The sequence below is a fragment of the Eleutherodactylus coqui genome, chromosome 8 (assembly GCF_035609145.1).
Source record: "Eleutherodactylus coqui strain aEleCoq1 chromosome 8, aEleCoq1.hap1, whole genome shotgun sequence".
Lineage (NCBI taxonomy): Eukaryota > Metazoa > Chordata > Amphibia > Anura > Eleutherodactylidae > Eleutherodactylus > Eleutherodactylus coqui.
Genome location: NC_089844.1, coordinates 142,113,711 through 143,267,143, shown reverse-complemented (window position 1 = coordinate 143,267,143; position 1,153,433 = coordinate 142,113,711). Strand labels below are relative to the sequence as shown.

General features: G+C 44.0%; 4 protein-coding genes across 7 annotated transcripts; 2 read left to right on the top strand and 2 right to left on the bottom strand.

Moving 5' to 3' along the window:
* Positions 1-72,302: 72,302 nt before the first annotated feature.
* On the bottom strand, positions 72,303-129,405 carry TEKT4 (tektin 4). Its single transcript, XM_066576608.1, has 6 exons — positions 128,833-129,405; positions 120,949-121,019; positions 111,271-111,414; positions 96,018-96,240; positions 89,112-89,266; positions 72,303-72,586 (listed from the first exon to the last, which is right to left on the bottom strand). The coding sequence occupies exons 1-6, from the start codon at positions 129,361-129,363 to the stop codon at positions 72,370-72,372; spliced, it is 1,341 nt and encodes a 446-aa protein (XP_066432705.1). The 5' UTR covers positions 129,364-129,405; the 3' UTR covers positions 72,303-72,369.
* A 278,239-nt stretch (positions 129,406-407,644) lies between these two features.
* On the top strand, positions 407,645-897,868 carry CACNA1H (calcium voltage-gated channel subunit alpha1 H). Of its 4 annotated transcripts, none has more exons than XM_066576606.1 (36): positions 407,645-408,019; positions 412,064-412,377; positions 642,621-642,732; positions 666,127-666,260; positions 680,162-680,259; positions 689,177-689,336; positions 719,629-719,905; positions 745,745-745,837; positions 755,193-755,976; positions 762,407-762,807; positions 802,720-802,871; positions 808,702-808,887; positions 809,122-809,239; positions 816,975-817,130; positions 819,696-819,786; positions 820,317-820,525; positions 820,752-821,186; positions 822,469-822,569; positions 823,851-823,974; positions 824,341-824,409; positions 824,484-824,668; positions 827,517-827,643; positions 832,282-832,404; positions 833,843-833,932; positions 834,449-834,641; positions 854,769-854,920; positions 856,714-856,823; positions 867,481-867,614; positions 867,718-867,788; positions 883,178-883,256; positions 889,411-889,532; positions 892,163-892,486; positions 892,624-892,770; positions 895,293-895,473; positions 895,869-896,053; positions 896,269-897,868. In XM_066576606.1, the coding sequence occupies exons 2-36, from the start codon at positions 412,079-412,081 to the stop codon at positions 897,457-897,459; spliced, it is 7,413 nt and encodes a 2,470-aa protein (XP_066432703.1). In that variant the 5' UTR covers positions 407,645-408,019; positions 412,064-412,078; the 3' UTR covers positions 897,460-897,868. The 4 variants fall into 4 exon arrangements, with proteins under 4 accessions (XP_066432703.1, XP_066432702.1, XP_066432701.1 ...); XM_066576605.1 differs by having other exon boundaries at positions 834,449-834,662; positions 895,869-896,047; XM_066576604.1 differs by having other exon boundaries at positions 834,449-834,662.
* Positions 897,869-948,615: 50,747 nt separating this feature from the next.
* B9D1 (B9 domain containing 1) lies at positions 948,616-1,006,972 on the top strand. The gene is made up of 7 exons (XM_066576603.1): positions 948,616-948,818; positions 951,621-951,689; positions 952,863-952,974; positions 960,268-960,364; positions 963,464-963,526; positions 991,617-991,684; positions 1,004,517-1,006,972. The coding sequence occupies exons 1-7, from the start codon at positions 948,759-948,761 to the stop codon at positions 1,004,642-1,004,644; spliced, it is 597 nt and encodes a 198-aa protein (XP_066432700.1). The 5' UTR covers positions 948,616-948,758; the 3' UTR covers positions 1,004,645-1,006,972.
* A 28,282-nt stretch (positions 1,006,973-1,035,254) lies between these two features.
* On the bottom strand, positions 1,035,255-1,073,515 carry LOC136577944 (melanin-concentrating hormone receptor 1-like). The gene is made up of 2 exons (XM_066577856.1): positions 1,073,431-1,073,515; positions 1,035,255-1,036,294 (listed from the first exon to the last, which is right to left on the bottom strand). The coding sequence occupies exons 1-2, from the start codon at positions 1,073,513-1,073,515 to the stop codon at positions 1,035,255-1,035,257; spliced, it is 1,125 nt and encodes a 374-aa protein (XP_066433953.1).
* Between the last annotated feature and the right edge of the window lie 79,918 nt (positions 1,073,516-1,153,433).

The window sequence follows — 1,153,433 nt, the reverse complement described above, 5'->3', positions numbered from 1 at the left end:
AACGTGATCGCTCTACTGACCCTAGGCTCGAGAGTTTTACGAGGCCAGGTACCGACATGATGACCCGGAGCTCCACAGTACATGCACAGCATTTTAGAGTGTCTGCGCATGTGCTCCACCTCAGTTAGTTTGAGCCGATCTACCTGCATGGGCTTAGCGTCACTAAGCAAGAAGGTAGTAGGCAGGACAAAAGCAAGTCTCTGGTACTCAGGTGCCGCCGGATCGATCGGAGAACAAATTGTGCCCCCAGTATTGGCCCCAATAGTAATAGTGCCTCGAGTAGTGTCCCCAATAGTAATAGTGCCCCCAGAAGTGGCCAAAATGGAAATAGTGCCCCCAGCAGCAGCCCCAATATTAATAGTGGCCTCAGTAGTGTCCCCAATACTAATAGTGATTCCAGTAGCAGCCCCAATAATAATACTGTCCCCAGGAGCATCTCCAGTAGTAATAGTGACCATAGTAGCAGGCCCCATTAGCTGCCCAAATGTAATAGTGCCCCCAGTAGTGGCCGCAATAGTAATAATGCCCCCAGCAATGGCCTCAATAGTAATAGTGCCCCACTAGTGGCATAAGTAGTATTAGTGCTCTGAGTAGTATCCCTAATAGTAATAGTGGCCACAGTAGTGGCCTCAATAGCAATAGTACCCTAAGAGTAACAGTGCATGCAGTAGTAATAATGCCCCCAGTAGGAAGCTGTCCGTGCGATTTCCCACACAGAATAGAACATGCTGCGATTTTCCCCCTTGAGCGGAAAATCGCAGTTGATTTCCGCTCGTGGGCAGGGGAGAATCTTTTAGGCAGCCTTCAGATGGCCGGGTCAGATCCCCTACGAGAATTCTCACAGCGGGACCCGACCCGCGCCCCTGCAGGGACCAGTGCGGCTCTCACCAGCTCCCGCGGTTTCGGCTCCCTGATGTGCCAGCTGCCGTCCAGCCGGCGCATTCGCAGAGCGCAGCCGACGGGCTGGGAGTGACATTTCGGCGTCGACCTCTATGAGACGCACACAGAAATAGAACATGCCGCGATTTGTTTTCCGCATGCGATTTCATGTGGACAAATCGCAGGTGTCTGCCTAGGATTGCATTTTCTAATGCAATCCTATGGCAGCGTCCACGGGCAAAAATTCTGCGGGAAATCCTGTTGCGGAATTTGCGCCCGTGTCCATGGGGCCTTAACCTAGCATGTCTATGGACGGACATTGCTGCAGAATTTGCGTCGGGCGTCTGTGGGCATTCGGCCTTAACACTACAGAACATCATGATAAAACCTGATAACCTTCCTCAGATCAGGAGGAACATCATGATAAAACCTGAACTGCTACAAAACATCATAATAGAAAACACCAATGCTACAGAACCTCATGACACACACCTTAGCTGCCATACAACCTCATAATACACAAATCAGATGTTGTAAAACAACATAATGCATACCTCAACCGCTACAGAACGTTGTAACACACCTCAGCTGCTGCGGAATATCATGATACATAATGCAGTTGCTGCAGAACATCATCATACACATGCCAGATGCTACAGAACCTCACAATGCACACCTGCAATATGGTTGGGTTCACATCTGCACTATTGCTTTCCGTTTTTCTGGTCCACCCCAAGTTCTGGATCCAGCACATGCCAGACCTGAATGGCACCAGATATGAACCCATTGAGTATAATGGAGTCTGCCTGCCACCTGGCATGCCCCCAGTATTGTACCGGACAGCATATCACTTCAGGCTGTGCTGTTCTGTATGGCATTTTGTGTTCAATCTCTGGATAGAGCCCTTGGCACAGATGTGACCACCCGATACATCTCAGCTTCTGCAGAACCTCATAATAGACACCTCAGTTACTGCAGAACGTCCGTCAGACACACCTCAGCTACAGCTATGTGCTGTTATCCGCTCATGGAGCTCCTTGGTGACTTCTAATATACTTTCTAGGGGAGGAGGCATTATACCATCTTGATGTCCTCTTGATACACTTTATCTACTGTTTGTTGTTACAAGGCAACAGATTGCCACATCCTGCGCCCACCGCTCCTCTGTCCTCACTATAACCCATCCTATAGACTTCACATCTAACAGGAGAAGGGAATCAGGCAAGGCAAAAAGGAAAAACTCCCCAGGGAGGGAGCACAAACTTTTGTTCTGTTAAAAATGGGCTGATTTTTCCCGCTGCACGTCCATGATCTACTGACCTTATACTAAATCCACCAAGAGAGTGTGCTGTATAGTGCTGCCAGAGAATACACAACTATTACTGAGCACACAGTAAGAAAGCAGGAGCTGCTGACACAATACAGTACAAGGCAATTCTCACTTTGTCAGGTTAATATCCATAGGGGGCAGTATTATAGTAGTTATATTCTTGTACATAGGAGCAGTATTATAGTAGTTATATTCTTGTACATAGGAGCAGTATTATAGTAGTTATATTCTTGCACATAGGGGACAGTATTATAGTAGTTATATCCTTGTACATAGGGGGCAGTATTATAGTAGTTATATTCTTGTACACAGGGGGCAGTATTATAGTAGTTATATTCTTGTACATAGGGGGCAGTATTATAGTAGTTATATTCTTGTACATAGAAGGCAGTATTATAGTAGTTATATTCTTGTACATAGGAGGCAGTATTATAGTAGTTATATTCTTGTACATAGGGGGCAGTATTATAGTAGTTATATTCTTGTACACAGGGGGGCAGTATTATAGTAGTTATATTCTTGTACATAGGAGGCAGTAATATAGTAGTTATATTCTTGTACATAGGAGGCAGTATTATAGTAGTTATATTCTTGTACTTAGGGAGCAGTATTATAGTAGTTATATTCTTGTACATAGGAGACAGTATTATAGTAGTTCTATTCTAGTACATAGGGGGCAGTATTATAGTAGTTATATTCTTGTACACAGGAGGCAGTATTATAGTAGTTATATTCTTGTACGTAGGGGGCAGTATTATAGTAGTTATATTCTTGTAGATAGGAGCAGTATTATAGTAGTTATATTCTTGTACATAGGAGGCAGTATTCTAGTAGTTATATTCTTGTACATAGGGGGCAATATTATAGTAGTTATATTCTTGTACATAGTGGGCAGTATTATAGTAGTTATATTCTTGTACATAGGGGGCAGTATTATAGTAGCTATGTTCTTGTACATAGGAGACAGTATTATAGTAGTTATATTCTTGTACATAGGAGACAGTATTATAGTAGTTATATTCTTGTACATAGAAGGCAGTATTATAGTAGGTATATTCTTGTACATAGGAGACAGTATTATAGTAGTTATATTCTTGTACATAGGAGACAGTATTATAGTAGTTATATTCTTGTACATAGGAGACAGTATTATAGTAGTTATATTCTTGTACATAGGAGCAGTATTATAGTGGTTATATTGTTGTACATAGGGAGCAATATTATAGTAGTTATATTCTTGTACATAGCGGGCAGTATTATAGTAGTTATATTCTTGTACATAGCGGGCAGTATTATAGTAGTTATATTCATGTACATAGGGGCAGTATTATAGTAGTTATATTCTTGTACATAGGAGCAGTATTATAGTAGTTATATTTTTGTACATAGGGGGCAGTATTATAGTAGTTATATTCTTGTACATAGGGGGCAGTATTATAGTAGTTATATTCTTGTACATAGGAGCAGTATTATAGTAGTTATATTTTTGTACATAGGAGGCAGTATTATAGTAATTGGATTATTATACATAGGTGTCCGTATTATAGTAGTTATATTGTTGTACAGGGAGGGCAGTATTATAGTAGTTATGTTGCTGATACTTCTTTTTAATATTCATCTTATGTCTATTAATAATTGTCTTGAGTTTGAGCAACATAGCGTGTCTAGACATTTTAGCCAAGAGCACAACTGTCATTCGAAAGCACTAAAAGTATCCCCCCCTTTTAAATATACCCTCTAAATCCACAACTATCCTTGCCACAAAGAAATGTTCTGGATCTTTCACCTAAAAACCCCCACACCAAATGGCCTTAATGAGGTTGTAGAAAAAAAATCAAATGAAATACAACCAATATTTTAAATAGAACTCTGTAATTTTGGAACATATTCACTAAGGGGTACGAGCCCTCTCTACTTACTATCGCTATTATACTATTATTATACTACATCTAGATTTTTAATATTAACTCTTTCCAATCCACTGTCTGACTTCTGAAGACATTATGATTTAAGGCTGTACAGCTTCGATGTTGGAAGACGCCCGTCGTGGTTCTCTTACTGTATATTGGCAGCCTCTCTGCTGTCCGAGCCTATACAACGTGTCACCTCATGCAGTACTGGCTTTAGCCAGCATATAGCGCTGTTGTATAACAGCAGAAAAAGAGTAGGCCCCCTAGGAAAACCAGGATATAAATTGGATTAGAAAGGGTTAACGAACATGTATAGAACGAACATGTATGTGACGTTTTCTACACAGGGATAACCTTCTTTACTTGTGATGTCAGGCGGGGTCACACGGCGTCCTCCGTTAGTAAGTACATGAATATGTTCATGTATATATACTTGTGTTGTGCACCTTGCTATGTCATTTCTAAGCTTGAAAAAGGCATATTTGGTGAAACACGTTGCTTAAGGGCTCTATTAATAAAAACGACGATGGAACCCTACATCTAAATGCATTTTAATACGGATCGATAGCCACATCCACAGGAGCGCAGAGCCTTTTTCTTCTTCACAGTGATCCTTATACCAGAGCGTCTGATTATTCCGGCTGAACTTTACTCCAGACGTCTCTCCAGAGGACTGGATAGTGGATGAGGACTGTTTGATACGAAGACCAGGACAGGACGTGCAGGTGGGACCCGGACGGCAGCTGCTAGATGAGTATTGCTCCCCCCCCCCATCTAGTGTAGTTAGGACAGATTTTCAGGGTAGGGCTTATATTGCAAGCACTCCCCCCAAAAATCGGTGTGTGGTTAATGTTGCTAAAAATGGGGCACCAAGTTTTGCCGTGTTTTCAGCAGTACTGAAACCGCTGCCCATTCATTGCAATGGGCAGCGCAGGGTTGTGTGAGAAGCCCCATTGACATGAATGGGAGCATTGTACAGCGTTTAGCGCAGCGCTGAAAACGCAGCTGTACAAAAACGCCTGTGTGAGGGAGACCTTACTGTTTATAGCACAAGTATAATGTCTCAATATAAAAATAATACAACTTACCTAGCCCCGTTCCAACGACAGTGGCGGTCAGCCTCTTCACGCCTGCAGTAGTTTTTTTCCACTGTGATGCGCAGTCAAGCGGTTAGCGTTAATGCACTTATGATTCAGGACACAGCCCCGTATCTGGCTGGAATCGGTTTATCAATCTGTTTATCACGTATAAGTGCCGGAGGTTTTATGAGGATGCCGGCTTCACTGCTGTATTTGTAGAGCTGGTAGTTGTTGCTGGAGCTGAATAAGGCGAGGCATTAATGTAACTTGTCCTCCCGGATCACAATGTACCAACTGCCACCGATAAATCCCCCAATATGATACCTATCTGCTGTATTTTGTATAAGTGAGCAGCTCATTGAAGTTCATTGTAAACCAAAACCAGTCCAATTACCTGTTATCAGAAGCCCCGGCTGCAATGCGGTGGATTAAAGTCATCTGGGAGCTTTTCAGAAAGGTTCGAAGAGAATAAATTTGTGTCCATCTTTCTAAGCTGAGATCTGGAGCATGATGTCCCCATGGAGCCTCTCGCTGGAACACTTGACTTTTCGAGTTTTGGGAAAAGTTTTAGTGACTATGAAAAAAGTTAGATTTATGTCTCTATTGAGGATTGACATGACATATTACAGAGTTGGGCTCACCTCTAATGAACTGCGCAATATGTTTATTCACGTTCTCTTTGTCTTCTATTACATATGTTTAAAGAACATGAGCTATTCAATTGGACCATGGAGGGGGGGGGGGGGGGGATATATTTTCAACCCTCCGGTAAACATTTGAAGTGACCCAGTATTGGCACGACTGGTTCATATGTTATCAGCTCAAGGAGACTGTGTTACCATATGTATCTTTTTGTACTATGTTTGACTATAGGTCTGTATCTCTAGTATCTCTGCCTGGCTTTAGCACCTGGGAAATCCCCCGCTATAGGTCAGTCCCTCTGTGTTACCTGAGCCTTGATTGGCTGAGGAGGGGTTGATCTGGAAGGTGGTAGAAGCTTCTGAAAGGGGAGATAATATAAGACCCTGCACTTCCTGTTCAGTTCACAGAGAGATCACAGAAGAGATGAGAGAGTGTGGAGCAGAGGGGGAAGTGATGCCTCTATCCCTGCTCCATTGGTGCAGCATACAACACCTGATAACTGCAGGATTATTGTCAGTCTTTGAGTGTTGACACCAGCAGGAGTGAGGCAAGCCTGGACTGGACCTGAAGTGGACCCCAAGGATTGGATAATGTAAAAGCGCTCTTGTGACCGGATATAGGCCAGTGATAATACAAGAGAAAAGCTGGGACCATTTTAAGTAAATCACTCTGATTAGGCTATGTATATATGCAAGAGATGTCTCCTGGACTTGTGCAGAGATATATGTTAAGGTCCCTTTAGACTCAACGATTATCGCTCAAAGTTCGCTCAAAAGCCATCTTTTGAGCAATAATCGTAGTGTCTAAATGTGCCCATCTTTCACTGTTCAACCAAATGATGGTTTTCAGTTCTGCTTGAAAACCATTGTTTGGCAGAACAGCTGATTAGCAGGACCGCACGCTGTGTTCTGCCCCGGGGAGAGCTGATTACAGCTGATTGCTTTGTCTCAGCTGTCAGCCCCGCCCGCAGAACAGCTGATAAGCAGGACTGCACGCTGTGTCTGCTGTCCATGGTGCTGAATTCTTCACGGGTAGCATGTGATCCCAGCTGCATACGGACATCACAGTGTGCGCCGGTATCGGCGTCGCTAGCAGCGCAGCTGAGTGAATACCGGCAGGGGAGCCGCGGCCCCTGACGGTATTCACTAATGTGGTGAGCGGCCAACGGCGACACGTGCCAGCAGGGAGGGCTCTGCGTGCCGCCTTTGGCACACGTGCCATAGGTTCGCCACCACTGACCTAGTAGAATCTGAACCACAACCAATTATTGTGGTTCTGAAGGCAAAAGAAGGTCCAATGCGTTACTATATGGGGGGCCCTAAAAATGTGGCCTTTCACCACACACTTGAATACCCCTTTAAGGCCTGACGCACACCGGTGGATTTTTGCTGCGGAATCTGGAGCGGGCGTCCGCCTCAGCAAACACCCTCCACCGCATGCTATGATGCTAAGTGATTTTTCATGCACGCAATAACGGTTTCCGCTCGCGGAGGGAAAAAATCGCAGCACGCTCCATTTTCCGGTGGTGTCTGCATGGACGGCTTCCATTGAAGTTAATGGAAGCCATCCAACCAGTGGCCAGGTGATATTGCGGACAGGCTGCGGATTCCACGGGAAAAGCAGGAGATTAAAAAAAAAAATCTGTACTGCGCATATCCGACTGCGAGCCGTGCGGACCATCCGCAGTACAGAGAAGCAGGAGAATGACAGGTACGCAGGGTCGCAGGCCGCAGTCAGGGTCGGATTCCATGCAAGATTCCACAGCTGGCCCAAGACAGGTAGCAGTTTTATTGTCTATCCTGAGACACAGAAACTCAATTCTTCAGCACACGGTACAATATAAGTTATGTGGGAGGATGCCGAGGAACGAGCTGTCTAGTCTGTTGACTCACTGTTTACAGGAGAATCACATACAGAGAAATATTTTTCTAAGATCCGTCTCACTAAGGAGTAAAACATTGATTCATTGTTGCATTGCGCACCTGTTGTGTTAATCCCAGCCAGCAGCGCCGCACTCATATCTCCTGAGCTGAAGCCGTGCCGCTAATGAGAATGAAATGGCAAAATATCCCCAATGGGTTGTAGAAGTCTGAAAACAAAGTTAGGACTGCAGCAGAAACAGAGAAGGCACCTGCCAAGCAGAACGGTGCCCAGGACGGAGCTGCTTACCCTCTGTGTCTCACTAGGGGGTTTGATCCAGTAGTAGGTGTAAGTTGTAAAAGTTATGTTCTGTGAAGAAGGAATGTTACTTCGAATGCTGTTTATAGCCTCCTGTCCACGGGTGAGTCAGATTCCGCGTGCGGGAGCCCGCAGCGGAATCTGACCCTGCCGCTGGCGAGAACTGTACGTACCTCTGTGGGCAGGCGGTGGTGGCCGCGCGGACCTCTGTATTTCTGGGTTTCCTGTACTCTGGATGGTTCACACGGCTCGCCGTCAAAAATGCGCAGTACGGATTTTTAAAAAATTAAAATCTCCTGCTTTCTCGCAGAATTGCGGATGGGCCGCGGATCAGATGGCTTCCATTGACTTCAATGGAAGCCGTCTGCACAGGATCAACACTGAAGTGGAGCATGCTGCGATTTTTTTTCTGGACTGAAAGGTCCGCATATTAAATCCTCATGCTTTATTTCATTTGTAGACTCCCATGTTTCCCTATGGGCGGCTTGATTGGTTCATACCACCGGCAAAAGACTGTGACTTCTGACAAAGTTATTTGAGGCTTCCATACAAAAGACTCTACAGTATATGCAAGTAAATGGCCAATTAACCCTTCCTACCTTGCTGCCTAATTGAGTATTTTAATGACTGAGCTGCATGCAGAACCTGGAAGTTTTGGGGATAATGAAGCCAGCCTTGTACAAAGGATATCATTCCTCAGTTTCCACCCAGGTCCCTAATCAGAAGGTTGAGATGTAAAGTCTTGGGCTCAGTTATGTTCCACTTAAGATCCATGGTTGGTCATACCGAGGTTTCTTGTGGAGCTTTGTCTAGGTTCATACTTTTTATTTCATGGCTATTGTCTCATAGGCTGTAATGTCTATTGAAATGAAAGCAAGAACTAAAACATTGCGCTAGCTCCCAGGCTGCATATGGGCTGTCATGTAGACATTTCAACCTCATTATAATAGTAACTTTCCGTTGTATCCTTGTGTCGCGGGAGGTGGTGCGCGATGCAGGTTCGAGAATACAATAGAGACAAGGCGTTAAAAAAATATGCTAAGTTTTATTTAAGAATCCAGAAATGATGATTATACCGGCGTGGGCGGAAGTAGCAACAAGAGTAACTGGCAGTAAACAGTCTGAATTTCACCTTATGGTTACTTAATGCCGTGCGCAATAACTCAGTTCTGTGTCCGTCACTTACTACAAGCGATAAATTAAAACAATAGGAATGACATTTGCAAGTATTAGACTGGCAATTAGTCCTTTTAAACAAGGTTGTTACTGCACTACTATGAACACGCTAGAACTAAACACGGCGTCTATACTCCCATACATGCAGTGGTGAATTGCATTAAATCTCTCTTCATACCCAGAGAGCATTGTCTCTTTAACTACAAATTGCTGTAACCTTTCCCTGTACAACAGGCCTGTTGTGAGTCTGTACTAGTGTACACTCTTATGATACGGATTGGAGCAGATCTCACTTACAGTTTGTCGCTGAAGAGTACAAGCATCTTTGTTACGGTGTTCCCTTAACTGGTTTCCAATTTAAAAAGTCGTAAAAGCAGCACCAGCAATTGATCTCCCTCTCTGCACATTGTGGCTCTGTTGTCTCCTTGGGGTTCAAGGGGCTCCTGGGGTCTCTCTTTCCAAATGCAGTGCTCCCCTCTCACTCAGGCATGTGTCCACAATGTCATTGAGTCCAAAAAGCCCCTTCCCCTCTCATGTCTGCATCCTCAGACCATCTCTAGCACCTCTAAATTGCATGTAGCGGTCAGTGGGGGTTAAACAACAGGGATCAAAGGTTTCTTCGGTCATTACTGTTAGAGCAGATACCCAGCTGTTATCCAACAGCCAAGCACACACTACCCCTGGCACAGATGTTTGATGCAGCCGCCGTCAAAAGACGTATAGGCGGTCATTAAGAGGTTAATAAATTCCCTGAAAGATGGCAGTTTTTCATCAAGCCGATGTTGGGCAATCAAATTTCGTGCCATACAAGGTAACTGAGCTATTGCTATCTGCTCCATCTCCTCCACATGTAAGTGAGGCAGATTAAAGGTATCATATCTATAGTCACTTGATATACTCTACTTATCAAGGAAAGGACCTCCCGCCGGTATCTCTCCACCTTGGGGCGACGCCACATCATATGGATTAATCCGGTGATGTGAAATTCGCATTGAATACATAATGGAGAAGCTCTGGTTCCAGTTTTACGCAGGCATGCTGGGGCTCGATAAACCCTATGTATCAGGTAGAGCAGAGACAGCCCAGGCGACTTGCTCGAGGATACCTTCTGGGTCATCCGTAGACTTTCAGCCTGCTGATTATCTTCACCAGGCCCTATGTCTCCCTCCCACTTCCTCTGGATCTGCACAGTATTATACGGGCTAGCCTGAGTCTAAATGTATCTATATAAAACAGAAATATTCCAAGCAGTAGACATTGCCGACCCATAATTTCAACCAGGGGGAGGCGAGAGTATGGGGGGGGGGGGGGGGGGGAGAGAGATCTCTCACCCCCCGAGCACGCTCGGACAAGAATGCAGTTACTCGAGAAGAGCGAGGCTCACTCGAGTACCTGGCTTATCCGAGCATGCTCGCTCATCTCTAGTCGTTATGTATCAAGTAAAGCAACTGTGGCATCCAAATCATTTTTGCCCATATTAACCGGGCCAACTACTGATGATGGTAAATTACTCCAGGTCTCTAATTTTTGCTTAAATCTAGACAGAAGAGTTCAAGGTTCAGTTTGACCCTGAATATCCCTTGTGACAAGTCAGGCTTATCCACAAGCATGAGAATAGATTTGTCACAGCTAATAGCAAGACCGAAGTAACTGCTATACTCATTGATAACAGATATAGCCGCTTCCAGAGATACACCCGCACCACCCAAGAATAGCAGCATATCATTCACATAGTGCAATCTTTTCTCCATTCATACCCTGATTGAAGCACACTATTCCACCATGAGATCTAACTTTACTCGCCAGGGGTTCAATAGCTAAGGTGAATAAAAGTGGGGAGAGCGGACATCCTTGGAATGTTCCTCTATATAATGGAAACAAGGGAATCAAGATGCCATTGACCAGAACACTGGCCCTGGGAACCGCATCTAATTATTGTGGCCACTTTACCAAAGTAGTGCTGAAACCCATCTTAATCACAACTTCCCATAAGAATGACCACTCAACGCTATGAAACGCCTTAGCGGCATCAAGTGAGCAGATGGCTCTTTCACCGGAAATTGCAGATTGAGGTGCAATCTTCTGATATTCATGGTCGTGGATCTAGAAGGTATAAAACTAGTTTGGTCTCCATGGATCAAAGATGAAATTACCCCCGTCAGTCTACTAGTTAACACCTTGGCCATAATTTAAATATCTGATGTCAAAAGAGAAATCGGTCCATGCAAATAGACCACTAGAGGATCTTTCCCCGGTTTGGGAGGGGCTATAATGACTGCCTCTTTCATGGAGGCAGGAAATACCTGCTTAGTAACCGCGTCATTAAATACTGGCAATAATTTTGGGAGCATAATTTAACCAATTTTTCTTGTGCGATTCAACCGAAAGACCATCCATACCCATGGCCTTAATATTTGACGTGGATGTCACTGTCTCCTGTATTTCCTCCCAAAGTATTGGGGAATCCCACTATCTCCTCTGCTCTGATGTGAGATAAGGCAGGTGTATTTCATCTAAATAACAAGGAATTTGTCCAGCAGTTTTCTGTAAGCAGAAGTATAAGGAGGTGTAAAAGGATAAAAAGGCCCCCTTAATTTCCGCTGTGTTCGTAGCTATCTCTCCCCAAACGTTTCTTAACCCAGTTATACATGCAGGTCCCATCTAAGCTTTGGCCAAAGTAGCCAGCACATGACTGGTGCATTCACCCTCCTCAAAAAGTGCTCTGTTTCTAGATCAAATTGAGTCATCGTCTCCTGTGCCTCCTGGCCATTACACCGAGCCTCAGCATTTTGTATATAAAGAGCTTCCATTTCTGTTAAATGCCGCTATAGTTCCTTTCTCGGCTGTTGTCAACTGCGCTTAATGGGAGTTAGACTTTGAATAAGGATACTAAAGTCTGTCACTTGTGGTTCCGGGCAGCTGCAAGCATTGCTCTGCTCTGTCTGTGTGTTTCGATCCTATATGTCTGTTTTCATCCAGCACTGAGAGGATTAACCAGCTCTCTGGCTCTCAGCTCAGCTGTTGCGTTAAATAGGCATTACTCCTCTATTTAAGCTGGGTTGTGGCACTTTCTCTTTGCCTGAGAATTGATGTGTGTTTGGTTCTGACACCCAGCTTTCCTAGGTGGCCTACTTCTGTGTGCTCAGTCTGCTCTGTGTCTTATAGGTCTCCTTCAGCCTCCCTGTTTAGGCTTTTTGTATATCTGTCCATGCGTACATTCATTTTCTGTCAGTTCCCATTCCTGTTTTATGGTTTGCCCCTGTCCTTTCCTGCATCTGCATGCACGTCTGTCTACTGCCAGTCCCTGTCAAGGCTAGTGAGACCCAAAGTTCCAGCGCAGAGCCGTCCTTATCAAGACAATCACTTGCTTGTAGGTAGGGGTCTTCCTATTCCACTTGCAGCCAAGGGTCAGACCCTCATTTCCTGGTAACAGTCCCACTTACTGTAGGAGTCAGCTGCCAATCACACCAGGACTGGTCTAAGCCAGGCTGATTGGTTCATCCAGTGGCTCCACAATTCTAATCCGTAACAGATATCTCTAAGACAGGAAGGCCAAACTAATTTTCACCAAAGGCCGCATCAGCCTTATGGTTGCCTTTAAAGGGCCGATTGTAATTGTAGGACCGTATAGTAATAGTGACCCTCATAGCAGCCCCAGTAGTTATAGTGACCCCCATAGTGGCCACAATAATAATACTGTCTCCTATACTGGCCATAGTAGTAATAAGTGACCCCCACAGTAGTCCTAGTAGTAATAGTGACCCCCGTATTGGCCTCTCTAGCCAGCAGGAGTTGGGAATATCAGCTTTGGTTCATGGTGCCTAAATACTCTGACTTCTAAGTCAGAGTAACTTACTTTAAGTGGTCCCGGCTTCTCTTCTGTACTATCACTGGCTTGTACCCCTCACAATAGCGCTTTTACGTGGTCCAATCCTTAGGGGCCAATTCAGGTTCCGTCCATGCTTGCTTCACTCCTGCTGGTATCCACCACAAAGCCGGCGATAATCCTGCAGTTATCGGGTGTCGTACGCTGCATCAGTGAAGTAGGGCTAGATACATCACTTCCCCCTCTGCTCTGCTCCACACTCGCTCTCATCTCTTCTGTAAACTCTGTGCTGACTTGAACAGGAAATTCAGGGTCTTATATTACCTCTCCTTTCACATGCTTTTAGCAGCTTCCAGATTAACCCCTCCTCAGCCAATCAGGTCTCAGTTAACACAGAGGGGATGACCCATAGGAGGGGATTTTCCAGTTCCTAAGGCCAGGCAGAGAAACAGACATATAGTTGTTAAACATAGTACAATAAAAATGCAGATGGCTACACAGTCTCCCTGAGATGTTAATATTAACCAGTAGTGCCAGTACTGGGTCACTACAGATCTGCCCGGGCATCATTCCTACAGGCACTCTACTGTCCCAGCCTACAGCCGACTCTGTCTGACCTCTTCCCTCAGCATATGTGTTGAGTACAGGATGGCGCACACAGACACTGGGGGGGAAGAGGTCAGCGGTTAGAGACTCTGCCCAGCTGCCGCCGGAACGAAGCTGCAGGCTAGATGAATGAAATATCTGTTGCTGCACCTCGGGCGAGGCATATAAAATGACACGTGCCATACCTACAAGATTTAACCAAAACATGTTGGGTTTGCAGCGTAAAACCACATCATCTGCATATTTAACCGTTAACAAAAGTGGTGACCCCCACTTAGATGGCATGGGGTAGCAACATAACTTTCAGCACTCTACTACATAACTGATTGTTTCCTATTGCCAGATCTATATGTGACAACGGATGTACTTAGGTAACATCAATATTGTCCACAAATCTATGAGAAGCATTTCCTGAAGGAGACGCCCCAGAGTAGTCAGGGATACTATATCTCCCACACTAAATCTATTCTAAAAAGGGGTCTACTACCATATTAAAGTCACCCAACATTAAAATAGCTATATCCGGAAATGGCACCACGAATTCCAAAATTTGTTTTATAACACCACTGTCATATGGAGGCGGGACATATACCTCTGAATCCATATTTCTAAAATATCACTAGAACTGAGCAGACCTGTGAATCGATACCCGGTGTGTGTAGAATTGTAACCATAACCCACCCACGATGGATGTATAGTATGTATTAGAATTAAAAGAAGAAAATAAGACTCGGCACTCCAAGGGTTACAGCCACTGGCATAACTATAGTGGACGCAGCGGATGTGGTTGCTGAATGATTAGCAATGATTAGCTGAAGCAGTCATGAGCTTAGACAGAATGTGACTATGTTACCCGGGAAAATGTAGAGGTTCAAGGGGATTGGAGCGGCCAAGGACTGAGTGTGTCATAGAACAGGTGAGTATAGCTCTGTTTATACCTGTGCTGGCCTGTAGGAAAAATAAGTTCTCCTTGGACAATCCCTTTAAGGATGCCTGACTTGTCCTGAGCTCATACATAGCTGAAAGAAGTTAGTGGTGGTAAATCTCCAGAATCGGGCTTCTGATCAGGTAAGAAGTAGAAGAACTTTTATGTATGAAGAAACTGAGATATGAGCTATTATTGATGGAGACAATGTAGGCCACTTCATGCCTAAAGGAGGTCTTGCTGGTGATCAGTGGGTCCAACAACCGAAACCTTTGCCCATTTGTTGGGGAGTAGGCAACCACATAAATCATGGACTTGCTGAGTTTTCCAGTTGGTAGTTGTACTTTGCAGGGATTCTACATTTTCTTTTGCAGCATGTCCTATTATTCTGCAATGGGTGTGAAAAAAAACGCATCACATGTACATGAGGGTGGCTTCACACTGCCGAGGGAATTGCACGATTTCCCAGCACTGCAAAGCTGTGAGAAATCACAAAATTATGAAGCCAATGGCTCCATGCACATGTGTGATGTTTTAACGCATGTCCATTCTTTTTGCGATCTTGCCCATTCATTTCAACGGGGCTGGCAGCAGCAGCGCCAGCCCTATTGAAATGAATGTGAGATGCTCGCGGTCCTCTGCCACTGTTGCGACAGCAGTGGCAGAAGACTTTCTGTGACAAGGATTTTTGGGGGTGGCTTGAAACATAACACTCCCCCCCCCATCCCGAAAATAATACATGACTTTTGAAAAAAAATACTAATACATCACCTGGGAAGCGCTGTCATCTCTGGCGCATCTTCTTGTAGGTGCTGGCACTCTTCTCCTTGCCTTCCGGCCGGGGATTGGCCCTGATTGGCTGAGCGCTGTGGCCAATCAGAGGCAGCGCAAAGCTGTCATTCATTGAATGAGCGATGCCTCTGATTGGCCACAGCGCTCAGCCAATCAGAGGTAGCACCTTCAGGGGGTGGGGATTTTTAACCCCTTAGTGACCAAGCCTGTTTGCGCCTTAATGACCAGGCCAAATTTTGCAAATCTGACATGTGTCACTTTAACATGGAAAAACACCAGAAAGGTTTTGCATATCCAAGCGATTCTGACATTGTTTTTTCGCCACATGTTGTGCTTCATTTAGGCGGAAAAAATAGACCGATAGAAATTGTGTTTATTTATTAAAAGCGCCAAAATTGGGAAAATTTTGAAAAAATCGTCATTTTTTCACATTTCCAACTGCAATATCTTAAATATGTGCAAACATAATATAGAAATTTTTGCTAAGATTTATATTTCCACCTGTTTACTTTATTTTGGGCGCACATTGGAAAAACTTTTGTTTTTTTTTAACTATTTAGGAGACGTACAAATTTAACATTACTTTTTAGCATTTTGAGGAACACTTTGTTTTCCTATACCAAGCCGAGATTGGAAAGGCTCATGAGTGTCAGAATAATAGATACCCCCCCAAATGACCTCATTTTAAAAACTACACCCCTTAGTGTATTCACTGAGGGGTGTCATGAGTATTTTGACCCCACATTTTTTTTTCAGGAATTAATTCAATTTAGAGGAGAAAAAGTAAAATTTCATATTTTTGCAAATCTGTCATTTTAAAGACATATTTTTTTCCTATAGTTTACATGAAAATCAAGATTTACACCCCAAAATGGATACCCCTATTTCTCCCGTGTTCAGAAATATACCCATTGTGGCCTTATTGTTATATCTGAGTCCACAACGGGGCCCAAAATGAAAGGAGTAGTCAGTGTCTTTCAAAACAGAAATTTTGCTTGAAGTCCTTTTAGGCCCCATAGCACACATGTAGAGTTCTTGAGCGCCCAAAACCATAGAAACCCCCCACAAATGACCCCATTTTGAAAACTAGACCCCTTAAGGAATTTATCTAGGGGTGTACTGCATATTTTGACCCCACAGTTTTTGAATGAATTCAAACCAAGCAAAAGGAAAAAATTGTGATTTTCGTTTTTTCGGCAATTCTGTCATTTTAAAAACAGCTTTTTTTGTACAGCACACATATGAAGGAAGACTTGCACCCAAAAATGGATACCCCTGTTTGTCCCGTGTTCAGAGACATACCCATTGTGGCCCTAATCTTATGTCTGGATACACAACGGAGCCCAAAATGAAAGGAGCGACCGGTGGCTTTCGGAACACAAATTTTGCTTGAAGTCCTTTTAGGCCCCATTGCCCACTTGTAGAGTTCTTGAGCGCCCAAAACCATAGAGAACCCCCACAAATGACCCCATTTTGAAAACTAGACTCCTTAACGAATTTATCTAGGGGTGTACTGCGTATTTTGACCCCACAGTTTTTGAATAAATTCAAGCAAAGCAAAAGGAAAAAATTTGGATTTTTGTTTTTTTGGCAATTCTGTCATTTTAAAAACAGCTTTTTTTGTACAGCACACATATGAAGGAAGACTTACACCCCAAAATGGATACCCCTGTTTGTGCTGTTTTCAGAAATATACCCATTGTGGCCCTAATCTTATGTCCGCATGCACAACGGGGCCCAAAATAAAAGGAGTAATCGGTGGCTTTCAGAACATAGATTTTGCTTGAAGTCCTTTTAGGCCCTATTGCCCACTTGTAGAGTTCTTGAGCGCCCAAAACCATATAGAACCCCCACAAATGACCCCATTTTGAAAACTAGACCCCTTAACGAATTTATCTAGGGATGTACTGCATATTTTGACCCCACAGTTTTTGAATAAATTCAAGCAAAGCAAAAGGAAAAAAATAGGATTTTCATTTTTTGGGCTATTGTGTCAATTTAAAAACAGTTTTTTTTGTACAGCACACATATAAATGAAGGCTTTCACCCCAAAATGGATACCCCTGTTTGTCCCGTGTTCAGAAACATACCCATTGTGGCCCTAATAGACTTACAGGACACATGGCTAGGCCTACAATGAAAGGAATACCCGTTGGATTTCAGGGTACCACTGAATAAATTTCAGGCCCCATTGCCCACTTATAGAGCCATTGAGCGGCCAAAACTATAAAGAACCCCCTCAAATGACCCCACTTTGAAAACTAGACCCCTTAACGAATTCATCTAGGGGTGTACTGCGTATTTTGACCCCACAGTATTTGAATGAATCTAAGCAAAGCAGAAGGAAAAAGTTACGATTTTCAATTTTTTTGGCAATTTTTTCAATTTAAAAACAGTTTTTTTGTACAGTGCACATAGGAATGAAGACGTTCACCCCAAAATGGGTACCCCCGTTTGTCCCGGGTTCAGAAACATACCCATTGTGGCTCTAATCTACTTACAGGACGCATGGCAAGGCCTATAAAGGACGGAACACCTGTTGGATTTTAGGGCACAACTGAATAAATTCCAGGCCCCATTGCTTATTTGTACAGAATAAAGATTGACTCCCTAAAAATTCCCCCCCACACACACTCCGCGCCCTTTTTGGCGTTCGCAAATCTTAGATAAAAGTAAAAATGTGAACTGTGTAGTATTTCCGAAGACAGGGGTAATTACGGAGGCTGGTTGGAATGGGCCCATGGGGCAATAAAACCGGGTATCCCCCCCCTCCTCTCATGCTTTTTGGGGGTATTTCATGACATCAGTGGCGGGTATGGGGTGTAAAAAGTGGCGTTTCGTGAGTCTCCGTAAGCTTGATGAGGTGCGGCGGTCTCACACAGAAGGCGCTCAACAAGGTGCTTCTGGAACTGCAGGAAGGCGAGCGTTCCCGGGGCTTCTTGTAAAATACGTATCACAGGTAGCGGTCTGAATAACGCCGGGCTCACGCGGGTGCAGGCGGAATCCGCTTGCGGAGGCCCACAGCGGATCCCATCTGTGAGCCCGGCTGTGACCCTGCGTACGGCCGCGTAATGTACTGCGCATAACTGCCTACTCACACAGGCGGTCATGCGCAGTACACCTTTGTTTGTATTTCCCGCACCATCGCTTAGCGATGACGCGGGTTCCCGCAGCCCGTACACAATATAGATACGTATGGGCTGCGGGTATATCCGCGACCATGGAGCACAATGGGCTCTATGTTGCCGATATCCGCAGTAAAATAGAACCTGCTGCGTTCTCTTTTCTGCGAGTGGATTACGCAATTCCGACCCGCTAATGTGAGCGGAATTGTGTAATCCAATGCGATTGATCTGCGTAATACCGCGGATCAGAAGCATGCAGAATCCGTAATTCCTATCCGGTCATGTGAGACCGGCCTAAGGTAAATCGCTACCTTTTTATCACGTGACCGGCGACCGCTCAGCGAGGCCACCCGTCACTGCTCCAGGCTCTCTGTGACCGTTGGTCGCTGGGAGCAAGGAGATTTTAAGTTTCCTGGGCTCCCTGACTCCTGCGCATGTGTCCGGCTTTTTGCCGGCAATCGCATGTGCAGAATCCTGGAAGGTCCACGGAAGAAGATCGCGTCGGGATTCAAATATGCAGGCCTCCGGTAAAAAGTTTCATCTCCTCTCACCGATCGCATCAGTGAGGGGAGATGAAACTTCAATTTTTTTTTTTTACTTTTACGTGATCGCCATTATTGGATAATGGCGAACACGTGACCAGGAACCGCTCACCGCGGACCCCCATTAAATCTCCATGCTCTTGGCTACGTTTTGTAGCCAGGAGCAGGGAGAATTTAAATTATCCTGGCAATCCACAGCTTTTGCGCATGCGCCCGCCATTTTGGCGACGGGCGCATGTGCAGAAGCTGTGGTAAGGTCCGCGGATAAATCTGGGGGCCTTAGGTACGTACCTTCATCCTCCCTCACGGATATGATCCATGAGGGGAGATGAAACGTACGCTTTTTAAACTTTTCAAAACTTTTTTTTACTTTTTTTTTTTTTTTACTTTTTTACACTTTTTTTTCACTTTACATGATCACTGTCATCCATTGGATGACAGTGATCATGTCCCCGGTATAATCTCTCTGCTCCTAGGTACACATGGCAGCCAGGAGCAGAGGGATTTTAAATTCCCCGGGGCTCGAGCCCGTCTGTGCACGCGCCCGATGTCAATCATCGGGCGCGCATGCGCAGACGGGGATTCGGGTCCCGGGACATCGGGACATCGGGACACCGCTGAGGACTGGGGGTGAGTATTTTCACCTCCCCTCATGGATCCGATCCATGAGGGGAGGTGAAACTGACTTTTTTAAAACTTTTTTTTTACTTTTTCGCGATCGCCGCTAACCATTGGATAACGGCGATCGCGGTACCGGGGACCGCTCACCACAGTCCCCGCTGACATCTCCTGCCTCCCGGCTACCTACAGGAGCCGGGAGCCAGGAGATTTTAAATCTCCCGCGCCGCCGGGCCTTCTGCGCATGCGGCTGACGTAATGCCGCCTGGCGCGCATGCGCAGAAGACTGGCTTCGGGCCCCGGAGCGGCAGGAGAGTGGGGAGCAGCGTGCCGGACCTGGGTGAGTAATTTCAGCTGCTCCGATGGATCCGATCCATCAGAGCATCTGAATCTTTAACTTTTGTGTACTTTTATTTACTTTTTTTGCGATCGGCGCTATCCATTGCATAGCGCCGATCGCAATGCCGGGGGGGGGTGTCCGAACAGCCCGGGATGACAGCTCCATGCTGTCAGCTACCTGCGGACACCGACAGCATGGAGCTGTCACGTCCACAGCCCGAGGGGCATTATTCTCTGCAGGAAGCATGTTTTTACGTCCTCAGAGAATAGAGCCCACTTCGGGAGGACGTAAAAACACTATGGGCTGGTCGTTAAGGGGTTAAATCCTCGGCCGGAAGACAAGGTGAAGAAGAGTGCCCCCTGAAATTCCTCACCACGGACAGTCCCCTGCCACTGCTGTCACAGTAGTGGCAGAGGACCGCGAGCAACTCCCATCCATTTCAATGGGGCTGGCGCTGGCCCTACTGAAATGAATAGGGGAAGATTACTATCTCCTGCAGCGGCTGTCACAGCAGGAGATTCCGTCAGCCCTGCAGGGATGGGAGGCTGTTTCCCTGTGGAAACACCTTGCATCCAGGGCTTCCAGAAGGATTGCGAGAGCGATATCATGGCGTCAATCACATCCAGATATCGCTCTCGCCAGTGTGCGGAGCCCTGAGAGTTTCATGCCAGTGTGATGCAATTTTAAATTTCTCCTTTGTAATTATACATGCGATTAAAACACTCGTGTTCAGCGATGCAATGTGATGTGATTTTCTGGCAATTCCATTGCACTCGCATGGAAAAATCACATTTTTACAAGTGCAATATCGGTCTCAAACGGATATCGTGTTCATCGTGGAAATGTACGGGGGTACTCTACTTGTGGTTATTTCCTCATATGCCAATGGGACGAGTCAAAAGAGTGACCATGAGTGGGGCGCTCCCAGAACCCAAGAACATGATGATTTGTATCACTAGCTCCCACCCAGTCTTGGTAGCCGCAGTGAAGCTTCATGGCGTATTTGAGAGCTTTTCCTTTACATATAACCTAGCCATCTCCTATAATACTATGATTCATCTATGGAAATGTCACTTATGGGATTAGTTATCTTGGATTTCATTATCCTAGTGCATGATATGAAAATTTCCCATTTCCTGTCCTCCAGTTCCTCTTCAGGGGTTTGAGTTCTTCTAAATAGACCCCTAGAGACACACACTGGATATAGCTGACGGGACAATCATAGAGCCGGCTGTGTATGTTTTCTGCCACCTACTTTGATTCGCCATCCAACCTCATTACGTAAAATCTGTCTCCCTGCTGTCTCGTAAATAAAGAAGAGGCTTTGAAGTCCTTGATTATCCAATTTGCTCCCCCAGTAGATAAGGAGTTGGACGTTTTTTGCATAGAAATTTAATAGGTAGGGAGAGATTATAGGAAATAGAATATTTTTTTTTTGTCGGAATGTTTATCGCGTCTTTCCGTCTACCTCATGCAGTAATTACCTTGATCAGCACTTTGGCCCTTTCAGCGCTACACGTGGAAAGAAGTTCAATGCAGCCAAAGAAAATCCCATGGTTGACTTGCAGGAATGCTGCCTTCCAATAGGTGGCACTGTAGAGCTATTATTCCATTTTCTCATTTGCATATTTCCCAGAAGAGCATGGATGGCTTTATACATCTCTTCACACCTTCTAGGTGTTCTCCCTAATGAGAAATGATACTCTTCCTGACCCAGCATGTGGTTCTTTCTGCTACATTAATTCTCTTGCTTTCTAGCAATATAAAGGATTCGATTCGACCTCTCCAACCTTTTTCAACTGCCATAATGCAGATACAACCAAACCTTTCTAACAATTTAAGTCTAAAGGCCCATTACACGGAGCGATGATCGCTCAAAAATCTCTAAAAAGCAATCGTTTGAGCGATAATCCTTGCATCTAAATGCGCAGCCATCATGCACGTTTCGCGCACTGATAGCTGATCGTTAAGTTCAGGCCAAACTAAAAATTGTCTTTCAGCCTTATCAATTGTTCTCCACGGGTAGCATTGTTTCCCGCTGGAGAACAAAGGATCTGAACGCAGATAAGAGCCCTCGGGCTATTAACTGCATTCAGCTAAAGGTTGCATTTGCACACTAAATAGCTATTAAGTAGCTGAGTAGCTACTTAATAGTTCATGCAAAATGATCGATCAAAGCTGTCACTCAAACTGTCCTTTTTTAGAGCTCTTTGAGCGATCATCAGGCCGTGTAAATGGGCCTTAACACAGATGACATCATTAATATCACCCTTGTAACCCCAGTAAACTATGCAATAATTCTTCACTGGTCTCCAGCAGATGATGTCATCAACACCAAATAGGAATCTATTCCACATCTGGTCTTCACTACAACGTTCCTGATGGACATGGGCAGATTTGCATTAGGAAACCTGGAGCGGGTGTCCGCCTCCGGATTCCGCAGCAAATTCAGCCATAGCATGCTATGGCAATACACGATTTCATGTCCACGAGTGGAAATCGATTGCGATTTTCCACTTGCAGAGAAGAAATCGCAGCATGCTGTGATTTTGTGTGGGCTACGCATGGACGGCTTATATTGATTTCAATGGAAGCCATCCATCCCACGGTCATTACGCAATCATCATTGCAGAATGGTTGCGGGACCCGCATCATCATCTAGCGACGGCGTGGCATCATCTGTACTGCGCATGTGCGCCAGCACATCCTCAGCACAGGGAAGAAGACGCCAGACAGGTACGCTGGAGTCAACGTGCAGGCACCAGGTTGAACTCCGCTGGGGATCACGCATGCGGCATCCGACCAAGCCATATGCAGGTGGCCATACGGTTAAAATTCTTACGATAACTGAGCAATCTCATACTGGTGAACAGAGGCATAGCTACAGGCCCATGGGTCCGGGTACAAAATGTTCAGCTTGGACTTTCCCCCCCATGAGGTAGGACCCAAACATTTCAGCCCATCTTCCACTTGACAACTGAGTAACTGAGTAGTGCAGAAGCACCCTTGGCGGTGTAGTCCTGGTGCTGCAGTGAATGTAATGCAGCAAGGGGGGCTTCTGGTCCCCCCTAGTTTAGGTGGTGGACTAAATTCTCATATATGAGGATATGCATGATATAAAATAAACTAATATTTGTCTCATATGATAGATCTGTTGCAGGAGCTCTGTGACTGGCTTTGTTATTGGGGGTATTGGGGCAATTTTCCTGCAATTTTGATGCGCTTTGCGAGAAAAAAACGCATCACATCTTTTTATATGTGATCTCCACACATCCACATATGAGTGTGATGCCATTTTTTTTTTGCTGCAGATAGCTCCATTCCCACTGCACTGGTCAGGCTTGGTATTACACACAAACTTCCTATTCACTTTATTTGGAACTTTGCCTGTATTACCAAGCTTGGCCACTGCAGTGGGAACAAAGCTGTCTGCTTCCTGTAGAAATCAGCTCAGTGTACAAGTGTGCTGACCTGACGAAAAGCTGATCAGTTGGGAGACAGACCCCCGCTGATCTACTATTGATGGCTTACCCTGCAGATTAATAGTTTACAACTGAAGAAACCTTTTAATCAATACTGTCAGATAAGTGATTGATTCCATTTACATAGCTATAGAATTCAATACAATTCCATCACTGCAGCTGTCCCTGGGGAAGAGCCTCCTGGTTACTGTACATACAGATACAGCCCTCACTGAAGTCAATGGGAGTAATATAATGATGTGCAGCAAGGTCCTCCTAGAAGGATCTGCCTTACAGGAGCTTCTGGACAGTTCAGAAGAGCGGACAAGTAACAAACTTATAATACCCCAATCTCACCTGTTTCGGGGTGCAGCTCAGAAATATCTGCTGCACTTAATTTTCATGCCAGTTCTATCCTTTGCTTTGGCACATAACAGTGGAGTCAGCTGAAGAATCGCCAATTAAACCTGAGCGTGGAGTAAGGAACAGCTGTATTACAGCTCAGGTGCTTTATATTAACACATAGAAAGAATAATCACTGTTTCAGGTTATACCATTAACTGTCATACCGAAGAAATGAGGAGAAAAGACAAAACGGCAAAGCTTGAGTGGCAGCAAAAGCTTCTTTCTACTGTACATTAAAGGTTCAATCTTAGGATACTCCAAAGAGTAGCAGCTGAAGGCAGGGGATTTATGAATTCAAGAGTTCATATCTACATTTTATGCCGACTCCACTGTGTTACAATGCAAAATTTCTTAACTTCACGTATAAATTTTGCAAAATGAGGTTTGAAAACTTTCATTCAAACCTCAATAAGTATGTGATATTATGTGTAAAGGATGTGTATTATGTGTCGGTCGTCCTGTGTGGTGTAATGTATAGAGGAGCTGGCGGCTCTCCTGTGCGGTGTAGTATAGAGGAGCTGTCGGCTCTCCTGTGTGGTGTAGTATATAGAGGAGCTGTCGGCTCTCCTGTGTGGTGTAGTATATAGAGGAGCTGTCGGCTCTCCTGTGTGGTGTAGTATATAGAGGAGCTGTCGGCTCTCTTGTCTGGTGTAGTGTAACGAGGAGCTGTCGGTTCTCCTGTGTGGTGTAGTATATAGAGGAGCTGTTGGCTCTCCTGTGTGGTGTAGTATAGAGGAGCTGTCGGCTCTCCTGTGTGGTGTAGTATAGAGGAGCTGTCGGCTCTCCTGTGTGGTGTAGTATAGAGGAGCTGTCGGCTCTCCTGTGTGGTGTAGTATAGAGGAGCTGTCGGCTCTCCTGTGTGGTGTAGTATATAGAGGAACTGTCGGCTCTCCTGTGTGGTGTAGTATATAGAGGAGCTGTCGGCTCTCCTGTGTCGTGCAGTATAGAGGAGCTGTCGGCTCTCCTGTGTGGTGTAGTATATAGAGGAGCTGTCGGCTCTCCTGTGTGGTGTAGTATATAGAGGAGCTGTCGACTCTCCTGTGCAGTGTAGTATATAGAGGAGCTGTCGGCTCTCCTGTGTGATGCAGTATAGAGGAACTGTCAGCTCTCCTGTGTGGTGTAATATAGAGAGGAGCTGTCGGCTCTCCTGCGCTGTGTAATATTTCGAGGCGCTGTGGGCTCTCCTGTATGATGTAGTATATAGAGGAGCTGTAGGCTCTCCTGTGTGGTGTAGTGAAGAGGAGCTGTCAGCTCTCCTGTGCGGTGTAGTATAGAGGAGCTGTCGTACTCCTGTGTTATGTAGTATATAGAGGAGCTGTCAGCTCACCTGTGTGGTCTAGTATAGAGGAGCTGTCGGCTCTCCTGTGTGGTGCAGTATATAGAGGAGCTGGTGGCTCTCCTGTGTGGTGTAGTATAGTGGAGCTGTCAGCTGTCCTCTGTGGTGTAGTATAGAGGGGCTGTCGGCTCTCCTATCTGGTGTAGTATGTAGAGGAGCTGTCGGCTCTCCTGTGTGGTGTAGTATATAGAGGAGCTGTCGGCTCTCCTGTGTAGTGTATTATATAGAGGAGCTGTCTGTTCTCCTGTGTGGTGTAGTATATACAGGAGCAGTCAGCTCTCCTGTGTGGTGTAGTATATAGAGGAGCTGTCGGCTCTCCTGTACGGTATCGTATAAAGGAGCTGTCGGCTCTCCTGTGTGGTGTAGTATAGAGGAGCTGTCGTCTCCCCTGTGGGGTGTAATATATAGAGGAGCTGTCGGCTCTCCTGTGCGGTGTAGTATAGAGGAGCTGTCGGCTCTCCTGTGTGGTGTAGTATATAGAGGAACTGTCGGCTCTCCTGTCTGTTGTAGTATATCGAGGAGCTGTCGGCTCTCCTGTCTGGTGTAGTATATAGAGGAACTGTCGGCTCTCCTGTGTAGTGTAGTATATAGAGGAGCTGTCAGCTCTCCTGTGCGGTGTAGTATATGAAGGAGCTTTCAGCTCTCCTGTGTGGTGTAGTATATAAGGAGCTGTCGGCTCCCCTGTGTGGTGCAGTATAGAGGAGCTGTCGGCTCTCCTGTGTGGTGTAGTATATAGAGGAGCTGTCGGCTCTCCTGTGCGGTGTAGTATAGAGGAGCTGTCAGCTCTCCTGTGTGGTGTAGTATATAGAGGAGCTGTTAGCTCTCCTGTGCGTTGTAATATTTAGAGGCGCTGTCGGCTCTCCTGTATGGTGTAGTATATACAGGAGCTATCGGCTCTCCTGTGTGGTGTAGTGTAGAGTAGCTGTCAGCTCTCCTGTGCGGTGTAGTATAGAGGAGCTGTTGTACTCCTGTCTGGTGTAGCATATAGAGGAGCTGTCAGTTCACCTGTGTGGTGTAGTATAGAAGAGCTGTCGGCTCTCCTGTGTGGTGTAGTATATAGAGGAGCTGGCGGCTCTCCTGTGCGGTGTAGTATATAGAGGAGCTGTCAGCTCTCCTGTGTGGTGTAGTATATAGAAGAAATATCTGCTCTCCTGTGTGGTGTAGTATAAAGAGGAGCTGTCGGCTTTTCTGTGTGGTGTAGTATAGAGGAGCTGTCGGCTCTCCTGTGTAGTATAGTATAGAGGAGCCGTCGGCTCTCCTGTGTGGTGTAGTATATAGAGGACCTGTCGGCTCTCCTGTCTGGTGTAGTATGTAGAGCAGCTGTCGGCTCTCCTGTCTGGTGTAGTATATAGAGGATCTGTCGGCCCTCCTGTGTAGTGTAGTATATAGAGGATCTGTCGGCCCTCCTGTGTAGTGTAGTATATAGAGGAGCTGTCGGCTCTCCTGTGTGGTGTAGTATATAGAGGATCTGTCAGCTCTCCTGTGTGGTGTAGTATATAGAGGAGATGTTGGCTCTTCTTTCTGGTGTAATATATAGAGGAGCTGTCGGCATTCCTCTGCGGTGTAATATATAGAGGGGCTGTCAGCGCTTCCGTTTGGTGTAGTATATAGAGGAGCTGTCGGCTCTCCTGTGTTGTGTAGTATATAGAGGAGCACTCGGCTCTCCTGTGTTGTGTAGTATATAGAGGAGCAGTTGGCTCTCCAGTGTGGTGTAGTATATAAAGCAGCTGTCAGCTCCCCTGTGTGGTATAGTATAGAGGAGCTGTCGGCTCTCCTGTGTGGTGTAGTATAAAAAGGAGCTGTCGGCTCTCCTCTGCGATGTCGTTTATAGAAGGGCTGTTGGCTCTCCTGTGTGGTGTAGTATAAAGAGGAGCTGTCGTCTCTCCTGTGTGGTGTACTACATAAAGGAGCTATCAGCTCTCCTCTGCGATGTAGTATATAGAGGGGCTGTCGGCCCTCCTGTGTGCTGTAGTATATAGAGGAGCTGTTGGCTATCCTTTCTGGTGTAATATGTAAAGGAGCTGTCGGCTCTCCTGTGTGGTGTAGTATATAGAGGAGCTGTGGGCTCTCCTGTGGGGTGTAGTATATAGAGGAGCTGTCAGCTCACCTGTGTGGTTTAGTATAGAGGAGCTGTGGGCTCTCCTGTCTGGTGTAGTATATAGAGGAGCTGTCAGCTCACCTGTGTGGTTTAGTATAGAGGAGCTGTCGGCTCTCCTGTCTGGTGTAGTATATAGAGGAGCTGGCGGCTCTCCTGTGCGGTGTAGTATAGAGGAGCTGTCTACTCTCCTGTGTGGTGTAGTATATAGAGGAACTGTCTGCTCTCCTGTGTGGTGTAGTATATAGAGGAACTGACGGCTCTCCTGTGTGGTGTAGTATATAGGGGAGCTGTCGGCTCTTCTGTGTGGTGTAGTATAGAGGAGCTGTCGGCTCTCCTGCGTAGTGTAGTATAGAGGAGCTGTCAGCTCTCCTGTGTGGTGTAGTATATAGAGGAGCTGTCGGCTCTCCTGTCTGGTGTGGTATGTAGAGGAGCTGTCGGCTCTCCTGTGTGGTGTAGTATATAGAGGAGCTGTCGGCTCTCCTGTGTAGTGTAGTATATAGAGGAGCTGTGTGTTCTCCTGTGTGGTGTAGTATATACAGGAGCTGTCAGCTCTCCTGTGTGGTGTAGTATATAGAGGAGCTGTCGGCTCTCCTGTATGGTGTCGTATAAAGGAGCTGTCGGCTCTCCTATGTGGTGTAGTATAGAGGAGCTGTCGGCTCTCCTGTGTGGTGTAGTATATAGAGGAGCTGTCGGCTCTCCTGTGCGGTGTAGTATAGAGGAGCTGTCGGCTCTACTGTGTGGTGTAGTATATAGAGGAACTGTCGGCTCTCCTGTGTGGTGTAGTATATAGAGGAACTGTCGGCTCTCCTGTGTGGTGTAGTATATAGAGGAGCTGTCGTCTCTCCTGTGTGGTGTACTATATAAAGGAGCTGTCGGCTCTCCTCTGCGATGTAGTATGTAGAGTGGCCGTCCACTCTCCTGTGTGCTGTAGTATATAGAGGAGCTATCGACTCTCCTGTGTGGTGTAGTATGTAGAGGAGCTGTTGGCTCTTCTGTGTGCTGTAGTATATAGAGGAGCTATCGGCTCTCCTGTGTGGTGTAGTATATAGAGGAGCTGTTGGCTCTCCTTTCTGGTGTAATATGTAGAGGAGCTGTCGGCTCTCCTGTGTGGTGTGGTATATAGAGGAGCTGTCGGCTCTCCTGTGTGGTGTAGTATATAGAGGAGCTGTCGGCTCACCTGTGTGGTGTAGTATAGAGGAGCTGTCGGCTCTCCTGTGTGGTGTAGTATATAGAGGAACTGTCTGCTCCCCTGTGTGGTGTAGTATATAGAGGAGCTGACGGCTCTCCTGTGTGGTGTAGTATATAGGGGAGCTGTCGGCTCTTCTGTGTGGTGTAGTATAGGGGAGCTGTCGGCTCTCCTGTGTAGTGTAGTATAGAGGAACTGTCGGCTCTCCTATGTGGTGTAGTATATACAAAAGCTGTCGGCTCTCCTGTCTGGTGTAGTATGTAGGGGAGCTGTCAGCTCTCCTGTGTGGTGTAGTATATAGAGGAGCTGTCGGCTCTCCTGTGTAGTGTAGTATATAGAGGAGCTGTGGGTTCTCCTGTGTGGTGTAGTATATACAGGGGCTGTCAGCTCTCCTGTGTGGTGTAGTATATAGAGGAGCTGTCGGCCCTCCTGTGCGGTGTCATATAAAGTTGTGTGGTGTAGTAAAGAGGAGCTGTCGGTTCTCCTGTGTGGTGTAGTATATAGAGGCGCTGTCTGCTGTCCTGTGTGGTGTAGTATAGAGGAGCTGTCGGCTCTCCTGTGTGGTGTAGTTTATAGAGGAGCTGTCGGCTCTCCTGTGCAGTGTAGTATAGAGGAGCTGTCGGCTCTCCTGTGTGGTGTAGTATATAGAGGAGCTGTCGAAGTCCTGTGTGGTGTAGTATATAGAGGAGCTGTCAGCTCTCCTGTGTGGTGTAGTATAGAGGAGCTGTCGGCTCTCCTGTGTGGTGTAGTATATAGAGGAACTGTCGGCTCTCCTGTGTAGTGTAGTATACAGAGGAGCTTTCAGCTCTCCTGTGCGGTGTAGTATATAGAGGAGCTTTTAGCTTTCCTGTGTGGTGTAGTTTATAAGGAGCTGTCAGCTCTCCTGTGTGGTGCAGTATAGAGGAGCTGTCGGCTCTCCTGTGCAGTGTAGTATAGAGGAGCTGTCGACTCTCCTGTGCGGTGTAGTGTATGGAGCAGCTGTCAGCTCTGCTGTGTGGTGCAGTATAGAGGAGCTGTCAGCTCTCCTGTGTAGTGTAGTATAGAGGAGCTGTCAGCTCTCCTGTGGGGTGTAAAATATAGACGATCTGTCGGCTCTCCTGTGCGGTGTAATATATAGAGGAGCTGTCGGCTCTCCTGTGCGGTGTAGTATATTGAGGCGCTGTCGGCTCTCCTGTGTGATGCAGTATAGAGGAGCTGTCAGCTCTCCTGTGTGGTGTAGTATAGGGGAGCTGTCAGCTCTCCTGTGCGGTGTAATATATAGAGGAGCTGTCGGCTCTCCTGTGCGGTGTAATATTTAGAGGCGCTGTGGGCTCTCCTGTATGGTGTAGTATATAGAGGAGCTGTCGGCTCTCTTGTGTGGTGTAGTGTAGAGGAGCTGTCAGCTCTCCTGTGCGGTGTAGTATAGAGGAGCTGTCGTACTCCTGTGTGGTGTAGCATATAGAGGAGCTATCAGCTCACCTGTGTGGTGTAGTATAGAGGAGCTGTCGGCTCTCCTGTGTGGTGTAGTATATAGAGGAACTGGCGGCTCCCCTGTGCGGTATAGTATATAGAGGAGCTGTCAGCTCTCCTGTGTGGTGTAGTATATAGAGGAACTGTCTGCTCTCCTGTGTGGTGTAGTATATAGGGGAGCTGTCGGCTTTTCTGTGTGGTGTAGTATAGAGGAGCTGTCGGCTCTCCTGTGTGGTGTAGTATAGAGGAGCTGTCGGCTCTCCTGTGTGTTGTAGTATATAGAGGAGCTGTCGGCTGTCCTGTCTGGTGTAGTATGTATAGGAGCTGTCGGCTCTCCTGTCTGGTGTAGTATGTATAGGAGCTGTCGGCTCTCCTGTCTGGTGTAGTATGTAGAGGAGCTGTCGGCTCTCCTGTCTGGTGTAGTATATAGAGGAGCTGTCGGCTCTCCTGTGTAGTGTAGTATATAGAGGAGCTGTCTGTTCTCCTGTGTGGTGTAGTATATACAGGAGCTGTCAGCTCTCCTGTGTGGTGTAGTATATAGAGAAGCTGTTGGCTCTCCTCTGCGGTGTAGTATATAGAGGGGCTGTCAGGTCTCCGATTTGGTGTAGTATATAGAGGAGCTTTCGGCTCTCCTTTGCAGTGTAGTATATAGAGCGGCTGTCAGTTTTGCCGTTTGGTGTAGTATATAAAGGAGCTGTCGGCTCTCCTGTGTGGTTTAGTATATAGAGGAGCAGTCGACTCTCCAGTGTGGTGTAGTATATATAGCAGCTGTCGGTTCTCCTGTTTGGTGTAGTATATAAAGGAGCTGTCGGCTCTCCTCTGCGATGTAGTATATAGAAGGGCTGTCGGCTCTCCTGTGTGGTGTAGTATAAAGAGGAGCTGTCGTCTCTCCTGTGTGGTGTACTATATAAAGGAGCTGTCGGCTCTCCTCTGTGATGTAGTTTATAGAGGGGCTGTCGTCTCTCCTGTGTGCTGTACTATATAAAGGAGCTGTCGGCTCTTCTTTGCGATGTAGTATATAGAGGGGCTGTCAGCTCTTCCGTTTGGTGTAGTATATAGAGGAGCTATCGGCTCTCCTGTGTGGTGTAGTATATAGAGGAGATGTTGGCTCTCCTTCCTGGTGTAATATGTAGAGGAGCTGTCGGCTCTCCTGTGTGGTGTAGTATATAGAGGAGCTGTCGTCTCTCCTGTGTGGTGTACTATATAAAGGAGCTGTCGGCTCTCCTCTGCGATGTAGTATGTAGAGTGGCCGTCCACTCTCCTGTGTGCTGTAGTATATAGAGGAGCTATCGGCTCTCCTGTGTGGTGTAGTATATAGAGGAGCTGTTGGCTCTCCTTTCTGGTGTAATATGTAGAGGAGCTGTCGGCTCTCCTGTGTGGTTTGGTATATAGAGGAGCTGTCGGCTCTCCTGTGTGGTGTAGTATATAGAGGAGTTGTCAGCTCCCCTGTGTGGTGTAGTATATAGAGGAGCTGACGGCTCTCCTGTGTGGTGTAGTATATAGGGGAGCTGTCGGCTCTTCTGTGTGGTGTAGTATGGGGGAGCTGTCGGCTCTCCTGTGTAGTGTAGTATAGAGGAACTGTCGGCTCTCCTATGTGGTGTAGTATATACAGAAGCTGTCGGCTCTCCTGTCTGGTGTAGTATGTAGGGGAGCTGTCAGCTCTCCTGTGTGGTGTAGTATATAGAGGAGCTATCGGCTCTCCTGTGTAGTGTAGTATATAGAGGAGCTGTGGGTTCTCCTGTGTGGTGTAGTATATACAGGGGCTGTCAGCTCTCCTGTGTGGTGTAGTATATAGAGGAGCTGTCGGCCCTCCTGTACGGTGTCATATAAAGGTGTGTGGTGTAGTAAAGAGGAGCTGTCGGTTCTCCTGTGTGGTGTAGTATATAGAGGCGCTGTCTGCTGTCCTGTGTGGTGTAGTATAGAGGAGCTGTCGGCTCTCCTGTGTGGTGTAGTTTATAGAGGAGCTGTCGGCTCTCCTGTGCGGTGTAGTATAGAGGAGCTGTCGGCTCTCCTGTGTGGTGTAGTATATAGAGGAACTGTCGGCTCTCCTGTGTGGTGTAGTCTATAGAAGAGCTGTCGGCTCTCCTGTGTGGTGTAGTATATAGAGGAGCTGTCGAAGTCCTGTGTGGTGTAGTATATAGAGGAGCTGTCAGCTCTCCTGTGTGGTGTAGTATAGAGGAGCTGTCGGCTCTCCTGTGTGGTGTAGTATATAGAGGAACTGTCGGCTCTCCTGTGTAGTGTAGTATACAGAGGAGCTTTCAGCTCTCCTGTGCGGTGTAGTATATAGAGGAGCTTTTAGCTTTCCTGTGTGGTGTAGTTTATAAGGAGCTGTCAGCTCTCCTGTGTGGTGCAGTATAGAGGAGCTGTCGGCTCTCCTGTGCAGTGTAGTATAGAGGAGCTGTCAGCTCTCCTGTGCGGTGTAATATATAGTGAAGCTGTCGTCTCTCCTGTGTGGTGTAGTATATAGAGGAGCTGTCGACTCTCCTGTGCGGTGTAGTGTATGAAGCAGCTGTCAGCTCTGCTGTGTGGTGCAGTATAGAGGAGCTGTCAGCTCTCCTGTGTAGTGTAGTATAGAGGAGCTGTCAGCTCTCCTGTGGGGTGTAAAATATAGACGATCTGTCGGCTCTCCTGTGCGGTGTAATATATAGAGGAGCTGTCGGCTCTCCTGTGCGGTGTAGTATATTGAGGAGCTGTCGGCTCTCCTGTGTGATGCAGTATAGAGGAGCTGTCAGCTCTCCTGTGTGGTGTAGTATAGGGGAGCTGTCAGCTCTCCTGTGCGGTGTAATATATAGAGGAGCTGTCGGCTCTCCTGTGTGGTGTAATATTTAGAGGCGCTGTGGGCTCTCCTGTATGGTGTAGTATATAGAGGAGCTGTCGGCTCTCTTGTGTGGTGTAGTGTAGAGGAGCTGTCAGCTCTCCTGTGCGGTGTAGTATGGAGGAGCTGTCGTACTCCTGTGTGGTGTAGCATATAGAGGAGCTATCAGCTCACCTGTGTGGTGTAGTATAGAGGAGCTATCGGCTCTCCTGTGTGGTGTAGTATATAGAGGAGATGTTGGCTCTCCTTCCTGGTGTAATATGTAGAGGAGCTGTCGGCTCTCCTGTGTGGTGTAGTATATAGAGGAGCTGTCGTCTCTCCTGTGTGGTGTACTATATAAAGGAGCTGTCGGCTCTCCTCTGCGATGTAGTATGTAGAGTGGCCGTCCACTCTCCTGTGTGCTGTAGTATATAGAGGAGCTATCGGCTCTCCTGTGTGGTGTAGTATATAGAGGAGCTGTTGGCTCTCCTTTCTGGTGTAATATGTAGAGGAGCTGTCGGCTCTCCTGTGTGGTGTGGTATATAGAGGAGCTGTCGGCTCTCCTGTGTGGTGTAGTATATAGAGGAGCTGTCAGCTCACCTGTGTGGTGTAGTATAGAGGAGCTGTCAGCTCTCCTGTGTGGTGTAGTATATAGAGGAGATGTTGGCTCTTCTTTCTGGTGTAATATATAGAGGATCTGTCGGCTCTCCTGTGAAGTTCTATGGGTCCCTGTCTTCTGTTTACACCAATTCATTGCAAAAGCCCAATAGCAGTTAAAGCATCCTTGCTGTCACCTAATCACCCAAGCGGTTTGATGTATGACCGCCTCCTGAACTACCGCTGTCATGGTTAACACAAGAAGTACAACACTTTGTTACCTTCACAATAGAGGGACAATGACAAATCTGCCTGACCCATCCATGACACTGCACTTATGAGTTTCAATTTACCCATAAGCGATAAATGCAGTAATGGAAATGGAAGCGAGTCCATGAACAAAACTCACTATGAGTGATGAATTACAAAGATGTTCTGTCTTCTATAGAAAACCAAATTGTGTGGAGTCCAACAGCTAAAGTGACATTCCTCATTAATGAACTATGAAGGCCCGTGTCATAAGGTGCTGAAATCAGTGAACGGGAGCAATCAGAGGCCACTAGGCAATTCTTTGTCTGCACTAAGTCTTAGTTGCATCCTTTTTAAGGCTGCCTGTCCACAGGTAACGCAGTGAACGCTTTGTATAGGCTTACTGTGGAACGCGCAGCCCTAGCTTCCCCAAGCGGAGAATCATAGTGATTCTCCACTCACCGGATTAAAATCGCGGCATGCCACGATTTGCCGCGATTCTCCGTGGTGAGCTGTCTGAACTGGCGGCTCTCCCCCTGCTCCACTGCTGGGGAATATCACTAGCAATATTCCATCATGGCCGTGGACAGGGGGCCTTATACTCCAGAGCTGCACTCACTATTCTGCTGGTGGAGTCACTGTGTATACATTATTTATCCTGTACTCATCCTGAGTTACATCCTGTAGATCTTTTTATTATAAAAGTGAAAAACATAACAATAAACAGAACATAAATATCGCTCACTTGGCATAAAAGACATAAACATAAAACAAAAACAAATCATCACTTATATTAACTGTACTTTGCCTTACTTCAGGACAAAGGAACAAAAGCAAAAGGTCCATCTGGTCCAAACAATACACACCGCACACTACACCAACCTGCACTCCAAACTACACTCACTCATCCTCACCAATACATATACACTACATACTACATATAACAATATACACACATGTAAGAAAACATCCCTAACTCTCAGGATCCAGCCTGAAATCCCAAAAAAAGAAGAAAGAAAACGACTAATAACCAAAGCAATTATATAATAACAATAATGCAAATAACAAAAGTAGTAACAATAAGAACAACCCAATACCTTTTTTTTTTTTTTTTATATTTTTTGCAAGTTTAATTTTTTAATTTTTCTTTTTTTTTTTTTTTTTTAATGCCCACCACCTAAAAAAATAAAACCTTACATAATCCTAAACTAACCCTATATCCAGACCAAACCACCACACACCCCAAACAACCCCCTACGGTGCAGCCTGGGAGCCACGCCTGCATCCCAAGTCAGTGCTCAATGTCTATGTCCAGGACGAGCCGAGCTGCACCGCATACACACCCTGCCCGCCGCAGCCTGAGGGCCACGCCCGCACCAACAGTCCGTGCCCAGTGTTCATTGTCCGGGACGTGTCAAGCTACGGCTGAGGCATAAATCCCCCCCCTCCCCCCAATAAACCCCCACCCAACCTATCCATAACCCCTAACCCTATATACAAAACAAAACATAACATAACATATAACATCTCTTATACTACACAACTGCAAACCAACACTACATATTAGTACCCGAAAGCCTAAGGTTCAGTTACCTGCAGCCGTACATACTTTATCTTTGACCGAAAACAAAAACTCTACTAGTGTCACACTCAGCCCTCCACCAGGACTGGATATGATAAGCTGGGCACCGACCAAATAGAGAAAAACTATCCCTATAGTTAATCTGTCCCTACAATGTCCCTACTCCTTCCCTAAAACTTACTCCAGAGAAACTGTCCCTACCTCTCCCTATTCTGTCCCTACAAAGACCCTAACAATAAGAAGACTGTCCCTAACGAAATACAAACCCTCTCCATAGGAGAGAGGCCTTAGTCGTGCCCAACCTCTCATAATCCAGAGAGCGCACCTTCACCAGGTCACCCAGGATGTTTCTATTCACCTCATCCACGGGGAGGATTTTCTCTTCCGTCGAAACTAGACACCGTGCGTTCCAAATGTGAAACCTGACCACTAGGCTGACTAAGAATAAAGTGCACCGGTCCCTGCGACCAAGGTCCCCGAATGCCCCATAGACCCATTCCGCATACGAGAGGCGTGCCAACCTGGGCCAACCAATGGAGGCTCCCACCCATTTGTACACCTCTGTATTAAAGGGACACTGAAGCAGGAAATGCTCCATGCTTTCCAGTACGTTGCTGCACTCCTGGCGGGGGCAACCCCTATCCACCAGTGGCCTGCTCTTCAAGTTGCCCCTTACATACAGTCTCCCGTGGAAACAGCGCCAAGTCAAGTCCCAAAACTTCAAGGGGATCCTGTCAGAATTCAATAAACGTAACCCTCCCTCCAGGTCCCGACTTGGGCAGTCCTTGAGCGCCAGGGGCTTCTGGAAATGGGTCAACAGAACCCTCTTATCGAGGAGTTTCCTCGACAGAGTTCTGATCTCCCACATCCCCAGACCCCACCGACGTATCATCTTCAGAACCACGGTAGCGTAAGCCGGAAGATGCCCATGCGGCGTGCGAAGATCCTTCACTCGCCCTCCTGTCTCCCATTCCTGGAAGAAAGGCCGAAGCCATCCCCAACAGGAGAATACCCACGGAGGAGCCCTCGCTTGCCAGAGGTTGCCTATATTGATCTTAACAAAGGTGTTTACGAGAAACACCACGGGGTTGACCATAGATAACCCCCCTAGTCTCCTCGTGCGATATGTGACATCTCTCCTAATTAGGTTCAACCTGTTCCCCCACAACATTAGGAAGAACAGGTTGTAGACCCGGGTCCAGAGAGGTTCTGGCAAAATGCATACGCTGCCCAGGTAGATGAATAAAGGGAGCAGGTATGTTTTGATCAGGTTAACCCTTTCCCGAAGGGTCAAAGACCAACCCTTCCACTGGGCCACCTTCTGAGTGGCACCATCGAGCCTGACCACCCAATTTTGCATGGGGTAATCTCCCCGGCCAAATTTGATGCCGAGAACTTTAGCCGAGTCCTGGGGCACTGGAAGGGTGTCCGGGAGACCAAATGTAGGATCTCCCCTTCCTAACCAGAGACTTTCGCACTTATCCCAGTTGATGCCGGACCCGGATGCTTCCGAGTAGCGATCCACCTCTGCCATCACGTACTCTGCCTCCCCCCTCGAGGACACAAAGACGGTGACGTCATCAGCGTACGCTGCCACCCTGAGGGCGGCTTCCGGCACCGCCCGATCCATCCCGACCCCCGCCATAGGCCCACCATCAATCATCCTAAGGAAAGGATCAATGGCAAACACGTACAGCAAGGGGCTCAGAGGACAACCCTGACGGACGCCAGACCCAACCTCAAATGGGTGGCCGACCCAACCGTTCACTAGCGGGAAAGTCTCAGCCCCCGCGTACAATGTCCTGAGCCAATTGACAAACCCCACTGGCAGGCCATATCTCAGAAGAACAGACCAGAGGTACTCGTGATTAACCCGATCAAACGCTTTGGCCTGATCCAAGGACAGCAGGTACCCCTCCCAGTGACCAGCCCTACCCTGCTCCACTGCCTCCCGGACACCTAGAACAGCACTAAAGGTGCTACGGCCTGGAACAGAGCAATGCTGGGCGCCCGAGAGGAGCCGGGGTGCAAACTTGACCAGCCGATTAAACAGCACTTTTGCCAGAACCTTCCTGTCCGTATTGAGAAGCGCTATGGGACGCCAGTTCTCAATACGGCTCGAGTCTTTACCCTTTGACAGAAGGATCAAAGCCGACCTCCTCATTGACTTTGGGAGAGTGTCCGAGGAAAGACACTCATTGAAAACCTCAGTCAAGAGGGGACTCAAGAGGTCCTTAAAGGTCTTATAGTACTCAGATGTTAAGCCATCCGGTCCTGGCGATTTTTTGAGTGCAAGCCCATCAATCGCCAGTTTAACTTCCTCTATGTTGATCTCCTCTGTCAAAACATTAAGGGAGAGGTCATCCCCTGGCTCAGGAACAGCTTCAGCCAGGAAAGCCGACATCACATCTCGATCTAGATCCCTCTTCCTCAAAAGGTGCGAGTAGAAGGATCTGATGACTTCCAGAATCCCTGATCTGGACCTGTTCAGAGATCCCGTACCGTCGATCAGTCCAGTGACAACTTTACGATTCACTGACATCTTGCAGTTTCTGTAAGGGTCAGGTGAGTGGTACTTCCTGAAGTCCCTCTCAAAAACCAAAGATGCGTGCCTATTATACTGGCACCCTTTGAGCAAAGACTTCACTCTGGAGATCTCCTCGCGGCTACCTCCAGTCGAGACGAGATGTTCGAGTTTCCTCCTCAGGCCCTGATAAAGACGATACTTACTCAGGCTCCTGAGGCTAGAGAGCTGGCGGAAGAACCTCGCAGCCCTGATCTTGAACATCTCCCACCACTCTGACTTACTGCTACAAAGATCCAGTAATGGTACCTGGCTCTGCAGAAAATCCTCAAAGGACTGTCTTATCTCTGCTTCCTCCAGGAGTGATGAATTCAGCCTCCATAAGCCTCTACCCATCCGGGGGGTCTCTGCAACATTCAGGGAAAACAAAATCAGACAGTGGTCGGAGAATTCCACCTCAACAACAGAAACTGGTGAAGAGATGGCTTCCTCCTTCAAATAAAACCTATCTATTCTAGACCTGCACTCGCCTCTATAATAGGTGAAACCCGCGTGGCCTGGGGTGTGCCGGATGTGGACATCCACCAGGCGAGCTTCGCTAGCTATGCTATTAAGCGCGACGCTATCATAAGTCAGCTTGCCTAGGGAGCCTCCCCTGTCACGGGTCCTCGTGACTGCGTTAAAGTCACCCCCAAAGATCACCTGCCGACTAGTAAAAAGGTACGGCTTGATCCTCATAAAGAGATCCTTGCGGTCCCGCTTGGTTTGGGGACCATAGATGTTGATTAGCCGAAGTTCTTGTCCCTTCATGAGAACATCCAGGATCAGGCACCTCCCTATTTCTAACTCAATAACCCGTCGGCATTCAACTGCTGCGGTAAAAAGTACCGCCACTCCGCTATATGGCTCGGCCGCAAGAGACCAATAAGATGGACCAGACCTCCATTCCCTCCTTGCCTTGTGCACAGCTGCCAAATTTGGCAGCCTGGTCTCTTGCAAAAACAAAATGTCGGCTTCAACGCGGCCGAGAAAATCAAAGGCCGCAAATCTAGCCATATCAGACTTAATGCTGGCAACATTAATGGATGCCAGCGTCAACGGAGCGGGTGCCGCCATCATTGGTGATTGAGTTAGATGGCTTTCTTCTTCCCACCCCCCTTCTCATCAGGGTCTGAGGATGACCCCTTGCCACGTTTCTTGGACACTGAAAGGTCCATGGCAAGGGGCTCCTCAACCTCGTCCTCCTTGCCACTGGGCTCTGGGCCAGCCCTCCCCCTGGATGTCACCAAACCCCCACAAGAGGAAGGCTCAGCACCCCCTGTAGGCCTCACGCTTGTCCTAGGCACCTCTCCCTCCGAGGACGAGAGAGCTTGGTACCTGTTGGAGAGCCCAAGAAGAGGAGAGTTTGGATTGCCTTCCAGCACCTGGCCCGTTGCAGGGGAAGATTTCCCTTCCCTTTTTTTCATTTTCTTGGAGCCCTGCTTGCGCTTTTTCTTTTGCCACTCATCCTTGCCCTCACCCACACTTTCATAGTGGGAAGAATCTGAATAAGTGGCATCCTCTTCCCTTTGGATCCTCCTGACCTCCTCATCCAGCTCCCTGTCCCCTGGAGCCTCAGCCACATGATTTGCGTCCGGAGCAGGGGCCAGCATTGACCCACCTGCCACCTGGGTTTCTACCAGCTCCCTGCCCCTTCCGCGCTTCTCTTGGCGCCTTAGCTTGGCTGCCCCAGCATGTTTGTTCTTCCTTGGCTCCTGGGCTCCATCGCCTCTGCTGGTCCCCTCCCCTGCAGAAGCAACCTCACAGCTCTCCTCCGCTGGGGCCATGACCGCATTGGCGAAAGAGCGCGGACAGCGACTGAATGGGTGACCGAGGTCACCACACAGGTGACACCTAATCTCTGCACAAGATGCCGCAAGATGACCTACCTCGCCACACAGAGCGCACTTGATGACGTTACAGGCTGCACTCAAATGTGTGGGGTCGCCGCACTTGTGACAGAGCTTCGGCTGCCCCTGGTAGAAGGCCAAGATACGATCCCTGCCAAGGAAGGCCGCGGATGGTATGTGGGCCACCGAATTCCCTGAACGCTTAAGTTTTACCATAAACGTCCAGGCTCCGGACCAGATGCCGTGTTCGTCCCGGTTCTTATTGGGCATATCCACCACCTCTCCGTACCGACTTATCCAAGTCATGATATCATAACAAGAGAGGGACTCGTTACGAGTCAAAACGGTCACTCTCTTGACTCCAGTCTGGCGGGTTACCACTTGTGCAGCGAAACCGCGCCAGCCGGGCTCGTCCTTCATCAGCTCATAATTCCCCCAGAAGAGCTCCAGGCCCTCCGGGCGAGCAAAGCTGATGTCGAACTCAGACGTGCCATGAGGATGGATCAGGGCATAGATGTCATTTGCCCTGAAACCCATCTTCAGCAGAAGCTCCACCACCTTACTCCTGGATGGGCACGCGTCATTGCCTCTCCACTGAAGACGAGCCACATTCCTACGGCCAATGTCCTGCCCGGTTGTCGGCAGGGACCAAACAGTCTCCCCCCTTTGTTCTCGGAAGGCACCAAGACCATGTCTCTCCACCCAGAGAGACAAATCCACAACTCTGCCCCCTACATTCATCGAGCTCTCCCCCCTCCTCAAGGCCTCCAGGAGGCGCTGTTGCAGAACGCCGTCCCCAGAGCCCAAAGACAAGGAGGACGCCTCTCCCCTCCCTCCAGCTGCGACACTGGCATAACTTCTACCAGATGTTGTCGCCGCTGGAGGGGCGACTGGATCCTGACCCACGCCCTGACTACCCTCCGAAGCCCCACCCACCCGTACACAAGGTGGCATACTTGCCGGGGAACCGGGGACAGCTGTTCCTGCAGGAACAGGGGCAGCAGGAACAGGGGCAGCAGGGGTACCAACAGCCGCATCCATTACCTCACTCACTTCTCCATTCGCTGCTGGACCAGGACCCATGTAATCTTTACCATTAACTTTCCCTTTATGCCCTGAGGGCAAGTCCATGGCACTTCCGGTGGGTGGCTGAAGATGCACTTCAACATTTCTCTGGACATTGGTGGCTGTAGCTCCGCCCACCTTAGCCACTCTAGGAGTTGTAGTTCCTCCAACTTTCCTTGCAGGATCTTTACCATGTGTGGGAGGGTCGGCAGACCCAGCCACCACCCCCTGCGCCCCCTCCGCACCGGAAAGGCGCTTTAGGGACACAGGGGGGACAGCTAAGCCACCACCGGTGGGACCTGGTGCCGGATCACGCCCCCCTCCCACTGGGACGTGACCAACAGCGCTAGCACCTCTGGACTGGCCGCGACTCTTCGCTTTCCCAATGCTCTTCTCCACCTCCTTTACTCCTCCATTCCCACTACTAGCACAAGCGGGCTTGGAGTTTTGGGCCGCATTAACCCTCTCTTCCCCAGTCCCCTGCACCGGACCCACCACAGAGCCCGGGACTAGGAGCTCAGGGTTACCACCCTGGTTTGACTTTGCAGCCAAACCAGAGTGCTTGGTGACATAAACAAACTTTTCTTCAATATACGTTTTTTCCTTTTTCCTCCTCTTTTTGCTTGAGGTCTCCGGGGGTAAATCATTCCCGAAATAGCAAGACTGCAGCCTCTCTGGGGACTCTTGCAGCTGTATCTGCCGCATTATCAGCGCCCCCTCTCCACTACTGCTGCAGCTATCATCCGTGTCCTCTGAATCAGACTCGCCTGATGTGGAGGGCAGGCTGACCTGTTCAGCTGGGATGCTGGGCCCTGTAGTCCCACCTGGCAGTGCTGATTGCTGCTCTCCAGAGCACCCAGCTCGACCATCCTGAGCAGCATCGGATTCCACCGAGCTGCTGCTGCTGGAGTGCCTGGCAGAGCGCTCTTTAATAGCAGCGCTGCTCACAGACGCCATTTTGATAAACCTCTCGTCATTTAACAGTTTCTCTTTGAAAGGCCCACTTCTTTCCAGGATCCTTTCCCTCTCCTCCGCATAAAACTCAATGGCCTCCTCACAAGCTTCAATCTGCCGCGATATGGCCAGTTTCCTGGTACGGGATTTTGCCCGCTTCGCATCATGTCGGGCAGCGTGCAGCTCCTGCGTATATTTATTCTGCTGCCTCCCGACATGTCCATAGTCCTTCATATATTTGGCGATACGGGTTGCCACATCCGTTACAGACTCGCCCTCCCTGCGATCAGCCCAACTTGCCTGCAAACGTTGTTTTGCCGCATGGTCCTCCACTCTCTTCCTCTGGCTGCGGGTCCTCTTGGGCTCCTCCAGGGGAGTCAGGGTGACATTGCTGCCACTCCGACCAGGTGTTCTCCCCTCCTGGGGTGCAGTCCTCCCTCCCCCTGACCGAAGCCAGAGGGAGGAGGTCCGGGACTCCATGGCTGGAGCAAGCCCAGCACCTGTAGACTTTTCTGGGTAAGATTCCTCTCACTGCTGACCACACCCTGGATCCTGCAGAGCTCTCACACACCCAACCTTCTCCAGAGATGCACTCACTATTCTGCTGGTGGAGTCACTGTGTACATACATTACTTATCCTGTACTGATCCTGGGTTACATCCTGTATTATACTGCAGAGCTGCACTCACTATTCTGCTGGTAGAGTCACTGTGTACATACATTACTTATCCTGTACTGATGCTGAGTTACATCCTGTATTATGCTCCAGAGCTGCACTCACTATTCTGCTGGTGGAGTCATTGTATACATACATTACTTATGCTGTACTGATCCTGAGTTACATCCTGTATTATGCTCCAGAGCTGCACTCACTATTCTGCTGGTGGAGTCATTGTATACATACATTACTTATGCTGTACTGATCCTGAGTTACATCCTGTATTATACTCCAGAGCTTCACTCACTATTCCGCTGGTGGAGTCACTGTGTACATACATTACTTATCCTGTACTGATCCTGAGTTACATCCTATATTATACCCCAGAGCTGCACTCACTATTCTGCTGGTGGAGTCACTGTGTACATACATTACTTATCCTGTACTGATCCTGAGTTACATCCTGCATTATACTCAGGAGCTGCACTCACTATTCTGCTGGTGGAGTCACTGTGTACATACATTACGTATCCTGTGCTGATCCTGAGTTACATATTGTATTATACTCCAGAGCTGCACTCACTATGACCTTTTACCTCCATTCTTTGGGTTTATTTATATAGTTTTTTTGATTAACTAATACTATTTTTACTACTTTTATACGATAAAATACATAAAATGGAATTTGCATCGCCTTATTCCAAGACCCTTAACTTTTTGATTTTTCCTGCCATGGAGCTATGTCAGGTCTTGCTTTCTGCAGGAAGAGTTCAAGTTTTCATTACTGCCATTTTGGCGTACATGCAGCTTTTGATCCCTTTTTATTGTGGTTTTTGCAAAGCAAGCAGACCAAAAAATAGTAATTCTAAGTTTGAAGCTGCTGAATTATTTTTCATGTTGTTCACCGTGTAGGATAAATAGCTCAATATTTTCATTGTTCGCTATGAGTGCGGCGATACCTGTGATAATGTTGTGTTTTTTAAATTGTTTTATGTTTAAAAGTGTTTTGTGGGTATAATTTTTTTGTTTTAATTTTACACTGGATTTTTTAAAACTAAAGTTTATTGAACTTTTTTGACACTATTATTTTAGCCCTCAAGGCCAGCATAGTACACACTGCATTACTTCTGTAATGCAGTAAAATATGCATATGACACCATCATATTAGACTCTACCGCAGGCAGGGTCTGATAGGCTGAGAGATATGGCAGATATGGAGTCAGGTCTCACCCTTCTCCTGTCACCCACTTACATGCTGTGATTGCTATTAACGGTTTAAAGGGGGATTCCAGCAATTAGATTTTTTCCCCAGTTTTATCAGTAAAAACCGGTAGAGCAGTGGGGGGTTTGACCACTGGGACAGCTATTGATCACAGGAATGGGGAACCCTGTCCCCCCATTTTACAGTTCAAGATACATTGTCTCATTTCTGTAATGCAGTGAGGAAATGGAGCCTCAGGCAGATAACCAGGGGCTATGCTCGGCTCGATTATCTCTGTCTGTCCCTTTGACATGAATGGAGCAGACAGGGATAGTTGAGCACAGTGCTCAGCTATTTCTGTCTGCCCCACTGAAATGAATGGAGCCGCACTGCTCCATTCATTTAGTTGGGGCAAATAGATAGCTGGGCTGAGCCTAGCTCTCAGCTATCTGCCTGCACCATTGAGAGGAATGGAACTGCTGCTGATGTGCAACCAACGGCACTATTCCCAATGCAACAAACTGGAGTCAGCGGAGAGTAGCTTGAGTGGTCACACCAATCCTGTTCTTGTCACGGTGGTTGCTACTCTGCCTAGAAATGGCGGCTCGTGCAGTCGGCGGATTTCAAAAGGGCCCTTGTCGGGACAAGTGAGAGTTAGGGTTTGTCCCATGTGACGCCAGTGCCTCTTAGTGTTGTGCGAAGATGAAATAAACAATCTCAAGCTCTTTAGTGAAACCGGAGGCACACAGTGTACTTGTAGCTTGGAAAACAGGTCAAAGTCCAATACAGGTAACCATATACAATTACTTCCAAATTCTCAGTGGGAAACAGAAAACAGGGTAGCCAGGCTAAGTTATCTGGCAGCTAGTCTTAGGAGATTATTCATGGAGGAATGGAGGGAACAATGCAGGCTCTCCTGTAGACACTTAACCTCTGACCCAACAGGGACAATTTTAGACTCACTATTACTTCCTTCCCACTGACCAACAGACCTTCTCTGGCAAATAATTCTTCAGGGCAAGGCTGAAGAAGACCGAAGAAACTTTTGTTAATATAATCTCTTTTTATTAAGAAATGCTTAATAAAACATATAAGTCTGAGAAGCATATCTATACAGATTGTTTAAACATACAGAAAGAACGATACAAGAAACCTTCACTCCGTCCCGCCATTCTCCTCTCCTGCTGCTTCCTGACTCAACCGCAGGACTAGGCCAGGCGCCATCCAGGCCTGGGCTAGCCTGGGCTCCTAACTCCATGTTTCATCCAAGAACTTTTTTCTCCTCTCTCCCCTCTTCCTTATTTTCCTCTTCCTTTCTCCTCTCTTCCTTCTTCTCCTCTTTCTCCCTTCTTCCTTCTTCTCCTCTTCCACCCTCAAGCTGTCTTTTATACCAACCCTTCTAACCAATCCAGACAAAAGGGGAAATCTACCTGACCAATCACGGTAGGAGCTGTGGGATGATTGTCAAGACATAGAGTGGGTTAGGGTGAATTGTGCTCAGTCATACCCAGGTTAGACAGAGAAGAAACCAGACAGTGAACCTTGGTTGAACCAGACAAAGCTAATACACACAAGGTACTACATTTGACAGTACACACAGACATGCATACATACTAACTCCGGGCCTCTACACCAAGTAGACTACAGAAGTGGGACAATGTATCTTGAATGGTGGGGGGGGGGCAAGGGTTCTCTATTCTTGGGATCGATGGGCGTCCCAGCTGTCAGACGTCCGCCAATCTACCAGTTTTCACTCATTCTGTGGTTGGGTAAGCACTGAAAAAAATGTCTTATTGTCGAAATACCCCTTTAAACGTTCAGGAACATTGGTTTCTCCACTTCTGGTCATTAGAGCAGAAGCCCAGCTGTCAGTACAGACGAACCCCAGCTCTTGCTGGCACGGACATATGTACAGATTTCAGGCCACTTAGTGACCACGGTGTATGGGTGATCACTAAGGGATTAAATTGCAGTTTCCCCAGATTATATTGCCATCTATTATAGATCTCCAATAATATAGTGCTGCACTGTCCCCACGTGCTGATGACACCTCACGTAATCGCTTGTCTTTTATATGTCTGTTCTGCATAATCAGGAGACCTGCAAAAACGTTGGATTAATTTTCCCTCCCGGCCATTACAATCACCAGGATTACATTTCTAACAATATGGTATTATTATCAAATTATCACCCATAACTATTGGGATTGTGATCAAGGTCACAGTAGAAAACTAAAGAACTACATTTTAAAATGCTCACCTAAAAAAAATTGCATCCTGCTTTGTTGCATAGCAACAATGTGGAAATGGCATAAAATAGCAAAATGCAGAAAAAAATGGCAAGGCCTATTAAGGATCAGTCGTGCATACAAAACATACAAGCAAGACGAAAAGAAGACCTGTTAAAGAAAGCCTCGAGCTCCACTGTTTCCTCAGCCCGAGTTATGGAAACAATCAACCCTTTTTCTGCTACTTCTATGAGAGTTACGGAAACAGCTCAGAAAATCCTACTTGGCCTTTTCAATAGGACCTGACCACCCTGTCCAGCCAAGCTAGGGGCAGAACTAGAGATAGGTAAGAGTCGAACCCTGTGGATATGCTATGAAAGCTTAGGATGGGAATACTCTTAATCGGAATCTTCACCTAGAGTTCTCATTTTGATTCCAGAAAGCTTTACTATTTTCCTAAAACACTGAATTTACAGTTTAGAGGACTTTTACATCTACCATAAAAGCCACAACATATGCAAAAATGTATTCAAGCAAGGGGAATGTTAGGAGGAGGCTTGCGGTCAATGGTGGTGTCGCCCGGGGGTCGCCTGGGGTGGTTGGCGTCCGGGCTGGTGTGAGGCGTGAGGTCCGCGGCGCTGCTGGGCAGGGCCTCGGCGGCTGGGCTTGGGGTTCCCCTATTAGGGGGTGCGGCCGAAGGAGGGCCAGACTTCATGCATTACCGGCTGGCGCGTCACTCGGTTGGTCATGGGCAGTCTAGTGGTTATCACGATATCTAAACTTATCCCCTATCCACAGGATAGGAGATATCTTTATGATCAATGGGGGTCTCACCACCGAGACTATCACCGATCCCAAGAATAGGGGGCCGCATAACGGTTGCTTCTGCCACCCACAGTGATGTCAGACTGAATGGAACGCTGGCCACACATGTGCAGTCACTGCTCCATTCATTGCAGTGGGGCAGACGGAGATTTCTGAGCGCTTGTACTCAGCTATCTCCGACAGTCCCATTAAAAGTGATTAAAGTGGCACCACAGATGGGTATCTGTTGCTCCATTCAATCTCCACTTCACTGTAGGGGGTGCAGTAAGCCCACAGTCAGAAGGAGGTGGACACAGGTCCTAGCTATGAGAGACAAATGTATTAATGTATTAGAATCTTGTGACATTTCCGTTCACCAGATGAAGACCTACACCATCTATAAGTTTTCACCAGTTTCTTGTGTAGACTATAGCAAATGTGATGGGTCATGTGTAGCCATGTCTACTAATAAAGCAAGTCCCTGTCCACTTTGTAATAAAAGGGCCCCAATATACCTGGAAATCTCCATTCATTTTAATAGGACTGGTAGAGTAAGACAAATTCAAGCACTGGGTTATCTCTGGTGGTCCCACTGAAATGAATGGAGTTACAGCAAAATTTGGAACTGCTGCACCCTTCATTCCTGAATGCAATAAACCCCATTCTTGGAATTAGTGTGTGTCCCAGTAGTCAGACCACCACTAACCTGTATCCCTGCTCGGGGGTTCTGATTTCCTGCTCCGAATGGCTTTGTCTTATGACAGAACCAAATAGTGAAGAAAGGCCTCCATTGACTATAATGGTTGCCGCTCGGCAGCCTGGCATTTTACCAGAAAAAAAAAGTGCTGCCTGAAGCACTTTTTCTTCCGATACTTTGTGCCGTGTCTGCAAAAGAACGGAGGTTCCAGCGCAGATGTGAGACCACCCTTACTTGGCTTTATGTCTTCTCAAATTATTTAATTTTTCAGTTAGCATAACTCCTGTGTGATGGACCCTACTGTTACGTTCGTGTGGGCAACTACGCACCGGGCCCACACAAACGTGAGCTGAGGACACGGGTTTGGGAAACTGACCCTATGCTGCAGGGAAGATGACTAGGCCCTACCTGCAAGCGGAGCGATCACCTCTATAAAGGCGGCCCTATGCTGGAACCTCGGCCCTGGGTCTCCCAGAATAGGTGGTACATGAAACCAGGACAAGTACAGACAAACCCAATGCACAAACTGGTAACTGACAGATGACAAACACACTTACCACTCAACCTCACACACTGAAGCAGATGGTAAAGCTGGATATAAAAACGAGGGATTAGTTCGTACATTGGCCAATGAACTTAAGTCGCAAGGCCGCGATCAAGGCCCCTGGTGTCTTGCGTTCCCTACTCTAGCAAGACACAAAACAGGCAGCACAGGACACAAAACACCCAGCAAGCTGTAAGCTGACATGACACTATACACACAGCAAGCTGACATGACACAAACACAGGCAGACAAGATTGAGGAAATACAGCTTCCTCTTGCAGAGGGGCTGGGGTATATAACTCTTTTCCCAACCCCAGGGGATTGGCTGACCAGTACAACCACACACAGCCAGCTGAATTAACCCCTACCTGTGAAGGTGTACTTCTGGAACCCTGAAATACAACACAGAGTCCAGCAGCACAACCTGACACCTACAAATAGACACTCCTATCACTGTTACTGATGAACAATAGAAGCTCCAGTCATACAGTTATAATGAAGGAGATCGCAGCTCATCCTCTTAATTGTAAATTTATGTAACTTATTTAGGTGTATACAGATGGTAATGGCAGTGTGCTCTCTGCAGGCAGAAATGGTACGTCTATAGATGTTCATGTAATGCTGTGCTGATGCTTAATGAGAGTGTTAGCAGAGCATAGAGAAAGTGAGCAGGAGGAAATCTCAATGAGATGGTGCCTGATAAACATCAGTCAGGAGGCTGCACTGCATAGAAGGGACCTCAATATACACAGGAGATGTTCCAATTGTGACAGGAGATGAGGTGAGGGGGTTCAGGATGCAAAAATGTTTTTTTGCTGGAGTAGCCCTTTAAGAATTGAAAATGTGTTCAAGGGTGCATATTCCCTTTAAGGGTTTAGGATAATCCAATGGTGAGATCTATAGCAGGAAACTATGGAAATATCAGAAGTCAATGTCCAGTATGGGGAATATATAATCTTTCAATCCTATATATAGTCATCGTGTGCGAGGAAGGGCTGAGAATGGGGCCCTTGTGCGCCTCTCCATGAACACCGAGTGATCCTCCTTCAACAATAAGAGTCTTTGTTGCTTCCGCCACTAATAATCCAGTTCCTGCTTCTTGCATGATATGATGGATGCATTAAGCCACTGATTCCGCAGTACAAAGTCTTCTTGGATTGCTTACAAGTCTTTTGTCCTGTTGCAGAGGCTTCTGGGTAATTAGCAATTTTGTCATTTTCCCTCGCTCTCATACAGGTGACATGCATCCCCTGTAGTTTCTATCAATCTTGCTACTAATAATGTTGATTAAGCTGCCGTGCCAGCTCCTGCTGTCATCTCCTGATCTAACTCACTTTTTTCCAGGAAGGTGAAACGAGATCAGTGGTGCTCAGGGATAAATTTATATCTCAGACGGCAATTTATGACTCCTGGAGACGAGGACTCAGCGTGACTGCAATAGCCGGTCTTATGGTTAACCCAATGTTCATGGCATAGAAACAACACACCTGGATTGAATCCTGAGAATTAGGGGTCAGGGTGTATATCTCAAGCCAGACAATAAAACTGCTACATGTCTCACCTCTCTTGTCATGTAGTTATGTCCCAGGTTGTAGTCACCTTCATTTTGATTGAAGAGATGTAGGAGAAGAAGTTGGCTACTTCCTCCCTCACTGTTGTTACCAGGAACAGTTCAAAGCAAATAAGAAAACCTTGTAACTGTGTAGAATGTAAGGTGACGGCACTGGCACATCCGGGATAGAGAAATACAGATCCCTACTGTAGAGCACTGAGAGAGGAAGATACTCTGGGTGACCAGGTGACAGAAATAACAGACATGAGATTAGATAGATACGTAGTAGATAGAAAGATAGATATTCCAATGCACCCTAACCTACTCTATGTCCTGTCAATCACCTCTAGCTAGCCCTGCCATTGGGTACTGGGAACTTCCTCTAGCTCAGGATTGGTTAAGGGGATTGATATAAAGAGTCAGCTTTTGGGTGTGGAGAGAGAGAATCAGGAAAGAAGAAGGAAAGAAAGAAAAGCAAAAGAATGAAGGGGAAGGAGAGAGTCTAGGAGAGTGGAGGTGAAAGTCACGCCCCAGAGGAATCAAGTTAAGCCTGAGCTTAAGGCAAGTCTGACCTTATGTTAGGTCCAGCTTAACCAAGGCTGGATCGTATCAAGCCGTGCCTGGGGAAAGTAAGTTGTGAAGCTGGTCACAGGAGTGTCTTTCTCCACCCTACCAGAAGGCTTCTGAGTCAGGACAGACCCCACGCAACTGGAAGGAAAATGGGCCTTATAACCATGAGTGATTCGCAATCCTGCTTAGTCAGAAGTCAGTGAGCCCTCTGGCAAGCCCATGCTAGCTCCTTTATTCCTCTACAAATAACCACCCTGTGCAACAACCAGATAACTTAGTGTGGCAGTCTCATCTACCCAAAAAGAGAGAGAGAGTTAAAGAATTAAGAACCATTGTTACATGACTGTACAAAGTACTGTTGTAGATTCCTACTGCTTGCTGAGATTGCTATTTTCTGTTTATTTACAACAGTCAGTGAAAAACTGTGTGCCTCTGGTTTTGCAAAAGCTCTTCAGTCTGGACTCTTTATTTCGCCGTTACACTATACTCAGAGGCACTGGCGTCACGTGGTACTATTACCAATTGCTGGCATCAATCATCCTTGTGTAATCCATTTACTGTGCGGCCATCGCTGTACGCAGAATAGGCACTACCGTGGCTAATCCTGAGTTAGAGAACCCACTCGAGTTACTTCTGCAGTAATGAGATAGATATGAGATAGATAGATAGATAGATAGATAGATAGATAGATAGATAGATAGATAGGAGATAGATACGATAGATAGATAGATAGATAGATAGATAGATAGATAGATAGATAGATAGATAGATAGATAGATAGATAGATAGATAGATAGATAGATAGATAGATAGGAGATAGATATGAGATAGATAAATAGATAGATAGATATGAGATAGATATATATATAGATAGATAGATAGATAGGATATAGATAGGAGATAGATAGATAGATAAATAGATAGGAGATAGATAGATAGATAGGAGATAGATAGATAGATATGAGATAGATAGATAGATAGATATGAGATAGATAGATATGAGAGAGATATGAGATAGATAGATGATAGATAGATAGATATGAGATAGATAGATAGATATGAGAGAGATATGAGATAGATAGATGATAGATAGATAGATAGATATGAGATAGATAGATAGATAGTGAGATAGATGATAGATAGATAGATATGATATAGATAGATAGATAGATAGATAGATAGATAGATAGATAGATAGATGGATAGATATGAGATAGATAGATAGATAAACACCATCATCTTGTAAACTGATGTCTACTTAAAACAATCATCTGTAACAAAACCCCCTAATGATCAGTCGGTGTAAATATAGTGGGTCTCCCAATTGCCCCTCTCAGGGTGAAGGATGCTCTGGAGCAGCTTTTATTAACCTACTCACATAGTGCATTCGCTAGAAAGCGTTCTGTCTCTGACTGTGGGATGAAAGCGCTGAAATTTCCCCAAACAAATCTCCTCCTGCCATCAAGACGAGGAAGATGTCTGCTAATGAAAAACCCTAGACGTGCCAGTCTTCCCAGTGTGACAGCCACACTTCTCATATTTAGCCGCCACTTATTGTTCTCCGTCCTGATTTGTTTGGCAAACCAATTATAGCTTGATAATTACTATCTGAGGGGAAATAAAACAAGACGGGAAGCGAAACACAGAGACAATATTCAGCATGAAAATGAATGATCCAAAGTGGGAAATTTCCATTCTGCTCAGATTGCTGCTGGCTGCTGCTTTGGTGGTCTCACCTGGGGGGGCAGCACTCCAGTGACTATGGTTTGTGATCCACTTTTAGCAATTTATTGACTATGCAGGGATATATAGTTACTACTTATGTATCTTACATCAGTAAAGCTTATTGGGGCTCAGACAGATTTTTGCATGGTGCAGAAAACATCCATCAGCCAGAACATAGAAACCAATTTTGTATAGGTTCTTCTTGTGCTCTCACCCACAGAGGCCTGGACATTACAAGGCCACTGATCTGTCCCGTGATATCTGGCACTTTTAGGTCCTGTAAGGGCCCACTGGCATATTTGTGTGGCTACAATTTAGAGAGAATGAAATCCATAGATGTCAATGTCACGCCAAAAAAAAAGTAGCTGTCAGGGATGAAAGAGGGAACACCCGTCCGATCCCACTGCTCCCACCAATTTGTCAGGGATGAGAGAGGGGGGACACGACCAATCCCACCACAGCCACCAATTTGTCATGGATGGGAGAAGCGAGAGATGGGGAGACCCCGATTGATCCTGCCTCTATCACCGATTTGTCACAGATGAGCTATTCTGAATGCACTCACACTTGTCATGGCAGAGCTTCGATCGATCACTCGCAGCTTTCCCAGGCTTCTGCATGCATAGAGAACAAAAGCTCAAACCACCACCTGATCTGGTCTAACACCTCCAGCTCTCTACAATACTTACACACACTTGCTGCCATCACCAGCTTTTTCTTTCCTCAGGTAAGCTGGAACTCACAGTTTTGAATTATTAACACAATCTTCAGAGTTATGGTTTGTTTTAAAACAGACAAGGTTTGACTAATAAATTGCAGAATTATTCTGAAAAAGACTAGCAGTGCTAAATATTTAGATATACAAAAATATACAGAAAAAGATGTTACAGTGGAGATAAGGTTTACAAGTATACAATACAGACATCAGCATCAACCATATCACTGGGTCTTCTAATGTGATTTCTTTTATAGCAATGGCACCATGTATTCACAATAGTTCCCTGGTGCAAGATCCACGCCACATGACGCGGCTGGGCACCCCCCATGTGACCACTGATGCTAGTGTTACCAACATGACCACGCTTATCGTTTGTAGTCTCTTGCAGGGCTCTGAACACCGGCTTCTCTCTGAACAGGTTAGAAGATTTCCATCATGCTAATATCCAGCAAATAAGACCTGGGCATACACTGAGTGTATGTACATATTGTCAAAAGATTATTGTATCCATGTGACTGAAATCTCAATGATGGCACGGAGCTGGGACTCCCCTGTTTGTGCATATCCATTGTCCCACCAACCAATAGGATGATTCTATGTTTTTTTGGGTGGATCTACCTAGTTTTTCCCTTCCCCCCTCCCTTCCTGCCCAGACCTCACAGGCATTTGTGTGATCACTGTTCTAATATATAAGCACCTCTTGAAAGCTTTTATTTTATACTTGATAAAGAGGGTTTAACCATTGAAACGCACTGCATGCTACATACCATTGACCTATGGTTGTGTCTATACTCGTGTGTTTACCAATAAACTAGCCATTATCGACACTCTCTAGGATCTGGGATGGCTTACTGAGGACGAACCTGGATATAGAGAAGCCCTACTATCACATAGAACTCTTCTACTATGAAAGTTCCATTACCCTCAAAGGGATTTATACTTGATTTCTTTGATTACAAAGATGAGAGAACTCTTGTGGATATTTGAAGAGGTTTAGGATGACAAGATGGCCCTCAGACAACAAAAAGTTGTGCACCCCAGCTCTAAAATATGTGGGATTAATGTAACATTTTTTGAGGAAATTGGCTAATTTTGAGATATACTGTTGATTACATTGTCCTCATCTGCATTTTGTCTATGTTTTTGCCTTCTAAGATTACATTGAACATATCCATATTAATTTGGCATAGCACCAAGCATGGAGTCCAGTTTTGTGAACAGTTTGCTACCTATTGTCTTAAAATGTAATAATTCTGCCCATTCCAGACATTAACAGGAAAAGGTGCCAATTTAGAAAACAAAATACATAATTGTGTCACAAACCCCAGAAACATCAGATACTGCCAACTGTTGGCTGCTTTCAGTCTTTACCCGGCATGAGTCCGTCTCCCAAATACCCCTGACATCAATTCTTTACATGTGTAACCGCTATGTACCTTTCCTTCGGAAATTAATAAAAATCCTAATGCAAACATAATAATGTCCTAAACACAGTCAGAAACAAAGTATAGACATATTTCCGGCTGGGTTTTTCACAGTTTTTTCTTTGAAATTGACCTTCTTACAGTTTTACATAAATAAGTAGTTAAAATGTAAAACAGCTTCTGGGACCGAATCCAACATGCATTGTGCTCCATTTTTCAAATTCCAGTACAATGGCTTCCAGAGGTGGCGCTTTTAGTCAGTGAGCACAGAAGAATACTGCTCAGAGGCGCTTTGTATAATCTTCCATGTCCTAATGGCAGCCAGAACTTCCATAGCAAGAAAAATGGAAAAGTCCTATTATACCAACGCTGACCGAAATTTTCCAGGTAGAAAATTTAATAACTTGCAACTTGTGGAAAATGGAGGAAGTCGAGCGATTCCCTTCTGCTTGGCCTGGGATCAGTCTACCTAGGATATGCCAGTGTTACCATTAATCACTGAGTAAGAAGAAAGGACTGTTGCTTGGCGAAAGAGGGCACAGAAAGTGTGAGTGTGTACCGGTAGAGAGTAAGAGAGAGAGAGTCACTGGGAGCGGGATCACACAGATAACTAGGACTGTGGATTGTCTGGATTACCCTGAGAGTCTTCCTTGTCACACCACCTTCCCCTGTTGTATCTATGCCAATCTTCTGTTGTAAAGTGGATATTACTAAGAGTTGCAGTAAACGGACATTAACAACTGTTCCTGGTTTGCCCAGAAAGTTTCCCTGTGTGTGGAGTAAGTTATTTACTTCATCAAGATTCACCACAGAGGACGGAACGGTTTACTTCATCAAGATTCACCACAGAGGACGGAACGGTGACATCATGAGTGACAAAAAACTTCAAGGTAACCTCCGGTTACTTTTTCCTGTCACCTTCTCCAGCAGTAACTTGGTCAGGTCCCGAGCTACCCCCAGGGGAAGAGATGGTAGAACCACCCATGACAAAGTCTTTATCTACCCCGCCATCTCCTCAGCTGTGGGCCTGCTCCTGGGATGCTGCAGAATCAACACCCGTGACATGGGCACTCTGACCAGTCTCCAGCTACATACCCCAAACACAAGCTGAGATGCCCTGTGTTATCTGCCACTTTTCTATCATGGCCAGCAGGAACTTTATGAGCCGTTTATACTACAACAGTCTTCTCTGGGATCAGACCAGACGGGTTGCCTTCATTCTCTACATGCATCAATGAGCCTTGGTCTGCCATGACACTGCCACCGGTTCATCAGTTATGCTTCCTCAGACTAGTTTTGGTATGTACTAACCATTATGTGCTGGGAAAACCTCATAACACCTGCTGTGGAGATGCCTGACCCAGCCATCTACACATCCCAATTTGGCCCTTCAAAGCTGCTCAGATCTTTACACTTCATTTTTCTTGCTCCTATTCCACCACCCAACTGGCGCCATTGTCATGAGATCAATGTTATTCACTTTATCTGTCAGTACTGTTGATGTTCTTGCTGATCGATGTGCATCTGAAACACATGGTCCAAGACTGACACCAGTTATCCATTTATGAAAGGTTTTCCCGCTGTGAGGTCCATTCAGTTGACTTCTATTAAGACCTTATTCACACAAACGTTTTATCACTTTAGCGCTGCCAAAGTACCTCCCTCTCCCTCTGCTTCCTTTGTCGGCAGCTCCCATAGGCTTCTATGGGAGCTTCTATCGCGATCAGCCGGCAAAGGGAGAGAGAGTGAGGGAAAGAGAGTTTAGCATCACTGAACTCTCTTCTCTGAGCCAATGGAATTCGGCTGCTGCATATATATGCCGTACCCGGCCCTTAGAATGGGTGAGAAAACGTGAGACTTAGCTGCGACTTTGCTGTGGCTTTCTCTCATCCTTGCAATTTTTGGCCACCATGCGGATGGACGAAAGTCGCAACACCCATGTGAGTAAAGCCTAAAGAAGTTCTCCTCTGGTCAATCCTTACTCCTTACAAGGGTTACTTGACAATAAATTAGCACAAAGTGACCTTTTGCTGGGTGAAGCCAGTTAAAGATGGGGTGCAGCCAATTTTGCTTGTTCGGGGGCCGGAGGGTCGCTTTAGCCCCTTTCGAAGCAAATGGGTGTACAGGTACGTCCTATGAATGGCACGTGCTCAGGAGCTGTGGCTGACAGACAGCCTTCTTTTGCAACAGTGAGGATTAGTGAGAACACCAATCTCATCTGTTAACCCTTTATATGCTGTGATCAATTTTGATTGCAGCATGCAAAAGGTTTACAAAGGAGAGGTACTCCCTCTGTGACATCATCGAACAATGGGCTGCCAGTGAATGGTGTCCAGGTCTGCCATGGCTTGTGTTTGCTATGATAAGCAATAATGCATTGACTGCAGTGTATTATCAAAGCAATCATAGCATCACAGGTTCAAGTCCCCGTAAAGAAATGTAAAAAAATATATAAAATAAAAAGTTTAAAAAAAACACACTTAAAAATAGTAACAGAACCAGCTTTTTGCACACTTTCTCCTTTTCTGCTTAGAAAAAAAAAATTAAAGCCCACATGTTTGGTATCATCACACCTGTAACTACCCGTACAATAAATTGAACACACTTTTTATACTGCATGGCAAACACTATAAAAAAGAAATAAAAACAGCCAGCAATGTCCTGAAGCTTCTGTGATTTAATCACTTAATACATATGTACGAAGAACACTGGATGGGTCCTGTCTAAGGGTTTATGATCCATCTCTCATCCCATCTACCTCCCCTGTAATAAGAGAGGATGAATTGCTATTGAGTTAGGACATACAGCCGTTTACATTGTAAAAGCCGACCTAGAAATGTCATTTTCTGGATAAGTACACAATGCAGAAGATACATAAAGTGCAACTTTGCTTTACTCTGTGGTCACATAGAAAACACCCGCTGCCATCCATCACCCTAAGAGAGTGCTTAAGAGAGAATGTATTCCCATCTGAGATATTGAAGGCACATCCACAGGATACATCCTAAATGGCTGATAGGTGCAGGTCCCAGAAGTTGGGTTGACATCTGTCTCAAGAATTGGGTTTCCCTGCAAATTGCTCTATGGGACAGATTTGCTGCAAAAGAAGCATGTGCCGTGTGCATTTTGTTGCAATATGCTGCAGAATTCAACCCTCTACATTGTAACAGGTGAGATCCGCAGTGAAGATCAGCAGCAGATATTGGCAATGTCCGGATTTAAAACTCGCAGCACTAGTCAATTCCTGTGTGGAAATTTCTGAAAGGCTTTGGGGGCTTATTTAACCTTTTTCAGCACGTATGCTTTTTCAGTGATGTCACTCTTACGGCACAAAGGACTGAGGCTCCTTTCACATGCGCGCATATCGGCCGGCCTTTTTTACGGCTGGCCGATATACGCTGTGATCTGAATCATTGTATTCCAATGCATCAGATCACATGGGCATATTTGTGAGACGTAAAAAATGCCCGGCCGGCCAATATATCACCGGGCGTTTTTACGTCAGACCCAAAACATAGTTCTGGAACTATGTTTTGGGCCGGAATACGTTAGCCGCTGCATGGGCTCCCAAGTGGCCCCAGCGGCAGTAAGTGGGAGGGAGTTTAGCAGCGTGGCTGCTGAACTCCCTCCCTCAGTTCTCCTCCCCCCGTGCAGGCTCACCTGTCTTCCTCTCCGCTTGTTCTGTGCAATGGTAGGGGGCGGAATGGGGGTGGAACCAAGTGCCGGTCCACCCCGCCTCCTCTCATTAATGCTATGGACAGGGGCGGGATGGGGCAGAGCTAAGCGTCCACCCTCTCCCTGCCCTTGTCCATAGCCATCAATAGGAGGAGGCGGGGCAGACTGGTGCTTAGCTTCGCCCCCATCCCGCCCACTCCCATTGCACAGAATGAGCAGGGAGGAAGAGAGGTGAGCCTACGATAGGGAGAGAGGGGAAATGAGCAATGGCCTGGTGAGCTCGGCACATTTGTGCCAGGCTTACCAGGCCATCTCAACGGGTGCACAAAGATTTGATTTGGGCGCCTGTTCACCAAATTTATCTCAACCGACGTAGCATATAATGGATGATATCCGCTCTTGTGAAAGAAACTTAAGTGGAAGTGGCAGAGGCAATCGCTACCTACTCCACATTAGCTACTTGAGATACTCCCAAGGACTCTGAGCTTTGGTGTGCCGCCTATTACACCTAATTGGTAGATGTTTTACCATCTGTTTGAACCCAAAGGAATCCAGATAAAGCAATGTCCAAACAGTCCTATCACTACTACAATAGTAGTTATGTTCTTGTACACAGGAGCAGTATTATTGTAGTTATATTCTTGTACATAGGGGGCAGTATTATAGTAGTTATATTCTTGTACATAGGGGGCAGTATTATTGTAGTTATATTCTTGTACATAGGAGGCAGTATTATAGTAGTTATATTCTTGTACATAGGGAGCAGTATTATAGTAGTTATATTCTTGTACATAGGGAGCAGTATTATAGTAGTTATATTCTTGTACATAGGAGGCAGTATTATAGTAGTTATATTCTTGTACATAGGGAGCAGTATTATAGTAGTTATATTCTTGTACATAGGGGGCAGTATTAGAGTAGTTATATTCTTGTACATAGGGGGCAGTATTATAGTAGTTATATTCTTGTACATAGGGCACAGTATTATAGTAGTTATATTCTTGTACATAGGGGGCAGTATTATAGTAGTTATATTCTTGTACGTAGGGGGCAGTATTATAATAGTTATATTTTTGTACATAGATGCAGTATTATAGTATTTATATTCTTGTACATAAGGGTCAGTATTATAGTAGTAATATTCTTGTACATAGGAGGCAGTATTAAAGTAGTTATATTCTTGTACATAGGGGGGCAGTATTATAGTAGTTATATTTTTGTACATAGGGGCAGTATTATGGTAGTTATATTCTTGTATATAGGGGGCAGTATTGTAGTAGGTATATTCTTGTACATTAGGGGACAGTATTATAGTAGTTATATTCTTGTACATAGGAGGCAGCATTATAGTAGTAATAATCTTGTACATAGGGGGCAGTATTATAGCAGTTATATTCTTGTACATGGGGCAGTATTATAGTAGTTATATGCTTGTACATAGGGGGCAGTATTGTTGTATTATAGTGAGTTAGCGTAGGTACTGACGGACGCGGTGTGGCCTGGACGTGGCCCGTCAGCCTCTGCGTTTTGGCCAAAATGCAGTACCAACACCCGCATTTTATCAGTATGCATTAGTATTTTTGTATGTAGTTTGCTAGTTGTTGGGGGAGCCCAAGATATCAGCCAGTGTGGCCCACCTGGAGATACAGGGCAACCCACTGTTATATCAGTGAGGGTTGATATCCTGTATGGTGGGTCACCATCCATCTGTGGCTGGCATCTTGGTATCGTTCACATGTGCAGGCTATTAGTATATGCAGTCACTCCTCCCCAATCTGGGCTGGGTTGAGTGGGTGACTGCATATTAGCCTGCCATGAACAAGTTGCTCCTCCACACCATTGTCTGGCTGACTACATATTTTTAAGGCTTATGGCCGTTGCGCCTGCCCTACGGCGATTGTGCCGATGGCGATTGTGCCTGCCTTATGGCGATCGTGCCTATGGCGACTGTATCTGCTTTGCAGACTATCAGGTATTGCAATTTTGGCTTTTTCTGTGAATAACAGTATTATAGGAGTTCTATTCTTGTACATAGGAGCAGTTTTATAGTAGTTATATTCTTGTACATAGGAGGCAGCATTATACTAGTTATATGGTTGTACATAGGGGGCAGTATTATAGTAGTTGTATTCTTGTATATAGGAACAGTATTATAGTAGGTATATTCCTTTATATACCTTATATACTCGAGTATTAGCCGACCCGAGTATAAGCCGAGACAATAAGTTTCACCATAAAAAACTGAGAAAACTTACTGACTCGAGTATAAGCTGAGCTATACTCAAGTATTTACTAGGTAAAAAAAACCCTCCATACTCACCTTCCAGCCGGCGTCTGTGCAACAAGCTGCTTGAATTCTCCCCGCTTTTACCCCCCGCCGTCCTCTCTGCATGGCTCTGTCAGTGCTGTGTAAGTAAGCGCTGTGATTGGATGGAGCGCCAGCCAATCACAGCTGGCGCTCGATCCAATCACAGCGTTTACTTACACAGCACTGACGGCAGGGGATTTGAAAGTCGAGCACAGAGATGACAGCGGGGAGAATTCTTACGCAGCTCGATTGGCTGTGAATGATCGCCGTCTGTGATTGGCTGACGCTCGATCGAATCACAGCTCTTACTTACACAGCGCTAACGGTGGGGGATGACAGATCCGAACAAAGAGGATGACGGGGGATGACAGCAGAGAGAATTCAAGCAGCCAGCCGCACCGCTGCCGGAGACACAAACGCCGGCTGGGAGGTAAGTATGGAGGTTTTTTTTAAGCTTTCCCTGACTCGAGTATAAGCCGAGGGGGGCTTTTTTAGCTCAAAACAAGTGCTGAAAAACTAGGCTTATACTCGAGTATATATGGTAAGATGTTTTGTAGCAAAATCACATCCTTTTACTTAGGAGAGAACAGTATTATACCTGTGTAACTATAAGACTTTCCTTATTACAGTACACATTTACTGTATGTGATTTACAAAAACAAGCTATCTATCTATACATCTAGCTCCGACTCCTGGACAATTACCCGTGAGCAACAGTCAGATGGCTGCTTTTATTGCTAAATCATTGCCCTTGCGGCCTGATTACTTCCTTGCTCCGTTGAGTGATTCTTTCCTATTTAGGGCTCATGTCCACGGGCAAAATATGATTTAAGATCCGCAGCGGATCTCCCGCATGCGGATCCGCATCCCATAGGGATGCATTGACCACCCGCGGGTAGATAAATACCCGCGGATCGTCAATAAAAGGGATTTAAAAAAAAATGGAGCATGGAAAAATCCGGACCATGCTCCATTTTCATGCGGGTCTCCCGCGGGGACGGCTCCCGCGGGCTTCTATTGAAGCCTATGGAAGCCGTCCGGATCCGCGGGAGACCTAAAATAGGAATTTAAAGTATTTACCATCCGGCGCGGGCGGGGAAGGTCAGCTGTTCCTCACGGCCGCATCTTCCTTGCTTCGGCTCGGCGGATGTGCCCGGCGCATGCGCGCGGCACGTCGGCGACGTGCCGGCGACGTGCCGCCGGCGTCAGGAATTCATCCGCCGGCCGAAAATGTAGATCCGGCCGTGAGGAACAGCTGATTTTCTCCGCCCGCGCCGGATGGTAAATACTTTTAAATTCTTATTTTCAGCCCTCATGTCCGCGGGGCAGGAGGGACCCGCTGCAGATTCTACATGTAGAATCTGCAGCGGATCTGATTTTCCCCGTGGACATGAGGCCTTAGTAAATGGGCACCGTTACAGCCCTGCAGCCAGTCAGCACAGGACATTAGTATATTTAATAAAAGTCTATGACATAGCTGATGAGTTTTCCAGTAATACATCAGGCTCTGTGCTCGACCCGGTGATCACTCATGTAGTTTGTTGTATTTCAGATGGAGTTTCCGATGCGAGGCTGGTTAAGCTCCCACCACTTCAGCGATGCTTGTTCTTAACACTAATTACATTATTAAACAGGTCTTTACAGTCAATGAATCACCGCAGTTTGCTGCTTATATCTAATAAACTGTGACTATAAGTCACAGTAGATACAAGCTAATGCTCTTTTCAGACAAGGTCATGGGCGGCCATTTACTAAGTTACAGAGAATGACTCATGCATGTTAATTCAGTTTTATTTACTGCATTTGAGGGCTTATTTAAACGAGCGTGAAAATTGCGCGAAGACAGTTGTGCAAATAAAAAGGTGGAAAATTGCGCTAAAATCGTGTGAATAGATGATTTTCCATGATCAAGTCCTGAACCTCATTAGCATGAACATCACCCAGTCACACAATCGGGAGGGTCGTGTTGTAAAAAAAATGTGCTGCTGTTCGGAATTACCGCGGTCAGTGAAAATCCTTCCCTTCAGCTGATTGCAATTGGAGGGGGGTGGAGCTAAGCACCGCTCTGTCCATTGCTGCCTGCAGACAAGAGGAGGGGAGGGATTTTAGCTCTGCGCCCTCTTATTGCAAACAGCCAGAGGAGAGGAGAGAGGAAGTGAGCTGGCCAGGGAGAGGGTAGGGGAAGGGACAACGGCATGGTTGCCTCGGTGTATATGCGTCGGGCCCATGCCGTCTGAACGGGCACACAAACATTAGATTTGTGCGCCTGTTCTCAAGTTTTTACTCCTCAGATCATAGTGTATATCGGCTGGCCATGAAAATGACAGCTGATATACGCTCCTGGGAACAAAGCCTTAGACTCCTAAAGCGGTTTCCCGGTTCCTACAAGTCATCCCCATCCAAGGGAGAGGGGATAAATAACTGATCGGTGGGGGTATGACTACTGGGGCACCCAACTGATCACAAGGAGGGGGGGTCCTGCTCTTAGTCCTGAAATTGGGCTAAGCAGCAGCACATGTGATAAAGACCTGAGTATACTAATAGATCATAGACTGAACATGAGTCAACAATGTGATGCAGCAACCAAAAAGGCAAACACAATTTTGGGATGTATTCAGGCCTCCTGCCCATGGCCGTGTCAGGCTCCACCAGCTGAATATTGCAGCAGAGTCCGACACCTCGCCGCCCCTCCCCAAAGACCCCATACTCACCTCTTCGGATCCGCTGCGTGAGTCCCGTCCAGGGAACCGGTGTGCATACGCATTGCAGCACCTGACGTGTGGGCGGTGACGTGTAATCACGCGATACGTCTGCTGTGCTCACAGCAGAAATATCACGTGACGGACAGCTTCCATTGACTACAATGGAAGCTGGCCGCGCATTTTTTCACAAAAATTAGAAATATGCTGCGATTTCTTTCATGCTGCGGAATTCTGCGGTAGAATTCTGCAGCGGGAACATTGAAAGAAAGACAGCTATTAGGTTTAATAGAACGTAATAGCAGCAGAATAACGCCAAGGATTTCCGATGTGTGAAAAGCAGCAGAAATCTGTCCGTGGGAATTAGCCCTAAGAGAAGCAGAGAGTCTAGATCACATGAGTTAATTATCCCCCTCTACCCTTCCTTAGTCAGACCTCATCTGGAATACTGTGTCCAGTTCTGGGCACCCCACTTTAAAAAAGACATAGACAAACTGGAGCAAGTTCAGAGAAGAGCTACCAAGATGGTGAGCTGTCTGCAAATCATGTCCTATGAGGAACGGTTAAAGGATCTGGGAATATTTAGCTTACGAAAAAGAAGGCTAAGAGGAGACTTAAAGGAGATGTCCCGCGCCGAAACGGGTTTTTTTTTTTTTAAAACCCCCCCCCGTTCGGCGCGAGACAACCCCGATGCAGGGGTTAAAAAAACCACCCGCACAGCGCTTACCTGAATCCCGGCGGTCCGGTGACTTCAATACTTACCGCTGAAGATGGCCGCCGGGATCCTCCGTCTTCGTGGACCGCAGCTCTTCTGTGCGGTCCACTGCCGATTCCAGCCTCCTGATTGGCTGGAATCGGCACGTGACGGGGCGGAGCTACACGGAGCCGCTCTCTGGCACGAGCGGCTCCATAGAAGACTGCTGAAGACCCGGACTGCGCAAGCGCGGCTAATTTGGCCATCGGAGGCCAAAAATTAGTCGGCTCCATGGGAACGAGGACGCTAGCAACGGAGCAGGTAAGTAAAAAACTTTTTATAACTTCTGTATGGCTCATAATTAATGCACAATGTACATTACAAAGTGCATTATTATGGCCATACAGAAGTGTATAGACCCACTTGCTGCCTCGGGACAACCCCTTTAATAGCTGTCTACAAATATCTGAAGGGCTGTCACAGTGCAGAGGGGTCAGCCCTATTCTCATTTGTACAAGGAAAGACTAGAAGCAATGGGATGAAACTGAAAGGGAGGAGACACAAATTAGATATTAGACAGTGAGGGTGATCAATGAGTGGAACAGGTTACCACGGGAGGTGGTGAGTTCTCCTTTAATAAAAATCTTCAAACAAAGGCTGGACAAATATCTGTCTGGGATGATTTAGTGATCCTGCACTGAGCAGGGGGTGAGACCAGATTACCCTGGAGGTCCCTTCCGACTATACCATTCTATGATTCTATAGGTCAGGCGGGTGTACTGCGCTCCATTCATTTCAATAAGAGTGTCGAAGATTTCCAAGTGCTTAACTCAGAAATCTCATATTTCCATTGAATTTAATGAAGCGCAGTGCTCATGCCTGTCCTATGCTTTACACACAGCCCATTCTACACTTCATCCATTTGGGGCCCAACTGGGACCCCGTTTTAATGATCAGTGGGTAACTTTAGTGTATGGGGCACCAAGATGGCACCTTTTGTATTGCAGGCACTAAAGGTTTATTCTTACTCTGTGGGGACAGTAAGGGGGTATGTATCATTATTTTGAGACGAAACTATTACTATGTGTCAAAAAAGAGGGCACTATGAAAGTATAGGGGCACAAAGGGGCACTATTACTGTATGGGGCATAAAGGGGGCACCACTGCTGTACTTTACAAAAAGCATGGAACTATTCTGTTGTTTTGGCACCGAGGCAACTAGGTGGGATTATTGACGTGGTTTAACAGCAAAAAATTGGCTATTCCCTCCTTGTATTCTCTGGCAGGTATGAGTATTATGGATCCCTCCTGGGCAGTAGGAGGAATTCTTATATATAAGTCAGCAAACAATCAATCTTTTTATTTGCCGGGTTAGAGTTCTGCATCATTTCCGAGCCCTGTAAAATAATTTTCCCAGTGTAAGTAAATAACAAGCCCGGGGACAGACTATAACTTCAGGCCAAACACATCTAATCAATGATGGCAGCTCACAATCAGTTCATTTAACCCTTTCATCTCCCATGGAGGCCTAGAGGGCACTCATTTATAGCTGTGTTCTGCCAGAGTCATGTTTTCATCAAGGAGTGTTAGTGGCACTTATATTCTGTGTAAACACTAAATAATAATAGTGGTAATTAGCATTAGAAAAGATTACTAATTAAGGAGATTGTGCCAATTATGTGTTGTACACAAAACTGCAGTAACAGGCGCTTATTAGAATCTCAATAGTGCTGTCATTAGGCCAGGCTGGTTATGGAGCAGAAGAGTGCAAAACCGACTTCAGTCTAGACATGATGAGCAGACAGTGAGAACACTTATATCTTATCTTATCCCCCAGAAAGCAAACACATCATACCAAACAGAGGAGGAGGAAAGTGGTTTGAATCAAGTAAGCTGCAGGTACATGGTGCCCCCAAGTGGCGAAACCCATTATGCCCTTGGGGGGCTAAGGTTGCATGGGAATCACTAACTGTGAAAGCATAGGATATAACACAGGATTAGTAATGTATGTACACAGTGACTCCACCAGCAGAACAGTGAGTGCAGCTCTGGAGTATAATACAGGATGTAACTCAGGATCAGTACAGGATAAGTAATGTATGTACACAGTGACTCCACCAGCAGAATAGTGAGTGCAGCTCTGGAGTATAATACAGGATGTAACTCAGGATCAGTACAGGATAAGTAATGTATGTACATAGTGACGCCACCAGCAGAATAGTGAGTGCAGCCCTGGAGTATAATACAGGATGTATCTCAGGAGCAGTACAGGATAAGTAATGTATGTACACAGTGACTCCACCAGCAGAATAGTGAGTGCAGCTCTGGAGTATAATACAGGATGTATCTCAGGAGCAGTACAGGATAAGTAATGTATGTACACAGTGAATCCAGCAGCAGAATAGTGAGTGCAGCTCTGGAGTATAATACACGATGTATCTCAGGAGCAGTATAGGATAAGTAATGTATGTACACAGTGACTCCACCAGCAGAATAGTGAGTGCAGCTCCGGAGTATAATACAGGATGTAACTCAGGATAAGTACAGGATAAGTAATGTATGTACACAGTGACTCCACCAGCAGAATAGTGAGTGCAGCTCCGGAGTATAATACAGGATGTAACTCAGGATCAGTACAGGATAAGTAATGTATGTACACAGTGACTCCACCAGTAGAATAGCGAGTGCAGCTCTGGAGTATAATACAAGATGTAACTCAGGATCAGTACAGGATAAGTAATGCATGTATACAGTGACTCCACCAACAGAATAGTGAGTATAGCTCTGGAGTATAATACAGGATGTAACTCAGGATCAGTACAGGATGAGTAATGTATGTACACAGTGACTCCACCAGCAGAATAGTGAGTGCAGCTCTGGAGAATAATAAAGGATGTAACTCAGGATCAGTACAGGATAAGTAATGTATGTATACAGTGACTCCACAGGCAGAATAGTGAGTGCAGCTCCGGAGTATAATACAGGATGTAACTCAGGAGCAGTACAGAGTAAGTAATGTATGCACACAGTGACTCCACCGGCAGAATAGTGAGTGCAGCTCTGGAGTATAATACAGGATGTAACTCAGGATCAGTACCAGATAAGTAATGTATGTACACAGTGACTCCACTGGCAGAATAGTGAGTGCAGCTCTGAAGTATAATACTGGATGTAACTCGGGAGCAGTACAGGATAAGTAATGTATGTACACAGTGACTCCACCAGCAGAATAGTGAGTGCAGCTCTGGGGTATAATACAGGATGTAACTCAGGATCAGTACAGGATAAGTAATGTATGTGCACAGTGACTCCACCAGCAGAATAGTGAGTGCAGCTCTGGGGTATAATACAAGATGTAACTCAGGATCAGTACAGGATAAGTAATGTATGTACACAGTGACTCCACCAGCAGAATAGTGAGTGCAGCTCTGGAGTATAATACAAGATGTAACTCAGGATCAGTACAGGATAAGTAATGCATGTATACAGTGACTTCACCAACAGAATAGTGAGTACAGCTCAAGACAAGGGGAGTGGTGAGAGGTCATGATGGCATTGGTACTGTCAGTGTCAGTTAGGCCAAGGGGACTAAAGCCTAACAGTGGATAAGATTTGTAGGAATATCTTGGGTGACCTGGTACAGGTATGTTCTATGGAGTACGAGAGGTTGGGCACAGCTAAGACTTTTCTCCTATGGAGAGGATGTTTTTCATTAGGGACAGTCTTTTCTTAAATCTCTAGGGTCAGAGTTGGGAGAGGAGAGATAGGACAGAGGCAGTTTAAAGTATCTTTCAATACACCGCATGCAGTGTTCTCCGTGGGACTCTACATTGCATTCTGCTGGCAGCCCCAACAAGAACAATGCAGCTGTGTGCAGAGCCCACCCCACATGCTGGGCTCTGCAAACAGCACCTGGAGGCCCTTTTAGATGCAAATGAAAATGTTAAAGTGTTAATGGACATTTGTGTCCATTAATACTTTATGCAAAATGATCGCTAAATATTTCAATCTTTTAATCATTTGAAAGATCATATCTTTGTGTGTAAATGGGCCTTTAGACTGAGGGACAGATTAAGGACAGTCTAGGGTAAATTAGAGATCCTTTTAAAAGAAAAAGAAAGATGCATTGTCATGTCTGTGCCCAGTTTACCATTTCCAATCCCTCTGGAGGGCTGCGAGTGCACCATGAAGCCTTTTGTTTTGGGCAAAATTAGGGCTGCGGGTGAACTGATCTTAGGCTTTCAGGTTATGTGAATAGAGTATAGTGTATGATATGTATGTTGGTTTGTGTATGTAGGTTTTTTTTGAGTTTATTATGTTTTTATAAATATATATTCACATTTTGGGTCATTGGTAGGTTGGGTGGGGAGTTGGGGGGAGTGGGATTCATGTCCCGAACATTGAACTCTGGCACGGACTGGTGAAGTAGGCATGGCCCCCAGCCGACATTGGGACACCAAAAAAAATATTATGACCCACTCGTGTGAGCCTTGCCTAATCTATACATACACTGTGACTCAACTATTTATGTGCGAGATGAAAGCAACTCGTAAAGAGCAATTAGAGGAGTTTTTAGAAAATTGTGTGTCCCTTTAACAAAGAAAATAATTTGAGTATCAGCATGTTAGAACTAACTGGAACCCAAAACCATTGAACATGAAACACTATAAATTTGCAGAGTAAGAAGTATGTAAATGTCCTTAGTATACCTGCCATCAGCACACCTGAGAGATGTGAATGCACAGTAGGTAATGGGGTTTGCTAGATGCCTGTCAGTGCTGCCGGCAATCATTTGGAATGCCGGAGGGGAAGCACAGGCATCAGATATACAGTATTATACTGTACGCCTCTTTACTGTTTGTGCTGCTGACTCTGGAACAGCAGTCAATAAATAAAGGATTTGATGGCATTTCAAGAGGATTGATAAATGAGCTCCAAGAAAACCTGAGCTGCTCCTCGAGGTGTTCATAAAACATGTAGAAGTTGTACTAAGACAAAAACAAAGTAAGGCGGTTCCCCCATCAACCGGAGATACCATAGAGCAGCTGAAATCTCATCTTACTCTGCCAAGTCTTATTGTACTGTGTCATTGTGTCACTATCCTGTACCCCAAATGTCATTGTCCTGTACTCCAAATGCCAGTGTGTCATTATCTGGAGGCCTGAAGGAGGGGCCTGAGGGTGTAAGGTGAAGTCTGAAGTCAGGGCCTGAGGGCGGTGGCTTGAAGTCAGGCCTGGGGCCAGACCCTGGATTGCCAGAGCATGGCATCCTTTTTTCCCTCTCTCCATAGAAAACACATGTACACTCAGCACAAACTGTATATCTATGGGGGAGTTGGAAGGAATAGCTGTCAGCTGAATGAGTGCTCGGCTCACAGCTATCTAAAGGGGCTCATATACTTTAGTAGCAAAATATCTATTATTCTATTAGATTTTAAATTCTTAGGAACAGAGTTTCTATTGCATATTAAATTGTAAGCTCTTAAAACTAGGACATGTATTGTATATAAAATAGTAAGCTCTGAGGACCAGGGCATGTATAGTATATTAGATAGCTGGTATGTGAAAGTGACCTAGTACACAATCGTCAATTGAAAAGAACCAGACAATTTAATTAATTTTGAATAGAGATGAGCGAGCGTACTCGCTAAGGCAAACTACTCGAGCGAGTAGTGCCTTATTCGAGTACCTGCCCGCTCGTCTCTAAAGATTCGGCTGCCGTCGCGGGTGAGCAGTGAGTTGCAGGAGTGAGCAGGGGAGCGGGGGGATCCCCGCTCTCCCTCGCCTATCCCCGCCCCCCCGCCGGCCCCCGAATCTTTACAGACCAGCGGGCAGGTACTCAAATAAGGCACTACTCGCTCGAGTAGTTTACCTTAACGAGTATGCTTGCTCATCTCTAATTGTGAACTGTGTGGACATACTCTGCATGGTATAATGACTTTGGCTCATGATTGGAAGGAATTTCTTTTCTCGCTGTGTATGTCCTTGGAACATTCTAAATTCAAAATCATGTATTTATAATTATCGATGTTCTGACCACAAAAGCAAACTTTTATCAAAATGAAAGTTATTTTCCATTATATTTTACAATAAGCTAACAGGAACAAATAAACTTTTCTTAGACACATAAATTGCATTGCTTAGTGTAGTAGGCTGTTAAGACCAGGGAGTGTATTGTATATTAGAATGTAAGCTCTTAAGGCCAGGGTATGTATAGTATATTAGATTGTAAGCACTGAGGACCAAGGTGTGTATAGTATATTAGATAGTAAGCTGAGGCCTGAAGCCAACTCCTAAGGGTGTAAGAAAGAAGTCTGAAACTGAGGCTTGAGGGCAAAAGGCGGATGCCTGAAGCTGGGGCCTGAGGGTGTAGGGCAGAAGCCTGAAACCAGGGCCCGAGGGTGTAGAGCTGAAGCCTGAAGATGGAGTATAAGAGTGTAAAGCAGAAGTCTGAAGCTGCTGCCTTGGGGAAGAGAGCCAATGCCTGAAGGTGAAGAGCTGATGCCTGAAGCCGGGGCCTGAGGATGTAGGGCAGAGGCTTGAAGGCAGGGTCTGAGGGTGTTGGGCGGAGGCCTAAAGCCAAGGTTTGGATCTGTAGAGCGGAGGCTGGGGCCTGAGGATGTAGGGAGGAAGTCCGAAGCCTGGGCCTGAGGGTGTTTGGCGGAGGCCTGAAGCCAGGGCCTGAGGGTGTAGGGTGCAGGCCTGAAGCCAGGGCCTGAGGATATAAGGTGTAAGCCTGAAGTTGTGGCCTGAGGGTGTAGGGTGGAAGTGAGAAGCTGGGGCCTGAGGGTATAGGGCGGAAGCTTGAAGTCAGGGCCTGAGGGTGAAAGGAAGAATCCTGATACCAGGGCCTGAGGGTATAAGGTGGAAGCCTGAATCTTGGGCCTGAGGGTGTAGGGCGAAATTAAGTCGGGGCTTGAAGGTGTAGACGCGGAAGCCTGAAGATCGTACCCAAGGGTGAAGAAGGGCAGAGGCCTAAAGCTAGGGCCTGAGGGTGTAAAGAGAAGGTCTGAAACTGTGGCCTGAGATTTTAGGGTGCAAGTCTGAAGCCAGGGCCTAAGGTCAGAGGACAGTGGCCAAACCCAGGGCCTGAGAGTATAGGGCAAAGTATTTTATATTGTATATTATATTGTGTATTATTATACAATTATATATTAGATTATAAGCTCCTAGGAGCAGGTTGTATATATCTTTCTCTACAGCTTTAGCTCTCCTGGGTCTATAATTACATGTATATACTGCAAAATGCAGCTGGAGAGATTAGATCCAGGGTGATAGCTGATCGACACATCTGTGGTCAGGAAGGAATTTTTTGCCCCCCCTGTGGTAGAATTCTCCAGCAGGATTTTTGCCTTCCTCTGAATCTTTGGGTCCAGTGGCTCTTACCATAGGACATTGATGGACTGGTCAGAAGGACCACAGCAAGTTCTATGGTATTCACCAGTGCTAACCTGAGAATCACTGTGATCATTGTGTCATTCATTAAAGAGTCAGTAATATTTAGTTACAATGTTGCTTATTGCTATTCTTAGATTGAAGTCGGGGCCTGAGGGTGTAGGGAAGAAGCCTGCAGCTGGAGCCTGAGGGTATAGAGCAGATTCCTGAAGCCAATGGCTGAGGGTGTAGGGCAGAAGCCTGAAGCTGGGGCCTAAGGGCATAGGGCAGAGGCCTAAAGCTATAAACTGAGGGTGTAGGGCAGAAGCCTGTAGGCGGTGCCTAAGGGTGTAAGGTAGAAGTCTAAACCTAAGGCCTGTGAGTAGATGGCGGAGGCCTGAAGCTGGGGCCTGGGGGTGTAGTTCGGAGGTTTGAAGCTGTGGCCTGAGGGTGTAGGGCGGAGGCCTTAACCTGGGGCCTGAGGGTGTATGGCAGAGGCTGAGACCTAAGGATGAAGGGCAGAAACCTTAATGCCTTGGTCTGAGGATGTAGTGCAAAAGCCTGAAGCGGGGGCCCGAGAGTGTAGTGCAGAAGCCATAAGCCGGGCCCTAAGGGTTTAGGATGGAGTCTTGAAGCTGGGGCCTGAGGGTGTAGGGCAGTGTCCTGAAGCCGGGTTCTGAGCATGTAGGGCAGAAGCCTGAAGCCAGGGTCAGAGGATATAGGGCAGAAGCTTAAAGCCAAGGCCTGAGGGTGTAGAGCAGAAGTCTAAAGCTGAAGTCTAAGATTGTTGGGTGGAACCCTGGAGTTGGGGCCTGAGGCTGTAGGATGGATGCCAGAAGCCAGAGCCTAGGAGTGTAGGGTGAATGCCTAAAGCTGGGGCCTGAAAAAGTAGGAGAGAAGACTGAAGCTGAGGTGTAGGGCGGAAGCCTGAAACTGGGGCCCAAGAGTTTAGGGCAGAAGCTTGAAGCTGGGGTCTGAGGGTGTGGAGCAGAAGCCTGAAGCTGGGACCTGAGGGTGTAGGGCAGAGGCCTAAAGCTGGTGCCTGAGTGTAGGGCAGACTCCTCAGCCAGGGTCTGAGGGTGGAAAGCGGAGGCCTGAGCTCTGGGCTTTAGAGTGAAGGGCGGAAGCCTTGAGCTGTGTCTTGAAGGTGTAAGGAGAAAGTCTAAAGATGGGGCATGAGAGGAGAGGCCGGAGTCATGAAGCCAGGGCCTGAAGATGTAGGGCAGAGTCTGAGTTTGTAGGGCAGAATCCTGAAGCCAGGTTCTGATATTGTAGGGCAGAAAACAAGCTGAGGCCTCAGGGTGTAGGGTGCAAGCCTAAAGTCAGGACCTAAGGTTATAGGGCAAAAGCCTTGGGCCCAGGCCTGATGGTTTAGGATGGAAGCCTGAAGCTGGGGCCTGAGGTTGTACACCGGAAGCCTGAAACCTGGGCCTGAGGGTGTAGGGCAGAAGACAAGTCGAAGCCTAAGGGTGTAGGGCAGAAGCCTGAAACTGGGGCCCGAGGATTTAATACGGAAGCCTGAAGCTGGGGCCTGAGGGTGTAGGGCGGAATCCTGAAGTCGATTTTGAGGGTGTAGGGCAAAAGACTGAAGCTGAGGCCCGAGGGTGTAGGTTAGAAGCCTGAAGCCGGGCTCAAGAGTATAGGATGGAAGCCTGAAGCTGGAGGCTGAGGATGTAGGGCGCAAGCCTGAAGCCAAGGCCTGAGGGTGTAGGGCGGAGGCCTAAAGCTGGGGTCTGAGGGTGTGGGCAGAGTATTTTATGTTCTATATTATATTGTGTATTTTTATACAATTGTGTATTAGATTGTAAGCTCCTAAGAGCAGGTTGCAGATGTCTCTTTCTGTACAGTATCAGTTCTCAATGACACCAAAGAGCAGGACTGGTCCCTCATTCTTTATTCATCACACATGGAATGATGAGCAGAAAATACATTCTCCATTGACTCTACTGCAAGCCCATTAGCTTCATGACCACAGGGTAGCGGGTGCGGTGGGTCACGCATTTCTCCCGATCGATGAAGAGAGTGTTGGCTTTATTGGCTATGTCTTTTTCCAAAGACATCCTGGTGTCTTCCAGGTTCCTCAGGGACTGCTCGGCCTCCTCCAGCTTCTGCTTCAGGAACTCTACGGACTCTGTGAGCTCACCGACTTCACTGACCAACCTGGAGGAACACAGCAATCATCAGATAACTACATGTCGGGTTTATAAACTGGTGCAGCAGCCTTTAGTGTAATCCCATAATGCGATATAAAATAATTATACATAATAATATAACACATCCCCTCCTGCCCCCATCCATTGATCTGTTGGTGTTGATGCAGTAGATCATACAGGAGGAAAGCAGTTCTACTAATTTATGTCTTTACCAGTAAAGGGAACTGAGACAGCAAAAACGTTGCCTGCATGCTTTGACGGGTAGTTTTATGCTATTATTATATACACTGAATTTATTACAGCCCCCGGACCTCTCATGATAGCTGCTTCCTTGTATGAAATTCTCCCTGTGACCCCGGAGTGCAGCATAAAATCACGTGACAAGTTTTCTGTGGATCAGTTTCAGCGTCAATCCACATTAGATAGGAAAATTCAGCGATCTGAGTGAGTTCCAACGAGGTCTGGTCATCAGCGCTAGACTACAGGGGCCAGGATGGAGTAAACTCAGAATGGTGTGATTAAGAAAAACATCTAGTGAAAGTGGATTCTGTAGATGGGAGCATGTCATTGACAAAAGGGGTCAGAGGAGGATGTCAGGAATTGTTCTGACCAACAGGTGAGGCACAGTGTAGAGCAGCTGAATATAATGTTGATATTCAATGAACATGTTCGAATGCAGAACTTGACATTTTTTAGCATGGATAGCAAGAAGACAACTAGCTCCAGTGCAATTGTTTCACCGAAAGGTGTGACTTTGGGGGCAAAGAGGACCAAAATTGTATCACTGAGCAGTGGAAACCCATCACCTGGCCAGATGAATCCAGATTTCTGTTGCCCCGTGCTGAATCGATGACCCCTTCTTATCAGCTGATCAGGACAGTAACTCCATCCAATTTAATATTGCTGCAGGAAGCTTCCTATGTATAGGGCAAAATTCCTGCTGAATGATTTCAACACGCAGCGGTGCCTCCACCACGAGGAATTGCTGCAGTTCTGGAGGCCAAGTGAGATTCACTGCACTGCTAGATGAGGGGCTCTAATAAGGTGGCTAGAATATGTGTCAAACTCAAGGTCCACGGGTTAAAACCGGCCTGCCGCATCATTTTACATGGCCCATGAGGTCTAGAGAAGGACTGGCTTCCCACTTTCCAAGAAGGCGGTGTGACCTAACCTCTATGCCTTACACATGGAAGCAGAGTTCCATCCCTATTGAAGTTAATCCCTATCCTGCCCTGCAGTGGTGGTGTGGCAGCAGTGAGAAGCCCGAATCTGCTCATCCGCTGCTGTGTCAGGGAGATCCTCTGGTGCACTGCAGACTTGTTTGTGGCCTACCGTTGGGTACTGGGATTGCGGCTGCCAACCTGGTCTTAGACATTAGGTGCATGCCGACTGAGCTGTTACTACAACCCTTTGAGCCTTTGGTGTTCAGTACAGCACTGCTTGTCGGGGCTCCTATTGAGGATCCTGCATGGATCAGAGCAGATTTTTCCTTTTCTCTGACTATCTGGCAATTAAAACAGACACTTGACTCTGAGGACTTGTGTCCTAATTTTTCTGGACTAGAACCTTGATCTGGTCCATCCTACCATTAGATTGCAGTATTTTCACATCAGCGTGTAACTAGGGTGGTTTTTCCAACAAGTGGAGTTGAGAAATACATACAAATAATCCCCAAATGTCCAACAAGACAAAAATAAATGCAAAAGAAAGGCAATTCAATGAAAGATGGGAGAAGCAAATACATGTTTTTACTTTAAGGAGAAAAACTAGTATGGCCTCCTGCAGACGACCGGGTCGGATTCCACTGTGAGAATTCTTGCAGCGAAATGCGGTCCCTTGCCCCTGCAGAGGCCTGCGGCTTACCCGCTCCCGGCATCTACTCTCTGCGCTGTGTGCCGGTTGCCGGCCAGCCGGCGCATGCGCAGAGAGGAGCCGGCCCGTCACTGACATTTCTACAAGACCCGCACAGAAATAGGACATGTCGCCGATTTGTTTTCCGCGTGTATTTTTACAAATCGCAGCCATCTGCGTAGGATCGCGTATTGTAATGCAATCCTTTGCAGGCAGGTACTGGCGGAAATTCTGTGGGAAATCCCACCGCGGAATTTCCGCCCGTGTGCAGGGGGCCTATGTCTTTTGTGTTATGAGGTAGTGTTGGTGGTAAATAACTAAAAATACATTAGTATTTTGATATCAAACACAAGCAAAGTATATTAAATATAGCCTCCAAGAAAGGCAGCAGAAATGCAGCCCTAAGCTTTTGCTCACGACCTGAAGGTTGCAAGCTCAATCCCCGTGTGGTTCAGGTAGCTGGCTGAAGGTTGACTCGGCCTTCCATCCTTCCGAGGTCAGTAAAATGAGTACCCAGCTTGCTGGTGGGTAAAAGATGATTAGGGAAGGCAATGGAAAACCACCCTGCAAAAACGGTCTGCCAAGAAAACGTCACATTGTGACATCACCCTAGGAGTCAGTCATACTTGCTCCAGGGAACTTTACCTTTACCTTACCTCCAACAACAAGTGCAAATCAATGGGGTTTCAGCTCTCCATATTAAGTACATATGAAAACACAAGTAATATACAGTCCAAATACGCCCATGTGAATGGGACCTTACAATTGGCGCTTTGAAGATGACCATAATGCTGATGTGGTCCTCGAAGTATCAGTGTGGTCTTATCATACACCCCTGATATCCTACGTGGTCTTATCATACATTGAGCTGCCGGCTGATATTAGGCAGCTATAATACTCTTATCCTCCGGCTGATATCAGGCAGCTATAATACTCTTACCCTCCGGCTGATATCAGGCAGCTATAATACTCTTATCCTCCGAGCAGTTACCCGTTACACTGGACTGACTTCCACAAGAGTGCTGAGCAGCAGATTCAGGTGCCTGATGATGGCTCGGCCAGGTCAGGGAATTTACTTGGATTCTGCCATGAATAGACAGCTAATTATGGGCATTTTCTTTTTAGACTGTTCAATGCGACAGAACGATTTTTGGCCTCATTGTTCCGTATGAAGTACTTCAATTTCCAACAGAAATTCTTCCAGCGAACATGATGAGGCTGAGACCTCGCATCTCATGAATATGTCCAAAGAGGAAGAAGCTATCTGCTACACATAAAGCATCAGTTGTCTTACTGAGCTAGGTGACCATGAACAAGGCTTAACCAAGCCCCCAACTGGCAGCAAAGCTGCACAATCTTGCGGTTCTTCAAGATGTTCTTTGTTTCAGGATCCACTGCATTTTCCTGATGTAAGACTCAATGTTTCGCTTAACCATATAGTTAAAACATTGAATCCCTTCTCCTCCACAAATATAACTGTGCTGTGCACAGCAGCATAGCTCCTTGATTATCTCCCCTGCACAGAAACTGTTGAACTACCCTAGCACACCAGGGGCCAAGGGATTAATCCTTTCACTATCCTAGGCCTCCTGAAAAACTGGCATTAATCCTTTTACTACCCAAAACCAGCAGGGGTATTGGCATTATTCCATTTACTACCATAGGTCAATAGGGATACTGGTATTAATTCTTTTACTACTCTAGGCCACCAGGGACATTAGCATTAAAGTGGTTGTGTGGGACTTCGGAATTTTTTCTATTGATGACCTTTACTTAAGATAGGTAAACAGATGATCAGCAGGGGTCCACCATTTGGGAGCACCGCTGTTAGTACAAACAGCGCAAGAAGCAGATTGTGCTGTCCATATTGCAGCGGCCCAGCTCCTTTTGAAGTCAGTAGGCGCTCTACCTACTCTACCAATCCAGGCCACTGCAATAAAGGACAGCGCAATCTGCTTCCTGCGCTGTCATTACTGAAAGTAGTTCTGGGAATAAGCTGATCCAAAGGGATCCAGAGCAACAGACCCATATGATCATGTATTGATGACCAATCCTGAGGATCATTAATAGAAAAAAATCATCTAAGTCCTGAACAACTCCTCTAACCCTTCTAGTACCCTAGATCCCCATGAATACTTGTATTAATTCTTTTACAACCCAAGGCTACGATGAATACTGGCATTAATATTTTTACTGCTATAGATATAGATTCTACGATTAATCATTTTACTATCCAAGGCCGGAAGAGATGGACTTCATTGTCCTAACCCAATCAATATACTAGACCACGGAAGATAGTGGCATTAACCCCTACTGTACCCTCGATACCCAGGAATGCTGATTTTAAGCCCAACAAGAATAAAGTATGGAAAACTATTATATTAAAGGGATTTTCCAGGCATTTTTATAGATGACCTATCCTCAGGACCACGAATGATTAGCTGTTTGGGTGCCTGCAAAACACAGGGTATGGAGTGGAAGTAGATAGTTCCCCAGTTTAGTGCAGGTGCTAATAACTGCAGGCACAGCTCTCATTAAAATCAGCGAGAGCTGCGACTACAATTACCAGTGCCAACCACTACAAAGGGGTTGGAGCTATCTGCTTCCACTCCGTAGCCTGTGTTTTACTGGTGACAACAGGCATCTTAGCAGCTAATCCGCCAGGGTCCTCAGCCGATCAATTATTGAGGACCTATACTGAGGACAGGTCTGTGGACATTGCATGTCCAACTCTTGTCCAGGATGAAGCTGCGTGCCAAAGCGCTCATGTGAATAGCCTAATTGGCTCTAATGGAAATGTCACAGACTGCACACGGATGGGATATACGTCCATCTGAATGGTCCCTAAGGTTACGTCCACAGGTAGAATAAATACAGTGGACTTTCCATAGCAGAATTGCCTGTAGTGTTTGCCATTACAAGCAATCTGAAAGAGTTTTGAAGAAATCTCATCCACACACTGCGGAAAACTTCACTACTTGACTTGAGCTGCAGGGCAGATTCTTCACTGCGAACATTACAACCTGTGTAGATGTACCCTACTGGGGTTGGAGCTCTAATGTTCTGTTCTGAAGCTCCAAATTCTCTCATAGCCTTCATGCGATTATAGACTTAAACAACATTCTGGTTACCGGCAGTCAGCACTAGAAGAAGCTTACCGCACATAGATTTATATAGCTCAATAACAAATCTGTTGTTCGTAAGCTCCGATCAGCGAATCAACTAGGGGTCTGCTGGTTGAAGTTGAGTTGCCAAAAGTGGACAATTCCTTTAAAGCATAGAAAATTATGCAGTTAATTCATGCTAGTGATCCATGATATTCACTGACATGCCAGAAGTCATGGGGTAGGAACTAATATTGTGCAGGACCCTCTCTAGGCCAGCCACGTACAGCTTCTCAACATGGTATCAATTCTATAAGTGGATGAAAGATGTCTTGTGAGATGTTGAGCCACGTTGTCAGGATAGCCATCCACAACTCCCTGGTATCTGTAGGTACAGGATCTCAGGTGTTAAAGGACCTCTCCACCACATCTCATAAATGCCTAACTGGACTCATGTTGGGTGAACGTGCAGGCCACACCATTCATAGGAACTCTCCAGAATGCTTGCCAAACCAATTCTGGATAACTTGGGCCCAATGCCACGGTGCATTATTCTAGTAAAATATCCCACCATGGCGGGGGTACATGAAGTCCATGAGGGGCTGCAAGTGGTCACCAAGCAGTGAAACATAGCGGACACTAGTCGAGGGATATGTTTAGGGGGATCAGGACCATGAGAACCCATTCCACACCAGTATGGAACGACCACCAGCCTGTACAGTCCCTTGCTGAGAACTGGGGTCCATGACTTCATGGGGTCTGCATCACAGACGAACCCTACATCAGCCCTAAATAACTGGCACCATAACTCATCGGACCATGCCACATGTTGTCAATTCTCTATGGTCTAGTTAGCGATCTCTCAAGCCCAGGTGAGGTGCTGTGTCCAGTGTTGTGGTGTTAATAGAGGCTCTCTAGTGGATGTTCTGCTCCCATATCCCATGGAAGCCACAACAATAATGCACCGACCCGCAGGATATACATCTGGGGTCTCCTGCACTGAATGTGCATGTAATTTCCGCCAGAGTTGCTTGTCTGTTCACACAATTCTAGGACAATTCTAGCCAAATGTCGCTGGTTGTGATCATTAAGTACCCGTAGGCAGTCATGCCTTCTATGACATTTTCATGGTATACATACAACACTATGGATAGAGGGTCAAGAGGGGTGTCGTCTCTCCTTAAGGAGAGCACCAAAAAAGTGTGTGGAGACAACTAGGGGGTGAGTGGATAGGAGGGGGGGGGGGGGGGGCATCGTCTTTCCCCAAGGAGAGCACCCAGAAGGGGAATGAAAAGACACCTAAGAGGTGAGTGAGGAGTCTTATAAGGCCATGCATGCTCCTCTGGGTAATTTATGCAAATAAGGAAGATGGAACAATACCTCTACAGTGCCATCTATTGCATGGCAGCATTCCTTTAAATCAACGTACAACTCTTTAACAAGTCTTGTTAAAGAGTCGTACATTGATTTGAAGAAATGCTGACAACCAATAGGTGGCGCTGCAGAGATATTATTCTTTCTTCTTTATTTGCACTGTAGATCGAGAAATGTTAAAATTCTGCATAACATTTGAAATGCAATGTTCCATCCGTCTGGCGCACTATAATACCTTGTTTGCACTCCGATAATACACGTCACCTTGCCATGAGCATGCTGGCCAAAGTTCAACCTCACTTGCAATATAACACCTCACACCTTATGCAAATGTGGGCGTTCCCAAGCCGTCCCCTGAGGTATCACCACTTCATAATCAATTCACAGACTGCTATCCAGGGACTTTGGCAAGGCAGTGTATTTTTTAATTCAGTGTATTCCTTAAAATCCCAACTCAAGTGTTGAATATGTAGTAAGAGCATATTTCCTGTTTTTTGCCTCTTTTGGAGTATGACTATTATTATTAAGGCCTCATATATCAGGAGAATGTATAATTCTAATACCCTCCAGGTGAATCATGTTCTCTGCTTCTTAGACAGCAAGGATGATCATTCCTATTTACATTATGGCCTCTGGGCTTCTTTCATGCCAGTCTCTTTACTAGAGCTATTCTCCACATTGGAGTATTCTGCATTCAGCCAACCTGCTGATACATTCTCTCTCCATTCTAGTTTTAACGAAGTGACAAGAGTTCATTTTTTCCTCTACATCTTTCTCCGTGATCAAAAGGGACAGTTTCATGAAGTCTCAGTGGACACAACGCAGTAGATGATACGTGACTCATTGTTCCTCGGAGCAACAGAAGCGGGGTCTGATTGCAATTGACCGAGACGTATTATTAAGATCGGCCTCATCAATCTTTAAAGACGTTGGCAGGGAACAATGAAATGGTTGGATAATACTAAGGGATCAGCATCTTCCAATACTCTCAGTGCCCGGCTCCAGAACATATTGGATGATTCACTTCTTCTCTGTGATGCACAGTTTTGGAATTGTTACTACTAAGTTGGAGTCAGAGAATGAGAACTTGAGTCTCCACCAGTTAGGAGGCATTACAGCTACAAGTGTGTCATATCAAATTTTGGAAAACTCAAAAAGAAATAGTGCGCTGAAATGTCTTTTTGAAATGTCCAAAAAGTACAAGTATGGTATTAGAAAAACATGGTAGTTATTTAACAAAACAGTGCCCCACCTGTTCACAGGTTGTGTGTGGTAGTGCAGCTCAGTCACCCCAATGGAGCATAGCTGCTATTATGGCTGTTGGCTGGCAGCTTCTACTACCCCAACCTCCTGTAGGTCGAGCCATAAGCATTTTCCTATGGTCCTGTGCAGCTGATGTTGCATCATGCATCCTTCTGTCAATGTTGCCCATAGGGTGCATGCATACTCTACCCGTCTCTTAAAGAGTCAATGTGCGCACCCAGCTTTTCCATCCCTCAACCAATCCAGATTTTCCTCTGCTTATTTAGAGCACCCTCCCACACTTGAGGGTGCCAGAGCAATAAGCTCTGTGAAGTCCTGCCATAGTGCTGTGGTATTGTGATTGACTCTTAGTTTGACCCGTACTTAATCATGCAGCTTTCCCTTCTCCTGTCCTGACCTCGACTTGTTATTTGACCGTGTTTTGCCTAATTGTTGTCTGCCCTGATCTTGTGCCTATCTCTCTGTTTATGCAAGAACTATGCCTGTCCTGACCTGGCCTGTGTAATCAATTACATCTCTACCTCTCCCTCCAGTACTGCACTATAGTGCTTCTGACTTGTCCGTGCCAGCTTCCACTGTACCAAGACTACTCTAACAGCCTTGGGGCTCACTTAGTAAGCCCTTATCCTATTAGAAAGTCTGAAAACTAGGGGACCCCTAGGTGCTGCCCTCAGGAGTAACCCAAAGTCAGATTAGTCAGTGTCCCAGTATGTCCACATCTGCTCCATGACAGCTATAATACCAGTTGCAAACTTTGGAGAGGTCTGGCTTGGTTTCTGCAAGAAAATGGCTTTGTGTTTCTAATGCTTTACTACTAGAGATGAGCGAGTATACTCGCTAAGGTACATTACTCGAGCGAGTAGTGCCTTAGCCGAGTATCTCCCTGCTCATCTCTAAAGATTCGGGGGCCAGCACGGGTGACAGGTGAGTTGCGGTGGGGAGTGAGGGGGAGCGGGGGGGGGGGGGGGGGAGAGGGAGATCTCCCCTCTGTTCCTCCCCGCTCTCCCCCGCCAATCCCCACCCCCCACCGACCCCCGAATCTTTTGAGACGGGTTCCTGCGGTTTCAGTCCCGCATCCGCGCTCACTCCGCTGGGTCCGTTTTCCTACTGCAGCGTTAGTCTGTGAACACAGTCTTAGAGAGTGCTGCAACCAATCACAGAGCTCAGGAGTCGCCCTCCTGAAGGCTCTGGACTGAGGACCCTCCTTAAGGGTGCATTTGCACTGCGAGACGCACAAAACGTATGTGGAAATAGACGCCATCGTTTTCAATGGGGATATATACACATGCAATGTTTTCCATCACAGCGGCATGTCCTATTTTTTTTCATGTTCCTTGGAACGCATCGCCCATTGATTTCAATGGGACCATAAATGCATTGCATGGTACTTGCATGCTGTGCAATGCACATGCGAGGTTTCCCATTGAAATCATTGGGAAACACTTCCGATCCTCTAGAGCAAGTGAAACACATGCAAGAGGATCCGAATTTTACAGAAGCGATGCAAAGTGTTTTTGCCTGAAAAATGCCTCGCACCCCCGGGTAAAACGCACGTTGATGAGCACGAGTTTTTCTGCTCAATATCGCGCGTGCTGGTCTGAAATAAGCCTGAGGCGGTGTTTTTAACTCTCCTGTACTGGCCCCCTTGCTGGTCCCTGAGTCTTTGGTTGTACTGTACCACGGTACCTTTTGTTGGGGAGCAGTGATGTTGTGTGGCCTGTCTGTCTTTTAACTGAGTTATGATGCGAAGAGGAAAGGAGTCGGCGGTGTGCGTGCGCGTCATGATGGCACTCGGGCACAGGCATCTGCGAACGCTACTGCAAATACTTTTCACCATGAGGCTGCCATGCAACATCTGAGGCAATATCGAATATTTAGTGGGCTGATCGTACAGAATACACAGAACGTTTTGACCATTCTGATTGGTTTACTGAGAATGCTGAAATATGCCAAACAGGTTGGTGGAATTTGCTCACTCAGCATTTCCTGTAATCCCAGTAACAAATGCTCATGAAAACATGGATAATGAATATAATTTACCATGCTTCAAGAGGTTAATATAGTTTTGTGGAATGTGCGGGGTATGGGAGATAAAACTTAAAGATACGCTGTTTTTTCATCTTCATACTTAACAAAAGATACTGCACACTTGCTACACCATTCTCTGTGGGTACATTCTTTTCAATCTGTGTACTAGAGTTATGTGGAGTTAGTGTACATTTTTATAAAAAATATCTCTTTTAAGTGTGAATCATCTTTAATAGATTCCATGGGGAGATTTGTTTGTCTTAAATGTATTATTGCGCAAAAGAAAGAATTTTTGGTGGCAATATATAATCCCCCCCTTCCTGTATTCCAGTGAATGTATTAAGAAGGTGATGGAATTTGTGGCCATATCCCCTGCTGTTCCTATAATATTTGTGGCAATGTTAATAATTGTTGGGATTCCTCTTTGGATAGATGTTATAAAGGCCCTTTAGTGGCTTCTCCTTTTCCGACTACTTTCACATGCTTATTAGGCCGCATTCCCACGGGCCACACGGTAGCGACATGAGAAAAATCACAGCGATACTGCATCAGTGGTCTGTGCAATATTGCTGCATTTTTTCGAGGCAATAATACGTTTTTGTGGCACTACAAAGTCGCACGTGGAGCTACAAAATCGCTTGACTTTATAGCACCACTTGTGAGGATTTTCGTGGGCTTGAAATATAAGCTCTACCCCGAAAATAAGCCTACATACCTAGTAAAATAATACTACATCACCTAAGAAGTGCTGTCCGGCTCCGGCGCCGGTCGCTTCTTCATGTCCGGCACTCGTCTTCTGCTAGCCCTACCTGGATTAGAGGATCAAAATCCCTGTCTTCAGGAAGGGCTGGCTCTGATTGGTTCCCGAGCGCTGGAGGCTCAGCCAATCAGAGTCGGCGCCCAATGAACCAATCACAGCCATTCATTCATTGAATGGCTGTGAATGGTTGATTGCGCACTGACTAGGATTGGCAGAGCCACCGTGCTCGTGAACAAAGGGCCGCTTGTCTTCTGCATCCAGCTGTTCTCTGCTCGGAGCACCCAGCTGTTATACCTGAGCGCTCCGAGCAGGGTATGCAGAACACAGCTGGAGCACTGTCGCTTTTCACTTGACGCTGCCGAACCTTTTGAGAGTGTTGAGTGGAACTATCTGTGGACTGTTCTTCATAGGTTGGGTTTGGGTGAGAATGATGTGGTATGGGTTAAACTGCTCTATTCAATGTCAGGAGCAAGAGTGAGGGTAAATGGTTGTATTTCAGGATGGATGGTGTTAGAAAGGGGAGCAAGGCGGGGTGGGGAGTAAGATATGGAGTGGGGTTGAACGGCAGATTGGTTTCTGAAGTGTCAGGTTTTAGCCCCCTTATGTAAGAGAGGGATGAAAGGAGGAAAAGGGGGACTATATCATTTTAATGATTGAGGTATGGAGTCAATTTAAGAAGATTTTGCAACAAGATGGATTTACTATATATACCCCCGCTGGAGAAATCCTAAATTGCCAGAGTTTTTTTTAAGTTGGAGGGATTTCCACCATGGGAGAAGAGAGGGGTAATATGTTTTGAACAGGTACATTCTGAGGAGCTTCTTATAGCATTGAACAATTTACAGAGCTTTATGATGTTCCCCATAGTTACTTCTTCCAGTCCCTTTAGTTGCGACATGCAGTCCAACACCCTTTGGTGAATTTTCTTGGGTGTTCTGGAGCTACGAAGGGTGTAATAACTTATTTATATAGGCAGATGCTTTCTTATTATTTACAGCAATTCCCAATGAAGGTCAAAGAAAAATGGGAAAAAGATGGCGGCCATATTAGTGAGGGTGAATGGGCCGCAGTGTTCTGTATGACTCCAATGATATCTCTATCGGAAAGTCAACGGGTATCACAATTGTATTAAGTGTATAGATTAAAGTCAGACTGTCCAAAATGTTATATGGATGGTGCAGATTTAATGCATATGGTCTGGGATTGTGTGAAATTGCGTGATATCTTGTCGATATCGGTCTCAATCCCAGACTTTGTATATTGGGTATTATTGATGGGCTCGATGGGCATACTCTTTTAGGAATTCAGGGAGCATTGTATCAGGCACAGAAGTTGATTACTGCCCGTTGGATGCAGCCTGGACCCCTGACAGAAAGAGATTTGTGGCAAATAAGGGAGGTTGTATTTCTGGAAAGGAGAATATATCCAAAAAAGAGGCTGTTTGACTAACTTTGAGGAAATTTGGGGGAGATAGTCTGATACATGTAATGTATATTGTATATCGAGCTCTCGTTGAGTTGAAGAATTGTGGAAAGGTTGATGGGATTTGAGGGGGAGAAAAAAGGAGGTGACGAAGAGTTAGGTCTTTGCTGTTGGTTTGTGTGTATGTGCCTAAATATATATATTTTGTTTTTTGTTGGGGCGATTATGATTTGTTTAAATAAAGTTATGATCAACTAAAATATAGTTCTAATTGACTGTATTGTTTGGGTGGGGTAATGATGGGTTCTGTGTATATTATACTTATATGTAGAAATTAAGGTGTAATTGTATTAAAAAATACTAGATTGACCCGATATTTGCTAAGCGATGTTTGCTTCTTCTGAAATGTTTCAGAAGAGGTGGTTGTGAACTTCTAAATGTGATTGGTTAGGTGATTATTAAGGGTGTCACTTTGTATTTGGAGTAGATATCTATATATATAAAATTGAATGTATGCATGTGTGTCTGTATGCGTGTGTGTCTGTTTGTCCTTTATGCGCTACTACACCATTCATCCGATCGCCATGAAACTTTGGGAAGTTGTTGAGTACACTCCTGGGAAGATTATAGGCATAGTACAACTATCCTATGATAAATGGCGCGCGTGCGAGCATCAACAGTTACGCCCCCCCCACGTAGATTGTTCGATTTCCATCATTGCCACCAATTCTCTCGCTTCCCGATATCATTTAAACTTGAAATTTGGCACGAGCATTGATTATGTCATAAATAGGAAAAGCTAATGGGTCCCAACTCGATTATTCAATTCTAAGCGCAAAAGAATTAGCGTCCAAATTTTACATACGGAATTTAATTCTCTCACTTTCCAATGTCATAGAAACTTGAAATTTGGCACGAGCATTGATTATGTCATAAATAGGTAAAGTTAATGGGTCCCAACTTGATTATTCAATTCTAAGCGCAAAAGAATTAGCGTCCAAATTTTACGTACGGAATTTAATTCTCTCACTTTCCAATGTCATAGAAACGTGAAATTTGGCACGAGCATTGAATATGTCATAAATAGGTAAAGTTAATGGGTCGCAACTCGATTGTTCAATTGTAAGCGCAAAAGAATTAGCGTACAAATTTTAGGTACGGAATCTAATTCTCTCACTTTCCAATGTCATAGAAACTTGAAATTTGGCACGAGCATTGATTATGTCATACATAGGTAAAGTTAATGGGTCCCAACTCAATTAATCAATTCTAAGTGCAAAAGAATTAGCGTACAAATTTTAGGTACGGAATCTAATTCTCTCACTTTCCAATGTCATAGAAACTTGAAATTTGGGATGAGCATTGATTATGTCATAAATAGAAAAAGCTAATGGGTCCCAACTCGATTATTCAATTCTAAGCGCAAAAGAATTAGCGTCCAAATTTTACATACGGAATTTAATTCTCTCACTTTCCAATGTCATAGAAACTTGAAATTTGGCACAAGTATTGATTATGTCATACATAGGTAAAGTTAATGGGTCCCAACTTGATTATTCAATTCTAAGCGCAAAAAAATTAGCGTCCAAATTTTACGTTCGGAATCTGATTACATCACTTCCTAATGTCATAGAAACGTAAAATTTGGCACGAGCATTGATTATGTCATAAATAGGAAAAGTTAATGGGTCCCAACTCGATTATTTAATTCTAAGCGCAAAAAAATTAGCGTCCAAATTTTAAGTACGGAATCTAATTCTCTCACTTCCCAATGTAATAGAAACGTGAAATTTGGCACGAGCATTGATTATGTCATAAATAGGAAAAGTTAATAGGTCCCAACTTGATTATTTAATTCTAAGCGCCAAAGAATTAGCGTCCAAATTTTACGTACGGAATCTAATTCTTTCACTTTCCAATGTCATAGAAACTTGAAATTTGGCACGAGCATTGATTATGTCATAAATAGGTAAAGTTAATCAGTTGCAACTCGATTATAAAATTCTAAGCGCAAAAGAATTAGCGTCCAAATTTTACGTACGGAATCTAATTCTCTCACTTCCCAATGTAATAGAAACGTGAAATTTGGCACGAGCATTGATTATGTCATAAATAGGAAAAGTTAATAGGTCCCAACTTGATTATTGAATTCTAAGCGCCAAACAATTAGCGTCCAAATTTTACGTACGGAATCTAATTCTCTCACTTCCCAATGTAATAGAAACGTGAAATTTGGCACGAGCATTGATTATGTCATAAATAGGAAAAGTTAATAGGTCCCAACTTGATTATTTAATTCTAAGCGCCAAAGAATTAGCATCCAAATTTTACGTACGGAATCTAATTCTTTCACTTTCCAATGTCATAGAAACTTGAAATTTGGCACGAGCATTGATTATGTCATAAATAGGTAAAGTTAATCAGTCGCAACTCGATTATTCAATTCTATGCGCAAAAGAATTAGCGTCCAAATTTTACATACGGAATCTAATTCTCTCACTTTCCAATGTCATTGAAACTTGAAATTTGGCATGAGCATTGATTATGTCATAAATAGGAAAAGCTAATGGGTCCCAACTCGATTATTGAATTCTAAGCGCCAAACAATTAGCGTCCAAATTTTACGTACGGAATCTAATTCTCTCACTTCCCAATGTAATAGAAACGTGAAATTTGGCACAAGCATTGATTATGTCATAAATAGGAAAAGCCAATGGGTCCCAACTCGATTGTTTAATTCTATGCGCAAAAGAATTAGCGTCCATATTTTACTTATGGAATCTAATTTTCTCACTTCCTGATGTCATAGAAACATGAAATTTGGCACGAGCATTGATTATGTCATAAATAGGAAAAGTTAATGGGTCCCTACTTGAATATTTAATTCTAAGCGCAAAAGAATTAGCGTCCAAATTTTACGTACGGAATCTAATTCTCTCACTTCCCGATGTAATTTGGCACGGGCATTGATTATGTCATAAATAAGAAAAGTTAATGGGTCCCAACTCAATTATTCAATTCTAAGCACAAATTAGCGTCCAAATTTTACGTACGGAGTTTAATTCTCTCACTTCCTGATGTTATCTATATATATATATAAATGAATGTATGTCTGTCTGTCTGTCCTTTATGCATTACTATGCCATTCATCGAATCGCTATGAAACTTTGGGAAGTTGTTGAGTACACTCCTGGGAAGATTACTGGCATAGTACAACTATTCTACGATAGGTGCATATTGAGAATGCTGAGGTAACATGAAAGCTGTGCTGTGATTGGTTGCTATTTCTTATACTGCTGAGGTAAAATGAAAGCTGTGCTGTGATTGGTTGCTATTTCTTATACTGCTGAGGTAACATGAAAGCTGTGCTGTGATTGGTTGCTACTTCTCATACTACTGAGGTTACATGACAGCTGCGCTGCAATTCGTTTTTATATATTATACCGCTGAGGTAACTTGAAAGCTGCGCTGTGATTGGTTGTTATCTATATATATAAACGAATGTATGTATGTCTGTCTTCGCAGCAACGCGCGACGGGTAAGCTAGTCTAACATAAAAAAAAAAACTACAGGTCTCTCTCCGTTTGTCTGTCTGTCTTTCTCTCTCTCTCACTCTCTCTGTCTCTTTCGTTGTCTGTCTCTCTCTGTATTTTTCTCTGTCTCTCTCTCTCTCTTTCTGTCTTGGTATTGCACTGTCTCTCACTCTCCCTCTATCGCTCTCTGTCTCTCTATTGCTCTATCCCTCTTTCTATCTATCTGTCTCTCTCTATTGCTATCTTTCCCTATTTGTCTCTCTATCACTCTGTCTCTCTATCGTTCTCTCTTTGTCTCTATATTGCTTTCTCTATGTTTCTCTATCACTCTCCCTCTGTTTCTCAATTGCTCTTTTTCTGTCTCTCTATTGCTCTCTCTAGCCGTCTCTTTTGCTCTCTCTGTCTCTCTAACACTGTCTCTGTTTCTATTTATATCTCTCTTTCTCTGTCTATCACTCTCTCTATCGCTTTCTCTCTGTTTCTATCGCTTTCTCTCACTGTCTCTCTCTCTCGATCACTCTGTCTCTCTAGTGCTCTCTCTCTGTGTCTATCATTGTCTCTCTCCTTCGCTGTCTCTCTATCGCTCTCTCACTCTGTCTCTCTCTTGCTCTCTCTGTCTCTCTATCAGTGTCTCTCTCTTTCGCTGTCTCTCTCTGTCTCTCTATGACTCTTTATCTCACTGTCTCTATCGCTCTCTCACTCTGCCTGTCGCTGTCTCTCTCTCTATCGCTCTCTCTCTCTGTTTCTCTATCGCTGTTGGTTGGGCAGTGTATGGTGCAGCTTAGCAGTGTATGCTGTGTTGCTTAGCAACGCTTCACTCATTCCAGTGCATGCCTGAAGCACAGCAGCGTACACCCATAGACTTACCATTGTAACTTTCAATCCACCTGACAGGTCCCTGAATGTATTAAACTCACATTTGATGATTTTACGGCAGCGGTGAGCGTGTGTGTCATCTAATGACACCAACATCATACATCAAAGTTAGAGCAAAGTGTGGTGCAAGAAAAAGCATGGAGGCTTATTTATATAAGATAATTTAAAAAATCATCTGATTAAAAAAAATTGAAAAGCGACTCCACTCCTTCTAAACTGTAAACACCATAATTTAGTAAATGCTGCTTATAGTTAATGACAGTTTCTCTTTAATCTTTGGAGCGGAACATCGGAGTAATATTCCCTATTCCCTGCACTTACCGAAACTGTGCAGGGTCCCTGCAGAGCTCCACATTGGGCCTGTAGGATCGCTGATACAACCGGCTCTGAGCAACTTTCATCGGAGCCTCCTTGTCCTTTATAGCCTGCTTGAGAGCAGCAATGTTATTCTCCTGATCTCCGATCTCCTTCAGTGTCTGTGCAAAGAAAAAAATTATAGATATATATACTTAATGTATAAATATACAAAAGCACTAGTCTTGATACAAAATCTCATTTTCTTTCATCTAGTAACTGTGCTCCACAGCAGGTGTAGGTGCGCAAATATCTGCAAGAATATCAGCATGTGTTGCCGGTAGGCTGAGCGGAGACTATCCTACTGTAGTTACACAGGGGACATATCATTAGTCTCAGCCAGCTACAAATACAGCAAGAAACATATCACCTCTGCTTACATCCTACGTAAGATAGTCACACTATATAAAATGTGGCATCATTGGGGTTGTCCAGGGTGGGGGAAATACTTACCTGCACCAGCGCAGTTAGAACTTCCACTTCCATCCTAGTTCCGATATTAGGTCACATGTTATGGACCCTCTCTGTGCCTGTCACTTCATCTCAGGGTCGGTTTGGCTTTTTTAATAACTAAGCCAGTCCCCTTCTTTGTCTTTGCACCGGCCATGCCAGAGAAGGGGGCTGGCTTATATATTAAAACAAGCTGAGCAGTCAGCCCCCTGAGTTGACATCATGAGCATAGAAAGGATCCATACTAGTCCAAAAGTGGAGGTTCATACACTACTTCAAAGGCGTATTCCACTTTTAATGATGGGTCCTCTGACGATACACGGATCACAGGAAATCCCGTTGCTGTGACCTCAAGAGATTAGCTGTAATTTGTAGATGAATCTGCTAACAAGTGTTCAGGTTTCCTGCAGCACTCCAAGAGGAGAAATGAAGTATTACCCAGTTCTTATTGAAATCAGTGGACTGTTTGTGTAATTCATAGATGCCCCAGGTCCACCAGAAAGAAAAAGTTGCCCTTTGCTGCAGCTCTACGCCTCTAATAAATGAGGGCTCTGAACGGTTGGAACCCCATTCTTGGGGCTCTTTTACATGGGTAGAATATTTCCGCCAGGATGCAGGAGAATTTGCCGCTGCAGAATTGCACATCAAAACCTGCAGGGCCAATCGCAGATTTTAGTGTGGAATTGCAGGCTGATTTAAGCAGTCTTCATTTTGCATCTGCATAGAGCCATGTGGAATTTACCACGACTTGTGGTGCTGAATGCGGAAAATTCTGCCCATGTGAAAGGGCCCTTAACCAGTCACTTTAAAATAGCTCATGTGATTAGGAGGCAAACGACCAGCCAAATAGGGGGAACTAAAGGTAATTGTGTTTGGCAGATTTCATCAATTCTTCCATTATAGAAGATACTTGGAATATTAAACAGCAAAGAGGATCCAAACGTTTAGCTGGCACATGTATTTGTTGCCCATATGAAACAAGTTTGGTACGGTGTTAGTCAGTAGAGCAAAATGTGATTGTTCTCAGCAAGAGAAACCAAGTAATCTTGTAGATATGATACCTTGTAATGGCTAACAAAAATACATGATGTTACAGTGAGCTTTCGAACCAACTCAGGGTTCTTCTTCAGGCTTAAATGACATAGAGCCAAAGAGGCATGAATACTTATACACACATACATATGACAAGGCACAGACATGGGTGTGAATAATTTACACTTAAAAGAATTGTACAACAGAAAAACAAACATCTTTAAATGGTCACCAATAAGGGAGTGAAGGTTTTATGGTCCCTAAATTAGTGCTAGGGGTTTCACCAGGCCAGCAGTGTTAACTGTGCTATAGATGTCTCATACTTCCCAGTCACGCATGGATCCTGGTGAAGAATTTAGCCCTCTATTGAAAGTGTCAAAAATTGTTAAATTTATACTCCGAAATTCTTCTATGACTTTGTGAATTTAAATTGCCTTTCAGTATCACAACTTTCATATCTCCTATGTTGTGTTTGTGACTAGAGAAATGCTCGGCCGCAGGTAATTCTGTCTTTCTCTGTTTAATTTGTGTGGCGGTGAAATCTCATCCTCACTTTAAGTTTTTGTCCTGTTTTCCCAACATAAAGGCCCCCGACATTTACTGCACATGATTAGGTACACAACATCAGACATGGAACATATGAATGTCCCCAGGATCTTATAGAAGATACGGAAGTTATGATAATAAAAGGCAATTTGAAGTCACAAAGCCATAGAAGAATTTGGGAATATACATTCAGAACAACTTTTGACACTTTCAATACAGGGTAAAATTCTTCAAGAGGATTCATGTGTGACGGGGAGGTATGAGAAATCTATAGCACAGATAACACTCTGGCCTGATGACCCCCCAACACAAATTCAGGGACCAAAAAACCTTCACTCCCTTATCAGTGACTATTTAAAGATGTTTGCATTTGTTTTGTAGCATTCTTTTAAGTGCAAATTAATCACATCCACGTCTGTGCCTTGTCATAAGTATATGTGTATAAATATTCATGCCTCTTGGGATCTATTTCATTTGAGCCTCAAACTCGCTACTACATCATGTATTTTTGTTAGCCATTTAAAGGTATCCTATCTACAAGATTACTTGGTTTCTCTTGCTGGCAACAATCACATTTTGCTGCCACTATAAAATGTCCTGCGGCAGAGGCGTAACTTGAAGCTCCTGGGCCCCAAGTAAAAACCTGTAACAGGTCCCCCGACTATATTGTTTTATTCATAGTACTCGGCTTGCTATATGGAAAAAAGAGGCCGTATGGGCACCCTAAGGCTCTTGGGCCTGGGTGCAACCGCATCCCCTATAGTTATGCCAGTGCCCTGCGGTACAACAAACCACTCCCACAACTAATGCTGTTCAAAGTTTTATATTATGGGACTGCTATTGCAGCAATTCCCTACTAAAATAGACTTCAAAGTGTAATAGTACTTTCCAATAAGTTTTGAAAGCTCATAGAGACAATGTCAAAACTTTTGATCAGTGATAGTTCTGCTGCTGAAACCCCCGCTGATTGCAAGAACAAAGCATCAGAAGCGCTCATCTGAGCATTGTCACTGTCACTGTCCACTAAAAGGGACTCATGGATTTTCTATTGAACCCATCTTCAACTAGAGAGCAGTGACAGCACTTCTGCTGCTTCCAGCGATTGTTGGCTCTCAGCACCCAAAACCCCACTGATCAAAACTTTTGACATATCCTTATGACATGTCAAAACTTTTTGGAAAGTAGTTATACATTAACTTTAAAGTATGAATTGCAACCAGGTGAGGGGTACCCTATAGCAATATTTAATATCTGGGACACCCCTAACCACCTGGAAAAAGAGGGCCTCTTGCTCATTTGTCCCATGTCCTTGGATCACCTACCTACAGCCCTGTTTGTAGGTCCAGTGGTGAAGGGATCCCTGTACAAGTCACATTAAAATAAGGGATGCAATAAACCTGGGCCCCTCTCTCCAGGGGCCCCATAGCAGCTGTATAAGCTATTCCAGGAACTTCATCTGAGCTCCTCTACTGAATTCCTCCACGTACAGTAATTAGTTGCTAAGAATCTAAATATTAAGGACAAGCGGGCCAAGCACCACTTCCCAGACATCTGTGTGTTCACATTACACCATCAGGTCCCACTAATGAACAAGTGCTTACGGCCGGATGAGCAGTATGATCAGAGCCCGCAAAACAAACAAGTGAAAAAAGCAGCAACGCTCCTCGTTAAAGGATCTGCCAGACAACTGTTGACTGGAAAAGTTGTTATGGAAACCAAAGGAAAAAGCGATGCGGGGCAATAAGGCCAAAGGAAATATGCGAGTAAATTAACTGCACTCAGAATCGCTACATACAATGTACACAGATGAGGGAGCCGCTGCTAATGGGGTAACAACGAGTGATCAGAGGTAGACTAATGGGTCACACCTTCTGTTACCGTGAGGAGATACACAGAGGGATACAGGGAGGGAGAGATATGAGATAGATAGATAGATAGATAGATAGATAGATAGATAGATAGATAGATAGATAGATAGATAGATATGAGGTAGATAGATAGATATGAGGTAGATAGATAGATAGATATGAGATAGATAGATAGATATGAGATAGATAGATAGATATGAGGTAGATAGATAGATATGAGGTAGATAGATAGATAGATATGAGATAGATAGATATGAGATAGATAGATATGAGATAGATAGATAGATAGATAGATAGATAGATAGATAGATAGATAGATAGATAGATAGATAGATAGATAGATATGAGATGGATAGATATGGGATAGATAGATATGGGATAGATAGATAGATAGATATGAGGTAGATAGATAGATAGATAGATAGATATGAGATAGATAGATAGATAGATAGATAGATAGATAGATAGATATGTGATAGATAGATGATAGATAGATATGAGATAGATATGAGATAAATATGAGATAGATAATCTTTATTTATATAGAACCAACATATTCCGCAGCGCTTACAAGACAGGGGAAATAAAACAAGACCACGGTTACATATAGTAATCAATTAATGGAAAATGTAGGGGTGAGGGTCCTGGTCCAACGATCTTACGTACTACAGATAATGGGGGGGATACAGAAGGTAAAGGGGCTGGAGATGTGCACGGTATGGCGATGTGGAGAGTGAGGGGTGCTATACACATAGACAATGGTCAGGCCGTATAGTGGCTGAAGCGGTATGACGACAGGTGCCGGTTGATTACGGCTAGCAGGAGCTGCAGTCAGTAGGACAGACAGCATGTTATCAGGCGGAGTTCAGAGGGGTTTGGTTTAGGGAATGCGGTATGCCTCCCTAGAGAGGTGCGTTTTAAGAGCACGCCTCAAGTTTTGTAAGTCCTGGATTGCCCGGATAGCCTTTGGTAGTGCGTTCCAGAGGACCGGTGCTGCTCTGGAGAAGTCTTGGAGGCGGGAATAAGAGGCTTGAATTAAAGGGACACTTAATCTGGTTTCGTTAGCAGAGTGGAGGGCCTGGGCTGGGTGGTGGATTGAGATGAGGGAGGCAATATAGGGCGGTGCTGTGGAGCGCTTTGTGTATGAGGGTAGTGAGTATAAATTGTATTCTGTATTATATAGATAAATAGATAGACAGACACAGACATGAGATAGATAGACAGACAGATATGAGGAAGATAGATAGACAGACACAGACATGAGATACATAGACAGACAGATATGAGGAAGATAGATAGACAGACACAGACATGAGATAGATAGACAGACAGATATGAGGAAGATAGATAGACAGACACAGACATGAGATAGACAGACAGACACAGACATGAGATACATAGACAGACAGATATGAGGAAGATAGATAGACAGACACACGATAGACAGACACAAGACAGAAAGATAGACAGACAGAAATATGAGACAGACAGATAGATATGAGACAGACATGAGACAGATAGATATGAGACAGACATGAGACAGATAGATATGAGATAGATAGATAGATAGATAGATAGATAGATATGAGATAGCTAAATAGGAGATAGATAGATAGATGATAGATAGATAGATAGATAGATAGATAGATAGATAGAGATATGAGATAGATAGATAGATATGAGATAGATAGATAGATAGATAGATAGATAGATAGATAGATAGATAGATAGATAGATAGATAGATAGATAGATAGATAGATATGAGATAGCTAGATAGGAGATAGATAGATAGATGATAGATAGATAGATAGATAGATAGATAGATAGATAGATAGATAGATAGATAGATAGATAGATAGATAGAGATATGAGATAGATAGATAGATATGAGATAGATAGATAGATAGATAGATGATAGATAGATAGATAGATAGAGAGATAGATAGATAGAGATATGAGATAGATAGATAGATATGAGATAGATAGATAGATAGATAGATATGAGATAGCTAGATAGGAGATAGATAGATAGATGATAGATAGATAGATAGATAGATAGATAGATAGAGATATGAGATAGATAGATAGATATGAGATAGATAGATAGATAGATAGATAGATAGATGATAGATAGATAGATAGAGAGATAGAGAGATAGATAGATAGATAGATAGATAGATAGATAGATAGATCATAATGAAATCTAGTTGGACTGCATTATATTCAATGGGTCCATTTTGTGGTGTTCAAATCCATTCTGACAAGTATTCTGCTTATTTGCTCCAGTAGTGGATCCTTAGATGGAAAGCAAACACAGATGTGAAAGTGGCCCTAATGTTGGTGTCCTCTTATGTGCAAGAAGGCTCTTCGCGAAGGAAAGGGGAACAAGGAAAAGAAAATGGAAATGAGAAAGAAGGAAAGGAAAAAAGTAACAAGGAAAAGAGAAGAAAAAAAAGGAAATGAAAGGGGAATGAAGGGAAAGGAACCAGGAAAAGGGAAATGAAATTAAGAAAAAAAAAAAGAAATGGAACGGAAAGGTGAAATGAAAAGAAAGGCGAGAGGAAAAGAAAAGGGAACAGGAAGCAGAAAAGGGAAAAAAACCGAAAAATATTGGCAATATTTCTATAGTCCGATCACCACCTCACCTCTACTAACATCTATGATCCTAGGATTGTGATTTCAACAAAACCTGTTATTGGTAATGTAGACAGATTTTGTTGTGGACTTTGGTCCAGATCTGTAGCAGATTTCACTGATTCTGAATGGCATACACATATGTATTGTTATGAAGTCACGGTTCCTCACTTTGTTTACTACTCTTCTTTATAGCTCTGCTTCTGTGTCAGTTTACACTGCAGTTCTGACATTTTATTCGAGGACCTGCAGCCTTCAGGGCTTGTAGTTTTACAACAGCTGGAGAGCCACAGCATGAAATCACTGCTTTAGATCATTGACAGCTGCCTATCTCAGACTAACCTTCTGCAGATGGTCCTCCAGCTTCCTTTTGACATCCTCTACCTCCTCGCATCGTTTGGCCAAGGCACTATTGACTGTGTCGCACTGGGATCGCAGGTCTTCCGAGGTGTCCTGCAGGATATTGTCCACAAGAGACCGGAGATTGATGGAGGCCATTCTCTCTCTTTCCGCCTTGTATATGTTCTCGTGACTGTACTGAGCCCAAGACTCTGGTGTAGAAGTGCTGCAAGCACAAAAGGGACGACTTATTTAAAGGGATTGTCCAGGAGCAGGGCATTGATAGAAGCTTAGAAAGCAGCTCAGCATCATTGCTGCCCCTAGTGTTTATAATTCAGAACAGCTTGATATGGGTGGGCTATAGTTTGATTGACAAACTTGTTCCCATGTTTGGTTACGCCATAGTGCTTTGACAGGAGATCACTATGATTAAACAACCATTGCCATTAGATCCTCATTTGGCCGACAGTTATCCCTTCTGACTCCACCATATACACCTGGCTGGGCCGAAGGTGCATATGATCTCAATGGGGAGAAAGGTGATACCAGACACCTCTGGCGGTGGCTTATCTTCTCTGAGAACCAAAGGATCGGGCATGCTGAAGTCTAGCTGCCCGATCCTACTCTCCTCTGACATCTGCCATCAGGGAAGAATTGGGAGGCCCCAATAAAACATTAGCTGGTCACAGATCCCACCAGGATCGCCAGTTTTGGCATCAATATAATGCGTATGGCCAGCTTTAGCTGTCCATAGAGATGACACATCAGGGCTGCCTTAGCAGACTGCCTATTAAGCCATCCACACAGGGTGGCTTCATAGACTGCCTGTAAAAAAGCAGTATGACGTAATGCTATAGCATTACGTCATACTGCAGGAGCGATCAAAGCATCGCATGTTAAAGTCCCCCAGGGGGACTTCAAAGTAAAGTTAAAAAAAAGATCAATAAAGTTTTTTAAATTGTAAAAAAAAAAAAAAAAAAAGTTATAAAAGTTTAAATCACCCTCCTTTTGCCATATCTATTATTAAAAAATCTAAATCATAAAATAAAAATATGTATTTGGTATCGCCGTGTCCGTAAAAGTCCAATCTATCAAAGTAGTGCATTATTTTTTCTGCACGGTGAACGTCGTCCGAAAAAAAAAAATAAAAAACACCACAAATGCATTTTTTTAGTTACCCTGTCTCCCAGAAAAAACGCAATAAAAAGCGATCAAAAAGTCGTATGTATTCCAAATTGATACTATCAGAAATTACAGGACATCCCGCAAAAAATGAGCCCTTGCTCAACTACGTCGACGGAAAAATAAAAAAGTTATCGCGCGCACAAAATGACCGCAGAAAATAATTGAAAAAAATGTAATATCTTAAAAAAAAAAGTACTACAGCAAAAACAATACTATATAAGTTTGATATCGTAGTAATCGTACTGACCCATAGAATAAAAATATCAGGTCGTTTTTGTTGCAGTTTGTGCGTTGTAGAAACAGGACGCACCGAAAGATGGTGGAATGTTGTTTTTTTTTCCATTTCTCTCCGCTAAGAATTTTTAAAAAGTTTTTCAGTACATTATATGGTACAATAAATAGTGCCATTGAAAAATACAACTCGTCCTGCAAAAAACAAGCCCTCATACAGCGACGGCGATGGATAAATAAAGGAGCTACGATTTTTTAAAAGGGAGTAGGAAAAAACAAAAATGGAAAAAAGCAAAAAAGCCTGGTCACTAAGGGGTTAAGTCCAGTTGTCACACGTGACACTGCCATTCTGTCCTCTGCGGTGGATCCTTCAGGCAAAATAAAGTAGTCCACACACAGGGTAACTTTCTGAACAAGAACCGGGTTCTGCTCGTTTACTCTAAATTCTTGAACTCAGATGCAAACAAACAGTCTTGGTACAGAAACAAGTCAGAGTGGTGCAACAGGGAGGATTCTCTCTCTCTCTCTCTCTCTCTCTCTCTCTCTCTCTCTCTCTCTCTCTCTCTCTCTCATAGTAGTTATATTCTTGTACATAGGGGGCAGTATTATAGTAGTTATATTCTTGTACACAGGGAGCAGTATTATAGTAGTTATATTCTTGTACATAGGAAGCAGTATTATAGTAGTTATATTCTTGTACATAGGGGGCAGTATTATAGTAGTTATATTCTCGTACATAGGAGGCAGTAGTATAGTAGTTATATTCTTGTACATAGGAGCAGTATTATAGTAGTTATATTCTTGTAAAAAGGGAGCAGTATTATAGTAGTAATATTCTTGTACATAGGAGGCAGTATTATAGTAGTAATATTCTTGTACATAGGAGGCAGTATTATAGTAGTTATATTCTTGTACATACGGGGCAGTATTATAGTAGTTATATTCTTGTACATAGGGAGCAGTATTATAGTAGTTATATTCTTGTACATAGGGGGCAGTATTATAGTAGTTATATTCTTGTACATAGGGGGCAGTATTATAGAAGTTATATTCTTGTACATAGTGAGCAGTATTATAGTAGTTATATTCTTGTACACAGGGAGCAGTATTATAGTAGTTATATTCTTGTACACAGGAGGCAGTATTATAGTAGTTATATGCTTGTACATGGGGGCAGTATTATAGTAGTTATATTCTTGTACATAGGGGGCAGTATTATAGTAGTTATATTCTTGTACGTAGGGGGCAGTATTATAGTAGTTATATTCTTGTACATAGGGAGCAGTATTATAGTAGTTATATTCTTGTACATAGGGGGCAGTATTATAGTAGTTATATTCTTGTGCATAGGGGGCAGTATTATAGTAGTTATATTCTTGTACATAGGGAGCAGTATTATAGTAGTTATATTCTTGTACATAGGGGGCAGTATTATAGTAGTTATATTCTTGTACACAGGGAGCAGTATTATAGTAGTTATATTCTTGTACATAGGGAGCAGTATTATAGTAGTTATATTCTTGTACATAGAGGGCAGTATTATAGTAGTTATATTCTTGTACATAGGGAGCAGTATTATAGTAGTTATATTCTTGTACACAGGGAGCAGTATTATAGTAGTTATATTCTTGTACACAGGAGGCAGTATTATAGTAGTTATATTCTTGTACATAGGAGCAGTATTATAATAGTTATGTTCTTGTACATAGGAGCAGTATTATAGTAGTTATAGTCTTGTATATAGGGGGCAGTATTATAGTAGTTCTATTCTTGTACATAGGGGACAGTATTATAGTAGTTATATTCTTGTACATAGGGGGCAGTATTATACTAGTTATATTCTTGTACATAGGGGGCAGTATTATAGTAGTTATATTCTTGCACATAGGGGGCAGTATTATAGTAGTTATATTCTTGTACATAGGGGACAGTATTATAGTAGTTATATTCTTGTACATAGGAGGCTGTATTATAGTAGTTATATTCTTGTACATAGGGGGCAGTATTATAGTAGTTATATTCTTGTACATAGGAGGCAGTATTATAGTAGTTATATTCTTGTACATAGGGGGCAGTATTATAGTAATTATATTCTTGTACATAGGAGGCAGTATTATAGTAGTTATACTCTCGTAAGTAGGGGGCAGTATTATAGTAGTTATATTCTTGTACATAGGAGGCAGTATTATAGTAGTTATATTCCTGTACATAGGGGGCAGTATTATAGTAGTTATAGTCTTGTACACAGGAGGAGTATTATAGTAGTTATATTCTTGTACATAGGAGGAGTATTATAGTAGTTATATTCTTGTACATGGGGGGCAGTATTATAGTAGTTATATTCTTTGTACATAGGGGCAATATTCTAGTAGTTATATTCTTGCACATAGGGGGCAGTATTATAGTAGTTATATTCTTGTACATAGGGGGCAGTATTATAGTAGTTATATTCTTGTACATAGGGGACAGTATTATAGTAGTTATATTCTTGTACATAGGGGACAGTATTATAGTAGTTATATTCTTGTACATAGGGGCAGTATTATAGTAGTTATACTCTCGTAAGTAGGGGGCAGTGTTATAGTAGTTATATTCTTGTACATAGGAGGCAGTATTAGAGTAGTTATATTCTTGTACACAGGAGCAGTATTATAGTAGTTATATTCTTTGTACATAGGGGCAATATTCTAGTAGTTATATTCTTGTACATAGAGGGCAGTATTATAGTAGTTATATTCTTGTACATAGGAGCAGTATTATAGTAGTTATAGTCTTGTATATAGGGGGCTGTATTATAGTAGTTATATTCTTGTACATAGGGGACAGTATTATAGTAGTTATAGTCTTGTACATAGGGGGCAGTATTATAGTAGTTATAGTCTTGTACATAGGGGACAGTATTATAGTAGTTATATTCTTGTACATAGGGGGTAGTATTATAGTAGTTATATTCTTGTACATAGGAGGCAGTATTATAGTAGTTATATTCTTGTACGTAGAGGGTAGTATTATAGCAGTTCTATTTGTTTGTTACTTACTTGTCTCTCTCTCTCTCTCTTTCTCTCTCTCTTTCTCTCTCTCTCTTTCTCTCTCTCTTTCTCTCCCTCTTCTCCCCCCAGTGGAAACTGTCACCCATGAGGGAAGTTAAAAACAGGGTGACTTCATGTAGAACTGGATGAGCTTACATGTCAGTATCTATGGACATGTCTTTGTGTCTAGAAGAGATACCCCTCTATGACCTTTGGAATTGTAACCTGGACTTGCTAGTACTCTGCTTGCCTTGATCCTCACACTCGTGACCCGGATTTTGTTCATATACCACCTGCTCTGACAAAAGGTCCATATTCCCAGGTCTGACAAACCAGTTAGTTGGCAGAGTGGGTCCAGACTCGCTGGTCGTAACAATATCACACACTGCCAAAGGACAAAAATGGCAATATTTCTTTAAAAAAAAAACTGAAACCCTTTAGTGAGTGATTAGGGAGTGGGATGGCTGGAGTTTTTCTTTAAATTTCGAGTAATTTTCAAATAATTAGGTGCCAGTCTGGTGGAGGAAAAGCTTCTCACTTATCCAACTCTGCAGATTAGTCATGAATGTCAAATAAGCCGATCAAAAATCAATTAGAATTAGAAATAGCGAAACGTGGCAGCGCAGTGAGCAATTATTCTCAGATTTGGGAACAAATTAAAATTGGAGTTTCATAAAAGAAGATAAAAGAAGAAGCCGAGGAGCCAGGCAATCCTCAGACTCTGAGAATGAAAGGATTTGAGCAGTTTATATGTATATATGTAAAGAGGAGTGGGGAGATGAAGTCTGCACTAATGTATACGTATAGCAGATATCTGTTAGTCTGACACCTGATGGTCTGGAAATCCTAATAATCCAGAATGGATCCTGGCCAGGTTTACCTGAAGGTCATGGGGTGATTGGTCTACGAGGCATCCTTGACATCAGTGTTAATTCTTAAATTAACACTCATGGTGTGTCTTATCAAAAGTATCAATCCTGCTGGTGATCTGCACTCTGTAGTCATGTGACCAGGCAGTTTAGCATTGTCCGTCACGTGACCACGTCTCACCATTCACTACACTCTGGAAACAGGAATCCAGCAGCAAATTACTAATGACCACTTGACTGTGAGTATGTATGTATGTGTGTGGGTGCTTCTCATGCTCCGCCCCTGGTGACACCATCGCTCTGCCCCTGGTGATGTCATCACAGGTCCTATAACATATATAAAAGATAGAGCCTAACCGACAGAAGAACAACAAAGTTAGGGCTCTTGGAAGGGGAGGACAAAAATAACAAAATGAGAATACAATTAAGCCGTTCTTATCTCAGACACAACTCAGTGATCCTGACAAGAGACAGCGAACTACTGCCACCACAGAGATCCAGTGGGCTGAAGGACATCACTGCTGTGGGAGGAGCTATTGCGCAGTTTGGTAGAAAGTGCTGTATACTGGATAAGCTGACAGCAGCCACCAGACCTGTGATGATCTCACTACCATGTGATCACCTGTGTGCTTGGAGTAAGGGATCACATGACCAGGGGATGATCACTGTATCCAGGAGTCTGCTGAGCTGGTGATGTCTGGAAATCACCATGGATGTACCATGTAGTAGAGCTGTATGTGTGATGTGTGGGGATCATAATGGACGTACTATGTAGCACAAATGTTTGGCCCATTGCGCCACCAGAAACACTGGTACTATAATTTCCTAATAATTACTAGTCTATGTTTATCTTTTGCTGCAACTGTAGCATAAATAGGTAACTCAAGATAGGTGCAAGATAACAAAAGCAAATAAAAGGGGTTGTCCAGTTGTAAACTTGTGATGGCCCATTCACAGGATAGGTCATCAATAGTAGGTCAGCAGAGGTTCGCCACCCAGAACCCCTGATGATCAGGTATTTGCCCGTGTGCTTGTGCACTAAGTTAATATGCGCAGGAAGCAGACAGCTCCATTCTCTCTGCAGTGGCTAGGCTTGGTATTGTAGGCAAAGTTCCAGTTAAAGTGAATAAGAAATTTACATGGCCAAGGCGGGCCAGTGCAGTGAAAACGGAGATGTTTGCTTCCTGCACACATTAGTGCCATGCAGTGTACAACTGGACAACCCTTTTATAAGGGTTATCTGGGTGCCATATATCTTTTTTTTTTTTAATTCAATCAAAATCTGTTAAAATAATAAAGCCAGTGATGCTTAGTCATCCTCACCTTTTGGGATCCAGCGCTGCAGTCCTCCTGGTCTCTGTTTTGGAATGGCTACCACTTGACCACTGAAGCCAATCAGAGGCCGCGGTGGTCAGGTACCGTTCTGGCATCGTGGCTCCCAGCATCTCAGCTGTGATGCTAGGAGAACAGTGCCTGACCGTTGTGACCTCTGACTGGCTGCAGCAGCCAGGCGGCAGCCGTTCCAAAACAGAGACCAGGATGAGGGGGTAGGCACTGCTGAGTTTATTGCTTCAATAGATTTGTATTAAGTTTTTAAAAATCATATTATACCCAGAAAACCCCTTCAAAAAATTGTGTAATTGCATTTTTATGTTATTTTTAACACATTTTGGGTGATTCTTTTAAATTCTTGATGTTAGGATCTATATTTTTTTAAAAGCCTAAAATCTTACAGTTTTCACACAGACCACTAAGCCTTATTCTAGTCTGATACATCCTGTTCTGTAGAGAGAAATTCTCATCCATCATTTCATTATCATGATAGGTAGGATTACACTGAGAGGTGACACTTATACACAGGATCAACCATTCACAATAGTTGATGTCACAGCTCACCTCCTCCCCTTCCCTGTACACTAATCACAAAGCTTAATAATAGGCTGACACTTCCCGTACTGCAGAGGAAACTTCTCAACAGTCATCTCATTATCATCACAGGCAGGATTACACTAAAAGCCCTAACAGTCGCCATAACAATAAGGCTGCGTTCCCACAGGGGGGAATCCGACGGAACTCTCGCAATTCTTCCATATAAGCCAATGGGTCCTCTCCTCTCTGTTGGGTCTATGGGTCACAAGGCTGCTGTAAAGCATATCTCTAAATGCTGTTTGCAGAAACTTAAGCAAGGTTGCCACCCTAATACAGACAGTAGAATAAAAAAATCTAGAATCAGGAAATTGAAACCAGATAGTGGAACATCTTCCATTTTTCTAATCTGTTTTATTAATAAACAAATTAGATGATACAATCCATTTAATTGCAAAGTTACACAATCAAAGTATTGTTCATTACTGGAGACATGCTAACTTTTCTGGGACCGCAGACATTTGTATGGCCTAGTCATTATCTTACAATATTTGATAGGAACCTATAGCATTATTCATCCTGAGCAATCTGGTTAAGGAATAGAATGCTAGAAGTGCAGTAATCACTGACATACAATTAGAGAAAACAGTGAGATCAAGGGCATGATGGTGTGGTAGTATGAAAATTAAAAGCTGGGTATAGCAATGCTGGCCTCTAGTGGCCATAAATATATTTCACTACTTATGAATCTTAATGTTTTATCAGATTTCCCCTTTGAGGCTTACTTCATTTCATAAATTACTTGGTTTGCTAATGTTTATTGCAGGACAGGAGAGAATAATTAATTAACTAATTAAAACGAAGAAGGAGGTTGTCTGTAAATAATGTTTCCATTACTGCTGCGGGTGATGAATGAGCATTTCATACCTCCGCTGAGTCTTAATGCTTTCATTCTTGTTTCAGCACTCCGCTGAGCTCCGCTACAAAATCATTCCTCGCTTATCATTGAAGAGAAGTGAATCCCACGCCCCCTAAAGCAAGATCCACACGGATGACTTACAAATACAAGCCATCATTCATAATGCATTAGCGCCAAATACTGAGAGTCTATAGAGACATTTATCAATGCCAGTGGCTAATAACCTGTGAAGGAAGGAGTCGAACGGAGAACGGCAAAATTCACATTCATATTGTTTTTCGCTATTAAAAAGGGCCAATGAATTAATCAGGCAAAAGTGCAGAGTTAATGCCGCTATAAACGCGTAAAACCGACATTGACATTCCGTGTGTCGCCTTTAACAGGATGATCTATGTCCCAAAAGTATTCATTTAGCATTTACTCTCTGCATGCAGCCCAGGATACGGAATCACAAAGAATTTTATCTATTCCAAAGCAACACGCCAGCGCTCTACTACACAGAGGTAAGTATCTGTTGCCATCTAGTGGTCATTTCACAGAAGGCTAGTGTTTGCACACAAAGACATGTTCATAGATACTGACATGTAAGCTCATCCAGTTCTACATGAAGTCACCCTGTTTTTAACTTCCCTCATGGGTGACAGTTTCCACTGGGGGGGGGGGGGAGGAGAAGGGGAGAAAGGGAGAAAGAGAGAGAAAAAGAGAGAAAGAGAGAGAAAGAGAGAGAGAGAGAGAGAGAAAGAGAGAGAGAGAACACTAATATAAACAAGTAAGTAACAAACAAATAGGACTGCTATAATACTACCCTCTACGTACAAGAATATAACTCCTATAATACTGCCCTCTATGTACAAGAATATAACTACTATAATACTGCCTCCTATGTACAAGAATATAACTACTATAATACTGCCCCCTACTTACGAGAGTATAACTATTATAATACTGTCCCCTATGTACAAGAATATACCTACTATAATACTGCCCCCTATGTACAAGACTATAACTACTATAATACTGCCCCCTATGTACAAGACTATAACTACTATAATACTGCTCCTATGTACAAGAATATAACTACTATAATACTGCCCCCTATGTACAAGGATATAACTAATATAATACTGCCTCCTATGTACAAGAATATAACTACTATAATACTGCCCCCTATGTACAAGAATATAACTACTATAATACTGCCCCCTATGCACAAGTATATAACTACTATAATACTGCCCCCTATGTACAAGAATATAACTACTATAATACTGCCCCTATGTTCAATTATATAACTACTATAATACTGCCCCCTATGTACAAGAATAAAACTACTATAATACTGCCCCATATGTACAAGAATATAACTACTATAATACTGACCCTATGTGCAAGAATATAACTACTATAATACTGCCTCCTATGTACAAAAATATAACTACTACAATACTGCCTCCTATGAACAAGAATATAACTACTATAATACTGCTCCTATGTACAAGAATATAACTACTATAATACCGCCTGCTGTGTACAAGAATATAACTACTACAATACTGCCCCATATGTACAAGAATATAACTACTATAATACTGCCCCCTATGTACAAGAATATAACTACTATAATATTGCCCCCTATGTACAAGATTATAACTACTATAATACTGCCCCCAATGTACAAGACTATAACTACTATAATACTGCCCCATATGTACAAGACTATAACTACTATAATACTGCCGCATATGTACAAGAATATAACTACTATAATACTGCCCCCTATGTACAAGAATATAACTACTATAATACTGCCCCCTATGTACAAGACTATAACTACTATAATACTGCCCCATATGTACAAGAATATAACTACTATAATACTGCTCCTATGTACAAGAATATAACTACTATAATACTGCCCCTATGTACAAGTATATAACTACTATAATACTGCCCCCTATGTACAAGACTATAACTACTACAATACTGCCCCATATGTACAAGAATATAACTACTATAATAATGCTCCTATGTACAAGAATATAACTACTATAATACTGCCCCTATGTACAAGTATATAACTACTATAATACTGCACCCTATGTACAAGACTATAACTACTACAATACTGCCCCATATGTACAAGACTATAACTACTATAATACTGCTCCTATGTACAAGACTATAACTACTATAATACTGCTCCTATGTACAAGAATATAACTACTATAATACTGCCCTCTATGTACAAGAATATAACTACTATAATACTGTCCCCTATGTACAAGACTATAACTACTATAATACTGCCCCATACATACAAGAATATAACTACTATAATACTGCCCCCTATGTACAAGAATATAACTACTATAATACTGCCCACTATGTACAAGAATATAACTACTATAATACTGCCTCCTATGTACAAGAATATAACTACTATAATACTGCCCCCTATGTACAAGAATATAACTACTATAATACTGCCCCCTATGTACAAGAATATAACTACTATAATACTGCTCCTATGTACAAGAATATAGCTACTATAATACTGCTCCTATGTACAAGAATATAACTACTATAATACTGCCCCCTATGTACAAGAATATAACTACTATAATACTGCCCCCTATGTACAAGACTATAACTACTACAATACTGCCCCATATGTACAAGAATATAACTAGTATAATTCTGCCCCTATGTACAAGAATATAACTACTATAATACTGCCCCCTATGTACAAGAATATAACTACTATAATACTGCCTCCTATGTACAAGAATATAACTACTATAAGGGCTCAGTCAGACGGGCGTTTTTTCGCGCGATTTGCGCATGCGCATGCGTCCGACGATTTTTTAAAACCATTGCTTTGCAATGGTATTGGACACATGAGCGCTTTTTATGCGCTCCTCCGATAAATTATAGAACAAAAAATCGCAGATCGCACCTATCTGCGATCTGCGATTCCTGTTCTCTTCTGTATATGAGCTCAATGGGGCCGGCGGCAGCAGCACCGACCCCATTGAGAACATATAGAAGACAAATCATTCTTCTTTGCCACAGCTGTAACAGCTGTGACAGAGAAGAACGATGTTTGCCCATTGAATTCAATGGAGCGGCAATACAGCAGCTCCATTGAAAGCAATGGGCTGCCGGCGTGCGCGGGGTGAATTGTCGGGAAGGGGTTAAATATATAAACCCTTCCCTGCAATTCATCCTAAAATGTGTTAAAATAAAAAAAAATTGTATACTCACCTTTCCGCTGCAGCCAGAGTCCAGCCGCGGCCGCTGTCAGTTCTCCTGAACTGCTTCTTGGCACTATTCAGCCGGCGGGGCTTTAAAATCCCCGCCTGCTGAATGATCTGCCTCTGATTGGTCACAGCCTGACCAATCAGAGGCCAGTTTCACTCACACACCCATTCATGAATTCAGGAATGGGTGAGTGACTGCTGCCTCTCAGCGCTGAGCCAATCAGGGGCAGGTCTGACTCACATCCATTCATGAATTCATGAATGGGTGTGAGTGAGGCATGCCTCTGATTGGCTCAGCGCTGAGCCAATCAGGAGGCAGGTCTGACTCACACCCCCTTCACACCCACTGCAGGACGGCCGCTCGGAGCTCCAGCTGCCGGGAGAAGGTAAGTACATATATTTTTTTTATTTTTACACATTTTAGGATGCATTGCAGGTAAGGGCTTATATATTTAAGCCCTTCCCGACAATTCATCCCGGGCTCGCCCGCAGCGCATTGCTTTCAATGGAGACGGCTGTATTGCCATCTCCATTGAATGCAATGCGCTGGACAGCTCCGGCCCGTTTCTAATGAAACGCGGCTAGGAGCAGATTTTCGGGCGATTTGCGGGCGACTTGCGCGCACCGGTCACGCGATTTGCGGATGCGCATCCGTCATGCGATCCGCAAATCACGCGAAAAAACGCCCGTCTGACTAGGGCCTAATACTGCCCCCCTATGTACAAGAATATAACTACTATAATACTGCCTCCTATGTACAAGAATATAACTACTATAATACTGCCCCCTATGTACAAGAATATAACTACTATAATACTGCCCCATATGTACAAGAATATAACTACTATAATACTTTCCCCTATGTACAAGAATATAACTACTATAATACTGCCCCCTATGTACAAGACTATAACTACTACAATACTGCCCCATATGTAGAAGAATATAACTACTATAATTCTGCCCCCTATGTACAAGAATATAACTACTATAATACTGCCCCCTATGTACAAGACTATAACTACTACAATACTGCCCCATATGTACAAGAATATAACTACTATAATACTGCCTCCTATGTACAAGAATATAACTACTATAATACTGCCCCCTATGTACAAGAATATAACTACTATAATATTGCCCTTTGTGTACAAGAATATAACTACTATAATACTGCCCCCTATGTACAAGAATATAACTACTATAATACTGCCCTCTGTGTACAAGAATATAATTACTATAATACTGCTCCCTATGTACAAGAATATAACTACTATAATACTGCCCCCTATGTACAGGAATATAACTACTATAATATTGCCTCCTATGTACAAGAATATAACTACTATAATACTGCCCTCTATGTACAAGAATATAACTACTATAATACTGTCCCCTATGTACAAGACTATAACTACTATAATACTGCCCCATACATACAAGAATATAACTACTATAATACTGCCCCTATGTACAAGAATATAACTACTATAATACTGCCCACTATGTACAAGAATATAACTACTATAATACTGCCTCCTATGTACAAGAATATAACTACTATAATACTGCCCCCTATGTACAAGAATATAACTACTATAATATTGCCCTTTGTGTACAAGAATATAACTACTATAATACTGCCCCCTATGTACAAGAATATAACTACTATAATACTGCTCCTATGTACAAGTATAAAACTACTATAATACTGCTACCTATGTACAAGAATATAACTACTATAATACTGCCCTCTGTGTACAAGAATATAACTACTATAATACTGCCCCCTATGTACAAGAATATAACTACTATAATACTGCTCCCTATGTACAAGAATAGAACTACTATAATACTGCCCCCTATGTACAGGAATATAACTACTATAATATTGCCTCCTATGTACAAGAATATAACTACTATAATACTGCTCCTATGAACAAGAATATAACTACTATAATACTGCCTCCTATGTACAAGACTATAACTACTATAATACTGCCCTCTGTGTACAAGAATATAACTACTATAATACTGCCCACTATGTACAAGAATATAACTACTATAATACTGCTCCTATGTACAAGAATATAACTACTATAATACTGCCCCCTATGTACAAGAATATAACTACTATAATACTGCTCCCTATGTACAAGAATAGAACTACTATAATACTGCCCCCTATGTACAGGAATATAACTACTATAATATTGCCTCCTATGTACAAGAATATAACTACTATAATACTGCTCCTATGTACAAGAATATAACTACTATAATACTGCCTCCTATGTACAAGAATATAACTACTATAATACTGCCTCCTGTGTACAAGAATATAACTACTATAATACTGCCCCTATGTACAAGAATATAACTACTACAATACTGCCTCCTATGTACAAGAATATTGCTACTATAATACTGACCCCTAGGTACAAGAATATAACTACTATAATACTGCCCCCTATGTACAGGAATATAACTACTATAATACTGCCCCCTATGTACAAGAATATAACTACTATAATACTGCTCCTATGTACAAGAATATAACTACTATAATACTGCCCCCCTATGTACAAGAATATAATTACTATAATACTGCTCCCTATGTACAAGAATATAACTACTATAATACTGCCCCCTATGTACAAGAATATAACTACTATAATACGGCCCCCTATGTACAAGAATATAACTACTATAATACTGCTCCTATGTACAAGAATATAACTACTATAATACGGCCCCCTATGTACAAGAATATAACTACTATAATACTGCCCCCTATGTACAAGAATATAACTACTATACTGCCCCCTATGTACAAGAATATAACTACTATAATACTGCCCCCCTATGTACAAGAATATAACTACTATAATTCTGCTCCCTATGTACAAGAATATAACTACTATAATACTGTCCCCTATGTACAAGAATATAACTACTATAATACTGCCCCCTATGTACAAGAATATAACTACTATACTGCCCCCTATGTACAAGAATATAACTACTATAATACTGCCCCCCTATGTACAAGAATATAACTACTATAATACTGCTCCCTATGTACAAGAATATAACTACTATAATACTGTCCCCTATGTACAGGTATATAACTACATGAATATGGATGCGTATTGTTAGGACTAAAGTAAAATTACTCATTAAGGCAGTAAACTTCAGTACTATATACAGCTGTACCTTCCAGATGAGAACACATATATAACACTAATGCCTGGCAAAATAATTGTTTCCGTGTTACTTGCTATGTTCCACCATTCATACCTCCCAGACTCCAGCTGTAGATGATGATCAGAGCACTGGAGGGACTCATTACAGATAAAAAGTGTCAGTCAATCAAATGTGTTCAAATAAGAAACAGCTTCAAGGCAAAACAAACTCATTAACAGTGAATGTTATTCTCCACAATATACTGGAGATGTTATTTTGTATCTCTGAAAGCCACCAGTAACTAAAATTTAAAAAAGATAACAAAAATCTTGTTATTTGTTTAGCGCCAACTTATTCCATTGCACTTTCAGGTAATTTTTTAACATTTATTTCCCTCCACCAAGCTGGGTATTCATTTTACCGACCTCAGAAGGATGGAAGGCTGAGTCACCCTCGAGCCGGCTACATATGGGTATTGAACTCGCAACCTTCAGGTCGAGAGCGACAACCTAGTGCTGCATTTTTGCTACCTTAACACTCTGCGCCACATTAATCACGTCATGTCCCAGGCAGCATAGGGACCAGCTACTACAGCTCTGTAATGTGAGGGCCCCAACAAACAGCCCCTCTTATGCCAGCTTCTTAGAACCTGATGGGTGTGACAAGGGGCGAGTCTAATGAACTCTACCCCCCTGTTTTTGGACTTACTTATCCTCAAATTTAGATGAATTGTGATGGAACTGGATCTCGGTGCTTTGATTACTGTATTTTCCAGACTTGGTGTCTATGTCGTACGCTTCCACCTTGTCTGACCAGTCCATCTCCAGTTTCTCTTTAACGTCTCTGTTCTGTCTGAAAAGAAATAAATAGAAAAAATAGTTTTAGGATCTGTTGCTTAAGGGGATGTCCATAAGGAGATAATGAGGGAGGACAAGTTCCAGTGAGGGACGATGATATGTCCCAGAGCTGCAAAGTCCCAATTCTTTCTTCCAGATGGTTTTGCAAAGCCTTTTTGCACGCCATACCTCCAAAGAATTGTTAGGAACCTGTTTGGTGACAGCAAATGAAATATTCTTCAATGTATCTGCAACTACTCAAACTGCCTATCCCCCAAAGAAAAAAGTTTATAAACCTCTTCTGCCAATCTGAAGCAACATTAACTTCTTCAACTTGACTCATTCAAAAACAAGACTAAGGAAAATGAGTCAAGGTTCCTCATGGGCGGAGCTTCACTGTAAAGTAACACATAACATCATTTTCTTAAACGTTTCTACAAGAAGATACAGAATCCTTTTTTGTCCATAGCAACTAATCAAAATTCACCTTTAACTGAGACATGGGCTGTAATACACCCTTAACAGGACGTACAACTCACTGAATGCATCTGACCTCTTCTAATTAGAGGGGTTGGTCATTTTTGCTGTATCCCACATGTATAAAATCAAACAAACACTCAAGTCCAATGCAATGGAATCGGTTGTACCAAGGAGGTCAGTGCCCCCTAATATGGCACTGTGATAAGATGCCACCTTGCCAACAAGCAGCAAAGGAAGGACCCGCTCCATATTAAAGTTTATGGTTTGGAATGAGATGTTGAATAATTCTGGTTGTTTGTCTGTTTTAGGGTAGATTATATGGCACCACAGGAGTGGAGTCTCTTTTTAACTATCACCAGCAGGAAGATCTGCAATCTGGAGTGTTTCAAAGAGATGGACCCAATTTCAAAGCAGTATATTTCACAATAATAACAAGTTACAATTACACAAAATGTTTCAAGTAGTTTAATCCCTTTAGTCGCACCCCTGGAAAATCTCTGGGGCCTGCTGCACTGATCATGCAGTTAAACCCCGGAAGATTTCCGTGGACAGCTCTAGTGCTAAAAATGTGCAGAGCACTGAGCTGTCATCTGAAATCTTTCAGGGGTTTTACTGTATACTCAGCGCAGCAAGCCCCAGAGATTTTCCGGCCATAATATGGTAATAATAAACCTGCCACTGAAGGGGTTAACCCTTTCCAATCCACTGTCTGACATCTAAAGACATTCTGATTGAAGGCTGTGCAGCTCCGATGATGGAAGATGTCCGGCAGGGTATTTTTGCTGTAGATTACTGGCCACTCTGTTGTCAGGGGCTTCTCCAGCATGTCCCATACCGCAGTATTGGCTCTAGCCAGCAGATGGCGCCATTGTATAATGGCAGAAAGAGAAAGCCCCCTAGGAAACCCTGAATCCAAAATTGGATTGCAAAGGGTTAAAGAGTTATCAAGTTTACCAACCATTTTATAAATACTCTATGTGCCCTCCATCTGCTGCATGGGCATCATGGAGACGATAGTTGAATTTATCCCAAACGTTTCTTAAAATGTCTTTTTCCACTTAAGTCACTGCTGTTGTGATTCCGTTTCGCAGGGTATAATGTCTGCAGGTCTTGGTGGCCGAGATTGTAGCACCAAGTCGTGGGTGCGACCTATCCAAAGTTGAGGCAGAATGTCATTTGGAAAATATTGAACCTGCAGATGCCAATGTAGCAGTGTTCTGTCCTACTGACAAATGAAGTAAACGGAATCTTCATTAAAGGGGTATTCCGGTTGTAGGTCGTCTTTTCATGGGAATGGAGCTGCTGGTCATGCATGCAAAGCAGCGGCTTCATTACACACAATGGCGCATACAGATACCTAAGTGTTGCTATCTCTGCTTTCCTCATAGAAATGAATGGAGCAGACCATCTTTTTGAAACACCCTATTGACTCTTGGTATTTTGTTTGCTTTCCTAATCCAACAGTGAAAGCCATCAATGGGTTTTTGTCCTGGATTGTAGATTGAAGATTAATATACCCCACACACTTGGACTAGAGATACCAAATAGTCAAGAAAATCTGACAGACTAGAGTTGCTGTTGTAAATATTATGATGATGGGTCTATCAGATATTCCAGGCTACCGGTATCTCCAGTGGGCTCCAAAATGGAGGTAAAAGCATCAGATTGAAAGGACTGGACCAAAAGCGTGTCTTTAGCCCTGATAGAAGTTGAGCTACAGCCATTTGAAGTGAGAGCGGGAATCCTTAATTTACAGCGGTCACTTCAGTCTATGTGCAGAGCAGAAGGGGCCGCAGGGAACGATCTGTGAGTGTCCTGCCTATCCCAGGAGAGGGATAACATAGACTTTTGCTCATGTTATAACCCCACTCTCCTTTCCCTTTCTTGCTCACCTAATTGCTGACTGCAACATTTAAGCTGCTTTACACAAACGGAAAAAAAAAATTCTTACCTTATACAGTTCTTTCAAAATATTGAAATAGTTAAAACAAAAACACGGCACATAATAATTGGTAGTGCTACATCCGTAACAACCTGTATTATAAAACATGGCGTTATTTATCCAGCACAATAAATTCCATTTAAAAAATGAAAATTTGGGCAAAATAGACATTTTCTATTCATTTCTCATCCCTTTATAACCCAATAAAATGCAGCCAAACGTATTCATAGATTATCATAGGTGACATTACAAAGTTTCTCTAGCTCTATATCAGGAGCCCAGAGCAATGTCTTCTCACAGTTGAGCGGTCTTCTGTGACCTTCACGACTGTCATCGTCAAACTCTCCGACTCTTCAGTATTTTAATCACCTGCCTGCAGAAGACTCCGACCCTTTATAGTAAAAAGAGGCTCTCGTTAGTTCTTTCCCTCTTCTCCACCTTCCTTGTATCTCTCCTTGCTATGTCTTATTGTATATTCCTTACATTTCCCATATTCCCTGGCTTTCTTCATGACCTGGAGGACAATTTAAAGATGTGTCTTCAAGCTTCAAAGCGGTCTTAGATGTTCTGCTCCTTTATATATTGTCAGAGCAGTGAGCCGTCTTTTTATCATCAGCCATATCTGCCTTCTTGTAACCTCCAATCTCTGTCTTCTCATAGACATCTTCCGTCTCAGGAACGTCTTGTCAAACATGGTCACACCGGCTCCTTCTATTCTTCTCTAGACACCTTCCGTCAGCTGTCTGTGGATGACTGCAACAAACCCCGCATGATTCTGCATTTCAAGTGCAGCTATCAAAATGAGTGTGTGAAATGCAGAATATGTACTGAATGTACCCATCCTTGGAGCACCTTTTACAATGGGCGCTCCCCAGCCGTGACCCTGGAGTGCATCATACAATTACATGACACGTTTTCTGTGGATCAGTTTGTGTGAATCCACATTAAATGGAAACACCAAGCAATCTGAGCGACTTCCAATGGGGTCTGGTCATCAGTGATAGACTAGCCAGAACTATGATGTCACTGCCAACCATGTGGAATTTTCTTGTGTAACGATGGAGAGTATACCAAGAATGGCGTGATCATGAGAGGATACTATGGGCATAACATTTCATTACTAAAAGGGGTCAGCGGAGGATGTCAGGAATTGTTCTGAACTACAGGAGCAGCCGAATACAACGCTGGTGCTCCAACTAACGTGTCTGAACTTCCTTAGAACAGATGGGTTATAACAGCGGACAACCAGTAGGATAATAATTTGGCCAAGCAGCATGAATGACCCCTTCAGAACATGTCAGCGTCTCTATCTAATAATTGCTTTATCTTTATTTAGTGCCATCTGTAGGCAACAGGCAGCACTGCAATTGTTTTTCAATGTTCCATTATTATTTTTTGGTGGCGTATTCACGCTTTTTATCGTCCCCTGATTTGACACTCATAACTCTGAACTCACCTTGGTCCTTATTAACATGACCATTTGGCCTATTCAGAAGAATCGCCCAAAAATCGCAACCATGTGAAGGATTGGATTCCAATGTATTCATTCCAATGACCGATTTTTGGGTGCACAAAAAAAATAGCGGCGAGAAAAATAGGACATTGGTGACCGTTTTCGCTCACCGATTTTCTATGCCGTGTCAAAATATATGTCTTGACTTATCTTTTGTTAATATACTCTGCAAACTCCCATAAACATCTATGGGAGCTGAAAAAAGGGAGGGTGAGGGAGTTCAGCTGTGTTCAACGCTGGGAAAGAAGACAGCGGGCTCTATTTAAGTATTAGCAGTCATCTCAAGGATTTATGCCGATCAGGGGATTTCCGCGCTGTGGCGTATTTTATTGCCGATACACTGCAGCCGCCCCTGTGTAAATGGAAGAAGACACGCGGCTTAACTAAGACAGCTGCCTCTATATAAGCATTATTAGTCAGTCCAAGGATTTCTGCCGACCGAGGGATTTCCACGCAGTAGAATATTTTATTGTCGATACGCTGCAGCCACCCGCGTGAATGGACAAGAAAACGTTAATTAAGATAGGGGCTACTTCGCGGCTATTCTTCATTTATGCAATTTTAGCGACTATCAGCCAATCGTGTGAAAGAGGCCTAAGACTCAGATGGAAAGAACATCAACAAGGAGACATGAAAGCATTAATGAAACAATTTGGGAATCAATTAATCTAAACTATTAAAAGTTAACCCTTTCCAATCCATTGTCTGACGTCTGAAGACATTCTGATTGGAGGCTGTACAGCTCTGATGTCGGAAGACGTCCGGCAGGGTATTCTTACTGTATATTACTGGCCGCTCTGTTGTCAGGGGCCTCTCCAGCATGCCCCATACAGCAGTATTGGCTCTAGCCAGCAGATGGCACCATTGTATAATGGCAGAAAGAGAAAGCCCCCTAGGAAAACCCTGAATCCAAAATTGGATTGCAAAGGGTTAATAATTAAGCTGAGTCATAAAAAAAACCAGATGGTAAAACAGGGGAGATGAGCTGTGACGCTTATCTCATTTTCGGGATCCTGTGTTTTTCCATATGGATAGGGTTTCTAGTGATGAGTCCCATCACTATCACTAAGGCAATCCATTATATTGCAGCTTTATGATGTGCTTGCAGGCTGCAGGATCCTTATATGGAGGTCTATCTGCAGACTGTGTGATCTCAGCTACTCTACAAGAAAAAAATCTGGATGGAACCCAAATGCCCCAACCATGGCGAGGTCATAAATCACGGCTCTTAGGCTCCGGTCACATCAGCATTCGGGGATTCTAATCTTTGGCTCCATCATAGAGGCAGAAAAATGGAAACAAATGTTATGGTTTCAACTTCCATTAATTTCAATTTTGGCTCAGATCAGGTCCGTTCTCTTGGGCTTTCATTTTTTTCAAGGCAACAATAGTATAGTCTGCTGAGTTATAATAATAATCATCTTTATTTGCACAGCGGCGACTTGTTCTGCAGAGTTATACTTTCTGTGTAAAAAATGGAAAACTAACAGAATGTATCTATCAGTTTTCTTTTCATATTGTTGTTAATGGAGATTAAATGGAAACGGGAGGCCTTCTGTTTGTAGCTTTTATTTGTTCTGTTTAGCGGACCAGATTTTGTTGTGCACATGCTCAGAAGTAGTGCTGAGCGAACTACAACAGTTGTACCCTGTTTCAGGTCAAATGTAGCTAAAAGTATGGTTCGGAGCAATGCCAGACCTTTGGCTGTTTGTCTCAGCTGAACATGTAAAAATTATCTCTCTTGTTAACTTCTTTTAAAAAAATGAAAAAAAAGAAGGAAGGAGAAGAAGAAAAGTGGAGAGGGAAGGAAAAGAAGAAAAAAAGGGGAGAAGGAAGGAGGAGAAGAAGAAAGGGGGAGAAGGAAGGAGAAGAAGAAAATGGGAGAAGGAAGGAGAAGAAGAAAATGGGAGAAGGAAGGAGAAGAAGAAAATGGGAGAAGGAAGGAGAAGAAGAAAATGGGAGAAGGAAGGAGAAGAAGACGAAAATGGGAGAAGGAGGGAGAAGAAGAAGAAAATGGGAGAAGAAAGGACAAGAAGAAGAAAATGGGAGAAGAAAGGAAAAGAAGAAGAAAATGGGAGAAGAAAGGAGAAGAAGAAGAAAATGGGAGAAGAAAGGAGAAGAAGAAGAAAATGGGAGAAGAAAGGAGAAGAAGAAGAAAATGGGAGAAGAAAGGAGAAGAAGAAGAAAATGGGAGAAGAAAGGAGAAGAAGAAGAAAATGGGAGAAGAAAGGAGAAGAAGAAGAAAATGGGAGAAGAAAGGAGAAGAAGACGAAAGGGGGAGAGGGAAGGAGAAGAAGAAGAAAGGGGGAGAAGGAAAGAGAAGAAGAAGAAAGGGTAGAAGGAAGGGGAAGAAGAAAAGGGGAGAGGGAAGGAGAAAAAGAAAAAAAGGGAGAAGGAAGGAGGAGAAGAAGAAAGGGGGAGAAGGAAGGAGAATAATAAAAGGGGAGAAGGAAGGAGGAGAAGAAGAAAGGGGAGAAGGAAGGAGAAGAAGAAAAGGGTAGAAAGAAAGGAGAAGAAGAAGAAAATGGGAGAAGGAAGGAGAAGAAGAAAAGGGGAGAAGAAGAAAAGACAAAGACAAAGTTAGAAGCAGAAACAAAGAGAGAAGATGAAAGAAGAAAGAAAAAAGAGAGGAAAAAGAAAAAAAAAGGGAAAAGAGGAAAGAAACAGGAAAAGGAAAAAGAGAGAAGAAGAGACAAAAAGATCAAGAGAGAAGATAATGAAAGAAGAGTAGAAGAAGAAACAAAGAGAGAAGAAAAAAGAAGGAGGAGAATAAGAAAGTGGAAGAAGAGAGAAGAAGAAAAAGAAGAGCATGAAGAAAAAAGAGATAAGAAAAAGAAAGAAGACAGAATTAGAAAAAAGAAAAATAATCTATTCATTCTTCTACTTATTTTTCTCCCTTTCCCTTTCCTTCTTTTTTATCCCTCAATTTCTTTTTCTTTCTCCTCATTACCTTTATGCTCACCGAGGGAACTACTAGATATAAAATAAAATCTAATCTTTATTTGGAATAAAATTAATATATTACAACAGCGTGATCACTCTCCTATCCTAGATAGTATGAATGCTCATTCATTCACAGCCCTCCAGGCTGTCCACACACCTATCAGTATATGTTACCTCTCTGATGCAGTTATAGCATTTATGACTGCATCAGTATTTTGTTAATCTCTGACGCAGTCATACTATCTAGGACTGCATCTATTGTACCGTCCTGATGACACAGTTGTTTCACGTACAACTGCAGAAACGCGTTGATGGTGCATGATGCTTTACTAAACACCGTTTTTATGGTGTATTAGTTGCTATCTAAGGGACCAGTGCTGACATATATAAGGCGTACAATCTATGCCTAAGTTACTTAGACTGGTGCCCTGACGGTGTGTATAGTCGCCATACATGAGATTAGTTTATAGACGTCTACGGAGAGTAAAGATAAGTCCAGCCTATTCACATCGATGGCGTTGGTATTAGGCCTTTAAGCAGTCCTGGTGTTGAATGGGAGTCATATGCTGATACTAGTATGACCCTATATACCTATTGCACTGGCTGCACATAATCAATGAGTGTCATAATAAAAACAGAAATATGCGCTCAAAGGCGGCAAGCTGAATGAATGCTGATAATACATTCTTAACCTTCACCCTTATAACTGAATGTATTATATCTTGGATAATTGGCAAAGAAATCCCGTTATTAGGGTAGCCGCATTACTTGGTGGTGATATGATTGTTGCAATTATCAACGCTTCAATACACTAGTGATAGTGATCACCATTATCACCATCTTACTGTCATACAAGTGATATAGTGACATAGCTGCTACCATTGTCAATATGGTGCTTATGCCCCGTCATTTGCAGTGACATTTTGTCGCATTACATAAGAGTCATTTTGTATTATTGACTCTGTGGTCACCGACCCGTGTAAAAGAGTTTTCTTTAGGGGGGTGCCCTTACAATTTCATGCGGCTTAATACACCTAATGTGGGTATATATATCCAGTGGTCACAACACTGTGAATTTATGAGACACCAATACAGTTGTGTAACCCGACTACTGGATCTATACATTCTAATGGCCAAGACACAATATTTATCCAAGCTATCTGATTGTTTGATGGCGCCCTTTTGATGGGCACATAATTAATAGAGAGTGATCACGCTGTTGTAATATTTTAATTTTATTCCAAATAAAGGTTATATTTTATTTTATATCTAGTAGTTCCCTCGGTGAGCATATTCTTGTCCTTTTAGGGAATCTTTCTGTCACGGTGACGATCCTCATTACCTTTGCCTTAAAACAACTTTAAAATACTTAAAATACTTAATTCCCCTCCTAGGTGACCTGAGAGTATTATACAGGGCTTTTATTGCTCTCCGACAGTGTAATACACCAGTTTGAGGCTGCATTCACACGAACGTATATCGGCTCAGTTTTTACGTCCTGCAGGAAGGGGGGGGGGGGAGGATGGAAGAGCCAGGAGCAGGAACTGAGCTCCCCCCCCTCTCTGCCTCCTCTCCACCCCTCTCCGCCCCTCTGCACTATTTGCAATGAAAGGAGGCAGTACAGGGGCGGGGCTAAGTTCCGAGAACTGACCCTGCCCCCATACAACCTCTCGCCATTGCAAATAGTGCAGAGTGGCGAAGAGGGGGCGGGAGCTCAGTTCCTGCTCCTGGCTCTTCCATCCTCCCCCCCCTGGCAGATGAGGACGACGTATATTGGCTGGGCGTGAAAACCAAGCCGATATACGTTCGTGTGAATGCAGCCTTAGGACTATTGATGAAGTTACGATTTGGTTCAAACTAATTTGGAATGTAAAAACTATTCAGCCAAAACAATTTTTTCAGAAGTTCACATATCACTACTCAGAAGGAAGATAAAATAATATTTCCTCTAAAGAAATGGTTGCATTAAAACAGATGCAAAAGGAGGCCACATTAAACGGAGGCTTTGAGTAGATTTCAGTTTTTGGATGGAACCAACTGACTGATTCATTAGATAAACGGTAAGTCTCAGTTATTTCACATTGCGTTCTGTGGAACTAGCGCTGGTTCCTTCCTCTATGCAGTAAACTGCAGGGACAGGAACCTGGGTGGAACCTCAGCAGTGAATATGTGAGAGGACGCTCCTCTACAGGAAGGGAAACCATATAAAACGGAGACCCCCAGTTTACATATTCATGTCTATGGCGCAGACTAGGTTCCGTTCTGGTTTCCATCCCTGTACAGTTTACAGAAAGAGGACAGAACCACTGCGGATTTTAGAAAACATAATGTGACACCAGGCTAAGATTCCCATTTGTTTACCTTTTGAATCCAATTTTCAATCCAGGCACGGGATTGTAGATGGATCCATTAATTTTTTTTTATATTAAATGAAGAAACTTTAACCTAAGCCAGGCCCTGGTACAAATGAAAAGGAAAAAAGTTACTTAATTCTAGGTTTGTCCTGCAGGTGGCAGTAAGGCTTTACAATGGTGGATTATGGTAAATCATAAAGAATAAAATGAGAATGACAACAGCCGATCACATTTTTTATATCTTGCCCTGTATGGGGCATTAAATCAAATAAATTGATGCCAACGATTATCAAATATGGTACCATATCTCAACATTACCTTATCTGCTGGATGCATTGTTCCAGGGTCCTTTTCAGTAGTTCTTGAATATTTCTAATTAGTTCCACCTCCTTCATAATATAGAAAAAACTTAGTTAATTATAAACCAGAGGGTCATGAGACTACCTGCAGTAATATCCCTAGTGCATGAGAATATAACAACCATAAAACTGCTCCCTATGTACAAGAATATTACTACTATCATACTGCCCCCTATGTACAAGAATATAACTACTATAATACTGCCCCCTATGTACAAGAATATAACTACTATAATACTGCCCCCTATGTACAAGTATATAACTACTATAATACTGCCTCCTATGTACAAGAATACAACTGCTATAATACTGCCTTCTATGTACAAGAATATAACTACTATAATACTGCCCCCTATGTACAAGAATATAACTACTATAATACTGCCTCCTATGTACAAGAATATAACTACTATAATACTGCCCCCTATGTGCAAGTATATAACTACTATAATACTGCCCCCTATGTACAAGAATATAACTACTATAATACTGCCCCCTATGTACCAGAATATAACTACTATAATACTGCCTCCTATGTACAAGAACATAACTACTATAATACTGCCCCCTATGTGCAAGAATATAACTACTATAATACTGCCCCCTATGTACAAGAGTATAACTACTATAATATTGCCCCCTATGTGCAAGAATATAACTACTATAATACTGCTCCCTATGTACAAGAATATAACTACTATAATACTGCACTATGTACAAGAATATAACTACTATAATACTGCCTCCTATGTACAAGAATATAACTACTATAATACTGCCCCCTATGTGCAAGAATATAACTACTATAATACTGCCCCCTATGTACAAGAATCTAACTACTATAATACTGCCCCCTATGTACAAGAATATAACTACTATAATACTGCTCCCTATGTACAAGAATATAACTGCTATAATACTGCGTCCTATGTACAAGAACATAAGTACTATAATACTGCCCCCTATGTACAAGAATATAACTACTATAATACTGCCTCCTATGTACAAGAATATAACTACTATAATACTGCTCCCTATGTACAAGAATATAACTACTATAATACTGCCCCTATGTACAAGAATATCACTACTATAATACTGCCCCTATGTACAAGAATATAACTACTATAATACTGCCTCCTATGTACAAGAATATAACTACTATAATACTGCCCCTATGTACAAGAATATAACTACTATAATACTGCCTCCTATGTACAAGAATATAACTACTATAATACTGCCCCTATGTACAAGAATATAAATACTATAATACTGCCCACTATGTACAAGAATATAACTACTATAATACTGCTCCCTATGTACAAGAATATAACTACTATAATACTGCTCCCTATGTACAAGAATATAACTACTATAATACTGCCCCCTATGTGCAAGTATATAACTACTATAATACTGCCCCCTATGTACAAGAATATAACTACTATAATACTGCCCCCTATGTACCAGAATATAACTACTATAATACTGCCTCCTATGTACAAGAACATAACTACTATAATACTGCCCCCTATGTGCAAGAATATAACTACTATAATACTGCCCCCTATGTACAAGAATATAACTACTATAATATTGCCTCCTATGTACAAGAATATAACTACTATAATACTGCCCCCTATGTGCAAGAATATAACTACTATAATACTGCCCCTATGTACAAGAATATAACTACTATAATACTGCTCCCTATGTACAAGAATATAACTGCTATAATACTGCCTCCTATGTACAAGAACATAAGTACTATAATACTGCCCCCTATGTACAAGAATATAACTACTATAATACTGCCTCCTATGTACAAGAATATAACTACTATAATACTGCTCCCTATGTACAAGAATATAACTACTATAATACTGCCCCTATGTACATGAATATAACTACTATAATACTGCCCCTATGTACAAGAATATAACTACTATAATACTGCCTCCTATGTACAAGAATATAACTACTATAATACTGCCTGGTATGTACAAGAATATAACTACTATAATAGTGCCTCCTATGTACATGAATATAACTATTATAATACTGCTCCCTATGTACAAGAATATAACTACTATAATACTGCTCCCTATATACAAGAATATAACTACTATAATACTGCCCCCTATGTACAAGTATATAACTACTATAATACTGCTCCCTATATACAAGAATATAACTACTATAATAGTGCCTCCTATGTACAAGAATATAACTACTATAATACTGCCTCCTATGTACAAGAATATAACTACTATAATACTGCTCCCTATATACAAGAATATAACTACTATAATACTGCCCCCTATGTACAAGAATATAACTACTATAATACTGCTCCCTATATACAAGAATATAACTACTATAATACTGCCCCCTATGTACAAGTATATAACTACTATAATACTGCTCCCTATATACAAGAATATAACTACTATAATAGTGCCTCCTATGTACAAGAATATAACTACTATAATACTGCTCCCTATGTACAAGAATATAACTACTATAATACTGACCACTATGTACAAGAATATAACTACTATAATACTGCTCCCTATGTACAAGAATATAACTACTATAATACTGCTCCCTATGTACAAGAATATAACTACTATAATAGTGCCTCCTATGTACAAGAATATAACTACTATAATACTGCCCCCTATGTACAAGAATATAACTACTATAATACTGCTCCCTATGTACAAGAATATAACTACTATAATAGTGCCTCCTATGTACAAGAATATAACTACTATAATACTGCCCCCTATGTACAAGAATATAACTACTATAATACTGACCACTATGTACAAGAATATAACTACTATAATACTGCCCCCTATGTACAAGAATATAAATACTATAATACTGCCTCCTATGTACAAGAATATAACTACTATAATACTGCCCCTATGTACAAGAATATAAATACTATAATACTGCCCACTATGTACAAGAATATAACTACTATAATACTGCCCCTATGTACAAGAATATAACTACTATAATACTGCCCCTATGTACAAGAATATAACTACTATAATACTGCCCCCTATGTACAAGAATATAACTACTATAATACTGCCTCCTATGTACAAGAATATAACTACTATAATACTGCCCCTATGTACAAGAATATAACTACTATAATACTGCTCCCTATGTACAATAATATAACTACTATAATATTGCCCCCTATGTACAAGAATATAACTACTATAATACTGCCCCCTATGTACAAGAATATAAATACTATAATACTGCCTCCTATGTACAAGAATACAACTACTATAATACTGCCCCCTATGTACCAGAATATAACTACTATAATACTGCCCCCTATGTACAAGAATAGAACTACTATAATACTGCCCTCTATGTACAAGAATATAACTACTATAATACTGCCCCCTATGTACAAGAATATAACTACTATAATACTGCCCCCTATGTACAAGAATATAACTACTATAATACTGCATCCTATGTACAAGAATATAACTACTATAATACTGCCCCTATGTACAAGAATATAACTACTATAATACTGCCCCCTATGTACAAGAATATAACTACTATAATACTGCCCCTTATGTACAAGAATATAACTACTATAATACTGCTCCTGTGTACAAGAATATAACTACTATAATACTGCCCCCCTATGTACAAGAATATAACTACTATAATACTGTTCCTATGTACAAGAATATAACTACTATAATACTGCCCCCTATGTACAAGAATATAACTAGTATAATACTGCCTCATATGTAGAGGCAGGCTGGTCTGGTGTGCAGTAATGCATGGCCTTCCCTGGCCAGGCCCTCAGCAGATGTCTAGGACCACCCTGCCCCTACTCCTACTCCGGTCACTGATAGGGCCTTACAGCATCTTCCTTCCATACACACAGAGGTCTGAACTCCAGCGACTCTGTAACTCAGTGTATGGTGAATGCATGAGCCCGCAGGGGATGGGGGGTGTTGTGCTGCATTGTTGCGCAGCATCAGAGTGCTTACTGTAGTCTGTGCGTGAGCACACTGTGCGCATTCGGTCATGATTAAGAACCCGCCGTAACAGTTCCAGAATTGGGATGGTTAATTAGCCTCATACGTTCTCTGTCCCTGCGCAGCCTACTTTTTGGCGCGACTAAAATGCACTCATCAGATCAATGGCTCCTCTTCACTGGGTTTTTGCGCGAACAAACGCACTTGTGTGAATAAGCCCTCAGGCCGGTGTCACGCGGGCGTATTTGTGCGCGGAATATGCAGAGAATAGCATCCATTGATTTCAGTGGGTTCGTTAGCATGCGCGGATTTTTCAAGTGCACGTCAGTCGCACAACAAAATACGCCTCGTGCTGTTTTTTTCCTGCGCATTTGTGTAGTGGAGGAGCGCATCTTGAACTCATAACACTAATCGGCTGTTTCAAAGGCTGAGCGCTTCGATACGTGTTTTTTTTTTCTGGCGTGCATTTGCGCACACAAAGAGTACGGTAAAAGCGGTGCTTGCATGCGGAAATACGCAACACGCGTTCAGCGAATGCGCATGTAAATACATACACGCTTTTGTGTCGCTCGCCTTAGCCTGGCTTCACACAAGCGTAAGCACATTTGCGAATGCCTCGGCGCTGTGCTTTTGCGATATGAAGAATACTTTCTTGCGTGCACACCGCCATATTTTCCCGTACTTTTTGCCCCATTAGGCACGTTTATTTCTGCATGGAAAACGAAGGCGCAAAAATTGAAATGGCTATTTAGTTCCAGGCGTGTTCTTTCCCGCAGTGTTTGACGCATCTCCTTGCGTAGTCCGCGTATTCGCTCACCCTACATTGAGGTCTATAGGGACCTTTGGTGCGGAAATACGCAGAAAAATAAGGCCCTTTTTTTTCGTGTGACCGAAAGGCGCCCACGAAATACGGAAATGTGAAGGAACTCATAGAAACCAATGGATTCTATTTGCTGCTGTGAATCCAGTCTTAAGCCGGGCTCACGTGAACGAGTCGGACTCGGCATGTGGAAGAACTGCGACTAATCGCGGCAAGTAATTGCGAATGATCGTGGAAAATCGCGTATGCGAGCGTTTTTCGTGCAGATGCTCGCTACAGCGAATTCAAGTCCGCGGCATGTCAGTTGTATCGCCGTTTCTGCCGCGGCTCTCTTCCCTCTATGGCGAGAGATGGCCACGGTGGAAAACAGGCGGACAAGCCGCTTCAAACCCGCGCCAACATTCTGCGAGATTTCTGTGGGATTTCCATCCGTGGAGGCCCCGCCTTAGGGCCGGCTGCACACGGCGCAAATGTGCTCAGCAGAATCGGGAGCCAGTGTCCAGAAATAGAAGACGACGGACAGATACGCAGTGCCGCCAGCCGCGGTCAGGCCCAGATTCCGCGTGTGCAGGCAGCCTTCAAGTTGCGAGCGTTTTCGCCGCCCGTACGCATTGTTAATTGCATATGGGCGATGGAACGCTCGCATCCATTGAATAGGGGCCGTCCGCGCTAAGATATAGCACGCTGCGATTTTTCTTCCGTTCGCAGAATACGCAATTTGCATCTACGTGTGTGAAGGAAAATTCAAAACTACATGCCTTTCACTGCCCGCAGATCTGCCGTGTGGACTCCGATCGCGGAATACGCAATTTATATTCGTTCGTGTGAGCCCAGCCTTCAGGCTACAATTGGCCTCTATAACAGTACACTAGGGGGCGCTCTGCATAGACAGGGCACAAGGCTGATTACCCTGAGCAGCTCCACCTCCACCCCGTCCCGCACCAGCTCGGCCTCCAGCCCCTCTATAAGAGTACACTAGGGGGCACTATGCATGGGCGGGGCACACGGCTGATTACCCTGAGCAGCTCCACCTCCGACCCGTCCAGCACCAGCTCGGCCTCCAGCCCCTCTATAAGGCCTCATGTCCACGGGGAAAATCAGGCCCGCTACGGATTCTCCATGTAGAATCTGCAGCGGGTCCCTCCTGCCCTGCGGACATGAGCGCTGAAAATAGGAATAAATAAGAATAAACTTACCCGCAGCGGACCGGGCAGATCTTCTCCTCTTCGCAGCCGGATCTTCTTTCTTCGGCCGGCGGATGTACTCGGCACGCCGGAAGCAAGAAGATCCGGCCGTGAAGAAGAGAAGACCTGCCCGGTCCGTTGCGGTTAAGTTATTCTTATTTTAGGTCTCCCGCGGATCCGGACGGCTTCCATAGGCTTCAATAGAAGCCCGCGGGAGCCGTCCCCGCGGGAGACCCGCACGATAATGGAGCATGGTCCGGATTTTTTCATGCTCCATATTTTTTTAAATTCACTTTTATTGACGATCCGCGTGTATTTATCTACCCGCGGGTGGTCAATGCATCCCTATGGGGTGCGGATCCGCGCGCGGGAGAAGAGTTAAAATCTGCTGCGGATTTTAATTCTTCTTTTCCCCGTGGACATGAGCCCTAAGAGTACACTAGGGGGGCGCTTAGTATGGACGGAGCGCACGGCTGATTACCCTGAGCAGCTCCACCTCCAGCCCCTCTATAAGAGTACACTAGGGGGCGCCCTGTATAGACTGAGCACACGGCTGATTACCCTGAGCAGCTCCACCTCCAGCCCCTCTATAAGAGTACACTAGGGGGCGCCCTGTATAGACTGAGCACACGGCTGATTACCCTGAGCAGCTCCGCCCCGTCCCGCACCAGCTCGGCCTCCAGCCCCTCTATAAGAGTACACTAGGGGGCGCCCTGTATAGACGGAGCACACGGCTGATTACCCTGAGCAGCTCGACCTCCAGCCCCTCTATAAGAGTACACTAGGGGGCGCTCTGTATGGACGGAGCACACGGCTGATTACCCTGAGGAGCTCCGCCCCGTCCCGCACCAGCTCGGCCTCCAGCCCCTCTATAAGAGTACACTAGGGGGCGCCCTGTATAGACGGGGCACACGGCTGATTACCCTGAGCAGCTCCGCCCAGTCCCGCACCAGCTCGACCTCCAGCCCCTCTATAAGGCCTCATGTCCACGGGGAAAATCAGATCCGCTGCAGATTCTCCATGGAGAATCTGCAGCGGGTCCCTCCTTCCCCGCGGACATGAGCGCTGAAAAGGAGAATAAATAAGAATAAACTCACCTCCCATCCGCTCCGTTTCTTCTCTTCGCGGCGGCGTCATCTTCTCTCGTTGCGGCCGGATCTTCATTCTTCGGCTCGGCGGATGTGCATGATGACGTTGGTGACGTGCCCCGCGCATGCGCCGGGCCGAAGCAAAATGATCCGGCCGCGACTGAGAGAAGATGGCGTGGCGCCGAAGAGAAGAACCGGAGCGTGTAAGTAAAATATGATTTTTGTCTCCCGCGGATCCGGACGGCTTCCATAGGCTTCAATAGAAGCCCGCGGGAGCCGACCCCGCGGGAGACCCGCACGAAAATGGAGCATGGTCCAGATTTTTCCATGCTCCATTTTTTTAAAAATCACTTTTATTGACCATCCACGGGTATTTATCTACCCGCGGGTGGTCAATGCATCCCTATGGGGTGCGGATCCGTGCGCGGGAGAAGAGTTAAAATCCGCTGCGGATTTTAATTCTTCTTTTCCCCGTGGACATGAGGCCTAAGAGTACACTAGGGGGGCGCTTAGTATGGACGGAGCACACGGCTGATTACCCTGAGCAGCTCGACCTCCAGCCCCTCTATAAGAGTACACTAGGGGGCGCCCTGTATAGACTGAGCACACGGCTGATTACCCTGAGCAGCTCCGCCCCGTCCCGCACCAGCTCGGCCTCCAGCCCCTCTATAAGAGTACACTAGGGGGCGCCCTGTATAGACGGAGCACACGGCTGATTACCCTGAGCAGCTCCACCTCCGCCCCGTCCCGCACCAGCTCGGCCCCGGCTCTCCGCTCCCGGCACTGCAGGTTGTCGGTGGCGATGCTGTAGGGCAGCTCGGTGGCGTCCAGCGCCCTCTGCAGGCGGTTCTTGTGCTGCAGCAGCAGTGCGGTCTCGGCCGTCACGTCGCGGATCTCCCGCTGCAGCTCGGAGCTCCAGAAGAAGACATCCAGCAGCCGCGTCCCCAGCTGCTTGGTGCTGTCCGCCTGGCTGCGCTGCGCCCGGGCTTCGCACTCGGCTGCCAGCCGCTTGGCCTCGTGCCGCAGCCGCTCCGAGCAGTCTCGGTCGGAGAGCGCCTGGTAGTAGGACGAGTAGCCGCCCTGCTCCCACTCCTCCAGCAGGTACTTAGCGGTGCGGAACCCGGAGGTGGCCAGGCCTGAGGACGAGTGCTCGCCGGTGTTATAGGCGGCCTCCACCGTGTGGACCGGGAGGCTCTCCGCGGGGACACTCTGTGGGGCTGGCGGGCGGGACACGAGCACCGGAGCCGACATGCTGAATCGCTGGGCCTCAGTTGCTATGGTGACATGTAAACTATCGGGTGTCGCGGCGTCTCGTTGCTAAGGGACGGGGCTCCGGAAGCATGTTAGCAATTTCTGTAACAGTTCAGCCCAAACAACCAATCAGGTTGAATCAGCCAACCCAACCAACCAACCAGGTTGCTGGAATTGCTGAATATGGCTGAGCTGTTACAGAAAGTTATAATATGCCTTCTGGAGGCATATATCTATATTACACTCAAGTTCGGCACTATGGAGCAATTTCAGCAACCTCATTGGTCCTGATTGGCTCCGTCACGTGACCAAGAGATAATCAGCCAATCAGAGAAAGCAGGGCGGCTCTGCTATAGTTACAATGGAAACTAGATAAGCAAGCTGAAGCTGTACCCCGTTGCTGGGAAACAGTTTCTTTTCTGTGTCACGTGTTCATGAGACAGCCAATCATAGAGCAGGAGACTAAATAGGAATATAAAACAGAAGGGGCGGGTCATGACTCATGAATATGTAAATATTCATTACCTATAGGGGGTATATGTATATGTATAATATATACACACTCCTAATGAATGAAGGAGAATTTAATGTATAGTGAAATCCTATGTCCCTCCATCACTACTAGGTTGCCACCTTTATCATAAAAAATACTGTACAAGGTAAATGAGGGTGTTGTTTAGGTGTCAGCCATGGTCCAGTACATTGAAAGGGCTAATTAGCCTAATTAGTATTCTGCTCTATTTCCCTGTGTAGATTGTGCAGGAAAATAGAACATGTTCCGTATATTTTCCGCGCGACAGAATTGTGCACGCAAAATACGCACTTGTGAACCTCCATTATTTTGGTGGCAGCAACTAGTAATTGTGCCCCCCTCAGTGGCCCCAATAGTAACAATGCCCTCAGTAGTAATGGTGCTCCCAATAATAATTGTGTCTACAGTAGTGACCCCAATAACGGTGCCCGCAGTAGTGGCCCCAATAGATGCACTGCCCGCAGTAGGCATAGTGACCCCAATAGTTACACTGCCCGCAGCAGTCATAGTGACCCCAATAGTTACACTGCCCGCAGCAGTCATAGTGACCCCAATAGTTACACTGCCCGCAGTAGTCATAGTGACCCCAATAGTTACACTGCCCGCAGTAGTCATAGTGACCCCAATAGTTACACTGCCCGCAGCAGTCATAGTGACCCCAATAGTTACACTGCCCGCAGCAGTCATAGTGACCCCAATAGTTACACTGCCCGCAGAAGTCATAGTGACCCCAATAGTTACACTGCCCGCATTAGTCATAGTGACCCCAATAGTTACACTGCCCGCATTAGTCATAGTGACCCCAATAGTTACACTGCCCGCATTAGTCATAGTGACCCCAATAGTTACACTGCCCGCAGCAGTCATAGTGACCCCAATAGTTACACTGCCCACAGAAGTCATAGTGACCCCAATAGTTACACTGCCCGCAGCAGTCATAGTGATCCCAATAGTTACACTGCCCGCAGCAGTCATAGTGATCCCAATAGTTACACTGCCCGCAGTAGTCATAGTGACCCCAATAGTTACACTGCCCGCAGCAGTAATAGTGCCCCCAATAGTTACACTGCCCGCAGCAGTAATAGTGCCCCCAATAGTTACACTGCCCGCAGTAGTGCCCCCAATAGTAACAGTGCCCACAGTAGTAACAGTGCCCCAGTAATGACTCCCATAACAGTGCCCTCAGAAGTGGCCCCAATAGTAACAGTGCCCGAGGTAGTAATAGTGCCCCAGTAGTGACCCTAATAATAACAGTGCACTCAGTAGTAATAGTGACCCCAATAGTTACACTGCTCACAGTAGTGGCCCCCAAAATAACAGTCAATTCAGTAGGAATGGTGGTCCCAATAGTAACAGTACCCCCTAGTAGTGGCCCCAACAATAACAGTGCCCTCCAGTAGCAATGGTGTTCCCAATAGTAACAGTGCCCACAGTAGTAATAGTGCCCCAGTAATGACTACAATAACAGTGCCCGTAGTATTAATAGTGTCCCATTAGTGGTCCCAATAGTAATAGTGCTTGCAGCAATAATAGTGGCCCCAATAGGAAAAGTGCCCTAGTTGTGACCCCAATAACAGTGCCCTAAGTAGTGGTCTCAATAGTAACAGTGCCCACGAGTAGTAATGATGGCCCCGATAGTAACAGTGCTCGATGTAGTAATAGTGGCCCCAATACTACTAGTGCCCCAGTAGTGACTCCAATAACGGTGCGCCCAGTAGTGGCCCTACTAGTACCAGTGCCGCAGGCGTAATAGTGGCCCCAGTAATTGGTCCCCCTCCTTGTGCCCTCTCCACCCCAACCTGCGGTTCGGAACCCCTCACTCACTATGTCTAGCTCCCATCCGGCTCTTGTAATCGAATCTGTGACCCTTGACCTCTCCTCCCAGCGTTTGCGCTGCACACAGAACGTAGATGTGGGGTGTGGAGGCCAGAGGTTGCAGCAGCAGCCGGAGGAGATACTAGACAGAGTGGTGACCTACTCGGTGGTGCGGGGTTGTTGCCCGGCCGGAGGTGCTCTCAGCTGAACTTTATATTTTACCAATCATTAACATGGATAGTAAAAAATACCAGCAGTGGCCTTTGGACCAGCCAGGTGGCAACCCTAATGCCCGGCCAATGTACATATCAGTATAACACCACCATTTATTACCCAGAATGCCATGCTGCAGCACTGGGGTCCAGCATTTTCCCCTCTGGACCTCCCCGTGTGTCCTGTATCTGTATCAGCGTCACCCGCATCTCTTACAAAACTCCAACAGAACCCATAGAAATCTATAAAATCCCTTATTAGGACTGTGGTTTGGAAGTCGTGGACAGGCAGGGCATGCTGGGAGTTGTAGTTTGACGGGTTAATATATTCAGGAGGTATAATGACTCCCTAATGAATAGCTACCGTTTCCTCTTAAGGGGACTATTGATTAGACATGACATTAATGTGTGTCCGGGTCCCACCAGGTATTGATTCTTCTGCCCTCTGGTTGTTTACTGCTTGTTGCCAGGGAAACCAACCATTCTTCTTTCATTTACATCAGAGCACACCAGCTTTTGGCGCGGCCCCCAGTTACCATTGTGCTCTGCTATTTATTTCCGTAGGAGGGATGGTCCGTTTCCCTGGTAACGGGCAGTAAACAACCAGAGGGCAGAGGAATCAATAGCTGCAACATCTGGAGAACGGAGCATTTTCTTATGAGTGAGTGCATTGTTCTGCGACTTCAGGCACATTGAAATAGGATTACTAAGAAGGGAATAACCCTTTAAGTTTTACCGTATATCGGCTCGGTTTTCACGCCGACCGATATACGGCATCCCTCTTTGCAGGGGGAGGAGGCTGGAAGATCCGGGAGCAGTGCTCTGAGCTCCCGCCCCCGCTCTGCCTCCTCTCCACCCCCTTTCCGCCCCTCTGCACTATTTGCAATAAGAGGAGGCGGGGCTGAGCTAAGTTTTGGGACTTGGCACCGCCCACACCCCCATGCATTGCAAATAGTGCTGAGGGGGCGGGAGCTCAGAGCACTGCTCCCGCCTCTTCCAGTCTCCTCCCCCTGCAGAGAGGGACGTCGTATATCGGCCGGGCGTGAATACCCAGCCAATATACGGTCGTCTGAATAAGCCTTTAAAGTCCAATCTATTAAAATAGTGTATTATATCCCACAGGTGAACACTGTAAGAGGGAAAAAAACACTAAGCCAAAATGGCGCTTTTTAGTCACCCTGTCTTCAAGAAAAAAATGTTATAAAAAAGTGATCAAAAAGTTGTATGTACCCCTAAAATACTGTCAATAGAAACTGCGCCGTGTCCTGCAAAAAATAAGTCTTCACACAACCCCATCGATGGAAAAATAAAAGTGTTATGGTGGCTAGAAAATGGCGTCAGAAAATAATAAAAAAATTTATTTTTTTAAAGTAGTACAATAAAAAAATATATACATTTTTTATTGCTGTAATCGTACTGACCTACAGAATAAGGGTGACTATCCACTACAGTTTTTTTCACTGCGAAAATGTTAAATTGCGATTTTGCGCGATCGCGATTTTAACATTACAAGTCCCATAGACCCCTGCAGAAAAAAAACGCTGCGAATTTCCCAGTGAAAAAAAAAAACTGTAGTGGGTAGTCACCCTAAAGTTAACGTCATTTTTTGCCGCATGCTGTACGCTGTGAAGACAAGACTTCACCCAAAATATTGAAATTGAGGTTATTTTCCACTTCATCCCACTTAGAAATTTTTTTAAGGTTTTTCAATACCTTTCATGGTACATTACATAGTACAATTAAAAAATACAACTTATCTTGCAAAAAAAACAACCCTGAGGTGCAGAGGCGTAACAGGAAGATTCTGGGCCCCAATGCAAAACCTGTAACAGGGCCCCCACCTATAATGCTTTATTCATAGTACTGGGCCTTATGGGCCCCCTAAGGCTCCTGGGCCCGGGTGCAACCGCATCCCCTATAGCAGTGACGGCGAATGTTTTAGAGACCGAGCGCCCAAACTGCAACCCAAAACCCACATATTTATGGCAAAGTGCCAACATGTCAGGGGGCGGAGCTTATCACAACATATGATTTTAACTCTGTAGTTCTAAAAAGGACAGGGCCGCTTCAAGATAGTGCCCAGATTTTGACTGCTTTTTGGATGTGGAAATGCTGTGGAAAATTCTGCAGCATTTCGGCATCCAAAAAGCAGTTAAAATCTGCACACTGTCTATTTTGAAGCAGCCCTGCCCATTTCCGCCACATGTAAACATAGCCCAGCGATAATAGTGCCCCCCCCCCCCCCACTGGCCCCATCAATAATAGAGACCCTCCCCACAGCGGCCCTCAGTATAAGAGCAACATCCCACAGCGGCCCCCGGTATAAGAGCGACATCCCACAGTGGCCCCCCGTTATGATAGCGACATCCCACAGTGGCCCCCAGTGAAGTAGTGACAACCCACAGCGCCACCCCCACTAAATAGCGACATCCCGCAGCATACCCCAGTGTAATAGTGACGCCCCACAGTGGTCCCCAGTATAACAGCGACATCCCACAGCGGCCCCCGGTATGATAGTGACATCCCACAGCGGCCCCCGGTATGATAGCGACATCCCACAGCGGCCCCCGGTATGATAGCGACATCCCACAGCGGCCCCCGGTATGATAGCGACATCCCACAGCGGCCCCCGGTATGATAGCGACATCCCACAGCGGCCCCCGGTATGATAGCGACATCCCACAGCGGCCCCCAGTATAAGAGCGACATCCCACAGCGGCCCCCCGTTATGATAGCGACATCCCACAGTGGCCCCCAGTGTAGTAGTGACAACCCACAGCGCCACCCCCACTAAATAGCGACTTCCCACAGCATACCCAAATGTGTAGTAGTGACAACCCACAGCGCCACCCTCACTAAATAGTGACACCCCACAGCGGCGGCGGTATGATAGCGACATCCCACAGCGGCCCCCGGTATAATAGCGACATTCCCACAGCGGTCCCCGGTATGATAGCGACATTCCCACAGCAGCCCCCAGTATGATAGCAACATTCCCTCAGCGGCCCCCGGTATGATAGCGACATCCCACAGTGGCCCCCAGTGTAGTAGTGACACCCCACAGCATACCCCTGTGTAATAGTGACAACCCACAGTGCCACCCCCACTAAATAGCGACATCCCGCAGCGTACCCCAGTGTAGCGCCACCCCCACTAAATAGCGACATCCCGCAGCGTACCCCAGTGTAATAGTGACAACCCACAGCGCCACCCCCACTAAATAGCGACATCCCGCAGCGTACCCCAGTGTAATAGTGACACCCCACAGCGGCCCCCAGTATAAGAGCGACATCCCACAACGGCCCCTGGTATAAGAGCGACATCCCACAGCGGCCCCCGGTATGATAGCGACATCCCACAGCGGCCCCCGGTATGATAGCGACATCCCACAGCGGCCTCCGGTATGATAGCGACATCCCACAGCGGCCTCCGGGATGATAGCGACATCCCACAGCGGCCTCCGGTATGATAGCGACATCCCACAGCGGGCTCCGGTATGATAGCGACATCCCACAGCGGCCCCCGGTATGATAGCGACATCCCACAGCGGCCCCCGGTATGATAGCGACATCCCACAGTGTCCCCCAGTGTAGTAGTGACACCCCACAGCATACCCCTGTGTAATAGTGACAACCCACAGTGCCACCCCCACTAAATAGCGACATCCCGCAGCGTACCCCAGTGTAGCGCCACCCCCACTAAATAGCGACATCCCGCAGCGTACCCCAGTGTAATAGTGACAACCCACAGCGCCACCCCCACTAAAGAGCGACATCCCGCAGCGTACCCCAGTGTAATAGTGACACCCACAGCGGCCCCCAGTATAAGAGCGACATCCCACAACGGCCCCTGGTATAAGAGCGACATCCCACAGCGGCCCCCGGTATGATAGCGACATCCCACAGCGGCCCCCGGTATGATAGCGACATCCCACAGCGGCCTCCGGTATGATAGCGACATCCCACAGCGGCCTCCGGTATGATAGCGACATCCCACAGCGGCCTCCGGGATGATAGCGACATCCCACAGCGGCCTCCGGTATGATAGCGACATCCCACAGCGGCCTCCGGTATGATAGCGACATCCCACAGCGGCCTCCGGTATGATAGCGACATCCCACAGCGGCCCCCGGTATGATAGCGACATCCCACAGCGGCCCCCGGTATGATAGCGACATCCCACAGTGGCCCCCAGTGTAGTAGTGACACCCCACAGCATACCCCTGTGTAATAGTGACAACCCACAGTGCCACCCCCACTAAATAGCGACATCCCGCAGCGTACCCCAGTGTAGCGCCACCCCCACTAAATAGCGACATCCCGCAGCGTACCCCAGTGTAATAGTGACAACCCACAGCGCCACCCCCACTAAATAGCGACATCCCGCAGCGTACCCCAGTGTAATAGTGACACCCCACAGCGGCCCCCAGTATAAGAGCGACATCCCACAACGGCCCCTGGTATAAGAGCGACATCCCACAGTGGCCTCCGGTATGATAGCGACATCCCACAGCGGCCTCCGGTATGATAGCGACATCCCACAGCGGCCTCCGGTATGATAGCGACATCCCACAGCGGCCTCCGGTATGATAGCGACATCCCACAGCGGCCTCCGGTATGATAGCGACATCCCACAGCGGCCTCCGGTATGATAGCGACATCCCACAGCGGCCTCCGGTATGATAGCGACATCCCACAGCGGCCCCCGGTATGATAGCGACATCCCACAGCGGCCCCCGGTATGATAGCGACATCCCACAGCGGCCCCCGGTATGATAGCGACATCCCATAGTGGCCCCCAGTGTAGTAATGACACGCCACAGCATACCCCAGTGTAATAGTGACAACCCACAGTGCCACCCCCACTAAATAGCGACATCCCGCAGCGTACCCCAGTGTAATAGTGACAACCCACAGTGGCCCCCAGTATAAGAGCGACATCCCACAACGGCCCCCGGTATAAAAGCGACAACCCACAGCGGCCCCCGTTATGATAGCAACATCCCACAGCGGCCCCCGGTATGATAGCGACATCCCACAGCGGCCCCCCCGGTATGATAGCGACATCCCACAGCGGCCCCCCCGGTATGATAGCGACATCCCACAGCGGCCCCCCCGGTATGTTATCGGCATCCCACAGCGGCCCCCGGTATGATATCGGCATCGCACAGCGGCCCCCGGTATGATATCGGCATCCCACAGCGGCCCCCGGTATGATATCGGCATTGCACAGCGGCCCCCGGTATGATATCGGCATCCCACAGCGGCCCCCGGTATGATATCGGCATCCCACAGCGGCCCCCGGTATGATATCGGCATCCCACAGCGGCCCCCGGTATGATATCGGCATCCCACAGCGGCCCCCGGTATGATAGCGGCATCCCACAGCGGCCCCCGGTATGATAGCGGCATCCCACAGCGGCCCCCGGTATGATAGCGGCATCCCACAGCGGCCCCCGGTATGATAGCGGCATCCCACAGCGGCCCCCGGTATGATAGCGGCATCCCACAGCGGCCCCCGGTATGATAGCGGCATCCCACAGCGGCCCCCAATATGACAGCGACATCCCACAGCGGCCCCAGTATAATAGTGACACGCCACAGCAGCCCCAGTGTAATAGTGACACCCCACCGCGCCCCCCTGTATCATAGTGACACCCCCCTTTTCCGAGACCCATATACCTACCGCCTCCTCCGTGTGGAAGCTCGGCTCCTCCTCTGCATGGCGTTGCTGCTGGCACTGATCCCGGCATACACTGTGACGTCAGTGTGCTGCCAGACACCTCTTCCCCCTGCTCTCGCAGAACCAAGTAGTAGGAGACGTCAGGGGAGGGGGCAGGAGGATCCTGGCTGCACACTGACGTCACAGTATGTGCCAGGATCGGCGCTGCTAGCAGCGCAGCTGAGTGAATGCCGGCAGGGGAGCCATGGCCCTTCCTGTATTCACAAGTGGTGAGCGGCCGATGGTGGTGCATGCCAGCATGGAGGGCTCTGTGTGCCATAGGTTCACCACCACTGCCCTATAGATATGCCCCTGCTTAGGTAGTTATGTCAATGGAAAATTATAGAAGCTATGATTTTTTTGAAAGCGGGTAGGAAAAAACAACAGTGTAAAACAAAAAATGGCTGTGTCCCTAAAAAGTTAAAAGTGGTTTCACACCTGCTCTGGGGATTCCACTTTCCTGCTTTGTTTGGGGAGCAGGAAAGGGTAATCCCCACAGCTGAACGGTTCAGCCTCTGGGCAGAATTGAACAGCCCCGATGCAGCGGTGAGGAGATGGTGGGGGTAGATTAGGGCCTTGTCACGGGGCTCCACCATCTCTTCCCCTGAGGGAAAGTTACCTTAAAGTTCTTTGTCACTCGTGACGTCACCGTTCCGTCCTCTGTGGTGAATCCTGAGGTTGTAATAAATAGTGCACACACAGGGATAACTTAATGGACAAACTGGGAACAGTCGGTAATGTCAGTTTACTTTAACTTCAACAAAGTTCCAACAAATAACAGAAGTTCAGCTCAAAAACCAAGGGAATAACGTTTCGACCTGTGGATGGTCTTCTTCAAGTTCCTTGCCTTTTAAAACTGCATCCACAGCTGTTGCTACTCATTCATTTACTTCTGGGATATTGTCTTGAGGTTTTTGGTCCAAAACCTAATTCTGAGTGTCTGGCAGACATACCAACACTGGAATTCCCTCACCCTTTGGGTTTTTTCACTACCTTTGCTGCTCTCCACCTTGGACATACAGTAGTTCAGCACAAATTATACTCCTAGAAGGTGGTGTGACAGGGAGGATCTCTTGGGGTAATCCGGCGACTCTCTTTCCCTCCTTCTCTCTACCGGTAAACACTCACGCTTCAGGTGCTTTTCTCTCTCCCTCAGTGCTTTAGTGGGAGCACCGGCACATCCTGGGTAGGGTAGGCCCAGGCCAAGCTGACGGTTATCACTCAGCTTCTTCCATTTCCCCCGTGTCTGTGGGGTTCACTCACTTGAAGATTTGCAGACTGACTCCGACTAACTCTAAGGGCTCTTACCCACTGGCGAGAAGTTTTCTAGCGATGCAAGAGTGAGTGAAAACGCACAATTTTCAATGCTTTCATTCTCATTTGTGATATGTTCCCTCAGCTTCGCTGTGATACAAAAAAGCTGCAATATCGCCCATTGAAATCAATGGGAGAAGATCTCACAACAGCCTTGAAATCCCCCATAGCGAGGAGAGAGGGGGGCGGAGCTAGAGGGGATTTCTTACACATCTCCCCATATTTGGACAGATAGGGGGCGCGGCTAAACGGCTTTCCCAGGGTTTCCCAGAGAGCGGGGGCGAGGCGGCGGGGCTAGAGGGATTATCATAGTGATTCATCTCTACTGTGTTACCCTGAAAATAGGACACTGTCTTATATTAAGTTTTGCCTGTTGGCTGTTGCGTGATCTTCTTCCATTGATTTCCATGGGGCCAGCGCTGCTGCCACCGGCCCCATTAAAAACAATTGGCGACATCGCAGCTTTTTTGTATTGCAGCGAGGCTTGAGTGAACACATCGCAGATGAGAATGAAACCATTGAAAATCACTGGTTTCATAATAATGCGTTTTCACTCGCTCTCACATCGCTAGAAAATCTATCGCCAGTGGGCAAGAGCCCTAACACTGACTTGCATCCCCCTTACAAACACATATATAAAACATAGAAAAGAGATTGCGCTCACCTCTCCTTCACCCGAGCGGCACTTAATCTCCCTTGGCAATAGCTCACGCTTCACCGTCCAGTCCTGGCGGCATTTCAAACAGGAGACAAGGGGGAAAAAAAAGGTGATCAAGACCCCATAGGGGTTAAAACGTGTTCTATTCTGGTCTGATGCATTTTGGCCCTGTTTGACAATAAAGGCAAAGCATTTTCCACAAGAAGCGAGCTTCCTATATTAAACAGTCACATGACACACAACAAGATACATTTTCAAGACATAACCCAGGCAGTGCTGCAGAGGTGAAATACACATCACAAATACACACTGACAATACAATTGCACAAGACAGACGTATAACATTATGGAGGGGCCCTACTAACTCTGGGCCCCTACACCGGGCAGACCCCATTGACTATAATGGCATCCACCCGCTTTCTGTACGGTTTTGGCATGCAGGGCTTTATCTTCCGATATTTGCAGCCGCTTCTGTGACAGAACCTCCGACTGAAAGTTCCGCCACAGATGTCAAGCCATCTTTAGGTGCATAGTGTAGTAACAATGTAGCAATCCTTATCATTGGTAGTCATTGCTCTACACAACTCCTCCCATTAGCAACCATACATACTACAGGAAATGATCGTGTTCTAGCGTTCATATATACCACATGCTCCCATTTTTTTTCTTGCTTTCTGACGTAGTCGCATGCTACTATGCTTTCCTATCTGGGGAATATTTGCAACACCATTCATCCTGAGCAGCCTGATGCATGGATAGAAAACCCGAAACGGCAGTGAAGTCCAGCGCTATTATTCCAGGTCGTCTACTTTCTCAAAGTAGATTATCCCGCTCCCCCCCCCCTCCTTGCACATTGATTCCCCACCCCCTTCATCAATATCAATCTCCCTGACTTCGGTTCCATTTTGTATTTATTTAGAATATTTAATGTACAACATGTCATTATAGATTATTATAAATGGCGCGGGACTGCCGGCAGCGCTGACCCTGCATCCGATATCTCTATAGACCCCATTTTTCTATCAGTACAGATTCTATTAGTTTTGTATCATTTGTCAAATTTGACAATAAATTAAACCCAACATCAATATCCGTTCTAATTGCAAAATGCATCTTATTGTCGGGAACTCGCTGTAAGTGTCCCTAAATCATCCGTAGTAATCTAAGAAATGGAGTACAGACAGTCGGTCATGAGTGGGGGGATGGGCTAAAAAAATATGAAGTCCCTGTTACTAATAGTCCTTGTTGTCATTGTTCACTCTCTTTGCATACACAGTTACCTACTATATGCATAATGTCCACGCCCGCCACACACTTTCCCTGTCCGTGGACCCCCAAATGATAGAATGATCACTGTAGTACCCCCATAATGGCAGCCACACTGCCTCCTAAGAAGGTTCCCCACAGGTAGTAACTATTCAGTGCACCCTTACACTCATTACTAGCCCAAGAACCCCAATAACGGCAGTCATAGTGCCCCCTTAATTAGGGGTGATCATTCCAAAATTTGCTTGCACTTACCTAGAAGTGCTACGGATTTTGTTGTCGATTTTCCGCTGTAGAACATACGCACCATTTCCGCTACATCTGAACATAGCCTAACATTTCGATCTTCCACTATGATCAGTGAGCGCTGCAACAGGCTTGTTGGCTATTTATTAGTGCTCCTCTTTCAATGTGCACACATATAATCCTCTCAGAGGCCGACCTCACTTACAGTTCGACGCATTGGATGTTGCAGCCTGTACTGCCCAAGGTCAGCCTATTACTTTACCCGAGTTTAGAAGCACTATTCTTCACTCACTCTTTCTGTCTCCTGCCATTAGCATTGCGCCCCACCAACTCGGGGGCATTGCGTTCCTGCTCCTCCCCAGTCTCCGTCAGCACAGACACCAGCTTCTTAGTCCTCTATCCTGCATCAACTCAGTTCCCTACGCAGCAGAAAATTGTCAGCCAATCAACGAATGTCTAGTGAGCATGTTCAGTCCCGTTGCGCCAAATTTTGACACATGCTGCTCTTTGGCGCAGATTTTAGCGCATTTTTCTGTTATACTCCTATGGCAATATTACACAGTATTGGGGTCCTTACAGCTAGGCCAAGGACGTATCAGCACCTTTGTATTAGAGAACAAGGAGCCCACGTAGAGACTGTCTCTGCTTCTTGTATCCATCCCTGTTCTACACTATCCAAAGCCTCGCTCCACGCTGGGAATTCAGAGACGACTTCATGCAGATGATCTACATGCCTCGTCTTGCACAAAAAAATCCAATTTTACAGATGCACAGCCAAAAAGCAGAAGCAGAAATAATTTCACACTTCACAACCCAAGTCCATGATAAGTCCCACACCAGCGGGTACACAGCCTATAGATGAAGGCACACTGATACGGGCAGGATACTAACTCTGCTCGGTCAGCGTAGACCATTGCTCACCGGGGAAAATCTAATAAGGCTCCACACACAGCCAGGTACGTATGTGATGTCATTGTTACATTTTCTGATGGATTTTCTTAAAGGGATTTTAGGACAAAAATATATTAAAGCGATTCTGTAAGCAGTTTTGACTGTGCAGAACTACTGAGAGATCTACATTTTAATCCCCGGTATGTGCTCAGTGCAAGAACAATGAAAGGCTCGTGGCCCCTGCAGTCTCTTCTGGGATCGAACCTGCAAGGACCTGTGCAGCAGTGCTGCATTAGGGGGCTATCTGAAAGATGATTATATGTTTTGGGTTTTTTTAACCCGTTACCTCCCCACTGGCACATTTTTTGCACTTGAAAAACCTCTTTAAGTTAGAAGAGTTCCATTCATAACACAGAGTCCACTGCTGGGACCCCTAGCACTCAGCTGTAATCTGCTGGGGAACCAGGAAGCAAGTGTTAAATTTGCCCACAGCTCCCCCACAGGGTAAATGAAGCATTACATGGTGTCCATTAAAGTCAGCAGAGTGTTTCTATAATGCACAGACAAACTGGGTCCTCCTCCATTCTCTGGACTCCTCTTTATTATAGGGGTTGTCCACCTCTTAACCATTGATAAGCTGTCCTCAAGATAGGTCATCAACAGTCCATTGGCTGGGTTCACCATCCAGGATCCCTTCTGTCATGAAGCTGTAAGTAGATAGCTTCGCACACATTGCTGTGGTCTTGGTTGGTATTGCACTGAATTCAATGGGAGTTGTGCTTGCATCACCAACCTGGGTGATTGCAATGTGTACAGAGCTGTCAGCTTCCGGCTCCCTACACATAACTGATCGTCAGGGGTCTTCAACGGGGGACATCGGCCAATCAACTGTTGATGACCTAACCTGAAGATACCTGAGTAATAAAGAAATGGGCAACCACTTAACAGAGTATAGAAAAATCAATTTCTAAACCAGACACCCCTTTAAGTTAAAAGCAGCTCTGGAAATATTTCTTGCAGAACTCGGATCCCTACTGATGTTCTCTACAAACATTGCTGTACTTGGCCTCTAGGTGGCGCTGCATCCCTGTACAATAATATACCACCTATTTAACCAGGCAATGTTAGTAATGTCACCATCGGTCAGTGAGTGAATCCTGGGCTCATTGTAATTCTCCACTTTGATAATTGTGTCGTCTTCTACAGTACAATAGACTCAGCGGGTATCTTCCTTTCATCCATATCACTTGATTCCTTGTGGCGCTGTATTATGTGCCAGGATCCGATAATCTTTTTTATGCTTTTCACTTTACATTTCCCTGTGTATAAATCAGCAGGCCGGGAAATTATTCAGCAGTGATGCTCCACTTATGCCAAGAACACTGGACTTTCTCCAAAGTCATCACGTCCCACCGAGTATCTATCACAACTGGTACAGAGAATGTTTTAATGTATCTCACTTTTGATTGTAAGAGAAGATTCAACTATTTCTGCAAGAAAGCAAAAAAACAGACCACAAAAATATGGAAAACTTTGGCTAAGGATGCACTTTTTGTGGTCCTTGCATATTGCCAGCTGCAATCTTGTATCCCATAGACTGACAATGAGGTTGCACTGTGGTTAAACCATCAATTATACTATTGGACCCTTCGGTGTGGCAGGAACAGGATCCAGGAGGTTCGGGATAGGTGCAGGAGGGACAACCGCCAAATCAGCTTGGTGTTTACCCAAGTCCAGTTTGCCTCACATCTTACAGTAGTCACCGGTTGGCCACAGTGCTTGATGTGACTGATTCCTCACTGCCGAGGAACTCTACAGAAACGAAATCACACGGCCACTGCATGCTTAGAATTTTAGTAACAGCAGCAACTTGGGTATAGTCTTTGTCCATACTGGCCGGCGGGTGCAATGCAACTTTTTATCTCACGTTGGGAGTCGCCCGTGACAGCTCGGCTCCCGCTAATGGTGCTCTTGGGTGAGTTGGTCAAGGGGTGCAGGTTGGGGTTCTCTTCTACCTTCCGGAGATGTGAGCTGGGCTGGGTGAATCCCCAGGGGCACCTCCGTGAGTAAGAGGCCTAAATGTGTAATGGTTACCTGGTCGATAAAAATTGGTGGAAGCAGCAGCAAGGCCTTGTGGCCAAGTTTCGAACAACCCATTTCAGGGCCAGGCCAAGTTCTGAAGTATACCCATGAGGTGGCAATGGATCACAGGTGTCAGGTAAAGCTTTTTTACTTTTCGGCTTCTGTTTGCAATGCAGTAAAACTTTAACTAAGTAGGAACTTGGGTGAATTGCAACGGGCTTACTAGATTAATAACAAAAAGTAGTTCTTTTCTTTTCCCGTCTCTGGTTACAGATCAAGGATAAAGTTTTGTTTTTTGAGTAACCAAACTGCAAGAGTCTCCAATCATCCCAGGTCAATAGGCAAACTACTCAATTATCTCAATATTCTTACCTGGTGTCTGGGTCTTACAGCTGCAACAATATCAAGCAGGAGAAAGCAAGTCAGCAGCTGGTGTCATCCAAACAGTGCAGAGATCGTTTTCGGAAAATTCTGTGTCTCATTTGTATGGCTATTCCAATTTCCTCTTACTCTTCAGGAACTACTTCAGCATGCTTATACCATACATTCGTCCACTCTGCCCACCGTCCAGGTTCCAGTCCATGATTTCCTGCCTGCAGCCAACTCACTGCTGTTACATACACTTGGCGCACTAAAGCACCACTCCTCAGAACAGACGCAAGCGTGTCCATTTAAAACCTGCCAGCACTCATACAGCATTTGCACTCACAACTTGCACCTCTCCAGGCAATGATGGAAGGAACCCCTGTCCCTTACTAACCAGAAAAAGAAGGGAACCCTTGCCTAAGAGCATCCTGATAAGGTCGGCCCCACTGTTCTCATCTGGGACCTAGCTATCCCTGATCAGGAACCTGGAGGGATGCACTAAACACACTGGGCATGACTCTGACAGTAGAAGTGTTGGTCTCTGTATATAATAGGAGCCATTGCAGATAAACAGAGGGGATCTAAAAAAAAATTTAAAAGGTGGTAAAGTCAGTTAACACATGGCTATAAAGGTATACCACCTGTATGGTTGGCAGAAGACCTGATAGATCTCTATTCCAATCCACATGCATGCTCAACTCTGTGTTCATAAAGAGGAATAAGTCGCTGCCAAACATACACCTCTAGTGTTGGCTTATCTCCCATCAGAAGAAACAATCTGGCATGGTGAAAACCAACATCCTAATCCTCAGAGCAGGGGAAGGATATAAAAAGCAAAGTCACACAGCAGTTTTTGGAGAGACTGTGAGACAGCAGAGAAAAGAAAGAACAGAGTCCTGTTATGGCACTCTGACCCCCCCGAGCGCCAGGTGGGTTGCCCTGATCTTACCGCACCCCACTGTCCCTGCCTACTTGCCTCGGCCCTGGCTAACCCCAGGCGGACAACTGGACGGCGGTCCCTGCACTGGCTAGGGACCTGGCGACTGACAAGATGTGACTAACTAAATGGGGGGAACAGAGTGCCGACAGAGGAGGCAGATGGAAATGACCAACAGAACATACAGAGCAAAGCAAAGCAAAGCTGGAGATGGAAGCAGACAGGCAAACTAGAGGCTGAACTGAGGCTAGCTGCAGACAGGACCTACTAGACACTGACCAAACCAATAACTGGCAGTGAGCTCAGGTCACTGCCAGCCTTATGACTGCAAGCCTCCGCCCAGGAGCGGAGAATGGGAGGAGCCGACTCTCCCACTGCTGCATAAGAAAGGTGGAGGAGTGCGGGCGGCACCCTACGGGCGGACACGCCCACGCCACCGCACACTGGCTGCCCCACGCCGCCTGGAAAGCCCCGACTCCAGAGCACCAGGACGCTGGAGCCGACACCAGATCGGCGCGCGCCAACCGCGGGACCCTGCGCCGCCCTGCATGGTAACAGTCCTATGCAGCTAGCCAACTAGCCAGCCTATTGAAGTGGCAGAGGCCACCGACACAACAGTGTATAATGAAAGTAAAGACTGATAGTGACTAGCATAGCATATTTGGAATTATATATGACACAGTAATATACCAGGCGTTCTGATATTTGGTTCTGAGAAGTGTAGGCTGAATGATTAAACCAAAACAATTTGCAAGAAGTGCATGTTTGAGTGAAGGCATTTACTTTGAGCCAAAATGTAGTCAGGGATATGTAAAGCCCGTATATGTGGTATGTATGGTGTGTGTTGCGTGTGCGTAGCTAACTAGCCTTCACACAACTTGCACAGAAGGATGCAGAATCGCAGAAGTTGCCGGTCTGAGTGAGAGTTCTAAAACTTTAGTTAGAGCCCTATTGAGAAGGAAGTTGCAAGATTCTAGACAGGGGAAGGCCTGAGTTGACATGTGCTTTGTCATTACTGCTCTAAAGAGTGCCGTACATTGTAAGTAACACTTAGAATGGTGTAATGTTTAAGTATACATTCTCTATTACTGAGTGCTATGTAACATACCACATAATGTGCATATTATTCATGTTTCAGAAAAACTGCATCTGTTTCCATTTCTCACAACATAACCTGTTACAGATGTATATGAGGTTGTTGGGCATGATAGCAAAAAAGTTTATCTTATGTGTGTGGGTAGCCTTAGGCAAAGGTCAACATGCCCAATCGCCCTTCACAACACAACAGGTTGGTTCGTGGGCTCTTCATTATGTGTACTTGCTTATATCATTAGATTTAGAGGGTAGCTTTTACGGGGGCAAGAACAGAGCAAGCTATAATTTATGTATATTGCCATTTCTCAGTTGTAACTAATTAAACAGGAATTATGGATACTGCTACGTCTACTGGGGGATGGAGGCCCAAACTAAAGCAGAGCAGCACTAGATAGGGCTCCATTACCAAGGCCAATGGCATTAAGCCCAATAAGTAAGCCGTTCCTAGTGTATCACCATAAACACATCCGATTTGATGCCAACCCAATAAAAGACTGAAGTCTGCCATATTCTCCACCCCCCACGAACCCCTTTTTCTAAAAGACACTGACAGTAAAGGGAAGTAATTTTCAAAAGCCGTGACTGTGTGATTTCACAAATGAATTATTAATGGTTTCCTTCTCAAGGCATTGCGTGATTGCAATTAGGTGCGCACTTCACTGCAGGCTGTGGGGAAATGCATAATCCTCATGTAAAAGAAACATTTTCACATCAAAGGCCCATAATGTAACTTGTTGAAAGTTGCTCAGAGACTCAGATGCCTGGATCTTTGCTCAGTGATTTCATTATTTTCACAGGAACGCTGGTTCTCCTACGGTGGATCAAGTCTAAAGAGACTCTCGGCACATAGGACGATCCTGACTTAAAGGGGTTTTCCATATTTCCACGACAACACACCCTATTTACTTTATATTCATTGAGCACCTTGTCATTTGCTATTGAAAGTGAGAAAGAGCTGAAGAGAATGACAATAAGAATTCCTAGAAGCCAGAAAAGAGAAAAAGAGCAAATTGTACAACATACGATATAAACCGGAATGACATTGTATCCGTCCAGGTAAAAAAGAAAATCTGTTTTATAAATTAGCAAAATTTTCAATTTAACTGATGAGATATTACAGAATAAAATATAATACCAGACTTTGCATACAAAAATATAACTGAAGTAATACTGCCCCCTATGTACATGAAAACACCTACTATACAACTGACCCCCTTTCTACCAGAATATAACTACTATAACACTGTCCCCTATGTACAAGAATATAACTACTATAATACTGCCTCCTATGTACAAGAATATAACTACTATAATACTGCTCCCTATGTACAAGAATATAACTACTATAATACTGCCCCCTATGTACAAGAATATAACTACTATAATACTGCCCCCTATGTACAAAAATATAACTACTATAATACTGCCCCGTATGTACAAGAATATAACTACTATAATACTGCTCCCTATGTACAAGAATATAACTACTATAATACTGCCCCCTATGTACAAGAATATAACTACTATAATACTGCTCCTATGTACAAGAATATAACTACTATAATACTGCTCCTATGTACAAGAATATAACTGCTATAATACTGCCTCCTATGTACAAGGATATAACTACTATAATACTGTCCACTATGTACAAGAATATAACTACTATAATACTGCCTCCTATGTACAAGAATATAACTACTATAATACAGCCTCCTGTGTACAAGAATATAACTACTATAATACTGCCCCCTATGTACAAGAATATAACTACTATATTACTGCCCCCTATGTACAAGAATATAACTACTATAATACTGCTCTCTATGTACAAGAATATAACTACTATAATACTGCTCCCTATGTACAAGAATATAACTACTATAATACTGTCCCCTGTGTACAAGAGTATAACTACTATAATACTGCCTCCTATGGACAAGAATATAACTACTATAATACTGCTCTCTATGTACAAGAATATAACTGCTATAATACTGCCCTCTATGTACAAGGATATAACTATTATAATACTGCTCCCTATGTACAAAACTATAACTACTATAATACTGTCCTATGTACAAGAATATAACTACTATAATACTGCCCCCTATGTACAAGAATATAACTACTATAATACTGCCCCCTATGTACAGGAATATAACTACTATAATACTGCCCCCTATGTACAAGAATATAACTAGTATAATTCTGCCCCCTATGTACAAGAATATAACTTCTATAATACTGTCCCCTATGAACAAGAATATAACTACTATAATACTGTCCCCGATGTACAAGAATATAACTACTATAATAGTGCCTCCTATGTACAGGACTATAACCACTATAATACTGCTCCCCATGAACAAGACTATAACTACTATAATACTGTCCCTATATACAAGAATATAACTATTATAATACTGCTCCCCTATGTACAAGAATATAACTACTATAATATTGCCCCCTATGTACAAGAATATAACTACTATAATACTGTCCTATGTACAAGAATATAACTACTATAATACTGCCCCCTGTGTACAAGAATATAACTACTATAATACTGCCACTATGTACAAGAATATAACTACTATAATACTGCCCTATGTACAAGAATATAACTACTATAATACTGCCCCCTATGTACAAGAATATAACTACTATAATACTGCACCCTATGTAGAAGACTATAACTACTATAACACTGCTCCTATGTACAAGAATATAACTACTATAAAACAGCCTCCTATGTACAAGAATATAACTACTATAAAACAGCCTCCTATGTAAAAGGATATAACTACTATAATAATGCTCCTATGTACACGAATATAACTACTATAAAACAGCCTCCTATGTACAAGAATATAACTACTATAATACTGCCCCTATGTACAAGAATATAACTATTGTAATACTGCCCCTATGTACAAGAATATAACTACTATAATACTGCCCCCTATGTACAAGAATATAACTACTATAATACTGCCCCCTATGTACAAGAATATAACTGCTATAATACTGTCCCCTATGTACAAGAATATAACTAATATAATACTGACTGTCCCCTATGTACCAGAATATAACTACTATATTACTGTCCTATGTACAAGAATATAACTACTATAATAGTGCCTCCTATGTACAGGAATATAATCAATATAATACTGCTCCCCATGTACAAGACTATAACTACTAAAATACTGTCCCTATATACAAGAATATAACTACTATAATACTGCCCCCTATGTACAAGAATATAACTACTATAATACTGCTCCCTATGTACAAGACTATAACTACTATAATACTGCTCCTATGTACAAGAATATCACTACTATAATACTGCTCACCTATGTACAAGAATATAACTACTATAATACTGCCCCCTATGTACAAGAATATAACTACTATAATACTGAACCCTATGTAGAAGACTATAACTACTATAACACTGCTCCTATGTACAAGAATATAACTACTATAAAACAGCCTCCTATGTACAAGAATATAACTACTATAAAACAGCCTCCTATGTACAAGAATATAACTACTATAATACTGCTCCCTATGTACAAGAATATAACTACTATAATACTGCCCCCTATGTACAAGAATATAACTACTATAATACTGCCCCCTATGTACAAGAATATAACTACTATAATACCACCCCCTATGTACAAGAATATAACTACTATAATACTGCTCCTATGTACACGAATATAACTACTATAAAACAGCCTCCTTTGTACAAGAATATAACTACTATAATACTGCTCCCTATGTACCAGAATATAACTACTATAATACTGCCCCCTATGTACCAGAATATAACTACTATAATACTGCCTGTGTACAAGAATATAACTACTATAATACTGCACCCTATGTAGAAGACTATAACTACTATAACACTGCTCCTATGTACAAGAATATAACTACTATAAAACAGCCTCCTATGTACAAGAATATAACTACTATAAAACAGCCTCCTATGTACAAGAATATAACTACTATAATACTGCTCCCTATGTACAAGAATATAACTACTATAATACTGCTCCCTATGTACAAGTGTATAACTACTATAATACCACCCCCTATGTACAAGAATATAACTACTATAATACTGCTCCTATGTACACGAATATAACTACTATAAAACAGCCTCCTTTGTACAAGAATATAACTACTATAATACTGCTCCCTATGTACCAGAATATAACTACTATAATACTGCCCCCTATGTACCAGAATATAACTACTATAATACTGCCTGTGTACAAGAATATAACTACTATAATACTGCACCCTATGTAGAAGACTATAACTACTATAACACTGCTCCTATGTACAATAATATAACTACTATAATACCTCCCTCTATATACAAGAATATAACTACTGTAATATTACCCCTATGTACAAGAGTATAACTACTATAATACTGCCCCCTATGCACAAGAATATAACTACAATAGTGCTGTCCCCTATGTACAAGAATATAACTACTATAATACTGGTTGTATGTGCAAGAATATAACTACTTTAATACTGCCCCCCATGTACAAGAATATAACTGCCATAATACTGCCCCCTATGTACAGGAATATAACTGCTATAATAGTGCCCGCTATGTACAGGAATATAACTGCTATAATACTGCCCCCTATGTACAGGAATATAATGGCTATAATACTGCCTCCTATGTAGAAGAATATAACTACAATAGTGCTGTCCCCGATGTACAAGAATATAACTACTATAATACTGGTCCTATGTGCAAGAATATAACTACTATAATACTGCCCCCCATGTACAAGAATATAACTGCTATAATACTGCCACCTATGTACAGGAATATAACTGCTATAATAGTGCCCCCTCAGTACAGGAATTTAACTGCTAAAATACTGCCCCCTATGTACAGGAATATAATTGCTATAATACTGCCTCCTATGTATAAGAATATAACTACTATAATACTGCCCCCTGTGTACAAGAATAGAACTACTATAATACTGCCCCCCCATGTACAAGAATAGAACTACTATAATACTGCCTCCTATGTACAAGAATATAACTACAATAGTGCTGTCCCCTATGTACAAGAATATAACTACTAAAATACTGGTCCTATGTGCAAGAATATAACTACTATAATACTGCCCCCCATGTACAAGAATATAACTGCTATAATACTGCCCCCTATGTACAGGAATATAACTGCTATAATAGTGCCCCCTCAGTACAGGAATATAACTGCTATAATACTGCCCCCTATGTACAGGAATATAATTGCTATAATACTGCCTCCTATGTATAAGAATATAACTACTATAATACTGCCCCCTGTGTACAAGAATAGAACTACTATAATACTGCCCCCCCCCATGTACAAGAATATAACTACTGTAATACTGCCTCCTATGTACAAGAATATAACTACTATAATAGTGCCCCCTCAGTACAGGAATATAACTGCTATAATACTGCCCCCTATGTACAGGAATATAATTGCTATAATACTGCCTCCTATGTATAAGAATATAACTACTATAATAGTGCCCCCTATGTACAAGAATATAACTACTATAATACTGCCCCCTATATACAAGAATATAACTACTATAATACTGCTCCTAAGTACAAGAATATAAGTACTATAATACTGCCCACTATGTACAAGAATATAAGTACTATAATACTGCCCACTATATACAAGAATATAACTACTATAATACTGCCCTCTATGTACAAGAATATAACTACTATAATACTGCTCCCTATGTACAAGAATATAACTACTATAATACTGCCCCTATGTACAAGAATATAACTACTATAATACTGCCCCCTATGTACAAGAATATAACTACTATAATACTGCCCTTTATGTACAAGAATATAACTACTATAATACTGCCCCCTATGTACAAGAATATAACTACTATAATACTGCCCCCTATGTACAAGAATATAACTCCTATAATACTGCCTCCTATGTACAAGAATATAACTACTATAATACTGCTCCCTATGTACAAGAATACAACTACTATAATACTGCCCCTATGTACAAGAATATAACTACTATAATACTGCCCCCCATGTACAAGAACTTAACTACTATAATACTGCCTCCTATGTACAAGAATATAACTACAATAGTGCTCTCCCCTATGTACAAGAATATAACTACTATAATACTGCCCCCTATGTACAAGAATATAACTACTATAATACTGCCCCCTATGTACAAGAATATAACTACTATAATACTGCTCCCTATGTACAAGAATATAACTACTATAATACTGCTCCCTATGTACAAGAATATAACTACTATAATACTGCCCCCTATGTACAAGAGTATAACTACTATAATACTGCCCCGTATGTACAAGAATATAACTACTATAATACTGCCCCCTATGTACAAGAATATAACTACTATAATACTGCCCCTATGTACAAGAATATAACTACTATAATACTGCCCCCTATGTACAAGAATATAACTACTATAATACTGCCTCCTATGTACAAGAATATAACTACTATAATACTGCCCCCTATGTACAAGAATATAACTACTATAATACTGCCTCCTATGTACAAGAATATAACTACTATAATACTGCCTCCTATGTACAAGAATATAACTACTATAATACTGCCCCCTATGTACAAGAATATAACTACTATAATACTGCTCCCTATGTACAAGAATATAACTACTATAATACTGCCCCTATGTACAAGAATATAACTACTATAATACTGCCCCCTATGTACAAGAATATAACTACTATAATACTGCCCCCTATGTACAAGAATATAACTACTATAATACTGCCTCCTATGTACAACAATATAACTACTATAATACTGTCCCTATGTACAAGAATATAACTACTATAATACTGCCCCCTATGTACAAGAATATAACTACTATAATACTGTCCCTATGTACAAGAATATAACTACTATAATACTGCCACATGTGGACAATATTCTGTCCCTGTTAACCTAATCACTGTATGCTATTTACACTTCCTCTATTCTCCAGCAGTCACCTTGTTTGTAAACTTTCCTTCCTGTCAGATTTGCTGCTCTCCATCTTCGCTCTTCTTGGATGTTTTACATCAGCAAACAAAATCTGCATAATTTATTTCCGGAGATTAAGAAACAAACAAGAGTTAAGGAGCGGCATTTACATTTTGAACAAATGTAATAAAGTGAACTGTATCTTGTGGGAAGCACTGCCGTCAGTGATGTCACTTGTCCGGACTGCGCAATCAGAGTGCCCATGGAAATGTCAAAAGAGCAATGAACTCTTCACATCTCCTGTGCAGAAGGTTAATGACACTTGATTATCCTGCTTACAAGGATACATTGCAGCCATAATAGGCAGAAGCCTATAAATCCCTTCGGAAAAGTCATTATAATTTTGATTATTGCGTATGTTCTCTTTGGTGCCACTTCAGCAACAACAAGAACGTTAATTGTTATAGTAAACAGCAATCATTTTGCATTATCCTGGGCATTATTAGGAGAGTGGAGTGTTTGCTGTCAAGGTTTATGGCATTATTTTCTAAACAAACCTGTGAAGAAAAGCAAATAAATGGTGAATATATAAAAACCTAGAGAACTTCATTATTAATGGACAAACATCACATTTAAAGGGGAAGTCACTATGTTATAGAAGAGGTACAAATGGAATATACATTGCCCAGGGTTACTCAAGACACACATGTTAAAATGGCATCGCAAGTTTGTTGCGTTGCAATGCTATAAGAAGGAGGCTCCATAGGGAAATATTGTAGCTAAAAAAAAATATCACACATCACAGAAATATAGGACATGCCGCGATTTTTTGCTCTCTAAACATTTTATGAGTGAAAGCATCGCTAATGTGAAGGAAACCACTGCAAATCATTGGTTTCATAATCTCCTTTTTTCTCACCCGTGAGGTTCCCTGATACTGCACAAATTCATCCTCCTAATGGATGGCCATAGAATAAGGAGATGGAGCAGGATTCTAGAGGTGAACAACTGGCTACGTCGATGATGCCATCAGCAAAGATTTGGATTTCTAGACCATGGAGTGAATAATCTATATGATGGACTGCTTGCTAGAGACGGGTTGCACCTTATAAAGACAGGTAAGCATATATTTGGCCGGCACCTTGCTTCACTTATTAGGAAAGCTTTAAACTAGAATAATATGGGAAGGGAAGTGAAAAGAAAGAACAAAGACAAAAAATTCAGAAGGCAAGTAGAGGAACAAGAGACACTGATCACAAACTAAAATGTTTTTACACAAATGCACAGAGCATGGGAAACAAACAAGGAGAATTGCAGCTCCTAACACAGGAAGAGAAGTATGTTGTCATAGGCATCATGGAAACTTGGTGGGATGATTGGAACACAAGGCTTGAAGGATACAACTTATTTAGAAACAGACCTAATAAAAGGGGAGGAGGTATTGCTTTGTATGTTAGGAAAACATTAATCTCCACTGAGATTCAAGCTTCAGACATGGGAGTTCTGTAGAAACTGTTTGGGTAAGAATACAAGGAGAGAACAACAGAAAGGACACCGTTGTACACATTTACTATAGGCCACCTGGACAAGCAGAAGATATGGAGGAACTCTTGAGATGGCCAAGCTCTCACAAAAGCATGGCATAGTGATCATGAGAGATTTTACCTATCCAGACATTTGTTGCAAATCTCTCAGGTAAAAGTAATATATCCAACAAATTCTTATCGGCTCTTGCTGGCAACTTTATCTTCCAAAAGACAGAAGAGAAAACAAGGGGATCTACTAACTTGGACCTAATTCTTACCAACAGGGAGAAAATGGTTGAGGCAGTAAGAGTGGCTGGGACCTCAGGAGGCAGTGATCATGCTATCCTTGCATTTTGGCTAAGAAGGGGAGGAAGACCTGAGAAAACTCAGACCTCAAGGTTGGATTTCAGAAAGGCAGATTTTAATGAACTCAGAAATTGGATAGGAAGAATCCAATGGCTGGATGTTCTTAAGGACACAAATGTCCAAGAAGGTTGGGAAATATTGTGAAATGAGATCATTAACAATCCCTAAAACAAACAAGAATGGGAAGCATTTAAAGAGACCAGGATGGATGAACACAGAACTTGCAGACATGTTCAAAAGGAAGAAAAATATGTTTATCAAATGGAAAGAAGGGGGAATATAATGCGGTCTGCGGAAACTGTAGGGCAAGTGTCAGAAAAGCTAAAGCTAATAACTACAGATGAGCGAGTATACTCGCTAAAGGCAATTGCTCGAGCAAGCATTGCCTTTAGCGAGTATCTCCCCCGCTCGAGACTGCAGGTTCGGGTGCCGGCAGCGGGCACGGAGCTGCGGGGGAGAGCAGGCAGAACGGAGGGGAGATCTCTCCCTCTCTCCCCCCCGCTCCCTCCTGCTGACAGCCGCTACTCACCGCTCCCCCGCGCCGGCACCCGAACCTGCAGTCTCGAGCGGGGGAGATACTCGCTAAAGGCAATGCTTGCTCGAGCAATTGCCTTTAGCGAGTATACTCGCTCATCTCTACTAATAATGAATTGAGGCTTGCAACAGAGGCCAAAAGCAATAAAAAAGGATTTTTGGGGTATGTCAAAAGGAAAGAAAAGTCAAAGATGCTATTGGATGCTTACAAGATGAAAATGGTGATTTGGTTAAGAATGATGTTGAGAAGGCTGAACTTTTAAATTCCTATTTTGTATCTGTTTTCTCTCAGAAAGTAGATGGAACATCAACTGATCTTCCCTGTGCTGTTGGGGGAATAAAAGAATGCAGGCTATCTATAAGCAGAGAGATGGTGAGGGAACACTTTAACAAACTTAAATTAAATCAAATCTCAAGGTCCAGATGAATTACATCATAGGATACTAAAGGAAGCAGCTGAGGTAATTGCTGAACCACTTGCCATAATCTTTGAAAATTCCTGGAGAACAGGATAAGTCCCAGAAGATTGGAAACGGGCAAATGTTGTCCCTATCTTCAAAAAAAGGGAAGAAAGTGGATCCAGGAAACTACAGGCCTGTGAGCCTGATTTCTATACCAGGAAAGATCTTTGAACAAATTATTAAACAGCATGTACGCAAGTACTTGGATGAAAATGGAGTAATTAACAAGACCCGGCATGGGTTTGTAACAAAAAAGTCATGCCAGACTAATCTAATTTCCTACTATGACAGAATCACTGACTGGGTTGATCAGGAAAATGCAGTGGATATAGTATGTCTTGACTTCAGTAAAGCATTTGACAAAGTATCTCATACCATACTTATGGAAAAAATGACTAAATATGGGATTGACAAGGCAACTGTTAGGTGGATACACAACTGGCTGAGTGATCGTACTCAAAGAGTGGTCATAAATGGCTGCACATCAAAGTGGAAGAATGTGTCAAGTGGGGCACCACAAGGCTCCGTCCTAGGCCCAGTGTTAGTCAACATTTTTATAAATGATTTGGAGGAGGAAATTGATGGAAAACTGATCAAATTTTCCGCTGACACAAAGCTAGGAGGGATAGCTAGCACTAGGGAAGAGAGCGAGAGTATTCAAAAAGATCTAGAAAAGCTTGAACAGTGGGCGGCGACTAACAGAATGGCATTTAACAAGGAGAAACGCGAAGTCCTACATCTGGGCAAGAAAAATGAAAAAAGCACATACAGAATGGGAGGAATTTGGCTAAGCAGCAGCACATGTGAAAAAGACTTGGGTATACTAATAGATTATAGACTGAACATGAGTCAACAATGTGATGCAGAAGCAAAAAAGGCAAACACAATTCTGGGTCTTAGAATCTAGATCACGTGAGGTCATTATCCCCTCTACTCTTCCTTAGTCAGACCTCATCTGGAATACTGTGTCCAGCTCTGGGCACCGCACTTTAAAAAGACATAGACAAACTGAAGCAAGTTCAGAGAACAGTTACCAAAATCATGTCCTATGAGGAATGGTTAAAGGATCTGGGAATGTTTAGCTTGCAAAAAAGAAGGCTGAGCGGAGACTTAATAGCTGTCTACAAATATCTGAAGGGCTGTCACAGTGCAGAGGGATCAGCCCTATTCTCATTTGCACAAGGAAAGACTAGAAACAATGGAATGAAACTGAAAGGGAGGAGACACAGATTAAATATTAGGAAAAATTTTCTGACAGTGAGGGTGATCAATGAGTGGAACAGTTTGCCATGGGAGGTGGTGAGTTCTCCTTCAGTGGAAGTCGTCAAACAAAGGCTGGTCAAATATCTGTCTGGGATGATTTAGTGAATCCTGCATTGAGCAGGGGGTTGGACCCGATGACCCTGGAGCTCCCTTCCAGCTCTACCATTCTATGAAATGTGCTGTCTGCTGCAAGTGCAACGTATCTGCCAAGAAAAAACACATCGCATCTCCTCAAAATAGGATATCCATGTGCATTTTTCATGTGCTTGAAAATTGGATGTCGTTATAGTAGGAGAATTAGAAAATCACATGAAAATCGCATCTACATGCGAATGCGATGCAATCTTTTTTGCTACCATGGGAAATAATGAGTGGTTCTAACACAAAATCGCCCAAAACCAGAGCGTGCAGCGATCTTTCAATCTCAGACCATCGATCTGAGACAAAAATCACTTATGTGATTACACACATTGTAAGCAATGGGTTCTTTTCACACACAACATCTGAGTCGGTCAGATATGGCGCATGGAAATCGCCCGTGTGCATGCACCCTATCAGAGCTAAACGTTTGCTCTGTATATAATCTAATTAGAGATGAGCGAACGCGTTCGTCCGAGCTTGCTATTCGTGCGAATATTAGGGTGTTCGGGATGTTCGTTATTCGTAACGAACACCATGCGGTGTTCTGGTAAATTAAACTTTCTTCCCTGAGACGTTAGCGCTTTTTTTTGGCCAATATAAAGACAGGGAAGGCATTACAACTTCCCCCTGCAACGTTTAAGCCCTATACCACCCCCCTGCTGTGAGTGGCTGGGGAGATAAGGTGTCACCCGAGTATTGAAATCTGCCCCTCCCGCTGCTCGCTATGGATGCATTCTATATGCGCTCAATGGGGCCAGCGGCAGCAGCGCTGACCCCATTGAGAACATATAGAAGACAAATCCTTCTTCTCTGGCACAGCTGTAACAGCTGTAGCAGAGAAGAACGATGTTTGCCCATTGAATTCAATGGAACCGGCAATACAGCCGACTCCACTGAATGCAATGGGCTGCCGGCGATCGCAGGATGAATGGTCGGAAAGGGGTTAAATATATAACCCCTTTCCTGCAATTCATCCAGAAATGTGTTACACTAAAAATATATACCGGCGTATAAGGCGACGGGGCGTATAAGACGACCCCCCAACTGTCACCTTATACGCCGGTAATACAGTGGAGCAAAGAATAAAAAGCATTACTTACGTTTTTAGATGATCTGCGGTGCTCCTGCAGGCTGTCACTCCCTCCTGGTCCACGGCAGACAAGCTTTCTCCACGAAAGACTTTAAATCCCTGCCTCCAGAAGCACATGTGCCTTCAGCCAATCACAGCCAATGACAATGATGTCATTGAATGGCTGTGATTGGCTGTGTTTCTGGAGGCGGGGATTTCAAGCCTTGAAATCCCCGCCTCCAGAAACACAGCCAATCACAGCCATTCAATGACATCATTGTCATTGGCTGTGATTGGCTGAAGGCACATGTGCTTCTGGAGGCAGGGATTTAAAGTCTTTCGTGGAGAAAGCTTGTCTGCCGTGGACCAGGAGGGAGTGACAGCCTGCAGGAGCGCCGCAGATCATCTAAAAACGTAAGTAATGCTTTTTATTCTTTGCTCCACTGTATTACCGGCGTATAAGGTGACAGTTGGGGGGTCGTCTTATACGCCCCGTCGCCTTATACGCCGGTATATATTTTTAGTGTAACACATTTCTGGATGAATTGCAGGAAAGGGGTTATATATTTAACCCCTTTCCGACCATTCATCCTGCGATCGCCGGCAGCCCATTGCATTCAGTGGAGTCGGCTGTATTGCCGGTTCCATTGAATTCAATGGGCAAACATCGTTCTTCTCTGCTACAGCTGTTACAGCTGTGCCAGAGGAGGACGATCTTTATGCTGACAGTGGGGGGGGGGGGGGCACTCTTGCCGCTATTGTGGCTTAATAGTGGGACCTGTGAACTTGAGATGCAGCCCACCATGTAGCCCCTCGCCTGCCCTATCCGTCACTGTGTCATTCCCATCACTTTCCTGAATTGCCCAGATTTTCACACATGAAAACCTTAGCGAGCATCGGCGAAATACAAAAATGTTCCGGTCGCCCATTGACTTCAATGGGGTTCGTTGTTCGAAACGAACCCTCGAGCATCACGGGAAGTTCGTTACGAATAACGAACACCCGAACATTTTGGTGTTCGCTCATCTCTAAATCTAATATATTGCACTGACTACAGAACACCGTGTAATGAGGCAGAAAACTTAGAGACCCCCATCTAGTATTGCGTTGGACCTCTATTGGCCTTTAGAACCGCAGCAATTCATCATAGTAACATAGTAACATAGTATGTAAGGCCGAATGAAGACATTGTCCATCTAGTCCAGCCTGTCTATCCTACTGTGTTGATCCAGAGGAAGGCAAAAAACCCCAAGGCCAGAAGCCAATTAGCCCTTTTGGGGGAAAAATTCCTTCCCGACTCCCTAATGGCAATCAGACTGTTCCCTGGATCAACCCCTAATAGTTCCTACCTGCCTATATACCAGGATTGACACTTAACCTAATATTTATATCCTGTAATATACTTCTTCTCCAGAAAGACATCAAGCCCCCTTTTAAACTCCTCTATCGATTTTGCCATCACCACTTCCTCCGGTAGAGAGTTCCACAGTCTAACTGCTCTTACAGTAAAGAACCCCTTTCTGTGTTGGTGATGAAACCTACTTTCCTCTAATCGTAGCGGATGTCCTCTTGTTACCTTTGTGGTCCTGGGTGTAAACAGATCACGGGAGAGATCCATGTGTTGTCCCCTCATGTACTTATACATGGTTATTTGGTCGCCTCTTAACCTTCTTTTTTCTAGAGTAAATAGTCCCAATTTGGATAGCCTCTCTGGGTATTCCAGTCCCGTCATTCCATGTATTAGTTTAGTTGCCCTTCTTTGAACCCCCTCAAGCACTGTAACATCTTTCCTGAGCACCGGTGTCCAGAACTGTACGCAGTATTCCATGTGAGGTCTGACAAGTGCCTTATATAGTGGAAGGATAATGTTCTCGTCCCTCGCCCCTATACCTCTTTTAATGCACCCCAAGACTTTATTTGCCTTTGCAGCAGCTGATTGGCATTGGTTACTCCAGTTTAGTCTATTATCCACTAATACCCCTAGATCCTTTTCCATATCACTTTTCCCCAGCGGTACCCCATTAAGTGAATATTTGTGACATCCGTTCCTCCTGCCCATGTGCATAGTCTTACATTTTTCAACATTGAACTTCATTTGCCATTTTTCTGCCCAAGCTCCCAGCTTATCCAGGTCCGTTTGTAGCCGCACATTGTCCTTCGTTGTATTAATTATATTGTATAGTTTTGTGTCATCTGCAAATATTGATATTTTGCTGTGCAGCCCCTCTATCAGGTCATTGATAAATATGTTGAACAGAGTACGAACCATTTATTACCACCCTCTGCTTTCTATCATTGAGCCAATTTTTAACCCAATTACACACGTTTTCGCCCAGTCCGAGCTGTCTCATTTTGTATATTAGCCTATTATGTGGCACGGTGTCAAAGGCTTTAGAGAAGTCCAGATATACAAGATCAATAGATTCTCCCTGGTCCAGCTTAGAGCTTACTTCATCGTAGAAACTGATCAGATTTGTCTGACATGAGCGACCCTTCATGAATCCATGCTGGTGAGGAGTTATTCCCTTAATCTCCTTGAGGTACTCATCGATGGCGTCTCTCAGAATCCCCTCGAAAATTTTTCCCGTTACTGAAGTGAGACTTACTGGCCTGTAGTTACCAGGCTCACTTTTGCTCCCTTTTTTGGTGTAGACTCTACTAGGTTATGAAATCGTTCTGCAGGAATATCGGCCCCTGCGGACAGGAAGCTTCTTGTAGTTGCCGCAAAATAGATGGAGGTACTGACATGTTCTGATCAGCTGACAGGAAGGGGTCATCGATTCATGCTGCTTGTGCCAAATTCTGACCTCCCATCAGCATCGGGCAACAGGAATCTGGCAAGGAGATGTTCTTCCACTGCTCAGTGATACAGGTTTTGCGCTCTTATGCCTGCTGGAGTCTCGCCTTTCTTTTAGACACAATGGCACTGGAACTGGTCGTCTGCTGTTATACCCATCTGTGCTAAGAAATGGTAACTTGTGTGTTCAGACACATCATTTGGAGCACCAGTGTTGTATTCGGCTGCTTGACTAGACAGTGCCTGTTGGTCTGACTGATTCCTGACATCCTCCTCTGACCCCTTTAGTGATGAGTTGTTTCCATCCACATGACCCCCTTTTACTGGATGCTTTCCTCGATCATACCATTATCGGTATTCTCTTCACACCGTTACATAAGAAAACCCCATGTGGCTGGCAGTGAAATTCCTTCCCTGGCTAGTCTAGCACCGATGACCAGACCTCAGTGGAAGTCGCTCCGATCGCTGGATTTTTCCATGTGAAGGGCATTTACACTACAACTGATCTACGGCAAACCTGTCATGTGATTTTATGCTGCACTCCGGGGTCACCACTGTAATTTCAATACAGCGAAGCGCCAATCATGAAAGTGCCGTGGGCTCTCATAAAGGGGCCATAGTATAATATAACAACATGTACCAGGTCATCTGTGGTGCCCCCTACAGTACGGTACTTGTGCAGCACCCCATAACACACACTCTTGTATGACGTATATGAGCTTCTTCTAAGTAGGTGACATGGTCACTTCCATGGTGGAATCTAAGATGATTGCACCAATCGGATCTGTTTCCAGTTTTCAGCTGCTTTGATGCTTCAGAACATGTTCAGAAGAGACCTTGTCTTTAATATTAATGGCAGATCCAATCCAAAGAGAGGAGCGTGCCTGAAAGGTCACGGGGAGGGGGAATAACCTTTGGATATAATTATTGTTGGACACATCCATAATTCACTTGTTAGTGCCCTATCGGCACAATGAGCGCTTCATTCAGTGTCCTCGTTTGGGAAATAACTCGCTCCCATCTCCTATTTTGCTGCCTTCTCATTTCCTGTGTATCTCAGATAATGATAAATACCATGTGCTACACCAATGTTCATTACAATTCAGCCACCGCCCCGCTAGGAGACGGCAGTTACATCAACCATGATGGCACCAAGTCCTGCTGCTGGGGGTAAGGTAGTGTTAGACCTCAGCACTAGAGCAATGGTTCCAGCCTGTCGCTCTCAAGCTATTGCAAGACTACAACTCCCAGCATACCCTGACAGTAAGAACCCTTTAAGCCATCTGTAGGATAACCTATCTCTATCCTCTTAATGGCCCGCTATATGTCACTGATGCCATTGGTATCAGACTGCGGTTTGATATTCCAGACTAAACAGCCTGACTGCTCTTATTAGGGGCGCTCTACACCAGTGTTCCCCAACTCCAGTCCTCGGGACCGCCAACAGGTCATGTTTTCAGGATTCCCTCAGTATTGCACAGGTGATGTAATTATTGTCACATGTGTTCTTACCATAGGATATCCTGAAAACATGACCAGTTGGTGGTCCCTGAGGACTGGAGTTGGGGACCCCTGCTCTAGACTACACAGCCAGACTGCTGTTATAGTGAGCGCTCCAGACTACACAGCCAGACTGCTGTTATAGGGGGCGCTCCAGGCTACACATCTAGACTGCTGTTATAGGGGGCGCTCCAGGCTACACAGCCAGACTGCTGTTATAGGGGGCGCTCCAGGCTACACAGCCAGACTGCTGTTATAGGGGGCGCTCCAGGCTACACAGCCAGACTGCTGTTATAGGGGGCGCTCCAGACTACACATCCAGACTGCTGTTATAGGGGGCGCTCCAGGCTACACATCTAGACTGCTGTTATAGGGGGCGCTCCAGGCTACACAGCCAGACTGCTGTTATAGGGGGCGCTCCAGGCTACACAGCCAGACTGCTGTTATAGGGGGCGCTCCAGGCTACACAGCCAGACTGCTATAGGGGGCGCTCCAGACTACACATCCAGACTGCTGCTATAGGGGGCGCTCCAGACTACACATCCAGACTGCTGTTATAGGGGGCGCTCCAAACTACACATCCAGACTCCTACTATAGGGGGCGCTCCAGACTACACATCCAGACTGCTGTTATAGGGGGTGTTCCTGACTACACATCCAGACTGCTGTTATAGGGGGCGCTCCAGGCTACACAGCCAGACTGCTGTTATACGGGCTCTCCAGGCTACACATCCAGACTGCTGTTATAGGGGCTCTCCAGGCTACACATCCAGACTGCTGTTATAGGGGGCGCTCCAGGCTACACATCCGGACTGCTGTTATTGGGGGCCTTCCAGGCTACACAGCCAGACTGCTGTTATAGGGGGCGCTCCAGCCTGCTGTTATAGGGGGAGCTCCAGGCTACACATTCAGACTGCTGTTATAGGGGGCGCTCCAGGCTACACATCCAGACTGCTGTTATAGGGGGCGCTCCAGGCTACACAGCCAGACTGCTCTTATAGGGGGCGCTCCAGACTACACATCCAGACTGCTGTTATAGGGGGCACTCCAGGCTACACATCCAGACTGCTGTTAAAGGGGGCGCTCCTGACTACACAGCCAGACTGCTGTTATTGGGGGCGTTCCAGGCTACACATCCAGACTGCTGTTAAAGGGGGAGCACCAGATAACACATCGAGACTGCTGTTATAGGGGGAGGTCCAGACTACACATCCAGACTCCTACTATAGGGGGCGCTCCAGGCTACACATTCAGACTGCTGTTATAGGGGGCGCTCCAGACTACACATCCAGACTGCTGTTATAGGGGGCGCTCCAGGCTACACATCTAGACTGCTGTTATAGGGGGTGCTCTAGACTACACAGCCAGACTGCTGTTATAGGGGGCGCTCCAGGCTACACAGCCAGACTGCTATAGGGGGCGCTCCAGACTACACATCCAGACTGCTGTTATAGGGGGCGCTCCAGGCTACACATCCAGACTGCTGTTATAGGGGACGCTCCAAACTACACATCCAGACTCCTACTATAGGGGGCGCTCCAGACTACACATCCAGACTGCTGTTATAGGGGGCGCTCCAGGCTACACATCCAGACTGCTGTTATAGGGGGCGCTCCAAACTACACATCCAGACTCCTACTATAGGGGGCGCTCCAGACTACACATCCAGACTGCTGTTATAGGGGGTATTCCTGACTACACATCCAGACTGCTGTTATAGGGGCTCTCCAGGCTACACATCCAGACTGCTGTTATAGGGGGCGCTCCAGGCTACACATCCGGACTGCTGTTATTGGGGGCCTTCCAGGCTACACAGCCAGACTGCTGTTATAGGGGGCGCTCCAGACTACTGTTATAGGGGGTGCTCCAGACTACACAGCCAGACTGCTGTTATAGGGGGCGCTCCAGACTGCTGTTATAGGGGGTGCTCCAGACTACACAGCCAGACTGCTGTTATAGGGGGCGCTCCAGACTACTGTTATAGGGGGTGCTCCAGACTACACATTCAGACTGCTGTTATAGGGGGCGCTCCAGGCTACACATCCAGACTGCTGTTATAGGGGGCACTCCAGGCTACACAGCCAGACTGCTGTTATAGGGGGCGCTCCAAGCTACACAGCCAGACTGCTGTTATAGGGGGCGCTCCAGACTACTGTTATAGGGGGTGCTCCAGACTACACAGCCAGACTGCTGTTATAGGGGGCGCTCCAGACTACTGTTATAGGGGGTGCTCCAGACTACACATTCAGACTGCTGTTATAGGGGGCGCTCCAGGCTAAACATCCAGAGTGCTGTTATATGGGGCATTCCAGGCTACACATCCAGACTGCTGTTAAAGGGGGCGCTCCTGACTACACAGCCAGACTGCTGTTATAGGGGGCGCACCAGACTACACATCCAGACTGCTGTTATAGGGGGAGCACCAGATGACACATCGAGACTGCTGTTATAGGGGGAGGTCCAGACTACACATCCAGACTCCTACTATAGGGGGCGCTCCAGGCTACACATCCAGACTGCTGTTATAGGGGGCGCTCCAGACTACACATCCAGACTGCTGTTATAGGGGGCACTCCAGACTACACAGCCAGACTGCTCTTATAGGGGGCGCTCCAGACTACATATCCAGACTGCTGTTATAGGGTGTGCTCTAGATTACACATCCAGACTGCTGTTATAGGTGGCGCTCCAGACTACACATCCAGACTGCTGTTATAGGGGGCGCTCCAGACTACACAGCCAGACTGCTGTTATAGGGGGCGCTCCAGGCTACACATCTAGACTGCTGTTATAGGGGACGCTCAAAGCTACACATCCAGACTGCTGTTATAGTCGGCGCTGCAGGCTACACATTCAGACTCCTCTTATAGGGGGTGCTCTAGATGACACATCCAGACTGCTGTTATAGGGGGCGCTCCAGACTGCACGTCCAGACATTTTTATAAGTTGTCTCCAGACTCCGTTTTTCTAATGATCCCCCCTTTAGGCCTGTGTTAGTGTTGCCCCAAGTTTTATGTATTATTTAAATGAACATGTAATTGAAGCCAGATCTCCGGCCCGTTCGCAGCCCGTGTGTTAGCCAAGGATTAAGTGCAATCTTAAAGCAGAGAAATTCAATTAAGAAGCAGGATTCCACCTCGCCGGCTCCCCATTGCTTCACACTTGTTTTCATTCATCTTCCATAGTTAAACTATTACCACGGTAAATATTTTCCCCCTTTCCTCCATATAATTAATAAGTTGTATGTTGTGACTCACTGGCTTCTTAGCAACATGGGAGAAAAGTCGCTATTTGTGTCGCTTTATTTCATTCTTTTTCACTTTCAAAGCCGCTTCCTTCCCGGAGAAGCCTTTGATTGCTTAACCTGTTATTTGCAACACATTTAATTATATTTTGCAGTCCAGCTGCGCCATTACTTTCTAGTTTTTATGGCACCTTGACAAAAAGTATTTTCAACGATTAACACATTAGATTATGATCCGCAGAGTATTATTAACCCTGCAGTTACTGACTGATGGGAAGATTGCATGCATTTAGGAATCAGTCTGACCCCATTCTTCAGGGGCATTTACTTACCAGACAATGGCCCTTCCCACTGAGACCTTCACCAAATTTTATGTCTGCCTTTCTGTTTTTAGGTCCAAAATTCTGCTGTGATTAAGGGCTTATTCACACGAGAGTATATAAGCCAGCCGTGCAAACGGTCGGCCGATATATGCTACTGTGTGATACGCCGTTGGGCGGGGGGAGACAGCCTTTCCCTCCCCCTCGCCAGCTCTCTGCAAGGGAGGAGGCGAGACTGGGCGGGAGCTAGTGTGCTGAGCTCCCGCCCCTCTCCACCTCTTGCCGCTGTTTGCAATAGAAGAGTGGAGTGGGGGTGGGGCTTAGCTCTGCCCCTGTGTCGCCCCTCCCATTGCAAACAGTGGCAAAGGGCATAGAGGGGAGAAGAGAAGGGGGGTGGAGTTTCGCAGTCATGCTGCTAAACTCCCTCCCACCTCCCTTCTCCTGCAGTTGTCATTGGCTCACATAGGAATCAATGCAGCTGCCGCCGACAACGTAAAAGCGCCCGCCCAGGAGATACGCCCCTGTGCACTGATGCATTGTAAACCAATGCAGCAGTGGGGCAGCATATATCAGCCGGGGTGTGAAAACCTGGCTGATATACGCCCGTGTGAATAAGCCCTAATTCTGTAATTTATTTGAATGGCAGCTGCCTTTTTCTTGCTACCGTAGTATTGAACTCAATGAGAGTTGTATACTTCTGTATGCAGTGAGGTCCCCCTAATGGTGGCTGTAGAGAGACACTATGACAATATTACAGCAAGCCAGGAAAGCTGTTAATTGCAGTAACTTTTCATTATGGACCTTAGAGTGGCCATGCGCATTTTATGTATATTTTTGACTGAACCCTCCAATTTCAGTGGGTCTGACCAATCATCTAACGTGAATGGTCTTTCTGACTCTCCCCAGATGGTAGATCTCAAGTGAAATAAAGATCAGGCAGTTGGATTTCAACAGGTGAACCCTTTTGTTCTCAGGGCAATAACCCTCCACTTATGTTACCATCACCTACGCCTACCACCTGGCTTGTAAGCAACGGCCTGGTTGATAATTTACTCTACAGGCCAATGCCAGTATATATTTTTTATTGGCTATATTAATGGGCAGAAAAAAATAATTACCTGGTGTGAACACGTCCAAATGGGCAGCGACCCTATCATCAGGGGGTATAACTCAATCTGAAGTTGCAGTCAGAACACCTTTGCAGCACTCAGAAAAGATCCTCCACTGGTGTCTTCGTTCCTGCACTTATGGAAGGCAATGTAAATGCTGGGACGAGTGATTAGTGAGGATCTGTGAGGATCCATTGCCCTGATGCAATGGTAGATACTAGAGATGAGCGAACGTACTCGGATAAGCACTACTCGTCCGAGTAATGTGCTTTATCCGAGTATCTCTCCGCTCGTCCTGAAAGATTTGGGGCGCTCCGCTGCTGACAGGTGAGTCGCAGCGGGGAGCGGGGCAGAGCGGGCGGGAGAGAAGGAGAGAAAGATCTCCCCTCCATTCCTCCCCGCTCTCCCCTGCAGCTCCCCGCTCCGCGGCGCGTCCCGAATCTTTCAGGACGAGCAGAGAGGTACTCGGATAAGGCACATTACTCGGACGAGTAGTGCTTATCCGAGTACGTTCGCTCATCTCTAGTAGATACTCCACTGATGCCTAAGAAAGAAGTCTGTTGGATGCAAACCCCAACTGACCCCCAACTTCCATTTGTTGTGGCAGAAAGACAGTATGCTATTGCTAAAGTATACTTGGTCCCACTTGACTTAGTGGCCAGGAGCAGTGATCTGCAACACGCAGCAGCGAAGGCTATCAGAGCAGGCTCTAGATCAGTGGTGTCCAACCTATTGTAAAACTACAGCTCCCAGCATCTTCTAAAAGCTTACATCTGTCAGGGCATGCCGGGAGTTGCAGGTTCACAGCAATTAGAATGCCACAAGTTGGAGAACACTACCCTAGACCAACTAGGTGGTTCCATTTACACAGCTCCATTATAGTCTAGGGTCAAACAATGTCTCTCCCAAGTAAAACAGAACATGAAGAGGCACCAGGATTAATGAACCTTGCAGTCCCACATATCCAAATTCCCCCAATAAAGTCCCTTTTATAAGGTGCAATGATTGGGCAGACGTTTGTACTAAACCTTGTTTGCCTAATCAGCAGCCATGTGAATATTCCCGCGATCAGCCAATGAACAAGTAAATCCTCGGTCATCGGCTGATGTTTTTTATGTGGACACAAAAATGTTTGGTTGTCTATAGCACATCTCTTCATGTATACAGGTTGGGGGGTGCTGCCGATGAAGGCAATGTTTATGGGGTTGAATGATCCTACTTATGATGGTTCGTGTAAAAAGTGCCAATTGACATGCTGCCCCCGCAGCGCTGAGTTATAAGGAATTTTTGACTAAAAATGGCATGACACCCTTACCTCACCCTCCGTATCCACCCAATCTCGCTCCGTGCAACTTTTTTTAATGAGTATTTTTCACAGCTGTACGTTATTGTATGAATTGGTTATCAAAAAACATGTGAAAAAATTGAACAACTCATTGGAAAAAACAAATCACTGGGGCCAAACGCAACCTTCTCCAACAACATCGCCTCAGAAGGGTTCCACAGCCAATCACCAAGCAAAAGCAGCCTATACAAATTACACCCCACCTACCAGAAAAAGATTCCCGTTTTCGTTTGCGTACCCTCTCATATATAAAAGGATCTAACGTAGACATCCTAATTCATATAAATATGAATTTTGGTATGTTTTGGGTCGTTGTCCGGCTGCAAGGTAAAATTATTCTTTATCTTCAGCTTTTTTAGCAGAAGCCTGAAGGTTTTGTGCCAAAATGGACTGATATTTGGGACTGTTCATAATTCCCTCCATCTTGACTAAAGCCCCAGTTCCTGCAGCAGAAGAACAGCCCCCCACATAATGTCCCCTCCACCATCCTCACTGCGGGTCGGGGGTCTTCTGGTGATGGCAGTGTTGCCTTTCCACCAAACACCTTCTGGAATTCTGGCAACAAGTCCCCCTCGGGCTCATCAGACAGAACACGTCCCACAGACTTCTGGTAGACTCCATGGGGGTTTTGGTAAAACATAGCCAGCTTGGATGTTTTTCGTTGTTAGAAAAGGCTTCCATCTTACCCCCCCTCCCCCACAGCCCAGACATATGAAGAATACGGCAGATGGTTGTCACGTGACTTCACAACCAGGTCCTGCCGGAAACTCCTGCAGCTCCTTTAGTGTTGCTGTCGGCCTCTTGGAACAATTTTCTTCTGGTCTTTTCATCAATTTTTCAGGTACATCCGTTTTATGGTGATGTCATTGTTGTGTCAGATGTAATCCCCTTCTTGCTGACAGTCTCCGCTGTGCTCCATGGTACATGTAATGCCTTGGAGATGTTTTTGTCAGATTCTAAATCAGAATCCCTGCAAATAACGGCAGTGGAGTGCTGACTACTATTTATCGTGGGTTCATACGATTGGCTGATTCTGAAAACAACCACATCCCCAAATATAAGAGGGTGTGAACACTTATGCAACCACAATATTGTCCACTGCAGACTTATATGCAGTCACCCACTGAACCCAGCCCAGATTGGGGAGGAGTGACTGCAGACAAATAAATCTGCAATGTGAACGATACGTCTTGGCCAAAATGCTAAACTAACACCCGCATTTTATTAGTGTGTATCAATATTTTCTTTATGCAGTTTGCTATAGACTTCTGGGGGAGCCGAAGATGTCAGCCAGTGTGGCCCACTGTTGAGATACAGGGCAACCCACTGCCATATCAGTGCGAGTTGTAATCCTCTATTTTGGGACGCACCCATCTATTGGCTGGCTTCTGTGGTATCATTCACATTGCAGATTTGGTTGTCTGCAGTCGCTCCTCCCCAATCTGGGCTGGGTTGAGTGAGTGACTGCATACAAGTCTGGAGTTAACAATTTAGCTCCTCTAGTTTATAGTCTTGGTTGCTGCATATTGTTAGGTTCTACGGCCATTGTGCCTACCCTACGGCCATTGTGCCTACCCTACGGCCATTGTGCCTACCCTTCGGCCATTGTGCCTACCCTAGGGCCATTGTGCCGACCCTACGGCCGTTGTGCCTACCCTACGGCCGTTGTGCCGACCCTACGGCCTTTGTGCCGACCCTACGGCCATTGTGCCGACCCTACGGCCATTGTGCTGATCCTACGGCCATTGTGTTGACCCTACGGCCATTGTGCCGACCATACGGCCATTGTGCCGACCCTACGGCCATTGTGCCTACCCTACGGCCATTGTACTGACCCTACAGCCATTGTGCCGACCCTACGGCCATTGTGCCGACCCTACGGCCATTGTGCCGACCCTACCGCCATTGTGCCGACCCTACTGCCATTGTACTGACCCTACGGCCATTGTGCTGACCCTAGGCCATTGTGCCTACCCTACGGCCATTGTACTAACCCTACGGCCATTGTGCCTACCCTACGGCCATTGTACTGACCCTACGGCCATTGTGCCGACCCTATGGCCATTGTGCCGGCCTTATGGTGATTGTGCCTGCTCTGCACCTTATCCGGTATTGCATTTTTGGCTCTTTTCCAGTGAAATATGTTTTTGTGTTCCCCTTCACCTCTGCGATTTTACTGTAAGCCTAAGGTTGAAGACATAACTAGAGCCACATATACTTATAAGCATAAATTTGGATACTCCTTATCTTCATGCTCTGCATCCAACATTGAACTTGACTGATAACAGTGAATAGTAGATTATGTTCCTCTGCACAGCAAATGGAGGGAATATGATATACAGGAAAAGAAATTTTCGCTAATGGACAACACCATGAAATATGAACTAGACCGCGTTACTTAACCGAATATATCAATTCCTTCCTCTTTCCATTATCACATTCCTTGATTTCTTCTACAGCGGAATAATTTGCTTTGTGTTTCGGGTCCTGTCTGTAAATTAGCAGAACTAATGATTGACACAAGCTTTTATCTCCAGCTGCCTACTCCAATCAATCCCTCCATTCAGCGCTCTGTAATAGACGGGCAGATTACATCACCAGCATGAAAGTCAATAAAACACAACATTACAAGCCGCGTTTGTACAATGCGCCGATGCTGGTTATGGATTCTCTAATATTTATTACTGTTAATTGGCTCATATCGCCGAGGATGTGCTGTTATTATTTTTTGCATGAATGCTAAAATGCCTGCGGTACTGAGTATGTGTCACAGGAGCAGACTTCACTGTAAAATATGATGCTCCTGTGTGTGCCATCGAGTGATGTCTATTTCCCGGCATGTTAGAGGCGCAGAATAAGAAGAGAGAAACAGGTCCTAGATTAAGGCTTAGGGTTTGAGTTCTAGGAAAAGCTATGTCTGAGGATAGGATAAGGGCTAAGGCTCGGGTTGAGATTACGTCTGGCATTAGGGCTGGGGTTAAGACTAGGGCTAGGATTATGGCTGTGGCTAGGGCTAGGTTTACAGTTGAGGCTATGGCTGGGCTAGGATTAGGGCTTAGGCTAAAGGGTTGAAGCTAAATCTAGGGCTAGACTAAGGGTTGAGGCTATATTTGGGGCTAGAATTAGCTCTAAGGTTGAGGCTATGGCTGAGGCTAGAGTTAAAGTTGGCGCTAGGGGCAGGGCTATGGCTGGGGCTTGGGCTGGATCTAGATTTAGCATTGGTTTGAAGTAATGGCGGGTGCTAGGGTTAGGTCTGGAATTAAGGCTATGTCTGAGGCTGGGGTTGGGTCTGAGGGTGTAGCTGGGGCTAAGGGTTGGGACTATGGCTAGGGCTAGGTTTAGAACTTGGGCTTGGGTTGATGCTAATATGCTGTGCTATGATTGGGATTATGCTTGAGGCTATAGCAGAGCTAGCATGGAGATTGTAACTGGGGCTTGGGTTGAGATTAGTGTTGAGGTTATGACAGGGCTAGGCTTGAGGTTATGACCACAGTGAGGGCTAGAGCTAAGGCTAGGGCTCAGGCAGAGGCTATGGCTGAGGCTAACATTAAGGTTAGGTTTAGGGTTGAGGTTATAGCTGTGGATAGAGCAAGCGCTAGGGTTGGGTGAGAGTTGAGGCTATGGCTTGTGATAAGATTAAGGCTAGGGTCAAGGCTATAGCTTGGACTCGGGTTACAGCTGGGCTAGGGTTGAGTCTAAGGTTGAGGCCATCACTGGAGCTAAAAGTAAGGCCATGGCTGTGGCAAAGGATAGGACTAAGGCTAGCATTAGGACTGGGATTAAGGTTAGGACTAGCTTAAGGTTAGGGTAAAGGCTTTGGTAGAGCTGTGTCTAGGGATTATCAAGGCTTACTTGATTTTTTTTTATAGCATTTCATGTTAGTGGTGGGGTGCAACTGTTGGTATAAAGTGATATCACTGATCACTGAATGAAGGGATTGCAGCATTAAAGTGGTATTCCCATTTCAGCTTTTTGCAGCCGTGCTGGGAAAACGCTGCCAAGGCTACCGGCCATCCAGCCGGGGCTTATGAAAAGAGCTGAGCACTTAGCGCAGCATTGTTTATGTATCTCTCATTGAAGTGAATGGGAGCTATAGAAACAGCATAGCACAGCATGCCACACTATTTCCGTAACTCCCTGAGTTACGAAAACAGCGTAGTGTACTGTGCTATGCTATTTCCGTAGCTCCCATTCACTTCATTGAGAACTACAGAAAAGACGCTGTACTAAGCACTCGGCTCTTTCCAACATGTGGTTGTAACAGAGTGGCTTGGTTTTCCCATCTTGGCCATGAAAAGCCAATATGGGAATTCCCCTTTTAGCAAAGCACCAGAGCCCTTTTTTCTGCACAATACAACTCCCGACTTTTGCTGCCGTTCTGAGGTTCCCACCTTGTCTTCAGGCCAGACCAGGGTTTAGCAGCATTCCTACCTCTCCTGGAGCTGAGAGGTGTGGAGGTTGCAAGATTAATGTCAGTCAGCACCAGGTGCTAAGTAGCTCTGCTCCTATTGAAGCAGTGCTAACTGTTACTCCAGTGCTGGTCAATGATTCACTGCAGTTCTATGTTGGACAGCGACAGTGCAACACACAGAGGTGGAAGCTCTGCATCTTAAAGCTAAGTGCTTTGCTGTCTTGGTTTGGTTTTTGTTTTCCTTTTGGTTTTGTGCTATGGCCCCCAGTGAGGGACTGGTCAGTGACCCAGGTTCGAGTGCAGGCTCGCACTTATCAGTGCGGTCGGTCTGCTGAGTAGGCAGGGCCCCGTCCCGGGTTAGGGGACGATAGGGAGAGCATTCCCCTTTAGTTTTTGTTTCCTTTTGCACAGTTGTGCTTTTGTTTTATGTTATTGAGGTTGCACGTTCCTAAGACGCAACACCGACTAGTTGTTGTGCATGAACCACTTGTATGGCTGTAGTTCTAGCAATCAGTGAGCTTCTCAGACATTGCACCCTGACTGATCAGACATAACCTGGTTATAGAAGTTGTCACATAACCTGGGCCTTTAATGTTTACCTGACTAAGGTGTCAATGACTACGTCCAATCTCCTTCTCTTACTTGACTTCTACTATTGGATGAAAAGAGAGAAATAGGGCTAGGATCTAGAGTAAAACCGATGTTAAGGGCCTTTAATTGGGCAAGAATGTTCACGCAAGCATTCTTTTGCCAAATCATCAGATGGTATAAAAATATAAATGATCAACAAAGGAACAAGCAAACATGCGAACAGGGATATGTGCAGCCAAGCTATGACTGCTCCATGGGGACAAACAATTGAATTAATGATTATCCATCCCCTAACAGAATCTGAATCGGCCAGTGTAAAGGTCCATTAGACGAATACCAATCTCCTTGATCTGCACTTGTCTACATGTCTACAAATTTTTCCATGTTAAAGGATCATTAGGGTGAAAATTAGGAGGGCTAGGGTTGAGACTATGATTGGGGCTGAGTCTAGGGCTTTATAATACAGAACTGATAATTTATGCTATGATCCCCACTGATTCCTAGAATGAAGGCGCTGTAGCAGTTGGTAAAACATAGGGTTCAATTTTTTTTTTTTTTTTCTCGACACGTCACTCCCAACTAGTAGTTAAAACTCAGCCCCCCCCACTTGTAAGGCTGTCATCCCATAGTTCTCCGGATGCGTTAGGTTCCTGGCAGTTGCACCCCACTGATCAGACAGTGATGCCATATCCTCTGTTGACCTTGTGTGAGAAGCAAACTTTGCTTGTCTCTGTATCACTATACAACCAGGCCAATTTGCAGATCAGGGAAAGCGTCATCTAAAAAAATAACATTATATACATGTATTCATTCTTCTATTCTCGTGTGATACAGTTGAGCTCATTGATTCCTGCAGCACTATAGGAATGGTGTGCAAACCTAAAAATCCAGGCCAGCGGGAGGTGTTTCTGCACTTTTAAAATATCCTGTTATATTCACATATGTGCGGAGAAATTGCATATATGAAAGCCAAAGTCAAATGGAGCCCAATAAAAAGATTCACCTCTTCGTCGAGAGGTTGTAGGGTTTTGGCTAACAAGCTGAACAGCTGTAAGACTAAATTCCTTCATGGTATAATACAAATATATACCCCGGCTCTTCTCCACCTCCTCCTCCCTCTCCCTCCCTCCCAGCAGACACATTACTGTTATTTATTCTGAGGAAACACAAGGAACTGGAACATCTCAGATTCCTGCCCGACTCCTTTGTAATAGGGTTACAGTACTTTATCCCGTAGCTGTGATGCCAGGGAAATTTGACGTTGTGTAAAATGTATAACATTTTATCTGGAAAGAAAAAAAACAACGAAGGGGGAGGGGGAAATAAAAAAATTAGAGGAAATTTCTTTTTAAATTTCCCAATTAACTAAGAAGCATGTAGTGATGTTTTTAATTGTCTCACCAAAAAAAAAAACAAAAACCTAAAGCGAGATGTTTTAAGCACCCTCCATTTCACGCATAATTTATGCAAATCAAATATTAATTTATGTAGATTAAAATGACATTCTCACCATATTTCTCAGCTCCCATACTGACTATGAATAGCAGAAGATGCTTAGTCTTTCAAAGCCGATGAAGGGAATTTGTCTTCCTGTGTCTGTCTTGCACAATTAAATTATCGACTCCCAAGGCTAGGATACCATACCAGGCTATTAAAGTGACTTGTATGGCAGTTAGCTAATATGATTACTGAGGATTTATGTTTCATTTTGACTAGGTTTCTAATTTGCCTGGCAAAGAGATATAGGACATAGAGGAAATGGGGTTCTTACCAGCCCAGAGACTGAAAGGCACTATGCAGGTGTAAGGGCCTGCATGGGCAAGTTAACAAAAGTACAGAGGGCCTATTTTAGCTGAGAGCATATATGGCCATTAGAGTTTAGTTGTGCGACCCCACCGATATCACCAAGACTGGACAACTCTGTAATGTATATGGGGGCAACTCAACTTTTGCCCAACAGATAATGCCAATGGAAAGGAGGATCGGGAATGTTTAACTTTAATGCCCAATCCTTTTGTTCCCTGGGATAGATAGACATATGCATAGGAACAAAAACATATGCTGGACTGCTCTGCATGGAATATATAAAATGTATAATATGATCCCAATAGTGTCAATTTGACTTACTTTACGGGGGGAAAAAGGAGGTGGTAAGAAAACCTGACCCTTCACTCCAAGTTTGCCTTCTCACTGTTGTCTGTGTATCGTTCAGACACAATGGATTTAAAAGGATTGAGAAAGCTGGATTTTTGCGGCAGCCCCCGAAATGTGTTGCCACCTTTTCTTTATGTACCATCATAGGAGGCTCCATATGGCATTCCTGTAGGAGTCTATGGGAGTTGTCAGAAAAAGGGAGGGAAAGGGAGTTTAGCAGCGGCTAGCGCTGCTAAACACTGACAGGTGCCTCTAGTTGAGGCATTTAAAAGTCATTAAAGTAGTTCTGCCGACTGAGAGATTTCGGGGCTGCAGCATGTATTCCCTGCACACCAGCCATGTGAATGGCAGGAAAAATCACGACTTAGTTCAGCCGAGTTTCGTCAGAGATGGTTGCAATTTTTTAGCGCAGCTCACTTTGCCAAGAAACAACGCTCGTGTGAATGAGGCTTGAGGATCACGTTATACATAAAATAAAAAATAAAGAAATCTTGTTATTTATATAGAGCCAACTTATTCCGCAGTGCTTACAGGTAATTTATTTATTACCCCCCAGCAAGCTGGGTACTCATTTTACCGACCTTGGAAGGATGGAGGGCTGAGTCAACCTTGAGCCGGCTACCTGAACCAGCAGGGATTGAACCCGCCACCCTCAGGTCTAGAGCGAGAGCTTAGGACTACATTTCTGCTGCCTTAACACTCTGTGGCACACAAGGTCATACTATGTATAAGTCTATTCCGAGTCCTCTCCTGGACGGATGGTGACTGGGACCAGCGCTCTTCACCTATTGGATGTCGATGATGGGGAAGCAAGAAACATATATACTATCAATAAGGATCACATAGGCCCATTGGTGATCACACCAGTTCTTTGCCCACCACGAGTGAGATATTTTCTTAAGCACCAGCTTTTCATTCACAAGCCCAACAAAGGGCGCTATTTCCCAGCTTTCTTCAATTTCGTATTCTTTTGTTCCATGGGAGATAAACCACCACCAGAACTGTCTGGCTGTGGCTTGCCTCCCTAAACACATGAAAGCTTGGCCAAACTGAATGTTGATGTGTATGGGGGAGCTGTGAAGTTTTTATTCACTTCTTAAATCCAAGTTGTTTGAGGGTCATGCCAAGAGTGTCAGTGTCACATCTGACCAGATCCTAATAGAAACAACGACTAAGCATGGAAAAAAATTGGGAGATGTGAGACACACAAAAGGTTAAAGGTACTGCAGCGTCCGAGGAAAGGGCCCCAGCCTAGGAGACAGCGGGGGTAAAGTCATTCACTTGTCATAGTGGTTCTACCATCTCCCACCCAGGGTAACCACGGACACGTCCAAGGGGCACAGGCAGACTATATTAAATAGGGAAACCCACTAGTGGATTATCTTAGTCCTTCTTGTCACTCGTGACGCCACCGTTCCTTCCTCCATGGTGACCTCTCCAGGGAATAAATAAGAGTCCACACACGGAATAGAATTTAAAAGGCCAAACCGGAAACAGTCGGTGAAGCCTTTTCCTGAGAAACTTGAATAAACAATTCACAACAGTTCTCTTTACATCCACTGGAAAAATAGTGAGGGTTCAGAACACGTGAAGTGACAGGGAGGAAACACAGGAGAAACAGGGTGACTTACACAGGCCTAGTTAACTGTGGTTCCCTGGTCCCGGACACCGACTCTTGAGAAACTCATGCAACACTTTACCGATCCACTCTCACGGATCTTTGTAATCTTTTCACCTCACAATGCACAGCGGACAAACTCTACTTGTGGTCCATTAAAAGAGGGGGAAGGAGTAGAAGGGGTTTGCAGCATTAATGGAATATCCGCTCAGCCTCTTCCATCTCTTCTTGTTCTCAGACTAAAGGTATCTGAGTACAGGCCAGGCTCTCTTTCTCTCACAAAGGAAACAACCAAAAAGCAAAAGAAAAGACCTCTCTCTCACACCTTGCACCTACTTATATATAACAAGGTCACATGACAAACAAATAGATACTTTCCCAGACATAACCCAGACAGTAACTCATTCAGTGCTGCAAAGGTGCAATACACATCATATTCATACACATATAAGACAGTGGAAAAATACAGAAACACAAGACTACATAGACCATCCAGAAACTTCGATAACACATGTACACATCAACTTCTGTACACTACAGTACCTTTACACGGGATGACTGTCGGGCACATAAGGCCGCCTGCAGACGGCCGGGTCGGATCCGGCTGCGAGAATTCTCGCAGCGGGACCCGACCCGAGCGCCTGCAGAGAACAGCACGTCACTCACCTGCTCCCGCAGCTCCGGCTCTTTCATGTGTCAGCTGCCGGGCAGCCAGCGCATGCGCAGAGCGGAGCCGGCGGCCGGTGAGTGACGTCTCTGTGCGGGGCTCTGCGAGCCCTGCACAGAATTAGAACATGCCGCGGTTTGTTTGCTGTGCGTGATTTCGCGCAGACAAACCGCGGCCATCTGCACTGGATTGCGTGTTGTAATGCAATCCTATGCAGGCGTCCAGGGGCGGAAATTCTGCGATGAATCCCGCCACGGAATTTCTGCCCGTCTGCAGGCGGCCTAAGTGTACAACAGCCGGTCCCTGCTTTTATATGGGAATGACAGTCTATCAGAAAATGTATATGGAGCGTGCTGGAGATCTCTTCTAGTTGTCTGTCTCTATTCACTGCAAGCAGGCAGTCGCTCAAAGATTGAGTGAGTCCTGTTTGCACTGAGAGAGACGTCACTCAGTAGTCGTTCTGTTTCATTGAGGTGAAGCGGAATGACTAGTGACTACTGAGCAAATTCTCACTCAGTGCCCTGTTGGGGGTCACGTGTACATGGGTCAACAGTCACCTATAATCGCTTGTTTGAGCCATTATTCAGGTGACTATTGGCCCTTGTAGATGTACCTTAATAGTGGGGAAAGACATACAAGACAACAGGCATGGGAGGAGTAGGGTGTATCCTTGTTCTAAAAGTGGTTGAAGCTGCCTACTTATAGGAGCAACTGCCCTAAAAAGGGCGAATTTGCTACCAGAAAGTGGGGTCTTTTCTATATGTACCTAGATGGAAAATGGGAGACAGAGTAAACTTACAGACATGGACCAGATAGGACTGGCCCACCAGACTGCACGGTTTTACACTAGTATAAAGCAATGGGAACTAAGCAATACTGAGACAGACCAAATTTTGTGAACACCATACAGCACAGAGAAGGATCAGTAACACAACTGCTTAACCAGGGTCCTCTGTCAAGCAGAGTCGGAGTAAGAACCCCAGAAGGACACTGATAGGCTGATTGAGGCAAATGACCGTCCAGATAGCATATCAGTGCAAAAATAACGAGAGGATGTTGCCTGGTCGGCGTTCAGCACCAATATGATTCTGCACATATGCCAACAGGTGCATCACATGGTTCAGCCAAGACATCATACTGGTACCACACCTGGAACCCATTGGCCCTTGAAGTGCCATGACAATCAGACAAACCTTCTAACCCATCCCATGAATAGGTCACTGGCTTACACCATCTCAGGGTAATGACAGGAAAGATGTTTTAGAGGGGGTTAAAAAAGAACTTGGAGAAGATAAGCACTTGAGTATCCTTGGTAAGGGGAGGGGCAAAAAATAAACAGACGTATTTTGTAATCAAAATCATGTCCTCCTATAAGCCTAATATAGCAATGACTCTAATGACTGGCATAGTTAATTGCAGGAACAGACACAAATTATGATGTTCTATCATGATGCTCAATCAGGAAACAGATTACATACCGGTAATAAACTTATCCACACAATGGCAGCAATTAAGCGAGGGTGGTACTGGCGCAAGAATAAAGCCTAAACAGGATAAAAAACAAGCTCCAGGTCCTCAGTTCTAGGACTGGTGTAAAATATTGTAATCCGGAACATGAAGGAGGTCCGTCTCTTCTGTGAAGGTTCCTGGGATTCCTTAGAATAAGAGATTCTAATGAATCTAAAGCTAGATAGATCCACAATTCTGTGCTGATTAATTTCATTAGATATCTTCATAGGGGTCATAGCTCCACTTTTCTCATACAGAGCTCCATGTCTCGGCCAGAATCATGGTATTTGGGACCAGTATGGGTAAGATTCTAGGGGACTAAGGCAAGATCTATTATACATTGTCCAAGTAATTGGACCCCTGAGCAAGAATCAAAAGTAGTATTTATTTCTTCATGTTAATATTTAGTGGGGCTCCTTTGGTCCTAATGACATCAGATACTCTCTGTGGCATAATTTCTAACATCTGATACACTTCAGATGGTATTTCCCTTCATTCATCCTACAAATCTCTGCCAGTTCCCTCAAAGATGATGGATGTTGTTCATATTTCCTGACCCAAAGTTCCAGTTCATCCCAAAGATGTTCAGTAGGGTTCAGCCGGTCCTCAAACCAATGTAAAGCAGTGTTGGATTTGTGACCAGGAGCGTTGTCTTGTTGGAAGTATGGCCGACCATTCCCAGAGTATTACCACATTGTCAGCAGCACATTATTGTCTAGAATGTCAGGGTTCACCTCTGTGTTCATGGTTCTTGTCACTACAACCCAATGGACGTAACACATGCCACGTAACACATCCCTAGACCATAATGGGACCTCCGACGTAATTACTGTTGGCACAACATAATCAGACAAAAGGTGTTCCCCATCATTCTCCACACCCAGGTATGTCCATCTGATGTGAAGATGAAGTAGTGTGATTCATCACACCATAGAACCTTCTTCCATTGCTCAACTATCCAATGACAATGCTCCTTGCACCATTGTAGACGGGCCGATGCATCTTCTTTCAGAGAACTCACCAGTTTTTTGCAGGGTTGATGGAAGAAAATACCAGCTGAAGTGTATCAGACGTTAGTAGAAAGTATGCCACAGAGAGTATCCCATGTCATTAAGGCCAAAGGAGGCTCCGCTAAAGATCATTTTACATGGGATGACAATCAAGCGCTTAAGCACCCAACTGTCGCCCCAAAGATTATCGCTCCTGTGCTTCCTGAATAGAGGCGCAGCACACCAGAGATTTCTTCCGGCCAACCACCTCCATTCAGAGTAAACAGGAAGTCGTTCACAGATGAACAGTGGCCTGTTTACACGCACAAATTATCGTCAGGTGTTTCTGTCTGCATAAAACCAACAACGAATGATGCGCGGACTGAATTATCATTCTTCATTCAATCATTGCTTGTATTTACGCTGAAAAATTATCATTCAGTTTTGCCCAATTCAACAATTATCTCAACGCTAATTGTTCCATGTAAAAGGGCCCTAAGTAATAACACATGAAAATAAATACTATTTTTGATTCTTGCTCAGGTGTCCAATTAATTTTGGTAGGATAGTGTAAGTGTTAAAGGGGCTGTCTGACCTTTAAAAAAGGTTGCCCCAGGGTAGGGAATGGCATAAAAAAATAAAATAGCCATTACTTACCTTTTTACTGTCCCTCCTGTCAGCGCCTCCATCATGTGACATTCATTGCCCACATGACCGCTGCAGCCAATGGCTGATCTCAGCAGTCATATGTATATGATTAGCAGAACCCAAGTAGTGCCGCTAAAATGCAATAAAAATGTCCCCAGTAGTGTTCCCCATTCAGCAAAGATGCCCCCAGTAGTACCCCCACATCATAAAGTTGACCCCAGAGTGTCTGCCTCCATGGTATACATGCCAGTGTGTGAGTGCCGTACCACAGATTAGGTTGCCGCTCCATAAACAGCAGATAATAACATCTTGTGATATCACAATGCAGATAACTGACTGATAATATATCATTCACAACATAATCCGATTATGCGCAGTGAATCTAATTGTAGTAGAACTGGCATCTTCTGTGTTCGTGAACAATGGCAACGCAATTACCTTAATATTAATCACTAGCTTCTCCGGTGGGAGAACGCAGAAACGGATGCATCGTCTCTGCTCACTGTTCATGGAGTAGGCCTGGAGTTCCCGGAGGGGCCATGCTTAAAGACTATACAGCTTAACCAACCTCCATTTCTGCAATGTATTTAACTCACGTCATCTTTCCATTGTGCGCACATGAGAATCCAATTAAGGAAGTCATTGCTCTTTGCCAATAATACCAGAGAGGCCATTATTTCCTGCCTGTGTGATGGTGTTTGCTGCTACTGCTTGGTAAACATTAGGCTGTGTCTAGTTAAAGGGATGAAGTGCTCAATCATTCCCTAATGCCGATCTCTAACTCCTATTATACTCCATGTAGATGAAGTCTAGATGAATCAGCACATGGCCAGCACAAGGAGAAGCACCATTATGAATTTTGCCATGGCACCTCTGTTGGCACCAGGTCCACATCATCTCCTCCAAGAAGGGGTCTACTGCTTGTTCACCCAGTATTCGACCCCTGTAAGAGCATAGCCACTGTTGGTTACATTTCAACCAGTCTCCCCATCCTTATATTGGCCAATGTTGTGGTTCCTGGTAAGGACAGCAGTCATGGACAGGTACACATGATGTGAAATGAATATGGGAACAACGAGAACAATGACTGATCGTAGACATGAGCTGGGAACTGAGAGATACTGTATGTACATCAGATTTATCCGAGTTGGATGAGACCATGTGACTAAAGCCCCATTTACATGCAAAGATAATCGCTCAAAATTTGTTCAAAAGATTGGGAGAATGACAGTTTAAACGATCATTTTGCATTAGCTGTTAATGGGCACTAATACTCACTAGTAGCTTATTACCTTCATTTGCATGTAAATGAGCCTCTGAAGCCATATGCAGAGAACAGCAGGTGGTCTGTTATCTGGATACAGCCCCTTTGTTCTCCTGCGGGACTGCAGCTGAAAACAATGTTATCAGTGCTCCTGTGGAGAATAACAACGTGCGGTTCCTGCTATCTGCTTTTTGTCAGAATGATGGATTTTAAACTCAACTAAAAACCATTGTTCGGACAAAAACCAAACAATGGTAGCATTTATACACAACGATTATCGCTCAAAAGACATCGTTTGTGCAAATTTTGAGCAATAATCATTGCGTGTAAATGGGGCTTAATGGCTGACATTCGGGAAAGAAAACAGGAATCAATTGTTTTAAGGCCCATGTTAAACACATTAGTGTTTAGTCAACTGAACCTACTGACAATGGGATCGAATTGCCCTCACAGATGATGTTGGAGGAAAGAAGGATTGAGATGCTGAATTACAACACCTAATCATTTTGTCCCCAGGAGATAAACTGTTGCCAGAGTCTAGTTGTGGCTTACCTCCCTAAACATATCAACACTCGGCCAAGCCAAAGATTTGTGTATGGGAGGGAGCAGGGGAAAACATTTGTTGACTAAGTTGTTGAAGGTGTATTGGCACCTTTAGTTGGCCATACACAAACAAAACTTAGTCAAACTTGCCAATATCATCAGAATTGGCCAACTATCTAATGTGCGTGAAGGCCACCCAACTCTCTCCCAGTGGCAGATGTTGCGTGAAAGAAAGATCAGGTTTTAACAAGCTTCATTCTTTGACCCCATTGGAGATAAGCCACTGCTAGAAGTGTCTGGCAGTGGCATTACACCCATTTTCCACAATGGGAGCATGTGTGTCTTCTGGGGGGCAGGATGAATAGCTGGCAGCCAAACAACTGTGTATTATATTATGTGTATGGCTAGTTGTGTTTTTGCTTCTCCGTAGACCTAAAAGTAGCCAATTGTCCAGTCTCTATGACACGGATACACCTAATTAGTACGATTTATGAATTGTTATGGCTCTGCTCACCTACATTGTGAGGGTATTTCCAGTTTTGGGAACCCTATCACATATCAAGTGGGGCCTTTTTACTATGTTCAGGGAGTACTACAAGGGCATCTTTATTACAGTTGGGATAAATACTGATGTGTGCCACACAAAGAGAGCAATATGTAGCATAAAGGGGATTAGGCAGGATTAGATGGGGTTAGAGACTGGTTTAATGCTAAAAAACAATTGCCGTGGCGCAATATAAAATGTTTGGGGATGTGGATATACTACTAGGATAATTTTAATTTTTCTCGAAGGAACTATGGGAAACCCTAGGGGTTCTTTCTTTTTTTCTGCGTATGTCAGGTGACAGAGTGACAATGACAACAGTTACATTCAATGATTATGTTCCAGTCATTATCATGAGATTACCATGATGAATACTAGCATGCGTGGATCTGTCTCATGGGTGGTTTTTTAATTGTATGATATATGTCTGAAAACCTTTGCCAAGGGTTTAATGTAAGCGATTTCAGATGAAGTCATATAAAATCATCTGGAAAATGTAGAATAACATGAAGAACACCTTTTAAATCACAAGATGTTTGCTACTGTATGAACATGTGACCGTTACTTAAAGAAACACTCTGTAAAAAAGCTTTACGGTGGGATCGATTTACTAATCCTGTCTAATTAATTTCTTAATAAATATCTGTTGGAGCACCTTTTTACCAAGCTCCAAATGCTCTGTATAGACATACAGTCAGAGGAAGAAATTCTGACAATCTGCAGCCACCACTAGGTGGAGCTTAGGAGCTTATTGTATACTGTACAATGTATAAACAGTCTGCAGTAAACTCCTGAGCTCCCTCTGGTGGAGACTTTAGATGCTCAGAAATTTATCATTTAACTCTATGTCTATATAGAGCCTTGTATAATACAAATTGAACTCCGACCGCTATAAAGATATATTAAGAAATTAATCAGCAAAGAATTTTAGACCGTCCAAGTTAAAAATAGCGCTCAAGGGTGAATACTCATATTTAGCAGTCTATCCATACAGCAGATAATGGGCGCGCATATCCCATTGATAATTACCTCACTCACAGCAGGGCTGCCAGGGACATCATGTACTGCACGGTCATCCTAAGCATTCATAAAGTGGTTTTAGAACCCAAAACAGCGACTTCACCGGTTTGTACTTGGAAAGACGTGAAGGTCTTGGAGTTTGTCTTGTAGCCGCTGCTTCTCCGCTTCCACTAAAAGCTGTGCAATCAAAATAAATAAAACATAATATTAATATTCTTAAAAGCTTTCCGGGCCACCATGTCTGACACGTCCACATTAGTCGACGAGTCTTCTGCATACACAGTCCCCAGCCATTTTAATAAATGAGTTTTTCCCAAAACGACCTCATTTGCATTTTTCTTACATTTTAAGATTTAAGATGGAATAAGGACACAAATCCGGTACAAAATACAGAGCAGAACTCTCTGCAGAATTGTAATTGTGATCGAAGTTCATTTATCAGGCTTGCTGGGTCCAAGAAAACCTTCCACGCCCGTCACCACCACCATGCCAGGTGCTGTTAATTATTTGGATGACGTTACTCTGTGCTCTCTGCTAAGCAGGAGGATACACTGCAGCAAACTCTCAATGAAACCTTCCCATTACTTAAAGGGGTGGCAGAAAAATACAGGAGAATGGCTCCTATCTTCTAGAGCAGAGGTTCCCAAAGTGTTCTATATCGGGGGTCGATTTTGACTTGCTGGGGGTCCATTTCAGCGAGAAAAAAGTTTGGAGGTGCACGAGATGTAAATGGGGGTCCATGTGAGCGGAGCCCATTAGGCAGGTCATCATCAACATTTAGGCGTTCTGTAAATGACATAATGCACCTTATGTGTACAGAATACTTAGACTAGACATAGGAATTACTTACCTCTTTGATATTTCATAAAATTGTTTATGTAGAGTTCACGCAAAACTTTTTGGGCTCTGGCGATGGACAAAATAGACCATAGCAACCAATCACAGCGCAGCTTTTATTTTATCTCAGCAGTATAGGAAATGGTTTCCTTTTCATAATCGGATTTCCAATCCATTTTTTTGTCTTCTTTTAATGTGCCGCACAAGTCAGATCCAGCAGAGCTCTAGTAGAGTTCGAGCTGCGAAAATGACTAGAACCCAAGAATCTGAGGACCACGCTGAGGCAAGAAGGCATCAACAAGCTGAAAGACAAGCTGCTCTTAGAGCAGTAGAGACCCCGGAGCAGTCTCAGGCCCGTCAGACATTAGATTATGAGTAGAGATGAGCGAACATACTTGCTAAGGACCATTACTCAAGCGAGCATTGTCCTTAGCGAGTACCTGCCCGCTCGGAAGAAAAGATTCGGGTGTCGGCGGGGAGCGGCGAAGGGAGAGCAGGTGGGAACAGAGGGGAGATCTCTCTCTCCCTCTCCCACCCCCCCACCCCCCCGCTCCCACCTGCTAACTCCCACAACTCACCTGTCACCCGCGCCGGCACCCGAATCTTTTCTTCCGAGCGGGCAGGTACTCACTAAGGACAATACTCGCTCGAGTAATTGTCCTTAACGAGTATGCTCGCTCATCTCTAATTATGAGCGCCACGCGTCTCTTAGAGCTACAGAGATATTGGAGCAATCTCAGGTACGCAAAACATTAAATAAAAAAATACTAATACCAGTCGCGGGTCACAAGCTAGTTTAACTATAAAATTCCTACTGCGCATCGTTTTCACGTGATCCACCAGAGCCCAAGAAGTTTTGCGCAAACTATACCGATCTGCCTTGTGGTGTGCTATGTCCATGTTACAAGTTTTCATACCAGCAGCAACACATCATGCGGACCTGTTGCTTATCCTGCATCATTGACTAACACAAGAAAGTTTTTGATAACTTTTCCATCTTCATACATAGTGGGAAAGGGTTTTAGCGCAATCCACTCTGCAAAAAACCCCGTCTAAGTGAGCAGCACCGTGTCAGCTAGGAAAAACCCATTTGACTTTAATAAGTTAAGGAAAATGTAATATTAGGCAGTCAGGGGGTCTACGGGAAAAAAAAAAATCGGCAAGAGGTCTATGGGGCAAAAAAACTTGGGAACCTCTGTTCTAGAACCAGAACTTCTGTCCATGGGTTGGTGTGGTATTACTGCTTAGCTCAACTAAAGTGAATGAGAGGGAGATGCAATACCACACATAACCTGTAGACAAATGTGGAACTGTTTTCTTGAAAGAGTGTTTCCTATGAAATGTAAAGTGTCCCGGAAATATACACTATATACTAAATGTATTTTATTAGAGTCCCTAACTCTTTCATAATTGGAGCTTCCCTCTATGGATATTAGATCCATGACCCTGGAGTGCAGCATCAGATCAAGCAACAAGTTTTCCATGGATCTGTTTCAGAGTGAATCTACATTAGATGGGAAATCCAGCGATCTGAGCGACTTCCATCAAGGGCGGGTCATCAGTGCTAGACTAGCCGGGATGGCTAGTGGAGTTTTCTTTTATAGCATGGAAACAACTGTTCACCTATAGGGGTCACAGGAGGATGTCAGGAATCGTTCTGACCAACAGGCGCTGCATAGTCAAGAGCAGCCGAAGACAATGCTGGTCCTTCAACTAAAGTGTCAGAATGCACAACTCATTTCTCCTTAGCATGGATGGGCTATAACAACAGGCGACAATGCATTCCCCTTTGCCTAATTCCTCCCTGTAACATATATGAAGGTTTCCATCATGTCCCCCTTTCCCTTCTTTCTTTCTGCAACACATATAAAAGTTTTGATCATGTCCCCCCTCTTCATTCTTGCCTCCTGTAGCATATATAAAGGTTTTCATCATGTCTACCCTTTGCCTTCTATAATATATATTGAGGTTTCCATCATGTTTCCCCTCCCTTCTTTCCTCCAAGCTATACAGATTAAGCTAATTAAAGGGGCTTTCTGGGCAATTTTTTATTGATGAGCTATCCCCAGGATAGGTCAACAATAGTTGATCAGTTTGGGTCCACCATTGGGGACGACAGCTATTTAGCTGTTCGAATGCCCAATGTCAGCACCACAACAGATGGTACGGAGCAGAAGAAGATAACTCCAATTCCTGAATAGTGGCTGGTGTGGTAATTGGAGCAGTGACTGTCACTGATTTTAATAATGGGACTCCAGCCTGCAATTACCAGCACCAGCCACTAAACAGGAGTCAAAGCTATCTCTTCCATTCCTTACCCTGTGTGTTGTGGCTTCAAAACAGCTGATCGGGGTCTCCAGTGGTGAACCAAAGCCGATCAACTACTGATGACTAGAGATGAGCGAACGTACTCGTCCGAGCTTGATACTCGTTCGAGTATTAGCGTGTTCGAGATGCTCGTTACTAGAGGCGAGCACCACGCGATGTTCGAGTTACTTTCACTTTCATCTCTGAGACGTTAGCGTGCTTTTCTGGCCAATAGAAAGACAGGGAAGGCATTACAACGCCCCCCTGCGACGTTCAAGCCCTATACCACCCCCCTGCAGTGAGTGGCTGGCGAGATCAGGTGTCACCCGAGTATATAAATCGGCCCCTCCCGCGGCTCGCCACAGATGCATTCTGACAGAGATCAGGGACAGTGCTGCTGGTGCTGGAGCTACTATAGGGAGAGTGTTAGGATTGATTTTAGGCTTCAAGAACCCCAACGGTCCTTCTTAGGGCCACATCTGACCGTGTGCAGTACTGTTGAGGCTGCTTTTTGCAGTGTTGCACTTTTTTTTGTTTTTTGTATATCGGCCGTGCAGAGCATAGCGTCCAGAGCATTGCATCCTGCAGTAATTTTACATAGTCCAGGGCCAGTAGTGGTGGTGAGGCAGGGACAGTGAAAGACATATCCAGTCTATATAGGCAGTGGGCTTTTCCAAAAAAATTTGGGGAAAAAATCTATTTGGGCTGCCTGTGACCGTCCTGACTGTACTGCGTCTCTGCTGGGGGTAGTTGTCCTAATTCATACGCAGCCAGCTAAGTGTTACAGCAGGCTTGCGCAAAATTCTTTCCTGGCTCTGCATTGCCTCTTACATCACCGCTGTCATCCTGTGCAGAGTGAAACAGTCTGCAGTAATTTTACATAGTCCAGGGCCAGTAGTGGTGGTGAGGCAGGGACAGTGAAAGACATATCCAGTCTATATAGGCAGTGGGCTTTTCCAAAAAAATTTGGGAAAAAAATTGTCCTAATTCATACGCAGCCAGCTAAGTGTTACAGCAGGCTTGCGCAAAATTCTTTCCTGGCTCTCCTGTGCGTTCCGTAAGCGAAGTCAGCCTCCAACCACAGGCCAATAAGCGGCACATTTAATTACAGCGTTCTGTTTCTGCATTACTGGTAATACAGCATGCTGAGGGGTAGGGGTACGCCTAGAGGACGTGGACGCGGGCGAGGATGCGGAGGCCCAAGTCAGGGTGTGGGCACAGGCCGAGCTCCTGATCCAGGTGTATCGCAGCCGACTGCTGCGGGATTAGGAGAGAGACACGTTTCTGGCGTCCCCACATTCATCTCACAATTAATGGGTCCACGCGGTAGACCTTTATTAGAAAATGAGCAGTGTGAGCAGGTCCTGTCGTGGATGGCAGAAAGTGCATCCAGCAATCTATCGTCCACCCAGAATTCTGCGCCATCCACTGCTGCAACTCTGAATCCTCTGGCTGCTACTCCTCCTTCCTCCCAGCCTCCTCACTCCATTACAATGACACATTCTGAGGAGCAGGCAGACTCCCAGGAACTGTTCCCGGGCCCCTGCCCAGAATGGGCAGCAATGGTTCCGAATCCTCTCCCACAGGAGGAGTTTGTCGTGACCGATGCCCAACCTTTGGAAAGTTCCCGGGGTCCGGGGGATGAGGCTGGGGACTTCCGGCAACTGTCTCAAGAGCTTTTAGTGGGTGAGGAGGATGATGGCGATGAGACACAGTTGTCTATCACTCAGGTAGTAGTAATTGGAGTAAGTCCGAGGGAGGAGCGCACAGAGGATTCGGAGGAAGAGCAGCAGGACGATGAGGTGACTGACCCCACCTGGTTTGCTACGCCTACTGAGGACAGGTCTTCAGAGGGGGAGGCAAGTGCAGCAGCAGGCCAGGTTGGAAGAGGCAGTGCGATGGCCAGGGGTAGAGGCAGGGCCAGACCGAATAATCCACCAACTGTTTCCCAAAGCGCCCTCTCGCGCCATGCCACCCTGCAGAGGCCGAGGTGCTCAAAGGTCTGGCAGTTTTTCACCGAGAGTGCAGACGACCGACGAACAGTGGTGTGCAACCTTTGTCGCGCCAAGATCAGCTGGGGAGCCACCACCACCAGCATGCGCAGACATATGATGGCCAAGCACCCCACAAGGTGGGACGAAGGCCGTTCACCGCCTCCGGTTTGCACCGCTGCCTCTCCCCCTGTGCCCCAACCTGCCACTGAGATCCAACCCCCCTCTCAGGACACAGGCACTACCATCTCCTGGCCTGCACCCACACCCTCACCTCCGCTGTCCTCGGCCCCATCCACCAATGTCTCTCAGCGCACCGTCCAGCCGCCGCTAGCGCAAGTGTTGGAGCGCAAGTGCAAGTACGCCGCCACGCACCCGCACGCTCAAGCGTTAAACGTGCACATAGCCAAATTTATCAGCCTGGAGATGCTGCCGTATAGGGTTGTGGAAACGGAGGCTTTCAAAGGTATGATGGTGGCGGCGGCCCCGCGCTACTCAGTTCCCAGTCGCCACTACTTTTCCCGATGTGCCGTCCCAGCCCTGCATGACCACGTCTCCCACAACATTGTACGCGCCCTCACCAACGCGGTTACTGCCAAGGTCCACTTAACAACGGACACGTGGACAAGCACAGGCGGGCAGGGCCACTATATCTCCCTGACGGCACATTGGGTGAATTTAGTGGAGGCTGGGACAGAGTCAGAGCCTGGGACCGCTCACGTCCTACCCACCCCCAGAATTGCGGGCCCCAGCTCGGTGGTGGTATCTGCGGCGGTGTATGCTTCCTCCACTAAACCACCCTCCTCCTCCTACGCAACCTCTGTCTCGCAATCAAGATGTGTCAGCAGCAGCACGTCGCCAGCAGTCGGTGTCGCGCGGCACGGCAGCACAGCGGTGGGCAAGCGTCAGCAGGCCGTGCTGAAACTACTCAGCTTAGGAGAGAAGAGGCACACGGCCCACGAACTGCTGCAGGGTCTGACAGAGCAGACCGACCGCTGGCTTGCGCCGCTGAGCCTCCAACCGGGCATGGTCGTGTGTGACAACGGCCGTAACCTGGTGGCGGCTCTGCAGCTCGGCAGCCTCACGCACGTGCCATGCCTGGCCCACATCTTTAATTTGGTAGTTCAGCGCTTTCTGAAAAGCTACCCACGCTTGTCAGACCTGCTCGGAAAGGTGCGCCGGCTCTGCGCACATTTCCGCAAGTCCCACACGGACGCTGCCACCCTGCGCACCCTGCAACATCGGTTTCATCTGCCAGTGCACCGACTGCTGTGCGACGTGCCCACACGGTGGAACTCTACGCTCCACATGTTGGCCAGGCTCTGTGAGCAGCGTAGAGCTATAGTGGAATACCAACTCCAACATGGGCGGCGCAGTGGGAGTCAGCCTCCTTAATTCTTTACAAAAGAGTGGGCCTGGTTGGCAGACATCTGCCAGGTCCTTGGAAACTTTGAGGAGTCTACCCAGATGGTGAGCGGCGATGCTGCAATCATTAGCGTCACCATTCCTCTGCTATGCCTCTTGAGAAGTTCCCTGCAAAGCATAAAGGCAGACGCTTTGCGCTCGGAAACAGAGGCGGGGGAAGACAGTATGTCGCTGGATAGTCAGAGCACCCTCCTGTCTATATCTCAGCGCGTTGAGGAGGAGGAGGAGGAGGAGCATGAGGAGGATGAGGAGGAGGGGGAAGAGACAGCTTGGCCCACTGCTGAGGGTACCCATGCTGCTTGCCTGTCATCCTTTCAGCGTGTATGGCCTGAGGAGGAGGAGGAGGATCCTGAAAGTGATCTTCCTAGTGAGGACAGCCATGTGTTGCGTACAGGTACCCTGGCACACATGGCTGACTTCATGTTAGGATGCCTTTCTCGTGACACTCGCGTTACACGCATTCTGGCCACTACGGATTATTGGGTGTACACACTGCTTGACCCACGGTATAAGGAGAAACTTTCCATTCTCATACCCGAAAAGGAAAGGGGTTCGAGAGTGATGCTATACCACAGGACCCTGGCGGACAAACTGATGGTAAAATTCCCATCCGACAGCGCTAGTGGCCAAAGGCGCAGTTCTGAGGGCCAGGTAGCAGGGGAGGCGCAGAGATCAGGCAGCATGTACAGCACAGGCAGGGGAACACTCTCTAAGGCCTTTGACAGCTTTCTGGCTCCCCAGCAAGACTGTGTCACCGCTCCCCAGTCAAGATGAACAAAGCCTGGATTTCCCCAGACTTCTCTTCTCCACCAGCGGACAGCAGCGATACCTAAACAATACGTAGGCTGCACCCGCGGATAGAAGCATTGTTCTCTATCACCATCAAAAACGTGGACCTTTTAGCTTCATCAATCTGTGTATAATATTCCTCCTCCTCCTCCTGCTCCTCCTCCTGAAACCTCACGAAATCACGCCGAACGGGCAATTTTTCTTAGGCCCACAAGGCTCAGTCATATAATTTTTGTAAACAATTTTTATACGTTTCAATGCTCATTAAAGCGTTGAAACTTGCACCTGAACCAATTTTTATTTTAACTGGGCTGCCTCCAGGCCTAGTTACAAATTAAGCCACATTAACCAAAGCGATTAATGGGTTTCACCTGCCCTCTTGGTTGGGCATGGGCAATTTTTCTGACGTACATTAGTACTGTTGGTACACCAATTTTTTGGGGCCCTCACCTACAGTGAAATCCAATTAATTTTTTGCCCACCTGCATTAAAGCTGACGTTACATCAGCTGTGCTGGGCACTGCAATGGGATATATTTATGTACCGCCGGTGGCTTCCTGGCACCCACCCATGCTGTCGGTCCACACGGAGTTGTAACTGCATGTGTCCACTTCTAAAGAACCCCAGTCTGACTGGGGCATGCAGTGTTGGCCGAAGCCCACCTGCATTAAACATTACATTACCTCAGCTGTGCTGGGCACTGCAATGGGATATATTTATGTACCGTCGGTGGCTTCCTGGCACCCACCCATGCTGTTGGTCCACACGGAGTTGTAACTGCATGTGTCCACTTCTAAAGAACCCCAGTCTGACTGGGGCATGCAGTGTGAGCCGAAGCCCACCTGCATTGAACATGACATTACCTCAGCTGTGATGGGCAATGCAATGGGATATATTTATGTACCGCCGGTGGCTTCCTGGCACTCACCCATGCAGTCGGTCCACAGGGACTTCACAATAGGGAGTTGTACCTGCCTGTGTCTATGAATTAAAAACCCCGGTCAGGTTGGGGCATGCAGTGTGGGCCGAAGCCCACCTGCATTTAATCTGACGTTAGCTCTGCTGTCCAGGGCACTGCAATGGGATACATTTATGTACAGCCGGTGGGTTCCAGGGAGCCACCCATGCTGTTGGTCCACACGGAGTTGTAACTGCATGTGTCCACTTCTAAAGAACCCCAGTGTGACTGGGGCATGCAGTGTGGGCCGAAGCCCACCTGCATTTAATCGGACGTTACCTCAGCTGTGATGGGCGCTGCAATGGGATACATTTATGTACAGCCGGTGGGTTCCAGGGAGCCACCCATGCTGTGGGTGCACACGGAATTCCCATTGCGGAGTTGTACCTGCCTGTGACTATTTATAAAAAAACGCTGTCTGACTGGGGCATGCAGACACCTTGACAGAATGAATAGTGTGTGGCACATAGGTTCCCCATTGCTATGCCCACGTGTGCAGCTCCAGATGGAGGTGGCACAGGATTATATTTCTCATTGCTTCTGTACAGCATTGTGGGCTATCGCCCCGCCCCTTTTAAAGAGGGTCGCTGCCTAGCCGTGCCAACCCTCTGCAGTGTGTGCCTGCGGTTCCTCCTCATGGCAGACGCACTTATAAATAGACATGAGGGTGGTGTTGCATGAGGGCAGCTGAAGGCTGCGCAGGGACACTTTGGTGTGCGCTGTGGGGGGGAGGGGGGGCGGTTGGTCAGCATGTAACCCAGGAGAAGTGGCAGCGGAGTGTCATGCAGGCAGTGATTGTGCTTTGTTGGAGGTAGTGTGGTGCTTAGCTAAGGTATGCATTGCTAATGAGGGCTTTTCAGAAGTAAAATTGTTGGGAGGGGGGGGGACACTCTTGCCGCTATTGTGGCTTAATAGTGGGACCTGGGAACTTGAGATGCAGCCCAACATGTAGCCCCTCGCCTGCCCTATCCGTTGCTGTGTCGTTCCCATCACTTTCTTGAATTGCCCAGATTTTCACAAATGAAAACCTTAGCGAGCATCGGCGATATACAAAAATGCTCGGGTCGCCCATTGACTTCAATGGGGTTCGTTACTCGAAACGAACCCTCGAGCATCGCGAAAATTTCGTCCCGAGTAACGAGCACCCGAGCATTTTGGTGCTCTCTCATCTCTACTGATGATGACCTATCCTCAAGAAAGCCTGTCTGGAAAAGCCCTTTAAGTATTTCCTGATATGTTTTGTTCTTCAGAACTTCCAGCATTTTTGTAGGCAGTCTGATCTACCGCATTTCCCCAAAAATAAGACATTGTCTTATATCACTTTTTGCCTCAAAAGAGGCAAAGTGTCTTATTTTCGGGGGTGTCTAATAATACTCATCTACTACAGGCGTTCCGGTCCTCATGCTGGCCTCCGTCGCTGCTGCATCCTCCTTCAAGCCGACAGAGCAGTTCTTCCTGGAAGCAGGGCTTAAATACCCCGCCTCCAGGAAGCTAATGCTCTGATTGCTTAATCGAGCGTGTGATTGGTTGATCCAGTGCCGGCTTTCATTGGCTGATGTGGCGCTGGATTAACTAATCAGAGCATTAGCTTCCTGGAGGCAGGGTATTCAAGCCCCGCTTCCAGGAAGAACTGCTCTGTCGGCTTGAAGGAGGACGTGTCAGCCTGCAGCAGTGACAGAGACCAGCGCGAGGACTGGAATGCCGGCGATAGGTGAGTATTGTTTTGTTTTTTTTTTAAATATGCAGCCTAGCTAGGGCTTATTTTGGGGGAACGGCTCATATTTCAAGCCTCCCAAAAAAATTGGGGTAGTTTTTTTTATTGGGGTAAGTTTTACTATTGAGAAACATTGGTACTTTATGCCTGTCTTTCAGTAGGTGAGGTCTTCAGAGCTGAACATAGTATTCCAGATATGGTCACACCAGAGCTCTATACAGCAGGATCACAATCTCCCTCTTTCTACTGGCTATACCTCTCACTGTACAGCTGATCATCCTACTTGCTTTCCTGTTGCCTGACTGCAGGATGACACAAATAGAGGTCTGTTGAGTAGACTGAACAAATATATTATACAGTGTATGAAGGAACACTTTAGGCTGGGTTCACACAGGGTGGATTTCCTGCGGTTTTGCCGCGGTTTTTCCGTTGCCGTTTTGCCGCAGAAGAACTGCTTCTGCGGCAAAACCGCTTCAAAGGTTAATTTTGGCTTGTGGATTTTCTTGCAGCGCTTTTTTCTTTTTGCAGCGTATTTTGGTGCGGATTTTGCTGCATCCATAGAGGTCTATGGACAAAACGCGCTGCGGAAAAGACAGAAGAATGAACATGCTGCGTCTTGAAAAACCGCATCGCAGTTGCATTTCCGCATTGCGGCTGTTCGGAAAAAATCCGTCCTGTGAGAACAGCTTTTTGCCCAAACACATTTGTGCTGCATTGCACTCCAAATGCAGCGGTTTAGCCGCAGTGCGGATATGCAACGGCAAACTGCGGCAAAACCACAGCAAATCCGCCCTGTGTGAACCCAGACTTAGAGGCACAACTACAGGTACCTCGGTCCAACAGCAAAATTGGTAAAATTGCCCCCTCTACAATGTACAATGCATAATACCGGTGTCCTCTTATATGGTAAAGCTGTCCTTAGGACTTCTCCACTCCACGGCCGGGCTGTGAATGTGACTACTGCACCCCCTTAAGCTACATCCTTGGCAGGGGCGTAACTATAGAGGGTGCAGGGGATGCGGTTGCACCCGGGCCCAGGAGCCTAAGGGGGCCCATAAGGCCTCTCTTCTCCATATATGGAGCCCAGTACTATGAATAAAGCATTATAGTTGGGGGCCCTGTTACAGGTTTTGCACTGGGGCACAGAAGCTTCAAGTTATGGGTCTATGCAGCATGGTTTAGGTATGGGTACGGGTACAGATACAGATAGAGGGGGGCTCCAGCTCACGTTTTGCATCAAGGCCCCTGAGCCTTTAGTTACGCCCCTGATCCTTCGTGTTCATAGATATGAGTCCAATATATTCCAAACAGGACCAATCAGCCATGATGACAACTATGTTCATTATTACAGTAATCTCACTGTCTGTGTCCATGTGCTGAAAGTTCCCGAAGATTCTCTTGTTTACCATCTTCTTTAGTGGCGCCGCGAGCAGGAAACCTGATACACACTGGACGGGATTTATGATCCAAGCTATTGGGAGCTGGGGATGTGGTTAGGGTAAGGGGAACAGAAGATTGTGATCGTAATGTGGAGACAAGTACATTCGGAAGCTTTTACTGCAATTAGGAGAATTCTACATGTCTGATAGCCACAGTATTATATTCTCATTAAACTCTTCCCCACGGTTACTGTAATGATGCTATCTGTTAAAGGGGCCACACCTCAGAAATGTGCATGTATCACATCGTCCCTCATTGGTATACAGAACCACAAACCTGCAAAGAGCTCCATTCCCAGGAGAATTACCAGGACTGCTCCTACTTGTGACACAGATAATGTTATATAACCCACTAGATACCAGGAACGCTTTTATTAACCAACTAGGTAGCAGGGATATTATTATTGAGCTTCTAGATACCATAAATGTTCCTCATTAGCCTACTAAATAGGAATATTACCACTGACCCGCGAGGCACCAGGAATAATATATGCTAAAACCCCTAGGCACCAGTAATATATATGCTAAACCCCTAGACACCAGGGATAATCTTTAGGAAGGGACTTTACTGACCCTATAGACACAAGATATGTTTTTAATAAACTACTAGACAACAAGACTATTTTTGACCTATGAGAGACAAGAAAACTTCTTTTTTTAACCTACTAAGCATCAGAGATATTTCTACTGGTCCACTAGACACCAGAGATCTTTTTGGTAAACCACTATACTGCAGAACTCTGATTACTGACCTAGTAGACAAAACTGATGTTCTTTTTTAATCAACAAGCATACATCACAAATGATCCGCTAGGCATAAGGGATGTGGGACAGATTCACTGCCACTAGAATGCTGGGATGTTATTTACAGTATAAACCATGTGGAGACCAGATATATTACAAGTACTTCACTAATCGCCAAGAATACTATTATAAACGCAATAACCCTGAGGGAAAGAATAATGAATTATAAACCCACTAAAAATCAGTTCTTAAACATAGGGGGCAGTATTATAGTACTTATATTCTTCTACAGAGGGGCAGTATTATAGTAGTTATATTCTTGTACATAGGGGCAGTATTATAGTAGTTATATTGTACAGAGGAGGCAGTATTATAGTAGTTATTTTCTTGTACATAGGGGGCAGTATTATAGTAGTTATATTCTTGTACATAGGGGGCAGTATTATAGTAGATATATTCTTGTACATAGGGGGCAGTATTATAGTACTTATATTCTTCTACAGAGGGGCAGTATTATAGTGGTTATATTCTTGTACATAGGGGCAGTATTATAGTAGTTATATTCTTGTACATAGGGGGCAATATTATAGTAGTTATATTCTTGTACATAGGAGGCAGTATTATAGTAGTTATATTCTTGTACATAGGGGGCAGTATTATACTAGTTATATTCTTGTACATAGGAGGCAGTATTATAGTAGTTATATTCTTGTACATAGGGGGCAGTATTATAGTAGTTATATTCTTGTACATAGGAGCAGTATTATAGTAGTTATATTCTTATACATAGGGGGCAGTATTACAGTAGTTATATTCTTGTACATGGGGGCAGTATTATAGTAGTTATATTCTTGTACATAGGGGGCAGTATTATAGTAGTTATATTCTTGTACATAGGGAGCAGTATTATAGTAGTTATATTCTTGTACATAGGAGCAGTATTATAGCAGTTATATTCTTGTACATAGAGGCAGTATTATAGCAGTTATATTCTTGTACATAGGAGGCAGGATTATATCAGTTATATTCTTTACATAGGGCTAGTATTATAGTAGCCATATTCCTGTGCAAAAGAAAAATAATTATAGAAGGTGAATTTTTGTACATAGGAAGTGTTATTATAATTGTTATATTTTTGTAGTTTTAACCTTGCACATAGGGGGCAGTATTATAGTAGTTATATTCTTGTACATAGGAGCAGTATTATAGTAGTTATATTCTTGTACATAGGGGCAGTATTATAGTAGTTATATTCTTGTACATAGGGGGCAGTATTATAGTAGTTATATTCTTGTACATAGGGGGCAGTATTATAGTAGTTATATTCATGTAAATAGGGGGCAGTATTATAGTAGGTATATTCCTGTACATAGGGAGCAGTATTATAGTAGTTATATTCTTGTACATAGGAGCAGTATTATAATAGTTATATTCTTGTACATAGGGGGCAGTATTATAGTAGTTATATTCTTGTTCATAGAAGTAGTATTATAGTAGTTATATTCTTGTACATAGGAGGCAATATTCTAGTAGTTTTATTCTTGTACTTAGGGGGCAGTATTTTGGTAGCTACATGCTTGTACAAAGGGGGGGGGAGTATTATAGTAGTTATATTTTTGTACATAGTGGGCAGCATTATAGTAGTTATATTCTTGTACATGGGGAGCAGTATTATAGCACTTATATTCTTGTACATAGGAGGCAGTTTTATATCGGTTATATTCTTGTACATAGCGGTAGTATAATAGTAGCTATATTGCTGTACAAAAGAAGAATAATTATAGCAGTTATATTCTTGTACATAGAGGGCATTATTATAGTAGTTACATTCTTGTACATAGGGGGCAGTATGATAGTAGTTGTATTCTGGTACATAGTGGGCAGTATTATAGTAGTTCTATTCTGGTACATAGTGGTTATATTCTAGTACATAGGGGGTAGTATTATAGTAGTTATATTCTTGTACAAAGGGGTAGTAATACAGTAGTTATATTCTTGTACAGAGGAGCAGAATTATAGCAGTTATATTCTTGTACATAGGGGGCAGTATTATATTAGTTATATATTTTTGAACATAGGAGGCAGTGTTATAGTAGGTATATTCTTGTACGTAGGGGCAGTATTATAGTAGTTCTATTCTTGTACATAGTGGGCAGTATTATAGCAGTTATATTTTTGTACATAGGAGGCAGGATTGTATCAGTTATATTCTTTACATAGGGCTAGTATTATAGTAGCTATTTGCCTGTAGAAAAGAAGAATAATTATTGAAGGAAAATTTTTGTACATAGGAAGTGGTATTATAATAGTTATATTTTTGTAGTTTAAAACTTGCACATAGGGGGCAGTATTATAGTAGTTATATTCTTGTACATAGGGGCAGTATTATAGTAGGTATATTCTTGTACATAGGAGGCAGTATTATAGTAATTATATTCTTGTAAATAGGGGCAGTATTATAATAGTTATATTCTTATACATAGGAGCAGAATTATAGTAGTTATATTCTTGTACATTGGGGGCAGTATTATAGTAGTTATATTCTTGTACATAGGGGGCAGTAATGTAGTAGTTATATTCGTGTAGATGGGGCAATTGTATAGTAGTTACATTCTTTTACATAGGGCCAGTATTATAGTAGTTATATACTTGTACATAGTTGGCAGTATTATAGTAGTTTTATTCTTGTACATAGGAGCAGTATTATAGTAGTTATATTCTTGTACATAGGTGCAGTAATATAGTAGTTATATTCTTGTACATAGGGGCAGTATTATAGTAGTCACATTCTTGTACATAGGAGGTAGTATCATAGTAGTTATATTCTTGTACATAGGGGGCAGTATTATAGTAGTCACATTCTTGTACATAGGAGGCAGTATTATAGTAGTTATATTCTTGTACATAGGAGGCAGTATTATAGTAGCTATATTCTTGTACATAAGAGGCACTATTATAGTAGTTATATTCTTGTACATAGGAGCAGCATTATAGTAGTTATATTCTTGTGCATAGGGGGCAGTATTATAGTAGTTATATTCTTGTGCATAGGAGGCAATATTACAGTAGTTATATTCTTGTACATAGGGGGTAGTATTATAGTAGTTATATTCTTGTATATAGGAGGCAGTATTATAGTAGTTATATTCTTGTACATAGGGGGCAGCATTATAGTAGTTATATTCTTGTACATAGGAGGCAGTATTATAGTAGTTATATTCGTGTACATAGGGGGCAGTATTACAGTAGTTATATTCTTGTACATAGGGGGCAGTATTATAGTAGTTATATTCTTGTACATAGGAGCAGTATTATAGTAGTTATATTCTTGTACATAGGGAGCAGTATTATAGTAGTTATATTCTTGTACATAGGAGCAGTATTATAGTAGTTATATTCTTGTACATAGGGAGCAGTATTATAGTAGTTATATTCTTGTATATAGGAGGTTGTATTATAGTAGTTGTAGTCTTGTATATAGAGGACAATATTATAGTAGTTATATTCTTGTACATAGGGGGCAGTAATATAGTAGTTATATTCTTGTACATAGGAGGCAGTATTATAGTAGTTATATACTTGTGCAAAGGGGCAGTATTATAGTAGTTATATTCTTGTACATAGGGGCAGTATTATAGTAGTTATATTCTTGTATATAGGAGCAGTATTATGGTAGTTATATTCTTGTACATAGGAGGCAGTATTATAGTAGTTATATTCTTGCACATAGAGGGCTGTATTATAGTAGTTATATTCTTCTACATAGGGGGCAGTATTATAATAGTTAAAAAGGGTATACAAAAGGTCTTCAGAAACTGTGCTATGATGATGACTATCGATCTATATTTATTGAATTCTGTTTTGTTAACACAAATTGCTTAAGTCTGTGCTGCCTGATTGCTGGGAAAGATCAAACTATGTCTGGCGCAACGCACCTTTTTTCTTTATCATCCTCCTAGCCCGAGTGTGATATAAAAGTGCATGTAGTAGAAAGCAGCTTAGAAAAAGAAAAGTGAAACAGACTGTGAGAAAGTCTGGTACTCTGTACCTCGTCTTTAGCTGTGAGAGAGATGGGGAGTTTATAGAGAGGTGCACAGACCACCCCCTGTCTGGAAGTCCCTGTAAGAGAGCTGCAGATAGGCCCCTCTCCCCTAAAGACTACACCATCCCTTGCCCATCCTGGTGAGCTTGACTCTACCACGTGCCAGATGTTTGAGGTGAACAAGGGAATCGGAGATCTGTCCAAGAATTGTTAAAGTTCGTGATGACTAGAAAGCATTATGACCTCCTGGGTATACTGGGCTGTGGTAACATGAAGAATCGCCATAACTTGGATCTAATTTTATACTTATTACCTCTCCTCTCTGCATGATAAATGGCCCCATTCCTGCAAATATAATACAGCTACAAACCTCCTATAAAGTACATCTTGCACTCAGGAAGCATCACCTTCTCAGGTGCAGAAGTGGCAGTTGCAGTTGACTCTGTTGCCTGAGAGGGGTGCAAAGATTCTGTCATTACATAAGAAGACACCAGCATTGTAAGGGACACATGGTAGGTGGGAGCCTACTGTAGATTTTACTTTAGAGCCCAGAAGCTACAAGTTACATCTCTGAATATACAAAACTTGGGCTCACTGAACAAAGTTTTTTTTTCACAAGGATTCATATTTACTGGGGATTTATTTAATTTTATGGGGGAATCACGTTAATCGTAAAGGATGGAAATGTGTTCTATTGTTACTAGTGGGAAGTTTTCATTTGAATGTCTTAAATCCTCTTTACATGTGACATATTTCTATAAAAATGTTTCATAATCACTACAAAGCACCAAATCGGCAGCAAATACCCGAGCGGAAAGATTATCCCCTCCGTAGCATTGTGCGCCGCTTATCTTTACATTTGTGCTGTTCTCGGAGACAGGTTTCTCATTGCTATGGTTGCATCGAAGATAAAGGAAGACAAATAAAAGCTTTTCAAAGTCCCGGCATGCTCCTATCACAAAGCAATTTTCCATTTGCAGCTCTGCCCCTAGGAACACTTCAAGAGTTTGATGGCCAGGGAGGAAAGAAGCTGAAAGTCACTTGTATTGAGACTCCTTACATGGTGGCCTGAGAGTGCATTCTATGAGCACACTCCTGACCTGTGAGCCGAAGTCTCAAGTGTTATTTCTCGTAGACGTCCCCAGATTCCACCCTTATCAGAGGTCTGTAGAGCTATCCCTCTTATCAGGAGTCTGTGAGAGGTGAGGCAGAGCATTGTGGCTTAACAATATCTCCATGAGGTGTGCCAAGATAATGTAGAAGTAACACTGCAACATAAAATTGGCCCAGTCGTTTGGGATAGGAAACTGGATATACACAGGCAACCATATTTAAAATTACCCTGCCTTATGGCTGGACCTCACAAGTTTTGCAGATTCAGTGGACTAGGCTCGCAATGCTGATGCTATACTAGAGTATTGGGACTCTATTCTTCTGTCAAGACGCAACATATCAAAGATAGCTTTAGCCATTAGATTCTATACTTGCTGCAGAAGAACACAACTGGAGTATGGATCAAGTAATTCTAATATTCATGACAATAGAGCACCTTATGTACAAGAATATAACTATTATATTACTGCCCCCTGTGTGCAAGAATATAACTACTATAATACTGCTCCCTATGTACAAGAATATAACTACTATAATACTGCTCCTATGTACAAGAATATAACTACTATAATACTGCCCTCTATGTACAAGAATATAACTACTATAATACCTCCTCCTCTGTACAAGAATATAACTACTATAATACTGCCTCCTATGTAGAAGAATATACCTACTATAATACTGCATCCTTTGTACAAGAATATAACTACTATAATACTGCCTCCTATGTACAAGAATATAACTACTATAATACTGTCCCTATGTACAAGAATATAACTACTATAATACTGCCTCTTATGTACAAGAATATCACTACTATAATACTGCCTCCTATGTACAAGAATATCACTACTATAATACTGCATCCTATGTACAAGAATAGAACTACTATAATACTACCTCCTATGTACAAGAATAGAACTACTACAGCACTGTCCCCTATGTACAAGATTATAACTACTATAATACTGCCCCCTATGTACAAGAATATCACTACTATAATACTGCCTCCTATGTAGAAGAATATACCTACTATAATACTGCATCCTTTGTACAAGAATATAACTACTATAATACTGCCCCCTATGTACAAGAATATAACTACTATAATAATGCCCCTCATATGTACAAGAATATAACTACTATAATAGTGCTTCCCATGTACAAGAATATAACTACTATAATACTGCCCTTTATGTACAAGAATATAACTACTATAATACAGCCCCTTATGTACAAGAATATAACTACTATAATACTGCCCTCTATCTACAATATAACTACTATAATAGTGCCTCTTATGTACAAGAATATAACTACTATAATATTGCCTCCTATGTACAAGAATATAACTACTATAATACTGCCCCTATGTACAGGAATATAACTACTATAATACAGCTCCCTATGTACAAGAATATAACTATTATAATACTGCCTCCTATGTACAAGAATATAACTACTATAATACTGCCTCTATGTACAAGAATATAACTACTATAATACAGCTCCCTATGTACAAGAATATAACTATTATAATACTGCCTCTTATGTACAATAATATAACTACTATAATACTGCCCCCTATGTACAAGAATATAACTACTATAATACTGCCCCCTATGTACAAGAATATAACTTCTATAATACTGCCTCCTATGTACAAGAATATAACTACTATAATACTGCTCCCTATGTACAAGAATATAACTACTATAATACTGCCCCCTATGTACAAGAATATAACTACTATAATACTGCCCCTATGTACAAGAATATAACTACTATAATACTGCTCCTATGCACAAGAATATAACTACTATAATACACTATAATACTGTTCCCTAGGTACAAAAATATAACTACTATAATACTGCCCCCGATATTCAAGATTATAACTACTATAATACTGCCTCCTATGTACAATAATAGAACTACTATAATACTGCTCCTATGTACAAGAATATAACTACTATAGTAATGCCGCCATTTACAAGAATATAACTACTTTAATACTGCCTCCTATGTACAAGAATATAACTACTATAATACTGCCCCCTATGTACAAGAATATAACTACTATAATACTGCCTCCTATGTACAAGAATATAACTACTATAATACTGCGCCCTATGTAAAAGAATATAACTACTATAATACTGCCCCTATGTACAGGAACATAACTACTATAATATTGCCCCTATGTACAATAATATAACTACTATAATACTGCTCCTATGCACAAGAATATAACTACTATAATCCTGCTCCCTGTGTACAAAAATATAACTACTATAATACTGCCCCCGATGTACAAGAATATAACTACTATAATACTGCCCCCTATGTACAAGAATATAACTACTATAATACTGCCTCTATGTACAAGAATATAACTACTATAATACTGCCCCCTATGTACAAGAATATAACTACTATAATACTGCCTCCTATGTACAAGAATATAACTACTATAATACTGCTCCCTATGTACAAGAATATAACTACTATAATACTGCCCCCTATGTACAAGAATATAACTACTGTAATACTGCCCCTATGTACAAGAATATAACTACTATAATACTGCTCCTATGCACAAGAATATAACTACTATAATACACTATAATACTGTTCCCTAGGTACAAAAACATAACTACTATAATACTGCCCCGATGTACAAGAATATAACTAGTATAATACTGCCTCCTATGTACAATAATAGAACTACTATAATACTGCTCCTATGTACAAGAATATAACCACTATAGTAATGCCGCCATTTAAAAGAATATAACTACTATAATACTGCCTCCTATGTACAAGAATATAACTACTATAATACTGCCCCCTATGTACAAGAATATAACTACTATAATACTGCCCCTATGTACAAGAATATAACTACTATAATACTGCTCCTATGCACAAGAATATGATAGCGATGAAAAAAGTAAGAAAAAATAGCTCTTGCGCCGTCTCAACAAACAACTGGAGTTGACAATGTGATATTGTCTAAAAGATTTAATGAAGTACAACGCGTTTCGTCGCACAAAAGCGACTTTATCAAGTACATAAACCATAACACAACAATGCATACTTATATAGGAACTTACATGTATGTAGTGGTGTTGATGGGATGAGTAACCGGTAGTGGGTAGCTCACATGACCTCCACGTCATGTGTGCCACGTCAGCATAGTTGTTGCCGGTAGGAAAAACGAAAATGAAACTACTTCCGGGTATGCGGAGGTCACGTGACTCGAGTAGTTATATGTATACATAGAGCTTAATAGCTCTATGTGTATACCGCTGTATAACACCATGTATGGGTGTGATGCAGGCGGTGGATAAAGTATATTTCGGGCTCCGGTGTGCGTGGCCGGCATAGAAGTGCCGGTCGTCATGACGCAGAGTGCGTCATGACGCCGAGGACGTGAGGACTCCCAGTAGCGCTGGTGCCTGTTAATATGTAACCAAGGCAACCAGCGTCAGAGCGTCATGCCGCGAGGATACGTCCCGCCGTCTGGGACGTGAGGACGTATAATGTGCTGGTGTCTGTCGATGTAATGATGAGTGTAACTATGGCGACCGGCGCCGTGGGATGGCGTAGTGACGTAGGTACGTCAGTATCGTCTATGACCCAGCGTAGGTTACATGGTGCCGTGTTGTCATGGAGACAAGTGCCGTTTACAGATGTCCTACAGGTAAGTAGTGAGAGTATAATTGTATAATCATATGTATAGAACGGTACATACAGACACAAAGTTAATTAAAGCATTGATCTGAAATAAAATATAGCAGAGCAAGATCTGCCTACCAATACAATAATAATTATATATGGATGCATAAATAAAAATTTTTAAAAAAACATTTGATACAAACTGGAAAAATAGAGATAATTTTTAGATTAATATATGCAATATCTCAATGTAGATTAATAGGGCCGCTAATGTAAAGCCTGGTGGAGATAATAGTAAAATGAATAATAATAATAAAGCGGCTGGTAAGAATAAAATAGAATATTTTTCAGATATTAAAATATTAGAAAAAATATATATATATATATATATACATATATGTGCAATATGTTATACATTGGAATATTGCTGTATCAAAGGATAGTACCATGAATGAGATGGCATATAGACGGAGAAGTACAAAAAATATATACAGGAAAATTACCAGAAAAATTAAATAAAATTACAACACAATATGAAAGTAGGTATATATACGAAATGTTCAGATTTTTTCCAATACCTCATTTAGTCCATTGGGAACCAAAGTGTCCAATTGAAAAATCCAGAACATCTCCTTTTCGCGCAGTTTCTGGATGGACTTACTGTGTATCGTTTCTAGTGGTGTAACTTTCAGTTGTCTAAAGTCTTTATTGTGGTAATTTAAAAAATGGCGTGATATGCTGTGTTTTGTGAAACCATTTTTAATGTTATTCCGATGTTTATTTATCCTTTCCCTTAGGGAGTTTATGGTGCGGCCCACATACCTATGCCCACATGGGCATTCTAGTAAATAAATCACTGATATGGTCTTGCATGTAAGGTATTGTTTGATAGGTAAAGGTTCACCATCTTTAATTTTTATTTCTTTGCATTTATTAGTGATATTTAGACAACATTTGCATTTCTTTTCGCCACATTTGAAAACCCCTGTTAAGTTTCTATTAGTTTTATATGGCTTTTTATTTGTCTTTTTTTCTTTTTTGGGGCAAGATGGTGCAAGAATATTTTTTAAAGTTTTGTTTTTTCTAAATACACACATGGGGTGGTTTGGGATTTTGCTCTTCAGAAACGGGTCTTCTTTTAGATGTGATTGGAAGGAAGAGCAAAAAATTATCACGAGATGCAATAGATTTTAAAAATAAAAAATTTTATCCCAAAGATTACAAAAGAATCAGAAGAAGAAATCCCCACCCCTCTGGTCACACGAATAACAACACAGACGAATATACGCACAGAAACAAATATCATACTAGGAATGCAACATCAAATCAGAGACCACCTAGCCACAAACAAGGCCCCACCACCAAACGACAAAACTATCAACCACATGAGACACATGCATATAGACAAAGACATGCAAATACAAGAACATACAATCAAACACAGAGACATCAACACATATACCATCAGAAAGAAAATATACAGATCCCATATCGTAATAACCATCCAAGAGATCAATATGATAAACACCAGCCTAAAGGATACTACCATTATAACCACTACAAGCAACGGCACTCTGGTAGTAAAGCAAGTAAAAACATCCCAGGGGTTGCAACACAAACCATCATTAGTTACATCAAAAGCCCAGACATGGGCCCCAGTAGGAACAATAGAGTCTCCTTTTGCCCCTCAGGAGCTAGATACTTGGATGAGAATGTCAATTCACTCATCACCATAGATTCCACCTTCTGCAGCACAGCAGAATGTACCCCGGCACCGAGTAGAACTTTTAATCCAAACAAACAGAATAGGGGAGAAACTAACAAGGACTATATGACGTTTACCCCTGAGACAAATTCACAAACCACTGAAAATATGGAAAGAATTCTACTCAGCTCCCCCATGGCGGACTCCCCCACCGATATATTAGACTTATGTATCTCTAACACCAACAACTACGCACCGAGGGACAGGATGAACAATATAAGGGAAAATCGGACTTTTTTAGACAAAGTCCCATCCCCTACCCCCGAGAATACAACATTGAATCTCCTTACCCCGGTGGCCACTACGATATCAACAACTCCACCGATGATTATTACTCAGAATATAGGGACCGATCGAATAAACCGAATAAACGGAACATCCACGGCACGTTCAAGAATAAACCAATTCTATCAGCCAATCCAAAAACAACCCAAGACAACTCCTTTTCTATCATCAAAAAAAACAGGAGGAGAAACAGGAGGGGCAAGAGGGGCGGTCGAAATAGCAACAAGAACAAAAACCAGCGTGCATCAGAAGAAACGGTAACTCCAGAAGAAGCGAGAAAAAATGGAATATTTAACCTTTCCAAACATATATTAAAAAGGAAAGAAATGGAGATTCTAGCCAAAGGCCTGTCCTTCAGCCCCATGACGTCATCCAATTTGTTTGAATTATTTGTTGACCTTAACTCTTTCATAAGAAAAATAACTCTGAATAGACACTACCACATACAAGAGATAAAAGGTACAACTAAACCCACAGATCCAACGGAAGAACTGGAATTCAGGATGGATGACCCCATCACTACCCACCTTAAACCTATAAGCAGATTCTTCCCGATAGAATCGAAAGGTGAGTATGTGGAACTTTTTTACCAGAAAGTTCTGAAAGAATTTAAAGATATAAATGGGAAAAAAATTACGACTCCAAGGAACGATAATTTAACGAAGGATCAAAGAACAACACTTCGACAGCTGGAGAAAAATGATAATATAGTCATCAGAAACGCTGACAAAGGGGGGGGCATAGTTATCATAGATTACGACAATTATCATGAGGAATCCATGAAAATACTCAATAATGAAGATTACTATGAAAAAGTAAAGAGGGATCCAACGGATAGAATTAAAGCAGACTTCCAAAAATTACTAACAGAAGCTTATTCTGATAACTGTATTTCCAAACCCGAATTTAAATACATAATTGATTCACCAGTGGGGATGCCTTACTTCTATCAAATACCCAAGATACACAAAGACATCAACAACCCCCCTGGACGCCCAATAATAGCGGGCATGCAAGCCATTACCAACCGTTTATCTGAATATTTGGACCTACAACTACAAAAGTATGTCAAGATTCTGCAATCATATACAAAAGACTCGGGGCACCTATTACAGGACGTCAAAGACATTCCATGGAAGGGAACATACCTTTGGTGCACAATGGACGTGGAATCTCTCTACACAAACATTGACCATACAAAAGGGGTAGAAGCCATTGATGAGACCCTAAGCGAAGATCCCCTCATGCCCACCAAACAAAAAGAATTTATTCTAAAAGCCATATCATTTATCTTGAAAAATAACTTCTTTTCATATAACGGCAATTTCTATAGGCAGACTAGGGGTACCGCGATGGGCACTATCTGTGCCCCTAGTTTCGCGAACTGTGTAATGGGGGTTTTTGAAAAAAATCGATTCTCTGACCCACGCATCATTATGTACCGACGGTATATAGATGATCTACTAATAATCTGGGAAGGAGAAGAAGAGGATTTAAGAACATATATACATGACCTCACAAAAAATGAATTTGGATTCAGATTCACATCTACTATCAATAAAGAAAGAATAGTGTTTTTGGACCTTGAATTAATAGCAGAGGGAGAAAGAATCATGACACGCACCAACTTCAAGCCTGTCGATACGAACAGTTATCTAGACTTTCGGAGCTGCCATCACAAAAAGTGGAAGCTCAATATCCCATATGGACAATTGCAAAGGATAAAAAGGAACTGTACAAACACGGATGAGTTTAAAAAGCAAGCTAAAATACTAAAAGAAAGATTCAGAAACAAAGGATACCCAAAAAGCCTCATTGACTCTGCGTATCAGAAAGCCTTGAAAAACAAAACAGGAGAGGACAAGACAGAAAAACAGGAAGATCAAGAGAATGATGAGAATGATGAAAAAAAGAATGACAAAGAAGATAACAAGAATCACTTTAGGTTGGCGTTTATTACAAAATATAGTAGACAACATAACATAATCAAAGGAATCATCAATAAAAATTGGGCAATACTAAAAGAAGACCCGTTTCTGAAGAGCAAAATCCCAAACCACCCCATGTGTGTATTTAGAAAAAACAAAACTTTAAAAAATATTCTTGCACCATCTTGCCCCAAAAAAGAAAAAAAGACAAATAAAAAGCCATATAAAACTAATAGAAACTTAACAGGGGTTTTCAAATGTGGCGAAAAGAAATGCAAATGTTGTCTAAATATCACTAATAAATGCAAAGAAATAAAAATTAAAGATGGTGAACCTTTACCTATCAAACAATACCTTACATGCAAGACCATATCAGTGATTTATTTACTAGAATGCCCGTGTGGGCATAGGTATGTGGGCCGCACCATAAACTCCCTAAGGGAAAGGATAAATAAACATCGGAATAACATTAAAAATGGTTTCACAAAACACAGCATATCACGCCATTTTTTAAATTACCACAATAAAGACTTTAGACAACTGAAAGTTACACCACTAGAAACGATACACAGTAAGTCCATCCAGAAACTGCGCGAAAAGGAGATGTTCTGGATTTTTCAATTGGACACTTTGGTTCCCAATGGACTAAATGAGGTATTGGAAAAAATCTGAACATTTCGTATATATACCTACTTTCATATTGTGTTGTAATTTTATTTAATTTTTCTGGTAATTTTCCTGTATATATTTTTTGTACTTCTCCGTCTATATGCCATCTCATTCATGGTACTATCCTTTGATACAGCAATATTCCAATGTATAACATATTGCACATATATGTATATATATATATATATATATTTTTTCTAATATTTTAATATCTGAAAAATATTCTATTTTATTCTTACCAGCCGCTTTATTATTATTATTCATTTTACTATTATCTCCACCAGGCTTTACATTAGCGGCCCTATTAATCTACATTGAGATATTGCATATATTAATCTAAAAATTATCTCTATTTTTCCAGTTTGTATCAAATGTTTTTTTAAAAATTTTTATTTATGCATCCATATATAATTATTATTGTATTGGTAGGCAGATCTTGCTCTGCTATATTTTATTTCAGATCAATGCTTTAATTAACTTTGTGTCTGTATGTACCGTTCTATACATATGATTATACAATTATACTCTCACTACTTACCTGTAGGACATCTGTAAACGGCACTTGTCTCCATGACAACACGGCACCATGTAACCTACGCTGGGTCATAGACGATACTGACGTACCTACGTCACTACGCCATCCCACGGCGCCGGTCGCCATAGTTACACTCATCATTACATCGACAGACACCAGCACATTATACGTCCTCACGTCCCAGACGGCGGGACGTATCCTCGCGGCATGACGCTCTGACGCTGGTTGCCTTGGTTACATATTAACAGGCACCAGCGCTACTGGGAGTCCTCACGTCCTCGGCGTCATGACGCACTCTGCGTCATGACGACCGGCACTTCTATGCCGGCCACGCACACCGGAGCCCGAAATATACTTTATCCACCGCCTGCATCACACCCATACATGGTGTTATACAGCGGTATACACATAGAGCTATTAAGCTCTATGTATACATATAACTACTCGAGTCACGTGACCTCCGCATACCCGGAAGTAGTTTCATTTTCGTTTTTCCTACCGGCAACAACTATGCTGACGTGGCACACATGACGTGGAGGTCATGTGAGCTACCCACTACCGGTTACTCATCCCATCAACACCACTACATACATGTAAGTTCCTATATAAGTATGCATTGTTGTGTTATGGTTTATGTACTTGATAAAGTCGCTTTTGTGCGACGAAACGCGTTGTACTTCATTAAATCTTTTAGACAATATCACATTGTCAACTCCAGTTGTTTGTTGAGACGGCGCAAGAGCTATTTTTTCTTACTTTTTTCATCGCTATCACGTTTCCGTGGGTCCAATTTACCATTTGGACACAGAGGCTCTGCAGCAGACTCCAACAACTCAGGAACCAGGACAACACCAGAGGAGTAAGACCCTTTAGAGGTCTGACAAGCAAACTTGGACTAGGAGGTGTTGGTGGGACCCCTCTCCACAGGGGTTTCCACCATACACCGGGTAAGTCCCATTTTATTTTATTTTATTTTATTTTACTTTATAGTATAATTCCTTTTAACTTTATCGTCATTCACTTATTCGGATCACCCAGTGACACACCCCCCAGATAACCAGTTGAAGCGCCTCCCTGACCATCTTTTTATGTTTCTCCACATACGGGTCTCCCCCTGCGAGGTTCCGGACCTTTTTTAAAGGGAGTTTGCGATTCACATTACGGTTCTGGGATGGAGAGGATCAAAAGAGCATGGCTGTCACTGGACACCAAGGTGTTGGAGGCACTTCATCTAGTGGAAGAAGATCTACCTGATATAAACCTAGAGAAGATACCTACCATAACAACTGAGGACTTTGAATGGGCAGTCAAAGAAGACCAGGAAATCTTGGAAAGATACGAAATCAAAGACCATATACAGAACATATGGAAACACTCCCTAGACCTTATATTTTTACAAATTTATAACATCAATAACATTGCCCCCAGAGGCCTCAGGGTCACCATAGGTCCAGCCTTTCCCCAAGACGAAGATTTCTCGGGTGAATGGCTCCTTATGCTGAACACTTTCTCTACATTGATGCTTGATAAACTGATTGCTAAACGCTACTCGCTCCTTTCCATGTATATCAAAAGTCTAGTCCTATCTGAAGAAAAAGAGGATGTAATACGGGATGTTATACGACACATTGAAAGGTTTGAGGAAGATGTGATTGGAAGGAAGAGCAAAAAATTATCACGAGATGCAATAGATTTTAAAAATAAAAAATTTTATCCCAAAGATTACAAAAGAATCAGAAGAAGAAATCCCCACCCCTCTGGTCACACGAATAACAACACAGACGAATATACGCACAGAAACAAATATCATACTAGGAATGCAACATCAAATCAGAGACCACCTAGCCACAAACAAGGCCCCACCACCAAACGACAAAACTATCAACCACATGAGACACATGCATATAGACAAAGACATGCAAATACAAGAACATACAATCAAACACAGAGACATCAACACATATACCATCAGAAAGAAAATATACAGATCCCATATCGTAATAACCATCCAAGAGATCAATATGATAAACACCAGCCTAAAGGATACTACCATTATAACCACTACAAGCAACGGCACTCTGGTAGTAAAGCAAGTAAAAACATCCCAGGGGTTGCAACACAAACCATCATTAGTTACATCAAAAGCCCAGACATGGGCCCCAGTAGGAACAATAGAGTCTCCTTTTGCCCCTCAGGAGCTAGATACTTGGATGAGAATGTCAATTCACTCATCACCATAGATTCCACCTTCTGCAGCACAGCAGAATGTACCCCGGCACCGAGTAGAACTTTTAATCCAAACAAACAGAATAGGGGAGAAACTAACAAGGACTATATGACGTTTACCCCTGAGACAAATTCACAAACCACTGAAAATATGGAAAGAATTCTACTCAGCTCCCCCATGGCGGACTCCCCCACCGATATATTAGACTTATGTATCTCTAACACCAACAACTACGCACCGAGGGACAGGATGAACAATATAAGGGAAAATCGGACTTTTTTAGACAAAGTCCCATCCCCTACCCCCGAGAATACAACATTGAATCTCCTTACCCCGGTGGCCACTACGATATCAACAACTCCACCGATGATTATTACTCAGAATATAGGGACCGATCGAATAAACCGAATAAACGGAACATCCACGGCACGTTCAAGAATAAACCAATTCTATCAGCCAATCCAAAAACAACCCAAGACAACTCCTTTTCTATCATCAAAAAAAACAGGAGGAGAAACAGGAGGGGCAAGAGGGGCGGTCGAAATAGCAACAAGAACAAAAACCAGCGTGCATCAGAAGAAACGGTAACTCCAGAAGAAGCGAGAAAAAATGGAATATTTAACCTTTCCAAACATATATTAAAAAGGAAAGAAATGGAGATTCTAGCCAAAGGCCTGTCCTTCAGCCCCATGACGTCATCCAATTTGTTTGAATTATTTGTTGACCTTAACTCTTTCATAAGAAAAATAACTCTGAATAGACACTACCACATACAAGAGATAAAAGGTACAACTAAACCCACAGATCCAACGGAAGAACTGGAATTCAGGATGGATGACCCCATCACTACCCACCTTAAACCTATAAGCAGATTCTTCCCGATAGAATCGAAAGGTGAGTATGTGGAACTTTTTTACCAGAAAGTTCTGAAAGAATTTAAAGATATAAATGGGAAAAAAATTACGACTCCAAGGAACGATAATTTAACGAAGGATCAAAGAACAACACTTCGACAGCTGGAGAAAAATGATAATACAGTCATCAGAAACGCTGACAAAGGGGGGGGCATAGTTATCATAGATTACGACAATTATCATGAGGAATCCATGAAAATACTCAATAATGAAGATTACTATGAAAAAGTAAAGAGGGATCCAACGGATAGAATTAAAGCAGACTTCCAAAAATTACTAACAGAAGCTTATTCTGATAACTGTATTTCCAAACCCGAATTTAAATACATAATTGATTCACCAGTGGGGATGCCTTACTTCTATCAAATACCCAAGATACACAAAGACATCAACAACCCCCCTGGACGCCCAATAATAGCGGGCATGCAAGCCATTACCAACCGTTTATCTGAATATTTGGACCTACAACTACAAAAGTATGTCAAGATTCTGCAATCATATACAAAAGACTCGGGGCACCTATTACAGGACGTCAAAGACATTCCATGGAAGGGAACATACCTTTGGTGCACAATGGACGTGGAATCTCTCTACACAAACATTGACCATACAAAAGGGGTAGAAGCCATTGATGAGACCCTAAGCGAAGATCCCCTCATGCCCACCAAACAAAAAGAATTTATTCTAAAAGCCATATCATTTATCTTGAAAAATAACTTCTTTTCATATAACGGCAATTTCTATAGGCAGACTAGGGGTACCGCGATGGGCACTATCTGTGCCCCTAGTTTCGCGAACTGTGTAATGGGGGTTTTTGAAAAAAATCGATTCTCTGACCCACGCATCATTATGTACCGACGGTATATAGATGATCTACTAATAATCTGGGAAGGAGAAGAAGAGGATTTAAGAACATATATACATGACCTCACAAAAAATGAATTTGGATTCAGATTCACATCTACTATCAATAAAGAAAGAATAGTGTTTTTGGACCTTGAATTAATAGCAGAGGGAGAAAGAATCATGACACGCACCAACTTCAAGCCTGTCGATACGAACAGTTATCTAGACTTTCGGAGCTGCCATCACAAAAAGTGGAAGCTCAATATCCCATATGGACAATTGCAAAGGATAAAAAGGAACTGTACAAACACGGATGAGTTTAAAAAGCAAGCTAAAATACTAAAAGAAAGATTCAGAAACAAAGGATACCCAAAAAGCCTCATTGACTCTGCGTATCAGAAAGCCTTGAAAAACAAAACAGGAGAGGACAAGACAGAAAAACAGGAAGATCAAGAGAATGATGAGAATGATGAAAAAAAGAATGACAAAGAAGATAACAAGAATCACTTTAGGTTGGCGTTTATTACAAAATATAGTAGACAACATAACATAATCAAAGGAATCATCAATAAAAATTGGGCAATACTAAAAGAAGACCCGTTTCTGAAGAGCAAAATCCCAAACCACCCCATGTGTGTATTTAGAAAAAACTAAACTTTAAAAAATATTCTTGCACCATCTTGCCCCAAAAAAGAAAAAAAGACAAATAAAAAGCCATATAAAACTAATAGAAACTTAACAGGGGTTTTCAAATGTGGCGAAAAGAAATGCAAATGTTGTCTAAATATCACTAATAAATGCAAAGAAATAAAAATTAAAGATGGTGAACCTTTACCTATCAAACAATACCTTACATGCAAGACCATATCAGTGATTTATTTACTAGAATGCCCGTGTGGGCATAGGTATGTGGGCCGCACCATAAACTCCCTAAGGGAAAGGATAAATAAACATCGGAATAACATTAAAAATGGTTTCACAAAACACAGCATATCACGCCATTTTTTAAATTACCACAATAAAGACTTTAGACAACTGAAAGTTACACCACTAGAAACGATACACAGTAAGTCCATCCAGAAACTGCGCGAAAAGGAGATGTTCTGGATTTTTCAATTGGACACTTTGGTTCCCAATGGACTAAATGAGGTATTGGAAAAAATCTGAACATTTCGTATATATACCTACTTTCATATTGTGTTGTAATTTTATTTAATTTTTCTGGTAATTTTCCTGTATATATTTTTTGTACTTCTCCGTCTATATGCCATCTCATTCATGGTACTATCCTTTGATACAGCAATATTCCAATGTATAACATATTGCACATATATGTATATATATATATATATATATTTTTTCTAATATTTTAATATCTGAAAAATATTCTATTTTATTCTTACCAGCCGCTTTATTATTATTATTCATTTTACTATTATCTCCACCAGGCTTTACATTAGCGGCCCTATTAATCTACATTGAGATATTGCATATATTAATCTAAAAATTATCTCTATTTTTCCAGTTTGTATCAAATGTTTTTTTAAAAATTTTTATTTATGCATCCATATATAATTATTATTGTATTGGTAGGCAGATCTTGCTCTGCTATATTTTATTTCAGATCAATGCTTTAATTAACTTTGTGTCTGTATGTACCGTTCTATACATATGATTATACAATTATACTCTCACTACTTACCTGTAGGACATCTGTAAACGGCACTTGTCTCCATGACAACACGGCACCATGTAACCTACGCTGGGTCATAGACGATACTGACGTACCTACGTCACTACGCCATCCCACGGCGCCGGTCGCCATAGTTACACTCATCATTACATCGACAGACACCAGCACATTATACGTCCTCACGTCCCAGACGGCGGGACGTATCCTCGCGGCATGACGCTCTGACGCTGGTTGCCTTGGTTACATATTAACAGGCACCAGCGCTACTGGGAGTCCTCACGTCCTCGGCGTCATGACGCACTCTGCGTCATGACGACCGGCACTTCTATGCCGGCCACGCACACCGGAGCCCGAAATATACTTTATCCACCGCCTGCATCACACCCATACATGGTGTTATACAGCGGTATACACATAGAGCTATTAAGCTCTATGTATACATATAACTACTCGAGTCACGTGACCTCCGCATACCCGGAAGTAGTTTCATTTTCGTTTTTCCTACCGGCAACAACTATGCTGACGTGGCACACATGACGTGGAGGTCATGTGAGCTACCCACTACCGGTTACTCATCCCATCAACACCACTACATACATGTAAGTTCCTATATAAGTATGCATTGTTGTGTTATGGTTTATGTACTTGATAAAGTCGCTTTTGTGCGACGAAACGCGTTGTACTTCATTAAATCTTTTAGACAATATCACATTGTCAACTCCAGTTGTTTGTTGAGACGGCGCAAGAGCTATTTTTTCTTACTTTTTTCATCGCTATCACGTTTCCGTGGGTCCAATTTACCATTTGGACACAGAGGCTCTGCAGCAGACTCCAACAACTCAGGAACCAGGACAACACCAGAGGAGTAAGACCCTTTAGAGGTCTGACAAGCAAACTTGGACTAGGAGGTGTTGGTGGGACCCCTCTCCACAGGGGTTTCCACCATACACCGGGTAAGTCCCATTTTATTTTATTTTATTTTACTTTATAGTATAATTCCTTTTAACTTTATCGTCATTCACTTATTCGGATCACCCAGTGACACACCCCCCAGATAACCAGTTGAAGCGCCTCCCTGACCATCTTTTTATGCACAAGAATATAACTACTATAATACACTATAATACTGTTCCCTAGGTACAAAAATATAACTACTATAATACTGCCCCCGATATTCAAGATTATAACTACTATAATACTGCCTCCTATGTACAATAATAGAACTACTATAATACTGCTCCTATGTACAAGAATATAACTACTATAGTAATGCCGCCATTTACAAGAATATAACTACTTTAATACTGCCTCCTATGTACAAGAATATAACTACTATAATACTGCCCCCTATGTACAAGAATATAACTACTATAATACTGCCTCCTATGTACAAGAATATAACTACTATAATACTGCGCCCTATGTAAAAGAATATAACTACTATAATACTGCCCCTATGTACAGGAACATAACTACTATAATATTGCCCCTATGTACAATAATATAACTACTATAATACTGCTCCTATGCACAAGAATATAACTACTATAATCCTGCTCCCTGTGTACAAAAATATAACTACTATAATACTGCCCCCGATGTACAAGAATATAACTACTATAATACTGCCCCCTATGTACAAGAATATAACTACTATAATACTGCCTCTATGTACAAGAATATAACTACTATAATACTGCCCCCTATGTACAAGAATATAACTACTATAATACTGCCTCCTATGTACAAGAATATAACTACTATAATACTGCTCCCTATGTACAAGAATATAACTACTATAATACTGCCCCCTATGTACAAGAATATAACTACTGTAATACTGCCCCTATGTACAAGAATATAACTACTATAATACTGCTCCTATGCACAAGAATATAACTACTATAATACACTATAATACTGTTCCCTAGGTACAAAAATATAACTACTATAATACTGCCCCGATGTACAAGAATATAACTAGTATAATACTGCCTCCTATGTACAATAATAGAACTACTATAATACTGCTCCTATGTACAAGAATATAACCACTATAGTAATGCCGCCATTTAAAAGAATATAACTACTATAATACTGCCTCCTATGTACAAGAATATAACTACTATAATACTGCCCCCTATGTACAAGAATATAACTACTATAATACTGCCTCCTATGTACAAGAATATAACTACTATAATACTGCCCCCTATGTACAAGAATATAACTACTATAATACTACCCCTATGTACAAGAATATAACTACTATAATACTGCCTCCTATGTACAAGAATATAACTACTATAATACTGCCTCCTATGTACAAGAATATAACTACTATAATACTGCCCCCTATGTACAAGAATATAACTACTATAATACTGCCCCTATGTACAAGAATATAACTACTATAATACTGCTCCTATGCACAAGAATATAACTACTATAATACACTATAATACTGTTCCCTAGGTACAAAAATATAACTACTATAATACTGCCCCCGATATTCAAGATTATAACTACTATAATACTGCCTCCTATGTACAATAATAGAACTACTATAATACTGCTCCTATGTACAAGAATATAACTACTATAGTAATGCCGCCATTTACAAGAATATAACTACTTTAATACTGCCTCCTATGTACAAGAATATAACTACTATAATACTGCCCCCTATGTACAAGAATATAACTACTATAATACTGCCTCCTATGTACAAGAATATAACTACTATAATACTGCGCCCTATGTAAAAGAATATAACTACTATAATACTGCCCCTATGTACAGGAACATAACTACTATAATATTGCCCCTATGTACAATAATATAACTACTATAATACTGCTCCTATGCACAAGAATATAACTACTATAATCCTGCTCCCTGTGTACAAAAATATAACTACTATAATACTGCCCCCGATGTACAAGAATATAACTACTATAATACTGCCCCCTATGTACAAGAATATAACTACTATAATACTGCCTCTATGTACAAGAATATAACTACTATAATACTGCCCCCTATGTACAAGAATATAACTACTATAATACTGCCTCCTATGTACAAGAATATAACTACTATAATACTGCTCCCTATGTACAAGAATATAACTACTATAATACTGCCCCCTATGTACAAGAATATAACTACTGTAATACTGCTCCCTATGTACAAGAATATAACTACTATAATACTGCCCCCTATGTACAAGAATATAACTACTATAATACTGCTCCTATGCACAAGAATATAACTACTATAATACACTATAATACTGTTCCCTAGGTACAAAAATATAACTACTATAATACTGCCCCGATGTACAAGAATATAACTAGTATAATACTGCCTCCTATGTACAATAATAGAACTACTATAATACTGCTCCTATGTACAAGAATATAACCACTATAGTAATGCCGCCATTTAAAAGAATATAACTACTATAATACTGCCTCCTATGTACAAGAATATAACTACTATAATACTGCCCCCTATGTACAAGAATATAACTACTATAATACTGCCTCCTATGTACAAGAATATAACTACTATAATACTGCCCCCTATGTACAAGAATATAACTACTATAATACTACCCCTATGTACAAGAATATAACTACTATAATACTGCCCCTATGTACAGGAATATAACTACTATAATACTGCCCCTATGTACAAGAATATAACTACTATAATACTGCTCCTATGCACAAGAATATAACTACTATAATCCTGCTCCCTGTGTACAAAAATATAACTACTATAATACTGCCCCCGATGTAAAAGAATATAACTACTATAATACTGCTCCTATGTACAAGAATATAACTACTATAATACTGCCCCCTATGTAAAAGAATATAACTACTATAATACTGCTCCTATGTACAAGAATATAACTACTATAATACTGCCCCCTTTGTACAAGAACATAACTACTATAATACTGACCACTATGTACAAGAATATAACTACTATAATACTGCCTCCTATGTATAAGAATATAACTACTATAATACAGTCCCCTATGTACAAGAATATAACTACTATAATACTGCCTCCTATGTACAAGAATATAACTACTATAATACTGCCCCCTATGTATAAGAATATAACTACTATAATACTACCCCTTTGTACAAGAATATAACTACTATAATACTGCCCCCTATGTACAAGAATATAACTACTATAATACTGCCCCCTATGTACAAGAATATAACTACTATAATACTGACCACTATGTACAAGAATATAACTACTATAATACTGCCCCCTATGTACAAGAATATAACTACTATAATACTGCTCCCAATGTACAAGAATATAACTACTATAATACTGCCCCCTATGTATAAGAATATAACTACTATAATACTGCCCCCTATGTATAAGAATATAACTACTATAATACTACCCCTATGTACAAGAATATAACTACTATAATACTGCCCCCTACGTACAATAATATAACTACTATAATACTGCCCCCTTTGTACAAGAATATAACTACTATAATACTGACCACTATGTACAAGAATATAACTACTATAATACTGCCTCCTATGTACAAGAATATAACTACTATAATACTGCTCCTATGTACAAGAATATAACTACTATAATACTGACCACTATGTACAAGAATATAACTACTATAATACTGCTCCCTATGTACAAGAATATAACTACTATAATACTGCCCCCTATGTATAAGAATATAACTACTATAATACTGCCCCCTATGTATAAGAATATAACTACTATAATACTACCCCTATGTACAAGAATATAACTACTATAATACTGCCCCCTATGTACAAGAATATAACTACTATAATACTGCCCCCTATGTACAAGAATATAACTACTATAATACTGCTCCTATGCACAAGAATATAACTACTATAATACACTATAATACTGTTCCCTAGGTACAAAAATATAACTACTATAATACTGCCCCCGATGTACAAGAATATAACTAGTATAATACTGCCTCCTATGTACAATAATAGAACTACTATAATACTGCTCCTATGTACAAGAATATAACCACTATAGTAATGCCGCCATTTAAAAGAATATAACTACTATAATACTGCCTCCTATGTACAAGAATATAACTACTATAATACTGCCCCCTATGTACAAGAATATAACTACTATAATACTGCCTCCTATGTACAAGAATATAACTACTATAATACTGCCCCCTATGTACAAGAATATAACTACTATAATACTACCCCTATGTACAAGAATATAACTACTATAATACTGCCCCTATGTACAGGAATATAACTACTATAATACTGCCCCTATGTACAAGAATATAACTACTATAATACTGCTCCTATGCACAAGAATATAACTACTATAATCCTGCTCCCTGTGTACAAAAATATAACTACTATAATAGTGCCCCCGATGTAAAAGAATATAACTACTATAATACTGCTCCTATGTACAAGAATATAACTACTATAATACTGCCTCCTATGTACAAGAATATAACTACTATAATACTGCCCCCTATGTAAAAGAATATAACTACTATAATACTGCTCCTATGTACAAGAATATAACTACTGTAATACTGCTCCCTGTGTATAAGAATATAACTACTATAATACTGCCCCCTATGTATAAGAATATAACTACTATAATACTGCCCCCTTTGTACAAGAACATAACTACTATAATACTGACCACTATGTACAAGAATATAACTACTATAATACTGCCTCCTATGTATAAGAATATAACTACTATAATACAGTCTCCTATGTACAAGAATATAACTACTATAATACTGCCTCCTATGTACAAGAATATAACTACTATAATACTGCCCCCTATGTATAAGAATATAACTACTATAATACTACCCCTATGTACAAGAATATAACTACTATAATACTGCCCCCTATGTACAAGAATATAACTACTATAATACTGCCCCCTATGTACAAGAATATAACTACTATAATACTGACCACTATGTACAAGAATATAACTACTATAATACTGCCCCCTATATACAAGAATATAACTACTATAATACTGCTCCCTATGTACAAGAATATAACTACTATAATACTGCCCCCTATGTATAAGAATATAACTACTATAATACTGCCCCCTATGTATAAGAATATAACTACTATAATACTACCCCTATGTACAAGAATATAACTACTATAATACTGCCCCCTACGTACAATAATATAACTACTATAATACTGCCCCCTTTGTACAAGAATATAACTACTATAATACTGACCACTATGTACAAGAATATAACTACTATAATACTGCCTCCTATGTACAAGAATATAACTACTATAATACTGCTCCTATGTACAAGAATATAACTACTATAATACTGACCACTATGTACAAGAATATAACTACTATAATACTGCTCCCTATGTACAAGAATATAACTACTATAATACTGCCCCCTATGTATAAGAATATAACTACTATAATACTGCCCCCTATGTATAAGAATATAACTACTATAATACTACCCCTATGTACAAGAATATGACTACTATAATACTGCCCCCTATGTACAAGAATATAACTACTATAATACTGCCCCCTATGTACAAGAATATAACTACTATAATACTGCTCCCTATGTACAAGAATATAACTACTATAATACTGCCCCCTATGCACAAGAATATAACTACTATAATCCTGCTCCCTGTGTACAAAAATATAACTACTATAATACTGCCCCCGATGTACAAGAATATAACTACTATAATACTGCCCCCTATGTACAAGAATATAACTACTATAATACTGCCTCTATGTACAAGAATATAACTACTATAATACTGCCCCCTATGTACAAGAATATAACTACTATAATACTGCCTCCTATGTACAAGAATATAACTACTATAATACTGCTCCCTATGTACAAGAATATAACTACTATAATACTGCCCCCTATGTACAAGAATATAACTACTGTAATACTGCCCCTATGTACAAGAATATAACTACTATAATACTGCTCCTATGCACAAGAATATAACTACTATAATACACTATAATACTGTTCCCTAGGTACAAAAATATAACTACTATAATACTGCCCCCGATGTACAAGAATATAACTAGTATAATACTGCCTCTTATGTACAATAATAGAACTACTATAATACTGCTCCTATGTACAAGAATATAACCACTATAGTAATGCCGCCATTTAAAAGAATATAACTACTATAATACTGCCTCCTATGTACAAGAATATAACTACTATAATACTGCCCCCTATGTACAAGAATATAACTACTATAATACTGCCTCCTATGTACAAGAATATAACTACTATAATACTGCCCCCTATGTACAAGAATATAACTACTATAATACTACCCCTATGTACAAGAATATAACTACTATAATACTGCCCCTATGTACAAGAATATAACTACTATAATACTGCTCCTATGCACAAGAATATAACTACTATAATCCTGCTCCCTGTGTACAAAAATATAACTACTATAATACTGCCCCCGATGTAAAAGAATATAACTACTATAATACTGCTCCTATGTACAAGAATATAACTACTATAATACTGCCTCCTATGTACAAGAATATAACTACTATAATACTGCCCCCTATGTAAAAGATTATAACTACTATAATACTGCTCCTATGTACAAGAATATAACTACTGTAATACTGCTCCCTGTGTATAAGAATATAACTACTATAATACTGCCCCCTATGTATAAGAATATAACTACTATAATACTGCCCCCTTTGTACAAGAACATAACTACTATAATACTGACCACTATGTACAAGAATATAACTACTATAATACTGCCTCCTATGTATAAGAATATAACTACTATAATACAGTCCCCTATGTACAAGAATATAACTACTATAATACTGCCTCCTATGTACAAGAATATAACTACTATAATACTGCCCCCTATGTATAAGAATATAACTACTATAATACTACCCCTATGTACAAGAATATAACTACTATAATACTGCTCCCTATGTACAAGAATATAACTACTATAATACTGCCCCCTATGTACAAGAATATAACTACTATAATACTGACCACTATGTACAAGAATATAACTACTATAATACTGCCCCCTATGTACAAGAATATAACTACTATAATACTGCTCCCTATGTACAAGAATATAACTACTATAATACTGCCCCCTATGTATAAGAATATAACTACTATAATACTGCCCCCTATGTATAAGAATATAACTACTATAATACTACCCCTATGTACAAGAATATAACTACTATAATACTGACCACTATGTACAAGAATATAACTACTATAATACTGCCTCCTATGTACAAGAATATAACTACTATAATACTGCTCCCTATGTACAAGAATATAACTACTATAATACTGACCACTATGTACAAGAATATAACTACTATAATACTGCTCCCTATGTACAAGAATATAACTACTATAATACTGCCCCCTATGTATAAGAATATAACTACTATAATACTGCCCCCTATGTATAAGAATATAACTACTATAATACTACCCCTATGTACAAGAATATAACTACTATAATACTGCCCCCTATGTACAAGAATATAACTACTATAATACTGCCCCCTATGTACATAAATATAACTACTATAATACTGCCCCCTATGTACAGGAATATAACTACTATAATACTGCCCCCTATGTACAAGAATATAACTACTATAATACTGCCCCCTATGTACAAGAATATAACTACTATAATACTGACCACTATGTACAAGAATATAACTACTATAATACTGCCCTCTATGTACAAGAATATAACTACTATAATACTGCTCCCTATGTACAAGAATATAACTACTATAATACTGCCCCCTATGTGCAAGAATATAACTACTATAATACTGCCCCCTTTGTATAAGACTATAACTAATATAATACTGCCCCCTATGTACAAGAATATAACTACTATAATACTGCCTCCTATGTACAAGAATATAACTACTATAATACTGCCCCTAGGTACAAGAATATAACTACTATAATACTGCCCCCTATATACAAGAATATAACTACTATAATACTGCCCCCTATGTACAAGAATATAACTACAATAATACTGCCCCCTATGTACAAGAATATAACTACTATAATACTGCCCCCTATATACAAGAATATAACTACTATAATACTGCCCCCTATGTACAAGAATATAACTACAATAATACTGCCCCTATGTAATAATTATGTGTACAGTGTAGCATATATTATAGTATATATAAGTTATACAAATGAGCAGTATAATGAACATATTGATAATCTCTATGAGTCCAGCATTAGGTTGAGACTATCAGTTAGTATGACCTCTATGTGGTGTTACAGTACAAACATTTCCCATGGTGACACTAATGAACATGACAGTACCACCCCGGCTATGAATTTTTAATTCCCGACTTCAGAGGAGAATTCTCGGTGTAGGATGAATGTTTGATCTTCTCTTTTCTCCCTCAATTCCCCAAATATGAGTGTTAAAAGGAATTCTGCCATTTCCAGTACTCTCTGGAGGCTTAACCCTCTCCTGTTCAAAACCCTCACTCCTTATGTACCACTCCACTCTTCAATCGGTAATCAGCCTATAGGTTTTGAATTGAGAAAAAATCATTACCACATGGTTACTGATGGAATTTTAGATTAACGGCGTTGTAGGAAATTAAAATAAAGGGTCTGCTTATTTTTTTTTATGTTGTAGAAACGCAGCACCACCTTCATCAGTAGACTTTGTCTGGTATTGCAGCTCATTTATATTCAGGTACATCAATTTTCACCTCCTTGTCTCAAAGGTTTTTTCCCATTATAAGAAATGTATCCCCTGTCCATAGGATTGTGGATAAATGTCTGATCTCTAGGGCTCTGACCACTGTAACCCCCTACGATCCTGAGACCAGCGCACCCCGAATGTCCCATGTGAATGGAGCGGTGGTGCAAATGCTCAACCACAGATCTATTTCCTTCCATGGTACATATGGAAATTGATGCATTCTCCCTCCATCCCATAGAAATGAATGGAGTGATGGTCAAGTATGTGCCCACTGCTCCATCGACATGGGGCATTCGCATGTACCAAAGGTCCCAACAATTGGATTCCCATTGATCCTGTTAATAAGGAATTGGAGTTTGACACTGCCAAACCATAATCCAGGTCTCTTAAAGCGAGCTCAGGAAGGACATAAAGCCCACGTGGAGCAGATAGACTAGGAAGTCTTTAGCAGTTAGACCCCTATAAATCCTCTTGGCAGCTCATTCGAAGTATGTTTCTCTTCTTTAGATTCATAGTTCTGTCTATAGGGGGCAGTATTGTAGTAATGAAAGATGATGGTGCACAAATTTATTTCAACCCTTTAGCTTGAAAGTGGTAACATAGAAATGTACTCCCACCATTATTCAGCAGGGGGCGTACATGAGCATAGCAGAAAAGCTACTTTTAGGATAATAAGCAATCTGTGTTCCCTCCTGAGGCATGATGAGAGTAATAGTCCAAATTAACACAAGGGGTTTACCAAATTTGCAAGTTATCCCCTATCCACAGAATAGGGGATAACTTGCTGATCGTTGGGGGTTTCATGGCTGAGACTCCGCCAATCTGAAGAACAGGAGTCCCGTGTCTTCGTCCACCTCCGCAGTCAGGAGGAAACTGAATGGAACACTGGTCGCGCAAGCACACTAGCACTCCATTCACTGTCAGTGGGACGGCAGAGATACCTAAGCAGCACCTCCTCAGGTATTTCCATCACCCCATTAAAATGAATGGAGCGCTGACTACGCATGCTTGGCCAACGCTCCATTCAGAGTGACATCACTGCGGAGAGAAGAAGGGAGTGCAGTGAGCATGACCAAATGCAGCCTGGCGACATGAGTAAAGCAGCAGGGAGCAATAATAGAGCAGTCATGGTGGCTCTGCCGCTTCCCTCCAACTTGGGAAATCGCGGTCACGGTCAGTGAGTCAGATGCAAGAGTGGTAAAAATAAAAACAGTTAACCTAAAGTAAACAGCAGTCTATGGTGACGCCAGTCTGTACACGAGTAGGGATCCATTCCGGAATAAAACAGGGATAACCCCAAAGAAAAATAGGGGTAGTAGTCCATACACTGCCGAGCTGTGTGGTACCTCAGTGTAGTTGTTATAGATGGTGGGAAGTAATCCATCAGACAGTTTAGATTCACTGGCAATAATGGTTGCATCACATTGATTTGTGGTAATAAAGAACTTGAAATCACATTTACAGATATGGCATTGGAATATTTTCTCAGGGAGGCTGCGGCAACACATTGCAGTAAAACACTTCTTTCATCCCTGGCTTTGACTAATGTTGAATAGACACATTACTGACACGATTCTTCTCCCCTGTTTTGTCTGCTTCTCTCTTCTCCTTCTATCTCTCTCTCCTCTGTTCTCACTTTAACAGAACTCAACTTCTGTTCCTTTAGTTTCTGACCTCTCTTTCTTTCTCTCCATAATTCCTTTGGGCTATTACTCACACTTTGCATTCTTCTTCCTTCCCACCACACTGGTTTAGAATAGATGATCTCCTTCTTCTCCCTGGTCTCCTTCAGTCTCTATCGAGCTGGCTAGACTTAGATGAAACTCACTAATCCCACCCTCTCTCTATCTTTTATACCCTCTGTGCCTACCAATCCTGAGCGAAGCCCAACTAACTGTCCAATACCCAAGCTACCTAAGGATGATTGACGGGAGTGACAGTAGGTTAGTTGACATTCTGCTGAATCATGCAGAGTTAGCTAATAGGAACATTAGAAATTAACCCCTAATAAACCAATTATTCTTGTTGCCTGATAATTAAAACATTTAACACAAATCATTTTCCCCATTTTCTCCTGAGTATAAACATTCACCCTGACACAGTGATAGACGTGCTGTGGGACCTCAACTCTGGGTACTACAGGACCCCCACAGAGACAGAGCAGAACACAGGAGTCCCGTTCTCGAGATTAGAGGTCTCAGTGATGAGACTTGCACAGGTCAGCAAGTTATCTCATATCTTGTCTATAAGGAAAGCCTTATAGAGTGCGGATCAAATGCAGCCATAGAGATCAATGGAGCTCATATGTGCGGAATCTGCATTAAAATACCTACCCGCAAGTGTGTGTGAACCGGTGAAAATCAATGCCTTTCAATGGCCGCGTATCATACTCATGGATGATGATTGTGGAATCCACAATTCAAATCTGCTTGTGTGAGACAGGTCTTAGTAAGCAGAAGTGATTGTGTATCAGTTTCCCAAAAAGGGATTGGAGACAACTCCTCTCTCTTTCCCGACTGATTCTCCCCTAGGTCTGTGTTTTTCTGGTGTCCTTGTCACTACTGGTACATGAGGGCTACCTGCAGCCCATCAGGTTGTCCCGGTAGTCCTGCTCCTCTAGGTTGACCCATCCATACGTGCCGGAGCAAGGTGGTTTGCTGTGTCTCCCAGCTCGGTCTTGGGAGCATGGAGCAGATCCCAGGACACGGGTCATTATATGAAAGCTGGACAGAAGGGCATCAACCCAACATCAGGACCGGAGGAACAGGAGGAGCGCTGCCAGAGCCATATAGAATGACCACCAAAGTGTCATACAGACTCCATGAGGGTCCGGCGTCCCGTAGTGGGACCAGTGCTCACAGCGCAGCATTTAGTAACCAACGAGCACCAGAATTGGCAGCTCCACCATTTTCGCCCTGAACACATGTGACATGTGAAAGAATCTGGAGATGGCCCAGTGAACGTTATACTATCTGCAACATCAGTGGCCCCGTAAAGCAGCCCTCCAGTTTTAGGACATAATTGTGTCCCAGAAGGGGAGGGGGTATATTATCTGCAGTTGTTCTCTGTGGCCTCTCTGATCTGCCCATTCAGGTCCTGTTGTCCATCATCCAAGATGACCGATGCAATCTTCAAACTACCTAATCCTTACAGTGCATTCATAATGTTAGACTACCAGTGCACTTAACCTGCTCTCTGATTGGATAGAGCGGCTTGCATGATCCACACTGACCTATCAGAGGACAGTGTACAGTGTGCATTAGGTACAGTAGATAGAAAATTGCTTCAGTCATCTCAGGGAGCTGAAAACGGGGGCAAAAACTGGTGGCTAAGAGTGCTGGCAGAGCAGAACAACAGCAATTAATACACTCCTATGTCTCCCGAAACTAGAGAACCACTTTAATGTTTTTGTGCGGTGCATTAGGACAGCATACCTTTATAATATGGCATCTGATATGAAATCAGAGGCATATGGAGGCTCAGGATGGGCACCCCAAACTTTCATAACTTGAATCCTGTGACCACCCTGGATTTCCTACACTGACACATTATAACAAACCCTCAGCTGTGTGAAGAGGACGAGATGCAGACCAGTTTTCAACCTTCATCATAATTCCTATTCACACACTGATAATACGTTTGCAGGAGAAAAGACGAGCCAACATCTTCCTACGGAGCTGAGAATCTGTCTGTAAGGTGAGATGAGGAGACAGAAATGAGCGCCGCGCCTGATCGGTGAACGGGATCGATTTACATACAAATTATACAGCACAGAAGAGATTTATGCAGATTCCGGGATCAGTAATTATAAGGAGACAGTAAATAAATGACATTTTAATGAGAAGGTTATGATGTGACTTCTCTTTGATTTCCATCTTCCTTCACATCCTGTTTACCACTGTTGAAGTTTGTAGAGCATCTTACCAAGAAACTTAAGGCGCCATCAAGTCTCAGATAAGATGAAACGGCTCAGAAATAATATTCATGTGCTTAAGTGACCTGTGGGAAGGGGTGGGCCAACTTACTCATGGGTGGAACAAGCGTATGCATGGCTCCTCCTCTTCATTGTCCCTTCACTATAATGTTTTTCTTTATGGAAGAGCAACACATCGTAGTGATGCAACAGTAATGGCTTGTATAGAACTTGTATAACTATAGGTGTATAGGCAGTCATGGCAGTACTGGAAACAGCAGCAGTTTGCAGTACTAGGGTAGTACCCAGACCCTTTAGGCAGTCCAATTGTATAGCTATAGATTATGGCAATTACATTCAGTGTACTTCCCTCTGTATCAGTTGCTCCGTACACCAGGTGCCCTCGCTCTGGTGTTTGGCAGCTTCACATTAGACACAGGCTCCACCTCTGTTATTCCCAGGAACTCATGACCACTGAGACCTCCAGTATCAGGCCAACTCTTTTTCTCTGTTGCAACGCTTGGCATATGGTAATCTCCCACTCTGCATTTCTATACTTCTATGGGAACTCTTCTAGAGTCTCTCTATGGCTGGACTGTTTCACTGTATGAAATGGGTTACAGAGTATGACGCCAATTATAGAGAGACTTCACACCGGTTCATCTGAACAAGCAATACATTAATGAATGTATGATAAAGAATAATATACAACAATATTATCTGGATACAAGTTTACTAAAGTATACTTCATGCTTTAACTCGTCTGTAACCTATGAATAGGGTGTCCTTACTATTATGCACGCCATGTAGAATCACCACATTCAATAAGTGGCTTACTCTGGCCGGGGGGTAAATAACTCCACAGACATTAGTTGAAAATAGGAGTCTCCTCTAAAGCAACTGAGTCTTGCAGGAGGTTTGGTTAACTGGATGACTAAATCTGCTAACTGAACTCTGCTGTCCCTCATTCGTGAACTAATTATTAGCGCAGTACCTTTGGGGAGGCTGTACAGTGATGAGGTCAGAATACTCTGCTTTACTGGTGATGAGCCTGGGTGATGGCATTCACGATTACAAACCAGTGAAATGTGAATATTCAGATACTGGCAGTATGTTTATCTGTTCTCATTGATGGTCTCTCCTGGTGGCAGATTGGCACTTCTGGTTGGTAATTGCACAAACAGATCTCCCTCTAGCACTTGCGTTGCAATAGCTGAGAAATGTCACTCCAGGAATCCAAGTTGGACTGTCTCTTTTGCTCTCTGGTGCAGAATAACTCAACTCTCCAGCAGCATTGGGACAGCTCACTCTTCCCAAGGTTCTCTGCAAAAATTGTTAAGTCACACTACAGTACAGGACCTGTCTTTATACCCAGCCTATCAGCCAATCAATAAGCAGCTCAGGTCCACAGTAAACAAAAACACAGTCACTTGACCTCTGTCTGTAGGTCCTGGCAAGAATATAAATAAAGTACAGCAGTAATTATATATATATATATATATATATATATATATATATATATATATATATATAAACTATTTAACCCCTTACACGCACAACACACGCAACTCTCGCAGGAACAGCACAGCATACTTCCGGTCCAAGTCAAATGGCCTTCCTTGGCTGTCCTGACCATGGATCTGGCAGTGTGGGTGGATAATTGTAAGGGGTTGCATCTGCATCACTGTGTATTATAGGAAGACAGATCTAGCAGAAGGGATACAAGGGTGTACAAACACAAAGATTAAAACTGTGCCCCCTTATGATCCTGGACAACATGGAAAAGGAGGACTTGGTACTTGTTTGTCCCCTTTTTTCCTTAATAGCTGTGCCATATCTTTGTTTGTAGGGCCTAAGGAGAGGGGGTGCCCAACTTTGCAGCCTCCTGCTATGTAAATATAACCCTGAAGGGAGAGGTAAACCAGTATTGGTCTGCCCATGTTGGGAGTGCATGGTGGCATGGGCATGAAACGGCAGCATTTTGGCCCAAGGGCCATTACAGATAAGAGACAATTTGCAGTGAATTCAAATGTTGCATACATGCATCCATCTGATTACACATTTTGTAGAAATCCTCCTAAATACGGGGTATATTCATATTTCTGCAGTTTGGTGGTTTTCTCCCCCTTAGGGCTTGGTATTTTTGTCTATCAACCCTCAGCTCAGCAAACCAAAAACTAGGTATATTCACTACAAAGGGGTTTTCAGGCCAAGACTTGATTGATCTATTTCAAAGTTTGCTAGTATTTGTCCAGCCCATGTCTTAAAAAGGCTATAGGGACCTATCAGGAGCATTCATGTAACATCATGTGACAATCGCTGCCACAGCCATTGGACGACACGCTCATGTGATTGTTATGCCAATATGGATGCCTAATTGCTAAGGCCTAGTTATTAATTGGGCTTGATTGATACTGGTGGCAGTGAAAAAAAAAGCTAAATGGAGAAGAACAGACATTTCTCTTCACCTTGCTCACTGTCGCCCCCTACTTAGTAATGCACCGTGCTTTAGCTGCCAAGGGGAGTGGAAGAAGGGAAGTGATAACTATTCTGAGAACATACCCAGTACAAAGTTGCAAAAAGATCAAGTGTTGCAGCGATAATGCATCAGATATGTAGTATCAGCAGCTCTCCCTAGAGGGCAGCAGAGAACCAGCCATTCTAATAAACCGCTTCCTGTGTCAGCCGAAAGTTTGTGAGAACTAAAACTTAAGCCCATGACTTCAGCTGGCACCACATTTCAGTTTGTTTAGATTATCACGTTGTTGAATCCTGTAACCGCAGGGTCTGATTGATCCAAATTTAATGATCGTCTTTTTTCTTTTAAAGGGCAACTCCCATCATGGATGACATTAACAGTATTGATACAGTAAACTTGCATAAATTTAACTTTCTAAGAGCTTTCAATTTATTTTGGACACTGTTCCCATCATGCCCTAGGATATAGTATAGCTTTTCTATTCCCTTTGCCCTGGGAGGAGCTTGACTGTCATTCTCTATGTCGCCCCCTACTGAGTAATACTGTGAGCACATGTCAGAGAGGTTGTCACTTTTCAGGTTCCTTCATAGGTTGAGCTGAAATTGCTACTTTGCTGACACAATCAGTTCTGACTCCTCTGGCATAAAGGGGTTTGCCCATTTTTGAATAACTGAACAGCGCATCCTACAGGGAAAACATAGCACTGCAATAAGGGATCAGTAGAGATTTATGTAGACCTATTTTATGCTTGATTGCCTTCATTTAGTGCTCATTGGAGGCAGTGCGACTGTTACTTGGAGTACTATGGCTGTTACTGTGGACAGTATGACCTATACTGAGGATTGTATTGCTGTCACTGGGGGCAGTAGGGCTTATACTAATGGTACTATGGCCTATACTGGGGTTACTATGGCTGTTACTGGGGACAGTGTGGCCTATACTGGTGGTACTATGGCCTGTATTGGGGCTACTCTAGCTGTTACTGGGCCAGTATGGCCTATAATGTAGATACTATGGTTGTTACTGGGGACAGTATGGCCTATACTGGAGGAACTACGGCCTATACTGGTGCTACTATGGCTGTTACTGGGGACAGTATGGCCTATACTGAGGGTACTATGGCCTATACTGAGGGTACCATGGCTGTTAGTGGGGACAGTATGGCCTATAATGTAGGCACTATGGCTATTACTGGGGACAGTGTGGCCTATACTGGGGGTACTATGGCTGTCACTGGAGCTACTATGACTGTTACTGGAGACAGCATGGCTTATACTGCAGGTACTATGGCCTATACCTGGGGGGTACTATGGCTGTTACTAGAGACAGTATGGCCTATACTAGGGGATACTATGGCTGTTACTGGGGACAGTATGGCCTATAATGTAGATATTATGGATGTTGCTTGTATCATTGGTCTTTGTTTTGGTGGTCCTTTGGCTTTTAAAAGGTTTACAGCATGGGTGTGCTGCAGCAGGTACAGGAGGGCACTTTTATTGTGACTTGAGTCACTTTGGCTAGTACTGGGCACTGTTACTGGTGGACACTGGCTTGTATTGGAGTAGGGTCTGAGCTGGTACTGCGGATGGTGCTGTGGCTGGTAAGAGGTACTGTGGCTGTACTTGAGCACTGTAATTGGTACAGGGAGGAATTTCAGCTACTACTGTGGCACTGTACCTGTTATTGGTGGATATGTGACTGAAACTTATAGGGGGACACTGAGTTGGTACTGCGGATGGTGCTGTGGTTGGTACTGGATGCAATCCTACTGTCCTGGGAGCACTGTACTTGGTACAGAGGTGCATTTCAGCTGTTAATAGAGACATGCAGGCTGCTACTGGGGCATTGTGGCTGCAGATGAGTAACCTCGACTAGTACTGGGATACTATAGCTGATACTGGGGGGTGGTGCTGAGTGAACCGGAACAATGGAACACCTTATTCATGTCACCTTTTGCTAAGTTTGGTTCGGCGTGAACCTGAACCTTTGGCAGTTTGTCTTGGCCGAACTTGCTAAAATCCTTCCTTCCTTCCATCCCTAAGTGACCTCAGAGTGTTATACACCAGTTTTAGGGGTATTGGTGAAATTCCAATTCGGTTCGAACTGGTGGAAACTGTGACTGGTATTTGGGATGGCACTGAGCTATTACTGAGAGTGGACCTGTGGCCGGTACTTGGAGGGTGAGGACACTGGTCTGGTACTGAAGATGGTGCTGTGGCTGGTGCTGACTGTACTAGGAGCACTGTACTCGGTACAGAAGTGCATTTCAACTATTAATAGAGACATGTTGCCTGCAACTGGGGCACTATGCCTGTTACTGGTCGTTGGTAAGAGGGAGCTATTTAACTGTCACTTGGGTCCCTTGACTATTACTGGGGCACCGGCTGACACAAGGGTGGTGTTGTTGTAGTGGCCCAGAGTTAGTGGGGCCCCTCCATAATGTTATATGTCTGTCTCGTGCCATTGTCCTGTCAGTGTCTTAATTGTGGAATTCACCAGAGTTATGTGTATTGCACCTCTGCAGCACTGAATGGGTTAATGTCTGGGTTATGTCTTGAAAATGTATCATGTTGTATGTCAAGTGACCATGTCTTATACATGTGTTTGCAAGGCGGTCCATTCTAGTTAGTCTATGCAAGTCAGTCAGCAGTCTAATACAGTCTAGTCTGCATGTGAGTGGTGAACTCCACAAACACGGATTGGTCTGTGTGTGGACAGAATGGAGGAGGATGAGCGATACCCTTCTGCTTGGCCAGAGATCAACCTACCCAGGATATGCCAGTGCTACCACTAAGTACTGAGTGAGAGAAAAGGACTGCTGCTGGAGAGAGGAGGGCACCAGAAGCGTGAGTGTTGACCGGTAGAGAGTTGGAGAGAAAGAGAGAGTCGCTGGGAGTGAGATCACACAGATAACTAGGACTGTGGATTGTCCGGAATACACTGAGAATCCTCCCTGCCACACCACTTTATTCTGTTGTATCTGTGCCAGATTGCTGATATTATTTGAAGTTATCAAGTTACGGTAAATGGACATTACCGACAGTTCCCGGTTTGTCCAGAACGTTTCCCTGTGTGTGGACTACTTTATTATTCCACTGTGACCTACCCCCAGGGGAGGAGATGGTAGAGCCCTGTGACAAGGTCTTTATCTACCCTGCCATCTCCTCGGCTGTGGGCCTGCTCCTCCGATGCTGCACTGAGGCTGATAGTGAGTGCTCTATTTCTATACCTGAGCACTGTAGTTGATACAGGAAGCATTAGAACTATGTAATTGGGACACCTTGGTAGCTACTCAGGCATTGTAGCTATTACTGGTGGACACTGTGGTTTATACACAAGGTGGGCGCTACTATGGTATGTAAGGTGCTGCAGTGTCTGCCATTAGATTGGTAGTGGTGGCACAGTGACTCAAACTGAGAACATTGGGATTCATACTTAGGGGAATTTTGCCTGGTTCTGTTGGCATTGTGGCTGCTGCTGAGTAATGGGAAGACCATGGCTAGTAATGGAGGCTATGTAGTGGTAAATACTATGGTGGGCATCTTACTATTGGTATGGAAATTGCCCACTTGTAGTATCCTAGAAAAAAAGGTTTCAGAGGTCCTGATATATACAGAAGATCTCCAACTTCTGACAGGTACACAATGATTATCTCTTCTAAAATTTATTTCCAGACCTCATTTTGCCATCCAGCAGCTGCTCATTGGATGGTAAACGTGACCTATATAAAACATTCTTCGGAGATTTCATAGCCCACTGACAGCAGAGTGATTACCGGCTCTGGGAAGACAGGAATCCCTAAATGTTTGCTAAATAAATTACCCAGCAGCTATGGTGCCACGGATGTCATGAAGGGATGGGGCGCTATGAACTTTATTGCAAGACAGTTATAGAGCAATCAACCCTACTGTAAACCTGGAAAATATACCCTAAGGAGATAGGATTCTATATTTAATGCATACAAGACACAGAAGTTTATAAGGTGAAGTTCATAAATCTTACATTGTGGCAGAAAGAAACCAAGAAAGGCAGGGAAAGCAATAAAATAAAAATATATACATGACGCCTGCCACCCCCACAGACCTGCTAGAGAATAAATCTAAAACTGTAATGCAAATCTACTATCAAGGACTCTGTGCTATGGACAATAATCAGTACTAAAATACTGACTCCAATATGCGAAAACATAACTACTATTATACTGCTCCTATGTACACAAATATAACTACTATAATACTGCTCCCTATGTACAAGAATATAACTACTATAATACTGCCCCCTATGTGCAAGAATATAACTACTGTAATACTGCCCCCTATGTACAAGAATATAACTACTATAATACTGCCCCCTATGTACAAGAATATAACTACTATAATACTGCCTCCTATGTACAAGAATGTAACTACTGTAATACTGCCCCCTATGTACAAGAATATAACTACTGTAATACTGCCTCCTATGTACAAGAATATAACTACTATAATACTGCCCCCTATGTACACAAATATAACTACTATAATACTGCTCCCTATGTACAAGAATATAACTACTATAATACTGCCCCCTATGTGCAAGAATATAACTACTGTAATACTGCCCCCTATGTACAAGAATATAACTACTATAATACTGCCCCCTATGTACAAGAATATAACTACTATAATACTGCCTCCTATGTACAAGAATATAACTACTGTAATACTGCCCCCTATGTACAAGAATATAACTACTGTAATACTGCCCCCTATGTACAAGAATATAACTACTATAATACTGCCTCCTATGTACAAGAATATAACTACTATAATACTGCTCCCCTATGTACAAGAATATAACTACTGTAATACTGCCCCCTATGTACAAGAATATAACTACTATAATACTGCCTCCTATGTACAGGAATATAACTACTATAATACTGCTCCTATGTACAAGAATATAACTACTATAATACTGCTCCTATATACAAGAATATAACTGCTATAATACTGCTCCTATGTACAAGAATATAACTACTATAATACTGCCCCCTATGTACAAGAATATAACTACTATAATACTGCCCCCTATGTGCAAGAATATAACTACTGTAATACTGTCCCCTATGTACAAGAATATAACTACTATAATACTGCCCCCCTATGTACAAGAATATAACTACTATAATACTGCCCCCTATGTACAATAATATAACTACTATAATACTGCTCCCCATGTACAATAATATAACTACTATAATACTGCTCCCCATGTACAATAATATAACTGCTATAATACTGCCCCCTATGTGCAAGAATATAACTACTGTAATACTGTCCCCTATGTACAAGAATATAACTACTATAATACTGCCCCCTATGTACAAGAATATAACTACTATAATACTGCCTCCTTTGTACAAGACTATTTATTACTATCATAATACTGTCCCCTATGTATACTATACTCTATACTATAATACTGTGGGCACCTTAAGTTCAGTCGACTAATATAAACAGGAAGATTTTACTAGAAGACCACTATTGATTCTCATCAACGCCATCAGTGAAGATGGGTGGCGGTTGTAGTTGTCATTTCCTGATGATAATGCTCTAGTGATTTATCGCAGGATATTACGGCAGGCAACATACAAATATGACAGTAAATGGTCCTAAACCTGCTGGATGCAGAGAAAGCTCAATGAGTCTCCGGGGAACGAGGCGGAAAACAAATCCGGACTAGCTGACTAGAGATGTATGATATTGATCAATGCCATCTCACCAGCTATGAGAAAGATTCCAATGGTGGTTATCCACAGGATGACCTCGGGCTCCATTTACATACAGTATATCTCTAAGTAATATAAGTCATAAAGTGAGATTTAGGGCGTGTGGGGCCGCTGGGCATTATGTAATCTACATAGCCTCTTAGACTGGCATAATGGCGATCGATACCGCCGGCTACCTGCACTTACATCACTATTAATTTGCAATATCCTTAGATGGGAGAGGAGAGCCGAGCAAGGAAAGGACAAGGAGCGCCGTCAGCAGCTATGATTAACTCTTGTCTGCCAGGAAGATATTAAAGGGAACCTGTTATCACATTTGAGCCCCATAAACTATGTTAAGAAGGGAATAGGAAGCTGTGTTACATTGGTGCTCCGTTCCTGCATTGTGTCCCCATGAAGTTGGCACCCGCACACAACTTGATTCTTTTCACCTGGCTCTGTGTGTGTCCGTCCCATTCATCTCCATCGGAGAGCATGCACACAGGGCCACCTGAAAAGAGTCACACTGCGTGCGCATGCCAACTTCAACCTGGAAGATTGGGCTTTTGGCTTTGATTCTTGTCTGGAGTCTGAGTTGGAAGTATAGTGTTCTGCTGGGGTGCTGCCCGCATGCAGGTACTTTCAACCTGCTGTTGCATCCTCAGGACGTGCAACCTCAATAACACAAACAAAAGGCACAACTGTGCAAAGGAAACATAAAACTAGGGGGAATTCTCTCCCTATAGTCCCCTAACCCGGGAGGGGGCCCTGCCTACTCGGCGGACCGATCGCTCTGACAAGTGCGAGCCCACACGCGTGCCTCGGCCACTGACTAGTCCCTGTCAGGGGGCCGTAGCACCAAAGAAAGGCGAAACAGAAAACCCAAAAACAGAAAAGCACTTAGCTAGTATGGAGAGCTTCAGCCAAGATGTGTTCCTCCGTCGCTTTTCCAAAGGCAACTGAAGAAATTGACCAGCACAGGAGATAATGCTGGCACTGTTTAAGTAGGAGCTAGGCTACTCAGCACCAGGTGCTGACTGACGTTACTCCTGCAACTACCACACCCTCAGCTCCCGGAGAAGCAAGGGCACACCCAAAACCTGGTCTGGCCTGCAAGCAAGGTGCAGGCCTCAGAACGGTTGCAACACCCGATGTGGTGAAGATGTAAGAAGCAAAGAGGTGGTCTAGAAGTTCTCCCTAGGACCCCTACCCTGAAGTGTCTGTGAATTGTGAAGTCCGCCGTGCAGAGTTCAAGTCCTGCAAGACATTTGAGTGACAAGTAGGGAGCTTGTGTTCTCCTATGGAGTATATCTTCCGGGAGTGGTGCTGCACAGATAACTTGGACTGTGGGCCCAGTGTCATCCTGTGTCTGCCTCCCTGTCCTCATCATCAATTCTGCCTGCACTGGTGTGTTTGCTACAACTACGTCCATCCACTGTACTGTAACTTATGTAATTTATGCAAGCTGTTCCAAGTAAAGTTCCAGTTACCGGTCGTTCCTGGCAATTGCGTGTTTTCATTACTTACCTGTGTGTGTGTACTTTATTACATCTGCAGTTTTACCACAGAGGAAGGAACGGTGGCGTCACCCGTGACATTCGCTGAATCAAGTGAGCAACCAAATCCCTTCAATAGCCTACCCGTGGCCCCTTGTTCTCTGGTGACCCTCCAGGTGGGAGACAGTAGTGCCGCCATGACAAGGCCATACTCTGATCCCCGCCATCTCAGAGGCTGAGACCAGCTCCTGAGATGCTGCACAGACCTACCTGATACTTTTCACAACTGAGGGTACATTAGAATTGTATCCAGTCTGGACAATACTTTGGGAAGTCAATAGAACTGGGCTCCAAGCTGATACATTTCACCTGCACTGATACACTGTAACAATCTGGAAAAATAGACACATAGGTTTAGTTCAGAGAAGTCTGTCTTGAATGGATACAATTGTAACTAACTCTTAGGCCCAATGTCCATGGCAGATTTGATTTGCGGAATCCACGTGGTGCACCCGCACGGCAGATCAAGCCGCCCATAGGAAAGCATGGGTGTCCACACTGAAATTACAGCATGCGGATTTGTTTTGTGGACCTTTGGGTCTGGACAACAAATCGCAGCATGCTCCATTTCAGTGTGGTTCCCGCACGGAGGGCTTCCATTGAAGTCAATGAAAGTTGCCCAATCCGCAGCCCACCCGCAGCTGACACTGCAGACGTGGCACAGATCCCGCAGGAAAGTAAGTGATTTAAAAAGTAAAAAATCTGTACAGCGCATGTCCGACGGAGGACCATGCACAGTACAGCAAATCCGGAAGTAGCAAGGTCCGTGCAGACGCTATGGCCTGCAGGACACAGGTACTTAGAGGTCACTGGGCACAGGCGGATTCCCCGCATGGAATCTGACCTGCTCGTAGACATGAGGTCTAAGTTGGGAGACATATTAGGTTCGATGTAAGCAAGATTGCTTCCATTCACTGGCAGCTAACAGTTATTGAAAATGGTGAAAATTGAAATACAAAGTAAGGCCAGATTCAAACGAGTATATGTGCAGCATTTTTGTGGAATGAATGATGCTTTTTTTGCGCACAGATCAGCGTATTTTACTGCACTCTTTCTGCACGCAAGGTATGTGAATTTGCACTGCAAAAAATGCATTGATTGAAATGGCTAATTAGTGTATTGAGTTCTAGATATCTTCATTTTCCTCTGCAATTATGCAGTTTTTCATGCATCTCCTTGCGTATTTTCTGTGCATTTGCACATCCCTATTGATTTCTATGGGAATTTCTGGTACGCAAATGCGCAGGAAATAGAGCGTGCTGCGGATTTTTTTTCGCAATCGAAAAGTGCAGGAAAAATACGCACATATGAACCAACCCATTAAAATCAATCGGCTCTATTCTGTGCATATTGCCCTCCGGCACACAAAAAGGAATGCATCCCTGTAATGTAACAGACCTGCTCACATATACTGACCGCTGAGAGGATATGCATCCGTAACTTACAGCAGGACTATCAGATCCCCGGGACATTCACATGTTCCACGTCCAATGCTGTGTATCTGATCCTGTGCAGTAAATGTCCTGTTGGGGGCCTTTATGTAGGAGAAACTGGACAAAAACTTAAAGCGAGGATTAGAGCTCACCGCCACACAAAAAAGAGAGAAGACAGAATTACTTGTGACTGAGCATTTCTCTAGTCAGGGACACAACATAGGAGATATGAGAGTTATGATATTGAAGAGTGATTTCAAGTCACAAAACCACAGAAGAATCCTGGAATATAAATTGATAACAACTTTTGACACTTTCATTAGAGGGTTAAATTATACAAAAGGGTTTATGCATGACTGGGAGGTATGAGAAATCTATAGCACAGATAACACTCTGGCCTGGTGACCCCCTAACACTAATTCAGGGACCATAAAACCTTCACTCCCTTATCAGTGCCTAGTTAAATATTTTTCTGTCTCTGTCGCAGTATTCCTTAAAGTGCGAACCAATCACATCCACGTCTGTGCCTTGCCATAAGTATGTATGTTATAAGTGTGTATATATATGCATGCCTCTTCGCATCTATTCCATTCTAACCTGAAGAAGAAACCAAGAGGTTCGCAAGCTCGCTGTAACATCATGTATTTTTGTTAGCCATTAAAAGGTATCATATCTACAAGATTACTTGGTTTCTCTTGCTGGGAACAATCCCATTAAAGATATACTACATGGAGGGGGCAGTTTTGAGTATTGCCCAGTGATTTCTATGTAAGCACCTGCCTACACTGATACATTGTAACAAGCCTGTCAGCTGTGCTATTTGGATCAGATCTGTACAGAATATATAACAATTCAATAACAAATTCAGCTCTGCTACATCTGCATATGATTATCTATGGTAATGGCCGTGGGCGCTCCCTTCCCCCCACAACCACTTCTGGGCGATTTAATATTTTTAAGATCCAATTTTGCAGAAAGCCAAATGACTTTTTGATTCCTGTATTTGGTGACATTCTCGGCGGTCGCGCCGGCACTGTGCTGCAGCGCGCTTGATAAATATCCCCTCTTAATGCAAAATGTCACCACCTCCTGTGAGCAAAACAAACCGACGAGACTTCACTTTTTTTTCTCATTTTCAGCCATGGAATAAAATGCGTAAATGTTCAGAATGAAAGTGAAGGAAACCGACTGCAAATACCAACAGCTCAATTATAGACCCCCCCCCCAGACATTAACATTATAAGCGCTCCCCCAGGAGCATCTCTGACGTGCGTTATGCAGCTCCTCAGCTGCTTTCTTATCATTTCGCTCCATTCATGATTTGTCTTCCTCCCGTCGGCTAGAACCCTTCATATACCGTATCATCCTGGGAGCCGCGAGTATCTTGGCGCTTTGTGTTTTCTGTCCCACTACTAACCTTTTTGCCTTCCCATAATGGAGCAAAGGATACCAATTTCCGACACCCAACGGCTAAATGGTTAAATATACTCCCCAACCTTCCTGCTTTGCTATTAAAGGGCGTAATATATGCGAATAGACTTTTGTGAGTGGGGATCAGAATATCCCATTAATAAGAGGAATGCATAAATAATAACATTCTGTAACCATAAATTCCTGATTTTAAGTATTACCATTAGATAGACTTACTAGGCATGTAACTGGAGCCTGATGGATGCCAGCGCAAATTTTGGACATCCCTCCCCTATCTTGATTCCTAGATGCATGAAAAAAAGATAATGCAAATATATTTTTGTCTCTTCGCTTTTCTAGCACATTCCTATCTGTACACAAACACTTGATTAGTAGTGCCGCCAGACAGTAGTTATGCCTCCCTTGGTGTCCTACACAGTAATAGTGCCCCCCTTTTGTACCCTACGAAGTAATAGTGCCCCTATTGTGCCTACAACTAGTATGTGTGCCCACTGCATTCTGAAGCTGTAATAGTGCCCACTTTATACCTCCACACAGTAAGGGTGCTTTAATAGTGCCTCCAAGAAGTATTAGTGCCCTCATTGCACCAAGAAATAATAGTACTGCCATTGTGCCTACCAGCAGTATTATTGCTCCCATTGTGCCATGAAACATTAATTGGCCCCTTTTTATGTCACACAAAATATTAATGCCACCATTATGCCTCCAAGCATTATTAGTGTCCCATTGCACCTTGCAACAGTAATAATGCCCCCTTTAAACCTTTACACAATAACAATACCCCCATTGTGCTTCCAAGCAGTATTAGTGCCACCATTGTGGCCACACACAATAATAGTTCCCCTTTGTGCTCCCACACACTAATAGTGCCTCTTTTTTTCGCATTCAGGAATAGTTCCCCCAATATGATCCCATTCAGCAATACTGCCTCAGTAGTGATTCCATACAGTAATAGTGCCCTCCTTCACTAACAATACCCCCTTTTTGCCTCTATTCAGTTATACTGCCCCCATTCAGTAGTAGTACTTCCCTTTGTGCTTCCATTTAGTTACAGCGTCCCCAATGTGGTCTCAGTAACAATGTTCCTATTCATTAATAGTACCTGCTTTGTGCCCCGATGTAACTATAGTTCCTCAATTGTGCCCCATACAGTAATAGTGCCACCATTGTGCTCCTTACACCTAATAGTTCCCACTTTGCGTCCCATTCAGTTTTAATGCTATCAATATGCTGCCATTCAGTTATAGTTTCTCCAGAATGTTCCATTCAGTTATAGTACCCCCTTTGTAATCCCAGTAAGTTAAAGTTCCCAGTTTGTGCCAATTAAAATAAAAGATCTTGGTTCCAGGTATGAGGATCTAGTATAAACTGACACTTGCCCGGCGAACCTCCTTCCCCTCTGAGCCCTTGTTGCAGTCACATATCATGTGATTGTTATGTCCCTGAGACTTACAATTAGGGAGACTTACACAAGTACAATCCCCATCCATATATAAGCAGATCAAGTGCCTTTGTATTATGGTTTTGGTAAATATATGCTATTCTTTACATAATGAAAAGTTATGCAACTTCCCAATATAATTTTTGCATCAATTCTTCATGGCTTTCAAAAGCTTTGCTTGCTGTCATTTTATAGTAACTTACACTGACTGTAAGTCCGTCCATGTGTAAACATGCAAGTGCAGATGGTGTAATGGTATGGCAGCAAACAGATGAGTAGGTTGCAGCAACTCAAAAACTACTACTGTGCTCAGTATATATATCTACAAGCCATAAACACAGAATATGATCCCAATAGAGATGAGCGAGTATACTCGCTAATGGCAATTGCTCGAGCAAGCATTGCCCTTAGCAAGTACCTGCCCGCTCAAGACTGAAGGTTCGGGTGCCGGTGATCTAGAGATGGGAATTTAAGGGGAAACTCATCAAATTTGCAGTGTCCTACATCTGGGCAAGGAAAATTTAAAAAACACTAACATAATGGGAGGAATTGGGCTGCGCAGCAGCACCTGTGAAAAAGACTTGGATATACTAATAGATCATAGACTGAACATGAGTAAAGAGTGTGATGCAGCAGCGAAAAAGGCAAACACAATTCTGTGATGTATTAAGAGAAGCACGGAGTCTAGATCACGTGAGGTAATTATCCCCCTCTACTCTTACTTAGTCAGACCTCATCTGGAATACTGTGTCCAGTTCTGGGCACCCCACTTTAAAAAAGACATAGACAAACTGGAGCAAGTTCAAAAAAGAGCTACAAGGATGGTGAGCGGTCTGTAAATCATGTCTTATGAGGAACCTTAAAGGACCTGGGAATGTTTAGCTTGCAAAAAAAAAGGCTGAGAGGAGACCTAATAGCGGTCTACAAATATCTGATGGGCTGTCACAGTGCAGAGGGATCAGCCCTATTCTCATTTGCACAAGGAAAAACTAGAAGCAATGGGATGAAACTGAAAGAGGGGAGACACAAATTAAATATTAGAAAAAACTTTCTAGCTGAGAGGGGTATCAATGAATGAACAGATTGCCATGGAAGGTGGTGAGTTCTCCTTCAATGGAAGTCTTCAAACAGAGGCTGGATAAATATCTGTCTGGGATGATTTAGCGATCCTGCATATGTTCATGCAGTATACAACACTCTGACTCCCCCAAAATAGCCCCTGCCAGCAGATCATGTGCAAGCCCCTCCGTTTTCTGACATCCCTAGTAATGCAGAAACCACATCACCAAAGGGTGGGACTTAGCAGGTGACATTGATTGTATCATCAAAGGGGCAGGGCTTAACTATTACAGAGCCACTTATTTTCCCAAAGTGTCATCTTCTTTTGAAGAAGGTGAGCTCCGCCAATACCCTACACATGGTCATGTGATGGACACATAGGTACACCGATCATTAATGTGTCCATCACCTGCCCAGTGGTGTGAGAAAATATCTGGCACATGGCAGAACCTTCCAAGTGAGAAGGTATAGATAAGAAATGAAGGGTCAACTCTTCTTTATTGAATGGTAAAAGTAATAAACCAGCATAAAACATGTTTCAAGGCAAAAAGCCTCTTCTTCAGTTAGGCAGGGGTAAGGGCTGTTATATCAGGCAGGAGGCTTAGTTGATCATTATTAGAGAAAGCATGACAACATCATTCGGGGCAACAAGAGATGGTGTATCCAGCTGTGGTGGAGCTGGTGTGCAGTGCAATGTAAAAACGGACCCTTGCCCTGAGAATCAGCTAAGTCATCCATGTAGCGCAACTGCCCTTAACCCAACCTGCCTGAAGAAGAGCCTTTTTTGCCTCAAAACGTGTTTTATGCTGGCTTATTACTTTTACCATTTCATAAAGAAGACTTGATCCTTCACTTCTTGCCTAAATCTGCGTAATTGGATGATATTTGAGAAATATTTTCTTACATCTATTACTGCCATTGGAAATCCACGCCCACCACCATTGGGCGTACCCCTGGCTAGCAGCACCTCCGTTTAGCCTATTGACCCAATCCTAGGGCCTTGCTATAGCCTTCACCTTCAGGCACCGCTACAGAGTTCCTACACCCATCCTTTTCATTCCACAGTAGTCCATTACATGACCAGGACAGCTCCGTATCTACTGCAAGCAAGCAATGAAGGTAGGGCTGGGGGGAATTGGGCGGTGGAGGGTGCCTGGGCACATGCCCCTTTTGCCCCCTTTCTGTAATCCAGTCCTAAGGATTATACCATAATTTTTGGATTTCTTGAGTGCAGCAAACTTTGTGTTGTCTTCATCGGTAGTGCAGGAATAATCTGAAACTTTATCTCCATCTAAGAGGATAGAGTGTGTCATGGAAAATGTAATAATGTGCGCACAGTACGGCTCCCAATATCATTATTTCATTTTCACCTTCCCTTTTTTTCCGACCAGTCAGTGCTGCCGCGTATCAGCGGCCATTTTAGGCGACCTGGATCTTGTTTTATTTATAGATTTAATAAGCTGAGAGTCAGCCTTGATCTGACCTCCCACAAGTATCTCATTTTTGTATCCACCGGCACAGACAGAGAGAGATCGACGAAACCGCTAAGCATGATACAGTAATAGAAAATGTATGTGTGAAATACAGAAGGAGGCGGGGGAGGGGCAACCACCGTAATCATAAAAACACGGAGAATTAGTACCGTTTGCATCACAAGTAACTAAAAATGTTATTATCTAACACTCCACACGTTTTGAGGCTTTTTATTGAGGGAGATTATAATAAAAGGCTCTAAAATGAAACCATAAAGATGATATGCGAAGCGCAGGCAGTTTATTGCTTCGATGAGGGTTCAGCTTTCTTTGTTTATGTTTTATATAGCAAAAAAAAAATTGGAGGGGGGGAGGGGCAGAACGTAAATTTGTGTTTTTGGTTTTTGACAGGTTAGGTATTTATTAGGATAATGAAACACAAAAGACTCTCAGGCTGGGGCAAGCTGCAGTAGGTTATGGCAGCTTTCTGATGGGGAAGGAGTAATGCTTTTCGAGTTTTTGATAGTGAGCGTTGTTGCTTAAGCGTTCAGGTAGTCCTAAATCACCACTAACTGCCATACTGCGGTAGGTAGGCAGATAAAAATGATATGGATGGATAGATAGATAAATATGAGATAGATAGATAGACAGATAGATATGAGATGGATAGATAGATATGAGACAGATAGATAGATAGATAGATAGATAGATAGATAGATAGATAGATAGATAGATAGGAGATAGATATAAGATAGATAGATATGAAATAGATAGATAGATGGATAGATAGATATATAGATAGATAGGAGATAGATAGATAGATAGATAGGAGATAGATAGATAGATAGATAGATAGATAGATGGATAGATAGATAGATAGGAGATAGATAGATGGATAGATAGATAGATGGATGGATAGATAGATAGATGGATAGATAGATATGAGATAGATAGATCAATAGATAGATAGATATGAGATAGATAGATAGATAGATAGATAGACAGATGGATAGATATGAGATAGATATATAGATAGATATGAGAGATAGACAGATAGATATGAGATAGATAGATAGATAGATATGAGATGGATAGATAGATAGATAGGAGATAGATAGATAGATAGATAGATAGGAGATAGATAGATCAATAGATAGATATGAGATAGATAGATAGATAGACAGATGGATAGATATGAGATAGATAGATAGATAGATATGAGATAGATAGATAGATAGATAGACAGATGGATAGATATGAGATAGATAGATAGATATGAGAGATAGACAGATAGATATGAGATAGAGAAAACAGTCCTTTAAACTCAGGCACGGGCATGAACTTCCGTAGCTTGAAATGACAAAGGCGCCTGTTCTCCGTGTTTTCTATTGAAGGCGCAGAGAAATCTTCCTGCTTCTGACGCCAAGGTGCGGAGACACTATCCTGTTCTTGACTGCCAAAACTCCACCCTGCAGCGTCTAAGGAGCGGGCCCACAGCTGAGGAGATGGTGGGGTAGATAAGGGATTTATGTCATGGCTCTACCATCTCCTCCCCTGGGGATATCTCGGGGCCTGTCGAAATTACTGCTGGGGAGGTCACAAGGAAAGGGCAATTTGTGGGTACCTTGAATCTTCTTGTCACTCGTGACGCCACCATTCAGTCTTCTCTGGTGAAACTCATTGTAGGAAATAACTTAGTCCACACACAGGGCTAACTTTCTGGACAAACTGGGAATGGTCGGGAATGTCCGCTTACTGTAACTTGATAAAGGTTCAGCAGTAGATTGGCACAGATACAACAAGAGAAGGTGGTGTGACAGGGAGGATACTCGGGGTAATCCGGACAATCCACAGTCCTAGTTATCTGTGTGATCCTGCTCCCAGATACTCTCTCGCTCTTACTCTCTACCGGTATACACTCACGCTTCCTGTGCCTTCCTTCACCAAGCAACGATTCCTTCCTCACTCAGTCCTTAGTGGTAGCACTGGCACATCCTGGGTGGAATGATCCCAGACCAAGCAGTAGGAAATCGTTCAGCTTCCTCCATTCTTCCTCCATTCTTCCGTGTGGCTTTCAGACTTCTCTTACTTGCAAACCCTCAACCGACTAACTATCTCTCTCTCCTTGCAAAATTCTTACCAACTCATCAAGTCATATATAAAACATAGTCACGTGACATACAAGACACATTTCTCAGACATAACTCAGACATTAACTCATTCAGTGCAGCAGAGATGCAATACACATCTCCTGTTATCTAGGTTTTCTTGTGGCCTATTAAGCATTTTATCCACTGGTCACATTGTGGGGTCATCAGAGCACCCCGGAAGGATTGTCACAGAGACCCCTCTGACAACTTATACAGGTACATGTATTAGTACATCAGACAATAGGAGGCATCACCAGATGGACAGATACATTATAATGTACACATTTCTCAGACATAACTCAGACATTAACTCATTCAGTGCAGCAGAGATGCAATACACATCAAACGCACACAACACAGAAGACGCTCACACTATTATTGCACAAGACAAGCACATTCAACATTATGGAGGGACCCTGTTAACGCTGGGCCACTACAGATAGATATGAGATAGATAGGAGATAGATAGATAGATAGATAGATAGATAGATAGATATGAGATAGATAAATAAATAGATAGATAGATAGATATGAGATAGATAGATAAATAGATAGATAGATGAGATGTGATATAGATAGATAGATAGAGAGAGAGAGAGAGAGATATGAGGTAGATAGAGAGATAGATATGAGATAGATAGATAGATAGATAGATATGAGATAGACAGACAGATAGATAGATAGACAGATATGAGATAGATAGATAGATAGATAGACAGATATGAGATAGATAGATATGATGTAGATAGATAGATATGATACAGATAGATAGATAGATAGATATGATGTAGATAGACAGATATGAGATAGATAGATAGAATATGATGTAGATAGATAGATATGAAATAGATAGATAGATAGACAGATGTGAGATAGATAGATAGATATGATGTGGATACATAGATATGATGCAGATAGATAGATAGATAGATAGATAGATAGATAGATAGATATCATGCAGATAGATAGATAGATATGATGTAGATAGATAGATAGATAGATAGATAGATAGATAGATATGAGGTAGATAGATAGATAGATATGAGGTAGATATATAGATTTGTGTTTCTGAGACCCCGGAGTTCCTATCCTCTACCACAGGCCTGATCAGTGTACTTGAGGCCTCTAGACCACGGTGTCTTCCCTCAGCCTTCTGGGAAATCAGGTCAGGTACCATCAATGGGAACACAGTTCTGGTTGCTACGCAACTGTCTTTTCAGGTTATATTTCTATTATATTACATGCGAAGTAATAACGGGAGACCTCCTGTTATCTAGGTTTTCTTGTGGCCTATTAACCATTTTATCCACTGGTCACATTGTGGGGTCATCAGAGCACCCCGGAAGGATTGTCACAGAGACCCCTCTGACAACTTATACTGGTACATGTATTAGTACATCAGACAATAGGAGGCATCACCAGATGGACAGATACATTATAATGTTAAACAAAAACATTAATTATTAACCCTTTTGCTGCCACAAGAGACATCCAGCTGTTGTGTTCTTTTAGCCACATATTAACTATCTGTGAATACGTCCTTCAGTGCCGTCTGCTGTGCAGATTTCCTGTAGGCGGCTCCTGGATGAAATTAATTAATGTACAAAGTGACATTTCAAATCATAACGTAGAGTCCAGGATGTCATCTCCTACAGCCACTTGGGAACTCAGCCAACAGTCTCATTACAAATGGCCTCAATAATACAGCAGATTAATTGTATAGAATCATTTTCCTGTTCATTTTGGTTCATAATATGGAGAAATGAAAAAAAAAACCACAAGAGGGAGATCAGCATTAATGCGGAGAATATGACTTAAATGTAATTATTAAGGGCAGGAATATAATACTGCTGCCTGAGTGAAACAATAGACTACAGTAGTCCTATGTAAAGGAATATACTATAATACTGCCCGCTATGTACAAGGATATAACTACTATTATACTCCTCCTGTGTACAAGAATATAACTACTATAATACTGCCCACTATGTACAAGAATATAACTACTATAATACTGCCCACAATGTACAAGAATAAAACTACTATAATACTGCCCACTATGTACAAGAATATAACTACTATAATACTGCTCCCTATGTACAAGTATATAACTACTATAATACAGCCCCCCTATGTACAAGAATATAACTACTATAATACTGCCCCCTATGTACAAGAATATAACTACTATAATACTGCTCCTATGTACAAGAATATAACTACTATAATACTGCCCCCTATGTACAAGAATATAACTACTATAATACTGCTCCTATGTACAAGAATATAACTACTATAAAACTGCTCATATGTACAACAATATAACTACTAAAATACTGCACCCTATGTACAAGAAAATGACTACTATAATAAGGCCTCTTATGTACAAGAATATAACTACTATAATACTGCCCCTATGTACAAGAATATAACTACTATAATACTGCCCCCTATGTGCAAGAATATAACAACTATAATACTGCCCCTATGTGCAAGAATATAACTACTATAATACTGCCTCCTATGTACAAGAATATGACTACTATAAGGCCTCTTATGTACAAGAATATAACTACTATAATACTGCTCCTATGTACAAGAATATAACTACTATAATACTGCCCCCTATGTACAAGAATATAACAACTATAATACTGCCCATATGTACAAGAATATAACTACTATAATACTGCCCCCTATGTACAAGAATATAACAACTACAATACTGCCTCTTATGTACAAGAATATAACTACTATAATACTGCCCCCTATGTACAAGGATATAACTACTATAATACTGCTCCCTATGCACAAGTATATAACTACTATAATACTGCCCCCTATGTACAAGAATATAACTACTATAATACTGCCCCCTATGTACAAAAATATAACTACTATAATACTACTCCTATGTACAACAATATAACTACTATAAAACAGCTCATACATACAAGCATATAACTACTATAATACTGCACCCTATGTAAAAGAATATGACTACTATAATACTGCCTCTTATGTGCAAGAATATAACTACTGTAATACTGCCCCTATGTACAAGAATATAACTACTATAATACTGCCACCTATGTACAAGAATATAACCACTCTAATACTGCCCCTATGTGCAAGAATATAACTACTATAATACTGCTCCTATGTACAAGAATATAACTACTATAATACTGCCCCTATGTACAAGAATATAACTACTATAATACTGCCCATATGTACAAGAATATAACTAATATAAAACTGCTCATATGTACAAGAATATAACTACTATAATACTGCCCCTATGTACAAGAATATAACTACTATAATACTGCCCATATGTACAAGAATATAACTACTATAAAACTGCTCATATGTACAAGAATATAACTACTATAATACTGCCTCTTATGTGCAAGAATATAACTACTATAATACTGCCCCCATGTACAAGAATATAACTACTATAATACTGCCCCCTATGTACAAGAATATAACTACTATAATATTGCTCCTATGTACAAGAATATAACTACTATAATACTGCCCATATGTACAATATAACTACTGTAATACTGTCTCCTATGTACAAGAATATAACTACTATAATACTGCCCCCTATGTACAAGAATATAACAACTACAATACAGCCTCTTATGTACAAGAATATAGCTACTATAATACTGTCCCCTATGTACAAGAATATAACTACTATAATACTGCCTCCTGTGTACAAGAATATAACTACTATAATACTGCCCCCTATGTACAAGAATATAACTACTATAATACTGCTCCTATGTACAAGAATATAGCTACTATAATACTGCCTCCTATGTACAAGAATATAACTACTATAATACTGCCCTCCTATATACAAGAATATAACTACTATAATACTGCCCCCTATGTACAAGAATATAACTACTAAAATACTGCCCCTATGTACAAGAATATAACTACTATAATGCTGCCTCCTATGTACAAGAATATAACTACTATAATACTGCCTCCTATGTACAAGAATATAACTACTATAATACTGCCCCTATGTACAAGAATATAACTACTATAATACTGCCTCCTATGTACAAGAATATAACTACTATAATACTGCCCCCTGTGTACAAGAATATAACTACTATAATACTGCTCCTATGTACAAGAATATAACTACTATAATACTGCCTCCTATGTACAAGAATATAACTACTATAATACTGCCCCCTACGTACAAGAATATAACTATTATAATACTGCTCACTATGTACAAGAGTATACCTACTATAATGCTGCTCCTATGTACAAGAATATAACTACTATAGTACTGCCCGCTATGTACAAGAATATAACTACTATAATACTGCTCCTATGTTCAAGAATATAACTACTATAATACTGCCCCCTATGTACAAGAATACAACTACTATAATACTGTCCCCTATGTATACGAATATAACTACTATAATACTACTCCCTACGTACAAGAATATAACTACTATAATACTGCCCCTATGTACAAGAATATAACTACTATAATACTGCCCCCTGTGTACAAGAAGATAACTACTATAATTCTGCTCTTATGTACAAGAATATAACTACTATAATACTGTCCCCTATGTACAAGAATATAACTACTATAATACTGCCTCCTATGTACAAGAATATAACTACTATAATACTGCCCCCTACGTACAAGAATATAACTATTATAATACTGCTCACTATGTACAAGAGTATACCTACTATAATACTGCTCCTATGTACAAGAATATAACTACTATAATACTGCCCTCTATGTACAAGAATATAACTACTATAATACTGCCCACTATGTACAAGAATATAACTACTATAATACTTCCTCCTTTGTACAAGAATATAACTACTATAATACTGCCCCCTATGTACAAGAATATTACTACTATAATACTGCCCCCTATGTACAGGAATATAACTACTATAACACTGCTCCTGTGTAGAAGAATATAACTACTGTAATACTGCTCCTATGTACAAGAATATAACTACTATAATACTGCCCTCTATGTACAAGAATATAACTACTATAATACCGCTCCCTATGCACAAGAATATAACTACTATAATACTGTCCGCTATGTACAAGAATATAACTACTATAATACTACCTCCTATGTATAGAATATAACTACTATAATGCTGCCCCCATGTACAAGAATATAACTACTATAATACTGCTCCCTATGTGCAAGAATATAACTACTATAATACTGCTCCGTATGTACAAGACTATAACTACTGTAATACTGCTCCTATTTACAAAAATATAACTACTATAATACTGCCCCTTATGTACAAGAATATTTCTTCTATAATACTGCTCCTATGTACAAGAATATAACAACTATAATACTGCCCCCTATGTACAAGAATATAACTACTATAATATTGCCCACTATGTACAAGAATATAACTACTATAATACTGCCCCCTATGTACAAGAATATAACTACTATAATACTGCTCATATGTACAAGAATATAACTAGTATAATACTGCCCCTATGTACAAGGATATAACTACTATAATACTGCTCCCTTATGTACAAGAATATAACTACTATAATATTGCCTCCTATGTACAAGAATATAACTACTGTAATACTGCCCCCTATGTACAAGAATATCACTACTATAATGCTGCCCACTATGTGCAAGAATATAACTACTGTAATACTGCCCCCTATGTACAAGAATATAACTACTATAATACTGCTCCTATGTAGAAGAATATAACTACTGTAATACTGGCCCTATGTACAAGAATATAACTACTATAATACTGCCCCCTATGTACAAGAATAGAACTACTATAATGCTGCCCCCTATGTACAAGAATATAACTACTATAATACTGCCCCCTATGTACAGGAATATAACTACTATAATACTGCTCCTATGTACCAGAATATAACTACTATAATACTGCCCCCTGTGTACAAGAATATAACTACTATAATACTGCCCCCTATGTACCAGAATATAACTACTATAATACTGCCCCCTGTGTACAAGAATATAACTACTATAATACTGCTCCTATGTACCAGAATATAACTACTATAATACTGCCCCATGTACAAGAATAGAACTACTATAATACTGCCCCCTATGTACAAGAATAGAACTACTATAGTACTACCCCCTATGTACAAGAATATAACTACTATAATACTGCCTCCTATGTACAAGAATATAACTACTATAATACTGCCCCCTATGTACAAGAATAGAACTACTATAATACTGCCCCCTATGTCCAAGAATATAACTACTATAATACTGCCTCCTATGTACAAGAATATAATTACTATAATACTGCCCCCTATGTACAAGAATATAACTACTATAATACTGCCCCCTATGTACAAGAATATAACTACTATAATACTAGCCACTATGTACAAGAATATAACTACTATAAGGGCTTAGTCACGCGGGCGCATCGGCACCCGTACTCGGGCACCGATGCGCCTCTGTGACTGTGCCCTTACTGCAGGAAGAAGACAGCCCCACTTCAATATGGACGACTCCCCGCAGCGCTGAAGAAAGAACACATGACCGGCAATGAAGCCAGTCACATGTTCTTTCTCCCGGCGCTGTAGAGAGACGTCCGTCTTGAAGTACTGCCGTCCTCTCCATGCAGTAACACGGGCGCCGATGCGCCCGTGTGACTAAGCCCTAATACTGCTCCCTATGTACAAGGATATAACTATCATTATTACTTTCCTCTTAATAAGCACTGATCTGTATTTGCCCAATAGAAAATCATATCATTTAATTCAAATGTAGAGACAGCAGCGAGCTGAAGTAGGGCATGCAGCGGTTTTAAAACATGTGTGTAAGTATGCAGCCATGTAACTAAACACATAGATTTACATTATCTCTGTTTCACCATCTGCAAAACATAAACCCAAAGCGGAGTAAATATATGCTTGTCTGCGAGTGGCTTTACAAATAGTCGGACCTGGTTCATCCCTCGGAATAATGGGACTGTGGCCTCCGCTCCAGGATACTGAGTTACAGCATTAGCCAACCCCCGGTGCCCGCGGCAGTACATGCCAGCAGCTGGCATATGTGCTTGATCTTGCTGCAGTGTATATGAGACATTGATGCTATTAGCAGAATGCTATGTAGAATATTCTAATGTCATTTCCAGTCATCTTGTGATTCCTGATTCTGTGGTATGAGTGCTGGCGTTTGGATCTTGTGTCTCCTTCTATCGCTCGGTGTAATCAGGGCTTATTTCTGGATGATTGCTTTCTCTTATCTGTGCAGCAAGTTTAATTCCTTCAATCAATTCCACATAGTTAAGAATTCCCATAATCGACCCTCACTGAAGCTTTCCCCTTGTAGCTGGAGTTGGTTTTTATATCTTGCGTGAAATTTGCTCATCAAACGTTAAAATTCCGTTTTTTTTATTACAATGGAAATTGTGAGATTCATGACAAGCGATGGAAGCTTAGAGATTACAAAGTGAAATCTGAAATATGCACTCCGCTGAAATCACAGGCCATCAGAACATCCACCGCCGAGCCGCAGTTTCTTCTTTTAATAGGTTCAGATTTCTGTGTGGATTCATTTCCTAATTGACAGAGTGGCCAGTGTATTAGAGACCCCCATCTAGTAGGGTGTTGGACCTCCCTCCTTTGGCATTCAGAACGCAGGAGTTCATCGTGGTGTAGATTACACTGGGTGATGACATCGTTCTGCTGGAATATCGGCCCCTGCGGACAGGAAGCTTCTTGTAGTCGCTGCAGATTAGATGGAGGTGCTGACTTGTTCTGATCAGCGGACAGGAAGGGGTCATCGATTCATGCTGCTTGTGCCAAATTCTGATCTCCCATCAGCAACAGAAATCTGGATCCATCTGACCAGGAGATGTTTTTCCACTGCTCAGTGATACAATTTTTGTGCTCTTTTGCCCCCTGGGGTCTTGTTCTTCTGTTTCTCTTAGTGACAATAGTGCTGCAACTGGTCGTCTGCTGTTATAGCCCATCCATGCTAAGGAGTTATGAGTTGTGCATTTGGACGCATTAGTTGCAGCACCAGTGATGTATTTGGCCGCTTTTGACTGTGCGGCACCTGTTGGTCAGAACGATTCCTGACATCCTCCTCTGACCCCTTTCAGGGATGAGTTGTTTCCGTCCACATGATCCCCTCTCATGCCATTCTCGGTATACTCTCTGCAGAGAAATCCCCACATGGTTGGCAGTGACATCCCGCCCCTGTGGTCCAACACCGATGACCGGGCCTCAGTTGAATTTGCTCAGATCGCTGGATTTTCCCATCTAATGTGGATTCACACTGAAACTGATCCACAGAAAACTTGTCCCATCACTTTATGCTGCACTCCTAGGGTCACGGGGAGAATTTCCATATGAGGAAGCTCCTATCGTGAAAGGGTCTGTATATCTAATAAAGTGCTATTTCGGTGGCACCACAGTGGCACATTGGTACTAATAGTGGGGCACTGAGGAGTTCATTAGGGGTTGCAGAAACAGGATAGGAGAATGTGCAGAAGTTAGCTGTGGCTGGAAGAAATTTCTATGGCTCTCTGGTCCCAGAAAGAAGAAAATCAAATACAGACAACTCCAAAGATGAAATGGCCTTTGATCCCTCAAAATATCTGCACTGCAATCATTATCACTGTGTAGGGACGGTATTTTAGTACATTGCATGGTAAATGTATTGTTAAGGGTGCACTACAGCTGAACCACTGTGTCTTAGCCTGCAGCCTTATGACAGTTTATATATTTTGTTATCTTCTGAGCTTGGTTGTGTTGCTGTATTTGTGTTATGAGCTTAGTTCTGGGGTTGTATTTGTATTATTAGCTTAGTTATTGGGTTGTATTTATATCATGAGCTTGGTTCTGGTGCTGTATTTGTGTTATGAGCTTAGCTCTGGGGTTGTATTTCATATTACGAGCTTGGTTCTGGGGCTGCATTTATATTATGAGTTTAGTTCTTGGGCTGTATTTTATGTTATGAGTTTGGTTCTGATGCTGTATTTGTGTTATGAGCTTAGTTCTGGGGTTGTATTTATATTATTAGCTTAGTTATTGGGTTGTATTTATATCATGAGCTTGGTTCTGGTGCTGTATTTGTGTTATGAGCTTAGCTCTGGGGTTGTATTTCATATTACGAGCTTGGTTCTGGTGCTGTATTTATATTAAGAGTTTAGTTCTTGGGCTGTATTTTATGTTATGGGTTTGGTTCTGGTGCTGTATTTTATATCATGAACTTGATTCTAGGGTTGCATTTATGGTAGTAGCTTGGTTCTAGGACTGTATTCCTTGATGCACATGAAAACAACTGCTGCATATTCTATTCCAGTCTTTGCCACGAATGAGAGTATAATGTCCACTGCCACTAAGAAACCTGTGCGAGAAAATACAATTACAATAGAACCCATATCAATAATATGGGTAGAGCCTGTAGCCAACAGCAAAGCTAGCCCAGTTCTCCAGGAACCCAAACCCCTCCTTCTTACACCAACTCCTAAACCACTTGTTTACCTCCTTAATCTCCTGCTGCCTTTCTGGTGGGGCACGTGGTACAGGTAGTCCCTGTCCTAAACTTACATCCTAGTTCCTTGAAATCACCAGTTCATTTCCCATAAAGGTTCAAAAATTAAAATGAAGATGCTTTTGGAGATGCGCGGAATAAGTATGTAGTGACCAAAAACCTCTCTAATCCACTTCTCAAGTATGTATGAATACAGGAAGAGGGGCACAAAGCATGGAAGATGAGAGAGACACAAACTGTAAACAAAGACATATCCTTCACAGACAAGAACCCTTAAAATATAACCTTTAGTGATAAACCTAAAAACTATAGGGCATATATAGACAAACAAGACAATCATATATATATATATTATATTCCCCACTTAAGATGCTCAGTGCACTCAGCAATATAAGAGGTGGGTATATCGGTATGGCAACGAAGTTCCCAATCCAATACACTCCCCACATACAGTTGTGCCTGATGCAGATAGTACAAAAAGGGCTGGGGATCAATAAAAAACCCACTCATGCATACGTTCCATTCCTGTCTGTTTGCATGAGTACCTCAATAAGCCAGCAAATTGCAGAGTTGCCCCTACACTAGAGAGACCAAGATAATGTTTTTAGATTCAAGTGTGATTTGTGGCTAGAGCTCTAGAATCTAAAATTTAAACAGATATGATAGATGGTTGGTAGATAGGGAATAGACGGTTCAATGTCTTTCAGTTAGACACCTAACCCTATCAGGGACCCTATAAGTCTCCAATGAAGCCATTCCTAGAGTGAATATATTCAGTATACATAAGGACCCACTCCAGAACAGCTAAGTCTGTAAGTCCTAGTAGGTAACTTTTACTAATTGCTCTAAAGCAAGCTGGAGGCGCAATCCCCCTACAGAGCAGTTTAAGGCCCAGAGCCCAATCCTCCCGGGTCCAGAGAATCAAAATATACAAATCTGCTCTAGAATAACATGGTGTACAATCATCCCAGATTTTTGCCTCAAACCCACAGCCCAATCCTCCCAAGCCCAGAGAAAAATAAAAAATGTAAGCAAAAAAGAAAGTGGCAGCAAAGCAGCCCTGATGGTGGACTGCCCGCTGTGTGATTAGACTGTGGAGCGCTCAGCAATATATTGCCCCACTCTATCTGAGGACCTCCCAGTAGGTTGACACCTGTGTGCCACACCTCTCACTCCATTCGGCCAATAGGATGGACATTACCAGGGAAACTGGAATGCTGAACTGCATATCCATAGTCTAAATAGCAATCCATTGGTAGATCCCTGTAAACAAAGACATACGAGTAATACATGTAAAAAGCATGGAGAGTAAAACAGATAACTGTAAAAAAGGGACAAAGCTGCCTACTTCACTCAATCCTACAGAGACCAGAGTCCCAAGCCTAACAATCTGCTTGCATTCATTCTGAGCAGCTCCGTCTCGCTGTCATCAGTGGTCTATATGAATGTGCACTGCATAATACAGAATCAGACTTCAATATTGCCCGTAATTAGTCAAAATAGAGCGTATCACCCCCATTTGTCGTTAAAAGTAGAGATAAATGTAATGCACCCATCTGATTTCTCTGACTGCTTATTAGATTAGAATAACTCTAACCTAGGAGTCATTTTGGCGCGCCTATGACCCCCACGTACAGCTCTCTGGCTACATCCTTGTTCCAAAAATCTGTCCCCAAGATCGACTGACTGTTGTTCAAATGTAACGTTCAAAGAGATCTGCCTCATCCCGAGGAATTGACCAACTGGGACACTTAAATTATGGAGGGAGTATGGAAAGAGGAAGCATGTGATAATGAATTAACCGCAGCCGACTTCCGTAAAATGTCAGTCTGCAACATGTTGTCAGGATGTTTTTCAATGACAATGCCCAGAAGCTCAATGCGCGATCTACTCTGCTGGTATGTCAATGTAATGTGGAAATTATTCTGGTTAAGGTATGACATGAATCTCGAAAATTCATCCTCAGACCCTTGTCAGATAAAACAACATACCCCCAATGTAACACAATCAGCCTAATACATGGTCTGCGGCCGGTGCACCCTTGGCAGGGAAAATCCCCCCTTTCCAGAAGGCCAAAAAGAGTTTAGCACACGATGGTGCACAAGCCGCCCCCATGGCAGTCCCCTGTTTCTGAATATAAAATTATTCTTAAAAATAAAGTACCCTGTTTATCCGAAAATAAGACCCGTCTTATATTAATTTTTGCTCCCAAATATGCGCTATGTCTTATTTTCAGGGGGTGTCTTATTTCGCCGCGGCAAATCCGTCTGTGGCCGCTAATCTCTCAATTGGCCAGCTTTGTGGACGAAATTTCTCAGAAATCTCGTCCACATGGGACAGCAAATCTGTCACAGCAAAGCTGGGAGAAGCCGGTGTTGTGGTACGGATTCACCGGCCACAGAAACGGAAAAGCGTGCAGCCAGGTCACTTCAAAACAAGCGGCTGAGTGCCGTGGGTTTTGAAGCAGCACTTTCCCGGCGGAAATCTCGCTGTTTATCGCTGTGGCCAAACTGCGAGATTTCCGCTGGAAATACACTCTGTGAGAACCCAGCCTTAAGAATCACACACAGGTTGCCTGACACACACACAGAACCATAAAAATATAAGGGCTGTAAAGTAACGTACCTGTCTGCAGACAGAAGTTCCTGTACCACATGTAAGCAGGGATGGTATTGCAGCTTCCGGCCACCAGGGGGAGCTCTGCAGATCTACCTATACATCTGGAGGTAGGAGACAACGGGGATGGCAGCAGGGGACAGGCCTCTTGTCTTGCCTGCACACTTTACTATGCCTTACTATCGGGGGATGCCTTATATTTGGGACTTCGGCAAATTTTGGGGGTGTCTTATTTTGGGGGTGTCTTATTTTCGGGGAAACACGGTAGTTACGTGTTATAATAAACCTCAAAAGCTGTAAAGTAAAACCGCATAAATCACTGTCCCAGTTGATCATCCCCAGGGAGAAGCGGACCACCTCCAGTCCCTCCAGTCTGATATTAGTGTATAGTGACTCAATGTCAGCTGACACCAAAAATGTGTTCAGCTCCATACAAACCCCATGCCAGTCTCACCAAGACGTCTGTAGTATCCTTAACATTGGAGGGCAAATTACTGTTGGAGATGTTGGACACGATCGGATGTCCCGGGGGTCAACCGCTTTTTTATTTACCTTTTGGTAACAGATATAGGTTAGGGGTCCGGGGCAAACTGCAGTCCATCATGTATGTTCTTAGGAATAATCCCTCGAGTTGTGCATTCAGCAAATGAGAAAGTAACACTCTATAAGCCAGTGCAGGGTTAAATTACCGTTTTTCATAGGTATACCAGTCCCTTGATTGTTTAAATGCCTCCATTTCATATAAATTAACAGGCCAAATGACCAAAATCCCCCCCTTCGGCCTTGTCAGCCGGCTTAAGGACGATATCCTGAAGGTGTCGAAATTCCATAAAAGCCAAGCAGTCGGGCCTCATTAAGTCACGGGTGGATCGCATAAAGCTCATCCGTAACTAACTTCGTAAAAATTTCAACTTGTGTGCAAATAGACAAGCTGGAAAATGTGGTTGATTAAGGCCCCCTGTCTATGGGCGTTGCTGTATCCCGTGGCGAATTTCAGCCACAGGAGCCACCGCCCGGGAGCAGGAGCCAGCAGATGGTTCTCTGCAGGTCAGCCTATCTGACAGATTCTCTGATCGTGGACACGGGACCGGCACTTTCCATAGCAAAGCTATGGAAAGCTTCAGCCGGCGTGATTTACTGCTGTGGACAGGGGGCCTTAGAATCAGGAAATTACCTGATGTAACATCAGTCTGTTCATGTAGAAGCTCTCAACATCTGCTGAAGTCCTACGATCCACATCATTATCCAAGCCTACTGTTGATAAATGTCTGCTATTAAAGGGGTTATGCAGGAAGTGCCGTCGCGATACACTGGAGTCAGAGTGGAAGCATTCTCCGACCCCTGTGTAGTGGCTGGTGCTTGTAATTGCAAGCACAGCTCTCGTTGCAATCAATGGTACTGAACTTGTAATTGCAGGAGCAGCTCTCATTGATTTCATTGAGAGCTGCGCTTGCAATTACGAACACCGGCCACTATACAGGGGGCGGAGCAGTGCTTCTACTCCGACACCGTTATATTCCAGTGGAATCTTCTTGGATAACCCCTTTAATTACCTCCAGATTACTTCTGGACTTTTTGCCTTGTCCCCAGGCGTAACTCTTCTTGTGTTTAATAGTCAAAGGCAAGTGAGTCATCTGACCAACCACCCAGTCGCCATTGTCTCGTATACTTGAATCTGCAAAATTTGCTGTATGAAGTATGTGATGACATTGAACCCTATCTGTTACCGGGTTGGCTGCCAGGGAGGCAGCTTGAACAACCTCTTTAACCCCTAATGGCACAAGATGTACAGTTACGTCCTCTCTGTTTGAGGTTTGTATGGATCGTGATCAGGGGTCCATCCCACTGAATACAATGCAGGTTGTCTCTTCCAGCTGACACCTGATAGCAATAGTATGAATATTGATCGAGGCTGTTAATGCTTTAAATGTTCTGACAGTGGCATTTAAATTTTCTAATGAAAGTCCAGGGGCCCCGAGTGACCCCCCCCCCCCCCACCCGTGACTCTATCCTGAGGTACCAATGGGTTGCCAAGGGAGCCTGGGGCCTTCTGAAGACCCCCAGCGCTGCCATGGCTGATTGCCTACCAAACCATACCTGAGGTGTGGCTTGATAAAATGCCTGAAAGCTCACAGAATTTTAGGAAAAAAACATTTCTATTCATTCACAGAAAAGTGCCCTGTATCCTTTGATTAAAATGTCAATTTTATTAGTAATCAAATTCTATAAAGAAAACTTATATTTACCATCAAACCCTCCATATTAAATGATAAAGATTAAGTTTTTATGTTTAATCTGTTTTTATTAGTATCCATTTTTGGCAGCAAAACAATACAGCAGGTCCATAAAGGTCACGCAGGATCTGAGAATAGGTGGAAAAATCAGAAATGTAACCTTTCTAACAAGCCATGAACCCGCGTTAGCTATGAACTCTCCTTGTTCCGGAATTATGAAGTTGTTAGGTTACTTGGGGGGGGGGCTTGGGCAGAAATAGGGGGCTTGGGCAGAAAAATGGCAAATGAAGTTCAATGTTGTTAAATGTAAGGTTCTGCACATGGGCAGGAGAAACGGATGTCACCAATATACACTAAGTGGGGTACAGCTAGGGAAAAGTGATATGGAAAAAGACCTGGGGGTACTAGTGGATTGTAGATTAAACTGGAGTAACCAATGCCAGTCAGCTGCTGCAAAAGCTAATAAAGTTTTGGGATGCATTAAAAGAGGTATAGGGGCGAAGGACGAGAACATTATCCTTCTGTTATACAAGGCACTAGTCAGGCCTCACATGGAATACTGTGTACAGTTCTGGTCAACGGTGCTCAGGAAAGATGTTACAGTATTGGAGGGGGTTCAAAGAAAAGCAACTAAATGAATACATGGAATGACGGGACTGGAATACCCAGAGAGGCTATCCAAATTGGGATTATTTACCCTGGAAAAAAAGACGGCTAAGGGGTGATCAAATAACTATGTGTAAATACATGAGGGGACAATACAAGGATCTCTCCCAGGATCTGTTTATACCCAGGACTGCGACGGTAACAAGAGGGCATCCGCTACGTTTAGAGGAAAGCAGGTTTCATTACCAACATAGAAAAGGGTTCTTTACTGTTAGAGCAGTTAGACTGTGAAACTCTCTGCCTGAGGACGTAGTGATGGCAAAATCCATAGAGGAGTTTAAAAGGGGACTTGATGTCTTTCTGGAGAGGAAGGATATTATAGGTTATAAATCTTAGGTTAATTGTTAATCCGGGTATACAGGCAGGTAGGTACTATTAGGGGTTGATCCAGGGAACAGTCTGATTGCCATTAGGGAGTCGGGAAGGATTTTTTTCCCCAAAAGGGCTAATTGGCTTCTGCTCTTGGGGTTTTTTGCCTTCCTCTGGATCAACAAAACAGGAGGCTAGACAGGCTGGACTAGATGGACATTGTCTTCATTCAGCCTTACATACTATGTTACTATGTTACTGAGACCTATGACTGTAGGGTACCTGTTCACGGCATATAGTAGAACCTTTGAGAAACTGTCCCAGGAGGTGTTGTGTATAGACATAGGTAAGTATAACCTCATAGCAACTGAGAAAGAGAAACAGGGCAAGGAAACTTCAAAGAAAGAGAGCAAGGTGAAAAGAAAGAGAAAAAAAGGGGTCAATAAAGTGGGAAAATAGGATATATGGAATTTTGTACCTGGGAAACAGCGTAATCATAGTGGGAGTAGTATTACTAATCTGGCTCCTCTCCTCACAGCCTAGTCTTGGGGTATCCGTTCAGGGGGCATCCCCAGATTCCAGCCCAGAGACTGTTTTTAATTTCCAGAGTGTCCTCAAACTCCAACAAAGATTGCCACACTGATATAAATTTTTGAGTTTTCTGCACATAATTCTTCCGTGTGGCATAGGTGCGACATCCCCTGATGCCAGTAGAGCACCAATGGTGCAGGACAACTATGTTAACCGCCGCCAGGCAAAACCAAAGTAAGCTCTTCTTTTGCAAGCTGATTGCTCCAGTAGGGCAATCTGGGGGCATACAGGTTACTTTTATGTTCCTACATGTTACACCCCTAAATTCAAAGGACGCATCAGGGATCTCCAGTCCATAACGGATGCCAGGAACAGACATCATGTATAATATACAGCCAGATATCATCAGTCATCACAACATAATAGCGCATTGTAACGGGTGAAACCTCAGATTGAGGAGCTTCCAACTACATGACATCTGCTCATCACTTCAGGGGCCAATAAACGGTAGGGGTCAGATCAGGTCGCAGAATTCCCGCAGCGGGATGCAGACCTGGGCCCCTGCAGAAGCTTGTGGCTCACCCGTTCCTAGTGTCTTCCATCTCTGCTAGGCGCTGGCTGCCACCCAGCCAGCACATGCGCAGAGTGGAGCCAGTCCGTCACTACTGACGTCTCTGTGCGGGCCTCAGCGAGACCCGCGCAGAAATAGAACATGCCGCGATTTGTTTTCCAATCGTGTTTTCACGTGTATAAATCGTGGCTGTGTGCATAGGATTGCATTTTCTAATGCAATCCTACAGCAGCGGGCACGGGCGGAAATTCTGAGAGAAATCCCACCACAGAATTTCCGCCCCTGTGCGGGGGCCTTAGTGTACTTGTATATACTTGGTGCGCCGCACGGCCGATATCCCAGTCACTGGAGCCATATACCAGCCGTGGAGGAGAGAGATGTTACATTGTCAGGAGATGCAACAATGGTGGATATGATGTTACAATGAAACCACATGTATCAATATCACATCACCGTATCATATCTGACTACCGCTTCTCCCATGTACTAATAACAGACAAACAGAACAGATTTACATAAATTGTATCTGCAGCAAACAGGAATTTCACATCAAGGACATTATATGTTCCATATAGTGATGGGGACCAGAAATGGGAAAAGCATAGCAGAAATAATAATAAACATAATATTATATAGTAACCCCCTATGTCAGTATCACAGCGCCATACCCGACCCACAATAACGCCTGCTCCATATTATAACGGCTGACATGGCATTATAATGGAAGTACATGCGAGTCCCCCAATGTTACATCCCACCAAGGACACCAAATAATCCAGATTATAAAACACAAACCAGGCCTTCCCCTGTAATGTCTCAGGATGGGATTATGGGATGTCATGTGCTCCATATTGTAAGGGCAAAGCGATTACATAAAGCATCCAGAAACACCGGATTACAAAAAAAAACTTTTTCAACATTTTTCCCAAAACTACAAAGACATAAATCTAATTGTCATCGCTGCATACAAAACCCTGAAGTCTCCGAGTATCACAGATATATCTCAGGGGACACGGCGGAATACAACAACACAGAACGCCAGGAGCCGATTAATGCCGAACACGGCGGAATACAACAACACAGAACGCCAGGAGCCGATTAATGCCGAACACGGCCGGAATACAACAACACAGAACGCCAGGAGCGGATTAATGCCGAACACGGCCGGAATACAACAACACAGAACGCCAGGAGGGGATTAATGCCGAACCCGGCCGGAATACAACACAGAACGACAGGAGCCGATTAATGCCGAACACGGCCGGAATACAACACAGAACGCCAGGAGCCGATGTTATTGGTCCCCATTACCCCAATAAGAATTGAATACAAAGTGATTAAAAGCTCTTGTGTTCCCAAAAAGGCCGCCCTGCAGTAAACCCGCCCTCGCACCCCGCCAGACCGAAGAATAAGGCAGTGCCGGGCGCAGGAAGTGGCGGCAACAAGAATGTCTTCATTTTAATAAAAGTTTTTTTTTACTTTCTTAAGGTAGTAAAACATAAACCCATAAACATCGCATCACGGCGTCACATCTCACACCGCGATATAAGGATATCCATATAGTGAACCTGCAGCTACATCTGTCACCATGGCGACAGCATCCGTGACCGACCAATAGGATCGCAGCATTGGTGTTTGAAAGTCTTCCAACTGTCACTTGTGCTCAGTCTGTTAGAGCTCAGCAGTGAGTGACGACGGACACCCGCACGTTTCTGCGTGATCTCAGGTAATGGAATGATGTCTCTTCTATGTTCTAAGGGGTTGTGCCAAGGTATAAAGGTATCCCAAATTATCAGTGGGGGGCCGATGGCTCCATTCACTCAGGGACTGACCAGAACTGTGTTCTCGGGATTGGTGGGTTTCCCAGCAGTCAGGCCCCCACTGATCATAAAGTTACCCTATCCTGTGGATCCTGTGAAGTGGGGGCTCTTTATAACTTGGCACAACCCCTTTAATTCAGAGTTCTAGGAATTTCCTCATGACTCTACTGCATTATAATCCTGCTGTAACCCAAAGATGTCTCCAGTATAAGTACTTGTGGGTGGAGCCGGGGCGGTTATGAAATGAACCAATATTAATGTTGTATGTCGCTTTTTTGGTTGTTGTGGGATTGTGGGACGAGTTATAGCTTTTAATGTTGCCATTTAATGTACCAAATAAAGTCCTAAAAAAGTTTTTAAACATTTTTTAAGTCAGGTGAAAAGGAAAAAAGATAATAAATGCTCCATGTTTCATTTTTAAGGTGTGTGCGGTGAGCTGCGTGTATATAAATACTGTACCGTATATGTAGCAGAGTGGTGTGTGTATAAATGCTGTATATGTAGCAGAGTGGTGTGTGTATAAATGCTGTAAATGTAGCAGAGTGGTGTGTATATAAATGCTGTATATGTAGCAGAGTGGTGTATATATAAATGCTGTATATGTAGCAGAGTGGTGTGTATAGAAATACTGTATATGTAGCAGTGTGGTGTGTATATAAATGCTGTATATGTAGCAGAGTGGTGTGTATATAAATGCTGTATATGTAGCAGAGTGGTGTGTGTATAAATGCTGTATATGTAGCAGAGTGGTGTGTGTATAAATGCTGTAAATGTAGCAGAGTGGTGTGTATATAAATGCTGTATATGTAGCAGAGTGGTGTATATATAAATGCTGTATATGTAGCAGAGTGGTGTGTATATAAATGCTGTATATGTAGCAGAGTGGTGTGTATATAAATGCTGTATATGTAGCAGAGTGGTGTGTATATAAATGCTGTATATGTAGCAGTGTGGTGTGTATATAAATACTGTATATGTAACAGAGTGGTATGTATATAAATGCTGTATATGTAGCAGAGTGGTGTATATATAAATGCTGTATATGTAGCAGAGTGGTGTGTATATAAATGCTGTATATGTAGCAGAGTGGTGTGTATATAAATGCTGTATATGTAGCAGAGTGGTGTATATATAAATGCTGTATATGTAGCAGAGTGGTGTGTATATAAATGCTGTATATGTAGCAGAGTGGTGTATATATAAATGCTGTATATGTAGCAGAGTGGTGTGTATATAAATGCTGTATATGTAGCAGAGTGGTTTGTGTATAAATGCTGTATATGTAGCAGAGTGGTGTGTATATAAATGCTGTATATGTAGCAGAGTGGTGTGTATATAAATGCTGTATATGTAGCAGAGTGGTGTGTATATAAATACTGTATATGTAGCAGTGTGGTGTGTATATAAATGCTGTATATGTAGCAGAGTGGTGTGTATATAAATGCTGTATATGTAGCAGAGTGGTTTGTGTATAAATGCTGTATATGTAGCAGAGTGGTGTGTATATAAATGCTGTATATGTAGCAGAGTGGTGTGTGTATAAATGCTGTATATGTAGCAGAGTGGTGTGTATATAAATACTGTATATGTAGCAGTGTGGTGTGTATATAAATACTGTATATGTAGCAGAGTGGTGTGTGTATATAAATACTGTATATGTAGCAGTGTGGTGTGTATATAAATGCTGTATATGTAGCAGAGTGGTGTGTGTATAAATGCTGTATATGTAGCAGAGTGGTGTGTATATAAATGCTGTATATGTAGCAGAGTGGTGTATATATAAATACTCTATATGTAGCAGAGTGGTGTATATATAAATGCTGTATATGTAGCAGAGTGGTGTGTATATAAATGCTGTATATGTAGCAGAGTGGTGTATATATAAATGCTGTATATGTAGCAGAGTGGTGTGTATATAAATGCTGTATATGTAGCAGAGTGGTGTGTATATAAATTACCTGAATTTTTATATAGCACCTGTAATTAGTGCTATATAGCTCAGACATATACCACAGTGCTGTACAGAGATGGACATCACTGTAGGTCGGGCCCCGTCCCCATGGGGGCGCACAATCTAAAATACACCTGTTAGGAAACTCACACAAACTCAGGAAGAAGATGCAAACTCCATGTAGTCAGATGTGACCCCGGTGCGGTAAGACCACAGCACTAACCCCACTGCCGGCCCGGGGGTTTGGTACGTTACACATTACATATAGTAACTTGTGCCGGAGGAACTTTTCTCACCACTTTTTTCTTTGTGCTTTGGATGTGATGCAGATTATCAGAAACAATGTGGTCTACAGAGATTAGCAGCCTCGGCTTTGGATCAGGTAGGACTCTTCATTGTCTTCATTACTTGCTGTCAGGAGTAGCTCTGCTAGGGCCAGGACTATGGGTAGGCAGGGGTAGGCATCTGCCTAGGGCGCCACCTTATAGTGGGGGAGGGGGAATAATCCTGTTCTGTAACTGACACATGAATCTCTATCTGCCATAAGCATTGCAGGGGATCAGACTGCGGCGTACAATACACACATCTGTTTAGAGCTCCTCCCCCTTGCCTAGTAGCATACCAGTCAATGCTTTCTTCATAAGCCTAATGGAAGAAGTCCTAATTGTTTAGTGTTCCTGGGTAACCTTTACCCTGTCAAACAGATGCCTGTATGATTCTACCTGCGGCCCGCTGGGTGTACCTGCTAGGGTTTGGAATATTTCAGGGGCGGCACCGGACTGCCCACCCTGGCTTCCCTGCATGCAGTACTCTGCTTTAGAGCATTAGGCTTTACATGGGTGTATTTGAATATGCAACATATAGAGAATAGAACCCATTGATTTCAGTAGGTTCCTTCAAGTTTCTGTATTTTGCACACACATTTCGGTTGTGCAAAAAAGTAATAGAACATGTTCCATTTTTCTGCGTATTTGCGCACCAAAGGTCCCCATAGAAGTCAATGGGGGGGGGGGGTGAGCAATATGCAAGGAGATAGATGAAACACTATGTGATATACAGGAAAGATAACACATTGTGTTATTATTTCTGGCTCAAAATGCTGAAAATGAGCTGGAAACTTCCAAAACGGAATATTGGTCTCTGTTTTGGCCCATTTCATAATTGGCATCTCTTAAACATAAAACCTGATGGACCCTCAGAGGAGGGAAGATGAGCCGTGAGCAGGTCCTTGGGCCCTATCATGTAAGACCCTTATGATGGATGTAACACCGCTGACGGAAAGCTGGAATGCCTGGAGTGTGTAGGAATACACTGGATACCTCACTAATAGGCTCCCAATTTAATAAACCTTAGAAAAAGGCTGGTATATAGATTTATTTACTATATACTTTTGCACGAGATCATGTTATCTTGGGGAAACCAGGGGGACACCAACAAGTAAGTCCAATTTGACCAAAGTGTTTGGACTCAGGGCTGGGCAGTGAGCTGAAACTTTGCCCTGGGTGCAGGAAGACCAGGTCCATTGTATTCCAGAGGTGAGTCTTCAGCCGTGTACTTGGATACCATGAAGATGGGAGATCAGGGTGGAGATAGAGAGAACAGATGGCTGCTAACTGACCTTTATACGTCACACTCTGAGCAGTGAGCAGGTTACATATATTGGTCAGTTTTGTGCCTCTTCCTCTACATTTATGATTGGGCTCATTATCTGCTTGTTCTCTCTCTTCAGCTTATGCCAGCGTCACGTCGGCGGAGGAGTTCCGACTGGTGACGAAATGTATGCAACTCCTACCGTCCCCTCTCTTCAAGAAGGAGGTAAGTAAATGTGCCAGCTATCATGGACATGTATATATGTAGTCACCTGAGCACACAAATTACTGATCCACTCTCTTTTAAGCGCCTCATGCCAACAAACCCGGAAGCCCAGAGACCATATCGGCCAACTCGTGAAGTCATCAGACCAAAACCAACAAAGGCAGAGTTGGCACTGCGAGCCAGAGCAGCCATCGCTCGCATGCTATGTGAAGGGCTGGAGGATGAAGACGAGGAAGAAAAGAAGGAAGAAAATGAGGAGAACATTGAGGATGAGGAAGTAGAGGAGAAGAAGGAAAAGGAAGGAGAGGAAGACGATAATAACATTCAGGATGAGGAAGTAGAGGAGGAGGAAAAAGAGGAAGAAATTCTGGAGGATGAGGAAGAAGAGGACCAGGAATCCAGCAGTGAGGTTCCATCTGACCCACTGAGAGGGATTCAGGACCGGTCACTGAGAAGAAGCAGGATCAGGCAGCGCTCCATCCACCATGGCAGCCCCCGCATGTGGGGCAAGAGGAACATCATGTGGACGATCCTGCGAAGAACCCTCCACCTCTGAACTATTGCAGTAACATCAGCAATAGTAATAATAATATAATAATAATATTTATAATAGTAATTATAGTAACAAAAATAAATTAATAGTAGAATAATAAAAATAATAAGATCAGCAATAATAGTAGGAAGGGCTTTGATCCGGGGTTCTCGGACCGATCGCCTTTTCTCGGGGTCAAGAAGGAATTTTTCCCTGGTCACCAATTGGCTGAATGTGTCCAGGGTTTTTTCGCCTTCTTCTGGATCAATAACTATAGCGTTAGGGTTAGTGTAATATTACTAATAGTGGAGTATTAATAGTATAAGCAAGTGTAATAATAGTGTAATACTAGTAATTATAAAAAATAATTACCTTCTGTGTAAACAATGTAATAATAGTTGTAGGATAAATAATATAACAGGAAATTGTAAACATTGTTAATTCTTTTAGAGGCTTTGATCCGGGGTTCTCGGACCGATCGCCTTTTCTCGGGGTCAAGAAGGAATTTTTCCCTGGTCACCAATTGGCTGAATGTGTCCAGGGTTTTTTCGCCTTCTTCTGGATCAACAATGTTAGGGATAGGCATCTTAGAATTAGTAAAAGAACAACATAGTACACTGATAATAACAGTAACCTTATAATACTAGTGATAGGGTAAAAATGGTCTAATGATTGTAGCAGTAGTCTGATAGCTTCATATACAACATAATAGCGTTAGAGTAACAATAGCATAATAGTAATAATAGTGATGGAATAATAATAGTAGAATGATAAAACTAGTGATATTATAACAACAGTGATAGGAATACAGTGTAATAATACTAGCGATATAATAAAAGTATATACTGGAAATAAACAACCTTAGAAATATATCCTGTGTGCCGTCTCGTTTTTTCTAGTAAGAAAGAAAGATGTGTGAGATTTGGGTAAAAGGGGCCTTTTCATCTAGAAACAGCGCCACTCTTGTCAGTATGTTGCATCTGGTATCGCAGCTCATGCCCAGTCAGACTCATTATTTCTCGAAAAACATGTAGGCTGAGCAGCAAAAAGGTGCCGGAGTTTCTTCACATCAGTTAGAAAAGACCTTTATTTGCTCCACACAGAACAGACAACGTTCCGCCCATCATGGGGGTCTTTGTCAGGCTAATTAATGAGCACAATATACACACTGTGAACACAAAAAGACGCCAATCACAGACCCATAATACAAACCCCACCCACTTCCAGGCGTATATTATACCCGTCAGCAGCGGCTTAGGGTCCTCAGCAAACACAAGGCATAGCTAAATCCATAGAGGCCAACATCAGGGCATTACCATCACACTGTCTGTCGCAGTCCGTGCCATCTCATTGGCCGGCGTCTCACTTACTGGAGTGCGCATGCGCGAGGTTACAAAGATCTGCCGCGAACAGCAGCACTGCTCTGTAGTACTTGGATCCGAGTGAAGCTTCCAGGGCAGAATGGAAGCCTCAAAACTATATCAAGAAAGTGGGACCCATAGTTGTACAAGGACCCCCTCCCTGAGATGATGGGGCGTCTAGGGGGCGCCTCAAGGCGCTTGTGTATCTTTGGAAGAGTACAGATAACAGGGACCGCAAGGAAGCGCCGAAGCAAAACATCACGCAGCTGCTTATCAATAATACCCTGACACAAAGCTTCATCAAGAAACTCTTTGTCCTGATACTGTAATGCGTACCGTAATACAGCTGGAATAGAGCATAGTTGGGGTCCTGATGATAGGTATGTGCCCTATACATCCAGAGATGTGGATTCGGTATGCGCCTGCGTGACAACGGTTGCTAAGATGTTGGTATGCGTTGCTATGGAAAGGGCCGGCGTGGTCTTTTTGCACCACTATATAGTGATCAAGCTAAACACGGGCGGAACTGACACTTGTTCAAGCCAATATGGCAAAGAGATTCAGGGATGAGCCCCGCTATCCGATTGTCATAGAGACATGAGAAATGTATTGACCAGTGGGGGATCCAATGCTAAGACCCTCGTTGATCGCTACAATGAGGGGGCTGCAGTGCTCGGATGGTTTTCACCTCCTTCGGCAGCTGAAGTCGGCCTTACAGAGGTGTATGTGCTCACCAATCAGCGAGCTACGTGGATAGAAGATAACTAGTAATTTTGGTACAAGATCAAAAACACAACATGGCATACCACAAAACTGCGCTTAACTGTGGCGGACAAGGGTTGCACAACTTCGCTGGTAACTTGTGCAGCCATTGGCTGCCTGGTGCGCATGATATGGCTGCATTCGGCCAGCGGCACCATGTACTTTTATCCTCAGGGAGGGCCGCTACTCTGTACTTGACCGTGGAAAACTGTGTTAACCGCCGCCAGGCAAAACCAAAGTAAGCTCTTCTTTTGCAAGCTGCTTGCTCCAGTAGGGCAATCTGGGGGCATACAGGTTACTTTTATGTTCCTACATGTTCCAAGGACGCATCAGGGATCTCCAGTCCATAACGGATGCCAGGAACAGACATCGTGTATAATATACAGCCAGATGTTATCGGTCATCACAACATAATAGCGCATTGTAACGGGTGAAACCTCAGATTGAGGAGCTCCCAACTACATGACATCTGCTCATCACTTCAGGGACCAATAGACGGTGAGGAGAACCAAGTATATTCCCATAGTGCACTTGTATATACTTGGTGCGCCGCACGGCCGATATCCCAGTCACTGGAGCCATATACCAGCCGTGGAGGAGAGAGATGTTACATTGTCAGGAGATGCAACAATGGTGGATACGATATTACAATGAAACCACATGTATCAATATCACAACCCCGTATCATATCCGACTACCGCTTCTCCCATGTACTAATAACAGACAAACGAGAATTTCACATCAAGGACATTATAATATCTATATATGATGGTGACCAGAAATGGGAAAAGCATAGCAGAAATAATAATAATTAATATTATATAGTAATCCTATATGTCAGTATCACAGCGCCATACCAGACCCGCAATAACGCCTGCTCCATATTATAACGGCTGACATGGCGCTATAATGAAGTACATGCGAGTCCCCCAATGTTATATCTCACCAAGGATACCAAATAATCCAGATTATAATGCTAAAATACAAACCAGGACTTCCCCTGCTAATGTCTCAGTATGGGATTATGGGATGTCATGTGTGCCATATTGTAAGGGCAAACGGATTACACAAAGCATCCAGAAACACCGGATTAAAAAAACTAAACTTTTTAAACATTTTTCACAAAACTACAAAAAATAAATATAATTGTCATCACTGCATACAAAAACCTGAACTCTCTCAACCTGTTAAATCTCTTAAACATGAATGCAGCACCAGAAACAAACGTATAACATAAAAACATAGTACATAAATACAGCACCAGAACAAAACTCAATACATGAATACAGTACCAGAATCAGGCTCAATATATAAATGCAGAACTTGAACCAAGCTCATAACATAGATGCAGCATCAGAACTAATCTCACAACAAAAATATGGCACTAGAACTAAACTCATAACATTAATACAGTCCCAGAACCAAACTCAGAAGATAAATACAGTAACAGAACCAAGCACATAACATAACTACAGTTCCTGAACCAAGTTCAGACCATAAACCCACAGGATAGGTCATCAACAGATGATCAGCAGAGGTTCATCGCTGAGGCTCCCTGCCAATCAGCTGATTCCGAGCACCGCTGTCACTATGGACCGCACAGCAAGTTGATCACATCACCAATACAGCAGCAGCCTGGGTTGGGTTTGCAGGCACAGCTCCTTCTGAAATCAATGGGAGCTGCCCCTACACTACCAACCCAAGCCGCTGCAGTACAGACAGCGCTATTGGCTTCTTGCTCTGTCTGTACTGACAATGGTGCTAGGAATAAGCTAATTGGCAGAGACCCCAGACAGCGGACCCCCGCCAATCATCTATTGATAGGACAGGTCATCAGTATAAAAATATCATAGGAAGGGAGGGTGGCGCTTTACCTATTTTTTTTTTAATTGTATTAAGTTCTTCACACTCACGATGCTGCCCAGGTCTGTCTGGAAGCAGTTCTTCTACTTCTGCTCCTAAATCCTTGCCCTTTCACACATGATTTCATAATTTGCACATAAATCCTAAGGACAGTTCCGCCTCGTGCGAAGGGTCCCTATGTGTGCCATACTATGCACCACTTTCCAATGCCTTATTCAGACATTGCAAAGCATTGCACACATAGCAATGACTTGTAGCGCAGTGCCCGCCCCTTTCCGCCAGTACAGCATTTTTGGCATCTAGTTTACTACACTTGCACTGCTTTTCCGCTCCTGCAGCTTTCACGGGTTCCTCTGTAAGCGACCAGGTGGGACAGAGGCAGAAACATTAGGGAAAGTGACCGGCATTTAAATAGGGCAGTCCAAAACAATTGCTGGGGGACAGGCCCAGGTGGCATATGCCCTCCGGCCCCCTGGCCCAGCCTGTTCCTGCCCATGAGCTGCCTACTTTGTAACACTTTGAGTAAACTATAGAAGATGGTATAGGATGTAGCACCACTTTGCTTTTCTGCTCAGGAATAGCATCACATTGTGCCACCTCTGACGTATGAAGCATGTATGAATTGGTGTTGAAAACTGGTAATTTCAGCTATACAATATGGCATTTGGGGGGTTTGAAATGAGAACTCATACTGGCTTGAAAGCAGTAATGCCATGGCACCACTGTTGGTCTGTTATAGGACATGAAAAAATCTTTGGTCAGTTCTAGGACACAGTGCCACTTTTGGTCAGTTGTAGACATGGTACCATTTTTGGTTAGTCTTAGGAAATAGCATTAATTTTTTGGTCAGCCTTAGGACAAAGCAACATTTTTTGGACAGTTATGGGATACAACAGCATTTTTGTTCAATTTTAGGACATGGCAGCATTTTTGGACAGCCATGGTTATAGTGCCATTTTGGTCAGTTGCAGGACATGGCATCATTTTGGATCAGTGTTTGGATTTTGCATCATTTTTGAACAGTCATTTCTAGGACATGGTGCCATTTTTGTTCAGAGTATAGGCCCTATTTTTGGTTAGCCGTAGGAACATGTTTTAGGTTAGTCTTAGAATATTGCATTATTTGTAGGACACGGCAACATTTTTGGTCAGTTGTAAGATATGACATCATTTTTAGTTCCTTTTCGGACATATAAACATTTCTGGACAATCATGGTACACGGCACAAATTTTGGTCAGTTGTAGTAGGTGGTACCATTTTTGGTTAATCATAGGACAAGCCATCATTTTTGGTGCATCTTAGGACATGACTAGAGATGAGCGAGCACCAAAATGCTCGGGTCCTCATTATTCAAGTCGAGCTTTTTGTAAAATTCGAGAGTTCTATTCAAGTAACGAACCCTATTGACTTCAATGGAAGACTCGAGCATTTTTGTATGAGACCCACCGGTTGGCGAGCTTTTTTTTTTTTCCTCTCTCTCTCTCCCTCTCTCTTTCCCCTCCACCAAGCCAGCCACAGACTACCATTGACGTGCGCAGCGTCGCAGCGGGGAGGGGTCAAATCTGACATGACAGTGGCGGGGAGGGGCCAAAACTGGGGCGGGGTTGAACACAGTATGATGCTCGTTCAAGTAGCGAGCACCATCGAGTATGCTAATACTCGAACGAGCATCAAGCTCGGAAGAGTACGTTCGCTCAACTCTAGACATGACACCATATTTGGTCAATCTTGGGATATATCACCATTTTTTGGTCAGTTGCAGGACATGGGACCAATTTTGATTATTTGCAGGACATGGCATCATTTTTAGTTAGTGTTACAACATGGCATCATTTTTGAACAGTCGTGGGATATTTTTGGTCAGTTGGTCATTTCTAGGACATGGCATCATTTTTGGTTAGTTGCTGGCACAGCACAATTTTTGGTCAGTCATGGAAAATTGAACCATTTCGGTCTGCTGTAAGGCATGGCGCCAGTTTTGGACACTCATAGTACACTCATAGAATGCCACCATTTTGTTAGTACGGTGAGAAGGTAAAATGTTGTCTCCAATTTGTACCATTGATTACTTTGTAATGATTTCATCATCTCATGTTCCTGTCCCAGTGAAAATCTAAATCATCAATACTCACAATTCATTGTATTTCCATAGAACGGCCTTCCATCTCGTCACAGAGGGTCCTTGAACAGCAAATGGAAAACATGACACAGCGGATGAGTCTCCACAACCTTGGACCAAAGTAGCTTTCAAAAGCTGAATCTTCACAAGACAAAACAGTGAAACATAAAAGAGTAATGTAGATAATGGTGGGAGAAGAAGATTCCCGCAAGCTCACAATGTCATAGACAGCCACATAGCAAGACACCTTCAAACCTTTACTTTAACCATATTGTTCTGATCTATCACCATCTACATTGAATGAACTTTTGAAAGTTTGGTTTGGCCGCTTAGCTGAATTTCAGCAAAAGGTTTGATTCAGTCTAAATTAGTTTGAAGTGAACCAGAACTTCACCAATACCTCTAAAAGTAGTGCATATCACCTAGTCTAGGAGCCAAGAAGGTACTTGCATGTATTGAGCACAGTGATTGTTGACTTCCCAGCATTCACAGTGATAGTAAAAACATGGCCACTACCACCAGCAGACATGGATGTACTTTCACCATCCAGGAAAAGCTTATTAGGCTATCAGACCAGTCCGCCATTTTTAATTTTGGCTGCTAAACTAAGTTCAACTGGTTGGATCCACCAAAATTGAGGGATCAACTTGAACCAAGATCACAGGCTAAACCATGTTGGCACAATACTTTTCTGTTGGATCTCAAATCAACACTTTGGTACAACTGGCCCTCAGTCTGTTGAAAAAGTTGGGTGCCACCGCCATGGTTAATGTATGTGCTACATGCTGCCGGATAAGTAACCTGAAGGAAAGCCAAGAAAACTTTTTTCCCCATTTCTGCTACATTTTCTTACAGATGAATCTATAAAAAGAGCGAGGACATGATCATTATCTCTCCAGCGACCTGGGGTGACATGACGTCCTTGAGTCCGCTTTACCACTATTGACTCTGACTAACCTGCCAACATAAACTTGTGTGACCTTAGAACTGAGCCTTTTTAAAGACTTTTTGTACATTTCCAAAGCTAAAAATAAAGTCTTTAGAATGAACGCTGCCTCAACCGTCCTAGGAACATTCTATATAATTACCGGGCGCGCTTCAAGATAAATTACTACATAGGTAATGGCGGAAAGTTTTTTTTAAGGTAATTTTTGGGAATTCAGATTCAGTTAAACTCATTGAAAAGTATCTGAGGCTACTGACTGCTTTCTGAAGAACGTTATTTTCAGAGAGTTCAACAAAAATTAGTTCCGGATCAGTATCTCTCGATGTAGGAAGGAGGACAAGTTAGCCACTTGCTTCCCCAGTGATTCCATCAAGCATGTCTCTGTACTGTGAAAGGAATAGGATGACGAGGAGAAATGTCTTCTTGCAACCAGAAGTCAAAGAGGTAATAATGTACTATCTGGGTGATCTGTCAGCAGAGAAGTTGACCCCATTATGGTTAAAGGGGATTTCTGGGTGAATTCTATTGATGACCTATCCTCAATACATTCCTCAGGATAGGTCATCAATAGTTAAATCGCTAGGGAGATACCACTTGGCACCCCCAGTGCTCAGCTAATTGTCCAGCCTACTGTCAGTGCAGCAGGGCTGGATGTCATCATTTTGGTTGGAGCAGGAAATTTCAAAGGCGGCTTCACTCCCATTGAAATCAACGGGAGCTGAAGCCTCCTAATACACTTAAGGTAATTCTGGCTCTGACACCAGGGTCAGACATGGAAGTGTAATAGGAGGCAGTGCTCCCATTTCAATGGGAATGAAGCCGCCTCTTCAACCCCAATGGGGACTTTTGGCCCCATTGCACTGGCAGCAGGTCGGGTGATCAGCTGATTGTTGGGGATACCGAATGGCGGGTTTCCATTGATTAACTATCTTGAGGATCCTGAACAAAGTCAGCTGTTTAGCTAGCAAATGTACTAGAAATTAAAGGGGTCTCAGAGAATTTACTATTGATGATCTATCTCCAGAACATGTCATCAACACAACCCCTATTCATATGTCTTAACATAGGAGGCAGTATTATAGTATTTATATTCTTGTACATAGGAGGTAGTATTATAGTAGTTATATTCTTGTACATAGGGGGCAGTATTATAGTAGTTATATTCTTGTACATAGGGGCAGTATTATAGTAGTTATATTCTTGTACATAGGGGGCAGTATTATAGTAGTTATATTCTTGTACATAGGGGACAGTATTATAGTAGTTATATTCTTGTACATAGGGGGCAGTATTATAGTAGTTATTCTTGTACATAGGGGCAGTATTATAGTAGGTATATTCTTGTACATAGGGCACAGTATTATAGAAGTAATATTCTTGTACATAGGAGGCAGTATTATAGTAGTCATATTCTTGTACATAGGAGGCAGTATTATAGTAGTTATATTCTTGTACATAGGGAGCAGTATTATAGTAGTTATATTCCTTTACATAGGAGGCAGTATTATAGTAGTTATATTCTTGTACATAGGAGCAGTATTATAGTAGTTATATTCTTGTACATAGGGGGCAGTATTATAGTAGTTATATTCTTGTACATAGGAGCCAATATTATAGTAGTTATATTCTTGTACACAGGGAGCAGTATTATAGTAGTTATATTCTTGTACATAGGGGGCAGTATTATAGTAGTTATATTCTTGTACATAGGAGCAGTATTATAGTAGTTATATTCTTGTACATAGGGGCAGTATTCTAGTAGTTATATTCTTGTACATAGGGGGCAGTATTATAGTAGTTATATTCTTGTACATAGGAGCAGTATTATAGTAGATATATTCTTGTACATAGGAGCAGTATTATAGTAGTTATATTCTTGTACATAGGGGCAGTATTCTAGTAGTTATATTCTTGTACATAGGGGGCAGTATTATAGTAGTTATATTCTTGTACATAGGAGGCAATATTATAGTAGTTATATTCTTGTACATAGGGGGGCAGTATTATAGTAGTTATATTCTTGTACATAGGAGGCAGTATTATTGTAGTTATATTCTTGTACATAGCAGGCAGTGTTATTGTAGTTATATTCTTGTATATAGGGGGCAGTATTATTGTAGTTATATTCTTGTATATAGGGGGCAGTATGATAGTATTTATGTTCTTGTACATAGGGGGCAGTATTATAGTAGTTATATTCTTGTACATAGGGTGCAGTATTATAGTAGTAACATTCTTGTACACAACAGGCAGTATTTTAGTAGTTATATTCCCGTAGATAGGGGGCAGTATTATAGCAGTTATATTCTGGTACACAGGGGGCAGTATTTTAGTATTATATTACTTTACATGCACAGATGCTACAAAACCGTATAATTTTCCCTCTCTACATTATGAATGCTATAGAGACTGATAGGTAAACTTAATAAAAGAGACAGAAAATCCTGAATTTGCGTTTAACAGCAGGTGACAGCAATTCTGAGGTGACAGGAATTCAGCCAAAATAATATTGTGTCTCGTTCCTTTATTCTAATCACGGGGGTGACAGGCTGAATCTACAGCAGGTGTTCTGAATATCAGGTTCAGTAGTCGAAAAAAAATCCAAAACATATTTTCTGTAAAGAACCTAAGTCAGCAAAATTTGTGAAGAGTTTGCCTAATGACATCTCCTGAGCTACTCCGGGTGGAAGTATTAAGCCAGGAAACTTGGAGATGGGGAGAATCTGAATATGAAGGTTACATCCACTACATTTCCTGATTATACTTTGAATAAAATTCTGTTTCTGGCAGACGCGGGTCTCATTGTATTGCAGGTATTACTTTCTGTGAGTTTTCAGGGCTTCTGCTTGTTTGTGATATATATTTCATTTCACTGCAGATGCGAATGACTAAAACATACAGTATTGTGATTGCTACAGACTGACGGATGAACACAACATGATAAAGCCTCAAAAAGCTAGTAACTGGCATTGTGTTTTTTCCTGAGCTATGAAGGAAACTCAAGAGCCAAAATACCCTGCAAATGAACTGAGACCACAGAACTTGGATGTCCTCAAAGGATCCTCTACAAAATATAGCCATAATTAACCCCAAGAAGAGTATTAAGGTAGGATCCTTCTGAACTGTCAATGGAGAACAAGATCTGGATCTCACCATACTTAGGTCAAGTTGCAACGTTACGATGTACAACCCATCATTGAAGGCCATAATCTGGTAGGAAGTTTCTTGCAATGAGTTGGAAGTAGAGATGAGCGAGCACCAAAATGTTCGGGTGCTCGTTGCTCGAGTCGAACTTTTCGTAATGCTCAAGAGCTCGTTTCGAGTAACGAACCCCATTGAAGTCTATGGGCGACTCGAGCATTTTTGTATATGACCGATGCTCCGCATAGGTGATGACTTGTCAAACACCAGAAAACATCAGAAAGTCATGAAAACACCACAGAAACGGATAGGGAAAGGCAGGGACAGCATGCATGGCTGCATCTGAGGCTCCCAGGTCCCACTATTAAGCCAAAATGGGGGCAAGAGTCTGGCGTCACCCCCCTAACAATTTACTTGGGACAAACCCTCATTAGCAAGGCACACATGCTGGCACATCTTAGCTAAGCACCACACTACCTGCAACCAAGGACAATCACTGCCTGCGGGTGACACCGCTGCCTCTTCTCCTGGGTTACATGCTGGCATTGCTATCCAACCCCCCGCACGACCCTGCGTCCACAGCGCACCCAAAATTTTCCCTGCACAGCCTTCAGCTGCTCTGATGCCACGCGCTCGCTTCATAGCCACACCACCCTCATGTCTATTTATAGGTGCGTAATGGATGAGGAGGAACCGGAGGCACACACTGCAGAGGGTTGGCAGGGCTAGGCAGTGACCCTTTTCGCAAGTGTGGGCGACAGCCCACAATACTGTTGAGAATTGATGATAAATTCACGTACGATCATCATTCCAATCCCGTGCCACCTCCGTCACAAAATTGTCAGGAGCTGCAAATGTGGGCATGAAGGGGACTCAGGTGCCAACACTTCTACACATCTCCACAATGCAGCAATACTCTGTGTGGGAAGCACGTGAGCGGGCCCAGGGCCAGGCTCGGTCCCAGCCTCCACCTTGCGTGACTCAAGGTGCTGCGAGTTACATAGCAATGGGAAAGCCATGTGTCCCCACACAATTCATTCTGTTTAGGTGTCAGAAAGCTCAACACCACAATGGGAAGTCTTTGAGTTCCTTGGGCTTGCCTATGCTGTCGGTGCAGAAAGATGGTATCACACAGGAAGAAATCAGAGTGCCCAAACATGGCAGAGTTTCACCTCGCCAAGGAACTCGGCCTCGGCCCACATTTCTGCCCTAGTCAGTCAGTGTATTTGTGCCAGACAGGTAAAACAACCCACAGGTAAAACACTGTGATGGAAAGTCTTTGTGCACCCACAGCATAGGCGAGCCCAAGGAACTCAAACATGGTATTACACATGAGGAAATCAGAGTGTCCAAACATGGCAGAGCTTCACCCTGCTAAGGGCCTCTGCCTCGGCCCACATTTCTGTCCTAGCCAGTCAGTGTATTTGTGCCAGACAGGTAAAACAACCCAATGGGAAGTCTTTGTGCACCCACAGCATAGGCGAGCCCAAGGAACTCAAAGATGCTATTACACAGGAATAAATCAGAGAGCCCAAACATGGCAGAGTTTCACACCACAAGGGACCTCAGCCTCAGACCACATTTCTGCCCTAGTCAGTCAGTGTATTTGTGCCAGACAGGTACAACAACGCAATGGGAAGTCTTTGTGCACCCACAGCATAGACGAGCCCCTGGAGCCCAAGGAAAGTATTACACATGAGGAAATCAGAGCGCCCAAACAAGCCAGTTTCATCCTGCCAAGGACCTTGGCCTCGGCTCACACCCTCAATAATCGTGGGCATAAAGCGGACTCGGATGCTAGTGCAGCTGTGAATGTCTCATTAATGCAGCAACGCTCCTTCTGTTTGGCCCAAGCCAGTGTCTCAGATAACTGTGGTAACACGAGTAACATTGGTGTACCAATAGTATAGGTGAACACCTGTAAAAATTTGTTTACCAAGAGTATAGCTGAAGCCTGGAAAATTAGTTTGCTAACAGTATTGGCAATGGCCTAAAAAATAAGTGTACCAAGAGTGTAAGTGTACCCCTGAAAAATTGCTCAACCGTGAGGAAAGGTGAAACCCACATACATTTTTTGAAGATACAGCTCTTTATTGGATAATTTGTAACAGAGCCTGAAGGCAGCCCTCCGCAAAAATTGGTTTAAGTTTAAAGGAGATGTCCCGCGCCGAAACGGGTTTTTTTTTTTTTCAACCCCCCCCCCCGTTCGGCGCGAGACAACCCCGATGCAGGGGTTAAAAAAACCACCCGCACAGCGCTTACCTGAATCCCGGCGGTCCGGCGTCTTCATACTCACCTGCTGAAGATGGCCGCCGGGATCCTCTGTCTTCGTGGACCGCAGCTCTTCTGTGCGGTCCACTGCCGATTCCAGCCTCCTGATTGGCTGGAATCGGCACGTGACGGGGCGGAGCTACACGGAGCTGCTCTCTGGCACGAGCGGCTCCATAGAAGACTGCTGAAGACCCGGACTGCGCAAGCGCGGCTAATTTGGCCATCGGAGGCCAAAAATTAGTCGGCACCATGGAGACGAGGACGCCAGCAACGGAGCAGGTAAGTAAAAAACTTTTTATAACTTCTGTATGGCTCATAATTAATGCACAATGTACATTACAAAGTGCATTATTATGGCCATACAGAAGTGTATAACCCCACTTGCTGCCTCGGGACATCTCCTTTAACTTTTAAAACTTTAAAAACTAATAAAGCTTTTAAAAGTTTTAAACAGAGCATTTTGGACCGCATAGAAATTGGCAGTTCAGCGTGATGACATGCTGTTTTAGGAGGAGGAGGAGTAATAATATTTGAGAGGGATACACAAAGCTAATTCTCCCCTTTTTTGGGGGTGATAGAGGATGCTTTTCTCTCCTGTTGCAGCGAAAAGATTCTTTAGGAACTGCTGCTTTCCACAGGTGGAGAAGAGAAGTCTGGGGAAATCCAGCCTTTGTTCATCTTTATGAGGGTAAGCCTGTCGGCACTGTCCATTGACAGGCGGGTACGCTTATCCGTGATGATTCCCCCAGCTGCACTAAACACCCTCTCTGACAAGACACTAGCGGCAGGGCAGGCCAGCACCTCCAGAGCGTACAGCGTACGTGTCCAGCTTTGACACCTAAGAGTTCTATGGAGCAGAGGCATCACGGAGGACGGTGGTACAATCGTCTATGTACTCCCTCACCATCTTTTTACAGTGCTCCCTCCGACTCCCCTAGACTGGGGAGTGGTGACACAGTCTTGCTAGGGAGCCATAAAGTTGGCAAAGGCCTTGGAGAGTGTTCCCCTGCCTGCGCTGGACATGCTGCCTGATTTCCGCGCTTCCCCTGCTACTTGGCCCTTGGAACTGCGTCTTCTGACACTAGTGCTGTCAGATGGGAACTTTAGCATCACTTTTTCCACCAGGGCCCTGTGGTATTGCATCACTCTCGTACCCCTTTCCTCTTCAGGAATGAGAGTGGAAAGGTTCTCCCTATATCGTGGGTCTAGAAGGGTGTACACTCAGTAATCCATGTTGGCCAGAATGCATCTAACGCAAGGGTCACAGGAAAGGCAGCCTAACATAAAGTCAGCCATGTGTGCCAGGGTCCCAGTACGCAACAAATGACTGTCCTCACGAGGAAGATGACTTTCAGGATCCTCCTGCTCCTTCTCTTCTTCAGCCCATACACGCTAAACAGAAGAGAGGCAAGCAGCATGGGTACCCTCTGCAGTGTGGCCAGCTGTCTCTTCCCCCTCCTCCTCATCCCACTTCTCCTCCTCCTCCTTCTCCAAAACGTGCTGAGATATAGACATGAGGGTGGTCTGGCTATCAAGCGACATACTGTCATCCCCCATCTCCTGTTGCAGCCGCAAAGCGTCGGCCTTGATGCTTAGCAGCGAACTTCTCAGCAGGCAAAGCAGCAGGATGGTAACGCTAATGATGGCCGCATCACCGCTCACCATCTGGGTAGACTCCTCAAAGTTTCCGAGGACCTGGCAGATAGCATCCATGGTGGACTTGCGTAAATGCGCGCAGACGCGGCGCACCTTGCCGAGCTGGTCAGACAAGTGGGCGTAGTTTTTCAGAAACCACTGAACCACCAGATTGAAGACGTGGGCCAGGCATGGCATGTGTGTGAGGCTGCCGAGCTGCAGAGCCGCCACCAGGTTACGGCTGTTGTCACACATGACCATGCCAGAGAAAGCCAGAGAAAGCCACAGGTCGGTCTGCTCTGTCAGACCCTGCAACATCTCGGGGGCCGTGTGCCTCTTGTCACCTAAGCTGATTAGTTTCAGCAGGGCTTGCTAACGTGCTGACACTTCTTAATTGAGAGGTAGAGGTCGCGGAAGAGGGGGAGGGTTTGGAGGAGGTGGCATAAAACGCCCCAGATACCAGCGGACATGAGCAGTCCCAGGCTCTGACTCGGTCCCAGCCTCTACCAAGTTCACCCAATGTGCTGTCAGGGAGATATAGTGGCCCTGCCCGCCAGTACTTGTCCACGTGTCCGTGGTTAAGTGGACATTCCCAGTAACCGCGTTGGTGAGGGCATGATTTATGTTGCAGGACACGTGCTGGTGTAGGGCGGGGACGGCACACCGCCATAAAGTAGTGGCGACTGGGGACCGCCGCCGCCATCATGTTTTTGAAAGCCTCCGTTTCCACAAGCCTGTGCGTCTGCATCTCCAGGCTGATTAATTTGGCGATGTGCATGTTTAAAGCTTGTGCATGGCGTATTTGCGCTTTCGCTCCAACGCTTGTGTTAGTGACAGCTGAATGCTGCGCTGAAAGACATTGCTGGATGGAGTGGAGAACGATGGAGGTGAGGGTGCGGGTGCAGGCTGGGAGGTGCTTGTGCCTGTGTCTTGGGAGGGGGATTGGATCTGTGTGCCAGGTTGTGGCACAGGGGAAGAGGCAGCGGTGTGACCCAGAGGCGGTGAATGGCCTTTATCCCACCTTGCGGGGTGCTTGGCCATCATATGCCTGCGCATGCTGGTGGTGGTGGCTCCCCGGCTGATCTTGGAGCGACACAGGTTGCACACCACTGTTCGTCAGTTGTTCACGCTCTCACTAAAAAACATCCACACCTTTGAACACCTAGCCCTCTGCACGGAGGCTTGCCGCGAGGGAGTGCTTTGGAAAATAGTTGGGGGATTCTTCGTTCTGGCCCTGCCTCTACCCCTGGCCACTCCACTGCCTCTTCCAACCTGTCCTGCTGCTGCACTTGCCTCCCCCTCTGAAGCCCTGTCCTCAGTAGGCTAAGCAAACCAGGTGGGGTCAGTCACCTCATTGTCCAGCAGCTCTTCCTCCAAATCCTCTGTGTCTCATCATCCTCATCCACAAAAAGCTCTTGAGACAGTTGCTGGAAGCCCCCAGCCTCATCCCCCGGACCCCGGGAACTTTCCAATGGTTGGGCATTGGTCACGACAAACTGCTCAGGTGAGAGAGGAACCGTTTTTTCCCACTCATGGGAGGGACCCGAGAACAGTTCCTGGGAGTCTGCCTGCTCAGAATATGTCATTTTCATGGAGTGAGGAGGCTGGGAGGAAGGAGGAGCAGCAGCCAGAGGATTCAGAGTTGCAGCAGTGGACGGCGTAGAAGACTGGGTGGTCGATACATTGCTGGACGCGTTTTCTGCCATCCACGACAGGACATGCTCACACTGCTCTGTTTATAATAAAAGTCTACCACGTGGACCCGCAAATTGTGATATGAAGCTGGGGAGCCCAGAAACTTGCCTCTCTCCTATTCCCGCAGCAGCCGGCTGTGATTCACCATGTCCAGGAATTTGGCCTGTGCCCACACCCTCACTTGGACGTCCACGTCCTAGACCCTTACCCCTACTCCTCATCATGTCGGATTAAGAATAGAGCAGGGCCCAAATAAATTACCCCACTGTACAGCACTGACAACTGGGCCTTAATTCACCGCACACAGAGACTTGTAGATAGCGGAGGCTCTATGCTGTGACTTGAAAAAATTAACCCGCTGTCTTGCGCTGATACCTAGGGGTAATTTACCGCTCACAGAGACTTGTAGCTAATAGAGGCTGTATGGAGTGAGTAGTGCTGGTAACTGTGGCTATCTCAACCCCACCAAGGAAAGGGTATTGTGACACGCTCTGCACAGCGGCAGAGCTGAAATAGTTTGCAGTGGCCCAGGAAATATTACAGTTCTGTTTAGCGGTGAGACCTCTGTCTAATGCACTGCAGGCACAGAACGGTATAACTGAAATACTTTGCAGTAGGCTAGGAAATGTTAGAGTGCAGTTTCACAGTGAGTGCTCATTGTACGGCACTGCAGGCTGAGAACGCTATTACTGAAAGGCTGGGAACAGGCCTAGATGCATAATACAAAAGTTGGTGCACTACTGCTCCCAGCCAGCCACAACTGTAAAGCACACGGTCAGATGTAGCCCTAAGAAGGAACTTTGGGGTTCTTGTACAGAAAATCAGGCCTGTAAAACCTTTCCTATAGAAGTCGCTGTGTCCCTAAACTGCGTTATGTACTGCACACACAGAACGGTATAACTGAACTACTTTGCAGTAGGCTGGGAAATGTTAGAGTGCAGTTTCACGGTGAGAGCTGGTTGTACGGCAATGCAGGCTGAGAACGCTAGTACTAAAAGGCTGGGAACAGGCCTAGATGTGTAATACAAAAGTCGGTGCACTACTGCTCCCAGTCAGCCACATCTATAATGCACACGGTCGGATGTAGCCCTAAGAGGGACCGTTGGGTTTCTTGTACAGAAGATCAGGAGGACTGTATAACATTCCCTATATAAGTAGCTGCGTGCCTACAATCTGTGTTATGAACTACACACACAGAACAGTATAGCTGAAATGGCCTGCACAGCCCGAGATGCTTAAAAAAATGGTGCACTACTGCTCCCAGCCAGCCACAACAGTAATGCACACAATGAGGAGTAGCCCTAAGAAGGACCATTGGGGTTCTTGAAGACTGGATCCTAATCTAACACTATCCCTGTATAAGCAGCAGCACTTTCCCTAACCTCTGCCAGCATGCATCTGAGGCGAGCTGCGGGCGGACCAGTTTAAGTACTCGGCGGTCACCTGATCGGCCCAACCACTCACTGCTGTGGTGGGGGGGAGAGGGCTGACACGTCACAGCAGGAAGTGGTAATGCCTTCCCCGCATATTTATTGGCTAGAAAATGGCGATAAACATGCAGGGAAGGAAATGCAATTGACTCGAGTACCGCGTGGTGTTCGTCTCCAGTAATGAGTAAAGATGAGCGAACGTACTCGTCCGAGCTTGATACTCGTTGGAGTATTAGCGTGTTCGAGATGCTCGTTACTCGTGACGAGTACCACGCGATGTTCGAGTTACTTTCACTTTCATCTCTGAGACGTTAGCGCGCTTTTCTGGCCAATAGAAAGACAGGGAAGGCATTACAACTTCCCCCCCACGACGTTCAAGCCCTATACCACCCCCCTGCAGTGAGTGGCTGGCGAGATCAGGTGTCACCCGAGTATATAAATCGGCCCCTCCCGCGGCTCGCCACAGATGCATTCTGACAGAGATCAGGGAAAGTGCTGCTGATGCCGGAGCTGCTATAGGGAGAGCGTTAGGAGTGATTTTAGGCTTCAAGAACCCCAACAGTCCTTCTTAGGGCCACATCTGACCGTGTGCAGTACTGTTGAGGCTGCTTTTAGCAGTGTTGCACAATTTTTTTTTTTGTATATTGGGCGTGCAGAGCATTGCGTCCTCAGTCTGCAGTCATTGTACAGAGTATAGGGCCAGTACTGGTGAGGCAGGGAAAGAGATATACAGGCTATATAGGCAGTGGGCTTTTTCAAAAAAATTGGGGAAAAATACTATATTTGGGCTGCCTGTGACCGTCTTCAGTTTACTGCGTGTCTGCTGGGGGTAGTAGTCCTAATTAATACGCAGCTAAGCGTTACAGCAGGCTTGCGCAAAATTGTTTCCTGGCTCTGCTGTCTCCGTTACATCACCGCCGTCATCCCGGCAGAGGGAAACAGTATACATAATATTATACGCTGCCTACAGTATCTATCTGCTGGGGGTAGTAGTCCTAATTAATACGCAGCTAAGCGTTACAGCAGGCTTGCGCATAATTGTTTCCTGGCTCTGCTGTCTCCGTTACATCACCGCCGTCATCCCGGCAGAGGGAAACAGTATACATAATATTATACGCTGCCTACAGTATCTATCTGCTGGGGGTAGTAGTCCTAATTAATACGCAGCTAAGCGTTACAGCAGGCTTGCGCAAAATTGTTTCCTGGCTCTGCTGTCTCCGTTACATCACCGCCGTCATCCCGGCAGAGGGAAACAGTATACATAATATTATATGCTGCCTACAGTATCTGTCTGCTGGGGGTAGTAGTCCTAATTTATACGCAGCTAAGCGTTACAGCAGGCTTGCGCAAAATTGTTTCCTGGCTCTGCTGTCTCCGTTACATCACCGCCGTCATCCCGCCAGAGGGAAACAGTATACATAATATTATACGCTGCCTACAGTATCTGTCTGCTGGGGGTAGTAGTCCTAATTAATACGCAGCTAAGCGTTACAGCAGGCTTGCGCAAAATTGTTTCCTGGCTCTGCTGTCTCCGTTACATCACCGCCGTCATCCCGCCAGAGGGAAACAGTATACATAATATTATACGCTGCCTACAGTATCTGTCTGCTGGGGGTAGTAGTTCTAATTAATACGCAGCTAAGCGTTTCAGCAGGCTTGCGCAAAATTGTTTCCTGGGTTTGCTGTCTCCGTTACATCACTGCCGTCATCCCGCCAGAGGGAAACAGTATACATAATATTATACGCTGCCTACAGTATCTGTCTGCTGTATCAGCTCAGCATTTAAAAAAAATAGAAGCAAGATACTTAAGGCCTACTACTGGCCTTTGGCCACTTGACTGCTTCTGCGCTGTGAATTCCACTAGCTCAGTCATACGCACCTACGTCTCACTACAGGCGTGCGCAAAATTGTTTCCTGGCTCTGCTGTGCGTTCCGTAAGGGAAGTCAGCCTCCAACCACAGGCCAATAAGCGGCACATTTAATTACAGCGTTCTGTTTCTGCACTACTGGTAATACAGCATGCTGAGGGGTAGGGGTAGGCCTAGAGGACGTGGACGCGGGCGAGGACGCGGAGGCCCAAGTCAGGGTGTGGGCACAGGCCGAGCTCCTGATCCAGGTGTATCGCAGCCGACTGCTGCGGGATTAGGAGAGAGGCACGATTCTGGCGTCCCCACATTCATCTCACAATTAATGGGTCCACGCGGTAGACCTTTATTAGAAAATGAGCAGTGTGAGCAGGTCCTGTCGTGGATGGCAGAAAGTGCATCCAGCAATCTATCGACCACCCAGAATTCTGCGCCGTCCACTGCTGCAACTCTGAATCCTCTGGCTGCTGCTCCTCCTTCCTCCCAGCCTCCTCACTCCATTACAATGACACATTCTGAGGAGCAGGCAGACTCCCAGGAACTGTTCCCGGGCCCCTGCCCAGAATGGCCAGCAATGGTTCCTCTCCCACCGGAGGAGTTTGTCGTGACCGATGCCCAACCTTTGGAAAGTTTCCGGGGTCCGGGGGATGAGGCTGGGGACTTCTGGCAACTGTCTCAAGAGCTTTCAGTGGGTGAGGAGGACGATGACGATGAGACACACTTGTCTATCACTCAGGTAGTAGTAATTGGAGTAAGTCCGAGGGAGGAGCGCACAGAGGATTCGGAGGAAGAGCAGCAGGACGATGAGGTGACTGACCCCACCTGGTTTGCTACGCCTACTGAGGACAGGTCTTCAGAGGGGGAGGCAAGTGCAGCAGCAGGGCAGGTTGGAAGAGGCAGTGCGGTGGCCAGGGGTAGAGGCAGGGCCAGACCGAATAATCCACCAACTGTTTCCCAAAGCGCCCCCTCGCGCCATGCCACCCTGCAGAGGCTGAGGTGCTCAAAGGTCTGGCAGTTTTTCACTGAGAGTGCAGACGACCGACGAACAGTGGAGTGCAACCTTTGTCGCGCCAAGATCAGCCGGGGAGCCACCACCACCAGCCTCACCACCACCAGCATGCGCAGACATATGATGGCCAAGCACCCCACAAGGTGGGACGAAGGCCGTTCACCGCCTCCGGTTTGCATTGCTGCCTCTACCCCTGTGCCCCAACCTGCCACTGAGATCCAACCCCCCTCTCAGGACACAGGCACTACCGTCTCCTGGCCTGTACCCACACCCTCACCTCCGCTGTCCTCGGCCCCATCCACCAATGTCTCTCAGCGCACTGTCCAGCCGTTGCTAGCGCAAGTGTTGGAGCACAAGCGCAAGTACGCCGCCACGCACCCGCACGCTCAAGCGTTAAACGTGCACATAGCCAAATTTATTAGCCTGGAGATGGTGCCGTATAGGGTTGTGGAAACGGAGGCTTTCAAAGGTATGATGGCGGCCACGGCCCCGCGCTACTCATTTCCCAGTCGCCACTACTTTTCCCGATGTGCCGTCCCAGCCCTGCACGACCACGTCTCCCGCAACATTGTACGCGCCCTCACTAACGCGGTTACTGCCAAGGTCCACTTAACAACGGACACGTTGACAAGCACAGGCGGGCAGTGCCACTATATCTCCCTGACGGCACATTGGGTGAATTTAGTGGAGGCTGAGACAGAGTCAGAGCCTGGGACCGCTCACGTCCTACCCACCCCCAGAATTGCGGGCCCCAGCTCGGTGGTGGTATCTGCGGCGGTGTATGCTTCCTCCACTAAACCACCCTCCTCCTCCTCCTACGCAACCTCTGTCTCGCAATCAAGATGTGTCAGCAGCAGCACGTCGCCAGCAGTCGGTGTCGCGCGGCACGGCAGCACAGCGGTGGGCAAGCGTCAGCAGGCCGTGCTGAAACTACTCAGCTTGGGAGAGAAGAGGCGCACGGCCCACGAACTGCTGCAGGGTCTGACAGAGCAGACCGACCGCTGGCTTGCGCCGCTGAGCCTCCAACCGGGCATGGTCGTGTGTGACAACGGCTGTAACCTGGTGGCAGCTCTGCAGCTCGGCAGCCTCACGCACGTACCATGCCTGGCCCACGTCTTTAATTTGGTGGTTCAGCGCTTTCTGAAAAGCTACCCACGCTTGTCAGACCTGCTCGGAAAGGTGCGCCGATTCTGCGCACATTTCCGCAAGTCCCACACGGACGCTGCCACCCTGCGCACCCTGCAACATCGGTTTCATCTGCCAGTGCACCGACTGCTGTGCGACGAGCCCACACGGTGGAACTCTACGCTCCACATGTTGGCCAGGCTCTATGAGCAGCGTAGAGCTATACTCCAACATGGGCGGTGCAGTGGGAGTCAGCCTCCTCAATTCTTTAGAGAAGAGTGGGCCTGGTTGGCAGACATCTGCCAGGTCCTTGGAAACTTTGAGGAGTCTACCCAGATGGTGAGCGGCGATGCTGCAATCATTAGCATCACCATTCCTCTGCTATGCCTCTTGAGAAGTTCCCTGGAAAGCATAAAGGCAGACGCTTTGCGCTCGGAAACAGAGGCGGGGGAAGACAGTATGTCGCTGGATAGTCAGAGCACCCTCCTGTCTATATCTCAGCGCGTTGAGGAGGAGGAGGAGGAGGGGGAGGAGGATGAGGAGGAGGGGGAAGAGACAGCTTGGCCCACTGCTGAGGGTACCCATGCTGCTTGCCTGTCATCCTTTCAGCGTGTATGGCCTGAGGAGGAGGAGGAGGAGGATCCTGAAAGTGATCTTCCTAGTGAGGACAGCCATGTGTTGCGTACAGGTACCCTGGCACACATGGCTGACTTCATGTTAGGATGCCTTTCTCGTGACCCTTGCGTTACACGCATTCTGGCCACTACAGATTACTGGGTGTACACACTGCTCGACCCACGGTATAAGGAGAACCTTTCCACTCTCATACCCGAAGAGGAAAGGGGTTCGAGAGTGATGCTATACCACAGGACCCTGGCGGACAAACTGATGGTAAAATTCCCATCCGACAGCGCTAGTGGCCGAAGGCGCAGTTCCGAGGGCGAGGTAGCAGGGGAGGCGCGGAGATCAGGCAGCATGTACAGCACAGGCAGGGGAACACTCTCTAAGGCCTTTGACAGCTTTCTGGCTCCCCAGCAAGACTGTGTCACTGCTCCCCAGTCAAGGCTGAGTCAGTGGGAGCACTGTAAAAGGATGGTGAGGGAGTACGTAGCCGATCACACGACCGTCCTCCGTGACGCCCCTGCTCCCTACAACTACTGGTTTTCGAAGCTGGACACGTGGCCTGAACTCGCGCTGTATGCCCTGGAGGTGCTTGCTTGTTCTGCGGCTAGCGTCTTGTCAGAGAGGGTGTTTAGTGCGGCTGGGGGAATCATCACAGATAAGCGTACCCGCCTGTCAACCGACAGTGCCGACAGGCTTACACTCATCAAGATGAACAAAGCCTGGATTTCCCCAGACTTCTCTTCTCCACCAGCGGACAGCAGCGATACCTAAATAATACGTAGGCTGCAACCGCGGATGGAAGCATTGTTCTCTATTACCATCAAAAACGTGGACCTTTTAGCTTCATCAATCTGTGTATAATATTCCTCCTCCTCCTCCTGCTCCTCCTCCTGAAACCTCACATAATCACGCCGAACGGGCAATTTTTCTTAGGCCCACAAGGCTCACTCATATAATTTTTGTAAACAATTTTTATACGTTTCAATGCTCATTAAGGCCTCATGTCCACGGGGAAAATCAGGCCCGCTACGGATTCTCCATGTAGAATCCGTAGCGGGTCCCTCCTGCCCCGCGGACATGAGGGCTGAAAATAAGAATAAATCAGAATAAACTCACCTCCCATCCGCTCTGTTTCTTCTCTTCGCTGCGGCGTCATCTTCTCTCGTCGCGGCTGGATCTTCTTTCTTCGGCTCGCGGATGTGCATGATGACGTCGGTGACGTGCCCTGCGCATGCGCCGTCCCGAAGAAAAAAGATCCGGCCACGACGGAGAGAAGATGGCGCCGCCGCGAAGAGAAGAAACAGAGCGTGTGAGTAAATTCTGATTTTTGTCTCCCGCGGATCCGGACGGCTTCCATAGGCTTCAATAGAAGCCCGCGGGAGCCGTCCCCGCGGGAGACCCGCATGAAAATGGAGCATTGTCCAGATTTTTTCATGCTCCATTTTTTTTAAAATCCCTTTTATTGACGATCCGCGGGTATTTATCTACCCGCGGGTGGTCAATGCATCCCTATGGGGTGCGGATCCGTGGGGAGGAGAAGAGTTAAAATCCGCTGCGGATTTTAATTCTTATTTTGCCCGTGGACATGAGGCCTAAAGCGTTGAAACTTGCACCTGAACCAATTTTTATTTTAACTGGGCTGCCTCCAGGCCTAGTTACAAATTAAGCCACATTAACCAAAGCGATTAATGGGTTTCACCTGCCCTCTTGGTTGGGCATGGGCAATTTTTCTGAGGTACATTAGTACTGTTGGTACAGCAATTTTTTGGGGCCCTCGCCTACAGTGTAATCCAATTAATTTTTTGCCCACCTGCATTAAACCTGACGTTAGCTTTGCTGTCCAGGGCACTGCAATGGGATATATTTATGTACCGTCGGTGGGTTCCAGGGAGCCACCCATGCTGTCGGTCCACACGGAGTTGTAACTGCATGTGTCCACTTCTAAAGAACCCCAGTCTGACTGGGGCATGCAGTGTGGGCCGAAGCCCACCTGCATTAAACATGACATTATTACCTCAGCTGTGATGGGCAATGCAATGGGATATATTTATGTACCGCCGGTGGCTTCCTGGCACCCACCCATGCTGTCGGTTCACACGGAGTTGTAACTGCATGTGTCCACTTCTAAAGAACCCCAGTCTGACTGGGGCATGCAGTGTGGGCCGAAGCCCACCTGCATTAAACATGACATTATTACCTCAGCTGTGATGGGCAATGCAATGGGATATATTTATGTACCGCCGGTGGCTTCCTGGCACCCACCCATGCTGTCGGTCCACAGGGACTTCACAATAGGGAGTTGTACCTGCCTGTGTCTATGAATTAAAAACCCCTGTCAGGTTGGGGCATGCAGTGTGGGCCGAAGCCCACCTGCATTTAATCTGACGTTAGCTCTGCTGTCCAGGGCACTGCAATGGGATACATTTATGTACAGCCGGTGGGTTCCAGGGAGCCACCCATGCTGTGGGTGCACACGGAATTCCCATTGCGGAGTTGTACCTGCCTGTGACTATTTATAAAAAACCGCGGTCTGACTGGGGCATGCAGACACCTTGACAGAATGAATAGTGTGTGGCACATAGGTTCCCCATTGCTATGCCCACGTGTGCAGCTCCTGATGGCGGTGGCACAGGATTATATTTCTCATTGCTTCTGTACAGCATTGTGGGCTATCGCCCCGCCCCTTTTAAAGAGGGTAGCTGCCTAGCCGTGCCAACCCTTTGCAGTGTGTGCCTGCGGTTCCTCCTCATGGCAGACGCACTTATAAATAGACATGAGGGTGGTGTGGCATGAGGGCAGCTGAAGGCTGCGCAGGGACACTTTGGTGTGCGCTGTGGACACTGGGTCGTGCGGGGGGTTGGGCAGCATGTAACCCAGGAGAAGTGGCAACGGAGTGTCATGCAGGCAGTGATTGTGCTTTGTTGGAGGTAGTGTGGTGCTTAGCTAAGGTATGCATTGCTAATGAGGGCTTTTCAGAAGTAAAAAATGTTGGGGGGGGCACTCTTGCCGCTATTGTGGCTTAATAGTGGGACCTGGGAACTTGAGATGCAGCCCAACATGTAGCCCCTCGCCTGCCCTATCCGTTGCTGTGTCGTTCCCATCACTTTCTTGAATTGCCCAGATTTTCACAAATGGAAACCTTAGCGAGCATTGGCGATATACAAAAATGCTCGGGTCGCCCATTGACTTCAATGGGGTTCGTTACTCGAAACGAACCCTCGAGCATCGCGAAAATTTCATCCCGAGTGACAAGCACCCGAGCATTTTGGTGCTCGCTCATCTCTAGTAATGAGCATTTTGAGTACCCTAATACTCGAACGAGCATCAAGCTTGTACGAGTGTGCTCGCTCATCTCTAATTGGAAGTCTTCAGGACTCTGAAAATAGATGCAGTTGTGATGACTAAGACTACCAACATTTATAGATGAACTGGCAAATTAATTGGTATTGGCAAATCCTACTATGGTACCTTGGTCATCATCTACTTACAGGTCATCGCCTAATCCTTCAACAGTGGTCCAAGGTTGTTGACTGGATAGCTACTGATTTCAAAAAGTGCCCTGAAAATTAACTAGGATTGGAGAATTAGTCCTTACTATATTGTTCTTTAGAACCTCCATCTAGTAGTGTGTTGGACCTCTCTTGGCATTCAGAGCTGCAGCAATTCAACATGGCGTCTATCCATAGAGCATGCAAAGACAACATTTCTCACAATATAACTCCACTTCCACTAGCCAGACCGGTAGAGGGCTAAATTCTGACCTCCAATTAACATGGCCAACAGAAATCTGGATTCAACTCACCAGACAATGTTTTTCTATTGCAGTGTAATGCAATTTTTGCACTTTTTAGTCTCCTTGGAGACTCACGCTTCAAGTGATCGTCTGATGTTATAGCCCATCCATGCTTAGGAATGGCAAGTTGTGCATTTGGACACTTCAGTTGGAGCACCAGCATTGTATTCGATTGCTCCTGACTGCGGAGTGCCTGTTGGTCAAAATGATTCTTGACATTCGCCTCTGATCGTTTAAGCAACAAGCTGTTTCTCTTCACACTCCCTTAATGTTTTTTCTTGATCACACCATTCTCGGTATACTCTTCACATGATAAACCCCCACAATGTTGGCAGCGACATCCCGGCCCCGGCTAGTCTAGCATTGATGACCGGACTTGTTGGAAGTTGTTCAGATCGCTGGATTTTCCCTAAAACTGAATCCCTAAAGTGGATTCACACTAAGACTGATCCACGGAAAACTTGTTACGTGATTTTATGCTGCATTCTGGGGACATGGGGAGAATTTTCATCCAGGGAAACTCCATTTGTGGGTTGGGGTCTAATAAAGGGGCCATTCGGTGTATTCTTCTACATAAGCTGACTATGTCTTTTATGATGCCCCCAATATTTTAAAGAGCAAGACTGTTGAGGAGTCAAAGGTAGTCAGAAAGCTGTGAAAATGTATGTAAAACATACTGATGAATTGACTTCAGCAGCTGTGACCCATTAGTACCATTAGTATATTAGACATAAATCATGGATCCTCATGAGTGGGCAACTTCATTGACTGGCACTTAAACTTGAAGCCCATTGATGACCCTACCCAATCAATCACATGATCCTACTTCATGTGCTGTATGAAATAACAAACTGTAAAATTTAAATTGTTTAGAGGTAGAGATGAGCGAGCATACTCGCTAAGGACAATTACTCGATCAAGCATTGTCCTTAGCGAGTACCTGCCCGCTCAGAAGAAAAAGTTCGGCTGCCGGCGCGGGTTAGAGGTGAGTTGCGGCAGTGAGCAGGGGGGAGAGAGGGAGAGAAAGATCTCCCCTCCATTCCTCCCCGCTCTCCCCTGCTGCTCCCCGCCCGCCGCCGGCAGCCGAACCTTTTCTTCAGAGCGGGCAGGTACTCGCTAAGGGCAATGCTCACTCGAGTAATTGCCCTTAGCGAGTATGCTCGCTCATCTCTACTTAGAGAGTGTCCATGTGCTGTCTGGAGTCATTCTTAGTTATGGCCATTAGCACTGCAATGGGGCCTCTGAGTTTTATGTACTCCCTTGACTATAGTAGGCATGAGTAGCCCCTTAACCAGCCCATGCATTTTAATGCATCAACAACTAGTGCTACATAATGGGACAGTGCTGCTAATGTGTGACACAATACAGAGACTTTAGTGTAAAGAGCCTTAAAAAATAGCACCCCCAAATAAAATGAGGGCATGTAGCGCACCGCAGGCTAGCAAAGGCCCGGCATGAAAGGGTTAGGCTGGCGGAAAGTTGTCAGGCAGACGGATATGGATCTACCTTGCCACACACCAATTTGGCTGTGGGCTAACTGAGGTGGCAGCATCTGGGGAACCCCGGCTTACTCACTTAATACTTCCAAGTGAGATTCGATCTTTGCTGTGGGATCCCCAGGCCGTTACATGCATAGTTGTGTGGCTGCTGACATTGCACTGGGCCAAGGCGTGGTACCTGAAGGTCTGAACAGGTATGTAATGGAAAAGCAGGCTTTAGTCACGGCAAGTAGCACAGGTGAGTAAACAAGGCCCAGGCTATAGGTTAGGGCAGAGTCCAAATGCAGAGCCAAGGTCAGGGAGCACAGAAGTGAAAATAGTCAGAACTAGAATGGGATGAAACCCAGAACACATAAACTGGGGCTTTGTTGCAATGGTAGGAGACCAATTGCTTGGGCATCCACCCTTAGGTGTGGATGCCGAATATAGGCGGTGTCGGGACAGGATTGGAGGGGAAAGAGTAATAGGAGTGAGCAATGGCCATTTAAGAAACTGGGCGGCAGTATGCAAAATCTGTACGGAATGAATTCAGGGAGTGAGCAGAGGAAGAAGCAGCAGCACGGCAGCAACCCATTGGAACTGTACAGGCAAGTGAGCATTGATGGAAGCACGACGTGGCAAAAGTAGGACAAAAATACAGTTAGGATTGTGTTAATTTTGTAGAGAGGGCAGGAGTATGTTGGGAGGGAGAAATGGATAGCAAGAGTTTGTAATGTGTCTTACCGTAGGGGTCGGGGTAGTGAGGAAGTGTTCTAGCCACGTTACTTCAGTGGATAGGAGATGGGTTTATTCTTTTGCCCATACAGTACACTGACATGACAGGCCAAAGTTGAGAGACCTTGCAAGGCACTTTTAGGCGATTTCAGATAAACGTATTATAACATGTCCCTAATACGGTTTTGCATTATGGACGTGTTATAGTTGACATTGCAACTGTATGTTATCAGTATATCATCAGTATCAGAGGCGTAACTTGAAGCTCCTGGGCCCCAATGCAAAACTTGGAATGGGGCCCCCAACTATAATGCTTTATTTATAGTACTGGGCTCCCTATATGGAGAAGAGAGGCCTTATGGGCCCCCCAAAGCTCCTGGGCCCGGATGCAACCGCATCCCCTGCATCCTCTATAGTTACGCCCTGATCAGTATTTGATCTGCGTTTGCCTCTGTAGATTATATTTTCTACTGAGCAAATACTGATCCGTATTTGCCCAATAGAAAAGAATAACAATACGGTTGCAAAAAGTTCAACCAAGATATAACTTTTAAGGGCTAACAAAAAAGAATGATGTTACAAGTTTTCAGATCTACTTAGGATTCTTCATCAGGCTTTTAACAAGACAGATCCAAAGAATCCTATACATAGAAGCACCCAGCCTGATGAAGAACCCCAAGTAGATTAGAAAGTTTGCTTTTACATCATCTTTTCTGTTAGCCATTAAAAGGTATCGTATCTACAAGATTATTGGGTTTAACTTCTTACTCTACTTGCTTACAAAGGTTTTCTACTATGGAGGTAAAAACTCAAAAATTAAGTCATCCTGAACTTTTTAAAAATGGCCGTAAAAATACAGCCATGTGAATAGATAGATTTACATTAGCTTCATTGGCAAAAAATGGAGCTAAAATACACCCGTCTAAAAGTGGCCTTGATCGGTGTTTTGAATAGGGGTCCATCAGAGGTATGGTACCCCTGGATCTAATGGAGTTCAAATTGAACAGAGCAGTGGTGTTCCCAATGGGATAAGTTTCGGGGACCTGGGTGGTACTCAGTACCTTTGACATAGTTGTCACCTCCGCTTGGCAGCTGGGGGAATCACTTAGTGGTACTGCTAAAAGGGGTCTTGCCAGACCTCCCTGCTGTTTAGCTGTAATATATGTTATACATAATTATTATGTTAATTATGTTTTGAGCTATATATTAATTGCATTTGTTGGTTATGTAATTAATAAAGAGGCTGTTGTGGCTATTTTTTTTATCAGGCATCACTTATTTATAGGAAAAGTGGGGGATAGCAGTTCAGAAGAAGAAGAAGGCTGCACAATCAGAAAGTACTCAGCAATGCCCCCAGTCATGGTAGCAGCCAGTTGTCACTTAGTTGATACATTTCCAGGTGGGATAACAGAAGTAAAATCTGGTGCAGCATTAAGTCCCGCCCCAAGGCCACGCCCATTTTAAAACCTTGGCGAAAAATGGTAACCTCAGAGCTATACTGGGGATGTCCGTAAGGGGCATTGCTTTGGCTAGGTATGAAGATACAGGACTAAGAGTGCAAATTGAAGTTTTGCATCTGGGGAAGGAAAGCTGAGCTATGATAGCCTTTAAAGCCATATATTGCAGCCCCTACTTGGCAGCGTCTCAAGAGTACTAGGCAAAAATTTGCCCTTCTTGATGGATACTTATGAATATATAAAACCACACAGTCTTATACAAAGGACACTAATTCCGCTGCAACTCTTAATATCCGATTCCTCATAGAGTAAAGAGAATTTAGTTCTTTTTTCCTGCTGCTCCCCCAATCTGATTATTACTTACTCCTGGCGTTCTGAGCAATTTCTTAATTTTTGCTCCACAGGAAGGTAGTCATAACTGAATGTAAAGTAATCATACTGTAAAAACACATTTATGACTTTTGAATGAGGCATAGGTTGGCAGGGCAACTGTTGAGTGATACCTGCGCCAGCTCTGTATAACACTGGAAAATGATTAGAAACGTGACTTTCATGGAGGGAGTGCTATTGGTATAAGTTTCCCAAAAATTTCCAGGGTTAAAAAAGAATTTTTAATTTGCTTGGACCCTAGAGGGCGCTATGGAACCACTTTGCTTATGGAATATAGTCACCAGGGGCAAGAATTAGTTTTTCCCATAAGTCACATTCCTATGTGAAACCTTGGCCATTGAGGAGAACTGAGAAGAGTCACATGACATACTTCACTGCAGTTCTAACTCCAAAGAGTCCTAAAGAGTCAGGTGGGCGGGGCTTACTTTTTCCAGCCCCATGATTGATATTACAGTAAGCTACTTAGAGGGGGTCATTAACACTGACTTAATGCCAAGTAACCCCTATAGATATTCATGGCTCCTCAATGGGACCCCAACACCAGGTTGCCTGGATATTTTGAGCCCAGTTTAAATCCAATATAAGCAAATCTAAATGTTGCTTGACCATGTCAATCCCGCAATTCACTGTTATAGGAGTCCAAGTAAAACCAAAGTTTCTGGAATTGAACTGAAGTAGGGGGAAAAGTCTAGTCATATAAAAAAGATTCTACTTAAAGGGGTATTTCCATCTCAGCAAGTTATCTCCTATCAATGGGATAATGGATAACTTTCTACTCAGTTGGAGCCCCAGAGATCTCCCAAGGGAGGTCCTTAAGCTTTGATGGTGGGTGGCTGCACATACGTGCCACCGCACCTTTCACTTCAGTGGGACTGTCCTATCTCGTAAGAGTCAAGTGGGTGGAGTTTATTTTTCAGACCCCAATGATTGATAATAGAATGGGCTACTTAGAGGGCATTAAAAACTCTGACCTAATGCCAAGGGACTCCTATAGATATTCAATGCTCCGGTGGTCCAACAGCAGCTAATGAGATTGCTAAGTACTTGAACTTGGCTATTTCCAGCAGTTCCCATTGAAGTGAAAGGCATGGTGGGGTGCATGCACCACCCGCTGTCAAAATCTCACAACTTGCCGGAGGCAATTTTTCTGGAGGGGTCGGGTCCCAGAGGTTAAACCCTACTGATCAGCAAGTTATCCTCTTTCCTGTGCATAGGCGATAACTGGCTGGGATGGGAATACCACTATAATTATAGCACTATATGTGCATACAAGAGCTGGGCATATGTTAGGGTCCACTGCACTTCGGGGGACCATGGTGATCTGGACAAACATGCTGAGATAGACAGGGGAGGTCCCTCTGAGTCTGTTTCCAAGGACTTTGTTATAGAAACCACCAATATTGTGGAACCTCTGGTGCTGCATTTCGGCCTTTCAAATAAAATGGCTGTGGTGATGTCATTGGGCCAAGATGACGATATCATCAGGTCACTAGTGATGTCATCGGATCAATCTGTTTGTGAAGGGAACCACATTTGACCAGAAGAGAGGGGCATTGGACCCCAGCGAGGTAACTAGCAGGTCCATATGTGTCTGGTGCCAGCCTTTTCAGAGCTAGTAGTGTATGACTATATCATTGTTTGTATCGCAGTCTAATTATAACAACACTGCCCATTTGAAAACATGGAAGGATAATGGCATGATTTTATCTATATTTACAGTACATAAAATGTGTGTTTCTAAGCTGACAGTCCCAGCTGGAGGCTTTTTATAGATAGACTACAAGTCTTGATTGGGCTCTGGAGGTCTATACAGGAACATTAGTCTATTTCAGAAACCATGCCTCCAAGAAGTTTCCATATCTCATCACCGATCTGTGATAATACAGACCCATAAAGAACAGTATATTTCACTGTGAACTGTCTCTGGTAGAGCTGCATAATAACTCCTAGTGATCCGAGTATCTTTATCAATGAAGTGGTACAGCAGTCATGTTGCTCATCGTGATCGTCCAATTTTTGCAACATCGGATCGGGTCACCCCAACACAATTTATAGCAAAAATCAAAAGCAACAGTACTAAGAACTGAACTACCACACTTGTCTGCTTTGCTTCATAGGAGGCAAAAAATAGCCAGAATAAACACAAAGAGAAGAGAAAAACCCCATGCAGAAGTTGCCCTTGGTCAGCTTTCCAGACTTGTATAACTCCAGCACTGCAAAGCAGCAGTGCAAACAACTGAGCCACCCTTATTCTATCTTCTGAATAGAGAATAACAAGAACGCTAAACACAAAGAGAGCATACAAACTCCATGCAGATGTTGTCCGTAATCAGCTGTGAACCTAGAATCCCCAGTGCTTCAAGGGAACAGTGCTAGCCACCAGACTTCTTACTTCTTCCTCCTTTTCCTCCTTTGGAGAAGGAGAAAAATAAGAAGGGGGCGTCTGTTATTCTCTTTCAAGCTTGAAGAAGGCCATAATGCCGAAACGTTGCTGCTTGTGTCTGTGATGGCACAATAAATTATTTTTGTCTATTGCATCCCTATATACTGCCAGCCCTTTTTCTTCACGTGGACTTTCTATAGGAGTTTTCTGGTTTGAACAACGTTTCTGGCTGTTGCATTCAGTGGCCTCACCCAATGTAGGACACTACATGGCACTGCGGGTACAAAACATTTTTTTTGAAGAACTCAGACCCAAGACTAAGACTAGGACTTAGAACTCTTGCATACACCTTACAATCACAAATATATTACATGGTCACATGACACACCACAAGATACATTTTCCAGCCATAAGTCAGATGTTAACCCATTCAGTGCTGCAGATGTGCAATACACATCAAATACACCCACATTGAAGACACTGACAATACAATTGCACTAGACAAATACATTTATACTTTTGGAGGGGCCCCATTAACTATGGGCCACTACAGTGGCTCCATTGTTAACGTTGCTTTCCTTCAATGCTAGAGTTCAATGTTCAATTCTGTCCAAAGGCAATGGGCTTTTCGTGTTCTCCCTGTGTTTATTCTTGTTTAGAGATGAGCGAACGTACTCGTCCGAGCTTGATGCTCGGGTGAATATTAGCGTGTTCGGGATGCTCGTTACTCGTAACGAGTACCACGCGATGTTCGGGTTACTTTCACTTTCATCTCTGAGACGTTAGCGCGCTTTTCTGGCCAATTGAAAGACAGGGAAGGCATTACAACTTCCCCCTGTGATGTTCCAGCCCTATACCACCCCCCTGCTGTGAGTGGCTGGGGAGATCAGATGTCACCGGAGTATAAAAGTCGGCCCCTCCCGCGGCTCGCCTCAGATGCCTTGTGAGATAACTGAGGGACAGTGTTGGAGCTGCTGTAGGGAGAGTGTTAGGAGTTAGTGTAGGCTTCAAGAACCCCAACGGTCCTTCTTAGGGCCACATCTAACAGTGTGCAGTAGTGTGGAGGCTGCTGTTAGCAGTGTTGCACTTTTGTTTTTTTTTTCCAAATCGGCCGTGCAGAGCATTGCGCCCTGTAGTAATACTCCAGGGACAGAATTGTGTAGGCAGGGCCAGAAGACATATTTTATTGATTGAATATACGCAGTGGGCCTTTCCTTTAAAAAAAAAAAGGGCAAAAATTCTATTTGGCCTGCAGGCTTGCGCCAATTTATTTCCTGGCTGGGAAATCACCGCTCTGCTGCAGTTAATAACACTGCAGTTCTGTGACACACAGCAGGGCCACACAACACATTTATTAATTGATTGAATATAGTCAGTGGGCCTTTCCTTTTAAAAAAAAGGGCCAAAAAATTCTATTTGGCCTGCCTCTGACAGTCCTCAGCGTTCTGGGTACGTGTGTGCTAGGTGGAGAACTTAAACAAAAATCATGCGCAGCCAGCTAAGTTTAACAGCAGGCTTGCGCCAATTTATTTCCTGGCTGGGAAATCATCGCTCTGCTGCAGTTAATAGCACTGCAGTTCTGTGACACAAAGCAGGGCCACAACACATTATTGATTGAATATAGTCAGTGGGCCTTTCCTTTTAAAAAAAAGGGCCAAAAAATTCTATTTGGCCTGCCTCTGACAGTCCTCAGCGTTCTGGGTACGTGTGTGCTGGGTGGAGAACTTAAACAAAAATCATACGCAGCCAGCTAAGTTTAACAGCAGGCTTGCGCCAATTTATTTCCTGGCTGGGAAATCACCGCTCTGCTGCAGTTAATAGCACTGCAGTTCTGTGACACACAGCAGGGCCACAACACATTATTGATTGAATATAGGCAGTGGGCCTTTCCTTTAAAAAAAAAAGGGAAAAAATTCTATTTGGCCTGCAGGCTTGCGCCAATTTATTTCCTGGCTGGGAAATCAAATCACTGGTAATACACCATGCTGAGGGGTAGGGGTAGGCCTATAGGACGTGGACGCGGGCGAGGACGCGGAGGCCCAAGTCAGGGTGTGGGCACAGGCCGAGCCAGTGCGGTGGCCAGGGGTAGAGGCAGGGCCAGACCGAATAATCCACCAACTGGTTCCCAAAGCGCCCCCTCGTGCCATGCCACCCTGCAGAGGTCAAGGTGCTCTAAGGTCTGGCAGTTTTTCACAGAGACGCCTGACGACCGACGAACAGTGGTGTGCAACCTTTGTCGCGCCAAGATCAGCTGGGGAGGCACCACCAACAGCATGCGCAGGCATATGATGGCCAAGCACCCCACAAGGTGGGACGATGCCCGTTCACCGCCTCCGGTTTGCACCACTGCCTCTCCCCCTGTGCCCCAACCTGCCACTGAGATCCAACCCCCCTCTGAGGACACAGGCAGTACCGTCTCCTGGCCTGCACCCACACCCTCACCTCCGCTGTCCTCGGCCCCATACAGCAATGTCTCTCAGCGTAGCGTCCAGACGTTGCTAGCGCCACAGTTTGAGCGCAAGCGCGAGTACGACGCCACGCACCCGCACGCTCAAGCGTTAAACGTGCACATTGCAAAATTGATCAGCCTAGAGATGCTGCCGTATAGGCTTGTGGAAACGGAGGCTTTCAAAAGCATGATGGCGGCGGCGGCCCCGCGCTACTCGGTTCCCAGTTGCCACTACTTTTCCCGATGTGCCGTCCCAGGCCTGCACGACCACGTCTCCCGCAACATTGTACGCGCCCTCACCAACGCGGTTACTGCCAAGGTCCACTTAACAACAGACACGTGGACAAGCACAGGCGGGCAGGGCCACTATATCTCCCTGACGGCACATTGGGTGAATTTACTGGAGGCTGGGACAGAGTCAGAGCCTGGGACCGCTCACGTCCTACCCACCCCCCGAATTGCGTGCCCCAGCTCGGTGGTGGTATCTGCGGGGGTGTATGCTTCCTCCACTAAACCACCCTCCTCTTCCTCCTACGCAACCTCTGTCTCGCAATCAAGATGTGACAGCAGCAGCAGCACGTCGCCAGCAGTCGGTGTCACGCGGCGTGGCAGCACAGCGGTGGGCAAGCGTCAGCAGGCCGTGCTGAAACTACTCAGCTTAGGAGATAAGAGGCACACGGCCCACGAACTGCTGCAGGGTCTGACAGAGCAGACCGACCGCTGGCTTGCGCCGCTGAGCCTCCAACCGGGCATGGTCGTGTGCGACAACGGCTGTAACCTGGTGGCGGCTCTGCAGCTCGGCAGCCTCACGCACGTGCCATGCCTGGCCCATGTCTTTAATTTGGTGGTTCAGCGCTTTCTGAAAAGCTACCCCCACTTGTCATACCTGCTCGGAAAGGTGCGCCAGCTCTGCGCACATTTCCGCAAATCCCACACGCACGCTGCCACCCTGCGGACCCTGCAACATCGGTTTAATCTGCCAGTGCACCGACTGCTGTGCGACGTGCCCACACAGTGGAACTCTACGCTCCACATGTTGGCCAGACTCTATGAGCAGTGTAGAGCTATAGTGGAATACCAACTCCAACTTGCGCGGCGCAGTGGGAGTCAGCCTCCTCAATTATTTACAGAAGAGTGGGCCTGGTTGGCAGCCATCTGCCAGGTCCTTGGAAAATTTGAGGAGTCTACCCAGATGGTGAGCGGGGATGCTGCAATCATTAGCATCACCATTCCTCTGCTATGCCTCTTGAGAAGTTCCCTGCAAAGCATAAAGGCAGACGCTTTGGAATCAGAAACGGAGGCGGGGGAAGACAGTATGTCGCTGGATAGTCAGAGCAACCTCATGTCTATATCTCAGCGCGTTGAGGAGGAGGGGGAGGAGCATGAGGAGGAGGGGGAAGAGACAGCTTGGCCCACTGCTGAGGGGACAGATGCTGCTTGCCTGTCATCCTTTCAGCGTGTATGGCCAGAGGAGGAGGAGGAGGAGGAGGAGGATCCTGAAAGTGATCTTCCGAGTGAGGACAGCCATGTGTTGCGTACAGGTACCCTGGCACACATGGCTGACTTCATGTTAGGATGCCTTTCTCGTGACCCTCGCGTTGCACGCATTCTGGCCACTACGGATTACTGGGTGTACACACTGCTCGATCCACGGTATAAGGAGAGCCTTTGCACTCTCATTCCCGAAGAGGAAAGGGGTTCGAGAGTGATGCTATACCACAGGGCGCTGGTGGACAAACTGATGGTAAACTTCCCATCCGACAGCGCTAGTGGCCGAAGGCGCATTTCCGCGGCCCAGGTAGCAGGGGAGGCGCAGAGATCAGGCAGCATGTACAGCGCAGGCAGGGGAACACTCTCTAAGGCCTTTGACAGCTTTATGGCTCCCCAGCAAGACTGTGTCACCGGTCCCCAGTCAAGGCTGAGTCGGCGGGAGCACTGTAAAAGGATGGTGAGGGAGTACGTAGCCGATTGCAGCACCGTCCTCGGTGACGCCTCTGCCCCCTACAACTACTGGGTGTTGAAGCTGGACACGTGGCCTGAACTCGCGCTGTATGCCCTGGAGGTGCTTGCTTGTCCTGCGGCTAGCGTCTTGTCAGAGAGGGTGTTTAGTGTGGCTGGGGGAATCATCACGGATAAGCGTACCCACCTGTCAACCGACAGTGCCGACAGGCTTACACTCATCAAGATGAACAAAGCCTGGATTTCACCAGACTTCTCTTCTCCACCAGCGGACAGCAGCGATACCTAAGCAATACGTAGGCTGCACCCGCGGATGGAAGCATCGTTCTCTCTCACCATCCAAAACGGGGACATTTCTGCTTCATCAATCTGTGTATAATATTCCTCCTCCTCCTCCTGCTCCTCCTCCTGAAACCTCACGTAATCACGCCGAACGGGCAATTTTTCTTAGGGCCACAAGGCTCACTCATATAATTTTTCTAAACAATTTTTATATGTTTCAATGCTCTTAAAAGCGTTGAAACTTTAACTTGAACCAATTTTTCGTTCAACTGGGCTGCCTCCAGGCCTAGTTACCACTTAAGCCACATTAACCAAAGCGATTAATGGGTTTCACCTGCCATCTTGGTTGGGCATGGCCAATTTTTTCTGAGGTACATTAGTACTGTTGGTACACCAATTTTTTTGGGCCCTCACCTACAGTGTAATCATAGTAATTTCTATGTTCTTCGCCTGCACTCATGGTACAGAAAGGTGTGTGGGGTTGGCCTACACTTTAGCTACATAAATGTAACTGGGGCCTTGTCTATACTGCAGCTATTGAAATGTGAAAGAGACTGTTATCTCCCTAAACTGCTGTAATGGGAATGTTACTGGGGCCTGTCTTGAGTGCTACTATTACTGAAATGGAACTAAGACTGCGCTCCCCCTATACTGCTGCTAGTGATATGTTAGTGGGGCCTGTCCCTTATGCTACCGCTGAAATGTTAATAATTGTGGGCTCTGCCTATACCGCTGCTAATGGTATGTCACTGGGGTGTGGAAACAGAGGCTTCACAAAGACATGATGGCGGCGAGGCCATTTCCCACCAACGCTGTTACTGTTAAGGTGCATATAACCACGGATACGTGTAGAGGACACATAGTGCCTCCAAAACATCCCCCTCCTCCTCCAACAATGAAAACATTCTTGGCAAATACCTTTGCATTGGTCCGTCTGGTGGCAGTCCAAGAAATTCACCTTTAACGACACAACAAGAGAGCACCACCACCATCCCCCCGCCACGGCCCACTTAATCCTGGCCACATTCCGAAAACCAACTACATAAAACCGCGCTACCAGGTCCGCAGTCACCACCACATTACCACCAACGAGGTTACTGTTAAGGTACATATTACCAGTCTTACTGGGGCATGCAGTGTGGGCCGAAGCCCACCTGCATTAAGCACAACATTACTACCTCAGCTGTGTTGGGCAATGCAATGGGATATTTTTATGTACTACAGGTGGGTTCCAGGGAGCCACCCATGCTGTAGGTGCACACGGAGTTTAACCTACATCTGTCCACTTGTAAAGAACCCCAGTCAGACTGGGGCATGAAGTGGGCCGAAGCCCACCTGTATTAAGCACGACATTACTACCTCAGCTGTGTTGGGCAATGCAATGGGATATTTTTATGTACCGCCGGTGGCTTCCTGCACCCACCCATGCTGTGGGTCCACAGGGAGTTGTTACTACATCTGTCCACTTGTAAAGAACCCCAGTCTGACTGGGGCATGCAGTGTGGGCCGAAGCCCACCTGCATTAACCACGACATTACCTCAGCTGTGATGGGCAATGCAATGGGATATTTTTATGTTCTACCGGTGGGTTCCAGGGAGCCACCCATGCTGTAGGTGCACACGGAGTTTAACCTACATCTGTCCACTTGTAAAGAACCCCAGTCAGACTGGGGCATGCAGTGTGGGCCGAAGCCCACCTGTATTAAGCACGACATTACTACCTCAGCTGTGTTGGGCAATGCAATGGGATATTTTTATGTACCGCCGGTGGCTTCCTGGCACCCACCCATGCTGTGGGTCCACAGGGAGTTGTTACTACATCTGTCCACTTGTAAAGAACCCCAGTCTGACTGGGGCATGCAGTGTGGGCCAAAGCCCACCTGTATTAAGCACGACATTACTACCTCAGCTGTGTTGGGCAATGCAATGGGATATTTTTATGTACCGCCGGTGGCTTCCTGGCACCCACCCATGCTGTGGGTCCACAGGGAGTTGTTACTACATCTGTCCACTTGTAAAGAACCCCAGTCTGACTGGGGCATGCAGTGTGGGCCGAAGCCCACCTGCATTAACCACAACATTACCTCAGCTGTGATGGGCACTGCAATGGGATACATTTATGTACAGCGGGTGGGTTCCAGGGAGCCACCCATGCTGTGGGTGCACACGGAATTCCCATTGCGGAGTTGTACCTGCCTGTGACTATTTATAAAAAAACGCGGTCTGACTGGGGCATGCAGACACCTTGACAGAATGAATAGTGTCTGGCACATAGGTTCCCCATTGCCATGCCCACGTGTGCAGCTCCAGATGGAGGTGGCACAGGATTGGATTTCTCATTGCTTCTGTACAGCATTGTGGACTATCGCCCCGCCCCTTTTATGGGGGGGTCGCTGCCTAGCCATGCCAACCCTCTGCAGTGTGTGCCTGCTTTTCCTGTGGCAGACGCACTTATAAATAGACATGAGTGTGGCGTGGCATGAGGGCAGCTGAAGGCTGGGCAGGGACAGTTTGGTGTGCGCTGTGGACACTGGGTCGTGGGGGGGGGGGTTGGGCAGCATGTAACCCAGGAGAAGTGGCAGTGGAGTGTCATGCAGGCAGTGATTGTGCTTTGTTGGAGGTAGTGTGGTGCTTAGCTAAGGTATGCATTGCTAATGAGGGCTTTTCAGAAGTAAAAGTTGTTGGGAGGGGGGGGGCCCACTCTTGCCAGTATTGTGGCTTAATAGTGGGACCTGGGAACTTGAGATGCAGCCCAACATGTAGCCCCTCGCCTGCCCTATCCGTTGCTGTGTCGTTCCCATCACTTTCTTGAATTGCCCAGATTTTCACACATAAAAAACCTTAGCGAGCATCGGCGAAATACAAAAATGCTCGGGTCGCCCATTGACTTCAATGGGGTTCGTTACTCGAAACGAACCCTCGAGTATCGCGATAATTTTGTCCCGAGTAACGAGCACCCGAGCATTTTGGTGCTCGCTCATCTCTATTCTTGTTATTTCCCCTTTTCTTGAGCAGAAATGACAAGCATTGCTGCCTTGCAGTGCAGGAGTTGTAGGTTCAAATCTGTTCTTGAGTCCCTGGTGATGTTCACATAGTCGCTTCCATGTAGCATATAAGTCTACTATGTTTTCTCCTCAAACAATGGTAGAATAGATGTTTTTTTTCTTCCTGCCCTCCAAAAAATGTAATAATAGTTATATAATACACTATAAATACAAAAAAAATAGTAGTAATAAAAACTACTGTTTGCTATGCAAAAAGCAAGCCCCATTTCGCCATGTCAAGTGAAGAAAAAAGTTATGACTTTTAAAAAGTGGAGATAAAAATCCCCCCAAAATCATTGCGGCATTATGGCCAAATTAGCCCCAGTCACTACAGGGTTAATAGAAAAGTCCAGGGGGGAAAAAAGCTGATCACAGAGTGTCTTGCTACTGGGGCCCTTGACAATCATCTGCAGGAAACCTGACAAGTGCTCAATTCCACGGCAGTGTCACCAGAGAGGAGGTGAAGTACTGCATGATGGCCATTAAGATCAATGGACTCTCTGCGTAAAGTATGGACACGTTGGGTCCTCCAGATAGAGAAACACCCCTCTGTATACAGAAGATGGTTTGTTTTAAATTAGCTTACTCCGTTGCTAAGAATATGTGAGGGGGTAGTGATAAGGAAGACAAACAAGCACAAAAGATAGTTGTTAGTTTAAAATTTTTGCTATATGCTAAATTGTTGGTGTGCTTTTTTAAACAAGCCAGGTTCATGTGTAATGTCCTAGAATAACATCCTGTTCCCCTCCATGGTTGTCATACATGTCTGTCTTATGGGGACGCACTGTGCAAAATCCTCATGTCACCTTCTGTATGTGTGTTACACAGCTGCAGTGTCTGAAGGGTTAACTTTCTTAAAATCATTGCCTGTCAGCTCATGTGGTACAAGTGAGGTGATAAATGTGAGTGTTCAAGAATGGGAAAGGGTCTTCTTCTTTCTGTGTTGGAGCAGGGTTCCATCTAACCTGCTGCTCAGAGCTAACACAGAGTTGCATGGGAGCACCTTTAGCTTCCATGTTGGTGACGATGGAGGAAGAGGAACGACTACTCGTAGCGCATGTAGAGTAGATATAACAGGAGTGAGTCCATTACAGAGAGAGAGAGAGAGCGCACAACCCCCCAACATCCTACGTCACACAAACCAGGTCCCTGTTCCCATTACAGGCACTTATTTTTCCTTTGTGGCCGTCCACCAATAGGATCACCACACAGAGGTACGTGATTGTGACACCCACGCAGAAAATGTGCGCAGTACATCTAGGCTAAGCCTTCTTCTAAGTGTTTTCTTGCCAGAGAGTATGTGGAGAGGATTTTGTCTTTTTACCTCCTCTGGAGTATATATAGAATGTCCAGCACCGGTGACATATAGATAATGTGGACTATAGGGCCGTATTGTTCCTGTGTATTTTCCTCCCAACCGCTGAGCTTCTGCCTGTAACTGCTGCCGTGAATGTACCTGTAATTACCTGCTTACAAAGTTTTACCGGGCCTCAACCATTCCTGAGGACTCGAGGTACAATACACTTTGTTTTATTACTCTGACGCATAGCATAACGGTGTGGGAACAGTGGCGTCATGACGTGATATACATATAGACTTCCATAAATATTCCCCCTGTGTTACCACTCGGTTACACCGTGAGAAGGATTGGGCCTCCGGCCATACCCAAGTTCAGTGGTTCATGTCCCCATGAATTACAAGTTCTGGTGTCTCACGTATATAATACGTACGGCTACTATTCAGCCACCCAACTTCCCCTGCGCATTGCACATGCTGTCACAAGGTTCATGCTACCCAAACTGAGGACAGGTATGTATACTTTATTTGCAACTTTGAAGTTTGACTCAGGAACTGAACTCCGAGTCACGGAGGTGGGCCGCCCTTCTCCCCGACCACCACAATTCCATTACCAGAAGTGGAACTGGAGCATAGCACAACACTAAGGGACAAGGAGATGAGGTGGAGAAGGAGGAACAAAAAAAGATCCGTGATAAAAGCTAAGGAAGGTAGGAACCGTGATGATGCAGCAGGACTTGCCATTGAAGAAGCATGATATAACTGCAGGAGAAATTATCTGCTATGTGCAGGTTCAAGGCTCACAAGGACATTGGGCCTGTGCCATATACCATTTTGATGAACCGGGGGAAGAGTCTCTCTTTAGGAGGATTTGGGACCAGAGAGTATTTAGGAGGACAAAAGGCCTGGAGAATATAAAAGCAGTGCAGTTAGTTGAAGCCAACTTAAGTGTCTGAGGTATGCCGTTTGAGAAGAGATTAAAGGAGAGATTGCACAAAAAGCTGTTGATAGCAGAGAGAGCTTTTTCCAGAGACTATTCCACCATGGCATCCCATCGTCCAGAAGCACTGCACCCTTGAGATGCTCCATCCTGTACCAGATTGTGACTAAATTAAAAGGTTTTGCATCGAAGAAATGTGGCAGAAAATTCCTTCCTCTGCAGTTGCCAGGTTTGGGGCTCCTGCCCACGGATGGATATTTGCTGTGCTATTAAATAGCGCCCATAGTGTGTAAGGGAAATTGATTCTTCCTGCACACTTGCGGAAACCAATTGCGCTTTCTGCAAGCGGAGGAAAACTCACAGCATCCTCCATTTTTTTAACCAGATTCCACGTGGACGGCTTCCATTGAAGTCAATAGCAGCCGTCTAATCCACGGCACTTCTACAATCACATTGCGGAAAGATCGCAGATGACGTGGGAAAAGCAGACTTTTTTTAAAAAAAAAAAGATTCCGAACTGCCCATGTCCAACGGCTCGCCGAGCGGACCATCCACAGTGTAGAAGAAATAAACTAAGTAGGTACGCATGGACGCTGCTCCTGGCAGAGCCGGATTCCGCTTTGGGATTCTGCATGTGGAATCTAGCTCTGCAGTGTGCAGGGGGCCTTAATGTGAAAGGTGGACCTTTTCCACCTACATGACCCTACCTAAGACACCGGCTGATGTGGGTGAATAGCTGGACCCACACTGAGTCACACATGGCATAACCAAAGAACCAGACCAAAACCTCTCATCCGACTGGTCTACAAAACATCAAAGGTGGAGTTCACCTTTAAGCCTATATCAGTTGATATAGATTGTGTCCATAGACAGTATTAACCTTTTCCAATCCATTTATTTTTTCTCATGCATTCTCCTCAGCTCCAAATAAATTGGAGCTGGGAGAATCGGTGAGAAAAAATAAATTTTCCCTTCACCCTCCTGATCTGACAGAGTTCAGGAGGGTGCAGGTGGTCACTACACTGTGGGGGGAATGCGGAAGTAATATTTCCGCATTGTCCCTTCTGACTCCCGACTCGGTGATCATGTGAAAGCTGGGGTTAGGTGACACTGGCGGTCACATGATCGCCGGTCCGGAATCTCCTTGCATTACATAGAGCTAATTAAGCGTTATGTAATGTGTAAAGGAGAAGTCAGAAAGGGTTAAAAACCCTTTCTGCCTTCTCCTCGGGGATCCTTGATGAGGACCAGTGCAGGAGTGCATCTGCACCAGATGTGTTTGACGATTGGGTGCAGATGCACCCCTGCACTGCAGTGTCGGACCTGCCCCAACATCGGAGCTGTGGAGGAAAATGATGATGTCGGGGCAGGCCCGACATTGGATTGGAAAGGGTTAACTATTAGTATTTTGTCACTAAGATAAGTGATACACAATTATAGTGGCCCAGAGTTAAAAAGTATTTGTTTTGTGCATTTGTATTGTCAATATCTTCTATGTGTGTGAATTTGATGTGTATTGCAACTCCGCAGCACTGAATGGATTAGTGTCTGTGTTATGTCTGAGAAATGTATCTTGTTGTGTGTCACGTGATCATGTTTTATATATGTGTATGCAAGGTGTAGTGCAAGGGTCTTCTTGCAAAAGTCAGTCTGTGAGTCAGTCTATGCAAGTGAGTTGTGGAGAGAACTTCTGCTGAGCAGGAAAAACTGTGCTTCATCTTGTGGGCAGCCGCAGGATGGAAGAGGCTGAGCAATGGGCTGATGTGTCCCTGGGCCCAATTCACCCAGGCCTCCCTGCTGTTAATATGGAGGATGGAGAGAGAGAGAGAGAGTGAGAGGATCCGCCAGGCAGCGGACTGTTGACCGGTAGAGAGCTGGAGAGATAACTGGGACTGTGGACTTGTCTGTCATCCTGTGAATCCTCCCTGTCATATCACTATTGTGTTTGCACTGGTGTCCTGCTGGCTGATGTAAAGTTTGTGGACTGTAACAGTTTATTGGAGTAAACAAGCTCTACCGACCGTTCCAGGTTTTGCTCAGAAGGTTATCCCTGTGTGTGTGGACTATTTATTCTGGATTCACCGCAGAGGACCGAATGGTGGCATCACGAGTCACAAGGACTTAAGGTAAACCACGAAATAGGTTTTTTCCTGTGAAACTCCCCCAGCAGTAACTCGGTCAGGTCTCGTACTACCCCCAGGGGAGGAGATGGTAGAGCCCCGTGACAAGGTCTCATCTACCCTGCTGTCTCTTCATCTGTGGGCCCAATTCCTTGGATGCTGCGCAATCATATGATCTTATTAACAATGCATAGTTTTCGTGGCTTCCTCCCCCGCCCCTTGGCCAATCATGGGGGTTAATCTGAATTTGACTCTGCAAAGAAGGAAGTAAAAATAATTCCGTAAGGTGAGGCCACCGCTGAACATGTTGCCGAGCGGCCCCTGACTACCTTACCGAAAGATCAAAATGCAAATGTGGGATTTACAGTCTAACTATGCAAATGGGATCTCATCGGCGAGGTGCCGCCTTGTGGAAATAATTTTACATAAATACATAAAATTTAAAGGATCATTTATTGTGAAAGTCAGCAAGGCAGAATAAATAGGAGAGCAACATATTGCCGGCGGAACAGGGGAAATTCTTGTCCGCATCGCATGGAATTTGTCCTGTTGGGTTTAGTTAAAAGGAAACAGATTAACCCCTTAGTTCATTCACCATTTAACCAGAAAGTCCTGAGCCATTAAGCAAACTGTGGAATAGACCTCACCCACCATGAAAGTTTACAGTATAACCAAATCGGTAGAACATGCAGGATGGTGGCATGGGAGGCATCACAGCTCAGATCAGAAAATTAAAATTAATTCAGACCCCTAAAAAAACAAATTTTCACTTTAATCCAGATCCCAGACCAGACCTCAAAATCAATTGAAACCCCTCAGTGACCCCCTCACAGTAATAGTGCCCCCACATGCCTCATCACTAATAATGCTGCTGTATGCCCCATTCAGTAAAAATTCCCCTTGCATATCCTCCCTTAGTAATAATACCCCTACACATGCCCCCTTCAGCAGTAATGCCCCCCCATACCCTCCCTCAATGATAATGCCCCCATAGTCCTCTTTCATTAAAAATGCCCCCACTAAATAATACTCCCTTTTATACAGAAAAATAAAAAAGAATAGCCTATACTCATCTCTTTTTCTCTCCCTGCGCCACTCTGGACCCCCGCTCACTTCCAGGTAATGCGGTCACTGGTTCACTGTGGCCAGACCTTGGTTTTAGTGTTGGTGGTACAGCTGAGGCTAATGATTGGCTGCAACAATAAAATGCTAGATGGCAAGTGATTGTGTAGTGGGACATAGAAGGTGTTGTACGTCGGAAAACCCTGTCTTCCCCCTTTTCTTTTAACAAACTAAACCAACTACTTGGCAACAGCTGGCTGCTGATTGGCTGCTTGTCACACAGACACTAATTGGTAAAGGGGAAAGGGTGAGCGTCTCAAAAGTGGAAAAATGGGATCTTTTTACAGTGAGTTACACTGAACCCTGTTCAAATCTATTCAGGGAAGTAAGAGAACTGCTTCAGTTACTATTATAAAGTCTTCTAAATGAAAAAAAACCCCAACTGATAACTAGGACTGTGAGAGCATTGTTAGGTAACGTCTAGAAACAAATAGAGAGAGCCCTGAAGAGTAAAGTGTTAAATGTACTGAACTGGATTTGTGAAGCAACGTTATCAACTGTATGTCAAGTGAATACTTCTGTCATAATCTGCAAGGCTGCCATTGTTGTGATTGTTCCACTATTTCAAAAGCTAGTAAACTGCATACCTAAAAGCTATCAGGACTCGTGTCAGTTATTTCGTCATTAACCCCCAAGTTCCTGAAGAGGTGCTGGCGTCACGTGACAAACCACCGTTGAACTGTGTTTTACTATACTGATCCTTTTGCCACCATGTGCAGCCGAGACAGTCACTTTGCCCCCATTGCTGGGAGAGTTCGCAGAGCCACCCATGACAACCATCCTAATAAGCCGTGGTCTCCTCACATTGACACACCCCGATCGGACAGTGCAAGTGCGCTACTTCGAAGTGGAAAAGGGACTGGAGCGGTGGGGGAGCAAAAAGGGGCACTATAGACTGTTTTTCATTTCACTCCACTTCCGACCACCCCTGTGGGACATGTCTCCTGCCTGCTGGGACAGCCCCCAGTATCGGGTATAATTCTGCTGAATTCAGGATGGCTAAGAGACGTGAATTCACAGATGAATGACTGCCTGTTTCTAAGGGCTGATCGTCGTTTGATGATATGCCTGCATAAACTGAACAACAAATAAGAAGCGAACGCATTATCATTCATCGCTCATTTACTGCCGGTGGATACACTGAACGGTTCTCATTCAGTTTCACATGATCCAGCGATAAACTGAACAATATCGTTCCAGAAGCATCTACAGCTTTCTATGGCGGGACTGGAAATGTTTTTTGCAACAACAGGGAAGCTTTAAGCCATGATAGGTTTTGTAATAAAGCGTTTCGAGGTCGTCCTGACTCCCGCCTCACATCTGTGATGTCTGCTTTCAATGTCAGAGAAGGGACTCAGACAGAAACACACAGTCCGCTATTAAAATGCGTGAATCATACAGTACTTCTCAGTACGGCTTCCCTGAAGCGCCGAGCATTATTCATGTGCTTCATTATTAGAACTATCACAATTTATAGACAGAACATAGATAACCAACAGATGAATAATGCTATGTGTTTCTATGTCAGCATGACTCCTTCCAAAGGGGTCACTGGTAGGAAGGAGCTAGACCGTCCCAAAACGTGTCGTTTCATTCACAAATTTTATTAGGAGATCTGACACATTTTAATGACTCCTTGACCTGACTCTTTCAATATATGACTTATCATAGATGGTTTTTGTACCACTGACTGACAGTTTTTGACACTTGAGTATCGGCAGATGTGACTGCACTCAATTCTGAAAACATAAGGCACCCATGGTCTGCCTCTTCAGTAGGGTTAGAGTTAGGAGTTAGGTTTAGTAAGACTAGGGTTCATAGAGGGCTAAAGCCCCCATATACACCCAACAGCTGTTGGGGCTACGATTGTTTGCCCAACATCTATTTCCCCGATGGTCCAATGCTCATGGACATTCTGTTTGGCTAAACTTTCATGTGTTTAGGAAGTATAGTCGCAGTCACACAGCTCTGGCGCCGGCTTTTCTCCTTGGGAACAGAAAGATCAGGCGTTGGAATTCAATGTCTGGGGGAAAGCTCCCCATATACATTAGAGATTCATCCGGCCAAGCCATTATTGGTGGGTTCAAATGACTAAAGTCTAATATGTATGGGGACCTTTAGGGTTAGTAGAGGGTGAGAGTTAGTAGGGTTAGGGATCATAGAAGAATAGAGTTAGATAAATTAGGGTTAATTTAGAATCAGCCAGATTGGAATTTGTAGAGAGTTAGAAGGACTAGAATTAGTAGGACTAAGGTTCATAGGGTTAGGGTTAGTAAGTCAAACGTTTAGTAGACAGTTAGGATTAGTAGGTTCCAGGAAGTAGAATTAGGGTTCATAGAGGGTAGGGTTAGGATTAGTGGAGTGGTAGAGTTAGTGGTTTAGGATTAATAGATTCAGAGCTAGTAAAGCATAAGGGTTAGTAGAGAGTTATGGTTAGATTAGGGTTGGTAGGATTAGGGTTAGTAGAGAGTTAGGGTTACTGGGATTAGGGTTTGTTGAAGGTTAAGGATAGTAGTTTAGGTTCAGTTGGCTAAAGTCAGAATATTTAGGGTTAGTAATTTGGAGTCAGTTGGATTAGGATTTGTAAAGGGTTCATAGGTTAGAATTAGTAGAACTAGGGTTAGTAAGACTAAGATTTATTGGGTTAGGGTTAGAAGGTTACATGTAGGAATGTTAAGGTTCATAGGGGGTAGGGGTAATAGATTTAGAGTTAGCAAAGGGTAAGAGTTAGTAGAGATTTAGAATAACATTAGGGTTGGTAGAGTTAGTAGAGAGTTAGGGTTAGGGATAGTAGGATTAGGGTCATGGAGGTTTAGCATTAGTAGGGCTAGGGTTAGCAAAGAATCAGTTTTATTAGGTCCGGGTTATTAGAGAGTTTATAGAGCTCCGGAATAGATACATAGAAACATTCGGCAGAGTTGTCTTCATCTCCTCAGTAGACGCTGCCACGGTTTATGCTCCTTCAACTCATATTGATCCATTTTGAAAATATTATCATCCAGAGAAACAACACAAAGTAAGAACTTCATCTGGAAGGCGCAGGGACGGATCTGCCTCCTGTACAAGGTGGGTAAATAAGAAGCAGCTACATTTCGGTATTTACCTGTGCTTCTTTACTCGGTGACTATGCAGATTGGTACTTGGACGACTACTTCTATTATGTAACCAGCGCCATCCTACTAACAAAATGCCCAGAGAATACATTTGTATTTAGTCGTTGAGTTCTTATCTTATGAGAAATCTTTCAGTATCAATTTTTTTCTAATTCCTTATTTTTATCAGTTTTTGGGAAAATTGGGTGACCAACGTGGCCTCAGTACAGCTCCCGCAGGGATTGGCGCCAAGCCTTCCTGCTCTACAAATCTGCTTAGTTAATGTGGTTTTCCAGTGAAGACATTATCCCCTATCCACAGGACAGGTAATAAATGTCTGATGACTAGGGGTCCATCCTCTAGAAGCGCCAGCGGTCCCAAGACCGGTGCACCCGAATACCCCATGTGATTGGAGCAGCACTGCACATGCCCAACCGCTGCTCCATTCACTCCTATGAGACGGAGGGAGATTGCTGAGCAAATCAGTCTCAACCTGCCCCACAGAAGTGAATGGAGTGGCGGCTGAGCATTCACACCACTGTTGCATTCACATGCCATTCTTGGGATCACTGGGGGTCCCAGTGATTGCCCCCCATTTATCAGACCCTTATACGCTATCCTGTGGATCGGGGGTAAACATCTTTACTATGAAAACCCCTTTAAGTGGCGACTCATCTTCTGTTTATTTACCGTTGCATAGGAGCTCAGGGAAATATGGCCACTATTATAGGTCTCATGCGGATCGACATCCAGCTTTCCTGGACTCCTGAATGACAAGTCTGCTTAGTTATGCTTTGATACATTATCTGTTGCCACACTGATGCATTAGGCCTCTAGGATAGCTGGGTGACTACCAGTATGGGCAACATTATAGCGCTCACATAGGTTGTCACCCAACTTTCTAAACCTACTGCATGGCAAAGCTGCTTACGGCTCGTTCACATGAGCATTCGGGAGTTCCGTTTTCCTGCTATGAGTATGACAACGTTACCCCTGGCCTGAACGGTTCCGTCTTATGATGGAAAAAGATGGCACTGAACGAACCCCCATTGACTATAACCGATGCTAATGTGAATATGAGATATATCAATGCATAAGCCCTTGGTTATGCATTGATATATCCCATATCTTCATACATCAGGACTCTAGGAAAGCTGAGTGGCAATCAATATATAACCAGACCTTATCACCCAGCTTTCCAGGATGGCAAATCTATCACGTAATAAAGGAACTTGGGATGGATCATTACATAACAAAACATATTAGCTGCTCGTGATCCTCGGAAAGCTGGGTGACCATCACTGCCTTACAAGAAATAGATAATGCTAATAGGATTGCTCAATCACATATTAAGAGTCTGGGAGTCGGAGGACGACTCAAGGACTTACATTTACAAGTGACTTTGGGAGTTTTAGGGGAAAATGAGAATCTTTCTAGTAATTAATCAATGTAACAAGAACGAACAAGCAGCACATTAAATATGGACGGCACTAAGGTGACTTCCCTGTCCAGCTCTGCTACATGGCACAGGCTGGTGCTGGGCACTGCATGCCTTCTGGTAGGACTGAACTGCATAATCGGGAGGGAGAACTTTACCCAGGAAGGAAAGGTTGAAGTGTATTGTACTGCGAGGGAAGATTGTGTTCCATTACGTGGATGGCGCAGCGGAGTCTAAGTGGCCATTTGTCATCATTGTGCCGCTCAGAGCTTATCAGCTGCTTGATGGCGACTTTGGGAAGTATCTTATCTCCAATCCCCTGTAACATAGTTCCTGGAACATGAAGACATTGTGGCAGCCAAGCCGTCGCATTGTAGATGGGGAACAGTAAAAGGTCAGTAGTGGTACGGAGAATAGAGAGGATATGTAGAAGAAAACAGCAAAAACAGCACAAAAGGTCAGACCGGGAGTCACCAGCTGGTACATAAATGTACGGGATGCAAGGTAGCAATTCTAACCAGGCCACTGGCTTCATGGCGGGCACCATGCTGCTATACAAGGGCAGTGTCCCTGACCACAAGGGCTCTTTGGCTGTGGCCTATGTACACTATCCTAGACCCCCTATCAGTAGAATGGATTGTGACTTGTTAGCATGTCACATGTCATAAACCATGCTACATAAGATGTAGACCCTTGGAGGGGTCAGCCATAGTTTGTGATGGGATATAGGGGTTATGCCGCTGCACACAAGCCGTCCGTCAGCTCAATACATCAGCCCACTTACAATGGTGCAAGGAGCGTCGTCATTGGACAGTTAAGCAATGGAAGAACGTTCTATGGAGTAACAAATCACACTACTCTATTTTTATATCACATGGACGTACCTGGTGTGGAGGATGATGGAGAACGCCTTTTACCTGAGAGTTTTGTGCCAACAGGTAAGTACAGCGGAGGTTCTGTTATGGTCTGGGGATGTGTTACATGACATGGCCTCGCTCCGTTGGTTGTAGTGACGAGAACGATGAACATGGAGGTGTATCCTGACATTCTAGACAATAATGTGCTGCCGACAAAGTACCATGTTTCCCCAAAAATAAGACCTATCCTGGTAATAAGCTCTACCCTGATTTTTTGGGAGCTTGAAATATAAGCTTTCCCTGAAAATAAGCCCTAGCTAAACTACATGAAAAAAAAGCAATACTCACCTAGTACACGGCGTTCGGGTCCTTCACGCTGGTCTCCTGTGCTGCTGCAGGCTTCCGTGTAGTCTTGAATGCCAACAGAGCATTTCTTTCTGGTAGTGGGGCTTGAATACCCTGCTTTCAGCAAGCGTTTGCTCTGATTGGTTAATTGAGCGCTGCATCAGCCAATCAGAGACGACGCTCGATTCAATGAATGGCTGTGTTTGGTTGATCAAGTGCCGGCTCTGATTCGCTCACATGGCACTCGATGAACCAATCACAGCAATTGATTGCTCGAAGCAGGGTATTCAAGTTGCGCTACCAGGAAGAAATGCTCTCTTGGCGTTCAGGACTACACGGAAGCCTGCAGCAGTGCTGGAGACCAGCGTGAGGGACCCAAACACCATCTACTAGACGAGTATTATAAGACAACCCCCAAAAATAATACACTGTGCCTCTTTTGGGCAAAAATTAATATAAGACAATGTCTTATTTTCGGGGGGAACACAGTAATAATACTCTGCGAATGGTCAGCAATACTTCCAACAAGACAATGCGACTTGTCGCAAATCCAACGCTGGTTTGAAGATATGAATGTTCCATGGCTTAGCACAACTTATTATTTTTTACCCCCGTCGTTATAATAAAAAACAGGGAGGAACATCTGTCATCCACTTTGCTGCTACAGCTGCTGTAAATTCCGCAGCAAATCCGCCCCATGTAGTAATGGTGACCACCTGTATTTGTGGCCCCAGTAGTAACAGTGACCTCCTATATTGGCTCCAGTAGTAATAGTGACCCCTTATATTGGCCCCAGTAGTAATAGTGACCCCCTATATTGGCCCAATTAGTAATAGCATCTCCTATATTGGCCCCAGTAGTAATAGCATCCCCCACAGTGGCCTCAGTAGTAATGGTGACCCCAGTAGTATCTCAAGTAGTAATAGTGTCCCCAATAGTAGCTACAGTAGTAATAGTGTCCCCTATATCAGCCCTAGTATTAATAGCGACCCCCAATTGCACCCCAGTACTAATAGCATCCCCACAGTGGCCTCAGTAGTAATAGCATCCCCCACAGTGGCCCCAATAGTAATAGTGACCCCCATAGTGGCCTTAGTAGTAATAGTAACCTCCACAGTGGCCTCAGTAGTAATAATGACCCCCACAGTGGCCTCAGTAGTAATAGTAACCCCCACAGTGGCCTCAGTAGTAATAGTGACCCTCACAGTGGCCTCAGTAATAATAGTGTTCCCCACAGTGGCCTCAGTAGTAATAGTGACCCCTATACTGGCCCCAGTAGTAATAGTGTTCCCCACAGTGGTCTCAGTAGTAATAGTGTTCCCTTAAGTCATAGTGTGCACTAGGATCAGCGTCGCTGCATGATTACCGGCGTGGAGCTGCGACACCCCAGCCAGTAATCACTACAGTGGTGATCAGCCTTCAGTATGCGTGCCATAGGTTCACCACCACGGACCATCAGTCGGAGCCCCTGACTGTCGCTTGTGGAGCTCCAAGGGCTCTGTGGAACACAGTTTGGGAACCGCTGCTCTACACGTACTGAGCATGCCCACACTGCTGCACTGAGCGGGTGCACTACTACCAGCAAAATGAAGTCTCCAACCTCAAGGATAATAGGAAAATCATAATATTAGACTGAGGTTTGTGCAGAATTTCATCTAAGGCCACATGCGGTAGATGCTGAATATTTCATGCCATTCACTAGCCTTTGAAGTATATTTCAGAGACCTCCTGAGCTGAGGTTTTCCTTTTCCTCTTTGTACAGAGGCGAAAACGTTTTCAGGAGGTTTTTATTATTATAGGTGGCTTTTAGATGGGAACTTTGATGTTGTTCCCATCTTGTCACTGCAGCGGGGTTTTCCAGGCTATTTTTCTTGATATATTGATTAGAATCTATGAGAGCTATGCCTGCAATTATCAGCGCCGGCAAATACACTGCTGGCTATTTGCTTCCGTTCCTTTTTACTGTGTTTTGGTGCTTACAGCAGGCATGATCATGATCATCGCCCATTGGTCGGAGCCACTCTTGCGTGTTGCATGTCATGCGTCGGAGACAAATTTACATTTTTTTCTCCCGAACGTATGCCTGACGACTGAGTCAGGCAAGAGGTTAAAGAACTTGCCCCAGGATAAGGAATGGCATAAAAAAATGAAATACCCAATGCTCACTCTTCCACTGTGCCCCCAAATTCACCTCCAGCCTAGCCCTTTGCACTACAGCACCTGCTGAAACAGGAAGTTATGACATCGTATTTGTGACCGCCGCAGCCGATTGTTGGCCTCAATGGTCATGTATACATGGACAAAACGTAACAGCTTAGACCAATAATTAGATATAAGAGTTATGTGAGTGATGAACGTGACATCATCACTTCCTCATTTAGCAGGGACAGGAGCGGAGAGGAGCAGGTCAGCAGCGCTGGACCAGAGGTGTTGTGGAAAAGTGAGTTAAAGCTATTTTTCTGCTCTTCCCTACCCTGGGGCAAGTTTTTTTAAGGATCAAAAAGCATAGAAAACCATTAAAAAAATTACTTATTTTGTAAGGGGCATTTCCATGCACTTCCATCCCCTGATCTGTGGACCTTCTACTTGGCGCATGGTCCTAACCAAGCTGGAGTTATTGATATCATCATCTATACTCCTTCTCATCTAAAAATGCCCCGAAACTTGCTTAAGTTCTGTAATTCTGACCCATTACCCGGTAAGGACCCTATATGGCCCATATAACCCCCATTGCCCATGTGACCATAAGACCAGAGGGAGAGAAGAATTTATATTTGTCCTCTATATGAATGACTCCAATTTCTTCCCAGATTTCAGCACTTATAGTAATCTTGCTGCAGGCTCAGATCCTCTTATTACCCAATTCGGGGGGGAGATTGGTGAGATAACTCTTGAAACTCCATTACGAGACAGTGAGAAGGAGCAGGATATGGAGAGATTCTGCAGGAACATTATGCGAACACTTCTCATTTTAATCCGCCAGTGTGGAGAAACGTATTATTTTATGTATTTATTGTTTGCTATAATTGTGAGATGTGTCATGTGGCTCTGAGCTCCGGGGCCATTAACATGACGCAAACGATCCATAAAACGAAACATTAGTGGTTTAGCACCTATGAAAATGTCTTGGAGAAGCCATAACGTCTTAAAAATAAAGAATAAGGATTTAACTAGTCTACCCCTGTACGAAGTCAGTACCAGCTTAACCACCAGGCTAAACGAGGCATATGCCGTAGCTCACTAGGCATAGGGGACAATGGTGAGCTAGATAGACATGCTTTATGCTCGTCAAGCCAAGGGTTTAAGAGATAAGGGACCCACATAGACCTGCACAGGTTTTGTCCATGGGCACAGACTACAAATTGATACTCAAGGGCGTAGCCAGCCAAGGTAGCTGTTATGGGGCCCCTATAGGCGGCTGAGTCTAGCTATGATGTCCATTCGCAGCAAGGAAGAATTGGTCAACGGGTCTTGAATCTTGTATTGTGCAAAAGGATGGCCAGGGTTCTTCTGGATAGTTGCGGAGAATGAGGTGTACAAGACAGGAGAGGTGTTCTTCAAACTTTGCTGAAAAATGAAACTGCCAAGGAGTCAATAGCCTAGGAGGGAGTCAATAGCCTACGATGGAATCAACAGCCTGGGAAGGAGTCAATAGCCTGTTTCGGCCACCTAGGGAGAATCTTTAAATGTTCAGTAGTATTTGAATTAATACAGCAATATCCTGCAGCAATCCTGTGCAGAAGGATATTGGTCTTCTCCAGCAGGAGAAGCAATCTACTTGTGTAACAACAGACTGAAGAATGCAATAGTTCTCAAGGGGGAATGTCTCAGCTTTCCCGACAAACCGTCTCAATCAGTTAGTGTTCAATCAGTGGCTTCTGTCTCTCACTGTCTTGGAACTTCACCCAAAGCTCTGGTCACAGACCTAAAAATTTGGGCCCTCAAATCCTGCAGACCCTTTTTCCGGTCACGGTCTTCTTTCTGGCCTACTCTATTGCATCATTCATCCGAGGAAATGGTGTACCGAGTAAGGGCATATCCCTGGCGGTGGCTCTGCGACCAGTTAATTCTCTTGGGATACTGCAGCACACACCAGTCAGAAGCTTTTACACTAATCTCTGACTTTAACCACTGTATTAACTTCAAGCAACAACAACCTTAGCAGGAAATTACCCCTAAATACAGCTTTGACACAGGTTGATCACTTCTACTATATACTGCAGTACTTCAGTATTGCAGTATATAGCAATTTTTGATGTTGCTTATTAGATTCTGTCATGGACAGGGCTAGACAGGCATCTATATATGTGAGCCCTGGGAGCTTTCAGTAGGCTCTAGGCTGCCTAGTTAGCCCATCGGCAGCCCTTAACTGCGTTACAAGGAGTGCCAATGGCGTGCAGGGTGTGCCAATGGGGCTAACTATTTAGACACATGGTTAGCTTTGACTGCGGCATCTAAAGGGTTAATTGCCACTATCAGAGCTCACCCTAATCAATGGCTGTCTGCTGTAAGAAACAGCTAATAGCCACTAGATTTGGCATGGATTCGACTCTCGAGCCTGCTTCATACACCCTTCATGACCGCCCAATGGGAATTTACCGTTGAGGGTTGTAAAGAGGTTAATAGACTATGCGCAATAATCTGTGATTTAATGTTCCACTTAACTGTGTTAGAAATCGAGTTGCTTTTTAATATCAGGTATTATCATCACTGTGATTATTCTATACATTGTGTGAAACACTATTGTTTTCCTTTGCACATACAGTAATATCTCTAGGTCTTAGCTAGCCATAGTTATGGCTGAGTACTGGTACCGTAACAATTGCTGTGCTTTCCTGATTGTATATTTTATAATTCTGTCTACTACATACTATCCAAAACCCGTGTTGCACACCATCACCCCCGATGACCCATTGGCAGTCAATTGCATTGCGGGATCCCTCTTCTTCCTCCCTTGCCTCTCACTATACCAAGACATACTTGTCTCAATCTGTGGGGTAGGAAATAGCAAACTTCTCCCTCTACTTTCAATGTGTTTTCCTCTCTGTGCCGTAGACCATGAAGTTATTCTTCTAACATCTGAAAATGTGAATGCTTTGGATTCCTCTAGGCATCGGACAAACATCACAACCTGAATGCAGTACTGGAAATGCGACAATTCTAATACATGTAGCCCGCGCCCCGTATCCTCATTCACCAGTACGAGTTCTAGTTCATTCTAAGTGACTCAATATCGTTATACCACAGAAAGTCCCGGTCTCATCATTGCTAGGATGAGGGGGGGCAGAGAGGGGGCACTCTTGTATCAGGCCAATGAATATAAATCTAATAGTCAGGCTTCCATACTAACTAATGCGCCTTTTAACCTCTGCCCTTTGCTCGACTGAGGTTAGCCATAGAGTGGGAAGATCATTTTATTTCTGAGATTGCTCTGCAATTTGAAATTCATGAGCCTTGTGGTGATTGAAGCACAAGGAAGGACGCAGGAGCGGGGCCTGGCCGCCGAAATGGGATTAGGAACATTGCTATTGATCAGTAATGGAGGATGCAATGTTTAAAAGCTTCTAGGGGGAGGGGAGGATAGGAGTAGCGATCTGGGGATGAGAAGCGTTAAAAGGGTTGCACAGGATCGGGAAAACATGGCTGCTTTCTTTTAGAAATAGTGCTACATTTGTCCATGGGTTGTTGTATTGCTGCATTAAACTGAATGAGGCAAGAGTGGAGGGACCATCCATTGTGAGGTCTGTAGACCTCCCAACTTTCATACAACAGAAAAGCAACAACTCACCTCATGGTACAACTTTTAATGTTAAGCCACAACACTAACCTATAAGGGACTCTATTGCAGAGGTGGGGTCTGGGGCTCATGAGAGGCACTATTACTGAGGTGGGGCTAGGGGTGCATAAGGGACATTATTACTGAATGCGGGACTATGAGGGACATAATTACTGAAAGGGGGCCTATGGGGGACATTATTACTGAGTGGGGGCCAATAAGGGGATTATTTCTGAGTGGAGGCTTATGAGGGACAATATTACTGAGTGTGGGCCTTTGCTAGGCTTTATTACTAAGTGGGGGCCTATGAGAGGAATTATTATTGCATTTGGGCCTATAAGGAGTATTATTACTGAGTGGGGGCATATGAGGGCATTATTACCGAGTAGAGGTCTGTAAGGGGATTATTTCTGAGTGGAGGCACTTTTACTGTGTTTGGAGCACTAAAAGCAGCGGTTATTGTGCGGGGTCTATAAGGAGAACAAAAAGGGGGATATTGTTACTATAAGATCCACCTCAAGGGGCATTATTACTATCTGAGGTACTGTGGTTTGGGAGATTATGTAGAGGTTTGGAAAACAAAGCCAGGTACTGGCTGGGAAATTGAGGAATTAAAGAAAGATGTCTGTGAGTCAAATTTCACAGACACATTGTGGTCGGGAGAAGTCATCATTATGGTCTGGGTCGCATGGAGAAGAAAAGGAAAAGTCTAACTGTTACATCTGTCTCCTGAGACCTGTGGTTCTACAGGTCCTCTGGAGTTCTACTGCTCAGGTGTGGGGGATTGTTCTGGCTGGGCGCGTGTGTGTCTCCAGTTGGCCAATCATTCCAGGTGAGTACACATAAAAGCTGTCTTCCCAGATGTGGGTGTGGTCAGCTTTCTCTGTTCTCATTTCTCTCTCTGTGTGGTGTGAGCAGGTTTTATGTATGGTGGCTGCAAGGAAGGTTTGTGTCTTGTGGTTTTCTTTGGTTATGTCACTGGACTCCAGGTTAGTGTAGGGACTAGCAGTATAGCCAGGAGCCGTGACCTGGCCTGCTAGCTTCCCTATTTTGGCCAAAATGTCAACAAATACCTGGCCTTTATAACATTTACATCTGCTACTAGTGTTTGCGTATTGGCTGCTGTATGGTGTGATTATGGCTCTGAGTGTCTTCTTATCCTGTCCAATTGTCCCTGTCGGTGGTGGCATGTTTATGTGTCTTAGCCTGGGAGTGTGGGTTCCTAGGGGCAGCTAGGACCCAGACCCGCTGGGCCGCCCTTTATTTGGGCAATCTCTTCACTCAGGTAGGTCTGTCGTCATCTTCCTTGGTAGAAGATAACGAAAGGTGTTAATCAGTGGTTGTTTCACCTAGTGTTCCCTATCCTGGTAACATTCGTGTGGGCCCGGTGCTTACTTGCCCTCACGACCGTAACACTAACGACTACAGAGAGTATATCACCTGTGATCACTAGATGTAACGGTACTATAATCACTTATTTGGTCTGCGGAACACCTGTGTAGAGCTGGTATCTACTACTGTATGGTCACTGTATACGGGGGTAACAATGGTCTTCGTATAGCAGTTTTTTCAGCAACTTTATAGTGGTATTATGTCATCTCAGTTTAGGGGTATCATCTGGCCCTCATTTAGTATTATTCATTTTTGTAGTGGTCTTTATTCAGCAGTAATATGTTGGTATTGATCATTATGTAGTGGTGGAATGTGGTCACAGTCTGGCGGTATTGTTTGGTCCTCATATAATGTTATTAATGGTAATGCTGATCTTTGTAGTGGTCTTTATTAACATTATAGTTGTATTAGTCACTGTGTGGTGGTTATATGTGATCACGGTCTGGTGGTATTACTTGGCCCTCATACTGTGTTATTATTGGTAATGTTGGTTTTGGTATTGTGGGTTGTTTCTCAGTGGCAGTATGGAAGTAATTATATGGGCCATGATAATTATAGGGATACTGCATGTATGTGGTTTTTGCTTCACTTTTATACAGTGCAACCAAAAATGTTAACAGTGTGAAATAATTTTTTTAACAAACTTTATTAAACTCCGTTATTTAGACCCATGAGGCACGCCACAGTGTGATCTTTGGTGTTTGCAGTATAGCAAAGAGTTACTCCCTGTGCATCTAGAACTGCAAAGCAGTCCATTAGGCTGTGCTGGAGGCTCAAACTAGTGAGAGCCGTACCTGCAGTTAGCAGCGCTACACGGGGCTCAGAGCTATCTGCTTCTTCTCCGTACCATGTGTTGTAGCGCTGACAGCAGGAATCCGGCCAGCTGATTGACCGGTGTCTCGAGCGGCGGACGCCAGCCTACCAACTATCCTGAGGATAGGTCATCAATAGTATTTGCCAAGAAACCTCCTTCAATGTATGCCTCCAGCCCTAGCATATTCTGTGCTGCAGAGTAACAGTGTCTTAGGCTAGTTTCACACAGGCGATCATGATTTTGCCATGCGAAAATCGCGCAAAATCGTGTTTTCGTTCCCATGACTTTTGAGCGTCAGCGATGCTTTTTTTTTAGAATAATCTCGCATCACATCTCTACCACCAACGATCAAAATCGCACAATTTTTTATCGCAAAAGTCAACAGGACTTTCTAATGTTAAAATCGCATCGCAATGTTGCAATAAAAAGAAGCCTCCATAGGGAAACATGGTAGATAAAAAAAAATCGCACATCACAGAAAGATAGAGCGCGCCGTGATTTTTTGTTCTCTCAACATCGCATCAGTGAAAACATCGCAGATGGGGAGGAAATCGTTGTAAATCATTGGTTTCATAATCTGCTTTTTTACTGACTATCGCATCAGGCGAATATTGCACGAAATTGCACGATTTTCTTACCCATGTAAAACCACCCTTAGGGCCCCTTCACACTGGTGAGAAAGATTGCGCAATTTTCGCGTGATGCGGGAGTGATCAAAAATGCTGAGTTATAAAAACGGGCGAGAAAGTGGCAATTGGCAGTGATGTTTTTGCGAGAAAAAGGAGCGCTGATGTTCAAAAATCGTGGTTTTTGAACATCAGCGCTCTTCACACTGGCAATCGTGATATCGCGATTGCCAGTGTGAAGGAGTCCTTAGGCTGAAAAAAAAACACCAGTCCAATTTAATTTATTTCCTCCCATTGTTGATCCAGAGGAAGACAAACAACTTCAGTGAGGTAGAGGTCAATTTTCCTTATTTAAGGGGGGAAAAAAATCCTTCCTGACTCCAATCTGGTAATCAGAGTAATCCCTGAAGTAATCAGTGATATAATATGTAATATTATTACACTCCAGGCCCCTCTTGCACTTATTAGTGAACTCAACATCACCCCGTCCTCTGGCAGAGAGCTCCATAGTCTCACTGCTCTTACAGTAAAGAGCCCCTTTCTATGTTGTGTAAAAACCTTCCATCAGGGATCAAACCTAGGACCTTCTGGCAGCTCTCCCTGTTGAGCTATCCAATCTTCTGGACAGCTCCCTTGATGGACTTTAGCCTTGCTCCCAGCCCCTGCTATCCAGTCCCTGTTTTACCTCCATCCTGCCCCTGATTGGACATGCTATAAAAGCCTAGCCCTTCGTGACTTCAGCTGGTGGTTTACTGCCCCTGCCTACTTGTGTTCACCCCACTTGCTGCTGGCTTGGGCTGGCTGATAACATGAGGCCACTTTGTAATTCTTTTCTAGGGCTAGTTGGGTTTCCAATCCACCCCTGTACATACATGACGAATCCTACACAGTACCCCTGGACAATAATAGTGCCCTCCTCTGTTTGACAAACAGTAACGGTGCTCTTTTAGTGCCTCCATACAGTAATAGTGCCCCCTCACAGTAAGAATGTTCTCTTAGTTCCCTCATATAGTAATAATAATGCCTCTTATTGCCCCTCTCACATTACTGATACCTCCAGTGTGCAGTGCCTCCCCACTTTCCTCTGTCATTGCCGCCGTAGGCAGCTGGGGTAAGAGGTACGCTGGGTCGGAGGCCACCTCTCTATCCTGCTTTGGTAGCTCTGGATGTAGGTAAAGCTGAAACTGAGACATTTGACATGACTCATAAGACAGTGGGACAGAACTCAAAATCTAGGATTGTCCCACTGGATCGGGACAGATTGGAGGCATGTTGTATCTGGATTGGCAGGTAATGACTAGATTCTATCTGTACCAGCTTCATTGTAACTTGTCCAGACATCAAACGGGGATTAGAGCTGCCCCAATACTTAGTTGGTCTTTATTTAACTTGTCTTCTGTGGTTCAGCCAAATAGCAGGCCCACGTCCATGACTCGGATCACAGCTCTGAGTCAAACTTCATGAACCTGGTGACAGAATTCCTTTAAAGTAAGGGGAGAAGTCAACCTAGGAGAAACCAACCTAAGCTGGGCCCCATCCACCAGGGGCCACATAGCCCCTGTGATAACCAGTGCCTTCATTCTAGCTGTAGGACATTGACAGAGGAGGCACGAGGCACCGGCAGTATTCTCCTGTAATGCTGTTGCTGTGATATGCCAGCCTTCTGTACCAGAAGATACACGGCATCGTTAGGAAAGTTCAGCCGCCTCATCCTGTAATCCACGCTGTCACTTCCATTTAGACATTTAAAGCAACACATTATCATATTCCGTCATATACTCTTCACCGTTATCTCGCTGCCGCTGAGTGTTTGTGCGCGAATAAAAACCCTGATAGAACAATGGACAGATGGGATCATAATATTTTCTCGGTGAGTAATTCAAGTCCTTGATACTGCTGTTAACTCTTGAAGTCAGTGCAGATGTTATCATGCATTGCTAGAACAAGCATTAGATCTAAGCAGTGGGATAGTAGTATTATAAATTATTGGGGGCACAACGGGGCAAATGGTCCAGGTCTCCAATATATTTGGGTTTGCACCACCCTAAGGATAAGTCATAGTGGTAGTTCCTACTTCATCCATATGGCTTTAGCTTTTGGCCATCTCTTTTTCCGCAGTGCGTGATCATATTCTTCGGGCATTGGATGGCGTTATAAAATTGTGCACTGTGTACAGCTTTATTGTTAAGCAGTACACAGCATGGTTATAACTGGCTCAGCTATTTTTGGACAATACAGTAAAACCTTTAGTTTAGTTGGTAATCCGTCCGAACGCAATCAGCTAAACTTGAAACCAATGAAACTAGAGGCAATTATTTCCATAGGACTCAATGTAAATACAGTTAATTCATCCTAGACATTCCAAAAACACATCAAATCAGATTTTTGTACAGCGTTAAGTGCTGCTTTTTTAGCGCAGCGCTAAACGCTGTACAACGCTTCCATTCATTTCAATGGGGCTGTTCACACAAACTATTTTTGGGCCTAAGTCACCCATTGAAATGAATAGGCAGTGGTTTCAGTGCTGCTGAAAGCGTTTTTTGGCAGCACTAAACGCCCTAGCTAAACTGCCTGAGAGAAAAAAAATCAATATACTCGCCTAGCAGGTGCTGTCAGTGTCCCGGGGGCCGCTCTCCAGAGCTCCATGCAGGCTATAGAGTATCTTGCTAGTGACAGGGGATTGAAATGTGCATTCAGCAAGATATTGCTCTGATTGGCTGAGTCGACTAAGTGACAGCCCGCTCAACCAATCACAGCCAGTGCTGGATGCTCCAATTACAGCCATTCATCCACAAATGGCTATGATTGGAGCAATCCATGAATCCCTGTGACGTCACCAGTGTGGTTATGTGGGTCGTTGGCAAAACAAGAAGCAGTCAGCGTAAGAAGAGGCAAAATCCAGCAGAGAAGACTCAGCGAAACTGGAAACCGGCGAAAGAAGGTGACGAAAGGAGTGGTATTACTGTATATAGTTGTGTTATTTGGGCACCATAAGAGGTATTATGTGGACTCTAGTGGTGAGGGAACTGAACCTTGTTTTGGGTTGAACTTTGCTAAATGTTTAATTTGGCATGAACTCAAACCTTGGCCAGTTTGTCTTGGCCGAACCCACCAGAAGGAGAAGAGGAGGATGAAGAAGAGGAGAAAGATGAAGAAGAGACAGATGAAAAGACGGAAGAAGAGGGTGAAGAGGAGGACGAAGAAGAAGAAGAAGAAGAAGAGACAGATGAAGAGAATGAAGAGAGAAGAAAAGGAGGAAGAAGAGGCAGATGAAGAGTAAGAAGAGGAGGAAGAGAAAGAAGAAGATGGGGAAGAGGCAGATGAAGAGAAGGAAGAGAAAGAAGGAGAGCAGGAAGAGAAAGCAGAAGAGGCAGATGAAGAGGGGGAAGAAAAAGAAGAAGATAAGGAAAAGGCAGATGAAGAGGAGGAAGAAGAAGAGTAAGAAGAAAAAGAAAAGGAAGAGGAAGAAGAAGAGGAATAATAATAAGAAAATTAAGAGGAAGAAGTGGAAGAAAAAGAAGAGAGAAGACAAAGAAGAGGAGGGAGAGGGAGAAGAAGAAGATGAAGAATATTAGTCTCCTTCATCTTCCTCTTCCTACTCGGTTTTATTCGGAAACTATATAATGCTGTTTTTTGACTGCTGTTTGAATTTTCTATTAGGACACTCTATGAAAGTATTATGTGGATACTGCATGTGGTATTTGTACACGATAAGGGTCTGTTATTTGCACTTGTATGGTGGTACTAGTTGGGGATTGTATGACAGTATTACTCAGGCACTTTATGGTGGCATTAGTTGAACACTGTTATCGGAATACTGTATGATGAGATTATTTGCCCTCAGTAAGGCTCTGTTACATTTGAACAATGTATGGTGATATTATTTGGAGACTGTATAGAACTATTACTCGGGCACTATATGGTACAATTGTTTTGTGTGTTATGGCCGTGTTTTGAAAATATAATGAGAGTTTTTAAAACACCTGTTTATAGGATAGAATATGAGGTTATGTCAGGTCATACAATATGCGATTACACTGGGGCTTATGAAGCTATATGAGCCCATATGAGTCTATAGTTGACTTATACTTTATCAGCCTCATGAGTCTGAAGAACATGTAAATATCAGTTGGCTGTATGTGGCGGTATAATGAGTACTGGAAGGTGTATGGGGGCTAATAACATTATGATGTTAATAGCTGGTACAGTTCTGTTGTTCTCAGCGCTAGCACCAGCCACCGTCACAGTTCTGCCTCGCTTCGCAGTTCTTAATGTAATCTTAGATGTAAAAGTCATCCAGAGATTGTCCCTGATATAATTAGCCAGTGTAATAAAAAAGGGCACGCGAAGGGGTCGCAATATTTTACATGTAAGGTATCTGCATGTAAAAACAAGATAAAAGGTCAGTGATGCTCCTGGACAGGGAAAGCCATCAGATAATATATTAATCTGTATGGAGGAGGCGAGAAAATGCAGTAGGAGCTAAGAAAATAACGGATATTCAACAAATGAAAATGACTCCTTTCCTGTGAATTCCCATAAATGCACACACTTCCTGTTCATTCTCGGCCACCTGTTTCATGAATATAATACTAGAAGCACTGCGTGGACTACTATGACACATGGGGCCAAGGGTCTGAAGGGGGCAATGGCACATAAAACACTACCAAACTTTCCAACTTCTGAACAATGAAAAGAGGACAATTCTTGTGGGGCAGGAATTTTTTCTTGTTAGGCCATGACTTTAGGCTAAGCTATGCTTATTGTATCCACTAAGAGTAATAGTGCCCATAAGTAACCTCCTTACAGTAATAGTGCCCGTTAGTAACCCCCTTACAGTAACAGTATGTTCCCACTCAGTAATAATTCCCCAGCTTGTCTTCCATCAGTAATAATGCTCCAACATGCCCCTGCTCAGTAATAATAACCCCCACTTGTCTTCCCTCATTTATAATGCCCCTACTCAATAATAATGCCCCTGCATAGCAATAATTCTTCCATTTGACTTCCCTCAGTAATAATGCCCCCAGTCAGTAATAATGCTCCCATATGCCCCTTCAAAGGATTAATGCCCCGGCATGCCCCCATTCAGTAATAATTCCCCCACTTGTCTTCTTTCAATAATAATGCCCCCACTCAGTAGTGCAGCAGCCAAGGAGACAGCGGGGTAGAGAAAGGCCTTGTCACGGGGCTCTACCATCTCCTTCCTGGGGGTAGCTTGGGACCTGACCACGTCGCCGCAGGGGGAGATCACGTGGGTAGTAACCAGGATTACCTTAAGTCCAGTTGTCAATCATGACGCCACTGTTCTGTCCTCTGCAGCGGATCTCTCAGATGTAATAAAGTAGTTCACGCACAGGGCAACTTTCTGAATGAGAACCGGGAACAGTCGATTCTGTCTGTTTACTGTAAACTCTTGAACTCAAATCTACATAAACAGTCTATATACAGAACAACAAGTCACAGTGGTGTAACCGGGAGGATTCTTGGGGCATTTGGATAGTCCACAGTCCGAGTTATCTGTGAGGTTCCTCTTCCGCAAACTCTCTCTACCGGTCAACACTCACTCACATTTTCTCTTCTTCTCACCATGAAGCGGTTTCATTCTCTCAGTACTCAGCAGTAGTACAGAGGATTCCTGGGTTTGACTGGGCCCAGGCTGAGCATCAAGCAGTCGCTCGGCCTCCTCCATGCTCCACACACAGACCGATCCCTTCTTAGTGTCTGTGTAGTTGACTAACTCACACTGATTAGACTCCTAGACTGGACTGGGCTGGACTGCTAGACTGACTTGCCTTGCATTCTTGCAAAACACATATACAAAGCATGATCACATGACCACAAACGATACACACAATATGATACATTTTCCAGACAGGACAGAACATACCAGACATTAACCCTTTCAGTCCTGCCAACATCCAATACACACAAATCTAATACACTCCATAAAAACAAGTAAACATATGAAATATACTATATTTGGTATTGTTGCATTATAATAACCTGGAGAATAGATTTTTTTACGGCAGGCACCATGCATTATGACTAACAGAAGCAAACACGCACACAGAAAAATAGTGGATTTACAATTTTTCCCAACCTTACCCCCCCCCCCCCCAAAAATAAAAAATAAATAAAAAACACTAATCAATAAATGACACGTACCTTCTAGTGGTGTCCTGGACTACATAAATGGGAAAAAGTTCTGTCTCTTAAAACGTGACAACAAAACAAACTAGGATTAGTTGCTGCATCCGGAAGTTCTACATTCTTGTCAGTGGAGGGTGGGACCTCAGAGCCAATTCTACTGGTGGGCCCTAGCCACCCCAGTCCGACACTGTATAAATAGCACATCGTAGATGGGGGGACACTCAGATTCTGAATTGGGACCCAGGAGCATCAAAGGCAAACTTTCTCCTTTGCCAGATCCACCAGAGGGCCTTCTTACACGGGCCAAAAAATAATTCAGAGCATCCCTCGGGAATCTGAAGGATCATCATCCAGTGTAAATGCAGGCACCGATTAAGCAACTAACGAGAATTTTTTCGCTTTTTGTTCGTCATTCAGTTTCTGCATGGTAGCTCATCCATGTAAACAGGCAGTCGTTCACTAATGAATGACTACCTGTCTATTGTGAATGGTGGAGGGCGTGGAAAAACGATCCCTGACCCTTCCCGCCTCCATTCACTGAGCCATGCTTGTTCCTAAAGTACAAGAATAACTATCGCTGGGACGACCTGTGGGACATCTGTGGCCAACAGGTCGTTCCGTGTAAGAGGACCCAAAGACCACTGGAGTATGCCCAGCTATCATTGCCAATTGGTACCAGTTTGCAACCGGTGAACATAAGAGACATTGGTACCGGGTGTTTTCCACAGCGAGAGGGAATTTCCGCAAGGGAGGGAAAGTGGAAAACCCCTTTAAGCCAATATTCTCTGTTTGTAGATAAGAAACCATGCTGGGACTTCTATTTGCCCTACAGCTATTGATGGTTACATATCGTTTTATCTGTTGCCCTGCTCCACATTAGGTGGCCGCATTCTCCTGCAGCCTCACTTACTACGCGCCGCTTCTCTGTAATTATCTATTCCATCCTTATGCCGCGGCTCCACATGATGGTAACTCATTCATCACACCAGGTACTGTACATGACAAGCTTCATTGAAGACAACAAAGATTAATGGCGGATCAAACTACAGAACTCAGCATGCGGCCAACGCGACCTAATAACAAGGAAGTATCAGAGGAATGTCAAATGAGATATTTACGGAAAATGACCGCTGTATCTACTAGCTGCAGGAGCCGCTTATCTCCATGGACCGTTTCCTATGAATAGGTATTTATACACAACTGGCATCCATATAGTGCATAGCCCTTTAAGATTACAAAACGACCCAAAATACAACTCAGGATCAGTACAGGATAAGTAATGTATGTACACAGTGACTCCACCAGCAGAATAGTGAGTGCAGCTCTGGAGTATAATACAGGACGTAACTGAGGATTAGTACAGGATACGTAATGTATGTACACAGTGACTCCACCAGCAGAATAATGAGTGCAGCTCTGCAGTATAATACAGGACGTAACTGAGGATTAGTACAGGATACGTAATGTATGTACACAGTGACTCCACCAGCAGAATAGTGAGTGCAGCTCTGCAGTATAATACAGGACGTAACTGAGGATTAGTACAGGATACGTAATGTATGTACACAGTGACTCCACCAGCAGAATAATGAGTGCAGCTCTGGAGTATAATACAGGATGTAACTCAGGATCAGTACAGGATAAGTAATGTCTGTACACAGTGACTCCACCAGCAGAATAGTGAGTGCAGCTCTGGAGTGTAATACAGGATGTAACTCAGGATCAGTACAGGATAAGTAATGTATGTACACAGTGACTCCACCAGCAGAATAGTGAGTGCAGCTCTGGAGTATAATACAGGACGTAACTGAGGATTAGTACAGGATACGTAATGTATGTACACAGTGACTCCACCAGCAGAATAGTGAGTGCAGCTCTGCAGTATAATACAGGACGTAACTGAGGATTAGTACAGGATACGTAATGTATGTACACAGTGACTCCACCAGCAGAATAATGAGTGCAGCTCTGGAGTATAATACAGGATGTAACTCAGGATCAGTACAGGATAAGTAATGTCTGTACACAGTGACTCCACCAGCAGAATAGTGAGTGCAGCTCTGGAGTGTAATACAGGATGTAACTCAGGATCAGTACAGGATAAGTAATGTATGTACACAGTGACTCCACCAGCAGAATAGTGAGTGCAGCTCTGGAGTATAATACAGGATGTACCTCAGGATCAGTACAGGATAAGTAATGTATGTACACAGTGACACCACAAGCAGAATAGTGAGTGCAGCTCTGGAGTTTGTTTGGTTCCGTCATATGATGATGGTTCCATTTGGCCAAGAGTTGCTGTTTTTCTGCTCTCCAAACAGAACAGGATAACAGAAACCTCTAGCATAGATGTGAACCAGCCATTAATTTTTCTGTACCTGGTCTTAGGAAACCTGGTTGACAACAGCTTTTCTAGTCTACTGAATGGCAAATTGTCCTTTGAAGTGACACCTCTGCTTTCACATTTGCACATATCTAGGTAGATTTGCTGTTCAAGAGTCAGGAAAAAACGCGTGGCTCCCCCTGCAGGAGCTGTAATGGCAGCCGTATCAGTTGTCAACCTGCTTATTCCTAACCTCTCAGTGATAAAATCCTCTAAAGGAATCCCTCCAAGGGTACAACATGTTACATCGGAAGGTGGAGAAGGGCTTTTCTTTCTTTTTCTTTTTTCGTCAGCGGCTGAGCGGGAAATAAAATAGGAGACACGTGTGAGGAGAAGATAAGAAACAAACAGAAGAGGGAAATTATAGCAGAAGAAAAGCAGCGGTAAAGAGGGAGCGAGGACAGAGAATGGTGAGAAGAGGAAGATAAAAATGAGGATAGCTTGAAAAGAATGTCAGAGCAGAGAGGGAGCCGGCCGCTCGCTCCTGTCATAGAGACACATAATTAGCCTTGGAGAAAAAAATCCTCCCACCTTTATCAGCACATTAATACAAGATGCCGCGGCCAAGTTATTACATGGTACTACGAAGTTTCCAATCTTCACTCTTTTAAGTGCAGCAGAACATGAGGGGAATGATGGAGAACATTGTTCTTCTTATTCCATAGTCTACATAGAGCTACATAAACTTGTGAAACATATTCATGACCAGCCTTAGCTATGTGCTGCCAATGCGGATGCACATGACCACCAGTTTGTAAGAGGAGGGCACTGGGCAGATATAGGCTGGGGGCGATCACCCCCTTGGTTTCTCCTGGCCAGATTAGCTTCCTCCATATTGCAGCAACTTGTGGAGCTACATAAATCATCCTCCTCCTGGCCCTGTCTCCTCCCCTTTGAGGTTTCAAGGTGTTGCTGTCAGCACATCAGTGCCCCCTCACTCTGGTCTGGTTGTGTAACCAGCCACAATGTGTCCGTTCACCTCGAATAATTGAGTTGTGACCCTTTTACTTTTCCTATGTAGAACCTAAAGAATGCTAATGCCAAATTTCATGCTTGTACAACAGCGGAAAGTTACATTACATAGGAGTGCACTTACTTTTGAAATTAGCGTTGAATAATCGAGTTGCTACCCCTTTACTTTTCTTATTTAGGACCTAAAGAATGGTTGTGCCAAATCTGACGCTTGAACGACATCGGGAAGTTACATTACATAGGGGTGCCCTTACTTTTGCACTTAGCATTGAATAATTGAGTTTTGACCCCTTTACTTTTCCTATTTAGGACCTAAAGAATGGTTGTACCACATTTCATATTTGTATGACACCAGGAAGTTAGAGAATTAGTGGTGAGTGAGTCAGTCAGTGAGGGCTTTCACACACACAAACACACACACATATATATTATATATATTATATTACACACATATATATATATATATATATATGTATATATATATATATATATATATATGTATATATATATATATATATATATATATATATATATATATAGGCACTACACAATGATAGTGATTACAGCCAGGACTTCTTATCACACACTCTCCCAATCTTGCTTCCACAGCCCCTAGTAAACCTTTCAGTGCCCCTCATAGTAACAGTAGTATGGCCACTGTGTTCCCACTAAGTAAGAGTACCCCCTACTGTTGTCTCACTTTATGTAATAGTGCCCTGCCGTGGTCTCACTATCTAATAGTGCCCCCTGCTGTGACCCCAATTAATAATGTGACACCAACTATGTGGCCTCAATTAATAGTGTGACCTTTTCCTATGCCCTCAATCAGTGGTGTAACTAGAGTTCTATCGGCCTCAGAGCAAACTTTAGACACCAAAAGATCGGTAAACCAAAAGATATAATTCATATTATTCATGTCCATCTCGAGGCATAGTACATTATCCTCCAATGTCCCCCATATAACCCCCATCATCCTCCAAGGTCCTGTAAACAGCCCTATAATCCTCCAATATCCTAAAAACAGCCCCCCACATCCTCTAATGTCCCTCATATAGCCCCCATCATCCTCCAATGTCCTGTAAACAGCTCTATCATCCTCCACTGTGCCCCAAACAGCCCCCAACATCCTCCAATGTTCTCACACAGCCCATATCATCCTCCAAAATCCCCCATCATCCTCCGATGTCCCCCAAATAGCCCCCATCATCTTCCAATGTCTACCAACAGCCCCCATTATCCTCCAGTGTGCTCTCTCTCTACCAGGCTCACAGCATGACCTCACTCCTCTCCCCGATCACTCAGACTACACTGATCGCCGGGGACGGGGAGACGTGAGGTCATGCTGTGAGCCTGTGAGAGAGAACACTGTGTCAAAGGGACCTGGCAATACTGTGAGGAAGATTATGGTTTCTGGTTGCCAGGGGCAGTTGCATTCCTTATCAGCATCAGGACCCGTATCGTAAGTGGATGGTTTTGGGAATGCTCACATTTGCAAGGATGGCACTGCGTCACTTGGGAAACGGAAGAACTCTCACCTAAACTCCACACTCTGCGAGCAAGATTCTTTTTATTAACTGGATGCAACAGTCTGCACAATCGGCGGATGGCGGGTGACCCAGTGGTGACAACTGGAAGCAGGAAGAAGACATCCTTTTCTCCGTACTCCATCTTTTAGATTGAATGGCAGAATTGCTCTGTAGCCCCCTGTGACAACAATCACTCTGCTGCCACCTTCTACAGTGGATGAGCCAGAGTCATCTCAGAGGCACCCTGCCTCCACCGCCTGTAGCATTCAACATGAAGCCTTCACTAATTCTGCTTCCAGGTCCCCGGGACCACCGCAATAACATACCTGAATATACTTGCAGAACAAAGCCTCCATATAAGATCCCCCATACACAAAGCTAGCAGTCACACTTGGGCCCTGGCAAGGGGCTGGCAAATGTTAGCCTACGGATGAAGCACATGAGTAGTGGCCCACCCTGAGGGTGAAAACATGGTGCCGCTGGTGGAATGCAGCCATATTATGGGCATCAGGCTGCCAATGGCTGCACAAGTTACCAGCTATCCACGTAGCTCGCTGATTGGTGAGCACATACACCTCTAGAAGGTCAACTTCAGCTGCTGGGGGAGGTGAAAATCAGCGAAGACAGCCGAGCACTCTAGCGATCAATGAGGGTCTTAGCATTGGATCCCCCACTGGTCAATACATTTCTCATGTCTCTATGACAATCGGATAGTGGGGGCATCATCCCTGAATCTCTTTGCCGTATTGGCTTGAACAAGTGTCAGTTCCGCCCGTGTTTAGCTTGATCACTATATAGTGGTGCAAAAAGACCACACCGGCCCTTTCCATAGCAACGCATACCAACATCTTAGCAACCGTTGTCACGCAGGCGCATACCGAATCCACATCTCTGGATGTATAGAGCACATACCTATCATCAGGACCCCAACTATGCTCTATTCCAGCTGTATTACGGTACGCATTACGGTATCAGGCCAGTCTTAAAGAGTTGTGGATGGAGCTTTGTGTCAGCGTATTATTAATAAGCAGCTGCGTGATTTTTTGCTTCCCTGCGGTCCCTGCTATCTGTACTCTTCCAAAGATACACAATGGCCTTTAGGTGCCACCTAGATGGCCCATCATCTCAGAGAGGGGGTCCTTGTACAAGGGGCTGCCGATAAGTCTTTGGCTTTACACAGAAAGAAACGAGATAGGAAGATGAAACTTTACATTTATTCCACATACTCTCTACTGATGCCAACACACTTCTTACATCGGGATTCCAAGTTCTGTAAGCCTTGCAAAAAGAAGGATTTTGGTTGTGCCTCAAACCAGTCATCCGTAGCAGCCATGGCCTCAGAAATGGTGTGAAATTTGGTGACCTTGAGGTGTTTCTTCAGGTTTGGAAACAGATGATAGTTGGAGGGAGCTAGAGGTGGTGAATAAGGTGGGTGGTCAACCAGCTGGAAGCCTAGCTCCACCAGTTTTGCCGTGGATGCTTGTGCAGTGTGAGCGGAGGCGTTGTCTTGGAGGAGCAAGATTCCTTTGGACAGCTTGCCGCGCCTTTTGGCCTTCAGAGCTGCCTTGGATTGGTCCAAAAGTTCAATGTTATACCTTGCATTGATGGTGGAACCATTTTGAAGGTAGTCCACTAGCAGCACGCCCTCCTTATCCCAGAACACAGACGCCATCACCTTAGTGACTGAGAACCACTGTGCCTCCACTCTTTTGACTGTTCCTTGATTTCAGGGTCATACAAATAAATCCCGGTCTCATCCATAGTGACCAGTCGATCCAGGAAGTTCTTATCAGTCCGGAAACACTGACAAATGGACCAGGAAGTTTTCACTCGCATGCTTTTCTGATCTCTTGTCACACATTTGGGGACCCACTTCGCAGATAGCTTCTTCATGCTCAAATGTTCATGGATAAAGACACAAACACGTTCACGAGAAATCCCCATGATGTCTGCTATTCCTGCAGCTGAAATTGGCTGATTCTCCAGTATGAGGTTGTGCACAGCATCGACTATCTCCGGAACAACAAGCTCTCTCGGTCGTCCAGGACGTTCCTCATCATTGGTGCTGAAGTGGCCCGCTTTAAATTTGGCAACCCAGTTCTTAACTGTAGAATATGAAGAGCATTGATCCCTCAATGTCTGTGACATATCACCATCAATATCCGTTGCGGACTTTCCTTGCAGAAACAAGAATTTTATCACTCCTCTGCTCTCATTTTCTGTGAATATCGCCTTAGACTCCGACATTTTGTTTTCCCGCGTGCCGAGATCACTGTTACCATAAGCTACAAACACAACATTTTGAAAACATATTAGACACATAAGGCTTTCATGTGATGTAACATTCGTTACCATAGAAACAAAAAAGGGACACAAAGCCAAAGACCTATCAGCAGCCCCTCGTACAACTATGTGTCCCACTTTCTTGATATAGTTTTGAGGCTTCCATTCTGCCCTGGAAGCTTCACCAAGATCCAAGTACTACAGAGCAGCGCTGCTGTTCGCGGCAAATCTTTGTAACCTCCCGCATGCGCACTCCAGTAAGTGAGACGCTGGCCAATGAGATGGCACGGACTGCGACAGACAGTGTGATGGAAATGCCCTGACATGGGCCTATATTGATTTAGCTATGCCTTGTGATTGTTGGGGACCCTAAGCAGCTCCTGACGGGTATAATATACGCCTGGAAGTGGGTGGGGTTTATATTATGGGTCTGTGATTGGCGTCTTTTTGTGTTCATAGTGTGTATATTGTGCTCGTTAATTAGCTTGACAAAGACCCCCATGATGGGCGGAACGTTGTTTGTTCTGTGTGGAGCAAATAAAGGTCTTTTCTAACTGATGTGAAGAAACTCCGGCACCTTCTTCGCTGCTCAGCCTACATGCTTTTCGAGGAATAATGGGTCTGACTGGGCATGAGCTGCAATACCAGATGCAACATACTGACAAGAGTGGCGCTGTTTCTAGATAAAAAGGTCCCTTTTATCCAAATCTCACACATCATCTTTCTTTCTTACTAGTAAAAACGAGACGGCACACAGGATATATTCCTAAGGTTGTTTATTTCCAGTATATACTTTTATTATATCGCTAGTATTATTACACTGTATTCCTATCACTGTTGTTATAATATCACTAGTTTTATCATTCTACTATTATTATTCCATCACTATTACTACTATTATGCTATTGTTACTCTAACGCTATTATGTTGTATATAAAGCTATCAGACTACTGCTACAATCATTAGACCATTTTTACCCGATCACTAGTATTATAAGCTTACTCCTATTATCAATGTACTATGTTCTTTCACTAATTCTAAGATGCCTAACCCTAACATTGTTGATCCAGAAGAAGGCGAAAAAACCCTGGACACATTCAGCCAATTGGTGACCAGGGAAAAAGTCCTTCTTGACTCCGGGAAAAGGCGATCGGTCCTAGAACCCCGGATCAAAACCTCTAAAGCAATTATCAAATTCCTAGTTAGTATTATATTCTAAATACTATTATATTATGATTTTAAGAGTATTATTACTATTATTTATATTACTAATATTATATTATTACTTATATGCTAATACTACTAATATTCCACTATTACTAATATCACACTATACCTAACCCTAACATTGTTGATCCAGAAGAAGGCGAAAAAACCCTGGACACATTCAGCCAATTGGTGACCAGGGAAAAATTCCTTCTTGACCCCGGGAAAAGGCGATCGGTCCTAGAACCCCGGATCAAATCCCCTAAAGAGATTAACAAATTCCTAGCTGTTATTATATAATAAACCTTATAAGTATTGTATTATTTTAAGAGTATTATTATTATTGCTCCTAATTACTAGCATTGCACTATTATCTGTATACTAACATAATTAATAATATGATAATATTAATATTACACTATAAGTAACCCTAACACTATTGATCCAGAAGAAGGCGAAAAAACCCTGGACACATTCAGCCAATTGGTGACCAGGGAAAAATTCCTTCTTGACCCCGGGAAAAGGCGATCGGTCCTAGAACCCCGGATCAATATATTATAAATACTATTATATTATCATTTTAAGAATATTATTACAATTGTTTCTAATTACTAATATTACACTGTTATTATACAAATATTATTACTCCTCACTATTATACCATTTTGAAATTACAACTATTGTTTCTTATTACTCCATATTACACTGTTATTACATGTATACTAATATAACACTGCGCCTAACCCTAACATTATTGATCCAGAAGAAGGCGAAAAAACCCTGGACACATTCAGCCAATTGGTGACCAGGGAAAAATTCCTTCTTGACCCCGGGAAAAGGCGATCGGTCCTAGAACCCCGGATCAATATATTATAAATACTATTATATTATCATTTTAAGAATATTATTACAATTGTTTCTAATTACTAATATTACACTGTTATTATACAAATATTATTACTCCTCACTATTATACCATTTTGAAATTACAACTATTGTTTCTTATTACTCCATATTACACTGTTATTACATGTATACTAATATAACACTGTGCCTAACCCTAACATTATTGATCCAGAAGAAGGCGAAAAAACCCTGGACACATTCAGCCAATTGGTGACCAGGGAAAAATTCCTTCTTGACCCCGAGAAAAGGCGATCGGTCCTAGAACCCCGGATCAAAGCCTCTAAAAGAATTGACAATGTTTACGATTTTCTGTTATATTATTTAACCTACAACTAATATTATTAGACTGTTTATACAGAAGGTAATTATTTTTTATAATTACTGGTACTACACTATTATTACACTTGCTTCTACTATTAATACTCCACTATTAGTAATATTACACTAACCCTAATGCTATAGTTATTGATCCAGAAGAAGGCGAAAAAACCCTGGACACATTCAGCCAATTGGTGACCAGGGAAAAATTCCTTCTTGACCCCGGGAAAAGGCGATCGGTCCTAGAACCCCGGATCAAATCCCTTCCTACTATTATTGCTGATCTTATTATTTTTATTATTCTAATATTAATTTATTTTTGTTACTATAATTACTATTATAAAGATTATTCTTACATTATTATTACTATTGCTGATGTTACTGCAATAGTTCAGAGGTGGAGGGTTCTTCGCAGGATCGTCCACATGATGTTCTTCTTGCCCCACATGCGGGGGCTGCCATGGTGGATGGAGCGCTGCCTGATCCTGCTTCTTCTCAGTGACCGCTCCTGGATCCCTCTCAGTGGGTCAGATGGATCATCACTGCTGGATTCCCGGTCCTCTTCTTCCTCATCCTCAAGATCTTCTTCCTCTCTTTCCTCCTCCTCTACTTCCTCATCCTGAATGTTATTATTGTCTTCCTCTCCTTCCTTTTCCTTCTTCTCCTCTACTTCCTCATCCTCAATGTTCTCCTCATTTTCTTCCTTCTTTTCTTCCTCATCTTCATCCTCCAGCCCCTCACATAGCATGTGAGCGATGGCTGCTCTGGCTCGCAGTGCCAACTCTGCCTTTGTTGGTCTTGGTCTGATGACTTCACGAGTTGGCCGATATTGTCTCTGGGCTTCAGGGTTTGTTGGCATGAGGCGCTTAAAAGAGAGTGGATCAGTACATTATGTGCTCAGGTGACTACATATATACATGTCCATGATAGCTGGCACGTTTACTCACCTCCTTCTTGAAGAGAGGGGACGGCAGGAGTTGCATACATTTCGTCACCAGTCGGAACTCCTCCGCCGACGTGACGCTGGCATAAGCTGAAGAGAGAGAACAAGCAGATAATGAGCTCAATCATGAATGTAGAGGAAGAGGCACAAAACTGACAGATATATGTAACCTGCTCACTGCTCAGAGTGTGACGCTTTTCGTCAGCGGTGTTACATCCATCATAAGGGTCCCACATGATAGGACCCAAGTACCTGCTAATGTCTCATCTTCCCTCCTTCTGGGGGTTTCATCAGGTTTTATGTCTAAGAGATGCCAATTATAAAATGTGCCAAAACAGAGACCAATATTCCGTTTTGGGAGTTTCCAGCTTATTTTCAGCATTTTGAGCCAGAAATAATAACATAATGTGTTATTTTTCCTGTATATCACATAGTGTTTCACGTATCTCCTTGCATATTGCTCCCCCCCCCCCCCCATTGACTTCTAGGGGGACCATTCGTGCGCAAATACGCAGAAAAATAGAACATGTTTTATTTTATTTTGCACAACCGAAATGTGTGTGCAAAATACGGAAATGTGAAGGGACCTACTGAAATCAATGGGTTCTCTTCTCTACATGTTGCATATTCAAATACACCCATGTAAAGCCTAATGCTCTAAAGCAGAGTACTGCATGCAGGGAAGCCAGGGTGGGCAGTCCGTGCCACCCCTGAAATATTCCAAAGCCTGGCAGGTACACCCAGCGGGCCGCAGGTAGAATCATACAGGCATCTGTTTGGCAGGGTAAAGGTCGCCCAGCAACATTGAACAATTAGCACTTCTTCCATCAGGCTTATGAAAAAAGCATTGACTGATATACTGCTAGGCAAGGGGGAGGAGCTCTAAACAGATGTGTGCACCAGACGCCGCAGTCCGAACCCCTGCAATGCTTATGGCAGATAGAGATTCATGTGTCAGTTACTGACCGGGATCCCCCCCGCCCCCACTATAAGGTGGCACCCTAGACAGATGCCTACCCTTGACTACCCATAGTCCCGGCCCTAGCAGAGCTACTCCTGACAGCAAGTAATGAAGACAATGAAGAGTCCTACCTGATCCAAAGCCGAGGCTGCTAATCTCTGTAGACCACATTGTTTCTGATAATCTGCATCACATCCAAAGCACAAAGAAAAAAGTGGTGAGAAAAGTTCTTCCGGCACAAGTTACTATATGTAATGTGTAACGTACCAAACCCCCCGGGCCGGCAGTGTGGTTAGTGCTGTGGTCTTACCGCACTGGGGTCACATCTGACTAAGGCCAACATCTACATGGAGTTTGCATCTTCTTCCTGAGTTTGTGTGAGTTTCCTAATAGATGTATTTTAGATTGTGCGCCCCCATGGGGACGGGGCCCGACCTACAGTGATGTCCATCTCTGTACAGCACTGTGGTATATGTGTGAGCTACATAGGACTAATTACAGGGTTAATCCTTCAAATGGGTATAAAAGCCATTATCAATGACCCCGCCGCTGGTAAATGTGCTCTCATTACCTTGTACTCTACTGCATTACATGGGGGTCCCATCTGGGGTGCCCTATATTGCTCCAAGAGATTACTGCTTTGGACCCCTATATTAGCTAGGGAGAGGGCAAGATTGCAGGGGTATTCTGGGGACTTGCAGTATTGATAACCCATCCTCAGGATGGGTCATCAATAGTTGATTGGCTGGGGTCAGCTGCTCGGGGCTCCAGCGATCAGCTGATGTCACCCCCCACCTTTACTGCAGCTGGCCGGATGTTGACAGCTCTATCCGCATTGGGGGTGCAACCAAAAGGGCAATAGAACATATAGCTGGCATTGATTTCAATGGGAATGAAGCCTTATGATATTAATTTGGCTCCGCCCCCAATATGGATGTCCGGTCCCTTTACAATTAGTGCGGGGTCTGAGATCAGCAGCCCTGAGCGGTGCACCCCTGCTGATCAATTATTAACGACCCAGTCTGTGGATAGATCATCAATACTGCAGTATTTATATACACACACAACTCTGCTACATATACAGCATTTATATACTCATACCACTCTGTTACATATACAGCATTTATATACTCATACCACTCTGTTACATATACAGCATTTATATACTCATACCACTCTGTTACATAGGGCTAATGCCCACGGCTGGATTTATGCCGCGTTCCCTGCGGTGTAAATCTGTGGGGGAATAACGCAGCTATTAGGTTCTATTGAACCTAATGGCTGAGTCCTCACATGCTGAATTCTGACATGGATTTATGTCGTGGGAAAAAAAAATTGCGGCATGTTCTATTTTACTGCGCGTTTCTCGGCGGGAGGTCTCCATTAATATAGTATTAATGGAGTCAATGGAAAAATGTGGTAAAAAGTGCGTTTTTCTGCAATCGCCAGCGGGGACATTTTTGCTTATCCCTGCGGGATTCCCGTGGTGTATGGCCGCGGGTGTATCTTGCTCCGTCTGTCGGCAGAAGGCCATATACAGTATTTATATACATACAGCTCACATACACAGAGCTCTGCTGCACAGTCTTGTACACAGGAACTTTCTAGAACTCTGAATTAAAGGGGTTGTGCCAAGTTATAAAGAGCCCCCTCTCCACAGGATCCACAGGAGGGGGTAACTTTATGATCAGCGGGGGTCTGACTGCTGGGAAACCCACCCATCCTGAGAACACAGTTCTAATCAGTCCCTGAGTGAATGGAGCCATCGGCCCCCACTGATAATTTGGGATACCTTTATACCTTGGCACAACCCCTTAGAACATAGAAGAGACATCATTCCATTACCTGAGATCACGCAGAAACGTGCGGGTGTCCGTCGTCACTCACTGCTGAGCTCTAACAGACTGAGCACAAGTGACAGTTGGAAGACTTTCAAACACCAATGCTGCGATCCTATTGGTCGGTCACGGATGCTGTCGCCATGGTGACAGATGTAGCTGCAGGTTCACTATATGGATATCCTTATATCGCGGTGTGAGATGTGACGCCGTGATGCCATGTTTATGGTTTTTATGTTTTACTACCTTAAGAAAGTTAAAAAAAAAAATATTAAAATGAAGAAATGCTTTTTGCCGTCACTTCCTGCGCCCAGCACTGCCTTATTCTTCGGTCTGGCGGGGGGCGAGGGCGGGTTTCCTGCAGGGCGGCCTTTTTGGGAACTCACGAGCTTTTGATCACTTTGTATTCAATTTTTATTGGGGTAATGGGGACCAATAACATCGGCTCCTGGCGTTCTGTGTTGTTGTATTCCGGCCGTGTCCCCTGAGATATAGATGTGATACTAGGGTGCATTCACATGAGCGTGTGCATGTGCGTACATAGGTGTGCACAAAACCACGCACCCATGTACGTGCACAAACACACATGAATGCAGGTCTGTGTCCATGGAAAGCAATGGGCTGCCAGCAACCCCTGCAGTGATTTTCAGGGAAGGGCTTGAGATATATATATATATATATATATATATATATATATATATATATATATATATATATATATATATATATATACACATTTATATATATATATATATATATACACACACACACTCACCTCTCCACCACTGCCGTGTAAATATTCCCCGTGGGGAGTTCCCTAGTCACTGAACACTGTGTCAGCATTGTCACTGTGTCACAGTGTTCATGGACAGGGGGAATTCCTGCGGGGGGGAAAGGATCCCCTGCGGGGAGTAAAAAATCCCCTGCCACAGCTGTGGCAGAGGATCGCAAAGTTCCTCCATTGATTGCTGCTGCCTGCGGCCCCATTGAAAGCGATGGAATGCAGACACCCCAGCAGTGATTTTCAGAGAAGGGCTTTAAATATAATCGCTTCCTTGAAAATCATCCCTAGAATGTGTTAAAAAAAACAAACATATGCTCACCTCTCTGCAGCTGGTGGGGCTCAGGTGCGTCCAGCCCATCTTCTCCCTGCACTGCTCTGAAGCTCTTTCAGTAGGCGGGGATTTAAAATCCCCGCCTGCTGAAGGGCTGTATCCTATTGGCTGAGCACTCAGGCAATCACAGGCAACGCTCCTCCAGTCATTGACTTCAATGGAAACTGTCAAAAATAAAGCATGCCGCGATTTCTCCTCCATTAGAGGTAAATCGCAATTGATTTCTACTCGTGTGCAGAAAAATGTGCTTTTCCATAGCATGCTATGAACGGTATTTGCTGTGAAACCCGGAGGCGGACGCCCACTTCAGATTCTGCAACGCAAATACGGTCATGTGCAGCTGGCCTAAGTAAGGGTGGAAATACATGGTGTGGTTGACCAGACAGGACCAAACCATGCCCACTAGCTGTAGCCAGTTGTTGCACAATGTTGCTGATGCATTGGCTTCGGTAGGGGCATGGTTTGGCTGCATGTAGAAAATTCCTGTGCGGATAACATGGAGAACAGAACCTATAGATTTTTTTTGTGGCCATTTTTTTTCACGAACCAAAGAAAATAGGACCTGCCCTATCTTCTGCGTGTTTCCGCACCAAAGAGTTACATAGAGGTCAATGGGAGGTGCATAAACACGCACATCTGCCCGCGCAGGTTTGAGCTAAACGCTGCGCATGCCCGCAATCCCCGTCACCTCGTTAGCCAAATTAGCCCTTTAAATAAAGGTCGAAACACAAGCGCTAATTACACTTGTTCACATTACAAAAAAATTGCGCAGGAGTGAGCATATTACGCTACACGCTTGCCTGTCAAAGCCCTTAGGCCTCCTGTCCACTGGGTAATTACATTTAGTAAATTCGCGAGGGTGACCCGCACACGTGATCCGCGCCCGTAGGGATGCCATGGACACCCACAGGTAAGTAAATACCTGCGGATGTCATTTTTCCTTGCCGCGCGGATGGAACGTGCGGGAAATCACACGCAGCATGCTCCATTTTCTGCGGGTTTCTCGCACGGACGGCTCCCGCTGGCTTCCACTGAAGCCTATGGAAGCCGTCCGGATCCGCGGCACACCCGCAGCTGAATTTCTGCTCTGCCGCGGGAGGGCATGAGTTCAAAAAAGAAAAGTGTGCACGGCGCATGCGCGCAGCACTCTGACGGTGTGCCGAGCACATCCGCCGGGGCCGAAGAAAGAAAATCCGGCTGCGACGGAGGGCAGATCCGCAGCGTCCGGACAGGCAAGAAATCTTATTTTCAGGCCTCATGTCTGTGGGAAAGGAGGGACTCGCTGCGGGATTCTGCATGGAGTATTTCCCAGTGGACATGAGGCCTAAGTGTTAGCTGCTGCTCATGGGCCAGTGCTGTGTGCTTGCCCCCCAGATGAAGATTTGCCTGCGATCCCCCCGGCTCATAGGCAATCTGAGAAAAACATCAGCACAAACCTCCTTCCTGCTTTGCTAGTTTGTTACAATGTATCGGTATGGAGTCCAGACTGGATACAATGGGACCCCAGTGCAGTAACGCTAGTGCTCAGCCTGACCGCCCCTCCACTGATAGGTCTGCAAGCTTCATATGTACGCGGCGGATATTCATTAGCTGCTTTTAGTCCTGATCTTTCCAGTACTTGATCAGCAAGGGCTTTTATGAAAGTGTGGGGGAGGGGAACCACATCTGTGGTCTACCAGCACTTCCCGACAATTGAAGTGTAACGATAATAATGACTTTATTACACATTCTCTGGTCTTCCATCATAGCAGAATGGTTCACAGCCAGTCAGTTGGCTATATCACAGAGGCCGGCCTTAAAGGGGCGCTCCAGTCCCAGCCGATATTAACATGATTTGTACAAGAAATATTCCTTTGTTGAACGGTAAACTGATTTCATGAGTTACATTTAGGCAACTGCTGTTTTCTCATTCTGAATTTCTATCCCATAATGCTGCAGAATTTAATATTCTCTTTGCTCTGGAAAGAGTTTTCTCCTGTGCTCACTGTTGCCCCCTAGTGAGTAAAGCAGATATATTTTGTATGAGATGCTGAGAGGACTGAGAAGAGAAGTGACAATGCCTGTTTTTATTTTTGAAGAATTTGTTGTCACTTCACAAGCTCATAGGCCCCTGCACATGGGCAGAAATTCCGCAGCTGGATTTCCGCCCGTGGCCGCTGCCATAGGATTGCATTAGGTAACGCAATCCTAGGCAGAGGGCCATGATTTGTCCGCGTTAAAAAACACGCGCGGAAAACAAATCGCGGCATGTCCTATTTCAGTGCAGGTCTCGCAGAGGCCCGCACAGAAATGTCAGTGGTGACGGGCCGGCTCCTCTCTGCGCATGCTTACCGCGTATGTTTTTTAACACGGAAAAATCATGGCCGTCTGCCTAGGATTGCGTTATCTAAGCAGAGAATGAAGACGTCTTAGTGGGTGAGCCGCAGGCCTCTGCAGGGGCACGGGTCCGCATCCCGCTGCGAGAATTCTCACAGCGGAATCTGACCCGTCCGTCTGCAGGCAGCCATAGACAAAGAATAAATCTACTAGATGAGCGCCGCTTTATTAGAGCCCCCCATCTAGTAGCACACTGGGCCTTTCAGAATCGCAGCAATGTCTTGTGATGCAGATTCCACTAGCTGATGGAATTGTTCTACAGGATTATCGGCCCCTGCGGACAGGAAGCTTCTTCTAGTTGCTGCAGATTAGATGGAGCTGCTGACATCTTCCGTATAGCTGGCAGGAAGGGGGTCATCGATTCATGCTGTTTGCGCCAAATTCTGACACATCAGCACGGGGCAACAGAAATCTGCATCCATCTGATCAGGTGATGGTTTTCCGCTGCTCAGTGATACAAGTTTTGCGCTCTTTTGCCCTCTGCAGTCTTGCCTTTCTCTTTCTCCTAGACACAATGGTTATGGAACTGGCCATCTGCGGTTATACCTATCTGTGCAAGTTGTGCAGTTGGACACGTTTCGAGCTCTAGCATTGTATTCGGCTGTTCTTGACTGTTGGTCAGAACGATTCCTGACATCCTCTGCTGACCCCTTTTAGTGATGAGTTGTTTCCATCCACAGGATCCCCTTTCTCTGGATGTTTCTCCTCGATTATGTCATTCTCTGTATACTCCTCACACCGTTACATAAGAAAACCCCACATGGCTGTCAGTGACATCCCGGCCCGGCTAGTCTAGTACTGATGACCGGGCCTTGTTGGAAGTCGCTCAGATCGCTGGATTTTCCCATCTAATGTGGATTCACACTATAACTGATCCACGGAAAACTTGTCACCTGATTTTATGCTGCACTCCGGGGTCACGGGGAGAATTTCCATATAGAGAAGCACCAGTTGTTAAAGGGCTGGGGGCTCTATTAAAGGGTCCATTCATTGAAAATTGGTCCTTTCACTAAAATTGCTGTGTTGGCCTTAAAGTGACCATCCGCCTCTGTATTTGTTAGGCTCAATATTGATGTGTCTGGTAATACATGTGCCCGGCACTTGGCTCCCCTGCGGTGGGTCAGGAGCCAGGTTCTCATGTAATCTAGATTACTGGACAGTCATTATCATGCAATTCTGTAGTGAATTATCAGATTTTTGGATCACCCGATTAAAGGAATTTCGCTGTAAAATATGATTCTTGTGCAGAATCAGACATGTCAGCGGGTCAGAGCATGCCAGATTATCAGAATCTTCCTACAGTAACACCTTACTCTAGACTCAGTGACGGACAGACTTGGGTTAAAGATGACATGAAGCCACGTGAGACCTGATAAATGGAGCTGGTAGCACTCTTGTCATCCGTGCGTGCGGGCCGCCTCGCTGCATCTCACATAATATAATCATCCAGCTGTTTGTATCATCGCAAATCATCGGAGCCCAGCAGAGAAGCTTTATTAAAAAAACAACCACATGTAATCAAATATGGCCGCACCTAACCAAATGCTGCGCCAGATCCGTTTACAGATTAGACGTGACGCGCCGCTACCCACAATTTCATCCTCCTGATATTGGATCAGTGTTTTAGATCGCTTTTAACCCTTTCAGTCGGATACATTGGGCCACGGTCGGCTACAGCTATGAGAACGTTTATGGCGGCGTTAAAGGGCAGTTCGGCCTAGAAATGAAAATTCTAGATATGCGAAATTATTTTTAGATGTTGTTTACCTACATGGGAAAGCTGGGTGGCTACCGTGTAAATGGCCATTATAGGGTTGTCAGTCACATTCCCCGGATTCCGGAATGGCAATCATATAACAGCTGAGGGTGTGTTACTGCAAAATGTACCATTCAGCTGCCTGGAAAAGCTGGGTTGCAGTCTAAATGGCCATTACTGGGACGTCACTGACATCCTGAATGTCAGTCATACAGGAGCCGATATCTTCATTGCCTAACTGAGCTGTTTGCCATTCAGCTGCCTGGAAAAGTTAGGTGACAATCATAATCCGCACCATTTTCCACTACATGTGAATGAACCCTAAGGGCGCCTACCTACTGGCGTTGCCGATTTTCGTGCGTAAAAAACGCAGCGTTTTTTGCGCGTTTTCCGCGCTTTTTTCGCTGCGTTTTTTGCGCTTTTTCATTAATTTCCATTGACAATCATGGGTGCATTAAGAGAAAAATAAGGAGACACATGCAACTGACAGTTCCTATGTGAAAAATTGCAACGAAACGAAAAAAAAAACCCAAATGGACAAGAACACATTCTATGCTAATTGCTCTTCAGAAAAAACGCAAAACGCAATTTAGCATCGCAGGAAAAAAAAATCGCTAGTGGGTAGGCACCCTTGATGGTCATTATTAGAAGGTCAATCACATCACCTTCCATTCTGCATGGCAGTCATTGTCCCTGGGAGAATGTGTTTCACTGATGCACTCCACCTGCCACTGATTGTGCCATCCTGCCAACTATGCCAATTTGATGCAGGTGAATGGTATGTGATCACGCCCTGCTGTACCTGGAATGGTTGGGCTGCCTCTGGAGGGGCTTAGACCTCCATTTATGTACCTACATTGATATGATAATGACGGTACCATCACATCATCTGGGATGCGGGGCCTCCACCGGAAGCACAGTGTCTCTTCTCTCCCCTCTGGCGAGTCACTGGCGGGGCCCAAGGCTTTGCACAGCAGTTGACAGTCTATTGGATGGAACGGAAGAGCTCCCTCCATTGTGTTATATTTCCTCAAACTGTTTTAGTTGCCGTTCCCATACATAGTCTCTGGGTGACTGCTGCAATCACTAAGCCAATCTAAAGCAGGTGAATGGTATGTGATTACCCCCTACTGTGCCTGGCACTTTTGGGCTGTCTGAAGAGGGTGGGGTTTATCCCTCCATTCATTTCCCTACATGGGGCTCTCCTTGGGCGGTGATGCGCTAGCTGCATCACCACTGCCTCATCCAAGATCCAGGGCCTCCTCTCCAGTGCTTCTCTCCTCTCTGCTGCATCACAGGCAGGTGGGGCGTAGCACGACAGCCGCTGAGTGGTCAGGCTGTGCTGTCCGTGTAGTAGAGAGAGCAAGAAAAGCTCCCTCCACTGTTACATTCCCCCCTTCTTTTTCCATTGCTGTCCTCGGCAACCTGAGAACCCCCACATACAGTCCTCGGAGGGGGGGAGGTGTTTTCACTGTTGCACTACTCCTTCTACAGATTGTGCCAACCTGCTGATTACACCACTTTGATGCAGGTAAATGGTATGTGATGGCGTGCTGCTGCACCTGGAAGTTTTGGGCTGCTTCTGGAGCACTAGCCCTCCATTCATTTCCCTACATGGGGCTGCCCCCAGGTTGATTCTAAGATAACTGACATTTAAGATGTAAGGTAATCTGAGTGACAATAGTGTATCCTGACATGAGTATCCTTAACTGACATTCAGCTGTTTGGAAAAGTTGGGTGACAGCATAAATAGTCAACACTAGATTGTCTCTCACATCCCTTCCCATACTAAATTAGTCATATGGGAGCTGAAGATGTATCATTGCATTCCTTGACCGATTTTCCATTCAGCTACCTGGGAAAGATGGGTGACTACGCCTAAATGGCGGTCATCGGGTTGTCATGCACATCCTCTTGCGTTTCGAATGGTAATTATATAGGAACCAATTGTATATCATTGTGTAACAAGCTGCTTGGAAAAGCTGGTTGACAATCTAAATGGCCATCACCAGATTGTCATTCACATTCCCTTCTACCCTGAATGAAGCCAATAGCATATCATTGCATAATGAGGCTGGTTTGCCATTCAGCAGCATTGGTCATCACTGGGTTGTCATTCCCGTTCTCTTATACCCTAAATGGCTGTCATATAGTTGCTGAGGATGTATCACTCAATAACTAGGCTGATTTGCCATTCAGCTGCTTGGGATAATGATCCGATAATTCAGAATATCTGATAATCCGACACTTGTCTGGTCCCATTGATTGTACTATTTAATGTGTTATCTGGAGTAACACTGAGTTTTTTTGTCACTTTAGATGGATGTCAGACGCGGACATTGAGGGACGCGGTATTCTCCGGGTGCTGATTTATCGCCAGATGTGCTGGGATGTCGCACCGCCAATCACTGTCAGCCACATTCCTGCACTTCACAACTTTGCTCCCACGAGGTCCGGATTGGACATGTGCCACAAAACTCTGTCGGCCTCATCAAGGCTCAGAGAAAACACATAGAGAATGACCTTGACCTCTCAGTAATTCTGAGGTCATGGTGGTCCAGGTCAGCACCCCCCATAAATTATACAGAGCACAGGTAACAAAGGAGGCACAAACTATAGTCTACATTGCTGGTATAATTTACATCAGCTTTTGGCAGAAACCATACATAAATCTGTTGGTTTAGGATGGCCACATCCCCTCCCAACAAGCCTCTCATATTTTTTGGACAAGTGGTGTGATCTCCCTTGGAAACCATACTTTGTAATTTCTCTTTACCCAGGGCTATTAGAGAGTGGGTCCATACATGTCAACAGGCCATATAGATATACACTGAAATATCACTGCATGAGAAGCAGCGGACACGTGGCATCAGTAACGCGGTACCACATGATGGCGCGTCACGATCGGCTCTCAGATAATGTGCTGACCTCTCCTCTGTGCAGCAGAAGGCAACATTTGGCAGTCATGGGTAGATGTGGTGACTTGAGTGACTTTGACCGCGGGAAGATTGTTGGTGGCCGAAGGTGCGGTGCCAGTATGTCTGAAATAGTCGCACTTGTTGGCTGTTCCCGAACCTCGATATCAAAAATGTACTAACACTGGTTAAACCAAAAAATGTAAAAAAAATCTCCCCCTAGGAAGGAGTTGTTTTGCTGCAAAACTCGGCATGCAGTTACATCTCAGGCAAATATGCAAATTAACACAAGAGAGAACAGAATGTGGTTGCAGAGGATCTGGATATGTTGGGGCAGAAAAGTGGCAAATGAAGAGTAACACTGATAAATGTAAGGTTCTGCACACGGGCAGGACATACATGTCACCATTACACACTAAATGGGAAACCACTGGGGAACACTGACATGGAGAAGGACTTGGGGATTTTAGTTAACTATAAGCTCAACTAGGGTGTCATGGATATGGAGAGGAGAGACGATTGCTCTAACCGTTCTGTCCAATTTGTCATGGCAGAGTCTGATCGCTCTAGCGAGATTGCGAGTGTGGAGTCGCCAGACTACAAGTGGATTTGTAACCAGCTTTTGCGGGGTCCTGCCACATGCAGACCGAAAGCACAAATCACCCCCTGATCCGGCCTAACGCACTTCAACATTGTACAATGCCGCTCGTGCACACGCTGCCACCACCAACTTTTACAGGTAAGCTGTAACCCAGACTATAAGCTATGAACACAATCTATTCAGAGTTATGATTCATTTTAAAACAGACGAGGCTTGATTAATAAATTGCAGATTTATTCTAAAAAAAGACTAGCAGTGCAAATATATATATATATATATATATATATATATATATATATATATATATATACACACACACACATATATATACATACACATAAAGGATATACAAAAAGGTTGTTACACAGGAGTATAAGGGTATACAGGTACACACAACAAGACAGTATTTTAAAATAAAACAAGGAGAAAAATAAAAGATACCAGATTTGGAATATCTGGCCCAAGGTTCTGATTCATGCAGAGTCACTGAAGTAAACGAGAGCAGCCTTACACCGAGACGTATCTCTGAATCGGACCCTGGGTCTCTCTGAGACCCTTAGTTTTAAAGCTTCCCCCGAACACACCTTCCCCCACCCCCTCTGAGGTCATTCAGAGAAGGCTGGGGTAAATGCGTATGGACCTGTGGAAAAACCATAATTCCCCTTTTTGGCCATATCTTTGCAGAAGGTCCTCTGATCGGGAATATATGCCTGGCATATTTCCGGTCATGATTTTATCCAACTCCTGGGTAAATGATTTTCCTTAGACTTCATTAACAAGTACATGGTCACACAATATGGTTTACTCATGCTGATTGTACACCAACAGATACAGGTTGGAGAAAAAAGGAAGGGGTTATTTACATCACATCACAGCTCTTGTCCAGGGAAAGGGGAGACAATTGCCTTCTAAGCGCACATATCAACAGGCAGGTGTGAGTAAAAGGCTGGAAGGGCATCTGAAGAGCAAAGGTCCATTTACACACAGATGATCGCTCAAAATTCGTCAGGAACTGACAGTTTTGAGCAATCATTTTACATTAGCTACTAATGTGTTAATCAGCCCATTACAGGCTATGTAACTTCACTTATATGTATTTAGAGAACAGCGGGTGGTCTGTTCTCTAAATACGTTACTATTGTTCTCCAGTGGGACAGCAGCTGAAAGAATGTTATAAGTGCTGCCCACAGAGAACTCAGTGTGCGGTCCCTCTTATCAGGGACCATGGATTTTACACGGAGCTGAACTCATCGATGGACGAAAAGTGCACAGTAAGTGCATGATGGGTGCACATTTACACACAACGATTATTGCTCAAAAGTTGGCTTTTGAGGGAATGTTGAGCGATAATCGTTGTATGTAAATGTACCCTTACACAAGTAATCTAACTTCATACAAAATGGGTGACACTGTAGCCAGGCCTAAATGGGCTAATATAAAATGGAAGCTGAGATAGGCCTAAGGCTTGACACACCCAAAATGCTTGACAGCCTACCAGTCTCTATATCACATGGAGCAACCAGTGTCAGGCAGCTGCTGCCAAGGCAAGTTGAATCATGGGGGGCATCAGAAGAGGTCTAGGGGCACATGATGAGAACATTGTTCTTCCTCTTTACAAGTCACTGGTCAGACCACACATGGAATATTGTGGACAGTTGTGGGCACCGGTACTCAAGAAGAGCATATCAGAGCTTGAGTGGGTACAAAGGCGGGCAACTAAAGTAATAAATGGAATGGGCGGACTACAATACCCAGAGAGGTTAGCGAAACTGGGGTTATTTAGTTTAGAAATAAGATGTCTGAGAGGCGACCTAATAACTATGTATAAATATATCAGGGGACAAAACAGAGATCTCTCCCATCATCTATTTGTACCCAGGACTGTAACAAGGGGGCGCCCTCTACGTCGAGAGCAAAGGTGTCAAACAGAAGGCCCGCAGCCTCATTTTATGTGGCCTGCAGTGTGCCAATGGCTGCTCACCACTGAAGCGATTACCAGCTGGAGTGCTGCAGCTCACTGTTACCGCTGATCCTGGCGCACACTCTGACATCAGTGTGCAGCTGGGATCCTCCTCCCCTGAGTCCCCTGCTCCTCAGTTCCGCAGGAGAGGACTCAGGGAGGAATTGTAGTGGTCGCACACACTGAGGTCAGTGTGCATCCAGGCTCAGTGCGAGCATAGGGGGAGCGGCACTGACAGCAAGGAGGAGGTAAGTATATGGGTTGGCGGGGGAACTATTATTAATGTGGGGTTAATAATATTACTAAGGGGAGTTATTACTGTGGGGCTAATATTGCTGGGGGTTATTATTACTAAAGGGGATAAAATGGGTACTGAGGTGGAACAACAGGGTATCACCCGTATCACATCTTGTACCCAAACTAGAGGTGGTACAACAGCATACTAGAGCCTCCATGCCCCCCTGCATCACATCTTGTAGCCAAGCTAGAGGCGGTACAACAGGGTACTAGAGTCTCCATGCCCACCTGTATCACATCTTGTATCCAAGCTAGAGGCGGTACAACAGGGTACTAGAGCCTCCATGCCCCCCATCACAGCTTGTATACAAGCTAAAGGCAGTACAAGAGGGTACTAGAGCTTCCATGCCCACCCCTATCACATCTTGTATCCAAGCTAGAGGCGGTACAACAGGGTACTAGAGCCTCCATGGCCCTCGTATCACATCTTGTATCCGAGTTAGAGGCGGTACAACAGGGTACTAGATCCTCCCTACAAGGGGTCAGTTCTCCACAATAAATTCTCCTTTTGCTCTGATATGTAATCACTTATAACAACGCTACAATCACACAGAGAAAGTTTCATTCCCTTCCGACAACTCCTAGGGGGGGGGGGGATTGGTTTTGGCAATGAGTTTATATGTAACTGCAATGTATGGGGTGTGTTCTATATTAATATATACATTTTTGCACATTTTGCCCTTCGCAGTTCATGCAGCACTTAATGCATCACTGCTTGAATCTCCCCGATGTCACAGCAGGCAGATATGTACTAAGGATGTGCTGATCTGTAATGCGCTCTACAGCGATGTAACATTAAATAGCCGTCATTCCAACATTGGCATCTATTTTGCCACATTCTGAACTGGCAGCCATTCTGGACCATCGGATGCCGGACAATAGGATACAATAAACACTTTTTCTCTTGGTATCCCTGCAGTGTTCACAGTATGAGATATCCTTCCATATGCTACCCGCCTGGACAAGTGTGTGCCGGCAGATGTGAGCCGAGGAGGCGGGAAGTGTCTGAAATCTACAGTAACACTGGGGATGAATTAGGAACACATGAGCCCCCCGGGGCGATGTTCCACTTTCCGCTCAACCGCTCCCCCTTCCTGTTTGAATTTCAACAATATGTAAAGCATCTATATAAAATAGATGTATACAATACAATCAGCAGAGCGTCCCGCCGCGGCGCGCACTGTGACATCCTCGCTATACTTTCCGGACCGGAGAATCCTTGCTTGATCCCACGAGGCAGCGGCGGTCTCTCTTCTTCTAGTGCGCTCATCACCACGGCTATCAGCAAACCCCTCCAGGCGTATGTTGGGCTCACTCACATGGGCGGATGTGGCTGGTGTGATACGCATGATACACGGTTCTAAAAGCCCATTATTTTCTATTACACCACTCATACCTGCGTTGTTTCAGAAGCGTATCATGCACGTATAAAAAAACGCAGCATGTCCTATTTTGGCGCGTATTCTGTACCTAATATGCACCAATATTAAGAGGTGAAAGCGCCTTCATGCGGTACATTTGTCACACATTTCCCTGTGCCAGACAGAAACCTATGCCAGCTACAACCTGGAGTAGGTCTGGCTATAATTTACGCCATATAATGAATCTGACAAACCGCGAGTGACCACGCCCCCAACATTAAAACCCACCTACTTTTTTAAAAAGTGGTGGGGCCAGGTATACATCTTCAAAAAGCTGCAATTTGGGCACTTGCGCCAGAATTTTGACTTCTTCACTACACAATTCTAGTGCATACCAGATGATAGATACGCTCCTCTGTGCTTCTCTTTGCTTGTTGTCAGTGAATGGGACACATTGGGGGAGATTTATTAAGACTGGAACTTCAAATGCTGCTCTTCATAATATTTTACACAGCGCCCCAACCTTTTTTGCAATTGGGATTGTAAAATAATTACATGATATAATTCTGCTGCCTGCAGCTACCACTAGAGGGAGCCGAGGAGCTGACTGTATACAGATTGTGCATGGAGCTCAATAATAACACAGTATAAAGTAAGCGTCTGAGCTCCCTCTAGTGGTGGCTGTAGGTAGATAGAATGGTATCATTTAACTCCAGTATATTTATGCAGAGGATTTGGAACTCTGTATCAGGAAATTGTGGAGGTTACAGATACATGACATTTGTCCGGCCGTTGATAAGGAAAGAACTGCAGTAAAGGCTTCAGGGATGTAGTGATGTGGAGCGAGCTGCTGGATATGAGCGGCCACTACTAATAGTGATCAATACTATGTAATGCTGATATGAGGCGTCACGTCCAGGACCGGTATCCTGGCGGATGACAGACATTACCCATGATCCATCAGGGAGTAATGAGGTCATATTTCTGGGTCTGTTTAATCAGGAAAGTGGCATGTGGGGTACAATATAGCAGATCCGGAAATCTATAAAGCCATAGAGCGCGGCGGATCCTTCATTAATATGACCTAGAGGGATGAGGAGGAACGGGTGTAGGGTGGGGGGCGACCGATCAAAACAGAGGGGGGAGCTGTATTACTGTATATTCATCATTTTGTCAGGCGGCCATCAGGAATGCATGAGAATGAGACCGAGATTGGGCCCCGCGGCCGTAGTGATATCAGCAGGTGACATACATGTAATGGGGACAGAGCCGCTCACACAGATTACATACTGTATAGAAGAATGATATTATATAGAATGCATGCAGTTATATATATATACACATATATAACACATATAAGCATATATATGTAATGGATGCACATACTAATCACATATATGTACTGTATATAACTGTACAGACACATACTGTAAATAGTCTAATGCATACATATACATAGATTAACAAATGATACCTACTTCAACACATTTACTCACTAACATATACAGTATACTGTATGCACACATAGGAAGATACACATATACATATGTACGTACAAAAAGTTGCCACATGTATTAGAGCCCCCGGACCTCTCACATTTCGTGTTTCCCTGTATGGACATTAGAGCCGTGACCCCGGAGTGCAGCATAAAATCAGGTGACAAGTTTTCTGTGGATCAGTTTCAGTGTGAATCCACATTAGATGGGAAAATCCAGCGATCGAAGCGACTTCCATCGAGGTCCGGTCATCGGTGCTGGACTAGCCGGTGCCGGGATGTCACTGCCAACTGCGGAGGGGTTCTCATGTAACGGTATGGACAATATATAGAGAAAGGTGTGATCAAGGAAAGCATCCAGCGAAATGGGATCCTGTGGACAGAAACAACTCATCACCAAAGGGGTCACAGGAGGATGTCAGGAATTGTTCTGATGAACATGTACTGCACAGTCAGGAGCAGCCGAATACATTGCTGGTGTCCAACTAATGTGTCCGACTGCACAACTTACCATTCCTTACCACGGATGGGCTATAACAGCAGACGACCAGTTCCAGCACCAAGAGAAACAGAAAGACAAGACTCCAGCGGGGGAAAAAGTGCAAAATATTGTATCACTGAGCAGTGGAAAAACATCTCCTGGTCAGATAGTCCCAGATTCCTGTTGCCCCGTGCTCATGGGAGTCAGAATTTGGCACCAGCAGCATGAATCGCTGACCCCTTCCTGTCAGCTGATCAGAACAGGTCAGCAGCTCCATCTAATCTGCAGCTATACCTTCTATTACACTTCTAGCTCCGACCCAATGGCGGACAATATCTAACCCGCTGCATTGAGTGCAGGTGCTGAGATCCGCTGATCGCCACCAATCAACTATGGATGACCTGTCCTGAGGAGTGGTCATTAGTACTGCAAGGGGTTAAATGCTTTGAACAGGTGACAGGATCCCTGTAAAGGGGCTTTCTGAGTACTTGGTGGCAGTGGGAGGATTTAGTATAAATATAAAAATATACACAATACACCCCCCTTGCCACAATGCTTCGCTGCCACCGCCCACTGCGCTCCGCTCTCCTGTCAACAGCGCTGCAGCAGTCACAGGGGTTGTCTACCCCACAAGAACACTGCAGCCAAGAGAAGCCCGAATGTCACTGAAGGGACATCTACATCAGAAGCCCACACGACAGGTTTACAGGACGCCACCGGTCAGATGATATAACGGTCCGATGCCATTTTTTTGTATATGCTGAGGAGAACCCAAAACTATATAAAATAACTCAAAAAACCCTTTAATGACAGATTTTGTAGTTGATTTCAGGCAGCATCCACACGGAATCAGCTGAGTTAAACCCATTGCGAAATCTGCTGCGTGAACATAGACGAGCGTAGCATACATACGTGATAGCGTGATGTAAGAGCGTACATCCGCACATTTTATTGTACTTTTCAGAGCTGCTGGCCCGTACACATCGGCGTGGGACACACCTGTGCCGTGATTGAACCGGCAGCTTAATTAGTGCCCGGTGTTATCGATTAACATCACGCAGTTCAGTGCGCGATTCCGTGTGAAATCAATAGGTCCTTTTCTCCGCGCTTTGCGCAGAAGCTCTAAGGATTCATTCCAAGGAATCCATTTTTCTCCCCTTGGTTCTCCCCACTTTCCCCAGTAGGGCGGTTCCAACTTCGTGCACTGATACATTGTAGCAAACACCTCAGCTCTGAGAACAGAAGAGTACGCAGAAATTCCAAGACAATGTGCGCAACAAAGCCGCGGCCGCTTCATTATACAATGATCAAGCTTTATTTACAGAAGCGCAGACGGCCTCCTCTGACATTTGATTTGTTGCAGTTTCACGTTCGGTTTCTCTAAACACTGCGCTCGGCCAAGTCTGCCAAAACATTCCTCCGAGAGAGCGGCGATCCTCCAGAACGTCTGCTGCCTCGCGGTTACATAACTGCGGGGGACAAAGGGGACTCTGGCCCTCCAGACCTGGGAATAGGAAAAGCCCACTTTAGTATTAAAAAGAGGAAAATGACCCCCATTAAATGGAAGATGACCCCCATAAAGTGGAAGATGACCCTCATTACTAGGACCTCTCTGATACGCACCCTTAGGCCTCATTCACACGGGCGATGCGTTCTTATGTCAGCCGCATCGCGTTCGAAAATCGCATCAAGAAAAAACAGCTGCAATCGACTCCCGAGATTAATTACCATTTTCTCGCCCATTCGCACGGGCGTGTCGCAGATAAATATGCTGCAGCGTGGAATTCCGTCGGCAGAAATCCTAGGGCTTAAATAGAGCCAACTGTCGTCTATTTTGAGCGCCGGACGCAGGTAAACTCCCTCCCCCTCCCTTTTCCTCGAGCTTCCTTAGGAGTCTATGGGAGCCTCCAGCGTTTTTCGTCATAGATAGGTCAAGACCTTTTTTTTGAGGCAGCGTGAAAAATTGGGGACCAAAAACGGTCAGCGATTTCCCGTTTTGACTGTGCGATTTTTTTCACGCACCCGAAAATCGCCCATGTGAATGAATGCATCGGAGTCCAGCGCTTCACACGGGCGCAAATTTTGGCTGATGTTGTATTGCAGCAAAATTTCAGCGTAAAGACACTTTGGTGAATGAGGCCCTAGAGCGGCTTCATAGGCGCGTGTGCGTTTTTGAGCGTGACTCAGCGCAACGTATATGTGTTACGAACAAGTTTTTTTCTGTTTGTATGATAGATCGAATCATATTTTACTTACGTTTTTTTGCTCAAAAGCAGTAGTTTTTTTGCGCACGGGACACTACCACACCCAGATTTAAATGGCTAGCTAGCTTTATGAGTTAGATTAGTTCTTTTTACCACAGAATTGCGCATCTTCTTGCATGATACACGCACATTTCTGCACCTCCCATAGACTTCTATTGGAACATTTTGTGCGCTGATGCGCAAAAAAGTAGAACATGCTGTGTTTTTTTCCCGTGCACGCTAAATGTATTAGCAAAAAAAGAGGAAAACTTAGCAAACCCATTAACCCTTTGCAATCCAATTTTGGATTCAGAGTTTCTTAGGGGGCTTTCTCTTTCTGCCATTTTACAATGGCGCCATCTGCTGGCTAGAGACAGTACTGCAGTATGTGACATGTCAGAGAGGCGCCCGACAGCAGAGCGGCCATAATATACAGTAAGAATACCCTGCCGGACGTCTTCCGACATCACAAGCTGTACAGCCTTCAATCAGAATGTCTTTAGACGTCAGACAGTGGATTGGAAAGGGTTAAAGTCAATGGGTTCTATTCTCTATACTTCACACGGACGTATTTGCGTGAGTATATGCACACGCAATATGCAGAGAATGGAACCTATTGACTTCAATGGGCTCGTTCACATGCGCATATTTTGGTACGCACGTTTCAATTGCGCAAAATTACACTAGATAAAATAGAATATTCTTTATCTTCGAGTATTCACGCCGGCCGATATACGGCGTCCCTCTCTGCAGGGGGAGGAGGCTGGAAGAGCCGGGAGCAGTACACTGAGCTCCCGCCCCCTCTACACCCCTCGGCACTATTTGTAATGGAAGGGGTGGGGCGGAGCCAAGTTTTTTTGGGGGGGGGGGTTAGCTCCACCCCCTCCCATTGCAAATAGTGCCGAGGGGTGGAGAGGGGGCGGGAGCTCAGTGCACTGCTCCCGACTCTTCCAGTCTCCTCTCCCTGCAGAGAGGGACACTGTATATCGGTATTTGCGTACCAAAGGTCCCTATAGAAGTCTAAGGAGTTTGCGCAAATTCTCACGCAATACCCAAGGAGATGCGTGAAACAATGCTATTGTGCAGGAAAAAGAACACATCTGGAATTCATTAGATGAATTAGTCATTTCAATTGGTGTTTGTGTCCTGCGTGCAAAAAAGCACTTGTACTGAAAGCCACTATGGGTGAAAGATTTCTCTAAAGCTCCAGCCACTAGGGGTCTCATTTGATATCCGCTGCCTCTTGTCATATAAAATCTCCAATGATGGAGATAATGAATAGGATTACAGGAAGTAGGGGGAGGGGGAGTGCTATCTCATATTGCGCTTTGAAGTCTATGGAAAGGAAAAGGGGAGGAGGAAGGAAAGAGAAGCAGAGAAATACACACAAACTTTTCTGTAGATTCTATTTAGTGATTCACTGTGGCACAGCTAGAGAGAGAGAGAATATATCCTGCTCTACCACGTGTGCAGCGTATGGAGACATCATAGCAGCAGTCTACACCCAGCAGCTAAGAGATGAGAAACGATCCTGCTCCTCTATGTACTCAATGTATGGGGACATCATAGCCGCAGTCTACACCCACCGGCTCCGAGATACAGAAGAGATCCTGCATTCCTGTGTGTGCATTATAAAGAGACATCATAGCAGCAGTCTACACCCACCAGCTCAGAGATAGAGAATAGATCCTGCTTTCCTATGTGTGCAGTGTATGGAGACATCATAGCAGCAGTCTACACCCACCAGCTCAGAGCTAAAGAATAGATCCTGCTCTCCTGTGTGTACAGTGTATGGAGACATCATAGCAGCAGTCTACACCCACCAGCTCAGAGTTAGAGAATAGATCCTGCTCTCCTGTGTGTACAGTGTATGGAGACATCATAGCAGCAGTCTACACCTACCAGCTCAGAGCTAAAGAATAGATCCTGCTCTTCTATGTGTACAGTGTATGGAGACATCATAGCAGCAGTCTATACCCACCAGCTCAGAGCTAGAGAATAGATCCTGCTCCCCTATGTGTACAGTGTATGGAGACATCATAGCAGCAGTCTACACCCACCAGCTCAGAGTTAGAGAATAGATCCTGCTCTCCTGTGTGTACAATGTATGGAGACATCATAGCAGCAGTCTACACCCACCAGCTCAGAGCTAAAGAATAGATCCTGCTCTCCTGTGTGTGCATTATAAAGAGACATCATAGCAGCAGTTTACACCCACCGGCTCCGAGATACAGAAGAGATCCTGCATTCCTGTGTGTGCATTATAAAGAGACATCATAGCAGCAGTCTACACCCACCAGCTCAGAGTTAGAGAATAGATCCTGCTCTCCTGTGTGTGCATTATAAAGAGACATCATAGCAGCAGTTTACACCCACCAGCTCAGAGTTAGAGAATAGATCCTGCTCTCCTGTGTGTACAGTGTATGGAGACATCATAGCAGCAGTCTACACCTACCAGCTCAGAGCTAAAGAATAGATCCTGCTCTTCTATGTGTACAGTGTATGGAGACATCATAGCAGCAGTCTATACCCACCAGCTCAGAGATAGAGAATAGATCCTGCTCCCCTATGTGCACAGTGTATGGAGACATCATAGCAGCAGTCTACACCCACCAGCTCAGAGTTAGAGAATAGATCCTGCTCTCCTGTGTGTGCATTATAAAGAGACATCATAGCAGCAGTTTACACCCACCAGCTCAGAGATAGAGAATAGATCCTGCTCTCCTGTTCGTACAGTGTATGGAGGCATTATAGCAGCAGTCTACACCCACCAATACCTAGATAGATATTTTTAGATATATTTAACCCTTTGCTAGCAGATGAGTGCACTTATTTTTAAAAACATGGAAAGTAATAAGATCCGCTCTTTTCTGCACACATTTCACATCAAAGGGACCAATAAAAGTCTACAGGGGTGTGAACCTGCTTATGCAATGCACAACGGGATGTGTGAAATACAGCGCAAAACCTCAAAGAAAAGAACAGATCTGGACCTCATTATGCTAATTACCCATTAAATCCCAGTGGGTGGATGTCCCACGCCCATGTGATTATGCCCGGAGAGCACCCAAAGTACAATAATGTGTCTATACACACGTTAAAGCGCCTCGATCATGGTGCAAATGTGTTGCGCTGGGGTGTGCTCATTTGCGCATATTCCATGTAAAGGAGCCTTAGGCTAAAATCGTGTGAGACGTGTGTTTTGAGATGCACAAATCTCACACAAATATGAACCCGATTCTTTTGATTGGGTCATACACATGAGCGATGTATCCCTGCATGACACTGCGACGCAGGAAACAAATCGCTGCATGTTCTATCATGCTGTGTGATCTCGCATCACAGACCCACTGAAAGCAATGGGAGAAATTCCACGATCCGCTGCAGAGATTCCCTTCTTCCCTGAAGTGATGCAAGGCTGTTGTGCCATGGCGAGGAGCGCAATATGGGGGTGAGATTCAAGGCCCCATATTTCACTCGCCTGTGTGATGTCAGCGCTAAGCCCTATTCACACGAGTGTTTTCACACGCCAGGCATTGTAGGACTGAATACAGCGGCCGGAAAAGATAGGTCTTGCCCTATTCCTCGTTTATGGTGGCTCCCATAGACTCCAATAGGAGCTGAACCAAGAGGGGAAGGGAGTTAAGCTGCGTCCAAGGCAGGGGAGACATTACAGGTGCCTCAAAATACCGAGTGCTCAGTGTTTCTCATCACTTATACAGCGAATTGAACGATTTAGCAAGCGAACAATTGAATCTCCTCCTCTAAAATCACCCTGATTATCGCGCCTGCCTGAAAATAAGCCCTACCCCAGAAAATAAGTCCTACTCTAATTTTCGAAGGCAGCGGGGAGGGCTTAAAATGTAAGCCCTCTACCAAAAATAAGCCCTAGCTACACTAGGTGAAAAAAAGTTTTTGCAATACTCACCTAGCCGCCAGCATCCTGGTCCCACGCTCTGGTCTCCCTGGCACTGCGGCAGGCTGCCATGTAATCCTCAGCGCTGACAGAGGCTTCTGTTCTTGGTAAAGCGGCTTTGAATACCCTGGCTTCAGCAAGCGAGCACTGTGAAGGACAGCGTGACGGATCGGGACGCCGGTGGCTAGGTGAGTATAAGAGACCCCCCCCCCCCCCAAAAAAAAAAAATAAAACACTGTGTCTCTTTTGGGACAAAAATTTATATAAAACAGTGTCTTATTTTCATAGCACCCCTCTTACACCGATCCACTTCATTCAACAGTTTATCTGGAAATCCCTCTAATCTGGCAGGATTACAGACAGACAGATATGGACTTTCTGCACTAACAGAATAGAATATAGAACTTTCGTATAACACTTTATATTATAAAATTATATAAAAATTAAAAAAGCATATAAAATAAGAGGCAGAGCATAAAAGATAGGACACAGTGGGGGAGCTGGAGGAAACGTCTCAGTGGCAGGTGGCTCTCAGTAACCTCACTCATTCATCTCGGTCTAATTGATCACATAGAAAGTGTCCCCGCTGCTCAGGATCCATCTCCCATGATCAGGATAATTAGTATTGTCCAGCCCTTAAACATTCCGGCCGCATTCTCCACAGGTCACAGCCATGAAGAATCAGATGCCACATATACGGGAAGAGATACATGAGGACGGCACTAATCAGAGGGGGCAATACAGCATTAACTCCTTACATCATTTGCACTCATATGTAGAGGGCAGTATTATAGTATATTCTTGTACATAGGGGGCAGTATTATAGTAGTTATATTCTTGTACATAGGAGCAGTATTATAGTAGTTATATTCTTGTACATAGGGGGCAGTATTATAGTAGTTATATTCTTGTACATAGGGGGCAGTATTATAGTAGTTATATTCTTGTACATAGGGGGCAGTATTATAGTAGTTATATTCTTGTACATAGGGGACAGTATTATAGTAGTTATATTCTTGTACATCCAAGGCAGTATTATAGTAGTTATATTCTTGGACATAGGGGGGCAGTATTATAGTAGTTATATTCTTGTACACGGGGGGCAGTATTATAGTAGTTATATTCTTGTACATAGGGGGCAGTATTATAGTAGTTATATTCTTGTACATAGGAGCAGTATTATAGTAGTTATATTCTTGTACATAGGGGGCAGTATTATAGTAGTTATATTCTTGTATATCCAAGGCAGTATTATAGTAGTTATATTCTTGGACATAGGGGGCAGTATTATAGTAGTTATATTCTTGTACACGGGGGGGCAGTATTATAGTAGTTATATTCTTGTACACGGGGGGCAGTATTATAGTAGTTATATTCTTGTACACGGGGGAAGTATTATAGTAGTTATATTCTTGTATATAGGGGGTAGTATTATAGTAGTTATATTCTTGTACATAGAAGGCAGTATTATAGTAGTTATATTCTTGTACATAGGGGACAGTATTATAGTAGTTATATTCTTGTACATAGGGGGCAGTATTATAGTAGTTATATTACTGTACATAGGGAGCAGTATTATAGTAGTTATATTCTTGTACATAGGGGGCAGTATTATAGTAGTTATATTCTTGTACATAGGGGACAGTATTATAGTAGTTATATTCTTGTACATAGGGGGCAGTATTATAGTAGTTATATTCCTGTACATAGGGAGCAGTATTATAGTAGTTATATTCTTGTACATAGGAGACAGTATTATAGTAGTTATATTCCTGTACATAGGGGGCAGTATTATAGTAGTTATATTCTTGTACATAGGAGGCAGTATTATAGTAGTTATATTCTTGTACATAGGGGGCAGTATTATAGTACTTATATTCTTGTACATAGGAGGCAGTATTATAGTAGTTATATTTTTGTACATAGGGGCAGTATTATAGTAGTTATATTCTTGTACAGAGGAGCAGTATTATAGTAGTTATATTCTTGTACATAGGAAGCAGTATTATAGTAGTTATATTCTTGTACATAGGAGGCAGTATTATAGTAGTTGTATTCTTGTACATAGCAGGCAGTATTATAGTAGTTATATTCTTGTACATAGGGGGCAGTATTATAGTAGTTATATTCTTGTACATAGGGGGCAGTATTATAGTAGTTATATTCTTGTACATAGGGGCCAGTATTATAGTAGTTATATTCTAGTACATAGGAGCAGTATTATAGTAGTTATATTCTTGTACATAGGAAGCGGTATTATAGTAGTTATATTCTTGCACATAGGGGGCAGTATTATAGTAGTTATATTTTTGTACATTTGGGGCAGTATTACAGTAGTTATATTCTTGTACATAGGGGCAGTATTATAGTTGTTATATTCTTGTACATAGGGGCAGTAGTATAGTAGTTATATTCTTGTACATGGGGGGCAGTATTATAGTAGTTATATTCTTGTGCACAGGAGGCAGTATTATAGTAGTTATATTCTTGTACATAGGGGGCAGTATTATAGTAGTTATATTCTTGTACATAGGGAGCAGTATTATAGTAGTTATATTCTTGTACATAGGAGGCAGTATTACAGTAGTTATATTCTTGTACATAGGGGCAGTATTATAGTTGTTATATTCCTGTACATAGGGGCAGTAGTATAGTAGTTATATTCTTGTACATGGGGGGCAGTATTATAGTAGTTATATTCTTGTGCACAGGAGGCAGTATTATAGTAGTTATATTCTTGTACATAGGGGGCAGTATTATAGTAGTTATATTCTTGTACATAGGGAGCAGTATTATAGTAGTTATATTCTTGTACATAGGAGGCAGTATTATAGTAGTTATATTCTAGTACATAGAGGGCAGTATTATAGTAGTTATATTCTTGTACATAGGAGGCAGTATTATAGTAGTTATATTCTTGTACATAGGGGGCAGTATTATAGTAGTTATATTCTTGTACATAGGGGCCAGTATTATAGTAGTTATATTCTAGTACATAGGAGCAGTATTATAGTAGTTATATTCTGGTACATAGGAGGCAGTATTATAGTAGTTCTATTCTTGTACATAGGGGGCAGTATTATAGTAGTTATATTCTTGTACATAGGGAGCAGTATTATAGTAGTTATATTCTTGTACATAGGGGCCAGTATTATAGTAGTTATATTCTAGTACATAGGAGCAGTATTATAGTAGTTATATTCTGGTACATAGGAGGCAGTATTATAGTAGTTCTATTCTTGTACATAGGGGGCAGTATTATAGTAGTTATATTCTTGTACATAGGGAGCAGTATTATAGTAGTTATATTCTTGTACAGAGGGGGCAGTATTATAGTAGTTATATTCTTGTACATAGTAAGCAGTATTATAGTAGTTATATTCTAGTACATAGAGGGCAGTATTAAAGTAGTTATATTCTTGTACATAGGGGGCAGTATTATAGTAGTTATATTCTTGTACATAGGGAGCAGTATTATAGTAGTTATATTCTTGTACAGAGGGGGCAGTATTATAGTAGTTATATTCTTGTACATAGGAGGCAGTATTATAGTAGTTATATTCTAGTACATAGAGGGCAGTATTATAGTAGTTATATTCTTGTACATAGGAGGCAGTATTATAGTAGTTATATTCTTGTACATAGGGGGCAGTATTATAGTAGTTATATTCTTGTACATAGGGGCCAGTATTATAGTAGTTATATTCTAGTACATAGGAGCAGTATTATAGTAGTTATATTCTGGTACATAGGAGGCAGTATTATAGTAGTTCTATTCTTGTACATAGGGGGCAGTATTATAGTAGTTATATACTTGTACATAGGGAGCAGTATTATAGTAGTTATATTCTTGTACATAGGAAGCGGTTTTATAGTAGTTATATTCTTGCACATAGGGGGCAGTATTATAGTAGTTATATTCTTGTACATAGGGGACAGTACTATAGTAGTTATATTCTTGTACATAGGGGGCAGTATTATAGTAGTTATATTCTTGTACATAGGGAGCAGTATTATAGTAGTTATATTTTTGTACATAGGGAGCAGTATTATAGTAGTTATATTCTTGTACATAGGAGGTAGTATTATAGTAGTTATATTCTTGTACATAGGGGGCAGTATTATAGTAGTTATATTTTTGTACATTTGGGGCAGTATTACAGTAGTTATATTCTTGTACATAGGGGCAGTATTATAGTAGTTATATTCTTGTACATAGGGGGCAGTATTATAGTAGTTATATTCTTGTACATAGGGGGCAGTAGTATAGTAGTTATATTCTTGTACATGGGGGCAGTATTATAGTAGTTATATTCTTGTGCACAGGAGGCAGTATTATAGTAGTTATATTCTTGTACATAGGGGGCAGTATTATAGTAGTTATAGTCTTGTACATAGGAGGCAGTATTATAGTAGTTATATTCTTGTAAATAGGGTGCTGTATTATAGTAGTTATATTCTTGTATATAGGGGCAGTATTATAGTACTTATATTGTTGTATATAGGAGTAGTATTATAGTAGTTAAATTCTTGTACATAGTGGGCAGTATTATGGTAGTTATATTCTTGTACATAGGGGGCACTATTATAGTAGTTATATTCTTGTACATAGGGGGCAGTATTATAGTAGTTATATTTTTGTACATATGGGAGCAGTATTAGGGTTCAGTCACACGGGCATTTTTCTGCACATCAAAAAATTCGCACTAGATAGAACCAATGCTTTTCAATAGCAGCGGTCACATGTGCAAATTTTAAATGCAGAAAAACGCCTGCGGCAAAAATTATAGGTCACCGGTTCGCAGAACGCATGTAACTGCATTCTGTGGTAACTGGTGTTCTGTGTATGTGAAAGAGGGTTCACCTTGCGCTCAATGGGGCCGGCGGCAGCAGCGCCGACCCCATTGAGAACATGTAGTGAAGATCGTGATCTTCTGTCACAGCTGTGGCAGAGGAGAACGATGTTCTCCAATTGAATTCAATGGAGCCAACAATATAGGCAGCTCGATTGAAAGCAATGGGCTGCCGGCCAGCACTGCAGTGATTTTCAGGGAAGTGCTTAAAATATAAGCCCTTCCCTGAAAACCATATTAAAAATGTGTAAAATCTAAAAGAAAAAACTATACCTCACATCTCTGCAGCTGCCGGGGCTCAACTGAGTCCAGCCGGCTCTTCTCCTGCACTGCTATGAGGAGCTTTCAGCAGTCGGGGATTTAAAATCCCCACCTGCTGAATGGGCTGCCTCTGATTGATTGAGCACTTTAACCAATCAGAGGCAGCTCTCAGCTATTAAATTAGAGCTGAGAGCTGCCTCTGATTGGTCCCTTCGCTCAGCCAATCAGAGGAAGCACTCACCCATTCATGAATTCATTTTTAGTAATAATATCAATAATTAAGAAATACTATAATCCACTTTATAATGCCTTTAATATGTATAATGGTTTTATATATATATATATATATATATATATATATCTTTTTAAGCAGGTGGTATGAGTATAATAACCCTTTGCTGTAGGGCAGTTTCACACGGCTGTAGGCATTCTCACGTGCGCCTGCCAGTGCAGTAAAAGTACGTGAACAGGTGCACAAATGTAATGTTTGTGCGCCCGTTCAGATGGCCCAGACACAGTGCATATATGCTGAGGCCACAATGCCATTGGATGGGGAGAGACAGCTTAGCTCTGCTTCCCTTCCCCTCACCATCTCACTTCCTCTCCCCTTTCCTCCAGCTGTTGCAATGGGAGAGGTCGGAGCGAAGCTCCCACCCTCTCTCCACCCCTTGTTCTCAGCCAGTGATAGGAGGGTGTGGAGCATAACTTAGCTCTGCCCCCTGCCCAGCCCTTCCCATTGCAAACAGCTGGAGTGGAGGAGAGAAGAGGGAAGGAGTTTAGCAGTCATGCTGCTAAACTCCCTCCCACCTCCCCTCTCCAGCGGCTGTCATTGGCTCCCATAGAAGTCTATGCAGCAGCCGACATATTCCGGTCAGAAAGATAGTTCCAGGACTATCTTTGCTGCCCGTCATAAAAACGCCCGGCGCTATATTGGCTGGCCGGCCGCTTTTAGGCCGCGAGAATATGCCTGTGTCATCTGATGCGTTGGAATCTAATGCATCAGATAGTAGCATATATATCGGCCCGTCGTGAAAACAGCATCCGATATACGCCCGTGTGAATAAGCCCTTCATTATACATATACAGCTGATTTTTTTTCAGTTGGGTGTACACAGGATAGTACATAGGGGTGATGTTAGGCTACGAGTTCCAGTAATACTTTAGACTAATCTAATCATCAATGATCCGTCTCCTTCGGAGCTGCGCTCGGAATATTGTCCTTTATGACTGTGATATGAAATACAATCCTATTTCCCCTCAGCGCATCGCAGAGTTACCTCGCTGACCGAGGCCATCATTACTTGTGCAGTCCTACCGTGAGAGTGTCAGGAAGGTGCAAGATAAAACCTGCGCCGTCTGCTCTATAGTTGAATCAAAAAATATCCAAAAATAAGTGATGATGAATGGATGAAGCCTGCGCCATCACTTTATGCACTGCTTTCTTCCTATATAATTAGGTACATACCCAGCCTCCTCCGGCAGACGGGTCATAACCCCTTTGGGGCTGCAATACTGACCTCACTAATGGGCTTTAAACCTGCACATACATCTTTTTAAGGCAGTGGTTTTGCTGACTTCTGACAGCCAGGCTTCTGTTCTAACAGTCAGGAAGGGAGAAATCTCAGATCTTGGCTGTTTAACCCCTTACATGCCACAATCCATAGCAACTGCAGCATGTAAGCAGATGCCAGAGGGAAGGGGCTATGTCTTTCAAATATGCAGGGCAAATTTGACAAAGGCCTCCATGTCTGCCATGCAACTCAGCCTATTAGACACTGCCACACAGGCTGATATCATTGGCCTTGTGGAATGCACTACTTAAGTAATGTAGTGTAATATCCTAGCGATCGAATGATTGCATCAAGTTCCTTTGAAGAATGACAAAATAACATGAAAAAAAGTTCAATAAAGTTTAATTTAAAGAAAAACAATTTTTTAATTAAAATAAACACTTTTTTTTCCCCATGTAAAAGCAAAACCCAAAAACATTGGTAGAATTTCGGGGGCGTTTTTCCATTTCCATTTTTGCTTTATTAATTTTTTTTTGTTACTAACCACCAAGTTTTTGTAAGTATCAGAAAAACGCCTTTTACTTCTTCAGTTACTAAACCAATCACACAGGAAAACTTTACTACATAGCTTACTACTAAAAGGCGCCAACTACTGGTCATAAGGAGATGTACAGTCTACCCCGTCATGGATGAAGATAGTACATGCCATGTACTGATGTAGCAGAGCTTAGTTGCCATTTGATTTTTTTATGCAGCTTGTTTCATGTATTTTGTAAAACCATATAACATACTCAGCTCTACTACACTTGGCCACCAGAGAATATTCTCCCCAAACCAACGGAAGCCTCATGAAACACAGCAGAGCAGCAAGTACATGACTCTCACGCGGCCGAGAAAATTGTGCAAGACTTGTGTATTGCGAGGAATATGAATCCCATTCTTTCGCTACTTCCCCGAAGTGATGCGCGGCAGTTTTAAGACAAAAACGCCTAGTACCTGCGGGGACTTAACATGTTGCTGAGCGTGATTTCATTGAAAACAATGAGCGATGCGATACGTTTCGTGGAAACGCCCAAAGATAGGACATACCGCAATTTCTTCCTCGATGCAGGAAAAAAAAAAAATATATATATATATATATATATATATACACCCAAAAGAATGGGGTTCATATACATACAAGGTTTCTGCATCTCAAAGCGCACAAATCTTGAGCAATTTTTTTCACATTTGCCCACTTACAAGTCATTTTTAAGTTATGCCGCCGATTTGCCCAGCAACACCAACAAAACTCCCCGGATTGCCCACTTTTATGTTCATTTACATAAGCCCCGTCCACCTCGCAAAACATTTTTCAGGACAGTCCTGTGGGAAACAGAACGATGTCACACCTACTGTAATACGAGGGACAATTCTTGCTGCACACAAACAGTGTTGTGTCAAATTTTTGTTAGGCCACACCCATTTTATGCTAAGCCCCACCCTTCCCTGCATATTTGCGCACTCAAAAAAGCATGCAGCCTTTGATTTCAATGGCCAATTAAGTTTAAAATAGGCTCATTGATGCACAAGGCCTGTGTCACACGAACATGGGTGCGCAATGTTTTGATTTCAGTGGGTTTCTTCACATAAGCGTGTATTGTGCGCACATTTAGTTCACGCAAAAAAATGCGCAGCATGTTGTATCTTCCTGCACATTTTTAGCCCAAAAATAGAACATATTGAACTAATTACTTTAATTCCCCTTTTTAATAAATGGGAGCACGGTTGTGTGTTTTCTTGCACACGCCAATGTGCCGATTCGCGCTTGCAAAAAGCCAGTGAAACATTCAAGTAACACCCATTGCGCCAATATGCTGTGCAAATGCACTTATGCCCTAGTGACACCGGCCTAATATGCCCCAAATTAGATATCCTGCGTCGTTTTCTTTGGCGCAACCAAAATACGCAATGAGAAAATGCACGTGTGACTGAACGCATTGAAAGCACAATTTGCGCTCGTCATACGCATTTTAAATGCGTTCGTGTGCATAAGCCCCAACAGTGCTTGTTAAAAAACTTCTCACAGTAAGGACAGCATTTCATACGCTGCCTATACCAATGTATAGGGCTCATGCTGCGTTGTATTTCTCATGTGTGTCTACACGCTGTGTCCACACGCCGGTGAGCATGGATCAATGAAAGTCTACCACGTAATATGTGGTGAATACATTGCCGTGGACCATATAGTAAAAATGCCCCCATGTGCCCTCGCTCAGTAAAAATGCCCCCGTGTGCCCTCGCTCAGTAAAAATGCCCCTGTGTGCCCTCGCTCAGTAATATTATGCAGCAAAATTTAATAAAGCCTGTCCTCACCTTTGCGCTCCTCCCCTCCAGTTCCTCACTTACTTATGGGTAGTGTGATCATGTTATCCGATCACTGCAGTCAATCCCCCGCTTTAGCATTGGTACAGCTGAGGTCAGTGATTGGCCGCAGCAATCATGTACTAGGGGGTACATTACCCAGAAGTAAGCCGACAGCAGGAGCGGTGGGGACTAGAGTGCCGTGGGGAGTAAAAAAGGGTGAGTATAGACTTTTTTTTTGCTCCATACTTACTCTCATCTGTGGGACATGTCTGCTGCCTCCCAGTACAGTGGGACAGCCCCCAAAATTCAGGACTGTTTCCCTGAATCCCAAAAGGCTGTGAGCATGGTGACTTGAGTGACTTTGACCACGGGCAGATTGATGGTACCTGGGGATTTGGTTCCACTATTTCTGAAACAGTAGCACTTGGTGGCTGTTCCTGAACCAGAGTATCAAGACTGTACCAAGACTGGTTGAACCATGGACAGACATCTGACGTGTCTTGTACATGGTGAGCGTCACGTGGCACATCTAGTATCTCAGCAATAACAAGCCATAGTGGACAAACTGACCCTGCAGGGAACAAATTTCCACAATGACCATGCAAGGTATATTGTGTCAACTGGGGATCAATAGCTGAAGATCAACAAAGGTGCCACTGATGACCCGTGTCATTGCCAACACCTCGCATAGGCCCAGGAAAGACATCAATGGACCTGGACACACCGCAGAAGGTCGTCTGGAGTGATGCGTTCCATTTCCTGCTGAACCATATGGTTGGCTGGGACCACATCTGGCGTAAACAGCATGAAGCCTTATAATGTGAGTGTTCTGTTGGGGTTCAGCAAGTCAGTGATGTCGGTGTCATGCTCTGGGGACCATTTTCCTGGCATGGCCTTGGGCTATTCGTCATCATACCACAACCCTTGAATGGTGAACACTACAGGGACCTGTTAACTGACCATCTGCACCCATATCTTCAGGAAGTCCTCTCCGACCACAGTGCCATCTTTCATCAGGACAGCTCCATATCATTTAGCTTGGATCACCATGGAGTGGTTGGAGGAACAAGCCAATGAATTCTCCACATTGCCTTGGCCCCCAAACTCACCGGACTGTAACCCCATTGATCATGTTTGGGATCTGCTGGAAAGGGCTGTGAGATCTGTCCCCGCTTATCCACAAAATGTGCACCAACTGGCGGAGCTGCTGCCACAGGCATGTGGCGAGTTGTATATGGAGGATGTTCACCACCTTATGGAATTTGTTTCCAGATATCTGAAAGCCGTGATCGGCCAAAAAGGTGGACCAACCCGTTATTGAGTAGGAGTTCCCAATGCAGTGATGGATTAGCGTTCGACCATATAGGAGTGGAGATCTATCCCTGCACAGTCCGGCCAATTGGCTATTAAACTGGGTGACATCCGTATGAGAGCTGTAATAATGCTGTCACCCAGCTTTCCGGGCATGAGATATACAATAACTGAGTTTCTTCATATTTTCAGCTTTGCATGGGCATACGGTTGTGTACATGCCTGTTGTGTGTTATGTGCCCTTGTGAGCAGGTGGGCAGTGCGTGATCCTACCCTTCTGTGTCCTTTACTGATGGGGTTGTCTCATCTAAGGCATAGATGACAGATCACTAGAATATGCAATGCCCGATCAATGAGAACTGAACTCTGTGACCCCCGTCGATCACTGGAATGGAGAGGAATTTGGAAAGGGACGTCTGACAATGGCTACTGTCAACTTCGCTCGCCCCCCTTGACTATGATGGGTCAACCATGATGCTGCCAAAAAATGGCCAATTTAGCCCCCTAACAGTCACATTAAAATTGGAGAAACCTTCCTGAAAACATCACTTTTTTTATTGTAGATTTTCAATTAATGTCTCGTGTAAATATATTTGGCACAGAACTCAGTCATCTCAAGTGCTTTTTTAACCCCTTAGTAACATAAGTAATCAATGGATGAGGGTCCGTGGCTTGGGGCCCTGTCCATTGGCTGATCATCTGGCAGGGCAGCGGGGTTGGACATTTTCATCAGCAGACAAGGAAGGAAGTGGGGATTCTGACTTCAATCCTATTGAAATCAATGGGAGCGCCACACTGCTATTCCACTTCCTGCTCAGGACAGGATATCAGTAACAGCGCAGCACTCCCAATGATTTCAAGGGCAGTGAAGCCGATGCTCCCACTTCCTCCCTTATCCGCTGATGACAATGTCCAGCAACGTTGCCCTGACAGCATGCTGGATGATCAGCTGATAGACAGGGATCCCAAGCGGCTGACTATTCATTGACTACTGATGGCCTATCCAGAGGGTAGGTCATCAGTTGAAAAGGGCCCAGACTACCCCTTTAAGACCCAGTAAATCGTTTTCCCTTTTATGTTCCAGCGGTCATAACATTTTTATTTTTTCCTCAATGTAGCTGTGTGACCCCTTGTATTTTGCAGGACGACTTCTAGTTTTTGTAGGAACCAATGTTGGGTACATATAATGTATTCAGTAACTTTTATACATTTTTTGCTTGGGGACAATGGAAAAAAAAGCAATGTCACCATTTATTTTATAACATTTACCATGAGGCATAAATATTATGTTACCTTTGTTCTCCGTGTCATTCCGATTGTGACAACACCAACTTTATAGCAAATGGGCGCATCGCCCAACACTCCCGGACTCTTCCACTGTGCTGAAGAAAGAAGATCCGGCCGGCTCAGAGGAGACCTGTGCTGGACCTGGGGAGGTAAGAAACTGTCTTTTCCCGCCCATGTCCGCAGGCACGCACAGATAGCGCTGCGGGATTCAGCAGTGGAATCCGTGCGTGCAAGTGGACATGAGGCCTTAGTTAGTATAGCGGTTGCTGAATCCATCCGGTGTACAGATGGGGCAGTGTTTTCTTTCTTGTGTTGACTGTTATGTAAATACACTTTTCCTTCAAGTCAATGTTTCCACCTCTTGAATTCTCCTGAAGAAGCTCCAATGCAGCAGACCATAACGTTGGCGATAAGTAATATTTATTGATCCACGTGCACGGTCTGTCAATGTTTTTATGGTATCTGTTGTACCAGCATGTTAAATTCTTCCCTAGTGCCAGTCTCCAGGCTTATAGTGCCAGTCTCAGATACTGTCCCCAGCTGAGCAGCATCCCTACAAGCCTGCTGAACCTTTCCACCCCACTCATGACAGACGCCCTGGATACCAGGATGAAGCAATCAGCTGACTCCTCTCCTCGAACCTGTGTTACTGCTAATTGGTGTATGTAGTTGGAACAAGTCAGCAGGCTTGTAGAGACACTGGACGGCCTGAGGTTCCACATGAGGATATGAATGTTCCACAAGAGGATATGAATGTTCCACAATTGGATCAGCTGCACAGAGTCCTGACCTGAACCCTACTGAACAGCTTTGGGATGAACTGGAACGTTGGGTCAGGAAATATGAACAGCGTCCATCTTCTTTGAAAGAACTCATCAGATGTTTGCAGGATGAATGGAGGGAAATACTAGCTGAAATGTGTCAGACATTAGTAGAAAGTATACCACGAAGAGTATCCATGGAGAAGCCCCAATAAGTATTAACATATGGAAATAAATAGCATTGATTCGGTCTCAGGTGCCAACTGGTGCATGCCTCACTGCCTCTAATTGACCTGTCTCAAATACTCTGGGCTGCTCTAAGAATATCGATCATTTTTGACTAATATCAATGCACATCCAGTTAACACAAAGCGGGGCTCTGTGCAGCAGCTTTCACTCCAATAGGAAGGGGGATTTCTCTGTTACATTGTTATATTGGTGTTGACGGAAACATACAGCCCTTTTAAAGGGAACCCCATTAAATAGCCCTCCTGCTGCATGCCCCTCCTGTTCTGTAGGCCCATTTAGCCAGTCATCAGAGGTGTGAGTGATCATCTGGTTACCTGACTGGTAGTTGATTCCAAAAGTCCATTTTTGATATGACAGGATGGTATGGAAATGCTGAATCTAGAAGGAACCTCTTTTGGTGGCAGGTTCACTTTAGGACTTGATGGAAAATAGCATAAATCAGTCTGATCACAAATTAGGGATTTTTTAAAGGTTTTTTTTTTTTACTGTTCCAGCAAAATCCAAATGAACAGTAAAGAATTGGGTTTGGCTATACTGCCACCTAGTGGACAAAGGTTCGTGAATGCCCCAAATTTCAATAATGCATTTACACTTTAATACAAAGTATGGTAAAAATCCTTGAATCAAGCATTAAGGGCGGCTTCACACGAGCGTATGCATTTATGTGCGCGACTCAGCGCGATGTATTTGCGGTGTGAATGAGTCTTTTTTGTGCATGTATCCGCGTATTTTACTGTATGCTCATTTTTGCGCAGCAGACGAACACACCCCAAATTAAATGGTCATTCCAGATGTGTTATATTTCCAGCAAAATTGTGCAGCATATTGCGCATCTCCTGGCATATTGCTCGCACTTTTGCCCCCCCCCCCCCCCGAGACTTCAACGGGGAATTTCAGTGCGCAGATGTGCAGAAAAATAGGGCATGTTCTATGTTTTTGTGTGCATGCAAAATCATGAAGTGCGTATGCACCCAGTGACATCAGCGGGTTCTATTCTCTGTGTATTGGGCTTGTAAATTTTACGCACACAAAAACGCGATCAAATACGTCCGTGTGAATGAGCCCTAAGTGGTCCTAAAATTCATCCTACACATAAAACCAAAATAGTGTGGCTGCATAAGTGTTCGCACCCTCTTATATTTGGGGATGGGGTTGTGTTCAGAATCAGCCAATCACATGAACCCATGATAACTAGTAGTCAGCACTCCGCGGTATTATTGTATCTTGACGCCACCGGAAGGTAGGGGTGTGACAGGGCTTACATAGAGGGACGGCCCTGTCACACCCCTACCTCCGCATTGGCTGTTAGTCAGTGTGCTGTGCCATCTCTGCGCAGCTGTGTTACTCACCACCCAGTGGCTTCATGGTATGTGGTAGCGCAGCTCCATTGGGTACTGCTTCTGGTGCAGTGGACTTCTCTGAGGCCTCCCAGTGCAGTGCCAGAGGAGTGGGAAAGCCGTGGTAGTGGGGACCACCGCCGCAGACACTGCAGCGCAGACCATAGAGCGGAACACAGAAGAGACTGCAGCCGGGGGCATCTCAGACTCTGGAACCCAGCGGCGGAGCAGGGAGTGTGAAGTATGAAGTGCAGGCGATGAGACAGCACAACACTGCACTGGAGTGGGGTGCGGAGGCGCTGAGATACAGACCACAGCAGCGGGGAGAGGAAACAAGGGGAAGCTGAGCCACTGCCTTAAGTCCAGTGCCGGAGCCTGTAGCGCAGCTGGGGGGAGGTGAGCACCGCAAGCGCCCGACCGGGAAGCAGAGACGGGGGGACATGAGGCTTTAAGTCCAGTGCTGGAGGTGAGCACCGCAAGCACCGACGGGGGAACATGAAGCTACGCAATTACTGCAGCGCAGGAAGGGGTAGCGCAATGCGCCCCTGTGACCTAGCCCTGCTGTCAGTATTCCCTGCTCTCACCTCCCCCTCTTTTCTCTGTAGTAACCAATCAGAAGGTAGGGCCTTGGCAGGGGGTGTAAACCCTAGGAAACCCAGGTCAGTTCCTAGCTTCGGGTGGCGTCAAGATACAATACTGCCGGTATTTACAGGGATTCTGGTTCCCCATGTAAAGTTCAGCTCTTCTAGGTTTTCCTGACATTTTCCTATAGCACATCAAAGGGAAGGTATCAGTCAGGAGGAGGGGCCAAAACATCTCCAAGGCATTCCATGTACCATGGGACACAGTGGAGACTGTCAGCAAGAAGGGGATTACATCTGGCACAACAGTGACATTACCAAAAAATGGAAGTCCATCGAAAACGTATGAGAATTCCAGAAGAAAATTGGTCCGGGAGGCCAAGAGGCCGACAGCAACACTAAAGGAGCTGCCAGAGTTTCTGGCAAGTACTGGTTGTGAAGTCATGTGGCAACCATCTCCCGTGTTCTTCATGTCCGCGCTGTGTGTGTGGGAAGGGGGGGGGGGGGGGGGTAAGCGCTTTCTAACACATCCAAGTCAGTTATGTTTTACCAAAACCCCCATGGAGTCTGCTAGAAGTCTGTGGGACGTGTTCTGTCTGATGAGACCGAGGTGGACTTGTTGGCCAGAATTCCAGAAGGTGTTTGGTGTAAAGCCAACATTGCCATCACCAGAAGACCCCCGACCCGCAGTGAGGATGGTGGGGTGCATTATGTGGGGGGCTGTTCTTCTGCTGCAGGAACTGGGGCTTTAGTCAGGGTGGAGGGGATTATGAACAGTCCCAAATATCCCAAATATCAGCCCATGTTGGCACAAAACCTTCCGGCCTCGGCTAATAAACTGAATTTGAAGAGGAACTTCACCTTTCAGTCCAATGACCCAAAGCAGATCTCCAAATCACCGGAAGAGTGGCTTCACCAGAAGGAGAGCAGAGTTTTGCAATAGTCCAAGCATCTGTGGGTGACCTGAAGAGGGCGCTGCACACGAGATGCCCTCGCCATCTGACAGATTTGGAGCACTGTTGCAAGGAAGAGCGGGCAAAGATTGCCAAGTCAAATGGGCCATGCTGGTAGACACCAACCCAAAAAGACTAAATGCTGCCATAAGTCAAAGGGCAAATCAGCAAAGTGTTATGGTAGTTTTAGGGCTTATTCACACAAGCGTAAGCGTATTTACGTTCGCACGTCCGTGGCGTATAATTGTCGGAAAGGACATTTTCTGGCGATCACGGCCAGAGCTAGTTAGCGTATTCTCGCCAGTTCTTACTTTCAAAACAATCTTTTGGGCCACCGTATATGCGTCGGCGTGTATTTCGGTTGCATATGTTCTGATGTCAGCAGGTCGCCGTTTTTACGTGCCGTATAATCACCCGTGTGAACGAATACATTGGAAACCAATGCCTCAGATGGTCGCATGTCTACGGTCGGGTGTAGAAATTAGAGATGAGCGAGTATACTCGATAAGGGCAATTACTTGAGCGAGCATTGTCCTTAGCGAGTACCTGCCCGCTCGGAACAAAAAAGAGTCGGGTGCTGGCGGGGGAGGGGACATCTCTCTCTCTCTCCCCCCCCCCGTGCCCCCTGCTCACTGCCGCCACTCACCCCTCACCTGCGCCGGCCCCCGAATCTTTTCTTTTGAGCAAGTAGGTACTCGCTAAGGGCAATGCTCACTCGAGTAATTGCCCTTAGTGAGTATGCTCGCTCATCTCTAGTAGAATGCGCTCATGTGAATAAGCCCCTAGGGTGTACATATTTATGCAACCAGGTTATTTTATTTTTTCCACCCTAAAAGATTTCAGTTTGTTTTTCAATGGAAACGGGGCACCCCGAGGGGGACATAAACCGCACATTATTAATATGACAAAAACACAGCATTTTAACATAACTGAGTTACAGCATTGTATATACACCATAGTATCCCAGCATTGTATATACACTATAGTATCCCAGCATTGTATATACACCATAGTATCCCAGCATTGTATACACTATAGTATCCCAGCATTGTATATACACCATAGTATCCCAGCATTGTATATACACCATAGTATCCCAGCATTGTATATACACTATAGTATCCCAGCATTGTATATACACCATAGTATCCCAGCATTGTATATACACCATAGTATCCCAGCATTGTATATACACTATAGTATCCCAGCATTGTATATACACTATAGTATCCCAGCATTGTATATACACTATAGTATCCCAGCATTGTATATACACTATAGTATCCCAGCATTGTATATACACCATAGTATCCCAGCATTGTATATACACTATAGTATCCCAGCATTGTATATACACTATAGTGTCCCAGCATTGTATATACACCATAGTATTCCCAGCATTGTATATACTATAGTATCCCAGCATTGTATATACTATAGTATCCCAGCATTGTATATAAATCATAGGATCCCAGCATTGTATATACACTATAGTATCCCAGCATTGTATATACACCATAGTATCCCAGCATTGTATATACACCATAGTATCCCAGCATTGTATATACACTATAGTGTCCCAGCATTGTATATACACCATAGTATTCCCAGCATTGTATATACACCATATTATCCAGCATTGTATATACGCTATAGTATCCCAGCATTGTATATACACCATAGTATCCAAGCATTGTATATACACTATAGTATCCCAGCATTGTATACACTATAGTATCCCAGCATTGTATATACACTATAATATCCCAGCATTGTATACACTATAGTATCCCAGCATTGTATATACACTATAGTATCCCAGCATTGTATATAAATCATAGGATCCCAGCATTGTATATACACTATAGTATCCCAGCATTGTATATACACTATAGTATCCCATCATTGTATATACACTATAGTATCCCAGCATTGTATATACACTATAGTATCCAGTATTTTATATACACCATAGTATCCCAGCATTGTATATACACCATAGTATCCCAGCATTGTATATACACTATAGTGTCCCAGCATTGTATACACTATAGTATCCCAGCATTGTATATAAATCATAGGATCCCAGCATTGTATATACACCATAGTATCCCAGCCTTATATATACACTATAGTATCCCAGCATTGTATATACACTATAGTATCCCAGCATTATATACACTATAGTATCCCAGCATTGTATATACACTATAGTATCCCAGCATTGTATATACACCATAGTATCCCAGCATTGTATATACGCTATAGTATGCCAGTATTATATATACGCTATAGTATCCCAGCATTGTATATACGCTATAGTATCCCAGCATTGTATATACACTATAGTATCCCAGCATTGTATATACGCTATAGTATCCCAGCATTGTATATACGCTATAGTATCCCAGCATTGTATATACACCATAGTATCCCAGCATTGTATATACGCTATAGTATCCCAGCATTGTATATACGCTATAGTATCCCAGCATTGTATATACACTATAGTATCCCAGCATTGTATACACTATAGTATCCCAGCATTGTATATACACTATAGTATCCCAGCATTGTATATAAATCATAGGATCCCAGCATTGTATATACACTATAGTATCCCAGCATTGTATATACACCATAGTATCCCAGCATCGTATATACACTATAGTGTCCCAGCATTGTATATACACCATAGTATTCCCAGCATTGTATATACACCATAGTATCCAGCATTGTATATACGCTATAGTATCCCAGCATTGCATACACCATAGTATCCCAGCATTGTATACACTATAGTATCCCAGCATTGTATATAAATCATAGGATCCCAGCATTGTATATACACTATAGTATCCCAGCATTGTATATACGCTATAGTATCCCAGCATTGTATATACGCTATAGTATCCCAGCATTGTATATACACTATAGTATCCCAGCATTGTATATACACTATAGTATCCCAGCATTGCATACACCATAGTATCCCAGCATTGTATATACGCTATAGTATCCCAGCATTGCATACACTATAGTATCCCAGCATTGTATATAAATCATAGGATCCCAGCATTATATATACACCATAGTATCCCAGCCTTATATATACACTATAGTATCCCAGCATTGTATATACACTATAGTATCCCAGCATTGTATATACACTATAGTATCCCAGCATTGTATATACACTATAGTATCCCAGCATTGTATATACACTATAGTATCCCAGCATTGTATATACACTATAGTACCCAGCATTGTATACACTATAGTATCCCAGCATTGTATATACACTATAGTATCCCAGCATTGTATATACACTATAGTACCCAGCATTGTATACACTATAGTATCCCAGCATTGTATATACACTATAGTATCCCAGCATTATATATACACCATAGTATCCCAGCCTTATATATACACTATAGTATCCCAGCATTGTATACACTATAGTATCCCAGCATTGTGTATACACTATAGTATCCCAGCATTGTATATACACTATAGTATCCCAGCATTGTATATACACTATAGTATCCCAGCATTGTATATACACTATAGTATCCCAGCATTGTATATACACTATAGTACCCAGCATTGTATACACTATAGTATCCCAGCATTGTATATACACTATAGTATCCCAGCATTATATACACTATAGTATCCCAGCATCGTATATACGCTATAGTATCCCAGCATTGTATATACACTATAGTATCCCAGCATTGTATATACACCATAGTATCCCAGCCTTATATATACACTATAGTATCCCAGCATTGTATATACACTATAGTATCCCAGCATTATATACGCTATAGTATCCAGCATTATATACACTATAGTATCCCAGCATTGTATATACACTATAGTATCCCAGCATTGTATATACACCATAGTATCCCAGCATTGTATATACACCATAGTATCCCAGCATTATATACACCATAGTATCCAGCATTGTATATACACTATAGTATCCCAGCATTGTATATACACCATAGTATCCCAGCATTGTATATACACTATAGTATCCCAGCATTGTATATACACTATAGTATCCCAGCATTGTATATACACTATAGTATCCAGCATTGTATATACACCATAGTATCCCATCATTGTATATACACCATAGTATCCCAGCATTGTATATACACTATAGTATCCAGCATTGTATATACACCATAGTATCCCAGCATTGTATATACACTATAGTATCCCAGCATTGTATATACACTATAGTATCCCAGCATTGTTTATACACTATAGTATCCCAGCATTGTATATACACTATAGTATCCAGCATTGTATACTCTATAGTATCCCCTCATTGTATATACACCATAGTATCCCAGCATTGTATATACACTATAGTATCCCAGCATTGTATACACTATAGTATTCCAGCATTGTATATACACCATAGTATCCCAGCATTGTATATATACTATAGTATCCCAGCATTGTATATACACCATAGTATCCAGCATTGTATATACGCTATAGTATCCCAGCATTGTATACACTATAGTATCCCAGCATTGTATATACACCATAGTATCCAGCATTGTATATACGCTATAGTATCCCAGCATTGTATATACACCATAGTATCCAGCATTGTATATACACTATAGTATCCCAGCATTGTATATACACCATAGTATCCCAGCATTGTATATACACTATAGTATCCCAGCATTGTATATACACCATAGTATCCCAGCATTGTATATACACTATAGTATCCCAGCATTGTATATACACCATAGTATCCCAGCATTGTGTATACACTATAGTATCCCAGCATTGTATATACACCATAGTATCCCAGCATTGTATATACACTATAGTATCCAAGCATTGTATACACTATAGTATCCCAGCATTGTATATACACCATAGTATCCAGCATTGTATATACGCTATAGTATCCCAGCATTGTATACACCATAGTATCCCATCATTGTATATACACCATAGTATCCCAGCATTGTATATACACCATAGTATCCCAGCATTGTATATACACCATAGTATCCCAGCATTATATATACACTATAGTATCCCAGCATTGTATACACTATAGTATCCCAGCATTGTATATACACCATAGTATCCAGCATTGTATATACGCTATAGTATCCCAGCATTGTATATACGCTATAGTATCCCAGCATTGTATATACTATAGTATCCCAGCATTATATACACCATAGTATCCCAGCATTGTATATACACCATAGTATCCCAGCATTGTATATACACTATAGTGTCCCAGCATTGTATATACACTATAGTATCCCAGCATTGTATATACACCATAGTATCCAGCATTGTATACACTATAGTATCCCAGCATTGTATATACACTATAGTGTCCCAGCATTGTATATACACTATAGTATCCCAGCATTGTATACACTATAGTATCCCAGCATTGTATATACACTATAGTGTCCCAGCATTGTATATACACTATAGTATCCCAGCATTGTATATACACCATAGTATCCCAGCATTGTATATACACCATAGTATCCCAGCATTGTATATACACTATAGTATCCCAGCATTGTATATACGCTATAGTATCCCAGCATTGTATACACTATAGTATCCCAGCATTGTATACACTATAGTATCCCAGCATTGTATACACTATAGTATCCCAGCATTGTATATACACTATAGTATCCAGCATTGTATATACACCATAGTATCCCATTATTTTATATACACTATAGTATCCCAGCATTGTATATACACTATAGTATCCCAGCATTATATACACTATAGTATCCCAGCATTGTATACACTATAGTATCCCATCATTGTATATACACTATAGTATCCCAGCATTGTATACACTATAGCATCCCATCATTGTATATACACTATAGTATCCCAGCATTGTATACACTATAGTATCCCATCATTGTATATACACCATAGTATCCCAGCATTGTATACACTATAGCATCCCATCATTGTATATACACTATAGTATCCCAGCATTGTATATACACTATAGTATCCCAGCATTATATACACTATAGTATCCCAGCATTGTATATACGCTATAGTATCCCAGCATTGTATATACACTATAGTATCCCAGCATTATATACACTATAGTATCCCAGCATTATATATACACTATAGTATCCCAGCATTATATACACTATAGTATCCCAGCATTGTATATACTATAGTATCCCAGCATTGTATATACTATAGTATCCCAGCATTGTATATACACTATAGTGTCCCAGCATTGTATATACACCATAGTATCCAGCATTGTATATACACCATAGTATCCCAGCATTGTATATACACTATAGTATCCCAGCATTGTATATACGCTATAGTATCCCAGCATTGTATACACTATAGTATCCCAGCATTATATATACACTATAGTATCCCAGCATTGTATATACGCTATAGTATCCCAGCATTGTATATACACAATAGTATCCCAGCATTGTATATACACTATAGTGTCCCAGCATTGTATATACACTATAGTATCCCCAGCATTGTATATACACCATAGTATCCCAGCATTGTATATACACCATAGTATCCCAGCATTGTATATACACCATAGTATCCAGCATTATATACACTATAGTATCCCAGCATTGTATATACGCTATAGTATCCCAGCATTGTATATACACTATAGTATCCCAGCATTGTATACACTATAGTATCCAGCATTGTATATACTATAGTATCCCAGCATTGTATATACACTATAGTATCCCAGCATTGTATATACACCATAGTATCCCAGCATTGTATATACACTATAGTATCCCAGCATTGTATATACACCATAGTATCCCAGCATTGTATATACGCTATAGTATCCCAGCATTGCATACACCATAGTATCCCAGCATTGTATATAAATCATAGGATCCCAGCATTGTATATACACTATAGTATCCCAGCATTGTATATAAATCATAGGATCCCAGCATTGTATATACACTATAGTATCCCAGCATTGTATATACACCATAGTATCCCAGCATTGTATATACACCATAGTATCCCAGCATTGTATATACGCTATAGTATCCCAGCATTGCATACACCATAGTATCCCAGCATTGTATATACTATAGTATCCCAGCATTGTATATACACTATAGTATCCCAGCATTGTATATACACTATAGTATCCCAGCATTGTATACACTATAGTATCCCAGCATTGTATACACTATAGTATCCCAGCATTGTATATACACCATAGTATCCCAGCATTGTATATACACCATAGTATCCCAGCATTGTGTATACACTATAGTATCCCAGCATTGTATATACACCATAGTATCCCAGCATTGTATACACTATAGTATCCCAGCATTGTATATACACTATAGTATCCCAGCATTGTATATACACTATAGTATCCAGCATTGTATATACTATAGTATCCCAGCATTGTATATACACCATAGTATCCCAGCATTGTATATACTATAGTATCCCAGCATTGTATATACACCATAGTATCCCAGCATTGTATATACACTATAGTGTCCCAGCATTGTATATACACTATAGTATCCCAGCATTGTATATACACCATAGTATCCAGCATTGTATATACGCTATAGTATCCCAGCATTGTATACACCATAGTATCCCAGCATTGTATATACACTATAGTATCCAGCATTGTATATACACCATAGTATCCCAGCATTGTATATACACCATAGTATCCCAGCATTGTATATACACCATAGTATCCCAGCATTGTATATACTATAGTATCCCAGCATTGTATATACACTATAGTATCCAGCATTGTATATACACTATAGTATCCCAGCATTGTATATACACCATAGTATCCCAGCATTGTATATATACTATAGTATCCCAGCATTGTATATACACTATAGTATCCAGCATTGTATATACACTATAGTATCCCAGCATTGTATATACACCATAGTATCCCAGCATTGTATACACTATAGTATCCAGCATTGTATATACACTATAGTGTCCCAGCATTGTATACACTATAGTATCCCAGCATTATATACACTATAGTATCCCAGCATTATATACACTATAGTGTCCCAGCATTGTATACACTATAGTATCCCAGCATTGTATATACACTATAGTATCCCAGCATTGTATATACACCATAGTATCCCAGCATTGTATATACACTATAGTATCCCAGCATTGTATACACCATAGTATCCCAGCACTGTATATACACTATAGTATCCCAGCATTGTATATACACCATAGTATCCCAGCATTGTATATACACCATAGTATCCCAGCATTGTATATACACTATAGTATCCCAGCATTGTGTATACACTATAGTATCCCAGCATTGTATATACACCATAGTATCCCAGCATTGTATATACACCATAGTATCCCAGCATTGTATATACACTATAGTATCCCAGCATTGTATATACACCATAGTATCCCAGCATTGTGTATACACCATAGTATCCCAGCATTGTATACACTATAGTATCCCAGCATTGTATATACACTATAGTATCCAAGCATTGTATATACACTATAGTATCCAGCATTGTATATACACCATAGTATCCCAGCATTGTATACACTATAGTATCCCATCATTGTATATACACCATAGTATCCCAGCATTGTATATATACTATAGTATCCCAGCATTGTATATACACCATAGTATCCCAGCATTGTATATACGCTATAGTATCCCAGCATTGTATATAAATCATAGGATCCCAGCATTGTATATACACTATAGTATCCCAGCATTGTATACACTATAGTATCCCAGCCTTATATATACACTATAGTATCCCAGCATTGTATATACACTATAGTATCCCAGCATTGTATATACACTATAGTATCCCAGCATTGTATACACTATAGTATCCCATCATTGTATATACACTATAGTATCCCAGCATTGTATATACACCATAGTATCCCAGCATTGTATACACTATAGTATCCCATCATTGTATATACACCATAGTATCCCAGCATTGTATATATACTATAGTATCCCAGCATTGTATATACACCATAGTATCCCAGCATTGTATATACGCTATAGTATCCCAGCATTGTATATAAATCATAGGATCCCAGCATTGTATATACACTATAGTATCCCAGCATTGTATACACTATAGTATCCCAGCCTTATATATACACTATAGTATCCCAGCATTGTATATACACTATAGTATCCCAGCATTGTATATACACTATAGTATCCCAGCATTGTATACACTATAGTATCCCATCATTGTATATACACTATAGTATCCCAGCATTGTATATACACCATAGTATCCCAGCATTGTATATACACCATAGTATCCCAGCATTGTATATACACCATAGTATCCAGCATTATATACACTATAGTATCCCAGCATTGTATATACGCTATAGTATCCCAGCATTGTATATACACTATAGTATCCCAGCATTGTATATACACTATAGTATCCCAGCATTGTATACACTATAGTATCCAGCATTGTATATACACTATAGTATCCCAGCATTGTATACACTATAGTATCCCAGCATTGTATATACACCATAGTATCCCAGCATTGTATATACGCTATAGTATCCCAGCATTGCATACACCATAGTATCCCAGCATTGTATATAAATCATAGGAATCCAGCATTGTATATACGCTATAGTATCCCAGCATTGTATATAAATCATAGGATCCCAGCATTGTATATACACTATAGGATCCCAGCATTGTATATAAATCATAGGATCCCAGCATTGTATATACACTATAGTATCCCAGCATTGTATATACACCATAGTATCCCAGCATTATATACGCTATAGTATCCCAGCATTGTATATACTATATTATCCCAGCATTGTATATACTATATTATCCCAGCATTGTATATACACTATAGTATCCCAGCATTGTATATACACTATAGTATCCCAGCATTGTATATACACCATAGTATCCCAGCATTATATACGCTATAGTATCCCAGCATTGTATATACTATATTATCCCAGCATTGTATATACTATATTATCCCAGCATTGTATATACACTATAGTATCCCAGCATTGTATATACACTATAGTATCCCAGCATTGTATACACTATAGTATCCCAGCATTGTATATAAATCATAGTATCCAGCATTGTATATACACTATAGTGTCCAGCATTGTATATACTATAGTATCCCAGCATTGTATATACACTATAGTATCCCAGCATTGTATATACACTATAGTATCCCAGCATTGTATATACACCATAGTATCCCAGCATTATATATACACTATAGTATCCCAGCATTGTATATACACTATAGTATCCCAGCATTATATACACTATAGTATCCCAGCATTGTATATACACCATACTATCCCAGCATTGTATATATACTATAGTATCCCAGCATTATATACACTATAGTATCCCAGCATTGTATATATACTATAGTATCCCAGCATTGTATATACACTATAGTATCCCAGCATTGTATATACACTATAGTATCCCAGCATTGTATATACACTATAGTATCCCAGCATTGTATATACACTATAGTATCCCAGCATTGTATATACACTATAGTATCCCAGCATTGTATATACACTATAGTATCCCAGCATTGTATATACACCATAGTATCCCAGCATTGTATATACACTATAGTATCCCAGCATTGTGTATACACTATAGTATCCCAGCATTGTGTATACACTATAGTATCCCAGCATTGTATATACACTATAGTATCCCAGCATTGTATATACACCATAGTATCCCAGCATTGTATACTCTATAGTATCCCAGCATTATATACACTATAGTATCCCAGCATTATATACAAAATAGTATCCAGCATTGTATATACACTATAGTATCCAGCATTGTATATACACTATAGTATCCCAGCATTGTATATACACCATAGTATCCCAGCATTGTATATACACTATAGTGTCCCAGCATTGTATATACACTATAGTATCCCAGCATTGTATATACACCATAGTATCCAGCATTGTATACACCATAGTATCCCAGCATTGTATATACACTATAGTATCCAGCATTGTATATACACCATAGTATCCCAGCATTGTATATACACTATAGTATCCCAGCATTGTATATACACTATAGTATCCCAGCATTGTATATACACTATCGTATCCCAGCATTGTATATACACCATAGTATCCCAGCATTGTATATACACTATAGTATCCAGCATTGTATATACACCATAGTATCCCAGCATTGTATATACACCATAGTATCCCAGCATTGTATATACACTATAGTGTCCCAGCATTGTATACACTATAGTATCCCAGCATTGTATATACGCTATAGTGTCCCAGCATTGTATACACTACAGTATCCCAGTATTGTATATACACTATAGTATCCCAGCATTGTATATACACCATAGTATCCCAGCATTGTATACACTATAGTATCCCAGCATTGTATATACACTGTAATATCCCAGCATTGTATATACGCTATAGTATCCCAGCATTGTATACACTATAGTATCCCAGCATTGTATATACACTATAGTATCCCAGCATTGTATATACGCTATAGTATCCCAGCATTGTATACACTATAGTATCCCAGCATTGTATATACACTATAGTATCCCAGCATTGTATATACACTATAGTATCCCAGCATTGTATACACTATAGTATCCCAGCATTGTATACACTATAGTATCCCAGCATTGTATATACACCATAGTATCCCAGTACTGTATATACACTATAGTATCCCAGCATTGTATATACGCTATAGTATCCCAGCATTGTATACACTATAGTATCCCAGCATTGTATATACACTATAGTATCCCAGCATTGTATATACACTATAGTATCCCAGCATTGTATACACTATAGTATCCCAGCATTGTATACACTATAGTATCCCAGCATTGTATATACACCATAGTATCCCAGTACTGTATATACACCATAGTATCCCAGCATTGTATACACTATAGTATCCCAGCATTGTATATACACTGTAATATCCCAGCATTGTATATACGCTATAGTATCCCAGCATTGTATACACTATAGTATCCCAGCATTGTATATACACTATAGTATCCCAGCATTGTATATACGCTATAGTATCCCAGCATTGTATACACTATAGTATCCCAGCATTGTATATACACTATAGTATCCCAGCATTGTATATACGCTATAGTATCCCAGCATTGTATACACTATAGTATCCCAGCATTGTATATACACTATAGTATCCAGCATTGTATATACACTATAGTATCCCAGCATTGTATACACTATAGTATCCAGCATTGTATATACACCATAGTATCCCAGCATTGTATATACACTATAGTATCCCAGCATTGTATACACTATAGTATCCCAGCATTGTATATACACTATAGTATCCCAGCATTGTATATACACTATAGTATCCCAGCATTGTATATACACCATAGTATCCCAGCATTGTATATACACTATAGTATCCCAGCATTGTATATACACTATAGTATCCCAGCATTGTATATACACCATAGTATCCCAGCATTGTGTATACACTATAGTATCCCAGCATTGTATACACTATAGTATCCCAGCATTGTATACACTATAGTATCCCAGCATTGTATACACTATAGTATCCCAGCATTGTATATACACCATAGTATCCCAGCATTGTGTATACACTATAGTATCCCAGCATTGTGTATACACCATAGTATCCCAGCATTGTATACACTATAGTATCCCGGCATTGTGTACACTATAGTATCCCAGCATTGTATACACTATAGTATCCCAGCATTGTATACACTATAGTATCCCAGCATTGTATACACGCTATAGTATGCCAGTATTATATATACGCTATAGTATCCCAGCATTGTATATACGCTATAGTATCCCAGCATTGTATATACACTATAGTATCCCAGCATTGTATATACACTATAGTATCCCAGCATTGTATATACACTATAGTATCCAGCATTATATACACTATAGTATCCCAGCATTGTATATACACTATAGTATCCCAGCATTGTATACACTATAGTATCCCAGCATTATATACACTATAGTATCCCAGCATTGTATACACTATAGTATCCCAGCATTGTATATACACCATAGTATCCCAGCATTATATACACTATAGTATCCCAGCATTGTATATACACTATAGTATCCCAGCATTGTATATACACTATAGTATCCCAGCATTGTATATACACTATAGTATCCCAGCATTGTATATACTATAGTTCAGTTATAACACATTAAATGTCAAGTTACTATTTGCTACATCTGTATATCGTGGTGTAAAGGGTTAAACCAAACATATCCTGTAAAATTCATTTACGGACCCCATTGTCAATGACTTCTCATCTGTGATATACATTATAAATCCCATGGCCAGTCCTTCCGGCTGCAGCTTAGAATGGTAGAGTTGGAAGGGACCCCCAGGGTCATCGGTTGTGCCCCCCTGCTCGGTGCAGGATCACTATCAGCACTCCCATCATCCTCCAGCGGTGTAATAACCCCACTGCTGGATTAGGTGCACTCAGTGCATCACCAGCAGATGTCAGCCAGCAGTGCAGCGGTTAATGTAAGGAGCTTAGCGGGACGCTGCTGCTGCCTCTGCATTCACACTGCTGTCCTCAGTCTGCAGAGATGTGAGATTCTGTTAATGAGAGCTGCAGATGCTGGATGGGGAATTAACCTTATCCTGGACTACTCCGCCTGTCGGAGACCTCTGGGATGAAATAAGGGGCTGGGGGTAATGTGAAGCTCCTAATCACTAGTCTCCTCATAGGGGATAGAGTGTTTTTGGGGGGTCCTCCTCATTTTCCAGGGTCTGAAGGGTGGCCACAACCACTAGACCCTCTACAGTTCCTCCTGTCAGTATCTATGGATGTGCCACCTCTGTTTGCCCATGCAAAATTAACATATCTCCCAACTGTTAAGGAATAAATAGAGGGACACTCCACGAGGCATGTCATGGCAAATTTCTTTACATTAAGCCACACCACTAACCCTGCCCAATCCCATCTAGTCACCTTTGTGACATAAGTGCTGTCTTTTTCTCGATACCTAATAGTAGTGCCCTCTTAGGCTCCCATACATTAAAAGTGCCTGCTGTGTGGCACAGAGTGATAGTGCCCACACACATGATGCCCTCTTAGTGGCCACAACAAAATGCATCCCCCCTTGAGTGCCCCACACAGTAATTATGCCCCTTTGTGTCCTATTTACTTTCATTGTGGCCTCTTTGTGTGGCGCAAATTGTTCTTTCACAGTAATGATGCCCCTTAGTAGCCCCACACAGTAAGGATGTACCCTTTGTGCCTACCACACAAAGAATGCCCCTTTGGTGCCCTCTCACACAATAGTGATGCCTCCACACAGTAAAGATTCTCCCTTAGTGCCCCTGCAATGCCTCCCCACAGTAAATGTTCTCCCTTAGTGCCCCCACATACAGATGTCTCCTTAGTACGCACAGTGGAGCCCCGCACAGTATATATTCCCCCTTAGTGCCCCTGAGATGCCCCTCACAATACATATTCCTCTTGGTGTGCCGTACACAGATACGTCATTAGTGTATCCAGTAATGCCCCCCAAATAAACATGCCTCCTTAGTGCCCCCAGTGATGTGCCCACAATAAACAGGTCTCCTGGGTGTCTCTAGAGAATCTCCCCCACAATAAAGATGCCCTCTTTGTGCCACTAGTGATGTCCCCTACAGTACAGATATGCCCTTAGTACATCGGTACATAACAAGTGTCAGCTGTCACTTAACCCTGGTTCCACAGAAGAGATGACTCTGCAGACAAGTGAAAGAACATGCCTGCATTGTGCCTGCCTACTCCAAGCCTCTAGCGGGGTTACTAGTGGAGCTGATGGCAGCCTGCTTCAGCATTGCATTCACCTAGCTGTGTCCTGAGAATGAATGCAGAGACAGTAGAGATCGGGACAACCGGCAATCCTGCCGAGACGGCGGGCAGCACCCCAAATCCAGCACTGTCCCACTGGATCCAGGATTGTTGGGAAGCATGCAACACAGATTGAATCTGACAGCCATGTCTTACTCAGAACTGTTTCTAGGAAGCGATGAGTAAACTTTTCAAAAGTTCGGTTTGGCAGGTTTGCCGAATTTGGGCAAAAAGTTCAGTTTTGTCTGAATTAGTTTAAACCGAACTGGAAGGTCACCAATACCCCGAAAACTGCTATATAACACTGTATAAGAGCTATGAGAGCCCTGTGTAACACTCATGGGTTACCTGGGTGTATATAAATACTTCTGAGCTGTTTTATAATATTTATGTAGAAAAAGCTGAAAAAAACTTAAGAAAACAAGGAAAAGGAAGCAATAAAAGAAGAGGAAAAGGAAGCAGAAGTAAAAAAGAACAGGGAGAGGAAGCATATGATAAAAAGAGGAAAAGGAAGAAGAAAGGGAAGAGGAAAAGAAAGAAGAAAAGGAAGAAATGGAAGAGGAATACAAAAGATAAGAAAATAGAGGAACAATATGAAGAAGATGAAAAAGAAGAAAAATAAAATGAAGACAAAAAGAAGAAAAGGAATAAGAAAAAGGAAGGGAAGAGGAAAAAAGAAGACAAGGAAGAGGAGGAAGAAAGTGAAGAGGAAAAGGAAGATGAGGAAGAAAAGGAAGAACAGGAAGACGAAAAGAAAAAAGAAAAAGAAAAGGAAGAGGAATACAAAAGATAAGAAAATGAAAGAACAATACGAAGAACATGAAAAAGAAGAAGAATGAAAGGAAGAAAAAAAAGAAAAGGAATAAGAAGAAGGAAGGGAAGAGGAAAAAAAGAAGACAAGGAAGAGGAGGAAGAAAGTGAAGAGGAAAAGGAAGATGAGGAAGAAAAGGAAGAACAGGAAGAGAGAGAAAAAGAAGAAAAGGAAGATGAAGAAGAAAGAAAAAAAAGAGGAGGAAGAAGAAAAAGTAGAAGAGGAAGAAGCATGCATTTTAGGGGGTTCGGCTGAGATGAACTGCCAAAGATTCGGGTTTGCGCCGATCTGAACTTTTAGCAAAGTTTGACCTGTAACAAGGCTTTACTACTGGGAAAGCTGGATGACAACCAACATGGTGTTTGCTCAGCAGCGCATATTGTGATGACTACTATTAAAGCTGTAACGACAACCATATTTCCTGTCGCCCAGCCTTCCCAGAAACAGATATCAATGGGTGGTTGACTAGAACTATGCACACGCGGAGGGCTGTTGAATAGTCACATTTCTTGCACTTGTCTCCCAAGCAGTTGTTGTGTAATCCCCTCGCCATGTGCTGAGCTCTGCTAATTAAGAGACTTCCCGGCCTTGTGCACAGGGATATCTGTCATCATTCCAGCCTGCAATGTTTATCCTCGGAGTATATGAGGCTGCCCCGGGGGCACCCAGTCCAGCCCAGCTGCAGCAGAACCTCTCAGGAGACTCACCTGTCAATCAACATCCCCCTGCACAGCAATTTACTGACTGGGAGCAGGCGTTACATTGCTGACCACAGACAGCAGATGTCATTGGGATCTCATAGCAGTTTCCAGTGATAATCACCCCATGTAAGGGTACCTTTATCCTATATCTATGACCAACCTGACAACCAGAAGCAATGGGCAATGCCATATTTGGAGGGGCTATCCACTTAGGGCAACCCCTGCCCATATGCAGAGAGGAGAAGGGTAGGAGTCCCTTGTATTAACCATGGGCAGAGCTTCTCCTGCAAGTAGCGTCTCTAGAGGACTTGGTGTGCCATGTGTAATAAAATATGGATAAGCAGCCCGCGTTCAATGGTAACGATTTGAGGGGGGAAGGACAACATAAACTAGCAGCAGTGACTAAATGATGCATCAGTGCATGGGAACAGATCTGGAGTAGAAAAGGGCACCAAATGTACCCGGCACCCAAACACCACTGGGCAGCGGCTTGATATGCCAGCCAGCCGGTGCCAAGACAGACCAGGTATCCAAGGGTTTCTCCCTTTTATTCCATCATGCCAGCTGTGTGACATTCTTAATTTTGCCAGCTGCGTTTTTGGGCAAATCTGGTCATCTTTGGATCTAATCGACGATGGAAAAGTGGCATCAAAACATCACTTCTTCTAAATAGGCACCAAGTGAGTAGATGAAGGTACATCTAGTCTAAGACAACACGAGCATTGAAATCACGTATTTTCCTTCACACTCGCGGGTAAGAATTACGCATTTCACGAGCAGAAGACAAATCACAGTATTCTCTATCTTAGCACGGATTTCGCGTGGACAGCCTCAATAGATGACTATGGATGCAAGCAATCCGCAGCCCATACGCAATTAACATTGCGTATGGACGGCAGAAACGCTCACAACTTGATATGCCAGCTGAGAGGGAAAGAGATCTTTCTTCTATGAGGGCGATACACTGTACTTCGCGCGGTGAACCCCACGCATCCGCAATCTTCCACGATCATTTGCAATTATTTTCCGCAAATGATCGCAGGTCTTCCGCTGTGGAAATCTGTATGCGGAATCCAACCTGTTCGTGTGAGCCCGGGCCTAAGAATAGTAAATATACATTTGTTATAATTCTATAAATATATGATAAGTGATAAATAAGCATTACTAATAATAAATACACACCGTATGGCCACTTTATTAGAGACCCCATCTAGTAACACGTTGGGCCTCCTTTGGCCTTGAGGACGGCAGTAATTCAGTGTGGCGTCCATCCACAGGTATTGCAGGACCCGGGTGTGCCAAGGAAACCTTCCTCACACCATTAATCGCAATTATGTCAATGCTTCGCTCTCATAAGCACATTTCATGCGTGCACAAAAAAAAAATAGGTCCTGCTCTATTCTGCTGCGTTTTGCACAGCAAATGCACCATGTGCGAAAATACGTAAGGAGAAGGGGCGTGACACTGCGCAAAACACAGGAAAAGGAAGACAGATGGACCTTATTAGGCTTAAATAGCCATTAAATTCCACGGAAAGGGTGCGTCACGTGTGAACTGTAATATATTCAGACATGCGCACAACAGCCTGATTATGGTCCTCTTCTAAACTCCCTAATACACTGCGGCAAGCGTATTTGCGCAAGCACTCATGTGACGCGGCCTTGAAATTGGTGTATTCAGATGTGCTGTTTTATGCGAACTAATGCTGCACATAGACAAAAAGAATCACAGCATTTTGCTACGCGTTCAGAGCTCCTGCACGCGTGATATTGCGCAAGTTTTCGTGCTTGCAAAATCACTGGCGCAAACCGCCGACAATAAAACTCACCGATTTCAATGGCTTTGCTCATATTCAGCGTTTTTGCAAAAAAATACACAACATGCTCTATTTTGTGCACATTTGCGCACCCAAGCCACCATTGGAGTCTATAGGCGCACCCCATCCGCACTAAATTGCGTGCGTAACTGTACAATTTCATTATGTTAATTGATAACCCTGGGGACTAATTAGGCTGCTGAGTCAGTTCCCGCGCCGATCTGAACAAGCAAAAAACCCAAATGCGCTGGATTACACGCAAAAACCTGTGTTAGTGCTCCATTCAGCGCGCGATCACGTCCTCCTCCCATGACTGTATATACACATACGCTCGTGTGCAGGAGCCCTCGTGGGCAAAAATCGCCCGGAAAGCCTATGGGTGCGGAAAAAAACGCAGCGCACCAGCGTTACCATCCACAGTCATTGCATTTTTTTAATGCACCCTTTTCTGCGGGATGTAACAAAACTGGTATGACTTCGGCTTTCTCACACGGGCGTGTTTTCATATCGCACGTGCGTTTGCGCAAAAAGATATAACATGTTCAATTCTTTTATGAAATGCTCATGCAAAATCGGGAGAGGTGAACTAATCCATTGACACCAATGGGTTCTAGTCTCTACATATCTTAGAGCTTCTTTACATGACCGTGTTCACACGGGTATTTGCACGCAAAATCTGTGTGCGCAAAGCACGGAGAATAGAACCCATTGATTTCAATGGGTTCATGCGTAAGAACATGTTTTGTGCGCGCATTTCGTGCATGCGTAAAAAAATACCACCGGCTCTATTTTCTTGCATATTTACCCACCAATAGCCCGATAGAAGTCGGAGGTGCGCAAATACGGAAGGGGAAGTGTGAAACTGCGCAAAGCCAGGGGAAAAGAACACATCTGGACCTCATTAGGATAATTAGCCTTTTAATCCACGGAAAGGGTGTATCTCATGCATGTGTGAACTGGCCCTGCATCCGCAAAAAGTATTCACAGACGCATGCGCAAATGTACATCATCCTTCCTCGTTAATGCACAAATACGCTGCTTTGAGTGTTTTTGCGCAGTCATCTGAATAAGCGCTTCAATGCAAAAAAGCAAATAGACCCGTGTGAAGCCGCCCTAATATGCACCAATATAGGACATGCATATGTGAATGAGCCCAGTGAAATCAATGGCTTCTATTCACTATGTAGTATACGCAGAAACATGATGCGCGTGATACGTGGCGCATATACGCCTGTGTGAAGGAGCCCTGATAATAATGGAATGATATGAATAATGAAGACTAGTAATAATAATAATAAAAACTAGTAATAAATTGCAAAATAATAAAATGTAAATACAGAATTACAGAAATAATTGTAAATAAATACACCAGAAATGTAATCAGAAACAATACTAAATACAAACAGTCCTAGGAAAACATACATGATGATGATGATGATGATGATGATGATGATGATGACATGTAACTTGCACGATCCTATAAGCTCTGACAATGGCCAGCACTCACATGCTGCATGCATGAGGGTTGCAGTCCTGGGTGGCACATGTGTCTTCATGGTGACAGTCCCCAGCTGCCTTCACCTAGGGGATGAGAACACGTGTTTTCACCTTAGCTCCCCCCGCTGGGGGTGTGAGAACAGGCAGTCAGGTTGGGAAGGGTGGGGGGGAAGGTTTAGGTCTTTCACACTCTTCCTAGTTGTCACCTCCATGCAGGGATCAGAGGTGTCCTGCTCCTAAATGCTACACAGCAGCAGCAGCAGCAGCATCCTCTTCCTCTGGGTGCATCCCTCCACCTCCCCCTGGCTCTCCTCCACTCCTCCTCTCCCTCCCTCATCCCTAGTTGTGCTTTCTCTCCTCCCTCCTGGTACATGAGTACAAGTTTCCTGCTCAGTTCTGTTAGGGCTTTGCTGGGATGAGGAGTGATTGCTTTCCCTAATGCAAAAAGCTTGAACTCCAAGATACCCATACAACCCCTACTGGCAGCAGGATCCAAGTAAACTCCCCACCACCACCGCCAGAACTCACCCCTGGGGTCAAGCAGAAGAACCTTTTTTTTGGATTGTGCTGGATTTTACCGAAACCTTGGATTGTACCCATCAGGGCGCACACCCTGCCCCTTACATCCCACCTGGAGCCCCTCCAATCTCTGGATATACACCTTAGCTGGAGCTCAAAGGGGGCACCTCTTACCCCTTCAACTAACCCCCTCATTATTACTTTGGGATTTCATGTGAAGTGGAGGTGAGCTATGCTTTTGGGAAGCCAGGAATCCGTTAAATTAAGGTAAGGGGGCACAACTGGCACTATATGGGCAGTGTAGGGTCAGTCATTTGAGCTGACGAGGTTCTATGGTACAGGCAGCGGAGTGTTTGGGTCACCATAAGCATGTGGCATGGTACTAATAGAATGGGTTGGGTATTTTAACGCTAATGGTGCTAGATGGCACCTGTTTTGAAGTTTTATGGATCTTTTAACCCTTGTTGGGTTGTGTGGAAACAAGTGCTATGGGGCTAGGGAGTGGGAATGATCTTTAACCCTTACAGTGTTTGAGTTGCCATCATAAAGTACTGTATGACTAGTAGACAGAGTGAGATTGTTTTAACTCCTTTGACGGCTGCATGGCACCTAAGTGGGTTACAATCATCATGAGCTATGGTACTGGTATGGCATTTAAGATCCTTTTACCACTCAGGGTGCTGGGGTATCATCTAAGTGGGTTACAATCATCATGAGCTATGATTCAGGTATGGGGTGCAACATGCATTAACACTCATGGTGCTGGGTGGCACCTAAGTGGGTAACCATCAGCATGAGCTATGGTACTGGCATGAGTGTAATATCCTTGCTGGGTGGCACCTAAGTTGGTTACCATAAGCATGAACTATGGTTCTAGTATGGCATGTAAGATCCCTTGACACTCATGCTTCTGGGTGGCACCTGAGTGGGTGACAATCATCTTGAGCTATGGTTCAGGTATGGGGTGTAAGATACATTAGCACTTATGATGCTGCGTGGCACCAAAGTGGGTAACCATCATCATGAGCTATGGTTTAGGTATGGCATGTAAGATTCATTAGGATGGCATCTAAATGTTTGGGTTATAATCAGCATGTCATGTAAAATTGGAAGGGTGTGTAAAGCTCTTTAACCCATAGGATGCTGAGTGAGTGCCACCTATAGTCTTTGGGTGCTTCAGGTCTATAAGGTTAATGTGATTTGGTACTAAAAGGGTGGCTCTTTAACCCTTATGATTCTGGAGGAAAGATTTGAGATTATTCAGAGATTGCAAATGATGCAGTGCCATGGATGTAGAAGATACAATGTTGCTTGTGAGATGATACAATGTATATTGCTATTGTAGTGTCTGTGTGTGTGGGGAGGGGGGGGGGGGGGCATTTATTAGCTTATAGAATCTCATCATTACCAGTAAAGGGTCTGGGTGGGGGTGGGGGATTTTATGTAAGGCTTAAGTTAACTTATTTAACATGCACATATGTTATACCCCAGCAAGACACATCAGGAACCAATTCCCTCTCCCCAGCCTGCTCAAGTCTTCAGCCTGTTTTTCACTTTTCACAAACACATCTCTTCCTAATTTGGGCACAAGCAATCATTATAAGGCTGCAAATAACAGGGCAATGGCAAAGGCAGCTTGGAATATACTGTATGTACAATAGGTCTGTAAACTGTATACATTATGTAGCTAGCCAGTGCCTACTCAGACAGCATAGGATCTATAGGTTCATTATCAATATATGATTCTATTATATACACAGGTATACAATCCGTATTGCATCTGAGTGAAGATCATGGGCACATAGTATATGTTGTAGTATATGGATATTCTTTGTATAAATTACAGATTATCTCTGGTTAATGCAGGGATTGTACAGTATATACATCCCTCAAGGGCTGGATACTGCAACAAAGTATATATTCTATATCTAACAACCCCTAAGTAGTGTATGGCATTTATATATTGTCCACATGTCTATATCCTTTAAGTGCTATTATCTATAGGAACCATATGTTCAAGGGAAGAGAATGATTACATTTCTATACATGGCTGAAATAAAGGTTTAAGGCTTCCTGAAGTGGAAGGTGGTCCTGCCAGGCAGGCATTGGGATGACTATTAGGGAGTGCCCGCTGCTAGACAAAGAGCCTCAGATACTTTTCTTTTTGTCATGCAGAAATCATCTTCTTTCATTAGATGGAGAACATCTTGTGATGAGTGGCTTCATTAGAATTAGTCATAATTGAGGGTACAAGTGGACATGGCACATCTCTCCTGTGGAGGGTGCCCTGTTATTACACCCTCATTTGTTATTACATTACAGGCTGCCATGCGCTTCTTCCAATTCTTCTTCCTCAGCTCTGGGATCCGTCTCTTCCTTTGTCTTCCTCCTGTCCTTGTCTTAATACATTCCTTGAAATTTATGGTCCACCTTGCTATCTCTTTCTTCTTCTTTGTTTCCTCTGTATAGTCATTGACATTTCCTACCCATGTTCTTCTACTTCGATTTTACTGGTTGGTCACTGGTCATTTGAAGACATTTAGAGGAAATTCCAGATTCCTCGTAGTAGGGCTATAAAGCCTCCACATTGGGGAAGGGTGGACCAAGGCTTCTCCGAAACCTTGGCTAGATAGAATCAGTAACCCCTCAAATAGAACATGGGATGGTGATCTAAATTGTGAATTCCCCCCACTTATTTATAATGTCTCCTTTAGAGTTTCTGCCCCAATGTGACCAAGGAAGCTTCTTGTAGGACATAATCCTCAACCAAGGGGATACATACCATAAAGGTAGACCATGCGACTGCTATGGGGCCCTTAGAGACAGGGGGCCCCGGCTCTGAATGCACAATCCCTTTTGCTGCTGGGCAGCAAGAACATATGCAGGACTTTTCTCCAAAAATGAAAAGCATTATTGGGAGGTAGAGAATTCTTGGGAGGTGGAGAATTGACCCAACAGTCATCATAAAAGGCATGGAATGGGAAACAGACACCATGTGTTCATGTCCTGGGTGGTAAAATCGGACACCATAATGGGGGGGCCATTTAAGTGTTTTCTAGGGGGGTCCATCTCTTCTATGTACACCACTGCTCTCAACCAAGGATGAGGAACCTTGAAGCACTATTATTGGTTGAGCGACCTGTCCTACGAGAAGGTTCTTACTACAATATTAACGAGAAATCATTTAGTCCTCTTGTGTGAAATCTTCTTCTAATCCATTTCAGCCACCCTCAAATTATATAAACCTCTGGAAAAGCTTTGTGACATACAACATGGCTACTATTTCAGGTCCTTCAGGTAGTCCACCCCAGAGGTGCAAATCTGCCTAGATATACAGAAATAATGGGTCAAATTCCCTAGGGAAGCTAAAATGGTGTCCATATTGGTTATGATCCAGCTTTCCCAGAATAAGATATGACTAAGAAATAATGGAAGAGGAATTTGACAGAAGAAGACGTCTAGATCTTTATGGGTAATTTTAGTAGATGTTTGTGGGTGGTTGGTAGAGATAATGACCAAAATGACCAATTGAATGATTGTCAACATTCACCACTGAGGTGCACAATGTTGACTATTCTGTTGATAGTTGTGTTGTTGCTCTTGAATGATTGTTAACAATGACCACTAATGTGGACAATGCTGACCATCGTGCTGTCTGTTGTTGAGTTGACCACTCTATAGGCTTAAAAATTATTTTCTGTTGCTCTTCTTCAGGTAGGGTTTGCTTCCATGACTGATGGCGAGAGTAGAGAACCTTTCCAGATGTTCCTCAACCAAAGATGAAAAACCTTGAACCATCTTTGGTTGAAGAACATGTCCTACAAGAAAGTTACTAAAGAATATTAAGGAGGAATCCTTTAGTAATCTTATATGAAATCTTCCTCTTATTCCATTCAGCCCCTAATTATGTCAGCTTCTGGGATAGCTTGGTTACAGCCAACATGAGTACCGTTCCAGCTCCTTTTGGTAGGCCACCCCTGAGGAGCAGACTGGCCTAGATATACAGAAATGCTGAGTCATATTCCCTGTTGGAGTTGAAATAACGGACATTTTGATTATGATCCAGCTTTCCCAGAATAAGCTATGACCAAGAAATAATGGAAGAGGAATTTGGCAGAAGATGCCTAGATCTTTCCCTGTGATTTTGGTAGATATTCGTAGGTGGTTGGTAGAGATCATGGCCAACTGAATGATTGTCAACATTGACCACTAAGGTGGACAATGTTGACCATTCTGTTGAAAGTTGTAGTGTCTCTCTTTGAGTTCACCACTCTATAGACTTAAATGTTCTCCTCTGCTCCTCTTCTTCAGGTGCCGTTTGCTATCATGACTGATGGCGAGAGAAGAGAACCTTTCCAGCCACTAGCCGGAGATGATATCAGGGTTCCTATACCCCCCATGCCACCGGTGGGGGACCCCGGTGAAGAAGAGGATGGGGGAAGTACAGAGAAATCAGCTCTGGGAAGTTTGGGATCAGGAGGATCTTCGAGCAGAAGTCGGGAACAAGGTCAAGGCTCTGAGGAAGATGAACAGGTCCCGTACCCAGCGTTGGCTCCCACTGTATTCTTCTGTCTTAAGCAAACCACCCGTCCACGCAGCTGGTGTCTGAGACTGGTCTGTAACCCATATCCTTTCCTGGAAACTCTGTATAATTCTCCAACATCCCTCATCCTCTCATGTAGGAGGAGGGACCTGGTAGGAAGGATGATGATGATGGTGATGATGATTTACTTTCTCTAATTTGCCTGCTTCAAAGTTGCTTACGCTTTATCTGTATCAAAGTTTATGCTGAAGGAACAGGGTTTCCAACAGGGGGAGCATGCCGACTGCTTAGGGCTTTCAAGTCAAAAAACTGTTGCAGCAGAGTTGAATTTGCTATTTAACGCTTTCAGGCTATGTCCTTCATGCATGGTGATAGCTCTCTGATATAAGATAATGTAACAAGTGTACCAGCGTCTCTTGATGTGGGAAATCCAGCTTCTTTTTGTGGTTTGAAAGTACAAGATTCCTCATGCTGACTTTCTTGGTAAATGACTTATAGGACTCGTACTTCCAGTCATAGTCCTTTACATTCTCCTCAGAGTTTTCGCTTTGTAGTGATGTTTTTGAAGGACATTGAACAAACTTGTTCAGATTTGATGTAGCATGTTCTTTAGTGGGATAACCTTGTGGACTCTTTGATGTGTGAAAGTTCTAGGTTGGTGGGACTGGATTTATGGAAGGAGTGAAAAGGCCAGTGGCAAAGGATGCCAGAGATAGGGGGGTTCCAAATTATCCATCTATCTATCTCATATCTATCTATCTATCTATCTATCTCATATCTATCTATCTATCTATCTATCTCATATCTATCTATCTATCTATCTCATATCTATCTATCTATCTATCTATCTATCTATCTATCTATCTATCTATCTATCTATCTATCTATCTATCTATCTTGCCTGTCTCATATCTATCTATCTATCTATCTATCTATCTATCTATCTCATATCTATCTATCTATCTATCTATCTATCTATCTATCTATCTATCTATCTATCTATCTATCTATCTTGCCTGTCTCATATCTATCTATCTATCTATCTATCTATCTATCTATCTATCTATCTATCTATCTATCTATCTATCTATCTATCTATCTATCTATCCCATATCTATCTATCTATCTATCTATCTATCTATCTATCTATCTATCTATCTATCTATCTCATATCTATCTATCTATCTATCTATCTATCTATCTATCTATCTATCTCCTATCTATCTATCTATCTATCTATCTATCTATCTATCTATCTATCTCATATCTATCTATCTATCTATCTATCTCATATCTATCTATCTATCTATCTATCTCATATCTATCTATCTATCTATCTATCAATATATCTATCTATCTATCTCCTATGTATCTATCTCCTATCTATCTAATCACTTTCTATACAATGAAAAGCCACTTCAGTCCTTATGCGTCTTTAGTCTCATGGAGCCAATGAACCTAAATATACTTTCCTCCTGGCGCCAAAGTTTCGGGCTGTATTCCGTTGACGTGGTGCAAAGATGAGCAGATACAAATATTAAATTGTGCTGTGCAGGGCAATGTTAGTGTCAGCCTATGCATTCTGCGCCTTTGCTTATAGGGATATTATCAATATATGCATAATATAATCTACAGAGCTGAATTTGTCATTGGCACTGCATCATCAGTCAATGCCCTAAAGGTTTATGTCAAACCCCAGATCCCCTATGTGCTGAGTTATCCTTGCATATACCCTGTATCTTTGGTCAGTGGTGTAAGTTGCGAGGCTTATCTAGAATTCTAGAGATTCGGATCCTGTATATACTGGCTGAACGTTGCTACAGCACGGTCATCAGCAGGTGACATTAACCAGCCTAACCAGCAATGGCGGCGTATTTTAAATGCGCATCACCCCGGTAATGACCAGCAGATAATGGATGTCATGTAAACAGCTCGCAGGCTGATAATAATTCTCCGTTAGATGCGTTGTGTATAAGAGGCTGCGGCGAGAGACAACTTTTTCCATTATATGAGAAGTGATTTAGTAGGAGCATATCCGAGCAGCTTCCTAATTGTGTTAGCGATGGCTGGCGTCCGCTCAGCACGCTGAGAGGGACGCTGTACACCATTAACCATGCTGCCTTCTCGGCCCCTTTAAACAGCATGACATCATTAACTATACAGTGCCCATATCGCCATATTAGGCAATAGCCGGCGCGGGCCGGTGGGGTATAGGGAAGAGTTTAGTGATACTTTCTGGTGGAGGAAGGAGCAGGCCTCCTGTTCGGTGAGCGGCGCATGCAGGGATTGTATATAAAGCGCTGTCTTTTATACACATGGATGAACTGTCTGCTTGTCTGCTTCATGAAATCCAGGAAACATTTCTGCTGATTGATGGCCTCTTCTGATCCAGACTTTGCATGCAAAGACCCCGTTCCTCCTCTGGGAGAAATCAGATCCTGTTTTCTCCATCCTGTCCTGGCTTCATGTGAAAGCGAGGTGTCAGGCTCGGTCTGGGGTGACTCTGGGAAACAGGCTGGGCGGAGGTGGAGAAAATGTATGTCATGGAGCATCATTGCAACGATAAAAATGAGGCCCCTTTCAGCAGCTGCTTGACACCAGTGCACTCCTAACCATACCTAGGCTGGCTACCCAGCTCGAAAGCCAGTCATTTACTCTAAAGGCCGGTGCTGGTATTTGTTTTATACTGCCCATATTAATGGCAAGAATAAAATAATTAGCTGATGTAAGGACCTCCGGCCTGGCAGCAACCCAGTCATCAAGAGCTGTAACTCACCGTGAAGCTCCGGTCAAGACGGAACGCCACTGCAGCACCCAGAGAAGATCCTCACTCCTTCTCCTAGTGCATTCGTTCCTGCGCATACTGTGAATTAGCACCGACGCTGGAGGTGGAGTGAGGGTCTTCTGTGAGCTGCCGCTGAGCCCCATCCCAACTGGAACTTCTCAGTGAGTTACAATTCTTGATGAGAGGGTTGCTGCTTGGCCAAAGGGGAGTGCAATAAGATTGGCCACTAAAGAGGGCACTATTATTACTGTGGCCACTAAAGAAGGCACTACTACAATTGGAACCACCAAAAGGGACACTATTACTATTGGGGCTACTGAGAGGGGGCACTGCTACTACTGGGACCACTGTGAGGGTTTTTATTACTATTGGGGATATTAATATAGTAACATAGTATGTTAGGCTGAAAAAAGACAATGTCCACCCAGTGCAGCCTATTTCCACGCCCCCCTTCCCACCCTTGTTGATCCATAGGAAGGCAGCCCATCCCCCCCAAAAGGAGCGCTATTATTATTGGGGCCACTGAAGGGGTATTATTAGTACTGGGGCCGCTAAAGAGATTACTCTTACTATTGGGGCAACTAAAGGGGCGCTACTGTTACTAGGGTAAATAAAAAGGGGTAATAATATTATTGGGGCAACTAAGGGGGCACTTTCACTATTATGGCACTGAGATGAGACTTTAGTACTTATGGGGCTACTGAGAGGGGCACTATTACTATAGGTGCACTGAGAGAGGGCATTATTACTATTGGAGACACTGAGAGGGGGTACTGTTACTACCTGGGCCACCAAAAGGGGCAATATTACTACTGAGGCCACTAAGAGGGGGCTCTATTACTACTGGGGCCACTGAAGTGTTACTTTTATTACTGGGGCCACTAAAGGGGGTGTTATTACTACCGGGGCCACTAAAGGGGTTACTATTGGGGAAACTAAAGGAGCACAATTATTACTGTGGCCAATAAAAGGGGTACTAATGTTTTTGGGGCAACTAAGGGGGCACTATTACTATAGCGCACTGAGAGATGGCACTATTATTATTGGAGACACTGAGAAGGGTCACTGCTACTACTGAGGCCCCCATAAGGGGCAATATTACTATTGGGCCACTGAGAGGGGGCACTGTTACTACTAGGGACACTAAAGGGGGACTAGAATAACAGAGGTAAAAAACATGTTGTGGTAAGCCATGCCCCTAACCACGCTCCCAAATCATCCCCGTTTTTATGTTGGCTGGTATTTTTTGGTGACAAAGGTGGCAACCCTAACCACACCTGACTGGCTGTCCTGCTGCCCCCATCCCATTTTCATATTTTCCACCTCATTGCTTTCTAACTTTGTGCAGATTCTCAACACCCATTAAGATAAGGTAGAAGGACCTTCCTAGAATGGGTCCCCATCCAGTAGGCCCCCAGAGAAGCTGCATAGGCTGGCTATATGGCATGCTAGGTTGGCGTCTGCAGAATGCTTGTAGCTTCAGGTTCCTAGTGCAGAAGCTATCCTTGGACCCACTGATGACATCACTTGCCTTGTCGTTGCACTTTGCACTACCCAATTAAAGCGACATTAAGCACAGCGGCTGTATGCAATTCCTATTAGTCATCCAACTAATTTCATGATCAGGGGACAAACAAACACTGTGGTCAAATGGAAGATGGCACAGCAAATAAGCTCTCAGGGCATGTACAGCTGATAACAGAGGGTAATAGCTGACAGTAAAAATTAATTCCTCTTTTAATTTCACATAATGGATGATAACAGAGGACAATAGCTAACCTTTAGCCACATGCAGGGCATGTCAGACATTAGTGCCCCCCCCCCCTTCTTGTACATAGTAATTGCTACTGTTGCACTTGTTATAGAAGACAGTGTGAGGGGTTTGCCGCGATGATGGGTATTGACGTCTATGACTTGACTTTATGTCATGTGACCGGGGAGCTTCCTGCGGCAAAGCACCTCTGCAGGTCACAGAGCCTGTCTAGAACAGTCTCCCATACAAGTCAGTGGGTCTCCTCTTGTCCATTGAGCCTATGGCCCACGAAGCTGCTGTAAAGCATCTCATAACATACGTGCTTTAGGTGAATTGAGTGATTAGCTAAAAACCCAAATTCTTACTTTTGCATTTGCAGACCTGATTTGAAAATGTGCTACCTCGGATCGAAAAGGCGGCACCCTTGCAGCTCCGAGTTAGCATGTCTCTCGACTAACCTTTCTCTTTATCCACCAGCCGCTACTCATAGCGCTGAAATCTCAAACACACAGAGAACTGAGGACGCATGAACCTGGTGACAGGTTTCCTTTAAGGAAGTATTATTAGTTACTGTATATTATTTTGGAACTATAGTGTGGTATTATGTGTGCAGTATATGGTAGTATTATATGGGCTCTTTAAGGAAGTATTATTGGATACTGGATATTATTTGGGGACTATAGTGTGGTATTATGTGGGCAGTATATGGTAGTATTATATGGGCTCTTTAAGGAAGTATTATTGGATACTGGATATTATTTGGGGACTATAGTGTGGTATTATGTGGGCAGTATATGGTAGTATTATATGGGCTCTTTAAGGAAGTATTATTGGATACTGGATATTATTTGGGGACTATAGTGTGGTATTATGTGGGCAGTATATGGTAGTATTATATGGGCTCTTTAAGGAAGTATTATTGGATACTGGATATTATTTGGGGACTATAGTGTGGTTTTATGTGGGCAGTACGTGTAGTATTATATGGGCTCTTTAAGGAAGTATTATTGGATACTGGATATTATTTGGGGACTATAGTGTGGTATTATGTGGGCAGTATATGGTAGTATTATATGGGCTCTTTAAGGAAGTATTATTGGATACTGGATATTATTTGGGGACTATAGTGTGGTTTTATGTGGGCAGTACATGGTAGTATTATATGGGCTCTTTAAGGAAGTATTATTGGATACTGGATATTATTTGGGGACTATAGTGTGGTTTTATGTGGGCAGTACGTGTAGTATTATATGGGCTCTTTAAGGAAGTATTATTGGATACAGGATATTATTTAGGGACTATAGTGTGGTATTATGTGGGCAGTATATGATAGTATTATATGGGCTCTTTAAGGAAGTATTATTGGATACAGGATATTATTCGGGGACTATAGTGTGGTATTATGTGGGTAGTATATGGCAGTATTGTATGGGCTCTTTAAGGAAGTATTATTGGATACTGGATATTATTTGGGGACTATAGTGTGGTATTATGTGGGCAGTATATGGTAGTATTGTATGGGCTCTTTAAGGAAGTATTATTGGATACAGGATATTATTTGGGGACTATAGTGTGGTATTATGTGGGCAGTACATGGTAGTATTATATGGGATCTTTAAGGAAGTATTATATGGGTTGTTAACAGCAGTATTATATGAGCCCTTTTAGGACCTATTATGGATACTGTATACTAGTGGAGCAGTACAGTGTGGTATTATGTGGGCTTTATATGGCAGTGTTACATTGGCATATATCACCTGGTCCGCTCCTCCTCCATTTACGATCAATGCTCATTCCTGTGTGACAGCAGAGGAACAGTAAGCGCTGGGACGGCTGTCTGCCCCACAAGTCATCCCGTATAGAAGGGTCCTTACTGATTCTGGGATTTGTTTACCCAAACCGTCATGATTGAAGCCTCACCTGCTGGACACTTGTCACACACAGCTTGCCGCCGCCATGTGTCCAGCTGGTCCCAAGAGCGGTCAAGGATCTACAAGCTCATCCTCAGTAGCTGGAATAATCCACATCATTCCTGACGGTGAGGGCAGATCTGATTTCAAAGCAAAAACATGCAGCTGTCTAGGACATCCGTGTGAGGAGCTGCCATGAGGAGACCACACTCAGGACAGCAACCACAGGAGCGCCATACGCATAGCGTCTTCATTACATCCTTAGAGGAAAGCCCTAGTGCCTCCACATGACAAAACAAAAAATGATTCCTTCCTCCAAAAATATGCATACAGCAAAATTCTGTTCTGGAAAATATAATTTCTGGAAGGACGTGAATGAGTCTTCAGCTTCTGTAAAGAAGTTATGAGGTTCTGCATGTTGACATGATACTTAGATTACTTTTTCTTATATGGTTGGAGATGAAGGAGCATATAGTCTAGGGGCCCATATATAGTCCTGGGGCACGCAGGTTGTTTTAGGGAATTCTGAACTGTTGTCTTAGGATGGCCAGCACCTCTTTTAGGTTGACCTCTATTTTTGCTATTTTAGGATGGTCTGTATCTCTTGCTGTTTTAGGTTTGCCTTTATCTCCTGCTGTTTTAGGTTGACCTGTATCTCTTCTTGTTTGAGTTGGTTTGTATATTTTGCTGCTTTAGGATGGTCTGTATCTCTTGCTGTTTTAGGTTGACCTGTATCTCTTACTGTTTCAGGTTGGTCTATATCTCTTTCAGTTTTAGGTTGACCTGTATCTCTAACTGTCTTAGGTTGACCTGTATCGCTTACTGTTTTAAGTTGGCCTTTATCTCTTGCTGTTTTAGGTTTTAGATTGGTCTGTATCTCCTGCTGTTTTAGGTTGGTCTGTATCACCTGCTGTTTTAAGCTGACCTGTAACTCTTACTGTTTTAGGTTGGCCTGTATCTCTTACTGTTTCAGGTTGGCCTGTATCTCTTACTGTTTCAGATTGGCCTGTATCTCTTGCTGTTTTAGGTTGACCTGTATCTCTAACTGTTTTAGGTTGGTCTGTATCTCCTGCTGTTTTAGGTTGGCCTTTACCTCTTGCTGTTTTAGGTTGGCCTTTATCTCTTGCTGTTTCAGATTGGCCTGTATCTCTTGCTGTTTTAGGTTGACCTGTATCTCTAACTGTTTTAGGTTGGTCTGTATATCCAACTGTTTTAGGTTGACCTGTATCTCTTACTGTTTTAGGTTGGTCTGTATCTCCTGCTGTTTTAGGTTGGCCTTTACCTCTTGCTGTTTTAGGTTGGCCTTTATCTCTTGCTGTTTTAGGTTGGTTTGTATCTCTTACTGTTTTAGGTTGGTCTGTATCTCTTACTGTTTTAGGTTGGTCTGTATCTCTTACTGTTTTAGGTTGGTCTGCATCTCTAACTGTTTTAGGTTGACCTGTATCTCTAACTGTTTTAGGTTGATCTGTATCTCCTGCTGTTTTAGGTTGGCCTTTACCTCTTGCTGTTTTAGGTAGGCCTTTATCTCTTGCTGTTTCAGATTGGCCTGTATCTCTTGCTGTTTTAGCTTGACCTGTATCTCTAACTGTTTTAGGTTGGTCTGTATCTCCAACTGTTTTAGGTTGACCTGTATCTCTTACTGTTTTAGGTTGGTCTGTATCTCCTGCTGTTTTAGGTTGGCCTTTACCTCTTGCTGTTTTAGGTTGGCCTTTATCTCTTGCTGTTTTAGGTTGGTCTGTATATCTTGCTGTTTTAGGTTGGTCTGTATCTCTTACTGTTTTAGGTTGACCTGTATCTCTTACTGTTTTAGGTTGGTCTGTATCTCCTGCTGTTTTAGGTTGGCCTTTACCTCTTGCTGTGTTAGGTTGGCCTTTATCTCTTGCTGTTTTAGGTTGGTCTGTATCTCTTACTGTTTTAGGTTGACCTGTACCTCTTACTGTTTCAGATTGGTCTGTATCTCTTGCTGTTTTAGGTTGACCTGTATCTCTTAGTGTTTCAGATTGGCCTGTATCTCTTGCTGTTTTAGGTTGACCTGTATCTCTTACCGTTTTAGGTTGGTCTGTATCTCCTACTGTTTTAGGTTGGCCTTTATCTCTTGCTGTTTTAGGTTGGCCTGTATCTCTTGCAGTTTTAGGTTGGCCTTTATTTCTTGCTGGTTTCGGTTAGTCTGTATCTCTTGCTGTGTTAGGTTATTCTGTATGTCTTGCTGTTTTAAGTTGGCCTGAATCTCTTGCTGTCTTGGGGTAGCCAGAACCTCTCACTATTTTATGGTAGCCAGAACCTCTTGCTATTTTAGGGTTACCTGTACCTCTGTCTGTTTTAGGTTTGCCACAACCTCTTGCTGCTTTAGAGTAGTCTGGATATCTTGCTGTTTTAGGTTGGCCCGAATCACTGGCTGGTATAGGGTAACCAGATCCTGTCACTGTTTTTGGATGGTCCATGTCTCTTTCTGTTTTAGGATGGCCTGAACTTCTGGCTATATTAGAGTGGCCAGAACCTCTCGCTATTTTAGGACGACCTGTTCCTCTTACTCTTGTAGGGTGGCCAGAGAGTCTCACTATTTTATGGTGGTCTGTATCTCTTGCTGCTTTAGGATAGCTTGTACATCTGGCTGTAACAGAGTGGCCAGAACTTCTCATTATTTTAGGATGACCTGTACCTCCTGCCGTTTTTGGGTGGCCTGAAGCGCTCTCTGATTTAGGGTGGTTTGTATCTTTTGCTCTTTTAGGCTGGCCTCTATGTCTTGCTGTTTTAGGGTGGTCAGAATAACTTGCTGTTTTATGGCAGCGTAAATCTTTAAAATTTTTAGACCGGTCTGTTCCTTTTTCTTTTTTAAGGTGGCCTGACATTCTGGTGGTTTTAGTGGGCCAACGTAGCTGCCTCTGTGATGTAGCCACCGTCCAAAAATCCATAAAATGGGATACTTTTAGTTTAAAATTGGTATTGGGACTAGTATATAAATACAATAACATGTTGTTTTTTATCTAAAGTGGCCTAAATGCCCTATATTATGAAATACACTGGGGTATGAGAAACTCTGTGCCTCATGCCCTAGTAACATCAGTAGTTTCCAGCCCTGATTCTATATGGCCCCTACAATGCATACAAACACATTTCCCAGAGCTTTCTCATTGTCTTGTAGAATACATTACATAGAAGGCACAGACAACTTGTTTTGCAGCATAAGTGCTGCTGTCAGGTCTGGTTATGCTTTTGTTCCCGCATTTGGCGCAGTGGCATTAAGATGACAAAAACACATTGAGTGTTTGCATTGGCATAAGATTGTGGCTTCTTACATCATTTCTCACTAAATAAGAGGCTTCATTGCATTTGAAGGTTCTTTGCATTGCAAAGTTTTCCTGCGGAACTTCAAAGCTGTTCACCATTTGTCCACTAGAGGCACTGTTCCATAGGGGCGCACAGTCTTTTACCTACCAGCCTTATTATAATGCATGCAGTTTCACTTAAAACCTAATGTGTGAATCCAGGCGTTCAGGTGACAGTGCCGCCATAATTTGTCACCCATTGCAGATTTTCACTACAGGGTGAATTTACGCAACACAGGGTGTTAGTAAGAACTTGGCATGGTACATCATCTGACAGCTGCACACAAGGACCCAATACAATAGTCTGTGTGACTCTACAAACACTGCAGATTGCTGCAGGCTGCGGTATTGTCAGAGCTTCTGTCCTGACAGGGAGGGACCAGAGGTGCAGTCACTATAAGGTGAAGCAACAGCAGCAGTGAAAGCAAGGTGGCCGCTATCTCTGGCCTTAGGTTATGGACTAGTGAGGTGGTCACCTTGCTAGGCAGGCAAATGTAGGTACAACTAGTGCTGTCCCTCTTTCTTTCCCTGTAAATGATGTAGGAAAAGACAGTACTTTCTTCTTGTGTCTCTCTGTAATTAATGTAGGTACAGAAAGTACTTGCTCCCTGTCTCTTCCTGTAAATGATGTAGGTACAGATAGTACTGCCTTCCTGTTTCTAGCTGTAAGTGAGGAAGGTACAGATAACACTGCCTCCCTATCTCTTCCTGTAAATGCTGTAGGTACAGAAAGTACTGCCTTCCTGTCTTTAGCTGTAAGTGAGGTAGGTACAGATAGTACTTCCTCCCTATCTCTTTCTGTAAATGCTGTAGGTACAGAAAGTGCTGCTTCCCTATCTCTCCCTGTATGTGATGTTGACAGAGACAGTATTGCCTCCCTGTCTCTAGCTGTAAATGAGAGAGGTGCAAAAAGTACTGCCTCCCTGTCTCTAGCTGTAATTGAGATAGGTACAGATAACACTGCCTCCCTATCTCTTCCTGTAAATGCTGTAGGTACAGAAAGTACTGCCTCCCTGTCTCTAGCTGTAACTGAGATAGATACAGATAGTATTTCCTCCCTATGTCTCCCTGTATATAATGTTGACAGAGACAGTATTGCCTCCCTGTCTCTAGCTGTAAATAAGATAGGTGCAAAAAGTACTGCCTCCCTGTCTCTAGCTGTAATTGAGATAGGTACAGATAACACTGCCTTCCTATCTCTTGCTATAAATGCTATAGATACAGAAAGTACTGCCTCCCGGTCTTTAGCTGTAAGTGAGGTAGGTACAGATAGTATTTCCTCCCTATCTCTCCCTGTATATAGTTGACAGAGACAGTACTGCCTCCCTCTTTCTAGCTGTAAATGAGATAGGTACAGAAAGTACTGCCTCCCTTTCTCTAGCTGTGAATGATGTAGCCACAGACAGTACTGCCTCCCTGTCTCTAGCTGTAAATGAGGTAGGTACAGACAGTACTGCTTCCCTATCTCTTCCTGTAAATGCTGTAGGTACAGAAAGTACTGCCTCCCTTTCTTTAGCTGTAAGTGAGGTAGGTACAGATAGCATTTCCTCCCTATCTCTCCCTGTATATAATGTTAACTGATACACTACTGCCTCCCTTTTTCTAGCTGTAAATGAGATAGGTACAGAAAGTACTGCCTCCCTGTCTCTAGCTGTAAGTGAAGTAGGTACAGATAGTACTTCCTCCCTATCTCTTCCTGTATATGATGTTGTCAGAGACAGTACTGCCTCCCTGTCTCTAGCTGTGAATGATGTAGCCACAGACATTACTGTATTCATGTCTCTAGCTGTAAATGAGGTAGGTACAAATAGTACTGCTTATCAATGTTCCTTGTAAGTAATGTATGTACAGATAATACTTCCTTCCTATCTCCTCTGTAGATAATGTGTGCACAGATAGTACTGACTTCTTGTCTCTACCTTGTGAATAATGTAGGCACAGATAATACTTCCATCTTGTCTGTCCCTGTAAATAATGTTTGCACATAAAGTACTATATCCCATGTACAGTAGATAATGCGGGCACCAACAGTGCTGCTTCCCTGTCTCCTGTGTTGATCATTTGGTACAGATAGTACTGCCTTCTTGTCTCTCCCTTTAAATGATATAGATTTCTCATCCATTTTCTTGTGAATCTCACCTTCTTTAGAGCAAACATAGGCGCTGCCTGATGGATCTGATATTTGTACACCTTCCACAGCGCTATGACTCGTTCCCCAGCACCCGGCCATTTGCGCTGCCCTGATTGTTTAAACATGCGTTTCTATTTGCACGCTGACATCTTCCTTCCTCCTCTGGCTGGGCAATTAAGGGTGATTTATTGATGCAGATAAAACCCTTTAAACAACTTGCAATAAGCGTTAAAACTTTGTATCAATGATGAATGCCGGTATCTGAGCAAACACTCCACCAGGACTGGAACATTTCACCAAGGCTGATGGAGCACAAAGCGAACCTGAGTGTCTAATGAAAGCTGAAGAAGTGGGTTGATTACCATAGAGTCATCCACTGAGTCACATGTAAAGATTTCATGCGCTATCTGCTTTTACGGCTTTTGGGGGAAGATCTTGTTAGTGCAGATGTAAGAGTACTATCCCCTGGATGGTGATTGTCATCGTGAAGGGGGGTAGACATCTGTAATTAGAGAATTTATCAGACACGGCATACAAACGTTTCAAGGTTACTACAAAAGGCCTTTTCCTGCTCTACATATTACTTTCTCACCCTTTCTTCTTCTTGTTACTTCCTCACCTCTTCATGCTCTCCCTATTACTTCCTCACCTTTTTCTTTACTCATTACTTCCTCACCTCTTCCTGATCTCATTATTACTTCCTCACCTTTTTCTCTTCTTGTTATTTCCCCAACTCTTCCTGCTTTCTTTCTTTCTTCCTCACCTTTTCCTTCTCTTGTTACTTCCTCACCTCTTCCTGATCTCCTTATTACTTCCTCACCTCTTTCTCTTTACATATTACTTCCTCAGCTTTTCCTCTTCTTGTTACTTCCTCGCCTCATCTTGCTCTCCTTATTGCTTCCATACTATTTCCTCTTCTCATTACTTCCTCACCTTTTGCTCTCCTTATAACTTCCTCATCTTTTCCTCTTTTCATTACTTCATCACCTCTTTCTTATCTCCTTATTGCCTCCTCACCTCTACCTGCTCTACATATTACTTCCTCACCTTTTCCTCTTTTCATTACTTCCTCACCTCTTTCTCTTATCATTACTTCCTCACCTCTTCCTCTTCTCATTACTTCCTGACCTTTTCCTTGTCATTACTTCCGAACTTCTTCCTGCTCTCCTTATTACTTCCCCACCTTTTCCTCTTCTTGTTACTTCCTCACCTCCTCCTGCTTTCTTTCTTACTTCCTCACCTTTTCCTCTTCTCATTAATTCCTCACTTCTTCCTCTTCACATTGCTTCTTCCCCTCTTCCTTTTTTACTCACTTCCTCACCTCTTCCTTCATTAACCACTGCCTCACCTCTTTCTGATCTCCTTATTACTTCCTCTCCTTTTTCTCTTCTTGTTACCTCCTCACCTCTTCCTGCTTTCTTTATTATGTCCTCACCTTTTTCTCTTCTCGTTACTTCCTCACCTTTTCTACATCTTCTTACTTCCTCACCTCTTCCTGCTCTCCTTATTACTTCCTCATCTTTTCCTCTTTTCATTGCTTCCTCTCTTATTCTTCTTCTCGTTACATCCTCACCTTTTCCTTTTCTCATTACTTCCTTACCTTTTCCTCTTCTCATTACTTCCTCACTTTTTCCTTTTCTCATTACTTCCTCACCTCTTCCTCTTCCATGTATTACTTCCTCACTGCTTTCTTTTTTCAACACTTCCTCTCTTCATCTTATATCGGCTCCTCTCATATTCTACTGTAGCTCCTCTTCTTTCTTTATTACTTCCTTTATTTCTCTCACATTCTTCTCATAACCTTTCTCTTGCTGTCTCACCTATTGTACCATACTTTCTCCCCCATGCTTTTCTTCCTTCTAGTTCCCCATTTTCAGAATATACATGGTGGTGATACAAGTAGAATATTACATATCATTTATCTCTGCCTACCTCCTTCCTTATCTCTTTAGTTTCCTGCCTATTTTTCCTTGCTCTCTAAAGTCAAGTTTCCATATGTCCTGGCATCTGATTTTTACTTCCGGAGTAATAGTAATACACTTTAGTTTTCTATAGGATCATTCATGGCATTCAGCGTATCAGTTTTGATGACAAGTGTCTCTCTGCGCCAGGCAGGAAAATGTTGCATGCAGCATTTTTCAGTAGCACCATGGACGCTGGACCGTTGTGCAAGGTGCACAAAAAGTGATGAATTTTGCCCAGCTCAGACTCCCTGCAAAAAACCATTTGAGACTATTATGCTTTGTCTTGGACTATAGTCTGACTGCCCTGACGTAGGGGAGAATGCTCCTAGTACTATCTCAGCATTGGGCTTTTTTAAAGGCTTATACACTAAAACAATTCAATTTGTAATAAGGTATAGTTTGTGAATGTGACAGTTATCACTGTAATGAACGAGCAATGCATTCTCCTAATTATCTCTGATCTTGATGCTTGGCTTTTAGTATTGACCAACTGTTCTACATTTTGTAGTTTCTTGTTATATCACATATTTGATTTGCACTAAAAATCCCAATAAAACAGGCATTTAAAAGAAAAACGATTGTACTCAGCCCAGGCATAAAACAACAGACTGGACACAACCAACGTATGTGCACTCAGCCTCACGGCCCTTTTAGATGTACTGATTTATCGTTTGAATTAGCAAACGAGCCAATGACAGGAACACCGCTACCTCGTTCGCTCCCGTGCAGCCAGACAGATACATCGTCAGCTTGTTCAAACAAAAGTTGTTCAGTCATTCACATTTGCTGTATGAGTGACCGAGAAGGACTGAACAAGCATGTTTATACCCGAACGGTAAGCAAACAATGATTCTGATGCCGGCATAAAATGATCGACAACCATCGTTGGTGCACATTTAGATTGAATGATTATTGTTCACTTTCTCACGTTGAACGATTCTTTGAAGATAATTGTTCCATGTGAAAGCCCCCCGAGTTCTATTCTTAGGGCGCCCACCCACTGGCGATTTTTTTCCCTGCGAAATTCGCAGCATTTTTTTCTCTGCAGGGGTCTATGGGACTTGTAATGTTAAAATCGCGATCGCGCAAAATCGCGATTTTAACATTACAAGTCCCATAGACCCCTGCAGAGAAAAAAATGCTGCGAATTTCGCAGGGAAAAAAATCGCCAGTGGGTGGGCGCCCTTATACTTATTTTTTTACTTCTTTGTCCTTGCTCAGTTCAATTGTACCACGTCTTATTCTCTCTCAATCAGTCCTTCTTCTTCTCTCCATGTATTTCTCTGCAGCCTCTTCTTCTCTCTGTTTTGATTACTTCTCATTTTCGTTTGTCGTTCTATCTCTTTTGTCAATTGTCGTTTTCTGTTTTCCATTCACTATTCTCTCTTCTGAGTCACTCTCCTTCCTCTGTATCCCCCTTTTTTGACTCTTTCTTTTTCTGCTGGGCTCTGTCTTTTTCTTTTCTTTCAGTAATTTCTCTCTTCTCTCCATCTCTCTTTTCACTCACCTTTCCTATTCTTCTTCATCTTCCTTCTTCCTCTATGCTGCTTCTTTCGTTTTATGCCCCTCCGTTATTCTCTTCTTTCTCCCTACTCTTCATTGGTCCTCCATCTTTCTTTTTCTGTCTTCGTCTTCTTTCTTTTCATTTTCCCTTTCCTTCTCTCTTGCTTGTGTTAAGATGCTTTCCTTCATCACTTCTTTGTTCCCCTCTGTTCCATTTGTGGTCTCCATCTCTCCTGTTTCACATCTTTTGGGACTTTTTCTTCTCTGTTCTTTTCTTTTTTCCTCCATCCTTTCTTCCTCAGCGTTTTCTTCTCTCCCTTTACTCTCCATGTCTGTTCCTGCCTTATTTTCTTCTCTTCTGTCTCTCTCTTTCCGCAGTCGTTCATCCCCAATCAGATCTCCACACTTTTCTCTCTCTCCTCTCTCTTCTTCTCTTGCACTCGGTGCTCCGTTGTCATTTTCTCTCCCTCCCTCTCAGGTGATGAATAATTTTTTCGTTAGCGGATTTGTTGAGGCCTTGACATTATGTGCGGTTTCTTTACATACAAAGGGAAATTGTAGCCTATCACTGCTCAGCTACGTAACAAATCCAGGATCAAGGAGACACTTTATTCCAGCAGTGAAAGTTTTTTTTGTAGCTTCTGACATTTTGTCCTTTCAATACAGAGAATTTTTTAGTATTACATTGTGTTTTTACTGGAACTCGTCATCTTAGATTTTCATAAAGACGTGTAATGATCAAGTAAAATAATCTTCATACACCACTGTTCCTAGTTTTTCATCAATCCAGGGGTAGAATGAGAGAGATTCAGGTCCAAAGAGCATTTAAAGATTGTGAGCGATACGCTTGAGTTGGGTTAAAGGAGTTTGTCTAAACTATTGATGACCTATCCTCAGGTCTATATAGATATAGTTGATTTGTTGGGGTCTACTGCATGGGCCCCTGCTGATTAGGCTGGTACACTAGTGTTCAGAGCCCATGTGCTGCTAGAAACAAACAGCTCCATACACATTACAGTGGCCTGAGGTGGTATTGCAGTCTCAAATAGGAATTGTGCCTGCAATACCGTCCCAGGCCACGGCTGTAAGGACCCACATTACTGTGTTAAAGGACTGTTGGAGTAGAATGAAGAGATGCACCAAAATTTCTGTGTGTGCACAAATTTGGCACAGTGAAACTGCATGTGCCAACTGGACTCCTGTTGATTGGATGCAGCTCTGACTATAAAGGAACCACTTTTTCTGCTGCATAGGGGTCCTGGCTGGGAAGAGTTACTGACTCTGCAGTGTGTTGAGCTGTCACAGTGACTAAGGTGCTAGGAACTAGGTTTTATGCTTCGGAGGCCAGGAGAGGAGATTGCATAGCTACAGCCCTGGGCTGAGAAGGCCCAATGCCAGCGACAGAGCAAGGGACAGAGTGAGCTGGAGATTGTGGCTCTGAACTCAGGTAATGATGTGTACAGTCCCTAGCCAACACTAACGAACGTGTCCAATGTAACAAAATGTAAGTGAGACCGGTCTCCGTTAGAGTTGTTTATGTGCAAACAACAAGGACCAACTAAATACCCATGAATGTAGTATCATCCGTACAGCCCACAAAGGTGATCAAACTGCTACAAGCTTTATTCAATGCCTGAGCTACGGAGGATTGTTGCCGTGTTAGCCGGTGTGATAAGTCTATTATTCATAGACTGAGATATTTGCAGGGAAAGAGAAAAGGGACTGTATAATGAACCTTAACCAAACGGGGGCGGTATGTTATATTGCATAGTCTATGTTCTTGCTAGGCTATGCTACTATCCATAAAGCATTGCTGGAACTGTCCAGTTGACCCTTCATCTATATTCATTGTTTACTTTGTGTTCTCAATAAACGTTTGTATTCTATTTACTCCATCAGCTGTATCATATCCTAGTACATGGGTGCTGATTGCCAGAGGTCCCAGGTGATGATCACCTGCTGATCAACTATTGATTACTTGTCCTTAGGATAATACATCAATAGTCCAGTCCTGGAAATCCTTTTTAAGAAGTTGCATTATAAGTAGAGATGAGCGAGCGTACTCGTTAAGGACAGATACTCGAGTGAGTATCATTCTTTTCGAGTACCTGCCTGCTCGCCCGCAAAGATTTGGGTGCCGGCGGGGGTGAGCGCTGTGCTGCGGGAGTGGGCAGTAGGGAGCGGGGGGGGGGGGTGAGAGAGAAAGAGATCTCCCCCCTGTTCCACCCCACTCTCCCCCGCCGCCCCCCACCGGCACCTGAATCTTTGTGGGCAAGCGGGCAGGTACTCAATAATGACGATACTTGCTTGAGTATCTGTCCTTAACGAGTACGCTCGCTCATCTCTAATTATAAGGCATATGCCCGGCTGACTCACCAAAGCACAAAGGGGAGCAAAAGACACCCAATCTGCCCCCAATCAGAAATTTAGAACATATCTACGAATATCCAATAAATATCTAATATTGGAATATTCCTTATAAGGAGTGCTTAAAGGAGTTCTGAACTGTGAGTCCTTGAGCCTAATGCCTGAATGGCCAGTCCGCCCCTTCATCAAACCCCACGCTACACCATCAAGATAAATGAATAAGTGCACAAAGCCGTCCGCTTGCGAAACATCCACCCTCATGTTTCTCATAATCTCTGATTTATGACCGGCCGTGAACACTAAACCTTTGAAATGACTGTTGCGTCGTGTCAAAACTGAGATGAAAGTCTGAAAATAGTAACCATTAAGGGTTGTTGTATATACAGTACGAGTCCCCGCCGCCGTTATCATATTAGATGGATCTGATGTGAGAGAGCAACAATAAAACCCGTCGAGGCGTCATATGGCCAATGGCCCATTAGGACGTTATTTTTGCCTTATCCCCAGTCCACATGTGATGGATGGGGGGTGGGGGTGGGGGGGTCCACCTTCATCACAGTCACGGTACTCTATCACAATTGGCGCTTTTTATCCTGGGAAGTCTTTCCCTGGCTGACAAACAAGCAGCTGCAACGCTTTTGACAGAACCTTCAAAACATGACATCTTTTTTTACCCCTAAATCTCCTAGCACATGGCCACTGATGCAAGACGGCGGAATAAGGAACAGGCATCAAACTGCTTTTGAAGCGTCTTAAAAGACGATGAAAGTGAAACATTACAAGGAAATCATAAAATGCTCCCGGTGCTCGGTGGCATTCTGCATCATCCTGCTTAAAAAAAAAGAACTCGTTAATCCAATTAAACTGGATGCATTCGGCAACATGGAAATCGTGCTCTGTATCCGGAGAGATCACAGTAGTCTAGGTGCTCAGAGCCGACGTGACCGCTGCAGCCAACAGAAAGTCTGGAGGAACCAACAGAGAACAAATCAAAAAGTTGAGTGCCGGTTCAAACTTTTTAGACACAATGGCCCACGTTCACTTAAGGGCCTTTTAAAAGGTCCATAGAGGGCAACAACTGTATTTGGCCCGATCATCCACAGCGGACATTCCGCAGCAGATCAACAGCGCAAAACTGCATCAAAAATTGCGCCCCATTTTTTGCATTGGAATTTAGTGCGGAATTTACCCCTTTACTAGAAGCGGTGGAATCTGCAGGAAACTCGCCCCGGGTGGTCATGCCCGTAGGGTTCGTTCACACAGGGTGGAAATCCTATGGCAAAAATGTGCCACAATCTGTGCCATAGGTGAGGGTTTGACCAGGAATCAGCTGCACATCTGCAGCTGGTTTTAGTAGCTACATCACTCCCCCTCACCTCGGAATAGATAGGGCTGTCATGCCCCCCATCAACCTCTAGTGAGCGCCGAGCCGCTGGCCAGGTGATTCGCACGTGCAAAATGCAGAGAATAGAACGCATGAATTTCAGTGGGTTTCCCCACATTCTGCACTTTTGCGCTGTCGCAAACGCGAAAGCATACGTGACATGATCGATTTTTGTGCACATTTGCACACCAATGGCCCCATAGGAGTCTGAACTGCGCGGGAAATCGATAACACCGGGGACTAAGTAGGCCTGTGAACAGTTCTGGCAGTGAAGAAAAGTACACTAAAAAGGCCGATATGCCCTCAATAGCGCTCCCTTCACTGCACAAATACGTTGCACTATCGCAGGTGTATCTGCGGGAGCCACAAGCACAGTGTTTCTGTGACAAAATCTGTTGTCAAAATTCCACAAGATTTCCATTGTGTGTGAAGACTATCTAGTGCCTACTAGACATGGACAGATAATCTGCCCGTGCGAATGAGTGCTGACCGACAATGAGCAGGTTGGTTTGTGCTTGTTGATGTTGTTACATGGGCAGATTATTGGAATAGGGACAAACAATCCCCATACAGCTATCATTGGTCGGTTGCATATTTCGCTGTTTACACGGAGAGATGTGCAGCCAACCAGAAAGCATTTTTAGAGTCTCAAAACCTTGCTGATTGTTCATTGGCTGATTGTTTGCACAAGGCGCCATGATTGAGCAAAAGAACGCTTCGACAAAAGTTCTTGTCTGATCGAACTTTGTGAAAGACCATTGAAGGGAACTTGTCACGTCCCCGCAGCACTGCAAACTAAGTTCTGGTGATAACAGCCGGTGGGAACGAACGATCATACGAAGTATTAAGTATTCATCACCATATAGCCGATCCTCTTGCATTGTGGATAAAAAAAACAAACATTGACTTACGTGTTAATTTTTGGTCAGTGCTCGTTAGCACAGGTAGAGAATCTGCCCCTTCAAAAGGGCTCTTGGACTGGCGTATATTACACCACTCTAGAGGCCGCTTCACACGGACGCATTCACAATTGTGTGCACCTAAGTGCTACTTTTTTGTGTTATGATTTAGGCTTTTTGCGCGCGTATCAGTGTATTTCACATCACTTTTTCTGCCCGCACGGCTTGTTCATTTGCACGCGGCAAACAAACGCATCAATTGAAATGGCTAATTCGTTCCAGATGTGTTCTTTTCCCAATGGGATTACGCAGTTGTTTCTCGCATCTTCTTGCGTATTGCGTGCGCGTTTGTACTTCTATTAGGATCCTTGCGCAGAAAGTTAGAGCATATCCTATCTCTTTTTGTGTGGTCTAAAACGCGCACGCAAAATACACGCATGTGAATAAACCAATTGAAATAAATGGGTTCTATCCCTATGAAGCTGGCCTAAGAGAGGAGATAGAGTGAGTTGGCCCAAATTTATTAAAAGGTGCATCTCCCTTAATAAATCTGGGACTATGAGCAGGTGTAAATTTGTACCAAATCTACTCAAATTTCAAGTTTCTTAAAGCGTACCTGACTTTTCACCTTTTTTATTTTTTATACACCAGGTTCTCCTTACCCTCATTTTTTACTGTTTGCACCCGGTTTCGTATCTGTAAGTTCTGATTTTCAGGTGATCTCCATTTTTCTGTTGTTTTGCTGTTTGCAATCTACTATCATGCAGGGGAATGTAGCAAGCCTAGCATTCTGCCAGTAGTTCACTGTCCTGACTTCCTTGCCCTTACTTTTCACGCTGTATTTGGACAGACTGTGGTCCAATTAACCGAGAAGCACTATCTGAATGGATTGCAGAGAAGCTGGGAGAGAGACCTTTAGTAGCAACCAAACGTAATCTATAGCGGTAAAGCAGCAAAAATGTTACCACAAGTATATTACAGAAATGATGAGACTAACAAGCTGGTAGAAGTTGTGTAAAAAGTTAGTGCGCCTTTAAATAAATTTGTCTAAAATCTATTATAGAAGGAAATGACAACAGCCATGTCCTAATGTTTCATTAGATGAGGATGGAGAATAAGGGTCTTATTTACACTACAAGCCCCAGCAGCCCCAAGACTGGATGTCATTAGCATCTACAGGGTTCGAACCCCCGTCATGCCCCTAACTTGGAGTACCCGTCCTGCCTGTTATCATTATGTCTCATAGTTCATTACAAGTTACTGGCAAGCGACCGTCCTGCGGTATTTTATTTGGACATCTGGTGCCAGAGGGAATTAAAAAATGGACCTGTAAATTCCGTAGTGCCGTGCTTTATGGCCGGGGTGTTTTTATGTGACTGCTGTTTGTTTTGAAGCCAAGGTATATAGAGGAGACGCTGTAAACACTCCATTCTCTGCTATTGTCCCTCCAGCCCCTCCTCTACCTTTGTGTTTCGCAATCTGTAGCACATAGAGCAGCGGTGAGCGGATGGTGTTTGCCGCTCTTCGTCATCTTCTTTGTTCACTGTTCTTGGCACATTACGAGACTCATGCCTTACGGACGTGCCTGTTCCTTGTAGTTTTCGCGATAACGACAGTATGCGCCAATGTATTGTATTATTTCTCTAAAAGGAGCATATAGCAGAGGCCATAATGGCGAACGGTATATTGCATTAGGGGTGATGCACACTACAGACCTTAAACATGGAGTCTGTATGGCGGTGTGCTGAGGACTTTCGCCTCCCTGGTTAAAATAAGAAAATCCCTTTAATGTACGAGTGTTATTATGAGAAGCTATTATATGTCCGTATTGCCAGTTTAGTACTGCTGTCCGGTCATAACCTCAGCCCATGTACTATGTATAGGGCTGGTTTGTGGGGTGGTCACATGGAGCATGTTCTCTGGGGCTATGGTTGTCACCTTTGTCATAAAAAATAACAGCCAGGGTAAAAGAGATCATGGTTTAGTGACTCTAGTAGTAATAGTGCCCCATTTAGTGGTCCCAGTAGTATTACTGCCCCCTTTAGTGGCCCCAGTAGTAATAGTGTTATCTTCAGTGCTCCAACAATAATAGTGCCCCCTTTAGTTTCTCCAGTGGTAATAGTGCCCCCTTTACTGCCACCAGTAGTATTAGGGTCCCCTTTAGTAGCCCCAGTTGTAAAAAGGACCCCTTTAGTGGCAGCAGTAGTAATAGGGCCCCCTTTAGTAAAAGTAGCAGTAATACTGTTTTCTCTAGTGACCTAGTAGTAATAGTGCCCCCTTAATTTTCCACAGCAGAAATAGTGCCATCTGTAGTGGCTGCAGTAGTAATAGTGCCCCTTTAGTGGCCCGAGTAGCAATAGTACCCCCTTTAGTAGTCCCAGTAGTAAGTATGCCCCCTTTAGTAGTCCCAGTAGTAATAGTGCTCTCTTCAGTGGCCCCAGCAATAATAGTGCTCCATTAATTGGTTCCAGTAGTATTATTGCCCCCTTTAGTGTCCCCAATAGAAACAGTGCCCCATTTAATGGTTCCAGTAGTATTATTGCCCCCTTTAGTGGCCCCAGTAGTAATAGTGCTCTCTTCAGTGGCCCCAATACTAATAGTGCCCCCTTTACTGCCACCAGTAGTAATAGGGCCCCTTTTACTGGGTCCAGTAGTGGTAGGGCCCCCTTAGTGGCACCAGTAGTTATAGGAGCCCCTTTAGTGCCACCAGCAGTAATAGTGCCTTCTCTAGTGGCCCCAGTAGTATTATTGCCCCTTTAGTGGCCCTACTTGTAAAAAGGCTCCCTTTATTTGCCCCAGCAGTAATAGTGCCTTCACTAGTGGTCCCAGTAATAATAGTGCCCTCTCCTAATTGCTCTCTCCATACATGAACCTCCAGTCAGGCAGCAACCATATCATCAAGCACTATAACTCACTCCTCCACCCAGCGACTGCGTTCCTGCACATGCTGTACGCAGTGCAGAAGAAAGGGGGTAGAGTGAGGATCTTCTCTGAGAGCTGCAGCATCCTGAGCAAATCTTCACAGTGAGCTATAGCGCTTGATGATATGGTTGCTGTCCGACCGGAGGCGCTTACGCTGGGTGATTATTTTTTTCCAGCCATTAATATGTCCAGTAAAAGATAGATATTGGCATCGGCCTCTAGAGTAAATTATGGGCCAAGCCAGTGGTTTAGCGGACGGATGATCACCCTACCAAGGACCTCCACCAAGGCCAAGACTTAAGGTTTGCCTTACCCAATGTTTTCTATCTACGCTTCATATAGGTAGAGCATACACTAATCACCTTTGGGACCCCAACCTCTCAGGAAATCGGGGGCTTCTGTTGACTGTTTAGTGATCCAGTCATGCTGAGAAAAGGGGAAGACCCTTCCATGCGTGAATTCTAAACAAGTGGCCTGCCCGTAGACCTGTCAGTGTAGAGGACCATGCACATTATGTCTACGAAAGGTGCCATGTTGGCTTTGGTCCCACTAAATTTATTCCCCAGTGGTCTCCCCCAACCCTACCCCTTATGCCCACACCAACTTCCGGATACAATGGATGGGTGGCACTGCTCTAACATTATAGGGACTGCTGCTAGGTGGCACAGGGCTGTAATATATTCTCGGATTCGTATGGCGGTGCTCATATTCCGTCCGTCTGCCTGAACCGCTATAGTGTATGTTTTAAATGTCACAAATTTCACTCTTTTGACATTTTCGAAAGTGACTAGTCATAATGTCAGCAAAGGTCGCAAATCAACAGTTACCGTACAAGTGCCAGCAAGCACGGCCGAGTCTCATCGTGGTAATTAACACGAGCAACCACCGCCACCCCATGCAGACCTCACTTCATAAACAAAGCAGCATCTCCGGGGAGTTCAGCCACCACCTGGCTTCTGACTGAGACGAGAAGACAAAAACCTGAAGGATCTTATTCTGTGTGTCAAAGAGAAGATGAAACCAGACGCAAGGCGACGGGAAGGAACGAAAGGCCAACAATAGACACATATGGGTGTCCATACTGCTTCTAAGGGAATGGAGCCTCATGGTCACTAGCAGCCAATCAGAGGCCACGCTACATGTTTTGTAATGCAGTTTAGAAATGAAAGCTTAACTCTGATTGGTTGCTTTCTAACATTTTGTGAAATCAATGGAGGCTCAGTACAGCGTTTTCAGCGGGCATTTCAGACGCCCGCTAAACGTTGTCAAAGAATGCCCGCATGAGAGCGGCCTAAATCGCTAACGGACATGTTTTCTATTATGAAGTCAAATTTTCCTCCACAATGGAGGCTGAAATAGGCCTCCATGCGGGAATTGCAGTCCGGAATAGAAAATTCGCTGTTGGCTAACGCTGGCAAAAAAAAAAAAAAGTTTAAAAAACTTGATTCAACTTTACACTATTTCACAAAAATCTACATAGACAATTCAGATACTAAATGAGTTGTTATTCGCACCTGCGTACGCCATTTTGGTCCCTAAAAAACGGACCGATGTCACCGTGCGTGTATGTGCGTATTGCATGTGTTTTTGTTGTCTATCTGTGTTTTTTTTATTTCATCTATTTTTCACACACACCAGAACGCGGCAAGAAAGCCCAATTGATGTCACTTTAATGACTGTCTCCTGATAACATGTAACATCCGTATACGCAGCGTCTTCATAAGCCCTTCCCTGAAAAGCCATTTAAAATAGTGCAGAAAATTTAAAAAAAACAATACTCACCTCCCTTCAGCTGCCGGGGCTCAGTCGCGACTTCTGGCGCTGTCCCCGTCTCTGTAGTTTTGAGCTATCAGCAGCCAGGGATTTAAAATCCCCGCCTACTGGTAGCTCTGATTGTGATTGGCTGAAGTGCTTCAGCCAATCACAATCAGAGCTACCAGCAGGCGGGGATTTTAAATCCCCGGCTGCTGATAGCTCAGCAGCGCTACAGAGTCGGGGACAGCGGCAGAAGTCGCGGCTGAGCCCCGGCAGCTGTCAGTGACTTTGCAGGGAAGGGCAGATGTGCGTGTTTGCACGCCTCCCGTAAACCTCTATAGGGCTCCTTGGTGCTCAAACACGCACAAGATAGAAAAAAAAAAGAAGCGAGAATGAACCTATTGAAATCAATGGGTTCTATTCGAGTTTTGCGGGCGGGATTTTCCCAATGCGCAAAAAATGAGCAAAAACTCGCTTGTCTGTTTAAGCCCTCAGTTAGAACAAACCCATACAGGAAATCGCCCGTGTGAAGGAGCCCCAAGCTTTTCTTGTATTAATTTGCTTCTTTGTTGCATCGTCCATACTCCAGCCGCATCCAAACCGGATTTTATTATTTACCCCTCACTGTTAATGACCTCACCTTACTTCTACGGCAGCTTTCCTAATAAGCCACAGAAGGATAGGGCCGGGCCTGTATTTTCTCATGCGCAGGATTTGCGCGCAAGAAACACTCCCATGAGAAAGAACTCATTGAATCAAGGGGTTCCCTTGTCACATTTTGCGGGTGTGAGTTTCAAGTGCGTAAAATCGTGCGCAAACAGGTTAGTCTGTTTAACCCCTGACTGTTAAGTTGGGATAAACTATCAAAAGGAAGCAAGCATAATTCTGAATGCAGCTCTGGATGTGACTGGAGTATAAAAAAAATCATGTAACTCAAGATCAATAATAGTGGTTTTTTGTCTAATTAGCCTTCTATTGCTAAGCTATTGCAATAGATTATGTGGCCCCCAGGGGCCACATTTACATGCGGGTACTGCAAGGGATAAAGAACTTGTATGTAGCACAGTATATGCTCCGAACGCCTCTCGCATGGAATCGGGTCAGCGCCTCAGTTAATATGCAAGTCACAGACGGCACAGATAGTCTATAAATGTAAATTAATTGGACAGACATGGCTGCGCTCCCCATAATGGTGGATACGTTCCTATATAAAGCACAAACCAGCCTACTGAACATAATTGCTGTTATAAAACATTGCGGTGTCAGAGCGGATAATAGAATTTAATGGCATTAATATCACTGCGACCCCTCACAATTATCAGCGTCCTCTATGTGTCTGATAAACTTCTAGGACTCTTACTGGTAAAACTAATGAGACAAGTGAGCAGCATCCCTGGAATATTCCCACTGTGTTATGTATCCACAACGTAGAATAGCAGCTTTATGCTGCATTGGAGCGATGTGACCCTCCTAAGGACACCATAAATATAAACTAGCTCTTATGTCCACCCCTGAATACCCCTGTACAGATTATACTGTAAATATAGATAGCATCTACGTAAAACCTTGTTGCTTTGTCATTATTTCATATTACTGATCTTATACTGATCCTGAGTTACATCTTCTATTATACTCCAGAGCTGCACTCACTATTCTGCTGGTGGAGTCACTGTGTACATGCATTACTTATCCTGTACTGATCCTGAGTTATATCCTGCATTATACTCCAGAGCTGCACTCACTATTCTGCTGGTGGAGTCACTGTGTACATACATTACTTATCCTGTACTGATCCTGAGTTACATCCTGTATTATACTCCAGAGCTGCACTCACTATTCTGCTGGTGGAATCACTGTGTACATACTTATCCAGCAGAATAGTGAGTGCAGCTCTGGAGTATAATACAGGATGTAACTCAGGATCAGTACAGGATAAGTAATGTATGTACACAGTGACTCCACCAGCAGAATAGTGAGTGCAGCTCTGGGGTATAATACAGGATGGTACTCAGGATCAGTACAGGATAAGTAATGTATTTACACAGTGACTGCACCAGCAGAATAGTGAGTGCAGCTCTGGAGTATAATATAGGATGTAACTCAGGATCAGTACAGGATAAGTAAAGTATGTACACAGTGACTCCATCAGCAGAATAGTGAGTGCAGCTCTGGGGTATAATACAGGATGTAACTCATGGTCAGTACAGGATACGTAATGTATTTACACAGTGACTCCACCAGCAGAATAGTGAGTGCAGCTCTGGAGTATAATACAGGATGGTACTCAGGATCAGTACAGGATTAGTAATGTATGTACATAGTGACTCCACTAGCAGAATAGTGAGTGCAGCTCTGGAGTATAATACAGGATGTAACTCAGGATCAGTACAGGATAAGTAATGTATGTACACAGTGACTCCACCAGCAGAATAGTGAGTGCAACTCTGGAGTAAGGTTGTGTTCTGAAGAGCTCTGCAGGATCCAGGGTGTGGTCTGCTTCTCAGGTGGAGACCTTGTTGAGAGCCCAGGAACAGTGCACGTTTCTGGGCTTTGTTTGTTATGCAGTCCCGCACCTCCTCCCTTCGATCTCGGTCGGAGGGAGGGAGGACAGAGATGGCCGCAACGACCTCCGCAGTGGCATCGGTGGCTTCTGCAGCTCCAAGATGTTCCGCAGCAGCAGCGGCAAAATATAAGAAGCCAAGGACTGCAGGTGAGCCAGAGAAAAGGACGGTTCTAAGTCGTGGCAGCGGTGACGCGGGCTCCAGTCGCAGGCGCAGTAACGCGGGCCAGTCCATCAGTGCAGCTGCATCCGACAGCGCAGGCAGCGAGATGGTGACGCGTAGCCAGGCCCGGAGGAAGGCAGGTAAGCCACAGAAGCTGGCAAAGCCGGAAAAGTGGAGTGATAGGCCAGAGGGAGAGTCTGTGGTAGAGCTGGCCTCCCGGCTGGCAAGAAGCATGGCCGAGTATGAGACTGCAGGGAAGCAGATGGTTCTGCAGCTGGAAAAACTGCGGTCTGCCAGGCTGCAAAGAGACCAGGCCACCTCTAAAGGCAAAAAGGCGGAAGCCTCTAAAGTAATGCAGAAGTGCAAAGAATGCATTAAAGTGTGGAAGGACGTGAGAGCGAGGATCTTGGAGGAGAGCGGTCCCTTTAAAGAAAAGATCATGAACGATGATCGGTTTGCGAAGATGGCTGCAGGACGCAGCAACTCGCAGCAGACTGATCTGTCCAGTGATCGCGACGACAGCTCGGATGAGGACGACTACGAGGATGTACAGGAGAGTCTGGGGGAGCAGCCTGCGTGTTCGGCTGAACAAGCCCTAACCCAAGGCAGCACTACAAGTACCAGCAATCTCCAGCCAGAGCAAATTGGGCTACCAACAACCTCTGAGGAGTCTGATCTGGAGGAAGGAAGTCATAAGGTGGGGGCTTTGGTGTCACAACTGCTGGAATCCCCTCCTCATATGGGGGGTCTTCATTTTGGCAAAGACATTCCCAAAGTGGACACAAAAATCAAGGTTAAAAAAGGAAAACAAAGGAAGCCCCAGGAAAAATTTGTCTATGTGACGGGGGGCGCTGGTCCGGCTGCAAAGCCAGAAAGAGGCACCTCCGACCTGGGACCCTGTGGTAAAGATGAGAAGGCTGAAGGCTATGGCGGTGATGGTGCCAGTAAGGCCAGTGAAGCGGAGGGACCTGCGGGATCAGCATCTGAGGTCTCCTGTGTGACAGCTCGGTCTGCGGGGGTCTCTCGGTCCCAGGCACCCAGTGATGCAGAGGCTTCTGGCAAAGGTAAAAAGAAAGGCAAAAGCAAAACTAAAAACATCTCTGCTATAACACAGAGTGCTGGCCGTGGGGGGAACATTGCGGTAGTTGCAGCTGCACAAGCTGGGCCAGCAATGTTGCCCCCTAGGTCTGCTAAGGCCCGCTTGGACCCTGGTCCTGACCCAAAATCTGGTCCGGATGGTGAGGGTGCGTGCGAGAGAGGTACTAGTGGTAATAAGAAGATTCCCAGTTCAGCCCGGGTCTCTGATACTACTAAGAGCTCAGAGACCCAGGGAGCTCTTGGCGCCCCTAATATAGGGGCACCTGCTGCACAAGCAGGTACAGTTTGTTCAGGGGGTCAGGAGGTGTCACAGGTTCCAGTCGCCCCTCCAGCGGCGACAGCACCTGGTAGGAGTTATGCCAGTGTCGCCGCTGGAGGGAGTGGGTCCTCCTTGTCTCCAGGCTCTAGGGAGGGCATTTTGCAACAGCGCCTCTTGGAGGCTCTACGGAAAGGGGAGAGTTCAATTACAGTTGGAGGAAGAGAGGTGGACCTATCTCTCTGGAAAGAGAGACATGGCTTGGGTGCCTTCCGAGAGCAAAGGGGGGAGACCGTATGGTCCCTACCAACACCTGGGCAGGACGCAGGTCGTAGGAATGTGGTCCGTCTTCGTTGGAGGGGCAATGATGCATGTCCTCCAAGGGGGAAGGTAGTGGAGCTCCGACTGAAGATGGGCTTTAGGGCGGTTGACATCTTTGCCCTGATCCATCCGTATGGCACGTCTGAGTTTGACATCAGCTTCGTTCGCCCAGAGGGTCTAGAACTTTTCTGGGGGAACTACGAGCTGATGAAAAACGAGCCCGGCTGGCGGGACTTTGCCATCCAGGTGGTGTCTCGCCAGAACGATATCAAGAAAGTGACCGTTTTGACTCGTAACGAGTCACTGTCTTGCTTTGACATCATGACGTGGCTCAGTAGGTACGGAGAGGTGACGGAGATGCCCAGAAAGAACCGGGATGAGCACGGCATATGGTCCGGGGCCTGGACGTTCATGGTCAAGCTGAAGCGTTCAGGAAACTCAGTGGCACACATACCATCTGCGGCCTTCCTCGGCAGGGATCGTATATTGGCCTTTTACCAGGGGCAGCCGAAGCTCTGCCACAGGTGCGGCGACCCCTCACACTTGAGCGCTGCTTGTAAGACCTTGAAGTGCGCTCTGTGTGGGGGTCTGGGTCATCTTGCCGCCTCCTGTACAGAGATTAGGTGTAACCTGTGTGGTGATCTCGGTCACCCATTTAGCCGCTGTCCACGCTCCTTTGCCAATGCGGTCTCTGCCCCTACGGATGGGGGTCATGAGGTGGCCTCCGGGGGTGAGGGGACCAGCAGAGGTGGGGGAGCTCAGGAGCCAGGGAAGAACCGGCAAAAGACGGCTGCTCAGCAGAGGCGTCAGGAGAAGCGCAGACGGAGCAGGGAGCTGACAGGAGCGCCCACAGCAGGTGGGTCGATGGTGGCCCCTGTTCCAGAAGCAAATCTCGCGGCTGAGGCTTTGAGGGACAGCGAGTTAGATGAAGAGGACAGGAGGATCCAGAGGGAGGAGACCAACTCTGCAGATTCCTCCCACTATGAAAGTGTGGATGAGGAAGGCAAGAGGTGGTTAGAAAAAAGGCGTAAGCTACGTGCCACGAGGAGGAAGCGAAGGGGGGACTCAAGATCTTCTCCCACCCCGGGTCAAGTACTGGAAGGGGAAGCCTGCTCACCTCCAGTTGGACACTCCAATAGGTTCCGAGCCCTTCAAGACATCTCTTCCTCCTCTGAGGGGGAAGGAAAGGGCAAGGTTCCTGGGGCAAAGAAAGGGTCAACAGGGGGCGCTGAGTCTCCTTCTCGTGGAGGCATAGTTCCTACAGGGGAGGAGGCGACTCTAGAGCCTGGAAACAAGGACGATGGGGTCGGGGGATCCCTTGCTATGGACACATCTATGTCCAAAAAAAGAAGCAAGGGACTTTCCTCTGACCCCGAGGAAGGGGGTGTGAGGAAGAAAGCCGTCTAATTTAATCACTCATGATGGCGGCACCCACTCCGCTGACTCTGGCATCAATTAACGTTGCCAGCATTAAGTCGGATACGGCTAGATTTGCGGCCTTTGATTTTCTCAGCCGAGTTGAAGCTGACATTTTATTTTTGCAGGAGACCAGGCTGTCCGATTTGGCAGCCATACATAAGGCAAAAAGGGAGTGGAGGTCAGGCCCTTCCTACTGGTCTCTTGCGGCCGAGCCGTATAGCGGAGTGGCGGTACTTTTTACCGCAGCGGTTGAATGCCGACGAGTTATTGAATTAGAAATGGGAAGGTGCCTGATCTTAGATGTCCTCATGAAGGGACAAGAATTAAGACTTGTCAACATCTACGGTCCCCAGTCAAAAAAGGACAGGAAGAGTCTCTTTATGAGGATCAAGCCCTACCTTTTTACCAGCCGCCAAGTTGTCTTTGGAGGTGACTTTAATGCAGTCACAAGAGCCCGCGATAGGGGAGGCTCTGGAGACAGGCGGTTGACTTTTGACAGCGTCGCACTTAATAGCATAGCTAGCGAAGCTCGCCTGGTGGATGTCCACATCCGGCACACCCCAGGCCACGAGGGGTTCACCTATTATAGAGGTCAAAGCAGGTCTAGAATAGACAGGTTTTATTTGAAGGAGGAAGCCATCTCTTCACCAGTGTCCGTTGTTGAGGTGGAATTCTCCGACCACTGTCTAATATTGTTTTCTCTGAATGTTGCAGAGACCCCCCGGATGGGCAGAGGTTTTTGGAGACTGAATTCATCACTCCTGGAGGAAGCAGAGATAAGACAGTCCTTTGAGGATTTTCTGCAGAGCCAGGTACCATTACTGGATCTTTGTAGCAGTAAGTCAGAGTGGTGGGAGATGTTCAAGAGGAGGGCGGCAAGGTTCTTCCGAGAGCTCTCCAACCTCAGATGCCTGGACAGGTACCGCCTGTACAACGGCCTGAGGAGGAAACTCGAACATCTCGTTTCGACTGGAGGTAGCCGCGAGGAGATCTCCAGAGTGAAATCTTTGCTCAAGAAGTGCCAGTACGATAGACACGCATCCTTGGTTTTTGAGAGGGATTTCGGGAAGTACCGCTCGCCCGACCCTTACAGAAACTGTAGGATGTCAGTGAATAGTAAAATGGTCACTGGACTGATTGACAGTACCGGGTCCCTGAATCGATCCAGATCAGGGATTCTGGAGGTCGTCAGATCCTACTACTCGCAATTCTTGGGAAAGAGGGATCTAGATTCAAAAGTGATGTCGGCTTTCCTGGCTGAAACTGTCCCTGAGCCGGGAGTAGACACCTCTCTTGATGTTTTGACAGAAGAGATCAGAGAAGAGGAAGTTAGACTGGCGATTGATGGGCTCCGGCTCAAAAAATCGCCAGGACCGGATGGACTAACCTCCGAGTATTATAAGACCTTCAAGGACCTCTTGAGTCCCCTCTTGACGGAGGTATTAAATGAGTGTCTTTCCTCGGGCACTCTGCCAAAGTCAATGAGGAGGTCAGCTTTGATCCTTCTGTCAAAGGGTAAAGGCTCGAGCCGTATTGAGAACTGGCGTCCCATAGCGCTTCTCAATACGGACAGGAAGGTTCTGGCAAAAGTGCTGTTTAATCGGTTGGTCAAGTTTGCACCCCGGCTCCTCTCGGGCGCCCAGCATTGCTCTGTTCCAGGCCGTAGCACCTTTAGCGCTGTTCTTGGTGTCCGGGAGGCAGTGGAGCAGGGTAGGGCTGGTCACTGGGAGGGGTACTTGCTGTCCTTGGATCAGGCCAAAGCGTTTGATCGGGTTAACCACGAGTACCTCTGGTCAGTCCTTCTGAGATATGGCCTGCCAGTGGGGTTTGTTGATTGGCTGCGAACATTGTATGCAGGGGCTGAGACTTTCCCGCTGGTGAACGGTTGGCTTGGCCGCCCTTTCGAGGTGGGGTCCGGTGTCCGCCAGGGCTGTCCTCTAAGTCCCCTGTTGTATGTGTTTGCAATAGATCCCTTCCTCAGGAGGGTTGATCGTGGACCTATAGCAAGGGTCGGGATGGACCGGGCGGTGCCGGAGGCTACCCTGAGGGCAGTGGCATACGCCGATGATGTCACGCTCTTCGTATCCTCAAGGGAGGAGGCGGAGTTTGTGGTGTCGGAGGTGGATGGCTACTCAGAGGCATCTGGGTCCAGGATCAACTGGGATAAGTGCGAAAGTCTCTGGTTAGGAAGGGGAGATCCTGTGTTTGATCTCCCGGACACTCTTCCGGTGCCCCAGACTTCAGCAAAAGTTCTTGGCATCAAATTTGGCCAGGGGGATTACCCCATGCAAAATTGGGTAGACAGGCTAGACGGTGCCACTCACAAGGTTAATCAGTGGAAGGGTTGGTCTTTAACCCTTCGGGAAAGAGTTAGCCTGATCAAAACATACCTGCTCCCTTTATTCATCTACCTGGGCAGCGTATGCATTTTGCCAGAGCCTCTCTGGACCCGGGTCTACAACCTGTTCTTCCTAATGTTGTGGGGGAATAGGTTGAACCTGATCAGGAGAGATGTTACATACCGCACGAGGAGACTAGGGGGGTTATCTATGGTCAACCCCGTGGTGTTTCTTGTAGACACCTTTTTTAAGATCAACATAGGCAACCTCTGGCAAGAGAGGGCTCCTCCGTGGGTCTACTCCTGCCGGGGATGGTTTCGGCCTTTCTTCCAGGAATGGGAGACAGGAGGGCGAGTGAAGGACCTTCGCACGCAGCATGGATATCTCCCGGCTTACGCTACCTTGGTTCTGAAGGTGATACGCCGGTGGGGTCTGGGGATGTGGGAGATCAGGACTCTGACGAGGAGGCTCCTCAACGAAAGAGTCCTGTTGACCCATTTCCAGAAGCCCCTGGCGCTCAAGGACTGCCCAAGTCGGGACCTGGAGGGAGGGTTACGTTTACTGAATTCAACCCGGGTCCCCTTGAAGTTTTGGGACTTGGCTTGGCGCTGCTTTCACGGGAGACTGTATGTAAGGGGTAACTTGAAGAGCAGGCCTCTGATTGACAGGGGTTGCCCCCGTCAGGAGTGCAGCGACGTGCTGGAAAGCATGGAGCATTTCCTGCTTCAGTGCCCCTTTAATACAGAGGTTTACCAACGGGTAGGGGTCTCCATAGGCTGGCGTCAGCTGGCACACCTCTCCTATGCGGAGTGGGCTTATGGAGCCTTCAGAGGTCTTGGTGGCAGGGACCGCTGCACTTTATTTCTAGTTAGCCTAGTGGTCAGGTTCCACATCTGGAGTGCACGGTGTCTAATCTCGACGGAGCTGAAAATCCTCCCCGTGGATACGGTATGTAGGAACATCCTGGGTGACCTGGTGAAGGTGCGTTCTTTGGAGTATGAGAGGCTGGGCACATCTAAGGCTTCTCTCCTATGGAGAGGGCTTGTATTTCGTTAGGGACAGTCTTTTCTTAATTTACTAGGGGCAGAGTAGGGAGAGAATAGGGACAGGATAGGGAGAGAGGAGGGATAGGGCAGGGAAAGTTTTCCATGAAGGGTCAGACTGAGGGGCAGACTAAGGACAGTCTAGGGCAAATTAGGGAAAGAATAGGGAGACCTTTTTAAAAAAAGAGAAGGGAAAGGGCATTGCCGTGTCTGTGCCCGGTTTATCATCTCCAATCCCGGTGGTGGGCTGTGAGTGCACCATGAAGCCTTTTGTTGTGTTTGGGCAAAATGAAAAGAAGTAGGGCTGCAGGTGAGCCGACCTTAGGCTTTCGGGTTGTATGAATATTGTATAGTATGTATATTGGTGTATGTCAGTGTATAGTTTATTATGGTTTTGTATATATTGTATATATTCACATTTTGGGTGGTAGATAGGTCGGGTGGGGAGTTGGGGGGAGTGGGGTTCACGCCTTCAGCCGTAGCCTGGCACGTCCCAAACAAACTCTGGGCACGGACTGGTGGAGTGGGCATGGCCCCCAGGCTGCGGCAGGGAAAAGTGTGGTATAATGTATATTTTTAAAAAAAAACAAAAAAAAACCCTGGTGTGGCTTGGCACGTCCTGAACTTTGAACTCTGGGCACGGACTGGTGGAGCAGGCATGGCCCCCAAGCTGCACTGGGGACCCAAAAAATAAATAAATAAATAAATAAATAAATATTAGTTTGGTTATATGGCGGTTGGCTCAGTCTTTATGTTAGTTTGGTTATATGCCGGTTGGCTCAGTCTTTATGTTAGTTTGGTTTGGTTAGTTATTTATGTTATTGTTTAACGCTATTTCATTTCATTTGTGTGGTTTCAGGGGTTCGGCTGGACCTGTAGTTCTAGTTTTCTGTAGTGATATGCTCTTTTAAGTATTTTTGTTATATATTGAGTATGAGTGGCTGTGTGAGTGTACAGTGGGGGGAGGGGGAACGGGTATAAAGTGACTTTTCTTTTGTTGATGGGTCATGGACCAGGGGGGGAAAGGGCCTCATCTTGTTGTATACAGTTGTGTTATTGTTCATGTTTGGTTGTGTTTTATACTTTTCTAATAAAAGATCTACAGGATGTAACTCAGGATCAGTACAGGATAAGTAATGTATGTACACAGTGACTCCACCAGCAGAATAGTGAGTGCAGCTCTGGGGTATAATACAGGATGGTACTCAGGATCAGTACAGGATAAGTAATGTATTTACACAGTGACTGCACCAGCAGAATAGTGAGTGCAGCTCTGGAGTATAATATAGGATGTAACTCAGGATCAGTACAGGATAAGTAAAGTATGTACACAGTGACTCCATCAGCAGAATAGTGAGTACAGCTCTGGGGTATAATACAGGATGTAACTCATGGTCAGTACAGGATACGTAATGTATGTACACAGTGACTCCACCAGCAGAATAGTGAGTGCAGCTCTGGAGTATAATACAGGATGGTACTCAGGATCAGTACAGGATTAGTAATGTATGTACATAGTGACTCCACCAGCAGAATAGTGAGTGCAGCTCTGGAGTATAATACAGGATGTAACTCAGGATCAGTACAGGATAAGTAATGTATGTACACAGTGACTCCACCAGCAGAATAGTGAGTGCAGCTCTGGAGTATAATACAGGATGTAACTCAGGATCAGTACAGGATAAGTAATGTATGTAGTCCATTATATGGATAACACAATCCGCTGATCAATTTCGTTTTTCTTGTATTGACCTACTGTGATTGGCCTGTGATATTTTAACCAGTCGCATGCAAATGACGTAATGATTCTTTTTTATTTAGTTTTTTTTTTTCACAGTCGGAGTCAGTTGTACAGTAAAAAAAAAGGATCTAAATTCCCCCGGTGGTTGCTATTAATGCATTTGTCTCATAATCCCGGCTAAACCCTGTTGTGATGAATAGAAAGATTTATACCCATTTTATGCTCGTATCCCACAGATCTCATTTTTTCCGGTGTAATTGTCAGATTGGATATGTTTGGGTGCAGGCGGCCCGTATCTGGCGTTGGATGCTGAGCAGTAGAGATCCTGGTGGCGCACGTGCAGTTTTCTAATGCCCATTTATATATCCCTTAGGGCGCCCACCCACTGGCGTTTGCGATTTTCGTGCGTGAAAAACGCAGCGTTTTTCGCGCCGTTTTCGCGGCATTTTCGTGCCTTTTTCGCGCCTTTTCCGTTAATTTCCATTGACATTCATGGGTGCATTAAGAGAAAAATAAGGACACATATGCAACTGACAGTTCCTATGTTAAAAATTGCAACGGACTGAAAAAAAAAAACACAAGTGGACAGGAACACATTCAATTCTAATTGCTCTTGAGAAAAAACGCAAAACGCAAAGGAAAAAAAATCGCCAGTGGGTGGGCGCCCTTAGTCTTTATTATCCTGTAGAGGTTCTGTGTATTTTGCATATCTGATTTTTTCTACTTTTCACAACTGCTAGTAATACCCTGAATAAGGGAATCTGAGGTGTGGCCTGAATAGGGGTGGAGTCTATCAGGATGTTTACCCCGGGTGCTGGGTACTGAGATGTGCCAATAAGCTATTTTGCTTTAGTTCAAGTATTCTGCCCCATTTACTTCAATAGAGCTGAGCTGCAATACAAATGTCACATGGCTGACAATTGTAATGACTTCCTAGATGTTGGCGCTAGTCTGGGGGGATCTCACAGCATCAGCCCCGGACTACGTGATGCACTGGGCGGTGCATGTGCAGTGTCATTTAGCACTGGGTACCGAGGGATTAACATCTAATGCTGATAGGCTGGCTGGACTGTCTTTCAGCCCAGTCAGCCTATCAGTTTCTTGTTGAGGATATTTGAACTTGCTACTTTGTGTTGGGTATACGTCTCATGTTCTGGCCATTGCTCTGTGGTTCTGTGCTCAGCATTCCGTACTTAAGAGGTTTAGCGCTCAGTACTCCCTTTAGTGGTCTGTGACTTCGTGTTCCGTGGTTAGTGTTGCTTGTTAATCTCAGACTTGGACTCTGCTTAGCTTGCACAGCGTGGTTACCCTTTTCAGGGCGGGTGCTCTGCCTGAGTGGCCAGTCCAGTTTGTCCGCTTCAGGTGATACCTTGTCATTATCACAGTTTCTTGTATTAGTTTGTTCTAGTTTCCTGCATTTGACCACAATTACCCCTTTAATCAGTGCTCTGGTCCCCGTGTTCAGCTCCAGAATTAACTGTCTTCAGTTGCACTGGCAAGCCTAATCATACGTGACTACAAAACAGAGCCTGTAGGTGCTTTTTTGGAAGAAAGCAGTCATGTACACCTTGTAGTCTGCCATTTTGTGGGCGTGGCTAATATTTAAACAGAGTTCAACTGGACTGTGATAACATTCTGCAACAAGTTATTTTAAGCCATTAAAAAACTATTGTCAGCCTATCTTAACCCAACAAAAACCAGTGAAAAGCAATTGAAAAGGCAAATCTGAGGCACAGAAGGTTATCGTAATGCAAGTTAGACTTTGTTACATCGGTAATATATGAGCTCATTAGTCACTAATAACACATCGCTCTGATTTTAGCTTACAGGGGTTGTACCAACTTGCACAGCCCCTCCGAAAATGTGGGACCCGGAACAAAAAGCTCCTGGCACTACCGGTAAACAGCTGACTTTGCAGCTGGGATAAACCATGGCCAGCTACACAATGCTCCTGTGGCGCCTACTGCAGGGGAAATGTAGTATTATAGGATGTCCATTTATATGGTCTGCCAGAACAGGAGCTGCTTGTACTAAGGGGCTCCCCATTATGGGTCATAAAGAGGGGTACTAAGTGGGGGGACCTCGCTCTTTATGTGCCAGGGTATATGAACAGGGGTTCTTCTCTTGGCACAACTCCTTTAAGTTAATTAATTTAATTAGGGACTCTGTCTGAACTGCTGCTATTACATAGCATGGTCTTTCAGCCCCCAAAATGGCGGCTTTGAAAGTAACGGGGCTCCTTCAGTAATAAAGTAAAACAAGCATAAAGAAAACTTGTAATAATAGAAAGATTTCATGGCATGATATCCATTAGCCGCACCGTCACAGCCTTCCTTGTCTCCACTTACAGAATAATCCCTTTTACATTTCAGGCAGCGAGATTAAGGCGATACTGCGAGCAGGAACAGCGGGCGGCGATCCCAGTATTAGCCGAGAGGAAGGGAACCGGAGAGTCAGACACTTTATCCTACTTTACTGGGCTTTTATAATGGAGGGTCAAAGACGGCAGGAGCTGGAAGGGTTAAGGAGTCAATATAATCATTCACAATCCTGATTGCAGTGTTTGGCAAAGAACCCCCTCCAGCTGTCATTTTCTTGTTCCCCAAATATTAGTGTGTCATCGTCCAGTACCCCAAGTGTCAGTGTGTCATCATCCAGTACCCCAAGTGTCAGTGTGTCATTACACTGCACCCCAAGTGTCAGTGTATCATTATCCTGTACCCCAAGTGTCAGTGTGTCATTATCCTGTACCCCAAGTGTCAGTGTGTCATTATCCTGTACCCCAAGTATCAGTGTGCCATTACACTGTACCCTAAGTGTCAGTGTGCCATTGCACTGTACCCCAAGTGTCTGTGTGCCATTACACTGTACCCCAAGTGTCTGTGTGCCATTACACTGTACCCCAAGTGTCTGTGTGCCATTACACTGTACCCCAAGTGTCAGTGTGCCATTACACTGTACCCCAAGTGTCAGTGTGCCATTACACTGTACCCCAAGTGTCAGTGTGTCATTACACTGTACCCCAAGTGTCAGTGTGTCATTATCCTGTACCCCAAGTGTCAGTGTCATTATCCTGTACCCCAAGTATCAGTGTGTCATTATCCTGTACCCCAAGTGTCAGTGTGTCATGGTCCTGTACCCCAAGTATCAGTGTGTCATTGTCCTGTACCCCAAGTATCAGTGTGTCATTATCCTGTACCCCAGTATCAGTGTGTCATTGTCCTGTACCCCAAGTATCAGTGTGCCATTATCCTGTACCCCAAGTGTCAGTGTGTCATTATCCTGCACCCCAAGTATCAGTGTGTCATTATCTTCTACCCCAAGTATCAGTGTGCCATTATCCTGCACCCCAAGTGTCAGTGTGTCATTATCCTGCACCCCAAGTATCAGTATGTCATTATCCTGCACCCCAAGTATCAGTGTGTCATTGTCCTGTCCCCCGAGTGTCAGTGTGTCATTATGTTGTACCCCAATTATCAGTGTGCCATTATGTTGTACCCTAAGTGTCAGTGTGTCATTATCCTGTACCCCAAGTATCAGTGTGTCATTATCCTGTACCCCAATTATCGGTGTGCCATTATGTTGTACCCTAGTTATCAGTGTGTCATTATGCTGCACTCCATGTATCAGTGTGTCCTTATCCTGCACCCCAAGTGTCAGTGTGTCATTGTCCTGCACCCCAAGTATCAGTGTGTCATTATCCTTCCCCCCCCCAAGTGTTAGTGTGTCATTGTCCTGCACCCCAACTATTAGTATGTCATTATCCTGCACCCCAAGTATCAGTGTGTCATTATCCTGCACCCCAAGTATCAGTGTGTCATTATCCTGCACCCCAAGTATCAGTGTGTCATTATCCTGCACCCCAAGTATCAGTGTGTCATTATTCTGCACCCCAAGTATCAGTGTGTCATTGTCCTGTCCCCCGAGTGTCAGTGTGTCATTATCCTGTACCCCAACTATCAGTATGTCATTATCTTGCACCCCAAGTGTCAGTATGTCATTATCTTGCACCACAAGTGTCAGTGTGTCATTATCCTGTACCCCACGTATCAGTGTGTCATTGTTCTGTACCCCACGTATCAGTGTATCATTATCCTGCACCCCAAGTATCAGTGTGTCATTATCCTGTACCCCACGTATCAGTGTGTCATTATCCTGTACCCCAAGTATCAGTGTGTCATTATCCTGCACCCTAAGTGTCAGTGTGTCATTATCTTGCACCCCAAGTATCAGTGACATGTACACTAAAGCCAACCTAGGGCCCCTTCACTCGAATGTACAATTTGTGTGTGCAATATGCACTAAATAGGGCTCATCCATTTCAATGGGTTTGTTCTCATTACTCTTATTTACACTGACATTTTTTGTGCACATTTGCGCACCAGAGGTCCCTATCAAAGTCTATTAGAGGTGCAAAAATGCACACTCAATACGCGCAAAAATGAGCAATTTCACAGGAAAAAGAACTGAAACTCATTAAACTAAGCTGTCTTTAAAATTGCGGTGAGTGTGTCTTGTGCCCATATGGACCCCCCCTGCGAGTGCAAAAAGTACAGCAATATGCGCAAAAACACAAAACTGCATCACTAGCAGCACAAATACGTAGGTGAGTGATTTTGCGCATTCGTTCGTGTGAAGGGACCCTTAAGGCAGTGTATCAGACATAAGCGCCGACACTCTTCCCACTGATTTCAATTGGTTCGTTCTCATAAGTACCTTTTGTGCGCACAAAAATTAGGACTTGCTCTATTTTCCTGCGTTTTGCGCAGCGATACTGCCGTAAAAGTCTATGGCAGGGGTGAAATTAGGAGGAAGGGTGCGCCACTGCGCAGAATGTAGGAAAAGAAAACAGCTGGACCTCATTGGGCATTTAAAATCCGCAGCGTTTTACCCGCACGCGTGATCCACGCCCCATAGGGATGCATTGGACACCCACAGGTAGTTAAATACCTGCGGATGTCATTTTCCCCTGAGGCGCGGATTGCGTGTGCGGGAAAACACCCGTCTGGATCCGCGGCACACCCGTAGCTGAATTCCTGCTCTCCGGCGCGGGAGAGCAGGAGTTCAAAAAAAAATTATAGTGAACGACGAATGCGCCGGACCAAAGAAAGAGGATCCGGCCGCAGCAGAGGGCAGACCCGCAGCGTCCGGACAGGTAAGTAATTCTTCTTTTTAGGCCTCATGTCCGCGGGAAAGGAGGGACTCGCTGCGGGATTATGCATGAAGAATCCGCGGCGGGCCTGATTTTCCCCGTGGACATGAGACCTTAATGGCCAATCGATTCCACGTAATGGGAGTGTCACACACGCATGTGAACTGTCCCTTCGCACGCAAAAAGTACAGTAAGAAGCGCTCTCACACGCGCACAACACTCTGATTACCTGGCTCTTCAAACATAATTTATGCGCAAATGTGCTGCGGTGAGTGTATTCGCGCTAACGCTCGTCTGAAGGAGCCCACATGTGTGAAAAAAACACAGAATGTCCCATTTTATAGGCTATGGAGATTCGACACACACAGCAGTTACGCATGTCCATTCGTATTTACTGTGGACTACATATATTACATGCGTGAAATCATAAGCAGGAGGCATATGCCCGTGTGAGTGAGCCCTAAGGATGGCTGAACAAGCTGATTGTTTGTGGTGTAGATGATGATAAGTGGCCGCCAGACTCCTCTCTTGCCGCTTATCTCCTGGGAACCATAGGGCAAGTGCTATAATCCATCCTGTCCGGCGGTTCCTCCCCTTACGGCGGGCGCTGGAGAGGTTCTTGCTGAGTACACTGGATGTCTCCGCTCGTGTGGAATAATGCTGCGTACGCAGAGTTGTGAGTATTGACTGGTTACTAGGGGAACCTCTTAACGAATCTCTGGAGTTCCCTTTTACCTTGTCAGAGACTCAGAATCCTGGCAGGATCCGGGGAACACAAGTTTCGCAGCAATAGAGTTACCATGGCAACCAGTCACTAATACCCAGCCCGGCTCTCCCACGTACGGCGCATTGAAGCTTCTCCTTACATTTTTTCTATATTGCGCAGGGATTTCTTTTCTTCTGCGCGCTTTATTGTCTCTTTCAGCATTCGCCTGCAGGAAATCATTTTATTAACCCTTGAGGGAATCTCATGATGCATGACCGCTCTCTGCGCCGAGTTAGCGGGGGTTAAGATCTGCGCCGGCGGCTGATGAATGATTCCGTCACGGTTATGTGGTGTCGATGCTTCTTTCTCTACGAGCCCGGGTATACAGTATTGGGATGCTACATAAGAATAGGAAGTTTCATATAATAGAGCAGGACTATAATCACATTATTACAGGATAGAGGAGGGAATGGGGGAATTGGTGGGAAAAGGTTAGCTGAGATGAGAGAGGAATCCACCGGGCTTTCTCAAGATAGGGATCCAGATTTAGGGACCCGTAAGCCAACAGGCAATCAAACAGATGATTCATTGAGCGGTCCAAATGGGGGATCCAACAGGCGATCCAGCAGGTGGTCCAATGGGCGATCCAAAGGGTGATCCAAAAGGCAATCCAACGGGTGATCCAACAAGCGATTCAAAGGGCATGAACCCCATCTGTGCCCTCTTACAATAAAACTATCATGAGGAATCCACGGGGCTTTCTCAAGACAGGGATCCAAATTTAGGGACACATAAGCCAACAGGTGATCCAAAGGATGATCCAACGAGCGATCCAACAGGTGATCCAAGGAGCTATCCAACGAGCTTTCAAACAAGTGATTCAACAGGCGATCCAATGGGCATGAACCCCATCTGTGCCCTCTTACAATACAATGCCTATCATGTAGAATCCACTGGGCTATCCCAGGATGGATATCCAGATTTAGGGACACGTAAGCCAATGGGTGATCCAACAGGTGATCCCATGGGTGATCCAAAGGGTGATCCAATGGATGATCCAATGGGCGATCCAATGGGTGATTCAACGGGTGACCCAATAGACATGAACCCCATCTGTGCCTTCTTACAATACAATGCCTATCATGAGGAATCCACCAGGCTTTCTCAAGATGGGATTCAGATTTGGTTACATGTAAGCCAACGGGCAATCCAACGGGTGCTACAATGGATGATCTAACAGCCTGTGGGATGAGCGAGTATACTCGCTAAGGCACTACTCGCTCGAGTAATGTGCCTTAGCCAAGTATCTCCCCGCTCATCCCGAAAGATTCGGGGGCCGGCGCGGGGCGGGGAGCTGCGGGGGAGAGCGGGGAGGAATGGAGGGGAGATCTCTCTCTCCCGCCCGCTCTCCCCTGCTCCCCGCCGCAACTCACCTGTCAGCTGCGGCGGCCCCCGAATCTTTAGGGACGAGCAGGGAGATACTCGGCTAAGGCACATTACTCGAGCGAGTAGTACCTTAGCGAGTATACTCGCTCATCCCTAGATTTTAACAAACCCCCTTCACTTACAGCAGAATTTACTCCTCAACGTGTGATCATTCCCTAAGGGCTTCTTCAGATGAGCGTTTGCACAAATATGTTCACCTCAGCGCGGCCTATTTCCGTGTGAGCAGGTCATTTTTGCATGCATACTGGCACATAGTACTGTATTTTTTGTGCCCGCATAGCATGTTCACAAGCATGCGCAAAACACTCCACCCTGATTTAACTGGCTATTTAGGCTGATGTGTTAATTTCCCTGCAGTTTTGCGCAACGTATTGGTCATTTGCATGGGTATCGACCGCATATTTCCACACCTTCCATAGATTTCTATAGGGCTCTTGGTGCGCACATATACAGGAAAATAGAGCAGGTCCTACATTTTGCGCACGCAGGGAATGCACATGCAAAAAATGTTCATGAGAACGAACGCATTGAAACCAATGGGTTCTATTCTTGTACAAAGACACGTGCAAATACGATTCTCTGAAGAAGCCCTAAATGTGAGCTCTGTATGGCACTATTATTACAGTGTACTGTCTGGTAGCATTATTACAGTATTCTGTATGGCATTATTATTAATGTACGGTATGGCCATCGGGGAGGGGACCTATGTATGACTGGATGACACTATTACTGCAGGGTACTGTATGACTACTATTACATTGCACTCAGGGGTGTAACTATAGAGGGCGCAGGGGATGCGGCTGCACTTGGGCCCAGGAGCCTTAGGGGGCCCATATGGCCTCTCTTCTCCATATAGGGAGCCCAGTAATATGAATAAAGCATTATAGCTGGGGGCCCTGTTACAGGTTTTGCATTGGGGCCCAGAAGCTTTAAGTTATGCCTCTGTGCAGCATGGTTTAGGTATGGGTACGGGTACAGATACAGATAGAGGGGGGGCCCCAGCTCACCTTTTGCATCAGGGCCCCTGAGCCTTTAGTTACGCCCCTGACTGCACTTTATGGTAATATTATTACAGTGTACTATTTGGTACTGTTATTACAGTACACTGTATGACTATTATTACTGGTAGCTGTACGGCACTATTATTGAGGTGGACTGTATGGTCCTATTATTACAGTGCACTGTATGACTGTCATCGCAGTGTACTATATGGTACTATTATTACAGAGCTCTGTATGACTATTACTACTGGTAACTATATGGCACTATTATTTGCAGTGCACTGTATGGTCTTATTATAGTGCACTGTATGACTGTTATTGCAGTGTACTATATGGTACTATTAATACAGAGCTCTGTATGACTATTACTACTGTTAACTATATGGCACTATAATTGAGGTGCACTGTATGGTCCTATTATTATAGTGCACTGTATGACTGTTATTGCAGTTTACTATATGGTACTAGTATTACAGAGCTCTGTATGACTATTACTACTGGTAACTATATGGCACTATAATTGAGCACTGTATGGTACTATTATTACAGTGCACTGTATGACTGTTATTGCAGTGTACTATATGGAACTATTATTACAGAGTTCTGTATGGCAGGATTATTTGCACACTGTGTGGCTCCATCATATGAATACTGTATGACTATAACTGCTATTTACAAGGCTCTGTTGTACATTCTATGGCCGCAGGTATGGCCCAATTATGTCACCTCTGTGTAATACTATTTTTTGGCAGGAATCTCCATAAACTTCGGTCACATCCTGATTTAGCATAAAATTTGCAAGTTTTTTCCATAATGACACTTTTAAGGATTGTAAAATGGCGCAGAATTTCACCATTTACATTTTTCTATAAGCCCTAATATACTTAATAGGTGAAAGAAAAATGGTGGCTTCCCAGACAATCAGGACATGTACAAGTTGACATCTCAGAACGGAGGTTTCTATCTGTATAATAACCCAGGATCCTGACGTCATCCGGCAGATTAATCTCTGCTGCGAGCGATTATTAATCTAGGGCACATGAATAATGAGCCATTTTCACCCAGGGTTGCCTAGGCCTGCCAGGTATACAGGAAAAAAGCACGATGGCCGTCGATAATGGCATGAATGTGATTTGAGAATAATTGCATTCAGCTGCTATGAAGGGCCGCGTGTTTGCTTAGTTCTACGTCATAAATGTAAAAAAAAATGTGTTTACTTGACTTTTTCCCCAGAAAATCAATATCACGGAGTGGGTAAAACGCAGCTTGGCGTGACATCATATACTTACTGTTATCTCTGCTCTTGTTGACTTTATAATGTCGGCCATGACAAACACATAGAAACCTGCTGGACCTCCATAGCTCAGCTGGATCTCAAAAAGTTCCCCCCAGCTGTTCTACCTTCATTAACCCCTCCACTACCACAACTAACCCTGTGCTTTTAGAGAGTTCACAACACGTATTATGGACTGACCTTGAGGTGCATCTTTTCTGATACCCCGACTTTACCTGCAGCTACAGTTTTAATTCTACTGGGATCTGAGCTCAAATCACCCAGCTTCCCCTGCTTGTTCAGTGTCTGTACTGAGCTGGTTTTGGTTAATTGCATTCTGCATACTATCCCCTTTATACCACTCACTGTACTGTTGTAAAAGGGGTGAGCAGTTCCCTGATCCCCTCTTACTAATGATAAGCAGCCCTGACATCGACCCCATCGGTTGTGTTATGCTCCATGAGCCGTTTCATCTTGGCATTGTTGGCACAACTGGTTGCAGGTGGAGGGACATGGCACATTCTCCCATGAGTTCTGTCAGGTTGTAAGGGAGTATGTAAGAGGGGTGAGCAGTGCCTTCTTCCCCTCTTACTGGTACCAGCTAAGCAGCTCTAAAAGTAGCACCGTCAGCCATGTTATTACCCGCATTTCACAGACATTTCATATTGGAAAAATAACTTCCCACCTGCATTATGTGAGCTTACTGACTGTTTCCAGTAAGAACTAGCAGAATTCTGAGTGCAACTGTGTCCCATTCCAGTAGCCGGAGAGAACATAGCTGCCATGTGAGCAGCAAACTGCTTTCCAAACAGAGGAGGAGCAGAAGTACTACAGATAAGGGCTATATAAAGCAAACATAAGTGAGTGTCCAAGCTGTCTTCTAAGTGTGCTGTCTTCTTAAGTGTGTGAATTGAGATTAGGGATTTTGGATTCAGGGACTTTGGAAGAGTCACTTGTATCTATTTACTGCTTATCTATATGAATTTTTGCATATATTGATTTTATCTAATCTTTCTGTCCGATCCCCATTTAAAATGTGCTCCATGATTGACAATGACATCCAGTGTACATATTGTGCCCTGCATGTGGTCCTGGACCAGCCGTTGGAGAGTGCATACTGCTGTACAAGATGTGAGAGTGTTGCGCATTTGGAAGCCCAGTTCCTGGATCTAAATGTGCAACACTGAGCACCATTGGCATCATGGAAAGGAGTTTGCTGCTCACTTAGCTGCACTTGCTGGGGTAGATCCGGGGGTAGATGGAAGTTTGGGAGACCAAGATGAGCAGGCAGTTAACTTGGTGACAGGAGGAGGGGTAGAGGGAGGAGATCCAGGGAGACTAGTCATAGAATCATAGACTGGTAGAGTTGGAAGGAACCTCCAGGGTCATCAGGTCCGACCCCCTGCTCAGTGCAGGATCTACTAAATCACCCCAGACAGATATTTGTCCAGCCTTTGTTTGAAGACTTCTATTGAAGGAGAGCTCACCACCTCCCGTGGTAACCTGTTCCACTCATTGGTCACCTTCACTGTCAGAAAGTTTTTTCAAATGTCTAATTTGTGTCTCCTTCCTTTCAGTTTTATCCCATTGCTTCTAGTCTTTCCTTGTGCAGATGAGAATAGGGCTGATCCCTCTGCACTGTGACAGCCCTTCAGATATTTGTAGACAGCTATTAAGTCTCCTCTCAACCTTCTTTTTTGCAAGCTAAACATTTCCAGATTCTTTTACTGTTCCTCATAGGATATGATTTGCAGACCGCTCACCATCTTGGTAACTGTTCTCTGAACTTGCTTCAGTTTGTCTATGTTTTTTTCAAAGTGGGGTGCCCAGAACTGGACACAGTATTCCAGATGAGGTCTGACTAAGGAAGAGTAGAGAGGGATAATTACCTCACGTGATCTAGACTCTATTTTTCTCCTAATACATCCCAGAATTGCTTTTTTGGCTGCTGCATCACATTGTTGACTCAAGTTCAGTCTATGATCTATTAGTATACCTGTCTTTTTCACATGTGCTGCTGCTTTTTTCATTTTTCTTGCCCAGATATAGAACTTTGTATTTCTCCTTGTTAAATACCATTCTGTTAGTTGCTGCCCACTGCTCAAGCTTTTCTAGATCTTTTTGAATACTCTCTCTCTTCCCTAGTGTTAGCTATCCCTCCTAGCTTTGTGTCGTCGGCAAATTTGATCAGTTTCCCATCAATTCCCTCCTCCACTGCCCTGAACTGGCATACCCCAACAAGTTTACTCCTGCATCAACTTTATGAGAAGTTTTTGTTGCATGCTGACAATTTTCCACAAATCATCTACCATGTTGGATTTTCCCATCTACTGTACAGCCTAGATCGGCCCATGCTAACAAATTCTGCAGCACTTCCGTGCCACTAAAACTCCTGCATATGGTCCCAAGAGACCCACAAGACCTAAAGGCCCCGCCTGAGAAACTGCCCTTTGGGCCCTACTCTATATTAGTTCTGGTGAACTTCCTTGTGCACTTTATGGTTTTTGTAACCTAGAAACAAACATGATCGTTTTAGACAAGAAGTTCATAAATAAAATGCATTTTTCAGGCTCCTGGGATACAAGTGGCGTCGTACATCTTGCTAACGATTTGACAATGCTAATTAATTTCTCACAATGAGACTGAAAGCCGTAAAACACAAGGATTTCCTGGATAACATAAGCATTTCCTCTCATCGTTATAATTTATGGCGACAAACTCCTTGCGTCCTAGACTTGCCATATTGCGAGTGTCTACAGATTTTTTATCTTATTTACTGGAGAGGGTGATGGGGGTACATATGGTGGCACATATTCTGTTATTCTTCCATTAGGTTAGTCTACTCTTGCATCGTTAAAGGGGTTTTCCATCTTTTTACTATTGATGACCAATCCTCAGGATAGGTCATCAGTAGTTGACTGGCGGAGGTCTGCCGCTCAGGATCCCTGTCGCTCATCTGATCCTCCGACCTGCAGTGGGGCTGGATGTCAACATCGGTCGTCAGGGTCGGAAGTGCAATGTGAGGCATTGCTTGCTCCCATTGATTTCAATGTGGGTAAAGCCATCTTTGGGCCCTGACCACCGATGACACTACACTCACAGTGAGCAGGAGGATCAGATGATCGGCAGGGATCTCCAGTCGTAGAGCCCTGTCAATCAACTATTGATGACCTATGCTGAGGATAGGTCATCAATGGCAAAAGCCCAAAATACCCCTTTAAATGCACTGGACAGCTGTATGCAACTGTGCCATTTCATCCATGGGTCACACACGCAGGGATATGTAGACCATCTTCACTTTGCCATTCTGTCTACTCCATTGTCCCACCTGCGCTTAGTGCCACTTTAACTATAGGACAAATGGTGCATCCACACAAGGCTACCTGGCAGCAGCACCACTTTCAACTGTATTCACCTCCTCAGGACACAGATACAGTTGAAAAGTATTAAAAAGCTTTTAAAAAGTTATAAAACGTGTTTTACTTTTATATACTCTTGCATGTCCCTGCCTCTCCGGTCCCAGCGATCTGTGCTTACTTCCAGGTTCAGCGGTCACTTGCCTCATTAAGCATGAGATTGCTGCAACTAACCTGAGAAAGAACCAAAAGTAGGATTTATTTCCATATGTTAATACTTAGTGGGGCTCTTTTGGCCCTAATGACATCAGATACTCTCTGTGGTATACTTTCTACTAATGTCTGATACACTTCAGCTGGTATTTCCCTCTATTCATCCTGCAAACATTTGGCAAGTTCTCGCAAAGAAGATGGACGCTGTTCATATTACCTGACCCAACGTTCCAGTTCATCCCAGAGATGTTCAGTAGAGTTCAAGTCGGACTCTATGCAGCCGGTCCAATCGTGGAACATCCTTATCCTCAAAACAATGTAAAACAGTGTTGGATGTGTTACAAGATGCGTTGTCTTATTGGAAGTATGGCCGACCATTCCCAGAGTATTACTACATTGTCAGCAGCACATTAGTGTCTAGAATCACAGGGTACACCTCCGTGTTCATGGTTCTTGTCACTACATGCCACGTAAAACATGACGATGCTCCAATGCACCATTGTAGACAGGCCAATGCATCTTATTTGAGAAAACTCGACAGACATTTGCAGGATGACTGGAGGGAAATACCCACTAAAGTGTATCAGGCATTAGTAGACAGTATGTCATTAAGTATTAACATATGGAAACAAATACTATTTCTGATTCTTGCTCAGGTTACCAATTACTTTTGGTAGGATAGTGTAAACTGAAAACTATTCAAATGGTTATAGAAGGGGTTAAACTATAATGAAGGAAAAACTATCCTAGCATCCATGACAGGGAGATGGATGAAACAGATGGTAAAAATTCCCTGAGCTCTCAGCTGAGATGTTTTTATGAGGTCCCAAATGTTTTAGATTGTCCTGGGAAGAGATCCCCGGGGCTGAGCAGGCGTGCGCCACCTCCCATTCAGAAATAGCCATTTTGATGTGACTTTTTGCTATCAGTCTTATTCTGGACTGTGGGAAACCGTCAGAGAGGAAAACGGGGAACCGCAGTGCTCTGCAGACTAAATACTGACCCCGATGACGAAGCTGGGATCTCATTCTGCATCAGTATTACCCAGATGCGGGGACGTCTACCAACATTAGTGTGAGCCAACTCCACTAGTCCAGCCAGTGCGGCTCAATTGTTGGACTAGTTGGGTCATTAAATAGTTTTGTATACTTTTCTTGACCATCTGATAATCCGACAGCCATTAAAAACCCAACGAGGCAACGAGGATAGATGCTCTGTAGCGTTGCCAGGATCTGTAGGTCCTTAGTAGAATCTGACTTCCTTCGCTGACTTTCCTCCGCATCTTCATCTTGGCAGCAACGTGCCGCCAGGGAGAGGCAGACAGACTGATAAGTACCCCCCTGCCGCCCGGCACTCGCGAGCTGACTACAAGGATTGTAACTTGATTTCATGCTGAAAACTCACTTTGTTGTCAGCAGCATCTTGTAGGAACATGATGACGGGTCCCCAGGGCTGGAGACAGGCAGATCTATGTAACTGAGGAGGGGCTGCCGGCGCTCGCTGGGATCTGTGGACGCTGATCTGCTGCGCACATTTCTAATAATTGAGTGAATTATGAATCTATGCGGTTATTGTGGTTGAGAAATATGAATTTCCACAGGAAATAATTATCTGTGTATTGGGGGTGGAATGGGCCTCCGACATTCACGGACCTCCGCCACCCCAACTTCACCTTAAGAATCCAGATTCATGAACATGGACAGGTATTACGATATATAGTACAAAGTAACATCACCAGCAGAATAGTGAGTGCAGCTCTGGAGTATAATACAGGATGTAATTCAGGATCAGTACTGGATAAGTAATATATATACACAGTGACTCCACCAGCAGAATAGTGAGTGCAGCTCTGGAGTATAATACAGGATGTAACTCAGTATCAGTACAGGATAAGTAATGTATGCACACAGTGACTCCACCAGCAGAATAGTGAGTGCAGCTCTGGAGTATAATACATGATGTAACTCAGGAGCAGTACAAGATAAGTAACGCATGTGCACAGTGACTCCACCAGTAGAATAGTGAGTATAGCTCTGGAGTATAATACAGGATGTAACTCAGAATCAGTACAGGATAAGTAATGTATGTACACAGTGACTCCACCAGCAGAATAGTGAGGGCAGCTCTGGAGTATAATAGAGGATGTAACTAAGGATCAGTACAGAATAAGTAATGTATGCACACAGTGACTCCACCAGCAGAATAGTGAGTGCAGCTCTGGAGTATAATACAGGATGTAACTCAGGAGCAGTACAAGATAAGTAACGCATGTGCACAGTGACTCCACCAGTAGAATAGTGAGTGCAGCTCTGGAGTATAATACAGAATGTAACCCAGGATCAGTACAGGATAAGTAATATATGTACAGAGTGACTCCACCAGCAGAATAGTGAGTACAGCTCTGGAGTATAATACAGGATGTAACTCAGGATCAGTAGTGTAATGTATGTATACAGTGACTCCACCAGCAGAATAGTGAGTGCAGGTCTGGGGTATAATACATGATGTAACTCAGGGTCAGTACAGGATAAGTAATGTATGTACATGGTGACTCCATCAGCAGAATAGTGAGTGCAGCTCTGGAGTATAATACAGGATATAACTCAGGATCAGTAGTGTAATGTATGTATACAGTGACTCCACCAGCAGAATAGTGAGTGCAGCTCTGGGGTATAATACATGATGTAACTCAGGGTCAGTACAGGATAAGTAATGTATGTACATGGTGACTCCATCAGCAGAATAGTGAGTGCAGCTCTGGAGTATAATACAGGATATAACTCAGGATCAGTAGTGTAATGTATGTATACAGCACCTCAGCTTCTTATGTACATTATACACATATGAACTGGAACATACCAGTCAAAGATGGGCATCTCTTGTAATAAAGCATGTGTCACATGTGATATATTGCATGTCACCAGCACATCTATAGCTCAGGTGTCGTCTGGCAGGTACTCAGAGAGTTAATATTTGGAGGGTTGCAGCATATGCTGTGTGTGTTCCGCTCTGTGGGATTGCGCGGCAGGAGACTCGCTGCCTGTTACATGATTCAAGATGCCTTCAGCCCCGTGAAAAGCTGCAGAATATTCCTTGTTAAACCGAACATTACAAAGGATTCACCTGGCATTAAAGAGATGAGCGAGCCGCGCGCGGCGATAAAGTTGTCAGCGGTGGCAATAAATGAATAGGGGCCATGTTACCCTCCCCCCTCTGGGTGTCCTGGTTATTTTTGCAGACAATTCCAAATTTCGGCACCAGAAGGATGTGTTTCAAGCTGCACTTAGACAGACTGGGAATTAATGATTGGGCTGCCCAGGGTGGGATGTAGAAGAGTATAGTGTGATTGCTGCCAGCAGCTTTACCTCTACTAACAGTCCCAATCTAGTCCTGTCTATCAGACTGATAGCTATGGATATGATACCTAATGACCACTGTCTTTTATTGGGTCATCAATGAGTCCCTAGGAAGCCGATTGTAACAGACAGGGCCAGAATGGGTCTTACATTCAGTCCTGGCATGAGAATGCATACAGGTCCATTTGCTGTGCTGTCAGTGTGAAATATGTTAATGCGTCTCCGGGTTACCTCAAGTTAATAGTGTCGCCTTAGTGCCCTCACTAGTTAATAGGGCCCCCTTAATGCTGCCACAAGTTAATAGTGCCCTCTTAGTGCTCCCACAAGTTAACAGTGTCACATTAGTGCCCCAATTGTTAATAGTGCCCCTTTAGTTCCCACACAAGTTAATAGTCACCCTTAGTGCTCCCACAAATTAACAGTCTCACCTTAGTGCCCCAGCAATAAATAGTACCCCCATAGTGCGCCCTCAAGTTAATAGTGCCCACTTAGTGCCCCCTCAAGTTCATAGTGCCCACTTAGTGCCCCCTCAAGTTAATAGTGCCCACTTAGTGCTCCCACAAGTTAATAGTGTCACCTTAGTGCCCCACTAGCTTATAGTAACCCCTTAGTGCCTCCACAACTTAATAGTGCCCCCTTAGTGCACACACAAGTTAATAGTGGACCCTTAGCGCTCCTACAAGTTATTAGTGTCATCTTAGTGCCCCACTAATTATTAGTAACCCTTTAGTTAATGGTGCCCCTTCAAGTTAATAGTGCCCACTTAGTGCTGCCACAAGTTAATAGTGCCCGTTTAGTGCTCCCAAAGGTTAAGTGTCACCTTAGTGCCCCACTAGCTAATAGTAACCCCTTAGTGCCTCCACAAGTTAATAGTGCCCACTTAGTGCTCCCATAAGTTAATAGTGCCCCTTTAGTGTTCCCACAACTTAACGGTGTCACCTTAGTGCCCCACTAGTTGATAGTACCCCCTTAGTGTCCCCATAAGTTAATAGTACTTTCTTAGTGTCTACACAAGTTAATAGTGCCCACTTAGTGCTCCCACAAGTTGATAGTACCCTCGCAAGTACATAATTTTCTATTCTTCCTATGTGCAATGTGTGATACTGTATCACCAATCATCCTCCCCTCTCTCCAGTAAGTGGAACAAGGGGGAAGAAAGAGGGGAGGATGATTGGCAAAGTGTTGCGTGACGGACCATGGAAGGAAGGACTGAAAATCTTCAGTAAAAGCACAGTAGTACGGTCAGAATTACTGGAGGAAAAAGAGAGGAGGAAATGAGGGGATGGACAACCACATGGCATTTGCCAGATGGCCAGTCCAGCCCTGGTCTCAGATTACTCAGGTCTTCAGTTTAAAGGAGCACCCCTGCAAAAGTCATATCTATTGCAGGTCCTGAAGTGACCAGAGAGGTGGAAGCATTTAAAAGTCACCTCCAGCTCTACTTATCACCATGCTGAACTAGAGGATTGCATTGGAAATATGGTGGGTCCTTATTTCACCCCATATCCCTAATTATAGGGATTAAACAACAATATGTGGCCAAAATGAATAGGGTTGTTGGGGAAGCTGTTCTAACGCAAGTGACCACCTTTTGATGACCTCCCTCGTCGATGGCAGTCCACATGATTGACGCTTCATCCGGCCTATCGTGTCCCTTTTGCTCATGATCCCTTGAACTTCCTAGAAGATTTGTATTCATGAGATTAATCACAACCCTATTATATGCTTCAGACAGATGGCCGATTACCAGTGCAGAGCGAAAAACTCGCTATAATTACTGCCGGCCTCTGCAGCTCCAATCACAACTACCCATTAGTGTTTTGGGACTCTGTAGGAACCTTTAAAATTTGGGGACATTCCAGGAGGTCCCTATAGATTGCAGTAATGGATAAAAAGCTGCAAAAAAACGTGAAAAATATGAACTTACACAGACGGAGTAGGAAGAAGCAGAGGGCAAAAACGGAGAAGGTGCTGTGCTGCAGCCTCATTGTACAGGACGGGGACGTGCCTTGGAAGAAGAGACTTTCGGTATCATGATGTTTTGCCCCTTTGGTAACCTTTTCCATAACAGGGAAGCTTCCCACCACTATCTATTATAAGAGCTCGCCACTTCACCTTCTAGAAATGTCAGAAATAAAGATTGTTCTCCCTTAAATGGCGCGGGAATGATGAGAGTTTGTTTCTTCACTAGTGTCCTTATGTATAAACATGTCTATACTTACGTGGGATTGTCGGCTCCAATGGACAGCTGGCCCAAAGTAATAAACCTCTGGTTTACAATGTCCTGCAGGCAATAACCAAGCAATGAGGACAGCGCTCAACATGTTCTGACCACAACTTCCAGCCGGCACTGACTACAATCTTGTCTCAACCACCGGGGGCATAAATCTTAGGCCATGCTTTGTATATCTGCATCAGAAGTCCCCACGTCCCATTTGTAATCCTGGTGTCTAGAGATGAACAAACTTTGTACAACTCCATGGAGATGTTGCCCTTGGTCATATTGGAACCTAGGACCCCAACGCTACAAGGCTACCACTGAGCTCTTAGTTCCTTTTCCTGCTTCTTCCACCGCAGAAAGAGAAGAAAAAGGGTTCAAATTTTTGACGAAACCAACATTCAGGACAGTTCGATCCGAAACAGGGTTCTACTGGTTTCGTTTGCTCTACACTACTGTAGTCACATGGAGAGGAGCCCTCTACCCTCCTCAGCCACCATGGTGAGACCACTACATCCCCAATAGCCAGACCCTGGACCCTTGTCCGCATGATGTGACATTATGGAATCGCTATGTAGCCACTTCCCTCATACATGAAGACAGAGACATCTCTATCCTGTGATATCATATTGTAGCCGCCGCTTTCTCTTGTGGGTAATTGTATGGAAATCGTTCTGCCTGTTTATGTGTAATTACAGCTAATTATGAAGCATAATTAGGATGTGTAATATGTTCTCTGCTTTCATGAGGGGCTTCTATAATAAAATAAGTGCAAGTCATGTCATCAATCCTATTCAGCTACAGCTAATGCAATGCCTTCTATAAAAGAAAGGGGGTGCAATAGTAAAAATCAAAATGGGCCTCCATCATGGTGACAGGGTTTGCTGCCCAGGATAAATATGTCGGGGACACACTGAATGGACATTTATTAGAGACCCCATCTAGTAGTGTGTTGGACACTCTATTACAGACCCCCATCTGGTAGTGCTTTGGACTCTTGTGGTCTTCAGAACTGCAGTCATTCGACATGGCGTAGACTCCACTAGGGGATGAAAGGCAGGAATATTGGCTCATGTGGACAGGAAACTTGTTGGATGGATGATTGTGGCATGTAGGAGGTTAACAGAAGAAAGGGTGTTCCCTCTGTGACATCATCAGCCCTCCGCCTGAAACATCTGATGGACAATGGGTGGCCATGGCAACCAGATACCAATATAAGGCGTTTGGGTCTGCACTGGCCCTTGATCGCTATTATAAGCGATAATACCCTGAGTGATCATTAGACTGCAGGTTCAAGTCCACTACATAAAATATGTGAAGAAAATGAAAAATAGTCTGAAAATACCCACTTAAAAATAGTAAAATATAAGCCTTTTTTGCAGATTTACCCTTGTTGCATTTGTACTGACCCGTACAATAATTTGAACACACTTTGTATCCTGCATGGCAAATGTCATTTAAAAAAAAGGTAAAAAATGGAGCCAAAATTATTTTTTCCTTTATTTTGCCTTTCCAAATAACAATAAAAATGATCAAAAAAGTCATATGTACCCCAAAATGGTACCAATAAAAACTGCAGCTTATCACAAAACATACTCTCGCAGAGCGTTATTAATGGAAAAACCAAAAAAGTTCTGGGTCTTTGATTGCAGTGATGTTATCCAAAGACAAGGGCTTTTTATTGAGCAAAAGTGGAAAACCTAAAAAAAATATATAATTTTGGTGTTTCTGCAATCATGCCAATGTAGAGAAAAAAATCATGTCATTTAGGGCTTATTCAGATGGGCGTATATCGGTCGGGTTTTCACGCCCCAGCCGATATACGCTGCCCCTCTCTGCAAGGGGAGGAGGCGGGACAGGCTAATCTGTCCACCCCTTTTGTCCCCCTCAGCAGCTCTCTGCGAGGGGAGGAGGGGGGATAAGGCGGGAGTTAGTGCATTGAGCTCCCACCCCCTCTCCGCCCTTCGCCACTTTTTGCAATGGGAGGGGCAGGATAGGGGCTAAGCTCTACCCCATTCCACCCCTCCCATTGCAAACAAGCGAGGGGCCGAGAGGGGGTGGGAGCTCAATGCACTAGCTCCCGCCCTACCCCCCCTCCTCCCCTTGCAGAGAGCTGGCGAGGGGGACAAAAGGGGTTGACAGATTAGCAGAGCTAAACTGTCTCCCCCCGCCCCACGGCATGTATGCCGAGCCTGTGCATCAGATAATGGCGTATATCACCCGGCCGTGAAAACAAAATACATTTTCTCTTTTCATTTTTTTACTTTAATTTTCTACAGCAAAAAATACGTTTTTTTATTTTTCAATACACTTAGTAACATTTTCATTTCTTTTTTACTTACATGGCCCTAAAAACAACACTTACCCAAAGCACAATGCAACTTTTTTTTAACACTTTCACCAAAATATTTAAAATATATCACTATAATAGGCAAAAAGTATTAGTAATGCTCCATCTAATGCATTCAATAGAGCTTTACCCCCGTAGTGGCCGATGCTTGTAATTGCAGGCATTGATTGCAATGAGAGCTGCGCCTGCTATTACTAGTGCCGGCCACTACACAGGGGTCGGAGCAGTGTATCCTGACGGCCGCTGCCTGGATAACCCATTAAATGTTGGCTGAGCGATTCCCAGCCTGAGAGCCGCGGCATCCCGGTTGGGAATGACTGATCTAATGCATTACACGGAACATTAGAAATATTTAACTAAATCATGCCTCATTAATTAATTAGTATTCATATTGTACAGCATTCTTATTTCAAATTTATATATATATATATATATATATATATATATATATATATATAAATGAGAGAGAGATTTAAATAGTTAGATATATATATATATATATATATATATATATATATATATATATATTGGGCTGGCATAAGAAAGTGAATGTAGATATGATGGGTAAATGGACGACTGTGAGATTATAGGGGGTTTATCAGGCTCTGGCACCATACAGATTATATGTGAGGCCTCAGACTTTAGTCCTAATGGCACCTAGATGAGATAAAGTGACCCCTGTGAGTAATGCAGGCTGGGATCCATGATAATGCGCAGCCTGACACCCATATAGGGTAACGCCAAGACTTTTCTAACAATGTCCATTAACACCTATGCTAGAAGAAAGATGTCACCTCAAGGACTTCCCAGGACATGGACGGTTGTATAAAACGCCGCGGTTGGTGTGTAGACACCAAACATGACACATTTCGGAGCTCCACATCTAAATATTGAATATAGGCCATCTTGTATAGTTTTGCGCCTCCAGTCACGTACGGCGTTTGATGTGTGACGTTTATTTTCCCAGTCATTAGTTTTCATTTTAAGAACACAAAGTAATGACGGAGCGCATCACCGCTTGTCACTGGTGGATTTTTAATCACGGTAAAAAATAATAAAAGCCCGGCGGGGAGCGCGTCATAAATGAGAATATATTACTTAAGAAGAGAAGTCATTAAGAGATGAATTTACTGATATACAAATGATAGGAATGGCGGGACCCGAGCTAGAAAAATAATAGAATTACCAGATTTTTCGGAATGTAAGGCCATAAGACGCACCCAACAGAAAAGAGGAAAAAATATTTCATACTAATGTAAACAACTTTGGGGGGTCTAACAGAGTGGAGGGGCTTCTGTCATTAACTCTGGTGCACTAGTATAGAAAAGGGGGTTAACAGTGAACAGTCAGCTCCTATTAAACCTAGTGTGTCCATTCAATGGCGCAAGCACATGAACTCACATTATACACATACACAGCACTACTACACACACATTGTACATGTGCACAACACACACAGCTCTGCTGCATGCACATATAACTCTGCAGCACACACAACTCTGCTACATGCACCCACAGCTCTGCAGCACTCTCATACACACACACACCGATGTGCTACATACATGTGCGAACACACAGCTCCGCTACATGCACACACACAGCACTGCTGCTTGCACACACACACAGCACTGCTGCACGCACACACACACAGCACTGCTGCATGTCGACACATACACATCCGCAGCAGGCATGCTAAAGACATATTTTATTACCACTAAATCCCCACCTACAAGTGTAGTAATACATGACCACTTCTAGTTGGTCGTAACACCATCTAGGATCCTGCTGCTACTGCAAGAACTTTGATCTTTGCTGCTGTCTGTCCCTGTGTGTCCACAGCAGGACCTGCACCCAGGGAGAAATGTGTGAGTGATTTCCAGTGTTATCTATTGGAGGGGACTGGTCCAGCAGGGAGAGGGAGGACCGTGCAGCGCAGTATGCATGGCTGCAGAGTTCTCCCAATGATCATTTAGGCAGTAGTCAGGGGTCTCTAGATCTACCAGACCCTCCTACCCCTGGATGATAAGGTGCAGACACTTGTCTGCAAGATTTTATCTTGGCGAAAACTGCATCTTAGGCTGCCTGTCCACGGGCGGGTTTTCATTGCGTTCCCCGCAGCGATAATCCAGTCGCGGGGAACTCAGTGAAAGCTCTCTATAGCACTGCTATGGACAGCGCTTTCCCCCGTGTCCACAAGTGGAGAATCATTGCCATTCTCCGCTCGCGGCTGGCAAATTGCAGCAAGCTGCGATTTGCTGTGATTCTCCGTGGTCAGCCTATCTGTCAGATAGGCTGACCGGCGGAGATCAGCATGCCCGCTCCTGTTCTCAGGTGGCGGCTCCCGCGGTGGAGATCGGCCTCGGGATACCGCAACGCCCGTGGACAGGGGGCCTTATGCTGCGCTCATAACTGCGTTAGGATCAGTTCAGGGTTTCTGTCTCTCTGCTCTGTTTTTGGAGGAGAGAAACTGAAATAAAACATTAACAAATGGATTACTTTCTGTTTTTTTGAAACCCCCTTTTGAAATCAATGGGGGAAAACTTATCAGATTTGGAAACTCTGAACTGAGTCAGAAATATACAGGTTTATAAAAAACTATCTAAAAAGATATAAAATATATATGAAAAGCAACTAAAAACAATGATAAAGTGTGGGCTGTTTTAATATATTTTATACCTTTTTTTTATATTTTTTTATTATAACACTTTAATAAGAATACATACTGGTTGGCTACTTCGAAACACCCTTCTAGTAGCACGCTGAATCTCATTTGGTCTTCAGGTATCAGGACCCAGGGTGCACCAAGAAAACCTTCCTGACACTATTACTTCACCTCCACCAGCCTGACAGGAAGGGGTCATCAATTCATGCTGCTTGCGCCACATTCTGACCTCCCATCAGCAACAGAGATCTGTATCCATCTGACCAGGAGATGTTTTTCCGCTGCTCAGTGATACAGTTGTTGCGCTCTTTTGCCCCCCGGAGTCTCGTCTTTTTGTTTCTCTTAGAGCTGGAACCGGTCATCTACTGTTATAGCCAATCCGTGCTAAGGAACAACAAGTTGTGCATTTGCACACATTGGTTGGAGCATGGTTGTATTCAGCTGCTCTTAACGAGGCAGCACCTGTTGGTCAGAATGATTCCTGACATCCTCCTCTGACCCCTTTCGGTGGCAAGTTGTTTCCGTCCACGAGATCCCCTTTTGCTGGATATTTTCCTTGCTCACACCATTCTCTCTATACTCTCCACAGTGCTGCAAAAGAACCCCCTCTTTCTCAAGTTGGCAGTGGAATCCCGTCCCCGGCTCGTCTAGTACCGATCTCCCTACCTACTGTATATGGATACAACACACTATTAGGGAATTGGTATTTGTGCATTTCTGGTAGAATTGCACTTTGACTACCAGAAGAATGTCTGCTGAATCAGGCCACTGCCTCCCATCTGCATAAAATAGGGATACGGTCCAGGACAAAGAGACTAAAAAGGAGTGATGGCTGTGAAGGGTTGAATACTTTGCCACCAGCGTGCTGCACGTGTCGTTTCTCCCTGGTGCACAGAACCGTGTAAGGTCTTTTTGATCTATTTTGTAATATCAACTTTTGGAAGATGCCATTACTGTTAAAGTGGGCACCGGGCGCTAATACTTTCCAGCCCTGAATCCATTATAATGTATCAACTTCTCTTGTGGAGTTCATGTACATGAATAGCTTTAAGTGGGCTTAAAGGGACATGAATGACATATGCAACTTTGTAAAAACTTTTGGGCAAGGCCATCACAATTCCATTTAAGGATACAGTGTGTGGTAAGAGTTGTGGTGTATGAGAGGAGGCCTCAGAGCTAATGTGCCAAGTTTTGCCAACTGGGTCCTAGTCTTTGTTTCTCCCCTTTCCATGACTTTAGATCCAATTCCCACCCCCTGTTCCAGAGTATCCCCCACCCAGTAACAGAAGGAACCCAGGCCCCATTCCTCCAAAGACCCCGTAGCAACCACTTAGTCTTACTCTTTAGTATATAGGACCTTCTTAACACATGCACTCATTTATTGACTTTTTCAAAAACTTGCATTTGTTACATCCCATGCACATGCCCAACTTTTTGATCAGACATCAGCCGCTCTGAGGGATCATCATTACCCTTATGAGCTGACCTCTTTTTTTTAATGTATTTTATTAATTAGAAAACTAACTTCCCTGGAAGATTCTTCTTCCTCATACATCTTGTATTTACATCCCACACACATCCCATACTTTTTGGTCAGGCATTGGCTGCTCTAAAGGGTCGCTCGTCATTGCCCTGCTTAGCTGGAATGCTTTTGGCTTAACAGTTATTATGTGTTATTCTAGGCTGAACTCCCCAAAAATACACACTTTATTTGGGGTGTGAATACTTATACATCGGACCGTATTTTTTATTTTTTTTTTCATTAACTTCACTAATTGGCAACATCTAATTGCCCCAGAAGATTCCTCATCCCCGCCACTTGTCACGAGCTGAGAACAAATCTATTCATGGCCTGTTAATGCGCAGATATTTATTCGACATAAGAACGGCGTTTTGTTTTCTGGCGGTGACATTTGCAAAAATATTTCAATGGGAAATCAAATAATCTAGCAGTGAACGAGACGCAGAGGCACCCAGGGACGTTGCGGTAATTTTGCATGAGATAGAGCTCGGCGAGAGGTAGTGACAGTAGGACAATGCGGATGGATGGGAAGTGGATCGAAGGCAACTGGGAATGTGCTTGCGGTACGGTGAAGCTCTTCTCTATTATATCACTAGATAGAAGGGGAGGGGAGTCAAGAACCAAAAATATTTGTCAATTCTTGTTTTTGGGGGCAGGGGTCCTAACATCATTGTCATTATAGAAAATCGGAAATATGAGACATGATGAATTACATCCTAGGATACTAATTCCAGATGAATTACATCCGAAGATACTAAAGGAAGCTGCGGCGGTAATTGCTAAACCACTCGACATAATCTTTGGAAATTCCTGGAGAACAGGAGAAGTCCCAGAAGACTGGAAAAGGGCAAATGTTGTCCCTATCTTCAAAAAAGGGAAGAAGGTGGATCCAGGAAGCTACAGGCCTGTGAGCCTGACTTCTATACCAGGAAAGATCTTTGAACAAATTATTAAACAGCATGTATGCAAGTACTTGGATGAAAATGGAGTAATTAACCAGAGCCAGCAAGGGTTTGTAACAAACAAGTCATGCCAGATGAATCTAATTTCCTTCTATGACAGAATCACTGACTGGGTTGATCAGGGACATGCGGTGGATATACTATAAAAAAGACATAGACAAACTGAAGCAAGTTCAGAGAAGAGTTACCAAGATGGTGAGCGGTCTGCAAATCATGCCCTATGAAGAACGGTTAATGGATCTGGGAATGTTTAGCTTGCAAAAAAGAAGGCTGAGAGGAGACTTAATAGCTGTCTACACATATCTGAAGGGCCGTCACAGTGCAGAGGGATCAGCCCTATTCTCATTTGTACAAGGAAAGACTAGAAGCAATAGGGTGAAACTGAAAGGGAGGAGACACAAATTAGATATTAGACAGTGAGGGTGATCAATGAGTGGAACAGGTTACCACGGGAGGTGGTGAGTTCTCCTTTAATGGAAGTGTTCAAACAAAGGCTGGACATACATCTGTCTGGGATGATTTAGTGAATCCTGCACTGAGCAGGGGGTTGGACCTGATGACCCTGGAGGTCCCTTCCAGCTCTACCATTCTATGATTCTATTACTATTGATTTTATGAAATTAATTCATAAAATCCATTCCCTAATATACTATATTAGAATCCCATCCTTTATGAGCCTAGGCAGGGATATCTCATTACATCGCAGAACGCAGATTCTTTTGTTGCTGTGAATAGTGTTGAGCGTACAGAAACAGTAGAACCCTGTTTTGGGTCACACTTTGCTAAACGTTCGGTTCAGCATAAACCTGAACCCCGGGCGGTTCATCTAGGACAAACTTGCTTCAATTCTTATTCTTTTTTCTTCTTTTAAAAAAGAAGAAAAAGGAAGAAGGAAAAAGAAGTTGAATAGGAAAAAGGAAAAACATGGATCGAAGAAAGGAAGAAGGAATAATAAAGGAACAAGAAGAAAACTACTCTTTTTCCTTATTGTTTCTCTTCTTCCTACTCCTTTATCTTTCTTTATTTTCCTTCTGATTCTTCCTTCTTTTTCCTTTTTCTTCTCAGCTTTCCTTCTCCTTCTTCTTCTCTTGCCTTCTTAATTTTCCTTTTCCCTCTTCTTTTTCTTCTCCCTTCTTATTCCTTTTCCTTCTTCTTTCTCCTGTCCTTTTTACTCCTTGTCCTCCCCCCCTTCTTCTTCTGCCATCTTTTTCTATTTATTCTCCTACTTTCTCCTTCCAATCTTCTCTTTCTCTTTCTTACCCTATCCCTCCTTCTCCTCCAGCTGCTCCTTATTCTTCTCCTCCTCTTCCCTCTTCTCTTTCCTTCTTCTCCTCTGTATTCTTCTTGCCCTGTCTTCTCCTCCTCCTTCTCATTTTTCCTTCTTTCACAGTTCCTCTTTCTTCTCCTCCTGCTCTTTCTTATCCTATCCCTTCTTCTCCTCCAGCTCCTCCTTCTTCTCCTCCTCTTCCTTCTCATTCTTTCTCCTCCTCCTCCTCCTTCTTCTCTTTTCTCCTTCTCCTCCTCCTTCTTTTTCCTCTCCTTCTTGCTCCTCTTCCTCCTGCTTTTTTTCTTTCCATCCTCCTACTTCTCCTTCTTTATCCCCTCCTTCTCTTATTTTTTCCTTCACTTTCTCCTTTTTTCTTCTACTCTTCTTACTTCTTCTTCCCTTTTTTCTTCTTTCTACTGCTTTTCTCTTTTTTTTTTTGTTCTTTTTCCTTCTTCACTAATGTTGCCTTACAAATAGCTGGGGTATTGGTGATGTTCCGGTTTGGTTCAAACTAATTCAGACAGAACCGAGCATTTTACTGAAATTCAACAAACCTGCTGGACCAAGCTTTCCAAGAGTTCACAAATCACTTCCTTTATGCGTGAGGGCGGGCTATCTCCTTACAATGGCAAACTCAGGTTCTCTGCTGTCGACCTGTGAACCCTCCAGCAGAATTCCACCAATCAGCTCATATGAACTTAGACCTCTGACGCATTTCAGCCCTACCATACATGATGTTGCTATGACGGGAGCTGGTAGTCCTAAACGCGTCAGTAAGATTACACTTCAATAGACTTGTGCATTCCATTTCTAACAATAGCAGTGAAGTGCTTGGTAGGCATTTCCATCGCCATCTTCCAACAACGTCAGCTTCATGTTACCATTAGCGCACATAAAAAAAAAGATCTTTTGTGCGCATGAAAAAAAAGGAAACACGGATGGCACACGGTGGTAAAAAAAATGCACAAAAGCAACAAAAACGCGTGCAATTGCATACACCAGTGTGAAGATATTAAAACTAAAGCTTCTCTTCTCTCCATTTTCCAGTCTACTGCTCCCTGTTATCAGCTACTTCAGGCCTATTTTGGGGTTTTTTGAAGCCTTGCCCGCCATGATTACTACTTGCAGGCCGATACCACTCTGTTACAAACTATTATATGTTACCGGCCCTTTAAACGTTTGCATGCCAGTATTTTAGGGTTCATTTTATGACCCCAATCCCCAAGGATCGTGGATTCATCCGGCTATGCCCCATATTGTGCCAGCGCTCTGAGTCCAGGGATGGCAGCTTATTAACTCTGTGTGGATGTTCAGGTGCCAACCAGCCCCTGCCAATAAACCGCGCTGAGTAAATAATCCTGACATAGTCAAGGGCACGTCTCCGGAGTAAACCTGGTGTTTCTAGAACCCACCGCCAACCGCATTTCAGCAGCTTTTATTACGTTCTAATAAATCTATTTTAATAGATGTCAGTAAAAACAAATCACACTGCGGGGGTACCTGGTGCCTCGTGCCTCAGTGGTATCAGCAACAGCTATTCAGTGTATAGGGTACACATCCCTGCCAACGGTGCCAATACATAAGGTAGCCCATATATACATTAATAGATATCAGTAGACGCTAATCACACTGCCAGGGTACCTGGTGCCTCGTGCCTCGATGATATCAGCAACAGCTATTACATGTATAGGGTACACATCCCTGCCAACGGTGCCAATACATAAGGTAGACCATATATACATTAAAAGATATCAGTAGACGCAAATCACACTGCGGGGGTACCTGGTGCCTCGTGCGTCAGTGATATCAGCAACAGCTATTAGGTGTATAGGGTACACATCCCTGCCAACGGTGCCAATACATAAGGTAGACCATATATACTTTAATAGATATCAGTAGACGTAAATCACACTGCCGGGGTACCTGGTGCCTCGTGCCTCAGTGATATCAGCAACAGCTATTACGTGTATAGGGTACACATCCCTGCCAACGGTGCCAATACATATGGTAGCCCATATATACATTAATAGATATCAGTAGACGCTAATCACACTGCGGGGGTACCTGGTGCCTCGTGCCTCGATGATATCAGCAACAGCTATTACATGTATAGGGTACACATCCCTGCCAACGGTGCCAATACATAAGGTAGACCATATATACATTAAAAGATATCAGTAGACGCAAATCACACTGCGGGGGTACCTGGTGCCTCGTGCGTCAGTGATATCAGCAACAGCTATTAGGTGTATAGGGTACACATCCCTGCCAACGGTGCCAATACATAAGGTAGACCATATATACATTAATAGATATCAATATATACAAATCACACTGCCGGGGTACCTGGTGCCTCATGCCTCAGTGGTATCAGCAACAGCTATTACGTGTATAGGGTACACATCCCTGCCAACGATGCCAATACATATGGTAGCCCATATATACATTAATAGATATCAGTAGACACAAATCACACCGTGGGGGTACCTGGTGCCTCGTGCCTCAGTGGTATCAGCAACAGCTATTACATGTATAGGGTACACATCCCTGCCAACGGTGCCAATACATAAGGTAGACCATATATACTTTAATAGATATCAGTAGACGTAAATCACACTGCCGGGGTACCTGGTGCCTCGTGCCTCAGTGATATCAGCAACAGCTATTACGTGTATAGGGTACACATCCCTGCCAACGGTGCCAATACATATGGTAGCCCATATATACATTAATAGATATCAGTAGACGCTAATCACACTGCGGGGGTACCTGGTGCCTCGTGCCTCGATGATATCAGCAACAGCTATTACATGTATAGGGTACACATCCCTGCCAACGGTGCCAATACATAAGGTAGACCATATATACATTAAAAGATATCAGTAGACGCAAATCACACTGCGGGGGTACCTGGTGCCTCGTGCGTCAGTGATATCAGCAACAGCTATTAGGTGTATAGGGTACACATCCCTGCCAACGGTGCCAATACATAAGGTAGCCCATATATACATTAATAGATATCAGTAGACGCTAATCACACTGCGGGGGTACCTGGTGCCTCGTGCCTCAGTGGTATCAGCAACAGCTATATTTTTCTGCATACTGTGTTAGCACATAAAATGTGTAAACCATATACAGTACACCTATAGACATCAGTATAAAGAGGTCATAGATGAGGTATCTGGTGCCTCATGCCTCAGTGATATAACTAACCTATTAAGATTGGAGCTTTTTTTCTGTATATTGTGTTAATGGACAAAATAATGTATATTGCGTGTTCTTAGACGTTCTGGCATTGCTGAGGTACCTAATGCCTCACGCCTCAATCACATCACTTGTAAGAGTGCAATATCCTGCAAACTGCGGAAAAAATGTTGTAAACCAGGAATTCACAAAAGCACAAAAACTTATTCTACTTAATAGGTTTCAGTAGAAGGGAATGACATCGCTGAGGTGTCCTGTGCCTCACGCCTCAATTCAACAGGTAGTATTCTCCTATATATCGTGTCAGTGGACAAAGGGATGTACATGATACAGTATGTATGATCATGATATGTAAGATGCTGAGAACATTAGGATAGAACTCAGTAGAAACCAATAACGTAGCCGAGGTACCTTGTGCCTCGTACCTCCGTGATATACAGTAACCAGCAGATATTAATGCTATAGGCTGCATATTATGCCAGCAGATAATGTAAGCCACATATATTGATAGCCATCAGTCAATTTAAATAACATAGCCGAGGTACCTTGTGCCTTGTGCCTCAATCACATTCTCAGTAGCTAGTAAGCCTATAGGCATAGCCTGCATATTGTCCCAGTAAATAAGAGATTGGAAATCCAATATATTAATCGACTCCCATAGAAACCAATGGCACCTATGAGCTACCTGGTGCCTCGAGCCTCAGAGGTACCACCACCAGCTATTACGTTTATTGGCGGCGCTCTCAGACATAACGGTTGAGTAGGCAGGCAGTTGAGCGTGTTCGCGGACACTTGTTGCCAACGCGTTACAAAAAATGTAGCGTTCTATAAATGCCGATGATTAGTGGCTCACACCTGGACGGCGCCGCTAATCCCTCTTCCATTCGCCCAGCTGTAAAAGCCTATGAATTGACTCCGAATGCCAGCTCTTGAGATGACTTTGCGTCTAATTCTGCTCGTAAGCCGCAGCTTTATTCCGGTACATTCGTTTGCAGATACTCCCCATTCTCAGAATGCCAACATCTGTCGCCACTTAAAAAAAACGAAACAACAAAAAGTTGAAAAAAGAAAAAGCGCGAACGGTTTTGTGCTTTCTTGGAGGAGTCGTATAAAGATAGTTGACAGCGTTCCCAGAATTCAAGGCAGATTCTTTGTTTGTCTAAATTCTGTCTTCCGATTCTTGACAATTAAGATTCTTTTTACCATCTCAGCCCCCCCCCTTTGCCCACCTCTCCTCCCCACATCTAGCTTTCCCGAAGATATGGGCCATTTTCAGAGAAACGTAAAAGGGGCACATTCTTCTATCCAGACCGACCGCGGGTCAACTGACCCAAACTCACAGCAGCATAGTGATCTATAAGCAGTCAGTAGGCACGCTATTGGGTACGAAATACGGGCACAGAATGCGCCAATATTATGCCTGCTTACCGCTCCTACACACGGGCGTATGCATATTTGCACGCACGTCAGTGAACGTATTTGGGCTATGAAATAGGCTTTTTCGCTATTTGCCTAATAAACTCCAGATGTGCCCCATGATGCACTATTCCTAATCTGGGTGGAGCTTAAAGGGATTGTTCATGAAGCACCAAAATGCTGCTGCCTGTGGAAACCCATTGGAGGACAGGAGAATGTATCTCTAGAAGGAACAGGGCCAGACTGGGACCGGGGGCAGGCGACAGAGCGTAATGCCACACTGACTGTTCCTATCAGGCTTATCATTCAGCCCAAAAGAACCAAAGAGCTTGGCATTAGGCTCCGCCCCACTCGCAGCCTTGGCCCCACCTCCCTCTAGACATGCATTCTCCTATTCACGGATGGGTTTTCAGGCAAATGGTACAGATGGTGGTCATTTTACTGAATTCCTGGACAGTCCCTTTAAGTGTCACATGACTGCTTGCTCTTGCCAACTGATAGCTGTGTTGGAAGAAGGGGCGGAGTCGTGGGAAAATAGTTGTCATGGATATAACAGTCATACACTGCTACAATGTACAAACCATACTCATTCAAGAAGGGCGCATTCAGAAGGGCGCATTTTCCGTCCGTATTACGTGCGTATTTTTTACGCAACTGATAGCTGTGTTGGAAGAAGGGGCGGAGTCGTGGGAAAATAGTTGTCATGGATATAACAGTCATACACTGCTACAATGTACAAACCATACTCATTCAAGAAGGGCGCATTCAGAAGGGCGCATTTTCCGTCCGTATTACGTGCGTATTTTCTACGCACCTAATACAGACAGCATAAACCCCATTGATCTGCATTGCGGTACTCAGACGTGCGGTTTTTACGCGCTTAAAAAAATTGTAGCATGCCCTATTCTTGTGTATATCACCGATCCTAAACTGCCCACAAAAGTATATAGGATCGCGTTCGAAAATAGTGACATCAATTGAGCCTTTATGTGGGTTTTTGCGCACGTGAAAAAAATGCAGTGAACACGTGCGTAAAGCACCAAATTCGCATATAAATACTCAAAACACTTTTAGTTCATGCACCGAAATTGCGTACTTCCTGTGAGAATGACCCTTACAGCGAGTACGTAAAACCAGCAAGGGGACACATGCAAACAATATGGCGACCTGTGGGACAAACGCGATTGGGGTTCATAGAGAATACAATGGTCTCATCCATATCAGCCTTTGTGAAGGCGCAAGGGCGGTGCTCCACGAAGCTCTCAGCGGGGGCCATTTTTGGATCTCTTGAAAAAAAAAAAGATGACGTGAATGTTTACGTTAGGACGGCGAGCTTGTGGCGAGGTCTGGAAGTTGTCACACCGCAGTAAGCCAGATGATTGCAATTTCAAGTCCTCTATAGGATCTAAAAATATCAGTTTATGGGAATATCTTCCTGGGAGGAGGATGGCGCCATGGCGTTCACGTCCGGAGTCACATGGCAGTTTGAGAAGCCTCGTAAAGAGAAGGCATTTAAAGGAGAAGTCCCATTTTTCTGGGTGACATTCTAGAAAGTTGTCACGTTAAAAAATTACTTTATGCTAATTCTCTTTATTTTTTCAGTCTGTGCAACTATTTTGCACATGTGTCAGTCTTTACTGCAATTCTGGCATTTTATTCCGGAGGAGCAGTATGAGCAGTGCTAAAAGATCCAACCTGATAAATGAGTCCTATAGAAGATGGAATTCTGGGATACATAATAAAGCGAATTTAAAGGGGTTGTTGAGGGTTAGAAAAAACCTGGTATGTTTCTTCTAAACACAGCGCCACCCTTGATTATGGGTTGTGTGTGGTATTGCAGCTTAGCTCCCATGGACAAGGGTGGCGCTGTGTTTGGAAGAAATACATGTTTTTCTAAGCCTGGACAACCCCTTTAAGTAGTGCTTTTACTACACGGTGTCTTAGGGTGGTTTCTTTTCGACCATTGGCCATAGATGAGCAGTTGGGGATCCTGAGTAAAGAGCATTATAATCAGCATATGTGCCTTGTCTGATAAACAGCAACATTTCAGCGCGCATCATATAATTGAGTCATGTATAGGTTGGCACGGTGCCCGGCCTATAATGCCAGCATCTGACATCTTACGAGGAAGGAACTTCAGGGTTGATGCAATAGATTACATTGTAATAATCTCCATGATCAGATCTGTCATTCAGAGATCAGAATCCGACCCATCACTTATTGGAATTGACTCTCCAGAGAAGGAGGTGACCAGGAGATGCCGCTGTGTGCCCTGCCTGCCTCTGCCAGTAATTACATGGCATACGGGTCTTGGAAAATATGCTGAATGGCCACTAGAGCCCCCCATCTAGTAGTGCATTGGACCTCCTTTGGCCCTCACAACCACAGCAGTTCACCATGGCGTAGATTCCACTAAGTGATGAAGTTATTCTGCAGGAATATCGGCCCCTGCGGACAGGAAGCTTCTTGTAGTTGCTGTAGATTAGATGGGGCTGCTGACATGTTCTGATCAGCTGACAGGAAGGGGTCAGCAATTCATGCAGTTTGTGCCAAATTCTGACCTCCCATCAGCACGGGGCAACAGGGCTTATGTGATTCCACATGACCAACTTTTTCAAATAGGGGTTTTAATAGTTTGGCACCCACTTTTATGAATTTGACAACCGAACTTCAGCAGTTCTACTAAATCAAACATTTATAACTTAGAACCCTGGTAAATATCCCATCTACCCAGACTGCAGGCTTGTGGCCTGCTGTGGACTTCATGCATCACTGCACAAGAAGTCTACGTTACCTATTTGTAGATTATCAGCATGTTGTGGTTGGGCATTAAATGGGCATTCCCAACTGATATAGCTAGAATATGCCATCACTAAATGACTGATGGGGGACCAACAGTGAAAATGAAGGGGCTGCCACAACGGTGCAGTGATGCATTCACTTCAAGGCTTTCCCTGCACAGTGCTGCTTCGGTAGTTGAATGGAACTGGCCACAGTTTGGGAACATCACTCGCCAGGGAAAGACTAGAAGGGGGTGCAGTGTTGCAATCCTATCCATCTCAAGATTGTTGAGGGTCCCAAAAGGTCAAACCCAAGTAATACCATCACTTTTTAAGATGGGAAAACCCCTTTAACCACTTAGCCCCCCAGGCCATACATGTATGTGGGCAGGGTTTGTATGGAGCAAGCCCACTCCATACCCAGACACTGTAAACTGTCTTTGACAGCCGACACCTGTCCGCAACAGTTGTGATCAGTGTTCACGCAAATTGTGGCTGTTAACCCTTTCAATTGTTCTGTCAATTTTGACAGCAGCACTTAAATGCCCCAATCGGCATTCGGGAGCCCCCCATAATGTGACTGTGAGGTGCCGTTTGGTTGTCATTGCACACTGGAGACTTCCTATTAGGATGGACCTGTGCCCAGTCTTAATAGATGGCCTGTATACATTCCATATACTGCAATACTGAAGTAATGCAGTATATGCTACAACCGATCAAATGATTGCAAGTTTAATTCCCCTTAAGGGCTTAAAAAAAGGTAAAAATAAATGATTTTTTATTATTGTAAAAAATAAAGAATATTAAAGGTTAAATTATTTATAATTAAAAATATTAAAAAAAACATATTTGGTATTAAAATCTGTCACAACGTTGTCAGAAACAAAATACACAATTCCAGAACCCAAAACTCCCACCACTGTTAAGTAAACACTATCATCAAGCTATAGGGAAATGCTGCTACAGCCCACTAATTATCACCCTCCCCTTTTTGAACCCAATAGACCACCATCATAGACGCGTTTGAAGGTCAGCTACAAGACCCCAGTGGCTCCTGCCATGTACTGATCCATGCTAGTAGCCATTATTAAGCCACAGACTTCAGGCAGTGGACCACTCCCTCACTTTTTGCAGATAGGGGTCACCCTTATATGCTCATCACTGGGGTATATTGGGGTGTGAGCCACCTGTAAGGCTCAGATCTTCTCTGGAGCCTCCAAAAACATTTGATCCTCCTCTTGGAAGACTAAATTCTCGGCTGTCTCGGTAATTTCTAAGCAAGCTGCAATTCACAATGCTGGAACAGTTACCTGTCACGCTGAAGTTATTCTGCAGAATGATGGCCCCAGGCTCTATGGAAACCTGTATCCGAGATGTCTACTCCTTTTAACATCTGGAGATGCTTGCCAAACGCGTCAGTGGCAGCTGAGATGAGGAAAAAATATCTGAGTGCAAAACCCACACAGCAAAATTGTTTACTAAGAAAACATGTTCTGGGCTGTAGATAAAGTGTTTTTATGGTTTAGTTAAATAGACTTTTTGCTTCAATTACAGTTATCAAGAACATTGCTTGCTGTCAGTGAATGGGAGCATTATTGTCCACAGACCTACTAACTTCTCACAACGGAGGGTTTGTTATGATAACATAATCATTTCATTGGCAACACAAATCTTTCTGCCATGTTGAAGGTCTGCTACAATGTATCAATCTGGAGTTCAGGGAGTTTGATTGTCTAGACTGGATACAATTATGGCCAATGTGTCCTTAGCGAACAAAACAATCTACAGCGTATATAATAACACACAAACAGTTGCACCGTTCATGCATTTTATTGAGTACAGTGCAGGGAGATAAAGTAAGCGAGTCCTTGAATTTAATAGATCCCTTTCCACAGCAATGCCTTTCATCAAATGCTTCCGGTAGCTGCCAATAAGATTTACAGAATTTTGAGGCAGAATCTTGGAACATTGCTCAAATGTGTTTCAGTTCATCAGTATTTCTGGGACGCCTTGTGTGCATAACCATCTTTAGGTGATGCCACAGGATTTCCATGGGGTTAAGGTTAGGACTCTGACTTGGACATTCCTAAACACAAATGTTTAGTCATTCTTTAGGGATTCACTAGTGGTCATTGTCTTGTTGCATAACTTAATGTCTCTTCAGCATGAGGCTATGGAGGACTGCCCTTACATTTTCCACTAAGATGTTAAGATCCACTTAAGACTTCATTGTTCCCTCTGTGATCATAAGCCATCTAGGACCTGAGGAGCAAAGCAGCCTGAAACCATGATGCCCCCTCCACCATAGCTCCAAATCATAATGCCTCCTTCACCAGGCATCACAGTTGGATGAGGTTTTAGTCTTGGTGTTCAACATTCTTTCTCCTCCACGTTATGCATTTATGCTAAAAAGTTCTACTTTTGCCTCATCCAACCATGGAACATTTTCCCAGAAACATTGTGGAGCATCCAGGGGGTCTCTGCCATACTTGGTCCGCAATGTGTTTTTTGGACAGAAACAGCTCCTTTTTTAGTGCACTTCCATGAACACCATTCTTGGTCAGTGTCTTCCTAATAGTTGACACAGCAGTTTCTGCAGTCTGTAGAGTCTTCTGTAGGACCTTTGCTGGGTTCTTTTAGGATTGATTGCCTCTTGTGCTGTTAGAGTGATATAATAGGTTGCCTGCTCCAAAAGAGAGCAGAACACTGAGAGTTGATGAACACACAAGTCTGTAGATTTTGTAGCCTTACCCAAGCTCATATGTCTCTATAACACATCTTCTGAAAGTTGTTTTCATCAAAGCGCGATTCATACGAAACCATCTTTCTTGAGAAGAACAGATTTGCCAGTAACTAGGCTTTGTTTGTCTTTATTTAATGGTCAAAGCACCTGTGATACAAGCACTTCTAATCCATCTCCTTAATGAAAACACCTTTTACTAATTAGCTCTTGGAGAAGTCATTAAGGAAGAGGTTCACTTACTTTTTCTCCCTCCATTGTAGATGTTATTCAATGTGTTCCATAAAAGCCATGAACACTACAACCAGCTGCACCAAAAGCCTCGGAGGAAACAAACCTTACATCCAGTAAAATGTATGTTGAAACAGTATATCAATAATATGTCTAAGGGCGGCAGCACACGAGCATAAGCGCAAATACGCTCACTCCTGCGCAATGCATTTTTTTATGTGCGTAATGGTATTTTTTTCCGTTCACAATAGCTGTACATTTGCGCATGCATAAAATCCTGCTGGCAATACATCATGCTGTCATCATTATCCCAGCCCCCTTTAATCACCCACAAGTATTCTACAAGTGCGGCGTGATGCCATGCTGCGGTGTTTTGGGCACTTTCTGGCTTTGAGGGAGAGTAGCTTTTTCCCGACGCGTATTTACCTCGTGGATCACGGAAAAAAATTGGGAATCCCCTTTCCAGGGGTACTTCCCCTTTAAATTTCAGCCCTGGCTCCTCACCCCCCTGGGCAGTAAACAGTTAACGCTGGATATAATAATGTTGTTCTGTATAACCCCGTTTGCTTTATTGCTTTCATAATGTCTTGTAAGCATCTCCAGCACTAAGGCAATAATTAAAAAAGAGAAAAAAAACTCACACAACCCTCCCTACGGGCAGCGAGAAGGGTGAGCGCTGCCCGGGCACTTGGCAGTAAAATGTGTCATTTAGTCCAGCTTAGATTTACCCGTTGTGCGTTTTCAGTCCATGTGACAATCACATGTTAAGGGGGCGCCGTATCGCCCATCATCCATCAGTTATGCAAGTGGAGGCTTATGGAAATAATGAGGTCGGCTGCGGGAGAACTGGGTAGCGGTTCTCCTCGCTGTCTCCCTATGCTCCCAGGCGGTGTAAACTGCTTACTCAGGGAGACAACACTCGCAATTGACAGGTAATTGCCCAGAGCCAGCTAAAATTGCTTAAATCAGACCCCGGCCAAACGGAAGAGGAGATTGCTGAAGTGACTTGTAACGGGGTCATGTTAAAAAATGCACAGGGGGCATATCCATTATCCTTCACGCATATTACCCCCCACTGACCAAACATGACAGTCATCAAATGATACTGTATACTGCGTTACTAGTGATGAACGGACCTTGAAAGGTTTGATTTGGCCAGTTTGATGAATTTTGGTAAAAAGTTCAGTTCAATTCAATTAGTTTGATCCAGAACGTCATCAATACAACTATACCAATCTAGTGGTGTACAGCGCTAAGGCCTCATGTCCACGGGCGGGTCGGATTCCGCATGCGGGGGCCCGCAATGGAATCTCACCCTGCCCACAGCTGAGGACACATAATTACCTGTCCAGATCCGTTTCGGGTGTCCTGCGTCCCGTCCGGATCTTCCTTCTTTTTTACTGTGTGAGAAAGCGCCGGGTGGCGCACCATGTGCATGTGCAGTACAACTTTTTTGACCCATGCTTTCCCATGAATGTGCGGCCCGTCTGCAGTGTCGGCTTCAATGGAAGCCGTCCGTGCGGGATCCGCAGTAAAATGTAGCATGCTGCGATTTGTTTTCCGTACTGAAAGGTGCGCAAAGCAAATCTGCATGATTTAATGCATTTTCATCTGCCCATGTATTCCTATGGACGCTTGATTTGTGCATTCCGCCTAAAATCTCATGAAGGTCCTATATAACACTCTTAGGTCAACTGGGAATGTATCTAAGTACTTTTTAGCTGTGTTGCAAAGTTAATGAGGCAGAAGAAGAGGAAGAAGGAGAAGAAGAAAAATAAGAAGGAAGAAGAAGCAGAAGAAGAAAAAAGGAAGGGTAGGAGAAGAAAACTAAAAAAGCAGAAGGAAGAAAAAGAAGAAAAAAGGAAGGAAACATTATTTCTCTTTCTCCTTCCTTCCTTTTCCTTTTGTCTTTGTCTTCTCCTTTTTTCCTGCTTCTTCTCTTTCCCTTTTCTTATTTTTCCTTATCCCTCTTTTTACTTCAGTTTTTTGCCTTCTTTTCCTTCTTTTAGCGAGTTCAGCCAAGACTAGCCACCCAAGTCTTAAGTCCTTCCAAAAATGGTTCTGCTGTTTAGTTTCACTCAACACCATTATAAAGTTCTATGTAACTGTATACAATCAGCTCCCCCTAGTGGTAGATGGAGGCAGCAAGGACTTGTGAAGTCATAAACTACCACTAGCATGTGAGACAGTTGCATAGTATAGATTAGTATCACAACTATGAGATTTTGTTTTATATATTCCATCATTTGTAAAGACGCCTTCACCCCGCTGTAAATGCTGCAGAATTTCCGTAGCATTTATAGTAAAAGTCGTGGAGATTCCACAAGTCTCCTTCACATGGAGTGGAAAATTTCAGCACTGAACCTGCAGCATTTTTGAGAATGCTGTGGATTCTAAAATCCATGCGCAAAATGAAAACCTACAGCTGCTTCGAGCGGGAGTTGGCTTTTGCTATGAGGATAGTAAATGTGATTGGTCGCTTGTGGCTCTGCGCCTAAAGCCACGTTAAACCCAGTTTTCAAATAAGCATTGTGGGCGATGTAATGCCCAAAACTTCTAACAGCGTAACTGATAACATGCAAGTTCTTCTGTTCTTGTCTGTTGGTAATTACATTGACAGTGCAGGGAGAAAATAAGTGAACCCTAGAATTCAATAAACTGTAGATCCCTCTTTAACAGCATTCACTTCTACAAAACATTTCCTGCAACTGCAAATACAATTTGCACAATGTTGAGGAGAAATTTTGGACAATTCCATCCTGCAATTGTGTTTCAGTTCATCAGTATTTCAGGGATGCCTTGTGTGCACAGCCCTCTTCAGGTTATTTCAATGGGGTGAAGGTTAGGAGACTCTTAGTTGGCTTCGGGTCATTGTCTTGTTGCATCACCTAACGTCTCTTTAGCTTGTGGTCATGGATAGCCACCCTTAGGCTATATTCACATCTGTGTTAGGGGATTCCATTTTCCCGTTCCATTATGGAAGCAGAAAGAGGAATCCCCTTGCCTAACAGATCCGTTTTATAATGGAACAGAATGGAGTCAAATGCACACCGTTAACTCGAATGGGCTGCTCCGTTCATTTTCATTCAGCCTTCTGGCATTTAACCAGATGAAAAGGTCTGCATGCAGGACTTATTCTTCCAAGTAGGTGACTGAGCCCCCAAATGGAGGCTCTAAATACAGATATGAACATAGTCTGAGAGGCATGCTTCACATTAACATATCTTTCCTGAGAAGGGCAGATCTGCCAGTAACCAGGCTTTGTGTGCTTTTATTTAATGGGCAAAGCACCAGTGAATCCACCAATTCCAATCTCATCTTCTTAATGAAAACACCTTTTGTCAATTGGCTATTGCAGTAATCATTAATACAGAGGTTCACTTACATTTTCTGCCTGCCCTGTGGATGTTACTTAAGGTGCTCACTAAAAGGCACATGAATGGCTTTGTAGGTTCCATCTACTTTTAGTATACAGAGCCGCATACCTAGGTGCTGTGGAATTTAGACATCCGTAGACCCTCTGAACGCTCCGCATTCCTCACTAGCACTGATGTACTGTGTGTATATAAATGTGCAATGGAACAAGAACTAAATTAACCCCTCCCATCCCAGATGACTATACGCGATTCACTTTTACTTTGCTCTACCTTTCTTTGTGCCGTTATGTAATTATTTACTTTTTATTATAACATTTTTGGCCTTTGCCATTTCTAAAGGAATTTAAAGTGGATTTCCATTTTTCCCTAAATTACATGGTTCCGATCTACACAATGAGCTGAGGGACTTTACAAATCCTTTACTTTACGGTTTTTGTACCAGTCTTGAGTTATTTCTTCTTGATTTCTGCAGTCACATCCAGAGCTGCTTTCTGCTAGTTGCTTTTGGAAAGACACAACAGTCTAGGTCCACCCACTGTCATGTGACCTAATAGCTGAGTTCTGTCATGTGTGCTCCCACAATGCAGTGCGAGAAGAATGTCATATTTGAATGGAGTTTTCTCTTCCGCTTTTAGGATGCATTCACACGTGGATTTTGATGCACATCTTGACATGGATTTGCTGCAGATTTCACCGTTTCTGCATCAAAATCCACACCAGTGGTGCTGATTCTGATGGAGGGTTTGACATGGATCTTGGTGTAGATTTGCTGCTGTGGAAAACCCAAACCCAATCCAAATTACACGCGTATCTTTATTGCACTTAATAGGCAGTGGTGAAACCCTACTGATTTGCATTGGGGTATTCAGGCTGCATTGCCTAGTATATCCTATTTTGGTTGATATTGGGGCTCCTTCATATGGACATATGCATATATTTTGCACACATTTGTATGAATGAAGCAATTAAACTCCAATAAATCGCATGGTCGCGTTACATGTGCGACTTTTTTAACGAAATGCCTGCGCAAATATGGCCATCTGAATAAGCCCTTATGGACACAAATAGCCCATTGAAGTCAATGGGATTAAGTAACTATGCAGTATGCATGTGTATTTACGCAGGAAGAAAGGAGCACCAGTTGCGCGTGCAAACAGCACACTCAAAAACGCAGTTGTGTACGCAAGTACGCCACACCCGATGCGCGTATGCTTATACGCTCATGTCATTCCGGTCTAAATCAGCTCCATGTGATCAGCTTATGTGTCAGTCTTGACTGTATTTCTAGTATGCTATTCATGCATCAGGTAGCTGGAGGGGAACAGATCCCTCCCAACTAGAGATGAGCGAACGTACTCGGTAAGGCCGATTTCGCAATCGAGCACCGCGATTTTCGAGTACTTCACTACTCGGGTGAAAAGTACTCGGGTGCGCTGTGGGTGAGTGGGGGGTTGCAGCGGGGAGTGGGGGGGGGAGAAAGAGGGCTCCCCCCTGTTCCCCGCTGCTACCCCCCACTCCCCTCTGCAACCCCCCGCCCCACAGTGCACCCGAGTACTTTTCACCCGAGTAGTGAAGTACTCGAAAATCGCGGTGCTCGATTGCGAAATCGCCCTTACCGAGTACGTTCGCTCATCTCTACTCCCAACCTACTTGTAGGTTCTCTGTTACCATCTTAATTAACAGACTCTATTGAAATCCCTATTTTTTATCATCCTGACCCGTATAACACGAGAAGTGTAAAAATGGCGCCGGCGACAAATTGGTGAATAACATTTTTCTGTAAATTTGTGCTAATTTATTAATCTACAAGCAATAGTCTGCGCCGAGTGTTCGGATATAAAAAAGCCAGAGGGAGAAGCAGATCTGCGCGGCACCTCACCATTATTTGTGTCATGGGGTTAGGGCCCGGGGCGGGCGATGTGTCTCAGGGGCCAGGCCATGGGAATTATCCGCACTGTCTGTAGTATTAGAAGCTGTCAGTCATGGATTAGCATTTAAATGCGGCATTATACCTGGGAGCTGACAGGAAATCGCTGCCGCCGTATCTGCCACCCGCCAACCGCCTATATTCTCAACTCATTCCCCAGGAAGCAATATTAATTCTGGGGGCCATCTGTAAAAGTAGCGCACATGGTGTGAAGTAATCAGCTGCCGTTACAGTATTTAGTAATGTCTGTTTCTACAAGAAACGGGTGACAACCAATCTGACCGCCATTATAGCTCCCATGGGCGGCGGCAGGGGCGTAACTAAAGGCTCAGGGGCCCTGATGCAAAACGTGAGCTGGGGCCCCCTCTCTATCTGTACCCGTACCCATATCTAAACCAAGCTGCACAGAGACATAACTTAAAGCTTCTGGGCCCCAATGCAAAACCTGTAACAGGGCCCCCAACTGTAATGCTTTACTCATAGTACTGGGCTCCATATATGGAGAAGAGAGGCCTTATGGGCCCCTAAGGCTCCTGGCCCAGGTGCAACCGCATCCCCTGCACCCTCTATAGCTACACCCCTGGGCGGCAGCCATACTTTGCCAGTCTGATAGTCACATTTGACCAGATATCCAAGAATGTGTCACAGCCTGACTGGCCGGGTCTACTGACCCAAACTCACCGCATTACAGATACTGTGAGTCCAGGTCAGTAGACCCACGGTGCAGGACACTCATACAGAAATGGACATATTGGACATAGTCTCATGCTATAAGTAACTGTGTACATACTACCCTTTCTATCATAAAGTATAACAAGGCAAGGTGTGTATTTTCACTCTGCTATTTCCAGTGGTGCAATCCTGCCTATCTAGTTTCCAGCAGCACACAGTAGTAATAATAGGAAGACCCATCTGATAACAGTCAGTCTTCCCAAAAGAGACATACACTAATCAGGAAAGGATAAACTATTAAGAGTCCTGTAATCCTGCCTATCTAGTCTGCATCAGCACAATGGAGATGGGATTCATTAACCTTTTGAGGACCAAAGGACATATTTGCCCCCATAGTTTTAAACTGCAGTTTACGAGCGTACAGCAATCCTTACAGTACTGAAAGGGTTAATTATGCCCTCTGGTAATTAGTTGCAGCAGGGTTAAAAATGCTTAATTGTTGATAGTGGTGTAATTCTGCCTATCTGGTAATCAGCAGTGCAATAAAGCTGCTATTCATTCATTATGACTCTGCCCTCTAGTAATAATGGGATGACACGTCTGATAAAAGTCATATGTCATACCAGGGGTGAAGGAGAGATATACAAAACAGGAAAGGTTAAGCTATTGTCAGTGGTGTAATCCTGCTTATCTGGAACACAGCAGCACATAAAAGTTAGTCTTTACAACAGGGCTGGAAAGAGATGTACAGAATTAGAGCTGTTGAAGTACTTTCAGTGGTATAATCCTGCCTATCTAGTTTCCAGCAGCACAACAGAGTTGTCATTCATTCGTTTACTATAACTTAGCCCTCTAGTAATAATGGGAAGACCCATTTGATAGAAGTTAGCCTTTCCAGCAGGACTGGAATGAGATGTACAAATAGGGAGTTGTTGGAGTATTTTCAGTGGTGTAATCCTGCCTATTTAGTCTCCAGCAGCACTATGAAGTCATTCATCCATTATAACTTAGCCCTCAAGTAATAATGGGAAGACCCATTTGATAAAAGTGAGTCTTTACAGCAGGGCTGGAAAGAGAGATGTAGAAAATAGGAGTTGTTAAAGTATTCTCAGTACTGTAATCCCGCCTAACTAGTCTCCAGGGGCACAATGGAGTTGTCATTCATCCATTTATTATAACTTAGCCCTCAAGTAATAATGGGATGACCTATTTGATCAAAGGGAAGTCTTTACAGCAGGGCTGGAAAGAGAGATGTACAAAATCGGAGTTATTAGAATATCTTCAGTGTTGTAGTCCTGCCTATCTAGTCTCCAGCAGCATAATGATGGAGCTGATATTCATTATAAGCCTGCCCTAACGAGAGAACCTGATAACATTCAGTCTTTACAGCAGGGCCGAAAAGAGAGGGAGAAGTAAAACAGGAACCGTTTTCATTGAGTCTTGAAATTTATTTTTGCTGTCTAGTTCTATTTTCCGTATCGCCACGCCGCCATTGTTGTAGAACTAGGCAGATTTGCCGTTCCGGAGTCTGGGAGAGCGTTGTCGTTCGGCACATTTTTCAGGCCGCCTTCTATCCCCGGACAGCCTTCCGACATTTCATTTCTCACATTTCTGGTTGAAGTAAATAAGAAGAATGATTTCACTCTGAGAAGGTTCTAGAAAGCAGCGGAGACGAAGATCTGACAAGCTTGCTCATCCTGACAGACGTGAAGTTCTCCTTACAAATTGTGTGGGGATGCGGAGTGCAGCGGGATGGGGGGATTTCTTTAAAATAATGTCTGGTTGCTAAGCAACTATTGTCATCATCTGGGGAATTTATGAGGAAATTGCAGAGTCGGGAATATAGGCGAGCGGCGTTATTAACACCGGTAATATTTATCTACTACTCCTCGGATCTCCCTCCAGTAGGAGCGCAAATCTGTGGTGACCGCACACATGTAAAAGCTCTCTTAACCCTTCGCTCGACAACGACTGTACCCAGTGGGCGGACGTAAATATGCGCAAAATACGCAGCAAACCTGCCTATTTACTCAAGAAATGCTATTTTGAACGTTCTTTTTTTGCATATGCAGTGTATTTGCGCACACAAAAACACGCCGGAATACGCGGACGTAAGTTATTTTCCTTCGGGTAATACGCGGCATATTTACACGACTGCAATGCACTTACGCCTTTCAGTGGCTCCTTTTTTTGTATGGCCCTTCTTTCTGACATTTTTGCCATAGATGTGCAAAAACACCGCAGAAAATACGTAGACAGACTTAGGGCTTATTCACACAAACCCATTTGCGCTGCGTATTACGCGGCGAATAGAACCAATTGATTTAATCGCTGTGGTCCCAGTGATTGTTATGATAGATGATGTCACAGGAAATCAGGTGACCACCAATTTTAGGCTGGAGCATCACAGCCCCTTCTGGCATCAGCAGGAACGTGACACTGGGGCCTCTCATTGGCTGCAGCAGTCACCTGGTTTTCCTGTGACATCATCGGTCACAACAAACACTGGGATCACAGCGGAGCTGCAGCACTGGATCCTGGCCGTACGGAGGGGGAAATCCGCATCAGTTTGTTATTTTAATATAAGCATCCCTATTGACGTTTTTGAAAAGCTCTGCGGATTTTTAATCTACAGCAGGCTTATTTAGGCTGCGGGTTTCAGCCCTTGAAGTACAGGGGTTCGAATCCATGGCAGATCCGCAACAAAAACCGTGGCTAAATCCGCAGATTTTGCCATTGTGGATTTCTTGCGTATTTGTTGTTGATTTTCCACCATAGAAACCCCTCAGCAGATAGGACTTTCTAATGTTCTAATGTTAAAATCGTGATTTTGTGGCGCGTGGGAAAGCGGCCTTAGGATTTTGACGCAGATCCACAACAGACTTCTGTGCTGTGAATCCACGTCCAATTCCACGCAAATAGTCGTAGCAAAACCTGCAATGTGTGAAAGTACCCTAAAAAGGGGTTTTCTAGGATTTCCAGTTGATGGCCAATCCGTAAGATTGATCAGTGAAATCAAGGAGCAGCGGCATTCGTCAGGCATAGTAGCTTTTCTCCAGCATGGGGGCCACATATACTTAAATACTCCTTACTTAAATAAAAATGCCTACCAAAGTTTTTAAAAAATCAGGGCGTGGCCTATCCCAAAGTTTGATTTCTTCCTGTCTGAGGCTCAGTCACACAGGTGCCGATCCGGCCGTGTTTCAGGACGGGAAGACGGCAGTGTGGACGATCTCCGCACCTCCTGGAAAAAGAACATATGGCTGGCAATGGAGCTGGTCATGTGGAGAAACATGGGCGGATCTGCGCCCGTGTGGCTGAGCCCTGAGGCACAACAGCTTCGGTGACAACCGTGGCACGTTTTCCATGTGCCCTAATCCCTCTGTCTGGCAAATGTGCCTGCACACTGTCACCGGCCCCACTCTATCTCTGTCTCAGCCTAGTGCCTGTCCCTGTCTGTTGCAGCGCTGGCACCCACTGTCTGCACTCTGCCTGATCGGCGCTCGCTGTGCCAGATAACTCTCCAAACCTGGCCAGAGGGGGCAGATTGCCATTGGCTTGCTCTCTGGCTAGGTGGCTGCAGTGCGGGCCTGCGCTGCCATGAGGAGAGCTGGCCTCAGCCCCTTGTAATCGTATCTGGCCGGAGGAATGGGGATTGCAGCACTAGTCCGCAGTGAATCCCGTGAATGTGACCGCTCCAGTATAGTTGTGGTTGCCTACGTGGAGAGATATGGCCAGGTAGAAAGCCTCCAGCTCCACCTATGACCGTCGCTTGTACGCCTGGCAGTCTCAAGTGAGTCTCCATCTGACTGCACATATGCAGTATACACTTTTCATCAATTAGCAGGCTCTAACCGCGCTGGTGGAAATTAAAGGAAGTCTGTCACCTATGTTTGGCCCATTAACCCGCTATACTGTTATGTATGCTAAAAACTGCCTACTTTCTTGCTGAGTGACGCCTCCGTCCCGCTTCGCTGGAGACGCCACACTTTTCCCCCTCTAATGCGCTTGCGCCGCACTGATGATGATGCATGCGTGTGACATCAGTCCTGCCTGAGAACGAGTCATTGCACTGGAGGAGAGCAGGCTGGAAGAGAGTTGGACCACTGGACCTCCCATTAGACGGTCCGGGGCTCATTAGCATATGGCACGGGAGAAACTTATTCCCCAATATCTTCCTATAGGAGACATTTTGGTTAAAGATAAGTCTGGGCACTTTATAACAGCTCCTACTCAGAATATTGTGCTATTAGTTCAAACTTAGGTAACAGGCTTCCTTTAACCCTTTCCAATCCCATTTTGGATTTAGGGTTTCCTAAAAGGCTTTCTCTTTTTGCTGTTATATAACGGTGCCATCTGCTGGTGTGTGCGTGCCAGAGAGGCTCCGACAGTGGAGTGGCTAGCAATAGACGGTAAGAATACCCTGTTGGACGTCTTCTGTACAAGCTTCAATCAGAATGTAGGAAGCAAGAATGCACTTCAAGCAGAATGTACGTCAGACAGGGGATTGTAAAGGGTTAAATTCTGGCATTTTGATAGAAGTACAAGTCGGGCCGGTCAGGTGGCAACGTGCTACGTCCGCAACCCCCATGGATGGTCTTGCCATTCTAGGATGACGCCTTTATTGATACAAAGTAACATTCATGCAAAACTCCTTTACTCTCTCAGAGCCCTGGGAATCTGAGTGACGCCCCGGCGGACGCAGTAATGGCGGTCATGCCCCGGCGGACGCAGTAATGGCGGCCATATTAATTTATTTTACAACTTGACAAGTTTGGATGCCTTTTTTGGGTCTTGGGGGGGAAATGCTCTCTAAGGTCACCTGCTTAGCACAGTGATAAGATTGCAGCGGAATCTCTGGATGTAGCAGAAAACAGGAGACGTTCGGCGAGGAAAGTACCTAGAAAATTAATCAAGTCGAGAGACGGAACGAGTGGAAGTCGTGTCATAGTTAATGGTTTTCAGTGTACAGCAGCTGGTTGTCATTAGAAGAACGGCAACAACCAGCTGCTACTTCCGCGCTGTAATCACACGGATGAGTCCGGAATTAGGTGCAGTCACAACAACCTGTGCGTCTGACGGACTACAAGGCCCAGCAGGGTATACTGTCCGCCGAGGAAAGCCCTATCTACTGGACCCCACTGCGTAAACTGCTCTGATGAGAAACACTAAGGCAACGGCACTGCAGTAGTGATAAAACACATCACCGCGTGCGACATTGGATGCAGCAGAGCTGAATTTGTTATGTAGGCTGGAGTCACACGGGCGTTCTTGCGCTCACATTTGCGCATGGAAATTTGCAATACGCAGGAAATAGAACCCATTGATTTTAATGGGTTCGGTCACAGCGCATATTTGGCCTGCGCATTTGTGTTTTGCAAAAAAATACGTGGCACGCTCTATTTTGCGGTGCTTTTGCGCAGGTAAAGAACGTATCTTGAATTCATTCATCTCATGGCTGGGAGCATCGGTGCGTAGTTGTTGCACAGGCACGCAAAAAGCGCAGTAAAATACGCTGATGCATGCAGAAATCCGCAGAACCCATTCGGCAAAAATGCGTGGCAAGTACACGCGGTAATACACAGACGCTCGTGTGAAAGATGTTTTCTATACTCTGTCTATAAGCCATTAATATCCAATCGGTGGGGGCCTGACGCCGCCATGATCAGGCGCCTCATCCCCTTCATTGTTTACCCAAGCACAGCGCCACATATATGATGTTGGCTGTGATTGGTACTGCAGCACAGATCATTTAAAGGGGACTGAACTGCTATGAGATGCAGTACCAGGTACAGCCACAACTGTATGTGTGGCACCTGGATAAGCAATTCATGGAATCTTTGGCGCAGTGTAGCCCCTTCATTCAGCTGATTCCATTAGTTGGACCCCACTAATAAGATACCAATGACCTATTATAGGGAGAGGCCATCTATGTTAGGACTGAAATGTGTTTCTTGCACTGCGGCTGAGAACTCTGCAGTGAGAGCTGCATGCACTTTTACAACAAATTTCCAGTTGCAGAAAAAAATTGATTTCCATGATTTCGTTTTCACTGGCGTGATTCTTGTGCGACATTACCACGAGCGAAAAAAAGATTGCACTTGTCTAGATTCCGTTTTTCTCTCACACAGAGTTTTAAGAGTTTAAAATACAAAACTTTTCGCTGGTTCATTTGCAAATACGCTGAGTTCCCCTAAGTGTGCGCCCAGCCTTAGGCTATGTTTACATGGATTGGAACATGTTGCGCTCTGTCCGCAGTGGACATTCTATTCCGCATCAAAATCCACAATTTTTGGTGCGGATCTTGATGCGTTTTTTTGACTCCGATTTTGGTGCAGAGTCCATCCCCTTATTTAAAGCGGTGTAGTCCGCACCTCAAATCCTGAAATTGACATGCCGCGGCTCCAAAAGGTCAATTTCCGTTTTTTTTCCATAGTGTGTCGAAGAGATTTTGAAAACCTTATCCACTTTGCTGCTACGGAAAATGGCGCTGATTTCCCATGCGTAGAGGTGAGATGGCAAATCTACCCCGTGTGACCATGGCCTTCTAGTCTTTAGGATACGCACAATGTATAGTAGAAAGTGCAGATCATAAAACATATGAGAAGTCGCCCATAAAATCAGATAGGGAGAGTTGCAGCCAGGAGGTGGAACTGTGCCTTTAAGGGCCGGCAGTAAAAGATACATATAGCAGGTAGATCATATGACCGCGCCGCATCTGCTACATTATAGACCATATTGTATGTACAGACAGCTGACCTCAAATAACCCATGGAGAAAAGCCACCAAACACTCAGCTGTCCTATAGCATTAAGATATCCGGGATCTCTTACTAATCCTCAAGGCAAGATTTGGATATAGCACCCACCTGTCCTTGTAGGTGGGTCGGCAGGCGTGTAACCGGGCAGAGGAGGTCATACTACACGCTAAAGGTCATGTACAGAGCAGATGGAAATAGGGTCAAGCAGCTGCAGTGTGATTTTGGGATATCCCTGCCCAGGGATGTAACTGGAGTCCTGTGGACCTTGGGGCAAGTTGTGCACATAGTGAGGTAGCAGCGCTGGCACATCCTGCGTGAGGCGCTACTGAGTTAACTGCATTATTTGCGTACCGCAAACTGACATTCAAAGTAAATGGAAGTAATCACATTGCATAAATAGCATAATGCCTCCTTTAGGCCCCACACAATAATAGTGCTCTTCTGAGTACCCCCACAGTAACAGTACCCCATATCAGCCTGCACAGAATAATATTGCCCCCTTCTTCTTCCATTGTATATGGTCCCAATTATGACCCTATACAGTAATAGAGCCCCATTTGTGCTCCCATACAGTAACAGTGCACTCATTATGACCCCATGCAGTAATACTGCCCCATTATGCTCCCATAAAGTAATAGTACCTTATTTGGGCTCTATACAATAGTTCTCCATATATTGATACTGCCCTCATTGTTCCCCCATAAATTAATAGAGCCCCAATTTGGAAACGACATACTCGTACACTATGTTGACAAAAGTATTGGGACGCCCATGGAAGGTGAGGATATTTGATTTATTCACATTTTTCAGTCTGGTGTTGGGCCACCTTTGGTCTCAATGACTGCAGTAACCCTCCTAGGCCGCTTTCCATCATATGCAAAGATGTGCGGATGGATTTTCCTCCATTCCTCAAGAAGAGCTTCAGATAGTGATGCAGGGGTTAATGGGTGCGTTGGGATTGAGATCTGCACTTTGCGACGGCCAATGAAGTTTGCAGATGTTCTGTTCCTCAAACCAATCCTCAACACAGCAGGCCGTATGACATAGCGCTTGGTCATGTTGGTGGAGACACAGAGGTATACCAAGTATTACCACAGGGTAGGTAATGCCACGTTGTCTCTGTACCCATTGGTGTTGAGGGTGGACTTCACTATAACCATCGGCCCTAGTCCTTCTCAGCACACACCGGATGGCTCCCATTTCCCAATAACATGGCCAACAGTGGACTCTGGAAATTCCAGAAGCGTTGCCGTGTCCCTTACTGATTGGTTGGTGACATCCCACCACCAGACCCCGTTGTCAGCTCTGCACCTGGTGACATCCCACCACCAGACCCTGTTGTCAGCTCTACACCTTGTGACATCCCACCACCAGACCCCGTTGTCCGCTCTACATCTAGTGACATCCCACCACCAGACCCCGTTGTCAGCTCTACACCTGGGGGCATCTGGTGGTTTCTGTACTGGGATATACCTGTGGGATACTCTTCCTTATACCCAATGTTCAAATCTGTTCTGCATATCCCCTTCACCTGACAGCCCAGGATTGGTGGGGCGCCAATACTTTTGTCAATATTTTACTGGAACTCTACTGCTGATTAATAACTTGCTGACTGAAGGTAGACATTTTTGTTCAGAATTTAAGTTTCCCTTCAAGAATTGGCTGAAAATTAAATATTCCTTTGCAATACCAAAAAAAATTTAATTCAGCATAGCAGCAGCTCTTTAACAGAAGTGTGAATACGACATCCGTTATAAGGGAAGTTGTAAGAGCCAGGAACCTGGGCGGTTAGACCAGAGAACGTGACGAGGGGTCCAGCACGCCCCTGCAACAGAGCAGAAACAGTCCAAATACGTAAGAGCAGCGGGAGGTCCAGCGCCCCCTAGGTCATATATCTACAGAACAGAGATTAAATTGTCTCTATCTCCGAGGGGATTGTAAAGGCTGAGATACAATTGTGAGGGGAGTGATTTATGCAACCGCATCCCTTTTTGGGCTTAAAAGTACAGAAAAAGATTGCGGTGATTCCTAATATCCTGTTTATAAAATCCACAATCAATTTGACGGACACAAATCTTATTTCTCATTATGATGCATTAACAAGGGCGTGACGTTTACTGTTGCTATTGGTAACATTCCGCATTTTGCGTCTTACACCCCAACTTGCTAACAGTCACAATTCTCACCCGTTAGGTAATGCGGAGCATGCGACTCAGTAAACTCCCATGGCACACCTGCAACAGGTATGTCACTCTGCATCACTGTCCTCCGTATATTGGAATGTCAGGTTTTGTCAGCCTTTATTACCTGCTAATCCGTTATTATACTGCTGTTGTGGAACTACAAATCCCAGCATGTCCACGCAGAAATGTTGGGATCTACAGCTATGACATAAATATGGCGCAAATTCTACGATTCTGTGATACACAATACCATTTTGTGATACAGAATTTAATTTTGTAATAAAAGAATTAAGCGACCTGCCACCCCTCCCCCGCCCCCGCAGTGCCCTAAAAAAATATTTTCTTAATTTTTGATTATTATACGTTTTCTTTCCCACTGGAAGTGATAGTTACCACGTTCATTATTTCCATGTGTCCCCCTATAATTCCAATGGACTTCTAAGGTCAATGCTCTCTAAGCAAATTCCCCATTGCTGCCTGTGATTTAACATGACCAGGTTTTTGGGTGCTGTTACCATGGATGAGGCAGTAGGAAGATTTGCCAGGCTTCTCAGCTGAGCGTGCGAACACTTGGTAGGACACGAGCACATTGTTCTATTGTGTTCTGTGCTTCTATGAAGTGATTTGAGTACAGTAGGGGGAGCAATTATTTCTAATGGGGAAAGGTCACTGCTACCTGAGGCCGCGAGTTATGTTCCGTAATTGGGCTGTTTGTCAATAAAGTTCATTGTAGTCAGGATTGTCGCCAGGAAACTGACATAGTAATATGGGGTTTATTCCTATAAATGTCTCAGAAAAGGAGATGAAACGAAAGTCTCTGACCGCGGCCGGCATGTCACCGTATTACGCAGACAGTCCATTAATCTTAATGAGAACTGTGTAATACCTCATTTCTCCTGTAGAAGTGCTGTAGGGAAATGGAACACTTACTGCCACATTCCCTACAGATTGCAGCCAATCACTGTGAACATCACTGTTTATCATCAGGTAACAAAAAGTGGGCAAACCCATTAAGTCAAAGAATCTAGTCTTAATGGGTTTAAAGGGGGGTCTCCGGTGCTGTTTAAAGAGTTTTTACAGGTGCTGTGTAAAGGTCTTCGGGGGGAGGGGGTGTAGATGTGTTAATTGGACCTCAACATAAAATATATCTTGTTATTTGTATGGCACCAAGTTATTCTCCAGTGCTTTTAGCTAATTTATTTATTACCCCCCACCAAGCTGGATACTCATTTTACCTACCTTAGAAGGCTGAGTCATGAACCTTGCAGGGATTGAACTTGCAACCTTCAGGATGTGAGCGAGAGCTTAGGCCTGCATTTCTGCTGTCTTAGCACTCTGTGTCACATGGGGCTCAACATGTGGTTTAAAGGGATACACCAGGTAGTGTTTAAGGGAATTTCACAGGTGGTGAGTAAATGGCCTCTAGCTGGAGTTTAAAGGGGTCTCTGGGTGGTCTTTAAAAAAACTGTCTAGGTAGTATTTAAAGGGGCTTTCCTGGTGTTTAAAGGAATTTTACAGGTGATGATTAAGTAGGCTCTCCATGTAGTGTTTAAAGGGGTTTTCCGATTGGTGCTTAAAGAGGCTCTCCAGATGGTGTTTAATGAAAGGGTCTCCCGAGTTATTATAAATGAACTTTCCTGAGAATGATACCCAGTAACTTCTGTGTGATGTGTATTCAGACCACTCCTGGCAGTCACTGCAGCCAAAACCTGCACAACCGGAGTGTAATGGGCGCAGGGGATGCTGTCGCACTCGGGCCCTGAGGGCTTAGGGGCCCATAATCCCCTCTCTTCACCATATAATGAGACTAGTACTATGAATGAGGTTTTATAGTTGGGGCCCTGTTACAGGTTTTGCATTGGGGCCCATCACTGCGTCATCTGCTCACTTCGGTCAACTTCATTTGGAAACAGCGCCGGTCAACAGCAGTGTCACTGACAACTCCATCCTCAGCCAAAATAAAGTGCGCCCCATATCAATAATTCTAAGCATGCCACAGCCATAACTGGACAGTCCAGCCCAGGAGTGGAAGGGTTAAGCAGATATGACTGGTTGGGGCCAGCGCCATCTATCAGAGCCCCTGGTAATACAACAATGGAGAATGATAAAGCTGCTTCATTTGGTAGCAGCCCGAGGTGTCTGCACCCCCTGTCCTCACGTTCATTTGTTACATATTTCCCTGGCTCCGTCTCGTTGGCTCCGTATCTTGTACTGCGCAATTAACTCCATAAGTGTCGAGGGATCCGGCGTAATATAACTGTGAATATCATTACATAATAAAGCTATGAAGTCCCAGCATGCTGAGCGTGACCTCCCATATTGATTACTGAAGGCACTACAGTAAAGCTCCACGGGGGCGGACGCTTGATCGAAAAATTCATACAAAGTCACCTTCACACTGCGGTTTTTAAAAGGCTTCTCTCATTTTCATTGATTGTGACTATATACTCTAGGGACGGGCAGCGGCGTAACTATAGGGGATGCGGTTGCCCCCGGGTCCAGGAGCCTTAGGGGGCCCATAAGGCCTCTCTGCTCCATATAGGGAGCCCAGTACTATGAATAAAGCATTACAGTTGGGGCCCTGTTACAGGTTTTGCATTGGGGCCCAGAAGCTTTAAGTTACGCCTCTGGTGCCGGGTGACCACTTGTCTTATTGTTGGGTGACCACCACTTCTGTGCGTTTAGTTATGGGGGACCGAAGTGTTCAGAGGAAACCCTCTCCGTGGTACGGTACACCGCCTCGCCGCAGGACAGACGGCTTTACATCAGGAAGAACGAAAAATGCCCAAAAATTCTGCAGCAGCAGGACGAAAACAAGAAAGACAAGGGGGGAAAGGTGTCGGAATAAGAAAGGTTGGAAGGAAGGTGCAATCTACACTGCAGAATTTTGGGATACAAAATACCATTATGTGGTACAAACTATTATCATATGATGCAGAACATAATTTTATGCTACCCAGTATCATTTTGTACTCTGTAATGTCATGTTATTATACAGAATGCCATTATGTGATACAAAATACAGCTATGTTATACATAATATCATTTGGTGACACATAATACTACTTTGCTATACAGAATACCATCATCTGATACTAAACAGCATTTTGTGATACAGAATACTATAATGTGATACAGACTATCATTTTGTGGACCTTCTACAGTGGAAGACCCGTAGCGGATACGCAGAATAAGCGTAGAGCCCAGATCTGCACCTAGACGGTGAGATGTGGCTGTGTTTTAAGCGGATCTGCTGTGGAGTTACATCTTGTAAAAAATGTATCTTTGTATATTTCTGCAGCGTCAGAAGGAGATTTTCGGCTGCATTCACACTTGGCATTTGTGTTGGCAAAACATAAAAAAGCGTGCCGCCTTCTAAAAATGCTTGCATTGTTAAAATCTGTACAGTTTCTAGAAAAAAAAGGCATAAGATTTTTACATTGCTTCCGGATTCTTAAGAACTGCACGCAGTTTTTGAAAAATGTGTGTTTTTTGATGCTTTTGTTTGCTGCAGTTCAAAAACTGAACACAAAAGTCTGAACAGGGTCTTAGAGATGCCCTCCACGCGGCTCGCACTGTCAGCCTGCGCTCACATGGCAGATTCAGCCACAGCACGAAATCTGCTTGCAAAACCGTGTTCGAAATCAACAACTATTCAACACGGTTTTTGCGATGGATCCACACGTGTAATGAGCCCTGGAAATGGACAAAATCTGCAAGCGGCATTAGCGATGAGACACGTTTTTTCGGATCCGCCTGGAAATGTGTCAGAATTCGGCATGCAGACTTTGCCTATTGAGAGGGCTAAATCCAGTTAAGGTTCCACCGCTAAAGTCGGGGGAGAATAGTTGCAGATTCTTGTTGCTGTTTTAGGGCGGCTTCAGACAACCGTGTTTGTGAGCACTTTGGCGCATGTGACACATACACACGCAATACACAGAGACGGAGGCGTAACTTGAAGCTCCTGGGCCCCGATGCAAAACCTGTAACAGGGCCCCCAACTATAATGCTTTATTCATAGTACTGGGCTCCCTATATGGAGAGGAGAGGCCTTATGGGCCCCCTAAGGCTCCTGGGCCCGGGTGCAACCGTATCCCCTGCGCCCTCTATAGTTACACCCCTGCACAGAGAATAGAACCATTGATGATGAATGATCAGTTAGTTCTCATGAACGGTTCTTGCGCACGCAAAAAAATAGGTCCTGTTCTATCTTTCTGCGTGTTGCACAGCAAAGGCCCCCATGGAAATCTGTAGGAGGTGCGCATATATGCGCACAATTTCGCAATCTGCTGCGCATTTCCTTGGAAAAAAGAATACATCCAGACTTCATTAAGCTGAGTAGCCTTTTAAATCAAGGCGGGGGTGTTCTGTGTGCGCAAGTGAACAGACCATGTGTGCACAAAAATATAGTACTATGATCCAATATGCACGCAAATCTACCTCGTTCACTGCGCAAATACGTTGCACTGCGGCATGTACAATTGCGCATATGTTCATATGAAGCCACCCTTACAGGTGGATTCCGCACGGAAAATTCTATGGTGGCGTCTGGCGTGTGAACATAGCCTACATGCTGTAGGATTTGCGCAGCACAATCCAGTGTGGAAATTCTATAGCTATGTATGTCAGCGACCTTACGTGCCACCAACTGCATGCCAACCTCCCCTCACCCAAAGTCATAATGCTGCAATACAATAGTTCTATGGCATCACCTGGCTCTATGGATCTATTACGGTGCCTGCAGGTGATTCCTCATCTCAGCCAATCAGACCTGCTCGTTAGCATCTACGAACGCCCCCTCACCCGCTACTGCACCCCCTATTAGAGCATATAATATGTGCTAGAATTTGGAAAATCCTGTTAATTTGCTGCCACCTAAACAACGTTCGGATGTTTTTGAATGCTGATCTTTAAAGGTACGCCAGGAATCCTATGGATTTCATTGCCATTTTTCATATAGAGAAAGGGGCACATAGAGGGCAACGCTGGCACCGGCTGCGTAAAAACACACTACAACATAAAAATTGTCAGCCTGCAAGAAGATCTGGTCCCCATCTGGTTCTTCTCACAGCCCCTGAATTATGAATGTCTGTTTGTGTATTTGGCTTTATGGAGTTGATAGTGAGGGCGTGCGGCGTGGAAACCGTCCAACATTCACATCGGAGGTGCATGACAGGGGCTGGTGGAGTGGGCGCTGAAACTTTAGCCAGGAGGCATGGTCCCTTTAAGAAATCATCTCTTGTAGTCAGCACAGAGACTTCACTCCCAAAGCCCTTGATCTGTGCCATTCATACAACCGTCATACTATTATGAGGCTCGGGTATGATTGCAACCTCTGCACCCACTATAGCTACCCCCATGTCTATGAGGTTCAAGTAATATGATGATACCTGCAAGAGTAATCGGTATTACAATATTGCGGATCCTCTGCAGAATTGGATTCTCCATCTCTTACTCCATTCTGGAATCATGAAAAACATTCTGCTGATGTAGCTGTATATAAAGACACTGCCCCCCCCCCCCCCCATCTCTCCGAACATCATATCCATCAACTACAGCCCCTCTCTGCCTAATTACAACTCTAAAGGGATCGACTGCGGCCGCAGCTTCCAAAATTAATGATGTTGAGTAACTGCCCACAGCATCAACAGATGTAAACAGCGGCACGTTGTAGTAATCTACACCCGGCGGGACCATCTTACAGGTCGGATGATCATAGGAGTCAGTGCCCTGCCAGGAAGAGGGTCTCTCCTTGTGTTGTGGCATTAATGTAAATAGGGCAGAGCAAGTTGTTTAGAAGGAATTCGAAGATGTCAAAGCACATATAAACAATGTAACGTGTCATATATGTGCACTATGTATCACATTCAACCCCTAGGGGGCAGTATTATAGTAGTTATATTCTTGTACATAGGGGGCAGTATTATAGTAGTTATATTATTGTACACAGGGGACAGTATTATAGTAGTTATATTCTTGTATATAGGGGGCAGTATTATAGTAGTTATATCCTTGTACATAGGAGGCAGTATTATAGTATTTATATTCTTGTACATAGGGAGCAGTATTATAGTAGTTATATTCTTGTACATAGGGAGCAGTATTATAGTAGTTATATTCTTGTACATAGGGGGCAGTATTATAGTAGTTATATTCTTGTACATAGCAGACAGTACTATAGTAGTTATATTCTTGTACATAGGAGGTAGTATTATAGTAGTTATATTCTTGTACATAGAGGGCAGTATTATAGTAGTTATATTCTTGTACATAGGGGCAGTATTATAGTAGTTATATTCTTGTACATAGGAGCAGTATTATAGTAGTTATATTCTTGTACATAGGGGGCAGTATTATAGTTGTTATATTCTTGTACATAGGGGCAGTATTATAGTAGTTATATTCTTGTACATAGGGGCAGTATTATAGTAGTTATATTCTTGTACATAGGGGCAGTATTATAGTAGTTATATTCTTGTACATAGGGGCAGTATTATAGTAGTTATATTCTTGTACATAGGGGCAGTATTATAGTAGTTATATTCTTGAACATAGGGGGCAGTAATATAGTAGTTATATTCTTGTACATAGGAGCAGTATTATAGTAGTTATATTCTTGTACATAGGGGGCAGTATTATAGTAGTTATATTCTTGTACATAGGGGCAGTATTATAGTAGTTATATTCTTGTACATAGGGGCAGTATTATAGTAGTTATATTCTTGTACATAGAAGCAGTATTATAGTATTTATATTCTTGTACATAGGAGGCAGTATTATAGTAGTTATATTCTTGTACATAGGGAGCAGTATTATAGTAGTTATATTCTTTTACATAGGAGGCAGTATTATAGTAGTTATATTCTTGTACATAGGGGGCAGTATTATAGTAGTTATATTCTTGTACATAGAGGGCAGTATTATAGTAGTTATATTCTTGTACATAGGGGACAGTATTATAGTAGTTATATTCTTGTACATAGGGGCAGTATTATAGTAGTTATATTCTTGTACATAGGGGCAGTATTATAGTAGTTATATTCTTGTACATAGGGGCAGTATTATAGTAGTTATATTCTTGAACATAGGGGGCAGTAATATAGTAGTTATATTCTTGTACATAGGAGCAGTATTATAGTAGTTATATTCTTGTACATAGGGGGCAGTATTATAGTAGTTATATTCTTGTACATAGGGGCAGTATTATAGTAGTTATATTCTTGTACATAGGGGCAGTATTATAGTAGTTATATTCTTGTACATAGAAGCAGTATTATAGTATTTATATTCTTGTACATAGGAGGCAGTATTATAGTAGTTATATTCTTGTACATAGGGAGCAGTATTATAGTAGTTATATTCTTTTACATAGGAGGCAGTATTATAGTAGTTATATTCTTGTACATAGGGGGCAGTATTATAGTAGTTATATTCTTGTACATAGAGGGCAGTATTATAGTAGTTATATTCTTGTACATAGGGGACAGTATTATAGTAGGTATATTCTTGTACATAGTGGACAGTATTATAGTAGTTATATTCTTGTACATAGGAGCAGTATTATAGAGTTATATTCTTGTACATAGTGGACAGTATTATAGTAGTTATATTCTTGTACATAGGAGCAGTATTATAGTAGTTATATTCTTGTACATAGGGGGCAGTATTATAGTAGTTATATTCTTGTACATAGGGGGCAGTATTATAGTAGTTATATTCTTCTATATAGGAGGCAGTATTATAGTAGTTATATTCTTGTACATAGGGGACAGTATTAGAGTAGTTATATTCTTGTACATAGGAGGCAGTATTATAGTAGTTATATGCTTGTACATAGGAGGCAGTATTATAGTAATTATATTTTTGTATAAAGGGGGCAGTATTATAGTAGTTATATTCTTTTACATAGGGAGCAGTATTATAATAGTTATATTCTTGTACATAGGAGGCAGTATTATAGTAGTAATATGCTTGTACATAGGGGGCAGTATTATAGTGGGTATATTCTTGTACATAGGGGGCAGTATTATAGTAGTTATATTCTTGTACATAGGGGGCAGTATTATAGTAGTTATATTCTTGTATATAGGCATCAGTATTATAGTAGTTATAATCTTCTACAAAGGGAGCAGTATTATAGTAATTATATTCTTGTACATAGGAGCAGTTTTATAGTAATTATATTCTTGTACATAGGGGGGCAGTATTATAGTAGTTATATTCTTGTACATAGGGAGCAGTATTATAGTAGTTATATTCTTGTACATAGGGGGCAATATTATAGTAGTTATATTCTTGTATATAGGCATCAGTATTATAGTAGTTATATTCTTGTACATATGGGGCAGTATTATAGTAGTTATATTCTTGTATATAGGGGGCAGTATTATAGTAGTTATATTCTTGTACATAGGGGCAGTATTATAGTAGTTATATTCTTGTACATAGGGGGCAGTATTATAGAAGTTATATTCTTGTGCATAGGAGCAGTATTATAGTAGTTATATTCTTGTACATAGGAGGCTGTATTATAGTAGTTATAGTCTTGTACATAGGAGGCAGTATTATAGTAGTTATATTCTTGTACATAGGAGACAGTATTATAGTAGATATATTCTTGTACATAGGAGGCAGTGTTATAGTAGTTATATTCTTGTACATAGGGGGCAGTATTATAGAAGTTATATTCTTGTACATAGGAGGCAGTATTATAGTAGTTATATTCTTGTACATAGGGGGCAGTATTATAGTAGTTATATTCTTGTACATAGGGAGCAGTATTATAGTAGTTATATTCTTGTACATAGGGGGCAGTATTATAGTAGTTATATTCTTGTACATAGCAGACAGTACTATAGTAGTTATATTCTTGTACATAGGAGGTAGTATTATAGTAGTTATATTCTTGTACATAGGAGGCAGTATTATAGTAGTTATATTCTTGTACATAGGGGCAGTATTATAGTAGTTATATTCTTGTACATAGGGGCAGTATTATAGTAGTTATATTCTTGTACATAGGGGCAGTATTATAGTAGTTATATTCTTGAACATAGGGGGCAGTAATATAGTAGTTATATTCTTGTACATAGGGAGCAGTATTATAGTAGTTATATTCTTGTACATAGTGGGCAGTATTATAGTAGTTATATTCTTGTACATAGGAGGCAGTATTATAGTAGTTATATTCTTGTACATGGGGGCAGTATTATAGTAGTTATATTCTTGTACATAGAAGCAGTATTATAGTATTTATATTCTTGTACATAGGAGGCAGTATTATAGTAGTTATATTCTTGTACATAGGGAGCAGTATTATAGTAGTTATATTCTTTTACATAGGAGGCAGTATTATAGTAGTTATATTCTTGTACATAGGGGGCAGTATTATAGTAGTTATATTCTTGTACATAGAGGGCAGTATTATAGTAGTTATATTCTTGTACATAGGGGACAGTATTATAGTAGGTATATTCTTGTACATAGGAGGCAGTATTATAGTAGTTATATGCTTGTACATAGGAGGCAGTATTATAGTAATTATATTTTTGTATAAAGGGGGCAGTATTATAGTAGTTATATTCTTTTACATAGGGAGCAGTATTATAATAGTTATATTCTTGTACATAGGAGGCAGTATTATAGTAGTAATATGCTTGTACATAGGGGGCAGTATTATAGTGGGTATATTCTTGTACATAGGGGGCAGTATTATAGTAGTTATATTCTTGTACATAGGGGGCAGTATTATAGTAGTTATATTCTTGTATATAGGCATCAGTATTATAGTAGTTATAATCTTCTACAAAGGGAGCAGTATTATAGTAATTATATTCTTGTACATAGGAGCAGTTTTATAGTAATTATATTCTTGTACATAGGGGGGCAGTATTATAGTAGTTATATTCTTGTACATAGGGAGCAGTATTATAGTAGTTATATTCTTGTACATAGGGGGCAATATTATAGTAGTTATATTCTTGTATATAGGCATCAGTATTATAGTAGTTATATTCTTGTACATATGGGGCAGTATTATAGTAGTTATATTCTTGTATATAGGGGGCAGTATTATAGTAGTTATATTCTTGTACATAGGGGCAGTATTATAGTAGTTATATTCTTGTACATAGGGGGCAGTATTATAGTAGTTATATTCTTGTGCATAGGAGCTGTATTATAGTAGTTATATTCTTGTACATAGGAGGCTGTATTATAGTAGTTATAGTCTTGTACATAGGAGGCAGTATTATAGTAGTTATATTCTTGTACATAGGAGACAGTATTATAGTAGATATATTCTTGTACATAGGAGGCAGTATTATAGTAGTTATATTCTTGTACATAGGGGGCAGTATTATAGAAGTTATATTCTTGTACATAGGAGGCAGTATTATAGTAGTTATATTCTTGTACATAGGGGGCAGTATTATAGTAGTTATATTCTTGTACATAGGGAGCAGTATTATAGTAGTTATATTCTTGTACATAGGGGGCAGTATTATAGTAGTTATATTCTTGTACATAGCAGACAGTACTATAGTAGTTATATTCTTGTACATAGGAGGTAGTATTATAGTAGTTATATTCTTGTACATAGGAGGCAGTATTATAGTAGTTATATTCTTGTACATAGGGGCAGTATTATCGTAGTTATATTCTTGTACATAGGGGCAGTATTATAGTAGTTATATTCTTGTACATAGGGGCAGTATTATAGTAGTTATATTCTTGAACATAGGGGGCAGTAATATAGTAGTTATATTCTTGTACATAGGGAGCAGTATTATAGTAGTTATATTCTTGTACATAGTGGGCAGTATTATAGTAGTTATATTCTTGTACATAGGAGGCAGTATTATAGTAGTTATATTCTTGTACATGGGGGCAGTATTATAGTAGTTATATTCTTGTACATGGGGGCAGTATTATAGTAGTTATATTCTTGTACATAGAAGCAGTATTATAGTATTTATATTCTTGTACATAGGAGGCAGTATTATAGTAGTTATATTCTTGTACATAGGGAGCAGTATTATAGTAGTTATATTCTTTTACATAGGAGGCAGTATTATAGTAGTTATATTCTTGTACATAGGGGGCAGTATTATAGTAGTTATATTCTTGTACATAGAGGGCAGTATTATAGTAGTTATATTCTTGTACATAGGGGACAGTATTATAGTAGGTATATTCTTGTACATAGTGGACAGTATTATAGTAGTTATATTCTTGTACATTGGAGCAGTATTATAGAGTTATATTCTTGTACATAGTGGACAGTATTATAGTAGTTATATTCTTGTACATAGGAGCAGTATTATAGTAGTTATATTCTTGTACATAGGGGGCAGTATTATAGTAGTTATATTCTTGTACATAGGGGGCAGTATTATAGTAGTTAAATTCTTCTATATAGGAGGCAGTATTATAGTAGTTATATTCTTGTACATAGGGGACAGTATTAGAGTAGTTATATTCTTGTACATAGGAGGCAGTATTATAGTAGTTATATGCTTGTACATAGGAGGCAGTATTATAGTAATTATATTTTTGTATAAAGGGGGCAGTATTATAGTAGTTATAATCTTTTACATAGGGGGCAGTATTATAATAGTTATATTCTTGTACATAGGAGGCAGTATTATAGTAGTAATATGCTTGTACATAGGGGGCAGTATTATAGTGGGTATATTCTTGTACATAGGGGGCAGTATTATAGTAGTTATATTCTTGTACATAGGGGGCAGTATTATAGTAGTTATATTCTTGTATATAGGCATCAGTATTATAGTAGTTATAATCTTCTACAAAGGGAGCAGTATTATAGTAATTATATTCTTGTACATAGGAGCAGTTTTATAGTAATTATATTCTTGTACATAGGGAGCAGTATTATAGTAGTTATATTCTTGTACATAGGGGGCAATATTATAGTAGTTATATTCTTGTATATAGGCATCAGTATTATAGTAGTTATATTCTTGTACATATGGGGCAGTATTATAGTAGTTATATTCTTGTACATTGGAGCAGTATTATAGTAGTTATATTCTTGTATATAGGGGGCAGTATTATAGTAGTTATATTCTTGTACATAGGGGCAGTATTATAGTAGTTATATTCTTGTACATAGGGGGCAGTATTATAGTAGTTATATTCTTGTGCATAGGAGCAGTATTATAGTAGTTATATTCTTGTACATAGGAGGCTGTATTATAGTAGTTATAGTCTTGTACATAGGAGGCAGTATTATAGTAGTTATATTCTTGTACATAGGAGACAGTATTATAGTAGATATATTCTTGTACATAGGAGGCAGTATTATAGTAGTTATATTCTTGTACATAGGGGGCAGTATTATAGAAGTTATATTCTTGTGCATAGGAGGCAGTATTATAGTAGTTATATTCTTGTACATAGGAGACAGTATTATAGTAGATATATTCTTGTACATAGGGGCAGTATTATAGTAGTTATATTCTTGTACATAGGGGGCAGTATTATAGTAGTTATATTCTTGTACATAGGAGGCAGTATTATAGTAGTTATATTCTTTTACATAGGAGGCATTATTATAGTATTTATATTCTTGTACAGAGGGAGCAGTATTATAGTAGTTATATACTGGTACATAGGAGGCAGTATTATAGTAGTTATATTCTTGTACATAGGGGGCAGTAGTATGTTATATTCTTGTACATGGGGGCAGTATTATAGTATTTATATTCTTGTACATAGGAGGCAGTATTATAGTAGTTATATTCTTGTACATAGGGTGCAGTATTATAGTAATTATATTCTTGTACATAGGAGGCAGTATTATAGAAGTTATATTCTTGTATATAGGGGGCATTATTATAGTAGTTATATTCCTGTATATAGGGGGCATTATTATAGTAGTTATATTCTTGTACATAGGGGGCATTATTATAGTAGTTTTATTCTTGTACATAGGGGGCAGTATTATTGTAGTTATATTCTTTTACATAGGAGGCAGTATTATAGTATTTATATTCTTGTACAGAGGGAGCAGTATTATAGTAGTTATATTCTGGTACATAGGAGGCAGTATTATTTTAGTTATATTCTTGTACATAGGGGGCAGTAGTATGTTATATTCTTGTACATGGGGGCAGTATTATAGTATTTATATTCTTGTACATAGGAGGCAGTATTATAGTAGTTATATTCTTGTACATAGGGTGCAGTATTATAGTAATTATATTCTTGTACATAGGAGGCAGTATTATAGTAGTTATATTCTTGTACTTTGGAGGCAGTATTATAGTAGTTATATTTTTGTACAGAGGAGCAGTATTATAGTAGTTATATTCCTGTACATAGGAGGCAGTATTATAGTAGTTATATTCTTGTACATAAGGGGCAGTAGTATGTTATTTTCTTGTACATGGGGGCAGTATCATAGTATTTATATTCTTGTACAGAGGAGCAGTATTATAGTAATTATATTCTTGTACATAGGAGGCAGTATTATAGTAGTTATATTCTTGTATATAGGGAGCACAATTACAGTAGTTATATTCTTGAATATAGGGAGCAGTATTATAGTAGTTATATTCTTGTACATTGGAGGCAGTATTATAGTAGTTATATTCTTGTACATAGGAGACAGTATTATAGTAGTTATATTCTTGTAAATAGGGGGCAGTATTATAGAAGTTATATTCTTGTACATAGGAGGCAGTATTATAGTAGTTATATTCTTGTACATAGGGGACAGTATTATAGTAGATATATTCTTGTACATAGAGGCAGTATTATAGTAGTTATATTCTTGTACATAGAGGGCAGTATTATAGTAGTTATATTCTTGTACATAGGGCAGTATTATAGTAGTTATATTATTGTACATAGGGGGCAGTATTATAGTAGTTATATTCTTGTACTTTGGAGGCAGTATTATAGTAGTTATATTTTTGTACAGAGGAGCAGTATTATAGTAGTTATATTCCTGTACATAGGAGGCAGTATTATAGTAGTTATATTCTTGTACATAAGGGGCAGTAGTATGTTATTTTTTTGTACATGGGGGCAGTATCATAGTATTTATATTCTTGTACAGAGGAGCAGTATTATAGTAATTATATTCTTGTACATAGGAGGCAGTATTATAGTAGTTATATTCTTGTACTTTGGAGGCAGTATTATAGTAGTTATATTCTTGTACAGAGGAGCAGTATTATAGTAGTTATATTCCTGTACATAGGAGGCAGTATTATAGTAGTTATATTCTTGTTCATAGGGGGCAGTAGTATGTTATTTTCTTGTACATGAGGGCAGTATCATAGTATTTATATTCTTGTACAGAGGAGCAGTATTATAGTAATTATATTCTTGTACATAGGAGGCAGTATTATAGTAGTTATATTCTTGTACTTTGGAGGCAGTATTATAGTAGTTATATTCTTGTACAGAGGAGCAGTATTATAGTAGGTATATTCCTGTACATAGGAGGCAGTATTATAGTAGTTATATTCTTGTACATAGGGGGCAGTAGTATGTTATTTTCTTGTACATGGGGGCAGTATCATAGTATTTATATTCTTGTACAGAGGAGCAGTATTATAGTAATTATATTCTTGTACATAGGAGGCAGTATTATAGTAGTTATATTCTTGTACTTTGGAGGCAGTATTATAGTAGTTATATTCTTGTACAGAGGAGCAGTATTATAGTAGTTATATTCTTGTACATAGGGGGCAGTATTATAGTAGTTATATTCTTGTACATACAGGACAGTATTATAGTAGATATATTCTTGTACATAGGAAGCAGTATTATAGTAGTTATATTCTAGTACACAGGGGGCAGTATTATAGTAGTCATATTCTTATACATAGGGGAGCAATATTATAGTAGTTGTATTCTTGTATATAGGAGGCAGTATTATAGTAGTTACATTCTTGTACATAGGGGACAGTATTATAGTAGTTATATTCTTGTACATAGGGGGCAGTATTATAGTAGTTATATTCTTGGACACAGGAGCAGTATTATAGTAGTTATATTCTTGTACATAGAGGCAGTATTATAGTAGTTATATTCCTGTACATAGGGGGCAGTATTATAGTAGTTATATTCTTGTACATAGGAGGCAGTATTATAGTAGTTATATTCTAGTACATAGGGGGCAGTATTATAGTAGTCATATTCTTGTACATAGGGAGCAGTATTATAGTAGTTATATTCTTGTACATAGGGAGCAGTATTATAGTAATTACATTCTTGTACATAGGGGGCAGTATTATAGTAGTTATATTCTTGTACAGAGGAGCAGTATTATAGTAGTTATATTCCTTTACTTTGGAGGCAGTATTATAGTAGTTATGCTCTTGTGCATAGGGACAGTACTAGAGTAGTTATAATCTTGCACAGCTTATATAGTTCTGCATTGGTGCAGTCTTACAATGGATACATAGAATATAACATTTCATCTCCATCATGATCTCCACAGAGAAAGAAATGACATATCTGGCATATCTTACTAATGCAAATGTTTTGTTGTCCCACTCAGTGAGCCATTGATGGTAATTGCAACAGTGATTGGAATTGACATAAATGTCACATGACTCGAGAATATCATAGTACTCGGAGATGATAGATGCGGATCTTTCTGGAAAAAAAATGATATAAAGAAAAATCATAAAAAACAAAACTTCAATGGGGGAGTGTAATAATGAAGCAGCAGATAGTGAGCTTGCAGTTGGCTTTGCACTTGTGAAAACCAATCTGCTTGCCGACTTAGGAAACATGATGTTTTCCTACTGAGGAATAATTGTCAATGGAGGATGGTGAAGAACAGAAGAAGCGGCAGATTGCTGAGCCGAGGAATCAGATGGAACTTTGGAAAGTAGAGCCCATAAGAGAATAGCAGATAACTGGATGGCATTCAGCTGGGCAAACTTCACGAGAGCAGCTAGAAATTTCTAGTTAAAAGGAAGGGTTTGGTGATTGATGCCAGGCTGATCCGCTCTCACACTGCACAGATCTATTAGCATGCCATTAATTGAGGTTTTATGCTGTGTTGATGAGATTTGGAAGAATGGAGATTTTTGAATAAGTGCTATTTTTTATATTATATTAGAAACATCAAATGTACTCTAGATCCAGTAGGGGAATAATGACTAGGGTATGTACGCCAAACAATGTACATGAAACTGAGCTATACCACACATATAATGAGTAGTGGACTAACTTCATGCATGTAGACAAGCAATTAAAGCTATCTGAGATCTATCCTGGGCATAATGTGTGGGAAACCTACTCCAGATGAGTTTAGAAATGGGCAGAACCAAGTGATCACTGAAAGGGGTCACAGGAGGATGTTAGGAATGGTTCTGACCAACAGGTATTACATAGTCAAGGAAACTGCAACTGAATACAAGGCTGGGCTATAACAGCAGACAACCAGTTCCATTAGCAGTGCTAAGACAAAGAGTAAGGTGAGACTCCGGTGGATGAAAAAACATTAAAATTGCGTATTGAGCAATGTGAAAACATCTTCTGGTCAGATGGATGCAGATTTCTGTTGCTGATGGGAGGTCAGAATTTGGCACAAACTGCATGAATCGATGACCTCTTCCGATCAGGTTGGTGGAGGTGTAGTAATAGTAACATAGTTCGTAAGGCTGAATGAAGACAATGTCCATCTAGTCCAGCCTGTTAGCCTCCTGTGTTGTTGATCCAGAGGAAGGCAAAAAACCCCAAGAGCAGAAGCCAATTAGCCCTTTTGGGGAAAAAATTCCTTCCCGACTCCCTAATGGCAATCATACTAATCCCTGGAGCAACCCCTAATAGTTCCTACCTGCCTGTATACCCGGATTAACAATTAACCTAAGATTTATATCCTGTAACATCCTTCCGCTCCAGAAAGACATCAAGTCCCCTTTTAAACTCCTCTAAGGATTTTGCCATCACTACGTCCTCAGGCAGAGAGTTCCACAGTCTAACTGCTCTTACAGTAAAGAACCCTTTTCTATGTTGGTGATGAAACCTGCATTCTTCTAAGAGTAGCGGATGTCCTCTTGTTACCGTTGTAGTCCTGGGTATAAACAGATCCTGGGAGAGATCCTTGTATTGTCCCCTCATGTACTTATACATGGTTATTTGGTCGCCCCTTAACCTTCTTTTTTCTAGAGTAAATAGTCCCAATTTGGATAGCCTCTCTGGGTATTCTAGTCCCATCATTCCATGTACTAGCTTAGTCGCTCTTCTTTGAACCCCCTCCAATACCGTAACATCTTTCCTGAGCACCGGTGACAAGAACTGTACACAGTGATGTGGGGAAGGTTTTCCTGGCACATTTTGGGTCTTCTATTACCTGTAGATGGACACCATGATGAACTGATGTGATTCCGAAGGCCAAAGGAGGTCTAACGCTGTTAGATGGGGGTCTCCAATAGAATGGCTATTCGGTGTAAGGAGAAATTTACTAGTAGCGAACCTGAGGTAATGGGTCTTGGACTTCCGGTATAATTCTATTTACTGAAGATCTCATAATTGGTAGACCAAGAGCATGAAAGATCTCAACAAGAACCTTAGATTTGGCCAAGACGCTCCCCATCCTTCTCCGCACCCACAGCTATTGCTCCCAACCACAAAGCATTGATTGTGTTTCCTTGCAATAAAAAAATCAGCAGAGAAGAAAGGATGAAGAAAATAATATTCTGTGTCCTGTCATCTCTGCAGGATGGAAATCGATGATGTTTTATGAGATCATACGATAGACACTTCTATCTCCAGCTTTACATTTTCTCTGTCTTGACAGATGGTTCATACGACCCTATGGAAAATCTCTTGCTGCTCCGCAAAAGTATTCAGTCCCGCTGAGGATGTGTGATTAATCTGCCATGTTGTGTTACGATCAGCCGGGCATGTATTAGCATTAGATCCGATGACATGTCTATGTTACCGAGTGATTTATGTTGCAGAACATTAGATATGGAGCCAGTGGTGGATGAAAGAAGCTATACACTATCCTACCAAATGTAACCAGACACATGATCAAGAATCAAAAGAAGTATTTTTCCCATATGTTAATAATACTGACATCAGATACTCTCCGTGACATACCTTCTACTAATGTCGGATGCACTTCAGCTGGTATTTCCCTCCATTCATCCTGCAAACATCTGGCAAGTTCTCTCAAGGGAAGATGGACGCTGTTCATATTTCCTGGCCCAATGTTCCAGTTCATACCAAAGATGTTCAGTAGGGTTCAGGCCAGTCCAATCATGGAACATCTGTATCCCCAAATCAACGTAAAACAGCTATGGATGTGTAACAAGGTGTGTTGTCTTGTTGGAAGTATGGCCGACCATTCCCAGAGTATTACCACATTGTCAGCAGCACATTATTGTCTAGAATGTTAAGGTATACCGCAATGTTCATGTTTCTTGTCACTACAACCAATGGAGCGAGACCATGCCACGTAACGGAACCTCCCTCGTACTTAACTGTTGGCACAACAGACTCAGGCAAAAGGCATCTCCCATCATCCTCCACACCCAGGTACATCCATCTGATTCATCACTCCATAGAACGCTCTTCCATTGCTGAACTGTCCAATGATGATGCTCCTTCCACCGTTGTAGAGGGGCCCATGCATCTTCTTTGAGAGATCTCTTCAGATGTTTGCAGGATGAATGGAGGGAAATACCTATCAGATGTTAGTAAAAAGTAAACCATGGAGAGTATCCAATGTCATTAGTGCTAAAGGAGCCCCACTAAGTATTAACACATAAAAATAAATACTGTTGATTCTTGCTCAGCTGTCCAATCACCTTTGGTAGTCTCTACAGGATCTTGCATGATTCCCATGGGCTTTACTTCATGCGGGTTCATATGAAGGACCCAGGTTGACATCTCTGAGGTTCCTACATGGAGCCACCATGAATACCTTTGTTGTCACAGGTCCTGTCTTTGTGGTTCTGACTCCTTTGACCCTGTAAGGCGGCTGTGTATGGGGATCAGTAATGAGATTATCATCTTCTCTCGTCTTGTCACACACTTTCGTGCCTCGGCAGCAGTCATATTAGGCGTTGGCCTTGGTATGAAGACATTCATTGCTTTCATCATAGTGTAAACAGCATGGTGAGAATTGTCAGAGATAAGCGTCAAGGTGTCCACAAAGTTATTAATGTAACCTGCCGCCACCTCCTCCCGCTCCTCACATTCTTTTAGGGAGAAGGTTCAATTCCCACTAACAGGTTCTCATACATTTTCATCGCTTTTTAATATCTTGTTTGCCGGCTGGACATATGTCCACATAAGGACGACTAGCTTCCAAGTTGGCAAAGCCACCCCGCCGAAGGTTAGTCAGGGGGTTATACAGCGAGGTCCGATGTGTATGCACCAGGGGGATGGCAGTGCCATCTTTACTTAACCTCTTCATTACAGCTAGCTACAGCTATTGCATATTCTGTATGCAAATCCAATGTATATCATGCTTGTGTGATACACTCTCATTGTATCTAAGCCGATCATGTGCAACATAGTCTCACTGTACCTTAACCTACCATACAGCCACAGACAGCCACACAGGAGCATTGTACTTCTGAACCGCTGTATCTTAAGTCCATGATATGGGATACTGTTTGTTTAGCCATCGTATCCAAACCTATCATATGTAATACTGTTCATTAAGCCAGTGTATCTAAGCTCATCGCGTGTGATACCAACTGCTAAGTTAGTGCAACTGAGCTTATCATATGTGATACTTTTTGTGGATGTGGGATAGCTATGCCAGTTTTTGTGGTACAGTCTGCTAAGCTGCTAGAGTTATAAGAAAAAAGTAAGTGAACCCTTCGGAATGATCTGGATTTCTGCATTGATTACTGATACAATGTGGTGTGATTGTTATGTAAGTCACAATCACAGACAAACACAATGCAGCTAGTAAGAGAGTTGTACTGTTCATGTCTTTTATTGAACACATTGGGTAGCATTCACAGTGCAGAGAGAAAAAACTAAGTGAACCCTTAAATTTAATAACCTATAGATTCCCCTTTAACAGCAATTATCTCCATTAAATGTTTCCTGTAGCTGCAAATACGATTTACACAACATTAAGGAGAAATTTTGAAGCCTTCCTCAATGCAAATGTGTTTCAGTTCATCAGTATTTCTGGGATGCCTTGTCTGCACAGCCTCTTTTTCAGGTGGTGCTACAGCATCTCTATAGGGTTAAGGTCAAGACCCGGACCTGGCTATTCCAAAACCAAATCTTCTTTTTCACTTCTGCGCTTTGGGTCCTTGTCTTGTTGAATCACCCAACATCTCTTGAGCTTGAAGTGATGGTTGGACATTCTCCTGTAAGATGTTCTGTTCCACCTTAGAATTCACTACTTTCTCAGTGATCACAGCGCGTCCAGGCCTGAGGAGCAAAGCAAGCTCGAACTGTAATGCCCCTCTACCAGGCTTCAGAGTTGTATAAGGTTTTGGTGTCCTTTGTGGTGTCCTTCCATGAACACCATTCTTGGTCAGTGTCTCTCTAATAGTGGACACATGAACAGAGGTTTCTGCAGTTTGTAGTCTTCTGTAGGTCTTCTGCTGTTTTCTTAGGGTTATTGCTCTCATCTTTCAGGATTGCACGTTGTGTTCTTGGAGTGATATAACAGGAAACTTGCTCTTATGGAGAGTAGAACAGTCCTGAATGTTCTCCATCTGTAGATAATAGTGGGTTGATGGACACCCAGGCCTGTAGATTTTGTAGCCTCTTGCAGATTCGTGTCTCTGTATAACACGTCTTCTGAAAGCTGCTTACATTGGGATGTAGTTCATACTAACCAGTCATTCTTGAGAAGAGCAGATTTGTCAGTAACCAGACTTTGTATGCCTTTATTTAATGGGTAAAGCACTTGTGAAATCAACATTTTCAATCTCATCTCCTTAATGGAAACATCTTTTGCCAGTCAACTCTCGGAGAAGTCATTAACGCAGAGGTTCACTTACTTTTTCTCCATGGATGCTCTTAATGTGTTCCATAAAAGACATGAACGGTACAACTATCTATGGATTATTAGTTACAGTGTGTCTGTAATTGTGACTTAGGGCTCACTCACACGGGCCTATGTCGCCCACGCTTATTTTTCATGCATGTGATACATGGTGCTAAAAGCACATGGATTTCTATAGGGCCCCTCACATCTGCGTTTTTTTTCACGTACGTTAAAAAAGATGCAACATGTGTTATTGTGGTGCGCTATACACTTGTTATACGCACTGATATGGGCAATGGAGATTTAACATCCGCAGAAAATACATATTTACACGCATATTTGCTATGCACTGTGTATTTTACACACATGGAAATACGTGCGTAATACGGAAGACATATACACCCGTGTGGGTGAGCCCTTAGATACAATCAAACTACATTTTATCAGTAATCAATACAGAAATCCCGGGACTTCCAAAGGGTTCACTTACTTTTTCCTTCAACTGTATATCTAAACCCATAATCAATGCTGTCTTCTGATCAGGTGTATTTAGTCCCACCATGTGTGATGTTTTAGTGTATCTAAGCCCATCATAGGTGATACAAGCTCAGTGTATATAACCTATTATGAGTGTTACTCCCTTGGCGAATCACACAGGACTACACCTCCCATCATGTAATGCTACTGTATATGGGGCACTGCTGGTTTAGCCTTGTCTGACATGCTTCATACCCCATGTGTACGTTCTTGGCACTGCTGAACGCCAATACATTATGTGAACAGATGCACCTGGTGAAAATTTAATGTACAAATCTGCTTTTGCCAACCGCAGCTCGGAGACCGCTCGCCGGCCGCACTTTTCACGGTTTGCTTCCTAACGCTGCTCTGTACTGGTTCCAGTAGCTGCAGATTTACAGCCCCTTATAGGTAACCCCCTACAGTGCAGGTGGCCATATTTTCTGACCTAATGAAATTTTGGGGGCGTTTTTTTGGTTTTTAAAGGGCCAGCATTCCCCATTTGTTCCATTAGGCGGGCTTCACATAAGCGTATGCAGGTCGTGTGAATCCCATCTTAAGGTTCTCTTATATTCATATGGATGTAGTAGAGCCGAACTGGCTTTGAATAAAGTACTGTAACCTCACTCGTAAACCCTCAGATATTGTATGATGAGCTGTGCCCAATGACTAACTCGGCTCTGCTACACCAGTATTCTCTTTGCACACGGTTTGGCACTCTGGATGGTATTTCCAAGGGCAACATAGCATGTTTGCATCTTGCACATTCAGTAATGTTTAGCAGAAGGCAGACTGACGTGGGGAATGTGTTCAGACTAAATACTGATGAGATCCTGTCCGCTACGCCATTTCCTTGGTTCTAAATACCAGTGACACCGCTGCGTTCTCTCCGCTCTTCCCAGGGAACCAATGTTGTTTGTACAATAGAGGCCTCCGAGTTTTGCGCACATCCTACACCCATAATGCATCAGTCTCATCTCAGAGGGGTTGGGATGCCTCATGGTTTTTTTTCTCTCCACAATTTCTTAACCCTTTCCATGCAGTGGATGATAAGCTGGAATGTTCTAGAACTTTTTCTATGGCTACTGGGATATATAATCTGAGTAGGCATATGTTATGGGGATTACAAATTCTAGGTGTACTGATGTTCAGGCCACGCCCACATTGATGATGTCACCGGTGAGGGTTACCCATAAGGGTTGTCACTCAGTTTTGCACTGGGACTTGTAGTGTCACAACAGTTGGAGATATACAAACTGCAGCTGCTGACCATTTCTCTACACTGTAGTTCTGGCATTCTATTCATGGACCAGGTAGCTCAGGATGAACAGTGATCCTCTGGAATGGACCTGTATCTTGCAACCTGTGACTTTATACCACTGTTCACCGTAGTTCTGGAATTCTATTCATGAACCAGGAGGCTTGAAATGAAGTGTGATCCCCAGGGGCGTAACTAGAGAGGATGCAGGGGATGCGGTTGCACCCGGGCCCAGGAGCCTTAGGGGGCCCATAAGGCCTCTCTTCTCCATATAGGGAACCCAGTACTATGAATAAAGCATTATAGTTGGGGGCCCCGTTAGAAGTTTTGCATCGGGGCCCGGGATCTTCAAGTTACGCCTGTGGTGATCCCCCTTTGAATATCTGAGAGCCTGGAGCCTGTGACTTCATATAGCTCTTCATTGTGGTTTTCTCATTCTATTTATGAACCAGGTAGCTCAGGATGAACAGTGATCCCTCCTGAAGTAGCCTAGAGTCTGTGACCTGTTACTTTATTCTCCTGCTCACTGCAGTTCTTGCATTCTATTCATGAACCAGGAGGCTCAGACTGAACCACAATCCCAGGAATGAACCTATAGATTGCAAGCTATGATCTTATATTGCTGTTCACTATAGTTCTGGCATTCATGGACCAGGTAGCTCAGGATGAGCAGAGAGTCTCTGGAATAGCCTTAGAGTCTACAACCTGGGACTTTATACTACTCTTCACTAGTTTTCACATTGTATTCATGAACCAGAAGGCTCAGGATGAACAGTGGTCTCACTGGAATACCCTAAAGTTTGTAACCGTGACTTTATAGTGTTCTTCATTGAAGTTGTTGCACTCTATGCATGAACCAGGAAGCTCGGGATGAACAGTGGTCCTTCTGGAGTGGTTCTACAGTCTGCAGCTTGTGACTTTATATAGCTGTTCATTGTAGTTTTTTCACTCTAGTCATGAACCAGGATGCTCAGGATGGACAGTGATTCCTTCTGAAGTTGCCTAGAGTCTACAACCTGTTACTTTATACTGCTCTTCAATTGTAGTTCTTGCACTCTAGTCATGAACCAGGAGGCTCAGGCTGAACAGCAATCCCCTGGAATGGACCTATATCTTGCAAGCTGTGACTTTATATAGCAGTTCATTGTAGTTCTTGCACTCTAGTCATGAATCAGGGGGCTCAGGATGAACAGTGGTCCTTCTGAAGTGCTTCTAAAGTCTGCAGCTTGTGACTTTATAGTATTCTTCCTTGAGGTTCTTGCACTCTAGTCATGAACCAGGAAGCTCAGGATGAGCAGTAATGATCTGGAAAAGCCTTAAAGTCTGCAACCTGTGAATTTATACTGCTCTTCACTGTTGTTCTTGCATTCTATTCATGAACCAGGATGCTCAGGATGGACAGTGATTCCTTCTGAAGTAGCCTAGAGTCTACAACCTGTTACTTTATACTGCTCTTCAATTGTAGTTCTTGCACTCTAGTCATGAACCAGGAGGCTCAGGCTGAACAGCAATCCCTTGGAATGGACCTATATCTTGCAAGCTGTGACTTTATATAGCAGTTCATTGTAGTTCTTGCACTCTAGTCATGAATCAGGAGGCTCAGGATGAACAGCGATCCCCTGGAATGAACCTATATCCTGCAAGCTGTGACTTTATATAGCTGCTCATTGTAGTGTTTGCACTCTATGCATGAACCAGGAGGCTCAGGATGAACAGTGGTCCTTCTGAAGTGGTTCTAAAGTCTGCAGCTTGTGACTTTATAGTGCTCTTCAGGGAGTTTTTATATTGAATTCATGAATGAGGAAGCCCAGGATGAACATGGACCCCCTTCCCAGAATGGCTCTGGGGTCTGTAGTAAGACATCCCCTGCTGTGGAAACCCCTTATAAGTGCCGGTCATTCACAATATAGGAATTGGCCTGTTGTGCGCTAAATTGACACTTTGTAATTCCTTGCTGTTGAACTTTTTGACTTTGCGCTGACACGGTTTTGCGCTCCATCATGGGTTTCCGCCATGGAAAGCTTTTTCTTCCATCATCACAAATTTTTAACTGTTTAAGTTAGTCAATGAGAAAAAAAAAAGTAAAATGAAAGCTTATCTATAAATAATGCACCGAATCCACGATCGGGCGCGGGAAATCGCAACGGGGACGGTCGGATTTCTAAAGCAAATGCTTTGCAGTGTCAGGCTAATGCATTTCCCTAAGCGATGGTAATTGTGCATTTTATATACATTTATTACATGCGCAGCCGAGTGCCGCGTTACGTTACAGCTGCCTCGTTAACACTCTTCTGTCTGGAATTGTCTGCCAGCAGCTGTCTCAGCTGCCAGTGTCTTGTGCATGGCACAGATGGGAAGGGGTTAAGGGTCCGCTTGGCGCTGCACTAGACGGTAATGACTGTGTACGCTTCTCATATGTCCCCGGTATTAATTGTTGTTTAGTTAGGCAGACTACAGGCTGTAATTAGTGGAAAGTGTAAACTTCTAGCTTGTGTCAATGTGTCCAGCACCAGCGGACGGGTACATGTGTCAGAAGGGCAGAGCTGCCGCCTCCTGTAAGGGCATATACACATGGAATAGAAGCATGCATGGACTACATGAGGCTGTACAGTACCATATGAATACTGCCATAGTGTGGCAAGCGATGGTGCCATCTACATGCTGTGGTACAGCGCCAACATGGAGCCTTAAAGCGATTATCCTTTTTTCATAATCTGTTTGGTAAAGATGGGTCCCCTGAATAAAGGATGGTCTCAAGTCATCCCATTGCTGGAACCACAATGCTCAGCGGAAATGTGGAATCTTGTCACCACCAGGAAGTACATGTGGAGACAAGAGTGACACCGTGGAAGCAAATGGGAAAGTCCTCTGCAGCACCTCCACAGAGCAACTGAGGTATTACTGAGTTAGTATTAAATTAATCAGTGTTTGGGTCCCCCAGAGAGAGACACTCCTTGTTGTAGCCGCTCTACATAATAAATGAGGGTCCTATATATGGGTTACCCCTCTATACGTTCTAAGTACGGGGGCATAAACAGAGCCATATGACAGCCTAAAAGGGACAGATATGAAACAGATAGATAGATAGATAGATATGGGATAGATAGATAGATAGATATGTGATAGATAGATAGATATGAGATAGATAGATAGATAGATAGATAGATAGATAGATAGATAGATATGAGATAGATAGATAGATAGATAGATAGATAGATAGGAGGTAGATAGATAGATAGATAGATAGATATGAGATAGACAGAAAGATAGATAGATATCAGATAGATAGAAAGATAGATATGAGATAGATAGATAGATAGATAGATAGATAGATAGATATGAGATAGATATGAGATAGATGGATAGATAAAGATAGATAGATATGAGATAGATAGATAGATATGACATAGATAGATATATATGAGATAGATGGATAGATAAAGATAGATAGATATGAGATAGATAGATAGATAAAGATAGATAGATATGAGACAGATAGATAGATAGCTATGACATAGATAGATAGATGTGAGATAGATAGATAGATAGATACATAGATAGATATGAGAGGGATAGATAGATAGATAGATCGATATGACATAGATAGATATGAGATAGATAGAAAGATAGATAGATATGAGATAAATAGATTGATAGATAGCTGGATAGATAGATAGATAGATAGATAGATAGATAGATAGATAGATAGATAGATAGATAGATATGAGAGATATAGATAGATAGATGGATAGATAAAGATAGATAGATATGACATAGATAGATAGATATGTGATAGATAGAAAGATAGATATATATGAGATAAATAGATGGATAGATAGATATGAGAGAGATAGATAAATAGATGGATAGCTAAAGATAGATAGATAGATAGATAGATAGATAGATATGAGATAGATAGATAGATAGATAGATAGATAGATAGATAGATATGAGATAGATAGATAGATAGATAGATATGAGATAGATAGATAGGAGATAGATAAATAAATAGATATGAGATAGATAGATAGATAGATAGATAGATAATAGATAGATAGATAGATAATAGATAGATAGATATGAGATAGATAGATAGATAGATATAGATAGATAGATAGATAGATAGATAGATATGAGATAGATAGATATGAGATAGATAGATAGATAGATAGATAGATAGATAGATAGATAGATAGGAGATAGATAGATAGATAGATAGATAATAGATAGATAGATATGAGATAGATAGATAGATAGATAGATAGATAGATAGATAGATAGATAGATAGATAGATAGATATGAGATAGAGAGATAGATAGATATGAGATAGATATGAGATAGATAGACAGATGCAGAGATAGATTAACTGTATTTTGGTCCTTGTCTTTCTGTGTGTATACATATTTCTGTGTAAGTGTACATATTTCATGTATATCCACAGCAGATTGTTCACGCTCCCATATACTTGCATGGACACAATTTTTGTGTGATATGGAGCAAAAGAGAGCCTGTTGTGTAAGATACTCACTGAAAAACGCATGTCTGAATCCTCCGATGCAAGTCAATGGGGCTATGTGCGCATAAAATACACGTCTGATACAGAAACAAGATGCACTTGTGTGAGTGAGTCCTGCGGGAGAGGTCTCGGTATCCGGAGATCAGCAGCTGCGCCGGCGCCGCCTTCCACCCTCTCAGCACCGTGACAGCTCAGGGAAACCCCTCTACTCCTCTCCTAGAGATCCCCCATAATTGGAACTCCACACAGACCAGCGTTCCTTTAATCTTGTTCTATCAGCAGCTTGAAACTATGGCAACAAAAGGAGATTAAAGGAGAAAAAATGTAATTATTCAAACCGCACGTCACGCACAGATTCTCGCCCTTCAGAGCGGCGACGGAAAGAGAATAACAGGCATAAAAAAAAGCCATTGTCATTGTTTTTCCTCCTGACATTCTGCTGGAAAATCAGCCTTGTGATATGACGGTTAACCCCGTCCTTCCCAGGGGACTCTGTGTAATCTACAGACATTGCCCTTATCGTACACGACTTTAACCCTTAGGGCTTCTGCAGACGGGCGATTCAGCGTACGCAAAATCACTCGCGCAAAAAGCAGAGAATAGAACCCCATTGGTTCCCTCACATTCTGCGTTATCACGCTCCATTTACGAAGGCGAGTAAATATACGCAAAATGCTTTATTTTTGTGCATAGTAGACTTCGCACGAGATCATACTCTGAACTGCGCAATTTTGTGATGTTAAACGATAACACCGGGTACTAATTAGGCTGCACAGCCGATACAATCGCAGCGCTGGCGTGTCCCACGTCAATGTGAACAGGCCCGGCAGCGCAGGAACATGGGTGAGAATCTCACGTGAGTTGTCTGTGTTGTGAGAAATTAGGTACCTAAAGCCCCAAGGATTTATCCGCGGACATTACCCGGCTTTTGCACATGCGCCCGTCGCCATAATGCGCAAAAGCTGCAGATTACCGGGGTAATTTAAAATCTCCCTGCCCCTGGCTACTCAATGTGGCTAAGAGTCTGGAGATCTCATGCGGGGCCGCAGTACGCGGTTATTGGTCACATGATCACGTAAAAGTTAAAAAAAGCTAAAGTTTCACCTCCCGTCACGGATCTTATCCGCGAGGGGAGGTGAAATTACTTACTTAAGGACTGCGGCGATGTCCACCGGCGTGATCCTTATCCATGAACCTTTCCACAGCTTTGGCGCATGCACCCAGCACCAAAATGTCGGATGCAAGCCAGAATCTGGGGAGGGCCCAGGAAATTCAAAATCTCCTTGCTCCTGGCTACTAAAGGCAGCCAAGAGCCTGTAGCAGTGACCGAGGGCCGCGGTGAGCGGTCTCAGTGGGTAATGGTAAAAGTTAAAAGACCGTTAAAGTTTGATGCCCCGTTGTGCATACAGACATAAGAGTAGGGCCACAACGGGTATGTTTCTGAACACGGGACAGACAGGGGATCCATTTTGGGGTGAAAGTCTTCATTCATATGTATGCTGTACAAAAAAAAATGTTTATAAAATGACACAATTGCCAAAAAATGAAAATCATACTTTTTTCCTACTGCTTTGCTTCACTTCATTCAAAGACTGTGAGGTCAAAATATACAGTACACCCCTAGATAAATTTGATAAGGGGTCTAGTTTTCAAAATGGGGTCATTTGTGGGGGTTCTCCATCGTTTTGGCCGCTCAAGAACTCTACAAGTGAGCAATGGGGCCTCAAACACCTTCGACCAAAATGTCTGTTCTGAAAGCCACCGGCTGATCCTTTCGGTTTCGGCCCTGTTGTGCATACAGACATAAGATTGGGGCCCCAATGGGTATGTCTCTGAACACAGGACACACAGGGGGATCCATTTTGGGGTGTCAATCCTCATTTTCATATGCACTATAGAAAAGAAAAATGTCTTTAACCCCTTAAGGACACGGCCTATTTTGGGCTTGAGGACGCAACGATTTTTGGCGGATTTTCATCTCCATTTTTCAAAAGTCATAACTTTTTTATTTTTCCGCTGACGCGGCCGTATAAGGGCTTGTTTTTCCCGTGGTGAACTGCAGTTTTTGATGGTGCCATTTTTGGGTACATAGACCATATTGTAATATACTAATTGTATATTGTATTTTTTTAGGATAAAAGGGAGAGAAAACGCATCAATTCTGCCATAGATTTTTTTGGGGGGTATTTACAGCGTTAATCATGCAGCATAAATGACACAATCCTTTTTTTCTGCGGGCCGGTACGGCTACAATGATACCAAAATTCTTAGGTTTTTTGGGGGGGTTTTCCACTTTTCTGCAATAAAACCCCTTTTTTTTGGATTTTTTTTTTTCAATCGCTGCATTCAAAGTCCTGTAACTTTTTTATTTTTCTATGTACGGAGCTCTGTGAGGGCTTATTTTTTTGCGAGACGAGCTGTAGTTTTTATTGGTACCATTTTGGGGTACATACGGCTTTTTTGATCACTTTTATTGCGTTTTTAGGTAGGCAAAACACTAAAAATTAGCATTTTGCCTCAGTTTTTTAGTGTTTTTTTTACGTGCGGAGTCAAAAGCATGTGTAACGTATTGTACGCATCGTTACGGACGCGACAATACCAAATATGTGGGATTTTATTTTTTTTTACCTTTTTAATGCTAATATGACAAAAAGCACAAGAAAAAGGGTTTTTTAAACATTCTTTTTACATTTTTCTTTTTTGTACATTTTTCTTATATTTTTTTTACACTGTTTGTGTCCCTCTGAGGGACTTGCAGCACAGCACTGATGATCGCTGTGTTAAGGCAGTAGCCCTGCCATGCCTTATCGCTTATACAGCAATCACAGGCTATGGCAATACAGGACGCCGGTGTCTGGCGTTCTGTTGCCATAGCAACCAGCCGGGCTCTCTGCGATTAAATCGCGAGAGCCCGGCAACTTCACAGAGGGAATTGTCAAAATTTTCCCAATTTTGACGCTATAAAGATACACAAATTGTACCAGTCTATTTTCACCGCCTAAATAAAGTACAATATATGGCGAAAAAACAATGTCAGAATCACTTGGATATGCAAAACCTTTACAGAGTTATTCTATGTTAAGGTGACACATGTCAGATATCCAAAATTTGGCATGGTCATTAAGGTGCAAACAGGCTTGGTCACTAAGGGGTTAAAGAGAATATTCATGTTTTATCTCCAGTCAGCAATCTGTCAGATCCTTCCTGTATCTATATAGCAGTTGGAGCTCCTTTTCTGATAGAGAGCTTGAAATTCTCTGCATTGACATAGAGGTAAATGATAACATTCTGCTAGCTGCAACCACCACTAGGGGGAGATCAGTAGATTACTGTGTACTGTGCTTTTATTGAGTTCTATATAGCTGTAGGAGAAAGTTCCCCCTAGTGGTAGCTAAATGAAGGAGAATTCCTTAATACCATGTTAACTGTATTTTAATATAGATTTGTACAAAGTTTGTAAACTCTCTTCTTTTAGGGCAACCAAACTATATTTTTTGAGCATACAAAGTATATACCAGCATCATTAATACTACTTCTGCCCATTTGAATATCAACTAGAGGCAGGCCTGGGTGCAACTGTCACTCCCTATACCCACATGGCTGGCACATATTCCTTAGAAAAACTCATTTAATTCAGAAAATAGGCCAACCTGGGGGAGGGGGGGGGGGGTCTGTTTTGTCGTATGCTTTTTGGGGGAGTGTTACCATGGCAATTCATAAATACACTCTTTGTAAAAAAAAAAAAAAAAAAAAAACAATCCAGCTCCTAGAGGTTGCAATTTCCCTGCAAAACTCAGGCAAATATGTAAATGATGAGAGTTGTGCTGATTAGATGAACGGTCTTGTCACCTGAGGCCCTAAAAGTGGTTCCCCCCTTGGCCTATAAGAGACTCCCAGAGGCTCCTTGTGTGTAGTGACCTCTTCTTCCACTTGTGTAGAGCTTGTTGACCACTAGACACCTCTACAACGCAGAGAAGAGATGTCACCCCATTACCAGAGTCTGAGAGCGGCGCATTATTGGGCTGAGAGAAGCTGGATGGTTGTATCCATGAATTGTCCTCCACCAGGCCATTCTGACCAGACTGTTAGGAGGTGTTGGGACCAGTGGATGTGTGATGGCACACAAGGTGACCGGGCTCAGGACCCCCTACAGCCCACCAGTAGAGAGAAGCGTCTGACCAGACTGTTAGGAGATGTTGGGACCAGTGAATGTGTGAGGGTACACAAGGTGATCGAGCTCAAGACCCCCGACAGACCACCAGTAGAGAGGAGCATCTGACCAGATTGTTAGGATGTGTTGGGACCAGTAGATGTGTGAGGGCACACAAGGTGACCGGGTTCAGAACCCCCGACAGACCACCAGTAGAGATGAGCGATGGACCAAACTGTTAGGAGGTGTTGGGACCAGTGGATGTGTAAGGGCACACAAGGTGACCGGGCTCAGGACCCCTGACAGACCACCAGTAGAGATGAGCATCTGACCAGACTGTTAGGGGGTGTTGGGACCAGTGGATGTGTGAGGGCACACAAGGTGACCGGGCTCAGGACCCCTGACAGACCACCAGTAGAGAGGAGTGTCTGATTGTCAATGAAACTGGACACTACAGAGAGGAACCGGGTTGTCTTCAGTGATGAATCCAGGTTTAGCTTGGGCACCGATGACGTGTTCGTGTCTGGAGACCTCGGGGTGAGTGCCCCAATCCTGCCCTTGCTGTGGAGCAGCACACTGCCCCCGGCTGGTGTGATAGTCTGGGGGGCCATCGCATACGATAGTCCGTCACCCCTAGTAGTGGTACGAGGAACAATGACAGCTCAGTGATATGTTCAGGAAATCCAGCAGCCACACATGTTCCTCTTATGGCGGCTTCCAAGAGGCTTGCAGCAGGAAAATGCTTGGCCGCACACACAAGGGGGTCACAGGAAGCCCCAACAACATTGTCACACTTCTGTGGCTGCCCGCTTACCAGATTTATCACCAATAGAACATGTATGGGACCATCTGGGACATCAACTTCCTACCATACGGAACCTGTATGCCTTCCTGTCCTCCTGTATTACATCTTGTATTCAAGCTAGAGGCAGTACAACAGGGTACTAGAGCCCTAATGCCCGCCCATATTACATCTTGTATCCAAGCTTAAAGCAGCCTAATAGGGTACTAGAGCCTTCATGCCCGCCCATATTGTATCTTGTATCCAAGCTAGAGGTGGTACAACAACGAACTATAGCCTCCATGTCCACCCGTATCACATCTTGTATCCAAGCTAGAGGCGGTACAACGGGGTACTAGAGCCTCCATGTCCACCCGTATCACATCTTGTATCCAAGCTAGAGGCGGTACAACGGGGTACTAGAGCCTCCATGTCCACCCGTATCACATCTTGTATCCAAGCTAGAGGTGGTACAACAGGTTACAAGAGCCTCCATGCCTACCTGTATCACATCTTGTATCCAAGCTAGAGGCGGTATAACAGGGTGCTAGAGCCTCCATGCCCACCCGTATCACATCTTGTTTCCAAGCTAGAGGCGGTGGAACAGGGTACTAGAGCCTTCATGCTGGGCGTATCACATCTTGTATCCAAGCTAGACGTGGTACAACAGGGTACTAGAGCTACCATGCCCGCCTGTATCACATCGTGTATCTAAGTTAGAGGCGGTAGTTCTGCAACTTTAAGAAGGATTAGAACTGAATGCCTGTTGCAAGAAGTTGCAGTTACATTGTAGAGTGCAGTTTCTTATGAGATTTCCTGGAAAGTTTTGCAACTGCCAAGGTGATACGTTAATGAAGAGACGGAGCGCACAGGGATTATCCGCAGTTTTACTCCACGGGAAGTAGTGGCCAATCAGGACCGTGACGCCTCTCATCCTTCCTGCGTCTTTTCTGTCCTCAGGGATCCTTCTCAGGCAACAGCAATACCCAGTGCATGTCACAAAACCCTCCACACACACCTGCCAGTGTAATAATGCCTAGAGGAGCCTCTAAGGAGCACCCCAGGAGGCATCTGCACCCCCAGAGAATTCTGGGACGTCATTGGACCAGGACGTGTATCAACAAACTACTGTACACACCAAAGAGCGAAGATAATAGGACTTAATTAATCTGGCTACTAGTAATATGGAATATTTCGGGAGTGTATCAAGAGTCGGTACGGGGGGCATTGAGAGATTTCTTGTCATTTAGTGTCATAGCTATAGGCAGCCACTGGGCATTTATGACGTACGCGCCCACTGCCAACCCTTACATGCCAACTCTTCTGATATAGCAAACATGTTGAAAATACTTCACTATTTTGTTTTAGTATCTGCCAAAATGCTTAAATGAAGCTAAAAATGCCCAGTGTGGGCGAATCATGGATGCCTCCGTAAGTGGCTCAGCCACAGATGCCCCATCAGTGCCACATCTTTGGCCACAGATGCCCCCAAAAAACCTCTTCCACATATGGCCCGTAAATGCCACATCTTCAATCATAAATGCCCAATAAATGCCTCCGCCTTAGAGGTCTTATAGATGCCTCATCCACAGATGCCCCGTTAACGCCTCATCCACAGATGCCCCAGAAATGCCTCATCCACAGATGCCCCAGAAATGCCTCATCCACCGATTCCTCCAGAAATGCCTCATCCACAGATGTCCCAGAAATGCCTTATCCACAGATGCCCCAGAAATGCCTCATTCACAGATGCCACAGAAATTCCCCATCCGCAGATGCCCCAGAAATGCTTCATCCACAGGTGCCCCAGAAATACCTCCTCCACAGATGCCACATAAACTCATTATCCACAAACGCCCCAGAAATGCCTCATCCACAGATGCCCCAGAAATGCCTCATCCACAGATGCCACATAAATGCCTCATCCACAGATGCCCCAGAAATGCCTCAATCACAGATGCCACATGAATGCCTCATCCACAGATGCCCCAAAAATGCCTCATCCACAGATGCTCCAGAAATGCCTCATTCACAGATGCCACATGAATGCCTCATCCACAGAAGCCCCAAAAATGCCTCATCCACAGATACCGCATAAATGTTTTATTCACAGATGCCCCATGAATGACTTTGCCACAGATGCCCCATAAATGCCCTGCCTTGGAAACTGGTCCCTTATTATGGGGTGTGACCCAGCAGCAGGAGGGGTTTCATATTGATTTTTGAGTTCCTCCTTTTGCCATGTAGATGAGAGTTGCAGAAGAACATACATTGCTCCGTGATGCCCTACATGTACGGTTGGCAGCATACATCCTATAGGTGTGTATGATCTCGAGACTGCGGTACGACATAAAAGGGCACAGCACGCGGCCCTCGCTAGTAACGGCGGCTCTTAAACTAGGTCAAAGTGATTCTTCACCACCACAATTGTAGTCATTTCCACAAAGTGGCTGTGGGAGACGACTAAATCACAGGCTTTTCTGCTGCCGCCTGACATTAACCCAGCACTGGCACATGGCTGGAGAATACTGTCATCACTATTCCAAATTTCAGGTGGGTTCATATGGTGACACCAAATATTTCTGCCAGACACGAACACTGGTGTTGGCGGTAATCTGCGATATCCTAAATGGATGCCTACTTGTGCCCGTTCCAGTGCCCCCAGGACTGCTCACTCAGCTTTCCACAATCCCTAACCGCTCTGTAAATCAATACTTCTCATTTTTTGCAAGATTTTTCCATTAAACAGATCTGTGTGTCATACTTTACTGCACTTCTGGCATTCTATTCATGAACCAGGAGGCTCAGGATGGACAGAACTATATATACCCAGCACATTAGGAAAGGCTGAGGTGCATGGAGGACATAAATAAAAGTTAAATGCCATCTTTGGGTCTCCTCGCTCTGCGTATTGGTGTCCACTTCTCCTTTCAGAGCTGCGGAGGCGTCTTGGGTTTTATACGGCGCCATGTCAGTCTCGTGTGGGCGCAGCTCTCTCTCTGAAAGTCATTTTCGCTTGTGTCTGTGTGAGACTTTAATTAAACACCCCGTGTTGTATCTATTAACCTTTAAAAGACGGACACCTGGAGTTGAGCACCAGCGGGCGCAGAATCAAGCGCGGCGCGGGCAGAGCAGCGGTGGCGATGCCATGTATACCATCAAATAACATTATAGAGAAACACGTATCCTGCTACGGCTGAGACTATGGTGGCGGTAAAAGCCTTCATACAAGGAATGGCGGTGAGAATTTTCCGCACCGACCGCCGTCATCTACAGCGAGAATTCTTGTAAACTTATGATATGCTTATAGGGATAGTGTGCCGCTGTATCTAAGCCAAGCAGGTGTGATACTGTAAAAAATTGGGCGATATTATCGCGGGCGGCAGCGATGCGAGAAAAAGAATTGCTGACGCTCAAGAATCGCGGGAACAAAGACGCGATTTTCTCACGGCAAAATCGCAATCGCCCATCTGAAGCTAGCCTAAGGCTGCCATTTGTGTTACTCTTGAGTGTATCTAAGCTTATAATGTGCTATATTGCTCCTTGTGTTGGTGTATCTAAGACTGTAATGTCTGATACTGCCTCTTGAATGATGTATCTAAGCCCAATACATGTGACACCATCCATTGAGATGGTGTATCTAAGCTTATCATATGTGATACTGTCTCTTGACACAATATATCTAAGCCTATATACCATGTGTGATACCATGTCAGTTCATCAAAAGCTCTGTTCACATCTGTGTTGGAGGACCCATTATGGATAACATTATGGAAGGCGGACGGACCCCATCGCTTCATGTATTAAAGGGGTGTTCCCTTTTTATTAGAAGGATCTCCTGACAATAAGCTGATCACAAGTTGTCTTGGACTTCCAGAGATCAGCCGTAATCTCTGAGGGAACTCAACAAAAAGTGCTTGATTCCCCAGCAGTGCCTCCGCAGGTGAACTTAGGTATTACACCATTCTCTTTGATCTTAATGGGTTCTTTGTGCAATTCATGTCAGATCTTCCAGCACAAGAGACACTCTTTGCAGCTACTCTCTACTCAGGCTAATAGAACATTTCCAATAGAAGAGCTTGCAATCTAATGCGCACTCTCTGAACACCCATAAAGCTGTGCATAAGTGGATATATTGTCTGCTGGCGCGTGTAATGAACAATCCACTTGATCGGCTGACAGCTAAGTGGTTAATGTAAATAGCCCATTGCTGGCAGATAGAGGGGAGATGTGGCTCAGTAGGGATCAGAGGCTGCTGAGTCTCCAGTCTTCGCGGCGGCCCCTGATCGCCTCCACCGCGGAGCAGCGGCAGCAGCGTCTCCCGAACAGCTGGGATGAGTAATTTATTGTATTACATTTTTATTGAGAGCTAAACCTACAAACAGCTGAAGTGATGGCCCGCAGAGACCACCGGATTCCTGAGAAGACCGGTCACGTGGCGGGCTACAGATGGAACATTTATAATAGCGATTGTGCTAAACCCGCTCCGTATTAATTAACACCCCGATGTCTATGCCTGCTTTTTGTTCTCTTACTTGAAGCTGTGGCATGGTGATTCACCCAATGTGTGCAGCCTATAATATCACATGCACCATGCTGGTATAACCTGGGTATCTCCTGTACATAATTACATACGTACAGCTAGTGTAAGTTATACATCTCCTGTATATAGTGATATGGAGCATGCTGGTATAACCTGGGTATCTCCTGTATATAATTATATATGTACATCTGGTATAAGCTATACATCTCCTGTATATAGTGATATGGACCATGCTGGTATAACCTGGGTATCTCCTGTACATAATTACATACGTACAGCTAGTGTAAATTATACATCTCCTGTATATAGTGATATGGACCATGCTGGTATAACCTGGGTATCTCATGTATATAATTATATATGTACAGTTGGTATAAGTTATACATCTCCTGTATATAGTGATATGGACCATGCTGGTATAACCTGGGTATCTCCTGTATATAATTACATACATACAGCTAGTGTAAATTATACATCTCCAGTGTATAGTGCTATGGAATATACTGGTATAACCTGGGTATCTCCTGTACATAATTACATACGTACAGCTAGTGTAAATTATACATCTCCTGTATATAGTGATATGGAGCATGCTGGTATAACCTGGGTATCTCATGTATATAATTATATATGTACAGTTGGTATAAGTTATACATCTCCTGTATATAGTGATATGGACCATGCTGGTATAACCTGGGTATCTCCTGTATATAATTACATACATACAGCTAGTGTAAATTATACATCTCCAGTGTATAGTGCTATGGAATATACTGGTATAACCTGGGTTTCTCCTGCATATAATTATATATATACAGCTGGTATAAATCAAACATCTCCTGTATATAATGATATGGAATATACTGGTATGACCTGGGTTTCTCCTGCATATAATTATATATATATGTACAGCTGGTATAAGTTATACATCCTGTATATAGTGATATGGAATATGCTGGTATAATCTGACTATCTGTTGTATATAATTCTACATGTACAGCTGGTATAAGTTAAACATCTCCTGTATATTGTGATATGGAATATACTGGTATAACCTGGGTATCTTGTTTATATAATGTTATATATACAACTAGTATAAATTAACCATCTTCTGTATATAATGAGATGGACCATGCTGGTGTAACCTGGGTTTCTTCTGTATATAAATACATATGTACAGCTGGTATAAATTATACATCTCCCTACATATATAGTGATATGGACTATGCTGGTATAACCTGGGTATCTCATTATATAATTATATATGTCCAGCTGGTATACGTTATATATCTTGTATATAGTGATATGGAGCATGCTGGTATAACCTGGGTATCTTGTACATATCATTATACATTCATTGTCATAACCAATCCTCCCCCTAAAAGTTGTTGGATAAAAAGAAACTTTTTCTTTGTGATCGTAGCGTTGATATAAGTCAGTAATTACAATAGCAGAGCAAAAGGATAATTAATTGTGGAAAACTGACCCCTTGAAGGGAGGCTCTAGTACCCTGCAGTACTGCCTCTAGCTTGGATACAAGATGTGATACAGTCAGGCATGGAGGCTCTGGTACCCTGCTGTACCGCCTCTAGCTTGGATACAAGATGTGATACAAGCAGGCATGGAGGCTCTAGTACACTGGTGTACCGCCTCTAGCTTGGATACATGATGTGATTCAGGTGAGCATGGAGGCTCTAGTACCCTGTTGTACCACCTCTAGCTTGAATACAAGATGTGATACAGGTGGGCATGTAGGCTCTAGTACCCTTTTGTACCACCTCTAGCTTGAATACAAGATGTGATACAGGTGGGCATGTACGCTCTAGTACCCTTTTGTACCACCTCTAGCTTGAATACAAGATGTGATACAGGTGGGCATGTAGGCTCTAGTACCCTGTTGTACCTCCTCTATCTTGAATGTAAGATGTGATGCAGGCGGGGCATGGAGGCTCCAGTACGCTGTTGTACCGCCTTTAGCTTGGATACAAGATGTGATACGGGTGGGCATGGAGGCATACATGTTCCATATGGTATCCTGCAGCAGATCACTCCACATTTGCTGTTACTTGTCCTCTAGATCGTGCAAACTCGTAGGCTGTGGAAGTTGTCATCCCAGATGGTCCCATTCATGTTCTATTGGTGATAAATCTCGTGACCGGACAACCACAGAAGTGTGACAATATTGTGGGGGCCTCCTGTGACCCCCTTGTGTGTGCGGCTGAGTATTATACTGCTGGAAGTCTCTTTGACCATCTCTATATGAGATGTGTAGGTGTAGAGCTGTCACCATCACTCAAAAGTAAATATAGCATCTGATCCCGGAGGATATAATGCTGTTTTCTTGGGCTTTGTATCCACTCCCCTGTAGGATAATTCTCTTTTGCTCCTGTAATGTCTCTCTGATTCTTCATCATCTATAAATCTTAGGGATCTACTGTGACTTTCCTGCGGTCTAGACAGGTGAACTCTGGAGAAACCCCATTCGTCATTCCCAATCTACTGCGGGACGTAGCTGAGGGAACTCAGCAGGGATGGCTTATAGGGCCAACCAGAAGATGGGGCAGCAGTGAAGAGGTTAAATGATTGATGGTGCCCCTCGTGTACATTACAGTGTTTTTGGAGCAGCCTAATGCTTTCCAAACAAGTTTACCAAACTCCATGTAACCTATTAAAGGGCATTAGTAAAAGAGTAAATACAGGTTAGGTGACGGAAAAGTAGGCCAAAGAAGGACCAATGTGCTACTAGATGGGGTCTCTAATAAAGTGTCCATTCCATGTATATATAGCTATGTTACATGGTGGCCATGGAACCATGGCACCACACTCTAATAAAACCTATGTAGTAGCCCAGAGTCACTGGGGCCCCTCTAGAATGAATGCTATATGTAGATTGTATTGTCTTGTACTTTGACTGGTATAGCGTCGTTAATGTGGAATAAATCAGCTAAATGTACTAATGTTTGCAGGAATGAAAGGGTTAACATCTGCAAATGTGTTGTCTGTGTCTGGAAATGTATCATTTTATGTTGTGACTTTGAAGTCATGTGACCATTCTTCATATATGTGTTTGCAAGGTGGAATGCAAGAGAGTCGACTCTAGTCTAGTCCAGCAAGAGTGAGCAGTTAGCGAGAGTCTGCAAGAGAGAGAGATGCTTTTAGACCCCTACAGACACTGATCGGTCTGTGCGTGGATAATGGAAGAGGCCGAGTGATTTCCCGAGAGTGGCCCTGGGACTACTACCCCTAGGAGTTCTTCCAACTAAGCAGAGGAAAGGAGATCGCCAAGTAGCGCTGAGAGCGGCTGAAAGTGTGAGTGTTGACAGTTTGAGATTCCGGCGGAGTAAGGAGTGTGTTTCCAGGAGCGGAGCTGCGCAGATAACTGGGACTGTGGGCCTGAGATTCAACCTGAGTTTTGCCTCCCTGTCTCACCCCCAACTTTGCCTGCAGCAGTGCTTTGCTCTGGTCTATGTACTGTTGGACTGTATAAAGTTGGCGTTTTCAGTAAAGCAACATTGCTGACCCTGTGTGTGTGGACTATCATTCCATCATCTAGCTTCACCGCAGAGGAAGGAACGGTGGCATCATGTGACATCGAACTGTACGTTCTGAACCGCAGCTTGGTTGATTGGTCTCCCCTAAGCAGTGGCCTGGACAGATCTTATTCATCCCTTACAGGGGAGGAGATCGTAGAACCACCGTGAAAAGTGACATCTCTACCCCTGCCATCTCCTCGGACGTGGGCCCGCTCCTCGCCCGCTGCACCTATGTAAAAAAAATCTATCTTTGTTGCCCATAGCAACCAATCACAGCGAGGCTTTCAGAAAATCTTTTTTACCTCAGCAATATAAGAAATAAAAGCTGCGCTGTGATTGGTTGCAACGGACAACACAGGCAGATTTTCTTTTCCATAGGTTTTATTAGAGTGTGGTGCCGCCCTACTTTTCCGTGGCCGCCATGTAGCATAGCTATATATACATGGAATGAACAGTTTATTAGAGACCCCTTGTGGTTAGCCCCTTACACTGGATCCTCTGCCGCTATAGCCGCTCCAAGCTAAGGAACGCCGAGTTGTGCATTTGGACACTTTAGTTGGAACAGCATTCTGAAGTCTAGGAAAGTCGGACGAGAGCTGATGGCGGCCATATTTATGGTTGTTACTCAAGTTTTTGAGAAGCATTTACAGATGTGACCACCGTGTGAATTAAGGTAGCGAACACGGAGCGACTACCGCTCAGATAGTCGCTCAGACAAGTCGTTGAAGCGTACGGACAAATATAATACGCTAGCTTTCACATAAAGCGACGATTGTTCATTAGTTTGCTGAGATATCCTTCATAGAGGGGATCTCCATGCAGATTTGTCTGTAAGATATTAAGATACGAACAACTGCCTTCCAATAGGTGGCGCTGTGGAGGTATTATTCCATCTCCCTTATTTGCATATTACCCAGAGGAGCATGGATGGCCTCTTGAGTCTCCTCACACACCTTCTAGGTGCTCTCCCTAAGGAGAAAAGATAGTGTTTCTGATATGAACAACTGTGACTTTACATCTGACGACTTTTGATCACCCATAGACTATTTTTTGGTAAGGACTAACGACTTACTACTTGTCGCCCAGTCGGTGTTAATACTGAGCAACTGGGGTTTAAACTAATTCTTTCGAGAAATTACTGAGCGATGGTTGCCCCTTGTATATTTTTTTTTTTTTGCGGAACCCCAAAGATGTAACTATACGTCCTGTGGCATTAAGGGGTTAAATTCCTCCCCGCAGGTCAATTTCCGCACTGCTTTAGCGTGGATTTTGAAATCTCATCTACTTTACTGCTACTGTAAATACTACGGATTTTCCATGCGGACCATTGGCAATAAATGTCCATGGCAAGTCTGGCCCATGTGAACATAGCCTTAGAGTTACGTTTGACTTTTTACGCTAGGGATGATGCCCTTTAAGTCCGGCCGCCATGACAGATCCTTTATGATTTCTCTATGCCCACCTGTAAATGTTACCTATGAAGTCATTTGGGGCAGTTTTGACTATGCAGCTTCATTGATGGTTGGTCCGAGGTCTTGGCGGTGGTGTCCTGTGTAGGATTAACCGGCGCACTTGAAGGTGGAGGCCGGAAACACAAAGCAGAAGACGAAAACAGCGTTCTATGATCTCTGTATCTCAGGACGAATTCCTGACAACCTGCATCTCATCACGAATGATACACAGCCCAGAGCAATCGTATTAATATCTCAGGAAGGGAACCAGTCTGACCTGCTCCAAGTCCGCCAAAAAACATATTAACCGCTTCCAAGCCGAACGGGAATCGTGGCACTTCATCTGGTTTATGTTCCTTGTAATAAATCCGCGGCTTGTAATAGAGCGCCAGCGACAGATCCCCGGAGATTAATGATAATCACTGTTTAAAGGGGTTTTCCAGGGTTAGAAAAACAATGCTGCTTTCCTCCAAAAACAGCGCCAAACATGTCCAGGGGCTGTGTATGTTTTATTGCCACTCTGTCCCATTCACTTCAATAGAGTTGAGCTGCAATACCAGACGCAACCCATGGACAGGTGTGGCGCTGTATCTGGAAAATGGCACTTGTGTTTTTCCAATGTTGGAGAACCCTTTTAAGGACAATTGTGTTGAGATGGTGGAACATGATATACAGGTGTATTGAGGTAATTTAACATGATATTCAGGTGTGTTGAGGTGATTGAACATGATATACAGGTGTATTGAGGTAATTTAACATGATATTCAGGTGTGTTGAGGTGATTGAACATGATATACAGGTGTATTGAGGTAATTTAACATGATATACAGGTGTGTTGAGGTGATTGAACATGATATACAGGTGTGTTGAGGTGATAGACCATGATATACAGGTGTGTTGAGGCAATGAAACATGATATTCAGGTGTGTTGAGGTAATTGAACATGATATACAGGTGTGTTGAGGTGATGGAACATGATATACAGGTGTGTTAAGGTAAAGGAACATGATATACAGGTGTGTTGAGTGATAGAACATGATATACAGGTGTGTTGAGGTGATTGAACATGATATACAAATGTGTTGAGGTGATGGAACATGATATACAGGTGTGTTGAGGTGATAGAACATGATATGCAGGTGTGTTGAGGTGATTGCATATGATATACAGGTGTGTTGAGGTGATAGAACATGATATACAGGTATGTTGAGGTGATAGAACATGATATGCAGGTGTGTTGAGGTGATTGCATATGATATACAGGTATGTTGAGGTGATAGAACATGATATGCAGGTGTGTTGAAGTGATGGAAACATTGTTGTATGGATGAGCTGAGGTGATGGAACATGATGAACAGGTGAGATGAGAACATGATGGAGCCATGATGTGTATTTGATGCTGGAGGTGTGTTGAGATGATGAAGCATGATGTACAGGTATACTGAGGTGATGAAACAGGATGTACAGGTGAGATGAGAAGATGATGGAGCCATGATGTATGTTGGATGCTAGAGGTGTGTTGAGATAATGAAGCATGACATACAGGTATACTGAGGTGATGAAACATGTTGCACAGGTGTGCTGAAGTGATGGAACATAATAGAGATGTATTGAGGTGATAAAACGTGATCTACAGGTGTGATGAGAACATGATGGAGCGAGATGTATATTTCATTACACAGGTGAGTTCAGATGATGTTGGTCCTTGATGTTTCGGTGTACACTGGTGATGTTTGATATTAGCCTCTGTTCAGGCCCATTGCACAGTGGTCTGTAGTGTTCTCCGAGGGTTGTGTGGGGCCATTGTATGTCTCTCTTTTTGGCCCGTGTTCTGATGTTGCACCGATGACCATCTGAGGTCTGGAGACACGATGGGCAGACTGTGATTTGAAAATATGGGGAAGTGACAGAAAACGCTTTCACAATTATCCAGTTGGTGAGATGTATCGTCATGTGGTGGTAAGGACATTATAGTATAACCAGGGCGCTGGTTGACTATTGATACCTGATCCCGAACTACCACCGCCTCACGTATATCATGGAAAACAAAAAGGGACGCGTGAACTTTTTAGGAAAGCGCTCTCAGGGAATACAACGTTGCATCGTCGAGTGGCCACACCCCCGTGTCATAAAGAGTCTCCCAGTTGGGGAATATGTGCGTGCCGAACAAGCCTGGTCCCTGGATACTAGTTAGTCTAGTGAGTGCCCACTTATAGATAAACAATTAATTAGTCGGAGATACTCTGGTGGAGCCATTGCAGACTCTAAGAGTTGGACTTCATTATTCTCATCGACATACAAATGAGGGGTCTTAGAGTGCTTTGATGCAAATTCAAAACTTTTTTAAGTGTTTTTGTGCAAAAGTAGTAAAACATTAAAAAATCTATATAATTGGCATCACAGTAATCGTGCTGATGCAGATAAGGAAGTTATGTTAATTTTACCAAATGGTGAACGCCATGAAAACAAACCCCAAAAATAATGGTGGAACTTCTGGATGTTTTTTCCATCTCGCTAAAATAAGAGTTGTACAGCATATTATATGGACCCTAGAGTGGTATCATTAAAATATATAACTCGACCCCCCCCCCCCTCCAAAAAAAAAAACAAGCCCCCCATACGGCTAAGTCGAGTTATAGTTCTTGCAGTGTGACAATGAAATCACTCGGTCTTTAAGGCATAAAATAGGCTGGTCCCCAAAGGGTTAATGTGGGAGGCTTTTTGGATCCTAGACGTTAGATAAAGGGCTCCCGGAGGGCTGAATTTCAGAACTGATCTCATGTATTTTTATTGAAGCGAACGTTTCATGTATTTGACTGTCATGTTTTCTCTTCATTGTTTCTATTGAGTTATCACCCCATGAAGCCACAGGCACGAGCCCTTTATATGCTAGGGAGAGATGTATCCATTTAGTATCATTTAAGTCGTGTCCGGCCCAGGTTGTGTGTGATACAAGTAGGCCTCATTTATCCAAACTGTCTAATAGTAAGATGTCTACACAGGGGTACAGTACAAAGATATAATATGGGCCTATGGAGGCTCACAGAGATATAATATGGGCCCATGGAGGCTCACGGAGATAAAATATGGGCCTATAGAGGCTCACGGAGATATAATATGGGCCCATGGAGGCTCACGGAGATAAAATATGGGCCTATAGAGGCTCACAGAGATATAATATGGGCCTATGGAGGCTCACAGAGATATGATATGGGCCTATGGAGGCTCACAGAGATATAATATGGGCCCCTCGGAGGCTCACGGAGATAAAATATGGGCCTATAGAGGCTCACGGAGATATAATATGTGCCTTTGGAGGCTTACAGGGGGTAACATGGCGGTTCATGGGGGTACAGTGTCCCCCTAAAGGCTCTCAGAGGCAAAGTATTGGCTTATGAAGTCTCATATAAGTGCTATATGGGCCCACAAAACCACATAGGGGCCAGTGTGGGCCCATGGAGGCACACAGGAGTACATTATGTGCCTACAAAGGTATAGTATGGGTTTACGGAAGCTTGCATGGGTACACTAGAGGCCCATAGAGGCTCATAGGGGTATAGTATAGAGCCATGAAGACTCAAAGGGTTACATTATGTGCCCATGCAGGCTCACAGAGGTACAGTATGGGCACATCAGAGCTCAGACGGGTGCAGCATGGTCTTATGCAGCTGCATAGAAGTACAATATGGGCCCATGAAGGCTGACAGGGTACTGTATTGGTTTATGGACTTTCATGGAAGTATCTTAGGTAGCCACAAAGGTGAAGGGGACAGTATGGGCCCATTAAGGTTTACAGGGGTACTGTGTTGGCTCATGGAGTTTCAGGGAAGTACCTTATGGGCCTACAACGGTGCAGGGGACAGTATGGGCCCATGGAGGCACATAGGACTACATTATGTGCCTATAGGCTCACAGAGGTGTAGTACATGTTCACAGAGGCTCACAATGGTACACTAGAGGCCCATGGAGGCTCACAGGGGTACAGTTTGAGCCCATGGAGGCTTACAAGGGTACAGTATGGACCAAAGAAGGCTCACAGATGGACCAAAAAAGGCTCACAGAGGTACAGTATGGTGCCATCAAGGCTCATAAGGGTACAACATGGTCTTATGCCGGTGTATAGGAGTACAGTAAGGGCCCATGTTGGCACAGAGGGGTACAGTTTGAGCCTATGGAGTCTTTCAGGGGTAAAGTATGGGCCACAAGATTACATTATGTGTCTATGGAGCCTCAGTGCTCACAGAGGTACAGTATGAGTTCATGGAGACTCATAGGGATACATTAGAGACCCATGCAGGCTTATGAGGATACAGTATGGGCCCATGAAGGTTCACAGGAGTACAGCATAGGCCTATGTAGGCTTATAGAGGTAAATTATGGGCTCATGGAGACTCGCAGGGATACAGTATGGGCCCAAGAAGGTTCACAGGAGTACAATATAGGTCTATGTGGGCTTATAAGGGGTATATTATGGGCCCATGGAGGCTGACAAGGTTACACTATGTGCCCATGGAGGCTTGGTGCTCACAAAGGTGCAGTATTGGCTCATGGATAATCACTACATTAGAGGCCTCTGTGGGCTTGGGAGGATACAGTATGGCCCATGTTGGCACACATATGTACGTTATGGGTACATACAGACGTGTGCATCTGGACCTTACGGCCATCTGATGCTCTGTAGCGCGTATCTCGGTGTAATAAGCTGTCATTTATACCTGGGATGTGCACTTCCATTCTTTTGATTATGAGCAATAAAGGCCTGTCACCGATACGACATCCATTGTTTTTCATCCTTATGGCGCAGTACAAGGCCCCGGCAGCCGGCGCCGTATACAGTCCGCTTCCATAAAGACAACTCAATGCTTTCTCCACTTCATTAACAACACACTGCGACGACACCATTAATAAAGTTATGATTTCCGAGAGTGACTGCGAGCGTCCTCGCTCACTTACAGAGTCTCGTAAAACACGCCGTAAATAATTTACTGTTATGATTATTGAAAATTCCTGGTAAACTTCACAGATCTCTACATCGGATGATTGAGCGCCGTAGTAAACAGCCATCTGCGCTCCAAAGCTGCTCAACAACATCAAAAAACAGATTAGAAAATTTCAAAAATTTTCAAAAAAAAAAGGCCTGTTTCGGCCTCGCTACTGGCACACAAGCGGTTAATGCAGGGCTCCTCAGGAGGCAGGCAGGGGAGAGTCACCTTTGCTGTGATGGATGACTGAATCTAGTCGCTGGCTTCGGATTGACCAGATGGTGTTAGAAATAAAAAAATGAGACCACAGAAAAAAAATTAATAATTAAAGAAAAAAACATTTCCAGATTTTCTCGGAGGAGCGAGGAGCGAATCTTCAATTTGTCTTAAGTGCTCTCCAATACGTTCTGTCTAAGAGACAATATTCACGGCTTCGCTTCCCAGAACGAGATATTTTGCTTCTCTCATCTTGTTACATTATCGGTTTTTGATTTGCTTTTTTTAAATTTTTTTTTTTTATCAAAGTTTTTGCTTTTTCTTTCTCATTGTCTTTATTTCTCGGTTTAATTACTGGAAGAAAATGTTCTTTTTCTCGGACGGGACTGCGATGGATGAACAGTAGAGTTGAGCGAACGTACTCTGGCGAGCTTGATACTGGTTCCAGTATTAGCGTACTCGAGGGTGCTCGTTACTCGAACGAGCATCAAATCGCGTTCGACCCCGCCCCAGTTTTTGGCTCCTCCCCACTGTGATGTGCCTGTTTTGGCCCCTCCCTGCCACAACGCAGCGTGCGTCATTTGAAAATTTTTGGTCTGGCAGGGAGGGGAAGGGGAAGGGGAAGGGGGAGGAGGGGAGAGAGGGAAGGAGAGAGAGGGAGAGAGAGAGACGAACAAACCAAGAAAAAAAAAAAGCTCGGCACCCGGCGTCCCACATACAAAAATGCTCGAGTCTCCCATTGTAGTCAATGGGGTTCGTTACTCGAGGCGAGCTCTCGAATTTTACGAAAAGCTTGACACGAATACCGCGGACCCGAGCATTTGGGTGCTCGCTCATCTCTAATGAACAGCAAAAAGTTGAATATGAAAAAAGAGTCTCATGGTTGTATTGGCCAATAGTCCTGCATCTCTAGGATGGGGATCGATGGGGTAGCCGCCATTTTTCCCGCATTAATGGCTAGTACACAAAAGTTTTGCATTTCCCTTTCTCCACAGTGTCACACTCCATTAAGCCCATACACCCAGGTTTGCATCATTTATCCTCCTGATGGAGACCTTGGAAGTCCAGAAAAGGCAAAGTGTAGCCTGATTGTTATGGGGGCACTGTGGTTGTCACTGCTATGGGCATTCTGTGGTTATGACTAATATGGGGATAGTGGGGTCCCCCCTCATTCATTGTAATGGGGCTGTAACTGTTCTGAGGGCACTGGGGTTGTCACTGCTTTGAAGGACTGTGCTTGTTGCTTTTTTGGGTACGCTGGGACTGTGTCACTGTTATGGGGGTAAAGTAGCTATCACTCTTATTGGGAAATGTGGCAGTTACTGTTATGGGGGCACTGTGGATGTCACTGTTACTGGGGCACTTTAGATGGCATTCTTATGGAAGCACTATGGATGTTATTGATGCAACTGATGTCACTATTATGGGGGCACTGTGGATGCTACGGTTATGGGGACACTGTAGTTGTTATTCCTATGGGATCGCTATAGATGTCACTGATGTCGATGTTATGGGGGTACTGTGGATGGGATTCTTATGGAAACACTGTGAGTGTCATTGATGCCACTGATGTCACTGCTATGGGGGCATTGCAGCTGCTATAGGAGCACTATATATATATATATATATCTCATTCATGTCCCTGTAAAGAGGGCACTGTGGCTGTCATATTTATGAGGGCACTGTATATGTCACTAATGTCATTGTTATAAGAGCCATATGGATGTTACTGTTATGGGGGCACCATGGCTTTTATTCTTATGGCAGCACTATACATGGCACTGATGTCACTAATATGAGGGCACTGTGGATGTGATTCTTATGGGAACACTATGAATATCATTGATGTCACTGTTATGGGAGCACTATAGATAAAACTGATGTGCCTATTATGCAGGCTCTGTAAATGTCATCTTATAGGGACACTGTGATTGTCACTGCTAAGGGGGACTTGTATTTCTCACTGTCAGGCAGCACTGTTTTTGTCAACTTTTATGGGTACGCCGTGGCTGTCACTAATTATGAGATAGAGTTACTCACATGGGGAAATGCGACAGTCACTGTTATGGGGGCACTGTGGTTATCACTTAAGGCAGCCCTGTGGATAGCACTGTTATGGGGGCACGGTGGGTGTCATTGTTATAGGGGTGCTGTGGCAATCATCTTAAGGTGGCACGGAGACTGCTATGGGGACAGTGGGGTTGTCCCTGTCTTGTAGGACTTGGGTTGCTCTGTGTTTCTCACATACCTACTGCTACTGGAATTGTAATAACTGTTGGTATTATGGAGCGTGAAGCGCGTGGAGGCCGGCGTGCGCAGCGATACTGCTGCCGGATAATTCTGCTGTAATTACACCTACCGCGCTTCTGGGAAATAAGTTCTTATTACAAAAGGAAAGGTTAATATCATGTAGGGCAGGATCCCTGCGAGCTTCACACGGCTTCAAAGCGTGTTGGAGTCTAATTCACTGTGTACACTACATAGCTATAACGTGTTACCGCTTTAACGAGGCCCGCTCTGCTGTAGTAACATAGAAGGCAAGCATGGGTTGGAGTTGTAAGGAACTGAGGCCTGATGTCCTCCAAGTCAGCGCATTTACCCACTGAACCTTCTTATATGGATGGCTAGAGTAACTGATCCAAGAAGTCGTCTTTTTAAACCCTAGTTCTTCTCAGCATGTATAGTTGGCATTACTTACACGAACCCTTCCACTCCATGTGCAGAGCTTAGCGACAACTACAACTCCCAGCATGCCCTGACAGATGTGGGATAAAACAGACTGCCATTATTTCATCCAGAATAGCATTTTTGTGCTACACTCATCAGCTGGTCAATATTATGTATCGTACCCCCCAGCTTTTGAACACTTAAAAGGACAATTCATGTACATTTAGCACATTTTTTTTACATTAAGCCACACCCCTTTTATGCTAAATGACATAGTTTGTGTTCCCGCATAGTAGTAGTGCCTCTTAGTGACCCTCTCACTGTAATAGTGCCCCTTAGTAACCCATTCGCAATAATGATGTCCCCACACACCTTCCCCAGCATTAATGTCCCAACATGACCCCATTCCATAATGCCCCCCTTAATGCAGTAAAATAAAAAACACTTTAAGCTCACCTCTTTTGGTCTCCTCGTTAATCCCATCTGTGCTGCTCCGGTCTCCTACTCATTTCCAGATAGCTTGATCATGTGATCGCTTTGGCCAATCCCTAGCCTCGGCATTGGTATGGCTGAGGCCAATTTGGCCACAGTGATCAGGGGAATGGAGCAGTGGGGAAGTGAAAGCGGTGATTATAGGACTTTTTTGTTTTACTACATTCCAGGACACTCTTCCCCTCTGAGACAGTGGGGCAGCACCAAAAACTGGGACTGTCCCAACAAATCCAGGATGGCTGAAAGACATGTTAGGACTTCCTGCTTGGTAGGGGCAGAGAGAGCTGCCTGATCCACAGTCTGGACACAGAACAATTTACACAAACCAATTTTTACATGAACTGAGATTAGTAACCAGGCACATTTCCTACTTTAAAAGGCAACATTCTTGTGCATACAGCGCTTTCTGGTTTTAATATATCATAACTAGTGAAAAACCGGTCTCGGGATTGTGACTGCAATCTATATATATATAAACCTTCTTGCTCAGGAAAATTATTCAGTGGGATTAGGAATAATAGTCACAATGGAAAGGCGTCATGTCAAACCAACGTGGAGGTCCCTTTATTGTCTTGTTCTCTCTCGGCGCTCCTCTTCACTTGTACATATTTGAGGACGTCCCTGGGTTTCACAGGACTTAAGTTTGAGCTTTTGTTAAGTCAAGATTTTGCCACTTTATGAAACCGTCATCTTGGAACCTCAGCAGATTGATGAAAAACTGTACAGATTACCATATAGGCTGGTGTGTTTGATTGGTGGTTTGGCACCCCTTGGGTGGATGTAGAGGATGCGAGGCATGAAGCTTGTTGTAGATGCTATGGTGATGATGAGTGAGTGTAAGGTATGTAGTGGTACATCCTATGTATATACAGTAGTGTTCAAAAAAATAGCAGTTGACCATGATTACCCTGATAAATCACCATTTTTGGTAAAAGTAATATTTCTGCATAGTAAGTAATAGTAAAGAAAAAACAGCTAACCTATTAGGACGAGCTGCTAATTCTGAGTAATTGAATCACTAAGGGCTCCTGTCCACGAGCGAATTTTCATTGCATTGCCGCGGCGGTAATCCAGCCGCGCGGAACGCAGTGAAAGCTCTCAATAGCGTTGCTATGGAAAGCACAGCCCCCCTGTCCACGAGCGAAGAATCATAGCGATTCTCCACTTGTGGCCGGTAAATCACAGCATGCTGCGAATTGCCACGATTCTCCGCTTTCAGCTGATCTGTCAGATAGGCTGACTGCGGAGATCCATCTGCCGACTCCTGCTCCCGGGCGGTGGCTTCCGCAGTGGATCTCGCTACGCCCATGGATAGGCAGCCTAAGGCCCCCTGTCCATGGCAGCATTGCTATGGAAAGCGCCGGCACCTGTCCACGAGCGGAGAATCATTGCGATTCTCCGCTCGCGGCTGGCAATTCGCAGCATGCTGCGAATCGCCCCGATTCTCCACGGCCAGCCTATCTATCAGATAGGGCTGACCGGCGGAGATTCGGTGTCGGCTCCTGCTCCCGGACGGAGATCTGCCACAGGACTTCGCATTGCCCATGGACAGGGGGCGTATCTTAAAGAGCTGAATCCTCATTGATTTGCATTGGGGTATGTAGACCTCGCTGTGTGACCTATTTTAGTCCATATTACAGACCGCAATAGCCCATTGAAGTCAGTGGAATTGAACAAATATGCAGTGAATACACTATATATACTTTTATATATATATATATATATATATATATATATATATATATATATATATATATATATATATATATTAGATCGGGTGTAGAGAGGGATTTTCCTTTAAAGGGATATTCCGGTGACTCACATTGAAAGCTTCATGCTTCAGGAGGTGATAACATGTAATTTTGCAACATACAGAGCTGCAGATATATAGCTTTACCTGTGGTCTCCGCCCAGCTTGGCTCTCCTTCGGTATCCAGTGGTTACGTCCTGTGTACTCCGTCGTATTACTGGTCAGACATGCTCAGTGCCTTCATGTTCTGTAATGACGACTTAGTTTGTACAGTTGTGAATATGCACTTGTCAGTAACTGGCAGCGGGGTATTGTGGGAGATGTAGTTTTGCACTTCCGGGCAGCCGTTTTAAATAAGAATCTGGAAATCTGGAATTGTCTGGAAAGCAGCGTTGGCGCAGGTCAGAAAAAACGTACCAGAGTTCAATTAGATGATATAGATGGATGTTTGCAATAGTAGCAATACGTGCAAACATTCGGGAAGTTTTGGAAACTCTGTCCAGTCTCCGGAATACCTCTTTAAGAGATGAGATTTTGATGGGTCTGCAGCCGTTGGGAGGACGGTGGTGATGGTAGTCCTCTCTGAAGGAACACGTGACTTCATCTATTAGTTCTGATTGAAGGGCTAAGCCTCAGTGACAACAAATCTCATCAGTCCAGACAGGATTAATCTATAACCGAGATGTACATCTGTATTGTGAGGATTATGCTCTGCAGTAACCGAGGACATGTAATTATTGATGTTCAGCAGGTTACTGGCGAGATTATTAGGGATCGATCAATGTGGCTCCTGCTGAGGTGTAGATCTATCAGGGGCTTCTAAGTTCAACATCACTGGGGATGACATGAGCGCATCTTGGATAATACACAGAGAAATGACTAGTGATGTGTATGAGGTAGCAGCAAAATAAGGGTGGAAGTCTCAATAGAGATAGGTAGGAGATAGATAGGAGATAGATAGATAGATAGATAGGAGATAGATAGATAGATAGATAGATAGATAGATAGATAGATAGATAGATAGATAGATAGATAGATAGATAGATAGGAGATAGATAGATAGATAGATAGATAGATAGATAGATAGGAGATAGATAGGAGATAGATATGAGATGGATAGATAGATATGAGATAGATAGATATGAGATAGATAGATAGATAGGAGATAGATAGATATGAGATAGATAGGAGATAGATATAAGATAGATAGATAGATATGAGATAGATAGATATTAGATAGATAGATATTAGATAGATAGATAGATAGATAGATAGATAGATAGATAGATAGATAGATAGATAGGAGATAGATAGATATGAGATAGATAGGAGATAGATATGAGATAGATAGATAGATATTAGATAGATAGATATGAGATAGATAGGAGATAGATAGATAGATAGATAGATAGATGGATATGAGATAGATAGATAGATAGATAGATAGATAGATAGATAGATAGATAGATAGATAGATAGATGGATAGATGGATGGATGGATAGATAGATAGATAGATATGAGATAGATAGATAGATATGAGATAGATAGGAGATAGATATGAGATAGATAGATAAAAAGATATGAGATAGATAGATAGATAGATAGATAGATAGATAGATAGATAGGAGATAGATAGATAGATAGATAGATAGATAGATAGATAGATAGATAGATATGAGATGGATAGATAGATAGATATGAGATTAGATAGATAGATAGATAGGAGATAGATAGATAGATAGATAGATATGAGATTAGATAGATAGATAGATAGGAGATAGATAGATAGATAGATATGAGATAGATAGATAGATAGATAGATAGATAGATAGATAGATAGATAGATAGATAGATAGATATGAGATGGATAGATAGATATGAAATAGCTGGATCACATGGACTAGAGCTCACAGTGTTGGGAAAAAAGTAAGTGAACCATTAAATTTAATAACTGCCATATTCCTTTTTGGTAGCAAATGTTTTCTGTAGCTGCAAATACGATTTGCACCATGTTAAGGGGGAATTTTAGACAATTCATCCCTGCAAATGTGTTTCAGTTCATCAATATTTCTGGGATGCCTGGCATGCATAGCCCTCTATAGATCATGCCACATCCTCTCCATAAGGATAAGATCAATGCTCTGACTTGCCCATTCCAAAAGAAATCATCATTTTCAACCATTCTTTAGTTGGTTATTTGTGTGTTTTGGGTCACTGTTGTGTTCCATCATCCAAGGACGCTTTAGCTTGAGGTCATGGAGGGCTGTTCTTACATTCTAGTGTAAGATGTGATCCACCTTAGAATTTATTGCTTTTGCAGTGATCTCAAACAGTCCAGATCCTGAGCAGGAAAGCAGCCCCAACCATGGTGACTCATTCAACAGGCTTCACAATTGGGGTGAGGTTTTGATGTTGGTGTGACGTGTTCTTCCTTCTCCAAACATAGTGTTGTGAATATGTGCTAAAAAGTTTCATTTTTGTTTCATCTGTCCGTAGAATATTCCCCAAAAGCAGTGTGGAGCATCCAGTTGGTAAAAACTAAAGAAGGCTGCACTGTTAATTATGATATCAGTGGTGTTGAACGTTGTATCCTTCCATGAACACCATTCTTGGTCAGTGTCCCTCAGTGGACACATGAACAGAGGTTTCTGCAGTTTGTAGTCTTCTGTAGGTCTTTTGCTGTTCCCCTTGGGGTTTTTCTCACCCGTTTCAGAATTGTCTGTTGTGCTTTTGGAGGGATATAACAGAACACTCACTCCAAGGGAAAGTGGAACAGTCCTGAATGTGCTCCGTCTATAGATAATTTGTCCAAGCTTGTATTAATGTATAGTTTTTGCAATCTTTTCCAGCTCCATGTATCTCTATAACACATCTTCTGAGGTCTTCTGTTAGTTTTTTGCATTGAGGCACGGTTTATAATAAAAGATCTTTCTTGAAAAGAACAGATTTGTCAGTAACCAGGTTTTATGTGTGTTTATTTAATGGGCAAAGCACACATGATACCCGCACTTCTGATCTCATCTTCTTTAATGGAAACACTTTTTGCCAATCAGCTCTTGGAGAAGTCATTAAAGGGGTTTTCCTGTCAAAAATACTATTGATGACCTATCATCAGGATCAGCTGTGCAGGTGCAAGCTGTCAGTGCTGCAATAACAGAGGCTGGCGCAGAAGCCTCAACGCAGACCTCCCATGTAGTGGCCGGCGCTGGTAACTGCAATCAATGAGAGCTGTGCCTGCAGTTACAAGTGCCGGCCACTACATTGCAGGTTGATGCGGAGACTTCCGCTCCAAATACACAGAGCTCGGAGCGGAAGCCCCGGTGCTGACCTATGTAGTGGCAGGCGCTTGTAACTACAGGCACGGCTCTCATTGATTTCCTATGAGAGCTGTGCCTACAGTTACTAGCGTAGGCAACTACATGGGAGGTCGGCGCATAGGCTTCTGCGCCGACCTCTGTTACTGTGGTGCTGACAGCTTGCGCTCGAACAGCTGATTGGTCAGGGTCCCAAGCGGCGGACCCCGGCCGATCAACTATTGATGACCTATCCTGATGATAGGTCACCAATAGTATTTTTGACCAGAAAACCCCCTTTAATGCAGAAGTTCACTTACTTTTTCTCCCTGCACTGTGGATGATTACTCAGTGTGCACCTGTAGGGGTCACAATTTCACCATTCATTGTCCCGTGTCCCACCAAAAGTTGCAATCTGAGGCAAGAAGAAATGGGGCTAGCCGACTGAAAGGGACACCACCAGCCCTTATAACCTAGGTGCTTGGAACCTATTGAAAGGCAGTTGCACATGACGTAACCATTTCCTAGCTTATAGAGACTACTGCCTGGGAATATTACTAAGGCGCTATATGATACAATATGGGAGGGATATATTATGCAGGGCATTAACCAACCTATGTCCAGCTGTAAAAAGAAGCAAGCTAACACCCTAAAAATTACACTTTTTCACAGAAATGTTTATTTCTGTCTCCTACTGTCTGTGTCAGTCTTTACTGCAAAGTTAGCATTGTATTCATGATCTAGGAAGCTCAGGATGAACAGTGCTATAGGTCTGGCTCAGGTAGCAGGGTGTTTTCAGTGTGTCGGAGCATTATGCAAATAATAAACATGATATAAGATTACACGGCGAGGAAATAATGGGTAAAATTGCGCAGTGTCGGAATGAGACGTGCGTTACAAATGCCAGAACACATTAATTCCATCGTTAGAGCTGCGCTTGGATTATTGCATCTTAAATATGGTTGTAATGGCTCGGCTGTGTATAATTACATTCTCCAGTTGTATGTATATTGTATGAATTCCATCACGGATACGGTTCAGGTGCATCGCGCATATTACGCTGTAGTGACCTGACTCTACACTCTCCGCTGCATTGTTAGAAGCGTTGGCTCAGGAAATGAATTAAATGTCATAAAGTAAATTGATTTTGTGTAGAGCGTGAGAGACAAACAAGAGTAAAGTGAACGGAATGAAAGATCAAGAGAAATGAGATTTAATGTGTCACTGACATCCGATCAGAAGCTGCATAAATGTATACTGTCCACACAGTGCAAAACACAACTATCCATCTCATATCTATCTATCTATCTATCTATCTATCTATCTATCTATCTATCTATCTATCTCATATCTATCTATCTATCTATCTATCTATCTATCTCATATTTATCTATCTCTCATATCTATTTATGTATCTATCTATCTCCTATCTATCTATCTATCTATCTCATATCTATCTATCTATCAATCTATCTATCTATCTCATATCTATCTATCTATCAATCTATCTATCTATCTATCTCATATCTATCTATCTATCTCATATCTATCTATCAATCTATCTATCTATCTCATATTTATCTATCTATCTCATATCTATCTATCTATCTATCTCATATCTATCTATCTCATATTTATCTATCCATCTCATATCTATCTTTCTCCTATCTATCTCACATCTATGTATCTATCTATCTATCTATCTATCTATCTCATATCTATTTATCTATCTATCTCATATCTATCTATCTATCCATCTCATAGCTATCTATCTAGCTATCTAATATCTATCTATTATCTATCTAGCTATCTATCATCTATCTATCTCATATCTATCTATCTATCTATCATCTATCTATCTCATATCTATTTATCTATCTATCTCATATTTATCTATCTATCTATCCATCTCATATCTATCTAATATCTATCTATCTAATATCTATCTATCTCATATCTGTCTATCTATCTCATATCTATCTATCTCATATCTATATATCTCATGTTTATCTATATATCCCATATCTATCTATCTATCTATCTATCTCATATCTATCTATCTATCTATCTATCCATCTCATAGCTATCTATCTAGCTATCTAATATCTATCTATTATCTATCTAGCTATCTATCATCTATCTATCTCATATCTATCTCATATCTATCTATCTATCTATCTATCATCTATCTATCTCATATCTATTTATCTATCTATTTCATATTTATCTATCTATCTATCCATCTCATATCTATCTAATATCTATCTATCTAATATCTATCTATCTAATATCTATCTATCTCATATCTATCTATCTCATATCTATCTATCTATCTATCTATCTATCTCATATCTATCTATCTCATATCTATATATCTCATGTTTATCTATATATCCCATATCTATCTATCTATCTCATATCTATCAATCTAGCTATCTCATATCTTACTATCGCATATCTATTTATCTATCCATCTCATAATTATCTGTCTTTCGCATATCTATCTGTCCATCTCATATCAATAATCTATATATTCCTTCTTTCCTTCCTATCTCCCTTCCTTCCCTTTTACCTCTATCTCTTTTACTTCCTCTCTCCCTCTCTATCTCTTTTACTTCCTCTCTCCCTCTCTATCTCTTTTACTTCCTTCCTTTCTTCCTGTGTATCTAGCTATTCAATTTCCTTCGATCGTCTCTTTCTTTCTTCCTCTTCCTTCCTTCATTCCTGTACAAAAGTTGCCTATTATGGCATACCCTATAGTTTGTGACTTTTTTACGTCATCTTTTGCCCAGTGGGCATGGCTAGGCAAAGGATGGCATGGCTTTATGTGCCCATTAGTATTATTTACACCAGAAACTAATAATTACAAGTGGATTTCAGCCCATATTCGCCACACACCAATGCAAAGTCTGCTATGAAGCCCCAGTGTGCCTGATATGCCCCTATATCTATATTGTCTGCCAGCACTCTTTTCTTTGACTGTCTCATACATTTGCATAGACTGATGGATAATAACCAATTACTGGCCATTTTTCCATTATTCTGAGGACATAATAGAAGTTCCTCCCGTGTTGGCTGTTAAGTAACACAACATAGTGCGGTCGGCTAATTGGCGTCTGCTGTGTAAGGTCCTCGCAGCGCTGACCTCTCACTGGCTCCAGACCAGAGCCGCGAATTTAACATATCCCTTAATGGGGACCGCACTGGCAAAAGGCACAACAAGGATGTGATGGATTGTTTTCTGTGGAAGGGCTTGAACTGCAGCTTGTCTGATGAGATGTGACGGCTCAGGTGTGAACACTGTGTGACATCAGAGGCCATTAGATTGTGAGCTCTTCGGGTCAGGAATGTTATAGTAGAGAATGTATACAAAAAAGAATCCAAAGCAAGTAAGTCCCCGAGTTGTCCCCTCCTGTGCAGTCTTTTACAGTCTCTTCAACTGTCTTATCATCCCCTTTGTTCTCTGTAATAGTATTCACCCGGCATCTTTTACCGGAATAGACAACAAATACTGCAGGTGGTAACCGGGCCATCCATAAGGGGGCGTATTAAAGGGTAACTAAACTTTTTTCAAACTTCTGACATGTCACAGTGACATATCAAAAGTTTTGACAGATGGGGTTGCAGGATCTGAAACCCCCATTGATTGCTAAAAGGAATGGGTAGAAGCGCTCATCTGAGCACCGTGCCCATTCAGCTGTTTCCATCACTGCTTATAGCGGCGTACAGGCTCCATAAAAAGTCTATGGAGTCCATAAACCACTCGCAGTGATAGATATATGGGCACAGCGCTCCGCTGAATGCTTCTAGCCATTCGTTTTAGCCGTTGGTGGGGTGTCAGCACCAGGACCTCCATCAATCAAAACTTCTGACATGTCACTATGAAGTTTGTAAGCAGTTTAGTTGCGATTTAATCTGAAGCTATATTACCCTTGCTCTCTTTTTTGTGACCTTTTCTGTATCTGTATCAGTCTTTACTGTAGTTATGGCATTCTATTCATTAACAATGAAAAAAGAATGTAAAGTAAAAGGGCATATGTATTATCTGGCTTGCAACAGAATTTGGCATCAAAAAGTCGCAATTTGGCACAAGCGCCACAATTGTGACTTTTTGAAGGTTTATGCTGTATATTCTGTATATAGAATATTAGATATGAGATAGATAGATAGATAGATAGATAGATATGAGATAGATATATAGATAGATAGATAGATAGATAGATAGATAGATAGATAGATAGATATGAGATAGATATATGGATAGATAGATAGATAGGAGATAGATAGATAGAGAGGAGATAGATAGATGGATATGAGATAAATAGATATGAGATAGATAGATAGATAGATAGATAGATAGATATGAGGAAGATAGATCGATAGATAGATAGATATGAGATAGATAGATATGAGATAGATAGATAGATAGATAGATAGATAGATAGATAGGAGATAGATAGATAGATAGATATGGGATAGATAGATAGATAGATAGATATGAGATAGATAGATAGATAGGAGATAGATGATAGATAGATAGGAGATAGATAGGAGATAGATGATAGATAGATAGGAGATAGATAGATAGATAGATAGGAGATAGATGGATGGATAAATAGATAGATAGATAGGAGATAGATGATAGATAGATAGGAGATAGATAGGAGATAGATGATAGATAGATAGATAGATAGAAGATAGATGATAGATATGAGATAGATGATAGATAGATATGAGATAGATAGATAGATAGATAGATGGAGAGATAGATATGAGATAGATAGATAGATAGATAGATAGATATGAGATAGATAGATAAATAGACATGAGATAGATATGTGATAGATAGATATTAGATAGATAGATAGATAGATAGATATCAGATAGATAGATAATGAGATAGATAGATAGTTAGATGGATAATTGTAATTGCTCTCCCCCCAGATGTTCTGTGAATGTCTTACTAGCCTAATGAATAGCACAGAAAGTTCTGAGTAATGTTCTATCTTTGTCTCCATCCTCTTATCCGTCTATCTAACATGTCAGAGCGGCTGTAAAAGCCAAATTCATCACTAATCCAATGGGCTGCGGCCGCCTATAGCTTTTATCATGATTAGATAAGCCATTTCCATACATAATCAGCATAATTTGCTGATGTGAGGATGCCATTTCCCCTCATTAGCTCGCGTGGCACTCGCACTCTTGTCAGTGGCGGATAGTTCTGCAGTTTGGGTCTCGTATATTATCTTGGGGCATCTGCTTCCTGGGAACTACATGTATGATTATATCTTATGAGGCAAATGGGTACGGATCACTGTATTGGGCTAGAGGGGTGCTCCTGTAAAAGCATACACTATGAGCGGCATCACTGAGGGCACTAAATGGAAATCTGTGTTGTGAGGAGCACCGCTGCGGCAATAAGGGGGATCTGTACTGTGGGAGTCATCACTTGGGGCACTAAGGGGAAATCTGTACTGTGAGGGGCATCACCGGGGCATCAATGGGGGAATCTGTACTGTGAGAGCTATCACTGGGGGCACTAAGGGGAAATCTGTACTGTGAGGGGCATCACCGGGGCATCAAGGGGGAATCTGTACAGTGAGAGCTATCACTGGGGGCACTAAGGGGGAATCAGCACTGTGAAAGTCATTACTTGGGGCACTAAGGGAGAATCAGTAATGTGAGGGGCATCACTGGGGGCACTAAGTGGGAATCTGTACTGTAAAAGCTATCACTGGGGTACTTATAGGGATTCTATATTGTGAGAACTATCACTGAGGGCACTAATGGGGAATCTATACTGTGAGGGTCATCACTGGGGCTACTAAGTGGAAATCTGTACTGCGAGGGGCATTACTGGGATCACTAAGTGGGAATATGTACACTGAGGGGCATCACTGGGGCACAACGGGGGCATTTTTATTATAGAGCATCACTGGAAGTTCTAAGGGGGCATTTGTATGGGGGAGCACTAAGGTTACATCACTAGGGGCAGTGGGAGGGAATGTTTGGTGTGGGAGGCATCACTGGAGGCACTAATGAGGCAGCTTGTGTGAAGGCACTAAGGGGGCATGTAAAAAACTTTCACTTGTGTAAGAGGGGCTAGATTGGGGGGGGGGGGGGGCAACACTACTCAAAAAGAATGACCTCATTCATTGAGAGCAAGCAGGGATTTTAGCTGTACTTATATGTTATTTTGAAGCTACCCAGCTTTTCCAGGCTCCTAAAGGGCACATCACCCTCACACACTGATCCTTTCCTTCTCCTAAATCTCAGCACATATTCCTTTTTGCAATCTGAGCCTGGAAAGACGATACAGGGGAGCTGTAATGGCGGTTATAGTGGTTGTCACTCAGCTTTCCTGGGAGCGGATATACCACAGGAACCACTGAGTAGAGTAAGGAATGTCCGGATGATTCATTTAAGAGTAAAGTAATTAAAAATGTGAAGATTCTGCAGAAGTTGGGATCAGGCAGTCACAGGGCTGTCATACCCGGGTATCGCGCCTGGCATCAGCAGGCATCAGGGGATGAACACTTTCACTGGATGTAGCAGAAGTTGTTCTTGACTTCAGGACCATGGACAGCGGCTCCGAGTCAAGGAGGGAGGCACATCTGCATGCTGGGAGAAAGCTAGGTGGCAAGATAACCTAGTTGTCTGCTACTACAGCGGTCACAGAGGTTGGCACACAGCTTTTCCAGGCTCCTGCATGACAAATCTGACCAATTTGTCTAGTGCCATAGAGCTGAGTTTGTTGGATGTGGCTGAGCCGGTTACTGAATGCTGCATAGGTGAGTTTGTCAGATGCTGCAGAGCTGAGTGGATTAGATGTCGCAGAGCCAGTGTGTCAAATGCAATAGAGCTGAAGGTGCAGCAGTGATGAGTTTGTCCGATGCAACAGGACTGAGTCCGTCAGATGTAAAGGAGCTGAGTTTTTTTTTAATGCTGCAAATCTGAGGTTGGCACATGCATACAATCTTTAGATGTAGCAGAGCCAGATTGTTGAATTCAGCAGAATTTTGTCAGATGTACAGTTCTGAGCGTTGTCAAATGCAGTAGTGTTGAGTTTGTCATATGCTACAATGCTGAACTTGTTAGATGCTACAGAGCTGAGTTTGTTAGATGCAACAGTTCTGGGTTTGTTAGATACTACAGAGCTCAGTCTGTCAGATGCAGCAGTGCTGAGTTTGTTAGATACTACAGAGCTGAGTTTGTCAGATGCAGTAGTGCTGAGTTTCTTAGATACTACAGAGCTGAGTTTGTAAGATGCTTCAGAGCTGAGTTTGTTAGATGCAGTAGTGTTGAGTTTGTTAGATGCAACAGTGCTGAGTTTGTTAGATACTACAGAGCTGAGTTTGTTAGACACTACAGAGCTGAGTTTGTTAGATGCAGTAGTGTTGAGTTTGTTAGATGCAGCAGTGCTGAGTTTGTCAGATGTAACAGAGCTGAGTTTGTCAGATGTAACAGAGATTAGTTTGTCAGATGTAATAGAGCTTAGTTTGTCAGATGCACAGTGCAGAGTTTGTTAGTTACTACAGAGCTGAGTTTGTCAGATGTTTAGGGCTGAGTGTGTCAGATGCGACTTATTAGCTGTAATACAGATGAGTTTGTTAGCTGCAAGAGTACTGTATTTGACATATGCAGCAGAGCTAAGTTGTGAGGTACAGCAGAGCTGGGTTTGGCAGGTCAAGAACATTTAGAACTAGGTTTGTTAGATACAGCAGAGTTAATGAAGTAGGGCTAGAGTTGTCCGATGCTGCAGAGTTGAGTTTGTCATGATGATATCACAAGTTAGGTACATTTCTTCATGGGCCTGCAGGTAACTCTGTTACATTATCATTGGCAGCTATTGCACAGATAATGCATGAAATTACAAATTGGGCTCTACTACATAGATGTAGTAATGATATATTAGACTTTTCTCTAGCCATCCCAATTATTTGGGATTCTTGCTGCGGGGTTCTATGTGGATCCCCAATTCTGTCCTTCCTGTCGGTGACTTGGAGATGTTCTTGGCACACCACATGTTCGGGTACAATTACCCAGCGCCGCTCAGCTCTGCGCCTCCCAGTATTATGTAAGTGACCTGATGCAGCGCTGAACGCACGCCAATTAACTTCTTCAACCACTAACTGGAGCAGATGCGTCGCCGGATCCTTGATTTCCACAAGATTCCTCGCCATCAGGCGGAATTATTATAATAACATGGCGGAAGTAACAGATAATGATACAGGAAGCGGAGAACGGAGGCAGACGGGGGGCGAACTATGGAGGGGGTTATACCAAGCCAGGAGCAGTGAGGACCTGCAGGCTCCTCATCCAAAGGACCTGCTCACACGGGCGTATTTTCTGTCCACATGCTGCCTGTATACAGATGGCACACGGACCCCTAAAAGTTAATTGGTGAACTCAGACCTGCGATTTTTATAAGACCGATCTTGCATGTAAAAGAAATTGCAGCATGTCCTATATTGGTCCGTATTCACAGACTCAACTCGCCCGTGAAAGTCCATGGGAGCGTAAAAGAATGCGGCTTCATGTTAGGCTTCATTCACACGAGCGTTTTTACGCAGCTATTTAGCCGCGTTTTCCCGTAACCATCTCAGGCATTGGATTCCAGTGCATTCATTCACATGGGCAATTTTGCGCCGCAAACAATCACCCTGCAGGGAAAAATAGCACATACGCTGCCGATTCTGGTGGGCGCTTTTACGTGCGCCCAGAAAAGATAGTTCTGGTTCTATCTTGCGGCCGGAATACGCCACTGGTTCCCACAGACTCCTATGGGAGTTAGAAAAATGGGGAGGGGGAGGGAGTTTAGCAGCGTCCAACGCAGGGCAAAGCTTACAGGTGCCTCTATGTAGGCATTCGACGTCATTCCGAGGATTTATGGCGAGCGAGGGATTTTCGGGCTGCAGCGCATTTTTTCGCTAATAAGTCGCACCCAGCCATGTGAATGAACGAGAAAACACTAATTAAGCTCAGGACTCGCATCGTTTCTTCATTCACGCGGTTTAACACATACGCTCGTGTGAAGGAGCCCACGTGTATGTGCGCTGAGTTTTTTTTGCCAGTAGGGGGCGCAGTTGTGCATGAGTGAGGGAAGTTTCTTCCCCTTCACTGGCCGTTCAAACTTTGCGCCATAGCGCAGAAATTAAAAAAAAAATGCAGGAAGATAGGGGGCGCCCGATCTTTTCCACTTGTAGTATTCACTAGGGCGAGTCCTGTCTTTTCTCTGCCGCAGTATTAACGGGCGAGAATTGCGCTAGTGAAAACGAAACCATTGAAATCAGTGGAAAGAGGAAGAGGAAAATAAACACGTTCCTCTGAAACTGCCCTTATATATATATATATATATATATATATATTATTTTTTTTTTGCCCGGATGAAAAAAAATGCATATATGTAACAAAAACGTTTGCCACACACACATGCACATGAAGCGACATCAGTCTGATTTTCACGGACCAAAGTTGCATGCGCTCGTGTGAATGAGCCCTAAGGCAGACATTTCGGCATGAACATTCATAGGATCTCTCATTGTTTTGTAGGCCCATGGACAGTGAATGGGATGAGCTGTAATACCAGACATGGCCTGTGGACAATGGTGGCGCTGTTTCAGGATAGGTTGCTAATTAGTTCTTTTAATATCACACGGTTCTCATACTTCAGCCTACGACAGCGTAAGATGAAAGATACATATGGGCAGGGCCCTCTCGCCCTCGCCATCTCGCCCCATCACACGACTTCTCATGCTGGTGAAGTAATCGCACTCGGTTGGAATTCAAGCTCTGGGACAAATTAAAGCAGATTCTTATCATCAAGGGGCTTATCATGGCCGCCTCGCCGCGTCCTAAAACTTAATTATTGGGATTAAATGCTTCTTTTTAAACTTATCTGCTTCAAACGGCCGGACTTTAATTAAATCTATTGAACTTTTGCGCGTCCCGTATTATAAGCAGCAATTTATACTCTCGGTTTGTACGTCAGCCAAGACGCGGCCGGAAACGTTGATGGAGAGTTCATAATCTCTCTCAGAAGTTGGCATAGAGTCGCTCCAGAACAAAGCACCCCAACCCATCTGTAATATATATACATTGTGCTGCTCACACAGCTGCAGGGCGTTGCAGTGTATCGGTGCAGGTAGGAGCGAGCAGCCTGCAGTGGGAGGGGCTAGTGCTATTACTGACTTTAAGGGACCTTTCACAGGGGACGGAATTGTCTGTAGGACGCAGCATGGGTGCGGATTCTGTCAATTAGTGCAGATTTTGTTGCACTTTTAGCGGCGGAATGCGTTCTGCGGAGCGTCGGGCGGAATCTCTTGCATTTTTTAACACAGACTAAGGGCGGCCTCACATGAGCGAAATGCACGCGCAAAAAATGGGACTTTCTAATGTTAAAAACGCATCGCACAAAAATCGCAAAGCACCATCTTTGCAGAATTCATATTCCCTGGCGAATCGCTTTCGCCCCTAGCAATCAGCTAAATTTGCTAAGGAAAGTTGCAGTCAGCTACACTTTTCTCCTGTAGTGGGTGCTGCAGGGAGATGTGGCATTACAAGACCATTCACATAAGTGATGATCCTGTAATACCAAGCGGTCCTTTAGAACGGGAGCGGCTCTACATTTTGGGTCATAGAGAGGGACTTTGAGTGGGGGAGACCGCACTCTATGATGGTTATACGCCATAATAGGGCATATAAACAGGGCTTGCCACCTTGACACATAAATGATAGTCTACAATGATACATTGTAACACACCTCCGTGTTTTCAGTAGGATTTGCTCTGAATGTTTCCCTTCACTGACAGCAATCAGAGATCCACAAGGTATTACAATGCTAAGGCCACTCTCACACGGGACGTTTTAAATGGCGCGCTAAATGCTGTAAAACGCTTCCATTGATTTCAATGGGGCTTCTCAGACCAACGCAGATTTATTAACACTGTCTGCTCTATCTTAGTGCGTTTCAGCACTTTTTAACGCACCTCATCACGCATGGGGGGGCCTTAAATAATGCTGCCAAACACCGTCGAAAAACATCAGAAAACGCTGTAAAACCCCGAGTTTAAAACGCGGCCTTCTTACAGACGCCAGCGTGAGAGTAGAATAAGTATAGGAAGTTGCTGAACTCTCCTTTATGCAATGATTACATTTTTTATTTATCAAAAATTGGAACTCCCCTTTAAATCTAGAAAATATTGGGGGGCGGGGCATGCAGGGAGTTCTGGTTTTGCAACAGTAAGGCCCCCTTCACACTGGCGTATGCATATTTGGGCACATGAAATCAATGGGTTTTATTCTCTGCCTATTGTAAATGGGGCATGGCGTTATCACAAAGCAGTGGGAGGAGGTTTCTGCTGCAGTAAGCTGCCTCTCAGCCAGGGTCAAAACAGCGTAAGCTCCGCCTACTTTTCAAAACATAACATCCTCAAGCATTGGGGGGTGGAGAACAGTCGGCCAGGTTAACAGGCTATATGAAGTGGGGTGTTTCTGAGTTTTGGGATGGAGCAAGGGGCGGGGCTTTTCAAGTGTTGGGAAGTTATTTTTTTTTACTGATGGGCCTCATGTACCAAAATATAAAATGTTTTCTTATGCAGTTTAGAAAATCGACTCTGAGCTCTGATTGGTTGTTGCGCTATGTGAAAAAATAACAAAAAATATCCACAATGCTAAAAAATGCAATAAAAGTTTAATCTTGGCCTCTGCTGATCGCCCGTCTCCCTATAACCTGTATGGGATTTATGGCATATTGCGATAAGAGGTAAACCTTCCCTCCAGACCTCGACTCGTTTTCAGCCATCACCAGAGATTCGGCGTCATAGATCGCGCCTTTATTTTATTCCGGTTCCCAAAACCTCAAGCCGCCATCTCCTGCCGATAAAGGTCTTTTCTTCTGCAGAGATTGGCGGCGCGCCGTGATGTGATCAGGCTGAGATGTCAGCTGTGATTAAATCATGTTCACCTCCACGTACAAGTGAGACATGAGAGGCAGGCGCCGATATAAGCCGCCATGTTGGGGGGAAGCAGGATTCATGAATACCATCTGCAGGGCTCCGGAGATTCTGTATGAGATTTCCATTCACTGATATTACTATTCATGGGGGGGGGTGCAATTATGGGGATGCGTGCCGGAGACTTGGGACTTGTGGTTCTCCGTGATAAGGAAATTAACAGTAAATATGAGTCCTTGAGTCGTCCTCTTCTGTCAACTTGCTTAAAGTCCTATTCAGATGAGTCTTAGTGATATTGGTCTTAGGATGGCCATGAATATGGCCGTCATTATAGTTTCCACAGGGATAGTGATCAAGCTTTCCCAGAGTCCTGAATGGCAGATGTCCCTAGCTATAAAGTATTTCCGCCACCCGTCTTGGATTTTGAGGGCTTTCCTATCATCCCAGAAGGCAGGAGACATGTTCCGATTCCCTCCCATGGCCTCAGCGCCAGTCCCTTCTCCAGTACACTCCATCTAATATCTGCATCACTCCATCACTAAGTGACGGTTGGACGCCACGCTCTGTATAGAGACTAGCCTGATTTCTCCCCATTTCTGGACACAGTGAGATCAGGAAATGGGAGAGGAGCACCATGTCCAACCGGCAGTGCATGAGTGATGCTGCCGGTAGATGGAATTTACTGGAGTGCTGAAACGGAGGGGGACACTGTAAAATAGTGGGGCCATTATTACTAAGTGGGACCACAAAGGGGGCACTGTAAAGAAGTGGAGCCAAAGGGGTGGCATTATCACTAAATGGGGCCACTATAAAAAGTAGGGCCATAGTGAGGGCACTATTACTAAATGGGGCCACAGAGGGGGCCATTAGTAGTATGGAGGGCTTCCTGGAAGGTTCATTGGGGGTAGCAACAAGACAGCGAGAGTGTGCAGAGATGAATTGTGGCTCGAAGAAGTCGTCATGGTGGTCTGGGTCCAGATAGAGAAGAACTCCAATGGATGACTAAGCCAATGCCACCTGTGATCTCTGGAGGTAACTGCACTATCTCTGTGATGGGACACAAAGGGCATGCCTTAATATGAAAGGGCCTCTAAACTTGTCCTTCTTTTCGGTGTTTGGAAGTTGAGAGCTATGTAATATGTGAGGGTATATCTCCAGAACTGGTCCATTCCTAGAAAAGTTGATTGATGTCCTCTGTAAGCCTACTGATGGTCATGCCGAGTTATGGAGTGATATGGGAGGGTGTGTTTCTTCATATGTGGCCCATTTAGAACCCTAGAAAATCTGAGTGATGTCCTCATTAGCCATATGGGAGGTCACTCGGCTTTCTTGGAGTCCTAAATGTCAAAGTTACCTAGTTGTGCACAACATGGCAGTATTAGAGGACTAAAGGGAATTATAGCAATGTTTTCTTGTTATTTTTGGAATGGTCCCCATTGGAAAACTATAAAGTTGCACCTCACTGAAGCTCTAGGGGGTGCTATCTGGCCTTGCTCTATGGCTCCTCTTTGTTAGATATAGAGCAGCCATTTATCAAGATGCCTCTATGGGTCTTCAGCACTAACCTCACCTCATATACCTGTATTACCTTCCAGAGGAAGGACCGGTGATCAGATGGCAGCACAACCAGCCGGTCCTTGTCAGCGAGGTTATTTATGGCTTTTATTGCTGCTCTAGTTTCTAGTTGGGATTTGTCAGCAGTAAAGTCTGATAATGGGGATGATGAAGTAATCCCAGATGTCAGCAGCCCTATAGAAGCACAGCATAGGGGTCCAGCAAACCCTGAACGAATCAAGCAACTTGAAGAGATCTTATTCTACTGAATGCGATTTAGATCTATTTCACCCTAAAGGTGTTGCTCCTCTCCATCTCATTATACGCTTTTCTTTTAACTTTATTGATACCATTCATAGAGTTCTCGGAAGTGTAGTGGTTCTTATGGAGATCAAGCTGGAAATGCTCTCTGGGAAAATAAATATGCAAATTAGCTGCAGGGTATAAACCTATAGGTGGCACTAGAGAGACTGTTTTCTTCCTTTTGTAGGAAAACTAATTTGCAACCCCTGAAGACACCAATAAAGTTTGTCATTGGGTTGACTTCTCTCTTTGCAGCATGTAGGGATGGTGTGATGATAACCTCTGTAGGTGCCCCAAAAGGCTGTCCATAAATATTACTTGTTTTCTTCCATCTAGCTATGAGCTTTGATTCTCTATACCCCATTGTAGAGACAGCAGAGTGACAGTCCCTAAAATCCTGAAAAGGTGTACTATGGAGGTATCAACTTTATAGGATGTGCTGTCTTAAAGGGGTATTCAAGCGATTTGGTGTTTTTTCCGTCTTCTCCCATCCATTGTATATGTGGAAACTGGTTGATTGGTGGAGTTCCTACAGTTGGGACTCTTACCAATTCAGAGAGTCCCACTTCCTGTGACGGCTGCATCCCAGCCCCAACTGGAGTAAATTGAGCCCTAATGGCACATGTGTGGTGCTGCTCCATTCACTTCTGTGGGGTTGATGGAAATATCCGAGGACAGTGTCAGGTGGGGAGTGGGACTGGGGTGCTATACCTGTCAGACCAAAATGCAGGTGTCTGAAGGTGAACTCAGGGAGGACAGAATCCTCCTGTGGGGCAGTGCTATAGCCTTGGCTATTTCCATCAGCGCTATTGAAATGAATGGAGCGGTGCTGTGCATGTGCGGCCACCACTCAATTCACTCTGTGCGGTTCTATGATGCACCAGAAGTGGGGCAAATGGCAGACCCCGTTCTCGGGGTCAGTGAGGACCCAGCGGTCGGACCCCCAACAATCTATCAATTTTCAGCCATCCACCCTGCTTTTCTATCTACTGCATGTAGATATCTACTCGCAATGCGAGAGTGAGTAAATCCGCTGAATCATGAAGCCAGTGATTTTCAGTGGTTTCCTTCACATTTGTGATGTTTTTACTGATGCAATGTTGAGAGAAAAAAAATTGCGGCACAAAAAAGGCGCGACAAAATGGCAAATGGCAGTGATGTTTTTATGAGAAAAAGCAGCTGTGATGCTAAAAGTCATGGGAAAAAGATTTCAATTTTTCTTGCGGCGATATTGCGACCGTTTGTGTGAAACTAGCCTCGGGGGCATCTGCTGAAAATGGTGCCGTCTTTTAAGACTGGTATTTAGGGGGTTAAAACATCCTACTATGACTGTCCTTAGCTGTATGCAAAGTGTGTTGTCGCACAGGGCACGGCCTCTAGCTTTTTGGATAGGGGGACCAGGTGGATGTGGGCTGGGGGCAATTATCTCATTTAGGTCCACCTGGTTTTCCTCCATATGGCAGCATCTTGTAGAGCTATATGAATCATCCTTCTCCTGTCTCTGTCTCCTTGCCTCAGAAGTTCCAAGACACAATATTTATGTACTGAGCCTGGTTCTGGTGTTGTTTTTATGTACTGAACTTGATCCTGGTGTTGTATTTATGTTATTAGTTTGGTTCATTCACTGTATTAATGTACTGAGCTTGGTTCTTGTGTGTATTTATGGTATGAGCTTGGTTCTGTCACTGTATTTTCGTTCTGAGCTTGGTTCTGTATTTATGTACTGAGCTTGGTTCTGGTGCTGTATTTATGTGTTGAGCTTGGTTTTGGTATGTATTTATGGTATGAGCTTGGTTCTGGGGCTGTATTTATGTACTAAGCTTGGTTCTAGTGCTGTATTTATGTACTGAGCTTGGTTCTGGTGCTGCATTTATGTGTTGAGATTGGTTTTGGTGTGTATTTATGGTATGAGCTTGGTTCTGGTACAATATTCACTAAGCTGTTGTGAGTATGCTGCTTATCTTGCAGCTTTCTGCACAAGTAGATTAAGGGCACACTGCCTATCAGTGCAATATATGTTTTTTTTCTTATGCTGTGTGTGGGGGGGGCAAACAAATGTTGACATGGAGTGCCATCTAACCTGAGGACGGCCCTAAGTATACACATAGGCTCCTTGCAGAGAGGAGCTGAGCTCATATTGGCCCTATCAACCATAATTCTTGGTGCTCTTCTTCTGCAAGGGACTGAATTTCTGAGTACACTCAATCTCTGGACCATACCAATCCACAGAAGGGGTGGGGAGGAATGAACCAAGACCAAAAATGGGGGCTCCATTTCATTCTCACTAAGTGTCCCCTACACCCCTTTATATGGTTAACCCATAAAAAGTTGTTTGGCCAGCAGCCGCTGGAAAGTGGATATGAGTTTGACTATGAAGTTGCGGCGCTCTGTATATACATGCTTGGCTCTCGGCACAGTATATTAGTGCGGACGGTTCTGTGCCGGGATCCTGAGCGCACTTATTAACTGACTCGTATGATTACTGCGGCTTCAGCTACTGTGGAAACATTGATAGACTTATCTGCCATCTTTATAAGGACAGACATTGGGAAATAAATGGGAGATACTGATGCATACGGCTTTCTGCGCTCCGCCGCGTCCTCCATGCAATTGAACACGGGCAGTGTGGATTCCTGTTGGAAGGAGGATTAACTCCCACAATGCCGGTCCGAGTGCAGTGCTGATCCGTGCACAAAGAAGAGATGATGCTGGCTGAATCTTGACTTGTGTCATCCATTAAAGGGGATGTCCATCCCAAATAGTTTTCTACTCTATCCAGCAAATACATTTGCCTCTGGATGTAATTAGCGCTCCGTAATTAATGATCGTGGTTTTAATGTGCAAAAAGTGCTGATATCTGCAACAAGCGGGGGATTAAAGGGACACTAGACCTAAGGTCAATATCCTCGCCTTAATGGGATGAGTGGCGGGAAGTCCAGATAGTTCCCCTCCTCCCATAACCACCACTTTATATCACATCTCCAGTGCTGAAAACCTCCAGATACACAAATATATATATATATATAGATCCTGTAAACTCGTAGGCTATAGAAGTTGGCGTCCTAGATGGTGGTCCCATACATGTTCTATTGGTGATAATCTGGTGAGCGGGTGGCCACGGAAGTGTGACAATGTTGTGGGGGCTCCTGTGACCCCCTTGTGTGTGCGGCCGGGCATTTCCTGCTGGAAGCCGCCATGAGAGGAACACATGTGGCTGCAGGATGTCCTGAACATATCACTGAGCTGTCATTGTCCCTCGTACCACTACTAGGCATGAACGACTGTTATATGCAATGCCCACCCAGACCATCACACCAGTAGGGGGCAGTATACCACTACACAGCAAAGGCAGGATTGGGGCGCCCACCCCGAGGTCTCTAGACATGAACATGGCCGTCGTTAGCGCCCAAACTAAACCTGAATTCATGGCTGAAGACAACCTGGTTCCGCTCTGCAGCGCCCCGTTTCATCGTTCACAAGATCACTGCAAACGGAGGCGACCGTGTAATGGGAGCCATGAGACTAAACGCCCTTCAGCCAAGCTGTTGGAAATGGTTCCGACAGTCACAAAGGTGTAACGATGGCGCCCCCTGTCTCTGGATGGTGGACAACGAAACAGTTGGAGCTGCCCATGCTTGTCAGACGATCAGACGATCCTCTCTACTGGTGGTCTGTTTGGGGGGTCTTGAGCCCGGTCACCTTGTGTGCCCTCACACATCCACTGGTCCCAACACCTCCTAACAGTCTGGTCAGACGCTACTCTCTACTGGTTGTCTGTTGGGGGGGTCCTGAGCCCGGTCACCTTGTGTGCCCTCACACATCCACTGATCCCAACACCTCCTAACAGTCTGGTCAGATGCTCCTCTCTACTGGTGGTCTGAAGGGGGTCCTGAGCCCGGTCACCTTGTGTGCCCTCATGCATCCACCGGTCCCAACACCTCCTAACAGTCTGGTCAGATGCTCCCCTCTACTGGTGGTCTGTTGGGGGGTCCTGAGCCCGGTCATCTTGTGTGCCCCCTTTCACTGGTCCCAACACCTCCTAACAGTCTGGTCAGAACGGCCCGGTGGGGGACAATTTACCAATACGACCGTCCAGCTTCCCAATTCCCAATAATGTGCCCTCTCAGACTCTGGTAACGGGGTGCCATCTCTTTATACCAGCGTGCCCCATATGGACTATATGCAGTGAGATGTATAGCTTATAGATCTTGACCCAACGTCTGCGGCCTCATTAGTGATGACATTGATAATAGCAGATCGATATATTTCGGCATCTTCTTTTTTTCCCTAAGGACTTAGGGAAATTTCTCTCAGCTAATTAATCCTGTAAGATGTTTATTCTCTTTCATCGCGGTCTGGAACTCGGCTTACATGTCTTTCAAGAATAGAGAAGGGCGGCAGACGGATAAAACATTGATATGACGGCTTTTATACCAACAGGTCGAGATAAGACAGAAAGAAATATCATATAAAGAAAAATGAGGTGAAGGAAGCGAGCGGCCTGCGCGGGATAATGCAGGCGGATGGAGCGGCCGGACCCGGGGGTATCTTGGTTTTGAATAACGATGTGGATACGCCAGGAGCTGTCAGCATACAGATCCTCAGTCAGATAAGGTGGGGCGGGGGGGGGGGGGGGGCGCCGTGCGCCTTCTGTATTTGCAGAAATATTAAGATGTTCCGTGATTCTTTTTTTTAAAGTAACATCAAAGAGTCCGTGGCGGCATCTGTTTTCAATTCCCTTTCCAGGCACATCATGATGAGACAGCTACATAGTTAACTCTATCAGAGGTGGGGATATTTTTCGTAAAGCTCTTTTGAGATTAAATGCAAATTAAACTGCTGGTGACAACCAGAGTAGGCAGACATTTTGTAGGTGGGGCCTAACACAGAGGTTAAAAAGCAATTGGCCCAGATAATGGGTCTCAAGGGCTAAATTATGAAAACTAGAGGGCTACCTTGAAGCTTCTGGACCCCAATGCCTATGCAGCGGATTTGGTGTTCAAATCCCCTGCATCCAAAAATGGAGCTCCGTAAAGATAGGCTAGGAAATTAGGGGTAGAGAGAAGGGCAGGGAAGGAGTAGTGCAAAAAAAAAGAAGAGCACGGAGTAATGTTAGTGCAAGAACGAAGAGCAGGGAGTAGTGCAAGAACGAAGAGCAGGGAGTAGTGCAAGAACGAAGAGCAGTGAGTAGTGCAAGAACAAAGAGCAGGGAGTAGTGCAAGAACGAACAGCAGTGAGTAGTGCAAGAACGAAGAGCAGGGAGTAGTGTGAGGAAGGAATAGTACAAGAAGAAAAAACAGGAGGTGTAGTGCAAGAAGGAAGAGCAGGAAGTAGTGTGAGGGAGGAGTGGTACAAAAAAGAAGAAAAAGCAGGAAGAGCAGTACAGTGCAAGAAGGAAGAGCAGGGAGTGGTTTTAGGAAGAAGTAGTACAAGAAGGAAGAGCAGGGAGTAGTGTGAGGAAGGAGTAGTGCAAGACGGAAGAACAGGGAGTAGTGTGGGGAAGGCGTAGTGCTGAAAGGGAAGAGGGAGATGGATGCAAAGTGAGTAGTACAAAGAGGTAAGAAGGTCTTGGAGGAAGTAGTGTGATTAGGGCAGGGGGGAATAGATTAGGAAGGAGAAGGGTCGGCAGGAAGCTGGGAAGGACAACTGCAGATAAGCAGGAAAAGGGAGTAGTGCTAGGAGGAAAAAGGGCAGAGAGGGAGTAGACAAGAGAGAGAAAAAGGGCATGGAGGGAGTATTTTGAGGAGGGAGTAATTCAGGGAGGGAGATGGATAGGGCAGAGGGAGAAAAGTTGGAAGTTTGTGGTGCTAAGTGATGAGGGAGTAGTGGGTAGAAAGGTAAGAAATGGGGACAGAACCCAATAAAAAGTGAAGTACAGCACTGCGGACTATGTAGAAGCTATGTAAGAGTAAAATTTATAAGATTCAAAGTCCAGGGCTTATATTGTAGTAAATGATATGTATGGTTCTTCTTCTGCTACTTTTACATTACTGTATAATTGGCCGGTGGACAAGCTTCAGGTTTTCAAGTACTTGATATGCAGAAGAATAAACAGACTTTATAAACACAAAAGTTTAGAAACTCAAGGCAAAAAATTCCCTTCCACTGTGTGGATGCCTGACTCATTCTTATGCATTGTTTAAATGCAGAATTATTAGACGCTCGATCTGCATTCCAAGGGACATGTTTATATAAAACAAAAGATTCCCAGACAGGAAAAAGTAATTCATTTTTATGAATTTTCTGAGAAATAGACTCTGGTCATTACATTGGAATTCAGGTAGGTTTTTTTTTCTTTTTGGTGTTTTGATTTTAATAAGCTCTGGATGAAGACCAATAGATTATGGAAGGTCATGACTGGACAGGAAAATATCAGCTACGGCAATGTCACTTATGGCCAATAGGTGGTGACAGTGAATATTAAACATATGGCTAAATACTGCCCCCTATGTAAAAGAATATAAATACTATGATACTGCCCCTTCTGTACAAGAATATAACTACTATAATACTGTCTCCTATGTACAAGGATATAACTACTATAATACTATCCCCTATGTACAAGAATATAACTACTATAATACTGCTCCCTATGTACAGATATAGAACTACTATAATACTGCCCCCTATGTACAAGAATATAACTACTATAATACTGCTCCTATGTAAAAGAATATAACTACTATAATACTGCTCCTACGTACAAGAATATAACTACTATAATACTGCCCCTATGTACAAGAATATAACTACTATAATACTGCCCCCTATGTACAAGAATATAACTACTATAATACTGCCCCCTATGTACAAGAATATAACTACTATAATACTGCCCCCTATGTACAAGAATATAACTACTATAATACTGCCCCCTATATACAGGAATATAACTACTATAATACTGCCCCCTATGTACAAGAATATAACTACTATAATACTGTCCCCTATGTACAAGAATATAACTACTATAATACTGCTCCTATGTCAAGAATATAACTACTATAATACTGCCCCCTATGTACAAGAATATAACTACTATAATACTGCCCCCTATGTACAAGAATATAACTACTATAATACTGCCTCCAATGTACAAGTATATAACTACTATAATACTGCCCCCTATGTACAAGAATATAACTACTATAATACTGTCCCCTATGTACAAGAATATAACTACTATAATACTGCTCCCTATGTACAAGAATATAACTACTATAATACTGTTCCCTATGTACAAGAATATAACTACTATAATACTGCCCCCCTATGTGCAAGAATATAACTACTATAATACTGCCCTCTAAGTACAAGAATATAACTACTATAATACTGTCCACTATATACAAGAATATAACTACTATAATACTGCCCCCTATGTACAAGAATATAACTACTATAATACTGCTCCCTATGTACAAGAATATAACTACTATAATACTGTCCACTATGTACAAGAATATAACTACTGTAATACTGCTCCTATGTACAAGAATATAACTACTATAATACTGCCCCCTATGTACAAGAATATAACTACTATAATACTGCCCCCTATGTACAAGAATATAACTACTATAATACTGCCCCCTATGTACAAGAATATAACTACTATAATACTGTTCCCTATGTACAAGAATATAACTACTATAATACTGTCCACTATGTACAAGAATCTAACTACTATAATACTGCCCCCCATGTACAAGAATATAACTACTATAATACTGCCCCTATGTACAAGAATATAACTACTATAATACTGCCACCTATGTACAAGTATATAACTACTATAATACTGTTCCCTATGTATGAGAATATAACTACTATAATACTGCCCCCCTATGTGCAAGAATATAACTACTATAATACTGCCCTCTAAGTACAAGAATAAAACTACTATAATACTGTCCACTATATACAAGAATATAACTACTATAATACTGCCCCCTATGTACAAGAATATAACTACTATAATACTGCTCCCTATGTACAAGAATATAACTACTATAATACTGTCCACTATGTACAAGAATATAACTACTGTAATACTGCTCCTATGTACAAGAATATAACTACTATAATACTGCCCCCTATGTACAAGAATATAACTACTATAATACTGCCCCCTATGTACAAGAATATAACTACTATAATACTGTCCCCTATGTACAAGAATATAACTACTATAATACTGCTCCTATGTCAAGAATATAACTACTATAATACTGCCCCCTATGTACAAGAATATAACTACTATAATACTGCCCCCTATGTACAAGAATATAACTACTATAATACTGCCTCCAATGTACAAGTATATATCTACTATAATACTGCCCCCTATGTACAAGAATATAACTACTATAATACTGTCCCCTATGTACAAGAATATAACTACTATAATACTGCTCCTATGTCAAGAATATAACTACTATAATACTGCCCCCTATGTACAAGAATATAACTACTATAATACTGCCCCCTATGTACAAGAATATAACTACTATAATACTGCCACCTATGTACAAGTATATAACTACTATAATACTGCTCCTATGTAAAAGAATATAACTACTATAATACTGGTCCTATGTCAAGAATATAACTACTATAATGCTGCCCCCTATGTACAAGAATATAACTACTATAATACTGCCCCCTATGTACAAGAATATAACTACTATAATACTGCCACCTATGTACAAGTATATAACTACTATAATACTGTTCCCTATGTACAAGAATATAACTACTATAATACTGCCCCCCTATGTGCAAGAATATAACTACTATAATACTGCCCTCTAAGTACAAGAATATAACTACTATAATACTGTCCACTATATACAAGAATATAACTACTATAATACTGCCCCCTATGTACAAGAATATAACTACTATAATACTGCTCCCTATGTACAAGAATATAACTACTATAATACTGTCCACTATGTACAAGAATATAACTACTGTAATACTGCTCCTATGTACAAGAATATAACTACTATAATACTGCCCCCTATGTACAAGAATATAACTACTATAATACTGTTCCCTATGTACAAGAATATAACTACTATAATACTGTCCACTATGTACAAGAATCTAACTACTATAATACTGCCCCCCATGTACAAGAATATAACTACTATAATACTGTCCCCTATGTACAAGAATATAACTACTATAATACAGCCCTCTAAGTACAAGAATATAACTACTATAATACTGTCCACTATATACAAGAATATAACTACTATAATACTGCCTCCAATGTACAAGTATATAACTACTATAATACTGTTCCCTATGTACAAGAATATAACTACTATAATACTGCCCCCCTATGTGCAAGAATATAACTACTATAATACTGCCCTCTAAGTACAAGAATATAACTACTATAATACTGTCCACTATACACAAGAATATAACTACTATAATACTGCCTCCAATGTACAAGTATATAACTACTATAATACTGCCCCCTATGTACAAGAATATAACTACTATAATACTGTCCCCTATGTACAAGAATATAACTACTATAATACTGCTCCTATGTCAAGAATATAACTACTATAATACTGCCCCCTATGTACAAGAATATAACTACTATAATACTGCCCCCTATGTACAAGAATATAACTACTATAATACTGCCACCTATGTACAAGTATATAACTACTATAATACTGCTCCTATGTAAAAGAATATAACTACTATAATACTGGTCCTATGTCAAGAATATAACTACTATAATGCTGCCCCCTATGTACAAGAATATAACTACTATAATACTGCCCCCTATGTACAAGAATATAACTACTATAATACTGCCACCTATGTACAAGTATATAACTACTATAATACTGTTCCCTATGTACAAGAATATAACTACTATAATACTGCCCCCCTATGTGCAAGAATATAACTACTATAATACTGCCCTCTAAGTACAAGAATATAACTACTATAATACTGTCCACTATATACAAGAATATAACTACTATAATACTGCCCCCTATGTACAAGAATATAACTACTATAATACTGCTCCCTATGTACAAGAATAAAACTACTATAATACTGTCCACTATGTACAAGAATATAACTACTGTAATACTGCTCCTATGTACAAGAATATAACTACTATAATACTGCCCCCTATGTACAAGAATATAACTACTATAATACTGCCCCCTATGTACAAGAATATAACTACTATAATACTGCCCCCTATGTACAAGAATATAACTACTATAATACTGTTCCCTATGTACAAGAATATAACTACTATAATACTGTCCACTATGTACAAGAATCTAACTACTATAATACTGCCCCCCATGTACAAGAATATAACTACTATAATACTGCCCCTATGTACAAGAATATAACTACTATAATACTGCCACCTATGTACAAGTATATAACTACTATAATACTGTTCCCTATGTATGAGAATATAACTACTATAATACTGCCCCCCTATGTGCAAGAATATAACTACTATAATACTGCCCTCTAAGTACAAGAATAAAACTACTATAATACTGTCCACTATATACAAGAATATAACTACTATAATACTGCCCCCTATGTACAAGAATATAACTACTATAATACTGCTCCCTATGTACAAGAATATAACTACTATAATACTGTCCACTATGTACAAGAATATAACTACTGTAATACTGCTCCTATGTACAAGAATATAACTACTATAATACTGCCCCCTATGTACAAGAATATAACTACTATAATACTGTTTCCTATGTACAAGAATATAACTACTATAATACTGTCCACTATGTACAAGAATCTAACTACTATAATACTGCCCCCCATGTACAAGAATATAACTACTATAATACTGCCCCTATGTACAAGAATATAACTACTATAATACTGCCACCTATGTACAAGTATATAACTACTATAATACTGTTCCCTATGTATGAGAATATAACTACTATAATACTGCCCCCCTATGTGCAAGAATATAACTACTATAATACTGTCCACTATATACAAGAATATAACTACTATAATACTGCCCCCTATGTACAAGAATATAACTACTATAATACTGCTCCTTATGTACAAGAATATAACTACTATAATACTGTCCACTATGTACAAGAATATAACTACTGTAATACTGCTCCTATGTACAAGAATATAACTACTATAATACTGCCCCCTATGTACAAGAATATAACTACTCTAATACTGTTCCCTATGTACAAGAATATAACTACTATAATACTGTCCACTATGTACAAGAATCTAACTACTATAATACTGCCCCCCATGTACAAGAATATAACTACTATAATACTGCCCCCTATGTACAAGAATATAACTACTATAATACTGCCCCCTATGTACAAGAATATAACTACTATAATACTTCCCCCTATGTATAAGAATATAACTACTATAATACTTCCCCTATATAATACTGCAGTATTAGTGTTTCTTGACGCCACTGGAAGCTGGGTGTTTGACAGGAACGCCCCTGTCACAACCCTAGCTCCCGATTGGCTCAAGGCTGGAAGGTAGGGGTTTGACAGGAACGCCCCTATCACACCCCTAGCCCCCGATTGGCTGAAGGCTAGAAGGTACTTCATTTTCAGCACAGTGCAGGGAGGGCGCTCCTGCACCGCTCCCTCAGTGTCCGCCGCTGCTCTCCAGACTCCGCATCCCCCTCCCTTCTTTCCTCAGTGACAGTCAGGGCCGCAGCTCTCCCACTCCCTGTGTGTCGCCGGGCGCTGCAGAGTGAAGGGAGGCCAACGGGGAAGTGGCTCAGCTGTCCCTGCCGCTCCCTCTATGTTCGCCGCTGGCCTCCCCCTTCCTCTGCCTCCATAACTCAGTATGAGGCATGGCAGGAGTGCGGCCGACGATGGTGAGTGCAGGAAGGCTGACGGGGAAGTGGCCCTGCCGTTGCTGCCCCCGCCGCTCATTGTGTGTCCCCCACCGCTGCAGGAAGGCTGACGGGGAAGCGGCTCTGCCGCCCCCACTGCTCACTGTGTGTCCCCCACCGCTGCAGAATGTTGACAGCCGTCCGGGAACTCAGCTGTGCCGCCACTCCCTCACTGTCCGGATACGCAGGGCACTCCAACGGCGCTAAGGCGCTGTGATTGAGTGCCAGGACCTGACAGGGGGAGTGGCCGGTATGTCTAAAACACTGTATTTTGTCGCCAACCACTCTTCCGGTGGCGTCAAGATACACTAATACCTAATACTGCTTGCTATGTGCAAGAATATTACCATTTCCAATGAAGACCGGCATCTTAGTCCTGTTCTTCTGTGTCCAGTATTGGATTATTACACAAATTCTTCTTCTCCTTGCCTGTGTTTCTCTCTCATACATTATAATGTGTTACATTGTATATACTTCCTATGGTATTATCCTATATCATGCTTCCGCTTATTCTACTATTTAACCCCGCAGTGTGGATAATAACATATCACTCGTAGACTGAGATTCTAAGCAAGTATGTGACCCCGAGTCTTGAAGGTTAAAGAAGACAAGCCCTTCTATGTAATGGATAAATGCTAATACATTTTAATGCATGCAAATCCTGTTCATGAATATGTATTACCTGCAGTATTGTTCTTGGTCCTGACCTGCCTGTTGCTCCAAGGGGTTAGATGTGAGACTGTTAGAGGGACTTAAGACATTTATTGCGTTCGAAGTGGAGAAAAGAGCACACAGTGACACAAGCCTGATTACTGCCAGGGACAAATAATTGTTTACTAGCGGGGAATTATTAATTCATTAGCACTGATTACCCTTAAAGGGATTTTACGCTTTGGATAAACTCTTGTTGCAAGAAAAGTAAGACAACTTTTGTTGCCAAGAGAAGTTAGACAACTTTGATAAGTCTTCACCGGTGTCCACAAGCAGACAGGTCACTGCCTCTCACAAGGTCAGCACACTCCTCTGCTGCTGTTAAAGTGGTTGTCCAGTTTGACAGGTTGATATCCTAACCTTAGCATAAGTCATCAATAGCAGATCAGCGAGGGTCCACCAACGGGGATCTTACTGATCTGCTGTAAGCTGTGCCTTTGTACTTATGCACTATAGCAGTGATGGCGAACCTTTTAGAGACCGAGTGCCCAAACTGCAACCCAGAACCCACTTATTTATAGCAAAGTGCCAGCATGTCAGGGGGCGGGGCTTATCGCAACGTATGATCTTTACCTCCGTCATTATAAAAACTGACAGGGCTGTTTCAAAACCGAACCTGATCAGACCACTGAGAACCGAAAGCCGGGGAGTGCTGACAGTGGAAAGTCTTTGGAGGAGGTGAGGGGGAGCGCCGCATAGTACGAAATCATCTGCGGATACGCAACTTATTTCTTGTCAAAATCCACAGCGATAGTGCGGATGTTGACTGTTTTTTATGCGGAAATTGCCAATTGCCATGGAAACATGTAACCATACCTTGAGTCAGCTTGAGGTATGGTGCTGTATCCCTTGGTAGTAATAGTGTCCCCCACAGTGGCCTCAGTAGTAATAGTGTCCCCCACAGTAGCCTTAGTTGTAATAGTGTCCCCCAGTAGGGCCTCAGTAATAATAGTGACCCCACAGTGGCCCCAGTAGTAATAGTGACCCCCACAATGGACTCAATTATAATATTGACCCCCGCAGCGGCCTCAGTCGTAATAGTGACCCCCACAGTGGCCTCAGTAGTAATAGTGACCCCCGCAGTGGCCTCTGTAGTAATATTAACCTTCACAGTGGCCCCAGTAGTAATAGTGCCCCACACTAGGGCCCCAGTAGTAATAGTGACCCCCCACAGTGTCCTCAGTAGTAATAGCAACCCGCACAATGGCCCCAGTAGTAATAGTGACTCCCACAGTCACCTCAGTAGTAATAGTGTTCCTCACAGTGGGCCTCAGTAGTAATAGTGTCCCCCACAGGGGCCCCGGCAGTAATAGTGACTTCCACAATGGCCTCAGTAGAAATAGTGACCCCCACAGTGGCCTCAGAAGTATTAGCGATCACCACAGTAGCCCCAATAGTAATAATGACCCCCACAGTGGCCTTAGTTGTAATAGTGTCCCCCACTTGGGCCTCAGTAATAATAGTGACCCCCACAGTGGCCCCAGTAGTAATAGTGGCCCCCACAATGGCCTTAGTAATAATAGTGACTCCGCAGTGGCCCCAGTAGTAATAGTGACCCCCATAGTGGCCGCAGTAGTAATAGTGACCCCCACAGTGGCCACAGTAGTAATAGTGACTCCCATAGTGGCCCCAGTAGTAATAGTGACCCCTACAGTTGCCTCAGTAGTAATATTAACCCTCACAGTGGCCCCAGTAGTAATATTGTCCCATACTAGGGCCCCAGTAGTAATAGTGACCCCCACAGTGGCCCCAGTAGTGATAGTGCCCCCCACAGTGGCCTCAGTAGTAATAGTAACCCGCACAATGGCCCCAGTAGTAATAGTGACTCCCACAGTTACCTCAGTAGTAATAGTGTTCCTCACAGTGGGCCTCAGTAGTAATAGTGCCCCACACTAGGGCCCCAGTAGTAATAGTGACCCCCCCCACAGTGTCCTCAGTAGTAATAGCAACCCGCACAATGGCCCCAGTAGTAATAGTGACTCCCACAGTCACCTCAGTAGTAATAGTGTTCCTCACAGTGGGCCTCAGTAGTCATAGTGTCCCCCACAGTAGCCCCAGTAGTCATAGTGTCCCCCACAGGGGCCCCGGCAGTAATAGTGACTTCCACAATGGCCTCAGTAGAAATAGTGACCCCCACAGTGGCCTCAGAAGTATTAGCGATCACCACAGTAGCCCCAATAGTAATAATGACCCCCACAGTGGCCTTAGTTGTAATAGTGTCCCCCACTAGGGCCTCAGTAATAATAGTGACCCCCCACAGTGGCCCCAGTAGTAATAGTGGCCCCCCACAATGGCCTTAGTAATAATAGTGACTCTGCAGTGGCCCCAGTAGTAATAGTGACCCCCATAGTGGCCGCAGTAGTAATAGTGACCCCCGCAGTGGCCACAGTAGTAATAGTGACTCCCATAGTGGCCCCAGTAGTAATAGTGACCCCTACAGTTGCCTCAGTAGTAATATTAACCCTCACAGTGGCCCCAGTAGTAATAGTGTCCCATACTAGGGCCTCAGTAGTAATAGTGACCCCCACAGTGGCCCCAGTAGTGATAGTGCCCCCCACAGTGGCCTCAGTAGTAATAGTAACCTGCACAATGGCCCCAGTAGTAATAGTGACTCCCACAGTTACCTCAGTAGTAATAGTGTTCCTCACAGTCTGCCTCAGTAGTAATAGTGACCCCCGCAGTGGCCTCAGTAGTAATAGTGTCCCCCACAGTAGCCTTAGTTGTAATAGTGTCCCCCAGTAGGGCCTCAGTAATAATAGTGACCCCACAGTGGCCCCAGTAGTAATAGTGACCCCCACAATGGACTCAATTATAATATTGACCCCCGCAGCGGCCTCAGTCGTAATAGTGACCCCCACAGTGGCCTCAGTAGTAATAGTGACCCCCGCAGTGGCCTCTGTAGTAATATTAACCTTCACAGTGGCCCCAGTAGTAATAGTGCCCCACACTAGGGCCCCAGTAGTAATAGTGACCCCCCACAGTGTCCTCAGTAGTAATAGCAACCCGCACAATGGCCCCAGTAGTAATAGTGACTCCCACAGTCACCTCAGTAGTAATAGTGTTCCTCACAGTGGGCCTCAGTAGTAATAGTGTCCCCCACAGGGGCCCCGGCAGTAATAGTGACTTCCACAATGGCCTCAGTAGAAATAGTGACCCCCACAGTGGCCTCAGAAGTATTAGCGATCACCACAGTAGCCCCAATAGTAATAATGACCCCCACAGTGGCCTTAGTTGTAATAGTGTCCCCCACTTGGGCCTCAGTAATAATAGTGACCCCCACAGTGGCCCCAGTAGTAATAGTGGCCCCCACAATGGCCTTAGTAATAATAGTGACTCCGCAGTGGCCCCAGTAGTAATAGTGACCCCCATAGTGGCCGCAGTAGTAATAGTGACCCCCACAGTGGCCACAGTAATAATAGTGACTTCCATAGTGGCCCCAGTAGTAATAGTGACCCCTACAGTTGCCTCAGTAGTAATATTAACCCTCACAGTGGCCCCAGTAGTAATAGTGTCCCATACTAGGGCCCCAGTAGTAATAGTGACCCCCACAGTGGCCCCAGTAGTGATAGTGCCCCCCACAGTGGCCTCAGTAGTAATAGTAACCCGCACAATGGCCCCAGTAGTAATAGTGACTCCCACAGTTACCTCAGTAGTAATAGTGTTCCTCACAGTGGGCCTCAGTAGTAATAGTGCCCCACACTAGGGCCCCAGTAGTAATAGTGACTCCCACAGTCACCTCAGTAGTAATAGTGTTCCTCACAGTGGGCCTCAGTAGTCATAGTGTCCCCCACAGTAGCCCCAGTAGTCATAGTGTCCCCCACAGGGGCCCCGGCAGTAATAGTGACTTCCACAATGGCCTCAGTAGAAATAGTGACCCCCACAGTGGCCTCAGAAGTATTAGCGATCACCACAGTAGCCCCAATAGTAATAATGACCCCCACAGTGGCCTTAGTTGTAATAGTGTCCCCCACTAGGGCCTCAGTAATAATAGTGACCCCCCACAGTGGCCCCAGTAGTAATAGTGGCCCCCCACAATGGCCTTAGTAATAATAGTGACTCCGCAGTGGCCCCAGTAGTAATAGTGACCCCCATAGTGGCCGCAGTAGTAATAGTGACCCCCACAGTGGCCACAGTAATAATAGTGACTTCCATAGTGGCCCCAGTAGTAATAGTGACCCCTACAGTTGCCTCAGTAGTAATATTAACCCTCACAGTGGCCCCAGTAGTAATAGTGCCCCACACTAGGGCCCCAGTAGTAATAGTGACCCCCCACAGTGTCCTCAGTAGTAATACCAACCGCACAATGGCCCCAGTAGTAATAGTGACTCCCACAGTCACCTCAGTAGTAATAGTGTTCCTCACAGTGGGCCTCAGTAGTAATAGTGTCCCCCACAGGGGCCCCGGCAGTAATAGTGACTTCCACAATGGCCTCAGTAGAAATAGTGACCCCCACAGTGGCCTCAGAAGTATTAGCGATCACCACAGTAGCCCCAATAGTAATAATGACCCCCACAGTGGCCTTAGTTGTAATAGTGTCCCCCACTTGGGCCTCAGTAATAATAGTGACCCCCACAGTGGCCCCAGTAGTAATAGTGGCCCCCACAATGGCCTTAGTAATAATAGTGACTCCGCAGTGGCCCCAGTAGTAATAGTGACCCCCATAGTGGCCGCAGTAGTAATAGTGACCCCCACAGTGGCCACAGTAATAATAGTGACTTCCATAGTGGCCCCAGTAGTAATAGTGACCCCTACAGTTGCCTCAGTAGTAATATTAACCCTCACAGTGGCCCCAGTAGTAATATTGTCCCATACTAGGGCCCCAGTAGTAATAGTGACCCCCACAGTGGCCCCAGTAGTGATAGTGCCCCCCACAGTGGCCTCAGTAGTAATAGTAACCCGCACAATGGCCCCAGTAGTAATAGCGACTCCCACAGTTACCTCAGTAGTAATAGTGTTCCTCACAGTGGGCCTCAGTAGTAATAGTGCCCCACACTAGGGCCCCAGTAGTAATAGTGACCCCCCCACAGTGTCCTCAGTAGTAATAGCAACCCGCACAATGGCCCCAGTAGTAATAGTGACTCCCACAGTCACCTCAGTAGTAATAGTGTTCCTCACAGTGGGCCTCAGTAGTCATAGTGTCCCCCACAGTAGCCCCAGTAGTCATAGTGTCCCCCACAGGGGCCCCGGCAGTAATAGTGACTTCCACAATGGCCTCAGTAGAAATAGTGACCCCCACAGTGGCCTCAGAAGTATTAGCGATCACCACAGTAGCCCCAATAGTAATAATGACCCCCACAGTGGCCTTAGTTGTAATAGTGTCCCCCACTAGGGCCTCAGTAATAATAGTGACCCCCCACAGTGGCCCCAGTAGTAATAGTGGCCCCCCACAATGGCCTTAGTAATAATAGTGACTCCGCAGTGGCCCCAGTAGTAATAGTGACCCCCATAGTGGCCGCAGTAGTAATAGTGACCCCCGCAGTGGCCACAGTAGTAATAGTGACTCCCATAGTGGCCCCAGTAGTAATAGTGACCCCTACAGTTGCCTCAGTAGTAATATTAACCCTCACAGTGGCCCCAGTAGTAATAGTGTCCCATACTAGGGCCTCAGTAGTAATAGTGACCCCCACAGTGGCCCCAGCAGTGATAGTGACCCCCTCAGTTGCCTTGGTAGTAATTTTAACCCTCACAGTGGCCCCAGTAGTAATAGTGCCCCACACTAGGACCCCAGTAGTAATAGTGACCCCCACAGTGTCCTCAGTAGTAATAGTAACCCGCACAATGGCTCTAGTAGTAATAGTGACTCCCACAGTCACCTCAGTGGTAATAGTGTACCTCACAGTGGGCCTCAGTAGGAATAATGTCACCCACAGTAGCCCCAGTAGTAAGAGTGTCCCCCATAGAAGCCCCAGTAGTCATAGTGTCCCCCACATGGACCCCGGCAGTAGTAGTGACTTCCACGGTGGCCTTAGTAGTAATAGTGACCCCCACAGTGGCCTCAGTAGTAATAGCTATCACCACAGTGGCTCCAGAAGTAATATTGTCCGCACAGTAGCTCCAGTAGTAATAGTGACCCCCACAGTGGCCCTCAGTTGTAATATTAAGCCCACAGTAGCCCCAGTAATAATAACCTCCTCAGTAGTAATATTAACCCCACAGTAGCCCTAGTAGTAATATTACCCCCTGAGTAGCCCCAGTAGTAATATTAACCTAACAGTAGCTGCAGTAGTAATATTAACCCCCTCAATAGCCCCAGTAATAATAATAACCCCTCAGCAGCCCCAGTAATAATATTAACCCCTCAGTAGTAATATTATTCCCTACAGTAGCCCCAGTAGTAATATTAACCCCTTTAGCAGACCCAGTAGTAATATCAACCCCTCTCATTAGCCTCCGGAGTAATATTAACTCCTTCAGTAGCTCCAGTAGTAATATTAACCCCTTTAGCAGCCTCAGTAGTAATATTAACCCCTTCAGTAGCCCCAAGATTATTAACCCCTTCAGCAGCCCCACTAGTAATTATTAACCCATTCTGCAGCCCCCGTAGTAATATCCCCCACCCCCCACCCTATACACTTTCCTCCTCCTCTTCTCGGCACTGAGCCTGGGTGCACACTGACATCAGTGTATGAGTCGGAACGTTTCCTCCCCTGTCCTCTCCTAACTAAGGACAGGAGGATTCCGGCTGCACACACTTATGTCAGGGTGTGCGTCGGGATCAGTTCTGCCAACAGCGCCACTCTGTGGCTACCGGTCAGTGAGATGCGGCACCCTAGCCGATAATCACTACCATGGTGAGCAGCCGGTGGTGGCACTTGCCATAGGTTTTCCACCACTGCACTATACTAATTTCTGTTGGAAGCAACAGTGCTGTCCATACTGCAGTGGCCACACTTGGTATTACAAGCACTGAAGTGAATAGGAACATGGCCTGCAAAACCAGGTCTGGCCACCACAGTAAGAACAGAAATCAGTACAGTGCATCAGGTGGCAGATCTACTTTTCTGATCTACTATTGATGGCCTATCCTAAAAATAGGACAACAATAGTTTACAACCTGACAACGCTTTTTAGAAAGATCAGTGGTAGATACTAATGATGCTGCTTATCTCCCAAGGAGAGGCAGTTCTACCAATTATATCTGTAAGTGGGTTCGTTCACGGTCCTTGCTACTGTGGCAGTTCAAGCTGTAGACAAATACGAAGAATATTCTCTGTCCTCCTACCACCTAGCATATCAGTGAGATGGAAAGTCTGCCGGCCTGCGATGATACGGCGAGCTCACCGCATCTATTACTCGTCTGTCATTTGTCACTGCACTAACAGCTCCTGCCACACGCGGCAGCTAAGCAATAAAGTGCGATGGCTGCTTCCAACCGTGTTTATGTTATCGGCTGCATGTACGCTATCTATTCATGGCGCTATGATGGATTAGATTGGTTCACACGGCACTTTTGGGCTGCATTGTTTGCTTTCATCATAGGAGTCCAACAGTGGAAAAAATAGAAGAGCCAGGTCAGCGCACACAGCGCCTGATTTACTGTAATTGTTTGCTCAAGTTTCTGGCATGTCCTCCGACATTTTCCTAGACAAAATAGTGCAAGGTGCTGCGCTATTCTTTCAGTCATTTTAAGGCTGCGGTCGGACGGAGCATAAATCCCTCAGAAATCTCACGGTATGCCTGCAGCGGGTCCGCACCGAAATACCACGAGATTTCTGTGGCAGAAATGCAACTTCAAAACCCGCGGCGTTCGGCGTGGTTTTTGAAGAGGCTTCGCCGCCTGTAGTCCGCTGCGACCATCTCTCCCCATAGAGAGGCCGCTGTGGAAACGGCGATACAATTGACATGCTGCGCATTGTCAATGTCAGCGCGTCTTGGCCGCAACCGCTCCTCCGCAGCGTGTGGACGAGATTTTTGCAACTCTTGTCCACTTTGCTGGTTATGATTGTCAGCGGAATTTCCATGTGGAAAGTCCGCACAGAAATTCTGTGGCAATTCCGCTCCGTGTGAACCCAGCCTTAGGCTTCGGGCCATGCTTCACCCCCTGAGGCCCTGCTCTAGGACTAACACCTTGTAGAAGGAATGCAATAGAATCCAAGTCATGTGCAGTAGATGTGACGTACCCATATATGATCCCAATAAACGCTGAGCGGGATGAGTCCACCAGATGGTAGAGTTTCTGGATAATATCATTAGCTTCCTGTACGCAGCATTCACTGACACCTCACCTGCTGCACGACAACTTACCGTCAAGTAATATAAGATTTTACCAAATCATATTCACAATGTTAGATGTCCATGTGATGCTGAGGATGAGTAAACCACGCAAGAAGATGTCCTAATTTTAAAAGACATTATCTATCTATCTCATATCTATCTATCTATCTATCTATCTATCTATCTATCTATCTATCTATCTATCTATCTATCTATCTATCTCATATCTATTTATATCTATTTATTTATATAATATCTATCTCATATCTATCTATCTAACTCATATTTATCTATCTATCTCCTATCTATCTCCTATCTATCTATCTATCTATCTATCTATCTATCTATCTATCTATCTATCTATCTATCTCATATCTATCTATCTATCTTCTATCTATCTCCTATCTATCTATCTATCTATCTATCTATCTATCTATCTATCTATCTATCTATCTATCTATCTATCTATCTCATATCTATCTATCTATCTATCTATCTATCTTTCTGTCTATCTCTCATATTTATCTATCTCATAACTATCTCTCTCATATCTATCTATCTATCTATCTATCTATCTATCTATCTATCTATCTATCTCCTATCTATCTATCTATCTATCTCATATCTATTTGTATCTATTTATTTATATAATATCTATCTCATATCTATCTATCTATCTTATATCTATCTCTCATATTTATCTCTCTATCTATCTCTCTATCTCTATCTATCTATCTATCTCATATATATCTATCTCTCTATCTATCTCATATATATCTATCTCTCTATCTATCTCATATCTGTCTATCTCTCTATCTATCTCATATCTATCTATCTATCTATCTATCTATCTATCTATCTATCTATCTATCTCTATCTATCTCTCATATCTATCTATCTATCTATCTATCTATCCATCTCATATCTATCTATCTATCTATCTATCTATCTCATATCTATCTATCTATCTATCTATCTATCTATCTATCTATCTATCTCATATCTATCTATCTATCTATCTATCTATCTATCTATCTATCTATCGAAACAAATTCAACTTCCTGTTAATGGCTAATTTACATGGGTAAAAAATGGCACACGTTCTGTGTGTTTCTGCAATGTCTAACCCCTTTGCTTCCAGTGGGTTCATTTACACGGGCGTTTTTCCTCTGCTAGTGATGCTGCGAAATGCAAAAACTGCAGCATGTCCCATTTTTATGCGATCTTCCAGACACTTTGCCCATTATTTGCTATGGGATAGTTAAAAATCTCATAAGAATGTTCATGCGAGTGAAATGCAATTTTTAATTATTTCCTTTTGAAACTACATGCAACTTTCACGTGCATGAAAACCGTGTGTACCGCGATGCAGTGCGGTATTCTCACAAAAAAGTATTGCGCTCGCATAGAAATTGCAGCTTTAAGAGTGCGATATCGGATGGAGTTCCTCGCACATGTAATTTCGGCATAACTCTCACAAATAAGACCCCTTTATATTGATAAATATGGTGACCGTTTCCAATATCTGTGATGCTGGGGCCATTTTTGGATTGTGACTATGTGGAAATACAACTAACCGTCATGCGCCTATGCACAGGTATGACACATGAGGCTATGGCCCAACTTCTCCAAAGGCCAAGATGGCTGCCGTGATCTGACGCTTGCGGGGTCCGGCACTTAATCACTCCAACTCTAATTGTCTGTCGGGAAGAGCCCCTTACTCTATGACTAAACTCATTTTTCATTCACCAAAGGAAGTGAAGGAAGTGGAATCCAACGGCAGGTGGATAGGAAGAGGTAACGAAAGTGACAACCATTTTGTGACTTTCTGAGCCGCCACTGGGACACTCGTTACTTAGCAACTGGACGTGTAGCAGCCAATGTCAGATCATCCCTGGCTGCCTCCGCATCTCTCCTTATTATCTCGCCGGATGACATATGAAGCTTTTTAATGTTTCATGGCAAAATATTTAGGGGAGACCTTTCCAGAGATGTAAAAAGTGTCAGTCAGCTGCCCGTAAAGCCAGCACATTTTAAAGATACAGTAAGCTAACACCAAAGCTTGGGAATATGGCGACCTGCTACATCGCGTGAATATATAGCTCAAAAGACTCTGCTGTAATTAGTATTAATCCCCGCAGGGTTAATGCTGATCTTGGAACAATATGTTATGAGGTTCCCCTCGCTGTAGGTGTAAGCGGTTCTCTTGGAAAGCTCCATGGCTGGCGATAGCCTGAGCGCAGCGTGTGTGGGCGTTGTGTGGGCCAAGGACCAGCCGTCAGCTCAGCTGTACGAGAAGGATGATTGTGACACTGTAATGAAGTTTCCTCGTATCATCTGCTGTTATGACAGGTAGAGAAAAGTATCAAAGCCACAATGAAGCAGCATGAAAAACCCTTCTCGGTGGCATTGTGGGCATTCACAGGCAGCCGCACACTTAGGTAGGTCTATAAAATATTCATACGCCCTGCAGCGGTGTGTAATTTTCATCCCAGTGATCAGTATCTGTAATCTAGACCTGACAGCAAGTGTTCCGTTTCCCTGCAGCACTCCCACAGGTCAACTGAAGTATTACACTCTGTTCATTAAAATGAATGGGGTGTTCAATCAATACAGATGTAAAACTGCTACTGCATCTCGTGCTAGTGGGTTACAGCTGAAGTAAAGTCGTGGCCCCGTGACTATACTAATTGCATAGCGCGGTCATCATTAAAAGTGAATGACACCATCTGAGCTACGCAATCAACGCAATCTTTGTTGCTTGTAATAAATGAGGGTCCTAGGGATGCCCTAAAGGGGTATTAGTAAACAAGTTTCATGGACCTGACATCCCCTTTTAATGACTATAATGTAGTTAAAAATAAAATGTTCATGTTTTGATTAGACGATCAGCTTCTCTAATCTGAACCTGGCAGCAAGTGTTCAATTTCCCTGCAGCACTCCCACAGGTGAAATAAAGCATTACATTGCTTCCATTACAGGGAACCTGTCACCTGGTATGAGCACCATAGACTAAGTTATAGTGCTCATACGGCAGGTATGTGTGCTGCCAGCGGTCCGGCTGTATGGTCCACACTGAGGCTCCTTAAGACAACTCAAGAATGTCCTAAAATGGTATTAGAAAATGTGTTTTATAGACTAGACCTCCCCTTTAATAACTATACTGTAGTTAAAAAAATGTTTCTGTTTTGATCACATGATCACAGAGGTGCCCTGCTGCTGGAACCCCAGCGATCAGCTTCAGGCCTCCATTCACATGAGCATTGTGTTCTCACTCTGGAAAACGCGTAAGCTGGAAAATACCACGCTCAAGACGTTGCCAAAATTTTTGTTTTCTCACCCATTAACATGAGCGTCGAATTAGCGAATATATACGCTGCAGCACGTAAATCCCTCGATCGGCATAAATCCTGGGAATTTCTTCTAATGGGTTAATAGAGCCAGCTGTATGTTTTTCCCAGCATTGGCTGCCGTTGAACTCCCTCCACCTCCCTTTTTTTGCAGCTCCCATAGGAGTCTATGGGAGCTGCCAGAGTATATTGGCAGAAAGATAGGGCAATAGCTATCTTTTTCGTTCGTGTATAAAATCAGCCACCGTATTAAGTCGCTGATGTCCTATCTTTCCCGGCGTGACGCATCTGGATTAATGCATTGGGATCTAATGCTTCAGATGGTCAGAATTTTCTATCATGGCTAAATTAGCCGCGTAAAAACGTTTGTTATGAATGAGGCCTTAATCTGAAGCTGACAGCAAGTGTTCAGTTCCCCCACAGCACTCCCACAGGTGAAAAACAGCATTGCATCTCAGTAATTTATGGATGTGAAGATTTCTTCCAGTGAGAAGTGTTCTTTCTAGTTGGCAATAGATGAGGGTCCTGATGGTACCCCTAAGGGAGCATTCACAGAGGACGTAATATTCTGCAGCAGTATTGGGGAATATGCCATCCTGCTATTCAGCCCAAGCTCCTTGCTGACATGAGGATTTGGCGCGAAATTGAAAATAGTAGAATCCTGCTGGTAATTCCACATCTAAAACCCCAATTAGCAGTGTGGATTTAGGTTCGGAATTCAGGGATGACGTATTCCACAACGTATATTCTCCCTATACTGTCAAAAAATAATTAGAGAGTAATGCTGGATTCACACGAGCACATGTGTATATGCACATGCATGAGCGCAACGTTTTTGCGGAATGATCGTTGCTTTATTGCGCATGCATCAGCATTATTTGCTGTACTTTTAGGCTGGGTTCACACGGGGCGGATTTGCCGCGTAATTTCGCCGCGGCAAATCCGCATGCAGCCGCTGATTGCGGGATTAGCCAGCTGTGTGGACGAGATTTCTCAGAAATCTCGTCCACACAGGACAGCAAATCCGCTGTGGCTAAGCTGGCAAAAGCCGCTGCTGCCGCGTGGATTTGCTGACCGAAGCATGTCTTTTTTTTTTTTTTTACGCTACGGCCGCACTCTCCTCTATGGGAGCGCCGGCCCAGTGGAAAAGCGTGCGGGCGGGCCGCTTCAAAACCGCCGCGGGTTTTGAAGCAGCGGTTCTCCCTGCGGAAGTCTCGCAGTTTTTCACTGCGGCTAAACCGCGGGATTTCCATCAGGAATCCGCCCCGTGGGAACCCAGTCTTAGTGCGCACATGTCATACAGAATTGCTTGCGCAAAAAAATAAGCACTGATGCTCCTAGCCATAATTAGTGTAATGAGTTCCAGATGTGCCCTTTTTCCTGCAGTGTTTCACGCATTTCCTAGCGTATTTTGTGCGCATTCACATTGACTTCTATGGGGGAAAACAGGACAAGCTGCGTATTGTTTTGCTCAACTGCATTGCCCAAAAAAAAATACACGCTTGTGAACGAACCCATTAAAATCAATGGCTTCTCTTCATTGTGTTCCCATGCAAATCCTTCGTAGGCTAGTTTAAATCGCAAGAAAATTGGGTCAAAATTGCGTCTTTTTTCCTGGCGATTTTTGTGTGTCAGCGCTGCTGAACCTCCCAATATCATTGGTGCCGCTCACGATTTTCTCGCGCATTCTTATTGCGCAATTCTGCCTCGTTGTTTTTTTTTTGTGAATCGCCCATGTGAAACTTGTCTTAAAGGAGGAAAACTTGCGGTAGACGCCATCGTCTTATACTGGAGAGTGAAATGGCTGCGGCAGCCTTGTCATTTACGGCACGTCCTGAGATAAACTTTGGCGTTTTTAGCTGTGTGACTTATTGCTCTATTTTTAACATTGAAGCCGAAGAGGCAAGAAAAACTACACGTTGTACCTGTGGACTCGGGTCCTGTCTGAACGTCTCTCTCGTGGCGCGAACAAAATGGCCCTAGAACTCCCCAGGCGTCGCTGCGCAATCGTCAGCCGGACTTTCTGAAAACCAATTAAAATGATAGATTATAAAGGTGCCGCGGCGAGACATGCGGGCGCGGGAATATATTCATCAGGATGACAGAATTATGTAACTTGCTTATGTTTTCACCCAGAATGTAGAGATACGAAAAACTAGCAGTGACTGCGGTTAGCGGGAGAATCCTGGAGTGTCTGTGTGCCGCGGATGCAGGGGACGTAAAGGTCTGCACACCCTGTAGAGCGCAGGCTGCTGTCACGTCAGTGACCGACTGAGATGAATCATTTCTGATGTATCCCCCTTCGGTGCGAGCCGTTATCTGGGCAATCCACCGGAGAACAAACAACATTCAGGGTGGAAAGTGGAAAAAGAAAACTAAACTATTGTGGTTCCATAAATCTGCAGACCCTAAACTAACACTTGGTGAAGCCCCTCTGACACACTTGGTGAAGCCCCTCTGACACACTTGGTGGAGCCCCTCTGACACACTTGGTGAAGCCCCTCTGACACACTTGGTGAAGCCCCTCTGACACACTTGGCGAAGCCCCTCTGACACACTTGGCGAAGCCCCTCTGACTATGGTGGCATTCAGTGTTTTTTGGTCGGTGTCTATCAGCATGGCACACCTTGTCTTGGCAATCTTTGCCCGCTCTTCCTTGCAGAGGCGCTCCAAATCTGTCAGATGGCGAGGGCATCCCGTGTGCAGCGCCCTCTTCATGTCACCCACAGATCCTCAATGGGATTCAGGTCTGGGCTCTGGCTGGGACGCTCCAAAACTGTGTTCTCCTTCTGGTGAAGCTGCTCTTCTGGTGATTTGGAGATCTGCTTCGGGTCGTTGTGATGAAAGGTGAAGTTCCTCTTCATCTTCAGCTGTTTAGCCGAGGCCGGGAGGTTTTGTGCCAACATGGGCCGATATTTGGGATTCTTCATAATCCCCTCCACCCTGACTAAAGCCCCACTTCCTGCAGCAGAAGAACAGCCCCCCACATAATGCCCCCCCCCCACCATCCTCACTGTGGGTCGGGGGTCTTCTGGTGATGGCAGTGTTGGCTTTACACCAAACACCTTCTGGAATTCTGGCCAACAAGTCCCCCTTGGTCTCATCAGACAGAACACGTCCCACAGACTTCTGGCAGACTCAATGGGGTTTTTTGTAAAACATAACCGGCTTGGATGTGTCAGAAAAGGCTTCCATCTTGCCCCCCCCCTCCCCCACAGCCCCAACATATGAAGAACACGGGAGATGATTGTCACATGACTTCACAACCAGGACTTGCAAAAAACTCCTGCAGCTCCTTTAGTGTTGCTGTCGGCCTCTTGACCTCTTGTAACAGGGGTGTGTAGACTTTTTATATTCTCTGTATATTACATCATGGAGCCCCTTGTGAAGGAAACAGTCAGTAATGCAATGATATAGCGGTAATAATGGCCACCATTACAGAGGGCGCAAAAGGGGTAATTGGCCGGATCCCGTCTTCTTCTCTCCAGAAACTCCTGTTTCCATCTGGGTTAGTATTTGGGAACGGTATAATAGTATCGTTTGGGCGTTATTATGTATCATCTGCAGTCACTTATTGCCATTATTAGATGTTCAGTTGACATTGTATTGTAGTATTTTGTATCCAATATGTGCCACATTTATGTGAGCAATCTGCAGCCTCATTAAGTGGGCACTGTATAGCGATATTATGTATCCACTGAATGGCACTGCTATGTAAGCACTGTATTGTATTATTAACTGTGCACAGCATGGCAGTATTATGTTTGCACTGAATAGTATATTATAGAAGCATCAATTGTCATTATTAACACTTTGAGTGTCCTGTCACCACTCCAAGTGGATGATGGGTATGTTTCCGCTAGAGCCCCGCCCTCTCAAAATGAGTGACACTTTCCTTTACTCTAATAGAAAATATTTTAATAAGAAGTGCAAGCGGCAAAACTCGAGTGACATTTCAGTCCTATGTGAAGCATAAGTGAAAAGCTCTGAGCACTTAACATGTTAAATGACCACAGGGTGGTAGTATTATTAAATGACACTATTGTGTAAGCATTATATGGCACTATTAAGTGAGTACTGGCTGGTATGACTAGGTGAGCATTGTATGACAGTGTTATGTGTCCATTAAATGGCACATTTATGTTAGCACTTTACAGAACTATTAAGTGGGCACTATATGGCGATATTATGTATGCACTCTAATGTAAGAGCTATACAGCACTATTATATTATGGCAGTTATATGTACAGTATTAACTGAAACTAGTAAGCCCTATACATTTTTCTTCCGCGCATGAAATGTTCATGAACCCATTCAAATCCATGAGTTCTACCTGCCCTTATATACAGATTTTGATTTGGGTAGAGATTTGTTTTGCATAGAGCATTAGTAAGTGGGCACTGTATGACGGTATTATGCGTTGACTGAGGGGCAGTATTATGTAAGCACAGTGTTGCATTATTACATGTGCACCATATGGCAGTATTATGTATTCACTGAATTATACTATCATGTAAACAGCATATGGCAGTATTTAGTGGGTACCATATGGTATTATTATGTGAGTTCTGTAATGCAGTATTATGCATTCATGAAATGGCACATTTATCTAAGCACTGCATATCACTGTTAAGTGGGCACTTTATGGCGATGCCCATGAGGGGACCCGACTAATATCGTCAGGGATCTCCACTTGTCCCTCTTTGTTGAGAACAGCGATTGAGTTCCCAGAGAAGTGGTGCCAGGGGTGTCAGCTGCTTCCCTTTCCAGGTCCAGACTGATACATTATATCAGCACTGATACATTGTAACAAACTAGCAGAACAACAGATAGATTTTTGCTGCAGATGTGTTTAGCTCAGAGGATTGTCTACACTGAATATAATTGTAACGAACCCTCAACTGTGAGAAGTATAAAGGTCCCTTTACATGGGACTGATCATCACTTAGTAGAGGCAGCGAAGGCCATGGATTGGCTCGGCCTCCATTCACAGTGAACAGGCAGTCGCCCGTAGATGCCTGTTTACACGGGCCGATCATCATTCAGTTTTTATGCCTGTACAACCTGAACAAAGAATGATAAATGAAAGAATGAACATTCGTCATTCAGTCACTACAAGCCCTGGACGTAAATAAGAATGGGCCCATTAACTCACAGCAAGCAGAGATATTGAAAGCAGTGTAAAACTGCGACACAAAGTCTATTAGAAAGTTGCAAAACTTTTCAGCACACGGAGACTTTCTTCACATCAGTCCTCTAGAAGTGTGAGGCTGAGATGTTGTAGTGTAGAGTATCGGAAACGATCGCAGCGTCGTCTCGCTGTGCGTGCGCTGAGCTCTCACACGTTTTTGGTGACGCGCAGGATGACTATAGAAGAGGGCTATATGGTGCATGCTGGAGTGTAATGAGATCTGCAGGATGGTCCGGCACACAAGAGCTCTGCGCCACATACATCCGGCACACTGCCCTGCCGAGGGGCTATTTGACTGAGCCCCCTATATGGGTGGAGCGCTTCTGACTGTTGCTCTTTTGCTCTGTTGATGCCTCTCTACGTTTTTGCTGTCTCTCTCTGTTACTCTTTTTTTTTCAGTTTCTCTTTGTCTGTCACGCTCTTTTTCTCTCTCAGGCCTCTTTTACACGAACGCTATTTTAGCACTTCAATAGCTGCTCTAAAAAATCACGACTATCGGAGCGATGAATCGCGTGAGCAAAGAATAGCTGCCATTTTTTGCGCTGTTACCTGGCTGGCTGCAGCGTCTTGCACTGACACCGCAGCCCCGGAATTCCTCGGCCGCCAGAACAGTTAAGGGAATCTCCCGTGACAGGAACCACCTTCATCCCTGCGGCAGGGAACTCCCTCGATCTTCCTTTGTTGGCCGGCTTGCATGGTTTCCCATAGGTGTCTATGGAGCCACCGGTGTTGTGCCATTAAAAGATAGGACAAGTCCTACCTTTTGACTGAGAGAAATCTCAGAGTCATACAATTGACCCTATTGCACAATTGCGCTATTTTTTTAGACATACCAAAAAAAGTTAATCTAAAAGAACCAATAGAAAACTATAGTTCTTTTAGATGTGATTTTTTTGACGTACCTACTCTGCGTCAAAATGACGCTCATATGAAAGAGGTCTCAGTTAGAGATGAGCGAACGTACTCGTTTCGAGTATTTACTCGATCGAGCACCGCGATTTTCGAGTACTTCCGTACTCGGGTGAAAAGATTCGGTGGGCGCCGGGGGGCGGGGGGAGGCGTGGCGGAGTGGGGGGTAGCAGCGGGGAACAGGGGGGAGCCCTCTCTCTCTCCCTCTCCCCCCCCCACTCCCCGCTGCAACCCCCTACTCACCCACGGCGCCCCCCGAATCTTTTCGCCCGAGTACGGAAGTACTCGAAAATCGCGGTGCTCGGGCGAAAAAGGGGCGTGGCCGAGTAGGTTCGCTCATCTCTAGTCTCAGTCTTTCTAATTCTCTCTCTCTGTATTTTTCTCCATTTGTGTCTCTCTGTCTTTCTGTCTCAGTATCTCTGCCCATATAACTCTCCACATTTCTTTTTTACTTTCTCTCTCTTTCTCAGTACTACTCTTTCCTTGTCTCTCTCTATCTTTCTCTCACCCTCTTTCTACTCCCTCTGACTCTCCTTCTCTCCCTCTTCTCTCTTTCTCTCTCCCCGAATCTTTCTTTCTTTGTCTCTCTTTTTGTATCGTCTCTCTTTCTCTCTTGATCTTTCACCTTCTGTTCCTCTTTTTCGCTGTGTATCTTCCTCTATGTTTCTGTCTGTCTCTATTTTCTGTTCCTCCTTGCCTCTCTCACTTTCTCTCTCTCTGTATGTTTCTGTTTACTGATCTCACTTTCTCTCGCTTTCTGTTTCTCTCTCTCTCTCTGTTTCTCTGTCTATTTCTTTCTTTCTCTCCCTCTCTCTTTTTCTCTCTGTCTTTCTCTCATTTTCTCTTTCTCCTCTCTATCTTTCTCTCACTTTTTCTCTGTTTCACACTTTCTCTAATTTTCTCTCTCTCTCTGTTTCTTTCTCTCCCTCACTCAGTTTCTCTCTCCTTGACTCTGTCTCTTTCTCTGTCTTGCTTTCACTCTCTTTCTTTCCCTCTCTGTTTCTGTCTCTTTCTTTCACGTTCTCTGTGTCTTTCTCTCTTTATCTCTTTCACTGTTTCTCTCTTTCTCTCCCCTACTCTCTCCCTGTCTCTCCCTCTCTCACTTTCTCTGTCCTCTTTCACTCTCTTTCTTTCTCTGTCTTGCTTTCACTCTCTTTCTTTCTCTGTCTTGCTTTCACTCTCTTTCTTTCCCTCTCTGTTTCTGTCTCTTTCTTTCACTTTCTGTCTGCCTTTCTCTCTTTCACTGTCTCTCTCTTTCTCTCTCTCTCCTACTCTCTCTCATTCTCTCCCTCTCTCACTTTCTCTGTTCTCTTTCGCTCTCTTTCTTTCTCTGTATTTCTTTCTTTCTCTCTCTCTCTCTCTCTCTCTTTCTGTTTCTTTTCTCTCTCCCTTTCTCTCTCTCTCTCTCTCTTTCTCTCTCTCTCTCTTTCTCTCTCTCTCTTTCTCTCTCTCTTTCTCTCTCTCTCTCTCTCGCTCTGTGAATGGATCTTGACATGAGAGAAGATGACATAAGGAAATGTTGTTGAACAGTTTACCGGCCCGTAGACTTTTTCGATTATCCGAGGAGCCAGAAATGCGCTCAGCCAGTGAATTTTATAGCAAATTGTTGATTGATTAAACGTTACATAAACTTTCTAACTTTTAGCGCGGCTTCACACGGGCGCATGCGTTTTGTGTGTGACTCTGCAATATGTTTGTGCTATGATCAGGTCTTTTGTCTGCGCTCACAGAGCACATTCAATTGCGAGCGGCAGACGAACACGCCCTGATTTAAATAACTAATTAGGTTGAGTTCCAGATGCGTTCTTTCTCATGGAATTACACAGCGTATTGCGCATCCCATTGCGAATTGCACATGCATTTGCACACCTGCCATAGACTTCCATGGGGACCTTTGGTGCGCAAATGCATAAAAACCATAGAGCATGTTCTGTTTTTTTGTACACATGAGAAATCGTGGAATGAGAATGAACCTATCGACATCAATAAGTTCTATTCTCTGCGTATTGCTTACGTAAATTTTACATGTGCAAATACACGCACAAGTACGTCCGTGTGAAGCCGCCCTTATACAGAGATCTCTGCTTACTGTCAGTGAATGGAAACCTTTATTGTTTACATTCAGAGACTGAAAAATCAGCCTCACAGATGCAAGTAATCTTCAGAGATAAGCATTGTGGACTCATCCGATACATTGTAACAAAGTAGCAGGACAGGAGAGAGATTTGTGCTGCTGATGTGTTCAGTTCACAGAGGACAGACTGGATACGATTGTAACAAACCTTCAGCTGTAAGAAGAATTATGTTTGGGTGAGTTTTCTGCCATAGCGTTAAAAAACTTGGCCCCCTTCAGATATCAGACCAGGACGTAACTACTACCTATAATCTCCAAACCACTTACACTATAATCACTTACTAACCTCCTTCAGTAACTGGTGGATCCACCTTTATACCACCCCCTACTGTCATAGACTAGTAATGCACCACAAAGGTGAAGCTCCACCCTTTTCCAAAATATTGTTGCACAGGCACTAGCACTGGTGGAAGAAACATAATGGTGTGTGTATATATATGTGTGTGTATATATATATATATATACTCAAGATATTGGCCAGGAAATCATGAAGCAATCGGTGTGTGATGTGATGTTGAGTTGTTCTAGAGTTTTTATACTCCATACTCCATACTATGTCTCTATTCCTCCACCCCAGCGGTTGCCCATTGGACTCGTGCCCGTGGTTCACTAGACTTTATAGCCTCTGGAAGCAGCTTGTAACCCGGTGCCCAGGCTCTGTGGCTTCAGCTGTGGGCTCCAATTTATTGACCTCCGAGGCAATCAGACTTCATTAGGCTGGACGGCCACATTTGTTGGCGCTCACAGTGCGCTTCCAATAATCCTGGGCTGTCAATAAACAAAGTATCACATCAGTGTCACCCGGGTAATCCGCTGCGATACCTGTGTGCACCACGGTCCTCATGGAATACAATGTACGAACGCCAAAACGCGATCTAGACTGCACTGTAAACTAATTGCAGTGTATTTCTTGGCCGTCCGGGGTGAATGCACCCTGTCATATATTCCCTGCCAAACTATTAGCATATATGATGTGCCGCATCGGGGAGGAGTGCTGGCATTTAGAGGAACAGGGCCAAAAAGAAACTGTCCAGATGTGATACTAACTTATTTATGTATGGATAGTGCAGAATATATTCACTCATTATCAAACCAGTCCTCCCCTGGAAGTTGTCAGAATGGAGTGAAACTTTCTCTGTGTGATTGTAACGTTGTTATAAGTGATTACATATCAGAGCAAAAGGAGAATTTATTGTGGAGAACTGACCTCCTTCTAAGGAGGCTCTAGTACCCTGTTGTACCACCTCTAGCTTGGATACAAGATGTGATACGGCCGGGCATAGAGGCTCTAGTACCATGCTGTACCACCTCTAGCTTGGATACAAGATGTGATACGGACGGGCATGGAGGCTCTAGTGCCCTGTTGTACCACCTCTAGCTTGGATACAAGATGTGATACAGGCGAGTATGGAGGCTCTAGTACCATGCTGTACCACCTCTAGCTTGGATACAAGATGTGATACAGGTCGGCATGAAGGCTTTAGTACCCTGTTGTACCGCCTCTAGCTTGGATACAAGATGTGATACAGGCAGGCATGGAGGCTCTAGTACCCTGTTGTACCGCCTCTAGCTAGGATAGAAGAAGTGATATGGGTGGGCATGGAGGCATTAGTACCCTATTGTACCACCTCTAGCTTGAATACAAGATGTGATACGGGGGGCATGGAGGCATTAGTACCCTATTGTACCGCCTCTAGCTTGGATACAAGATGTGATACAGGCGGGCATGGAGGCTCTAGTACCCTGTTATACCGCCTCTAGCTAGGATAAAAGAAGTGATATGGGTGGGCATGGAGGCATTAGTACCCTACTGTACCACCTCTAGCTTGAATATAATGTTTCGAACAGAGGCAGCAGCATACACGGTGCTTCAAATTATCATAAAAAAGCCACTTTTATTGTTTCATTTTTTTAAAAATAGGACAACGTTTCGACCTTAAATGGTCTTTTTCAAGCCGGATAGTGGGTGAAACACGACATTTAGTCCATGCTCCTGTTTCTCCCCCAGTTTTTGCTAGTCCAACTGGGCAAATTTGAGTGCTGCTAACCTACTCATTAAGCTTAGCTTGAATACAAGATGTGATACAGGTGGGCATGGAGGCTCTAGTACCCTGTTGTACCGCCTCTAGCTTGGATACAAGATGTGATATGGGCTTGCATGGAGGCTCTAGTACCCTGTTGTACCGCATCTAGCTTGGATGAAAGATGTGATAAGGGGCAGACATGGAGTCCTTCATGAAAATTGAGTGGTGGTGTGTATATGTGACCAACGCTCCATTCACTTCTAATGGCCAGAGGGAGATTGATGCCAGCAATTGTCATTTGTAGCATAGAAGTGAATGGAGCAGTGGCCATGCATCTGCACCACCACTCTGTTCTTGTGGGGGATTCAGGCGCACAGATCTCATGATCGCTGGTGGTCCCAGTGGTTAGTCCTCCAGCGATTCAACATTAATTCCCTATACGGTGGATAGGTAATAAGCGTCATTGTGGAAAGACCCCACTGAGGTCAGGACTCTGACTTGGCCATTCCAAATCACAAATATTCTTTACCACAATTCTTTGTGCTTTGGGTCATTGTCTTGTTCCATCACCCAACATCTCTTCAGCTTGAGATTACAAATGACTAACCTTACATTCTCCTGTTCTGATCCACCTTACAATTTATTGTTCCTTCAGTGATCACAAGGGGTCCAGGCCCTGAGGAGTAAAGCAGCCCCAAACCATCAGGCCCCCTCCAACAGGCTTCACAGTTGGGATGAGGTTTTGACGTTGGTGTGACGTGTTTTAGTTCCTCCAAACATAGAATTCTGCATATGTGCTAAAAAAAAGTACCACTTTTGTCTCATCCTTCCATAGAAAACTTCCCAGAAGCAAAGTGGAATATCTAGGTGGTCACAGGACAACTTGAGATGGGCCACAGTGGATGCTGATACATTGTGGGGAGTTGGTTCAATTCCTGTTCAAGGAGCTGACATAGTTATGAGGGCTGATAGGCTTCTTGCTATGTGGCCCCCATCTTCTATCACATTATCCAGCTCCAATCAAATACAAAATTCTGGGCAATGCAGTTACACAACACTCATTAATGCCTTATTTCATCTCTCAGATGTCGGCCATGATGAAGGAACGCTCTATCCATTTTAAATGACAGGGATCATTTCATTCTGATTTTACGCAGTTATTATGCAGAAATTATTGGTGTCAGCCAGGTGATTCTTGGCAGCGACGCACGTCATAAAATTCGATTCTTTCAATTTTTTTTCTCCAAACTCAGGTGAAATACAGTTCACGTAGAGAGAAATGTAATGTACGATGTAGTCACAATTATACAGTAATGAGCCCTTCGACCGTGACATATAGTAGTTATATTCTTGTACATAGGAGGCAGTATTGCAGTAGTTATATTCTTGTATATAGGGAGCAGTATTATAGTAGTTATATTCTTATACATAGGGGCAGTATTATAGTAGTTATATTCTTATACATAGGGGCAGTATTATAGTAGTTATATTCTTGTACATAGGAGCAGTATTATAGTAGTTATATTCTTGTACATACACTACCGTTCAAAAGTTTGGGGTCACCCAAACAATTTTGTGTTTTCCATGAAAAGTCACACTTATTCACCACCATGTGTTGTGAAATGAATAGAAAATAGAGGCAAGACATTGACAAGGTTAGAAATAATGATTTGTATTTGAAATAACATTGTTTTTACATCAAACTTTGCTTTCGTCAAAGAATCCTCCTTTTGCAGCAATTACAGCATTGCACACCTTTGACATTCTAGCTGTTAATTTGTTGAGGTAAGCTTGTGAAATTGCACCCCACGCTTCTAGAAGCATCTCCCACAAGTTGGATTGGTTGGATGGGCACTTCTGGCGTACCATACGGCCAAGCTGCTCCCACAACAGCTCAATGGGGTTCAGATCTGGTGACTGCGCTGGCCACTCCATTACCGATAGAATACCAGCTGCCTGCTTCTGCTGTAAATAGTTCGTGCACAATTTGGAGGTGTGTTTAGGGTCATTGTCCTGTTGTAGGATGAAATTGGTTCCAATCAAGCGCTGTCCACTGGGTATGGCATGGCGTTGCAAAATGGAGTGATAGCCTTCCTTATTCAGAATCCCTTTTACCCTGTACAAATCTCCCACCTTACCAGCACCAAAGCAACCCCAGACCATCACATTACCTCCACCATGCTTAACAGATGGCGTCAGGCATTCTTCCAGCATCTTTTCATTTGTTCTGCGTCTCACAAACGTTCTTCTTTGTGATCCAAACACCTCAAACTTGGATTCATCCGTCCACAACACTTTTTTCCAGTCTTCCTCTGTCCAATGTCTGTGTTCTTTTGCCCATCTTAATCTTTTTCTTTTATTGGCCAGTCTCAGATATGGCTTTTTCTTTGCCACTCTGCCCTGAAGCCCAAAATCCCGCAGCCGCCTCTTCACTGTAGATGTTGACACTGGTGTTTTGCGGGTACTATTTAACGAAGATGCCAGTTGGGTACCTGTGAGGCGTCTGTTTCTCAAACTAGAGACTCTAATGTGCTTATCTTCTTGCTTAGTTGTGCAACGCGGCCTCCCACTTCTTTTTCTACTCTGGTTAGAGCCTGTTTGTGCTGTCCTCTGAAGGTAGTAGTACACACTGTTGTAGGAAATCTTCAATTTCTTAGCAATTTCTCGCATGGAATAGCCTTCATTTCTAAGAACAAGGATAGACTGTCGAGTCTCAGATGAAAGTTCTCTTTTTCTGGCCATTTTGAGCGTTTAATTGACCCCACAAATGTGATGCTCCAGAAACTCAATCTGCTCACAGGAAGGTCAGTTTTGTAGCTTCTGTAACGAGCTAGACTGTTTTCAGATGTGTGAACATGATTGCACAAGGGTTTTCTAATCATCAATTAGCCTTCTGAGCCAATGAGCAAACACATTGTACCATTAGAACACTGGAGTGATAGTTGCTGGAAATGGGCCTCTATTCACCTTTGTAGATTTTGCACAAAAAACCAGGCATTTGCAGCTAGAATAGTCATTTACCACATTAGCAATGTATAGAGTGCATTTGTTTAAAGTTAGGACTAGTTTAAAGTTATCTTCATTGAAAAGTACAGTGCTTTTCCTTCAAAAATAAGGACATTTCAATGTGACCCCAAACTTTTGAACGGTAGTGTAGGTGGCAGTATTATAGTCGTTATATTCCTGTACATAGGAGGCAGTATTATAGTAGTTATATTCTTGTAGAGAGGAGCAGTATTATAGTAGTTATATTCTTGTACATAGGGGGCAGTATTATAGTAGTTATATTCTTGTACATAGGGGACAGGATTATAGTAGTTATATTCTTGTACATAGGAGGCAGTATTATAGTAGTTATATTCTTGTACATAGGAGGCAGTATTATAGTAGTTATATTCTTGTACATAGGAGCAGTATTATAGTAGTTATATTCTTGTACATAGGGGGCAGTATTATAGTAGTTATATTCTTGTACATAGGAGGCAGTATTGCAGTAGTTATATTCTTGTATATAGGGAGCAGTATTATAGTAGTTATATTCTTATACATAGGGGCAGTATTATAGTAGTTATATTCTTATACATAGGGGCAGTATTATAGTAGTTATATTCTTGTACATAGGGGACAGGATTATAGTAGTTATATTCTTGTACATAGGAGGCAGTATTATAGTAGTTATATTCTTGTACATAGGAGGCAGTATTATAGTAGTTATATTCTTGTACATAGGAGCAGTATTATAGTAGTTATATTCTTGTACATAGGGGGCAGTATTATAGTAGTTATATTCTTGTACATAGGGGGCAGTATTATAGTAGTTATATTCTGGTACACAGGGGGTAGTATTATAGTAGTTATATTCTTGTACATAGTGGGCAGTATTATAGTAGTTATATTCTTGTACATAGGGGGCAGTATTATAGTAGTTATATTCTGGTACACAGGGGGTAGTATTATAGTAGTTATATTCTTGTACATAGTGGGCAGTATTATAGTAGTTATATTCTTGTACATAGGGGGCAGTATTATAGTAGTTATATTCTTGTACATAGAGGGAAGTATTATAGTAGTTATATTCTTGTACATAGGGGGCAGTATTATAGTAGTTATATTCTTGTACATAGGGGCAGTATTATAGTAGTTATATTCTTGTACATAGGGGGCAATATTATAGTAGTTATATTCTTGTACATAGTAGCAGTATTATAGTAGTTATATTCCTGTACATAGGGGGCAGTATTATAGTAGTTATATTCTTGTACATAGGAGGCAGTATTATAGTAGTTATATTCTTGTACATAGGAGACAGTATTATAGCAGTTATATTCTTGTACATAGGAGGCAGTATTATAGTAGTTATATTCTTGTACATAGGGAGCAGTATTATAGTTGTTATATTCCTGTACATAGGGGGCAGTATTATAGTAGTTATATTCTTGTACATAGGAGGCAGTATTATAGCAGTTATATTCTTGTACAAAGGAGGCAGTATTATAGTAGTTATATTCTTGTACATAGGAGGCAGTATTATAGCAGTTATATTCTTGTACATAGGAGGCAGTATTATAGTAGTTATATTCTTGTACATAGGAGGCAGTATTATAGTAGTTACATTCTTGTACATAGGGGGCAGTATTATAGTAGTTATATTCTTGTACATAGCGGCAGTATTATAGTAGTCATATTCTTGTACATAGGAGGCAGTATTATAGTAGTTATATACTTGTACATAGGGGCAGTATTATAGTAGTTATATTCTTGTACATAGGAGAGCAGTATTATAGTAGTTATATTCTTGTACATAGGGGGCAGTATTATAGTAGTTATTGTCTTGTACATAGTGGGCAGTATTATAGTAGTTATATTCTTGTACATAGCGGCAGTATTATAGTAGTTATATTCTTATACATAGGAGGCAGTATTATAGTAGTTATATTCTTGTACATAGGGGGCAGTATTATAGTAGTTATATTCTTGTACATAGTGGGCAGTATTATAGTAGTTATATTATTGTACATAAGGGGCAGTATTATAGTAGTTATATTCTTGTACATAGGGGGCAGTATTATAGTAGTTATATTCTTGTACATAGGGGAGCAGTATTATAGTAGTTATATTCTTGTACATAGGGAGCAATATTATAGTAGTTATATTCTTGTACATAGGGGGCAGTATTATAGTAGTTATATTATTGTACATAGGGGACAGTATTATAGTTGTTATATTTTTATACATAGAGGGCAGTATTATAGTAGTTATATTCTTGTACATAGGGGAGCAGTATTATAGTAGTTATATTCTTGTACATAGGGAGCAATATTATAGTAGTTATATTCTTGTACATAGGGGGCAGTATTGTAGTAGTTATATTCTTGTACATAGGAGCAGTATTATAGTAGTTATATTCTTGTACATAGGGGGCAGTATTATAGTAGTTATATTCTTGTACATAGGGGACAGTATTATAGTAGTTATATTCTTGTACATGGGGGCAGTATTATAGTATTTATATACTTGTACATATGGAGCAGTATTATAGTAGTTATATACTTGTACATATGGAGCAGTATCATAGTAGTTATATTCTTGTACATAGGAGCAGTATTATAGTAGTTATATTCTTGTACATAGGGGGGCAGTATTATAGTAGTTATATTCTTGTACATAGGAGGCAGTATTATAGTAGTTATATTCTTTTACATAGGAGGCAGTATTATAGTAGTTATATTCTTGTACATAGGGGGCAGTATTATAGTAGTTATATTCTTGTACATAGGGGGCAGTATTATAGTAGTTATATTCTTGTACTTAGGAGCAGTATTATAGTAGTTATATTCTTGTACATAGGAGGCGGTATTATAGTAGTTATATTCTTGTACATAGGGAGCAGTATTATAGTAGTTATATTCTTGTACATAGGGGCAGTATTATAGTAGTTATATTCTTGTACATAGGAAGCAGTATTATAGTAGATATATTCTCGTACATAGGGGACAGTATTATAGTAGTTATATTCTTGTACATAGGGAGCAGTATTATATTAGTTATATTCTTGTACATAGGGGGCAGTATTATAGTAGTTATATTCTTGTACATAGGAGGCAGGATTATAGTAGTTATATTCTTGTACATAGGGGGCAGTATTATAGTAGTTATATTCTTGTACATAGTGGGCAGTATTATAGTAGTTATAGTCTTGTACATAGGAGCAGTATTATAGTAGTTATATTCTTGTACATAGTGGGCAGTACAGTTAAAGTAGTTTAATTCTGTAAGATGTTTAATTAGAAAATGTCTGGATTATTTCGTTAGCAGTTTGTATATCCATCATTTTTTGTGGATTCTTCATTGTGTAGTTGATTCAGTCTAGTACTGTATAGACATTACATATGAACTGATCCTAGTATTCTTTCATGGCCACAGCTTGTGACTAATCCTGATCTTTTGTACAAGTCATTGAAAAACTTGTTTTTCTTTTTTTTCCCATCTTTGAGCAAGGTGAATGTGATGTAGATAAAGGCATCCTAAGTGCTACGTGTTATTGTACATACTGAATGTTTGTAGCTGTTGGTGTAACGTTCCCCCCTGAGTTTAATGCCGCTGTCATTCACAGCAGTCACATAAGGACGTACAGCAGCAGCCTTATGTGTTGTTGCAAAAAATGGACATTTAATGGCAAAACACAGTTATTAGCTGTCTTATGTAACCCTACAAAGAAGAAACCCCTCACTGCTACTGCTGGACTGGAGCCTTTTGTAACGTTCTGTCTATACTATATAGCACAGATGCAGAAGAGTTGAGTTTATCTCCCAGGATCAGTAGCGGTCCCGGAGACAGACCCCCGCTGATCTACTATTCCTGACCTGTGCTGAGAATGGGCCATCTAGATTTTAACAACCCCTTTAGTAAGCATTATATGGCAGTATCCTATGGGCATTGTATGGTACTATTCCCTTTTCTTTATGGAGGTATCATTAGCCTCTGATAATAAGCATTGCATGGCAGTATTATTTTGACCCTGTCCTACTTTCACTGTATGACACTATTACACGGGCGTGCTGTTAATATTTTGGTGTTTTTCAGAACTTTGTTTAGCGGTCTCTATAGACCTCCATGAGCCAAGGGCTTGATGAACATCCGTAGACCCTCCACCAATGATCCACCAGATCACTTCTGGAGACTCATGGCTCTGCTTAAAGTGGCAGGAGGCCTTTTAAGCCCAATAAAAAGGATTAACCTCTTTCTACAGGCACCGCTGGTCAATCAATCATGATAAACCGGAAAGAGTACAATTTTTTTTACTGTCATTGATAAATGCGCCTCCCCGGGCGAATAGATTGAAGGGTTATTATTGTAACGGTATTCGACCTCACTAGAGAACTCTTTTATCAGCTTTTGAGTGAATTAAGCCAAATTTCCAAGCTATTCTCTGCCGAAGATGGGGCCGCAGCTCCCTCAAGCATGGTATGAGAACAGGTTCTCTGAAAATGTTATTAAAGGGGGGGTCCCTGGGAATATTAAGCTATGGAAACCATTCGCTGTACAAGCCCAGACAATCTAAATGCATTTTGCAAAATCGTATCTGTTTGGGTGCAGGGTTAACCTGTTCAGGGAATATATTGACTGTGGCGTGTTGTCGCCTGATATGATTAGTGCGCTACAAGTCTAGTTTATTATGGTGCAATGAAGTCTGTAGAATTATTCCCCTGGGTGTCTATCATGGATCCCCCTTCCCCCATTACCCTTACCTTAAAAAGTCCAAAAATTGGCAGGAAGTATAAGCTCTTGGGTCCTCTAAGTTGAAAAACTTCTATGGATTTGATATGTATTTCGGGGAAAGCCATGTGACAACCAATGTGTCTTAATGTACCTTTACACGTGGTGATTATTGCTAGAAAACACAGGAACCGATAGTCGAGCGGCAGTCAACGGGATGGCTGTTGGGTCCTTGTGCTTAAATATATCCAGAAGCATCTTCCATACTTGCTTGTATATCATGAGGAATTTAATGTAGTTTTTATTAATTTCATTGTGTTTTCTTCATCTCATCGCCCACTGAGGTCACGGATTAGGCCCTCAAGCCCGGTTTCCACTTCCCCCCTTCGTAGGGAGATGATCATTTGGATGATTGATTTTTAATCTGAGGTGTTAAAACATTCATGTTCCTAATTTTATCCGGACCACGGTGATATCCAAGATATTATTATAATTGATTTCTACATTTCATAACGTGGCCCATGAAGCCCTTCAATTTGTACACGGTCCCCAGGACTTAATTAGTTCTGTATAAATTATACATTATAGAGAGGCGTAGGACATGGATATTAGACTCGTGGTGGAAGCGTCTGTGATAACCTGAATCAACGACTATCTTTAACCCTCACTTTCCCAAGAAATCAGTTTAAAAAATCCTCTCTTTTTTTAAGATGTTTTTGTTTCCATATAGGGGCAGACTGGTCTGTTAGTTATACCTCTCGGGTCAGAATTTAAAGGGGTTTTCTGGGACATTGGGTGTTTTTTCTATTGATGATCCCTCCTGGAGACCAGGTATGCCTGGCGTCAACTGGGGTTCAATAGCTGAAGAATGACAAGGGTGCCCCTGATGACCCTGTGTCATCGCCAAGAGTATCTTGCATGGAAAGACCCAGGAAAGATGTCAGTGGATTTGGACACATGGCAGAAGGTCATCTGGAGTGATGAGTCCTGTTTCCTGCTGAACCATCTGGCATATGCAGTATGAAGCCATAACCCATGGGTGCACCCTTGGGGTTCAACAAGCCAGTGGTGGTGTTAGCATGGTCTTTTAAGCATTTTCCTGACATGGTCTTTAAGCGTTGGTCCTCATACCATAGTCCTTGAAAGGTGAATGCTACATGGACCTGTTAAGTGACCATCTGCACCCATATCTTCAGGAAGTCTTCCCCGATCACAGTGCCATCTTTCATCAAGACAATACTCCATATCATTGAGCTTGGGTCACTAGGAAGTTGTTGGAGGAATACGATAATGAATTCTCCATATTGCCTTGGCCCCCAAACTTACCGGACTGTAATCCCATTGATCATGTTTGGGATGTGCTGAAAAAGATCTGCTCCCATCTTCCCCCAAAGTGTGCACCAACTGACGGAGCTGCTATAGCTGGCATGGGGCGGGTTGTCTATGGAGGATGTTCACCACCTTCTGGAATCTATTCCCCAGTGACTGAAAGCTATGATCAGCCAAAAATGAGGCCTAACTTGTTATTGAGTAGAAGTTCCTAATGTATTGATCATTCAGTTCAGTGTATATGTTCTTTATTCCTCTAACAGAACTGGCTCTAATCCAATGTGCCCCCCATATATAGCATTGCCAAGTCCCTAGCGTAGCACGGCCATACGATAAAATCTAGCAAAACCCAAAGAGGATAATGGTATCACAGCCTTCTTATAATTCCTTCCTCATATAGCAGCCAACGTCTTTGTCTCCAAAATAGCCGCATCTTTAGCGCAGAAGAGACAATGAATCCCATTTATCGAGTCCCAGTAACCTAGAGATAGAATATGTTTCCATTATACTTTGCTCTTTTTATCTTTCATGCGATAGAACGGTTGTATTGTCTGCGCAGCGGTGTCATGTCCATCGGAGGTGCGGGCTCGTTAGGGTGGACAGATGAATGTTACGGGCTGTGGCGTTCTCCTTGTACACGCGGCATATGATGTTCTGATTTGAATTTGGGCGGATGAGTCGCTGTTTAGACTTTGTACATTTGACATGAGGAGATTGTATTTTCTTAGGAATAATAATGATGTAAAATGGCCAAGAGAGTTCCTGCCTGACAGACGCACAAAATCAGAAGCGCTGCAGACCGGAGATGTATCACAGGATAATTAGATTTTCATTATGGAATACTACGTGTTATGTGCCTAAAGGGCAATTCCATCTTCACACATGCCCATATCAGTGGCAGTAGAGCATCTGAACCTGCTTTCTATCACGGGGAGCTTCTAACGGGATAGTCATGTCATCTAGAAGAAAGATGTGGTGTGCCTTGTGGTTTCACAGCTAAACAATATCTAGCTAGCCAATTTCCTTCTTTCCACTTTTCTTTCCTTCCTTCCTTTTCATCCATCTACATTCCAGCTCTGTACATTATGTATGCCATGTATTTCCTTCCGCCCTTCCTTCCTTTCCATCCACATTCTACCTCTGTACATTATATATGCCATGTATTTCCTTCATTCCTCATTTCCTTCCTCTTTTCCTTTCTTCCTTCTTCCTTTTCATACTTTCTTCCTTTTTATCTATCTACATTTTACCTCTATTCAATACACACTGAATCAATTTCCTTCCTTTCTAGCCATCCACATTCTACCTCTGTACATTATATATGCTATCTAGTTCTTCCTTCCTTCCTTCCTTTTTCCTTCCTCATTCTACCCATGTATAATTTCTTTTACCTTTCCTTTTCTTTTCCTTTCCTTTTTTCCCCTTTCCTTTTCCTTTTTCCCCTTTCCTTTTCCCTTTTCTTTCCCTTATCCTTTTCCTTATCCTTTCCTATCCTTTTCCTTTCTTTATCCTTTCCTATCCTTTTCCTTTCTTTATCCTTTCCTTTCCTTTTCCTTTCTTTTCCCTTTCCTTTCCTTTTCCTTTCTTTTCCCTTTCCTATCCTTTTCCTTTCTTTTCCCTTTCCTTTTTCTTTCCCTTTCCCTTTTCCCCTTTCCTCTTCCCTTCCTCCTCATGACCATTCTTGGCCTTGCTGGATGACTAAAAGGGGTTTATAAAGTGGATGGAGCATTTCTGTGAAGTTGTTTGCAGTCCCCTGACCGGCCCATGGGGAGATGATGTGATGGAGGGCCTCTAGTTCGCTGCTTTTAGATCTTTGTGATTGGTTATTTATAGGTCTTTTATCTATTCCTCATCCATACACACAGAGTCTCACCTTTGTTTTATTCTCCAATTCCCCAAAGACATCTCCCCTTCTTGCAATTAACATAAAAAATGACCCATGAAGCAAAAATATATTTAACACTTAGCCATATTTTACCGGAAACACCCGAGCGCAGATTCTATGCGAGAATTAATAACGTAACCCCAACAAATCTCCTTTTTAATGTTTTCTTTAAAAAAAAAAAAGAAAGAAATTTATTGCGCTTTGCGGAAGCTGGCAGCGATAATTCTTGGCCCTTGTTGAATTTCTAGAAGAGTTAGCGGTGCTGCTACGAATCATGAGTTTTTACAGCAGATAATAGGGAGATTTTAGAAGTTTCCGCTAAAGCAACGCTCCAGTTCTGGGACAAAGTGTTGTCCTGGGAGCGGAGAGGCAGCAACATCTATTACCTGCAGTTGTTCTTCTCTGCCTCCCCTACAATCATGTGGTTTATGGCCCGATTTCGGCCATCTATGATGGTTGTAGCAATTTTCTAACTATCTAATACACACTGTGCACTGCTCTCTGATTGGCCAGTGTTGATCACCTGACCTGAACAGTTCTAGCCAATCAAAGAGCAGTTATAGTGTATTAATAGTCTATGCACTATGGGGATTAGGTAGTTTGAAGATTGTGCCGGCCATCTTGGATGCTTGAAAACGGAACCTGGAACCAGAGGATCGGAGGGCCAGCAGAGAAGAATAACTACAGATAAAATACCCACTTCCTCCGCTGGTCCCAGGACAAAATGTGGTCCCAAAACAGAGGGTCCCTTTAAATCACGTTATATACTCCATTCACACCCAGAGGAGTGTTCAGAGTTCTATTGGCTTCGTGTTATTTCGTGTGAGCACAGACCCCTCGCTTGTTCAGTGTCTATATGTAGTATGTTCTGCGTTGGTGTATTGTGCTTAGTACGGAGTTAAAAGTGCGTACTATATAGTAGTACGAGTGACAATGACAGCTCAGCGATATGTTCAGGACATCCTGCAGCCACATGTGTTGCTCTCATGGCGGCTTCCAGCAGGATAATGCCCGGCCGCACACACAAGGGGGTCACAGGAAGCCCCCACAACATTGTCACACTTCCGTGGCCACCCGCTCACCAGATTTATCACCGATAGAACATGTATGGGGCCATCTGAGGTGCCAACATTTACAGCCTACGCGTTTGCACGACCTAGAGGCTCAGTTACAGCAAATGTGGAGCGATTTGCTTTAATATACCATACAGAACCTGTATGCCTCCATGCCCACCTGTATAATATTTTATATCCAAGCTAGAAGTGGTACTAGAGCCTCCATGCCCACCCGTATCACAACTTGCATCCAAGCTAGAGGTGGTGCAATAGGGTACTAGAGCCTCCATGCCTCCCCGTATAACATCTTGCAACCAAGCTAGAGGTGGTACAATAGGGTACTAGAGTCTGCATGCCCACCTGTATAATATTTTATATCCAAGCTAGAAGTGGTACAACAGGGTACTAGAGCCTCCATGCCCACCCGTATCACGTCTTGTATCCAAGCTAGAGGTGGTACAGCAGGGTACTAGAGCCTCCATGCCTCCCCGTATAACATCTTGCAACCAAGCTAGAGGCGGTACAATAGGGTACTAGAGTCTGCATGCCCACCTGTATCACATCTAGTATCCAAGCTAGAGGCGGTACAACAGGCTACTAAAGCCTCCATGCCCAGCCGTATCACATCTTGTATCCAAGCTAGAGGCGGTACAACGGGGTACTAGAGCCTCCATGCCCAGCCGTATCACATCTTGTATCCAAGCTAGAGGCGGTACAACGGGGTACTAGAGCCTCCATGCCCAGCCGTATCACATCTTGTATCCAAGCTAGAGGTGGTACAACAGGGTACTAGAGCCTCCCTACAAGGTCTGATATTGTAATCACTTACAGTAAGGTGATATACTGTATTTAGTAGTCTACAAGTGTGAATGGAGGGGCTATATTTCTTACATTGGACCGGGGAAGGAACCTTTTAACCACAAAATTTTACCCAGATCAGTTTTTATAGTGCAGCATGCCCATGAACTGAACCGCCGGGCGCTGAAGAATGACTGGTGTGAATTTTAGGAAGGGGTAGAGTTGCCCTTTAAGGCTCCTCCATTGTTTTGTACCATCTGACTGTATTGTCTTCTATTGTATCCAGGATTTTTTTTCCCCTTTTTGTTTGCATTGATGCTGAGGATTGAAGATCCTATTAAATGTGAAGGCATTCCACTTCCAAACCGCAGAGATGGTAGGATGTGAAGCGCTTCCTTCCTTCCTTCCTCTGAGGTTTCACTTCACACAAACAGAATCAAACATTTCATCTTCATTGTTCACAGAACTTCTCAATGAAGCGGTTTAATTTCACCACCAACTTAGCATCTCAGCACGGCCGGCTATTAGAGCAGGCGGGCGCTCCCAACACTTTTGGAATTGAGCTTTGGGTGGGTGTTGTGTATTTTTATTATTCATTGAGAGGGTTAGGCAACTGTGATTTTTTTTTTAGGAATTGCTGCCATTTCTATGGCCTCTTGATGTTTTTTTTTTACTTCAAGGGAATTTTCGGTTTTCTGTAAATGAAGCTTAAAGGGGTTATCTGCTTATGAACTATGGATGACATATACTCAGGGTCAGTCATCCATAGCTGATCAGCAGTGGTCCACCACTCAGGACCCCCGACACTGCTCACCAGGTCCCTGTCAGTATGAAAGAGCCAGAGGCAGACAGCTTGGTACATATTGCAGAGGCTCGGGTTGGTATTGCCTTGGGGAGCTGTCTGCTCCTACCTCCATACATACTGATGCTGGGGTCCCACGCAGCGGACCTACGCCAATCAATTATTAATGACCTGTGCTGTGGATAGGGCATCAGCAGTTTTTAAGAGCTGGAAACCATTAGGCACATCTTTCGATGATAGGGCTGCACGTAAAAATATAAATCTTGTTATTTGTATAGCGCCAACTTATTCTGTGGCGCTTTCAGGTAATTTATTTATTACCCCCCACCAAGCTGGGTACGCATTTTACCAACCTCGGAAGAATGGAAGGCTAAGTCAACCTTGAGCCGGCTACCTGAACCTTGCGGGGATTGAACTTGCAACCTTCAGGTTGTGATGGAGAGCTTAGGACTGCGTACCGCTGCCTTAACACTTTGCGCTAAACAAGGCTTCCGCACATTAAGACTAGCGTATAAAACTTTGTGCACCAGGCCCTTTAGGGAATATTAACCTAGACCAGGGTTCAATACGCCAGTCTAACTAAGGCCGCTGGCACATGACCAGTTTACATTGCGGAATCCGTGATCATTACCCACGCGGACGATCCGCGGTATTCCGCACCCATTGAAAAATAGAATATTCACATTTCCGCTCATACAAGCGGACAGCAATTGCGATTTCTGAAGTCAATGGAAGCCGTCCAACCCGCAACCCATTGAAATTGCAGATAGGCCGCAGTTACCTGTGTAATCGTCAAATATTGAAAGAAAATGTGTACTGGGCATTACCGACCGCGAGTGGCCGCAGTTATCTGCAATATAGAAAGTGTTCATAAAGATGCCAAAGGGTGAAAGCTGTAGAGAGATAATATGTCTCACAGCTGAGGCTTTGTTACAATTACATCCATTCTAGACAATCCCTGTGAGTTAAATACATCAGCAGCACAAATCCCTCTCCTGTCCTGATAGTTTGTCACAATGTATCTGTGCAGGTGTAATGGATCGGTCTGGTGTCCGGATTATCAAACTCAAATAGAATTGTCTAGAATGGATAGAATTGTAGCGAACCCTCAGCTGTAAGAAGTATGATGGACAGTAGCCCTGTTACTATGTAATGACAGCAAGCAGAGCTCTTGAAATTGGTGAGGAAATGAATTAGATTTTATCTCCCCATATAGAAGACAGCATAGCTGAAGGAGAGGGAAGGGGGTGTTCATTGCCTCATTAGGTAAAACTGCATCCGGGACACTAGGAAAGGTGGATAACAACGATTGCCCTTGGGATCTGAACCCAACAGTGCTGATCACTGAGCTTTATGATGCCAGTGATGCCTAATTAATGACGGGAACTACTACTGCGCAATCCCCGAACCTCAGGTTGGGTTTAGAGATGAGCAAGCATACTCGTTAAGGGACAATACTCGAGCGAGAATCGTCCTTTTAGACTACCTGCTTGCTTGTCAGAAAAGATTTGGGTGCCGGCGGGAGGCGGGGGAGAGAGGGGGGGGGGGGGGGAATGGGTGGAAATGTCTCTCTCCCTCCCCCGCTCCCCCCTGCAACCCACCGCTCACCCCCACAGGCACCCGAATCTTTTCTGAAGAGTGGGCAGGTAAGAAATACTCACTCGAGTATTGTCCCTTAACGAGTATGCTCGCTCATCTCCAGTTGGGTTGTCTCGGCCAAACCTGATAAAAGTCTTCTTCTTCCTTCTGTTAAAGAAAAGAAGAAAAAAAAAGAGAAAGAGTGAGAAGAATGAAAAAAAGGAGAATATAGAAGAAGGAAAAAGAGGAGAATGCAAAGGAGAGCAGAAATGAAGAAATAAAAATAAGAAAGAAGATGATTTTCCTTCTCCTTTTTCCTTCTTGCTTTTCCTTATTTTCTTCCTTTTCTTCAATAATTGTGCCTCCAAAACAGTGGAGAAGTCCTTCTCTACCCTCCGGGGTGGCCTAAAAGTGTTGGGCCAGCTTCACATGGAGAGAAAATCGTGTTTGTTGTGAGACGCACAAATCTCACACAAATATGAACCAATATAGACATAAGTGATTTTTTTTCCCGCCTCACGGCATGGGAAGAAGTCGCGGTGCGTCCTGTCCATGAGCGTCTTCTCGCATCGTATCCCCCATTGTCAATGGGGCTGGTGGCAACATCGCATCACTTCCTATGTGCACACAAGTGCAATGCAATGTCTCCCATTGAAAGCAAGATCGCTACATCCACATCTGTGAGAAAATCGCATGTTAGCGAATGCGAAATCGGGCCATATTCATGGCCCAATATCCCACTCGCCCGTGTGACATTAGCCTAATAAAGGGCTTTTATGGCTCTTAGACAGTGTTATACACCAGTTTTAGGTGTATTCGTGAAGTTTTGGTTCCGTCGAAACTAATTCGGACTGAACTGAACTTTTTGTCGAAATTCCAAACTTTTCAAAACTTCACTCACCACTAACAGAGACTGATAGGAGAGAACACATTCACTGTAAAGGATGGGGGATATTGTTGCCATTTCTGTCTATAAAACATGAATGAAGTTACTTTTTTTCCCTGGAACTTTCATCTGCTTATAATTTCCACTGAAGAATTTGCATCATTTCTTGGGCCGGTGGCTGTTTTTAGCGCTGGCTACCTGCCACTATGTTGATGTGTACAGTGAATATAGATGACAGCATTGCGGAGAACACACAATATGAGGTAGAGCTCCTCCGGGCAACTTTGCAGGAAGCAGAATTAGAAATGTAGATTGTACTGAACGTAAGATGAGGATCCTGAGAAGAGACATCTGTGCTACATTAGTGACTGAGTCAGGACGTCTTTCCCGAGTGCTGTGCGGCATCGATCTGTTTCCCGGAGAAGCAAAACCCCTGCTGTTGTCCTACACAGCGCTGAGATACCGTAACTGGGGATAAACAGCACGTTGTGTGTATTGGGAAGCCGAGGATAATTTAAAGGGTGTTTTCTACTAGAGGTCAATGATAAAATCTGTCTACCTGCAGCCACCACTAGGGGGAGCTCCCAGGCTTATACAGCAAAATTGATAGGCCACACCCAGAAAAACGGTTCTCTCTGAAGTATAAAGATTGACAGAGCACTTTAAATACCGATGCTGCAACAATATTATCTCAATAGAAGCAGTGTGAAGCTCATACAGATCGAATCTTGCAGGAGCGGTCGTGGCTGTTGATGTATTTCACAGAGGTGGAAAATGTTTAGTTACCTTCGTTAGGTGATAATGAATTTTCTGTCTTGGGAGACAAATGGAGTGGAACGGTTTATTCTAATCCCTTTATTTCCTTTTTTCACACGCTATTTGTTGTTATCTGCAGACGATGATATTTGCATGGTGTTAATTGCTTTTTTTCCCTGCGTTTGGATCGGAAAACTTTCTTGGAAGTTGAAATTGATTCCGTTCTAGGTCACGTCCCACAAGATGGTGAAGCCTCCACACAACGAGGCCTAGGAGGAACAATGCCATTAACATCTCCAGTTCCTGTCTTTCAAAATAGGGTCAAGTGTGTAAAGTTTTATGGGTCATCTTCAGACCATCTTCGTGGTTAAACGTTCTCAGTCTGGTGCCCCATGCAGTACACATACCCTCCAACAGTGGCACATAAGATCAAGCAACACCAAAGTTATGGGTCTGTTCCTACTATGTTTGACCATTAGTGACCCTTTGGGTCCATCTTCATTGAACTTGAAACATTTACAGATCACCATGACCACATCATTCCTGGAGATTGTGGTTGTCCAGCTCGTAGACCACCACCAATGTTATCTACATATCTACTCAAAGGTCAATAGATATCTAAGAGGAGAGTTCATCTATAATAGAAGTACTTTAGGGTTTGCTTACATGATTGGACCAATAGGAACTTTTAGGAGGCCAGAGCAAAGAAGGTGATTTGAGTTTAGTTGGCTTTTGATAGGTGAGGGCCTTGGCTGCTTCATTCGAGGGTGGTTGACCGAGATCATAGACCATCACTAACTGATATCTGTTGAATGTGAAAGCAGATACTAAGGGTGGAATTCATCCATAATAGAAGTATCATAGAGGAAGCCTATTTAATTAGGCCAGTAGGGACTTCTAGTTTTCCAGACATTTCTACGGAAATATTTTTTAAAATGTAGTTGGACTTTGATAGCTGAGTGCCTTGGGTGGTTTGTTGTAAGAATTAGTGGTTGACTCAGCTATCTTCTCATAGGTCAGTAGAAATCTAAGGGTATAATTCATCCATAATAGAAATATTGTAGAGTATACCTACTTGGTTGTGCCAGTAGAGGCTGCTAGTGGGCTAGACCTCTCTGCTGAACACCAACAGTTCAGTTTAGATGTTTTTTGATGGTTAAGCATCTTGACTGCATTGTTCTAAGAATTGGGTGTTGACCAAACTCATAAGATGTCTGCTCCTAAGTCAGTAGATATCTCAGGATGGAATTCATCTATAAAAGAAGTATTGCAGTGTATGTCGCTTAGTCAAGCCAGTAGGAACTTCTAGTGGGGCAGTCTAGTTGGTCTTCGATGTTGGAGTACTTTGGCTGCTTCTTTTGAGAGATTGATTGTTGACCCAACTCACAGACCGCCCCAATAGTATGTACTTGTAAGTCAGTAGTTATCTAAGGGTGAAATTGGGCCAATAAGTATTTCTAGTGAGCCAGACATCTCAATGGAACACCTGAAATTCAGTTTACTAAGTCTTCAAGGTTGAGCTCCTTAGCTGCTTTGTTCCAAGAATTGGTGGTTGACCCAGGTCATAGAACACCACCAGTGCTATCTTTTCATGATCAGTAGATATTTAAGGATGAAATTCCTTCAGAATAGAAAGTATTGTAGGCAAGCCTACTTAGTCAAGCTAGCAGGAAGAGACATTCCCAGCCAAGACACTATTCAGTTATTCACTTTAGTTGGTTTTTGATGGTTGACTGCTGTGGCTGCTTCATTTAAGGGATTGGTGATTGACCAAAGTCATAGTCCACCACCAGTGGTATCTACTTTTAATTCAGTAGATATGTGAGTGGATTTCATCCATAATAGAAATATCATAATGCAATTGGGTTAATAGGGAACTCCAGTATACCAGGCATCCCTACTGAATACATAGAATTGAGTATAATTTGCCAGTACTGAAAAATGTTGCCAAAGATAGAGAACAGTCTATCATTTTGGATTCCTTCCACTGGAAAGGATTGTCAGAAAGACTCAGGTTTGTCGAACAGATCATGTATCCCTGTTGATCTTGGTTCTCTGGGTACCCATAAATAAAGGGCAGGTCAACCATCATAACCCCTGTCCAAGGTTGCCACATACTTGCTCCTTTCCCGACCCATGTAGAGGACCATGATCCACAGGCTACTCATCCCTTCTACTCTTTGCCTACAAAGAAGAATATTGCAGATTCAAATGGGCAAAGCGAAGGGAGGCAAATCTATGATGGGGCTTCCTTCTCTATAGACCCCATAAAATCCCCATGTACTACTTTTATAATATATGCAGCCAGTTTCTTAAAGGGAAACTCCAAAGATAAAATTGTGGGACATGACATGAGAGTTAAAGCAACCCTCCAGTTTCAGGACAAAATTCTGTGCTTGGATAGGAGGAGAAGAGGGGTATATTACCTGCAGGTGTTCTTGTCTGCTGCTCTCCAGATCTGCTAATTTTGGGCCCTGCTTTCGGGCATCCAAGATGGCTGCAGTCATTTTCTAACTACCTCTTCTCTGATTGGCCAGTGCTAATCATGTGGATAGCTTTAGCTAACCAGACAGTAGGTATAGTACATTGCTAATCTAATACTACCAATTCACTGTGGGGGATTAGGTGGTCTGAAGATTGTGTTGGCCATCTTGGACAGCTTTGGCTGTGACTGTAAAATATCTCAAGAAGTAGTTTTTCAACTTTTTATGTAGATTCAGCTTGTAGCATCTTATTGGAAGTGGAATTAAATCTTAACCTGCGAGCTAATAACGCGGAATATGTCAGCACGCTATCCATCAATATTTATGTAGCGTGTTCCTAGCATGTTCGCCCGCTTTTGTAGAAAACGACCAGTAATTTCTGTAATACGGTGTACTTAATCCTAAGAATAAAGTTTAATTAACAGTTAATTAAGTGGATGAGCTGTGTCAGTGCGGAGATCAGCAATAATTGTGTTATTGGCATGTTAAGCAGGAAAAAAAAAATATTTTCACATCGTCAGATTCGGGAAAGCGTTGATTTTAAATTGTGTTTGTGCATTTAATAATAGAGCAATGACAGTAAGTGTAGTAGAAAAGCAGATGTTTACTCTGGCTGGAGCATTATAAGGGGTTAATTCCACTGTAAACGTTGTTAAAACTTAGCACTGGTCCCAGGAGCTTGCAATCTAATCTACATTTGAAGAGTATTTCCCTTTTTAAATCATCAATCAATCAGTCCCGTGAATGGGAACTGTACATAAATTCAGCAAAATGGACATGGTCTGTGAAACTTGGGGAAAACCATCCTAGGATGGGAGAATGCATCTCCAGACTGAATATCGAAGGGGGCCGGGCCAGGGGTGGAGCCTAATGCTACACTGTTTCGTCTTGTCAGTCTTACCATTCAGCCTAAGAAGACCAAATAGTGGGGCATATGTACTAAAAGTGTGCCAAAATTGCAACTTTTTGCCGATGTTCGTTGGTCCCGCCTCTTTTTGAAATAGTGAGTAGGGCCTAGCATTAGGGGGTGGTACCTGACAAATTTACCATACACCAGAAACTGGCATAAATTATAGCAGAAACATATGCCAGCTTGTAGCTGGTATAGGTAGTCGGGTGCACAGAGGTGCCACCAGATGTGATTAATGTATTAAGTAGCTCCCATTTCTGAATGCATTTATCTCATTTACACCTGTGCAAATTTTACTAAGACTGGCGTATGAAAAGTCAGTCTAAGTAAATACACCCCCTAACCGTAAACCTAAACCCTAAACCTAACCCTAAACCCTAACCCCCCGCTGGTCTCGTGAAGTAGCACTCGTGCACATCTCCAAAGGAGGGGGGGGTGTACCCAACAACCAATCAGGTCGCTGGAATCACTCACCGCTACTGAAGTGCGGCTGAAATACCAAATATGCGATGGGTTCACATAGGTTGCAGCCGGTTTGTTAAACATTTGGACAACCCCTTTAAGTCACATGACTGACAAAGGGTGGAGCTAGACTGTTGTCTGTTTCCAAGGGCAACTAGTAGAACTTTTAGAAACAACTCTTTATGTGAATGGAGAAAATGACAAAAAAAAACAAAATTGATACAAAACCAGTAAAGTACATGCGAAACTCCCCATCGTATTATGTGGAGTGGAATTGTGCTGAAGAGCACATCGGTCGCTCAGTGTGTTCTATATCTAAAACTCTTAAACTTTGCAAATACACCCACTTCTTAAAAATGCCTCAGTCCTGACTTCTCACCCCTTAAACATCACATCCCCATTCTCTGTTTACCTCTGGTTGCTCCTGGATACGTCCTCCATTAGTTCTTCACTCTGGTCGGGCATGCTCAGTTCATCCAGCATTCACTTCTATGTAATTGCTCTGTTCTTCCTTTAGCACACAGGATGAGTGTGGGCAAAGCAGACAATGGGATGGGTGTACAGTTGAAAGTTTGACCACATTTACAGTGTCCTAGACACTTTTTCCACTCTGTTTGACAAAGGGGTGTGCCCTAAATGTGACACTGTGTGCTAAAACAGTGCAGTTTTTGTTGTGAACTAAGTCAACACTAAATGTGGTATAAAGTTAAATTGGATAGTCTTAAAAGTCGACTGAAAATGTATGAAAATGTATTATTCAGCAGAGCTTCTATGTGCATCTTTAGACTTTTATTGTGCGCAAGAGAAATGCGCTCCCAAAATTGGGAAATGAGAATAGACCCATTGAAATGGGTTCTATTCTTTGCGCATTGCGAGTGTAACTTTTACGCACGCAAATGCGCCCATGTGAATCCGCCCTAAAAGAAATACTATCTTTGTGTTTAAGCTGACCGTATAAACAAGCTAAACAATGTATCTGCCTGTATAAACAGGCTGCAGGAGCAAATCATGACATTGTTCACTGGTTCAAAAATAAATCCTTTGGTGTAAACTAACCCTAAAGTTCAGGGGGAGAACAAAGTGCTAATCTGCTCCTATTAACCCTCTGAATGTACAGGGAAAGTAGTGTTCCTGGTAAATGCACAGAGGTGGGAGATGCTTACAGCAAGGAGGTGATGCGTGTGTTTCTGGGAATTGTAGTTTCCCAATTAGAAACTGAGCAGAAGGACCGCCCTGTTAGCTCTGTGAAGAAACCTTCACCAACAGAGTGTAAATACACAGAAGGGTCACGTAGTAAGCTTATTTGGGTATGTGGAGTTCTATTTAATGAAGTTAGCAAGGTATTGGACCTTTGACGAAAACTGTGGGATAATCCCTTTAAGCAAAGATTGTCATACTGATGAATTCATATTTAGTAATTCCTATGTGAAAAGGCCCTCGTGGTGCCAACCAGGGCCGTTTTGAGGGATGAACCAATATCCTTGACAGTGAAGCTCATCTGTTCACTAATACCACGAGCCTTGCCCCGAGGGAAATTACCGGCTGAATTTATAATTAGCTTGTGTTCTGTTCGATTCCTGTGTGTATAAATGGCAGGTGCTCATACATTATGGTTAAGAATTGCACATGCAACACTTTCGTGGGAACCCCGAGACTCCCTGTCCTTGGTAAATTCAGGCTTAAGCTAGTTAGAGTAATTGCCTCACCTGGGGCATAGCTATAGGGGGTCCTGAAGTAGAAGTCACACCCACACCTGAGAAGGAGCAAAGATCCTCTACCACATAAAAAGACATGAATATTATAAGTGCCACGCCCCTTTTATCCTCTTTCTGTCCCATCATAATTGTGTCTATTAGTGACCCTCTCCCAATAATAGTGCCCATTAGTGACCCTATCACAGTGATAGTTCCCCCTAGTGACCCCCTTACAGTAATAGTTCTCCTTAGTGCTCCTCTCATCATAATAGTGCTCCTCAGTTCAGTGAGCCCCTCTCATTAATAGTGCCCCTCATTGCCCCCTTACAGTAATGACCCACATTAGTGACCCACTCACAGTAACAGTGCCTGTTAGTGTCCATCTCAGTAATAATACCTCTTAGTGACCCCCTGACAGTAATTGTGTCCCGGAGGGACCCTCCTACAGTAACTGTACCCCTTAGTGACCCTTTCATAGTAATAGTGCCTCTAATTGACTCCTTCACAATAATAGTGCCCCTTAGTAACCCTCTTACAGGAATAGTGCCCCTCTTGACCTCCTCACAGTAATAGTGCTCCTTATTGTCCCTCTTAGTAATAGAGCCCCTTAGTAACCCCCTCACAGTAATAGAGCCCCTTACAGTAATAGAATCCCTTTATTGTCCCTCTCAGTAATAGAGCCCCTTAGTAACCCCCTCACAGTAATAGAGCCCCTTACAGTAATAGAATCCCTTTATTGTCCCTCTCAGTAATAGAGCCCCTTAGTAACCCCCTCACAGTAATAGAGTCCCTTTGTAACCCCCTCACAGTAATAGAGACCCTTATTCTCCCTATCACAGTAATAGTGCCCTCTCATGTCTCCCCTCAGTAATAATGCTCCCTTTAATGCAATGACATTTTAAAAAATTGTTTATACTTCTTTTGTCCCTTCCGCTGCTTCAGTCCGTGGCGCTCTGACCCCTCAATCACTTCCGGTTAGTGAGATTATGTGAGTACTGAGGCCAATCCCCAGGCTCAGTTTTGGTTTGGTTGAGGCCCAGAAGTGAGTGGGTGACCGGACCAAGAAGCAGGGGGAATGAAGGAGGTAAGTATAAGCTATTTGTTAATTTTACCGGGACAGCCCCCAAAATCCAGGACTGTCCCACCAAATCTAGGCTAGTTGAGAGATGTATAAATGGTACATGTGAGGTGGGGCCATGCTATAGATTTTGCATTGGCGTCCAGGAGCTTTAAGTTACACCTCTGCCCCTCAGGGTAGCGGAGCTGCTTCCCCTTTCACATCACTGCTGGGACAGAGGACACCCTTCATATGTTCCATCAGCCCTCCCTTCCGACACCCACCCTGGTTGAGGCGTGGATAAATGGAAAAAGATGGCCCCTATGATCACCCAAAAACACTTGACTCGTCTTAGCCTCATTGGGTGTAAGAAACCGCTATCTCCAACATTTTTCTGCAGGTGCTAATACTTTTGCAACTTGCAGATCTTTTGTCTTATAGCCTGTTCCATCACAAAAAGTTTTCCAAAAATGTGCATTTTTATGGTAATTTTTTTGTGGGCGAAACAGTTAAACGAAAGTGATTGTGTGACCCATAAAAAATACCCCCGTCCGCCTATACAATACAGAAGCTTCTGCTAATATCATCAAGGCCTTCGCAGAGCAGGAAAGCAGGATCATGGCAACTGAACTTTAATTGATACTGCACAGTTACCATGGCGACCAAGGCCTGCGCAGGACGAGAAGCCGCGCACACAGTAAACAGATGGAAGAAGATGAAACAGCAGATGATCAATTCCCTGACATTACCTACAGATGTGAGGCCGTACAGAGGCAGCAGAACTGGAACAGTGCAGGTTTATGTGGGATAGACCGTGGCAGAGGCCAAGAGGACCGCCACTATAGTAAATGGTGGAAAATAGCGTCACGGAAAGTTCCGCAACAAAATTTGCATGTTTTACATGCAGATTTTCCAATGGATTTGAAAAACTGCGGAGGATTTGAAAAAATGCATAATCCCAGGTATCAGGTGGGCGGGCAGGGGGGCCGCACAGGCCAGGCAGTTAGGGTCATGTACATGAGGGTAGCAGACCAGCAAGTAGGACTGGGCGTATGCCCGTTCACAAGCATTGCCAATGATATGGGCGAGGTGATAGACTGCGGCCGCATATTAAATTTGTCCATGATGCTGTTCGGTAATATTTTAATGTGAACTTGCGATAAGCGAGAACCTTCTCTCACTTACCATATTTGCGCGCAAAATTTGCCCACGCAATATGCAGAGAAAAGAACCAATTGATTTCAATGGGTTCGTTCTTATTTCCATATTTTTCGGAAATACATTTTTTTGGTAGAAAATAGGACCCGCTCTATTTTTGTGCGTATTTGTGCACGAAGGGCCCCATAGGATTCTATGGGAGATGCACACTCAATACCTGCGCGATTGCGCAAAAGGGTGCGCGATTCCATGTGGGTATGTAGTGCGTGGGTACAGAGTGGGTATGTAGTGCGTGGGTACAGAGTGGGTATGTAGTGCGTGCGCATGTGAACTGGCCCTGCATGCACAAAAAGTACAGTACTATGCGCAGATATGTGCGCAAATCTACCTGATCAAACCTTGTTCACTGCGCAGATGCGTTGGAAAATCAACATCCGGAATTTTTGATGTGTTTTTGCACGGCTCCACGTTAAGAAGTGACAGTAACTTCACATAAATATGAGCAGAAACTCATCGGAAATTCCATGCATGGATTTTATCCATTGACAGACTAAATCGGCGTGCGAATCTACGGCAAAATGTATAGCAGAGACACGGGGCTTAGCTGAAGATTGCTGTTGTGGTATTACAGAGAGAATCCATGCAATCAAGTTTGACGACAACAGAAAGCTAGGAGGGATAGCTAACACTAGAGAAGTGAAAGAGGAGATTCAGAAAGATCTAGAAAAGCTTGCACAGTGGGCGGCTATTAACAGAATGGTATTTAATAAGGAGAAATGCTAAGTCCTACATCTGGGCAAGAAAAATGAAGAAAGCACATACAGAATGGGAGGAATGGGGCTAAGCAGCAGCACATGTGAAAAAGACTTGGGTATACTAATAGACCATAGACTGAACATGAGTCAACAATGTGATGCAGCAGCCAAAAAAGGCAAACACAATTCTGGCATGTATGAAGAGAAGCATAGAGTCTAGATCATGTGAGGTAATTATCCCCCTCTACTCTTCCTTAGTCAGACCTCATCTGGAATACTGTGTCCAGCTCTGGGCACCGCACTATAAAAAAGACACAGACAAACTGGAGCAAGTTCAGAGAAGAGTTACCAGGATGGTGAGCTGTCTGCAAATCATGTCCTATGAGGAACGGTTAAAGGATCTGGGAATGTTTAGCTTGCAGAAGAGAAGGCTGAGAGGAGACTTAATAGCTGTCCACAAATATCTGAAGGGCAGTCACAGTGCAGAGGGATCAGCCCTATTCTCATTTGTACAAGGAAAGACTGGAAGCAATGGGATGAAACTGAAAGGGAGGAGACACAGATTAGATATTAGACAGTGAGGGGGATCAATGAGTGGAACAGGTTGCCCCAGGAGGTGGTGAGTTCTCTCTCCTTCAATGGAAGTGTTCAAACAGAGTCCGGACAGACATCTGTCTGGGATGATTTAGTGATCCTGCACTGAGCAGGCAGTTGGACCCAATGACCCTGGAGGTCCCTTCTAACTCTACCATTCTATGATTCTGGAATCTGCCATATGAACATACCCTTCTCAAAGAACACTGACATAACTACAATTTGTTACAATGTATCAGTGTAGATAAAAGACTCCAGCTAGGAAAGAGCTTTGGGCTCCTGTAGTCGGGTAGGTCCACGCATGGCGCAATGTTCTGCAGCTAATCCACATGCATTTTGCCAGAAATCAGAGACAATCTGCTGCAAAATCTGTATATGTAACTAGTGGTTTTCCTGCAGATTTCACCCTTGCTGCATTAAAAGTGATGCAATCCACAATGAAGATCCGCAACAGAAATTGAGATGCTATGGATTTTAAATATCCACACCGCAAGTCAATTTCCGTACAGAAAATGTCCGCAGCATGTGGGTAATATTTGTGGGATCTCATCAATGTTACTCCCACTGTGTTCTGCTGTGGACTTTACCTGCACAAATCCAGAGGTAAAATACGCTCTCATCCTGTGTGGACTCACCCACAGGGCGCTATTACACGTAGTGGTCATAAGGTGGCAGTGAGCCACGCACTCTATAAGGGAAAAATATATTCTCAATGGGTTCATTCCCATTTTCGCGTTGTACGTGCAATTTGTATGCGCAAAAAAACAGCAACACAGCATACTCTATTTTAATGCACATTTGCGCACTCAAGGCCACATGGGAGACTAAGGGGGGTGCGCAATGCCCCCTGATAACGCCCTGACAGTGTCCCGTGGTAACACCAGGTCAATGCCCCTTGATAACGCAAGGACAGTGCCCCCTGATATTGCTAGGAGAGTTCTCTTTGATAACACTAGAATAGTGCTTCCTTGATAACACCAGGACAGTGCCCCCTGATAATGCCAGGACAGTGCTTTCTGATAAAGCCAGGACAGTGCCCCCTGATAACGCCAAGACACTGCCCTCTGATAATGCCAGGACAGTGCCCCCTGATAACATCAAGACAGTGCTCTCTAAAACACCAGGACAGTGCTCGTTGATAATACCAGGACAGTGCCCCCTGATAATGCCAAGATAGTGCCCTCTGATAATGCCAGGACAGTGCCCCCTGATAATGCCAAGGCAGTGCTCTCCAAAACACCAGGACAGTGCTCGTTGATAATACCAGGACAGTGCCCCCTGATAATGCCAAGACAGTGCCCTCTGATAATGCCAGGACAGTGCCCCCTGATAACGCCAAGGCAGTGCTCTCCAAAACACCAGGACAGTGCTCGTTGATAATACCAGGACAGTGCCCCCTGATAATGCCAAGACAGTGCCCTCTGATAATGCCAGGACAGTGCCCCCTGATAACACCAAGGCAGTGCTCTCCAAAACACCAGGACAGTGCTCGTTGATAACACCAGGACAGTGCCCTCTGATAATGCCAGGACAATACCCCTTTATAACGCCAAGGCAGTGCTCTCTGAAAATGCTAGGACAATGCCCCTTGATAACGCAAGGACAGTGCCCTTTGATAACACCAGGACAGTGCCCCCTGATACTGCCAGGACAGTGCCCCCTGATACTGCCAGGACAATGTCCCCTGATAACGCCAGCAGTGTTCCCTGATGAGCAGCACATGAAGAACAACATCAGATTTTGCTTTGATCTGACCCACCAAGCCATGTTCTGCTCTGTGGCGCAGCATTCACGCTTCTTACAGAATATACATCAAGTGACCGCGGCCACTCCTCTTCTGTAAATGATTATTTACCAGATGGAGAACGGATGATGATGATGATGATGAGCAGTCACATCAAACAGACACTCATTTATCTAATACTTGTGTGGTCTGTGCTGCATTCTGCATGCTGGGGGCAGTAAGCAGAATATTCAGCTCCCTCCGACCCTAACCAGTGGTGCCTACAGGCAATTCAAATCAGATCCTTCAACAGCTGCTTACTGATGGTACAGTATGGACAGACCCAAATCCACAGCTGTGGATGTCTACACCAGAATTTACCGCATCTTGCAGTGCATCCTGTGGCCCATTCTGTCCCGTGTGAAAGGTGCCAGGAGGGAGGGAAAGGCAAGAAAGTCGAAATAGACTATATGTAGCATGAGGGCGAGGCTGTTTAAGGGCTCACTCACACGGTTGTATGTCACCCACGTGGATTCTTCACGTACATAATAGATGGAACTAATAGCCCAATAAATTCTATTGGGCCACTAACACGTGCGGTTTATTCATGCACATACTGTACAAGTAATGTGCACCAGTATCAGCAATGGGAAGTTAACTTATGCAGCAAATATGCACATTACATGTGTGTTTGCTGTGTACTGCATATTATATGTACATGAAAAAAACCCCAATGAGCATGAGACCTACACCAGTGTGAGTGAGCCCTTAGTGAGCCCCATGTAATAATGAAGTTATTATTCTATGGAGGGATTCTCTCTCCTCTCTAGATGTTCAGTCAGTACGGTCAGCTCCTTTAATCCCAGAGCATCCCCTCCCTGCTCACTCCGCCGGCGGAGGCTTATGGTCCCATGTGCTGGGATCGCTCAAAATCTCCAGAGACACAAATGACAGAAACCTGGAATAGAGAATAAATATCAGCACAGAACACAAAGTACAAATCTGAGGGTCAAGTAATTATCTGTTAAAATATAGAGAATATATAGGACAAGGATGGATAGGTTGATAGATAGATAGATATGAGATAGATAGATATAAGAGAGATAGATAGATATGAGATAGATAGATATGGGAGAGATAGATATATAGATAGATAGATAGATTGATAGCTATGAGATAGATAGATATGAGATAGATAGATAGATAGATATGGGATAGATAGATAGATAGATAGATAGATAGATAGATAGATAGATAGATAGATATGAGATGGATAGATATGAGATGGATAGATATGAGATAGATAGATATGAGATGGATAGATATGAGATAGATAGATATGAGATAGATAGATATGAGATGGATAGATATGAGATAGATAGATAGATAAATAGGTAGATCTCAGAAAAGCTAAGTATGAATGCAAAGGATACTGCATAACTACCCCAAAAATTGCTTCTTGCAGAGCGCTCCTTGAGTATAAATGTGGAGATACACAGTCACCATGTATGACTTGTGATGCTGACAGTGGAGTGACTGTTTAGAATGGTGTCTCCTGTGGCTTATATCTGCTATCTCTAAGCATTCCACTGTAAGCTACAAGTCCTCTGCTCCATTATTGACCTACTTTGTGAATTAATGTACAAACAGAACAGAGCAAAGAGAGCAGCAGAGCCCTGTATGATAACTGCCAACACCTATCTATCTATCTCATATTTATCTATCTATCTATCTATCTCATATCTATCTATCTATCTCATATCTATCAATCTATCTATCTATCTCATATCCATCTATCGATCGATCTATCTATCTCATATCTATCTGTCTACCTATCTCATATCCATCTATCTATCTATGTATCTCATATCTATCTATCTATCTCCTATCTATCTATCTCCTATCTATCTATCTATCTATCTATCTATCTATCTCATATCTATCTATCCATCTCATATCTATCTATCTCATATCTATCTATCTATCTCATATCTATCTATCTCTCTATCTAATATCTATCTCATATCTATCTATCTATCTCCTATCTATTTATCTATCTATCTCATATCTATCTCATATCTATCTATCTATCTATCTACATCATATGTATCTATTTCATATCTACATTAGAGATGAGCGAACGCGTTCGTCCGAGCTTGATATTCGTGCGAATATTAGGGTGTTCGGGATGTTCGTTATTCGTGACGAACACCATGCGGTGTTCTGGTTACTTTCACTTCCTTCCCTGAGACGTTAGCGCGCTTTTCTGGCCAATTGAAAGACAGGGAAGGCATTACAACTTCCCCCTGCAACGTTTAAGCCCTATACCACCCCCCTGCTGTGAGTGGCTGGCGAGATCAGGTGTTCGCCTAATATAAAAGTCGGCCCCTCCCGCGGCTCGCCTCAGATGCGGTGTGAGTTAGATGAGGGACAGTGCTGTTTATACCGGAGCTGCTGTAGGGAAAGAATTGGTAGTTAGTGTAGGCTTCAAGACCCCCCAAAGGTCCTTATTAGGGCCACTGATAGCTGTGTGTTGGCTGCTGTTAGCAGTGGGATTTTTTTTTTTCTCAAAGTCGCCTCTGCAGACCGTTGCACCTGGCATTAGGGACAGAAGTGCTGCATAGGCAGGGAGAGTGTTAGGAGTGAGTGTAGCCTTCAAGAACCTCAACGGTCCTTTCTAGGGCCATATTTATCCGTGTGCAGTACTGTCCAGGCTGCTGTTGGCTGTGCTGCATTTTTTTTGGGCTTCTCAAAATCGCCTCTGCAGAGCATTCCACCCTCCATTGATACTGCAGGGAAAGAATTGTATAGGCAGGGCCACAACACAGTTATTATTCATAGAATATACGCAGTGCTGCCTGTTGGTGGGAAAAACCTGAAAACAAATCTATTTGTCCAGCCTCTGTCCGTCCTAACGCCTGTGGACACGTGTGAGCTGCGTGAAAAACATTGCTAAATCATACGCACCCAGCTACGCTTTACTGCTGGCTTCGCCATTTGCTTTCCTTAATTGGGAAAAAAAATACCTGCTCTGCCACAGTTAATAACTCTGCTACCCTCACGTTCTGTGACACATAAGCAGGGACACAGCGCAGTTATTAAACTTCGCAGGTTCATTGAATATACGCAGTGCTGCCTGTTGGTGGGAAAAAACTGAAAAGAAATCTATTTGTCCAGCCTGTGTCCGTCCTTACGCCTGTGGAGACGTGTGAGCTGCGTGAAAAACATTGCTAAATCATACGCAGCCAGCTACGGTTTACTGCTGGGTTCGCCATTTGCTTTCCTTAATTGGGAAAAAAAATACCTGCTCTCCAAGAGTTATAATAACTCTGCTACCCTCACGTTCTGTGACACATAAGCAGGGACACAGCGCAGTTATTAAACTTCGCAGGTTCATTGAATATACGCAGTGCTGCCTGTTGGTGGGAAAAAACTGAAAAGAAATCTATTTGTCCAGCCTGTGTCCGTCCTTACGCCTGTGGAGACGTGTGAGCTGCGTGAAAAACATTGCTAAATCATACGCAGCCAGCTACGGTTTACTGCTGGGTTCGCCATTTGCTTTCCTTAATTGGGAAAAAAAATACCTGCTCTCCAAGAGTTATAATAACTCTGCTACCCTCACGTTCTGTGACACATAAGCAGGGACACAGCGCAGTTATTAAACTTCGCAGGTTCATTGAATATACGCAGTGCTGCCTGTTGGTGGGAAAAAACTGAAAAGAAATCTATTTGTCCAGCCTGTGTCCGTCCTTACGCCTGTGGAGACGTGTGAGCTGCGTGAAAAACATTGCTAAATCATACGCAGCCAGCTACGGTTTACTGCTGGGTTCGCCATTTGCTTTCCTTAATTGGGAAAAAAAATACCTGCTCTCCAAGAGTTATAATAACTCTGCTACCCTCACGTTCTGTGACACATAAGCAGGGACACAGCGCAGTTATTAAACTTCGCAGGTTCATTGAATATACGCAGTGCTGCCTGTTGGTGGGAAAAAACTGAAAACAAATCTATTTGTCCAGCCTGTGTCCGTCCTTACGCCTGTGGAGACGTGTGAGCTGCGTGAAAAACATTGCTAAATCATACGCAGCCAGCTACGGTTTACTGCTGGGTTCGCCATTTGCTTTCCTTAATTGGGAAAAAAAATACCTGCTCTCCAAGAGTTATAATAACTCTGCTACCCTCACGTTCTGTGACACATAAGCAGGGACACAGCGCAGTTATTAAACTTCGCAGGTTCATTGAATATACGCAGTGCTGCCTGTTGGTGGGAAAAAACTGAAAACAAATCTATTTGTCCAGCCTGTGTCCGTCCTTACGCCTGTGTAGACGTGTGAGCTGCGTGAAAAACATTGCTAAATCATACGCAGCCAGCTACGCTTTACTGCTGGGTTCGCCATTTGCTTTCCTTAATTGGGAAAAAAAAATACCTGCTCTCCAAGAGTTATAATAACTCTGCTACCCTCACGTTCTGTGACACATAAGCAGGGACACAGCGCAGTTATTAAACTTAGATAATTCATTCACTAGAGGCAGTGGGGCCTTTCGTTTTCCAAAAAGGGCAAAAATTATATTTGGCCTGCAGTCTTGCGCCAATTTATTTCCTGCCTGGGAAATCTAATCACTGGTAATACAGCATGCTGAGGGGTAGGGGTAAGCCTAGAGGACGTGGACGTGGACGTGGCCGAGGACGCGGAGGGCCAAGTGAGGGTGTGGGCACAGGCCAAGCTCCTGATCCAGGTGTGTCGCAGCTGTCTGCTGCGCGATTAGGAGAGAGGCACGTTTCTGGCGTCCCCACATTCATCGCCCAATTAATGGGTCCACGCGGGAGACGGTTATTAGAAAATGAGCAGTGTGAGCAGGTCCTGTCCTGGATGGCAGAAAGTGCTTCGAGCAACCTATCGTCTACCCGCAGTTCTGCGCCGTCCACTGCTGCCAATCCGAATCCTCTGTCTGCTGCTCCTCCTTCCTCCCAGCCTCCTCACTCCACTACAATGACACCTGCTCAGGAGCGGGAACACTCCCAGGAACTGTTCTCGGGCCCCTGCTTAGATTGGGCAGCAGCGGTTCCTCTCCCACCAGAGGAGTTTATCGTCACTGATGCCCAACCATTCGAAAGTTCCCGGGGTCCGGGGGAAGAGGCTGGGGACTTCCGCCAACTGTCTCAACAACTTTCTGTGGGTGAGGAGGACGATGACGATCAGACACAGTTGTCTTGCAGTGAGGTAGTAGTAAGGGCAGTAAGTCCCAGGGAGCAGCGCACAGAGGATTCGGAGGAAGAGCAGCAGGACGATGAGGTGACTGACCCCACCTGGTGTGCAACGCTTACTCAGGAGGACAGGTCTTCAGAGGGGGAGTCAAGGGCATCAGCAGGGCAGGTTGCAAGAGGCAGTGCGGTGGCCAGGGCCAGGGGTAGAGGCAGGGCCAGACCGAATAATCCACCAAGTGTTTCCCAAAGCGCCCCCCCGCGCCATGCCACCCTGCAGAGGCCGAGGTGCTCTAAGGTCTGGCAGTTTTTCACAGAGACGCCTGACGACCGACGAACAGTGGTGTGCAACCTTTGTTGCGCAAAGCTCAGCCGGGGAGCCAACACCAACAGCCTCACCACCACCACCATGCGCAGACATATGATGGCCAAGCACCCCACAAGGTGGGACGAAGGCCGTTCACCGCCTCCGGTTTGCACCCCTGCCTCTCCCCCTGTGCCCCAACCTGCCACTGAGATGCAACCCCCCTCTCAGGACACAGGCACTACCGCCTCATGGCCTGCACCCACACCCTCATCTCCGCTGTCCTCGGCCCCATCCAGCAGTGTAGTTCAGCGCACCGTTCAGCCGTCGCTTGCGCAAGTGTTCGAGCGCAAGCGCAAGTACGCCGCCACGCACCCGCACGCTCAAACGTTAACCGTCCGCATCGCAAAATTCATCAGCCTTGAGATGCTGCCGTATAGGGTTGTGGAAACGGAGTCCTTCAAAAGTATCATGGAGGCGGCGGCCCCGCGCTACTCAGTTCCCAGTCGCCACTACTTTTCCCGATGTGCCGTCCCAGCCCTGCACGACCACGTCTCCCGCAACATTGTGCGCGCCCTCACCAACGCGGTTACTGCCACGGTCCACTTAACTACGGACACGTGGACAAGCACAGGCGGGCAGGGCCACTACATCTCCCTGACGGCACATTGGGTGAATTTAGTGGAGGCTGGGACAGAGTCAGAGCCTGGGACCGCTCACGTCCTACCCACCCCCAGAATTGCGGGCCCCAGCTCGGTGGTGGTATCTGCGGAGGTGTATGCTTCCTCCACTAAAGCACCCTCCTCCTCCTCCTCCTCCTCTGTCTCACAATCAAGATGTGTTAGCAGCAGCATGTCGCCAGCAGTCGGTGTCGCGCGGTGTGGCAGCACAGCGGTGGGCAAGCGTCAGCAGGCCGTGCTGAAACTACTCAGCTTAGGCGATAAGAGGCACACGGCCCACGAACTGCTGCAGGGTCTGACACAGCAGACCGACCGCTGGCTTGCGCCGCTGAGCCTCCAACCGGGCATGGTCGTGTGTGACAACGGCCGTAACCTGGTGGCGGCTCTGCAGCTCGGCAGCCTCACGCACGTGCCATGCCTGGCCCACGTCTTTAATTTGGTGGTTCAGCGGTTTCTGAAAAGCTACCCACGCTTGTCAGACCTGCTCGTAAAGGCGCGCCGGCTCTGCGCACATTTCCGCAAGTCCCACACGGACGCTGCCACCCTGCGCACCCTGCAACATCACTTTAAGCTGCCAGTGCACCGACTGCTGTGCGACGTGCCCACACGGTGGAACTCTACGCTCCACATGTTGGCCAGGCTCTATGAACAGCGTAGAGCTATAGTCGAATACCAACTCCAACATGGGCGGCGCAGTGGGAGTCAGCCTCCTCAATTCCTTTCAGAAGAGTGGGCCTGGTTGGCAGACATCTGCCATGTCCTTGGTAATTTTGAGGAGTCTACCCAGGTGGTGAGCGGCGATGCTACAATCATTAGCGTCACCATTCCTCTGCTATGCATCTTGAGAAATTCCCTGCAAACCATAAAGGCAGCTGCTTTGCGCTCGGAAACGGGGGCGGGGGAAGACAGTATGCCGCTGGATAGTCAGGGCACCCTCCTGTCTATTTCACAGCGCGTACAGGAGGAGGAGGAGGATGAGGAGGAGGGGGAAGAGACAGCTTGGCCCGCTGCTGACGGTACACCGGCTGATTGCCTGTCATCCTTTCAGCGTGTATGGCCTGAGGAGGAGGAGGAGGAGGAGGATCCTGAAAGTGATCTTCCTAGTGAAGACAGCCATGTGTTGCGTACAGGTACCCTGGCACACATGGCTGACTTCATGTTAGGATGCCTTTCTCGTGACCCTCGCGTTGCACGCATTCTGGCCACTACGGATTACTGGGTGTACACACTGCTCGATCCACGGTATAAGGAGAACCTGCCCACTCTGATTCCCGAAGAGGAAAGGGGTTCGAGAGTGTTGCTATACCACAGGACCCTTGCGGACAAGCTGATGGTAAAATTCCCAGCCGACAGCGCTAGTGGCAGAAGGCGCAGTTCCGAGGGCCATGTTGCAGGGGATGTGCGTAGATCGAGCAGCATGTACATCCCAGGCAGTGCAACAGTCTTTAAGGGCCTGGCCAGCTTTATGGCTCCCCACCAAGACTGTGTCACCGCTCCCCAGTCACGGCTGAGTCGGCGGGAGCACTGCAAAAGGATGGTGAGGGAGTACGTAGCGGATCGCACGACCATCCTTGGTGACGCCTCTGCCCCCTACAACTACTGGGTGTCGAAGCTGGACACGTGGCCTGAACTAGCCCTGTATGCCCTTGAGGTGCTTGCTTGTCCTGCGGCTAGCGTGTTGTCGGAGAGGGTGTTTAGTGCGGCTGGGGGAATCATCACCGATAAGCGTAGCCGCTTGTCAACCGACAGTGCCGACAGGCTAACACTCATCAAGATGAACAAAGGCTGGATTTCGCCAGACTTCTGTTCTCCACCAGCGGACAGCAGCGATACGTAAGCAATACGTAGGCTGCACCCGCGGATGGAAGCTACGTTCTCTCTCACCATCCAAAACGGGGACATTTGTGCTTCATCAATCTGTGTCTAATATTCCTCCTCCTCCTCCTCCTGCTCCTCCTCCTGAAACCTCACGTAATCACGCTGAACGGGCAATTTTTCTTAGGGCCACAAGGCTCACTCAAATAATTTTTCAGAACAATTTTTATAAGTTTCAATTAGCTTAAAAGCGTTGGAACTTTAACTTGAACCAATTTTTCGTTACACTGGGCTGCCTCCAGGCCTAGTTACCACTTAAGCCACATTAACCAAAGCGATTAATGGGTTTCACCTGCCCTCTTGGCTGGCCATGGCCAATTTTTGGGATGTACATTAGTACTGTTGATACAGCAATTTTTGTGGGCCCTCGCCTACAGTGTAATCAAATTAATTTTTAGCCCACCTGCATTACAGCTGACGTTACCTCAGCTGTGTTGGGCAATGCAATGGGATATTTCTATGTACCGCCGGTGGCTTCCTGGCACCCACCCAGGCAGTGGGTCCACAGGGAGTTAAACCTACATGTGTCCACTTGTAAAGAACCCCAGTCTGACTGGGGCATGCAGTGTGGGCCGAAGCCCACCTGTATTACGCACGACATTACTACCTCAGCTGTGTTGGGCAATGCAATGGGATATTTTTGTGTACCGCCGGTGGGTTCCAGGGAGCCACCCATGCTGTAGGTGCACACTGAGTTTTTAATACATCTGTACACTTCTAAAGAACCCGTCTGACTGGGGCATGCAGTGTGGGCCGAAGCCCACCTGTATTACGCACGACATTACTACCTCAGCTGTGTTGGGCAATGCAATGGGATATTTCTATGTACCGCCGGTGGCTTCCTGGCACCCACCCAGGCAGTGGGTCCACAGGGAGTTAAACCTACATGTGTCCACTTGTAAAGAACCCCAGTCTGACTGGGGCATGCAGTGTGGGCCGAAGCCCACCTGTATTACGCACGACATTACTACCTCAGCTGTGTTGGGCAATGCAATGGGATATTTTTGTGTACCGCCGGTGGGTTCCAGGGAGCCACCCATGCTGTAGGTGCACACTGAGTTTTTAATACATCTGTACACTTCTAAAGAACCCGTCTGACTGGGGCATGCAGTGTGGGCCGAAGCCCACCTGTATTACGCACGACATTACTACCTCAGCTGTGTTGGGCAATGCAATGGGATATTTCTATGTACCGCCGGTGGCTTCCTGGCACCCACCCAGGCAGTGGGTCCACAGGGAGTTAAACCTACATGTGTCCACTTGTAAAGAACCCCAGTCTGACTGGGGCATGCAGTGTGGGCCGAAGCCCACCTGCATTAAGCACGACATTACTACCTCAGCTGTGTTGGGCAATGCAATGGGATATTTCTGTGTACCGCCGGTGGGTTCCAGGGAGCCACCCATGCTGTGGGTCGACAGGGACTTCACAATAGGGAGTTGTACCTGCCTGTGTCTATGAATTAAAAAGCCCGGTCTGACTGGGGCATGCAGACACCTTGACAGAATGAATAGTGTGTGGCACATAGGTTCCCCATTGCTATGCCCACGTGTGCAGCTCCTGATGGCGGTGGCACAGGATTCTATTTCTCATTGCTTCTGTACAGCATTGTGGGCTATCGCTCCGCCACTTTTAAAGAGGGTCGCTGCCTAGCCGTGCCAACCTCTGCAGTGTATGCCTGAGGTCCCTCGTCATGGCAGACGCAATTCTAAATAGACATGAGCGTGGTGTGGCATGAGGGCAGCTGAAGGCTGCGCAGGGACACTTTGGTGTGCGCTGTGGGGGGGAGGGGGTGCGGTTGGGCAGCATGTAACTCAGGAGAAGTGGCAGTGGAGTGTCATGCAGGCAGTGATTGTGCTTTGTTGGAGGTAGTGTGGTGCTTAGCAAAGGTATGCCATGCTAATGAGGGCTTTTCAGAAGTAAAAGTTGTTGGGAGGGGGGGGGGCCCACTCTTGCCGCTATTGTGGCTTAATAGTGGGACCTGTGAACTTAGGATGCAGCCCAACATGTAGCCCCTCGCCTGCCCTATCCGTCACTGTGTCATTCCCATCACTTTCCTGAATTGCCCAGATTTTCACACATGAAAACCTTAGCGAGCATCGGCGAAATACAAAAATGTTCTGGTCGCCCATTGACTTCAATGGGGTTCGTTGTTCGAAACGAACCCTCGAGCATCACGGGAAGTTCGTTACGAATAACGAACACCCGAACATTTTGGTGTTCGCTCATCTCTAATCTACATCATATGTATCTATTTCATATCTATCTATCTATCTATCTCTCTATCTCATATCTATCTATTATCTATCTATCTCATATCTATCTATTATCTATCTATCTCATATCTATGTACTATCTATCTATCTATCTTATTAATTTAATCTTCTTTCTCCTTTCTCCATGTTTTCTACCCACATGGTTTCTCATTACACTAGTGACTATATCTTCTGTCCTCCTTTCCCCCATGGAGATCTCTCCTTCCCCAGGCGTCCACCACTTTTCCAGCTGTATTTTCCACAGGTCTTTGTCCTGACTTGCCTGTTTTAATAACTTAGCCAATTAACAGGCTCCGCCCCGTCACACAACACTTTGTCATGGATGTCGGCGGTGGCCATAACGAAGCAGAAAACCTAATTCTGGGCCAGTTGAGTGACATCGATCAATATAGCTGCCATTACAGCTCCTACTGAGGTTCCCACCCATCTCTGTCGCTATGTATCTGTAGAGTGATATACTTGTACAGTATGATTTGTGTCTTCCTTTTATGTATAAACTGTTCCGCCATTTGAATCAATTTGCCTTAACTCTTTCCTCTCCACGTGGTTTGAGCACGTCAGCATGCTGGTCATTTTGCTGAACTGCGTCACCCTCGGGATGTTCCAGCCCTGCGAAGATGTGGAGTGTCAGTCGGAGAAATGCACAATCCTCGAGGTAAGATTCAGTTCTATATTTGACTGTGCTACTTATGGTAGTTGTAATATATGATACTCCAGAGCTGCACTCAAAATGATGCTGGCTTCACAGCAGGTGCATAGCTAAAATGGGCCATGGTGATAGTGATTACAGTGCAGTTCCTTCCATAGGGGGACCTCATTTCTGATTCGAGTTGTCTACTTTCCTTCCTCTTCTTCACCCACCTGCAGACCGCCATGAAGACTATGTGCAGCCGTGATTCATCTCTTCTCAAAATTCTCCTTCAAAGGTGCAGACATTCTAAATCTGCAGCTTGTCTATGTATGCCGTGGATTTCAGGCCTTGAAATAAATATCCACTGCATATCTGTAACTACATCTGCGGCCAAATATGCAGCATTTAGCTTCGGATTTGAACACTGTGTATTTGCTGCAGGTTTTCCGCTGCAGAATGCCCGCAGCGATTACACTTCATGTGAAGCCGGCCTTAGCAGACCGTGAGGCACATGCTGCTCTATGGAGATTACAGGGCTGGAGACTGGATGTTATGTAGTTGTAATCTATCTATCTATCCATCCATCCAAGTATCTTATATCTCATATCTATCTCGTATCATCTATCTATCTCATATCTATCTATCTCGTATCATCTATCTATTTATCTATCTATCTCATATCTATCTATCTATCTATCTATCTCATATCTATCTATCTATCTATCTATCTATCTCCTATCTATCTATCTATCTATCTATCTATCTCATATCTATCTCGTATCATCTATCTATCTCATATCTATCTATCTCGTATCATCTATCTATTTATCTATCTATCTCATATCTATCTATCTATCTATCTATCTCATATCTATCTATCCAACTATTACATATCTATTTATCTATCTCATATCTATCTATCTAATATCTATCTATCTATCTATCTATCTCATATCTATCTATCTATCTATCTATCTATCTCATACAGTATCCATCTCCTATCTATCTATCTATCTCATATCTAATATCTATCTATTTATCTATCTTATATCTATCTATCCAACTATCACATATCTATTTATCTATCTCATATCTATTTATCTATCTCATATCTATTTATCTATCTCATACAGTATCCATCTATCTATCCATCTCCTATCTATCAATCTCATATCTAATATCTATCTATTTATCTATCTATCCAACTATCACATCTATTTATCCAACTCATATCTATCTATCTATCTATCTATCCATCCATCCCATATCTATCTATCTCATATCTATCTATCTATCTATCTATCTATCTATCTATCCATCCATCTATCCATCTCCTATATATCTATCTATCTATCTCATATCTAATATCTATCTATCTATCTATATATCCCATATCTAACTATCCAACTATCACATATCTATTTATCTATCTCATATCTATTTATCTATCATCTATCTATCTGATACAGTATCTATCCATCTCCTATATATCTATCTATCTATATATCCCATATCTAACTATCCAACTATCACATATCTATTTATCTATCTCATATCTATTTATCTATCATCTATCTATCTCATACAGTATCTATCCATCTCCTAATCTATCTATCTATCCATATATCTCATATCTATCTTATCTCTCTCATATCTATCTATCTCTCTCATATCTATCTCTCTATCTATCTCTCTATCCATCCATCCATCCATCCATCCCAGTGGTGGTGGCTTTACACTACTCTAGGTGACACCTGACATTACTCATCGAGATCTTGGACTTTAGGGAAGCTTTACCATCCCTCCATCTCTGACCGTACTCCATGTGGTTTCCCCCGGTACACGTGCATCTGATGTCAAAACAACTGCAGAATATTCCATTCCGGCACACATCTTGTGGGAGCTGAATTATATTTAAACCCCATACAGAAATAGCATTTAGCATTATAGTATTTACAGCGAGCAATCCTCCAGCCACGGAACAAGCAGCCGCAGGCGATCCAGACCTCTGGAGGGACAATTAAAGAAAAGTAACCTGTTGGTCTTCATTCCATGCACTCCTATGGCTGAGATTACACTCAGAGGTAGCAGAGCTTAGGTGGTCATTCGGCACATCTGCTTAAGGTACACTGAATACAGTCTATAACGTTACATAGGACTGCGGGGGAACCGGACTGCAAACACAAAAAATACAAATTCAATCAAAGTGATTCTCCGGGCCCGGACATACAATGGTGGCCTTACTGCTTCTCTGACTCCCGGATGTACACTGGGCATAGCTTGCACCTGTAGTCTAAGGCTAGTTTCACACAGGCGCATGCGCAAAAACGCACGGGTTCGCGATCGGTATTTGTGCGCATTTTTGAAGATATTACTGTATTTTGGCACAGGCCATTTCACTTTGGCGCACCATGAGTTAAATTTCATTTTACCCTAAATAGTTCCTGATGTTTTATTTTCCCTGCAGAATCGCGCAGTGTATTGCGCGGGGTTATCGTGTGCGCATTTGTGTACCCCCTATAGACTCCTATAGGGCCTTTGGTGCGCTAAAATAGAGCACGCTGCGTTTTTTTCGCGTGCACACAATGTACGTGCAAAAAGCATAGATTATAAAGACTTCATTTAAATGAATGGCTTCTATTCTCTGCTTATTGTGCGCGCAAATTTTGTGTGTGTCTTCCGTAAGACACTACATGCTGCTCTGAATGGCCAGCACTGCTCACGTGGGCAGCTCTGGCTAATTAACCCTTTGCAATCCAAATTTAGATTCGGGTTTTCCTAGGGGGGGGTTCTCTCTTTCTGCCATTATACAATGGCGCCATCTACTGGCTAGAGCCAGTACTGTGGTATGTGACATGCTGGAGAGGCCCCCGACAACAGAGCGGCCAGTAATATACAGTAAGAATGCCCTGCCGGACGTCTTCCGACATCGGAGCTGTACAGCCTTCAATCAGAATGTCTTTAGACATCAGACAGTGGATTGGAAAGCGTTAAGGCAGGCGTAGCGTCTTAGGGCTCCTTCAAACTGGCGTATCTGCGTTCGTCTATACGTGCAGAATATGCAGAGAATAGAACCCATTGTTTTCAATGGGTTCATTCACATTTCCTTTTTTTGCGTGCGCATTTCTCCTATGTGCAATAAGTAGGACCTGCTCTATTTTTGTGTTCATTTGCGCATCAACGGATACCATAGAAGTCTATGGGAGGTGCGCAAATGCATGCACAATTAAACTCATTTGGAACTCTTTAGGCTAAATAGCCATTTAAATCAAGAGCGTTCGTCTGCCGCACGCAAATGAACATGTACTGTGTGCGCAAAAAGTACATTACTATAATGCGTGCAAATGGCTTTGTGCATGGTGCAAATATATTGCGCTGAGGCATGCGTAAAAACAGATTAGTAGCCCTTAGACTAATGATATATACGAACACTACAGTGCGCATCCAGGCCCAGAGGGACGCTTTAAATCACAATTCCAGCTCTGCTACATCTGTGCAGCTCTACTTTTTACGAGCTCCTAAAGTGTCGCTGCAGAATAGTGATTTATTTAAGGATGTAAACCATATTCCTCCACATTATGGCGCTTCTCTGCGGGCTCGTAAATTAGGCGTATGACAAAGTCTTCATTTACTAGCAGAACGTGTCACAGGAGTATTCTCCATGGCGACTGAATCACCGAAAGGGGTAGCGCCATAATCACGGGATAGGGGATAACTTTCAGATCAGTGGGGGTCCTACTGCTGGAACTTGAGGGGCTGCAGCGTGGCTTGCAGTGTGGCCAGCCGTGGTCGCCCATGCAGATGGACTTTTGGAGATAGGTGAGCTCATCTATATCCGGCGGCCCATTGAAATAAATGGCGTGGCGGCAGAGCTCATGTAAGACCACCGCTGCCTTCGCCCTGTTCCCAGGATCCCGGCAGTCGGACCTCCACCCTTTTGATAGTTATCCCCTATCCTGCAGATAACTGAAAACTTTCTGTTGTGGCACAACCCCTTTAAAGGACAATTAAAGGGGATGTCTGGATTATTGCTTTCACACGGCAGAATATTTCCACAGTAGGCCAATACAAAAGCCGAAAAATAGGGCCAGATCTGTATTTTCTCGCCTATATGAAAACTATGCGAGAAACACGACCGTGAAAGCGAGAACACTGCGAGCAATAACATTGCTTCCTCACATTTTATAGGCACGATTTTCACATCCGCAAAACATCCCGCAAACACGGCCGTCTGTCTAAGCCCTGAGCCACAAAAACAGAGCATTCGTGTATTTTTTTTTGCCTAACGGAAATGCGGGCGCAAAAGGGCTCCATGCGAGGGAACCCAATGCAAGTAATGGGTTCTTTTGGATGCGGTTTGTGTGAGTGCTTTTGGGCGTGTGAAGAAGCCCTCGCACCAAAATAGCCCATTAAACTTAATTGCCCCTGGAAATCAATGGAAGGTTGTTAGCGGTTTTTTTTTACGTAAGTAAACCAACCGCAATGCGCAAGAATATGTGTATATCAAGTAGTTACTGGACCGCCCATGTGAATGAGCCCTTTAACTCTATCTCCCCTCCGTTCTTTGTACGCAGCGCTCTGCCCACCTGCCGTTTTTTATCTCTAAATGTATTAGGAAGCTTGCGCCATTTAAACCATTAGTCACATCTGGCGGCGCCTACGTATGCCAGTTGTGAACCTAGGCCAGCTCTAAGCTAGCCTAAGGGAGCTTTTACACGGGACGGAATTAGTCGACGCGGGCATTTCTGCGTCACAGTGTTATCCCTACGGGGCTTGAATTCCGCACCTTTGCTTAAAAGCCGCAAGATTAAATTCCGCAGAGGAAACGCTGTCAGTTGTGGAATTAAGTACGTCTTGCGGAATAGTTATTGCAGATTTCTAACATAAAGGGTTAAAGTCTGCCAAATAAAACGCAGTAAATTCCGCAAGACGTTCTGCGGAACTCAAAAGCGCAACAAAATCTTAATTGACTAAATGCGCATCTACGCTTCACCCTGCGGACAATTCCCATATAGTAAATGTGATGCATAGCCACGCCCCTAATGATAGGCCCACCCACTTTTAAAAAGGATGACGATCTTTTAAAACTGCAAAACGTTCCAACTTTGGCGCTAGTTCAGAAATTGGGGCTTTTGTAGAATTGTAGAAAATGGGCCTCCGATCAGTAATGAATAAGCCCCGTTGTGTTTCAGTCCCAGTTGGTTGTTACCTGCACTGATACATTGTAACAAAGTATCAGATAGTTTGGTGCTGTTGATGTATTCGTTCCCAGAGGTTTGTCTCGACTGGATACCATTGTAGCAAACCCTCAGCTGTAAGAAGAGTTAGGTCAGGACTAGTTTTCAGCCTCTGGATGTACACAAGGATCCTCCCATTCACTGACAGCAAGCAGAGATCTTGGGAATGGAGAGAAGTGAAAAGAGTGATAAACCTGCCGAGTACAAGTATCTCTGCCTCTCGGGGCTTTGGGAAAGCTGAGTGACAACCTGGGAGAGATGTGATGTCGGCCGTATTGGTTGTCACTCTGTACTTTATGGAGATTTCGTACCGCGCTCCCCCCACCCCATGGTAGAAATATCAGGGGGCTTCGCCGCTCAGATCAATCCTGCCGCTCTCTTCTATGTTACTGTAATGGGCTGAGAGCCGCGCTGACAGCTAAATAGCGAGGTGCATTGTGTAGTAATTAGATGGTGCAGGAGGCCCCTCCCCCTCACGCCAATTTATGTGGTATTAAATGAGGTCAGGTACCAAAAAAAATGCAGTCTACTGTTCTCGCCTCTCACCGCTGAGCTAATGTACAGATGTAGCAGAGCTGAACCCGTACTCTTGCATACACAAACTCATTTTCATATGCAAAGCTCTGTGCTCCTGACAAACTCAGCTCTGCTACATATGACAATCCCAGGTCTGTTAACCATCCTGGATTGTCTGCTCCGCTACATCTGACTCTCCCACTTTAGCTACATCTTACAAACTCAACTCTAGTCTATTTGACAGTACCAGCTCTGCTCATACCACCTCTGATACAGAGTGTCTAACAGGCTGCATCTGACAAACTCAGCTCTGCTGTACTGACAGTGCCAGCTATACTGCTCTCCTCATACCACCTCTGACACAGTACTGCTGTATTCAACAAACTCAGCTCCACTTTGACAACCCCAGATCACCTGCATCTAACAAACCCAGCTCTACTCTGACAACCCCAGCTCTGCTGCATCTAACAACCCTAGATCTACTCTGACAACCCCAGCTGTGCTCTGACAAACCCAACTTCACATTGACAATTTCAGCTCTACTGCATCTAACAAACCCATCTTTACTCTGACAACCCCAGCTCTACTGCATCTAACAACCCCAGCTCTACTCTGACAACCCCACCTCTACTACATCTAAAAAACCCAGCTCTGCTCTGACAACCACAGCTCTGTTGCATCTGGCAAACACAGCTCTACTCTGAACACCTCAGCTGTACTGCCTCTAAGAAACCCAGCTTTAATCTGACAACCTCAGCTCTAATACATCTAACTAACCCAGCTTTACTCTGACAACCCCAGCTCTACTGCCTCTGACAACCCCAGCTCTACTGTGACAACCCCAGTTCTACTGCATCTAACATATCATCTCTGCTCTGACAACCCCAACCCTATTGCATCTGACAAACCCAGCTTTACTCTAACAACCTCAGTGCTACGCAGTTTCACTTTGACAACTTCAGCTCTACTGCATCTAACAACCCCAGCTCTGCCCTGACAACCCCAGCACTACTACATCTAACAACCCCAGCTCTGCCCTGACAACCCCAGCACTACTACATCTAACAAACCCAGCTTTACTCTGACAACCCCAGCTCTACTGCATCTGACAACCCCAACAATACTTTGACAACCTCAGCTCTACTGCATCTGACAAACCCATCTTTACTCTGACAACCTCAGCTCTACTGCTTCTAACAATCCCAGCCTTACTCTGACAACCTCAGCTCTACTGCCTCTAACAAACCCAGCGCTACTCCGACAACCCCAGCTCTACTGCCTCTAACAAACCAAGCCTTACTCTGACAACCTCAGCTCTACTGCCTCTAACAAACCCAGCGCTACTCCGACAACCTCAGCTCTACTGCCTCTAACAAACCCAGCTCTGCTCTGACCACCCCAACTCTACTACATCTAACGAAAACTACTTTACTCTGACAACCCCGGCTCTACTGCATCTAACAAACCCAGCTCTACTCTGACAACCCCGGCTCTACTGCATCTGACATATCATCTCTGCTCTGACAACCCCAGCTCTACTGCCTCTAATAAATCAGCTGTTCTCTGACAACCACAGCTCTGTTGCATCTGGCAAACACAGCTCTACTCTGAACACCCCAGCTGTACTGCCTCTAACAAATCATCTCTACTCTGACAACCCCAGCTCTAATGCATCTAAGAAACCCAGCTCTACTCTGACAACCCCAGCTCTACTGCTTCTAAGAAACCCTGCTCTACTCCGACAACCCCAGCTCTACTGCTTCTAAGAAACCCTGCTCTACTCCGACAACCCCAGCTCTACTGCTTCTAAGAAACCCAGCTCTACTCCGACAACCCCAGCTCTACTGCTTCTAACAAACCCAGCTCTACTCTGACAACCCCAGCTCTACTGCTTCTAAGAAACCCTGCTCTACTCCGACAACCCCAGCTCTACTGCTTCTAACAAACCCAGCTCTACTCTGACAACCCCAGCTCTACTGCTTCTAACAAACCCAGCTCTACTCTGACAACCCCAGCTCTACTGCTTCTAACAAACCCAGCTCTACTCCGACAACCCCAGCTCTACTGCATCTAACAAACCCAGCTCTACTCCGACAACCCCAGCTCTACTGCTTCTAACAAACCCAGCTCTACTCCGACAACCCCAACTCTATTTCATCTGACAAACCCAACTCCACGTTGACAACTTCAGCTCTTCTGCATCTAACAACCCCAGCTCTGCCCTGATAACCCCACCTCTACTGCATCTAACAAATCAGCTCTACTCTGACAACCCCAGCTCTACTACATCTAACAAACCCAGCTCTACTCTGACAACTCCAGCTCTACTGCATCTAGCAAATCAGCTGTTCTCTGACAACCACAGCTCTGTTGCATCTGGCAAACACAGCTCTACTCTGAACACCTCAGCTGTACTGCCTCTAAGAAACCATCTCTACTCTGACAACCGCAGCTCTACTGCCTTTAACAAACCTAGCTTTAATCTGACAACCTCAGCTCTAGTACATCTCACAATCCCAGCCCTACTGCCTCTAACAAACCCAGCGCTACTCTGGCAACCCCAGCTCTACTGCATCTGACAACCCCAACTATACTCTAACAACCTCAGCTCTACTCCATCTGACAAACCCAACTCCACTTTGACAACTTTAGCTCTACTGCATCTAACAAACCCATCTTTACTCTGACAACCCCAGCTGTACTGCATCTAAGAACCCCAGCTCTGCCCTGACAACCCCAGCTTTACTGCAACTGACAACTCCTGTTATAGTGCATCTACCAAACACAGCTCTGCTCTGCCAACCCCAGCATTACGGCATCTAGCAAACCCAGCTTTACTCTGAACACCCCAGCTCTACTGCATCTAACAAACCCAGCTCTACTCTGACAACCCCAGCTCTACTGCATCTAACAACCCCAGCTCTGCCCTGACAACCCCAGCACTACTACATCTAACAACCCCAGCTCTGCCCTGACAACCCCAGCACTACTACATCTAACAAACCCAGCTTTACTCTGACAACCCCAGCTCTACTGCATCTGACAACCCCAACAATACTTTGACAACCTCAGCTCTACTGCATCTGACAAACCCATCTTTACTCTGACAACCTCAGCTCTACTGCTTCTAACAATCCCAGCCTTACTCTGACAACCTCAGCTCTACTGCCTCTAACAAACCCAGCGCTACTCCGACAACCCCAGCTCTACTGCCTCTAACAAACCAAGCCTTACTCTGACAACCTCAGCTCTACTGCCTCTAACAAACCCAGCGCTACTCCGACAACCTCAGCTCTACTGCCTCTAACAAACCCAGCTCTGCTCTGACCACCCCAACTCTACTACATCTAACGAAAACTACTTTACTCTGACAACCCCGGCTCTACTGCATCTAACAAACCCAGCTCTACTCTGACAACCCCGGCTCTACTGCATCTGACATATCATCTCTGCTCTGACAACCCCAGCTCTACTGCCTCTAATAAATCAGCTGTTCTCTGACAACCACAGCTCTGTTGCATCTGGCAAACACAGCTCTACTCTGAACACCCCAGCTGTACTGCCTCTAACAAATCATCTCTACTCTGACAACCCCAGCTCTAATGCATCTAAGAAACCCAGCTCTACTCTGACAACCCCAGCTCTACTGCTTCTAAGAAACCCTGCTCTACTCCGACAACCCCAGCTCTACTGCTTCTAAGAAACCCTGCTCTACTCCGACAACCCCAGCTCTACTGCTTCTAAGAAACCCAGCTCTACTCCGACAACCCCAGCTCTACTGCTTCTAACAAACCCAGCTCTACTCTGACAACCCCAGCTCTACTGCTTCTAAGAAACCCTGCTCTACTCCGACAACCCCAGCTCTACTGCTTCTAACAAACCCAGCTCTACTCTGACAACCCCAGCTCTACTGCTTCTAACAAACCCAGCTCTACTCTGACAACCCCAGCTCTACTGCTTCTAACAAACCCAGCTCTACTCCGACAACCCCAGCTCTACTGCATCTAACAAACCCAGCTCTACTCCGACAACCCCAGCTCTACTGCTTCTAACAAACCCAGCTCTACTCCGACAACCCCAACTCTATTTCATCTGACAAACCCAACTCCACGTTGACAACTTCAGCTCTTCTGCATCTAACAACCCCAGCTCTGCCCTGATAACCCCACCTCTACTGCATCTAACAAATCAGCTCTACTCTGACAACCCCAGCTCTACTACATCTAACAAACCCAGCTCTACTCTGACAACTCCAGCTCTACTGCATCTAGCAAATCAGCTGTTCTCTGACAACCACAGCTCTGTTGCATCTGGCAAACACAGCTCTACTCTGAACACCTCAGCTGTACTGCCTCTAAGAAACCATCTCTACTCTGACAACCGCAGCTCTACTGCCTTTAACAAACCTAGCTTTAATCTGACAACCTCAGCTCTAGTACATCTCACAATCCCAGCCCTACTGCCTCTAACAAACCCAGCGCTACTCTGGCAACCCCAGCTCTACTGCATCTGACAACCCCAACTATACTCTAACAACCTCAGCTCTACTCCATCTGACAAACCCAACTCCACTTTGACAACTTTAGCTCTACTGCATCTAACAAACCCATCTTTACTCTGACAACCCCAGCTGTACTGCATCTAAGAACCCCAGCTCTGCCCTGACAACCCCAGCTTTACTGCAACTGACAACTCCTGTTATAGTGCATCTACCAAACACAGCTCTGCTCTGCCAACCCCAGCATTACGGCATCTAGCAAACCCAGCTTTACTCTGAACACCCCAGCTCTACTGCATCTAACAAACCCAGCTCTACTCTGACAACCCCAGCTCTACTGTGTCTATCAAACCCAGCTCTACTCTGACAACCCCAGCTCTACTGCATCTAACAAATCAGCTCTAATCTGACAACCCCAGCGCTACTACATCTGACAACCCCAGCGCTACTACATCTAACAACCTCAGCTCTGCTGTAACAGCCCCAACTTTACTGCATCTACCAAACCCAGCTTTACTCTGACAAGCCCAGCTCTACTGCATCTAACAAATCAGCTCTACTCTGACAACCTCAGCTCTACTCTGACAACCTCAGCTATGCTGCATATGCTAGCTGCAACATCTGATTATGCCACTTTTTCTGCATCTGAGAAACTCTGCTCTACTCTACCTGACCATCTCAACTCAACTACATCTAGCAATCTTCGTTATACTGCACCTGTGAAACTCAGTTCTACTGTATGTGACATACACAGCCCTACTATATAATCCCCCCATACAATAATATTCCTGACAACCCAGATCAAACAATGCTATAGATGTGCTATGTCGCATTATTTCAGTTCCGCTGCATCTGACAAATTCAGCTCTACTGTGCCAGCTCTGCCTGGCAAACTCAAGTTCACTAACCTGATTGTAGTAAGCTATGGCAATCCCATCTGAATGCCATCCTTAATGTTAATGACAATCTCAGCTCTTCTACTTGGGCTGGGCCAGCTCTGTTGCATTAAACAATTCTAGTGCTGCTACATCTGACAAACTCATTTCTACTCTATCTGATGAATCTAGCTCTGCTCCTCTGATCATCCTACCTCTGTTAAACTAACAAACCCAGTTCTGCTGCATCTAACAAACTCTGCTTGACTATTCCTGACATTCCCAGTCTCCTGTACATGACAATCTGAGCTGTATTAAGTCTAACTATCCCAGTTCTGACAAACTCATCTTCGCTGTACGAGCACTGCATGAGAATCCCAGCCCCACAACTCTGATGATTCTATAACAATCTCAGCTATGTGGCATCTCTAATGTACACAGCAATCTCAGCTCTTCTGTTCTGTCTATCCCAGCTCTGTTATATCAGTTCTGCTACATCTAACAAACTCCTTTCTACTGTATCCAACAAGCCTGGCTCTGCTCCAGCCTACGTTTCACCCTAACAAACCCAGTTCTGCTGCATCTAACAAACTCTATTTGACTATTGCTGACAAACCCAGCTCTGTAGTATCTGACTATCTCAGATGTCTTACGTCTGATTATCCCAATTCTACTACACCTGACAAACTCAGCTCTACTGTGCCAGCACTGTATGGTAATCCAATCACCTGATGATTCTATAACACCCTCAGTTATGGGACATCTCTAATGTTCCTGACAATCTCAGCTCTTCTATCCTGTCTATCCCAGCTTTGTTACGTCAGACTATTCCAGTTCTGCTACATTTGACAAAAACTCCTTTCTACTGTACCTAACCTGTGACCATCCTACCTCTGCTCCATGTACAAACCCAGCTCTGCTGCAGCTAGCAAACTCAGCTCTACTCTACCTGACATACCCAGTCCTGTTATTCTGACCATCCTAGCTCTGTTACATCAGAAAACCCCAGCTCTTCATATCTGACAATCCCATTCCTGCTGCATCTACTAATCTCAGCTCTGCTGCATCTACTAATCTCAGCTCTGCTGCATCTACTAATCTCAGCTCTGCTGCATCTATTAATCTCAGCTCTGCTACATCTGGACATTTCCTCTACTAATGAAGTAAAGTGTTTGTATTGTAAATCCATAAATCAGTCATGTGAGGTCTGGGAGGTTCAGCCTCTCCGCTGCTGGTGTATACTGCCTGGTATTGTGGGGCCAATTAAATTGTCGTTGCGCTCCTCTCCAGTTGTTAACACGCTCACATTTTCACCATTTTCTTGGCTGTCATGACCGGGCTAAATATATTTCTTCCCTGTAAAAAGAAAAAAAACCGTGTAGGACAAAGGGAGCCGGGACTCCTGGCAGCCGCCGCAACACTTCACATCAGCGCGTGTTTATTGGCAGCCGCTTTAAGGAAGGATTGAAAGTTCACATAAACAGCGGCAATCCGGGTGAAGAAAACACAGAAATATTGTTATTGCGCTTCCTAAGGCCTTCAGAAACTGCGCTATAGTTTACCGTGCTACCGTGTATTTCAGTGTATTATAATCACATAACGTGGGCTAGAACCACAGCTGGGATTATCACTTAAAGGGGAAGTACTGTTATAATGACCTTCAAAGATATAGATGAGAATATCTCATTGGTGAAGGCTGTGATCTGAGACCATCAGAGCTGCAAGGAGCTCAAAGCCCTTTGGCACCGCTCAGAGATTTCTGTTACGGGAAATTCGACAAATTATTATAAACTATGGGCCATTCAAATTCTCTTGCCCGAAATCCAACACATCACAGATATCTGGACTAAGTGCGGGGTCCCGTTGGGTGACCCCGGACACATGGCATACGCTGAGGAGCTGGGAGGACAAGAGGGACGCACGCAGCTAAGGCCAGGGCAGCACTGGGCCTCTTCTGGACACCCCTAGGATAGGGATGCCCAATAGATGGTAGAACATGGATTGCAGTTGTCACGGGTGATGCCACTGTTCCAGTATCCACATCATCGGAGAATAAATGAGCCACAGACAGGAATAGAATACCTCAGGTCCCCGGGAACGGTCAGGGCGTGGAATAACTTTACTGGGTGACCACTCCACAGATACAAGGCAAAAATAGACAGTATTCCAAGTGTAAGTAGAGTTATGGCTATATACAGACAGACTTGATGATGAGTACCTCCACACAGCGATCCCAGGCTTCAGGACGCCTGTGTGTGTGACAATTGTAGACGCGTATCTCCACCTACTGGTTCCAGACTTCAGGACGCTTGGGTGTGAACAATTGAGAAAAGAAGAGTACCTGTGCACTGGGTCTTGAGAAAGTGTTACTCACTAGTTGCTCACTCTCTTGCTTGGAGACTCACTCCATCCTCATCACAGAAACAAGCACTCCTGGAAACCTCTCCTCCTCTTCCATCTTCAACACATGAGGGCTGAAAGTGCCCTCATGTGTCTCTTTGCTTTTCTCTCTCAGATGGAACTCAAGATAGAAGCCAAGATGGAACTTCTTTCCCGCTCTAAAGCACTCACATTTATAACCTCATTCATACCACGTGACAGGACATGAATTGCTACATTTACAGACAGTCAGCTCACACTTTACAGACATTAACCTCATTTTGCTGCAGCTGTGCAATACACATTACAGAATGACAAAACAGTTTTGCACAGAACATCTACATAAGACATACATTTATGAGGGGGCCAGGAAATTATGTACTGGGCCACTACATGACGGCCATTGATTTGACTGGTTCTCAAATCAAATGAACCAAGAAATCTCTGATCCCTCTATAAAAAATGTAGATACAAGTGAGAATATTACACTGCTGAAGTGTGTGATTTGGGGCAAGCACTTTGTCATTGCTCTGAGATTTCTCTTACTAGAAAGACAGCATGTTATTCTACGTAAAGGGCTGTTCAGATTAATGCCTCTTAGTCAAAAAATCTCTGAAGATGTGAAATGGTCTGATCTTTCTATGGAGGCTAGAATAGAAGTGAAATGACAGTGGTGAAGTGTGTGATTTCCAGAATGATAGGTATCTATAAAGGCATCATACACTTTGGTACTGCTCAGATACCCGATGTTACGTTCATGTGGACAAATAAGCACAAGACCCCCGCGAACGTGCCCAAAGACGGAGATATGACAAAAACAGGGACCTAAAACGGATTTCAGACTGCACGTGCTGGCAGAAACACCAACTGGACAGAGAACTGCATACTGCACTGACGGACAGACATAACATGGACTGACAAATGATCAAAACACTCACCTTGCATATCTGTACACATAAGCAGATGATATAGCTATACAAGTACGAGGTATTGGTTCATACATTGGCCAATAAACTTAAGCCACAAGGCCACGACAAGGCTCCTCATGTCTTGTGGTCCCTACACTAGCAAGACACATCTACTAGAGGACTCCAAGGGCCACCCTAGCCCAGATATGGCAAACAAACTCAGCAGGACAAAGCAGGGACAAACTGACAGAAACTAAACGTAAGAACGGACATGAACCAACAAGACACCAAACACATAGCAAGCTACAGCAGACAAGGATACATGACTGCTCACTCTGGACACCAAACAGACACTGACAGGAGATGAGTTTATATGTAAGCATGGGATTGGCTAGCAGGAGATCACCACACCCTGCCAGCTCAATCATGCCACACCTGTGGAGCTGTGCTGCTAGAAACCAATGTAGTACAACAGATACCAGCAGCATAACATAACACCTGGTCTAAGAGCCATTGATTTGAATGGTCCTCAAATTAGAATGTCCCAAGAAATCTCTTCACAGTGCCAAATGGGTCTCATCTCTTTTTGTAAAGATCTAGCTATAAGTAAGTATATTTCATTGGTGACGTGCTGATATCCAGAATGCTAAGCAGATCATAGATTTCTAGACTAATTAATGGCTCATTTTGTAGAATGATCTGTCGAATTTCCAGTAGAAGAAATCTCTGAGCGGTGCCAAAAGGGTCAGATCTCTCTCCAGAGTGGCCAAGAAACAAGTGAAAATGTTATATTGATGAAGTGTGTGATCCAGGGCCACCACTGATTCCTACAGATAAACGGAAACCCCTTTGGCACTGCTCAGAGATTTTTCTTACTGGGAATCCAACACATAATTCTAAGCGAAGGGTAATTCAAATTAAATATCTGAGCGTGCAAAAGGGTCTAATATTTCTATAGAGCCCAAGATAGAAGTGAGAAGATGACATTGGTGAAGTGTATGATTTCCAGAATATAATGATATCAGACCCTTTGGTACTGCTCAGAGATATCTGAACTAAGAGCCATTGATTTAAATGGTCTTCAGATTCAAATGAGGCAAGCAATCTCTAAGCAGTGCCAAAGGGGTCTCATCTCTCTCTCTCTTTATATAGACCTATATGCAAGTGAGAATGTGACTTGGCGAAGCATGTGATCTGGGGCCATCATTAAATCCTACAGAAAGTTGAAACCCCTCAAATTCAAGAAATCTATAAGCGGTGCCAAAGCTCTATAAAGATCTAGATACAAGTGAGATTATTACATTGGTGAAGTGTTGATTTCCAGAAGGACAAGGTTCTATAAGGAGATCAGAGATTTCGGGTGTAAGAGCCGCTGATGTGTTGAATTTCCAGTAACAGAAATCTCTGAGCAGTGCCAAAGGGTGTGATCTCTCTATAGAAACTTAGACACAAGTGAGAAGATGACATGGGCGAAGTTGTGATCTAAGACCACTAATTACTTCCAAAATGGTACGGCTCTATAAAGAGGCCCGACCCTTTGGCACGGCTTGGAGATTTCTGTGCTAAGAGCCATTGATCTGAATGTCCCTCTGCTTAGAATTTTGTGTCAGGATTTTCTGAGTAGTGTCAGAGGTCCTTGAACTTTTTTTAAGTACCTGTCTTGGTGCCAGGTAACACATTCCATTAGTGCCACAATGTATCTATATAACAATGCCCTCAGAAATAAGAGTACAGACAATAAATTGCAAAGTTTTAAAAGCATGTTAAATACTTACTGTGAGAGATTCATAACTTGGAGGAATAAAAGGGTTAGGAGTAGAAAACCAATGTGGCTCAATAAAGATGGAAAGGGGGCAATAAACAGCAAAAAGAAAACGTTTAAACTACTAGAGCAGCAAAGAAGCACTAAAAACTACTAAGAAAAAAATAAATTATGTAAAAAGCAAATAAAAGCAGCAAAGGTGTTCTTCAATTACATAAATAGTAAAAAGATGGGTATTGAAAGTGTTAGCCCTTTAAAAAGTAATGATGGAAAAATAGTAGAGGGTGATGAAGAAAAAGCAAATCTGTTAAACAGCTTTTTTCTTGCGTGTATGCCATCAGGAAAATGAAATGTCAGATGAATTGCAGAGTGATAAAGTAAACTCTCCACAAAATGTCACCAGTTTCACCCAGGAAGAAGTGCAGAGCCGCCTTAAAAAGACAAATCACCGGGTCGGGATGACATACACCTCCGGGTTCCAAGGGAATTAAGTAATGTGAAACACAGACCATTGTTTCTTATTTTAAGGACTCTGTAGTGACTGGGTTGGTTCCGTTGGATTGGCACATGACCAATGTGGTGCTAATATTTAAAAAGGGGTCAGAAAGTGAACTTGGAAACTACACTAGGTCCGTGCCACGGATCTGGGGGAAAGCAGGAGATTTAAAAATAATTGGGTCACCGTTACTAGTGGGGTAGCACAAGGGGCAGTATTAGAGGGTTTACTAGTAGGGTGCCACAAGGAGCAGTCCTGGAGAGGTCACTGTTAATAGTGGGGTACCATAGGGGGAAGTATTAGAGGGGTTACTAGTGAGGTATCACAGGGGGCAGTATTGGAGGGGTTACAGTAACATATCAATATTTGCAGATGATACAAAACTGTGTGAAGTAATTAACACAAGAGGACAGAATACGGCTACATTTAAATTTGTATACGGTTACATATAGATGTGTATATGGCTGCAAATGGATCTGGATAAGTTGGGGGCAGAAAAATAGTAAATGAGGTTTAACACTGATAAATGTAAGGTTCTGCACATGAGCAGAGAAATACATGTCACCATTACACACTAAGGGCTCAGTCAGACAAGCGTCTTTTTTTGCGTGCGCAAAAAAAAAGCACTCCACGCATTAGCAAAATGCGCGTGAACATGGCTCCATGCTCATTGCTTTCAATGGGGCCGGCACTACAACCACCAGCCCCATTAAAAGCAATGGGATGCAGGCAATCCCCTCAGTGATTTTCGGGGAAGGGCTTGAAATATAAGCCCTTCCCTGAAAATCATCCCTGGCTGCTGTAAAAAATATATATATACATCACCTATTTGCTGCTGTCAGGGCTCCGACGTGACGTGTCTCTGCCTTCCCGGCAATGTTCTGAAGCCCTTTCAGCAGGCGGGGATTTAAAAATCCCCACCTTTGGAAAGTGCTGGGTCTGATTGGATGAGCACTCAGCCAATCACAGGCAGCGCTCAGCATTCATTGAACACAAGTCAATACATTATAGGGAACCTTTATTCTTAGTGTTAGTGTTATTTCCCAGTTTTAGAAGTGGTGATGAAGCTCTGCTTCATTTTGAACTAATTTGGACTGAACTAAATATATTTATACATAGTTATTAGGTTACTCCTCAGCCGTCTTTTTCCTAAACTAAGTAACCCCAATTTTGATAACCTCTCTGGGTATTGTATTCCGCTCATTCCATGAATTCAATGAATGGCTGAGCGCTGCCTCTGATTGGCTGTGTGCTGTGACCAATCACAAGCAGCACTCAGCTGTCATTCAATGAATGGCTGAGCGCTGCCTGTGACTGGCTGAGCGCTCAGCCAATCAGACTAAGCGCTTTCAGAAGGCCTGCTGAAGGGGCTTCAGAACAGCGTCGGGGAGCCGACAAGCGACAAGATGCGCTGGAGCCCCGACAGCGGCAGGAAGGTGAGTATATATATATATATATATATATATATATTTTTTTTTTTTTTTTACACAAGCTAAGAATGATTTTCAGGGAAGGGCTTATATTTCAAGCCCTTCCCCGAAAATCACTGCGGGGGTTGCCTGCATCCCATTGCTTTCAATTGGGCCGGCTGCAGTGCAGGCCTCATTGAAAGCAATAGGAGAAGATCGCGACAGCTGTGGCAGGGGATTCTTTCCACGGGGAGTCACAGTGTTCAGTGATAAGGGGACTCCCCGCGGAGAATCTTTATGCACAGCACGGATCTATGCGCTGCACGCATGTCCTATCTTTTGCAGGTGCAAAGATTTTGCACCTGTTAAAGACAGACATGTGAACACATCATAGGGAACCAATAGTTCTAGCAGAGGCACTCTTTCTTGCGCACATAGCCGCGTGCAAAAAAACACTATTCTGACTTCCCTAAATGGGAAACCACTGGGGAACACTGACATGGAAAAGAACTTTGGGATTTTATTTAACTGTAAGCTTAACTGAAGCAACCAGTGTCAGGCAGCTGCTGCCAAGGCAAATAGGATCATGGGCCCAACTACATAGGTCTAGGGTCACATGACGAGAACATTGTTCTTCCTCTTTACAAGTCACTGGTCAAACCACACATGGAATATTGTGGACAGTTTTGGGCATCAGCGCTCAAGAAGGACATATCAGAGCTTGAGCGGGTAACTTAAGTAATAAACGGAATGGGCGGACTACAATACTTAGAGGGGTTATCAAAATCAGGGTTATTTAGTTTAGTAAAAAGACGGCTGAGGGGGGCGTAATAACTATGTATAAATATATTGGTTCAGTTTGGTCCAAATTAGTTCAGAATGAACCAGAGCTTCATCGCTACTCCTAAAACTAGCAAATAACACTGAGCAATGGAAGCCCTGAATTGTCTGCTCACCTAGATGTGTAAGATACAAGGTAATGAAGAAAAATGAAGAGGAAGGAAAAGGAAGAAGGAAAAAAAGGAGATGAAGGAAACCAGGAGGAGAAAAAAAAGGAGAAAAAAGAAAATAGGGTCTGTTCCTTCTTCTTTTTCCAGCTTCTTCTTTTCTTTCCTTCTTTTTCATTCTCCATCTTCTTTTTCCTTCTTCTCCTTCTTCTTTCTTCCCTCTTCTTTCTTTGTATATTCTTTTTCATTTTTTTTCTTTACTTCTTCTTTACTCATCTTTTTTTCTTCTTCTACTTTTTTCCTTCTACATTGTCCCTCTTCTTTTTCCTTCTTCATTTTCCTGCACACATTGACTGTGGCCTCCTGCATACAGGACGGTACTTCTCTGCTCACATAGATACATGATGGAATATTCTTGTGTATATCAGATTGGGACCCCCTTCTGTGGCTCTGCCCCATTCCCTGTATACATGCAGACTGAGTCACTGCCAATGTCACCTCATCCTGCTGACTGGCAGTGGAATTCCTGTATTACTACAGGAGAACGTTCCACTTATTAGAAACTCAGTTGTAAAGGGAATTGGTGGAAACGCAGGAGGGGACATTTATTACTGGTGCTATGCCAGAATTCTGGTAAAAGTTGCACTATTTTTCTTGCAAATCAATGTAAACAAGTCTAGTATTGATTTGTTCCCAAAACAACACATGTTCGGCCTCGTATTCCACTTTTCAAAAGTATCTAGAAGAAGAGGTGGGGTTTGGATGCTGGGAGGCTATAAGGGCCAGTTATGACATGTGAATCTTTAAAAAGTCGCAAAATTTGTCACAATCACGCTCTAATAGCTGGCTAATGTACAAAGGGACTCCACATCTATAGATATATTTATGGATGGGGCAAATTTACTAACGTTGTGCGACATTTGATAAATTTGTCAAATCTTTAGTTTCAAAGAATTTTATTAATTTTCATCGAAATATAGCAGTATATTATCCAAAGATATAGCCCTCGCAGGGGTCTCCAAAATGAAAAAAATATGAAATGAAACATAACATGATAAGAATTTATGAAAAATCAAAGTAATGACTTCCACATATAATGCATCAGGGCTCAGTCACATGGGAGTTTCTACGTGCGACTGACAGCTGCGTTTGCAATCCACATTTATATAGTCCTAATGCTTTGCAATGGGAGCGGTCACATGTGCGAATTTTTCATGCGCACAAACGCATGCCGCGAAAATTATAGGACACAATTTGCAGAACGCATGTAACTGCGTTCTGCAACAAATCGGTATTCTGTGTATGTGGAACAGCATCCAGGGGTTTCATCTTGTGCTCAGTGGGGCCGGTGGCAGCAGTGCCGACCCCATTGAGAACATATACTGAAGATCGTGATCCTCCCATTGAATTCAATGAAGCCGGCAATACAGCCAGCTCCATTGAAAGCAATGGGCTGCCCGCCACCGCTGTAGTAATTTTCAGGGAAGGGCTTAAAATATAAACATCCTAAAAAAGTGTGAAAAAAAATGTATACTCACCTCTCTGCAGCTGCCGGGGCTCAGCCATGTCGAGCCGGCTCTTCTCCCTGCACTGCTCTCAGTAGTATTCAGCAGGTGGGGATTTAAAATCCCAGCCAGCTGAATAGGCTGCCTCTATTTGGCGGAGCACTGTGACCAATCAGAGGCAGCTTTCAGCTATTGAATGACAGCTGAGAGCTGCCTCTGATTGGTCCCTGCGCTCAGCCAATCAGAGGCAGCACTCACCCATTCATGAATTCATGAATGGCTGAGTGCTGCCTCTGATTGGTCACAGTGCTCAGCCAATCAGAGGGAGCCCATTCAGCAGCGGTCACAGTACTTGGTTCAAAAGTCACACCCAGAATTAGACACATTGGGGTCTTTTCTTGACTTTGCCAATTCCCTCCAATAAGCTTCTTTGAAAAGGAAAATTTATATTTATGTAGAAAATAATCAGTATTAGATAGATAGATAGATATTAAAGCTGCCCAAAAGTCTAAGATCTTAATGAGTGATGTCAGGTGTCAGTAGAGTAGTGTAAAGCCACCACCACTGGACTCTGAAGTGGTGGAAATTAATGTAGGATTCCATTTTTCACATTGGTTCATGTCTTCCTACAATATCACCCAACATAGGTGCCTGCCTTCAGCACTGCTCTTGTGGAAAGTAATCCTAGAAGATCTCTATAAAAATAAAATGGGCCAACTCTGTTACGTTCATCCTGGACTGTAATCGGGACTCTGGGATCACATAATGCAGGGCAGTCAGGATGGACGTGCCAGCTTGCTTTACAAGTGGCTAGATGCAGGGACAGACAAACAAACAAGGCCTCTATGTCCGACTACCAACAGATGAAGCGGACAGGATAAGACACAGGCATCTGCCCACCAACGGATAGGTAGGAAAAACAAACAAGAACCGGGCATTCAACAATCAGTGTACGGGTGGATCAGACATAAAACAGAATACAGACATAGACCAGACTGACAAACGCCCAAAACCCTCACCAAGGATACCAGCATGCATGAACAGATGGAATAGCTATCAGATGTTAGAGGTATTGGTTCAAGAGTTGGCCAAGTCACTTAAGCTCACGAGTCCACATCATGGGTCCTCGCTGTCTCACGGGTACCTACTCTAATGAGACAACTAACCCCCATAAATCCTGCCTGCATGCAGGGCGATCGTCCCGACAGAGACAACCCCACACTGGAATTTATGGAACTAACTCGTCCTAGGTGGGAAACGATCCAAGCAGCACAGGACACAGTTCACACCACATGTCTGGCAACCAGCACAGACACACAGGATACCTAACAGCTCACACCCACAGAACACCAAGCATGAAAGCCAATATAAGGGGGAATGAGGCTGGTATATAAGTGCAGAAGACTAGAGGGGATTGGCTGGCTAGAGAACACCACACCCAGCCAGCACAATCATGCCATACCTGTGGATGTATGCTCCTGGAAACCCATATTACTACAGGTCCCAGAAGCACGACTTAACAAACTCATAACACCTCCCATGGTTTTAGCCACGATGAACATCAAGTAGGTGTATCTTCAGTGGTCATTTATGTTTGGTCACATACTAGGAACAATCCCATTGGAGATAAAGAACCATATCGTAAAAGAAGAAGCCATATTGTTTACTGAACTTTACTACATCAGATTTAAAGGGGGACTCAAAGATCACTTTCACTGCTAAAGGATACCCCATTAAAAATATAAACCATTGTTCAAGGATACTTTAAAACCATTATTAACCCCAACATACACACACAAAATGATAATAAGCCAAAATACATGCTTGCTGTCTCAGGGTTATACAGTAGGTACTCCTGCAGTACTCACAGTTTGTTGACTCAAACTCTGCTGTTGATGATACTACAGATACAAATAGCTTACCAGGGACAGGTGTATATATTGAAAGTGATATTCTGATAGCAAACTGACCCTATGCAGGCCCTATGAACACCCTGTCTGGCTGTGGGGTGATCGCCCTGACAAGAGCGCTCCCACTCAACAGAGTCTAACCCTGCTATCATCATGATGTTCACACCAGTTGGAAATAGTAGATATTCCTGCTCTCCTTCTTCTTCCTTATTATGACTATCCTCTGATGACCCTGTCAACTACCCATACAGGAGAAACACATTGGGATTGGATGCGGTGTTGGTCTTAGGGTTTTGAATGGTTACAGCAAGGTTAGCCTCCATTGAGTGTGTGCGCTCTTGTCAGGGTGATCACCCCACAGTTAGGCAGGGTGATCATAGGCCCTGCATAGGGTCACTGTGTTATCAGGACATCACCTTTAATATAGGCCGCCTATCCCTGGAAAGTTTTCTGTGTGTAGTATCATCAGCATCAGAGTTTGAGTCAACAAACCGCGAATACTGCAGGAGTACCTTCTGTATAACCCTTTACCTTAAGATGTCACGCATGTATTTTTTGTTTATTATCCTTTTGTGTATGGGTATTGGGGTTAATAATGGTTTTACAATATCCTGTAATAAGGGTTTATATTTTTAAAGGGGTATCCATTATTAGTGATAGTTGTCTGGTTGCTGGTCGCTGCGATTATATATAACTGTTACAGTGATGTTGGGGTCTCAAAGATATCTATTTACTGATTTTGTTCATAAGGAAAAACAATACATGAGCTTTTTATCCCCTGTTCATTCTTTTAGCAAAGAGGAGATACGAAAACAGCACAACATGTAATCCACGTAGAATTCTGTTATTTGCCTGCAGTGTGATGGGTGCAGTGGTCCGTACAGGTGTATCAGTCTCAGAGGAAATAACACAAGCTGCTCTTTTAGAAGTAAATTGAATCAATGGTAATAAGGATTTGTCTTTTCTTCTGCCCTAGGCATTTGATGGCTTCATCTTCGCTTTCTTTGCGGTGGAAATGGTCATTAAGATGATAGCATTGGGCATCTTTGGGCAGAAGTGTTACCTGGGAGACACGTGGAACAGACTGGATTTTTTTATTGTCATGGCTGGGTGAGTACGAAATTATATTCACAGGGGTTGCAATTTCTTTATGGATATCATGTGGTAGATAACTTTGGGACATAAGAAAAAGCCTAAAAAGGAACAATAATATTACTACTATAATACTGTCCCATATGTACAACATAACCATACTCACTGAATATGTCACTGATTGGAATACACCACCCCCTACATACATGAAAATAACTATAATAATAAAAATACTGGCCCCTATGTACATTATATAACTACTATGATACTGCTCCTATGTAAAAGAATCTAACTACTATAATACTGCCCCTATGTACAAGAATATAACTACTATAATACTGCCCCTATGTACAAGAATAAAACTACTATAATACAGCCCCCTATGTACAAGAATATAACTACTATAATACTGCACCCTATGTACAAGAATATAACTACTATAATACTGCTCCTATGTAAAAGAATCTAACTACTATAATACTCCTCCTATGTACAAGAATATAACTACTATAATACTGCCCTCTATGGACAAGAATATAACTACTATAATACTGCCTCCTATGTACAAGAATATAACTACTATAATACTGCTCCTATGTAAAAGAATCTAACTACTATAATACTCCTCCTATGTACAAGAATATAACTACTATAATACTGCCCTCTATGGACAAGAATATAACTACTATAATACTGCCTCCTATGTACAAGAATATAACTACTATAATACTGCCCCCTATGTACAAGACTATAACTACTATAATACTGCCCCCTATGTACGAGAATATAACTACTATAATACTGCCTCCCTATGTACAAGAATATAACTACTATAATACTGCCTCCCTATGTACAAGAATATAACTACAATAATACTGCCCCTTATGTACAAAAATATAGCTACCATAATACTGCTCCTATGTACAAGAATATAACTACTATAATACTGCCTCCTGTGTACAAGATTATAACTACTATAATACTGCCCCTATGTACAAGAATATAACTACTATAATACTGCCCCCTATGTACAAGAATATAACTACTATAATACTGCCTCCCTATGTACAAGGCTATAACTACTATAATACTGCCCTCTATGTACCAGAATATAACTACTATAATACTGCCCCCTATGTAAAAGAATATAACTACTATAATACTGGTCCCTATGCACAAGAATATAACTACAATAATACTTCCCTGTATGTACAAGAATATAACTACAATAATACTGCCCCCCCTATGTACAAGAATATAACTACAATAATACTGCCCCTTATGTACAAAAATATAGCTACTATAATACTGCCCCTATGTACAAGAATATAACTACTATAATACTGCCTCCTGTGTACAAGATTATAACTACTATAATACTGCCCCTATGTACAAGAATATAACTACTATAATACTGCCCCCTATGTACAAGAATATAACTACTATAATACTGCCTCCCTATGTACAAGAATATAACTACTATAATACTGCCTCCCTATGTACAAGAATATAACTACAATAATACTGCCCCTTATGTACAAAAATATAGCTACTATAATACTGCCCCTATGTACAAGAATATAACTACTATAATACTGCTCCTATGTACAAGAATATAACTACTATAATACTGCCTCCTGTGTACAAGATTATAACTACTATAATACTGCCCCTATGTACAAGAATATAACTACTATAATACTGCCCCCTATGTACAAGAATATAACTACTATAATACTGCCTCCCTATGTACAAGAATATAACTACTATAATACTGCCTCCCTATGTACAAGAATATAACTACTATAATACTGCCTCATGTGTACAAGAATATAACTACTATAATACTGCCCCCTATGTACAAGAATATAACTACTATAATACTGTCTCCTATGTACAAGAATATAACTACTATAATACTGTCTCCTATGTTCAAGAATATAACTACTATAATACTGCCCCCTATGTACAAGAATATAACTACTATAATACTGCTCCCTATGTAGAAGAATATAACTACTATAATACTGCTCCTATGTAGAAGAATATAACTACTATAATACTGCTCCTATGTACAAGAATATAACTACTATAATACTGCTCCTATGTACAAGAATATAACTACTATAATACTGCTCCTATGTACAAGAATATAACTACTATAATACTGCCCCTATGTACAAGAATATAACTACTATAATACTGCCCTTATGTACAAGAATATAACTACTATAATACTGTCCCCTATGTAGAAGAACATAACTACTATAATACTGCCCCCTATGTACAAGAACATAACTACTATAATACTGCTCCTATGTACAGGAATATAACTACTATAATACTGCTCCCATGTACAAGAATATAACTACTATAATACTGCCCCCTGTGTACAAGAATATAACTACTATAATACTGCCCCCTATGTACAAGAATATAACTACTATAATACTGCTCCGATGTACAAGAATATAACTACTATAATACTGCCCCTATGTACAAGAATATAACTACTATAATACTGCTCCCTATGTACAAGAATATAACTACTATAATACTGCCCTTATGTACAAGAATATAACTACTATAATACTGTCCCCTATGTAGAAGAACATAACTACTATAATACTGCCCCCTATGTGCAAGAACATAACTACTATAATACTGCTCCTATGTACAGGAATATAAGTACTATAATACTGCTCCCATGTACAAGAATATAACTACTATAATACTGCCCCCTGTGTACAAGAATATAACTACTATAATACTGCTGCCTATGTACAAGAGTATAACTACTATAATACTGCCTCCTATGTACAAGAATATAACTACTATAATACTGCCCCCTATGTACAAGAATATAACTACTATAATACTGCTCCTATGTACAAGAATATAACTACTATAATACTGCCTCCTATGTACAAGAATATAACTACTATAATACTGCCCCCTATGTACAAGAATATAACTACTATAATTCTGCCTCCTATGTACAAGAATATAACTACTATAATACTGCCCCCCTATGTACAAGAATATAATTACTATAATACTGCTGCCTACATACAAGAATATAACTACTATAATAGTGCCCCTATGTACAAGAATATAACTACTATAATACTGCCCCTATATACAAGAATATAACTACTACAATACTGCCCCCTATGTACAAGAATATAACTACTATAATACTGCCTCCTCTGTACAAGAATATAACTACTATAATACTGCCCCCTATGTACAAGAATATAACTACTATAATACTGCTGCCTATGTACAAGAGTATAACTACTATAATACTGCCTCCTATGTACAAGAATATAACTACTATAATACTGCCCCCTATGTACAAGAATATAACTACTATAATACTGCTCCTATGTACAAGAATATAACTACTATAATACTGCCTCCTATGTACAAGAATATAACTACTATAATACTGCCCCCTATGTACAAGAATATAACTACTATAATACTGCCCCCCTATGTACAAGAATATAATTACTATAATACTGCTGCCTACATACAAGAATATAACTACTATAATAGTGCCCCTATGTACAAGAATATAACTACTATAATACTGCCCCCTATGTACAAGAATATGACTACTATAATATTGCTCCCTATGTACAAGAATATAACTACTATAATACTGCTACTATGTACAAGAATATAACTACTATAATACTGTCTCCTATGTACTAGAATATAACTACTATAATACTGCCCCCTATATACAAGAATATAACTACTATAATACTGTCCCCTATGTACAAGAATATAACTACTATAATACTGCCCCCTATGTACAAGAATATGACTACTATAATATTGCCCCCTATGTACAAGAATATAACTACTATAATACTGCTACTATGTACAAGAATATAACTACTATAATACTGCCCCCTATGTACAAGAATATAACTACTATAATACTGCCCCCTATGTACAAGAATATAACTACTATAATACTGCCCCCTATGTACAAGAATATAACTACTATAATACTGCCCCCTATGTACAAGAATATAACTACTATAATAATGCCCACTATGTACAAGAATATAACTACTATAATACGGCCTCCTATGTACAAGAATATAACTACTATAATACTGCTCCTATGTACAAGAATATAACTACTATAATACTGCCTCCTATGTACAAGAATATAACTACTATAATACTGCCCCCTATGTACAAGAATATAACTACTATAATACTGCCCCCCTATGTACAAGAATATAATTACTATAATACTGCTGCCTACATACAAGAATATAACTACTATAATAGTGCCCCTATGTACAAGAATATAACTACTATAATACTGCCCCCTATGTACAAGAATATGACTACTATAATATTGCTCCCTATGTACAAGAATATAACTACTATAATACTGCTACTATGTACAAGAATATAACTACTATAATACTGTCTCCTATGTACTAGAATATAACTACTATAATACTGCCCCCTATATACAAGAATATAACTACTATAATACTGTCCCCTATGTACAAGAATATAACTACTATAATACTGCCCCCTATGTACAAGAATATGACTACTATAATATTGCCCCCTATGTACAAGAATATAACTACTATGATACTGCTACTATGTACAAGAATATAACTACTATAATACTGCCCCCTATGTACAAGAATATAACTACTATAATAATGCCCACTATGTACAAGAATATAACTACTATAATACGGCCTCCTATGTACAAGAATATAACTACTATAATACTGCTCCTATGTACAAGAATATAACTACTATAATACTGCCTCCTATGTACAAGAATATAACTACTATAATACTGCCCCCTATGTACAAGAATATAACTACTATAATACTGCCCCCCTATGTACAAGAATATAATTACTATAATACTGCTGCCTACATACAAGAATATAACTACTATAATAGTGCCCCTATGTACAAGAATATAACTACTATAATACTGCCCCCTATGTACAAGAATATGACTACTATAATATTGCTCCCTATGTACAAGAATATAACTACTATAATACTGCTACTATGTACAAGAATATAACTACTATAATACTGTCTCCTATGTACTAGAATATAACTACTATAATACTGCCCCCTATATACAAGAATATAACTACTATAATACTGTCCCCTATGTACAAGAATATAACTACTATAATACTGCCCCCTATGTACAAGAATATGACTACTATAATATTGCCCCCTATGTACAAGAATATAACTACTATGATACTGCTACTATGTACAAGAATATAACTACTATAATACTGCCCCCTATGTACAAGAATATAACTACTATAATACTGCCCCCTATGTACAAGAATATAACTACTATAATACTGCCCCCTATGTACAAGAATATAACTACTATAATACTGCCTCCTATGTACAAGAATATAACTACTATAATACTGCCCCCTATGTACAAGAATATAACTACTATAATAATGCCCACTATGTACAAGAATATAACTACTATAATACGGCCTCCTATGTACAAGAATATAACTACTATAATACTGCTCCTATGTACAAGAATATAACTACTATACTGCCCCATTTTTCTTTATATTAGTTTATAAACCCCTCCTGTCATGCTTCAATACAGTTCATAGACTATAAGTGACACTTTGTTCTTGGACAATCAAAGATTGCTGCATTGCTCACTCATGACCCAATGCATTAGGCGGATTAGTATTGATGATTAGTATGAGACACTTTGCCTGCTTTGGTTAAGCAGTACTGCCCATGTGAGCAGCATATAGTTTTTTTGGACTACCTATGCAGATTAATGCACAGTGTGCATCATGGAGTCAGAGAACCATCTTTGTTTTCCAGGATCGGATGGTGGCTTTCATGATGTATTTTGTATATTCCACCATATAAGACAGTTGGTAGAACAGCAGATATGCGTGATATGTTCTAGCTCTGATTTCTGATTACTGCTTTGTCTTGCTGCCGGGGTGTTTTAGAAGTTGGACTCATGGTGGCTTCAAGCTGTACTGGCAGAATGATCCTTTAGTAGTGTGCCAGTTGTGATGTCTGGCAGAGCATGCTCTGCGGCCATGCATGCAGTGCAGCCAGTGAAAGGTGGGATAGAGTGCGCTAAGTTGTTTGTGCGGCTTTAGTCATTCTTGTTTGCCGCGGCCTCGCAGCTGCTTAGTCACTGTCCTATAAAGGCTGTTGTGTTTTTCTTTCTTCTGAATTCCAACGGTAAATTCCAGGGAACATTCTGATTGCCATAAGAGGACACAATGTCTGTGCCAGTGAGAGGGAGAGAAAGGCAAGGAGAATTGGGAACTGCCTGGGGGAGTTGTTTATTACTGAGCTGCCATCCGGTTATGTAAAACACCACATGCAAGAAGATATCTAAAAGACAAAAATATATGCAAATGCAAAAAAAACCCTGCATACTACACGTAAAATAAACAAAAACACCACAAAAATTCTAAAAAATATAAAAAATGTACAACAAATATATATATAAAAATACACATAAACTGTATGAGGACACTTAGATATATAAGGACACACTAAACTATGCAGAAAAACAAGCAACATATATAAAATTACACGTAAAACTAAGCAAACTATACAAATGTACAATGATTTTAAGAAGAGCTGTGCTTTCAATTTCGAGCGCCGACCACAACACAGGGGCGGGGCAGCGGCTTCCACTCCGACCCCGATGTATACTGGCACTAACAGACAGCGCTGCCTGGAAAACTCCTTTAATTAATGTGCTTTGACACACAATTGGAATTGCGTGTTTCCTAGCTCCCATAGGAGTCTATGGAAAGTGTGCTCCAAAGATAGGACCTTGGATGGGAGTTGCATTCACATGTCCGATCTTTGGCAGTTGCGAGTATTTTGTGCGTCTAAAAATCGTTAATTGGAACGCTTCTATCGGAACCCATTGTTTCTTTTAGAAATGCAAAAAACACACTCGTGTGATCGAGGCCTAAGGGCTTCTTTACACGAGCGTATATCGGCCGCCATTTTCACGGCCGGCCGATATGCACTTTAATCTTAGCATTCCCCCCCTTCCCTCCCACTCACCGGCTCTCTGCCTCTCTCCTCCCCTCTGAGTGGTTTTGCAGTGGGAGTGGGCAGTGCAGGGGCGGAACTAAGCTCCAGCCCCGCCCCTTGTCCATAGCTAGCAATTAAAGATGAACGAGTATACTTGCAAAGGGCAATTGCTCGATCGAGCATTGTCCTTAGCGAGTACCTGCCCGCTCAGGAGCAAAGATTCGGCTGCCGGCGGTGGGCGGGGAGCTGCGGGGGAGAGCCGGGAGGAACGGAGGGGAGATCTCTCTCTCCCCCCTGCTGACTGCCGCAACTCACCTGTCACCCGCGCCGGCAGCCGAGCCTTTTCTCCCGAGCGGGGAGGTACTCGCTAAGGACAATGCTCGATCGAGCAATTGTCCTTAGCGAGTATGCTCGCTCATCTCTACTAGCAATGGGAGTGGGCAGGACGGAACAAAGTTTAGCCCCATCCCGCCCCCTCCCTTTTCAAACGCTAGAGTGGAGGAAGGAGGCTGAAAGCTGGTGAGGGGCAGGGAAGGGGGGAACTGCTCAGATGGAAGCGTATATCAGCCAGCTGTGAAAACAGCGGCCGATATACGCTCGTGTAAATAAACCCTTAGTGTGTTAGTGTAAATGGAAAAACATCAAAAATACACAAAAAACATCAAAAATACACCAAAAATTTCTGAAATACGCGCTGCGGAATAAGTTGGCGCTATACAAATAAAGATTATTATTATTATTATTATTATTAAATACGCACAAAAAATAAATAATACAAAAGGAGCTGAAACACTGCAAAAATATATGGAAATGCACAAAAATATGCTGAAATGCAAGCAAAATATATAAAATTACACAGAAAGAAAAACACTGCAAAAACCCCCGAAACTAGGCAGCAATATACACAAAGTATATAAAAATACACACCAAATTTATAAAGTATGCATAAAGTAAATGAAAACAAAAATATACAAAAATGCCCAAAAATAATACACAGAAAACATAAATAAAAAACATACATAAATAAAAAAGCAAAAACACGTATGATAAAATATACCTAAAATATATTTTTTTTAAATCTGGAACTATATGAGGGACCCAGTCCTGTTCTCATGCACCCTGTGAGCTCAGATTGTAGTTTTTCCTATTAGTCCAGAGTAGGGAACTTATTATGGGCGCTTTTATGTGCCTGTAATACAGATGAGTGTCCCGGTCCGACCGCGGGTCTACTTACCTGAACTCAAAGCATCATAGGGATCTATCATTGCTAATTGTCCCATTTCATACGGCATCACCATGCAGGTGAATACTGTTCCCATACAGATATTACCCTCTTTGGAGAGGCGCTCAATTTATCCCTGTAGATTTCAACAGCGCCCTCTTCTGGCACTGGTCTTTGTAGGTTATATCACCACCTCCCCCATGATGTAAATATTTTCTTGGTTGGCTGAAGCTCTGCCCGTCGAGACGTTGTGTGCGCTCTCCACCGTTCACCCCGCACTTAAACAGAAAAGCAACTTTCTAATTACTAAGCGAGCGAGGAACTTGTCCAGCACATTGTGGGGTAATTGCAGCTTTTAACAGCTTGAACGTCAACATAATAAGTGGCTTGTTTTCTGCAATAAGTGGACTTGGAAATAATGCAGCTATTACCAGGCTACGCTGATAAGCCGCCAGCACAAGAGCGATGAATACGACGCTTTTCTGTAGCCTATTCTCTTGGCTTTCATGAGTTCATTACACTGAGCACACAGACGTTAGGAGAAAGGCTGCAAATTGGGAGACATAGACGCATCTAGTTATCAAGCTGCGAGCCCGGCTGCCACTGGCGAGTCCAGTAATCTGGTTTGTTTCAGACCCTTTCAGACATTTGTCTATGCATTCACAGCCAAGAGCAACAGAGAAATTATGGGGTTTCACAGCAAAAGGGTGCAGTCCATGCACCTCACTAGTCTCTGCTGCTGCCATCATCCGATCATCTGATTGGCTACAATGTTTTCTATCTCCACCCACTTCACTACTCATCTCTGCTGCTTTCATCATCTCAAAATCTGATTGGTTACAATGCTTTCTATCCCCACCCACTTCACTACTCCTCTCAGCTGCTGTCATCATCCTATGACCTGATTGGTTACAATGCTTTCTGTCCCCCCCCCCCCCCTACACACACACACACTTCACAACTCATCTCTGCTGTTGTCATCATTCCATGATCTGATTGGTTATAATATGTTCTATGCCCACCCACTTCACAACTCCTTTCTGCTACTGTCATCATCCCATGATCGCATTGGCTATGAAATGTTCTATCCCCACCCACTGCACTACTCCTCTCGGCTGCTGTCAACATCCCATGATCTGATTGGTTACAATATGTTCTATGCCCACGTACTTTAGAACTCCTCTCGGCTCCTGCCATTATCCTATGATCTGATTGGCTACAATGCTTTCAATCCCCACCCACTTCACTACTCATCTCTGCTGCTTTCATCATCTCATAATCTGATTGGTTACAATGCTTTCTATTCCCACCCACTTCACTACTCCTCTCAGCTGCTGTCTTCATCCTATGACCTGATTGGTTACAATGCTTTCTGCCCCCCCCCCCCCACACACACACACACACACTTCACAACTCATCTCTGCTGTTGTCATCATTCCATGATCTGATTGGTTACAATATGTTCTATGCCCACCCACTTCACAACTCCTTTCTGCTACTGTCATCATCCCATGATCTCATTGGTTATGAAATCTTCTATCCCCACTCACTTCATGACTCCTCTCAGCTGCTGTCATCATCCTATTATCTGATTGGCTACAATGCTTTTTATCCCTACCCACTTCACTACTCCTCTCAGCTGCTGTCATCATCCCATGATCTGATCGGTTACAATGCTTTCGATCCCCACCCACTTCACTACCACTCACGGCTGCTGTCATCAGCTTATGATCTGATTGGCTACAATGCTTCCTGTCTCCCTCCCCCTGCCCACTTCACAAATTCTTTCTGCTTCTGTCATCATTCCATGATCTGATTGGTTACAATATGTTCTATCCCCACCCACTTCACTACTCCTCTCGGCTGCTGTCAACATCCCATGATCTCATTGGTTATGAAATGTTCTATCCCCACCCACTTCACAACTCCTCTCTGCTACTGTCATCATCCCATGATTTCATTGGTTATGAAATGTTCTATCTCCACCCACTTCACTACTCCTCTCGGCTTCTGTCAACATCCATGATCTGATTGGTTACAATATGTTCTATGCCCACAGACTTTAGAACTCCTCTCGGCTCCTGCCATTATCCTATGATCTGATTGGCTACAATGCTTTCTATCCCCACCCACTTCACTACTCCTCTCTGATGCTGTCATCATCCGATGATTTGATTGGTTACTGTGTGTTCTATCCCCGCCCACTTCACAACCTCTCTCCTTCCACTGTCATCATCCCATGATCTGATTGGTAATTGTCTGTTCTTTCCCTGCCCGCTTCACAACTCCTCTTCGCTACTGTCATCATTCCATAATCTGATTGGCTATAGTGTGCTCTGTCCCTGCTCACTTCACTACTTCTCTTCTACTGTGTCAACATTTCCTTGATTTTATTGGTTGCAGTGTGTTTTGTCTCCACCTGCTTCCTAACTCTTCTCCTGGCACAGTCAACACTCCCTTAATATAATTAGTTAGAGGGCGTTTTATCTCTGCCTTCTGCAGTTTTCATTCCCTTCCTCTTGTGAACCAGAAGCCAAAGGGCTAACTTCATCTTGGAGTTGAGAAACCTTTCATGCCTTGGGTATTGTCACTGCTGAAGACCATCATGGTACAGCCGTGACACATAGCTATTCGGACATAACCCCATGTCTGTACATGGGGGAAGGTCTTAGGTTTAATCGGCACAAGTTGCCCTACAAGCTTTGCATTTTTAGGTGACGGTTTCCCTTTAAGAGTATTCCGAACAGCCTTCAGCATCTCTGCAAGTTTACCGCTTGAAACAAAGTTTTCTTTAGTCTTCTGAGAAATCTTCTTCCCATGTCAACAGAATTGAGGACAAACGGATACCAAGAGGAAAAAAAAAATCACTTCCCCACAAGAGCAAGGAGAATGGCAATCAGCCGTGACAGCGAACCACGAGCCGCCGAAGCAGAAAATAACCACAATAGCTTGATTGCCAGACGTATAGAACAAGGCTCGCGGAATCAATACAATGCACACTTAGATATATATTGGGAAATAATACCCCTCATTATATGTGAGCCGCCTGAGTGCCATTCACTGGGATTGTATCTAATTGTTAAGGCAACAACATGTTCTGTAGCGCTGTACGATTATTGTCTAGTGACTGCAGTATCTAATATAGAGAGAATGGGCAGAACCAAGTACTTCTATCCAGAGGTGTAGACTGAAGCTCTTGGGCCCCAATGAAATGGCGGTCCCTGCCACCTGATGGTTCTGTTATGGGGACACTGTGGCTGTTATTCTGGGGATACTTTAGTGTAATACTGGCTGGCTCTAGTATGGGGGCACTCAGGCTTCCATGGTTACAGGGACTGTCACTAAAGCTTGGGCACTGGCTGAATTGGGGAGCACTATGGCCGATTCTAATCTGGGGCCACTGTTATGAGGGCACTGTATTGGCTCTGTTATGGGAATACTGTTATGACATTGATGTGGCAAGCTTTATTCTGGGATGCCGAGGATGCTAATGTTATGTTATGGGGATACTTGTTAGCTCTGCTATGGAGACACTGTGACTGGCTCTACTATTGGTGCACTATGGCTGCCACTGTTTTGGGAACACTCACCAACTCTGCTATTAGGACATTATGACTGGCTGTACGCGGGGGCACTGTCACAGACTATTATGGGGGTACTTTGGTTCTATTATGGGGCACTGAGGCTGCCACTGCTATGGGGATACTCACTAGATCTGCTATTGGGACACTGTGGCTGAATGTATTTATAGGGGAACTCTGTCTGGCTCTACTATGCGGCACTGAGGTGTCATGGGTGGAGGAATAGCGACATGGGATTCAGGAGACGATGCAGCAGATGGAGTAACCAAGAAGTACAGTATAGATTTGAGAACACAGTAATAAAAATAAACAGTGGAATAATACTGGTTAAGTAATAGTACTGGCACCTTTGATGCACAAAGTACTATCAACTAATACGGAGTAATACCTCTTAAGCAGTACTGTTAACACTCTGCTAGTAGCAACACAGTCTCTTGGAAATACAGCATACTGAACCCATTCCTAATGTCACTATGATCTAAGGATCGGGCACTTACCCCTGTGAAAATATTGCAGACCAGAAATGAGAGCTTGAAGTGTACTAAACAGTCCAAAGCCCTTAGTGCATCTTTTATCTTCTGCAGCAGGCCAGCTGACTAACTTTGTAACTCTACCAGTGTGCACACCAAGTGTCCCTTTGAGGCCTACCTCACTTATGAGGCCTACCTCACTTACAAAGTGCAGCTTCTATAGACCCCAGTGATCCTGCAGCATTGTCTGGGAGGTCTTCAGCCGTCAGCCCCATGAGTCACAGTAGTGTTGTTCCTCCTTCCTCACAGGCAGTGGCTCCTGCAGCCTTAGGTCAGGGAAATATGAATAGCAGATTCTGCGATCGGCGTCCACGCGGACAATATGCAGTAATATGCGGGCATTGAAAGGCATGAACTTTCGCCGGTTCGCTCAGACATGCAGCATGCTCTATTTTAGCGCGGATTTTGCACAGACGGTCTCAATAGATGTCTATTGATGTGAGACCGTGACCATTCACAATTACTTTCCGTAATGGATCGCAGGTCCTTCTGTTGAGGAAATCCACAAGTGGAATCCGACTCTTTTGTGTGAGCCCGGCCTTACTGTTAGCCCCTGTGCTCCTATTACGCAGCACAAATTACCCCTTTTTATGGCTAGGCATCAGCTAATTAACAAATGTCCATCAACCATGCTGAACCAAACTTTGGTGCATGCAACAATTGTGGTGCAATTTTTGGCACATTTTCCCAGTCCAGCTCTATAACATATGTAGTCCTTCAGGGTGAGTCCCTTACAGAGGCTGCCGCTGTTATTGGGACTGTAGATCTGCTGTGTGGATGCGGTGGCTAACCCTATTGGGGGCACTGAGGCTGCTACTGTTATGGTCAAACTCACTAGATCTGCTATTCTTGCAGTGTGACCTGATCTCTTGGGGGAAGTACTGTGGCTGACTCCATTATGGGGGGCAGTGTCTCTGGCTCTGCTATGGGGCACTGAGGCTGCTACTGTTAAGGGGGCACTTAACTCTTTCCAATCCAATTTGTATCTTGGTTTTCCTAGGTGGCTTACTCTTTTTCTGCCATTATACAACAGCGTTATATGCTGGCTAAAGCCAGTACTGCATGAGGTGACATATTGGATAGGCTCCAACAGCAGAGAGGCTGGCAATATACAGTAATAGAACCCCGACGGATGTCTTCCAACATCGAAGCTGTACAGCCTTAAATCATAATGTCTTCAGAGGTCAGACAGTGGATTGGAAAGGGTTAAAAGATTTGTTGTTTGAACACTGTAGCTGGCTGTATTAGCAGGGGGGGGGGGGGCTGTCTCTATTGGGGACACTGTGGCTGGCTCTATTGCCACAATTTCACTGTTATGAGGGCATTGTTGCGGGCACTCATTCTTGATCTGTTATGAGGGAATTGAGGTTGGCATTACATTTTGTGCTGTGTGCCATAGGTGATGTGATGACACTGTATGGGATCTGGGATAGGTATAAGCAGTTCTGTCTTGTCATTACACATGATTCCATGTGATCTCTCCTCTGACCTATGCTCTCTTTCTCTTAGGATGATGGAATACTCCCTGGACGGACACAACGTCAGCCTGTCTGCCATCCGTACTGTCCGAGTTTTAAGGCCGCTAAGAGCCATTAATAGAGTCCCAAGTAAGTGCAATATCATCAATTACTGTTCTTAACAATCACTTTCAATATTTTTAAAGGGCACTTACCCCCTAAAATACAACCATATGGTGCCCATGAAATAAGCGGCCCATGCTGCATTCTATTCTGACAGCTCCATGTATTTTTTCCACTTCGCAATGACTTTTAAGGTAGAAATCATTCATTATAGGCAAACTGTAGCAGAAAATATCATCCCGCGTAGTAGGACAAGCTACAGCGTCTGCAGGGGACTTTACATCGGATCTGACAATATGTGGAAGGAATATAATCAATACATGTATCTGTGCCAGTGAAGAAGAATTTCCAACAGACTGCTCTGTCATCAGCTTTATAGAACTCAAATGAAGCAAGTTAATGTGCTGTTTCTAGGAGTTTAATCTTTATGGCAATTCTAGTATAGTTTTTTTCTGATACAGAGCTCCAAAACTGCTGTATAGAGTTTAATGATGAAATTCTGTTACCTGCAGCTACCACTAGGGGGAGCTCAGACGTTTACTGAACTCTGTGTTCTTTTTGAGTTCTTTATTTAATCAGTATGCAGCCAGCTCCAGAGCTCCCCCTAGTGTTGACTGCAGGAAGAAAGAATTCTAAAGGGAACCTGTTAGCACATTTGAGCCCATAAGCTATGTTATGGGATTCCAAGGTGAGGGAACGGGGGTTCTGGGTAGCTGCTTTTTATACCCCCCGGATTCCCTGTTCTAGCACTGTGCCCCTGAGGAATCAGCATGCGTGCACAACATGTCTCTTTTCAGGAGGCTGCGTGTGCGCTTCTCTCATTGATCTCTATGGGAGAGCATATGCACATAGCCTTCCAAAAAGACTCACACTGAGTGTGGGCTGATTTCTCGGGGGCACAGCGCTGCGACAAGACTCCCAGGGAGTATCAAAAGCAGCTCCCCAGTCCCCTTGTTCTCTCACATTTGAGCCCCATAACATAGTCTATAGAGCTTAAAGGTACTGACCAGTTCCCTTTATCTCCCCACTTCTAACTCTTTAATCTGTGAGGGAGCCTAGCAGCAAATGTCCAGTTTTCCTGCAATGCCCCCACAGGAAAAATGAAGCATTACATAGTGTTCATGACGCATAGTTTCCACTGAAATCATTGTCTGTGCAAGGACATGTTGGGTCCTCCAGAGCAACATGTGTTCCTTGTAGCCACTCTACTCTGGTGGGTCTTGAATAGGGAAGCCCCATTCTATCGAGTCTGAATGCCCTATTTAATAATAGTTTTGAAAACTTTTTTTGGAGTTTCATTAAAGGGGTATTCCCACCACAGCATGATATACCTTATTCACAGTGTAGGGGATAACTTGATGATCGGGAGGGGGGGGGGGGGGGGGGGGTTAATGGTGCATGTGCGCCTCAGCTCCATTCACTTTAATGGGAGCGCTGGGTCTACAATGTTAGAATCGTTGGCGGTCCCAATGGTCAAGCTCCCACTGATCACCAAGTTATCCTGTATAGACAGTATGGGGATAACGTGCTGTGATGGGAATACCCCTTTAACATGAACATACTTAGATTATATGCACAACTATAACTGCTAGTAGGAGTCTTGGGTCTTGGGATTATGTAGAATTCATCTGCAGCAGAATGAATCAATGTCATTAGAAGAGTAATTAACTTCCACCGAACACTCTATGTACAAAGACAGCATCGGTGCCCTGGAACAGCTGGACCATCACTCAAGCCAGTTAAAGAAACAGACCAGTAGGATGGTGGTATTCAGGTCGCATGAAGGCGCATCATCTGTGGGGGACGGCACCTAATAATATCCAGAAGTGCGGGTCGTTCTCAGCTGCTGATGAAATTGAATATGAGAAGGAAATAGGCTGTAAATAAAAAGCGGCTTCTACCATTATACACTATCCTAAGAAAAGTAATGAAATGCTTGAGCAAGAATCAAAGTAATGTTTATTTCCATATGTTAAAACTTAGTGGGGCTCCTTTGGCCCTACTGACATCAGATATTCTCTGTGGCATACTTTCTACTAACCTCTGATACACTTCAGCTGGTATTTCCCTCCATTCATCCTGCAAATGTCTAGCAAGTTCTTTCAAAAAAGATGCATCACCTATCAAAGTGGTACAAGGAGCGTCATTGTTGCACAACTGAGCAATGAAAGAACATTCTATGGAGTCACAAATCACGCTACTCCATCTACAAATCAGATGAAGGTACCTGGGTGTGGAGGATGATGAGGAACACCTTTTGTCTGAGTGTGTTTTGCCAACAATTAAGTACAGCGGAGGCTCTGTTGTGGCCTGGGATTGTGTTACATGTAGAGATGAGCGAGCGTACTCGGAAAAGCACTACTCGCTCGAGTAATTTGCTTTATCCGAGTATCGCTGTGCTCGGGTCTGAAGATTCGGGTTCCGGCACGGAGCGGGGAGCTGCAGGGGAGAGCGGGGAGGAACGGAGGTAAGATCTTTCTCTCCCTCTCTCCCGCCCGCTCTCCCCTGCTCCCCGCTGCGACTCACCTGTCAGCCGCAGCGGCACCCGAATCTTCAGACCCAAGCACAGCGATACTCGGATAAAGCAAATTACTCGAGCGAGTAGTGCTTTTCCGAGTACGCTCGCTCATCTCTAGTTACATGGCATGGTCTCGCTCCGTTGGTTGTAGTGACCAGAACCATGAACACTGAGGTGTACCCTGACATTCTAGACAACAATGTGCTGCTGCCGATAATGTGACAGCGCCTTGTCACACATCCAACGCTGTTTTATCTTGATTTAAGGATTTGAATGTTCCACAATTGGACTGGACTGCACAGAGTCCAACCTGAATCCTATGGAGCCGCTTTGGGACGATCTGAAAATATGAACAGCACTTTCTGACATTTTCAGGATGAATGGAGGGAAATACCAGCTAAAGTGTATCAGACATTAGTAGAAAGTATACCACGGAGAGTATCCGATATCATTAGGGCCAAAGGAGCCCCACTAATTATTAACAAGTGGAAATAAATACTACTTTTGATTCTTGCTCAGGCGTACAATGACTTTTGGTAGAATAGTGTATTACAATGTTTTTAGTCACTGGCTAAAGCTATATAAGGACTGTAGTCAGAACAGTCCCTTTAAGTGGATAAACAAAACTACTAGGAAATGGCTTTGTCGAATGCGTCCGATATCTCCTGCATGTAGTCAGGACTGTGACACAGCTTGGAGAAGCGATAAAAAGCAGAACTGCTGAGACAGACGGGTTGAGGAAGCTCTGACATTGTTAAAATGTCACTTTGTCGCTTTGCTCTGTTACATTATATCACTCGGCGCTTGTTGACAAGGAGACACCAGACACATGCATTAGGTGTCACCCAGCTTTCATTGTGTTCTAGCGGGATCTTTCAGGTGACGGCAAACTCCACAAGAGTGTGTGTTTTGTGCAGATGTTGGGCCTCCTGACTAATTAGTCTTGGCGCAGTAAGGGCTCATTCACACTGGCGAATGCAATTTCAGTCTGTGAAAAATGGACAAAGCGTAGCTGTGCATCAGCCATGTGAAGAAGCCCTTAGGCTGATACGTATTTAAAGGAGTAGTCTGGTTTAGAAAACAGCAGGGGTGTAACTATAGGGGCCATAGAGATAGTAGTCTCATCTGGATTCTTGGTGCCTATGGAGGACCAAAGGCTCCTGTGCCATGTGAGACACCAGTATTTTATAGGGCACATGGTTGACTTTGCTTTTGCACCCAGAAGTCTAATTTAGGAGCGTCTCTCCTTCTGGAGGACCCAGTATGTCTATGCATTACAAAGACAGTCTATTGATTTCAATAGGCTCCAGCTAATACTTAATTTTTCCTGCGGGGGCACTGCAGGTAGATGAAACGCTTGGGTTCCCGCACAGATTGCATCTGATTACTTGGTTCTCAGCAACAAGACTACTACTGGTGACCCTTCTAACATAAAGTGAGCGCCGCCTCTAAGGACAATCGTAGTTGACCCACTCTAATGTCACATAGCAGTTCATCAGCCCAGAAGATGGGGTAATCTTCCAATCCACATAGTGCGTTCACTTCCACTTCATGTATATAGATATGCGAGTCTGTTGTGTAACGGCTGATATTAATTGTAACAGACCGTTAATGGAACATATCTTGGCCCAGCGGTGATGCGCCGCACATTACGCCTTTGTGGGGGCGGACGGATTTAGAACAGCTTATACTGTTTATTTTGTGTTCAGTTTATTGAGCGCTCATTCATCAGAGAGCAGCTATTTGTTTTCTTGGTTTTTCTGTTTGGTCGTCATGGTGCTCAATCCGGGCTGAATATTTTATGTTATTTTCTATCTATTCACAAAAGCATCCACCATTAAATGAGAACACGTAGAACATGTTCAAATCTCAATATATGAGCAAGTCATTCCTTTAATATGGCTTATAAGGGATCTGATGATTGCCAGATTAAATGGATTATCGGACCGTCATAGAAAAGTATGCAGTTCTGCACTGGATTATCAGATTTACTGGATTATCAAATGTCCTTGTTACCTGGACACTATTTTACATGCCTGGAAGAAATGTATAGTTCTGCTCATCCTGATCTTCCTGGTTCTGTACTGTAATATCAATATAGTAAAGATAGAACTGTAGTGAAGAGAGGGAGCAGAGACAAAAGCAGCGTAAATTTACTCTTAATGACCCCTTTATTAGAGCCCCTGGCCCTTTCCCAATTTGAACTCTCTCTGCATGTAAATGAACCCTTTCCAATCCAATTTGTATCCTGGTTTTCCTAGGGGGCTTACTCTTTTTCTGCCGTTATACAACGGCACTGTATGTTAGCTAAAGCCAGTATTACATGAAGTGACACGTGGGATAGGCTCCAACAGCAGAGAGGCTGGCAATATACAGTAAGAGAACCCCGACGGACGTCTTCCAACATTAAAGCTGTACAGCCTTTTAAATCATAATGTCTTAGGACATCAGACAGTGGATTGGAAAGGGTTAAAGCTGTAACCCCGGAGTGCAGCATAACATCAAGTGACAAGGTTTCCATGTAAATCCACATTAGATAAGAAACTCCAGTGATCTGAGTGACTTCCAATGAAGCCTTGTAATTGGAGCTAGACTAGCCGGGGCGTGGATGCCACTGCCAACCGTGTGGGGTTTCCTTGTGTAACGATTTGGAAAGTGTGATCAACATCAAGCAAAACGCGATTTGTGGACAGAAACAAATCATCACCGAAAGGGGTCAGAGGAGGATGTTAGGAATCGTTCTGACAAACAGGCACTGTACAGTCAAGAGGGGCCCAATGCAATGCAAATGCTCCGACTAACATGTCCGAACATGCAACTTGTCATTCCTTAGTACGGATGGGTATAACAGCCGACGACCAGTTCCAGCACCATTGTGTCTAAGAGAAACAGAGAGGCGAAAGTTCAATGTAAAAATTGTATCATTGAGCAGTGGAAAAACTTCACTTGGTCCAATGAATCCAAATTTCTGTTGAACCGTGCTGATGGCCAAAGAAGGTCTAACATGTTCTAGATGGGGGTCCCTAATACAGTGGCCATTCAGTGTATATTTAAGGAGTACTCTGACCATAGACATGTATTTAGGATAAATCATAAATTTGGTAGGTTGTAGGCCCACTTTTGAGGAGCTCTAATGACCCCCATCCAAAGTTGCCAAAACAGTGTATCGGCCCAGGGTAGCGAGCCTAAAATGTTCTTTTTTTTGGACCGCTTATCTAAAAATCAGGGATGGACAAAGCTTTTAATGGACAACTTGGAGAACTATACTGAATACTAAAATGCTAAGTAATACAGTACCTGGCTGTAGGTCAGCATACTGATATGAATTAATAACCAGCAGTTACTGCGAGCTGTACAATACTGACAATTACAGCCATGGTAACCTGCTCAAATATGACCAGCCTCCAAAAAAATCACAGACACATCACTTGTTTTTTATGGACACTGGAAAAAAGTGCCCTATTTTTACAGACTGCCCAGGAATTTCTGTGCGGTTGCCAACCCTGTCGTGGTCTATAGCCTTTATTGGAGAAAGCAGTGCACATCCTCATCTGCTGTCTCTCTATTTCCCCACTATGGTTTGTCAAATAGTCATACTACCCAATCATCCCGTTTTCATGTGGTTGTCTGGCAAAATTGCCAGCAACGGGCGCCATTTATACAAATATACACCAAAATGGGCATTTATGTAATGTTTAATGGGTATTCCTGGGCAGACTGGGAGAGGGACTTTTATACGATAGATGATAAAAGTTTGATCGGCTGAGACCCCTACCAATCCTGAGAATGGGAGTCATTTGTGCCCTCTTTATCAGCGTCATGCAACTATGGATAGATTATAAAAGTCTGATCAGTGGGGGTCTCATTGCTGAGACCCCCACTGATTCTGATAATGGGGGTACCCATCTGCAGTGACATGCAGATTGAACAAAGTGGTGGTCAGGCAGGTGCAGAGCTGCTCCATGCATTTCAGTGGGGTTGGCGGAAATAGCCGAATAAAAGCGCTCGGCCATCTTCGTAATCCCATTGAATATGAATGGAGCATGCTGTGCATGTGTGACCCCTACTCCATTCAATCTCCTCTTCACTGCAGGGAGTGCAGGAAGCCCAGACTGACGTTAAGAGGGGAACTCGGGACTCCCACTCTCAGAATCAGTTAGGGTCTCAGCATTGCCGATTATCACTCCTTAAGGGCGCCCACCCACTGGCGATTTTTTTCCCTGTGAAATTCGCAGCATTTTTTTCTCTGCAGGGGTCTATGGGACTTGTAATGTTAAAATCGCGATCGCGCAAAATCGCGATTTCGCGGTAAATTGCGATTTTGCGCGATCGCGATTTTAACATTACAAGTCCCATAGACCACTGCAGAGAAAAAAATGCTGCGAATTTCGCAGGGAAAAAAATCGCCAGTGGGTGGGCGCCCTAAGAGAGCAGAGGTATTGTTCCATCTTCCTTTTTTGCATATATTTCCCAGGGGAGCATGAATGGCCTTATAAGTCTCCTCATTCACCCTCTACATTCTCTCCTTAAGAAGTAATGTTACCCCTCCTGACTCACATCATAGGCCTTTCAGTAGCCAAGCTAGGATCCTACTGTACACTAATGAGGAGCAAAACCCCCGAAACAGCTGTCTGTGTATGGATTCTGACTTAATTTTCAATTCCCAGTCATTGTTACAAAGACCTGTATAAAAGTTGCCATCCAATAGGTGGCGCTGCAGAGGTATTGGTTCATCTTCCTTATTTATGAGCATATTGCTGAACTGTCATTATTCCTCGTACCAATACCATTCTGGAGTCCAGGAAAGCTTAGTGACAAACTTCTTGAACTGTAATAATGGTGGCCATATTGGTTGTGACCAACTGTCCTATATAGGGGTGACCATAACACCAGCAGGGGGCAGTGCGTCGCTCCACACCAAAGGCAGGATTGAGACACTCATCCTGAGGTCTCCAGACATGAGCATGGCTGTTGCCTGCGCCTAAACTAAACCCGGATTCATCGCTAAAGACAATCCAGTTCCCTTCTGTAGCATCCAGCTTCTTGTTCACGACATCACTGCAAACAGAGGTGACAGTCCTCCTAACAGTCTGGTCAGACACTCCTCTCTACTGGTTGTCTGTCGGGGGTCCTGAGCCCGGTCACCTTGTGTGCCCTCACACATCCACTGGTCCCAACACCTCCTAACAGTCTGGTCAGACGCTCCTCTCTACTGGTGGTCTGTCGGGGGTCCTGAGCCTGGTCACCTTGTGTGCCCTCACACATCCACTGGTCCCAACACCTCCTAACAGTCTGGTCAGACGCTCCTCTCTACTGGTGGTCTGTCAGGGGTCCAGAGCCCAGTCACCTTGTGTGCCCTCACACATCCACTGGTCCCAACACCTCCTAACAGTCTGGTCAGACGCTCCTCTCTACTGGTGGTCTGTCGGGGGTCCTGAGCCTGGTCACCTTGTGTGCCCTCACACATCCACTGGTCCCAACACCTCCTAACAGTCTGGTCAGACGCTCCTCTCTACTGGTGGTCTGTTAAGGCGTGCTGAGCCTGGTCATCTTGTGTGCCCTCACACATCCACTGGTCCCAACACCTCCTAACAGTCTGGTCAGATGCTCCTCTCTACTGGTGGTCTGTAGGGGGTCTCCTGAGCCCAGTCACCTCGTGTGTCCTCACACATCCACTGGTCCCAACAACTCCTAACAGTCTGGTCAGATGCTCCTCTCAACTGGTGGTCTCTCGGGTGGTGTCCTGAGCTTGGTCTCCTTGTGTGCTGTCACACATCTACTGGTCCCAACACCTCCTAACAGTCTGGTCAGAATGGCCCGGTGGGGACAATTCATCGATACAACCCTCTAGACTCTCACATCCCAATAATGCACCCCTCTCAGACTCTGGTATATCGTAGAGGTGTCTAGTGGTCAACAAGCTCTACACAAGTGGAAGAAGAGGTCACTACACACAAGGAGCCTCCGAGAGCCTTTTATACGCCAAGGGGGAACCACTTTTAGGGCCTCCGGTGACAAGACCGTTCATCTAATCACCACAACTCTCATCATTAATACAGAATCTGTGAAAAGCTGGGTAATGACCCTTATAGACACTGTAATTGCTGCCATTACTGATTGATAGCATGTGTTATCCATGTAAGAGACCAAGAAAGTAAAAAGTGAAAAAACTACAAAAAATTGCCATTTAAAGGGGAACTCCTCTAAAAACGAAAAAAGAAAAACATTGTGTTTTGTTAACAGTAGTTTTGCTATTATGTTACTCTCGGGCATTGCCCATCATATTTTTGGGGATGACATTTCTAACGCTCTTAGAAATCTGAATTTCCCCTATGAATGATTTATCGACGGCGCTGTGTAATGTTTCGTCCTCCGTGTCCCTGATGTGCAGTTTGTCTGACGCGTTGTCTTTGTCTTTCTCTGCAGGTATGAGAATACTGGTGACCCTGCTGTTAGATACTCTGCCTATGTTAGGCAACGTCCTTCTCTTGTGTTTCTTTGTGTTTTTCATCTTCGGGATTGTCGGCGTCCAGCTCTGGGCGGGTTTACTCCGAAACCGGTGTTTCATTGACCAAGATATTGCAATGTAAGTGAAGTTACCTCATTTTCATGTCAGTGGCCGCATGTTGTATGTCGATACATAAAAAATCACCCGTGAATACCAAACCATGAGTCGTCCCTTCTGTCAGATTGCTAAAAATTCTATTTTGCTATTTCTTAGTTATATCTGTCCCCGAAAAGCTAGGTGACAACCAAAATGGCTGCCATAAGAGAAACTGATATCTCAACCTCTCTTCATATAGTGTAGGCATTTAAATCCCCGAACGATGTTTGGGGGTCCTGCACGGCCCCCCCACGGTGAGATCGGGGGAGCCATGCAGGTGTCATGGCAGCTGGGGGCCGAATGAAAGGCCCCAGAGCTGCCCTACCAGACTGCCTATCAAGCCATCCCCATGGGGTGGCTTGATAGACTGCCTGTTAAACTGCAGTATGACGTAATGCTATAGCATTACGTCATACTGCAGGAGCGATCAAAGAATCGCATGCTAAAGTCCCCGAGGGGGACTTCAAAGTAAAGTTAAAAAAAAAATAAAAAATCAATAAAGTTTTTTTAATTGTAAAAAAAAAAGTTATAAAAGTTTAAATCACCCCCCTTTTTCCATATCTATTATTAAAAAATCTAAATCATAAAATAAAAATATGTATTTGGTACCACCGCGTCCGTAAAAGTCCAATCTATTAAAGTAGCACATTATTTACCCCGCATGGTGAACGTCGTCCGAAAAAAAAAATAAAGAACGCCAGAAATGCACTTTTTTAGTTACCCTGTCTCCCAGAAAAAACGCAATAAAAAGCGGTCAAAAATTCGTATGTATTCCAAATTGATAGTATCAGAAACTACAGGACATCCCGCAAAAAATGAGCCCTCGCTCAACGACGTCGACGGAAAGATAAAAAAGTTATCGTGCGCGCAAAATGATCGCAGAAAATAATTGAAAAAAATTAAATGTCTTTGAAAAAAAAAAAGAGTAGTATAGTAAGAAAAAACCTATACAAGTTTGGTATCGTAGTAATCGTACTGACCCATAGAATAAAGGTATCATGTCACTTTTGTTGCCGTTTGTGCGCTGTACAAACAAGACGCACTGAAAATGGCGAAATGTCATTTTTTGGTTTTTTTTACTCCACTTAGAATTTTTTAAAAGTTTTTCAGTACATTATATGGTACATTAAATAGCACCATTGAAAAATACAACTCGTCCCGCAAAAAACAAGCCTTCATACAGCGACGTCAATGGATAAATAAAGGAGTTATGATTTTTTTTGAAGGGGGGAGGAAAAAACGAAAATGGAAAAAGAAAAAGGGGGCCACATCATTAAAGGGTTAATGGACCGAAACTCTGCGTATTCCCAGCATATTGTGTTTTTTCGTGCATTTTTCATGCACGCAAAAAAAAGCAAGAAGACCCCATTGATTTCATACGTAAATGCAGAGAGAATATGTATCTATCATGCGTATTCACAGAGTATTTACACAATCACTTTGACTTTAATAGATTTATTCGGTCCGTTTTATGGACCAAAATAGGCGATGCTGTGATATTTTTCACGTGAGTGAAAAACGCATGTCTGAATACCCCAATGCAAATCAATTGAGTTTCAGTACTCCGTATTACGCATGTGAAAAATATGCATGTAATACGGAGTGCAAATACTTGCAATAGTGGGACTTTTGCGCTGTGCATTTTAGCGCATTTTACTGTGCTCTCTGCACTGCCGGGGACACACCCATGCCGTAATTCAAAAAGCTGTGCAGCCTAATTAGTCCCCCGTGTTAGACTACTATGGTGCCTTAGGTGCGCAAATCTGCACAAAAACAGAGAATGTCACGTTTTTTTTCATGCAAGCAAAATGCATTGAAAACAACGAGCTCTAGTCTCTGCACAATGCATGTGCAAAACTGTGCGCAAATACGGTCTCTGAAGCCGCCCATAGTAGGAATATCTTCCATTCTGGAGCCTAGGAAAGCTGAGTGACAACCTTCTTGAGCTGTAATAATGGTGGCCATGTTGGTTGTCATCCAGCTTTCACAGAAATAAAATAAACGCAGATACCTTTATATTTGCTCAGTATTTTTTATTTTTATTTTTTGCTGTAAGAGGAAATTATTATTTGTAACTTTTTTCTAGGTATTGAAACTTTTGCAGTTAACTTTTTATATTCCTCCAATACATCTAAAACCAAAAATTAAAGGGGTTGTCCCGCGCCGAAACGGGTTTTTTTTTTTTTCAATAGCCCCCCCATTCGGCGCGAGACAAACCCGATGCAGGGGTAAAAAAAAAAAACGTCCAATACTTACCCGAATCCCCGTGCTCCCGCGACTTCTTACTTACCTTAGTAAGATGGCCGCCGGGATCTTCACCCACGATGCACCGCGGGTCTTCTCCCATGGTGCACCGTGGGCTCTGTGCGCTCCATTGCCGATTCCTGCCTCCTGATTGGCTGGAATCGGCACACGTGACGGGGCGGAGCTACAAGGAGCAGCTCTCCGGCACGAGCGGCCCCATTCGGAAGGGAGAAGACCGGACTGCGCAAGCGCGTCTAATCGGGCGATTAGACACTGAAATTAGACGGCACCATGGAGACGGGGACGCTAGCAACGGAGCAGGTAAGTGAATAACTTCTGTATGGCTCATAATTAATGCACGATGTATATTACAAAGTGCATCAATATGGCCATACAGAAGTGTATACCCCCACTTGCTTTCGCGGGACAACCCCTTTAAGCAACTTTTCTAATAGTTAAAAAAAAACTACTGTTTGTGTCTACAGCTCCTATGCAGACCTACATGTCTCCATGGTAACAGACTACAAACTCACCCTGTGTAGTCTGATCCTGCAGTCTGCAGATCCTGCACAAAGCTACAGGCTTTATGGATGATGTAGACAGCAGGTCTGATGTAACACCTACATATAGTTGGGGGCTTCCTTTGTTATCTGTGACCCCTGGCATCCCAATCATCAGAGTTCATCCTTTCATGTAGGCAAAAGGGGCCTAAATAAGGAGATACAGGACTGTCATTTAAAGGAGTTTTACAATTGAAGGGATATTCCTGTAGGATTGAGTTATTCCCTATACAAGGGGATAAATAAATGATCAATGAGGGTCTAACTGCTGTGATCCTTACCAATCCCAAGAACGGGGTTCCAGTCAGTCCCCAAATGCTTACACACCGTCATTCCATTCATTTCAGTAAGAGCTCCTGAACTCAGCAATTTCCGGCGCTGTCATTGAAATGAATGGAGTGGCAGCATGCATACGTGACCTCTGCTCCATTTATTGATGACCAACCAGCCCCTATTCTCAGGATCGATGTGGGTAGCAGCAGTCGGACCCCAACTAATCAGCTAGTTATTTCATCCTACCAGAATACCCCTTTAAAGACATGTAGTCTTTATCTGCTGAGACCCCCAATGATCTCAAGAAACGTGCCCACGAAGACACCTGTGAATGAAGCCAGAGGCATGCTCCATTCATTTTTATGGGACAGGCAAAGATCGAGGCGCTCCACAATCTCAGCCTATCACATAAAGGTGAATGCAGTGAATACGCACCATTGCTTCATTCACAGGTACATATGATGGTCCCAGCGGTCGGACCCCCAGTGGTCAGATTTTTACTCCCTGTCCTGTGGATAAATGTCTTTAGTGGAAAATCCTCCTTAAGTAATTATTCAGCTGTCAGGGTCAACTTTTACCTGTGTGATCTTTTATATGTCCTTCGCCGGAGGTGTCTGGGAATTGCTGATCCCCCTCTATTGAAGTAACATGAGCATTTTGTAAAGAGGTGTAACTTAAAGCTACTAGGCCTCATTGCAAAATCTATAATAAGTCCCCAAATACCATGTGCCATTCATAATACTAGTGTCTTCTTATGTGACAAAGAGGCCTCTGGGCCCCCTCAGGCTCCAGGGCCCACATGCAACTCTTACTTCTGCACTCCCTATCCCCTGGTTTTGCATGTTATTAGTGAGTCAGCCAAAGGATCAATGCCTATGAGACGTCTAATAAAGCCGCAAAGTTCACCTCACTTACTAATAACTCAGCTGTATACCCTTATAGGCTTCTGTAAAGAGAAAACCACCCCGAGGCGGAATCCTTCCTGAAATGTAATTGACGTTAACCATGTCAGCCCTGCACTTACGATTATACATAAATAGCCAACTTTCACCTCCACTTGCTGCAAAAAGAAAGCAAACTGTCTTGTAGAGATTAGTCATTACCATTAATCCACTTAAAGCAATGCGATGGGGAAGCTAATCCATCCTCAACCAGGAGGACTCCTATAAGAGGCCATTAAGGAGATTATGTGTCTGTATGTGCATTATCAGACTCGGTACCAGGCAGTCCCGTCATGTGTCTTAATGGGACAATCACAGATAAGGGGAGGACAACGGGGTAAGAGCAGGCCCAAAGGTCAGAGATACGGAGAACTAGCATACCCTATATGGTCGCTGCGCACAAACGCAAAGTGGAAAGGTGAGGACTTTAAGGGCCAGAATGGGTAGTAGCAGTCAGACATACAAAGTGTCATTGATACGGACTTGACTGTAATCTCATTTACAGCAGCCTGGGGTCCTGAAAGTTTAAGAGTATGTTCTATCTCAGCTCCGGGACGTCCTCTGAGTTCTCCTTGTATAACCCATGTAGTCTACACCACAGCGGGGCACCGCACTACTGCTCAAATAATAGTGCTAAAAAGGGCCTATGTAATAGTGTTATAAAGTACCCACATACACTGAATAGCCACCTTATTAAAGACACCACTTCTAGTAGTGCGTTGGACCTCCTTTGGCCTTCAGAATCACAGGTATGAGAGCACCAAGGATGCGCCAAGAAAACCCTCCTGACACCATTACTCCACCAGCCCAACAGGAAGGGGTCATCGATTCATGCTGCTTGCACCAAATTCTGACCTCCCATCAGCACGGGACAACAGAAATCTGGATCCATCTGACCAGGAGATGTATTTCCGCTGCTCAGTGATACAAATTTTGCGCTCTTTTGCCCCCTGAAGTCTCATCTTTCCATTTCTCTTAGACATAATGGCACTGAACTGGTCATCTGCTATTATATCCCATCCATGCTAAGGAATGGCGAATAAAGCATTTGAACACATTAGTTGGAGCACCAGTGTAGTTTTCAGCTTCTCTTGACTGTACAGTGCCTGTTGGTCAGTACAATTCCTGACATCCTCCTCTGACTCCTTTTGGTGATGAGTTGTCTCCATCCGCAGAATCCCCTTTCGCTGGATGTTTTTTCTCAGTCATGCCATTCTTGGTATACTCTCAACACCACTGTACAGGAAAACCCCACGCGGTTGGCAGTGACATCCTGTCCCCGGCTAGTCCAGCACCGATGACCATTCTTTGTTGGAAGTCGTTTTGATCACTAGATTTTCCCATCTAATTTGGATTCACACTGAAACTGATCCACAGAAAACTTGTCACCTGATTTTATGCTGCACTTTGGGGTCATGGGGATAATTTCCATAGAGGGAAGCTCCAATCACGAGAGGGCTGAGGACTATAATTTCGGGTGGGGATCTCTAATGTAACCAAAATCCTCTTGGATGGAGAAAAAGAAGTGTTGTAAAGAAGAAAAGGAGTGGTGGTTGTAGGGGATTCCTACATAACCTCACGAGAGATGTGCTGTCTTCCAGGTGCACAAATCAAATATGCGTCTGATGGGTTGTCAAGACTCTGCAGTCCTACAGAACACCAGCCATTCCTACTAATACATGTAGGTACAAATGACACTGCAAAAAAGGACCTTGCAACTATCTGCAGAAACTTTGAACACCTCGGAAAGAAGGTGAAGGAACTAGGAGCACAGGTGGTCTTCTTATCCATCCTCCCAGTGGATGACCATGGAATAAGAAAATTGAACAGGATGCTAGAGGTGAACAACTGGCTACGCCGATGGTGCCTATCCACGGAGCAGGAAAGCGGATTCCCGTCCACTACCCTTAGCTAACTTAAAGGAATTCAAGTCTCCAGGTCCAGATGAATTACATCCCAGGATACTAAAGAGAGCAGCAGAGGTAATTGCTGAACCAATCTTTGAAAATCCCTGGAGAACAGGAGAAGTCCCAGAAGATTGAAGAAAGACAAATGTTGACCTTATCTTCAAAAAAAGTGAAGAGGGTGGATCCAGGAAACTACAGGCCTGTGAGCCTGACTGGGAAAAATCTTTGAACAAATTATTACACAGAATGTTTTGCAAGTACTTGGATGATAATGGAGTAATTAACCAGAGTCAGCATGGGTTTGTAACAAACAAGTCATGCCAGACAAATCTAATTTCCTTCTATGACAAAATCATGGGCTGGGTTAAACAGAAAAGTGTGGTAGATATATTATACCTTGACTTCAGCAAAACATTTGACAAAGTATCTCATATCATCCTTATTGAAAAAATAACTAATTATGGGATCAACAAGGCAACTGTTAGGTGGATACACAACTAGCTGAGTGATTGTACTCAAAGAGTGGTCATAAATGGTTGCACATCCAATTGGAAGAATGTCTCAAGTGGGGTACCACATGGCTTTGTCCTAGGCCCAATGGTGTTCAACATTTATATAAATGATCTGGAGGGGGAATTGATGGGAAACTGATCAAATATGCAGACAACACAAAGCTAGGAGGGATAGCTAAAGGTCCATTTAGACACAACGATTATCGCTCAAAATTCGCTCAAAATCCGTCTTTTGAGTGATAATCGTTGTGTGTAACTGCACTAACATCGTGGCTTTACATAAAAGAGGCGTGTCCTGTCATAAAGATAATACTGAGAATACTCATGGTAGTGCCATTAACACCAAAATTAAAGCAATGCCTTTAATGTTCTACTTCATGTAGTCGCTATGGTGGCAGAGACTCACAAGCAAAGTCATTGTAGTGCCCCTATGTGCCAACCTCCACAGTCATCAGTAGCTACTACTCATAAGTCACAATGCCTGTCCCACTGGGTAAACTCAGGCTCCAATATCTGCTGCGGTGCTGCCTCCTGCTGTCAGGGAAGATCATTTCCAGCGCCAAAGTGCTCACCCAACTTCACGGCTGATACCCCCATGGGCTCTGTGAGGTGCCTGAGGCACAGAAGCCCCATGTCTCTTCCCTCTAAGCCTCCATTACTCACCACCAAACTACCAATGGGGGAAAAATCACCTTTTCACGTCTTTATGACCACAATGGCAAGGTCTGTTTATCTGCTGGAGTTACCATTTGCCCTTCTCATCTAAACAAAAAGAGTTTGCCTCTTGCTGCTTGTCAGCGGAGTCCTTCCACTGTTCGTAGCAAGGAAGTCATTTAAATTCCACTTTCCATCTCACACCGCTTAGGATGAAAAACATTTCGGAAAGGTCAGGGAGAAGAGTTAAGTTGTGCTATTTAAATGCAGATATACAGAGCTAGAGTGTAATGGGACTACAGGGCATCAGATACAGACACCTGCACATCAGTCACATAGAAAATCAACCAGCACAAGGTTGAGTGCATTGGACAATGGAGGAAGAATAGAGCAAACTTCCATATGTCAGCAGTTCTATAGGGTCTTAAAGGTGAGCTCCAGTTTCTGCCAATTTAAATATAATGTACATAAAATGGCAAGTCACTTTGTAAATACATGCCCAGAGTTTAATGTTTGGGACGTGCCAGGCTACAGCTCAAGGCGTGAAGAGTTAGATCCTGTATTATACTCCAGAGCTGCGCTCACTATTCTGCTGCTGGAGTCACTGTGTACATACATTACCTATCCTGTACTGATCCTGAGTTACAACCTGTATTGTACTCCAGAGCTGCACTCACTATTCTGCTGGTGGAGTCACTGTGTACATTACTTATCCTGTACTGATCCTGAGTTACAACCTGTATTGTACTCCAGAGCTGCACTCACTATTCTGCTGGTGGAGTCACTGTGTACATTACTTATCCTGTACTGATCCTGAGTTACATCCTGTATTATACTCCAGAGCTGCACTCACTATTCTGCTGGTGGAGTCACTGTGTACATACATTACTTATCCTGTACTGATCCTGAGTTCCATCCTGTATTATACTCCAGAGCTGCTCTCACTATTCTGCTGGTGGAGTCACTGTGTACATACATTACTTATCCTGTACTGATCCTGAGTTACATCCTGTATTATACTCCTGAGCTGCACTCACTATTCTGCTGGTGGAGTCACTGTGTACATACATTACTTATCCTGTACTGATCCTGAGTTCCATCCTGTATTATACTCCAGAGCTGCACTCACTATTCTGCTGGTGGAGTCACTGTGTACATACATTACTTATCCTGTACTGATCCTGAGTTACATCCTGTATTATACTTCAGAGCTGCACTCACTATTCTGCTGCTGGAGTCACTGTGTACATACATTACTTATCCTGTACTGATCCTGAGTTACATCCTGTATTATACTCCAGAGCTGTACTCACTATTCTGCTGGTGGAGAGGAGACTGATAGCAAGTGACCAACTACGGCGGAGCAGGGACGGAAGAAGGCAGAGTGCCGGGGGCATTGACAGTGGGGGACTGCAGTGGAGGGGGGAATGACAGCGCTGCCGCCGGCAGGAGAGAAGGTCGCCGGGAAAGTATGAGAGCGCAGCAAGGAGGCCAAAGCAGTGCCGGCCTGAGGGGTGGCCAGGTGGGGAACGCCGACGCCGGCAGGGAAGAAAGTCACCGGGTTGGGGGGAATATAAAAGCGGAGCTAGGAGGCCAGAGCGGTGCCACCTTCAGGGGTTGCCGGGTGGGGATATTCACAGCCGGCAAATGCAGTGGAGGGGGAAAGGAACTCAGGGCGCCAAAGCTGCAATGGAAGAAGGTCACCAGGGAAAGTATGACAGCGGAGCACACATGGGACACCCTTGATCCATTCTCCACCCCCGCCAATCAAATTGTGGGCATTGGTTTTGGGCATACAGCTTGTCTCCAGATACAACAGTATCCAAACAAGGAATGCTGGGAGGTTTCAGCTCTGAAGCCTTGTATTGTACAGGACAGAGCTAGGGAATGCTGAGTGACTGATGCAACAATTACACCCACTAGATGAAGATTATCAGGGTGCCTTGTAGATGCGGCTTGTCTCAGAGATGATTCTTTATAACCACCAATACATGAAGGAGATGCAGTAATGTTTCCTCTACAGATTGAGCCTGAGGTTGTTGTTCGGCCTTAGATTTCCCACACTGTCGCCTACTCCTGTTACTCATTCAGTGCTAAGCAAAATAGTTTCCCTACATATCAAGTAAAATTACCGGCACAATGTAATATCCTTACTAACGTAATCTCTAGTGGGCAGGTTACTGCCGGCAATAAGGTCAGCACACCCCTCTCCAGCTGCTGTTAGTACTCACCCCCTTCATTCATCTCCTGCATTTGTTATCCCACTTATAATCTGATTGACTAAAATATTCTATCCCCCACCCCATCACATCTCATCTGCTTCTGCTTTGAGCCATACCATGCTAATTGGTTGCACAGTGCTCTATTGTTGCCCCCTCGCAGCTTATCTCCTTCTGCTGTGATCCCTACCATGCTCTTATTGGTTACACAGTGCTTTATCCCTACCCCCTCACAGCTCATCTCCTGCTGCTGTGATCCCTACTATGATCTGATTGGTCGCAGTCAGTGTTCTATCTCTGCTCTTTCACAGTTTCTCTTCTGCTTCTGTAATCCCTACCATGATGTGGTTGGTTACAGCATGTTCTATCCCCTCTCCATCAAACCTCCTCCCCTGCTGTAGGATCCTTCTCATTATGGGATTGGCTACTGAGTGTGCTATCTCTGCCCAATTCTTTTGTTAATCAAGATCATTTTGTTCTACAAGACACCAGTGTTGACTACATGGATCCTGTGTCCTACAATGATCTTCCCACTTCAGGCATTTATAACTTATCCAAGATATTATCTCCTATGGACTTCATTCAGTCTTTTTCTTTTTATAGCTGCCTTGGCTTGATGTGGCCAAGGGAGATCTCCTTTAAGTAGGTGGGATTCCTATCTATCAGACTTGTGTATTGTGTATCCTGACATGAGAATATATTTTTTAAGTGGTTGTGGCAAGATGCACATCCTCTTTCAGAATGTGGGGCATTCTCATCTTGGCATGCTGATTTTACTGGGGAAAGCCATAATCTGACATTTTCCCTGCAGAGGCTGCTGTAAGAACAGGACAGCAGAAGGTCCACCAGGACAGCAGCTGCTCTTTCTAGCGGACTTTCTGTTCTGAAATATAGAGAGTGGTTCAGAGTGGGGAAACCTGCTCTATGACGTTCATATGCCCTAAAAGGGCATATGAAAAGGTAATAACATCTTGGCATGCCTTTAATGCCAGAAGACTTTCCTCTGTATTTATGTTTCTGGCATCCAAAAAGTTACAAAACATTGCTTTATTTGAGCTCTATTTTAGGAAACACCTCTCTCTAGTGTAACTTAGTGGAAGGTAGCTATACCAGTTTATCTCCACTACTGATGAATTACATGATGAAGGACCTATGGTGGTCATGTGGCTGTGATGTCATTGCTGGTCCTTCACCTTTGGAAACTGCACTTAGGAGGTGGAGGAGGGATGGGACATTTTCCCATAACCAAGACCATCCTGCAGAATCCAGGAGGCCTAAGATGGCTATTGGTACCACATAGCACCTCTTGTATTAAACTACTGACAATTCTCCAATTATCTGGTGCCTGTAACAGCCCACATCCCCCCTGTGCTGGGGACGCGCTCGCTCGGCCTGTAAACTATGCTGGAAGTTTTTCTTTTGAGATTTTGTTACTTCTTATGTTGTAAAACTTCTTTTATTCTCACTTCTGAGATTTTTCCATTTTGGTGCACAAAGAAGTTTAAGGAGTGAAGCTCGGACTATTTCAGGCCGCACTGCGCCCACAGATCTGTCTTCTGTGTCGTGCCCAGTAATTTCCCTTCCAGCAGACAAACACCTTCTGTTCTCACTCCATCAAATCCCGAAGATTGCTTTAACCCCTTTATAACTGGTATCACCTGGAACACCAGCACCACCCTCTGGTGGAGTAGAAACATCACACCTGCAGATCTGTATTATATTGCTAGTTATCCTAACTGCAGTACTGTGGGTCTCTGGGGGTTCAAAATATATAAAATGTTAAATGCAGGAGGAGAATGGCACATAGGAAGTAATGAAATGCTAATTCTGACCAAAGGAGGTCCGGCATGCTACTAGATGGAGGGCTCTAGTATAAAGTGGCCACTCAGTGTGTCTGTGGTTTTACCTAATTCAGATACCTGTGTGCTACCCAATATATACAAATACTGCATAACACTGGGGTCTACTTGTGCAATAGGGTGGTCCAAGTATGACTACCGCCTCTACGCCCCTATATATGTGTTAGTACATTTATACACACCATGTATCCCAAGGGTCTGTAGCAGACGACAACCCAGGAGGCACAATGGCTTCTCTTGCACAGACATTTGCAACTTTTCTCAACTCACAAATTTTGGAAAATGCCAACAGAGTGGGTGTGGTCTATAATTATTTAACAGGTAAGGCTAACTTCATATGGGCAAGCACAATCTGGGGCAGAGAATCCCACCCCCACGTTGCGCTCCCCATCAAGTGAAATCCCTGTGGATGAGAGGCTTTTTCATGGCCTCACATTACTTCAGAGATGCAGGGATCCTCTGTCTCGGCTGTCACAGCCACAGCAGAGCATCGCAGAGTTTCTTCCATTGCTTTCAATTGCTGCCGCCGGCCCCATAAAGGACAATGGGCGCTGCAAGGCGAGATCATGCAGCAAGATAGGATATGCTGCGATTTGTTTCCCGCCTTGCGGTGCCATAGAGGTCGACATCGCTAATGTGCATGACCTCAGTCAGAAGAATGGGGTTCATATTTTTGTGTCTCGCAACGCACACACACGCTAATCTCGCATGAGTTTTGCGCATTGCGAGACTCACAAAACTCGTGCAAATATGGACCCCATTCTTTTAAATGGAGTTTGAAAAAAGAGGTTTGGTACCGAATGAACCTTAGCCCGGGTTTCTTGCATAAGTGGAGAATATGAAAGGTCTGAAGGAGGTCAAGATTGTCCTCTTCCCAATCATTGTTTTTGTTTTTTGCTTTTCGTTTTCATAAAAATTCTGAATTTGATTGTAAGAATGTTGCCATCGAAAAGGTGGTGCTGCAGGGGTAGTGTCTTCACCTCCTTCTATGTGCAGAGAGATAACAGACATCATAAAACTGTCACATTCCTCAGCTCAGTGGACTGATTAAGTATGTATCTCTTTGCTCAGACTGCCTTGTGTTATTTTAAGTCTCAAATTTCTGTGTGGAAACATTTATTTAGATCAAGAGGGGTGTCCCCCCTCCCCTCTACATGCATCTGTATGTTATATTTGTGCCCCATCCAAACTAGTTTCATTAGCCTGATGAAGGGTCAGTAAGAACCCAAAAGCTTGCTGCAACATATATGTTTGTTAACCATTAAAAGGTATCATGTCTACAAGATTACTGGTTTCTCTTTCTGAGAACAATCACACTTTAACCCCTTAAGGGCATGGCCTATTTTGGCTTTGAGGACCAAACGATTTTTGGTATTTTTTCATCTCCATTTTTCAAAAGCCATAACTTTTTTTATTTTTCCGTCAACACGGCCGTATAAGGGCTTGTTTTTTGCGTGGTGAACTCTATCTAGTTTTTATTGGTACCATTTTTGGTTACATAGACTACATTGTAAAACTTCTATTATTTTGTTTATGATCGTAGGAAGAGAAAATGCATCAATTCTGCCATAGATTTTTTTTTTTTTTTAAAGCTTTAATTATGCAGCATAAATGACACACTACATTTTTTTCTGCAGGTTGGTACAGTATACAAAATTCTTATATTTTTCTAGGTTTTTCCACTTTTCCACAATAAAAACCCTTTTTTTGGAAATTATTATTTTTTTCTAAACTCACTGCATTCATAGTGCTATAACTTTTTTATTTTTCCAGAGACGGAGCTCTATGAGGGCTTATTTTTTGCAAGACGGGCTGTAGTTTTTATTGGTACCATTTTGGGGTACACACATTATTTTTTTTATCACTTTCATTGCGTTTTTTGGGGGGGCAAAATGCTAAAAATTTGCATTTTGCCTCAGTTTTTAGCCTTTTTTTAAACACTTTTTGCCGTGCAGGATAAAAAGCATGTTCAATTTATTTTACACGTCATTACGGACGCGTCGATGCCAAATATGTGGGATGAAATGTTTTTTTAATGCGAATATGAAAAAAAGCATACAAAAAGGGTTTTTTTACATTTTTATTTTTTGTACTTTATTTTTCTCATATTTTTACACCATCTGTGTCCCTCTGAGGGACTTACACTGTAGGACTGCAGATCGCTACGATAAGGCATGGCAGGACTTCTCTCCTGCCATGCCTTATCGCTTACTATAGCGATCAGAAGCTATGGCAATACAGGACGCCGGTATCTGGCGCGCTCCCTCTGTGAACCCTTTCCCTGACGCGATCTACTTAGATCGCGTCAGGGAAGTGGTTAAAAGCGGGGGGGGGGGGGCGCATCTCCGATCGCCCCCGCTGTCGCAGGCTATCAGTGACAGCCGACTTCCGCAGCGGGATAGCGCGAGATCTGCTATGATCTTACGCTATCCCTATGACGTAAGGGTATGTCACTTTGCGGGAAGTACCACCCTGCCACGACTTATGTGAAGATGCTGTGAAGAAAACAATCATGGCGACGGGGATGAGTAAGTAAAATAGTTAGGGTTCTTTTAAAGTGGGGAGGAAAAAGTGAAAATGAAAAAAAAAAGGTCTGCGTCTTTGAGGGGTTAATAAATGTGGCTGACTGTATCCATCCATCCTTGCACCCCTATGAGTCGGGCACCTCTGCCAGGGCTGTATGGATTATGGTCACTAATGATTCTCAGCTTTCTGTGTCAGCGCTGCGTCTCACACTGAAGCAATCAACCTCTATGGAGGAAAACCCGCTACCCCCCCCCCCCCCCCCCCGTGTGTGTGTGTCATCGCACAACGCCATGACTCGGCTCACACATTTGTGACACATGTTCCCCTCCTCCATGAGGGTTCCTGTGCGGTAGAAGCGGACCACACAGGAGATACTGTAGACGGTGGGGACTATACAGGGTGGGCACAGAAAACTAGGCCGCACCACAGTCTTATGGAAGCTGTCTAGAAGAAAATCCGTCTGTGTTGCCCGTAGCAACCAATCACAGCGCAGCTTTCTTTTCTTATACCGCTCAGGTAAAATGAAAGCTGCACTGTGATTGGTTGCTATTTCTTATACTGCTGAGGTAAAATAAAAGCTGTGATGTGATTGGTTGCTATTTCTTATACTACTGAGGTAAAATGAAAGCTGTGCTGTGATTGGTTGCTATGTCTTATACTGCTGAGGTAAAATGAAAGCTGTGCTGCGATTGGCTGCTATTTGTTATACTGCTGAGGTAAAATGAAAGCTGCGCTGTGATTGGTTGCTATTTCTTATCCTGCTGAGGTAAAATGAAAGCTGTGCTGCGATTGGCTGCTATTTCTTATACTGCTGAGGTAAAATGAAAGCTGCGCTGTGATTGGCTGCTATTTCTTTTACTGCTGAGATAAAATGAAAGCTGCGCTGTGATTGGCCGCTATTTCTTAGTCCGCTGAGGTAAAATAAAAACTACGCTGTGATTGGTCACTATTTCTTATACTGCTGAGGTAAAATGAAAGCTGCGCTGTGATTGGCTGCTATTTCTTATATTGCTGAGGTGAAATGAAAGCTGCACTGTGATTGGTTGCTATGGGCACCACAATCTGATAGCTATCTAAATCTCCGATGCCCATAGCAACCAATCACAGCACAGCGTTCATTTTATCTCAGCAGTGTAAGAAATAGCAACCAATCACAGTGCAGCTTTCATTTCTTATACTGCTGAGGTAAAATGAAAGTTGGGCTGTGATTGGTTGCTATGGTCAGACAGATTTTCCTTTAATTAATTTTCATAAGGCTGTGATGCCGGACTACATTTTCCATGCCCACCCTGCACTACAGCGAGAGGGACCCCATAGAAGAACTAGCCCCCCTTTACACCATGACAATCCCCTTGCTCGCTCATCCACACCTCCTGTATCCTAGAACTGGTATTATTCCGGCATGCTGTGACTTGTAGTTCATTCACAAAATGACAGTTGTTTATGAAGGAGGTAAGAGATGCATCTTCGGATAGAAGGACAGATTTCGACATGGAAATAGCTATAGTGAGACTTATCCTAGAAACAACTGTGATAAACACCGGCTGTTACTTGTTTCCTCCTGGTGTAAACATGGCTGATCTCCCCTAAAAACTATCTTATCCATCAGCCTCCAGACAGAGGATTCCTGAGAAATCAGTTCAGGAGAACACGGATACACAGAATTAGCTCACTGTTATTTATAGCAATGCTATGGTGTCACCACTAGGGGCGCTGTCTGTATAATATCAGTTTTTCTTTCCTTTTTTTCATTCTCTGCTCTCATAAGGCTGATTCATAGGATCCTATATTTGGTGTTCGAGTCTACGATCTGTCGTTTTGACGTGGATTTTCTAGTGGATCCACATGCCGAATTTGCACTGACAATGGGCAAAATCCAAGTGTGGAATTTTGATGGGAAAAATCTAAGTTTCACGAGTTCTCATATCAAGAAGTGACATTTCACTGTTTCCACATTGTTTCTGCTTTGAAGTTCGGTATGCAGATTTTGCTTATTGAAAGGGCAAATTCCGCTTGCAGATCCACGCAAAAACCCGCATTGAAAAGACATGGATGTTGTAGGTGGAAAACTCCATGTTAATTTCATCTGCATTTCAATGCAGATTTTTGAGCGAATCCCTTTTAACCCTTTCCAATCCACTGTCTGATCTCTGAAGACATTATGATTTAAGGCTGTACAGCTCCGATGTTGGAAGACATCTGTCAGGGTTCTTTTACTGTATATTGCCAGCCTCTCTGCTGTCAGAGCCTATCCAACATGTCACCTCATGCAGTACTGGCTTTAGCCAGCAGATAGCGCCGTTGTATAACGGCAGAAAAAGAGTAAGCCCCCTAGGAAAACCAGGATACAAATTGGATTGGAAAGGGTTAATGGGCAAAATCCACCCGCAGAATTTGACACAAAAAATCTCATTTCCATATCAAGAAGTGCCTTCCCCGTTATTCTGCTTCGAAATTCTGCATGCAGATTTTACCAATTGACCGGGCAAATTCCGAATGCGAATCCGTGTAAAAAAATGCACCTGTCAGACCTTGTGCTGTCTTGTTATTACAGCATGGCCATTCATGTAATACTATCTAATTTAGAGGTGACCGTTTCCTCACTTGATATCTGACCCTCCTCGTGGGTCCAGCTATGCTGCAGCAGTCCATCAATATAAAAAAAATATTAAAAATATTAAAAATAGTAAAATCTAAAAACCCTTAATCATCCAATAATTATTTCATCTACTGGGTAAAAATTCTCTGGATACAATTTAATAAAATCTCTGTCATCTAGGTGCTTTTCCCCTTTAAGGAGGTATAGAGATTCCTTTATCAAGCACTGTGTTGCTCCAGCTGAGCGCGGGGTCCACGTGAGTGATTAGCTCTACAACAAGTCGGCGCACAGCTCTATAATCAGAAGCCACAGGGGCTTATTTCAGAAATAATCATTTTGGATATTGCTTTGTGTTGTACAAACAGTTTCAACCTGATGAGATTTCGGTATCATTTTCCATGTAGCGACAGAAGCATGAAGGGACTTGTCCATCAGCAGCACCGAAACTTCATATTGGTTTACCACTTCTTTACACAATGCATGTGACTAAATTCACAGAACTGACAAAATATCCTTAGGAGGAAGGGGCTGCAGTCTCTATAGTTACCCCAAATCCTTCAGTCCAGGTTGTCTCCCAAAACATCTGAATTAAAAATGAGATCATTTCTGAACAAAATCAGAAAGTTTAGTTTTGCTTAAAAGGTTGAAATCTCCTACTGCTGCTTAAAGAGGCTGACTCATAAAGGTGACCTTTTTAAGATGATACTCAGCGAGGTCCCGCCATGCTGAGATCGTGATGTCTTATAGAAGCTAAATAGGTAAAAACCTGCTCTGATAGACTGAAGGAATACTTAATTATTATATAGAACCTACTGCATGTCCCAACTGTATGATTCCATGTAGAAGCATGTGCGCAGACCCCATGGCGGGACCCTAGGTACATAATAGTTAAGGGGCTGGAAAGGAGAGAGATTTGTGTTGCTGATGTGTTTAACTCACAGAGGATTCTATAGACTGAATACAGTTGCAACAAACCCTCAAGTCTGAAAAAAATTAAGCCTCTGTGTAAACAAGAGTCTTCCCATTCACTTACCATGAGCAAAGATCTTGAAACAGGTGAGAAATTGAAACACATAATGTACTGAGGAAAGCTACAGAACTGTTCTTTAAGTAATTAAACCCTTTATAATACTATGGTCTGGATGATTTCAGAAAAAGGGGAATGAAACTACATGGGCCCCAGGTCCTGCTATTACAACTTATATAATTCTATGGTCTTTTTTGAGCACATCTGTTAATCTTTTTTTTAGAACCCATTGTTTATTATATTCTCTATAAACCAATATACTTCACAGGAAACAGCAATGCTGCCTCCCACCAGTGCTGGAATACTAGTGTTCACCACAAGCTCATGTTCCAATTTATTAAGGACATGAATTCAGCACTTTGCTAGAATAGAAAACAAGATTCTCTCCGAAATAATTGATCACTGTCCATGAAGTTCCAAGTCAGTACACCAGTGCTAATTATATGATACTACCCTCTGCAGAGAAAGGGATAAGTAGTATAATACTGCCCTCTATGTACAAGAATATAACTACTATAATATTTCCCTATATACAAGAATTGAACTACTGCCCCTATATAACTTCTATAATGCTACGACTTATGTACAAGACTATAGCTACTATCACACTTGCCCCTATGTACAAGCATATAACTACTATAATACTGCTTATATGTACAAGAATATAACTACTATAATACTGCCTCCTATGTACAAGAATATAACTACTATAATACTGCCCCCTATGTACAAGAGTATAACTACTATAATACTGCTCCCTATGTACAAGAATATATCTACTATAATACTGCCCCTATGTACAAGAATATAACTACTAGAATACTGCCTCCTATGTACAAGAATATAACTACTATAATACTATCTCCTATGTACAAGAAAATAACTACTATAATACTGCCTCCTATGTACAAGAATATAACTACTATTATACTGCTCCTATGTACAAGAATATAACTACTATAATACTGCTCCTATGTACAAGAATATAACTACTATAATACTGCCCCTATGTACAAGTATATAACTACTATAATACTGCTCCCTATGTACAAGAATATAACTACTATAATACTGCCCCCTATGTACAAGAATATAACTACTATAATACTGCTTCTATGTACAAGAATATAACTACTATAATACTGCCCCCTATGTACAGGAATATAACTACTATAATACTGCCCCCTATGTACAAGATTATAACTACTATAATACTGCCTCCTATGTACAAGAATATAACTACTATAATACTGCCCCCTATGTACAAGAATATAACTACTATAATACTGCCCCCTATGTACAAGAATATAACTACTATAATACTGCCCCCTATGTACAATAATATAACTACTATAATACTGCCCCCTATGTACAAGAATATAACTACTATAATACTGCTCCTATGTACAAGAATATAACTACTATAATACTGCCCCTATGTACAAGAATATAACTACTATAATACTGCCCCCTATGTACAAGAATATAACTACTATAATACTGCTCCTATGTACAAGAATATAACTACTATAATACTGCCCCCTATGGACAAGAATATAACTACTATAATACTGCTCCTATGTACAAGAATATAACTACTATAATACTGCTCCTCTATGTACAAGAATATAACTACTATAATACTGCTCCTATGTACAAGAATATAACTACTATAATACTGCCCCTATATACAAGTATATAACTACTATAATACTGCTCCCTATGTACAAGAATATAACTACTATAATACTGCCCCCTATGTACAAGAATATAACTACTATAATACTGCTTCTATGTACAAGAATATAACTACTATAATACTGCCCCCTATGTACAGGAATATAACTACTATAATACTGCCCCCTATGTACAAGATTATAACTACTATAATACTGCCTCCTATGTACAAGAATATAACTACTATAATACTGCCCCCTATGTATAAGAATATAACTACTATAATACTGCCCCCTATGTACAAGAATATAACTACTATAATACTGCCCCCTATGTACAAGAATATAACTACTATAATACTGCCCCCTATGTACAAGAATATAACTACTATAATACTGCCCCCTATGTACAATAATATAACTACTATAATACTGCTCCTATGTACAAGAATATAACTACTATAATACTGCTCCTCTATGTACAAGAATATAACTACTATAATACTGCCCCCTATGTACAGGAATATAACTACTATAATACTGCCCCCTATGTACAAGATTATAACTACTATAATACTGCCTCCTATGTACAAGAATATAACTACTATAATACTGCCCCCTATGTACAAGAATATAACTACTATAATACTGCCCCCTATGTACAAGAATATAACTACTAGAATACTGTCCTCTATGTATAAGAATATAACTACTATAATACTGCCCCCTATGTACAAGAATATAACTACTATAATACTGCCCCCTATGTACAAGAATATAACTACTATAATACTGCCCCCTATGTACAAGAATATAACTACTAGAATACTGTCCTCTATGTATAAGAATATAACTACTATAATACTGCCCCCTATGTACAAGAATATAACTACTATAATACTGCCCCCTATGTACAAGATTATAACTACTATAATACTGCCTCCTATGTACAAGAATATAACTACTATAATACTGCCCCCTATGTACAAGAATATAACTACTATAATACTGCCCCCTATGTACAAGAATATAACTACTAGAATACTGTCCTCTATGTATAAGAATATAACTACTATAATACTGCCCCCTATGTACAAGAATATAACTACTATAATACTGCCCCCTATGTACAAGAATATAACTACTATAATACTGCCCCCTATGTACAAGAATATAACTACTATAATACTGCCCCTATGTACAATAATATAACTACTATAATACTGCCCCCTATGTACAAGAATATAACTACTATAATACTGCTCCTATGTACAAGAATATAACTACTATAATACTGCCCCCTATGTACAAGAATATAACTACTATAATACTGCCCCCTATGTACAAGAATATAACTACTATAATACTGCTCCTATGTACAAGAATATAACTACTATAATACTGCCCCCTATGGACAAGAATATAACTACTATAATACTGCTCCTATGTACAAGAATATAACTACTATAATACTGCTCCTCTATGTACAAGAATATAACTACTATAATACTGCTCCTATGTACAAGAATATAACTACTATAATACTGCCCCTATGTACAAGTATATAACTACTATAATACTGCTCCCTATGTACAAGAATATAACTACTATAATACTGCCCCCTATGTACAAGAATATAACTACTATAATACTGCTTCTATGTACAAGAATATAACTACTATAATACTGCCCCCTATGTACAGGAATATAACTACTATAATACTGCCCCCTATGTACAAGATTATAACTACTATAATACTGCCTCCTATGTACAAGAATATAACTACTATAATACTGCCCCCTATGTACAAGAATATAACTACTATAATACTGCCCCCTATGTACAAGAATATAACTACTAGAATACTGTCCTCTATGTATAAGAATATAACTACTATAATACTGCCCCCTATGTACAAGAATATAACTACTATAATACTGCCTCCTATGTACAAGAATATAACTACTATAATACTGCCCCCTATGTACAAGAATATAACTACTATAATACTGCCCCCTATGTACAAGAATATAACTACTATAATACTGCCCCCTATGTACAAGAATATAACTACTATAATACTGCCCCCTATGTACAAGAATATAACTACTACGGTATAATACTGCCCCCTATGTACAGGAATATAACTACTATATTGCCCTATATGAGCAGTGACTTATGACAATATTCTAGTTCTTTGCCGTTCTCTCTCTCCCTCTGATGTTTCTTGAGAACAGATTGCGAATTGTTACTTCTCAGAAAACACAAAGAATGAAATTAACAGAGATGAATAATTATTTCCATTCGGAGCAGTGAATATGTTGGTTTTTCACGGGTGGAGGATTCATCTTTGTCACAGGATGACTAGTCCTGAATTGCTTACACAGATTTTCCAATTAGCATAATATTAAAATCAAGCACTATAACACACGTGTCACACAGCACATACGATAGGCATATCATATACAGATCAGGCATTCAGTTTAAATGCAGCCAGCAGCTAAACGACAAACAAGAATTGTGTGTCCCTCCTTCAGTTTCAGCCGGCTCGTAGTATTTAGGCACTAATTGTCTAGTGCTGCACATAGGAATGTGCGTCAGGAAGGGTATCACTTTTCCTTGTGGAGAGCACCTAGAAGGTGTGTGAGGAGACTTATAAGGCCATGCATGCTCCTCTGGGAAATATGCAAATGGAGGATGGAACAATCCCTCTGCAGCGCCACCTATTGGAAGGCAGCATTTCTGCAAGTCGATGTCAGACTTTTTGAAGGGGCCTTACAACAAGGAGAGCACCTACAAGGTGTGTATAGAGACTTATAAGACTCCTTTAAAAAGTCTGACATCCACTTGCAGGAATGCTGCCTTCTAATAGGTGGCGCTGCAGAGGGATTTATCCAGCCTCCCATTTACATAGGAATGTGAAACATTGAACGATTAGTGCATGAAAACTGCATGAATCTCAATAAGAATCATGCAGTCTAAACACGCTGTCCGAGCGTAGACGAGCTGAGGATGACATCACCAGCTTGTTAGCTCACGCAGTTCTCGTCCCGTCTAATACGAGCATTAGATACTACAATCCCATGTCCTTTCAGTGTTGCTGGGGGACGTCTGCCAGTTCCAGATATGATAATTAGCCATAGACAGGTCATCCCACCCCATGTATTTCAAACCTCAGCTTATTACATCTTGATATGTCCACTATGGGACCCATGGAGAGCCCTAGTGGTGTAAGATACAATCAACCCCTCTGAATCTGAAGGCAGTATAAATCAGCACTTGGGGGGCATATAATTTTTGTGAAGCCCCTATGTCTTTTATATAAGCTTTCAATTGTATTGTAACTTCTGTCCCCTATGACTACTAGCAGAACACCACCAATGTCTAGCCTGAGACAGCCCTTTAGGCAAAAGGCATGAATTGAAACACTTCAATGCAACAGATCTGCAATACCAGATATTACCTATGGACAAGAGAGGCACTGTTTCTGGAAGAAAGCAGACATGTTTAAAGGGTTTTGCCTAGATGGCATCCATTGTTCATATGCTCAACTAGGGCATATGAATATGATTGCTCAGGATCCCCTATATGTCTCAGTACAGTGAGCCGCTCAGTAGGAGAGGCTCCCGTCTTGGTGGATCTTCTGCCAGGCTGTTATAACAAGACGGCCATTTATGTGAATGCGGAATAAGTTGGTGCTATACAAATAAAGATTATTATTAATAATACTATTAATGTTGAGGGAACCCAAACAGTCAAACTGTGTTTCAGGTTGAACGTTGTTAAAATTTTGGTTTAGTGCAAACCTAACCCTTGGGCACTTCACCTCAGATGAATGTACTAACACAACCTCCTCCCCCTGTTCCTCCTCCTATTCCTCCTTGTCTTTTTCCTCCTCCTCTTCTTCCTCCTCGTTTTTCTCCTCCTCTTCTTCCTAGTCATCCTCTTACAACTCTTCCTTTTTTTTTCTCTCTTCCTCTACCGCTTCTTCCTCTTTCTCCTCTACCTCTTCTTCCTCTACTGCTTCTTCCTTTTTCTCCTCTTCTTCCTACTCTACTTCTCCCTCTTCCTCATCCTCCTCTTCCTTCTCTTTCTCCTCTTCCTCTTCCTCCTCTACTGCTTCTTCCTCTTTCTCCTCTTCCTCTACTGCTTCTTCCTCTTTCTCCTCTTCTTCCTACTCTACTTCTCCCTCTTCCTCATCCTCCTCTTCCTTCTCTTTTTCCTCTTCCTCTTCTTCCGCCTGCTGCTTGTCTTCCTCTTGCCCTTTCCCCTTCTCCTTTTCACCAGTCTTAGGGGTATTGGTGAAATTCTGGTTTGGTTCAAACTAATTCAGACTCAACCAACTTTTTTGGCAAACTGGACGAATCAGTAAACAGTATATTTCCCCAGCATTGGTGGCAGCACCAGAAGTGTCAGGTGGGCTGCAGCTTCGCTAGGCAACATCTACGGTTACTGAGTAGGTCGAGAGCGCGACTCGGACAATCAGCCTGCATTCTGAAAGGGTTGTGTGTCTTGGTACAACCCCTTTATGTTGCATCGCTATAGCTTCACCCCTGATTGGACAGCACTTTGTCGCCAGCTACATTGTGGCGCATCATGTGACTCTATAGTGGTCACATACATGGCAGTATAGTTTCTCCAGCAAGGCATTGAAAGGGTTTATTCAGACAGCAGGGCAGCATGGGTGGCCCACCGGAGGATCTGCTGTCCCTCACTGTGAGGCCTTCTCTGGGCACAGATCCATCATGTCTGAAAGAACTTTAAAAAAATGGTTTTCGTTGCAGAGCCGGCGCAGCGTCCTTGATGGCGATTTCTTCCTTATTAGGGCACACCTCTCGGGCTGGAGCTCACCTCTGGCTGCAATCTAACAAAAAATCATTACATCCTATATTTAATGGGAACATCTCTGATGAATTGAGATGGACTGATGCCTTTTTGGCAGAGAGAAGCCCCCCGGCTGGATTCCTGTGTCTGCCGGCCTTATTTATGTGTGGTCTTATCTGCCTCACCTCAGAGGGAACGTGTGTAGTGTGACTGCACGTGTATTATGTACTTATGGTGGCAACGGACCGAACCCAGGGCCTGGAATAACTCACAGCTACCCATAATTGCGCATTATTGGATTTTCCTAATAATACATACAGAGCTCTAGTGCCCAATAATTGGTCAGGGGTTACTGAACGAAAGTAAGTCATCAGACCCCCGATTCATAGAATGGGCCTCCAGTGCGTCCTGAACTACGGACATCGGCGGTTGTATATTAACACTGCTGCTCCGGTAATAGCCGTGTTCAAGTGCTTAGCTATCTTTGGCTGTCCCATTGAAATAAATGGAGCAGCAGTGTGCATGTGTGACCACCGTTGCCCACACTTCAGAACATGCTGGATCAGTGGAGGTCTCAACACATATGGGATAACTTGCTTTTGTGGGAAACCCCTTTAATGATTATATAACTGCAATGTTCAAATCTGACTATATAAGATCTCTGCTTGCTGACAGCAAATGGGATCATTATTGTACGCAAACAAGCGCAGGCCTAATACTGCTCAGAGCTGAGGGTTTGCTTCATTTGTATCTGTCAGGTAAGGGCAGTTTCACATCTGTGTTGGGGATTCCGCTTTCCTATGAGCAGCAAAGAGGAATCCCCACGGCCGAACGGCTCCGTCTCTGGATGGAACTGAACAGCACCAGCCCCATCTGTGACGGAACGTCTGCCCGGAGGTTCTGACGCAGATGGGAATCCGAAAAAACAGATCAGCAGCTCAAATCTCTCTCCAGTTCTGAAACTGCAACTTGTTACAATGTATCAGTGGAGGCAACTGTAATAGAAATGAGATCAAGCTGTAACCAAACCAGCTGCATTAAACAGCAATCTTGCCAGTCCAATCCTATCTAACGTGCATCAGCCTGGATGATCTAGACTGGATACAGTTACAGCCGACCATCAGTTGTGTGAAGTAATAGGTCTGTAAAGGTTTGCAACCTCTAGATATGAAAAAGCCTGTTTCCACTCCCTGACAGCAAGCGGAGATAATGAAAACTGGGAAAATCTGAAAAGCAAAAGCAGTAGTATAATTATACAGATGTGCCAGAATTCTGATGTCAAAAACTTGTAGGCTTTGACACAAGTGCCAGTTTATAAGGCTTTTAACAAAGTTTGTGGGGCTTAGCATTAGGGGTGTGGCCACTTCTGGCCCGTTGGACTTACTATAATTCACAGCAGAATCTGGGGTAACATATAGCTTAACAGGTTGGACAGCTGTCACCCTACATGATGCGGTCGGCGCACCTCTGTGACTTGGAGCTCCGTTTCCAGTAAAAATTCAAAGTATGTTTTTTCTGAACCGCCACAGTGTTTCGGAATAAACCATACATGGCGGCAGTAGGCGCCCCTGTCCTGGCTTCATGTTGGTTCGAACAGCATGACCCTAATGACAGAATACCCTTAAACTTATGGTAGCTTATAACCGGCATAGATTTCAGACTTGGCACATGGATGCCCTGTAGGTGCAACAAATATATTAAGAAGCTTGTGTCTCTTCAGACATTTGGCGCGCTTCATGCCAGCCAATGTAAATCAGCCCCAAGGTTTGTTACAAAGTTGCAGAACATTCTGTTACACAATGAGACATATTTATTAAACGAACGTTTTATACCGGCTAAATAAAGTTATTGCTGATGCGAAGTGCGCCAAATGTACAAAGAGGTGCAATCATCTTAAAGAGGTATTACGGTAGGATGAAATTATCCCCTGGCCGCAGAAGAGTAGATAACTCACTGATTAGTGGGGTCCGACTACTGAGACTCACTGAAAAAAAAGGTGGTCTGGTTGACCCCCAAGTGAAAGAAGTGGTGGTCAGGCAAGTGTGCCACCGCTCAATTCATTTCAATGAGAGCACCAGAGATTGCCAAGAGCTTGAACTTGGTACTTTCCGGCGCGCTCATTGAAATGAGCGGGGGAGCAGCCTGCATGCACAACCTCAGCTGCATTTATTTATGGGCCGACCGGGCTGGAGATCCCAGTAATTGGACACCCATTGATCAGCTAGTTATCCCCTTATATTGCACTTATAGGATGTCCATCTGAAAGCGACATCATCTGCAAACTTGTGTAGATATAGGCTACAGTTTACATTAGTGTAAACTGGTATCAGTTATAGTAAATATGATGGTCAACTTAAAGCCACGCCTCCTAATGTTAAGCCCTGCCCACTTTTTTTAAAATTGCAGAACTAGTATAAACCTTCAAACAAAATGTCACAATTTTGGTGCAAGTGCCTCTTTATACACCAAAATTTCTTCGTATTAGGTTTATGAATTCACCCCAATGAATAACCTTGATTTGCTAAAACCATGTGTGAATGTAGTTCCCCCACCCGCCTGCACAATCTACCCTCCCCATATGATGTCAGCTCTTGAGCCACATTTGGTAACACAGGTGCTTAAAGGGGCTTTCCAGGCATTTAGCGCCTTGCCGTACTGATGACTTATCCTCAGAATATGTCATCAGTAGTTCATTGGTGGGGGTCTGCCACTCAGGACCCCCAGCGATCACCTGATCTCAGCCCCCGCACTCATTGTAGTGGGGCTGGTGGTCTGCATTATGGTCAGAGCCGGATGTGTAATGAAGGTATAGCTCCCATTGAGCTATACCTTCTATGCCACTTCCTTCTCTGACCCCAATATGGGCAGACAACATCCAGCCTGATCACCGAAGGGTTCCCAGGAAGCGGATCCCCACCAATCAAGTACTGATGACCTATCCTGAGGAAAGGTCATAAGTACTGCAAGGAGTTAAATGCCCAGAAAACCTCTCTAATTTGGGGGGATTTCACCTAGTGACATTAAAAGGAGTGAGTTTTCATTCTAATTTGTCTATAATGGCGGTGGGCGTCGCGGCTTCGTCTCCAGCTGAGACGCACATGTGGGGCTTGTCTCTTGGTGAATAGAATGGAGTCATCCTCTTAATTGATTGCATACTCATTGTGGAATTTTTATGAACACTTTGGGAGGGATACAAATATTTCTGTGACTTTCAGTCCCGTGTCGCTGTGGTTAATAGACTGGATCTGGTTTACTGGTTTCCAGCTATTCTACAATGTCACATCCCATCATCGTTCACCGCTCAGCTTCCCTCAGACCCATGCTGCATGTCGATTCTAGGCGTAAGATGTTGGACCGTCGCACTTCTCTGCACACTTAATGCTACTTTTGCAGTTAAAGGGGTTTTCGGAGACTTGGCCATTGATAGCCTATCTTCAGCATATGTCATCAGTATCAGATCAGGGGGTGTTTTACATCCAGAAATCCCCTCCGAAAAGCTGTTTGAAGAGGCCGCAGCGCTTTGGCGAGCTCTGATATCTTCCCACTACATATGTAGCATTTCACAGCGGCGGTGCCTGGTCTAGCAACTCAATCCCATTCACTTGAATGGGACTGAGCTGCTCTCAGGCATTGTGATGAATGAACGTGACGTCAGTTGCCTGAGAAGAGACCATGGCACTCACCCATCCTGATTGGCGGAGGTCTCCGATGACAAACTCTCTCCGATCTGATGTCGATGACCTATCCTAAGCATAGGTCATCAATATTTTAGTTTTGCGTAACCCCTGTAAAGCAGTACAACTTTATCTTATTTGCAGAACAGTCCTGCAACTTTTACCAAGTAATGTAAGTGTCACGCTATAGTGCCACTATGTTTGGAGTTACCCAGTGTCATTGCGTAACAGGCACTGTGGTCACATGGTTTCAGATGAGTGGACTCCCCATCTATAGAGTGCAGTTAGAAGACAACTTTTTGTTATGTGGTTGTGCGACATTGTACTGGATTACAACCCATAGTTAACCATTATAGTGTCACTCAATGTGGGTGGTGCTGCTGGCAGGGGCTTATATAGAACTCAGAATTGACCCTCCCTCAGACCCCTTCCCTCCCCAAAAATGTATATATCTTCTCTCAATACACTAAAATGGAGGGAGACTAGTCAGACTACATACTGCACCAAGTTGTGTGGGGTCTGGCAGTACTGTAGGTTAAGGAGCTTTGTCGAGGGGAATGTGGTCCCCTGCCCCACAGGTCCCATACCTGCCACATGGTCTTGCTACCACTGACAGTACACCACTGGTTGCTACTCTAAATTTGGCATGACCCTTATATCCATGAACAGTCAGACCTCCAGGGAATGAGTACTCGAGTCATGTCTTATAGGGGACCTTCACTTTGTTCACAAAATAGGGTTGCAGTTGAGCACTCTAATCCATGCAAATCAAATATGCACTATCCTACAAAAAGTAATTTGGCACCTGAGCAAGAATCAAAAGTAATGTTTATTTCCATATGTTAAAGGGGTTGTCCCGCGGCAGCAAGTGGGTCTATACACTTCTGTATGGCCATAATAATGCACTTTGTAATGTACATTGTGCATTAATTATGAGCCATACAGAAGTTATAAAAAGTTTTATACTTACCTGCTCCGTTGCTAGCGTCCTCGTCTCCATGGTGCCGACTAATTTTCGCCCTCCGATGGCCAAATTAGCCGCGCTTGCGCAGTCCGGGTCTTCTGCTTTCTTCTATGGAGCCGCTCGTGCCAGAGAGCGGCTCCGTGTAGCTCCGCCCCGTCACGTGCCGATTCCAGCCAATCAGGAGGCTGGAATCGGCAGTGGACCGCACAGAAGAGCTGCGGTCCACGAAGGTAGAAGATCCCGGCGGCCATCTTCAGCGGTAAGTATTGAAGTCACCGGACCGCCGGGATTCAGGTAAGCGCTGTGCGGGTGGTTTTTTTAACCCCTGCATCGGGGTTGTCTCGCGCCGAACGGGGGGGGGTTTAAAAAAAAAAAAACCCGTTTCGGCGCGGGACATCTCCTTTAATTATGAGCCATACAGAAGTTATAAAAAGTTTTATACTTACCTGCTCCGTTGCTGGCGTCCTCGTCTCCATGGTGCCGACTAATTTTCGCCCTCCAATGGCCAAATTAGCCGCGCTTGCGCAGTCCGGGTCTTCTGCAATCTTCTATGGAGCCGCTCGTGCAGGATGCCGGCTCCGTGTAGCTCCGCCCCGTCACGTGCCGATTCCAGCCAATCAGGAGGCTGGAATCGGCAATGGACCGCACAGAAGAGCTGCGGTCCACGAAGACAGAGGATCCCGGCGGCCATCTTCAGCGGTAAGTATTGAAGTCACCGGAGTGCGGGGATTAAGGTAAGCGCTCCGGTAAGCTTCCTTTACCTCCCTGCATCGGGGTTGTCTCGCGCCGACCGGGGGGGGGGTTGAAAAAAAAAAAACCCGTTTCGGCGCGGGACAACCCCTTTAATACTTACTGGGCTCTTTGGGCCCTAATGACTTTGGATACTCTCTGCGGTACACTTTTTACTAACATCTAATACACTGCAGCTGGTATTTCCCTCCATTCATCCTGCAAATGTCTGGCAAATTCTCTCAAAGAAGATGGACACTGTTCGTATTTCCTGACCTGACGATCTAGTTCTTCCCATAGATGTTCAATAGGGTTCAGGTCGTGTGCAGGCCGGTACAATGGTGGAATATCAATATCATCAAACCAATGTAAAACAAGGTTAGATTTTGTATTGTCTTGTTGGAAGTATGGCTGACCACTCTCAAAGTATTATGACGTTGTCAGCAAAAACATATTGTCTAGAATGTCAGGGTACACCTCAGTGTTCATAGTTTTTGTCACTACAACCAACGGAGCGAGACCATGCCATGTAACACATCCCCAGACCATAACGGATGCTCTGCCTTACTTACCTGTTGTCACAACACACTCAGACAAAAGGCATTCCCCATTGTCCTCCACACCCAGGTACATCCATCTAATTCATCACTCCATAGAATGTTCTTCCATTGCTCAACTGTCCAATGATAACGCCCCTTGCACTACTGTAGACTGGCCGATTCATCTTCTCTAAGAGAACTCGCCAGACATTTGTAGGATGAATGGAGGGAAATACCAGCTGCAGTGTATTAGACGTTAGTAGAAAGTATACCACGGAGAGTATTTGATGTCATTAGGGCCAAAGGAGCCTCACTGAGTATTACCATATGGAAATAAATACTACTTTTGATTCTTGCTCAGGTGTTCAATTACTTTTAGTAGGATACTTCCCAACAATGGCATGTGACTGTCCCATTTAGAGAACTGTAATGAGGCAGGGCTTATGTATATCTCTATAATAAGGGGTGTTACAGATTTGTAGGGCGATGCTTAAACTTTGCTACAGGGTCTAAAATGTTGACCTCTTTTTGTTTGTGTCTCTCCAGCAGTTACAATCTCACCTCCCTGAAGCCGTATTATCAGGTAGATGATACTGAGGATAACCCGTACATCTGCTCATCTCACCGAGACAATGGGATGTTGAAATGCCAGGACATCCCGGCCAAAATCGACTGCTCTAATTTCAACTTCCCGGAATTCGGCAGCAGGAACAATTGTGATCTAAACCAGTACTACAACGTATGCAAACCCGGAGATCTGAATCCTCACAAAGGGGCCATCAATTTTGATAACATTGGCTATGCCTGGATAGCCATTTTTCAGGTTGGTTTGTATTTATCATTCTCAGCATGCGGGACCAGATTGGGGCTGTCTGGGCCCCAAGGGAATTAGGGTCATGGGACCCCATATACCCCAGATAACATCTTTACCTCTTCTAGCTCAACCTTCTGACCCAGGGCTTGTGTGCTCATTGCAGCCATGGGAATGACCCCAATGCCCGAATGGTCATTAGACTCTGTGTGGCACTAGAGGGATGATGCCTTTAAGTTACTTTCCCCTGGTACCGCTGTCACTTCTGATTCCTTCACACTGCCCTTCAGGTACATGCTAATCGTATCTTACTCATCCCCAACGCATTTTACATGAATCGCCGCAGTTTCGCGCTCCTTCATTTAATTACTCATAACTGTGTTGTGCAAATTCTGTTTGGTTCTCTTTGCATCTCGCTAACTCAATCGCGACGGGAAGACACATTCCCCTAAGAGTACAAATCTATTGGTGGGAGGAGGGCTCGCTGTATAAGGCTAAATCAAGAAAGATCCTGCAATTTTCTAATATGTATTATTTCCGAAGTACAAAAGTCGCAATTTTGGTGCATCAGTAAGTTTTTGCAGTTTTACAACAAGTCTGACAGTTTCTTATAAAGTGGGTAGTGCCTCGCGCTAGGGGCGTGGCCAAGGCATGGACCATCAGACTTGCCATAATTCACACCAGAACCTAAATTCTAGGTGAAACCTCCACCAGTTCGTAGCTCTCAGCTGGGGTAGGTTTCCATCTGGCGCATGGGATGCCATAAATCTATTAAGCGGCTTGTGCCTTTTAATAATTTTGTTGCACTGCTGCTGGCACTTAGTTTACTGGGACCGGTCTATGAAACGCCGCTCTAAGTAAATATGGGCCCTATGTGTGTTAATGCCCTGCCGGCGCAAAAGGTATGGGATGGTACACCGATGCACATGCAAAAGAGCATTGTTCATTCCGGCTGGGAGAAGATCGGACCTGACTGTAATTTTTTTTCATTTTTGAAAAATTGATCAGGTTTTAATGCGAATTTCATGTGTTTTTGAGATTTTTACAAGCAATTCGCATCTGTTTTATACACATGCCAAAAACACATCAATGTACGGGCTCTGCACTGCCTGGTCCTCTTCATATTTTATTATGGTTCCCACAGTCACATGCATTCAAAGTGTATCGCCCGCGCAACCGCAATCCATTTCTTGTAATGCACCCAATGATTTGAATGGGCGATCGCACCAAAATAGGACGTGCTGCCATTTTTTTTGTACTTAGACTGTTTGTCCGAGTACAAAAGCCAATGTGAATATTCAGACTGAAACAAAGGGGCTCAATTTACGTCGGATTTCGGACTAATTTTTTCAATTAAAAAATCGGACGTTAAAATCATTTGTGTGAATGTAACCTAACTTGAGTTTAAAGGTATAATCCAGGCATTTACTATTGATGACCTATATCAATAGCGGATCGGTGGAGGTCTGCCGTTCAGGATTTCTACCAATGAGCTGATTCATGGGCCCGCTATCTGTGCAGCTGAGCCGCACGTTTGCACTGGAGACAGAGCCGAAAGTGTAAGGGCGGCTTCACACGAGCGTTTGCACAAATATGTTTGGAGAGGGGTATAATCAAGACGTGTCTGCGCATACTACTGTCATTTTTGCACGTGTAGGGCCAGTTCACACACGTGTGATATTCCGTTTCTGTGGAACTGAATGGATATTAAAGCCTAATAAGGGCAGCTATCTTCTTTTCCCGCATTTTGCGCAGTGGCACAACCCTCCCCTTGAGTATTTGCACACCTACCATAGACTTCTTTGGGACTTTGGTCGTATAAAACGCAGAAAGATAGAGCAGGTCCTACTTTTTTGTGCCCGCACGAAATATGCGTCTAAAATGCAGATTTTGCGTGCTCAGAAACGTGCCCGAACACGCTCATGTGAAGAAGTCCTAATGGAAGACTAAAATCAATGGGAGCAATGACTTGTGGTAATGGTCCACTTCTGATCACCAATGCAGACGTCCCGCTGCACTGAGAGTCGGTCGGAGGATCATCTGACTAGCGGGGTCTCGAGTGGTAGACCAGACAATCAATTATTGATGACATATCCTGAGGATAAGTCATCAGTAGTAAATGCCAGAATACCCCTACGCCGCAGCCTGGAGTACCGTCGACTGGGAGAAGAGAGTTCAGCTCTGCTAAACTCCCTCCCCTTTCCCTCCTCCTCTCCGCTCCTTGCCAGCTGCCAGCAAGGGTGGGGGGTGGGACTGGGTGGGAGCTCAGCAGAGCTAGTCATGCTAAACTCCCTCCCTAGCCTATGGGAGCTGCCAGCGAGGGGAGTGGGTGGGAGCTTAGCAGAGCTAGTGTGCTAAACTCCCTCCCCCTCTCCACCCCTTGCCGGCTGCCGGGGGCAGGAAGAGGCCTAAGCCTGATAGCATTTACCTACACTCTAGAGCCTCTTTCACATGGGTGTTGCGTTTTAACGTTACCCGCATCTGTGCCGAAAATCGCATGAATGAAGAATAGCCACAACCAAGTCGCGACTATTATTCACGATTTTTGTTATGCACGCCAATTTGCATACGCTTGTGTGACACGGGCTCAAGAATTTTTTTACTTTTCGAGATAAGCGTCTTAGGTATTTGTTTTGAGCAGCTGCGCCCGTGCTCGCCTGCAGGCCGCGGATTGCAGTGTATCGCTGTATGGAGCCCCACGACGCGCTTTAGCTTCTTTCTCCATAAATACGGCTGTGAATGAAGAAGAATGTCATAGCTTTGGGTATAAAATGCAGATAATGCCGCTGCCGAGAGAGAGCGAGATTGACAGCACAGATGAAACCGCAAGGAAATTGGCTGCTCGGTGTTATGTGCCGGCACGGCCGCTCTTACCCACATCAAATTTATGGTTGTGCAAATCCAGAGGAAGCCGAAGGCATTCATTATGGGTAATGAATAGTCCGGCAGCCCGCAGTCCTCCGACTGTATAGGATATAGAGCGGTGTTTCCCAACCTCCTCACACCCCCCAACAGGTCGGGTTTTCAGGATTTCCTCATTATTGCACAGGTGTAATAATTGTCACTGCCACAGATATGACCACAGGTGTCCTCTCTATAGGATATCCTCAAACCATGACCTGTTGGGGGTCCTGAGGACAGGAGTTTGGAAGACATTAGTCTATAGGTTAGATGAGCCCGCTAGCAATACCGCGACAACAGACACGAATCCGAAACACAGATGTCGCATCAAGGAAGGTTTCGCCGTGGGCAAAGTTGCCATTGATGAGCCCAGGAGAGTTGGGTGGGAGCTTCCAATGAAGGACACATATAGGTCTCCAGTGTGAGACCCCAGGGGGAACCTGAAGCTGCAAACCCCGTATCAGCGCCCCATCTACCATGTGTGATGTATACGGTGAATTCACATCTGCGTCTGGCAATCTGTTTTTTTTTCCATGTTTGTTTTCTTTGGGATAAGAAGGGTTAATAAAAAAAACGGAAGCAATCTGATTAAAATCGGAACCCATAGAGGGCAATACATTTTTTTTCTCTCAGATGGGTTTCCTAGGGTATATTCCGTCTGAGTTTCATCTTTTTAGAGGGAGCGCAGCTTGCAGGGCTCCTTTAAACTCAAAAATGGAAACTGAGCGGAAAACGCACATTTTTTTTTTTTGCATTGAAGTCTATGACCGACTGAAGCAAAGGGAAAGCCATACATATGGTTCTTACTGTCCTGTGTTTTGAATGGATCTGTTTTTAGGCCGTTTACACGCAGCTGAGAAAATCCAGCTAGATTTGTGCATCGCGAGACACACAGATCCCACACGAATATGAACCCCATTCTTTTGAATAGAGTCACACACATGAGCGATGTCTTCCTGCAGGGAAAAAATCGCGGCACGTTCTGCTGTTGTGCGTGTTCTCACATCGCATCTTTCATTGCTTTCAGTGGGGCCTGCGGCAGCATCGCACCCCGTGCTTAGTGCATGCAGTGCAATGCAAGGTTTCCCTGAAGTGATGCGAGGCGGTTTTGTTACAAGAACACCCTGAATCCACAGGGAATTCACATGTTGGCAGGCGCGATAACGGACTGTGATCACGGCCCCATATTATACTTGCCTGTGTGAAGTTAGCCTCAGACTGGCGATAAAATCATGCGAGTCAAAACACAGAATTATGAAAACAGTGATTTTCTGTGGTTTCCTATACATTTGCAATGTTTTCCCTCATGCGCTGCAAGAGAAAAAAATTGCGCCATGTCCTATCTTTCTGCATTTTGTTTTGTTAACTCCCATGAACGCCTCCTATTTATCGCACCACGAAGCATGAACTTGCGATGTGATACGCTTTTAACATTAGAAAGTCCTATTGATTTTGCGCAAAAAAATCGCGGCAAAATGTTTTTGCAAGAAAATTCAGCGCTGATGCACGAAAATCGCGTAAAAATAGTTGCCATTCTGCCGAGATTTTCTCAGTATCATATCACGATTTCCAGTGTGAAGGAGCCCTTAGGGTGCATTTACAAAGGCAGTGCCACGAAACAATCTTTGTGCGAAGCACATAAATCGCACGGGAAAAGAGACCGTTGTTCTTAATGGGAACATTTAGGCAGGGTTCACACAGGGTGGATTCTCGTCGGAAATCTCGCGGTTTGGCCGCAGCAAAAACCGCGAGATTTCCGCCGGGAGAACCGCCGCGGTCTAAACCGCAGCGGCTTTGAAGCGGCCCGGCCGCATTCTTTCCCATTGAGGCCGGCTCTCCCATAGAGTAGAGCGCGGCCGCAACGTAAATAAACAAAAAAACGAAAGTAAACAGACATGCTCAATCTTTGGAATCTCGTCCACATAGCTGGCTAATCCCGAGATTAGCGGCCACGGGCGGTTTTGCCGCCCTGTGTGAATGCAGCCTTACATGTGCAGTTTTTTTCTCGCACTGTTACTTGAAGAAGCAATGTGGGAGAAAAATTGCCTTATTTTTGGGCAATATCGTCCATTATACCCTCTAAGTGTCGAAAAAAAAAAATCACACAGGCATATACATGCAGAGTGGGATGTGATTTTGTTTTTGCTCCCATGGTGGATAATGGGCGATTTTCACACAAATTTTTCATGTACGTGAAAATCACAAGTGCTGCAATCTGAGGGCGATGGAGTTTTCTCGCAAAATGCATCACACTTGCATTAAAATCACATCTTTGCAAATGCAATATAGATACATGTTTCTCGGATGGATATCAGATCGGATCAACAGCAGTAGAAATAAAAATCCAAGGGAGAAATCTGCATTGAACGCACGGATTTCTACCATGGTTGTCCTTTCAGTATGTGATCATACAACACTCCCAACCACCACAAACTGGGCAGAGCCTATGCAGCCTTGCACAAAAGTGGGCATTGTAGGGATGTTTAGTGAGTGTGCCATGGCTGATTGCAGTTGGGGTTAAACCGTGTCCCACAAGTGGGGATGCAAATGTTGCAAGGTAAACTATCCTAGCAAAAGTAAGTGAACACCTGAACAAGAATCAAAGGTAGTAGTTATTTCTATATGGTAATACTTAGTGGGGCTCCTTTGGCCCTAATGACATCAGATATTCTCAGTGGTATACTTTCTATTAATGTCTGATACATTTCAGATGGTATTTCCCTTCATTCATCCTGCAAACTTCTGGTGAGTCCCCTAAAACAAGACGCATCGGCCTCTGTCTGTAATGATGAACAGAGTGTCATCATCGGACAGTTGAGCAATGGAAGAATGTTTTATGGAGTAACGAATCACACTACTCCTTATTCACATAAGATGGATGTACCTGGGTGTGGAGGAGCCTGGGGGACACTTTTCACCTGAGTGTGTTGTACCAACAGGTAAGTACAGCAGAGGCTCTGTTATGACCTAGTGATGTGTTACATGGCATGGTCTTGGTCCATTGGTTGTAGTGACAAGAACCATGACCACTGAGGTGACCTTGACGTTCTAGACAATAATGTACTGCCAACAACGTGGTAATACTCTGGGAAGGGTCGGCCATACTTCCAACAAGATAACGCGCCTTGTCACAAATCCAGCACTGTTTTATTTTGGTTTGAGGATATGGATGCTCCACGATTGGACAGGCCTGTACCTAGTCCCGACCTGAACCCTACTGAACAGCTTTGAGACAATCTAGATCATTGGGTCAGGAAATGTAAATAGCATCCATCTTCTGTGAGAGAACTCACCAGACATTTGTAGGATGAATGGAGGGAAATACCAGCTAAAGTGTATCAGATGTTAGTAGAAAGTATGCCACAGAGACTATCTGATGTCATTAGGGCCGAAGGAGCCCCACTAAGTAGTAATATATGGAAATAAATACTAATGATTCTTGCTCAGAAGTCCAGTTGCTTTTGGCAGGAGAGTGTATGATTATTTTCTATGCAGGTTCCCGGGTGACTCTCTTACAAAGGACATGACCCTGCCTTCCTAGAATCCAGGTCATTCAGTGACATGAGGCATGTATGGAGTTCAACCAGTCCGTGTCACCAGGTTCATGTCAGATGGATGGCATCTTGTGCCCTAATAGCACACAGACATAAGGTGGCGGCTGTGGAAACGCCATTTGGGCGACACATTTTACTTTTTTTTTCTTTGGCGGCTTCTTGGAGTCACATAAAATTCTCTTAGTGTAATTAATAGTCTGGATTGGAGTGGTAGCGTCGCACCCGGTGGTTTGTCGGCCTCCAACCTAAAGGTAGAATTAAGCGGGAACATGTCAGGGTGATGCTGGTAATTATGCACATTATCTTCCGACATGACTTTGATGAATCAGCCGGCGGCGCAGTCTACACTTCGTATGTGAATTATGTCTAAAAACTGCATTTAATCTCTTCCAATTCCCCACTACTTCCAAAATCTCTGCTTGCTGTAGGTAAATAGAAGTAACTAACACAGTGGCAGGGGTCGTTACAGTGTACCAGATCACTAACACATGGACAGGGGTCATTACAGTGTACCACATCATAACACAGGGACAGTCGTCATTACTATGTGTCAGATCACTAACACAGGGGCAGGGGCTATTACAGTGTACCAGATCACTAACACATGGACAGGGGTCATTACTATGTGTCAGATCACTAACACAGGGGCAGGGGCTGTTACAGTGTACCAGATCATAACACAGGGGCAGGGGTCATTACTATGTGTCAAATCACTGACACAGGGGCAGGGGTCATTACAGTGTATAAGATCACTAACACAGGGGCAGGGGCTGTTACAGTGTATCAGATCACTAACAAAGGACAGGGGTCGTTACAGTGTACCAGATCACTAACACAGGGACAGGGGTCGTTACAGTGTACCAGATCACTAACACATGGACAGGGGTCATTACATTGTACCACATCATAACACAGGGACAGTCGTCATTACTATGTGTCAGATCACTAACACAGGGGCAGGGGCTGTTACAGTGTACCAGATCACTAACACATGGACAGGGGTCATTACTATGTGTCAAATCACTGACACAGGGACAGGGGTCATTACAGTGTATCAGATCACTAACACAGGGGCAGGGGCTGTTACAGTGTATCAGATCACTAACAAAGGACAGCGGTCATTACAGTGTATCAGATCACTAACACAGGGACAGTGGTTATTACAGTGTATCAGATCACTAACACAGGGGCAGGGATCGTTACAGTGTGTCAGATCACTAACACAAGTGCAGGGCTCATTACAGTATGTCAGATCACCAACACGGGCAGGGGTTGTAACAGTGTATCAGATCGCTAACGCAGGGACAGAGATCGTTACAATGTGTCAGATCACTAACACAGAGCAGGAGTCATTACAATGTATCAGATCACTAACACAGGGGCAGGGGTCGTTACAATGTGTCAGATCACTAACAGAGACAGGGCTCGTTACAATGTATCAGATCACTAACACAAGGGCAAGGATCATTACAGTGTATCAGATCACTAACACAGGGGCAAGGATCATTACAGTGTGTCAGATCACTAACACATGGATTGTTACAGTGTATCAGATAACTAACATAGGGCCAGGAGTCATCACAATGTGTCAGATCACTAACACAGGAGCAGGGGCTGTTACAGTATTTCAGATCACTAACACAGGGACAGGGGCCGTTACAATGTGTCGGGTCACTACCACAGGGGCAGGGGTCATTACAGTGTATCAGATCACTACCACAGGGGCAGGGGTCGTTACAGTGTATCAGATCACTAACACAGGGGCAGGGGTCGTTACAATGTGTCAAATCACTAACACGGGGCAGGGGTTGTTACAGTGTATCAGATCACTAACACAGGGGCAGGGGTTGTTACACTGTACCACATCAGTAACACAGGGGCAGGGATCGTTACAGTGTGTCAGATCACTAACACAAGTGCAGGGCTCATTACAGTATGTCAGATCACTAACACGGGCAGGGGTTGTTGCAGTGTATCAGATCGCTAACGCAGGGACAGAGATCGTTACAATGTATCAGATCACTAACACAGGGGCAGGGGTCGTTACAATGTATCAGATCACTAACACAAGGACAGGGATCATTACAGTGTGTCAGATCACTAACACATGGATTGTTACCCTTGTATCAGATCACTAACACAGGGCCAGGAGTTGTCACAATGTGTCAGATCACTAACACAGGAGCAGGGGCTGTTACAGTGCATCAGATCGCTAACACAGGGGCAGGGGTCATTACTATGTGTCAGATCACTAACACAGGGACAGGGGTCGTTACAGTGTATCAGATCACTAACACGGGGCAGGGGTCATTAAAATGTATCAGATCACTAACAAAGGGTCAGGGGTCGTTACAGTGTATCAGATCACTAACGCAGGGATAGAGATCGTTACTAGAGATGAGCGAGCGTACTCGTCCGAGCTTGATGCTCGTTCGAGTATTAGGGTACTTGAGACGCTCGTTACTCGAGATGAGCACCACGCGGCACTCGAGTCAATTCCATTTCTTTCCCTGAGAAATTTGCGCCATTTTCTGGCCAATAGAAACACAGGGAAGGCATTACAACTTCCTCCTGTGACATTCCAGCCCTATCCCACCCCCCTGCAGTGAGTGGCTGGGGAGATCAAGTGACCCCCAAGTATTTAAATCAGCCCCGCCCGCGGCTCGCCACAGACACATGCTAAGAGAGATCAGGGAAAGTGCTGCTGATGCTGCTATAGGAACAGTGTTAGCGTCTTCAAGAACCACAACGGTCCTTCTTAGGGCCACAGCTCACCTAGTGCATTACTGTTGTGGCTGCTGTGAGCAGTTTTGCACTTTTTTTTAATGTATATCGGGCGTGCAGGCTGTAGCGTTCTCAGGCTGCAGGCTGTACTTAAGTATAGGGGCAGTATTGGTCAGGCAGGGACAGTGGTAGTGTAGAATCCTGTCTAGAAGAACCCCAACGGTCCTTCTTAGGGCTACCTGTGACCGTGTGCATTTAACTCCGTGGTTGCTGGGAGTTGTAGTACCTCAGTATAGCACAGCAGAGCCTGCGTACAGCCTTCATTTAAATATTTTTCTGTCCGCAGTTAGCGTAACGTCAGCGCTGTCTGCCTCCAAGTGTACGCCAAGAAACCACAAATTTTTTACACCACACGCGTGCTGCCTCAGAAATGTATGGTGTGTCAGACACCCATAGATTGAAAGTGCAATACACACTGCATAGCCTCAGCCTGCATTGCATAGTAAAAAAGGAAATTAAAAAAAAGAAATCCTTTTTACAGCTACCGGTGACCCAGTGCATTTGCCTGCGTGGCCTGTGGGACTTCATGTCCATCCAAACTGCATAGTGCACAGCAAGGCCTGCGTGCAGCCTTCCTTATAATTTATCTCTGGCTTCATTTAGCGTTATATTACTGCTGGCAGCCACCAACTGCGCGGCAATAATTCACAAACATTTTTACACCGCTCTGTCTCTGCTCGATTCTTAATCCAGCATGCTGATGGGTAGGGGTAGGGGCAGAGGACGTGGATGTGGGCGAGGATGCGGAGTTCCACGTGAGGTTGTGGGCATAGGCCGAGTTTCTGGTCCAGATGAATCGCAGCCGGCTGCTGCGGGAGAAGGAGAGAGGACAGTTTCTGGGGTCCCCAGCTTCATATCACAATTTTTGGGTCCACATCGTAGACCTTTATTAAAAAACCGAGCAGTGTGAGCAGGTCCTGTCGTGGATGGCAGAAAGTGCATCCAGCAATCTATCGACCACCCAGTCTTCTACGCCGTCCACTGCTGCAACTCTGAATCCTCTGGCTGCTGCTCTTCCTTCCTCCCAGCCTCCTCACTTCATGAAAATGACACATTCTGAGGAGCGGGCAGACTCCCAGGAACTGTTCTCAGGCCCTTGCCCAGATTGGGCAACAATGGTTCCTCTCCCACCAGAGGAGTTTGTCGTGACCGATGCCCAACCTTTGGAAAGTTCCCGGGGTCCGGGGGATGAGGCTGGGGACTTCCGGCAACTGTCTCAAGAGCTTTCAGTGGGTGAGGAGGACGATGACGATGAGACACAGTTGTCTATCAGTGAGGTAGTAGTAATTGAAGTAAGTCCGAGGGAGGAGCGCACAGAGGATTCGGAGGAAGAGCCGCTCGACGATGAGGTCGACTTATAAAAAATCCCAGTCTGACTGGGGCATGCAGTTTGGGCCGAAGCCCACCTGTATTTAATCTGACGTTAGCTCTGCTGTCCAGGGCACTGCAATGGGATATAGTTATGTAGCGTCGGTGGGTTCCAGGGAGCCACCCATGCTGTCGGTCCACAGGGACTTCACATTGGGGATTTGTACCTGCCTGTGTCTATGTATTAAAAACCCCGGTCTGACTGGGGCATGCACTGTGGGCCGAAGCCCACCTGTATTTTATCTGACGTTACCTCAGCTGTGCAGGGCAATGCAATGGGATTTATTTATGTACCGCCGGTGGGTTCCAGGGAGCCACCCATGCTGTGGGTCCACAGGGAGTTGTAACTGCATGTGTCTACTTATAAAAACCCCAGTCTGACTGGGGCATGCAGTGTGGGCCGAAGCCCACCTGTATTTAATCTGACGTTAGCTCTGCTGTCCAGGGCACTGCAATGGGATACATTTATGTACAGCCGGTGGGTTCCAGGGAGCCACCCATGCTGTGGGTGCACACGGAATTCCCATTGCGGAGTTGTACCTGCCTGTGACTATTTATAAAAAAAACCCAGTCTGACTGGGGCATGCAGTGTGGGCCGAAGCCCACCTGTATTTTATCTGACGTTAGCTCTACTATCCGGGGCACTGCATTGGGACAAACTACAGGAGCAATACAGCGCTAATGAGACGTTCACAGCTACGCTAGCATAGGAGTCCGCTGTAGGCCCGCGATTGCTGAGGGTTTGTGCAGAGGCCTATGTCCTGGGTGCAGTGAAAGTCCGCTTCCTGCCTAGCATTGCTGAAGCTGTGGGCCGAGGCCTATGTCGTGGGCGCGGTGCAAGTCTGCCATGTTTGGCCGCTCAGATTTATTTTTTGTTCATGTCTTGGGCTTCCTAGGACCCTCCTATGCTGTTGGTGCCCACTTAGTTCCCATCGCAGTGTTTGACCTGTCTGGCACAAAGACACTGACTGACTTGGGTAGGGGGCAGAGCGCAGACGGCTTTCCCCTTGCAGTGTGGATTGAGCTATGCAACACCTTGACAGAATGAATACTGTGTGGCACATGGATTCCCCATTGCTATGCCCACGTTTGCAGCTCCTGACGGAGGTGGCACAGGATTGGATTTTTCATTGCTTCTGTACAGCATTGTGGGCTATCGCCCCGCCCCTTTTAAAGAGGGTCGCTGCCTGGCCCTGCCAACCCTCTGCAGTGTGTGCCTGTGGTTCCTCCTCATCGCAGACGCACTTATAAATAGGCATGAGGGTGGTGTGGCTATGAGGCCAGCGTGTGGCATGAGGGCAGCTGAAGGCTGCGCAGGGACACTTTGGTGTGCGCTGTGGACGCTGGGTCGTGAGGGGGGGTTGGGCAGCATGTAACCCAGGAGAAGAGGCAGTGGTGCTTAGTTGGAGGTAGTGTGGTGCTTAGCTAAGGTGTGCCTTGCTAATGAGGGTTTGTCCGAAGTAAAAATTGTTAGGGGGGGGGGCACTCTTGCTGCTATTGTGGCTTAATAGTGGGACCTGGGAACCTGAGATGCAGCCCAACATGTAGCCCCTCGCCTGCCCTATCTGTTTCTGTGTCGTTTCCATCACTTTCTTGGGTTTTGCAGATTTTCACCAATGAAAACCTTAGCGGAGCATGGGTGATATACAAAAATGCTCGGGTCGCCCATTGACTTCAATGGGGTTCATTACTCGAAATGAACCCTCGAGCATCGCGGAAAGTTCGACTTTTTCGCATTTTGGTGCTCGCTCATCTCTAATAATTACATTGTGTCAGATCACAAACACAGGGCAGGGGTCATTAAAATGTATCAGATCACTAACACAGGGACAGGGGTCATTACAGTGTATCAGATCACTAACACAGGGACAGGGGTTGTTACAGTGTATCAGATCACTATCACAGGCGCAGGGGTTGTTTCAGTGTATCAGATCACTAACACAGGGGCAGGGTCGTTACAATGTATCAGATCACTAACACATTTCTTGCATAATTTGCGCCATCATCTGGCATAAAATATATAGAAGTTTATTGGTTTTGGATGAAAGTGGCAAGTTTAGTGCAATAATGAAAAAAACATTAATTTTTGCACAAATACAAATTTGGACACAAATTTGTGACTCTTTTAAGCCACAAGCTGCCATAAAGATTTTATGAATGTCCCTTAACTCTTTTAGAAAGTTACAGAGCTTTCCATTATTTAGTGATTATCCTGATTTATGTCACTTTGAAAACCACCGAACAGAAATAATGGTGCCGGAAAAAAGCGATTGTGTACTGTTTATCCCAGTGGCAGACGTCATATACTGTATTATGTATGTCGGCTCTGTCGGACCGCCGCAGAGTATCATCAGCCTGCTTTCTATGTCTTTTCCCTGAATAATTTCCTTACTCCATTTATTTGTCAAGTTGTCTTCTTACCACCAAATCCTGATACAGATCAGATATGACATGTGTTAACTACCTGTCTACCTACATCGACGTGCCAAAAGTCCCGGAGTCGCAGTATATAAATTGATGATGAAGTGCCGTGACAGCTTGGGAACACCCACACCTGTATAACTAGCAAGTATTATCCTGTGAGGTTGAACACCGGGCAGCGTGCTCATGGCAAGACGACGAGAATTAGCGGAGTGTGATTGAGGCGTGATAGCGGGCGCCAGACGGATAGGACATTCCATTTCTGAAGTTGTGCGGGCATTTAACATTCCTTGTTCTACAGTGTCACATATGTACTGGGAATACATCATAGTAGGCATTACCACCCACAGTGGTCACCCACGGCTGCTTAATGATCATGACCAGTGGTATCTGGCTAGAATCGTGCGTGCGAACAGACAAGCGACTGGCATTGACCATTGCCCGCTAGGCTTCACTGCTTGGTGACCGTTGCCCGCTACGCTTCATGTACCCCCATATATTATAGGATATTCCAGCAGGATAATGCACTGACCCATCAGGCCCAAGTTGTCCACAATTGGTCTGAGGAGCATTCTGAAGAGTTACTGTTCACCCAACATGAGCCCAATCCAGCATTTATGGGATGTGTCAGAGAGGTCCATTCACACCTGAGATCCTGCACTTACAAATACCACAGGGCTGTGGGTGGCTATCCAGACGGCTTCATATCTCTCCAGACGTCTTCTGTCCATTTGTGAAATCCACGCCACATCAAGTTGCTGCACTTCACTGGGTTAAGTGGAGTCCTACTGGATATTAGCTCCTGTCCTGTGACTTCTGGCATGTCAGATATATCGATAGATATCCTGATCTGATATCTAAGGCCTCCTGTCCACAGGCGATATGTCACAGCGTTTTCCGCGGCAATAATCCGGCTGCGGTTAACGCACTGAATGCTTTCCATAGACTACTATGGAAAGCGCTGCCCGACGTCCACGAGCGGAGAATCATAGCGATTCTCCACTCGTGGGATTCAAATAGCGACATGCTGCGATTTGCTGTGATTCTCTGTGGAGACCTGTCATTTCTTCTCCCTGCTCCCCCGTAGCGGAATATCGCTAGTGATATTCCACCTCGCCCGTGGACAGGCAGCCTAATATCTATCTCTCTATCTATCTATCTGATATCTATAATCTATCTGATATCTATCTGATATCTATCTATCTAGATCATATCTATCTGATATCTATAATCTATCTGATATCTATCTATCTATCTCCTATCTATCTATCTATCTATCTATCTATCTATCTATCTATCTATCTATCTATCTATCTGATATCTATCTCATATCTATCTATCTAGATCATATCTATCTATAATATATATCTGATATCTATCTATCTAATATATATTTATTTATCCATCCATCTCATATATATCTACCTTTCTATCTATTTTATATCTATCTAATATCTATCTATCTAATATCTATCTATCTCATATCTAGCTATCTCATATCTATCTATCTGATATCTATCTATCTATCTTATATCTATTGCATTTTCTATCTCTCATATCTATCCATAATCTATCTATATATCTATCTATCTAATATCTATTTATCTAACTTTCTATTTATCTAATATCTGTTTCATATCTATTTATCTCCTATCTATCTATCTATCTATCTATCTATCTATCTATCTATCTATCTATCTATCTCCTATCTATCTATCCATCTCATATCTATCTATCTATCTATCTATCTCATATCTATCTATCTATCTCCTATCTATCTATCTCCTATCTATCTATCTATCTATCTATCTATCTCCTATCTATCTCCTATCTATCTATCTATCTATCTATCTATCTATCTCCTATCTATCTATCTCATATCTATCTATCTATCTATCTATCTATCTATCTCCTATCTATCTCCTATCTATCTATCTATCTATCTATCTCCTATCTATCTATCTCATATCTATCTATCTCCTATCTATCTATCTCATATCTATCTATCCATCTCATATCTATCTATCTATCTATCTATCTATCTATCTATCTATCTATCTATCTATCTATCTCCTATCTATCTCCTATCTATCTATCTATCTATCTATCTATCTATCTATCTATCTATCTATCTATCTATCTATCTATCTATCTATCTCCTATCTATCTATCTCATATCTATCTATCTATCTATCTCCTATCTATCTATCTCATATCTATCTATCTATCTATCTATCCATCTATCTATCCATCTTTCTCATATCTGTCTGTTTCTCCATCTTTTTATCCATCTTGAACCGCTGCTGCACAATCTGTTGTTCATTTGCTTTTGCAGCACAAGGTTAGAGAATAACATTAGAAGATGTAGGCTTTCTTTGGCTCAGTGAAGTTCTAATCTGCACCCCTCCTTTCCGGGGAGAACTCCCACAAATCATCCAGATGGGCAGTGATGTGACAGACAGTGAGCAGGAGAAAATGGAAGAGGGAGAGCTTTCATTTAGGGCTGGTGACAGCGCTGCTAATCAGATCAGACACTTCATGCATGAGGTGTGTGACAAAGTATTCTGCTGTGTAACTATCATGGCATTGCAGGAGACACCCTACCACCTGCCACCATTTACAGGCCCAGCAGCACCTGCTATCATCAGGCTGACACCCTGTAAACCCCTGACCCCCTGCAATTAATTCCCTTAAAACAAAACATTGTCAAAACTCTTTTTAAAGGGGCTTTAAGTTTTGGACCACACCTCTTTCTTTGAAGGGTCCCCAGTCCATAAACTAACCATGGGGTATTTTGCTGCTGGGATGCCCGTGATCAGCTGTAATCTGTGGAGGAACCTGTCAGTAAATTAGTTAAGTTTTCAATTTCCCTGCAGCTCCCCCACAGGTGAACTGAAGTATTACACAGTTCTCATTAAAATCAATGGACTGCCTATATAATGCATGAATATGCCAGATCCTTCAGAGTGAGAAAGGCTTTTTGTAGCTGCCCTCTACCCTGGATGAGTGATGAAAACCCATCCTGATGTAGCTATAATCACACAGATGGTTGCTTTGCTGCAATGTAGCTATGCTAGCCTCAAGACCTGATACATTGTAGCAAGATCTCATCTGTACACCGATTTATTAAAGGGGTTGTCCAAAACCAGCTTTTATTCTACTCATTTTGTAACCCTGATGAAGTCTGCAATTTTCCCATGTCCCCCTATCGTCACTGTGGAACACAAACCAGTTCCGCTGACATCACATTCACAGACCCCCATGAGCCTTTGTCGCTTGGTAAATATGTACATCAGCAACTACATCATTGTAAAGTTATCCCCTGCTGGAGTGAGTGCATTGCAAATCTGTTCACAGTTACGTAAGGAGTAGAATAGAAGCTGGTTTAGGGTGTCCGTGATTTTAGCTTTCTCATACTAAAAACATTGTTTCCGTTCACTGACAGCAATCTCTAGAAACACAGTCGATTAGAAAGTTGCTGAACTTTTTATAACACAGTGATTAAGCTATATGTACATATGAGTGGATGAGACCTGTAATACCTCCCCACCCAAGAGTGTGTATATACGCCCTGAGTGAGAAGAGCTTTGTGCAAAACGATGTGTATATATATATATATATATATATATATATATATATATATATATGTAATATGGATGGTGCAGGCTCAGGTACTGCAGCAGGAGCCCACTGTGAGTGATAGCCAGTCTCACACTGCAACAGTAGGCATCTTTGTGAACACCCATTACCACTGTTAACCCTTTGCATGCCAATTTAATGTTGAATACAGAATGTGTGGAGTTAACAGAGGAAGGCTGCTCCCTTTGTGACATCATTGGCTATTTCCCATGAAATCGCAGAGGGCTGATGGGCTACATGGTACCTGGAGGCCTAATAGTGGCCACAGGGTCTGCCATAGCAAGTGCTGACAAGGAAATCACACAATACACTGCAGTACAGAAGTACTGCAGTGTATTTTGAGCAGCCTGAAAATCGCAGGTTCAAGCCCCCTGAAGGTGGGGAAAAAATGTAAAAACCTTTTGTTTACTTTTCCCTTTATTTGTTTTAAAATAAAAGACCGAAACGGCCATATGTTTGGTTTTGCCAAATCTATAACAATCTGTACAATAATTTGAAAATACTTTTTAGACTGCAGGGCAAAAGCTATAAAAAAAACACACAAAACCAAAATACTTTTTCTGTTCATTTCACCTCTCACAAAACGCAATAAAAGTGATTAAAAATGTCATATGTACCCCAAAGTCCCGTCGCCTAGCTCCGCCCCCGCCCCTCCCATTGCAAATAGCAGGGAAAGGGCGGGAACTCAGTTCCTGTTCCTGGCTCTCCCCCCCCCCCCCCCGCGGACAAGTACACCGTATATCGGCTCGGCGTGAAAGCCGAGCCGCTATACGGTCGTTTGAATCCACCCTTAGGGCTAAAGTAGGCTGTTTTCTTAAGGAGTTAAGGAGTAGCGATCCCAACATCCGTGTCAAACACCGCTGACTGTGTCCCTCGTAGACGCCAGATGCTGACCCCCGAAGCGCTGGCTCCGCACTGTCCGCACTACCATGCCATGTAAACCTATTTACTCCCAAACAAGGTATCTAAGGACATCTACCTGCAGGTCTAATCCGCCTAATTCCTCCAAATTGGTATGAGTCAGGCGGATTAAGTAAAGCTCAGGAGTGCAGCGCTGGGACTGAAGATGCAGATACAAGCTCTGATGACTGGACAGAATGACGACACCCTTCCTTGGCACGTCTTCCGTGAGACGGATGTGCCCCACTCCGCTGGGCCCGCTAATGGAGACACAAATCACCAGCAAATTGTTGTTGGCACAATGAAAATCTACATCATATTTCTTGGAAGGTTCCACGTGGTGATTATTTCATCTTCTCCATGCAAGTCCATAATCTCATTACAGAGAAGGAAATGCAGGTGTGAGCACTGCAAGGTGCTACTGCGTCCTTCAGAGGCACGCAATGTAGATAGATATAGCAGAGCTGACTTTGTTTTTGGGCTAATTCTTTGGTTACAGCCAACATGGTACATTGCAGATGCTCTTCACATACATGAACACAGTATGTTAGGCTGAAAGAAGAAGGAACTTGTTATTTGTATGGCACCAATTTATTCCACAGCACCTTCAGGTAATTTATTTATTACCCCACAGCAAGGTACTCATTTTACTGACCTTGGAAGGACGTGAGGCCGAGTCAACCTTGAGCCGGCTACCTGAACCAAGCAGGGATTGAACTCACAACCTTCTTAGGACTGCATACTGCTGCCTTAACACTCTGCACATGTCTATCTATTTCAGCCTGTTCCCTTTCCCCCACTTGTTGATCCAGAAGAAGGCAAAAAAAACCAATACGGCAGAAGCCAATTTAGCCCATTTTGGGGGGAGAATTCCTTCCCGTCTCCATTATGGCAGCTAAGATGTATGACGCTAAGCTACATTTGACATTTGGCCCAATTCATGCATTATCTGTGGTTACACAACACAACACAATGCACTTCGGATTCACTTGATATAGACCGACCCAGCAGAGCTGTGTTTGTCATTTAGACCAATTCACGTGTTATCTATGCAGATGTGATGCACGACAGATTAACCTGGTATAGACAGATTTAGCAGAGCAGAGTTCTCATTATTTGGCCCAACTCATGTGCTATATTGTAGCACCGCAGCCAATATCATGCACCGCTGATGTATTTGGTATAGACAGGCATAGCACACCTAGATTTGGTTTTTGGCCCATTTCACGTTATCCATGGTTTACATCCCAGATAGCTAAACCAATACAAACCAATACCATGACATACATAACTCTGCTACATCTGTTGTTTATTACATTCGTTTACAATGTGCTTTTAAAAGAGAAGTCATGGATAGTTAAGAAGCGCTAAATAATACTGAGGTCAGAACGAAAGGAAACAAATATAATGTACACCAAGCGTCTACTTTATTGGAGACCCCATCTAGTAGCGCGTTGGACCTCCTTTGGCCTTCAGAACGGTAGCAGTTTGTTGTGGCGTAGATTTCACTATGTGGTGCAAGGATATCGGCCCCTGCGGACAGGAAGCTTCTTGGAGTCTAAATAGATGGAGGTGCTGACATGTTTTGATGAGCTGACAAGAAGGGGTCATCAATTCATGCTGCTTGTGCCAAACTCTGACTCCCATCAGCACGGGGCAACAGGAATCTGGACGCATCTGACTAGGACATGTTTCTCCACTGCTTAGTGATACAATTTTTGTGGGTTTTTTTCCATTGAAGTCTCGCCTTTCTGTTTGTCTTTTACACAATGGCGCTGGAACTCGTCGTCTGCTGTTATAGCTCATTTGTACTGAGAAATTGTAAGCTGTGCATTCGGACATGTTAGTTGGAGCCCCAGTGTTGTATTCGGCTGCTCCTGACTGTGCGGCACCTGTTGGTCAGAATGATTCCTGACATCCTCCACTGACCCCTTTCAGTGATGAGTTTTCTCCATCGACAAGATCCCCTTTCGCTGGATGTTTTCCACGATTACACCAATGATTTTATGCTGCACTCCGGGGTCATGGTGATAATTTCTATACAAGGACGCGCCAATCCTAAAAGGGCCGGGGTCTTAATAATGTGTCCATTCAGTGTATGTTCAGCTCTACAGCACAGACTTCTTACATTGGTCCTTGTTTAGCACATTGTTATACTTGTTTCTACATGTCTAATATTATGGCTACTATGGAGGTTGTCACACAACTTTCCTGGAAGTTAGCATAGAAAATCTGACAACTGATGCGCTATTCAGCGGCAGGTGATGTAGCACTATGTAGCTCCACAGTCTGTACCCTGGGAAAGCTGGGTGATAGTCCCCAGCGTCTGTTCTTTTACATAACATTAACCATTTGCATAGCACCCTAGGTCATCTTCCACACATTGATGACATTGATAAAATGGTGAGCTTATCTTCAGACATCTTCATCTCTAGTAGCAACCAGCTCATTGTAATTCTATTTATATTAGAGGTCTGGGAAAGGCCACATAATCCAAGAGGGAGAACACCCTATTCATGGCTGCATTCTCAGAGCGACGTCCACGATCGCATGATGTAGAGAGAGTCGGGATGTGCCGCGATTCAGTTTCCCAGGTTAAAAATACTAATATACCCTGCAGGGCTGAGAAGTGCCAAATATAGATTTAACTCTCTCCATTTGCTACATAATTACAGCTTACATAATACCGTCATATACTGCCAAGATAACACTGTCATATAGAGCCCATATACTTCTAATACTGTCATGTAGTGCCAAGATAATACTTTCACATACTGCTTATATAATACTGTCATATACTGGACAAGATAACACTCTCATATAGAGGTCATAGACTTCTAATACTGTCATGTAGTGCCAAGATAATACTTTCACATACTGCTTATATAATACTGTCATATACTGGACAAGATAACACTCTCATATAGAGCTCATAGACTTCTAATACTGTCATGTAGTGCCAAGATAATACTTTCACATACTGCTTATATAATACTGTCATATACTGGACAAGATAACACTCTCATATAGAGCTCATAGACTTCTAATACTGTCATGTAGTGCCAAGATAATACTTTCACATACTGCTTATATAATACTGTCATATACTGGACAAGATAACACTCTCATATAGAGCTCATAGACTTCTAATACTGTCATGTAGTGCCAAGATAATACTTTCACATACTGCTTATATAATACTGTCATATACTGGACAAGATAACACTCTCATATAGAGCTCATAGACTTCTAATACTGTCATGTAGTGCCAAGATAATACTTTCACATACTGCTTATATAATACTGTCATATACTGGACAAGATAACACTCTCATATAGAGCTCATAGACTTCTAATACTGTCATGTAGTGCCAAGATAATACTTTCACATACTGCTTATATAATACTGTCATATACTGGACAAGATAACACTCTCATATAGAGCTCATAGACTTCTAATACTGTCATGTAGTGCCAAGATAATACTTTCACATACTGCTTATATAATACTGTCATATACTGGACAAGATAACACTCTCATATAGAGCTCATAGACTTCTAATACTGTCATGTAGTGCCAAGATAATACTTTCACATACTGCTTATATAATACTGTCATATACTGGACAAGATAACACTGTCATAATGAGCCCATATACTTCTAATACTGTCATGCAGTGCCAAGATAATACTTTCACATACTGCTTATATAATACTGTCATATATTGCCAAGATAACACTGTCATATACAGCCTATATACTTCTAATACTGTCATGTAGTGCAAAGATAATACTGTCATATACTGCTTATATAATACAATCATAAACTGCCAAGATAACACTGTCATATAGAGCCCATAAACTTCTAATACTGTCATGTAGTGCCAAGATAATACTTTCACATATTGCTTATATAATACTGTCATATATTGCCAAGATAACACTGTCATATAGAGCTCATATACTTCTAATACTGTCATGTAGTGCCAAGATAATACTTTCACATACTTCTTATATAATACCGTCATATACTGCCTAAATAACACTGTCATATAGAGCCCATATACTTCTAATACTGTCATGTAGTGCAAAGATAATACTGTCATATACTGCTTATATAATACAACCATATACTGCCAAGATAACACTGTCATATACAGCCCATATACTTCTAATACTGTCATGTAGTGCAAAGATAATACTTTCACGTACTGCTTATATAATACTGTCATATATTGCTACGGTAATACTGTCACATAGAGGTCATATACTTCTAATACTGTGATGTAGTGTCAAGATAATACTGTCATTTACATCCCATGTAATACAATCCTATATTTGCCAAGATAATACTGTCATATACAGATATATAATACCATTACAGCACACCAAGGTTATACTGTCATATACAGCATATATAATGCTATACTACCATATAGTGTCAAGAAAATACTATCATAATCAGCTCAGATAATATCACCATACTGTATACTGCCAAGAAAATATAAGCTACAGCTCACATAATACCTTCGTATATTGTCAAGATAATATTGTCATGTACAGCCTGCATACAATAATACCACCATATGGTTCCAAAATAAGGGCTCAGTCACACAGGCGTTTGTACGCGCGTCTGTTAGTTGCATTTGCTGGCCACATCTAAATAGAAACAATGCTTTTCAATAGCAGCGGTCACATGTGTGAATTTTACATGCGCACCAACGCACGTGGCAAAAATGATAGGACACCAGTTTGGAGAACGCATGTAACTGTGGCAAACCGGTGTTTAATGTATGTGAAACCCCTAGATGCTGTCGCATTCAGGGGTTTCACCTTGCGCTCAATGGGGCCGGCAGCAGCGCCGACCCATTGAGAACATATAGTGAAGATCGCGATCCTTTGCCACGGCTGTCTCTGCAGCTGCCGGGGCTCAGCCGCATACAGCCGGCTCTTCTCCTGCACTGCTCTGAGGAGTATTCAGCAGGCGGGGATTTAAAAACCCTGTCTGCTGAAAGGGCTGCCTCTGATTGGCTGAGAACTGTGACCAATCAGAGGCAGCTCTCAGCTATTGAATGACAGCTGAGAGCTGCCTCTGATTGGTCCCTGCGCTCAGCCAATCAGAGGCAGAACTCACCCATTCATGAAATCTTTTCTGTAAGAGCAGTGAGGCTATGGAACTCTGTGCCTGAGGATGTGGTGATGGCGTTCTTGATGAAAGAGTTAAAGAGGGGCCTGGACGTCTTTCTTGAGCGATACAATATTACATGTTATATCACTGATTACGTCAGAAAGGTCTGATTGCCAGATTGGAGTCGGGAAGAATTTTTTTACCTAAAGTGAGGAAAATTGGTTTCTTCCTCATGGGTTTTTTTTTTTACCTTCCTCTGGATTCGCATTGGGGGGTAATAAGCTGAACTGGATGGACATGTGTTTTTTCCAGCCTTACACAATATGTTACTATATTAAGTTAAAAGTTGGAGGGAAGAGTACTGAGAATTGGGTAATACTTCATTTTTCCTTTGGGGGCGCTACAGAAAAAAATTGATCACTTGCCACCTGAATCCCACAGTGATTACAGCTGCTTGTTACAGGTTCCAGCTGTAATCAGCTTGTCAGGGAACCTTTCCAATTAGGGCCTTGTTCACATGAGCATGATTTTAGCGCAGAATAGGCGCGTGATGAGATCTTGAATAACTGCTCGAAAAGTAGTGAGAAAGGGCCATCTCCAGCTATTAAGTCTCAAACTTAATTACCATGTTTCCCCAAAAATAAGACAGTGTCTTATATTAATTTTTGTTCAAAAAGGTTTAACTTTTTTACATGTATAGCTGCCTGGACACTATTTAAATTGACTTTTTAAATTAACTGTTAGCAGGGCTTAATTTTGGAGTAGGGCTTATATTTCAAGCATCCTCAAAACGCCTGAAAAATCATTTTGCATCCTCAAAATTTCTGGAAAATCGTGCTATGTCTTATTTTCAGGGAAACAGGGTAGTAGTGAAATTGCCCGTTTGTACAATCGGGAGCTGCGTGTTCCTCGGCTTCCATAGGAGTCTCTTGTGCGTCATGCACCACAGATAGGTCAGGTCCTATCTTTTCTCGCAGCGTGGACCTTAGATGCGGGCATTGTACACGCATGTCCTATCTTGGTCAGGTGCCAGGTTTTTGCACGTCTAAAATTCTTTCATCTGAACGTTTCCATAGAAACCATTGGTTCTAATAGATGCAATCTTTTCTCTCGCCTATTCTGCGCTAAAGTCACTCTCGTGTGAACGAGGCCTAAAGGGGATTGTACAAAGTGGAGAACCGTTTAATGAGTGTGATAGACTTTTTAATGTACAATTAAAGTGGGAGCTTCTCTTTAGCAGTGAGGGATCTGGATGTGGACCTCCACCAGTATGCGGGTTTTGGAGGTGGGGGCGCGATGCACTGGGAAGAAAAAAAAATTATGCCAAATTCAGAAAACTAAGCAATTTCATGGTCCCTGCAGCGTTAAAAAAGAATAAAATGCTGATTATGCAGCGGCCTGAACTAAACATGAAATATGCATCTCCATAGCGGCAGACCCCAATGTTGTTGCGGAAAACACAAACACCACAGGAGGTTTTCTATGGGACGAATCAACTGCTTTCCATGGTAGAAGCTAAGCAGTGTATGACTGCCTCTGGGTTATTGTCAGCGCCCTGATGATTCCACTGCTTTACGTGCCTGTCGCCATGGCTTTGGCTGCAGTAACTAGCAGGGGAAGACTAGAAATAAATGCTGGATATTCAAATAAATGGCTGACCGTGTGATATATGTGCAGGTCACTGTGTCCCATAGACTCCAACGGGCAGCATGGGCTCTATTATCATCTCCACAATCTCCATCAACTTCAGAACATGCATAAAACTGCACTGTCACTTTAATTGACGCCTAGTCCACATATACACTATAGATACAAGGTTCATTAATCCCTGGAAGGATCTGAGGCTGATAAATAATTTTGTGTTGTGAGCGCAGATACCTTCAGTCGGATGTGAGATTACTGCGTCTGCTTAGAATTAATTATCTCCTTTATGCAATTTAATTATGAGAGATGAATCGGAAACTCAGAGAAATGGGAAAAAAAGAGAATGCAAAAATTTACGCTTCTTAACCGTTTATATTCTGGCCAGGTAATGCAGGATTTTTTACGTGCTTAGGGCTCAGTCACACGGGCGTTTGTACGCGCGTATGACAGCTGCGTTTGCGACCTGAATCTATATAGACCCAATGCTTTGCAATGGGAACAGTCACAAGTGCGAATTTTTCATGCGCAGAAACGCAGCAGCGCCGACCCCATTGAGAACATATACTAAAGATCGTTCTCCTCTGCCACAACGATGTTCTCCCATTAAATTCAATGGAGTCGGCAATACAGCCCTTCCCTGAGAACCTCTGATTGGCTGCATGCTGAGACCAATCAGAGGCAGCTCTCAGCTGTCATTCAATAGCTGAGAGCTGCCTCTGATTGGTTACCGTGCTCAGCCAATCAGAGGCAGCCCATTCAGCAGGCGGTGATTTTAAATCCCCGGCTGCTGAATACTACTGAAAGTAGTTCAGGAGAAGAGCCAGCTGGACGCGGCTGAGCCCCGGCAGCTGCAGAGAGGTGAGTATAGATTTTTTTTTTTTTACACTTTTTTAGGATGGCTTTCAGGGAAGGGCTTATATTTGAAGCCCTTCCCCGAAAATTAATACAGCGCTTGCCGGCAGCCCATTGCTTTCAATGGAGCCGGCTGTATTGTCAGCTCCATGGAATTCAATTGGAGAACAACCTTTAGTATATGCTCTCAATAGGGTCGGCGCTGCTGCCGCCGGCCCCGTTGAGCGCACATACACAGAACACAACGATTTGTCGCAGAATCGTTGTGTCCTATAATTTTCACCGCATGCGTTTGTGCGCATGAAAAAGTCGCACATGTGACCGCTCCCATTGCAAAGCATTGGGTCTATATAGATGCGGATCGCAAACGCAGCTGTCATACGTGCGTACAAACGCCCATGTGACTGAGCCCTTAATATGCTCAGCATCTGAAAATCCGACAAGAATAGTATATTTTGATTTTCTACTAAAAAGCTGGTCTCCATACAGACATTCATGGGTGCTACTTTCATTTGATTGTGACGTAAATCCATCCCATGTGCCTGTACTCTAACCCTAAGTGATCATGAAATGTTAATTGGTGCAAATTAACCTCTAATTAAATGATTTCTTTCAGTGTGCAATTGCGGTCCTAACATTGAGTTCTCTCTTCTCTCCTAGGTTATAACCCTGGAAGGGTGGGTGGACATCATGTACTATGTCATGGATGCACATTCTTTTTACAATTTTATATATTTTATACTACTTATAATAGTAAGTATCAGATTTGTCACATTTGTCTGCCAGATGTTGGGAGTTTACCACATTTTCTGTACAGCATTTCTGCAAAAAGTTCTCCAAGTTGTGACATCACTATGTGTTCTGGGATAAATTTAGACCTGGAAGTGTCATTCTTTATTTCTTCTTCACTTTCTTTTGTCCTGTTGCACATTTCCTCTCTCGCTCCATTCTAAGTTATGGCCAGAGGGTCACTGCTTACCGGCATAGGATGTGGCCAATGGGTGGCCAATGGCATTGACATTCCTATAGAATTAAAGTGGTTGTTGTGAAGCTTAATAGGCCTTAAGGGGCATAAGGTCCATGATATCTAATAACATAGCCCCCTATTGTGAGGTGCAGCCCATCATTCGGCAATAAAGCCTGTCATCATTTTTGGTTACTGTAGTTGCTTTTCTGATTTACAATCAAAAACATTCTGCTCATTCAGGAATTAAGAGGTTAATGTGAATTTACAGCCTTATACATCCCCAAAATTGTTTCCGTATGTAGACAGAGACATCTCTAATTAGGATATTGCCATCAAAAACAATGTAACAGAAACATTTGTTTTTGCTCACAACTTGTGTTTACACAGCAAAGATGTATGAGGCTCGTACGAATTCCTTCTACCTTCCCTGCATGCATCTCTCTTCATTGGGGTTCAGATGGCCATTGTAGCCAAATGTAGTATTTTATGTAGGTAACCTCCCTTATTTGATATCCATGTACCCTAATAGTGTACGTAGAAAGGTCTTGTCCAAATGGAACATCCCTTTAACCCCTTGGTGGCTGGCACATTTTAGGCCTTAGTGACGAACTAATTTTTAAATTTTTTTTTATTGTCGCATTCCTAGAGCTATAACTTTTTAATTTTTCATTGACATAGCTATATGAGGGCTTGTTTTTTGTAGGAGAAGTTGTCATTTTTAATGCCATCACTTTGGGGAACATATTTTGTATTGTATAACTTTTAATAATTTTTTAGAAGGGGCTGTGAAAAAAAAGAAATTCGGGCATTCCGGAATTCCAGCACTTATATAGTTGTTTTATTATTTTTTTTACACTAAAGAATAGAGATGAGCGAATATACTCGTTTCGAGTAATTACTCGATCGAGCACCGCGATTCGGGGGGCGCCGTGGGGCGGGGGGAGGCATGGCGGAGCGGGGGGTAGCAGCAAGGAACAGGGGGGAGCCCTCTCTCTCTCCCTCTCCCCCCCCCCCCCCACTCACCCACGGTGCCCCCCGAATCTTTTCACCCGAGTACGGAAGTACTCGAAAACCGCGGCACTCGAGCGAAAAAGGGACGTGGCCGAGTAGGTTCGCTCATCTCTACTACAGAACCTTTTTTTAAAGATTTGCTTTTGTCTCTCTGCTTACCAAGAACCATCATGTTTTTATTTTTCCATCGACGGAACTCTATTAGAGATGAGCGAACGTACTCGGTAAGGCCGATTTCACAATCGAGCACCGTGATTTTCGAGTACTTCACTACTCGGGTGAAAAGATTCGGGGGTCGCCGGGGGGCGTGGCGTGGTGGAGCGGGGGGTAGCAGTGCAGAACAGGGGGGAGCTCTCTCTCCCTCTCCCCCAACTCCCCTCTGCAACCCCCCGCTCACCCACGGCGCCCCCCGAATCTTTTCACCCGAGTAGTGAAGTACTCGAAAATCGCGGTGCTCGATTGCGAAATCGGCCTTACCGAGTACGTTCGCTCATCTCTAAACTCTATGACAGCTTGTTCTTTGCAGGATAATCTTTAATCTTCATTTTTTTCTCATTTTTGGAAACATAACATTTTGATCAGTTTTTATTCTTTTTTTTTTAGAGGCTAGATTAACTTTTTACAAGTTTTTACATTTTTATTTTTGTCTGGCAAGGGGACTTGAAGTTCATAACATTTGATTGTTCCTATAATACAGTGCAATACTTCAGTACTGCATTGCATATTATTGGCCTATCAGGCTTAGGGCTCTTTCACACGAGCGTATATCGGCCTGCCATTTTCATGGTCGGCCGATATACGCTGTGACCTGATGCATTGGATTCAAATGCATCAGATCACATAGCCGTATTCCCGCGACGTAAAAGCGCCCAGCCGGCCAATATAGCGTTGGGCCCCAAAGATAGTCCTGGAACTATCTTTTGGGCTGGAATACGTCGGCTGCTGCATGGGCTTCTATGTGAGCCAGTGACAGTGGCCGGAGAAGGGAGGTGGAAGGGAGTTTAGCAGCATGACTGCTAAACTCCCTACCTCTTCTCTCCTCCCTGCTCTGGCTGATTCCAATGGGAGGGGGCAGAGCTAAGCTCCCGCCCATTGTCCACAGTCAGCAATAGGAGGCGGGACCAGGCAGCGCTTAGCTTCGCCCCCTCCCATTGCAATCAGCCGATCAGGAGGAGAGAGGAGGTGAGCTTGTGAGGGGAAGGGAAGAAAAAGGCTCCACAGCATGGCAATCCTAGCGTATATGCGCCGGGGGCCATGCCATCTGAACGGGTGCACAAACGTTAGATTTGTGCGCCCATTCACGAGTTTTTATTCCTCACATCGTAGCATATATCGGACGACCGTGAAAACGGCGGCCAATATACGCGCCTGTGAAAGAGCCCTTAGGGTGCATTCACACGAGTGTTTGCGTACATAGGTGCACACAAAACCGCGCACTCATGTACGTGCACAAACACGCGTAAACGCAGGTCCGTGCAGCATTGCTTTCAATGGGGCCGTGGCTGCTGCCGGCAGCCCCATTTAAAGCAATACGATGTCGGCAATCCCTGTAGTGATTTTCGGGGAAGGGCTTGAAATATAAGCCTGTCCCTGAAAATCATCCCTGGTTTGTGTTAAAAAAAAATACATATATATACTCACCTCTCCACCACTGCCATGTAAATATTCCCCATGGGAAGTCCTCTTGTCACTGAACACTGTGACAGCACTGTCACAGTGTTTAGTGATAAGAGGACCCCCCTCTGGGAGTGAAGAATCCTCTGCCACAGCTGTGGCAAAGGATCGCGATGTTCTCCCATTGCTTTCAATGGAATCGGCACTTCTGCAGCCACATTGAAAGCAATGGGCTGCCTGCAAGCCCCGCAGGGGTTTTCGGAGAAGTGCTTTAAATATAAGTCCTTCCCTGAAAATCATCTCTAGAATGTGTTAAAAATGAAAAAAATATATACTCACCTCTCCGCAGCTGCTGGGGCTCAGGCGCGTCTAGCTGTGTCTTCTCCCTGCACTGCTGTGAATCTCTTTCAGCAGGTTTTGAATTCAATGAATGTGAATTCAATGAATGGCCAAGCATTGCCTGTGATTGGCTGCATGCTGTGACCAATCACAGGCAGCACTCAGCTGTCATTCAATGAATGGCTGAGTGCTACCTGTGATTGGCTGAGCGCTCAGCCAATCAGATACAGCCCTATTTTAGCAGGTGAGTATATATATTTTTTTTATTTTTAACACATTCTAGGGATGATTTTCAAGGAAGGGCTTATATTTAAAAACTTTCTCCAAAAATCCCTGCAGGGCTTGCTGGCAGCCCATTGCTTTCAATGGGGCTGTAGAAGCTCTGGTCCCATTGAAAGCAATAGGAGAACATTGCGATCCTGTGCCACAGCTGTGACAACTGTGGCAGGAGATTCTGCTGGGCAATATTGACACTCACCACGGACCCATAGTGCACGCATGTGCTATGTTTTGCAGGTACGAGCGTTTGCATGCCTGTAAAACACGGACAAGTGAACACACCATAGGGAACCAATGGTTCTAATAGATGTGTGGTTTTGTGCGCACCTATGTACACACACGCACACTCTTGTCTGAAAGCACCCTTAGCTGGAGATTGAGCTTCATAGGCCACCATAGATGGAAGACATGGAGGCCATCTTTAAGCCTCTGGGTGTCCTAGTAACCTATTGAGACCCTGCAATGACATTGCAGGGGTCCAATAGATGACAGAGGGAGCGCCATCTCTCTGTCAACCTCTCTCATGGTTAAATGGCTGGGACTAAAGTTTTGTCTGGTCCCAGCCATTAAAGCTGTCATCAGACAGCTAGGCCCTGGCTCCCCACCCCCTGGCATGGGAGAATCATGTCAGTATTCTGATGCAGCGCCGAAAAAGGCATATGCATCAGAATAGGACCCATTGGTGTCTGCCTTAAAAATATGAATCGGCAGTCACTAAGGAGTTAAAATGTAAATCCACTATTATAGACTCTGTTACAGAATTGCTTAAATAGTCATTATTTTTTATATAATAATAATGTGAGAAAATCTGTGTGAAAGAGGGATGTGCTGCCTTCAGCAGTGTTACTCTATGGGGGACAATCCTATTTATGATCATTCATCCCAGATAGCGTATAAATCAGCCCTTGTACAGACCAGGTAGATGAGTACCGATCTCATTGATTGGCGCTCATGTGCCTAAGCAAATCACCCAGTGTGAAAGGACCTTGAAGATTCTTTTGTACAGCCTGATTATAAGGCACAAACATTCACCTGAACATTTGTTTGGCCAGTCATCGGACTGTGTAAAAGAGACGATGATCATTCAATGAACAAGCGAATGCTCATTCGTTGGCCAACCATTGCTTTTTAGCTAAAGTAACATAAAAATGCTTGCTGGGCCCTCTGTACATTTCCCCATGTAAATAGGAAGATGTACAGCCAGCTTTATGGGGATGAACGATCGCAGTAATGATCATTCATCTCCATACCAGCGATTCTCGAGCCATGTAAGAGAAATGTAAATGAGTGCTGATTGACATACTTCATTGATCATCGCTCAATACATCGGATGAAAATTGGCTCCTGTAGAAGGACCCTAAGGCTACGCATTTTTAACAATCTGACTGATAGTAAAACTATAAAAGATAATCATTGCCTTACACAACAGTGTACAGGATTCAGGAATGTTTCCAATACTAACATTGTATTAGGAAACCACTGCTTACAAATGTTAGTAAACAAGCCTAAGTGATTAATAGTCCCCCCCCCCCCCAAAAAAAAAAAAATACTGCTCTGCTACAAAAGCATGGTCTGCATTGTAGTACAGTCATACAGGCAATAAATTAATGCTGCGGATATTATATAGTGTCTTAAAAACACAATAACGTATCTTGTTAGGTTACTAAATAGTATCTCAACAGTTCAAGACTGCTCATAGGCTATGATTGTTTTGGTAGTCCATGCCTGGTAATGGTGGGAGATAAAACCTCTAGTCAGGAAATACTTAAAATAAAATGTATGTGACCCGATTAAGCTGTAGCCAGTTATGTCCATCAGGGGTGGTAGTCTCACCCATTGCGGTCCCACAAAACAAAGTAAAAGTTAGATTTGTTAAAAAGACTGTTTGTTTCTTTGCAGAGTCATCTATTTAATATTGCATTCCCCAAATCTCTGAGACAAAGATCTTGATTTGTAATAATATTATTACACCATAAATAGATCTTGGGAACTGTATAATAGTGGTTAGATACTAGAACTTTCTATTTGTTTTTTTAGACTGATACTCGCTCCCTCACTACAGGGTCATTTGACAGCTATTCTCTTCTATGTAATCAAAGGGAGTACATATATGATCACTTTTTATGGGTCCCCTAGGTAGGGAGTCTAAGGTCCTTTTTGCAAGGAGTAATGTGTTCCCAAAGAAGAGCACCAATTAAAGGTGTTGTCCAGTTAGAAATTCACTTTTTAACCCTTTTAGGACTTTTTAGAGATTTTACCCATGTGGTGGATTTACAGTGCTATTTTTTTTCTTCAGCTGCCAAAATTATTTTTTGCTGCATCTTTTCCCCGTGATATATATTTTCACAGAGATTTTTTTCCGTTTTTTAGTTTTCTTTGGAGTAAAAAGCTAAAAAAAAAGATTTATATTTTGTCTTTAATTAGTATATTTACGCTCAAAGAATGTACACGAAAGGTTTTTTTTATTTTGTTTTGGATGTTTTTATATATAATTTGTACAGTCTTGGATTACAGGATGCATATGGTTTAAGTTGGTTTCGGCAAAGGATTACTTTCCTTTTGATATATTTTTATTTTTTTGTGTAATTTTTTTTACTTATTTCTGTAACTATATTTTTTAACATCTATTTTCCCCATGGAGTCACACTTCTCCACTCTAAGGCCTCGGTCACACGGGCGATTTCCCATGCGATCTGCGATTTTATAAAACCATTGCTCTGCAATGGTATCGGACACATGAGCGCTTTTTATGCGCTCGTCCAATAAATTATAGAACAGAAATCGCAGATCGCACCTATCTGCGATCTGCGATTCCTGTTCTCTTCTCTATATGCACTCAATGGGGCCGGCGGCAGCAGCGCCGACCGCATTGAGAACATATACTAGACAAATCATTCTCCTCTGCCACAGCTGTAACAGCTGTGGCAGAGAAGAATGATGTTTGCCCTTTGAATTCAATGGAGCTGGCAATACAGCCGGCTCTATTGAAAGCAATGGGCTGCCGGCGTTCGCACGATGAATTTTCGGGAAGGGCTTAAAAATACAAGCCCTTCCCTGAAATTCATCCAGAAATGTGTAAAAAGTTAAAAAAAAAAATATACTCACCTTGTCCCGGCAGACGGAGTTCAGCCGCGGCAGACGGCAGTTCTCCTGAACTGCTATGAGTAGTATTCAGCAGCCGAATGACAGCTGAGAGCTGCCCCTGATTGGTCCCTGCGCTCAGCCAATCAGAGGCAGCTCTCACTCACCCATTCATGAATTCATGAATCGGTGAGTGAGAGCTTCCTCTGATTGGTGAGGCTGTGACCAATCAGAGGCAGCTCATTTAGCAGGCGGGGATTTTAAATCCCCGGCTGCTGAATACTACTCACAGCAGTTCAGGAGAACTGCTGGCCGGCCGCGGCTGAAGTCCGTCTGCCGGGACAAGGTGAGTAAAAATTTTTTTTTTTAACTTTTTACACATTTCTGGATGAATTTCAGGGAAGGGCTTATATTTTTAAGCCCTTCCCGAAAATTCATCGTGAGATCGCCCGCAGCCCATTGCTTTCAATGGAGCCGGCTGTATTGCCGGCTCCATTGAATTCAATGCGCTGGACAGCGCTGCACTGCTCCGGCCCATTTCTAATGAAACGCGGCTAGGAGCAGATTTTTCGGGCGATTTTTCGGCCCCGGTCACGCGATTTGCGGATGCGCATCCGTCATGCGATCCGCAAATCGCGGGAAAAAACGCCCGTGTGACCGAGGCCTAAATGGGGTATCCATAGGAGCTCCAGTTCCAGGGAAAAAGATCGCTCTAGTCTGACAGTAGTCACTAACAGAGCTGATTTGGATCTGCTAATACCCTGCAGTTCTGCTGAGGCAGGGAGCACCCAATGGTTTTGTGATAGCTGGATCAGATAGCGGAAGTGACAATTCTGCTTTCTCTATTCACTACATAGCTCTCATTGAGCACTAGTCTGCAAGAGAGAAGGCAGAAGCGGTGAAAAAACACTTCTGCCTTCTCCTCCGGGTCTTCAGCTGTCATTCACAGCCTAGGACCTGACCAGCTCCTGCTGCATTGCATGAGCAGGAACTTTAATCCGACACCATAAATTTATTATCGACCAGGATTAAAGCCCAGGACCAAGTGCTGTAAATTTTTCGGCGCTTGGTCCTTATTAAGATAAATTTAAAGGCAAATCACTTTAAAGAATGAAACAAATAGGTAATAAATAGAGATGAGCGAATATACTCGTTTCGAGTAATTACTCGATCGAGCACCACGATTTTTGAGTACTTCCGTACTCGGGTGAAAAGTTTCGAGGGGCGCCGGGGGGCGGGGGAGGCGTGGCGGAGCGGGGGTTAGCAGCGGGGAGCCCTCTCACTCTCCCCCCCCACTCCCCGCTGCAACCCCCCACTCACCCACGGCGCCCCCCGAATCTTTTTGCCCGAGTACGGAAGTACTCGAAAATCGCGGCGCTCGTGCGAAAAGGGGCGTGGCCAAGTAGGTTCGCTCATCTCTAGTAATGAACCTCATCAGTCCCAGCGATCTAGTGCTGCAGCCCTACAATTCAGTTGAAGTCAAGCAACTACTGCCTGGATATTTCAGTGCCACCGTTTCAAACTCCGGGCATAATGGCAGCCAGGATGTGAGCACAGATGTCAAGAAAATGGGAGGTGACACTACAACCTCTGATTGGCAAGCTGCAGTCACCTGACTTCCACTACCAACAGAGACCAGAAGAATCGCTGGGTGCAGTGCTGGATCCCTGGGCTGAGGAGGGTAACCATTTATTTTTTTGTTTTAAAAGATTTGGCTCTAAATTTAAAAAGTTCATTTCTAACTGGACAACCCCTTTAACAGGATAGGCACCCGTCTGATTGGTCTTCACATAGGCCTATTCAGACTGTATTAGGGGATGAATGATCGTTCATTGTCATAGTATCATTATTGTTGGCAGCTCATCCACTATCTAGATGGGAGAATGTGTGGCCAACAAAGGTGATTTTTTTTTTTGCTGCATCTGCCAAACAAGCATTTGCTCACTGATAGGGTAATTGGCAGCACATTCAGATGGGCCAATTATTGGGCAACATGTGTAAAAGACTCTTTAAGGTGCCCCAACACTTATAGAATATCTAAGGTGTATGGTGATGTCCTAAAACTCTCTCCTAATAGCATGCAGTATATCAAGGTGGGGGGATTGGGAGTAAAATATGCCCAGTCCATGCATGGAAGTTAAAGGGATTGTGCCAACATGCCCAGCCCCCTTCAGAATGACAGGCCCAGGGTGATCGGCTGATCATCCTAGGTCCTGCTTCTGTCACCCCTGGAAAACAGCTAATTGACCATTCTGTAATTACAAGAATGGCATTTGGACCACCTGCACAGGAGCCACTCTTACATACTGGGTCTCCATTCTGGCCATAGAGTGGAGTCTTGAATGGGGGGACCCTGCTGTATCGTGTTCATGTACTAATAGGGCATATGAACAGAGGATACAATCTTGGCACATACCCGTTAAACAGTTGCCAGAGGAGTCTGGCAACAATTTATTTTCCTTTCCCCATTAAACACTCATGTCGAACTTAGCGTGCAAGTATATGTGGAGGTCAAGAGGAATCCAAAGTGTATGGGCTGCTGAAAAGATCCCACATAAATTCCCTGGATATGCCAATGATTGTGTAGTCAGCTCCCTCACTATTTCATAAGGTCTGCTTTTAACACATCCAACCTTTTATACTGCGGTTATTTCACTAAAAAGTTGAGTGGAAGGAAATCGTTCTCCATCGGGAAGACTCTTGATATGTTTCCATGCATTCTGACCTCATAGCCACGTATTGTCATGTTAACATTATGCTTTGCGGCCTCAGATCTCCTTTCAAGCCATTTTTATTCTCAATGGTTTATTCCCTTAGGTGGGTTCTTTCTTCATGATAAACTTGTGCCTGGTTGTGATAGCAACACAGTTTTCTGAAACGAAACAGCGGGAGAATCAGTTAATGCAAGAGCAGCGGGCTCGTTACCTCTCCAACGACAGCACAATCGCCAGCTTCTCCGAGCCGGGAAGTTGCTACGAGGAATTACTAAAGTACATCTGCCACATCTTTAGGAAAGTCAAGAGGCGGACGCTAAGGCTATATAATAATTGGCAAAACAAGCGGAGGAAAAAAGTCAACCCTAACAGTAACATGAATGGACAGGGCCGGGTCCGCAAGTGCAAACGACGAATCACTTCCATCCATCATTTAATTCACCACCACCACCATCATCATCATTATCATATAACTAATGGTAGTCCCCGTGGACACAGGTCAAGCCCTGAGGTATGTGACATGGAGATGAAGATCATGAAGCCCAAAAGTCAACTTAGGCTTCTTCCACCATCCCCTGGTCATGCAAACACATCGCTCAATAGTGAGTCCGTGCATAGCATCTACCATGCAGATTGCCACCTCGAGGGACACCAGTTGAAATCTTGTAAGTCTTCCAATGCTTCCTTACACACCAAACTGGATGTTGGGCTCAACCACACCAATATGAACTATCCCACCATCCTGCCTTCCCCCACCAATAAAACCAGCCCCACAACCTTGCCAAAAGTGAAAAGAAGTGGCAGTACTTCAGCCAGCTTGGTGAACAGTCCAATCAGTTTGCATACTGAGTCCTATGGAAAGGTCCATCACCTAGTAGGAGAACATGGTAAGAAACACATTCTGATTATCATATTTTGTGTCAAAAGCCAAGAACTTCCCAAATTGTTTGTAATTTGTTACCGTACCGAGGTCGAATGGTGGTTACGTGCAAATGACGAATATTTCTGCATGCTTTTTCGAATGTGAGGATTCACTTTTAAGCTGCTTTAAAAGAGTTGTCTAGTTCAGTAGACCCACTTGCAAATATGCTGCTAGGGAATTGTGACTTAGGCTGGATTCACACAAGCGTATTCACACAGCCGATATACACTGCCCCTGTGATGCTTTGGTTTACAATGCATTAGTTCGCATGGGGGTATTCCTGCAGCGTAAAAGCTCCCGGCCGGCCAAGATAGCGCATTTCGTCCGGGAGCCTATGACAGCTGCCAGAGAAGGGAGGTAGGAGGGAGTTTAGCAGTGTGACTGCTAAACTCCCACCCCCTTCCCTCCTCCTCTCCGCCCGTTTCCAGCTGTTTGCAATGGGACTAGTCTGAACGGGGCGGGAGCTAGTTGCTAAGCTCCCGCCCCATCCCACCCCCTCCCATTATGGCTGCCGACTGGGGGCGGGAGCTTAGAACACTAAACTGTCTCCCCCTGCCTGACGGCATTGCGGGCTCGCCGTTTATGCGCCGGGCCCATACCATCTTAACAGGCGCACAAACGTTAGATAATGAGCCATATAATAAATTGAAACCGCATTTTATTTCAACACTATTAAAGTAAAAAGCAAAAAGTGGAGCCAAAATGCTATTTTTGTTCATTTTTGTTATTTTGCCTCCCAAAAAACACAATAAAAGCGATCAAAGACATCATATGTACCCCAAAATGGCACCAATAAAACCTTTAGCTTGTCACAAAAAAAACAAGCCTTAGCAATGTTCCGTCTATAGAAAAATCAAAAAACGCTTTGAGTTTTGAATGCAGCAATGCAAAAAAAAAGTTCCAAAAATGGGTTTTAACGTAAAAAGTGGAAAAGCTTTGAAAAATATAGAATTTTGCTATTGTTATTGTACCAACCCATAAAAAACTTATCATATCATTTATACCGCATAGTGAGCGCTGTAAAAAAAAAAAACAATGGCAGAATTGAGGTGCTTTTTCACCCTGCCGCAAAATTTTAATAAAAGTTATACAATACATTATATGTACCACAAAATGGTACCGATAAAAACTGCAGCTCACCACAAAACAAACAAGGTCTGATATGGCTATGCCGATGGATATGTAAAAAAGTTCTGGGTATTGAAAAAAGGAGATGAAAATCCCCAAAAATTGTTGCATCGTTAGGTCCAAAATAGGCCTTCTCACTAAAGGGTTAATAGATGTCATGTAATACCTAATTTCTCCTATGGGAGAGCTGCAGCTGAATTGAAAACCTGCTATCAGGTCTTCACAACTAATCACTGGTGATCCCAGCAGGACAACATGTGATCTGCTTATGTTTTGGGCACCTTCTAGCAAACGTAAGTGGTCAAAAACAGCCTACTCCTTTAACCCTTTCCAATCCAATTTGTATCCTGTTTTCCTAGGGGGCTTACTCTTTCTGCCGTTATACAACGGTGCTATCTGCTGGCTAAAGCCAGTACTGCATGAGGTGACTCGTTGGATAGGCTCCAACAGCAGAGAGACTGGCAATATACAATAAGAGAACCCCAATGAACATCTTCCAACATCAGAGCTGTACAGCCTTAAATCATAATGTCTTTAGACGTCAGACAGTGGATTGGAAAGTGTTAAAGGTTACAGTAGAGACTTAGGCCCTATTTAGACGCAAAGATGATCACCTAAAATTCGCTCAAAAGACAATTTGAGTGACAGCTTTGAGCGATCATTTTGCATAACTACTAATGGGCACTAATGCCTATTAGTAGCTTCATATCTTAATTTGCTTTTAAATGAAGCTCTCTTTGCTGTATGCAGATAACAGTGGCTGGTCTGTTATCTGCATACAGCTCCATTGTTCACCCATGGGACAGCAGCTGAAAATAATGTTATTAGCGTTCCCGCACAGAATCACAGCGGTCCCTGCTATCAGGATGGTTTTTAAGCTGAAGTAAAAATCATTGTTCGGCCGAAAAGCTAATGATGGTAGCATTTACACGCAACAATTATTACTCAAAAGACATTGTTTGAACGAATTTTGAGCGATAATCATTGCGTGTAAATGAGCTTTAGAAAGCCCTGTCCGTTGTCCGTCGCTCTTTACACAAGTCAGTGTGTTGGCTCATTTCTCCGTTTATTAAGTATTCATGTTGGATTCTTAACTTGGCTGGGTCTGATCTGGCTTATATAATAATGGCTGAAGGTAATAATCACAGTTGTGAATAACTCATTACTCTGCCCCGCAGCCGAGTGGAAGGAAATCACGAGCAATGGCTTCTTAGCATGGGAACATAAACACTTAAGTATAATTACATACATTTGCTCTACATAAATAGCTGCGTAGTGATCTGAAGAGAAACGGCTCCATTTATGAGAGACGAATGCCTGATACCGGGGTTCTGCTAAAGAGAAGGCACATGGCTCCTTCTCCAGGTTAGCAGCAAGTACGGGTTGTTCTCTGGCGTTTGTCATCCCCGCCGTGCTGTCACCATGCGCCATTTACAAAATCCTGTTAACATCACACAACATTTACAGGAGCTCAGGGGTGTCCCTCTGTTGTGAAAATGCAGGGCACCGGTGCTTTTCTGGAAGACGGCAGCATTAAAGGTTAGCAACATCACAGTCGTCAAGGCGCCTTGTCACAGAAAATGACTGTGAACCATGACGTTTGTCCTGCGGAGACGTATTGCAACACCTCAATTTCCCGAAAGTGGACAGATGTCTATGTGATGTCAATAGCTACAGTACACGGACCTCCTGGTGGCAGAACGTCAGAGTTTTATCTTGTCACTCTATCTCTATGCAGGAGATTTGGATCTCCGTATCAGAAAAACAGAGCTCCGACCGCTATAAGGATGTATTAGGAAATTCATTAGCGCAGAATTTCTGACCTATTTAGATCACATGGTAAAGATTCATTGTACAATCTTATACAACTTTTACTATACCTTCTACCAACTTTCAAGCAGTGAAAACAGGGATATTTCCTGCTGTGCACTGCAAATTCTTTTAGCAATATATCACACCCTTATAATATTAACCCACACCTTTAGTGCCCTTTAGTGACCCTCTCACAGTAATAGTGCCTCTTAGTGACCTCTCCACAGTAATAGTGCCCTTTAGTGATTTCCACACAGTAATAGTGCCCCTTAGTGACCTCTCCACAGTAATAGTGCCCCTTAGTGACCTCTCCACAGTAATAGTGCCCTTTACTGACACTCTCACAGTGATAGTGCCCCTTAGTGACCTTTCCACAGTAATAGTGCCCCTTAGTGATCTCTCCACAGTAATAGTGCCCCTTAGTGATCCTCTCATAGTAATAGTGCCCCTTAATGACCTCTCCACAGTAATAGTGCCCCTTACTGACTCTCTCACAGTGATAGTGCCCCTTAGTGACCTTTTCACAGTAATAGTGCCCTTTAGTGATCTTCACACAGTAATAGTGCCCCTTAGTCACCTCTCCACAGTAATAGTGCCTCTTAGTTATCCTCTTATAGTAATAGTGTCCCTTAGTGACCTTTCCACAGTAATAGTGCCCCTTAGTGACCTCTCCACAGTAATAGTGCCCTTTACTGACACTCTCACAGTGATAGTGCCCCTTAGTGACCTTTCCACAGTAATAGTGCCCCTTAGTGACCTCTCCACAGTAATAGTGCCCCTTAGTGATCCTCTCATAGTAATAGTGCCCCTTAATGACCTCTCCACAGTAATAGTGCCGCTTACTGACTCTCTCACAGTGATAGTGCCCCTTAGTGACCTTTCCACAGTAATAGTGCCCTTTAGTGATCTTCACACAGTAATAGTGCCCCTTAGTGACCTCTCCACAGTAATAGTGCCTCTTAGTTATCCTCTTATAGTAATAGTGTCCCTTAGTGACCTTTCCACAGTAATAGTGCCCTTTACTGACCCTCTCACAGTAATAGTGCCCCTTAGTGACCTCCTCACAGAAATAGAGCCCCTTTGTGATCCCTTCACAGTGATAGTGCCCCATAGTGGCCCCTCACAGTACTGATGCCTTTGATATCACTCATTCTTGGTAGCTCTTCTTCCCTAAACCCCTGACACCCCTTTGTGGCAAGGTTGAGCATGAGAGGGCAAATCTGAGGCTAAATACGACTTGACCCCTCTTTCTCGCATTATGCCTGCCCTGATCTTGCATGCAGAGGTGGCCAGGAAAAAGCAGCTAAAGTATGGTGCACATTTGGCTGGGGGCTGCTTCCCCATCTTATTCCAACGGCTCTGCTACTCTCAACATGTATGTGCCCTTTGACGTCATAGTGGGCACATTCACACTGCAGATGACAGAAGTCACAACAGGGGTGTATATAGAACAAATAGGGCCCCATAGAAAAACTCAGAATTAGGCTGCCCCTTACTCCCTCCGGCCCCTGCTATGCCTACAATTTCTTTATATAAATATATATATTTTTAAGACAACTTTTCTAACTTAGCAGGCTTAGATACAGTTGATCAGTTCTAGTATACAGTGTTGTTGTTAGCCGTTTAGTCAATCAGGACCCTCGGCGACCCTAACCTCTATTTAACTCTTTCCATTCCAATTTGTATCCTGGTTTTCCTAGGGGGCTTACTCTTTTTCTGCCGTTCTACAACAGCGCTGTATGCTGGCTAAAGCCAGCACTGCATGAGGTGACACGTTGGATAGGCTCCAACAGCAGAGAGGCTGCAATATACAGTAAGAGAACTCTGACAGATGTCTTCCAACATCGAAGCTGTACAGCCTTAAATCATAATGTCTTCAGAGGTCAGACAGTGGATTGGAAAGGGTTAATACAGTCACCATATAATAATCAGATACCAGCTCTACACAGTAATATTAATCACAGGACAGTTACCAACAAAGATAGTGATTACAGTTGAGATACCTCCAGTGATCGCAAGCCACATCTTCTCTGATTGATCAGTTTTTAGCTTTCTTCGCTCTGGGGCCAGACCACACTGAAGACTCTGTCCAGCTGTGACCTATCTCTGCATAGTCTCCCTATCCTCATGATACCACCAATGACTCTCTCTGTACTCCCCCCTCCCCATAGTACTAGTGCTCCTTCTGTGGCTCCTCTTCATTACAGTGCCCTCCCTATGGCACCAAGTGTGATGGTAGGACAGCCCCCAACATCCAAGACTGTCCCACTGAACTGCGGACTGTTGGGTTTTTTAGAACTATTATTCCCTAAAGGCTAAGAAAGAGTTCCACCCAACCTGTGATATTCCAACAAATTCCGATTTGGTTAGCCTGAACGTCAGCAAATGTTGTTCTTGTTGTTCATATAACATGGCCACCCCTGTGTCTTCCTGTTGGCACCACCTTGTCAAGATCAATTTCTCCCAGGACTTGGAAAATGAAAACAAGACAAAATTTCAAAGTACTTTTCAGTCATCTTTGGCTCGTCAGTGTTTATCTCATAAACATCCCCTCGGGGACGGCACCTATAAGCCGCTGTTCGGAGCTCTTCATTGACAGCACATATGTTTAGATGAAAGCTGCGGACTGATTTGCATGTGTATAGTGAATTTAATGGAAACCGCGGCTGTGTCAGCACTGCTGCTTCCCCCACAATGCTTACAGAAGCGCTTACTTTCAGCAGGCAGCAATATTAACTCTGTGTTAAATGTGACTGCGGTTTAGTCTTGTTAAGTAAGAAGTCGAATTGTTTCAAGTTTCATTCCCTCTATTGATCCCACTATTGATTTGCTGAATGGGGATCTATCAACATGATCCCTTTAAAGTAGAGTACCAATTAGGACAGTAATGTACCAGGCAAATAAGGGACCCATGCAAACCTATGTGATGCCACCCAGCTGCTACCTGTGGTTCACAACATGGAAGCTATGACTTTTCACTGGGCAAACCTGTACCCCAGCGTGGTGCCCATGATTTCATGGAAGGTTAAATACACAGGATGTAATTAGTATGCCATTCCCTGTCCCTCATTCTCCAATGGTATGGACCTGAAAACTTACATTAAGATCACATTGTTACCCAAGATGTATCTCTGAACGTATGTAGTAAGGTACACAATGAAGATTGTAGGACACAGTACTGAGTTCAAGGGTCTTGATCCTTTGCCCCTAGAGGGACTGTATATTTCTGATGGCAGCTGTGATACTGGCCACTAAAGTATCCATGAAGAGCTAATCAGGGAGTTAGAATAAGTGAGTCCCGCCTCCTGGACTCCTTAAAAACAGGAAGTGTCCTCTCAACCTATCAAGAGAGCCAAATAGGGTCATGTGATAGAATTCTCTCAAAGGAATTAAGTGACGGCATATCGCTAGATCATAACAGGTTATGATATTTTATTTCGCTTTCCTCCCTGCAGGCCTTTGCCGAAGTTCCAGCAAATTATCAAGTCTGAGTGTCCCCTGTTCCTTGCCGAGTCCCCAGACAAGCCAGATTATCTGCGAGCTCCAGAACTGCCCTTACTGCTCCAATTTTCTGGAAAATCCGGAATTGGAACTCAGTGACACCGATAGCTGCGAGTCAGACACCAATGGAGTCTACGAGTTCACGCAGGATTTGCGGCATGGAGATCACAGAGATCACGTCCAGAAAGGGAAAACATTCAGGAAGAAAGAGAAAGAAGCAAATAAGCTCTGCAAACTCTGGGAAGAATTCACCAATCGGCTGAAAAGGATCGTGGACAGCAAGTACTTCAACCGGGGGATCATGATCGCCATCTTAATAAATACCCTCAGTATGGGCATCGAGTACCATGAGCAGGTAGGTGAAGGTCTACAAGTTTTTTCTTACAAATCTTGACATGTTCCCAGCAGTCCAGGTTAGGTTTGATTGACAGTCCCTTAAAAGTCATCACTTCAGATGCCGAAATGCTGTTTTTGTTGGACTCCTTTAAATGATGGAGATAGATATTTTTTGGAGTGGTCTATGGTTCATGTCCATCTATGGTAGCAATGTTTAATAATCTGTCCAATTTGCCCAGTCTTCCAAATTGCTGACCCATGATATGCAATGGAAGAATTGACTTGGTGATAACTATAGCGACACTATGGTCCCAGGAACAGACTTTGTCCAGGGACAAAAGTGGGGTTGTTGTATTACTTGGTCCAGTTCAGGCTACCATCACTCTTTTCTTGGGGCTCCTCTTCATTCTTCCAAAATGGCCATAGCGCTTCGGTCACTACTCAATGCACAGTGTTTATCATTAGTCATAAAGTGCATATTGCTTCTAGAGTGGCCAACACTGCTCAAGTTAGAAGCACCGACCCATCTTGGATATATGAAGATGGATCCCAGAAACAGGTGGATCAGTGGTCAAACCAGGAAAAGGAGGGTAGCAGGTAATATAACTCACTCTCCAGTCCCTGAACAAATTTTCTTCCAGGACCCGAAGGTTGCTTTAACTTTACTTCAGGACTTGATTTGCAAATCACTGAGAGCAGAATTAGCCAAGTCTATTTTCGACTTAGTGACCAGCTAACATAGTACGCTCTCCTACCAAAAGTAATTGAAGACTTGAACAAGAATCAAAAGCATAAGTATTTATTTGGATACTTAATGTGGGCCCCTTTGGCCCTAATGACATCAGATACTCTCTGTGGCATACTTTCTACTAACGTTTGATACACTTGAGCTGGTATTTCCCTCCATTCATCCTGTAAATGTCTGGAGTGTTCTCTCAGAGAAGATAGATGCTATTTCCTTACCCGATGTTCCAGTTTGTCCCAAAGATGTTCACCAGCGTTCAGGTCGGACTCTTTTCAGCAGTCCAATTGTGGGGCATTGGATGTGTAACAAGATGCGTTGTCTTGTTGGAAGTATGGCTGACCATTCCTAGAGTATTACCACATTGTCAGCAGCACATTATTGTCTAGAATGTCAGGGTTCACCTCTGTGTTCATGGTTCTTGTCACTACAACCAACAAAGCGACACCATGTCATGTAAACCATCCCCGTCCATAACGGAACCTCCACTGTACTTACCTGTTGGCACAACACACTCAGGCAAAAGGCGTTCCCCATCATCCTCCACACCCAGGTACGTCCATGTGATTCAAAAATGGAGTAGCATAATTTGTCACTCTATAGAACGTTTTTCCATTACTTTAACAGCCATTCAATTCCACAGAAATAGTATGTCACATGCGCGTGTGAACTGGACCGGAGCGGACAAAAAGTGCAGTACTAGCCGCAGACGCATACGCAACACACTGACTATGGTCCTTTTAAAACCTTTTTCATAAGCAAATACGCTGCGCTCAATAGGGCACATTTACACGGGCGATAAAATCGCATGAGTTTTGTGCGTTCACGCAACAATAGTACATGCAGATATACAGTCTCCCGCACATCCCACAGCACACGGACAGTAATGTTCTGTACGATGCGAATCGCGCCAGCTAATGTTGAGCGTTATTTGCACTTGCCCATGTGAATGCACCCTATTGGTCATGACAGTACTAAAAACTGGCGTCATCTTGTTGGCTTTTCTTGCTGCGGTCTTAGATTTCTGGTACTATGACGGGTTAGACGAGGACACGGACACGGGGATCTCTTAGTGTTGCAAATTACACACAGAGAGTCAAACGAGAGTCGCTTAATTGATGCAAAATTTCGAAGAACTTTGGCACAATTATACTGGGCAGACAACTGGCTATTTGTGGTAGCAGCAGCCCCTGCATGTTCAGGGGCCGGCGAGCTGCTTCCACGGGAAACACTAATTAGGACATTGCAGGGTCCAGCTCGTTAGCAGAAACGCTGACACCTCAAAGGTTAATTGGCTTTTCTTTATCCGAATGCCAGAAAATGAAGATGAACAGGAAACGTTGAAGAACACAAGACTCCAGAAGACGAGTTGTGCTCTTTGTTGTGGCTTCCAGCAAATTAAATCAAGTTTTTTTATATATATAAAACTCGTCTGAGACAAGTGCTGTACCCGGCCGGGTGACATTTATTGCATATTGCGTCTCTCTTGCCATTTCCTGAGGGACCCTCCGTGGTTATCAGATTGTCTTAGAAGTATATACTGTTTATAAGATGTGCTTCATCATAGTCAAGATATGTATATCCACACAGTGGATATAAAAGTCCGCACACCCCTGTTAGAAGACGAGGTTTCCGTCATGTTAAAAAATCTGCCAAAGATGAATCATTTCAGATTTATTTTCACCTTCAGGATGACCCACTTTTTATTTTTCCACCCTAGAAGATTGCAGTTTGTTCTTCAGTGTACAATTCCATTAAAGAACAAACTGAGATCTTCTAAAATAATGTGGTTACATAAGTATACACACCCTGAAACTAATTCTTTCTTGATGCTCCCTTTGACTTTATGACGGTATTTAGTCTTTTTGGTCGGTGTCTGTCAGCATGGCACATCTTGTCTTGGCAATCTTTGCCCGCTCTTCTTTGCAACAGCGCTCCAAATCTGTCAGATGGAGAGGGCATCCTGTGTGTAGCGCCCTCTTCAGGTCACCCACAGATTGTCAATAGGATTCAGGTCTGGGCTCTGGCTGGGACGTTCCAAAACTTTGATCTTCTCTGGTGAAGCCGTTCTTCTGGTGATTTGGAGATCTACTTTGGGTTGTTGTTGTGCTGAAAGGTAAAATTCCAGTTGAGCTGTTTAGCCGAGGTCTGAAGGTTTTGTGCCAAGATGGACTGATGTTTGGGACTGTTTAGAATTCCCTCCACCTTTCCAGCAGCAGAAGAACAGTCCGCACATAATACTGCCCCTACCGTCTTCACTGCGGGTTGGGGGTCTTCTGGTGATGGCAGTGTTGGCTTTACACCAAACAACTTCTGGAATTCTGGCAACAAGTCCCCCTCGGTCTCATCAGACAGAACACGTCCCACAGACTTCTGGCAGACTTGATGGAGGTTTTCGTGAAACATAAGTGGCTTGGATGTTTGTCGTTGTTAGAAAGGGCTTCCATCTTGCCCCCCACCCTACCCCACAGCCCCGACATTTGGGAGATGGTTGTCACATGACTACACAACCAGTACTTGCCGGAAACTCTTGCAGTTCCTTTAGTGTTGCTGTCGGCCTCTTCGTGGCCTCCTGAATTAATTTTCTTCTGGTATTTTCATCACTTTTTGATGGATTTGCATTTCTTGGGGATGTCACCGTTATGCCAGATGTAATCCCCTTCTTGCTGACGGTCTCCTCTGTGTTCCATGGTACATGTAATGCCTTGGAGATGTTTTGGCCCCTTTCTTGCTGATGGTCTCCACTGTGTCCCATGGTACATGTAATGCCTTGGAGCTGTTTTGGCCCCTTTCCCTGACTGATACCTTCCAACAATCAGATGCCTTTGATGTGCTATAAGATCTTTATGGGCGAACTAAGAAAATGTAAGGAAATCCTCCTAGAAGAGCCGAACTTTATATGGGGAACCAGAATCCCTGTAAGTACCGTCAGCAGAGTGCTGACTACTAGTTATCAGGGGCTCGTGTGATTGGCTGATTCTGAACACAACCCCATTCCCAAATATAAGAGGGTGCGAACACTTATGCAGACACATTATTTTACTTTTCATTTTGTTTTCCAGTGGATTGTATAGATAGCGGGTGACACTGAAGGGGAAATAAATTTGAAATGATTATTTAAAATGACAAAACCTGGCATTTTAATAGATGTATGTAGACTTTTTATATCCACTATGTCCTCTCTGCAGTCCCTTCTTCCAGTCCGAGTGCTCTTCTATGTGTCAAGCAGCACACACCGCTGTTGTCACCTTCCATTTGCTATGGCCACTCCGTCAATAGCTCAACTGCATTTCCATACATGTGGCCAAAATAGCCACTGGGCATCCTGTGAGAGTGGGGCCCTGCTCCATCCTATATATTGTCCCTACAGTGGGACAATCTTCTGGGCGGTGACACGCTAACTGCATCACAACCCACATCACACAGGGTGCAGGGCCTCCCCTTGCAGCCTCCATGAAGCTCCTCCAAAATGGCTCTGTCTGGTGCTCTTTAGCATGGTTCCTAGGGCCCTCTCTCTCCTGCCTCTCGCCTCTCTGGTCGTGGTTGTGGCCGGCAGAGGGGAGCTCCTAGCCAAGCAGTGCTGTTCAGACTGGCGCTGGCAAGTGCCAGCCTCTTGTTTTCCCCTGCTGTCTCTCTCAACCAGGTATGGGGCCTTCATCACTGTTCACCTACAGGAGGGTGGGGGCAACTCTCCTACACTGGAACTGGTCAACTGCTGTTATACTCATCCATGCTAAGGAACGGCGAGTTGTGCGTTCAGACATGTTAGTTGCAGCACCAGCATTGTACTTGGCTGTTCTTGATTGTGCAGCACCTGTTGGTCAGTGCAGCAGGCTAGACCGAGGAGGAGGGCAGTGAAACCGTGGTAGTCATGGTGCAATCACTGCTCCTCTCCAATTGGAAAAATGCGGGCTGGCTCGGCACTGCACAGTAAATCGTCAGTTCTTATTGTGTGTTGCCTGCGGAGTCAGGCAGTATAGGATGGTGATAGCCCAGTGGGGAGCTACCCGCAGAGTTAGGTAGAAGAAGATGTTGTTTTGTCGTGACGCCGGTCGGTCTGCGAGTAGAACTCATTCCGAAGAAAATAATAATTATAACAAGTGGAAAAGAAAATATAAAAAGGGTAGAACCTCTTTCTCTCTGGAGAATGTAGTGTGGTACCTCAGTGCAGGAGTTACGTTGGTGGCAAGAGACTCCAGGAGTCAGGTTCTAAAGTGAACAATAAACAGATTTTTTTCCCAAAGGCAGATGAGAGTTCAGATTGACATGCTTCTTATAGTTTACGCAAGATGAGTTTGCATTCACCATTTACATTTGTAGGTATTAATCACTTCAAAATCTTCGTGAGGGGATTGGTACAAGAAACTACATTTGTACACTTTGCTTTTACTTCCAGCTTTTCTCCCTGGCTGTGCGTATGTCTGGTTGACTTAGTTGCCTTCCTCTTCTTAGCTTCTTCTCTTGCTATTTAGATCTCATTCTTTCCTTTTCCCTCTGATGCTCTCAACTGACCAGTTCCTGCTCTTGAGTCCTCACACTTCAGATGTTATTCCTTCCCACTGCACTGGCTGCTCTGCGATGACATAGCAGAGGCTTCTCCTTCTCCCCGGTCTCTATCTCAGGCTGCTCTGGACTAGACTGACTTAGCTCTGCCCACTCCTCCTTTCATATGTCTCACTAGCCCCACTTGTAAAGGGATTCTATTCTACTAACTACAGGCCCTCTTTTCCTTATTGAGCCTGGCTAAGCACTTCCTGACTGTTGCTAGTTGACCTGTACTCACTGAGGACTGGAGAACATTGCCAGCTCACATCATACAGCGCGACATGGAACAACACCCCGAAAAAACATAAAATACTTCAACATTATAACATATGACAATAAACATGATTCAATCTTCACATAACCACAGAAGTGTTGGAGTACCCAACTCTGGAGTACTACAGCCAGAACGATTCCTGACATCCTCCTTTAATTTCCCCAATACACACACAAGATAATAGTCAGTTTTATAGGAAGCCAGAATGTTTTGGGGTGTTTGAGAAAACCCATCCAAATACGAGGAGAACATGTTAGAGGTTGTCCTTGGTCACGTTCAAACCGAGGATTCTTAGGGGTCATGGTGGTCATATTAGTTGGTTCTTTAAGAGGGTGCACTCTTTCGGAAGCAGAGAGCAATGTAGTTGGCTACTAAAGAAGTAATAGTCTACACTTCCATGTCATTTTGATTTTTCTTACAATAAGGTTGCTTTGATGACCCCAGAGCTTCTCCCATCCTAAGGACAAGAAGTTACAAACCTTGTCAGCCATTATAGAAGCTATGAAGTTGATTCCTCTGGTCAGTCACCCACGGCATTTAAGTGTCCAGAAACATTCCCCTTCTTCAACGTGTATATATGTCATTGTGTATTACTTCCATAGTCATGCCTATGGGATTATTACATAACAGGAAGGCTCTGCATTGACAAAGAAACATTCATGTGATGGCCCACCTGCACCATTTTTGCTAGCAATGTAAGCTTCCAGTCATAGGGTTTCCATATAGTCTGAACCCCCGGTGTCTCCTTGGATAAGTATATAAGAGGAAGGCACTCCTAAATTGAGACAGGCACCCCCACATGACAGTCCGCATGAACCCTGAATATTAATAATGCAAACTTCCTCTTAAAGTTTGCATTCATTTCAATGGAAGTCTCAGGGCGAAAACATTGATCACAGCAATGGTGGTCTGGGTGCTTTTGATGATAAGGCTGAGCGCTGGTCCATTTTCTGCATGGGGATTGAATGGTACAATAAATACCCGTGTGCTAGAAGATGAGCTCGGCTAATGGGCCAGCAGCCTTGTAAAGATCCCCATTGTTCACTGAGCTGCTTCCACGCACAGCTTGGCTCCCGCTGAAGAAAACTAGAACTATTTTATTAAAATGCTAATGAAAGATTTAGCTTTTAAGTGGAAATAAGAAGCGGCGTTTCTCCCGGCTTTTCCCTGCGCTTGGACTGATGTTTTTGTATTTTGATGCGTAAGTCTTTTGATGAGGCCAACTCTCCGAAGGAATCCAGGCACAGAATCTAAATGAGCGTATTGTTTGAGGAGGTGCCCGCGTCTTTCCTCAGAAGATAAACTTCTCTTGCGTGCCATAGAAATTCATTCCAGACCCAAAGACTTTTCCTGAGCAATGCGGCTGCATGACGATGCCTTTTATCCGTAGAGTTGTGGATTTGCAAGTGTGTAACCCTTCACGATCTACAGAGAACAAGCCAAGAATGTAACATTATTCACAAAGTTGACAGCAATGTATCATAGACCTAAGCATTGTTGGACTAGGTTACGTTGGGCCTACCAGAGAAATTTATCTAGAGAGCCCACCTTCCTTATATACAAAGTTAAGGAACTTTCGGTACTGCCCTACTCACAATCAGATGCTGCATGTTTTGTCCTGCATTCCCAGAGCCAGGAGTGGACTTAGATACAGTGTCTCGGCTATATGTAGGGTAATATATTATACCTCTAAATAACACAGCAACCAAATAGTCAGATACCACCTCTGCACAGTGATATTGAATAGAGTTTAGTATCTTCTCTGATTGAAGTCATTAACTTTCCCTTTTCTTCTCTATCTGGCCCAGACCACCATAAAGACTTCTTCAATCTAAAACTCATGTCTGCACACTCTCCCCATCCTGCCACTACCCTGTGCTCTCCTCTATGGCTCCACTAAGTAATAGTTCCCTCTCTGTGGCTCCACTTGATAATAGCGTCCCTTCTGTAGCCACACTTGGTAATAGTGCCTCCTCTGTGACCCTATTTGGTAATAGTGTCCCCTCTGTTGGCCCACTTGCTATAGTGCTCTTTCTGTGGCCCCACCTGGTTATAGTGCCACCCTCTGTGGCCATACTTGGTATCAGTGCCCCCTCTGTAGCCCCACTTGATATCAGTAGTCCATACTGTGGCTCCACTTTGTAATAAGGCCTCACTGTGGCCCCAAAACTCCATACAGCAGTATAACTATCTATATCTACTCACTCAGCCTGATGCAGCATGCTTTGTGTTACCCAACAACTCTCCCATCTTTTTTTCTCACTGTACAGCAAGTGCCACTTTGCCAGATATGGGTGAGGAGTCAGATGCCACAGAGTACACGACATCAGGCAGTCCATAGTGACTAAAGATAATTCTACTAGCGGCTGGAATTTTGAGACTGGGGTCCTTATGAGCGTTACTGGGGAAAGGGACCATAATGACTCCAAACGTTCCTACCCTACAGGCACCTACGGGCACCACAGCAACTACCTAGGGCCCACCAAAGGATCCTCCTTTGGGCCAGTCAAATGCTGGAACTAAGCTGCTTAAATTAGTTTGCTGTTTAAAATTGCTGGTGCTCAGAGGAGACTGGGCTGGGCTTAAATGCCCATGCTATGAGGAAATATTTATGTTACACCTTATGGGAATACATAATTCTCTATACGATCTATGGATGATGTATAAATCAAGTTTTAATTTCAGTGCCCTGTGACCACAGGTGATGTCTTCTCTGATTGGAGTCATTTACATTTCCTTTTCTTCTCTATCTGGTCCAGACCACCATAAAGATTGTAGCCCAAAGGGCCTGTTTTATGTAAGATGGCTGACAGTAATATAATGCCCTCCATTCCCAATTTTAGATAAGTTTAGTTCTAATTTCATACTTTTAAAATACTTATATAAAGCAAGGACCTTTAACCAAATTTATTTACCTGGATACTCCCCTTGGTGCTCACACAATACTGCAATCTAATGCCCAAATAATACCTCCATACAGTGTCCAAATAATACGACTATTTACTGTAGTGCCCACAGAACACAAAATGCTGCCATTCAATGCCCAATAAACTACAGTTCAATGACTACATAATGCAACCATACAATGCCTACATAGAAAAGAAGTTAATAGTAGAGTCACGGGTGGTCTAGAGCAGTGGAGGTTTACATACTCTAGTTTAAATTGTTCTTACAGATCTAGTCTTTGGGGGTCATCGATGAAATGTGTGCCTTTAGCATTTGCATAGCTTGTGAGCCCCTGGTAGCGCCCCCTACCTTTATGCCTTCCCATTTTAGGCGTGGCTGCAAGTAGACAAAATTGTATCTTGCAACTCTATGCAGGAGATTTGGAGCTCTCCATCAGCTCAGACCACTGTAAATTAGTCAGCACTGAAGTTTTTGGTCCCGTAGCTCACTTTTTCAGTAGATTATAGAAAAAAAAGCAATTAGAGAAACAAATCTAGATAGGAGAGAAAACAAACCCCGACTAAGTGCTGTATATGACTCCAGCAGGCAAAACAGTGTCTATACAGCTCTTATTAGATCGCCACGGCCGCTAAGCTGGAGGGATTGATTTAAACGTGGGTTGATATTGATTCCTGAAGCAGGAGTGGGAGTTCACAGACTACAGTATCTCATCTCGAAACACGTAACTCATATGGTTGCACATTGTATGTTTACTGCTGGATAAACATGGCATTTTAATCTGCTACTTTATATCACCAAATACCGCTTTCACCCATCTGTCATTATGTGATGTGCTCTGCATCACCACAAGCTGTGAAAGAGGAGAAATAAGAGCATAATTTACAGGTGAATACATCTCACCCACTGATGATTACTGCTCACATATCAAATACAACTTGGGTATTTAAAAAAAGAGTTAAATGGATATATCATAAGTACTTGGTTCCATAACATTAGGTGTATTTACAATGTCCCATCAAAGCTGGACTACAGTCTGCAGCTGTATCCCCTAAATGTAAAGGCGACCTTTGAAAAAGACTTCTTGATGTCAGGGTTTCAGCAAGAAATGTGTTATGTGGCTCCTCAGGGGAGGGGCTTATTTGAAGAATGTTATAGTTTACTGTATAGGAAATAGATTATCTCATTAAAATAATTACTTTTCATATTCCATATTAGGGTACATTGATGAAAAAGAGTGAAGTCATGCTTGGGACTCCCATCTATTCATCTTATTAGCCAGAATGAAGAGCTGTTAATAAAAAGTAGCTTTTTTGAACCCAGCCTGTCTCCATATTACATGGTTGGCTGTTCATATGAATGACAATCATGTACTGCTATATTTCAGGGAAATGTTTGGACAGACTCAGCTTCACCTGAAAATAACAGGTGATCTCCATGGTACCTTTTACAAGAGACAAATAGTGGAGTGGGTTGTGGGATCCTTCCCCTCCAAAAGGGCCACATTGGTTAATCCCTTAGTAATGAGCCTATTATTTCTTTAAGGACCAAGCGATTTTCATCATTACAAGAGCCATATCTCATTGACATAGTCGTATGAGGGCTTGTTTTTCATGGGACCAGTTGTATATTTTAATGGGTCCACTCTGGGGTCCATATAATGTGTTGTAGAATTTTAAGTTAATTTTTTCGGAGGGAAGATGGAAAAATTACCCAGTAATTTCACCATTGTTTTTGAGTTTTGTTTTTATGGTGTTCATCGTTTGGTAAAAATATCACAATTAATTTCTTATCTGATCGCCACGATTACTGTGATAACAAGTTTATAGAGATTTTTTATTTTTAACTACTTTTACACAATAAAAGTGCATTTTCAAGGAAGAACAATTGAATTTTCATCGCCGCATTATAAGTCCCATGGTATTTATATTTTCTGGTAGCGGAGATCTGTGAGGTCTTGTTTTTCGCAGGAAGAGTTGTAGTTTTTCATGGTACCATTCTGAGGTACATTTCACATTTAGATTGCTTTTTATTACAATTTTTGGGAAGCAAACAAAAGAAAAATAGCAATTTTGGTATTACTTTTTTAAATTGTTTTTATGGCGTCTACCGAGCACGATAAGTAACAAAATATTTTGATTGTCTGGGTTCTTGCGAATGCGGTGATACTTATGATGTGCTGCTTTAAACAATGTTTGGGTATTTTATCCATTTAAAAAGAGTTTTGTGGGTAAAGATGTCTATTTTTTTAATTTGATTTTTTTCTTTAAATCACACTTTATTGAACTTTTATGACACTGTTTTTCAGTCTCTTAACGGTAATTGAAGATGTGATTGTTCAATTGCTAGGCTACTACACTGCATTACTTATGTAGTGCCTTCTATAATCCATATGACATCAGCCTATTAGACTCTGCCGGAGGCGAGGTCTATTGGACTGAGTTACATGGCGGACATGGAGGTCTTTGTCAGGCTTCCAGCTGCAAGGGTACCTTGCGATCAATGAGTGTACATAGGAGCACACACTGTCCCCTGCTTGCATGCTGCAGCTGTATTGGCCCGAAGTCTATATATCTGGCCCCTCCATAATTGTCATACATGTTATGTCTTTAATGTTGGTGCATTGTGCAAAGTGTGTTGTCTTCAGTTATGTGTATTGCACAGCTGCAGCACGTGAGAGGTTAATGTCTGCAAGCGGCCGGGGTATGTCTGGAAAATGTAACAAGTTTATCTAGTCACGTGATGATTGAATGCTATAACAATGAGTGCAAGGTGTGGTAAGGGAAGTTCCATTACATTTTCTTCTAAATGAGAGTGCTGGCCACATTGGGGTACCTTTAACCCTCATGTGTGAGATGATGGAAGCTGAAGCGTTAAGGAGTGGAGAGGAGAAGGAGTCCGCCGTGCAGCCAGTAAGCTACTAATCCCTGAGTGTCTGCGGAGTGTTGTGTCCTCCTATGGAGTAATCATGCATCTTGGGAGGGGGTTCCAGGAGCGGAGTCATACAGAGAGCAACTGTAGGCCCGATTTCATCCTGTGTCCTCCTCCCTGACCGTCTTCTAAACTGTCTTTCCTGCACTGGCCTGTAAAGCTGTATTCTGCAAGTCAGAAGTAAAGTTTTCCAGTCACTGCCCAATCCCAGTGATTGAGTTTCCAAAGTTAACCATGTGTGGACTCTATTATTTCTACTGCCGGAGAATCAACGGTGTGAAGGAACGGTGGCGTCACGAGTGTCAACTTCTCAAATCCACTACACATCCCTATACAGATAACCGCTCTCCCAGTGTTACCTGGAAGAGGCCTAGTGGTGCCTTGGCTGAGATTGCATGTGTCCCTCTGGGGAGGAGTCTGGTTGAGCCACTGTGACAAGTGCCATCTCTACCCTCCCAGCTCCTCAGCATGGGCCTTGTGCCTTGGTCGCTGCGTAATGTTACACACTTGCCATTGATTGTTGTATGTAAGAGGTTAAACTGCCAGGATCTGAGGTTTCTCAATTCTTCGCTGTTAGGCCTCCTTCCCACGAGCGTGACGGGGTCCGCCGCGTAATATTACGCAGTGAAGCCCGTCACGGCGCCCCCCAGAGCCCCTATACTTACCTGCGGGAGATAGCGTGAAATCGCTTCCCCGCCCACCACCGCCGCGTCACCGCCCGTCACCGCCCACCACCGCCGCGTCACCGGCCGTGTCACGTGCACGGCCGGCCGTGTCACGTGACGCGGCCGGACGCGTCATTTGGCGTCATATGACGCGCGGCGGTGGGCGGGAAAGCGTTTTTTCACGCTATCTCCCGCTGGTTACAGCGGGAGATAGCGTGAACGGACGGCTTCCATTGACTGCAATGGAAGCCGTCAGTGCGTACAGCCCGTCCTCACCCGCAGAAAATAGAGCATGCTGCGGGTGAGGACGGGAGAAATCGCGGTGCGTAATTCCGCGCTGGAATTACGCATCGTGAGCATTGTGCTATTAGGTTCAATAGAACCTAATAGCTGCGGGCAACGCAGCGGATTTTCGCCGCGAATTACGCGGCGGAAATCCGTTCGTGGGAAGGAGGCCTTAGAGTAGGAGCCTGGCTGTCAGTAGTAAGCCAAGCCACCACCTTAAAAAGATGTAATTGCAGCTTAAAAGCCCATTAATGAGGTCCATAAAAAGGTATCTTGGCCATCACTAACGGATTAAATGCAATATACCCTCTTCTACTATGATGATACAACAGCACCCAATCGCTTAGTTTTGATAGGGCTGCATCATAAAATGAATAAAATGTCATAACTATAGTGGAGACTGACACATAGGCACGAGGCTGCCTTCACACAGGTAAGAAAATAGCGTGAGATTTGTGCGTTGCGAGACGAACAAATATGAAACCCGTTCTTTTGAATGGGGTCATGCACATGAGCGATGTATTCCTGCATGGCACCGCATGTTCTGTTTTTCTGTGTGCTCTCGCAGCGCCCATTGTTTTCAATGGGCTTGGTGGCAGCATCGCACAATGTGCTAGGTGCATGCGATGCAGTGCAAGGTCTCCCATTGAAAACAATGGGAGTAACCCCACAATCCTCTGCCGTGGCTCTCAGCCGCTGCGGAGGATTGCTTCTTCCCTGACGTGATGTAAGGGTGTTTTGCCATGAAAACGCCTCGTATCCACAGGGAATTCTCATGGTGGGGAGCGCCCCATAGTCACGGCCCCATATCTCACTGGCCAGTGTGAAGTTAGCCTGACAGTAGGATAGAGGTAGTGAGTGGGGGTTACAATCTTGTATAGGCTTCTTCTCCGACTACTATAGTTTTTGTCCTCTGACAATCACTAATGGCCACTTTTGCAGTGCTTAGGGTTGGTCTTCCAGCTTTCCACGAACTCTGAATAGCGGACATTGCTATACTCCTGCTCCTCCTATCTGTCCATATTACCCACATGATATGTCTATAGGATGTGTCTCATAGATAAAGGACCATTCAGCGTCAACCACTTATGACCAGGACAGGAGGATCGTTCAGGTTTTGCTATTGGATAGTGATGACCGACAACATCGATTTGGCACCTCGGTCTCCCACTTGTTGCAAATCCTCCTCAGTAGCCAAATTACAAGCTAAAACAGATTGCGTTCATCCATATCTATAACGCCAAGGGGCTCCGTGTCGTGCGGAAATTTGGATTAATAACTCTTGTTTACAACCATCGGCTAGACATGAGTCACCATAATAGAAGCAGACGTGAGCGGTTATACGCCATTGGACATAGGACTGGATTCTTTTGAGTGCCAACCCCCCTCCAAAAAAAGAACAGATGTTTGGAGAACATCATGGGGGGCTGAGGGGGTTCAAACTCTTGTAAGGATGATGGCAAGTAGGAATGAAGACTTAGGTGGCAATCAGCTTGAATAGAGAACATCTGTGGACATCTCACTTTACCGGCTTTAGGGAATCTAAAAAATCCCTAATTAATCAGTTCTTCTCCAGCCTGTGATAAGCTCCTCATGCAGATACAGCTGAGCCTCCTCCCCAGCTCGCTTCGGGGCTCCCCCATTCATTTCATATACAAATCCATGCTGAATGTCTCCAATCATAATAGACCTCGGAGTGCAATCTACAGACGCTCTGTGTTGTTTTTGTCATCCAGATGGATTCTGCTTTATATGGATCGCAATATATTGTGCTATAACATAGGCAGATTAACTCCTACAGGGCTGGTGAGGAACAAGTGTGTGTCCTGATGTATAAAGTATGTCTTGGGTCGGGAGTGACTGACCCAATTTTAAAAAATAATTGTGAATCAGGACTCCTGATTCTGACTTCCATTAAAATCGATAGGAGTAAAAAACGAGTTCTCTAATTTGGCCTCCTTGAATAACAGTGAAGGTGGTGGTGGTGGTTTGGTGGTCAGCACTACAGCCTTGCCGTGGTGGGGTCCCAGGTTCAAATCCTCATCAAGGTCAGATTCAAACTAAGAACTCCAGCACTGCAAGGCAGCGGTGCTGACCACTGGGCTAATATTTTGGCTATTTTTGGTTAAAAATTGGATTTGGGTGATTTGATTTAGCAAAAATCGGCCCATTTAATAGCCCAACCGATCCCGATGAGCAATACTACTCAGAAGGTTCTGTTCCTGCGGCCAGACATGCAGATCTGTAGACCTATGCACGTGTATTGGGTCCTGGCAAGGCACCCAGCAACGCTGGATATGATGCTGAGTAAGGAGATGCATTTACAAAATACAGTTTTATTTAGTTACAGGTTTGGGACTAGTAGTACGAAACGGACCCCAGAATACACCAGAAAAAAAACATTCTAAATCATAACCTGCTACCCACTAGCTGCAACTTTATACTGCCAACATTATACAGCTATTTCTCAAATACTCTCTTTGTTAACAATGAATATCAGATTTTCACTAGTATATGACACATTGTAAATAAAAACTCACACAAGTTCCCAAAGTAGTTCCCTAGTATCCTTTAGACACCTTTTGAATAGGCCTCACACGGATGGATCAAACCTTATGATCTAGCACAGTCCGCGGTTTCACTGCTTTGTTTTTAGAGACCAGTCTCGCTTAGATCCTAAATCTAGGACCGTTGGCAGACGGAGATTTATGCAAAGCCTCTGGAGTTCAAGCTGGTTTAGATGCTCAGCCCGTTCCTTAATCCCCGGCATGGTCATTGGGAGCTCCCAAGTATGTAGAACACGCCTTCCCTACGTACCAACAACGAAGTTACAGCACCAACCGTTCTCAGCTGCGGTCCTTGAGCAGATAATATTTCACAGCAGCAACCAGAAGTTCCAAAACTGCACCTCTGCTTGTCCTTGAGGTAGTGAAAATCAGCTTTCCATAGACTAACTTGTGTTGAATAAGCCGTATAAAACACGAGGAGAGATAAAATTGCAAACTTAGACCTCAGTCAGACGACCATTTTTTGCCGCGATTTGCGGATGCGCATGCGATCTGCGCATATATAGAACCATTGCTTCGCAATGGGATCGGTTACATGGCCGCTTTTTATGCGGATGTCCGATAAATTATAGGACACGAGGAATCGCAGATCACGCCTATCTGCGTCCTGCGATTCCTTGTGTTCTATATATGCGCTCAATGGGGCCGGCGTCAGCAGCACCGACCCCATTGAGAACATGTACTACAAAGATCATTCTCCTCTGCCACAAGTTGAATGACAGCTGAGAGCTGCCCCTGATTGGTCCCTGCGCTGAGCCAATCAGAGGCAGCACTCACTCACCCATTCATGAATTCATGAATGGGTGAGTGAGAGCTGCCTCTGATTGGTGAGGGCTGTGACCAATCAGAGGCAGCCCATTCAACAGGGGGGGATTTTAAATCCCCGCCTGCTGAATACTACACAGAGCAGTTCAGGAGAACTGCCGGCCGGCCGCGGCTGAACTCCGGCTGCAGGGACAAGGTGAGTATATATATTTTTTTTATTTTTACACATTTTTGGATGTTTTTATATTTTTAAGCCCTTCCCGAAAATTCATCCAGCGCTCGCCGGCAGCCCATTGCTTTCAATGGAGCCGGCTGTATTGCCGGCTCCATTGAATTTCAATGGGTTGGACAGCACTCCTTTGATCGGGCCCGTTTCGCCAAAAACGCTGTTAGCTGCAGATTTTTCGGCGAATCATCGGCCCGGTCACGCAATTTGCGGATGCGCATCCATCATGCGATTTGAAAATCGCGGCAAAAAAACAGTCGTCTGACCGAGGCCTTAAGGTGCATTTACACATACAGATGATCATTCAAAATTCATCAGAAGCTGACGGTTTTAAGCGATCATTTTCCATAGGTACTAATGGGCTAATCAGCCCTTGAGTAATTCATTGTATGTGTTTAGAGAACAGCGGGTGGTCTGTTCTCTAAATACATCACTATTGTTCTCCAGCGGGACAGCGGATGATGACAGCTGTTAAAGAATGTTATCAGTGCTGCCTGCGGTGAACTCAGCGTGCGGTCTGTCTTATCTTATCGTCCTAAGGGACGGGGATTTTATACGGACCTGAAGTCAGCGATCGGTGAAAAATGCACGGTAAGTGCACCATGGGCACGCATTTACACACAACAATTATCACTAAAAACATGGCTTTTGAGTAAATTTTGAGCAATAATTGTTGCGTGTAAAAGGGCCTTAAACCTGTAATGAGGCAGGAAATGGATTTTAGACTCCCAATAGGTAAAGCAGATATGTTGGAGTCATTGAGCATAACTCCGTGTCAATTGAGTGGAGCTAAAAAGCAGCCATCCACATGAAGTTGTAGGAAGGGAAGAAAAGTTAGTCGGGTTGTCTATTTAGATCACATGTTATGGCAAGGGGAATCTTCTACTTAGTATCTCCAACATTATAAACAGAGTTTGGTCTAAATATCAATATCTCATGATAAGTACATCGTCTAAAGTCAATTGTGCATATTACATGTAAGTCAGTCAAACCCGACGATTTCAGAAGAAGTGGTTGCCCATCTAATGCAGTGTTTTCCAACTCCAGTCCTTAGGGCACTCCAACAGGTCGTGTTTTCAGGATATCCTATGGTAATAACACCTGGGGCAATGTTTGTGGCACTGACAATAATTACATCACCTGTGCAACACTGAGGAAATCCGGAAAACATGACCTGTGTGTAATTGGGTTTCCAAATTTTCCTCCTTCAACAGATCTCAAGGATCATAAGGATGGGGTTTTTGGATTTCAACATGCCTGATCCTATTCTTTTGTTCTCCACTAGAAGTATCTGGCAGTGACTTACTCCCCTCTACCCATTCAGAACACATGCACACTCACATATCGGGGGTCGAGGGGAATAGCTGTCAGAACAGCGAGCATTCAGGTGACTTAAGTGTATGGCCCACTGGCAACAGTTACAAAGAAGGTCTTTTGTTCTCTCTTGAGGACTTAAAACACATTGATATTAATTAAAGTTGTGTAATGATTTGTTTTTTTGTTTTCTCCTGTGGTGGCACTGCAGGATAATTCAACAGTGGGTTTGCCCACAGATTATAGCTGATCAGTGGGAGTTCCAACAGCAGAATACCTTGTGATCAACTTACCATCGAAAGACCCTTCTAACAAAAGGGTATTGTCCAAAGTGGACCACCCCTTTAAGGAAAGGCAATGCAGTCAACAGTGGCAGCACTGAGTGTATCATCCCCCTTTTGTGACAGGGGATTGGTCGCCTGTGACAAATGTCACTAGTCCCAATCACATGATCATCTCTGTTGAGTGGTGAGGCGAGGAGAGGCCAGGTGACCAATTCCCACAGATGGTGAAGTGACACACTCAATGCCGCCAACTGTCGCCTGCATTCTCTTCATGAAACAAATTACATTCTACTTCCAAGATTAACGGTCTATTGTAAAATTAAACATGTTTTATTGTGTCAAAATTGAATTGCGAAATCCGATTAGCTCAGTAAAAGCGATCTTGTATACCCAATAATTCAGAGCAGCCGGAACACATTCCAAATCCTGTGAAGCTCTTCATTGCATCTCCGAATTTTGCATTCGCCCCATCTTCCTCCGATGATAGACCGAGCCTCAACCACCCGGACATAATGCACAGTAGTCAGGTTCCTAAACATGTCATTACAAGTCAATCATGGCTCTTGCAATCATCTGTCTCCCCACCGCACATTGAGCTTCACTTCTGGACTTCTTCATTAACGATGGCTGGCTCGCCATAGTAGCAGTCATTAGAGCAAGTGCTTGCTCTGTTGAACACTCGGGCAAATCTAATCCAGTTAAATGAGAAGTTTGTTTTGTGTCTCGCTTTTGGCAGACAAATAACTGGTACGGTCATCTCAGCGACATGTTTCATTATTATTTTAACCCTTGTCTGGTAGGCAATGGGGGGGGGGGTAAGGCAATTATCGGCAAAACCCTCTATTAATCAGACAGCTGAGTTAACTGTGTGCCATTACTTGGTAATTATTCTTCAGCCAGAAGAGACAGACATTGCCCCTGTTTGCTTACCCCATAGATAAAATGTCATTGCACATAAGCACATAGTTTACATTCATATATGGTGATGTATGGAAATTAATATTGTTCCTCAAAGAAGACTTTTTAGAGCTGGGAACAGGATTCACCACACCGGAGAATGCCTTGGATCTAACACCCACACACCTCGAAATTTTTTAATGGGTTTGCTCTTTACACAGTCCCTCAAAAGAGGTGATTTCGATTATTGTTTCATTTAAGATCACAAGCCTAAGCGAGGTCGCTGCTGAAGTCAAGGTCTACGACAAAGACGAGAACAATGAAATAAAAAGGAAAAGAGTTTCTGGTTGAAGGATGTCTATGGCTGCGGGCTGATTTCTATCATTATAACCCTGGAAACAAGGCAAGATAAGTTATTTATGAGACAAGGAGGTAGACAATGTTTATGTGGTCACATGGGGCTCCGAGAAGTAAAAATATTCCTTCTCATCTCCATAACTCAATGTACATAACATATTATAGAACTCAAAGCTGGAGTTTACTTTTCCACTATGTAATTTTTTTCATTTTCTAAAAAAGTTGAGAATGAGGATAACAGAGATCACGAAGAGCACATTGACCTTTTATTTAACCTGTCGCCCACTAACATTGACTCTGCAAGGATGATTGTTAGGCAACTGCAACGTCCTGCTATAGAGAGACGTCAAGCAATTGCAATAACCCATGCGTGGGATATTGCAGAGAAATTACTCGCTACCCAAGCATATGGCTGGAGTTGGGAGGGTGTATGTGGACCTGTCATGGTGGCACTTACCGACTCCTGGTCCCGGAGGGAGTTACTGCAGCAGAGGATAGGGCCAGTAGTCCTCAGGGTGAGGGGGGTAGTAGTTGTCAGTTCGTGACGCCACCGTTCCACACACCGGCATTCATACACGGCGTATTAATAACACCGGACAAGTGTATAGTACCTCGGGTCCTCCGGAACGGTGGAGGCCCAGTAAAACTTTACTAGTGACTTTTAAACACGGTACAACAAAGTTCATCAGGAAGACTTTACGGTGCAGGAAAATTAGTATTATTCAAATACTTGAAATGAAAGTCAATGGCCACAGAATGGCAGTAATTATCACCCTGCTCTCATAGACTTCAGCACGCGTGGGTATCACTTAAAGGTGTACCACTATATGGTGATCCAGACTTCAGACGGCCGCATAGGAATCATCAAACAGACTTAAGATTATTTCCAGAGGTTTGGTAGACTTCTGCACTGATCTTGTTGTAGGAAATATATAGTCACTTGGCGAGGTAGTTACTTACAATGGCTCTCTGATAATAGGGCTTTTTGGGGATGGAACATTTAGGCTCACTCGCTCCCATTCTCAGTCCTCTCTTAAAGATGCAGTCTTTCCTTCTCCTCCATCTTCAGCAACATAAGGGCTGATGGTGGCCCCATGCACCTCTGTGGTAGCAAACCCTCAGATGATAGATGGGTGCTCCTCAGCGGACAAGATGGAACCAATCACTCATACTTATAGATTCATCCACGCCACGTCACATGACACTGTAAGATAGATACATTCAACATGCAGCAAAGCTTACAGGCAATGATTTTAAGGGAGTTAACCCTTCAGATGCTGCAGCTGTGCAACACACATACAGAAAATAGACATGACAGTTTATGTGCACAGTGCATCCACATAAGACAGACATTTATGACAATTATGGAGGCATCCAGAATGCTGTTCTGGGACGCTACACAACTACTGGTAATAACTGGCCATGAACCTCACTGTTAAGCAACACCTGATGAAGTCATCAGACAGCTGGTTGATCACCAATCCTGTAAAGCCCCAGTGTTCTCTTCTCAAAGATATCCTATCCTTGACTCTACCCATTTGGTTACCTGTGCTTCCTTGTAATGGCAATAGTGTCTTCTTCAGGTCAAATTCACCTTCTGGATGTCACTTATCACCTTTTGGTTCTTTCTCTTGAATTCACTACATCTCAGGTGGTCCCTTGACTTTTCTACAGTTACCAAAGTTTATGAGCTCAACTACATTCCTTAGTTAGAACCCTATTGTCTGCATTAATTTCAACCCAACTCTTGTGCCATTCTTACACAAGATGTGCACTGATGGTTGAATGCACTGAAGGCATCTACTAGTAATACCTGGTCCTGAACCTCAGTGTCTTCTTTTCAAGTTTCGCCATACCCATTTGGTCACTATGTTCCTTATAGCGATAGTGGTGTCTTCTTCGTAAATCCTTGTTGTCCTTCTAGTTATGAAGTTGTCACTTGTCAACATCCGGTTCTCACTCTTGTTTTGACATCTAAGGCTGTCCCTTGATTCTTCTATGGTTACCCATCATTGTGGCTCCAAGCCATCTATATTTCTTGATTATTGCTATATTAGGTCTCACTCATATCAGCAATGGGGTTTCAATCTTCCTGTTCTATTACTGAAGCAGGAAAATTGAATTCTTTGCTGGAAACTTCTGATGGAATCGAAAGGCGACGAATGCACCCCATTGATTTGAATGGGGTTTATTCAGCTTCCCTTATGGCATCTGGCGTAATGTATGATGAAACAGCTAAGTATGTTGAGCTATTGTATCGTGAATTTTTGCAGTACTTCGCAACTGAGGCTTTGAACAGAGTCCTTAAATTATATATGAACATGCCCTTACAGCACTACTGCCATGGGTTACAATCTATGCTAGAACCGATGATATATTTGAGATCATACTTTGATAAGCTCTCAAATAATGATAATATATGTCAATATTTTACTTGCAATACCCTGTCTTACCACATAGTGCGCTGTTAAGATGCACTATGTCTACCTACGCCTTGTAACACAAATCACTCGCTCACTTACTCTATATGTAGTATTCAAACTACTAACGACCACTTGTCAGGGAGTATGTCTGTATGTTTGTTTGTGGGTGCTTCTCATGCTCCACCCCTGGTGATGTGTTCGCTCCCCCCCCCCCCAAGTGATGTCATTGCAGGTCCTACAACACATATAGAATACAGAGCCTGCCAACAGAAGAACAACAAAGTTAGGGCTCTTGGAAGGGGTGGACAAAAATAACAAAATGAGAATACAACTAAGCCGTTCTTATCTCAGACACAACTCAGCGGTCCTAACAGAAAACGCCAACCAAATATGGTGGGCGGAAGGACCTGCAGTGACGTCACTGCTATGGGAGGAGCCATTGTGCAGTTTTGTAAAAGAGATCCGGTGGGCTGAAGGACTTGCAGTGACTCACCACTGTGGGAAGAGCCATTGTGCAGTTTGGTAGAAAGTACTGTATACTGGATAAGCCAACAGCAGCCACCAGGGCCTGTGATGACATCACCATCATGTGATCACCTGTGTTGGTGAAGTCAGGGATCACATGACCAGGGGCTGATCACTGAATCCAGCAGTCTGCTGAGTTGATGATGTCTGGAAATCAGCATGAATGTACCACAGCTGTGTGTGTGTGCTGGGGTCAGGATGCATGTAGTAGAGCTGTGTGTGTAGTGTGTGGGGATCATAATGAATGTACCATGTAGCACAGCTGTGTGGCGCAGAAACACTGGTACTATAATTTCCTAATAACTGCTAGTATTTTCCAAAAGAACCACCTAGTGCTGGGAGGAGTCAGTGCACTATTTTAGATCACCAGCACCTAGGAAAGTAGGGGAGCACATCTGGAGGTTTACAGATCTCCTCCACTCTATATATGCTCCTCTAACTGTGATCAAGTATTGAACAGGAACTTGATATTATAGCTGACAACATCACTGCATGGTGAAAAGTTTCCTTGATTTTTTTCCCCCGGCAGCTAATGTAGAAAATTCTGTAGCTTCTGGCCATGTGTCATTTCGTAAAGAAATTTTCGAAAGCGGCAACAAAAAATTTAGCTGTATATCTCTCCAGGCAGGCAGCCAACCAATATATTTTCTGGTATTTATGCCTTACTGCCTGAATCTATTGCATTGTCAATAAAAGCCGTTTTGCTAAAACCAACAGCAGTTACATTCCGTGAAAACACAAGATTACAGAGCGGCTGGTGCCCCCGCCTAAATCTCCAAGCACATTTCAATTTATACCGCTCTCCATCCTTCATCCAAATGACTTTCTTGTCACATTGAAGACAGGTAGAAAGTTACTTTGCAGAATTCAGCTTGATTATTAAATGCTGAAATCAAAGAAAATGAAAGAAAAGCCCCCAAAAATAAAAAAAATACACTTTTTTCTAAATTATGAGTTTGAAATTAAAGCGTTATCGCCTGCTATGGAAGGATGTGTTTAATTAAAGGCGGTGCTGATTTCCGAGGGTTTAATTGCTAGGGCATAGCCCCGTCTTGTAGATATTTTGTTGTTATTGACTCATTTTTCAGGATGCTGACGTTTTCGCTACTGAGAAACAGAGCAATAAGCTATGTGATGTAATGATATTACTACCAGATAAAGGCAAAGTGTGGGGATTGAAGCTGAGATCCATGATGAATGTACAGTAAAATTCCTTTTCACTAGCACCTGTAGATACTGAGTTAGCCAGATTTTCCAAAAACCAGAAAGTATAACATCAAACTAAATGCAGGGACTGTGTGATACAAGCTCAGGTGTATATACAGGGGGCCATATAGGAAAAAAACAGAAATGCAGCCCATACTGGTGTGTTTTATACCTCTACAGCCTTTCACTTAGGGACAGGAGAACACTTTTTGGCCATATTATACACCTTAAAATTTGGCTGATGCAGTCAACTGACATTAAAATGTGTAAGGGACGGTAATTTCACTGATAGAAATGGATGGGTTAAATGATAATCCTTTCTATGATTTGTTCATTTCGAAGATAAGTGGTATGTTGGGATGGCTGTGGACGTGGGAAGGTCACTATAGTAGAATGTAGTAGTCAAGCAGAGTTGGATCCAACCATCCCTTGAACCCTTTAGTAGCTATGGGATCTTCGTATTTACACCCCTGGATAGTCATAAGTGAACTTTTGAAAAAGTTTGCCAAACTTTTGCAAAATGTTCAGTTTGGTCCAAATTAATTCAAACCAAACTGTAAGTTTACCAAAATCTCTAAAAACTGGTGTATAACACTATGTAAGAGCCATAAAAGCCCTGTGTAACGCTCTTTGAGAGTCTTATAAAGAGCTTTATGGCTCTTACACAATGTATACGCCAGTGTTCAGGACTAGTGTTGACTGAACAGAACCCTGTTTCGGATAGAACTTTTGCTAAAAGTTCAGTTCGGGTCCATTCCAAGCTGAACGCGCTGCCTGGATGAACCCTTAAAAGGAATTCTACTCACCGCACCTGCAGCTCTGGTTCACCGCCACGTTGTAGAGTATGTGACCGCTGACATCTGCGCCGAGGTCAGCGGTCACAGACTCAATAGCAGTTGCCACCACCACCGTGTCAGAGCTGAGGGTGGGGTGAATGCAAAATCTGTAGAGATGCTGCCCGGCCAGAGGCCAATAAGGGGGTTGCTGGTGGCCTCTGGTTAGGCAGCATCACTGGGACTGCTATAGGAAATCAATGGATTCTCGTCACTACTTAAAGAGTATTACATAAACATTGTGCACTTAATATGCTCATGTGAACGAGCCCTTACTATACAATTACTCATATCCAATAATCCAATAGGCCCTTTGAAAGCAATCATAAAGGCTTATTCCCACTGCCATAGGCACAACTACGCTCAGCGGCACGTGGGGGGAGGGAGAGTTGCGCACCTGAACGAGAGGAATCCCTTCACCTTCGCCGGCTTTTCCAAAAAAGGTGGGAAGATAGGTGCTTGCTGATTTTTCCCAGATGAAGTTTAACTACCAGCAGGAAAGATTGGGCAGGTCCTATCTTTTCCGGGTGGTACAAATCACAGTCGGGAAAAGAGGTGGGGAAAATGAAGCCTCTGAAATCCCATAGAGATCATTGGTTTGGTTTTGTCCCATTATACAGCTGTGACTATCACGGCCGTAAAGGGGGAGAACACCACGCCCATGTGAATCTGCCCTGAGACTGATGTGGCTTTCTGTGAATATGAGTTTGACACCCCTGCCCTGTAGGAACCACATATAGGAGAGGTAGTCATGTATGCACATTAACTAAAGTTAATGGGAATAATGGAAATTGCTAGTAAAAGCCCACTAAAAGGGTCATTAAATGTAATAGATGCGTAGAGAAATATAAAGCTGGCCTTCGTGGAGACCTTCTTGGGTCCTCAAAATGTTGGAAGTCCTGGGGCACATACCTTTGTGCTTTCCTTATAATCCAACCCAACCTAGTATCCTCCAAAATCAAAGCATAACAAAGAAAAATAAATGAATTAAAAACTTTAAGTTCCACTTCTGGGGACTAAGTACCATGTTTCCCTCTAAAAACTAAGAATGTTATTTGGCAGCAATCCGTTACAGAACAAGAGCATGGAGATCTGGCATGGTCACCGTCTTTACTGCTAAGCCGTGGGTGGAAGATATACTACTGCTAAATAGTGGGTAGGTGTGAACACTTGAAACGCTCTTCTTACATGTAAAAGGAACCAGATAGCTTCTTCCATTTCTGGCTGGTGTTGGCACACTCCCTCAACTGAAAGTTAAGTGACAGAAACTTTATAGGAACTGTCAGATTCATAAATGCCCGTTCTCATCTTTCCGACTCATTGTTCCTTATTAGCCAATAGCAACCAAAAACAATGGATGAAAAAATTACCAAACATTTAATTTTTTGAGTCATTTTGTGAACTCTTTGTAAAAATTCCACCAAAAAATTAGCTGAAACTTTTAAAAAGGTTTATGTCAGTTTCACTGTACGTTTATAGTAATCAAAAGCAGTAACTTCCAGCCCAATTTATACAGTGAGTAATGCTATCAATTCATACATTTGTTTTGGCAGGGAAGGTTTCTTTTGCTCTAGGGCCTGGTTAAAAGTGTTCTCATTTACACACAGACCAAAAAATCCATCAAAGGCATTTGCTTGTTATAGGAGAACAATGTACTTCGTCAGTCGTATTTCTTAAAAGCCATAATAAATGTGGGAGACATAGGTCTTGTAAATATCCTTAGCTGTGTTCCCAGTCCAGTTACATAATGACGTGTTACATCCAGTCAAAGTACAAATCAGCCATGTTCATTATGTTGCTAGCAAATTACTACCTGAAAGGCAAATCCAGTTACTACTTATACATCGATAGTGAGAAGCTATGTAGACTGTTTACTATAATACAACTATTATAAAACTGCCCTCTATGTAGAAGAATATAACTACTACCATGTAATACTGCCCCCTATGTACAAGAATATAACTACTATAATACTGACTCCTAGGTACAAGAAAATAACTACTATAATACTGCCCCCTATGTACAAGAATATAACTACTATAATACTGCCTCCTATGTACAAGAATATAACTACTATAATACTGCTACTATGTACCAGAATATAACTACTATAATACTGCCTCCTATGTACCAGAATATAACTACTATAATACTGCCCCCTATGTACAAGAAAATAACTTCTATAATACTGCTGCTCTGTACAAGAATATAACTACTATAATACTGCCCCCCCCCCATGTACAAGATCATAACTACTATAATACTGCCTCCTATGTACAAGAATATAACTACTATAATACTACCCCCTATGTACAAGAATATGACTACTATAATACTTCCCCCTATGTGCAAGAATATAACTACTATAATACTGCCTCCTATGTACAAGAATATAACTACTATAATACTGCCCCCTATGTACAAGAATATAACTACTATAATACTGCCCCCTATGTACAAGACTATAACTAGTATAATACTGCTCCCCATGTACACGAATCACGAATGTAACTACTATAAAACTGCCTCCTATATACAAGACTATAACTACTATAATACTGCCCCTATGTACAACAATATAACTACTATAATACTGCCCCTATGTACAAGACTATAACTAGTATAATACTGCCCCTATGTACAAGAATATAACAACTATAATACTGCCCCCTATGTACAAGAATATAACTACTATAATACTGCCCCTTTTGTACAAGAATGTAACTACTATAAAACTGCCTCCTATATACAAGAATATAACTACTATAATACTGCTCCTATGTACAAAAATATAACTACTATAATACTGCCTCCTATGTACAAGAATATGACTACTATAATACTGCCCCCTATGTACAAGAATATAACTACTATAATACTGCCTCCCTATGTACAAGAATATAACTACTATAATACTGCCCCTATGTACAAGAATATAACTACTATAACACTGCCTCCTATGTACAAGAATATAACTACTATAATACTGCCTCCTATGTACAAGAATATAACTACTATAATGCTGCCTCCTATATACAAGAATATAACAACTATAATACTGCCCCCTATGTACAAGAATATAACTACTATAATACTGCCCCCTATGTACAAGACTATAACTACTATAATACTGCTCCTATGTACAAGAATATAACTACTATAATACTGCTCCTCTGTACAAGAATATAACTACTATAATACTGCCACTATGTACAAGAATATAACTACTATAATACTGCTCCAATGTACAAGAATATAACTGCTATAATACTGCCTCCTATGTACAAGAATATAACTACTATAATACTGCCTCCTATGTACAAGAATATAACTACTATATTACTGCCTCCTATGTACAAGAATATAACTACTATAATACTGCTCCCTATGAACAAAGAATATAACTACTATAATACTGCCCCCTATATACAAGAATATAACTACTATAATACTGCCCCTATGTACAAGAATATAACTACTATAATACTACCCCCTATATACAAGAATATAACTACTATAATACTGCCCCTATGTACAAGAATATAACTACTATAATACTACCCCCTATATACAAGAATATAACTACTATAATACTGCCTCCTATGTACAAGAATATAACTACTATAATACTGCCCCCTATGTACAAGAATATAACTACTATAATACTGCCTATGTACAAGAATATAACTACTATAATACTGCTCCCTATGTACAAGAATATAACTACTATAATACTGCCTCCTATAAACCAGAATATAACTACTATAATACTGTCTCCTATGTACAAGAATATAACTACTATAATACTACCCCTATGTACAAGAATATAACTACTATAATACTGCTCCCTATGTACAAGAATATAACTACTATAATACTACCCCTAATATACAAGAATATAACTACTATAATACTGTCCCCATGTACAAGAATATAACTACTATAATACTGCTTCCTATGTACAAGAATATAACTACTATAATACTGCCCCCTATGTACAAGAATATAACTACTATAATACTGCCCCCTATGTACAAGACTATAACTACTATAATACTGCCCCTATGTACAAGAATATAACTATTATAATACTGCCCCTATGTACTAGAATATAACTACTATAATACTGTCTCCTATGTACAAGAATATAACTAATATAATACTACCCCCTGTGTACAAGAATATAACTACTATAATACTGCCCCCTGTGTACAAGAATATAACTACTATAATACTGCCCCCTATGTACAAGAATATAACTACTATAATACTGCCCCCTATGTACAAGACTATAACTACTATAATACTGCCCCCTATGTACAAGAATATAACTACTATAATACTGCCCCCTATGTACAAGAATATAACTGCTATAATACTGCCTCCTATGTACTAGAATATAACTACTATGATACTGCCCCCTATGTACAAGAATGTAACTACTATAATACTGCTCCTATGTACAAGAATATAACTACTATAATACTGCCTCCTATGTACAAGAATATAACTACTATAATACTGCCCCCTATGTACAAGAATATAACTACTATAATACTGCCTCCTATGTACAAGAATATAACTACTATAATACTGTCCCCTATGTACAAGTATATAACTACTATAATACTGCCCCTATGTACAAGAATATAACTACTATAATACTGCCTCCTATGTACAAGAATATAACTACTATAATACTGCCCCCTATGTACAAGAATATAACTGCTATAATACTGCCTCCTATGTACTAGAATATAACTACTATAATACTGTCTCCTATGTACAAGAATATAACTAATATAATACTACCCCCTATATACAAGATAATAGCCACTATAATACTGCCATCCGTGCACAAGAACATATAAATCTGTATGTTACATGTGTTTTTCGTATGTAGATTTTGCTTCCTGTCTGATCAGTCTGTAAATTAGTAACATTTCTCTTTGCTGTAATTACCTTACATTCCGTAATCCTTGTCAAATTAAAAAGGGAAACAAACGCTTTATCTTTTTGAGGAGCCCCAATTATAGATAGTGGCGCTGAACAGCATTAGCATGTAACAGAACGTTCCCCTGGAGAAATATTAGATTTTAATGTCATTTTCTCTGGTCCGGATTCCACCAGTGAATTACCGGCACGATACATTCTCTGCAATTTGGAGTTTAATATGTTGCTTAACAGATTTCTCTGCCAGACAGAGGACATTCGGGTCGCACACTGAGCATTAAATGGGAATCCGCACCTTTGAAACAATCAAGAATTTCCCCGTAAGATAAAAAAGTCATCCATATTGATGAAGTCATATACTCTCAGTTACACGGCGTGGGGATAGGTGACGGGTGACGATCACTATTAGCAGCCATTGCACGTTTTTCCACAAGGTTCTTCATGTTGACTTGAGATGCAGTGCCCCTTGCATGCTGCTAATAGAGATGTTATTACGACACCTGTCCTTAAGTATTGACCACACCCACATGACAATAAGTAAAGGGGTTGGGCCAACATGCAAAAACCTGGGCAATGAGCTGAACAACCCAGCTACTGCTCTCGGCACTCCCAGCAATCAACTGATCTTAACCCTTTCCAATCCACTGTCTGACGTATAAAGACATTCTGATTTAAGGCTGTACAGCTCAGATGTCGGAAGACGTCCAGCAGGGTATTCTTACTGTAGATTACTGGCTGCTCTGTTGTCGGAGGGCCTCTCCAGCATGTCCCATATCGCAGTACTGGCTCTAGCCAGCAGATGGCGCCATTGTATAATGCCAGAAAGCGAAAGCTCCCTAGGAAACCCTGAATCCAAAATTGGATTGCAAAGGGTTAATGGGGAAGCTGCAGGACATTTCTCCAGGGGAAATACTGTATATTATGACAGGACAGCCATTTGCATGAACGGGTGCTTCTCTTGTTGAACAGCTCTCTACTCCGGGCACAAAAGGGTATCCAAAGGGAGGGGGCCCTAATAGGGCATACAACCAGGGGATAACGTCTTGGCACAACCCCTTAAAGTGCCTCTGTTAACATAGCTGGTGATTTGGAGCCACACAAGGTCTCTATAACAATACAGCACCTATCAGAAATCAGAACACATAGCATGCTTTATGAAATCGATTCTTCCTGCACACTTGCGGAAATTGCGGTGGAAAAATCACTGTATGCTCCATTTTTTTGAGGATTTTGCGTCGATGGGTTCCATTGAAGTCAACGGTAGCTGTCCGATACGTGGCCCTTCCGCAATTGACATTGGCGATAGGCGATGACGCTGGAAAAGTAGTAGTTTAAGAAAAAGAAAATCTGCACTGCGCATGTCCGATGGCGAGCCGTGCTCACCGCAGTACAGACGAAAGGGAAAGTGACCAGGTATGCGCGAACACCGCTGCTCCCAGGGCCGGATTTCACTGCGGGCTTCCACATGTGAGATCCAGCTCTGCAGTGTGTAGGAGGTAATGTTTTGCTATTTTCCTCCGAACTTGGCTGCTTGGAGATTTTTTTTGTAAGCTCTACCAGGAATTAGGGGTCTGAGGCTACATTCACATGAGTGTATATCGGCCCGTGTTCACGGCCGGACGATATACACTACCCATCTGAGGAATTGTTTTCCAATGCCTCAGTTCAGATGACCATTTTTGTGGTGCGTAAAAAACGGCCAGCCTGCAAAGATAGCGCATGCGGTGCGCATTCCGGAATATGGCGACCCGTTCCATAGACTCCTATGGGAGCTGCCGTAAAAGGGAAGTGGGAGGGAGTTTAGCAGCGTCTCTGCTAAAGTCCCTTTCCTCCCCCTCTCCAACTCTTGCCAGTTGTTGGCAAAGGAAGGGTGCGGGAGATTAGCACACTAGCTCCCGGTCCGTCCTGCAGCCCTTCCATTGCAGACAGACGGCAAAAGGCGGAGAAGGGGCAGGAGTTTAGAAAACTATTTCTTGCCCTGTCCTGCCTCCTCCCATTGCAGCTGGCAAGGTGCAGAGAGAGGGAGGGAAGGAGGTGGGAATTTTGCAGAGCTAAACTCTCTTTCCCCGCCCGACAGTATTTCAGGCTCCATGTATATTCGCTTGACCTGGGCCGTCTGAACGGGCGCATAAACGGGAGATACAGCCATGACTTGGTCACAGCTGCATCTCGTTCATGCAACTTTTGGTCGCGCTATGGCCATGACACGGCCGGCCGAAAATCGCAGCACCCGTGTGAAAGAGCCCTTAAGGTGCAACATTACTGAGGTTCTTCTCTCGATGCTGCCTTGGTTAATTACTTCAGTTTCCATAGTCATTGTCACACTTAAAGGGCCACTCTGACGAAAACATATTTTTCCATGCCTGCCACCTCACCTGATTGTCTCTCACATTCTGGAGGTCTCCTCTGTGTACTACAGCCACTTTATGCAGTGCAACCCCTGTCTGATGCTTATCAAGCACTGTCTTGATGGTGGGATACTTTACTTTCACTTTCACATCAATCCCATGATGCATCAGCACAGCATTAGATAGTGGCTATACCATTTATGTCTGCTAGGGCTTGGAACAAATCAATTATCATTACCTTCTGTATTCACCTAATTAAGCTACAGACTGTACGTAAAGAGTCAGGAGGATGATCTGTGATCTCCTCTATTATAACTGTGTGACAGGACCTGTGTGATCCTCATCAGTAACCCTTTAGGCAATTTCTGTGGTAGGCTCCATGCAACAGCATAACACTTAGAATCTGACTAGAAACTTAATATATAACAAACCTCAAGTAGATCTGAACTGGTTAGAATATCAGATCACTTGACCAGCTGGGGTAAAAGAGGCTGAAAGTTACAGATAGAAAGAAATGTTTAAGCAGAGCAGCAATAGCTATACTGGGAGTAAAGCTACATAATGAAAAAAAATCACAAGAGTGGCCCTTCAAATCAGCTTTGGACATCGATCTCTGGCGATAGTGCACATTGCTGTCCAGACCCGCATACAGCACACTAGGCAGTAGCACAGCCTGTTCTCACTATCTACTGTTTCTCCTGTATACCTCAGGGATGCTAAGTTGATTGCGCAAGGATCACAAGTCTAATTGCAGGTGCAACGGCCGAGCCAAGTGCGCCAAAGTCAGGGAGACCACGAGGGTTGCAGAAGGGTTGCCACGGGTGGCTCTGTGGTCTCTCCAGACAGTGGCGCTAAGAATGCTTGGCTCGGGGGTTGTGCAGCGACTCAAAGAAACATACCATGGTACGCTTAACAGAAAGGCCTGTTTTGTCACGCGTGACGTCAGTACTCCAACTGGACCCCCAGGATGGAATGCCAATGAAATAACTGAGGCGAGTCCAGTAGCTTGTGGTAGTAATCTGGGAGTACGCAGATTTACTAAACTGATATTTGAAACAGTAGAAAATACTTTCCCCACAAGGGTACTAGGAAAATGGCACAAGAAGATACAGCAGTATGCAGTGAATTGAACAGGGTGAAGAATACAGCAATATTGACTTGATAAAGAACCGACTTCAACGCTCTCTCCTTTCCTTTCTCTGAAACTGATTTGAAAAACAATTTCCCCCACTAGTTGCTTTAGCTGAAGGGATGAGTGAATGTAATAAAGTGTAGATGAAGCAGACTGTAGGTGGGTCACTAGACTACTCCCGGCTTTGATTTCACCGGGTAAACTTTAGACTCACTGTTTTGGAGAAGACTCGGAAAGGTTCTCCTCCTCTCTGCTGTGGATCACCAAGGGAGTGGAATGAGATCTTGCTCGACACTGGGAAGAAACATGCTGATAACTGCTTTCCCTCTTGTGCAAGTACCTCCTCCAACATGACCTGACTACAACCTCTCCTCTCTCCCTCCTGGCTGCAACTACCCTAACTGCTCACTGTCTCCTCCTTTGATCACCTCTTCTCTTTCCCGTACTTTCTCGACTCCTCCCACTCTGCATAGGGACTTGTATTATTATTTTCCCGCCCTTGGACTCTGCAACAGTGAGTATGGATCTGACTATCAACCAATAGCACACCAGGTGACATCAGGGCTAAGCTCTAGGCTTAGTGGAGAGAAAGGAGACAAACAGGGTCTCTACTATGGATGACACCGTCTGTGTCCAAGGACGACACATAGACAGGTGTGACAGGACGAGTGTTGCTGTGAATGTTCTGTAGAACCGTTGGGCCACTACATAAGTCAGCTCTGCTGCAACTCTCACTGACTCAGTTTCTCTCTTCCCTGCACTCTCTGAAAACTGCTGCTGAGTCACACCAGAGCCCCTCACTCAGTTGGTGTGCAGCTCAGCTGCTGCCAATACATAGCAAGAACAGAACTCGGAGTGAACAAAGTCATGTGAGCTTTTTCTGAAGGTCCTGGCAGGGACATAAAGTACAACAGTAACATTCATATGTATATATATATATATATATATATATATATATATATATATATGCACACACATTCAACCCGGGGGCATAGATAAAGGCTCATCGGCCCGGGTTGAAAAGTTTATCTTGGGGCCCCGCAACTTCTCTTAACCCCTTAATTTCAACCCCTCACATTTACACAACAGGGCAGCCAGACTGGGTATCTGATATATAACTATGTACCATTGTAGCATCAGGAGGGGTCCTGAAATACTCATGCCCATTTCTTTTGTTACTGACTGTCGGATGTCATTTCTTAAATGCCTGCCAGTAAATATCTCGGCATTTGGCAGCCCCCGGACAGCTGGCAAGTGTAAATGTGTCTCTCGCCTGAACCAGACATATATATATCCTTTATTTGTAATAGCTACTGTATCTCTGTGGCGTCCGGCCAAGCATGCGGACTAGGCCATATCCATAGCGCAGCCGGCACACTGAAATGCAGCCAAACCACTGGGCACCTAATTAGCTCCTTCACACTCCGGCAGACTTCGCTCCTTGATAGAGGACATGTCGCAAGCTGAAAAGACTTGAATAATCAGATCATAAGGAAAATTCTCTCTGTGCCAAAAAAAGGGCGGCTGAGTAATGCAAAGTGTCTCCTTTGTTACTGGCTCAAGTGATCTCTGTAGTCCACTACTCGCTATATGATGCACTGGAAATAATTAGTACTAAATTCTCAGCTCCCCTCATCAAGGTTACATGAGAAAAGAGGCAACATTAGTCTATGGGCAACAGGCAGGGAAATTGTTCTTTTTTTTACATATACACTACTGGGCGAAAGGTGTAGAACACCGCAATTTTTTCTGTTTTTACTGTTATTTACACCGTTTAATGTCTCAAATGAACTTTGAGATGAAAGCATAGAACAAATAAGTTAAACTGAATAAAAATGAAGGGTTAAAGTTGTTTCACCAAATTAAATCTAGATTTTTGAGTCTTCAGAGTAACCACCTCAAGCTGATATAATAGCATTGCACAATCAAAGCATTCTGTCTACAAATACATTTAGAAATTGATCAGAAATTTCCTGCCAAAATTGTTGGAGACGTTCCCACTAGAGATGAGCGAACGTACTCGTTAAGGGCAATTTCGCAATCGAGCATCGCTATTTTCAAGTACCTGGCTACTCGGGTGAAAAGATTCGGGGGGCGCCGGGGGGCGGGAGGCAGCGTGGTGGAGCGGGGGGTAGCAGTGGGAAACAGGGAGGAGCTCTCTCTCTCCCCCCCTCCCCACTCCCCTCTGCAACCCCCCGGTCACCCCCGGCGCCCCCCGAATCTTTTCACTCGAGTAGTCAGGTACTCTAAAATAGCGATGCTTGATTGCGAAATCGCCCTTAACGAGTATGTCCGCTCATCTCTAGTTCCCACAAATGTGGTGCATTTCTGTCCATTTCATCCTAGACAAGCTCAACAGAGGTCTAAGTCTGGAGACGGTGCCGGTAATTTAATTCTTAAAGCCTACCAGCTTTTTGTCTTCCTAAGTAGTTCTGACATAACCTCGAAGTATGTTTTGGATCATTGTCTTGCTGTAATATAAACCCCTGATGAAACAGGTGTACACCAGAGGGTATTGCATGGCATATCCAAATGCTGTGGTAGCCGTTTTTGTGCAAATTGCCAACTCTGCATCCAGCAAATGAGTCCTTAACCATCACGCTTCCTTTGGTGTTACACACTTGGGAACCAACCTTTCAACTACTTGATGGTGTACAAAAACCCTACGTGGTGTACCAAAGATGTCAAATTTTCGATTTATCGGTCCATAAGACCTTCTTCCACTCTTCAGTAGTCCACTGGAGGTGCTGCTGGCCCAATCAAGTCTTTTTTTATTTTGCAGTCTCAGCAGTGGCTTTCTTACTGATCCTCCACCCATCAGACCAACAGACAGAAGTCTTCTCTTCACAGTTGAAATGGAAACTTGTTTATGTTTTGCTGCATTAAGCTGTGCTTGAAGCTTTTGTGCAGTGAGGCATCAATCACGCTAACCGTTGACTTTTAAAATTTGTCATGTGATTTTGTAGTCGTCTTTGGTCTGCCAGATCTTTTCCTGTCAGAGTTTTCTCCAGTTTTCAAGCCCCTTTAGATGGTACAGGAAACTGTACTGACTGCCACCTTGGCTTTCTTGGCAATTTCTCTGTAGGGCAGACCTACACATCTAAGGGTTTATTCAGATGGCCAATTTTCCGGTGCATAAAAACAGCCGTCTCGAAAAGATAGCGCACACAGTGCATATTCCAGGCGGTTGTTTTTATGCAAGCTGAAAAAGATAGGTCTGGACTAGAGATGAGCGAGCACCAAAATGCTCAGGTGCTCGTTACTCGAGTCGAACTTTCAGTGATGCTCGAGAGTTCGTTTCGAGTAACGAACCCCATTGAAGTCAATGGGTGACTCGAGCATTTTTATATATCGCCGATGCTCGCTAAGGTTTTCATTTGTGAAAATCTGCAAAACACAAGAAAGTGATGGAAACGACACAGAAACGGATAGGGCAGGCGAGGAGCTACATTTTGGGCTGTATCTGAAGTTCCCAGGTCCCACTATTAAGCCACAATAGCGGCAAGAGTGAGACCCCCCCCCCCCCACTGTCAGCGTAAAGATCGTTCTCCTCTGCCACAGCTGTAACAGCTGTGGCAGAGAAGAACGATGTTAGCCCATTGAATTCAATGGAGCCGGCAATACAGCCGACTCCATTGAAAGCAATGGGCTGCCGGCGATCGCGGGATGAATTGTCGGGAAGGGGTTAAATATATAAGCCCTTCCCTGCAATTCATCCAGAAATGTGTAAAAATAAAAAATATATATATACTTACCTGGTCCCGGCAGACGGAGTTCAGCGCGGCAGGCTGCAGTTCTCCTGAACTGCTCTGAACAGCTATGAGTAGTATTCAGCAGCCGGGGATTTAAAATCCCCGCCTGCTGGATGAGATGTCTCTGATTAGTCACAGCCTGACCAATCAGAGGCATCCCTCACTCACACCCATTCATGAATGATTGGCTCAGGGGCAGCTCTCAGCTGTCCCTGCGCTGAGCCAATCAGAGGCAGCCCTCACTCACCCATTCATGAATTCATGAATGGGTGTGAGTGAGGGATGCCTCTGATTGGTCAGGCTGTGACCAATCAGAGGCATCTCATTCAGCAGGCGGGGATTTTAAATTCCCGGCTGCTGAATACTACTCACAGCTGTTCAGAGCAGTTCAGGAGAACTGCAGCCTGCCGCGCTGAACTCCGTCTGCCTGGACCAGGTAAGTATATATATATTTTTTATTTTTACATATTTCTGGATGAATTGCAGGGAAGGGCTTATATATTTAACCCCTTCCCGACAATTCATCCCGCGATCGCCGGCAGCCCATTGCTTTCAATGGAGTCGGCTGTATTGCCGGCTCCATTGAATTCAATGGGCTATCATCGTTCTGCCGGGACCAGGTGAGTATATATATATTTTTTTTATATTTACACATTTCTAGATGAATTGCAGGGAAGGGCTTATATATTTAAGCTCTTCCCGACAATTCATCCCGCGTACGCCGGCAGCCCATTGCTTTCAATAGAGCCGGCTGTATTGCCGGCTCCATTGAATTCAATGGTCAGTGCTCGTTTAATCGAGACGAGTACCGCGTGGTGCTCGTCTCGAGTAACGAGCATCTCAAGCACCCTAATACTCGAACGAGCATCAAGCTCGGACGAGTATGCTCGCTCATCTCTAGTCTGGACCTATATTTTTGGCTGGAATACGTTGGACAATCCCATAGACTTCTATGAGCCTATAAGAGTTGCTGGAAAAGGGAGGTGGGAGGAGGTTTAGCAGCGTTTCTGCTATACTCCCTCCCCCTCTCCGCCCCTTGCTGGCTGTTGGCAAAAGGAGGGGGTTGGGTTATAGCAAACTAGCTCTGCCCCCTCCCTTTACTGACAGCCGGAAAGGGACGTAAAGGAGGAGGAAAGGGAGAGGGAGTTTAGCAGAGCTAAACTTTCTCCCCCTACCTGACGGTATTCTGGGTGCAGCATATACTCGCCGCACCTGGACTGTCTGAACGGGCAAATAAATGGGAGATGCAGCCATAATTTGGTCATGGCTGCCTCTCATTTATGCAATTTTTGGTCGCGCTGCGGCCGTCCGAAAATCACAGTGCCTGTGTGAAGGAGCCCTAGGGGGGGGGGGGGTTCACTAGACAGTTTTTATGTTCAGTTTTTTGTGAGCCAAAACCAGGAGTGGTTCCAAAATAACGGAAGACATGCACATCTTTCCATTATACTCCATCTCCACTACTGGTTTTGGTTGACAAAAAACTGAACATAAAAACTGTCCCGTGAAAGCGCCCTAAGGGCTATAATTGTCTGTCTGTCTGATTTGAATAATTGCCTTTTTCTTGCCCTTATAATAACAATGTACCGTATATTCCGGCGTATAAGGCGACGGGGCGTATAAGATGACCCCCCAACTGTCACCTTATACGTCGGGAATACAGTGGAGCAAATAAAAAATCATTACTCACCTCCCCCAGCGTTCTGCGGCGCTGCTGCAGGATGTCGCTCCCTCCTGGTCCCCGGCAGAGCATTGCTTTCTGGACGCAGGGCCGTCAGCCAATCACAGCCATTCAATGATATCATTGAATGGCTGTGATTGGCTAAAACACACGTGCCTTCAGCCAATCACAGTCATTCAATGATGTCATTGAATGGCTGTGATTGGCTGACAGCGTGTGTTAGCCAATCACAGTATTAGCTTTCTGGAGGCGGGGATTTCAAGCCCTGCATCCAGAAAGCAATGCTCTGCCGGGGACCAGGAGGGAGCGACAGCCTGCAGCAGCGCCGCAGAACGCCGGGGGAGGTGAGTAATGATTTTTTTTTTGACACTTTCTTTTTTTTGTATTACCAGCGTATAAAACGACCCCCGACTTCAGAGCAGATTTTTCAGGGTTCAAAAGTCGTCTTATACGCCGGTATATATGGTACTCTGTCCTGAAGGGCAAAACTGTCTAAATCCTGTTGGGTGTTTTAATACAGTCTGTTCCAACACTGGTTATACAGAATCACAGGGTTTAAAAGTAATCTACAAAAGTTGAGACATCCATAGGAATAGTTTGCATCCAATTCCAAACCATAATTTGCTTTCTGTGCTGCAGAGCAGCTGTCCTTGATGCGTTCCCTGAAAAAAGCCCTAACTACTGTTGCATTTCAGGTTAAAATTTCATAATCTTTTAAAGTTTTTAACTGACTTTTGAACCATTTCATGTTACATGCAGGACATGAACTGTGTTAATGTCAAATATAACTGGAGGTGTTCTAAAACCATTGATCAGTAGTGCAGGGACATAATTTAAAGAGTTCTAGGGTGGGTCTGTGCACCTTTGGACATAGGAGACAATTCTGAGCCCTATATGGGGGGGTGGGGACCGAATCAGAGGGGACGGAAAGAGCATTTGTAACCATGATGTGAGTTACTACAGTCTACTGTATGTATAGAGCTACTGAATATCTTGGTGCTGTATCATGCGTGATACTGCCTGCTGAGCTGATGTTTCTAAAACTACTGTGTGATACTCTGAACAAGTGTATCTAAGGTCCATGTATGATACTGTGTTGATTAGCTGGTGTATCAAAGCTTGTCGTGTGATACTCTGAACCGGTGTCTTTTTAAGCCATGATGTGTGACACTGTCTTCCAATTAGCTAGTGTCTCTGATCCTATCTGTGGGATACACTTGCAGCGTCCAAGGGGGGTGCATCAAAGTGGGGGAGACCATGGGAAATAAAGATCTCTCCCGGCAATGGTGGCAAGGTGCCTGGCTCGGTCATCGCACAGCGGCACAAAGGTTTTTTGTAATCTATGTTTGTTTAACAGTGGTTTGTCACGTGACGCCAGAACTTCATCCAGGACTCACATAGTTAATGACGAAATAAATGCACAAGTCCTGGTAGTTTTGTTTAAGTAAACTGGAAGTGCACAGATTTACTTAAGCTTTGAATTCCACAGAAACACAACAGTAGTTTTGCAGTAATTTGGCAGAGATTAAGACGTGGTAGTGAGATGACACGTTATTTAACAGTTGAAAACAATAGAATACCATTTCTCTCTCCTTGACTCTAGAGATGTTTTTTCAGTATAACTCCCACAGTCCTAGTTGTCTGTTGGGTCACTGGATGATTATTCGGCAGTAGTGGCGTGGACTATAAGATGGCCTATCTACTTTCCCTGGCTTTGACTTCACCGGGTATTTTCAATAACTCACTCTTTTAGTGGAACTGAATTATCTCCTCTACACTGCTTGTTGCTGAGGAAGCTGGAAACTCCTTCCTCACTCCTAACATGCATTGTCTTCTCTCACTCTACAGTATTTCTCTCTCACGTTCTCCTCTTGTGACTACCTCCTCCTGACACCAACTCCTAGCTCCCTCAAACTCCTCCTTCACTTCCTGTCTTCCTCCTGGTGTTTTCCCGCTCTGGGAGCTTACACCATCCTCGACTACCAATCAGTGGCAGCATGTCAAGCAGCCAATAACCAGCCAGCTGTTGTCAAGCAGTTAGCTTTAGCTTAGAGAAGAAAGAGAAAAACAGAGGTCAGACCACCATTGACCATAAAGTGATGGCATATCCTAGCTAAATAACATTACTATGTAAAATGGGGAAATCGATTTAAATCGCTGTCATGCTCCGCCCTGTCCGATCCTACACCAGGCATAACACAGTACTGAGCTGACCTGTAGGCTGAGGTCAGCCTTGTACCTGGGTAGTACATAGAAATACTAGGATACTGCTGTGTATTATACCTTTACAATGATGTGTTGTAAACAAAGTGCTTTTTCCTCTAGCCCGAAGAGTTGACCAATGCCCTGGAGATCAGTAACATCGTCTTCACCAGCATGTTCGCTCTAGAGATGCTCCTGAAACTCCTTGCCTTTGGAATCTTCGGATACATTAAGAATCCATATAACATCTTTGATGGAATTATCGTCGTCATCAGGTGATTCTTTCTTTCTGCTTCTGGATTTGGTGATTTATTCGTTGTTAGTTCTTGTAAGGAGGATAGTCTCTTTAAATCCCTAAATCCCAACCCCTCTCCATATACATGTTATGCTATGAATTAAATAGTGATTAACCAAATCTGATTCGAACATTTAAAGCAACCCTCGGGTTTATGAACAAAATTCTGTCCTGGGACAGGAGGGGTGGGCATATTACCTGCAGTTGTTCTTCTCTGACGCCCCTCTGATTTGCTGTTTTTGGGCCTGTTTTTGCCCAACCAAGATGCTTGCAGCAGTTTTCTAACTACTTAATGCACACTGTACTTAGCTCTCTGATTGGCCAGTGCTAATCACATGAGCAGTACTAACCAATAAGAGAGCAGGTTTAGGGCATTAGTAGTCTAACACTATCAAAGCATTGTGGGAATTAAGTAGTCTGAACTTTGTGTTGGCTATTTGAGACAGTTAAACACAGAACTCAGAACTCATGGAACAGAAGGACGGCAAAATAGAACAACTGCAGGTAATACATTCCCTCTGCTCCTAGAACAGGATTTAGTCTCGAAAGCAGATGGTCACTTTAAAGAAACACTACACGCAAAACTGATAACTGACATACGGAGAGCAGGACTTAAAGGGGGAGGAGCATGACTAATCTCTGGTGCTCTTTGAATCCCTGTGTCAAGCTCCACCCCTTTCTGATGCTGTGCTATATAAAATACGAAACTATTGCTTGGAGTGTTCCTATAAGCTAGTTATAGACATAGTGATACAATATAAAAAGTTTGAACAGGTGACACAATTGAATCTATACTGTGCCATATAGGAAACATATCTGCAGGGGGACCCTTTACATTACAACATGACTTAAAGGGGTATTCCGGGCATTTACTATTGAGCTATCCTGAGGAAAGGTCCCTTTTAGATGCTTGGGATCCCTACCGATCAGCTGATCCTCCAGCCCGCTGTTGGACGTTCGCATCAGTGGTGAGGGTCAGAAGTGTAATAGTCAATGGAGCAGTGCTTGCTAGTACACTTCTGGTTTTTCATTACAGTAAGAACCAAAAGTGTAATAAAAGGCTTCACTGGGAGCGAAGCCTTTTTATGACACCTCCAGCTCTGACCTCTGATTAGCTGATCAGGGGGATCCAGAGTTTTTCAGCCACGTGAAAAAAAATGCAGAATGTTCTATTACAGTTCATAAATAGGCAATAGAAGTGAATGGGACCGAAACCCACATACATCTGTGTGAGTGAGCCCTTAAGCATAAATGTCTGATTGCTGGGGATCCGCATGCTGGAGCCTCCAGCTAACTGGACACTTGTACCTCTAAATACCCATGTGAATAGAGTGGCGGTGCGCTTGACTTGGCTTGACCAGCGCTCCATTCACTTTTATTGGATAGGTGGAGAGCTATGCATTCAGCAATCTCCCTCTGTCCCATAGAAGTGAATGGAGCTGTAGTCACACATGCACACCACCACTTCATTCACATGGGGTATTTAGGGGTAGTGTTTTTGGGATCACTGGCCGTCCCCGGGTATATCCCCCAGTTATCAGACATTTATACATGTATATGGTGGTAAAACCCCTTTAATGGTCTAACAAAGGTCTTAAAAGTAGCTTATAATATACAGTATGTCCTTTTCAACCCTTCTCAGCCATTCATGATTTTAAGGAGTCACAACACTGAGCTTATATTTGCTGGTGGACACTTGAAAGGGGTTTTCCTCACTGTTTTTATTGATGACCTATCCTTAGGATAGGTAAGTCATCAATTGATCGATTAGGATCTGCTGCTTAGGACCCCGGCCAATCAGTTATTCCAGCACCTGCTGTCACGGGGTACGGAGCGGAAGCTGATAGCCCCGTCCTCTGTGTAGTGGCTGGTGCTGGTAATTGCAAAAGAAGCTCTCCTTGATTTTAATGGGAGTGGTGCCTGTGATTACCAGCACCGACCACTACTCGGGGGTTGCAGCAATCTATTTATACCCCATACCCTGTGTTTTGCTGGTCACAGTGGGTGCCTGAACAGCTAATTGCTTGGGGTCCCAAGTGACGGACCCCAGCCGTTCAACTACTGATGACCTATACTCAGGATAGAGTATCGGAAACACACACCTCAGCACCCATTTAATATCTGAAAGTTGTTTGTACTGAGTGCATAAAAAGTAGCGCACAATGTCAGCACTCCCAACAAATAAATGCAAAGGTGCAGATGAACACTAAGGGCTCACACCCACTTGTGATTTTTTTCCCTGCGATGCAACAGGGATGATTATGAAACCAATGATTTTTCAATGGTTTCATACTCATTTGCGATGTTTCAGCAGAGCTTTGCATCGCAGAGAAGAAATCTGCGATATCGCTCAGTGTTTTCAATCCCTCCATTCATCAATGAATAGCTAAGCGCTGCCTGTAATTGGCTGAGTGCTCAGCCAATCAGCACAGCCCTTTCAGGGGGTGGGGATTTTAAAATCTTCGCCTGCTGAAAGTGCTGGACAGCAGTGCAGGGGAGCCAGCCAAAGGACGCGTCTAAGCAGCAGAGAGCTGAGTAAAGATTTTTTATTTTTTTTACCAGCTAGGGATGATTTTCAGGGAATGGCTTATATTTCAAGCCCTTTCCCGAAAATCATGCTGCGGGAGTTGCCACAAAACCGCTGCTTTCAATGGGGACGGCAGCAGCGCCAACCCTATTAAAAGCGATGGGATAGCATCCTGGACTTCTGCCACAGCTGTGACAGAAGTCCGCGATATACTCCATGTTTTTAATGGGGCTAGCGCTGCTGCCGCTGGTACCATTGAAAACACAGGTGATATCGCAGCGTTTTTATTGCGCTGCGAGTGTTTTCACTCGCTCTCACAAGGGCAAGAAATAAAAACGCCAGTGGGTGTGAGCCTTTAAGCACATTTTTCTGTTATTGTATTTGTTGCAGCCGTGGCTTATGTGCAACTTCACATTTAATTTATTTGTCAGAAGTGCTGTCTTTGTTTTTTGTTATTATCCTGAACATAGGTCAGCAATAAAAATCCATTTAAAGAGGCTGCCTAGGATTAGACCAAACATGGCCACTTTCTTCCAAAACAGTGCCACACCTGGTTATGGACTATGACTGGTTTTGCACATCAGCTCCAATGAAGTGATTGATGCTTAGCTGTATTACCACATGCAACCTGTGGGCAGGTGTGGAGCTGTTTCTGGCAGAATGAAAACAAGTTTTTTCATTCCTGGACAACCCCTTCAATTATGTTATTGGGTCCAGTAATTCAGCTTTGATAGAGGTCAAATTGAACCATGAGAGTAGTAGAGGATCCACCAATAGAGCTACAGCTCTGATGCTATAAAGGGCTTCACAGGGTTCAGCAGAAGACAACAGTTGGAAGTGACTTTGGAGCCTGTTACTTGCCACTTGAATCTTATGGATTGAATCAAAGTGCACATATGCTGTACAGATGCAGGGTGAACCTTTAGGACATGAGGAAATTTGTGCAGCTAAATTACCCCCTCCAAAAAATTGTGACTATTAGAATGAATGGTTTCATACGGAAACGTTCAAATAAAGAAATTTTAGCCGCGCAAACAAATCACACCTAAAAAAATTGGACATAAGCAACTGAAATTCCATGCTGTGTGAAAATATAGGTCTTGACGCATTTATGGTGCACAAAAGTGCAGGAGTGTCCATGGACTCCTATGGGAGACTATGTGAGCTACCCGGCAAAGGGAGATGAAGGAATTCCTCCATAGCGGGGATGGAGGGGTTTTCGTGCAAGGGAAATGGAGGGATTATCCCCTGCAGGGGAACCCCTCCATTCCCGCTAAAATGAAGGGAGTCCCCGGCGATGAAGGGAAGCCCTGAGGGAACCCACTTTATCCCCAGGAATGTGCTTCCCTTCACTGGAGAGAGAGAGATGACAGGGCTTCCTCTGGGGCTTCTCTTTATTTCTCTCTTTAGTGAAGGGAAGCCCTGCCATGGAGATTAAGGGGGTTTCCCTGGAGCTTCCCTTCATCTCCCCGGGGGTTCCCTTCATCTTTTCGATGAGGGGACTCCCTGGGGAGAACAAGGGAAGCCCCTGGGGGTCCCCTTATCCCTGCAATGAAGGGAACCTCCGGGGAGATGATGGGAAGCTGCGGCAGAGATGAAGGGAGTCCCCAGCAGTGGTTTCCTTCATCACTGCCGGGGACTTCCTTCATCTCCGCCAGGGACTAGAAGGAGCTTACAGTGGGTTATTTAAAAAGTGAAAACTTGCCGTTCAGAGGGACTTCTGGGCTGCTGCCTCAATCTCGCTCTCTTTTCCCCTAACTCCTGAACAGAAGGGCATTTTTTCCATCACTCATCAGCGTTGTTTCAGTGATGATACAGCTTGGGACTTCAGTGCAGAAAAGTCATCCAGTCATGCGATTTTCACAAGATTTTGCTGCAAATTTTAGTGCCCGGCTATCTTCTGCACAATTTTCACACCCATGTGAATAAACTCTTAGAATAATTTCCTCTGTTGACTACTAGCAACCCCCATCCAATCCTGGAGCCTTGTATGGGTGCCTCAGTCTAAGGAGTCTTTTTAGGAACATAATTAAAGGGGTTGTCCTACTTCCAAGATTGATAACCTATCCTGCAGTACCTCTTCAGGCCACTATGCTGTCTGCCTTCTGCAATAAAGCAGCTCTGTACATTAGAACACCAGCCCTGGTAATTAGCTAATTGGCAATGGTCCCAGGAGGTAGACCACCACCAATCAGCTATTGATGACCTTTCCTGACGATAGGTCCTTGGTCTTAAAAGCTGGACAACCCCTTTAAGACGGATATTTGTATAAGAAAGTATAAGAAATGATCCACCAGCTTTATTACACTGAATGCCATTTTTCTAACTTTTTTATCTTCTGCCACGATGACCCTTCAACGCGCTAAAAAGATTGTCTCTCCTAGGAAAGTCAATACTCATTTTCAGTGACTGAAGCAGATGCTATGCACTGATTATTTAATGACATACAACGTTCAAATGAAATTGGCTTCTTAAATTGATTCCCTTGTTAGGAAAATACAGACAGTCCCACGTAGGTGGAACCGTCGAGCATGATCAGCATGTCTTTTATAGAAGCAGCTGACCATGCATGACCAAGGACTGCTAGGACACGTCAGCGTCAGTGATACTGTAACTGTGCTGCCACTGTCTGTGGGACTATTAACCCAGCATACCTCATGACCCTTAAAGGAAATAGCTAAAATCATCTAAAATGCATTTTTGCCTCTTAAAACAATATTAAAGGAGTCATTTCAACGCATACATTAATAATATAACATAAAACAGTATATTCTAGCTACCTTTTTTCATCTCAGATGAGTTTTTTATAAACTTCTGTCACCTGCATTACCACTTCTCACCACTAAGTGAAGAATGAATTTTTTCCTAGAACCTAGTGCAACAGCGCCACCCCTAATGAATTGTCAGACACAACATTTATGAAATATCATTTTAAGAGCTAAACATTGATCAGAAAGACTACACTCTCAAAGCCAAAGGGGGTTCATGGTCCTGAGCTTTGACTCACTTGTATGTATTGTATTATTGGGCAATTTATATGGATAAAGGGCCATTTCATGCTCTTTACTTCTAGGTGCTTGCTATGCTCAGTCATTGTTTTCAGTATGTAGCGGGTTGCTATGTATAAGATATTACCAGATGCTTCTGCTGTTGCCTCATCTCATGCTGCCCACCATATTCCTTATCCCCATAGTGTTATAAGTTGTGACTAGTGAATTGCCTGTAGGTTGTGATGTGACATTGATGGAGACACTTACCGCTATACTGCTTTCCCATCATTCAGTGTTTGGGAGATCATCGGACAGTCAGATGGGGGTCTGTCTGTGCTCAGAACATTCCGGCTGCTTCGTGTGTTGAAGCTGGTCCGCTTCATGCCAGCTCTGCGCCGCCAACTGGTGGTCCTGATGAAGACCATGGACAATGTGGCCACGTTCTGCATGCTTCTCATGCTCTTCATCTTTATCTTCAGGTACTGGATCATTTCTGCTACATCAGTATTGCCCGTCAGTGCCATCCCTGCTTCTATAATATAACTTGCAATCATCCATAGCAAGACGTAACTCGTAATTTACGTGTAATATGATGATGATGTTGACTAAATTCTATTCGTAGCATCTTCAAAGTCTTTCCACCAACCCCTTCCCCACGAACATGCATCAGTCTGGTGATTGGCTAATATGATTCTGTTCTTTGCCCCTTGTAGCATTCTTGGCATGCATCTCTTTGGTTGTAAGTTTACTCTGAGGACAGACAATGGAGATACCATTAACGACCGGAAGAACTTTGATTCCCTTCTTTGGGCCATTGTGACTGTTTTCCAGGTAAGGGCTTTTCTACCAACTTTTGTATAAATGTGCTCACATACAGTATTTCGCCACATATTACCAGATGAAGGGTCTAAAAGGGTTTGTCTACAACAAAGAACCCCTTTCCAAATGGCAACAGGTCTTACAGTGGAAAATCATTCCTCTATGTATTACATGGTGGGCCATTGATTGAATTGGGCATTATGTATTGCTCAATGCCCCAAGTAATAACAATTGGTGGTCCTTAAAATAGTACCCTATAATCAAGACCATATGTTGTGAATAATATACCATAAGTACCTCCCACAGAGTATCTACTACACCATTTAGCTGGTAAGATGCCATTGAGGAATAAGGGCCCAACTCAGGCTGGCTGAGAATCTGTGCAGAATTGTTTTTCCACAAGACCTGCAAATATGGATGTGAGAAATTAAAGGAAGTCTGTCACCGAAGATTACCATCATAAACCAAACTCAACCGAAGAAGGAGGATATAAAGACAATTGTAACCTGCACAGCCACTTCATTGCTCAAGTTAGTTGTAACAATTCCGATCGACATTTCAGTTGTGGGACTGGTTTAAGTTCTCTCAGCCTCCATCGGCTCAAACCAGGTAACTTGGTACTTAAATAATGTGCAGCGTCCCGTAGGGACACCCCGGACAACTGACATACGTAGAGGAGCAGGGAGGGTATAGTGCGGACGTGTCACAGTGGCACTTACCAGTCTCCTTCCTGGTGGTATACACACAGCCAAGGCCAGAGTATCACTGCGAGGCCACCAAAGACATCCCTAGAATAGGTAATGCCAATACACAGGATAATGGGGGTTGTAGTTGTCACGGTGACACCCCTGTTCCTATGCACACCGTAATGACCCTCGGCGGAGAATAATTGTAGTCTCAGACAGTCTTTTAGTACCACGAGTCTCTAGAAATGGTTAGGGCCTGGCAAACTTTACTTGGTAGACTTAATAATTATTACAAGGCAGTTCATTTAAAGACGTTACAGTGTAGGCAATTGACTTCACAACATAGTATGTAACATGTGTGACCAATGACTAGCTTTCTCTCAGTACCTCCGCCCCGACTTGAAGACGTGTTAATGTGGCAAGTAAAGAATGTACCTCTACGCTGTGATCCTGGTTCTCGATGGCCGCGTAGGAAACTTAAACAATCAGGTAGTACCTCTGCACTGGCCTTGAGAAGAAGTAGTTACCTACAAGTGCTCTCTAGCTTTTTTGGGGCTCACTCTACTCACATCCAGAAAACAGGCAACATGGGAAATCTCTCCCCCTTTCCCATCTTCACCACAAGGTGCTTCTATGTGGCCCTGTGTTAAGTGGAACTCAGATAGCAGACAAAATGGAACTCCTTTCGCGCTCTCACACACTCCTATTTATACCTTTTCTTATACCACATGGCATGACTGGCTTGGATTTCATTAAAGTTAACCTCTCAAGCTCCGCAGCTGTGCAACACCCACACTGCATATGACAGGACAGGCCTTCCACAGTGCATCCACATGAGACAAACATGTATGACATTTATAGAGGGGACCAGGATGATGTACTGTGCCACTACAAATGTCTCCAGCTCCTTGCAGGAGACGCTATGCAATCCACATGTACATGCCCTGATTACGAGAGTGCAGTGCACGATGTTGCCACTTCAAGGGATCTGAAGATGTTAATCAAAAGCCAAGGGACATATTTTGAGCATATGTAGTGGGGGAGAGAGAGCTCAGGCCGATCCTGCAGTTACAACAAACTGGTATACCGCATGCACCATGCAACAACAGCAATTGTGATCGCAACAATTTGCATACACTTGCAATATGCAAAACGGTCAATTTTGGGGCCATGGAGTGGCTATCCAGGGAAGAAATGATATGGTTCCAAATATCTTTATATAGCCTTCTCTGTTTAAGTTTGGTTTAAGATTGTCATTTTTGGTGACAGACTCCCTTAAACCCGCAGTTTGTGGAAAGGAAATCCAGCATACCAGCACCAAGTCCTCCTATTCCAAATGGTTAGATGTGTGGTGGTGTTAGCCAGTGCAAGAATGGGGCCTCACTTTAAACTATCCTATAGAGGTCCTTACGTGTTTGAAGACCAGAATGTGAAGATGTGCAAAGCCATGAAAGAGGAGGAAATATCCTACTATGACACTCAGTAATATTCTGTATATCAGGAGAGTATCTGGCAGGTTTTATCTATGCTATAAAAATTAGAATCACATCCAAGATCATTTATCCCAGAATTAGTATTTATTCACTGATTTGTCTTGGCAACAAAGTAAAGAAATAGTCGAAGACTCTCGCCCTGTGCTCCATTGAGAAAACTATCAAGAAATCTTGCATGCATCCGAATCTTTTTGAAGAGGATTTAGAACAATCTGTTGTTAGAACTGAGTCCATATTTCCACAGTGGGCGCTCAAAGCCTAATTAACTTCGTCATAAAAAAATAGCTTTGATGCTTTCCAAGTGGAGGCAGAAAGTCTGATCCTGGCACCCACACCTCAAATGTAAAAAAAGTAACCAACAACAATAAAAAGAGGAAATTGGATTCCTCTTTTATTCTTTTCGATCATAGAGAATCAGCTGACTGTCACTGTCCCTGCTGATATATGGTTGGATGGAAGCCAGGATTGTCAGAGTTGATGCAAGTCATTTATGTTATCTGTAAATTGACTTTATTTTGACTTTTTTAGATTATAAGAATGTAACTACTATAATACTGGCCTCAATGTACAAGAATATAACTACTATAATACTGCCTCCTATGTAAAAGAATATAACTACTATAATACTGCCCCCTATGTACAAGAATATAACTACTATAATACTGCCACCCTATGTACAAGAATATAACTACTATAATACTGTCCCCTATGTACAAGAATTTAACTATTATAATACTGCTCCCTATGTACAAGAATATAACTACTATAATACTGGTCCTATGTACAAGAATATAACTACTATAATACTGCCTCCTATGTACAAGAATATAACTACTATAATACTGCCCCCTATGTACAAGAATATAACTACTATGATACTGCCCCCTATGTACAAGACTATAAGTACTATAATACTGCCTTCTATGTACAAGAATATAACTACTATGATACTGCCCCCTATGTAAACGAATATAACTACTATAATACTGACTCCTATGTACAAGAATATATCTACTATAATACTGCTCCTATATACAAGAATATTACTACTATAATACTGCTCCCCCTATGTACAAGAATACAACTACTATAATACTGCCCCCTATGTACAAGAAAATAACTATTATAATACTGCCCCCTATGTACAAGAATATAACTACTATAATACTGCCCCCTATGTACAAGAATATAGCTATTTTAATACTGCCCCCTATGAACAAGAATATAACTACTATGATACTGCCCCCTGTGTACAAGAATATAACTACTATTATACTGCCATCTATGTACAAGAATATAACTACTATGATACTGCCCCCTATGTACAAGCATATAACTACTATAATACTGTCTCCTATGTACAAGAATATAACTACTATAATACTGCTCCTATGTACAAAAATATAACTACTCAAATACTGCCTCCTATGTACAAGAATATAACTACTATAATACTGCTCCTATATACAAGAATATAACTACTATAATACTGCTCCTATGTACAGGAATATAACTACTATAATACTGACCCTTGTTACAATAGTAAAACTACTATGATACTGCTCAGATGTACAAGAATATAAATACTATAGTACTGCCCACTATGTACAATTAATACAACTATAATACTGCTCTTATGTACAAGAATATAACTACAATAATACTGCCTCCTATGTACAAGAATATAACTACTATAATACTGCCCCCTATGTACAAGAATATAACTACTATAATACTGCTCCCTATGTACAAGAATATAACTACTATAGTACTGTCCCCTATGTATAAGAATATAACTACTATAATACTGTCCCCTATGTACAAGAATATAACTACTATAATACTGCCCCCTATGTACAAGAATATAACTACTTTAATACTGCTCCCTATGTACAAGAATATACCTACTATTACACTGCTTCTATGTACAAGATTATACCTACTATAACACTGCCCTCTATGTACAAGAATATAAGTACTATAATACTGATCAGATGTACTAGAATATAACGACTGTAATACTTCCCTTTATGTACAAGAATATAACTACTGTAATACTGCCCCCTATATACAAGAATATTACTGCTTTAATACTGCTACGATGTACAGAAATATAACTACTATAATAAAGCCCCCTATGTACAAGAATATAACTACTATAATAGTGCCGCCTATGTACGAGAATATAACTGCCTTTAATACTGCCTCCGATTTGCAAGAATATAACTACTATAATACTGCCCCTATGTTCAAGAATATAACTACTATAATATTGCTCATATGTACATGAATATGACTGCCATAACAATGCCCCCTACATACCAGAATATAACTACTATAATACTGCCCTTTATGTACAGGAATATAACTGCTGTAATACTGCTCCCTATGTACAAGAATATAACTACTATAATACTGCCCCTGTGTACAAGAATATTACTACTTTAATACTGCTCCCTACGTACAAAAATATAACTACTATAATGTTGCTCCTATATTCAAGAACAAAACTGCTACAATACTGCCCCCTATGTACAAGAATACTACTGCTTTATTACTGCTCCTATGTACAACAATATAACTGCTATAATACTGCCTCTGATGTACAAGAATATAACTACTATAATACTGTCCTATGTACAGGAATATAACTAATTTAATACTGCCCCTATGTGCAAGAATATAGGTCCCGTGTATAAGAACTTAATTACTATAATACTTCCCCCTATGTACAAGAATATTATTGCTTTATTACAGCTCCTATGCACACCAATATAACTGCTATAATACTGCCTTTGATGTACAAGAATATAAATACTATAATACTGCCCCCTATGTACAAGAATATAACTACTATAATACTGCCCCCCTATGTACAAGAATATAACTACTATAATACTGCCCCCCTATGTACAAGAATATAGCTACTATAATACTGCCCCCTATGTACACAAATATAACGAGTATAATACTGTCCCCCTTATGTAAAAGAATATAACTACTATAATACTGCTCCTATGTACAAGAATATAACTACTATAATACTGTCCCCCTTATGTAAAAGAATCTAACTACTATAATACTGCCCCTATGTACAAAAATTTAACTACTATAATACTGCCCCCTATGTACAAGAATATAACTACTATAATACTGCCACAATGTACAAAAATACAACTACTATAATACTTCTCCTATGTAGAAGAATATAACTACTATAATACTGCCTCCTATGTTCAAGAATATAACTACTAATTTATTGCCTCCTATGTACAAGAATATAACTACTATAATACTGCTCTCTATGTACAGGAATATAACTACTATAATACTGCCCCCTAAGTACAAGAATATAACTACGATAATACTGTCCCCCTATTTACAAGACTATAACTACTACAATACTGTCCCCTATGTACAAGAGTATAACTACTATAATACTGCCCCCTATGTTCATGAATAAAACTACTATAATACTGCCCCCTATGTACAAGAATATAACTACCATAATACTGCTCCCTATGTAAAAGAATATAACTACTATAATAATGCCCTTCTATGTAGAAGAATCGAACTGCTATAATACTGCCCCGTATGTACAAGAATATAACTGCTATAATACTGCCCCTATGTACAAGAATATAACCACTATAATATTGCCCCCTATGTACAAAAATGTAGCTTCTATAATATTGCACCCTTTGTACAAGAATATAACTACTGTAATACCTTTATGTGCAAGACTATAACTACTATAATACTGCCCCCTATGTACAAGAATATAACTACTACAATACGGCTCCCTATGTACAAATATATAACTACTCTCATACTGCCTCATATGTACAAGAATATAAATATTATAATACTGCCTCCTATGTACAAGCATATAACTACTATAATACTGCCCCCTATGTACAAGAATATAACTACTATAATACTGCCCCCTATGTACAAGGATAGAACTACTATTGTACTGCCTACTATGTACAAGAATATAACTACTATAATACTGCTCCCCATGTACAAAAATATAACTACTATAATACTGTCCCCTATGTACAAGAATATAACTACTATAATACTGCCCCCTATGTACAAGAATATAACTACTATAATACTGCTTCCTATGTACAAGAATATAACTACTATAATACTGCCCCCTATGTACAAGAATAGAACTACTATAATACTGCCCCCTATGTACAAGAATATAACTACTACAATACGGCTCCCTATGTACAAATATATAACTACTCTCATACTGCCTCATATGTACAAGAATATAAATATTATAATACTGCCTCCTATGTACAAGCATATAACTACTATAATACTGCCCCCTATGTACAAGAATATAACTACTATAATACTGCCCCCTATGTACAAGGATAGAACTACTATTGTACTGCCTACTATGTACAAGAATATAACTAGTATAATACTGCTCCCCATGTACAAAAATATAACTACTATAATACTGTCCCCTATGTACAAGAATATAACTACTATAATACTGCCCCCTATGTACCAGAATATAACTACTATAATACTGCCCCCTATGTACAAGAATATAACTACTATAATACTGCCCCCTATGTACAAGAATAGAACTACTATAATACTGCCCCTATGTACAAGAATATAACTACTATAATACTGCCCCCTATGTACAAGGATATAACTACTATAATACTGCCCCCTATATACAAGAATATAACTAATATAATACTACTCCTATGTACAAGAATATAACTACTATAATACTGCCTCCTATGTACAAGGATATAACTACTATTGTACTGCCTACTATGTACAAGAATATAACTACTATAATACTGCTCCCCATGTACAAAAATATAACTACTATAATACTGCCCCCTATGTACAAGAATATAACTACTATAATACTGCCCCCTATGTACAAGAATATAACTAATATAATACTACTCCTATGTACAAGAATATAACTACTATAATACTGCCCCCTATGTACAAGAATATATCTACTATAATACTGCCCGCTATGTACAAGAATATAACTACTATAATACTGCTCCCTATGTACAAGAATATAACTACTATAATACTGTCCCTATGTACCAGAATATAACTACTATAATACTGCCCCCTATGTACAAGAATATAACTACTATAATACTGCCCCCTATGTACAAGAATAGAACTAATATAATACTGCTCCCATGTACAAGAATATAACTACTATAATACTGCTCCTATGTACAAGAATATAACTACTATAATACTGCCCCCCTATGTACAAGAATATAACTACTATAATACTGCCCCCTATGTACAAGAATATAACTACTATAATACTGCCCCCCTATGTACAAGTATATAACTACTCTAATACTGCCCCCTATGTACAAGTATATGACTACTCTAATACTGCCCCCTATGCTCAAGAAGTAGTTGCCTCTGTGAACCCAAATTCCTCTATAACAATATTTGGTGGTATGCTCCCTCTTCATGTGTTACAAAGGGCGATGACTCAATTCTCTCATCTTTGTGATGTTTTATCTCATTTTCTTTGTTATTTCTTAGATCCTTACCCAGGAAGACTGGAACATGGTCCTGTATAATGGAATGGCCTCCACTTCATCCTGGGCAGCTCTTTACTTTGTAGCTCTGATGACTTTCGGAAATTATGTTCTATTTAACCTCTTGGTGGCCATTCTGGTGGAAGGTTTCCAGGCAGAGGTAGCCTTAATGTTCTGCTTTCAGTAGGTCTAGTTAGTACTGTACATAGAGGCAGACATTTTTAGGACCTAACCAACGTTTTCATTCCTATTGAGTGACTTTTTGTGATATAGCTACAATGATGAGCTTTACGGTATGGCTTCCTCTACACATCTTACAGAAGTCCACATGATTACGAGGGGCTACAGATATTTCTGGCATATACATTTGTACTATAAGCTGCTTTTTCATTAGAGTGATACAAGATAAGTAGATATGGATAGTTGTAGATAGCGCGCAGTAGGAAGATGTGTTGAGAAGGAGGAGAAGGCTTCTATTCAGGACTTTGTCTGAAGATAAAGTCAAGAGCATTAAGCGGGCATGATATATCCATGTCACTGTAATGCCATAATCTACATGTACATGATAAGAGCGTCTGGCACAGTCTGACTACTTTGTGAGTTATGGGCCCGAAATGGAGCTTGAAATGGATAATAAAACTGACAAGACTTCCAGGAAATGAAGCCCCTCTCCCCTCGGCCCCCCTCCTACAATGCTGACTATTCTCATTTTTCTGCTAACCAGGAGGAATTTGCCAAGTGATGATCTAAGTCTCGAAATAACCTTGAAGCTTAGGGAAGGAGTAAGGGGGTATTAGACCGACTTTAGCACCTCGTTAACATCACCCAAGTCTTCGTCTAATTAAAAAAAATCGTTTACTCATCAAATTGATCATCAATTTTGTGAAGTTTTTACAAGATCACAGAAGGAACCTACATTAGCATGATAAATCGCTCGTAGTCCCCTCAACAGCCGGGCACTTCAAGCATCAAATTAGTGTAAATGTCCAAAAAAGATAAAGTCATTGTATGGATGTAATAACGTAATGGACTGTAGTACGTGATGCATTACTACACCAGTTCATTGAAAAATTACATTAGGAGATAAGTAACTGAACAATTAAAGCAGGGAGGTGGATTTAGATTTTTTTGTTTTTGTTAATAAAGTTTCCTTTGTTCTACATTTAATCATAAAATATAGGATTTGGGTGCTGCAGCTTCCATGCCTAATTCTGTGAATTACAGTTTGTTGTTTGGTAGCCATTAGAGATGAGCGAGTATACTCGGTAAGGCACATTACTCGAGCGAGTAGTGCCTTAGCCGAGTATCTCCCCGCTCGACTCTAAAGATTCGGGGGCCGGCGGGAAGTGGGGAGCGGCGGGGGAGAGCGGGGAGGAACGGAGGGGAGATCTCTCCCTCCCTCTCTCTCCCCCCCCCCCCCCCCCCCCCCCGCTCCTCGCCGCAACTCACCTTTCACCCGCGCCGGTCCCCGAATCTTTAGAGACGAGCGGGGAGATACTCGGCTAAGGCACTACTCGCTCGAGTAATGTGCCTTAGCGAGTATACTCGCTCATCTCTAGTAGCCATATATATTTTTTACTAGTTTTTCTATCATGGAGTTCTTCTAATCATTTCTTAGTGATGTCTAAATGGAAACCAGTACTATCTTTACCTCCATGATTTACAGAGAGATATACGGAGGAAGTACTGGATGTGGCTACATCAGTTAGAGGAAGAGACAAGAAGGCAGTACTATCTGTGCCTTCGCTATTTACAGAAAGAGACAGACAGGCAGTACTATCTGTGTTTACATCATTTAGATGAAGAGACAGAGAGATGATATTATATGTACCTACAAAATTTACAGGGAGAGACAGGGAAGTAGCACTGTCTGTGTCTACATCATTTAGAGACATGAAGGTACAGTTGGTACTATCTTTACCTACATCATTTTTAGGGAGAGACAGGAAAGTAGTAATAGCTGTATCAACATCTTTCACAGGGAGAGACAGGAAGGCAGTACTATCTGTGTCTGCATTATTTTCAAGAAGAGACTGGAAAGCAGTACTGTTTTTGTCCACATCATTTACAGAAAGATACAGAGTGGCAGTGCTATCTGTTTTTACCTCATTCATTAGAAGAGGCAAGGAAGTAGTACTGCCTGTGCCTATATTATTTGGAAGAAGAGAGAAGTAGGCAGCGCCATCTGTACATAAAACAAAAACGAGGAGACAGTCCTATCTGTACCTACATAACTGAAGGGCAAATGGGTATATAACATTGAATATCAGCTCAACAGATGATGGCTGTTCTGAATTACAGAAAATATAACTTGCAATATAAAAATATACGAAATATAAAAATTATAGTATAATATATAGCACGGGGCCAAAAGTTTGTGAACCCCCAAAGATCACATCTGTGTGCGCATATATATATATATATATATATATATATATATATATAGTATATCTACCAGTGAGGCCTCTGGCAGGTTCGTTCGTAAATATCTATTACCATGGATTGGATAAGGTAGCGCAGGACTTATCGCTAACACTCTACACAGTTAATCTCAGAACCGGCAGGACTGTGCAAAACAGATTAGAGACATTTCATCCATCAGATGGAGATAAAACTGCAGAACCTGCAGACGCAGCAGAAGTGAGATCTGTGTTGTTCTTGTCAGATGTCAAGCGAGCCCATCTATTATATGATCCCATCACTCATCCTTATATCTGCCTGCCAGGGGGATGCCACAAGGTCAGACATCGACGAGGACAAAGTCTCCGCCAATTTTGATGAAGATTTAGAAAAGCTAAAGGATCTGCGAGCTACAGGTGAGGACATTATATAGGAACCTACATCGTTAAGGAAATGGATTGGCTTCAGTACCAAAAAAAAGTCTAATTTGGGTAATCAAAGGGGTTGGGCCAAAAAAAAGTTATACCCTATCCACAGGATAGGAGATAACTTTCTAGTTGGTGGGGTCTGGCCACCACTGGGACCACCACTGATCCCGAAAATTGGGTAAGGAAAGTCCCCACAAGAATGGAGCAGTGGACATGCATACATGCTGCCGCTATATTCAAGGCCGTCTCCGGTACTCACATTGAAATGAATGGAGTGGCAGCATACATGCACAAATGGTACTCTATTCATGTGGGGATTTCTGCAACTCCCCGTTCTTGGGGGTCTTTCTAATATATATACTGTTTTAATCCACATTAACAGCTTTCTGCTGTCAGTAAATGGAAGCTTTAACTGCTTCATTCAGAGTTCCTGTTCACACAGTTGCACTTTGTTACAATGTATCAGTGTTGACTATTCTCTTTGAACTAGTCCACCCCTGTTATGCCCTCTCCTACAGAGCTGAAGATGTATTCACTGGCAGTGACCCCTAATGGTCACCTGGATCCTCGCTGTGCAATGCCCCCTCCCATCATCATGCGCACAGCAGCCACACCCATGCCCACACCAAAGAGTTCTCCATGCATGGACTCCGTACACACGTTTGTGGATTCGAGAAGGGGAAGCAATGTGTCTATGGATCCATCGGTCTGTGATCAGAAGTCTCTGGTGGGTCTCCATTCTTTTGTCAACATAGTATATATCCCCACATTGCGGTCATAAACGATAATGTGGTTGCAGTTCCCTCTTTGTGGAAGTTCTTGAGACATTTTTTGACCAAAGTCAAGATAAATAATGGTATTGCAACCATAACGCTGCTAAGTAGATTGTGGCAAACTGGATGTAGGATGTGCAAAAATAATGTCAATTCTTGTTATTTCTTTACTCCCTGCAGGCCAGTGTCCGAAGCTCCCCATGTGCACCTTGGGGCACTTATAGCAACTGGGGAAGCCGTCGCTCCAGCTGGAACAGCCTGGGTCGGGCACCAAGCATCAAAAAGAAGAGTCAAACAGGAGAAAGAGAGTCTCTTCTCTCCGGGGAGGGAAAGGGTAGCACCGATGAGGATTCCGATGACTGCAAGTCCACCTCGGTGGGCAGGATATCCCTCCATCGCCGGGCAGGATCTCTGGACACTCGGGGCTCTTTGGAAATTCCAGAGCTCCTACAAGTCCCCACCTTACGACATTCACTTAGTGTTAGCCCTTTGGCCATGGTACCAGCAGACTACCAAGATTGCAATGGAAAAATGATGCATGTGCCCAGTGATCTGTTTGTGAGAGTGGACAAGCACAAGGAAGAACCTGTGGACTACGAGGATGACCTTGAAGATGTGAGTCCTTATACATTCTAAGTTGGGGCAGTGAATCTTATGGTCGTGTGTGCTCCACCAGTGACATGACGCATTCAAGGCAGACAGCCTTATCTAAGCACAGCATTGTTAATTACTTCTTCGCTAATGGTTCGTCTGGGAAGAGGAATATGTCGAGTAATATACAGTCATTGTTTTAATCCTTCCATAGTGTGCTTAGCGCTGCAGTAACCCAGCAACTAATTAATACTCATTGAATTTTCCGTTACAGGAAATACAGCGCAATTAAGTTTTATTTCTCAGTTACATCACATTCCGCTAATTAATCACAATGTTATAATAATGAGAGCTGAGATTTTTTAATTCTGTCTCCGATTACTCTTCCTTTTGATAGTCTTATACACGGTCTGAATATTTAAAGTCTCTTCCTGTCATTTTCTCTTGGTGTGCCTGACAAGGTTGGGACTTGCGGTTGTAGCTCCTTGGTCCCAATGCAAAAACTGTGACAGGATGCAATAATGTCTTCTTACATGGCAGACGGACTACCACTACCTCTGCACCACTCTATAGCTATTACCATCTCTTGTACTAAACTATACAGGGTGTAGTCAAAAATATTGATCCAGTGCTATATCCCAATACGGGTGTCCTGTATTAAAAGAACACTAGCATACTTGAATAGGAAGGCTTGGATGCGCTACACAATGGTATGGCACATGGACCCCCCAGAACATAGATTTCAATTTTGTATTGTGGCCCCTGTAGAGAGTAAAACCCAATCGCAAAGCTAAAGAGTAGCACGGGAGAAGCAGAAATCTGCTTTCTGCATCTAAGTCACATGAGATCCCTGTTATGACCGAAGTAAGGAAAGTGTTCTCAAAAGGCCTCCTTCTGCTATGATAGGGGCAGATCATCTAGGAAGTCATCCACCGTCATCTGCAGGAGATTCTGGTACCAATCCATGTTGAGAGTCCCTAGAATGAACAAAGGTCCAACGACTGCTCCATACATGTATCGTAGCAGAAGGAGGCCACTTCAAATAATTAGGTTTTACTCTTTCTCTAACAGGTGCCACAACACAAAATTGAAAGCCATGTTCTGAGGTCCCCAGGGACCTGTGCACCGAACGTCATGTAGTGCATCCATGTTTTCCTATTCAAATACACTATTATTATTTCAATATAGGACACAAATATTGAGACATAGCACTGGATCCAGCTTTTTGACTACACCCTGTATTATAATTCCACACGTGAGAGGGATATTTGTGGTTCTCATTGCCTGTTATCTTTTATGGTTGCAGAGTTACTGTTTTCGTCTACGCAAGATCTTAGAGCCTTACAAGCCCAAGTGGTGCAAGACCCATGAAGATTGGTCACTTTACATGTTCGCTCCTCAAAACCAGTAAGAGTTGTCTAAAGAGTCCATAAACGGTCTTCTAAACATGACCTAGTCTCACCATCTTATATCCATCATTTCTTTCCATCTTGAACATCAGTCCTATTTGTCTCCACCTTCTTGACCGCATAGACATATATGATCCCTATTACCTACATCTCAGTGTATAACAGAAGTTCCATTCACACCAGCCGCCCATCTCCATAAACACCATCAACTGCATCTACTGCTGTGTGCAACACGAATGTCCTTACCATGAAAACTCTGTCTTACACAATGACCAACTTTATCTCCATTGTCAGTTAGAGTGTCTTTTATCGCAGCTCCACTTTATGACGCCAATTCTTTTTTCACCAACTGTGTCCATCAGTATGCCAACTATCACTGACATAATTATCCCCAGTGTCATGGTTTTACAATGGATGATGCCCTGGCGTGGTACTGTTTATGGGTGAAAAAGCAATATACCGTAGAGTGCCTAATGGTGCCCACACACCTTCAGCAGTTGTCAGCCCAATAATCATTTGGCCAACAGCTCTTTTTTTCTGGCACCCCCATACACATGAATGTTTGGCTTATCTGAGCATTCATGTATTTAGGGAGGTAAGTTGCTGGTAGACAGCTCTGCTGGCAGATTATATCCTGGGAAACAAAAAGATCAGGCATTGAAATTCAATGTCCCCAATTCTTCTTTTCCCCAACATTAGCTGTCGGGGATACATTGAGCAATCCCATGCATGACAGAGAACTCTCTGGCCTCACCATTACCAGCTTTGGCAGCTAATCACTAAGGTGTATGCGGGCCTTAGGTTGTAGCGCCACACAATAACTATGTGAATACTGGTATACACTGCTCAGATTTTACCAAGCGACATAACCAAATGACATAAACTAATCTAATGCAATTGCTATACAATGTGTAAATAAAATTTTAAGATTCATGGTGGTCACAAGCCTCAGGTACCAGGGCATCTGTGCAGTCTCAGGTGCCAAGACATCTGTAAAGCCTCAAGTACCAAGACATCTGGGCAGCCTCAGGTTCCAAGACATCTGTGAAGCCTCAGGTACCCTCTGCGACCCTCCCTCCATATTAGTTATCTCTTCATGAACAGTTGTAAATATCTTGTATTTCATATACCGTATATGTGTTTGCTTTATACTAATGTACAACCAGTGGTTGCATCACCTCACACAATACCACCAACCTACACTATAGTACAGTATAGAACAATGCCCTTCACCGCCCTAGAAGACAGCTTATATTAACATGTCCTCTTTTTTGGCCAGGTTCCGTATGATGTGCCAAAAGGTTATTGCCCATAAGATGTTTGACCACGTGGTTCTCGTCTTTATCTTCTTGAACTGCATTACCATAGCCTTAGAGAGGCCGGATATCGACTCAAACAGCATGGTAAGGTGACTACGTAATAGACCCAGGTGTCCAGGCGGGATGTGGTCTTCTTGACTTGAGTTGGCTGTCCGAGTAGTTCCTTATACATACTTGTTATGCAAAGATTTGTTATTGCTGCATAATTTGGTGTTGAGAACGTGGACACATTATAAATTCAGCTCAGTGATATTGGCTGTATCTAATGATTAATAATAATGAGAGGAATCACTGGAAATTGAGCAGAGAATGTCGGAAAATTAGTTTCATTATGTTCCTTCTCGTCCTAGGTGGAATAATGAAATGTTAGATAATTAGAGAATTAGAGAGTACAGAGTGCAATAACTGTCATCTCATCCTTTTCTTTCATACATTGTTTTATTTACAAAGGAGCGGATTTTCCTGAGCGTTTCCAATTACATCTTTACGGCAATCTTTGTTGTGGAGATGACCATTAAGGTAATGTAGATTCCTTACATTGTCCATCAGTTCTTGTGTTTCTTTGTCTTCTGACGGCCTCTTCTCTTTCTCAGGTGGTCGCTTTGGGTTTCTTCTCCGGAGAACATGCTTATCTTCAGAGTAGCTGGAATGTGCTGGATGGAGTCCTGGTGTTTGTATCCATCATTGATATCATTGTGTCCTTAGCATCAGCTGGAGGAGCCAAGATTTTGGGGATTCTGAGGGTTTTAAGGCTTCTGCGAACCCTACGACCATTGAGGTACAGGGTCATAAACTAGCAAGTTTGTAAATCATGTTATCTACTGAGGGCTGGGGTATAGGGGGGGCATACCTGTAGCCTCCACCACCTGACGAACTCCACCACCAAATATATATCATATTTATCTATATATCAATTTAATTTAATGACCCTTTAAATAAGATTTTCAAGTTACGCTCTGGCAGTAACCATTTTAATGGATAGTCTACCATATTCTTTGTTCACCTCTTGTAACTCAACTTCTGGGACTCACCTCTTGGACCTCAACTTATTGGACCTGCTTATGGCTGCTTGGTAATTCTGTCTAGCCAATAAGTGGATTCACATGGATGGGGTACTTTTTCTTGAAGTTTAAGAGAATCACTGGCTTCATAAACCACCAAAGTTGTGTCCAGGGGCTTTCACCAAATTTATTGTGACCTGAATAGGAATGTGTCCTCATGATAGGTTTAAGAATGAGGTTAAAAGCCAATAGTGAGGGACACTTCCAGATCTCCATTAGAGACTTGGTCTGTGTCTGTTTCACTAAGTAGTAGCTCAGAAACTTATAGCCTGATGAGGATTTTATATTCCTGGTCTGAACCCTAATGAATCTTGGGAGGGGAGATGTGGCTTCATTGCCCAAATAGCACCATAGCCATAGTTCAGCACTGACTTCTATTATCACTAAGTATTCTGGTTCTAGAGAAGTGGAATGAGGGCAAGTTACCAGGTTTGGGTTTCCATACTGCTGCAATCCATCTGATTGACACTGCTTGAAAAAAAGTTGCAGATTTTCTGCATTCAAATCTATACACACCCTAATCAGATGTTGCTTAGTCTTCTCACTGTCTTGGCATGGGCTCTCCTCCTCTAATAGGATTGTTCAGCCTGGCGCGGTATTTTGACATAAATGAATATAATTTTATTGTCAAGGGCAGAATATGCTTGCCAACAAGAATATCTCGGTATTACATTAATGTAATTTGTAAGCAGGGATGGCAGTATTTTTCCAGGCTTCCACAAACGCCGCCCAGAGTCGGATCTCCCGTTCTAAAATATATGTGCTGCTAATTCTTCCAAGAAATTATAAATTATGTCTAACGGGGCTTGTCAAGGGTCAGCTAGCAGATAATTGGCGTGAACTCCTCAACTATCAAGACTGCACTAACCAGTGGAGGGTTGAGTATCAGCTTTTCTAGTATTTGGACTGATTTCGGTTTATTCTAATTTCTCCATATATATATATATACCATACGTGATTTGAAAATTTTGCTGGTTGCTTTTGGAAACAGACACCAAGCAAAGACGCAGATTCTGCAGCCATTCACAGTGACAGCTGCGAACAGGCTGCGGATGGCATGGCTTATATTGACTTCAATGGAAGCTGTCCATGCGGAATCCTCGCTGAAATAGAGCATGCTGCGATTTTCCCTCTGCGAGCAGAAAATCACAATTCATTTCTGCTCATGGACAGGAAAAAGCAATTTTCTATAGCATGTCTATGGGTAGTATTTGCTGCGGAATCCGAAGGCGGATGCCCCCTCCGGATTCTGCAATGCAAATACGCCCATATGCATTGGGCCCTAGGGTACGCCATTAAACTGATCATTGTTAACTGAGGCACAGCACCATACATTCGGTTGTGGCTATGTCTGGTACTGCAACTTTGATTTACATCAATTGACTGCAAGTGGCTGATTCATTCAGCTACTTGGGGCTGCAAGATGGATCCCCTGCTGTTCAGATATTAATGCGCTATTCCAAGGATAGACAATCAATATTACAGACCTGGAAAAACTTTTAATAAATGGCCCCAGTAACCAAAGGCCTTAATTACAATTTTATAGCATTATATTAGGGAGTTGCTACTTAAAGGGGTTACTCAGACTTGCAATGTTGGAACCTCCACTTCTGGTCTGGTTCTAACACCAGGTTAAATGGTATGGACCATTTCTGTGCTTGTCATGTGACCACAGGGAGCTTGCAGCCTGTCTCATTTAAATAATTAAGCTAGCCCCCTTCGCTGTCTTGGCATCAGACATAACAGAGTAGGTTACCAGCTTGATGAGCTGAACAGCCAACCCCCTGTGATGTGCACCGAGTGGTCCATACCATGTGACCGAATGTCAGAACAGGACAGGAAGTCATGGTTTCTGCACCCCAGGTCCGGGTAAGCATTTCACTTTCCTGGACAACCCCTTTAAGAATTGTTTTTATAGAATTCATTTTTAGATTGCATTTATTTTCATGGAAACAAGTAAAACAACACGAATTGTATAAATGTAGGGCCTTTATTAGCCATGAGAGCCTATACGGCCTATACGACTGTAGGAAAAGTCTGTTTATCTCCATGGGAAGACAAGATGAGGTTAATAATAGCAGCTCTTTCCCATCTCCTGATTTCAGCAGGTTAGGACTTGCATTTTCTCTCAGTCATCTGCGGTTTTATTAAAGGATGTGAGCAGTGAGCTAGAATAAGTTGGCAAAAAAGATAAAGCTCTGGAATTGTTTGGTGACCTCTCAGCTCCCGGGAGAGAAACAGAGACTCAGGGACTCGTTACAATGTTTGTTCGCAAACAGATTCCTCAAGTCCACAGAGGCCGACAGTTCAAGACGGATACTCACATTGGCGGTGGATGGAAATAACATGTGGGACTCTATGCAAGGAGACCAGACATAAACAGTCAAGAGCGGAGAAAGCAGAATCTGCATTAACACATTCAACAAAAAAAAGTCAAAAATATCATAAATTATAAGTAATTATTCCACTGTGTTCTCTGATTTTGTCATCTAAAGTGAAATCTGCCTTGGGATTTCTCTTTGGAGTTTTGGTTCTGACCTTCTTCTCTTTATGTCTTTACTTCAGGGTCATCAGCAGAGCACCAGGGCTGAAACTAGTGGTGGAGACATTAATTTCCTCTCTTCGACCAATCGGAAATATTGTCCTTATCTGCTGCGCGTTTTTCATTATCTTTGGTATTTTGGGAGTTCAGGTATTTAATCATTGTAATACATGCTTTCATTTGATAACTTTGTGTTCTGTGTTTGGACATGTGGATGTGCTGTGGGAAGAATCCACCATACGTTGTTGAATTTTTCAGATGAAATGATTGGGCCATCGAATTTCTAAAATGTCCAACAGATCCACCCATCCCATAACATATTATAACAAGATCCATACTATAATTAGATTACTCCCACTACTCAAACCATGTTTGCATCTGTCTGAATTCCTGCCCAAACCTACCCACAAGATCCTCCAAAACCGCACTTTTATGTACCAAATTCCACAAAAATCCTAACAAGATCCAACTAAACCATACCAAAGTCTACTGAAATCATATCAATTATCTTTCTACTTCTCAAGATGATCCTATTAAATCATAGGATGTTTTATTAAACCATATCAAGAAAGCTCCAAGATTAAATCAAATTATACTGAAGCCATAACTCAATCTAGTCCCCAACCCATGCCTAGATCCATCTACGCCATACTAACATCTACCAAACCTAGTTCTAAGTAAATGTACCAAACAAACCATATTTAAATCCATACCTGAATCTACTCTAACTCTATCTAGAGCCACCAAATGCATATCAAGGTGCCTAGAAGCCATATTTACATCCACCTAAACAATACGACGGGCTACCAAAATTATACTTTGATCATGTCAACAATATCGTTGTTATGTCTTACCAGCGCTAGATTGGAGCCGCAGGTGTAGTAGCCGTGCCGGTCACTGGTGAGTAGTCAGGATAGCCGAGAGTCATTATCGGGAAGTCACGGTATGCAGTACAATGGGATGAGACAGAAGCATAGTCAAATGGAAGCCAGAGGTCAGCAGCAGGGGGTATCAGTATGCAGTGCAATGGAATGAGGCAGAAGCGTAGTCAAATGGAAGCCAGAGGTCAGCAGCAGGAGTTATCAGTACAATCGCAGAGGAGCAGGAGGAAGAGGAGCTTGATCAAGGTGGTGGAGCACAATAATCACGTGCTGGATCTGAGGCACAGTCAGGCTTTTATAGGAAGCCCTAATTAGTAGCGGAGCGGAGCCAGAACAGGGAAACAGGAAGTGCATTTAGCAGGACTGTCCAAAGTCTGGATAGCCCAGGGAAGAGAGCTGCTAACTAGAATGCAAGAGGTTCTGTGTTTTGAGTCCTGACAATCATGGACTACTAAAAGCATATCAACTTGCACTGTACCTCCCAAGTTGTACCCAAACCAAAACATGCTTAAGCAAGCAAGTAAGATCTAACTAAATCATACTATGCCCTATTTAAGCCATAACTTGATCATAACTATATCCGGCTATAACATACTAAGCTCTAACAAATGTAGTTCCAAGGCATACCTATATTCAACCAAACCATACATAGATTCACAAAATCCAACTAAATTCCATCCAGTTCATCAAACCACCTTAGGTACTCGTGAATCCACTCGTAATTTAACACAACTATGCCAAGATTTAGCCGATACCTAAATCTACTCAAACCATATCTATATCCACTTGCCTAGTTTCAGCCAAACCATACTTAGATCCAACTAAATCATACCAAGGTCTATTGAAACCATTCCAGTTAGCTTCCTACTTCCCAAGATTTAATTAAATTATAACATGCTTTTGAAAATCATACCAAGAGCGGCTCAAGATGTAACCAAATGGTACTACTGAAGCGATAATTTATTCTACCCATATCATACCTAAATCCATCTATACACCATACTAAGCTCTACCAAATCTACACGCCTTTCTTGAGCATTACAATATACATGTTATAGTCACTGATTACTTCAGAAGGGTCGGTGATCCGGGATTATTGAGATTGCCAGATTGGAGTCGGGAAGGAATTTTTTACCCTAAAATTAGTAAAGTTCGCTTCTTCCTCATTGGGGCTTTTTGCCTTCAACTGGATCAACAATGGGGGTAATAGGCTGAACAGGAGGATATATGTGTTTTTTCATCCTAAAATACTATGGTGTCATGTTACAGTAGTTCCAAGAAATCATACCAGGACCCAGTCAAGCAACATCTAGGTCTACCCACTGCAGGACAAGGTCCAACAAAGCCATACTTAGGTCCACCTAAACAATACCAAAGTCCATCGCAATTACACTTAGATCTATTTCAGCTATACCATGTTCTGTCAAAACCATATCAACTTGCGCTCTACCTCCCACCCAAACCATATCATGCTTAAGTAAACAATACACAGATCAGCCCAATATGTAACTAAGCTATACTATGCTCTATACAAATACAGAACCTGATCATACCTAGATTGAGCTATATAATACCAAACCTAGTGCTAAGTATTCATACAAAGATTAAAACCAAACAATACCTAGATCCACAAAATTATACCCATCTCATTAAACCCCTCTCAGGACCCCTCAAACTACTAATTTAAAGGGGTTGTCTTGCGAAAGCAAGTGGGGTTAAGCACTTCTGTATGGCCATATTAATGCACTTTGTAATATACATCGTGCATTAAATATGAGCCATACAGAAGTTATTCACTTACCTTCCCTGCGCTGGCGTCCCCGTCTCCATGACTCGGTCTAACTTCAGCGTCTAATCGCCCGATTAGACGCGCTTGCGCAGAAGGGTCTTCTGCCTTCGGCTCGGTCTGGCACGAGCGATGTTCTGGCTCCGCCCCTTCTACGCGTCATCGCGTAGCTCCGCCCCGTCACGTGTGCCGATTCCAGCCAATCAGGAGGCTTGAATCAGCACACGTGACGGGGCGGAGCTACACGATGATGCGTAGAAGGGGGCGGAGCCAGAACGACGCTGCTGCCGGACAGACCCGAAGGCAGAAGACCCTTCTGCACAAGCGCGTCTAATCGGGTGATTAGACGCTGAAGTTAGACTGAGCCATGGAGACGGGGACGCCAGTGCAGGGAAGGTAAGTGAATAACTTCTGTATGGCTCATATTTAATGCACGATGTATATTACAAAGTGCATGTATAAGGCCATACAGAAGTGCTTAACCCCACTTGCTTTCGCGAGACAACCCCTTTAACACAGCTATGCCAAGATTAAGCCAATACCTAAATCTACTCAAAACGTAGCTAAATCTACATTTTCATGCCAAGTTCCACTTAAACCATACTTGGATTCAACTGCACCATACCAAGTACTACAGCATACATGTCAAACACAAGGCCTGCGGACTAAGTTCGGGCTGCCGCTTCATTTAATGTGGCCTGTTGATCATGCATTAAACTTGACCGGAATTCTAGTCACGCAGCCTGCATCAGTAGTCCGGCGGTGGTAGTGCAGTCCATGACCACTTACCTCTCCCCCTCGGGGGCCGGCGTGCCCCGGCCTGTACACAGTGCAAATGGGAAAGTGAGAGGTCAGCAGTCGCAGGTTAAGCAGCAGCTGCCACCATCACCTCTCCAAGGCTGCAGGCTGGGTGAGTGGAGAGCCTGTAGGGATACTGCCCGGACAAAGGCCAAAAAGGGAGTTGCTATTACTACTGGGACTACTACGGGAGAGATGGGAGAGCGGGGGTCACTATTACTACTCGCACCAATATAGGAGACACTATTACTACTGGGGCCACTATGGGTGACACTTTTACCACTGGGGCCATTATGGGGGTCACTATTACTACTGTGGCCACTACTAGGGCTCGTTCACACGGACATTAACACATTTCAGTCATGCAAATACACTGTGTATTTGTGCACGCAAAAAAAAGAACACAGGCTGGCCCCTTGGAATAGTGCGCAAATACCCAGTGAATACACAGGTTTCCTGAATATTCATTGTGTATTTGCACCCCCCCCCCCCAATCACTACATTGGCCTATTGCAGTATATAATATGCACCAACATAGGTTATGCCACGTTTTGTTTTTTTCATGCGATCGCACATCCAGTGAAAAAATACATAGATGTGAATGAACCCATTGAAATCATTGGTCTCTATTCACTGCGTATTACGCTCACAAAACTTGCATGCGCAATATGCTTCGGAAATACGCTCGTGTTAATGAGCACTTGCTGTATTATTATAATCAGCCCTTTGAAGGCAACCATAAGGCCGATGTGGACCTTGGTGTAAATGAGTTCGACATCCCTGATCTATAGAAACTGTATTACTTAGCTTTCCAATTTTCGAGGTCCAACTTAATCATAGCTTGCTTTAGAAAATCATACCACAAACAATGCAAGATACAGAAGAAGTAACCTAGCCAAACTATACCTAGATCCAGCTATACTATGCCAAGATCTACCAAACCTAGTTCCAAGTAACCATATTTGAACCAAACTATACCTAGATGCACGAAATCATACTAAACTCCAATTTACTGTATGCATGGTCCTTCTACTTTGATACAGAGGGCTGTACCCACTGGCGTAACTACAGGTGATGTGGTTGCCCCCGGACCCAGGAGCCTTAGGGGGCCTATAAGGCCTCTCCGCTCCATATAGGGAGCCCAGTACTATGAATAAAGCATTATAGTTGGGGGCTCTTTGCATTGGGGCCCAGGAGCTTCAAGTTACGGCTCTGCGTTAAGGGCGTAAGAGACGTTCGGGGCCCCAAGGTAAACTTTGAGCCTTCAGCTACGGCCCTGGCTCTACCAGTAACATACCTGACCTTTAAATATATCTATTCCAGCTTTTCAAAGGCAAATTCTATTCCTGCGAGGGTCCAGATATCCGGAACGTCACCAACAGATCTGAATGCGTAGGGAGAAATAAGTGGGTGAGACGCAAATACAACTTCGATAACCTCGGCCAGGTACGTGAGGAAGTTGTTGTTTTTCTCAAATTCTTGGACATAAAAATACTTGACTCATAAATGGTGCACACATATTTGTTTTCAGTCTTGCCCACCTTAGGATTCACCAGTGGGTCCCGGCTCTTTACAGTTAGTATCACATCCTCTGCTGGGCCCATGATACTTCCCCCAATGCTGTGATTAGTGGAGTTGGCAATGTATGCAGTGAGGCAGTGAGTCCAACAAAGTGTTGTTCCCGGTTTGGGTATAAGTCAATCAATGACCTTTTCGGTCAGGTAGATCTCACAGCATTAAGCTTCATCTCAGGCTAGGATTGTTATTGGGAGGCAGCCCAGAGCTTCGGTGAAGCATGTAGCATAATGATATTGGTTCCTAGTCAATGAGCAGGCCGCAATCACTTGAATATTATTTGTCCATATGGCTATGCTGCAGTGAGATATACATTAAAATGCAAGAACCGACATGGAAATGGGAAGAAAAACTAATTTTAACGACATTTGTATAAGGTTGATAGACATAGCTTTATCTTGACTTACAAGATGCTTTCATCTGTATTCACATCCAAAGCTAAATTCAGAATTCGGTCAGCTTCCTCTTCTGTCATTTATTTAGTCATTATTCGTTTGAGAATTCGTTTCATGCACTTCAATAGCTAGAAAACGCTTCCTACCATTGATGTCAATGGGACATTAGGTTTTCCATCGCGCTTACCCAAAGACTTTAAAAGGGTTGTCTACCCAGGGCAACCATGTGTTCTCCAAAAAATGAGCTGATTGCTGGAACCTCTGACTGTAATCATTTAGAGAGGAAGCAGGGGAAATATAGCATTGTTAAATTTAATGGGCAAAAATGTAATACTTACCCTTTCATGTCCATATGGCCTAAGAGGGCTGCGTTGTCCCCAGTTTCGGGGGTCACTGGATGCTTGGTCTATCTAGATTTATCTACATATCTTAAGTTTGAGTGACAGCTTTGAGCGATCATTTTGTATAAACTATTAAGTAGCTACTTAAGAGCAATTGAGTGCAAATGAAGCCTTAGCTGTAAGCAGTTAATAGCCCCAGGGCTCTTATCTGCTTTCAGTTCTTTTGTTTTCCAGCGGGAAACAATGCTATCAGCACTACCCGCAGAGAACTCCTGATAAGGTTGAAGGACGATTTTTAGGTTGGCCTGAATTTAACGATCAGCTAGCAGTGCACGAAGAGGTCGCAATGGGCGCTCGTTTAGATGCAACGATTATCGCTCAAACAAATCTCTTTTTAGCTATTTTTGAGCGATCATCGCTGCGTGTAAATGGGCTTTTAGGTGTAGCAAAGCATCTGCTATCATATTTAGCCAGTAGCATTTCCTAATAAGGCTATGTCACATTGAGTGATAAATTAATTACTTTGTACCACTATTTGCTAACATTTTGTCCCGTGTTCTTTTTTTTCTTAAGGCCCTCATGTCACTTTTTGTTCTGTCATCTAAAGACGGCTGGGTGAACATTATGTATGATGGGCTCGATGCAGTGGCTACCGATGTACAGGTAGAAACGTGAATGAATACATTGAACTAGGTGGCAGTTTTTTTATTTTATATAGATTATTATGGGTAATGGAAATCTTCTCAGACCTATAGAAGAACATTTGTGGCTCGACTTCATTATGTAGATCATGGGTAGTGTTGAGTGAACACTTGTGCCCTGTTTTGGGTTGCATTTTTCTAAAAGTTTGTTCAGCTTGAACCTGGACCTCTGGTGGCTGAGCCCACTAAAATAATTTCTTCTTTCTTCATCTTCTTTCTTCTTTTTCTTCTACCAATTTTAAGGGTATTGGTGAAGTTCAGCTATGGTTCAAACTAATTTGTTCCAAACCAAACTTTTTGCCCAAATACTGCAAACCGGCTATTGAAAAGTTCACTCATCACTAATAATGGGTATAATACAAGTGGGTGGAGTCTGTTTATTTGGCTAACGACAAATTAAGCAATCACTAGTCGATATAATGGGTGATCTCCATACAACTTTATATCATATAACAGCCATGTTTGTCTTACCCTGCAGCCAAGCCGGAACCACAACCCATGGATGTTATTGTACTTCATCTCATTCCTCCTCATCGTCAGCTTCTTTGTGCTCAACATGTTCGTGGGCGTGGTGGTGGAGAACTTTCACAAGTGCCGCCAGCACCAGGAGGCTGAGGAAGCCCGTCGCAGGGAGGAGAAACGGCAGCGCCGCTTGGAGAAAAAACGCAGGAGTAAGGCGTTGTATATGTCTGGTCGGTAGACTGTTTACCAAGGAATCTTTCTGAGCCCTGCCTGCCACTGTAGAATAAGTAGAGCTTAAGCTACGTAGAGAAATTCGTAGTGCGGCCGACTCAAGGAAAACCTTTTGAGATGGAAACAGGATGCAACCGAGTAGTCAGTTATTGAGGGGGACCGGGCGACATGCAGGAAGTTTTGATTTCTTCATTTCAGTTTAAAGAAAAAGCAAGTTTTTGCCACTAAAAAGGTACTCTATCAATGGAGAGAACATAGGACAATGGTGGAGTTGTGCATGAGCCCCATTTCTGTTGAGGACTAGAGTAGACACAAAGGGTCTAGTTTTCAGGACCCATGTTTGTACGATATCCAATATTTCTTATTGGACGTGACCCATTTGGGGTTTCCATATCCTTGTACTTGGGGGTCTGCCATGGGAAACGTGAAGGATTTTGAAGTTTTCCCTTTGTATACCATTGGCAACACTATATCAGTCATTAATGATTACTAAACATCTCTTTTACTGGCGATAAGTCCAGCACACCTCTAGAAAACCTCTAGAACTAAGTGGGACCCTACCGATGGTCGGAATGAGAGAGCCCCAAAGCAAGATACCACTCCATCAGATACAATGAAAACCCTCATAGGTGACTCCCACTTAGTTCCTTGTAGATGCCACCATCACTTCCTTGTTTTGGTAACCACGTGATTAGGTTCCACCTCCTGGACCCCAATCATTCGATCTTTTGAGTGACTGACATATTAGAAGATGATCCTACTGCCATTAGATCAGTGGCATGAATATATGCAGGCATACAAGTCCAAATTATTTTTGGTCCATCATGGAAATTGGGGCAACGTAGCCACCTCTAGTCGATCCATATGTGTCTGTATCATGTGACCTACTGTAGGTGTTTCATATGTAAAGATGCACACTATTACACTGCATCGGTGATTAGGTGACTTATTCCACATGCCTAAGCCCCTGACCTACGCTTTTACCTAATGAGCGCAATGCAAGTCCTATGAGGCACAATTGTCTCTCTTGCATTGATGCTTTACTAAAATCAGACATGCACCCAGAGCCCAGTTTGCCGAGCACCCCCCCCCCCTCCCTTTACTGCATGTACCTTTATCTCCTACTTGACCAGACCTTTGGCTGACTTTACCTTTGAATGATGCCGAATGCCACCTGTGATGTATGGAGCTCTGCCTGACACAGCAGATTGTGTCCTATAACACAAGTGCTTCACTCATGGGCTTTCATGACTGACACTCACTCTGCCGCCTTTTCCTCTCAAACCTCCGTAGACGCAACTAGAATGTAGAGTGTGAACGCATGTCCCTGCATGCAAAACTCAGGCTGCATGTGGAGCGTAGGCCGAGCAGAGAAACCCAAATCATAGCAATGTAGCAATGCACTGACTTCAATATGATACATTTTTTGGAATTCCAATATTCTAATTCTAACATTTTTATGACATTTGTATATTGATTTTCTATTGGTGGTATTCATGGTTAATTATAATGATCCTGACAATCATGGGGGGCAAACCTAGACTGTCCTGAGCCACTAATGACATCACGATGTTAGAGTCACGATGTAAGTAATTTGGGAACAATCGGACATCATCAGAGGGTGAAAAACAGTATATTTCAACAGGTGTCCACCCTAGGGTGCTTTGGTAGCCCTCATCTTCTAGACTGGGCACATCCTGATTGCCCAAATATTCAGTCCACCGGTATAAAGCTGTATTATCAAGGGCTAAAAAGTGTAGTCAGATCTGGATATCTAACGTACGTTAGCCAAACATTGACTGATTTTGATGATCCAGCTGAGAATCAAGAATCTTAGATGGCAGAAGAATATTGTTGTAGTGGACATCATTATTCAATTCTCGATCTGTGTCCTGATATTGAATGGAAAATCTCAATATGGTTGGATAACACTGAAGTAATTTTCTATAGGGGATTGGTTGGTACTAGAGATGAGTGAACATACTCGATAAGGCAAACTACTCGAGCGAGTAGTGCCTTATGCGAGTACCTGCCTGCTCGTCTCTAAAGATTCGGGTGCCGGCAGGGGATGGGGAGCAGCGGGGGAGAGCGGGGAGGAACTGAGGGGAGATCCCTTTCTCCCCCCCCCCCCCGCTCCCCCCTGCTCACCGCCGCAACTCACCTGTCACCCACGCTGGCAGCCGAATCTTTAGAGACGAGCGGACAGGTACTCGAATAAGGCACTACTCGCTCGAGTAGTTTGCCTTATCGAGTATGCTCGCTCATCCCTAGTTGGTACGCGTACTGGTTCCCAGCACAAAAGAGTTAGGCATCTTGGAAGTGCCATGAATTTCACTCGTGTTGCATTGACCATATGCAAAAAGATGCCTAGCTGATATCAGTGCACCTTTCAAAAAAGCTCTATGTCAAGGGAGTCTAGTTACGGACAGACTGAAGTTTCCCTTTAAGTTAACTACATACATAGTAAGTATAGTGCAGAATGAGTTGCCAAAGACTATAACACTAAGATCAGTGGGCAGTATGGGTCGTAATTTGGGTGCAAATAGTGTTAAAGGGATATTCCTACCACATAAAGTAATAGCAGGTCACTAGGATATGATCTGCACCCAACCAGTTGTCATGAGGCCGATTGTGCCATGACTTCTGGGTTGCTAGGATGGGTCTGGAGTGACATCACTACAGCAGCTCCGGACCACATGATGTGCCAGGTGGTGCATGCACATTGGCATTCTGCGCTGGACACCAAGGGAATAACATTTCCCTCTGGAGTAAGTGCTGATAGGTTGGCTGGGTTATTTTTCAGTCTAATCAGCCTATCAGTTTCTATGTCAGGATATTTGAGCCAGCCCCTTGAATTCATGACCCGTTAGCCTGAAATAACTTACCCAGCATGCTCAGACACCATGACAATGAGGGATTTCAAGGCGAGTCATTAATGTCTAAATACAATAGCAGTTGTATATGTAATTTAAGGTCACTTCTGCAGCAATCTCCCTGGATTTGTATCGAGAAGAGCTAACCAGTGTGATACTATCTGGGTGATTGTATTTGGAATGTGTATATTGCAGAGAGGGTTGAGATGTAATGAGATAGGACTGGCGCAACTGCATAAGACAACGCTGCAGGACATCCTTCAAATAACAAATCCGAAAAAAAGCGTTTTATACCATCCAACAAAAAAAAAAAAACAATTGTGAGAAATTATCCTAAATATGTTGAAGAGTTCCCCAGACAAGCGGCCGCATTACATTCAGTGCAGGGTGACTGCCTCCAAGCAAGGGCAGGACGACAGCATCTAAGTGGGAGAGGGAATAGGAGACTTGATTGGTTTTGATTTTAACCTTATGAATCTCCTTCTTCCACTTACAGACGATTTGCGTTCAGTCTTTAACCCTTCATATATCTGAGGCTCATGGACTACTGTCTTCTTCTAAAAAAATAGAGATGAGCTAAAAAATGGAGACGCTGTTTATGTAGTGAAGACAAGATCATCGGCAGCAAATTCTACTAGTTCACTATTAGAATTAGCTCAGTTCTGCACAAATTGTGCACAAATTGTAGCATTTCATCATCACCCCATCTAGTAGGGGGTTGGACCTTCATTGGCTTTCAGAACCGCAGGAATTCACCGTGGTGTAGATTCCACTAGTGCTTGTAATTGTTCTGCAGGAATATTGGCCCCTGTGGACAGGAAGCTTCTTGAAGTTGATTAGATAAAGGTGTTGACATTTTTTGAACACCTGACAGGAAGGGGTCATCAATTCATGCTACTTGTGCCAACTTTTGACCTCCCACCAGCATGGGGTAACAGAAATTTGGATTAATCTGACCAGCTGATGGTTTCCACTTCTAATGTGGATTCACGCTGAAACTGATCCACGGAAAACTTGTCACCTGATTTTATGCTGCATTCCGGGGTCACGGCTCTATATTTCATACAGGGAAGGTCTACTCAAGAAAGAGCTGGGGTCTCTGGTAAAGTGACCATTCAGTGTATGTCAAATAGATTCCTATTTGAACTGGAAGAAATCCAGTTTAACACTAAAGGATGCACCTGGACCACCAAAGTTAATACTAGACTTTGAATAGAGAAGATTGTTTGGCCCAAGCTACATGGTTGATTTGTAGTAACATCATAACCCTGCCAAAACCACCCATGTAAAGGTGTTTTTTCTAAGAATTAGCCAAGATTTTTAGAACTAGTTCTGAACTTCCGGACTTTGCAATTTAGGGTTTTTAGAGATGTGTAACTTCTGAATGTAGGATTTCCTGAGCTACGAGTCTTCTAAATGTCAGCTGTTCCAAGGTGTGTGTTTTTTAAGTTTTGAATCTACTGAACATTGGATCTCCTGAGCTTCCATTCTTTTGAGTCTTGGGTCTTGTGCTTTGAGTCTTCTTTGGATCTTCTGAGCCTTGATACTTCTGAGTTTTTGATCTTTTGAGCTTTGTGGCTTCTGAATGTTGGATCTGCTGAGTTTTGGTTCCTCCGAATCTTGTATTTTAAGCTTTGAATGTTTACAGGTTTGAATCTTTTAAACTTTGGTGCTTTTGAGCTTCGACTCTTCTGCAGCTTGACTCTCTTGAGCTATGGTTCTTCTGAGTCTAGGGTCTTTGGGTGTTCTTTGGATCTTCTGAGCTTTGATTCTTCTGAGTTTTGGGTCTTTTAGTCTATGAATCTTCTTAGCTTTGAATCTTTTTGGCTTTAGATGTTTTAAATCTAGGTTCTTTTGCTCCATTGATCATTAGTTCTTCTGTGCTTTAGGTCATGACTGAGCCATTGATATGCACATATGCAGTCCCACACATTATGCTATTCAGTGTAAACTGTGACTTTAATGCCTCTGCCAATATTACATACCTAGTAGAAGTCAAGGTCCTTCATTCCAGCATTTCTGAATTTTCATTTGTGGAGCAACATTTGTGGACTCAGTGACTCATGTAATGGCATCTTCTTGTCCTATAACTCTATCTTAGTACAAATAGCTCTCCTATATCAACAGTAACATTCTTGTCAGGGATGTGGAATAGAATTCACAGTCGGCTTATTTAATACAGATCTGTTTCTTTATTCATAGTGGCAGCAGCATCACAGTTAATCAGTAAACACTTTAGTGATAGCGCTCAATCAGAGCAACCTGTACAATGCCACCAGTCTTAAAGGAACAACCTAGTCATGTATACTGAATGGCTACATTATTAGAGATGTTGGCCTTTTCACGATTGGAGTTCCTCTGTATGGAAATCAGAGCTACGCCCCCTGAGTGCCGCATACACTTACGATCATGTTCGTGCCCGGAGGCCTCGGGGTGAGCACCTCAATCCTGCCTTTGCTGTGGAGCGGCACACTGCCCCCTGCTGCTGGTGTGATGATCTAGTGGGCCATCGCATATGACAGTCAGTCCCCCCTAGTAGTGGTAGGAGAGACAATGACAGCTCAGCGATATGTTCAGGACATCCAGCAGCCACATGTGTTCCTCTCATGGCGGCTTCCAAGAGGCATTTTCCAGCAGGATAATGCTGGATCGGACACACAAGGGGGTCATAGGAATGTCCCACAACATTGTCACATGTTCGTGGCTGCCCGGTAACCAGGTTTATCGCCAATACAACATATATGGGACCATCTGAAACACCAACTTCGACAACTTACACGTTTACATCATCCAGAGGTTCAGTTACTGCAAATGTGGAGTAATACCCTGCAGGATATCATACGGAATCTGTATGCCTCCGTACCCGCCCGTATCACATCTCGTATCCAAGTTAGAAGCAGTTCAGTTGGGTACTAGAGCCTCCATGCCTGCCCATATCACATCTTGTATCCAAGTTAGAAGCAGTTCAACAGGGTACTAGAGCCTCCATGCCTGCCCGTATAACATCTTGTATCCAAGCTAGAGGCGGCCCAACAAGGTACTAGAGCCTCCATGCTTGCCCATATCACATCTTGTATCCAAGCTAGAGGTGGTACAACAGGGTACTAGAGCCTCCATGCCCACCTCTATCACATCTTGTATCTAAGCTAGAGGTGGTACAGCATGGTACTAGAGCCTCCATGCCCACCTGTATCACATCTTGTATCCAAGCTAGAGGTGGCCCAACAGGGTACTAGAGCCTTCATGTGCAAAATCGCAATTTACCGCGAAATGTAATCACTGTTACAATCAATGTTACAATCACACAGAGAAAGTTTCATTCCATCCGGACACTTCTAGGGAAAGGGATCGGTTTTGACAATGAGTTTATATAATTTTATACCCAGGTTATACCAGCATAATCCATATCACTATATACAGGAAAATGTGTCCCCTATACCAGCTGTATGCATATAATTAGATACAGATGATACCCAGGTTATACCAGCATGCTCCATATAAATAGTAATGTGATTGACATAACTCATATATTTTTTAGACATTACTCTACCCCTCTTACTTCCTCATGTGAATAATTCTACCATGAACCAGTGTATCTTCACTTGCTGCATATAACCCGCTGGTAGAATGCATCTTGATTCCTCGCTTATTTTGTGCCTTGTTGAATGTAGACAGAAAATATCAGATTTAAATGCAGGAACACTCAGTATAACCCTCCACAATCAGCGGATTATTCATCACTTCAGCATTGTTTAACAGGACAAAAAAAATCCAGATATTTACTCCCTAAAAGTAGAGCATGGCCTCGAAAATCCACGTCAAGCCGCCAGAAATGCAGTTGTTTGCTAAAAATAAAGCCACAATAGTTAGTTTTTAATTCCGAATCCGTGAGCCACATTGTATCGTGTTCAATAGCTGATGCCCTCCTTGCGCTTTGTAACCAAATGACTCCTAAGACACAAATAAAGAAGCCGGCTGCCGCAGATTTATCTTGCTAAGATTATTTAGAGGCTCACCACAATTGTCACTTAGTAAGTAGTCTAACATCAAATGAAAACCATTATCCTCACTCATCCAGCCAGAGGAAAAAGTTTCTCTTTGTGGCTTAGCTCTTGGCAATTCTTCATCGTCTTTTTGTTTCCAAGATGAGTCCCATTCCTTTAGAGGCAGAGCATTGAATGGGCAGTGGTCTACAACAAAACGGCTGCAGAAGAGTGTACAAAGGAGCCATAAAGGAATGGGGCCCTTGCACAGGCAGGGCCCAGCCCTCGTTGGTTCATTTCCCTTAGCAATTGGTTGATAAGAAGCTATGCAAGACCCCTCTCCCCAGAGGAGCTACATTTTAGCACACAAGAGGGATGAGATTAGACTAAACTGCAGAGGTGAAATTTAAAGGGGTTTTCCAAGATGAAGATATATTGATGGCGTACCTTCAGGATTGGTCATCAGTCTTTGATCAGGGGGTCCACTGCTTGGGTCTCAGGTGAGCAGCGTTGCTGCTTCAGTGCTTACCAGGCACAGCGCCATACATTGTTTAGTGACTGTGCCTGGTATAGCAGCTCAATCCAATTTACTTGAATGGCATTAAGCTTCTCTGAGGCCAATGAACGTGACATTGAATGCTTAAGAAGAGGCCACAGTACTCATACAAGGATAAGTCAACAATACCTTAGACCCGGCAAACCCCATTAAAGCTTCTTGGTCCCAGTGTAAAATGTGCATGGCCCCCTACTCTATCTTGTATAATAGTGCTGTCTTCTTATATGAGATGGACCCAGAAGTGACTGCAGCATCTGCTACACTCCCGTCCTGAGTATCACAGAGGGGAAGCGAATACCAGGCCCTTTTATCAGGGTCAACAAAACCTGGCACCATAATAATGGTCCATTACTCTGGGGTGTAGGCCGGAGTGACTCCCCATCCACCAGGGGGGCCTTTGCGACCGCCGGCTATTCACATGCTGAGTTGTGGAAGCGAGTGTCCCTAAACTGTGCCTGGGACATTATGGGAGGCCGTGGGCTGCGGAGATGTTCTCTGTGTAGGAATAGTCATCAGACATCCTTGTTGTGCAAACTTGAACTGTTTATTAGCAATTTTAACTTTCTGGCCAGTACAGCAGTTTTTTAGTCCGTGTGATGATTATATGGCAGCAATAGGATGTTTCCAGCTACAGTCTTGTGAACAAAACAAACAGTCCTCTCGCTGAACCAATGTAACCAAAGTTTCAAGTCATTTAGTGCAGCCGCTTTCGTTACTGAACATTGTGGCCTGGAGACTCACAGTCCAAGTCCACTAGTGCCATTTAGTAACTGAGAGATTCAAGCTGGATACAGGCCGTCACAAGCTGATATCCAAGAGAAAATGTAGTTAGGGCATTGCCTCTTCTTCTATGCCCGTTCAGTCCAGACCGTGTTCTGCAGCAGAGCTCCTACACCTCTTCTCTCACTGAAGCCCACTCAGTCCTCTCTTGGGCCAGAGACTACAGGAGATTAGAGGAAGAGCGGACACACCCAGACACCCCAAATGTCACACAATGCTGAAATAAGAAATAACATCATGGCTACACCCCCTTACATGTGACCAAGGTCCTTACAACCCTTTGATTGTAAGGTACAATGAATGAAAAGGACATCCAATAATACCCAAGTCTTCCATGATGGGTGTTGTAGTAACACAAACTATGTCACAAAAAGTGATTGGACACCTGAGCATAAATCAAAAGTAGTATTTACTTCCATATGATAATACTTAGTGGGGCCTCCCAAAAAGTGACATACTTTCTACTAACCTCTGATATACTTCAGCTTGTATTTCCCTCCATTCATCCTGCAAACATCTGGTGAGTTCTCTCTCGAAGAGGGATGTTGTTCAAAATTCCTGACTTGACATGCCAGTTCATCCCAAAGATGTCAGTAGGGTTCAGGTCAGAACTGTCCAATCATAGAATATCCATATTCTCCAACCACGTTTTTCAATTGCTCAACTGTCCAATGACCACCTTCCTTGCACTATTTCCGATGCATTTCACTTCACAATGGACGGCTTGTGTGCAGCAACATAACCCGTATATCCAATAGAGTGTAGTTCTCATCACAAACTATGTCTGCCACCTCCAAGGGTCTCCATCTTATGTAGCAGGGTTTATGACATGTTACATGCTAATAAGACATGATCCATTCTACTAATAGGGGTGTCCAAATACTTCTAGTAGGATAGTGTGCAAAGATGGGGGTTCAATTAGATGTTGGCCTCTCCCCTCTTGTTTAAGCAGGACTTCAACCAATAGGTCCATGGGGTGACTATTGGCCACTTCTATCAAACATCCCATTATGGTGACCCTAAAGAGCTGTAATACCCAGATTGATGACACCCTATAAGAGAGCTGTATCTTTCGTCCCTCATCCCAGTCTGCAATAATCCACATCAGATGATTTCACCTGCTTCCATTCAAACTCAACCGCAGTCCCGCAGGAATAGAGTTCATGAAAGTAATTGATCTGTTCTTCCTGGAAATGTCAGCAGCTCATCTGCTACAGATTACAATATTCTCTTATCCCATTTCTACTTGTCAGGGTAACACGGCAGTCGCAAAAATGCAAAACTGTTGTCGATTTCATTTTAGGGCGCAAGTCGCTTGAGATTTTGCCATCATAGACGGCAAGGCAAGTCGCATACAACTGCAACTTGCCTGCAAATTGATGCTTTTTGTCTGAGGCCAGTGCTACTTGGCAGCATGTGTCAAACAGCATGAAGATCACCATGTCGTACGGCATCTTATGATTGTCTCTGTGGTCACGTTGCAACTGCGACATAACAAACTTGTTCCTTTTTTTGGTCGTAGGGGACTATTTTTTACCATAGGCCACAATATAAATCACGCATGGCTGCACCTCGCTTGTGACATGTCTGTGATTTTGTGGACTTTTTAATAGAAAAATTGCAGCTCTACAACACTCACATTGCAGGTAAATCGTGTACATTGTTTGGTCACGCAACCTAATGCTTGATATTGTATGACACGTGCTGCTGTGTAGCCTTAAAGGGGTTGTCCCGAGGCAGCAAGTGGGTCTGTACACTTCTGCATGGCCATAATAATGCACTTTGTAATGTACATTGTGCATTAATTATGAGCCATGCAGAAGTTATAAAAAGTTTTATACTTACCTGTTCCGTTGCTGGCGTCCTCGTCTCCATGGTGCCGACTAATTTTCGCCCTCCGATGGCCAAATTAGCCGCGCTTGCGCAGTCCGGGTCTTCTGCAGTCTTCTATGGGGCTCCGTGTAGCTCCGTGTAGCTCCGCCCCGTCACGTGCCGATTCCAGCCAATCAGGAGGCTGGAATCGGCAGTGGACCGCACAGAAGAGCTGCGGTCCACGGAGGAAGAGGCCATCTTCAGCGGTGAGTAGAGAAGTCACCGGAGCGCGGGGATTCAGGTAAGCGCTCCGGTGAGCTTTCTTTACCTCCCTGCATCGGGGTTGTCTCGCGCCGAACGGGGGGGGGGGTTGAAAAAAAAAAAAACCCGTTTCGGCGCGGGACAACCCCTTTAAGGGCCATTTACATGAAACGATAATCATGTAAAATTCGTTAAAAATGATCAAAAACGTGCGATAATCGTTACGTCTATACGCAAAGCCATTGTGTGCTATTCTTTTACTTATTGTTTGTCGCTCAGTTTCAACCAGCATAAAAGTTATCACTGGTTCGTTCACTTCTCGCTGCGTCTAAACGCTCCTCGCTCAGTTTTTCGCATAGACACATCTCATTCACACAAGTGTGTTTGTGCTCCATATTAGGGGAGGCTTCAGACAAGCGTATATGCAAATGCACTCGCTTCTGCGCAAAGTATATGGTGCAGAGCTTGAATGGCCCAATAAAAAAAAAAAACAGGTTCATGCACAGCTATGCTTCGTAGTTGCGCATACTCCCATGTGTTTTTGTCCTTACATGGTCATCAACACATGCAACAATTCTGCAGCTGCAATCCCCCAGATGCCTTCCAAGAAGTCCCTTTTCTCAGTGGCCAGCGGGACCCCGCCAGTTCTATCCCCTGCTGTCCAGTTCTATCCACTGCCTTATGGTTCCATACACACAGCCACTTAGCAGTCTACCTCCCTGCGCACCGACGATGTACTGAGCACAGAGATGGCCATTCTCACATGCCTGACGTCACCTGCTGCTGAGCAAGGTAATGGAGCTATGGGGGCAGGGCGAGCGTAAGTATAATAGTGCCAATTACACTGTATTAGCTGACTCTAAAGGTCGTCAGCAGATTTATTAGGGGCAGTTTAGGCGTCCGTGGGCCCCCGGAGCCCCGGATCCAGAGAGATTGCCCCTATTATAATCCACCATTGCGTAAACGGGACCTAGCCGTATCCTAAAGAGGCTGAAAACCTATACAGAGCCAATACTTGTCAAAGTTGAAGGTGTGTTACAATTGTATCCAGTCTAAACAATCCTCTGTGAGCTGAACTGCCTGGAATGATACATTACCTGCACTGATACATTGTAATAAATTATCAGGACAGGAGAGAGTTGTGTTATTGATGTCTCTAGCTCATAGAGGATTGTCCAGACTGGCTACAGATGTAACAAACCCTGAGCTGTGAAAGGTATTAGGTCTATACAGTATCTGGATGTAAGAAAGAATGGTCCCAGTCACTGACTGCAAGCAGAGGATGCAAGAAATTGAAACACAAATTCTATTAGAAAGTTGCAGAACTTTTCATTGCAGTCTTGTAGGATTTGAATTTGTAGCCATTATTAGTGACTCCCAAATCTTTTCGGTTTTCATACGAATCGTCGTGAAGCGTTATAGAGATATTATAGGGAGGTGTCGGCCCCTGTCTGCTTTGGACCACTTTTAATGAAGGCTTCAGACAACTGACGGATTTCTATAGATTTTTCTGTGGAGGAAAGAGAACGATTTTCTTGCAGTTAATGGCACTGTCAAACCAGCCTCAAATGTTTTTGGACAGAATTGCTCCGGGATATTGCAGCCTTCTACAGAGGGACAATTGCTTCAGATTTAAAGGGGAAAATGACATCTATTTTATAAACTGCCTCTCCTCATACTTCAGAGTATTCCTAATAGGAAACCAGTCTCTTCAATGTGCAGCAATTTCCTTAGGATTTTGTTTGTGATACTGTATTGAGCCCGGATGGTGATGTTGTTCACGGCGGCCGTTACAGTGCGAGTCACTCCCTAAATTGCTACACTACAGTGAAATATCAGGGTGATGGAAAAGGGCTGATCACTGCTCCCTAGTATGGGATATAGTGGTGCATACCCCGATAAAAGAGAGACAAGGGGAAACAATTCAACTCACTTTTATACTGGACTCAGAAACTTGTCGGTTCAACATTCAATTGATGAAGGTACAAAGCTGTACAATCCAATATGAAGTCCAGTCCTGAGGATGGTGGCTTTAGTTCCTGCTACCTTGCTACTCTGCCTGTTGTGTATTTCGCACCATGGCCGTAGAGTCTGTAGCCTCTCTGTAGCTGCATACTGACTGTTATGGGTTTTCTTACCATGGCTGTGGAGTCTACAGCTTTCACTATACACCATTTTTCCTCTAGGACTAGATCCATGAATGGCTGTGACATACATTACCCTCCAATAGAGACAAATGTGTGTCATAATACATTGATCATTTTGAGCCCCGTGCATGAAACACTGGTCTATGGAAATTTGTCCCACTGCTTATTAGATAGATAGATAGATAGATAGATATGAGATAGATATGAGATAGATAGATGGATAGAGATAGATAGATGGATAGATAGATAGATAGATAGATAGATAGATAGATAGATAGATAGATAGATATGAGATAGATATGAGATAGATAGATAGATAGATAGATAGATAGATAGATAGATAGATATGAGATAGATAGATAGATAGATAGATAGGTATGAGATAGATAGATAGATAGATAGATAGATAGATAGATAGATAGATAGATATGAGATAGAGTGATTTCCTTGATGAGGCATGTAAAAAAATCTTTTCTGGACAATATTGAGTTCCTTTGATCATCAGAAGTCTCCAGAACTGACCCAGATTATCACAAAGTCATTATCCTGGACTGAATATTTGGGCTTGGAAACTATCTTTAGAGCCTAATCTACATTTAATTGAACTTCAACCTGAATTAATTTATTATGATAAAAAATTTCAAAAAATTCTTGACTTAGTTACCAAGGATAAAGGATTGCAGGCTCTTCATTGTATGACTCAGAAAGATGTGTGCAGCGTGGAGTCCTTTGTGTTGTACATTGTTTGGTGGTATCCGTGTTTTCTGGCAGCATGCTGTGCTTATACCATGGCTGTGCCACTCGGAGATGTGCCCCAAGACTAACCACATAGGAAAAGTAAAGTAGAACAGGACTACGGCAAGTTCTCCAGCCTTCTAAACTGTGGAGGTGGCTATTCTGTGGACCAAACTAATGTATTGGGGTGGGGGGAAGCAGGTTGGCTTGATTCTAGCAACAAAATGGTCACCCTGATGTCTATGTATGTATCTATGAGAAGTACATAATGAATCCTAGTGAAGAACATTAGGAGGCTTTGAGAATTGCTCTCCATCCTCCTCCTCGGCTACGTCTCCTCTACAGAGCGCGCAGCCTGTGACAAGCTTCGCATGACTTTGCTTCTGTGTTCTGCATGAGAGTTGTTCCATGAACTTGGTGAGATAATCACTTGATCTAGTTGACCTGGGGCAAGGATGTGCAATTTTTAGTATGACCAACAGACTGGCCATTCATGGTACAATTATGTTTGTAAGATTCAGGGAAGATTTGGAGGCCAATGATAATTCTATAATTTCTTCAGCAAGAACGACACATCTGTCCACATTATTTTCCTACATGTTGGAAAAACCTTTGAACTGATGAAGGCAAATGTTCCCAAGGATATGTAAATCATAGGAGACCTTCTTCTTCAAGTACAGATACCTGTTGTCATAATTGATGCTTGTGGGAACAGCTCTCTTAAGCCTGGCCCACATCTCCTTCCCAGAAACTGCAGTGGTGGCCAATGCCCAGACTCAACATGATTGCCCTCTTGGGAGAATGATGTGTTTTGGCAACTAGTCAAGAGATTGCATGGAGTCTACATTGGCATTAGACCTCTTTTCTTCAGGAAATGCCCTTTAGGTGACAAGGTACCATAATGAATCTTCCTCTATCTTACAAAATTTGTACTATGATTAGCCATCCCTAAATCACCCATCTACTTGCCATTGTTGCTGGATGAGAGCGGTTTAGCTGGCAGTGATCACTTTTTAATTTCTACCATTATTGACATGCATGTCTGGATTGGCCATACATGATTTATGGAAGAAGTTTAGGGAGAAGCCAACCAACATCTCCGGTAAACTTTCTCGTGGGTAACAAATGAATGAATCAGATGAATAAATCCAACATGGCCAATTCATCAACTCCAGGAGTGGATGGTGGTCCAGGAACCACAGTACTGAAATCTCCTGTCTATGGTTTCTTAACTCTTGAACCTTAATCATTGACTCCTGATGGGGTCACCTTGCCCTTCTCTAGATCTCGTGATCATTGTCCCCATCTTATTGTAATGTTGCTTTGTTTACTAACCAGATGTGTCAATGAGTCTAGATATAACGAGGTTAGATAAATCCATAAGTTTCCACAGTAAGCAAGGATTTTGTATATGACATTTAGACAAGCTTTAGAAGTGGGCAATGGGTGGGTATTCCAGGGTGTGGTAGTTAATGCCCAGATGCCAGGACTGGTTCCAGCCTGATATAAGAAGAAACGGTTATCTCTAATATTTAGTCATGAAGTAAAATGATGATAATCAGGCCGAGGAGCTTTCATCTCTTTTGGGTAATTACTTGTCTTTTTATCTACTCTGGAGCATTAAAAATACATTATATCTGTGCCGTTACCGCAGAGGCTTAAGTAGATCAAATGATGAAGCATTTACGCTCATCCTAAAATACACTGTAAATGTCTGGTAATCCAGAGAGATTTTCAGATGTTCTGAACCTTTGGATAAGAAGAATAAAAACTAATAATACTAATGATGATGACTGTAACTTCGCGATAGAAGCAAACAGTAAAAGGGGGAGATTCCAGGTCCACACAAAGCACATAGCTCTGCAGGCTTTTCCATGGGGGCATTAAAAATGCTGGAGTATAGTCACCAAGTACCAAAAGGCCATAAAAGCAGAGATATACAAGTGCACAGATACACAGTGCTAGAAGTGCTCAGCTCTACAGTGCTATAGCTGAAATGTCCATGGTCCTGGAAGAACAAAGCTTCATGATCTCACAAGTGCACAGCTTCACAGTCCTAGAAGTACACAGGTTCACAATCCCACCATTACAAAGGTCCAGTCCCAAAAGTACACAGTCCTAATTATTCAGTGTTACAAGCGTGCAGGTTCGGCAATCCTTGAAGCGTACAGTCCCAGATCTGTCAGTCTCAAAAGAACACAGCTCAACAGTCCTGCAATTGGATACCTTCACAGTCCTGTCAGTGTACAGCCCCACGGTCCAATCTACAGCTTCACAGTTCTGTCAGTGTACAACTCCACAGTCTCATCAGTGTACAGCTCCACGGTCCAGTCAGTTTACAGATCCAAGGTCCCGCCAGTGTAAATCTCCATGGTCCTGTCAGTCTACAGCTTCACAGTCCCATCAGTTTACAGCTCCATGGTTCCCTCAGTGTATAGCTCCACTGTCCCGTCAACTTACAGATCCAAGGTCCCAGCAGTGTAAAGCTCCACAGTCCTGTCAGTGTACAGCTTCACGATCTCGTCAGTGTACAGCTCCACAGTCCCGTCAGTGTATAGCTCCACAGTCCTGTCAGTGTACAGCCCCACGGTCCCATCAGTGTACAGCTCCACGGTCCCGTCAGTGTACAGCTTCACGGTCCCGTCAATGTACAGCTCCACGGTCCCGTCGGTGTACAACTCCACATCCTGTCAGTGTACAGCTCCACAGTCCTGTCACTGTACAGCTCCATGGTCCTGTCAGTGTACAGCTCCACGGTTCCATCAGTGTACACCTCCACGGTTCCGTCAGTGTACACCTCCACGGTTCCGTCAGTGTACAGCTCCACAGTCCCATCAGTGTACAGCTCCACAGTCCCATCAGTGTACAGCTCCACGGTCCCATCAGTGTACAGCTCCACAGTCCTGTCAGTGTACAGCTCCACAGCCCCATCAGTGTACAGCTCCACGGTCCCGTTGGTGTACAGCTCCACGGTTCTGTCAGTGTACAGCTCCACGGTCCTGTCAGTGTACAGCTCCACGGTCCTGTCAGTGTACAGCTCCACGGTCCTGTCAGTGTACAGCTCCACGGTCCTGTCAGTGTACAGCTCCACAGTCCCGTCAGTGTACAGCTCCATGGTCCTGTCAGTGTACAGCTTCACAGTCCCGTCAGTGTACAGCTCCACAGTCCCGTCAGTGTACACCTCCACGGTTTCGTCAGTGTACAGCTCCACGGTCCCGTCGGTGTACAGCTCCACAGTCCCATCAGTGTACAGCTCCACAGTCCCATCAGTGTACAGCTCCACAGTCCCATCAGTGTACAGCTCCACAGTCCCATCAGTGTACAAATCCACAGTCCCGTCAGTGTACAGTTCCACGGTCCCATTGCTGTACAGCTCCACATCCTGTCAGTGTACAGTTCCACGGTTCCATCAGTGTACAGCTCCACAGTCCCATCAGTGTACAGCTCCACAGTCCCATCAGTGTACAGCTCCACAGTCCCGTCGGTGTACAGCTCCACAGTCCCATCAGTGTACAGCTCCACAGTCCCATCAGTGTACAGCTCCACAGTCCCGTCAGTGTACAGCTCCACAGTCCCGTCAGTGTACAGTTCCACAGTCCCGTCAGTATACAGCTCCACAGTCCCATCAGTGTACAGTTCCACGGTTCCATCAGTGTACAGCTCCACAGTCCCATCAGTGTACAGCTCCACAGTCCCATCAGTGTACAGCTCCACAGTCCCGTCAGTGTACAGCTCCACAGTCCCATCAGTGTACAGCTCCACAGTCCCATCAGTGTACAGCTCCACAGTCCCATCAGTGTACAGCTCCACAGTCCCGTCAGTGTACAGCTCCACGGTCCCGTCGGTGTACAGCTCCACATCCTGTCAGTGTACAGCTCCACAGTCCCATCAGTGTACACCTCCATGGTTTCGTCAGTGTACAGCTCCACGGTCCCATCAGTGTACAGCTCCACAGTCCCGTCAGTGTACACCTCCACAGTCCCGTCAGTGTACAGCTCCATGGTTTCGTCAGTGTACAGCTCCACAGTCCCGTCAGTGTACAGCTCCACAGTCCCATCAGTGTACAGCTCCACAGTCCCATCAGTGTACAGCTCCACGGTCCCGTCAGTGTACAGCTCCACAGTCCCGTCAGTGTACAGCTCCACAGTCCCGTCAGTGTACAGCTCCACAGTCCCGTCAGTGTACAGCTCCACAGTCCCGTCAGTGTACAGCTCCACAGTCCCGTCAGTGTACAGCTCCACAGTCCCGTCAGTGTACAGTTCCACGGTCCCGTCAGTGTACAGCTCCACAGTCCCGTCAGTGTACAGTTCCACGGTCCCGTTGCTGTACAGCTCCACATCCTGTCAGTGTACATTTCACCGCCCTGTAGTTACCTGACTCTACAGTGCTGCACGTGAACAGCTAAACATTCTCACAACATGCAGTATTTTCACTTTTCAGCTATTATACCTGTCAAAACACCTGATTTTAACTTTCAGGCCCTTAAAAACGGAGCTGTCATACTGTCCAATGTGAGCACCAAGTGGACTATAGCAGATCAGTAAATGACCTAATTACACCCGACGTTACCGTGCGCAGCCTTGTCAGGCTCATGCATTACCACATAACAAGTACTGCCGGAGCTCCACTGTGTTATTAACCTTGTAGGATACATCAAGGCCTGAGAACCGCTGCCAGCTGGAGCCTCATTCAGGCTTTTATATGCCCCGGGTACATTTGGATGCTTGAGCTCGCGGAGGCATGCACAATGTTTAAACATGGCACTGTTTTGCATGGTGGCTGACATATCTTGTTCCCTGTCAATGTGATGCCATTCTTCCTAGAGAGACACTTAAAACTGTTCGCAGAGTTATTTTCAGCGGCATTCACAAGAGCGGAGCAATGTATTTCTGGAAGCATTTAGATTGGACATCGTTTATTGTGTTTTGCCCACTTGAGCCAAGTCCCTGCTGCTTGTTTGTCTGGGCATATTTCCTCCATAGTCACCCACTTTCAGGGTAAGGCCGCATGTAGCGGACACAGGCAGGCTATTTTAGAGTGCTTTCACACCTGCGTTGGGGATTCCATTTTCAGAAAGCAGGGAAGGGGAATCCCCGCGGCTAAATGGTTCAGTCTCTGGACGAAACCAAACTGTGCTGGGTGGACCCCATTGACAACAATGGGGTCTGCTCATCCCATTATAGCATGGAAAACCACTAAGATTTGCGTTTTTGCCTTGACTGCAAAGTGTGGCCTTATCTTAAAGAACTGCTTTCAGGAAGCGCCTACTGTGCAGCAGAAAACGTTTTTAAACAGCCATGCCCCCTTATATATAGCCCAACCATATAATAGTGCCCACTATAAATAGTGCCATCCAGAGCTCCCCATGAATAGTGTCAACCAGAGTGATTATATAAGTAGTGCCAATCAAAGCGCCCCATGAGTTGTGCCATTCAGAGAAAGTTGTGCTAATCCAAGTGTCTTCATAAGTATTGGCAATCCAAGTGTATTCATAGTTACCACATAAATAGTGCCAATCTTGATAAGTAGTGACCACATAAGTAGTGCTAATCAGCATGTCATGATGAATAGCACCATCCAGAGTGACCACAAAAGTAATGCCAATCAGAGCACCCCATGAGTAATGCCACCTTTCGAGAAACCACATAAGTAGTGCCAATCTAAGTGTCTACGTAAGTAGTGTCAATCAAAGTGCCACGATGAGTAGTGCCATCCAGAGTTACCACAGAAGTATTGCTAATCACAGTGTCATCATGATTGGTGACCACAAAAAGAGTGCCAATCTGAGTATATTCATGAATAGTACCATCCATAGTGATCACATAAGTAGTACCAATCAGTGCACCCCATGAGTAGTGTCATTCACAATGATCACATAAGTGGTGCCAATCCGAGTGTCTTCATATCTAGTGACCATATAAGTAATGCCAATCAGTGTCTTCATAAGTAGTGACCACACAAGTAGTGCCAATCAGTATTTCTTTATGAGCAGAGCATCATCAGGAATATTGCCATCCAGAGTGCCCATCAGAGTGTCTTCATAATTACTGACCCCATAAGTAGTGTCAAACAGTGCACACGATAAGAAGTGCCATTCACAGTGACCACGTAAGTAGTACCAATCAGTGTCTTTATAATTAGTGCCCACATGAGTACTGCCATCCACAGTGACCACATTGGTAGTGCCAGTCTGAATGTCTTTCTAATTGGTGACTGCATAAGTAATGCCAATCAGTGTCTTCCTAAACACTGCCCACATAAGTAGTGCCAATCAGAATGCCTTCATGAATAAAGCCATCCGGAGTGACCCCATGAGTAGTGCCATTTGGAGTGGCTTAATGAATAGTACCACACATAGTGCCCTTATGAATAGTGTGAGTCAGGGTTTCCTTATGAATAGTTCATCTAGAGTGTACTCATAAATTATACCTTTCAGAATTTACAGTACCTTTAAGAATGCCATCTACAGTGTAACCGTGAATAGTATCATTTTGAGTGTTGACATGATTAATGAAGGGCGCCCATAAATAGTGCCATCTAGAGTGTTCCCATAAATAGTGCCATACATAGTGCTAAGCAGCAACATAAGACAAGCACACACCTTCTGGAGGTCTCCCGTTTGTTCATGCCAGGTGAGGATGGCACAGTTGTTATATTACGGATGTAGCAGAGCTGAGCACTGTTAACGCAACAAACACACTGCACACACATTAAACTCTGCTGAACCTGTTTGCTAATCACTAGGATAACCAATTAACATTGGTTTCTAATGGTGTAGTTTCTAAGTTAACCTAGCCCTAGGTTCTATCTGTGTGTCTGTCCATCCATCTGTCCGCCATTGGTCTCTCTAGCAATGTCTGCCTGCCGTTTGTGCATTTCGATGTTTGGCATCAATGTTTTCCTCGCTCCCCAAACTGATAATATTTTACTTTATGGCTTTTATACATTTTTCGCACAGAGGCCCAGAGGAGACCGTACTACGCTGATTACTCCCCGACGCGGAAATACATACACACGCTGTGCACCAGCCACTACTTGGACCTGTTTATCACCTTCATCATTGGTATCAATGTTATTACCATGTCTATGGAGCACTACAACCAACCCAAGGTAGGTAGCGTGCCGATCTGTAATGCCTATAACCTATAAAATGCATTGCTACAGTAAACATTGCCTCACTATGTTGCAGAAGCACCACCAAGGCCAGATTATAGGCAGGGTACACAAGGCATATGCTCGATGCCTCTCCCAACCTTGTCGACCTATGAGACCCTCTACCACCCACTCTTCCTGCCCCAGTTGGTTCTTTTGATAGTTATTAAAGTCCCAGAAGTTAACGGTCAGTTCAAGAAAGCCTTCAACTCTCATAGTCATTATATGGGTAGAGTAGACAATGACCACCATTGGAAATCCAAAACATGGGGATTGTACTCTGGGCTGCTATAAAAAGCTTGGGGGGATTGTACTCTGGGCTGCTCCGAATATTCTCCTAGGGAATTTATCTGCCCAGGGTGTGCTATACGGCTTATTACATCTTATATTAGTGTGTTCAGAACATCTCAGAGGTGTTTTGGCATTAGTTATGGCGTCCGATATTAGCCAGTAATCTAGGAACAATCGAACCTAGGATACCTACTGATTGATACGGCTTCTGATGAATTGAAGTGTCCAAAGAAACGCGTCAAACCTTGAACCAAAATCTATTATAAATAATCTGTATCTCAAAATGAAACTAGTCATAATAAATATCTGATTTCTGAATAGCAATCTCATATATGTTCGATATCTAGACAAGAACAGTAGAAGGAATTTGCATCTCATTAAGCTTTCAAACAAGCAGAATATTATAGGACAAATTAGTGGACCCTTTATTTAAAGTTTCAAACTAATACGGAATATTTGAGCTAATTGTAGGCTTGCCCTTGCATACTGGTGGAGGGCTAGCTGAATTAGAATCCCGTGTCGCGGGATTGCAATTGTGATAGTATGGGAAATGATATTTAAGGTTTTGGCAAATTATGCCATAGACTCAGAATTTCATCTTTGGTAGACTATAGACTATACATCACAAACTAGTTATCTTTTCAGGCAATGGCCACCTGAAATGACAAAAAATCACTACTTCAAGTGACCATTATTCGAGTCGCTGGCTCAACTGTCTCCATAACTCATATATACCATTAGTGGGGACCACATGCAGGTGAAGCCTCTTCTCCTATGTAGGTGGCTGCAATAGGGATCTAAGTGGGATGGAAATCAGCCAACCACTAGATACCAGGGACTAGGGTACTAGATTGGGAGACTGATCAATAGGTCATACTAATAACTAGAGCCAAAAAGCTCTGGACTTATAGTAGAGAAATTGACTCAATAGTATGGCTTCTGCAAAGACGCACTAAGCCCTTCAGCTCCTGGTAACACCAGACTTCATAATGTTATTTCAGAAGGGTCAATGTTGTAATTTTCTTTAAAATATACCATGTTAAGTTTGATTGGTTGCTATGGATAGCATTTCAGATTTCTTGAGGATTATTCAGATCTCCTGGCATTTGGATCACCATCAAGATACAATGTCAGTGCTGGAATTCCGCTTCTGCCCCCCCATCTTGTGCAACCATGTTGTTATGCATAATTCATGTAGCCTTTCATGTCGGATTACGTAAATGATCCTGCCAATCCATCTGCTTCTCATAATATATTGGCCTCATTTGCTGTTTTTGAAGTATTTGGCCAGACGATAACAAACAAGAAGAGAACAGAAGAACAAGTTCTGGTGCGATTACACACATCCTCTCTATAAGTGGGGTCACCCGGTTCAAGGAAGGATTTAATCACAGCTAAACCAGATGGGATCATGTTTACGTGAAAATAGCTAATCTCTGCATGTTCATGTTTTCTCCTAGTCCCTGGAGGAGGCTTTGAAATACTGTAACTACGTCTTCACCATCGTCTTTGTGTTCGAAGCTCTTCTCAAGCTGGTTGCCTTTGGATTTCGAAGATTCTTTAAAGACAGGTACAGTGTGGCATTCACAAAATAATGAAACAGTAGATATTAAAGGGTGATTCCAGTCACAAATCAGACTTACATCTAATAGAAAGAGACTGAAATCTGCTCTTTTATATTACTGCTACCTATGCACAATAATATAACCACAACGAAACTGTCCACTATACACAAGAATATAACTACTATAATACTGCTCCTATGTGCAAGAATATAACTACTATAATACTGCCCCCTATGTACCAGAATATAACTACTATATTACTGCCCCCTATGTACAAGAATATAACTACTATAATACTGCCCCCTATGTACAAGAATATAACTACTATAATACTGCCCCCTATGTACAAGAATATAACTACTATAATACTGTCCCCTATGTACCAGAATATAGCTACTATAATACTACTCCTATGTACAAGAATATAACTACTATAATACTGTCCCCTATGTACCAGAATATAACTACTATAATGCTGCCCCTATGTACAATAATATAACTACTATAATACTGCCTCCTATGGACAAGAATATAACTACTATAATACTGCCTCCTATGTACAATAATATAACTACTATAATACTGCCCCCTGTGTACAGGAACATAACTACTATAATACTGCTCCTATGTGCAAGAATATAACTACTATAATACTGCCCCCTATGTACAAAAATATAACAACTATAATACTGCCTCCTATGTACAAGAATATAACTACTATAATACTGCCCCTATGTGCAAGAATATAACTACTATAATACTGCTCCTATGTACAAGAATATAACTACTATAATACTGCCTCCTATGTACAATAATATAACTACTATAATACTGTCCCCTATGTACAAGAATATAACTACTATAATAATGACCCCTATGTACAAGAATATAACTACTATAATACTGTCCCCTATGTACAAGAATATAACTACTATAATACTGCCCCTATGTACCAGAATATAACTACTATAATACTGCTCCTATGTACAAGAATATAACTACTATAATACTGCCTCCTATGGACAGAATATAACTACTATAATACTGCCTCCTATGTACAAGAATATAACTACTATAATACAGCCGCCCAAGTACAAGAATATAACTACTATAATACTGCCCCCTATGTACAAGAATATAGCTACTATAGTACTTCCTCCCATGGACAAGAATCTAACGACTATAATACTGCCTCCTATGTACAATAATATAACTACTATAATACTGCCTCCTATGTACAAGAATATAATTATTATAATACTGCCCCCTATGTACAAGAATATAACTACTATAATACTGCCCCTATGTGCAAGAATATAACTACTATAATACTGCCTCCTATGGACAGAATATAACTACTATAATACTGCCTCCTATGTACAAGAATATAACTACTATAATACTGCCCCCTATGTACAAGACTATAACTACTATAATACTGCCCCCTATGTACAAGAATATAACTACTATAATACTGCCCCCTATGTACAAGAATATAACTACTATAATACTGCCCCCTATGTACAAGAATATAACTACTATAATACTGCTCCTATGTACAAGAATATAACTACTATAATACTGCCCCCTATGTACAAGAATATAACTACTATAATACTGCCCCCTATGTACCAGAATATAACTACTATAATACTGCCCCCTATGTACAAGAATATAACTACTATAATACTGCTCCTATGTACAAGAATATAACTACTATAATACTGCCCCCTATGTACAAGAATATAACTACTATAATACTGCCCACTATGTACCAGAATATAACTACTATAATACTGCTCCTATGTACAAGAATATAACTACTATAATACTGCCCCCTATGTACAAGAATATAACTACTATAATACTGCTCCCCTATGTACAAGAATAGAACTAGTATAATGCTATCGCTATGTAGAAGGATATAAGTGCTGTAATACTGTACCCATTGTAGAAGAAGAGAACTAGTATAATACTGCCCCTTTTTAAATTGCCCTCTATTATTTTTTACAGCGTGTTTGAAATCAATATATAAAAAATTAAAAGCAAGATCAATAAAGTTTCACTAATTATTAGAGATGAGCGAGCACCAAAATGCTCAGGTGCTCATTACTCGTGCCGAGCTTTTTCTAATTCTCGAGAGCTCGTTTCAAGTAACTAATCCCATTGAAGTCAATGGGAACCAAGCATTTTTTAATGGAGCTGTGGTTGCTGCTGGCGGCTCCATTGAAAACAATGGTCTGCCGGCACCCCTGCATTGTTTTTCATGGAAGGGCTTTACATATAAGTTCTTCCCTGAAAACCAAGGATTTTAGTGTTAAAAAAAAAAACCAAAACTTACCGATCCGCCCCTGCCGTGTTTCCCACGGAGATGAAGAACACATTTGCAGCATGCGGCAGATGTTTTCTTCATCTCTGCTAGTAAAAAGAATTCCCTGCTGCTACATCTGCCACATCTGTGACAGATGAAGCAGAGGAATTCTTCAAATCCCTACCGCAGCTGTCACTCATGACAGCTGCGGTAGAGGATCCTGCTGCTGGCTCCTCCTCAATGGATTTCCCGGAAGGGCTTTAAATATAAGCCGCTCCCTGAAAATCCAGTAAAAGTAGTGTAAAAAAGAAAAAAAATACATACTCACCTCCCTTCAGCTGCCGGGGCTCAGCCGTTTCTTCTCTGCGCTGTCCCCGACTCTGTAGTGCTGTGCTATCAGCAGGCGGGCATTTAAAATCCCTGCCTGCTGAAAGAGCTGATTGTGATTGGCTGAGGAGTTCAGCCAATCACAGGCAGCTCTCACCTGTCATTCATTCGGCGGCTCCGTTGAAGACAATGGAGAGGGTGAAATTTTCGCAAGCACCACAGTGGTGCTCGCTCGAGTAACGAGTACTTTCGAGCATGCTGGCTCATCTCTACTAATTATTTTTAAAAAGTAAGAAAAGTTTAATAATAAAAATCCTTTTGCCATAGTTAGCCTTAAAAAACCTAACTAATAAAACAAAAAAACATGTTTGGTATCACTGCGTCCGTAAAAGTCAGATCTATCAAAGTTACGCATTTTTTCCCTGCACAATCAACTTTGTCAAAAAATAAAGAAACCCAGAAAGCAATCAAACAGTCATACGTACCACAGAATGGTATCAACACAAACTACAGGACGTCCCGCAAAAAATTAGCCCAACTATGTCGACGGAAAAATAAAAAAGTTATTGTGTGCAGAAGATGGTAGCAGGAAATAATTTTTAAAAAATGTGAAAAAAAAAACAAGTAGTACAGCAAAGAAAAACTATATAAGGGCTATTGCCCACGGCCGGAAATCTGCAGCGTTACACCGCAACTATTAGGTTCTACTGAACCTAATAGCTGAATGTTCACGCTGCGGAATTCCACCGTGGAATTTCGCAGCGTGAAATAACCCACGGCATGTTGTATTTGCAGCGGGAATATGTGCAGCCGACTTCCATTATAGTCAAAGGAAAATGGCCGTCACACTATACTTCTGCTGTAGCACAGCGGAAGTATAGCGTGAATACGCTTCCCCGCCCACTGGCGCGTCATGCACAGCGGATCTGGGAGGTAAGTATGGGTTCCTTGCGGGGGCGCTGTGATGGACTCCGCTGCGGTATTCCGCTTGCAGAGCCCGTCACGGCCATGGGCATGAGCCCTAAGTTTGGTATTGTAGTAATCGTACTGACCCATAGAATAAAGTTATCAGGCCATTTTTGTTGCAGTTTGTGCGCCGTAGAAACGGAAAGATGGCGGAATTTCAATTTTTTTCCATTTCTCTTCACTTTGATTTTTTTTTAAAGTTTTTTATTACATTATATGCTACATTAAATAGAACCACTGAAAAATACAACTTGTCCTGCAAAAAAACAAGCCCTCATGCAGTGCGTCGATGGGTAAATAAAGGAGTTACGATTTTTTTAAAAGGGGAGAGGAAAAAACAAATGGAATAATGAGAAAAAGCTTCTTCCCTAAGGGGTTAATTATTTGTAAAGCAGAGAGGCATATCACCAGAGCGCTGTATGCAGTGACTGGGTTTAGTGCGTGCCCCGAAAAAACACCTTGAGATGGTAAATGCTGTGAATAAATACTTGAGATTTGTAAAGTGAGATGAGTAATGCTCAGATTATCAAAACCTACAGGACTCCGCCGGCATCACCTACAGCCAGAGGAAAAAAGATGAAAAGTGCTGCATTAGTACATGGAGCCCGCCTGGCATCCATCACAATTATGTGCCTGCTTTATGGCATCTGTCGGTGCTTTCTAGGATAGAGCCAAGGCCAGCCATACTTGTCTGCCATAAACAAATCGTTTTAGGGAGGTTTCTTCAGGTTCTTTTTAAGTACATTTTGCCCGTAGCTGCAGGATCTGCTACTTTTCAAGTATATTGATGTCAATTCTTGAAAGGCTTGTTCCTACTGGGCTCCAATGTTTTTACTAATTTGCAGATGTCAAGGGAAGGGGTTAGAATCTGATTACGCCATCAGCGGCTGGACGCAGGCTAGATAGTGAGCAAAAGTACTTCATGGTGTGCTGCCAACTCGGATGTACAGGGGATAAAAGGGCACAAAGAAGGGGGCCTTATTATTATTGGGGCCAGAAAGGAAGTCCCTATTACTACTGGGGTAATTAAGGTGACACTATTATTATAGAGGGCACTAAATGGGCATTATTACTATTGAGGCCAGTAAAGAGGGCATGATTACTATAGGGGCCACTGAGAGGCGTCGTTATTACTAAAGAGGTCACTGAGAGGAGGCCTTATTACTATAGGGGTTATTAAGAGGGGGCATGATTACTATAGGGGCCACTAAAAGGGGAACCTACTACTATTGGCTCCACAGGAATAACAGAGGTAAAATCATATGTTGTGATGAGCCACATGCCTAAACCTAATAACAGCCCATCAATACTAATTTAATAAAGCCCTAGAATTTCCTGCAGATGGACTAAGTTTCATCACCTTCATTAATGATTATGAGTATTTGTTCAGTCGCATCCGACCTTCGGTCACTCTATGGATCAATGTTCTCCACACATTCCTGTCTTTCACGGCTTCTTTCAGTTCGGTGATTGACATGTTGGTGGTGGCCTTGATTGTATCTAGCCATCTTGTTCTTTGTCGTCCTGATCTTCTCTTCCCACTGACCTTGCTGAGCATCAGTCCTGTTTCCAGTGAGTTCGCGCATCACGTGGCCAAAAAAAGAGAGCCGCTGTTTGATGATTTTGCCCTCTAGTGATATTTTCGGTTAGACGCGATCTAACACTACCTTGTTCGTTGTCATGGCGGTCCAAGGTATCTCCATCATTCTCCTCCAGCACCATAGTTCAAGCGCATCAATTTTCCTTCTGTCTGTTTTCCTGAGCGTCCAACCTTCACAACCATCCGTCGTTATGGGAAAGGAAATTGCATTGACCAGTCCAGTTTTTGTTGCAATGCTAATATCCTTGCTTTTCCAGATCTTTTCGACTCCTTGTATTGCATTCCTACCAAGTGTAATCCGTCACTTGATCCCAGGTCCAGATTGCCCGTTGCAATCGATTCTGGATCAAAGGAAGATGAAATCTTGGACCGACTCGAGACTTCTTCGTTGTTAATTTTTTTGTTCACTGTACCGTTGCTTACCGCGGTCATGACTTCCGTTTTCTTGCTGTTGAGTTACAGTCGCAAGCATTCGCTTTCCTTTTGCTCTCGTTGGATAAGGTATTCCAGGTCCCTTTCACTTCCCACAAGCAGGGTGGTGTCATCTGCATATCGGAGGTTGTTGACAGGGTGCTGTCATCTGCATATCGGAGGTTGTTGACAGGGTGGTGTCATCTGCATATCGGAGGTTGTTGACAGGGTGGTGTCATCTGCATATCGGAGGTTGTTGACAGGGTGGTATCACCTGCATACCGGAGGTTGTTGACATTTCTGCCACCGGTTCTGGCTCTGATTTCTGATTCGTCCAGATTGCATCGCCTCATGATCGTTTCTGTGTGCAGATTGAAAAGGACAGGTGATAGAACGCAGCCTTGCCGTACGCCTTTCCCGATTCCGAACCAATCCGTGTTTCCATAAGCCGTCCTGACTGTTGCTTCTTGATTGTTGTAGAGTAACCTTATAAGCTGTTCAGTATGTTCTGGGACGCCCATTTTCTTCAGACACTTCCAAAGCTCGTCATTTTCAACAACTTGCTGCAGTCGATGAAACACATGTACACATCCTTTGGATACTCCCAGGTCTTCTCCATGATGCAGCGCAGGTTCACGATTTGGTCTCCGGTGCCACGACCTTTGCTGAAGCCAGGATGAACGTCCGTCAGTTCCTGTTCAACAATTGTCGCGATGTCACCTTCATTAAGTGGCACTAAGAGTAGATGTCCTTCTGGAGGACTCAGCACATTCATGCAGTACATTGATTTCAGAGAGAATTGTGTAATGCTTCATTAGCCCAGTGGTGGCGCTGCAGGAGAACTGAACACTTACTACCAGGATCTCCAACATGTTAAAGGGACCCTGTCAGCAGTTTTTAGTCAATAAATGGAGGGTATGATGGTTTAGTACTTTTAAATTGAAGTCTACATGTGTTCTTTTTAAAATTGCCAAAAATGTACTTTTATTGCCACACACACAGTATGCTAATCATTTCCAGTGGAGTCCCTGGGGTGGAGCTGGAAGGAGCATGGTTGGGCTACTGCTAATGTCACAAGCACAGGAAGTGTCAACTAAGGCAGGGGTCCCCAACTCCAGTCCTCAGGGACCACCAACAGGTCATGTTTTCAGGATATCCTATGGTAAGAACACCTGTGGAATGTCTGAGGCACTGACAATAATTACATCACCTGTGCAACACTGAGGAAATCCCGAAAACATGACCTGTTGGCGGTCCCTGAGGACTGGAGTTGGGGAACACTGAACTAAGGAACACCGGTCATGATCCAAGCAGTGACTGACTCTATGAGTCCAGGAGGCCTCTACTCTGCCCTGGTTACTCCAGGGATGTGATTAGCATACTGTGCTCACTGCAATAATAGAGGGCTTTACTATATATTTTGAGTTTCGCTCTTTAAAGGGCCACTATAGTGATTATTTTAATTCATTCACTATATAGCTATCCTCTAGTATATATACGTGAACTAGTGTTACCTGTGTTATTTCTTTTTGTCTGAAACTCCTGTTTTTTTCTTCTTCAAATAGTCATGTGATCTCAATTCTAATTAGCTCAGAGCTGCTTGGGGTTATGAATTCATTTTCTAGTCAGTTTCTCAGTCTGTGTGATCCTGTTGCATGGGATTACCATAGAAACTGCTTTTAAGTGGGACACAGGCACTCCTGTTACAGTTACTCATGATGATCACACAGCTCCTGTTACACAGTTATAGAAGAGGAGATCACAGCTCATCCTCCTGACTGTACATTTATGGTCTGTAGCTTATGTAGGTGAATATAGAAGGTAATTATGATTAAACTTTTCCCCCAGCAAGCAGAAATGGTATAACCTCAGCTAATGCAGTGCTGATGCATCATGGGATTTATTTGAAAGTAAAGGTAAAATATTTCACTCCCAAGATGGTGTTTGCAAAGCATCAGACAGGGGGTTGCATGGCAGGGAAGTGGCTGTAATGCACACTGGAGATCTTCAGAGTGTGACCGGCAATCAGGTGAGGAGGCAGGCGTAAAATAATGTGTTTTCGCTAAAGTGAAGGCTTAACCCCTTAGCGACTCCACATATGCCTTTCTACAGCAGCCAGTAAGGGGCCCTATTCTGGTGCATGTGCAGGCCAGAAGCCTGGCATGGGTCTCCTATGTCAGAGGAAGCAGGTGCTCAGCTGTCAGATATCAATCTGGCACTTGCTCAAACAGCGGGGACCGGAGGAATCGCTGATCCCCACTGCTTAACCCTTTACATGCTGTGGTCAATGCCACCATGGCATATAAAAGGCTAGCAGAGGTAGGGTGCTACTTCTATCACGCATCACAGCCCTGATTGGCGATCACAGGGTTCTGATGGGTTGCAATGGCACATGGAAGCTTGAAGAAGAACTCTGGCCAGTATTATAGTACTTATACTCTGGGTCTGCCATGTACGGTGGAAATAACAGCTAATTTTGTATACTTCACCTCAGAAAAAAACAACAGAAAGTGATTAAAAACTCATGTGGATCATCAAATGGTACAGATAGAAAGTAGAATTCGTACTGCAAAAATAAAAACCTGAAACTGCACAGTTGACGTTAAAAAAAAAGACACAGGGTCCCAAAGCAGGACTGTCCCACCTAAATCGGAACGTCTGGTCACCTTGGATTTTAGCTACCCCAAAATGATGTCATTAAAAATATAATGTGTCCTGCAAAAAACAAGCCCTTATATGGCTATGTTGATGGACAAATTTATGGCATTAGGAATGCAACAACAAATAAACCCAGAAAAACTGGTTGGCCATTAAGGCATAAAATGGGCCCATCATTAAGGGGTTAAGTGAGTCTTCGGGTCTCTTATTTGCCTATGGCATATAATAATGGGAGCTGAGACCCTAGCAGAGGACTAGCTGCCCACCGTGCTGCAATATCCAACCCAGCAATGTCATTATGAGTGACTCAGCATCAGAACGCATAGTGATATCCCGGCCACATCTTTCTTTCCTGACGAGCTCAACTGATGTACTAATTAGAATTCTTCACGGCAAGGCCCGAGAGGCTAATAACGCTAATTTACATGGGTGTCTGATAATCCGTGAGCCTCGGACAGGAGGATGCATTCACGAGCTGATGTTCTTTCTTTAACACTCGGAGGCCTAAATACATCATCTTCTCATGCTCTGAATCCGAGTTGTCAAACTGATGCTTATTAAGATTAATTTAGTAGGAAGCAGCTCGCTCCTCGCTCGGATCTTATCAAAATCGACAAGCTGTTGATTTTCTTGTGTTATTTCAAGACTACTATTGATTCCTGCCTGTAATCAGCAATTATTGGGGCAATTCATACACCTGGAACCAATTATCTCCATAACGAACAGGGGCAGCCACACTTAAAGGGCCCATGTCACTTTGTAAATGTTTTGTTCCATAAAACTAAAATAAATACTACAATAAAATACTATAACAGCCACCTAAATATAGGTAGCTTAAAAAGTCCTAAGTAATTAATAGTTCCCTGGTGGTCTAGGGCAGTAGAGCAGTTAAAAGTCTTTTCCATGCTAGTTCTGGGTCGACAATTGCTAAATACTTTATTCAGTGGTGGTCTTGGGCAGTAGAGGGGTCAAAATTGCATTCATTATTTGCTCTTACTGGGTAGATAAGGGCTGAATATTTTATTCCCTGGTGGTCTAAGGTAGTGAAGCCAGTCTAAGGCCGGTTTCACACAAGCGCTAATCTCGCGTGAGTTTTGCGCATTGCGAGACTCACAAAACTCATGCGAATATGGACCCCATTCTTTTAAATGGAGTTTGAAAAAAGAGGTTTGGTACCGAATGAACCTTAGCCCGGGATTCTTGCATAAGTGGAGTATATGAAAGGTCTGAAGGAAGTCAAGATTGTCCTCTTCCCAATCATTGTTTTTGTTTTTTGCTTTTTTTTTCATAAAAATTCAGAATTTGATTGTAAGAATGTTGCCATCGAAGAGGTGGTGCTGCAGGGGTAGTGTCTTCACCTCCTTCTATGTGCAGAGAGATAACAGACATCATAAAACTGTCACATTCCTCAGCTCAGCGGACTGATTAAGTATTTATCTCTTTGCTCAGATTGTCTTGTGTTATTTTAAGCTTCAAATTTCTGTGTGTGAACATTTAATGATTGAATTCCTGGTGGTCTAGGGCAATGCCCCCTTCCTTGGTGGTCCAGGGTAAAAAAGGGAATATTTTATTCCTTGTTGGTTTAGCAAAGACAAGTGGTTAATATTTTATTCCATGGTTGTGTATGACAGTGGAGGGGTTAATGTTTGATATCCTGGTAGTCTAAGGTAAATTCCTCTTTCTTTGTAATGCAGTGTACAAAATGGGTTATAATTTTTAAAAGTCTGCTCTTAGAAAGATGAGAGTTTTGTGGTGGTCTAGGTTAGTAAAGGGATTATTATTTCATTCCCTACTGCTAAGGGTAGACCAGGTATTAATATTTTATTCCCTGGTGGTATGGGGCATTGGAGGGGTAAATTCTTGATTTCCTAGTGGTCTACAATAAACAAGGGATTAATATTTGATTCCCTGCTGGTCTCAGCTAATATCCCCTTCCTTGCTTGTCTAGGCAAGGTGATAGTAATATTCTTATGTGGCTTAGAGTAGACAAGGGGTTAATATTTGATTCCCTAGTGGTCTTGGGTAATGTTGCCTTTCTTGGTTGTCTGGGGAAAGCAAAAGTAATTTATTCCCTTGTGGTCTACAATAAACAAGGGGGTTAACATTTGATTCCCTGTTGATCTAGAATAATGCCCTCATCCTTGGTGGTCTAGAATAGTAGAGGGGTTGATTTTTCATTTCTTGGTGGTTTTACGTAGGAAAAGGAGTTAGCACCTGGTTGTCTGGTGGTTTACAGGCCTCCCAGGCTGCAGTGATACATTATCTAATGCAACTTTACTGCAAATCTACTGGATTAAAAAAAAAAAAAAGTTGGATAACAACCCCTGTGGGAGCTGTATTGGACACTTTATTGAATAGGCTGTCTGTTAAATCTAAATATTGCTTGCAGGTGGAACCAGCTAGACCTGGCAATTGTGCTGCTCTCCATCATGGGCATCACACTGGAGGAGATCGAAATCAACGCTTCCCTTCCCATCAATCCCACGATCATCCGCATTATGAGAGTGCTGAGAATTGCCCGAGGTGAGATGTCCAATGTTCAATCAAATCTCCCCTGCAGTAGAGAAGGTACAGGCGTAATGGCTTTACTATGTCTATTTAACCCCTTTTCTGCTTGTCCTTGTAGTGCTGAAGCTTTTAAAGATGGCCACCGGAATGCGGGCTCTGCTAGATACAGTGGTACAGGCGCTGCCACAGGTAACCGACAGTCCTGCACTCAATAATACCACCAACATATGTTCTGCTTCATATAGTTATACATAAGGGCAGTATTATAGTAGTTATCTTCTTGTACATGGGGAGCAGTATTATAGTAGTTATATTCTTTTACTTAGGAGCAGTATTATAGTAGTTATATTCTTGTACATAGGGGGCAGTATTATAGTAGTTATATTCTTTTACTTAGGAGCAGTATTATAGTAGTTATATTCTTGTACATAGGGGGCAGTATTATAGTAGTTATATTCTTGTACATAGGGGGCAGTATTATAGTAGTTATATTCTTGTACATAGAAACAGTATTATAGTAGTTATATTCTTGTACATAGGAGCAGTATTATAGTAGTTATATTCTTGTACATAGGAGGCAGTATTATAGTAGTTATATTCTTGTACATAGGGCAGTATTATAGTAGTTATATTCTTGTACATAGGAGCAGTATTATAGTAGTTATATTCTTGTACATAGGAGCAGTATTATAGTAGTTATATTCTTGTACACAGAGGAGCAGTATTATAGTAGTTATATTCTTGTACACAGAGGAGCAGTATTATAGTAGTTATATTCTTGTACATAGGAGCAGTATTATAGTAGTTATATTCTTGTACATAGGAGCAGTATTATAGTAGTTATATTCTTGTACTTAGTGGGCAGTATTATAGTAGTTATATTCTTGTACATGGAAGGCAGTATTATAGTAGTTATATTCTTGTACATAGGAGGCAGTATTATAGTAGTTATATTCTTGTACATAGGGAGCAGTATTATAGTAGTCATATTCTTGTACATAGGGGGTAGTATTGTAGCAGTTATATTCTTGTACAGAGGAGCAGTATTATAGTAGTTATATTCTTGTACATGGGAGCAGTATTATAGTAGTTATATTCTTGTACATAGGGGGCAGTATTATAGTAGTTATATTCTTGTACACAGGGGGCAGTATTATAGTAGTTATATTCTTATACATGGGGAGCAGTATTATAGTAGTTATATTCTTGTACATAGGAGCAGTATTATAGCAGTTGTATTCTTGCACATAGTGGGCAGTATTATAGTATCCACATCATAGGCCTCTCACTAGCCAAGCCAGGATACTACTGCACATTGATGAGCGTTAACCCCCCCCCCCCCCCCAAACAGCTGTATGTGTTTGGATTCTGGCTTAGTTTTAAATTCCCAATCATTGCTCTATAGACACTTTGTAAAGGGTTAGGAATAGAGATGAGCGAGTATACTCGTTTCGAGTAATTACTCGATCGAGCATCGCGATTTTCAAGTACTTCTGTACTCGGGTGAAAAGATTTGGGGGGCGGGGGGAGGCGTGGCGGATTGGGGGGTAGCAGCGGGGAACAGGGGGGAGCCCTCTCTCTCCCTCTCCCCCCCACTCCCCGCTGCAACCCCCCACTCACCCACGGCGCCCCCCGAATCTTTTCACCCGAGTACGGAAGTACTCGAAAATCGCGGCGCTCGGGCGGAAAAGGGGCGTGGCCGAGTAGGCTCGCTCATCTCTAGTTAGGAATTGATTTGCAGGAATGCTGCCATCCAATAGGTGACGCTGCAGAGGTATTGTCCCATCTTCCTTATTTACATTCCTATGTAAAATGCTGAGTGGGGAGTGTTTAAACGCAATCTGAAGTTAACGAGTCAACAATGATTTTCTGCCGTCTGAAACTGAACGAACAAAAAGAGAACAATTCTCGTTAGTCCTTGGTTCGCATTTAAGCCGAACGATTATCGTTTATTTTTGTTCGCCTTAACGATTTTTTGAACGATAGTCGTTCCGTCTAAATGCAGCTAAAGTGTTTACCAGAGGGTCTGAGGTTCCCTCTGTTATCACATCAGCCCCCTGAGAACTGATTGTGCAGTGCCACTGCCTTGCTATAGTGGCCAGTGGCCTAACAATGGCTTTCAGGCCTGCCATGTAAAGAGGCTAGGCAGGACCTAATAAGCTGCCTGTCAATGTTAACGTTTCACAGATAATACACTGCCATACATTAGTACGGCAGTGTAGTATACTAGTGACCACATGTTCAAGACCCCTACTCTGATTTTTTTTTTTTTTTTAGTAGAAAAAATGTTTTTTGACAAATATATTAAAACAAACATTTTTTTTTGTTTAAAGTATTTTTTAAAAAAGCACACATAATTGGTAGCATCACAACCACAACAACTTTCACTAAACTGGCCGCATCATTTATCCCATACTGTGAACGCTGTAACCAAAAAAAAAAATCAATAAAACAAAACCAAATGCTTTTTGTTCTTTCAACCACAAAAAATGCAATAAAAAGTGATTAGTAAGTCGCATGTATCCCGAAATAGTTCCAATAATATCTAAAACTTGTCCCACTGAAAGCAACGCCCACACAACTACATAAATAGAAAACTAAAACATTTATGAATCTCTAATTGCAGAGACACAACAATACATTTTTCACTCTTCCTCCCCCAAAGCATGAATAAAAGTTCTACAATACATTTTACGTGCGTCCAAAATGGGATTATTGAAAAACACATTTTGCTAAGAAAAAAACAAATCCTCGCACGGCTATCCGCTGCATGATTAAGTTCCAAACTAGGCCAGACCCTTAAAGGGTTAATGTCATATTTCCGATCACGAGAGATTACTCGGTTTGTTTTTGCTGACGCTGTATCCATGGAGGCTCATCGGATTCCTGAGGATTTCCACAAATTCTTCCTGGTGCCACGCTCCATCAACCCTATTTTTAGATGCGCTGGATGACTTATTTCCATTAAGTTAAGACGACTTTGTGTAAACTCTTATTAGATCCTCTGTTCTGGGCCAGAGCGAGGGCAGAAGAAAGCCTCCACAAGCCAGATTTCATCTTTATAAGGAATAAACACGTCCTGGCAGAGAAGATGCTGGGAGGAACGCACCAACATCTGCTGCTTAACCCTCTGCAGCGGGACAGTCAAAACCAATATGGCAACCGGAAGCTTCCAGGCGGCCATATTAGTAATAATCACCTTTATTGCTTTATTATAGAGCGCACACATATCACGCAGCACTGCACACCGGGGTTTGCCCCCATTGGGGCTCACAATCTATTCTGCACCTGCAATCTGTATATTGTTGGAAAATGAGAGAACATACAAACTCCATGCAGATATTGTCCTGGGATTTGCTGCAAGGTGACAATGTTCATCACCATGCCTAGACCCATATTTGTAGCTCTCGCTACCGTTGCCACGAAAATTCAAAGCGCCCTAATAAAGGGCCATTTATACTTGCCAGTTATTGTCATGATTTGCTACATTTTGGGTGAATATAAGGATGTCTGGCGAGTATGGCCATGACAGGAATCATGTGACCGCTCTGTAGCCCTGTAACCTCATACTGCCACTGTACTCAAGTGAGTCGCAGGTTTCATGACCTCGCGGTTGCAAAAAGCCTGGCATGAATGGATTGTATGTGAACATGGGGTGGCGGTGACTTGTGATTTGCACTGAGACTCTGTTGCGCTCCATGGCTGTATGGAGTCACAGGGCTACAGAGTGGATTTTGCATGTGCGACACATGACCTGGCCAAAGGCCCTATGTGGCCCTAGTCTTAATTGTACTGCCATAAAAACAAGTCATACCTGGAAGTCAGCGTGGGAGGTGAACGGCACAGATCAGGGCTGCAGGTGGAGTAAGAGGGGTGAGTACAGGCTGTTTTACCTATCTCTTGCCTCCCGAGATGGCAGGACTGTTCAGATGGTTGGGAGACATGTTTAACCACTCCCTGACCAGCAGCATTACCCCCTTCCTTACCAGACATGGGCCACCTGGGCATAGTCTACGGCAGCCAGGAACTGGTTAAGGAGCCTACCCCCTTAAAATTAGTGCTGCAATATGACTGCATTTTTCCCCTATTACAGTGCCATACCTGTTCACAGGTTGTGTGTGGTATTGCAGCTGACTCAGTCATTTCAATTAAATAAAGCTCTGACACAGGACCCAACCCACAGACAGGGCTGTTTTTGGCATAAAGCAGGCGTGTTTTTCCCAGACAACCCCTTTAAAAATCTATCCAGCCATTTTTTAATCCGTAGAAAGTTCAGTGGCTGTTGTGTTCACCAAGCTTTACCAGACTCCTGAATGGTAAATCTGCCCTCCTCTTCATGCATATGGCTACATTGCTAGACTTTCTTTGCCAATTTAGACTCTAGGAAAACTGTGTGACCAACATAATCAGCCATGGTGCCCAGTCATTAGTGAACCAATAGTAGAAGGGGATCATTGATGGTCAGTGAGATGTCAGGCTCATGGTGATTCCTCTAATAGGGGATACTGGGTGAGAAGATAAAGCGGGCGGGTACCGTGTTGACAGGAGCAGATAACATCTGATTCAAAATTATGCTATATATTTTTGATCCCATCAGCAGGGGTATGCAGATACGCCATTCATGTCGCATCCATGTCCTAGTGAGTTCTCGTAGACTGGATTATCCCAGGAATGCCATTTTTCACTTTACAAATATACAAGGAGATGCCGTCTGCACTGGGAAGGAAGCCACCATGTGCATGGGAAACAAAGCGCACAGACATTAACCCATCACCTGCTGCAGAGCGGTGTCACCCCTAGCATAGCCTGTGAATAACGGACTCTTGATACACAGCTTGTTACCAATAGAAAGGCATGTTGGTGCCCAAAAAAACAAGACAGCAAGCAGAAAGTGACAACTGTATATATATATATAGTATATAAATTGATAGAATGCAAACAATGGTGCTCTCAAAGTGGATTTCTTTAAAAAATTAACATAAAGTTCCCAAAAACAATACAGTGCAAGATAATATCACCATATAGTAACCAAATAATAACCTCATGCAGTGTCTATATAATACTACCATATAATGTCCAGAACACATTAAATACTACTATAGTATTGCCCAAAGTATACAGACATACAGATCTCCAAAACTAAACAGTGTCCAAATAATACCAACATTAGTATTGAGCGAGCCGAACCATTTAAACCCTGTTTTGGGTTGCACTTTGCTAGGAGTTCTGTTCAGCGTGAACCAGAACCTTGGGCAGTTCATATCTGACGAAACCACTAAAATGGCTTCTTCTTCTTCCTCTTCTTATTCATTTTCCTTATTCAACTTCCTTTTTCCTCTTCCCATTCCTTTTCCTTCTACATTATACTGTTCTTCTTCCTCTTCCTTTTCCTTCTTCGTCCTCTTCCTATTCGGTCTCCCTCTTCCTTCTTTCTCCTCCTTGTATTCCTTTGCCCTCTTCCCCTTCCTTTTTTTTCTCACTTCTCTTTCTATTCCTTCTTCCTCTTTTTTTCTTTTTCTTCTTCATTAACTTTGCCTTAAAAACAGCTCAGAGGTACTTAGATACCCTCCTAGGGGACATGAGAGTGTTATACAGGGCTTTTATGGCTCTTAGACAGTCTTATACACCAGAGGTATTGCTGAGATTCTGGGTTGAACTATTTCAGACCAAACCAAATGTTTTCCTAAAATTCGGCAAACCACTCGGAACAGAACTTTTGAAAAGTTTGCTCACAACTAACCATCAAATATCAGTGCTATACTGTGCTCAAATGATAGCACCATACAGCATTCATAGGGGCCTCCTGTGGTGCAGAGTGTTAAGGCAGCAGTATGCAGTCCTAAGCTCTCACTCATGACCTGAAGGTTCAGGTAGCCGGCTCAAGGTTGGCTTAGCCTTCCATCCTTCTGAGGTCAGTAAAATGAGTAAAATGGGGGTAATAAATAAATTACCTGAAATTACCTAAGTTGGCGCTATACAAATAACAAATCCCTTCCCTTCATGCAATACTACCATATAATACTCAAGTAGTAAAACATACAGCATATAAATAATACCACCAGAGTGTCCAAATAAAATAGCCAAATAACATTATTTCAAAGCAGATCTGTCATCTTTATATGCTGCTCAATGTAAGGGCTGCATATTAGAGGAACAGGCCCCACTACTGTTAGCTAAAAAGCACAAAAAATATTGTGCCATATGGTTAATAAGAACTCTATACTCTTCCCAACTTTTGAACAATAAAAGGAGTAACCAGTAGAGATGAGCGAGCATACTCGTCCGAGCTTGATACTCGTTCGAGTATTAGCGTGTTCGGGATGCTCGTTACTCGTAACGAGTACCACGCGATGTTCGAGTTACTTTCACTTTCATCTCTGAGACGTTAGCGCGCTTTTCTGGCCAATAGAAAGACAGGGAAGGCATTACAACTTCCCCCTGCGACGTTCAAGCCCTATACCACCCCCCTGCAGTGAGTGGCTGGCCAGATCAGGTGTCACCCGAGTATAAAAATCGGCCCCTCCCGCGGCTCGCCACAGATGCATTCTGACATAGAGGAGGAAAAGTGCTGTTGATGCCGGAGCTGCTAGAGGGAGAGTGTTAGGAGTTATTTTAGACTTCAAGAACCCCAACGGTCCTTCTTAGGCCATAGAAATCGCAGATCACACCTATGTGCGATCTGCAATTCCTGTTCTCTTCTCTATATGCGCTCAATGGGGCCGGCGGCAGCAGCGCCGACCCCATTGAGAACATATAGAAGACAAATCATTCTTCTCTGCCACAGCTGTAACAGCTGTGGCAGAGAAGAACGATGTTTGCCCATTGAATTCAATGGAGCCAGCAATACAGCAGGTTCCACTGAAAGCAATGGGCTGCCGGCGATCGCGGGATGAATTGTCGGGAAGGGCTTAAATATATAAGCCCTTCCCTGCAATTCATCCAGAAATGTGTTACAATAAAAATATATACCGTATATACCGGCGTATAAGGCGACGGGGCGTATAAGACGACCCCCCAACTGTCACCTTATACACCGGGAATTCAGCGGAGCAAAGAATAAAAATCATTACTCACTTCCCCCGGCGTTCTGCGGTGCTGCTGCAGGCTGTCGCTCCCTCCTGGTCCCTGGCAGAGCATTGCTTTCTGGACGCAGGGCTTGAAATCCCCGCCTCCAGAAAGCTACTGTGATTAGCTAACACACGCCGTCAGCCAATCACAGCCATTCAATGACATCATTGTCATTGGCTGTGATTGGCTGAAGGCAGGTGTGTTTTCTGGAGGCGGGGATTTCAAGCCCTGCGTCCAGAAAGCAATGCTCTGCCGGGGACCAGGAGGGAGCGACAGCCTGCAGCAGCGCCGCAGAACGCCGGGGGATGTGAGTAATGATTTTTATTCTTTGCTCCGCTGTATTCCCGGCGTATAAGGTGACAGTTGGGGGGTCGTCTTATACACCCCGTCGCCTTATATGCCGGTATATACGGTATATATTTTTATTTTTACACATTTCTGGATGAATTGCAGGGAAGGGCTTATATATTTAAGCCCTTCCCGACAATTCATCCCGCGCTGGCCGGCAGCCCATTGCTTTCAGTGGAACCTGCTGTATTGCCGGCTCCATTGAATTCAATGGGCTAACATCGGTCTTCTCTGCCACAGCTGTTACAGCTGTGGCAGAGAAGAACGATCTTTATGCTGACAGTGCGGGGGGGGGGGCACTCTTGCTGCTATTGTGGCTTAATAGTGGGACCTGGGAACTTGAGATGCAGCCCAACATGTGGCCCCTCGCCTGCCCTATCCGTTGCTGTGTCGTTCCCATCACTTTCTTGAATTGCCCAGATTTTCACAAATGAAAACCTTAGCGAGCATCGGCGATATACAAAAATGCTCGGGTCGCCCATTGACTTCAATGGGGTTCGTTATTCGAAACGAACCCTCGAGCATCGCGATAATTTCGTCCCGAGTAACGAGCACCCGAGTATTTTGGTGCTCGCTCATCTCTAGTAACCAGTCTTCTGGCATGCAATCTTTTTTTTCCAATGTTAGGCCACAGCCTTTGTCCATAAACCTGGACTTTGAATCCCCTCACAGTAGTCATATAGCAGTTCTATGCAGTGATAGTGATTACAGTGTAGTTACCTCCAGTCAGAGGCGTAACTTGAAGCTCCTGGGCCCCGATGCAAAATCTCTAACGGAGCCCCCAACTATAATGCTTTAGTCATAGTACTGAGCTTCCTGTATGGAAAAGAGAAGCCTTATGGGCCCCCTAAGGCTCCTGGGCCCGGGTGCAACCGCATCCCCTGCATCCCCATTTATCCCCTCTTCTTTGAGGACGCCAGTAGCTGACTTTTAGATGCAGATGTTGTACATCTGTGATACTGCTGAGACTTGTCTATAGCCTCAAAGTCTTCATAAATAGCCGATTAATTGCAATTGAATGCACGTGACAGATTGACATACATGCTCTGTAGTTTTAATTTAGGAATTAGGGGTGCTCCGTTTAAACACATATCCAATAAAGGTTACATTTTATGGTCCGGGAAGCCTAAGTTGATTTAATTTGCTCTTTGGGTGTTTTGTTTTTGGCAGACCACAATGATAGCTTCTTCAAGCCATCTATAATTTCTGCACAATCTCCTCACAATTCTGCACAATCACCTTTTAGCAAGCCTCCCATTGTGGCCACCATCGCCCGCCCCTTCCCCCCGGTCTCTGTCCATTATCAGCAGTGAAAACCCTCTTCTTTAGTCACTCAGTAACACCAGACGCTGTGTTCTATACAGCATAGCCTTACGTCTTCCCCTGTACGCAGGAGAGGGGACAGGAGTCAGGTTATGCTGTACAGAGGGCAGTGTCTAGCGCCACTGAGTGGACAAGAGAATTTTCACTACTGGTAATGGATAGAGGTTCAGGAAAAGGTGTTAAGGAGCCCGATCTCCCAAGACGATTGGGAGATGTGGAAAAGGTGATAAAATACGGTGAATTCATAGAGACAGGTCCATTGTATGCATAAGGAAAGATATCCCCCTGCCCTTCTCCCAGTGATTGTGTATGCAGATACAAATAATACCGTTATATAGTATCCAAGGAACAATGCAGTACAGTCTGTATACTGGGTCCGTAAGGGTCTATTCAGATTGCATTTGTAGCCTACATTGGAAGTATACATTGTGAGGATTCCCCCATGGATACTTTCAGCTGATGACTGAGACCACATGGCCATTGTTCTCCTACATAGACTTTGCAATAATACTCCTCCAACCCCTGTATCATCCTGTCATGAGGCAGATCTGCCATTCAGGAATGTAAGAAAGCTGGGTGATGATCGAAAAGGAGCGATTCTAGAAATAAACCAAACACAGAGCTAGCGGTATCCTCATGTAGTATCACTGAGTCACGAGCAGCTGGAGAACAAGACTGGCGCTCCTGCCCTTGCAGCAACTTGGCACTTATACAGCTTCCTGAAAAATCCTTTTTGACAGGCCTCCCTGGGTATTATGTGCTCGGATGACTGAAATGCCATGGTGTGGGCTGATGGTGCAGAAATAATGGATGTGAGGAAAATCAGAAGAGAGATGTGCAAAATTAGGAAGCCAGTACCCGCCTCCGGCACTCCTCTCCCGTGGAGGGACATTATGTCTGCAGTCCTCACTGTGGAGAAGTGTGCCACTGCGCTGACTACCTGCCAACACACAGTGTGGGCACTCTCATAGTGCAGCACAGGGAGCTCGTGTGCCCAGCTGGATGGCATAGGAGCTTGTCACAGGGTCAGAGGTCTGGTCATGGTGGCAAGTTGGAAATTTCCATCACAGGTTATTAGTACTAAGTGTCTATTTGTCATTGTTCTCTACCCCAAGTGCCAGCGTCTCATTATCCTTTATCCCAAGTGCCAGCATATCATCCTGTACCCTAAGTATCAGCATGTCATTTTCCTGTACCCCAAGTATCAGTGTGTCATTGTCCTTCACCCCAAGTATCAGTGTGTCATTATCCTTCACCTCAAGTATCAGTGTGTCATTATCCTTCACCCCAAATGTCAGTGTGTCATTATCCTGTACCCCAAGTATCAGTATGTCTTTATCCTGTACCCCAAGTGTCAGTGTGTCATTACCCTGCACCCCAAGTATCAGTGTGTCATTATCCTGCACCCCAAATATCAGTGTGTCATTATCCTGTACCCCAAGTATCAGTGTGTCATTATCCTGCACCCCAAGTGTCAGTGTGTCATTATCCTGCACCCCAAATATCAGTGTGTCATTATCCTGTACCCCAAGTATCAGTGTGTCATTATCCTGCACCCCAAGTGTCAGTGTGTCATTATCCTGCACCCCAAGTATCAGTGTGTCATTATTCTGTACCCCAAGTATCAGTGTGTCATTATCCTGTACCCCAAGTATCAGTGTGTCATTGTCCTATACCCCAAGTATCAGTGTGTCATTGTCGTGCACCCCAAGTATCAGTGTGTCATTGTCCTGTACCCCAAGTATCAGTGTGTCATTACCCCAAGTATCAGTGTGTCATTATCCTGTACCCCAAGTATCAGTGTGTCATTATCCTGTACCCAAAGTATCAGCATGTCATTATCCTGTACCCCAAGTGTCAGTGTGTCATTACCCTACACCCCAAGTATCAGTGTGTCATTATCCTGCACCCCAAGTGTCAGTGTGTCATTATCCTGTACCCAAAGTATCAGTGTGTCATTATCCTGTACCCCAAGTGTCAGTGTGTCATTACCCTGCACCCCAAGTATCAGTGTGTCATTATCCTGCACCCCAAGTGTCAGTGTGTCATTATCCTGTACCCAAAGTATCAGCGTGTCATTATCCTGTACCCCAAGTATCAGTGTGTCATTATCCTGCACCCCAAGTGTCAGTGTGTCATTATCCTGTACCCCAAGTATCAGTGTGTCATTGTCCTGCACCCCAAGTATCAGTGTGTCATTATTCTGTACCCCAAATATCAGTGTGTCATTATCCTGTACCCCAAGTATCAGTGTGTCATTATCCTGCACCCCAAGTGTCAGTGTGTCATTATCCTGTACCCAAAGTATCAGCGTGTCATTATCCTGTACCCCAAGTATCAGTGTGTCATTATCCTGCACCCCAAGTGTCAGTGTGTCATTATCCTGTACCCCAAGTATCAGTGTGTCATTGTCCTGCACCCCAAGTATCAGTGTGTCATTATTCTGTACCCCAAATATCAGTGTGTCATTATCCTGTACCCCAAGTATCAGTGTGTCATTATCCTGCACCCCAAGTGTCAGTGTGTCATTATCCTGCACCCCAAGTATCAGTGTGTCATTATTCTGTACCCCAAGTATCAGTGTGTCATTATCCTGTACCCCAAGTATCAGTGTGTCATTACCCCAAGTATCAGTGTGTCATTATCCTGTACCCCAAGTATCAGTGTGTCATTATCCTGTACCCCAAGTATCAGTGTGTCATTACCCCAAGTATCAGTGTGTCATTATCCTGTACCCCAAGTATCAGTGTATCATTATCCTGTACCCCAAGTATCAGACTGTCATTATCCTGTACCCCTAGTGTCAGTGTGTCATTGCCCTATACCCCAAGTATCAGTGTGTCATTATCCTGTACCCCAAGTGTCAGTGTGTTATTATCCTGTACCCCAAGTATCAGGGTGTCATTATCCTGTACCCCAAGTGCCAGTGTCATTATCCTGTACCCCAACAATCAGTGGGCCATTAAGTTTAATGGTGCCATGCCCCAAGTATCAGTGCATTACATGTTACTCAGTAGCAACAGTAGACAAAATCAGATTTAACCAGATTAGTGAAGTTTGCACAGTTTACAACCTTCTTGTCATCCCTGGACCACCAGGATTAACCCCTAAGTGACCAGCCTATAGTGTTTTTTACATCCTGTATTACTGGGCTATGTATGACACCCAGCAGCAACAGCTCCGATAAACTGTGCCGCTCATCGGAGCTGTTAACCCTTTAAATGCCCTAAACGATGTTTGGGGGTCCCATACGGCCCTCTGCGATGAGATCGCAGGGAGCCGTGCAGGTGTCATGGCAGTCGGGAGCCTCCTGAAAGGCCCCAGAGCTGTCATGGCAGAATGCCTGCTCGATCGCAGTATGATGTAATGCTATGGCATTACATCATACTGCTGGAGCAATCAAAGCATCGCTAGTTGTTGTGGGGACTAACAAAAAAAAAGGAAAAATAAGATCAATAAAGTTTTACTAATTATTTTTAAAAAAAGGTAATAAAAGTAAAAAAAAAACTTTTTGCCATATTTATAATAAAAGAATCTAAATAATAAAACAAAAATACATATTTTGTATCGCTGCGTCCATAAATTGACCCAGCATGATAAGCATCGTCAGAAAGAACGCCAGAAATGTGCTTTTTTTGGTCACTGTCTCCAAGAAAAAATGCAATATAAAGTGATAAAAAAGTCGTATATGTATTTAAAAATCCTACCAATGCAAACTACAGGACGTCCTGCAACAAGTGAACCTTCGTACAACTATGGTGACGGAAAACTAAAAAAGTTATTGTGCGCCGAAGATAGCAGAAAATAATTAAAAAAATTAAATATCTTTGCAAAAAAAAAGCCAGTAGCACAGCCCAAGAAAACCATACAAGTTTGGTATCGTAGTCATCATACTGACCCATAGAATAAAGTTAGCATGTCATTAGTGCTGCGGTTTGTGCTCCGTAGAAACAAGACGCACCAAAATATAGCGGAATTTGTTGTTGTTTTTTTTTATTCATTTTACTCCACTTAGAATTTTTTAAAAGTTTTTCAGTACATTATATGGCACTTTAAATAGCACCATTGAAAAATACAACTCGTTCCGCAAAAAAACAAGCCCTCATACAGCGACGGCGATGGATAAATAAAGGAGTTACGATTTTTTTTAAAAAGAGAGGAAAAAACAAAAAAATAGAAAAAAAAAAAAAGCTTAATCACTAAGGGGTTAAGGTGCGTCTAGACATAGCAATTATCCTTCAAAAAAATCATTAAAATGAGCAAAAGCGAACGATCACTCAGTTTAAACGTGAGCCGACCACCTTACGAGAATCATTCATAATTCGTTGCGTTTAGACATTCCCATTCTGTGTTTCACATAGAATATGAAACACTGAACAAGAAGTCAATGATTCTTAATGATGATCTGCCTGTATAAAGACGGTACAGGGCGAACTGGTCAGCGGTGACGTCACCCGCTCGTTCAAACAACGATCAGCTCGTCTAAAGGTGGCAGTAGTCACAGAGTAGAGCTGAGGAGCTGTTGGTGCGGATGAGGCTAATAGTTCTGTAACTCATGGTGACATATACCTTATGTATATTCAAAGCCTTGTGCCGGAGTCCTGTGAACAGATCTGAGGGCGAGTTCATTAACATGCACGGATGAGGACGTCTCCATGGTTGTCATCTTTCTTCAGAGTCCTTGAGCCGACCTGCTAGTTCGCACTCTACAACTAAATTAGCTGTGGTAATAGGACATCTCTTGGTGGCCTCCCTCAATGAATATCAAGTGACTTGAGACGGACGAACGTTTGCTTCCCTGACAATCATCTTATTAAACACAGCGCTGGTGGAGGAATATATGACAGCTGTCCTTCACTCACCCGGGCTGAACCGTTCATTTTATTACTAAGGTTGAAACTTTGATGTTATTGGTAGGAAATTGACTGCTACCACAAACTCTATTATCCTGACTCCTTGCTGACCTTTGTTGTCATCCAGTCCATCACTGTCTTCATTCTCCCAAGTCTTAATCCCATCCAGCCAAAAACTTTCCAGATATTAATATGAGAAGACAAGAAGAGATTAATCTTTCAGTTGTTGGTGGAAACTTTTTAGCTAGTCTGTAGGGTTGGGGAAGTGCAAGAGGTTGGAGGGGGATTAAACTTGTTGCTACAATCTGTAGACCATTGGATTTCAAAACTTTCACAATGGATCTTAATATCAGGGAAAATAAAGGTGCAAAGGTATAGAGGAGAGAGTGGGGGTTGGGGGAGAACAACAAGCCACTCGGCCTTGGTAGTTTCTGCCATCTATTAACCCACAGAAAGTTGACATTTCATTGTATGGCACTATTATAACTCCTAGGCAACACGCTGCTTGTCTTGAGGTTACATTTGACTCCAATCTTTACTTCTATATTCGATCTCTGGCATGCTCATGTCATCTGCTCCTCAAAAACATCTCCAGAATCCGCCCTAGTCTTACTGTAGTCATAGCAAAAACTACTATTGCTGTCCTGGCCAATTCTCGGCTTGACTTCTGTAACTCACTGCTGATTGGTCTTTCCTTCGCTGAACTCTCCCCTCATTGGTGGTTCCCACCTGTGCCAGTCACTACAGCAATGTCCCTACCCTGTGCTAATCACCACACTAATGCCTCTACCCTGTACCAGTCACTACACCGTCTCTACGTTGTGCCAATCACTACATCAATTCCTCTACCCTGTACCAGTCACTACACCAATGCCTCTACCTTGTGCCAGTCACTACACTAGTTATAAACTCTCATCTATAAAATCTCTCCACAATGCTGTCCCACGCTACACATGCTCTCCGTTCTGCTAATGATCTCAGACTAAAATCCTCTATAATCAGAACCTCTTATTCCCATCTCCAACACTTTTGCCGAACTACAGCAGGTCTTTGGAGTGCTCATACACTGGACAATCCGATTAATCACCAATATCCACAGCGATCATTGCTCCAACGATGGTCTCTCATTGAATGGAGGCAGAGCATGCCGGAGAGCTCTTCCAGTTGTCTGTCTCTATGTAGAATAAACAGGCAGTCGTTCATAGATGAACGACTGCCTGTTTAGATCGGCTGACAATCACTGCGTTTTTAGATGAGCTAAAACTGAGCGACTAGGACAAAATTGAGAGACTCCTGCTCACTTGCCCTGTTGGGTTCCATCTTTGCACAGGTCGACAGTCGCCCATAATCGCTCTTTGGAGCAATTAATCAGGCATCTATCAGTCGATATGAAAGTGGTCTTAATCTTCTTTGTTTTTGATCTAAAAGCGAGTTTCTCAATGGTGACCAAAAAATTATTAACCAAAGTGATCTACTATGTAATAGTACGGTAATTCCCTACTCAGAATCTACAAGAGTGTTGCAAAAGGGGGACTGTTTATTGTTTTAACGGTACTGATCTACTGATGAATTTCTCAAGTAGTAATTATATAATGGTGATCTCCAAATGTACTTCACAAGGATGACAAAGACGTAATTAGCCAATGGTGAACTTCAAGGATAGTTCACAAGGGTGACCAAGTACCGTAATGTCTTATCAGTGGTGATGTACAGATGAATTTCCACTTACATGTAGAATGTCTATGTACAGTACAAGGCTCACTAAGAAGTGATTAAACAGAGGATTTTCCACATGCGTGACTCGGTAATGATTTACAAAGGTTCATCTATGAATACTTGGTTAATCCACCAGTAGTTTCAATTGATCACATTTCCATGGATGATCATCTAGGCTACATAACACAACATAGGTATTATAGGTGTTTTTGACAGTGCATCACATAGCACACTTTCTACCTTAACATTGCCTTGCGTCTTCTTCGGCAGGTAGGAAACCTTGGACTTCTCTTCATGCTCCTGTTTTTCATCTACGCCGCCCTGGGAGTAGAGCTGTTCGGAAAGCTTGGTGAGTAAGCCTAGGATCTCCAAAATCTTGGATCCAAATTGTTGTGGCAATACTTTAAAAAAAGTTAAAAATTTGTATAAAAATAGTTTGAGCTGGCCGGGGTTCAGCCCTATCAGAAAATGTTCTGTGATGCTTAGATTAGAAGCCACATCTGCTCATTATCAGTGGATTCTGACATCTAAGATTACTCACAGCTGCTGACTGTTTCCGTGAGGTTCATGAAATGGACTTATCAATAAAATCTTCTAAAAGTAGGGCCTGTCACCACAAACTCACATTTCACAATTAAAGATGACATTATGAGGTGGCGGACACTATTGCCCTTTGGCAGCTCTACCCAAGAAGTCTTCATGTATGTCGTAATATAGGAGTCTATATCAAATGACATAAAAACAACACATGCTAAAAAAATTGATTCATCTGCAAAAAGCCCTATAATGCAGGCGGGTTGTTATTGTGGCAGTGGACAGACGTAGGCCAGACAGTTTGAGCAGCCAAAAACATTTTTTTGTACATGATACACGTGGCCAACAGTCCTTACACAAGATGGCCTTAAGGAGGACAACTATATAAGGATATAATCCTCAACATACTCACAATACACAGGCCATGGCAATCTCTTACCACCCATATTTCAGATGGACCAGGGTTAGTACATGGGGGGGAACCTTCCTCTCATCCCATGCGCTGATGCTTTACCACCATGAGTCACATGGGTTGTCTCTGATCTGGTCTTTCATCCTCTCGCACTGGCCACCTGTAGCACTGCATTATCCTCTTTTTCTTAGGCATGCAATCTTCTAGGGAAGTGTCAGAAGACCTCCATCAATCCCACGAGCACTCTCTGGGAATATTACCACTAGTGTTGGGAGAACCAAAACAGTTAAACTCTGTTTTGGGTTGAACTTTGTTAAAAGTTTTGTTCTACGTGAAGCCGAACCTCAGGTGATTTGTCTCGGTCGAACCCACTAAACATCTTGTATTTTCTTCTTCTCCTTGTTCTTCTTCCTTCCTCTTCTTTCTTATGTTACACAGAGCTCATTAACAGTGTTATACACAAGTTTTGTGGGTATTGGTGAAGTTTGAGTTCAGTTCAAACTAATTTAGACTCAATCGAACTTTTTGCCCAAATTTGGCTAAACGCCGAAACAAACTTTTTAAAAGTTCGGTCATCACTACCCACAATGTAATAATAATTCCTCTGTTCCCCCACAAGTAATAGTGGTCTCTGTGTCTTCCAAGTAATAATGGTTCCTCTGTGGTCCTGCAAGTAATAGTGGTCCCTGTGCCCCAGCAACTAATAATAGACCCTCTGTATCCAACCAGAGTAATGTTTAAAAAGTTCCCTCATAACTATCACCATGCACAGTTTAGAGTTCAACGCACGACACGTCTTCCATCACAACGCACATGTTCTGCTGCCATGGCCTGACCCCACAACCAACATCTTACTTGGGTCCTATTGTTTGCTAAGGCCCACCTTAATTTTATCAATCCAACAGCCACTTCACAGGCCTTTACACATGAACCGTTACAGACAGTCCTAACCCACCTGGTCACTAGGCTTTTCTGGCATCCTGGCTCTGGTGCTCATATGGTGGGTCTCTACAGAGCCCCTTGCTTAGAACATGCCAGAGCATATGTCAAGGGGCATGCAGAGGAATGCAGCCACTTTCAGTCTTCTTGGTGCAGGACTCTGCCACTTTACTCTACAAACTGCATCTCACAGTATCCATATAGGCCGCCAGGTGCCCTTCTTATACAGCTGGTCTCTCCCTTCGATGTTGTCACCGATGACAACGACCATGTCATCAAGTCGGTGGGGCTTAACAATGACACAAATGAAGTCATCAAAAGGGGCTTATCAAAGTGCGCAGAGCTTTGTGGGCAGTACTCACTTCTCCAGAGGATGGTGAAGGGAGTTCCTCCAGTACCTTATAGTCCTACAGCCCCATCTATCATCAAAAACTGGTACATAGAGTAGTAACCAGTAATGTGTAGATACTGTGAGTGAGTAGATGATGGATATAGTTGGTCCAGAATGATTATGTGGAATTCAAAAGAATGTAATTGAAAGTAGGCAACGTGTTTTAAGGTTCGACTGATTGTTTTACCAGGTTATACCGCGTCTAGAAGGATGAACGTAGATCCAAAACATTTTAATACAATGTAGAGAATGCTTTTCAAATTTGTAGTGTCTAATGTATCCACATACACGGTCCTGCCAAAAGTAAGTGGACACTTGAGCAAGAATCAAAAATTGTATTTTTTCCTATTTGTTAATACTTAGTGGGGCTCCTTTGGCCCTAATGACAACAGATGCTCTCCGTGATATACTTTCTATTAATACCTGATACACTTCAGATGGTATTTCCCTCCAATGTCTGGTGAGGTATCTCAATGAGGATGGACACTGTTCATATTTCCTGACCCAACATTACAGTTCGTCCCGAAGATGTTCAATAGGTTCAGGTTGGACTCTGTGCAGTCGGTTCAACCATGGAACATCCATATCTTCAAACCAACATAAAACAGCTATGGATTTGTGACAAGGTGTGTTGTCTTGTTGGAAGTATGGCCGACCATTCCCAGAGTATTACCACATTGTCAGCAGCACATTTTTATGTAGAACGTCAGGGTCACCTCCGTGTTCATGGTTCTTGTTACTACAACCAACGGAGCGAGACCATGCCACGTAACACATCCCCAGACCATAACGGAACCTTCGACATACATAACTTAGTGTAAAACACACTCAGGTAAAAGGTGTTCCCAATCATCCTCCACACCCAGGTACGTCCATCTGATGTGAAGATGGAGTAGTGTGATTCTTCACTCCATAGAACTTCTTTCATTGCTCAACCATCCAATGATGAAATGATGACGCTCCCTGCACCATTATAGACTGGCCAATGTATCTTCTTTGAGAGGACTCGAAATTGCAGGATGAATGGAGGGAAATACCAGTTGAAGTGTATTAGATGTTAGTAGAAAGTATGCCATGGAGAATATCTTATGTCATTAGGGGCAAAGAAGACTAAGTATTAACATAAGGAAATAAATACTACCTTTAATTCTTGCTCAGGTGTCTAATTACATTTAGTAGGATAGTGTACACCAGATCTAGAAGGATGAAATTCAATCCAAAGGAACTTTATGCAAAGTAGACAATGTGTCGCAGTGTTTTACCCACTGCTTTATCAGGTCATACAGGTCTAGAATAATGAACTTCAAGCCAAATGAGTTTAATATAATGTAGACAACGCATTTCAAAGTCATACTTTCTAAGTTATCCACCTATACGGCATCTTAAGTGATGATTCAAGATCTAAAAGAAGTCAAACTGTCTTATCCACCTGTACCAGGTCTGGAAAGAGGCACTTAAATCCAAAAGAACTTATACAATGCAGACAACGCGTTTCTAATTCACACTGTCTAATTCATCCACCGGTACCAGTTCTAGAAGGATGAACTTGAATCCAAAGGAACTTTATGCAAAGTAGACAATGTGCCCCAGTGTTTTACCAACTGCTTGAATAGGTTATGCCAGGTCTACAATGATGAATTTGAATCCAAATGAGTTTAATGTGATGTAGACAACGCATTTCAAAGTCATACTTTCTAATTTATCCACCTATACGGGATCTTGAAGGATGAACTTGAATCCAAAAGAGCTTAATACAATGCAGATAACGCACTTCAAAGTCACACTGTCTAATTTATCCACCTATTCCGGCTCTGGAAGGATGAATTTGAATGCAAAAGAGTTTAATACAATGTAGAAAACGCGTTTTCAGGTCATGCTGTCTAATTCATCCACTTATACCGGGTTTGGAAGGATGAACTTGAATCCAGAAGAGCTTAATACAATGCAGACAATCCACTTTGGAGCCATACTGACTACTACTTCATCCAGCCATAACGGGTCTAGGATGGTGAACTTGAACCCGTAGGCATTTTAGACAATGTTGACAACGCATTTCAGTGATGTACTTACTCCTTTGCATTCAGGCTGTGTTCCAAAAGGCTGCCCCACCTGTGTCTTTAACTCATTGGTGGGAAATTTTCAATAAAATGAATTAAACAAATGTTCAGTCGTTAAGAGTTAATTGGGCAAAATATTTAATTGATTAAAGACTTGGATGGAGAGGAGACCATAAAACGCGTTCACCGCAGATAACAGAGGACGAGCGAACGGCTTCATTTCATCGTCTTTCTCCTGTGCGGTGCTGCCCTTCACTGTCCTTAATTACTGACAGACTTCGGAGCTTCTCCCTCTGCGGACTTCTCTCCCGCACATTTATAGTCCTGGCAAATAAATAGCTCATTACCGAGCTGGCAGAAACCATGTCTGCCTGTCCATAATGAAAACTTAATGGAGCCCTGGAATATTGAAGAGGGACATTTTGCTTTGTAGATTGCATTTATTAAGGTCTTCAAAATTTGGGAAGGAAGGTGCGAGGCCGCCTGATGTGATGTCTACCTCCTGGCCCGGGACAAACGGCGCTATTTACTACAAAAGACGGCAAATCCCACGTATTTATTACACTGCAGATCTAAGTTCTAGATACATAAACCATCTGTTTGCTTTACGAGTCGCTCCGACTGCCAGAGACTCCGGACGCGGCATTAACTGCGCATAAAAGTCATATACGTCTCAGGAAGCAGCTAAAGCCGGCTGCACAGCTCAACTCCGTAACTATTTCCATACCAAGACTAAGGGCAAAAAGGTGCACCAGCTTAGATACATCGACTCTGCAGACTGTATAACATGGGGAGACAGTCTAACACATGATGGGTTTAGATACATCGACACATGACAAGCTTAGATAAACGGAGACGGGATGAACGTTGTAGGCTTAGATACTCTGAAAGTATCATACATGATAGGCTTAGATAGACGCTGAGACAATAGCACATGTCGTGGGCTTAGATACGTTGAGGCACTGTAATAAATCATAAGCTTAGACATAAAGAAACAGTATCACACATGATAGGCTACATACACTGAGGCCGTTCCACATATGATAGGCTTAGATACATTGACACAGTTAGACACTATTACACATCATAGGCTTAGATACATTGGCTCAACAGACTGTATTACACAATAAGTTCAGATACAGTGAGACAGTATTTTATACATGATAGACTTAGATACATTGAAGCTGTATCACACAGGATAGGCTTAGGTACATGTAAACAGTATTTCAGATGATAGGATAAGATACACACTGAGACCATATCACAACTGCTGGGCTTAGATACACTGAGATAGTATCACAACTGATAGGCTTAGAGACAATGAGACAGTATAACACATGATAGGTTAGATACACTGAGATAGTATCACAGATGATAGACTTAGATACATTGACTCAGCGGACACTATTACACATCACAGGCTTAGATACATTAGCCCCATGGACTGAATTACACAATAGGATTAGATACACTGAGATAGTATTACACATTATAGACTTAGATACATTAAAACTGTCACACAAGATAGAATTAGATACATTAAAACTGTATCACATATGATAAGCTTAGATACACTGAGGCAGTATTACACACCGTAGGCTTAGATACACTTAGAAAGTATTATACATGATAACTTAGATACACTGAGATAATTGTGATAGGCTTAAATACACAGGCTCAGCAGCACGATATCACCCATAATAGGACTACATACATATAGATAGTATTGCATACGATAGGCTTAGATACATTGAGGCAGTATCTGACATAATAGGTTTACACACACTGGCTCATCAGAGACTATTAACCATGATAGGCTTAGATACATTGGCAGCTCAGACAGTATTACACCTCATATTGTAGGCTTAGCTACTCCAGCATTAGATACAGTGTGATAGATGACAACTTAGATATATCAGCTCAGGAAACGGTATCACAGTACACAGGCTGAGATACGCAGGCTCAAGAGCACAGTGTACTTGGAGAATATTTTAAGATAACAATAATATAATACATTATATGTAAAAATAAACAGTATACAATATTCCTGCCCAGTGTGCTGTACAAATTACTGTGTATAGTCACATAATGTATAAGAGACCTGCTGCCTCTTGTGGCCATTAGTGGTACTGCATCCTCAGTAATTAATGCAATGTTCCCTTCTCTCCAGTGTGTAATGAAGAAAATCCCTGTGAGGGTCTCAGCAGACATGCCACATTTGAGAACTTTGGAATGGCTTTCCTGACACTCTTCCGGGTCTCAACAGGAGACAACTGGAATGGTATCATGAAGGTAAGGAGTAGCACATGTGGTGGGACCAAAGGAGGACGTGATCTTCCTACAGAGTAAAGTACACAGCCCAGGTCACAACTACAGAAGCAAAACAGTTTTCCAGTCACAGTGGAGCTGCTAACAAAGAATATCTCTCACTTTGCAATGGTCGGCATGCACTACTATGTTTCCCCAGCAGAGGCCAGTGTAGAGAAAATGTACAGCCCACTGTAACTTTCTCCAGCGATCACATGTGATTGACATGAGTTTCATAGACTGGGCCCACAGCAATCAGCCAATCACTAGGCCAGCATAATTGTAGAAAGGGGTCTTGATAAGACAGCCCCTTCAAGGGGCCTCAGACACATACAATGAGCAAGCTCTTGTGACTATTATCTATTGCAGAAATTATATTTAAAGGGGTTTACCACTTTGGATAATCTCTACTAGTTAAAAGGGTTCCCTGACAATAAGCAGATCAAGGGTGTCCCCTGCTGGATTCCCAGCAATTAGCTATAATCTGTGGCAGTAAGTGTTCGATACCCCTGCAGCGCCACCACAGGGGAAATGAAGAAATACACAGTGTCCATTATAATCAATGGGTTGTCTGTGTAATGCAGGACAGGTCAGGTCCTCCAGGGTGAGAGACGCTCTTTATAACCGCCCTCCGCTGTGACCCAGCCATGACGATCCTGAATAGAGAACACCCCTGCCTCTATTAACTCAGAATTCCCTAATAGGGTGTATGAAAATGGGTTCTCTAGACCAGACACCCACTTCATGCACTTTACCTCCAGCAGAAACGTGTTCCCTGACGTCCTGGCAGAGACACACGGAATATTTGTGTGATTCATTTTGTTACTACACAACAGGCAGTGAGAGCATACTGAGATAATTAATATTTACCTAAAGACACCTCCACATCAGGCTGTTCGGGATGAGTCAGAGGCGGCTCCTCCGTAACGTGTGTCATCCGTGGCAAAACAGAGTGAGGACCCCGCTGAAAGGGAGGAACACCAGTTATGTCTTCCTAAAGAGAACACGCTCGCTAGGTGTGTTGTATCAGTGTCTGCATCCGCAGTGTTAGGGCTCCTTCAGACGGCCGTGTTTACGCGCGTTTTAGTGCACGCAAAATCTGCACGTGCTACACACAGAATAGAACCCATTCATTTAATGGGTTCGTTCTCAGAAGCGCGTCCCGCACGTGAATTTCATGTGTGCGCAAAAAAATAGGAACTGCTCTATTTTCCAGCATTTTGCACAGCAAAGGCCACGATAGAAGTCAATGGCAGGTGCGCAAGGGGAAGGGTGAAACACGGCGCAAAATGCAGGAAAAGAAGACACATGGACCTCATTAGGCTTTAATAGCCAATCTGTTCCGCAGAAAGGGAGTGTCACACGTGCGTGTAAACTGGCCCTGCCTGCGCAAGTATTACAGTAATATGCGCTGACATGCATGCAGCAGGCTGATTACCTGGCTCTCCAGATATCGTTCATGAGCATGAAGGAGACCTTATAGTGTCTTTCTGATGTGATCTTACTATATTGTATTTCTAGCTTTTATAAGAAAGGGGCGGCTGCCCTGTCTATGATGTCACTGGGTTTTTGAGAAAAGAGTAGATTGTCATATCTATGATGTCACTGGATTTCCAGGGAAGGAGTAGGGTGCCTTGTCTATGATGTCACTAGCTTTCCAGAAAAAGGGTAAGCTGTATTCTCTATGATGTCACTGGGTTTCTGAGGAGAGAGTAGACTGTCTTATCTATGATGCCACTGGGTTGCCCCAGAAAGGGGTAGGCTGCCTTGTCTATGATGTCACTTGGTTTCTAAGAAGAGAGTAGACTGTCTTATCTATGATGTCACTGGGTTTCTAGGAAAAGGGTAGGTTGCCTTTTCTATGATGTCACTGGGTTTCTGAGGAGAGGGTAGGCTGCCTTGTCTATGATGTCACTGGGTTTCTGAGGAGAGGGTAGGCTGCCTTGTCTATGATGTCACTGGGTTTCCAGGTCAGGAGTAGGCTGCAATGACTATGATATCACAAGATTTCCAAGAAATGGGTTGGAAGCTGTGCTACCTTATCTATAATTCCTAGCTAGGGTGGATTGCCTCATCAATAGTTTTTTATGGTAAGAAGTAGGCTGCCTTGTCCTTGTCCATGCCATTGGATTTCCAGGTGAGTATTAGGCTGCCTTGTCCATGTCTTTGGATTTCCAGGGGAGTAGTAGACTGCTTTGTCCATGTCATTGGCTTTCCAGGGAAGGGGTAGGCTGCTTTGTCCATGTCTTTGGATTTCCAGGGGAGTAGTAGACTGCTTTGTCCATGTCATTGGCTTTCCAGGGAAGGGGTAGGTTGCCTTGTCCATGTCATTGGCTTTCCAGGGAAGAGGTAGGTTGCCTTGTCCATGTCATTGGCTTTCCAGAGAAGGGGTAGACTGCCTTGATAGGCATATCATAAGATTACAAAGGAATCAATATTGTCAATGACATCACAGGTCTTCAAGACTAGAGGTTTCCATGCAGTGATGTTGGTGGTTTCTAGTGAAAGGATAGGCTGTGAATAATATATGCCAGGATTGTTGTCCGTATACACCGGAGCAAATATGAGTCACCCACATTAATGAAATATTAACATGTGACTTTGTCCTCTTCCAGGATACACTCCGTGAATGCAACAGTGAGGACAAAAACTGCCTCAGCTACCTGCCCCTCATTTCCCCAGTTTATTTCGTCACTTTCGTCCTCATTGCCCAATTCGTCTTGGTTAATGTCGTTGTGGCCGTCCTCATGAAGCATCTCGAGGAAAGCAATAAAGAGGCCAAAGAAGATGCAGAAATGGATGCAGAGATTGAGATGGAGATGTCGAGAGCTGTCACCCCAACCTGCCCCTCAGGCCCTCCGCCTTTGGATGGCAAGGCAATTGGTGGTGGTCAAGTGTCCTTGAAGAAAGAGCTACCAGTGCTGTTGAAGCAAGCAAGGGTAAGGTTACAGCATGCTATGTATACTCTGGCATTCCAGAAGGGGGCCGTAGTTTGGTTTGGGAATTAAAGTCCTATTTCTTTGATCTTATACTCCATTCATTAATTCATACTTGTTTCCTTACTCTTGCACTGAAGGGAGCACTGAGCCACGAGAATGTGACTTTATTGATTCCTGATACATTGGATGGTTCAGTTCTGCGGAAAGAAAAAAGACCAGGCTCCCCTGTGCCCTGTCAGCAGGCCTTGCCGCTTCCCCTCCTGCCCTGCAGCTATGGGCCTGAGGTGAATCCCTGCACTCTGTCTATATGTCCTGTGTGGTAACCGCTGTTTTTGTGGCTTCCTTGCCTCTGCTTTCCTCTTTTCGTGGGGTGACAGCCCACAATGGTGCAACTAGAAAAGGCTGGGCTCCATTACAAACTATTGAATGGACTCCCGTCCCTTTATAGGGTGCCGTGGTCGCTACTAATTGCAGGATATAAGGGGTTAAACACATTATCTGCCATATGGTTCTTCTCTGTGCGGCAAGAAGCGAAGCACAACTGCTACATCTGAATATACCCTGAGTCCTGATGCGGACTACCCCAAGTAATAAGGGTCCTTCTGTGCCCCCAGGTAATAACAGTCTCTTGTGCCCTCCAGGTACTAGTGCTTCCCCTGTGCACCACAATTAATGTGGAGCGAACTAAAACAGTAGAGCCCAGTTTTGGGTCAAATCTTGCTAAAAGTACGGTTCGGCAAGAAACTGAATATTGGGTGATTTGTCTCAGCTGTACCCTCTAGAAGAAAAATAAAGAAGACTAAGGCTGGTGACACACAACCAAATTTGAATTGCAGAATCCGCGATCGTCACCCGCGCCGATCGTCCGCGGTATTCCGCATCCATTGAAAGAATAAAATATTCACACGACCGCTCACACGAGTGGATAGCAATTTTGATCTCCACGAGCGGAAATAAAATCACAGCATGTTCTATTTTTGTGTGGATTCCACATGGATGGCTTCCACTGAAGTCATCGGAAGCCGTCCGACCCGTGGCCCATCCGCAATTGAAATTGCCGATAGGTTGCACGTTCCCACGCCATCGCCTAGTGATAGAACGGTAAAAACAAAGATTTTAAAAAAAAACCTGTGCTGCGCATGACTGACGGTGAGCCGCCACAGTCATCTGCAATACAAAAGAAATCAGGTACGCAGGGTCATCGGCCGTGGTCATAGCCGGATTCCGCTGCAGGCTCCCAACCTGGTTTTGTGCGGGCGGCCTGAGAAAGACAAAGGAGGGAAAGAAAATAGAATAAGAAGAAGGAAGAAGAATCTTGTTCCTCCCTGTTCTTCTTCATTAACTTTACGGGCTTTTACCTGCTAGCGTTTTTTTTTTAACTCTGCGATATCGCTGCATTTTTTTCAATGGGACTTTCTAATGTTAAAATCGCATCGCACAAAAAATGCAAAAGCACAAACGATTTTTGTGCGATGCGATCTTAACATTAGAAACTCCTATTGAAAAAAACGCTGTGATATTAAAAAAACACTGGTGGGTAAAAGCCGTTCCGTAGAAACAGCTCAGAAGAACTTATATACACTCCTAGGTGACATAGGAGTGTTATAGAGGGCTTTTATGGCTCTTAGACAGTTATACACCAGTTTTAGGAGTACTGGTGACATTTCAGTTTGGTTGGAATTAAATTGGCCAAAATTGAGCTTTGCCGAAATTCGTCGAACTGAACTTTTCAAAAGTTCGCTCATCACTACCCACAACAGTGATCCCTCTGTGTCCCCACAAGTAATAGTGATCCTTGTACCCCAACAAGTAATGATAGACCCTCTGTATTCCCTGTATTCCTATAAGTAATATTAGCATTTTTTGCCCTAGCAGTAATAGTGGCCTCTGCCCCCCCCCCCCCCCCCCCCGCCCACCCCAAATAATAGTGGCCCCACTGTATCCCCAGTCTCATTGTGCCTTTACAAAGTTCATTTATGTCTTCTTCATGCAGTGCGGCTCTGGCGCATGACAGTATATGCCTCTCACATCCTCCTCAGTACATTAGAGGAACCAAAGAGGAGGAGTCAAGGGAGGAGGATGCAGGAAGCATATACCACCATATACGCTGCGTGAGGAAGAAATATATTAACCATGTAAATGTATGGCCAGGTAAAAAGGGAAGCTGCCAGCATGCATTGGGAGGGCCTCATGGCACCCGGTGGCATGCGAATGAGCAGAAAGCGTTTCAAGTTGTGTCGGGCCCTCCTGAAACTGAGGGCCCCATAGCAGCTGCTACTGCAGTGGTAGTCCCGCCAGTGGGTATAAGAAGAGGGGCCTGATGACCATTTATATATCACCACGGCGGATCTAGTGTATGTGCAACACGCATTGCTGATGTTGTCTGTGACGTTTCATAGAGCTCCGTTCTTCACTGTTAATGTATTAATTGTTGAAAAGGTTGACCAGGTTAATAACTGCATAGTGAAAAATTCTGTAACTTTGTAATTTAATTTGTATTTCATGTCCTCACAACTTTGAGACCTCTACTTGCAGTCAGTGAATTTAGACATTGTTGATGCCCAAACGAATATACAAGCCCAGAACCTGCGATAGTTGGCCGTGATCAGGATGGGCTTTCGGCCTCCGGATGTAAATAAGTTTCCATTCACTAAAAGCAAGCAGTGATCTTGATAATGGCAAGGAGTTGAACTAAAAAAGTAGATAAGCTGCAGAATGTTACAGAATGTTTCACTGTACAAGACAGGACAGCACCTTTAAGGAAAAACTTTACTATCTGCAAGCTAATGGTTCATCTCCTCCTCAGGATGGCGATGTCTACATGAGGGATGGAACCGGGTCCCAAAACCTGCTGACGGTCAGAAAAGTTTCTGTGTCCAGAATGCTCTCGTTGCCCAATGACAGCTACATGTTCCGTCCTGTTCTCCCAGCAAAGTCATCGTATCCACTGCGGGAAGTGGAGGCCTATGAGGACAGCCCCCCAGAAGGTATGACGGTACTATACACCCTAAGAATCACCATATGGCTTCCTTTAGTTTTATTTGGAATGAGGGTGCCTATAGCAATGATAAAAATTAGCCCCCTTTTAGCAGCTACTTGACTCAACCACATTCCTAACTACCTGGACTAGGAGATCTTGGTGACCCAATCCATTTCCACTTCCTTGCTTCAAGCCCCCATGAAGACATTGTGCAGGTTAAAAAGGGGATAAGACAAGCCTGGAACTGATCTCTTCTTTCCATATGCCCCATATCAGTCACATGGGCTGCCTTTACAGCCACTGAGACTATGAAACAATCTGTGTATTAGTATGATGAATATATAATCTCCTTGGAAGAATCCTTGAAGGTGATCGCCCTTTATCTACTTTTTCTTACCGTAGAGCCACGTCTCTCAGTCCATTCCCAACCAAATGAATCCAGTAACAATCTGAAAACACCAGTGGACTGTCAGCCCCTGCCCTCACCGAGCTGCCATGTGGACAACGATGACAGGCCTAAAATTCCACCTCCACGACCCACCTCCAGGTCGCCCAGTCTAAACAGATTACTGCAACGGCAGGTAAAGGTGATTAGTTTTGGTACATTTTAACCATAAGCTGGCAATTTCCAACCAATGGCTTTCCAGCTGTTTCATAACTACAACTCCGAAAATGTCCTGACAACTGCAGATAATCAGGTCATACTGGGAGTTGAAGGTTCACAAGAACTGGGGAGCCAAAGGTTGAACTCTACTTTCATAAGAAATGTATGGTTTTCTTCACATTTCCTTTTGTTTTCTAGGAGGCCGTACAGATGGATTCAGTTGACTATCAGAATGGTGATTCCAAGGATAGCCTTCCAATTGAACCAGCGGAGAGTTCAAAATTGAAAACACCTTCACCCAATAACCTTCTTGCTCTTAATTCACTCACAACTCCCCTATCTCTGCAGGGAACCCCTCAAACTTCTCCCAAACTATCTCCTCACCACAGGCATTCCAGTGTCCATACTCGCAAGCATAAGTATAGCCAACACAGTATTCCTAGTCGTCCATCAAGTGCGAGCAGTGACAACACCAACCCAGACGAGTCTATGTTAGAGTCCTCAGATCCAGCCGATGAAGAGGTCAGCCATATAAACAGCTTGGCCACTGGCTGGAGAGGACAATCCCATCATAGAAGTCACTCTGTTTCTCCATTCATCTCCCAAGTTTCATCTCCTCCACATCCTCCACTACTTAAGAACTGCAATAGCACAGCCAGCCTGGTCGGGACCAGCAGCAGCAAAGACTTGAAGAAGTTCTACAGTGTTGATACTCAAGGATTTTTAGCAAAGCCCGTATGGGCGGAAGACCAAAGGAGGCACTCAATCGAGATCTGCCCCTCCATTGATGACGATGGAGATTCCTGCTTTGATCTGTCCATCGATGACAAGCAGGACTCTTCTATTCTCATACAGTCCGACCCAGAGTGTATCAATGGGGTTCGAAGGAAGAAGAAGATGAGCCCGCCTTGTATATCTATAGATCCTCCCATGGAGGACGAGAACGGCACAGCTTCACGTACCAAAGCATCGGAGAACAACAGCATGACGTTACGAAGGAGGACACCATCGTGTGAATCCACTGCATACAGGGACTCTTTAGAACTTAGTGACAACCAAGCAGTAGAACAGCAATCTAAAACCGAGAGGCGGAGCCAAGCACTTTGTCGAAACGAACACTTGGTCATTCCCGCATACGCTTTCGACCAGCGGGAAGCAAACAGCTTGTCGGAACTTTTAACCGATGGTGGATGTCCCATTTCTCCATCCATAGTCATTATAGACTCCAGGCCTGACACGGGGGCATTAGAAATTAAGCAACTAGACCACCTTCATAGCAACAGTTCTGAAAATAACAGAGACTTCACAGAAATTAAGAGTTCTTTAAAAACTCCTGCACTAGTCGACGCTTCTAACACATCAGGCGAAGTGACAGATAAACCATTATAGCTTTTAAGGATACAAGGGCTTGTGACGTTGACGAACCACTGGATAGACGGGTCTAAGATAGCCTCTTTGGGCGTTTAGGTTTTTCAATAAGCGGCGGTAGGGTTCACTTTGGAGAATAGAGATTGGTTGATGGTTTGAATAAAAAAAATTAAAATTTTTGATTTGTTTGATTTTATAAACGAAATACGGAGACAACTTCCCATATAGCCTCAATCACATTGATTCGAGTTTTTATTTTAATGGTTTTTGTTTTGCTTTTTTTTTTTGTTTTTTTTGGGTTGGTTTTTATATCTTTTAAGTTGGCACTTTTTTATTGTGCAGAGACACAGTATGCCGAAGTGCTGACAGATGAAGACTTGTACAATATCTGTATATCAGCAGTATAAATAAAATAGAAATAATGTATTTGTGAAAAGACGGCATCGTTATTTCTGCTTCATGCAAATTAGAAGTCTCGTGTGTTTAATATGATCTACAGTTGTAGTAATCGTCAACATGACCGGCGCATCGAGATAACTTGAAGTACGCTGTGGGTAAGTTATTACAATGTGTTAAAGGGATATTCTAGGCTTTTACTGTGGATGACTTATTCTCTGTATAGGTCATCAATAGTTGATCAGCTGGGGTCTGTCGCTCTGGATCCCCGCCGATCACCTCATTTCTCAGGCCCCCTGTCAGTGCAACTGAGCTGGACGTCCACATCGGGGACAAGAGCCAGAAGTATAAGAGCCCATTTACACGGTCTTCAGCACCCTCTGTTTGTAAGGAGTTCAGAAGTGTGTCCCCGTCAGCTGCAAATATGGACAGAACATGGATGTCAGCATCACCAGTGTGAAGGAGCCCTAAAGGGTTTGTTCAATTTGGACACACGCACTCTAAGGGCGGCCTCACAAGAGCGCATTTGCGCCCGCAATGCGCAGCAAATAAAACCCATTGACTTCAATGGGTTCCTTCGTGGGGTTTTTTTCCACGTGCATTTTGAGTGTAGGGAAAAAACGCAATATGCTCTATTTTTGGGTGCAATTATGCACCGAAATCCCCAACCTGCGCAGAATCGCGCACAGAACTGCGTGGTTTCGTAGGGCTAAATAATACCACCTAGACCAGTGATGGCGAACCTTTTAGAGACCGAGTGCCCAAACTGCAACCCAAAACCCACTTATTTATCGCAACGTGCCAACATGTCAGGGGGCGGGGCTTATCACGCCATCGTTCTTAAAAGGACAGGGCTACCTCAGAATGGACAGGGTGCAGATTTTGACTGCTTTTTGGATGCAGAAATACGGCATAATATCCGCAGCGAAAATTTCTGTGGAAAGTTCTGCATTTCTGCATTCAAAAAGCAGTCGAAATCTGCACCCTGTCTATTTTGAAACAGCCTTGCACATTTCCGCCACATGTAAACATAGCCCAGCGATAATAGTGACCCCCCCAGCGATAATAGTGACCTCCTCCAGCGGCCCCAACGGTAGTAGTGACCACCTCCAGCGGCCCCAGCAGTAATAGTGACCCCCCCACAGTGGCCCCAGCTGTAATAGTGACCCCTCCACAGGTGCCCCAGTGTTAATAGTGACATCCTACAGGTGCCCCCAGTAGTAATGGTGACATACCACAGTGGCCCCCAGTATAATGGTGACATCCCACAGCAGCCCCCAGTATAATGGTGACATCCCACAGCGGCCCCCAGTATAATGGTGACATCCAACAGTGGTCCCCAGTATAATAGTGACACCCAACAGCAGCCCTCAGTATCATAGTGGCACGCCGCAGGGGCCCCCAGTATAATAGTGACACCCAACAGCAGGCCCCAGTATAATAGTGACATCTCACAGGGGCCCCAATGTAATAGTGACATCCCGCAGCAGCCGCCAGTATAATAGTGACATCCCACAGCAGCCCCCAGTATAATAGTGACATCCCACAGCGGCCCCCGGATAATAGTGACACCCCACAGCGGCCTCCAGTAGTACAGTAGTAATAGTAACACCCCACAGTGGCCCCCAGTATAATAGTGACACCCCACAGCGGCCCCCAGTATAATAGTGAAACCCCACAGCGGCCCCTAGTATAATAGTGACATCCCACAGCGGCCCCAGTGTAATAGTGACACCACAGCAGCCCCAGTGTAATAGTGACACCACAGCAGCCCTAATGTAATAGTGACACCCCACAGTGGCCACAGTAGTAATAGTGACATCACACAGCGGTAATAGTGACATCCCACAGCGGCCCCAAGTATAATAGGGACATCCCACAGCACAGCAGCCCCAATATAATAGTGACACCCCACAGTGGCCACAGTAGTAATAGTGACATCACACAGCGGTAATAGTGACATCGCACAGCGGCCCCAAGTATAATAGGGACATCCCACAGCGGCCCCAATGTAATAGTGACATCCCACAGGAGCCCCTCATCCACCCCCCGAGACCCACATACTTACCCCCTCCTCCTCGTGAAAGCTCCGCTTCTCCTCTGCCCAGCGTTGCAGGTCGACGCTGATCCCGGTGCACACTGTGACGTCAGTGTGTACTGCCGGACGCCTCCTCCTGCTTTCGCAGAACCAAGTAGGAGATGTCAAGGGAGAGGGGAGGAGGATCCGGGCTCCACACTGACATCACAGTGTGCCCTGGGATCAGTGCTGCTAGCAGCGCAGCTGAGTGAATACCGGCAGGGGAGCAGTTGCCCCCTGCTGGTATTCACTAATGTAATGAGTGGCCGACGGTGATGCATGGAGGGCTTTGCGTGTCGTCTCTGGCACGCATGCCATAGGTTTACCACCACTGACCTAGACCTACTAGGTCAGTTTACCCACCTACTAACTAGGCTGCCCCTTCTACTAAGTAGGCCATTCTGCCTACTAAAACATGGCACTGATGGGACCACGCCAATGTGAGTGGCCCTGGCAGTGCAATAAAGTACTGTAAAAAGTGTTGATACGGGCTTAATAACCTGCGATCGTGCACCCTGCATAGCACATTTATGCCTCGTGATAGAGAGCGTATATGTGCTTACTCCCATGTGAGGACGCCCTAAGGCAAGTTCCACCAGTGGGTGTCTTGTTGGGTATTCTTGTATCTGTGCCCTCCTGGGTCACCAGGGTTTTTTGGGAGCACTCATCCATGCAATGTCTGATGAGGTTCCTAACGAAAAGCATTTGTTTTAAGGGACCTATCACACAAGTGGAATTTTCTGCATGCCGTGCCTCAAGTTGCTGCAAATTCCGCACCAAAATTCCCACGGCTCCATGGGAATTTTAATGTGGAAATCAGCCCGCAATTCCATATTTCTGCCCGTGCGACAGGTCTCTAATGGATCCCTATTCGGGCAAACTGGGGGACTGCCTCATTAGCTCATAATCCCCCTTTAACAAGTACCAGGAGCAGAACTGTAGAGGATGTAGAGGTTGCAGTTGGATCAAACCCTTGAAGATCCAAGTGCCCAAAAGTCCCCATATAAAAGCCCATTCACACCAGGCAATGAGGTCCATGTGTCGCTGCTCGGTTCTGTCATAGGGTGGATTCTGCGTTCCTTTTTCTGTTTACATGGAAGTGTGAATGAGCCCTTAGAAGACCTATAAATGGTATATAGTAGGTAGGGAACCACTTACATATTTTGCATTAGAGCCCAGGAGCTATCCCTCTACCTCCATAACAACCTGGTCTAAGACTGTCAGTGCCTGCTGGGAGTTGTAGTATCACAACAGCTGGAAAAGCACAGATTGGAGATCACGGAATTAAAAAGAAAAACGACCTCAGAAATAAATGACAGAGGAGACAAAGAACTATCCAGACATGGTTTCCAAAATTTGTTTTGGCATGGAGAAGGTTAAGACCATAAAATGTAAATGGAGGGAGGTGTCGTGGGCGTATTATCCCGGAGTATTAATTAGTAAGATGACTTCAGCCCGCTCTGTGTTATCTCAGAACAACAGCCTTTTTCATGTCAACATGGCTGCATTCAAAGGCTGATAAGTGAGGCTCTTGCCTGTGGCTTGTCCTGTCTGTTCCCAATGTTATTATCCAGACACTGATGAGACTGAACCACGCAAATAGCGTAGACTCTGATCAGTAACGACGCTCAATGTGATGTCTTCTGGGGTCCTGATATCCCAGATCATTGCTTACCTCCCCTGAATCCATAATACATTCAATGTCATAAACTATCCCTCCTGTAGAAGAAGTTGTCGGAAAGGAATGAAACTTTCTCTGTGTGATTGGAACATTGTTATAAGTGATTACATATCAGAGCAAAAGCATCATTTATGGTGGTGAACTGACCCCTTGTAGGGAGGCTCTAGTACCCTGTTGTACCACCTATAGCTTGGATACAAGATCTGATACGGGCGGGCATGGAGGCTCTAGTACCCTGTTGTACCACCTATAGCTTGGATACAAGATCTGATACGGGCGGGCATGGAGGCTCTAGTACCCTGTTGTACCGCCTCTAGCTTGGATACAAGATTTGATACGGGTGGGCATGGAGGCTCTAGTAACCTGTTGTACCGCCTCCAGCTTGGATACAAGATCTGATACGGGCAGGCATAGAAGCTTTAGTACCCTGTTATACCGTCCCTAGCTTGGATACAAGATGTGATACAGGCGGACACCGAGGCTCTAGTACACTATTGTATAACCTCTAGCTTTGATACAAGATGAAATACAGGCGAGCACAGAAGCTCTAGTACCCTGTTGTACCGCCTCTAGCTTGGATACAAGATGTGATATGGGCTTGCATGGAGGCGCTAGTACCCTGTTGTACCGACTCTAGTTTGGATAAAAGATATGATAAAGGCAGACATGGAGGGTCTAGTACCCTGTTGTACCGCCAATAGCTTGGATACAACATGTGATACGGGCAGACATAGAGCCTCTAGTACCCTGTTGTACCGCCTCTAGCTTGGATGCAAGTTGTGAAACATGCAAGCATTGGGGCTCTATTATTCTGTTGTACTGCCTCTAACTTGAAAACAAGATGTGATATGAGTGGGCATGGAGGCTCTAGTACTCTGTTGTACCGCCTCTAGCTTGGATACAAGATGTGATACAGGCGGACATGAAGGCTCTAGTAATCTGTTGTAGTGTCTCTAGCTTGGAAACACATATAATACAGGCAGGCATAGAGTCTCTAGCACCCTTCTCTACTGCCACTAGTTGGGATACAAGATGTGATATAGGCGGGCATGGAGGCTCTATTACCTGTTGTACTACCTGTAGCTTGGATACAAGATGTAATATAGGTGGGCATGGAGGCTCTAGCACCTTGTTGGGCCTCCTCTAGCTCAGATACAAGATATGATATGCAGCAGTCGTGGGTGCTCTAGTACGCTGTTGGGCACCTCTAGCTTGGATACAAGATGTGATACAGGTGGACATGGAGGCTATCGTACCCTCTTTTACTAGCTTTAGCTTGGATACAAGATGTGATACAGGTGCGCATGGAGGCTCTAGTATCCTGTTGGACCGCCTCTTGCTTGGATAAAAGATGTGAAACGTGCAGGCATGGAGGCTCTAGCACCCTGTTATACTGCTTCTTGCTTGGATGCAAGATGTGATAAAGGTGGACATGGAGGCTCCAGTACGCTGTTGTACCGCTTCTAGCTTGGATACAAGATGTGCTACAGGTGGGCATGGAGGCTCTAGCACCCTGTTCTACCACCTCTAGCTTGCATAACAGATGTGATACAGGCGGGCATGGAGGCTCTAGCACCCTGCTATACTGCCTCTAGTTTAGATTCAAGATATAATACAGGTGGGCATGGACGCTTCAGCACCCTGTTGGGCCTCCTCTAGATCAGATACAAGATGTGATATGCAGCTGGCATAGAGGCCCTAGTGACCTGTTGGGCACCTCTAGATTGGATACAAGATGTGATATAGGTGGACATGGAGGCTCTAGTACCCTGTTTTACCGCCCCTAGCTTGGATACAAGATGTGATACAGGTGGGCATGGAGGCTCTAGTACCCTGTTGTATCGACTCTAGCTTCGATACAAGGTGTGATACAGGCGGACATGGAGGCTCTAGCAATCTGTTGTAGTGCCTCTAGCTTGGAAACACATATGATACAGGCAGGCATAGAGTCTCTAGCACCCTGCTCTACTGCCACTAGTTTGGATACAAGATGTGATATAGGCGGGCATGGAGGCTCTATTACCCTGTTGTACCACCCGTAGGTTGGATGCAAGATGTAATATAGGTGGGCATGGAGGCTCTAGCACTTTGTTGGGCCTCCTCTAGCTCAGATACAATATGCTATATGCAGCGGACATGGAGGCTCTAGTACGCTGTTGGGCACCTCTAGCTTGGATATAAGATGTGATACAGGTGGGCATGGAGTCTGTAGCACCTTGTTGGGCCTCCTCTAGCTCAGATACAATATGTGATATGCAGCGGGCATGGAGTCTCTAGTACCCTGTTGGGCACCTCTAGCTTGGATATAAGATGTGATACAGGTGGGCATGGAGGCTGTAGTACACTGTTATACTGCTTCTAGCACGGATGCTCTAGTTCCCTGTTCTACAGACTCTAGTTTGGATAAAACGTATGATACAGGCAGGCATGGAGGCTCTGGTACCCTATTGTACCACCACTATCTTGGATACAAGATGTGATACAGGTGGGCATGGAGGCTCTAGTACCCTGTTTTGCTGCCTTTTGCTTGGATACAAGATGTGATACACGTGGGCATGGATGCTCCAGTACCCTGTTGTATCGCCTCTAGCTTCGATACAAGATGTGATACAGGCGGACATGAAGGCTCTAGTAATCTGTTGTAGTGCCTCTAGCTTGGAAACACATATGATACAGGCAGGCATAGAGGCTCTAGCACCCTGCTCTACTGCCACTAGTTTGGATACAAGATGTGATACAGGTGGGCATGGAGGCTCTATTACCCTGTTGTACCACCTGTAGCTTGGATACAAGATGTAATATAGGTGGGCATGGAGGCTCTAGCTTTTTTTTGGGCCTCCTCTAGCTCAAATACAAGATATGATATGCAGCAGTCGTGGGCGCTCTAGTACGCTGTTGGGCACCTCTAGCTTGGATACAAGATGTGATACAGACGGGCATGGAGGCTGTAGCACCTTGTTGGGCCTCCTCTAGCTCAGATACAATATGTGATATGCAGCGGGCATGGAGGCTCTAGTACCCTGTTGGGCACCTCTAGCTTGGATATAAGATGTGATACAGGTGGGCATGGAGGCTGTAGTACCCTGTTATACTGCTTCTAGCACGGATGCTCTAGTTCCCTGTTCTACAGACTCTAGTTTGGATAAAACGTATGATACAGGCAGGCATGGAGGCTCTGGTACCCTATTGTACCACCACTATCTTGGATACAAGATGTGATACAGGTGGGCATGGAGGCTCTAGTACCCTGTTTTGCTGCCTTTTGCTTGGATACAAGGTGTGATACACGTGGGCATGGCTGCTCTAGTATCCTGTTGTACCGCCTCTAGCTTGGATACAAGATGTGATACTGGCAAGCATTAAGGCGCTATTATTCTGTTGCACTGCCTCTAGCTTAAATACAAGATGTCATACAGGTGGGCATGAAGGCTTTAGCAAAATTGTGTACTGCCTTTAGCCTGGATACAAGATGTGATACGGATGGGCATGGAGGCTCTGGTGTCCTGTTGTACCCCTTCTAGCTTAGATAAAAGATGTGATAAGTGCAGGGATGGAGGCTCAAGAACCCTGTTATACTGTCACTTGCTTAGAGGCAAGATGTAATACAGGTGAGCATGGAGGGTTTTGTACCCTGTTGTACTGCCTCTAGCTTTGATACAAGATGTGATACAGGTTGGCATGGAGGCTCTAGTACCCTGTTGTACCACCTCTAGCATGGATAACAGATGTGATACAGGCGGGCATGGAGGCTCTAGCACCCTGCTGTACTGCCTCTAGCTTGGATACAGGGTGTAATACAGGTGGGCATGGAGGCTCTAGTACCCTGTTGTACCACCTCTAGCTTGGATAACAGATGTGATACAGGCAGGCATGGAGGCTCTAGCACCCTGCTGTACTGCCTCTAACTTGGATACAAGATGTAATATAGGTGGGCATCGAGGCTCTAGTACCCTGTTGGGCCTCCTCTAGCTCAGATACAAGATGTGATATACAGCAGTCATGGAGGCTCTAGTACCCTGTTGGGCACCTCTATCTTGGATACAAGATGTGACATGGGCTCTAGTACCCTGTTGTGCCGCCTCTAGCTTGGATACAAGATGTGATACAGGTGCACATGGAGGCTCTAGTATCCTGTTATACCACTTCTAGTTTGCATAACAGATGTGATACAGGTGGGCATGGAGGCTCTAGCACCCTGCTGTACTGCCTCTAGCTTGGATACAAGATGTGATACGTGCAGGAATGGAGGCTCTAGTACCCTGTTATACCGCCTCTTGTTTGGAGGCAAGAAGCGATACAGGTGTGCATGCAGATTCTAGTACCATATTGTACCGCCACTAGCTTGGATAAAAGATGTGATACAGGTGGACATGGAGGCTCTAGTACACTGCTGTACTGCCTCTAGCTTGGATACAAGATGTGATACAGGTGGGAATGGAGGCTCTAGTACCCTGTTGTACCGCCACTAGCTTGGATAAAAGATGTAATATGCAGTGGACATAGAGGCTCTAATACACTGCTGTACTGCCTGTAGCTTAGATACAAGATGTGATACAGGTGGGAATGGAGGCTCTAACACCCTGTTATATGGCCTCTTGTTTGGATACAAGATGTGATACAGGTCTACATGGAGGCTATAGTACACTGTTGTACTGCCTCTAGCTTGGATACAAGATGTGATACATGTGGGCATGGAGGACCTAGTACCCAGTTGTACCACCTCTAGCTTGGATAACAGATGTGATACAGTCGGGCATGGAGACTCCAGAACCCTGCAGTACTGCCTCTAGCTTGGATACAAGATGTGATACAGGAGGACATGGATGCTCCAGCACCCTGTTGGGCCTCCTCTAGCTCAGATGCAAGATAAGATATGCAGCGGGCATAGAGGCTCCAGTACTCTGTTGGGTACCTCTAGATTCGATACAAGATGTGATACAGGCGGACATGGAGGTTCTAGTATCCTGTTGTGCCGCCTCTAGCTTGGATACAAGATGTGATACAGGTGTACATGGAGGCTCTAGTATCCTGTTGTACTGCCTCTAGCTTGGATAACAGATGTGATACAGACGGGCATGGAGGCTCTAGCACCCTACTGTACTGCATCTAGCTTGGATACAAGATGTGATACAGGCGGGCATGGATTCTCCAGCACACTGCTGGGCCTCCTCTAGCTGAGATACAAGATGAGATATGCAGCAGGCATAGAGGCTTCAGTACTTTTTTGTGCACCTCTACATTAGATACAAGATGCGATATAGGCAGACATGGAGGCTCTAGTACCCTGTTTTACTGCCTCAAGCTTGGAAACAATATGTGATGCAGGTGGGAATGGAAGTTCTAGTATCCTGTTGTACCACTTCTTGTTTGGATAACAGATGTGATACAGGCGGGCTTGAAGGCTTTAGCACCGTTATACCATCTCAAACTTGGATGGAAGATGTAATGCAGGTGAGCATGGAGGCTCTAGTACCCAGTTGTACCAACTCAAGCTTGGATAATAGATGTGATACAAGCAGGCATGAAGGCTCTAGTACCCTGTTGAACCTCCTTTAGCTTGGATATAAGATGTGGTACGAGTGGGCATCGAGGCTCTAGTAACCTGTTGGACTGTCTCTAGCTAGGATGTAAAATGTGATATAGGTGGACATGGAGGCTCTAGTACCCTGTTGTACTACCTCTAGCTTGGATAACAGATATGCGGCATATCCAACAAATGTGGCATATTCGTCTACATTTGCTGTAACTGAACCCCTAGATCATGCAAACTTGAGGCTGTACAAGTTAATGTCCCAGATGGTCCCATACATGTTGTATTGGTGATAAATCTGGTGACCAGGCGGCCATTGAAGTGTGACAATGTTGTGGAGACATTCCTGTCACCCCTCTTGTGTGTGCGGCCGAGCATTATCCTGCTGGCAAATGCCTCTTGGAAGACAACACATGTGGCTGCAGGATGTCCTGAATATATTGCTAAGCTGTCAATGTCTCTCGTACCACTACTAGGGGTGAGCAGCTGTTGTATGCAATGAACCCTAGACCATCACACCATCAGTGGGAGTAGTGTGCCACGCCACAGCAAAGGCAGGATTGAGGTGGTCACCCCAAGGACTCCAGGCACAAACATGGCCGTTATCAGTACCTAAAATAGACCTGAGTTTGTCACTTAACACAGCCCGGTTCTACCCTGCAGCATCTAGTTTCATCGGTCATGACACACTAAAAGCGGAAGCGATGGTGGGTGTCAAGACCGTACATGTAATGGTCGCTGTGAGACCCAATGTCCTTCAGCCAAGCATCAGCAGTCTCTGGATGGTGGAAAACAAAACAGTTGTAGCTGCTCTTGCTTGGCGGGCGATCAGACGCTCCTCTCTACTGGTGGTCTGTTGGGAGCGTCTTGAGCCCGGTCGCCTTCTGTGCCCTCGCACATCCACTGGTCCCAACACTTCCTAACAGTCTGGTCAGAACGGCCCGGTGGGGGACAATTCGTTGATATGACCATCCAGCCTCTTACATCCCAATAATGCGCCCCTCTCAGACTCTGGTAACGGGGTGAAATCTCTTCTCTGTGTCATAGAGGCGTCTAGTGGTCAACAAGCTCTACATTAGCAGAAAAAAAGGTCACTACACACAAGGATCCTCCGAGAGCCTCTTATAGGCCAAGGGGGAACCGCTTTAGGGCTTCAGGTGACAAGACCGTCCATCTAGTCACACCACAACTCTGATCATTTAGATATCTGCCTGAGGTGTAAGTGCATGCCAAGTTTTGCAGTAAAACAGCAACTTCTTCTAGGGACGGGATTGTTTTTGACAAAGAGTGTACATAATACTCACAGAAGGCCTCACAACGAAGATCAGAACAGTGATGCTTGTGGATGCTGCTCATGTCATCGTACCGCACTGCATAGTGCGGAGTGTTGCATACTTATGGGCTTTAAGAATCATTACAAAATATATTAATCTGAATCCCTCTATCTGGTCCTGTGGGTTCTACATGTCAAGTTGTAGCCAGACACATTAATAATGCCACATCCTTACTGTCGTGCCTATTCCCCATTGTACCATAGCATTACCAACAAAAGTAATAATGACAGCTCCAACAGTATCTATCCATTGGTCCAGAATCTCCTTCCTGATCTTGCACAACTCTCTACTGTAGGGATCCATAACTGTCTTGTTGGCTCTTGAACACTTGTTTAGCATTGGATTAACTAGTTACAAGACAAATTAAATAGGCCAGTCACTCATACGAGGCTCCCAAGTTACATTTTAGCCACCCTGGTTATGCAAACTGTTTAATCTTACATGTTCTGTGGTATGGTATTTGTGGCATTGAATCCCTGGTGGTCAGTGGTGTGTTCTGCATTTTTGGTGGTTGTGTAGTGTATAAAGAACCTGTCCTTGATGGATAAAGATATAAACAGAACCTAGTCTCTGGTATTCAGTGGTACCATCTAAATTATTTTTGATTGGGAGGTCTATGCAGAGTCTAATCTATGATGAATGGACATTAATACTTTGAACACCTTTTCAAATATTGTCATTGGTACCATCAGCCTCTCTGGTTGATTGGTGCATATGGTACTAGCAATCAAAAAGCATATTCAAAGCCCTGGTGGCTTGTGTCAAACAGCACAGCAGATGTTTGATTTAGATGCAAAGAATCACTGTAAGCGGGAAGATTGTTGGGATTAGCCGGGTCTAGCTGCTTGGAAGACATTGCCAGAACATAGATTGGAGCTGCAGAAAGTTCATTTACATATTCCCTGTGCATTCTGGGAAGAGCAAAGAATCACTGTAAGCGAGAAGATTTTCAGGATTAGCCGGGTGTAGCTGCTCGGAAGAGAGAGAAGTTGAGAGAAGTTGTACACTTAGTAGTATCTTCACTATCTGTAGTAAATTCACTACAATTCTTGATGTTTGGAAGTGGACATCATTTGACAACATGGAAAAGGAGAAGAACCACATGGTGAGCTGCAACGTATGCTATATGTTTACAGACCTACTCAGAGGAAAGGCCAAACTTCACCTGCCAGAAATGCAAGCTTGTGTCTCTACAGGAGGAAAAGGTGCAGAGTCTTCAGGAGAGAATAGCTTCATTGAAGCTCAATAAGGAAGGTGGTGATTTTCTTGACAGAGTAGAAGTAACTCTTCAGAATGTTGAAGGAAAAGAAATGTCCAGTGTTCCTCCAGAAGCCAAGGAATGCAAGCACGGCACTCAAAGAAGCAGGAGGATCAGGAGTCAGCCAGCACCCATATTGCTCGGGAACCGGTACCAGGTTCTTGAGCAGCAGGAGAAAGAGATACAGCCAGAAATGACTCTACCCACAAGGAACAAAGAAAGAGGTACAGCAAGAAGGGACTCTACTCCTAAAAAACTGTGTAGTAAGCACACAGAGTCCTCTTGATTGGAGAAAAAGAAGTGCTGTTGTGAAGAAGAAAAGGAGAGTGGTGGTTGTGGGGGATTCCCTATTGAGAGGAACAGAGGCCGCTATCTCCAGACCTGACACCTCACAAGCGGTTTGCTGTCTTCCAGGTGCACAAATCAAATATGCGTCTGATACGCTGTCAAGAGTCTTCAGTCCTACAGAACACCACCCATTCCTACTAATACATGTAGGGACAAATGACAGCAAAAAAGGACCTTGCAACTATCTGCAGAGACTTTGAAGACCTTAGAAAGAAGGTGAAGGAACTAGGTGCACAGGTGGTCTTCTCATCCATCCTTCCAGTGGATGGCCATGGAATAAGATGGAACAGGATTCTAGAGGTGAACAACTGGCTATGTCGATGGTGCCGTCAGCAAAGATTTGGATTTCTAGACCATGGAGTGAATAATCTATATGATGGACCGCTTGCTAGAGACGGGTTGCACCTTACAAAAATAGGTAAGCATTAGAGATGAGCGAGTATACTCGCTAAAGGCAATTGCTCGAGCGAGCATTGCCTTTAGCGAGTATCTCCCCCGCTCGAGACTGCAGGTTCGGGTGCTGGCGCGGAGGAGCGGTAAGTAGCGGCAGTCAGCAGGAGGGAGAGAGGGAGAGAGAGATCTCCCCTCCGTTCCGCCCCGCTCTCCCCCGCAGCTCCCTGCCCGCCGCCGGCACCCGAACCTTCGGTCTCGAGTGCGCAGGTACTCGCTAAAGGCAATGCTCGCACGAGCAATTGCCTTTAGCGAGTATACTCGCTCATCTCTAGTAAGCATATATTTGCTGGGCGCCTTGATTCACTCATTGGGAGAGCTTCAAACTAGAACAATATAGGAATGGAAGTGGAAGGTAAAAATATACAGCTAATTAATACATTTGAGAACCTTGCTAAAAAGAACAAAGACAAAAAATTCTGAAGGAAAATAGGGGAACAAGAGACACCGATCACAAACTAACATGTTTTTACACAAATGCACAGAGCATGGGAAACAAACAAGGAGATTTGGAGTTCCTAACACAGGAAGAGAAGTACGATGTCATAGGCATCACGGAAACTTGGTGGAATGATACACATGATTGGAATACAAGGCTTGAAAGATACAACTTATTTATAAGAAACAGACCTAAAAAAAACCTGGAGGAGATATTGCGTTGTATGTTAGGAAAACATTAATCTCCACAGAGATTCCAGCTTCAGAGCTGGGAGTTCTGTAGAAACTGTTTGGGTAAGAATACAAGGAGAGAACAGCAGAAAGGACACCATTGTAGGCATTTATAGGCCACCTGGACAAGCAGAAGATATTGATGAACTCTTTCTACATCAGATGGCCAAGCTCTCAAAAAAGCATGACATAGTGATCATGGGAGATTTTACGTATCCAGACATTTGTTGGTTAATCTCTCTCAGGTAAAAATAATGGATCCAACAAATTCTTATCTGCTCTTGTTGACAACTTTATCTTCCAAAAGGTAGAAAAGAAAACAAGGGGATCTGCTATCTTGGACCTAATTCTTACGAACAGGGAAGAAATGGTTGAGGAAGTAAGATGGGCTAGGACCGTAGGAGGCAGTAATCATGCTATCCTTGAATTTTGGATGAAAAGAGGAAGACCTGAGAAAACTCAGACCTCAAGGTTGGATTTCAGAAAAGCAGATTTTAATAAACTCAGAAAGAGGGTAGGAAGAATCCAATGGCTGGATGTTCTTAAGGACACAAATGTCCAAGAAGGTTGGGAAATATTGCGAAATTAGATTCTCAAAGCACAATCATTAACAATGCCTAAGACAAACAAGAATGGGAAGCATTTAAAGAGACCAGGATGGATGAACACAGAACTTGCACACATGTTTAAAAGGAAGAAAAATAGGTTTATCAAATGGAAAGAGGGGGGAACAGCTAAAGAAGAATATAATGCGGTCTGCAGAAACTGTAGGGCAAGTGTCAGAAAAGCTAAAGCTAATAATGAATTGAGGCTTGCAACAGAGGCCAAAAGCAATAAAAAATGATTGCTATTGGATGCCTACAAGATGAAAATGGTGAATTTGTTAAGAATGATGTTAAAAAGGCCGAACTTTTAAATTCCTATTTTGTATCTGTTTTCTCTCAGAAAGTCGTTGTAACATCAACTGATCTTCTCCATGCTATTAGGGGAATAAAAGAATGCAGGCTATCTGTAAGCAGAGAGATGGTGAGAGAACACACAGCTAACTTAAATGAATTCAAGTCTCAAGGTCCAGATGAATTACATCATAGGATACTAAAGAAAGCAGTGGAAGTAATTGCTGAACCACTCGCCATAATCTCTGAAATTCCTGGAGAACAGGATAAGTCCCAGAAAATTGGAAAAAGGCGAATGTTGTCCCTATCTTCAAAAAAGGGAAGAAGGTGGATCCAGGAAATTACAGGCCTGTGAGCCTGACTTCTATACCGGGAAAAAGCTTTGAACAAATTATTAAACAGCATGTATGTAAGTGCTTGGATAAAAATAGAGTAATTTACCAGAGTCGGCATGGGTTTGTAATAAACAAGTCATGCCAGATAAATCTAATTTCCTTCTATGACAAAATCCTTGACTGTGTTCATCAGGGAAATGCAGTGGATATAGTATATTTTGACTTTAGTAAAGCATTTGACAAAGTATCTCATACCATCCTTATTGAAAAAAATGACCAAATATGGGATTGACAAGGCAACTGTTAGGTGGATTCACAACTGGCTAAGTGATCATACTCAAAGAGTAGTCATAAATGGCTGCACATTAAAGTGGAAGAATGTATCAAGTGGGATACTACAAGACTCTGTCCTAGGCCCAGTGTTAGTCAACATTTTTATAAATGATCTGGAGGAGGGAATTGATGGCAAACTGATGAAATTTGCTGATGACACAAAGCTAGGAGGGATAGCTAACACTAGGGAAGAGAGAGAGGGTATTCAAAAAGATCTAGAAAAGCTTTAACAGTGGGTGGTAACTAACAGAATGGTATTTAACAAGGAGAAATGCAAAGTCCTACATCTGGGGAAGAAAAATGAAAAAAAACACAAAGAATGGGAGGAATTGGGCTAAGCAGCAGCACATGTGAAAAAGACTTGGGTATACTAATAGATCGTAGACTGAACATGAGCCAACAATGTGATACAGCAGCAAAAAAGGCAAACACAATTCTGGGATGTATTAAGAGAAGCATAGAGTCTAGATCACGTGAGGTCATTACCCCTCTCTACTCTTCCTTAGTCAGACCTCATCTGGAATACTATGTCAAGTTCTGAGCACCCCACTTTAAATAAGACAAACTGACGCAAGTTCAGAGAAGAGTTACCAAGATGGTGAGCGGTCTGCAAATCATAACCTATGAGGAACGGTTAAAGAATCTGGGAATGTTTAGCTTGCAAAAAAGAAGGCTGAGAGGAGACTTAATAGTTGTCTACGAATATCTGAAGGGCTGTCACAGTGCAGAGGGATCATCCCTATTCTCATTTGCACAATGCAAAACTAGAAGCAATGGGATGGAACTGAAAGAGAGACACAAATTAGATATTAGACAGTGAGGGGGATCAATGAGTGGAACAGGTTACCATGGGAGGTGGTGAGTTCTCCGTCAGTGGAAGTCTTCAAACAAAGGCTGGACAAATATCTGTCTGGGATCATTTAGTAAATCCTGCACTGAGCAGGGGGTGGACCTGATGACCCTGGAGGTCCCTTCCAACTCTACCATTCTATGATTCTATGGTCATTGGTACTCTGTATGATTGTGGTAGCTGGGAAGTTTATACAGAGTTGAATCTGGGATGAATGGTCCCTGGTGGACAGTGGTACACTCAGCACCTTGTGAGTCACTGTCATTGGTACCAACAGCCTCTAAAGTTGTTTGGAATATATATGGTAAAGGCAGTCAAGAAGAATTTTCAAAGTCCTGGTGTCCTGTATTACCCAGCAAAGAAGTTAGTTGATCTTACATGTTCAGTGGTATGCCTGACACTGAATCCCTGGTGGTCACTGGCACCTTCTACTTTCTTCGTGTTCAAGAGAACCCATCCCTAGTTATACCTTCTGCACCAGTGTTTCCAAAACGCCAGTCCTCATGGACCCCCATAGGTCATGCTTTCAGGATATTCTATAGTAAAAACACCTGTGGCAATTTCTGAGGCACCGACAATAATTACATCAACTGTGCAATACTGAGAAAATCCAGAAAATATGACCTGTGTGGGTCCATGAGGACTAGAGTTTGGGACTCACTGTTCAACATTCTTCGTCATTGGGAGGTCAATCCAAAGTCTAATCCAAGGTGGATGGTCCCAGATGGACAGTGGTACTTTCAGCACCTTGTAAGTCATTGTCATTGGTACATCAGCCTTTAAGGTTGATTCGGGGATATATGGTACTGGCAGTCAATAAGCATCTTCAAAGCAGTTGTTTGATCTTAGATGTTTAGTGGTATGTCTGGCATTGAATCCCCGATGCTCAGTAGTACCTTGTGCATTCTTGGTGCATTGGTGGTATATACAGAATCTATCCTATAGTCAATAGGGTCTGGGTGGCACAGTTTGGCTCGGTTCATCCACGAGATTCTGTTTTTCTGCTCCCATATCGGAGTGGCAAAACAGAATCCCTAATGCAGATGTGGATTTAGTTTTAGATGTTCAGTGCTACGTCTGGCATTGAGTCCATGGTGGTCAATGGTACCTTCTATATTGTTGATGGTTAAGTGATGTATAGATAACACACCCCTAGTCATACCTTCTATATATTTTGTGATTGGGAGTTCTATACAAAGTCCAGTCAAGGGTGGATGGTTCCAGATGGACAGTGGAACTTTTAGCACCTTGTTAGTCATGGTCATTAGTACCATCAGCCTGGCTCTGGCTCTGGCAGTCTAGAAGTTTATTCGAAGCTCTGGTGTCTTGTATCACCTAGCAAAGCAACATTTTGACTTTAGATGTTTAGCAGAATATCCAGCATTGAGTCCCTGGTGCTCAGTGGTCCCGTCTACATTCTTGGTGGTACAAAGTCCAATCTGGGGGTGGATGGTCCCTGGTGGACAGTGGTACTTTCAGCATCTTGTCAATTGTTTTCATTGGTCGCATCAACCTCTGAGGTTGATTGCTGCATATGGCACTGGCATTCGAGAAGCATGTTCAAAGCCCTGGTGTCTTATGTCAACCAGCAGAGCGGGTGACCTCCAAAATTAAGTCATTTTTAATACAGCAGCCCGGAGGACTAATCATTCTGCCTGCTGAAGCACAGTTTATATTTGGTCTACAATTCTCATGTTTTGCTCCCAGACCGGGCACCAGGCAGTTCAGCTCTATCAGTTACTCTGACAAACACGCCATGTCCATGCTCAGTACACATCCTCCTGACAGGTAGTCATTAGGGAGAGCTTCAACCTTTTATGGATGCTTTGCATTAGTGGAAAATTGATTCTTGCTGTCTTTATTAGATCTCGCTGCTCTGCACTTATGTGTTTACTTTGTTAAGAGCTCTACAGGCCGGGCACGTGGCACAGAGCTGTTTATCTCCCAGTCCCAGCTGATCAAGTTTAATGCAGCACATATGGGCATCCTGTTCTATTACCCACGAGGGGCACAGTGCAATCGCCTTTGGTGAACCAGTGGTAATGTATTAAGTAATTGCCTGAATAGCAAATCCCTAATAAGCGCGGCTGGAATAGCTCTTTACAAGCATTAATGACAACCTGCAACTTCTTTTTCCCCATTTAGCGTCTCCTGCATATTTGTGATCTTTCAAAAAATATTGACAAAAGGGAATTAGATTTAACTTTTTTTTTTTAAAGAAACAATGTTATACTACAGTCTCAGAAGTGTAGAAACAAGCAACGGGGAAGGGGAGAAACCTGCTAGGTCATGTCACCAACATGGCGGCCATTTTGAATTCCGCCATCTTGGATTCAACTCTTAATTTTCTTGTTGGAAGGTAGGTGTGTGATATATCAACTAGCAGAGAATTTCACCCAAAAAACAATGGCATACTTCATTTTAATATAACTTTATTCATTCTGGTGTTATACGTCATTTTTCTTAATTGCAGGCAATGTGAAGGATGGCTTTATCTCAAGCGGAACATGTTGAGATTGTTCTTATGTCAGGTGAAAGAAGCACACGTGTCAGCACTGCACGCAAAAATCATTACTGGTGAAGCATCAGAGACGGCTGTTCTGGCATCATTCATCAGTTAAGGTTTTTGGTCGACAGAACCTGTTTCTTGGAATTTGGAAAGAGCTTTAGCAACTGCACTGTGGGTAACGGGAGGTCTGGTTGGGTGGCGTTGATTGAAATCTGCTGCAATGACACATGCTTCATTCGTCTGACATAAAGACGATCTCAACACGTTCTGCTTGAGATAACACCATCATTCACATTGCCTGTAATGAAGAAAAATCACTGTGTTAAAATGAGAACGAATAAAGTTATATTAAAATGAAGCATTCCATTGATTTTCTGGTGACATTCTCGGCCAGTTTGATATATCACACGCCGACCTTCTCACTGAAAAAATTAGATTAAAATCCAAAATGGCGGCATTCAAAATGGCTGTTATGTTAAGTGACATGGCCCAAGAGGCTTCCCCCTTTCTCCTGCAGCTTGCATACATAATTGCATCACCGTCCGCCAAACCGTTTTCACACTTTTGAGACACCCTGTATAACCAAATCACCTAGGAGGAAAAGTAATAGCACCCTTAAGTCTTAATGTGGCTGTAATGTGGCGCATTTTAGGGCTACTTCACACTAATGCTAGGGGTATCTGTTTTACTGTTCAGTTCAGGGAGCAAGTAAGCAACAATCCTTGGTCAAATGGATACGTCTTATGTTTAGAGATGAGCGGACGTGCTCGTTTAGAGCAATTACTCGATGGAGCATCGCTTTTTTCGTGTAACTGCCTAATCAGGCGAAAAGATTCGGGGGGCGCCGGGGGTGAGCAGTGGGGTTGTGGTGGGGAGTGCCGAGCTATTGCAGAGACTGTCCATGCCTGCTGCCTCAGCAATAGATCAGCATTCCTTCCTAGCCAGTGAACACTACGTCACAGGGATGTGACCTTCACTGATCTGCAGGAAGAAGAATGTGAGGAATGCAGGCTTCATAACAAGCCGGCCGGCTTGTGGTGAGTTGACCTGGGGAACTGGACAAGATCAGCGAGGAGAAGATGCTGTCAGCAATCTGCCTGGGGAAGAATAGGTGAGTGTAGAATTTTTTTTTAATGACAAAATCACTTTAATGGGTGAAAGCCAAGGGACCCTTATGAGCTGCCCTCAGGAGTAGCCCAAAGTCAAATTAGTCAGTGGTACAGAATGCTGTTATAGGTAATGCTGACTCTACTCCCAATGGTCTGTGTCAATTCTTTATAGAGAAGTAGGAAAGGATTGTGTGTTATCCTGAATTAACCATAATTAGGCAAATTTAATATCTGAGATTATGGCGTCTTTAACATATTAAGACAATTCCTGGGTCTTATCTACTGTTTATATCTGGATACAAGACTCAAGGGATACAAACAGAACATTCAGAAGATCGGATGTTATCTTATCCTGCAGTCCTGTCCAAGTTCTCTGTGAGAAGTGACCTGAATAGACACAAACATCTTCTATTCTGCAGAAGGGGCTGAGATATGTTCCCTGGGGCCACAGCTGAATTATGGGAAACACTCCGTGCTTTTTGAGTCCTACATCTTAAAAGGTTACCCCTGCAGTGGCTATACAGTAGTCTAGATAGTTTGGAAAACTCCATTGTACAGATCCGTGCTCACAAGAACAGGGATAAGTTACTGCATTCGAGGTATCCAATAAACATATAGTTGCAATGAAAAGTAAGTGAACCCTTGGGATTTCCCTGGATTTCTGCGTTGATTGCTATTAAAATGCTGTCTGATTGTATCTAAGTCACAATTTTAGATAAACACAATGTAACTAGAGATGAGCAAGCATGCTCTTCCGAGCTTGCTACTCGTTTGAGTATTAGGGCACTCGAGATGCTCGTTACTCGAGACGAACACCACGCGATACTCGAGTCAATTGCATTTCCCTTCCCCGCATGTGTAGCGCCATTTTCTAGCCAATAAACATGCAGGGAAGGCATTACCACTTCCTGCTGTGATGTGCCAACCCTATCCCACACCACAGTAGTGAGTGGCTAGGCTGATCAGGTGACTGCCAAGTACTTAAACTGGTCCCACCCGCGGCTCGCCTCAGACGCATGCTGGCAGAGGTTAGGGAAAGTGCTGATGCTTATACAGAGAAAGTGTTAGCATAGGATCCAGTCTTCAAGAGCCCCAACGCTCCTTCTTAGGGCTACTCATCATTGTGTGCTTTATAGTTGTGGCTGGCTGGGAGCAGTAGTGCACCCTTTTTTTAAAGCACCTAGCCCTGTGCAAAGCCTTTTAGTTATACCATTCTCAGTCTGCAGTGCATTAGACAGAGGTCTCACCGCGAAACAGTACTCTTATATTTCCTGGGCCACTGCAAACCATTTCAGTTATACTGTTCTGTGTCTGCAGTGCATTAGACTGAGGTCTCACCGCGAAACAGTACTGTGATATTACCGGGGCCACTGCAAACTATTTCAGCTCTGCCACTGTGCAGAGCGTCTCACAATACCCTTCCCTGGGTGGGGTTGAGATAGCCGCAGTTACCAGAAGTATCCACTGGCTTTAGAGTCTTCTCCCACTCCACACAGCCTCTCTTATCTACAAGCCTCTGCGAGCGGTAAATTACCCCTAGGTATCAGCGCAAGACAGCAGTTTAATTATTTCAAGTCACAGCATTGAGCCTCCGCTATCTACAAGTCTCTGTGTGCGGTGAATTAGCCACAGTTGTCAGTGCTGTACAGTGGGGTAATTTATTTGGACCCTGCTCTATCCTTAATCTGCCATAATGAGGAATAGGGGTAAGGGTCGAGGACATGGACGTGGGCGTCCAAGTGAGGGTGTGGGCACAGGCCAAGTTCCTGGGTGGGATGAATCACAGCCGGCTGCTGCGGGATTAGGAGAGAGGCAAGTTTCTGGGCTCCCCAGCTTCATATCACAATTTGTGGGTCCGCGTGGTAGACCTTTATTACAAACAGAGCAGTGCAAGCAGGTCCTGTTGTGGATGGCAGAAAACGCGTCCAGAAATGTATCGACCACCCAGTCAGGAGGCTGGAATCGGCACATGTGACGGGGGTGGAGCTACACGATGACGCGTACAAGGGGCGGAGCCAAAATGCCGCTGCTGCCGAGCCGAAGGGAGAAGACCCATCTGCGCAAGCGCGTCTAAAAAAGCAAGAAGACAGCGAAATTAGACGGAGCCATGGAGACGGGGACGCTAGCAACGGAGCAGGTAAGTGAATAACTTCTGTATGGCTCATATTTAATGCACGATGTATATTACAAAGTGCATTAATATGGCCATACAGAAGTACTTAACCCCACTTGCTTTCGCGAGACAACCCCTTTAATGGTGGGACCTGGGAGCCTCAGATGCAGCCATGCATGCTGCCCCTGCCGTTCCCTATCAGTTTCTGTGGTGTTTCCATGACTTTCTGATGTTTTCAGGTGTTTCACAAATCATCCCCTATGCGGAGCATCAGTGCCATACAAAAATGCTCAAGTCTCCCATTGATTTGAATGGGGTTCGTTACTCAAAACGGGATCTCGAGCATTACGGAAAGTTCAAGTCGAGTACCGAGCACCCGAGCATTTTGGTGCTTCCTTATATCTAAATGTAACTAATAACACACACACAGCAGTAATATTCACATCTTTTATTGAGCATGCTGAGTAAGGCCTCACGTCCACGGGTGGATTTTTGTTGTGGAATTTGGAACAGGCATCAGCCTCCAGATCCCGCAGCAATAACCCTCCATAGCGTGATATGAAAAAATGATTCTTCATGCACACAAGCGGAAGCCAACTGTGGTTTTCGCTCGCGGATGAAAGATTGCAGCTTGCTCCATTTTACTGTGGTTCCCGCACGGACGGCTTCCATTGAAGTCAAAGGAAGTCTTTTGACCCACAGCCCATCCGTAATTGACATTGCGGATGGGTGGCGGACTCCGCAGGAAGAGCAGGAGATTAAAAAAAACTGTACTGCACGTGCGCCGGAGTGCCAGCCGGCACTTTCGCACACATCCGCAGTACAGAAGAAAAGAGACACAGACAGGTATTCAGGCTCGCCCGTCGAGGGCAGGGACGGATTCCGTGTGGGATTCTCCATGCAGAATCCATGCGTGCTGTGAAAATGAGGCCCATCATCCACAGAGCAGGGAGAAAAAGGTTAGTGAATCTTTGAATTTAATAACCTATAAATCCCCTTTAGCAGCAATCACCTATATTACATTTTTCCTGTCGCTGCAAATAAAATTTGCACAATGTTGAGGACGAATGTTGGACCATACCTCCCTGAAAATGTATCATTCATCAATATTTCTGGGATGCCATGTGTGCACAGACCTCTTCAGGCCATGCCACAGCAACTCTATAGGATTAAAGGGGTTCTGACACGAATAATGTTTTTATGCTTTACCAGCCATTGTTCCTGGTCTGCCTAATGGACACAGGGAACCCACGACTTTTGGCTGTTAAAGCATAAAAACATAATACTTACCTTGTCTTCTGTTGTTGTTGTCATCAGGGGGGGTCATTTTCCAGCAGGCTCTGTTCTTCCTCTTCTTCCTCCGACGAGCCGCTCGGCTCCAGGATTGCGCATGCGCAGTGGAGAGGGCCCTCTGACAGGAGTCAGGACGAGCCGTGTCTCCACTGCGCACACGCAGAATCTCGGAGTTCAGCCAGGACGGATGGGTCGCCCACAGCAAGCACTGCTTGTGACGTGCTTGCTGTGGGCGGCGTGTCCGTTCACCTCGGAAGTGGCTGACGGACAGAGCAGAGCAGGAAGCGGTCATTTTGACCGCTTCTGCTCTGCTTCTACAAGCCACAGAAGAAGATGCTGGCTGGAGGGGACATGCCTGGCGATCGGTCCTGGCCAGGCAAGGTGAGTAAATTTTTTTTATGTCAGAACCCCTTTAACGTCAGGATTGTGACTTGGCCGTTCCAAAATACAAATCATTTTCTTTTTACTTCTGTGCGTTGTGTCATTGTCTTGTTGTACCACCCATCTCTTTAGCTTGAGGCCATGTACAGCTGCCCTTATATTCTCCTGTAAATTGTGATAATGCACCTTAAAACTTATTGTATCGTTGATGATCACAAAGTGTCCAGACCCTGAGGAGCAAAGCAGGCCCAAACCATGATGCCCCCTCCACCATGGCTCCAAACCATGATGTCCCTCTACGAGGCTTCACAGTTGGAATGAGATTTTGGTGTGACATGTTCTTCTTCCTCCAAGCATAGTGTTATGCATTTGCGTAAAATGTCCCACTTTTGCCTCATTTGTCCATAGAACATTTTCCTAGAAGCATTGTGGAACTTATAGGTGGTTTGGGGCAAATTTGAGACAGGTTGCAATGTTTTCTTTGACCATGAGTGGCTTCCTTCCGAGAACACCATTTTTGGTCAGTTTCTCTCTCTAATAATGGACAAATGAACAAAGGTTGCTGCAGTTTGTAGAGTCTCTCAAGGTCTTTTGCTGTTCCTCTTTAGTTCTTTCTTACCTCTTTCAGGATTGCCTATCCTGGAGTGATCTTTGCAGGACACCCGCTCCTAGCGAGAGTAGAGCAGTCTTGAATTTTCACAATTTGTAGATAAATTCTCTAATATTTAGCATTTGAAGCCTTTTTCAGCTTCATGTACCTGTATAACACACCTTCAGAAGTCTTTTAAAAGTTGTATGCACAGGGGCATGGTTCACACTAGCAAATCTTTCTTGAAAAGAACAGTTTAGTCATAACCAGGGTTTATGTACCTTATTAAATGGGCAAAGCTCCTGTGAAAACCACACTGTCAATCTTATCTGATTAACTGAAAGACTTTTTGCGATTTAGCTCTTGGAGAAGTTATTAATACAGAGGTTTATTACACAAAATGCTCAATAAAAAATACGAATGGTACAACTGTGTGTGCTACGAGTTTCATTGTGTTTGTCTACTCTTGTGATTTAGATAACAATCACACCACATTTTCTTAGTAATCACTGCAGTAATCCTTGTCATTCTCAAAGGTTTGCTTACTTTTTCTTGTACTGTAGACTTGCAGCCATGCTTTAGGGTCAATTAACCACTAGGTGGCGCTTTTCTGTTGTAAGTCATGGCATTATGACTTTAGACAACACGTTTAAGGCCTGTCCTCCTTTGTCAAGGTACTCCAAATTCTTAAAGAGTCAAAAAGCTTTGGTAAAATGACGCATAATTGGGGTGTTCCTTGGCAGATGAAATTAGTGAAAGGTTCCAGAAAGCACAATATCATGTTCAGTAAATTACTTTGACAAGTTACTGATCAAGGATCTCATGTCTGAAACATTTCTGTTACTAATATACAATTAATGTGATAAAAGGAAATTCCTAAGGTCACTTTGAATCTTTTTACACAAAGTTAAGTGGCTACTTGGAAGTAATCACCTTCTATTACCCTGATAGCTTAATTAAATCCTTCATCAGCGAGATGCTCACTCTGGAGCCCGCCGTGGTACACCTAGAACACTCACATCCAATTACTGAGCCTGGCATCAACACTGCAGCTTGATTACATGAAGAGAGCCAGTTCCAGTCCCTGGAGTTGTAAGAGTCCGATTCATTTCTGAATTCTCGTTCTGAAGAACGCTGGATGTGAGACAGCACTTTGCGGAATGAGACCACTCATCAAGCATACAAATCCTGACATAACTATGATGACTGAGCAGGGAGGGTGTAGTGAGGATTTGGCAAAGAATGAAAAAGTATCAAGCAAAATGGTAATTTACCATATATTCCCTGTATTTCCCAGGGGCAAAACTATAGCAGAGCAGAATTGAGGGTTGTACCAGAGGCCTAGTAGCTGAAGGTAGCCCTCTGCTACTTATGGACAAAAATATAACTGCTATAATACTATCCACTATATACAAGAAAATACCTACTATAATACTGCTCCCTATGTACAAGAATATAAATACTATAATACTGCTCACATGTACAAGAATATAACTACTATAATACTGCCCCCGGTGTACAAGAATATGACTACTATAATACTGCCTCCTATGTAGAAGAATATAACTACTATAATACTGCCCCCTATGTACAAAAATATAACTACTATAATACTGCTCCTATGTACAGGAATATAACTACTATAATACTGCCCCCTATGTACAAGAATATAACTACTATAATACTGCCCCTATGTACAAGAATATAACTACTATAATACTGCCTCCTATGTACAAGAATATAACTACTATAATACTGCCCATATCTACAAGAATATAACTACTATAACACTGCCCCCTATGTACAAGAATATAACTACTATAACACTGCCCCCTATGTACAAGAATATAACTACTGTAATACTGCTCCCTATGTACAGATATATAACTACTATAATACTGCCCATATCTACAAGAATATAACTACTATAACACTGCCCACTATGTACAAGAATAGAACTACTATAATACTGCTCCCTATGTACAAGAATATATCTACTATAATACTGCTCCTAGGTACAAGAATATAACTACTATAATACTGCCCCCTATGTACAAGAATATAACTACTATAATACTGCTCACATGTACAAGAATATTACTATAATACTGCCCCCTATGTACAAGAATATAACTACTATAATACTGCCCCCTGTGTACAAGAATACGACTACTATAATACTGCCTCCTATGTAGAAGAATATAACTACTATAATACTGCCCCCTATGTACAAGAATATAACTACTATAATACTGCCCCCTATGTACAAGAATATAACTATTATAATACTGCCCCCTATGTACAAGAATATAACTACTATAATACTGCTCCTATGTACAAGAATATAACTACTATAATACTGCCTCCTATGTACAAGAATATAACTACTATAATACTGCCCCCTATGTACAAAAATATAACTACTATAATACTGCCCCCTATGTACAAGAATATAACTACTATAATACTGCTCCTATGTACAAGAATATATCTACTATAATACTGCCCCCTGTGTACAAGAATATAACTACTATAATACTGCTCAAATGTACAAGAATATAACTAGTATAATACTGCCCCCTATGTACAAGAATATAACTACAATAATACTGCCCCCTGTGTACAAGAATATAACTACTATAATACTGCCTCCTATGTACAAGAATATAGCTACTATAATACTGCTCCCTATGTACAAGAATATAACTACTATAATACTGCCTCCTATGTACAAGAATATAGCTACTATAATACTGCTCCCTATGTACAAGAATATAACTACTATAATACTGCCCCCTATGTACAAGAATATAACTACTATAATACTGCTTCTATGTACAAGAATATAACCACTATAATACTGCCCCCTATGTACAAGACTATAACTACTAGAATACTGCTCCCTATGTACAAGAATATAACTACTATAATACTGCTCCTATGTACAAGAATATAACTACTATAATACTGCTCCCTATGTACAAGAATATAACTACTATAATACTGCTCCTATGTACAAGAATATAACTACTATAATACTGCTTCTATGTACAAGAATATAACCACTATAATACTGCCCCCTATGTACAAGACTATAACTACTAGAATACTGCTCCCTATGTACAAGAATATAACTACTATAATACTGCTCCTATGTACAAGAATATAACTACTATAATACTGCTCCTATGTACAGGAATATAACTACTATAATACTGCCCCCTATGTACAAGAATATAACTACTATAATAGTACTACCATGTATAAGAATATAACTACTATAATACTGCTCCCTATGTACAATAATACAACTACTATAATACTGCTCCCATGTACAAGAATATAACTACTATAATACTGCCTCCTATGTACAAGAATATAACTACTATAATACTGCCTCCTATGTACAAGAATATAACTACTATAATACTGACCCCTATGTACAAGAATATAACTACTATAATACTGCTTCCTATGTACAAGAATATAACTACTATAATACTGCACTATGTCCTGACACTACTTTTGTTTTGAAATGGTCGTACATCTACAATGACGGTCCGACGATGGCGTTGCTGTAATCTAGATCTTTCACGACTCTATGGCAGCAAGCGCCCTATTTTCCCTCTTGGTAGCCAGATGGTGATATGTACAGGTTGTGGAGGAGGGGGGAGCTCTTACAGGTTGTGTGATCCAGTTAAACAGTTCTTTACCAGCATCAAACACAGCACGTGGCGCGGTCCTGAATATGGCGACGATGTCTCTGGGCCTCGCTGCAAACTTTGTTTTAGCACATGATTTTAGAGAGATCTGAAATTCCCATTGCTGCCTGAAATCCCCTCTGCTCGTGTGTTATCATTAGACGACACGTTCCCAGTGCTTTCTAATAGGCATGTCTGATGTATCTACAAGCTGACTGTATGAATAATTTACCGGATGATACCCGTGAAACCGAAAAGACTTAACTCATTCATCGCCGATGTGGCCGTCACAAAGCAGCTCCACTCTCATCAGTGATACAGTAACTGTGACGGTACATGATTACGGTATTACATCATATAGCTCCATTTATATTATTTGGATGGCACTCCCATCTCTTTACGGTTTGTGTTTTCTTTTGTGCTCATTATTGTTCCTCTCCTAACTACACACTTTGTACAAGAGAAGCCGGAGAAACTGATCTGTAGAGGTTCTTAAAAGGAAACTGTCAGCAGGAGTTACGCCCCTACACTACCACCAACCATTTGTCCAGGAAGCTGACAGGTTCCCAATGATGATGTTCTATTTTCCGGCAGATTTGGAGTAACAGAAAATTAACTTTAAGCCCGGTTTCACATCTGCATTACAACCTATAGTCGGAGGATCCGTCGCAGATCTGGCTCAAAATACTGGAAAAAACTTAGCATGCAGCGCTTTTGTTTGTGTCCAAGCGGGCAGCTGAGCAGTCAATGGGGTCTGTTGGGCGCTGCTCGGAAGACTGAAAAAGAGACCTGGAATTTGTAGGTTGGATTGATGGCAGAGAAGGATAACAGGTAATATACCTCCCCCCTTCCCCCTCCCCTTCAGTGCTGGGACGTAATTTGCCTTGAAACCAGAGGGCTGCCTTAAAGCGACTGTACCGCTGATACAGCTGCTAAGTAAAGACTGTTAAAGGGGTCCTGTCATTTAAAATACTAAATTCTATACTTACCTCATCTTCTACACTGCCAATCTTCTCCTGTCTCCTGCAGTCCCAAGGGGGAGCGGGGGGGGGGGGGGGGGCGGGTCACCTCCAGCTGGCTGATTCCTCTGTTTCTTGTGCCAAAACATACATTCACAGGCAGCCTTCTTCCTGCCCGGTAATGTATACTAAGTCACTGGTTCACAGCCTAGCAGGGAGTGTCGAGCTACTGCAGAGACTGCGCATGGCCGCTGTCTCTGCAATAGTTCAGCATTCCTTTTTAGCCAGTGAATGCTACATCACAGGGATGTGACCTTCACTGACGTGTAGGAAGAAGAATGCAAGGAATGCGCGCTTCATAACAAGAAGAGATTCCGTCTGGCTTACGGAGAGCTGATCCAAGGGACTGGAGAGGATCGGCGAGGAGAAGACGCTTGAAGAAGGCTGCCTGGGGAGGAAGAGGTGAGTATAGAATTTATTTGTTTTTTGTGACAAAACCCCTTTAATGTTTACCACGTGTGCTCTGTCTCGTGTCTTGGCTTTATCTGTGCACTAAATAAGTGATGATTGCTATTGGAAGTGTCTTGTGCTGACTTCCCAGCCTCTGGAATGTCAATCAAGCCAAGAGGGGGATCTGCCAGCTTGACTTTCGGGAGAGAAACTCCACCCTTGTGATCTACACTATCCCGTTGAAAGCAATTGGACATGTGAACAAGAATCAAAAGTAGTATTTATTTCCATATGTTAATATTTAGCAGGGCTCTTTTGGCCCTAATGACATAGTATACTCTCTGTGGCATACTTTGTACTAATGTCTGATAAGCTTTAGCTGGTAATTCCCTCTATTCGTCCTGCAAATGTCTGGCGAGTTCTCTTAAAGATGGATGCTGTTCATATTTCCTGACCTGATGTTCCAGTTCATCCCAAAGATGTTCAGTAGGTTCAGGTCGGGATACTCTGTGCCGCCGGTCCAATCATGGCACATCCATATCCAAAAACAATTTAAAACAGTGTTGGTTTTTATACAAGGTGCATTATCTTTTTGGAAGTATGTCCGACCATTCCCAGAGTATTACCACATTGTCAGCAGCACATTATTGTCTAGAATGTCAGGGTACACCTCCGTGTTCATGGTTTTTGACACTACAACCAACCAAGACCATGCCACAAAAAACATTCCCAGACCATAACGCAACCTCCACCGTACTTGACTGTTGGCAAAACACACTCAGGTAGAAGCCGTTCCCCATCATCCTCCACACCCAGGTACATCCATCTGATTTGAAAATTGAATAGCGTAATTCATCACTCCATAGTATGTTCTTCCATTATTCAACTGTCTTGCCCCATTGTAGACTGGCCAATGCACCTTCATTGAGATGTTTGCAGGCTGAATTGAGAGAAAGACCAGCTGAACTGTATCAGATATTAGTACAAAGTATTCCACAGCAAGTATTCAATGTCATTAGGGCCGAAGGAGTCCACTAAGTATTGACATATGGAAATAAATACTATTTCCTCAAGTGTCCAATTCCTTTGGTAGGATAGTGTAGACCATCAATAATTGTTCACCGAGGGTCCCTCACTCAGGACCCCCAACAATCAGCTATCAGTCTGCTGTCAGTGTGGAACCTGCATGTTCATGGTTCTTGTCACTACAACCAAACAAGACCATGCCACATAACACACCTCCAGACCATAATGGAACCTCCGCCGTACTTCACTGTTGGCACAACACACTAGGTAAAGGTTTTCTCCATCATCCCCCACACCCAGGTACCTCCATCTGATGTGAAAATGCAATGGTGTAATTCCTCACTTCATAGTATGTTCTTCCATTGTTCAAATGTCCAGTGATGACACTTCTTGCACCATTATAGACTAGCGAATGCACCTTCATTGAGACGTTTGCAGGATGAATGGAGGGAAACACCAGCTGATGTGGATCAGATGTTAGTAGAAAGTATTCCACAGAGAGTATCCAATGTCATTAGGGCCAAAGGAGGTCATATAAGTATTAATTACCATATGGAAATAAATACTACCTTTGATTCTTGCTCAGGTGTCCAGTTACTTTTAGTACTATAGTGTATTACTGCCATTTGAATACAGTATTTAAAGCAGTTTGTTCTCTAGTTCTGATCTCTCTCTAGCCCATGCCGCTGCCGGTGAAGTTTTGGAGGTTAGTCAGGTTGTGTTGCTGTTCCGGTTGAGAGTTCCAAAGGTTTCTGGAGTTACACCAGTCATTTTTTGCAGTCTCTTCCGGCTGAGATCTATTCATCATGTGCAGGAAAATGCTGCGCTGTACATTCATCACACCTGTCACCCAGAGTTATGCAGAGGAACCGTGCTGGAGAATCCGCAGAAAACCCGTCCATTCCTCCAAGCACTGGGGCCATCACACCCTGTGCCCACCTACCATCCTCATCTGTCTGCCCTCAAACAATACTCCCAGTCCAAGTACTGTAATTATATATAATGACCAGCTCCCCACCTTCTGATAGAGTGCAAAGAGATGGAAACAGGTGCAGGGAGATCCAAGCCGCTCCAGAAATGGACCAAAGCTCCTCAGAATTGTGTAACAGTTCTCTAGCACTCCGAGAAGCATAATTTAGATTTAAAAATACCTTCTATTACTATGTATAAGAGCCAGCATAAGTTGTAACATGTAAGAGGGTCTGTGTTTACATTTTATTCATCCATATTGTTTTTATCTTGATGTAATAAAAGGAATTTTTTCTACTGGGCGCAACAGTCCATCACACCAGCAGGGGGCAGTGTGCCACTCCTCAGTAAAGGCAGGATTGAGGTGCTCACCCCGAGATCTCCAGACACGAACACGGCCGTCGTTGGCGCCCAAACCTCGATACGTCGCTGAAGACAACCCAGTTCTACCCTGTAGCATCAAGTCCCAGCATTCATGACACCACTGCAAACGGAGGCGATGGTGGGTGTCAGAAGCCGTACATATAATGGGGGCCATGAGACCAAATGTCCTTCAGCCAAGCGCCTGGAAATGGTTCCGACAGTGTAACGATGGCGCCCCCTGTCTCTGGATGCCGACCAACAAACATTTGGAGCTTCTGGTGCTTGTCGGACGGACAGATGCTCCTCTCTACTAGTGGTCTGTCGGGGGTCCTGAGCCCGGTCACCTTGTGTGCCCTCACACATACACTGATCCCAGTAACTCCTCATAGTCTAGTCAGACGCCCCTCACTACTGGTGGTCTGTAGGAGGCGTCCTGAGCCTGGTCACCTTGTGTGCCCTCACACATCCACTGGTCCCAACACCTCCTAACAGTCTGGTCAGAGGCTCCTCTCTACTAGTGGTCTGTCGGGGGTCCTGAGCCCGGTCACCTTGTATGCCCTCACACATGCACTGGTCCCAACACCTCCTAACAGTCTGGTCAAACACTCCTCTCTACTGGTGGTCTGTCGGGGGGTCCTGACCTGGTCACCTTGTGTGCCCTCACGCATCCACTGGTCCCAACACCTCCTAACAGTCTGGTCAGACGCCCCTCACTACTGGTGGTCTGTAGGAGGTGTCCTGAGCCCAGTCACCTTGTGTGCCCTCACACATACACTGATCCCAATAACTCCTAATAGTCTAGTCAGACGCCCCTCACTACTGGTGGTCTGTAGGAGGCGTCCTGAGCCCAGTCACCTTGTGTGCCCCCATACATCTATTGGTCCCAACACTGGTAATGGGGTGAAATCTCTTCTCTATGTCATAGAGGCGTCTAGTGGTCAACAAGCTCGACACACGAGGAAGAAGAGGTCACTTGTTAAGAAAATTGTAGATCAATGTATCAGTTAATTGTTCTTTTATTGGATTGTAAACTAGAAAGATATAGCCTGTTGCTAGTATAAGTAGTTAAAGGGTTAAACGAAAACTTTTCTATACCATTACGGGGTAGACAGACAAGATAAGAATCTCCAGACTGCCTCCCTTGCATTCCTTTTCACTGAATTCATAACGGTCTCATTGTATGTTATAGCGCCTTAAGAGGTGTAACTTATGTTAATCATTTTTGTTTTAGCCTATCATGTATTATTATTAATCTTGGAGGTATATATACTTTTGCTGTGATGTCATTTATAGTATAAAAACCAAATACGCCTTAGAATAAATTAGAAAAAAATCATCTGATACAGCACAGGCTGATGTGATGTGTATTTCTCCTGGGCCCAGACTTCTGCACGAGATCTGGGATCATCTTCTCTTTGATAAACACATAAATTCTCCTTACATCACTACACACAAGGAGTCTCCGAGAGCCTTTTATAGGCCAAGGGGGAACCACTTTTAGGGCCTTAGGTGACAAGACCGTTCATCTAATCACTACAACCATGTATCTGCACATTCCGAGAGTGCAATTCCACAATGCCTTGTCTATCCGCAGCAGGCAAAGCGGCAGATTTTGGGCAATAAGAGGGTAAAAGTATTAGCAAAATCTGCAGACATTAGCTGCCACAGGTGGGTGGACCATTGACCGAATGTGGTTGGTGTATTGTAGGACCGCATCTTGACACTACCTAATCCTTAGTGATAGGTTGTGTAGGGTCACATCCCATTAACAGGGGAAATGATAACACCCAGTAGTCAATCTAATCATACATTTCCAGGAGGAACAACAGAGGAACAACAAAAAACAGAGTTCAAAAGTTCAGAATTGTTATTTTGTAGGGTATACAAATATGTCAGCAGAAAGGGGATATTGCACATTAGCAAGTTATCCCTTATCCTTATGAGTAATAGCTTGCTGATCAGTGGGGGTTGGACCACTGGAACCTCCACCAATCCTGTGAATGGGACTCAGGCATGTCCAAAAGGGAATGTGCTTCATTCATTTCAACAAAACCACCAGAGACAGCAGAGTTTAAAGAATTATCGCAAAATCTAAAGTTATCCTCAATTCACAGGATGTGTGATAACTTTGTTTGGTTGGGCTCTCATTGCCAAGATCCTGACCGATCCTGAGAACAGGGGTGTGATTTTTCCCATCCTCCTCATTGCAGGCTTAGTATACCCCTGCAGAGAAGAGAAGACTGAATGGAGTGTCAGTCACGCCTACGCGGTGCCGCCGCCATTCACTTTCAGTGGGACTGCCGGAGATAGCCAATACGAGTCGTAAATTTCCGTCAGCCTCAATGCAATGAATGGAGGGGAGTCGGCACATGCGTATTGCTCAATCCTGTCTGACGTCACTGTGGGTGGGAGAAGGGTACCTGCAATGACGAGAACAGAAGGGCACGGGACCCCCAATCTCAGTGCCATGAGGGTCTCAGCAGTGAGACTACCTCCAATTATAAAGTTAACCGCTATAGGGGATAACTTTGGATTGTACGATAATCCCCTTAAGTACTTTGCTTTCTTCTGCGGCCTCAATGAAATGAATGGAGCGGTCGTGCGAATGTGTAACTGTAGCTGCTACCATGTCAGGAAACACTGACGCTCCTTATACTGGATCGGTGGGGGCGCTAGTGGTTCTCCTATCCTGCGGTAAAGCGATAACTTGCTTTTGGGGGAATCCCGCTTCAAGGCCGGCTTCACACGGGCGTAGAATACTCAAAGAATATGACCCATTGATTTCAAAAGCTTCATTCACATTTCCGTATAATGCGCGCAAAAAAAAATAGAACATATTTTATTTTTCTGTGTATGTCCCCATAGGAGTCAACGTGGGGTGGGGGCGCAATACGCAAGGAGGTGCATGAAACACGGCGACATTGTGCAGAAAAAAGAACACATCTCGAACTCAATAAGACTAATTAGCTACTTCAGTTGTTGCGCCGTTGTTAACGGCACACAAATGAACATGTCTTGCAGGCGCAAGAAGTACAGTAAAATACGCCGACGAATGTTTAAAAAAAAATCCGTAAAAATGTACCGCAAACGCGCATGCGCCCGCGTGAAGCCGGCTTAAGGAGAATTCCTTTCAAAAAAGCTGTCAACATACTGCTGTCGATCAAAATTCACGAAACGCGGACAATATCAGACGCACAACGAAGCGGCAGCGGCTCAGCGCTATTTCAGCAGACCTTACATTGTGTCAATCATTCCGCAAGAGAAACAAGTGTTTACCAGGAAAAGCTAATGCGGTGCGCCGTAATAAGGTGTTACTCCGTGCTGCGCATCCCACATGCAGGGGGACTCAATGTACCTTGCCAAGTTATAAAGAATTGCCATTAACACGGGCCATTAGCTGAGGCAGGTAAGAACGGGGGAGGGGAGCGCAGATTTACATCCTGATTTTGTATCTTTTCATTATTTCGGTACAGTCCTGAACATCAGATGACGGCCTCCATAGAGCCGCCTGTCAGCCAACTTTTACTTTAATGAGTTTTACAAACTTGTCTGATTAATTCCATGTAGTGACTCAGCAGTGGATTCCATTTCTTGTTCCTGCTCAGCTCAATGGTCTACACAGACGGTATTATTATTATTTACTAATTCATTTATACATCACAAATCCTTCACTTCCTGCGGTGTTAATAGTTCTAGCGGAATGTACCAGGAAAGGGGACGGAGGCGGCCAGCGGCGTATGGTCGGATGGAACACAGTCACACAGCACAATTATGTGGGCTAAAGAGCAATCCCTGTAAAACATACATGATGTCCACAGGGGGGCACTATCATAGTCATTATATTCTTGTACACAGAGGACAGTATTATAGTAGTTATATTCTTGTACACAGAGGACAGTATTATAGTAGTTATAATCTTGTACATAGGGGGCAGTATTATAGTAGTTATATTCTTGTACATAGGGGGCAGTATTATAGTAGTTATATTCTTGTACATAGGGGGCAGTATTATAGTAGTTATATTCTTGTACATAGGAGCAGTATTATAGTAGTTATATTCTTGTACATAGGGGACAGTATTATAGTAGTTATATTCTTGTACATAGGGGGCAGTATTATAGTAGTTATATTCTTGTACATAGGGGGCAGTATTATAGTAGTTATATTCTTGTACATAGGGGGCAGTATTATAGCAGTTATATTTTTGTACATAGGAGCAGTATTATAGTAGTTATATTCTTGTACATAGGGGGCAGTATTATAGTAGTTAAATTCTTGTACATAGGGGGCAGTATTGTAGTTATATTCTTGTACACAGCGGGCAGTATTATAGTAGTTATATTCTTGTACATAGGGGGGCAATATTATAGTAGTTATATTCTTGTACATAGGGGGGCAGTATTATAGTAGTTATATTATTGTACATAGGGGGCAGTATTATAGTAGTTATATTCTTGTATATAGGGGGTAGTATTATAGTAGTTATATTCTTGTACATGAGGCAGTACTATAGTAGTTATATTCTTGTACATAGGGGGCAGTAATATGGTAGTTATATTCTTGTACATAGGAGCAGTATTATAGTAGTTATATTCTTGTACATAGGGGGCAGTATTATAGTAGTTATATTCTTGTATATAGGGGGCAGTATTATAGAAGTTATATCCTTGTACATAGGAGGCAGTATTATAGTAGTTATTTTCTTGTACATAGAGGGGCAGTATTATAGTAGCTATTGTCTTGTACATAGGGAGTAGTATTAGAGTAGTTATATTCTTGTACATGGAGGGCAGTATTAGAGTAGTTGTATTCTTGTACATAGGGGGCAGTATTATAGTAGTTATATTCTTGTACATAGGAGGCAGTATTCTAGTAGTTATATTCTTGTACATAGGGGGCAGTATTATAGTAGTTATATACTTGTGCACAGGGGGCAGTATTATAGTAGTTATATTCTTGTACATAGGGGACAGTATTATAGTAGTTATATTCTTGTACATAGGCGGGCAATATTATAGTAGTTATATTCTTGTACATTGGAGCCAGAATTATAGTAGTTATATTCTTGTACATAGGAGGCAGTATTCTAGTAGTTATATTCTTGCACATAGGAGGCAGTATTATAGTAGTTATATTCTTGTACATAGGAGGCAGCATTATAGTAGCTATATTCTTGTACGTGGGGAGCAGTATTATAGTAGTTATAGTCTTGTACATAGGGGGCAGTATTAAAGTAGTTACAATATTGTACATAGGAGCAGTATTATAGTAGTTATATTCTTGTACATAGGGGGGCAATATTATAGTAGTTATATTCTTGTACATAGGAGGCAGTGTTATAGTAGTTATATTCTTGTACATAGTGGGCAGTATTATAGTAGTTATATTCTTGTATATAGGGGGCAGTATTATAGCAGTTGTATTCTTGTACATAGGAGGCAGTATTATAGTAGTTATATTCTTGTACATAGGAGGCAGTATTATAGTAGTTATATTCTTGTTCATAGGGGGCAGTATTATAGTAGTTATATTCTTGTACATAGGAGGCAGTATTATAGTAGTTATATTCTTGTACATAGGGGGCAGTATTATAGTAGTTATATTCTTGTACATAGGGGGGCAGTATTATATTAGTTATATTCTTGTATATAGGGGGTAGTATTATTATAGTTATATTCTTGTACATAGGAGTCAGTTGTATAGTAATTATATTCTTGTACATAGGGAGCAGTATTATAGTAGTTATATTCTTGTACATAGGGGGCAGTACTATAGTAGTTATATTCTTGTATATAGGGAGCAGTATTATAGTAGTTATAGTCTTGTACATAGGAGGCAGTATTAGGGCGCCCACCCACTGGCGTTTGCGATTTTCGTGCGTGAAAAACGCAGTGTTTTCGGCGTGTTTTCTGCTCGTTCTTCTCGGCATTTTCGCGACTTTTTCCGTTAATTTACATTGACATTCATGGGTGCATTAAGAGAAAAATAAGGACACATATGCAACTGACAGTTCCTATGTTAAAAATTGCAACGGACAGAAAAAAAAAGCGCCAGTGGACAGGAGTACATTCAAAACTAATTGCTCTTGAGATAAAACGCAAAGCGCAAAGGAAAAAAAATCGCCAGTGGGTGGGCGCCCTTATAGTAGTTATTTTCTTGTACATAGGAGGCAGTATTATAGTAGTCATATTCTTGTACATAGGGAGTAGTATTATAGTAGTTATATTCTTGTACATGGAGGGCAGTATTATAGTAGTTATACTCTTTTACATATAGGGCAGTATTAGAGTAGTTATATTCTTGTACATAGGGGGCATTATTATAGTAGTTATTTTCTTGTACATAGGAGGCAGTATTATAGTAGTTATTTTCTTGCACATAGGGGGGCAGTATTATAGTAGTTATATTCGTGTACATAGGGAGTAGTATTATAGTAGTTATATTCTTGTACATAGCAGGCAGTATTCTAGTAGTTATATTCTTGTACATAGGGGGAAGTATTATAGTAGTTATATTCTTGTACATAGAGGGCAGTATTATAGTAGTTATATTCTTGTACATAGGGGGCAGTATTATAGTAGTTATATTCTTGTACATAGGAGGCAGTATTATAGTAGTTATATTCTTGTACACAGAGGGCAGTATTATAGTAGTTATATTCTTGTACATAGCAGGCAGTATTATAGTAGTTATATTCTTGTACATAGGGGGCAGTATTATAGTAGTTATATTCTTGTACATAGGGGGCAGTATTGTAGTAGTTATATTCTTGTACATAGGAGCAGTATTATAGTAGTTATATTCTTGTACATGCGGAGCAGTATTATAGTAGTTATATTCTTGTACATATGGGGGCAGTATTATAGTAGTTATATTCTTGTACATAGGAGCAGTATTATAGTAGTTTTATTCTTGTACATAGGAGGCAGTATTCTAGTAGTTATATTCTTGTACATAGGGGGAAGTATTATAGTAGTTATATTCTTGTACATAGGGGGCAGTATTATAGTAGTTATTTTCTTGTACATAGGGGGCAGTATTATAGTAGTTATATTCTTGTACATAGGGGGGCAGTATTATAGTAGTTATATTCTTGTACATAGGATTCAGTATTACCTTAGTTATATTCTTGTACATAGGGGGCAGTATTATAGTAGTTATATTCTTGTACATAGGGGGCAGTATTATAGTAGTTATATTCTTGTACATATAGGACAGTATTATAGTAGTTATATTCTTGTACATAGGGAGCAGTATTATAGTAGTTATATTCTTGTACATAGGAGGCAGTATTCTAGCAGTTATATTCTTGTACATAGGAGGCAGTATTATAGTAGTTGTATTCTTGTACATAGGAGCAGTATTATAGTAGTTATATTCCTGTACATAGGAGGCAGTATTCTAGTAGTTATATTCTTGTACATAGGAGGCAGTATTCTAGTAGTTATATTCTTGTACATAGGGAGCAGTATTATAGTAGTTATATTCTTGTACATAGGGGGCAGTATTATAGTAGTTATATTCTTGTACATAGGAGCAGTATTATAGTAGTTATATTCTTGTACATAGGGGGCAGTATTATAGTAGTTATATTCTTGTACATAGGGGGGCAGCATTATAGTAGTTATATTCTTGTACATAGGGTGCAGTATTATAGTAGTTATATTCCTGTACATAGGCCTTGTCACTGTTCGGACCCTAAAACGTAACTTTTAATAGAATTTATTTAAAATTAAAGACGAGACTTAAAGACACACATATAGTTCATAAATTCATGCATTAAATAAAAAAGATGCTATCTAGTTGATTAGTATTTGATAATATCACTTTGGGGTATGCTGGGTATAATTCAGTTTATATCACTCCCAGAGGCGCAAGGGAGTCATATAATGGAGTGTTTGCAATCAAACAGAAGTATATATATTCTGTGTGGTGTTTGTCACCGAGGATCTTATTAATCATAAAGGTAAAGAAACAATAATATCACGGCTTCGAATAAATAAACTCTGGGTCGTGAAATAGGTCTTATTTCGGTCCAACGCGTTTCGCTCAGCGTTGGAGCTCTTAACGGACCTATACGCTCTTTAAATATGCCTCATTGGTATATCTATATCAATTCCCCGAGTTTTTCCTTCAGTCATGAAGGAAGGTCAATCAACATGTTAATAAGAGGTAGTGCAGGATACACATTTGATAGTATGCTGAACCAAGTATGTCAAGGAGGGATGAGGAATAACCAACAGATGTCATCCACTAACAAGATTTCAATAAGGTCAGCAATAGTATCTGTTCAATCAATACTAGATACGTCAGCTCCTGAACTAGTTTGGTAATAAATAGTCTCTTTACTTCAGGGGATAAGGTATCAGGCTGAATGTTGCAAAAGAAGACTCCTTCAACTGTCTAATCTTGCTAGATAGATATCAACTCTCTTTCTAATTCTCACGGAGCCCACAGTGATAATGGGCATAAGTGATAATATTGATAGATCCAAGATTTTCGGTGTCTATCTCCTCCGCATTTGTCACAGTGTCAGCTACTAGTACCAGATGATAACTTATATTATTCATGTTGCAAGGGTCCTAATAGCCACGTGGTTATATAGTGGTGAAAGGTGCTTGCAACAGAGAAGATAATTACTAGCAGCACATGGATAAGGGAAGAGAGAAAGAAAAGAGAGAGCAGCAATAAGCCCAACCGCCTTGATGGTAGGCAATTGGCATGCAGTATTATAGTAGTTATATTCTTGTACATAGGGGGCAGTATTATAGTAGTTATATTCTTGTACATAGGGGGCAGTATTATAGTAGTTATATTCTTGTACATAGGGGGCAGTATTATAGTAGTTATATTCTTGTAAATAGGGGGCAGTATTATAGTAGTTATATTCTTGTACATAGGAGCAGTATTATAGTAGTTATATTCTTGTACATAGGGGGCAGTATTATAGTAGTTATATTCTTGTACATAGGGGGCAGTATTATAGTAGTTATATTCTTGTAAATAGGGGGCAGTATTATAGTAGTTATATTCTTGTACATAGGAGGCAGTATTATAGTAGTTATATTCTTGTACATAGGGGGCAGTATTATAGTAGTTATATTCTTGTACATAGGGGTAGTATTATAGTAGTTATATTCTTGTACATAGGGGGCAGTATTATAGTAGTTATATTCTTGTACACAAGGGGCAGTATTATAGTAGTTATATTCTTGTACGTAGGGGGTAGTATTTTAGTAGTTATATTCTTGTACATAGGAGCAGCATTATAGTAGTTATATTCTTGTACATAGGGGCAGTATTATAGTAGTTATATTCTTGTACATAGGAGGCAGCATTATAGTAGTTATATTCTTGTACATAGGAGGCAGTATTATAGTAGTTATATTCTTGTACATAGGGGCAGTATTTTAGTAGTTATATTCTTGTACATAGGGGGCAGTATTATAGTAGTTATATTCTTGTACATGGGGGCAGTATTATAGTAGTTATATTCTTGTACATAGGGGGCAGTATTATAGTAGTTATATTCTTGTACATAGGGGGCAGTACTATAGTAGTTATATTCTTGTATATAGGGGGGCAGTATTATAGTAGTTATATTCTTGTACATAGGGGAGCAGTATTATAGTAGTTACATTCTTGTACATAGGATGCAGTATTCCCTTAGTTATATTCTTGTACATAGGGGGCAGTATTATAGTAGTTATATTCCTTTACATAGGGGGCAGTATTATAGTAGTTATATTCTTGTACATAGGGGGCAGTATTATAGCAGTTATATTCTTGTACATAGGGGACAGTATTATAGTAATTATATTCTTGTACATAGGGGCAGTATTATAGTAGTTATATTCTTGTACATAGGGGCAGTATTAGAGTAGTTATATTCTTGTACATAGGAGGCAGTATTATAGTAGTTATATTCTTGTACATAGGAGGCAGTATTATAGTAGTTATATTCTTGTACATCGGAACAGTATGATAGCAGTTATATTCTTGTAGATGGGGGCAGTATTATAGTAGTTATATTCTTGTACATAGGGGGCAGTACTATAGTAGTTATATTCTTGTACATAGGGGGCAGTATTATAGTAGTTATATTCTTGTACATAGGGGCAGTATTATAGTAGTTATATTATTGTGCATAGGGGACAGTATTATAGTAGTTATATTCTTGGACATAGGGAGCAGTATTAGAATAGTTATATTCTTGTACATAGGGAGCAGTATTATAGTAGTTATATTCTTGTATATAGGCAGCAGTATTATAGTAGTTATATTGTTGTACATAGGAGCAGTATTATAGTAGTTATATTGTTGTACATAGGGGGCAGTATTATAGTAGTTATATTCTTGTCCATAGGGGGCAGTATTATAGTAGTTATATTCTTGTACATAGGAGCAGTATTATAGTATTTATATTCTTGTACATAGGAGGCAGTATTATAGTAGTTATATTCTAGTACATAGGGGCGGTATTATAGTAGTTATATTCTTGTACATAGGGGCAGTATTATAGTAGTTATATTCTTGTACATAGGGGCAGTATCATAGTAGTTATATTCTTGTACATAGGGGCAGTATCATAGTAGTTATATTCTTGTACATAGAGGGCAGTATTATAGTACTTATATTCTTGTACATAGGGGACAGTATTATAGTAATTATATTCTTGTACATAGGGGGCAGTATTATAGTAGTTATATTCTTGTACATAGGGCAGTATTATTGTAGTTATATTCTTGTACATAGGAGGCAGTATTATAGTAGGTATATTCTTGCACATAGGGGGCAGTATTATAGTAGTTATATTCTTGTACATAGGGGGCATTACTATAGTAGTTATAGTCTTATACATAGGAGGTATTATTATAGTAGTTATATTCTTGTAAATAGAAGACAGTATTATAGTAGTTATATTCTTGTACATAGGAGGCAGTATTATAGTAGTTATATTCTTGTACATAGGGGACAGTATTATAGTAGTTATATTCTTGTAAATAGAAGACAGTATTATAGTAGTTATATTCTTGTACATAGGAGGCAGTATTATAGTAGTTATATTCTTGTACATAGGGGACAGTATTATAGTAGTTATATTCTTGTACATAGGGGGCAGTATTATAGTAGTTATATTCTTGTACATAGGAGGCAGTATTATAGTAGTTATATTCTTGTACATAGGGGTAGTATTATAGTAGTTATATTCTTGTACATAGGAGGTATTATTATAGTCGTTATATTCTTGTACATAGGGAGCAGTATTATAGTAGTTATATTCTTGTACATAGGAGACAGTATTATAGTAGTTATATTCTTGTACATAGGAGGCAGTATTATAGTAGTTATATTCTTGTACATAGGAGACAGTATTATAGTAGTTATATTCTTGTACATAGGAGGCAGTATTATAGTAGTTATATTCCTGTACATAGGGAGCAGTATTATAGTAGTTATATTCTTGTGCATAGGAGCAGTATTATAGTAGTTATATTCTTGTATATAGGGGACAGTATTATAGTAATTATATTTGTGTACATAGGGAATAGTATTATAGTAGTTATATTCTTGTACATAGGGAGCAGTATTATAGTAGTTATATTCTTCTCCATAGGGGGCAGTATTATAGTAGTTATATTCTTGTACATAGGGGGCAGTATTATAGTAGTTATATTCTTGTACATAGGGGGCAGTATTATAGTAGTTATATTCTTGTACATAGGGGGACAGTATTATAGTAGTTATATTCTTGTACATAGGGAGCAGTATTATAGTAGTTATATTCTTGTACATAGGGGGCAGTATTATAGTAGTTATATTCTTGTACATAAGGGGTAGTATTATAGTAGTTATAGTCTTCTAAATAGTGGGCAGTATTATAGTAGTTATATTCTTGTACATAGGGGAGCAGTATTATAGTAGTGATATTCTTGTACATAGGGGGCAGTATTATAGTAGTTATATTCTTGTACATAGGAGACAGTATTATAGTAGTTATATTCTTGTACATAGGAGCAGTATTATAGTAGTTATATTCTTGTACATAGGGGGACAGTATTATAGTAGTTATATTCTTATACATAGGAAGCAGTATTATAGTAGTTATATTCTTGTACATAGGGGGGCAGTATTATATTAGTTACATTCTTGTACATAGGGGGACAGTATTATAGTAGTTATATTCTTGTACGTAGGGAGCAGTATTATAGTAGTTATAGTCTTCTAAATAGGGGGCAGTATTATAGTAGTTATATTCTTGTACATAGGAGGCAGTATTATAGTAGTTTTATTCTTGTACATAAGGGGCAGTATTATAGTAGTTTTATTCTTCTACATAGGGGGCAGTATTATAGTAGTTATATTCTTGTACATACGGGGCAGTATTATAGGTCATGTGTGTCTATAAAAGGCAGTGTGTCTGCAGTGCAGAGTATTTCATAAAGGAGGCAGGGCTACATGTGGCTGGAGTAGTATCATGGAGATGGGTATGTAGTTTTCATCAGTATAGAATATTATGTTGAGGGTTTTTTTTATACGTTATTTAGGGCTCAGTTAGATGGGCGTTTTTTGCTGCACATGTTTTTTGTGTTTGCGATCCACATCTATTAGAACCAATGGTTTTCAATGGCAGCAGTCACATGTCCGTATGCTGGATGCCTGTCATCTACAGGAGTTTCACTTCATGGCTAATGGGGCCAGCGGCAGCAGCAACAACCCTATTGAGGACATACAGTGAAGATTGCGATCCCGTGCAACACCTGTGGCAGAGGAATTCGTCCTCTCCGCGGGGAGTCCACTCATCACTGAACACTGTTACAGCATTGTCACAGTGTCCAGTGACAAGGAGACTCCCCGCGGGGATGAAGAATTCCCCTGCCACAGCTGAGGCACAGGAGCGTGATGTTCTCCCATTGCTTTCAATGGGGCCAAAGCTTCTGCAGCCCCATTGAAAGCAATGGGCTGCCGGCAACCCCTGCAGTGATTTTCGGAGAAGGGCTTTAAATATATGCCCTCCCCTGAAAATCATCACTAAAATCATCTCTACATTGCTGTCACAGTGTTCAGTGACAATGGGACTCCGCGCGGAGATGAAGAAATCCTCTGCCAAGGCTGCCACAGCTGTGCCAGAGGATTGCGATCTTCACAGTATGTTCTCAATGGGGTTAGCGCTGCATCCAGGGGTTTCACATCCAAGGAATCCCCTGCTGCAGCGGTCACAGCCGCAGCAGAGGATAGCAGGCACCGCACTTTATGTGCGCATTTTGAATGCAGTCAAGTGCATTTTTTCCAGCGTGATGCCCGCTTTAGTCACGCGAATTTCTGTGCACATGCGTTTTGCGCAAAAAAATGTGCAGCTCATCTGACTGAGCCCTTAGAGGGCTGTATTTTTTTGTCTATGCGCTTTCCATGTATTTGACACACAGCAGACAAACTCACTATAGCGTATGAGGCTATTCCCATGAGCAAGTTTTCCAACGGACCAATGGTTCCATGTAGAAAAAAAATAAAATCTCTGCATGGCCTATTGTGGTCTGTATCACAGAACAGAATAGGACATGTAATGTGCACGGTTCCCGCAGATCAGTTAGCACATGGGCGAGTGTCGATGTGCTGTCTGATGCACGTTCAGCCCAATACACTTGCACACAATTCGTTCACAGCCATGTGAATGAGGTCTTAGATGCAGCAGGTTTCACTTTAGGCTGTCAACTATTCATTGTAAAGCAACAGTGACATCTAGTGGTCAGAGGGCATATTACATGATGGAATACAATAGGTATAAACAAATATTGGACCACATTTATTAATTGTGTCTCATAATTAGACAAAAGTCAGCCAAGGAAGTGGCAAGATGTACTGGCTCATACTGTGTGACAGATCTGGCACATCCTTCATGAAATTAGACACTTTTCTATTACTTACTCCAACTCCTTGCACATGACAATAATAAATTTGGTGCAAATTACAACTACACTTTTAGCCAGAAAGAGAAAAAAAAGTGAACTTGGCCCAAACCAGTAATAAATCTGCCTAAAAACACTTTGCGACAGAATTTTGGCTCAAAGAACACCAGAAAACAGGCACAATGGGGCAGGTTTCCTATTGTTGCAGCACTAGAGTTCTGGCCTTAACTGTACCTTCATTTTGGCGCAAATCATTTCTGAAAAACTATCTGTTAATTTTGTGCAGAACAGATGTTACGCCTCTCAATATCACCTTTCTAAAGTGTGCAGAAAAGGGGGCGGGGTTTGATTGGAGTGAGGTTTTTAAAATCACGAAAATGTGTCGCAATTTCATTTCAGTAGCTGGAAGGTGTACAAAGTGACTCCACGTCTCCAAACATATTCATAGATGCAAAGAATTTATCAACATAGTAAATAAAGGCAGCATCGCCTCTAAAAGAGGTATCCGGCAGCCCCTTATCTCTTCCCTATAAGTAATCTGCATTCATACCCAAGACGCATTTTCATGGGGTATTCCCAACTCAGATGGTAATGACATAACTACAGATGAGGGCTCTACCCTTGAGACCTGCACCCACCTCCTGTCCTGGTCCCTATTGCCTCTGGCCTAGCTGTATGAAGAGGTCAGGGAGACAGAAACAGCTGAGCAGGCTTTACTACAATGTTTTAGTAACTCCCATGGAAGTCTATGGGAGTTACATTAACAGTGTAGCACAGAGAGCTGCATTGTTTCCATTATTCCCGCGTTCTAGAAACAGAGTAGCCCGCTGTGCTGTTTTAGTAACTCCCATTGACTTCTATGTGAGTTATGGAACAACCTAGTGAGGCTCGCTTGGCTGTTTCTATTCTCCTGACCACCCAGCCACCAATGATCCCATTACGGCCGTGTTGGCCAAGGCAAGAACCCCTCTTTAACGACAGAATTGGAAGGAATAGCTATTGGCTAAACAAGCATCTTATCTATTTACTACTGAATGTTTACTATATTAAAGCCCCGGCCCTGTATGGAAATTCTCCCCGTGACCCCAGGAGTGCGGCATAAAATCAGGTGACAAGATTTCTGTGGATCAGTTTCAGTGTGAATCCACATTAGATGGGAAAATCCAGCGATCAGAATGACTTCCAATGAGGTCCAGTCATCGGTCGTAGACTAGCCGCGGCCAGGATGTCACTGCCAACCTCGTGGGGTTTTCTTGTGGTGCGATCCAGGAACAATTCCAGCAAAAGGGGATCCTGTGGACGGAAACAAATCCTCACTGAAAGGGGTCAGAGAAGGATGTCAGGAATCATTCTGACCAACAGGCATTGCATAGTCAAGAGTGGCCGAGTACAACACTGGTGCTCCAACTAACATGTCCGAACACATAACTTGCTGCTCCTTACATGGATGGGCTATAAGAGCCAACGACCAGTTCCAGCACCATTGTGTCTAAGAGAAACAGAACGCTGAGACTCCAGCGGGCAAAAGAGCACAAAAATTGTATCACTGAGCAGCAGAAGAACATCTCCTGGTCAGATGGATCCAGATTTATGTTGCTGATGGGAGTCAGACTTTGGCACAAGCAGCATGAATCGATGACCCCTTCCTGTCAGCTGATCAGGACATGTCAGCACCTCCATCTAATCTACGGCAACTACAAGAAGCTTCCTGTCCGCAGGGGCCGATATTCCTGCAGAACGATGTCATCACCCAGTGGAATCTACACCACGATGAACTGCTGCGGTTCTGAACGTCCAACGAGCTTACTAGATGTGGTCCGCTAACAGGTGCCATTTGCCGTACATACAACCACTCGTAGCATTTTGCCTCCAGTCCAATGAACATTCTGATTGTTTAACATGAGGACATTAAAGTGACAAAGACTGATTAATAGAGATGAGCGAGTGTACTTGCCTTATGAGTAGTGCCTTATGCGACTACCTGCCCGCTCGTCTCTAAAGATTCGGGTGCCAGCGGGGGAGAGTGGTGAGTTACGGGAGTGAGCAGGGGGGAGCGGGGGGGGGGGGGGGGGGCGGGGGAAGAGAGTGAGATCTCCCCCCCGTTCCTCCCCGCTTTCCCCCGCCGATCCCTGCCCCCCGCCGACACCCGAATCTTTTAAGACAAGCGGGCAGGTACTCACATAAGGCACTACTCGCTCGAGTAGTTTGCCTTAGCGAGTATGCTCGCTCATCTCTACTGATTAATCACATAAACAGTGTCATGGACAATCTCATTAGAGATATCAACAGTTTGCTTGAGAAAGGGGGTGTTAACCCCTGAAACGTGTTCCTTGTCCTACTTCTTCATTAAAATACCCTTTGTGAGATCATTTGTCTACCTCTGGCTTCGTCCTTTGGGGGGTCTGTATTACCGCCGCACCCCTCTCCCAAGTAAGTGCCTCCTCATAATTATAGTTGAATGTCCTCTAGGTGATGGACCTCAGTGCTGGAGCTTTTAGATACATCCTTTCTGTTTTAAATATATTTACAAAAGACATTAATTCAGAATCTGCAATAAAAAGGTAACATTTTTGGAAGTGTTATCCCAATTCTAGTGGGTTAATAGAATGCTAGAATAAATACCACATACTGCAGTACTGAAGTATTGCAGTATATGGGTGTCCAACCTTGTGGAATTTCTGGGCCACACTGGAGGAAGAAAAAGAACTGTCTTGGGCCCTATTCATATAAAATACACAAACACTAAGGAAACAGGTCAGAATTCCGCATGTGGATTTTGCCCATTGAAAGGGAAATACCCGCATACAGGTCCGAGGCAAAAACATTGCTGCCACTCGTGATTTTGTTGCACTTATTTTGGGCGATTTTTGCCATTATTTTTTCAGCACAAAAGTCAACAGGACTTTTTCTAAGTTAAAAATGCATCGCATTTTACGAAAATCGCAAGTTTGTGCTTTGCGATAAAAGGGAGGCTCCACAGGGAAACATGGGAGATAAAAAAAAAACGTAGAAAGATAGAACATGCCGCAATTTTTCTTTCTCGCAACATTGCATGAGTGAAAACATCGCGAATGTGAAGGAAACCATTGAAATCATTGGTTTCATAGTTTTGCGCTTTTACTCCAGCTCACGTCGCCCGATTTTCTAGCCAGCGTACGATTTGGTCTTATTCCAGGGGGGCCTCGAGGCAGACAAAACTTCCCCACCCCCCAGGGAAAAAATATTCGTATAGCGCCAACTTATTCCGCAGCGCTTTCAGGTAATTTATTTATTACCCCACCACCACCACCACCAAGCTGGGTACTTATTTCACTGACCTTGGAAGGATGGAAGGCCTTGAGCCGGCTATCTGCACCATGCAGGGATTGAACTCACAACCTTCAGGTCATAAGTGAGAGCTTGGGACTGTATTTCCGCCCGTGCACGCTGCCATAGGAGAGCATTAGATAATGCAATCCTATGCAGACAGCCATGATTTGACGGCGTGAAAACTCGCGCAGTAAACAAATCGCAGCATGTCCTCGCAGAGGCCCGCACAGAAACGTCATGGCTGACGCGCCGGCTCTGCACTGCGCATGTTCTGGCTGGGCGGCAGCTGGCACATAGCAGAGCAGGAAGACGCCGGGAGGAGGTGAGCCAGGGTTGTCACTGCAGGGGCACGGCTCGCATCTTGCTGCGAGAATTCTCACAACAGGATCCGACCCGGCCGTCTGCAGGAGGCCTTAGGTTTATATTTTTATTTTATTTTCTATTTTTTTTACCATCTCTGCCCCCCATGACATCATATAAAACCTCAGGGGGTCAGTCACATTTATTTTTAAATTTCACACTTTCCCCCTGTAGCTGGGGCACCCATAGAAGTCCCAGTTAAAGGGGAAAGCATCCCCCTGTGGTGACATCAGTCACTAACAGAGCTGATCAGCGTCTGCTAGGACCCTGCAGCTCTGCTGTAACATGGGGCACCCAGTGGTCACGTGATTGCCGGGTCGCATAGCGGAACTAACACTTCCTCTTTCACTCAATGAGCGCTATGTAGTCTGAAAAGGAGAAGGCGAAGCGGTTAAAAATGGCTTCTCCTTTCTCCTCCGAGTTCTCACCTGTGTCTGACAGCCGAGGACCCGATCTGCTCCTGCTTGATTGCAGCAGCAGAGGCTTTAAATTAATTCCATGCCATAATTTTGCTATCGGCCGGGATTAAAGCCCTGGACCAAGCGCCGTATATTAATAGTGCTTGGTCCTGAAGGGGTTAAATGAATGCAGCTGGGGGGGCTGATCCGCCTCTTGGGTTTTTTTTTGCCTTCCTCTGGATCAACAACACAGGAGGATAAACAGGCTGGACTAGATGGACATTGTCTTCATTCAGCCTTACATACTATGTTACTATGTATTAACTTACCCACTCAGAATCAGAGAGGGGCAGGAAGAAGCGGAACTAACAACTGTGCCGAGCGTCTTGTCACTGCTCATCCCAACGCCTCCAGGCCAGCAGCATGTCATGTGATCAGTACGGTCTGGAGGCGGGACTACTAAGCGCTCCACCAATAAGGGGGCTCGCTGACTTAGGCTCTTCCAGCATGGCTTCCTATTGGCTCTCCTCTCCACAGTGACTCTTCTACAACTTGGAGCAGCAATAACAGCGGCTGTAAGTGGTCATCCCATGCTCCTCCCCCTTATGTGCCAGTGCCTCCATACTCTTCACCGTCACACACAGCGGTTGGGCAGACGCGCCACTTCAGTAGTTGGGCAGGATCGGCCGCATGTAGCTGTCACTGCTGGCCCTGTGTATAAGGAAACGCAGTGGCCCGCTCATTGGGGATGCAGTTACAGGGTAATCTGCCCCTCTGGGTTGTATTTATGGACACCTAGGGCATAAGTGATCAAGCGATCGCAAGTTCAAGTCCCCTATGGGCACTTTTTTAAAAAAAGGAAAAATAAATGTAGTTTTTTTTTTTACTAGAGTAAAAAATAAAGGCTATTAAAAGTTTAACCCCTTCTTTTCTGTATTTATAATTTTAAAAAAAATCTAAATAAAAATGAAAACCCAAAACATATTTGGTATTGTTGCATCTTTGGAAGACCGATCTATCAAAATAACGCATTACGTATCCCGCAGAGCGAACGTCATCAGAGCACATACACCTCGTCTCCAAGATAAAAGTTTATAAAAAGTGATCAAAAAGTCGTTTTTTATACGTGCCAGTATAATGGTGCCAGTAGAAACCGCAGGTCGTCCCGCAAAAATGGAGTCTGACAGACAGATAAAAAAGTTATAACAGTCAGATAAAGTTATTGCGTCCCTTGCAGTGTGTACGCCGTAAAAACAAGACCACCCACCCCATGGCAAAATTGCGTTTTTTAATCCATTTAGAGGTTTTTCAGTAACTTATGTGATAAATTAAATAGTAGCATTGAAAAATGCACCCGCAATAAAATGATAGAAAAATAAGAGGTACGATTTTTTGAAAGAGGGGTAGAGAAAAATGTGTGGATGAAAAATGGCTGTGTCCTCAAGGGTTAATATCAGCCATAGTTCACTATGTGTATGGTGGTGTTGGCCGGCTCTGCCACACAGATTGGCTGGCAGCAGGCACAGCACTGGCCAGAACTGGCGCTATACACTCACCTGCACGCTGAGACTTCGCTGTACAGCGCCGCGGAAGTTTGGTCCCTCCGGCTCGCCGTAGTTGCTGGTTGCTATGGTTGGCGCGTCTCTTAGCAACGCCCAGCACAGACTGACCGCCATACTCCGGCCCTGGAATCTGTTTTATCCCGGTCTCCGGTCCCGCTGCTGCCCATGGCTTCTAACACGAGCGTCTTCCTCCTCAACGTGAATGGACAGATAGAGAGCGGCGAGGTGAGGCCTAGTCATACCGGCGGAGCCTGTCATGGCGGGCCGTGGAGGAGGCAGCACTGTTTATAGAGACCATGGAGTCACACAAAACAAAACAACAATTACCTCACGGACTAAATTTCCTATTGAAATGAATGAGCTGTGTAAAAAGTGTAGGAAATTCGCACTTGTGCGCGTGAGGCCGGACGCACACGACCGTACAGGAATTGCGTGGGACACGCGGTGGCTCACAGGCAATCATTTGCATCGTCTTACGCAGTTCTGCTCTTCTTAGCGCATGGGAATTGTGTTTATCCGCGAACGTATATACGAAAGATGGAGCCATTGTTCTGTACTGTCGCGTATATACCCGCACTCATGCGCAATTATAATGTGTACGGGTGGCGGGTATACGTGTCATCGCTAAGCGAAACACAAACGGTGTACTGCACATGGCCGCCTGCGTGAGGACACGGTCATACACAGCAAATTTCGCGGCCGCACGCAGGCTCACAGCTGTAAAATGTTGTGGGAGCCCCGCGACGCTTTCCGCTTACAGATGCGCAATACTGTGTTTATGCAGGTTGCTCTGCCACGGGGGGGATTTCGTATGCCGCAGGCCCGCAGCAGATTCCATCTGTGACGCTGCGTGCCTCCATCACCTGTACTGCGGCGGCGGCGGCTTGCGCAGTACAGTTGTTGTTTTTTCTTTTGGTGGGGGGGAGAGGGATTATTTGTATTTTCCACGTCAGCGCTTGAAATAGCGATAACTCGGTTACCCACAGCCCATACGCCGTGTTAATTGCATACGGGTTGCGGGTTAGACGGCCTCCGTTGACATCAATGGAGGCCGCGTTCGCGTAGATTTTGTGGGAAAATAGAGAATGCCGTGTTTTTTCTTCTGCTTGCAGAATACACAATTCGTATCCACAACTGTAAACGAAAGATCAAAAATGCGTGCCTTTCACTGCCCATGTTGTACCGCAGATCGTCCGTGCAGATGGTGATCGCGGATTCCACAATACAAATCCGCCCATGTGAGGCCAACCTTATAGGAGATGAACAGTGAAAATGGTGACAGCGGTGGATCCGCAGTACGTGAACGCTGCCTGATGATCCCCGTCGACTAGAATGGCGTCCGTCTAGCTTCTTTTATGCCGTCCGGTCAAAATAAAGCACTATTTTGTCCTCCATTTTGTACGTCTTCTGCGTCGGAGGCGCTGCATGCGGATGAGGACACATCCTGCGCTCACATGGCGTTTGTCGTTGCAGTTGTCTGGCTCTGTTGTAGGAGCAGAACAGCGCTGACTATGATTGGTCGATGATGGATTCCATCGCAGGGTCCCTTATTTTACCGGACAAGATGGCGCCGTACGCTGCAATATTTTGTCCAGCTTTCTTGACCAGAAATGCGACGGTCAGACGCGGGCGCGGATGCGGTTTAAAGTCCCAGAAAGTGCCAGATCTGGCACATAACGGGCACCAACGACATCATGTTAACTATGATGGAGTCCGTTGGGATTTCGCCGTGGTGGCCTTAATTTTTCTGGACAGAATAGCGCAGCATATAGCGCTGTTTTGCGCAACACTTTGTGGCGGTTCTCTGATTCGGATCCCCTGAGGCAGATGTGAAGGTCTCTTTTGCTGTCTTCATGTCTGCAGTTTTCATTTTCGTTGTTTTGCGCCGCCATAGTGCTAGAAGTCCTGCGTCCGGTACATGACCTTCACCAGCTGCGCCAGAAGTGTGACTGTGATGGCGACCGGCAGGATTCCGTCTAGGAATCCCATTTTATTTTTTGTCGAACACACAAAACGGCGTTCTAGTCAGCGGTGTACATCAGGCGCCGCTCGTGTCAGTGACGTGACCATTGTGACACTTCCATTTTATTTTCGTTGTCAGTCTCCATGACGGAGCTAAGCAGCAGAAATAATTGGCGCAAGTGCGAAAGAGGCCTTACATGTGGCATTGATACAGATTTGCAAAGAGCAAAATCCGCAGGAATTTCCAGGCAAGCCCTCTTTACGCCCCCCGTGAATCCACCCTCCACACTCACTAATACCTGGCAACGCATTACCGTCCTCCTGGAACCACGGCCGGCCTCCCATCATCACTGGGTAGCCGCGGCTCTACTCTTAGGCTGGGTTCACACGGGACGGATTTGCTGCAGAATTTCAGCACGCGGCTCCTAATCCCGGGATTAGCCAGCAAAGTCTTTTGCAAAATCTCGTCCACACGCTGCGGCCAAACCGTGCGGAAATCAAAGACGCAGAATGTCAATTCTTTTTTTCTCTTCTCCCTATGGGGAGAGGCGCTCGCAGCGGAAATGCAGGTGGCGAAGCCACTTCAAAACCCGCAGCTGCGGATTTTCGGTGTGGCCAATCCGCGAGAATACCGCTGGAAATCCGTCCAGTGTGAACCCAGCCTTACAGCTGCGCTCATGAACGCAATGACGCGAAACGACCTTTGTCTGATGATCTGGAAATCCTAATAATGTGTCCTGCACCACAGTCCACCTCCATGCCGGATTACCGGAAGGTAACCTGCATTCCGAATGTTGTTTTCCAGTGTTTCGGTCACTCTCTATTATAATGTATGAGAGATACAGAAATAGTTGACTAAGTGCAATTTACGCCACCTGCGTAGACAGGGCGCCCCCTGTAATCAGAACCCAGCAGTCGGCTATTAGATGGTGTATGTCGTGGGTGAGATCAGTGCACTGGGCCACCTACAGGGGCTGTGTTGGGTTCTCCATACGAGTCTCCCTCCGTGGGGCACTGCGCTCCTTCCCCGCCATTTCTCACATGTCTTCTATTCTCTTCCCTCAGTTCCCGGAGTTTGATGATCTCTACTGCAAGTACTGCTTTGTGTACGGACACGACTGGGCCCCCACCTCTGTAAGTACCCGGCCGCCTCTGGTCCCTCAGTGCCAATTTGGGTGTCACCATTGACCTCTGTGGCTGTTATGAGGACTGTGATATAATGATATAAGTCGTCAACCTGCCATTGTTCTAGGGAAAGCTGGGCTGGACTCCTCAATATTCATCCCCCCTCCCTTATATCTGCAGAGGTCTTTGATGTACATTTGTTTCTGGGATGGTAACCACCTTCTACCAACCATTTTTTGCCCATCTGTGTCCTCCAACCAGACTCTGCGGCACCTCGCCTTCATACTGAATCAAAGGAGACATTTATAATGGGGATTATGGGTCATCTGAAGGTCCCACCCCAACAGCGGTAATATCTTCGGCATTACGTCATACTGCTTTTTGACAGGCAGTCTATCAAGCCACCCCATGGGGATGGCTTGATAGGCAGCCCTGGGGCCTTTTAGAAGGGCCCTGGCTGCCATGACACCTGCACGGCTCCCCCGATCTCACCGTGAGGGGGGCTCACGGGACCCCCGAACATCGTTCGGGGCATTTAAAGGATTAATAGCCATGATCGGCCTATTCCCTCCATACTCGTCCTGCAACTGCGGGATGTAAAAACGCTATTGGTCCGTCACTAAGGGGTTAAAAACTCCATCCACATGTGGTGAAAACATTCTGTGCAGAGTAGAAGACATGCGGCAGATTTAATCCACAGCAGTCAATTTTGGCGCACATTTTCATGATGGATTTTATCCTTTTCCATGCATAACATAAAATCCATCAGTATTGCAGGTGTACTTTATTGCAAATTTAGGGCCCATCACATGAGCGTATGTCCTGTTTGTGTGCTGTCCCTTAAATACACAGACAGCAAACGGACCCATTTTGCATAATTCGCAAACTCAAAAAAACAGTACTGGACTCTTCTTATCAGAGAATGACCATTCAGCCCCTGGAAGGAATATATATGCCAGGCAGATCTGTCATTCAGGGGTCTGGCTGCTGACCGCTGTAGAACCTATGACACATCTGAATAGATTGGTGTGTCGGCTGGTTACATCTAATGGTTCACCATTTTTTTCAGCATATGAGGGCTGACTGTTTTCTATTACTGACGTACTTTATGGTGTAATGCTGAGTTCCACCACTAGTTGTCACCTAGCTAATATGTTATCTATTCTCTCATCTTGTTTTCAGGGGGTGGAAGAAGGAATATCCCAGATTGCTTCGAAAAATCGAACTGCGAACCACGATATTGTGTGGAACTTTCCTATCGAGATAACATTTAAAAGCACCAACCCGTATGGCTGTAAGTACCACGCCAGAGCTACAGGGGGCGTATTCCTGGACCTGGGAGTACTTGTGTTCTAATTAATAGAGGGAAGGCCCTTAAAGTCACATTGCACATGGTAACTGAAAACAGGTAATCACAGAGTTAAACACAGACATACACACTATATATGTGTGTGTGTTTAACCCCTTCCTGCTCCAGCTCTTTTTGACATTTTCCTTTTTTACCCAAAAAAACTCATAACTCTTTTATTTGTGCAGCAACATAGCTACATGAGGGCTTGTATCTTGCAGTGGTACCATTTAATATACCATATAATGTATCGGAAAACTTAAAAAAAATTCTCAGTGGGGCAGAGTAAGTAAAAAAAAACAAACAGTTGCAGTATTATTTTCTTGGGTGGGTCGCAGTAAAAATGGTGCTATCCTTATTCTGTGGCTCACTACGATAACAGCGATATTAAATTTATATAGTCTATCTTTACGTTCAAAGTGTATTTTTATTAGAAATATCAGCCCAAATACAAGTATTCAGTAATATTCAGAACTATATAAAATAAAATGAAGTGAAGTGAAGTGAAGTGAAGTGAAGTGAAGTGAAGTGAAGTGAAGTGAAGTGAAGTGAAGTGCGTTTCAGAAAATCCCTTCAGGTAGAAAAGAAAAGCAAAAAAAAAGCATCAGCATGATAAGACACACTACAGATGCCGGGGAATCCTTGTTATCCCATCCCTTAACAAACCTCCTCTGTGGGTAATCCCGAGTCGGATACGGACGCCGGTTGGCGTAATGAATTGTAAACAAATATAAAGAACTTATGAATATTTTTGGACACAGGTAGGCGGGAAAATCCACTCCCCATCCGGAGTGTAGGTCGAGTAGATATTGTTAAATTACAGCATCAATCTCCCTAGTAGAAAAGAAGAGAAGAGGGGGAGGAGAGCAGATAACAGAAAAGATAGAAAGGGAGGGAGAGAATGGGGGTATGAAGAATGGGGGGGGGGGGGTAAATCCGCCCGCGGTGGCTGTCCAGGAGAGGACACCATGAAAAATAATGTTCTATATCAGTTATGTTTAGGGCGGTACAACGCCATTAGTTAGCCATGGATTAAATTGGGCAGAGGAGCGGAAGTCTGTCCAGATCGCCCACGTCGCGTAGTGAGTAGAGAATTTGGAATAGTCCCTGGCTCTTAGTTCTTCCATGTACATGCTGTTGTTCATGGCTTTTACCCACATTAAGCGTGTAGGCGTCACCGTGGTGTTCCATAGCCGTGGTAACCCCTGTCTCGCAGCTAGGAGGAAAAATCCGAGGATCCCTTTCTTAACCTAAGCTCTAAGGCCTGGTATGATGGAGAGAAGAGCGACCTGTGGTGAGAGAGATATCACCCATAGTGAGTGCATTATATAGGGCGTTTATTAGGGATGAGCGAGTATACTCGCTAAGGCACTACTCGCTCGAGTAATGTGCTTTAGCCGAGTATCTCCCCGCTCGTCCCGAAAGATTCGGGTGCCGCCGCGGGGCGGGGAGCTGCGGGGGAGAGCAGGGAGGAACGGGGGGGAGATCTCTCTCTCCCGCCCGCTCTCCCCTGCTCCCCGCTGCAACTCACCTGCGGCGGCCCCCTAGCGTTTATCTCATTCCACAAGGTGGAAACCAGGGGGCAGGACCACCAGATGTGTATCATCGATCCCATGCTATAGTTTTATTTTTTAATGTAGTACTAGTTAAAAAAAAAAAAACATAAAAATTTAAAGAATTTGCTTTTTGTCACCATCTTTTGACCCCACAATCTTTCTTTCAGCAGTGGGGTTGGGTGATGGCTATTTTCTTGTGGGGTGCGCTGTAGTTTTCACTGGTACTATTTTTGGGGTACATGCGACTTTTTGAGCGCTTTATATTCAATGTTTTCTTGGTGATGGGGAGACCATATAAACGTTCTTGCATTGCGTATATATATTTTTTTCTGACAGCATTCACCATGCGGAATCAATAATGCGATATTTTAAAAAATTGGACTGTTACGAATACAGTGATACCAATTTTTTGTTTTATAAGGTGGCAACGCTGAAAAGGTTTTTTTTTTGTGAACTTTCATTTTTTTATTTTTGTAATCATTTGAAAAAAACTTTCTGTTTATCATTTTTCTTTACTCAGAGAACTTGAAATTGTGATTATTTGGTCTTTTATACAGTACTAGCTGATATACCCGGCTTCGCCCGAGTTAATTTGGTACTGGTGTTTATCTGGTGTTCACACGGAAAAGCTTATCGAAGTCGTGGTTACTTTAGAGATACCAGAAAAACATATGTTCACCATTTTGCATAGTTCTCTGCGTTACCCAGAAAACACCGCGTGGAGGTAACCATGCGACGTTTCCTTTATATAAAATGACATCAGGAAGTGAGAGAATTAGATTACGTACGTAAAATGTGGACACTAATTCTTTTGTGCTTAGAATTGAATAATGGAGTTGGGACCCATTAGCTTTTCCTATATATGACATAATCAATGCTCGTGCCAAATTTCCTGTTTCTATGACACTGGAAAGTGAAGAAATTACATTCCGCACGTAAAATTTGGACGCTAATTCTTTTGCGCATAGAATTGAACAATCGAGTTGGGACCCATTAGCTTTTCCTATTTATGACAATCAATGCTCGTGCCAAATTTCACGTTTCTATGACACCGGAAAGTGAAAAAATTACATTCCGCACGTAAAATTTCAACGCTAATTCTTTTGCGCTAGAATTGAATAATGGAGTTGGGATCCATTAGCTTTTCCCATTTATGACATAATCAATGCTCGTGCCAAATTTTAAGTTTCTATGACATTGGAAAGTGAGAGATTTAGATTACGTACGTAAAATTTCAACGCCAATTCTTTTGCGCTAGAATTGAATAATCGAGTTGGGACCCAATTACTTTTCCTATTTTGGAGATAATCTATGCGTGTGCCAAATTTTATGTTTCTACGACATCAGGAAGTTGGAGAACTTTTGGCGAGTCAGTGAGTCAGTGAGTGAGTCAGTGAGTGAGTCAGTGAGTGAGTCAGTGAGTGAGTCAGTGAGTGAGTCAGTGAGTGAGTCAGTGAGTGAGTCAGTGAGTGAGTCAGTGAGTGAGTCAGTGAGTCAGTCAGTGAGTCAGTCAGTGAGTCAGTCAGTCAGTGAGTCAGTCAGTCAGTGAGTCAGTCAGTCAGTGAGTCAGTCAGTCAGTCAGTCAGTCAGTCAGTCAGTCAGTGAGTCAGTGAGGGCTTTCGTCTTTATATATATAGATAATGCAATACTATGGTATTGCATTATGCTGTATTCTGAGCTGCTCATGCTTATGGCACGTCTTGATACATGATTATTCCATGCAGTCCTGGGCGCCTTCAGAAGGTTCCCTGCTGCTATGACATCCCTATGGTTAGTGGTGGGAGAGGGCATTCAGGAACCCCAAATGTGGTATTTAAATGCTACCATCAGAATTGACAGTGGCATTTAAAGGGTTACCAGCTTCGATTAGTGTTATCTGCTGCTGCATGTGGGTATTGGCTATCAAAGATGGCTGACACCCACCGTGTATGTAGCAGGTTTTGCTCTATACACAGACACCCAACGTGCGCTGTACTCGTATGGTACACATCGGAAAGGGGTTAAAATGGGTTTCCTGGGACTCCAGTACTAATGAGCGATCCTCAGGAAGGGTCATCATGTAAGATTGGTGGATGTCTGCCACTCGAGACTCCCACTGATCAGCTGTCTGTAGAGGCCGCGGCGCCCAGGTGAGTGTGCAGCTCAGTGAGTTGGATTGAGCTGCTATACCTGGCACTGCCAGCTGATCATCTGGGGCCAAGAGGCAAAGCCCACTAATCTTTTATTGATGACCTCTCCTGAGGCTAGCGCATCAGTATCTTAGGGTTCCCAAACATTCCTCCATACACTCACTCGCCAGTATGTCTCCCCTTGTGAATAGGGAGATGTCCAGCCAGCCTTTGGGGACGAAGGATCGTACTAGCAATTGTTCGTCCCCATAAGCCAACTCGGCCCATGTAAAAGAAAACCATGAGCACTGATCAACCTGCATATCGATCGGAGCTCTTTATACTGGACCAAAAACATGGCTCTTCTAAAGGGACCCCTAGTCTAGGAAAGCCCTTTAAAGAAGCCATACCACCCATAAGATTTATTTTTGGTAATATTTAGGTTGTCCGCTAACTTTTACAGAAGTGGACACCATTAATATGGCCACCATTTCAGCTTCCTGGAGTCCAGAATGCGGACAGTTATGCAACAGTCCTTTAACTCTAGCCCCTGTCATGTCTAGGTTCTACCACCAGGTGGTGCTTTCTCCTAGCTTTTCTCTCTCTTTCTTTCTATGAGTTCATTGCGAATGCTTCTTATACAGTAACTAATAATAATGGACGACCCGAGCGGACAAGGGCTGACCTGGGAAGGCATGATGATTCACAAATAAGGAAAGTGATTAAAATGCACTTTAGTTCCATGTTTCTGCTTTCGGTCAGATATGATGTTTCCTCACTTTTACTATAGCTTAAACTTTTAATGTTCTCCCACCAAATCCATTTATCGCCTAGTCACAGGATAGATGATGGGTTTATCGCTCAGGATCTCGCCAACTACTAGATCGTGGGTCCAGTCCCCACCTTTTTCTCTTAACCCTCACCTGCCCAGCCGTGTCAGTGGAGAGCAGTGCCTAAGGATGCAACAAAAACTTACAAGTCAGTTCAGAGTGTAGAAAGTGGGCAAAACTAATAAGAAACGTCAAAGCAGCCAACCTTAGGAAGCGGGGAAGAACATTGATCTGGACGGGGTACAGTAGAGGGAGGGTCATTAAGAGTGAAGAATAATCACCAGATGGAAGACAAAGTAAGTGGGACATTAGCGAAGTACAGGATATGACTGCTACGGTTATCTGGGGGTAGAATTAAACACGGCTGTCCCCAATGTCTCATTTACTCGCCCTTCACACTGGCCGGTGCAGGCTGTATGGGGGATACATGACCGTTCAGCTCCCGTACAGTTTCATCGCTGTCGGCAGAGGGATGTTCTGCTGATGATTTATATTTTCGGTTGCACAAAAGATCTGATCAGCCAATGAATAAGCGATGGCTCGTTGATTGGCTCATCTGGTTCACATTCACACAGCCCAATGACTGGGCAAACAGATTTCATGTCTGATGATGCCAATGACGTGAGGCCCTTCAAACACCAAACAGCCTTTTTTGATGTTCCTATAAGGAGCAAGTTGTCTTAGGAGGATATTCAGTTTACGTGTAACATCTCCTATTCACCTGTGGGGTGAGGTGGCTTAGAAGGCAAAACAGGTTGTCTGCCCTCATCCCTGTTGGCACAGAATATAGTAATGCCTATTGTCTTGGCACATTTCTGTGTTTTATGCTAATGTCAAATTTCCCTTCTCCCTCCTCATAAATAGTGTAATCAGCTTTGAGGGTCTCCGCCCCAGCACCCAGTGGGCACAGATGCAAATCATGCCCCCGTCCATCACAAGATGTGCCAGCCCTTGTATTTCATGTTATGCCCAGGATTTCAGCTGCCGCAGGCTCATTAAGTCTCTGTGCCGAGCTCCATTATTGATTGTGCGGAGAGCCACCCTAAGAGGTCAGACGCCCATTCTTTTATGTCGCGGCTTCTTCAGCAGCGTCTGATGTTCATCACAAGTCCTTCATTCTATTTATCTCCACTTGCTACTTCGCATCCTGCGGAGGCTTTACCAGGCGGGCTGCCTCCTCGCCGAACACGCTGGAGTTTATAGGCTGCATATTAAACATGTTAAATGTAATATTGTCTTGTCTGTAGATGTCAGCTCCTCATATAGAGAAGTTTTAATAGACATTGGGGTATATTTACTTAGACTGGCGTTATATATACCAGTCTAATTAAACTACGTACCGGCATCCGTGCAAGAAAAAGAGGCACAAGTGTCTGTGCGCCAGACTCAGATCTACGCCAGCTACAAGATGGAGTAGGTTTCAGCTATACGTTTCTGATATAAATTGTAGTAAGTCTGACAAGTCAAGTGTAGCCACTCCCCCTGATGCTAAACCCCACCCACTTCTTGGAAAAGAGGCAGGACCCAGTGTAAAACTCCAAAAAGAAGCTATTTCTGTGCACGTGCCAAAATTACAATTCAACTTTTTTCGTGACCCCCCCCCCATATACGTCAATGGGGAGGAGCACATCCAGCTACTCCTCTAATCACTTCTATCAAGTATTTATGGTATAACCTGTTGATAAGACATAATGTTTGAACATTAATACATTTTTACAAATCTAGCAACTGTATTAGCAAGGATGGTTTTTCAGTCTCTTAAAGAGTTACCATGTTTCCCAAAAAATAAGACCCTCTCTTATATTAATTTTGCCCCAAAAGAGGCACTAGGTCTTATTTTGGGGGATGTCTTACTATGCTTACCAAGCAGGCTCAGTCCAGGTCCCTCCCACTGTTCTCCAGAGCTCTGACCGCTTCCCGCAGTCCTCGGCTGCTCCTACAGCATAATTTCTTGGTTAGAGGATTCATAAATCCCGCCTCAAGGAGCGATGGCTGTCATTGGCTCTTCAACTGCTGCTGAGCCAATCAATGCAGCACTGGATGAACCAATGCGGTGGCTGTGATTGGTTTGTCCAGCGCTGCATTGATTGGCTGAGAAGCGGTTGAAGAATCAATCACAGTCATCGCTTTCTGGAGGCGGGATTTAGGAATCCTGTAACCAGGAAGTGATGATGTACTGCAGGAACCGTGCCAAACCACATTGAACCTCTTTAGAGCAGTGGGAGGGACCTAGACACGGCGCCAGTGGTTCTAGAATGGAGAAGCAGCGCAGCTCCATTCATGCAGGAGGCAACAGGGAGCATGAAATCCATGATCCCTTCTATTGCATGATGGTAGTAACAGTCAGATAATTGTAGGATGCAGATGGACTGATTAACTATATTGAAAATGCCCCACTTTTCTGGTGCAAACGTCACAGAAATCTGTCTAAAGTCCATGTTTTTTTTGCTCTTCACTGAAGTCTGGCAAAGGGGAGTGGCTTCACGAACATTGCCGTGTCCTAAATGCGACATTGTACGGTAATAGTTTTCCGCAAAACTGGTGTAAATTAAGCCTCGGTTATAAGTGGTATAAAGTTAGAGAAGGTGCGTCATATTTATCATCCAGCAGTTACTGGGATACATTTGGCTCATGTTAAAGCTATTTCATCTATCTGCACTCTTTAGGTATGAGACAGGATTAGTAAATGGGCCCCAGCGAGTCTTTATGTTCTGGAGATCTCACATCATACTGGTTGTGTTGCAGGGCCTCAGATTGTGGTCAGTGTCTACGGACCAGACGTGTTTGGGAACGATGTGGTGAGGGGTTATGGAGCAGTTCACCTCCCCTTCACCCCAGGCAGGTAAGTGATCGATGCATCCCGATTGCTCAGTCTAAAAACCTGTTTTGTGTGGAAATGCCCTTTAACCCCTTTCCAACTGAATAACATGAATATATGTGACGTGGATATGTAGAGTTATGGGGTGGGCTTGGGAGCCTAGTCCGCCCTATAAATGGCAGTTGTCAGCTGTTCTCAGCAGCTGACAGTCCCCGATTGTGGCAGTTAACTATTTAGTTGTGGTCAACGGTGACTGCGAACCTAAGGCTGGGTTCACACGGGGCGGATTCTCGACGGAAATCTCGCGGTTTGGCCGCAGCGAGGAAACCGCAAGATTTCCGCCGGGAGAACCGCTGCTTCAAAACCCGCGGTGGTTTTGAAGCTGCCTGGCCGCTCGCTCTTCCGCTGCGGCCCGTGCTCCCATAGAGGAGAGCGCGGCCGCAGCGGGGAAAAAAAATTAACATGCTGCTCGGTCGGCAAATCCGCGCCGCAGCGGCGGCTTCTGCCGGCTTAGCCGCAGCGGATTTGCTGTCCCTTGTGGACGAGATTTCTGAGAAATCTCGTCCACATGGCTGGCTAATCCCGGGATTAGCGGCCGCATGCGGATTTGCCGCTGCAAAATTCCGCACGGAATTCCTGCGGCAAATCCGCCCCGTGTGAACCCAGCCTAAGGGTTCCCTCCAAAGCTCCAACAGCACCTTGCAATGTGATTGTGGGTTGCCAATGGGTTACAATGGCAGCCTGGGCCTAGTGAAGGCTGTCGTGTGTATGTCTATTAAGCCCCACCTGTGGTAAGGCAAGTCTATGAGAGTGTTATAACTACACAGTGAATATGCATGATACATGAGTATTCACTGTTTATTTACGCGCGAAGGCAGAAGAAATCAACTGATCTTGCTTTTTTTTGCAAGCTTGAAACAATAAATACACATGTAAAAAAACAAACAACCCAAGAGGGAACAACTACACACAAATGCATGCAATGAAAAGGCTGTATATGTTATGGGCTGTATACGCATACACCACTGTGAATGGACCTTTAAGAGGCAACGTTGAAAATCTGTCGATGGCTTGTGCCATATACTGCAATACTTCATATTGCAAATGAAATAACTGAAAATCTCTTGTCCTGAAGGGGTTAAGAGAAGCTTTTCAAGGGTTGGTAATGCTTTTTCAGGATATGAGGAGGAGGAAGAAGACTGAGTCACTGTCATTTGGAAGTCTGGAGCCTTCAGATCATGCACATTGATATACAGGATTGCTCCGCAGAGCTCTGATACACGCAGCGGTAACACCGCCAATAAGTCATACAGTTAGACACACTAAATATGGCGGATCTTCTCCGTAGCGGCCTCCACTCTGCAGTCACTTTCAGCAGATGAGATATGATGATGGAAGAGCACAGTAGAGGGGCTGATACAAAACAGATAGCAAAACTACATTGTCTATGGTCTTAGAAGTTCTTCCATTACTAGCTGCATCCTTGTGCGGCGGAAGTGTCCTGTCATTCTACACTGTGATCTGTGCACGGACATGGAGTTAAAGGGCCTGTATACGGCTCAGTGATTGGACAAGAAGGTTCACCCAAAAGTTCATTTGTCTGTTCATCAGACTGTGTAAATGTGCCCACGATCAGCTGACCAACCTGCAGGCACTCATTCATTGGCTGGTTGTATCCTCTGTGCCGGCATAAAAAATACTCCAACTGTTGTTTAACTTCTTGTAAGCCGAAAGATGTGCAGTCGACCAATGATAGCTTTATGGGGGTGAATGATCATATTAAAGTGGTATTCCCGAAATACACTTTATCACTAGAGATGAGCGAGCATACTCGCTAAGGCAAACTACTCGAGCGAGTAGTGCCTTATGCGAGTACCTGCCCGCTCGTCTCTAAAGATTCGGCTGTCGGCGCAGGTGAGCAGTGAGTTGCGGGAGTGAGCAGGGAGGATTGGGTGGGAGAGAGTGAGAGAGAGATCTCCCCTCCGTTCCTCCCCGCTCTCGCCCGCCGCTACCCCACCGGCAGCCAAATCTTTAGAGACGAGCGGGCAGGTACTCGAATAAGGCACTACTCGCTCAAGTAGTTTGCCTTAGCGAGTATGCTTGCTCATCTCTATTTATCACCTATCCATATGATGGGTGATAAAAGTATGATTCGAGGTTTTACCACTGATACCCATACCGATCCTGAGAACTGGGGTCCCGTTTTCCCCTCTTTTCCTCACTGCAGCTCGCTACACTCACATGCAGTCACATTGGATTGAATGAAGCAGCGGTTGTGCTGATGCAGCTCCGCTCCATTTCAGTGGGGCCAACGGAAGTAGTCAAATGCAAGCGCTCTGCAATCTCTGTGAGCCCCACTGAAGGTGAATGGAGTGGCACCATGCATACACAATCACTGCTCCATTTGGTCTCCTCCTCATTGTAGTGTGTGCCGCGAGCCCCCAGTGAAGAGGAGAGGGGGACACTGGGGGCATCGCTGCACCCACTACAATGACTGAGTTACATCCTGTATTATACTCCAGAGCTGCACTCACTATTCTGCTGGTGGAGTCACTGTGTACATACATTACTTATCCTGTACTGATGCTGAGTTACATCCTGTATAAGGGCGCCCACCCACTGGCGATTTTTTTTCCCTGCGAAATTCGCAGCATTTTTTTTCTCTGCAGGGGTCTATGGGACTTGTAATGTTAAAATCGCGATCGCACAAAATCGCAATTTACCGCGAAATCGCGATTTTGCGCGATCGCGATTTTAACATTACAAGTCCCATAGACCCCTGCAGAGAAAAAAATGCTGCGAATTTCGTAGGGAAAAAAAATCGCCAGTGGGTGGGCGCCCTTATACTGCAGAGCTGCATTCACTATCCTGCTGGTGGGGTCACTGTATACATACATTACTTATCCTGTACTGATCCTGACTTACATCCTGTATTATACTCCAGAGCTACACTCACTATTCTGCTGGTGGGGTCACTGTGTACATACATTACTTATCCTGTACTGATCCTGAGATATATCCTGTATTATACTCCAGAGCTGCACTCACTATTCTGCTGGTGGAGTCAGTGTTTTTTTTTTCCCCCTTTTTGTCTTGTTTTCCATTATCCTCTGTCTTTTCCAGACACAAGAAGACGATTCCCTTGTTTGTCCCCGAGTCATCCTCCAAGATTCAGAAGTTCACAAGGTAAAGTGATGCTTCCACGTCTTACGTTGCATTTAGACGTGACGTGTGTCAGGCAAACGATGCCCGACACTCGTCCCCGCACATACTCGCTCTCATGCTCTTGCATGGGAGCTAGTATCGCTGCCTCACAGTGAGGCGGCTGGAGGAGATTTCTCTTCTTGCTCTCCCCGCCCCTCTCCATTGACTTAACATAGCAGCTGTTCAGTACTGAACGGCTGCGATTTACATTGAACCATCAGCGATCAGCTCATCGTCCGTGCTACATAAACGATGGACGATGAGCTGAACGATTACCGTTCAATGTAAATAACAGCCATTCAGTACTGAATGGCCACTATGTTAAGTCAATGGAGAGGGGCGGGGAGAGCGAGGAGAGAAATCTCCTGCACTGCCCGTCCCTTGCTGGCCGCTCTGTGAGCGAGCCAGCGCTAGTAGCTCCTGTGCAGGAGCGAGGACACACAGGGACGAGTGTTGGGCATCGTTTGCCCGACATTCGCCCTGTCTAATTGAACCCTTCCAGAAGATAACTTCCTGTGGGTATTAATGAGATCACACTGGGTTCACCTCTCTGGGCCATTTACATACAATGGTACTTTTAGTGAAGCTTGTGGGACAGTGGTTGGGTTTGGGCAGATGTAGTAGATGTAGTCAGCAGCTTTTACCAGTCATACCCTGTGTGTTCCTGTTGACACTTGGTTGTGTGGTGCTGACCTCACATCTCGTACAGTTTGGGTTATCTTGGCTATGATTACTTTGTATGTCTGTTCTCGTCTATGTACAACTATGACCCCCTATTTCGGTTTAACGTCATTGTGGTTTGCTGCTTCTTATCTCGGCACTAACTCCACGTGGATGCCGCTTTTAACAGTGGAGAAGCATCTTTGTCCTAAACCTTTTCTGAAAATAAATGCATTTTTGGGTTGAAAATACCCATATTTATTAGTCTCTGCTATATAGTGATTCATTGATATCTCTTGTTTCTAGCCTAATGAACATCTAGCACCTTAGTGATGTGACTGATTTTTACTGACTGATAATTAATTCAATGGTTTCTTGAAGCCTGATTATACCTCACTGATCTCACTGCTTCCCCGAGGCCACAATAATACCTATGTGATATCACAGGTTATAAGAAGCGAGATAGTACCTTGCTGATGTCACTTGTTCCCAGGGGTTGGCTAGTATCTTAGTGATGTCACTGTTCCCAGATGCCTGATGGCACCTTAGTGATCTACTCACTCAGTGATACAACTGGTTCATAGAGGTCAGATAGCATTTTGTCACTGGTTCCCAGAGGTCGGCCAGTACCTGGGTGAGCTCACTGGTTCCCGGAGGTCTGCCAGTACCTGGATGAGCTCACTGGTTCCCGGAGGTCTGCCAGTACCTGGATGAGCTCACTGGTTCCCAGAGGTCGGCCAGTACCTGGATGAGCTCACTGGTTCCCGGAGGTCGGCCAGCACCTGGATGAGCTCACTGGTTCCCGGAGGTCGGCCAGCACCTGGATGAGCTCACTGGTTCCCGGAGGTCGGCCAGTACCTGGATGAGCTCACTGGTTCCCGGAGGTCGGCCAGTACCTGGATGAGCTCACTGGTTCCCGGAGGTCGGCCAGTACCTGGATGAGCTCACTGGTTCCCAAAATTCAGATACTGGCGGAGTGATTTCACTTGTTTCCTGAGGCTACATAGTACTTGCATAATGTCATTGGTCACCAAACATGGGATAGTACCTGGATTGTGTAATTTGTTCCCTGAAGCTACATAGTACCTGGGTAATATCACTGGTTACCAAAGACTGGATAGTACGTGGGTGACATCACTTGTTCCCACAGGCCTGACAGTGCCTGGGTGATGTCACTGGTTCCTAGAGGCCAGTTACTTCAGTGATGTCACTGCTTCCCAGAGGCCAGTTACTGATTGTACCTCCAGTGATGTCACTGGATCCCAAAGATCAGATAGTGCCTGAGTGATGGCACTGGTTCCCAGAGGTCGTCTAGTACTGCTGATGTAATTGGTTCCCAGAGGCTGGTTGGTATCTGGCTTATGTCACTAGTTCTCAAAGATTGAGTAGTACCTCAGTGATGTCACTGCTTCTCCATACTTTGTTTCAATTCCTAATCGGTCAGTAGATTATATCCTTGTGCAGTATTTACACTGATGACCTCTAGTTATTATAACACTTCTGCCACTGGTAACAATAACCCCGAGCTCAGCAGATTTCAATCTTCTTTACTTGTTACTTGGAGAATAAACATAATCACGAGTATTAAGTTATTCCATGTCCTGCGACAAGTGCCCGTCAGCCCGCCCACAGGATGCCAATCTATACCATTGGCAAAAGTCTCAAGTGACTAAAGAAGAAAGCGCAGCTGATTTCCATCTTCCTTGTATCATCTAAGTCCGAGCACAAAGAACAGTGTACAGAAATGTACTGCCTGCATCTCTTTATTACCAGTGCCAGGAGGGAGACAGAAAGGGACCTCCGCAGGGTGAGTCAATGTAATGACCTGTTTATAAGGGCGTCAACGGGCGTTCATCTTCACTGCGTAACTGAATCATGCACAAAAAGCACCTTGTGAGTCTTCTGAAGTACAGCGCGCTCCCCTATTTCACCGCAACGCTTTATTATGCATCTGAAAGGCCGACCTAATGAACGCTTGATTATGCCTGATAATGCGCTGAAAATATAGGAAGAGCTGCATAATGCTGTAAAGGTGTGTGTGTGTGCGTGTATGTATATATATATATTTCCTTTATGTGATGAATGTCCCGCATGTAGATGGCGATGAATAAAACATTGGTGTTCTCAGTATTAGGGGACAACTTGTGCCAAAACCGCTGATTTGTAACCCCGCACCCAAAACTGTAGGTTCTGCATCCGCACCGTCGGACTTCCTCATGCCTGCTGAGTTGAATCTCCTCCTTTGATCATCATGTCGGGTTTAGGTACAACATTCTGTGCTGTTTAATTTCTTTTTAGTGATCAGAGCGCTTTTTTCAGATACACAGTTCCAAATCCCCTGCATAGACAGAGAGAGAAATGAACCAAAAAAAGTAATCTTGGAAAGAAAATCACATTAGATGGGAAAATACAGCAATCTGAGCGACTTCCGACGAGGCTGGGTCATTGGTGCTGGACTGGCCAGGGCCAGGATGTCACTGCCAACCCTGTGAGGTTTTCTCATGTAACGGTGTGAGGAGTATACAGAGAATGGCGTGATCAAGAAAAACCATCCAGTGAAAGGCGATCCTGTGGATGGAAAAATCTTCACTAAAAGGGGTCAGAGGAGGATGTCAGGAATCATTCTGACCAACAGGTGCCACACAGTTAAGAGCAGCCGAATACAACGTTGGTGCCCCAATTAGCGTGTCTGAGCACACAGCTCGCATTTCCTTAGTACGCGTAGGCTATAACAGCAGACGACCATTTCCAGTGCCATTGTGTATAAGGGCTCACTCACAGGGGTGTATTAATGCTGCATATAACATGCGCATTATAAACCCCCTTTATTTATAATGGGCATATTCCACACCAAAATAGGACATAACAATTTTTTTCACGCACGTAAAAATAATCACGTCTGCCTGGTCCAATGTAAATCAGTGGGTTTTAGGACTGTGTATTATGCATGTGATATGCAGCCCCATACTCCCATGTGTATGACCCCTTAGGCCTCATGTCCACGGGGAAAATCAGGCCCGCTACGGATTCTCCATGGAGAATCTGCAGCGGGTCCCTCCTGCCCCGCGGACATGAGCGCTTAAAATAAGAATTAACTCACCTCTCGCAAGCTCCGGATCTTCCCTTCGCCGCGGCTTCATCTTCTCTCCGTCACGGCCGGATCTTCTTTCTTTGGTCCGGCGGATGTGCATGGCACGTTGGTTGCGTGCCACACGCATGCGCCGGCCCGAAGAAAAAAGATCCGGCCGCAACGGAGAGAAGAGGAAGCCGCGGCGAAGGGAAGATCCGGAGCAGGTGAGTATATTCTTATTTTAGGTCTCCTGCGGATCCGGATGGCTTCCATAGGCTTCAATAGAAGCCCGTGGGAGCCGTCCCCGCGGGAGACCCGCACGAAAATGGAGCATGGTCCAGATTTTTTCATGCTCCATTTTTTTTTTTAAATCACTTTTATTGACCATCCGCGGGTATTTATCAATGCATCCCTATGGGATGCGGATCCGCATGCGGGTGATCCGCTGCGGATCTTAAATCATATTTAGCCGGAGGACATGAGGCCTTAGAGAACCAGAAAGGTGAGAACACAAAAATTGATCAGCGGAAAACCATCACCTGGTCAGATGAATCCAGATTCCTGTTGCCCCGTGCTGATGGGAGGTCAGAATTTGGCACAAGCAGCATGAATCGCTGACCCCTTCCTGTCCGCTGATCAGAACATGTCAGCACCTCCATCTAATCTGCAGCAACTACAAGAAGCTTCCTGTCCGCAGGGGCCGATATTCCTGCAGAACAACTTCATCACCTTGTATAATCTACGTCATGATGAATTGCTGCAGTCCTAAAAGTGAAAAGAGGTCCAGCGTGCTATGAGATGGGGGTCTGTAATTAAGTGGCCATTCAATGTATATAGAACAAAAGATAAAGAGGAAACATCAAAAACCTGTTCTGGTCCTCAAGGGAATAAAAGATGATTTGCTGCCTTGTATATAAAGTGACAATAAGAGCTATACAATGTATGGGAACGCTCCAAGTGTGCGACCTCCAACACGCCTGGCACGACTGCTGGCGATGACTGTGAAGCACGCGGCCGGTGTTCCTTCATGCTTTCATGTCGTCCTTGTGCGCGTATTACTTATTAAATAACAAGCTATTGTCCCCCACGGTGGGATGAATAACTGCTACTGTATCTTTTACTGATACCCGCTGTCCCCGGCGGCCGTGTCAGTGTGTTTGATTCTGGTGGCAGATTACAATGGGCTGTTTTGTGGTTTTCTCACTTTTAAGCCTTTTTGTGTGATTCTCAAGTTGAATTCCATTCTTCATGTTCAAGTTTTATTTATTTCAATTGATGAGTAATTCACCAAAGCTTTAAGAGTTGTTCTAGGAGTTCTCCAAAAATCTCAGTTGCAGGTGCGAAGTTACTCTATAACTAAGGCTGCATTCAGACAAACGTATATCGGCTCGGTTTTCACGCCAAGCCGATATACGTTGTCCTCGTGTGCAGGGGGGGAGGATGGAAGAGCCAGGAGCAGGAACTGAGCTCCCGCTAAGTTCCGATAATTAGCCCCGCCCCGCCTCTCCCCATTGCAAATAGTGCAGAGGGGCGGAGAGGAGGCAGAGAGGGGGCGGGAGCTCAGTTCCTGCTCCTGGCTCTTCCATCCTCCCCTCCCTGCACACGAGGACAACGTATATCGGCTCGGCGTGAAAACCGAGCCGATATATGTTCATCTGAATGCAGCCTTATAGTCACTTGTTATTTGTCATGTTGCACATTTTAAAGGGGTTGTCCAGGTCTGACCTAATGATGGTCTATCCACCGTATACACTATCCTACCATAAGTAATTGGACACTTGGGCAACAATTAAAAGTAGTACTTATTTCCATATGTTACTACTTAGTGGAGCCTCCTTTGGCCCTAATGACATCAGATACTCTCCGTGGTATACTTTCTACTAATGTCTGATACACTTCAGCTGGTATTTCCCTCCATTCATCCTGCAAACATCTGGCAAGTTCTCTCAAAGAAGATGGACACAGTTCATATTTTCTGACCCAATGGTTCAGTTCATCCTAATGATGTTCTAGTCGCTGCTCTGTGCATATCCTTAAACCAACATAAAACAGCTATGGATGTGTGACAAGGCGCGTTGTCTCGTTGGAAGTATTGCTGACCATTCCCAGAGTATTACCACATTGCTGCAGCACATTATTGTCTAGAACATCAGGGTACACCTCTGTGTTCAGGGTTCATGTCACTATAACCAACAGACCAAGACCATAAAACAACCTCCGCCGTACTTGACTGTTGGCATAACACAATCAAGTAAAACGTGCTCTCCCTCATCCCCCACACCCCAGTACCTACATCTGATGTGAAGATGCAGTAGTGTGATTCATCACTCCATAGAACATTCTTCCATTGCTCAACTGTCCAATGACAATGCCCCTTGCCCCCCTTCTTTAGACATGCCAATGCACCTTCGTTGAGAGAAGTCCTCAGACGTTTGCAGGATTAATGGAGGGAAATACCAGCTGAAATGTATTAGAAAGTATTGCACAGAGAGTATCCAATGTCATTAGGGATAAGGAGCCCCACTAAATATTAACATGTGGAAATAAATACTACCTTGAATTATTGCTCAGGAGTCCAATTACTTTGGTAGAACAGTGTAGGCCATCAATAGTTGTTCACCAAGGATCCGTCAGTCAGGACGCCTGACTATCAGCTGTTATCCGTCCTGCTTTCAGTGTGGAAGAAGCTGACAACTCGGTCCAAATTGCAATGGTCCAGGTCAGTATTGCATTGACAGCTCCCATTCAATTCAATACAGTACCAACTTGGACCTCTGCAATCAAACTGCTAATGACCACTTGTCCGTGAGTATGTGAGTGCTTCTCATGCTCCGCCCTTGGTTACGTCATCACTCTGCCCCCTAGTGACGTTATCAAAGGTCCTACAACCTATATAAAACACAGAGTCTGACCTACAGAAGAACAACAAAGTTAGGGCTCTTGAAAAGGAGAGGACAAAAATAACACACTGAGAATACAACCAAGCCGTTATTAACTCAGACACAACTCAGCAGTCCTGACAAAAGACGCTGACCTACCTCCACCATATAGATCCAGTGGACTAAAGGACCTGTGGTGACATCACTGCTGTGGGACGAGCCATTCTGCAGTTTGGTAGAAAGTACTGTATGTGGGTTCTTCTCACGCTCCGCACCCTGGTGATGTCATCGCAGGTCCTACAGGATATATAAAACACAGAGCCTGACCGACAGAAGAACACCATAGTTAAGGCTTTTGGAAGGAGAGGACAAAAATAACAAAATGAGAATACAACTAAGCCGTTATTAACGCAGCAATCCTGACAGGAGACACCGACCTACCGCCACCCCAGAGATCCAGTGAGCTAAAGGTCATGTGGGGATGTCACTGCTGTGGGAGCAGCAAAGCTGTGTTTGTCTTGTGTGGGAATTAAGATGCATGTAGTAGAGCTGTGTGTATGATGTGTTGGGATCATAATGGATGTACCATGTAGCAGAGCTGTGTGTGTGTGAATCAGCATGTAGCAGAGCTGTGTGGAGTCAGAATAAATGTATTAGAGCTGTGTGTGATGTGTGGGGATCATAATGAATGTACCATGTAGCAGAGCTGTGAGTTTGTGAATCAGGATGTGTGGTGTCAGAATGCATGTAGTAGAGCTGTGTGTGATGTGTGGGGTCAGGATGCATGTAGTAGAGCTGTGTGTGATGTGTGGGGTCAGGATGCATGTAGTGGAGCTGTGTGTGATGTGTGGGGTCAGAATGGATGTAGTAGAGCTGTGTGTGTGATGTGTGGGGATCATAATGGATGTACCATGTAGCAGAGCTGTGTGTGTGAATCAGGATGTAGCAGAACTGTGTGGGGTCAGAATAAATGTATTAAAGCTGTGTGTGATGTGTGGGGATCATAATGAATGTACCATGTAGCAGAGCTGTGAGTTTGTGAATCAGGATGTGTGGTGTCAGGATGGATGTAGTAGAGCTGTGTGTGTGATGTGTGGGGTCAGGATGGATGTAGTAGAGCTGTGTGTGTGATGTGTGGGGTCAGGATGCATGTAGTAGAGCTGTGTGTGTGATGTGTGGGGATCATAATGGATGTAGCAGAGCTGTGTGGCGCATTGCGCCACCAGAAACACTGGTACTATAGTTTGCTAATAATTACTAGTATGTGCATAAAGAGCTGTCAGTTTCTGGGTCCATACACCCTGACAGCGGCCCAGATAACAGCTGATCGCCACCAATCGGCTCAGACCCAGAAGACTCCTTTAATTAGAATAGTTGGCTTTTCATGTGTTGAGCCAAGGCGCCTGAGTCTTCACACAAGCTGCAATAAGATCCAGTTGCAGATCTCCTGCTTGTTGGTGATTTCTAGGAACAAAGAGGAAGATTCATTAAGAGTTGTGTTTCCTATGGCAGTCTTAGATCAATGCATGCTGGAGTAAGATGGGTCGAATTTATCAAGAGGTGCAAAGTTTGCACTGTCCGTACGTCAGAAAATGAAATCTAGACGTTGTTTTATGATCGTGGAATACGCAACTCGTAATTGTGAACAAAAAAGCGAAAATGCATGCCTTTAAATGCCTGCGTTATACTGCGGAACGTGACTGCAGATTCTACAATTAAAATCCTCCCATGTGATCCCGGCGTAACCCTTCCATCCCTGGACTCGGCGGGTCACCTGCTGTCAGCCCATAAGCTCAGCCTATAGGGCTACAAATAGGAAACAGAGTCTCTTTAAAGTAGCAAAAAGTTGTAAAGTATTGTGCAAATCTGGTGTGCACCAAAACGGTCAAAATTTTTTCTACGCTTTGGCAGAACCTCTCTTGCCCTCCCACGTCTCCAGTAATAATTTACTTCCTATTTACTTCCTTTTAAGTGATGTTATAGATTTCCCATCAGGGTGACTTTTCTCCGTCCTGACATATCGGTGCGCGTGACGTACATTCCTCGCATCAGAGAGATACGTTCGCTGTGTTATTAATACTTGATGAAATCCCCGGAGGTGGGGGGGGGGGGGAGCCCTTGTGTCGTTGGAAATGAAGTCATGATAGGAAGATCTGCAGCAGATTACCAGCCCCGTGTAGAGCGGCACGGAGTCCTGCTTCAGCTGTGTGGGAGGACTCTGGAAAGGGCAAGCATGAAACCCCTGCTAGGAGGCAGAGCGTCCGGTGGAGCTGGTTGTGTACGTCCTTCTGCGTGAATTACCGGCGTAATACTTTGTTAAATGACTAGACTTTCCACTGACCAACATCAAGAAATGTGTCTGCAGAGTACACGGAAAGCACCAGTATTTACGGATATGTACAGCGTTCAAGCAGATTTCAGAGCAATTGCTTGCTGCAGGTGGGATATTCAAGCCCCGTGTCACCAGCAAGAGATGCTCTGTCGGCATTGAGGACTATACTGAAGCCTGCCAGGGCGCCGTAGCCCAGCAGGAGGGACCCAGATGGGTGGGTATAATACATCCCCAAAAATAAGACCTATTGCCTCTTTTGGGGCAAAAACTAACAAAAGATAGGGCTTTAGTTTTGGGAAAACATGGTAGTTAAGTTCGTTCTCACACTGCTGAAAAAAATCATGCGAGATTTGTGTGTTGCGAGATGCGCGAATATGTACCCTATTCTTTTAAATGTTGTGATACACATGAGCAAACTTCTTCTTTTTTTCTCCCACGTCACGGTGCAGGAAAAAAATCGCAGCATGTCCTATCTTTGGGCATTGCTTTGGAACTCCTTGCATCACATTGCCCATTGTTTTCAATGTGCAAGGTACATGTAAGTGCCATGCGACATTTACTCCCATCCTTAGGGACATTCCACATTGGCGAGCGCAATCACACGACATCGCACTCACCTGTGTGAAATTAGCCTAAGGGTTTAAATGGCAACTCCTCGCTAGGAAGGAATAAGCAGCCATGTTCGTTCGCAGCGTTGCAGCTATACATTCTCCCAATCCAAGACCCTGATGCTATTAGGCAAGAACCAAATCAAAGTGTCTCCTGAACCAGGCAAGAGTACCACGTAGACTCCACAAATCCTCTGATTGACTCTCTTCTGTGTCGTAACCAAGGGCAACCATTGGAGATGATATAAAGGCGAGGCTACAAAGCACCGAGGATCTTTCACTGAGTCCCCCGAAATATATAAATATATTGGATCTGACCTCTCTTGCCGGTTTCTGATCCCTCCGGGAAAGTGCCGGCGTGGAGCATTGCAGCAGAAATAAGCGTCTGAGCTGGCAGCGATGTCACACAATCCTCTCGCTTTTTAACTAGCAGCCGGGCGAGGATTTTTTTTCTGTCTCCGCGAGGAAATTGCCGAGTTCGACACAATTTGCAGAGCATTTAGCACCCAGCATGAAATTCATGAGCATAGGAAGCAAACCGAAGAATCTGTATCGGGAAAGTTGTCATTAGTGTCATTTTTCTCATCTCTGCATCCGCTCAGGTATTACTGCTAATAGCCGCCTGAGTCTCGAGGTGTAAAAGAAAGAAAAGTGTTTTTCTGAAAAACTTCTTGTCTTGTACGTTTTTAGTTTAAGCTCCCTGCAGCGAACCATAAAACGGAACGTCGCACCTACCGGTCAGTAAAGCTAGGTCAGCGGAGATACCACAAGCGGGGATTAGCTACTTTTGCCCAGCTTTTCGTTGTTTAATTCTTCTTACAACTTTTCCCCCAAACAGCTGATCGGTGGTGTTTCTGCGCTGCGGACCCTCACCGATCTGATATTGATCGCCTATCCGTCACCAGAATGCAACGGCCATCTTTGACAACCGAAAGCAGAACCCAAAATTGACAGATCGGTGGGACAAAGGTGCAGCGTACCAATGGCAGGTCATAGAACTGTGCAATTTCCAACTCTCCCATTGAAATGAATGGAGGAGCAGCACGCATAAGTGACCACCGCTCCATTCAGGCGAGGATCTTCGGGGACCCCCTTTTCAAAATTGGTGGGGATCACAGTGATCAGACCCCCCAGCAATCAAGGGATTGGGGGATAACTTTCTCTCTTAAAACAACCCCTTGAAATGCTCAAGCAAGGATGTTTCTAGGAATATTCATCTGCCCAATCATCAGGGGTCGTGAAGGTGATAATTATCACATGATGAATGAGCAAGCACTCATTGGTTGAGTGATTGCAAATTGTATGCCACTCCAAAAATCAGCGTTGTGGGCAGCGCATCTCCTTGTGTGAACGGCAGACATGCTGCTGGCAATCTATCATACCCTTAGTCTGAATAAGGCCACTCTCACACATTCGTTCAGAAAACGCTAAATTGTGGCTTTTTAACCACACTTTCGAAAGGCATTTTAGAACCCATAATATAGCGGTTTAACGCACCCCATGGGTGATGAGGTGCGTTAAAAAACATGAAAAGGTCTGCGAGGCCCCATTGAAATCAATGAGAGCATTGTACCGTGATTAGCTAATCACAGTTAAAAGCAGCTGGTGTGAGAGCGACCTTAGACTTTGCAAAAGCCCAATAGATGAGCGCCAATCCCTTTGACTGATGATTGTCATCTTGAGCAAGTTGGGTAGTATTAGGCTATGTTTAGAGATGAGTGAGCATACTCACTAAGGGCAATTACTCGATCGAGCATTGCCCCTAGCGAGTACCTGCCCGCTCGGAAGAAAAGATTCGGCGGGGAGCGGCAGGGGAGAGCGGGGAGGAACAGAGGGGAGATCTCTCTCTCCCCCCTGCTCACTGCTGCAACTCACCTGTCACCCGCGCCGGCAGCCGAACCTTTTCTTCCGAGCGGGGAGAGACTCGCTAAGGACAATGCTCCACCGAGTAATTGTCCTTAGCGAGTATGCTCGCTCATCTCTAGCTATGTTCACATAGGGCAGCAGTGGGACATTCAGCAGCAGATTTGCAGTGGAAAGTCCGTTTCAAAATCCTCACCGCTTGGTGCAGAGTTCATCCCCTCATTTGTAGAGGTGGAAACGGCATTCCAAATATGCTATACTTGACATTCCGCAGATCCAGAATCCGCACCGCAGTTCGATTTCCACACTTATGTTGTGCAGATATTTCTCTGCATCATGTGGACTTGATTCTGAAAATCTCATCCACTTTGCTGCTTCTTTAGGTACCGCAGATTTTCTGTACAGAGTCTGGAGAGAAAATCTGCATTAAATCCATCCCATGGAATGTGACCTAAAGGGACCCTTGGATAACCATCAGCTGAATGCTCAGTGGGCGGATGGGAATAAGCCACTGCCAGATATCTTCAGCAGCATCTTACCTCCCGTGAGAACAAGATGATTGGGCATATTGAAATCCAGCATACCCGAGCCTTCTCTCGACCCTCATCTGCCATCAGGCAAAATTTAGGACGGCTCCGTACAAATTAGGCAGTCAGATGAACATACCAGCATTGCCGAGTGTTCTCAACTGTCATCTAACGCACCTTTCTTCATCTAAGGGTGCGTTAACACGAGCATGTTTGTGTGCGTACATAGGTGCGCACAAAACCACGCATCTATTTAGAGCCATTGGTTCCCTATGCTGTGTTCACATGTCCGTGTTTTACAGGTGTGCAAATAATAGCACATGCGAGCACGCATAGGTCCGTGCTGCGCTTCAATATTCCCTGCAGGGAGTCCCCTTGTCACTGAACACTGTGACAGCACTGTCACAGTGTTCAGTGACAAGGGGACTCCCTGCTGGGAGTAAAGAATCTCCTGCCACATTTGTCACAGCTGTGGCAGAGGATCGCAATGTTCTTCCATTGCTTTCAATGGAGCCGCGGCTGCTGCCAGCGGCCCCATTGAAGGCAATGGGCTGCCGACAATCCCTGCAGTGATTTTCGAGGACGGGCTTTAAATATAAGTCCTTTCCTGTAGTACATCCCTAGCTGTAGTAAAAAATAAAAAAATATATATACTCACCTGTCTGCCGCTGCCGGGGCTCAGGCGCATCCTCCCGCTGGTTCTCCCTGCACTGCTGTGAGGTTTTTTCAACAGGCGGGGATTTAAAATCCCTGACTGCTGAAAGGGCTGTATCTGATTGGCTGAGCACTGTGACCAATCACTCGCAGCGTTCAGCTGTCATTCATTGAATGGCTGAGCGGTGCCTGTGATTGGCTGAGCGCTCAGCCAATCACATACAGCCCTTTCAGCAGGCGGGGATTTTAAATCCCTCCTGCTGAAACAACCTCATAGCAGTGCAGGGAGGATGCGCCCAAACCCCGGCAGCGGCAGATAGGTGAGTATAAGTTTTTTAAATTTTTTACTACAGCTAGGGATGACTTTCAAGAAAGGACTTATATTTAAAGCCCTTCCCCGAAAATCGCTGCAGGGGTTGCCGGCAGCAGCGGCGGCCCTATTGAAGGCAATGAGCACACACCTGCATTCACGCGTGTTTTTGCACGTACGTAGGCGTGCGGTTCTGTGCGCACCTATCTGCGCACACGCTCGTGTGAATGCACCCATAGGGGCATATCCCTACATAATCTGATGCTGTCCAATTAGTTTGACAGGGCAGGGGCACACTCTATTGGTAAAGGGAATGGAAACGCACCCAATTTTCCATTTTTTCATAGTTTTCCAGGAAGAATAACAGACTTCTAAGAAAAGTTATTTCATGGAGGAACACTAGTATTTACGAGACCGCATCTCGGAGGAGCTGAGGGCTTCTCTTGAAGATGGAGACAAAGTCTGTAAGAGGAGCAAATGATCATTTTTTCTTTTTCATTATAGCCTTCCATTTCCATGCCAACTTTGCAGCACATCTTGCTTCTTGTTCCTTTGTGTGGCTGAGCCGCCATTGTCCTTGTCATTATCAGACTGCAGCGATAGATAACATCACCAGCTGTGATTCCAAGGAGTTTATTTTGCATTTGTTCCAGAAGACACAAAGAACGACGGACGTCGCGGCTCTTTAGAGAGGGAGCTGACAATAATGACAGTGAGATTGGATGGGAAGCTTGAGTAAAGTCGGAGCGTGGGCGTTCTGGTGACCTACAGCTGTCGGCAATATGCTGCAACATCATGCTGGCCAAAAGTGACAAAGCAGGAAATCAACATTGGGGCCAATTTAATTCTGAGAATGCAAAGTCAACACGAAAATGGGGAACAGAAGACTGCTGACTGTGGGGAAGGTGTAGCGAAACGTACGGATGACCAGTGATGGACGAGCATGTCCAATGTCTGCTGTAGGCCACCACCTCTCGGTTGCAAAGGTCTCAAGTGTTTTGTTGCGTTTTTTTATACTCTATGGTTCTGGTTAAATATCTGTGTCCTTCTTGAATGTTCTCCCCTTAAACCATAAGTGTTCATGGTGTCCAGACTTATGACTGGCAGTGTAGTCTTGGTTAAAAAATCTCGTACCTTCAAGTCTACAGCTCCTATGCAGATTGTGTGTCTCCATGGTTACAGACAACAAACAAACGGCGTAGTCTGATCCTGCAGTGATAGGTACTCCAGTGTCTTTGACTTCTCTTCTTGATAACCCGCAGACAAAGAGAGCGAAGTACCATAACTTCTGGATCACATTATACAGGGTTTGTCTGTAGTCTGTAACCAGTCACATAGGGAGTATTTATCAAGTCTCTTGCTACAGTATTTTTTGCGTAAAAACAAAACTTTTAGATTTTGGTTTATGCAAAATAGTTGCAAATTTCAATGCAAATATTGAATTGTTTGCCACAAAGCAGGAGGCGCGGCAGCCATGGACTGACGGATTTATTATAATTTACACCAGAAGCATGAATTTTAGAGCAAAGCTACAGAACTCATAGCACTGATAGAGTTGAACTTTTGGCGTATAGAAAGGCAAAATTGTACTAAATCTATTAATGGTGTTGTCCAGCTCAGGATAAATCATCAGTATTAGATCAGTGGGGGATTGATGCACTCATGCATGGAACTTCAGTGGGAACTTTGGCTGTAATACCAAGCCTGGCCACTGCAATCGCAACAGAGCTGTCTACTTTTTACAGAAATTGACTCCATGCTTGTGTGCATCGGCCCAGCAAACGGCTGATTGGTCAGGGTCTCAGGCAGTGAACCCCCGCCGATCTACTATTGATGACCTATCCTGAAAATAGGGTAGGTCAAATAATTTTAAGCTGGACAGCACCTTTAAGAGGTAGGCTCCCTTCATAGTCCGATATACTTAGGTTTAAGATTGTCTTATGAAATGCAAATATTAGTAAATTTGCCCCATATTTCTGTAGAGGAGCTGTCTGCACAAAACATGTTTTTTGTTATCAAGACTACTCACAAGGTTTCTTCTTTTTCGGGTTTAAAGGGTATCTCTTTACAGCCATGGAATATTGACAGAGCTTTAAAAAAAATTCTCAAAAAGTGAATTTACTTTGTAAATAAAAGCAGGAAATTGCTAGAATTCAGGAAAAAGTTTGAGGTTATTAAGTTAGTTTCCATTACAGAACGACCACAAGGTTAAATGAGAAATAATTGAGGTGTCCTGATGCCACAGGAACGGGCAGGGGATTGGCATGCCTCACCAGCCTCTCTGGTAATTGGACAGGTAATAGATGACTATTCTAATCAAACAAGCTCTGTATAACATTACAGACCACTCACTGATTGCCAGGATGCAGTCCCATCCTCCTGCGGGCACCGGGTTAATGTAGAGTACAGCGGCTCCGCTCCCGCGCCATCGTGTGCCGTCTCGTTGGTCACCTTGTTATAATGAGCGATATCACAAGGAAACATTTGTGACATTTCCTCATGCCAGCTTCTAAATTCTAGCAGATTAGAACCCAGCGGGGGATTCTCCGAGCGTCGGATACTTCTATTCAGAATACTTCTTGTTTTCCATTTTTTATGCTGCGACATTTAGAGCGGCACCGGAATCGTGAATATTTTACAACCACGTGAAATCTTATATTGACAAGTCAGATATTGCAGCCTCGATTCTTTAAGGAGTATTCTGTTCCTCAAGACAGTGACTATTGTAATAGTTCAGAGAGATGCGAATCCATTAGTGCTCAATGTCAATGTGAGGTGTGTAAAGCAATAAGGACTCTTTCATATTTCAGTTAGTGGTAGGTCGGGATCTCACTTGAGCTTTCTATTGACTATTCTGGTCATCAGTCCTTCTGACACTTTGATGCGCCCTGTAACCCCTTCAGTGGCAGGTTTATTATTACCATGTCAGTGCAGCAAGCCCAGGGATTTTCCTGAGGTAATTCGAAGTGGCAAACGTGTACAGTGGCACAATAATTGTGTCCTGGCCAGTATTTCAGCACTAGCGAGGTCCACGGAAATCTTCCGGGGCTTAACTACATGGTTAGTGCAGCAAGCCCCGGAGATTTTCCGGGCGTGCCACTAAAGAGGTTAACGTTTAAGTTATCGGGAAACCAACACACATTATGCTTTGTACGCATCTATGTTCATGGATTCCATTTTCCTGTTCCGCCATGGGAGCAGGAAAATGAAATCCTGGCCAGGAATGGATGCATCATTGACGGAACCAGACCGCCACGACCAGACCCAATTGACTTTATGAGACCCATGTGGCTTCTGGCATTTTCAAAAGCATTTTCCGAGACGTAATAGTGCAGCATGTCGGTCCACTTTTTCTAGGAGTTTGGAACGGAAGTACCTGAGGCTTCAACGCTAGTGTGAATAGAGTGTTACAAATCTGACAGTTGTCAGCATTGAAAGCTCCTCACATCCACTAAACGGCCCCCAGAATGACAATTGTGGAGGGTTGCACTCTGACCCCACCTTGTAGTGCAGAATGAGCGCATCGCTCATGCTCTCTGCATGGCAGTGAACACTTTCCCACATCCCAAGCTTTCCATATGCCATCTTTTTCCTGCAAAGTGAGCCATTTTTTCCGGTGTTGGTGACCCACAAGGACCCACAAGGACCTAAAGTATCTCCAGAAACCACGTAAGAGTACGTTCACATGTAGCGGAGTTGGTGCAGATTTTCCAGTGGAAAAACCACATCAAAATCCATATGTAGTATGCAAAGTGGTATCTCCATCTCAGCCATGATGGGCTGAGGTGTGAGCACCCTTTAAATGTATTAGATGTTCACCAAAGCCAGTATGATCAACCATCATGTAAAGCGGTCTACTGGGCCTTTACTATTAACCCCTTAGTGACCAAGTTGTTTTTTTTTTTTCTTTCCATTTTGATTTTTTCCTCCCCTCCCATTTAAAAAAAATCGTAACTCCTTTATTTATCCATCGATGTCGCTGTATGAGGGCTTGTTCTTTGCAGGATGTGTTGTATTTTTCAATGGTGCTATTGAATGTACCACATGACGTACTGAAAAACTTTGAAGTGGGCTAAAATGAAACAAAAAACAACATTCCGCCATCTTTCGGTGCTTTTTGTTTCTACGACGCACAAACTGCAACAAAAATGACACGATGACATTATTCTATGGGTCAGTACGATTACTAGGATACCAAACTTATACAGTTTTTTTTTCTGTATTTGTATTTTTTCAAAGATATTTAATTTTTTTTTTAATTTTCTGCTGCATCTTCTGCGCGAAATAACGTTTTTTTATTTTTCCGTTGACATAGTTGTGTGAGGGCTCATTGTGAAATGCATACGAGTTTTTGATCACTTTTTATTGCATTTCTGATGACATTTATCTTGCGGGTTAAATATTGCGTTACTTTGATAGATCGGACTTTAACAGACGCAGCGAAACCAAATAAGTATTTTAGTTTTCTTATTTAGATTATTTTATTATAAATATGGCAAAAGGTTTTGTTTAAAAAACTTTTATTACTTTTTTTTTAATAATCAGTGAAATGTTATTGATCTTATTTTAACTTTTTTTTAGCCTCCATAGGGGACCACAACTGGCGATGCTTTGATCGCTCCTACAGTATGATGTAATGCCATAGCATTACATCATGCTGCTATCGGGCATGCAGTCTATCAAGCCACCCCATGGGGATAGCTTGATAGGCATTCTGTCATGACAGCCCTAGGGCCTTTCGGGTGCCATAACTACCGCACGGCTCCCTGCGATCTCTCTTCATGCATAGACCGCCGATGCAGGCTGTCAAAAGGCGTATTGTTGGTCAATAAGGGGTTAACGACCTGTTCTCAGCATAGGGTCATCAATAGAGATGAGCGAGTATACTTGCTAAGGCACATTACTCGAGCGACTAGTGCCTTAGCCGAGTATCTCCCCGCTCGTCTCTAAAGATTCGGGGGCCGGCGCGGGTGACAGGTGAGTTGCGGGTGGGGGGGAGGGAGAGATCTCCCCCACCGCTCCCCGAATCTTTAGAGACGAGCGGGAAGATACTCGGCTAAGGCACTACTCGCTCGAGTAATGTGCCTTAGCGAGTATACTCGCTCATCTCTAGTCATCAATAGTTGATCGACAGTGGGTCTGCCCCTTGGATCACTGATGATCAGCTGATCCTCTGGCCTGCTAACAGTGCTGATGAGCCGGCTGCCTTCTATTACATTTCTATTTCCGACTCCAAAGCGGATGTCTGGCTCCAAGCGGCGGATCCCCACCGATCAATTATTGATTAACTATCCTGAGGATGTGTCATCAATAGTAAATTCCTGAAAAAACCTTTAATCTTGGCTTTGGGCGCCTTTAGTGTCAAATATGGATATAGGAGGCGGAACTACTTGCAGTTGCCTCAGATACCACTTCTCTCAGGATGGAAATAAATGGTTCAACATGGACAATGTCTTGTCCTCACCCCATCCACCTCTTGAACGCGGATGTCTCAGATGAAGTGGGGTCGGCACCACCCCTTATACTTTGTATAATTGGGACTCATGCGATCACAGTGGCCACCTATGACCCAACAGGTACTCAATATTGTTCGTTTTCCATGGGTGTAGCAGTTTGTGGGCCCAGTGGAGGGTATGAATAAATTAGGCATCAAAAGACATTACACAAATTGTTCTTTTGTAAGCGAGCTCAGGCTAACAATGCATCTACTAATTGCACAGGCTTAATGAACCAATTAGCAGAACAATAAGTGTGATCCAATTATTACATTCCAGTACAAAAGAGTACAATTCAGTACCAGACCCTCCAGGAAACTAATCAGCATATGTAATCATCTCCCATTAATTCAGAAATAGTCATTTACTAAATCATATTTAGAGTTTCTGTTTAACCCATTGTGGGAAGGGTCTGCGCTGCGTGCTAATGAAGCAAGAAGAAAAAAGTAGGGTGGACAGGGCTCTGTGGAGGAAGGTGCGACTAGGCGGTGTACCAAGGAGGTGCTGCCAGCCTAGTGGCACTGTACGAGTGCCAAGGAGTGCAGAGTGGAGAATACAAAAGCTAGAATTCCGGCACAAAGAGGTGAAACAGATAACGATGGTGATGACTTCATATTCTAAAACTAGGGATGAGCGAGTATACTCGCTAAGGCACTACTCGCTCGAGTAATGTGCCTTAGCCGAGTATCTCCCCGCTCGTCCCTAAAGATTCGGGGGCCACCGCAGCTGACAGGTGAGTTGCGGCGGGGAGCAGGGGAGAGCGGGCGGGAGAGAGGGAGATCTCCCCTGCGTTCCTCCCCGCAGCTCCCCACCTACTGCCGGCCCCCGAATCTTTCGGGACGAGCGGGGAGATACTCGGCTAAGGCACATTACTCGAGCGAGTAGTGCCTTAGCGAGTATACTCGCTCATCCCTATCTAAAACCAACCGGACGGTGATATATATATATATATATATATAGATGACATAGAAATGGTGATAACAAGAAATAACAGATATGAACAGAAAGGAAGAAACAAAAAGGACAAATAAAACAATTCATGTAAGGTCAAAGAACCCATATGTGCAGTGTAATACGATACACAGTGAATAAACATAATAACATAGTATGTAAGGTCGAAAAAAGACATGTCCCCAATGTTGATCCAGAGGAAGGCAAAAAAAACAAACAATGAGGTAGAAGCCAATTTTCCCAATCTAAGGGCGCCCACCCACTGGCGATTTTTTTTCCTTTGCGTTTTGCGTTTTTTCTCAAGAGCAATTAGTTTTGAATGTACTCCTGTCCACTGGCGTTTTTTTTTCAGTCCGTTGCAATTTTTAACATAGGAACTGTCAGTTGCATATGTGTCCTTATTTTTCTCTTAATGCACCCATGAATGTCAATGTAAATTAACGGAAAAAGCCGCGAAAAACGCCGCAAAAAAAGCGCGGAAAACGCTGCGTTTTTCACGCACGAAAATCGCTAACGCCAGTGGGTGGGCGCCCTTAGGAAGAAAAAACCTTCCTGGCTCCAATCTGGCAATCGGAATAATCCCTGAATCACCGACCCTTCTGAAGTTCTTAATGATTATAGCATATAATATTGTAACGCTCAGGAAAGACGTCCAGGCCTCTCTTGTACTATGGAAACCCTCTTTTCTTTAGGTGTAGAGGGCGCCCCCTTGTGACATTCTGGGGTATAAACAGATGATAAGAGAAATCTGTATTGTCCCCTGATTATATTTATACATTGTTATTAGGCCGCCCCTCAGCCCCTTTTTTTTTTCTAAACTGAATAATCCCAATTTTGATAACCTCTCTGGGTATTGTAGTCCGCCCATTCCCTTAATTACTTTAGTTGCCCACCTTTGTACTCACTCAAGCTCTGATATGTCCTTCCTGAGTACCGGTGCCCAAAACTGTCCACAATATTCCATGTGTGGTCTGAACAGTGACTTGTAAAGAGGAAGAACAATGTTCTCATCATGTGTCCCTGGACCTCTTTTGATGTCCCCCATGATCCTATTTGCCTTGGCAGCAGCTGCCTGACACTGGTTGGTTAAGCTTACAGTTAACTAAAACCCCCATGTCCTTCTCCATGTCAGTGTTCCCCAGTGGTTTCCCATTTAGTGTGTAATGGTGATATGTATTTCTCTGCTCATGTGTAGAACCTTACATTTATCAGTGTTAGACCTCATTTACCACTTTTCCGCCCCCAACTTATCCAGATCCTCTTGCAATCTCCTTGCGTCCTCTCTTGTGTTCATGTTTTACATTGTTTTGTATCATCTGCAAATATTGATATTTTCCTGCACAATCCTTCCACGACCTCATTAATATTTTAAAAAGAATAGGGCCTAATACTGCCCCCTGTGGTACCCCACTAGTAACAGTGATTCCTCCAATACTGCCCCCTGTGGTACCCCACTAGTAACAGTGATTCCTGCATTACTGCCCCCTGTGGTACCTCACTAGTAACAGTGATTCCTGCATTACTGCCCCCTGTGGTACCTCACTAGTAACAGTGATTCCTGCATTACTGCCCCCTGTGGTACCCCACTAGTAACAGTGATTCTTCCAATACTGCCTCCTGTGGTACCCCACTAGTAACGGTGATTCCTCCAATACTGCCCCCTGTGGTACCCCACTAGTAACAGTGATTCCTCCAATATTGCCCCCTGTGGTACCCCACTAGTAACAGTGACTCCTCTAATACTGCCCCCTGTGGTACCCCACTAGTAACAGTGATTCCTCCAATACTGCCCCCTGTGGTACCCCACTAGTAACGGTGATTCCTCCAATACTGCCCCCTGTGGTACCCCACTAGTAACAGTGATTCCTCCAATATTGCCCCCTGTGGTACCCCACTAGTAACAGTGACTCCTCTAATACTGCCCCCTGTGGTACCCCACTAGTTACAGTGATTCCTCCAATACAGCCCCCTGTGGTACCCCACTAGTAATAGTGACCCCAATAGTAACAGTGACCCCATCGTAGCCATAGTAACAGTGAGCACTACATTGACCTCAGTAGTAATAGTGAGCCCACCCCCCACCTTAGTAGTCTTAGGGTTGCTGCCTGGCCAGAGGCCAATAGTGACCTCCTATTGGCCTCTGGCCAGGCAACAGCCCTACAAACATCACACTCACCTCACCTGCAGCTCCGGTCTGGTAGCAGCCGCTGCTGAGTCTGTGACCGCTGACTTCTCACCTTGGCGCAGAGATCAGCGGTCACAGTCCCTACATTGTGCGCCCGTACCAGAGTTGCAGTCGGGGTGAGTAGAGGCAGCATTCACCGGATACATTGGCGCCGGAGCAGAAGCTGCTGCTCCGACCTGTGGTGGCTGGCACTCGTAATTGCAAGCGCAGCTCTCATTGAAATCAACACAGGGGTTGGGCCAGCAGCTTCTTCTCCAACCCGATGCACCCCAGGGGGCCACATTAAATGGGGCTGGCAGCTGTAGTATACATGTAGTCATAGTAACTAGAGAGGAAAATCCTTTACAGCGAAGAACAGCAAATACATATGTGTAGGCACTATGAAAGCAAATGTCTACGGATGGGAATGTTGTTTGATAGCAGAGTACAGTAAAGCCCGGGGATTAAATTCAAAATGAAATGCAAGAGGGGAGAAATAAAAAGCGGTCACCGTGGCCAGTGCTTCTTCATACACACGCCAAACTGTGCAAGTTGATTATGGCTACCGATTCTAAGTAGTTTCTGCTCACTCTCCCTGTAGTGCCCCTGCAGGTAGAACAGAGCATTGCAATCCTGGTAGTGAAGTTCAAATTAAATAGTTAGAAAGAAAGAATCTTATAAAATATTCACTTCATTAGACCCCCATCTAGTAGCACGTTGGACCTTCTTCTTTGGACTTAAGAAGTGCAGTAATTCATCGTTGTGTGGAAAGCAGGATGGGACTTGTTATTTGTATAGTGCCAACCTATTCCTCAGCACTTTTCAGGTAATTTATTTATTACCCCCCCAGCAAGCTGCGTACTCATTTTACCAACCTCAGAAGGATGAGTCAACCTAGAGCCGGCTACCTGAACCATTCAGGGATTGAACTTGCAACCTTCAGGTCATGAGAGCTTCGGACTGTATACTGCCTTAACAATTTGCGCCACACAAGGCCTACTAGATTCCACTTGGTCATGAAGTCATTCTGCAGGAATATTGGCCCCTGCGGACAGGAAGCTTCTTGTAGTTGCTGCAGATTAGATGGAGGTGCTGACATGTTCAGATCATCTGATCAGCTGACAGGAAGGGGTCATCTATTCATGCTGCTTGTGCAAAATTCTGATCTTCCACCAGCACGGGCCAACAGAAATCTGGATTTATCTGACCAGGTGATGTTTTTCCGCTACTCAGTGATACAAGTTTTGCGCTCTTTTGCCCCCCCCCCCCCCTGGAGTCTGTTCAGACACAATGGAGCTGGAACTGGTCGTCTGCTGTTGTACCCATCTGCACTAAGGAACGACGCATTGTGCGTTTAGACACGTAGGTTGGAGCCCCAGCGTTGTAGTCTGCTGTTTGAGTTGTTTCCGTCCACAGGATCCCCTTCCGCTAGATGCTTTCCTCGATCACACCATTCTCTGTATACTCTACACACCATTACATGATAAAACCCCCACGCGGTTGGCATGACATCCTGGCACCGGCTAGTCTAGTACTGATAACCAGGCCTCGTTGGAACCAAAAAATGGCAACAGCCTCAAAATACATTATCATCAAAAAATACATAACTACATATACTGTCCATATTAAATAATGCAAGGTTCTTAGTATATAGTTTGATCACACCATTCCCTGTATACTCTCCACACCGTTACACGAGAAAGCCCCAGACAGTTGGCAGTGACATCCCGGCCTCTGCTAGTCCAGCACCGATGGCCAGGCCTGGTTGTGTTAATAAGCCCTCAGCATAAACTTCTCACATCTTCATCATTGTATCTGTTGATAAATATAACCTCAACGCAGCGCCATGATAGACACTAATGGCGCCCATTGACTCACAATAGGGGTTCATCTGGTTCCTTTGTTTTGACTGGACAAAATAATGCTGTATGCAGTACCATTTATCTGTCCAATCCATCTGAGCCAGATGGGCATTCAGACCAACAATTTCTCTAGCAGTACTTTGGAGCCATCGTCTTCATCTAATGTTTGTGCCTTGTGAGTCGAGAATTCTGCAGATCTTCCCGGATGTGCTAAACTATTAGTACATGACGTCTGTGACGCTGGCGCGCCTTGATGTGGGCGAGCGGTTATATGCCCGTAGGCTACAAACCAGCTTACTAGGCATTTTACATTTTCAGACACCAGCACCATTTATTGTGTGAGGACAGAGTAAGTCTGTGAATTTCCTTTTGTGTCCTCTCAACTAGTCAGTGAGCTGCGGGACGGCTTGACAGCGACGCTGACAGGTAATTACTTGCATTCTTATAAATACAACATGACACTGCCTGTTTCATCTCGTTACCCGTTCCGGTAAATGTGAGCGCTGACGCATTTCAGGTTTTTTTTACTAGTTTTATACGGAAGTTTGAGTGGCTGTAAGTGAGATTAGAATTGGTAACGCTCCACCGTTGACTACCCTGGGCTTTAAAATGTAAAATCCAGCATCTTTATAACTTTTTACTCACAGAGACAAATGTACAGTTCTGCGCAAAAGTTTTAAGCAGGCGTGGAAAAAGTGCTGCAAAATGAGAATACTTTTAAAAATAGAAGTGTTAGTTTATGTATATCAGTTAACAACATGCAATGTGAATGAACAAAAGAGGAAGCTAAATCACATCAATATTTGGGTGTGATCACCCTTTGCCTTCACAGCAGCATCAGTTCTTCTAGTTACACTTGTGTAGTCAGGGATTTTGTAGGATTACAGTTAGGTTTATGATTAACCAAGTATACCAAACAGGAGATAATGATCATTTTCATATGTAGGTCGAAACACCGTCATTAACTGAAACAGAAACAGCTGTGTAGGAGGCTTACAACTGGGTAAGGAACAGCCAAACACTGGTACAAAGGTGAGGTTGTGGAAGACAGTTTGCTGTCACAGGTTATAGACCATGGCAAGACTGAGCACAGCCACAAGACACAAGGTAGTTATACTGTATCAGCAAAGTCTCTCCCAGGCAAAAATTTAAAAAAAGATGGAGTATGAAGCTCTTCTGGAGAAACACAAAGAAACTGGCAATCTTGAGAACCGTAGACGCAGTGGTCAGCCAAGGGACTTAGTGCATCAGATAAGACATATTATGCTTACTTTCCTTAGAAATCAAAAGATGTCCAGCAGTGTCATCAGCTTACAACTGGCAGAATCCAATGGGACCTAGGAACACCCATCTACTATTTGGAGAGGTCTGACCAGAAGTGGTCTTCATGGAAGAACTGATGCCAAAAAGACATACCTTCATTGTAGAAACAAGGCCAAGTTACTTAACTATGTGAGTCAAAATGTGAAATATTTGGCTCTAACGGAAGCAGTTTGTTTGCCAAAGACCTGGAGAGTAGGGAAAAAAATAAATGTCTGCAAGCAGCAGTGAAGCTTAGTGGAGAACATGACACTGAGTGTCTGCAGGCAGCAGTGAAGCATGGTGGAGAACAGGACACTAAGTGTCTGCAGGCAGCAATGAAGCTTGCTGGAGAGCGGGACACTGTCTGCAGGCAGCAGTGAAGCATGGTGGAGAGCAGGACACTGAATGTCTGCAGGCAGCAGTGAAGCATGGTGGAGAGCAGGACACTGAGTCTCTGCAGGCAGCAGTGAAGCATGGTGGAGAGCAGGACACTGAATGTCTGCAGGCAGCAGTGAAGCATGGTGGAGAGCAGGACACTGAATGTCTGCAGGCAGCAGTGAAGCATGGTGGAGGTTGCTTGCAAATTTGGAGCTGCATTTCAGGAGATGGAGTTTAAGGTTTTGTCAGGATTAAAGGAGTTGTCCCGCGCCGAAACGGGGTTTTGTTTTTTTTCAACCCCCCCCCCCCCGTTCGGCGCGAGACAACCCCGATGCAGGGGTTAAAAAAGAACACCGAAGAGTGCTTACCTGAATCCCCGCGCTCCGGTGACTTCTTACTTACCTGTTGAAGATGGCCGCCGGGATCTTCTCCCTCGGTGGACCGCAGAGTTTCTGTGCGGTCCATTGCCGATTCCAGCCTCCTGATTGGCTGGAATCGGCACGTGACGGGGCGGAGCTACACGGAGGCGGCATCCAGCACGAGCGGCCCCATTGAGGAAAGAAGAAGACCCCGGACTGCGCAAGCGCGTCTAATTTGGCCATTAGACGCCGAAAATTAGACGGTCTCCATGGAAACGAGGACGCCAGCAACGGAACAGGTAAGTGAATAACTTCTGATAACTTCTGTATGGCTCATAATTAATGCACAATGTACATTACAAAGTGCATTAATATGGCCATACAGAAGTGTATAGACCCACTTGCTGCCGCGGGACAACCCCTTTAATGGTGTCCTCAATGCTATGGGGTACAAGCAGACACTTATTCATCTTGCAGTGCCACTAGGGAGGCATCTGATTTTTCTCCAAATTACATATGTAAAAAATTTCTGAGTCTTCCTAACACATGGAGAAAAATACAAATGTAAATATTGTTTCCCACCTCAACTTCAGCACATACACTGAATGGCCACTTCATTAGAGGTTGCCATCTGGTACGGTGTTGGACCTCTTTTGGCCCTCAGAGTTGCAGCAATTCATCCTGGTGTGGATTCCAGTAAGTGATGGAAAAGTTCTGCCGGAATATCGGCCCCTGCGGACAGGAAGCTTCTTGTAGTTGCTGCAGATTAGATGGCGGTGCTGACATGTTCTGATCAGCTGACAGGAAGGGGTCATCGATTCATGCTGCTTGTGCCAAATTCTGACCTCCCATCAGCAATAGAAATCTGGTTCCATCTGACCAGGTGATGGTTTTCTGCTGCTCAGTGATACAAGTGTTGCGCTCTTTTGCCCCTGCAGTCTCGCCTGTACGTTTCTCTTATACACAAAGGTGCTGCAACTGGTCGTCTGCTGTTATATCCCATCCATGCTAAGGGACGGCGAGTTGTACATTCATACACATTAGCTGATTCTATGCTGCACTCCGGGGTCATGGGAATAATTTCCATATAGGGAACCTTCGACCATGAAAGACTCAGTGTCTCTAATAAAGTGACCTTTCACTGTTAGTTTAGTGGGAAGTGCTACAGTAGCGCCCGCCGAATTCATCTTGTGTTCGTACCTCCATGGTCTGCACAGAAGAGGCCCAACGTGGCAGTTGAGTAGTTATAAAAGCTCATCCAACCAAGTTTTTGCTGTTTTTGTAAGAAACCCAGACACATCTGATCGTCCTCTTTACCCTTAGTGTATGAGCATTTTGCAGGGTGACATTCCTCAAGCGACATCTCTGTCTACATCAGCATTGACAGCAGCGCCTTGTCTGTCCTCGAACCCTCGCTCTCAGACATCTTTTTCCGCTGAAAACTTGGAAATGAGCTAAAACATTCTTTGCAAAATGTTCACTGTGTCTGAACTCCCCCATTAGCACTGACAGCGTCGGCTTTCTGGCTGCCGTCAGCGTGAATATTTAAATACCTGCATTATGATAAATGGGCCCTGTGATTAAAAGGACAGTCGCTTTCATGTATATTAGACTTTCGGCAATGGATGCAAATAACGAATAGTTTTTTCTGCACTCATTTGGCATCCTATGAAATTAGCCATAATATGTGTGTCCGACATAGGGAAATTAGATGATGAGCCGCACTGGTAATGGGGTCTGGGTACGTTCTGTAGATAGAGCAGTCATCTCTAACCTGGCAGCCATATTGGGAATTGTAGTCTTGGAACTGCTGGAGGCTGACATTAAGCCTTATAAACATCATTAGTCGCTACTAAACACCTGTTGTGAATGGACCAAACTATAAAAGGGGGCTTTTACTTTATCCTTGATTTCCCTCTCTGGCTACTTGCCAATGACTGGGGCTAGTTGATATAAGGAAGGTGGTTAGCGCGCTTGGTGGTTTTAAAGAAGTTGTACCAAGCAGGGGCACAACTACTGGGGTGCAATCACACCCGGGCCCTTGAGCCTTAGGGGGGCCATTAGGTATCTCTTCCCCATATGAAGAGACCAGTACTACAATAGAAGCATTATAGTTGAGGGGCCCTGTTACAGATTTTGTACTGGGGCCCAACAGCATCAAGTGACACCTCTGGCACCAAGATACACTTCTATCACCGGTCCATAGAATCGGTAATAAAAGTCTAGTGGGGGTCTCTCCACTGAGGCCATCAATCGTAGGTAAGTCTAGGTCTGCCACTCACTGCCCCTGCTGATAAAGCTGCTGCAGATGACCGAAATGCTCAGTGTGCCGTCTGTAGAGCAGTGGCCGAGTTTGGCGTTGCGGCTTTTTCCCATTGAGGTGAATCCTAAGGATAGGTCATCAATAGTTTCACCTGGAAAACCTTTTTATGTGACATTAAATTGAAGGAATGCTTTCCAGTAGGTGGCGCTGTAGAGGTAGTGTTCCATTTTACTATTTATATATATCCCAGAGGAGCATGCATGGCCTTCTAAGTCTCCTCACACACCTTCTAGATGCTCTCTTAAGAAGGAATGACACCCCTCCCAACCCACATCATAGGCCTCTCACTAGCCAAGCCAGAAATCTACTGACATGTCCCTGTCTTTCCTTCACAGCTGGCTTACAGGTCACCGTCCAGAATTCACAGACCCCAAAGTTGTGGCTCAAGGGGATGGTCGAGAAGGTAAGGCTGTTTAAAACTATAAAGGGGCAGTCCGGGCGTGCAACACAATGGCTGTTGTCCGTGCAGCAGATGGCGACTTGTCCCAGGGTGGGAGAATGCTTGTGCAGACAGGAGGAGGAATGGGGTGGGACTGTGGAAGGAGGGGCGGAGACTAATTTTACACTGTTCGGAATAGTGTAGCGTTGGGTTCCACCCTTGGTCCCATCCCCTTCCCCCTCCATTCTGCTCATGTATTCTCCTGTCCTAGGACAAATCATCACTGGGTGAACGGGGCGGTAGTCATTTTGTGGCATTTCTATACAACCCCTTTAAAGAGACTCTGTAAATAAAGTAATGGGAGTTGGGGCATGGGGTCTGGAAGTGTCACTCTCATACTATTTTCATTGCCATTCCCTGGCTCATAGGAGCTGATAAGAGTCCCTTTAATGGGATTCTGCCATGAAAACTGCGCAGCAAAAGTTGCCACCACAGCGCTGCCCATGTAACACTCACTGGGCATACGTGTGTTAGAAACAGATGAATGTCAGTTATGTCAAAAAACTAACTTTTTTCTGGTGCCCTGCACGCTAATGGCCTGCCCCGAGTCACTGCGTCACGCTCCTTTATTCACGCCGCTCCACATCTTGGCTCCCAAATGTCACGGAGTGGCACTCGGGCACAGCCAGAAATGGCCCATATGCCCTAAAATGACGTATGGATAAAGGTTGTCTTCATTAGATAATCCCTTTCAGGTTTTCTTAAGATCTCAAAACCATATTTTTTGGAGCGGGTCTGTGAGACGCGTCATTATCTGCGTCTTGGAATCCGTATGTGCACCTACATAGCACAGATGGCATGTTCCCTATTCAGGAGTTCTCTGATTTCTTTTAATCCTGGGATCCGGTTCAAATCTGAAGTCACATTCTGGACGCGTTAATTGACTATAAATGAGTAATTCATTTTTAACTGATTATTTCATGAGTATGTGTTAAAAATGGCATATAATAAAAATGTTAGTGAATAAATGGAATACATACGTATTGTGGGGCGCATCTGAATCGCGGTGTCAAGTCTCCGCCCACTGGGTATAACATACTATATCGCTTTTAGTAGGCGAGTTCCTTTAATAGTTTTCTCCAACTATAAACAGTGATCTGAAATACTGTTCCTCACAGATACACTATCCTACCAGAAGTACCTGGACGCCTGAGCAAGAATCAATAATAGTATTTCCATATGTTACTACTCAGTGGGGCTCCTTTGGCCCTAATGACATCAGATACTTTTCGTGGCATACTTCCTACTGACGTCTAATACACTTCAGCTGGTATTTCCCTCCATTCATCCTGCAAACATTTGGCAAGTTTACTCAAAGAAGATGGTATGCTGTTCATATTTCCTGACCCAACATTTCAGTTCATCCCAAAGATGTTCAGGAGGGTTCAGGTTGTGACTCTGTGCAGCCAGTCCAATTGTCCATATCCTCAAACCAATATAAAACAGCGTTGGATCTGTGACAAGGTGTCTGCAAATATCTGAAGGGCTGTCACAGTGCAGAGGGATCGGCCCTATTCTCATTTGCACAAGGAAAGACTAGAAGCAATGGGATGAAACTGAAAGGGAGGAGGCACAAATTAGATATTAGTGAGGGTGATCAATGAGTGGAACAGGTTGTCATGGGAGGTGGTGAGTTCTCATTCAATGGAAGTCTTCAAACAGAGGGACGATTGGGATGATTTAGTGATCGTGCACTGAGCAGGGAGTTGGACTGATTACCCTGGAGCTCCCTTCCAACTCTACCAGTCCAGGATTGTATGGAATGAAGGGATAAGTTATAGGTGAATGCACCAAGTGGTGTCTTCCTGAGTGGACAACGAGTAAAGGGGGTGCATGTGCTTATACAAGTCACATTCCCAGATTTAGTGCCCCCTGACCTATCAGCCCACAACTTTACATTATGAGGCTCATGGGACCATACATGTTCCCTATTAAGGAGGTGAGCTTGCCTTAGTTCTTCTTTCAGCAACATTGTTGTCCATGGTCTGTGTCGGGTGGTCACTACAGATTATTACATTATTACAGATTATTATTAGGGTTATTACAGATGGACTTCTGTACTTCATATCAATGGAAACAAACGCTCAAATATTGTCATTTAAGCAAAACTGTCTACATAAGACATCCTTGTTGCCCGTAGCAACCAACCATTTCTCAAGCAGCTAATATAAAATGATTAGTTGCTATGGGCAACAAGGACCGGCTTATTATCACATAGTTTTATTATACCGCGGTCATCGGTAGGGGCGTATGAGACCAAATGGCTGCCAACGAAGACAGGAAATCGTTTTGTGTCCCTGACGTTCACATTTACCGGTCTGTCATTAGTCTGCAACGTGATTTTCGGACAAAGTCTGGTAAAGGTCCGCCAGCGGGTGCCCAACTCCTAAGCGGTACTCCGATTTTAAGGAAGAAGGCTGCATCTGTAAGCGAAAATCATCCGTCCGTCCACCAGTAGGCGCGAAAACAGCGGTGCGCGTCCGGTAAGTGTCACACAGATATCCACTGTCAGAGCAAGCAGAGTATTGGACGTCTGCAGCCGACCGTGTGGGACATTCTGCCATGTTGTCCCTACCGATTGCACTTGTTAACAGCCCAGAAACCGGACAACAAGGCGCAGTGACATCCTTTCTGTGATGGTTTCATGGAGTCTTTAGTGATGAAGTTGCCTCCCACCTTCCGGGCAACAAACATCAGAATCTGGGAGGAAGATCCCACTGGTTTATGTGGAGCGTACATGAGGACTCCCCCGAGGTGAATGTGTTGTGCGCTATAACCTGCAGCAAAGTGTGCAGAACCTTCTTCTATGAGGAAACAATCTGAGATTTTGTACCGGGACGCTACGGATATGGCTTCTCCCGCAGCCGGAACAGGAAATCCCAGGGTTCATCTTCCAACAGGACGGGGCACAGTGAGAAGTCAGCTCAATAGGCGACTACCAAACAGATGGGTTGGCCAGGCACATGGTGACGTCAGTGAACTGATTCCTTGGCCTCCACGTTCCCTGGACCTTACACCTAGTGTTTTTCTCTCTGGGGGAGTGTTCGAGTCTACATGCCCCCTTTATCACCCACCATACATGATGCGCTACAACATGTATGGCAGGAAGTGCCTACAGGCTCCATGTGTGTCCAGTGGTGACAAAGGGGTCACACTGACACCTCTGAGGGGGAAACATGTCTGATGTGGTGCTACAAAACTTTCTGACTTTCTGTTTCCATTGATATGAGCTTTCAGTGTGTGAGTGTCATTATACTGGAAGTAGGAGGCTTCAAGGCAGGAAGCCCATCTGTAATACCCCTCAAGATCTATCAACAGCAGCTTGTTGACTGTTTTTATCAGATTTCTGTATACAGTACACAGAATAAATGATGAAAACAATCAGAAAATATATGGAGTGGCTCCTTCACATCAGCGTTGAGGAGTTCTGTTTTTCTGCTCCATTCGGAGAGCAGGAGAACCGCACCTTCTGGCTGGACTGCTCCGTCTTATGATGGAACCAAACGGATCCCCATTGACTATAATGGGGTCCGTTCGATTTCCAGTTAGCAGTCGGATATTTTGCCGGAATCTACTAGATAGACTGGCACTGTTTGCAGCCCAATTCTGTCCTGTCTTCTAGCGGAGATCAGCAACGGAGGACCACCATGGAGCCACCATTGTTGTGAGCGAGCTGTAATACACGTTCCCTATGGTAATGGCAGGATTTAGATATAGAACTGTTGAGTAGGTACCTCGGTGGTCTCTGGATAAAGCCTCTCCGTTCCGGCTGCTGCCACCTGGCAGGCTCAGGTATGAACGTGCTGTTTACCTCTTCCTCAGAGAACAGGTCTAGTACAACATTAGCCAGTAATTATCTCTGTGTTGTGTGGGAGGAAGGTCACCTTTACCGACTATAAAGTGCCCACTGGGCATTAGAGCGCCGGCCTGAAAAACATCCTTAATTTTTCTGATCCATTAGTGCTGAACCAACGCCACATAAAGCTTCATTATAAGGGAATTAAACAAGTCGTTAATTACACAACATTTCTTTTTTTTGTGTGTGCATCAAGCTGCTAAGTCACTTAGTGCAGCCTCACCCACCACAGATGGTGAACCAACCGCCGGGAACTAGCTACTGCCTCCGAATGAGCATTAATATAGATCCACTGGCATGGGTGGCAGGAGCATCTATCTTCATACATGACAGGATGGAGGAGGCAGATCCATCACTTACTGTTCGGGTCCAGGGAGTACAACAGCTGCAGTTTTATTTTTGTCTTGATCTCAAAAGACGACATAATATAATAACCGAAATTAATATATAATAGGTTAATGAAAAGAAATTGCTCCCAGGTGTAAAAAGCAATGCAAGCACATTTTATTTGTGTGTCTTTGTGCCTTTTCAGGCCTATAGTCTTGTAAATAGGGGGCAGTATTATAGCAGTTATATTCTTGTACATAGGGGGCAGTATTATAGTAGTTATATTCTTGTACATAGGAGGCAGTATTATAGTAGTTATATTCTTGTACATAGGTGCAGTATTATAGTAGTTATATTCATGTACATAGGGGGCAGTATTATAGTAGTTATATTCTTGTACATAGGTGCAGTATTATAGTAGTTATATTCATGTACATAGGGGACAGTATTATAGTAGTTATATTCTTGTACATAGGGGGCAGTATTATAGTAGTTATATTTTTGTACATAGGGGGCAGTATTATAGTAGTTATATTTTTGTACATAGGGGGCAGTATTATAGTAGTTATATTTTTGTACATAGGGGGCAGTATTATAGTAGTTATATTCTTGTATATAGGGGCAGTATTATAGTCGTTATATTCTTGTACATAGGGGGTAGTATTATAGTAGTTATATTGTTGTACATAGGGGCTGTATTATAGTAGTTATATTCTTGTACATAGGGGGCAGTATTATAGTAGTTATATTCTTGTACATAGGAGGCAGTATTATTGTAGTTATATTGTTGTACATAGGGGGCAGTATTATAGTAGTTATATTGTTGTACATAGGGGGCAGTATTATAGTAGTTATATTGTTGTACATAGGGGGCAGTATTATAGTAGTTATATTGTTGTACATAGGAGGCAGTATTATAATAGTTATATTCTTGTACATAGGGAGGCAGTATTATAGTAGTTATATTCTTGTACATAGTGGAGGAGTATTATAGTAGTTATATTCTTGTACATAGTGGAGGCAGTATTATAGTAGTTATATTCTTGTACATAGGGAGCAGTATTATAGTAGTTATATTCTTGTACATAGGGGGCAGTATTATAGTAGTTATATTCTTGTACATAGGGGGCAGTATTATAGTAGTTATACTCTTGTCCATAGGGGGCAGTATTATAGTAGTTATATTCTTGTACATAGGAGCAGTATTATAGTAGTTATATTCCTGTACATAGGAGCAGTATTATAGTAGTTATATTCTTGTACATAGGAGGCAGTATTATAGTAGTTATATTCTTGTACATAGGGGGCAGTATTATAGTAGTTATATTCTTGTACATAGGAGCAGTATTATAGTAGTTATATACTTGTACATAGGGGGGCAGTATTATAGTAGTTATATTCTTGTACATAGGGGACAGTATTGTAGTAGTTATATTCTTGTATGTAGGAGCAGCATTATAGTAGTTATATTCTTGTACATAGGGGGGCAGTATTATAGTAGTTATATTCTTGTACATAGGGGCAGTATTATAGTAGTTATATTCTTGTACATAGAGGGCAGTGTTATAGTAGTTATATTCTTGTACATAGGGAGCAGTATTATAGTAGTTATATTCTTGTACATAGGAGGCAGTATTATAGTAGTTATATTTTTGTACATAGGGGGCAGTATTATAGTAGTTATATTTTTGTACATAGGGGGCAGTATTATAGTAGTTATATTTTTGTACATAGGAGGCAGTATTATAGCAGTTATATTTTTGTACATAGGGGGCAGTATTATAGTAGTTATATTCTTGTATATAGGGGCAGTATTATAGTCGTTATATTCTTGTACATAGGGGGTAGTATTATAGTAGTTATATTGTTGTACATAGGGGCAGTATTATAGTAGTTATATTCTTGTACATAGGAGGCAGTATTATAGTAGTTATATTCTTGTACATAGGAGGCAGTATTATTGTAGTTATATTGTTGTACATAGGGGGCAGTATTATAGTAGTTATATTGTTGTACATAGGAGGCAGTATTATAATAGTTATATTCTTGTACATAGGGAGGCAGTATTATAGTAGTTATATTCTTGTACATAGGGGAGCAGTATTATAGTTATATTCTTGTACATAGTGGAGGAGTATTATAGTAGTTATATTCTTGTACATAGGGGGCAGTATTATAGTAGTTATATTCTTGTACATAGGGGCAGTATTATAGTAGTTATATTCTTGTACATAGAGGGCAGTGTTATAGTAGTTATATTCTTGTACATAGGGAGCAGTATTATAGTAGTTATATTCTTGTACATAGGAGGCAGTATTATAGTAGTTATATTTTTGTACATAGGGGGCAGTATTATAGTAGTTATATTTTTGTACATAGGGGGCAGTATTATAGTAGTTATATTTTTGTACATAGGGGCAGTATTATAGTAGTTATATTTTTGTACATAGGGGGCAGTATTATAGTAGTTATATTCTTGTATATAGGGGCAGTATTATAGTCGTTATATTCTTGTACATAGGGGGTAGTATTATAGTAGTTATATTGTTGTACATAGGGGCAGTATTATAGTAGTTATATTCTTGTACATAGGAGGCAGTATTATTGTAGTTATATTCTTGTACATAGGAGGCAGTATTATTGTAGTTATATTGTTGTACATAGGGGGCAGTATTATAGTAGTTATATTGTTGTACATAGGAGGCAGTATTATAATAGTTATATTCTTGTACATAGGGAGGCAGTATTATAATAGTTATATTCTTGTACATAGGGGAGCAGTATTATAGTAGTTATATTCTTGTACATAGGGGAGCAGTATTATAGTTATATTCTTGTACATAGTGGAGGAGTATTATAGTAGTTATATTCTTGTACATAGGGGGCAGTATTATAGTAGTTATATTCTTGTACATAGGAGGCAGTATTATAGTAGTTATATTCTTGTACATAGGGGGCAGTATTATAGTAGTTATATTCTTGTACATAGGAGCAGTATTATAGTAGTTATATACTTGTACATAGGGGGCAGTATTATAGTAGTTATATTCTTGTACATAGGAGGCAGTATTGTGATAGTTATATTCTTGTATATAGGGGACAGTATTATAATAGTTATATTCTTGTACATAGGGGGCAGTATTATAGTAGTTATATTCTTGTACATAGTGGCAGTATTATAATAGTTATATTCTTGTACATAGGGGGCAGTATTATAGAAGTTATATTCTTGTACATAGGGGGCAGTATTATAGCAGTTATATTCTTGTACATAGGGGACAGTATTATATTAGTTATATTCTTGTACATAGGAGGCAGTATTATTGTAGTTATATTCTTGTACATAGGGGGCAGTATTATAGTAGTTATATTCTTGTACATAGGGGGCAGTATTATAGTAGTTATATTCTTGTACATAGGGGGCAGTATTATAGTAGTTATATTCTTGTACATAGGGGGCAGTATTATAGTAGTTATATTCTTGTACATGGGGGCAGTATTATAGTAGTTATATTCTTGTACATAGGGGGCTGTATTATAGTAGCTATATTCTTGTACATAGGGGGGCAGTATTATAGTAGTTATATTCTTGTACATAGGGGGCAGTATTATAGTAGTTATATTCTTGTACATAGGAGGCAGTATTATAGTAGTTATATTCTTGTACATAGGGGGCAGTATTATAGTAGTTATATTCTTGTACATAGGGGAGCAGTATTATAGTTATATTCTTGTACATAGTGGAGGAGTATTATAGTAGTTATATTCTTGTACATAGGGGGCAGTATTATAGTAGTTATATTCTTGTACATAGGAGGCAGTATTATAGTAGTTATATTCTTGTACATAGGGGGCAGTATTATAGTAGTTATATTCTTGTACATAGGAGCAGTATTATAGTAGTTATATACTTGTACATAGGGGGCAGTATTATAGTAGTTATATTCTTGTACATAGGAGGCAGTATTGTGATAGTTATATTCTTGTATATAGGGGACAGTATTATAATAGTTATATTCTTGTACATAGGGGGCAGTATTATAGTAGTTATATTCTTGTACATAGTGGCAGTATTATAGTAGTTATATTCTTGTACATAGGGGGCAGTATTATAGAAGTTATATTCTTGTACATAGGGGGCAGTATTATAGCAGTTATATTCTTGTACATAGGGGACAGTATTATAGTAGTTATATTCTTGTACATAGGAGGCAGTATTATTGTAGTTATATTCTTGTACATAGGGGGCAGTATTATAGTAGTTATATTCTTGTACATAGGGGGCAGTATTATAGTAGTTATATTCTTGTACATAGGGGGCAGTATTATAGTAGTTATATTCTTGTACATAGGGGGCAGTATTATAGTAGTTATATTCTTGTACATAGGGGGCAGTATTATAGTAGTTATATTCTTGTACATGGGGGCAGTATTATAGTAGTTATATTCTTGTACATAGGGGGCTGTATTATAGTAGCTATATTCTTGTACATAGGTGGGCAGTATTATAGTAGTTATATTCTTGTACATAGGGGGCAGTATTATAGTAGTTATATTCTTGTACATAGGAGGCAGTATTATAGTAGTTATATTCTTGTACATAGGGGGCAGTATTATAGTAGTTATATTCTTGTACATAGGAGCAGTATTATAGTAGTTATATACTTGTACATAGGGGGCAGTATTATAGTAGTTATATTCTTGTACATAGGAGGCAGTATTGTAATAGTTATATTCTTGTATATAGGGGACAGTATTATAATAGTTATATTCTTGTACATAGGGGGCAGTATTATAGTAGTTATATTCTTGTACATAGTGGCAGTATTATAGTAGTTATATTCTTGTACATAGGGGGCAGTATTATAGAAGTTATATTCTTGTACATAGGGGGCAGTATTATAGTAGTTATATTCTTGTACATAGGGGGCAGTATTATAGTAGTTATATTCTTGTACATAGGGGGCAGTATTATAGTAGTTATATTCTTGTACATGGGGGCAGTATTATAGTAGTTATATTCTTGTACATAGGGGGCTGTATTATAGTAGCTATATTCTTGTACATAGGGGGGCAGTATTATAGTAGTTATATTCTTGTACATAGGGGGCAGTATTATAGTAGTTATATTCTTGTACATAGGGGGCAGTATTATAGTAGTTATATTCTTGTACATAGGGGGCAGTATTATAGTAGTTATATTCTTGTACATAGGGGGCAGTATTATAGTAGTTATATTCTTGTACATAGGGGGCTGTATTATAGTAGCTATATTCTTGTACATAGGGGGGCAGTATTATAGTAGTTATATTCTTGTACATAGGGGGCAGTATTATAGTAGTTATATTCTTGTACATAGGGGGCAGTATTATAGTAGTTATATTCTTGTGCATAGTGGAGGAGTATTATAGTAGTTATATTCTTGTACATAGGGGGCAGTATTATAGTAGTTATATTCTTGTACATAGTGAAGGAGTATTATAGTAGTTATATTCTTGTACATAGGGGGCAGTATTATAGTAGTTATATTCTTGTACACGGGGGGCAGTATTATATTAGTTATATTCTTGTACATAGGGGACAGTATTATAGTTATATTCTTGTATATAGGCAGCAGTATTATAGTAGTTATATTCTTGTACATAGGGGGCAGTATTATAGTAGTTATAATCTTGTACATAGGAGGCAGTATTATAGTAGTTATATTCTTGTACATAGTGAAGGAGTATTATAGTAGTTATATTCTTGTACATAGGGGGCAGTATTATAGTAGTTATATTCTTGTACACGGGGGGCAGTATTATATTAGTTATATTCTTGTACATAGGGGACAGTATTATAGTTATATTCTTGTATATAGGCAGCAGTATTATAGTAGTTATATTCTTGTACATAGGGGCCAGTATTATAGTAGTGGGCGATATTGTAGTAGTTAGCGTATAGTATAGTGAGTAGGGAATAAAAACCTCATTCACATGCATTTGTTGTGGGTTTGCAGTGAATTCTGTCCAGGTATAGGAACATATGAGTATTTCTTTGATCCCCAAGATCTGAGTCTAGCAGCAGATATTCATGACAGTCTAGCAGCAGATATCACAACAGATATGAGAGGCTTGAATGCTGAACTTCAGTTGCACAAAGAGCCCCAGACACACTGACTACATTGAGAGTTTTAATAATCCCCAACATCTCCCTATGATTTCACCTCCCGTACATTCATTGAGCAGCTAATAACGCAGTTTCACAGAGTAATGAATAGATTTCAGCCTCGTGCCACGCTGTGTGTACCCGCCGTGATTGATCAGTGGGCATTTATGTAAAGTAGATTTGCTCGAGGTTTCAGAAAGCTGGGTGACAACGCCTATGGAGGATGTGCTGTGGCAGTATGGGTTGTCACCCAGCTCCTCCAACCCTGATATATGTAACAAACATGACAGATGACGAGTCACACTTTCGGAAATGATGAAGTTTGGTCTTAGGAAGCAAAGAATGTCCTTGGCATGAGACGATGTTCTCCTTTCCCCCTTTCCTTACATAAGAAGTGACATCAGATGTTCTGCATTGTACTTTTTTTCTCATTAAGCAGAAGAGAACAGATGCCTGGGCTTTATGACATGAGATATACAATGATTACATGTGGCGGAGGAGCTGCTGTATGAAGGAGAGACGAAGGGAATAGAGTCGCAGGCTCGGATTTGTATTCTGGCAGAGGCTTCTTGATTCTGAGCACCAAGCTGACATATAATATATAGCATGTATACACTCAGTGGCCCGTTTATTAGAGACCCCAACCCTCTCACAACTACTATGGAAATTATACCCCCAGGGTGCAGCATAAAATCAGGTGACAAGTTTTCCATGGATCAGTTTCAGTGTGAATCCACATTAGATGGGAAAATCAGTGATCTAGGTGACTTCCAATGAGGCCCGGTCATCCGTGCTAGACTAGCCGGGGCCGGGATGTCACTGCCAACCATGTAGGGTTTTCTCATTTAACGGTGTGGAGAGTATATAGAGAATGGCGTGATCAAGGAAGAACATCCAGTGGAAGAGGATCCTGTAGATAGAAGTAATCTGTCATCAAAAGGGGTCAGAGGAGGATGTCAGGAATCGTTTAACAGCTCAACAGGCGCTGCACTGTGAAGAGCAGCGAAATACAACACTAATGCTCCAACTAACGTGTCTGATTGTACAGCTCGCCGCTCCTTAGCACGGATGGGTATAACAGCAGACGACCAGTTCTAGTACATTGTGTCTAAGAAACAGAAAGGCGACACTCTGGGGGGAAATAGAGCGCAAAACTTGTATCACTGAGCAGCGGAAAAACATCTCCTGGTCAGATGGATCCAGATTTCTGTTGCCCCGTGCTGATCGGAGGTCAGAATTTGGCACAAGCAGCATGAACAGAGGACCCCTTCCTGTCAGCTGATCAGAACATGTCAGCACCTCCATCTAATCTGCAGCGACTACAAGAAGCTTCCTGTCCGCAGGGGCCGATATTCTTGCAGACCAATTTCATCACCCAGTGGAATCTACACCACGGTGAATTGCTGCGGTTCTGAAGGCCAGAGGAAGTCTAACGCAGTACTAGATGGGGTCTCTAATAAAGTGTCAGTTCAGTGAATAGCACCATACATCTCTGCTGTTATATAATCAGCATCATACAGTTCCCCTAAGACAGCGATTGCCTCATAGTATTAGCGTCACTTCCTCAGCGTGCCGTGTATGCTGCCATGGGGTCCCGGTAAAACAGCAGCCGGCGGCGGTAATAGCTATATGTCAGGTAAGTGTTCTTTAACGGGGTTAATTACTCTGGGCACTGACATACATAGAGGACAAGGAGCTGATATAAGGGCTATATTTACACCATTTCTCTGTCCAACTGTTCATCTTCAAAAATCGGACCGAAATCGAATAGAAATTAAGCATATTGTTTTGTTCTAGTCATACGTGCAGTTTTTTAAAATCGCATGAACAGTCCCATTTTGTAGTGATTTTCGGACAAATAAACCCGCCCATACAAATCTATGGGGGAGTTTATAAAACAGATTGCACTTGTTTGATGCCATTGTGATCCGTTTCTACTGTTAAAAATGCATCACATCGCACGAAAATTGCAAGTTTGTGCTGGGCGATGCGATAAAACGAAGTCTCCATAGGGAAACATGGGCGATAAAAAAAAAAAAAGCAAAATGCAGAAAGATAGAGCAAGCTTTACAAATTTCGTGAAGTTGTAGGGCAGAAAACATCACAGATGTGAATGAAACCATTGAAAAGCATGGGTTTCATAATTCTGCGTATTCACTACCTTTTTTTTTGCTGCGCATTGCCCAAAACGTGCACAAGTTTCTCAGTCGTGTGAATAAGCCCTTACAGTGATAGAAATCAGGCGCCTTTTCAGCAGCTGCCTGACACCATCAGAGAGCACAACCCTGTGCAGGTTCCCAGCACCCAGGAGCAAGACCAACTTGGAGTGAGCCCCCTCTCTCCAGGGGTGCCATAACCACTTCATGGGCTGCCACTTTTGTACATACCCCATTGCTCTGGGCAGCCCCCTATATTGCCTTCATACATAACGTTTAAGTGACAACCTCTGTCCTTTGTATCTTGCAGTCACGCGGGTCCGCTCACAAGGATTCCTCACCCTGTCGTTCAGCGTCGTGACGAAGGACCTGAAGAAGCTCGGCTACACCACCAGTTCCATCGAGGCTCCAAACTCGGCAGTTACTGCTAACCCATAGGGCACACTGAGAAGTTTGCCCTGCGGCTCGCAGCTCCCATCAGGTGGGGCACTCAGCACAGGTCACAGACCATCAACTCGGAGAGAGGGGAGTATTAATATTTGGATCTCAGGAGCGCCTCTTGCTGTTACATATAAGGCAACCAAGATGCATAAATTATGACTCTCGGAAGCAAATGGAACTCCCAGTATGCAGCTATGAGATTGCAGCTCTTGAGTAATGCTTTTAATAAGATGTGACCGTGGGGCTTGTTAGTATAAAGTGCAAGTTCCTGACTTTACACATACGGGGACACTATTCTTGCTCTCTCTGCAATCTATGTTCTACAAAACTGCTGGCTGCACATTCCCAGTTGTCATCTATGTGAAGCCGTTCGACCTCCGAACACTATCTCCATAACATCCCAGTCTAAAGCGCCGTTTACACCGGACGATTAGCGCCCAGCATTCGTTCGAGTGTAAATACAAAAAAATCGTTTACTACTCGTTATCACTGACTTTGTCAGCATAAAAAACATTGCAGGATTCTCGTTCTGCATAAAAGGTGAAGCGCTAAGGAAGAAGCCCACAATCCGGCGGTGAATTCTGCACAAAGGCTAACGACCTTAGTGATGACGTCGGCGCCCGTTTAGTCATTTACCTGACTGTCCTCCCATCTGAATGGGACATTAGGCCTCTGTTCACGGTGGTCGCTCCCCTTATTGAACTCAGCGGTACAATCCACACAGATAAGTTACCCTCAACTGGGGAATCCCGGCGATCAGCTGATCGTCCAGCCAGCTGTCTTCATCAGGGTCGGATGAAGAAGCATATTATTACATTTCTGCATCCGACCCCTGTGTCAGAGCCGGAAGTGACCTCCGGCGATCAACTATTGATGACCTATCATGAGGAAAAGCATGTGCCCAGAAAACCCCTTTAAGGGCAGTGATATGGGAGATCACATGACCATGGGACAGTGACAGCAGCATGTAGGGAGACCCCAAGGGCTACCAGCCTGGTTTTGGATAGTGACTTTAGATGTGAATAGAGGATAAAAGTTAATATCACTCTAAATTAGCAGCTGATGACTACAGCCAAGATGCAGACATTAAGGCCATCGTCACACGTGGCGGGAATGCAGAATTTACCATACAAGACGTGGAGGAGATTTCTAAAATCTTCCGAAAATTTCTGCAACAAATCTGCACCATTTATACTGCTGGTTTCAATCCTTGGAATATAAGGGTTAAAATCTGCAGCATTTCCAGAATTAAAAGCGCAGCCAAATCCAAACCACTTGGGGGCAAGTTTAGCCACTGCAGATTTCGACTCACTTCACGTGGTGAGCGCGATATCGCGCCGTGAATCACAGTCCAATATCGTGTTCACCAAGGTGTGATTTTCGGGGAAGTAGTGATCCTCTGCCGTAGCTGTCAGGATTGCAGAGTTTCTCCCATTGTTTTCAATGGGGAAACCTCGCACTGCATTGCACAGCGTGCATCTAGCATGTGGTGCGTTGCTGCCATCGGCCCCGATGCGAAAGCACGCCCAACAATGGGACACGATTCGATCTGTTTCCTGCATCGCCACATGGGAAAAAAGATCGCTCATGTGCATGGCCCCGTTTGAATGGGGGTTCTTACTTGTGGGAGATTTGTCCGTCTCGCAAAGCACAAATCTCGCGCGATTTTCCTGTCCGTGTGAAAACGGCCTTAAAACATATTTGTTTGGGTTTTCCACTTCAAAAAGCCCACCACAGATACGCGTTTACACTGGGCGATTATCGTCCGTTTTCAGGATATTTTGTACTATAATCGTCCGATGTAAAAGGGCCCTAAGACTGCCTACAGTGAACACAGATTCTGCCAGATCTCTGCTATTAATGAGATGCACAGAGGTTTCTACCGTCGCAATGCCTGCTGGGAGATGAGGACCTAAAACTGTCAGTTGAGGTCGGTCTATATGGATTGTGGTAGACAGCCGTATCATGTATTTGGCAGGAGTGCGGTGGTTGCGGTGCCAACTCTACCTGTGCTGTGTATAGCGCTGTGCCAGATGTGTAATTGGGTTTTACAGCTTTATTCTTTCCGTTTATGCAGTAAACGGCCCCAGGAAGAGATTTAATTGCCAGCTCGTTAATCCTAATCATCAGATTGTTGTTCTCTAATACACCAACTATTACGCTCAACTATATCTAGCATGTAAGCGGCAATACTCCTGACATAGGTGACATCGTTCATGCAATATGCTGCCGGACCTTTGAACTTCCTAGCTGGTGGCCGGACAATCCCTCTCCTCTGACTCCCTGAATATACACATTTAATTTGCTTGGGTGGAGGAGAGGGGAGGGGGGGGGGGAGAAAGACATTACATGTAGAAGGAGTTCTTCCACTACTAAGATTTATGATCTATCCTCCAGGTAGACCATCAATAGCTGATTGGTGGGGTCCACCATCGCCAATCAGTTGATCACCAAGGTCAGTATTCTAACATAGGAAGCTGCCAAAAACAGACAGCAACGTACAATGTGCAGTGGCCTAACATGGAACTGCAGATTGAGTCCTACTCACTTCAGTGAGACTCAGCTGATTGGCAGGGCTTCCTGGCGGTAGACCACCCCCGATCACTTATCAATCAACTGATCAGCTGAGTCTCACTGAAGTGAATAGGACTCAATCTGCAGTTCCATGTCAGGCCACTGTGAATTGTATGGCGCTGTCTGTTTACGGCAGCTTCATACGTTAGAATACTGACCTTGGTGACCAACTGATTGACGGTGGTGGTGGGTAGTGGGACCCCACAAATTATCAATCGTAAAAATGGGGAATACCCTTTAAAACTCAGTCTGCCCAGTCCCATTGTGTAATGGAAAGTTCTGCAACTTTACAACATACTTTGCATTTAAATTCCTAATTGTCATCAAGATCTCTTCTTTCAGTCAATAATGTAAACAAAAATGTTCCCATTCACTAAGGGTTAACCTTTTAATATCACTGGACATATGTTTATGCCTTGTCTGGGTGATACTTAATGCAACAGATCATAAACTTAATTTCCTGTGCAGAGTCCACACCATTCTGCAGCTGGAGCTGGTTGTGACTGGCCACTGGCCATTCACTGCAACAGGGGGGATCGGTGAGAACACCTATTCCCCGTTAACTCCTTTACATGCCGTGATCAATTTAGATTGCGGCATGTAAAAGGTTCACAGTGCAAGCACGCTCCCACTGTGATGTTTTTTGCCGATTGCTATGTAATCGTGGAGGACTGATGGGCTGCCATGGCAATGGTGTCTGGGCCTGCCATGTCCTGTAATTGCTATTGTAAGCCATAATGCATTGCAGTACAGAAGTGTTGCAATGCATTATATAGTGATCATTACTATTACAGTTCAATAGGTTACCAACGAAAACTACAGCTCGTCACGCAAAAAAAAGTCCTCAAAGAGCTCCGGCCAATAAAAACTAAAAATGTTTTGAGACTTTTAACCCTTTCCAATCCACTGTCTGACGTCTAAAGACATTCTGATTGAAGGCTGTACAGCTCCGATGTGGGAAGATGTCCGGCAGGGTATTCTTACTGTATATTACTGGCCGCTCTGTTGTCGGGGGCCTCTCCGGCATGTCCCATACCGCAGTACTGGCTCTAGCCAGCAGATGGCACCATTGTATAATGGCAAAAAGAGAAAACCCCCTAGGAAACTCTGAATCCAAAATTTAATTGCAAAGTGTTAATGCAGCGATGAAAAAAAAAGTTTAAAAAAAAGGGATTTTACTATGCAAAAGTGGAAAACCTGAAGCAACATATAATTTTGATATTGTCGTAATTGTGCTGGCCTGCAGAAAAAATGTATCATGTCATTTATGCTGCATGGTGAACGCTGTAGAAAACAATGGCAGAATTGATGCGTTTTCTCTTTCCTGCCTTCCATTATATGTATCCAAAAAATGGTACTAAGAAAAACTACAGTTTTTCACGCAAAAACAGTCCCTCATACGGATATGTCAACGGAGAAATAAGTTAACAGTTATAGCTTTTAGAAAGAGGAGATAAACACCCCCCCCCCCACGTCCTTAAGGGGTTAAAACGGAGCCATGTCTTTAAGAGGTTAAAATCCCGTTCTGACTCGGTCCTACTCACACAGCTGATGAGCTTCTTAAAGGGGGTTCTTCAAATTAATTTTTGTTTCTTAATTCTTTGTGCCAAAACATCCCGCTGTTCCTCTGAACGGGACTGACGCACTCCATGCTCCTCATTTCTGACAAAGGGGTGTATCCCTGAAACGCTTCATATTGACTGTTTTTAAATTTATTAATAAAAAAAAGAACCAGGTCTAATACTCATTTAGATGTTTGTGAGAGTTACACCAATCAAGTCCACAATTTTTTTTCTTCCTCCTCCCAGTCTTTCATTCACTGACACCAAGCAGAGATTTGAAAATGCATATTAGAAAGTTGCAGAACTTTTCCGAATGCAATGATGTAAAGAGCACCTACCATGTCAGTGGGGCCAGCTGCATAGCTTTGGGCTCAGCTGCAGGGCTCTGCTCACTCCACCTATGTCCCCTTTAAGCTGAAGGTCCCCTTTAACTCCCAATAAAGTGACAAGCGTCATTCAGAGCACACTCACCATGGTGGCCTCCATGTTATAGGGATCCCCAGGCATTTCATGTGTTGTCTATAGTTTTCGGTACATGAACTAGGACTGTGTAATCCCATAAGGGTGGTATTTCCTGATCTGGAGACGTGTTCACTAACGGTACTTGTTTTATGAAATCATCGTATACTGTGTATTTGTGTTTTTTGCAATTTTTTATTGTGTTTTTTTTAATCTTTTTTACTCTAATGTATTCCAAACTGAAGTAAATGCATTTTTGGTAATAAAGACTAAAGTTTCTATAAAGGCTTTTGTTCTTCTTTGTGTCATCTCATGAATCCAGATGGTGATCATCAGTGAGCAGCAACATGTATGGTTGCTGGTCGTTCTCCTTTAGTAACAGTGCTGGCTGGACACTAGACATCACCTTTATCAGTTGCCTTTCTTAGATACTAACAGTATCTTCAAATGTTCAGATATCCCCAGGACTTACAGTAATGCTGAATTACATTACAGCCAGACAGTCGAATGAACAGATATAAGGCACTAATCAATACTAGTAGGTAACAAAAATAGGACCTCCCCAGTAGATGATAGGCACAGGGTGGTGAAGTAATCAGATGATGGCACAAGTGTATTCTCATAGTAGTCAGATAATGGAGAAGATAGTTGGTTGAAACATAAATAACACCCTAACAGTAACTAACCCTAACTAGCTCTCACTAAAGGCCCATTTAGACACAGCGATTATCGCTCAAAAGATGTCACTCCAGCAACGTGTGAGCAATAAACATTGTGTTATTTACAGAGCAAGATGAACGATCATCTTACGCTGCCAGCGGAGGATGCAGAAGACAAGCGGGGTGTCCCCGCTTGCCTTCTGCATCCAGCTGTTTTCTGCATGGAGCGCTCGGCTGTATAACAGCCGGGCGCTCCATGCAGAGGATGCAGAAGACAAGCGGGGTGTCCCCGCTTGTCTTCTGCATGCCGATGTTTTCTGCACAGAGCGCCTAACTGTTATATAGCGGAGTACTCCATGCCGGGTATGGAGAACACTGGACTACTCTGTTCTTCATACCCCGCCTGTCATCAGGAAAACAATAGTATCAGCTGTATCCCGCTGTGAATCACTGATAAGGCTCATCGTTGTCTTTCAGCACGTTGAAAGACAATGATGAGCGACGGCATAACGAAAACTGCATAATGTCAGTGCAGTTACACACAACGATTATCGCTCGAAAGACGGCTTTTGAGCGATAATCGTTGTGTCTTAATGGGCCTTAAGTCTTACCCTAATTTATCGCTGACACAGATCCTAACATTAGACCCCATTGTCCCTGAGTATCCCTAAGGGTAACCCTATTTGAAATACTGACCCTGGGTAACAATGAGAAGGAACTAAGAACCAGAGACACGAAAACAAAACTGAACAGCACTGAACTAGAAGCAAGGCAGAAGCAAACAGGGTCAAGCAAACAAACCACAAGGCTAGAAGTAAAGACTGAACTAGGAGCGAACCACACTGACAGAAGACAATGCTAGCTTAAAACAGTAGACACCTCCAAGGAATAACGAGGGTAAACTAGAAACAAGACACTAGAAGCAAACATAATACTGAGTTTAAATGCATATAACATACATTATAACCAGCAACACATTTCAGAAGCTAGGGACATTTAAAGAGAGACTAACCAATCAGGAATTCTTCTCCAAATGAGCTTGAGTTCTAGCAGAGTAGTCAGTTGACCCACTCTACTAGATCAGCCGTGGGACAGTTACATAGCAACTGCCCCAAGGAAACTAGTTGACAGATGATGATACAGCAGGATAGCCAACCTTGCTGATTGTAACACTGTCCATGAAAACGTAGAAACAGTCACCTTACCTATTACTAGTGACAACAGACTTCCTGTTCATTAACATTACTGATCGATAGTCTCATAACTATTTGCCAACAACCATAATTACATCTCTTTACCAAGCAATCATAGATGGTCGCATTAACCATCACAGTCCTTCTGTTTACTAAAGTAGGTGCCACCTTAAAGAGGCATCCCTTTTAGGCATTTCATGACTGAGATGGGGAACCCGCAGCTTTTTCTCGACCACCACAGCTGAGGTAACAACCTTATGCTGTTTCTGTAACTCCCAGTGAAGGCAATGAGCGTTACGGAAGTAGTGTAAGGCAGCCACCTCAGCTGTTTCCGTAACACCCGACGAGGTGGTCTGCTAAAGGCCGCGGGTTACCCTTGTCAGCCATGAAATGCTGAGATGGGAATACCCCTTTTTGTGAACCCTTCTGTTTATACAAACGGCGGGCGAGTTGTTAGCCATGTAGATGGTGGGTGATGACCTCACTAAGCTCCAACTTTTTTGAAAATCAAAAGAAAAATGATCGGAACTTCTGTCTTACTTAACGGGAAACCGTCCCCATTACTCTGTAGTACACGATGTTTCAGGACTTCTGCGCTTCCTACAGCTGCTTTGAATCTCCTTTATTCAGCTAAATGTAGGCAGCACAGAACTAGAATATGTTTAATTGTGCTATGTCTCCTATGATTAAAGAGATTTTTATTCACTGAGCCACTTCAAGTCGCTGATCATTCTCTGCCTTTGTTACAGTAAATTAGAAACATTAGAGCTGAAAGATACATTGAAAAGGAGTTTTTTTTAATTTTTTTTTTTTGGGGGGGGGGGGGAGGGGGTTAAGGGCCTTCTCAGTAGAACAGGCCTCCTTAGATTATTGTAGTGATATGATGTCTCACCAAACTTTATCTACCGGTCGCAGTTGCATCTAAAGTGCTAGTCAGGGATTGGAAGAAGTGAGTCCTATTGGTTTTGAAAAAACATTGTAACAGTATGTAGGGCTGAAAAAAGACCCCCGTCCATCCAGTTCAGCTGATCACCCCCAACGTTGATTCAGAGGAAAACAAACTATAAGGTAGAAGCCATTTTTTTTCATTTTACAAAATTCCTTCCCAACTCCAATCTGGTAATCAGTTTAATCCCCGGATCACCGACCCTTCTGAAGTAATCAGTGATATAATATGCAGTATTGAAACACTCAAGAAAGGCATCCAGGCCCCTCTCTTCAAGGCTCCTTCACACTGGCAAGGGCGATATCGGGTCATGATTGACAGCCCAATATCACATATGTGAAAGCCCCGTGGATGCGAGGCGTTATGTGAAAACAGCCTCACCTGACTGCAGGGGCGAAGGGGATCCCCGCCGCGGCTGTGGCAGCAGAGTTCTCCCGTTGCTTTCAATGGGGCCAGTTCTGCTGAAATCAGTGGTTCTATTTTGTCCCATTATGCGGCTATGATTATTACAGCCTCATAAAGGGAGAAAATCACATGCGTCTTAAAGTGCCCTTAGGCTGTATTTACATGGGGAAGGAGCAATATTTGTCCAAGAAACATTTGCGATTTCTAAGAGAGTTCAATGCATTTTCGCAAGAAAAATCGCATAGTGGCACATGTCAAAATTACAACAGTATACATCACCCAGAAGCACTGTCCGTGGCTCCGCTGCAGCTTCTCCCCAGGTCCCCAGCACTGGCCGGGGATTGAAAAATCCCCCCTCCTGGAACCGCTGGTTGTGATTGGCTGCCACTTAGCCAATCACAGCCAGCACTCGATGAATGGCTGTGATTGGTTCATTGAGAGCTAGTTGTGATTGGCTGATGTTTAGCCAATCACAGCCAGCGCTTCCAGGATGCAGGGATTTTTTAATCCCCTGCCAGAGGACGATGAAGAGAAACCGTGCCAGGACCCGGGGAGAAGATGCGGCCAGGCTGACAGCCCTTCTAAGGTGATGTATACTGTTTCTTTTATTTTATCCATGCAGTTAGGGCTTAGATTATAGTTTTGACAGTAGGATTTCCTACTGTAAAAGTTGCATTGCACCGAACGAAAATCTCGTTTTCATGCAATGCGATGCAACTTAGAGGAAGGCTCCATAGAGAAACATGGGCTACAAAACCGCATGGACGCGCAAAAATCATAAAGCATAAACTTGCAATTTTTGTGTGATGCGTTTTCAGCATTAGAAAGTTCTATTGTTGTTCGCGTTTAAAAAAACGCAGTGATATCACGATCGCAAGTGTGAAGGCACCCTAACTAAGCCAGCCCCCTGTCAGGTCTAATGCAGAGACACAGGAGGGGGCTGGCTTATTTATTGAAATGAGCCGAACAGCTAGTCCCCTGCAAGGATGTCTCAGGCAACAAATTGGCCATACCATATGACCTGGTATTAGAATTGGACCAGAAGTGAGGATTCCAGCACTGCTGGACCAGGTATTTTTTCGCCCTGTATAACCCCTTTAAGAACCCGAAGACATAAAGGGGTTGTATCAAGATTGCAAGTTATTCCCTCTCTAAAGCATAGGGAATAACCTGCTGATCAGTGGGGGTCTCCCCGCTATGACCCCTGCAGATCTCAAGAACAGGGGTCCCTTGGCCCCCTTCCCCTTCACGACAGGGTTACTGCTCTCTCCACAGTGAGGAGGAGACAGAATAGAGCACTGGTACACTAATGCTCTATTCACTTTCAATTGGACCCCAGAGATACCCGAGCAGTACCGACTTGGGTATTTCCATCAGCCTCATTGAAATGAAGGGAGCGCTGACTCCCTTCATGTTGACATCACTGCAAGGGGAAAAAGCGACCCTCGCAGTGACAGACAGAATGGGACGTGGGAGTCCCATTATGGAGAAGGGCGGGGGTCTCAACAGTGTGGATAGGGAATAACTTGCAGTCTTGGTACAACCCCCATGACCACTTAGAAATAGGAAGCGCCTTCTCAGAAGTTCAGCTTGTCTCCTGACATCCCTGACTCCTCAGATTCAGGATTCTCACTGTCTAAGGGGTTAACAGAATAGATTTTCTCTTATTATAGTCCCACACACATCTAATTCAGGAGACATCATTGTTCCTGCTAATGCTTTTATTGAAAGTTGACAAATAAAGGATATAATAAAATCCATTAAGGCAGAAGCAAAACAAAGAAAAGTCTTTAAGTACAAGAACAAAGCAAGCAGGAGATGTTCAAGGCTTTAAGAAGTCAATAGAAGTCAAATACTTCCAAAAAATGATCTATTAAAGGGGGTTGCAAGGATTAGAAAAACCTGGCTGCTTTTTTCCAGAAACGGCGCCAAACCTTTCCACAGGTTGTGAGTGGTATGACAGCTTCAAATTCAATTCAGTGGAACTGAGCTGTAGTACCAGACATAACCATGGACAGGTGTGGTGCTGTTTTAGAAAGAAAGGAGCCATGTTTTTCTAATCATGTACAACCCCTTTAAGGGTATTTCCACGTGTAGCGTATGTTGGTGCACCAAAACCCGCATCAAAGTAGAAACCTTTTGATGCAGATTTTGCCCATTTGTTTTCCCCCGGATGTCACCTTTTCAAGTGAAGGGTTGAATTCTGCTCAGGATCTGCACCAAAATCTGCAGCAGAATGGGGTGAATTTTGACGTGGATTTTCCGCTGTGGAAAATCTATGCCATTTCCACTATGTGTGAACGTACGCTAGCCCACAGCCGGGTCGGATTTTACCCGCAAAATATTGCAGTGGAAACAGACCCGGCGCCCCCCAGAGACCCTATACTCACCTGTCCGGATCTGCGGCAAGTGGCCTGTACAGCGAGCCGTTGCGCATGACGCGCTGGGCTGTGACGTGGATTACTGCGATACTTTTCCACAGTGGAATGGAACCCATCCGCGCAATTTTCAGCATAGATTAGAATATCCTGCGATTCTCCCCCGTGAGCGAAAAATCGCAGTGGGCTTCCACTCGTGGGCATGGAAGCATAGCATGTCTATGGACGGGCGTTGCTGCAGAATTTGCTGCGGGTGTCTGACCGTACATTCCGCAGTGATAATCCGTCCGTGGGCATAAGCCCTTATGGTACTTTCACACGTAGCAGAAATAGTGCGGATTTTCCACTGCTGAAATTTCCGCATTAGTGCGGATTTTGGCTCCCTCACTAGGGAGTGCCATGCCGCTGTACAGGTGATGCCACTTCTGCATCACATGCCAGTGACAGGGTGCGCTGCCCTTGCTGTGCTCTTGGTGCTTGTAGCGCATAGTATTCCGAGGTGAGCGGAGCGCCGTAGATGCTTATATGAGTTGCGGATATGCAGTTGACCCCCAGTGAGAACCCCAATGGTGCAGATTCTAATGTGCAGAGGCTGCGGATTTTGCGAGGAAATGTTCACCTGCGGAAAACCTGCAGCATTTCCGCTACATGTGAACGTACCCTAACAGAGAATACATGGGTTTAGTCCAATGACAGAAGTCTCTGTTGGGCCGACTCCAAGGCATTAACATCAGCAGAGCAAGAGGAAACGGGAAAATTGTACAAAACATTTCTATTGGTTGAAACTACCAATGAGCCCCATGTTGGCTTGTGTGTGCCACAAAGCAGTGAACGAGGCTGAAAATGTCAATCCCTAGGCAGGGTAGGTAGAGAGCCGGGACCAGTCTCAGCTTATGAAGCACAGATTTTTGAGAAATAGTCTAAGTGGAAACAAAGGTATCTTTAAACTTGTCATTCTCTGCTTGAAATAGGTTTAGGGGGACAATTAGCATGACTGACTCCCTTAATATTTCTTTATAGATGTTGGAGATCCTTTGTGAATGATAAATTTGTAGCTTTCTTCAGTCACCACTAGAGGGAGCTTTAGTGCAGTCTGTTTTATTGGGTTTAATATATAAGTTCTATTCAGCAAGCTCCTGCGCTCCCCCTAGTGGTGGCTTCAGGCGACAGAATTTTGTATTTTCATTCTATGTCTATGCAAGGGATTTGGAGCGCTGGATTAGAAAAATGGGACTCTGACCTCTGTAAAGATATATTAAGAAATCGATCAGCCCAGAATGTTGGGTCTATTTAGATTAACAATAAAAAAGTAATGTACTCGGGTGGACACTCCCTTTCAGGTGCATTTTAAGCAATTTTGTTAGAACTTTTATGTTACAGTAAGTCATTATTCCATATACTGTAAGACATAATTTGTGTCTTTGATTTGACATCTTTGCTAACAAAAACCCTATTTCTCACATCAATTTCAGCTATAAGAGCCACTTCACAGTGTTTGATTTGTCTTAATGAACTTGAAGGGATTGTACCAGAATTTGAAGTTATCCCCTATCCACCACTGAGACCTCCACCGATCTCAAGAACAGGACTCCCATTCTCCTGTTACTGTGGGGGTCGCGTCTCCCCACATGCGCGGTCAGCTCTACAATCATCTCAATATAACTGGCACGAATACCCTAGCAGGGGCCACTCAAGTGTCTTGGCAGTCCCAGTGATCGTGAATGAGGCACTGGTGCGATTGTGTGACCACTGAGTCATTCAGTCTCCTCCTCACAGCGGTGAGTGCAGTAACCCTGCAGTGAAGACTCCCGCTAATCGGCAAGTGATTCCCTATCCTGTAGATATTTTGTGGATAGTGGATGACTTGAAATTGTGGTACAACCCCTTCAGTGATAACCAAATCTCACGGAAGTACTTCACATTTTTAGAGGGTATTCATACCATCAAAATTAAATACCTACCCCACCCCCCTTCCATCCCCAGTGGCTCCACCAGTAGAATAATGAGTGCAGCTCTGAAGTGTAATACAAGCTGTAACTCAGGATCAGTACAGGATAAGTAATGTATGTACACAGTGACTCCACCAGCAGAATAGTGAGTGCAGCTCTGCAGTATAATACAGGATGTAACTCAGGATCAGTACAGGATAAGTAATGTATGTACACAGTGACTCCACCAGCGGAATAGTGAGTACAGCTCTGCAGTATAATACAGGATGTAACTCTGGATCAGTACAGGATAAGTAATGTATGTACACAGTGACTCCACCAGCAGAATAGTGAGCGCAGCTCTGTAGTATAATACAGGATGGAACTCAGGATCAGTACAGGATAAGTAATGTATGTACAAAGTGACTCTACCAGCAGAATAGTGAGTGCAGCTCTGGGGTATAATACAGGATGTCTCTCAGGATCAGTACAGGATAAGTAATGTATGTACACAGTGACTTCACCAGCAGAATAGTGAGTGTAGCCCTGGAGTATAATATAGGATGGAGCTCAGGATCAGTACAGGATAAGTAATGTATACAGTGACTCCACCAGCAGAATAGTGAGTGCAGCCCTGGAGTATAATATAGGATGGAGCTCAGGATCAGTACGGGATAAGTAATGTATACAGTGACTCCACCAGCAGAATAATGAATGCAGCTCTGGAGTATAATATAGGATGGAGCTCAGGATCAGTACAGGATAAGTAATGTATACAGTGACTCCACCAGCAGAATAGTGAGTGCAGCTCTGGAGTATAATACAGGATGTAACTCAGGATCAGTACAGGATAAGTAATGTATGTACACAGTGACTCCACCAGCAGAATAGTGAGTGCAGCTCTGGAGTATAATAAAGGATGTAACTCAGGATCAGTACAGGATAAGTAATGTATACACACAGTGATTCTACCAACAGAATAGTGAGTGCAGCTCTGGAGCATACTACAGGATGTGATTCAGGACCATTATTTGATGAGTAAAGTTTGTACAGAACTACTCAATTTCTTGTATAGATCCAGTATATTTGTAAACTGTTTAAGAATCTTCAAAATTAAAAATACTTTCCTAATTTCCATTCTTAGTTCCAGAGGAGGAAATACTTCTTTTTATCTATGAAGCTTAGGCCTCATGCGTACAGCAGAGCTGTGTGCACAGAGAATCAGGGTTCCCTCTGGCACCACATGTTAGAATGACAGATATGCTGTGTGCCACGGTGTGATGCCATATTATGGATATATTATTCCCTAGTCCTATAATATGGCTTCTAGTGGAACACAGAACCTGACAGAAAAAAGTATCCATATTACATTGGTGCATACGGAGATACAATAGAGCCCTGTGGACATACATTGGGCCCTGCTGCCCCATTTCATGATGTCATTTGCAAGGACCTCGCTCCACCTTGAAGACTGTTCTTCAGAGCCTATTGCACCATGGACTGTGATTGCAGATATTCCAGCCTGTCGGCCGCTATTGATTGTTACCTGGTAGATACTTCATCATCTTTCTGTAAGATGCTCTAAGGAGCCATTTTCCTACCCTTGTATTATTTAGTTCATTTTCCCAGCAGCGTTGGGAGTTATCTTATTGCTTTGCGCCTGGAACGGCCCTCTGGTTTGGGAGCAACTGCATCCTGAGGGGCTGAAAGTAAATGTTCAGCTGCTTCTTACATCTTGCATTCCACAACCTTTTACAACCTTCGCCGTTGGATTCAAGCACCGCTAACGCATTTTGAGATCCAAATCCTGATGAAATGTAAAGCTTTCCTTTATATATCTCCTCTCTGTACAGCCCAGCACTCAAATCGCATTATAGAGGATTATCTTCAAAGGGGATTTTCTTTAAAGAAAATGTCCACTTTACACTCAATGTCAGTTTTTTGGGTCCAACATCCCATTGCTGAATCAATTCTTAATTTTTATTGCAGTCGGAGCTCCGTTTTTTTTAACACAAAGCTACAAATTTCCTGCCTAGAAAGATAATTATGATACAACAATATCTTCCTGTATTTACCACTAGAGGGAGCTCAGGAGCTTACTGTATCTTGTGTTATTATGGAGTTCTATGTATAAATTGTATACAGAAATCTCCTTTGCACCCCCTAGTGGTGGCTGCAGGTAGACAGAATTATATTTTCTAACAGTAGGGGAAATTTTAATTGGGTAGCCTGGGGAGAAAAAAAAATGAAAATGAAACCTTCTCAGAGCTGTATAAAAACATAAAAAGTCATATTGCCTCGCCTGACCCTTTGGAACTGCTATTCCGATGGCGTTGAAATGTGAGCTGCGTAGTAGTAGGTGAGGCAAATATTATACTTTTATACAGCGCTGCTACATGGCATTTTTTTTTATGCCCAGATTACTGCAGCACACTGGAATTCTGTACTTGTGAATTTTTGCCCTTTTTCTGCCATTTCAGAAAAAAAAACTTGTATAAAATAAACGCAAATCTATGGCAGCTCATACCTGGCTCAGACATGACTTTATAGTATAGGGACAGCCGTAGATGCGCCAAACCTATTAAACTTTTTAGTTTTATCCCCATTCACTTCCAACCAGCACATGTAGCCACAGATCCCACGATGATTGTCGCTTGGACCCCTTGTGGGCACCAGGCTGCCGAGAGTCTCCTAGAGACATGTCAGCATCACACTGAGTCTAAACAATCAGCATTTGCCATTTACACTGAATGATCACTACATTCGAACAGCTGACGCATGAAATCTTGTGATCAGTGACCCGGTACCATGTAATGGCGCATCATGATCTGTTCTCAGATAATCTGCTGACCTCTCCTCTGTGATGCTAAAAGTAACATTTGGCTGTTATGGGTAAATATGTTGACTTGGGTGACTGCGGGCAGATTGTTGGTACCTAGAGGTGTTATGCCAGTAATTCTGAAACAGTCGCCCTTTTTGACTGTTCCCGATCCACGGTATGAAGAATGTGCCAAGACTGGTTGAACCATAGACAGATATCTGACAGAAGACCACACGGTGGCAGGCCACATGTGGTTGATCCTAGAGGCGAGCGTGTGGTGGAACGTCTGGTATCTGAGCAACAAGCAGACTAAAAAGCCCAGCGATACAACAGCGGGGAAGTTAGACAAATTTCCACAATGACCATGCAGCGTATTTTGCGTTGACTGGGGTTCTATAGCTGAAGTCTGACATGGGTGCCCCTCATAAACCTGCATCATTGCCAACAATGCTTCGCATGGGCCTATGAAAGACGTCAATAGATCTTGGATATATGGCAGATGGTTGCCTAGAGCGGAGTCCCGTTTCCTGATGAACCATATGGATAACCAGGTCCAGCATGAAGCAGTATCTCATGGGTGCACGATGGGGTTCAACAAGCTGGTGATGGTGGTATGATGGACTGGGGAGCCTTTTCCTGGCATGACATAGGACTGTTGGTCATCATTCCACAATCCTTGATTGGTGAACGCTACAGGGACCTGTTAGAGGACCATCTGTGCCCATATCTTCAGGAAGTCTTCCCCGACCACAGTGCCATCTATCATTAGGGCAGCTCTGTGCATTGTGCTTGGGTCACTAGGGAGTGGTTGGAGGAACACAATGAATTCTCCACATTGCCTTGGCCCCCAAACTCACCGGACTATAACCCCATTGAACATGTTTGGGATAAGCTGGAAAGGGATGTGAGATCTGCTCCTACTTATCCCCAATATGTGCCCCAACTGAAGGAGCAGCTGCACCTGGCATGGGGTGAGTTGTGGACTGACCCGTTATTAAGTAGGTGTTCTGCACCTGGCATGGAGTGAGTTGTGGACTGACCCGTTGTTAAGTAGGTGTTCCTAATGCAGTGAATACCGTGTTTCCCCGAAAATAAGACAGTGTCTTATATTAATTTTTGTTCAAAAAGGTTTTTTTTTTACATGTATAGCTGCCTTGACACTATTTAAATAGACTTTTTTGAATTAACTGTTAGCAGGGCTTAATTTTGGAGTAGGGCTTATATTTCAAGCATCCTCAAAAAGACTGAAAAATCATTTTGCATCCTCAAAAATTCTGGAAAATCATGCTATGTCTTATTTTCAGGGTATGTCTAATTTTCAGGGAAACAGGGTATTCACATTCTACATCTGGATCCTTCTTACCAGGGTTCAGCACTGGACAGCTCCTAGGACTTATCAGTCAGGAACCGGTTTCTCGCTATGATTTGAAGGCTCTCTGGAAGGGGTAAATGTCGAGGACCCGTGTAAGAGAACTTGATTTCTCAATGACCTGTTACAGGAGAGGGGGACAAGTACTCCCCTGTTGATTTGCACTATTGTGTATGAAGCATCTCACTGCAATTATAGCAATTTATACTGAAAATCGCGGCGGATACAGACAATTATTGCTCAAGGAAACAAAGGGTATAAACAAACTCAGCCTCAAGGACGGAATATTAAATGACTTCTTTCTTCAAGATGTGAAACATTGTTTTGCAAACTTGTGCTTGGTGTGAAAACTTTATGGCGTAATGGGAAAAATGAGCGATTAACGAAACATTAGAGACCACGCCCACAGGTGTATGCGTAAAACGCTGCCGGCCTCCCATTCTGTAAACACCAGAGACTTTTTTTTTTTTTTAATCCCCACTCTGTTTCAGGGCAGGGATGTGTATGAAAACACTGTTATACTCAATGTATTGCATATGGACAATGTTTTTATATGCAGCTTATACAAATGTATAGGGCTCATACTGCATGGTACGCACAAAAATAGAGCATACTGTGATCTAATTCTGTTGCATATCAACAGCAGTATCCACACACCGGATCAATGGATCAATGGACTTTCATTGACTCCGTTCACTGCGTATCAAGTGTCATCATAATACACAGTGAAAACACGGTCGTGGACATGAGGCCTACTCAGGTTAACACCTATAGTGAGTAAAGTTGATGTTCACAAGATGTAAGATTAGGGTGCTGCTTCATGACTATGAAGTAGGGGCTTTATGGTGGCATTATGATTCTATAGGTGACATTAGAGGCATGTGAAGGGCTGTATTGTAACACTGTGAGATTACACGCTGTTAATATGATCCGGTATTATAACATGATGGAACTATATGTTTGTATCATATAGCTACCTTGGAAGAGCACCATACATTACATGATGGCTGTATGAGATGCACACCAAAATGACAATGACCATGCGTTGGAATAAGGATCACATGGGCCGGGGCTGACACTGTGACATCACCCTGGTCCCAACCCTTCAACACAGCCAACGAGTGGTAAACTCCCACCCCTGCCCGACTGTATCCTGGGGCTGCGGCGTATATGCGCTGCAGCCTTGGCCGCCTGAACGAGCGTTAAAATGGAAGTTGCAGCCGTGACTTGGTTTCGGCGGCCAAAAATCGTTGCACCTGTGTGAATGAAGACTAAGGATCAGATCCTGCTCTTGAATGTCAACAGGTGTACGTACCATGAATTTAAGTTTTCATAAAGAAATCTTGGGTGCCGAAGCTACATTTTGGGCCAGTGGAGGATGTCTGGAATCGTTCTGACCAACAGACACTGCGCAGTCAGGAGCAGCTGAATGCAACACCGGTGCTCCAACTAACATGTCCGAATGCACAACTCGCCGTTCCTTCGCACAGATGGGCTATAACAGCAGACGACCAGTTCCAGTACCATTGTTGGAAATAGAAAGACTCGAGACTCCAGCGGGCAAAAGAGCAGAAAAATTGTATCACTGAGCAGCAGAAAAACATCTTCTGGTCAGATGGATCCAGATGTCTGTTGCCCCATGCCAATGGGAGGGGCAGGATTTAGAGCAAACAGCATGAATCTATGGCCCCTTCCTGTCAGCTGGTGGAGGTGTAGTAATGACGTGGGGAAGGTTTTCTTGGTGCACCCCACATCCTCTAATACCAATGGGCACCTCGACAGACTGCTGCAATTCTGCAGGCCAAAGCAGCTCCAACACGCTACTAGGGACTCTAAAGTGGCCAGTTAGTTTTCTTTGGCATTATTTGGCTATGTCTTGACACTGTGTAGCTACTTGATGGCTGTATCTTCAATTATAATACACTCATTACCAAAAACACTCGGGCCCCCAGAAGAAGCTGTTATTTTGCTTTAAAACCCGTCCTGCGGTTCCATCTCAGACAGATATACAAATGACAAGAGTTGTGGGGTGATTAGAGGAATGGTCTTGTCACCAGAAGCCCTAAAAGTGGTTCCCCCTTGGCCTATAAAAGGCTCTTGGAGGCTCCTTGTGAGTGGTCACCTCTTCTTCCACTTGTGTAGAGCTTGTTGACCACTAGACGCCTCTACAACGCAGAGAAGAGATTTCCCCCGGTTACCAGAGTCTGAGAGCGGCGCATTATTGGGCTGAGAGAAGCTGGATGGTTGTATCGACAAATTGTCCCCCACTGCGCCGTTCTGACCAGACTGTTAGGAGGTGTTGGGACCAGTGAATGGGGGCACACAAGGTGACCGGGCTTAGGACCCCCCCCCCCCCCGACAGACTACCAGTAGAGAGGAGCATCTGACTCGACTGTTAGGAAGTGTTGGGACCAGTGAATGTGTGAGGGCACAGAAGGTCACCAGGCTCAGGATGCCACCTACAGACCCCCAGTAGAGAGGAGCATCTGACCAGACTGTTAGGAGGAGGTATTGGGACTAGTGGATGTGTGAGGGGATGCAAGGCGACCAGTCTCAGGACTCTCGACAGACCACCAGTAGAGAGAAGTGTCTGACCAGACTGTTAGGAAGGTTTGGGACCAGTGGGTGTGTGAGGGTACACAAGGTGACCAGGCTGAGGACCGCCGACAGACCACCAGTAGAGAGGAAAGTCTGACGAGACTGTTAGGGGGTGTTAGGATTAGTGGATGTGTGAGGGCACACAAGGTGACCGGGCTCAGGATGCCACCTACAGACCACCAGTAGAGAGAAGCGTCTGACCAAACTGTTAGGAGGTATTGGGACTAGTGGATGTGTGAGGGCACACAAGGTGACCGGGCTCAGGATGCCACCTACAGACCACCAGTAGAAAGAAGCGTCTGACCAAACTGTTAGGAGGTATTGGGACCAGTGGATGTGTGAGGGGACACAAGGCAACCAGGCTCAGGACTCTCGACAGACCACCAGTAGAAAGGTGTGTCTGACCAGTCTGTTAGGAGGTGTTGGCATCAGTGGATGTGTGAGGGCACACAAGGTGACCGGGCTCAGGACACCCCCTACAGATTTCCAGTAGAGAGGAGTGTCTGACCAAACCATTAGGAGGTGTTGGGACCAGTGGGTGTGTAAGGGCACACAAGATGACCGGGCTCAGGACCCCCGACAGACCACCAGTAGATAGAATAGTCTGATCGTCCAACAAGTATGAGCAGCTCCAACTGTTTTATTGTCCACCATCCAGAGGCATGGGGCGCCAACGTTACACCCCTATGTCTTTCGGAACCATTTCCAGGCGCTTGGTTGAAGGACATTTTGTCTTATGACTCCCATCACTTGTGAGCCTCTCCCACTATCACCTCCATTTGCAGTGGTGTGGTGACTGACGAAACTAGACTATTACACTGTGAAATTAGGTTGTCTTCAGTGACTAATCCAGGTGCTTGGATACTAATGACTGCCGTGTTCGTGTCTGGAAACCTCAGGTTGAGCCCCTCGATCCTGCCTTTCCTGTAGAGCGGCACACTGCCCCCTGCTGGTGTGATGGTCCAGGAGATGTAAAAAAAAATCTGCTTGAGCTGTTGGTAATGGACTGATAAATGTTCCAATTATATAGATAAAGGTGTTGTATCGCTCATTTATGATATTTTGTAACCATTGCGCCATTTTTCTGGCACAGGGACAATCCTAGATGTCCCTGAAAGATTATGTCTCCCATCATCCCTTAGTATATATGACTGACAAAAGCGGAAATGATTCTAGTTTTGCAGATCACAGTAATTGTTATCCCAAAGTTCAATAAGCTCTACAAGAAGCGGCTGCCAATCAGGGCCCAGTAATAATTCGCTCCGCCGTCACTATCTGCCAGTAACCCTTGCAGAATCAGATTAAGCGCCATCACTATATTAAATGTCAGTTGCGCTCTATACAGAAATGCTAATAATGTCAGATTTTCAGATTTTTGGCCTCGGCTTGTGGCAGTGAAGGAAGGGAGCTAAGAGCGAGGAGGATGACAAGATGCCAAGAGAAAGATGGATGAATGGACAGAGGGAAATGGGGACAACGAAGCAATGCAACTTCATTAGGTTTCCACATGCAGGTAGAGGACTGCAGGAGGGCAGGGTGCCCGTCCTCCTGAAAATACGCCCATGCCAGTCTGGACAATGCTCTGCGAGTCTCTCTCCTGTCCTGATAGTTTGTCGCAGTGTACCAGTGCAGTGATATGGAGTCCAGGACTCAGAAAGGATTTCCTAAACTAACAAGCCTTCAGCTAGGAGAAGAATTTGTTTTTTACTGGTTTTCAGCCTGTGAATGTAAACAGGAATGTTTCCATACATTGACAGCAAGCAGAAATAGTACATTAGAGAACTTTTCATTGTAAACTAATTAACCCCTTCCCACCCCCCCAGGGCATCAATGTACATCCTGTCTGGGAAGCAATTCCTGCGAACGGACGTACATTTACGTTCTATGGATGTTGCGTCAACCGCAGCGGGTGCCAGCTGTGACTGATAGGCAGCCTCCCGCTGTTAACCCATTACATGCTGTAATCATGGCATGTTAAACATTCACAGAAGAAGGGCGCTCCCTCAGAAATGACATCGGCCCTTGGCCATGTAATCGCAAAAGTAGATTTGCAGGCACCCCTGGACTCAGACTGCATCCGGTTTTTCTAACGACTGCTTTTAGCTTCATAACAAAAATGGAAAACTGAAGATGACATTATTAGGGGGTCATTATGGGGGGTCAATGAGCTTGAGCCTCTTTGATTCCCAAAATATAGAGGTCGCAAATAAAAATGTAGTTATTGAAGTCAGAGGATGAATAAGTAATGGATAATTGTGCTGAGCGCTCCGGAGCTGCGGCTAGTAAAGGGGGTCCCAAATGGAAGTCCACTCCTCCTTTTTCTATGATGGCAAATGGATAGTGGTGGTCCTGACAGATAACTCCCAGAAAACAATTTGAGCTTGTGCTATTCTCACCCTATTGTTTATGGCAGGACGTGCCACTCCACCTGCTGTGTAATAATACACGAAGACTGATAATGTAGCGTCATATATAGGATGTGAATCATCCATCCGTCCCTCTATGTGGTTGTGTGCAGCCTGTGGAGCCGCACCAGATGTTCGTCAATTACATTGGACAATCTATATACAGTGCTGTGCAATAGTGTTCAAAGATAGAAGTGTTAACAGTTTAAAGAAAGGTTGAGAACCGTAGATGTTAAGGACCGCAGACACAGTGGTCGGCCAGGGAAACTTAGTGCAGCAGGTGAAAGACACACCACGCTTTAGGGTTCCTTCACATCAGTGTTTGGGAGCTCCACTCAGGGAGCAGGGAAACTGTACCCTCCAGCTGACCGGTTCTGTCCTATGGCGAAACCGAATTGCGCCAAGCGGACTCCTATTGAGGGTCCATTTAATTTCCATTCAGCAGTCCGGCATTTTGCTGGAGCTTGCTGTTCTATTTCATCCTTTTTTCTATCGGAAATCAATGGCGGAGGTTCCGAACCGAACTTCCATTGCTGATGTGAATGAGCCCTTATCTCGCTTCAAAATCAGAAGATGTCCAGCAGTGTCATTAGCTCAGAAATGGCAGAATCCAGTGGGACCAGGTACACCCATCTACTGCTCAGAGAAGTCTGGCCAGAAGTGGTCTATACGGAAGATTTGTGGCCAAAAAGTCATTCCTTCCATGTAGAAACAAGGCCTCAACTATGCAGGAAAATGGGACGCGGGGTGCAGAAAGATGACAGCAGGAGCTCTAGACTGAGGAGTCAAAAGGTGAAAGACTTGGCTGTAATAGCTCTCGCAATCTTTCTTGAAGCCCTGACTGTGAAGAGTTTCCGCAGGGAAACAGCCTCCCATCCCAGCAGGGCTAAAGGAATCCCCTGCTGTGGCTGTCACAGCCACGGCAGGAGATAGTGATCTTCTCACATTTTGTCCAATGGGGCCAGGGGGAGCAGCGCCGGCCCCATTGAAATCAATGGAAAATTATAGCGATCCTCTGCCACTGCTGTGACAGCGGTGGCAGGGGACTCCCCAATGCAAGGATTTTTGGGGGAAGAGGGGCTTGAATTTTAAGTCCTACCCCGAAAATAGTCCATAACTGTAGAAAAAAAACAAACAAACATACATCACCTTAGAAGCACAGTCATCTTTTTGCAGGTCCCCGCACTCTTCTTAAGCTTCTCTTCTGGCCAGGGATTGAAAAAACCCCGCCTCCTGAAAGTGCTGCTCTGATTAGCTGAACGTTGTGACCAATCAGAGGCAGCTCTCAGCTGTCATTTAATGATAGATTGGAAAACCTTCAGTTCCGCAGTGATGCAAGGCTATTTCTCTGTGACAACACATCACATCCAGGGGTTTTCAGAAGGATTGCCAGGGCGATATATTGGGCCGTAAATCACGGACTCATATTGCCCTTGCCAGTGTGAAGCCGGCCTTACTTTGTAGCATTTTTTTCCCCACCTGCCTATGACTGTTGCTCAGTGCTGTACTTGTCGTCAGTGGGATATTTGGGAATCATAATACAAACCAAACATATATAAATGTCGGGTAATTGGAGAGATAGAGGTGGCACTTTATGATGTCGCTCATATACCAAAATCAACCTCTTCAGAGCTGCAATTACTTTCCAGTCTACATAAAATGTAACCCCTTCTGGACTGAATAAAGAAAAATGTATCATCTTGCTTATCTTGTAACAAACCATCATCGTCATCGTGTCATTTTGAGTAGGACTTGTTCTGTTAATGAATAAAATACCAGAATTGAAGTTAAGACTGATACTTAGGGTGCATTCATACGAACGTATATCGGCTCAGTTTTCACGCAGTGCCGATATACGTTGTCCTCGTGTGCAGGGGGGGGAGGATGGAAGAGCCAGGAGCAGGAACTGAGCTCCCGCCCCCTCTCTGCCTCCTCTCCGCCCCTCTGCACTATTTGCAATGGGGAGAGGCGGGGCGGGGACGGGGCTAATTCGTGGAATTTAGCCCCGCCCCACCTCCTTTCATTGCAAATAGTGCAGAGGGGTGGAGAGGAGGCAGAGAGGGGGCAAGAGCTCAGTTCCTGCTCCTGGCTCTTCCATCCTCCACCCCCCCTGCACATGAGGACAACGTATATCGGCTCGGCGTGAAAACCGAGCCGATATATGTTCGTGGGAATGCACCCTTAGGCTGCTTTCACACCGGTGCCTATTACCCCGATTATCGCTGCATTCATAATTGCGGTATAACGCTCTCATTGATTTCAATGGGGCCTCGTAGACATGCGTTCGATCGTGGCGTTTTCCAGCACCGTGATTTTCCAGCGCTGTCTGCTCCATTATTCGTCATTTACCACACCTCCTTACTTATCACAATGATGGGGTGCGCTAAAACATGCTGTCAGCCGCAGGAACCTACATCCCAAAACTAAAGTAAAATTGCGTCAAAGTGTCGCAATTAAAATTGTGGCCTTAGGCAATCAGAGCAGTAGGAGAGTGACAATAGATAATTATGAATTTCTGTATAAGACCCATCCTATGGGTACTGTGATGGCGTTGGCATCCTGTGGCGTTAGTCATGGGTTTGTTGAATTGACTTCACACCAGACAATGACTTGGCATTGACAGCCCAACCTTCGGGTTGCTTTTCAATCAGCAGAAGAAAGGGACCGCAGTGCTTTTACACTTCATTGTTTACACCACCAGAGCGGCCTGTCCATAATGGTTGCTGTACCGGGTACAACACAAGATCAGCAAATGCCAAGGTGGGGGGCAAGAATCATTTGGACCTTGTATGGGTCTGATTTCAAGCCAGGACCCCACTGCTGTAGGAAAACAATATAACACTATGTGCCCCCCTCCCCATATGCCTTGAAGGGGTGTTGCCATCTAAACATGAGGCCATTCATTTGTGCTGACTTTGGCTATTCCTGACTTTTCTGCATTCTCCACTCCTGACCGTAACTTGTATTGACTATTCTCCTGTCTGCCCCAACTCCTGGCCTGCTGTACCATGCTGAACCTGCACTGTGTGCTCTGACCTCTGGACTATCTCTCATATTGAAGCTACGCCGGCTGTCTTGACCTGGTACTCTATGCTTATGCCTGTGTTCAGTCCGGTAAGGCGCCTTAGTCTATTTGTAGCATCACTTGCCACATTATTGAAACTGGGACCATTTGCAGTGTAATAGCCTGGTTATTCTGCAGCGAAGCCCAGATCCCAGATCTGGTGGGGTAAAAAGGTAAAGACTAGGGTTCCTCAGGTGTCACCTATAGTTTTGGCCAGAGTTAAACCAGTACTGTATGGCACAGCAGGTCCACATCTGCTCATCCTGACAAGTAAGCTTGGTTCTGGTATCATATCTATGTAGTAAACTTGGTTCTGGTATTGTATCTATACAATAAGCTTTTTTTAAGCATGCATGTGTATGGGAGCATTGGGAAAGATACAGTAGTGCTTGAAAGTTTGTGAACCCTTCAGAATGTTCTATACTTCTGCTGATACTTGAGCTAAAACTACTCAGATTTTCACACAAGTCCTAACACTACACAAAGAAAACCAAATCAAACAAATGAGTCAAAAATGTTAGACTTGGTCATTTATTTATTGAGAAAAATGATCCACTACCACCACTGCAAGTGGCAAAAGTATATGAACCTTTAGGGCTCATGCCCATGCCAAGTTCGGATTCTGCCTGCGAAATCTCGCAGCAGAATCAGACCCAGCGCCCCCTTCCCCCCCCCCCCCCCCCCCCCCCCGAGACGCCATACGTACCTGTCCGGATCTGCCACAAGAGTGTTGGCTGTCATGATGCGCCAGTGCTGTGGAATGACGCGGACTCCTGCGGGTACGTCCGCTGTGCCCACAGCGCGGAGTATCGAGGGACAGACGGTTTTCACTGACTGCAATGAAAGCCATCCATGTGTTTTTCTGCACAAATTAGAACATGCTGCGATTCTCCCCCACGAGCGGAAAATCGCAGCTGATTTCCGCTCGTGAGCATGGCAGAATAGTTTTACACAGCATGTCTATGGATGGACATTGCTGCGGAAATCATGGCAGGTGTCTGACCACGAATATCACAGCGATTATCCATCCGTGGGCATTTGGCCTTAGGAGTAGCGGAGAATGTGAAGGTGTTTTCAGTCAATGGGGTGACAATCAGGTGTGAGTGGGTGACCTGTTTTATCAACCTCTGATCTTCAGAACATGTTTGTGGAAGTGAATCATGGCACGAATAAAGGAGATTTCTGAGGACTTCAGAAGAGGAGTTGTTGATGCTCATCAGGCTGGAAAAGGTTACAAAACAATCTCTTAAAAAAAGTTTGGACTTCACCAATCCAGTCAGAAAGATTGTGTACAAATGGAGGAAATTCAAGAACATTATTAACCTCAGCAAGGCGCATAATAGTCTGCAAGGTCACAAAGGAACCCAAGGTGACTTCTAAGTGACTAAAGGGCTTTGTCACATTAGCTAATGTTAAAGGGGTTGTCCGGCGGCAGCAAGTGGGTCTATACACTTCTGTATGGCCATATTAATGCACTTTGTAATGTACATTGTGCATTAATTATGAGCCATACAGAAGTTATAAGAAGTTTTTCACTTACCTGCTCCGTTGCTGGCGTCCTCGTTTCCATGGAGCCGACTAATTTTCGCCGTCTAATGGCCAAATTAGCCGCGCTTGCGCAGTCCCGGTCTTCTTCTTTTTTCAATGGGGCTGCTCGTGCTGGATGCCGGCTCCGTGTAGCTCCGCCCCGTCACGTGCCGATTCCAGCCAATCAGGAGGCTGGAATCGGCAATGGACCGCACAGAAGCCCTGCGGTCCACCAAGTGAGAAGATCCCCGCGGCCATCTTCAGCAGGTAAGTAAGAAGTCACCGGAGCGCGGGGATTCAGGTAAGCGCTGTCCGGTGTTCTTTGTTAACCCCTGCATCGGGGTTGTCTCGCGGCGAACGGGGGGGGGGGGTTGAAAAAAAAAAACCTGTTTCGGCGTGGGACAACCCCTTTAATGTTCATGAATCCACCATCAGGAGGACACTGAACAACAATGGTGTGCATGGCAAGATTGCAAGTAGAGAGCTGCTGCTCTCCAAAAAGAACATTGCTGTCTGTCTGCAGTTTGCCTAAGATTACCTGGACAAGCCAGAAGGCTTTTGGAATAATGTTTTGTGGATAGAAGAGAACAAAACAGAGCTTTTTGGCTTAAATGAGTAGCATTATGTTTGGAGAAAGAAAAACACTGCATTATAGCATAAAAACCTTATACCATCTGTGAAACATGGTGGTGGTAGTATTATGGTTTGGACCTGTTTTGCTGCCTCTGTGCCAGAAGGGCTAGCCATCATTGATGGAACAATGAATTATACCAGCAAATTCTAAAGGAAAATGCCAGGACATCTATCAATCAGCTGAATCTCAAAAGAACGTGGGTCATGCAGCAAGACAACAACCCAAAGCACACAAGTGGTTCTACAGAAGATTGGTTGAAGAAGTTGAAGTTTTGGAATGGCCAAGTCAAAGTTCTGACCTTAATACTAAAGAAATATTGTACAAGGACCTGGAGCGAGCAGTGTGGAAGGACCTGGAGCGAGCAGTGTGCAAGGACCTGGAGCGAGCAGTGTGCAAGGACCTGGAGCGAGCAGTGTGCAAGGACCTGGAGCGAACAGTGTGGAAGGACCTGGAGCGAGCAGTGTGGATGGACCTGGAGCGAGCAGTGTGGAAGGACCTGGAGCGAGCAGTGTGGAAGGACCTGCAGCGAGCAGTGTGCAAGGACCTGGAGCGAGCAGTGTGCAAGGACCTGGAGCGAGCAGTGTGCAAGGACCTGGAGCGAGCAGTGTGGAAGGACCTGGAGCGAGCAGTGTGGAAGGACCTGGAGCGAGCAGTGTGGAAGGACCTGCAGCGAGCAGTGTGCAAGGACCTGGAGCGAGCAGTGTGCAAGGACCTGGAGCGAGCAGTGTGCAAGGACCTGGAGCGAGCAGTGTGGAAGGACCTGGAGCGAGCAGTGTGGATGGACCTGGAGCGAGCAGTGTGGAAGGACCTGGAGCGAGCAGTGTGCAAGGACCTGGAGCGAGCAGTGTGCAAAGACCTGGAGCGAGCAGTGTGCAAAGACCTGGAGCGAGCAGTGTGCAAGGACCTGGAGCGAGCAGTGTGCAAGGACCTGGAGCGAGCAGTGTGCAAGGACCTGGAGCGAGCAGTGTGCAAGGACCTGGAGCGAGCAGTGTGCAAGGACCTGGAGCGAGCAGTGTGCAAGGAACTGGAGCGAGCAGTGCGCATGGACCTGGAGCGAGCAGTGTGCAAGGACCTGGAGCGAGCAGTGTGCAAGGACCTGGAGCGAGCAGTGTGCAAGGACCTGGAGCGAGCAGTGTGCAAGGAACTGGAGCGAGCAGTGCGCATGGACCTGGAGCGAGCAGTGTGCAAGGACCTGGAGCGAGCAGTGTGCAAGGACCTGGAGCGAGCAGTGTGCAAGGACCTGGAGCGAGCAGTGTGCAAGGAACTGGAGCAATCAGTGTGCAAGGAACTGGAGCAGTGTGCAAGGACCTGGAGTGAGCAGTGTGGAAGGACCTGGAGCGAGCAGTGTGGAAGGACCTGGAGCAGGAAGGGGTTAAGGACTTGTTTGAAAATCTGATATAGTTGTAGGTCAAATATGAACAGAAATATGGAAAATTCTGAAGGGTTCACAGACTTTCAAGCACCGCTGTAGCTTTCAGCTTCACGAATATTTGGTTAACAAGTATCTAAGATGTATATCAGCAGCTTTAACCTGGCTTAAAGGGAACCTGTCATGTTCCGACAGCACTAAAAAGTAAGTTCTGGTACTGTTCGGGAGGTGACGGGGAGCCGGGTGATGCATTTTTTACACTCACCCTCTCCTGCGATGTCACCCGGTGAAGTTGGTACGTGCCATGAAAATCTGACTCGGCAATTTGCAACCACCGCATACAGCAGAGTCAAGGATGGTGGGGTCTTGAACAGGAGATAGGTGCAGATCTTAGAGGTGGAACCCTTGCCTATTGAACTTCTGGAGATGCCGTAAAAGTCCCAGATAGGAATACCCCTTTAAATCTCTCTATATGTATTATAATTTCATACAATGTGCAATTCATTATGTTTTTTTATTTCCATACAAAATACTGTATGCAGCAGAGTTTCACAATTATCATTTCTAAAGACAAAAGCTGGAGTCGTACAATAAAAGCCCTCCGCTTCGTCCCACGCTTCGCACGTCCTTTGTTCTGTAAAGTTACAATGTGGTGTTAAAAAAAAAAAAGACACAGAGATGGCGGCATTACTGTACGACACCTGTGGTGACAATGCACAAATGTCACGAGATAAGTCAGAACTGCAATATAATTGCAAAAAATGTCCTTCATATTGACACAATATATAAATGGCGCGCACGGTGTACATTCATATCGTGTGCGGGAATGGCTGTAGTCATATATATAAACTACAGGCGACATCACATTTACATTCTCTAACCTCCACTAGAGAGAGAGAAAAATATAAACATGAGGGCTTGAAGGAGACAGGCGCTGATATTTGTCCATATCCATTGTGTAAATTAACAATATTTGCGCAGAGTCATGTGATATCTTCATTACTTGCAAGCTAAAGAGGGTTGTCCAGGATTAGAGAAACAGGGCTGTGTTTCTCCAGAACAGCGCCACACCAGTCTCCAGGCTGTGTCTGGTATTGTAGGGCACTTAAAGTAACCGTCCGATTTCTAAACTAAATTTTGTCCCAAGGACAGACAGGAAAGGAGGTATATTACTTGCAATTGTCTTTTCTCTTTGAGCTCTCCAAACCTCCGCTTCTGAGTGCCGAATTCAGTCACCCAAGATGACTGACGCAATCTTTAGACTACCTGATTCCTACAGTGCATTAGTAGTGTTAGACTACCAATGCACTATACCTGCTGTCTGATTGGGCAACATCGATCACATGGGCAGCCCTGTCCAATCAGAGAGCAGTACACATGAACAGGGTGTATTAGGGGGTTAGAAAACTGCAGTAGTCATCTTGGGTGGTCGAAAGTGAGACCAAGAATCAGCATTTCAGAGGGACGGCAGAGAACAACTACTGCAGGTATTATACCCCTTCTCCTCCGGTTCCGGGACAGAATTTTGTTCTGTAACCTGAGAGTCATTTTAAAGGGGCGCTTAAAGAAAACCTGTTACATCCTCATGTCAGTAGAGCTTTCCTTAGATTCGGCTCTCAAAGCTTTGAATGTGTCAAGTGGGCAGTCCTCATTGCTGTCAATCAATGACATAATATTTGATTGACAGTGAATAGTGAGGACTGCACACCTGGCACATGCAAACCCTCGAGAGCCTAAACAGAGGAATAGGGGTAAGTAGTGGAAAAAAACACAGGTGATAGTGTCAAGGGGGCTGCAACTGTAAAGCTATGCAGCTGGCCCCACTGATATGAGGACCTGTAAGGTTCTCTCTAAAAGGGTTCTCCCACAAGATAAAGTTTGCCCATATCCAATGAATAGGGAATAACTATCCAACCATTGGGACCCCCCCCCCCCCCCCGTGTTCATAAGAACAGGAGTCCCAAAGGTCCCCAACTGAATGGAGCAGTCATCATGCATGCACACTTCCCCTCCATTCCTTTCAATGGCATAGGGAATAACTTTGTTTTGTGGGACAACCCCTTTAATGTTTTTAAGTAGTTCAATAAGATAGAACACTTATCCTGAGAGGAGGGAAGGGCATAGATGACAATTTATTTTACATTCATCTGAGAGGGTAAGGGGTGAGACCGTTAACTTCATAAACTCTGTCCACTATAGTTGGATTCCAATGGTGACTATAGGCAGCCTAAACTGCAACCAATTATTTTTGCAGGTATCTAGCACATAGGCAGGACACATGACTACTAGGGACAGTAAAGGGCTTGATACTAAAGTGTTTCCCATGCCTGTCATGATGGCTACCTGTTGCCTTCACTGGGTGTTAGCTTCCATTGAGTTCAGTATTATCTGTATAAATCCATATTCAGTTAGCTCCCCCTAGTGGTGGCAGCATACAGTCAGAATTCAGATCTAAAGACAGAAAAGTGGACATCAACTGTGATTGGGCCCATTCTGAGTTTTACTTCGCCATCCTGTGATTTCTGTCTGTGCCTCTCATCTAACCTCCTGAGACAAGGCAACAGGAGTATGGGGCAGAAAATTGAAAATGATTGTTGCAGCATGTTCTTAGCTCTTGAGAAACCAGAAGGAAAATCCTTCAGTTCAGTTTCCACCATTGGAGTGGTTGTCCTTTAGATAGTTGCATTGTGCAATGTCTCTCGGCAACTTGGTGTCTTTATGGAACAGAAACCGACAGAGAAATATAATTGTCTATGTTACTGGCATACATCATGCTTAAGGAGGTCTCTTGAGTGGGTACAGAACATATCCTGACTGAAGGGCTGACCTCACTGGTGGCATGGCGCTCACCCCTTCTCTGCTGCTGCCCTGGGCACACCGCCTTAATCAGATGCCTTTTGAAGGTGTCACTTAAGACAATGTAAATGAAGGGGTTTATACAGCTGTTTGCGTAGCCAAGACTGATGGCGACATTATAAGCGTATAGAAATATGACGGTGGGATGTTCCACCTTGAGGTGTACCAGCTGTAGGATGTAATATGGAGCCCAACATATGAAGAAGGCAGAACAAATAGTCACCGATGTTCTTGTTATCTTCTTCGATCGGACTCGGAAATTCCTTTGGGGTAGAGGGACCACCATGCAGGAGATGTGCTTCTGGATCTTGATGTAGACCACACAGATGATGAGTAGAGGGATGACAAAGGCCAAGAAGAACTGATAGAGCGTGTACCAATAAATATCAATGGACAAGTTGGGCAAGATGATTCCACAGCCGGCATTGCCATCTGGGAGCTCGATGAGTTGAGTATACATGAAGACTGGGATGATGGTAATCAGAGAACAGAGACACAACAGCAGGATGACCATGGCTGCCGCACACGTTGTCCTCACATATGAAGAGCGGATGGGGTGAACAGTGGCAAGGTAGCGGTCAACCGACATGGCTGTGAGGATATAAGTACTGGCAAATTGGCTGTTGGCATCCAAAGCGGTGATGATAGTACACATAGTGGCCCCAAAATGCCAGACACCATTGCCCAGTAACTGATGGATCAAAAAAGGCATTCCAAGTAAGAAGAGGAGATCGGTCACTGATAGGCTTACAATGAAGATGTCGGCAATGTTGTGGTTTCCCTTTGGCTTTTTGGTTATGGTGTAGATAACGATGCAGTTCCCAATGGTGCCCACCAAACATATGATTCCAAAAATGACCGGAAGGACGATACTGTCATGGTCCTGTCTTCTACTGAACACTGTAAAGAGAAACAACAAATCTGGATAAGTAGAAGTTAATGACCAAATGTTTACATTACTGATCAGCTGAATGTGGGAGGGGCTACCGTATGATTGACATCTCTGCCACCATTGGGTGATCGCTGCACATAATGTAGATGGCTGTGAGCAGCACAAGAAAGGGACATTTCATCCCAACATTTTTGCTTTCCGTCTAGCTGTGCCATCGTGGGAGCAGCAAAATGGAAAGAAAACATTTTGGTTTTCCTGCCCGTAGACATGCAACGAAACTTAGTTTCAATCCATTTCTCAATTTTCCATCTCCGTTTTTTTTTACACTGGAACAAAAGCTCAGACTGCGGCACGTTTGTTTCCGGTTCAAAAATGGAACAAAAATGGATCTTTTTTTTTTTTTACATTGTAGTCAATGGGAGATGGAACAAAGTGGAAACAATCCGTTTTCCCTTTCTAATTGTTTATCGGGTTTTATTTCTGAGCACGTACAGAAAACAGGAAATAGTGGGAGGGAGAAGAAGACAAACAAGGCAAACTACAAAAAAGTGATCGTTTAAAGTGCTGAAAAGTGGAAGTGAAATGGAAATGAATGGAAAGCATACTTTTCGCTTTTTTTTAAGATCTGTTTAGCGATTTCACAAAAATCATGGTAAAAATGCTTTCTGTTCATTTTCGTTTCACTTCTGTATTGTACAGTCCCATTTTTTGTATAAAAATAAAATAGACCTTACACACCTCTCCTCGGACCCCCGAAGCGGAGCTGAGCAGCTCACAGTGCCCCGGCACTGGCTTCCATATATGTTATGTGCATTTCTGTAAGCCAACTGATTTCAATCTGATTTCTGGGGTCTGACTATTGGGACCCCCAGTGACTCCACTTCAAGACCGTTACACCCAAATGCCTAATGTGAATGGAAGCAAGTGTGACCACCACTCCGATCACTTCTATAGGACAGGTGGAGATCGATGGGCTCGGGAATCTCCTCCATCCCACAAAAGTGAATGAAGGACCGTCAATCCTTTCACATGGGGCATTCGAGTGCGCCATTCTCATGATCTCTAGGGATCACAGTGATCAGACCCCAGCAATCAGACATTTAATGCCTTTAAATGGGTTGTTCGGTTACTTAGAGGAGATGTACCTGCAGTGATCAGCTGACTGCCGCCCAGCTTCCATTAAGTAGGTAAGCAGTAGATTGGGCATTACTAAAGCATCCCCAGAGACTAGTTTAGCTAGTGATGCCGCACACAGCTTGCCCGTGATTAGCGGTCCGGCTCACAACCCGCCTGAGTGCAGGTAACGGCACACTTTTACATTCTGCAGGCAAACAGCCAACTCCGCTCGCAGTATATTCTTGCAAATTGCCTAATTACATCCTACTTGATGATGGCATGTTATTCAGAGACAGCCGTAGAATAAGAGGGCTCAGCGCTCGCGGGAAATGTGCGGATATCTAGCGGGAACCCTTATTCATTAAGTATTATTAAAGGTCACACATCACAAGACAACGTCCATATCTGTCCAGTCAGCACTGATATCTGCTTGCCGCAGGGACATAGTGAGTGAAGTGTATAAGGAAGCTGTGATAGGGTCTGATCCTTGCTGGGGATCACATTAGGTCTGTTGTTGCTAAGAGCTTTAATTAATCCTTTAAGAACACGGCATAAGCGCTTATTTACACGGGTGTGTATTGGCCAGTGTTTTCACGGCCGGCCAATATACTCTTCCGTCTGAGCAGTTTCCCCCTTCCCATCCCCTCACCGACTCTCTGCCTCTCTCCTCCACACCGGTGTTTGCAATGGGAGGGGTTGGGTGGGGCGGAGCTAAGCTCCCGCTGTGTCACTCACTTCCATTGCTGACTATGGATAAGGGGCAGGAGCTTAGCCCCACCCCTGTCCCGCCCACTCCCATTGCAAACCGCTCAGAGGGGAGGAGAGAGGCAGAGAGCCAGTGAGTGGGAGGAAAGGAGGGGACTGCTCAGATGGAAGCGTATGTCGGACGGCCGTGAAAACGTTGGCCAATATACGCTCGTATAAATAAGCCCTAAGGTTGCAATAATTTTTGGAGAGTTTTCATCTCCACTTTTTAAAAGCCGTAACTTTTTTGATATCCCATCAACATGGCCCAAACTGTCATTTTTAATGGCACTATTTTTGGGTACATACAATGTATTTTAAAACTTTTAGTTAATCTTTTAGGATGGCAGGGAGAGAAAGAAAGCACATCAATTCTGCAATAATTTTTTTGTACAACGTTAATTATGTAGCATAAATGATCTGATTATTTTTTTCTGCGGGCCAGTACGATTATGACGATACCAAAATTATTTGTTTTTTAGGTTTCTCTACTTTTGCACAATTAAAAATATTTTGGGCGTAATTATTATTTTTTTTTACATTGTGGCATTCAAAGTCCTGTAACTTTTTTATTTTTCCATGGACGCAGCTCTGTGAGGGCTTGTTTTTTGCTTAATGAGCTGTAGTTTTTATTGGTACTATTTGAGGATACATACAACTTTCTGATCACTTTTAGGGCTTATTCCCATGAGCGTATATTGGCCGCCGTTTTCACGGATGGATGATGTATACTACCATCTGATGCTTTGGATTCCAATGCATCAGATCACACAGGCGTATTCCCGTGCCATAAAAGCACCTGGCCAGCCAATATAGTGCCGGGCACTTTTACGCCAGGCAGGAAAGATAGTCCTGGAACTATTTTCTGGCCGGAATACGTTGGCTGCCAATGATAGCGGCGGGAGAAGGGAGGTGGGAGGGAGTTTAGCAGCATGACTGCTAAACTCCCTCTTCTCTCCTCCTCTCCCCTCCGGCTGTTTGCAATGTGAGGGTCCAGAAGCTTAGCCCCACCCCCGTTTTGCCCCTTTCATTGCAAACAGCCAGAGGGGAAGAGAGAGGCAGAGAGTCGGCGAGGGGGAGGTAAGGCATTGCGGCCTCAACATATATGCGCCAGGTTCAGGCCATCTGGACGGGCGCACAAACGTTAGATTTTACGGTGCCAGTGGGCGCACGTAAAAATGCCTACGGCCGTGTAAGTAGGCCCTTATTGTGTTTTTTTGGGAGGCAATATGGACAAAATAAGCACTTTGCCTCAGTTTTTTGGGGTTTTTTTCTTTTACGATTTCTGCCGTGCAGGATAAATAGTTTGTTCAATTTATTGTACAGGTTGTTACAGATACAATGATACCAAATATGTGGAATTTTTAAAACCATTTACTTTTTGTGTACAAATGGGAAAGTACACAGAAAAGTTTTTTTCTTGCACTTCTGAGCCCGCGCCATCCACCATCCCTGTTGCATTAAGTGCATTCCTCCAGTTAGGATGTAACTTTACATCCTGAAGAGTTAAGGGGTTAATGGAGCTATCTACTTTGTACATACAGGACCAGCACCATTTGCATGTAGACCCTTGGGCTATAGAATCACAATGACCCCTTTGCCTACCCAAACTTTGGCATGACAAGAGTGGAGTATAGAAAGGCAGAATTCCCTGTGGTGGAGCATTTTTCTAGTCACGGACACAACATAGAACATATTAAGGCTCTTATACTTAAAAGCAATTTCAAATCACAAAGCCACAGAACAACGTTTTACACTCTTAACAGAGGATTAAATTGTTCAAGAGGATTCATGTGTGAATGGGAAGTATGAGAATTCTATAGCACAGATAACACAGCTGGCCTGGTGACCCCCTAACACTAATTCAGAGACCATAAAACCTTCACATCTTTATCAGTGGACTATTTAAGTATGTTTTTATTTCTCTACCCATCCTGTTGTGGCATTCTTTCAAGTGCAAATTAATCACATCCATGTCTGTGCCTAGTCATATGTATGTGTGTATATATATGCATGCCTCTTCGGATCTATTTTATTATGCCTGAGGAAGAATCCTGAGAGGGTTGAAAGCTCACAATAACATCATGTATTTTTGTTAGCTTTTATACCTGACAGAGTACATTCATTTTATAAAGGAAAAAAACTAACTGCTCTCTTGCATTTAAGGATTCCAGCTTTTCTGTTAAGGGGCATGTCTGTGGACAGGCTTGTTGACTGTTTCCAGTAGCAACATTTAGAATTATGAATTGCAGCACTGAAGTATTATCCAGACTGTAACTCAGGATCAAGTGATGCAATGTATTTACAAAGTTACTCATCTTACACCTCTTTCCTATAGAGGTGAGCTGCACCCTTTTTGACATCAATCTGAATAGTTCTGATTGTTCTGTACCAGGGACTCATTTCTCCACATAATGTTCGCTTTAATTACTTAATTACAGCATAATTGTAAAACGTATTTGTATTTGGCACCAGATGTGACTTTCATTCATCTCCATTCACACAAATAATTACCTGCACATCAGACACATTGATCCCTCTCCTCGGGGAGATCAATAGTTATTTGACAAGATCTTATGAGCTCTTATACCAGCTTTTAGCAATGAGTAGGAAGAACAAGTGCCAATGAATGTAACTGAAGCCTATTTGGAGAAAATTTTTCCCCTTTGTTCTTTTTGTCCAGCTAATTTTGTGTTATATCTGCTACTAGAAAAGTTGGATGACAACCAATATGATTGCCATTATGAAGGTTGTCTGTTAGGGTTGTGATAGCTGGGATCTGTTGTACCACATAGGTTTCTAGCAGCACAGCCCCACAGGTGTGGAATGATTGAGCTGGCTGGGTGTGGTGTTCTCTTGCTAGCCAATCACCACCGGCCTGGTTTCGGATAAATATCCGCCCTCTGCAAGAGGTAGCTGGTTTCCCTTCACTGTAGAGTTTGTTGGTCTTGCATGCCTATATATATGTTATGTGTTTGAATAGGGACTAGTCCAGTGTTCGTGCAGGTGGCCAGACATTAGGTGTGGATTGCCCTGTTTTGTGTATATGGTGTGAACAATGTAATGTTCTGTATGTCTGTGCAGGTAGCTATACATGAGGATTGAACTGTCCTGTTCTATGTGGTTGTGTGTCTGGCATGCTAACCCTAGTGTGTTGCTGTGTGAATTGTGTTCTGTGTGCCGGTCTGTTCTAATTTCTGTGTATTAACTCTTGGGGGATTAGTCAGGACCGAGGTTCCAGCACAGGGCCGCCTTTATCGAGGCGATCGCCTTGCTTATTAGGTAGAGTCCTGCCATTCTCTCTGCAGCTTGGGGTCAGTTATCTTGCTAGTGTAGGGACCCGCAAGACAAGGAGCCTTGATCGCCGCTTGCGGGCTTAAGTATTTTGGCCAATATACGAACCAATACCTCGTACTTTTATAGCTATTACATCTGTTATATGTACAGGTATGAATGGTGAGTGTGTGTCATCAGTCAGTTCCTGTTTGTGTCCTGGGTCATGTTCATGTGGACCTGGTGTTTGTTTGCCCACACGAATGTAACATTGTCATCTAGGTGTCTTAATAACCCAAACAAGACATTTTGATGCTAGAAAACATCTCAGGGATTTCATCTGCTCATGGTTTATGGGGAAATATTTTGTTGGCTCTTAAAGGGTAACAAAAAAGATATCTCCTTACCAATTCATTAGTTTTTCCTAGTGTCACGGCTTTCTGGCCAAGTCAGATTGGGACCGGAGTAATGTCACTAGGTCAGCCATAGCCTATGTGATTTCACACGCCAACACATGCTTGGTATCATTCTGGTGCTGAATGCCAACATGAGCACCTCTCTGCTGTTGTGTGGATGGATTGGTCAGTTGGAAGGTGTGTCTCCCAGCCGACCAATCAGCACTTACCTGTACACATTAATTCCAGCTCCTCCTCACTCAGGATGCTAGTTATACTTCTAGTGTGAAGGTGTTTTTTGCACTAGTCGGTGGCTCCTGTCCTGTCTCACAGTTCAGATAAGTCTATTTTGCATTTTTATTATCTGGGGTGTTGCAATATCTATCTCCTGACTATTGCTACCGGTATCTATTGCATTGAACATACACCTGATTCTTAGTGGGCTTGTGAAACATCAACATCTGATCCAGACGAGGTAATTGCGTCCAACTCAGACATAACACCTAGGTTTCTTGTCCAGCTTTCTTAGATTTTCCTCGGTCTTTTATGACATTGGGACCTTATATGACAACCACCCTTATTATGCACATAGGAAATATCGAAGGCCCCCACCTTTTACCGACATCACAAGCGTCTTTAAAATTCTGATTAGTAATTATTTAACTACAATCAGGGTTATATATGCAAAGACCTCTGGGCAACATGTTGTTTGAGGGACCACAAACTGTGTAGGGCCATAGATATGGAATCTGTTGGCCGTTATGTTGCAATCAGGTAATGAGTAGTAGATGAGGGGTGCGGAGTTTGCTAGTTAGTGCAAGGCTTTGGCAAATTCCTATTTCTCTGCCTCTTGCTCAAACCCCTCCCTTAGTATTCGGGATCACAGAAATGATTGATATTTACTTTACTCTTTTTCGTGAGCCAAATATTCCCCTCTGATTTAATATAACAAAATCAACATTGTTAAATTGATTGAAAAGTTGTCTTTTTAGCTGATGTTTTGTGAGGTAACATATTGAGTTGACCTAACCCTCAGGAAAGACAAAGAAAATGTTAACCGATATTTTAAGGAGCGCATTCTATGTTACCATGGTTACATCACAGTGAAAAATAAATGAAGGCGCTTTGACAAAAACATCTAGGCCTTGGGCAGATATTGTAGAGGGCTTAACTAATTCATGTCCAGTAATATACACTGCATACTGTGCTATGAGTGCTCAAAAATAACCTGGACGATCCTGCTCGCACTATTAGGGCTCTTTCCCACAAGCGTATATTGGCTGGCATTTTCACGGCCGGACGATATACGCTATCATTTGGGGCGTAGAAGCTCGTGAATGGATGCACAAATCTAACGTTTGTGTGCCAGTTCACACGGCATGGGCCCCGGCGCATATGTGCCGAGGTCACCATGCCGTCACCCCTTTCCCCTCCCTCTTCATCGCAGGCTCACCTCTGCTCTGCTCCCCACTCGTTCTTTGCAATGGGAGGGGGTGGGGCGGAGCTAAACGCCATCCCTTGCCACCTCCTCCTATTAATGGCTATGGACAAGGGCCAGGGAGAGGATGGGGCTTAGCTCCATCCACGTCCCGCCCCTTGCCCGCAGCCAGCAATGGGAGGAGGCGGCAAGGGATGGCATTTAGCTCTGCCCCCATCCTGCCCCCTTCCATTACAAAGAACAAGTGGGGAGGAGAGCAGAGGCGAGCCATGCTGCTCAACTCTTTCCCAACTTGTGTCAGTATCGGGCTGATTTCACAAAAAGCATTGTGAATCGAAACGGTTGATTCCGACTCCAATAAAGTCAATGTGAGTAAAAATAGAGTTTCACTAATTTGCCCTCTAGAAGGTCCCCTATGCAGTCAAAGGCCCCCAAATTGCATGGGAACACAGACATACATCTGAGGAACACTGTGTTTTTTGCAGAAATTGGTCAAAATAGTGTACAGTGGGCCAACAGAGGGTCTCCTAATCAATATTTTGCCAAGGAAGACAAAATGTGTGCTGCTTGTTTTAAAAGCGGTGCCATAAATCTTAGAAGGAAAACTTCTGCAAGATGAATACAACACTGAAGATCTACCAAAAATTTTGCTACCCAAGACAGTAGGTGGGCTGCTTGTTTTAAAAGCAATGCCATCAAGTTTGCAAAGGATAAATTCTACAAGGTGAACAGAACAGCCGAACACGGGCCTTCTCCAAGGAAAAGATGTGGAGCTACAGCTGTTTCTTGTGTTTTCATAAACTTATAAACGTCTGGCGATCCACATTGCCTGTGGACAGGCGGATGCGTCTGTCAGTTATCACACCCTCATCTGTGCTGAACACCCTTCTTCCTGATAGCACACTGGCAGCGGGCAGGCGAGAACCTCTAAAGCATGTTGTGCAAGCTTTAACCGCTTGTCCAGCTTAGACACCCAGAGGTCAAAGGGGCCAAAGCCACAAGTGAGTACTTCTATGCGAGAGCTGACATACTCTTAGACCATCATGGATAAGTGCTGCCTGTGACTGTCAGTCCTCCCCTATGCTTTTGCTGCAGGATAAGACGGGCTGAAAAAACTCTGCCATACCTCTATTAGACAGCCCCTGCCATTGGTGGTGTTGCTGCTGTGGTTGCTTCCTGCTCGTCCACCATGAGCCGCAGAGCTGTAATCCATTGCAGATGCATCCCTGCGGCCATGGGGAAATGCTGTGCTCAAACTGATTAACAGTCTGTTCTCATAGTGCTGCACTTTGAAGTCCCTCTCCACTGCCGGAATGAGATTTGTCATTTTGGCCTTATAGCAGGGATCAAGGAGTTAGTCACTCAGTAATGACCTGATGTTTTGATGTGGGCTGTGCAACAGTCCTTCTGCAAGCACTGCAGCGTAAAAGCATTTTGTATACCTCAAAGTGCCCAACAACGATGGCCCCCTTTCCTTGGGAGTCAGGCCTAAGAGTGTCCTCCAGCTGGTCCCACCATCCACGTAGAATAGAGTGAAGTTAGTGATGGATGGAAGAGACATTGCATAGGACCTCTCCTTCCTCTGGGCCTATATTATCCACTTCTTCCTCCTCTATACTTCTCCAATGGGTGGAGAAATGTGTTGGAGAAGACGCTCCCCTTTCTTGCCCAAAGTCACCCTCCCCGTGGAGTTGAGTATTGTCAGATTGGCAGCATGTCATTGTCCCTGAGGCCCTGTAGTATCTATTCCAGCAGGCAGACAACAGGGATGGTCATACTGATCAGTGCGCCATCATGACTGATGATTTTGGTCACTTTCTCAAAGCAGGCGAAAACAGCACACGTATCTTGCTAATGGCATACACCATTTGGTACTCGCTCTCTGCTGCTGGCTTAGGATCTGTAACATATGCAAAGCAGAATTCTACTGTGTAGGCCCATCAGTGAATAGACGATTGGGCAGTAGCCAACCTCCGCCAGCTGAGGGGCGGCTGGGTGCAAATGTAAAAAGTGTGAGCACAGTTTCCTGGTCTTTTCCAGTAGTGGATCTAAACCTAAGCAGTTATTTTGGTAGCACTGCACTACCAGGTTCATCACATTGACCAGGCAAGGTACATGTGTGAGATTGCCGAAGTGATGGGCTGCCAGCAGGTTGGCCCCATTTTCACACACGACCCTACCTGGCTTCAGATTATGCAGGGCCAGCCAAATATCAGCCTGGGCCTGCAGAGTCGTCAACAGCTTTTCGGCCGTGTGGCTGTGCTCTCCTAGACAGATGCGTTCTAGGACAGTATTTTGCCATTTACCATGTGCACTGCTGTACGAAGGTTGGATTTTGTCACATATGGATTTCTATACCAATCCGGACAGTGTTGAAAGGTGGTATGAAGAGGTGGAGGAAGAGGATAGGGTTAAAGAGAGACAAGACAAAGATGAATGTCCTGCAACTTTTGCGGGTACCATGGACAGTGGACCATCACTTTTGGCTTCATGCTCCACCTGCAGGACATTGACTCAGTGTGATGTTAAGGATATGTAATGCCCCTGGCCATGCCTGCTGGGTCACCTGTCCAGGGTTAGGTGCGCCCTGCTATAGTGTCCCAGAACCGGAGTTCCTGAAATAGAGAGTGTGGCAAGCATAAGCAGTCAAAAAATATCAAAAGATTTACTTTATTCCTCCTCAATAGACAGAAACATTTCGCCTGCACAGAGTCTTTGTCAATCTTGCAGTGGAAACGTTGCTGTCTATTATGGAGGAATAAAGTATATATCTTGATATTTGTCACCACTTATGCTGCTATTTCTGGCATTACTGTGGATCCGTGATTTGGGCTCTCTTGTGGCTGTGCACAATTACTGCCTTGCCGAAATCAGCTATTAGGCTGTGCTGCTGGTCAATCCTTCCTCTTCTGCTAGCGGTTCCTGTCTCAGTCCAGTGCAAAGTTGTCGTGTGGTTGCAAAAACCTATTTCTCAAGTGCATGGTATTGTATGTTGTTTGCGCATTGCACTGCACTGCATCACACTTGCAAATATTGTATAAGCTTTGCGCCTTTTTAGGCCTCCCTCATACAGGCGTTACCGGAAAACTTCGCAGTTTCAATCGCGGCACTTTGCCGCAGTTTACTTTTTCTTTCAGCCACAGCAATGCTGCGGCCCATAGCCGGGTTTAGCATAGCTCATCGTGGATGAGGTGCGCTAAACGTCAAAAATAGAACAGACTTCGCTGCGATTGAGCGGCTGTCGGAGAGGCTCCATTGAAAACAATGGAAGCGTTATACCATGATTAGCGCGGTGCTGAAAGCGCCACGCTAATCGCAGTAAAAAACATCTGTGTGAGGGAGGCCTAAGAAATCCAAGGGTGTAAGAGTGAATTGTGCAAGATGAATGAGGCATTGGTCACCTGGCATATATTTAGCATTGTTGGAGAACAGTTGCCAGCCCAACCTCTGCCCGGGAGTGAAGGAAAGGGCCAAGCCAGCAGCAGAGTCTGGTTGTGGTGAGCAGAGAGATGCAGGTGAGCTGATTTAGTAAGTTTATAGTTAGGTCCTGTGGGAATTGAGCTACTAAGGGAGAAGATTGTACCGCCAGCCTCTGAGTTCTCAGGAAAACGTCTTGTGATCGAGGATCTAGCCCTGAATCTTCATTTACTGTGCCAATGGGGTAACACTGCCTTGTGCCAGTCCATGCTGAAGGATGACTTCTTATGTTTGGAGCTCTAGAAAACCAAAGAGTATGAGCGAGTCAGAGATGGTAAAGCTAAGCAAAGACCCCTTTGCATACACTGATCGCAGGCCTATGCTGGTATTTTATTTACGTTCCCATGGCTAGGAGATGGAGGACCGGCTGCTATCCTGGTACACACTGGAATATGGGGTAGATGTCAATGTAGGTGAAGGTGGCGGCTCAACTGCTGCTCTCTGTTTCACACTCCTGGTTATGAAGCCTGCAGCCCGATCATCAATTACGGGGTAGAGGTCTGAAGTAGTCGTTCTACTACCCCTACAGAATACTGCCTTCCTGTACTCAGAGGCTACTGCATGACCAGGAAAGAGATGGAGGAAGAGGGAGCGGAAGATGAAGTAGGATAAGGGTGCCTCTTCGCCTTCTGGCCCAGGTGGGCTCTCCAAGGCCGCGGTTGGTGGGAGCCCTTGTGACAGTTCATACATGTGTTGATGTTCTTGATGCATTTTAAACGCTTACCGTAGCTCCTACAGATGCTGCGACTAATAGTTCCTGAGGGTGGTGGCGGAACGGCCCTTTTGTGTTGCTTGTCTGCAGGCTCCACGCCGCACTATATAGGAGTGTGGAAATATACCGGCCTCATGTTTTTCCTGTCCTGTGATAGACTACAGAGTTGGCTGCATTCTCTGGCTGAGAATCCTTCGTTTTTTCACTCTTTGTTCATTTTCCATAAGATAAAGTGGATAGTTGAATAAGTTTTTACATTCCCTTCCTGCCATGCTAATCGCTATTTTGAGCGTTTTTTACTGCTACAAGAGCCGCCAAAGCTCCCGGTTGGCCTCAGTGAAGATGATGGCTTCCATCTGCTCTTGCTGAGCTCTGGTAGTGCCGCGTTCATTATAACCGGTCCTAGTTCCAAGCTTTGAGCAATTAAAATGTGATATCACATAAGTAGCCTGAAAAAGCTAAGAAGTGTTCACATAGGCGAGGGATCTTCTTTATTATATGCGAGGATGGTGTTCCATCGGTATTGTGTGAAGGTGGTGGTGGGAGAAATACTTTCGGTCCCGGCCTTTTTAAGCAATCTAGCTCCCCTTCCTCTCTGAGCAATGACAGAAGCATTATATATCTGTGACTGCGTCTCTGTCTATTTAATCTTACATTTAACATTTGGTAGTAACGATGCTGCGGGAAGTATTGCAGTAGGTAAGGGTGCTTTTACACGTAATGATTTATCGTACGCACGAACGAACCATGTCAGAGTTTGCTTGTTCGGTTGTGGACCCGATTATACGGGCAGATAAATGGTTCACTCATTCGCTCACTAAATTGTTCAGTCGTTCACATTCGCTGTATTAGTGACTGAGAACGACTGAACGTTCGGTATTTAACCTAAGGGAAGGCGGTAAGAATAAGGATGGACAATATGACATCGGTCCTGTACATCAACAAGCAGGGAGGTATATGATCCAAAGCCCTTCACTTAGAAGCAGGCAGGATCCCATTATGGGCAGAGAAGAACCTATCCCATCTGTCGGAAATACACATCCATGGTGCCAGGTTGAAAGTGTTTTGTTCCCTATATCGGGAAGACAATCCTCTGGCAGTGGATGCTCTGTCTATCCCATGGAGGTTCAGACTGGCCTATATATTCCCTCCAGTCTCGATAATGCTGAAACTATTGGCAAAGATCAGATTAGACCAGGCTACAGTAATAGCCATCTTACTGTTCTGGCCAAAGAGGTCATGGTTTATCCAGCTCATAAACATGAGTCGAGGCAACTACTGGAGGCTTCCCCTGGTGTACAACCAGATATCTCAGGGCATTCAGCTCTGCACTCATGTGAGGAGCTTCAACCTGACAGCCTGGAGGTTCACCAATCCTTACTCAGAGCTAGAGGACTATCTGAGGCAGTAATGGAAACACTGGTCCATTCTAGAGCCAAGTCTACAAAAAGGTCCTATGCTACAATTAGAATATTCTACGCCTGTCGCACTAGGAGAGGTACTAACACCTTGGGTCCACCCTTAGAAGAAATCTTGGAATTTCTACAGGAGGGGTCAGAAAAAAACTCAGTTCCTTCATTAAGGGTACAGGTGGCAGCCATGCTGGCTTTTTTTTGGAGAAACCGCTGTCTCAAGATCCTCTTATAGATTCCTTAAAGATGCCACCTGGTTAAGGCCAGTTGTGTTGAGACTAATCTCACAATGGGACTTCTCATAAATCCTGAATGCATTGACACTTCCTCCTTTTCAACCTATCAAAGAGTCAGAATTTGCATTACATTAACAAAAGTTACCTTGCTTCTGGCCTTAACTTTGGCAAAAAGTATAGGTGAACTCTAAGCTCTTGCGGCTGCTGAGCCATATATAACCTTTTTGTCTGACTGAGTCTTACTTAGGCATCTTCCTACCTTTACACCCAAAGTTCCCACTTTCAAAAACATGAATCAAGTAACTTCTGTACAAACGTTTTATCCCCAACCCTCTACAGAAGAAGAGTACAAAGGGAAGAAGGCATCTAAACCCATCTTGTCTAGTTGAATAATGGAGCCTATCAGATTAGTTTACAGAGCTCAGAATAAAGGCCCATTTACATGCAAAGATAATCTTTCAAACGATTGAAAGATTGAAAGTTTTAGTGATTGTTTTGCATAAAGTGTTAATGGCCACTGGTGGCCATTAACACTTTATCATCTTCATTTGCATGTAAATAGATTTTAAGTTCACCTTAAAATCATAAAATCACAGAGGTGAGAAAAAAAATGCTCAAAGACATAACTTACAGAAAAAGAAGCCAGATACAGGAAATATACTACAGGAAAGGCTCAATCTCCGTTTAACCTGGTAGTATGCAGCAAGCCAGATTGCAATATAGAGGAGGAAATATGTTCATGTGCAGACTGATACAGCACCCACTCAACTCAACCCAGGGTAGGCGAGGGGTGACTGCTAACAAACCCAGTCTGTATGTGTGGCACACCTATCTATGGCGGTCATCTTGGTATCGGTTCATATTGTGCAGACTGGGTTTGTTTGCAGTCACCCCTCGCCTACCCTGCGTTGAGTTGAGTGGCTGCTCCATCATTCTGCACATGAACATTTTTGCTTCTCTCTATTGAAATCTGGCTTGCTGCATGCTACCCTGTTAAATGGAGATTGAGCCTTTCCTGTAGTATATTTCCTGTATCTGGCTTCTTTCTCTGAGTTATACCTTAAAATCATCCTTCACAGATATAGAAATTAAAATTTAATGACTTTTATTCATAAATTCTAAAAACGTGGGCTCACATATAACACTTACAAACGATACACAAAGAGACAAGTAACACACATGTAAAGGATCAACCCTAGTTAGGGATCGTGTAGGGTAGCGCGTCTCCCAGATAGATTAGGGGGATAGGTACCGCTCATATATATGAATGAGAGATAGAGATCCTGTATATCGCAGAATTTTTTGTGTTCAGGTCTACAGGATAGATGTTTTAAATACTGGTGCGGTACGAAAATCGATACCCATTCATAACACGATATTGTTTTGCATATTGGAGATGCTGAAACAATTTTCTATGAATACCCAGTTGTAGCACAGTGTTGTTTCACACACGAGGAAGTGCTAGGTACATGGGCTCATTGCACGTCAGTGATGCTAAACAAAAAAGCTCGACGCGTTTCCCTGTCCTGGTAAAGGGCAGTTCCTCAGGAGCACGGGTGATTGTCACCCATTCATTCGTGTATCTAAATTGTCACAATAAAATAATAAAGCAGCAGGATTTTGTACTTCATCAGGACGTTGTTAATGATTAGGTCCTGTATTGATAGTACCGCCTGCTTGATATTTCCCGTGGAATCACGGTTACCACTTCTTGCTTTCCGTTTCTAGTACGCCATCAGAGTTAGTACCGCTGCCAGATTTTCTTTTAAAATGGTATTTAGTTCAGACTGGCTGTGGCATGTACCAGAGTTACTCCGAGTGTGTTATATAACACCTCGGGGCGGTGGGTGACAGCCTCCGATCAATCTCGGTCGCCCACTACTCAAGCGATACCATGTGATGACTCCCTTAGAGTTCCCTGCTATACCCGTCAAATTGGTCTCCCAAATTTAGAAATTTCTAGGACAGGTATAAATCACTATGACGCCCATTTGTGTCAAGTAGAGGTTAATCTGGCACAAGCAATTCGCTGTATCAGATGCTTCTCTATAGTCTTTAGAGATCCGTTCTATCACAGTTGGTATAGGTTCAATCTGTGTGTATCAAATAGATGCCCTTAGAAGCGGATAGCTGAGGTCATGGACAATACATGCCGCAGATAAAGACAGATTAACTCAGACAGAGATGAGAGCTGTCCGAGCTAAATTTAGGAGGAAAAGTGCCCCATTTGCCCCAGACAAAGATAGGTTAACTCAGACAGAGGTAAAGATTGTCCGAGCTAGGTTAGGGGGGTAATACCCCGTTTGCAATTCTTTCAGAGAAGCAGGAGAGGACAGAGCCCCTTAGGTGTCTTCTCCAAACTGGATCAGACCAGGGTATCAATCAGAGACAGAGAGGAAGAAGTGGTGCCTGCAGCTCTGATGGTGAGCCGCAGGCTATCATTTGTATGGTATACCTTAAAATCATCATTCAAACAAAAAGTGCACGATGCCCGCGTTTATATGTAACGATTATTGCTCAAATTCGATTGTTTGAACGAATTTTGAGCGATAATTGTTGCATGTAAATGGGCCTTTAGGTTCCTCCAGAATTTATAACAGCTCACTCCACTAGGTCAGTGGCCACATCCTGGGCTAAGAGAGAGTTTGTACTATAGTAGCACATTTGTGAGTTAGCTTCCTAGAGCTTCTATAATACGTTCATTAGCCATTAGTTTATAAGCAGTTAAACAAAGACAGAGGGCTCCCTCCATCATTCAATTGGCCCACCAGGTGATGCGATTGTGGGGTGCCAATGGGTTGTAATGGCAGCAAGGATTAAAATTAAGGCCCACAGGTCTGCTATCTTAACACTCCTATTAGGTCCTACCAGAGGTAAGGTTTAATTGGATTACACTGGCAATAACAATACACTGCAATACAAAAGTACTGCAAAGTATTATATGAGTGATTAAGTATCATATGTCGCAGGGATTATACAGATTGCCAGATTGGAGTCAGGAAGGATTTTTTTCCCCTTAAATGGAGAACATTGGCTTCTACCTCATCAGGTTTTTTTGCCTTACTCTGGATCAACATCGGGAAGTAATAGGCTGAACTAGATGGACATGTGTCTTTTTTCATACTATGTTACTCTCTTACAAGCTGGAGTCCCAGGTATTAGAGAGAATGACCTTTAAGTGCTGTGTCTTGAATTCTGTACAGTCAGAGGACCCTCTCTATGGGGTTTCTTCATGCTAGATCCATATGGTTGTGCCTCTGGTAGGACACAAAGGAAGTGTGACATATTAGTCCTAATAGTGGCACAAGCTCTGCTCCCTTTAATATTTACTTTTACTTTATATTTTACACCAGGCAGGTATGTTTGGACACTCCTATATATGGAGGGGGTGGGGCCTCCATACAAATATTTTTTAGTTTTCTTTGAACTAAATCTTCCATCTGTGTCAGGAAAATGGGGTCCAGGTACTGGAGGTCCCTGAGTAATGCCCACAACCCCTGTCCCTACCTACTTGCCTCCTTGGGCTAGGCCCCAGGGCGACAACTGGACAACAGTCCCTGGGCTGACTAGGAATGCCTGGTAGGGGAAACTGCTGACAGAGAAATGCTGGAGGAGGTCAGACAACAGACAAACAGTGAAACTAAGAAACACAGAAATCAGGCCAGACAGTCCGGGTCGGCAACGGGAGAGTACGCAGTACAGAGGGTCAGGAAAAGATGAAGTCCGGTTCCGAGCAAGTAAGTCACAACAGGGCAGCAATCAGAACGTACGCAGGTGTAGCTTGAGACAAAATATACACTGGCAACTACAGGAGGAAACAGAGGTTTAAATGCTGTCAGAATTCCCACCCCAGCAGCTGATTGGAGCGGAGAGCTTGACAGCAGCAGGACTTAGACAAGAAGCAGCGAGTGTAGAGCCGAGACCCAGACATCAATCAGCGAGTGCAGAGCCAGCACGCCCCGGGGATCATGGCAATGGTATGCGGCGCGCTGAGCACAGGAGCGCACGACCGGAGTCGACGTCCTGGATTACTGCGGCCAGGGTTGGTCACCAAAACTCAGGCTCCTCTGCGCCGCACCCCTGCAGCCTGGGAGATAGGACCAGCAACTCTCAGGGTCTCCATACCCGCACTGCCGATCCTGACAGTGCCCCCCCCCCTTCTACAGAGGGACACCGGACCCCCACGACCAGGAGCGGGCTTGAGGGGAAAGGCCCTGTGGAATTGTCAGACCAAACGTGGTGCATGCACGTCCCTGGTGGGAACCCACGTTCGATCCTCTGGGCCAAACCCCTCTCAGTGCACCAGGTACTGTAACACAGCTCTAACCCTTCTGGCACCAAAATTTGTTTGACCTCGTACTCCAGTTCCCCCTGTACCAGCGTAGGAGAGGGCAGGTTCTGGGTGGGCAGAACTGGAGTCACGTACCTCTTCAGCAAACTCTTATGGAAGACCTTGTGAATCTTCTACGACCTAGGAAGCGACAACTCATATGCCACCACGTTAATCACCCCAGAAATAAAAAAAGGAACAATAAACTGCGGAGCCAGTTTTAAGGATGGAACCTTAAGTCTCAGATTCTTTGAAGACAGTAACACCTGCTTCCCAACCGCAAAAGGTGCAGAGCTAGTGTGTTCCTTATTAGCCTGTTTAAGAAGTTTCTCCTGGAAACCATGAAGGTTCTTACGAACCTGGGCCCAAACTGTGCACAGTTCATCAATAGACGCATCAGCAGACGGAGTTTCAGACGCAGAGAGACTAGAGAATGTAAACCGAAGATGGAACCCATAATTACACAAAAATGGCGAGACTTGGGAAGACGAATTTACATGATTATTTATGGCAAATTCGGCGAGAGATAAGTACTTGGCCCACTGAAATTGGTTATCGGAAGCGAAAAGTCGTAGGTACTGGATTAGTTCTTGATTCAGGCGCTTAGTTTGTCCGTTCAACTCCGGATGGAAAGTGGATGAAAAAGACAAATTAATATTTAGGTTCTTGCAAAAAGCTCACAAGAAACTAGCAACAAACTGTACCCCTCTATCTGAGACAATATCCTCAGGAATCACGTGTAGCCGTACAACCTCCTTAATAACAAACTTCTGATAATACTTTGGCGTTAGGTAGCTTGCATAGCGGAACGAAATGTGACATCTTGGTGAACCGATCAACTATGACCCAAATGACCGTGTTCCCAAGGGAAGGAGGCAAATCATTAATAAAGTCCATGAACATATGGTAACTTGGCCTGGAAGGAATGGGCAAGAAGAGAAGAGGACCTTCAGGACGTCTCCTGAGACTCTTCCCCCTGGCGCAAACCAGGCATGCCGTCACAAACGACCGGACCACTCTAGACATCTGAGGCCACCAATAAATTCTGGACAGTAGTTCCTGAGGACCCCTGATACCTGGGTGGCCAGCTAGGACTGAAGCATGCATCTCCTCTAACACCTTCAACCTTAATGGCAAGGTAACAAAAACTTTGCCTTCCGGTAGGGCGTCAGGGGCTGATTGCTGAGCAGCGTGTATCAGAGGTGAGAGGTCAGAGGAGACCGCCGCGAGAACCATCCCGGGGGAAAGGATAGTCTCAGGCACAGACTCAGTAGTTTCTGGGGTCCCAAAACTCCTAGACAAGGAATCTGCCTTGACATTTTTCGAGCCGGGTCGTTAAGTAACTAGAAAGTTTGAGCGTGAAAAGAACAAGGCCCAGCGGGCTTGCCGAGCATTCAACCTCTTAGCGGAGTCTAAATAAATGAGATTTTTATGGTCAGTGAGCGCTGTGATCTGATGGCATGCTCCTTCCAGAAAATGCCTCCATTCCTCAAACGCCCACTTAATAGAAAGTAATTCCCGGTTGCCTATGTCGTAATTTCGTTCAGTGAAGAGAAAAGTAGGCACATGGTCTGACATTCGTGAGTGTGGAGGGAACTTGAGACAGTACCGCTCCAACACCGAACTCGGAGGCATCTACCTGCACCACAAATGGACAAGATAGGTCAGGTTGGATGAGGACAGGCACTAAGGAGAAGGCAGTCTTCAGGGTGGAGAAAGCCGCAAGCTCATCAGAAGACCAGGTACTCACATCAGCCCCTTTTCTGTTGAGATCCATGAAAGGTTTAGCCACCACGGAGAAGTCCTTAATACATTTACGGTAGTAGTTAGCGAATCCCAGGAAGCGCTGCAATGCTTTTAGAGTAACTGGCTGAGCCCATTCCGTGATGGTTTTCACCTTGACTGGATTCATCTGAGTATCATGAGGTGTAATGATATACGCCAAGAAGGATATCTTCTGAACGCCAAAGACACATTTCTCAAACTTAGCGAATAACTTGTTTGCCCTAAGACGAGTCAGTACAGTTTGTAGATGGTCACAATGTGTTTCCCAGTCAGAGGAAAAGATCAGGATGTCATCCAGGTAAACGACCTCGAAGACACTCATTAAATCCTGGAAAATGGCGTTCATGAACCCTTGAAAAACCGCAGGAGCATTGCATAAACCAAATGGCATAACGAGATATTCAAAATGCCCAAGAGGTGTATTAACGGCTGTCTTCCACTCATCCCCTTCCCATATACGGATGAGGTTATAGGCTCCCCTCAAATCGAGTTTAGAAAACCACTGGGCCCCGGAAAGCTGGTTAAGGAGGTCAGGGATGAGGGGAAGCGCATATTGGTTTCTGACAGTTATCTTATTGAGCTCCCTGTAGTCGATACAAGGTCAAAGACCCCCCCCCCCCCCCTCTTTCTTCTCAACGAAAAAAAAAAAACGGCACCCGTAGGTGATTCTGGAGTCGGCGTCCTGGATTACAGCGGCCAGGGGAGGTTACCAAAACCAGGGGTCCCCTGCGCCGCACCCCCGCAGCCTGGGGGATAGGACCAGCAGTGTGGATATCGAGACCCCAAGAGTTGCTGCTCCTGACAATCTGCCCTACCATTATACAGGGGCAGGAATAGCCCACGGTTGTGCTGCTGTTAGGACTAAGGGAAAACAGTTTAACAATTTAATCCATACTTATAGTACACGTTCCCCTTCCCTGTAAGTTAGCGGTGTGCAGTAGTTTTATCAAGTAATGAGGGAAACTTACAAATCATGGCTGAGATTCTTATCTCTAAGCATAATCTTACTATTGAGTATGTCTCATTGAGAGATATCTTATAAATCCTCTGTTTTCAGGTCTGGTTCTGTACTCACCGCCTCAAGATAAAGAAAAGTGAAAAATCCTCTTCAATAACACCTGATGGTTTACAGCAAGTAAGAGATAAGCAGGGCCAGGCAAACAGGAGATGCTAACTAATCAGCCATGTACAGAATAGGGATTAACTCTAGAAAGAGTAAAAGGATCTTGATGTATCTACCTTACAGGGACTCTAGTAGAATGTCAATTCTTGTTGTCCTCTACTGAGCTCAAAAATAACCTTGCTTCTTCTCTAATGACATTGAAGTCTATGTATCTGGTGAGCTGGCTAGTCAGGTACCATATGGCACCAAAATAATCCATACAGAAACCTCATACACAGTAGAGCTGTTGGGTTGTGCGTCTGGGACCTATGGTTCTACAAGTTTCCATGAGCACAGCTTCACAGGTGAGGGATAATTGAGCTGGCTGGGTGTGGTGTTTCTCCAGCCAATTCCTTCTCATCTCCTGCCTTTAAATACTAGCATCTCTTGGTAGAAGATGCTGGTCATTTTACTGTTTTACTCTGTTGCAATCCCACTCAGAGCTGGTGTTTTGCATGCTTGTCTGGAGTGCCTCTCTCACCTTCCCTGAGGACAGTCTGGACACCTGTTGTACCTCCCCTTCTTGCGTTCTGGGGTGCATGCATCAAGTAGTGTGAGGTACAGTGACCGCACAGGTACATACAGCCACAGGTTTTTCCCTATCTCTTTACAGATGCGTCCTCCAGACGTCTGATGTCCTATGTGTGTGTCAGGTGGGTGATGCCTGACACTATTTCCTGTTATGTCAGCACAGTGGCTGACTTTCTATTCCCCTTGGTGGGAGGACACTTGGACTAGATATAGTTTTCTACCTTTATGCAGGTGAATTCTTGGTGGGGTTCCTGTTCTGTGTGGTATGCATAACCTTGTGTGCTTGTGTGAACAGTGACTTGTTTTATGTCTGTGCAAGTAGCCATACATGTGGTGTATGCGCAGTCCTGTTCTATGTGGCATGCATGACCTAGTGTGTTGGTGTGAACAGCGACGTGTTTTGTATGTCTGTGCAATTTTTCAAACTTGACTGTGGGTCGTAGTGAAATAAATAAATAAATAAATCACTGGTGTGAATAAACCCATTCAAACGCAGTTTTGGTCTCTTGGGGTGAAGGGTGATTGGAAAATTCCTAGTGGTTAGTACAGCAAAGAGGTTAATGTCAATATTCTTAGTGGCCTGTATTAATGAAAGTGTCGATGGTAACATATATGGTGGTGTACATTAGTGAGCTGGTAATGCAAAATTCACTGCCAATCTAGGGTAATATAAGGTTAATGCCAACCTTTATGTTGATGTAAGAGGGTAGCGTTGCCCTTTATATAGGAGCAGCTCCCAGTCGCTTAGATCAGCGGGTATGGCATTCTGATTGCAAGGTACCTATGGCTTCCTATGGCAGCTGGAAGCCTGACAAAGGCCTCCATGTTTTCTATTTAACACAGCCTATTAGACCCTGCCTGGGGCAGGGTCTAATAGGCTGCTGTCATTGGTTTAGTAGAATGCAGTACATAAGTAATGCAGTGTACTATCCAAGTGATCGAACAATTACATCTTCGTGTCCCCTTCAGCGGCTGGAAGTGGAGGTTCTGACACCATGGGTTCATGTAAGTATTTAGCCTCCCTGGACATCTGCTATAAGCCAATACTCACAGAACAGTGAAGGTTACCTTACATGAGCTGGCAAAACCTATGAGGAGCGTTCTTGGTGGTTTTAAGGATGGGCAGTTGTCTCCTATATATGAGCAGCCTAAATAGGCATACTCAGACCACCTTCACACAGCCTACGTGCATTTGCACCGCCTCAGTAAAGCTTTTTTCACACTGAACAAGGCCTTTCTGTGCGCATATTAGCGTATTTTACCGTAATTTTTTGCGCCCACAAGGCTTATTTGCGTACGGCAAACAAAGATGCACCGAATAAAATGACTAATTAGTCTGATGAGTTCCAGATGTGTTTTTTCCAGCAGAATTACGCAGTGCATCACTCATCTCCTTGTGTATTACGCATGCATTTGCACATCCCCCTCCCCTATTGACTTCTATGGGGATCTTTGGTCTGCGAATGTGCAGGAAAATAGAGCATGCTGCATTTTTTTTTGCAACTGAAATGCGCAAGAAAAAAAAATCTGCGTGTGTGAATCAACCCATTGATATCAGTGGATTCTACTCCCTGCATATTGCGCATGCGCAAATATGCCCATGTGAAGGGGGCCTTAAAGGGAACCTGTCACTATGATTATAGCATGCAAATAGACTTAGCGAACTAGTACTCCTCTATATAGCAAAACTTGCTCCGCTACCTTTGTAATCTGCCGCAAAAGTTTCCCCGTTACGTTTTCAAATGAGGCAAAAAGATTCAGATCTCATTAAAAGAGTCACGCTCTTGCTATTCAGATTGACAGGCATACTCTGTTCCTACCCAGTGACGCAGCAGGCTGGCGCATACGCACTTGTGTCCACCTTTACTTATTATTACGTCAGGAGCGTACTGACTTACTTATGGGAGCAGCTACACGATGGGGAGTATAGCTTTAATGGTAAAATCTTGGCAATCGGTGCCCTTTAAGGCCGGCTTTACACAGGCGAATTTGCAAACTTTGTACATGCAATATGCAGAGAAAAGAAATCATTGGTTTCAATGAGTTCGTTCGCAATTCCACATTTTGGTCGCACAACAGAACTTGCTTCATTTTTGGAGTATTTGTGCACCCAAGGTCCCTATAGAGGTTAACGGGGGGGGGGGGGGGGGTGCACAAATGCGTGCACAATAAGCAAGGAGATGCGTGGAATGCTGCGTTATTGCGCAGGAAAAAAAACAAAAATACGCCGATGCACGCGTAAAAGATCATTGTGCGTTCTGCAAAAATGCAGCGCACAGGCGCGCGCAAATACGCTTGCGTGTATGTGAAGCCGGCCTAACTATAAATAGACTAAACTTGGCAGAGTCCCGCTATGGGCCATTATTTCACTTTAACCTATTATTATGTAAAAGCGTACCTCCCCCACACACATTATATCATTCCATCAGGCCATTATAATGAGCCGCGGCTTCCAGTCCGCACGCTGCTTCTCCTTTTGTCTGCATTTATATTTTCTGCTGTAGTATGAATTGACTCTTTTTCCCTTGTGGGTTATACAGCACCAAGCAGAGCGGAGGCACGCGTTCTCCTCTGTCCACACTAAGAAAATCTCTGCGGGCAGGCACGTTCCGCTGGTTGTCATGGCAACTGAGTTGATGTCGAAATTTTAAAGTTATCTGCTCCGCTTCGTTTTTTTATGCTGTAAAAATTTGATCCTGCAGATTAGAAGGACATAGCTGCTGTCTACCAGACACAGCGCCACTCATACCCATGGGTTGTATGTGGTACTGCAGCTGAGGCTCTTTGTTTGAATGGGACAAAGCTGCACTTCCAGGGATTCCAATGCATTCATTCAGATGAGCAATTTTTGGCAGCGTAAAAAATCACGCCGCCAAAAATAGAACATAGGTCTTGCCCTATCTTTGGCCGAGATATGCTGGAAGCTCCCATAGACTACTATGGGAGCTTAAAAAAGGGAGGGGAGGGAGTTCACCTGCGTCCAGCTGCCTCTATGTAAGCATTAGCAGTCATACTGAGGATTTCTGCTGATCGAGGGGTTTCCATGCTGCAGCGTCATTTTTTTATGCCGATAGGCTGCAGCCGGCCGTGTGAACGGCAGAAAATATGTGGCTAAAGATTGGAACTTGATCTCTGCCTTTCTTCTTTAATATGATTTTTTTAGTGCATACGGCGGAACGTAAAAACGCATACAGTCATGTGAAAGACGGAGCACATGTTGCAGTAAGCAGTAACAGTCTTTACTTGGCAACTGATTCAATGATACGGTCACTTAAAGGCTGCTCTCACACCTGTGTTAGGGGCAGTTCAGGGTTTCCATCCCTCTGCTTCATTTTTTGGAGGAGATAAACTGAAATAAAACTGAAAAAAATACAGATCCATTTTTTTTCCCCCATTGATTTTATTGGGGTTTTAAAAAAACAGACATTTGCAGGATGATTGGAGGGAAATACCAGCTGAAGCACAAAAAAAAGAAATAAATCACACAATATGTTCTATTTTCCTACACATTTGCACAGCAAAAGTGTGTATTGAAGTTAATGCGGAAGCGCAAATGTGCTCAAAATATGGTAGGAGATGCGTGGCACTGCGTCATTGCACAGGAAAAAGAACACATCTGGAACTCATTAGATTAATTAGCCATTTAATATTAAATGTGCATGCCCTTGCGTGCAGAAAAAGTACAGTAAAATACGCCGTGCACTTGCAAAAAAAGCATAATTCGTTCCGCAAAAACCTACACTCATGTGCGTGCAAATGCACATATTCTCGTGTGTCCTGTGTCACTGATGTAAGGTGTTGGCCACTTGCTTATGAGTAAAGGCAATGATGAAAATGGCCAACAGCTCATCACACATCCGTCGCTTCATATAGCACCTGTGAAGCCCCAAGGGCCAAATCTCCAGAGCAGCGGTGTAGACAGGAATGATGGAACCCCATAGCAAATCTCGGAATAGCCGCCAACCACCACTAAAAGCTCCTCTCAGTTGCCATTTTCCATACTTACATTTGGACATTTAATATCCACCCCCTGGAACAACCAAAAAGACGTCCCCAACACACCCAAATTTGGGTGAAGTTAGTGTAAACCTCTTGTGGTTTGGGTTGTCGGTTTGTTTTGGTAAGTATGAGTGTTGTCATGGAAACCTTGTGTGGATCCTGTCACCATCTATAGCAATATACAGGGTTATTACAGATGGGCTTCCCGCCATGAAGCCTCCTACTTCCTGTATAACGACACTCACACACTGAAAGCTCGTATCAATGGAAACAGAAAGTCAGAACGTTCTATAGCACCACATCAGACATGTTCCCCCCTCAGTCCTTTGTCACTGGACACACATGGAGCCTGTAGGCTAGTTCCTGCCATACATGTTGTAGCAGATCCCAACTAACTGATGTAATGGCTTCTGGGATGCTGCAGGGCGTAACTATAGGGGATGCGGCTGCCCCCAGGCCCAGGGCCCATAAGGCCTCTCTTCTCCATATAGGGAGCCCAGTACTATGAATAAAGCATTATAGTTGGGGGCCCTGTTACAGGCTTTGCATTGAGGCCCAGGAGCTTCATCAGGCCTAGCTTTATGTGAAATGGGGGCAGGATTATTTCATCTCTTCCAACCAATGGTTCTCAAATCAAATTCTTTTCACCGACAACCATATTCTCCCTCACAGGCCACTGTCGTTTCACCCAGTGGTCTTGTTTGGCCCTAGAGTCCCAGACGTATATAAAACACGGATATTATGTGTACCCACCTTGATGGCCTAATAGGAAATTGACCATTTTTATATGAACACATATATCCCCCATTGATATTTATGATAGTGTATCTTCTCCAAGACCAAAGCTATGGTTTCATATTCTTCCTTCATTTTGGTGGTGTGGGCAATTGGTATTGACCCATATATGTTACTATGGTTCAAAAGAGCACATTTCAAAGTGCGCCTTGAACTGTCAATAAATAGACGCCAATTGTCAGGAACATATTGAGGATGTCTCATGTCCATCATGAGTCTTTTAATATCTTTACAAAATACAAGATTGTTTTCTTCACAGAAAAATGGCAGCAAATCTCTTTCCCTCTTGCGGTAGAATGTTATTTTTGTTCCCCGTTGAAGTACATTCTTGTCGTTCAATCGAGAAGCAAGTAATTCAGCAGCTTCTTTTGAAAGGCTAAGGTCTCTGATTAAGTCACTCAACTCACTTTGATTAAAACGTTGGGGACATGACGAAAGTTGGACATAGTCACTGTCACTGCCATGTTCTGTATTGTAATGAACATCTGAAGCAGTCAGCTCATCCTCTGAAAGATCTGGTAACTCATAAAAAGTAGGAATTGGTACGTCCTCTGAGTGTGGGAGAGGGCATCTTGCAGAGGGTAAATCAGGATGTGTCCACTTGCTACAATTCCTTCAATTCAGTCCAGTAATACTCACTTTAGAAAAATACCAGTCATCACTGTGGTTTGCTTGTTCCCTCCACACCATCGGCACACCGAATTTTAAGCTTCTTCTTTTCACATTACTTCACTGTCTTAAAGGGGTTGTCCCGCGCCGAAACGGTTTTTGTTTTTTTTAACCCCCCCCCCCGTTCGGCGCGAGACAACCCCGATGCAGGGGTTAAAAAAACAACCCGCACAGCGCTTACCTGAATCCCGGCGGTCCGGCGTCTTCATACTTACCTGCTGAAGATGGCCGCCGGGATCCTCTGTCTCCGTGGACCGCAGGGCTTCTGTGCGGTCCATTGCCGATTCCAGCCTCCTGATTGGCTGGAATCGGCACGTAACGGGCGGAGCTACACGGAGCCGGCATTCTACACGAGCGGCCCCAAAGAAGACAGGAGAAGACCCGGACTGCGCAAGCGCGGCTAATTTGGCCATCGGAGGCCGAAAATTAGTCGGCACCATGGAGACGAGGACGCCAGCAACGGAGCAGGTAAGTATAAAACTTTTTATAACTTCTGTATGGCTCATAATTAATGCACAATGTACATTACAAAGTGCATTAATATGGCCATACAGAAGTGTATAGACCCACTTGCTGCCGCGGGACAACCCCTTTAAGTGTTTAACAGTTAGCATACAACATGTGGAGCCCAACTTTTGTCTTGATCACCAAGGTTTACACCAAGTATGCATGGTAGATCTGTTTCACGAAGTCTGATATGGGTTTTCTATTTTCTTGTAGGGTATATTTTCCACAGATGTAGTAAAATACATTTGGGTGATTTAAACAACTTCTCCGACTGTAGGAGGCCATCCTGTGTATAAATGTTCAAACAACACAACCACAGGCGGTAGGGGTCGCGATTCCTATCCGGCCCTTGCGGTCAGGGTGCCCAGCAGCCCCTGCCATATAGAGATTGCATGCTGAGTGCTTGGCTGGCTGGTCACCAGCAGTATGTAGCTGTTGCGGGAGAGGAGGAAGGGATGACGGCAGATCACCCCAGTTGTCGTGGAGAGGAGAGCCGCTGCTATCACTCACCTCACAGCCGTCTCCCACCGACCCCCACTGGCAGAGCCGACAGCAGCTTCCAGGACCTGTGATGTCATCAGTGTGGGAGGAGTCAGTGATCACATAGTACCCTAGTGTGTGTGAGAGAATGGCCTAAGGGGCTACAAACAAATTTTCATGTAGCGCAGGAAACGCGTTATATTTGGAAAGATGACACTAAGGGGCTAGATCATGTATGGAAATTTGTTCTGCAGCTATATGTAGCACGATTTCGGAAGGAAGGGGTGGGGCAAGCTGAACTTTTGCACCCGGGCCCCTGAGCCTTTAGGTACGCTTCTGAACACAATGATTGTAAAGCTACAACACCCCACAACACCTTGGGCGACAGATGTACACAACCGTTCTTCACTACTGGTCGGGACAAGCTAAATGTATGAATACGATTGGTGATGTGACACGGCGTGGCTGGCCATGCGCATACGTCAAAACTGTAGCTGATGGAGAGAAACTGTTTGCATATATTTTAAATAATAGGCCAAATATACACTAAATCAGTTGTAACATTCCCGGCGCCGAAAATTTTTTTCAATTTTATTGGCCAGTGTAATCGTTCAGTGTGAACGCAGCCAACGATGAACGATAAATTGTTCACTTTTCGTTTAAGTTACGCAGGCATAAAAATTATCATTGGCTCGTTCACTAATATCATTATACGGGGGCTATGAGGGTTTCATAGCAAGAAGATCATTTGTAATAACCCAGTATACATTCTCGCTCTCACGAATAGCGGCTGTTAAGTGTGGAAATTGATGTGGTTGGTAATTGTCATCAACACAAGGTCTCCATCACTACAACGCTGCTCCTGGAATCAGAATGCTACAGGTTGTCAGCCGAATCTCTCAAAAGTGCAGCCTCTGGCCTATAACTTCCAGTTCATATACACCTTTTGCCAAAAAAAGACAAGCCCCTAGAAGGAGTTGTTCTTAGGAGGTGTTGGGACTAGTGGATGTGTGAGGACACACAAGGTGGCCGGGCTCAGGACACCCGACAGACCACCAGTAGAGAGGAACGTCTGACCAGACTGTTAGGGGGTGCTGGGAACAGTGGATGTGTGAGGGCACACAAGGTGACCGGGCTCAGGACGCCCCCTTCAGACCTCCAGTAGAGAGGAGCATCTGACCAGACTGTTAGGAGGTGTTGGGACCAGTGGATGTGTGAGGGCACACAAGGTGGCCGGGCTCAGGACACCCGACAGACCACCAGTAGAGAGGAACGTCTGACCAGACTGTTAGGAGGTGTTGGGATCAATGGATGTGTGAGAGCACACAAGGTGACCAGGCTCAGGACCCCCCGATAGACTACCAGTAGAGAGGTGCATCTGACCAGACTGTTAGGAGGTGTTGGGAGCAGTGGATATGTGAGGGCACACAAGGAGACCAGGCTCATGACCCCCCTTCAGACCACCAGTAGAGAGGAGTGTCTGACCAGACTGTTAGGAGGTGTTGGGACCAGTGGGTGTGTGAGGGCACACAAGGTGACCGGGCTTAGGACCCCCCAACAGACCACCAGTAGAGAGGAGTGTCCGACCAGACTGTTAGGAGGTGTTGGGACCAGTGGGTGTGTGAGGGCACACAAGGTGACCGAGCTCAGGACCCGCCGACAGACCACCAGTAGAGAGGAGCATCTGACCAGACTGTTAGGAGGCGTTGGGACCAATGGATGTGTGAGGGCACAGAAGGTGACTGGGCTCAGGAACCCCCGGCAGACTACCAGTAGAGAGGAGCATCTGACCACACTGTTAGGAGGTGTTGGGAGCAGTGGATGTGTGAGGGCACACAAGGAGACCAGGCTCATGACCCCCTGACAGACCACCAGTAGAGAGGAGTGTCCAACCAGATTGTTAGGAGGTTGTTGGGACCAGTGGGTGTGTGAGGGCACACAAGGAGACCGGGCTCAGGACCCGCCAACAGACCACCAGTAGAGAGGAGCATCTGATCGTCCAACAAGCTCAAACAGCTGCATCTGTAGCCTCTAGATCAGAGGTCCTCAACTCCAGTCCTCAGGGACCACCAACAGGTCATGTTTTCAGGATATCCTATGGTAAGAACACCTGTGGCAATGTCTGAGGCACCAACAATAATTACATCACCTGTGTAACACTGAGGAAATCCTGAAAACATGAGCTGTTGGTGGTCCCTGAGGACTGGAGTTGGGGAACACTGCTTTAGATCATGCAAACTTGGATGCTAGCGAAGTTAGCGTCCCCAAAGGTCCCACTGTTCTTTTGGCGATACATCTGGTGACTGGGCAAATGTGAAGCGATATGCCACAGGATACCGTTTGTAATCTGTATGCTGCCATTTCTACTTGTATCACATCCTGTATCCAAGCTAGTGGTGGTACAACAGGGTACTAGAGCCTCCATGCCCACCTGTATCGCATCTTGTATCCAAGCTAGAGGTGGTACAACAGGGTACTAAAGCCTCCATGCCTGCCTGTACTACATCTTGCACCCAAGCTAGCGGTAGTACAACAGGGTACTAGATCTGCCATGCTCACCCGCATCACATCTGGTACCCAAGCTAGAGGCAGCACAACAGGGTACTAGAGCCTCCATGCCTGCCCATATCACATCTTGTATCCAAGCTAGAGGTGGAACAGGGTACTAGTGCCTCCATGCTGTCCGTATCACATCTTGTATTCAAGCTAGAGGATGTACAACATGGTTAAATTTAAAAAAATTATTTTATTTGTATGGTACCAACTTATTCCGCAGCGCTTTCAGGGTACTAGAGCGTACATGTATCACATCCTGTATCCAAGCTAGAGGTGGTACAACAGGGTACTAGAGCCTCCATGCCCCGCCTGCATCACATCTTGTATCCGAGTTAGAGACTGTACAACAGGGTACTAGAGCCTCCATGCCCGCCCATATCACATCCTGTATCCGAGTTAGAGGCGGTACAACAGGGTACTAGAGCCTCCATGCCCGCCCATATCACATCCTGTATCCGAGTTAGAGACTGTACAACAGGGTCCTAGAGCCTCCCTACAAGGGGTCAGTTCTCCGCAATAAATTCTCCTTTTGCTCTGATATGTAATCACTTATATCAATCTTACAAACACACAGAGAAAGTTTCATTCCCTTCCAACAACTTCCAGAGGAGGGATGAGTTTTTCAATAAGTGTATCTCAGCAGAGAAGTAAGATATTAACAAATGCTTTTTTTTACATTTTTAGCATACACTAAAGGGACTTTTTGAATATTACCCTTTTAAGTAACAGATACTAGGTGACAAAAACTCATGGCAGCAATTATAGTGCTTGTCAGGATTGCCACCTAGCTTTCCACAGACCCTGAATCACATATACCTCTTCACTTCATTATAAACCTCCTACTGCTGTGCCACTGTGTCAGTTTTCACTGCAGATGCCATTTTATTCATGAAAACACTGCAGTACATCCTGCTTGGAAGATCTGATGTTATGTTGGTCTTCTGTCTTTTGAGACGTCTTCTATTCTCTTGGTCATATTTATGATAACCACCATGCTGAAATTTCTCTATTAATCAAGCGGGGTGGAATTGGTTAAACGCAAACTCTTGCCTTTTTCTTCAAGCCCCAATAAAGTAAAATTGACTTGTCTCCCCTCACCATCAATGCAGAATTTTTGCAGATGGAAAGATCATCTGCAAAGAGATGCTAATGAGGAAGAAATTTTAATAAAATTTGCATTATCCGCTGCATTTCTCCGTAGCGCCAAGGTGTGGAAGAAGGAAATGATAAGTCGTCCCAGTGAAGTGCAGCCTGCATTGTTATGTGCACCAGAGACGTATAGCGAGCTGTCAGCGCTGAAGGATCAGACGGATGGATTCAGGAGCCGGTGACTCATGCTGCATCAAGACATACGGGGCATTCTGGTCCATTTAGTCACAAGATTACCCAAGCTTTCAAAACGAAAACACGTTCAGGGCGTAAATGTCATCTCGTATACGGCTTCTCTGGATGAAGGCATTTGTCTATACTACGAGGACAACCGTGGAGGAACCTGGTCACAGGGAGACCCATCCTCACTGGTCACTGCCCTCTACAAGATCAACACACGCCTGTCCTGAAGTACTCTGTGCTACTGAGTGACCCTATTGCTAATAGCAGTGCTCTTGTTATACAGATGTGCATCCTTACAGGTCACTGCCCTCTACAAGATCAACACACTCCTGTCCTGAAGTACTCTGTGCTACTGAGTGACCCTATTGCTAATAGCAGTGCTCTTGTCATACAGATGTGCATCCTTACAGGTCACTGCCCTCTACAAGGTCAACACACTCCTGTCCTGAAGTACTCTGTGCTACACACTGACCCTATTGCTAATAGCAGTGCTCTTGTCATACAGAGGCCCATCCTCACTGGTCACTGACATCTACAAAGTCAGCATGCTCTTATCCTGAAATACTCTGTGCTACTGAGTGACCATATTTCTAATGATAGTGCTCTTGTCATACAGAGGCCCATCCACATTGGTCACTGCCCTCTACAAGATCAACACACTCTTATTCTGAAATACTCTGTGCTACTTAGTGATTCTATTTCTAATGACAGCCTTCTTGTAACAGGCAACCCCATCCTCACTGGTCACTGCCCTGTACAAGATCAACACACTCCTGTCCTGAAGTACTCTGTGCTACTGAGTGACCCTATTGCTAATAGCAGTTCTCTTGTCATAAAGAGAACCATCCTCACTGTTCACTGACCTCTACAAAGTCAGCACACTCTTATCCTGAAATACTCTGTGCTACTGAGTGACCCTATTTCTAATGACAGTGCTCTTGTCGCAGACAACCCTATCCTTACAGTAACAGGAAACCAATCCTCACAGGTCACTTTTTCCTACAATATCAGCACATTCTTCTCCATAAATCATCACACTGTCCTTCTCACAGACACCCCATCCTCAAAGGTCACTGCCCTCTACAAGATCAACACACTGCTGTCCTGAAATACTCTGTGCTGAGCAACCCTGTTTCTGGTGACACTGCCTTTGTCAAATGCAGCCAGCCTGTTGCTACTTTTCACTAAATCAACACACTGCTGTCCTGAAATACTCTGTGCTGCTTAGTGGTCTTATTTCTCTTGTCACAGCCAGGTCCATCCTCACTAACGTGAGTGCGCAGGTCACTGCCTCCCACAAGATCAGCTTGTCATCTCTAGCTGCTGTGCACATCCATGTCCTTACCCCTCCCACGTCATATCTCATCTACTGATATCACCATACCGTCCCTCTTGTCTCTTCATGTTTTCAGCTGTCTGATTGGAAGTTTGTACGACTTTTTGATTATAAAATTTTTTCTTGGAGACAGGGTGACCTAAAAAGTGCAATTTTTGGCATTGTGTATTTTTTATGGTGTTCATCATGCGGGGTAAAAAATACTCTATTATGATAGTTCGGACTTTTATGGACGCGGCGTTACCAAATATATATTGGGGTTTTATTGTTTTATTATAAATACTGGTAAGAGCGGGATTAAACCTTTAGGCCGGCCTCACACAGCTTAAAATTGCGCAAAATTTGTGCGTTTTGAGACGCTCAAATATATACATGAGCGATGTTTTCCTGCATGACACTGTGATGCGATGCAGGAAACAAATTGCAGCATGTTATGTCTAGCTGTGTGATCTCGCATCGCAGCGCGCATTGTTTTCAATGGGACCGTTGGTAGCAGCGCCGGCCCCATTGAAAGCAATGGGAAAACTCCTTAATATTAAAATCTGCTCATCATTACTTTAAAATAGCAAGATTAAATTCCTCAGTTAGGGCGCCCACCCACTGGCGATTTTTTTCCCTGCGAAATTCGCAGCATTTTTTTCTCTGCAGGGGTCTATGGGACTTGTAATGTTAAAATCGCAATCGCGCAAAATCGCGTTTTTTTGCGGCATTTTCGCGGCGTTTTCGTGGCTTTTCCGTTAATTTCCATTGCCATTCATGGGTGCATTAAGAGAAAAATAAGGACACATATGCAACTGACAGTTCCTATGTTAAAAATCGCAACGGACCGAAAAAAAAACGCCAGTGGACAGGAACACATGTTATCTCTATGCCTGTGCAGGAAAAACGCAAAACGCAAACGCAGGTAAAAAAAACGCCAGTGGGTGGGCGCCCTTACAGTGGAAAAAAGTGTAAAATAAAAAAAAAATACTGTGTGAATGACCCCCAAATGTTTTATCGGACGCCATGGAGGACATAGAAATTAAAAAAGGTACACAAATACAGTTTAAAGAAGTTACAGAATAAAATACAAAATATGTATGAAAGATGGAAAACGACCCACCGCCGACGCCAACTAAACTGTCCCCATATCCACTCTGTAATCCGAGATTATACAAATTGCATATCAAAGCGTCTGAAACAAAATGGCAGACCCATTCCTGTACTTTTTCTTTACATAAATATAATAATTTTAAGTACAAAAAATATGGCCATGAAACCACCACATGGGTTTAATCGCTAAAAAGTGTCTGGTCCTTGGGGAGCGAAACATCCTTGTCTTTAAGGGGTTAAATGAGTTTGATTTTAGACTGGATTGTATATCAGCTCGGTTTTCCAGCCTCATCTGCAGGGGGGGGGGGGGGGGGGGGATGGAAGAGCCAGGAGCAGGAACTGAGCTCCCGCCCCCTCTCTGCCTCCTCTCCGCCCCTCTGCACTATTTGCAATGAAAGGAGGCGAGACGGGGGCAGGGCTAAGTTCTGAGAATTAGCCCCGCCCTGTCCCGCCTCTCCCCATTGCAAATAGTGCAGAGGGGCGGAGAGGGGGCGGGAGCTCAGTTCCTGCTCCTGGCTCTTCCATCCTCCTCCCCCTGCAGAGAGAGACGACGTATATTGGCTGGGCGTGAAAACCGAGCCGATATACGTTCGTGTGAATCCAGCCTTAGGGGGGGGAAACTGCTTTTTTTCACCTGTCTGTGGGTTGTGTCTGGAATCGCAGGTTCCATCCATTTAAGTGAACAGGACTAACCTGCAATACCAAATACAACCTTGTAGACAGGTGTGGCGCTCTTTTTCTAATTTTGGACATCCTCTTTAATGTTTATGACATATTGTATGTTCTTACCGCAGCAAGCTTCCACTATAAGCCCTGTACCTTCGAATCCCAAGAGGGGGGTATAACAACTGCAGGTCTGAGCACTAAGTATACAGACTGGCTATGCCACCCTCCCTGCATGCAGCAGGGAAGCTCCAGGTTGGGTTGCCTACATTATGTGTCTTTCCTCCAGGACTTCCATATATACTTTCTCACTACACGCAAACACCCTATAATGACCCTCTGCCTGCTGAAGGCACTAATACACATCTGTCTCCTTAACCCCCGTGTGACTGGATAATATCTGGATCGTTTCCACTGCAGCAGCAGTTGTAGCTAATTACATCTATGCTGAACTATAGAGGCTTAGTCTTGTGGGAACGGATGACAATCGGATCGCAGCACTTGGGCTGCTCACTCCTGATAAGAGGCCTTTAATGTCTTCGGGAAATCAAATGCAGAGTACAGACTACACAGAGGGGGCCGGGTCAAAACAGCTGGGAGGCATTTATACTGTAAAGCTCCTTAGCCCTTAGGCCTCATGCCCACAGCCGTGGCAGACTCTGAATATCACAGCGGAGTCCGCCATGGCGCCCCCCCAAACCCTGTTACTCACCTCCCGGATCTGCGGCGTTATTCCCGTCCCTCGAGCCAGCGCACATGTGCAGTAGAGCGCATGACGCGTTGGCAGTGCGGGATGACACCGCCGGCGATGTGCTACAGTGGAAGTATAGCGTGACTGCCGGCTTCCATTGACTACAATGGAAGCCGTCCGCGCGTATACCCGTGGCAAATAGAGCATGCCGCGGTTTCTTTCACGCTGCGGAATTCCGTGGTGGAATTCCGCAGCGTGAACATTGAGGTATTAGGTTCAGTGGACCCTAATAGCTGCGTCAAAACGCCGCGGATTTCCGCCGAGTAAAACGGGCAGAAATCTTGCCGTGGGCATTAGCCCTTAGTGACCACATTAGGCCTTTCTACTGATCTCACTAATGGACTTTAAGGGCTCATTCACACGGGCTAGGAATGAATGCAGCTGATAGTTGCGCAATAAAAATCGCAACTGAAGCTGCAGAAAAGACGATTTTTCCGTGGTGAAGTCCCGAGCTTCAGCCACAATCTTTCTACGCTGAATAGGAGGGACTGAAAATATGCGCTGCTGGAGAGAGAGATGAAGGGAGTCCCTCAGGGCTTCCCTTCATTTCCAGGGACTCCCTTCATCTCAGCGCACCTGGAGGGATTCTCCTGCAGGAGGAGAAAGGGATTCCCCCATCAACGTGGCTGAAAGGGAACCCCTCCAGCCACGCTGCTGTGGAATCCCTTCATGTTCACTGCAAGGGAACCACCCCAACAGCCGCACTACTGGTTAAACCCTTCATTTCCCTTTTCTGGCCGGCTCACATAGTCTCGCATAGGAGTCTATGGAGACCTTCTGTGCTTTGCTCACCAGAGATAGGTCAGGACCTATCTTTTCGCACAGCAGGGAATTTCAGTTGCTGAATTTCAGTCGCTGCTGTCCTATCTTTTTAGGTGCCTTTTTTTTCTCTGCACAACTAAAATTTCTACGCCTGAATGTTTCCGTAGGAAATCATTGGTTTTAATAGTTGCATTTTTTTGCGCATGTAAGTTAGCTGCGCAAATTCTCTCATGTGAATGAGCCCTAAACCCGCACATACATCTTTCTAATGCAGTGACTTAACTGACTACTAACAGCCAGGCTCCTGCTCTAACTGCTAGGAATGGAGACACCTTAGATCCTGGCACATGAACTCCTTACATGCCACGATCTATAGTAATTGCAGCATGTAAGCAGATGGTAGGGAGAGGGGGTCTTTCTGTCAGACATCAGCACCCCGCTGTGCAATCTCAAGGTACCAATTGGAGCCAGAAACCTGACAAAGGCCTCCATATCTGCTATGTAACTCAGCCTATAAGGCCCCACCTCCTGCAGAGTCTAATTGGCTGCTGTCATAGGCTTGGTAGAATGCAGTACATAAGTAATACAGTGTATTATACTAGCGATCGAACAATCGTATCTTCAAGTCCCCTCAATGGACTAAAAAATACTGTCAAAAAAGTTCAATAAAGTTTAATTGAAAAAAAAATCCAGTTAAAAAAAAAAAATCTATTTTTTCCCACGAAAACCCATTTTACATGGGTAAAATACAAGGGGAAAAAAAACACGTTAGGTATTATGACGTTCGTAACGACCCAGACAGTGAAAATATTCTGTTATTTATCTCATATGGTGAACGACAAGATTTAAAAAAAAAAAGTAATGTCAGAATTCCTATTTTTCTCTTATTTACCTCCCAAAAAATATAAAGAACAAGTCACATGTACCTCAAACTGGTAACAATAAAAACCACAACTTTTTTCACAAAAAACAATATCTTACATCACTCAGTTTTTTATATAAAGTCCCAAATCCTCTGCATGAATATAGTTATATAATACAATTCTAACTACCTGCAGCCGCCACTAGGGAGAGCTCACCGAAGACGGATTATATAGAGCTGCATACCTGTATGCAGTGAGCTCCCTCTAGTGGTGACTGCAGGTAAAAAGAATTGTATCATGTAACTCTATGACTGTTAAGGGAGGCAGGAGATATGCAGCTCTGTATCACTAAGATTGGAGACTTAAAGGGGTTGTGTTACTATGCGGAAACAAGTAAAAACTGGGCATGGGATAAAACCAAAAAAGAGAGCATACTCATCTGTCTTCAGTACTCCAGGACACTGCTGAGCAGTTCCTATAGCCATGGCGTAGATGTCCAATGGTAGTCAAGTGACCACTGTGGACAATTAGAGGCCAGACAGAGCGTGACTGTCCAAACTCCTGACATCACGCTCATATCCTGGCTTCGTGATGCCAGAAGTTTAAGACAAAACCTCTTTAAGCTCTCTCCTCAGGAGCACTGGGGGTCTCAGCATTATGTAAGAGAAGACCCCTTTAATTACGCAATTTACCAAAATAAAGACAAGACTTTAATTACCATGAATTACCTGCAGATGGCGTTCCAGTGCTAGTGAGATTGGAGTCATTATAGATGAAAAGACCCAAGTAGACGGTATTTTCCAGTTCAGCCATCTTTCTGGAGCCCTATAAAATATAAGCCCAAATCTTAGGCAATGACAGGTAAGAAAACATACATGTAGGTAGTAGGGCTCCAAAACAAAATCAATATGGGGCCCCATTCTGGTGTAAGATGAGCCCCCCCCCCCCCCCCCCTCATTCTTTGATCGCCAGCTCTGTGGGGCTGTTATTATATTTCTTATAAGCTATTTCCATATTTGGGTTGATTTGAAAAAAAAAAAATTTTTAAAGGGCAACATCACTTTTATTATCGGTTTTATTTGCGTTATTGGATATTATTTTTGAAGACATTATATTCTGATGTCAAAGCATTTTGTGGTCTACGCTCCGTCCCAGTCTGTATACAACGTCTGATAATTACTATGGTCTGTAGGATGCTTATACTGCAGCTTCTCTACTATCAAATAGCAGCAGTGACATCTACTGGTTTTATAGCAGTACTACACATTGTATAGCATATCATGCATAGGTTTTGAAAAAAAAGGGAGCATTATGTGGAAAAAATCCGGACTACTTCCCTGAACCAAATAAGAATATATTACAGTGGGTAGGTCTTTAAGAAAACCGATCTGATCTCAAAGATATAGTAATTCTCTATAAGCACTGCTGAAGGATCTATGGATTAAACATATATAACCTAGAAGAAGGAGAAAAGGGAGAGGAAGAAAAAGAAGATTAAGAGGGAAAAGAAGAGGAACAGGAAGAAGAAGGAGGAGAGGAAAAAGAAAGAGGAGGAAGAGGGAAAAGGTAGAGGAAGAAGGAAGAGGGAGAAGAGGGAAAAGTAAGAGATAAAAGAAGAAGCAACCACTTTAGTGGGTTTGGCCGAGACGGACCGCATGAGGTTCAGGTTCATGCTGAATCAAACTCTTAGCAAACTTTGCCCAGTAACAGGATTCTACTGTTTCGCTCAACATTACAATGTATACAATTGTCACATATAATAGAGGAGATAGAACTGCAGAGGTAAGGGGTTAACTGATGCACAGAGAGCTGCAACATTGTTGCAACTTCATAACATTGCCTGCTTCACAGTAATCCTAGCAGAGCTAATCTAGAGAGGTGGGAGGAGCTGTGACCACTGTACTGAGAATACCACTTCCCACAGTACTGTGCTTTTCTAAGCAAAATCAGCAGAAAATATCACAAAAACCATTTCCGACGTTTTCAGCCATCATGTGGACGATGCGATTCTTCCATAAAATTTTTATGTGGACATGACCTTTAAGAAAGTTTTAGTCTCCCCTAGTGATTTAAAGGGCTTTGTGATAGCTTCATCATTCATTATATTATAGATCTGAGCCACTGAATTCATCATCTTCCTTATGATGTGTTGGATATGCAAATTCTGAACGCTAACTACGACTTCAATAGCGGCACATCTGGAAGGAAGGGTCTATTTACATGAGATGCAAGCCTCCCTGCTGCATCCTCAGGGGTGCTAGGTGTCACCAGTGATGTCCTAAAATAAAATTCTATTCTTAACCCATTCAGGTCTGAAAATCCTGATTGACCATCTGTGACCATCAGCTCTGAAGTGGGAAGACCCAAGCAAACAGCTCCCAATATCTCACCTTCTAGAACCTCATTGACTATAACAGGGAAGAACGGCGATTAACAGACATCCAGCTGCAGCAGGTGACGTTCTACTACACCACTGATTCCTAACCATGGCACAACAACACACCAAGCTCATTTGGGTACCATGGGTAGTAGAGAGAAACAAAGATATTTGCATGGGTGATATGAGAATTTTTTTTGACTAGGCATGCTGCAAGCCATAAAAGGTTGGGTAACACTTTCCGAGACCATTATATCCCTATTGCCTGAAGAACTCTCATCCAGTAACTTCATGTCGGTGTAGTATATGGACCTGGGTTGTATATACTTTGTAACTTCCAGGCTCTGTGTAGCAGAGCTGAGTTTATTGTTTGGTACAAGTCATTGTGACATTGCAGTGTCTTCTCGGTGTCTTTACATAGGACTGCAGGTAAACAACTAGAGTTATGATGCATTGTAAAGACTTCAATGATAAATTCAGCTCTGCTACATTTCTGCATAGGTTGAAAATGTTCATCAGAAATCCCTGACGGCAGATTCCAGCATTTGCTGAGAGCAGAACTGATATACCCAAACTACTGAGTACCCCCAATGAATCCAAATAATACCCCCTCCCTCCGCCAGCAAAAACTAGGAGTAAATACCTTGTGAGGATGCTGCCGCCTGTGGTCCTCCTCTCTGTCTGTGTGAATGAATCTTGCAGTCTCTCCAATCACCGCACTACTGAGCTACAATCTGGGTTTCGTGTGATTCTGGGCAGCATGAAATGCAGGCAGCCAATGGGGGCAAAGAGCCCTCCAGCCACCAACAGACAAAAAGCAAAGCATCAACACACGCATTCTCCATGCTAGCATGCCAGATGACGACTAAACTTGATGCAGCAGAGAATGGATGTATATGGATTACCCTGCAGAATACAATGACACTGTATATACCGTCATTCAGTAATATTCATGAATCATTAGGGGTGAAATAAAAGAACGGTCTACTGCATAGTACTGCTTAATGAAGTTACAGACCAGCTGGGACGCTTTACCCTTTCTTTAAATTAGCTAGTAGTAGTTACATTCTTGTACATGGGGGCAGTATTATAGTAGTTATATTCTTGTACATGGGGGGCAGTATTATAGTAGTTATATTCTTGTACATAGGGGGCAGTATTATAGTAGTTATATTCTTGTACATAGGGAGCAGTATTATAGTAGTTATATTCTTGTACATAGGGGCAGTATTATAGTAGTTATATTCTTGTACATAGGAGGCAGTATTATAGTAGTTATATTCTTGTACAAAGGGGGCAGTATTATAGTAGTTATATTCTTGTACATAGGGGCAGTATTATAGTAGTTATATTCTTGTACATAGGAGCAGTATTAAAGTAGTTATATTCTTGTACATAGGGGGCAGTATTATAGTAGTTATATTCTTGTACATAGGGAGCAGTATTATAGTAGTTATATTCTTGTACATAGGAGCAGTATTATAGTAGTTATATTCTTGTACATAGGAGCAGTATTATAGTAGTTATATTCTTGTACATAGTGGGCAGTATTAGAGTAGCTATATACTTGTACATAGGGGGCAGTATTATAGTAGTTATATTCTTGTACATAGGAGCAGTATTATAGTAGTTATATTCTTGTACATAGTGGGCAGTATTAGAGTAGCTATATACTTGTACATAGGGGGCAGTATTATAGTAGTTATATTCTTGTACATAGGGGGCAGTACTATAGTAGTTATATTCTTGTACATAGGGGGCAGTATTATAGTAGTTGTATTCTTGCACATAGGAGGCAGTATTATAGTAGTTATATTCTTGTACAGAGGAGCAGTATTCTAGTAGTTATATTCTTGTACATAGGAGGCAGTATTATAGTAGTTGTATTCTTGCACATAGGAGGCAGTATTATAGTAGTTATATTCTTGTACAGAGGAGCAGTATTCTAGTAGTTATATTCTTGTACATAGGAGGCAGTATTATAGTAGTTATATTCTTGTACATAGGAGGCTGTATTATAGTAGTTATATTCTTGTACATAGGGGGCAGTATTATAGTAATTATATTCTTGTACATAGGGGGCAGTATTATAGTAGTTATATTCTTGTACATAGGGGGCAGTATTATAGTAGTTATATTCTTGTACATAAGGGCAGTATTATAGTAGTTATATTCGTGTACATAGGGGGCAGTATTATAGTAGTTATATTCTTGTACATAGGGGGCAGTATTATAGTAGTTATATTCTTGTACATAAGGGCAGTATTATAGGACTTATATTCTTGTACTTAGGGGGTAGTATTATAGTAGTTATATTCTTGTACATAGGGGGGCAGTATTATAGTAGTTATATTCTTGTACATAGGGGGCAGTATTATAGCAGTTATATTCTTGTACATAGGGGGCAGTATTATAGTAGTTATATTCTTGTACATAAGGGCAGTATTATAGGACTTATATTCTTGTACTTAGGGGGTAGTATTATAGTAGTTATATTCTTGTACATAGGGGGGCAGTATTATAGTAGTTATATTCTTGTACATAGGGGGCAGCATTATTGTAGTTATCGTATATACTCAAGTATAAGCCGAGTTCTTCAGCACAAAAAAATGTGCTGAAAAAGCCCCCTCGGCTTATACTCGAGTGAGGTAAAAAAAAACCAAACTCAATAGTCGCCTATCAGCCAGCGTCTGTGTTCTCGGCACGATGCTTCCCCCGGTGGTGCAGCCAGCTGCTGCATTCTTCTCCCCGCTGTCTTCTCCCTGGCTTGCTTTTAAAATCCCCGCTGTCAGCGCTGTGATTGGATCAAGCGTCAGCCAATTACAGCCGTTGCTCGATAAACCAATCACAGCCATTCAGAATGACATCAATGACTGTGATTGGTTTATCGAGCGCCAGCTGTGATTGGCCAGTGCTCGATCCAATCACAGTGCTGACAGCGGGGATTTTAAAGCAAGTCATTGAGAAGACAGCGGGGAGAAGAATGCAGCAGCTGGCCGCACGTTTGGGGAGAGCATCGCGCCGGGGACACAGACGCTGGCTGATAGGTGAGCATTGCTTTTTTTTCTTTACCTATCAGCCGGCCTCGAACTGCAGATTCCCGTCAGCCAACACTGGTGGAGGAAGTGACAACTTAAGTCCATGATTCACCGCCTTCTTAAGTAACGACTTATGGAACACATCAGGTCTGCCGGAGCCGGAAACCCGCAGGGTGGTAGGAGGAAGGCAGCATGATAGGGTTAACGGGGAGGAGGGGGGTTAATTAGAGTAGAGGATGCTGGTAGGGGGCGGAGCTTAGGAAGAAGGGGTTAAATAGAGGGGTTAGAGCAGGGAAAGGCCATTACAGCGTCCAGAAGAAGAGGAAGAAAGAAGCTGAAGTTAGAAGAGCCCAGCAGACCCAGACCCCAGCGACCGAAGACCCCAGCGGACCGAAGACCCCAGCGGACCGAAGACCCCAGTGGACCGAAGACCCCAGCAGTCCCAAAGAGCCCAGCAGACCTAAGGTGCCCAGCGGAGCTGAAGAGCGCGGCAGATGGCAGCGAGGCAAGAAGACTGAAGACCGGAGACCCGAGGTGCCAGAAAAGAAGCAGCGGGGCAGTCCCAAAGAAAAGGAAAGAGAAAGAAGAGCCCGAAGACCAGCCACTTACCGGGAGAAGATGGAGGCGATCCTCGAGAAGATCCGGGCGGAGGCAGAAGAAAGGGGGCTGGACTGGCTTGTCCAGCTCTCCGGTGAAGCCCTGGGAGCAGCGGCGGTATCCACGGCAGCGGCGGCAGAAGCAGGAGCAGCGGGAGCTCGAGCGGAGGCGGCGGGAGGTGCAGAGGCGGCTGCAGAGGTCCGGACCACGGACCGGAGTCGGAGGACAGGTGCGGGGCCGGCGGCGGCAGCATCAGCGGGGCTGGCAAAAGAGCGGCCGCGGAGGGCGCGTGCGCCCGAGAGACTGAGCCCCGAGCACGCTCCCTCACGCAGGCAGAGGCTGCGGAGTGCCTCTCCGGCCCCCTCCCCCCCGTAGTAGGCTCCCCCCGGCAACACCAACAGGCAGGGGGAGCAGGGCGGGGAGGACTCCCGCCAAAAGACGAGGTGCGGCGGGCAGCGCGAGGTCCCGTGCTGAGAGGGGGGCGGGGCCAAGCGCTGCACAGAAAGCAAAGAGCCTGGAATGGGTCGGGGGCTGCTCACCCGGAGGTGCATCGGAGGGGGAGCAGACCTGCAACAGTTCCAGTGACGGGCGGCCCGCGGTTTCTCGGGGTCCGGCGGCGGAGTCATCCGGAAGGCGTGCGACGGCGACAGAGGTGGCCTATGTTTCTTCGGCACCAAGAAGATCAGCGGCGGTTGCGGTCCCAGCGGAGCGGTCACAGCCCGGCGTTAGCGGAGTCCAGGAGGAACAGCGACAAGACTGGTCGGCGGCTGGTGGGTCCATAGCCCCTACGCAGCCAGGTGAGTCATGCTCTATGTCTGGTGTGTCCAGCAATGTTAGCCGCGTGGCGCATGCGGGGTCTAGTAGTGGGGTATTTGCGGGGGGTAGCGCTGTGTTAACTAGCGCGCTAGGGGTAGGCGGCGAAGCAGGCGCATTGCTGGGGGTTGTATTAGAATTGTTGAGGAGGCAGGGGGTAGGTTACGCTCCGTCGCCTGTCACAGCATGGAGCTCGCCATGCAGTGCGTCGTCCAGCATGAGGAACGGACCGGGAGGACCGTTGGCTGGTGGGACTGGGGTAGGACAGGCGGTTGGGGTGATACAATCTGCCCCGCTGGTAGGACAGATGTCCACGGGCGGGTTACAGACGGGGGCACAATCCACTGGGGAAATCTCTCAAGTGGGGGGTGCAGCAGGTACGTTGGAGTCAGGGGGGACGGCCGGGGTGGCGGTAGCGGTCCAGACAGAGAAGGACGGGGAGGGGGTGCGGCTAGACGATAAGGCAAAAGGCGAGGTCTACGTCTGCTTTGAGGGCCCGTTGGGGGCCCACCTGAAAAAAGAGGTGAGGGAAAAGATTTGGAGGGACGAATATGTCGAGATATTCTCCCTCCTACCCTTGGAAAAATTAAATTTAGACAAGGGAAAGCGGACTGAGTTTAAAAAAGAGGAGGAGGAGAAGCGTAGGTGGCGCCTTATACCCCAGACGTTCGCGAACTGGCTGCAGGCGTTTGCCATTCTAGCGAGCGTAATCGGAGAAAAAGCGCCGGACAATTGCTCCGGCCTTTTCTGTTACATGGACTCCATTGGTGAGGCCTATCGAGTGTATGGGGGACAGACCTGGCTGCGCTATGATGAGCAGTTCAGGCAACGTAAGGCAGTGCGCCCATCTATCAGATGGGATCACAAAGATAGAGGGTTGTGGTTGAGAGTAATGGCCCCCGCGCGGTTCGGTCAGCCCTTTCAGGGCAGTGCCGGGTCCTTCGGCTCGGCCTCTAGTTCAGCCGGGGGACAGGGTGGTTCAGCAGGGGGGAGTAGGACCGGGTACTGCTGGCAGTACAACGAGGGTCAGTGCAAATTCGGAGCAACATGCAAGTTCCGTCATGCCTGCTCTCACTGCGGCACGGGGTCTCACGGGGCTGCCAGATGTTTCAAGAAGGGAAAGGGTAAAGGTCCAGGTGGTTTTACAAAAAGGGATGACCCCAGTGATTCTGGAAGAGATAGTACCGTACCTAAGTAGGTACCCGGATAGAGAGAAGGCAGAGTTACTGTTTACGGGTTTTAGGGATGGTTTTCGCATCCCGCCTCCGGTTCATGGGGTCCCCTTTTCGTTAAAAAATTTACGTTCGGCGATAGAATATCCGGAAGTGGTGACGGAGAAGCTAATGAAAGAGGTTAGCTTAGGGCGCATGGCAGGGCCGTTTGAAGAGCCACCCGTGCAAGAGTTTGTGGTGTCACCTTTGGGAGTGGTACCGAAGAAGGAGCCGAATAAATTTCGGCTTATTCACCACTTATCGTACCCAAAGGGGGCGTCTGTAAACGACGGAATAGACCCCGAGCTATGCTCGGTGGTGTATACATCGTTTCATGCGGCGCTTCATTGGGTTCGGAAATATGGAAGGGGGGCATTGATGGCAAAGGCTGACATAGAGTCAGCCTTTCGCTTGCTGCCAGTAACACAGGAAAGTGTGAGGTTGTTGGGGTGTTTTTGGGCAGGGAGTTATTTTGCGGATCGTTGTTTGCCCATGGGATGTTCAATCTCATGTGCATACTTCGAAGCGTTTAGTTCGTTTTTAGAGTGGGTGGTGAAGGACACGGCGGCAGTGCAGTCGGTCATTCATTACCTGGATGATTTTCTGTGCGTAGGGCCCGGGGGTTCGCCAATTTGTGCGAACTTACTGGGAACCTTGCAATGGGTGGCCAAACGGTTCGGGGTGCCTCTGGCACCGGAAAAGACGGAGGGGCCCACAACTTGTTGAAGTTTTTTGGGCATCACCATTGACTCGGAGGCAATGGAGTGCCGATTACCAGAAGAAAAATTAAGAAACTTGCAGGAGGAATTAGGTGCGGCGCGGGTGGTGAAGAAAATCACGCTCAAAGGGCTGCAGTCACTGCTGGGCAAGCTGAATTTTGCCTGCAGGATCATGCCCATGGGCCGGGTTTTCAGTAGACGGTTGGCGGCGGCAACAGCAGGGATTCGGGCCCCCCATCACTTTATCCGTTTGGGAGTTAGTCACAAGGCGGACCTGGCAGTCTGGTCCGCCTTTTTGGAGAAGTACAATGGCAGGTCGGTAATTATGGGGGAGGTCAGTAGCAACGTGGACTGGGAGCTCTATACAGATGCAGCAGGGAGCGCAGGCTTTGGGGCCTATTTTCAAGGTAGATGGTGTGCGGGGGAATGGCCAGAGCAGTGGAAGCAGGAAGGATTAGTTCGGAACTTAGTACTATTGGAATTATTTCCAATAGTAGTGGCTATCACGCTGTGGGGTAACCACTTCCGGGATAGAAAAGTGAGATTCCACTGTGACAATATGGGAGTGGTGCAGGTAATTAACAACCTCTCGGCGTCATCCCCCCCAGTGGTTAACCTGCTGCGTCAGTTGGTGCTAGAGGCCTTGTCATTAAACATGTGGGTAGTAGCGGTACACGTTCCAGGTGTCGAGAATTCAATTGCGGATGCTCTCTCTCGCTTTCAGTGGGAGCGGTTCCGGACACTGGCGCCGGGTGCGGAGAAGGAGGGGAGGAAGTGCCCGTCTCGAATCTGGAACGTGGTAAGCGAGCAGTGGGGGGCCTGATAGAACGGTCACTGGCTCGGCGGACTAGGGCGGCATATTGCGCAGCGTGGAGCGAGTGGGAAGAATGGTTGAGGCAGCGTGGGGGGGAGCGTTCAGAGGAGGATAGAGTGGGCTTACTGTTGAGTTGGTTGGGAGAGAGTGCAGATTTGGGTCGGTCAGTGGCAAAAGTGAACCAGTTTATAGCAGGGGTGGCTTTTGGGTTTAAAATATGGGGGGTGGAGGACGCGACAAAAAATTTTTTGGTAAAACAGGCGCTGAAGGCTCTGAGGAGAGGGAAGGGGAGACAGGACACTAGGCGACCGGTATCGTTTGATGTTTTGGAGAAATTAGGGGAGGCGGTTGACGTTATTTGCGGAAAGGAGTTCGAGCGGCGGTTGTTTAGGGCGGCTTTTTCATTTGCATTTTTCGGGGCCCTACGGGTAAGCGAATTGGTGTCACCTAGCAAGACCGTGGGGGGCGGCCTGCAGGCGGAGGATGTACGGTTGGTAGACGGGAGGTTGGACTTGCTTATCCGTCAGTCCAAGACGGATCAGCAAGGATGCGGGCAGGTGATCCGGTTGGGTGAGGTGCCGGGGGCCAGTATGTGCCCTCTGAGTGCCTGGGAGCAGTATAGCAAAGGGTTAAATTTTCGCACGGGCCCATTTTTGCGGCACGAGAACGGGCAGTTTCTATCGCGTTTTCAGTTTATAGCGGTGTTCAAGAAGGCCTTAGAGGTGGCGGGTTTTAATAATACACAGTTCGGGTCTCACTCATTTCGGGTGGGGGCGGCGACGGAAGCGTCAGTAAGAGGTATGGGGGAGGAGGCAGTGAAGAGGATAGGTCGGTGGGAGTCAGGGCGTTTTAAATCATATGTGCGACCCCACCTGCTTTAATTTCAAGGCGGGGTCGTCTGGAGGGTGGGGGGGGGGGGGGGTCATAATGGCGGTTTGCTAATATAGTTGTTGCTGTTTATTTTACAGATGGTCGTCCAGCATTAGTTTGGATCTTGGGAGACTCCTATGTTTTTTGGGGAGCAGAGAGAGCGGGGGTACGGCCGAATGGGAGGCAACTACGGTTTCAAAAGAGTGAGGCGGTAGTTAGATGGATGGGGATTAGAGGGATGACTTGGGGCAGCGTATTGGAGGAAGTTGAAAGGAGGGTTAGGTGGGATAGGGCGCCGGAGGTTTTGGTCATACACGCGGGAGGAAACGATTTGGGAAAAAGGAGGTTTAGGGACCTATCAAGGGACATAAGGTATGACTGTCTTAGACTGCAAGGGTCATACCCGGGAACGGTCGTGGTGTGGTCCGAAATCGTGCCTAGGAAAGTTTGGAGGGGGGCGCAGTCGGAGAAGGGCCTGAACAGAGCAAGAGTGAAGCTCAACAGGGAAGTGTCGCGGTTCCTGGGCAGCAAAGGGGGGATAGCAGCGCGGCATATAGACCTGGAGAAAGGGGTCGGCAATTACTGGAGGTCAGACGGCGTCCACTTAAATGACATCGGCATTGACCTATGGACGGAAGGATTACAGGAGGGCATTGAGCGGGCGCTATTGGTGTGGGGGGCGGCGCAGGCTCAAGGTGGTCGAGCCTCGCTTGCTGTGGCAGGGGAGGGGGAGGGGCCCTTGGAGCCCGTGTAGACGGTTAGTGGGGGAAGGCAGGGGCTACATAGCCCCTTCCCCCCTTTTTTGTGTTTGGTCAATCGTGGCCTGTCGCCTCCTGGGTTACAGAGCGGAGCCCTGATAGTCGGTGAGAGAGGCTAGCCAGGGGTGGCTAGCCGGCCTCGGGGTCGGGAAGAAACGGCGGCCGGAGGTTAATGGGGAGTTTGCTTGGGCTCCCGAGTCTGCCACCGGCGGCGGGAGGGAGAAGGTTTTGGAAATAGCGTCGCCTGAGTCAGCCAAGTTGCGGCGGGTGACCGGGACAGCTATTTCCTTTGTTGGTTTGAGGCGACAGGATATTTTTAGAGGTAGGAGGGGCTCCAAGGTCCTCTTCGCAGGTTTTCCATTAGGGAATGTTTATAATGGTTAGGAGGTTATAATGGTGTATGATATATTTGAAAGGAAATGCGTTTAAAATTGTATGTTAATGTTGTTTGTTTTAATAAATTGGCTGCTGTGGCCAAATTTTATCCAACAGATGGTGTCGGTGGTCTGTACGGGTAATGGTAGGTGGGGAGGGGGATTTAAAGGGGTAGGTCATAGCAGCATACGACACCGTTATACCCGGGTCAAGTGATTTTTAGTGATTTGGATGGTAAGCGGACAAAAAAGACAGTTGTATGCCTAACTGTCTACACACAAAATGCCAGAACCCAGATACAAACTGCATTGCTCGATCAGAGACAATGTTAGATGGTACCCTGTGTAACCTGATAACATGAACTATGAACAGCTTAGCCAATTTCTTAGCGTTAGTTAGGCCTGGCAGAGCGACGAAATGACACATCTTGCAGAAACGATCAACCACCAGCCAGATAACTGTGTTTCCCTCGGAGGAAGGCAAGTCCATGATAAAATCCATGGACAGATCAGTCCTGGGTCTCTCCGGTACCGGCAGAGGCAACAACTTCCCGGCAGGGAGATGCAGAGGTGATTTGACTATAGCACAGACCTCGTATACAGACACTATACAAAAAACATGACATCTAAAAAGTCACCCATGAAAAGCTCGACTTATTAACTTTCAAGTATTATTGATGCCAGGATGGCCAGAACAGAGCTATGCATTTCCGAAAGTACCTGAAACCTCAAATGTAGCAGAACAAAAGGTTTGACTTTAGGCAAGCCAGCAGGTGCTAAATCTTGTGTCTTATGGATCTGCTCCTCAAGACCCAGGGACGCCGCAGACACCACCATCTGCTCTGACAGAATGGGTGCAGGGGGTTCATTAGAGACTCCTGGAGAGAGCATCCGCCCTGATATTATGACTGACAGGTCGGTATGTGACCACAAAATCAAACAGAGCGAAAAACAGCGACCATCGAGCCTGTCTAGGATTAAATCTTTTCGCTGATTCCAAATAAATCAGATTTTTGTGATCAGTGATAACTGTCACCTTATGTTGAGCTCCTTCCAGAAGATGTCACCATTCCTCAAAAGCCCACTTAATGGCTAACAGCTCTCTGTCCCCAACGTCATAGTCTGTTCAGTAGAGGTAAACCTTTGTGAGAAAAATGCACCAGGACAAAGATTCTTTAATTCACCAGCGCTTTGAAACAGAACAGCCCCCACCCTGACCTCTGAAGCATCCACCTCAACAACAAAAGGCTCGGACGAGTCTGGCTATACAAGAATGGAGGCAGATGCAAAATACTTCTTCAAAGTCTCAAATGCATGAATTGCTTTTGGTGACCATTCCGAAGTAAAAGACCCTTTTTTCGTCATATCGGTCAAAGGTTTGACCGTCTCTGAAAACCCGCGTATACACTTACGATAGTAATTCGTAAACCCCAAGAATCTTTGAAGTGCCTTCAAATTCTTAGGTTGAGCCCAGTCCAGAACAGCTCGGAGCTTCCCTTGGTCCATCTTAAATCACTCTGGGGTTATAATATGCCCTAGAAAAGAAATCTCTTGGCAAATAGGTTGTTTTCACCGAGAGCTTGCAACATGTTACGTCTGCACAGGACATGCTCGATAAGCACTTGAAGACGAACACAATAAATGCTCACAGTGCAGTGGCCAAAACAAACTGACAAATCATAAATGGGAAGTCTTTCCCTGACTACGTAACGAACGAGGGAGAGGGCCCTGCCTGACACGATAGACTGATCGCGTTGATAGGAGAGGGCCTGCACTCGTTCCTGGGGCCTAAGTAACCCCACTTGGCCAAACTGATAAGGGACAAAACTAAATAAAATACAGCACTTAGCTTTAGTAGAATAAGCCGTAGAACACTGAGCGATCCGAAGTAAGGAGCAGTGATTCACACGCAGACACGCATGGAGAGCCACTCACTGCCAGCTCAGACAGTGAACAAATGAGAATACACAGCATTTTAGCTCAGTATCAGGCCAGGTAAATACCCAGCTAATTACCCACAGATGTGACTTCATTACGTCATACCTACTGAGCTAGAAGGTTAAGAAACAAAACTAAAACCTGCACCGATCTCCATTCACCCGGCAGCGATCTCAGCATTGATGCACCAGTACCTACCCTTCTAGAAGGGGCCCCAGGACCCTTAGGACCAGGTCGCTTAGGATTCAGCCTGTGAAAATTTTCACTAATCGATTCGCATGGACGTCCGCTGCCGGCACCCACGTTCCTCTCCTCAGGGTCGTAGCCGCGCCAATGCACCAAATACTGAAGAGATCTCCTAACAAGGCGAAAATCCACTATGCGATCTACCTCAAAATGAACTCCTCTATCCACCGCAATCGGGGCCAGCAGCGATGAGCCATTGCCAGAGTCCACAAACTTTTACAAAGATTTATGAAATACACTATTAATTCTCATTGAACTAAGAATCTCTAAACAAAAAGACACCGTTTTAATTTTTTCCAAAATTTTAAACGGACCGTTAAATCATGGACCTAACTTGAATGCCGGTTGTTTTATTTTTATGTTCCTAGTAGACAACCAAACCAAGTCCCCCACCAAGAAGTTAGTCCCCTCCGAACGTCTGTTATCTGCCACCTGCTTAAAATTTTTAGCTGTCTTCCGAAGATTCTTTTGAATCGCTTTCCACACCTTCTCAATGTGAGAGGGGAACTCATTCTCCTTAGGCACCTCCAATACTTCTTTGGAAAAAGCACCAAAACATGGATGGAAATCATAATTATAGATGAAGGCCAACGTCCTTCCCCGTAGAATCAAGCGGTCTATTGTTTAGCGCAAATTCAGCTAAAGGCAAGAACTCTGACCAATCCTCCTGTCTCCCTGAGACATAACTCCTTAGATATTGTTCCAGATTTTGGTTACATCTTTCCATTTGTCCATTAGTCTGAGGATGATAGCCTGAAGAAAACGAGAGCTCAATACCCAAGCGGGAGCAAACAAAACTCCAGAATTTTGACACAAATTGGACCCCCCGATCAGAGACAATATTAGCTAGTAACCCATGTAATCTCACAATATGAGTGATGAATAATTTGGACAAAGTTCTGGCATTGGGAAGATCGGGAAGCACTACAAAATGGCACATCTTGTTAAACCGGTCTACCACTACCCAGATGAAATCCATCGACAAGTCAGTCCAAGGTTTCCTAGGTATCGGCAAAGGAATCAACCTCCCAGCAGGAGAATTACGAGTCGACTTAGTCTTGGCACAATCCTCACAGGTGGAGACAAAACACATTATGTCACAAAGATGGCCACCAAAACCTCCACGTGAGTAACCTCCGGGTATTATTGATATCTGGATGCCCAGCCAATACAGAATTGTGTACTTTAGACAATATTTGCAACCCTTAAATGGATTGGGACAAGCAGCTTCCCCAATGGCAAACCTGCTGGAGTCAAGTTCTGCATATTACAGACCTGCTCCTCCACCTCCAGAGAAGCCGCGGATACCACTGCCCCCTCCGAGAGGATGGGTGCGGGAGGTTCAACTGAAACTACGGGAACGAAACTCCTAGAAAGAGCATCAGCTTTAATGTTTTTACTGCCTGGACGATAAGTAACAAGAAAGTCGAAGCACGCAAAAAAACAATGACCACCGCGCCTGTTAAGTCTCTTGGCTAACTCCAGGAAGATTACGTTTTTGTGATCCGTAAAAACCATCATCTTATGCTGCGTCCCTTCCAACAAGTGTCGCCAGTCCTCAAACACCCACGTAATCGCCAACAGTTCTCTATTACCAATGTCATAATTGCGTTTGGCTGAAGAAGACTTGCGTGAAAAAGAAAGCAAAGTATTAGTACCTTGGAATACCACTGCACCTACCCCAACTTCCGAGGCATCCACCTCCACTACAAACGGTCTGGACGAGTCTGGCTGTACCAAAACTGGAGCCGTTGCAAAACATTCCTTCAACTCCTGAAAGGATTATAATGCCCTTGAAGACCATTTAGAAGGAAAACCGCCCTTTCTAGTCATATCTGTCAATGATTTAACTAAAACCGAAAATCCTATGATAAACCTCCGATAATAATTTGCAAACCCCAAAAACATCTGGAACGCCTTCACATTCTCAGGTAACACCCAGTCTTGTACTGCCCGGACCTTCTCTGGGTCCATCCTGAAACCTCTCAGGGTAATAATGTGTCCCAGAAATGCGATCTCCTAAACATAAAAAACACATTTTCCCTTTTCACGAACAAACTGTTATCACGTAAAGCATGAAGGACCTGACGAACATGGGCAATGTGTGTCTCAAAATCCGACAAAAGATTAAAATATTATCAATATATACAAGGACAAAGCGGCCAATAAATTCATACAGGACTTCATTGATGAAAAACTGCAGGCGCATTTCTTAACCCAAACGGCATCACCAAACTCTCAAAATGCCCCTCTGGGGTGTTACATGCCATTTTCCATTCGTCCCACCCCCTTGATCCGAATCAAGTTATATGCCCCTCGTAGATCTAACTTGGAAAACCAGTTGGCACCATTCAACTAGGCAAACAGATCAGGAATGAGAGGCTGTCGGTACGGATTAAGCTTAGTGATCTTGTTTAGCTCTCTGAAATCCAGACAGGGTCGCAAATCCCCATCCTTCTTCTTAACAAAGAAAAACCCAGTGGCTAATAGAGAATTTGAGGGACGAATGTGTCTTTTCTTTAGACTGTCCTGAATAAAACCCTTTACGGACTGTCTCTCAGGCGCGGTTAGACTGTACATGCGACTTTTGGGAAATTTACAGTCCGGAATGCGTTCAGTAGAACAATCCCCTTTTCTGTGAGGCAGCAATTTGTCTGCCCCTTCTTGTGAAAACACATCAGCAAAGTCAGACAAATATTCATGTAACTCGGCTTGTACAGAAGACACCTCTACTGAAATACAGCAATCACTACAGTAGGGGCTCCACTTAAGAATGTTTTTCTTCTCCCAGTCTACCATGGGATTATACAACCGCAACCATGGCAAACCCAAGACTATTTGCGCCGGAAGGGATTCCATCACATACACGGTGATAACTTCAGTGTGAAATAATCCAATCTTTAGACAAAGGTTTGGGACACAAAACCTCAGACAACCCTGTGACAATAGAGAGGCATCAATACCAGAGACGGGGATGGGGTAATCCAGGGGTTTTACCTCCAACCCACAACGCTTGATCATCTGTTGATGAATAAGATTGACACTGGCTCCACAATCCAAGAAGACCTTGATTGGATCAATACCACCCACAGTGAGAATCTCAGCCTGGAGGATGATATCCAAGCAATCATTGGACCTAGCAGGGTCTCCCCTCTAGACCTCCAGACTACCAGGTCTTCCCGGCTGAGAGTTACGGCGAGGATAATTTTGCATGAAATGTCCAGTCTGGTTGCAGTGGAAACACCGCCCTCTGACTTGACCCTTCTCCCACTTACAGGCATTGCCACCCGATGAACCCTGTTGCATGGGTTCTTCCCCATCCGTAGGCCAGGAAGCAGGGGTATTGGAAAGCTCCTTATGCTTTCCAAAAGGTCCTTAATATTAAGGACCAAAAGGTCCTTAATATTATCCACTAAGCCGCAATAAAACTGACTCCACAATACCAGGTCGTTCCAATTAGTCTCTGTCACCCAGCGGCGAAATTCGGTGCAGAACTCTTCAGTAGTAGAATCTCCCTGAGACAAGCCTCTGAGCTTCTCCTCTACTAGTGAGACCCTATCGGGATCATCATAGATCAAACCCAAAGCCTCAATAAACCGAGTACAAAGCTTCAGAGGAGGAGAGCAAAGAAAAAGCCCATGCCTAGTAGCACCCTGCAACCTGGAAATAATGATTCCGACCCTCTGGAGCTCGTCACCCAAGGACAGGGGGCATAACCTGGAATAAAGTTTGCAGGGCTCTTTGAAACAAACAAATTTTATCCTATTTCTAGAAAAAAAATCCGAAAGATCAATCTTAGGTGCTTTAATAGAAGCCTCCAGAATAGGTTGCTGCTATTATATTTCAGCAACCTCCAGTGCCAGCGCCTTCAGCTTACTAGTTAACACCTCAATGGGATTCATCGTAACAAAGGTACACAAGATCCCACTGAGTAAGTAAGGCAGTAAATTCTGTTATGTCTGCACAGGTCGTGCTCGACAAACACTTGCAGCCGAACACAATAAATGCTCGCAGTGCTGCGGCCAAAACAAACTGGCAAATATGGGAAGTCTTTCCCTGACTACGTAATGAACGAGGGAGAGGGCCCTGCCTGATACGGTAGACTGATCGCGTCGATAGATGCAGGCCTGCACTTGTTCCTAGGACCTAAGTAACCTTATTTGGCCAAACTGATAAGGGACAAAACTAAATAAAACACAGCACTTACCTTTAGTAGAACCAAATCTAAAACCCGCACCGGACTTTAATCAGGCAGCGATCTCAGCACTGTTGCAACACAACACCTGTCGAACATGCACAATATGACAATAATAATCAGGGGAAAAAATGAGGGTGTCGTCCAAATAAACCAACACAAACCGTTCGATGAACTTCTGAAGTACCTCATTTATGAAAGCCTGAAATATTGCGGGGGCATTGGTCAAACCGAAAGGCATCGCAAGATTTTCAAAATGACCTTCGGGAGTATTGAAAATTGTCTCCCATTCATTCCCCTCTCTGACCCGTATTAAGTTGTATGCCCCCCCCCCCCCACAAGTCCAGCTTAGAAAACCGGCAGGCACCCAATAACTGGATAAACAAATCAGGAATGAGTGGTAACGGATAAAGGTTGAGCTTAGTGATCTTGTCGAGTTCCCTAAAATCCAGACATGGTCGCAGACCCCCATCTTTCTTCCTAACAAAGAAGAAACCAGCAGCTACTGGCGAATTGGATGGACATACATGCCTCTTTCTCTATCAATCCATGATATACTCCTTGAGAGCTTGCCTCTCTGGACCTGACACATTATACATGCAACTCTTGGGTAGCTTGCAACCTGGAATGAGGTCAATAGTGCAATCCCCCCATCTATGAGGTGGTAACCTATCTGCTTTCTTCTTAGAAAAAACTCAGCAAAATCCTTGATGTACTCCGGTAACTCCTCGGTTTCTACCGCAGAGACATTGACTGACATGCAGTTCTGTCTACAAGAAGGATTCCACTGCGCCACATCTCCTTTTTCCGAGTCTACCACTGGGTTGTGTAACTTCAGCCATGGCAAACCCAACACCACCTGTGTAGGAAGTGATTCCATGATGAACAACATTATTTTCTCAGTATAGAACAACGCAATCTTAACCCCTTAGTGACCAAGCCTGTTTGCGCCTTAATGACCAGGCCAAATTTTGCAAATCTGACATGTATCACTTTAACATGGAAAAACACCAGAAAGGTTTTGCATATCCAAGCGATCCTGACATTGTTTTTTCGCCACATGTTGTGCTTCATTTAGGCGGAAAAATTAGACCGATAGAATTTGTGTTTATTTATTAAAAGCGCCAAAATTGGGAAAATTTGGAAAAATCGTCATTTTTTCACATTTCCAACTGCAATATCTTAAATATGTGCAAACATAATATAGAAATTTTTGCTAAGATTTATATTTCCACCCGTTTACTTTATTTTGGGCGCACATTGGAAAAACTTTCGGTTTTTTTTTAACCATTTAGGAGACGTACAAATTTAACATTACTTTTTAGCATTTTGAGGAACACTTTGTTTTCCTACACCAAGCCAAGATTGGAAAGGCTCATGAGTGTCAGAATAATAGATACCCCCACAAATGACCCCATTTTAAAAACTACACCCCGTAGTTTATTCACTGAGGGGTGTCATGAGTATTTTGACCCCACAGTTTTTTTTCAAGAATTAATTCAATTTAGAGGAGAAAAAGTAAAATTTCATATTTTTGCAAATCTATCATTTTAAAGACATATTTTTTTCCTATAGTTTACATGAAAATGAGGATTTACACCCCAAAATGGATACCCCTGTTTCTCCCGTGTTCAGAAATATACCCATTGTGGCCCTAATATTATATCTGAGTCCACATTGGGGCCCAAAACGAAAGGAGTAGTCAGTGTCTTTCAGAACAGAAATTTTGCTTGAAGTCCTTTTAGACCCCATAGCACACATGTAGAGTTCTTGAGCGCCCAAAACCATAGAAAACCCCCACAAATGACCCCATTTTGAAAACTAGACCCCCTAAAGGAATTTATCTAGGGGTGTACTGCATATTTTGACCCCACAGTTATTGAATGAATTTAAGCCAAGCAAAAGGAAAAAATTAGAATTTTTGTTTTTTTGGCAATTCTGTCATTTTAAAAACAGCTTTTTTTGTACAGCACACATATGAAGGAAGACTTGCACCCCAAAATGGATACCCCTGTTTGTGCTGTTTTCAGAAATATACCCATTGTGGCCCTAATCTTATGTCCGCATGCACAACGGGGCCCAAAATGAAAAGAGTAAGCGGTGGCTTTCAGAACATAGATTTTGCTTGAAGTCCTTTTAGGCCCCATTGCCCACTTGTAGAGTTCTTGAGCGCCCAAAACCATAGAGAACCCCCACAAATGACCTCATTTTGAAAACTAGACTCCTTAACGAATTTATCTAGGGGTGTACTGTGTATTTTAACCCCACAGTTTTTGAATAAATTCAAGCAAAGCAAAAGGAAAAAATTAGAATTTTCATTTTTTTGGCAATTCTGTCATTTTAAAAACAGCTTTTATTGTACGGCACACATATGAAGGAAGACTTGCACCCCAAAATGGATACCCCTGTTTGTGCTGTTTTCAGAAATATACCCATTGTGGCCCTAATCTTATGTCCGCATGCACAACGGGGCCCAAAATGAAAGGAGTAATCGGTGGCTTTCAGAACATAGATTTTGCTTGAAGTCCTTTTAGGCCCCATTGCCCACTTGTAGAGTTCTTGAGCGCCCAAAACCATAGAGAACCCCCACAAATGACCGCATTTTGAAAACTAGACCCCTTAACGAATTTATCTAGAGGTGTACTGTGTATTTTAACCCTACAATTTTTGAATAGATCTAAGCAAAGCAGTAAGAAAAAAATTACGATTTTCATTTTTTGGCGTTCGCAAATCTTAGATAAAAGTAATAATGTGAACTGTGTGATATTTCCGAAGACAGGGGTAATTACGGAGGCTGGTTGGGATGGGCCCATGGGGCAATAAAACCGGTATCCCCCCTCCTCTCATGCTTTTTGGGGGTCATTTCTTAACCTCAGTACCGGGTATGGGGTGTAAAAAGTGGCGCTCTGTGAGTCTCCGTAAGCTTGATGAGGTGCGGCGGTCTCGCACAGAAGACGCTCAACAAGCTGCTCCTGGAACTGCAGGAAGGCGAGCGTTCCCGGGGCTTCTTGTAAAATACGTATCACAGGTAGCGGTCTGAATAACGCCGGGCTCACACAGCCGTGGGTGGAATCCGCTTGCGGAGGCCCGCAGCTGATCCCATCTGTGAGCCGGCCGTGACCCTGCGTACGGCCGTGTAATGTACTGCGCATAACTGCCTACTCACACAGGCGGTCATGCGCAGTACACCTTTTTTTTTTTTGTATTTCCCGCACCGTCGCCTAGTGATGACGCAGGTACCCGCAGCCCGTATACAACGTAGTTGTGTATGGGCTGCGGGTATATCCGCGACCACGGAGCACAATGGGCTCTATGTTGCGGATAGCCGCGGTAAAATAGAACCTGCTGCGTTCTCTTTTCTGCGAGTGGATTACACAATTCCGACCCGCTAATGTGAGCGGAATTGTGTAATCCAATCCGATTGATCTGCGTATTACCGTGGATCAGACGCATGCGGAATCCGTAATTCCTATCCGGTCATGTGAGACCGACCTAAGGTAAATCTCTACCTTTTTATCACGTGACCGGGGACCGCTCAACGAGGCCACCCGTCACTGCTCCAGGCTCTCGGTGACCATTGGTCGCTGGGAGCAAGGAGATTTTAAGTTTCCTGTGCTCCCCGACTCCTGCGCATGTGTTCAGTGTTTTGCCGGCGGTCGCATGTGCAGAATCCGGGTAAGTTCACGGATGAGGATTGCATCGGGGTTCAAATACGGAGGCCTCCGGTAAAAAGTTTATCTCCTCTCATCGATCGCATCGGTGAGGGGAGATGAAACTTCAAATTTTTTTTTAACCTTTTACGTGATCGCCATTATCCATTGGATAACGGCGAACACGTGATCAGGAACCGCTCACCGCGGCTCTCCGTGAAATCTCCGGGCTCTTGGCTCAGTTTTGTAGCCAGAAGCAGGGAGATTTTCAATTATCCTGGCAATTCACAGCTTTTGCGCATGCGTCCGCCATTTTGGCGACGGGCGTGTGCGCAGAAGCTGGGGTAAGGTCCGCGGATAAATCTGGGGGCCTTATGTGCGTACTTTCATCCTCCCTCACGGATATGATCCGTGAGGGGAGATGAAACGTACACTTTTTAAACTTTTTAAAAACTTTTTCAAACTTTTTTACCTTTTTTTTTTTTAACTTTTTCACACTTTTTTTTTACTATACATGATCCAATGGATGACAGTGATCATGTCTCCAGTGACATTCCTCTGTTCCAGGCTACACATGGCAGCCTAGAACAGAGGGATTTTAAATTTCCCGGGGCTCGAGCCCCTCTGTGCACGCGCCCGATGTCAATCATCGGGCGCGCATGCGCAGACGGGGATTCGGGCACCCGGGACATCGGGACATCGGGGACGACTTAGGTGAGTATTTTTACCTCCCCTCATGGATCCGCTCCATGAGGGGAGGTGAAACTAGCACCTTTTTTTTACTTTTCAAACTTTTTCGCGATCGCAGCTATCTGATGGATAGTGGCGATCGCGGGCCCGGGGACCACTCACCGCGATCCCCAGTAACACCTCCTGGTTCCCGGCTACCTTCAGAAGTCGGGAGCCAGGAGGTTTTGAATTTGCCAGGGGCTCCCGGGCTTCTGCGCATGCACCTGAGGTAATCGTCTGGCGCGCATGCGCAGAAGGCCGCTGGCGGGTCCGGGAGGACCAGATCTCCGGGGGACACCGCCGACAAGACAGGTGAGAATTTTCAGCTCCCCTGATGGATCGGATCCATCAGGGGAGCTGAATATTTAACTTTTGGGGCACTTTTATTTACTTTTTTGCGATCGGCGCTATCCATTGGACAGCGCCGATCGCAATGCCGGGGGGGGGGTCCCCGCAGCCCGGGATGACAGCTCCATGCTGTCGGCTACCTGCAGGCACCGACAGCATGGAGCTGTCACGTCCTCAGCCCACGGGGCTCTATTCTCTGCAGGACGCATGTTTTTACGTCCTCAGAGAATAAAGCCCACTTGCTGAGGAGGTAAAAACACTATGGCCTGGTCGTTAAGGGGTTAAGATAAACACCTGAAACAACAAGTTTAAAGCACTTCTGGGACAGTGGAGCGGAATCAATGGCTGATACGGGTATTGGGCAATCCAAGGGTCTTATATCAAGTTTCAACCATTTGCTGCCTCACAATGAATTAAATTGACTTCAGCTCCACTATCCAAGAAGATCGTTACCGTGCAACTATGCCCACCAATATGGATCTCTGCAGGAAGAACCAACCTGCAGGATGATATCCAGGTGACCTGCGGACCCAACGGAAACTTCCTCTTAGATTTCACGCCAGCAAGTTCCCCTGACCGAGACCCTCGGAAAGGACAAACCTGTATGAAGTGTTCTTTATGGCCACAGAAAAAACAGCGACCTCTGCCCCCTGCTTTGCCCTTTTCCCTGTTCCACTAGATAAAGAGCCTAATTACATGGGTTCGTCAAGCTCCACGGGTTCTACGGACAAGGCAAAGGATAGCTTACTAGTCCGCTCTCTCAACTGCCGACCAATCCGTAAGGCTAGGGACATGGCCTCGCAAGAGTTCTAGGTGCGGGATGTGAAACCATGAGATCTTTTATCTTATCGCAAAGCAAAATTGACTATGCAATGCGGGGTAATTCCACTGTAAACCATTAGACCAATGGCGAAACTCTGCGCAAAAGTCTTCAATAGATGATCTTCCCTGACGTAGGCCTCTAATCTGACCATCCGCCAGGGATACCCTATCGGGGTCATGGTAGATCAGGCCCAAAGCTGAAAAAAATGCGTCCACCGACGAAGAAGCCTCACCTCAGAGGGGGGAGGTAATGAAAACTCTCAAGCCTGGGGATCTTCCTGCAATGTGGAGATTACCAGCTCTTCCCTCTGAAACTCATCACCAGAAGAAACAGGGCGCAGTTTAAAGTACCATTCGCAAGATTCTTTGTATACAAAAAAACTCCTGCCTTTTACCAGAAAAACAATCTGGTAGATCCAGCTTAAGATCTTTTAGAACTATACCGCCGAAGCGTTGTTGATTAACTTCAGCAACCTCAATAGCCAGAGACCTAAGCTGGTTGGATAATGCCTCAATGGTATCCATGACCCTGCAAGGAAAAACAAAAACCCACTGAGGAAAACGTCTGGCTGCTTTTTACGTCACGTCCGTGCGGCACACAAGCACCACGCTCAGCACGGACGCAGGGTGACGTTTACAACCACTGCAGTTGAATACTACTATGCACTGTAGAACAGGGCACACCAAGGTATGCTGAACACCAACACCACTCCAGGGAGAAAGAAGCCTGGCCCGAACCTAGCAGAGGTTGAAGGATTCCTGCCTAGAAGTGGAGTAATCGCCTTGATAGAGACAGCCCCACGGTCTTCTTCCTGGGCCTTGATTGTCCCTATAGAGGCCCCTGGAGCAATGAGCCAAACAGCAACGGAATACAGAAATAAAAACAGTAAACACAACTGAAAAGTAAACCACAGCAACTTATCTGGAAGTAACAGTACACCCAGTACAGAGGAGCTTCACTCTCCCCTACTCCTCTATGGAGCTAAAATAGGCAGCACTGAGCAAAGGAAGGGTGCGACTTTAAGGCTACTCCACGCCTGGAGAGTGGCAGAGCAATTAGAGAACCACAACTCCAACCTCCTCCCAGGGATAAATAATCCAGCATGCATCCATATAGCAAAGAGAAACAGCACCAACCAGTCTCTGCACATGGTGCATTAACCATTTTCCTGCATAACAAGGCGACAGGTCTTGGCCTGTGTTGACGCCACCATGCCACGACGCTGTCACGATCGACAAGCTGAGATGAGATTATTGTACATATGAGCAATATTATAGTAGTTACATTCTTTTACATTGGAGAGAGTATTATAGTAGTTATATTCTTGTACATAGGGGGCAGTATTATAGTAGTTATATTCTTGTACATAGGAGGCAGTATTATAGTAGTTATATTCTAGTACATAGGGGGCAGTATTATAGTAGTTATATTCTTGTACATAGGAGCAGTATTATAGTAGTTATATTTTTGTACATAGGAGGCAGTATTATAGTAGTTATATTCTTGTACATAGGGGGCAGTATTATAGTAGTTATATTCTTGTACATAGTGGGCAGTATTATAGTAATTATATTCTTGTACATAGGGGACAGTATTATAGTAGTTATATTCTTGTACATAGGAGCAGTATTATAGTAGTTCTATTCTTGTACATAGGAGCAGTATTATAGTAGTTATATTCTGGTACATAGGGGCAGTATTATAGTAGTTATATTCTTGTACATAGGGGGCAGTATTATAGTAGTTATATTCTTGTACATAGGGAGCAGTATTATAGTAGTTATATTCTTGTACATAGGAGCAGTATTATAGTAGTTATATTCTTGTACATAGGGGGCAGTATCATAGTAGTTATATTCTTTTACATTGGAGACAGTATTATAGTAGTTATATTCTTGTACATAGGGGGCAGTATTATAGTAGTTATATTCTTTTACATTAGAGACAGTATTATAATAGTTATATTCTTGTACATAGGGGGGCAGTATTATAGTAGTTATATTCTTGTACATAGGAGGCAGTATTATAGTAGTTATATTCTTGTACATAGGAGGCAGCATTATAGTAGTTATATTCTTGTACATAGGGGGCAGTATTATAGTAGTTATATTCTTGTACACAGGAGGCAGTATTATAGTAGTTATATTCTTGTATATAGGAGCAGTATTATAGTAGCTATATTCTTGTACATAGGAGGCAGTATTATAGTAGTTATATTCTTGTACATAGGGGCAGTATTATAGTAGTTATATTCTTGTACATAGGGGGCAGTATTATAGTAGTTATATTCTTGTACATAGGGGGCTGTATTATAGTAGTTATATTCTTGTACATAGGAGGCAGTATTATAGTAGTTATATTCTTGTACATAGGGAGCAGTATTATAGTAGTTATATTCTTGTACATAGGAGCAGTATTATAGTAGTTATATTCTTGTACATAGGAGCAGTATTATAGTAGTTATATTCTTGTACATACGGGGCAGTATCATAGTAGTTATATTCTTTTACATTGGAGACAGTATTATAGTAGTTATATTCTTGCACATAGGGTGCAGTATTATAGTAGTTATATTCCTGTACACAGGGGGCAATATTATATTAGTTATAGTCTTGTACATAGGAGGCAGTATTATAGTAGTTATATTCTTGTATATTGGAGCAGTATTATAGTAGTTATATTCTTGTACATTTGTACATAGGGGCAGTATTATAGTTGTTATATTCTTGTACATAGGAGCAGTATTATAGTAGTTATATTCTTGTACATAGGAGGCAGTATTATAGTAATTACATTCTTGTACATAGGAGACAGTATTATAGTGGTTACATTCTTGTACTTAGGAGGCAGTATTATAGTAGTTATATTCTTGTAGATAGGGGGCAGTATTATAGTAGTTATATTCTTGTACATAGGGGCAGTATTATAGTAGTTATATTCTTGTACATAGTTAGCTGTATTATTATAGTTATATTCTTGTACATAGGGGGCAGTATTATAGTAGTTATATTCTTGTACATAGGGGGCAGTATTATAGTAGTTATATTCTTGTACATAGGGAGCAGTATTATAGTAGTTATATTCTTGTACATAGGGGACAGTATTATAGTAGTTATATTCTTGTACATAGGAAGCAGTATTATAGTAGTTATATTCTTGCACATAGGGGACAGTATTATAGTAGTTATATTCTTGTACATAGGAAGCAGTATTATAGTAGTTATATTCTTGCACATAGGGGACAGTATTATAGTAGTTATATTCTTGTACATAGGTGGCAGTATTAGTAGTAGTCAACTATGCTACACTGCCTGGCACAAATTTTGGAATAGAACAAAAAGTTACTCCAGTGGAGACATTATCAATCGTTTATGGTTCCGTACTGCAGTTATACTTCATTCCTTCTGTCAGAAATTTAAACGGAACCCTAGAACGCCTGTGTTAGAGAATTTAACGCTGTCTGAACATAGTCTTACACTCTAATGTATACATACATGGAATCTCAGATATGCTGCTTAGTAATATTCAATAGCAGTCTTTTGTACAGGCACAGAACTCTGTGCAGGATGCAGACACTGAGCTCCGGGTTCTCATCCATCGCGGAGGTATTTTGTATTCTGAAGGACCCTGCAGAGGAAACAGACGGCATTTTAGGACTGACGTCTGCAGCGCAAGAATGACTCAATCCCAGCGTGAAAAACGCTTCTCACATTATCCTAAATTCATATGGAAGAGAAGACAAAAAAAAAGTCACTGAGCTGCGGGCGCGCCTGTCACAATGCTATTAGGGTCCCTGGAGCTTGGAAACTTCTGCTGCAGTGGACGGGGGGACGTGCTTCTGCTTCCCCCCGTGACTGGCAACATACGTCATCAGACCGCTGTGCAAAATATAGGCTCATGGAGTAGAATCGCTCAAAGCTACACCGCTCACAAATCCCTGACAGCTTGTATCTGAGTGTAATGTTAATTCTGGAAAGAAAGCTTCATCGTTGCGTAATGAAAGGTTCTTCATCCGTCTCATATATTCTGTATTTTAATTCTGTACCACTTTTAATACCTCTGCTTGCTGTCAGTGCAAGGGAACATTTATTGTTTTATCCATAAAAGCCAGCAGGCCAAACACTTCTGACAGCTGAGAGTTTGTTACAATTGCATCACATATAGGCAATCCTCTGTGAGATAAATATACCAAAAGCAGAATAGAAAAAAGAGGTTCCCAGCAGCACAGCATATATCCTCACATAGAGCCAGGCAAAACAGTGTGCAAAAGCCAGTCAGGAAGCCTAAACCAGAGAGGCTCCAAGGGTGCAGTCAGGAATAAGGAAATAGTGACTGGCAGCATTCAGCAATGTAGAAAAATACAAGATTTATTTCCCCATTACAAAAATTACGGCAACGTTTCGGTCGTAATAGACCTTCCTCAAGCCAATACATATCATACAAAGTGCACCATATATATAGGAAATGTGAACACCATTAACCAATGACATACAAACATGCACAGGAGTGTCTCATCACTGATTACCTCTCTCCACACGTCTCAGCTGTTATCCGGCGCATCGTTGATGATGTCATATGAGCCTCGTGTGCTGCAGAGTGTAAGTTCTCGCCTACGACCTGGAGGCTGCAAGTTCGATTCCCACATGAATCAGGTAGCCGGCTCAAGGTCGACCCAGCCCTCCATCCCTCCAAGGCAGGCAAAATGAGAACCCAGCCTGGTGGGGGGTAACAAGCAATAACTACCCGAAAGCGCCGCGGAACAAGTTGGCGCCATACAAATACCATGATTTGATTTTTTTGATGTCATCTTTAGTTGACCTCCTCACACATTGGTGCGTCCATCTAAGTTGAACCGCACCCTCTGCGTATGTGCCGAGCTACAACTATCGCGAGAACACGCTCTAAGCCACAGTAGGGCACAGCGGCCATATCAGAAATGGGCAAACCGCACTAAAGGTGCTGTCTGGGGGGGTGTACTACAGACAGCGACAGGGCACTGCTATGGGCTCTAATGTGGCGCCAACATACGCCAACATTTTTGTGCGCCAATTTGAGGAGAAGTATATCTATACCTCCATATATGCGGCGTCGTTGGTGTACTGGGGTCGGTACATCGACGACGTGTTTGCTCTATGGAAGGGTTCGCTCCAAACATTACAGGAATTCCATACCTTTTTAAACGCTATTTACCCAGAACTTCAGTTCACTATGTCTTACTCTATTGTGGAAATCCAATTCCTTGACGTTTTGATTAAAAGACAAGGAATGGGATTGGTAACGGATCTTTACACAAAAAAGACAGATCGGAACAGTTTATTGCTCTATAGTAGCAACCATCCGGTCGCCATGAAGGACTCACTACCATGGAGTCAACTTTTACGAGTGCGAAGAATAGCACACGATCAAACCATTGATTTAAGATTGGATGAGATGTGTAGGAGGTTCCTAGATAGGGGATACCCTGCACCAATCATCACAAAAGCTGCCATACGAGCTAGGGCAATACCACAACAAGATCTTTTGACACCTAAATTAAAGAAACAGACAATGGACAGGATTCCGTTTGTCAGTACCTTTAATAGTCTTAGTGGAACCGTTGGTAACATTATCAAAAAACATTGGCCACTGCTGACATTAGATGGGGCTGTAATACCTGAATTTAAAAATAAGCCTATAAATGCATATAGAAGAGGTAGAAACATAGGCAACCAACTGGTCCACTCACACTTTGCTTCACACAAATCAGCCGTCCAGAGTTTCTTTAAACCCCCTAGAAAGGGGAACTTCCCATGCCTTGCCTGTAGTTGTTGTAACAATTTGGTGAGGGGTGACGAATTTCGGCATCCTCTCAGGGGCAATAGGTACAAGATACAGGGGAGATATACTTGTGCTTCACCATACGTGATCTACCTCATCACCTGCCCATGTGGCCTTGGGTATGTGGGTGAAACCACTATGGAGGTGAGATCACGTATGGTGAAGCACAAGAGTACAATTCGGACGGAAAATCTACAATTACCTGTATCGCGACATTTTTTGGAGGCTAAACACAACATCAGCCAGTTCAAATTTAGGGTCATTGATCATGTCCCCGTACTTCCACGGGGGGGTGATAGAGAATTTTTATTAAAAAAGCGTGAGTTAAAATGGATATACGAGTTGGACACCATGCACCCAAAAGGGCTTAATCAGGAGTACATTTTTCAGCCGTTCTTGTAAATCTTGTTACACACATCAGTATATGAATTGTACATATGTTTTATTAATGAATGTTTTATGGGTATATGTGTAATTGTATTCTTTTTGTTTTGTTTACACAGGTTGCTGGTCTCTCGCTGGTTCCCTCGCCACACGTCTGAGATATGACGGTCCATTATTTCATCTTGAAGGAAAAAAATATAGATTCATGCATAGTGATGTATAGTATCAATAAAATCACAATTTGACTAGGCAGTTAACAGTTGGTGTTCTGTTCTTTTTTATTGGTTTATACAATGGGTTAACATTGGACTATTCATACTCTATGGGTGATCCTGACACTTTGCATTGCATCACTACGGGTGACCAATGCACTGAGGAGGTATCCGAGTAGATAATATAATATATAGGTGGAATGCGGAAGTAAGGTTGTGGCGCGGTGATGGGACCGAGTATCGGCCTCTGTGATGACAGATGACCGGCGCATGCGCAGACGCACTATCAGTGCGGTTTGCCCATTTCTGACGTGGCCGCTGGGCCCGACGACCGGCGCATGCGCAGACGCACCTTTAGTGCGGTTTGCCCATTTCTGATATGGCCGCTGTGCCCTACTGTGGCTTAGAGCGTGTTCTCGCGATAGTTGTAGCTCGGCACATACGCAGAGGGTGCGGTTCAACTTAGATGGACGCACCAATGTGTGAGGAGGTCAACTAAAGATGACATCAAAAAAATCAAATCATGGTATTTGTATGGCGCCAACTTGTTCCGCGGCGCTTTCGGGTAGTTATTGCTTGTTACCCCCCACCAGGCTGGGTTCTCATTTTGCCTGCCTTGGAGGGATGGAGGGCTGGGTCGACCTTGAGCCGGCTACCTGATTCATGTGGGAATCGAACTTGCAGCCTCCAGGTCGTAGGCGAGAACTTACACTCTGCAGCACACGAGGCTCATATGACATCATCAACGATGCGCCGGATAACAGCTGAGACGTGTGGAGAGAGGTAATCAGTGATGAGACACTCCTGTGCATGTTTGTATGTCATTGGTTAATGGTGTTCACATTTCCTATATATATGGTGCACTTTGTATGATATGTATTGGCTTGAGGAAGGTCTATTACGACCGAAACGTTGCCGTAATTTTTGTAATGGGGAAATAAATCTTGTATTTTTCTACATTGCTGAATGCTGCCAGTCACTATTTCCTTATTCCTGACTATACCAAAAGCAGAAGTCCGTCTTCTGTCCTCAGGGGCTTACATAGTACTCATGAATCTCCATAACAGAATTTACAATTGCCCAACAAAGTGAAAATGCTTCTCTGTGCCCTTGAAAGTTATACTGCCCTCTTTGTGCCCCTTAAAATAATAGTGTCCCCTCTCTGCCCCTCAAATTATAATGCCCAATCTGTGGCCTCTCAGTTATAGTGCCTCTGTGCCCCTTTGAAGTTATAATGCCCCCATTGTACTACTTAAAGTAATAGTGGCCCATATGTGCCCCTCAGAGTTATAATAGTCACTCTGTGGCCTCTTAGTTATAGTGCTGACAAAGTAATTGTGCTTTTTGTAAGCTCACAAAATAATAATGCCTCCTCTGTGGCTCAGGAAAGTTATAATGTCCACCCTGTGCTCCTTACAATAATAGCGGTTCCTCTGTTCCCCTCAAATTTATAGTGCCCACTCTGTGGCCTATCTGTTATAGTGCCCTCTGTGTGGACCCACAAAGTAATTGTGCCCTTTGTAAGCTTTCAAAGTAATAATGTCCCCTCTGTAGCCCAGGAAAGTTATAGTGTGCCCACCGTTAGCTCTGTAGTCTCCCCTGCCAACTCATATTACTGCAGGATGCTCCACAGCTGAATTCTCACTCTGTCTCCTTTCTCTGGCACTTTAATGTAGAGAGAAAGAGTTGGGCTCTGATCTACATGGGGCCCCCTGGCATGCAGCAATAATATGAGTTTTGGAGGGCATCCGGCAAGTTATCAGGGGGCATGGGACCAGAGACCGGGCTATTCGGTCCAGGCCCCTCGGCCTTACAGGCCTCATAACAGCTGCGTGGTCTGCTGCCAGTGGTCGTGCTCCTTGTCCTGATTGTTTGCTACAATCTATTAGCCTGTTTATCTCATAGATGATTGTGCAGATTGGGTACAACTGCAGCAAACCGTCAGCTGTGAGAAGTGTTAGGTCTGAAGAGTTCTCTGAATAGACAGCAAGCTATGGATATTGAACATAGTTGCAGAACTTTTTATTAAACACACGGCTGCTGTTTTAGAACCTGCTGGTTTTGGGCCTGTGATGACATCACCATCAGTGCGTATCTAGGATGTTTGTTAGACAATAAATAGCTCTTCTATATGCATGTTTCATACACAAAGCTAAGCTACATGCATGTCAAACACACACAGCTCTGCCAAATGCAGGTGACACACACCTCTGCTACATGCATGTCACACACACACAGCTCTGCTACATGCAAGTAATACACCCCTCTGCTACATGCATGTCACACACACCTCTGCTATATGCATCTCACACACAGCTCTGCTACATGCGCCTCACACACAGCTCTGCTGCATGCGCCTCACACACAGATCTGCTACATGTGTGTGTCACACACAGCTCTGCTACATGAACATCACACACAAAGCTCTACTGCATGCAAGTCACACACACAGCTTTGCTATATGCTCGCTCCACACACACACAGCTCTACTACGTACGCGCATTACACACACACAGCTCTGCTACATGTGCACGTCACACACAGCTCATCTACATTCACGCATCACACACACAGCTCTCCTTCATGCATGCATCACATACATAGAGCTCTGCTACATGCACGCATCACACACACGCAGAGCTCTGTTTCTTGCGTGCATCACACAAACACAGAGCTCTGCTACATATGTGTCACACAGATACAGAGCTCTGCTACCTGCACATGTCACACACACATAAAGAGCTCTGCTACATGCATGCATCACACACAGAGCTCTGCTACATGCGTGTGTCACACACACTCAGCTCTGCTACATGCACACATCACACACACAGCTCTGCTACATGCATGCGTCTCACACACACAGCTCTGGTACATGCGCACATCACACACACCACACACAGATCTGCTACGTACATTCTTCATCCCATACAACAGGTATCATAACCAACACAGCAGAGTTCAGCACTTACTGATCACCCCCTGGTCATGTGACCCTGGACTTCTCCCACATAGATGACTGATCACATGATGGTGACATCATCACAGGTCCTGTAAGCACATGACTGCTGTCTGACTCTGCAGGTTTTTACTAAAGTGAAGGACATGTGATGATGTCACTGTCATGTGATTAAGAGCAGAGGTCAGAGCCCAGGTGACTGATCACATGACTGTGACATTATCACAGGTCCTGTAAGCACACCGCTGCTGTCTGGCTCGCGTATATCTATTACTCCCCAAATCCGCCCCATTCACAACCTGATTGGTTGTTTGGATTTACTCATCCCCTGTGATTGGTTATTTGAGTTGGCTGATTCATGGTGATTGGTTATTTGGTTCTGTTGCTTCACGGTGATTGGTTGTTTGGGTTAGCTCATGTAGAAGTGGGGAGTAAAAGGCTAATATGCGTCCGGCTCTGCATGTTTTATGCTTTAGGACCTGGATCGGTCAGGACCTGGGGCGTGATCAGGGGCGGAGCATGTAAGTTACTCACAAACCCACTCACTCACGCACGGACAGACAGGTCATTGTTAGTAGTTTGAAAAGCTGTACAATAATGTTGCACACATTTTAGTTACATCCTGTCTTATACTCCAGTCACACTGAATGCTGCATACAGAAGTCTGCTGGCTTGCCACTGCAGTAATGCCTGGGTCTTGGTGAAGTGCATTGTGGGAAGATTCTTCAATTTTCCACCAATGTTGAGTATCTGCAGTGAACACTGCAATCTTAATAGCCCTCCACAGAAACGGAATAAGCAGAAGTAGCAGTGGTGTCCCCCAAGAGCTAACAGTCAACCATCAACTTGTGACTGCAGCTCTGGATGTGAATAGAGCATAAAACATAATTTAACTGTAGGTCAGCTCAGTATGCAACTTAGAATATCTGGGTGGAACTAAGTGACTACCAATATGGCTGTTACACAGCTTTTCTAGACTCCTGTTAGGTGATGCATCCCTGGCTTCTATACCTTGATTAGGGAGATTTATAAAATTGACATTGAAAAGCTGGGTTGTAACCGCTGTGGAGGGCATATTGCTTATCACCCAGCTTTCCGAGGAACAGTTCTAGGGGAATTAAAGGGTCTTGCTGTTTCATGTGAACTATTTTAGGATTGGCAAGAAGGGTCTGAAATGCATCTCTCGCCCAGCAGAGGGTGAATGTGGTTTTGTGCTCAGGCAGGGTGCAGCGATGAGTCATTCTCCGCACCGTGTGGAATGTGACTCATTCTGCTGGAGATCAAAGCTCTTATCTGCCTCATGCAAAATGAATTCTGACAACAATTTAAAGCCTAGACCAAACCAAAAATAATTACCGCTTATCCTTCTGCGTCTATTTATAATGCGGATATCACCGGAATACCAGAGCTGGGAAATCCTTTATAATATCCGGATGAGTAATAATAGTGCAAATAGTTCACAATGCAAAATAGGTGGATGGAATTAGAGGTGAATTCAGGGACCCGTACTATGGGGGATGAGAACTCCTGTACTCCTACTCACACCATGAATGGTCCCCATTCTCAACATAAGTGCTGGTGATATTGCAAATGTTGTACATTTTCTACCATTATACACCGCACAGGTACTTTGGTACCCATTGTTCTCCAGGCAGGTATCTCCAAATTTAGTGCCTCTACTTTGCTGTGAATTAGGTCCCCTTCCACCCCAAGTTAGAACCCACTCGCTCCACCTCATATCAGGTACACTACTCTGGCCAAACTCAGATTCACATCACTCTACTCTAGGTCAATCTCATACTGTGCCCTTCTACTTTACCCAGGTCAAGCCCCACTCTGCTTCAGGTCAGGTTCCTCTCACTATGTCCTAGATTAGGCTCACAATTTCTGCCCTAGGTGAGGTCCTGCTAAGTAAATCCCAGGACAAGCCCCTCCACTTTATCCTAGTCAGGTTCTTCCTACTCCACCCAGGTCAATTCCCTCATACTCCACCTCAGATCAAGCCCTCCTCACTTTGTCCTAGATCAAGTTTCACCTACTGCACACCAGGTGAGGTTCTTCCTCACTTTGTCCCAGCCACCCAACCCCACCCCATTGCTACACCCAGGTCAGATGCCCCTCCCTTTCTCTGATCAGAATCTCCCCCACTCTACCCCAGTTCCTCCCTTACTCCACACAGGTGAGGTCCCTATCACTCCTCCTCAGCATCAAAGTTGGATAAAACATTTCCCCACTAATGATAAAACCATCCCTAACACCCTCAAGACTGGATAGCATATGAAGGGCCAACATTTCTTAACAAAGCTACAAAAACTTAGCAAACTTTTTAAGAAATGTTGATTATTAGATCAGAAAAAGGGGCATCAGGAAATCATTTTGATCTTATTCTTAAAATTACCATGGTCTTGAATCTGGGTTCCCTACTGACCTTCCTGAGCAACACCTGGGTCCAGACAGAATGAGTAGCAATTGATTTTAGTGCTAGAGTGGCCTCAAGTATGGTACGCAATCAGTAGCTTTTCATGGTTGCCACTAGATGGCAGAAATCTTTCAGCAGATCCAGTGGAATCTTGGCAACTCTTTGATCTCACATAATATATTGTTTTAAAATGGAAAACCCCTTTAACCCTTTTATTACATGTATTTATAGATGATGGCCACTGTCCTAACACAAAGGCGATAACATATTAAAGCAAACGGATCCGGTCTAAAATCTTGTCTGAGTCTGGAGTAGGAGGGGGTATATTGCCTGCAACTGTTCTTCTCTGCTGTCCTTTCGAACTACTAGTTTTGAGTACCATTTTTAGTTATCTAAGCTGGCCGATGCAATCTTCAGTTTGCCTATTCCCCACAATGCATTGCTACTGTTAAACTACCAATGCACCATATCTGCTCTCTAATTGGCCAGAGTTGCTCACATGATCAGCACTCGTCAATCAGCGAGCAATGCACAATATGCATTAGATAGTTAGAAAATTGCTGCAGCCATCTTGTATGGCTAAAAATGGGGCCTGGAATCGGTGGATTGGAGAGGCAACAAGCAAGAGCAAATGTGGGTAATTTACCCACTCCTACCCTGGGACAGACTCTTGTCCTGAAACAGGAGGGTAAGTTTAAGGAATTGCCTATGCTGTAATTTCTTAATGAACTTTCATTAGAATGTTATAGCAGGGTTAGGTTCGTAGCAGTGTATTGGCCCAGTACATGCTTTCCTGGCCCCCTCCATTATGTCATACATGTTTGTCTTATGTAGATGCTCTGTGCAAAACTATTTTGTCATTCTGTTATGTGTATTGCACTACTGCAGCAAATGAGAGGTTAATGTCTGCAAAGTGTGAGCTAACTGTCTCTAAATGTATCAATTCTGTTCTGTCACATGGTATGAGAGGCTATAAATGTGAGTGCTTCAGAGCGGAAAAAGGTCTTCCATCTAGCGTTCCATCTTTAGTACCACCTAAGAGCAAAGCACAGAGGCACATGGGGGTACCTTCAGCCCTCATGTGCTAAAGATGGAAGAGAAGGAGAGATTTTCCGAACGCAAGGATCGGCATGATCAGTAAGTGAGCTCCCAAAGAGAGAGCGTGAGCTAATCCTAAGCCTTTCCTACATAAAGCCCAGTGCAGACGTACTCTTCTTCTACTCAACTGTTTATGCCCAAGTGTCCTGAAGTCTGGGACTGATAGGTGGAGGTACACGTCTACAATTGTTACACACACAGGCGTCCTGAAGCCTGGGATCACTGTGTGGAGGTACTCATCCTCAGGTTTGTCTGTATATATTCCCAATTCTACCTGCACTTGGAATACTGTCTATTTTTGCCTTGTATCGTTGGAGTGTTTATTTAAGTAAAGTTGTTCCAGGCCCTGACCATTCCCAGGGACCTGAGGTACTATACTCCTGTCTGTGGCTCGTTTATTTCCCTGCTGATGTTTATGCCGGGGGGGTACTAGAACAGTGGCATCACCCGTGACAAACTCCACACCTGTTCTACTGTTAATTGGTCATTCCCATGCCGGGGATGTCCGGAAGAGGCCCAGCGCTGCCCTGGCCTTGGCTGCGTGCGTTCCTCCGGGAGAGAGCATGGTAAGTGCCACCGTGACCTCCCAGCTCCTCAGCGTATGCTATGTGTCCGGGGTCACCCTACGGGGCACTGCAGCAGGACAATGTGGCTGAGCTAGGCAGTACAGGCTAGTGTAGCAGAGCCAGACAGGTCGAAGGCCAGTGTAGCAGTACAAAGTAGTTGAGCTGTGTATGTAGCAGGCTGATGTAGCTGAGAAGGTAACAGCATGATGTAGCAGAGCTGTGCAGGTAGCAGGTTGAAGAAGGCTGGGTAATAGAAGGCAACCTGCTTTAGTAGTTACAGGACCAGAACTAGGATCAACTGCGTAGCTACTCAGACAAGGCATGACTGAAGTCTAAAGACACAAATAAAGTAGTTAATGAGTTCATTAGAAACCACTGTGACAACAGAGACAAAAGACCAGAGAGAGTTAACCACTGCATTGCCACAGTGGAACATACTGTTGAAACATGCCTGTCCTGGACAAGAACCAATTAGTATGTATGGAGGGCCTAGCAACATGGCGCAACTCCACACAGGCACAGAAGGGCAGTGTGAAAATGATGAACTACGAGCAACGTTAAGTTTGGCGCAGTGCGTGACAACAGACTACTAACTGTATTCTGTCTATAGAGTGGCAGACACAACTGGTATAAAGCGAGTTATATGACAATAAACATAAATTAAGCAGGGGTGTAACTAGGGGAGGGGCTTGTGGGACGTGTGCTGGGTGCTTTGGGGAAGTGCCAAGAAGTCACTATGCCTTGGCCAGTGTATTTAGATATAGGGCTAAGGCAGCGGATATCTGAATAACGTCTTATGAATTCAGTAGACATCTTGTAGAGGAACAGCTGAGACATGAAGTGTCTGGTCCGCAAAGAACTTCTTGTGCAAGGAACATAAAAGATTGTGATCTGTCAGAGCCCAGAGGAAGTCATCGAGAGCGGCCGCAATATATTTTTATTGCTAGGGCATGTGGTTGACCTTTTAGTGATGAATCAAAATCAAGAGGAATATCCACACACAAGAGTGAGAACTCCTCAGTAACAGCTCCACTACTCCTCTCACCTGAATTTTCGTTGACTCTTGTGACCCATCCACCTCGTGGAGAATGAGAATAAGATGGAAGGAAGACATCATCAGTAATCTTGTCGCTGTGGCTTAAGAGCTGCTCATATACACTATGTTGACAAAAATATTGCACCCGACCCCCCACCAAGCCTGTGCTGTTAGGTGAAGGGGATATGCGGAACAGATGTATGAGTATTAAGTCTAAAGAAGAGAATCAAACACGCACATATCCAAGTACAGAAACCATCAGATTCCCCCAGGTGTAGAGCTGACAACGGGGTCTGGTGGTGGGATGTCACCAACCAATCAGTATGGGACACGGCAACGCTTCTGGACCTTCCAGAGTCCCCTGTTGGTAATGTTCATGGGAAATAGAAGTGATCCGGTGTGTGCGGTGCAGCCATCCACTGTGTGTGGTGGAGCCATCCGCTGTGTGAGGTGCAGCCATCCGCTGTGTGCGGTGCAGCCATCCACTGTGTGCGGTGCAGCCATCCACTGTGTGTGGTGGAGCCATCTGCTGTGTGTGGTGGAGCCATCCGCTGTGTGAGGTGGAGCCATCCACTGTGTGTGGTGGAGCCATCCGCTGTGTGAGGTGGAGCCATCCGCTGTGTGCGGTGCAGCCATCCACTGTGTGCGGTGCAGCCATCCACTGTGTGCGGTGGAGCCATCCGGTGTGTGCGGTGGAGCCATCTGGTGTGTGCGGTGGAGCCATCCGGTGTGTGCGGTGGAGCCATCCGGTGTGTGCGGTGCAGCCATCCGGTGTGTGCGGTGCAGCCATCCGGTGTGTGCGGTGCTGCCACGTTCTGGGAGACCTCATAAACTGACAGAATGTGGACAACGAAGCCTTGTGCCAGCTGTGAAGACATTACATACATTGTCTGCCCTCGCTCAGGGGGCCTCGCAGGCCATTCGGACATCCATTAGCATCAGAGCCATCCGTAGGGAACGGCATGTGAAGGGTTACCACGGACGAGCGGATGTGTACAACATCACAGCAGTGAATGCACAGCGGCGCCTGCAATGGTGCTTGGAGCGTTGGATGAGTGGAAGTGAGTGTTGTGGACAGATAAATCACAGGACACCATCTTACGATGGGATGGCGGCACTTAGATGTGGCGGTTGGCTGGAGAGCAGTTTCTGCACGACTATCGTCCCAACAGTGAAGTTTGGAGGACGTTCTGTTATGGTGTGGGGGTTTCTGTTGGGACAGACTAGGGCCATTGGTTATAGTAAAGTCCACCCTTAACACTAATGGGTACAGAGACATTCCGGACAGCATGGCATTACCTACCCTGTGACAATACTTTGGTACAGCTCCGTGTCTCCACCAACATGACCGAGCTCCATTTCATACGGCACTCTGTGTTGAGAAGGAGAACGTCTGCAAATTTCATTTGCCGCCCAAAGTCCAGATCTCAATCATATTGAGCATCTTTAGGATGAACTAGAATGCCATATCTGCCCACCTCAGCACACCCATCATCCCCCGCATCACTATCTGAGGCTCCTCTTAAGGAATGGACGCAAATTCTTCCACATCTCTTTCAGAATTTGGTGGCCTAGGAGGGTTACTGCAGGCACTGAGTCCAAAAGCGACCCAACACCGTACTGAAAAATGGGGGTACAATGCATCCCAAAACGTCTGTCAACATACTGTATGTGACCTATAGCAGCTCAGATGATTGTTCCTTCCTCCTAGATCAGCGCCTGCTTTTGGAAAAAAGATGAGCAGGAGATTCTGGTGTGGTGTTATATTGCCTTCCAGATTTAATTTCCCCATCTTTGCCACCTTGTTGAAATTAGAAGGGCAAAGAGTAGGATGCTGGGGTAGCATTTAGTGTGGATTTTGATGAGGATACACAGCAGATTTTATCCTTTCAATTCAAGGGGTGAAGTCAAATTTTGATATGGTTTTTGGTGCAGATATTCTGCTGCCTAAAATTCTACTATGTGTGAATGTACCCTTCATTTTTCCTTTGCTCTATTAACTTCTTCCCCATACATTGCCCTCTTAACCCTCTCTCCTCCCCACACATTGCCCTCTTAACCCTCTCTCCTCCCCATACATTGCCCTCTTAACCCTCTCTCCTCCCACACATTGCCCTCTTAACCCTCTCTCCTCCCCATACATTGCCCTCTTAACCCTCTCTCCTCCCCATACATTGCCCTCTTAACCCTCTCTCCTCCCCATACATTACCCTTTAACGCTCTCTCCTCCCCATACATTATCCTCTTAACCCTCTCTCCTCCCCATACATTACCCTCTTAACCCTCTCTCCTCCCAATACATTACCCTCTTAACCCTCTCTCCTCCCAATACATTACCCTCTTAACCCTCTCTCCACCCCATACATTGCCCTCTTAACGCTCTCTCCTCCCCATACATTGCCCTCTTAACTCTCTCCTCCCCATACATTACCCTCTTAACCCTCTCTCCTCCCCATACATTGGTCAATTAACCTTCTCCTCTCCCTATATATTGCTTTGGTGCAGATTTTGACGTGGATCCATAGCAGATTTAACCTTTCAATTGAAAGGGTGAAGTCTGCTGTGGATCTGATTGGACACATTTTTGGTGCAGATGTTCTGCTGTGCATAATTTACGCCAGTTCCACTATGAGTGAACATACCCTTAATTTTCCTCCATAATTGCCCTATTAACTCCTCCTTATACATTGCCCTATTAATCCTTTCCCCTCCCTATAGATTGCCCTATTAATGCCTTCCTCCACATATTGGAGTATTCCTTTGATTAACACAGTTGCTCCGGAGTGTAAACTTCTCGGCACGTCTCCGCAGCGGTCTCGGCTGCTTATTTCTGAACATCCTCCATGCTCTGCTACAAGCCTGGAAATATTGACATGAAGTCTGTGATTGGAGCCACTTGTGACTGATGATTACAGATTCCCTTCTGCCTCCCACTGAGGTTATTTCCACCTAGATGCCCCCACCAGCTGAGAGTTTTCTATTAGCAGTCTCGTTTGATAATCATGCAACACAGTGTCCATGTTTTTGCACATCAATGGATTTGACAACATTTAAAGGGATATAACAGTAGAAATAAAAGTAGATAATTCACAGTTCTCAGTCATGCAGAAGTCTGAGAAAGCTTGGTGAGAACCATAAAGTCTCCATTATATCACTCAGCTTTTCTACATGTGTCACAGGCAGCTCTGGCTGCCAAGAGGAGCTCCCTCAAGCCCGAGTCTCAGCCGGTTGGTGGGTAGCAAGTGAAGAGGCTCTAGGAGTGCCTGTGAGTATCCCCTACTGATACAGCAGCAGGTACTGGGGAAAGACAGGAGAGTGCTGACAAGCACTGTTTTGAGGTTCTGGTTGAAGACCCCCACTCTCCTTGCCTGACCAGGGACAGAGGGGTGCAGGGTGCCATGATAAAGGAGGCTCTACTTCCCTTGTGATGCGGGTGGTGACACAAATAGCGTGTTAACGTCCAGAAAATCTGGTTTTATAAAAGGGAATTTCAGCTGTGCCACAGTAGTGAATGATGGCAGCACCACAGAAGCAGCATCCAGAGTGTGAGAGGGGCACTCCTATTGAGTGAAACCACTTCATCCTTTGGTTTTGAAAAAAGTACTGCCTCTGACCCTGTCTTTCACCATTGCCAGCTTCATCCCACTGCCCTCAGGGCTTAACTTCAGGCCAACACCCTACACCCTCAGGCCATGGATTCAGTCAATTAACCTACACTCTAAGGCCCCAGCTTTAGCCTTTCAGCTTACACCTTCAGGCCCAGCATTAAGACTCCACCATTAATCCTCAGGCCTTGGCTTCAGACTTCTGTCCTTAACCCTCAGGCCCGGGCTTCAGACTTCTGCCCTACACCATAAGGCCACAGCTTCAAGATTCTGCCCTACACTCTCAGGCCATGGCTTCAGGCTTCCAACCTACATCCTCAGGCCATGGCTTCAGGCTTCTTCCCTACATCCTCAGGCCTTTGTTTCAGACTTCTGGCCTACACTCTAAGGCCCCAGCTTCAAGATTCCGCCCTACACTCTCAGTCCATGGCTTCAGGCTTCCATCCTACATCCTCAGGCTCTAACTTAAGATTTCCACCCTACAACCCCAGGCCCCGGCTTCAGGCCTCCGCCATTAGTCTTCCAGTCTCTGCCTTCATGCCCCGGCAACAGACCTCTGCTCTCCACCTTCAGACCCTGGAATCAGGCCTCTGCTCTCCACAATCAGGGATTCAGTCTTTCACCCTACACTCTAAAGCCAGGCTTCAGGCTTCCGACCTACACCCTAAGGCTCAGATTTCAAACTTCTGCCCTCCACCCTCAGGCCCTGGCTTCAGGCTTACACCCTCAGGCCCTAGCTTCAGGCTTCTGCCCTACATCCTCAAGCCCCAGTTTTAAGCTTCTGCCCTATGCCCTGGGTTCAGACTTCTACTTAACACCCTCAGGCCCCAATTTCAGGCTTCTGCCCTACACCATCAGGCCCAGGCTTCACACTTCCACCCTACACCATCAGGCTCTGCTTTCAGGTTTCTGCCCTACATCCTCAGGTCCCAGCTTCAGATTTCTTCCCTACACCCTAGGGCTCCAGCTTCAGATTTGCACCCTACAACCCCATGCCCCGACTTAAGATCTCCGCCATTAGGCTCCTTCCCTCTGCCCTCAGGCCCCAGCAACAGGCCTCTGCTCTCCACCAACAGGCCCTAGCATCATGCCTCTGCTCTCCACAATCAGGACCCAGCTTCAGGTCTCCACCCACCCACTTCTCAGATCCCGATTTTAGACCTCTGCTCTGCACCCTCAGGCCAGGGATTCCGTATTTCACCCTATACTCTCAAGCCATGCTTCAGGCTTCCAACCTACACCCTAAGGCACAGATTTCAAACTTCTGCCCTCCATCCTCAGGCCCTGGCTTCAGGCCTCTGACATCAGGCTTCCACCCTTTACATTCATCCCCCGACTTTAGACTTCCACCTTACATTCTCAGGCCCCGGCATCAGATTTCCAGCTTCCACCCTCAGGTCTCAGCTTCAGGTTTCCACCTTATTCCCTCAGTCCCCAACCTCAGGCCTCCATCCTCAGGCCCCGTATTCAGGTTTTCATCCTACATCCTCTGGCCGGGGTTTCAGGCTTCCAACCTACCCTCTCAGGCCCCGGCTACAGGCTTCCGCCATACACCCTTAGGCCCTGGCTTCAGACTTTTGTTATACATCATAATGCCTTAGCTTCAGGACTCTGCCCTACACTCTCAGGCTATGGCTTCGGGCTTCCATCCTACACCCTGAGGCCCTGGCGTCAGGCTCCTACCCTACACCATCAGGCCCTGGCTTCAGGCTTCTGCTCTACACCATCAGGCCCTGGCCTCAAGCTTCTACCCTTTACCCTCAGTTCCTGGCTTTAGATTTCTGTCCCAGTTTCAGAACTCTGCCCTAAACTCTCAGGCCATGGCTTCAGGCTTTCATTCTACACCCTCCGGCCCCGGCGACAGGTTTCCACACTACACCCTCAGGCCTTAGCTTCAGGCCTCAACCATTAGACTTGAATGCCGCGAGCTAACTAAGGAGGCGGCACATGACTGGGAACAGGTACAGCAGGGGTTAAGTAGAGCGAGCAAAAAGGGGGGTGGAGTTTAGACAGGAAGAGAAAGGGTGGGGGGGAGCGGAAGGAGCTCAGTCGTGAGACAAGAAGAGACGGGAGAAGACTGGAGAAGAGACAGCAGCAGAAAGAAGATTGCAAAGGGCGAAAAGTGTTTCCAGAGAGAGGAGAAGAGGTGCGGCAAAAGGAAGGAGTATCCAGCAGAAGAGGAGAAGCGGCGAAGAAGTACCTGCAAGCGGCGTGGAAGAAGAGAACGCAACCGCATCCGGCGATCCAGAAGTCCCAAGATCTGAGGATGGAGGAGCTGCGAGCCCAGATTCGGGAGGCGATCCAGACGGACGGCGCGGAATGGCTGGAGGAGATCATCGCAAGCTGCAGATCGGGGTCGGAGTCCGGAAGGCCAGTCGGGCCTGCAGCAGCTTTGCCGGCGGCTGCCGAGGGAGCGGAACAGCTGGGGGATGCCGGGCGAGGCCGCCCGAGGAGAAGACGGAACCCCCCTGCGAGGCTCAGTCCGAGCCCCGCCGCCAAGAGGGTCGGCCGCAGGAGCGGCCGCAGCGGAGAGATGATGCAGGGCGCGGGACGCGCCACGAGGGCGGAGGCGCGAAATTCGAATCGCGCGGCGGTTGGAGCGACCGCGGAGGAGCAGCGGGAACAGCCGGGCGGCAGTCCGCAAAACAACAGAGGGGCACCGGCAGCATCAAGCAGGGGCTCCGGGTCCAGGAGCCAGCGCGCAGTCGGGCGCACGGCAGCAGGAGACACCGGCAGCATGGAGCAGCCAAGGAGGCACGTGCCACGTGCAGACGCATGGCGGGAAGGCAGGCAAGATGGCGGCAGAGCAAGGCAGCAGCGCCAGGTACCGGGGAGGAGGGGGGGAGGAGCGTCCTCAGAGGGCCAGGTGGCCAGGCACTTAAACCCATTACCCGGGAGGTATAACCCTGGGGGGGGGAGGGATAGGGGATATAGCCCGGCCACCAGCTCTACCGGCAGTGCAGCCACCAGGGCAGGGAGCGCTCAGGGAGTTAGGGAAAGTGGGGAGATTATAGGAGAAGCGGGGATCCCATTGGTTTCCCTTGTCCCGGAGGGTCCCTCGACCGGGTCTTATGTGGGTCACCCTATCCATGAGCAACGACATAGCCGGTATGTCACTTACATCCCGCCCGCTGGCACCGGGTATGTAGTCAGCACCCAGACTCGTGAGCATAGCGGTCGCGCGGCTCACAGATATCACCTTCCACAGCAGCAAGCGATAGCGGCCCCTAGCTCACAGAGGCTTTGTTATGTCAACCCACGTTTCGTGGTGGCAACATCGTCAGGCAGGGGGGATTCCTCACAGGGCTACGCCAGTCGCGCAAGCGGCAATAGGCAAGGTTTGGGTGCCAAGCGTAGACAACGCGAGAGAGCTAGGAGGGCAAGGTATCAGCAAAGGCGTGAGAGTGAGCTGGCGAGAGTAGGAGCGCAAGCAAGCGAGAGCATAAGGAGGCCGAGCGGAGAGTCTCTGGGCGACGGATCCAGGAGTCCAGGTGTACGGCACCACCAGGATACTTACCGCCATGCGGAACCTCCGCCAACACCTTCAACAAGCAGGCACAACATACGCCACAGGCGGCGGGATACACCCCCGGGACGGCCAGAGCGGGGCCACCTTATGTTAGCGGGAGGATATGCGACAAACGACGCTCCGCATGTGAGTTCGCGGCAGCCATCGAGCAGCAGAGGCAGGAGCCCTGGGAGAAGGACGGCAGGGACCTCGCCCTTGGCGATGCCGGAGGACGGTCGTGCCGGTGAGTCAGACTGTTTAAATGCTTGGAAAAATGTAATGGATCCCGCCAAGGTGGCGGAGAAAAATGATTTGGTGTTAGTATTAAAATCGGTTTTGAGTAAAATGGATAAAAAAGAGGTTTTATCGGTGTCCTGTGGATCCCCGGGGGGCGCGGGCCCACCCGTGGGGCAGGAGGGTGGCTTAACAGCCGGAGGTGAAGTGGACCCGATGGAAGGGTTGAGATACGCAGACTCGCTGTTCTGCGGGGTTGCCCCCTTGGGGGTCGGTGTGTCGGATGATCTACTCGATAAGATCCGGAAAGGTGTTTATGTGGATATATGGTCTCTGTTATCTCCGGACCATGTGACGGTGGATAAAGAGAGGGTGTCGGATCGTGTGGATAAAAAATCGAAGGTCGCTAAGACTTTCTGTAATTGGGTTCAAGCGTTTACGATTTTGGCGTACGTTACATGCCAACAGTACCCTAAGAAAGGTCCCGAGATGTTGGTCTATCTTAACACCATTTTCAGTGCATATAAGTTGCACGGAGGCACCGCGTGGTGGCGCTATGACGAGGACTTTCGTCGGCGCGTGTCGGGTACGGCCGTGAGTTGGGCGACAAAAGCGACCGATGTATGGTTGCAACTCATTTTAGCTCAACGCCCGCAGAAACCTACCTTTCAAGGGGGTGCCGCAGGGGGCGGGCAACAGCCCCCTGCGGCCTCTCCGCGGCAAAACGGGTCATGCTGGCTCTATAATGAGGGCCACTGTCGGTTTTTCGCGACGTGCAAGTTTAGGCACGAATGTTCGGTCTGCGGAGGACAACACTCCGCGGTGCGCTGCTTCAGAAAACAGAGACAGCCAGTCGCCGGGGGCGGTGCCAGTGGAGCACCGAACCCCGGTGAAAAGCAAGTACCTCTTCCAGTGGCTCGACAGATACCACAGGAGGGAGGAAGCAAGAATCCTTAGGCAAGGTTTTACCGACGGGTTTTTAATCCCCTTTTCATTTCAACCTGCTTCCACCTTGTGCGCAAATTTAAAGTCGGCCCTGGATAATATAGTATTGGTAAGAGAAAAGGTCAACAAAGAGGTGTCGGCGGGCCGCATGGCGGGCCCCTTCGACGAACCACCGTTCGCGAACTTGCGGGTCTCACCGTTGGGGCTAGTCCCTAAGAAAGAGGCGGGCAAGTTCCGATTGATCCATCATCTATCCTTCCCAAAAGGGGAGTCGGTAAATGATGGCATTACAAAGGAACAAGCATCGGTGGTTTATGCGTCATTTGACCAGGCGGTCGCTTTGGTCAGAGCAGCAGGTAAGCGGGCACAGTTAGCGAAAGCCGACATTGAGTCGGCTTTTCGGCTACTTCCAATTCACCCTGAGTGTTTCCACTTGTTGGGTTGCAAGGTAGATAATCAGTTCTTTTATGATATGTGTCTGCCGATGGGCTGCTCGATTTCGTGCTATTACTTCGAGCTTTTCAGTTCATTCCTGGAATGGATGCTCAGGTTTGAAACGGGCATCACATCGGTGACGCACTACCTTGACGATTTTCTGTTTATCGGTACGGAGTCATCGGGCACCTGCGGGTTTTTGTTACGCACATTCCGGTCATTGATGCAGGAGGCGGGGGTCCCATTGTCTGAGGAAAAGACTATGGGCCCGGTGACAAGGTTAACTTTCCTAGGAATCGAGATCGACACCGAGGAAATGGTTTTTAGATTACCGATCGAAAAAATTGCCCGCCTCCGGCAGACGGTTAACGATGTCGTAAGGTGTAAAAAAGTTACGCTGCGCCAAATACAGGTCCTCTTGGGTTTATTGAACTTTGCGTGCAAAGTGATACCCATGGGTCGCGTTTTTTCACGGAGGCTGTCGCTAGCGACGGTGGGTGTAAAGGAGCCGCATCATTTTATTAGAGTCTCGCCTGGGATTCGAGGGGATTTACACACATGGAAAATCTTCTTGGAAGCGTTCAATGGGCAGGTGGTGTGCCCTAAGGAAGAGTGGTCGGGTACAGGTCTTAGCCTGTCCGCGGACGCTGCAGGGTCTACTGGATTTGGGGTTATTTTCCGGAACCACTGGTGCAGGGAACCATGGCCAGTATCCTGGATAACTAAGCGGTGGAATCAAAACATTACTTTATTGGAGTTTTTCCCGTTGGTGGTGGCTGTGGAACTATGGGGTGAGGAGTTACAAGATCACAAAGTGTGTTTTTGGTCTGATAATGCTGCGGTGGTGCACATTATTAATCGGCAGTCTTCATCTTCCCCACCGGTGTTAGCACTCGTGAGACATGTGGTCTTGAGATGTTTACAGCGTAATATATATTTACGGTCAAAGCATGTGCCGGGATATAAAAATGTGGCAGCTGACGCGCTCTCTCGTTCGCAGATGGAGCGGTTCAGAGAGCGGCACCCTCAGGCGGATGCGTTGGGAGTACGCTGCCCGCTTTTCTTGTGGGATCTGGCAGAACAGAGCTGCTGAAGCTTGTCGAGTCATCCGTGGCAGTGGGAACCTGGAAAAGCTATAATGCGGTGTGGAAAAAATGGTTGTGTTGTACGGATGGCAGGGTAGCTGGGGGCGAGAGGGCCCGGTCAGCTACCCTGGATATGTTAGCGTCCCTACGGGCGGGACGGGCGTCGGTGGATGCGGCGAAAAAGCATCTGGCGGGCGTCGCTTTTTTGCTAAAGTTGCACGGGTTCAGAGACGTTACAAAAGAGTTCGTTTTTCGCCAGATAGTGCGCGGGTGGAAGAAAGAAAAGGCCGGCTCTGATGCCCGCCGCCCGATTACTTACCAGTTGTTGTGCAAGTTATTGGACACTTTGGAGGTCACGTGTTGCAACGGGTACGAGGTTTTACTGTTTAGGACGGCGTTCTTGCTGGCATTTTTTGCGGCGCTCAGGATCGGCGAGTTAGTTCCGAAGAGCAAGTTTATGCCGGGAGGTCTTATGTTTGACGATGTGGTACTGGTAGACGACGGGCTACGGGTCAGGATTAAAAAATCAAAAACCGACGTTTTCGGTAGAGGTGAGTGGGTGCCGATCTCGCGGCTAGGCGCAGTTTGGTGCCCAGTAGATTCGGTAGCCAGTTACATGGCAACAAGGCCGGCGGGGGAGCAGTTTTTGGTTCACGCATCCGGCCTCCCCCTCACCAGGTTTCAGGTAACGGCGGGGTTAAAATCGGCTTTGAGGTCTGTGGGCCTCGATCCGAAGGAATTCGGAACCCACTCCTTCAGAATCGGTGCGGCCACGTCGGCAGATGCGGGTGGAATGAACGAAGACGGGTTAAAACGGCTTGGGAGATGGAAGTCCCAGGCATATAAGTCTTATGTGCGACCCGATCTGGCGGTGGGAGATTTAAGTTAGGGTCAAAAGGCCCCTCGTTTTTCTTTAAATGTGAGGCAGTGTCCTTCAAGTTGGTTGCCCTTGTTTTGTTTTTCTTGTTTTTATTTGCAGCAGCAGAACCGTGGAAGGTGCACATAGTCGGGCATTCCTATATTCACTGGGCACAAAGGAGGGCAGCAGTACGCCCGTTGGGATCAGAGCTAGGCCTACCCGGAACATCCGTAACCTGGCACGGAGTCCGGGGGCTAAGATGGCCCGACATGTGGAAGCTGGTGGTGGACATAGCCAGAAGTACCCCCCGGAAAGTGGTGTTGGTGGTTCACGCCGGGGGGAATGATCTCGGAAAGGCAAAGACACGGGACCTGTTGGTCATCATGAAGCAGGACTTACTGCGTTTTCGGGAATGTTTTAACGAATGCATCATTGTGTGGTCGGACATTGTCGCGAGGAGGCTCTGGAATGGAGCGAGGAGCCTGGAAGCGGTGGATAGAGCCAGGAGGCTGATCAACATGCGGATGTCGCAGTTCGTTCACTCTATCGGAGGGGTGGCGGTGCGCCATTGGGAGCTGGAAGAGAAGGAAAAGGGGGCATTGAGGAGGGACGGTGTTCACCTCAATGATGTAGGGTTGGATACGTTCCTATCCGGCTTGCAGGATGGGGTTGAGAAAGCTTTAGCTCGGGTTGGTGGGGTGGGGACGGAATGAGCCGTAGTAACACGGCACATCCCGTGTGGCCCGGATTTTTGTCCATGCTGTGAGGAAGTAGAGGAGGGTTTGCAAGCCGAAGGAACGGGGCTTACAAACGTCCTCAGTGGACTGTTTACGGACTTTAAAGTTTTAGCATACGGACAGCATGGACAGTTTTTCAATAAAGTTTTTTGATATTCGTTAATAAATAAAAGCTGTGGCCTACCCCACAATTGGCAGAAACAAGAAGTTGTAAGTATTGGTTATTTAGTAGATAAGTGAGCGGGTAAAGGATTGAGAGTGTTCCCAGTCTTGAATGCCGCGAGCTAACTAAGGAGGCGGCACATGACTGGGAACAGGTACAGCAGGGGTTAAGTAGAGCGAGCAAAAAGGGGGGTGGAGTTTAGACAGGAAGAGAAAGGGTGGGGGGGAGCGGAAGGAGCTCAGTCGTGAGACAAGAAGAGACGGGAGAAGACTGGAGAAGAGACACCCGCCCACCCGCCCTGGAGGGATAGGGGAGAGGTGGGACGGTTATGAAGGACTATCGTTGGAAGTTGTCACAGCTGGTTTGGCCCGGATTTTTGTCCATGCTGTGAGGAAGTAGAGGAGGGTTTGCAAGCCGAAGGAACGGGGCTTACAAACGTCCTCAGTGGACTGTTTACGGACTTTAAAGTTTTAGCATACGGACAGCATGGACAGTTTTTCAATAAAGTTTTTTGATATTCGTTAATAAATAAAAGCTGTGGCCTACCCCACAATTGGCAGAAACAAGAAGTTGTAAGTATTGGTTATTTAGTAGATAAGTGAGCGGGTAAAGGATTGAGAGTGTTCCCAGTCTTCCGCTTCTGTCTTCAAGCCCCGGTAGCAGGACTCTGCTCTCCAACCATAAAGGGGTTGTCCCGCGATGACAAGTTAAGTTAAACACTTCTGTATGGCCATATACATGCACTTTGTAATATACATCGTGCATGAAATATGTGCCATACAGAAGTTATATACTCACCTTCCCTGCGCTGGCGTCCCCGTCTCCATGGTGCCGTCTAATTTCAGCGTCTAATCGCCCGATTAGATGCGCTTGCGCAGAAGGGTCTTCTCCCTTCTGGTCGGTCCGGGCACGAGCGGCGTTCTGGCTCCGCCCCTTCTACGCGTCATCGCGTAGCTCCGCCCCCGTCACGTGTGCCGATTCCAGCCAATCAGGAGGCTGGAATCGGCAATGGACTGCACAGAGTCCACGGTGCACCATGGGAGAAGACCCGCGGTGCATCGTGGGTGAAGATCCCGGCGGCCATCTTGGAGGAAAAGAAGGAAGAAGTTGCAGAGAGGGGATTCGGGTAAGTAAAATTTTTTTTTTAATTTCAACACATCCCTTGGGTTTGTCCTGCGCTGAACGGGGGGCCTATGCAAAAAAAAACAAAAAACATTTCGGCGTGGGACAACCCCTTTAAGCTTCAGGCATCCAGCATTAGACTTTCAGCCTTCAGGCCCCAACTTCAGACTTCCTCTCTACACCCTCAGGCCCCAGCTTCAGCTTCCATCTTAAACCCTCAGGCCTCTGCTCTCCACCCTCAGGCCAGGGATTCAGACTTTTAATCTTCACCCTCAGGCTCGGCTTCAGGCTTCTGCCTTCCAACCTCAGGCCTTGGCTTCAGATTATCACCTTAATCCCTTAGGCCCTAACTTCATATTATAAACTCCAAAGAGCTAATCATGTACAGAAATAGACATGCACAACCTGATCCTAAGAGCTTACAATCTAATGCACAATACAATGTTCCTACAAGCTTGCAATCTAATAAAATAATAGATATTCTGCAACTAAGGTATATTAGAACCCTTAGAGAGCTGTAGGCCGAGCACTCATTCAGCTGACAGCTATTCCTTCCAACTCCCCCATATATATTGCAATCCATGATCCAACCCCAGGTCCAGCCTCATGCTGCTGCCCTAAGGCCTAAAACTTCAGGCCTCCACCCTACATCCTCAGGACACGGATTCAGGCTTACAACCTACACCATCTGGCCTCAGATTCAGGCTTCCATCTTAAACCCCCAGGCCCCAGCTTCACACTTACACCCTCAGGCCCTGGTTTCAAGCTTATGCCCTACACCTTCAGGCCCCGGCTTTAGGCTTCTGCCCTACACCCTCAGACCCCAGCTTCAGGACTCTGCCCTATGGTCTGGCTGAAGGTATGCACCCTCCAACCTAGGGCCACTACTACAGGCCACTTCCCTCTGCCCTCAGGACATGGCTTCATGTCACTGCGCTCAAGCTTCGGTTTTACGCCTCTGCCCTCCACCCTTAGTCCCTAACTTCAGGCCACTGCCCTCAGATCACCATTTTTTGCCATCATCCTCCTGCTGCAGGGCACCTATGAACAACTGCATGTTCACAATGAATGCAGGTGGGTGGCTGAAAGAGATCTCCAGTGCGCTTTGCTTTGATTCCCTAAATGACCATCGCTCCTGTGTTAACCCCTCAAAGACCAGCCCATAGTGTTTTTACATCCTCCCGAAGTGGGCTTTATTCTCTGAGGACGTAAAAACATGTGTCCTGCAGAGAATAAAGCCCCTCGGGCTGTGGACGTGACAGCTCCATGCTGTCGGTGTCCGCAGGTTGCCAACAGCATGGAGCTGTCATCCCGGGCTGCGGGACACACCCCCCCCCCCCCCCCGGCATTGCGATCGGCGCTATCCAATGGATGGCGCCGATCGCAAAAAAGTAAATAAAAGTGCCCAAAAAGTTAAAGTTTCAGCTGCTCTGATGGATCGGATCCACCAGGGCAGCTGAAAATTCTTACCTGGCTTGTCGGCGGTGTCCCCCGGAGATCTGGTCCTCCCGGACCCGCCGCCGCTCGTCTGCGCATGCGCGCCAGACGATGACGTCACGCGCAGAAGCCCGGAAGCCCCCGGCAAATTCAAAATCTCCTGGCTCCCGGCTCCTGAAGGTAGCCGGGAACCATGAGGTGTTACCGGGGACCGCGGTGAGCGGTCCCCGGGCCCGCGATCGCCGCTATCCAATGGTTCCTGATCTTGGTTTCGCCGTTATACAATGGATAATGGTGATCACGTAAAAAAGTTTTTAAAAAAAATTGAAGTTTCATCTCCCCTCCCCGATGCGATCGGTGAGAGGAGATGAAACTTTTTACCGGAGGCCTCCGTATTTGCACCCCGACGCGATCCTCATCCGTGAACTTACCCGGATTCTGCATATGTGACCGCCGGCAAAATACCGGACACATGCGCAGAAGTCGGGGAGCCCAGGAAATTTAAAATCTCCTTGCTCCCAGGCGACCAACGGTCGCTGAGAGCCTGGAGCAGTGACGGGTGGCCTCGTTGAGCGGTCCCTGGTCACGTGATAAAAAGGTAGCGATCTACCTTAGGTCGGTCTCACATGACCGGATAGGAATTACGGATTCCGCATGCGTCTGATCCGCGGTATTACGCAGATCAATCGCATTGGATTACCCAATTCCGCTCACATTAGCGGGTTGGAATTGTGTAATCCACTCGCAGAAAAGAGAACGCAGCAGGTTCTATTTTACCGCGGCTATCCGCAACATAGAGCCTATTGTGCTCCATGGTTCCGCTGCCCATACGCAACTACATTGTATACGGGCTGCGGGTACCTGTGTCATCGCTAAGCGACGGTGCGGGAAATACAAACAAAAAAAAGTACTGCGCATGACCGCCTGTGTGAGTAGGCAGTTATGCGCAGTACATTACGCAGCCGTACGCAGGGTCACAGCCGGGCTCACAGATGGGATCCGCTGCGGGCCTCCGCAAGCGGATTCCACCTACGGCTGCCTGAGCCCGGCGTTATTCAGACCGCTACCTGTAATACGTATTTTACAAGAAGCCCCGGGAACGTTCGCCTTCATGCAGTTCCAGGAGCAGCTTGTTGAGCGCCTTCTATGTGAGACCGCCGCACCTCCGCAAGCTTACGGAGACTCACAGAGCACCACTTTTTACACCCCATACCCGCTACTGAGGTCACAAAATACCCCCAAAAAGCATGAGAGGAGGGGGGATACCGGTTTTATTGCCCCATGGGCCCATCCCAACCAGCCTCCGTAATTACCCCTGTCTTCGGAAATACCACACAGTTCGCATTATTACTTTTATCTAAGATTTGCGAACGCCAAAAAGGGCGCGGAGTGTGTGGGGGAGGGGCGGGGGATTTTTTAGAGAGTCAATTTTTATTCCGTACAAATGAACAATGGGGCCTGGGATTTATTCAGTTGTGCCCTGAAATCCAACGTTGTTCCCTCTTTTATAGGCCTTGCCATGCATCCTGTAAATTAGGGCCACAATGGGTATGTTTCTGAACTCGGGACAAACGGGGGTATCCATTTTTGGGTGAACGTCTTCATTCCTATGTAAACTGTACAAAAAAACTGTTTTTAAATTTAAAAAATTGCCAAAAAAATTGAAAATCGTAACTTTTTCCTTCTGCTTTGCTTAGATTCATTCAAATACTGTGGGGTATTCCTTTCATTGTAGGCCTAGCCATGTGTCCTGTAAGTCTATTAGGGCCACAATGGGTATGTTTCTGAACACGGGACAAACAGGGGTATCCATTTTGGGGTGAAAGTCTTCATTTATATGTGTGCTGTACAAAATAAAATGTTTTTAAATTGACGCAATTGCCCAAAAAATGAAAATCGTAATTTTTTCTTACTGCTTCACTTAGATCTATTCAAAAATTGTAGGGTTAAAATACACAGTACACCCATAGATAAATTCGTTAAGGGGTCTAGTTTTCAAAATGGGGTAATTTGTGGGGGTTCTCTATGGTTTTGGGCGCTCAAGAACTCTACAAGTGGGCAATGGGGCCTAAAAGGACTTCAAGCAAAATCTATGTTCTGAAAGCCACTGACTACTCCTTTCATTTTGGGCCCTGTTGTGCATCCAGATATAAGACTAGGGCCACAATGGGTATGTCTCTGAACACGGGACAAACAGGGGTATCAATTTTTGGGTGCAAGTCTTCATTCATATGTGTGCTGTACAAAAAAAGCTGTTTTTAAAATGACAGAATTGCCAAAAAAACCAAAATCACAATTTTTTCCTTCTGATTGGCTTGAATTCATTCAAAAACTGTGGGGTCAAAATATGCAGTACACCCCTAGATAAATTCCTTAAGGGGTCTAGTTTTCAAAATGGGGTCATTTGTGGGTGTTTTCTATGGTTTTGGATGCCCAAGAACTCTACATGTGTGCTATGGGGTCTAAAAGGACTTCAAGCTAAATTTCTGTTTTGAAAGACACTGACTACTCCTTTCATTTTGGGCCCCGTTGTGGACTCAGATATAACATTAGGGCCACAATGGGTATATTTCTGAACACAGGAGAAACAGGGGTATCCATTTTGGGGTGTAAATCCTCATTTTTATGTAAACTATAGGAAAAAAATATGTCTTTAAAATGATAGATTTGCAAAAATATGAAATTTTACTTTTTCTCCTCTAAATTGAATTAATTCCTGAAAAAAAAACTGTGGGGTCAAAATACTCATGACACCCCTCAGTGAATACACTAAGGGGTGTAGTTTTTAAAATGGGGTCATTTGTGGGGGTATCTATTATTCTGACACTCATGAGCCTTTCCAATCTTGGCTTGGTGTAGGAAAACAAAGTGTTCCTCAAAATGCTAAAAAGTAATGTTAAATTTGTACGTCTCCTAAATGGTTAAAAAAAAAACAAAAGTTTTTCCAATGTGCGCCCAAAATAAAGTAAACGGGTGGAAATATAAATCTTAGCAAAAATTTCTATATTATGTTTGCACATATTTAAGATATTGCAGTTGGAAATGTGAAAAAACTACGATTTTTTCAAACATTTCCCAATTTTGGCGCTTTTAATAAATAAACACAAATTCTATCGGTCTAATTTTTCCGCCTAAATGAAGTACAACATGTGGCAAAAAAACAATGTCAGAATCGCTTGGATAGGCAAAACCTTTCTGGTGTTTTTCCATGTTAAAGTGACACATGTCAGATTTGCAAAATTTGGCCTGGTCATTAAGGCGCAAACAGGCTTGGTCACTAAGGGGTTAAAGCACAGGAGTGAGTTGTCTCATGTAAAAGCACTCTTATACATGGCCTGGTACAAGAAATTACAATCTTATATACAATAAATGCCCTGGTCCTAAGAGCTTACAGTCTAATCTGGAAGTCTTAGTGGGACCATGTATTATAGTCACCTATTCTTTTGATGAGACATGTAATACTACATGTATCCTGGAAGGGCCGCAGTTCTCCCCAGTGATAATAAATGCTAGTTTTGTGACAGCTGAAAGCCAGCGAGTTCTCATATAGAGGAGGGAATATCTGTATGGGACGTCCCTGTAAGGCCGGGTCCATGCATGGCACATTTTGTGCTTTTTATGGCAGCAAACACATAGGGGCAGATTTTCTTAGACTGGCATTTTATATGCCAATCCAAGTAAACATTGTGCTGGCGCGAAGTGCACTAAATGTATTGAGCAGTGCAATCCTCTTAATACATTTGGCGCATTTTTGGGTTGCCCATGCGCCAATGATTAAAATACACCATCACAGAGACAGAGAAGGATGGGCTTATGCAGCAAATTCCGGACAGCAGAGATGGTCTGGGTTGCCCAGCAGATGGCCACCATTTTCATGGGGTGCGCCAAAATTTAAACAGCAATTTCTGAAGGCTTCATGGTAGATTTACACGGAATGACTATCATTTAAGCCAGCGCACAAGCAAGTGACGTCACTCCTAGTTGTGTGTGCAGAATGTTTAGACAGGCAGATCATCGCTGATAATCGCTCACTCAGTGCTGCACATTCTCATCAGGAACCATAATTGGATTTGGATACAGAACTGATTATATAAGAGTATTTTGGTTTTCTAGAATGGACATTAGAACAACTAAATTTGGCTTTTAAGGTGGATGCCAAAATTACATATATAGAGGATTACCTATGCTGATCTGTCCTATATCTAGCTGTCTAAACTGCGGTAAACCTAGCTACATAGACTGCCTATGATGCACATGGCGCATCAAGAGGTTACTAGGCTTTAATCCCATAGACCCATGGAAGAAAATAACAAAAAGACAACAATATAGAGTCTCCAGCCCAGATTATATATTGTTCAATGGGGTTACAGTCTGGTAAGTTTGGGGGCCAAGGCAATGTGGAGAATTCATTGTAATTGTACCTCCAACCACTCCCTAGTGATCCAAGCTCAATGATATGGAGCTGTCCTGATGAAGGATGGTACTGTGGTCGCGGAAGACTTCCTGAAGATATGGGTGCAGATGGTCTGCTTACAGGCCTTTGTAATGTTCGCCAATCAAGCAATGTGGTCTGATAGTCCAAATAGTCCCAGGCCATGCCAGGAAAACGCTGCGCAGAGCATGACACCACCATCATCAGCCTGTGGAACCCCAACCGAGCACTAGTGAGACTACTTGCTGTTTACGCCAGATGCAGACCCGACCATCCATATGGTTCAGCAAAATACAGGACTCTTTGCCTAAATGACCTTTTGCTGTGTGTCCAAGGTTCATTGACATCTTTCCTGTGCCCATGAAAGGCGTTACTGGCAACGACACAGGGTCATCAGAGGCACCTTTGTCTGTCTTAAACTATTGAACCCCATTTGCTGCAAGGTACACTACATGGTCATTGTGGCAATCAGTCTAACTTCTCTGCTGTTGTACTGCTGGTTGATCCACTGTGGAACATCATTATTGAGATACCAGACGTTCTACCCGACACTTGGCTTTAGGATCAACCACACGTAGCCTGCAATTGTGTGATTTTCTGTTAATTTTCTGTCCATGGTTCTTGGTATACTTTTGATACCATGGTTCAGTGCTGACTGTTTCATAAATACTGGCACCATACCTCCAGGCACCAACAATCCAGAGGAGAGGTAAGCACATTATCTGAGTGCTGATGGTGCAGCGTCCCGTAGGGTGACTCCGGACATAGGGCATACGTTGAGGAGCTAGGAGGGTAGAGTAGTTATTTGTCACGATGGCACTTACCAGGCTCCCTCGCGGAGGGACACACGTAGCCTCAGCCAGAGTAGCGATGGGCCTCTTCCGGACACCCCTGAGAGAGGCATTGCCAATAAATGTGGAAACTGGATATAAGGTTGTCACAGGTGACGCCACAGTTCCTTTACCCACCAGTAAATAAATAAAGGAGCCACAGACAGTATTAAAGTACCTCAGGTCCCTGGGAACGGTCAGGGCCTGGCAAAACTTTACTTGTAAAACTTGATACAAGACACAAATTGCAAAAGACGGCCGTGCAGGCAAAACAGCAGATTTTAGATCACGGAGGAAACCCAGGATGTAACCAGTCCTGCAGTCTCAGTAATCTGCTAGGCACCGCTCCTGGAAGGGGAACTCTCCAGAGGAGGATAGGGGTGGGGTCACTCCACAGACACTCACATAGATCAGTACCTCTGCACGGTGATCTCGGCTTTTTCTGGACACGCTCACTCTCAATCTCTCTCTCTCTCTCTTAGTTCTCTTGCTTTCTCTCCTCCACGATTCCTGGCATATGAACCCTCAGGAACCGCTCCTCCTCTTCCATCACTTCACCACATGAGGGTTGAAGGCACCCACATGTGGCTCTCTGAACACTCTCTCCAAAAAAACTGACTACCACACCCAAATCACTCATACTTATACGCTCTCACATGCTACGTGACTAGACAAATATTGATACATTTGCACGCATCTCACAGTCTCATGCAAACATTAACCTCTCACTTGCTGCAGCTGTGCAATACACATAACAAAATGACTAGATGACTTTGCACAGCGCATCTACAAAAGACATGACATATATGACATTTATGGAGGGGCCAGCAACATAGACTTCTGGCCACTACAATGGTGACGCACCATCACAAGGTGTCACGTGCCAACTGTTCTCATGCAGTGATCATTCAATATTAATACTGATTTCATTCTTTCGGTGTTGAATTGCTTTTGCTAGTATAGTGTATCTCACCCCGCTTTCCTTGGATGATATATATACTTCCTGGAGCCGAATACAAATATGACAGGACTCCTGGGGAAAAATAGCATCCCCCCGGGCACTTTTTCTCTCACTGTCTCACAATGTATATGGATCAGTATGAGTAATCCCTTTAGATTTATACAGTTTTCAGTGTTTATACACTAAGCAACGGCCTCCCGTGGCGGGAACAATAAAGTAGTGTAAAAATATAACTTTGCCTTGCATATTCCCAGCGGTGGTCTGACGGTCTGCCGACCAGCTGACGGGCGGGCAGCAGTCTAACACAGCAGGGCAATGAAGGTAGACTCATTGAAATTAATTCCAGGCATGAAGACAATTGTAACCGGTCTCTGACGTGCAGCGTGAGATAGCAGACGCCATTATGAAGTGTTCGCTGTATGGCTGTCTGATGTGTTTTTTTACCTTAATGAGTGACCAAAGGAGCAGCTGATACACCAAGTGCCAGACAGACAGCAATTCATATATTCTTAAAGTTAAGATGGAGAATAATAAGAGGCTCCCTGCCAGTGATGTACAAGAGATGAATTAATTGGCGTAAACACATTATTTAAATGACTACCCCCAACTGGATGAATTAGAACATCAGGACTGCTGATTAAGGGACCTGATTAAGGCCGCATGGTATGGTAGTGTCGCAGGTGGAGGTACAGCGATGCAGGATTCAAGACATGATGCAGCAGATGGAGTTACCAAAATATATAACCTTTATTTACAGCAACATAATAGAAGGGAACAATAATGCAAAAGTATTGAGTACGCAGTTGACCTTTCACCCATGAAGCCTAGACACTACTTACCGCTAGCTAAGTGTGGTATTGGCGACCCGCTCTGCCCGTGTTGTTTAATTCAACTTGCGACTGTGTTTTTCAAATGACTACCTGTCATATTCGTCTTGGCAAAAAAAGTCACTTTCCGTTGGCTCATTGGTCTCTAGGAGTATGATTCTTGCTTTGGGTGCAAGAGTGTCACGTTGTGCTGCTGTGACCTGTAGTACTATGGGTTCTAGCAGCACAGCTACACAGGGGGTGAATGATTGAGCTGGCTAGGTGTGGTGATTCCTGCTAGCCAATCTCCTGGGTCTTTGCTCACATATAAACCTTGCTCCTGTCAGGGTCTGACTAGTGTCCAGAGTGAGCAGTCATGTATCCATGTCCGTTACAGCTTGCTGTGTGTTTGGTGTCCAGAGTGAGCAGTCATGTATCCATGTCTGTTACAGCTTGCTGTGTGTTTGCTGTTCAGGGTGAGCAGTCATGAATCCTTGTCCGTTGCAGCTTGCTGTGTGTTTGGTGTCTTGCTGGTTCATGTCTGTTTGTACGTTTATCTTCTGTCAGTTTTTTTGCAGCTTGCAGTGTGACCTGTGTCTGGTTCTGCTGGACTTCTGGTTAGTGTAGGGACTAGCGGTATAACCAGGAGCCATGAAGTGGCCCGCTAGCTTCCATGTTTTGTACAAAATGTCAACTAATACCTGGTATTTATATTCAGCTTATCATCAGCTATTAGTGTTTGAATTTTGGCTGCTGTATGCTGTGTTCTGGCTTTGTGTGTCCTGTTGTTCTGTCATGTGGTATTTGTATGTATCCTATTCTGGTGTGTGGTTCCTAGGATCAGCTAGGGCCCAGTTCCGAAGACCGCTGGGCTGCCCTTATTAGGGCGATGTTCCCCGCTCAGGTAGGGCAATGTCATGCTCCCTTGTAGCACCGGGTCAGTTTGCCTGAAACTCATGTGTATCCATGTCTTTGGTCACGATCGTGTGAGCCACATGCTTAGTTTGCCAAGAGGGGTGCTGGTGATTGACATGTCTGTCACTCCAATCGGCTTCTCCCGCCTCCCTATAAGATCCAGCTCTGGCTGCCTGGAAGTGGCCGATTACTCTCCAGTGATCCCTGAGCAGTCCTGCTGCTCAGACCTGCTGAGTTCTGGCTCTGGTATTTTGACCTGTTCCCACTTTGTGCCGGGTGTTCTGTGGTTTTCCTGTCATGTTGGTCTATTCTTTCGGCCTAGCCTCTCAGTACTAGTAAGGTTTCTTCTGCATAGGTACGGCGTTTCCTTCCTGTCTTGCCACTAGGCAGCGTAGGGTCAGGGTTGGCGGCCTGGACCTGTCCACCTTTGCGGCTGCTTCCAGGAAGGGACATTGGTGTGGGTGAGGGTCAGGGAGTCCCACGCCGTGCATACCTGTGCATTCGACTAGTATTGTAAGTCCCACGCCGTGCGTACCTGTGCACACTACTAGTATTGTAACAGTTAACGTCTGTACTATAAAACCTATCTCCTATAGCAGGTCTGCTAACAAACTGTCTTTAGCCCTCTCGTCTGTGGTTTTGTGAGGCTGGCCTCACTTACATGTTAGTGCCAACAAACTCTCTGATCTACTCTCTTCATGCCCTTTGTGTCAGCTCTTTTCAGCAGCTTTGGGTAACCATTCTTCAAGACTGGCTGAGCTCTCCTTTATCTTCCTTGTCCTCGCTCTCTGTCAGCAGCCTGCTCAACCTTGGTGCTGTGTCCACTTCTCTCATATGGAGCCAAAATTATCTCTTTTAATATGGGAGCCTCAGCCAATCAATAAGCATCCATTGGACAGGATCTGTTCTGCTCAGTCAGAATTTAGCGCAAATGTTAGTGCATGTGATAATTCTGGTGCAATTTATGGTGAACCTTTTCCAGTTTATTACTATAATAATTATTTAACCCTTTTGCGTGGATCAGCTGGATACTCGTACATCACTGGGGCTCCATCTAATGTGTCTGAACACACAACTTGTCGTTCCTTAGCATGGATGGGTATAACAGCAGACAATCAGTTCTAGAGCCATTGTGTCTAAGAGAAACAGAAAGACGAGACTCCGGGGTGCAAAAACTGTATCACTGATCAGCGGAAAACCATTACCTGATCAGATGAACCCAGATTTGTTGCCCTGTGCTGATGGGAGGTCAGAATTTGGCACAAGCAGCATGAACCGATGACCCGCTCCTGTCAGCTGATCAGAACATGTCAGCAGCTCCATCTAATCTGCAGCAACTACAAGAAGCTTCCTGTCCGCAGGGGCCGATATTCCTGCAGAATGATTTCATCACCTAGGGAAATCTACACCACGGTGAATTGCTGCGCTTCTGAAGGCCCAAAAAGGTCCAACTTGCTACTAGATGGGGGTTTGTAATAAAGTGGCGATTCAGCGTACATGTAATGAAAACACGGTTTTGCCATTACTTCAGCGCCATCTGGTGGAACTAATGTGAACTTCAAACGGCATTACATGCTCCGTAAAATATAACAATCAAATGTCCATAATTCCCAGATTCAATGTCAGGTTGGAGATTACTTCCTTGAAAATATGTCTGTTTTGTCAGTATTTACTGGCTTTCTGCATGTTAGTGTATGCACAGGCTCCTCCTCCTTATTAAGGCTCCTCCTCCTAGTTATTTAATAGTCTTCCATTTCTCACTACTTAGTGTAGTTTGATAATTCTTCTGTCATTTCTGTAATAGAAATCAGCTTTCCTGCTGAGCTTGTACAGTAGACAATCCGAACAAGCTGGGCTGCAGTGTAAAGTATGGGGGCCAGAGTCCGCGAAGGAGCAACAACTTAGGACTCTGACTTCCTTAAAAATAGGATAAGAGGGGCATTTACGACTCCACCAGGCTACACTAAGCATTGCAGCTGGGGTGCAGTCATCAATCTTTAAACTGTTCTGATGAAGCAGTGCTGAAAGACTTTCAGTACACGATGGAGTTTGTAGTGCCAAGTAACATCCCTGAGACAGTATCATACATGACAAGCTTGGATACACGGGGGCTCAGCAACTCAATACCCATAGAAACCATCATATAATGGCACAGTGGCACCTGTAGGGGGTATTTCTTGCCATCACTACTTCCATTAAAATAGTGACGTCACATCAGTACAATAGAGGGGTGATGTGACTGATGGTGTAATTAGTGTTAATGAGGGAATAGGGACTGAATGTCATTATCTGGACACTGTATGCAGTAATTGGGCAGCATATATCATGATGTGGGCACTGTATGCAGTAATTGGGCAGCATATGGCAGCATATATCATGACCTGGGCACTGTATGACAGAATATATCTAGACAAGGGTTAAACTATTTATCTGGGCATTGTGTGGTACTATGTGGGCATTGTATGTTCTAATCATCTAGACATTGCATGGCACTATTAAGCAGAATGTCATATAGTATTATGCGGCACAGTATGCACTATCGATTTGAGCATTAAATGGCATAACCTTGGCACTGTATGAACTAATTATATGGGCGCTGTATGTAGAGGGTTGTGCAGCATTATGAGGCATAGTATCCACTATTTATGTGGACTCTGTATGGAACAATTTGGGCACTGAATGCCAGTGCGGAGGGCCGGTCTGGTCCGGTGGCTGATGTAGGAGAGGAAGGTTTTTTTGTGAAATGTCGAAAAAATAGTTATACTCATCTGTACCAGCGTGCCGCTCCTTCGTCTCCTGGCCTCTGCAGTCTGCGCCCATATAGCTCACCCGGTAAGTTCTGGGTAAAGCAATAATGTGACATGCATTTTTTTTTTACACTATATGTACTACTGAGTGGGGGCGCTGGTGCCTATGAGGGGCATTATTAATGAGTGGGGCCTATATGGGACATTACTACTGAGTGGGGCTAAATGGGGATTATCACTGAGGAGGGCTTATATGGAGCATTACTACTAAGGGAGGCCTATATGGGGCATTATTACTCTGTGGGCGCCTATGAGGAGATAATTATTGGGTTGGGGCCTGTGAGGAGTATTATCACTGAGTGGGGGCCTATGAGGAGATTATTATTGAATGGGGGCCTATTTGTGGCATTATTATTGAGTGGGGGCATAACAGGAGCATTATTACTGAGTGGGGGCCTATGAGGAGATTACTATTGGATTGGGGCCTGTGAGGAGTATTATTACTGAGTGGGTCCTATACAGGGCATTATTACTGAGTGGGAGCCTATATATGGGTCAATATTATTGAGTGGGGACCTATATGATGCATTATTATTGAGTAGAGCATGTGAGGGGCATTATTGTTGAGTGGGGTCCTATGAGAAGACTATTACTGAGTGGGGGACTATAAGGAGGATTATTACTGAGTGGGGGCCTATTAGGGGATTATTATTGGATTGGGGCCTGTGGGGAGTATTATTACTGAGTGGGAGCCTATATATGGGTCAATATGATGTGGGGACCTATATGATGCATTATTGAGTAGAGCATGTGAGGGGCATTATTGTTGAGTGGGGTCCTATGAGAAGACTATTACTGAGTGGGGGACTATAAGGAGGATTATTACTGAGTGGGGGCCTATTAGGGGATTATTATTGGGTGGGAGGCTATTTGCGGCATTATTACTGAGTGGGGGCATAACAGGAGCATTATGATTGAGTGGGGGCACTTTTACTGTGTGTGGGACACGAAAAGTGGCACTTACTATGTGGGGCCTACAGAGAACATAAAAAAGGGGGATACCATTACTGTGTCGGTCACCTCAGGTGCCATTATTACTATCTGGGGCACTATGGATCTCTGGAAAATTGAGGAGTCAATTGTGTAGTATCCAATTTTGTAGAGACAAGTTTTGGCCGGGAGAAGACATCATGATGATCTGGGCCAGATGAGAAATAGGGAAAGTAAACAACTCCTGTCAGAGGGAATATCACCTGTGATCACTGGATATAACGGTACTGTAATCATTTATACCATCTGTAAAACATATGTGTAGCTGTAGTATATCCTGCTGTATGGTCACTGTGTGTGGGCGGGAGGGGGGGATTAATGTTGGTCTATGTATAGTGTTTTTATTGTTAGTATTGATCTTTGTAGTGCTCTTTATTCAGTGACAGTATGTTGATATTAATCTCTATGTGATGGTAACATGTGATCATGGTGTAGCGGTATTATTTGGCCTTCATATAGTGTTATTATTGGTAATGTTGAACTTAATATAGTGGGGTTCATACAGTCTCAGCATGGAGGTAATTATGCAGACCATGATCATCATAGGGATACTGTGTGTGGGGTTCATTTTTCTTCACTTCTACAAAATAAAAGTTTTTTATCTGCATCCATATTTTTTTTTAATAAACGTTATTAACATGTATTCCAGTATTTATTTAGCCCCACAATGCGTTCTTTTCAGTGGTGGATTGGCCATATATTCCTCCAGGAATATGTTCTCTACTGTCACCCTGACTGTTTGGCTCCTCCCACAATCACGGGGATTGTGCAGTTTGCAAAAACTGATACAATTGGTTTTGCAAAACGGATGCATTCTGCAAACTTTGCTGAGATTCTGCTCTTTCTATCCTGGCCTAAGCTGATCTCCTCTGGTCCTCTGACTGTCTTCCTTTACCAGTTTCTATATTCCTACTAGATTTCCATCTACCCAACAGGGATGAGCGTTAACTTCAAATTACAGATGAGCTATGTTCTGCTACCTAACTAGCTTCGGTATTAGTGTATCTTGACGCCACCAGAAGCTAGGGCTATAACAGGAGGAACGCCCCTAGCTCCTGATAGGGTCAATGTTGTTAGGTCCTAGCAGCACACTGTGGATTGATCTCTGCGTACACAACACTCACAGATCAATCCACAGTGTGCTGCTACCTTTGTGTGCTGCGAGCCGGCCGTCATTTATGGCATGCTTACCCCCCCCCCTTGCCCGATGCCTCATGGCTCCCTGCCGTCCATCCCCTGAGTCCTCCGAATGGCCCGGCGGCTGCGTGCTCCATGCCGGTGGGCACCCCTTGGCCGGCGCCTCACGGCTCCTTGCCATCTGTCTCCTGAGTCCTCTGTACGGCCAGGTGGCTGCGTGCTGCCTGCCAGTGGGCCATCTGACTGCTCTGTGGCCGCAGCCGCCCCTCTGCTGGGTGATGACCGCTTCCCCGGTGACGGCTCAGAAGACGCTGGCCGCCTCTGTGACAGGTGATGGCCTCCGCTCCCCCGCTGACAGTTGTCAAGAAAGCTAACACTCTCGCACACTGTGCGGAAGCAGCAACCCCTCTATCCCTTCTCTACATAACTTTAGTGCCCTTGCAGGACCTCACCAATAAAAAGCACTGCAACCAATCATGTTGTGGGGGTGTCATGATACACTAATACCACTAGCTTCTAGGGTACAGTGTGAGCTATTAGACAGGACATGCATAAACTTCATACATTTTTCTAAGTAGTACACACACACACTTCAGTAAAATCACTACATTGACTTCTGTATTGGGACACTACAAGCCTGCCTGGAGCGGAGGCTGGGATTACTAGAAGGAGTCAGTTATAAGGAGTCCTGGAGCTGCAGGAATGGCGCCAACAGAGGTGGAAGTACATACCCTGTTTCCCTGAAAATAAGACCTACACTGAAAATAAGCCCAAGCATGATTTTACAGGATTTTTGAGGATGCAGAATGATTTTTCAGGATTTTTGAGAATGCTTGAAGTATAAGCCCTACTCCAAAATTAAACGCTAGTTACAGTTAATAAAAAAAGTCAATTTAAATAGTGTCCAGGCAGCTATACATGTAAAAAGTTAAATCATTTGGAGCAAATATTAATATAAGACACTGTCTTATTTTCAGGGAAACAGTGTAAATATGTGTTTGTGTTTAAAAGTATAACTGCATAAAGATATTAAAGCCAAATCAGCAGGACTGGGCCACTAGTGTAAAATTACCAAAAGGACACCAGATTTAGCTGAACATAATAATCATGACTCGGGGTCAGCCACAGCATAAGGCCCCCTGTCAAGGGCAGTGATTTCGCCAGCGGTAAATCGCCGTCTGAAGCTTTCCATGGCGTTGCTATGGAAAGTGCCGGCTCCGTGTCCATGAGCAGAGAATCATTGCAGCCAGCAATTTGCAGCATGCTGTGAATTGCCACGATTCTCCGTGGTTAGCTTATCTGTCAGATAGGTGACTGTCGGAGATTCGTCTGCCGCCTCCTGCTCCTGGGCGATGGCTCCCGTGGCGGAGATCCACCGTGGGATACCGCAACGCCCGTGGACAGGGGCCTTAATATTAAATTAGAACAGTAATAGAAAAGGCTATATACAGATAAAGACCCGTATGCCAGCAAGTGCAAAAATGCATATGGATCAAAACATTAAATTACCCAAAAATTGCCACCAAGGAGGTTGTGTATCCACTACACAACCCTATGGCCCCAGCCAACAGAAAAATGCGGAAGGAATGTCCCAAATTTGCTAGCCGGCAACTACACCATTTTGAAGGCACGTTTAAATACAACGGAAAATGGGAAGCGTGTCAAAGGGTTACTGTCCAGATAGGAGAGAAACTGATTCCTTTGACGTGCACCTCCAAAGAAATTTGGAGACTGCCATCACAGGGCAGGACAATCCACAGAGGGTGTACGGCAACCCAACACCTCAAAATCCAATGAGTATACTAACCACAAAACGGCTATAAACTTTAACAAAACTGGGAAGGACATGGGACACCTAGACTCTTTCTACCATCCTTTTAATAATTTGAGCAAACAGAAAAGACTTTGTAACATCCACCCAACCATAGAGTCTCAAGAAAAGGGCAACAGCCGCTAACCGATGCTGCGCCACCAACCCTCAAACACCCTGCGAGCGCAAACTATTCAAACAGTCCAATGTAATGGCATGTAAAATAGAGAAATCATCAGATAACGGCCTCGAACCAGCCACTTCCACCCATTCCCTCCATGCCTTACCATGAGCGCTCCAAGTCAACGGGCATCAAGGATAACTGGAGTAAGACGAGCAGCTGGATTCGATCATAAGCCACAGGGATTCCTGCCCAGGGATCCCCTCTAGGTCCACCTGGGGGCAAAGGCTACAAAAAACTTGTCATTGAGAACGAGGCAGAGCATCAGCAGGATTGTCACCCCCAGGAACATGATGCTCCCTAAATTGGATGTTGCTCTGTTGACAGCCCAGGACCAGCCTCCTCAGCAAAGTGAGGACAAGCACCAAGGAAGAAGTCAAGTTATTGATGGCTTGCGCTGCACTCATATTATTGGATAAGGAAAGCACTGACCGATTGGCCATAAGATGACCCAACAGCTCTATAGCAATAACAATGGGTAACAACTCAAGGAGAATCAGGTTCGCACACCAACCCCTGGCACGCCAAGAACTGGGCCAAGAATCCATGTACCAAGCTAAACCAAAAATTTCACCAAAATCCATTGAACCGGAAGCATCCTTGAAAAGGTTGAGCCGCAGACTCTGAACTCTCTCAGACCGCCAGCATGTTCCTTCCATTGTAGTCTTGCAGAAAAAGTCTGCCTTAATGTCCTTAGACACCCAATAAATGCCTACAATAAATCAGAGAGAGTCTAACAGAAAACCCCACTGTTGGGAATCCCTGGGACCCACAAAGAGAAAATTATCCAAGGAATATCATGCTTGATGCTGTTTGGCAACGGTTCATCCACTCTAAAAATTAACTAAAAATTTGAGGAACATGGAGTGACCATTGCCAAGTGCCACACGTGTGACGGAATTTACAGGCGTGGAAACTGCAATGTCTTTCATTAAACAGCCAACGGGCAAACACATACACCCCTCGCCAAACGGCCACACCAGCGCCAGCAACACAGACCATGGATCCTACCACGGAAGAAGGGGCAGGATAGGACTGTTGCATAGCCATCAACCGCAATCAGACATCCATGGCCTTTGTAACCCAGCCCAAGTCCAGACGCAGGGATAACCAAAGGTATAATTCCTCGCCACCGCGCTGTGCCGCCGTATATAATATATGTGCTGAAAAGTTTGTCAAAATAAATGAAAAGCTGGTAAGCTTTATCAGGGAAGTGTTGAATGATAATGCAACCCTAAACCGAATACGTCTAAACTCAATTATTGAAGGTTTTTGCCACTTTAGGGTGACTACCCACTAGCGTTTTTTTTTTCTGCTGCGAATTTGCTCCTATTTTTTCTTCCAATTGTCAATGGGACTTTCTAATGTTAAAAACGCAAAGTTGCGTTGCGTCGCGATGCGTTGCGTTGCGGTTTTAACATTAGGAAGTCCCATTGACAATTGGAAGAAAAAATAGGAGCAAATTCGCAGCAGAAAAAAAAACGCTAGTGGGTAGTCACCCTTAGGCCGGCTGCACACGGCCGTGACGGGCTCCGCCGCGACATTCCGCGGCGGAGCCCATCACTGCGCCCCCCAGGAGACCCCATACTTACATGCGGATCCGGCGTCCTTGCTCCCACATGACGCTTCCCCGCCCACCGCCGCCGCGTCATGTGACACTCCGGCCGCGTCACATGACACGCCCACCACGTCACATGACGTGGCCGGGGAAGCATTTTCACGCTATCTTCCGCTGGGCTACAGCAGAAGATAGCGTGAACGGACGGCTTCCATTGACTGCAATGGAAGCCATCGGCGCGTACACCCGCGGCAAATAGAGCATGCCGCGGGTGAGGACGGGTGAATTCACGGTGCAGGATTCCGCGGTGGAATTCCGCACCGTGTGCACTGAGCTATTAGGTTCAATAGAACCTAATAGCTGCGGGCAACGCAGCGGATTTTCGACGCGAATTACGCGGCGGAGATCCGTTCGTGGGAAGGAGCCCTTAGGGCTCCTCTCCACTGGTGAGGTAATCGCACGTTTTCAGTGCGATGCTCAGTGCGAGCTCTCGCAGGAAAGCCCCACACATGTTGTTCTATGACAACCTTTCCACTAGCGGTGTTTATGGGCGAGCTGCGATGCGAGAATTAAAAATCGCAGCAGGAGGATTGTTTCAGCGTTTTGCATTTTTCTGTCCCCCATACAGTGCAGTGGCAAAACAGATTCTCGCATTGCCACAGCTTGCGATTTTGCAGCGTTGCGATGCGATTTTAACATTGCGATTTTCTCACAGCGATATCGCTATCGCCAGTGGAAAAGAGCCCTTAGGCTGACTTTTTGCCCTGCGTTCAAAATGACGTTCCCTATCAACTATACCCAAATCCAAGGAAATTAGCGACCAAATGTTGACATATTCATTTTCCTGTTCCTGGTCTCCTAAGACAGGTGAGACCTGGGGTTGGGATGCTACAAAAATACATATCCCTAAATATCAGGGCTGTGACACCTGAAGAAGGCTTCACGCCAACTGAGGGTCACCAACTAACCCGCCCCCCAACCCTCTCTCCCCCGACAAGAGATCACATCACTGCTAACAGGGAAGCATCATCAAGCAAGCCAGTCTTAGCCCAAGCCTGAAGGCTATCAGACCCAATGGTCGGTGACAGAATAGATGGAACTGGAGGTGCCACAGAGACCACAGACGGAGGTGCTACCAGGTGCAGCTGTATCAAGCTGGAAGAGCCACCATGGCAATGAGACTTGAGTCTCTGGCGAGGAGAGCTGCTGGAGTTGGAAGAATCATCCCCAAAGCTAGGCCAGGAAACCACGGAAGAGATGGATAAAGTAGACAACCTTTCCCAATGGGAACGCCACTTCTTAGCCTACTTAGAAAGTTTCTCAGATCTGTGACAATAGGGGGTTCCAGGAAGTATGAGAAAGCATTGGCAACGAGTCCGGTGCCCTATTTGAAAAAGGAAGGCAGTACCTAAATTACCTGAAACCATGGCCAGGACTAGGAGCGCAGGCAATATTACTTGCTTCTGCAGTGGTAAATCCTGGGGGTCATCAATTAAATTCTCACACTCAGTACTGCTATCAAAAAGAGGGGAGGAGGACCTAGGGGCCAAATTTTGCACCACAAAGAGGCTAGAACCTGTTGCTGGAGCCAAGGGGAACATACAATATGCCGTCACAAACTACGCCAATCCCACGCAGGGCAATGGCAGTCTGCTAGCCAGAACCTACCACAGAGAGGGGGCACCCAGCAAGGGGGGGGGGGGGCTGTTGCAGCCAGAGACATAGGGAGGGCAATAGTTGCCCCTGCAGGCACACATGGCATGGCGCAGCCTAAATTAGAAGTACCCAGCATACATGTTAGTTTCTAATATTGGTTCTATTTGGTATGCTAGTTTCTAATATTGGACCTATGTTAAGGTGACCAGACATCCCGCTTTAGGCGGGACAGTCCTGCTTTGGGACCCTGTGTCCGAAGTTGCTGCCTGGACCCCAGCAGGACAGGCATTTGTCCTGCTTTCGAGACATTTGTCCCGCTTTTGTACCGCTTTCTGGTGATGTCTAGTCACCATTAAAGTGATTATCAGCTGGGGAGCCGTGGCACCACAGATAGTAATCACTTTGCAGTGCCGCGGGCCAGATGCATACACTGACGGCAGTGTGTGCATCCTGGATCTTCCTCCCCCCCCCCTCCCCTGACCCCTCCTCTTTGGTTCCGCAAGAGAGGAGAGGAGTAGGGAGGAGGCGCTGCTGCGGGTGCACACACTTCCGGCAGCAGTGCTGAGAGGAGCGTTGGTGCGGTGAAGACCAGGAGGAGGATAAGTATATGGGTCTTAGGGGGAGAGCTAATAATATGGGGCTTCTGTGCGGGTCATTATTGCTGACCTGGAAAGGGGAGCACTAATACTATTGGGGCTACTGTGGGGGGTCAATATTGCTGGCCTGGATTAGGGGAGCGCTTATAATATTGGGGCTACTGTGGAGATCAGTATTGCTGACCTGTAATAGTGGAGCGCTAATACTATGGGACTACTGTGGGGGTCACTATTATTGCTGGGCTGGTACAGGGGAGCACTAATGCTATGGGGCTACTGTGGGGGTCACTATTATTGCTGGGTTGGTATAGGGGAGTGGTAATACTATTGGGGCTACTGTGGGGGTAACTATTGCTGGGGCTACTGTGGGGGACACTATTATTCCTGGGCTGGTATAGCGAACCTCTAATGCTATGGTGCTACTGTGGGGTCACTATTATTGTTGGCTTGGAATAGGGGAGCACTAATACTATTGGAGCTACTGTGAGGGTCACTATTATTGCTGGGGCTACTATGCGGGGGGGTCAATGTTATTGTTGGGGTTACTGTGGAGTGTAACTATTATTGCTGGGGCTACTGTGGGGGGGGGTCACTATTATTGCTGGGGCTGCTGTGAGGGGTCACTATTATTGCTGGGACTACTGTGGGGGTCACTATTACTACTGGGGCTACTGTGAGTGGTCAACATTATTGCTGGGGCTACTGTAGAGGTTTCAATATTATTGCTGGGGCTACTGTGGAGGGGTCACTATTACTACTGGGGCTACTGTGGGAGGTCACTATTACTGCTGGAGCTACTGTGGGGGGTCACTATTATTGCTTGGGCTACTGTGGGGGATCACTATTATTGCGGGGCTACTGTCGGGGGGGGGGTCACTATTATTGCTAGGGCTGGTATAGGGGGTCACTATTACTACTGAGGCCACTCTGCACGTGGCAGCATACCTCAAGCTAATTTAGGAGATGTTTACACATGGCAGATTCCATATGTAAAAAAACTGTCAAAATCTGAACAATTGGTGCAGATTTTGACCGGAAGTCAGATGTGTACCTGCAGCTGATTTTATGATATGTGGTGCTCCCCCTCACCTCCTGCATAGGCTTACTGGTGTCAGCGCTCCCCATGTTCCAGTTCCCTGCATCCTGGTCAGGTGCGGCGCTGCTGCTCAGGTGAGGCCACTACAGGTCGCTGGGAACTGGAAGTCGGGGAGCACTGACAGCAGGAAGCTTTCGGAGGTAAGGGGGAGCACTGCATAGCATGGCATCAGCTGTGGATACACGACTTATTTCGATTCAAAACTCGCTGAAATAGTACATATTTTGACTGTTTTTTGGATGCAGAAATGCTGTGGAATTTGCTTCGTCTTTTTCTGAAACAGCCCTGTACTTTTTATAATGGCGTAAAATCATACGTTGTGATAAGCCCCGCCCTTGACCACACCCCTTTCTTCGGCTTTGACCCTGGGGAAATCTGGTCACCTTACCTATGTAGTATGCTAGTTTCTAATATCAGATCTATACAGTAAGCTCAGTTATGATATAGTATCCTTCTCAATGGAAACCCATATGGGAGAGATAGCTGTCAGCCTAACAAGTGTTGGCCCGACAGCTATGTAAAGCGTATGGGTAGCAGCTTTCACCTGATTCACCCATAGGAGGTATGAGCACTTATGTCCCTCGGACCTCCCTGCAGTGGCTCACTCAGCCTCGGGTTGTTAAGACATTTCCAGGATAGGATTTATAAATCTGGTACAGCATAGTTCATATATCGCACTGCCCATATACCACTGGGTAGAGTAAAGCCTGCTATGGGCACATTTTCCCAATGACTCCTTGTTGAAATATGTTCATTTTGCATCTTATTAGCGCCCACCCTAACATTTTCCATGTCTTGAATAAGGTCACTTTTCCATTTTTTTCCATTTTTTGCATTTCTATGGGGCCGTAGGGGACAGTGGGAGCCCCATCTCTATGTCTAATCACCTAGATATATGGGTCGCTATTAACCGTGGCATCTAGGGAGTTAAATGATAGGGGTCAGAGTCTTTCTGATCCTGGCCGTTACAGCGAGAGCTCGGCTGTCAGTGAGCACAGGACACAACATAAATGTCTCTCTTAGATACTGAAGACAAGCCAGTCCGTGATGTTCAGACATGCCATGGAGGCTTAACGGGTTAGAAATAGGCGGCGCCTTAGTGTGACCGCCGGTTCTTCTGGGCTTAATAGGACATCTACTGTGGTAAGCTATGCATGCCACATGGGCTTCTCCCCTGCTCCTTCATGGTTTGGCAGGCAATCTGATGTGCCCTGCTACTTGTATTGCCCCACTTGCTGTCAGTTTGGGACGACCGACAAGTTGGTGCCTCTGTACTTTTTTTCCAGGGCCACTTTCATTTCCCAATTTGCCCCTGATTGTATGTACTAATTATCTGGACACTATATGGCACCATTTATCTGAGTGTCATGTAGAATTATAAGACACAGTATGCACTATTTATTTGGACACTGTATGGCATAATGTGGGCATTGTATATACTATTTATCTGGACATTGTATATATACTATCTGGGGACTATATATACTCATCTGGGCATTGTATATACTAATTCTCTGGACATTGTATATATACTATCTGGGGACTATATATACTCATCTGGCATTGTATGGCACTATTTATCTGAGTGTCATGTAGTGTAGTGGGGCACAGTATGCACTATTTATTTGGGCATTGTATGTACTATCTGGGCACTGCATGGGACTATTTATCCAAGTGTCATATAGCATTATGATTGACAGTGTGCACTATTTATTGGGGCACTTTCTGGGCACCGTGTGCAGTTCTTTATGTAGTTTTCATCTGTTGATACACAATGTAGCGGGCTTATTAATTTGGAAATGATTATTTTCTGTTTCTTTAAAAAAAAAAAAAAACAACTCCTGTTAAAAATATAGTATTTTGTTTAGCAACTCATGTTGAAGTGTGTAACATACATGTAACCAGAGTCCGTTACAGCGTAGAGGAAGGCGGGGCTGCGTGCCATGTTGGAGCACGAATGCAGATACTCCATAGACATAATGGAAAGCACCAACAACTGTCAGGGGATCCAGGAAGCTTTGTCCACCTTACTATAAAGCACCTGTGTAGCCCTCACAGGACCAAAAGCTGCCAAAAATGTCAGTTACATAGTCTTACCACTAGGTGGTGCTCAGCACTTACTTTTCTCAATCAATGTGATGTGAAATAGTCAAAATAGACAAATTACCGGCTAACCGGAAAAAATAGTAATAATTATCACTCCTGTAATACTCGTGTTTTCTCCGGCAGGATATGAGTCCCACAAATAGAAATTAGTTGCTATCCATAGGATGATTGGGGGGGGGGGGGGGTCTGACAGCATACCTCACTACTATGAATAATGAAAAAAGGGATAACTTTAGTAGCACACAAATTATTTTCTGTTAGGCCACAACGCCTTTTTACACTAAATGACACTCATTGTGTCCTCTTTCAGTAATAGTGCCCCTTAGTGAGACCCTCACAGTAATTGTGCGACTCAGTGACCCACTCACATTAATAGTGCCTCTTTATTACTCCCTCACAGTAATAGTTCCCCTCATTGACCCCTCACAACAATAGTGTTGCTCATTGAACCCTCACAGTAATGATGCCCCTCAGTGACCCCTCAGACTAATAGTGCCCCTCAGTAACTCCTCACAGCAATAGCGCTGCTCATTGACCCCTCACAGTAATAGCGTTGCTCATTGACCCCTCACAGTAATAGTGCCCCTCGATGACTCCTCACTGTAATTGTGCCCCTTAGTCACCTCTCACAGTAATAGCGTTGCTCATGGACCCCTAACAGTAATATTGCCCCTCGATGAATCCTCACAGTAATAGTGCCCCTTGGTAGCCTCTCACAGCAATAGCACAGCTCAGGGACCCCTCACAGTAATAGTGCCCTGTGATGACTCCTTATAGTAATAGTGTCCCCCGGTAACCCCCCACAGCAATAGCGTTGCTCATTGACCCCTCACAGTAATAGTGCCCCTCGATGACTCCACACAGTAATAGTGCCCCTCGATGACTCCTCACAGTAATTGTGCCCCTTGGTAACCTCTCACAGCAATAGCACTACTCATAGACCCCTCACAGTAATAGTGCCCCTCGAGGACTCCTCACAGTAATAGTGCCCCTTGATGACTCCTCACTGTAATAGTGCCCCTTGGTAGCCTCTCACAGCAATAGCACAGCTCATGGACCCCTCACAGTAATAGTGCCCCTTGATGACTCATTATAGTAATAGTGTCCCCCGGTAACCCCTCACAGCAATAGCGTTGCTCATGGACCCCTCACAGTAATAGTGCCCCTTGATGACTCCTCACCGTAATAGTGCCCCTAGGTAACCTCTCACAGCAATAGCACTGTTCATGGACCCCTCACAGTAATAGTGCCCCTCGATGATTCCTTGCAGTAATAGTGCCCCTTGGTAGCCTCTTACAGCAATAGCACAACTCATGGACCCCTCACAGTAATAGTGCCCCTCGATGACTCCTCACAGTAATAGTGCCCCTCGATGACTCCTCACAGTAATTGTGCCCCTTGGTAACCTCTCACAGCAATAGCACTGCTCATGGACCCCTCACAGTAATAGTGCCCATCCATGACTGCTCACAGTAATAGTGCCCCTTAGTGAGACCCTCACAGTAATTGTGCAACTCAGTGACCCACTCACATAATAATAGTGCCTCTTTATTACTCCCTCACAATAATAGTTCCCCTCATTGACCCCTCACAACAATAGTGTTGCTTATTGAACCCTCACAGTAATGGTGCCCATCAGTGACCCCTCAGACTAATAGTGCCCCTCAGTAACTCCTCACAGCAATAGCGCTGCTCATTGACCCCTCACAGTAATAGTGCCCCTCGATGACTCCTCACTGTAATAGTGCCCCTTGGTAACCTCTCACAGCAATAGCACTGCTCATGGACCCCTAACAGTAATATTGCCCCTCGATGAATCCTCACAGTAATAGTGCCCCTTGGTAGCCTCTCACAGCAATAGCACAGCTCATGGACCCCTCACAGTAATAGTGCCCCTCGATGACTCCTCACAGTAATTGTGCCCCTTGGTAACCTCTCACAGCAATAGCACTACTCATAGACCCCTCACAGTAATATTGCCCCTCGATGAATCCTCACAGTAATAGTGCCCCTTGGTAGCCTCTCACAGCAATAGCACAGCTCATGGACCCCTCACAGTAATAGTGCCCCTTGATGACTCCTTATAGTAATAGTGTCCCCCGGTAACCCCTCACAGCAACAGCATTGCTCATTGACCCCTCACAGTAATAGTGCCCCTTGATGACACCTCACCGTAATAGTGCCCCTTGATGACACCTCACCGTAATAGTGCCCCTTGGTAACCTCTCACAGCAATAGCACTGCTCATGGACCCCTCACAGTAATAGTGCCACTCGATGACTCCTCACAGTAATAGTGCCCCTCGATGACTCCTCACAGTAATTGTGCCCCTTGGTAACCTCTCACAGCAATAGCACTGCTCATGGACCCCTCACAGTAATAGTGCCCCTCGATGACTCCTTACAGTAATAGTGCCACTTGGTAGCCTCTCACAGCAATAGCACAGCTCATGGACCCCTCACAGTAATAGTGCCCCTCGATGACTCCTCACAGTAATAGTGCCCCTCGATGACTCCTCACAGTAATAGTGCCCCTCGACTCCTCACAGTAATAGTGCCCCTCGATGACTCCTCACAGTAATTGTGCTCCTTGGTAACCTCTCACAGCAGTAGCACTGCTCATGGACCCCTCACAGTAATGGTGCCTTTCGGTGACCCTCACAGTAATAGTGACCCTCGGTAACCTCTCACAGCAATAGCGCTACTCATGGACCCCTCACAGTAATAGTGTCCTTTAGTGACCCCTCACCGTAATAGTGCTGCTCATAGACCCCTCACAGTAATAGTGCTTCTCATTGACCTCTCATAGTAATAGTGCCCCTAGATGACTCCTCATAGTGATAGTTTCCCTCATTGACCCCTTCACTGGGATAGTGTCCTTTATTTAATAGTGTGCTTTAGTGACCTCCTCACATTAATAATGCCCCTAAGTGATCCCCTCAGAGCACTAGTATAAGTCCTAAGCAATGGTCAGATACCAATTTTGCAGAGTGATAGTGATTACAGTGCAGTTACCTCCAGAGATAGTGATTACAGTGCAGATCCATCCAGTTATGGTCATTACAGTGCCAGTGAACACAGGCAACATCTTCTATGACTAGAGTCACCCATTAGTGTTTCTTCTCTATCTGAGCTGAGACGCCTTAAGTAATATTTGCACAGACTTCCCATTCGGACAGTGGCTTTACTGCAGATGGAAGGGGTTAGTGGAAGGCGAAGAGGCAGCAAGATGGGCCAAGTGGCATGCCCTCCCACGATGGGGGGGCAGTCTCCCGAATCCAGGACTGTTCTGCTGAATCTGGGACGGTTGGGATTTCAAGCCCCACCAATCTTGAGAACAGAAGATCCCTGAATGAATGGAGCAATGGTCAAGCATGCCCACTATCATCGCTGCGTTATTTTCAATGGAACATTAGGAAATAGCTGAGTTCAGTCCGACTGAAATGTTTGCGGCAGGGGTAGTGTATTTTCTCAACCACCATTTCATTAATTTGGGAACCTTCAAGATCCCCATACTAGTGATCGGTGGGAGTCCCAGCGGTTTGATCCTCACGATCAGATACTTATCCCCTGTGGGGCTGTTACGTGTGCTGCTGGGATCTGTAGTTCTAAGTTTCCTAGCAGCACAGCCCTCACAGGGTTAATTGATTGAGCTGGCTGGGTGTGGTACTTTCTGCTAGCCAATCTCCTGGGTCTGTGCTCACATATAAACCTAGCTCCTGGTCAGTCTCTGTCTAGTGTTCAGGGTGAGCAGTCACGAATCCTTGTCTGTTGAAGTTTGCTGTGTGATCTGTGTCTTGCTGGTTCATGTCTGTTTGTTTGTTTATAGTCTGTCCGTTTTGTGTTAGCTTGCTGTGTGACCTGCTATCTGTGTCCTGTCCTGTTGCAGTGTTCTGTGTGAACTTTGCCCGGTTCTGCTGCACTCCTGGTTAGTGTAGGGACTAGCGGTATAGCCATGAGCCGTGAAGTGACCCGCTAGCTTCCACGTTTTGTACAAAATGTCAACTATTACCTGGCATTTATATTCAGCTTCCTATCTGTTACTAGCGTTTATATTTCGGCTGCTGTATGCTGTGTATTCTGGCTCTGTGTGTCCTGTTGTTCAGTCCCTGTCATGTGGCATGTGAATGCGTCCTGTTCTGGTGTGTGGCTCCTAGGATCAGCTAAGGCCCAGATCCGAAGACCGCTGGGCTGCCCTTATTGGGGCAATGTCCCCGCTTAGGTAGGGCCAGGTCAACCTCCCGGTAGCACAGGGTCAGTTGCCTGAAATCCATGTGAATACGGTGTGCAACCTGTGTGCATCCATCCCATTCCTATTTGGGTATGCTCGTGTAAGCCCGTGCTAAGTCTGCCCACACGATCGTAACAGGGGCACTATTATGTAACATTGTTAAGCCGACACTGTATGATGTAGGCAGTCTATGGCACTATTACAGCTACTGTAGGGCCTCATTATGTAGGCATTGTGTTGTTTTACTACAACTGCTATACTGCAGTACTATACAAACACTGAGTGGTGGGGACCACTGATTACTAAAGCAGTATTTTCCTGGGAGGGAAGGTGTTACTGTATGTGCACTATATTGCAGTATCATGTGCTCACTGTATTGTGCTATTATGAGTATAAGGGAGATGGAATAAATCCTCCACAGTGCCACCTACTGAAAGGCAGCATTCCTTCGAGTCAAAGTGGGACTTTTTATACAAGTCTTGCTACAATGACTGGGAATCAAAAGCAAAGCCAGACCCCATGTACATACAGCTGTTTCCGGGTTATTGCCCATCATCAGTGTACAGTAGGAGTCTGGCTTTTGCTAGTGAGAGGCCAGGGACAGGGGTCAGAAACGCTCTTTTCTCCTTAGGGAGAGCAACTATATACTATAAATAAGTGAGGAGACTCAAATGGCCACGCACGCTCCTCTGGGTAATATGCAAATAAGGGAGATGGAATAAATCCTCCACAGTGCCACCTACTGAAAGGCAGCATTCCTTCGAGTCAAAGTGGGACTTTTTATACATGGGGTCTGGCTTTGCTTTTGATTCCCAGTCATTGTAGCAAGACTTGTATAAAAAGTCCCACTTTGACTCGAAGGAATGCTGCCTTTCAGTAGGTGGCACTGTGGAGGATTTATTCCATCTCCCTTATTTGCATATTACCCAGAGGAGCGTGCGTGGCCATTTGAGTCTCCTCACTTATTTATAGTATATAGTTGCTCTCCCTAAGGAGAAAAGAGCTATTATGAGTGGCATGGCAATACTTTGTGTTTACAGTATTACGGTACTTTGTGAACACTGTATGGCATTATTACGTAGATATTATTACCGGCTGGCATACGTTATTTCCCACGCGAGCGTATGGGAGTGCGTATCACGAGTTATTTTCACGTTTACTTGTTGCATACGTTCAGTCCCAATCGCCTCTCTTGGCATGTATGTGTGCGGAATACATGCCAAGATAGGACATGCTGCGTTTTTTTCATGCGCATCGTGTGAGCAGCATAATTAACATTCTATGGGATATTAGTACCGCGTATTAGAGCTTAAACAGCCCAGCGTGATTTTGCTCGTGGGAAAATCCCGCACGCATATCGCAGTAAATGGAACCCATCGATTTTTTATTTTTTTTTCCTTTTTTTTTTTTTTTTAAAAACGTATTCATTCCCATTTCTTTTTTTTTTCACGCCTGTTGCTTTCGCGGGCGCAAAAAAAATAGGACCTTCATCTTGTGTGTGCTTGCTAATCAAAAGTCCCTATGGGGGTCTATGGGAGGCGCTCAAACATGAACATCTGTCCGTGCAGGTGTGCGCTAAATGTTGTGCATGCTCACAATCACCGGCAGCGCAGTAGGCTAATTAGCAATTTAAATCATGGCAGGGTTATTCCCCCACCCATGTGAAGGAGCGGTGCCTGCGCAAATACTCTCAGTAATACACACAGGCACGAACGTGAAATACACCTGTTCACTACGTCTGTTGAAGCTCGTAGGCACGAAAAAAAACTGCACGTATAATACAGAGTGAAGGTCCGCTCGTGTCAGCCCTAACTAGTGTAGGGCAGCTTGATCATTCCCGTGTTCCCTGACATGTCCAGGTAATACGCGTATAAGCCTTTCGCAGTTTACGTTTAGGCAGCGGCGTCACTGCAGATCTCATGGATCAGTCAATCCTTTACATGAATCATTTGAGGTAATTGTTACAAAGTCTGACCGACCGACCGCTCTCTCAGGCAGGACGCAAATCACTGTCAATTACTCTGCGGGATTCGGAATCGCTGCAGCCTGACAATTAATCAATAGGCCCCTGCGAACGACACAGTAAAGTGATGGCTTAATTGCAGACATGGGAAAGCGGACGCATTTTTCCCACACTGCAGGTCGTCAGGTTTAAGGACTCATTAAAAAAACACTGTATAGATTAGTCTACAGGCCGTATGTTATGACCATAGGATGCCCGTGTACTTCATGCATAGCACATGATCCCATTATAGCACACGGCCCCATTACAGCACATGATCCAATTCTAGCACATGGCCCCATAATAGCACATGGCCCCATAATAGCACATGGCCCCATAATAGCACACGGCCCCATAATAGCACATGGCCCCATAATAGCACACGGCCCCATAATAGCACATGGCCCCATAATAGCACACGGCCCCATAATAGCACATGGCCCCATAATAGCACATGGCCCAATAATAGCACACGGCCCCATAATAGCACACGGCCC

Coding starts and splice junctions, on each gene's coding strand:
- TEKT4 (XM_066576608.1), bottom strand. CDS start 129,363: ATGTCGGCTCCGGTGCTCGTGTCCCGCCCGCCAGCCCCACAGAGTGTC. Junction 121,020..128,832: donor CGGAGGTGGAGCTGCTCAGG/GTAATCAGCCGT, acceptor TATATTATGAAG/GAGGTGGAACTAATTAGAAA. Junction 72,587..89,111: donor AGGGACCCTGCACAGTTTCG/GTAAGTGCAGGG, acceptor GTGTTCCTCCAG/GTTGGTCAGTGAAGTCGGTG.
- B9D1 (XM_066576603.1), top strand. CDS start 948,759: ATGGCTTCTAACACGAGCGTCTTCCTCCTCAACGTGAATGGACAGATA. Junction 951,690..952,862: donor ACGACTGGGCCCCCACCTCT/GTAAGTACCCGG, acceptor TCTTGTTTTCAG/GGGGTGGAAGAAGGAATATC. Junction 952,975..960,267: donor AAGCACCAACCCGTATGGCT/GTAAGTACCACG, acceptor GTTGTGTTGCAG/GGCCTCAGATTGTGGTCAGT.
- CACNA1H (XM_066576604.1), top strand. CDS start 412,079: ATGACTGATGGCGAGAGAAGAGAACCTTTCCAGCCACTAGCCGGAGAT. Junction 819,787..820,316: donor AAAGGATCTGCGAGCTACAG/GTGAGGACATTA, acceptor CCTCTCCTACAG/AGCTGAAGATGTATTCACTG. Junction 834,663..854,768: donor TAAGGCGTTGTATATGTCTG/GTCGGTAGACTG, acceptor TTTTTCGCACAG/AGGCCCAGAGGAGACCGTAC.
- LOC136577944 (XM_066577856.1), bottom strand. CDS start 1,073,515: ATGGCTGAACTGGAAAATACCGTCTACTTGGGTCTTTTCATCTATAAT. Junction 1,036,295..1,073,430: donor CACTGGAACGCCATCTGCAG/GTAATTCATGGT, acceptor TTCTCTTTACAG/TGTTCAGTAGAAGACAGGAC.